The sequence below is a fragment of the Candoia aspera genome, chromosome 1 (assembly GCF_035149785.1).
Source record: "Candoia aspera isolate rCanAsp1 chromosome 1, rCanAsp1.hap2, whole genome shotgun sequence".
In the NCBI taxonomy this organism is placed as follows: Eukaryota; Metazoa; Chordata; class Lepidosauria; order Squamata; family Boidae; genus Candoia; species Candoia aspera.
Window position 1 is genome coordinate 8,111,540 of NC_086153.1, and position 1,153,433 is coordinate 9,264,972.

The window sequence follows — 1,153,433 nt, forward strand, 5'->3', positions numbered from 1 at the left end:
GATTAATGTATTCTTGCGTTGGGGGGTCAGCTAGGGAGATATGTAGATGCAGATGTACATATAGATGTAGATCTATATATTTGAATACCCTTATACTTTTTATTCTGTCTTTTTTTCTGGAAAGGGAACATAAGACATAAAAAAAAATCCACCATTCCCAATTTTGCCCAATCTCTGTGGTCAAAATAGGCTAGGTTACCACACTGCAGTTATCAGCATGCTGGCTGTGGATAATAGGAGTTGTGTTGCTGGATTAGGAAGGCCTATTTCAGACAATCCAATCCCATTCCTTACGTACAGGGGAAAAAGGATAAACCTCAGTTAATGAAAGCAACTTGTAGCAACAGAAAATAAGGGTAAAAGATGTTCGTCTGCTACCAGCTTAATTGGTTATCTGATTGATATACACAGCAGCTGCATTTATGCAACAACTAGGTCACATAAAGATGTAGGAGAGGCATTTGTGCACATGATGACCTTGGTTAGTTTTTATTTGGATTAAGAATGTGGTAGTGGTGGTGGGTCACTATGAGGCATGATGACAGCCCTCTGATTTAAGGTCCAGTGAATTGTGCAAGACCCTAGAATATTTTGCAGTAATAAAGGGTGTTGTACAAATGCAGTTATAATAGCTAGTATTCACTCCAAAGCTTACCTATTTGATAGCTCTTTTTTTGTCCTAATGTACCTCACAGGGTTGTTGTGAGGAAAACAAAAGAGGGGGACCTAAACAGCTATAAAAGCACAATTTTTTCCCCCAAGTTGTTGTAGTGGGAATCCGCGTTTATTCTCCTACATATTTTGGTTAGTTTGTTTGTTTCTCAAGGCTAACTCTGTACTACAAAGAACTGGCCCATACACTTATTTCTTGGACTGAAGCCATATTTTTTGCATTTTCTTCCTATTCTGAAGATGAATTGTTTCCCATTGCTGTGTTTTAAAGGAATTAATCTTAAACTGGGGCAGCAACATTGTCGTCCTCAGTTGTCCTCAGCCTTCGGTATCTGCCTTCAGCTCAGAAGGGACGTAGAGGCGCTTAAAAGAGAGGCCCTATCTCTTCTCCTTTTCTGTTCTGTCCTGCTGCAGTAAAGAAAGTAAAATTTTAAAAGGGACATGCATAAGAGAGTTCCATTTTGGTTTTTGCTTGTTTATTTTTTAAAGATTGCCTAACAGTGCTATTGGGTATCCCAAGGTTATAGCCAGGAACGTTGCAACCGAGAGAGCTGTCCTTGCTCTTGCTTTGGGGGAAGTAAAGTAAAAAGGTAAAGGTTCCCATTTAGTCGTGTCCAACACTAGGGGGCGGTGCTCATCTCCGTTTCGTGGCCGAAGAGCCAGCATTGTCCAAAAACACTTCCGTGGTCACGCAGCCAGCATGACAGTCACGGAACGCTGTTACCTTCTTGCCGAAGCGGTACCTATTTATCTACTCTCATTTGCATGCTTTCGAATTGCTAGGTTGGCAAGAGCTGGGGTGAGTGCGGGAGCTCACTCCGTCACGTGGTGCCAGGGCTGCAACTAGGGGGGGCAAGTGGGGCATGTGGGTGCGAAAATGAGTGCTGGGGGGGCACCAAAATGAGTGCGGAATCCATGTTTGCCCCGGGTGACACAGACCCTAGTTGCAGCCCTGCGCAGCACTCGGGTCTTGAACCACTGAACTTCCAATCTTCCGGTCAACAAGCCTGGGTAGGACGTGAACCAGCTCCAAAGTTCAGAAGACCTCTGGTGGGATTCTCTGAACCTGGGGGTCTTCAGTGGCATACAAGGGGCAGCAAGATGCCAAATCAGCACCCAGAAACCTTAGAACTGCCATTTTTGTAACATCCTATCTGAATTGTGGATACCCTCCCATATTTTGGGAGGCGCAGGTAGGTCGTGATTAGTGCAAGTTTGAATAGTGCGATATTCGATTTAATGCAATTTATAAATTGACACCCTGTTGCGTTTAATGTGAGCCAAAATTCAGTTAGTGCAAGGCAGCGTGCACGCAGTCGGGGCTAGTGAATGCGCAGTGGCGGCTGGGGTTTTAGACGCCAATTGTCGTGTGTGCAAAATGAGCAGAGGGATGGTTCCGTCTGAGGAAAGCTTAAAAAAGAAGGGCTTTTGAAAAACTACAACAGAATACAGGAGGTAGCAGGTATGCTTTGGTTACGGATTTATCTGTTACTGTTATACGGTATTTCATGAATAAACATATAAAAATGTACTGTAAGTTTAAAAATTTTTAATTGCCTATTTCCGTCAAGCTGGAGCCAATTCCCCTATTTTCCATAGAAATATCACCTCGAATAGTGCAAATTCAAATAATGCGACTGTTTCGTGGGATTCATTAACTGCACTAATCAAGACCCACCTGCAACTGTAAAGTAACTGTATATTTCAGTATCAGTCTATGGGTTCCAAGTGACAAGAAATTCCCTGCTGGCATGTTCTTGTTCTTGTTGTTCTTGTTGCAAGTACAATTCTTAGGTTGTAAAGAATAGTGCCTCCCTTCTATCTATCTATCTATTTATTTATTTATTTATTTACTGAATTTATATAGCTGCCCATCTCACAAACGAGCGACCCTGGGCGGTGTACAAAGAGTTAAAAACAATAACTACATTAAAAATATTAAAACCAACTAAAACAAAGAATAAAAGATAAAGGGATGATAAAAAATAAGGGAGCTGCCTCACTGGTTCACCTGTCCCCTGGGGTCCCCAGGCCTGCTGGCATAACCAAGTCTTGAGGGACCTCCGGAAGCTCAACAGTGATGAGGTCAACCTCACCTCAGAGGGGAGAAGGTTCCACAATGCAGGGGCCACAGCATCTCCATGCATTTGGGAGGCCACAGCAGAAAAGGCCCACCGCCTAGGGCCCACCAAATGTAGCTCCCTAGACAATAATAATAATAATAATAATAATAATAATAATATAGTAATTATTAAAAACATTAAAAAATATACAAGCAAAACTGAAACAGAAAAAGAAAAGAATAGGCAAAGGGATATTAATAATGGAGCCACCTCACTCATTCGCCCATCCCCTGGGGTCCCCAGGCCTGCTGACACAACCAAGTCTTAAGGGACCTTCAAAAGCTCAGGGGTGATAAGGCCAACCTCATGTCTGGGGGGAGAAGATTCCGCAATGTGGGTGTCACAGCAGAAAAGGCCCACCACCTGAGGCCCGCCAGATGTAGCTCCCTAGATGACGGAACCCACAACATGCCCCCCCCTGCTGGATCTAGTGGGATGGGCAGATGAAATTGGGGAGAGGCTGTCCCTCAAATAACCTGGCGTCATGCCATGGAGGGCTTTAAAGGTAAAAACCTTGAATTGGATCCAGAAACAGACTGGTAACCGATGCAGCTCAAGAAGCAGAGGTGTAACTTGTAGTCAATGAAAGCCCTTTCCAGATATTTATGAGCAGTTTGAGCATCAACATTGTCTAAAAAGCACTCTTGTTCAAAGCTTTGATATCATAAACTCCAGAAAGTTATTTGGTGGTGTCTCTTAACGCCTACAGCATGTGAGGTTTTTCTCTCCTGTGGTAAGGGAAGTTTTCAGAGAATCCCCTAAAATTAAAGACATGTGATCACAGCTTAAGCCAACTTGATACTAAATGCTTGGGACTCCCAGGTAGGATGATCAGCTGCCAAGAATGTATACATCTCAACTCAAGAGCATTGCCCAACTTTGCTGCACAAAGAGGGAGTTAAAGGTGTCCGGGAGCCAGTATAGGCTTGTTGAAGTGGGAGAGAAATCTCTTGCTGAAACATTAGAGAACTCTTTATCATGCATACTTGAAAGCTGATCTCCGCAGCTAAGTAGGGTTGGTGTGGTTAGTACTTGACTGCTAGGGATTTACAGAGCTGTTGACTAGTTTGGATAGTTAAAAAAAACAAATCCTGGAAGAACACAAGGACAGAGCATTTCCCTAATGCTGCCAAGACAGCTGTTGCTATGAGTCAAGCTCGACCTGAAGGGGTCTACTTTTTTAAAAAATCTGCCCTGCAAACATGACATTTATTTTTTCATTGGGTGTATAGCATTTTGCCAGAGGTCATCTGTAGCCACTTAAGCATAGAGATGAAATAAAAAAACCAAAACCACAATAGTACTTGGATAGCAAATCCTGGAGGGAATAGGCTAGGTGGGGAGTTCAAACATCTCTGAAGAAGCCAATGATAGATGGCTTTCGTATTGTTGCCAAGCTACGCAAACGTGCCTATGCAGACACCAGAGGATGCATGCAAGGAGCCTGTACTTTTACAGCTTGCTTGCTCAGCAGCTGCCTAGATTTGGTTCTTCCAGCTGGTTGATCCACCCAGCTTGAAAGCAAGTGGGTTTCCAGTTGTTGCCAGGCCTGTCATTAGACCAAGAATCTTAGCTTTCATTGGAACCATGAAACCAGTTTCTAGCTACTTGGCAGTGAAGAATCCAAACATGGGTTGTTGCATCTCAAAGGGAGGTCTGGTAGGGTTACCAGACATCCAGCAATAGGACAACATGTCCTCCTTTTGTCCTCATGCCCTCCATCCTGCAGGCATAGCCTTAAAATCACATATTGCCTGGATTTTTGAGAGCCTTGGGTTTTTGTTTTTTGTTTTTATTTTTGGACTGTGTTCCCAACAGCAGTCATTCAAACTTTATGAATTGTGACCTTGTAAATTGCCTGTTTCTTTCTTTCCCTCATCTGTTGACAGACTCGACAGCCTAGATTTACATTTTTAGAATTTATTTCCTGATTCCAGCCATTGGCTTCAATCCAGCCCCTTCAGATCTATTTCTATGGTGAAATTTGAACAGCGCATTGTTGTCAATTCTATATTATCACTAGCATAGGTTTTTGAAAATAAAGATTTGTTGGAAAAATACTGTGATTGAAAAACAGTCTTTCTCATGCTGGGAAAATTAATTATATAAGTATATATTTTTTGCAGTTCTTCGCTGTAATTTTTGTTGCGGATGCCAAGAGAGTTAACCAGTGTGGCCTCCTTTTCCCTCATTTGTCCTCCTTTCCAATTGTCTGTGTCCTCCCTTGCCTGTTCAGATATCTGGTAACCCTAAGCTTAGGTAGGAGTTTCCACTGGAGAGGAATGGAGCTTGCAGATTCGTTTATTTTCTTTCTGTCTCCTGATTTCTGTCCACAATCACCCCAAAGCAGCTAGTAATGGAAGCTTCCTTGCAATGCCAACATCTAGGACTTTGGATTTTGCTGCTGCCAGTGAGAAGACAAATAGGAAAGTAGAGGACTAGTTGGAAACATATCCTTAGCCAAGGTAATCTTCCATCAAATATTAGAAGCTAGGAAAAATAATCAGTCTTAAAAAATGTTAATACATTTATTTGTTTATGTTTTATCATTGGGGGTCACACAATAAGAAATATGTGGGGCCAAGGCGAAAAAATAGGCAGCGGCAAGGTAAAATTAAATCTGCTTTAATTTAATTGATGATTGATTGATTGATAAGCATATAACAGCATTTTCATTGTTATGTAAGTATGGTCGCCTCAAAGTATTTCATAACTTTTTCCTTCTGCTACATTAGAAGTTTCAAGTTTGGTTACCAACTGACAGTTTTGGAAGATATATAAAGGCCATAAGTAGAATGCTGGAGAGCTGCGTCTGCATTTTGCCATGGGATGGGTAGCCATTGGCCTGCAGATCACATGTGGTCCCCACCCTCCTTCTGCAGCCCCCCTTCATCCTGAGAACCAGCTGCTGAAATTTGATGGCCAAGTGGCCTTAATTTTTTTTCCAATAAAACTCTCCCAAAGCTGTATAAAAAAGTCCCCAAATTCATGATGTCAATGCATTTGGGAGTATGCTGGCTGGGGAATTCTGGGAATTGAAGTCCACACTTTTTAAAGTTGCCAAGGTAGAGAAACACTGCTCTGGAGTATAAGAGGGAAAACAGTGAAGCTTTCAAGATTGATGTCAGCCCTTCACGGTAGGCTAGGTCAGGAAACAGACTCCGTAGGAACAACTGCTACTCTACTTCCCTGAGATAAGCTATAATAACAGATTTTTGAAAGCCTACTTGTATTTTTCCTTCACTTCCTCTTTATGCCCAGGGAGTTAGTGGGTTTCTTTCTAATGTTTTCTTCATTTCCACAAAAACTGCCTAATACTAGACTGAAAAAGGTGATGTTCCCCTGGAGGTTGTGGAGGATCCCACCTTTAAAATCCCAAACAAATGGAAAAAATTCAACCCTTGCCTTCCTGGTGATGTCTCCATAACATCCGATGGCTTCCTAGGGTCCCTGGGGAAGCTGAGCACCTACTTTTCAAGTATTGTTTTACCCCAGTGGGATACCACCATTCTCCGTGCAATTTTCTGGTTTATCTTAACTTTCAATCCAAGAGTGTTTTCCTGCCACTTCAGTGTAATCCTGTAATGTTTAGATAGAACAGCCATAGAGCTAGGCAGTTTTTGGAGAGGAGGGGGCCAATAAGAGTTAGTTCCATTGGAATGGGCTCCCTGCTTTCTCATCTCTCCCTTATACACATCTGGGGAGATGGCCTCTGATGGCATTAGGATATAGACCTTCATAAAGTTTAAAATAACAACAACCAACAACAGCAGTTGGAATTCTGGGTGTTGTAGTTCCAGCACATTTGCAGAGGAGATTGAGATAGGCTGACATGGAGACTAATAATGGAAAGTTTACATTTTAGCTGGTCTTGATGGCCAGCTAGAATTTCTAGTTGCAGCCAGTCTGCACCTCTTGGGTCAGAAAAACAGGAGATTTTGGCAAGTTTAACTCCTTTCAGAATATGAAAAGAGACTTCCTTTGTCCCCCTCCGGCTGGTCTGTTCGGTTGTCCTGAGACAAGCACCCTGCCAGCTTCCAAGTTGGAATCATGAGTGCGTTTGTGGTCTCTTGCGGAAAATGATTGAGAATTTCCAACTGTGCAAGGCTCGAAGCAAATGAAAAAGCTTTGAATGAGCCATGCAGGAGCTTTTATGGGTAAAACTTGTCTGAGTGCCAAAAGCTGTGAATGAACAGTTTTCCATGACTGGGTGCGTAGGAGAAACATGTGTTTAAGAACTTGGAAAGAGGTGTTCATGGACAAATGCAGGGAGAGGACAATATGGCTTTGATTTGGGGTGTGTGCTGGCAACAGGCATGGCATATTGGGGGGGCATCTGTGTATCGATTAGGCAGGCGTTGTGCGAGTGGGGCAACAGGAGCTGAAATGAGTTAGAAGAAATCACTAATACCCAACAGTTTTCAACAGGACTTTGAAGTTTGGTTCATCATAAATAATGTTTAGCTCTCCCCCAGATTGTTATATTTTGGAGCAAGGAGGAGAATAATTACTTACCTTGCCGAGAGCTGCTGGCTGTGTTATGCGTGTTGCTGCTTTCTAACTGAGTTCCGTGTTTTGAGAATGCATCCATCTGAATTCCAGATGCTCAGCAAAGAGAAGCTGCCATCTTGTCTAGGTGCCACTGGTGAGCTTCCCAGAAGTATTGGGGGGCCGCATTCTTCCTCCAAACAGCACAGGGAATAAGAAGGGCGTGTCGTCTAAATTGCATGGGGCCTGGCCTTGCTGCTAAGGATGGCAACTTGGTGGCATGACATAGCTTCATTTCCTGGGGGGATTCCATGTAAAGAATCTTGCAGGGTAGAACTGAGGAAGAAATCTATGTCCAAAATAGTGATGGACAACTGTTGGGCCCCTTCATACATTTAGGTCATGACTGTTCTTCTTCTTCTTGAAGAATTTCTTAGGCTTGATTGATGGATTAAGTGTCATCAAGTTGGCATCAACTCTTAGTAGCCCCTTACAGTACATAGATTCTCTTCAGAATGATCTGCCTTCAACTTGCTCTTAGGTCTCTCATTGTCGTCAAATCTACCTTGCCACTGGCCATCCTCTTCCTCTTTCTCCTGCAACTTTTCCAAGCATTATGAACTTCTCAAAGGAGCTGAGTCTCTGCATGAGGTGTCCAAAATGTGATACTTGGAGACTGGTAATTAAATGCTTTGACTGAGGACTCTGGATGGATTGGCTCTATGACCCACTTGTTAGTTTTCTCAAGAAAAGAGAAGTTCAAATGTCTTGGTTTTTTTCTATTCAACTTCTTCAAGTCTGCTTTTTATGACTGGAGGGTGACCATCCCAGAGAAAACTATTCCTAATCTTAGTTGATACAGACACATCATAGCATTTGAATATTCTGTTCGGATTTAGTGTTTCTGTTATTCCAGGCTGATATTATGGTGTTCATGTGTTTCCAACGTCAAACTGTGCTGTGCAGTTGAAGGGGCAAAAGAGCCCATTTCTGGCCTAAAAACTGGTATAATTGCAGGAGACAATCCAAGGATCAGTGGACAAATAATCTGATTTTGTATCATACAGTCTATTAATAAAACAAGGAAAGTCCTGCTGATCAGGTTACAGGCCTGTTTATTCAAACTTTCTGTGTCACACAAGCAACCAGATACATCTTGGAAGTTCATCAACTGAACATCAGAATGCCAGCTCTTTTTCCTCTGTTGCTCCTCAGGAGTTGCTGTTAAGGATACGAGTCCTTTGATTTTGGAGATAGCATACAGCCATGCCAGCTAGCAACCACTGATCACTCACTCTTCTGTGTATTTGTCAAATCATTTAAACTGGTGGCCCTTAACCACTTTGGTGCATAGTTTATCTTTGGATTATGTAACGAAGTACTCCCTTTTATTGATCCTTAAGATCAAGTTGGATTTCTGTTTGCTGTGGCTTTTTTCCTCCTGGGCTAAATTGTAGAAGAGAGGCAAGGATGTGTTTAAGAAATAGATACTGACTTCCTATCCACAGAGGCATGCTAAACACTGTACACACTGAATGGTGAACAATAAAGCAAAAGCAAAGCTTTTGTGCAAATGAATACTCTGATGCAAAAAGGAGAATTGGTGAGTGTATAATAACCTGCTCTTCAGCACCTTGGAGATGTTCCCTTAATTGAATGCAATCTGCCATCAGATTAACGTCCCCTTGCTTCCCAGCTAATGAGGCTATTCTGAAACCTTCTTGGCACATTTCCCAGTTTGCAACAACAAAGCTCTGGAGATTTATGTGGAAACGTTCAATTTTCTTGGACTCTTCCCTAAAGTCAAATGCAAAGTGGAGAGTCATACGCCGAATAAACATTTGTTCCTTAGAGAAAGAATCATCCTAAAGTGAGCCAGATGTTTGTTTCAATTGCAAAGACTGGAATCTCCCACATGTCAAGCCAAAGTATGGCCTTGATTACACATCACAAGCCACAATGTGGTTTGTTTGCTTTTAGCATAATAGGTGAACCTGCCCATTACAGCATAGTGCTATGTGCAAATCAGCCCACAATGACATACTTTGTTCAAACCATGCTTAAAAATCTTAATTTACCAGGATCTGACTGTTCTAAGATATTCATTGGCTTAAGGTGTTAAAACTAGGATTGAGAAGATCCAGATTTAAGTCAGTCTTCAGACATGGTAGCTCACTGTGAGAGTTTGGGCTCTTAACTGTACTTTCCAGTCTACCTGAAAGAGATATCATGGACCTCTTGCATTGTTCCTGGCTATTTATTAGTAGAACCCATGCTGCCATCTTGCTTGGCTTCATGCTAAAGGCAGATTCTTATGCCATTCTAGACATAACTAGTTGTTCCATTTGGTTGCTCAATTGTCCCAGGCTAGAGGATGCAAAAAGTCAACCGCACTGAGTCAACGAATTTTGTTTTCATTGGTCGCATAACCTTGTTTGCACTTTCCATAGGCAGCATGTGAGTGAGGAAGGAAAGAATGGTGATTTGTGGTTAAGGCTTTCCAGCCAGCCCTTATGATGGGCTGAATTTCTGCAGAAGAAGACTCACTGTTCCTTTCATATGGCTGAATTCCCTTGCATTCCTCAGTTCTGGCAACATCTGAGTCATAATGCATAGTTCAAAGCTCTGTTTGACTCATATAATAGCCCAGGGGAATGGGTCATGTTCCCTTATTTATTAATGGAGAGTTGAAGTCTACAGCCACAGTCTTTGTTTAGGCATCCCTGCACAAGACAGGCGGCAACTGGGAAGAGGATTCTTCAGTAATGGCACCCCATTAAAGACCTTCTTCTAAAACGAGGCTTGCTGCTCATCTGCTTTGTCTTTTGGTTGCCAGGCAAAAACCTATGTTGATACTTCCAATTTTCAAAGGCCTTTGTTTTTAAATGCAACACATTGCATGCATCGTATTTAACCAGGGTCAATGATGGAGCTGATGTGCTATGTGAACGAGCAAATCTAGTCATTACTGGGGCAAGAGAGGGACAGTTTGAATCCAAAACTGTACTGGGGCAACTGCAAGACAAATTGACCCTTCCCTGATCAACCATGTTGTGTAAACCTCAAAACCCAGTCAACTGTGGGGTGGTGTCAAAGTCACATTCTCTCAGTCCTTCAAGAGAAAAGGATGACATTGTAGAACAGCTGAAAATGCAAGGTGTCAGCCTAGTGGGGTAAACCTCCCCTCTCTTTCTGTATGATTTGCAATGACACATGCATGCTTCAGAGAGGTAGAACTTGCAGAATTATATGAGGGATCACCTGTTCCTGGTTGTTTCTGGCCATCCAGTGAGATTGGCAAAGTGGGTGTGCTTCACGTCCCATTGATTAAGAAGTATCATCTAGCGGGACCCAGGAAGTGAACCTTTTCTGTCATGGCACCTGTCCTCTGGAATGAGGTTCCCCTTGAGATCCAGATGTCCCCCACCCTGATGATAGTCTGGAGGACATTAAAGACCTGACTATTCTACCAGGCCTTGGGGCAGGGTGATGGTTAAGCCCCTGTTGGATATTTTTATTTGTTTGCTTATCTTTCTTCTGACTACTCAAGAACTCTTTTGTGTGTGGGTGTTTTAACTGTAAGCCAAAGTCATTAAGAGTTGGATGGCCTCTAAATTGATTATAAAGAAACAAACAGTGAGGGTCTGCGGACATAGCCAACTCAATGATAAGTTTGATATAGCAGAGGTGGGAACTTTCAGATTCTCCAAATGTTAACTGCTGTTTCGCAATGCTTCATGTCATTTCATTGCCTGGGACTTTGTCATATGTCCAACACACACAAATTTAAAATAGCAACTGACCTGTGAATTTTTCCTGAAAATTTTGTTTTTTGACTTTGAATTTTGCCCAAATCCATAAATCACATTCAATAATATCTGAAATGACATAGCATTAAAACATGTGTTTTTCTGCAGGTTTCTATGCCTTTTTTCTCCATCCTTGTGGACATCCCTGTGGACAGACAATGAAAGAATCTCTCTCTCTCTGCCTTGACCAGAAGCAGTTTGTTCAGAATTATTAGAGAAATGAGATGGTGATGTGGCCCTGTGAATCTTTTCCATGTTCAAAATAGAACTTCTGAAGGTACGAATTTTCAAATCTCACTTCCTAAAATTCCAAGGTTTGTCTGTTAGACCAAGACAGGCAGTTGTCTGAAGGCAGCCTTTCTCAACCTTTTGACCCTGGAGGAACCCTTGAAGCATTTTTCAGGCCTCGGGGAACCCCTGCACATTCAGGCTCAAATATGGGCCGGAAGTTACAAAATTATTATATTCCTTTCATGTGTGGGCCTGTACAGATGCATTAACAGTGTTCTTAAACTAAAAATAAAGAATGAAACTTACCTTTTTAATGCGAAGTTGCCTGAACTTGAAATAATTTTTTAAATAAACCGTGATCTCCCAGGGAACCCCTAGGGACCTCTCACAGAACCTTGGTTGAGAAACCCTCTCTTAAGGAGTGGGTACGGGGGAGAGGTCTGTGGTCCCAGGAACTCTGCTTCCCCCCACCCCCAAATTGGTCCTCTTCAGTGCCTCCTACATGGAGAAGATTGCAAAATAGACTTAAAAAGAAAGGAAGAATGCGTAAGCCAATAAGTTAAAGTATAATACTGCACTTTATCAATTATTTTTAGGGATAGTTAGGCCTAATTAATCATTACTACTTTTAATTTTGAAGTTAGGTTTTTATCTTTTTCAACTAAATCGGTAAGGACCTTAGCAGTGGGCAGTATATCTAATGACCGTATCCTGGAGGTAGAAGGCTGTGAACAAACCAGGTACTGAAACAATCAAATATGCAAATCAGAACAGCAATATTCCTGAAGGGATGTTGCCATTCCATAAAATTCCAAGTAGTTGAGGGCTGCAGTTAGATTACAAACATGAATGGTTAGCACAAGAACAGAATTTTAGTGCACAAGACATTCATATGATAAGGGAATTGTTAATGCTGGGATACATTTCAATACTCACTGCTTTCCTAATGGTGTTAAACTTGCTTGCCTGTTATTTTACCTTCACGTTTTGTAAAATGTAAGTTCTGTTATCTCTTTTGAGTTTTGAAATGTCCCACCTGCCACTTGATGGAAATTGGATAATGAGACAGGCTCTGCGTTATGCTCAGCGTAATTTCATCCATCAGTAGATTCTAGATAAAAAATAAATTGTATTTCTTTTTCTTTTTTTTTGCTTTGTTTTGTTTTTATTTTCTAAGGAGTGCTAGCTGTTTTAAAAGACAACACTAATCTTATTGTTTGGGCTTATTTTTGTTTCCTCTTGTGGATTTGAGGTATTTAAAGAATTGTAAGCTGAAAGCATTTAACATGTCTGAAGTTTAAGAGGTTTTTTGATTGCAGACTATTAGGCTGTGTGTTTCATCTCTTGACAAATTGTTCAGGAGTGTTTGGGACATGACATAGAAACACAGCGAGACTGTCAATGAAATGGGGCTGTTAGTTCTGTACTGGAATGATGAAGTACAACTCTGTCTAGTGATGGGAACAATATACAGAAAATATTAACTAGTTAGGGTTATTGAAAAAAGTAATAATGGCAGACTGATTGAAGAAATCTTTTGCAATCAGTGATATTATCCCGTTTTTCTCCAGTGGCTTTTAACAAAATTATTATTTTTATATCGTATTTTGATAACTGTATTCAAATTCAGTTCTCACATAGTACAAAGCAATAATGCTGGTTTGTTGTGACTCTGAGCAGAGATTCCCTCTCTTTCGTCCTGTATGGAGCACCATCTAAGCCAGCCTTTCTCAACCTTTTGACCCTGGAGGGACCCTTGAAATATTTCTCAGGCCTTGGGGAACCTCTGCACATTCAGGCTCAAAGATAGGCTGGAAGTTACAAAATGATTATATTCGTTTCATGGGTTGGCCTGTATATATGCGCTAACAGTGTTCTTAAACTGAAAATAAAGAATTAAAATTACTTCTTTAATGTGAAGTTGCCTGAACTTGAAATAATTTTTAAAAATAAATCGTGATCTCCCAGGGAACCCCTAGTGACCTCTCATGGAGCCCTAGGGCTCCAAGGAACCCTGGTTGAGAAACCTTGATCTAAGCCAAGGGTTGGCTATGGAATGCCTATAAGTGCCATTAGTTCTAGAGGTCCCCAAAACCAACACACATACACAGAGACAAAAGCACAAATCTTTTCCTTGTATGATGGATGCTAGAAATAAACATAGTCTGAGTTCAGACATCCAAGATTCTTTTGTCCCCAAGGCTTGGAGTCCAGGGACTCACTATATTCAGTAAAACAATTGTCTGGATCCTCTCCAGATGTTTTGGTAAGTTCTTTGGGTGTGTTTTCTATTATGCCTGAGACAGCTGAAAGTTGTCTTTAGCTGTTCTAGGGTTAAAGCAGACTTTTTCCATTTAGGCAGGCAACCAGCTATGGTAGTTTTGCCGTGGGTACATCTAATGCACTTCACTGACCAGTGTCTTAGTCAAGTGATTAATAGGGAGTGAGGTCAATCCCACATCTCTTAGACTGGTGTGGGCATGACACATATCTTCCATTCCCTGGGCATTTCCTTCTGCCCTGGGCTGTAAGAGTACCTGGTTCTTTCAAAACAGACTTTTTCCAGACTGGCCTCTGAAACTTAAATCATCCTGAGCTGCAGCTGGCCAGTGGTGGCAATGGTTGTGTGTGCATGTTTCACAGTAGAGCAAGTTAGTTCTCTCACTACTGTTTCATGGTACAGATGTCCCTATGCTAGTTGGTTCATCGTTGGATCTTTCCAAACACCGGTTTACTGCTCTTCTGGAACAGTGCTAAACCATGACTAAAAGGAATCCAACAATTCTGCTTTGCTACAAGTGTTTTCCTCAGTGTGTGCTTTTGGATGTGGGCTTAGCATAATTCCAGAATAACATTGGACTAGCAGTATTTCAGAGTAGTGCTGAGCATGACTACCAGCTGATAAGCAGGCTGGCTTTAAATGCGCTGGAACAAAAAACTTGCATCAGCCCAAAGCAAGTTTTGGTAAGTGGCTAAACTTGCAAGTTTAGCCATCTGTCAAAATTCTCCCCCTCCTCTAAACACAGTCCCATCCTATACTAAGAAGAATAATTTCTGAGTGTTTTTCCTCCAGCTGATGGTGTGTGTTGAGTGGGAATCCACCAGCCCCTGCACACTGTAAGGACAACATTCTAAATGCTAACCAGGATTAAAATCTTCTTAAGCCATCTGTCTTTGGATAGAAGAAAGATTTCCCATCCCTGACAATTCCTACTTCTGAATAATGATGTTTGTATCCTTTATTTTCAAAAATCTACCTCATTGTATATTTTGAAATAGCAGAATTGAAAGAAATTTCAGGAATTTCCTCTGCAAACTCATCTCAAGTTCTGCAAAACTACACAAAGTCTTGTATAGGGGAGGGCAGGATTGCTATTAATATCAGCTTTTAATACCATAACATGGCTTACACCTTTTTTAAAACATTTGTTCATTTTCAGTAAAAAAAAAATGCATCTGGGGCTTTGGATGCTCTTGTATTTCTGAAGAGGTCTTTCCCCCAAAGTTGCCTCCTGTCACGGTTTGATCCAGGCTGAAATTCTTCACGCTCAACCACTCCATCTTGCTTCGCCATCTCCAATGTGCCGCCATTTTGTGGGGGATTATAGGCCAGTGGTGCTGGAAGACAGTTGCATAGCTTCTTCTTGACAACGAAACTGGAAGGCAGATTGTGCTTCACCCTTTCCTCTCCTGGGCCTGGGATTTATAAATTTCTTCTCTTGGTTCTTTCTTTTCCTACCTCAAAGGCTGATTTGAAAAAGTTCAAACATTTTCCAAAAACGGATATCAAAAATGACAAGTCTGTTCCGACGGAGCAGCAGCAATGGCGGCTCGAGGAACAGCTCTTCCGCTCAGGAACTTAACAATAGCCGCCCCACAAGGCAAGTAAGGAGGCTGGAGTTTAACCAGGCGATGGAGGATTTCAAGACCATGTTCCCCAACATGGATTATGACATCATTGAATGTGTGTTGAGGGCCAACAATGGCGCCGTAGATGCCACCATTGATCAACTGTTACAGATGAATTTGGACTGCAGTGAGTGTGATGAGAGTTCAGATTCGGACGACAGTATTCCCCCGGAGGTAAACTTTCCCATGTTTTGGGGTAGTTGCAAGTTTGGCTGCAAGTGTGAGGAAAGATTTTCAGCAATATTTTCTTTTATGCTAGTTGTATTTGCCCATTTGGTGGTGCTTCTCCAATCAGTCCCAAGCAGCTTCCGTTTTAACTGCCTGGGATGCCCAAGATTGACTGCTCCAAAGTGTTGTGGGAAATTAAAATGATGGTCAGGACAGTACCTACCTCTTTCCCCAAAACTATTTTACAAAAGGATGTCCCCCAATCTCCCTTTTATTGTGATGGATCCCACCTTTATTTATTTATTTTTATTCCGCCTTTATTATTTTTATAAATAACTCAAGGCGGCGAACATACCTAATACTCCTTCCTCTTCCTATTTTCCCCACAACCACCACCCTGTGAGGTGAGTTGGGCTGAGAGGGAGTGACTGGCCCAAGGTCACCCAGCCGGCTTTCATGCCTAAGGCGGGACTAGAACTCACAGTTTCCTGGTTTCTAGCCCAGCACCTCAACTATGTGTTAAGGTGAGGAAGTGATTAAATTGTGCTTGGGTGCCATTATGTTATTATTAGGTTATTACTGTCTATTATTATTACTTATAATTTTTGTTCTCTGTTGATTAAATTCTTATGTTCACCACCCAGAGTCACAATTGCAAGATGGATGGCTAAATAAATCAATACAGTCAATACAGTCAATCAATTTGACTTCCGGGTGAGGATCTATGGGGGCTTCTGGGTGAGGCTCTATAGCTGTAATGGTATGTGGGAATGACCTTTGGAGACTGGGGGAGGAGATGCTGCCTAGGGAACTGTCAGGTAAGAGAGGGCATAGCCCACAGCTGCATAATGGGTAAAGAGACTCAGAAGGGACCCTCTCTAACTTCTCAGACTGTAAAAATGACGGTGGGAGATTTGTAATTTCAGGCTTGCAAGATTCTGTTAATGTAGTCTTACAATAAAGTAGAATTAGCTTATTTGGTTGTGTTTCCTGGGAAGGCTGACATCGATCTTGTAAGTCTGAAAGTACAAATCTCCCACCGTCTCTTTTTACAGCCTGATAAGTTAGGGAGATTCCTTTCTGAGTTCCTTTCTCTGCCCATTATATAGCTGTGGGATCCCCTCTTCTTATCTGATTGTTCCTCAGGCAGCATCTCTTCCCCCATCTCCCAAGGTCATCCCCACAAACCATTACAATGGTGGACTAGATGTCCCTGAAGGAGTGGGGATGGCATTGCAGTGGAGATTGGCGGCCAGACAGCAAATTCTGGCCGGTGCTGTCTTTCTGGATAAACAGATTATGATTAGACTTATAACAATAAGGGAAGTTTCTGAAGCTATAAAAAAGCAGGAAAGGTGCCTGGACCAAATGGATTATCAGATTCTTATTATAAATATTTTGAGGATGAACTTTTACAACCTTTATAAAATACAATGAACTCTATCTTACAGGGAGGAAAGATGCCAGAGAGTTGGAAAGAGGCCAATATAGCACTGATACCTAAAGAGGGGCATGATTTGACTTTAACAAGAAACTATAGACCAGTATCATTATTGAATGATGACTACGTTTACAACGATTCTGCTTATTAGACTGAAAATAATTTTGCAAGAATTTGTTCATGAGGATCAATGTGGGTTTTTACGTAAAAGACAGTTAAAGGACAATCTTAGAAATGTGTTGGACATTTTGGAATATTTAGAGCAACATCATGAAAAACAAGCCACATTGATTTTCTTAGATGCAGAGAAGGCCTCTGACAATTTGAATTGGGCTTTTCTGTTCAAAGTTTTGGAAGAAATGAATTTTGGAGTGAACTTTATAAAATGGGTAAGATTGATTTATACTTCACAGAAAGCACAAATAATTGTTAATGGGGATTTAATAAAACCTTGTGAGATACAAAAAGGAACAAGACAGGGATGCCCACTATCTCCTCTCTTATTTATTTTGGTTCTTGACATACTGAATACAGATATAAGACAAGATGAGAGAGTTGTGGAAGTAAAGATTAAAAAAGCAACTTATAAGGGCTTTTACAGATGAGTTGGTGTTGGTTTTGGAAGATCCTTTAAAGGAAATTGAAACATTAATGGGAAAACTAAAATAATTTGCTGCATTAGCAGGTTTTAAGATCAACGAACAGAAGACGAAAATGTTAACAAAAAACATCAAAATACATTAAACAGAATTGATGAATAATACAGGTTTAAGATTGAGAATATGACAAATATGAATTACTGTATTTGTTATTTCAAAATAACTATGTTAAGACATGGAATGAAGTTGAAAAGGCTATGTTAAGATGGGAGAAACAGCAATTGTCATTGCTGGAGAGAATTTCTGTTATAAAAATGGATGTCCTGCCTAGAATAATGTTTTTGCTCCAGACAATACCTGTTTTGACAACTGATCCATCATTTAATCAGTGGCAAAACGTTATATCTAAATTTGTGTGGCAGGGGAAAAAAAACGCAAGTTAAATATATGATTTTACAGGATGAGAAGGAAAGAGGAGGATTGGGTTTACCTGATTTGAAATTGTATTTTGCAGCTTGCTATTTGGTTTGGATGAAAGAGTGGGTGCTGCTGAGAAATAGAAGGCTTTTGGAGTTAGAAGGACATGACCTGAGATTTGGGTGACATGGGTATTTGTGGTATGACAGAGTCAAGGTTAATATGGATTTTTAAAATCATCATGTTAGATATGCCATGTTGAGAATATGGAATAGATAAAAATCCAGGTTGTGCCTGAAAACACCTTTGCGGCTCTCAGCACAAGAAGCATTTTGTAGATGAGAAATAATAGGCAAATACAAATGGCTAACTTATCCTGAGATACTAGAATTTTGTCAAGGAGAATACAAAATAAAATCAAGAGAAGAACTGAGGGCAGAGGGACATAGTTGCCAGTGGTTTTCTTATTACAGTTGTTAGAAAGATTTAAAGCAAACAGTAGAGTTTATGGTTTTGAACATTGTAAGACTGAGTTTGAAATGGAATTATGTACAAATGATGAACATCTAATTGCTAAAATGTATAAACTTCTATTGAAATTTGAAACAGAAGAAGAACAAGAGAAAGAATGTATGATATAGTGGACTAAAAATTTTGCTTATAACATACAGATGGAACAGTGGGATAATATTTGGTTGAAAGGAAGGAAATTTATACTATGATATAATCTTAAACAGAATTTTTACAGAATTATGTACTGTTGGTATATGTCACCAGAGAAGTTGTCTAGAATGTATAAAGGCACTTTAAATACATGCTGGAAATGTGAACAACAAGGAAGGACATTTTACTATCATGCTTGGGTGATGTGTAAAAAAGCTAGAAAATTTTGGATTCAAATACATACACTGATACAGAGGATTTTAAAGATTAAATACAATTGGAACCAGAGGTCTTTCTTTTGGGACTGACAGACAAACAGTTGGAAAAAAATAATGGAAATTTGTTTTTGTATATGATGAGGGCAGTGTGATTATTGTATGCACAAAGATGAAAAGATTTGGCAATATCTACAATGGAGGAATGGTTGGTGGAGATGATAGAACTTGCTGAGATGGCTAAATTGACTTCTTTGATCAGAGAAAAGACAACATCTACGTTTATTACTAACTGGAAACTCCTTATAGACTTTTTGCATGAAACAGAAAAAAAAAAAAAAACTTATGATTTATGGTTTTAATGATTCAACAGGATAGATTATAGAAAAAAGAGATAACGTGTTGTAACTTTAGAGAAAGAGGTAAATTTATAATTGTACTTATAACTGTTGTAAAGAAGATCAGAAGCCACTTCTTTATATCTTTTTTCTTCTTTTCTAAATTTCTTCTACCATTTTTTCCTTTCTTTTTGCACTTTAGCTTTCTTTTTTATTTCTTCCTTTTTCTTTTTTCCTTCTTACTCTATTTTAGTTTGTATTAACTTTTACTCTTGTTTTAAAACTTTCAATGAAATTATATTATAAATCAATCAATCAATGATAAATAAATAAAGAGCTCTCTAGGCATTGACCCCCCATTCTGCTATTATTCATTAAACTGGGTCAGTGTTCATTAACATCTGTTGGCTCTGTACTGGTGTTAATGTCACCCAGTTGCTTGTCAAACTCCTGTATATCCTGTCCTTGGTTCTGATTCAGCATTATGGATTATTCTGAATTGGTTTTGTTAATTAAATTTCTGTCCTATTTAGTTTGCTATAGAATAAGTGTGCGGGACAGAGTAGAAATAAAGTCTATTTGGAATTTTTATTGCAGAACATGTGCCTTTCTCACTGAGCGGTTCCTTGCATAAATGCCTAGATTAGGCAGTTTAGTGTGGCTTGATCCTATTATAATAATATAAGTTAATATCAGATCTCTTATCTGTCTATAATATTATATAAAGATAACAGGGCAAGATCAAGGAATCATGAATCACCCAGAGTTCAGTCACTATTTTTAATAGTGGGGTAAATGCAGAATCTTGGAAACTGCAAGAGAAATTGTCCACCTGCCTCTTCATTAAGACAGGATGGTTTGAATGCTTTGAAATGCTTCTCAGCTTTCTACCTGGGCTGAGTTGCCATTTATGAGACCAGCTTCCACCAGACTTGCCTTCTGTCTTTTGACTGTTACATCTAATCTCTCTTTCCTTCCTATCCTAGCCTCTCCATAATCCCTCATACCCCTCTATAAGGGGGTATTAGTTTCCTACTTCAGCAAAGGATCGTTACCTTGTCGTGGTGCTGGAGCTTGAGCACCTCAATGATGCCATGAGCTAAACCGTGAAGGGCCACCCAAGACGGGAAGGTCATGACAGAGAGGTCAGACTAAATGCGATCCCTGGGGAAGGTAATGGCAACCCACCCCAGTATTCTTGCCGTGAAAACTAAATGGATCAGTACAACCAGAGATATGTCGGTATACCATCGGAAGATGAGACCCCCAGGTCGGAAGATGGTCAAAATGCTACTGGGGAGGAACAGAGGATGAGCTCAACTAGCCCCAGACGTGATGACGCAGCTAGCTCAAAGCCGAAAGGACGGCTAGCGGCCGACGGTGCTGGTGGTGAACGGCGAATCCGATGTTCTAAGGATCAACACACCATTGGAACCTGGAATGTAAGATCTATGAGCCAGGGCAAATTGGATGTGGTTATTGGTGAGATGTCAAGATTAAAGATAGACATTCTGGGCGTCAGTGAACTGAAATGGACTGGAATGGGCCACTTCACATCAAATGACCACCAGATCTACTACTGTGGACAAGAGGACCACAGAAGAAATGGAGTAGCCTTCATAATTAATAGTAAAGTGGCTAAAGCAGTGCTTGGATACAACCCAAAAAACGACAGAATGATCTCAATTCGAATTCAGGGCAAGCCATCTAACATCACAGTGATCCAAATATATGCCCCAACCACAAATGCTGAAGAAGCTGAAGTAGAGCAGTTCTATGAGGATCTGCAGCACCTACTGGACAACACGCCTAAAAGAGATGTTATTTTCATCACAGGAGACTGGAATGCTAAGGTGGGCAGTCAAATGACACCTCGAATTACAGGAAAGTATGGCCTGGGAGAACAAAATGAAGCAGGACATAGGCTGATAGAATTTTGCCAAGACAATTCGCTCTGCATAACAAACACTCTCTTCCAACAACCTAAGAGACGGCTTTATACATGGACTTCACCAGATGGACAACACCGAAATCAGATTGATTACATCCTTTGCAGCCAAAGGTGGCGGACATCTGTACAGTCGGTAAAAACAAGGCCTGGAGCTGACTGTAGTTCAGATCACGAACTTCTTCTTGCACAATTTAGGATCAGACTAAAGAGATTAGGGAAGACCCACAGATCAGCTAGATATGAGCTCACTAATATTCCTAAGGAATATGCAGTGGAGGTGAGGAATCGATTTAAGGGACTGGACTTAGTAGATAGGGTCCCGGAAGAATTATGGACAGAAGTTGGCAGCATTGTTCAGGAGGCGGCAACAAAATACATCCCAAAGAAAGAGAAAACCAAGAAGGCAAAATGGCTGTCTGCTGAGACACTAGAAGTAGCCCAAGAAAGAAGGAAAGCAAAAGGCAACAGTGATAGGGGGAGATATGCCCAATTAAATGCAAAATTCCAGAGGTTAGCCAGAAGAGATAAGGAATTATTTTTAAACAAGCAATGCGCGGAAGTGGAAGAAGACAATAGAATAGGAAGGACAAGAGACCTCTTCCAGAAAATTAGAAACATTGGAGGTAAATTCCAGGCCAAAATGGGTATGATCAAAAACAAAGATGGCAAGGACCTAACAGAAGCAGAAGAGATCAAGAAAAGGTGGCAAGAATATACAGAAGACCTGTATAGGAAGGATAACAATATCGGGGATAGCTTTGACGGTGTGGTCAGTGAGCTAGAGCCAGACATCCTGAAGAGTGAGGTTGAGTGGGCCTTAAGAAGCATTGCTAATAACAAGGCAGCAGGAGACGACGGCATCCCAGCTGAACTGTTCAAAATCTTGCAAGATGATGCTGTCAAGGTAATGCATGCTATATGCCAGCAAATTTGGAAAACACAAGAATGGCCATCAGATTGGAAAAAATCAACTTATATCCCCATACCAAAAAAGGGAAACACTAAAGAATGTTCAAACTATCGAACAGTGGCACTCATTTCACATGCCAGTAAGGTAATGCTCAAGATCCTGCAAGGTAGACTTCAGCAATTCATGGAGCAAGAATTGCCAGATGTACAAGCTGGGTTTAGAAAAGGCAGAGGAACTAGAGACCAAATTGCCAATATCCGCTGGATAATGGAAAAAGCCAGGGAGTTTCAGAAAAACATCTATTTCTGTTTTATTGACTATTCTAAAGCCTTTGACTGTGTGGACCATAACAAATTGTGGCAAGTTCTTAGCGGTATGGGGATACCAAGTCATCTTGTCTGCCTCCTGAAGAATCTGTATAACGACCAAGTAGCAACAGTAAGAACAGACCACGGAACAACGGACTGGTTTAAGATTGGGAAAGGAGTACGGCAGGGCTATATACTCTCACCCTACCTATTCAACTTGTATGCAGAACACATCATGCGACAAGCTGGGCTTGAGGAATCCAAGGCTGGAGTTAAAATCTCTGGAAGAAACATTAACAATCTCAGATATGCAGATGATACCACTTTGATGGCTGAAAGCGAAGAGGAACTGAGGAGCCTTATGATGAAGGTGAAAGAAGAAAGTGCAAAAGCTGGCTTGCAGCTAAACCTGAAAAAAACCAAGATTATGGCAACCAGCTTGATTGATAACTGGCAAATAGAGGGAGAAAATGTAGAAGCAGTGAAAGACTTTGTATTCCTAGGTGCAAAGATTACTGCAGATGCTGACTGCAGTCAGGAAATCAGAAGACGCTTAATCCTTGGGAGAAGAGCAATGACAAATCTCGATAAAATAGTTAAGAGCAGAGACATCACACTGACAACAAAGGCCCGCATAGTTAAAGCAATGGTGTTCCCTGTAGTAACATATGGCTGTGAGAGCTGGACCATAAGGAAGGCTGAGCGAAGGAAGATCGATGCTTTTGAACTGTGGTGTTGGAGGAAAATTCTGAGAGTGCCTTGGACTGCAAGAAGATCCAACCAGTCCATCCTCCAGGAAATAAAGCCAGACTGCTCACTTGAGGGAATGATATTAAAGGCAAAACTGAAATACTTTGGCCACATAATGAGAAGACAGGACACCCTGGAGAAGATGCTGATGCTAGGGAGAGTGGAAGGCAAAAGGAAGAGGGGCCGACCAAGGGCAAGATGGATGGATGATATTCTAGAGGTGACGGACTCGTCCCTGGGGGAGCTGGGGGTGTTGACGACCGACAGGAAGCTCTGGCGTGGGCTGGTCCATGAAGTCACGAAGAGTCGGAAGCGACTAAACGAATAAACAACAACAGTTTCCTACATTTTGTAGGTATTATGGATAATTTATCTGGGAATATTAGAATGCTGGTGTACTCTGCCTCCTATTCACCCATCTTACTCTCCCTGTTGGTTAGGCTGACCCTCATCATGGCCAAAACAATTAAGGGAAAGGCTATGACATAGGCTTGATTAGGATATCATGCAGTACAATTAATCTATGATCTGGTGTAAGATGGCAGGCTTTCTTGGATGGCAAATAAAACCAGAAAGAAGGAGAAGGCAAGAGGAAGCCTGTAGGGACAATGATCAGGAAGGATGGGATTTTTAACTCAACAATATCTGGAAGGATGGGATTTTTAATCCAACGTTGTCTAGACATTCCGTTGTTTCCCCAACCTTGGCCTAAGTGGTCAAAAACTAGATGTAGAATGTTCAGCTGATTTTGAAATTACCCTTGGTCATATATTGCTCTTCAGTGCTCAGTGGAAAGGATTAATGCAAGCAAGACTGTCCAAATTCTACATCTAGGTAGGGCTAATAACTGTTTCCCCTTTTTGAATGCAAGCATTTAATTTTAGGCACCAGACTTGCAAAACCTCTGTTACCCATATATACATATACATACCCTCTCTTTTGCAAAGTGTGTTTCTTGTTCCTCTCCCCAAAATTCCAGTGTTGATTGATCTTCATTCAAGCATTCAATGACTATTAAAATGGGTGTTCTTTTTGCTTATTCTGTAGTTTGGGTGTTGTTATTGATCTGAAGGAAGACTTATCCTTCTCCCCAAAAGTAACAGTTGATGGTATACCCTGACTCAACTTTCTCTCAACTTTCCCTATTTACAAGGTCTGATCTTTAGATGTTGTTTGTCATTGCTTCATAAGCTATTCCTACAATACCTGGTAGTTTGGATGGCTAGATGTCTACGGGGTTGAGATGGGAACTGGTGATTCCAAGGCCAGTTGTTAACTAAACATACAACAACAGCTTGGCTTCAGGGCTATCAGGCATTGTTCCAAGTATCTGTTATTTTAGAATGATGGGAAGAAGAAGCCACTGGTTTAAAGATCTGAGGTTATAAGAGGTGCTTATATCATCTCACCAGGAGTGGGCTTCATCCTTGTCTACATTAAAGATTCTAACCTAAGTGATGTCCATGAGGAACCAAGCTAAGCCCTGAAGGGTCAGTTGATCTGTGATCTAAAGCCCAGGCTTGGTTGGGAAGTCTGGCAAGATGGATGAATGTTGTACAGAGAGATGGTGGTGGTGGTGGTGGTGGTTGGAATTCAGGTTTTGTAATCTTGGCACACTTGGAAAGTACCTGATCAGGGGTAGCTGTATATTTGTACAGCATAGGGTTCCAGATGCAATTCTTGACATCTCCAGAGCAAAAAATCAGGATGTTTTCCTCAGACTTGGGAAATGGTTACAGTCAGAAAGGACACAACTAGTTGAGTTAGTTCTTGAGTTAGTTAACCCAGGGATTAAAATGAACTGCACATGAGGGGAGGGGAAAGGACTGAGGAAAAAAAAAAGAAAAAATGAGATCCATATGATATCAATATAGAATTAATTCAACCTTTAAACTTATTATTGAATCTAGACTACATGAAAAGGAAGAGGGGCCGACCAAGGGCAAGGTGGATAGATGATATTCTAGAGGTGATGGACTCGTCCCTGGGGGAGCTGGGGGTGTTGACAACCGACAGGAAGCTCTGGCGTGGGCTGGTCCATGAAGTCACGAAGAGTCGGAAGCGACTGAAGGAATAAACAACAACAACATGAATCATATCATTCCATGTTCTCATTTTTAGAATTTAAAACATAATTAGTCTTTAAATATGCACATTTCCAACTTTTTTATGGAACATCTGTAGTGAGTTTGAAAAATTGACTACCACTCCATTTCTTTGATGACCTAGTTAGAAAGCTCTCAATGCTGCCTGGCCAATAAGCTCTAGATGTCATGGACATCTAAGGTAGTAAAGTAGCATTCCTAAATGCACTTAAATAAGGACCTCTCCAAATAGACAATTTAGAATTATTTGCCTGTTGCCCACATGATTCCGTTTTTGCAAATATCATTTGGCTTGTATGACAAAAAAATCACCATTTTTAGATTTTGTTTGAACTTGCACCAGTCTTTTTGAAAAAGGAGATTGCTGGGTTTCTCTAATCTAGTGCTCATTAAATAGTTTAGTAGCTGCTTAAGCGCTTACCTGTTCTTGAGCTCTCAGGCACAGGATCAGGTCTGAAGAATTCATCACAAACCTGGTTTTCGTCTCCTATGCTACCCTACCTTGGTCGCTGGACACTGCCCTCCATGGCCATTTTCTTTTAGAAGTGGAACAGCTGGGCTTTAAAAAAAAATACTGATGGAACAATGAAATGGTAGATCTGTCTTTTTCTTTTTTATCAGCACATTGAAGGAAGAGGGGAAAATTAAAAGAATGGACCTGTCTTTCTTTTTAACCCAGTGAAATTGACAAAAGTTCTGCCACTCTCCTTCTAGTTCAAGAGACAGGAAAAATGGAAAAATCTTCCCTCCCTCCCTCCCTTCCTGTAAAGAAGGTGAATTCACCGATCAGGGCTGTGGTAAATGTGGTCTGGAGAGAATGTTAGGCCATCAACATGGCCAAAGTGGAGGAAGAGGTTGAAATCCAGAAACAAATTTCTTAAACCAGCTTAATTTCCAGACGGTTTATGCTCAGGAGTCCAGAAGCTTAAAGCTGCAGTGTGGAAAGGCCCTAAAACCATAGACATCTGGTTGAAACCACAATGACATCATCATATTGTCACTTTATCCCCTTGTTCCATTTGTGGACATCCTGTATGGTGTAGGTTTTTAAGATTGCTTGCTTATGGAACTTGGTTTTTAGGCATTCCTGGATAATGAACAAGGAGACATTAAGAAATCAGTGACACTGATTCCCCCCTTGCTCCCTGAGACGGTAAAGAGATGCCAGGAAAGAAAGAAAAGGCAGAGAAGGTCGGGGGCGGGGGGGACACACAGAAGCAACTGTGGCAAGATTCAGGGCACTTCCACATGCAGCTTGGCATCACTTCTGGATTGGCACTGCACCCATATTCTCACAGTACCATCTTCTTTGGACAGCTGAGCTGATTTACTTTTGGCTCAGCAATGGGTGCAAGAGGAATAAAAAATCCACTGTGCTTTTCCACTAGCAGGGATTCTTCTCTAATCCCACCACCTTGGCTGTTCTTTCTCACTGAGGCTAAGGCGGTCTGGGACCTCAAGAGTCCTCCCTGCTTAGGAGCAAAAGGATCCTTGGCAGCTGATTGTTTTAACTTGCCACAAAACCCTTGGAGCACCAGGTGGGAAAGACGACATGGGGCTTTCTGAAGACTGATTTTCACATTCCCCCGTTGGCTAGCTGAAGGGAATGCTGATGGGGGTGGGAAACTGGGAGAATAGCTATGGAGAGCTGTAATCAATTTGGGAAGGTTTATGAGATCGATTGGTGGTAATGCGGAAGGGCTGTAAGCAGTTGGCTTCCCCTAGTGCAGTGTTTCTCAACCTCAGCAACTTTAAGAGGAGTGGACTTCAATTCCCAGAATTCCCCAGCCAGCCATGAATTCTGGGAGTTGAAGTCCACACCTCTTAAAGTTGCTGAGGTTGAGAAACACTGTCCTAGTGGGAAAGCAGGTTGTGCTTGATGCTTAGGAACAGAGACAGCTGCAAGCAAGTTTAGGGTTGTGCAGCACACACTGTCAACTATTTACGGGTGTGAAAATCTCCCAGCAAGATGATAGCAGATGTCCTGCCTGCCAAAACACAGGCTGGATCTCAGCATTCCTTAGTATGGCTCCTGGGGGGGAGGGGCTTGTTGGGAGCTACCAGGGTAGCTTAAGGACAAAATGTTGGCCCTTTGCCTGAGCTGACAGTTCTTCCAGGCCTGTGTACTTTGTGACCCTCAAAGGTGAATATTGCTTCCCTTGTCAAGCCTAATGGGGCCCATTCGGGATTAGTAATGTTGGTATTCTTAGTGCTGTAAAAGCAGGTACAAGAAGGAAGTTTAAGTATCTGTCAAACCAGGATACAGACAGTCTTCAGTTCAGTGTTACTGTAAACTGTGTAGACTTTGTGTTGCATGAATCCAGTTCCTTTGCAGAAGTTCTTGGCAGGAAAAGTTAACAAACCGTTTTTTTTTAAATGGGACAGAATGTTTCATGTCTGACTGGAGAGTCCTCATATTAGCAATATCAGTGTGCATTGCATTTAAATGTCAATAAAATCATATCAAATTTAATGCCAGTTTGTTTTGGGACGTGGGCCCCAGCACATCTCATAAAAGTCAAGCGTGACCCACATCCTGGAAGAACTGCACATCCTTATTGCATAGGCTCACTAGCTTTCAAAGGAGGCCCAGCGCTCTCTCAGCCTTATGTTGTCCAGATGTATTGGGCCATAATTCCAGAGTTCATGTACCTACTTTCTGTTTTCCAAAATCCCACTCCCACTGGAACGTCTAATCCACCCTTCTCAACTTTTTGACCCTGGAGAAACCTTTGAAATATTTTTCAGGCCTCAGGGAACCTCTGAACATTCAGGCTCAAATAGAGGCCACAAGTTACAAAATGATTATATTTGTTTCATGGGTAGGCCTGTATATATGCATGAACCATCTTCTTAAACTAAAAATAATGAAAGTTACCTCTTTAATGTGAAGTTGCCCGAATTTGAAATAATTTTTAAATAAATGGTGATCTCCCAGGGAACCCCTTGTGATCTCTCGTGGAACCCGAGGGTGCCACGGAACCCTGGTTGAGAAACCCTGATCTAAATCTTTCTCAGAGCTGACAATTCCCTTTTCTGTCTTCCATCCTCCCAATTCTTTAACTCCATGTCTCCTTTATGCTTCTCCCTCTATACTAATTGACCATCCCCAGCGGACCTCCCAACCATTTGCAGATAATGATGTCACAGCATGTTTTGGAGAAGAAGGGATGGCGGCTGTACCCAGAAACTAGGCGCGAGAGGTGCTCTGATTTGGCAGGAAAAGGGTAGTGGGAATGTTTTGGAAAATACCTTTTCTACCCATTTGCCCTGATTCTCACTCGTGCAGGCACCCATGACCAGTGCAGCTACTTTAGCACTGGGTGCAATGAAATCACTTCCCCGTGTTTGAGGTGACAGGGAGTCATAGGACCATTTAACTGTGCTGTCTAGGTAGGCTCGTTCTGCTCTCCTGGTGCTGGCTGGATTGCTCACCTCCACCCTTCAGGTGCATTTGGATGGTGCTGGCAGTGAGTCCATTAGTAGTTAAGGGACTGAGTTCGTGTGTTCGTGTGTTTCCACCACATCACACAGCCTGAAATCTGCAAAATCTCTTTGGAGTAGCAGCTCAGCTCCTTGCAGGAATTGGAACATGATACATAACTGTTTCCTGTTTTTGGTCCATCGCTACTTTTCTCATTTCCCTCTTTAATCCCGTTTTTGATCTCCTGACCCTCTGAACTGAGGTTTCACTTCCTTAGGACCTCCATTTCACCTCTGTGTCTTTTCCCTTGACCCACTTCCCCTCTGCTGGGGTTTCCCCGAGTCCCTTTCCCCTTCCCACATAACTCAGCATCTAGAATCACAGGTTCCATTTCTTACTTCTAAGAGCCAGTTTGTTTAGTCAACGTGGGAAAGCTATCTTTATCCATAACGAGTGAAGGGACTGTAACGAATGCAAACCTTTTTCTCATTTGGTTTAGATTCTGGAACGGACATTGGAACCTGACAGTTCAGATGAGGAGCCCCCCCCAGTTTACTCTCCTCCTTCCTATGATATGCATGTGTATGGCCGAAAGTACTTGCAGACTCCTCCAGTACCACCACCCAGGTATGTAGACATTAAGGTCCAGAATCATAGAGCTGGAAATGTCCAGCTAGTCCAACCTCATCTCAAGATAAGAAATCCAGCAGATGTTTTCCCAGCCTCTGTTGATAGGACTCCAGTGAGGGAGAGAACACAACTGCCTGAATTAGGGGTGTGGTCATCTGTGGCTCTCCAGATGTCGATGAACAACAGTCTAGCCAGCATGGACAAAGCAGAGGAAAGCTGGGAGTTGTAGTTCAGTCCCATCTGGTAGACCAGAGGGTCCCTTGCTTGCTCTAGATCAGTGCTTCAAAACTTTGGCAGTTTGCAGATGTGTCTGGACTTCAAATCCCAGAATTCCACAGCCAACATGGCCATTGATGAGAATTTTGGGAGTTGAAGTCTACACAGTTGGAAGTTGCCAAGGTTGGGAAATATTGCCCTAGATAAATGATTCCATTATCAAACTGCAATTACTGTTAAGACGTTCCTCCTGATATTGACCCCATATCTGCCATCCCATAATTTGGTTTAAAGTAGCTTCCTGTGACCTTGGTTATTTTTTTAAACTATCCAATAGGAATGACACTTGGGCAGATCAGTTCCTCCCATTCACTCTGCTCCCAATCCCCTGCTTGTTCCCACTTCTTTTCCAAAGAGGAGAAAAATGTTATATAGGTAGTACTCATTTAGTGAATGCCTTGTTTAGCAACTGTTCACAGTTAGGATGGTGATGAAAAAATAACTTTATGACCAGTCCTCACATTTATGATCTTCGCAGGTCTGTAAAGCAAAGGAAACCTGAAGTAAGATCATAAGTGCTGTTGCGGTTTCACTTAGTGACCGCATGGCTTAATAATGAAGTTGCTGATCCCAATTGTGGTCACTAAATGAGGACTACCTGTATTGGGGCATTCATGACTGGGTGGGTGTCCACATCTGCAATATAGTGGGTGTGGCATCACCATCAAAGCCCCACCCCTTCATTGTGTATCTGTCATGCTTCCCTGCCTGCTATTTTGACTTCTTTGTGCAGCCCCACTTTGATTGGGATAATAAATAGTGGAAGGGGCAGATTGCAAAATAAAAAATAAACAAAACAGCAAGTGTGCCTCCCCATGAGGCCTTGCTGTGCAGTTGTCTTGTGTCTTTTGGCTGAAATGGACTGTCATTGATGATCCTCCCCATCACTGCCTCATTTTTTATATACAGGTAATCCTCACTTAGCGACCACAATTGGGACTGAAATTTTGGTTGCTAAGTGAAGCAGTCATTAAATGAATCACCTGATTTTATGACCTTTTTGTGGTGGTTGTTAAGCAAATCACTTTGGGCATTAAGCAAACCATGTGGTCATTAAGCAAATCACACTGTTCCCCACTGATTTTGCTTGTCAGAAGCCGGCTGGGAAGGTCGAAAATGGCAATCACATGACCATGGGATGCTGCAATGGTCATAAATGTGAATTGGTGGCCCAAATCGTGATCATGTGACTGTAAGGATGCTGTGACTGTCATAAGTGTGAGGACCGGTTGCAAGTTGTTTTTTTCAGCACTGTTGTAAGTCCAAGCCATCACTAAACAAATGGTCATTAAGTGAGGACTACCTGTACATACAAAAAGGGCAGGATTTGGATTGCAACTTTGTGCCTGCCATCTTGCAGATTTTGACACCCCCACCCCAGACAGGACTGTTCCTCATTCTCTTGTTCTAGACACAGCACAGAAATATAGTGAGAAGGAAGGTATGCAATAACACCTTTTCTAGATGAGCAAACAAGGACTTGACATTTTTATGTAGAACTCCAGGGACTTTTGTAAGCCCCCAACAGTTCCAATTGAGAACAAACTCCAAGGAAGCAAAGGGCCTTGGATCTCTGCAAATGGATGTGTTGAAAGGGCTGTCCTTTGTGGCTCCAGTCCTGGGTATTTAGAAGGCATGAGACTGGATTAACAGTGGCAGGTCCACATTTCCTTAAGATGGCATTAGATTTGTGCATCAATACTTCCAAGTGATGCACACAGACATGCACACACGCATACAGATTTTTGTGTGCTTTCCTTTCCTTTGTTATATCCTTTTTTCTCTTTCTTATCCATGATATAAAATATATAACTTCATGTTGTGCGTCAGCTACTCCCCTTCCTGGATCGGGAGGCCCTCCGGTCAGTCACTCATGCCCTAGTCATCTCCTGTATAGACTACTGTAATGCGCTCTACATGGGGCTACCCTTGAAGAGCATCCCGAAGCTGCATCTGGTTCTGAATTTGGCCGCACGAGCAGTTTTAGGAGCCCCAAGGATGGCGCATATAACACTTCTGCTGCGCGAGCTGCGCTGGGTGCCCATTTGCTTCCGGGTCCAATTCAAGGTGTTGGTTATCACCTTTAAAGCCCTACATGGCATGGGGCCAGGCTACCTGAGGGACCGTCTCACCCCCATTGCACCGACCCGTCCCACCTGGTCAGGCAGAGAGGGCATGTTACGGATCCTGTCCATGAGGGGTTGTCAATTAGCAGGGTCCAGGAGGAGGGCCTTCTCTGCCGTGGCCCCCTCCCTGTGGAACATGTTACTCCCCAGAGGTGAGGCAGGCCCCTACTCTAGCGGCCTTCCGAAAGGGAATGAAAACTTGGCTTTGCCGCCTCGCTTGGGGCAGGAGGGGGGATAGCCGGTCATGGGGGTGGTTGGCGCTGTGATGTGGCTCTGAGGAATGTATATTTTATATAAATGTTAAATATTTTTTCTATATTTTATATTTATATTTTGGTGATGGATTTGTTTTTATGTTTTCAATCGTTTGTCATTTTAACTAAATTGTAAACCGCCCAGAGTCGCTTGCGAGATGGGCGTTGCAGAAATATGAGAAACAAACAAACAAACAAACATAACATTTCATGAAAAATAACGAAAAAGGAAAGAAAGAGAAACTCTGCCATGCATGAGATTGAGCAGGATACTTGAATTTTAAGCACTTCCCTTTGAGGTGATTTAATGCAGGGTTCCTCAACCCTGGCTGGGGAATTCTGGGAGTTGAGGTCCACACAGCTTAGAGTTGCCAAGGTTGAGGAACCCTGATTTAATGTATCTGTTTGTTAAATTTATACTCACCTTTTCATTCAGGGGCTCAGGGTGCTATACATAGACCTCCCTTCATCTATTTTTACCCCCAGCAACAATCCTGTCAGGTAAGTCGGGCTGAGAGAGAGGAACTGACCAAAAGTTACCCATAACCTCTTGTGGCGGAGGGGAGTTACCATCCTCTTTTCTGCCTGTTCCTTGCTCAGGATCTTGGCCACTACACCACCCTGGCTCTCAGTTTATTCCACATCCACTTTTTTCCCCTACTTGTTTTCCTTCCTGGGTGGGCCAGCATCTTGCTCAGCATTTTACGCTCCAGTGAAGGCGCTAAGACGGCAAACTCCAGCTTTGAGGCACGGAGTGCATTTGCAGCATTTAGCTAAGATCTGGTGTACACTGTGGCTTGAAAAGCTGCTGCTTCCTCTACAGGTTGTCCTTGTTTAGCGACCATTCGCAGTTACGACGGTGATGAAAAAGTAACTTTGCACCCAGTCTGTGCATTGATGATCTTTGCAGGTCTGTAAAGTAAAGGAAAGCAGAAGTCAGATCATAAGCACATTAGCGACTGCCTTGCTTAATGACCAAGTTGGTCCCACTTGTGGTCACTAAATGAGGACTCCCCGTGTTCCTCTGCTCCTTTGGTCCTGTGTCTTCTTCCCCAAGAGGCCTCCTGTGTGCATGTCAGTTAAAGAATTCTGGGCAGTTTTTGCGCCATCTGCTGAAATCCTAGCAGAATGTCCGTTGGTGGATGTTCATAGCCTCCCCCTCTTCCCCTCCCTCCATGGCTTTTAGCAGTTCTTTTCTTGAATGCAGATTTCCTCTGAGGAACCAATGTGAGAGGAGCCATTCAACATGCTGCATCAGGGGACTCCCAATTTATATGCATCTCATAGACTGGGAGTTGCAGTTTGTTTGCAGATTTGTTCAGTTGCACATTTTTGCTTTTTTAGACAATTTTCTGCTCTTTATGGGAAGGGATGAATTGAGCAGTGAAAAAAAAAAGTCTCAGACCAATGAGACTTTTGTTTAACTCTACACCTCTACTCCCAGTCCAATGTTTCAATAACATCTATCAAGTTTATAATCCAGGCTTAAGGACTAGAAACTTTTTTTTAATGGAAAATACAATTATGATATTATTGCATTGTATTGTGAACACTGATGATTGTTCTTTAATGAACAGTGAAGTGAGTAATGAAATGAACAATATGAAATGAATAATGAAGTGTTTAGAGAAGACTCAATCTTTTAAGAGATGTGGAGTTGAAAATATTATTGAAATTTGCTTTTTTTCTGGACCGAGCAGGACTGATATCCAGAATTCCAGTGGTTCACAAGCACAAAGGCGATACAGGGACTGGAACCCACCATTATTAGGGAATCTTCCAGATGACTTCCTCCGCATCTTACCGCAGCAAATGGATACGGTACAGGTGGGAAATACAGAAGTTTTGTATTTAGGGTGGGTAACACGTTGCCCCAGGGGGCAGGCTGTAACATCCATTTGTGATCTGCTACATGTCCGCAGAGTGTGTGATCCCTGATGTTGTAGTGTCATGAGAGAACCTGATATTCTTATACTTTCTTCAGCACAGGTGCATTGGGCCTGGTTAGTACTTGTGATGGTATGTGGGAAAGACCTTGGGAGAAGGGGTGAAGAGGTGCTGCCTAGGGAGTGGTCAGATAAGAGAGGGCATAGCCCGCAGTTGGATAGTGGGGGTGGCAAGAGGCTCAGAAGGGACGCTTCCTAGTTTCAGACCGTAACTTGAAAGATTGATGTGAGCCTTACCAGGTAGACCAGATAGGAAACATGACTAGATAAGCTAATTCTACTTTGTTGTAAGGCTACATTAACAGAATCTTGCAAGTCTGAAAGGACGAATCTCCCACTGTCTCCTTTACAGCCCAAGAAACTAGGGAGGGTCCCTTCCGAGCCTCTTGCCTCACCCACTATCTAGCTGTGGGCTATTTGTTGTTGTTTATTCGTTTAGTCGCTTCCGACTCTTGGTGACTTCATGGACCAGCCCACGCCAGAGCTTCCTGTCAGTCGTCAACACCCCCAGCTCCCCCAGGGACGAGTCCGTCACCTCTAGAATATCACCCATCCATCTTGCCCTTGGTCGGCCCCTCTTCCTTTTGCCTTCCACTCTCCCTAGCATCAGCATCTTCTCCAAGGTGTCCTGTCTTCTCATTATGTGGCCAAAGTATTTCAGTTTTGCCTTTAATATCATTCCCTCAAGTGAGCAGTCTGGCTTGATTTCCTGGAGGATGGACTGGTTTGATCTTCTTGCAGTCCAAGGCACTCTCAGAATTTTCCTCCAACACCACAGTTCAAAAGCATCGATCTTCCTTCTCTCAGCCTTCCTTATGGTCCAGCTCTCGCAGCCATATGTTACTACAGGGAACACCATTGCTTTAACTATGCGGGCCTTTGTTGTCAGTGTGATGTCTCTGCTCTTAACTATTTTATTGAGATTTGTCATTGCTCTTCTCCCAAGGATTAAGCGTCTTCTGATTTCCTGACTGCAGTCAGCATCTGCAGTAATCTTTGCACCTAGGAATACAAAGTCTTTCACTGCTTCTACATTTTCTCCCTCTATTTGCCAGTTATCAATCAAGCTGGTTGCCATACTCTTGGTTTTTTTGAGGTTTAGCTGCAAACCAGCTTTTGCACTTTCTTCTTTCACCTTCATCATAAGGCTCCTCAGTTCCTCTTCACTTTCAGCCATCAAAGTGGTATCATCTGCATATCTGAGATTGTTAATGTTTCTTCCAGCGATTTTAACTCCAGCCTTGGATTCCTCAAGCCCAGCACGTCACATGATGTGTTCTGCGTACAAGTTGAATAGGTAGGGTGAGAGTATACAGCCCTGCTGTACTCCTTTCCCAATCTTAAACCAGTCCGTTTTTCCGTGGTCTGTTCTTACTGTTGCTACTTGGTCGTTATACAGATTCTTCAGGAGGCAGACAAGATGACTTGGTATCCCCATACTGCTAAGAACTTGCCATAATTTGTTATGGTCCACACAGTCAAAGGCTTTAGAATAGTCAATAAAACAGAAATAGATGTTTTTCTGAAACTCCCTGGCTTTTTCCATTATCCAGCAGATATTGGCAATTTGGTCCCTAGTTCCTCTGCCTTTTCTAAACCCAGCTTGTACATCTGGCAATTCTCGCTCCATGAACTGCTGAAGTCTACCTTGCAGGATCTTGAGCATTACCTTACTGGCATGTGAAATGAGTGCCACTGTTCGATAGTTTGAACATTCTTTAGTGTTTCCCTTTTTTGGTATGGGGATATAAGTTGATTTTTTCCAATCTGATGGCCATTCTTGTGTTTTCCAAATTTGCTGGCATATAGCATGTATTACCTTGACAGCATCATCTTGCAAGATTTTGAACAGTTCAGCTGGGATGCCGTCATCTCCTGCTGCCTTGTTATTAGCAATGCTTCTTAAGGCCCACTCAACCTCACTCTTCAGGATGTCTGGCTCTAGCCCACTGACCACACCGTCAAAGCTATCCCCGATATTGTTATCCTTCCTATACAGGTCTTCTGTATATTCTTGCCACCTTTTCTTGATCTCTTCTGCTTCTGTTAGGTCCTTGCCATCTTTGTTTTTGATCATACCCATTTTGGCCTGGAACTTACCTCCAATGTTTCTAATTTTCTGGAAGAGGTCTCTTGTCCTTCCTATTCTATTGTCTTCTTCCACTTCCGCGCATTGCTTGTTTAAAAATAATTCCTTATCTCTTCTGGCTAACCTCTGGAATTTTGCATTTAATTGGGCATATCTCCCCCTATCACTGTTGCCTTTTGCTTTCCTTCTTTCTTGGGCTACTTCTAGTGTCTCAGCAGACAGCCATTTTGCCTTCTTGGTTTTCTCTTTCTTTGGGATGTATTTTGTTGCCGCCTCCTGAACAATGCTGCCAACTTCTGTCCAGAGTTCTTCCGGGACCCTATCTACTAAGTCCAGTCCCTTAAATCTATTCTTCACCTCCACTGCATATTCCTTAGGAATATTAGTGAGCTCATATCTAGCTGATCTGTGGGTCTTCCCTAATCTCTTTAGTCTGATCCTAAATTGTGCAAGAAGAAGTTCGTGATCTGAACTACAGTCAGCTCCAGGTCTTGTTTTTACTGACTGTACAGATGTCCGCCACCTTTGGCTGCAAAGGATGTAATCAATCTGATTTCGGTGTTGTCCATTTGGTGAAGTCCATGTATAAAGCCATCTCTTAGGTTGTTGGAAGAGAGTGTTTGTGATGCAGAGTGAGTTGTCTTGGCAAAATTCTATCAGCCTATGTCCTGCTTCATTTTGTTCTCCCAGACCATACTTACCTGTAATTCGAGGTGTCATTTGACTGCCCGCCTTAGCATTCCAGTCTCCTGTGATGAAAATAACATCTCTTTTAGGCGTGTTGTCCAGTAGGTGCTGCAGATCCTCATAGAACTGCTCTACTTCAGCTTCTTCAGCATTTGTGGTTGGGGCATATATTTGGATCACTGTGATGTTAGATGGCTTGCCCTGAATTCGAACTGAGATCATTCTGTCGTTTTTTGGGTTGTATCCAAGCACTGCTTTAGCCACTTTACTATTAATTATGAAGGCTACTCCATTTCTTCTGTGGTCCTCTTGTCCACAGTAGTAGATCTGGTGGTAATTTGATGTGAAGTGGCCCATTCCAGTCCATTTCAGTTCACTGACACCCAGAATGTCTATCTTTAGTCTTGACATCTCACCAATAACCACCTCCAATTTGCCCTGGCTCATAGATCTTACATTCCAGGTTCCAATGGTGTGTTGATCCTTAGAACATCGGATTCGCCGTTCATCACCAGCACCGTCGGCTGCTAGCCGTCCTTTCGGCTTTGAGCTAGCTGCGTCATCACGTCTGGGGCTAGTTGAGCTCATCCTCTGTTCCTCCCCAGTAGCATTTTGACCATCTTCCGACCTGGGGGTCTCATCTTCCGATGGCATACCGACATATCTCTGGTTGTACTGATCCATTTAGTTTTCACAGCAAGAATACTGGGGTGGGTTGCCATTACCTTCCCCAGGGATCGTATTTAGTCTGACCTCTCTGTCATGACCTTCCCGTCTTGGGTGGCCCTTCACGGTTTAGCTCATGGCATCATTGAGGTGCTCAAGCTCCAGCACCACGACAAGGTAACGATCCTTTGCTGTGGGCTATACTCTCTCTTATCTGACAATTCTGTGGCAGCATCTCTTTGTCCCATCTCCCAAGGTCTTTCCCACATACACTACAGTACTTCAATGGAGGGCCATAAAGTAATCTCCAGAGCTGTAGGCCAGACTTGGGGGGAAAGCATCCTTAAAAAGACAATGGCAAACCACTTTGTATTGTTGTCAAGAAAACTGCATGGGTATAGTCATATTGTCAGCCCCACTAGCTAGACCAGACCATGAAATCAACTCCACAGGAGGGCTAAAACTACTTTTATTGAGATTGGCTATAGCAGCGTTTCTCAACCTCAGCAACTTTAAGATGTGTGGACTTCAACTCCCAGAATTCCCCAGCCAGCCATGAATTCTGGGAGTTGGAGTCCACACATCTTAAAGTTGCTGAGGTTGAGAAACACTGGGCTATAGTAACAGAAACTTGCAAATCTGGTTGTGCTGGACCTCTTCCTCCTCCTTACAGTTCAGTGAGTTAGAGAGGTGTCTGCCTGAGCCATTTCTGAATGTTATCTGGATGTTCTGGGCTTCAAAATGCCTTCACCCTTTTTACCTAGGCAACACCACCTGCATATCTCCATTAGCATCACCTTCCTTACTCTCTATGCTATGATCACCAGCAGCTCGATTCAAGGATCCCTTTACACGCTTTCTTCAGAACACTACTGTTCTAGTAGCCTTCTATTCGTTGCGGTGGTCATGTTGCTGTTGTTATTAGCCATTCAGGTGAGGGCCCTGGCTGTCACCTACCCACAAGTTTCTAAAGAAGAAAAACCGAACACATGATTTGGAAGAGGGAGGCAAAGTGGGGAGCTATTTTCTCTAAGTGCAAGAAGATTCCTCAGAAAGGAACATGTTGATGAGAAGTAATGGGAAGATTAAAGGTCCCCTGTTTGCCCACTGCTCTCCCTTTCCAAACTGCACCCTCTCCTTTTTTAAAAGATATTGATGGAGAACCAACCTTCCCTAGCTAAGTGTGCATCAGACATCTAGCTTGGTCCATACATGGACTGAAGCATCAAGTGCAGCCCTAAAGCCTGGGGTGGGGGAGGTTTCAGTCAGAAAGAAGCAGCTTTCTCCATTGTCTTTTTTCTTTATTTTAGGTATAATCGTTTTGAAAGTACACCTCTAAAACAATTGCCTTTGAATCTTAAGTTTTCAAAATCTGTGGCTGTATTGTTGCATTCACCAACATCTAGGGCTCTGCGTGGATCTGGCTTTGCTACGTTTAACATAGGAAGCGGCTTCTGTCATACCTAGAAATAAGATGTGTTTTTTTTTACACTCCAACCTCTTTCTAGAGTACCCAAAGCTGTCATCAGACCACCCAGAGCCCTGGAAGCCAGAGGGCCCAGGGGTCACTGGATCAGGAGAAGAAATGGAAGCAGTATTTGGAAGATGAAAGGATTGCCCTGTTCCTCCAGAATGAAGAGTTCATGAAGGAACTTCAGAGAAACCGAGATTTCCTCCTGGCTCTTGAAAGAGGTAATGGGCCATTCAAGAATCTTTGGTAGCTCTTTTCTGCTTGTTTGTGCTTTATAGAGAATATTCTTCTGCTTGGAAAGGTAATTTTCACAATGGCCAGGTTAGCCCAACACACTAGACCAGTGTTTCTCAACCTCGACAACTTTAAGATGTGTGTGGACTTCAACTCCCAGAATTCCCCAGCCAGCCTTGCTGGCTGGGGAATTCTGGGAATTGAAGTCCACACATCTTAAAGATGCTGAGGTTGAGAAACACTGCACTTGACTAATTAAAAATGGGTGGGACAGTTTGTTGAATACCTTACTAGTGTCTTAGCACAACATTTCTGAAGCGTGGCCTGATGCCCAGTACTTGTTCTTGTTGAGAGGGAAAAAAAGATTGATCCTTAAAAAATACACAAATAATCACCTTTTCCTCTCCAGCCAGAGTGTGACAGCCATGATTTGGCCAATGCTGTGGCTGGAGAGCTTTCCTCTGAAGCCTCTGACCAGAGCCCTGGCAATTGGACAATCTAACCCAGTGTTTCTCAACCTTGGCAACTTCAAGATGTGTGGACTTCAACTCCCCAAATTCCCCAGCCAGCAAGTTGCCAAGGTTGAGGAACACTGATGTAGTTCGTCAATTTCCTTTAAAACATTTGTTTTTCTGTGTGGTCATCTAGATCGATTGAAGTACGAATCAAAGAAATCCAGAATGAACAGCATTGCCCTCAGTTCAGATCCCACTTTGTCCTCAGTATTATCTGGTAAGTTGTTCGGTTGTATTTATCTCTGTTGCCAAGGCTACTATTAGTTCTGTGGCTAGAGATTGTACTAAATTGTTTTGTATATCAGGTTGCCACCTAAGACTTCAGCTCCCAGAATTCCTCACCCAGAATTCCCTAGCCACCCAGAATTCTGGGAATTAGTCCATCCATCTTAAAGTTGCCAAGTTTGAAAAACACTGTTCTAAACAGAACAACTCCAATTTGACCATATTGCACAAAAGTCTTCTTCCTTGCCTGAAACCAAAACCACAAGTATGCTTTTTGATCATTTTTATTGAACATTACAATAAATAAACAAACAAACAAACAAACAAAACAAAACATAGAAAGAAGACGAGGAGGAATAAAAAGTAAAAATCAATGAACGAACAAGGGATTCAGAAATGTCATGGAGGTTATAATTTTCCAGTATAATATAGCTAGTTGTAAATAAACAAGTTCAAATACTGACAAACATGCATTTCAATCATCCATTGCTATAAATCAGATATAGATTTCTCCTTCCTGTGTTGAGTCATAATGTTGAGTCAACTGCCAAGAAATTCTGTAAAACGAATTAAACTTGTTTTTTTTAAAGTCTGCTTTCTCAGAATTGATCCACAGTAATAATATTTTGAGAGGCCCAGTTTACTGAAAACCAGAGGTACCTGCTCTGTTTATACTGTGTTGTCCCACAATGTAAGCTTCTCATGAGTAAATGGTCAAAATTATATTTATAACCCAATGTTTTCCATATGTCTGTTGCAGTATTCAGCGCAGTTACTGAAATCCATCCCTGCAAAACTAAGATTGTAATAATTGCCAGAATTTCAGTGGGTCCAGTCATAACTTGAAAATTGTGGCCAAAGAAGACCTGAATTCTGAAGTTCCTTATTCCAGACAGTGACTGAAGCTAGAATAAATGTCAGCATAAGATCTTAAATTATTTTGGCCTGGTTAGTAGTTTATTCTTCTGATTAATATTCACCCAGGCTGGGTTTATACAGGGCCATGAATCAAGCTTTGATACCATGAAATTATTAGCTTTATATTATAAACTTAAGAGTTATTTATAAAAATAATAAAGGCGGGATAAAAACAAAACAAAACATAGTAAATAAATAAACTCAAAACAGATAACATCCAGCAGCTATAATTTATTTGGACAGTGAGAAAGCTTTTGATATGGTTTCTTGGAATTCATTGAGACAGATTTTGACCTGTGCAGGGTTTCCCTAAAGTTATTCGATTTGGATTGATCTGACTCTCTCAACCTCTCTCAATGAATGACTTGCATAATGGGATAATAATTCCTTACCATTTATCGCTAAACTGTTATCTATAGCCAGTTGTCACTTCATCTCTTAAGAAGTGTTTGTAGTAAGTCAAGCTCGAGATAAACACTTCAGTAGTTCTTTTAACAAGGCAGCGATTTAACAAGTCCCTGTTAATACAACAAAACCTCTGCCATTTCCGGTTCCATCTGCTTAATAAAATCTTTCTTTCAGCAAAGGTTTATTCAAGGAGCCCTTCAAAATGTATTTGACATTTTTTTTCAAACGGAACAGCATTTCATAGGACCATGATCTGAAACTGTAATATGTTCTACATCGTATTTGTTTTGACTTCAAATATCAGAATGAAATATCAGGAAATTACCTAACCAAAAGCAACTGCTCTGTACAGAAGAAGGGAAAATATAGTCATGTTGGAAGGGATTACTAAAATACCAAATAGCCACTAAATTAAAATTGTGTATGGAATCTTGCAAAGTATTACAAATCACCAGGCTTTTCTACATTAGGGGCTTAAGCTGCTCAACTCCAGTGCTTTAATCAGCTGGAAATGAAACCAGCTTAAGACATTCCTTTCTGGATTTCAGCCCCTTAGAATCATAGAATTATAGGGTTGGAAGGGACCTTGGAGGTTTTCAAGTCCAACCCCCCGCCCTCATACCATCTCGGACAAACAATTGTCCAATTTTTTCTTGAAAACCTCCAGCAATGGAGCAACCACAACTCCAAGAGAGAGATGGCCTGGTATTCCCTCTGGACTGCAAGAGATGGCCTGGTATTCCCTCTGGACTGCAAGAGATGGCCTGGTATTCCCTCTGGACTGCAAGAGATGGCCTGGTATTCCCTCTGGACTGCATTTACCATGGGTCTGATTGGTGGATTCCTTCTTTATTCCTCCCAGCTGATCTGGGAAAGTAAGCATCAGTTGCCTTCCCTTCTCTTTGAGGACATCTGGTTTCTATTGATAGACCTCCTGTTAGATTCCTTCTTGTACTTGACCACTTCCTACTTGGAGCATCCATTAGTGGACCAGTTAAAAAAATCTTCCTGCCATTTGGACTAGAAGAAGTAACTGGTAAAACTCTGGACAATTTTACCTGGTAGAAGAAAAACAGAAAGGTCCATCGTTTCACAGTTCCATCAATGAACTTGTAAAAAAAAAAGAAGGAAACCCAGTTTTTCATCATCGTGTTGGTGAACTTATTGAAAAAAAAAGCCAACTTCTTATTGGTCCTCTGTGAGATAGACAAACTGGACTGGTCAAGTCTATCCAGAAGGGGGCAGACAACCCAGCACCCCAGGACAAAAGGGCTCTGAAGGACACCAACGGTGACTGGAAGGGAGGGAGCATCCCAGCCACAGCATGGTAGCCAACTGCAGCATAGATGTTTGCTTGCTATGAAGTACGTCATTCAAACCAAGAATGACCTTGGAAGACAGGAGGAAGATATGCAGCTTAGACAATGGTCTGATAAATGAAATCTAAGTCTGAAGGAGGGTTGTTGGTGGAGAAAGCATCTCAGAAGGGAGGGGAGAGGTCCTTTGAGACTTGCAGGATTGATGCCAGCCCTTTGAGGTAGCCCAGACAAGAAGCACCAACCATGAGTACTAACACTACCTTTATTGTAAGGTCACAGTAGCAGAATCTACTATTACAAGTGGGAAAACACTACTTTTGATATGCAGTATGAAAAGATGGGTGGAATTAAAGAATGATATGTGTTCCTACCCTTGAAAAATCATCAATGGGCTGTGCTTGTGTTCAGGCAACCTGGATGTGAAGATCAGCCCCAGGTGGTGGAGTGTTCCAATCTAAAAAGTGATGCAGGGTTTGACTCAATCTACTTCAAAGGCAGTATACAAATACTGAAAATAATTATTAGTTGTTCTAGAGAATCTGAGATTGGACCTTGTTAGAAAGCAGTCTTCTTCCTCTGATACTTCTTCAACAATATCTTAGTAAATTTATAATTAAATCTCTTGCACAGCTACAGTTCCTACTTAGTTAAGCCTCCCCCCAAAAAACTTTCTGAAAGGTTCTTTGTAGGGAAAGAATGAGTCTCTGAAAGAAGGCAATTTTTAATTCCCATCTTTTTCAAATTAGCTAACATTTGTCCATGGTCAGCTGAAGATTTGAACCCTTTAACATTCAGTGTTACAAAGGAGACTTGCTGCTAGATATGATTAATATTAAAGAGGAAAAGGAAAGTATAAGTCATATCTAGGCCATATCACAAGACAATATTTTTAAAAAGGATTAAAAAAATATAGTGGTACTTGAAAAATAAAATCCAAAAATCCCAACCACATGTTAAAACTTATTGTTACTTTTCACATTAGAGGAGAAGGGAAATAAAAGGCAGTCCTGCTGATTGACCTATCAAAATGTATGATTTTTTAATAAAAGAAGATTGAGAGAGGGAGAAAAAAGAAAAAGCAAGGGAGGAAGAAGAAAGTGGGGGGGGGGGATGGGGGAGAGGCAGGGAGACCACTGGAGCTGCAAAAGAAAATGCAATTTGTAATCTCTCCCTATAGCCAAGGCCAAAGAGATATGACAAGAAAATGAGTAATTAAGAGTCAGAGATAAAGAAGTTTAACAGCCTGGATACAAGTAAGCATAATAGCAATATGTAAGGGGAAAAAAATTAATCCCCTTCCTTCAGCAACAGCTTAAAGAGGTAAGAGGTTTTAGTTTCCACGCGATTATGAAACCATTTTTGAGTGTCATGTAGATTTCAAATCATGATGAAATATTGAAAGTTCTTCTCTCAAGCAATATTTTTTACAGCATTGACTACCTTTCTAAGTTGCTGAACTACCTTAATGCCATCTGGGAAACGTATCAATATTTTTATTTCAAAATATTTTATTCAAGCAGATCAGGCCTTCTCGAAAATGTCATTCCCCATGGCACATTTTAAGGAAGTTCAAGTCTGAGCCGTGTCAGCTGCACAAAAAGCTGAAGCTGGAACATTTATTTAAAATACTTGCCTGCTGCTTCTCACTGAAAAAAACCCCAGCTGTAACTTATGGAAAAGATCTTTAATAAAAATATATACACACACAAAAAAGAAAAAAAAATCCCAACTGTAGATGAATCCAGTGGCTTCCCATGATCTTCCATCTGAGACATTATCTGCTCAGTCACATACAATCTGGTAGTAATAGTATGGGCCACTTCACATCAAATGACCACCAGATCTTCTACTGTGGACAAGAGGGCCACAGAAGAAATGGAGTAGCCTTCATAATTAATAGTAAAGTGGCTAAAGCAGTGCTTGGATACAACCCAAAAAACGATAGAATGATCTCAATGTTGGCAGAGTGCTAGAAAGCATTTGGCCCAGGAGAGATCAGAAAAGTCACACACCAGGCATTTCTATAAAAATAATTTTATTTACAGAAAGCAAACATATTTAAAGGCTGTTTGCTGAGAGGAGAGATTTCTCTCAGCTGCATATTCTCTGCAAGCCTACACAGAAGGGAAACTGAAACTAAAACAAGTTCAGGCAAGTTCCTCCCTTAGGGAATGCAACCATTAACACAATGATTAGTTACCATAGTAACCTTAATCTGTAGTAGAAAGCAATATATTAACACTCAATTCGAATTCAGGGCAAGCCATCTAACATCAAAGTGAGCCAAATATACGCCCCAACCACAGATGCTGAAGAAGCTGAAGTAGAGCAGTTCTATGAGGATCTGCAGCACCTACTGGACAACACGCCTAAAAGAGACGTTATTTTCATCACAGGAGACTGGAATGCTAAGGTGGGCAGTCAAATGACACCTGGAATTACAGGTAAGCATGGCCTGGGAGAACAAAACGAAGCAGGACATAGGCTGATAGAATTTTGCCAAGACAACTCACTCTGCATAACGAACACTCTCTTCCAACAACCTAAGAGACGGCTTTATACATGGACTTCACCAGATGGACAACACCGAAATCAGATTGACTACATCCTTTGCAGCCAAAGGTGGCAGACATCTATACAGTCGGTAAAAACAAGACCTGGAGCTGACTGTAGTTCAGGTCACGAACTTCTTCTTGCACAATGTAGGATCAGACTAAAGAGATTAGGGAAGACCCACAGATCAGCTAGATATGAGCTCACTAATATTCCTAAGGAATATGCAGTGGAGGTGAAGAATAGATTTAAGGGACTGGACTTAGTAGATAGGGTCCCAGAAGAACTCTGGACAGAAGTTTGCAACATTGTTCAGGAGGCGGCAACAAAATACATCCCAAAGAAAGAGAAAACCAAGAAGGCAAAATGGCTGTCTGCTGAGACACTAGAAGTAGCCCAAGAAAGAAGGAAAGCAAAAGGCAACAGTGATAGGGGCAGAACACATCATGCGACATGCTGGGCTTGAGGAATCCAAGGCTGGGGTTAAAATCGCTGGAAGAAACATTAACAATCTCAGATATGCAGATGATACCACTTTGATGGCTGAAAGCGAAGAGGAACTGAGGAGCCTTATGATGAAGGTGAAAGAAGGAAGTACAAAAGCTGGCTTGCAGCTAAACCTCAAAAAAACCAAGATTATGGCAACCAGCTTGATTGATAACTGGCAAATAGAGGGAGAAAACGTAGAAGCAGTGAAAGACTTTGTATTTCTAGGTGCGAAGATTACTGCAGATGCTGACTGCAGTCAGGAAATCAGAAGACGTTTAATCCTTGGGAGAAGAGCAATGACAAATCTCGATAAAATAGTTAGGAGCAGAGACATCACACTGACAACAAAGGCCCGCATAGTTAAAGCAATGGTGTTCCCTGTAGTAACATATGGCTGCGAGAGCTGGACCATAAGGAAGGCTGAGCGAAGGAAGATCGATGCTTTTGAACTGTGGTGTTGGAGGAAAATTCTGAGAGTGCCTTGGACTGCAAGAAGATCAAACCAGTCCATCCTCCAGGAAATAAAGCCAGACTGCTCACTTGAGGGAATGATATTAAAGGCAAAACTGAAATACTTTGGCCACATAATGAGAAGACAGGACAGCCTGGAGAAGGTGCTGATGCTAGGGAGAGTGGAAGGCAAAAGGAAGAGGGGCCAACCAAGGGCAAGATGGATGGATGATATTCTAGAGGTGACGGACTCGTCCCTGGGGGATCTGGGGGTGTTGACGACCGACAGGAAGCTCTGGTGTGGGCTGGTCCATGAAGTCACGAAGAGTCAGAAGCGACTGAACGAATAAACAACAAACTCATAGCATCGGTAATGGACCCATTTCCAGTTTCCAAGATTAATGTCAAGCTCCTTATAGAAACTCATGCTAAGGAAGTAGGATTCTTATGGATGCAAAGTAAGTAGGTTTATTGCAAGAATATAGGGCTTAAGTTGCAGAATCTTGGAAACTGGATATGTATTTATGTATACCTTGGCCCCTCATTTATTAGGGATTATGTTAGGGTAGAATCTCCCTTTGATCTTCTTTCTAACTGGGTTTTGGTTCAATGGGGAGGATGCTAGTAGCTTACTACTCAATACCACAAAAATGCCCATTTGTTTTTGTTCTGCAGTGTTCATATACAGTTTTGTTCCCAGACTAAGAGAATTCCATCACAGCCCATCTTCAGTAGCCTTGAAGTTACTTAAAATAAATTTGTTTCGGAAGCTTTGAGGGATTTCATTGAGATGTCACCAGCAGTTTTTGTAGTTGTGGTTGATTCTTTTATTTTTATTTTATATTTTCTACCCCGGATGTTATAATGGATGTTTTGCTGTACTCAAGCTGTTGTCAAAAGTGGTTAAGATCTGGCAGTATATACATCCAATAAAATACTGGAAAAAAACCAGATTGCTTGTCTGCAAGACACTCTGGTTTGTTTCTGGCTAATTTGACAAACTAATATTAGAAACTTAATCCTAGCATAATTTGTGAACATGGATGTTAGGTCTCAGCTAAGACTCTTCCTTGTCTTGGGGCCCTGCCAAGATAAATGGCTGTCAGGTCACACAACAGAAGCAGAGATTTGGGTTCAAGGGAAGAAAATTAGAATTATGTCAGGCAAACAGAACCAGGTTCTAGAGAGCAGAGGAAGGGTGGAGATTAAGTCAGGCAGGACTCAAGACCCAAAGCAACAATTTGGGGAAAGGGAACAGAAAATAGGCAGATACAGATAGACTTCTCAGTGGTAGAGAAGAAACTGCTTCTTGTTGGCTGGGTTTGCTAAAAAAGGCTATGTAGTTGGGCTTTCAGTGGTTGTGGGAACCTACTCGTTGCCTTCAAGCCGTGAGGCATGAACCAGGCCAATATATTTAGCTAGGAGGGGCAATGTTTTCATGCATCAGGTGCCAAACAGGTGATTTTGCATAATCAGGCACATAAACAAATAAATTGAATAAATATCATCTTTAAAAATGGCTTATATCTCACAAGACTGCCAGATTTCAGATGAGAACCTAGGAATATTCTGTGATTAGGGCCTTAAATACGGTCTAATAGCAAAAGCATGCTGAAAAGTATTCCAGGGCCCCAAACTGCTGAAAACAATCATCGTACTTTGGGGAAGCTCACGGGTTGTTCCATTTGCTGTTCCTTCCCCCTCCCACCCTGTGGACTCACATGATGCCTCTTTTATCAGGGAAGAATTTATTTTCCTCCTATTGCTGAAGGAACAATTCTTTTACACCCAGCTGAAGGCAAAGGTAACGAGATGAGGATACACACAATAAAGTCTGGGCCTTAATGGATTGCCCCCGTCTGCAGTTTAGGGCTGGATATTCCCTTCACGCTAGGACCTCAAGATGTAGTTTGCTTATAGTCTCCTCTTTGTTCTATGGCTGTCTGTTCTTGCTTTTCTATATATTTTATATTGTATGGTAGCTATATATGTTGAAACTGAATAATGTTCTTAATAAAAAATTAAAAAAAAGAAGTAGTTTGGTTAAGCAATGGCTGTGTGTTAAATAGAGAGATTGGTATCTTTGGTGAAGTCATAAAGCATAAAAGGTTATTTGGTTTATTAATCACATGCCAGTAAAAGGGAGAGATCAAAGGGAAAGTATGTCCTTTTTTTTCCGCAGCTGCTGCAAAATTCATTGAATTCAACACTGAATTTAGCTGGATGCTCTTCTAAACCACAAATATGCCAAAAGCCTGATTTCCTCCCACTATAGCAGTGTTTCTCAACTTCAGCAATTTTAAGACGTGGGGACTTCAACTCCCAGAATTCCCCAGCCAGCATAAAGACTGCTCAAAATCTTCTCAGCTTCTGCTGCTTCCTGTTGATCCTAAATGTGCTTTGCCTTGCAGATGAGGTCACTCGCTCCTTAACCGGTGTGCCCAGCGGGGCTATCTCCGAAGATGCCTTATTCAGGGACAAGTTAAAACACATGGGGAAATGTGAGTTATATTCTGGCACTTGCTGGGTTGAACCCAAGACTGTGATGCATATTTCCTGCCATTGTTTCTCTATAGCAGTGTTTCTCAACCTTAGCAACTTTAAGATGTGTGGACTCCAACTCCCAGAATTCATGGCTGGCTGGGGAATTCTGGGAGTTGAAGTCCACACATCTTACGATTGCCAAGGTTGAGAAACACTGCCATATAGGATTGGATACCAGCCTCCCTGCACCCCAACCTGGCATCAAGCCAGCTGGAATTTCAAAGAAATGAAGCCCCAACAGTGTGGGACAGCCAGGGTGGCACAGTGGTGAAGATGTTGGACTTGGAGCAAGGAAAACTTTAGTTTCTCCTCTGTTCCTCCCACAAGCCATGGAAACTCCTGGGGGGCTCGGGGCCAGCCGTTTCTCTCAGCCAAGATGGTGTGGTGGAAAAGGTGTTGGACCAGGAGTGGGAAGACCCAGGTTGTAGTCCTCCCTCAGCCATGGAAGATCCCTGGAAGACTTTAGGCCAGTCACTTTCTCTCACTGTACAAAACAATGCAGGTAGTCCTTGTTTAGTGACCACAATTGGACCGGCAACTCTGTGTTAAGCGAAACATCACATGTACATTTATTCCTAATTGCAGAAAAAATAGGGGAAAGTCTCTGAAAAAGGCAGAGATCACCCAACCCACAGGGCCAAGTATCTGCCTGACTTCAGTCTTTCCAAAGCATCCTTCTGCAGGGCTAAGATTAAATGACCAGATTGTGTCCTCTTTTCCAAAAGGAGAAGGGAATGGCAGTTATGGCGACTTACAATTTTATTTCCGCCTTTTGTATTAATTCTGCTAGTCACAAGCTAGTTGCGAAGCGTGTGAATGGCGATCACGTGACCATGGGGCGCTGTGATGGTCTTAAATGTGAGGTTTGGTTGCAACACTTTTTTTTTTACATCATAAATTTGAATGGTCGCTAAACGAGGCAGTCAGTAAGCGAGAACTACCTGTACACGATATCTGGAGTTCAGGAAGGCTGGAGTGCAGGTGCCATTATAGGTGTAGTATCTCACATCACTGCATGCCTTTAAGAATCCAGTGCAATGGATCCTTGCCGTTTAGATAGGCAGAGTGATGCAGCTTGTCTCAGGCATCAGATGCTCCAAAGCAGGGAGCAGCAATAAGATGTTAGAAGATAAAACAATCTTCCTTGCTTTTTCTCAGATAGTCTGTTATCATCAGTTCAGGGCAGCCATGAGTGTGTTTTTATACATGGATGTCAGAATTGGGAAGATGACGGATGGAACGTCACACACCCATTCAAAAGGGGCAGGGTTTACATTACATCTGCTGCCTTCCTGATTTTGACACAGGCACAGGGACTGCTGCATCAGTCTTACCCCAAGTAAGTTTTGGAGTAAGATTTAACTGCCATTCCCTTCTCCTTTTGGAAAACAGGACACAACCTGGTCATTTAATCTCAGCCCTGCAGAAGGATGCTTTGGAAAGACTGAAGTCAGGCAGATACTTGGCCCTGTGGGTTGGGTGATCTCTGCCTTTTTCAGAGACTTTCCCCTATTTCTTCTGCAGTTAGGAATAAATGTACTGCAGCTGCAAAATTCAGGATCTTGGAGGAGCTGTAACTTTTGTCATAATCAAGTTTCTAGTCCTTAATTTGTCTTAATCAAGTTTCTAGTCCTCAGTTCGGTAATGTGAAGGCCATACCTGAATATAAGACTGCTTGGAGATGCTGCTTTCTTTTTCCATAAAAGCGCCCCCATTTTTCTTTTTAGCTACACGCAAGAAGTTGTTTGAACTTGCCAGAGCTTTCTCAGAAAAGACCAAAATGAGGAAGTCAAAAAGAAAACCGCTTTTGAAGCATCAAGTGTATCCTTTCCTGGTTGTATGAAATGATCTTCTGTTGGTCTCCCGACCTGGTGATTTTGAGGGCCACCTTGCAGTTCTCTTTTCATGAATGAGAACATTGCTGCAGGCACTGCTGGTTCCCATAATCCAGGTGGAAGGAGAGGTCCATTCTAGTGTGGACTCGTCCAAGTATTCCCTTGTCGTCATGGGCATTGTTGAGAATTCTGGGAAGTGAAGTCCACAAATTATGGACAGGACTTTGAACTCAGGACTCCTTGCCTTTCTCAAGCCAGCTAGCTAACTACTGTGTTCTGGTGGCATTCAGCACTTTGGCTGATTTGCAAAGTTCCTTCTTGGCTCTCCTCCTGCTCTAAGTGAGACCAGTGACAAAAATAGGGCCTGACTTTCTTGCCCACCAATCCAATGCACCTTGACTGTGGACCTCCGAGAAGGGGTGTTGAGGCCGGTCTCAAACCCTGGACAGGTCCAGATGATCTTTTTCCAAACTAGGGACTGTTTCCAAGCAGCACTGCTTTCATTGTTTGGGAACGTTAGGATTGTCATCTAATTAAAGAACGTGGGAAACCAAATCAAGGGTCTTTTGAAGTCCTAAAGCACTTTGGATTGAGGAAAACTGCTGTAGGACTTCAGAAGAACCTTGATTTGGTTTCCCGTGTTCTGAGGCTTGGCAATGTCCACTGAAACCACTGAGGCAGGACCTGGTTTGGATTATGTTCTCGTTTTTTTTTCCCCTCCTTAACTCCACATCCAGGATGGGGACTGCAGCCTCAACAGCTAACCTTCTTGATGATGTTGAAGGACATTCATGTGGTAAGATCAGGGCCTCTTCCAAACATTGGCCTTCACCACCCAACGTGGCACCTCTGCCAACTCTCAAGATGGTCTCTTAGGCCACAGACTTGTGTCCACCGTGTAGTTAAATTCCTTGTCTTGGTCCACGTGTCTGTCTCACACATAACCTGCATCTGCGTAACCATCCTGTCATCTGTCTTCCCCTCCTTCCCTCTGCCTCACAAAAGCATCTGCCTTTCAATAAAATTTGTTAATTGGGCCAGAGCCATGAGACTAACACGGCTCTCCTCCTGCAATGTCACCTTGTAAATATACCCCTGGTTCTCATGCAGCATGTTTTAAAAAAACCATACAGAGACATTTCTTTTAATAATAGGAAAACTTACTTACAAAAATCATTGGTGGGTTTGTGCCGTCTTAGAATGGACCCTTCTGATTTGTGAGATAGGCTAAGTAACTTGACTGTGATCGGGAACTGTGCCATGTCTGACTGTGCCAGACATGGCACTCTGGAGCAGACCAGTTACAGGTAGTCCTCAACTTATGACCATTCATTTAACGACGGTCCAAAGTTACAGCGGCCTTGGAATGGGTGCTTTATGGCCTGTAAAGCTCTTCCAGGTGTTGCAAAAGTCTCACCACCACCTCCTCAGTCACATGATCGTTTTCCAGCAAAGAACGCCCATTGGGGAAGCTGGATTTGTTTAGCAACCCATGATTTGCTTCACAACCACCGTAAAAATGGTCATAAAATTGGGCCCAGTCACGTAGTGACTTGACTTATGACTGCAATGACTTATGATGGAAATTCCGGTTCCAATTGTGGTCCTAAGTTGAGACCTACCTGTACCTGGAAAATTCAGTAAAAGCAGAATCAAAGTCTTGAGGCCAGGTAGAGCCATGAGTAGAAAATAGACATTCCCTGCAGGGACTCCCCTCTTCTGAAAGAGCCTGGCCCCTGAGTCAAGGGCCATGCTTCCTCTCCTGGCCTTCTAGAAGCTCTCCAAAACATGGCTGTTCCAGAAACACTTCGGACCTGTCTGCCATAGAATTCCCAGTGTGCCAGGAATAATATATTATTTTTACTGGCCGTATAAATTGTAATTCTGTTATTGCATGTTACTTTTCTTATTGCATTGGCTGCGGCTGTTGCTTTTGTAGATGGCTAGAGGAGCCTTTGTTAAAGTGGTCTGTGAATTCATAAGTAAATAAAGTTCTTGACACTAAAATCTGCCCAGCAGTGGAATAGCCTGTCTATGGATGTTGTGGTTCTGGAAGTTTTTCGGAAGAGGCTGGAGAGCTACCTTTCATGGATGCTTTAATTGGTTTTCCTGCACATGGCAGAGGGTTGAGCTAGATCAATGTTTCTCAACCTTGAGGACTTTAAGATGGGTGGACTTCAACTCCCAGAATTCCCCAGCCAGCCACTGGCTGGGGAATTCTGGGAGTTGAAGTCCACCCATCTTAAAGTTCCCAAGGTTGAGAAACACTGCCTTAGAAGATAGGTGGTGGCAGCAGGGACTACTGTACCAAACTAGGAATAAGAGATAGGATGTACAGACCCAGAGGACTTCTGGGAGACTTGAGACTTGGAGACTTGAGACTTGGGACCTTTCACCCTACTAGCACAACCATGTTGCTACACAGTAGTCAACCACTATGGAACAGCACAGCGCTAACTAGACTGGAAAATGTTGGCGTACAAGCACCAGTTTAATGTAACGATGGAGGTCCTGGACTAGAAACCAAGAGGGTGTGTTCCATCCTCGCCTTAGGGACGAAAGCCAGCTGGGTGACTTTGGGCCAGTCCCTCTCCCTCAGCCCAAGAGCCAATCAGGCGTGGTATGAGAGTTCTAGTCCCGCCTTAGGCACGAAAGCTGGCTGGGTGACCTTGGGCCAGTCCCTTCTCTCAGCCCAAGAGCCAATCAGGCATGGTATGAGAGTTCTAGTCCCGCCTTAGGCACAGAAGCTGGCTGGGTGACCTTGGGCCAGTCCCTTCTCTCAGCCCAAGAGCCAATCAGGCGTGGTATGAGAGTTCTAGTCCCGCCTTAGGCACGAAAGCTGGCTGGGTGACGTTGGGCCAGTCCCTTCTCTCAGCCCAAGAGCCAATCAGGCATGGTATGAGAGTTCTAGTCCCGCCTTAGGGACGAAAGCTGGCTGGGTGACCTTGGGCCAGTCCCTTCTCAGCCCAAGAGCCAATCAGGCGTGGTATGAGAGTTCTAGTCCCGCCTTAGGCATGAAAGCTGGCTGGGTGACCTTGGGCCAGTCCCTTCTCTCAGCCCAAGAGCCAATCAGGCATGGTATGAGAGTTTTAGTCCCGCCTTAGGGACGAAAGCTGGCTGGGTGACCTTGGGCCAGTCCCTTCTTAGCCCAAGAGCCAATCAGGCGTGGTATGAGAGTTCTAGTCCCGCCTTAGGCACGAAAGCTGGCTGGGTGACCTTGGGCCAGTCCCTCACTCAGCCCCCTGCACCCCACCTCACACTCCTGCCTCTGAGTTGACATTAGCACAGTCGCAAAGCCGGGCCATGGCAGATATGCAGGCTTCAACCTTCTCCTGCCTCTGTGTTTCAGATGAGGACTGCCAGATAAGGAGGAAGTTACCAGAGGCAGAAGAATCATCGAAAGAAGTACAATAAGGTATGCTCATTTTTGTTTCGGCAATTATCGGTTCGTTTGCCAGGTACTCTGAACAGGAATATTCAAGGTTATTGCCATATAATAAAATTAAAATTAATAAAATGTCCCCATATAATAAAATTAAAACTAACGTACAGGTATAATAAATAGAAATAGGTGGGGCTCTCCCTTGAGCAGTGCTAGCTAGAGAAGGCCTTGGAAATGATGCTCTTGGGACTTCCGGTGGGGACATGGCTGACTGAACAGCTGTGCCTCCGGGCTCAGTGGGCAGAACTGACAACGCAGCAGTTTTTGGGGGCTCAGGCAGGTTTTTCCTGAAGCCCAGGAGTGTTTTTCTGGAAAAAGGAAAACACCTGGAATCACCCCATCTGTCCTCCAGACGGCTGCTTGCAGCCAGAAGATCGGAAACAGCATTCACGTTCAGCTGGCAAGAGCTAGCCGGGAGGCTGGGACATCACCATTTCCAAAATGCACTGTAGCCTTAAAGGGACACTAAGACCGGCCACCCCATTTCTAAATCACCCAATTTATATTTCTTTTTAAGTATGTGAACCTTAAGAGAGGCTTTCTACAGCAAGGAGAACTGGGTTCTCTTGGTGCTTATTGTTATTTTTGGGATCAATTTTTTTAAAAAAATTCTTTTTAAGTTTTGGACTTTGTTTTCCATCCAAATATTAAGGAGGATTGAGAGTAAATAATTGTCTCCCTGTTAGTCTTTTTGTACTAAATTTGAAGATATTAGCATTTTCGTACACATTGAATTGGCTGTTTTGAACTTTCAGTTTTCTGCTTTTACTTTCCCTGGGGAATTGTCTGCATATCTCACTTTCACTTGTGTAAACACATTTTGGAATTCTTTCATATCTTCGACTTTTGCTGGTTAAACTCCTAGGGGACACCATAATTTACTGGGTGAGACATGGAGGATTTTAAACAGACTTTCTCTGACTTCCACCAAGATTTTAAACAGATTCTTTCTGATTCCTACTAAGTTTTTATGCAAGGCATTCAGGACATTGTGAAAAATATGAGCTCTAAAATGTGTCATCTGGTTGGGGATGTCGTGGATGAAACTGAGGAATTTAACAGTGACAGAAATGTCTCTTCTAAGAGTGAGATTGGGACTTCTGTTGAAATGCTGCATGAAGATCGGATAGTCGAGTTGAAGAAATTTAAGGGAGAGAGTGAGTTGCAAGCCATAAGTGAAATTGATCTTCTGATGGAACGCAATGGAAAAGAAGGGGTTATTATGTATGGAAGGTCTCCTGAAGAGAAGTTGGAGTTTTTGAGGGGGCAGTTGGGCTGTTAGATTTTTTTAAAGAAAAAAGCTCTGTGCGCATTGTGGGGATATGGAAATGCTCTGGTTTATTTTGAAGTAGGATAAGGGTTTAAGAATATTTATTTGGATTGCTTTTAGGGTTTGGCTGATTTCATTTATCTTTAACGATTTGGATTCAGATTATTAAGGTATAATAAAAAATAATAGATGTCTGGTTTTGGGTTTAATATGACTAAGATTATTAAAATTGTTGTATTATCAAGTACAGAGGTAGACAATTTATATGTTTTTTAGTTTGATCTTTATTATAGTAGACAAGAATGTACAGAATAGTAGGAGGGAAATAATTAAATAAATGTTATCTTTGGGGGGGAGTTAATTAGGATTGTCTGTGTGTGTTTGTGTGTGTGTGTGTGTCTGTGTATATCTTTTAATATAATGGGAGGGAGCAACTGTATTTAGTGATTTTTATAATGTGCCAATGGAATGATTTGTAAAAATAATGTGATTTTGGTTTAATATAGAGTAAGGGATTGATTATGGAAAATCGTATATCCTTGCTGTTAAAAATCGGAAGTCACCTCTTTTTGTAATTTTGAAAAATTTTCTCTTGTGTTTCTACACTTTTTTAGTTTTTTTTCTTTGTAGTTTTTTTCTCTAGCTTTTATCTTTGCTTGAAACTTAATAAAATTCTTATTTAAAAAAAAGGAAATGATGCTCTTAAGCAACCTCTCTTCCTGAATTGGCCTGCTTTTTATTGATCTTACACTGGCTGTCTGGATCCAGTCCATGTTGCTGCCCATTGCGAAGATGCATGAAATTGTGCTGCTTTTTTGCTTTTTTTTCTGTTGCTATGCCCATGTTAGAAGAGGCAAGATCAAAAAGCAGTGATGATGACAACAAGGGAGACTAGAACTCTGAGCTCTGGCCCAAAGGGCTTTTCAAACATACCTTTGCTCAGTTCCCAACTAGGTGACAGCAACTACCTGATCTGCACTGATCTTCACAAGATAAGCACAGTTGGAGCTGGCTAATTCCTGGATGGGAGACCACAAGGAAATCCAAGAATGGAAGGGTTTTTTAAAAAAAAAAACACAGAAGAAATCAGTGTCAAACCATTCTGTACTGTTGCCAAGAAAACAGCTTGGAGGTGCTGAAAGAAGATTTTACCTTCCTTCAGTTCCTCTTTGCTCAGAGCTAAGAAGGAGAAGTTCTCTAAATTCCTGAACGTCCTATTACAAGCAGTCAAGCCCTGCTTTTGTTAGTATTCCCATATTTCTCTCTTCTTCCTTTCTAGATCCAGAATTGGCAGTTAGGGGGGAAAAAGCCAAATGAGATGAGAAACCGAGATGGTTAAAAAGGAAGATATTTTTTATGCTGGTGACTCTACCCTGGAATGGTCCGAGGCTTCCCCGAGTACAACTACAGAGGAACATGAAGGCACGTTTTGAGTTTTTACCTGGCGGCTTAGAATTTGGGTCTTTCTCACCCATCCTTTTTCCACTCAGAGGAATACAGGCTCCCCCATAAAAAGTGGGGGGAGAGAGAAAATTGACAACTGACCTAATCTTTTCTACACCAATCTTTGAAGCTGGACAATGACGATCTGTTATAAAATGTGGTTCAGATATATGAATGAAAAGCAACACTATTGTTCCAAAGTGGTTTCTGGGTGGTGTTTTTGAACCATGACTTTTGAATGAAGGGATACTTGTGTCTTTCATCCAGGTAGAGGACGGCCCTCAACATTTTGCTGTATTGTGGATGATGTTTTTTATTATGATTATATAATTATTGCTGCTAATAGAAAAGAAACCTGAATTATGCTATTTGGGTGTGATAGTCAGAATAATATAAATTTCTCCCCATGAAGAAATGTTCCTTCCGCAAACAGAAACAGTTCATGATGGATTTTCCCCTTATTCAGGGGTGTCTGTGGGAGAGGGGGTCAAAAAAGTCAAGATGGCATCCCCAAACATGAGATCAAAGCTCCAATTTTTTTACATGTAAAAAAAGTGGGGGTTTGATCTCATGGTTGGGGATGCCATCTTGACCCCCCTCTGAGGACATTCCTGCTCTCACGGATCCTGTTTTTAAGGTAGTTTTTAAATAACCCTCAGCCCAACTTGAATTCCCTCCCTCCCACCTTGCTTCTGTGTAACCCCTCTTCTAACTTTGTGTTCCTTGTATTGCTGGAAAACAAAACCAGACTGAAAAATAAGAATGGTGTGAAAGCTTGCATTCTATATATTGTCCTCTTTCCGTTTCTGTGAATTTGGTGTCTCCTATAGTTCTCAAGTCATATGCCCTTAGTCTTGTCCCACCCTTGATGAGATGTTTTGGAAATGTGGGGCAAAGCTTCATTGGAAAAGGAAGGACATACAGGTAGTCCTCGTTTAGCGACCACAATTTGGGCTGGCAACTCAGTCATTAAGTGAAGTGGTTGCTAAGCGAAACCACGACTGTGTTTATGATCTGACTTCCGCTTTCTTTTGCTTTGCAGACCTGCAAAGGTCGTAAATGTGAGGATAGGTTGCAAAGTTACTTTTTCATCACTGTTGTAACTACGAATGGTCGCTAAATGGGGGAGTTGCTAAACAAGGACTGCCTGTACTGTACACAGTTGAACCACCCATGTTGTGCTCAAGTTTCAAGCATAGCTCACAGGAGAGTCAAGAAGTCAAGATGGTGACTGAAGCCCAATCCTTTTTTTAATGTAAACTGGGCATGTAAACAAAGGGCAGGGCTTCTACTGGGTGGTTGTGGCTGCCATCTTGACTTTTTTGACCCCCTGGCTGCCCCAAATGCTTGTCTGGGTATAACAAAACCAAATGCAACAGGATCCTTTGCATGGGTCTCCTACAGGAGGAAAGGGTTGACCTGGTTGGGCATTGAACTGTGCTGTATCTTCAAGCAATCATCTTTTCAGCTGTGTGAACTTGCATAGCGTGGACAGCCTTTCCTGCACAGTCACACTGATGACCTGGCTTAAGAGATTCATAATGGAGTATTTCCCGGGGATCAGTTCTGTCCTTGCTATTTTACTGTTCCTTCTTTTTTCAGACAAACTAAGGGATGTGACTTGTTGCAGTGGCATCTGCCAGGGAGGGGAGGTCAAAAGGGGCAAGATGGTGGGCAGAGTTCTGCAATGCGAGCCCTGCCCCTTTGTACTGCATTGACATCACAGAGTCAAAAGAGGCGTAGCTTACATCAAGAGACTCTGTCAGCTTCCTTTTGACCTCCCACGTGCCAACCCTGCAGATGCTAGAGCTAAATGGGTTTAAATGGTACATTTCATCCCTTCTAAGGGGCTAGAAAATGGACAACTTTGGAAAAGCGCCAAGATAAGAGATAAGGGAATACTTCTTTCTAAGCAATAGCTCTCTAGACTTTTTATAGGTACATAGATATAAGCACATGGATGCACGTTGCCCAGTTAAATGTAAGCAGATTCTTAACAGATTGCAGGATGAAGGTTGGAGTTATGCTAATGGTAGGATCCCTATCTGAAGCCTTGACACCAGTCACCAATGACTGGGCTCATGCATTATGCTAAGTCAGTGTTTCTCAACCTCAGCAACATTAAGATGTGTGGAGTTCAACTCCCAGAATTCATGCTGGCTGAGGAATTCTGGGAATTGAAGTCCACACATCTTAACGTTGCTGAGGTTAAGAGACTCTGTGCTAAGCTATAGTTTGCCTAACCCTGCTGTATTGAATAAACTATAAACCGTGATGTATAAAAGAGATTGGTTGGGTTCATACAACCTGCTAAGCCAAAACTAGCCAAAGCACCTGATGGATTAATTATCCTTTTGGCATATTTTAAAAGAGAATTGGTAATACTTTTGGGGGATTCAAAGCTGCTTTGCTGTTTAGAGCCTCATTGATGACAAGTGATAGTAGCAAAGTTGTCTGTTTCCAGATGTGAGTCTGTTTTGATAGTGTCTAATGCAGAGGTTTGGTTATGAGCAAAAGCTATATATATATATTCAGTATTTTGGCATATCCATCTGCTCCTTAAGTAAAATCCAATAACAAGGGGAATCCTGCTGATATAAAAGGAAAGTCTGGGTGCAAATGCAGATAGATTTCAGGATTCCTCTGCCCAGGTTCCCTGGCATTTTAAATATACGGGTAAGTCACCTTCATGTAGATTTGGGGCCTCTGCTGTAGCTGGACCTGTAGCAAAGGGCTAAACCAGAATGCCCAACAACAGATGGGAGACGTTGTAAAATTCTACTCAAGCGTTTTGTGATTGCTTTTCACTGGGGGAGAATGTGATACAAGGAAATGAGCTGGCAAATTTCTTGGTCTGTTTGAATGGCTTTCTGTAAGCTTCACTGGAGTTTTATAGATGCAGCTTTAGCTTTGTTATCTGTACATGCTGAAGTTTAATTGGAAGCCAATCCTTGTCTCACATTTTGGGAGCGAATCAGACAATGCACTCGTAAGTCCTGTGATCGGAGTGTTTTTGTTTTTGTTTCGTTTTTCTATGAGGCTTATAAAAATCAGGCCAAGCCTATATATCCATGTTGCTCTAAAAGGCTTGGAAAGTTCTCTGAGGCTTAAGCCAGACTGGGGTTGGGAGATCCTGAATGAACCTTTTTATGCTTTCCAGGCCAGGAAATTTTTAAAAATTAAAAAAACGTCAGTGCGCTTTGGACAAAATGGGAGTCTTTCACTCTATGGTCCCATCCTAGTTTCCAGGCTGTTAGGAAGGTTGGAGAAAACAACATTGCTTGCAAAAAAAAAATCTGAATGGAAAGGCAGCTGAGCACAATACTTTCTCTGGGGCGGGTAGGGAGTTGATTATCAATAAAGGTGCCAAGCTGGGTTCTTAAAATAGGGCTCAGAAACCTGTTTTTGCCCTTGGAGCGGCATCTAGTAGTTGTAAGCCAGAGCTGTAAAGGAAAACAGCCCTAAAACTTGAAAGCTCTTGTGTTCACAGAACCTCCCTACAATTCCCTTCCATTGGTTCCTAACTGAAGAAACTGGCCAGTTTTCCACCTTTATTGTGACCCTGGCCCTTTTTCTGGATGCTTGGAAAGAACCAGTGGGTCAGAATTGGATTCTGTTGTGCAAGCATTTCACAGAGATTCTGCAACTGAAGCGAACTGGTGTTTCTCACTCCAGTTTCCCCAAAATTAACCCAAGTTTTTTGCCATGCCCGTCTTCCCCCCATTAGCAACGTGGGTGTTCTTGTAAGCCTCACCAAAGCTGCTTGCACTGCTGTCGTGCTACTTAAAAACAAACTCTTTGGACGCCTTTCGTAAAAAAGGATTGCGGTCTCCTTGTACAGGTTCTCTGTAAGTGTCAAGCCAGTTCTTGGTCAGTTTTGAAAGTAGTCTGGAAAAGAACAGATGGGCTCAGAGCCTTTGGAAATTACCGTTAATGATGTCCATGGAATAACTTTGTTAGGATGGTAAATGCCTCTTGCTCAATTTGTCACCTACCCCATTTTCCCCCGGACTGATGTAAATGTGTTTTCAGGGCTACAAGGATCAGCTCCAAAACGCTTAGATTTCCCCCCCCCCCTCTATCAAACAATGTACAATCCATGACAGTAATGTTTGTATTGCTTTCTCTTCAAAAATGGAGATGACCCAACAACAACAACAACAAAAACACAAGAGATGTTTGTGATGTTTGTGAATGTTGGTCTTTTAGAATTTATTTCCATACATAATTTTTCTTAAAAGATGTTTAATATTAATTCGTATAATAAACTCATGTTGTACTCTCTTAATCTTTCTACTTTGCGAGCCTCTGCTGTGGTTTGTTGGCAGCGAATTGAACGCCAGTAAAGCTTATTGGTCAAAGGTAGATTTACAAGAAAAAAGCTTACTGAGATTTGCTGAATTTAGGATAGTCAAACCTTATCAATTAAGCGCACGTTAAAAAAATATTCTCTATGTAGCCATTGAAATCCTGGTGCCTTAAAACTAACAGGCTGGCCCAGATAGAATTGACCACCTTTCCCAGTTGGGGTCCTTCACTTGTTCAGACACTACAATTCCCAACATTCCCAGCCAGTGGAGGTGCCTGAAGGGAATTATGAGGGTTATAGGCCCAGCATAGTTTGGAGCAGCCCCAATTTGGGGAAGGCTTCTCAAAGAGAATGGCAGATTTCATGAACTTCTGTGATCTATTTAATTTAATCTACTTTCTGTTAACTTATTGACCCTTCACAGAATGCCCTGATTCACACATCATGCAATACTATAGTTTGCTTAATTGTTATTTTCTTTTAATAAATCAGGTTTGGCTGGGTTTGCACAACATGTTACACCAAAATCAAATAAGATGCGTTATAGCTTAGGAATTAGCCATAGATTCCTTCCTAGCTCCATCTTAGCTGATGAAGGATTTTTGGAAACTCAAAAGCACACTATTAACCTAATAAAGATATTATTAGCTTGATAAATATACTGCTTTCCATCTCCCCCTCCCTCAGCTAATATGCTGCTTTTGGTGTTTATCCTAAGTGTAATTATCCTAAAGGAAGTTTCTTCATGTTTGATGGGGCCTTACACCTTTTGCTAAACCAGTTGGGTTCTGTTGGGTTGATGTTTACAGGTAATCCTTTGTTAACGATGGCAACTGGGACTGGAATTTCTGTCACTAAGTGACACGGTTGTAAAGCATGATGTCATGTGACTGTGCTGCTTAGCAATAGCACTTCTGGCACTTCCGGTTGCTGTTGTTAAGCGAATCCCATGCTGTTGTTAAACAAGGACATCACATGGTCATCATTTGTGACCTCCTGCCAGCTTATTGACTTTGCTTGTTGGAAGCCAGCAATGAAGGTTGCAAATGGTGACCATGGGACACTGTGACATCATAATGGTGACCCAGGCACCAAATGCCCAGATCATGATCACTTGACTGTGGGGATGCTGTGACGGCTGGAACATCACTGTGGCAACACACAACACCAATTCAAGCACTACAGCCATCAATTTAAAACAATAAAAAAACAAGCAACATGTCACAATAAAACCACTTACAACCTGATTGGAAGATAAGGTGTCCTTTAAGAATGGAAGGCTAATTAATTGAACAGGGGTTTAAAGTTTCTTCTGAAAGCAAAGAAGGTGAAGATTGTATTTTGGAGGGGAGGGAAGGGAAGGGAAGAGCACAGAATGGGTGTCTACCACCAAGAAGGTCCTCACTAGTTTTAATCTGGCCTCCTCTCTGGATGGAGAGGCAGTTTGGTGTAGTGGTCAAAGGCATCAGGCTAGAAACCGGGAGACTGAGTTCTTGTTCTGCCTTAGGCACGAAGCTAGCTGGGGGACTTTCAGCTGGTCCCTCTCTCTCTGCCCTGGGAAGAAGGCAAGGGCAAGCCACTTCTGAAAATCTTGCCAGGAAAACTACAAGGACCAGTTCAGGCAGTTGCCAGGAGTCAAGACTGTCCCAAAGTCACACGCACACTTCTGTTCTGCCTAAAATGGATCCTTCCTTTAGTCTGGCAGAGCCCAAACCATGCAAACTATTTCTGTATTAAAACAAGCATTTTGAATTTGACTCAGAAAGGAATGGGAAGCCAGCACAGAAGAGCCAGGTCTGGTGTCACACATTTGCCACGAGACACATCCAGTAAAAAGTGTGGCTGCTGGTTTCGGCTCCTGCTGCAGCTTTCACAAACCAGGGAGCAGATGTTTGAGGGACTGCAAGCTGGAAAACTAAACACTCAGGACCTGCTATTGTCCACCCCTGCTTCAGATTCAGAAGGACAGCTTTCATCTGACCCTCTTAATTCAAACCAGTGTTTCTCAACCCTGGCAACTTTAAGATGTGTGGACTTCAACTCCCAGAATTCATGCTGGTGGGGAATTCTGGGAGTTGAAGTCCACACATCTTAAAGTTGCCACAGTCGAGAAACACTGCTCTAAACCCAGGCCTTCTCAGGATGGCTCTTCTCAAAGTCCCCTCTGAAAGTTCCGCAAGTGTATTTGTTTTATGCAGTAACCTTGGTGCTGCACATTAATGGAGATGCTGACCTGGGCGGGGAAGAGACAAAGACTGTAGGAAGATGTGTTATGCCAGCTGCCATCTGGTGGCATATTTGGGAAGAACAAAAAACACGCCAACACTTCTATACGCACAGCTATAATCGACACACTCTGGATTATCCTGCTGGCACCATGTGCCCTCATCCTGTCCCAGGGTAGGGTGCCTGTGAGAGATTAGTGTAAAAGCTGGGGAAGGAATGGCAGGGAGATTAGACAGAAACAGTCCAGAGACAGAAGGCAAGTCTTGCTTGTTTCATAAATGGCAATTCAGCCCAGGTGGGGAGAAACCTGGGAAGAAGCATTTCAAAGCATCCATTATCTCATAGTCCCTGCACTCAGGAGTATGACTGAAAAGAGACAACACATGAGGAAAGGCAGGTGGAGGAGGAGGAGGAAAAAAGCATGGTTAGGCACTGTCTCTTAATGGTCTTCTTGCCAGGATCAATTGAGATAAAACCATCCAGGAAAGCTAATAAAATGGTTTATAGCCTGGGAGATGTGAAGTACCTGGTCTCTTACTTGAAGCAATTCAGTAATATTCAGTTGTATTTTTCCAATGGTTAAATGTCACTGAATGAACTGACAGGTAGTCCTCACTTAACCACAATTGAGACCAGAATTTCAGTTGCTAAGTGAAGTAGTCATTAAGTGAATCTGACCCGATTTTATGGCCTTTTTTGCAGTGGTCATTAAGTGAATCACTGCAATACTTAAGCAGACCACATGGTCATTAAGTGAATCGTGTGGTTCCCTATTGATTTTACTTGCTAGAAACTGGCCGGGAAGGTTGAAAATGGTGATCACATGACCATGGGATGCTGCAATGGTCATAAATGTGAACCAGTTGCCAAATGCCCAAATTGTGATCACGTGACTGCGGGGACGCTGCAATGGTCATAACTGTGAGTACCGGTTGTAAGTTGGTTTTTTCAGCGCCGTTGTCTGAACTGTCACTAAATGAATGGTCATTAAGTGAGGACTACCTCTAGTCAGTTGCAGTTTATTCAGTACCAGGGTTAAACAAACCATAGCTTCATATGATGGGTGAACCAGCTCCTCCTCCACCACTAGGCAACCTACTAGAATAGATCTGATAACCAGAAGGGAGATTTTTATTCTGATCTGCAGTGACAGGGGTTTATATCCAAACAAAGAGTCATGATGAATCAGAAAAAAAGACAATCTAATTCAGAATTCCGTTTCCAAACACGATGGTCAACTATCGTGTCTGGGAACTTCACAAAAATGTTCCCAGATGTTCCATGGCCCCTGGAATTACCAGCAGAGGTGGGTTGTGCCCAGAACATGCTTAACGCAGGTAGCCACTAATCCAGCCAGCTCTGGTAACATGCAATAGCACCGATCAACTGAAAATATGCCATGCTGAGAATACATTCTCTACCCAGCTTATTCAAGAAGCACCTGGGATCCCTCAAGCCTTTGTACTAGGTGAGCACTGATTCCATTACATCAGTGTTTCTCATCCATGGCAACTTTAAGATGTGTGGACTTCAACTCGCAGAATTCCCCAGCCAGCATACTGGCTGGGGAATTCTGCGAGTTGAAGTCCACACATCTTAAAAGTTGCCGCTGATGAGAAACACTGCCTTAGTGGGAAAGTGAGCCTAGGTTCCAGTCTTATCCAAAGAGTCTCTTACGATGTAATTTTGAAAATGCACACAGCACATTCACCTACAAACAAGCAAACGACATTTTGGCTTTGCAAATTGCATGAATCCAGTCCCTGGTGGTCTATTCCAAATAATAATTGATAGGAATGTGCATTGTTAGTACTATATTCCACAGGTCAGGCCTTGCATCGCAAATCAATTCCGGGCAGAGCTCACAAGAGAATCTAAATGATTTTTCATTTTTTTATTATTTCACCTCGTGCGGGAAGGCGACGCTACCCTTCCTCCAGCAGCGCTCCTTCATCGATTGCTTCTGCCTGTCCCATATTTCTCCCGCTTCAGCTTGCCATTATCACGCGGCTCCCGGCGTTTCGAGTCTCGCGAGATCTCATGGCTTCCGTTTCCGTTCCCCGAGGTTGCTAAGGGCCGCCTTGAGTTGCCAAGAGAGGCCTAGTTTAGGACGCAATGGCGGAGAGCAGGTTGGAGAAGCTGGGTTCAATCTTTACCCGGTGGGTCTTTGGATTTCCCCCTCCTGCATTTTGGGTCAAGGCTTATGAAGAGGGCAGTCATAAAGTTTATTCTGGGGAGCACGAAAGCGGGGAAATGAAAAAGTGGCTGCTTTGGGGCACTTGAAAAAAATCTGGAAAAATTGCGATAAATGGAGTCTCTGCAAAAATACGGTGTTTGGGCGGCAAAAGCCCCGGGGATCCCTAGAAGGTAGCAAAGAATTGTGCTTCTCTTGGCGGGTGGGGGGCGCGGATGTTTGCAACTCAGAGGTGGTGGAACCTCCATGTTCAGAGGCAGTCTACTTCACGGGGTTCTTTCCCGAAGGGAACTGCCAAGGGCTGGCCTAGGAAATACCTAAATATTGTGATCGGCCCCATTGGAGTTACCTTTAATGAAAAGGGATCCTCTTTTATTACGTTTATATTTTTTTCATTTATTGTATTCAATTTATTATGGCTGCCTAGTCTCTTCTGGAGTGGGTGGCCTTACAGAATTTAATCAAATAAACACATAAAATATTAATTTTGTTAATTTGATTAAGATTATATTAATATTGTTCCCCCCTTTATTTTATTTATTTGATTAAATTTATTAGGGCTGCCTAGTCTCTTCTGCAGTGGGGGGCCCTAATAAATTTAATAAAATAAACACATGAAATGATAATTTCGCTAATCTGACTAATCTGACAATAATATTATTATGACAGTAATATTTTTTTTTTTTCTTTTCCTCCCTGTGCATATTGGCTTCCCACTCATTCCTCACAGGGTACAGAACTTGCTGCGTTCCGGGGCGATGCGCAAAGCCCAGAAACCCATCTGGTACGATGTTTATGCGGCTTTCCCTCCCTTGCGGGAGCCCATTTATCGCAATCCTCGTCCGCTGCTGGGCAAGGTGACAGATACGGTGCCCCCCATACTGTACCCAGAGGATCAGATCAGAGCGTAAGAGTCTCTCCTTTCTTCTCCCTCTTTTTTTCCCCCTCTCCTCCCATTTATTTACAGATAGTCCTCACTTACTGACTGCTTGTTCAGCAACCGTTCAAAGTTATGAACAACGCTGAAAAAGGAGGTTTATGATCGGTCCTTGAAGTTGTGGCCATTGCAGCGTCCCTGCAGTCATGTGATTGCGATTCAGGCATTTGGCAACCGGCACACATTTACAATGGTTGCAGTGTCCCACAGTCATGTGATCACCATTTGTGACCTTCACAACCGGTTTCCGACAAGCCAAGTCAAAGGGGAAGCTGGCAGGAAGTTGCAAGTGGCGGTTCCTGGGTGATTTGCTAACATCTGTAGCCAGAACTGCTGTTGTAAGTCAGGCGCAGTCACTTGGTGTTTTACTTTATAACCGCATTGCTTAGCGATGGAATTGCCAGTCCCTATTGCAGTCAATAAGTAAGGACTACCTGTATTATTTATTCAATTTATATAGCTGCCCCTCTCACATATGTGATTCTAGGTAGCTTACACTAAAATAGATAAAATAGAGTATCTGTAGCTCAAGGTTGAACTGTGGAGTTCTTGGTGGCCTCTGAGCTTGATTGTTTGCTTGCAAATGTTTCGTTACCCAAGTTACTTACTTAGTTGGGTAACGAAATGTCTGCAAGCAAACAACCAAGCTCATAGACTACTAAGAACTCCCTAGATAAAATAGATAAAGTACATAACATAAAAATAAAATCACATAGTAGTTGAGCATCATATGACCATCAACAAAGCCAAGAGATGGGCTCTATTGCACACTCAGGGGTCCAGGCTTGGGCACAAAACCAAGTTTTCAGGACCTTGCAAAAGGCCAGCAGGGGCAGGGCTAAACTAATTTCAGAGGGAATTATGTTCCAAAGGGCGGCGCCACGGCAGAAAAAATACTTCTTCTGGGCCCCACCAGCCAACACCCTTTAGCCAATGGCACTCATGTCGCTGGAATGAAATGAAGGCTGGTTTCAATTCATGGAAGTCATGGGGACCAATGGCTCTTAGTCTTGATGGCCGTGGGACTGCTGCTGAAGGCTGTCTGCTGGGAGATTAGTGACTTCTTGGTGCAGTTGGTTGGCTGCTGTGAGAACAGACTGCTAGACGAGACAGACCAGCGATGTGATCCCTCAGGGCATGGCTTATGTTCAGCATGTCAGACATCTTAAACATGGGACCTTGCAGATATGAGGCCTAATTGAAAAAGCTCTGAAGCCCAAGAGACAATACCACCACCATCTATGTCTGTGGTTTACTTCTTTACACAACTTATAAAATCCTCTCTCACAAAATGTGATGTCTACAAGTTTCAGTGGCTTCTACTTAGTCAAAGAATCAGAGAAGCAGATTTTGGGCATGCATGCATGCATGCCTGCTTGTGCCAGAGGTCATATGTTGTTCCTATCTACTTGTGGGTTCCCACTGTGAGAACAGATTGCTGGCCTAGATGGGCCAGGGGTCCAATCCAGCAAGGCACTGCTTATGTTCTTATGTAAGGCATGGCAGAATCAGACTGCACAAAAGTGAAGTCCTTGTTTTATTGTGTATGTTTTAACTCAGATTTGTCTATATGTGTATATAAATATCTCCTTTTTGTGTATGTTTTATTGTAAACTGCTCGGAGAGCTTTAGCTATTGGGTGGTTTAAAAATTAAAATAAATAAGGGAAGTTGGCAATTGCAACCATGTGGTTGAAGAGGCAAGGCTACAGTTGTGGCTGCCATTTTGATTTTTTTGACACTTCACCCCCTGTGCATACACACCTAATCGCAGTATCAAAGAACATGGCTGTATTAAGCCATTAAAACATGCTGCAAGGAAGCTGGGCAGGCGGATAAAGTGTTTGCAAGCCAGCTGGGTGTCTTTGGACTAGTCCCTGTCAGCCCAACCCACCTCACAGGGTTATTGTTGAGGTGGGGAGAACCGTTATAAAATATAAAAGGATAGCTCATAACTCCAAGCTCTCCATACATGGTGATATAGCAGAATTAGGAATAAACAGATTGTGATCTAGGCATCCACCTATGGCTACTTCCACGGAATTGGCTATAAAAAATTTTCATCTCCTCGATTCCTGGAGGCAATCTTGGCAAAAAGCCTGCCCCCAGCATTGTCAAAGCCTACTCCTGCTTTTGATCAGCCACGCAGAATATGGTCACCTCTCAATAGAGTGCGCACTAATCATGGCAGGTGTGCAGATTCCCTACATAAATGGAGTAAGATACCATCTCCAAGGTGTGACTGCAGGGCTGACTGGCAAACTGTTAAACACATAATACAAGAATGTAACACTAGAGCCTGTGATGGGAACTTTGCTGATTTCCTGATGACAACTGATGCTGCAAAAGACTATATTTGCAATCTTCATGTTTGTTTTTAGTTGTAAATTTCTATATTACACCTTTTTATATTCCCATTTTTTAAATATATTTGTAATATGTATGAAGTGCTGTCATATGATAAAATAAAAATAAAAATAAATGTCGAGGTGGGAGCATTATGTACACCACCTGGAGCTGTACAGAAATTAAGGCAGGATGTAAACTAATAAACAACGCCATACTTAACTATGGTTAACTTAGCTATGTTTTATTCAGTTAAAACGTTTTTGGGTAGGGCTGTACGCAGACCATAAATTAACCAGATAAGCTGGGTTCTCATGACATACTAGGTTAATGCATGATTGGCTAATAGGTCAGTATATCGTGCGAGTGGCCTTAAGGGGAGATCCTGGGTAGTAGGAAACACAGGGTGGAAGGGACACTGTGGCTATTTTCTCCTGATACGGCAAGGTTGCCCTTCTGATTCTCAGCTCTCCCTCCCCAATATCTATATCCTTTTGTACCAAAATACAAAATGTGGGGGTTGTTTTAGTAGCCTGTTCAAATGGGCTTACCTTTTGGACGTTTATGTGCTGTGCATTAACGCTATGCATAAAGTAGCTCTTTCCAAACAGGAAGGGGTATATTTAAATGCATAGGAGGATACATAGCTTTAGTACAGAGCATTTGCTTTGGATCAGAGAAGTCAGGAAGTATTGGAGAAAGAACCCGTCCTCTGATGATGGTGACGTGCTGTGCTACTCGATGCAAATAATACTAATTTAGTTACAAAGTGGACTAGGCAGCTTCTTAAACGATGGTATGCCAAGGTACCGAAGGTGGCTTTCCTGATGCGTTTTTTCTTTTCATTTTGAGCAAACGATTCCTGTGCTGCCTAAATGTCCGAGGAAATTGCCACTGGAGCAGCTTTCTCTTTGGGCTCAAAATGTTTGCTACGCTCAGGTTCCTGTGGTGACACTGAGTTCCTGAGGGGTAGATGCCCAGCAGAAACAGATTCCCGAGAATCCTTTGGAATGGGAATACGCCATCCTGCTTCAGTGTCTACTAAACCATAATGTGAAGGGTGCTAGGGACGGAGCAGCAGGGAAGTCACGTATAAGGACTCACTTATCTCTGCCTCAGTCTGTGTTTCACTTATTTAACTTTAAAAATGGCTGTGATTTATGTGCTGCTCGATTCCAAAAGGATTCTGGTGGGTGTACCCTCTAGGATAATCCAATGATCTGTGCTACATCAGTGGAGCTGTGCTACAGTTGTAGAAACACAGTTGGTATTATCATAGGCAATTAGCTTCATGGAATATATGTATCCTTTTTCTCTGTTGTGGAGTAAAGTTTATCTTTTTATTTATCATTCAACCATATGTTCAAGGTACTGACTTAAACTAGGCCAACAATTTGATTTGGGGTCAGTATACTGTGTCTTGCAAACCATGGTCTCTTATTGATTCATCTGTTGGATTTATATTCCATCATTCCTCTAAGAGCTCAAGGTGCTGTACATTGTACTCCCATATTTCCCTACCACAAAAATCCTGAGTGTTGAAAATGACTGGCCTGAAGTCAACCTGTGAGCTTTCATGGCTGAGGTTGGCTTGCACCTGGGTCTCCCCAGTCCTGCTCCAGCGCTTGAACCACTATGCAACACTAGTTATCCTAGACCAGTGTTTCTCAACCTTGGCAAGTTTAAGCTGTGTGGATTTCAACTCCTAGAATTCCCCAGCCAGCCATGATGGCATCCGTGCCCCATCTCCTGCAGGAAAAATAATAGTTTCGCCAACCCTGATCTAGACTTCAAGTGAATAATACAGTCTGCAGGCTTGTTCATATTTTAAGGTGGGGGAGGAAATAAAAGACTGTTAGATCTAAGAAGTATGTATTAGTTACCCAGAGTCATGTATTTGAGATGGGCACCATGTAAATCTACTTACTAAATAAATAATAAATTAACAATGTTCTTTGTCTACATGGAGATAAGTCCTAAATTGAAACTTCTTATCTAATTCATTAGGAAATTTTATGACGTTTATGGAACTGGCTCGGGTATATTTGAACTAGCAAGATCGAATTATATATCTCCCTGCCAAAGGTAAGTGAATAAACTCTCCCCTAAGGACTTTTCTTCCACGTTCATGGACTGCAAATTATTATTTTCTCTCTTGAATTCCAGGTTTGTTGAGAAATACAATGAACTGAAGAAACAGGGAGAAATGGATGAAGACCTACTGTTTGCAGAAACAGGGAAAGCTCTTTTGGCAGAGGGCCTCATTTTATCAAGGAAGGGCAAAAAAGTAAGTATTATGAAGAAGCAAGTTCTATCTTTCAGTATCATATTGGGATGCACACTGTACAGCTCTCATAAATAAATGTGGTACAGTAATTAAACCACAGATGCGGTAAACAGGCAAGTAGAAATGTTTTAACTTCAAAATGGAAGTTTTCTGGAAGGAGTACAAAGAGTTAAATTTTGAGTCAGCAGAGAAGGCCTTGTGGCTGTCTAAATTGATCCATAACATAAGGTGGTATTTTCAGCTGAGCCTCATTAATTTGTATAAGGGTTAATACCAAAGTCGTCATTGGATAAGAGACAGGTCCAGATTAATTATCTTCCAGAATAAGTAAATCCTTTAATTAAAAAAAGGGGGGGGGAAATACTGCCATACTACAAAGCACTAGTCTTGAGCACTGCCTTCATTTCTGAGAATGCCCTGGACCCCATAACTAGGTATACTAGGGAACATTGGGTGAAGGATGAATAGGATGGCAGCACGTCAAGTTATTCAGCATATCATGTCCTCCATTAATAAGTACAGAATTGGTATACTTGTTACAGGAGCTATACGTCAAGTTGATTATTTTGAGGGCATAGTATGCAACTTTTATTATTGGTTAATTTCCTAGCCCACCTTTCCATAAAGGGGGCAGTTGGTGCCTTCTCTCTAATCTTTAATTGCTGGTACATCCTTTTTGCATGGCATTTGCCTCTCCCAATGGTTATCTTTCCATTCAAATCTAGAAGGTGTAGCACAGTATTCCTCATTCTTGGCAACTTTAAGATGTATAGACTTCAACTCCCAGAATTTCCCAGCCAGCATGTCCACACATCTTAAAGCTGCCAAGGTTGAGAAACACTATTAGACCAACAGCTGGCTATCTGCAGTTGTTTTTTTATGAAACAGAGATTCCTCCAGTGAATCCCTATATATGCGTGTACCGCAAGTAAGTCCAATTCCAGAGCATTGTAAGATTACAAGGTTGGTTTTCAGAAGGAGGAAGAACTGAGGCTTTAATGTTGATCCTTGCTGGTGTCCTAACAGTTAGAAATCACGCTGAGACGAGGAGTAGGTCTCTAGTGTTTATTACTGCTACATAAGACAGAAAATCCTAACAAACTGAAGAAGCGTGGGAAAAACTCAGACAGATAAACCCCAAAGTCAAGGCGGGTCTGTTCTGTGTCCCTTTGAATGGCTGCTTAACTCCTCAGTACTACGCATGCGTTTTCCCCCCTGGATAGGGGCCCCCTCCTGCTCACCATCAGTACTCATGACATCTGGCCTGCAGATGAAAAAGCCAGCCAGAGCAAGCTGACCTTGTGTGAACAGCTCTGCCCAACTCAGTAGTTCTTGGGAGCAATCTGGATCAGGAGTCCTGGTCTGAATTTGTTAAAACCATCTATCCTATCCTATACTGCTCTGCAAAGGCAGAGTTGTGCCTTTGCCTGCCAACTGAATTATGATCTGCAGCCCTGCTGTTTGCTCCAATAACACCAACTGTGCCATTGCTATCTTTGACACTGACATCTTATTCACTTTGCTTCTAAATTGAATTTCCCTGTGCAGTGTAGAGGATCGGATGACGGTTGGCGGCTTGACCCCCGGTGTTACAGCAACCCGATCAGGAACTAGAGCTGTGTTACTTTGGCCTGAAAGATTCAGTTTCTGGTTTAACTGTTGCCCACCGTGCTGTTCCTCTGCTTTTATCCAATAGGTAGCTCAGATGCCTCCTTCAGCCCTGCCTGTATTGGAGCTTCACCACATACTGCAGGAAGAAGAGGACTGCACAGAAGAACAGGAGCCAAAGACCGAGCCCAGCGAAAAGCCACAGGAAGGATCCTTCCCCTCCTAAAAACTGTGGGACTCTGTTTAAACCAGTTTTACTGACTGCTAATGTTTGGACCATGGCACCTGAACCCTTGACAGAAAGAGCCTTGTCAACAAAATAATCAACAGTGTTCTGATTCTCTCACTGTTAGGAATGCTGAATATACCGTAGAAAGATGACGAGAACTCTCTTCTCATGGCACGCTTTGGCTGTTGTGTGCCCTAAAATGTGCATTTCAACTGACAATGGATTTGATTATTAAAATCTTGCTCTGGAAACGTTATCCTGTGGTGGATGTTCTAGCTTTCAGTAAAAGTAGAGATGAGTTTCCTGTGAACTAGTCCAAATGCTGAGGGACCAGTCCCATTTATCCTTATCTGGGACTGACTTCTGAGGAGTTGTGGATAGGATTATGCAGTGGGTCTGCGGTAGGACATTCTAGCCAAAGGAATCAACATGAGGTTGGTTCACATGCATTTTTATTTTAATTCTTCATTGTAGAGCATTGGCATCTGGCATGAGCAGGGATGATGCTTCTGCAGGCAGAGTGATGCCAGATAGAGCCAGGGTGGTGTAGTGGTTAACGGGTTGAACTAGGAACAGGGAGACCCAGATGCTAGTCCACCCTTAGCCATGGAAGCTCGCTGTCCCAATATCTCTGCACTGGAACCAGTTGTGCTGGGTTTTTGGGTTACAAAGACTTACATGACATAAGACTGGCTTACGTCAGACACCACCTTGCCTAAATTGGATCTGCCTGACTGGTGAGAACATCTTATGAAGAGTTAAAAAGTCCTCACTCCACCTGAGGTTTTAGAGGGGCATAGACAACACAGGCCTTGGTGATGCCTCCAGAACCCTTTGCCCTCAGTGATTTGTCAAAATAGCTCCTTTGTGTTATTTAGAAGATAATTGAAGGACTTGGATTCCATCAAACCCTCAACCCTAACTGAATGTTACTGACATCCATCTTGGGGAGTGGTTGGGTTTTTTTTAAAATTGGGGATGGCTATAAAAATGGTGAAGTAAATAGATAAAAGGAGATCCCCATAAAGCCCTTGAGCTCTTGGAGGAAAGGAATGACCGCCACCAGCCTCTGTCAGTAGTTGGCTTGGAGTTGACTTGCAAGGAGGATGAAGCAGTACAGCATTTCCAGAATTTCCTTACCCAGTGCTAGTATATCAGCAGGTATAAAAGGCCTCCACAAATCCATGAGAAGGTTTCTTGAAGTACAGCACCTTCAAAGCTGGGTTGGGTAAACATAACTAACCTGCTTAGAAGCATACAAGTGTGGCAATGGGCACCCAAAAGATGAAAATGGAACCAAATATCTGCTATTATTTTACAAGAAAGCCAGGGGTTCTGGGTGTGGTGGCCCCAAAAGTCAAGAAGGTGGCCATGACCATGTGATTGAAGCCATATGTCTAAGAAAGGGGAAGGGTTTTGATCACCTAACTATGACTGCCGTCTTGACTTTTTTGATCCCCACGGACATCCCTGGAGAAAGCAGCTGGAGAATGTAAGAGGTGGAAGAATCCATTATTCCAGCAGCCCCAACTGATGATTGCCCACCCTCTTTTTAATCATCTCTGACAAAGGAGAGTCCACCAGTTCCTGGGCCTGTTCCGTTACTGAACAGCTCTCACCATTAGGCATTTTTTCCTGAAGACCAACTGAACTTGAACTTCCAAGACAACGTTCCTGCAAAAATTGAAGCAGTATACAAGAGTTGTGAATACAATAAATGAACCTTTTGGAAAATGAAACAGGTCATTGAGGAATTGGAGGGACATTGGTGTCTTGGCTGAATTATTTTATTAGAAGTCTGTCATTACTATTAAGTTTTTCTTCCCTCGATGTTCTGAAATCTGGCCCAGGAGAGCCTTATCCAAATCTGTTTATAGCACCTCTCTGCAATAATATCCTTGTTATTTCCCCTCCCTTGTATTCAAATGCTCTTGACTGGAACTCATGTTCTAATTCTTGCATCTCAATGTATGTCTTCACTTCCATCACATCTAATGCCATTGTTCTTCTTGGCCTATTCCTTTTGAATAAACTATTATAAATTATCTTCTGTTCTTGCCTTCCACTCGTGAGTTTCATTCTACCAGGTTTCAGAATTGCTTACTAAATCATGTTTACCTCCTTTCATCAAGACTTACATTTCTTCCTGTTCGTTCCCCATGCTTTGTGCATTTACACAGAGACCCTGGAATCCTATGGCCATTTAAGTTCCTCCATTTGCATATTCATTACTGGATTCTTCCACATGCTGCATCCTCTTCCCAATCCTCCTCTGAGTACTTTATGTTGTTCTATTTTCCAGACTCTTTCCTTCCTGCCCCACAGGGTTCTGGGTAACAACCAACCTGCTGAAGAGGACTATGAAACTCAGAAGCCCATTTGCTTTTTTGCCTATCGCTAAAGTATGCATTTGAAGTAGTGGGGGGTAGGGCATGTTATCTAATGAGCTAATATGATTTATGTTCCTTGCTCTCTTGAAGCCTGATCATCCTTGGAATTGCTCTGTCCTGCAAAAGATGATTTTAACAATTTTGTCACCTTTTCAGGCAGGGGACCCAGATGGTTGCACGAAATGGATGTTCCACCTCCTCATCTTTTTCTTTGGCCTTTGGACCACCAGGAATGCTGCTACTGATATGCTTTTTCTAAAAATAAATCTGACTTGGAGTCAAAATCCCAAGGAAGCCAACTGGTCCAAGATCAAAACCCTTAATCTTGGCTGCCCGTGTTCTGTTTCTGGTTTGGCTTGACAGGGTGCCATCTCTCATGAAGCTCCTGCCGCTGGACTTGCTGCCAGAGAGGAAAGAGGCCAAGGAGCTGGTAATGTCCAGTTAACAGGAATGATCTAAAATGCCTAAGTGAGCACCAAACTCAATGAGCTGGCAAGGTTTAGGCCTTCACGCTGATGGAGAAGATTGAAAGAAATGTGGTGATGGAGGAACGGAAGTCCCTCTTTTTATTTAAATTAAAAGCTTCCAGAGTTAGAAACAGCTTTGGGGTAATTGGTTTGTCGGCTAACCTCAATCCCCAAAGCGTTCTTGGAGCATAGTTGCTAGGTGAGCTTCATCTGTTTGTCCTCTAGCTGTCGGCTAAGGACTGCCAATGCGGTAGGTCACCTTTTAAAGATGCAGAGGCCTAGGGAAACACTCCTTTTGCCTGAAGAATTAAAGGGAGCCCGGAAGGAAACACCACGTGTTTAATTCATGCATGTCATTCATGTGACCTTCCAGGCTGAAGTATTTTAATTAAAAGGTTGTAAGCAAAACCACCCCAAGGCTGACCTATTTACTTATTTATCAAGCATTTACCTTCCAGCAGCTAGCAAAAGGTCACCCAGTTTCTGCCTGGTTTAAAGGTATGACTTGGTGTGGTTTTTAACACTCTTCCTTTTTAGATCCAATGAAAAAAGGCTCGATCCCTACCAATCAGGATGCTGACTTGTAGGACAAAGAGTCTGCCAAACACACTGGGGACAAAAAAAGTATTTCTTATAGAGATCTGCTTCCACAAAAGCCAAGCAACTGGCTAGTGATTATGGCCAATAATGAGATATTGATTGTTCTGCAAATGTCACTGCAGGAAGGGCAGAAATCCCAAGTATTGAGAGATGCTGGTTCTGTTTCTCTCCACTTGGTGGCACTGTAGGGTTTCCTATGATGGACAGTTCCCCATCTTTTTTTTTAGATTGCAAAATTCTCCAGAATTCCTGTATTAACAATTCTTTCAATTGTAGGGCCACCCACTTGAATGACTTTCAAAGAGAAATTTCTGAAGGGTAAATCTATCCATGACTTCTAGTCATAATGCTATGAATGGTTGAAGAGTGGAGAATGTATGCAGCTCAGGGTTGAATGCAGGGCTGCAACTAGGGTCTGTGTCACCAGGGCCAAACATGGATTCCGCACCCATTTTGGCACCCCCTGCAGTGTGGCGCCCGGGGCACATTCCCCGCTTGCCCCCCTTCCCCCCAGTTGCGGCCCTGGTTGAATGGCTGGGTTCTGGGGGACACCAAGAACCCAGCTGTGACTTGTTCTTGGAATGGGAAGCAGCATATGCCTCTTAATACCTGATGCTGGGGAAGAAATGGTAAAAACCATTGCCCTAGTGCAGCATTTCTCGACCTCAGCACCTTTAAGATGAGTGGACTTCAGCTCCCAGGATTCCCCAGCCAGCGTGGAGGCCAGACTCAGCTGTTGGCTTCTTTCCTTGTAGCCATGCACTCAACCACTTCTTACACCCAGCATGACACAGGTAAGCAATGAAGGGTGCTGCTGGCACCATGCCCTCCCAGACATCTCCCACAAGTTCCAACCAAGCTTCTGGATCCACTGGTTCCTTTGTCCCCCATGAAAATCTCTTGCATAGTAGAGAACTTCTTGGGGCTGGCTCACCTTCTGTTAAGTGAGTATTTTGTGACTGGTCATGCCCGTCATGTCAAACATTTTGTGATCATACCCACTACTCAAAAGAACATCTTGGAGGAAAGCATCAGCAAACCACTTCTGTCTCATAGCCAAGGAAAATCCATGAAGTCACCATGAGTTGAGTTTGACCCCAAAGAAAGATTCCTTTTACCACCACCCTATACAATTTAGCCATTTCTGGCTCATTTGCGGGGAGGGGGCAGCTAGGCCTGGAGAACAAGAATTGGGAGACATTTGCCCTGCTAGCTGAGCATTCTGGGAGATGTAGTCTCTTGCAGCTGGGGACCACCATGTGGGGATTCTTCTAGAGCAGTGTTTTTTAACCTTGGCAACTTTGAGATCTGTGGCCTTCAACTTCCAGAGTTCCCAGCCAGCATGGGAATTCTGGGAGTTGAAATCCACGCATCTTAAGGTTGCGAAGTTTGAAAAACTGTTCTAAAGACCCTTCAGTGCGTCACAGCTTGCCATTCTGCCTGGCCATGCACAGAATCTACATCTCTTCAAGGCACACGCTGTGAGTATATGCGCAGTCGAAACTCTGCATGGAGGTGCCTGCACTGCTCAGGAGTGGTGTGAGAATCCCTTTTCTCCCATCGCTCTCATTGCAATTCCAAGCTGCTGCTTAGTTGCATAATGAGATCCTTCATCGGAAAAACTAAGTAAAAACAACAGGCCCTCCCTTGGGACTTGTAATAGGAAGGAGAGCTAATATAGTACGTAATAAGAAGGACTATCTAATCTTGCAGCAAACAAGGAGCTGAAATATCCTTCTTCTGTTTGTGTGTTTGTGTGCGCGCACGTGCGTGCCTGTCTGGGTGTCTTAATTCACTTCAATTGTGTTCTCTAAATAATGCACATGTTTTGGATGCAAAGAAGATGTTGCTCTCATTTTGGGGCTCAAGGAGATTTTCTATTCAGGGTGCAAGACTTCCTAACGGTCAGGAACAAGGTTTCTCTGTGGTTGGAGCCATATGCCCCATTAACGGGTCAGCCAGCTGACCTCTGTGGCTAAAAGGGTTGGTCTCCATCTTGAAGGGCACCAAGTTGGAGAAGAGGAGGAGGCATGGCTTTCTCCCCTCTCTCCTTGGTCTTCTGGCAAAGTTTGTTTGGCCACATTATGAAACAACCCTGTTAGCAACCAGTGCCAAGACGTTATTCCCCGCCCCCATTCCTTCACAGGGAGCTTCAGAACAATATTTCAGCATTCAGATCAGAATGCTCAAATTATTTTCTCAACAGATGAGTGCTTGCTCCCCAAGCAAAATTTGCTTGGAGTCATGTTTCTCAGATATTTGTCAAACTTCTAAGAACTAAGGGTTTTGGGGGGCATGCTTCCCAAAGAAAAGAGTCAAGAGAAATACACAGGAGCACTCTTGCAATACGCCAGTTATTCTGTTGAGGGAGCATTGCAATTATTCAGCAACATAAACATATCTGGATGACCACCAGATGGCACCAAGGAGATATTCAGCATTTCTGTATTGCCACCTAGTGGTTGCTCAGATATGGCAGGCCTGAATAATGCCTTGTGAGAAGCTGCAGCAGAATTGTCCCTCAGCAGGCCAGAACAGTGACTCATACATAGTTGTGACAGGTAACACCTTGAGAATAAGAAACTCTGTTATATCTCTGTGGGGCTGATAGTAATGGGATTATTCCATTCTGAACATTCATGGTGCACCTATTAAGTTTGGATCCTCTATATAGCTGAAGCAGCACCATTCATGGATCAAAGCTATGTATTGGCAGATTTGGAAATGCACCATAATTTAGAAAACCAAAAAAGTATATTTTGAAGAAAGAAGGAAAACAACAACCTCTAATCAGTGGCGGGGAAGCAAAAAAGAAAGAAACCAGTGAAAATTGAGGACATGGAATCTTGACTGTCTATTGTGGTAAGATGGGGGGGAAAGACCTAGTATAAGAAGGCTGCTGAAAAACTGAAAAGCAGAGAAGATCGACAAAGATGGTGAGGGGCTTGGAGGCAAAAATTTCTGAATGGTAAAAAAAAAACAAAACTGGCTATGCTTAGCATAAAAATGAGAAGGCCAAGGGGAGACCTGATAGCAATCTTCCAATACTTGAAGGGCTGTGACAGGGAAGAGTGAACTTATTCTCCAAAGCTCGCAAGAGTAAGACAACAACCAATGGGTGGAAGCTTAACAGAGAAAGATCCAACTTGGAATAAGGAGGAATTTCCTGACCATGAGAACTATTAGGCCATGGAACGGCCTGTCGTCCAGGGCTGTGGGGGCTCCATCAGTGGTAGTTTTCAAGCAAAGTTGGATGGCCATTTGCCTAGGATGGTCTGATAATTTCTGGGCAGAGGATTGGACTAGAAGACCTCCAAGGCCCCTTCCAACTTTATGATGAGATGGAAAACCCTGGAGAAATGGAGTGTTTTGGAATGGATGGTCCTGGGTGAATCAAGTCAAGTGTCTTGGCTGATTGGCACCCTGAAAAAGGACTTCACTATATCATTTCCAATTCAGGATGTCCTGCCTTGCTCCCAGCAGAAATAGATCAAAAGCAGTAATGAATTATATGATGTGTGGAAAATCATGGTCTTAAACTGACATTGTAAAATAATTTAATTTGCTTTCTCACCATACATTCTTCTTTGTCCATATTACTGACAGAATCTTTACTCGTGTTCTGGGATTGGTTAATAAAAATAATAATAGAAAATCTTTGAGCACCAAGCCCTCTCAAGTCTTGGACTGCTATTCAAAACGTCCTGTGTGGAAAGAAATTTAAGCTACACAGATTCTAATTAAAGTAGAAATGGGCAAATCTGGGGTGACCAGGAAACATCCTTAAAGGAGTGTAATGAATTTATTCTCCTTCATTCTGGGGAGAATAGAAATACAGAGGCCCAAGGGGTGAACACAAAAAATGAAAACAAGATTACAAAATCTTTCCTAGCACTGTGTTTTAAAATGATACATGAAATAGTTGGGGGGGTGAAAAAAATGGATCTATATTTGGAAATACTCACACCTAGAAACAAACCTACAGGAGGGCAGAGAAACATATCTCAGCACTGGCAAAACTTCCATTTTCAAAAGCCCATGAAAATGCTTAATTTGTTAAAAACAAAGCATCAGAGAACGCTGTTGATAGTGCGAAATGTTCAGATTTACAAAAAAGGAGACCCAAAAGATGGTGTTTGAGAGGGCAAAATAGGTGTTCTCACCTTGCTAACCCTCTTCCTTTTCACAGTGGAAAATTAGCTTGCTACAGTAGAGAACTAAATCCAGGACACAAAACTTTTCTTGTTTTGCTGTAATGATAACAGTTTAATTTCAATGTTTTTGTGCCAGGGTTGTCTGCAGGATGTGTACAAGTACTCCTCGTTTAGTGACTGCCCCTTTGGCAACTGTTCTCAGTTATGACGGTGATGAAAAAGTAACTTCGCACCTAATCCTCGCATTTATGACCTTCACAGGTCTGTAAAGCCGAGGAAAGCTGAAGGAAGACTGTAAGCCTAGTCGTGGTTTCACTTAGTGACCGCTTTGCTTAATGACTGAGTTGCCTGGCCCAATTGTGTCAAAAAGTCCAGATAATGGCCTCAACTGGGTGATCAAAACTTTTTAAAAGCCCCTGCAACCCCCACCTTTTGGTGCCATCTGCCCCCCAAATTAAAAACAAATTAATAACCGTCAATAAATGTATACAGGTAGTCCTTGAGTTACAATGGCAGTTGGGACCAGGATTTGCCATCACTAAGCGATGCGGTTGTAAAGCGCGATGTCACATGACTGCATTGCTTAGTGATGGCAATCCAGGCAGTCCCGGTTGTCGTGGTAACCCGAGACATGCAGGTCTTTAAGCAGGAAGTGGCAGGAGTCCCAGGTAAAGAGCGTGGGGGTGCTTTGGGGGGGTGAGGGAGGCCCTGGGAGGCCACGCGTGAAGTGGGGGAGGGGTTGCTGTGGTGCGGCACAAGTGATGCGAGCAGTGCAAGTGCAGGGAGACCAGAGAAGGAGGGTGCTGGTGGGTGTGTGCATGTGTGCGTGTGTGCAGGGAGGCCCGGGAAGGAGGGCTCTGGTGGGTTTTGTGCATGCGTGCAAGCAAAGGGGGGAAGGAGGGTGTGGTGTGTGCAAGTGAAGAATGGCCAGGGGGTTGGGGGAGACCTACCCCAATGACATGCGCCCTTCCCTGCCAGCTTCCCCATTGACTGCTTGTGGGAAGTTGGCAGGGAAGGTCATAAACGGCCATCACATGACCGTGGATGCTGCAACTGGCCGTAAATGCAAGCTGGTTGCCAAGCGCCCGAATTTTGTTCACCAGACTGTGGAGGTGCTGCAACAGCCAGAACTTCAAGGACCGGTTGTAAGTCCCTTTGTTCAGTGTTGTCATAACTTTGTCGCTGAATGAGTGGTCGTAACTCGAGGACTATGTGTAATTATTATCAGAATAAACTCTTCTTTTTCTGCTGGAGAACAAGATGTGGGGGGGGGGGAACAAGATGGGGGAAGGAAAATCTCCTTTCCTTCAAGCTTTTCCAGAAATTTTATAGTTGTTAGGGGGAGGACAGATGCATGTTATTTTGCTTTGTCAAGTACAGTATGTCAAGCCTAATGAGGAGTTTGCTGTACAATTTTCCTAGGCAAATGTGCTGTTGAACCTGGAGAGAGTTTTGCAATTTTCACCTTGCGTCCTCCTCTGAATTAAAAAGGAGAATGTTTGCTAGCCTGGGTTATTCCAGAAAGATTTCCAGCTGTATTTTGTCAACAGCCTTTAAGTCCTGCCAGGATTGGGATGAAATATACAACAGAGAGACATTAATTGGAAAGATTTTCACTTTCCTCCACTGGCACATGTGTTTTTGGGCCAGTTAGCAGGTCCAATCTTATGTGTGCCTACTCAGAAGTAAGCCCTACTTAATTCCATGCATTTACTCATAGGAAAGCAGGGGTGTCCACGGAGGGTCAAAAATGTCAAGATGGCAGTCACAGCTATGCAATCAAAGCCCTGCCTAAAGAACCATCACAAAATCAAGCAGCAGATTTTACATCAGTTAATTATGTTAAATGCAAGTACTTACAATTGCAGGCAAATGCAGTATATCTAACTGGTTGACATCCTGGGAATTTATAGAACGTGCCACATATTTGTTAAAAATATTTATACTCTCCTTTCAAAATGTTTCCCAGAAGGCTTATGAAAAAGTATTTTAAAAGTAAAATAATATGATAAAGGATACTTAAAATATAAACCATGGTGATCAGATCAGCAGGAAATAAGCCATAAAAGTCGACACGGGAGATAAGAAACATGATTTAAAATTACTGACCGCAGAATGGCTTCAAAGCAGGCCCAGACGAGCCTCAAGAGCTAGAACAGAATTGGAATAAAACTCCCTTGAATAATTTTAAAAAATATTTAGAAATGTTAACATCTCCAGGGATGGGCCCCTGAACATTTATTTGTTTCAATCCCGGGTGTGTTGTAATTTTCTTTGATGGATCCTTTTACCTTACTCTAGGCTTCATGGTAAGTCACGAAAAGCAAGGCAGATAAAATGGGAGGCTGATGATTCACCCGCTGTGGTGGGTTATTGCATTTACCCATTTGTGCCATACGCTCACAGCCTCTTAAGCCACCTCCCAAACCCAGTCCCTAACCAAGGTTATTCGCATTGTACCAAATGCATTTGCTAGGACTTCAGCGGACCTGGCTTAAACCTGCATGAGCTCAGCCATAATGTGGTGGTTTCAGCACATTTGCTTGGTCAGGGGAATTTACACCCTGCCGCATTCTGAACATGCCGCTGTTTTAAAGTCTGGCTTAAATTCTTTCTTGCACAAACTGGACCTAAAACAGAAGGGTAGTTGCTTGAAAGCCTGGCAAGCTTTCCTCGTTGGGTGCTCCCCTCTGCTTTCTCCCTCTCTGGCTTGCATACTCTGTGCATTGCAACAAACCCCTGCAGGCAAGTGAGGGGGCAGTCCCTTGGCATGTCTGGACCTGCCTGTTTCCCACGGCTCCTCTCTCAATGAAGCACATTTTAAGCCAGTGTTTCTCAACCTTGGCAACTTTAAGCTGTGTGGACTTCATCTCCCAGAATTCCCCAGTCAGCATTGCTGGCTGGGGAATTCTGGGAGTCGAAGTCCACACAGCTTAAAGTTGCCAAGGTTGAGAAACACTGCCTAAGTTCATTCCACTGTGTGCTAATGCTATTATCCTCCTGAAATTAAATATCTAGCCCAAACCTATAATATTTCACAGGGTGGGAATTGGGGTTATATCTTCTTGGATAGAGCCACCTTCCAATTCAGTCATGGCATTTAATTATGATGGGTATGTTCGTGGCCACCAGAGCATAACAAATTGTCATTATGTTATTCTGCTGAGTCTAATTTAATTGGCAAGTTGTCACAAAAGCAATTATCCGTCATTTATGTTGTTGCCATAACCACATTTTGGAGAGCACCTGCGGCCTGGGATGGAAACAGGCTCTGCCAAGCCCGCCAACCTTGGATTTCTTCCATCTCCCCAAAATGGCAGACAAAGCGCTTGGCTGTGAGTTTCCCTTTTCTTTTTTGAAGATTGCTTCTCGCTTCCTTTATCAGCTTTCTCCTCTGGGAAAAGGGAGGACCTTTGGTGCCAGCAAATTGTATTGCGGGAACATAGGAAATTAGGAAAAAACACCTAGGCCTAGGAGGAGGGGGGAGGAGTCCAAATGTATTTTAGCATTGCTAAAACCTATGGCTGCAAATAAATCTGTAATAAATACAAGAAAATTGAAAGGCAGAACAAATGTTTTGCCCTGGCCCCATTTCCTGGATTCCTATTCCCTTCCAGTTTTAAAAAAAACAGACACTGGCTTTTTTATGCCCTACACAACTTTCAGAAATAAAGCATATCACACAATTTGAAATGCCTTTTTAAACAGTCATCCCAGGATTTTTAAAGATGTTCTTGTTGTTCTTATTAGTGTAGGCTAGGGATGATGTTATGGATGATGTTTGACGGGGGTGTTCCGCAGGGTATGGTCAAAAAAGTTGAGATGGTGGCTAAAATGGTGTGTTAGCTCTGCCCATTTTTAACAATATATCAAATTCAACATGTACGTAACTGGAGCAGAACCCTCCATTTTGTAGGTGTTAACTTGGCTTAGGACCTGGGTGTCTTCAGGACCACCTTTGCCCATTGTTTTCTGCCTGTTGGATTACAACTAAGACGGTCGTCTCTCTCCTCGTCCTTCCCTTAGGGTGGCTAGATACGTCATCCTCATCCACCGATCTGTTTCCTTCATGGAACAGGATAGAGAAGGGATCACCTGGTGTCCTACTTTCCATCTCTACTGTGCTGCCGTTACACAAGAAGGTAAAAATTGGAATAACCAAACCCCTTTTCCTTTGGGATTATCCCTGCTAATTACCCGCAAGATTGATTTCAGGGGCTCCAAGAAGTTCGGTCCCTTCTTTTGATAGCTATAGATAGCTATATAGATAATGTAAATTCTTCTCTGCTGTCCATGTCTTTCTCTCTCACTTCCTGCCTTTTATCCTGCTTTTCCAGTTGTTTTTTATATCTGCTGATTTTTAATAAACAAACAAACATCAAGCTACAGTATACTATTTTTGGCTAGCTGTATTGAGTGGCATAGGTGCTTGCTCTGATCTAGAAATAGGGATTGACACATGCTGGGGGTAAACAAACTTGGAAATTACCCCCCATAATTTCCCAACAGAATGGAACATCATCTACAGCAGTGTTTCTCAGCCTTGGCCACTTTAAGATGTGTGGACTTCAACTCCCAGAATTCCCCAGCCAGCATGCTAGCTGGGGAATTCTGGGAGTTGAAGTCCACACATCCTAAAGTGGCCAAGGTTGAGAAGCACTGCTATAGAGAATCAGGGAGATGACCTTGAGGGAAATAGGCAAGAACCACTAGTTGCCAAGGTTATAAAACACTGGTCTACAGTAACTTTGGGAGTGGGTCTTCTCCATCATGGCCTCCTTCTTTGGAATAGTTTCCCCTAGATCAGACTGTCCCTACACATTTGGCCTTCCATGAAGCCAAATAATAAACCTGAGTGTCTCAGCCAGCCTTTGAGGTCAGAAAGATGGGATGATTCTTCCCTTATAGTAATGTTCATTTGTCATGGGATTTTCTGGCACTGTTTTTTTTTTTTTTTCTTGGATTAATTATTCCTGTGGTTGTTATGGCTGTCATGATTTCGAATCTCTTAACCCAATTATTGAATGAAGTATTTGAGCTGCTCAGAGACACTGTTCACTGGAGTAACGTATCAGTCTAACAAACAAATAAACAAACAAATAAATACATTATGGCTCTAACAACATTTATTCCAGTTTGGGTGAGAAGAAAAAAATCCTGAATCCACAGGCTATAAGGAAAGGAAGGAAGGAAAGAAGGAAGGAGCTGAGAGAGAAAAAGGAAGGAAGGAAGGAGCTGAGAGAGAAAAAGGAAGGAAGGAAGGAGCTGAGAGAGAAAAAGGAAGGAAGGAAGGAAGGAAGGAAGGAAGGAAGGAAGGAAGGAAGGAAGGAAGGAAGGAAGGAGCTGAGAGAGAAAAAGGAAGGAAGGAAGGAGCTGAGAGAGAAAAAGGAAGGAAGGAAGGAAGGAAGGAAGGAAGGAAGGAAGGAAGGAAGGAAGGAAGGAAGGAAGGAAGGAGCTGAGAGAGAAAAAGGAAGGAAGGAAGGAAGGAAGGAAGGAAGGAAGGAAGGAAGGAGCTGAGAGAGAAAAAGGAAGGAAGGAAGGAGCTGAGAGAGAAAAAGGAAGGAAGGAAGGAGCTGAGAGAGAAAAAGGAAGGAAGGAAGGAGCTGAGAGAGAAAAAGGAAGGAAGGAAGGAAGGAAGGAAGGAAGGAAGGAAGGAAGGAAGGAAGGAAGGAAGGAAGGAGCTGAGAGAGAAAAAGGAAGGAAGGAAGGAGCTGAGAGAGAAAAAGGAAGGAAGGAAGGAAGGAAGGAAGGAAGGAAGGAAGGAAGGAAGGAGCTGAGAGAGAAAAAGGAAGGAAGGAAGGAAGGAAGGAAGGAAGGAAGGAAGGAAGGAGCTGAGAGAGAAAAAGGAAGGAAGGAGCTGAGAGAGAAAAAGGAAGGAAGGAAGGAGCTGAGAGAGAAAAAGGAAGGAAGGAAGACCTCCTTCACTCTCTTGCTCTATGTCTAATTACAAAAATGCAGACAAAGACAAGACTGATACCATCAAGTCAAACTTCTGTGAAAATATCAAAGGAAAACATAATGGCGTTAGGAAAATGCTTAAAATTGCCAAACTGAGAAGTGCTTTTATGTGAGTGTGTTAGAGAGGCAAGCCACTGTGTTGTGATAAGGGGAAAAATTCTGGCCTTTAGAAGTTTTAGGGGAACAAGCCTGTTGAAGATGATTGGAATAAGCTGACCAAATATTTCTCTGAGCTGCCTGAGAATGCAGGGGAAGATCACCCTTGATTGTAACGGCTTGGACTGAGATTAAAGCTAATCTTTCAGCCCTTCGGACGTTCCCTGCTTCTTGATTGCTGCTGATTCCTTATTGCTGAAAGGACTCAACTCTCGTTTGATGCAAATAAGTCCTTCCACCAAAGTTAGAATGGGTGGGGTAGATTTTGCTTTCAGCATAAATAAAAGTTTCCACAATTGATTAAAACGAGAAACTGTCCTCAAGTCAAGTCTGTCTTCCCGCGACTTCATGGACTCATCCATATACTTTTCTGAACAGCACTGAAATGATTGCCCGTTGCCACCTTCTGGACTGGTGTACGTCTTCCCAGTCTAGCCTGTGAGAGATGTAGTGGTTAAAGGCACCGAGCTAAAAAGAGGAGACCGTGAGTTCCAGTCCCACCTTAGCTGTGGAGCCAACTGGGTGACCTTGTGCCTGTCATTCTTTGTCAGCCCTACGAAGAAGACAAGGACAAATCACTTGTGAAAAATCTTGCCAAGAAAACTGCAGGGACTAGTCCAGGCAGTGGCCAGGAGTCAACCCTTACTCAAAGGGTCAAAAAAAAAAAAAAAAAAGCTGCAGAAGGGATGGGCAGCTTCACTCTAGCCAAGAACCCTGAAGTGAGGTGGTGGTTTGCTACTGAGACATCATCTAGCCTCATTCCACACGATATTCTAGCATTTTGGTAGAAAGATCTGACATTCTATACTAGTATTTCTCAACCTCAGGAACTTTAAGATGTGTGGACTTCAACTGCCAGAATTCCCCAGGCAGCTGGGTATTCTGGGAGTTGAAGTCCACACAGAGGTTGAGAAACACTGTTCTATACTATTGTTCTGAAAGCCAAAAAAGGCTAGTTGTCTTGACAGCTGACCCAGAGCTTGCCTCTTTGGCATATAATGGGGCTGATGCTAGAAGTGCAGTATGCAAAAATATGGCAGCAGTTCTGAGATTTTTAAAACCATCCTCCTTAAAAATATATAAGTTTCTCTTTTATGCTAAATGTAACACTGTTGAATTATTATTTTTCCCTTTTTTTCCCTTGTGTTATTTTGATTTTGATTTTAATCCTGTCGTTAGCCTTCCTGAATCCTTTCAGATTGGGGAGGATTATAAATACAGTGAACAAATGATTAAACAAATAAAAAAAGAGTTGGCATTGCTTGCTTTTCTGCTAAAATCACAAAAATGTTCCTCAAATGAGTGTTGGCCATTTTTTTCCAATTTCTGCAAAGGTTTGAGGTTTGGATTCTTATTTCTAGGCCTTTCCACCTCTCCCTTCCTCTTTATATTAGCTGCTAAATGTTGCTAATTTTAAACAGTGGGGGGAAAAGTTAAGAAAACCACCTTACTTTTTACATTGTTCACGCTCCCTTCTTTTAAGGACTTGTGCTTCTTATTTACTAATGATTGTGTAGTAAATAAGAGGGGTGGGGTGGGGGAACCCTTCCCCTTCCCCTTCCATCTTCTTTCCTCTCATTAATTCAAATGTGATTAGTTTTTAAACGGAGGAGATTGCCTAAGATGGCTGTTTATTTATCAGGCACGCTTTGGGGTGATGTGATTCTGAAATGCAGACAGCAGGCGAGAACACCAAATCAGGGAAATTCATTCCTCTTCCTCAGCTCCCAGCCCTCCTGCTGAAAGATCTGCACAGCGCTATCCCTGCAGAGAAGCTTAATTGTTTCACTACAGCAGGGGGTGGGGTGGTGGGCTTACTTTCCATCCTTTTTGTGTAGGGATGAACTTGTATTGTGGTTTAAAATGTTCGGATGTTGGCTAGTCTCAGTCGCTGATCCTCAGCCTCCAGACTAGACTGCTGTTGGATATGGTTCCAGTAAATATGTTGCTAAAGATCAAGTTTATCATGTCCTCTGCTTGGGGCTGCCTGTTCAAAAAGTTTAATTGATGGGAAGTACAGGTCTGGGGAAGTAAGAAGAGCTAGTCTGCTCCTACATCTCCAGCATCTCTCCCCCAAAGCATCTCTGATGAGCCTCTGCCATTTCTTGGGGGATTTCAGGGCCTCCATGCTCTGCATGGTCTGGTCTACCTAGAGGGGCTGACGGTGTCAGAGAGGTAGAGGAATAGTTTTTTCCCAGACATTTCAGTTCTTCCCATCCTCCTGTTGCTCACAGTTTCAAAATGACAGATAGTCTCATAAGTATTTGTAATTTTGGGTGGGGTGGGGTGAAAATTCAACTTGATCTTTAGCAACATATTTACTGGAACCATATCCAACTTTAATTTAGGAGTTCCAGAAGCCTATATAGCACTCTCCTTTTTTTGCCTTACAACAACAATCCAGTAAGGCAGGTTGGGCAGAGAAAGAATGACTGGCCAGAGTTCCCCAGGGAGCGTGAAGACTAGAACCTCAATTTCTTTGCTCCTAGTACATCTTAACCACTATAGCACATTGGCTCTTTCCAGTCCTAACTCACACAGCAGAAGCTCACCCATATTCACTGGTCTTGTCTGGGCTTTAAGATGCTCATAGTGGTACCTGTCCTTTAGACTGGCAGACTTGAAGATACCCATGCCTTAATGATCTTCCATTGTGGGGCTGGACCTCAGCTTTTGCTGGATCCTCACCTTGCCCCAGATTTCCAGCAGGGTGATTTTCTTGGTCCTTTTCCAACTGTTCATTTGCTTTCCTGGTGGGAGAAGACATGCTTACCTGTAGTATAGTTGAGAAGATGGAACAAGCACAGAAGTTGCTAGAGCGGTGTTTCTCAACCTTAGCAACTTTAAGATGTGTGGACTTCAACCCCCAGAATTCCTCAGCCAACTGTGCTAGGGAGAAACACTGTGCTAGGGAGATGTTTTGGAATCATGGAAGTAAGATTTGCCCACACATAATAGCAACAGTCATCAAAGCAACTAGGGCTGTCACAGCCAGAGCAGGAAAGTCCAGGAAGTGACCAAGGACTCCAGTTTTGGCCTCAGTGGCAACAGTACCTGGAAGTAGCTGGTGAATACAATTGTGATTAGTGGCCATCACCACAGCACCTAGTACCATCACAATTGGATTGGAGTATGCAAAATGGTGCTCTCCTCCCACAACAGATATGGAGAGCAATAATGCTCACAGGCAAGTATTTAGGAATAAGTGGCATAAATAACGACAAATTTGGTGAAAACCTGTAATTCCCCTAATGGTGATAATACCAGCTATACTCAGTTGGTAGAACCTGCCACTCTTTTCCAGCTTCAATCAACCTTCATTTTTTTATTCTTACCAACCCGATAGAATATTGGAAAGAAATAATGAAAAGGGGTTCTGGAGTCCATTCACCTGTCCATCAGTGTGATAAATCTCCCAAATCTGAACAGATTGATTGATTATGTGCCATTAAGTTGGCATTGACACTCAGCGATCACATAGGTAGACCTTCTCCAGGATGATCTGTTCCTAAACTGGCCCTTCAGATCTCCCGATGTCAGTTGCACCCATTGACATTGCATCTGGGTCCATCCACTTGCTGCCGGTTGTCTTTTTCTTCTCCTTCCTTCCATCTCATGTGGGACGCGGTGGCGCTGCGGGTTAAACCGCTGAGCTGTCGATCGGAAGGTCGGCGGTTCGAAACCGCGCGGCGGGGTGAGCTCCCGTTGCTCGTCCCAGCTTCTGCACACCAAGCAGTTCGAAAACATGCAAATGTGAGTAGATTAATTGGTACCGCTTCGGCGGGAAGGTAACGGCGTTCCGTGAGTCATGCTGGCCACATGACCCGGAAGTGTCCTATGGACAACGCCGGCTCCAAGGCTTTGAAACGGAGATGAGCACCGCCCCCTAGAGTCGGACACGACTGGACTTTACGTCAAGGGAAACCTTTACCTTTACCTTTACCTCCTTCCATCTCTTCCAGCAGTATGGATTTCTCAAGGGAGTTGGGTCTTCACATAATATGTCCAAAATATAATAATTTGAGCCAGCCATTTGTGCCTCAGCTGAGATTTGTTCTATGATTTATTTCTTTGTTTTCTTGGCTATCCATGGTATTCTCAGGAGTCCTCTCCAACATCAAAGTTCAAAAATATCAATACTCTTTGTATCCAGCTTCTTCAAAGTTCAGTTTTGGCTCCCTCTGTGGCAAACCATTGTCTGCATGATTCTGTTCTTTGTAAGTATTGACACATCACAGCATCTGAATATCGGTTCCAAGGCCTTCGTTGCTACCCAAGCCAGTGCTTGTCTGTGGCATATTTCTTGACTATTGATTCCTTTAAAGTTGATAGTGGATCCTAAAAGGCAGAATCTATCCACCATTTCAGAATCTTCATTGTCAGTTCTGAGGTGGGTTGCTGTGCTTGTTATCATTAGTTTGGACTTCTTTGTATTTAATCTTAGTCCCATTTTTTCACTGTGCTCCTTAACTTTCATTGCTAGAGCTTGCAGATCCTTTGCATTTTCAGCTATCAGAGTAGGGCCATCAGCACGGTGCAGATTATTGATGTTTCTTCCTCCAGTTTTAACAGTGAGCTCATCTTCTTCCAGTCCAGCCTCCTTCGATATATATTCGGCTTAGAGGTTGAACAAATAAGGGGAGAGCATACAGCCTTGTCATACTCCTTTGCCAACCTGGAGCCAGTCTGTTTCTCCAAGTTCTGCCCAGACAGTTATTTATTTATTTTTCACATTTCTATCACTGCCCATCTCCTCCACAACAGGGGAGTTTAGCTTCTTGTCCTGTGTATAGCTTTTGCATGAGGAGAATGTTTTGGGAATTCCATTTTCCTAAGGACAATCCACATATGACATGGCCAATACAATCAAAGCCATTTCTATAATCAATGAAGCACACACGCACTGACTTCTTTTGGGTGTTCTTTGGTTTTCTCAATTATCCAGCGTGCATCAGCAATAATGTTTCTTGCACCTTGGCCTTTTGTAAATGTGGCTTGGACATCTGGCATCTCCCTTCCCATGTAGGTCTCTCATCTGTCCCGGATGCATTATTTTGCTTGCATGCAAAATAGGATATTGTACAACAGTTTGCACATTCGGTTAAGTCTCCTTTCTCTAGTATTAATATGTAGTCTTACAATCTATTGGCCACTGTGCTGATCTCCAGATTGACTGGCAAAGTTTGGTTCTTCTTCTGTTGCTTGTCATACTTCTGTAGATATTCCATCAATTCTGACTTGGAAGGGATTCAAATGCTGGTCTAACTTCATCTTCCAGAGGTTCCTGCAAGTAGGAATTAGAACAGGACAAAATTTGGTGTGGGGGAAGAAGCCAGCAAAAGAAAGATCAACCCCAAACTGACCAGGAGTTGCAGAGAATCAAAATTCTATATGAAATCCTCCCAATGCATCGCTATGGGAGGTACAGTTGGGCAGTGGCTTTGGAAGTTGTCAGTTGCTCCATTCTAAGCACACTCTCTCTTCTCTCCTTGTCACATTACCCAGCACAGACAATATGCAGCCTACCCTGTGCTTCCTAGCCCACACATACACATAAATTACCCACAGATGCAGCACAAAGGGTATCGTGGCCCAGTAGGAAGGAGGGCAGAGCAGAGGTTCTGTTAGGCTGTTTGCCTAGCAACAGAGTAAACATTCCGATGGGTGGCAGTTGGCTGCAGCCTATATAGGAAGAGGCTGGGCTGCCTCTGTTCCCTTTGCTGGAAATGATGTCTAGCTCAGGCATGATCCCTGTGCAGGAGTTTCACTCTTGATCCTTAGACCCTTGGACTGGCTGCCAGCCGTGACCCGGCTCTTGAACCTTGGACCAACTTTAGATGACTCTTATGCACGCTCCTCTTTGGAAACACACTTCACAGGCAAGCCTTCGCTTTGTTTGACAATCCTGAGTTCATTGCTAACTCTTTTGCCTGAAAAGAAAACTGAAAATCTTCCAAGAAACCGTGTGGGTGAGCGAGGCTGAAACCTGAAGAAGGACAAAGGGAGAGTGAAAACACACAGACAGACAGATGTAATGCATTAAAGGTAGTTCTTACTGACTGACTATATTTGGGACCGGCAACTACATCGCTAAGTGACGCAGTCATAAAGTGAAAATCCACATGACTGTGCCCAACCTACAATGTCAGTTTGTCAGTTCCAGCTGCAGTCATTAACTGAATCACCGCATGTCATTAAGCATGACATCATGTGACTCATAAACTCATCAAAATCGTTTAGCAGGGGGCTCTGTTGTATAAGCAGAAGAATAGCCCATCCAGCTGCAGAACCCGACGGCAAACTCATTAAAACCCCCACCTTACGGCGCCCTGTCGGGAAGTCTTCAGGGTGGAGACTCATGAAAAGTTTGCACCGAGCAAAAAAGGCAGGAAACTGAGCTAGCGTCCCGTCGAATTTCTCCAGCGCCAGGACTGGGCATTTTCAGCATGGGGTGGCAGCTGCTGCAGCAGAGGACTGTGACGGCTGGAGCTGAGCCAACTGAGTGGCAAGGAGAGCGACCTGCTGTGAGACCTGTGCGTCCTCCACGAGAACCTGCTCCATTTTCTTTGAGCCGGCTGAGCAAACAACCGCCTCCTGTTTCCCGGTGAGGGAGGGGCGCGGTTGGAGACAACTGTCTGCTTGCCGGACTCCACGTGCCTTGACTCCCATTCGGAAACCTCGTGACCCGACTCCTGACCCTTGGACTCGCTTGACTAATCTGGTTTTGAACATGAAACTCCCTTAAGGCAAGCTCGGGGAAATTTTGGGGCCCATTTCTGTAGAGCGTGTGCATTTGCGCTCCCACTTCTCTGCCGTCCGTTCGTCACCTCACAAGTTTTACGACTGCCTCCCTGGCGTATTGCGTGTGATTGGGCTGGGACAGGACAGCTTCCCCATTGACTTTGCTTGTCGGAAGCCGGCTGTGAAGGTTGCAAATGGCGGTCACGTGACTGCGGGGACACTGCAGCGGCCACAACTTCGAGGATTGATTGCAAGTCTCCTTTTTCAGTGCTGTTGTAACTTCAAATGGTTGCTGAACAAGTGGTTGGTAAGTGAGGACTACCTGTACTTTAAAAAAAAATACAGACCCAAAAGAATTCCAGATGCCAGGCTCTGCATCCTTTCCCTTTCTCGTAGTCTAGGTCTCTTTCAAGGAAGTACTACACTTGGGTGTGAAAAACAGATGTAGCATTCTTCCTGAAACAATGTTAAACCCATGTGTACAAGGGTCCCTTGTAAGGCTGGACCAAGTCTTTTGGAGTGGGGAGGCTATAACGAAACTTACTACTACTACTACTACTACTACTACTACTAATAATAATAATAATTGGAAAGTGCTCATCAAGCATTATGGGAGCAGATGCCTCTGTGGCAGCTAGGAGTTCGGTCCCTCCTGTAGCCTGAGGCAAATGACCATGGAGGGCAGTGGCTGGTGACCAGAGGAGAAGGTCATTCCCACAGCAGCCTAAAATAGCCAGTAGGAGATGGCGGAGCCCATTCCTGATCATCAACCATATCATCATTGAAGCATGGTGGATTACATCCATGACAAAAAATGGTGTTAGGAGAAGAGGGAAAACACTACCTTAAAACTGGAAAGCAGGGTCATGACGGCATGTCAAAATAATAATAATAATAATAATAATAAAAAAACCCAAAACCGTTACTAGTGATGGGGCTGTGAGGATGAGCCCCAAGTAATGAATCACAGCCCCTTTCCCTGGACAAACACATTCCATTACTCCTCCATCTAATGGGCACTGATATGAAATGCATTCCTTGTTGATTATTTTGCACATTTTTCTTTTGCCCCCTCTTCACTCAGGAAGAAAAAAAAATGTTCTGCAATAAACAGCCATTGCAAATATGGGAGGATCTGTGTGTGTGTGTGTGTGTGTGTGTGTGCGTAGCTCTTGCATATGTTAAGGCAGGGGACAAGTTGAGGTGAGGCGGGGAGTTAGGAGTGGGGAGGGAGGGAGGGAGGGAGACAGATTGATTTTAGAAAAGGGCCTTTGCCAAATCGTGTAATCTGTTTTGACAGGTTAATTCTATTGTTGCTGAGTTAGAAAAAAGATGATTATGGGAGACACAGTTGCTGTTGATGCCAACATCACCCAAATCTATATTAGTTTCCCATATAATGTCATGATAAATAACAATAATTATAATTAATAAGAATATGCACAATACATCTTGACGCAGAATGAGAGCATGGTGGGTATTCTTTCCTGTGTAGGATAATTTTTTTCAATCAAGACTAAATATATTTATTTTCATATAAGATTTGTACATTGTTCACGGGGAGTTCCAGACTGCCAGCTCACAACACTGCCGAAGCATTGATCTTCCTCTTTAAGTTATATGTAACGTGCAAAAAGAGTCAAGTTACATTTTACCCCTTATGGCCTTCTAGTTCAAGAAGAATCAGCCCAATTTTCAAGGGGTTCCCCTTACCCCCTAAAATAGCTGGAATATTTGGCCTTGCTAATGTTGAGAATGCCCTTTGGGGTCATCTACAGCCTGTAAGACAAAAGTTAGCATCTAGCTATTGAACGGCGTTCCGTGCAGTCATGCTGGCCACATGACCCGGAAGTGTCTACGGACAACGCCGGCTCCAAGGCTTAGAAACAGAGATGAGCACCGCCCCCTAGAGTCGGACTCGACTGGACTTTACGTCAAGGGAAACCTTTACCTTTACCTTTAGCTATTGAAACAAGCAAAGCGATTTCTTCCAGCAGATAGTGGCTGGTGCAAAACATTTCTGTCTGTGATTTCCTTGAATAAAATTGGTGTCCTGGACTAAAATTTAGGGAGTAACAGTATGCAAAATCCCAAAATGTTTTGCTAAACAAGAGCACTCTCTGTTCCTTTCCTTATCTAGTGTTCCCCTGGTGACTTAAATCTTGAATTATCTAGGACTTTAGGGAACCTGGACATCTTAACCTCTTATACTTTTTGTGATGGGAAATGTCAGGATGGAAATAAATGAGATTGGAGGCTTTGGAGAGAGTCAGATTGGCACATATTGAAGAGAGAAAAAAATATTGGGTGGGCTCCTTTTGATATATAAAATGTAGATGAGAAGCAGCTTTGAAACTAAGCAATTATTTCTTTTTTAAAATTTTTGAACGCTTTTTAAATCTTACCATGAACTTCTGTGTCTTCATCCAGGCCTTTGTTTAATTTGCGGTGTTGTGTTTTCTGTTCTGCTATTGATGTTCTGCTTTTTATGCTTTTGGGGAGGAAGAGGGGTTAAGATGCAGGGATTTATTAGAGGGCTTAATTATAAAATGGGTTTGTTCGAAATTATTTGAATTTATCGTATCCCCACTAGTGCTTTCGGCTTGTTTTATCAATAACAGGTGAGTCACACAGATTATAAATATCCATAAAATAATAAAATCATTTTTGGTGGCTTTAGTCAGCTGTTCTTCTCAATCTCAGCCATCATTTGCAGATTAATGCAGTGTCTGTTTTCTGGCCCCAATCAAGACATCAACCATCCTCCTTGAAGCCCTAAATGGCTTGGGGGTGGGCCGGCCTGCAGTCCATGTTCTGAAATAAGGGGCTTTGGCTTCATTAAAATCTTTCTGATAATGCTCTTCTACATATCCTATAGATGACAGAGCTGCACTGATTTAGTGAAACAGGCTTTGGATGATATGTGCAAGTGGAAGAAGAGTCAGCTGTGCCCTTTCCTACTTGCTTTGAGACATTGCAGGCAAGAACATAAGGGTAGAGTTTACGTCATGATATCATAATGCCACAACAGATGGTTTGTCTCTTACCCCCCTTGTCCCATCTGTTGACATCTATGTTTATGGGTCAATATACTGTATAGTGTGCACCAGGAAAATAGGTGAATTAAAAACCAAGATCAAGCATGATTTGTAATGCTGCCAATGTAAATCATTAAGTCAGGTGGACCAAGAGCCTAACTTGAAGCTAAGGTAGCTTCTGTGGTTCTGACAAAACGGTCTACTTGAGTTTCATTTGCTCTTGTCTTCAGAGTTGTTCAGATTCAGCCAGCTGTCCTATGGTTACAATGACCATATGTCCTTTATTTTAAAGGACAGTCCTTTATTTCAACAGAAGAGAATAATAGTGGATAAGCAGGGATTAACACCAAACAATCAAGCAGAGAACAATACCCTAATCAAGGAACTACCAAGGAGAAAACCCACCCCCACCAACACTGGCAGGGCAAGCTACTGTGTATAAAAGGGAGCAAACCTACACTCACCAATACTGATGATGTTACCTAGTTGGGTCATGAAACATCTGCAAGCAAACAACCAAGCTTAGAGAGCAGCAAGGACTCCATAGTCCTCTATTTCAGAAAGCTGAGACAGCAGCCTCCTGATTCCAACAACCTGGTCACCCAGATCTCAAAGGAGTGAAATGGACGCCACCCGGTAATCAATGGTGAAGCACCCAGGATTGGGAAGATGGGACAGAGGGCGAAGTCACTCCAGCTGTCCATCAGTTAATGGATGTGTGACCAAAGGGAACAAGATTCCACCCTAAGGACCCTGGAACTGAACAAGGGGTTACCCCTGAGTGAATGCAATTCTTAGAAGCTTGGGTAGCTTCTATGGAGACAATCCTTCAAAACATCTCACTATGATTAGATCGGGTGTTAAACCAACCGGAGGTGGAATCCAGCATCTCATCCAAGAGATCAACTCCTGAGCCAATTCCAGGCTCAAGGTGCCCATCCCTGACATCAGAGAGCAGGAAAAGCAGCCAACCTTCAGTAACATGGGGTGAGTCGCTAACCAGACATGTAAGTCTCCCCCCGCAAAAGGAGGACCCCATGAGTTGCATGTGAAGTTTATTGGGAACCCCCAACAATTAGCTTTTTTCCTGACTAATGTGGGGGTCTCTTTGGAAGAATTTGGGGCTACCTTCCCCACCAAATATTCAAAGGTGAACTTAGTGGGGTCCAGGCTGAAGGGACCAGCAGCTGACTGGGTGGTGCAACTGCATGATGTGGCAGCTCCCAAACTTCACAACTTAGATTATTTCATGACGGCTCTAAGAGACCATTTTGAAAATCCGCTAGTGCAGCTTTGGGCCAAAACAGCTCTCCAACAACTTAGGTGAAGGTCCAAAACTGTATCAGAATACGCTATGGAATTCAAAGCTTTGGCTGGAAAGGTAACCGATTGGTCGGAGTCTACCAAAGTGGATTACTTCAAAGGCGGGCTGCAACCAGAACTGTTACATTGGTGATTAGGACGAGGGGACCCTAGCACCGTAACAGAATGGATCTGTCTAGCGGGGGAAGTAGAAAACACCCAGTTCCAAGTCAGGTGGCAAGTGCAAGCTTAAGCCACAGGGAAAAACACAGGAGCTCCAGCCAGTTCACAAGCATCGGTGAGAAATCAAAGTTGACCATGGGATGAGGAAAGAGAATGATGGGTCAAGAAAGGATTGTGTTTTAGATGCAGGAAAGACAGGCATTGAGCCTCAGATTGTCCCCGTTTGGGGACGGTCACAACCACAAAGGCTGGGAGCAAAGCAGTGAAATCTCCACCTGTCAAGTGCAGGGTGACTGTGGCTAGTGCAACCACCCGTAGAGAGGAGAATTTATTCTTTTTGGAGAATTCCGAAAAGGGCTCTGGAGATGAAACCCCCCAACCAGTGGGAAACTAATCATGCCTGCTCTGAATTGCACCGACAGGCAGGCAGGGGATGATGGGCGTGAAGATCCACTGGTAAGTGATGATTGCCCAACATTGCTGGTAGGGTTACAAATAAAAAATTTAAGAACTAACTGCAAGGCTAATTTAATAGCCATGCTGGACTCGGGGTGCACAAGGTGCTTAATTCATCATGTTATAGTAATGGGACTGGACTTAAAAGTGAGAAAGCTGAAGCAACCCATAGTCTTCACTCGATTGGATGGATCAGAAGCCCACGGGGGGGCCAGTGGAATATTATACAGAGACTGTAGTGATGCGGGTAGGCAGCCATACAGAGACTTTACAATTTATTGTGGCACCTATTGCAAACTATTCCATAATTCTGGGGTTGCCATGGTCACAGAGCCAAAAACCCCACATAAATTGGGAAGTTGGAAATTTGCAATTCCAGGATGGATTTTATCTGGGATTATCCAGAAAGACCCCATCCCCAAAAAGTGAATTTGCAGGTATAATGATCAAAGAAAGCCCCTCTCTTTCTAGTGAGCACAACCCATTAATCCCAAGCCAATATAAAGAGTTTGCAGATGTATTTGATGAGAAAGAGTCAGACCAATTACCCCCACATAGAAAAACAGACTGTGCGATTGAAATCAATCTGAATGCCAAACTCCCTAAGCCCAAAATATATGTGATGTCCCAAAAGGAGATGGGAGTACTTAGAGAATTTATTGACAAAAACGTAGCCTGCAGGTTCATTGAGCCGACCAATTCACCAATGGCCGCACCTGTATAATTTCGCGCCAAGAAAGACGGCTCATTAAGATTATGCACAGATTATAGAGGATTAAATGCTATTTCCACCACCAATCAATATCCTCTCCCATTGATGAAAGACATGCTTGCTCATTTATCCAAGGGAAAGATTTTTACTAAATTGGACTTAAGAGAAGCATATTTTCAAATTTGCATTTGGGAAGGGGATGAATGGAAGACTACTTTCAACTGCCCTTTGAGGTCCTTTCAGTATAAAGTTATGCTGTTTGGGTTGTCTGGGGGGCCTGGAGTGTTCATGCATTTTATAAATGAAATTCTACACGAATATTTATACAAAGGGGTCTTAGAATATTTGGATGATATCCTAATCTACTCAAAAAATGAACACAAGCATACTAATTTGGTCAAGAAAGTGTTAACCAAGCTTCGCGATGCTCAACTATATGCTAAATTGTCAAAATGTGAATTCCATAAAAAAGAGCTGGACTATTTGGGTTATAGAGTGTCCAGTAAGGGAATAGAGATGGATCCTGCAAAAATTCAGGACATTGTGGCACGGGAGCCCTCACGTACGAGCCGCCAGTTACAAAGTTTCCTTGGTTTGCTAATTTTTATCGCCAATTTATCCCCAAGTTTGCGCAAATAATGTTGCCTTTGACTGATTTATTAAAAACGAAAGGGAAAGGGGAAACGCATAAAGTCACAAGCCCTGGAGCATGGTTAAACTGGATTGCTGAATGTCAAAATGCCTTCAAACATCTGAAGGTACTCTTTACAGTCAAACCCATATTGAAGCATGTGGACCCTGAGCAACCATTCATAATCCAGGTAGATGCATCAGATATGGAGCTGGGGGAAGTGCTTCTATAAATAGATCCTCATGGCACCTAACATCCCTGTGCCTACTTGTCTTGTAAATTCACTGACACTGAGCGCAGATGGCATGTGGGAGAAAGAAGCTTTCACTGTAAAATGTACAGCGTAGCCTGGTGGCACCTTTTAGAAGGAGCTCAACACCCATTTGAAGTATGGACTGATCATAAAAACTTAGAGGTTTTATGCACACCTAGAAAGTTAAATGCCAAACAGCTCCAGTGGGTTCAATTTTTTCACTCTAACTTATTTTCCAGGCAAGAAAATTTTTTTAGTGGATGCCCTCTCTTGCCTTCCTCAGCACAATAGCCAACAAAGAGAGATTATTGATACTGTTTTCCACACAACTGGGGCTAGCCGCCATAACTCGCAGCCAAACTGCGGTGGAGAAAGTGAAAGTGCATAATGAGTTGCAACAAGAGTTGCAAGCGGCTCTTGGTTACAAAATAACAAATCCACCTTAAGTGAACAAAATGGCTTTTGGTACTTTGCTGAGAAATTATATATCCTCGAGCTGTTATGTGCCAAATTTTTACAACACTCCCATGATGATAAAATGGCTGGGCACTTTTGCTTTGTCAAAACCTTGCATTCAATATGTCGCCAATTCTGGTGGCCCACTTTACAAAAGGACGTCAAAGACTATGTTGCTAGCTGCCCTATTTGTGCTAGATCTAAGAAGAAAGGTGGAAAAGCATCTTGTTTGGACTATCTCTGGCACCCAAGGTCAAGCTGCTGAGCCATTGGAGACATCTGCATGGAGCTGAACTGACTGGCAGGAAGTGGGGGGCCGCATGCCTGAGAAACGGAGGGGTTTTGAACTCATTGGGTTGTTTAACTTGGGGAAAATGTGGAAACTTTCATTCACATCTTTTTCACTGTTCTGTATACTACTCTCCATTAAAGGGATTTCTACTATATTCACGTATGAATCGAATTTAATGGCAGGTTAAGTAATACAGTCATTATGTCATGAGTACTGATGGCGAGCAGGAGGGGGCCCCTATCCAGAGGGGAAAACGCATGCGTAGTACTGAGGAATTAAGCAGCCATTCAAAGAGACACAGATCAGACCTGCCTTAACTTTTGGGGTTTATCTGTCTGGGTTTTCCCACGCTTCTTCAGTTTGTTAGGATTTCTGTCTAATGTAGCAGTAATAAACACTAGAGACCTACTCCTCGTCTCAGCGTGATTTCTGACTGTTAGGACACATTACAGTCCTTTACATTTATTTATTCTTCAAAAACTCCCTTTTGTCCTTTAATCTGGTCATTTAACTTTTACCGTACAAATGGTACCATTTAACACACAGTCTTTCACATTCAGGTGAAAAGTACAGAAATTGAATTGTCTTTGTAAAATAAATTTACATATACTGTTTGATTTTAGATATTTTTATTAGTATATGCCTGTTTGTGAAGTTTTTCTTGGTTTTCCTCTTGAATTTTCCTTTGTAAAGCAAAGTTATAACCATAAACCATTAAAATGTATTATCCTTATTTGTCCTTTATTTTTTCCAAGAAGACATGGTCACTGTACCTATGCTCCATCTCTGGTTTTGGATTTCTGTGTCCACCATCCCTCACTGATCCAAATGGGTGTCCTACTACAACTAACGTTTGCAGAATCTCCATTCTTCTCTAGTGCCGGTGTCCATTGCTCCACACCACACTCCCAACTGATGCTACCAGCCTATATCAGCTCTGTGCCTATTATTTTAACTATTCAATGCCTTTGACCATATCTCAACCATCCTGCCAGCAGAGGGTACTCCATCCACACTTTTAGCAGGACAGAGTCTCTCCCGAGAAAAAGTAATACAGTTGGTGTTTGTGGAACGCCGGATAATATGAAAATGGAAATAACAAGACAACTTTATTCTGCCACAGCCTTTTTTTTTAAATATTATTGTTATTAATGTTTTCTTGCTCCCCAGCCAGCTGCTGTGGATCATGATGATATTAGGAATGACAGCTCAGATTTCTTTTCTACCGGCCTGACAAAGGCTTATTTCACATTTCTGTAATCCGATGACAGGGAAGGTGTCTTTGTATTCCTGACCTCTGCCTGAAAACTCAAGGAGAAAAACATAAGCAGATGCCAAATTTAGGGCAACTGAGTGTCACGGCAGGCTTTAGGAGGGACAATATCATGACTTGGGAGACCACAGGCCTTAAGAAACGGAGAAGGCCAGTGCAGCCCTCAGTGCCCTCGTGAGGCCTAGCCTAGGACAGCCCAACAGGGCCACATCTCTGGTAGTTGCTAAGTAACCCCCACAAGCATGTCTGCACAATCATGGACTTGTTCATCCTAATAAATATGGAAAGGAGAATCTCTAGTGTAGTTTTATTCACTTCTGGCCATTTTGCTGCTGCGGCTTCAGTATGTGATTAAAAAAAAATACATGGCAAAGAATTGCATGCATTTTTGTGTACGGTTCTCCAAATATATGTACGTTTTAGGCTCATTCTCTCCACAAATATGCATTTAAAGGTATGTTTCCTTATGTAAGGATTCCTTTCAAGGGATTTTCTTCAGTGCAATATGCATTTGAGCAAGTTTTTCCTATTTGTGCACGTGCAAGGCTTTGAATGGCCAAGTGTATTGCAAAGTCCAAAAGAGTGCAATATTCAGCATGGGAGTGTGTTCTGGTCCACACATTCATTCTAAACTGAGATTTGGCTCACAATGAAATGCAAAACAAATGAATTTCGAACCCGTTCCTTGCTCTTCCAGCTCCCATATTCAGAAAAGCCTTTGGATTTTAACCTTTCTAATGAAAGAGTGAGGCAGTCTTTCTCAACTTTTTTACCCTGGAGGAACCCTTGAAATAATTTTTAGGTCTCAGAGAACCTCTGCATAAAAATGGCAAAAAATAGGACAACTTCACAATGCAATTTCTTCAGCAAAGGATCGTTACCTTGTCGTGGTGCTGGAGCTTGAGCACCTCACTGATGCCATGAGCTAAACCGTGAAGGGCCACCCAAGACGGGAAGGTCATGACAGAGAGGTCAGACTAAATGTGATCCCTGGGGAAGGTAATGGCAACCCACCCCAGTATTCTTGCCGTGAAAACTAAATGGATCAGTACAACCAGAGATATGTCGGTATACCATCGGAAGATGAGACCCCCAGGTCGGAAGATGGTCAAAATGCTACTGGGGAGGAACAGAGGATGAGTTCAACTAGCCCCAGACGTGATGACGCAGCTAGCTCAAAGCCGAAAGGACGGCTAGCGGCCGATGGTGCTGGTGGTGAATGGCGAATCCGATGTTCTAAGGATCAACACACCATTGGAACCTGGAATGTAAGATCTATGAGCCAGGGCATATTGGATGTGATTATTGGTGAGATGTCAAGATTAAAGATAGACATTCTGGGCGTCAGTGAACTGAAATGGACTGGAATGGGCCACTTCACATCAAATGACCACCAGATCTACTACTGTGGACAAGAGGACCACAGAAGAAATGGAGTAGCCTTCATAATTAATAGTAAAGTGGCTAAAGCAGTGCTCGGATACAATCCAAAAAACGATAGAATGACCTCAATTCGAATTCAGGGCAAGCCATCTAACATCACAGTGATCCAAATATACGCCCCAACCACAGATGCTGAAGAAGCTGAAGTAGAGCAGTTCTATGAGGATCTGCAGCACCTACTGGACAACATGCCTAAAAGAGATGCTATTTTCATCACGGGAGACTGGAATGCTAAGGTGGGCAGTCAAATGACACCTGGAATTACAGATAACCATGGCCTGGGTGAACAAAACGAAGCAGGACATAGGCTGATAGAATTTTGCCAAGACAACTCACTCTGCATAACAAACACTCTCTTCCAACAACCTAAGAGACGGCTTTATACATGGACTTCCCCAGATGGACAACACCGAAACCAGATTGACTACAACCTTTGCAGCCAAAGGTGGCGGACATCTATACAGTCGGTAAAAACAAGACCTGGAGCTGACTGTAGTTCAAATCACAACTTCTTCTTGCACAATTTAGGATCAGACTAAAGAGATTAGGGAAGACCCACAGATCAGCTAGATATGAGCTCACTAATATTCCTAAGGAATATGCAGTGGAGGTGAAGAATAGATTTAAGGGACTGGACTTAGTAGATAGGGTCCCAGAAGAACTATGGACAGAAGTCCGCAACATTGTTCAAGAGGCGGCAACAAAATACATCCCAAAGAAAGAGAAAACCAAGAAGGCAAAATGACTGTCTGCTGAGACACTAGAGGTAGCCCAAGAAAGAAGGAAAGCAAAAGGCAACAGTGATAGGGGGAGATATGCCCAATTAAATGCAAAATTCCAGAGGTTAGCCAGAAGAGATAAGGAATTATTTTTAAACAAGCAATGCGGGGAAGTGGAAGAAGACAATAGAATAGGAAGGACAAGAGACCTCTTCCAGAAAATTAGAAACATCGGAGGTAAATTCCAGGCAAAAATGGGTATGATCAAAAACAAAGATGGCAAGGACCTAACAGAAGAAGAAGAGATCAAGAAAAGGTGGCACGAATATACAGAAGACCTGTATAGGAAGGATAACAATATCGGGGATAGCTTTGACAGTGTGGTCAGTGAGCTAGAGCCAGACATCCTGAAGAGTGAGGTTGAATGAGCCTTAAGAAGCATTGCTAATAACAAGGCAGTAGGAGACGACGGCATCCCAGCTGAACTGTTCAAAATCTTGCAAGATGATGCTGTCAAGGTAATGCATGCTATATGCCAGCAAATTTGGAAAACACAAGAATGGCCATCAGATTGGAAAAAATCAACTTATATCCCCATACCAAAAAAGGGAAACACTAAAGAATGTTCAAACTATCGAACAGTGGCACTCATTTCACATGCCAGTAAGGTAATGCTCAAGATCCTGCAAGGTAGACTTCAGCAATTCCTGGAGCGAGAATTGCCAGATGTACAAGCTGGGTTTAGAAAAGGCAGAGGAACTAGGGACCAAATTGCCAATATCCGCTGGATAATGGAAAAAGCCAGGGAGTTTCAGAAAAACATCTATTTCTGTTTTATCGACTATTCTAAAGCCTTTGACTGTGTGGACCATAACAAATTGTGGCAAGTTCTTAGCGGTATGGGAATACCAAGTCATCTTGTCTGCCTCCTGAAGAATCTGTATAACGACCAAGTAGCAACAGTAAGAACAGACCACGGAACAACGGACTGGTTTAAGATTGGGAAAGGAGTACGGCAGGGCTGTATACTCTCACCCTACCTATTCAACTTGTACGCAGAACACATCATGCAACATGCTGGGCTTGAGGAATCCAAGGCTGGAGTTAAAATCGCTGGAAGAAACATTAACGATCTCAGATATGCAGATGATACCACTTTGATGGCTGAAAGTGAAGAGGAACTGAGGAGCCTTATGATGAAGGTGAAAGAAGAAAGTGCAAAAGCTGGCTTGCAGCTAAACCTCAAAAAAACCAAGATTATAGCAACCAGCTTGATTGATAACTGGCAAATAGAGGGAGAAAATGTAGAAGCAGTGAAAGACTTTGTATTCCTAGGTGCAAAGATTACTGCAGATGCTGACTGCAGTCAGGAAATCAGAAGACGCTTAATCCTTGGGAGAAGAGCAATGACAAATCTCGATAAAATAGTTAAGAGCAGAGACATCACACTGACAACAAAGGTCCGCATAGTTAAAGCAATGGTGTTCCCCGTAGTAACATATGGCTGCGAGAGCTGGACCATAAGGAAGGCTGAGCGAAGGAAGATCGATGCTTTTGAACTGTGGTGTTGGAGGAAAATTCTGAGAGTGCCTTGGACTGCAAGAAGATCAAACCAGTCCATCCTCCAGGAAATAAAGCCAGACTGCTCACTTGAGAGAATGATATTAAAGGCAAAACTGAAGTACTTTGGCCACATAATGAGAAGACAGGACACCCTGGAGAAGGTGCTGATGCTAGGGAGGGTGGAGGGCAAAAGGAAGAGGGGCCGACCAAGGGCAAAGTGGATGGATGATATTCTAGAAGTGACGGACTCGTCCCTGGGGGAGCTGGGAGTGTTGACGACCGACAGGAAGCTCTGGCGTGGGCTGGTCCATGAAGTCACGAAGAGTCGGAAGCGACTAAACAAATAAACAACAACAACACACAATGCAATTTACTTCTTAACCACACAATCCACAATCCATTACAACAACAGCAAAGTTGCTGTTGATTGGCAGCTGAGTTGTAGCACATAAAAATTCCCACACTTGTGAGTGCTGGCAGTGCACAGCACATGAAATTCAAACAACTATGTTTATTTATTTATTTTTCCCAGTCACTATTCCTTGCGGAATCCCAGTTGATAAAGGCTGGTCTGAGGTTCATGGTCTGGGGCATAATGTTCTTCATCAGGTCTCTACCTGAGATAGCCTACATCTTCCTTTTACTTACTGTGCAACATTTGAGGTCATGAGACTAATCTTTCAGGGGCACCTGTCCCTGCAAAGTTCTGCGGTCAGATGATCCTTTTTGGAAAAGGAAAAATTGTTGAAGAACCCATGTGTTCTTGCTGTAGCCATCCTGAACCAGGCTTCTCTAAGAAACATCATTTATCCATCCAATGTTATGTACTCAAGTGATCCAGAAACATAGGACACACAACTGCAAAACTTTTCTTGGAGAAGAGACAAGCAGGGGATGGAAGCTGGTCCGTGCATCTTAAAATCTGAAAGAACAGGGTGGGGGTGGGGGATAGGGATTCATAAGGAGGAGGAAGAGTTACCCCTACTCAAGAATGCAACATGATGTCCAAGGACTTTCTAAAACCCTTAAGTTCTCATGGTCTTCAGTTGAGGGGAACCACGCAATTCAACCTCAGTTTGTGATAAATGTAAATATAATAGTTATGTGAATATTTCGTAGGGAACAATGGAATATGCTTAACAAAGAGGCATGCTTCTTTTGCGTCTGGTAAAAGCTATATGTGACTCCTTTTATCCATTTCTGTGACAAAGTTTAGATGCTGATTTGTTTATTGCCCTGTAATCATTCTTCCTCCCAGCCCCCCTGCCCTTTTCAAGCACCAAGTATACAGAGGGCAGAAAAGTTAGATATCTATATACTATTACTGTAAAAGTCTCCTGTTTGTCTGTGTGTAACCTTTAACTGGGCAAAATGGTGCATCGTAGGGCAACAATTTTTGAACCAAGGTATCTCAAACAGGCTAACTTACAGAATGCGTCCAAAATCCAGGACCCGTAACTCCCCTAGAATTGAAATTTGGCCAATTTTATAACACATTTTATGACATAAAAATGATAATAAAACATTTAATGGCATAATACAAAATGTCATAAAGCATTTCCTGTGGTCAGCTCCTGATGTGTGACTGGGCTATACAGTTCAGTATGAATAACATGGGCTATTTTCAAGGCAGATACATCTCTGAATATCTCCCTGAATTTTTAAGAACTTTTCCAGTGAAGGCAGTACGTTAGGAACTCTGCCACTGTTGAAGGCATCGAGGAATCTGGTAATCTCTGAAACAATGACCCAATGGGTCACAGGTAGTCTAATATAACCTATACAGAGGAATATACATTAAAAATATAATCCTATACTATACACAGAAATACATATGACATAATTGATCTGGAGGGCCATAGCTTATCTATGCGTGACATTCCTGAAACTATGTTCAAGGGCAAAGCCTGGATCTTCTGGAAGACATTGCATTAGTCATCTCTCAGTCATTTAATGCAAAATGAGAAATCATCTTTGGGGGTTACAGATGCTATCTTATCATTGCCAAAGAGGGAAAATTGTAGGGAGTCCAAATATCTGACTGCAAGCATACACAGACCAGCAGACACGCAAATGTAGCAAAGGAACCCATGGCCGGATTCTGTTGGGCAACGCAACCTTACATGCCCAGGGGAGGGTTAATTGTAACAGCTAGTATCTTTTAATATGTATAGGTTAGGTGGTCCCTTAGTGGTTGTGAAGTTCTGGAAGATTCTCTTAAGCTCACTTTTTTTCTTCCATCTTTTTTTACTGCTTCCTTGTGAACATCGGTATTGTCTGAACTGTTAAGTAATGTCCATGTTTGTTTATATGAAGATGGTGCAATTCTTTAAGGGTGCAATTGGCTCAAGAAGGGAGAGAGGAAAAAGAGGGGAGAAATGATGATGATGATGATGATGATGATGATGATGATCAAAAGCAGAGCTGAAACTCATTAAGAATAGGAATCACAAGATTGTCAAATATTTTCTATTCTTTATCACACCTTTTGCTGCATGGGATAACTCATACCATGCAACAGATTCTACTTCTGAATGCATCTTGGAGAAGCAGATGGTCAATCTTATCAGGTGGTGGCCAAGACATGCCAAGTTTGTGTAGGGATGGATTATTCTGAAGGAAGCTGAAATACATAGTGTTATGCAAGGGTGTTTCTCAAATGGCTTGTGCACACACACAAACACAAACACACAAATACAAACACACACACACACACACACACACACACACACACCAGCTCACTTTTGGAATGTTTTCCCTCCCTCTGCTATAGCCTTGATTTCTCTCCTAGCAAAACTTTTTACTTAAGCTCAGAAATGTTGTGTGTGTAAGCCATGCACAAATACACTCTCATGTTTGTAGCTTCAGGGCAGCCAGGAGCTGGATTTTTATTTATTATTTATCTATTTTAAACATTTCCAGGCTATTTTTAAGAGCACAACCCTCCTCACCACTACATAGTTAAAGATAAAACTATCTTCCATAGTACTAAAACCACTTAAAAATCCAGAACAGAATAATGAGTAGGGAGGAATGATAACCACTGCACGTCCCACACTAGGCAGTAAAGATGCTGGGGTTGGAACAGAGTTCCTGATGAAGACAGCTGCAAGTTTAGGTAAGTTCTTTTGAAAACAACCGGTTCCAATTTGTATCAGCCAGATATCATAGGTCCATCAAGGATGGTCTTCCCTCACTTGCTCCTAAGTATTGTACAAACATGTATTATTATTTTTATTATTAAATTTATAATAGCTGCCCAACTGCAGTGGATTCTGGGTAGAATACAGAACATGTCTTGGTGCCTCCTTATTTCCAGGTGTGCCTCCAGGACATTGCCTTCATCTTATCTCCAGCCCATGAATGAGACAACCTTAAGCCATCCTTAGCTATGTGTTAAAGTAGAGTTTCCCTCTTACTGTGACATCATCCAAGGATAGTCAGAAGGCATGTAAAGTCTGTGGGGCTTTGTTATCTATAGATCGGTGGGAAGGCAAAGGACTCACAGAGCAATAAAGGAGGAGAAGGAACAACTAAATTCATATAGGTTTTCTTTCCTGCTGGTTCAAGGATGGGTGGGGAATCCAAACACAACAGTGGGAAAGAGTTCTGGGTCTTATTAAGGGTTAAAAAAGGGCTGCCAATCTGAATTCAGCACCCCAAGCAGGGTGGAATGCAAAAGTATTCAAACTCAGTTTGGTGGGTCAGTTAAGTCTATTAGCTTTGCTTTTTCCCCTAATCATTTTTTTAAAAAACCTTACATTCTGCTGTGTGTGTGTGTGTGTGTGTGTGTGCGCGCGTGTTTATTTCTACTTCAGACAGAACAGTATTTTCACTCATCTGCAGACAAAAGTAAATGGGTGTTGTATCTCTGCAACAGCAATGTGCCCTGCAAAACATCTTCCCAGAGGCATCTGCAGGGAAGGTTGAAAAAGTAAAAATGGCAGCTGCAACTAAGCACATTTTAAAAAAAGGATGAAGCTTGAATGACACAGTTATAGGGGCTACTAGACAACCCTAACCCATTAGGTCGTCGTTTCAGAGATATTCCCTTACCAGATTCCTCAGCGCCTTCAACAATGGCAGGGTTTCTAATGTGCTGGAAAAGTTCTTAAAAATCCAGGGAGACCTTCAGAGATGTGCCTGCCTTGAAAGTAGCCCACGTTGAACTGTATAACCCAGTCAAACATCAGGAGTTGACCACAGGAAATGGTTTATGACATTTTGCATTGTGTCATAAAATGTTTTATGATAATTTTTATGTCATAAAATGTTTTATAAAATGTGCCAAATTTCTATTCCACGGGAGTCATGGGTCCCGGATTTTGGATGCATTCTGTAAGTCAGCCCATTTGGGTATCTTGGTTCAAAAAGTGTTGCCCTATGATATACTGTTTTGCCCAGTTAAAGATTACAAACACGAGGGTTTTAGTGGTATATAGATCTTGATCTAGTGGGTCCTCCTTGCAGGTACTGATGAGTAAAGTAACTAAATTTCCATGATCTGCAGGCAACCCCCCCCCCCCCATTAAACTAAGGATGGGAAGCTATTGGGAGAAAAAAAAATGCTCTGATTCCCAGTCTTCTTCCAAATCTTTAAAAAAAATGGTCCCAACTTTTGAGTTTGTCCTCCCCGCTGAAATCTGGGTAGCCAGAAGATCTCCTATGCTAGCTGATCAGGAGTGTGAGCTGTGACCAAGTCTCCAACTTGCCCATTTGGCTTGGAATGGAAGGGTCTCTCCATTAGTTGTGGTTGAAGAGCTGCTGCAGCAAAGAGTGTATCCTGGCTTGCTAAAGGCTCTACTCTTAGGAGTGAACATGGTCAAGGATGCTGCAGAATTCAATCACTGGTTCTGGTTTTCAGGTTTGGCAAGAGAGTAGCACAGTAGTTCAATCTAGCATTCCAGCTATGAGTATGGACAAATGAAGAACTGACCCTGTTTTCCAACACTGGTCTGTTCCTAAGTTCCTAAGGCTTTTATGCGGTAAAGATTTATCCACGCAAGCATTGCTGATGCTGTCAGTATAAATGAGGTCCCTGCAATAGTTAAGAGCAATCCCTAATCCCTGTTACTCCTGGATATGGTGTTTTTTTTTTTCCCTTTTTCCTTTTGATTCGTTATCTGGGCATGCCTAAACTTGTGAGGACTTGGCAGGTGTATCTGCTTACCTTGTTTGTAGTCTTGGAAACTGGTTCCTCTATCTAATAGGGTTCAGCAGGCATCTCCATCCTCCATGGGTACCAGGAAACTCTGAGATCTAATCTTTCAAGCTGGCACCCATTGGCATGGACCAACGTACCCAACTAGATAGGCCAGTGACCTAGCAAAGCCTTGTGTGTTCATCAGTAGATGGCAAAGCTGCTCTTCTTGAAGCAAGGAACAGCTGGGCATTAGGCAGTGCTGAGACCATGATAAGTCTTCTGCTTCAAAATTTTGCCTTCGCCTTGAATGTCATCCCTGTTATCTCAGGGATCTGTGCATTACCACCAGTTGCGTTTGTCAGTGGAAAGATAAGGTAGGTGTTTGGGTCATACAGGGGGAAGAAGAGATAAGAGCGGTGAGAAGAATGTGAGCAGGGCTTGATGGAGCGACTAAGATAAATGTAGTCTACTGCAGGAAATCCAAGTGAGAAATAAAGATCTCTCAGCAACTGAAATATGAAAAAGTTAGAGAGGTGGGGCATACTTGTGAATGGCTGCAAACTCAGATCTCCCCAACCAGCACATCCTATATCAATCTATCAACCAAACCAGGCAGAATATTGTAAGATAATAGATTGGATGAAAGACTGAAACAGAAGTAAGGGTGCCTAGGAAGGGGAAGATGGGAGCTTCTGAAATTTCCATTATATTTACGATTTTCATCTTTGCCTGCAATTGCTTCACATCTGCTGTGTTTCTGTCTCTGCTTATCTCTAAGTAATATGGATGATATTGAAGATATCCCTGGAGATACAGGCAGTTTATTTAGTAGTTACTCCCTCTGCATGGGATCTAAAAGACTACTTTGAGCAAGCCTTTAAGTTTGGGTGGTCCCAACCTTTTTAATTTTATTTCCCTCTTTCCCCTAAGAGCAGATGACAAGTTGAGTCATAAAAGTCTTCAAAAAGCACTTTGCCATGGAGTGTTGTTTGATTTAAAACCCACTTCGGGTCTCTCAGAATGAAATGCGGTTTTTGCATCTGACTTACTGAATGCTACACAACTTTCAAAAAAAGGGGGACAGGGGACAGGGTAAGGGAAGAATTTTTCTAAGGGAAAAGGCTGGACTTTTCAGGTCCTGCATTTTTGGAAGTATAGTGTCATGAGCACTGATGGTGATCAGGAGGGGGCCCCTATCCAGGGGGGAAATCGCGTGCGTAGTAGCGAGGATTTGAGCAGTCATTCAAAGAGACCCAGAACAGACCTGCCTTGACTTTTGGGGTTTATCTGTCTGGGCTTTCCCACGCTTCTTCAGTTTGGGAGGAATTTCTGTCTACTGTAGCAGTAATAAAACACTAGAGACCTATTCCTCGTCTCGGCGTGGTTCCTGCTAGTCAGGACACATAGTGCTGGCTGCTGTGGGAAACAAGATGCTTAATTAGATACTGTACTAGCTTAGAATGAACCTTCCATGTTCAGAGGCAGTGAACTTTCTACTATTGCTTAGGAAGCCCTCCACCTTACCCATGAGAAATTCCTACTGGGCTGACCCCAGTTGAAAGCAAAGCATGGTGTCTCGGTGGATCAGTATTCCCATCCAGCAAGAAACATCCATTGTTGAGCAAGAATGCAGATTAAGATAAATTGTGTCTTAAATTATGCAAAGATCTATGCAAATATGCAACTTTAAAATAGCAGGTTTATCTAGAGGGCCCTGGTATAAGTGAATGAAGGAGGAGAAGGTGATGTAAGTGTTGTAAGATTGAAACAGACCAGCCTTTCGCTTAAGAGAATCAAGACTCTGGTGTTGGTTTTAACTTTTACACTAATGGTAGTAACACTCCCCTAGAGAGTTAGCATCTACTGGGAATATCTAATGCTGTAGGACTGTGTGTGTGAGCAGCACGCCACGTTTGTATAAATTTCTTCAGTAAAGCATTAACAAGGTTGGACAAAAGAGGACATATTCCAGACAGCCATCTGCTGCTATGGAGATCAGCTGGAGTTTCACACTGTGCCAGTTGTGCACAAAGTTTGCAGACCTCCAACAGGACTTCCCCTTATTGTTGTCCTTAAAGCATACAGTTTTAACAGCTTGGTGTTTGGCGCCAAAAGTTTCAGGCAGTGGTCTATCCATTTTAAAAGTGGGACAGGAATAGGAAGGGTTGAGGGAAATTGATTCTGATGCATCTGGTCATGCTGCCTTCTGTCAGGTTCAGTTATTCATTCATTCACTCACTCACTCACTCACTCATTCATTCAATTTATATGGCCACCCATCTCAAACCAGTGACTCTGGACGGCTAACAGTCATAAAAGCAGTTAAAACAGTACAAAATACAAAAGAAGTTATATGTCGATTGTGATCTGCTGTGGCTTAGGTCATCTTTTCGGACCCACTGACCCATTTGGAAGTTTGCAAGCATGCCATGGGTTCTGTCACAAAATGGCGGCAGTGGTGGGTGTGGCCATTTCCAATGTATATTTACAAGGAGGCAAAGTAGCGAAGTCACTTCCCTTTCCCTTTGAAAGATGCTCCCTGCTATCCAGGCCCTGGACTTTAGTCACCCACCATTTTTGTTTTCAAAGAATGCCTTTGGGGACATTTTGGAAATAAAGATGATGCTGGAAACTATGACTAAAACTTGATAGCTTCCCATTCTTAAAAACTTTAAATATTTGTTTCTGTAAAAAAAAAAAAAGGTAGAACAAGGAGCCTGTAAGTAGTACATGCCTTGCTCAGTTCTATTCTGAACTAGCCCTGGTTTTCAGATTATGGAAGAGAAGGGTTTTTTCCCCCTTGATGCTACTTCCATCTAGCTCTCCCCTTATCTCCTTGGCTTCCTTTCCCCCATTCCTGAGCCATCATCTGTATTCCTGTCAGTCCTACAAGGTAGACCAGACTAAGAAACCAATGCCATATAGGTCAGGACTACGTTTATTTAAAAGCTATAGTAACAGAACCTTGCATGTCTGAATGTGCTTCCCCCTTCCTCCCTTTATCTTAATGTGAACTAGGGAGGGTCTTGTCTGAGATGTTTTCTCACGTTACTTTCTTGGCCCAGGCTCAAGCCCCAGTTATCTGACCATTGCCTTGGTAGCAGCTCTTCCTTCTGTCCTTCAAGGCCATTCCCTCTTTCCTCTACAGTTCCAACCCTTTATCTACTTCCGTGGGAGAATTCCTGATATCTCCACTTGAAAGGGTCAGAAAGCAGAAAATGGAAGAAATATCTTGTTGGGGAAATGAGAGAGCTGTTACCAGTCAGAGCAGACTAGATGGGCCAAGATTTATGGGATACGAGGACATATTAGGGTATCCAACAGTCCTGCTTTCATCCTTGGGGTCTCTATGTTTCAGGATTGGGACATCCTATTAGGAAATATTTCAGCCTGGAGTCACATTGTCTGCCTTGGTATAGGCTGTAGAGCAGTGTTTCTCAACCTTGGCAACTTTAAGACGTGTGGACTTCAACTTCCAGAATTCCCCAGCCAGCCATGGGTGCTGGCTGGGGAATTCTGGGAGTTGAAGTCCACACATCTTAAAGTTGCCAGGGTTGAGAAACACTGCTGTAGAAAATCAGGGAGTTGACCCTGAGAGGAAAAGGCAAGAACCATTAGATAAGCAAAGAGGGCTGAAACATTCCTTAAATCCAGGGAAACAAGATAGTATTCTGAAGACACCCAGGCAGGCTCCTCCCTGGTTCACTGAGATATACGAGGGCAGGAAGGTAAAGCACAAGCAGGCTTGTAAGAGTCTGTTAATACAGCCTATCTGAACTCAGCTTAGTTCTAGTTCTCCTGTGGATCTTTTTTCTGAACTGATCTGCCCCGAAGGGCTGATGCAGGTTAAAAGATAAGAATGCCCTTGAATCCAGTTGACTGATTTTCCTGGTGGTGTCTTGTCACAGACTTTTTCCAGAAGGATTTTTCCTTTTCTCAGTCTAGGCAAGAGCCCTGAAATTCCCAGGTCCGGGTATCCTGGCAAGAATGATCGCAAGGGAGCCCCAGCGTTTGCTGGCTTTTGCACAGTGTTCCTCTGCTTAAAAAGAAAAAGAAAACTTGTCTTCTAAGGAAGGATTGACAGCCGGTATGAAATACGCCAGTTCATTTCCTCCCTACAAGGAGCAGCTATACAGAAAATGATAGAGAGTCCTTTAGGGTCTGGGCAAGCAACTCTTTAAAAAAGTCTAGCTGGACGAAAGATGCAAATTACATAATTAGCACCATGACCTTTTAAACAGTTGTTAAAGAAGGGCGATTGAAACGAATACTGTCCCATGCATGTGAGCAGGAAAATATACAGAACTTCCTACCTGCCAGTTCAGTGACTGAGCACTAACAGCACTAACTGGAGCTCCAATGAGACTTTTGGGAAAACAGGAGACATTTTATAAAAAGGAAAAACGATGAATCTATTTTAACCCAAAGGGGATGGAACAAGCTCAGTGATTTTCATTTTTTCAAAAAAGCAGAGAGTAAAATGGCTATTCAGCCTTGGAAGCTGGGCGACTGTGTGCCAGTCCCATTCTCTCTCATTCTTTCTCTCTGCCCAGCCTACCTTGCAAGGTCCTTGTTCTGGGGGATAAAATGAAGGGCAGTCCCCAAGAAAGATGTCTTCAATTCCTGTAAACTCAAGACCTAACTCAACAACTCTAGTCAATTAACAGGGAAGGATTGCAGGTAATCTCCTGTTCTCTCCCCAACTCCTTATTTATTTATTTATTTATTTTAATTTAGACACCGCCCATCTCACTATAAAAGTACTGGGATATACTGTCTCTGTACATGGAGGTTCTATTTAGCAACCCATCTTTCTTATTCATTCTCTGGTGGCCGGCAGGCCAACTTCTGATATTAAATTCCACCAGTTGTTATGCATTTGCAGTATCTTCTCTGGCCCGTCCTGGATCCAGTTAATGTAATACAAATCAAGCCATCGTCGGTGCATCTGCTCCAGCGGTAAGAAACCCAAGAAATCCTTGCTTCCAGTGAGCTTAGAGCCTAAGTAAGTTATTAGAAATTGAATGCTATTAAGAGCTGCTTGTTTTTCTGCTTGCTTCCATCACATCGGAGGCAATCACAGCGTTACCCTGTTGGAAGATTGCCTTGTCCGTTCCAATGATCTTTAACTGCCCGTTTTCATGGAAAAGAAATCGCGGACGTTTTTCTCATTGTCCAATTGCATTGTGGGTCGCTTCCCTTTCCGTAGCTTTCCATTCCCAAGATTTTGGGGCAGTCACATCCCATCAGCACTTTTCTACATCTTGCTTCCCCCCACTGCCCCCCCCCAAAGCTATGCATGTTCGCGGTGCTTTCAACTTCCAGAAACTTTGCCATGATAATAAGCAGGCCTTATGGGAGAATTTGGGCACTGCGGCTCTTTAGAGTTGCCCCAAATAAAAATGGAGATTTCAGCTTGCTGAGGGTATATCAGCTGTCTAAGTCAAGCGGGCAATGATGGGACTTGGCTGGCGGGCACGTTTTGCTCCTTTGCCATCTCCTGCCTCTGTGGCTCACCTTTCTTCCCTCCCAGTTTCTGGCTGTACATCCCGTCTTGGCCCCAGGTACAATAATACACCTGGTTTTGTGGCAGGGGAGGCAGGCAGAGGGAGGAACTGGGAGCAGAGAGAACAGAAATAATTGCAGGTGCCAGGGAATGGATGCACGAAAATAGCCATTTTGAGGAACGCTACAGCAGGAGAAAGGGACTTTTGTAAGTAACATCTTATTTGCACCGTTAATCAGATGAGTGCCAAGAATGGCTAAAAGGGGGGCACTTCTATTTTATTCATGTGGCGCAGCGCGGAGGTATTTATTTATTTATTTTTGTTGTGTTGGATTGGTGAAGGCCACTCAACTGCACAAAGCCTCTGGGTGGCATACAGTAAGTCCAATATATATGTTAAAAACTCAGTTAAAAACCAATAATAGAAAAAAATGAGCTTTTCTTTTTTGAATCGTCGCATAAGAGATAATTTTATAATTGTGCTTGTGTTTGCCGCAAAGGAAATTGGAAGCTTCTACTTTCTATTTCTTTTCATTCTTTCTTTCCACACATTTCCTTCCTTCGTTTCTTTTTATATCTATAAAAACTCAACTAAAAACCACATGGTTCCTTGGACCAAAACAGCACTCAAGAAAAACTCAACAGGGGCTCCACAGACACCCCAACCCAGCCTTTCTTGACCTTTTGACTCTGGAGGGACCCTTGAAATATCTTTCAGGCTTCGGGGAACCCCTGCACATTCAGGCTCAAAAGTAGGCCAGAAGTTACAAAAGTATTATATTCGTTTCATGGGTAGGCCTGTATCTATGCATTAACAGCGTTCTTAAACTGAAAATAAAGAACGAAACTTACTCTTTCGTGTGAAGTTGCCTGAATTTGACCTCTTGCGGAACCCAAGGATGCCACGGAACCCTGGCTGAGAAACCCTGGGCTAGACCAAACTGGCTCTCATAATCTGAAATCAGGGAGGATGTCTGCTCCATTCTAGAGTCGTCTTCTCATATGACTCCATTTATCACTAGATGTTGAAATCTGTAAGATCTGTGAAGCTTCCATGGATTCAACCTTGTTCCATGATCTCTATCATCTTTGTTGTAAACCGCCCAGAGTCCCTCCAGTGGGAAGAGATGGGCGGTGACAAATTTGATAGATAGATAGATAGATAGATAGATAGATAGATAGATAGATCTGTCTCTATCCATCATCTATCTCTATATCTATCATCTATCTATCTATCTTATCCATCCATCCATCATCTATCCATCATCTGTCTGTCTGTCTATCTATCTATCTTATCCATCCATCATCTGTCTGTCTGTCTGTCTGTCTGTCTATCTATCTATCTGGTATTGCAGCCAATAGTGACAATTCACAACTACTGGAAGTCTATTATTCTACCCATATTTTAATAAACCATTTATAACAGTATGTTCTGTTATTATTTTATTCTTTTCTATTTGATTCCATCCATAATGATGTAAATAATCTTTGGAACTTGAATTTGCTTTCTTTTTCTCTCATAAAAACAAGTGGGCAATCGCTCGTCCTCAGTTCTTATAGGCTGTCATGTTCACTGATTCAATGTAGTTTATACATCGTAACATTTCACATGCCATGGCGCTGATGTGCGTTTCTGTTTGGGAGGGAGCTGCTGTGAGACCTTGTACCAAGCTCTGTATGTGAAATCAGTACAATGGAATTTGTTTGGGTTATGTTATCTGTTCAAGGACTTTTCCCGCAGACCATCAGAAACCGTTAGGAGCACCTGGGATTGTGAACTTGAGATGATTCTATGGGGGGGAGGGATCTCATTTGCACCGAGGGTTTTTAGTTTGATTTTGGCACGCTTTCATCATTCTCAGCTTTCTCTGTGATCCTGCATATTATTCTTTAATAAATCAGATATCTTTGAATTCACACCCATGAGTCTGATGGTGTTTTAGAATAGGCAGCCATTACATAGGCTTAAATTGAATTTTGTAATTAATTTTGGGAAATACATTGATTTTTAGCTGCGGCAATTGTCCCCATTCATGACAACTGCTACTTTTTCAATCTCTGAAGATCAATGCTGATATTTTTCCAGGTTTGGATATAATTATTTTTGAACAAAAAATTGCTATTTTTAGTTCAGTAAATCCCTTGATATTTAACAAAGTCGTCAAGGGGAGCAAATCCAGAAATTTCCTTTGTATTTTTTTGAACTTCTAAAGTCTTATTCCAAAGAAGTAAGTGTGTCTCCATTTTTACTGGAGGAGTTTATATCCATAAACACGACCGTATTGCTGAATTAAATTCAAGAAGGAAATCTATAAGTGGAGTAGTCAATCCATCTTTGTTCCACTCTATTTTTCTGCATGGAAACCCAGGCCAATAATTTTAGTAAGAACAATAATTTACTAATAAAGGCTGATTCACGTTTTTTTTAGATTTTTTTATCCTGCCTTTATTATTTTTATAAATAACTCAAGGCGACAGACATACCTAATACTCCTTCTTCCTCCTATTTTCCCCACAACAACTCTGTGAGGTGAGTTGGGCTGAGAGAGAGGGACTGGCCCAAGGTCACCTTTAATCTTTTTTTAAATTTAAATTTTAATCTTTTCTGTTTTATGAAGTGTGCAAGTACACAATAACCTCCCCGACAGCTAAATCACCAGGTTGCCACCATCCTTAAAACCATGAGGGTTTGAGAGCTGACAAAAATATAATATAGATCCAGCAGAATTGACGAAGACCCCTCCAGTTCTCAATTGTGGTTTCTTTTTCTTTTTTATAGGGTGGGCCTAATGCTTCCATTTCTTTGGTGGTGTAATTCACAAGACAGCTTTCTCAATGGGAAGCAGAAATAACGTGAGCCGGGGGCTGTCAGCTTCGGTTAAACATCAGAGAGGAATCCATTGCCCCTTCCTACGTGTCCAGCCAAACTCTTCATTTTCCAAGATCAACGTTTCATTTGGTGAGTTAAGAGGGCCGCCAGTTCCCACTGCAGGCTTCCAGTAGGTTTTATAGCATTCCCATTCCTCCCAAAGCAATCAATTTGGCCATTTTCTATTGCACCACAACCCATTCGGCACACATGGCAGCAAAACAAAAAAGCTTGTAATGGAGACAGTGGGATTGTCAGCTTTCATACAGTAGCCAGAGAATTAGGAAGCCGGCCTTGGGCAGCCTTGCCTGTCTTCCTGTAACTCAGCGAACCAGGGAGATCAAGGATATTCTGGTTAAGTGGTTGCAATGTAAGCCATCAGCAAAAGGAACACTTCCCCCCCCCTCGCTCAGTCAATATATGAATGTCTATTGGCTTGTAGGTGTGAAATTGCAGTGAGTTTTTCTCAGGGCAGCATCAGATGGGGTTTGCAAGCACGGGGGTCAAGTGAATGAAAGGGAAAGCAAGGGGCCTCTGGTCTTCCTCAAACCCATACTTCTGATTTACATGCCTTATGGTTGGTGGTCGGGAATTGATCTCCTCAAAATTGTGAACTTTACTGAAGGCACTTGGAGGTGGTTATGCCTTTTATTTGTGGATTTGTGGGGGAAAACAGGATGCAGGGGATCTCCAGACAGCTGTGCCATTAAATAAATTTACACAGGTCCTGTCTACGCATCAGTTCCACCTTTTTGGCAATGGCTTTCCTTCTAACACGTTAGGGCCCCTCCCTGCAACATTTCCCATTGCAACATGTCTGCAAAGTCAGTTGGTATGAGTAGTTAATCATTAATTAGTAAAGGAATGTAGGTAATGGTGTCTATAGAGTATGTTAAAAAAAAAGTCAAGAGTGGCCACAATGGTGCATCATGCCTAAAAACTGGGCAGAGATGTCTGCAGGATCCAGTGCTTTTATCGAAACGACAAAGGCAGGGGTTGCACCATTGCAATGCAAGGTTGTATGTGCATGTGGCAACACAACGGATGTACAAAGAGGGAGAGCTTGCATCCCATCCACGATGCTACTTTTGTTATTTCTCTCTCTTGACCCCCCATGCATAAGCTTCCATCCATCCATCCATCTGTCCATCCATCCCAATAATTCGTATGCTGACTACTTGTCATCCCTGTGAGTATGTTTCTTCTGAGATGCCCACCGCTCCCCTCCATAACTTGGGATAAGTAAACAATCAATTCATAGAAAAGGCAGCTGTGAATTGGGAACTGCCCCGTTCACAATCTGCACTGTGACAGTTTGTGGGCCCGTTTCTTCTCTGCTAAGGAAATTTAGCTCTGATTTTCTTTCCCCTAAAAGTTTAAACCCAGCCCAAACTCATGGATAATTTTGTGGCTTTTGTGCAAGTGGGTGAAACTCAGTGAGGTGATTTTCCCTTTGTGGTCATTGAGGGGGCAACAGAACAAAGAAAGAAACACTGATATTTTTCATCTCCTTAAGCCTCCCAACTACCCTTCTGACTCCTTGTCTTCACAAAGCCTTAGCTGTCTAAAGAATAATTGATGTAGGTTGTGAGGCCTATTTTCAAATCCCTTCTGAGCATCCATTAAAAAACAAACAAAACAAAACTGATTTTTATTATTATTTTTTAATAAAGACACTGAGACTTCCTTTTTCTCTTTCCAACAGATTCTCCACATGATTGTCTGGCTTGACAAATTGGATTCTGAGCTGATTCTTGAAAGAAGAGGCTGAGGGTTTGAAGAGACGAGAAGCAGCTCATCCTCTGCGGTGGGAGGATAAATAAAATTTTTAAAGAAAGGATGCAAGGACGAAAGAAAGAAATCCCATTCTTCCACTCCTGTGCTACTCAATGGTTGCCCCAGCTTGTTGCCGATAATCTTATCTCTTTAGCGATGGCAGCAGACTGGGACAATGGAGACCTTAAGGCAAGCTGTGGGTTTGATAGCCCCCATGATTAATCGAACTGTCCAATAAACACTTCAACATCTGGGAAGAATGATTAATGATGTTTTATGTGACCTCTGACCCCTCCCTCTTTCCAAGGAAACATTTGGAAGGCAATGGTAAATTCTCTCCATCTCACAACCGAGATTTGCGTCCGTCCCTCTCTTTGTGTGTTGGAAATGGCACTTCAGTGTGGATTGAAAGCATACTGTCCTGCTTCACAAAAAATCAATAGCTTCTTTACCAACCCCTTCATCAAGGCGTGGACTTTGTCAGGCCTAGTGCTCAGGTTCCAAAAAAAAAAAGCGCCTTTTTTTTTTCATTCTTTCTTTCATTAAGGAGCCGAATTTTTTCTTGATGCTGCTTGGGACTGAAGGCTCTCAAGTTCATATGGGAATGGCAGGGTACCCTAAGGATCAAGAATCTAAGTCAATAAGGCAGAAATAATGCGAAAAGCAGAGAAACTGGTTGGAAAGCAATTTTAGTGTATTTAGTCCAAACAATAATCTGCACTAGGCTGATGTTGACTCTATCCTGATAGCTGAAAATGCAAAGGATCTTACAAGCTCTAATAATAAAAGTCAAGGAATACAGGGACTAAAATGGGACTGAAATTAAAGATAAAAAAGCTCAAATTAATGACAACAGGTACAACAACCAGCCTTAGAAATGACAAAATATCAAAGTGGTGGAGAGCTTCTGCCTTTTAGGATCAAACTTTGACAGTAAAGGAACAAGCAGTCAAGAAATACGCTGCGGACAAATGTCCCTGTGTGCAATGCATGTAAAAATTGGTTGGGGATGGTGGATAGTCATGTCCACCATCTTGATTTTTTTTTTACCCCTCCATGGACATCCCTGAGTCCAAATCAGCAGGCAAGCTCTGAAAACAACAGTTCTATAGATTTGCTGTAGAAGCAAGTTGGACATAGCACTGAGTAGCTAGTGATTGGACTGTAACCCCAATTTTCCCCCCAAATTCCCATAACAATTGTGACCTCTTATTTGTTTCTTAATGTATTATTTATGCCTCATTTTTCTTGACCACAAACATCAGAAAGATGTAAATAACATTGGGCTAAAAAGGATCAGTATAGCATTTAAGGCTAAATATATATACAGTATATATATATATAAGAGCCCCATGTGGTGCAGAGCAGTAGGCAGCAGTATTGCAACCGAAATGCTCCCCACGACCTGAGTTCGATCCCAGCGGAAGCTGGATTCTCGGGTAGCCGGCTCAGGTCGACTCAGCCCTCCATCCTTCCGAGGTTGATAAAATGAGTACCCGGCTGGCTGGGGAAGGTGACGACTGGGGAAGGCAAAGGCAAACCACCCCACTCTATAGTCTGCCAAGAAAACGTTCACGAAAGTGGTGTCCCCCAAAGAGTCAGAAAATGACTCGGGGACCTTTCTTCTTTCATATATCTTCTTCCTAGCGTTATTCCCGTGTTATGGCAGGTCCGCTTGTCGGCATATCCGTCTCCATTTGACTCGATCCAAGGCGTCTTCAGGGTGACGTTCACACATTCCATGTCCTCCTTATTGTGGTCCATCCACTGTTTCTTGGGTCTACCACGGGGCTGCCATCCACCAGGGTCCAGGTGCATGGCTGTCCTCGCCACTGAGTCTTCTTTGCTGCGTACAACATGTCCATACCATCTAAGCCTTCCTTCCCGCAGTTTTGCCATGATTGGCGTGACTCCCCATCATTGTTGGATGTCGTCGTTCATGGCGTGGTCGAATTGTCTAAGTCCAAGGCACCATTGGAGCATTTGCATTTCCATCATGTGCAGGGCCTGCTTGTGCTTTGCTGTCACTGGCCAGCACTCCGATCCATAGAGGGTGACTGGGTGCACTACTGTTCTGTAGACCTTTGACTTGAGGCGTAGGGGTTCTTCTTTCATATATATAGTTATATATGTATGTATGTATGTATGTATATTTATTTTCATTCATTCATTCATTCTTTCACATTGCCATAATTTCAAAATTGAGTTAATGTATCAAGAAAACCACAACAGTAAAAATTTACAGCTGTGTTTAAGTGCAGAATGACAATTCCAAATAAGAGATCCCAAACTAACCTTTTTAGTGTGACAGTCTTATTAGGTTTCTATTGGAATTAATGAGATTTTGCTGCAATGGACTTCTCCCCCACATTTTAGTGGAATTTATTATTCTTGGCATAGATCCAGCCCAGTATAAAAAATGTGGAAAAAAAATAGGGAGAAATGCAACATTTCAAAGTGCAGTTCTGCTCAGGTGTCAATCAAAGGCTATTTGATAATCCCTTCCCTAATATCTCCAGATAGCACAGGGAAATTACTCAGTAGATACTGATCTAGCTGGAGCAACAGGTTAATTTGCTAGTACAAAGCCAGCTTCTCAGTTCCTGAAGACATCACCATGGATTGCTGAATTCAGAGATGTTGCATTTTCAGGGAATGTCTCACATGTTCCTATTTCACCATTATTGGATCCAAGTCAGCTATATAAAGACCACTTCTGAAACCAAGACTATTTTCTGCATTGCTAGCAAAACTGAAACCTTTGCAACAACAAAGGGGGAAAATCAGGTTTTTTAAAAAGCTTTTTTTTTTGTTTTTGCAATACCCTTCTCCTAAATTCTACAAAAGGCCAACCAGGAAATTGCTGACACAGGTTGCCTGCTGCAGAAGGAGGTGCTGAAGTTGCTCTAACTTTTCTCCCCCCCTTTTTTTTCTTTTTGCATTGCAAATAAGCCTCCCTTTTGGGAATGAGTCATCTGCTACCTTGTTAGGCAACGTGGAAGGCAAAGCAGAGAACTCCAGGCAAATTTACAGCACTTGCTGATCTCTGGGACTTTAGTTAGCTTTGCCTCTATCTTTCTGTGCATAATAAATCCTTCCTCCTCGCAGAACTGAAGCTGCTGGAGCGTCCTGTGCTTGCCGGGCTGATAAGTGGCTGGCATTCTTCTGTGGAGAAGCGGGTAGAGAGAGAGAGAGAGGAGGCAGATGCTCTTTGATCCCTAGCAGTGGCAGGGTCAGAAGGGACTCAAGAGGTCATTTAGTCTAACCCCTTGACTACTTGATATTTGGCCCTCCGAAGCTCTGCTTACCCAACACTCTAGGAGACTTTCACCATCTCCTTTTTTTCCTTTTTATAAGAACTTTATTCAGTTTTAAAATATCACCATCTTTTGAGTGTTGCCTGTTCAGTACCGACAGTTCTTTCTCTTCAATCAAAATTCCCTTTCTTGACATTAGCATGTGTCCTTATTAACTTTTTGGCTCCCCTTGTTTGTCCCTGGGATTAGAAATTCAACAACAGCCTGTGGAGGAATTGGAACCTCAATTTATGGCAGTTGAACGACAACCTCTTTATGGTGCCAGACCAGTCTTGAGGGTGCAATCCTTCCACAATTGTCTAGCTCAGAGGAGAGTCCTTTCCATAACCTTCAAAGGCGTTTGAGTGTTCAGAAAGGGCCTCAGGCTGAGAATCTGAAAAAAAAGGGAAAGAAAGCAAATCCATCCTGGAATAGCCAATTATATCTGTATTATTGCCAGGAAAACTACAGGGCTGTGTCTAGGGATATCTATGGTGGGGGGTCACAAAAGTCAAGATGGTGGCTGTAACTGTGTGATCAAAACCCTGCCTGCATGTAAAAGAAGGGTGGAGTTTCGATCGCACAATCATGGCTGCCATGTTTTCAGCCTCTCCAAGATGCCCCTGACTATGTCCATCAAGCTCAACTGACTAATATACAGTGCATTGATATATTTTTATAAACCAGGGTTTCTCAACTTCAGCAACTTTAAGATGCCTGGACTTCAACTCCCAAAATTCCCCAGCCAGCAGGCTTTAAGATGGGTGGACTTCAACTCCCATGCTGGCTGGGGAATTCTGGGAGTTGAAGTCCACCCATCTTAAAGTTGCTATGGTTGAGAAACATTGTTATAAACTATTATATAATAGTTTGTGCTGAAATCAGGGCTTTGTATATCAGCCCCTGAGAAACTGAGCAGAAAGTAAACCGGACAATTGGAGCTCTCTATGTTTCCAGCCTTTCCTTTCCCAGTTTTATTATTGTCCTTCTGGATTTATGTGGTATCATATGTTGCTTGCTGAGAATACAGCATCCTTTCACAGATTACGGCTGTCAGCAGATGAACATGGTCACTCAGAAAAATCTATTTATGGCCTTCTAATGCCCTCCCCTGATGCTGGTTGCAATCCTCAGTGCCCTGTCTATCTGTAGTATATTACAAAGCCGAACATGGCAATTTCTGGTGGGAAGATTTTGTTTCAAATCACTGAGCAAACTGTTCTTGTTCTGTTAATTGGAAAAGTTGAAAATGCATGGTTTTTTTTAAAATTAAAACCGTAGAGTGACCTAAGCCCATGCTTCCAATTTATTTAGTTTTTACTTAATACTATTTAAAGGCTGCCTGACTCCAAGCAACTCTGAGAAGCTTAAGCTTACAAAAACTGGGAACAGTAAAAGATAAATAAACAGATTATTTGTGTCCAGAAGGCCAACTCAGTATAACAAAGAAAAATTCCTAGAGGGGCCCCACAACTACCCTACAGCTAAGTTTTCGATGACTTTCTTAACATCACCAGCCGGACCAGATTAAGGCCAACTGATGCCCTAAGCATGGCCCAGCAATGGTGCCTTTCATGGAGCAAAACTCTCATCACAGGATGGAAACAACTGTAATGGTCTGTGGGAATCCCCCTGGGAGACAGGAGGAAGAGATTCAGCCTAGACAACTGTCATGCAAAAGATATCTCAGCCTACAGAAGGAAAGGGGATGTGGGAAGCATCTCACAAGGGGCCCTCCCTAGTTTTCTGGAAAGTGAAAGGAAAGAAGGAGAGAAATACTTTCAGACTTGCAAGATTTTTTTACTGTAACCTTACCATAAAGGTAGTGTTAGTCCTCATGGTTCGTACTTCTTGTCTGGACTACCTCGAATGGCTGGCAATATCTGACAACTTCAAACCGAAATTTAAAATTTTAGTCACTCACCATGCCAAAGCAAGCTTTTTTTTTTTTTTAATAATGCAGATTAAAGTTGACATGGCAGATAAGGACAGTTACAGAAAAATTCGACTAAACTTGAATGTGGCAGTCAAGGCGTTAAGGGCACGATAGCTAGGGGAAAAACTCTGTGGTGCTCCCCTTTTCTTGGTGCCCCAAACACAGGCTTATTTTGCTTAACAGTTAATCCAGGGCTGGGCATCAGAGTGGGAACTGTATGGCTGTCTTGGGGACGCTCTTCTAGAGGGTAGGCGCCACGATAGAGAAGGCACACTTCCTGAGTCCAGTTAAATGACGCTGTTTGATTGAAGGACCCCTTCCATTGTAGACCAGCTGTGCAGATATGACAGCTGGGCGAATGGGGTGTGTGTATGTTGTGTGGGCATCTAGTAATGCCACACACCTAATGACATCATCATCATCACCATCGTGCAAAGAACGTGAATTATATCCTCTGGGCAACAGTGTTGTGATGCACACGAGATCCTTGCAACTGGTCGCATCCCAGATGCCAATAAGTGCAAATGGAACAAACGGTAGCTTCAAGCTTGCAATCTTAGTTCAGACTCCCATAATTCTGGTCCTGGTGGCTTTACCAAGGAGAGAAGCATTCCCGCCACCCCCCATTCTGAAGGTCACTTGGCATCTCTGGACAGCTGTTCAACGACCTCTGGAATGTTCTGAAATCAGACATTTTGCTCCCAACCTGCACATAACTGGAGGCGTCGCTGACTTAGTGGCTAAATTAAATCTTTGCTGCGTGTGCTATGCACAATGGATGGATGTTACCTAGACCATATGGCTGGGGAATATTGGACGCCACAGTTATGATGTGGTGCTCATTAACTGGTAGCTTTGTCTGCCCGGCCTGCTCTATTTTTAAACATGAGAGGCCCTTAAAAAAAACAGCAACAACAACACTAAATACAAGAGTGAACCCAGTGACAGAATTTTGAAAAATAAAGCTTTTTTTTCCTTTTTGCTCTTTTCTCACTCATATGTAGAATGAGCCAGCTGGCTTTTAAAGTGAAGTCTATATACTACTAAAACTCTTGTGTCTGTTTGTAACCTTCAGTTGGGCGAAATGGTACATCGTAGGGCAACAGTTTTTGAACCAAGGTGCCTCAAATGGGCTAACTTACAGAATGCATCCAAAGTCCAGGACACACGACTCCTGTGGAATTTGGAAAATTTTATAAAACATTTTGTGACATAAAAATGATCATAAAACAGTTAATGGCATAATACAAAATGTCATAAAGCATTTCCTGTGGTCAGCTCTTGATGTGTGACTGGGCTATACAGTTCAGTATGAATGACATGGGCTATTTTCAAGGCAGATACATCTCTGAATATCTCCCTGAATTTTTAAGAACTTTTCTAGTGAAGGCAGTACGTTAGGAGCTCTGCCACTGTTGAAGGCATTGAGGAATCTGGTGGGGAAATATCTCTGAAACGATGACCCAACAGGTCGCAGGTTGTCTAGTGTGTGTGTGTGTGTGTGTGTTTGTGTGTATTTCACTGCTGAGAGGCTTTGGTTTCGTCCCCGTTCCCATGTCCGGGTTGTTCTCCTTGGGAAAGGTAATAAGGATGCTGGAAAATAAATGCAATGCAACGCCTTTGTCCTTTTTAAACCATTATTATGAGTTGAATACTTTTCATAAACATGTGATTACTATTAATGAATTGGTTAGGAACCGTTGTAGATCAATTCTGCTTTTCATGGAAAGACGTGATATTACCTACAATGGAAGAACGGATGGTAAAGTTGATGGAGTTGGCTGAGATGTTGAAATTGACAGCTTTGATTAGAGAAAACACGCTGACTAATTTTATGGCGAATTGGAAGCCCCTTTTGGACATTTTTGCGTGAAGCAGAAAAGAATGAAATTATGTTATATGGATTTGATGATTAATAATATTAATTGACAGTAGAAAAAATGGATGTTATGTTTAACCTTAGAGTGAGAGTTTAACATAAGTTTTACTTATGTCTGTTGTAAACGAAATCTGGAGTTATTCCTTTTTCTATTTCTGTTTTCTTCTTTTTTTCTGCACTTCTGTTCTCTTTCTCTTTCTTTATTAGTTTCTGTTAGATTTTATCTCTTTGTTTTAAACTTTAATAAAGTTATTATAAAAAAAATCTTTTCCGTGTAAACCCTTGCGAGGCCTTAGGAAGTACCAATAGAAGAGAATATCTGTAGCTCGGGGTTGAACTGTGGAGTCCTTGGTGCCCTTGCAGACATTTCATGACCCAACTGGGTAACTTCATCACTGCTGGTGAGTGTGGGGTTTGCTCCCTGTTGATATTCTGTGGGGGGGGGGTTTCTCCTTGGTGGCTCCTTGATTAGGGTATTGCTTTCTGCTTGATTGTTTGTCTGGTGTTAATCCCTGCTTATTTGGGTGTCAGCTGCTGGAAAGGACGTGTTCTGGTCTTTTTGTTTCCTTCTTAGCTTTTTCATTGTCTCTTTTGAATGGTGTGTCAATATCGTTTATCTCTATGTGTCTACTGATGGCTGATTTATCTGAATGCCAAACTTCCAGGAATTATCTAGTATTATCTGGCTTGGTCTAGGATGCTCACAGTTTCCCAGTTGAAACTGTGGTTGAGTCTGTCCATGTGTTGTGAGATTAAGGAGTTTTTGTCATGTCTTCTGACTGCCAGTTGGTGTTCGTGGATGTGCTCTGCTAGTCTTCTGCCTGTCTGTCCTATGTAGTGGCTGTTACTGTCCTTATACTGTATGTTGTAGTTTTTTCTTCTTGGGCTACTGGGTCTTTGGCTTGCTTAAGAAACCTTTGGAAGTATGGCAGCAGAAAAAGACTGCAAATAATTTTCTGCATCCCAGAGCCAAATTTCAACAGCCTGCTGCAAAGGATTCTTTCACATCTGGGATGAAAGCAACCTGTGGCTCCTTTTGAAATCCAGTTGATCTCTAATCCTAAGGAGCGTTTTCCTTTCCTTTCCTTTCTTGAATGCTAAATCTGGACCGCCGACAGCCGGTAGTTTTCTGACTAATTTTTCTCTCAGTGTCAACCCTTCAAAGTCATGAAATAAAAGCAACAGAGGTTTGGTCTTTATTACTGGCTGGGGTATTCTGGGAATTGAAGTCCACATGTCTTAAAGTTGCCAAGGTTGGGAAAGCCTGCTCTAGCCCATCTTATATCAAACTAAAGCAAGGTGGAGTTATTTTGAGTTTCTTATATTTTCTTGGGATTGAGCACCCCCCCTCCACCTTTTAATGGTTCCTTGTTCCCTTCCCTCTTCCCAAGGCTGGATTTGTTGGATGCATAATCTCTGTCCACCGAATTGTTTCTTCCTGGGGCAGAATAGAGGAGGGATCACCTGGTGTCCTCCTTTCCATCTCTATTCTGCTGCCATTATGTACATAAAAGGGTTAACGCTGGAATAACCACTCCCTTTGGGACGTCCAGGCTAATTGCCCAGGATGGCTCTGGAGTGTTTAGTGCCTTCTGATACAGAGAGATCGAGATAATATAAATTCTTGCCTGTTGCTCATGTCTTCCTCTCTCCCTGCCTGCCTTTTATCCTGTTTTTGCCAGTTAATTGTTTCTGGTGTTTGCCAATATTTAATTAATAAACCTCCAGCTCTATTTTTGCTAGCTGAACTGAATGGTGCAGGTGCTTGCTCTGATCTGATCTGAAAACAGGCAGTGCAAATTAACCTAGAAATTGTCCATAGTCATTTTCCAATAAGAGCTACATTTTTTCACAGCCATCTAGCTGCAATCTGGATTTTTGCAGCCCAGATGTGGTCTCCTTAAGGAAGGGGGGGTGATCAGAAAAGAAGAGAGGGAAAAGGAATCATAGGACTGATCCACACAACAAGCTTGCCCCAGCATGAGAACAGATGACTGATGTTTGCCTGAGGCCAGGAACGCGTGACATCGTCCTCTGCCTTCCAGAAAGCAACTTCTTTCACCTTTTCGTTGATTGATTGATTCAGTTTCGGTACCAACCAGCCTTTTTGGCCGACTTGCTGCTGAGTTTGCCTGCTGCACATCATTTCAATACGGGCAAAGCCGTCAACTCCAGCTGGCCCCTGTGAATGGTGGCAGGGAGGACCCAGAGACCCACTGCCCTCTACAATCATGTTGTCATTCTCAGCAACTTTAAGCTGTGTGGACTTCAACTCCCAGAATTCCCCAGCCAGCATGCTTGAATGTGTGTGGACTTCTTCTCCCAGAATTCCCCTGCCAGCAGGTTTTAAGATGTGGGGGCATCATCTCCCAGAATTCTCCAGCCAGCAGGCTTTCAGATGTGTGGACTTCAACTCCCAGAATTCCCCAGCCAGCATGCTTGAATGTGTGTGGACTTCTTCTCCCAGAATTCCCCTGCCAGCAGGTTTTAAGATGTGGGGGCATCATCTCCCAGAATTCTCCAGCCAGCAGGCTTTCAGATGTGTGGACTTCAACTCCCAGAATTTCCCAGCCAGCATGCTTGAATGTGTGTGGACTTCTTCTCCCAGAATTCTCCAGCCAGCAGGCTTTCAGATGTGTGGACTTCATCTCCCGGAATTCCCCAGCCAGCTGGGAATTCTGGAAGTTGAAGTCCACACAGCTTAAAAGTTGCTCAGGTTGAGAAACACTGCTCTACACCATTTTTTACAATAGGTTCGCCGCCTATAAAAGAAAAAGGTGGCATTAAAACAAACAAACTTGAAAGACCATATGTTACTCCTGACAAGCTGAGAAAAGGCCACTGGTTTCTTGTGAGTTGCAAGAGAGCTTCCTTTTATGACTTATGTTCCACGTGCTCTGGGCTAGAAAAGATGTAAAAAATGGTTCAGCAGCAGCTCTAATCTTCTCCTATCATATTGTTGGACACTTGGGTCTCCAGGGGTACAGGACCCAGAAGAGAGGACAGGGAATCAGAGTTTGGGTACCACCAACACAATCTCACTTTAAAAAAAGAGAAACATTCTGAGTCAAAAGATGCCCAGCTCAGTTCAGCGCTTGATGGTGCTGGATAGCATCCAGCATCCGGTTTATGAAGACTTCAAACCTTTTGGTCACAATCCCTTCTTTTTAGCCTGGGCTGTTTATGTGAAGACCCAGCTCTCTGGAGGAGGCTCTGATGCTGGGAAAGGTGGAAGGAAAGAGAAAAGAGGACGACCAGCAGCAAGGTGGGTAGACTCAGTTACAGTGGTGATGGGGGCCCATTGGGAGACCTGAAAGACCAGGTTAAGGAGAGATTGTCGAGAAGATCTATCTGTGTGGTTGCTAGGAGTCAAAAATGACTTCACAGTATATAATCAATCAATCAATCAATCAATCAATCAACTTGCCTTTCCCTCTTGTGTTGTACTAATCTCAGATTAGTCGAATTCTACTGAATCACATTTGATAAGTCGATGAAGATTCTCAGTCATCCAGGTGGAATTGTCTGTAGGTTGAGCCATGGCAACTGGATTTCTTTCTTTTTGGTTGAAATGTTTTGCTGCTTGTCCAAGCTGCTTCTTCAGTATGGGCCAGACTGAAGAAGCTGCTTAGACAAGCAGCAAAATGTTTCAACCAAAAAGAAAGAAATCCAGTTGCCATGATTCAACCTACAGACACATTTGATAAGCTGTTTCTTTCTCTATCTCTATCCCTATATCTATCATCTCTTTCTCTCTCTCATCTATCAAGTTTCCCCCAAATCAAGCTTGAGACCTGGTGAGTTCTTGGGCATGTCATCATGTAGATTTTTTGGGCAACACTCTAGAAATCATTCACATCTATAGGAATGTTTTTTCAATTTCCCAATTTAACCTACCACCAGTGGTCTGGCATCTGAGTAATTATTATTATTATTATTATTATTATTATTATTATTATTATTAAATTTATAGCCCAGCTTTATTTTATACAACTCAAGGCAGTGTGCAAAATGCCCCTGCCTTCTATTTTTCCCACCACAACAACCTGTGAGGTGGGTTGGGCTAAGAGGGAAGTGCTGGCCCAAAGTCAGCCTTCCTGCCTTAGGCAGGACTCACCTCTCTCGGTTTCTAGTCCAGCATCTTCACCCCAACACCAAACTGGTTCCCCTCCTTAGTTTTTCAAGATCAGCCAACTTTGGTTAGAGAGAACCACCTGAAACTCATGAATAAAAATCAGCAATAAAAATAAAAATCAGGTCTGTTTGTTGTAACTATTGTTATGATTTCTTTGTTCTTCCCCTTAAACTGCATTTCTTTGATGCCCTAATAAAATTAATTAAGACTTTTTTTAAAGAAGGGGAAGATCACCCATAAGTCCCAAAAGTGATTGAGGGCTGTCACAAGGATCTTCTTCCTTGTGTTAATTATTGCAGGGAGGGGCGGGCGGTACTTCTGGCTGATAGAGAGCATCATTTTATTTATTTACTTAAACAGATTTATAAGGCCGCCCAACTCACATATGGTGACTCCGGGCAGCTTACAGAATTCCTGTTATGATTTCTTTGTTCTTCCCCATAAACATGATTGAATACGAAAAAAATGTACAGATCTGGTGATCCTGTTGTCATTTCTTCCCCCGTATTCCAAGGTTGTTTTTTTTTTTTGTGATTAACATTGAAAAAATGGGCAAATGCAATGGGAGGAGGACATGGGGAGAAGTCTGCTGGGAAGAAGTGCCCCCGCATGCAGAAAATGGTAACGGTGTGGTGGCCGAATGTATGGAAGCAACGGGCTATTTGGAAATTCCAGCGGAATCTAGGCCACGAAGAAAAGGTTGGGGCTTGTTCTGAAAAGGATAAGACTGGTGGCTTTGATAGGGATACGTTCCCTCCGCCGCAGAGACACGGTGCAAGAGGAACTCTTTATCAATGTCAAATTATGACAAATGACATTGGGGAGAAAGTCAGAAGGGCTGCTGAACATTGTCGCTGCAGAAACACCTTTGAAATTGTGCAGGTATTTTTACTGCTCCTGCCTTGGGGGATTTTTTTTCCCCCTTTCCCCCCATTTCATCATGAATTAATCAGAAGAAATAAAGGACTGCGTTCTCCTCGACTCACATTTCTTCATTGCCTTTCAAGGATAACAAAATGGAGAGTGGGAAGGAAGAGGAATGCAAATAAATAAATAAACTGTTTGGAGACAGCAACATGCCACTTCTGGCTTTGTGCAGAGAGACATTCTTTGCCCCTTGGACAAGCTAAAATGCAGAATTTCTGACCTGCTGTTGCAACAGACTGGCAGGGTGGCTTCTTGGAAATGCAGAAATATAAAATAATCAGGAGTTTGGGGAAAACAGTAAAAGCCTGCAGATTTTTCCTTTTTTTAATGCATATTTTGGCAGCAGTTATGGACAGAAGTGTAGCATGAAGCAAACATACTGAACTGCAGCTGAAGATATGCCTGTTTTACAGGTAGTCCTTGCTTCACAACCATTCATTTAGTGACAGTTCAGACTTACAACGCTGCTAAAAGCCCAATTTATGACCAGTCCTCACACTTATGACTGTCACGGCATCCCAGTGGTCACGTGATCACAATTTGGGTGCTTGGCAACCAGTTCGCATTTACGACCATTGCAGCGTCTTGTGATCACATGATCGCCATTTTTGACCTTCCCAGCTAGCTTCTGGCAAGCAAAATCAATGACTCTTGGGACCCTCCCGTTTCCCCTACACACACACACACGCACACCCTGGTTATAGCTTGGTACTTGTCTGAGAATTATTGTGGAGTCCTTGGCGCTCTCTGAGCCTTGTCTTCTTGCAGACGTTTCATTGCCAGACTAGGCAACATCTTCAGTGCGAAGAGGGAGTGGGCCTTGCTCTCAGTTTATATACCGTGGCTTGCCCTGCTTGTGTTGGTAGGGGTGTTGTTCTCTCCTTGGGAGTTCTTTGATTGGGCTGTTGTTTGCTGAAAAGCATGGTTGTCGGTTTCAATAAAAGGATTCAAACAAATTAATTCAACCCTGCAAGTTGTTCTGAGCCACAGTTAAGGTTATAGGGGCTTGATGAGAGATGCTCAGCTGTTCCTTAGAACCCAACCTCATGGAAATAGTTCTCTCAAGGTGAAAAGTGTGAAAATCATCAGTCTGTGCTAAGAAAAAGGAAGGTTTCTTAATGTTTCTTTTCCAGTCTGTTTTTATGTTTTCTAACAGCTCCCTTGAAGCCTTGTCTATATAAATGTTGAATTATATGGTTCTTTGACTCTTTAGAAGCAATTGCTCTGTATTACCCTTTTTATGTAATCTGTTTCATTTCCCTCAATATCCTGCCAGATCTCACAGAGGAATATCTCTAACTGCTATGAAGCATGATTTTTCCATCAGCACACCGCTGCACCACTTGCAGCTAATGAAGCCAGCTTCTCTTCGGCTATGGGGCAGTTATCTGAAATAAAAACGTTACCCCAATGGGCTGGGATTGAAATCTTCCATGTGGTTTTTCTTCAATCTGGTGCTCACAGACTGAACGTGCTGGAGACAAGGAAGGAGGAAGCGCCTGAGGCCCTGGTTTCTTTCTTAATCAACCTTAGAGCCCAGATTTCCCTTCCTGACTCTCTTCCAGATGGAATTCCAGTTGGCTGGAGCTGTTGAAAAGACCTCCAGCTCAGTCCGGTGGTGGCTCTTTCCATCACATTGCACACTTCTGCACCGGTTCAATTTATTGGGAAGAAACAGCCCCTTTTCTGTCCTCGTAGACATCCTTTAGGAGCAGCAGCAACATTTTACAGTGGGGACGAGCAAAATGGGGGGGCTATAGGATGGAGGTCTGGGACCCTGCTCCCCAAAGGGGTCCCACCTCCAGCTGACTCTGTGTCTTGCCCCTGATGATGGGCCCTTTCCCTGGCCCATTCTCCTTGCCCCCCTCGGCTGCCCCGTCAGGCAACAGCCCACAGAGTAAGCATCGCCATTCCACCTTTTTTTGAAATCTTAGGGAAAAATTTGGATATACTTGAAAGAGAATCTGATTGTGCACTTGCTCAACTGGCTTTGCATGCTGATCCAAGTCCAATTCCTTCGTCGCTCCACTAGGCTGGCCCTGCCTTACTTGACCAAGTTCCCTTGCCATTCCCACTTTCGGAGTGCGACCCACCATGCACCATCCAAGACTGAATAAAATCCTCATGCTCCCCAAAGATAGATAAATACCACTGGTATTTTACCACTGGCTAAAGGATAAGCTTTGGTTGTGGTTTCTATTGCCTGGACCCTTATTCCTGTGATTCTTCCTTTAATGCCCGACCAGCCCCAGACCACCTCTTTTAATTATGACATTTAGATTCTTCCAACTTAAAGATAAACAAATGGAAAGCTAGCATGCTGCAGAACCAAGCACTGGCCTCTAAGACCCTTTTTCCCAGGACAGCTTTTGGGTCCTGCATAGAGGCAGAATTAGAAAATACAAAAGATAGGATGATGATTGTGCTTTGATTAGAAGTTGCCCACCTGCAGGCAGGCAGGCAGGAAGAAGGAAAGGAAGGGAAAGAGGGAGGAAGGGAAAAAGAGAGGGGAGGAGGGAGGGAGGGAGGGAGGGAGGGAGGGAGGGAAGGTTTGAGGTGGCCGAGATCATCCTGGGGGTCTAGAGAAGGTAATGGGGAACAACTTCACCTGCTTAATGCTTGGTAAAGGCCAGATATTTTGCATCTCCATAACTATCTAAACTCCAAACTGCCTACCAGCTCAGTGACCTTGGAATCCCTGTTCCTTGAGGAGAGGGAACTGGGAGTCTCCAGTGTTTCTGAATGCCAGATCCAGCCTTCCTCACCACTGCGGAATGACCATTTTGTGGCCAACCTTCAATAAGAGGTGGAAGTCCGCAGGACCCATGCTCCTAATCAAGAGACAACTAACAGTATGGATCAATTCAGATGTGAAGCATTGTGCTCTGGGGTCCAAAGCCTGAAGGCTGCGATGAAGCTGCCATGAATAGGATGAAGTACTTGGCTGTGCACAAAACTGGCTTCCCCTACCTGGTGCCCCGCAAATGGATCATCCATTATTCTATGCCCTAGGATCCTATGCCTTTACTTTTTTACTTTTGCCATAGAAGCAGAAGGAACTGAAATCAAAGCAATTAATGTGCCAAGAACATGTACGCAACTTCCTTCATCTACAAACATCAGAGATGGCCATTCTCACTAGGGGAGACCTTTAGCCAAAGTTGGCATAATGTTTGCGATTGTGCTTTAGTGTATTAACCAATCAGCCTGATGCATGTCGTGTGTATAATTCTGTGATTGGCTCCTCAAAGTTTGAGGTCATAATACTTTTATGGGTCAAATCCAGGTATCATCTACCATTGTCCTAGGACAATTTTAGGAGGAGTTGTGAGGACTGCAGCTTTGTTTTTCCTGCTCATGGACTGTTGATGGCCACCTGTACATCTTGGGATGAAAACCATAAAGAACTTCGTACATCAGAAGGAGGCAGAAGTGTGCTCTGGAGAAGGCCCAGTTTCTAGCGCTTTACAGCCTCTGCCAGGGGTCAAAAAATTAAGCAGCTCATGTGCTCAGACATATCAATCCTCTACGCTGATTTCGACAGGATGCAGCCCGAAGGCCATGGATTTGGGGAAGCTGCACCATGAAATGAAGATCATGGAGAAAGACATAAAGCTCTTCCAGCAGGAAATCATGGAAACGTTGAACAAGCTGGAAGGCACCCTCAGCTACTTGATAGATGTGATGGTCCGACTTGAAGACAAGAGCAGAAATGCAGAGCCAAAACTAAGAGGCAGAGCTTGCAAGGAGATTGCGCAAAACCAAGTCCTCACTCCCCACCTGCCCACAGAGAAGGAGCTACTCAAAAAACACTCCACACTGGAAAACATGTTTTTCCGAAAGAGCGCACAGCTGGAGTTAATAGTCCAAAAATGGGCTAAGGAATAGGGAAGCCCAGCCAGTGGTTGCAATTAAGAAGAGAGAATGAACATCCGAGGACTCCATCTTAAAAATGGGGCTTATGGGGGTAAGAAGAGAAGCAAGAGGATGATTAAAAATCATAATTAAACATAGCATTCCAAATCTAATTAATCTCTCTATTGTGGTACACTTGAGTCAATTGCCTGGAGGGTGGGTTTTTTTTTTTGGCTAATTAACCATTAGATCTTTGCTTCCATCTTTTTTTTTCAAAAATGCTTGAATACAGACATTCCTATTCGGCACAGGAAACATGTACCTGTATATGCATGTCATATACATAAGTGTGTGTGTGTGTGTGTATTTATATATATATATATATATATATATATATATATATACATACATACACACACACACACACACAGACATTTATACATAAGTGTGTGTATACACACACACACACACACACACAAATTATTTGAAGCTTTTATATATAACATGTTGTCCCAGCCGGCAGCAGCATTTAGTCAACCTTGGCTGATATTGAAAAAACTAAGCAGGTTCTACCTGGTTAGTACTTGGATGGGAGACCACTAGGAGATCTCGGAGCTGTAAGATAGACTGGATGATGGTGATGATGATGATGATGATGATGATAGAAAAATAGAGGCAGTGGCAAACCATTTCCATGCAGTATTGGTGCCAGGTAAATTACATGGACATGTCTATGGAGTCACCAGGAGTCAAACTTAATTTGAGGGAGATTTTACTTTTACTTACATCACATTTTAGGTCCTCCTTGTGCTTTACAAAACATTGTGGGTGGAATGGGGAGAGAATGATATGTAGCATAACAGTATGAAATTTCAGGAATCAAGCTGGAAGAGCTTGCCAAAGAATTTCTAAACTGCCCTTCTTTATAAAATTCCCACACCAGCATGTACTAAATAATAAAACAGCATGCAAGGAAGAAAAAAATTAAAGGTAGCATCACAGAAACTACAGCTGGAAAACTTATAACATTCTGCAGAGCTCTATACCATAAGAGGCTAAACAGTCCAAATAAATTCAAAGTATTTGCAGGTCAGGGTGGATAACAGCCTTCCCCCAACCTGGTGCCCATTCTGGCTGGGAATTCTGGCTTTTATAGTCAAACATGAAACTGGAGAAAGAAGATGGAAAAGGCTGAAGCCCCAAATTAAACTATTTCTTTTAACTCTTAAGAATTTCCCCCCTTTGTTTTTTTGCTCATTGTTCTTTTTTTATGGTGTATTTTTCCTCCCAAATATGTTTGCTTACCTTTTAAAAGACTTCGCCCTTTATTTCTCCCTTCTTTTTGCTTTCCTCTCTAATTGTTTAGAGATGAAAACATGCCTTGGGTCAGGTTTCTCAAGCTCAGCAATGGGAAGATGTGTGGACTTCAACTCCCAGCTCTTCAAGATGCCAAGGTTGAGATACACTGGGTCAGGCTGTCTGCAGAGTGTGGTCAAAAAAGTCAAAATGGCATCAACAATGGGACAATCAAAGCTCCGCCTGTTTTTTAGGTGCATCAAAAATAAAAAACAGGCAGAGTTCTGACGGCTTGGTTGAAAGAGAAAGGAGAAATGAGAGGATTGATTTACAGGAGAAATGGATTTACAGGAGAAATGAGAGGATTGATACTAATAACACAGTCACTGATGAGCACTGCGTAATAAAGATTGCTCACCTTTGCCTCCCGTTTTTCTTTCCTCATGAACTTTTCCTCCAGATTCCTTCTCTGGCCTATGCACGCCAGCGGAGATGCCATTGTTGAGTTTAGAGATTAATTTCATCTACAAAAGCTTGCCAGGGAAAAGGAGTTCACTGACCTTCAGGCTATGACTGTACAATGAGGCTTAAATTCAAGGATTTTGTTAAATTAAGCCCAAATATCCCCGTGTTCCTTCAGCAAAGGATTGTTACCTTGCCGTGGTGCTGGAGCTTGAGCACCTCTATGATGCCATGAGCTAAACCGTGAAGGGCCACCCAAGACGGGAAGGTCATGACAGAGAGGTCAGACTAAATGCGATCCCTGGGGAAGGTAATGGCAACCCACCTCAGTATTCTTGCCGTGAAAACTAAATGGATCAGTACAACCAGAGATATGTCGGTATACCATCGGAAGATGAGACCCCCAGGCCGGAAGATGGTCAAAATGCTACTGGGGAGGAACAGAGGATGAGTTCAACTAGCTCCAGACGCAGCTAGCTCAAAGCCGAAAGGACGGCTAGCGGCCGACGGTGCTGGTGGTGAACGGCGAATCCGATGTTCTAAGGATCAACACACCATTGGAACCTGGAATGTAAGATCTATGAGCCAGGGCATATTGGATGTGGTTATTGGTGAGATGTCAAGATTAAAGATAGACATTTTGGGCATCAGTGAACTGAAATGGACTGGAATGGGCCACTTCACATCAAATGACCACCAGATCTACTACTGTGGACAAGAGGACCACAGAAGAAATGGAGTAGCCTTCATAATTAATAGTAAAGTGGCTAAAGCAGTGCTCGGATACAATCCAAAAAATGATAGAATGATCTCAATTCGAATTCAGGGCAAGCCATCTAACATCACAGTGATCCAAATATACGCCCCAAACACAGATGCTGAAGAAGCTGAAGTAGAGCAGTTCTGTGAGGATCTGCAGCACCTACTGGACAACACGCCTAAAAGAGACGTTATTTTCATCACAGGAGACTGGAATGCTAAGGTGGGCAGTCAAGTGACACCTGGAATTACAGGTAAGTATGGCCTGGGAGAACAAAACGAAGCAGGACATAGGCTGATAGAATTTTGCCAAGACAACTCACTCTGCATCACAAACACTCTCTTCCAACAACCTAAGAGACGGCTTTATACATGGACTTCCCCAGATGGACAACACCGAAACCAGATTGACTACATCCTTTGCAGCCAAAGGTGGTGGACATGTATACAGTCGGTAAAAACAAGACCTGGAGCTGACTGTAGTTCAGGTCACATACTTCTTCTGGCACAATTTAGGATCAGACTAAAGAGATTAGGGAAGACCCACAGATCAGCTAGATATGAGCTCACTAATATTCCTAAGGAATATGCAGTGGAGGTGAAGAATCGATTTAAGGGAATGGACTTAGTAGATAGGGTCCCGGAAGAACTCTGGACAGAAGGTCGCAACATTGTTCAGGAGGCAGCAACAAAATACATCCCAAAGAAAGAGAAAACCAAGAAGGCAAAATGGCTGTCTGCTGAGACATTAGAAGTAGCCCAAGAAAGAAGGAAAGCAAAAGGCAACAGTGATAGGGGGAGATATGCCCAATTAAATGCAAAATTCCAGAGGTTAGCCAGAAGAGATAAGGAATTATTTTTAAACAAGCAATGCGCGGAAGTGGAAGAAGACAATAGAATAGGAAGGACAAGAGACCTCTTCTAGAAAATTAGAAACATCGGAGGTAAATTCCAGGCAAAAATGGGTATGATCAAAAACAAAGATGGCAAGGACCTAACAGAAGAAGAAGAGATCAAGAAAAGGTGGCAAGAATATACGGAAGACCTGTATAGGAAGGATAACAATATCGGGGATAGCTTTGACGGTGTGGTCAGTGAGCTAGAGCCAGACATCCTAAAGAGTGAGGTTGAGTGGGCCTTAAGAAGCATTGCTAATAACAAGGCAGCAGGAGACGACAGCATCCCAGCTGAACTGTTCAAAATCTTGCAAGATGATGCTGTCAAGGTAATGCATGCTATATGCCAGCAAATCTGGAAAGCACAAGAATGGCCATCAGATTGGAAAAAATCAGCTTATATCCCCATACCAAAAAAGGGAAACACTAAAGAATGTTCAAACTATTGAACAGTGGCACTCATTTCACATGCCATTAAGGTAATGCTCAAGATCCTGCAAGGTAGACTTCAACAATTCATGGAGCAAGAATTGCCAGATGTACAAGCTGGCTTTAGAAAAGGCAGAGGAACTAGAGACCAAATTGCCAATATCCGCTGGATAATGGAAAAAGCCAGGGAGTTTCAGAAAAACATCTATTTCTGTTTTATTGACTATTCTAAAGCCTTTGACTGTGTGGACCATAACAAATTGTGGCAAGTTCTTAGCGGTATGGGGATACCAAGTCCTCTTGTCCGCCTCCTGAAGGATCTGTATAACGACCAAGTAGCAACAGTAAGAACAGACCACGGAACAACGGACTGGTTTAAGATTGGGAAAGGAGTACGGCAGGGCTGTATACTCTCACCCTACCTATTCAATTTGTATGCAGAACACATCATGCAACAAGCTGGCCTTGAGGAATCCAAGGCTGGAGTTAAAATCTCTGGAAGAAACATTAACAATCTCAGATATGCAGATGATACCACTTTGATGGCTGAAAGTGAAGAGGAACTGAGGAGCCTTATGATGAAGGTGAAAGAAGAAAGTGCAAAAGCTGGCTTGCAGCTAAACCTCAAAAAAACCAAGATTATGGCAACCAGCTTGATTGAGAACTGGCAAATAGAGGGAGAAAATGTAGAAGCAGTGAAAGACTTTGTATTCCTAGGTGCAAAGATTACTGCAGATGCTGACTGCAGTCAGGAAATCAGAAGACGCTTAATCCTTGGGAGAAGAGCAATGACAAATCTCGATAAAATAGTTAAGAGCAGAGACATCACACTGACAACAAATGTCCGCATAGTTAAAGCAATGATGTTCCCCGTAGTAACTTATGGCTGCGAGAGCTGGACCATAAGGAAGGCTGAGAGAAGGAAGATCGATGCTTTTGAACTGTGGTGTTGGGGGAAAATTCTGAGAGTGCCTTGAACTGCCAGAAGATCCAACCAGTCCATCCTCCAGGAAATACAGCCAGACTGCTCACTTGAAGGAATGATATTAAAGGCAAAACTGAAATACTTTGGCCACATAATGAGAAGACAGGACACCCTGGAGAAGATGCTGATGCTAGGGAGAGTGGAGGGCAAAAGGAAGAGGGGCCGACCAAGGGCAAGATGGATGGATGATATTCTAGAGGTGACGGACTTGTCCCTGGGGGAGCTGGGGGTGTTGACGACCAACAGGAAGCTCTGGCGTGGGCTGGTCCATGAAGTCACAAAGAGTCGGAAGCGACTAAACGAATAAACAGCAACAACATCCCCGTGTTCACCATCCATCCTGATTTCTATTTATTTATTCTTGTTGATCTACCATTTTTTATTTATTTATTTATTTATTTATTTATTTATTTATGCGCGCGCGTTCTCTCTCTCTCTCTCTCGTTCATTCATATGTCTTAGAGAAAATATCTAATCCTTGTTTTAGACTAAAAAGTCATCCATCAAGCACTGAGGTTTTTCCAAAGGTGATGAAGCTTTATGCTTAAAAGACACAAATGGAAAATTCTAGTCTGAATGTCGATTTTGCTATGAACTCCTTGCTGTCTGCAGGCTATGCATTTCCAGAATTACTTTACAGGATTTTATCCTTTACACTTTACTAGATTACTTACTTACCATAATTCTAATCTATTCCAAATTCTAGGGATGAATTCCATAGTTATTGAAAATATTAAAATGTCAAAAGTTGTTTAAAAAACTACCAAAACAAGAGAGGAAACACTAAATAAAAGAAAACTACACAGCAAACCCTCAATTTAATGGACTAATGGGAGGAAGAGTTGTCTGTTAAAGCAGAACATCCGTTAAATCCAAATGGGCTTTATGCATGTAAAGTTTATATATTTTACCCTTGCACAAAATGGGAGCAGATTTTTATTCTTGTGCCTTTTGCGTAGTGTATGCATTTTTATACACGTATCAAATGGCAAACATTTACCATATATGGACAGACTTTGTCTATTGCACCCAAAGTCCATTAAACTGAGATTCATTGAGGACTTATTGTAAAATATCCAAACTGCACTAGTCGAATGCAAAATTAAAAGTCAGAGTGAATCTAAAACCATGGAAATGCCTTTTTCTGACCCTGAAAAAACAAATTTGTTAGCCCAGGATGGCTTCTCTGGTGACTTTGACAGCTGTTGCAGTCATCTGTGGGACTCCTTAAATCTCTCTGTCTCCGGTTGAACTGTCCATGGACAAGGTTATTCTCTCCTTCTCGGGCAAGGCCTGGTTTCTCTCTGCAGCTGCTGAGATCTTGGAAATTGCTGAGTTGCAACTTCCATGCCTATTGCTCCTAGAAGAAACCAAGTGGAACTAGAAAGTGATTGAGTGGTCCAATCCTCTGCCTGCTGGGTGATAATACCAAGAAAAGGCTGGGGGTGGTGGGGGGGGGGAACTCTCCCTGCAGGGATGGAATCAGCTCTTGGAATGAATAGCCACTTGTAATCTGCAGACTGTTGTAGCAGTCTGAGGATCTATTTAGGTCTAGTGCGTGGATGGGTTACCGAGGAAGGAAAATCTTCTGATGGCTGATACAGTTGTAGAGCCTGCAAAAAAAGATTTGCTAAGCCATTTCCCCATAACTCTATGGGAATTATTTGTGCGGAAACCTATTTGCCTGCAAAGTCCAGCACTGCTGTATTTAGAAAGGTCCCTGCTTTTGGTCACTTCAAAGCCATCTCAGCTCACCCCAGGCAAGCAGAGGCCCTGCCCATCTGGCGTGCCTTCCGACAGTGCCAGCTATGTGGCGGCTTTCTGAATAGGATGCATGGATGCTAAACACACTATATTAAGGCTCTTGTCAGGCTGATCAATATTTAATGTGAAATTTACAAAGATTGGCTCAGGGACGCATTTAAAATGGGAGTATTAGCTGCAGGTGGCAATTTCTAAGACACAGTCGAAGTGGTTTGTTTATTTAGCGAGCTGGCATTCTGTAAAATTTAAATAGTATGCCGGGCTGTGGGGCTTTCCGTAGCAGGGCCAGCGCTCTAAATGTGTTGACTTTTCCATTGTTGGGTTGTTTGTTTCTGGTATTAAACAGAGACAGATGATTAATTATTTATCTGCCACATACCATTAGTCTTTTAGATCTCTCGCAGCTTTTCCGCTTGCTCTTAAACGAAGCACTGTAGGGCAGTTGAGGCAAATCAAGAGTCGGGTGCATTTCAGCAGAAAGGGACTATTATTGTTGTTGATTTTATGCTTAATTTTAAGCATAGTAATAATAAGCTAAGCGTAGAACAGAAATAAAGGAATATCAAATTAGAATATGCAAAATACAAAGTAGACATATAAACTGAGCCAGCTGGACAGGAGAAGTGGAGTACTGGACAGGTAACCACGTTACAATAAAAAGTATAGATAAAGGAGACCAATGTCCCTTAAAGTGTGATCCGAGGACCCCTGGGGGTCCCCCAAGAGCCTCTTGGGGGTCCTTGAAATCAAAATTAGTTGCCAGCCTATGCTGAAAAATAATACAATTTAAAAATCCCATCAAACAATCCTGAGAACCGGTAGCAGCAGCAAATGCGTCTATTTTAATTTTTAATGGGGTAAATATTGATCAATGTAACCCATACAAAGAAAAGCTCTTTTGGGGTCCTCCATGATTTCAAAAGTGGTAAGGCATCCTGAGAGAAAGAAGTTTAGGAAACACTGAGCTAGGCCTTGTAAAATCTATTAATAAATAGAACAAATTAGATCAAGTAAAATTAAGAAATATATGACATAAAAACCAGAGAAACGGGTCACCAGGGTCAGTCTAGAAGTCACAAATGCTGGATCAGTGGGGCACCTCTCTTCCTCAGAATCAAGTAAAGAAGTTTTAAGTCCAGACTGAAAGACTAACAAGTCATTGACCATCCAAAAAGTAGTGTGTGTGCAGGGGCATTGTTGGAGTGGGGGGAGATAAAAAAAAGTCAAGTTAGTGGTTGACATCTGTGCACCTATGATGCAGGTAAAAAAGGGTGAGGCTTTGATTACGCAGTTCTGGCTGCCATCTTGACTTTTGGGGGGGTCCTTACATGGATTTCACGGTGTGGACATGGACACACAGACCCAAGAGACGCTAACAAGTAATGAAAAAAGTAAAGGAGGGGTAAAAAAATTCAAGATGGTGCCTCAACCATCTGATTGAAGCCTGCTCTTTTTTATGTGTGCCATTTAAAAAGGGCAAAGCTTTGCTCATGTGGTTATGGCTTCCATTTTGACTTTTTTGACCCCCCCAGACACCCCTCCCTAGGAGTTATTATAGAAGCCTATTTTTGTTGTTTATTCGTTTAGTCGCTTCCGACTCTTCGTGACTTCATGGACCAGCCCACGCCAGAGCTTCCTGTTGGTCGTCAACACCCCCAGCTCCCCCAGGGACGAGTCTGTCACCTCTAGAATATCATCCATCCACCTTGCCCTTGGTCGGCCCCTCTTCCTTTTGCCCTCCACTCTCCCTAGCATCAGTATCTTCTCCAGGGTGTCCTGTCTTCTCATTATGTGGCCAAAGTATTTCAGTTTTGCCTTTAATATCATTCCCGCAAGTGAGCAGTCTGGCTTTATTTCCTGGAGGATGGACTGGTTTGATCTTCTTGCAGTCCAAGGCACTCTCAGAATTTTCCTCCAACACCACAGTTCCAAAGCATCGATCTTCCTTCGCTCAGCCTTCCCTGTGTCACCTTAGACCAGGGTTTCTCAACCAGGGTTCCATGGCACCCTCAGGTTCCGTGAGAGGTCATTAGGGGTTCCTTGGGAGACCATGTTTTATTTAAAAAATTACTTCAAATTCAGGCAACTTCACATTAAGGAGATAAGTTTCATTCTTTATTTTTAGTTTAAGAATACTGTTAATGCATATATACAGGCCTACATGAGAAACAAATGTAATAATTTTGTAACTTCGGGCCCATATTTGAGCCTGAACGTGCAGGGGGTCCCCGAGGCCTGGAAAATATTTCAAGGGTTCCTCCAGGGTCAAAAGGTTGAGAAAGACTGCCTTAGACTAAGTAGCACATGTTTTGTTGCATCGGCTCTCTATAAGCAAGCATGCACTTCAGATGCATGAATTGTACAAATGTTGGTACAATTTGTGTCTCTTTGAATAAAATATTCATTTACAGAGCACCCTTAAAGTCTTCACTATGCTTTATGTATTGCATTTTAGGGATGTTTGGAAGAGTCCTGAAATTTAGACTAATAGTTTAACTTCCATGGGGTCTTCCCATGTGCAATGGCTGAATTTCAGTCTCTGGTCATCTAATGTCAGCAAAGAGGTTCCAATATACAGCCTTTCAACTTGCTGGGAATGCTCCCCGGGCCTTTGATAAGTACCAATCAAATTGTAACTTTTAATGTAATAGACAGGAAAAGAGAATGATATACATATATTTATTAGATACATCATGGGAGTGGCAGAAACTGATAAATCAGCCTCCTGCTTCATTTTCTTTTCCTAACCCATACAATCCAACTACATTTTCCTCTTTCATGTTTCCAACTTTGGCATTTCAGTCTCAATCGCAAGCAGCACATCTTGGTTGCGTGTTCTGTCGATTTCAAATTGAACTTGATCATAAAACTCATCAACCTCCTCTTCTTCTGCGTCAGTGGTTGGAGGATATCAAAGGGTTCTCCACGAAGTCTAATCAATATTATCCGGACATGGATTGCATTGTAGCCAAGCACTGTTCTTGCTATATCCTTCCTAACTATAAAAACCACACCATTTCTTCTTTCTTTTTCATGTCCCGAGTAATAAACCGTGTGTTCTTCTGACTGAAAGTGTCCAAACCCCGTCCATCTCAATTTGCTGATGCCTAAGATGTCAGCTTCTTTGGACACATGATGCAAAGGCCCAGCTCTCTGGAAAAGGCTCTCATGCTGGGAAAGGTGGAAGGAAGGTGAAGAAGAGGAGGACCAGCAGCAAAGTCACAGCAGTGATAGGTGGACTGTTAGGAGACCCAAAAGACCAGGTTAGGGACAGATCATCCTGGAGAAAAACTACCTATGTGGTTGCTAAGAGTCAAAAATGACTTGATGGCACATAATCAATCAATCAGTCAGTCAGTCAGTCAGTCAGTCAGTCAGTCAATCAATCAATCAGTCAATCAGACACATACTCCAGGGGCTCAACTGTGTGACACTTCCCTCCTTTGACACGGCAGGCTGGGCCGAGGGCAGGTGACAGGCCCAAAGTCATCCTAAGAGCATCCAAGAACTGGACCTTCCAGCTCCTGGTCCAGCCTTAACCATGACATCACCTTGGTCCTAATAGGATTCCAGCTAGTGTACGAACTCAGAAAGCGGACTACTGGTATCCAGGTTAAGCACATTTTATAGGCACCACCAATGAATGACAGCTTAAGGAGACGCGCTCAGGAGAAAGATGCAAATCTCTGTTTATTTGGGGTGAAGGGTGTGAGCGAGTTGCCGGGGAGGGAAGGAAGTAGCGGAATAAAAGTAAACTTGTTCTCCGAATCAGCGAGGTTAAATTTCTCCTGGGGCGTTTGTGCCATTACACTGCCAAGCATTCCACGGGACACTTGACAGGGAAACGTGAAAGTTCAGTCTCTTCTGCTGCTTGTTTGTAGTTACTCCTTCTTACTCTCACTTACGATGGTGAGAATTAGCTTCTGAAGCAACAAGGGTGCTCAAATTATCCCACTGCCGGGGAAAATCTTGTCGACGAAGCCCGGCTTGGAACATTAAGAACTGACAGGCCCTGAAGCCGCTGGAATCCAACACGTCTTAGTTTCTGAGGGATCTGAATGGACTTGACTTCATCCCTTTCTTCTCCCCAGGTGAGAACAGTTTTCGGAATAGATTTTGTTCATCTTACTGGCCCTTGTGTACGCAAATCTCTCTCTCTCTCTGTCCATCATCTATCTATTGATCTATCATTATCTATATCTATCTATATCTATCTATATCTATCTATCTATCTATCTATCTATCTATCTATCTATCTATCTATCTATCTATATCTCTATCTATCATTATCTGTATTTATCTAAGTCTATATCTATAATTATCTATATCTATCATCTATATCTATATATCTATAATCAATATCTATATCTATATCTATCTATCTATCTATCTATATCTATCTATCTATCTATATCTATATCTATATCTATCTATCTATATCTATAATCTATATCTATCTATCTATATCATATCAATCTATCTATTGATCTATCATTATCTATATCTATATCTATCTAAAGACAACTTGTCCTCTATCTCTTCACCGGTTGGTTGGGAGCAAACCTAGAAATGAACACAGGAAGAATGAAGTAAAGTTCAGGTAGCCCTCACTTAATGACCACAATTGGGATTGGAACTTCTGTTCCTAAGTGATGCTGTCATTAAGCGAATCACCATGGTTGTTAAGCAAATCATGTGGTCTTTAAGCAAATCTGGCTTCCCCCATTGATTTTGCTTGTTGGAAGCTGGCTGGGAAGGTTGCAAATGGCGATCACATGACCCCGGGATGAAGCAATTGTTGTAAGTGCAAGTCGGTTGTCAAGCTCCCAAATTTTGATCAAGTGACTGCGGGGATGCTGCAACCATTGTAAGTGCAAGGACCGGTTGTAAGTCACTTTTTTCAGCGCCATAACTTCGAATGGTCGTTAAACGAATGATCGTTAAACGAGGACTACCTTTACGCATTTAATAGCTTTGCAGAAGACCGTTTCTCTTTTTACTACTGCATTTTTAAGTACTTTCCTAGTAATGTCAAGTATTCAACTCAAAATAATGAAAAGTAGGAATGCTTCCTGCCCTGTAAGGCTTGGTGAGTTGTGATGGATTCATCTCAAAGCCCTATTTCTCAGCCTTGAGCTCCCCAACAGACTAATTTGGATAATTTTGATGATCAAAGTCCTTGGTACCTTCCTCTTGGGCTTCTGCCGCAGCAATGCACAATTGTCCTTGCAGTTAGCTTGAAATAGAAGTTGCAAGTGTGTTTTTTAAAAAGGCAAACTCATCCATTATCATCACTCTGTTGCTCTAAACAAACCTGGCCCAAATTTGCCGCCACTGCCGCATTTCTTACACATTGGGGAAATTATCTTATTTTCTTCCGTTTCAATAGAATTACCCCGCTGAACTCTACTTTCCTCTTTACAATAAATTATACAGATTAAAGGCTACTTATTTCTTGCATGGCGATGGAACACAACGTAGGGAAACCATGGAGCTTTTCATAAATTAGATGTATATTCTTTTTCAAAATATATTGAAAGCCAGCCTGAAACAAACAAACAAACAGCCTGTAATGGAGAACACCAATTTCTCCCCCAAAGAAACAAAGCAGAGACATCCCCAGGCAGGTGTAGTTTTGACAGAAACCTGCTTCATGAATATGGAACAGCAATTAGAGGCTTTATTTAAAACTTGGCTGTCCTTGGGGGAAATCCCTCCTCTGCATTTCATTTATTCCCCTACCTGGTTCAGCTTGAGAATATTTTGATTTTTTAAAAAACAACAACAGCAACACACCTTCCTTCAAAAAATAATGGAGCTTTAAAACAGGATAAGCGTCCCCAGAAAGACGTTATCCCTGGAAGGCTAATGCTCTCAATGCGCCACAGGCAGGGTTTATCCTGTGGAACAGACAGGTGAGCATCAGTTCGGTCCCACTGGGTTGCAGAGTGATGGAGTTTTTAAAGGTTAGTAAAAGAACTCCAAGCAGCAAACAGCAATCTTGCAGAGTAAAAGCGTGAACCAAGAAAAGGACCTTGCACAATAAGCTTCATTACGTTCAGAAATAAATTCAGTCTTCACACTGTAGTTAGATGAAGGAAAATAGAGATAGCGTACTTGTATTCAGTAGATCTGGATACAGTTCATAGTAGAAAGCACTTCATCATCACTGGTTCTTTGTAGACACTTTCTATGGAAATAGAAAGTCTGTGTGCAGGTGAGATGGTAGTGGGAGGAGCTGCACGCAGCACCTCCTGCTTGCAGGTCTGCCAGAAGGGTAATGGAGATTGGTAATCCCCAAGCCCAAGAAGAAGGAGGAAGTGGAAATCAGGTGACCCATGTGACATCCCATAAGCACAATAGAGATGTGTTTACTAGAGCAACCCCCTTATGCTTATGAAACAATGCTGAGTTCACCCCAGATAATTCCAACACAGAGAAGGTGCCATCAGCAGCAGGGCAGAGTCTCTGCGCCATCTTTCATTGCAGCTTCCTTGCTAAGATGTTTTACCTTTGGATGGGATAACTTTCAGAACTACTTCTGGGGAGAGGCTATGCATTTACATGGGCTGCTAAACTGCAATTTCCATACCCCACAACTTTGTTGAATGTTTATTGATTTGTTTGCTCCTTTTTTATCAAGTATATTTCTGTGCTGCTGCAATTAAAAACATATCTTGGGGGGGCTTACATAGAACAGGTACAGATGAAAATATTTGTGGTTAAATAAAACCACTCCAAAAAATGATTGATTGATTATGTGCCATCAAGTCATTTTCAACTCCTAATGATCACATAGATAGATTTTCTCCCTGACAATCTTTCTCCAACCTGGTCTTTCAAGTCTCCCAATGGTGCACCCATCACCACTGTAACTGAGTCCATCTACCTTGCTGCTGGTCATCCTCTCCTATTTCCTTCCACCCTTCCCAACATTATGGGCTTCCCAAGACAGCTGGGTCTTTGCATAATGTGTCTGAAGTAGGATAATTTTAGCCTGGTCACTTGTGCCTCAAGTGAGAACTCTGGATTGATTTGTCGATGATCCACTGGTTTGTTTTCTTGGCTGTCCACAGTATTCTCAGGAGTCTTCTCCAACACCAGCGTTCAAAAGTGTCAATACACTTCCTATCCTGCTTCTTCCAAGTCCAACTTTCCCTTCCATGGAGTGTCACAGGGAATACCATGGCTTGCATGATTCTGATCTTTGTCCAAAAAAACAATAGAAAAGTAAAAACTCTACAATATCAACAATAAAAAGGTGAATAAAAATAAAGATGGCAACATTCACATCAGTGGAAAGCTGTTCCAGCACTTCTGAAAGACCAAGATGGAAGGAACTAGCTTGATCATCACGGGGAGGCTGTCCCACAATATTGGTGTCGCCCAGAGAAGCAGGGCCACCTCACCAGGGCCACCTCACCTCAGCCTCCCAGCCTCCAGACTGTGGGAGAAATAACTGGTCTGGCCGATATTGACAGGAGAAGGCAGTCCTGGATAACCAAGCCTCAAGCAAACCAGTTTGCTCCAGATATTGCAAAGCCCACACCATCCTTTATATGTCAGTACAGGTAGTCCTTGTGTAGCGACCACAATTGGGACTGGCAACTCAGTTGTTGAATGAAGTGGTTGCTAAGTGAAACCATGACTGTGCTTATGATTTTACTATAGCTTTCCTTTGCTTTACAGATCTTTGACGGTCATACATGTGAGGATTGGTTGCTAAGTTACTTTTTCATCACTGTTGCGATGGCAAACGGTCGCTGCACGAGGCAATTACTAAATGAGGACTACCTATATAAGGCAGGGTGTGTACCGAGCCAAGCTGTAGGGTTAAGAGGGATAAGGTTTCACTGGTTTCCAGCTGGTTGGGATGTTAGATGACCCTGTAATTTACTGGTGTTTCAAATGACTTGGGCTGGGCTTGGTCACCAGGGAAGATTCAGAGTTATCTTTGACTTCCCAGACTTAGTGATAGATCCAAGAAAATCTATGGGTGAATGATGCATTCATATTGGCGGATGGTTTTGCAACTGCCTCTGTGATCTTAAGATTTTGTCCCTGATGGCCTACCTTCCATGTGTGTGTGTGTGTGTGTGTGTATGAGAGTTGGAATCTAGCATTAGCAAGGATGAGAGAAGTAATGTTATAACACCAGCAGAAAAGAGATTTTTGTAGAGAAATCCATGGTGGGGGTAGACAAAACCTTTTTTTTTTTAATCCGTTCAATCGTGTCCGATTCTCGGAGACTGCCTGGACAAGTCCTTGCAGTTTTCTTGGCAAGGTTTTTCAGAAATGGTTTGCCATTGCCTGCTTCCTAGGGCTGAGAGAAAGTGACTGGCCCAAGGTCACCCAGCTGGCTTTGTACCTAAGGTGGGACTCGAACTCATGGTCTCCTGGTTTCTAGTCTGATGCCTTCACCACTGCACCAGACTGGCTCTTAGACAACCTAGCACCTTGCTACTTATATCCTACCAGGAGAAGAATCAGAGATGAAGAGTTCCTTGCGTGTATACCTAGGAAGACCATGAGATCGGTGATCTCACAAGGCTCATCCACATCCACACATCTTCCTTGCCCCAGCTTGAAGGCATCTTGATTACTGAGAACTGAGAACCTGTCTTCACAATGAAGCCTCTATCTCATTGCCAGATTGCTTCTGAGATCGACTATGGTTGGTCCACGTGGTTTGGACAGAAGGTGGTGTTTCCCAGCTATCCTGGCAGGAGACAACCTATGCAGACATTCTAGGTCACACGGGGAGCCTTTGAAGGCTGACCACCTGCTGGGCTCCCGCTGGCCCTTTGCAAGACTGTGCCTCCCAGCCAGCAACTGGGCTCTGGGTCTGCAGGGCTGTCAGACAGATGGGACGCCTCTTTTGCACAGCTTTTCTTTTAGGGGTTTGGTCATCTTCCATGAGGTTGAAATTCCCATAAGCTCCTTGTTTATGTGATGCATCCATCCCTGGAGAAGCAACCATCGATCATACTTAGCAGGACAGCTTACAGCTATCTCTTTCCATCCCATGATTTTGAGATCTTGGTGGAGTAGAACAGCAGTGCAGTATTATGGGCAAATCTTATTTTGGAAGTATGTACCCATGCAAACTGTTGCATCCCTTTGGGCGGTGGGTCCTCACTTTCATCCAGTGGGAATGTTCCTAGTTGTCATCTATTCCACCCTCGGTGAAAAGCTCACGCATTGGAGTGCAGAAGTTAAAGACTGAAGCTAAAGAGTGTTTTTCCCCATTGGTGTTTGCTATTGGTGTTGATCCTGTTAATGTCTTTCTGATCCCAACACAACTCTTCTGTTCAACAAGGTAACTCAACTGCTTCCCACTATACTAATCTCAGCCCTCTGGGCTTTTCAGTCTGTCTTTCTCCTTCTCAGCTTGCCTACTTCCCTCTTCCCCAGGACTGCACACCTGGACCAAATTTGGATCCTTCCGACTCCTCCTTGCTACAGATTTCCCACTTACAGTGAATGCCCCTCCAGGCAGAGCTGAGACCCAGTGCAAAGAAAAGGGGGTGAGGGCTGTTGGGGAGTGGGAATGGAGGACCTGGGACAGTTAGCCAGGCATTTTTCCTCTTGTTGGGTTCTTGGTATTCTCTGAGCTTGGCTGTCTTCTAGCAGACGTCTCATTACCACACTAAGTAATATTATCAGTGTGAGGGAGAGTGGGGTTTGCTGGCTGTTTATATATAGTAGCTTGCTCTGCCAGTCTTGGCTGAGATGGGGTTTCTTCCGTGATAGTTCCTTCATTATGGTATTGTTTGTTTCCTGATTGTTTATCTGGTGCTGTTTCCTGCTTATCTCGGTGTTGGCTGCTAGGGACGATGTGCTCTGTGCTGTTTGTGTCCTTCTGTCATGAGTGCCGTTGAGCTGAAGTCATCAGCGCAATGGCACACATGACAATAGCAAGGAAACAGGAGAAGGGGCTCAAGATAAGTAGCCATCAACTCACAACGACTAACGGCCAACAGACAATAACTAAACGGATCACGGAGCACACCCAAGCCATCAGCGCCAATACAACGGAGATCGCCCAGCTGACAGCAATCACCAGAGGAATAGAAAACCCGATGATGGGCGATCCCGGAACGCCAGCGGGGCCTCACAACCCCTCACCCACCGGCAGGGCAACGTATTGGACAAAGGGGGGTGACGTGACCGCGAGTGAGGGGGCGCTGACCGGCGCGGGGTATTTAAACCCCGCACCGGCGCGCTCCTGTCACTCTCAGCTTTTTTCTTCCGACGCTGTAACTGCGCTGTGAATAAATCAGAGCCTGATCCATCGAACCAGTGTCTGAGCCTTATTCAGAGGCAGGCAGCGCATGACACCTTCTGTAGAAGGAAGAGGGAATGGCCTTGAAGGACAGGAGGAAGAACTGCTACCAAGTCATCAGAAAAAAGGGGCCTGAGCCCAGGCCAAGAAAGTAACTTGAGAAAACATCTCAGACAATCCCCTCCCCACATTCAGACTTGCAAGTTTCTGTTACAATAAAAGTAATACTGACATACATAGCATTGGTTTCTTAGTCTGGTCTACCTTGTAGGGCTGAGGGCTGCTTTCGTTAGAATGCCAAGCTTCCAGGAATTCTCTAGCATTTTTGGATTTTGCTTGGTTTACAATTCAGCTCCCCAGCTGAATCCCTGAAGTGATTGATCGATTGATTGATTGATTGATGGCACATAATCATTCAATTCCCAGCTGAAGCTGTGGTTAAATTTGTGAGGATAGATTAAGGAGCTCCCACCAGTTGATCTTCTTGGATATTTTCTGCCAGTGTTCTACCTGCCTCACAGTCTGAAGGGGCCTCTCAAAATTTCAGGTTTTCTCCATTTGTTACAGGTTTATTATAGTTTCATAGATGAAAACCTCCCTAAACAGGCTTGTATAAGAAGTCACCAAGAGTTGAACTTGACTTGAAGGTGTGGTGGGTCTTCAAGAAACATTCTCAGCAGGAGTGTTGAAGGTCACTAAAAGAAGTCTCAGGGGCCTCATACAACACTGGAGCCACAAATTGTCCACATGTAGCAGAGAGCCAGGTGTGAATCTGCTTTGTGTTGATGCCGTTGAATCAATTCACATATGTCTTCCTCAACTTTGTGAAAAAAAAGTTATAGGGGTAGATTCTCGTGCAATCTCCTATTAAACCTTTGATGGTGTTACTCTAAGAAAACTGGTTTCCATTTTAGAATAGTTACTGCTTAAATTTGGAATAAATGAACCCCATGCTCCATAGAGGATAACACTGATTTGTTTTGGCAAGTCTTTCTGCTTCTTTGTTAACCTGCCTATATGTATCTTCCAAGCTGACTTCTGGCTCGGTATGTCTGTCTTATGACCAATTTATCAAGTGATTCAGCCTTTCATGATCAACTCCCCCATCCTGAAGTCTAGGAAGCATTTGGTGGGGGCTACAGGAGACAGCCTTCAAGGAGAATGATTTATCGGCTGTCAAACACCCTTCTTTCCAATGGCTTGAGCGTGCAAATTTGGAAGCACACATACTGAGCCTTCCTTAGTGCCAGCAAAGGCAGAAACTGAGATACATCTGATGAATGGTGTCTCAGCCTAACAGAAGATGAAGGGTTGGGAGACAGGTAGCATCAAGAGGCATTAAATACCCCATGGTTTGCTTTCAAGCACATAGGAAGAATAACCTCTGCATTCTGGCATCTGTTTTTGGAATGATTTGGGGGACAGAAAAAACTACAAGAACCTATGTACAGTGAAAAATTCTTTTTCTTTTTCTTTTTTTTTTAAAGAAGGGCAATTAGGACCTTTCTCCTCTGCTAATAATTTCCTAGCAGGAAAAAAAAAGGTAAGGTGGATTGATAATAGTACACTGGGGTTTCTCAGTCTTGGCAACTTTAAGATGTGTGGATATCGACTCCCAGAATTCTGGCTGGGAGAATTCTGGAAGTTGAAGTCCACACATCTTAAAGTTGAGAAGTATCGTCCTACACATAATCCAAGGAGCTTTGCCAGAGAGTTCTGGCCTTCTATACACTTTCCAAGTAGAAAACTCTCCTGTCCCCCACTCCATCCCCACTTTTGGGTTGTCATTCTGTTGGATAAAAGGGAAATTACTTCTGAAATACCTTTCATGGGCACAAGGACATTTTTGTGGGTAGAGTGTGCTTATTTAGGGCATTTCAAGTTATGGGTTCAGATCTGCCTACAAAGTGAATTGAACACCTTGGTCATCTTTTTTCTGTAGTTTTCCTTGTACTTGATCCTGGCTTCTCCCTGTTGCAGTGGTGAAGTTTTGAGCCTATGGAAGTGCCTCTTATGAAAGGTAAATCACAACGTTGTCTTGCATGGGCTAGAATGAATGGCCACTGAACAGGACACCTAGCTCACCTCACCTTCCAGCTCCTGTTATCCCCCAATAGCAGGTTGTTGGCATGGCTGCATAAAGAGATCATCCTATTAAACAGATGTGTTGGGGATATGCCACTACAGGTAGTCCTCACTTAACGACCACAACTGGGACCAGAATTTTGGTTGCTAAGTGAAGTGGTCATTAAGTGAATCCAACCCAATTTTACAACTTTTTTTGTGGTTGCAAAAAAGTGAAATCACCATTGGTGTTAAGTGAAGTTAAGTGAATCACCATGGGTGTTAAGTGAACCAAGTGGTCATTAAGTGAATCACACGGTTCCCCATTGATTTCACTTGCCAGAAGCCAGCCAGCAAGGTTGAAAATGGCAAACACATGTCCACAGGATGCTGAGATGGTCATAAATGTGAACCAGTTGCCAAGTGCGCAAATCATGATCATGTGAGTCTGGGGAAGCTGCGACAGCCGTAAGTGTGAAGACCAGTCATAAGGTCAGTTTTTCCAGCACTGTTGTAAGTCCGAACCATCATTATATGAATGGTTGTTAAGCGAGGACTATCTGTATGGCAACAAAAGGTTGGCAGTTGACTTCCTTTTTCTTCTGGGAGGGAGGGAGTTAAGAGATGTGTGTTTTGGCTTGACACCGAAGAGCAGCATGAAGCACTCCTTACTGGCCAACAGTTTAGCGCCAATTGCCTGAGATATATTTGTGGCTCATCCTGGCCAGGAAAGGCAAATTATGACTGATGGTTGATTCTATGTGAGTGCTCAGAATTATAAGCAAGTAGAAATGCCAATTTCCACAGAGTTCTGGTATTCTAAAACTTCAGAACAGCCCGCTGAAACCCAGTTTCCTTTTCATGCTGAGATGAGACCATTCCTGCAACAAAAACAGGGGGTCTTCCCATGTTTTCAGCAAAAGACATCCTACAAGAACTCCTCCCATAGCATCCAGGAAAGCTTCAACTTTCAGGGTAAAAAGGTAACAAAAACAGAGGGTGGCAAAACAAACAAATAAATAATAGCTCTTTAATTATTGTATTTGTTGCTGGAAAAAACATTCCTTGATGAAAAAAAGCAGTCTGGTCTTGTCCAGTAATTGGCAACTGCTGGCAGAAAACAAGCCAGCTGGCTTGTTTTTTGCTGGCATGTGGGGAGCAAGATGTGCCCTTGTGGTGTCTGAGCATGAGCAGTGTCATAGAGCAGGCAGGTAAAGGAAGGAGCTGATGCAGTGACAGCATGGTGGGGTGGGGCTTGCCATACCTTGTCCTTTGCTATGGACACCTTTGGCCTTGTTACCTCCATCAGTAAAATACAGGTAATCCTCGCTTACTGACTGCAATGGAGACCAGCAACTTTGTTGCTAAGCAACATGGTTGTAAAGTGAAACGTTACATTGTTGTAAGTGCCCACTAGTTGCCAAGCACCCAAATCACAATCACGAGACTGCGGTGACCCTGTGATGGCCGTAATTTTGAGGACTGGTGGTGAGTCTCTTTTTTCAGCATCGTCATAACTTTGAATGGTTGCTGAAGGAGTGGTCGGTAAGCGAGAGCTACCTGTAAGCTTAAAAGCACTACCAAAGAGATTCAGGAGAAGTTCTCAAGCCACGTGGGAATAAGAGAGAGAAAAAAAGAAATTTTTTTCTCAGGAGGAATTGCACTATTGTACTGAGAAACTGCAGCACAGTTACTCTCAAGACTGGTATTTTAAAATCAATTCCATGGTCCATGTGACCAAATAGCCCTGATGTTCAATGAGTAGCTGACCCATTAAGCTGGCTCATTGTTTGCTTAACCACAGTTTAAAGAATAAACTAGAATTGGCTGCATCAACACGACATGCTAGATATCAGCCAGTATCTGCAAGCTGACCCTTCAGCACCCTTAACTAACTTCCCCCCAAAATAATGATGGCTTGGGGCAGTGTTTCTCAACATTAGTGACATTAAGATGTGTGGACTTCAATTCCCAGAATTCCCCAGCCAGCAAATTATAGAGATGAAATGCACCAGAAAGGTATTTGATTGGATATAAATATAGCACGTCTTTGATTGGCTACAACACAAGGTGAGCTTAGTGACTCAGGGTGTAACTATGAGGTAATGGTGAAGGACTACAAAAACAACGGGGCTTTGAAGAACAAATTCCACGAGCCTAGTTTCTTTCTAGGGAGCTAACTTTCTTTTGCTTGTCTTCCTGTTTCTTTTCCTAGTTTCTCAGCATTCCTTGGCCTTCTGTTTTATTAACATTAATAATTTTATTGAAATTAATTTAAAACATTAGTTTAAAAAATTAAAACATTTTATTTAAAATAGACAGTTTTAGTTTCCCTAGGGAAGAGTATTTTGGTTGGCTACCCAACCCCCAAACTCTCCTTCACTGGAATCTTTGGAGGCAGCATGTAAACCAGAGGTATGTAGGGAGAAGGTCAAAAAAGTCAAGATGGCATCCACAACCAAGTGATCAAAGCCCCACCCTCTTTTTACATGTACCATGGAGCATATAAAAAGGGGTGGGGCTTTGATTGCTTGGTTGTGGATGCCATCTTGACTTTTTGATCCCCTGTGGATGCCCCTGATGTAAATGTTTTCAGGAGGCCTAGGATTTCCATAGGGAGGGCAAGGATAACATCACAAAGCGGGCAGGCCCAAGTTTTTCTTCATCTTCCTAGTTTTTGGGTGGGGCTGCCTGGTGGGAAGTTTTCTTCATTTTTTAAACACCATTTTAAATCTATTTTCACCCAACGCTGCATGTTTCTAAGCTCCTAATTTTCAGCAATGGTCAGTGGGGGCCTCAGGTTGTCCCCTCCTGATTTATCGACACCCACCCCCTTTATACAGAACTGAGATTAAGTGTAGATTATGGTTGGACCCTGTTCTTCAACTGGCATGGTCCAGATGCGTGGGACTACATCCCCCATAATCCCCATAAAGCAGACTGGCCATGCTGTTCGGGATGGTCAAATTTGTTGGGCAAGGCTGCACTAGAGACTGGGACTGGCCACTGTGAATTTGGAAAGGGCCCAGCATTGCGAGAAGCAAACGTTGGTCCGCGTGCGTCCTTGATTCCGTTTGACCTCAAAGACACGCTGCCTTATGTATTCAAGCTGCACATAAGAGAGATTTGTTCTTGTTAAACATCCCCCGGGCTCCTGCGGGACACTTTTAGAAACAAGATACCGCAATCTCAGCGAGCTTATTTTCCAGCTCTTAAAACGTTAAGCAAAGAGAAATGTTCCATGCAATTTTCTATATAAAGAGAACCTGGATTAAGTTTTGATTTGCTCCCTGGTGCGATGAACCGCCTTCCCTATTTTTCTGTCTTTAAAATCGGATTTCCAACAGATCCCATAAGATCTCTTTATGAGATAGCAGGGAATCTAATGAAAAGAGCCAACGTGTGCGCTGAGGACACAACTGGGGGAATGTGAGCACCAGCACTGGACCCCCCATTTCTTTTTGACCTCAAAACCAGCTCTAAAACTTAGTGCTGCTCCAATGCCCCTCTCCATTTAGCCAACTTTAGAATACCTTCTTTATGACATTTGCTGCCGATTCCACATTTTTGATGCACAATTCCCATGCATGGTTTATTCCTGTCATATAAGATAATATATTTGCATGAATGAGTATGACTGCACACACCAATTACACCAATCTTGGGGTGGGGGTGGGGAAAGGGAAGGTAATTTTAATCTTGACGAAGAATAGTCTTCCATCCATCACAATGAGGGTTTCCTCCTGAATGGATCTTTGTTGATTTCAGGGTAAAAAGTGGAAGAGCAAGGAGAATCTCTGAGGACTAGAAACTTGACTTTGGGCCTTTTCTCACTCACATCTTCCTGCAGCACAAACATGTCCCAGCAACTTTTTTTCTGGGCTGTCTTCCTGACACAACCTTCTTCTGTAGTTCATTCCTGAGACAGCCTTAAGTTGTTCTTCGCTGTTCCAGTGTTAAGGCAGCATTGTAGCATTTTCCTTTTCAACTGCAACTTATTTGCTGGTGGGCATGCAACTGGGTATTTTCAGCGATCAGTGGCATGGTCAAGGGACCCCAAGGGGAGAGATTGGCTTTTCCTACTGACCACTTAGACCTCTGTCAGCATAGCTCCTCCCTTCTGGAACCTGGCCAATGACCACCATCTGGATGTCTTCCCCTGAACCAGCCTGGTCTCTGAGCCAGTTCTGGGTCTGGCGATGAATTAACAGATGATTCCTCCTGAACTCCAGGGCCTGCCTATTGTTAGTTGGCCTGCTTTAAACCCCAGTTTTAATGCTTCTTCAGAAGAGGGCTAACTTGTATTTAAAAATAACCTGATTCAACAGTGGACAAGCTCCCTTCCAGTGTTCCCTGCATCTCTCAGCTGTTAAAACCAGGCATTTGTAAATACAGGTTTAGCCCAAGTGACGGCAGGTAAGGATAGGTAAGGAAATAGGCGGGGGGGGGAGTGCTCCCACTACCCATGTACCCTGCTCCCATGCCTGTCAACTCACACCCACCTGTGCCACCTCTCCAAGACTGGGGATCAACTGTTGGAGCTGAGAAAGCTGGCAAGCGAATGGGGAAGTGGGCTTTCTTAAAGCCCCTAGGTCTCCAATCTTACAGAACAGCAGATCCATGGGATCAGAGATCTGGGGAGCAAACAGATTTTCTCCCTGTTTGCTCCCCAGCACCTCTTCCAGCCTTGGCAACTAATCCCCAGGCCGAAAGAGGTAGCAGGTGAAGGGTTGGAAGAAGTTTTGACTGATGGCTAAGCCCACGGGTCTAGCCGTTGGTCAAAAATCATCCCCAAGTCTGGTGGCCTTGAGAAGATGCAGAGAGAGCAGCCTTCTCTGTATGGAAAAGGAGGGTTACTGTCATGAGTGCCGTTGAGCTAAAGTCATCAGCGCAATGGCACACATGACAATGACAAGGAAATAGGTGAAGGGGTACAAGATAAGTAGCCATCAACCCACAACGACTAACGGCTAACAAACAATAGCTAAACGGATCACGGAGCCACCCAAGCCATCAGCGGCAATACAACGGGGATCGCCCAGCTGAAAGCAATCAGCAGAGGAATGGGAAACCTGATGATGGGCGATCCCGGAAACCCTCACCCACCGGCAGGGCAACGTATTGGACAAAGGGGGGTGACGTGACCGTGAGCGAGGGGGCGCTGACCGGCGCGGGGTATTTAAACCCCGCACCGGCGCGCTCCTGTCACTCTCAGCTTTTTTCTACCAACGCTGTACCTGCCCTGCAAATAAACCAGAGCCTGATCCGCGAACCAGTGTCTGAGTATTATTCAGAGGTAGGCAGCGCATGACATAAAGCTGAGAGTCATAAACTCAGCCTCGCCGAGCCCCACCGGACGACAACGAGCCGCGGGAGGAGTAGACGGCGAGAAGACCAGCAAGATGAGGCCGGAGCGGCGCGGGCAAGGAGGGCGAGCCGCGCGGCAAGAGACAGAGGAGGACCGACCAAGGCCAGAGGCACCGCGGACTCCCGGAGCCATGGACGCCCACCCCACCTGACCCGAGCCTCAGCTCCAACCCCAAGGGGAGATGGCGACGGAGGCAACCCGACCGCGGGAGGGAGCAGCACGACTTCCGAAACCAGCGGAGGACCCCGCGCCCCACATCGCACCCCAGCAACGGGCGTGGAGCGACAGCCCCACAGCGGTCAACACGGAGGAGGACGACGGAGACACCCAGCAGACGGCGGAGGAAGCGGACCCGCGGCAGAGGGACGATGAACCCCGCCGGCAACCCACCCCCGAGGACGCGCCAACGGAACCGGCCCCAGCGGCGGCGCGGGCTGTGGACGAGGAGGCACGAGCTGAACTCGCGGCCATGCGGGCTCAACTGACGGAACTCCGGACCATGCTCCAGGCGCTTATGCCCCCCGCGCCACCCAACGACGTCCCCGCACAAGCCCACACCCCGAGCGAAGCACCGAACCCACACGGGCCAGCGGAGGGTCAGCAGACGGCACAGGCGGCCGACACCACACCCCGGGAAGCGAGAGGCGGGGCCGCACAAAACGCCCGGGCCCCAAAGGACTTCCCCATCTTCTTCGATGGGACCCCCACAAAACTCTCGTTTTTCGTGACCAACGCTAGGGAGTTCATGGGGAGGCACGGACACTCCTATGACTCCGAGGCCGACAAGATCGCCGCCGTGGCGATCAAACTCCAAGACAGGGCGGCGGACTGGTACGTCCAACTGTACGAGTCCAGCTCCCCCGCCCTCGCCACCTTCCCTGCTTTCATCAATGAGATGAAAAACTACTTCGAAGACCCCCTAGCCAAAGTAAGGGCGAAAAGCGCACTCCAAAGACTTAAACAGGGCACACGGACGGTCCCTGACTACGCCCTGGAGTTCAAAGCCCTCGCGGGGAAGGTCAGCGACTGGTCCGAGACCACCCTGCTGGAAATGTTCAAAAGGGGGCTCAACCGCGACGTCCTCCAATGGGCCCTCTACCGCGACGACCCAGAAACGTTACACGGGTGGATCCACCTCGCGGGGAAAGCCGAACATGCGCACCGCACCTTCCTCATGACAACCACGGAAGACACAAACTATGCCGGGAAAAAGGTACCCGCACCACACGGGGGGATGGCCGGCCCCATATACCCAAAAAAGAAGTTCAACCGGGAGCCCTGCGGGAGGTGTGGCAAATTAGGGCACAAGACGGCGGATTGCTTCGCCAACCGACCGCCGACCAGCGCGCCCAAACCCACTCCGAAAATTAGCCCCAAACCACCCAACCCGGGGCCGCCCCCTCACCGCCGAATGACCGTGGCCACAGCGACACCAGAAGAGGGCTGGGACGCTTACTGGGGGGCAGAGGACAATACAGACCCCGACCAGCCGGCGGGAAATGCTCCCCGCTTGCCCTGAGACGCGTGGCGAGGCAGGCGGTGGGACAGCAACGCGGACCACCTCAACGAAACGACGAAAGCCCCGTAATATTGGCAGCAATTCAACTCTCTGCCGGCAACGGAGCCACCACGGCCGCGGCACTAGTGGACTCGGGGTGCTCAAAAAACCTCATCCACCCCGACCTAGTCGCCAAACTCGACCTCCGCTGCTTCCCCCTCCCCACGCCGCTGGCATTCCACCAGCTGGACGGCTCTACAGCGGGAGGGAAACCAGCCACGCTACAAACCGAGCCGGTCACCCTGCAAATGGGCACTCACACCGAGCGCACATCGTTCGTAGTCACGAACATCGGACGGCCCATTGCAGTCCTGGGGATGCCATGGCTCGCGACAAACAACCCGCGGATCAACTGGGAGACCCGCACCTTCACATTCGGCGACGGCGAGTATCGAGCACCAGTTCCAGCGGGCAGAAGCAACCCCACGGTAGGACGAGCGGAGGCGACCACACAAGACAACGCCGCTACCACAGCAGACCTACCAGAACAATACGCCGACTTCTCCGAGGTCTTCGGAGAGGCAGAAGCTGACCAACTACCCCCCCACCGCAAGACGGATTGCCGGATCGACCTACTGCCCGACGTCCCCTTACCTAGACCAAAGATCTATTCGATGACCCCGAAGGAGATGGCAACCCTCCGGGAGTTCATCGATAAAAACCTAGACAGGGGATTCATAGAGCCAGCATGCTCACCGGTCGGAGCCCCCGTCTTATTCCGGGAGAAGAAAGACGGGACCCTACGGCTCTGCACCGACTACCGGGGCCTAAACGCGGCTTCCCTGTCCAACAAATACCCCTTACCCCTGGTGAAGGACATGCTCGCCCACCTGTCCACGGGCAAAGTCTTTTCCAAATTGGACCTTCGCGAGGCGTACTATCGCATCCGAATCAGGGAGGGGGACGAATGGAAGACGGCGTTTAACTGCCCCCTAGGCGCTTTCCAGTACAAGTTACTGCCCTTCGGACTCGCGGGGGCCCCTGGGGTGTTCATGCAGCTCATCAATGAGGTACTGCATGAACATCTGTTCAAAGGGGTCCTGGTCTACATCGACGACGTCCTTATTTACACAAAAACGCACGAGGAACATGTAACCCTAGTCAGGCAAGTCCTCGACAAGCTCAGGAGGGCGCAGCTCTATGCAAAGCCTACAAAGTGCGAGTTTCACAAAGAGCGCCTAGACTATCTGGGGTACCGAATCTCCGGGGACGGCATCGAAATGGACCCCGCAAAAGTCGAAGCGGTGCTAAACTGGGAGCGGCCCCGCAACAGACGGCAACTACAGAGCTTCCTCGGATTCGCGAATTTCTACAGGTCATTCGCCCAGGGGTTCGCTGAGATAGCCCTCCCCTTAACGGACCTCCTCAAGACCAAAGGGGTGGGGGACACCCGACGCGCCAAGAACCCAGGCACAGTGCTGAATTGGACTCCCGCGTGCCAGACCGCATTCGACAAGCTGAAAGCGCTGTTCACTACGGAGCCAATCCTCGCGCACCCGGACCCAGAACGGCCGTTCGTGGTCCAAGCCGACGCCTCAGACTTCTCCCTGGGAGCCATCCTGCTACAGAAAGACCCCACGGGACTCCTGAAACCATGCGCCTACCTGTCAAGGAAGTTCTCCGAGACAGAGAGGCGATGGCACGTCTGGGAGAAAGAAGCCTTCGCGGTGAAATCGGCACTAGAGACATGGCGACACCTACTCGAGGGAACCACCCAACCATTCGAGGTCTGGACTGACCACCGGAACCTCGAGGCCCTACGAACGCCTAGACGCCTTAGCCCAAAACAGGTCCGATGGGCCCAATTCTTCAGCCGCTTTGATTTCCAGCTGAAGTTCATGCCGGGCAAGAAGAACTTCCTGGCCGACGCCCTCTCCCGACTGCCCCAAGACGAAGAGCCCGCCCCAGACACCATTGGGACGGTCCTATCCGCCTTGCAACTGGGGATGGCCGTGACCACCCGAAGCGGCGCACGGAGGCAGCTCGACTCTACGGCGCAGCCGACGGCGGGACAACCGGCGACGGAAAGAAGCCAACCGCAACTACCAGGGGGAATGCGCACGGACCTCACCGCCGCCCTCAAAACCGACCTCTGGTTCCTGGCAAACCCCGACAAGGTAACGATGGCACAAGACCTGGCATGGGGGGAAGGCAGAATCTACGTCCCGGACTCGCAACGCCAGGCGATCTTGCATAGGTCACACGACGCCAAGCAAGTGGGACACTTTGGGTTCCTCAAGACCCTACACCTAACACGGCGTCAATTCTGGTGGCCCGCGCTCAGGCGAGACGTAAAAACCTACGTGGCGTCCTGCCCAACGTGCGCTAGGGCCAAACGGGCACCAGGCAAACCCGCGGGGCTATTGCAACGGGTGGCAGAACCCTCCCGCCCATGGGAGGAAATCTCTATGGATTTTATAGTGGACCTCCCACCCAGCCAGAAGAAAACGGCCATTTGGGTGGTGAAGGACTACTTCTCAAAGCAGGCCCACTTCATCCCCTGCACGTCGGTCCCATCCTCACAACAGCTAGCCAAACTCTTCCTCATCCACGTGTACAGGCTACACGGATGTCCCGCACGTGTGGTGACCGACAGGGGCACACAGTTCACCTCCAAATTCTGGCGGGCCTTCCTGAAGCTGACGGGGACCCAACAGGCCCTATCTACGGCTTGGCACCCTCAGACGGACGGAGCCACTGAGGTTCTTAATGCCACCTTAGAGCAATTTATACGATCATATACTAACTACCACCAAGACGACTGGGCTGAACTGCTCCCGTTCGCCGAAGTCGCATACAACAACGCCGTCCACACGAGCACGGGGAAAACTCCGTTCGAAGTAGTCTCGGGGCGCGACTTCGTCCCCATACCGGAGCTACCTCAACCCTCGGAACCCCAGGTGGACGCTAGCGACTGGGGACGGAAGATCGCGGAAGCATGGCCAGTAATCACGGCGGCGCTGAAGGATGCACAGGCTGCCTACAAAGAGCAGGCCGACAAGCACCGGCGCCAACAACCGACGTTCCAGGCGGGGGATATGGCCTATCTATCCACCAAGTTCCTAAAGTCAACCCAACCCTCGAAAAAACTGGGGCCTAAGTACATCGGGCCGTTCCGAGTCACGCAAATAGTGAACCCGGTAGCAATACGCTTGGACCTGCCACACAACCTCCGGAGACTCCACCCGGTGTTCCACACCAGCCTCCTGAAACCGGCAACCACCTCCCGATGGCACCCAAGCACGCCACAGCCCGCACCGGTGATGATCGACGGGCAACACCACTTCGAGATAAGGGACATTCTCGACTCCCGCAAGCAACGAGGAACTCTACACTATCTGGTCAGGTGGAAACACTTCCCCCACCCGGAATGGGTGGCGGCGCACAACGTTAACGCGCCTGACCTGACCAGAGCATTTCACCGGGCATACCCCGACAAACCGCAACCAAGGTCAGCAAAACCAAACCCCCCCCCCGCAGGCCCCCCCCGCCTCCCGTGCCCCAAGGGAAAGGGCCCCCCCAAGCCCGCGACTTGGGTGGACCTTCCCCCCCCGGGACTCACTCCCCCCGCCCTGGGCCCACGGGGTGGTGACAAACGTTCGCCAGCACCCTCCCCCCGCCCCCCGGCCGCGGGGGAGTGGCAAGCAAGTCAACAGGGCAACCTGGGGGCAACGCCCAGGAGACACAACAAAGGCGACGCACTTTAAATAAGAAAAAGAAGGGCCCTACCTGGAGCTGAGAAGCACCCGACCAGCCACGCCTCTCTCCTCGCCGAACTGAGCCAAACAAACAGGGTGTGGCTGGAGCATGCGCACGCCAGGTCAGGACCCGAGCATGCGTACCATGGACACACCCTGGGAAGGCACGTGGTAGAGGGAGGAGCAAAGGGAGGGGCGACAACTACTCCGGCGGGAACTTTGAAAAAAAAAAAATGTGGCGTTTTGACAGCTCCACGGGGAAAACCCAGAAAACCGGGGGAGAACACTATTCGAAAAGGGGGCAGTATGTCATGAGTGCCGTTGAGCTAAAGTCATCAGCGCAATGGCACACATGACAATGACAAGGAAATAGGTGAAGGGGTACAAGATAAGTAGCCATCAACCCACAACGACTAACGGCTAACAAACAATAGCTAAACGGATCACGGAGCCACCCAAGCCATCAGCGGCAATACAACGGGGATCGCCCAGCTGAAAGCAATCAGCAGAGGAATGGGAAACCTGATGATGGGCGATCCCGGAAACCCTCACCCACCGGCAGGGCAACGTATTGGACAAAGGGGGGTGACGTGACCGTGAGCGAGGGGGCGCTGACCGGCGCGGGGTATTTAAACCCCGCACCGGCGCGCTCCTGTCACTCTCAGCTTTTTTCTACCAACGCTGTACCTGCCCTGCAAATAAACCAGAGCCTGATCCGCGAACCAGTGTCTGAGTATTATTCAGAGGTAGGCAGCGCATGACAGTTACAAACCAGAAGAGAGGCAACTGAGATAGGCAAAATCTGCTGGTGGGGTTTTTTGCTGGCTCACAGATGGGTGGTGAGTAGCAGAATTGAGCCATGGGAACAGCCCTGAAGCCAAGGAAGGATGTTGTCTAGATGGTTTGGCCTGGTTTGTGTGAACCAACTAACATTTTGAGTATTTTCTTCTGCTCTTCCTGACCTTCTTCATGTTGCAATCTGGTGCTCAGTCGGTATGCCCATCCCAGGCAGCCTGGGTGCGATGATCCTATCCTTCTTGCAACGGAAGGCCAATGTCTTGGGCAGCTTGGAGTAATCATGCTTTGCAAAAGATTTAAATTTACTTGGTGTGCAATGCCAAGTGTGATGCAGGGAAGGAATGAACACTGTAGCAAAGTGTTCCTCAACCTTGCCAGCTTGAAGACGTGTGGACTTCAACTCCCAGAATTCCCCAGCCAGCCATGTTGGCCTGGGAATTCTGGGAGTTGAAGTCCACACGTCTTCAAGTCGCCAAGGTTGAGAAACACTGCCATAGCTGATCTTCTGTGCTTGTAGTTGCCAGGAAAGACAGAGAACAGGAATGGATTGAGTTTCCTTAATGAAGCACATGTAAGTATGGACAAAGTGTTGTGGTTTCATTGCAAACAAAGGAAGAGAGGAGAAAAGACATTGGAACAGGATGTTGCCAAATTAGATAACCCCTTCCCAGTAGTATGAAAAGTGAGATTCCTCTCTGTCCCCAGGCTGATTTCCATATTTGCCTCCATACCTGAGACCTATCTCATTTTTATAGATTGGGGAAGGTATTCATTCATTCATTCATTCATTCATTCATTCATTCATTCCATCCATCCATCCATCCATCCATCCATCCATCCATCAATCAATCAATCAATCATTTTATACCCTGCCTTTTCTTCAGGAACTCAAGGCTGGGAACATAATACCTCTTCCTCCAATTTTTCCCACAACAGTAGATTAACCAGGTTATATCAATATAATTTATATATTAATCCATATTAAATCTAATTAAAGACAACAACAACAGTTGGCCCAAAGGACTCAGGAGTTTCCATGATTGTGAGTGGATTAAAACCTGGGTCTCTGTGGTTCCATTGGGAAGAAGGAATGACCATGAGGGACAGGAGGGACAGTCACTACCAAGACAATTGTCAGGTAAAAGAGACCTGAGTCTGGGCCAGATCTGTAACCCAAGTAAGGGTCTCAGACAAGACCCTCCCTAGTTTTCATGAAGATAAAAGGAGGGAAGGGGAAGCCCATTCAGACTTGCAAGGTTCTGTTTCAATAGCTCTATTGCAAAAATACTGTTAGCCTGTGTGACTTTGGTTTCCGAGTTTGGTCTACCTTGCAGGGCTGACAGTAGTCCAAACACTTCATTCACAACTCTGCAGTGGCCTCCTAAATACAGAAAGAGACTTGCTGAGATCTGAAAGCACCTGGTGCTAAACAGGGCTGGGGCAGATTGGTACTTGGATGGGGAATAACCAGGAGATCCCAGGGATTTAGACAAGACTCAAAACCCCCAGAAAGTGGCCCTGATGGACCACTTCTGTATTGTTGCCAAAGAAAATGACAAGGACCTGTGGAGTTTGACACAAAGGAAAAATTACCTTTAAGAGATCAGATTAAGATTTTTTACTGGTGGCACACCATGAATAAAGGAATAGGAAATAAAGCCAGACTGCTCACTTGAGGGAATGATATTAAAGGCAAAACTGAAATACTTTGGCCACATAATGAGAAGACAGGACACCCTGGAGAAGGTGCTGATGCTAGGGAGAGTGGAGGGCAAAAGGAAGAGGGGCCGACCAAGGGCAAGATGGATGGATGATATTCTAGAGGTGACGGACTCGTCCCTGGGGGAGCTGGGGGTGTTGACGACTGACAGGAAGCTCTGGCGTGGGCTGGTCCATGAAGTCACAAAGAGTCGGAAGCGACTGAACGAATAAACAACACACCATGAATGCATGAGTACATGCTTTACTTTGCTTTTATTCTGATTTTGTTTTGACTTGTCCAATTCTAGTATTGCTTTTTAATATGCATTGTTCTGTGTTTCCTCGTATATTTTAATGTATAAGCCTTATAGTGTGACACTAATAGAAACATGTGCTAAAACTAAATCATCATCATCATCTCTGAACACCTTTGGACTAGGGAGACTGATGTTCTGGCCTATCCTCAGCCATGGAAGATCACTTTTTAAGCCAGTCAGTAATTCTCTGCCAACCCTACCCTACAGGTTGTCCTCTTCTTCTCTTTCCTTCTGCCTTTCCCAGCATTAGAGTTTCTCCAGAGAGCTGGGTCTTCACATAATTGGTCTTAAGTAGGATACTTTAAGCCTGGTCATTTGTGTCTTGAGTGAGGACTCTCGGTTGATTTGCTCAATGATCCATCGGTTTGTTTTCTTGACTGTCCACGGTATTCCAAGCAGCAGGCCATCTGCTAAATCTCCTTGACCAACTAGATGACCTACTCATCAGGAGGATCTTACTTGTGAGAAGTCCTTTCTTCACAAGCAGGTTTATTTTAAAGTGGGACAATACTGGCTTTGCCCTGAGCCCAAGATCTAAAAGGGGACCCATCCAAGTGTGGTTCAGTATCAAAAAGGATCTGAATAAATAAATCTTCAAGGCACTAAACTTAATCAGTTAATCCAAATATTCTTTTCCCCCCAGGATTTTGGGTTTCCAAGACATTCCCTTTCTACTGAGCTATTGATTTCATGGACAATGAACTCCAGAGGAAAATAAAATGCACAGAGAGAAGATGCTTCTCAGCTTCTTGAAAGGTGTTGGTTCCACCTTTCACTTCTAAGGATGGCCTTTCTTTGCCTGGATGTTGACCAAATGCCTGTGACCCACAATCTTTAGCCGTGTGGCTCCACTTCAGTGAAGGAAGTCTCAATTTCTGAGTGAGTGAATCCAAGACTCTCTCCCCTCCATCCCACAAGAGTCAAGGAGCTCCTTGGCCAATCATGGAGCTTCCACAAGCAGAATGCTTCTCCTGGTCTTCTAGCCCAAAGTGCCAATTCTATTTCTGAAGAAGAGTCCCAGGGGTGAGACCATGATGGTCCCTTATGACCAGCTGTGCTAGTTGGCACTGATAGGAGTTGAAGTCCAAATCTCTGGGGGACCCCAAATTGCTGATGGTGGATCATCATGAATCTAATCATGGAGAGAGGCTAAGAGTTCCATTCTGGGAATCGTTATCTTCTCTAGCTCTGGAGTACGGTCAATTTTCAGCAGATGTCTTGCTTCTTCCAAGCCATGGAGAATTACAGGTGACTGTTTTAAAAGCCGAACTAAAATAAAGCACCCTCTCTTTTCCCTTTCCAAACTTGCCACCAGCACCGGAACCTTTTTGTAAAAGTCTGAGCACTCCATCGTTGAGTGGCTAATTTGGATAATACCCACCACTGGTGGAAATGCTTCGCTCCCCCGCCAGCACTGCGAGATGCATGACTTTCACTCAGACAAATGTACTTGCAGCTGTAAGTCATGGGGAGCGGCATTGATCCACTGTGGCCGACTCCTTTAATCCGAGGTACGTATTGCGTTCCCCCCATGCAGACTTCTCCCCAAGGCTGTCTCCATTACCTACTCCTGACAGCTGAATGTGACAGCTCGAATTACCTCGGCAACGCAATCGAAATGGCGACTCTCTTGCCTGGCGACCTGCCGCCATCCTACCCACACGCTCCCAAGTTGTCTCATTTCTAATTAAGCAGTAATGTCTTCTGTCTGGATTGCTAAATGTCCAGGACCAGAGACAGCCTGGAAGGAAATGTTATAAACAGAAACAAGCAGAGTGAGTTCTTTTTTCCCCCCTAACCTCTTTTCCCCCTCCTCCCAGCAACATTATTGATCCCCATGATACATTGGTCTATGAAAGAGTCAAACCTGCCCCCAAGCGCTATTTGCTTCTGTTGAAGAGAACAGAAGGAGGCCAATTCATAAAAAAGAGATGGCTATTTAGCCACACTGTCTATTGACCTTGCTACATTCAAAGACAGTAGCTAGCATTTTGACCTCACCTTGGCTATTAAGACAGTATGTTTTTCAGAGAGTTTGTGGTCCATTCACAAAAATAAAGGACTTTTTGCACACCTCGCTTTCTAACTATATTTTTTGGGAGATGCAGTACCTTGCATTAATGAAAGATAGCCTTTGTACTATGCAACTTGAGAGGGGGGTTAAATTATACAAATGTATGGCCAGGGAAGGAGAATTGTTAGAGAATTGTTGTTGATGATGATGATGTGGGGTATTACAGTCCAGTCAGTCAGTGCTGATACCTAAGAAGATTTTTAAGCAGCTCATAAAGTGATAGATTTGTAAGCACTTTGAAAGTACAGTAATGCAGCGATTATCAGAAGTCAGAATGGATCAAATTATATTAGATTAATCTTATCTTATTTTGAGACTAGGTAACTTCTTTAACTGATTGTGGGAATGCTGTGGACATAATATATCTTGACTTCAGCAAAGTTTTTGGCAAATTGTCCTATTACATTCTGATTAATAGGAATTAAATGTGGGCTCTATGGCCAATCTATTAGATGGATCCATGCTGACTTAAACAGTGCACTCAAAGTTCATCAATGGTTCCTCATCATGCTGGAGTAAGTTCTCAAGTGGGTGTTGGGTTTCAGTCCTGGGTGCAGTATCTTCAATATTTTCATTAATGACTTGGCTGATGAAATGGAGGGAATACTAATCAGATTTGCAAATGACCATCCCAGTGACCCAAAAGTTTCTGCAAGAGCAAACAAGGCCTCTTGTCTCCAAATATTTGCCTACTTTACTTTAAATTACTCCCAAGTAGGTCTCTACCTGGAATTTTCATGCTGCATTTAAGCTGCAATAGTTCAGTTGACTTGAATACAGGCAGAGCCCTCCTTCCACAAAGCTAGCTTTTAAATTCCCTTCCTCGGCCTAGACATGTTTATTTTTTTTTAATCTTAATTTTATTAAATTAAACACTGTGCAGGCAAACTCTGGACAGTTCTGACATAGATGCTCACAACCTGAAGTGATAAGACACAAATGACTACCTTGTCCCTGTTCTGGTGTGCACTTTCCTCCCATCGGCACGTCCTCGGCTGTCACACTTGTTCTAATGAATGTCATTTGCACACCTGCCAAATCTGAGGTGGCTGCTGGGTGTCATTTATAAGCTTCAGAAAGTGAGGGGAAAATCCGGGTGTTTCATGCTTTGCTCATTTCAGAATAAATCTTCCAAGTAGCGGTCACGGCCATTTTTTCCTCTTGCTTTTTTTCCTTCTTTAATTCCCTGGTTTCTTTTTTCCTTTCTGTGCAGCGAGCGTCTTGTTTGTCAAAATGCATTTTAATAGTTTGAAGGAAACGCAAGGGAGAGCCCGCTAACCAGAGGCCGTTAATGTTGAAGGGGAAATACAACTTTTAATCTCACATTGGTGCTTAACGTGGTAACGAGCTTGAAAAAGCAAGAGAATGTTGCACTGTGTATAATAATTCCATAGTTCCCATGCAAACAGCTTTGGGTACTGTTTATGAAGAGTGGCAAGTGTGTGTCTGTGTGTCTGTGTGAGAAAGGAGGAAAGCTTTCTTTTTAACGAAGGAAACGAAGCAGGTAGTTTGAAACTGTTTATCTTTCGGTTGGACAGTGCAGGCCAGCCAACAAATTATCTGCCCTAATTGTAGATACATTTGGGGCCTTGGTGGTTTCCTATGCCCTCCTTCCTTCCCCCCTGTTTTTCACTCTCTTTCTTGTGGTGATATTTTGAGCATCTTTGAAGTTGGAAGCCGAATGGGTCCATCAAAACCTTGCGGCAGAGGCAGCCTGCTTTCGTGGCTCTGGCTTTGAAAGTGGAGGGGGGGTGAGTGAGGGAGAAGATCCCAGGGTTATCTGGTCAGCCGCTGCCAGCAAAGCTAAAAAGTCAGCTGGAATACGCCACCTCTTGAGTTGCAGAGGATGTGGAAAGTTTTCCCTTTACTTTTTCCTATTTATCTGAAAGGCACTGTTGATTTCTTCTTCGGGTTCCACAGTAGTGGCACAGGCTAGAGTTTCTCAACCTTGGCAACTTTAAGACGTGCGGACTTCAACTCCCAGAATTCCCCAGCCAGTATGCTTTAAGACATGTGGACTTCAAGCATGCTGGCTGGGGAATTCTGGGAGTTGAAGTCCACACATCTTAAAGCATGCTGGCTGGGGAATTCTGGGATTTAAGTCCACACGTCTTAAAGGATGCTGGCTGGGGAATTCTGGGAGTTGAAGTCCACATGTCTTAAAGCATCCTGGCTGGGGAATTCTGGGATTTAAAGTCCACACATCTTAAAGGATGCTGGCTGAGGAATTCTGGGAGTTGAAGTCCACACATCTTAAAGCATGCTGGCTGGGGAATTCTGGGATTTAAGTCCACACGTCTTAAAGGATGCTGGCTGGGGAATTCTGGGAGTTGAAGTCCACATGTCTTAAAGCATCCTGGCTGGAGAATTCTGGGAGTTGAAGTCTGCACTTCAAACTCTAGTCCACTTCCTTTTGCATTTTTCTAACTGCTAATATAATACAGAAACTACTTCCTCTTGAAGCCTAATTGCTTGCCAAATATTTGCCACTACAGTTTAAAACTCTTACTATGCTCAGGGGCTACATGCTAAAACATTTATTAATTTCAATTTGCTTAAATTCTTCCACAATGGCAAAATTTGTTTTAGAGTGTGACTCCGAAAGTTGAGCAAGAAAACAAAATGCAAATTCTCATTGGGATTACAGAACGTTCATCCCCATGAATGGGAGAGGCACTTGTTATATACGTATAAAAGCACTGCAGAAAGAGATCATCCTGCTGAATGTTTTAAAAATTAAAATAAAGTTGAGTTTGTTAAAGCTAAAAATGGAAATACTATAAATATGATCATGCAAATTGCTAAACCAGGGTATTTTAACCATAGTTTGTTGACTAAGCTATGATGGTCCAGTTTGTACACAGCATTTAGCCATCCTCAGTTGGTCCATACATAATGCAGAAAAAAACCCAGGTCATATTATGGGTCAATGTCGCATGTGAATCCAGTTACTTTGGGAAAAGCTGTATCTGCAAGGCTGGGTGGTAAATATGAGTATGAATCAATCTTACCTTCCTACTGTGTTCATTTAAACGCTGTTATCCACCAACTTTTACACTTTTAGAAGCTCAGAAATATATACATTCCCATGTTTATTAATTTATAGTTTGAAAGCAAATGCATGCAGACATGTTTCTTGTGAATTGCATGAGGATTTTTTAAAAGACATCAGATTTACATGAAAAAAAGGAAGAATAGATGCAGAAAGTACATGGACTGATAACCAAGTGAACGATCCATCCATAATGCAAAATTATTCTGATTTATCAGAGATCCTTAGCTTGATAGTAGCAATTAGCCTATCTTGGCTGATTACCAAAAGCTAAATAAACCAGCCTTCTTGAATGGGAGACACCAGAAAACACCAGAAATATAGTCATCCCCGAAACTCCCAGAGCCAGTAGTAGTGTTGCCTGTAAACTCAGGCACCCCAAGTTTGGTGTGGAGCCGAAGACCTATTCCCTGAATTTGGGAGAGGAACAACTTAGCCTTTGCAAAGGTGGCTTTCTGCCTACCTGAAAACAGGAAGCACACAGCAATTCAGGCAAAAGCAAAAAGCGTTTATTAAGGGGAGTGAAGACCTTTTATAGGGTGCAGAAACAAATGATACACACATTAGTACATGTGATGCGTCATAAAGCAAGTAACCAAACAATGAAAGGCACTGATTACATGTGAGAATTGAACAATAGGAAACATGGATCCTAGATAACATTCCACAAGTGGCAAATTTATGAGTTACATCAGTCCCTTTCCCAGCGGGGTTTGTATCTTTTAAAACTTGCAAGTGTAGTCAAGGACTTCCAGGATACGCTCCCTATTGTAGTTGCTGAAAAGACAAGTTCTCACATACCAGAAGAAATGGCCTTGGCCCAGAAGAAAAATTGTTTTCCTAAAGTTAGAAAAGAGGCCTAGACTCCCATGTTAGAAATGCCAATATCACCTTTCCTTAAAAGATAATAAGGAAGCCTAACAATTCCAGGTAACAGCAGCACAAACCACTCCCATAGTGTTGTTAAGAAGATTATATGGCCACGTAGTCCCTAGAGCCATCTCTTGACCTGAGGGAATCTTTCCCTTTTAAACCAACATTAAATGGCCCCACCAGCCAATCGTAGCAGATCTTGAAAAAGCAACCAAGGTCAGACCTGATTAGTACTTCAAGGGGAGACTGAAAAACTTCCAAGAGGACGTCAATGGTTGCCAAAAAGCCCCCCCTGTGAATGTGCCCATGAAGTCATCAGGAGCTGAGTTCAACCATGAGGGAGAATTGGCTTGACATGACCTTTTTCAGGGATGGTCCAGGAAGGCCCTCTGCTCAATCTCCCACTCCCTCCTGAATATGGATTTTATAGACCAGAGCATCATGTGCTCCCCAGCCAGCCACATAGGCTTTGCTCTAACGGAGTCATTTTGACTTGGTTGTGTAGGTCAAAGGGACTCAACAGGAACTTTCCCCACGATCTCTGGTACCAAAATATATGATTTTCTATTCTTCTAAAGGACTTACTGTAGTTTTCTTTGGGTGAGAACCCTGGAGCTTTACAGTGTCTCTCATATTGTTTCAGTTAAAAATTTCAAGGAGAATATGTTGAGGGCAGATAAACACTCCTCTAGCAGGCAGCAAGTCAACTGATGCTGCAACAAATTGTTTTTCTATAATCCGGGAACAAATTTATACTAGCGTATCCCATGTCAAGCTGGAACGCAGTTTCAGCTAACGCTAGTGAGAAATTATCTGAGACAAGTCTGTGCTTCATTCAAATTACAGGTGGTTCTTAACTGCTCTTCTACAGTTGACACCACTTTCTCTAAATTTTGGTTGACGTCACATTTTAACATTTAGAACACGGACTTCAGGTATCAGGAATCTGTGTCCAATTTGCCTTCCTTATATGACACCTATCCAAGGACCTGCTTAGCGTTAGAGGATGGTCAAAAGTGATACTGAATGTATTCCTAGAGTAACTCTTGAAGAGGATTGATGATCCTTGAGTTCAGATGAGAATCACATTACGGTAGAAAGCCGAAGGGAGAGTTTATAATTCTGTGATACTTCCCTGTTATGGCCTACAATTCTTTAAGAATCCGGTTTAGTGGCTTAAAAGCATCAGCCCAAAGTAGTTCATAAGTTTAGGGTTTAGGATTTAGGCTTGCAAAGCTTTTCTTGTCTTAAAGCTACTACAGTTTGCTCCAACTCTGTTTGTTGAAGTATTGCCAGCATGATTGGCATATTCCCGCAATGCAAAGACATGTCCGTCATTTCATGGGTGTTTGTTTTGATAGCTAAGTTGAAACGGAGCGACATGGATGCGCTCATCTTAGGGCATCAGTGTTTCTCTTGGAGACGGCATAATGTAACAACTGAAGGGAATGGGGGGGGCATCATTTTGAGACCCTGGAACCCTCTTGAGGCATTCATCAAGACTGCATCCATACAACACCCTTAACTTGGTTACCATGTTAATGCATTTTCTTGACTCGCACAAGGTATTGAGCCATGGACTAACCAAACAGGCTGAGCTGGCAAAGACATTAAACCAAAGAAAAGGAAAAGGAGAAATAGAAGAGGATGTGAAGAAGGAAAAGGTGGAATTAAAAACAGCAGTAATTGTGGCAGACCATCCAAGGTTTAAACCGGTGTTTTTCAAACTTGGCAACTTTAAGATGTGTGAACTTCAACTCCCAGAATTCCCCATCCAGCATGGGAAGTTGAAGTCCACACATCTTAAAGTTGCCAAGTTTGAAAAACACCGGTTTAAATTAACTAAACTTCACATGTTGTACAAATACATCTAATTAGTCATTAACTGACTTGGTTAAAGACTCTGTGTGAATATAGCCAAGCCATGAGTATGTGCTGGAATGGGGATCCTTGCAGTGCTAACCACATTCAGCTTATTGTGGTCATTGCTCTGTGGACTTTCCCACCAACATGAATAGGCTGGAATCAAGCGCTGTAGGACAAGGCATATGTCTTCAACTTACCACCATCTTTGGAGTTTATGACTCTCTGTGACATCCTGCAAATTTGCAAATTAGTGTCCCCAATTAAATATCAATAATATTTATTTGGTCAATGACCAGCAAAATTTAAAAGGACAAAAGCAGAGTAAAACTGTTACAATTATATACTAAATAAGATAATAATAATAATAATAATAGTAAGATAATAATGAGATAATAAGATATAGTAATATACTTTTGTTGTTTATTCGTTTAGTCGCTTCCGACTCTTTGTGACTTCATGGACCAGCCCACACCAGAGCTTCCTGTTGGTCGTCAACACCCCCAGCTCCCCCAGGGACGAGTCCGTCACCTCTAGAATATCATCCATCCATCTTGCCCTTGGTCGGCCCCTCTTCCTTTTGCCCTCCACTCTCCCTAGCATCAGCATCTTCTCCAGGGTGTCCTGTCTTCTCATTATGTGGCCAGAGTATTTCAGTTTTGCGTTTAATATCATTCCCTCAAGTGAGCAGTCTGGCTTGATTTCCTGGAGGATGGACTGGTTTGATCTTCTTGCAGTCCAAGGCACTCTCAGAATTTTCCTCCAACACCACAGTTCAAAAGCATCGATCTTCCTTCTCTCAGCCTTCCTTATGGTCCAGCTCTCGCAGCCATATGTTACTACGGGGAACACCATTGCTTTAGCTATGCGGACCTTTGTTGTCACTGTGATGTCTCTGCTCTTAACTATTTTATCGAGATTTGTCATTGCTCTTCTCCCAAGGATTAAACGTCTTCTGATTTCCTGACTGCAGTCAGCTTCTGCAGTAATCTTCGCACCTAGAAATACAAAGTCTTTCACTGCTTCTACATTTTCTCCCTCTATTTGCCAGTTATCAATCAAGTTGGTTGCCATAATCTTGGTTTTTTTGAGGTTTAGCTGCAAGCCAGCTTTTGCACTTTCTTCTTTCACCTTCATCATAAGGCTCCTCAGTTCCTCTTCGCTTTCAGCCATCAAAGTGGTATCATCTGCATATCTGAGATCGTTAATGTTTCTTCCAGAGATTTTAACTCCAGCCTTGGATTCCTCAAGCCCAGCATGTTGCATGATGTTTTCTGGGTACAAGTTGAATAGGTAGGGTGAGAGTATACAGCCCTGCCGTACTCCTTTCCCAATCTTAAACCAGTCCGTTGTTCCGTGGTCTGTTCTTACTGTTGCTACTTGGTCATTATACAGATCCTTCAGGAGGCGGACAAGATGACTTGGTATCCCCATACCGCTAAGAACTTGCCACAATTTGTTATGGTCCACACAGTCAAAGGCTTTAGAATAGTCAATAAAACAGAAATAGATGTTTTTCTGAAACTCCCTGGCTTTTTCCATTATCCAGCGGATATTGGCAATTTGGTCTCTAGTTCATCTGCCTTTTCTAAACCCAACTTGTACATCTGGCAATTCTCGCTCCAGGAATTGCTGAAGTCTACCTTGCAGGATCTTGAGCATTACCTTACTGGCATGTGAAATGAGTGCCACTGTTCGATAGTTTGAACATTCTTTAGTGTTTCCCTTTTTTGGTTTGGGGATATAAGTTGATTTTTTCCAATCTGATGGCCATTCTTGTGTTTTCCAAATTTGCTGGCATATAGCATGCATTACCTTGACAGCATCATCTTGCAAGATTTTGAACAGTTCAGCTGGGATGCCGTCGTCTCCTGCTGCCTTGTTATTAGCAATGCTTCTTAAGGCCCACTCAACCTCACTCTTCAGGATGTCTGGCTCTAGCTCACTGACCACACCGTCAAAGCTATCCCCGATATTGTTATCCTTCCTATACAGGTCTTCTGTATATTCTTGCCACCTTTTCTTGATCTCTTCTTCTGTTAGGTCCTTGCCATCTTTGTTTTTGATCATACCCATTTTTGCCTGGAATTTACCTCCGATGTTTCTAATTTTCTGGAAGAGGTCTCCTGTCCTTCCTATTCTATTGTGTTCTTCCACTTCCCGCATTGCTTGTTTAAAAATAATTCCTTATCTCTTCTGGCTAACCTCTGGAATTGTGCACTAAATCAAATTGAGGTTTTGTTGGTTCAGCTAAACCAAGCTCAGGGTTTTGGTCTAGAACAGCCTTTTTCAACCTTTTGACCCCAGAGGAACCCTTGAAATATTTTCCAGGCCTCAGGGAACCCCTGCACATTCAGGCTCAATGATAGGCCAGAAGATACAAAATGATTATATTCATTTCACATGTAGGCCTGTATCTATGCATTCACAGTGTTCTTAAACTGAAAATAAAGAATGAAACTTACCTCTTCAATGTGAAGTTGCCCAAATCGGAAATAATTTTTTAAATAAATTGTGATCTCCCAGGGAACCCCTAGGGACCTCTCAGAACCCTAGGGCTCCATGGAACCCTGGTTGAGAAACCCTGGTCTAGAATGATGTACAAACCCTGTAATTATGGCTTGCAAGCCATGGTTTATGGCATAGTGTGTTTGACTAATGGTGATATAGGCAATAAAACATGGTTAAGAAAAGCTTGGCTTAGCACAATGTGTGAAATCAAGCATTTTTTTTTTCTCCAAAAGATTTGTGCTTGGGGTGGGGAACACCAGTCTCTGTTGCTGCAATAAACTCACATTTCTCTTTCCAGGTCCTCAGTCTGAATATTTTAAAGGGCCAAGCCCAAGAGTGGGAGCCAGAGATGAAAAACAAAAGCAAAAAACCACGAAACCAGTGGAGGGATAAATACAGCAAACAGCTGCAAAGAGGGGTGCCACTCCCTAGATATGATTCCCCTGTAGACTGCAGGGGTGTCTGCGACGAACCTACAAAATAGGTAGATCCCACTGTTGCAACTGCCATGTTGACTTTTTTTCACCATACGTACAGATCATCAAGGAGAAAACCTATCTACCAGGTCGCTAGGAGTCAGCAATGACTTTATGGCACATCATCAGCCTGTGTAAGTAAATAAGTTTATTGTTGTAACCATGGGTCTTAAGAATGTGGTGTAGCATAACATGCAACAAAACAAAGCAAAATAAAATTATAGACTAGACTAGACTAGACTAGACTAGAATGAGAAAATAAACCTAGCAAACAAAAAGGAGGTTGCACCCTTTTCCTCCCTATCTTTTATAGTTGAGCAGGGTCAAACCCCAGTTCATCTCTTTCCCTAAGCCTATCAGATCCAAATTGCCCCTACCCCTACCCCAGGCAGAGCCCCTGCAATCCCATCTAAACCAAAGAATAGAAGCCTCCTCACCAGCTCACAGTACAGCTCAAGGCCACCCTAATAAGGGAGTTGCAACATGGTACAGGTAGTCCTCATTTAACAATGGTAATTGGGACCAGAATTTCCATTGATAAGTGACGCAGTCATAAAACGCGAAGTCACAAGACCACGCCACTTAGCAACAGCAATTCCGGCACTTCAGGTTGCCGTCATTAAATGTATCCCACGACGTTGTTAAGCGCAACATCACGTGGTCGCCGTTTGCAACCTCCTGCCTGCTTCCCCATTGATTTTGCTTGTTGGAAGCTGGAAGTGAAGGTCACAGAAGACGATCCCGTGACTTCGTGCTTAATATTGGCAACTGGAAGTGCCAGAACTGCTGTTGCTAAGCAGCCCGGTCATGTGACTTTGCAGGATAGGATAGGATAGGATAGGATAGGATAGGATAGGGTAGGATAGGATAGGATAGGATAGGATAAAAAGAGTGCTAGTTATAAAGAAGTCAAAACAGTATAAGCCTAAAGCTGCAGTTAAGAATTTAAAAAATTATTCGAGTTTAAATGATGACAAAACGAAAGTAGCAACCCAGCTGCTAACAGCTGGAAATGCATCTGCAAGAAGATAATTCAACCCCTCAAAGTCCTTGAATTCACCAATATCCTGTGGGCAGCTTTGCACAAGGCACTTGGCTCTCCCGTGGACCCCTGTAGAGGAATGGTTCCTTTGAAATTTTGAAGAGTGAAAAGAAAAGGCATAAGATGGATTCTGCTTCAGTGGATCCTGTGGAAAAGCGCCGAATCTAGAAGCTGGTCTGGCAGTGACTAACTTGGCAGGGAAGGAATAAATAGGGTGTTCAGCATTCTTCTCCATGCTATCATTTCAATGTAGAATTGAAAGACTGTAAACTGGAGGGTTCATTTTCATCATCATGTGGAAGATCTGATAGAGTTTTTCAGTGGGTGCAATCCCTAAAGCAATTTTATTGAGGGGAATGGGTGTTCAGTTCATCAGACGTTGCATGGCAGAAAATCAGATTTTTTTCTGAAACTTTTTTTTAATTAAATGGATTATGAAATGTATTTTATTTTTAAATAATATATAAAGCAACTAATGGGCGAATAGATCAAGAAATAAACCGACAGAGAAGCAGGTCTCAAAAATGAATCCTTAGTTCCTAAAAGTTCATGAAAATGAAAACTGATAAAAGATCAGAAGAAGTTGACACAACTGAGAGTAATTCAGATTGAGATGATGAGGCTGGTTAGTCAACCGTTCATGTGCTGTATGTGTATTTTGGCTCTTGTTTTTATTTCTCCTTTTTCCTGAAAATCAGTGCTTTGACTCTCCAGACTATGTAACTTTCTTAGTTTAATGCTGATGGCTTGTTTTCAGTGTTAACTTTTGCCTGCCTGCTTCTGCTAAATTGGCAAAATAATGACACAATGCATTACTTTGACCTTCAGGATGCTCAGCCCTGTTTGTAGCCAAAAATATGGTGACAGAGCTGTTCAAAATAAAATAGAATGAATGAACATGCCAGAACATAGCAGAAGAATCCAGTTCGCCAAGGCAAATCCCTGGCTCGTTTCCATTTCTATGCATTAAAGCATCAACATGCTGTTGGACTTCAGCTGTGTTGGCTTAGAAAAACAGGATCAATACCCACATTCATTCTCTTTTGCCTTTTCGCCCTTCCCCACCTACTTTCTGAATGCAACTTCTCAGTATTCTGCTCAGAGGCCAAGTTTTATTGTCCACCTTACTGTAGTAAACATCTTTTTATGAATATATATGTTACATTTGGGGGAGGGCAAGGGCCAAGACAAAGACTGGATCTGATTGCATCTAATTGAATTACCCTCCATATATTTTCGATTTTTCCTCTTCTGCCACATTCAGCATTACAACTTGGCAAAAAATCTTGGAGAGCTGGTTCGTGCGGCATCCAAAGTTTCAGGAGAAGGCTCCCCATCAGCAGTTTTACGAGAACAATTTTAGTTTTCTTTGGGGAGTCTTTCCAACCTTTAGCTCCCAATTACTGGCTTTGGATTATGGGAGTTGAAGTCCAGCTCCTCTGCACGCTCTGAGGGCGAGCTGAGCAAGAGATTTCCTTTCTTTGCTCGTACGTGGCAGGCGAAAGAGAGATCTTTTTCTGACTTCTGAGAGACTTTAGGAAAACCTGCCTTCAGAGAGGCCCTTATCTGATTGCAGCGCCTGCTTTCCTGTGTCACAGAGCTGGGCTTTATAATTGGGGTTCACTTGTTAATCTTTCAATACCAGCATCTGCAAGGTGTTGCAACTAAGCACTATTTTGCTTTAATTGAAGGTCAAGGATCTCTGTGGAATCTGTGAGGGTTGCCGAGAGATCAGCCGTGGGCTCTTGAAACACTTAGATAATACCGAAGCATTTATAGTTCTCGCCTCTCTCCCCAAAACACACACAACGCTTTGGCATTTCTCTGCTGATTCATCGTCTGTGTTTTTACAGCTTAGAAATTTATTGGAACAAAAAACCACTAGTCTAAAATTTGTAGTGTCCTAATTGGGTTCCTATAATGGTTGACAGAGGGGCAAGCCCACTGGGGGAATTAGTACAATGAATCAGGTAGAATATGATTATTAATTAAATGCTAACAATAATAGGATCTTTTGAAGTGTCCCACAAAGTGGGATTTTTATGGGATGCTTTTTCTAAAAAGTCTGCAAAAAGCCTCTCCACTTTGGTGTTGATCTCCCTAAGCCCAGGGAACCCCAACTAAAAGTAAGAATGTTAAATAGAAACAGCAATTAACAAATTAACAATTAACAAAGAACTAACTCCGCAAAGCCAGCAATAAAATAATGCTAAGGGGGATGTACCAGGAGGCCTCATAGTACATAACTGAAAATCAACAATGCTGAACTGAAACAAAAGAAAATAAAGAAATGAGAAGAATTGCAAGAAAACCTGCCCTCTCAGTTTTGGAGGGGCTAAATAATAAATCTTAATGTTGCAGTGAGAGCCAGTCTGGTGTAGTGGTTAAGGTCCTGGGCTAGAAACCGGGAGGCTGTGAGTTCTAGTCCCGCCTTGGGCACACAGCCAGCTGGGTGACCTTGGGCCGGTCACACTCTCTCAGCTCTAGGAAGGAGGCAATGGCAAACCACTTCTGAAAAACCTTGCCACGAAAACTGCACGGACTAGTCCAGGCAGACACCAGGGATCAAAAACTTATTTGAAGGCACAATAAATAAATAAAATGTTGCAGTGGAAACCAACAAGGAATGGGTAGAGAGAAACCTGTAGATAGGAATATCCAGTTCTGGATGCACCACAATGCACCACGTTCAAAGAATTTGGAACTGACAAGGAGGCCTCTGTAGATTTAAGACGCAAATAATTTCTTATGGTGAAAGAAGCTTCTTGGGTACAAGTTACAACAACTGTACATTTCTATATGTATGTACAGTATCTATACACACACACTCACTCACACACACACACACATCCCTTTGTAATGCACCACATTAGTAGGAGCCCTAAATTTATGGAGAAGGTAGTTCAGTCCTTGCTAGACCCTGATTCCCCCCCCAGTTGCTCCTGAACCAAAAAAAGGTGTCGTGCTATTAATTCTGAATTGCGAAAACACCCTCGATTGTCGATTGTTGCAAAGCTGGGTCTCAGCGCGAAATGTTGTCAGGGTTATAAAGCACAATAGAACCCACTCAGAAGTGTGAAGGATTATTTGTGTGAAGTGGCCCTGCTGCTCTTTTTTTAATATATATATACTCCGCAAGATCACCAGTGGCCGTAAAATGATTATGGAGGAATATAATGTACCGAAAGAAAAGTGAAAGTGAAGTGGGGGGAGGGGGGAGATGATGGGGAGAGGATGCTACTTAAGCAACAAAGTGCTTTTGAGCCTGAACAATCGAAATGAAAAAATAATTGCATTCCCAGGTTTTTTTTTCTTTTTTTTTGTCCTCCGGCTTTCCTTATCAATGACTTTATCACCTTTTGGGTTTTATTTTACACGTTATTTAGGCTTCACTGTAATCCCTGCTATTCTACCATTGACACCTCCTTAATACCTTGTCTAACGCCTGTGACACTTCTGGTGCGCGCCTGCCAACCTCTTATAATAGAGAATGGCTCCGACAAGGGGTGGGGGTGGGGGGAGGAAACCGGATGGATGTGGGGATGGGGGCGGGAGAAGCATGGCACAATTAGTTGCTGCTCAGGCTGTGGGGACCACCAGGATCCAGGGGAAAGAGGGGCCCAGGGTGGGTTCTTCCCCAGCCAAGGTGAACTTTGCCCTCACCCAACACCTGCAGGTTGAAGGTTGAGAGAAATGGGTGGGGGATTTACCACACGTGCCCAGTTACTACAATTACACCTGCCCAGTAAGTGGAGTTTCAATTTAGTGAACGAATCTGGGTTCCTCCAATCTAGCTCCAACATTTGATACTTTAATAATAATTATGAATAATCCCTTGTACACCGCACAGTTGGAAATCCATAGTATTTTTTTTTAGTGGGAAAATTAGAAGCAGATACGCCACGGTTACACTCATCTGGTTTACAGGCCTAAACAAGGCTGCATGGGGTAACGTGGTTGTTTTCTACACTCATCCCTCAAAACCAACGTACATCCATCCGGGAATGCTTTCCAGTGAAATTGGGACTCCCTTTGCCCTCTGCATTTCATAGGAATATTGAGATACACATCTGGCAGATATATTCTGGAGGACAACGAGGGGCAGGTGTCTGGAGATCAGCATTTCACCTGGAAGCATTTCTAAGGGTGCTTTCCCAAATATTAAAACCACTGAAAGTCATAGGTAGGTAAATAAATGTGCATCTTGGGTTACTTACCCCACAAATAGGCTCTCTAAAGTGGGAACGATGGCAGCTGTATTGTAAGGATATTACATGCTAATTTGAGCAATAAATTTGCCCGAGCTGCAGAGCCGAAGCAATTAATAAACCTCAAAGATCACTTGGCTGCCCTGATGGGTTTCTTCACCATAGTGAAGTATATGCAAGAAAAGGGGGGGGGTGTTTTGCTCCTTTTTTTTTTTTTTTTTTAAAAAGGCTTTAATTATTAGTGACACTGTGCAAATAGCTTCATATGACTGGAATACCAACTGCTTAACTCTCTGACCTTATTATTCAAATAAACACTTCTTATTAAAGCAATGTGGTTCGTTCGTCAACACGTCAAATCAGCTGTCACAGCAGTGGATTTGAATATCCCCACTGTGTCAGCAGAGAGCAGGCAGACTTCATTAAGAATGGGATGACTACCCTGGAAGTACCCTTCCCCCCTCAAATTTTGACTTTAATCTCTAATCTAATCTCTAGCCTCTAATCCGGTGTTTCTCAATCTTGGCAAATTTAAGATGGGTGGATTCTGGGAGTTGGAGTCCCAAGAATTCTGGGAGTTGAAGTCTACCCATCTTAAACTCGCCAAGGTTGAGAAACACTGCTTTAATTTCTAGTCTTTAAGCTCTAGTCTGTGTATATTAAGGGGGCTCTACAGCTCTTAGGTTTTGACCTAGAAGGGCATGTTTGTAAAATAAGCTTTTGGAGGCCACTAAAATGTCCAAAAAGGAAGTGGCATGCAACTTCCCAGATTAATCCAACTTTCCCCAATGTGCTATTTGCATCTGTGTGTTGGGTCTGTAACTCCCCAATATCTCCAACAAGCATCTTTTCTAAAGTTTGTGTCATCAGCTATAAGGCTGTTCTGCTCTGGATCTTTGGTGAAGGAACAAAATATCCAAAGGTACCCGCTGTTGCTTCTGAATGGCAGTGAGGGCAGCAAAGAGATGTAGGAAGAGTAACTATGAGTACTACTGATGTGCTATGAGATGTTGGGCTGGGTCAGAGAAAGCCACGTGCGGCATGTCTAAGGTCACTGGCAGCCTGCACTGAAGGTTCTGCTCCATTGCTCCTTCGGGGAAAGATGCTCAGGGGTGTAAATAAGGCACTGTTACATTTTGCGTGTGTATATGTTTGTGGGCCTTCAAGTCAGTTTTGGACTCTTGGCGACTGCCTGGACTAGTCCCTGCAGTTTTCTCTTGGCAAGATTTTTGGAAGTGGTTTGCCATTGCCTGATTCCTAGGGATGAGAGGGAGTGACTGGACCAAAGTCACCCAGCTGGCTTTGTGCCTAAGATGGGACTAGAACACATGGTCTCCTGGTTTCTAGCCTGGTGCCTTCATGACCACAGCGATTTGCTTAACAACCACGGCAAAAAGCGTAAAATTGGGCATGACTCACTTAACAACTGCCTCGCTTAGCAACAGAAGTTCCAGTTCCAATTGCGGTCGTAAGTCGAGGGCTACCTGTATGCCAAACGGGTTACATTTTAAGCTGCAACCAAATGCTCTATTGCCAACTTGAGTGCCGCTCTTCAGATGACAGAGAATCCCCCTCCTCTGCCTTTGTAAAGTTCGTTCGGTTTGTAGGCCTTTTCATCTCAGCGTGCTCCATTCTCCTAAAGCTGCTTCGTTGGCTCCTCAACGCGTTTGGCCCTGTTGCTTCTTGGGAGTGAGAGGCTGTAGATAAGGACCATTAGTGGAGAATGGAGACCATATTCCATAGCTATGCTTGGCTCCAGCAACTGGAGATGTGTCCCTGTCCTTCCCAGGAGAGAGTTGAAAAGAATGGAAAAAAGAGATAATTTCTCGTTTCTGCTTCAAGAACAGTTTTTCCTCTTGGTCACATAGGGTCATCTCCGTCTTGCTTCGTGGGTGCGCTATTCAAGTGCGCATGACCACAGGACAAGAAAAGTCTATTTCTAGACCGTGTGAAGCAAAAGCCGTATTTCAAACAGCTTTTACCCCTTTTTAGGAACCAGTGTCTGCCTCCCGTTAAATCTCTCTTGGCTGACTGCTGCTTTTTCCTAAAGTGACAACCCGCAAGGAGAAAAGGGTCTCCAAAATGGAAACTGTGTACAAGCGTCTTCCTTTGAACAATGGCTTGCATTCCTTTGGGTTAGCATTGTAAGTAAGTAGACCCTTGATTTGGATTTTCAGTTGCTTACCTTTCTCTTCCTTTTAGCTTCCAGCGGATTTAGTGACATCTCAGACCGAAGAAAGTGCTGTAAGGCCACTTCCCAGCGGGCTGGGCTAGTTTTGTTAGAAAGTACTGTATCCCCAATTTCTCTAGGTCCTACTTCAGGTCTCTATCTTTTTTTTTTTTTTGGTTCTTCTTGTTTTGATTGTCATGGTCTTCATATTTTAAATCATTTGTAAACTGCCCAGAGTCCCTGGGAGTTGGGTGGCATATTTATTTATTTACTTATTTACTTATTAATCAAATTTATCACCGCCCATCTCCCGAAAGGGACTCTGGGTGGTTTACAATAAAACATAAATAAGAAAATATAAAACTGTAAAATACTGTAAAATATACATTTTAATAATAATATTATTATTAAGAGTCGCTCTTCGAGTGAGATGGGCGGGGACGAAATCCAAAATATATATATATATATAAATAAATAAATAAATAAATAAATAAATAAATAAATATTCATCATTGGGCATGTCTGGTGCCCCTAAACTCCCCTTTCCATTCCAGCAATTTTCAGGTTGAATCTCAGCCTTTTAAAATGGGCAACCTTGTTTAAGCCAGTACCTTAGAAGTGATCAGTTGCAAACTTGGTTCATATTGAGGAAGGTCTCTCTCATTCTCTCTCTCTTTTTTTTTTTTGCCTTATCCCTTCAGTCTGATCAAAGGGCCTTTCATTATCTTTCTGGTGTGGTACTTCTCAGTCTACTCCTTTACAAGAGAGCAAGCAACAAAGTGACATAAAATCCCTTATGGAGGAACATGCAAAAAAAAAAAAGGAAGAAGAAATAAAACAACAACCCAGCTTCTGCTGAAGCAGTGAATCAAATCAATTCTCCCTTTTCTTCTTTTTGATTCCTGAAGCTTTTACATTTTCCACCCTGTCACAGAAGAGCTGGGCTACAGAAGCAATCCCTCTCCTGTTCCTATTGAATCAATTATTTTGCCTCTTGATTTTCTATGAAACCGACCAGAATGGTAGCCTGATTGCTAATGGGCCCGTATTGTTAAAAGCAATGTGTTTTGAAAGTGGTAAAGTAGTGTATCTTTTGTCTTTTTTTTTTAAGAAAGGAAAGGGGGAAAAAAAAAAGGGAAGAATTTGACTTCATTGGATTTGTTGATTGATACAAACCGTAGCGGACAAGGAGGCTATGCAGGATGAGCTTTTAACCGTTGACAGCGAGAGAAATTGACGGGCTGCAGGGTAAGCAGGTTTTGCAGTGAAAGGTCATGCTTTGTTGTTCCGGTCGGTGTGTTACAACGCTGACCTTACTTTTTCTTTGACCCACTTGCACTAATGGACCCAGTCACGTGGCCCCCAAAGAGCCAATGGGATTAATGCCCTGCCGCTTGGATCGATAGGGAATTGGCATGGGGCATTCTGTCGATGTTGCATTTATATAGTGTCATTGACTAACAATATTGACAGCTGAATGGGTGTTTTCAGTGCTGCAGACGGGGCGTTTGTCACCGGATTATTAACTGAAGCAGCTGTTCCTTGAGGCAAGAAACTTGGCATTCACACCCATCAATTGTGATAATGTACGGCTATTGTCTTCACCTATTTTTAACGACTTTTCAGGATTTCTAAACCCTTCATTTTTTGTGTGTGTGCCTTCAGGTCAGTCCTGACTCCTGGCAGCTACCTGGACAAGTCGTTGCAGCTTTCCTGGCAATGTTTTCAGAAATGGTTTTCCCTTGCTGCCTTCTTCCTAGGGCTGAGGGAGAGGCACTGGCTCAGAGTCCTCAGCTTTTTTGTGTGGCTTAAGAGAGGACTAAAATTCACAGGGCCTCAATTTCTAGTTTAAGCTCTACAGCAAACTGGCTCTCAAGAACGGTTGGTCATTTTTGTGCCTTCAAGTCAGTTGTGACTCCTGCGGACTGCCCTGGACAAGTCCCTACAGTTTTTCTTGCAGTGTTTTCAGACCTGGTTTGGCCTTGCCTGCTTCCTAGGGCTCAGCAGGAGTGACTGGCCCAAAGTCCCCCAGCTGGTTTCATGCCTAAGGCAGGACTAGAACTCAGGTCTCAGATCAACAATGGTTGGCATATTTTTGCTTCCCCAGGAATAAAGATACTAAGAATAGAATGAATGATAGGACACCCAAAAGGAAAAAAGAAATGTATTGTTATTATAAGAAGTGGTTTTATGGATTTAATGAGAGCCATCAGATTTTGCAGGGAGGAAGGGCCAATTAAAATGGTTTGCTACATATGCCTGATGGGGACCTCTGCCCAGCTCCTAACCCTGTGCAGCTACAGGTAGTCCTCATTTAGCAACCGCAACTGGGACCGGCAACTCAGTCATTAAGTGAAGCAGTCATTAAGTGAAACATCATGATTTTACAATCTTACTTCAGCTTTCCTTTGCTTTACAGACCTGTGAAGGTGGTAAATGCGAGGACTGGTTGCGAAGTTACTTTTTCATCACCGTCATAACTGCAAACAGTCGCTAAATGAGGACTACCTGTACTTGGTTTTCCATGGAGCTCTGGGAAATGAAGTGGGTGCAGAGATACCTGGAGCAACACTTCATGAGAAGTGGGTGGGACCAAACGCAGGTATGCTAAAATTTGAGTGTACACTAGAGCGATAAGGATGGCAAGTGAAATCACATCTCTGCCCTTATTGCAGCTGTGGAATGTTGTCCAGTGGTGCTGTTTGGAACGTCCTGTAGTAGAGAATATCTGTAGCGCTTGGTTGAGCTGTTGGTTTCTTGGAGTTCTCTGAGCTTGGTTGTTTTTCTGCAGACGTTTCCTTACGAGGCTAGGTTACATCATCAGTGCATCAGTGGCTTAGCTGATCCAGAATGCAGTGGCCCATGCGCGAATCATGGTCTTACTAGGCCATATCGCAGCATCAGGAGCTACACTGTGTGTTTCCAAGGGCAATTCAAGGTGCTGGTTACTCCTTTCCTACATGGCGTGGGGCCTGGATGTCTACAGATAGCACCTACCAAGAATATCAGTGAGAAGGTGAGTATTCGGGGGGGGGGGCAGGCTCGCCTCCTATGAAAGATCTTCCCCCTAAGGCAAGAATGGGCCCCACCATCCTAGTCCAAACTTAGCTCTTCTAGAAGGTCACCAGGAGAGACTGTGGAATCATCAATGCCTATATTTGCTGTATTCATTTTAAGGATTTAATGTAATTGCATTTGTTAGGGTTAATGTATGTATTATTAATATCTGCAAACCATCTAGAGTCCATTAGGTTTGAGGCAGGAGATAAAGGGCACATATAAATAAGGATGAATAAGTAATACCATGACTTTGTGGTCTGGTTTGCACAAGATGCTAAGACAATGCTGGGAATCACAAGCCACACAAACCGCTTTTGGCATGTGATGCGAGTCTTCCCTAACCCTGTGTTTCAATAACTATGGCTTCCTTGCAAAAGTGACTCCATCAAGATTGACATTTCTTTCATAGGACACGTGTGCTAGATGGGGACCCAGTAGTGAAAGGCTGCTTAAGTGGGGCACAGCTCGCCTCCTCCCCAGAAATTCATGTTAACCACTCTGTCCTCTCTCTCCCCATAGCCCCTCCCCTCTTTTTTTCCTGTATTGACACTAAATTGTGGATTAAGTTTGAGAGGAGAAGATCCAGTGGCATCTGGGCTGGAATGTGATGGTGTACATTTATTACTTAAACAAGAATACTTTGATGCACCTTGGCAAATACAGTGTTTTTGCACACCGTAGCTTATTGTGACGGTATATTTTTCCGATTATTAATATACAGGACACAGAGGTAGGAGCTGTGCTACATCACTTAGCTTTGAACGAACACTCTATCTCCTACACTGACATTTTACTGGCCCTTCTTGTCAACATAAATCAGAGCTTTGTCGTTATTCTGATATCACCTTTTGATGATTACAGTCTCAACAGAAGGAGTGCGTAAATCTCCCCAGTCATGGCTGCAGTAGGTTATAAACCTCGGCAGTAATATATTTTCATGGATGTTCACATCTGGGCTTCTGGCTGTCCTGCACACCATTCGAGGCAAAGGACGTCGCTATTCAAAGAACTGGGAAGGCAGCGTGGCAGTAGCTACCGGCATAGATAGCTCGCGCATTGTTCATTTTGTTATAAATTGGATAATTAATTGAGGATGGGACTACCAGCTTCTCCTTAGCAATTAAAAGTAAATGGATCTCTGTTCAGAAGCAGCATACCACTTGTGAATGACACAGATGTTGATTTAATGTCCTGCTTGTAGCCTTCTTGGAAGTATCTGACTGCTGGCTGTAAACGAAAAGAAACTGGAAGAAAAAGAGCCACTGATCCAGTCTAGTCTTTCCCAATGTGGTATATTCCAGATCTTCTGGCACTATGGCTTCTAAAATCCCCAGCCCGTAAGGGCATGCGGGGTGAAATTTCTAGGAGTCGTAGTCCCAGTGCTTCTAAAGGGCACTTGGTTGGAGAAGGCTGATCCAGTCTATTTGATCCTTGCACTGGTTGCCTGCAAACCTGCCCTCCAGTTGCATAGAGGGATGTTTGGGATGAATGGGCTATGGGGAGATATCTGCCCCCACCTGGATGGAGGGAGTCCCCGCCTTCTGGTCCTCTTAGACTTCTCAGTGGCTTTTAAGCATTGTCCATGGTATTCTTCTGGATCACCGGTATGGGCTGGGTGTCAGGGTCACTAAGTTTCAGTGGTTTTCCTCCTACTTGAGTGGATAGTACCATCCAGTAGTGGTAGGGACAGAGTGGTCAGCCTGGTGGCCCCTCACTTGTTGGGTCCTGCAGGGTTTGATTCCCTGCCTCTGTTTGACCTCTATATGAGGCCACTGGGATAGGTCATCTATTGGTTCAGGGTAAGATGCCATTTATAAGGTGATCATTTTCAGCAGTACGTCTCCACCCTGAGGGGAGCTGAAGATCCCACATAAGTCTCGAATAATACAGAATGTCATAAAACATTTCCAGTGGTCAGCTCCTGACGTCTGACTGGGCTATATAGTTCAGTATGAATGACATGGACTTTTTTCAGGGCAGATGCATCTTTGAATATCTCCCTGAATTTTTAAGAACTTTTCCAGTGAAGGCAGTAGATTAGAAGCTCTGCTGTTGTTGAAGGCACTGAGGAATCTGGAGATATCTCTGGAACAATGACCCAGTGGGTAATGGATTGTCTAGTCTTGTCCCAAACTGTAATAAATGTTGATAGAACATCCACTTTTTTTTCTCTTATCTATAATCCTTAAGGCACCTAAATAATAGTATATTAAGAATCTATTATATAAATATCATTGTATTGAAACAATATATTGTATTAAAACTGAGAAGATGGAGCAATAGATAGTCTATATGGCTAGATTTAATAATACATTAAAGGATTGAGCTAGTTCTGTATTAACACTTTATGGATAGATCTTTAGTTTCTTCAAATGTCACTCATTTAATTACTATTCTGTATATTCTTTTCTGATTATATTAGCACTGTTATATTTTTGGTTCTACTGTATCATATCTTCTGGTTGTTATATTTGACCAATAAAATATTAAAAAAACAAAACAAATCTTGGCCACAGGTCTCTCTGGGAGGTATTTTGCCCTAGCCACCTTTATCCTGGAAACTCTCCTTAGAACATCTTCGAACATATGAGAATAAAAGATCCCTGTGGAGGATTCTGTAGGATGCTGTTCAGAGCCACTGGAGTTGTACATTATCCCTAGCATCAAAGACAAAGTGCCTCGATCTTTGAAAACAAAAGTCCTGCACATGGGAATGGGAATGGCTATTTTTCTTGATGAACTAATACTCAGAGCTGATTATTTTAAAAGGACCTGCCACCCATTCTCATCAATTTTCCTCCTATAGGTAGTCCTCACTTAACAACCATTCATTTAGTGATGGTTCAGACTTATGACGGTGCTGAAAAAAACTGATCTACAACCGGTTCTCACACTTACAACAGTTGCAGTTTCCCCGTGGTGATGTGATCACAATTTGGGCACTTGGCAACTGGTTCACATTTATGACCATCACTGCATCCCATGGTCATGTGATCGCCATTTTTGACCTTCCTGGCCAGCTTCTGGCAAGCAAAATCAATAGGGAACCATGTGATTTGCTTAACAACCACATGGTTCGCTTAATGCCTGCAGCGATTCACTTAACAACAACTGCAAAAAAGGTTGTAAAATCGGGTTCACTTAATGACTGCTTTGCTTAGCAACCAAAATTCTGGTCTCAATTGTGGTCGTTAAGCAAGTACTACCTGTATCTCTCTTTGAAAGGTAAAGCAACGAACACTGTTTTTTTCTCACTGAGGTCCCATCTACACGTGGCTCTTATTCCTCTGGTTTTCCTTCTGTTGCTCCAGCTTCTCATCTGCAGTCAGAAATGTATTCAGGGATATTTGTCCCCCCCAATAATGTCTTCTCATCTTGCAGTTTTTATATCTTTGCAAAGTCCTTGAAAAGGAAGGGCAAGAATCCCCCCCAAAAAAACTTTTTAAAAGAGACATTCCTGTGTAACATTTCCCCCCCAGGCTTGGGGCCTTCTTCCCCACCTCCATCTCTGAAAGAAAAAAATAATAATTAGAATTGTCTTTTTACCAGTTTATCAAAGCCCTTCAGGTGTGAGCCGCCCCTTACTCCTCTTTTATTCATCGAACACATCTTCTGCCTAAAAGCTGCTCCAGCTCAAATGGCAGGGCGGGGCAGGTCCCTCTCACTGCATCCTTGGCCGAACAGAGGAGGATTGTCCATGCGGTGTGATGGGTCCTCACTGGTGCATCGGAAACCTTGGTGCCACCAGGATGACAGCATGGCTGCCCAGCGTATCTGAGCGTCTGGGTTGCCAGTCTGGGGAGGGTTTCATCTCTTCCAAGCAGCGAGCAGAGGACTGCTGCCAAGGAGATGGGCTGAGTCGTCAGCCCCAGGGGTCATCCTTGATTGGATTCTAAGCCTAGTTAAGCACCTCCAAAGCTGCGTGAGCACTTAGCGCAGGCCAGCCTAGACGTCGTAATTAGCTTGGAGCTCAGAGCCAAATGGATGCTTGCAGTGAGTCAGTTTCTGTCCAAACCGACACCAACACATTAACTTGAGAGAGAGAGAGAGAGAGAGGCCTCATTTGATCCAGTTTGTGCAGCCTACATCCTTCCTTTCTTTTGCTGGCAGCTTCTGGTATAAAAGAGAGTTGTGTTTTTACACTGGAGGAGCTACCTGCGGTACGGAGTGTCCTTGTTTGGATGGTTAACAAATTGCTCTTAAAAAAAAAACAAGTATCAACCAGATTGTGTTTTCTCTCTCACTGTGGCAACCTTGAGTTAAGTATGAACCAGGGATTCTCTTCTGAAGAGCAAAATTGCTCTGGTTTTATCATTAAAGCAAGTCCCTATTCTCTTGGCTTCATTTACCTCAATATATCAGCCCCAGGCAGCCTGTTATGAGAGGGCCTGTAGTGGAAAAATACATCTCTTCTCTTTACCTCTTCTTCCAAGGGAATGTATGCAAGTTGAAGTAATAAGAACTCAATCAATCATGGGGACATGTTTTGCAGGTTGTTCTCCAGTAGAGATCGAGTAATTTCTCCTTTTTTTTCCTTATTAGCACCAGAATTATGTCTTGATTCTGCAAGTCAAACTTCTTGCTTTGAGCGGTGCAGAAATGCCAGGGTAGTCAGTCTTCCAGCCCACACAAGAAACCCTTTTTGCTCTTTATTTTGGTAATACTGTATAATACATTAAAATTCTGCTTGTCTGACGTTCCAATTTTACTTCATATGGGATGGGTGCATGTGTGGATACATAAATACGGCTAGCATGCTTTTACTTGTGGGAAGACAATTGGGGTCAGCTGTCATCCTGGCTAGGAAAATATCCAGCAACAAATCAATGTAAAAAAATGTCAGGGCTGAACTAGCGGGATGTCCTTGCCTTCGCCAACACAAGAATGTGATGGATTAGGGTCCCCAGCTCCTGCAGGAGGGATTCTACATCCTGCCCTGACAATTCTCCTATTGCACCCTTTCACACACAAGGGGAGCATCTATTTGGTGCATTGGTACTTAATTTCAGAGAAATTTGCACTGGTTTACTCATGAGGAGTAAAGTGACAAATTAGCAAAATGGGGAAGAAAAATGCCCTAAGGTCCACAGAACAAGCCAAAAGGAAATAGGAACCAGGAGAGCAATGTAAAGACAAATAAAGATACTGCAACTCAGATCATTTCCCATAAAATATAAATAAGACTCTAATCTGCATTTAGCAACTACTAGACTGATATATATTTCATAGACCTGGAAACTGTGGGGTTCCTAACAGGCTTTGCACCACAAGTTCTCCCATGGGAAAAAAAGCAGGGATTAAAGACAAAATGGAGCTGCTCTGCCCTTTTCCTAACGCCCACCTGAAAGGGGAATTTCCTTGCTCTCCTGATTGGTTTTTCAAAACTTGATTTTCCTGGGCTCTGATAATGATGCCCATGATCTCGATTAATGTGTTTTGGTTTGAGTGGCAGGTGAGATTTAAAGTTTATACAATTTCCTCCCATTCCCTACAGCACTTGACACCTAGCAGCATGGAAGCAATTGAGAGAGAGGAACCACCTGTGGCTTGGTTTGGCCTGGCCATACTGTAGTTTTTGAAGCAGCTGCATGAGCCTTTCAAAGGATGTGGCCGTTTTACACTTCAGTGATGTTGCAGAGTGCTGGAAAGCGTTTGGCCCAAGAGATCAGAAAAAAGACACCAGGCGTTTCTACAAAAATAATTGTATTTAAACAAAGCATAGAACATAAAACAGTTTTCTTTTCCAGAGCCCTGGATAGGCAAAGTCCTCAAATACAAAGAATCATTTTGAAAGCTCATACATGCACTGAGCAAAGGAGAGGGCTGCTGAGCTGGGCTAAATACAAACGGAAACCGCAACCTTCTGGTGGCAAGTCCCCCCAGGCAAGCAGCAGCTTTTTCTTATTTGGTCATCCTTTTCCACACCCCAACCTGAGGACAATGAAGTCTGACCTTCTCACCCTGCCAGTACTTAACTACCATGGATGCCTGGCTCCTCTATGACTTGCTCCTTGCATAACAACCTGAAATACCAACAAGTGAGAGGTGTTTGGGCCACAGTTAGCGTACTTTGCCATGTCCCCCTTTGCATAGACTTAGTAGAGAGCTTTCTGGCACCCCAGAGGGGAGGAGAAAGTGTTAGCCCTTTACAGAAACATCTTCATCACTTTGGCTTCCTATAAACCAGTGGTATTCAAACTTGGCAACTTTAAGATGCCATGTTTGAAAAACACTGCTATAAACAGATGACTGGTCACATTCCTCATGGCAACTGTTTTGTGAAGAGAGAAGCTCCCTGTCAGCCATTTTCTGACCAAGTTTGCGATAGGATCTTAAAATTCGTACTGGCCTGAAAAACTGAGGGACTACTTTAGGTAACACTAGACAACCTGTGACCTGCTGGGTCATCGTTTCAGAGATATTTCTTTACTAGATTCCTCAATGCTTTCAACAATGGCAGAGCTTCTAATGTATTGGAAAATGGTTAGTTGCCAAATATTCCTTCCTGCAAGCAGCATACCTGCCAACCACTTGAATGTGGCTTGTTTTGAGGCTGTCAGGCCAACTGAACATGTGCTATGACTTCTTCTGGCCAAAACAAACGAAAGACACCAAAAACAAACCAAAGAAGAATCAACGAAACTTAAAATAAACCCTAACCTCATGCCACGTGCAAATGACATACTGTAGCAACCTCAAAATAAACAGCGGATGAGGCATCTTGCTCCGAAAGGCTGAGCATTTGCTGCCAAACTGTACGCCAGGCTAGCAGGGACCCCCAAATGTGTCCATGTTTGATACAATCGTGCAGCTCTTTTATCTATGTTTGCAGGTGGTAACACAAGCCAGATTTTTAGGGATCTGCAATGACTCAACGGCAACTAACAACAGTAGAGAGTTAGGCATGAGAGGGAAGGGAGTTAGTGGGGCTGCAGTGTGAAGGTATTAAAGTTTTGGTATTTTTCTCTCCTTTTTTCACCCCACTCCCCTAATAACACATTGGGCAGGGAAATTGTAAAGGGGCAATGGTTTACATAATAAACAATGCTACCTGTGGAAAAAAGATAACAGGATTGCGTTTGCTAGATGCTCATCAAATGTTCTGAGTTCTTGCTCTGTTGTTTGTTAAGACGCTTCTAGCTGCTTTCTTTTGAAGAACAGCTATTAAAATGGAAGTGTATAATAAGCAACATGAATGCATTTGCAATCCCCATACGAAGCCTTTAAGCATTTAGTCCTTAAAATCCATTGCATTTTTTTTTGAAAGATTGAAAGCTTTGACAAGTCATCCCACAGTTTAAAAAAATCATTTCAATACTTTCTAATCCTTGTAGGCCTGAGGATATTTAAATCTGAAAAAAACGGTCTGGACTGGGGTGGAAAAAAACCACAATCTCCTGCCATTGTGTGCAGGCTCTGTGTCTTGTGAGCTGTACGAACACCGGTATTTAAACCTTTATGGTTTTCTTCCTGGACTGTGAGGGGAAGCAGCTTGCAAATGTGATAATCGGCAGTCCTGACACAAGACAAAAGAGGTTAAGAAAGGGAAGGAGAAACCAGTTTTCTTTTACGCTCTGAAAGAACCTGAACTTGGAGAAGGCACGGTCCTGAGATACACGCTAAATGGGAAAATGGCAATTTTTCGTCCATGGAAGGAAGAACGAAGAAGTGAAAGTTGATCACGATTCTTCTCCAAGTGCTCTTTCTGAGCCCACAGCTGAAAGGTCATATTCATGAAGCATAAGCGGAGTTCCAGCATGATTTTCTCCCCACAGGACAAGGGCCTCTGCCTTCCCACTACTAAGGGAGGCATATTTATCCAGGGTGTGTGTGTCGCAAAATGGAGTCCCTGCGATCAACCCGTGATTGAGAATGCTGTGAGGCGTGGATGTCATCAAGTTCGGGGCTGCACCGAAGCCGTACAACGGACACTGAATCTTGCCACCCCATTTCTAAAACACCAAGGGTGTTTTGTTGTTGTTGTTGTTTATTTGTTACCGAAGAGGGGCCTTTTGCAACTAAGAAATGCAAAGCTTGTGGTGATTTTCATTATTTTTGGAATTTATTGGGAAAGTTGGCCTTTTTAATATTTAAATTCTAATAATTGGGATTTAAAGATTTTTGCCGTTTTGTTGCCATTTTCTTAATGTTTTGAGGGTTATAAAAGATTTATCTACTTCGTTGAATCTGCAGAGTTGAATTTTGAGCTATCCGCCTCTGCTTTCCTGGGAGAACGGCTCTTGTTTGCATCTTTTTTCTCCTGATAACGCACTGTGGAGAGACATGGAAGAAATGAAGGCGATCTTGAAAGACCTCTGTCTTGACGTCACCCAAGCCCTGGATCGTCTCCTTAGAACCTGTGGAGTCTAAAGCCTACCAACAACTTGAAAAAGAAGACAAGAGTGAGAACTACTTTGAGAGTAGTGCTCCTTCTTTCAAGAAGAAAATGAGGATTAATGTTTCCAAGTCAAAAAGTGAAAGGAGAAAAATTGGACTGTGGAGAGTTAACTTTGATTCAGAAGAAAGAAGAGTTTCGGGTGCAAAGGGAGAGATGGAATTGGCCGAGTTCCTGGAAAATCGAGACCAAGAATCAAGGCTGGCTGCTGAATTGGAGACTTGTAAGGGGAAAGCTTTGGGTGTAATAGTGAGATATGTAAATGCCTTAGTCTATTTTGAAGTCAGATAATTGTTTAAATGTGTTTATCAGGATGGTCTCTTAAAGGTTTAGACTGAGGTTTTTGTTTTGGGGATAATGATTTTACCTTGGGTAAAAGGACACTAACCAAATGTAGATAATTTATCTTTTGTTATTTTAGTAAGCAGAGAGGAGTAAAATTTTAGTGAAGTAGGATTATATTTGGGTATTTGCTTATTGGGCGAATAATTATGTTAGAAAATATTTTTTTATTTTTTTAAGAGGGAGTTTGTTTTAGCGGAGAATGTCATATAGAGATGGAATTGCTCTATAGAAATAATGTTTATCTTAGTTTAAATTACAGTAAGAGATTGAGAATGAGTTATATATTTGTTGTAGAAAGTCGGAAGCCACCACGTAATAGTCTTTTCTGTATTTTCGCACTTTTTTAGTTTTCTTTTTTCTTGTAGTATTCTCTGTTTCATTCTTTTTAGTTTTTATGTATTTTATGTATTTGTTGAAAAAAATAATAAACCCGTATATAAAAAAAGGAACTTGGTTGTTTGGGATTTCTGGGGAAGAAATGGGGAACAGAAGACGGCTCCGCTAAAAGTGTAGCTGACAGCCGCAATGGAATGAAGATCCAGCGAATAGACCGGCTCTTTGCAGTTCCTCTCCGGACAAGGAGCGGAGATTGCCCACAATTGCTCCAGACAGCCGCTCCTTGCAAGGACACTGCAAGGCAGCAGTCTGTGGTGGGTTTAGAGCTCTGGAAGATGAGGGAAAGCCATCTTCAGTCAAACCACAGTTGGCACCTTTGGAATAGGCTGACCATACGTCCTGTTTTGAACAGGACAGTCCCGTTTCTTTAACATTTCCCGACCGTCCCGTCGTTTTAATATAAATGTCAATTTTGTCCCGTTTTTTAAAAACATTGGAGCCTATTGGGAAAAGGGGGAAAAAATTGAAATTGAAACGGAGGCTGACTTGGCAGTAGTTCTCAATGGGAACCGCAGGAACAGCTGATTGGCAGTGAGCAAGAGGAAGAGCCGCTGCCGCCAATCAGTGCAGTGGAGGACAGTCGGAAAAGCGTGCCCAGCAGAAAAGAAGCCGATTGGTTCTCAGGCCAAAATGGCAGGAAGAAAATAAAAGGGCATGCCAGAGAGAAACCGTTCACTAGACTCCTTTGTTCCTGTCCTCTCGTCCCAGCTCCCTGCTGCCCTCAGCCCTCCTGTACTTCTCCAGCCTCCTGCTGCCTCGTTCCTCTCCTCCGTCCCAGCCCACTGCCGCCCTCAGCCCTCCTGCAACCTCTCCGCCCAACGCCACCCCTGCAACAGCCTCTCCGGACCCAACCATTGCCCCACCTCCCCCTCCTGCACCTTCCCAGCTTACTGTCAATAACTTTTTTTATTGTCTTTTTCGTGAATACAGAATATTACATAAGTTTAACCCTGTCCTGTTTTGCCGTCCCAATGTCCCGTTTTTATTTCAAGGAAATATGGTCAGCCTACTTTGGAAGGATACTGGGTTCACATATTTCCTTTTCTAATCACTTTTGGAAATTGCTTGTTTACTGTTTTTTAGCTATTAGGAACTTTTGGATCGACAAGTCTGAAAATACTGGGTGAGTTTCCTTCAATCCTTCATGAAAGAAGTTTAAATACAAATTTAAGGACTTAAAAAAATACATTTTTTTGGAATAAACAGCAAAAGGGTGATTAGAACTTTGATTTTGGAAAGTTACAAATGGACTAAGGGTCCAGATTGATTTGAAATAAGATTTTGGAATTAATTATAAGAATCCTTCCCACAGGAAAATATTTTTGTTTTGAATTCTTTAAAAAAAACATGATAGGATGGTACTTTGAAGGTTGGACACTAGAGGGAACCAGAATGAACTAAAGATTACAATTAAAGGAGAAGAACACTCAAATTTGACTTACTAATACAGAATGGAGCAGTATATTTTAACATTGGACATATTAAAGGATATTTTTGAACAATGGACCCCTAAGTTAATTTTAAGAGTGTCTGCCTCTATAGACAGACTGTGTTTAAAAGATGTTATGGAAGAGGAACAAGTTTTACCAGAGAAGACTGAGACTGAACTGAAAGTGATTTAAAAATGACAGGCTATAAGAATGACATGAAAAAAGATGCTAGACTGGGCATACAAAAGAAACCAGCTGATGTCTTAATAATTAAAAGGGATATACAAATAACAAACCAAGAGAGTGACCTGGATAATTTTCCTATATTGGATTTACAAAAGAGGCTTGTTAAAGCTTTGAAGAATTTTGTGCGAAGGGACAAAGAAAAACGAAAAGAAATAAAATTCCAGGACATTATTTGAAGGGACTAAAGATCAAGATTGTTAAAAGTAAAAGGAAGGAATATAAAGTTGGTTTATTTGATCAAGGTTAAAATAGATATAACCCAGCCATGCACTTGCATGCCAGTCCCAAGCCTGGATAAATGGGGAGGGTTGAGGTAAGACCTGGTGACCAACCTTGTAAAAACCTTGCCAAGAAAATTTTATGGAAAGGGTCTCAAATGAATCCGATATGGTGCCCAATGGTAGGACCCAATGGTAGGCCAGAAGGTACCCAACAAGCTACTGGGGAAGATCAAGGACCTGCACTGAGTAGTCAAGGCATTAATGATGTGTTTGGGGCAAATCCAGAAGGAATCCCAGCCGCTGATGCAGCCACTGATGAAAGCAAGGATCTGTGCTGCATGAAGACACATCGGATAGCAATGTGGAATGTGTGAGGAACAAGTCAGCGTAAGTTGAATATTTTATTTATTTATTTATCAAATTTGCCACCACCCATCTCCTCCCACCAGAGGGATTCTGGGCAGTTTACAACAAAATAATCAATAAAACAATAGATATATAATAACAATATATAAAAATAGGCTATATAAAATATAATTACAAGTAACTAATAAATATAGATAAAAATGAAGCCCAGATGGCAATGATCTAACTCAGTCCTTGTATACAATGAGCGTTCTAGGGTACTAGCCATCCCCAAACGTGACAACTCCCATCCCCACCACAGGCCAGGTGGCAGAGCCAGGTCTTCAAATTCCTCCAGAAGGCCAGGAGCAATGGGGCCAACCTCACCTCCGGGGGCAAGATTTTCCAGAGGGTGGGAGCTACTGCCAAGAAGGCCCGCCTCCTGGACCCCGCCAGATGGAATTCTCTTACTGATGGGATCCACAACATGCCCCCTCTGCATGATCGGGTGGGACAGGTCGATGTAACGGGGAAGAGGCGGTCCCTCAGGTAGCCTGTCCCCATGCCATTTAGGCCTTTAAAGGTGATAACCAACACCTTGAATTGGACCCAGAAGCAAACTGATGAATATCATCAAATGGGAGATGGCCAGGTTGAAAATTGACCTCCTTGGTGTCAGTGAGCTACTTTGGACAGACAATGGCTATATCCAGTCTTAGGAATTCACTATCTATCACTTGGGACATGACACCAGGAAAACAAATGGAGTGGCATTTAGCACAAGCAAGAAACTTGCCCAAGCAGTGGAAAGCTTCTTGACCGTTAATGATCGCATTATGACCATCCAAATCTGTGCCAAGCCCCTCAACATCCCAGTTGTCCAAGTCTACGCCCCAACAACTGATGCAACAGAGCTTGAAATAGAGGGTTTTATGCCAGCCTTGAAAAAACGCTGAAGCAAGTGCCCAAAAAATACATTGTTTACATAGTGGGTGATTTCAATGCAAAAGTTGGCAGCCAAACAAAAACAGGCATCACTGGCAGGTTTGGACGTGGGGGGAGGAATGATGCAGGCAATTGTTTGGTTCAATTTTGCCATGAAAATTGTTTTCTAATCATGAATACCTGGTTCCAACAGCACAAGTGTCGCTTACACACTTGGACTTCACCAAATAAACTGCACCATAATCTAATCGACCATGCCCTGTACATCCATCGATGATCCAGTTCAGTCCTTGCTGTCAAGACATCTGGGTGCCAAGTGCGGTTCAGATCATGAATTTTTGGTGGCTAACATCAGAGTCAAGTTATGCAACATCAGAAAGACAGCACCACCAAAGAAGTTTGACATCACCAAAATCCCTTCCATGTATGTGATGGAGGTGAAGAATAGGTTTAAACTGCTGGACCCTGCTGAGAAGATGCCCATGGCTTTCAGATGAAATCATCAGAGTAGCCAAGTGAAGAAAAGTAGCCAAAGCAGCAAGCAAATGGGAGGAAACAAGGAGACTGAGTGTGGCTTTCCAAAGGGCATCAAGGAAAGACAATGAAGTTTACTGGGACCAGTGTTGCAGGCAACTAGAAGAGGACCGTGTGAAGGGCCACACCAGGAATGCATTTGCGCAAGTCAAAAGGACTTGAACACCATTTACTGCTCATAAAATCATCAAAAACAAGCAAGTAAAAGAATTGTCTGACCAAGAAGGTGTCAAGAACAGATGGCGAGAAGATACAGGCGAGCTGTATGCCAGCAACAAAGAGGCCCAGCCTTCTCAGAACAATGAGGAAAGAGTAGCAGAAATAGAACCAGCCATCCTTCAGGAAGAAGTCGTGTGGGCAATGAGCCCACTGCCAAAGAGCAAGACCCCAGGTGTTGATACCATCCCCACAGAATTGCTGAGGACTGTACCACCCACAACCTTCACAGCCTTGTGCCAGAAAATTTGGGAAACAAACACCTGGCCCCAGGATTGGAAACGATCAGTGTTCATTCCATTGCCCAAAAAAGGGTGATTCCAAGGATTGCTCCAATCACCACACAATTGCCCTCATCTCTCATGCTAGCAAGATTCTCCTTAAGATCATACAACAACGCCTGGCGCCGACGATCAAAAGAGAATTACCAGATGTTCAAGCTGGCTTCAGAAGGGGTTGTGGCACTCATGACCATATTGCAAATCTACGCTGGATCATGGGACAATCTCAAGAATATCAAAAGAACATCTACATCTGCTTTATTGACTACAAGAAAGCCTTCGGTTGTGTTGATCATGGTAAGCTGTGGAGAGCCCTAGAAGGTGTACGGGTGGTACAGTCACTGTACACAAATCAGGAAGCCACTGTGCGAACACCATGTGGAGACACTGATTGGTTCAAGACAGAGAAAGGAGAGTGGCAGGGTTGCATTCTTTCACCTTCTTATTCAACCTGTATGCTGAAGTGATCATGAGGAAGCTGGAACTTGAAGAATCAAAAATCAGAGTAAGGACTGGAGTTTCCTCCACAACTAGAGGAAGGAACATCAACTATCTTCGATATGCTGATGGCACAACTCTCCTCTCAGAAAACAAAGCCTGAAACATCTGATCAAAAGAAGTAAAGAAGAAAGCAAGGAATTTGGCCTCTTCCTGAACATCTAAAAGACCAAGCTCATGACCACTGTGAGGGATGGAAATATCAAAATAACAATTGATGATGAAGAGATTGAATCTGTGCGAGATTTTGCTTTCCTAAAATCATGGATTGATCAAAGCGGTGAATGCAGTCCAGAAATAAAGCGTTGAATCTCACTGAGTTGCACAGTAATTATGAGCATCTATCGAGTATGGAGAAGCAAGAACATCAGCCTGGCAACTAAATGCAGATTAGTCCGCACTGTTGTGTTTCCCATAGCTACCTATGGTTGAAAAAGCTAGACAAGAGGAAAATCGATTCATTCGGGCTATGGTGAATGAAGAAGAGAAGGCTCCTGCGCATTCCTTGCTCAGCAAAGATGACAAACGAGCAAATCCTGGGGCGTATAAAACCAGACATATCACTGGTGGGCAAAATCACAAAATTACGCCTTACTTATTTTGGCCATGTCATGCGATCAAACTCACTGGAAAAGGCAATTATGCTCGGAATGGTCAGCCAGGAAACGAGGCCACCAAAGAACATGGTGGCTGGACAGCATCAAAGCCGGCACCAGGCACAGCATAAAAAAACTAAAAGGAGCAGTACAAGATCAGCAAATGTAGAGAGAGCTGGTCCACAGAATTGCCAAGAATCGGTTACAATTGAATGGATAGCAGCAGCAGCAAAATAGATATGTTGTTATCTCTGGTAACCCTTAATGGAATTTTGCTTATCAAGACAGAAATGAGGTTTTAAGGATTTGTTTATAGATGAGAGATGAAATACAGCAAGGGAAGAAGAGATCATTTGTTGTATTTTAAGAGAAGGTGATTTACTAAAATTGTTTACACTTGTAATGAAGGGGCAAGTCATTTCTTTATATATTTCTTTTCTTTTTTCTTTAGTATATTTTAACTTTTTTATTTCTTTTCCATTTCCTTTCCATTTCCTTTTTCTTTTCTGCACCTTCTATTTTTTCTTTTTATTCTTTTCTTTTTTCTTAATTTGTATTAGTTTTTTATCTTTGTAACTGTAATTTTTAATAAAATTACTATTAAAAAAAACTTGGTTGTTTGTGTGCAGATGTTTCATTAATGCCACTGATGATATTACCTAGTTGGGGAATGAGATGTCTAAAAGCAAACAGCCAAGCTCAGAGAGCACCAAAGTCTCCACATTTCAACACTGAGCTACAGAGATTCCCTTCTATGGAAAATGGCTTCCCTCATGCTGGCTGGGGAATTCTGGGAGTTGAAGTCCACACATCTTAAAAGACCCCGAGGTTGAGAAACATTGTGCTAAAGAAATCTTCCCCAAACTGGTGTCCTCCTGAAATGTTTAGAGTACAAGTTGCAGGATTTCCAGACAATACTGGACATTATAATCCTAGCACATATGGAGAAGAGAGAGCGGACAATGCTCTGCTAAATGTTAACCATGCTGAATGGGAACTGTAGGGCTTGGAGTGCCAATGTATGTATCTGGAGCCTGTCAGGGATGTCCACTGGGGTGGTCAAATATCACACATAAAAAACAGGTGGGCCTTCAATTGCTCCATCGTGGCCACCATCTTGACTTTGGGGCCATGCCCTACGGACTTCCCTACGAACCACCCGTGCTCTGTGATGATCTTAACTGGTTTAATTGGGCAATGCCCCTGAGGTGCTGTGGGCTCCATGCAGGCCAAATGGAAGCAGATGGGCCTTTGTTCCAGCTGGTCTGGCTCAGCCACCCGCGTGTTTAGTTCATCTAAATTTGATAGCACAGGCTGCTGCAGCAGGACTCTTGCCTTTGACTGCCGCTGTGTTTGAAATTGGAGGAAGAGGAAAGAGTAGATGCTTGCTTGAAACGAAGGCACCAAGGTGCCCCAAAGCGACTGCTGAGATAACGACCTCAAATTAGCGAGATACTATACACACGAACATTAAAATCTCCTAAATTATGGGTGGTGGGGCTGGGAGCTTAGATGGAGAAAGCAGCTTATTATACCCTTAGTGCTAATGAACATTTCACTTTACAGCAAGCAACACCACTTTCCTGGTACAGCTCTGAAGTTATTAATTTTGCTACTAGTGTCATATTCCATTTAGGAAACAAGGAAGCCAAGGATTTAATTACGCAGGCTTAAAAACAGAAGACTGTGTGTTTTGCAAGTCTGAGGGTCCAAGACACCCATATAAACAAAGGCTTTTGCATAGGGAAGGAAGTGGGTCGGGCAGGAGCCAGGTGAGATGAACAGCACTTCTCATAAATCTTGGGGAAATTCAAACAGCTATTAATGTTTGTAGACATTTTAAGCGACGATTTCATAATCACACCAATCTATCTGCGGCTGTGCTATAGAGGAGGGTCATTTGGTTTAATGTATGTTTCGGTCTTCATTGCCTTTTAACTAGTTTTTAATCAGTAATTATTGCGGAGTTGGAATTGTGCGCATCGTCTTTCGTGCCTGCGCCCCGGAAGAGTGCCAGTCAATATGTCACGTCAATTAGCCTGCAGTGCGTGGGTTGGCAGGAAGCACCGGCTCTCTTGCTAGCAAAGGGCAGCGAGATAACCAGCCTGTCTGTCTGATCAATCTTTGGAGCAGGGGTGGGGAAATTTTCCCCTTTCCTCTCCTAATGTTTCTAGTTTTCCTCAGGCATTTCAGAGCAAAATAGGACTGGATAGCTAATTTGAAAAATTAGAGGAATGCTCTTCTGTCTTGGTTTTCTTGCATCCAAAAGCAAATTAGGAAGTAAAATCTAGACCAGTGTTTCTTGACCTTGGCAACTTTCAGATGTGTGGACTTCTGTGCCCAGAATTCCCCAGCCGGCATGGCTGACCTAGACAGACCTCACAGTTATAGGAATAATTTGGGCCATTGCCAGCATCACCTTCTGAAAGTCTCGGTGCAACACCAACACAATTGTAGGAGTAAATGTTTTTCTCTCCTTCCTATGTGGAAAGCTTCAAACATGGGCCTGGAATCTTACTATTCTCATCGTTAGTTTTCACAGTGACTGCTTTCCTGCTACCTCCTCTGTCTTAAAGGTTTTCCTTACGTGACAAAACGATAGACTAGACTGGTTTTGGCCTTGATCTCGCATGCATCTCTTATCTCTTTTGCTGTTGTGTTTGTTGGCAGAATGCTGGGAAAGCCTTTAGCCCAGGAGAGATCAGAAAAGTCACACACACCAGGCATATCTATAAAAATAATTTATTTACAGAAAGCAAAACAAAATTTAAAGGACTTAGCTCTCATGGCTTGCTACATGCCGGCAGAGAGAAAAAAGAGGAAGTAAGAAACCAGTTCGGGCAGGTTTCCTCCCCCCAGGCAATTTGCATGAAGCACGTGCGAGGAGACAATCAAATACAACCTCTTCACCCGGCCAAAATGATTAGGTACAATAGCAGTCTTAATCGTTAGTAGGAAAACCTCAACAGTGTTTTTTTAACTTATTTGTTTTCAGCAGATGCTACAGGTGGCTTTAAACTCATCAGCAATTTCCAAAGTGATCTGTTCCTTTGCATGCTGTTGGAATCGTTAACGATTTTTCCTTATTGAATCATTGCATTGACTAGCCTAGTGTTACAATTTTCAGGGTCCTGGGTATGTGACATCACTCCTTTCCCATATGAACCTTCCTGAATATTTGAATCATTCATGGAAAAGCACTACTAGTGTTTTCTCTCCAAGGTAGTAAAAGTATTAGGTGATGTTATTTTCGTGACGGAACCAAATTATGGAAGTTGTGTCCCTGTTAAGTTGCGGCTTATATTACTGATTTTGTAAGTCACTTATAGTCAGCTAGAGTGAAGTGGCGTAAGTATAATAATAAATGAAATAATTTCATCCTTAGAGGGCAGTATCGAGATTCTGGAGGATATTGAAAAGCTGGAACAATTAACAGAAACCAGGAAGATGACTTCCAACAGGAACAAAGTCCTACATTTGGGAAGGAACTATGAGATGCATAGGTTGGAGGGGAACCATACCGGGCAACAGTAGATGTGAAACCATCTTAGTAAATTAAATTAACAATGTGATGCACCTGAAAAGAAATGCAATCCTAGGCTGTATCAACAGAATATAGTGCTTTTTCATGGTGGACTGAAGTTAGTCTATCTTATTTGCAAACAACCAATATACTTCAGTTTTTATTCTTGCTGCCATTGTACAAAGCTGTTTTATATTAATGTATTAGAATACTTCCGGATAGAAAAAGTATTAACGCTTTTGAACTTTGATGTTGAAGAAGACTCCTGAGAGTATCATGGATAGCCAAGAAAACAAACAAATGGATCATAGAACAAATCAATCCAGAGTCCTTGCTCAAGTCACAAATGACCAGGCTCAAATTATCCTACTTTGGACACTTTATGCGAAGACCCAGCTCTCTGGAGAAGGCTCTGATGCTGGGAAAGGTGGAAGGAAAGAGAAGAAGAGGATGACCAGCAGCAAGATGGATGGATTCAGTTACAATGGCAATGGGTGCTCCATTGGAAGACCTGAAAGACCAGGTTGGGTAGAGAGCATCCTGGAGAAAATTATCTCTGTGGTCGCTAAGAGTCAGCAATGACTTGATGATCCATACTCAGTTACACTACCTATGCTTGCAACTAAATACCAAGTTTTCTTCCTATGGCTACATAGCTGAAAGGTATTAATGGGCATAATTGTTGAAGGATAAGAATGATAGCTCATTACTGAAAAGCAGATGTTGCATCAAAGTTGAGTTATGCATCACGACAGCCCAGAGTTGATGGGAGAAAGGGAACAATGTTTCTCCAGAGTACTGATTGTCTTCAAGCATAGTAATGATTTGTTATGCTGCTATTAGGATGGTCTCACGCAGCATGCCAGGCTATCCAGACAGCTAGGTAGTTTGTGGTTCAGTCTTTAATTGTGCAAATGGAGCTTGAAGATGCTTAATCTTGTGTCTGTCGATGAAGATTCTCAGTCATCCAGGTGGGATTCTCTGTAGGTTGAGTCATGGCAACTGGATTTCTTTCTTTTTGGTTGAAACGTTTCGCTGCTTGTCCAAGCTGCTTCTTCAGTCTTGTGTCATTTTATTTTTTGGCTTCCCCAGAGAACCATTGAGTTTGAGTATGTCCTTATGGTGTGATTGCACAATTAACTGGCAACAAAGTCTGTGAGATTCTGTTGGGAACAGCTTTGCTACATAAAAAGGGATCTGTTTACAGTGCTGTGTCTATCAACACAAGAGCAAGGTCTCCTTCTGCAGATGGCTTTCTTTTCAAATTTACACGATGCTGTGGGAAAACACCGCTTTAAAAAGTAAATGAACAGAAGTCTCTGTGATTCAAGTTGGCAAGCAGAGGGAGCTTTGTAGCAGGGAAGGCTACGAGATTTTCCGGATCAATGCCAGAGGACAGGGGTGTCTGCAGGGTATGGTCAAAAAAGTCAAGATGCACATAAAAACCAGGCAGAACTTCAATCACACCTTTGTGGGCTGTTGTCTTGACTTTACCAGCTACATCTTGTGGATACCTCTGCCAGAGGAAAAGAGATGGGGGCCAATGTTTGCTTTCTTTACAATATTTATATACCACTCGTCAACTATCATGGCTAGGTCTGTTTGCTTCTTTGTTTGCTTCATTGCAAAAGCCTATAACGTAATAAAATGAAACAAGCATTATAGTAGATGTCAAAAGGGCATTCATAGGCATAGAAGTGTTTCCCATCCTCTAAGATGTGTTGCTGTTCTTGACTTAACTTGGCTTTCTACCGTCCCAACTGCTAACAGGATGAGACACTTAATAGGTCCATGGGATGGAGCTACCAAATGTTTGGAGGTCGATCTGGAGGAGCAAGAACCCAACTGGCTTCAGTATTTGTGATCTGGAGCCAGAGGATTTTGATGGCTGGCAAGAATTTAGCTCTATGTGGGTATTTGTGTGTTAATGTTTCTCTTTTTATAACACCCTCTCACAAGACACAGAGTAGGGTGCAAACAAGATAATGATAAAAATCCATCAATCTCGACCCATAAAAACCAGAATAAATTCTATAAAACTCATAATTACTAGAAGTTGCCTAAAGTACATTGTGAAAGGTGAAAGGTCCCCTGTGCAAGCACCGAGTCACGTCTGACCCTTTGGGGAGATGCCACTTTCACGATGTTTTCTTGGCAGACTATAGTGGGGTGGTTTGCCGTTGCCTTCCCCACTCGTCACCTTCCCCAGCAAGCTGGGTGCTCATTTTACTGACCTTGGAAGGATGGAGGGCTGAGTCAACCTGAGCCGGCTACCCGAGAATCCGGCTTCCACTGGGATCGAACTCGGGTCGTGGGGAGAGTTTTGGTTGCAATACTGCCGCCTACCACTCTGCGCCACATGAGGCTTCCTAAAGTACATTACTAGGTATCAAATGCCCTTTTAAAAAGTCAGGTTTTCAATGTCTTACCGAATGCCTGAAGTCTAGGATCAGGCATATCTTTGGTGGCACCATGTCCCACCAAATGGGGGTGACATTAAAGAAGGCTGGTCTCCTCGTCCAGACCTCTTTCTTCCTAGGGTGTTGGATTCCTTGGCAGGCCCACTCTAAATGTCTGTCCAGAAGGTCGAGAATCTATGAAGCTTAAAAAATGGCAGGGAAAAGAAATATATCAGAAACACCAGTAGCTCTTGGGTTTTGTGAGCTAGTCTTCATTTTGTCTTAAAATTAGCCAAATGTTTGCTAAAGCAAATAATTAGAGTGATGGACTGTTGGCATTTGTGTGTCTATCCTGGTGGTTCTCAATCTCCATCTCCATCTTAAAATGTGTGGACTTCTACTCCCAAATTCTGAGAGTTGAAGTCCACACATCTTACACTGTAGTTGCTGAGATCGAGAACTATTGTGTTATCCAATGGAATTGTCATCTGGCCTGTTGGTGTGATCTCAATGTGGGATCAAGTGTGTCCTCTTGGGAAAATTAGAGGAAATCTTTGTAAATCATGGTAGGCAAAAGACTGAGCTGTACATTAGGAAATGCTGTTTTGAACTCAACAGGTGGCTTTAGCGAAACCATTGATTTGATTTCCTTCTTCTCCTCAAACAACAATAGAAGCATCTGAAGTTCTTTCAGCATTCCAGTGCTCCATAGAAATGAAGGTTGGGGAATCTGTTGTGTCTTAAAGGCAGGATTAATTTAAGAGAAGTGTGCTTGGGGGTCATGTGCATTGTCATTCACACACATACATACACTCACACACGCTCACACACACTCACACACTCAACCCTACTCTTCTCCCACATTTATATTATAAATACAAAATGGATGTTTCATTAGCTAACACAGTCAAATTATTAGTTAAGTAAGGAATCCCGGAGTACAGTCAAGAGGTTTTTCTATATAAAATGAGGAACAATGATGTGTCCCCTTTTTCAGTGACCCTCGGAGTATGCAAAAAGCTACAAGAAGTATCCATGAATTCCCAGGATGGATTTAAACATCTTTTTTTCCATTAGAGTCAGGTCAGCTGGTGATTCAGGGCTGCTCCAACCTTTATCTGCAGAAGTGTAATTGCACTTGTTAAAATCCCCCCTCCTGTGTGATACTTTTAAACTATAATTCAGATATAGAATTCATTGCTAAAACCATTCATCATCATCATCATCATCATCATCATCAGAAGGAAACATCTAGCTCTCTAGTCACTGTAGAAGTCCACAAAACAAATAACTGTAAGTGGATTCATGGCCTAATATCGAAGGAGGCCTGTGTGACCCAGCAGCTGTCACTAGAAAAAGAAAACAATGTCCTTTTGAAACAAGGGCTCCCCACTCCTTCAATACAATGTCTGTTTCACTGTTCTTCTTTCAAGGGTCTACCCCAGAAATTGCCTCTGAGGGTTCACATTTTTCCCACAGAGTAGAGAAGAGTTGATTTCTTTCAAAGCAATGGAATAAAATCAGAAAAAAGGTTCCAGGATCAGAATTTGTCCTCCAGGAGGCTCCTTTGTTTCAACCCCACTTTGCTGGCGGTAAACTGTAGAGACATATCTCTGATGCTCAGGTTTTTGTTTTTGTTTTTTAATGCAAGTGATTCTCCTCTAAATTTAATAAAGAGCTGGCTTTTTTCTCACCCCTTTTGTCACAAGTTGTACAAAACATTGGTTTAATGACACTAATGGAGGTTAAGTTGATTAGTGATTAAAAGAGGTGTGCAGTCTTTAGGGACCATTTCTTTTTATTTGGATATTATTATTATTATTATTATTATTATTATTATTATTATTATTATTATTATTTTCCTGAACTTTGAGTGGCATGCTAAAACTTATACTCTGGAAATATGACAACTGTTTGATTTAAATAGAAGATTACTCCTACTTATTTCCTTCCAGCTTGAATAACATTAGCATGCCCAAGTTAGCAATATCTTTTAGAGTATCTGAGAATGACTGAAGGTTGCATGACCATTGTTGAAAGCTAAGAGCCAAGAGGGCCACAGGTCGGGGTATGGTCTGCTTCTAAATCCCAACATCTCTGTTGAAGAGGACAGTTCTAAGGATTGGACCTCAAGCTTCAGGAGGTTTAAGTAAGTTAGTAGATGTGCCTTCCTAACAACTGGGAGCTGGAATCACCTTGCCTCACCGAACTTCAGAAAGCTTCTTAAAAGTCAGATTTATGTTCTACCCATCTTTCTGCTCTTTCTCATTACCCAGAGCAGGGTTTCTCAACCACGATCCCATAGCACTCTAGGGTTCTGTGAGAGGTCACTAGGGGTTCCCTGGGAGATCACGATTTATTTTTAAAATTATTTCAAATTCTGGCAAATTCACATTAAAGAGGTAAGTTTCATTCTTTATTTTTAGTTTAAGAACACTGTTAATACAAAGATACAGGCCTACACATGAAACAATCATTTTGTAACCTCTGGCCTATATTTGAGCCTGAATGTTCAGGGGTTCCCCGAGGCCTGAAAAATATTTCAAGGGTTCCTCCAGGGTCAAAAGGTTGAGATAGGCTGACCCAGAGAGTGGAATGGGATGTATAGACTGCTTTGGTCCTGTAGGTCTAATTATGAAGACATGAGCTAAAATCTATGAATTGGTATCATTTAGGTTGCTGTGGGTATGTATGAAAGTAGGAATCACTAGGTGTGTGACAGGAACATGTTACAGTGAGTGGTGATAATGGAAGAACCATCATAAGGAAGAAACTTCTTGACTGTAAGGTCTGTATAACAGTGGAAATGTTTACCAACGGAGACTGGATTTTCCATCTCCAGAGATTTTTAAGAAGAGGCTAGACACTACCTGTCACGAATGGTATAATTGGTTTCCCTGCACACTGCAGAAAGTTGGACTAGATGGTCCTTCTGGTTTCTTTCAACTTTACATCAGTCTATGAATCAGTTAGGAATTTGGGGAAGAATTGTACAACATTCTGTATGAATGAAATCCAATGAGGAAAAGTTATTCTGCTAGTTGACATGAATGGATGGGTGGGAATGAGTTAAAAATGCAGAAAAAGTGATAGGGCCATTTAAAAACACATGAATGAGTAAGAATTCATCCTCCTGTATGGTCAGTATCTGCTTAGGGTAAGGCCTATTTGTTATGAACATGTGATTTAAATATGTCATATATGCCCATAACAAAAAGAATGTATATAAATCTAACAGTGTGATTGATTTGATTGCTTATGACAGTGTTTCTCAATCTCAGCAACTTTAAGATGTGTGGACTTCAATTCCCAGAATTCCCCAGCCAGCCAGGCTGGCTGGGGAATTCTGGGTATTGAAGTTCACACAAAGTTGCTGAGGTTGAGAAACACTGGTTTATGAGAACAAACTGAGAAAATTAGTGAGGGAAATAAGGGTGATTATAGGATCTTAATGAGGGGCAGATCATTTTTGATGGAGTCAGGAATTGGTCTTGGGGAAAAATGGATATGGAAGAAAAGGAAAGAAGGGAAGAAAGCTAAAGTGAAAGTAGCAAGAAGAGAAAGTATGAGCCTTTTATGAAAAAGTATTAGAAGATCACCTAACAGAATGAATGGAAAATGGATGTAAGGAGAGCGGATGTAAAAACTGCTTGGAACATTGTGAAGAGACTACTATATATCACACAGTGCCACAGAAATGTGTGACATTATGCTAATGGAAGAATGAAAAAGAAGGCTTGGTGGAATGATGGAGTAAAAGAGGCTGTGGATGAGAAAAAATGCACACAGAACAATTGTTGCAAAAAATAAGATTGTGAGAAATATTGTGCATATAGTTCTTAGAAAAAAAGAGATAGTTTTAAAAATGTATTCAAAGGAAGAAACTGTTAAAATTTCAAAAGTCAGAGAAAATGCTGAGAAATTTGGATGGAAATTTAAAAAATGTTTGGGAAGTCGGTGAAGAGCTTCCAGAAGAATGAATGGAACTAAAAATAAAAATGATGAAATTATTTGGGATGAACCTAAGTGAGAGAATGCTGGAAGGAACATTTCAGAGATTTGTAGTAGAATTACAGTAATACATCAAGAGTGGAATTGAAATGAATGCTCTGAGTGTTCAAGTCCAAGAAAAAATGGATGAAAAGGGAATTATCAGTATTGTTACAATGTTGAAAAACAAAAAGGCTGCAGGTGTAGACTGTGTAACTGAAGAAATGTGGTGTGATTAGAAAAGGAAGTAGGGAGTCAAAAGACTGCTTCTCACCTTTTTCCTCTTTCAGTCGGTGCTCATGAGAGCCTTGAATATTTTGAAGATTTCACTGGTAAAAGTTTCTGAATCAACAGGTCCATTATTGGTGTCAGCTGATGACATACTCTTGTTACACACACAAGCTCCCAGGTTTGGCTTATGGTCAGTCACTCACAGACTCACAGCCTGTTGAGGCACGCGGATCTTGTCAGTCCCCCTTGCTTTCTATCTGGGTTTTCCAGATAGGTGAGGCTAGAGCAGACAAGACACACAGCCCTGGTCAACAGCCAGGAAGTAATTAGGGACACACACAAAGAACTTTCAACGGAGCACAACAGGTTCTTTGAAATACATGGGGACCCAGTGAATTTAAAGTAACAGCAAAACTTTACTGGTTGCAAGATACATTAGCTCTTTCTCACATGCACACACACACACATGCTCATCCACACTTACCTATGTCCAACTAAGCTGCCACGCACTAGCTAGAGGGATGGAAGCCGCCAAGTCTGGGTCCAAAGAAGACTCAAGGAGTGGGTGGGCTTCAGGACCCCTTTTATCCCCAAAAGTCCTTGCTTTGTTGGTTCACAAATTTGGTAGATGGGATTGGGGGGTGGGGTGGTTCTCCATGTGCTCAGGCCCAACTTTCTTTGGTTCAGGTGACATTTTTCCTTTGTCTCCTTAACGACTTGCTTCCTTCTTATCTACCTCCCTGAAGGGATCTTTTAGACAAGTTTCCTGGCTTTTGTCCTCTCTGCCTATGTGCCTGCTCCATCTTTACATAATGGCAGTTTCAGCCTAGTCTGACACTGTGACAATCTTGCTGCAATTTTTCAATTGCATCAAGATGCTTTTTGTGATACTTTCCCATTGTCCTGAAGTGCATGACAAAAAAACAACAACACCAACGTAGAATGTTGGTACTATAAGGATTGTTTTAAAAAAATACTCAGTGAAAGGTTTCAAAGCCAATGGCACATGCTCCAGGTGGAACATCAATTTAGAAGTTCCTTTAGTTTAAATCAAAATTAAGGAGGATAGGAAGTAGTTGAGAAAAAAACCCCCACAAGATTATAAAGGAATCTAATTGTGGAAGTCCAGTTATCCATTGTTTTTTGCTCGTTTGCTGCTTTGTTCAATGAAAATCGCTGCCAACTCCTCCAAGTGCTTCTACATGGGATCTAAAAAACTGAGAAGGATACAGAGTTTGAAATAAGAAATAAAAATGATATGAAAGCCTAGGCTAGGTTGTAGATGTTCACAAGCCCTGTGAAAGATGTATTGTGCTTGATTTGGTCACTGGGTGAAAGGGAGATTCATAATAGGTGATGTTGATGGTCCTGGGTGTTCTTCGAATGTGGAAGGCTCCAGGTACCATCCCTTGAATCTCCAGGTAAAAGCAAGGGGGAAAAGCCATGGGGATCCAGTAGCAGGAGTGAGGCCATGCAGGATCCAAGAGTCTGCACTGGTATAAAGAACTAGCTTCCTATATAATGTATGTATTATGGGGAAATGTTGGTGTTGGACCAGCGAGCTAAAATGTACAGTAATGTGAGATCAGTACAGAATCCTTGGCTGATCATAAAAGTCTGAACTCATTGGTCAGGTCATTTTGTGTGCTTGCACAAATCCATTATTGGTTCATTCCTTAGAGAAGACCCTTGTTTTGTTTAACTTCTTCCATGTCTCTTAGTATTTGAGGTATAATGAAAAATGTAGTTGAAGAGTATTTTTAAAAAAGAAAGTGGGAGGTCTTTATGGTAATGATCCCTCTGAATCATAGTTTGTACAACTAAATTTGCCATCCTGCACGGCATTGTGCATTTTTAAATCTGTTCATATGTTCTTCCTCCTGTAAATATGCTCCCAACAGCTGAGCTTTAATAAGCAAACTCTGTTTTTTTATTCTTATTAACGATAAGAAAGCCTGTGAAAATATCCATGCAAGTAGAGGTTCTAAGAGAACTTCTAAAACAATTATGTAAAGTCCATAATTAATAAATGCCGGTTTTGATTTCTGCCTCCAAACAACTACTTGTTGATAGGGGACCAATCTTCTCTCTAACAGCAGAGGGGGCATAAAGAGTGAAGGTGTGTGAGCTGCAGATTAGTAAGTGCAGTAAAAAAATATTCAATAAGCTTCACACAGTTGGAGATAATTTTCTTTGTTCTCCAGTTAGGAAACACAGGGCAAGATAATGAGTTAAATCTTAGGGAAATAAAATGCCACCTTACCTGGTTTAAAAATAAGACATTTTAAAATGTATATATAATTGCTTTTTGGTCTCCTACACTCAATCTGGGCACATAACGATATAGCACATAACAGATTAGACTTCCCATACCTGCCACCCCCATGTTTTAAACTAAAATTCCCATCACTCATTTTCATCCCATGACAACATTGTGTAGGGATGATGAGAGTTTACAGCCCCATGCATCTGGCTGGGGAAGGTCAAAACAGTTGGAAGTATTAACAATACGCAAGCCCAACAATTGTACAAGTCTAGTTTTTTAGAACACCTTGCCCGATTATTTCGGTCTTTGGAATGCTAGCTAGAATGAAGAGTCTTGCAGATGTTCTGGCAAACATTTTAAGCAGAAGGCAAATCTGAACTGGAGGCCAATGAATGGCATTCTTAACTCCAGTGCTTGTGAGCAAGAAAAGGAATGCACTGTTTTTTTTTAAACAACCATTATGATCACTATCTACTACTATCATGACTATAATCTTGGATCATATCCCCCAGAAATGTAGCTTGATAGCCATTTTTTCCCCCAAAGTAAAACTAGGGTGTTTTCAAAGTAACATTCCCAAAAGGTCTACCAACACTGCTCTGCTGTATTGATGTTAAAAATGTATACTCCCCCCCAAGCAAACAATGGGTAGACTTCAGACTTTCTGATGTGCTATTCTTCCTCTTATTACTATTGCCTACAGCCCCGAGATTCACCAATGAAGGTCGGATGGAAAAGACAGACACTTCCCAGTGGAGTGATTCTGAGCACCTTGTTCATCTGATCGTACTATTTTTGCTGCATCATGGCTAATCTTCTGGAAATCATTCCTCAATTATTCCCACTCTTCCACCATTTTTTTAATTGGATGAGCCTATTATTTTGTGAGAGGAGGAGGAAGGTTTCATTTTGAAATAAAATCTGAGTTTCCAAGCATGTCAAATTACTATCTGAAGATCTTTTTCCTTTCTTAAGAAAGACACGTTTCATAGGCTATTGAAAGCATATATATGCAGATAACGGCATGTGAATCCTATATGCAAAAGAACAAGCCAGATAGGATGAACATTACTGAACAAAAAGGAATAGGGAATAACTGGCAGAGCTACACAGAACTCTTCTTCAGAGAGAAACTGATATTTAATGGCCATATTTGCATTACAGGCTTAACAAGGCAGGTATAGACAGGCATTTGGTCAGCATCTAACTGTGGTTAATTTTAATCATGGGGGTGTCACTGATGGCTCATCTGAATTAGTTCCAGGTTCAGTGCATTGTGCAAAACCAGAAGATGGATTTGGTGATCAAGTTTTGTATTGTATGAATACAATGAGAGGTGCAGTCTGAATACTTGCTCTCTTGTCACAGTTGGCCCAATTAAACGCACCCTCTGAATAATTCTTTTTATTATTGTAACGAATTCCAGTTCACACCAATCAGCTAAAAATAGCTTTACTTTCCTCCCCCATCTCTTCAATAAATCTCTCTCTCCATTCTGCTGCACATTTCACATCCACATCTAGCCTAAAAGTACATGATTTCAGGAAAAGACACTAAGTGGTATGACCCACTTTCCTTAGACAGGGAAAAGCAATTCTGACTTTTTTTCTAGAACCCAGAAGCTAACAGGTTAGCTGGGACCTTGACTTGATCATTATGGAATTCCTTAAAGTCTGATTAAAAAAAAAAACTGTTGACACTGCAGGCTCATAAGCATATTTTTAGCAGAGATATAGGAGGCTATTGGGCATTTTGTAAATGTATAACCCCACATGCAACACACTCATAATTCACTAATGTTTGCTGAATGACAGGGTTAAGTGGCTGCTATTCCCACTCTCCCACTGCACTAATATATTCCAGATCTGCTCTCCTCCTCCTCCTGGATGAATGTCAAACTGTTGCTTGCTTGCCTGGATCTAGCTTTCCACCACAAAAAAGCCTGGCTTCTTAAAATGATCTTCATTTCTTTCTCTAATTTCTCCCTTGGCTCCTCGCTAATCATCAGTCCCATTAAGGCTTTGATGGGGTGACTGCTTCCCAGAGATGAGTGATCCCACATACAGCAGGGTGGTGACCTTCAACCACAGACGCTTGGAGTCCACCTCCTATTAAGCAGCCTGAGGGCTGCCTCCGCCTCCTCCTGTTCTTTTTAAGCCAAGGGGATGACTTTAGATGAAACAGTTTTACTGAGGTCTCTTCCAGACCACCGTTTTAACCAACAGTATTTATTCATTTGCATCTAGCTCCAAATGTGGGGAACTCGGGGCTCTAGAAACAAACGCTTGTGGAAATCATCATCCTTTGCCAATAGTTCAAGTTGCATAGCATTTCTATAACTTCAACCAGGCTCAGAAAATGAGCGGAAGGGTCTAGGTGTTGCTGTTGCTAATGATGATTGCGGCTGTGCCTGAGAAATGGCTGAACAGAGAGATGATCCTTTTGCCAGGATGTTACTTCACAATTATCAGCATTTCTCCAAACAGTCTCAACCTGTCTGGTGCCCTCTAGGTAGGTTTTAACTATAGTTTTTAGAATTCTCACTCGTTTATCTGATTAGAGAAAGCTAATAGCCCCACCTTACCCCCACAATCAGGGATTGTAATAGCACTTTTCAAGTACTGGAAATACATATGAGGACATGCCCTATTCTCTTTCATTCCCCAGTTCAGGACACAGAAGAATGGATTGAAGTTCCTGGAAGGCAGATTCCAGCAAATGATGGAAGTGGTGGCCTCCCCTTCCCAGGATATGTTCAAGCAGGAGTTTTTTGGCCACTCATTAGAGGTGCTTTAATATGGATTCCAGCAGTGAACAGGGAGCTAGACTTAATGGCTTAGATGGCTCCTTCCAAGTCCATGATTTTGAGTTCGGTGGGACTTCCCAGAAACTGGGTATAGATATGAAGTTTTAATGTGCTGGAAGCAGAAAAGGCTTTCTTTAACCCTCTGGTGTCACAAGCGTCTCCTATCAAAAAGTTAGCTCTGATGGTCTTTCTTTCACTTCTCCTTGGTTTTGAAACTGCAGCCAGTAATCTTGTACTTTAGGCAAACTAAATTCTCTATTTTACAAGGGGTCTGAAGTGCTTCATCTACCATAGATGGGCAATTCTCAGATTGTCAATCATCTTTAGTTAAAACCATAGTGACTAAATATGATTCCAGCCAGCAGAGATATCTCCGTTGATGATTAGTGAAAGATTCCCCAGTGGAAGATTCTCAAATATTCATTAAGTGAAGACAGCCTCCTCTCCCCACCCCCCCACCGATGAAAAAACACTCTACTGTTCTATGGAGCAATGTCATTCATATCGTTCGAGCTTTGGAAATCTTCCTCTTTTTTCAAGAATAAAATGCTTTATAAAATACCTTGTCTTCTGCAACAAGGTAATTAAGAAATGATTGACTAACTGAAAAATATGGGCAGTTTCTGAAATCAATGCAGGCAAAGGAAGCAGGGAAAGAAATAGTTAAGTGTCAAGTGATTGATGCAAATGATACAACACACCGCTGTTCAAAACAGGTTTTTTTATTATTTTTTCTGAGACAAACACATTGATTTTCTGGACCACAGTAGAGGATGGAAACCTTTCACAAACTTATTTATTTGAAAATACAAATATAAAATTATACTTTCCACATCTGTGATGTGAGAGACCCCCATCCATGTAGTATTTTTACAACAGGGCTTCAGAAAGCCATACACAGAGACCTGAAAGATGCTTGATATATATAGATACACGTGTGTATATATATATATATATATATATATATGTCTGTGTGTGTGTGTGGGTATATATATATATATATATATATATATTTATATATGTATATAAAAAATCACTACCAAAGTTCGCATCAGTTCATACTAAAATATAAAAGGAAGGGGCTAGGCCTGGCCACTGTGTCATTGCTGATTAAATACATTTAGAGGATCCTTCTCCAGCATGGCCTGTCCAAATGTGTTGGGACTGTAATGCTCGAAATGTTGGGCCTTTGAGAGCTGAGGCCCCAGCATAGTTGGAGGGCACCTGGTTGAGGAAGGCTGAAAATTTAGAATCATCTGAAAACGCTGAAACTTTACATTGGATTACTGATGGAATTCCAAGACATGTACAACATATATAATGAGATTATCTGCTATCACTAGAGTTCAAAATGATACATCCCACGTGTGGTGGCTTATATACAGAACACAGGTTATATAGCATGGGTGACTTCAGTTTGCTTTTTGTTTGAAACAAAATTCTGTAAAGACAATACATTCTGATTGTTTGGTTACTGGTGAACAAACAGCTTTGTTTCTGAACTTTTATTTTTTATTTTTTGGTAGAATTCTTATTACAGTATTAAAGTATTGCTTAGCTGGCAGAATCTCATGTAGTGCTTGCACACGGCGAGAAATGGACTGGAATTAGATTCTGCACCCTTTATGAAACTCTACAGTGTATTGATGCAGATTTTTTTGTTGAATCTGCCAGTGTGTCTAAGGCCCCCGTCACTCAAAATATAGTTAGACCAGCTTCAGTCTGCTTTTCCAACCATTTTACTTGGCAGAAAGAAAAAACCAAACCAAAAACAAGTAGGAAACCTTTCAAGCAAATACACTAAAGAGTAAAAAATAAGTAGTGTTTTTTGTAAACAATTTTATATGCAATATATATATTACATAACCATGGCTGACATTTGAGGAAAAAATGTAGTAAAACTATATTGCTTTAGTCTTTTTGTATCTTGCATTGAATTAGATGGAAAATGAAACATAATGTTTTTGGTGGCTGGACTCCCTAGCCCACATTCACACTCCAGACTGAAAGAGCTGTGGAGGGTTAATGGCCAGGGGGAGGAGAGAAGAAAATTAAAAGTCTGTACACCTTTCAGGTCATTATTATTTACCAACAATTGTCCAATGATTCAACTAGCCTAGCAGGATGTGTCACATTCATCAGCTTGTGAATATACTGCTGTACAAGAGAAAGAAAAATTACAGCAACAGAGCCATGCTACCTTAAAGTCCAAGCTACTAATTCAAATCAAAATCAACATTATGCAAATAGGAAAGAAAAAGGGACAGGTTGCTCTTTGTTTTAATCAAGTCAACATCAACTTAAAATTGGATGACAATTTGTTTTTTTCCCCTTTGGTGGGAAGAGAAACAAGATGAACTCCAATAGCCTATGGGTGAAATTCTGGCCCTTTGTTCAAGTAAGTAGCAAAAACCAAATCAAAACAAAATGTAATACTAAATTATTTCTAATCTTTTCGATCCTTCTGACACCTCTTACTGGGTTTCTGATATCCAGATTGCTTTATCAACGGATAACTTGTCCTGAGGCACAAAACAGCATTTTTCAATGCTCTCCATGGAAATGTGCAAAGTACCTACTGCTATATACTAACGGTGCATTTTGCACCATAGAACTACATTTTGATTTTTGCTAACTCCAAAACAGGAGCATTCACAAGATGGGGGATGAAGAAGTCAAGATGACATCCCCAGCCATGCGATCGAAGCCCGAACCATTGTGGTGTTTGTAAAAAAAGGACGGGGCTTCAATCGCATGGTTGTGGATGCCATTCTGACCTTTTGCCTCTTCCCTGCAGACCCCCCTTGCTCCAAGGCAATCTTTGCCAGGATTGGTTTGCAACAAAACAATACAATGCTGGGATGGCAATCTCTGCCTGTTCTCTTGACTAAAATAAAGTTGCAGCTGAACCTTCTGTGTTTAAAATTAATTTCCCAAAATGAAAGCAAATCCTCAAATATTTTAATATGGACTTCTAGATGAGTGAGGGAACAGAATGAACCTTACTCTAGGCAGCCACCTAAAAAACATACCAGGTTCCACACAAGTTGTGCTCTGGGCCACAGGGGCTTCCCAGAAGGTATAGAACTATCTAAAACATATTCACAGAGATTATCAACTTTTCTTCAGAGTATTCTTTCTTTTAAAAAAATACTTTTTTTCTCTTTGCAAAATCATTTCATTATACCATGCCTCCCTCTTTTTTATTTTAAAAAATAAACTAAAAAATTCCAGTTTTGCATATCTAGCATTAGCATTTAAGGTAGTATGGCACACCCTTTTTATAAAAAGTTGAAGGGTGGGGGAATCTGCAAAATGCTGCAGTAGTTTTGCCAGCATTTTCTCTTTCTTTTTCTTTCTTTCTTTCTTTCTTTCTTTCTTTCTTTCTTTCTTTCTTTCTTTCTTTCTTTCTTTCTTTTTCTTTCTTTCTACCTTGTGAAGCCTTTGGTTAATTTGAAACCACATGAGAACAGCAGAAAGAAAAAGAGCCAAAACAGAAATTAAATAAAACAAAAACCTGCCCCCAAATTATTAGCATCTCTTTTTGCCTTAAATAAGAGAAAGTTCTATCCTTACTGGTCCTAAATCTGAATAACTACATCTATGTATTTAACCTTACAATACAACTACGGTATGTACTAGAAGGGGAAGAGAAGAGAAAGGGTGTGTGTGGAGGGGTGTCACTACACTAGAATCAGGACAGCACTCTTACAAGATAGTCATTTTTATACATTATTAACATACAACAATGATCAACAAAGAATCTTCTATGAGGTGCCAGGGACCGAGGGAGGAGGAGGAAGAGGAGGAGGAGGAGGAACACATGATAGTCTACAGTACAGGCACACATTCCCAGAAACTCCACCAGGGAAGCTCTGTGAAAATCAAAGAGACCTCCATCGTTCAAAAGGAAATTCACCCCCAGGTACTCCTGACAGGCTGCACGTGGATGGCGTCTATCTTGATTAAAGTGTAATCATCATCATCATCATCATCATCATCATCATCCCTGACTTTTTTCTTTTTTTCTCGCTCTTTTTTTTGTAAAAACACACTCGAGTCTCAGGGAATTGGTTTGCGATTAATTCCTTCTATTTATTTGATTTCGTTTTTATTATTCTTAGTGTACTACTTGATCAAGTCTCAGCAACTTTAAAAAGCGTCCAGCATTCTGGCTTTTAAACCTGGTTGTTTCCAAGTAAGAAAATAAAAACTGAAAACAGACAACAGCCACCCCCCTCCAGCAAAACGTCTTATTTTTGCCGTCTGCTTTGAAAACGGGGGAATGGGGTTCTTCCCCTCCTCCTTACAGTTCGCATTATGGTGCCTCCATGAGGGATCGAAGATGCTTTGCTCTAACTTGCCTATTGAACATCTATGTTAGCCTACCGGTTAGTAAAATTTTACAAAAATAGGAGTGCAGCAGCTTTTTTTTTTCTCTTAACAAATGTCTCATTCAGTGTCTTATTCTGGCTGTACCTAGAGTACCAAATTTATAAACGTAACAATTTAAAAAAATATTAATAAAACTTGTCAATATTAATGCTTAAAAAAAGAATATATCCACACTATAGTTATGCTTGTAATATCACCTACTGTGTTGTACTTGGAGTTGCTGTTGCCAGCCTATTTGACCCATATTTAAAAAATTAAATTAAAAAATATCCTTCATAAGTCTCCTCCCCAGCAGAGGACCATATATATAACAGCCAAACATTAAACATGTGCAAATTGGAAATTGTCAGTTTTCCCCTACCAGTCACAGTGCAATGATGTTTTTATACATTTTTTTTCAAATCTGTTTTCATCTACAATAAATTAAGCTTCTCTTGCATCTAGGGTGACAAACTTGTAGCACTGAGGTATTCATAACGATTTGTTTAAAATAAACCTTTGCTTTTTCTAATTTGTGAATTAGAAAAGAATGGAAAAAGGATGGGTAAAAGGTGAGAAGATGCATGCTTTTTCTGCCCCTCCCCACAGCTGGGACCTTCCAAGACCTCAAGGCTGGCTTGGCGCGAGGGCTGCAGGCAACGGGGCTGGCGGAGATGGATGGACAGTCAGGTGATCTAAATGGTTAAAAAAAGTGTGCTTGAAACTTTAAATACCTTTTTAAATATTAAAAATGTAGCTTTTTCAATCTTGGGAAAAGCAGTTTTTTTTAACTTAAAAATGTAACTAGACTGTTACGTTAAAAGCTGTGCACAGAGGTCTAGTTAATATGCTGGTATGACGCTAGTACAGTTATAAGGTCTAACATCTACAGAGCAAGCTAAACAGTGTTGATCTAACTGCTACGGGCCAGCTCTGGCAGTCGATCTCACAAGTTTAAAAACATTGGGGCACGATCCAGCGGAAAGGTCCCCTGCATGCACTGGCGAGATAAATGGGAATTGAGTGAGGACCTCAATGCCCTCACACACTTTCCATTCATATAAAAGAACCTGCAGAAGAGAAGATTCTGTTGGGATGTGTGCCCCTAGTTTTAATCTTTTTCTTCCGTTCAGTACAGAAACTGCCTTAATCTGACTCCATCACAAAAATATTACAATTTCTCTTTTTTTAATAGTTTATATGCAAGTTAATGGAATTGTATTTACAGTATTACTATTTTTAGATTTCACAATTTCAAAAAACCTTATCGCCTCTTTTTTAACAACAAAAAATGCACTTATAGAAAAAGGACACAAAAAACTTTGTAGTCCTTACTTTATTGCCGAAAATAGATATAATTAGGCTAACTAATAAAAAGAACTGCTAGAGATCCTGCTACTGAGCCAGCCTCCTATTTCCCATCCAGCATAAAAGAGAGTATTTCCACTTACTTTTCTTGCTTGCTCTAATTCTAAATTCAGTGTGTGCTAAATTCCACCTGAAAAAGCCTTTTCAACTTCAAAATTGGTACCAATAAACTGAAAATCATGTTACCATTTCAGCAACAAAATTACATAAAAAGAAAGAAATAGGGAAAGGAATTAAAAAGCAAAGCAAAGAAACCTTTAAGATATAGAGTTAGAATATGGTTAGGGTTTTCCTAAATACACAAAGTAGCAGATCTACTTTGATTATAAGCCTATGTCAAAATACTACAAAAAAGTGATTAAAATAGATCTCAAAGGGGAAAAAAACATCAACAAAAATAACATGAACAAAAATGGATTATATATATACACATTTGTTTTAAAAAGCTGTTGTTCTATATAGTACAGCAGGTTCATGAGATGATACCGATTTTGGACAACCCAAATCCACTGAGTGCCACCTCCAGTTTGTGTGGGTTACTGATTATGGTGCAATGGTCAAAGTCTGAAGACGTGTCACCTAAATATGGAACCATTCAGAAACTTCGCCCTGTCTTGCCTGGACATCCAGATATACTCTACAGTGGATAAAGATAAAGAAAAAGAGAAATGTAATGGTTATGGTCCAACCTTTAGCAAAGTACAACTTCTTAGTCTTAGCAGGGGTGCACACAATATGCTCAACCTGATATCTGAATTAGCCCATTTTCTGGCTTCACACAAGTTCCACTCTATATTTCCTACATACGTTAGATTTATATTTAACAGATTCACACAATACATTGCACCATAAACTAATCCAATGGCCTAGGTCTGTAGCCTGTATTGATCGTACCTACTAGATCATAGAGGGAGAAACTCCTTGTGGTTCCCCACTTCCAGGAGGGAGGGAGGAGAGTCAAAGCTGGGAGGCACTGCTCCTCAGGGGCAGCCCCAGTGCTGTGGAACCACATCTCTGAGATCAGGCTGGCAACCTCCTGGCTGGCTTTCAAAGTTACTGAAAACTAAACTCTCCAGAGTGTCCAAGTGATGCTTACCTACTGTGCCGTCTTTTACTTTTCTACTTTCTATTTTTGTTGTTCTTGTTATGCTATATGCTGGTCATTAATGTTATGATTTAGTTTATTTTTGTTGCTTTAATTATACCCCATGGATATTCTAATTCTTGCATATCACGTAAACTGCTGAGAATCACAGGATTGAGGCAGGAGATAAATTCAATAAGCAAACATAAACTCAGCGAGGCGTTACGGAGGGCCAGCAGTGCCTTGTCAGCAGTGGGAGGAAGAAGTTGGCGGAGGTCAGCTGGGGAGCGGTGGGGGGTGGCAGGGGTAGGTGGTGGCCGCAGAGTACAGGGTGGCCAAAAAGGCAGGGGTGAGGAGGAGATAGGCAGGTGGGGGGAATATATGACATCCATAAATGCTGCATATGAATATACATACATAATATATAAATTTATATAATATATAAAATATAATTATATATATTAAGCCCTACATGGCATGGGTCCAGGTTACCTGAGGGACCGCCTCACCCCCATCACATCAACCTGTCCCACCCGGTCAGGCAGAGAGGGCATGTTGCGGACCCCGTCCATGACAGACTGTCGATTGGTGGGGTCCAGGAAGCAGGCCGTCTCTGCCGTGGCCCTCGCCCTGTGGAATACTTATCCCCCAGAGGTGAGGCAGGCCCCCTCTCTCCTGGCCTTCTGGAAAAAGCTGAGGCCTGGCTCTGCCATCTTGCTTGGGGTGGGAGAGGGGGCTAACCAACCCTGGTGGTGGTTAGTGCCCTAAAGAGGCCCCCGTGAATTCATGAATTTAAATTAAGAACTTTTAATATTGCCATCCTGGATTTTATATTTATATTAATATGTATATTTATATTGTTATCCAAGAAGTATTGTTTTTATTGTACTTTAATCTGTATTTAGTTTTAGTTTTATTGTAAACCTCCCAGAGTCCCTTGTTTGAGGAAGACGGGGGGTGACGAAATTTGAAAAATAAGTAAGTAAAGCTAGTCCTCACTTAACAACCATCCATTCAGCGACTGTCTGAAGTTATGACGACACTGAACAAATGGTAGATACGACTGGACCTTTGTCTGGCCATTGCAGCGCCCCCGCAGTCATGTGATCAAAATGCAGGTGCTTGGCGACTGGCACGCATTTACGACCGTCGCAGCATCCCATGGTCATGTTCTCCTGAGCTGTGTTAACTGCTGCCCCTGCTCCAACTTCCCCCAGCCTACCTCCCCCCACCTCTGCCCTTTCGGCTGTCCCCTGCCATCCCCGCCCCCAGATGACCCAGGCTGTCTCCTTCCTCCTGCTGCTGGGTCAAGGTCCAGGTGCTGAGGGAGGGCAGGGCCCCAGGATGGGCACAGCAAGGTGGCAGGGTGGCGGAGCCTCGTCTGCCAAAGGGAGATGGCCAGGTTCAGCTCAGGGGGAGGCCGGACGGAGCTGGCAGGGCAGGTGGAGGAGCCCCGTCTTCCACCACTGGAGTGAGGAGCGACAGCCCACAGACTATGGAGGGCACAGCGGGACGGTACGGCGAGGTGCGGCATGCTGCTGCTGGGCGAGGCAAGAGAGGCAGTAGCGGCTCCCCAGGCAAAGGTGGTGGCTGCGTGGGAGGCATGTTTGGGGTGGTCGTGGAATTGGAGGAAGTGGGGGACGAAGTCTTCTTGGAGGCGCAGCATGCGCTGTGCAACTCGTGTTGGAAGCCCTCCAGCAGAGCTGGCCACAGGTGGGCTCTGTCAGTGCTGGGCTGGCCTCCGCCTCTCGCTGACGCCTGCAGCCCTCTGCTCACTCAGCCCAGCCTTCCTCCCACAAGGCCTTGGGGAGAGCCAGCGGCTGCCTTGGCTGAGGGCGATTTCCTCCCGCAGGGGAGGCTCTGGGGCTGGGAGGGCCTCCCGCGGCCGGTTCTCCAGGATTGCTTCTGACATGAGCCGCACAGCGCACCCCGTGCTTCCAGGAAGGCCTCGTCCCTCTGCTTCCTCCAGTTCCTCCACCCCCGCAAACAACACCTCCCACACACAGGGCAGGAGAAGCGCGAGGTCCTCACCTAACTACTGTGCGGTCCTCGCCTAGCGACCACAACCGGGACTGCCATTGCTAACCAGTGTGGTCATGTGATGTTTTGCTTAACAAGTGCTTTGCTTAGCACGGAAATTCCAGTCCCGATTAGGGTTGTTAAACGAGGACTACCTGTAATTGGTTTATGCTATTCATTAAGAATGACAAGTTTCTCAGGGCACAGCAGCCCCTTTCTCTTCTGATCACTGCTAGGATCTTATTTGCCAGCTACCCCTCAAGCTTCCCATAATGTCACGAATATCAAATAATATTCTAGATTTTTTTTAAAAAAAGAAGAGAAACTGCAACGCTTAGGCAAACAGCTTCCCATGGCTAATTTTACAATTGCTGTCTTTTGCCACTCAGAATGTTCTGACCTGCTTAAAAGGAAGCCTTCTGTGTCCTGTGTGTCACCTTTCAAGACCCTGAATGCCAGAGCAACAAGGCTCCTCAAATAAACACTCTACCTGCTCTTTTTAGAGGTGGGAATGGGTAGACAATATGTGTTTTAAAATGAAACATGGAAAATAGTCCCCAGTCATGCCAAATTGGAGTGGGAGGTTTTAATTTATATTTGAAAACATGCATTTCGACGTTCCAGATTGTGCAGAAGAATACTGCAATCTTCCCCAATCTAGTGCCTTTAGTGGCATGAGTTGAAATTCAGTGTATCCGGAGGTGTACCAAGTTGGGGAAGGATGGTGTGTGTGATCTAAGCTAGGCATGGTGAATCAGTCCTGGGCATCAGTGCAGGTGGTGGGAGGGATGGCTAGTTTGAAGCTAGGATTTTCACAGGAAATTCTGGTTTTAAAAATGAAGATTGCTTTGTTGAAGCCATGTTGAAAGCACACAATGGCATACGGGTGGTTTGCTGAACCAGACTCACATAAAATAATTAAGAAATTATCTGCTTGGTAAGTCCGCCATTTCATTTTCCAGGCTTGTGCTATTGTGAGCCAAAACAAATGGAGCCATGTGAAATTAGAAGTGATGTGCAGCTAATCCATGATGGATTATACAGTTTATAAACTGCACCATGAAGAATCTTTTAAAAGGTATATATTTCACTGAATGATGACAACAACTTAGTTATAGAAGAACTGGTTCTTCTGTGAATGTCACAAGTACTTAGTTTCAATGGCTTGAACAGATACCTTCAATAATAATGCGAATAACTATGAAACCCAGTGTGTTCCCCAGAGAAGCTGTAGTCCTCCCAAGGTTTTTATTCATTCATTAATTCATTTCAAGTGAACCACAGCTAGCTGCAAGAAGCATTTTCCCCACCTCCAGACTTAAGCCTCCCATATCAAGAAGCCTCCTGGGAAACTTTTATAATGTAAAGTGATATAGAAGACCCTGGCAAAAGTAATTTGAGCTACAGTCACACCGAAACAGTGGAACAGAATTTCAAGCCACAGTAATTTTAACAGGTCTGGGCCGAAAAGTTGATTTTGAGTTAGGCTCTCTCTGGGAACCTTTGGTAGCCTTGTTTTTTAGCAAGGCTTCTAGGAGACCTCAAACATGATGGTGAATAATGCCAGGAGAGCATATCTGAGCTTCTAATCTCAACTTCTCTCCTGTACAATTTTCTTGGTTAATAGTGACAGATGTGAAATTCACATGCTGGGGAGATGAATTGTTCCAGTTAAAATATATTAGAAAAGGCCATCTTTGCCTTGTCTACCTTCTGCTCAACTTTTGGATATCTGTAGTGAGTCCTTTCCTGAGGCAACAAACATCCTCAACAAGGGTAATAGAGAAGGATGAACAGTCACTGAAGCTGCAGTATATCTTGTCCATGAACTTCTTGGCATAGCCAATTTAAATCCCAACCCCCAAGGATCCTTTTCCTTTGTGAAAGTAACATCAAGGGCATCCATGGCTTCCTGGCTTGCCATTCATCATTATAGCTATATGAGGTGAGTGCATACATTATGCTAATTTGTTTAACATTGTTCTTGCCTTGCTATGACTCTTTTTAACATTAATCTAACATCTGTATGTTAGAAACAAGAAATTATTGGGACTTGCTTTGAGGATCATTAACAGACATAATTTTGGGCAGAAATCAGAGACCAAATCTGTTTATATCAGGATTAATCAGGAATCACACTCTTGAACCATACATAAAGGGTGTGCATACGTGCATATGGATGGATAGACAGAAACCCTTTATACACTGAGGGAAGAATTTACTGTTTTCCTGCCTGCTTCCCTACATTTCAGTCCTGGAACTCATGCAGGGCACATGGGCTTCCAGGCAGATTCTCACCAAAGACATACTTAAGTGATTAAGCAAGTTTTGTACATTCAGCATTCATTATGGCGTATCAGCCATATGGTAGCACGTGAATCTTATTTGGTGAATGTCACATATACTTAGTTTCAATGGCTTGAAGAAGTACTATACCTTCCCTAATAATAAGCATAACTATGAAATCCCATGTGTTCCCCAAAGCTTCTAATAGTTGCTCAACAAGAGGCAACTACTGTTATTTTCAAAAGCATCATACCTTTTAGAAGCTTTTAAAAATCTCATTTGGTCATGACCAGCTCCTTCCACCCTTTCCCAAAATAAGTGAATTGGGTTTGTCTTCACACATGTAAAATGCATTTGTTTCAGCAATCATAATTTTAATTCCATGCTTTGATTTGGAAATTAGAATTCATGCACAGATCGGGTACATACATAATATTAGCAGCAATTTCTCACAATTACCTTATATTAACCTGGTTATGGGACTGTTTTAAACTAAATATTTATCATTGGAAGTATTAAAAAACTGTGGTAAAAAGCCATAGGTAAAAGAGGAGGAAACAGGTGGGGATCCAGAATATACATTACCGTAGTAAGTGAATTCTTTTAACCTATCGAGAATTTCTAATGTTCATGATTGTTCTTTAAGAACAAATCACATCTATTGTGCTTACAGTCTTTAGCATAAAAATGAATTAGCTTTTAATAAAGCATTGCAATTTTAAAAAGTGTTGCTCTCAAATTCACATGACTACACAGGTTTTCTCTCAAAAGTTTGAGTAACCCTCAATATTTAGAATTGGTTTAAATAATCATAGCGATTACATAAAAATGACAGAGCTGTAAGCACTTTTTTTTCCAGAATTGCTTCAGGATACCTTTCAAGTTTCCAGCCCAAAAGGTTGATTTGAAAATGTTTCAGAAAAAAATAAAGGAAGAGTAAAAGAGTAAGAATTTAACCCCCCAACAAGAGGGAAGGGATATAGTAGAAAATATAAATGCTATATATACTGATATACCTCCAAGTGAGATGGCAACCAACCCTGTGTAACGTTTCAGTGGTATCCATTTGTAAAAGCCGTTGCAATCAAAGGCCCCTAAAATTGTACAATTGCAATTGTTACTAATATGATACATGGGAATAGATGATTTTTATTTAATTTTTTTTTTTGCATGAATTATCAAAAGTCTCAAGTATTGGTGTTGCTAGCATGAATATTGTTGCCATCTGTTCCTGCTAACATTTTTGCAAGCTCAAATTTAGGGGTACTGAAAAGTAAATTTGGAATAATATTTTCAAGCTGCTATTAGTAAATGGATGGTGTGAATGTATTAAAAAGGCAGACGCTTTTTGAAATGTTATTGAACATGAAATTAAAGAGACAGCTCTGTTCCAGTATACACAAAATAATTTAAAAGACCACACTAGTGCAGACAAAACACAATGCTGACTGCTGTGTGATTCTTTAGAAAACAGACCACAGCAAAGGTCAGCAGCACACAAGTTTTTGAGAACAATCCAATCTTTTTCTTTAGGTGAAAAATGGAAATGAGGGGTGTTATAAGCGGTGATAGATGGCAGTTTAAATTGATGTAGGTCTTAACAGAATAATCTGTATTTCACCATTCAGTTGATCCAATGGGATTTACCAGTAACCCAGATGATATTGCAAGGGGAATGAAATGAAACCAGGATTCAGTATACCAGTGTTATTTTTTAGCAAGTAAAATAATTTGAGGAACTTGTCTGCATTTTTAAAAAATGAATTAAGCTTAACTTTAATCCATATATATATATATATATATATATATATATATATATATATATATATAATCTATCTTTCTATATATATACATACACACAGAGAGACAAAAAAATGACAACAACTAACTATGTCTGTTTGTGTGCATCTCTGAAAATTTTCAAAGTTGGCTTAAAATAATTTTATTAACTAGTTACTCAGATATGCAGGACATTCATGCTAACACACATAATTTGAAAACAGTAGAATTAGAGGAAATAAACATTGCATGCAAAATAGTTAAGCAAAATTTCCACTCCCAAATTAGTAATTTTTCTCCCAAATTAGTAATTGCACCATGTTAATGTTAAAGATTTCTGTTACTTATTTGAGAAAAGGTATGTTGCAAAACTTGCTAACGTTTCTGTAGGTTATTAGGCCCTTCAAGTTTAATTCACATACTATTTTCCCTACCTCCTATGCAATCCTTTTGCTTGGGATTATTAGGACCATTCTCTAGTGGAGAGATATCGTCTAAACTGGTCATGTGATTTACTGGCTATTAAAATGCAGGGCATGGCAACTTCCCATGCTAAACAGTACACCAATGCTTCACTTCTAGCCTGGCCAAGATTAAAGCGGGCATTCAGTTTACCCAATGCAATTATTGGCCATTCCTTCCTTCCCTGTGGAAGTCATAAGAGGGCTTCTGCAAATGACTCCTGTGTCTATGCATACGTCTGTTTCTGACAAGGCGTGGTGATACTAAGCTGTTCTTGGATCCTAAATGCACAAGAGCTATAGCCTTCCTAAGATACACTGTGATGTAGGTGTTGCCAACAAGAGACTTTGGGTGACTTAAATTAGCTCAATATAGGATCTCTATTCATAGTTTTAGTTCACTTCTGGAAAGCCCTCCTGTCTTTTCAGGATTCTGGCATAATTTTCAACTGCTTGTAAAGTAATTAAAATTAAGATGAATTACCTGGCCAAGTTTAATGTAGAGAATTTTTACAGATATTCTCAAAGAAAAGCACACATTTCATTGTAAAGGGAAAATTTAGTGCACTCTGCAGCTTGATGAATCTGTGCTTTTCTTCCACTGATATAAATGCAGTATAACTTCTGTTAAATGGGCATCTCTCAGTTGCTCTTTAACTGAAATAAGGGAATCCAATACACATTCTGTTCCTGGTAGAACATCTGAATGTGGGGTCTGGCTGAATGAGATTTTGTTGTGTTAGCAAGTCCAGGGAAACAGAATGCAGTCGCTATCAAAATGTGATCCCTCTGATATATGGAATCTATAGGGGAGATGGTGGGTGGGGGGAAGGGACCGAATAAACAGATTCAATTTAGTGTCCAATTCACATGACAGGGTAGGCCCCCAGATTGTGTGGCTTTGTAAGGCCTATTAGTCCATGGAATAGGTTCCACAGAAGAGCACTGCTGTGTCCAGTGTCCACAGACTTCATTCACTCTAGAGGGTCTGCAAGATAACGAACAGGAAGACAAAAAGAGCTACTTACAGCAATTCCATGCCCAAAGCCAGAGCCAGGCTGGGGGCTGGCAGCACTTATGTAGTTACCCACACCGGAGTCTTGACTGGCTGTACCGTAGAGGTCTGCAACTGGACCCGGGCTGTTTGCCCCTGGAAATCCTCCAGGTCGGGCTGGATTGGAGCCTGCCGGGGAAGCGGGTGCGCCAAAATTCGGTTGAGCACTGTAGCTATTCAAGACTGGTGTGCAGAGAATAAAGCTGGGTATGAGGCCGAAAGCTGAGCATGCACAGTTATCACAAAGCCAAACACTAATAAAAACAGCCTAGGTCCAACTTCTAACACTTAACCAAGGCCATGCGATAGGAGAGCAAGTACTCAATAAATGTCAGCCCATACTACTACGAAGCTTAGAGCTCCAAATATATAGAAATATGTATAGAAAGAGAAGAAAAAAAAAATCATTCAACACACTACTGCAACCAGAGACTGTAGGTGGTCAGTTTCACCAAATTATCACAAAAATATGTATTTTCTGACATCTGATTTGATGCTCATGCAGTAGTAAAATGGGTTTTCTAGATCTGGGCACGTTGAGACAGCATTCACATCCCATGCAAACTACAAAGGAACTAGTTTTAGACTACACATTGTGTTAATATTGATATTAAACGTTGACAGCAGAGAAAGCAAATCACAGTTAGGAAAACTTTTTTTGGGGGGGGAGCGGAATCCACTGAAAACTTTCAAGTAATACATCCTGCCCACCCACCCACCCACCCACCCACCTTTCTTAGTACTGAAGATACGTGAAGGTTTGGAGGTTTGAAATGTTTTTCTTTAAATAAAAACAAACAAACAAATGATAATGCAATGGAACATTTGGGAGTGTTTTGATATAAGAGGAGTAGTTTTGTTTCCCCTCCCCCTTCTAACGTGGAGAAATGCGTGCCTTCCTCCCTCTCCAAACAATTATTTGGGTAGAATACATGGAGGAATGAGTAGCTAGAAGCTGAACAATTCTGCATCGTGAAACTTAATTATTTCCAAAGAGAAAACATGTAAATTGTAATAAGGGAGACAGTCCCTGCAGCTGAAACATCTTAGGCAGCTCACTTTTATGACTATTTTTGTAAGAGAAATTAGATTAGCAAGTTCGGCAGGAAAAGCACTGAGCTGTTAGGTGCTTACTACACACACAGAGAGAGAGAGAGAGAGAGAGAGAGAGAGCGAATGAACAAACTGCTGGAGACCCAACCCTATTACCTCCATGTTAAGAAAAGCAGAGCTGTTTTCTTCAGCTAATTGTTCGTGACCTTTCAAAATCTATGGCTTAATAAATAAACCTTCCTTTTACTAGTCTATCTGTAATCCCTAGATAATTGATGACAGTACTTGAATATAGAAAGAACTAGGATACAAACCCTCTCTGGTAATGGCCCTGCCCCACAACACAACTGGGTTGATCGTCCTATGCAGAGGTTTCTGCAGGGTATGGTCAAAAAGGTCAAGATAGTGGCTGCAATGGAGTGATGGAAACTCTGTCTGGTTTTTATGGGCATTGCACTGCACATAAAAACAGGCGGAGCTTTGATTGCACAGTCACGCCACCATCTTGACTCTTTGACTACATTCTGTGGACACCTCTGGCACTGTATGTCGAGATAACCCAAAAGGGGTTAACTGACCCAGTAAATAAAGAGTTAACTTTATCGCAGTTGGACCCATCACACACAGGGTTTATCTAGCTCCACACCATCAGTCATGTTATGGGAATGTCTGGGCCCATTTAATTAAGCCATTTTGTTGAATTGATCCTTCAAAGGAAAGAACTAGAAGAGCAGCAGAAAAGGCAAGGCTCACCATTTCCAAACTCATTTCCAAAGCTGATCAGTGGAGAACACACCTCCTAAACCCTGGTTGGCCAGACAGGCAGCAGTAGGCATGACTTGGCCACCTCAGTTAGTGAGAAAGAGGACAGTGTGACTGGGTGTTCCCAGAACCACCAAGAAAGGATCTAACTGGGTTTGATGTGTTGCGATTAAGCACTTTTTGACATACATCTCTACGCAAACAAAATGGGACTACCTTTTCATTACTTTTATTTTCTTTCCATCCATGAAAGATGCAAGTTTCCCAACAAGTCAAAATGGCATGTAACTCTGCTTCTCCCCAAGCTGGCTGAGACAAGTTATTACCCCTGAGATATGTTCCTCTGGTATTTCACATTAATTTTCTGTCTATACTTTGCAAAATTCACAACTGTGTTCAGAGTCAAGGAGTTATTTGTTTACCTAGGGAGACTGTGTAAATATAGATATCTACTGGGAGGGTTTCCAATCTCCAACAGCTACCCCCATGATTAGAAAAAAATCACAGCTGGTTGGGGATAAACCAGCATCAAGTTTGGTTTAATAGCAATTTCTTGACCAATGTGTCATCTCTGGTTAAATAGCTAGTGTTAGCTTGGTAGAGGGCAAATGGGAAGGCTTGCCTGTTCCGGGGGTGGGGTGGGGGGGAGAAACGTAATTTACAGAAAGATGGGGCGGTCCATGTGGTGGCATTGCTTACAACTGGCAGAGGGAAAGGTGAATAGGATCAGACTGGGGATAAAAATATGGAAGAAAGTAACTCCATTGTGCTAGGCTGCATTGGAAAAACAAAGCAGTTTTAGAAGATATTAAAGACTAAATGTCAAGCGAACTTTTTTCGTTCTCATTCATGAAGAAAAACATCCAGCTGAGATATTCAAAGGCCTTTTATTAAGTTGCCGGAGCAGACTTTTGTTTTCCAGTTCAGTAAAGTGGATATCGGCCTTGCTGACAGCTCACCAGAATGCCTCCCTTTGCCAGGCGAATGAGCACATTGGCCTCAGAAAGCAGTGACATGCACAGAGACACATGGGCTCCACATGGAAACGGCTTTAAGTTGCACCACATGGAAGCTGTGCTTGGTGTGAACTGAGGAGGAAGCCCTAACAACACAAGGCAGTTTGGCTAAGATGGCACCTCAGCACATGGACAGCTTAAAACTGCCACTGCATAGAGGCCCTAGCTCTGCCAGTTGCCCGAAATGTTCAATGGGATAGAGAGGCAGGAAGTTTCGGACAGAATGGGTAAGCGGGCTGGGATGGGATTTTTTCAGTTGCTCAAAAAAACCTGTGGACTCATGGCTCCAGAGCCTTTCATGAGTTAAAGTACCTCCAAAAGAACACAAGGAAGATTTCAGTGACTGACATGCACTTTCGCCACCCCTCTTATTCCTGCCTTCAAGGAGACAATCAGTCCTTATTTGCACCTTTGCTCAAGCTTGCTGAGAGGCACAAATGTATTGTTTGGGGACCTGGAACTCTGGGTTGCAGTGATGTGTAAATGGAACCTTTTCTCTTAGTTTGAATGCCATACAAGTTCATGTGTTAGCCAAGGTGCAAATAAGGAATGATTGTCTCCTTGAAGGCAGGAATAAGAGGGATAGCCAGGACAGATTGGGGAGGACTGCACTGCTTTAGGTGGAGATGGAAGCTGATGCTTATTGGAACTTAGCAGGACTGTCTTCCCTTATTTTTAATGCCTTGGTTTTATGGAAGCTTAACACTTTAAAAATACTTTGACACTATGGCCAATCATCTGACCCTATTTTTTTAAATCAAATGTCCAATTTTAATATCTGATGGAAAGAGGTGTCAAGTGGTCAGGAATCTCCCACATTCTGGAATTAGACCTAGATGCAATTAATGTGCTCAGCCAAGAAGGTTTGCATGAAGGAAAATGCAGCCATGCTTCAATCAATTTCCTCTTCCAAATCACCTCTGGTATCTGTGTCCTCACAGCTAGGGCACCCATTTGTGGCGTTATGAAAATCTAAATAATCTCACTCACTTGAGTAAAGTTGCTCAGTAAGAAAGATGTCAGGAATAGCAAATTGCCGAGCTGACAATTTGAAGGAAATTAAGAGTGAACACCTAGGATTCTACAATTCTCAGTTATTTTTTTTTTTATATCTCAGAGTTCTGTTCCCCACCACCCCCATTTCCCATCCCTCAATTACCCCATCCCTAAATTATCATAATGCCCTTACAGAACAGCAATTCAGAGCTGGCTGACCATATTGGTTCCATGATCTGTTCTATTGCAATGTCAATAGTTAGTCATTTCTCTAAGTTGTTTTATGTCTCAAAGTAACAAAGTTTTCTTAAGCCAGGCTCAGAGCTGAATATTCACTCTAATAAGATGGAAAATTGATGGCTTGGAAAGAAAGTCTTTTCTCACAACCCTTGGAATGGAAAAAGCAACACTAAGGAGAGGCAAAAAGTAGTGGGGTGCCACTTTGCTTGGCTAACAAATGGTCTTTTCCAGGAATTTCTGCATGGCTACCAGTGGGTGAAAGGGAAGGGTGTTTGAAGGACAGGGAAGCTTGGGTGTCTCCGAACTAAACTGAGGAGAACGCTGAAGGACAGAACTATTTTTATTTATCGGAAAATGTTTTGCACAAGATTTTGAAAACAGGATCTGATACATTTAAAATAAGTAAGACAAACTAAAATAAAATAAGCCAACTAAGCTGTCCCATTTATAGGGTCCACATGAATCAGAGACATGCCCCAAAGGATTCCTGTATTCATTTAGCCTGCTCTCCCCTGAATGGAGTTTTTCAATTTACTTGTCTTGAAGTAAAAATGCATTTATGCAACTGCAGTCATCCGTTATGGATGCTCCAATATGTTTTGAAGCATTCTGATCAACTATGCATGTTTTCAGTGAGAGGGTGAAATAACATGGTGTACTTTGGCGCTATTTCATAAAATAGCAGGGTTTAACTTCTGCTGATAATATGTATGCTAGGCACCACAAGGGTCAGGAAACTATTTTCCAGATTACCACACAAAAATCATTGCTTAGGTATATTATCTTCATTGGTATGTTGATTGTTATCACAGTGCAAGGTGATTTGAAAGGGTCCAGAGATTTAGGGGGGGGGGAGTCCAAAGCAAGAGCAATGGAGGTCCTTTAAAATCGAGGTATTTAAAATCTCCTGGCTGGCATGGAGCAGGGCCACAGATATGGAAAAGCAGGACATGTTATGTCTTTGTTATTGAGTAAATGAAGTACTTACTACAGCTATTTCAAAGCAATGACAATGGTAACTGCAGCAATATCTATTATACTGATGATGACGATAAGTGGTAATTATCCTTTGGTAAGTCTCACTTAGCCTTCTCAGTGTGTTACTGTATACTTTAGGTGGACTCTTTCCTATAAACATTCTTAAAACACCCTTTGGAGAAATCATTAGAAGTTATTGAGAAGAATCTTCCACTGCTATTAAATATCACCATACACATATCACACACTGTACATTCAGGAACTGTAAAATCTAAACAAGGCTGTTTAGCATGTTAAGTCAAGAGTACTTTCCCACTGCCTGAGCATCATTTTGATAGTAGCCATGAATGCAGAATTGCACTCAAATGATAAAAGAAGGGTAAGATTTGGGGATGCTCCAGACATATCTTGATTTCTGCAAAGTATCTAACGAAGTGTCCCATGCCAAGGCACGGTTCCTCACCAAATGGGAGAGAAGTGGAATGTTATGTGGTTGGGTCCTGGGTCTTGCACTCTTCAATATTTTTATTAATGACATGGATGAAAAAGTGAAGGGAATAGTTATCATAAAATTGATAAATAGCCAATATCCTAGAAGATATAAATAAAATTAAAAACATTTGTGATGGGTTAAAGAAATGGGCGAAAAATAACAGAATGGAATTTAACGCAGTCCAATGGAAAATTCTTCAGTTAGAAAACATAAATTGAATGCACAGGGAATGCATGTCTTGAAAAGGGCATTTGAAAAAGATTTTGGAATAGAGTTGTTTACAAACAGAACATGATCCTGCACTGTGATGGGGCTACAGAAAAAGCATGTGAAATTTTAGGCTGCCTCAGCAGAAATATAGTTTCCAAATCATGGGATTTAATAGCTCTGTGTTGGCCAGCTCCACCCCAAATATTGTATCCAACACTGGCACCATATTCTAAGGATTCAGACATATTGATGCAAAGAAGAGCAACTAGGATGATCAGACAATTAGAAAAAAAACAGAGACAAAGGATCTGGGAATGTTTATTGTTGAGAAAAGATGACCGATGGAGAGTAGGACAATACTCTCCAAACATGTGAAAGGGTGCCATTGAAAAGGAGGTCAAGACCTGTTCTCTCATTTCAAAGTGCAGGACGTGGAATCATGTAAGACCAGGACCAGAGGTGCCCCAAAAGCCTTGACAGGACCCCCTTGTTTGAGCCAGCCTAGGTCACATCATTTGATCAGAAAAATGAGGGGGAGGATATTTGGGGGGGCACCTTCTAGACCCCCCAGCTATGGGCCTCTACAGGAAAACAGCTGTTGGCTGAATATTATAAAAAAAACTTCCAGGCAGTTGGAATCAATGACCACTATGGGCTCCTGGACAGTGAGCTCCTTCTCAACAGGGATGTTCTAACTGAGGCTGGACAGCCCTATCAGTGGGGAATGTTTTGAACTGGGTTCTCGCACTAGGCAAGGGGTTGGACTCAACGGTCTAAAGGCTATGATTCTGTAAGACACATCACCTCCTTCTTCCTACATGGCCCACAGGTCGTAAAATCTTGGGGGAAGAATTTGAGGAAACTGAAGCGCAGCTGGAATCTCACCATCCGAGCTCACCAGATGGTTTAGAAACCAACACCTTTGAGACGAGTGGATGCTGCTGACACACTTCCACAATACAACTACCCAGATCCCTCCAGGACCTCAAAAATAAGCAATGTGAAATAACTAGAAAAAAAGGGGAGAGTAGGAATCTGATTTGTACTGTAAAAACAACTCTCTTAAATAAGCCCCAAGAGGGAAGGTAAAAAGGAGAGAATTCACAGAACTTAAGGACTTAAAATCAGATTGAGGCACAAGAGAATGTAAATTGTACAGGGTAACACCCCACCCTTTTTTTGTTTATAAAGGACTTTTGGATTTAAAATACACCAAAAGCCATTGCTTGATTTTTCATCCTGAGGAAGACAGGAAAAGTGTTTCAATGGCTTTGCAACAAGGGATGAATTAACACATTTTATCCCAGGATGCACTTGAATCACATCATATAAGCTCCAGCTGGTGATATTTCAATACACCCTTCCCTCTATTTATTTCCATAGCAGTATTTTGGGAAGAATATTTTGGCCAAAATTTGCTCCAGACTTATACTATTTTTCTTCCTGGTAACAATTGTTCCTAGCACACATATTGGGTAGAGAGACAAAACACCTGTGACTGAGAAACAGCTTTCCTTTAAGTACTACAGAGGATGCCACTGAGGAGGGGCAAAAAACAAACAAACAAACAAACAAAGATACCCAGTGTGATCTGAGCCTGCAAATGATTAATTGCTTAGCTTTCCTGTGAAAAAAGAATGGTGAAAAGAAAAAAGCATTGCTTTTTAAAAGCATTGCAAATGTGGAAGAATGGAGATTCCAACATGCCTTAGCACACAATGTTTCCGTTCACATGACATTTTTAATTTATTCATGAGGGCGAGGCTACCACATCATGCAAATGGAAAACTAGGTCGATTGACCCAGCCAATTAACAAAAGTGAGTTATGTTTAGTATTAAATAGCCCCAAGTCTGCCTAGTGCTATACCTAACTCCCTTCAGTCAACTGTGTCTTCCAAACAGCTGACTAAGGGCACTTCCACATGGCGTCATTTCCCATTCCCAGTCCCTTTAAGCTGTTGTTAAGGTAGGTACACTATGAATGACCAAAAAGTGCTCATTTACTTATGGCTCCACTTCAGCTTGGAGGAAAGTAGAGTGGAACGCTACAAGGCTCTATCCTGGGCTGTGTGCTCTTCTACATTTTTATCCATCACTTGAGCGAGGGAGTTGTGGGGCCACGTATCAAGTTCGTAGCTGGGAGGGATAGCTAACTCTTTAAATGAGAAAGGTGCAAAAAGATACAGGGAGACTTAAGCAGTGGGGTGAAATGGATAGGATAGAATTGAACAGGAAGAAATGTAAACTATCCATAAAGTTCTGCATTTGGGCAAGAAGAAGATAGGGCACACGCATCGGACAGGAAGACCTGGCTTGGTAATAGTAAACATTAAAAGGATCTAAGTATCCTTTTTGAAAAATTACAAGTAAAACAGGAGGCAGCAGTGTGATGCAACCGCTAAAAAGCAAATGTCATGTTGACAAATATTAACTGGAGCACAGACTCCAGATCATGGGGAGTAGCTGTCTCTCTACTCCGCCTTGGTCAGCCCCACTTAGAATCCTGTGTCCAGTTGTGGGCACCATAGTTCCAAAAGGCCAGTGGCAAAATGAAGGGAACTTGGGGAAGGTAGTCTACCAAGATGGTGAAGGATCTGGAAACCAAGCCCCTAAGGAACAGTTGAAATATCTGAATATGACTAGCCTACAGAAGGGAGGTATGATAGCAGTGTTCAAATATCTGAAAGACTGTCACAGAAAAGAGGGGGTGGGCTTAATCTGTATTATCCCAATACAGGGGTGGGACTAGAACCAGTGGGTTAAAACTACAAAGAAGCACATTCACACTCCTAAGGAACTTCCGGATGGTACAAGCTGGAACAGACTACCACACAAATTAGTAAATTCTCCTATACTAGAACACTTGCAAACAGGGGCTAGATGATCATCTCTCAGAAATGCTCTGGCGGATTCTACACTGAGGTGGGGGTTAGACCAGCTGACCTCCATGGCCCTTACCAAATCTTTCATTCCTCTGTTGTCTTGCTATGAGGATGGGAGGGTCCATGCCTGCAACTTTGGAAGCAGGTGCTTCTCCTGGTGGCTGTAACCATGGCTGCAGTGGTTTCAGCGAAGGCGAAAGAGAGGTGTAGTCCAAAGAAGGCTATAGATTCAGTCATCCCACAAACAGGATCACTGAATGGAAGAGAGTAAGATTGGTTCTGGAAGAATAAAATCCTGCTACCATCTACCTCACCCAAAAAAGAAAACTGCAAGCCCCGACATATACATGAGGCAATCACTACAAAACAAAACCAGGCAGCTGGATGGCATTTTGCAGGTAGTTGGCACCTGCCAAAAAGGAGGGAAGTAGCATTCTCCTCAATTTCCCCTGTGCTGCTTTGGCCTGGGCAATGGTGCACCTGGGAAGAGCTGCACAGATCTGCAGAAGGTCGACACAGCCCAGAACATGGACACCTGCAGGAGCCTGTTGCTTTGGCCAAAATGACAAAAACAGGGTCACACTGCAAGTTCTGCCCCTTTCATACATGCAGACAACCTCATGGCGCACTTTTAAAAGGGGTGGGGTTTGTATCATGACGGCGCTGCTTCTGCCATTCTGTCCCCGCCCCCCCCGTCCTGTCCGCAGATGCTGCTGGCTCAGGTCGATCCTGGTTGCATTTTAAAAAGATGCACGTTTGTTTGGTTGGATCAAACAAACAAACAAAACATGGTTGAATGTTTGCTTTAAAGGGGGACCTGCAAGGCTGCCAAATCATTTTTCTCTTTTAAGCACTTGTGAGCAGAATGTCAAATTTAAGTGGCTCAGCTGCTGAACCTGGACATCAGGGTGGGAACAAACACTTACAAACTAATTCAGGAGTGGTGCGAAATACCCGAGGAGAAGTGTAAAAACAGGGCCCCTCTAAGCGTTTCATTTTTACCCCCTCCATCTGCATACAGGGAAGATAAAAAAGAGGCAGAAACAAGTTGAGGTCAGTAGCCCCTGACTTCCTTCACAGTGTTTTGATCCTGATTCTGCGACTGGATTTTTAAATGTGTTTTTTTGCCTTGGGGAACAAAGACCCTAAAAAATAAAAACAAATGAAATGGCTGGGGATTTGAAGCATTGGCTAAGGAGTTAGACTGTGTGCTGCTGACACATGGAGGCGAGTGAATCACTTACAGGAGGGAATCCCTGGGTCAGTCGAAGTTGTGCAAACATAGCCAGTGCTTCTTTACTTCATTGCTTTGGGTAATCATGGACAAATGCCCATTTTTAAAAAAGCAGCAATAGCATGGCAGCAGTAGGTCACCTAAACACACACGTTTTTGTAGCAGCTCCTTTTTCCCCCCAGTTTCAGTACTTCATTTTGGTCTCTGCACCATGCTCACAAATTAAAAACACAGAACGTCCTGCAATCTTGTCTTTGAAATTTGCCCACTGAGCAACACTGCATTTCAAGAAAGTGCCTGACCTCATAAACTAAATGGCTTCTAGATCCTGCCACAACAACAACAACAACAACAGAAGGTGACCATTTCTGTCTGATGGTTATCTAACATCTGAAAAGCAAAAGATATGCTCCAGTATCAGGAACCACTGGGTGCATCTCTGAAGCAATATGACCCAATACAGTCTCTTGCTTATTTGCCACCTACCTCTTATCAATATATTGCCACTTGAACAAGCCTTTCGTGTTGCCTTGAGACATTTGTTCTGGCTTTGGATGCCTTGTTCAGGAAAACTGCTACTTCAGTGGTACTTTTCATGAGGCACATTCTGTCATATGTCTGAAAGGATGCAGTCAATGCATATGTCCAAAATATCATTTTGTGGATTTCACACCTCCTCCTATTTCTCTTGATCTTTTAACAGATCAAGATCAAGAAAGAGCAAAATATGTATCCATTTTGAAAACGTTTGTTATTGGACTCAGGCAGACTTGCATAGGTTTTGATACAAACTGTTTCTATTTCACTTTTCTCCAAAAATGAACACTGAAAACAACCACAAAGGGCAGGGTGAATCTTTAGCATTCCAATGTTGTAGTCTGCAAGTCACATATGCCAAATATCAGTTTGCTCAGGAAATGGTGAGAGCTGATTTGGTGCAATAGTTAAAGGCACCAGGCTAGAAACCAGGAAATTTTGAGTTCTTTGGGCCAGTCCCTTTTTCTCAGCCCTAGGGCCAAAACACTTCTGAACAGGCACATCATCATCATCATCATCATCATCTTGAAAGGCATTGAGCTAGAAACTGAGAAGCTGTGAGTTTAAGTTCTCCGACATTCCCTCTCTCTCAGCCCTAGAAACAAGGCAAGGCCAAACTACTTCCAAAATGTTGCCATACTGACTTGAAAGCGTTTGTGCACACACACGCAAACTCCTATGCCTACACAGCAAAGGTTTTAATTCTCTTCCATTTTGCTTCTAATCTTGCAACACTGCTAAAGGAAGAAACATCAGCTGAAACCTAAAAACAGTTAAATTAAGTTGTATGCTCTTGCACTGGTCACATTTGCACAACCTCCTTAACTGGGTCATTTTTAAGTCCAGAAATTTTTTCTACCAGGCAGCCTTTGTGATCTTTTCTTCTAAGTAGCCTGCCATCCTGTGCAAACCGGCAGCTGTGTTGAATATCCTTGCCAATCAGCTGGAGATGAAAACATAATATCTACCACCAGAAAACCCTACAATAAGCCAATTCCATTTGGTCATCATGAAGTTTTATGAAGTATAGGGCAAAGCAATACTTTTGAAACAAGTAAAAATAGAAATTCACAAACAAAAATGATGGATTACTATTTTGGGCTCTTCATAAATTGGGGTCACTGAGGTTGATGATTGCAGAAGGAGGGGGAACAAAATGCTAAAAGCCACTATAATCTCCAGGTTTATTGGACAGTGGATCTAACCTTCCTGTCAAAGCCAACTTGCAGCTCCAAAATGAGTCTCTAGTGGGAATCTAATAAAGTATAAGCGTCTGTTTTCTATCTTCCCCTTTAGGAAACACAATAGGGCTACAGGCAGAATGAGCATGGTAGCTCCGATAAACCTTCGGGCTCATTAACCCAGATTAAACAAAGTGGTTTAACAGGTTCATATGCAATTAAGCAGCTATAACCATGTGAGTTTACCATGTTGTGGGAAAAATGCCTGCTTCAAATAAGGAACCAAAAGGCTTGGAGATAGATGCAAAAAAGTACCTTTTATTGGCATGTACTGCTACCGTGATGATTGGGCTCCCCATCAGAAGAATGCAAAAGAGTCCTGAACTAGGCAAGGTTATGGATAATAACCAGAAAGATTATGTAGGAATGATACAGAAAGCAAGGTAAATCAGGCTGTGACCTTTACAACAGGAATGTAACATCTAATAACACTATGGGATGACCTTACTATGGCTATCCCAGCACCTCTACATTCTTTTCTCCTAAAGGGACTCTATCCCACCCTGATGACAGATACTAACACGTTTTGTTTGTTTGTCTGTTTGTGAACAATGGCGTTTATTATGCCCACACACTGCCTCCCTTTACACCGAAGGAAAGACAATAATCTGATTTCTGTTTTCTGTCTCTTTTCTCTCCAGGGTCGTCAGGTGGCCCTGGCTTGTCTGCACCCTTGTACTTGCCTCATGGTTATGCCATGCATAGGCCATCATACATGATAACTCTCCACAAGTATCATCTCCTTCACATCACCTCAATTTCTCTGGCTGCTGAATACACAGGATACAATGAATATGAGTCAGGAGGAACACATTATTCAAAGGACAAACTAACTCCCTTTCTACTTCAAAGCACAAACCACTGGGGGACACACTGGTGGAAGCCATGCATCTCAGTTACAGAGAATCACAGCACAATGTTGGTTGGGTTTCCAGTGGTCCACATGGTTTTGTTGGCTTACTGCAATTTAAGGCAGAGGAGGATAAACAGGACTGGAAGGAGTGAAGTGCAACAACGTAAAGATATCATCCAAGAAACTGAAGGGAGAGATTTCCTACTGAATCCAAAGTCAAGAAGGTTTATGGAGGAACAACATACACATATTCAGGGTGACCTAAAGAGGAGCTGATTCCAGAATTTCCAGGATTATTCAGAGCTGTGCCACAAATCACAGTGGCAAATCTGGGTCCAAAACTGAACCAGCTGCCGAGTGCAGCCAACTGCTGCATCCTGACTCGTATACCTGTACAGTATGTGTTTGAAGTATATGCCTCAAACAGAAGCTGATTTAGCAAATAGCAACATGAGATTGAACTAGGATGTTGCCTTCCACAGCCAAGGGATGAGATCAACTACTGATTTAACACCTCTGAACAAAGGGGTGGCTGTTTACATCCTGTGGGTCCCAACACAGGGTTGACCTTCCAGATCAGTGGGTGGCATGGATGCCTGAGGAATAACGGAAGTTGAAGCCCACAAATCTTAAAGCTGTCAAGTTTGAGAAACATTGTTCTAGATGGGAAAAATATCTGAGGAGAGGTGGAGGAAGGTAGGCAATAGGCCCCCAGAAGCTGCTCTCATAGCCCCTCCCCTCCATCGCTTTCAGCCAGTCACTCTGTGGGACTGAGATCAGAACTTATTTTTAAATAAAATGTACTGCACTTTTATTTTCAGGATTTAAATAACTGTGTTAGCTGTCAGCTGTTACTGCACTACAACTCCCAGCATTCCTTGACACTAGGCAGGCTAGTTGGGGCTACTCAGAGATATGCTTCAGCAACATCTGAGATTCCTGCTCCACATCAATAGATGATCATGAGACAGCTAGCACATCAATGTCTTCTATATCCTGATTCACCTTTTCTACTGCATTTTTCCCCTATTTATCCCATGTTTTCTTCTAAGGAGCTGCAAGGGGTAGTGACGGTCCTTCTGTATTTAGCTAAGCAGGGACATGAAGCTGTATCTCTGGTCCTAGGGGGCTTCCCCACAGGCACAGACCTTGTCCTCTTCCTTTCTACAGAGCTGTATTTCTGCATGGGTATCCCCACTGCTGATGCCTTCTTCTCCAGTGTTGCTGGCCAGTAGGAGGATGCAAAGAAGTGACAGTCAGTTGCTGCCTTGTTTCTCATCACCCTGTTTTTTTTTACAATGAAGGAAGACAACATTTTAAAAAGCAGTTGGTTGCTCTACAGCAGCAGCAGCAGCAAAGCTGCCCTGGGTAAGGCTGGAGTTTCCTCGCACCTGCAGCTCCAAAACCACAGGACATTGGCCCACTCTGCAGCCCCACGCGGCGCTGGCTTTCTTTTTTGTTTTGTTTTTTTTAATAAGAGGGGAAATAATAATAGGATTCTATGAGGGGAAGACAAGTTATTCAAAAAGTCAGTAGAACTAAAAAAAAAAAAGAGTGGAAAAAGAGGTCCCCAAAACAGGGACTAAGAAAATTAAACTAGTATCCCATACTAAGCCATCTACCCATAGTCTGTGTTTGGCTGATGGGATTAAATCCACCTTCTCCAAAGTAATGCCGCCTCAGATGTGTTGGTCTGCCATTCCAACCACCATGGTGATCCACAAGCTGAGGGCACCAAATTGGAGGGGGCTATTTTCTTCAGAGGCTATTTTCTTTTGTCACCTGGCTAGAGAAAAATCATTATGGGAACCTTAAGGGCTCATGGAATTCAACCCCCCCCCCAAATATTTATGTGCTGCTTGAAATTAAGCATCTTTAATTCAGTATAAATCCCATATTTGACAAATGGGGCAGAGGACAAGTGATTGTACAAGCCTCTTGTTATGGAACATGACACCTAATTTAAATTCTCCCTGCTTTTTTCCCCCTGCTAGATCTGATATCCATCATTCTTTGTGTGACCTTCTGTAGTTTTGTGCAATACCATCAGTTGAGTACAATTTCCAAATCTCATTAGGAATATAATTATTTTCGTATACACTTTCCAAGTTCATACTTTCTCCATCCCAGACATTCTGATTATCTACCTAGAGCTTTTGAATATTATTTCTGACATTGCTAGAGTGAGTCTTGGTGATAAAAAAATGTAGGAGAGAGCTTTTTTCTCAAAATTCTGAAGATAAAATTGAACAGCAACATTTTTGCAACTACAGTACAAATACAGGCTTCATCGGGAATATCTGAAAATAGCATTGGAAAGTTATATTGTAAACTAGCTCCAAATAAGTTCTTTAGAACTTTTCAATTTGTTGCATATACCTCTTGAGATTCCCAGGGTTCTCTCAGGTTCAGACATGGTTTTCCACAGACTCTGGATGTATGGTGAAATCTGTTTGAGAATACTTTGGAGTAGGTGTTTCATGTGCATACATGTGGTTTCTTCAGGCAGAATTATAAGGGAAGGCACGCAGGAGGAACGCTATCCAACTATTTACTACAAAGTAATGCAATTAAAATAATCTTGAATCATATTAGGCTTTCTGTATTCTATCATGCCATGGACATGGCCATAGCCCTTTGAGCATCCCAAGGACCTGCTCCTGTTTTAATCCTGGTTCACTATGAGATAACTATCCCAAGAGTGGATTTTGCATTAAGAGCAATTGATTTACTGTAGAGGTACTGAGAAAATAAAGTTCCCCTTTTTCTTGGGACAAGAATATCTGCAGCGTTGGCTCTCTATTACCTAATGCATGTTTAGTAACCAAAGACAGAAAGCTCTCCAGAGATCTCATGGTGGGCTTCCATGGCTAGAGTCAAGTACACCTGAGGTTTTCAAACTTTTTCAGGCTATGGAACTTGCCCGTTAAAAGAAGATTCCTAGAACCCCAGTGATGTACCCGGGGTGCGGTGTGTGTGTGGCTTCTAAATGTCAGCTGACAAGCCCCATCCTTTCCACTATATCTTAGAAAAAGTGCCAGGGATGCCCCTGGGTGTCTTCCTCAGTCTTTCACAGAACCCCGCCAGAACACAGTTTGAACTACCCATTGGATCTGGCAGAGCTGACAGGGGAGAATTAACTCTGACTCATCAGGCAGTTTGTCCTATGAGCTTGCATGTTAACTGAAAGCCTACTTCCAAATAAATCCAGTGCTGGACCAGAAGGGTCACCATTGAAAGATAAATTCCTTTCAGCAGTCTAAGGAGGGATTTCCAGCTATGACCCATTAGGCCATCTGCCTCAGTACATGGATCATTACTCTGATGTGAATTCAGAAAGCAAGAGGGGAAAGGCTGGCTTCCAATTTCAAAGCAATCCCCCCTGCTCCCAAGAATTTTATATCCAACAATTGACTTGGTGTGTAAGTATAGACACCAACCAGCTTGGTAAGAATATTCATAGGATGTTAACAGAAGGGCATAAAAACAAAAAAACAAAAAAAGTTTTGCGCCCTTACGTTTGGTTTAGCATGTTGTGCAGAGTCAAAATGATCTAATCTAATATTCATTCTGAATGAATATTTTAAGCCTAGCAAGAGACAATTAGGGTCATGCAACGAAATGTGTATAACTGGAACTGGTGGAGTCGGCATCAAATACAAGAGTCCCTGCTCTCATTTGAGTCCTTTTCCAAGTGGAAAACCTACTTAGTTAGTGTTTGAATATGGAAAATTACAACTAATCGGCATGGAACTTGTGTACTTCTGTGTTTGATTTTACTTGTGAAGAAATCCCAGAGGGCAGTTTATCTCAAACTCCAGCCAGCTATATAACCACTGAATTCCTTTCGGGGGGTGATATAAGCTGATCTCTAGCATCGCAGTCCCCCAGTCAGCAAAGAATGTATATGGAAGGATCGCTGAATAATAGTTTTTCAGTCCAGCTTGCAGTATGGGAATAAAACCAGTTCTTGCAAGTTCCTCTCTCAGCTTCAGCCCAAGCTCTCAATTGCAGAAAGAGTTGAATAAGGCTGGATAGCACTACTCAGTATTCCAAAGGAACTAGATGGCAGGGCTGCTCTGAAGTGGAATTTCTTCAAGCAACAGTTAGCTCTAGTGTGCAATTTGTGGGTCAGGTATTGCTCTTATGCAAAGGACCGTCATGTTGAAGATGGGGCAAAATGATCTAATTTGTTCAGAATTGTTTCCAAAAGACAGGACAGGAAACTATGGATGTAAATGGCAAGGAAGTAGATTTCAGAAGAGATCACTCTTCATAAACAGAGCTGTTCAACAATGAAACAGACCGCTTGAGGGAGTGGTGGACTCTCTTTTGCCAGAGGGGTGTAAACAGAGGCTGGATGGCCATCTGTCAGGAATGCTGTAGTGAAGATTCCTGCACTGGGTAGGTCCTGGGCCAAATGATCTCTGAAGACCCTTCCAACTGTTACATTTTATTATAGAAACCTTAAGTATCTGCCCTGATTCTATGATCTTCCCTTCTTCTCTCCTCTTCTCACTCAAAGATGATGATGGCATTCATCCATTTCTCTTTTCAAGTAGCTATAGCTTATCATTTGTCCAAACATGGAACTGTGGTTAGTTTAAACTATGCTTATTTCAAAGAGACCTGAGTTTCAGATTTCCTTTTTCTTTTGGAAAAAGGAGCAAACTATGGTTAGTTGATGGAAACAGCTTATTTTGATGCCTTCTTTGCACTAAATAAAACAAGGAATGAGTAAAGGAAAAAGTCCCATAGACAAATAAGGGCCATAGAGGAGCCTTCTGGGCAAGGCTATTAAGGGTATAGTTTGTCACATTTCAAAACCAATTGTCTGAGGGGAAAGAAAGTCAAATATTCTCAGGACAAAATCTACTTAAACTTAAATAATCTTTTCCTCTTGTCTTTGACTTAATATCCAGCTGGTGGTAAGAGTTCTGGAGAACCTTCCTCATTATTTTCTCACTTGATCTCAATAAACACACACACACAAACAAAAGTCAACCTATATTATTTATATTCCCTATTTCTTTATAGGCAACCTGAAGGAAGCTAATAAATCCTTCCAAATGCAAATCTCTTAGATCAAATACATGTAGAATCAATGGAATACCTTTATGAAGTTTTAAAAAAAATTGCAGCAACCTCACTGAGATCAAAGACAGGTCTTGGAAAAAGTCAAGGCCTGCTGCATCTTCCATTTGACTCTCCCAAGACTACAGATCCAGTTCCATGGAAGAAGGCCACAACCTGTCTAAGGGGCATGACGATGGAACTCCTCTCCACATAAAATGCACTCATGCAATGGCCCTCCACATCTTGCCAGCCGTTTCTCTGTCAGGTGTTATGCCTCTACCCAGATGTTTACCACATTTGGATCAACTGCTGAAAAAAATGTCACAATTCAGAATTTAAGGAAAGTTAACCCAAATTCTGAAACTAACCAAAAGAAATAAGAATGAACTTTGGTAGCCATACACACTTCCTTCTATATGTCAATAAATATGTGATGCTGTTACCATAATTGTACTGTATTTTTTGCTTCCCCAAAGGAATGAAATTCCATACAAACCTGGGCTTTTAAACTGATCCGGGCTGGGAAGGTGGTGGAGGGGGGAGTTACTCGCTGAAGCAGGGTGCTCGCTACGAAGCATCTGAGCCACCCGAGGCCCCATGGAATCATAGTCCGCATACGATAATGGAGCCCGTTGGTCACCGGGCGGAGAATAGAAACCATAATCGGGGATCCCTGGAGATACAGTGACTCTATCATTGCAGATACTAGATTGGTGCTAATTTTCAATATTAAAAAATGTACTTTTTTTACAGTTACAATCATGGAAACACAAGGCAAATATTAAAAAGTAGTTTTGAGAAGAGAATGGATCATACATGCCCCCAATATCCTTGCTACTTTACTCATTTACTTGTTGGTAACCAACTTTATAAAGTAAAGTATACCAACTTTACTTGTTGGTATAAAAACAAGACTGGATATAAAATAAAGAAACTCACCACCTGGCTTACTAGAAGTGTTTCTCCAGAGCAGGAAAAATGATATATGAGCATGAAATATTGACCCTACTGATTAAAATAACAAGGAATACATTGCACATGGAGAACTGTAGAAAAAAGCTAATTAGAGCTAATTTTCAATGCTCATGAATTTCCTTATCCCTTTCCTATAGAAAAATCTCCAACTCCCATTTATCCAAATATATAGATTTGTATGAGTTATGCACATTTAGACAACTGTAATATCCATACAAAAACATGTGCTTAAGTCTATGTATGAGCACAAACCTTTCTCATCCCCAAATGGTAAATATGTCTTTCCCCTGTTTTATCTTACCTCAATTGTCCTGAAGTTCTGGATTCTCCAAAATACCCCCTTTTAATATTGTATCATTTAGGCACTGCAGTTGGTATACTATTTCATTATATCACAAGCCACAAGAAGTGAAGTTCACCTTCACAAGTCATACTTATATCAGTAATAACTATTGCTTTGATAAGACTTGTCAGTTTAAGGTGAGCCCCACATCCAACTGATTCGAGTCAGAGTAAAAAGAGAAAGATGAACTCTGTGAAACTGCATATAGCCTCAAGATTGAGAACTTCTGAGAAAATAAATATTACAAGAACCAGTATCAGAGATGAAGCTTAGCTCCTCCACATGTATCTTAGCAAAAGGGAGAAAACACAATCTGGCCCCAAATGATAAACACTACAATTCAATCAGGTTTGGGATATTTAGTTTAGCTTAAACATAAAATGGTGCATCTTAAGATGGGAGCATCTTACTTTCTGAAGAACAACAATTCTCAAATAGGCTTGTATAACATACATTTTAATGAAACAGGCTACCTGTTTATCCCTTCAGTTTAAGCAAATTTGAGAACAAGAATGGCAGATTATCTAGCACTTGGGTGGAAAAAGTTCACATTGCTGTTGATCTCGCAATCAGCAGAGGATTCCCCAGCAGCTCAGAACCCTCCTGTTTAATATCTACATGTAACCTCTGGGTGAGGTCATCTATTGGCTCAGGGTCCAGTATTGTCAATATTATTCAAGGAACTGGTCATCACCTATAACGTCCTTCATGACATAGGGCCAGGTTATCTGAAGGACTGCCTATCTCCCATGGTTTCTACCTGGAAGGTAAGAGCCAACACAGTGGGTACATTCTGGATCCCCTTGATCAAACAGTGTCATTTTTGGGACCCAGGAAATGCGCCTTCTCTGTTGCAGTGCCTGGTGTAGAGAGTAAGGAAGACAACCTTGATATGTAGCCTCTATTGCCTAGACAAAGAGGACTAATGCATTTTTTAAGTCCAGAAAATGTTAGGAAGCACCTTGGACAGATGTCTCCCTTGTTCACGGAACTATAAGATGGAGGAGATACAGCAGACCTGTAATATTTCTGTTATTATAGCTATTCTCAATAAAAGTTGCTTTAGTCTTCCTGTGGAATTGATTTCATAGTCTGGTCAGGGCTGACACCTGCCCTCTGGAATAAGCTCCCCCTGAGATCCCTATGGTTCCCACCCTGATGGCATTCTGGAAGGCCTTAAAGTCCTGGCCTTGGGGTACGGTGGATAGAACCCCTTGTTAGATATATGTTTGTCAAATGTCATTTTGTTCTGATGTAGTTGTCTGTATTTGCTGTTTTTTAATTTCCCTTACAGTATTTCTATTTATTTTCTTGTATTTGTGTTGTATTTATATAATTAGCTGCCCAGTCATGTAGTGCCAAAGTTGAAGTAGGTAAAGAAATAAAGAAATAAACAAATGATAATCCAGGAAAGATCTGAACAGGGAAAAATAAATAACAGGTTTTTTTTTTGATAGCTTGATATTCTTTAACCTTTGGAATAGTACTTCCTTTCTGCTCTCATGTAACTGTGCTACTGAAGTATTTCTATATTCTTCTCTTTTTCTGAATCCATATTGTACTGTATCAAAGGATGTGCTGGCTTTATAATTTGTAAAAAGTCTCATAAGTAATTATTTAGATCCCAAACACATGTACAGATATTTTGCCTCTTCTGAATGTTTTTCCACACATTCTGTATATTAAGAATATTCAATGAAAAAAGAAATATTCCCACCTCCCATTATATATTTCAGGCAGAATTAACTAGTCTAGAATTTATTTCCATGCCAGCTTTTATATCAAGTAATACCTTTTGGTGCTGCCTTATGTTCCTGAAAGAACCGACAAAGATTGTATCTCAACTATTTCTCTTTTCAATTACATTAGTTGTTGGGACCCCCAAATTGCCTGTAGGTAGCTTTTTCCAGGATCCTGCAGTCACATGGGATATGTCTGCCCAGATGGATGAAAATAATTGTCTCTACTGAGGAACTGTTTACGTCTATAGCCTACTTCTAGGGACCTCCAGGGGACACTTAAAAAGTGGGTATTCCAATCTTAGCCTGGACTGATCTCAGCACAAGAAAACCCTTTAAGATTAACAAACATTTTGCAGAGGTTACATAGACACAACCTGAAATTCTGCCCTGTGTCTGCCCAAAAAGTTAACTATTTTGTTAGTTGCCATCATCTATATGTAATTTTCACTGTCTGCATCCCAGTTTCCCCTGGTGTCTCCTTTTAGTAGTTTCCCTTTCCCTGCCAACTATGGAAACATACATATATATAATACGATTGCGCAAGCCATTTGCTCAAAAGAGGAATGTAGAGCCCATGGGCCACTGCTGGAGGACAAAGCAAGACTGAAGAAGACCCCATATTGCTGTAATGATTTTGGAAAGGAAGATCACACTGACAACAACCTGCTGACACAGCTCTCAGTCTGTCTCTGATTCTCTCCCCACATTTGCCATAAGCAACCACATGCAATTTGGCAGCCTTTGCACCATCAGTGTTTATGATAATAGCCATGTGTGCTTGAAAGCAGCAGGAAATTTTCAATATAACTATCATTAAGACAAAACGCTTTAAATCAAAGCCATTACTGCTACTGAGAGTTAAAGCTCACAAGATTAGGCTGCTTTTTATCTTTATGAAAAATTCATAGAACAAGCTGCCAAACAACATCTTCTTGCTCGAGAGAGTAAATGATATAATAATATTTAATGCTGCTGATACAGATGAAAGTGGAGACAGAAGTTGCATGCTGTAATGTGTACATCAGGGAGACTATGTTGAACAAGGAGCTCTGACACTCAGCACATGTAAGGCTGGGTAGACAAGCAAATGGAAAGCCTGCTGTTGCCTTCCCCAACTTTTAGACTTCAAAGACCAGTGGCTGCAGTTTGCTTTCCTTGCAATTTGGTTGCAAATGTACAGCTGCAGTGCAAAGGTGGAACTAAATTGTTCCGAGATTTATTCAAAGCAATAGAACTGGAAAAATCTAACACAAAGCAAATAGAATGTAGGAAACAGTGAAGCACTTGGGCAAAGACCCCCCAAAACTCTTGTGCCATTAGTGGTCAAGAAGAACTGGGCCATTTCAAGAGTCCGGTAGGCCAGGCATCCAAGTCCTTCAACTGTTTGGAGGAGAAAATAAAAATCAGTTTAAGCCATGCTACCAAAATACAGGTAGTCCTTGTTTAGTGTCTGCAATTGGTTCCAACAACTCAGTAGTTAAATGAAATGTTCACAAAGTGAACATGCGACTGACACAGAGAGAGAGAGACCCTGCGAAGATCACTGGTTGCTGCCGTCTCGTTCAGATAAAGTTCTCTCTACAGTGTCCTATGCCTGACGCATTCCCCCCCCTTTTCCCCCTTGCAGGGTGGAGAGATTGCTTAAACAAGCTCTCTCTTCCTGAGCTGCTTTTCTCCCCAGCACAGTGCTTCCCTAAAAAGTGCTAAGGGCAAGTTAACAAGCTCAGCTTTGTGATCTTAATTACCTGATTAGAACCCTCAGGGAGACTTGTAGTTGCTGCCTGAAACTGACCAGACTGTAATCAGTTTCACACTGAAGGCTTTTGTTGTTGTGCATTGTTTGGAAAATAAATTTTTATTATCTTTTATTACTGTAATATTTGCGAATGGCTGCTATTCAAGGCAGTTGCTAAACGAAACTACAAGTCAGTATTTTGCTGATCCTAGAAATCATGTAATGCCTTTTCCATTGACTGCCATTAAACTCTCATGTCTCTGGACTTCCTTAGTGGCACTTTGTTGCTGAAGAAGCTCTGACACTGTTTCTTTGAGGATATGATGGGTTGCTAACAGAGTTGGAGGGGGTGTATATCATCTATGATGTCTTAACTCAAAGAAAATGATGAAGTCAGGGAACTGAGCTACCTTACCCCTCAGGTTTTTGGCCTGCTTGTGAGCAACATAAGCTCCCTGTAGACAGGGCAGAAAAAAAATCTATTAATATGCATCATCATACATTATTCCGCATGTCAGCATTAAAATGTGTTAGAATAATTTAAAGCCCAGACTACTGTAAGTAGCATTCATTTACACCTGCAGAAATGTTCTTTCTGCATTTCACTCCTGAGGTGAAATTGAAGGAGATCCACAAGTGAAACAACTGGGGATGTTCAAAAGCATCTTAGTTTACTTTCAACTTTTCATCTTATGTTTCTGAACAGCTAAGCCCCTCAGAGTATTGTTCAAGTTCTGTTTTGGGGTTGATGACGTTGGAGGAACAGAGGAGCATTTACAGAGACTGAGTCCAAGATGATGGGAATCTGACAGAGAGCGTATTCTGGAGATATGACTGACTGAAGATCCAGGTCAGAACCGACTGTGTTTTGTTACAGATCTTTGCAAGACAAATGTGTGTTAAAAATATTTTGCACAAATTACAGGATGATGAATACAAATGGACGAAAAGAAGCTCATATTACAGGCTGTCAAGTACAATCTATAGGAGTCTACCACTGTTTGGCTCAGAGGACCCTAGAATGACAATCTGGTAGAGAAGAAAGGAGTTAATTACTAGACCACGATTTTTCCTTGTGTGGTTCTCTGATGCTGGATCAGCATTTAATATGGCGATAAATTATTCTTAGTTATTTTGGCATAAAATAAATAGCATCTGGCAATACTCCAAGACTCTACTAAGACGAAGCAATTTTGTTGCAGAGAGGGTGCAGAAGAAATGTTGATTTGTTAAGCCAGGTCACAAGAGTTCTTCTAAATTATTAAAGATGCAGTTATTGCTAATGCTAGCAATAACTGTCTCTTTAATAGCCGCTTTAGCAAAATTTAAATTTGAGCAACTGATCAAGGAGTGCTAACAAGTGATTGGGGACATATCCACAAAATACTTGATGTGCACAGATTTTTTTTAAAAAGCAACTAAAATCAATCAAAATAATTTTCTAGGGCTTACAATTGCTCATGATGGCAAATAAATATATCTCTCATCACAATGATGATGTTTTACACAAAAACAATATTTATGAAATTCTCCACATCAAAAATGTAGCACAATGACATTCTCACAGGAAGCCATCCCATCAACTGAAGGCTGGACCAAATTTTGCCAAGAGAAACAGCAATCAAGGAGCCAATTTTTCTTGCAGCTTTTGACAAAAGATTTTCCACTTGAGGGGTTCATCTTTAATCATTATAAAAGCACAGAAGTTTAATCCATTTTTGATGTAAGTGCTAATAGCTGTGTGTCCTTGAAGTTCAAAGTGGTCTTTGTGCATGGCGGTAATTAGCCAAGCAAGGTAGACTCTGCCCTCTCTGCTTCTAATGACATCCTTAACAACAAACAAATGTCAACCTTACAAAGGCTGTAATACATTTTTTGGCAAGTAGTTTTGGAAGATAGCAGATATCATCCCCAAACTCTGTGCTATCACTCTGAAATGATGGAGAACTATGTTTACGTTAAGACAAAAGAACAAAAGGAGCAGGACTGGGTTAAAAAGTGGGACCAAGAGGAAAAAGATGAGTGGTAGACATAGAGTAGGACTGTTTTTACTGAAGTTATATTCTTTAAAGAGAGCCAGTTTGGTGTAGTGGTTAAGGCATCAGGCTAGAAACCAGGAGACTGTGAGTTCTAGTTCTAGTTCTGCCTTAGGAGTGAAAGCAGGCTGGGTGACTCTGGGCCAGTCCCTCTCTCTCAGCCCAAAATAGGAGGAAGGAGTATTAGGTATGTTTCCCACCTTGAGTTATTTATAAAAATAATAAAGGCGGGATAAAAATAAATCTAAAAAAAAAAAAGACAGAGGCTAGATATTGCAAAACAGTACGGCAATAATGGTAGATAATTTTCCTGCGATTTGATAATCTCCAACATCCATAATAACCAATTAGCATAGAATTTATTGGGAATGAGCTGATGCCATGCAATGGGGATAAACACTGTGAAATGGACTTCCTGAGGAGAGATGCAAACTGTTTCTAAGAAAGTTCTTCCCAGATATTGGGTCGCTGTGCTATAAAATATTGCAGCTGATTCTTGCAAGGTTGTTTATCACTATCAAGGGTCCTCAAAGGAATTAGATGGTGGTTGTTATTGTGATAATCGTTTTCTAGAGCTCCCACCTGTTAACAAAAAAATCTCATCCCTGCAGCAGAAGGAAACAGGAGCCTGACACAAAAAGCATTCATTACTGGTCAGAGGGGGCCCCTGTATCCTTCCTGACCAGACTAAAACCATCTCTGACAATACTCTCTGTTTCTGTTATATGAGCAGAAGGTCACAACATTTCATTAACTGCCCTGGGAAGAATCATCTTTCAGAACCGTCAACACAGAGGATGTCCTTTATATTAATCTAGAAAGCCATAATCACATTGTAAAAAATGTAAAATAGATAGCAAAATAGATAGAATGGTAATGGGGATATAAATCGGTGTGTGTGGCGGGGAGGGGGAAGAGAAACCTCTAGTTCAATTTAAATGGGTTTTTTATTAACTACTTTGTTTTAAGATGTATATGCTCCCCACTTCCATTTTGTGACTCTGGGCAATTTGCAAACTTCCATGTGTGATAAATGCCAATCCATTAAAAGTAGCAACATAAAAATATCTGAAAACACTTGAGTAAAAAGAAATGCTTTATGCCCCCCCCCCCGCACTAAACTGTAACAAGGTCAGCCTCAACTCCAATGGCAAGCTGTTCTATAGCAGAGTTAGCTGCTGATGTTAAATGTATCTTGTGAATGGTGGCCTGCTCAAGGCTAAAGAGCACAATAACTAGGTGGTCCTGCAAGTAATCTAGGCTCAAGCTGTGTATGGATTTATACATAGTAATAACCACCTTATATTGTACCTGGAATGCAACTGGTAACCAGCACAGCCATTTCAACACAGAGATGAGGTGGCACTCCTGGACGCATCACTCACCAAATGTGCTCTTGCACTCTGGTCCAGTTGTAGTTTATGGATGATTTTCAGGAGATGCACCTCTTAACCTCTTTCAGGTTAGCACTGCGTGCATCACTGACACAAGATCTCACTCCTTCAAGAACAGGCACAACTGGTGCATCAGCTAAAGTTGGTAAAAGTCCCTCCTTGCCACTGATGTAATCTACTGTCCAGCAACACTGACTGATCCAGCAGAACCTCCAAACTGTGCACTTGACCCTTAAGGGAAAGCACAGTCCCATCCAGATGTGGCACAACTTCTGTAAACACTGTACTTTGTAACTGCTCCACCTTGTCCAACTTGTTATTTCATATTACACCTCATATCCAAGCACATACAGAGGCCTTTTGAATATTCTCAAGAAAATAATTGATGACAATTAGCTTCAAAGCTGCAGTAGATTTATATACACATTAAATAACGTGGGAGATATACTCGATTCCACAAGACAAATCCCAGTGCCACCTTCTCCTACAAAGAAAGGAGTGAAGCTATTGAAATGTGACACCACCAATCCTCAGCTTTCTCAAATCTCCCAAAATGATTTTATTTATTTATTTATTTATCTATCTATATATTTATTTATCAGATTTGTCACCACCCATCTCCTCCCACCAGAGGGACTCTGGATGACAGTAAGGTCAACAGTATCAAGTCACTGAGAGATCTAGGAGTATCAACAAAATCACAGTTCCCTTGTCTCTTTTCCAGTACAGAGCATCCCTCAGAGTGAACAAGATGGTCTCTGTGCAAGAGCCAAATGCAAACTGAGACTGGAAATGATCTAGACAATTCATGTTCTCTCAGAGTTCCTGGAACTGCAGGCCACTGTCCTCTCTGCCAGCTAGAAATGGGTTGGTGAGCATAAGTCAATGGTTGCCCAAGATGGTCTGCTCCAACAAGAGTTTCTTAAGTAAGAGCCTCACCACCATCTGCCAAAGAAAGCTACTGATGATCTCAGAAATCACTGGCCAAACAGAGTTCTTGAGGCCCTTATCTGCCAAGCCAGGGAGGGATCTACCAGGCAAGAAATGGGGCACACAGTTACAGGTACTTATCCACATCCTCAAGGGCAAACCATGAAATTGCCCCAAATAGCTCAAGCACAACATAAATTCCAATGCTTTTATCTAAGACGAATAGCGCAAACAATGAACAAATAGCAGAATGGGACTCATATCGTGCTGGTGCACTGCTCAGGGCCATGTTATCCAACCAACAACACACAATCAGAGAAAAACATATTATTTCTTCTGGTTTTTTAAAATTGCCATGGTATCTACATCACAACTGACCAGATTTAATCCTAAACTGTATTGTACTTGTTCAAACCACCTGCCATCTTAACTCTTAGGAATGACTGTATGAAGCACCTGGGAAATCAAATTCAAACAGCCTTGCATGTTTAACTCTCCTTTGTCCTCTTCCAAGTGAACTGGACAGGGTTTTTTCCAGCTAAGGATCACATCCCCCTTGGAATAATCTCTGTCACCATCTTCTGTCTCTCCCAAGAAGAAATCTGCAGGGAAGAGACCTCTTACCAGGAGGAATCTGAACCATTTTTATGCATGTGATGGAACTCTGAAATTGACTCAAAGGCCAGATATAAGTGCTCACCCCTGTTTTAGAGATTCAGCTGCAGCAACATCAGAAGCTGTGGCACTTCTGCCTAATAATGCAAAACCCCACAGGTCTCACAGGATCCTTTGCCCCAATTCCCCTTCCTTCTGGGCAATTACAATCCTTTTTAATACACACACACACCCCTTCAAGTCAGTGTTGAGTCCTGGCGGCTGCCTGGACTACTGTAGTCCCTGCTGTTTTCTTGGCAAGGTCTTTCAGAAGTGGTTTGCCCTTACCTCTTTCCTAGGGCTGAGAGTGAGTGACTGGCTCAAGGTCACCCAGCCAGCTTTCATGCCTAAGACGGAACTAGAACTCGTGGTCTCCCAGTTTCTAGCCTGATGCTTTAACCACTACACCAAACTGGCTCTCTTTAAAGAATATAACTTCAGTAAAAACAGTTCTACTTTATGTCTACCACTCATTCCCCTCCCCCCCCCCCCCCCCCCCGTCCCATTTTTAAACTCAGGACTGTTCCTTTTGTTTATTGTGGGTGACAGCACCAAAATAACTTCAGCTGATTTAAAAAATACTAAGGAGGTTGAGACCTGGTTAGCATTTGAATGGGAGACAATAAGGGAACCCCCGGGGCTGTTGGCTAAAGTGGGAACAGCTTGAAAAAGCTTCTGGAAGGTGGCAGGATTAAATGACTTATATATTGTTGCCTAGAAAACACATGGATGTGTCCATGTTGTCACCAGGAGTTGAGCTTGACTGAAGGGAACCTTTTTGGATATCTGTATTATTTCTTTCAACTGCCAGATCATATTACTATCTTTTCTATTGTTCCTTCTATTTCCACACTTGTTTCAAGAGAGCACTATTTCGATTTTATGAGCTGACAGTTTTCTTCAGAGCTGTCACTGATTAGTCCTGTTTCTTGGTGGTGTGGCCTTTTCTCTTACTTTGTCTTACTCTTCATCTGTACTGTATTTCCTCCACTTCCATTATGTAAAGAAGTATAGAAATGGCCTTGAAGAAAGTATGTGGCAACTGTTGGAAAAACATGAACTCAGCTTGGAAAAAACAGGGAAGTGTGAGAAACTCATGATTGCCACACCTTGACACTCTTTGGTATAAGAGGGAGGACAGGAGAAGAAATGCTGACAGGCTTTCAAGATTCTGTTATAATAATATCAATAAAGTGGAATTCCAGTAGTTCTTATGGTGTCTGTTTTTTTTTTAGATTTTTTATCCCACCTTTATTATTTTTATAAATAACTCAAGGCGGGAAACATACCTATACTCCTTCCTCCTCCTATTTTCCCCACAACAACAACCCTGGCCGTGACTGGCCCTACCCAGCCGGCTTTCATGCCTAAGGCGGGACTAGAACTCACAGCTTCCTGGTTTCTAGCCTGGTGCCTTAACCACTAGACCAAACTAGTTTTCTGACCTGGTCTACCTCCAAGTGCAGACAACGTGCATCTTTCCTCAAGCGCTCTATCTCTTAACTAAGGTTTTGAACTTAGCCAAACTGACAATACCTTCCCTAACAGAAGCCAAACAGCAAACATCTCTATTGCCCCAAGTGTATTCAACAGCAAGGAAGTCGTTTGTCGAGATGGGCCTTTAAGAAATGTGATAAACAAACAAATAGAAAATATCTCTTGCAGGAACATAAGCAGGTGAAGGAAGAGTTGTGCAAAAGAAACAGCACCAAACGTTCATTAGAGTGAAGAGGATCTCAGCTTCTGCTCAGACTACTTTTGTAAAAATCTCAGGCTGCCTAGATTCTTTCCCTTCTACTCCAGAATCAGTCCTCTTCCTTTCTATATATTTCTCACAAACATTTAGTGTTGATTCTTGCCTATTCCTATTTTGCAAGATCTCACGGGCTTTGCCTTGAATTCTAAACAAAAGCATGAAGTAACTCTCAGGTCAGGGTCTATCACATGCCTTCAACATCTAGCCTCTTTCTATTTTCAGCTACCTTTACTGTATATTAAAAGCAAAGTAATGATCCAGCACAGAATAAGTTCTGCTATTTATCACAAGCTACAAAATAAACCATTTTACTTTTTCACATTTTGCAAAAACATATCTATGGCTACCTTTTTACCACTGGTGACTAGATTTGCATTAATTGTTTACCACAGCCTGGACAGGTCTTTTATTAATATTAATGAGGGACTGGGAAGAAGGAGCCCCTTTATTTTTAGCCTACTCTAATTGTGTAGTAATTATTCATCTACAAAACAAATGAACCGAACTCCATTGCTATGGTAACTGAAATTCTGGCCTCCCACTGTAACACATTAACAGGCTATCATTCCTGTTATATTTTAAATGGAACCCTTTTGTGCAATAGCAGAAAAAGAGGCAACTTAAAATAAGGCCGAGACTGTTTTGTGTTAAGTTCCAATGGTTATTGTCAGGGGATGGCTTTCCATAGGACTGTGGCACATTGAATTTTCCGTGTGTGCATATATACAACCACACACACTCTCCTTTTCAATATACTGTAAATTTCCCCACGTGGTTTTCTCAGTCAAGGAGGATAATGATTTGGCGCATTTCGAAAGAAAAACAGATTGATTTGAAAGTTTCTGCTTCAGTTTTGCACCTCTCTGAAAGAAGCACTGGGACAAGCTGGCTTTCTGCGAGTGGGGGAGGGGAAATAAAAGTCTGTCTGATACAGGTGTTACAAAAGTGATTGTGATAAAAAGCAGAATGTGCAATGAAAGCATGAATACCTTATCTAATGGCAATCAATTATAGGAAAGGAAACTCCTCCTCTAATTTAAAAGGGCACAGAAAAGATCAGCTTGCCAGCTTCCCTAAACTCCCAAATGAAAATTCAAGGAACTAGTTATCCAGAGGATCAGGTGCTCAAGAACTAGTTTCATTCTCCAGGATTAGAGGATACGAGTCTCTGAATGAGAGGCAGTTTGGTGAACTGGTTAAGGCAATAGGCTAGAAACTGGGAGACTGTGAGTTCCAGTCTCACTCAGGCATGTAACCTGCTGGGTGATGTTGGGCCAGTCTCTCTCTCTCAGTCCTAGCAAGAAGGCAATGGCAAACCACTTCCAAATCTTGCCAAGAAAACTGCATGGACTTGTCCAGGCAGTCGATAAGGAGTCCATACCAATTTGAAAACCCCAAACAAACAAACAAACACTCCCCTCTGAATAAAAGGAGGTAAGAAGAAAGAAGAGGACACCACTCTCTCTGAGATTTGCTAGTGGGCTTTCAAAGAGGTATCTGGCCATCTACTCTAGGGAACAAAATGGACAGATGGGCTTTGACCATCAGAGTTTACCTTAGCTCTTAAGCTTCTTTTTTTGGGGGGGGGATACTAGAAGATGAGCATTTTCTCCCTCCTTCTAGCAGAAGTCATTACCAATCGACTAGTCTCCTACAACCCAGGATTTGGCCACAAACCCCATGGCTGTCCTGGCTGGAGGTGATAGGATTGGCAGTTGAATGATTAGAGACACAGCACTGAGTGGCCACTAGCTGGAGATCGGTGGTCTTCTAGACCACCAGCTGGAGATCGGGGCTATACTAGCTCTAGTTAAAGGAAAGGGGCTGACTGAAGCCTGCCATAATGTCTCTGAAATAATAGTAATAAAAAATCCCAGTAAAAATATTAACAAACAATTCATAGCCACAGTTCCACTATCTAGGAGCCTTTGCCTCATAGCCACAGAAATACAAGATCCAATTTCAAAGAGACTTGGGAGAATGTTCTTATAGGGTTGGTTTTTTCCTTTTTGGTCTGAAGCTTTATATACAAAAGATGTCCTGCTTGAGAATAGTGTTGGCCAAAACAGTCTCAAAAGCAATGATCAGAATGCTAGTAAGTGAGGGTGACTCTCCTGAATCATAAGGTGAAAGAAAATAATGAGTGGTGTAATAAAAGGTAGTGAATAATAATGGCTTCAATTAAAACTCAAAAATGGCTGTGCTAATGTGAAAAATGGGGAAAAAATAACCAGCAATCAATCATTTTTAGAAGTATTTTGGGCTGGACTTTTGGGTATATAGAGTATTTTCCAGTACAAAGAGCTACAACATCTTCTTTGTGTGGTCCCAGGAGCCTCCTCTGATAATGACTGTTGAAAATTGCACTGTGATTTCCAGCCCTTTATAGGAAGGATATGGATCAAAAATGTAACTCCTAAATTAGGTTTGATATAGCATTAAAAACATGCGAAGAACTCAAAACATCTTCCCCAAACTCCAGAAAAACAAAAACAACAATCTAAAACCACTTCATTTGTATCATCAGTCCTTCCAGTCTGGTCCTTAGGCTGTTCCTAAATGTTAAGTGCAGTTCACAGGAGCCTACCCTTGATGTACTTAATCTGTACAGTGATTTCTTGAGAGAAGCCTCCCATATGTTCACTCTAGCAAGACTGAAATGAAGAGCAGTAACTTTGACAAAGTGACTAGATTAGTGAACAAGGGAACACTGTGGATATAGTAGACTTAGACTTCAGTAAGACATTTCATAAAGTAGACATAGGCTCCCCCTTAAACTGGAATAATGTGGGATGAACAGTCCCATTACCAGATGGATGCACAGTGGGGTGAACAACTGTAGCCAACGCATGGCCCTTAATGGGTCTATGTCCATATGGAGGGAGGTATGCAGTGGGGTACCTCAGGGTTCTGTCCTGTGTCTAGTACTCTTCAACATCTTTATAAATGACTTATATGAGGGAATAGAAGGGATGTTCATAAATTCTGCAGGTGACACAAAGCTGGAGGGGGTGGGGTTGTCAGCATCCCAGAAGACAGGCTCAAGATCAAAAGAATCTTGATAGACTTGAGCACTGGGCCCTATCCAACAAAATGTTGTTCAGTGGAGAGAAATGTAAGGTACTGCACTTAGGCAGAAAAAACCAGATGCACAGCTATAAGGTGGGCAGTTCCTGGCTTAGCAGTATGGCTTAGCAGTAGTACTTGCAAGAAGGATCTGGGTGTCTTGGTAGACTACAGATTAAGCATGAGCCAGCAATGTTCCACAGCTGCCAAAATAGCCAATGTAGTTTGGGCTGTGTCAAGAGAGGTACAGGGTCAAGATCAAGGGAAGGGTTAGTACCACTTTATGTCGCACTGATCAGACTGCACCTGAAATACTGTCCAGTTCTTGTCACCACATAAAAATATACTGAAGAAGAGTACAGAGAAGACCAACAAAGATGGGAAAGGGCTTGGAGGCCAAACCTTACAAAGAGTGGTTGAGGGAATTGGGTATATTTAGCCTAAAGAAGAGAAGGTTAAGGGGACACATGATAGCAGTCTTCCAATATATGAAGGGATGTCATAGAGCAGAGAGTGTGGGTCTGTTCTCCAGAGTACCCAAGGGTAAGATGGATGCAAGAGAATCAATGGGTGGAAGCTTTACAGAGGAAGATCCAAACTCAAAAGGAGGAGGAACTACCTGACTGTGAGAGCTATTAAGCAATGGAACACCCTGCCTCCTGAAGTCATGGGTACTCTATTACTTGAGGTTTTCAAGAAATGATTGGACAGCAATTTCATTGGGATGATCCAAGGATTCCTGCCCTAAGCAGGGGATTGGACTAGAAGACATCCAAGGTCCATTCCAACCCTATGATTCTCCTGCATAATCTGATTTATCTATCTACAACTTTTCTTGCCTTGTAGTCTAAATGGCTTGAGGTAAGTTAGGTATGGTTCTGAGATGGAAGGCTACAGATATTGCCTGGGCTGGAAAGCACCAGTAGTCCAATAGCAGAAGTACTGGAAAACCATTTCTATCTATAAACTCCATCTAGCTTGGCCAGCAGCTACACCTGTTACTGTGATGAGAGTTAAACATTGTTGTAGGGGATCAGATTCAGGGAGGCTGATTTAAATTAGCAATTCTTGGGATGACTAAAGGGAAATAGCTACCTGTAGTAAGGGAAAGATACATGGCAGACTCTTCAGCACTGCTCCATCAAGGAAAAAAATGAGTTATGTAAACTGGCCTTTCCAGAGCTTACTAAGAGTAAAACTCATGTAGTGATTTTTGATCTTTTTAGTCATAGGGCTATTCAGAAACATGTGCAGTGTGTGAAATGAGGCACCCTGCAGGTCAGAGCAGATTGCATAGGAGGAGTGTTTGCTCACTGAGAATAATTCCACTGATTGAAATGGCTATTAAAAGTTAGTGACTATATCATTAAAGATTTACTTATATCATACTTAAGTCTGCACTCCAGGGCTGGCCACTAATTATGCTGGAAATGATTTGTCAAGTGCCCTGGCTTTTGAATTAAAAAAAAAAAAGCTGATGAGTTTTACCTACAACAGAATTCACTGAAACATCTGTAGCTGGGGTCAGAACTTGTCTGCCACTATGGTGGACAATTACAAATCATTGTGTAGGAGGGTCAGTGCTTTAAGGAAGAAGAAAATGCTTCATATGACTGAAAAAGACAAATGGAAGTTATATAGCTGCATATCCCACAAGGTACTCAGATATTTTAGTAATGGACTTTTCCAAATTACTATTGATCTATGTAAGGCTCTAGAAGAAATTGCTCTGGTTTTAAGTAAGTTAGTTTTCTCACAGACCTTCTTAAGGGAACCCAGAATCTAAAACCATCTAAAAAATATGGTATCAGGCTGGTTCTTCCCTGTTCTTTAAGAATCCTTACACAAATAATAACGTAAGAACATAAATAGTGCCCTGTGGATCGGATCTCATAGTGGCCAACTAATTGTACCAGGAAGCCCACTAATCTCCCAGCAGATGGCCTTCAGTGGCAATCCCACTGCCATCAAGGTTAATAGCCCTTGAACCCCTTGAATTGGTACAACCTTTTCTGAAGGCCAGCCAGGCTCGTAGCTAGCACCACAACTTGTGCTAACAAATTCCAAAATTTAAATAATGTCAGTGCTTAAAAGAAGTTGGCCACGAAGTCCTTGTATCTCTTTTCCAAGCCTACAGCATAAGGACAACAAAGGAATCTTACTTATATAGATAATTCACTGTACTGTATCTACAGTTTATGGATTTGGTGTAACCAAATACTTCTTGAGCAATCTATATACTGGCAAAGATCTCTAGCTTAAACCATCTTGGGTAAGATAGCTGGGCTGAGATGTGGAAGACCACTTACATGTATTAAATCTTTCATGTCTTACCCAATCTGAATCTTTCCGGATGTGCCACACTACGACTTTTATCTAGCAGGCTGGTAGACCCCAGGCTGGAAAAGGCTACTGTGCAATTCAGCTCCTGGGTAGTATCTTCCATCTATATATTTCAAGAATTGTTTGAAGCATTACAATTGCTGCGGCAAGATCCACCATTGGGTTGCAACTAGCCTAAGTCTTTATGAAAATCAGCAGTGCTACCACTCAACCAGACCATACAGAAAAAGGAAGAGGTCAGAGGTCTGAAAATGCATGCTTGGGCTGAAAGAGGGAGCCCACAGTTTATGATTAAAGTATGCAACTTAAGGATTAATATGAACAAAAGAATAAAGAGGAACCTCCTCAATTTTATGCAAGAATGTTTACGGCAGATGGAGACCTGGAATCCAGCCTGTATATTGTAGTATCAAGATTATGGTCACTGACCAGCTATTTATACACTTTTTGTAAAAAAGGTAACAAAGCTCAAATGTAGATACATAGATCGTTTCTAGATGATCAATATAAATACTGCAAGTAAAATGGTTCAAACTGTGAAACACTACAAATTCAAACAGTAAAATACTAACAGATCCAAATACTTGGAACTGAGTAATTATAAAACTACTTTGTGAATTGAGATAGATATAGATATACAACTTTATTGTGATCAGTGACCAGTGACGTGCAACAGAAAGACCAAAAAACATAAAACGGCATAGAAAGAAAGAAGAAAATAGTGTGTATTTATGACATCCTAAAATTAGGAGAGAGTTTTCCTACATAAATAAATTCTGCAACTCTCCTGGAAATGTTAGAGTTCTGGCCTGACGTTAAAAAGCAAACTGAATCATCTTAAAAACAGGCAGAGTCAAAATCTGATTAAATCAGTAAAGGTGACCTATAAGGAATGAGAGCACGTGTGCCTGTATTTCTCTGCTGGGAACTGTAAGAGACCCTGTGCATACGTTAGCCTCATGGAACAGAGAGGTCTGCTTCTCCGAATGGATGGACAAACATACCGTTCTGCCAGCTGGGCCAAAAGAAGTATTTACAGAGCCAGCCATACATTGTGTACGAGTTGGGTGGCAAAGACATTTGATAAATAAATAAATAAATATTTTCTTCTCACCCTAAGATAGGAGTCAAAATTAATACAGCATTATGATGTCTCATATTTTTTTCCTTCGGCAATTGCTGTAATTATTAGCATTTCCCAAAGAGCGATATGGTTGAAAAACAACTTTTTGTCAGATGGTACATTAGGTATGGCTTGGGTTAGGTGATATGCACTTTTCAGCTAGTCAAATACTAATGTTTCAAAAGCATTCTTCTACATAACTGCTCTGTATTGTACAACACCCCCCCCCAGCTATAAGTTATTTCAACAAGTCCCTGCAAAGGTGCCCATCAGCATTCTGTGGAACCCCCCAACTCTTCTGCCATTCTTTTAGGGGGAAAAAACCCTGCAGTTTGCCAACAACGTAAGTGTTTAATGACAAGATGAAATATTTTTATGTGCTGGAGTTAAGCATATAACAAGGATTATTCCCATCCTCTTTTCTTCTTTGCTAACATTGAGATACATTTCACATCTAATTTCCTTGCCTTGGACCGAGAACAGCAGGTCCTAGTTTAGATTGCGATTTAAGGGGCAAGTTAGATAATTGTGTCTCTGGTACATAAGATTTATAACTCTACCGTATTGATAAGTGAAGAGCAGATCTTCAATTAAGAGACAGAGTTTGTCATTTGGGGGCAAGAGTCATCTCTAACTGCACATGGAAACAATACTTAAGGTATGCTTCTTTCAGCTCAGCTTCTTTCAGCCTAGACTCCAGACTGCACATGGTCTGTGAAACAAACAGACTAAAAATCACCAGTGTACCTTCAGGGAAGATGCCGAACCAGATAGAAGGGGAACCATCACGTATGATGCCTCCTCTCAGTGGGATGGGCTGACAAAACAGCAGCTGCCACGAAGCAAATGTAATGTGGCATTCAGGACCTGAATTACCATCTGCCAACCTTGCCCACTCCTGCTCATTTGGAAAACAATTTTAGAAGCTGAGTACGGAAAACTGGATGCAGGGAAAAAGAGGAGGAGGAGGAGGAGGAGGAGGAGGAGAAAAGGAAAGAAAAAAAAGAAATGAACAAAAAGAAAAAGACGGTTTGCAGGCTCAGTGATGAAGATGGTGATACTTGTCTGGAAATTTACTAATACTGGCAGTTCATGAAATGTTCACCCATATAGTTAAGAGAGATTATTCTCCTAAAATTCATCCAAGTTGCGGAGTTGAGGGGTGGGGGAGTGAATATAAGTAGCGTCAAGTGCTGGGTTTGCAATATAGCCCAATTTGTATTTTGGATCTAAAACCAATTCCCTTGTGCCTCAGCATAGCCTGACAGACAGTCGTTGTACATACGCTTCATGACTTAGATCCCCAATGGGCAGCCTAGCTTAGGACCTGCAGAAAGGATTCGGAGCTCTAATCTAACATTAAAAAAGGTCACGTTCTGGTGGAAGCCATGCCTGTACAATGCTTATGGCAATGAAACTTGGCCTTGCACCCTAAGACACTTACCTGTAGGTAACTCCCACTGACCTAAGTGGGAGCTACACACAAGGAAGTGTACTTACCATTAAAATGTTGACTCTTTTTTTTTTTATAACCAAAAAATAACATTGTCTTTTACCATGGTCAATTAACTACTACCACCATCACAGCACTGATGATTCTCAGAATGATGTGCCATGTTAAATTTAGTAGGACCAAGTTTAGAAAATTAATGGACATTGTACTGTGGCTCCAGGAATTTAGCAGAGCTCTGTACAGATAGGCCTATCCTTCTCCTGGTCAAACCATGGCTACACTTGGACTGCCATGCTCTTTCAAGTTGACAATCACCTATAATATCAACTCAACAATGCATGTTCTACAACTACATCTACTGCTACCAGTTACAACTACTACAAGGGCATGCATTTAGTTCAGTCCCACAGATACATAACACTCTAAGAACAGGCAAGGGGAGATGTGAGATGTTTTACGAACGACAAGTGTTTCAGTTTTGTAAAGTAAGGAAAAGTAATAAAGAAAAACAAAAGAGAGAAAGTGTACTAAAGGAAAATAATAATAGAGAGACATTTTTCAAGAGTTGGATATGAGTCGTTCCTTGAATTGTTTTATCTCAACAAGCAAAGGAAACATGCAACCAGCTGCTACTAACAAGAAGCTGGACACAGAGAGAGGATTAATAGGTGTGGACAAACCTTCCTGCTGAGCGTGCTCAGAAGAGCGTTTGAGAGGAGCGCACGTCCCAATGTAAGAGAGGCCGGAAAGAGTGCCTCAGAGATTTGCCCTCTCTCACAGCAGCCCCAACCAAGCAAGAGAGAAAACAACAAGAACATAACTGCTCACACTCACCATCGAGGTCACGTCATGAGATCTGTTACAGCCAGCAAGTATAAAGGACAGTACGGAATGGTGGAACTTAGCACTGAAGAACCCTTGGGGGCTCTGGCCAAATGAAGGGAGAACCAAACTAGGGACTTAATAGTAACCTGCAGTTTAAGCAGCCTTCCCCAGCCGGCTGGCCTCCAGAATGACAGGGCTGATAAGCCAATGCATCTCGATGGGAGAAGACTGCTTAGGAGGGTTGCATACCAGAATAAATAGGATCAGATAGGTTAATTTGGGACCCCTCCAGAGCCAGGTAGCAGGATCTCTGGCCCATTCATTTTCCAACAAGGTGAGAGAGAGAGAAAGGAAAAGCTCACAATGTCATCAAGCCTTAAAACAGCTGCCCCAACCTGGGAATTCTGAGAGTTGAGGACCAACACATCTAGAGGGTACTAGGCTGGAGAAGGCCATGTTAGAAGTATCTGACAAAATATGCTTTTTTGCCAAACATTACCCTTTATAAGGCATTCCAAATGAAATCATATGATTTGACCTTCCCTTGAGGAACTGACACCTCCATGAAGGGGAATACAGGCCTGGTCCAAACCAGATAATATGGACATGCCCTTTCTGGAATGGAAGAATGTAGGCCATCTTTCCATCACACACCTTCCAATTAAAGTATGAAGTGGAAGTGTCACCTGGAGTCCTGTAGATTCAAAGGCCTAAATCAGCCCAATGTGGATACAAATCTCCATACAGGGCATTCATTCTACAGACTGCCTTCACTACATAGAGGAGAAGATAGTCACTTGCCCACTGCATGGACAATTGACAGTTAAGCATCTGAACTGGGCCATAGAGGGAAAAACGAAACAAATCACAGATGCTGAAAGTCTGCCAGAGGAAATAATCATCCTGATCCTACAGTATCTCGACAATCAACAGAGCTGAGATGCCTAGGCTGCCTCTCTATAGAAGTGATTTTAGAAGTACCCATGTAAGTGTCATCTCTCATCAAGCTGAATGGAGAAGCCACCTTTCATATAATCTGTATCTTTTCAATGTTGGAACAAAAATACTATACTGATAGTGAAATTGCTTCAGAGGACATTGTTCTAAAATGCAGGCTCATGCCAATGTGACTCAGAACCGGGTTCATTCTAACAACGTCAAGAATAATACAGTATTCATTTTTGAAGTGGAAACCCATGTCTGGGATATACAGAGAAGATATCATGTTTTGGGGTAGTGTGGACACATTTAATATTTTGAGAGCAGACTGGGGGCATTCAAAGAAAATGGCAGCCACAGAGAGTTTCCCTATTCACAAAATGGCTGGTGCAATGGGCATAACTGGTTGGTTGCAAAACATATTAATTTACTAGAAGGCAAACGTGTGAGGTCTTCTCTTGCCAGTTTTTCTCTTCCATCAGGATACTCCCAATTAACGGTGAACTTTCTACTTCTGGGCAAGCAGGCATATTTTACCAACAAAGCACAAGGTTGCGGCCACTTATTGTTTGTATTTCCTAAAAACACCTTTGACCAACGTGGAGTCACAGGGCATTCCTGGGCACAGATGACTCTGGAGCAAGTGCTTTGTTTTGTAGAATAGCAACTTCCTTTTAAATTTTGTTTAAAGTTAAAAAAAAATATTTTAAACATTAAAAATTAGAATGGGACAGGGGGCCTGGCAGAGTTGATATCCACAAGTACCACACTCTGGACAATTTTGGAACCCACTGGTCACATTTTGTTTAAAGGGTAGATTAAAATATTATAGTGCACTTACAGTAAGCTAGGACACCATTTCTACTTAGAATCAGGAAAACAGAGAAATTTTCTGTTCAGGCGCTGAAAATAAGATTTCGGTAGTAAAACTATCACAGAACATGCCGACTCTGCTTAGAGTGCTCAACCAGGCAGACCCTAGCCAAATTTTATCAGACATGAAGGCAACATGAAGAGTTAATTGTTTAGTTGTTGTGAGCTGCCCAGAGTTGTTGGGAATTGGGCAGCATACAAATTTTATAAGCAAGCAAGCAAGCAAACAAACCTTGGACTAGTCCCTCTCTCAGCTCTTTTAATCTAACCCATCTCCCAGGGCTGCTGGGAGAAATTATATCTCTATTTGATTTAGACCAGCCAGGGCTGTCCACTGGAAGGTGAGGGGGTTGTTTAAAACAAAAGTAAAGATGGTAGCTACAACTCCAACACTGAAGCTTTGCCCCCTTTTTATGTGCAATGCAAAAGGGAGTGGGGCTTTGACCATATGGTTGTGGCTGCCATCTTGACTCTTCTGAACATCTGAACATTCCCCTAGGGGAATCCCCAAGATTTAGATCCTACCTTTCTTCTCAAAGTGGCTAACAACTTTTACATATATGTAGTTGAAAACACCAAATCAATTCTAAAATGGATTAACAATTAAATGCCTTCTGAAAGACATCTGTCTTTACTGTTCTGTTCTAAATGCTATGAGAACTGAGGACAAACACAACTCCAAAATGAGTGAGTCCTTTCTTACATGCCAGATAAACCAGCCTTTGGTAGGTAGTATGGCATCTAAAGGGCCTCTTTTGCAGATTGCAAAAGCCAAGCCCAGGCAGGTACATAACAGCAGTGCTCCCTCAGGCAATCAGGGCATAAGCTGTTCAGGCTTTATGATCAGTACTTGACAAGCTACTGATAACCAGAGAAGAACTTTCAGTACAGGCATTGTATGATCACCTTAATCAAGGGGAAATCCCTAAGAGCTGGGCAAATTGAAGTGAAGGCTTACCATTTGGACATTAACTTTCATACACCTTATGATACAGATGGGGTTTAACTTCAGTAGTCTTAACACGCTCCAGCTGATGTCCCCTGTGTTATATTGCTGTAATCCTCAAAAGGATTGAGGCCAATTGCTTCCATTTTTCATTTCCTCTTCTCCTTTAATGAATCAGGTCTGAGCCCCAATATGAGACTGACTTTATTCCATTGTCCCTGAATACATTTCACTATCAATACTCCATCTATTGGATGATAATGGCCACAAATCTACCAGTAGCCCCTAGCCAAAGAGGTATCTTATACAGGGAACCCCTTCTGTATATGCAGGCATCTTTTCTCCCGCTGTGGCAGAGTATTGGAGCAGATTTGCACAGAAGCCTTCTGCAGGCACCATACTGATCTTTACACTTGCCATATAGATTGGTGTTAATTTGGTTTAGATTTAGTTTTGTATCACAAGTTAATTAAAAAAACCCCACCAAATTACAAAATATTGTTTTAAAAAATTTAAAAACCAAATTATTTCAAGCAGAGAAGCAGGTCAGTTACAATAATATTCCAATTAAAATTGGACATCGTTGATCACCTAAACCTTTCTAAGGGAAAATTCTTGATACCTTTGCAAAAGAAAACTGTAATTGTATTGGAATAAAGCACAGGAAAGGGGTATGAAAATTGTGGATCCTTCTTTGAATCATAAATGAAATCAGTTTAAAGGCAGAATACGGCAAATACCAAAGGAAAAATAATATTACCATAGGTATCTAGCAAATCAACCCTCCGCCCTCAAATTGGACAATCTCTCATTAAAACAACATTAAAATCGTATAGATTATCCTTTGTAGCCTTGAAAGCAGTGCCAGTTTGCATGGAACGGAGTTCTCTAGACATCTCACTTCGGACTCTAAAGAAATCAATCCTTCCCCCAAGCTCTCTTGGGGGTATTAAATGCTTGGCAGCCCTTTCCATTTTGAGGGGAGGGGTTGGAATTTGATCTGAGGAGGCCCAGCTAAATGGGTACAGAAGTTCCACACCAATGAACAAGGTTCATCACGAGAGGGCTGAATAAAACTATTGCCCCACCCCCAAATTCTTTGTTCCAGGTCTCAGTGCATACCATTTGGCTGGGGACTGGGGGCACAAGAATGTGGTCTCCAATTGCTTCCCGCTCCCTGACCCAACTACCCAGTTAAAGTTAGCAAGAACAAATGGCCGAAGACAGCAGGCATTCTACAGAGATTAGCAAGCAAGGCAGATAGGGGAGCAATTAGACTTAGTGAAAACAGCAAGCCCACCCCTTGTCCTTGCTCAGCCCTTAGGATTTGGAGGTGTGAACAAGCCAAAACAGGAATAGGAGAGGGCTTGGTAAGTCTTAACAGCCCTCTCATGATGGAATAAAATGCTTAGTTACAAGTCTCTAAATTGCCTGTTAAGGCAATGATTTAAATTCTCCCTTTAGTGGGAGAAATAGACAGCGGAGGGGTGGAAAAATGTGGAGCTTGTCATGAGTGGACACTACAGAAAAGCATTAACATTTCTCACAAAATTGACCCAGAGTTTGCAGAAGGTAACAAATGCTGAAAATTATATCCAAGTTAAAGGTGTGTCTGGAACAAATAAAGTTTTGGACAGAATTGTCATCACTTCTCCCTGGGGTAAATGGTCACTAATTTAGGTCCCAGGCTGCACTTCAAAATTGTTTTTTTTTCACACTATTGTATAGCCCATTTTAGGTATTACGCCATGCTGCGATTGACACTATTGATTAAGGTTAAGGTTTGGGTTAAGGATCCAATTGTGGCTTCAGCCTGCAAACATCCAAGCAGGCTACATTTTCCACAGCAGCTTTTCACTGTCTTTTTCCATTCTTGTAGCTTTCTTAAGTTCATCAGGCCAGTTCTGGAGTTTGAGTGATGCCCATGATTTGCCAATTCAAACTTCACAACAAATTGTGTTTGTACAAGCCACAGTTTGCAGACATACCACCGTGCATGGTTTTGTATCCTGGTGTGCTGACCAAATACACACAATGGTTCTGTCAGTTCAGATGTCATGCCCAACTGTGGTTTAGCACCCCTCATCATAATTTGGTATTATGACTGGTGAGAAGCAACTGGGAATTATTATTTCTCCAAGATCCTTGTATATATCATTGTCATAGCATTCACATTCAGTGGGAAGAAAGACAAAGGAGGACTATTGATCTTATCTGGTGCTGGATTCACCCATCATAACCAACTCTGGATTTTTACAATTATAGAAATATAGAATTTTTCCCCTCCTATTCCAGATTCATGAATGAGCCATGCAACTGCCAAGTAACTGAAAAAAAAACCCTGATTTTAGAGATATGACCAGACCACCTCTAAAGATCCAATGCTGTTACAGATTCTTATGCTCTGATCTTGAATTTGTCATCATTTAAGGGGTTTGTAGGATTCAAAATATCTGTTTTGGACTGGGATATCTCTGAGAATAATACTTCATTCATTACAAACCTAGTACTTGCAGATGGAGATCGCTGCCCTAGCAGTTGGGAAGCTAGCAGAAGAGGAAATATGACATTGTTAACCCAGTGCAAACAACTGAGAAATGTCTTTTTCTTTTAAACAAAATATCCACCCAAAAGCTCCTCAGGCTTAAAATCTTTCATAGCTTGGCAGCTTTGCTGCTGCTCCAAGAGTCCTGGCCTCTGCTTGTAGTCTGTGGTTTTGTTTGGTGGGCCCTTCCCAAAGGGGAGGCACATCAGGGTATGTGATGGAAAGCTGCAGCCACATAGAAGGGCTTTTCCCTGGTCCTGCCTCCTCCAGGGCCTCCCCTACCTGATCCTCTGGCTGCTGCCACCGCTGCTGCCGCTACTGGTCCGTAGGCCGCTGCTGGAAAACCTGGCCATGGGGAAAAATAAAGAGCGTAAGAGGAAAGAGGCAACAGAAAGCCAGTATAATAATGGCTGCAACATAAGAGGTGAGGGTGTGTAGTTTGGGAGGTGCCTGTTGATGCAATTGAGTGGGTACATTTGACTCATGTCTGAGTTTTAAGGGAGCAGTAATTTGGGACTTCTTAAGAGTCAAAGCATTTCAGAGAGGATATACATCTCTCCAAAGGAGGCCAATTGCTACCAAATCTACATCAGCCTACAAGAAAATCTTTCAGAATTTCAGTGTTTTGTTTCTTATTTCTTGTTATGGGCAAAAGCAATACAGGCCTGATCATCTTGGCTGCAGAGATGAGAGGCTGATGGAAATATTTTCTGACCTGAATCAAATTTTGCAAAAGGATGCTGGTGGCATTTGTGAAGTTCAAAAAGGCAGAGCTGGAAGAGACTCCCCAACTTCTCCTCCACATGGATCTGCCAGCCAACCTCCAACACATTTCCTTCTTCCCTTTCCTCAGGTTGGAAAAAACCTCCTTCCTTTTCACTCTGCTAATTTGGAAAGTCATCAAGAAGACTAGGAAAGAGGGAAGATGCGGAGAAGGCACCAGGAATGGTTTCTTGGGAAGGAGAAGGCTGGAGGAGACAGGTGGGCAATATTTTTTTCTGATTAGACTCTGAAAAAAAAACTTTTATTCTCCTAATTTCTTCTGAAATAATTCAGGTAACATAACCAGAGACAAGCTTCAAAGAGTTTAGTTATCTCAAATTTTGATTGCCAGTCTGGGGTGTGAAGACAAGAGAAAGGGGACACTTCATAGTCAGTGAATAAACTGTTACTTGTCATGTAAATAACTGCCTGGGGGCTACAGGTGAAAGAAAGAATGAAAGAGAAAATAGAAAAACAGAGAGCCAAAGAACTACAAGTGCTCTAATTCTAGATCTACCCCCATAGCTACATATATTGCTACCAGGAAAAGTTGCACAGAAATCAACAGGCTTTAAAGTATCTCTAAACTACTGAAAAAGATCAATTAAGAGAGACATACTTGCATTTAAATATGGTAATAGGGCTGTTGAGGGGGGAAAAAAATTCTATGTAAATAAGTACAGAACTACCTCTAGCTATTCTGGGATGTAATCAATGTACCACCCCATAGAGCATTGGCTTAAAGACAGCTAACCCCATCTTATGAAATACAGATGTTAAATGACATTTGTTTCAGTAGGAGCAACTGATTTCTGAGTTTGGAAGGCCTGGATGGGAAAAAGAAACTATATGCAGGATTGAGGTTCAAGATTAAGCATACCATATATGGGCTGCACAAATACCAATGGCCACAAATACCAGTGGCAGCACAAAGAGGAAACTTTTAATATTCTTTATGTTGCCATCTAGTGGCCATTTGGAATTCTGTACCCCAGCTGCTAAGATTGGTGGACACCCCAAGTATTTTCAGCATATCAACTCTGATATAAAATTCTGGGAATTGCAACTCCCACACATCTGAAGGGCACCATGTTGGAAAAGGATGTTTTATCCAATGCACCTACCCCAGTTCTTACTACATTTTCTTATGATATTATGCATTGCATCTGGACAAGATATCAGCAGTCATCACGAGCAACAGAAGAAATGGAGAAAAATGATAACAGGAGTAAAAAAGGGAAAGGTGCTCACAGGGATATGTATACTGAAAGGCAGAATTTTTATCTATTGCACAGATTGTTTTCTAAACTGATTGATGGCAAGCTTTTGGAAAGATTTTGCCAGGTTCCACTGGGGATCATTCCATCTGGTTCTAGAGAGAGTTTTCTGCATGCTCATACTTCTAACTTCATGCACTCTCCCGATGCTATCAGTAAATACTGTAACATAGAATATTTTAAATACATGTTTTATATGGCTTAGCATGCAGAATTTAGTAATGATAAATTCATTACTAATGATTCATTTCATAAACAAACATACTTGAATGGAATACCCAAAGAAATTAAAAAACATTGTAGTGTATATAAAACTTTATTTGCAATGACTAAAATCAGGAGTAGAATTATCAAAGAATCACATAATTAGAACAGAATATTATAATTGCAATATTATTTGGGATTAAACTGGAATGTAGGAATGTTGCAAGGTATGTTTTAGAGATTTGTATGGGAAAGATAGCAGTGCGTTGAAGAGTGGAATTGGAATGGATGCTGTCCAAGAATAAAAATATAAATTCATAAATGCTCTGTGAATGTTGAACCACAGTAAAGCTGCAGGTGTAGACAGAGTAACTGGAGAAATGTTAAAGCTATTTGATGTGGTTTGTTTATGGAGTGTCTGGGCAAATTGTTTAAAATATGTGTAAAGGCTGTATGTGTGTCTGATTATGATAAGATTAATGATATTGTTTCCTTACACATAGGGAAAGCTAGTAAGAGTGAATTAAAAAAAACTGGAGGGGATTACACTGTTTAGTGTGCCTGGGAAGATATTTAGCAGAATTCTGATTGCAAGGTAGGTGAGCTGACAATGGAAAGGCAGCTTTACGTCAAGCATGATGTATGCAAACCAGGTATTTGCTTTTCAGCAAGTGATTGAGAAATGTATGAATGTGAGAAATGTTGTTTACCATGCATTTATTGATATGCAGATAGTGTTTGATGAAGTGAATAGGCTTGAATGGTTTCACGCAAATTGGAGTTGAAGGTTGGCTGCTGAATGTGATAAGAGTTGTATATGATGGAAGTAAAGAATGCATGAGAATAAATTGAGTGCCTAGTGAATGGTTCAACGTTCAGCATGAAGTAAGAGAAGGACGTGTAATATCCCTTTGGCGGTTTACGGGTATCTAAAGGAGAATGGTTGAAGTATAACATAAATAATTATATTTAGTCCTGTCCCATCCATGTTTTGAAATGTGATCCCCAACATGACATTTAAAGATGAAAAAAAAGTTGCACATCCTTGCTTTAAACTTTTGATCTTCTGAAAGTCATCAGCGTGCCCTTCAGAAAACCGTGGTTCCCATCAAGATACCTCATTTACAAATTCTGCAAGAGAGCCCAGAAATGGTTATTTCTAAAGAAAGATAAAATCTTCTACAGCACAGGATCTTATTTTGAGAATAAAAGAATCTAACTGCAACTGTCAGAGATGCAGTTCAGGGATTATACTTTAAAGTTTGTGTTGCTGATCCATTCCAGCTGTTTGCCTTCCAAGAATGAGAAGAACACCTGCAGGCCATCTTCAGGACGACTTTGGAAGTTTCTTTTTATCACAACAGATTTTATGACCCTCACTGTTAGAAGACATGCTTCAAAGCATGCCTAGATCTGCTTGCCTACTGCTACTTCGATGGTTCAGGTGCTAGGCTTTATAGAAAGAATGTACTGAGTCTGATTCATGGCACATTCCCTAGTCCAACAGATCAAGGGATAAAACTACTGTCTTGCCTCCATAATTAACTATGATGTTCTTTCCCAAATCAATTTAAATTCAGCATTCAGGAGTTAGTTTCTATTCCACTAAATGTTGCAGAAAACAAATTCACCTGCAAACTCAAAACAGTGACATCAAGGTTATCAAAAACATCTCTGTCTTGTGCCAAGTTCTACCCAAGCCAAACTCTACTGAACCCAACCAACCCCACTCCAACCCCATCACTCATAAGACACAGCCTCTTACATGCAAGAAGTTCAGGGGCAGGAGGAGGTCAGCTGGCCACAGGACTGATAGTCTGATAGCACTGCTTAAACACCTGTAGCTGATAATGCATATACTTCATGCTGAGGAACCTTTCAATAACTAGGGTGCCACATTTTCTTATACTTAAAAATGTTGCATATTGCTTTTGGGAAAATGCACCTTGTGTCATGGAAAACTACGATTCTGAAAAAAGTAATCAGCTGGCAGACCAGAACACCTTCCACAGAAGAAACAGATAACATGTTTCAGCTTTTCACTTTTGAAAAAAGAGGTCACAAGGAGAGGTTATGTCAGATGTTTTTAAAAATATACTGTACATACTGGGGGAAAATAGATATTTTTCTGCCTCTCTCATAATCCTAAAACGTGGGATCACCAGGTGAAATTGATCATGCATGGACAAATATGATGAACACTCCTCAGCATCTGTTCCTGCTCCAGAAAAAGTCCCCTTTGTGGCAAGCTGTTGTGATTTTTCCCCCTTGATTTTACTGTGCATACAACTCAACTTTAAACATTTCAAGACCTAGCTGAACATCGAATAGGTGATCAAGGTCATTACGTTTTTTGTCCTAATCACCTAGAAAGAGGGAAGGGGCAATATCTGGCCAATTTTATTTGCAGCACCAAATGGTATTACCCTGATGAGTGCCCAAAGTTTCCCCTGGTTGGCTCCTCCTAGAATGTATCTTAGATGCTTTACTCAGCATGAATAATTCCCACTGTCAACATTTGGCTGGGAAGAGGTGGAACAGATTGCTAGGAGGTAGAACTCCACTCCCCTTTGGCATGCTCTTTTTGCTGCTAAGAAATGGACTCCTTGTTCTCTTCTATGTATTCTGACCATTTCCATGTTCACTTCTAGCCTAGCCTTTTGAAAGACGGGAGGCACAACCAAAGTATGCCACAGCTCAGATTGTTTGCTGTGGCGGTTGAAAATTTAAAGATGACACTAGGATACCAGCTGAACCATTGCATTACCCAATTGTTGAAACACTCCTGGCCCATCAAAGGCTCCCTCAAGCTCTTTCATGTGGCTCAGACTTCTAACTGTTTAGAGAAAAACAAGCCAGAAGCATTCAGAAGCCCTAAAGTGGATTCAGGCATTCCAATTAGTGGATATTTTACAATTAATGTTTTGAATGGGATCCAGTGCTGCCTGAGAAAGCCCACAGGATTTTGATCAATTTCATGCTGCCTTTATTTATCAGCAAGAGATAAAGCCCACACTGAGAGTTCAATTTTTCACAGATAATATTTTTTCTCCTGCTTCTTGCATCAATAGGCTTTCTAACTACTCAAGCTGCTACAATGAGAAGGCTACATCTAGTTTTGACAATAATGCCCTAAGGTCCCAATTTAGTGAGTATCTGTCTATGAGCCTGTGTTTTCCCCAACATACTAGCAAGAGTTTGAAAGGAGGAGCAAGAGAAAATGGAGAAGTGGGGTTATTTATTTAATGTTTGTTTAGACTAATTCAGTTCTATGACTTCACACTAAGATAGACAGATGTTGTCATATACCTTCTTTTGAACATAAACGGGTCTTTCAGCTCAGGTAGCCCAGTTCCATCCTCTAACCTGCCAATAGGCCTAGGACTATTTGATATTTTTAGTTACTGCTGGTGGAGACTGAATTTGAGACCTGCTACAGTGTGTACAAAACAGATGCTCTGCTCCAAGCTATGATCTTTAACTAGATGAAGTCTAGCCTGCTTTTCAGTCAAAATGTCAGTTTGAATGAGGGGTTCTTGTGAACAAACCCTATCTAGATGGGCCATTGCTCTGGATATCCCATTTTCTTTTGAATACTACCTTGAATGATCAGTCATTTGCTAATTAGTATCAACCCAATTGACTAGATTTCTAGTCTTAAGAATTCATTAGAATCATGACCTGGTTACAGCTACCCACTTTTCAATCCCACTGATTTTACTGCAAGGGAAGTTGGAACACATTGAATTATTTCACACAGCATAATTCATTTGTTTAAACTAGCAATGGTCAAGCTTCTTTTTGCTAAGGGTCATATTCCTTCAGAAGTACTGTCTTAGGTAAATGGCCATTCTGACTTTTTTCTGGCAAACTCTCTCTCCTTCTCTTCTTCCTGACCCATCAGACGGCCAGAGAGAAAAAAGGCCATTTTTGACGAAGTCCTAAACCTACTGCTTTCAAAGACCTCTGAAATTAGGCCGATGGCCATATGTGGCCTGATGGCAATAGGTTGCATATCCCACTTTAAACATGATGCTAGTATCAAGGGCACAAGCCAAAAGTTTTTTCTATGGGCCAAATGTGATTTTTTTAATGAGATGGGGTGGTAAATCAAACCAGGGAGTCAAGATGTTACACTTCATAGTTTGGTTTAAATTCAAATTAATTTTATTTATTGTTTTTTTAAAGCCACCACCTTTCAGCAATTTGCAAGGAAAAACATCCATAATACTAAGCTGAAAACATAATAAAAGCAACCATAATATATGTTAAAACCAAGCACATAAACCATTCAATGGCATTGTCTTAACTAATTAAAAAAGCCCTCCGGAAGAGCTCCATTTAACTTGCTTCTGAAGGTCTAACAAGATCAAAGCAAACCTAATCCCTGGTGGTAAATTATTCTACAATAACATAACAGAGAAGCAGTTCCTCCTAAACTCAGCCTTTCTAATGTCCTAATAGTAGGGGATTACCAACAGCACCAGTTTAAATTGCACCCATAAATCTATAAGCAGCCAATGAACAGCTTGCAGCAGAGATGTAGTATGTTAATGGTATCTAGTGCCAAGTAGTACACAAGATACTGCATTGTATGCCAACTGCAGTTTCTGAGTGGTCTTCTAAGGCATGTAGAATGCACTGTAGTAGTTCAGCCAGGTGGTGATGAGAGCATGAGTTACTATTGCTAGGTTCTCCAGTTCCAGGTAGGGCCACAACTGGTACACCAGCTGGAGCTAGACAAAGGCCCTCCTGGCCACAGCCTCAGTAGTAGTGCCTATTGAGCAGTAGTAGTGAATCCAGGAGGTCCTTCAAGTCACAGACCTGCCCTCTTAGTGTGCCACCCCTTTGAGAGATTGAGAGATTTATATCCTGCCTTCCTCCTCTGGTCCCTATTCAGACCACTAAAAGAAAGGAACTGACAGTACTGTATCATAATGCTTCTGTATACTTGTCTAATGTAATCACCACCTCAAAGATACTGTAGAGCTGGTAAAGATGCAGAAAAGGGAACCCAACTTGTTCAAGAGACTTGAGCAACTCTCCTGTAAGGGAAGATTACAATATTTGGGGCTTTTGAGCTTAGGAACAAATGATAGAATAATGTACAAAATAAATACCCAATACAAGGAAAATGGGGATGCTGATGTCCCTTCCCCATACTATTAGAATCCAGTGGAGCCATCCAGTGAAATGGACAGTAGGAGATTTGGGACTCATCAAAGAAAGGACACTTTAATACAGTACTGTATGCTGCTAGCTTGTGGAATTTGTTATCCTAAAATGCAGTGATGGTTCCCAACTGAAGAGTTTTAAAAGAGGCTTGCACAAATGTGGAGGAGGATGCTCTTGCAGGCAGGCAGGAAGGAGAAATAGAAAGAAAACGTCTGATAACACTTTTTCAAAAAATCCTACCAAGTGCCTCTGATGAGCCCTCCCCATTCCCCACTTCCCAGCAAACTTTAAGAGGCACCACAGAAAATAGAGCTGCTCTTTCCTTATTTCTGTCACCCAGTCAGCAAACACAGGAAATGTCTGTGGTGTTATATTATTATGAATCATTTACTTTAAAAAACTTGTGTATTGATTTACAATGCTTGGACAAACACAGAATACCTTTGCTGGCTTTTTTCCTCTCCCAAAACAGTAATTTGCACAGCTCCAAGGCAGTTATAATTTCCCCGGATGTTATATTAAAACTGCCAATTCAAGAGTTGAAATGAAGAGCCGTGTCAGGGCTTAGTGATATATATACTCCCAACAGAAGCGACCTATAGCCAGAGAGGTATTACATGGGCTGCGACTGTGGTTTTAATACACAGAGCCCAAGCCTCTTCCATCCCAGACATCACTTACTGAGACAGGTAGCTGTTCCCAGGTTCCAGAAAGAAAACCAAGGCAGACCAATTTGATCAATTGAAACTGGATTTTCCCTGTCCAAATTGCTGAAAGAGAATTTGCTATGGAGGAATATAAAAATGTACATGAACAAATAAACGAAGTGTTCCTTGTGGGACTCCACTGGCTCTAAAGAATTTTTGTACGGCCTTCATTTTGGCAGTCAGCTGTAGCTGTATAGCATCTCAATTTTCAAAGCTCATAGGTAGGTAAAGGAAATGTACTGCCTTCCTTACCTCACCACAAAGCTAGCAGAGCTTTATGTCCAGCTGTCTGTTTATCCTGTTCTGCACAGCAAATTTAACATTGCACCAGGCTTGTTTTGTGGAAACAGAAGCTGCCTTTTTAAGGGCCTTGACTTTAACCTTTGAAAGTCCAACCTGACTTGAAAAATCTTCAGTTAAAATAATCAATTGTTTACACAACACAACATATGAACAATAACAGGGAAAAATCAGAGAAGCACTTTCAGCAGGCTCCAAAGGATCTGTAGAAGAGTGTCACTTCAATCCATCATCTACAAAGCAGGAGCAAGAATACAGAATGGTGTCTTCTGGAAGTTTCACAACCTTGGTGTTACTGCCAGAATGGCCCTGTTCCTGGTCACAATCCTAGAGAAAATTAAGGACCTTGAGGAAAGGATCCTGACAACCTTGATTTTAATTGGTATACTAGTAGGAAGTCAGCCCTTAAGATAGCTGAGCCCAAACTATTATAGTCAAACCCAGCAATTTCCTATGAGTCAAGACGCCGTATGTTCTTCAGTAGTTATTATGATCATGATTTTTAATTTAATCATTCATCTGTTTATAAGTCAAACTGAAAATCAATTGTGTTAAGGGAGTGAAGAAGGGCATCCAAAATTGGTATGATGTATTTTCTAAACCATCTTGAGCAAAGCTCTGATAGCTGCATGCTGGACAGGTATGGTTCCTAAATATTTTTCAAAGCATGAATGTTTATGGTTCGAAGACAGTTTCCACTCCAGAAAAAAAGGGCAATTGCAATTTACTGAAATTTGCAAAAGGCACTCTTGGTTATTCTCTGGACCTGAGCACCCAACAGTAAGGTGGAATCCCAAAGCACCTAAGAGATAAACCTGAATCTTCAGAAGGGCAACCTGTCCAATTAAGGAAATATGGCACTAACAAGAATCATACTGTAATTTATAATTGGTGGGAAAAAAAGGTGAAAGGCCCCCTGTCCAAGCACCGAGTCATGTCTGACCCTTTGGGGGGACGCTGCTTTCGCGACGTTTTCTTGGCAGACTATAGTGGGGTGGTTTGCCATTGCCTTCCCCAGTCGTCACCTTCACCAGCAAGCCGGGTACTCATTTTACTGACCTCAGAAGGATGGAAGGCTGAATCGACCTGAGCCGGCCACCCGAGAATCCAGCTTCCGCTGGGATCAAACTTGGGTCGTGGGGAGAGTTTCGGTTGCAATACTGCCACCTACCACTCTGCGCCACACGAGCCTGTGTAATTTATAATTAATTGTATTTTATGATTAACCAGTTTCATACATTTCATCAATGATTTAAGGCAACTATTTAGAACCCCTCCTTCTTCTCTAAGACAAGTTGAAAAGAAAAGAAAAGAAAGAGCTTGGTATAACTAAAGCTGGCCTCCCTTAGATGTATTGGCTTACAGGCCTCCGGTCATGTTGGATAAAAATTCTGGAAATTGTAGCCCAACACATCTCAACAGCACTGGCTGGCAAAGGCTGCTTGATGCAAATGTTAACTACCATTAGAATCAAGGTGAAACTTCTAGTTGTGTTCTGTGTATTGCAGGAAAAAAAACCCCTCTTATTTAGGTTCCACTGTGGCCACAACAAAAAAGAAACAATATATTATAGGTAGTCCTCCAGTTACGACCTTTGTTCAGCAACCGTTCGAAGTTATAGCGGCATTGAACGAATGGTACTTATGCCTGGTCCCTGAAGTTACAGCCGTTGCAGCCTGCCGGCAGTTATGACCACAGGTGCCTGCTGTCTCTCCCCCCATCTCTGCCCTTTTGGCCACCTGCACAGTGGCACTCCTTGGCGGTGGCAGTGGCAGCTCTGGGGCTGAAGTCAAGGCCAGGGGCCTTCAGCAGTCTCAGCCGGCCACCACTGCCCATGGCCCCTACTTCAGCCTCAGCGCCACTGCCACCAAGAGCTGCCTCAAGCCCCACACCATGGCCAGCCACCCAGCACCACAATGCAAAGCCCCAGCTGCCCCTGCTGCTCTGCATTCTGCTCCCCTGCCACCCTGCTGGCCTTGCTGCCTTGTGCTCTGCTGGCTGGCCAGCCCTGCCACCCTGCGCTCACTTGCCCTTCCATGCTTGCCGCCCTGTGCTCACTGGCCCTCCTGCCCCCAGCTCACCTTCACCGTCTTCCTCCTGCTGTTGATGAGGCACACCCGGCCTGGCCTTGTAGGGCCAGGCTGGGCGTGCCTCATCAGCAGTGGAAGGAAGACAGTGAAGGTCAGCTGGAGGCAGCAGGGTCAGCAAGCACAGAGCAGTAGAGCCAGTGAGGACAAGGCGGCAGGCTGGCAGGGTGAGCAGAGCACAAACAGCAATGCCAGCAGAAGTGGCGAAGTGCAAGGAGGCCAAAAGGGCAGAGTTGGGGGGATAGGTGAGTGGGAGGAGTTCAAGAGGACGTAGTCCCTTACCTTACTGAGTTGGGGCTGGGAGGGACCAAGCCAGGAGTGGCTTGGATCAGGGTGGGTCCTCACCTAAGGACCAGTGGGATTGTGTTAATGACAGCAACGGGGAGTGCTGGGTTTGCCATCGTTAAGTGATGTGGTCATGTGACATCATACTTTATGACTGCATCGCTTAGCGATGGAAATTCTGGTCTGAATTACTGTCATAACTTGAGGACTACCTGTACATATTATTAGTACATACTTTTGTAGCACGTAGATTATGTACAGTATTTGCTCAGTACCCATTGAAACAAACATATACAAACATAGAGGGATATTCAGAATAGTCCTACACTAGTACCCTCCAGATGTGTTGGTGTCCAGTTGTGCTGATAAACAACTCTCCAAATTCCTGTAATCCTGAGAATTGTAACCCGACACATCTGGAAAGCAGGAAGTTGGGAAAGGTGTTCTACAGAAATTATTAAAAGTACTACAAGAGGTGTCCAGAGTTGCATCAAGAGAGACAAGAATTCTACTGAAAAAAAGGTGCAGTTTAAAAACTTAAGTGTAAGAAACTTGCCTGGGTAACTGGGTTTGATTGAAGATCCCACGGAAAGCACTAAAAATCCACAGAACCAGATACAGGCATTACTGGGCAGTATAAGAAGTTATAAACTGATATATGAAAAAAAAGCATGACTTCTGAGTTTCATCCATTTTCTCTTCCTTTCTGACTTTCCCTCAGAAAAACAGCTTTACCCTGCATGTAAAATGCTAAGTAAGTGTAGACAAATAAGGATGACCCTCCTGGGAAATGTCAAAAGAGTTCTGCTGCATGCACTTCCAATGGATTAATCCTATTAATTAAAAAAAAAAAAACCTTTGGCCAAGAGTGCTTTGACAGCAGCACGTGTTTCCTTTTGTCATTCAATTCTGCTTTAGTTTATTTATTAAATTATTAAAATGTATTTCACCTGCTTAGGAAATTAGCATGTTATGGGCTCAGCAGTGCAGGTAACATGAAGTCATTATTAAGAAAAACTATACTGTATTCCAACCACAGGTGCTGGTAGGCACTTAAGGCAAAGAAGAGGGATCAAAAAAGGCTCCCTGGGACCTGGTCTGCATCTGTGTAAATTTGGAGCCCTTCCCCATTATTATTTCACCATCTCCCTAGTAAACAAGCCCACCGGATCCCACTGGAGTCATCCTTCTCCACCTGGGGAGGTGGATGGAAATTCAGACAGTGCAGGATAATTATTCTGCAAGGAGGAAGCCTAAAAGAATGGAGAATCAGTACAGAAGAGGCAGCAATTATTTAATATTTAATTGCCCTCAGCGTTGGTTGCTTTTTCTTCCTGGTAAGCCACTGGGTGAAACAGCTGCCTGCATGCTTCCCTGGCACCCCACAAATCAGAGGCCTACTGATGCTTGGAATATCTCTGCCCTCCACCCACCCATGATTAATTATGTCTCAAGCCTAGTCACCAGGCAGTGGCTGTATCTTCTCTGAGAGGGTATGAGGTTGTGGGCCAGGCTGGAGGGTTGAAAGCTTTAGATCTTTTTTCTGTCCTTGAATTGCAGCACAGAATATGAGAGCCTTCCCCACCCTGGTGCTTTTCAGATGTGTTAAGACTACTGTTCCCAGGATTCCTTGCCACATACATACCAGCCTATACGGGACACTGATTACCTGTTGATTCTAATTCATTTTACTATAAGCCATTTGGGCTTTGCCATGCTGGCTGGGGAATTCTGGGAGCTGAAGTCCACACATCTTAAAGTTGCCAAGGTTGAGAAATACTGCTTTAATAACTCCCAAGTCAAGCTTGACTCCTGCGGAATATGACCACTTCCATGTATTGCAGTGGTAAACAAGTGACTTGCTACTGCTTAATGGTGGGATGTTTTTTTCAACTTTACAGTCTAGCTGTAAAGTGCTGGCTTTTCAGGGGATCTCCCATCCCAAAACTCAGCAGGTCCAATCCGGCTTGACTTTTCTCAAGATCAATCAAGTACAACTAAGTGCCACTACTTGCCATAGACGATTGTAGAAGTGCGGGTGTCACAACATACCCTTCCTGTGGTGATGGGGAAGTCTTTCCCTTTACTATCCTTTTGTCACCACCACTAAACCCCTTAGAGGGTTTATAAATTCTTTCAGTCTCTAAAGGTAACATAATGGGATGGAACATAGGGGAGATATAGGTTGAGACAGCAAGAAAGGAAGAAGTCTACTTATTTCTGCTAATTATCTACATCCTGTCAGCATTACATTATCCTGGCTCTAAAATTATTCTGAACTCTGTCTTCTTGACAGTGACAGGTATTCCCTGGCTTGGAATCCTCTAGACCTGTTCCTCTGAATGCACTTTCCAAATCTTTCTCTCGAGTTCCCTCTTCCTGGTAGAATCTCACCACCTTTGATGGGCAACACTACCATCCAATCATCACAAGCAGCAAAATAAAACTATTTTGAACTACCCTCATCAATGGAAACTTCTTACCATCTACTGTTAACCACATTTCAAAGGCTAACCAGTTTCTTCCTTGCAGCCATGCTAAAACATAGAAGGGGGAGCTGAACCTATTTTCTAAGTAATTGAAGTTTGAAGGAGATGAACATATAGACTAAAGAAAGGGCAGTTGGAGGCAGGGAGCAGATTGGAAAGGGTAATTTTAAATTCCTTGCTGGCTTTTTTAAAAATCCAAACGGAAGAACCGTCATGTTGTATAATATGTCTCATATTTGAGCCCACTGAGCCAATTCAGATGCATTACTCAGAAACCAAAATTTGGGGCCAATTCTAGCATTTTTTCCCTAACTTCAGCTGGTGTAGAGGCTGAAGGGAATGGCCTTGAAGGACAGGAGGAAGAGCTGCTACCAAGGCAATGGCCAGATAAGCAGTGCTTGAGTCCAGCCCAAGAAACTAATTCGAGAAAAAGTTTCAGACAAGCCCTTATCCAGCGCACATAAAGATAAAATTAGGGGGAAGCACACTCAGACTTGCAAGATTCTGTCACAAAAAAAGTAGTCCTGATCTGTATGGCATTGGTTTCTTAGTCTGGTTTACCTTGTAGGGCTGACATTGGGGATGACTAAAATATCTTTAGCAGTTTGCTGGTTGATGACCAAAATAAAGAGACTTGGCTTTCAACCTTATTAAGCATATTTTATGCTCAAAGTGCTAAAAATGGTTATTTCAAGCTTATATGGAGCTGTTTTGAGGTTGAAACTTCTGGAATGATCAAACCCACATTTTGCACACAATATCTAGTTCTGGACAGAAATAATTGAACAAAGTGATATAAAAACTATTATATTATATAAATATTATTATATTATGTTCTTCTTGTTGTATTAACAGACTATTAATACTTGGTGCTAACCAGGCAGAATTAGGACTAAGAATAAGTCACACAACCATTTGGTGGAGGGTAAAGAATAGCTACTATGTTGCTGCTTTTTATTTTGGGATAACCCTTTATAATATGAGCATTTAATGATGCCACATTTATAGCTGCAGGAAGTTTCCTATCAAGTTGTTTGGCAATTTTAAAGCGAAGCACAAAATCCTTGTAAAACCTTTATTACCACCAATGCCTGGCATTTAGGAGGAAAGCTAATGGCACATTTACACAAGAAAACCAGAGAAAACTAATCAGGGGCCAAAATAGGAGAGGGGTTTTCAGAATTGTTCAGTTTTCACCTGAAAGTTGCTCATGAGCTCTGACAACATTAGCTGTCTAATACTCTTAGATTCTTTCTCTAAAGTAAGTGGCTAGATGGAACACCCACTTGACAAAAGGTGTTGAATCCTGATCCTTTAGCATCTCTTGGGCTGTAGCCTCTTTCATTTGAATGCCTGAGAACTCCCAGCTTCAATTTTTGGCATCTCTTGGTAGGCTTGGGAAAGATCCCTGCCTGACAGTTTGGGGAGATGATTCCAGTCAACTTCTGGAAGTGTCGGACTCTGGGTCCCAGAATTCGTAGTCAGCTGCTACACAGTACAGTATGCATGATATACAGCACATTTTTCATATATCCCTGTCATAGAGAAACAATGATTTGGGCCCAAACTCCTCTAGGAAAACTAAGCTACTAGATGTCCATCACTGAATTTAATGAGATGAATGTGAATTTCATACAATGACACTTGACAAAAGTTACATCCTGTTCTTTTTCCCTTTGCTCTTAAATTCTATTATCATCTGAACATCCAATATGGTTGGACCCAAAAAGAGCACTTTAATTGATTAATGCATCCACATGAGTTTGTATGTGCAGGGCCCCCAGATTGTACCATTTCATTTCATGCTGATGGAGATTAAAATGCAAGGGTCTGATAAACTCACGGTGGCTGATTTAATGCATACTTTGGGGTGGGGTGGGAGGGAAGGATGCCATGAAGATGTCAGAACTTTGTAGGTAAAGAAAGGGGATGCAGAGCTACAAAGTCAGGCTTTGAACAGCCAACAATGAGCTGGAAGGGCAAGAATCAACTATAGTATTGCAGAGCCAAAGCAAACTTGAAGATATCCCAGAAGAAAGCTTTCCTAACTGTTATCAACCTAATGGTTTTCTGGAGTGACCATCATTCATTTTAGTGAAGATTGTGCAGAAGAACTTTGGGATAGGTAGGAGAGAGAGTATTGTGATACTCTCACAATAGTAGAGTCCATTGTGCAGAGTATCTAGACATCTTTTTCCAAATTTGGGCATTTGTTTGAAAATTATCAAAGCTCATAATTGGGTCCCTGAAAAAACGTGATTTTTCCTGCAACTGAGAGATTTAAAGAGCCTGTTGGGTCAGAACACAGCTCCACCAAGGCTAGATACTTCCAGGAAACAGTACCTGAAGGAATGTTCAAACCATGAGGTCATTTTTGAAGGTTTCCTCTGCTGGCCTTGCATCGTGATATATGGTAGACAGCCGTCCCCAATGAGACATACTAGGCACCTACTTCATTACTTTTCTCAGACCAGTCAAAAATATTTTTATTTTCCTCATTCATTCATTCATTCATTCATTCATTCAATATTACGTTAATAAATGTTATGTTGCAATGGAACTTTTTACCCAATTTAATTTCTGCTGTCTCTGCTTTGGTTGTTTATATGCTGTATATTTTCACCCATGATCTTCACTACACTGATAGAAAACTGTGCTGTTGTGCCACATAATCGCTAATGCTATTTATGCATTAAAGATTAAAAACCTATAAAGTTTTTGTTATCTCATTTCCCCAAAGTATAACAAGGCCGGGTCACTGAAACTTTGTATAAAAGTAAAAAAGAAAAAATAAGACTTCCCTTAAAAATTCCCTTCTCACCCCTATGGGTGGTATGTGTCTCCCTCAACCTCAGGTCCTCTACCTCTACCAGAGGTCTGGGAGTTTGAGGGTTCTGTGCAGGATCTTAGCTGTTCCTAGCACTGCACTCTTCTGGATAGAGAGATCTGATGTTGCTTCTGGGATCTGTTGGATGGTCACAAATGGGTTGCGGCTGTGTGTTTGCATCTGCACCCATGCAGGAAGATGGTCAGAATTCTTCTCCATGGCCACAGAAACTAAGACCAGATGTAACTGTAAGCTGGAACTGCCTACATTTTATTTAAATATAATGAAAAAGTTCCTGATGATAAGATCTGTACAACACTGGAGCAGGCTACTTATGGAGGTTGTGGGTCCTCCATCTCAGAGTTTTTAAGGAGATGATGGACAAGCACCTTTCAAGGATAGTTTAAATGGTTTTCCTGGATATTGCAGAAGGTTGGGCTACGTGATCCTTATGATCACTTCAGTGAATTGTTACACCAATAACATATTTAAGGTATTATTACTTAAATGTAAAGGCTAATTTCTGGAAAAAGGGTTCTTACTGTAGCTTACATTTCAAGCCATGAAACCATAAGAGAAAACAATCCATCACAAAGCATTAACAAAAACAGGCAAAACTTTCATAGGTCCTACCTGGGCAACCACAGGTGAGAAAATGTGTGTTGAGATGGGAACTCTGCTTCTTTTGTGCTTATGTCATAATGATACTTGCTAGCAGGTAAAGGACAGGGCTTCTGTGGTGACATTCTAATACTTGGTTCATCATTTTAGCATCACTGACTTTTATAGGCCCTAGCTACTTTTGCCTTTGTGGGCCACTCCCACCACAAAAATAATAGGATTAAAATATTTCATACGAGTTTCGATACTTTCTTTATACTTTTACAGAAAAACAGGGCATCGCAAATAATATATGTATTATTTTGTAATAATAATGTTGTTTCCAATGAATCACAATGTCTGTTACATAGCATCAAAGTTACTAAATTTTAGTATTTATGCTATGCCTACAGATTATAAATAAGACCCTTGGTTTGATGTTCAAATCTGATGCATACCTTGCCTGTTTTTTATTAAAAGGCAATGGAAATAAATATTTATCAAAAGGCATGAAGATAAAGAATTTATATTTCATTTTTATTCTTTCTGATTTAAAAAAAATCCATGGACCCTAAGCACTGTGCCTATTGGGCCTAATAGATAAGCCAGTCCTGGTGGCAGGGAGGGAGGACAGGAAAACTCATGGTATTGCTGCTGCTTTTTAGGTCCTGAACCCTAATCCAATGATGGAAGTACATATATCAGGGCCTTCTTGTCTGATACTGAGATGTGCAAAGGACTGGAGAACAGGTGAGAAACGATAAAGTTTCCCTTGAGTCAAGCTAAGTCCCTGCAACTACATGGATGTTTCTTCCTTAAATAGCACATATCATACAATATTGTAAAGATCAGGACCTTGTGCCTTACCTGTACAATTGTAATATAGTTCCATCACTCAGCCCTGTTCAGGAGGCTGAAATACTGGACTATTGGCCAAGCCACTTCATTAAAGTGAAGGAGAGTAGATAGGAAAAGTATAAACTTCCTTGTGCTGAAGTGTGACTACATGGACACAAAGGGAAGTGTTATACACTGTATGTATGTATTGTGTATGTGTATGTGTGTGTGTATGGCCTAGTATTTTTTGGTGGTCCTCCATCCAATATTAGCCTGGCCCACCCTAAGTGTTGCCTGAGATCAGCCCAAATTGAAAAAGTGCTCCAACCAGCTGTGAATAACAGCACATGGTCCTTGTTTTCTGCTTTGCTAACTCTACTCTCATCAGCTCTACAAGGTAGACCAAATCATGAAATGGACTCTACAGGATGACTAGAACTGTACTTTACTGAGATAGGTGATAGTAACAGAATCTTGCAAGTCTGTCCATCCTTCCCTCCCTCCCTCCTGTCACGGGGGAGCCAGTCGGAGTCTCTTTCTAATAACTTCCCACCCCCCTGGGTTCAAAGCATGCTTTTTCTGTGCTGTTGTCTTTAGGCCTTCTAGATGCCTTCTCTAAGATCATCACCATGGTTCCCTACAAATCTTCACAATGGCCAATAAAGGGTGCTACATGGGGAACACTGCCCTAAGTCACCAGGAAGGGAACCCTTTTCAGTTCTGTCCCCCCAGAAAAATCCAAGCTGACATCAATGACTGAGTTGTTGCTTGCAAAGAGTTCAGTAAATATGGCCTGGCAGGGGAAATCACAAAAGAAGCCCAAATGGCAGCAGCTTTTAAAACAAAACAAAAAACACCACCATCCCTACTTCCCAAATACTGAAAAGACACATAATGGAACAGCTGGATCGTGGTATTGTTTCACCTGAGAGAAGTAAATATCACATTTCCATACAGTGCCAACTGGCATTTTATTTGCTTACAAAGCAAATGAGCAAAAAGGGAATGTCCTCTATGGAACAAAAGGAGTTAGCCAAGCCTGCCTCTATTTAAATTTCAAAACAATAGCAAAAATGGACCTTTTACAAAGGGAATGAAATGGCAGAATATGTCACTATTTTAATATATGGGAGGTTATTATTTCCTTGGGGAAAGCTGGTCGAGCCATCCTATTTTAGCCCAGAACCATACTATATTTAGGTCCTGTAACACATCTGTACTATAATAGGAACTGACACAAGGCCTGTGCTATAATGAAGGCTTCTGACACGCAGTAATGAGGGTTAAGGAAAGCCACATCCTAATCAATTCCAAGCTTGGGTTTATAGATAGAAAGGTATAACCCAGCAATCATTCTTTCTGAGTAACCCCAATTTACTTCTCCGGGGCTGGGGTTGACCGAATCCAGGCTGGATTGGATTCAGACGGTTCTTGCAGTCACTCTCCTTTATCTTAACATTTGTTGACAGATGGGCCTGTGGCTATCAATTTGGAGCTGTTGGAAGGGACCCCACTGCAGCTGACCCATGACCAAGAAAAGTCCTTCTCCTTGGCTAGGAGGCTGAAGATATCTGGAAACCAGAAACGCCCCAGATATGCAGAGATCCACTTACAGACAGAGAGCAAAACAATGTGTGTTTTACTCCAGCTCTGCTCCTTCTCTGAGGATACGTGCCTGCCATCTGCTTCTTTAGTACAAGGCCAGTTCAGGAGGCACTCTAAGAGAGAACGAACCTCTGGCATCCTCCCCAACTCTGGGCTGGCTGTTCACTCCTCCTGGTCTGTTTCATACTAGAAACGAAGGAGGACATTTCCCATGGCATGTGGTTTTGTAAAACCTGCCAAGATGGCCTTCAGCAAGAGGGTGTAAAATTTGGGGGCTGGTGTAAGTATTTTTTTAAAAATATTTTGAAGTTTGGAAAAAAAAATCAAGATTATTGGACACTTAACACATCTATTTATTTATTGGTCAGATTTAGACCCTACCTTTTGTTCACAAGCTCATGGTGCTCCCTCTTGAGCTACGTTGGGCTGACCAGGAATCACTGGCCCAAAGTAATCTAGTGAGCTTTCATGACTAAGGGGGGTTATAGATCCTAGGCTTCCCTGGTCCTAGTCCAGCACTGTGGTGGTAAAAAGTACCCCCCCAATACACATGTGAGCTGCATTCACAATCAAACCTATGAGTTGCGCCCCACCCCAATACATGTGAACTGCTTAATATGCCCTTGTATGAAAATATTCACAGCAAGCTGAATTGACCCTGAGTGGTGAGAGGGAAGAATCAGTAAGGAACCAGTGGCCTAGTAAACTAAATTGTTTATATTCACCAAGTATATTTCAAAGATAGTATGGCTAGCATGCTGATCTAGTAGGAAGGGAGAAATAATAAAAAGATAACACAGATGGGTTTATTTAAAACAGTCTAACATCATGCTGTAACTTACACTGGGTCTGCCTTTTCCTTTGTCTTCTCTTTGTAATATAGTAGACCAAATTTATATAAGCTGTTGGTCTGCTTTTGCTCAGGGCTGCTCAATAAGCTGCCAATGCTTTGCTTGGAGTCTAGTGTACACTGCAGTTGTTTGCATACTTAATAAATTTATGTTGTATCTTCAAAATGATTTGGTTGCTTTAGGTGAATCAGGCTTTGGCCACAATAGTACCTTCACCATTATATTACACTGGTTTTTACTTTACTTTTTTACTTTACTTTACTTCTTCTTTACTACTTTGTGGCCCACAAATCACAGAAAATTGTATAATTGCTTTTTAGAAGTTTGCAGCCCCACACAACAGGTCAGGTCAGGAGCCCAAAGGTCAAAGCCCATAAAAATAGATAATGAGAGGCCTTTTTCAAAAGAGATCTGTGATAGTGAATGGTAGGTAAAACCTCTCTAGAATCAGCACCTCCTAAGGAAAGGGGTGGTGGTACAATCTCACTGTCTGCTGCTAAAACCTACCCTAGTTGTTGTTTTTTTACTTCTCAGAAACTTACCCTGTTATTTTGTTTGGCTAGATTCTTTTTTTGCTGCTTTATAGGAGCAAACGGCATGCATGAACCAAGCAAAGGATCAGCCACGTTAACTGACACAAAATACAGATCTCCAACTGTCCTTGATAGGCTTGTAGGCCAAGCTCCGTTCAGTAAGTGCTTCAATTTCACAGCCCATGCTCCACTGCAACCGATCTACCAGCTGAGACTTGCAAACACCACAACTACACAGTGGAAACCATACTGATTTTATTAGTGCATGCTCTGGGTTTCAATCTTGAAGATCAAAGAAGAGAACCTTAGTGATATTGTTTATGCATCTGCTAGTATAAGATATGCAAGTTTCAAGATACATCAAAATTTTGGCCAGAGAAAAAGTAGACAGCTCCAACAACACTGCTGCTTACTGATCTGAGTACATTTTGTCATCAAAAGGAACCAACAAAACTGTAATGTAATGCAACTGCATTGCATCTCTGTTTAGATGTACAAGGGTGATGTTGTTTATCTGACCAAAGTAGGCCGTATCTTGATAGCTAGCTAGATATGTAAAGTTGCCAGTGTGAGGCAGGGTAGATGGTTACCCATACTTGCATGCATGTAGCAGTGAAAGTTTGTTTTAAACAAGTACTCCTGATATACCTGAAGATAAATTATGGCTGGCCAGCACTGACATTCTCAAATCTATCCTGTGTCCTCAGATAATTAGAATGAGATGAAATTATGCTCACTTGACCGACTTGGAGAGGATTGAGGGAATGTAGCCATTCGACCCCTCCTCCCAATTTGCTAGGAAAATGTGAAAATCTTGATCTCAGTTTTGTCTTGGAATGTAGGTATGCTAGAGAACTATGTCTATGTCCAAGGCTCTTGTCCACTGTCTGATGTTTGTCCCGCAGCATGGTTCAAATGAGTGTTTATTCTCAGCAAAAGAAGTCTGGGATTCCATCTGAGATCAGGAGAGAAGTATCTGGGTGTTTGCAGCAAAAAAAAAAAAAAAGGATTAAATATCTTAACTTATTTTCTTCTAAAAACTGGACACTCTTTAGAAGCATCCAGGGTTGAATACATGTGTTACATATGTTTAGTTTGGTCCTAGTTAACAAGGTCTGCCCCTAATGCCCAGTTCAAACTTTGTCCAGGAAGGTTGGCAAAGCAGTTTCCAAGGCAAAACAAAATAGGTTGGTTTTTTCCAGTTGATTTGATCAGAACCTGCTCCCTGTCTTTATAGTCATCAGGGTGGAACTGTTTTATTGACTATATTCCACTCTTGAGTTCTGCAATCCAAGGTGAGCTAAAACATTTTAATAAACAAGTAAAATTCCAGTTAATGTACAGCTGTGATAGCCCTAACAACAATCCACAAAAAGGAGGGATATATAATTTCAGCTAGCACTGGGTAGCGAAAAGGTTGTGAAGGCATTTTCAACTTAACATTTCATGCATCAGATTTACATTCCTAATAATCTTTAAGCAAAAATGGGTCATGAGGAAGACCTCTGATTGCATACATCCCAGCAGTCCTATTATATTGTGGAGAAACCAGGAGGTTGGTCAGGAATAGGTATCATGACCTTCCTTTGAGGAAAGACCCAGACATGCTTTTTAAAAATGAGAGTTATCCAAATGCACTGAATCTCCAAAATGGTTAAGTGGAAGTCCAAATATATCTTGTTTCTTGTGCCCGTCTAGAAAGGTACATATATGAATGCTGACCTTCAGATGATGGTGCCCATTCGAAGCACTGATCACACTACAGAGAACATACTGCCCAAAGGAACAGCATCCTCTTCTCTTTTAAATCAAAGTAGGAGAGATAATTGAAAGAGGCACTAACTCAACATGGGACAGTGAAGAAAAGGCTGTAAGAATTATTAGCCCTTGTCCCTATATTAATGGTTGGTAAGAAAGGGCCAACCTAGGCAATCTCTCTGATCTTTCAATTTTCAGAACTAGCAACCCAGAAACCACAATGTTCAAAAGTGAGAGGGGACGAACGCATCCCTGTAAGGCCACGGTTTGTCTTGTTAGCAGAGAGGTCCCTAGTCACAGATTGCTGCCAGCTAGTTGGGCCCTCAGTGTTTAAGCAAGTAATGGAATGAAGGGGGTAGCAATACTTAAAACATTTGTCTGACAGTGCAAACATGAATGTGACCATTCTCTGTCAATTTGCTAACGCTCAAATACTCTTCAGAACCTGGCAAAAGCCTTCTCTAAAAGAATAAAATAGAAGTCTGTGAAACATTCTTCTCAATTTTGTAGAATTCAGGAAGAGTTCACCTGACAAACCCGGTATATTTGTTTCTCCATGTGTGGATTTGGGACCATGTATGTAAGGGTATGGATAATGTTAAGTCAATCTTCTCTAACCTAGTACCCTCCAAATATGTTGGAGCACAATTCCCATAATCTTTAATGGCTGGGGAAGGCTGATCTTGATATTTTTAAGAGAGCACTTCCTTGAATCCCAATATTTCTCCCTTAAGGGCCAATATTATTTTCTGTTCATCTTCCTCTCTCCCTCTCATTCCCAAACACATATGCTTCTAGGTGTTTCACAATTCAAACAGCATCATAAAATAACAGCATACAATAATTAAACTAAATAATTCAATTAATTAATATTAACTGCCTATCTAAATAAAATGCTTTGCAAAGACATTTAGAAAGACCGATTTTCAGAGACTGCCTAACTCAAACAGGGAAAGAAGTCCATATCCTCTGCCCTGCCACAAAGAACAGCTTACTGATTTTTCTTTAAAATGAAGACAGTTGAACAAAGATTTCTTAAATAACCTGAGCAAGGTGTTCCCCCACCATTTCTTTTGTTCATAACTAGAGTATGGAGGGCAAGATGGCTTAACCTCACACCGGTGATACTTATCAATAAATTTTAACACTCAGTGCCACATTTTCCTAGCTGTGGTTTGCAGACAGGCACTGGCTCCTAGTAAACAGCAACTCCACAAAACTGAAACTGGCACCATGGCCTTTCCAGAAATCTTGAGGTGGGGTGAAAACACACATGCATGTGCCACCCTCTGAACTCTTCTTGGCATCTCCCTTTTAAGCTTGAAGGGTTGCTGGCATAAAGAACCCTTTAGGGCATTTGGTTTCAGTGGTTGCCTGTTGATAATGGCAGAGCTGGAGCGGAAGAGGATGCTCATTATTGTCAGGAGGGGATGTTTAAAAGCCAGCTAGCCTAACATTTCAAAACCTCAGGAGTCCTCAAAGTGATGACTACCAGTAGTAAACTTGGAGGGAATGGAGAGACTAAATGCAGTAGATTTGACAGCTGTACAAAACAGACTCATAGGGAAGGAGAAATAAATAAGGGAAAAGTATCGTGTTGATGTCTGATCTCTTGCAAATGTGCTGCAGAGTTTGTTGCCTAATAGCACACATGGATTCAATGCAGGAAATATACCATGTTGACAGTGCCCATGCCTCCAGCACAGCAAGTTATCATTGTTGTTTTAAAGAATACTGTTTTCAAATAGCCAGTACCAATTAAGAAGCAAGATACATACATTTTCCTCCTCTATCCTCGATCCAAAATGATATTGGAAAGAAAACTTTTTGTACCTTACCTAAAAACGCATGGGACTTACCACACAAAAGGCCCTTTTTAATAAAACATGTTTTCTTACTCATCATAGATTTTATAGGAAAATCCTAAGTAGGGACTTCCCACCTACCCCTGCCCCAAAGTGCCACAGCATTCAAAAGTGCTTGTTCCCAAGGAAGAAGAGTTCAGAAAGGTCACCTCAACTTCCTTTTGTCATTATATGCCTTAAAGTTTCACATACCTGGAAACTGATAACTGTAACTGGGGGCAAATCCAGGATATCCTCGGCCATAGGTTGCGACAAAATTTGGGTAACCTTGAATAGACAAGTGTTTGAGAAAGAGGGAATTAATCAATTTATTTAAACCCAGATTCTTATTTCACATGCAAATAATTACACCAAAGATAGAGAAGAAATCTGATTTTTGCACAAAGCATTAGAAGACTTTATTCTTTCTGTGTGCATCACATCAATGCTGATTAAATGTTAGGTACAGTACAATGATCTTAAAAGAAGGTTTAAACAGAGGTATCTGATATAAACCACAGTGATGAATGTGACATCACTGGGGAACACCCATGGGTCCAAATCACATTGCAGGTGAAACAGAGGGTGCTAGCATGTTTAATGCAACTTGAATTTCATTTATCCCTGAGCACAGAAAAATAAAAACAGATCTGGAGATTAGTATCATTCCTTTCCCCTCCCTCTCCATGCCTGCTATTCATAATTAAAATGCACCCCAGTAACTCAAAGCCAAGGACTCTGCCTACTTTTCTCAGCTGGGAAGAGTAAATGCCAAGCACTAAAGGATAAGCACATAACACAGGTTTGCTTTGACATTTGGAGAGCTTACAACAAATGTACTTTGCTTCAGAACTATTGACAGTTGGAGATTAAGGTACTAGTGATGCTTCATCCTGAGAGTCTGAAGGACAACTGTTAACACATCCAAAAGTCAGAGGCAGCAAGATGAAGGAGCTGGGAGGACGAAGGGATTTTAATTTTACTTAGGATGCTAAGGTTCAGTAAAATGATTGCAAATAGTTTTCATGGAGCAGTCAAAAACATCAGCGGTTTCTCAACATTTTCTTTTAAAAGTGAAACCAAACATTTCAATAGAAGTCTTTGAATACCCAGCCATTCCTCTTAGTGCTAATACAGGGCCTGGAGGAATATTAATCAGGGTGCTGGAGAGAGGGAGATCTGGAAGTATTTGTCACTCTTCTTACTTTCAACTGATTTGGAAATCCTCAAGGGGGCACCAGCCTCCAAAGAGAATTGATGATGGACAGAGCAGATTGGTACAAAATGGACTAAGCAACTGGCTTACCTTCTACCAATTCTCTTTTGGAAAGATTGCTGCCTTGTGCTTCTTTTTCTCCCGGAAGATACATGTGTGGTGGGAGTGTGGCATTTGCTCAGACAATCTGAACTCCCAGTACTTTCGGCACTGATTAAGTGTGGACCAGCTCAGATGCTAATTGGGTTGAATGAGAGCTGTTAGTCAACCCATCTGACAGGTATTATGTTTGGGAAGCCAGGAACAAAGAGTTGAGGCCAGGCTCTATCTTGGTTTCCTCTGGCAGAGCTAGGGAAATCCCTTTCCTGAAACTGGGGATTTGGTGCCCATTAGCATCAACAAGGCCTGACTTGGTACAGCCAAGTTTCCTATGCTGCACATTAAGATTATCCTTGTGATTGGGGCTTTCTGAAACCATGACCCCATCCCTTTCTCTCTGTCCATCTAACAAGGATCCTTGCTGCTCTCCTTCTCTTTCCAATTATTCATTTTATGGGATCTCCAATACTAATCTACCTGCACAGGTTTGGTTCCACTACTGCTACTATTCATCTTGCTTTGGTTTTTTTCCTCCTATTGTCGTGGTTTGTTTGTTTTTTGAACCACCAATAACCAGACTGATCCAAACTCATTGGGTTTTTGTAGTTCCCTTCAGTGGCTGGGGGGAGATTCTATTTTACAAAAGGAAAGCTTACAATCAAAAAGGAAATAGTAAATTATAAATGCCTTCAACTAGTGCAGAAATAAATCTTAATAAAAAACTATTTTCTATTTTAATTATCTATTTTCTGTAAGCTCTTGACCTACACTACATTCTTTAAAGTCCAATTTCACTGTATTTTCATGTCTTTCTCTTTTGTATCTCCAATAGATTTGTTTACGGCTGACTTCTATATTTCTGTTGTCTTAATTCTCGTATATCTCTAGTGTCACTCTCTATAGAGAAGGAGCTATAGCTAGTCCTCGCTTAATGACTGCCCTGTTTAGTGACCATTCAAAGTTATGACAGTGCTGAAAAAGTAACTTTATGACCAGTCGTTGCACTTATGATCATTGCATGTCATGAGCACTGATGGTGAGCAGGAGGGGGCCCCTATTCAGGGGGGGAAATGCATGCGTAGTAGAGAGAATTTTAGCTGTCATTCAAAGAGACACAGAACAGACCCGCCTTGACTTTTGGGGTTTATCTGTCTGGGTTTTTCTGTATGGGCTTCTTCAGTTTGTTAGGATTTTCTGTCTACTGTAGCAGTAATAAAACACTAGAGACCTATTCCTCGTCTTGGCGTGGTTCCTTCTTGTCAGGACATTGCAGTGTCCCTGCAGTCACGTGAATGAAATTCAGGCGCTTTGCAACTGGCAAGTGTTTACAACCATCGCAGCATCCCATGGTCATGTGATCACCATTTGTGCACTTCACAGCCAGCTTCTGACAAGCAGAGTCAATGGAGAAGCTGGCAGTAAAATTGCAAGTTGTGGTCATGTGCCGGTGATTCGCTTAATCACAGTGGAAGTGAGGCCGTAAGCCCACGGTGGTCATGTGATGTCTTACTTAATGACTGCATTGCTTAGTGACAGAGTTGCTGGTCCCAACTGTAGTCGTTAAGCAAGGACTACCTGTACTCCTTTTTCTACAGACTTTGATCTGTCTGTTATCTTTTTTTAGTTTCTGTTTTCTATTTCTGCTCTGCCCAAGCCTTTAATTTTCCTTCGTCTTTTCTGCTTGTGTGTTCCTGGCTGGGCTTCTGGACTCTTCTCCCCTTCTGACTCTCGGCTCCATCTGAGGGAAATGGCAGGAGGAATTCTTCCCTCAAGCTGGTTCTGAGGGAAGGGAAAAAAACCTTCTCTCTCCCCAGTTTTCTCAGCTTCTGCCTCCTTTCCGGTTGCCTCTTTCTCAGCAGGGCTGCCTATCTTTCAGTTTGCCTCTTTATTTGACTTCTGGGTTGTGGCTTTGCTTATTCAGCCTCTTCCTCGCGAGGCCTGTGGCTGCAGAACTCCCAGGCAGCCATCTTGTTTCCCTCCTTCTTGCCTCCTGCCCAATGCTGCTCTTTGATTGGCCTCTGCTGTTTGATCGGCAGCTGGGCTGTCCTGGCGACAGGGGAGGGCCAAGAAGGGAGGGGGAGGAAGGAGCACAGGGGCTTACTATCTGCTCAGGCAGTCTGTCCTTCCACGCCTACATTTCTATTTTACGCATTCTTTTTTGTTCGTTCCTTTAAACCTTTTTTTTAAAGTGAGACATAACTGGATTCATCCTAGTTTCCTGCAACTACCAGCTTCCACCACTCCTTGCACAAAATGTGGCTTGAGCAAGTTTGCTTTGTCCCACCCTGGCCTATGGCTTTGGCAGGAAGTGAAGGTGCAGGCCTCAATTAACTTGGGGCTTATTTTAATTTAAAGTGAAGTTTAACCTACTTGGTTATGCATCTGGATCACTGCATCTGGCTATTGTTTCTGATGCCGTTTGTACCCGCTTGAATTCAGCAGCAGAGGCTGCCTGGAAGGGAAAAGGGCTCAATGGTGAGCCATGAATGGATGAAATGGGCAGTCTCCTTTGAGAGCTGGTAATTTTGATTAAGTTCTGCAAAGGAATGGTTATTCAGTTATCAGGTAATTCAATCTCACTCAATAGTGAAGTATTGATCCCCAGCAGAGGCTGAACGGGAGGATACGAGGCAGAGCAGTAAATCATGCAGAGACACAGTGGTAACCAACTCTAGGGTTCATTGCTTTGGCCAACTCAGGGGCATTATGTTTTTAAATTAATTAATTAAATTTATTAATTCCATCAGGCACCAACAAAAAGTGTGGGAACATCTAGCCCAGCATAATGCGTCTCTTTTAAGAGGAATACAGCAACCTCACTTCTATTAAGGAGCAAGTTTTCTGTGTTGAATTAAGATTCTAAACCCGATTCAGGGGAATTCTTTCTATTGATTTTAACCTAGATCGAGCTCTCAGCCCTCTGTTGCCTAACACACTATTTATTCTTTCTCTAAGGATTCATTCCTGCAATTGTGTTCATTTTTACAAAGCTGTTGCGCAGCCCGGCAACATGCTCAATTATTTTGCTGACATAACGTGTCCCTTCCATTTCAGATGAGATTTAGATGTCCATATTGTTTGCTATTAATCATCATTGAGAGATGGAACATTAAACGCTTGGATGAATTTTGATTACTAATTCAGAAGGGATGGATCTGGGCATGGAAAACAAAACACTGGTGGCCAAACATGGCTTTATAGCTGTAAATGCATGCAAACATTAAGTGGTCTCTTTAATATGCATTTTCTGCAACTAAACTTTCAGAATTTCATTGGATCATTCAGAAGTTAGTTTTGCTAACTGCTGCTCTTCAAAAAACAATACTAATGTGTTTCTGACTAAGGGAGCAGGGTACAACATAATTGACGATTTCACAATGAAATGTCATTCGGTTACATTTTGCTTTTAAATAAAGGCTCACTTCAGAATCAATGAGATGGGTTTCTCACATTGCCTTTGAGGGGTCTTTTTCCAACAATGAATAACTGGATCATATAAGAGAACAGTCATTCCAACAGTAAAGAGGTAAAGCATGGCCAACTCTGTTCGAAAAACAGTCAGTCTTCAAGGCCCTGAATTTCTCTGGATACGCCTTGTGGTTTCTTGTATGTTGCTTATGAAAAAAACACTGCCGCTTTGTTTGGGTTTTGGAAGAAAGCCAAGTTATTTTTGTCTGCGAGTTCCAGAAGGAAAAAAAAAGCCTTTGTTTCTTTCTTGAGTAGAAGGGTCAGCCCTCTGAGGTAGTCCCGACAAGAAGCACCAACCGGGAATACTAAAACTATTGTAAAGTTACACTAACAGCATCTTGCAAGTCTGAAAGTTTCTCTCTCCTCCCTTACTTTTACTCTCCTGAAAACTAGGCAGGGACCCTTCTGAGATGCTTTCTCCACTCCCACCCCTCCTTCGGACTCAGATTTTGCTTATCAGACTGTTGTCTAGGGTCTTCCTCCTGTCTCCCAAGGTCGTTCCCACATACCATTACAAGAAGGCCCACTGTATCTTGGCTGCAATCATCAATACAACTGCTCAATGGCAGCAAGAAGATACAAACAGTACTAGCTCCCTGCTTCCATCTAGCACTCATTTGGAGTTCTGCAGCCCAGGTGACAGCCCTATTAGTAGTGGGGGCTCTGACCTTGAAGAAGGAATCTCAGTGTCACAGCTCCTTCTGCTATTATGATGACTGCTACTAGTAAAAGCTGCCACTCCCCACCCCACCCCACCCGTTTTTTTTCTGAAAAGGAAAGAAAACTCCGTATTCTTTGAATGAGGGAAGGAACAAATAGGGGTTGGGTTGGGGAAAACAGTATAAGAAGGTTGAAGGAGGGTGGCCAGGAAGGGAGCTTGGGAGACGGGTGGAAAAGCAGGTGAGGGAATAAGATGAGCAGCTAAGTGCAGGTTCAGGGAAAGGTTGGGGATGTGGAGGTACAAGGGTGTGTGGTGGGTTGCAGTAGACACTATTGCTGATACCAGCACTTGCGGGGGAGGCATTTTGTGCACTTTTCCAGTTGCATTGAGCCATGACTGACTTTCAAGAAGAGTGTTGGAGACATACGTGTGAGGATCTCTCACAACTTCAACCAAGATGGTCCTTTCTACCCCAGAACTTCTCGCTTCTGGGGCAGCAACTGCAATGAGAGAAGTAGCGAATGGGGAGAGGTTACCCCATTTCCCTGCTTCTAATTATTGTTCCCCAGCCAGTTTTTCTCATCAACACATCTGCAACTTTGCAAAGAGAAAAGGCTGGGGGGGGGGGGAGAATCTGTAGTGGACTGGGACCCTAACCAGCCATCAAGAAGGGACTTTTTTCTGTTTAAAAGGGACATAAAGGGGACATAGCGTAATCACAGTTTGGGTTTCATACAAAACATTTTCTCCAGGGTGCAATACATGGGCCACTGCCTGCCCTTTGAGGTGGGCCAGGTCAAGAAACAGACACGGCAGGAATTCCAGGTCTATTACTTTATTGTAGCGCATACTACACTGACAAAATCTTGAAAGTTTGTCCAAGTTTCTCTATCTTTCAGACCGATGGGTTGCACTGAACAAAATCAGAGGGGGTTGACTTTCTTACTTACACTTCCTTTAATCTCAGGACTTTGTCATCTTTTCTCTAAGTCTTTCCTTAACGGCTCTCTCATACCTGCCCCAAACTCAGCTCTACAATCTTTTATGGCCACGTTTCATGTACAAAAGAGATGTATCCGCTGCCTTCCAAAAGGAGTGGAGCTGCACCTCCCCGAATTCCTCTGTCCAGGGCTACCACATCTGGGCTGCCAAAATGTGGATCACCACCAGGTGGCAGTTTTTGCTGACATTTAATGCCACCCAGTTTTGTAGCCAAATGACCAGGCTCAAATTAACCCACTTTGGACACCTTATGCAAAGATCTGGCTCTCTGGAGAAGGCTCTGATGCTGGGAAAGGTGGAAGGAAGAAGGAGGATGACCAGCAGCAAGGTGGGTGGACTCAGTTACAGAAGCAATGGGTGCGCCGTTGGAAGACCTGAAGGACCAGGTTGGGGACAGATCATCTTAGATCAGTGGCCCATCTACTGCACCCATGTGGTCACTCGGAGTCGAAAACAACTTGATGGCACATAATTAATAAATCAGTTTTGTAACCAGATCTGGTAGTCCCAAGTATGGCCAAAGGATGGGAATTCAAAGTTTTTGTTCTATCATATTTGGAAAACAACACCAGATTAGGAAAGACCTTCAGGACTTGATCCTGATGCCCTTCAGATGTTAAGCTATAATTTCCATGTCTCATCAGCGGGTAGCATCTGGCTCTCAGTGTTGATCTTGGAAGATTATCAGGGTTAGTCTTGGTTAGTAAGTAGATTTGAAACAACTTGGCAATTCTGGGGTTGTAGGCTACACTGAGAAGTCGAAGAAACATCCAGGAAGACAGCAAAAGCCATCCACTTCCATAATGGTGCCAAGAAACTGCCTAGATTTCATCACCATGAATGAAGCTTGGCTCAGTTTCTGTAATTCCCACCAGCATAGTCAAAGGTTAAGCACTGGTTTCCCTACCCAGATGCCCTCCAAATGGAGTGGCTGAGAATTCAGGGAGGTGCCGTCCCACAGCTTTGTATTAGGGTTTACACGGGTTGTATTTATTAATTGATAATTTTGATAATTTGATAATGATTGTAATGTGATATATTAAAGTTGGATGACTGATGTGGCATCAAAGCATCCATAATCAATCAATAAATGCCACCAGATTAGGAAGCTGCTTTAGCTAACTCAAATAAAGGCACACTTGGTTCCAGAATAAACCACAGAACTTCCTGCCCTTTAACATCACAAGGGAAACAGAAGCTTGAAACCAATCTACTGGGATCAGTGAACACAAATAAGGACACCTGTGTCCCCACCCCACCTCTGCTGCGGTCCTTCACTCCCCACCTCCAACAACAAAGACAAAATATACAGCTGACTGGATAGTAGTTCTCATCCATATATCCCATCACAGAACATTTCTCGAGGTCAGGCAGATGAAATCATAAATTTATAATACAACATTACTTCAATTTTCCTCTTCATTTGCCGCTGCAATGCCCAGCTCTGCTCTAACGAGTCAGAGCCTGATCTGCACGGGGGAAATTGGCTGGCTGAATATCAATAGCACATTAACATCGTGCTCATGTGGATGCTTCATCAAGCCAAATTATGGGCAGGCCGGCCCATCCGCCATTTCCCATTTAGCCCCCATTCTTGCCCGGCAATGGGCACTGAGCAATTTATTTGCTTCAGTACTTCTGGCGAATGATCAATCTTGCAGTAATTATCTCTTGTCACTAAACTGAGAAATCAAGGCTCTGCCTGGATTACCTCCCTTGAAGAGAGAACTTCGTATCCATGAAAGGACAGGCCTAAATCATCCAACAGACGTGCTTTTTGCAACGCAACTTCTTCACCAACCTTTCCCCAGGCTTATTAGTGACAGGGGTGCCAAGCTAAGTCTACTGTTCCAAGGCCCTCTGTTGCTGGTGGTTAGATTCAAATCTTTTCCTCTGTGGCTGGGAATTGTGGCCACTGTAATCCCAAATCCATCTGCAGGTTGCCTAATTTAGGTTGCACTAAATGGATTGGGAATGCCATCACATGTTACCAGGTTTAGATGGCCCTAAATCAGTGTTTTTCAAACTTGGCAACTTTAAGTCGTGTGGACTTCAACTCACAGAACCCCCCAGCCAGTATGCTGGCTGGGGAATTCTGGAAGTTGAAGTCCACACATCTTAAAGTTGCCAGGCTTGAAAAACACTGCCCTAAATTGTAGACAGTCCTAAAGGAAACCAGTGTTTCAGAGAGCACTGCTCAGCTGACCTTGGCTGATTAGCTATGCAGGATTGTTGGGCTGGTTAATATTTAGTTTGGGGATCATCTGGGAATAAATAAAATAAATAATTACATTTCAGGGTTGTTGACTAGACTGGAAAGTCAAAAAACATCCCTTAAGAAGGCCCTGGCAAACCACTTCTGTACTGTTGCCAAACAAATTAGATGGATGATGGATCAGCTGGAGTTAAGCTTGACTTAAAGAGATCTCTACCTATAAAGGGAGCCAGGCAGAAAGAAATCTCTTAAATTGCCTGCCAGAACAGAGCTTGAACGCTGTGGAAAATGAAAATGGAGGTTCCTATATCTTGTCTTGCCAGTGACTTTATCATAGACTGGGAAGGTTGCGAAAGGAATGGAAGAGAGAGCAGACACTGACAATCAAGAGACAGAAGGTAAGCCTATTGGTTGCTCATCCCATGGCAACCTTGCCCAGGTGACAAGAAAGCAGAGAAGCATTTCAAATCATTCAAAGAGGCTTTGCCTTGATTGACTCTATAAATGAAGATGGGAAACTCATCTTGCAGTTTTTAAGATCCTGTATGTGTACTTCTTGCTTCCTCGATCTTGCGTAGTGATACGGAGACTATGGTGTAGGATGGGGGGAGTCACTACAGAGCATCTTGTCAAGGGCAGCCTCAAACCTGGAGCCAGTCCAATGTCCATTAACACAACGTCTGTAGTTGCATAATACTTTTCATTAGGTCAATTAAAAACATAGTACACAACATGCAAGGCTTCATTAGTCTTAAACTTGGTCCTTTGTGGGATGGAGGTGGAGTGGTTGCTACTGTTATTGCTTAGCGTGTTATGCAAACCCAATCCATTTCATTACTTCATAGCTCAACGTGTTGTTTGAAACAAGAAAATGTGTTAATAAAAGAACAAGTTAAGTGTATTAATACTGAGGCAGAAGCCTAAGAATGGGCCTCCAGGGAAGAAATTCTGAGACCTGTGCTGAAGTCAGGGATTGCTTAGTGAGGAGGAGGAGGAGGAGACGGCAAGGGGAATTATGTTTTCAAAATTTTGGGACTTATCTTGGAATATTAAACATAAGCAGAAGTCTGTCTACTCCTTTACTCACCTAGACAGAAAGGGAAGCCATACAGGTAGTCCTCGACTTATAACCATTCGTTTAGTGACTGTTCAAAATTACGATGGTGCTGGAAAAAGTGACTTAAGGCCAGTCCTCACACTTACTATTATCACAGCATCCCTACAGTCACATGATCAAAATTCAGGTGCTTGGCAACCGGCATGTATTTATGATGGTTGCAGTGTCCTGGGGTCACATGATTGCCATTTGCGGCCTCCCCAGCTGGCTTCCGAGAAGCAAAGTCAATGGGGGAAGCTGGATCCGCTTAATGACCACGCAATTCACTTAACAACCTCAGTGATTTGCTTAACAACTGCAGCAAAAAAGGTTGTAAAATCAGGCATGACTCACTTAACCACCACCTTACTTAGCGATGGAAGTTCCAGTCCCAACTGCGGTTGTAAGTTGAGGACTACCTGTATAGCATAATGGTGAACCTTGCCCACTAAAATATAGCCTGAATGCATCATGCAAACTGATTCAGAAAATTATCCCAACTCTTTGCCTCTCTCATGTCCAGTTGGGACAAGGAGAGAACAAATATATCTACTGAGATTTTGGGAAGGCCACAAGACCACCCTTTCATCACCCTTTCGCATATTATGAATGGCTTTAGGCTGATTTCACAGTACTGTTTAAAGACCTAAATCTCATCCAAAGCATGGGAATTCTGATTAAAGAAGGAAGAAAGGGTTTTTTGCTTGGATTGGCCTCTTGCCCCCAGAAGATCAGAGGCAATTCCTCTCTGCTGTACCCTGGGTTTTGCTCAAACTATCCTTCTTCGTCATTACAAAAGTGGCAACTAGAAACAATATAAAGTTCATGCTTTGGGTTCCTGAGATGGTTTCTAATGGCTCTTTATGTTAATCGTGGTCTTAGGCTCACTTTTCCTTCACTTTCCTGGGTAAGGAGTGTCTCCTCTAGAAGAATGACTTTTCTTTGAAGGGCACAAATGTCTTTTATGCATGAATGCAGCCTCATCTAGGTGTGCACTAACGCACAGCTGGGGTCTGGCTCCCACAGTAATATTAAAAAGTCAGTCACAGATTTCCTGAAATGAGATGTTCACATCAGGTAGTATTTCAGTGGTCTGGAGATATAAATTTTACTAACAGAGGTTTTTGTAGCCTGGGAGGGAAGGGAGCTGGGGAGTTCAAAGCTTCAAATCTAGCATTTAAGAGCGTTGCCGTGAGGAGGGGAGGGGAGGGGAGGGGAGAAGATAGCACTACAGGGGAGGACATACAGACCAAAATATTAAGAGCCATCTTGAAAATGAAAAATGGACCCAATACTCAAATCATACCCTACATGTCTTCTTTGGGCACCCTCTTCTTGAGAGATTAAAAGAACTTGCCACTTTTTGCACGACAGGCCCTATACTGCTGGAGGATCTCTTTGAAAATTTTAGCAGAAATTTCAGTGATAGGATTTTCTCATAGCTCCTTCCAGAGTATAAGAGGGACTCAAAACATGGAAATTATTCTTTCCCTAGGGGGCTTGGGAACTTTAAGGGGCAAAGTAAGTATCTTAAACCTCACATTCCCTGAGACCCCCACTCCCCCAAGTTGGCCCTGGCCCTGTGCACTTTTTGAGTCCATGCTCAATATACACAGCAAAGCCTGAGGCGAGCAAAGCTGAAGGAAAGGCTATGCCTCTAATGTAGACAGAAAGTACTGCCCCAAAGGAGCAGGCCAATGTGTAGACTTAGTGTGAGCTCTCCAAAATTCAGCTGGGTTAAATGTTGGCTAACCAAATGCTCAGGCATTACTGCCTTGGTATCAGTATTTAAACTGTCGGCAGCCCACTGCTCATTCCTTTTGATACGAATCTCTCCATAGAGAACAGGCAATTTCTAACAAAATCTTTTTATCAATGGTCTGGCTTTTGCACTGATTGTCACCGAAAAAGATTTCCAATAGCATTCACTGAGAACAGGGTAGCAACATAATTTCCTGGGGAGGATCTTGGGAAGAGATTCTACTTTCCAGGTCAGTTAAGTTTCAGGAATCTTCTTTGACCAGCTGAAACTGGCAAGCCTTTCTTATTCCCCCTCCCCCCAGTATCTGGAGATGGTGATATCCAAGCCTGCACAAGCCTCTTTTGGTTTCCTAACTTCTCCTTCGTTCCATGCTCAACGTGCATGGAATGGAATCACATGACTAAAGGTCTTTAAGATCCTGGCTATCAAGCCATATCACGGCCTCCCTATGCTAATTTTGCCTGATGAGTTAATTACACCCTTCTTCCGTTCATGGGTGGAATTTCACTGCTGTGCAGTTGACGGGTTAGCAAAGGAAGATTTTGACTGCATGCTGAGAATCCACTGACAGCCATCGACCTTGAAGCTGACTTGGGAGAAGCAATGGGAACACTTGCAGATAAAGGACCAGGCACCCTCAGACTTTTTCTGCTGGCTGCAACTTGGCTGCTTCATAACGAAGCCACCACAATAATGCTAGGAGCTCAGAGAGGGGCCGAGCCGACGGGTCCAGGAAAGAGCTGGAGCAGATAATTAAGCATCTGGCCTTCATCATGAATCAATCACTCATTCAGAGCAAATCAGGATGATTTAAAATTAATAGGATCACATTAGAAGTCACCCTGCAAAAACCAGTGCAACAGAACCAATTTGGATCTCTTAATGAATCTGTGCACCCTACGTGCACTAACAGGCACCTGTGTGGTAGAAGGCGGCTTGCCAAAATCTACACTTCCATTCAACTGAAGGAGGTTTCAGTTTGCAGTTTCCATACTCAACACCATTTTAGCATCTCATATAATGCAAGAGTCAACCTAAGCACAAGTGACTCATAAACATATCTCAGGGTCAAACTTTTCTAATTAGAGGTGAGTCCTGGCTTTCAAAGCCCTTTTCAATTTTTCTGCCAATAATATGAATGGTAGAGAACCTCATCAGTAGAACAGAAATGTTTCCTGGTGGGTGAGTTCCTGCTCTGAATATAAGTATTGTCCATTGAGAAGGATGAGCAGAAGAATGGAGAAGCAGCAGATCCTAACTGCAAGCTTCTAGGGAAAGGAACTTAGGCTTCTTACTCAACTGCTGCCACATTAAAACAAAAACCCAACAACAAAAACAAAAGATATTCTGGGATCAAAGGTAATATTCCCCTAAATACCAGATGTCACAGAACTTGAGCAAGAAGGAGCTGTGTAGACAGAAAGGCAACACACAACAAAAAAATTGGCAATCAGCACTGCTGTTAATATTCATTAATACATGAAAGTTGTGTTTGTGGGTTCCAAGAGATGTCTGGTGGGGCACCCTGGAAAGAGTGCTGGAGTGGATTGGCCTTGTTATTATCTAGCCAGTTTTTTTGTATATTTTTGCACAGTTGAACTGGATAGGGAACAAGGGGACTTGGGCCTTTTTCACCCTGATGTGTAAGTGAGCTCCATGTGACTGGAAGCATTCATGATGAATGTAGAGCTGGAAGGTCATAACGCAGCCATCTGTCTTGACAGTGATCCTGTAATATCAAAGGGATTTACTAACCAGTTGGGTTCACTTGGCATGGTTAGCTCTAAAGATCAGAAACATAACTCAGCAAATGTTTGACGCCTTCCTAATGAGGAGAAGGCTTTGGGAAGAGTTCTCCCAGGTTCCAAAGGTGAGAGAAATGACCAAATAGGTGTATGATGAGTGAGGCCTAGACAGATCGCAAGGAGTTTACGCAATGCCATAAGCTGCCTCTATTAGAAGCCATTTTCCACAAAACATATTCCTTGCATGCAGATGATCCAAAGCTCAGCATCTCCCAACTGTAATGAAAAAGGGATGGGGTGCAATTTAAAGGTGATAACCAGCCCTGAATTGCACGGGGCCAGGTTATTGCGGGACCTCCTCTCCCTGAGGATATCTGCCAGGTCCGATAGGGTGGGCATGCTCCAGGTTCCTTCCCTGAAATGTGGCCATCCAGTGGGGCCTAGGCAACACTCCTTTTTAGTAGTGTCCCCTGCCCTTTGGAACATCCTTCTCCCTGAGGGCCAGCAGGAGCCTATTCCCCTAGCTTCTGAGAGGCCCTGAGGCCCTGGCTTTTCCCACAAGTATCGGGGTAGTATAAGGCTGGAGCCCAGAAAAGTTGGTTGTGGATGTGAGGAGTTTGTTGGTTTTGGGGTTGCTGGGAGTTTTTATGCTGGTTTTAATGTTTTCACTGTTTTCAATATTGTTTGTAAACTGCCCAGGGTTGTGCTACAGAAGATAAGTGGCAATATAAATCAAATAAATAAATATTTGCCAGGATTTTAGGGTGCCTCTGCTTGTCAGAGTACAGGTAGTCCTCACTTAACAACCATTTAGTGATGGTTCAGACTTACAACGGTGTTGAGGGGGAAAAAAACGACTTACGACCGGTTCTCACACTTATGACCGTCGCAGCATCCCAATGGTCATGTGATCATGATTTGGGCGCTTGGCAACCATTCGCATTTATGACGGTTGCAGTATCCCATGGTCATAGGACTGCCATTTTCAATCTTCGTGGCCAGCAAAATCAGTGGGGAACCGTGTGTTTCGCTTAACAACCATGTGGTTCGCTTAACGCCCGTGGAGATTCACTTAATGTCCACCACAAAAAAGGGTTGTAAAATCAGGTTGGATGCTTAATAACCGCTTCACTTAGCAACCAAAATTCTGGTCCCAATTGTGGTTGTTAAGTGAGGACTATCTGTAGGCAATGCTAAGTTATACAACTCAGTGGACTGATCCGTTTTAAGGCAGCTGCTGAGATTTCTCCCATAAAGTTGCAGCAATGATACTCATCTTCATTGCAAATCTTACTATCTTGGGCAAGTATGGAGGACTATAGCACGTACCCACTCTGTGCCCTTCGTACACATGACAAAGAATCTCACCAGGAGGAAAGACAAGTATACCTGGAGACAAATGGGCTGCTAAAAGAAAGAGAGAGACTTTTGGAGGGAAGGCCCAAGTATGACTCATTATGTCAGTTAAAACTCCTGCGTTAGGCGTAGATCAAACAACTAGCAGGACCAAAGCATTAACTTGCTAATACAAAGCAAAGAAGGGTTAGGTGGAAAAGTAAAAGTCCAATTCTGGGGAATGGGGAAAACGTTAACTGTGGATAAACCGCTTCTTGACATCCCCCTCCTCTGAGCCATCTGTCAGCCCAACTACCCAGGTACACCCACATAGGCACGTATGCAGAGATACTTGCTCTACCGACCCTAAGCAATTCTTCAGTAATATAGGGAAAACTAAGCATAATCAAATGAGAGCCAATTATGACTGAGAATGATCTATCACACAAAGAGAATCTCACTATTAAATACGATTTATCCTGTTTAATTAGTATTTTCTGGACACAATGGTCTGGACTCAAATACCACCTTCTCTCCTTGGAATGTCTAATTAGTGCCACAACCCATGCTATTAGGCTTCTCCCCAGGCTTCCTCCAGCTTTTGTGCCATTTAAAGCCACAAAAGTTTGTAATTGTCTCCACTAAACTGTCAAAGATACCTTGGAGAACCTGTGACTTAATTTCCCCACCACAAAAATGGAGAAAAAAGCATTTTTTAACCACAAATTTGTTTTTTATGAATGTGAGAACAGCTTACTGGAAATATCCATTTAAATGCAAATTTTGATATTCCAAAGAGGGCATGGGCCCAGCAAGCATAGATCCTCTCCTTGCTGGTGTGGCCTCCTGTACAAGTCAGGTAAATTCTGAACCTAGCAATTTGATACAGGTAGTCCTCAACTTACAACTGTTTGCTTAACGACGGTCCAAAGTTATGATGGCCTCGGAATGGGTGCTTTACGGCCTATAAAGCACTTCCGAGCATCACAAAACATTGCATCCCCCCCAAGGTCACGCAATCGCATTTCGGGCTCTGGCAACTCACATTTACGACTGGTTGCAGCATCCTGTGGTCATGTGATTGAAGTTTGCGACATTTTTTGCCATTTTCTGACAAAAAGCACCAATTGGGGAAGCTGGATTTGCTTAACGACCCCTGTAAAAATGGTCGTAAAATCAGGTCTGGTCACATGGTGACTCGACTTATGACTGCAATGACTTACGATGGAAATTCTGGTCCCAACTGTGGTTGTAAGTCAAGGACTACCTGTAATCCATTGAAAAAGCATCATATAGGTTCTTGCCAATTGCTCAGCTACTGTAAGCATTGCAGAGCATTGGAATCTGTACTGGCTACAGAGATAAATTATAGTCAATTATTCATTCTCTTGCATACTTACCCAACATTCCCATTCCAAGCATAAAAGCATCCATGGTATATGGTAATCCACGAGCTCTCCCTCTTGTCCCGGGTGGAAACATAACTTCTTTAGGTTGTGCTTTCTTACATTCCACCTATTAAGCAGAAATGCGTACAAATGAAATGCAAATGAATTCAGGCAAAATGTCAAATCCTGAACTGGTTACGATGTGCGGGTGAGATTTGGGTTATTTTTAGCACTCTTCTGTAAATGTAAATTTTAAAAAGGCCAGAGAGTGATTTCCAGAGAGTAAATAGGCACAATATCGCTTTGGAAAATGCCCACGCTTACTCAGCTAAGACAAAAAGGAAGAATATGTTGATAAATTGTACAGCTAATTTTTTAAAAATCCATTCAATCGTGTCCAATTCTCGGAGACTGCCTGGCAAGGCCCTGCAGTTTTCTTGGCAAGGTTTTTCAGGAGTGGTTTGCTATTGCCTCCTTCCTAGGGCTGAGAGAGAGGGACTGGCCCAAGGTCCCCAAGCTGGCTTTGTGCCTAAGGTGGGACTAGAACTCACAGTCTCCCGGTTTCTAACCTGGTACCCTAACCACTACACCAGACTGGCTCTCACGGCTAAAATGTGAAAAAGTGAAAGGTCCCCTGTGCAAGCACCGAGTCATGTCTGACCCTTTGGAGGGACGCTGCTTTTGTGACGTTTTCTTGGCAGACTATAGAGCGGGGTGGTTTGCCATTGCCTTCCCCAGTTGTCACCTTCCCCAGCCAGCTGGGTACTCATTTTACCGACCTCGGGATGGAAGGCTGAGTCGACCTGAGCCGGCTACCCGAGAATCCAGCTTCCTCTGGGATCGAACCCAGGTCGTGGGAGGAGTTTTGGCTGCAATACTGCTGCCTACCGCTCTCCGCCACACGAGGCTCTTAAATAGCTAAAATACAACCACCAAAATATACATTAAAATAAGATGCACAGAAGTTGAGGGCATCTCTATGCCATCTGTTCCTAATGAAATGATAGTGTGATTACTGCAGTTTGGGCTGTTCAAGAATAAGGGCATCGGGGTAGGGTGGGGAGAGTAAAACAAATCAAGATAGCAGCTGTGAAAAAAGGGAAAGGCATCGGTCTCAGGCTCATAGGCACCATCTTGAATTTTTTTGCATCCTCCCATGGATGCCCCTCTTCCAGATCAAGGCATTTGACCACAGAGCAGGACTCCTTTACTTTATGGAAGATACATGCAAAAATAGAACAGGAAGTGTTGGCAGAATGCTGGGAAAGCCTTTAGCCCAGGAGAGATCAGAAAAGTCACACACACCAGGCATATCTATAAAAATAATTTATTTACAGAAAGCAAAACAAAAGCAAAACATATTTAAAGGACTTAGCTCTCATTGAGAGCAAGCCTGGCTTGCTACATATCGGCAGAGAGAAAAAAAAGGAAGCAAGAAACAAGTCTGGGCAGGATCCTCCCCCCAGGCGATTTGCATGAAGCACGTGAAAGGAGACAATCAAATACAACCTCTTCACCCGGCCAAAATGATTAGGTACAATAGCAGTCTTAATCGTTAGTAGGAAAACCTCAACACTCCCCTTTTTATACTACAGATTAAGATGCAAACCAATCTTCTCTGACAACTTTGTGTGTCTTGGTACAGGAAGAGGTTTGGTTAAAATATCAGCAATCATGTCTTTTGATTCACAATATTTTAACATTATTTCTCCTTTGCTTATCATATCTTTGATATATTGATATCTAATATCAATATGTTTTGTTCTATTTCTGCAGGCTTCAGATTTTGCCATAGCAATGCAAGCTTGATTATCCTCATAAACAGTTATAGGCTGGTTAACTTCCATGCCTATGTCTTTTAACAAATGTTTAAACCATGTAACCTCATTACAGGTTTGTGTTAGAGAATAAAACTCTGCTTCTGCAGTGGAAAGAGCAACAAGTGTTTGTTTTCTAGAATGCCAGCCTAAGCTAGATCCAGCAAATTGAATTAAAATCCCAGAAGTGGATTTTCTGTCACTGACATCTGCTCCCCAGTCAGAATCGCAAAAGCCTGCGATTTCTCAGTTCCAGAGGCATTTAGCTTCAGGCAATAATTCTTTGTTCCTTGCAAATACCTCATTAACCTCTTCAATGCTGCTTTTCCAGTAGATGTAGGCTTCTCTACCTGTCTACTTAAAATGGCCACAGAATTTGAGATATCTGGGCGAGAATGATTTGCAATGTACAGTAAACTTCCAATTGCAGATCTATAGTTCTCTGCCTCAGTTAATTGAGTTTCTCCTATATCTTTCTGAAAATCTATTATCATCGGAGTAGAGACTGGTTTACAGTCTTGCATATTAAAATCCTCTAGGAGCTTTTGAATTTTACTACGTTGGTTTAACAGAAAGCTACCATCCTTGTCTCTGTGTACTTCCAAACCTAGGTAATTGGTCACAACTCCAAGGCTTTTTAATATGAAATGGCTTTTCATGCAGGCTTCAAAATCAAGCCTTTGTTTTTCTGTTGATGTGAACAGCAGCAAATCATCAACATAAATGCACAGATACATACAGCCTTGTTTGTCCTTCTTCATATATACACAGGGATCTGCTTTTCCTTTTTCAAAACCAAAATTCTGCAGTTTTTCATCTACTTTTTGATTCCAGGATCTAGCAGCTTGTTTTAACCCATAGATTGACTTCTGCAGTTCACAGACTAGATTCTCCCCTCTTGCATAGCCAGGGGGTTGCTGCATGTATAATTTGTGATCTAAATCTCCATAGAGAAATGCAGTTTGAATGTCATAGTGGTTAACTGGCATTCCTTTCAGTGCAGCAACTTTTAACAGTAATCTAATTGATTCACCTTTAGTAACTGGTGCAAAAGTCTTGTCAAAGTCTAAATCTTTCCTTTGAGTGAACCCTTTTGCAACCAACCTTGCTTTATATTTTTGGATTTTGCCATCAGCATCCCTTTTCAGTTTGAAAACCCACCTACAACCCAGACAGCGTTCATTGGGAGGTAGATTTACCAGTTTCCATGTTTTATTTTCTTTCAAGGATGCTAATTCCTGTTGCATGGCAGAATGCCAATTTTGTACAATCTCTGGTGGTAAAGCATTCACTTGTTCTAAAGACTCAGGTTCTGTGAATATGTGAAAAGCCTTTACTGTTTCAGCCTGAAAATGTGATGGAGGAACGCCTTTATTACTCCTCTGAGATCTGCGAGGTAATACAGGGCTTAAATTTTGACTCCTATCACTTTCCTGAGAAACATCTGTCTCATCAGACAGATCTTCAGTTTGCTTTTCTGGTTTAATGTCCTCATCAGGCAAAAGATCACCATCAGCAAGTCCTTGCTGTTCTCTTGTGGTGGTCAGATCAACTGGAGAGCTAGAATTTAATCTCCCCCAGTTTTGTTCAGCAAAAGAAGCGCTTTTGCTAATTATTAATTTCTCTCCCATTATGAACCTGTAGCTCCTTTGGCTTTGTTCATAGCCAACAAAGATGGCTTTCTTTGTTGTGGGGCCTCCTTTCCTTCTCTGCTGTTTTGGGATGTGAACCCATGCAGTGCTACCAAACACTCTAAGATGGTTTACCTTTGGTTTCACACCATAAAACAAATGGAATGGAGTGTCCTGAATCACAGAGTTATACAATCTGTTTTGTACATAAGTGGCAGTAGATATGGCCTCTCCCCAGTACTTAAGAGATAATTGTGAATCTTTAATCATACATTCCATCGCATTTTGCAAGGTTCTGCCCTTTCTTTCAGCAACACCATTTTGCTGAGGGGTGTAAGGGTTAGAAAGAATTTGTTCTATCCTTTTTTTCACTAGGAACCTTCTGAATTTGTGAGAAAGGTATTCTCCTCCTCTATCACATTGGAGTGCAGATACAGGCCTAGGGAATTTTCCATTTGCCCATGTCACAAAACTTTTAAATTTCTCAAATGCCTCATCTTTATGTTTTAAGATGTAGATAAATGTGTATCTTGAGAAATCATCAATGATGGTCATTGCATACCTTGCTTGTCCAAGACTTGGAGCAAAAGGACCAATAATGTCAGAGTGTACAATTTCCAAAGGTCTAGTTGTAACTCTGTCACTGTGCTTACTCACAGGAGCTTTTAGTGTTTTGCATTCTTTGCAAACTACACAGTCTAAGTATTTATCACAGGGTTTTATCTTTAGGTCAGCACACAGCTGTGGCATTTGTGCTATATACTTGAAATTAGCATGACCAAATCTCCTGTGCATCAGGTGTACACATTGGTCATGATATGGAGTGTTGCCAACTGCAGCCTTGCAGCTTGGCTTCCTTGCATTTTGCACAATGTACAAGGAGTCTTTTAACATACCAGTAGCACACAATTTCCCATTTTTTCGTATCTCACAACCATTTTTCTTAAATGTTATGATATACCCTGTTGCAGCCAATTGTGCCACAGATAAAAGGTTTGATTGTAGATTTGGCACATACAACACACCTTTTACAGTTTCTCCCAAGCAGGATAAATACAAGTCACCTTGTCCCATAATTTTGGTCACAGACCCATCAGCCAAAGATACACTTTGTCTTTCAGTTTTAGACAGTGACACAAAAGAGCTTTTACAATTACATAAATGACAATTGGCCCCAGAATCTAACACCCATACATCAGAATTACCCTTCTCAGCAACCTGTGCAATCTGGGTTGTCTGAAGAGCCTTCTTCTGTGTTGCCCTTGTGTTCTTCTTCTTTGTCTTTCTACTCTTGGGTCTCAAGGCACAGTCTCTTTGCAAATGTCCAGCTGAACCACAAGTGAAGCATTGCTGGCTGGCTAGTGCTGTGGCCTCAGGTTCCTTTTCCTTCTTTTCCCTCATTTTCTGGTATTGCAGCTTTCCAGAAGAGATGGGGGGGGGATCTTTCCTCTCTCTTCTCCCATTCAGCGAGTAAGCGCTGTGTAACATACGATGGGGTGAGGTCTGCTTCAGGCGTAGCCTCCAGGGTACAAATCAGTGTGTCCCATGTTGCATTTAGTGAGGACAGGAGGATATAGGATTTTGTGAGAGGTGTAAATTCCATTCCTCTCTCCTGCAACTCAACAAACAGCTGCTGAATATAATGCAGGTGCTCAGGAAGGCTATCTCCTTCTGCAAGGTAGGCTCTGTACAGCTTTTTCGTCAGAGTAACTTTACTCCCTGCTGTTGCCTTTACATATAAGTCTCTCAAAGCGTCCCAAAGTTGCTTTGCAGACTGCATGCCTTGCACGTGGACTAGCTGATTGTCCTCAACTCCCAAGATAATGGTGGCTCTAGCCCGCTCATCCTGTCTCAGCCATTCAGCACTGGGATTTGGGGGGGTTTGCTCACCAATTGGCAGCCAAAGATTCTCTCTGCGAAGATACATCTCCATCTTCAGGGCCCAATTCAAATAGTTGGTCTCTGATAGGCGCTCCAGAGGTATCGCTGAGGGCTGGGAGGTAGCCATGGCTTCTTCCTTCTTTTGCAAGTCACCTCAGCTGGCTTCTTTGTCCTGTAGACCAGCAGTTGCTGGAAAATCTCCAGGTGGCTCCAAAGAAAATCTTCACAGGTCTTTGCTACCTGCCTTTAAATTGTGCATGAGGTGTGGAGCTGATCTCTCTTTTCTCTCTGGGTTTTACTGGGCTGTTTACTGGGCCCATAACCTGTTGGCAGAATGCTGGGAAAGCCTTTAGCCCAGGAGAGATCAGAAAAGTCACACACACCAGGCATATCTATAAAAATAATTTATTTACAGAAAGCAAAACAAAAGCAAAACATATTTAAAGGACTTAGCTCTCATTGAGAGCAAGCCTGGCTTGCTACATATCGGCAGAGAGAGAGAAAAGTAAGAAACAAGTCTGGGCAGGATCCTCCCCCCAGGCGATTTGCATGAAGTACGTGAAAGGAGACAATCAAATACAACCTCTTCACCCGGCCAAAATGATTAGGTACAATAGCAGTCTTAATCGTTAGTAGGAAAACCTCAACAGGAAGTACCCTATGATAGTCCTTGTGACATCAAAAATCAGTTCTACAATTCCATTTCCTAAAATGATGCTGTGCACATGCACCAATTAGGTCAAAGTTGCTGGATTCTGTTAGTGGGCTGGTGGTTGAGACCCCAAGGCTACCAGTTTTGGGGGGCTTCAATTTACTGTCTGGGGATGTTGGTTGCTCAGGAGTTCATGGCCACCATGATCTGTCCCACCCATAGTGTGGGTCTCATATTGGACCTGGGTTTTATCTTAGGGTGGTTGAGATATGATCTGCTTCTGGAGAACATTGTTATTGGTCCGTTGTTGTGGTTAGGTCATTTTCTGGTTGCTTTTTTGTTCACAGGTGCCGGGAACAGGGCTTGTTAGATCAGCCTGTCTCACATCACTGATGGACCTGGATGGGTTCCAGAGGGAGCTAGGGGCAGTTTGGCTGAGGCCTTATTAGCAGTCAGGAATGGACAATGCATAGAGACCTTAGATCGGATTGCTTCTATGTGGCCTCTCCTCCTATGCTGATCCTGTGATGCAGGTTGGTTCTCTATGGAACTCCGGGAGATGAATCACCAGACGAGATGCCATTGGAGGAAGACAAAGAGCTTGAATAAGAACCCATATTAGGGATTACATCAAGGCAATAAGGGCAGTGAAACATTACTATTTCTCCACTCTTGCTGCATCTGCCAGTAGACACCTGGTGGCCCTGTTTAAGGCCACCTGGTCTCTGTTGGGGAGGGACAGGCCATGGGACCATCTGCAGGGCCTCTGTGAGGAATATTCTCACTATCTGGCAGATAAGGTCACTTGGATCTGCTCAGAGTTGGGTTCTGACCAGGCAGGTCCAGTTCAGGTTCCTGAGGCAAGTTCTGTGGGGTTAACTGGAGCAATATGTTTCTGTGACTCCTGAGGAAATGGACACCTGGACCTGTTTCAGTCAGGTTTCAGGCCAGAATTTAGTATAGAGTCTGCACTGGTTGCACTTATTGATGTTCTGTGGAAGAACCTGGATGGGGAAAGTGCATCCATCCTAATGCTCTTTGATCTCTCAGTGGCTTTCAATACCATCCAAGGGAAGGAACAGTCCCCATCCTGATAAGACCAAGTTTCTTATTTGGGCCTTCTGGTTCTGGGGATACTCCACTGTTAACTCTCGCTGGGTTGCACTTCCCCATTCGACTTGTGCACAATCTGGAAGTCCTCTTGGGCTCTCAGCTCCTGCTCAAGCAGCAGGTGGCAGCTGTGACCAAGAACGCCTTTGCACAGGTACATCTAGTGCACCAACTATACCCTTTCCTGGACTGGGGGGCCCTTCAGAGAGTGACTCATGCCCTTGTCACCTCACAATTGGATACTATAATGCATCCTATGTGGGGCTGTCCCTGAAGATCATCCAGAAACTACAGCTGGTTAAGAATTCAGCAGCACACGCAGTGATGGGGGGGCATAAGTTATGCTCACACAACCCCACTGGGTAGTTGGCTGGCTACCAACTGGCTTTTGGTGCAATTCAAGGTGTGGGTTATCATTCTGGCATAGACCTGGATATCTGAGGGACCCCTTATCTCCAGTTATTTCTGAGCATCTGATAAGGTCAAGCACTGGATTAAACCCATGGATCAAACTGTCATCATAGGGGACCCAGGAAGTGTACCTACTCTGTTGCAGCACCTGCCCTTGGGAATGAGATCTCCCTGAGATTCGTGTGGCTTCCACCCTTATGACATTTAGGAAATTACTTAAAACCTAGTTTTTCTCCCAGTAATTATTCTGCCTTAGGACAGAATTCGTGTGGATAACCCTTGAGTTGTATTTTGGTCTATGGTTGAAGTGTTTTGTCCTTCTGGTCAGCCATGATCTCTATTTAATGTATTGTTTTTCCTTTTTGATCTGAAAATCACCCAAAGTTGTTAAGGAGTTGGGTGGCCTCAAAATTGGATTAAATAAATAAAGGGTTCCTCTTGCTATCTTCTGGAATTTAATACCATTTACATCACACTAGTACTCTGGGGACAGCCCAAGAACAACTGCAGCTGTAGAAAGAGGGGCAGGTCACTAAGTTAAACTGAGAACTATTTCCTAATTGCATCGATCATGTTAGATGTTTGCTGGGGAGGTCATTAAGAGGAGAGACAATGCTTGGAGAGTAACAGCACAAGTTTGGCAGCATCTGTTGAACAGAGAGACTGTGAAAACGTTTGCCAGAATCTTTGTCCCCTTTTAAACACATTTTTCTCTTTATTGTTAAATTAGACAATTCGTGAAATGCCCAATTATTATTATTATTATTATTATTATTATTATTATTTAAATTAAAAGTTCAATGTGGGTAAGCAATCAAGACCAAGGCTGGAGCACAGGAGGCAAGAGAATGGTGCCTTCCCACTGCAGTATGATAGCAATGAAAATCATTCTCCATCTCTGTACGAAAAAATTGGGTCAACAGAGGGAATCAACAGTGCCTCCTCACTTCGGTTGAAAGTACTTGTCGATGAGGGTGGGGTGGATTTTCATTGGGATAAAAGGGAGGAAGATCTAGCATGCACAGAGCTATTCTACCCCATCCACCTCCTCCTAACATGAATGGATGGATGGATGCCATTTAGCCTGTATTTCACCTAGCCCAGGGTTTCTCAGCCAGGTTCCGTGGCACCCTCAGGTTCCACGAGAGGTCACTAGGGGTTCCCTGGGAGATCACAATTAAAAAAAAAATATTTCAAATATGGGCAACTTCACATTGAAGAGGTAAGTTTCATTCTTAATTTTCAGTTTAAGAACACTGTTAATGCATATATACAGGCCTACCCATGAAACAAATAGAATAATTTGGTAATTTCTGGCCTATCTTTGAGCCTGAATGTGCAGGGGGTCCCCAAGGCCTGAAAAATATTTCAAGGGTTCCTCCAGGATCAGAAGGTTGAGAAAGGCTGGCCTAGCCTGTTCCCAGAGGCAAGCAAACCACAGGTTTATTTCACCTTTGGATCTTAAAGGGTGAACCTCCAAGCAAATTTCTGTGCCTACCAGAGTTGCTTGGCTCGCTACTGGCTTTATGGAGGAAGGGGAGTTTCCTCTTCATCTTCTCCAGATCTTTTTCTATTTTTGTTAACTTTAGAGTTCTCTACACCTCCCGCTTACTTCTCAGCTTCATGACCCTCATCATTCGGTATCTGATTTTTATATATGAATCGACTAATGCTCTTATCCTACTTCCTTCCATTGTGCACAATCCACCATCCAAGATATCGAAGAGGAGATGTCTGTGTTTTCCCATCCCACGGTTTTGCTTTGAGGACTGTGCACATGACAAATCTGCCAGTGGAGCAAGAACGGAAAGGTGTGCAGAGGTGCAAAACAGATAATTACACGAGACGGGATGTTGTTAACTGACTCTATTTCTAATACTGCTATCAGTAGCAAAGAATCCATTGTCTTCTAGTAACCAACTGCCCGTTTCTAGGCAACCTGTCAGCGAAAATTTCAGGTTTGTGCAATTTTCATTTAGGTAACATAAAGGTTAACTGACTGTCAATGGGAGTATTTAAAACAAAACCACCCACACTCTTCCCCACCCATCTCCAGCTACGACGCTTCACAATGTATCTTATTTATTCAGCTTGCAATATTTCACCAAGCAATAGACATGAAGCATCTGTTCTGCCAACAAACTCGTCAACGCTCTAGCTTCTCCCAAATGGCTCCCAATCGGCCGGAACGCTTTGAGAATCAGCATGACATACCTCCAACTCCACTATGCCCATATTTTACTATGGAAACAAGCAGAGGGAGGATGTTCTTCCAGGTGGAAAGGGAAAAGAGGACTAGAAGAGCAGCTGCACTGTAATGTGGGCCATCAGCCCAACAGGTCTTCTGGCTTCACAAGATGGCCGCCAAAGCAAAGTTTCCAAGCAGAGTCTGAAAGCAAAAGCCACTCTTGTAATCCAGTGTTTCTCCACCAGGGTTCTGTTGCACCCTAGGGCTCCGCGAGAGGCCACCAGGGGTTTCCTGGGAGATCATGATTCATTTAAAAAATTATTTCAAATTTGGGCAACTTCACATTAAAGAGGTAAGTTTCATTCTTAATTTTCAGTTTAAGAACACTGTGAATGCATACATACAGGCCTACCCATGAAATGAATTTAATAATTTTGCAACTTCCGGCCTATATCTGAGCCTGAATGTGCAGGGGTTCCCCAAGGCCTGAAAAAAATTTCAAGGGTTCCTCCGGGGTCAAAAGGTTGAGAAAGGCTGGTGTAATCCCTGGTCTTGGTAGCATCAGAATACAGAAGTTGAATTTAGCTAACAAAGATTGTCGCCTCCTATGCAGACGAGGAGAACTCTAGTCTTTTTGTTTCCTTCTTAGCTTTTTTTTATTTTTATTGTCACTTTTGAATAGTGTGTAAATATGGTTTATCTCTACGTGTCTACTGATGGCTGATTTGTCTGAATTCCAAGCTTCCAGAAATTCCCTAGCTTTTTTGGATTTGGCTTAGTCTAGGATGCTCACAGTTTCCCAGCTGGAAGTATGGTTGAGTCTGTCCACGTGTTGTGAGATTAAGGAGTTTTCATTGCATCTTCTGACTGCTGGTTGATGTTCGTGGATGCGCTCTGCTAATCTTCTGACTGTCAGTGGCTGTTACAGTCCTTACACTGTATGTTTTAGACAACTCCTGTTTTTTCTTCTCGGGCTACTGGGTCTTTTGGTTTAAAAAAGCTAAGAAGGAAACAAAAAGACAAGAACACATGCTCTCCAGCAACCAAAACCCACATAGGCAGGGATTAACACCAGACAATTAAGCAGAAAACAATACCCTAATCATGGAACTACCAAGGAGAAAACCCACCTCCACGAACACTGGCAGGGCAAGCTACTGTGTATAAAAAGGGAGCAAACTCCACACTCACCAGCACTGATGATGTTACCCAGCTGGGTCATGAGATGTCTGCATCAAACAACCAAGCTCAGAGAGCACCAAGGACTCCACAGTTCAACCCTGAGCTACAGATATTCTCTTTTATTACAACTACCATGCCCAACCCATGCCAGATGTGGCATCTGGAGAGTACCAGGCAGTCTGGGCACATTTCTGCCAGGATGCCACAAGTACACCCAAAATCCAATTTTAGCCCAAGCAGGATTATGTCATTCTGTACAAGCTAGAATCTTACAGTCTACTTTCCAAGCCTATGTACAGTTACTTGCATCCCACTAGCTATGAAATATATGCAGTGCAATGACATACAGTCAAGATCCTGTTTCTTTAAAGCAAACTATGCCAGAGTGGCCAGAAAAAGCACACGCATCCCGCACTCCAATCTTTGCATGTCACGGAGTTATCGGTGACATCTTCCAGGCACTTCTGTTTCAATCACTCTGTCTAATATTAAAAACAAAATAGCCTGCCTAAATTGACAATTAAAGGGAAAATGAAGTTTGGATTAGTGCTGTTAAAAACAATAAACGGAACAATTAGCTTTCGAAGCCACAAAAATGAGCTACTGCCGGTATCTGACAGACAAGCTTAATTTATGATGTTCATCGCACAGGAGGATCATACAATGGGAATCCCGGTAAGCTAATAAGGAGCTTTAGTTTTTTTTTAAAGATTGAAATAACAACATGCTGGGGAAAGCCATCTCTCTGTGCTCCCAAGAAAAAGCTCTGAATGTCCTCATTTCCCAAAAAGGTTTGCAAAGAGGCCATCGGTAACCCATTCGCAAAGAGGGTGTGTGTGTCTGCCCCCCCCCCCACCCATTCAGGGGCTCTCTTAGCACTTGCCTTAGGCTGAGGACAAAACAAGGTGTCCTTTCAGCACCCTGCAAGGCTGAGCCTGGATGGATCACATTTCAGAACAGGACGTGATGGAATACCTTCCCCTCTGATTCCTCAGACACTGGTTTCCAAGAACTTTTAATAATTCATGGGTGCATGTCATTAGCAGCTCTCTTAATCTAATGGGAGATTGAGGCCCTGAGACATGAAGCAGCTTGCCCAAGTGGCAGGCTGAAAATCCAACTTCTACAACTCATTTGTTTCTTTCCGAGTGGCCCCCTTTGGCAGAGCTGATGAGCCCCTTCTCGCTCAGACATCTGGGGGAAGGGACGGCGCAGCAGCGTCTGCAGCAGCCAGATGAACGAAGCGACGCCTTTTCTCTCCTCTGCGCCTCTGCCCAAGGGAGAGTGAAGGGCATGGGATAGAAATTAAGGACCCAGGCTGGATCATGCAAAAGGGATCTATTCCCCAGCCCTCCGGTTTTCAGTGACAATGTCTTTTGGTCTCGCCAGGATGTGATCAGAAGATCTTCAAGCACAGACAGCCTGATCCCGATCGAATGGAGCTTGCGCTGTTACCCAATAGAACGTTTATCATTAAAGGGTTTCTGTAAAACTAACTCTCAAATGTAAATAGAAAACAGGCCAGTAAATTCTGTCCACAGCTCGATTCCTACCACTAATTCACTGGAAAGGGCAAAATTTACTTTGCACGGGGCCCAAATGCCAGACTTGCTAGCGACTGGCATTTCATTTCATTGGCACGTGGTTCTACCTTACACAGTCTGAAGTCCCCTTGGCATGCAGAACATTCATCTGCTTTAACATTTCCTTCGTTAGGCAGCCAAAATGGTAGCTAAAATGTTACACTTTTATTTAAATTGGGGAACAGAAAGTCAGGTCATTTTGGATTATCATATTGGAACTAGCAGCTAAATTTACAGTGAACTGAAAAAAGAGCTGGGGTGGGGGGGCTTTTGTGGCCAGAATTACAAAAAAATATATTTTTAGATTTATATCCCCCAAATCTTAGTGTGGCTTGACAATGACCTGTAAGGTCAGTTAATCATGGCTTTTTGTTAGAGCGGCTAAGATAACCTGGTACCCTCTAGATGCCTTGTGATTGCAACTGCCAGAATTCCCAATTTGCCCCAGTTAAGGGCTGCCTAATAGATTAGTGCCATACTGAAGAGACCAATAGTTCCAATTTTAGGATGGGAAATCTGTAGCCCCAGTTTAAGTACTTGTACTACACCAGTCAACATCAAAACACCCTCAAGCCACCACAATCAACTAGAACCTGTGGTACTGATAGGTGGATTTAGACTCTGAAGTTAATGGCTCTTTGGAGGCATCTTCAGGGTAGAAAGATGGGATTTACTTCTGGTCAATCAACCAACCCACCATTTTACTTCTCTTACTTCACAGCTTACATTGACTGTCAATGACATTATCAGACTTCTGAGTAAGACATGGACTTCTACCTTACTTTGCTGGGATAGCACTATTTTTTTAAAATATAATTTTATTGAAAGTTTTAAAAACTAGAGTAAAAATTAATACAAACTAAAATAGAGTAAGAGGGATAGCACTATTGAATAGAGTTGCCCAGAGTCACTGGGAGTATGTATTATGATGTATTATGATGTATATATGTTGGTCACACAGTCAGCCAGATGTTGAGACTGGATTTGGCATTTTTGTTCACCTACAGAGTCCTTCCCAAGGACCTGGGATAGGCAGATGTTGTTGTTTAATAATATTAAAGGTATCGTTGCAAGATGTAAGCTGTTCCAAGTAAAGCTGCCTTTTGCAATTGACTGACGGTGATTTTGTCAATGCCGATGATGTTCAAATGGTGCTCCAGATGTTTTGGAATTGCACCCAAGGCACCTATTACTATTGGTACTATCTTTGCTGCTGCTTATTATTATTATTATTATTACTATTACTATTCCAACTTAAACCACCTAAGACTTTATCTCTTCCCTCTGATTTGGTGTCATGTTCACTGATTTAATGTAGTTTATACATTGTAACGTTTCACATGCCATGGCGCTGACGTGCGTTTCTGTTTGGGAGGAAGCTGCTGTGAGACCTTGTACCAAGCTCTGTATGTGAAATCAGTACAATGGAATTTGTTTGGGTTATGTTATCTGTTCAAGGACTTTTCCCGCAGACCATCAGAAACCGTTAGGAGCACCTGGGATTGTGGACTTGAGAAGATTCTACAGGGGGAGGGATTTCATTTGCACCGAGGGTTTTTAGTTTGAATTTGGCGCGCTTTCATCATTCTCAGCCTTCTCTGTGATCCTGCATACTATTCTTTAATAAATCAGATATCTTTGAATTCACACTCATGAGTCTGATGGTGTTTTAGAATAGGCAACCATTACATTTGGCCTTGTAGTTAAGAGTCATTCTTCCATCAGTGTGTGGACTATGATAGGCCTCATCAAACTGGGAAGTAATAATAGCCAGCAGCCAATTTCATAATGGGGATGACTTTGCCCTGGACATTAGCCACATTTCAAAATAGGCATCCTTTGGAGAAGGCACAGAACACATCCTGTGACCTGGCTGAAGCTCATAAGTGTTTTTGAAACAGATTCTCTCTGAAAATACTAGGGCTACAGGATTTCAATTGACAGAAATAATGCCTTGAATAATAAAGCAATATACTTTTAGCTCTAGTATTTAATAGATGTATTACTAAAATGTATTAGCTAGCAGCCATAAACAGATTCAACAACAGTTACATGGGATAATGCTGTTACATGAAGACAGGCAGCATCTTCAACACCAGGATGAAGGGAGATCATAATCTGCAGAGATTGAAAAGGTAGGTGTCTCCCTGCTATGAGAAGTACAGAAGACACATATAAAGCAGGATCTTGTCAGTAGTGGCACCCGCATTGGGAACTCACAGCCTTAGGTAGTCCCACAAAAATTTCTTGTAGAGGATTCACAATAGCACGTACATTTATATAAACTACTTGTGGATCAGGCTTGTATCAAAACAGTGAGATAAAAAAAATACCTTAAAGCAGTGAAAGCAAAGAAGCATCAGGCCTCGGCTTTGGTTGTCTGATTTTATATTATATGCTTTTTGGGGGGGTGCCTTTAAATCCATCTCAACTCCTGGCAATTACACAGCGCAGTCCATGTAGCTTTCTTGGCAACATTTTAGAAGTGGTTGGCCCTTGCCTTCTTCCTGGGGCTGAGAGAAGTGACTGGCCCAAGGTCACCCAGTTGGCTTTCATGGTGTCACAGCTTCTAGTCCAGTGCTTTTAACCACTATACCAATTGGCTGTCTGCTAATTAGATAGAAGCAGAAATAATAACAACTCTTCCACTGGAAGTTCTGGGCAGTGTTCGTGTCCACACACTTTGCCCAATCAGCAGGCCCTTCTTCCGCCCACTTGGTGTGATTCTGGGTCAAGTTGGCTGTAATCTCCACTGTGGGACTATAAATAGCTGTCATAGAGACTGGTCCCTAACAGTATTCATCAGTGCAGTGGGATCCACTTAATGGGAATTAACTCAGTGATGGAGCACCTACATTGAATGCGCAAGTTCTGGTTTTATACCAGCTTGCAGAAAGACAGAGAGAGAGAGGAAGGGATGGGCAGGTACAAGGGGTTGCTTCTCTTCAGGGCTGGACTGCTCTCCCATCATCCTCAGCCAAAACGCAGATTTGGTTGTTGGCTGGAGGTGATGGGAGAATCATTAAAATGTATCATATAGGTCATTGGGGCGAGGATGTATTCTGGAGCACTACCTCACAACTGGGATCTTCTCTGCCACTGCTTCTGCCCTCTGAAACAGCATCCCCCCAGGAGATCCAGATGGGCCCTGACCTTGTTAGCCTTTTGTAAGGCATTGAAGGCCTGGTTGTTCCCCCCCACTTCTGGGCTGGAAGGTGAAGTGAGCCCTGTTGATTGATTGGTTTGGTTCTAGTCCTATGACTAGAACATTTTTAACCCTCGGACCCATGATTATTTTGTTGTTTCTGCTTTGCTTCACTGTCTGTTTAGGGTTTAATCCTTGCTGGCCTTTCTTGAGTCAATGGGAGTCTAGACACTAGAATCTCCAGAGTATGGGGAGATGAGTGCCTATATAAATGTACAGGTAAGCAAACAAACAAATAAATCTTTACTGATTTTCTTAAAAAAAGCATTACATTTTGAAGCATGCCTCAGCAAATGAATATGTGACCTTGGTGGAAGGAGTACAAAATGACAAGGGGTAGCCTGGGAATGAGCTAATCAGAAGGAAACACGTTAAGGATTTGCAGAGGTCCAATCTGCTGCTATGCTATTGTATGGAACGATTTCACAGAGGGGGTAAAAAAAAAAAACAGCCTTTCCCTTCACTACACACAACGTGTGTGGTTTCTATTTCTGAAACACCTCCCTGTCACAGGAAGGTTATTTTCGGGTGCCTGTTGTGCTTCCTTTTATGCCTGGTGGGAATCATTTTGCTCCTACACAAATAATGGGCTTCGCTGATTAAGTCCTTTGCTGGCATTTGCTTGCCACTTGTTTAATACGCCATTTGACATTCTTGGGTTATAAATGGCATCCAAAGCGGTGCAGAGCTGGTAAAATTAGCTCCCTGGCCAGCCTGATGCTAGAAATAGATTCACCCGCATGGTAGCCGAGTTTCCCCAGCTCCCTCGCACTTTAGGGAACAATAAATATCTGGGAAATGTGAGATTTCAGAATTATGAGCTTTTATTTGGAAGACCAACAAGGGAAGGGTTCATTGAAGGATGGAATTTAAGCAGCTCTAGTCACCTCCAGAGAAGGGGCTGTGTAGTGTCTCTAGCCAGCTGTTTCTCCCTTCCCACACACCAAGCTGAGACTTCCTTTATCAGACGGGTAATTAATCTGCAGGCACTTTCCAGTGATGGGGATGAATCATTCCCACCACCTGGATTATGGGCCCTGACCTCTCGCAGATAGATAATGGAGATGACTTTTCCACACTGAGGAGTCCAGAAAGATCTCCACCTACCCTTGCAGATTACAGCCGAATCTCAAATGTGAGAATTACGTACATGGAAGAATTGCCAGTTCATTCGAGAGTGAAAAATATGTATGTCAACCCCAAGAGAGAGAGAGTCATTTTCAAGCTAGGTTGTCCAAGGGTGGGTGCCCAGATCTCCCACCTTTTATATTAAGGCCACTTCCTTCAGAGTTAAAAGAGGGAAGGAGCAGCAGTGGGCAAAGATGGGACCATGCATGTGAGCCAAAAGGGCTCCTGAGCAATTCTTCCACATTTATCTTGCCTAGAAAAGCAGCAGGAATGTGATGATGGAGTCAAAAAGAAAGGCTAATTGTCCCAATGCGTCCACAATTCAGTTCTGCTTGTCGCTTATTTGGCTTTGGTAACATGGCAAGTGTGGCTGGTATCATTTCTGCTTGGCTGGCATTTTCTTATCCTAGCAGCTTGAAGCTACCACACTTGCCCAAAGGGAAAGTGGGCCAGAATTTAAAATGGTAAGACAAGTAGAACTCACCTGCCTCCATTATTCTATTGCCAGTGGATATAAAACAACCCTCCTATATTAATGGTACATAATCTGGGGCTGGGTGTGTGTGTGTGTAAAACGCTATCTTTCTTTGAGGTCATTACAGTTTGATTTCAAGATCGGTTATGCTTTTCTGCTGCACTGAGCAAAAACCCGCTGATGCAGGGAGAATGTTGAGTTGCTCAAGAGGACTGTTTTGCTTACAATTATTTCAGCTCCGTGGTGGGCTGGGCTCTGAAGGAGAGATCATTATGAATGCGTAAGAGTCTTGCAGCCTTCCCTGGATCAGGAGGAAACACTTGAATCCTTGTCACCTTGCAGTTGCACATCTGGAATCTTCATCTGGTGCAACTTGTACAGCCAGACTAATTATGGGTGTACCTAGATTTTCCCATGTGACATCACTATTATAGGAGCTGTGTTGGCTACTAGTCTATTTCTGGGTGTAATCCAAGATGCTGTTAGCACTTTTAAAGCCCAGCATGGTTCAGGTCCTGGATACTTTTCAACCCACCTGCTCTGCGTGGTGGTTGCCCATCCCATAGGAGCTTAGAAAGAAGGCTTGTTAAGGTGCCCTCAATGATGGAATGCTATCTGCAGGGACCTCACAGTTGGGTCTTCTCAGTGATGGCCCCCTCCTATGGAACAACTTGCCTTTTGTTATCTGGACCACCCCCTTCTTCTCAGGCTACTGAAGAGACTTTGAGACACAATTCTTCGGGAAAGCATTTGGGCACAATGAAGACTAACCAACTCCCATTGGTTGGTACCAATATTGTTTTCATCACAGTATTACGATTCTATTTTTGTTGTTGTTGTTTGATATAAGCCACTCAGAGCCATCTGGAACTGAGTGAGTAAGTAACCAACTAAGTAAATAAACAGCACTTTGTTTCCAGCCCCTTCTACATTTTGGTGGTCCTCCTTTGAACTCACTACAACTTGTCAATATCCTTTTTAGACAGAGGTACCCAGAAGTGGACCATGATGGGAGTTTATGCTGCAGTTAATACTTCCCAAAATGGCATTTGTTTCTTAGCAACTGTATCACACCACTGGCTCATGTTCTTGTGATCTACTGCAACACCCAGATCCTTTTCATATGTATTACTGCCAAGCCAGGTTGACCTATCCTGTATTATGTCTTTTATTTTTTTTCTCCCCAGATGCAGGACTTCACATTTCTCCTTATTAAAGGTCATCCTGTTCATTTTGGCCCACTGTTCCTATCTATCTGGATCTTTTTAAGTCTTCTCTTTCTCTCCTAAGCCTTAGACACTCCTCCTAGTTTTGCGATGCTGGAAAATTTGATAATCATCTCCTCAACCTCTTAATCCAGATGATTAATTCAGGTGATTACCACGGCAGGGCCCAAGTCAGAACCTTATGGCATTCCAGTCAATACCGCTCTCCAAGCTGATATGGAGCCATTTATGGGTGTGGTCATTCTACTTCTTCTGACTGATGGAAGTGGAAGTTGAGTTGAAAAGGGGAAAAAAAACCATTGCAGGGCCAAAAGAATGGTCAACTGCAGATGGCAGTCCTTTCCCCTGCTCTGAGGTGTCAACTGGGCCCATATCTGAAAGCATATTGGGGTAGGATGAGAAATATGAGCAACTACTGGAGTGTCTGAAATCAGCACAGGGCTCTGTGAAGGTGGTTCTGCATAAGATTTCCAAAATGCTAAAAGAAATGGATCTGTGTTTTGCAAAGATAAGGATGGCACAGTGTTGGCTGCAATACCACAGTGGCATTCCTCCTGAAGGAAAAGATAAATTCAAGTATTCTCCTGCAATAACTAGCTTTTCAGAGAAACAAATGCTGCTCCAAATATCATTTTCCATCTTCCTGCTACCCACACCCAGCACTTCAAACATCATTAACTAGCTCAAAGGTCTGGCTTCCATACCAATGGAATCCAGAAAATAATAATGATTCTTAAGAAGAACTGCCATCACCTTGACCCAACAAGACCCTTTAAGGACCATCCCTAGGGCCTGACTACTAAATTCAGCTAGAATACTGTGATGGGTTTTGTCCCGTTAGCCTTTCTGGGAATATGCTTAAAGGCCAGGAGGCCTTGAGGAGATGCAGTTTGACTGGAGATTCTCAGCAGAGGCTCAACTGAGCATTCTGAAATTAATCATAGAGCCCAAGAGGCTGAAGATAGCCAATGCTACCTAAGAGTCCTGATTGTGGGTTGAGAGGCTGGTCTTTCTTGACCACTGATGAATTTGCCTCTGCAGTACAAGTTGTTGGACCGGTTCTTTTCTCTGTTCCAATGTCAGAGCTACAACTGGGATGGAAAAAATGGTTCTGCAGCTTTGCCCAGGCTGCAAGCTGGCCTCACCAAGGCCTCTTTTCACGCATTTTCTAGCTTTGAAGAATTATTTTCCCTCTTCATTTGTTTTCATTTCACTGTGGGGTTGTTTGGCTGTTGTTGCCATTTTTATATCATCACATTGGAATATCTCACACGGAAGAAAAGACAATAATAAAAGCAGGATGTATATATTTTTCTAAATAAAATAAATGTTCAAAAAATGCACACATGTTTTGAGCTCAATCCCTCTCCCTTGTCATACAACTGTTGATGGTTTTGGAAAACACAAAAACCTGTTAAACCAGCTCACCAGATGGAAAAGTAGAATGAATGGACCCATTACAAATAGGGACACTTCTTCCAGATCACCTTCAACTCTCCAAAAATACTCACACGTGCACATACAGATACACCAGTTTTAGGCTGCAAGCCACGATCCATTTCTCAATAATAACTTGGAATTCAATCCAGGAAATTCTGATAATGACTCTTCTCAATAAGGATCTCACTGTAGCCAAGTACTGTAGAAATATCTATCCAAAAGACTGAGGAATCCATGAATTCAGCAGAGCCCAGGTTCTGCAAACAGGCAAGCAATCTTGGGGGTAGGACTCACAAGGAGGACTCTCTGCAAGCATCCCATGGAGAACTGCGCATGTCCAGCGATTGACTTTTTGGTGTTGGGATGAGGGCCCACCAAGGAGGAAGGGGACTTGAACATGAAAGAGGGCACTGTGCTGGCCAGCCAATTATAGACAGACAGTCTACGGGGGACATGACCCACTTATAAATTTCTCTGTTTGCACAATTTAGTCTGCCTAATAAATACGTCAAGTTAAGAATTTAGGTGTTCTTGAAGCAAGAACTGGGTTAAAAGGGAACTCATATGGTAAGAGAAGTAAATATGCTTTTAAAATAGCCTGTGTTTGTTTCAGTTAGTTAGCCTGGTTTGCAGCAGAAAAAGTGTTTAAATGTTTTTACTGTCTCTGGATTTTGTAAGCCACCAGAATCTCATAGGGTGTGGCTATAACAAACGTAATAAATTATTATGGTTGGTCGCACAGTCAGCCAGATATTTAGACTGGATTTGGCATTTTTGTCCACCTATCGAGCCTTCCCAAAGACCTGGGATAGGCAGATATTATTATTATTATTATTATTATTATTATTCCCCTTTGCCAGCCATCTAACTGTGTCAGTCCAACTATGCCCATCAAAGTGAATGGAACAGGTGCGCCTGGACTACTCCTGTTCCAACCATGCTTTTGAAGACCAGTCCTGACATCTCCACCTGGAGCATGAAACAGATCTGCTGTTTTCATTTCAGATGCATATTGTGCCAAAAGGAACAATACGAAGGATATTATTTCAGAGCCCTGTGAAAAATTAGCAAGTCTAATATTGAATCGGCTTACAGCATATGCTAAGGAGACTCTTTTGATCTTATCCAGCTTAAAAAAGTTCCATTATTAAATTTAAAGTTGGGAACAGGTAACAGACCAATATATAAGAGGCTGTCTGAAAACACATTTGGGAGAGCAGAAGGTATTTTGAACAAAAGGGAAGGGAAAGAATATTTAGCTGGAAACATTAAAGGTACTGTACCAGTTAAAACACAGGGTTGGGTTACCTAATATTCCTGATGCATTGTTGTATTGGGACAGCTCTGCATTTACTGAGAAGTGTCAAAGTCTGTTCTCTGGTCCAGACAAAAAGAAGAGGGTACATTATGAGATAATACAGTAGAAACTTGAGAAAAACTTTGGCTTCTTGAGGTTTATTGTACTTATCTGTATCCTGTCCCTTCTCCAGGGAGCTTACAGTTGCAAACAACAGTCTTGTGATGTAGATGAGGCTAAGAGATTGCATGCCAGGAACATGCAATAAACTTTATTTTAAGCAGAGATGCAAATCAAGGTCTAGCACCACCGGGTCTCTGCAGTTGTCTTCCAGATCAATTTAGCAGAAGATTTTCAGGATTTTCCATTTGTTCAACAAATGGATTGTCTTTCCACAGCACAACTAAAGTCTCCTTCTCATGTGCTTGCCCCTCAGCTAAAACAAAATACTCCAAACATACTTGCCCTAAAATATCAGTCTTCAGGCTAATTAAAATCCTTCTCTGTGTGATACTGGTCTCTGATTGAGGTTCATGAAGGGCCATTCCAAGATGTATTATAGAAATTACCTCTAAAATTGCAGCCTTGGAATTTATTTTTCCTTTGATGTTTGAAATCTTATTGACCAAATCAGATTTAATTACATCAGGGGAAATTTTTAAAATTGCCCTGATTCTAGAGGTTGCATCGAAAAGCCCATATTTATGGTGCAATCTTCTAATGTCTCCTCAGAAGTTGATACAATTCAAGAGTTGGAAGGCTAACTCACACGGTATAGACTTAGGGTTATTATTGTCACAGTTGGACCGGATGTCAGTAGGATTATTAAAATGAATACTGGCAGGATCAATTGCTAGGCGCTGAAGATTTGAATTTGGAATCTATCCAGACATCAAGCATTGTGGACCCATGGAAGTTGTTTCTATATATGTTAACAGCAGCAAGACTTTTATATGCACAATGGTGGAAAGATTTGACATTACCTACAATGGAAGAAGGGATAGTGAAGTTGATGGAGCTGGCCGAGATGGCAACACTGACAGCTTTGATTAGAGAGAAGGCATTGATTAATTTTAATGTTGACTGGAAGCCCCTTCTGGACTTCTTGAGTGAAACAGAAAAAAAAATGAAATCACGATATATGGATTTGGTGATTAGAAATAATAGTAGATAATTAAAAAAATGAAAGTTACATTGTAAACTTAGAGTAAGAATTTAATGTAAATTTACACCTTTATCTGTTGTAAAAGAAAGTCAGAAGTCATTCTTTTTTTAGTTTCTTTTTCCTTCTTTTCCTTTCTGCACTTTTGACTTTGTTTTCTTTTTTGTTCTTTACTTTTTTCTCTCCTCTATTCTCTATCTTAATTATTAGTTCCTGTTAGTTTTTATCGCTTTATTTAAAAAAAATCTATTAAAGGTATTTAAAAAAAAACAGTTGTAGACTTTGGGTCCATGAGGCTTAGATAAAAGTATTATTGTACAAAATTGAAAGGTGAAAACTATGCCCAATTGTTGATACAATATGTGTTGGATTGTTGACATGTATTGATTGTCAATATTTGAATTAGCGTTTTTTTAAACATGGCAAAGAAAAAAGCTTACGAGAAGTATGATCAAATTATTTGCAGCTGGTCTGCTTATAATATAATTTTGGGATCTGTCATTATTTTATGTTAGATTGTACTGCTAACACTGTTGCATGTATGTCTATTTTTTCCTTTTGTTAATTGGTTTGACATAATAAAATATGGTGAAAAAAACTGAGAAGTTACAGCTTGCTGAATTCAGAGGGGCACTGCACATCAGATTTTCACCACAGTAGGGACATATGCACATATAAATAAAAAGAAGTGAATGGTTTTGAAGAAATTAGATTTGAAGACAATGAGATAGCCTGATCGTACTTTCATCTCTTTAACTCTTTCAGACTTGAAAGATTGATGTTGGCCTCGCTGGGTAAACCAGACAGGAAACATGAGCAGATGAGCTAATTCTACTTTACTGTAAAGCTACACTGACCGAATCTTGCCAGTCTGAAAGTACAGTTCTCCCACCGTCTCCTTTACAGCCCAAGAAACTAGGGAGGGTCCCTTCCAAGCCTCTTGGCCACCCACTATCCAGTTGCAGGCTATGCTGTCTCTTATCTGACTGTTCCCTTGGTAGTGTCTCTTGGCTCAGTCTCCCAAGGTCTTTCCCACATACCATCACATTAGCAGACAACGTGAAGTATTCTAGGTCATTGGCCAACAGGCATTCTCAGGTTGAGTGTCTGTTGGTAGACCTATCTCACTTTGTGGCTTTGCCCCACCACTAGAATTCAGCACTGCTGTTTTCAACAGATCAAATCACAGCCACTTTGTCAGCCTCACAGGAGTTCCTCTGACATTGATGGAATTGTGCTCTACAGCCAAACCATTCAGCATCCTGCATTTCATAAATGAAATAGCAATATTCCTTGGTTGCTCATTCTCATACCCTGGATTACTGTCCAACAGTCCAGGCTTTCTACTGTTCCATGTTAGCTCTATTCCACTTGCCTGTACATTGTATTAGTAGGCTCTCTTGTACCAGGTTCAACTATGAGACCATCTAATCCAGTGGTCCCCAACTTTTTTGGCACCAGGGACCTGATTCATGGAAGACAATTTTTCTGTGGACTGGGGGTGAGGGGATGGTTTCGGGATGATTCAAGTGCATTACGTTTATTGTGCATTTTATTTCTATTATTGTAATATATAATGAAATAATTATACAACTCACCATAATGCAGAATCAGTGGGAACCCTGAGCTTGTTTTCCTGCAACTAGACGGTCCCATCTGTCAAGCTGGGCTCTGTTGCAACTTTTCTGCCGTTGCTGCAGAGCCCAGCACTTTTTCCGCTGTTGCTGCAAAACTCAGACTGCATTCTAACAGAGAATCTAATGCCGCCGCTGATCTGACAGGAGGCAGACCTCAGGCAGTAATGAGAGCGATGGGGAGCGGCTGTAAATACAGATGAAGCTTCGCTCACTCGCCCACCACTCACCTCCTGCTATGTGACCCGGTTCCTAACAGGCCATGGACCAGTACCAGTCCGTGGCCTGGTGGTTGGAGAAACCCTGTTCTAATCCAACACAGAAGCTTTCAAGGATTTCAGACCCCATCCCCCCCTTTTTTTCAAACTAGAGAGGCAAGAAAATAAACCTGAGCATGTCAGTCTGTCACATGTGGGCTCCATCGCTTGAGCTACACTCCTTCCCAAGAGAACATTCAACCTCTCTTGGACATGCTTCTGAAGCATGAGATGTCAGCATGCTGAGTCTTCAACCGTTTTTGTTTTAAATCTTAACCCACTTCAAATAAATGCCTAATCTTGTGCTATTTATAGCCATTTGTATTTTGTTAAAGAATAGCTGTCATTCAAAGCACATTCAGCAACAATTGTTATCTGCACAGGCAGTTGTGGAAGAACACAAGAGAACCTATCACACTGCGCATACGCTAGGAATGTCATTGAAAAGGCACTTCAGTACTTTGGCATTCCTCTAAAAGGTGGAATGGGGCATTGACTTATGAGGAACAGGTCCAAAAATACGAAAACTACTCGTTCTATGGGAAAGTGGATGCCTAAAACACAGCTCTGCAGACAAAGTGCAAGAGGGTGAAAGGAATCCTTGACAGGTTGGTCCACAACACAACCATCCTCTCAAGGGCAACTGGGAGAGATCTCACCGGCCAGGGAAGAAAAGGCCCAACTTCTACAAAAATGGGAACTGCTGCTGGGAAAACTTACCATTTTATTATTGATTTCATGAAAATGAATTTCGCAGACTTTTTCCACCACGTCTTCGTTCTCAAAAGTTACAAAGCCAAATCCTATTTAAAAGAGAGAGAGAGAGAAAGCATTTTTAAAAATTACGTTAAACAAGGTTAGACTTCTTTTTGGATTGCTTGAAAAATAAATTACTTTCAGGCATGTTGGTTATATCACCAGACAAACAGATATTGACAAAGCATTTTTTTTTAGCAGGTTTTTTTTGGGGGGTCATGTTTTTAGGAAAAAAAGGGAAAAAAAATTAAGATGAATATGGATTACATCAACAAGAGGCTGCTAGAGATGAAAATAAAGACCTACTTCTATATTTCCTACCTCCAACTCTATCTAATACCCTTCCTATGCATTTAAATAGTTACTTTAAATAGGATATATTAAACCTGAAATAAAACGGGCATAAAAGTCTGTTGCACCTGACAGATTCTGAGTAATAATCATACTCCTGCTTGTCCATAAAGTCCTACAGTCTTTCAGGACAGTTAAACCCAGTGGGAATTTCCCTGTTAGGGAGGTCTCATTAAGCAAACAGCAAGGGATGGGTTGGAAAGGGACAATAAAACAAAGAGATAATCATAAACAGTCTGGGACATGGATCTTCCAATCAACCGAAGTCTGGTTCCCAGCCTCACAGCACACAGGGCCTTTCCAAATGAGCATGTGCCAGCTTCGTACTTGTCTACTATCACAGCTCTGAAATTTCTCAGGGCTTCACTTCTGCCATCGTCTTTGGAACCATCCCCACAAGGTATACTTTCTTTACAGGTAGTCCTTGCTTAACAACCATTTGTTTAGTGACAGTTCAGATTTACGACGGTGCTGGAAAAAACTACTTGCGACTGGTCCCCACACTTACAACCGTTGCAGTGTCCCCACAGTCACGTGATCACGACTTGGGCACTTGGCAATTGGTTTACATTTATGACTGTGGCAGTGTCCTGTGGTCATGTGATCGCCATTTTCGACCTTCCTGGCTGGCTTCTGGCAAGCAAAATCAGTGGGGAACTGCATGATTCGCTTAACAACCACATGGTTCGCTTAACGCCTGCAGTGATTCACTTAACAATTGCCACAAAAAAGGTCATAAAATTGGGTCAGATTTGCTTAATGACCGCTTCACTTACCAACCAAAATTCTGGTCCCAATTGCGGTCATTAAGCAAGGACTACCTGTATTTCTCTCTACAGGGAATCCATCCTATCCCGAAGAAATTCCCTGGCAGAGAGCACCACTTCTGGCCATTTTTCGGATATTTCCTTCCAGGCTGCCCAATGCTGTGTCTTAATATGCACCATCCAACTCTGAGTTTTAAAAACTGTATTAACTTCTTTTCTTTTCAGTTTCATAAACCCACACGCACATGTTTATTTGTTTTCATCTGCACCTAATTAGTGGCCCGATGGCCATACTGAAGATTTGATTGACTAATCCGTTATTTGCAGATGCACTGGAGGGAGCTCTGAGCAAGCCCGTTATAAAAGAATGAAAGGAGCTTGGCGGTTGGTGAGAAGGGTTAAAAGAAAGCAGCCCCGCTCTCCCTGGAAAGCAGTCAGTATTATCAACGCTTTTTGGATCTCAAAGCGCTCTCACTGCTGCAGCGGCTCTGTGAGGTCAGCCAAGATCCAGAGGTGGTTATTTGTCTCTTTCTTCCTGAATTACTTCCTCTAATACCACATCAGGATATCCGGAGGCCTTCAAGGATGTAGGGAAGTTGCAGGCCTCTCATCTGCTCAGCACTGCAACTTCAAAGAGGCGTCTGATTTGGGCCACTTTAAGGCCATTTGATGCCTGCTGTCTGCCCCTCAGCTATATGGTTTGTTTACCTGTCTAGTTTTCACTGTTCTGGGCAAAACTGAACTGATTTATTATTATCATTTCTTTACAGCAAGCTCCATGTAGTTTAACCATGATCACACATCTCTCGTCACGTTTCTGGTACCTGCCCAGCGGATGAATAAATATAGAAACCCATTAGAATAAAGTGACGGCTCTCCAAGTAAACCTATTGAACAGAATCTGATTCCCAGAATAGACCACAGAGATCTGGCAGCTATTAACAGGAAAGGAATTCGGCACTCAGCAGATGCCAAAACCTTTGCTCCACACAGCGACTGCAGGCTCAGGAAATTAACGTTTAGTCAATGGTGATATGATCCACATAATTTGCACTTATGCACACCAACCATCTGCACTGAGCAGAGTAACGTCTCATAAACATCAAGCCAGTGGGCAAGATTACAAATGGAGAATGTCCACAGAGTAATGCAGATTTATACCTTTGAAATCCATAAACCATGACGTTCCTGTTCATATGAGAATTCTACAGGACCTAGTCAGTTTCAAAGAAGTTGACATATGTAGGGCCAATTCCTTTCAAAGACTGTAAACAGGGCTATTTGGTGCATGGAGACCTAGTTGGGAGACGTGGGCTGGATTACTCAGCACTGCCAGATGTCAGCCAGTCTAGCATGATCAACCAAGACATCTCTGTCATAGTGCCTGCCCTCTGGAATAGCATCCCTCTGGAGATCTGTACAGCTCCCAACCTGCAGCTGTTCCACAAGCCCCTGGAAACTGGCTCTGCTCCCAGGCTTGGGGTTAAGGTGGATGTTGAGCCTCTGTTAGTTTTCCTTTGATGTATTGGACTGTTTGTTCCAGATGTTCATTTTTTTTTTCCCTGGGAGCTGGCAGCCTCTAAGTCTACAAGCCAATTATGTTCCTTAACAACTGATTGTTCATCTTTCTCTAGGACTGCACGGCAGCTGCAGAGGGCAACTGCACAATCCTTGGAAAAGTTGAGGTTGCTTTAAGGAACTGAGTTGTGGACAGGTGCAACATTCAAGACCCCACATTCTCCAAAACTTCTTTTCTGCCTTTGAATCTAAAGCACTGCACAATCCTAGCAGATGTTGTAAGTAAATTTCAAGCAGCATCTGAAGCTTTGGCTTTCTAACAATGACTATTCTTTGATGATAGTCAATGAGTTCCATTCTCTTCATCTATGTACGTGGCTTATGCCAGTTGACTTGTCTGAGTTTTACTAAACTAAAAATGGATTTGCAGCAAGGTAGGATGCTGACCTCAGTAGCTCTCTTCTAAGTGCACCACCTTGCTTTTTCTCAACCTGCTGTCTTCCTTTACTCTCTCAGCCACACTGTTTAATTGCTCCTTAATTGTCCACTTGTTGTTTCCAGGTGGATGCCTACGATTCAGTTCACTAACTAAGACATGCTTGGAATTTAGGGACTGTGTTATTGGTATGATTAGAACTGCATACCACAGGGACCCAGATTTTTGCCCAAGTTTAGAAAGTCCACTTCTGCAAGTCATTAATTGCTTGATTGCCAGAAACATCTTCATCATTAGTAACTCATTAGCAAATAATGCAGCAGAGAATTTCAGTTTTGATTCCCCTTTCCTTCCTTCAGCTGCCAGTAAGGCAAAGCAAATGGGGATTTATCAGAAAACAGCAGTAACCTTGCCAACCAAGCCAGACATTTCATCACAACCATTCACGTTTTCCAAATTCTGTGGTGCTTCAGGCCTGCAAAATATACCTTCCTTAGGGAATCTAGCGCTTTGGTTCAAGAGAGAGATAAAAACCTTGCTCAAAGGTGATTTAACAAGAGGAGAAAAATGAACCTGATCTCATCAAAAGATACTTTATTTTTGAGTTTATTGAAGATTCACAAAATCAGAGAATCCACTAAACCATGGAGACAGATGGCCATTTAGCCTCTGAAACTATCCAGATAGAAGGATTCACCATTTTTCTGATCTACCTCTGACAATCGGCCTTATCCTCCTTTCTTTTATTTTCAACCCATTGGTCCTTGTCCTGCCCTTTGTTTTAACAGGGAACAAGTTCACCTCTTTTTGTACTTTGCAAGTTTTTAGGTATTTGGAGACTGCTATTACATCTCCCCTTCATCTTCTCTTTTGTAGACTAAAGAGTCAAGGCTTAAGACAAAAATATTCTGCTCCTCAACTGTGTGATGTTACTGCTGGACATGGGACTATGATCCATGGCTCAAGTTTTACCCAACCTGATACCCTCTAGAACAGCGTTTCTCAGCCTCAGCAACTTTAAGATGTGTGGACTTCAACTCCCATAATTCCCTAGAAGTACTGAACTCCTATTCCCCTCAGCCAGGATAGCCTATAGGCTGGAAAAGACTGGTTTATGTGGGAATCCTTGGGAATCCTCTATCTCCTCTTCCATGTTCTAGAAGGGGAAGTGGTAAATGTTCTCTTCAGAAGAAACCAGAATGCCTAGTTAGCTCCCAAAAGCAGGATTTAGAATTCCCCTTGGAACCTGTCAATCAACTTATAAATAAATTGGAATAAATAAATCCATGGACTTGTCTCAATCTTTCCAATTTTGAGTAAAACGGAAAGCAGGGATAGCCCCTGTTTTGGGCCTCTACACCTGGAAAATTCTGTCTTGATTTTGGCCTGTTCGGTTCCTTCCCCAAGGAAAGTTTATCACTGAGTAAAGAATGTTGGTGTGGCGCAGAGGGGTGGGCGGCAGTATTGCAACCGAAACTCTCCCCACGACCCGAGTTTGATCCCAGAGGAAGCCGGATTCTCGGGTAGCCGGCTCAGGTCGACTCAGCCTTCCATCCTTCCGAGGTCGGTAAAATGAGTACCCAGCTTGCTGGGGAAGGTGACGACTGGGGAAGGCAACGGCAAACCACCCCGCTATAGTCTGCCAAGAAGCATCATGAAAGCAGCATCCCCCAAAGGGTCAGACGTGACTTGGTGCTTGCACAGGGGACCTTTTCACCGTTCAAAGAATGTTTAGTTCTCAGCTTAGCACAAAAGAAGTGCTGATGACTGAAAGGTTACATGCAGTTACTTGGCAAGAAATCATGCTGTAGGAAAACATCCTGGTATCGCGAGCCACACTAGTAATTTAACCATCAGCATACAAAGGATAGTTCACTGGAAATGCAGATTTTTTAAAAAAAATGTGACCAGGATCAGCTAATTTAAAGTTTCTTACATCTCCTATATTTTAAAGATGATTATCTGCCAACAAAGCACTACTGTTCATTGGAAGATTTTTCTATATAGATCCTGGAACAGAAAAGGAAGCACCATCACCTGTAACAAGGTGAAATAAAAAAGGGGAGAGAAGATCTGTCTAATTCCTCACAAATACAAGCACACTAAAAGGAAGGAAAGAAGGAAAGAAGGAGGGAGGGAAGGAAAGGGGGAATATATCTTCTTCATACTCCATTAGTTAAGGTAATGAATATGCACCGTTTTAAATAACCTCAAGTCTTAAAGCCTTTTTGGATTAAGCAAACAATTATTTCTTATGAGTGGTACAAAGATTCAACAACAATTTAAAAAAAACAACACCCCATTCCTGAAAACATATAGGAAAGATTAACACAAAACAAAAGAGGCGGTTTAAAATGGTGTCATAAATGGGAATCCGGTTGTCAAGGAGTGTGCATTTTTTAAATGAAATTATACTGCGTCCTCTTGAATGAAGGTATTATGGGAAGCTAACAAGCTCTATTTAAGAGATAAGCGCTTTTAGCAGAGTCAAACAGGCTCTCTCCCACCCACCCACCCCCTTTATTCAGGTGAATAAAAATGGGATATATATTTGAATAATCTTTTTGGAGGAAAAAAGGAAAGGCAGTGAAATACAGGGAGGCACAATGAGAATGGAGAAATGCCCCTAAAATGTAATCATCTGAACCAAATGATTGGGGGGGGGGGGAGGTCCCCATTTTTTTTTAAAGGAAAAAAAGAAATGCAAGCAAAAATACTTTTGGAAATATAGTAGCTCAGATCTTTTAAGCGGCCTTATGAAGTTCAATATTTTCACACAAGAAGGATGAGAGAGATGTTAATACCCATCGCAACAGGCTGTACAAACAGGCATTGTTCCTGACCAGCCCTCTACACATGCAGGACTACAGCTCCCATCCTCCACTGCCAACACAGTGAAACCAACACCTCGGGTGAAAAAAGGTTGCCCTGCGAAGTCTGCTGCAGATCCAGGGAAGCCGGGAATGTTTCTTTCTTGGCGGGGCGCCCCGTATCACTTTTACTTTTAAACATAAAACCGACATAAAAATTTGCTCTCTGCACTGGAGAAAGTTTCCCACACGTGTAAGGCCATTTGTAACGGACACATTTGTATGCACAAACCTGTTTGTCGGCAGCCCCAACAGAGTAAGAATGATTGAAACTGTACATGATTAAAACAATACAAAAATTGGTAGAAGCCATAAATAAAATTAACAAGGCGTGACAGAAGTGCCAAGCCCCAATTGCTTGGAAAAATTATGCTTCTGCAGGCAGCATTTTGGTGGGCTTCCCCTACCCCCACCCCCAATTCCTCCTCCAAGCTATATTTCATGCTTGCATTTGCTGCTGAAGAGACCCTATGTTAGGTTAACTGAAATATGGATCTGATGACACCATGGTGTGGTGGTCTGAGATTTATGTGTGCACACACACCAGTGACTGAACCACATCTACAGGATTTTACTTCGCTCTGCAAACACAGGTAAACACACGTGGGAGATAATGGAGATCCATCAATCAGATCCCCCATTTTTTTTCATGTTTAAAATATCTAGAATTCAAAGAAGGAATTCAGTGTTTTTAAGGAGACACACTGCAATCCTGACAGTATCCCAATCTGGAGCCTTCCTGACGGATGTGATGGATTTGGGCTCCCCTGGCTTCTAGCCAGTGTGGCATCTGAACATCAGGTTGGTGCACTTAAGACCGATCCCTGGCAGGGGTTAAACGAAACAGGAAAAACAGACTTAGCTGAATCTGTTTCTCCCATGCTGTTTCCGTGCTTTGCTTTAAACTTCCCCCAAGCACCAAGTAATGCAAAAAGGAAGATGGCTTTTGAATTCTTGCCTACAGAATCCTGCTGGAAAGTCTGTTTTGGGTACTCTCAGTCTAGTGATGGGGAGTAATTTCACCCCACGGCTTCCAAGAATAAGACTGAATACACTTCCTGGCCAACGGTTCTGCATCGTAGCATGGGCTGCCCCAGGAAATCTTGGTGACACGTTAGTCTCTCAAGATATGACTGTTCCTACTTGGAGGGGACAGAAGGGAAAACTCAGTGGTACACGGAGATTTTTCACCTTGAGAAGCATCAGATCAACAGGGAAGGCAAATTTTTCCAAGCAAGGCCTTCTTACAATGCACAATCTAGATGGGCAACCGCTAAGAAAATAAAACACTTGCTGGCAGACGGAAAGAAAGAAGAATCGTGATGCAGCTCTGTGAACCCAGCAGAGATTTTCACGTATGGCTAAGCTCGCATAAATTTGGCAAGGCATATTAAATCAAAGCTTATTTTCTCACAAAATATCACGAGGTTTAGGTTCATCCCATGAAATGAAATACTCAGGAAACAATGTGGCTTTTAAAAAAAAATGGATTCTCATTGCAGTTGTAAATAAGATATAATACAATGCGCATACGGAAGTAAATCAGCTTTCCCTAATGTGCTGGATTTGAGATACGGCAGGCAGCTCTCGCAACTGTGGAGGATGTTTCTCGAGGACACTAGGTTGGGAAAAGCCGAAGTAGACCCTTACACAAATTAATAAAAGCAGATAAGTCTCCCATAAGTTTGTCTTTTTTCTTTTTTGATGTAATATGATAATTTGGCTACTAATGTAATATCCCACAATTTATCAACCCAGTCTCTTAATATCCTGTTGTTACCAAAAAGGATCCTCATCTGCAGCAACCACAGAGAATGGCAATTCCTTAGGTTCTTATTGATTTAAGTGATATGTATAATTCAAAAGAGGAAGCACTAATAGAATTTATGTACCGGGAGCTATAATTCTTGTATATTCCTAGTACTGGAAAATAACATGTCATTTTTTCTGTTTGTTTTGCTAATGGACCATCCACGATACATGACACAGTTCCTTTTTCTGCAAGATTAAGCAACTGTTTGCCAAGTACTGATTTGATTATATGCCATCAAGTTGGTGTTAACTATTAGCAGCCACATAAACAGATTTTAGCCAAGAGAATCTGTCCCTAAAGTGGTCCTTCAGTTCTTCCAGTGATGTATATTGCCACTCTAATTGAGTCCCTGCTGCTGGTCATCCTCTTTTTCTTTTTTCTGCTACTTTTCGCAGCCTTAGAGACTTTTCCAGAGAGCTGGATCTTCGTGTTATATGTCCAAAGTATGATAATTTAAGCCTGGTCATTTTTTCCTCAAGTGAGAACTCTGGGTTAATTCATTTGATGACCCACTGGTTTGTTTTCTTGGCTGTCCACGGTATTCTCAGGAGTCTTCTCCCACACCAACATTCAAAAGTGTCAATACAGGTAGTCTTTGAGTTACCACCGTTTGTTCAGCAACCGTTTGAAGTTACGGCAGCGCTGAACTGTGACTTACAGCCAGTCCCTGAAGTTACAGCCACTGCAGCGCCTCCGCGGTCACATGATCAAAATTCGGGTGCATGGCAGCTTGCCCACACTTACGACAGCAGGGGTGCTTCAACTCCCCCCACCTGCCTATCTCCCCCACATCTCTGCCCTTTTGGCCCCCTGCACTTCGAGGCACCTGCCGCCCCAGCTGACCTTCATCATCTTCTTGCTCCCGCTGCTGATCAAGCATGCCGGCCCTGGCCCTGTGAGAATCAAGCCTGCCTCTGACTCAGAAAATGAAACTCCTTCTGAGTCAGAGGAGGAAATAGAAACTTACCGGGCTGAAACCAGGAAAATGAAACCTGAGGATGAGTCAGCAGTGCGGGAAAAGTCCAAGGCACTGATTGGCCAAGATTCGGGGGAGGATTCGAATCCTCCAATCAGCACGCGCCAACAACAGACAGAAAAGTGTGCAAAAGAGAAGGCAGCTCGATTGGCTGCAGAAGGATCCAGGTGCGCGAAGGATGGGCATAAAAGGCAGATGCACGAAGAGCAAGCTGCCAGAGACAACCGATCCTACAAGCCTGCAGCTTCAGCAGAAGAGTCCCTACCAGCGTTGGAGACAGTGTCTGTTACCGAGGAGGAATCAGCGCCATTGCTCTCCACTGAAGAGGACTTGAATCCTGCTCTTGCTGCCATCGAGGATCCTCTTATCGCTGAGCATCCAGCCTTGGCTCTCCACAGTCTTCCTGTGCGCATTCCAGGCGCACTCCTCGTCCTGCTCCAAGATGCTCCTCGTCCTGCTCCAGCCGAGTCCAGCGACCTTAGTTTAGCCTTGCTGTGCCTCCGGTCTGCAGTTTCACCCCAAGCCTTTGGTGCAGCCTTGCAACGTTCCTAGATCACCGATTAGCTCCAGTTTTCCCAAGCAGCTTCAGTGCGCCCTCGATTCTCAGTCTTGCAGTGAATCATCGGTCCAGTCTAACCATGCTCTGAGTGCTCAACCTTGCTCAGGAGTTTCACACCTGTCTTGTCGTGAAGCCGTATCACAATCTAGTCCAGTGGTTCCAGCCAAGTCCAGCCTTGCTCCAAGTCTCCAGTCTCGCTCCGAGTTCCTAGTCCAGAGAATCCAGTCTAGTCCAGAGCTTCTAGCAGAGTTCCCAGTTTTGAATCTTGCTTCGAGTCTCCAGTTTCCGGATTCCAGTCCAGCGCGGGTTATCAAGTCCCGTCCATTTTGGTCCTTAGTCCTCAGAAGAGACCAGGGGGCTCTGGTCAGCCCCATCCAGTGTTCCAGTGCCAGCTTAATTCAAGTACTGTTCGAGACCTGTTGTCTGCAGCTCCAGCAGCACCTTGTGTTCCAGTCTCCTCCAGCCTTCCAGTTCCTGTTGGGAAGTCCTGTTCTGCTGCCTTGTCACCTGCTCCTCGTGTAATCTTGCTGGTTGCCTTGTCGTTGCCCAGTTGGGCTTGACTGAATCCAGTTCTCTCTTGTTTCAAGGACTTAATTATTGTAAATAGTTATTTAATAAATAATATTTTTGATATTAATCTGCCTGGCTGCCTCGTCTGAACAGGACAGGCCTTTCGTGAGGCAGATGATGGCTGCACAAGGCTTCCTTCCCAAGGTCATGCAAGGTGGTTTCCTCGTGAGACCTGGGGAAGATGGCCTCACGTGGCCAGCAGCTGCCTCGCAAGGGGACAGGGCGGGCATGCCTCGTAAGCAGCGGGAGTAAGGAGATGGCAAAGGTCAGCTGGGGTGGCAGAGGGCAGGATGGCAGAGGCCTCAGAGTGCAGGGTGGCCAGGGTCACTGTGGTTGGGGCTTCCAGGGGTGGCTGCAGCTTTGTGCTGCGCTGCAGCTCAGGGGCTTCTTGCAGCCCCAGAGCTGTGGCGTGCCAAGAAGCCACCGAGCTGCAGCAGGGCAAGCAGCCCCAGAGCAGCATGGTTCTGGGGCTGCTTGCCGCCCCACAAGGCAGGGTGCAGGGCGGCCAAAAGGGCAGGGATGGCGGGGAGATAGGCAAGTGGGGGGAGTTGAAGAGGAGCCAGTCCCTTACCTTACCGAGGCTTAGGGCTAGGAAGCACCGAACCCAGAATGGCTTGGATTGGGGTGGGTCCTTGGCTAACGAGCAGTGAGATTCAGTTAACAACGGCAATGGGGAGTGCTGGGATTGCCGTCACTAAGCAATGCAGTCATGTGACATCATGCTTTACGACTGCATCACTTAGCGATGGAAATACCAGTCTCAGTTACCGTCATAACTCAAGGACTCCCTGTACTCTTCCTATCTTGCTTCTTCGAAGTCCGACTTTCACTTCCATAGAGTGTCACAGGGAAAACCATTGACTGCACGATTCTGATCTTTGTAAGAACAGACACATCCCAGCAACAGAGTATCTTTTCCAAGGGCTTCATGGCTAATCTACCAAGTGCTAGTTTGTGGCATATTTCTTGACTGCTGGTCCCTTTACTTTTGATAGTTGATCTTAAAAGACAGAACCTATCCACCACTTCAAGATCTTCATTGTCAACTCTAAGGCTGTCTGCTGTGCCTGTTATCATTAGTTTTGTCTTCTTTATATTTAATCTTAGTCCCATTTTTTCACTGTGCTCTTTGACTGTCATTACTAGAGCTTGCGAATCATTTGCATGGTACTAAATCCCACTAAATTCAAGGAGGACAATCACGGTATGTGACTGACCAAGGAGTATCACCTTGTCAGGACCTTGGAACCATTTTAATTGCTGTATTTAGTAGAGAAAAAAAAAAAACAATTTACAACTCCTCACAGACCATACTTAAAGTGAGAATGACATTTAAGTCCTCTGTAGATCATAGAAGAAATCAATCCAGAATTCTCACTCAAAGCACAAATGACCAGGGTTAAATTATTATATTTTGGACTTCTCTCTGGAGAAGTCTATAATGCTGGGAATGGTGGAAGGAAAAAGAAGAGGAGGATGACCAACAGCAAGGTGGATGGACTCCATTATAGCTGCGATAGGTACACTGACTTGAAGGACTAGGTTGGGGACAAATCGTCCTGGAGAAAATCTATCTTTGTGGTTGACACTGGCTTGATGGGACATAATCAATCAATCAATCAATCAATCAATCAATCAAAAGATCTTCATAAAAAGAAAATTATAACTGCTGTGAGAATGCTGCAAAATAGCAAGGCTGCCAACATAGATGGTGTCACTGGAGAAACATTAAAATATGGATGTGGCATATTTGCGGAGTGTTATGCCTATGGAGGAAGGCTGCATCCATGCTGATTATGTTACTGTTTATACATAGGAAATGTTAGGAGGAGTGAATGCAAAAACTTAAGGTGGGGTTGATATATTAAGGGTGCATGGGAAAGCGGTTGGAAGAATTCTGATTGAAAAGGTACGAGAGGTGACATTGAGCATAATTTGTGTTGCAGCTTTATGCCAGACAGGGAGTACACAGATCAGAGTTTTGCTCTTTAACTGGTCATTGAGAAATACATGCGTGTGAGAAAGAAAAATTATTGCATGTTTGTTGATTTACAGAAAGCATATGATGAAATGGATAGGTTTGGATTATGAAACATTTTGTACACATTTGGAGTTGAATCTTAGTTGCTGAATATGGTAAGAGCAATATAGGATGGAAGTAAAACATGCTTGAGAAGAAAGGGAATGCTTAAGGAATGATTTGAGAGTGAGCAAGGAGAAAAGCTAGTATGCGTGGTGTCCCCTCAGTTGTTTACGTATTTATGAATAAATGTGTAAGGAATGCTTGAGAGCAGTTTTGGTTAGAGCAGTGTTTTTCAAACATGGCAACTTCAAGATGTGTGGACCTCAACTCCCAGAATTCCCCAGCCAGCATTAGGGTTTGGATATGAACGTGTCTGTATTTGGTATGTGGAAAATGCTGCATTCTTTGCTGCAGATGTTAGAGTGCATGATGTAATAAAGGAGCTATATACTACTAAAACTCTCGTGTCTGTTTGATACTTGTAATCTTTAACGGGGCAAAAACGGTGCGTCATAGTCCAACAATCTTTGAACCAAGGGACCTCAAATGGGCTGACTTACAGAATGCATCCAAAATCCGGGACCCACGACTCCTGTGGAATAGGAATTTGGCAAATTTCATAAAACATTTTATGACATAAAAATTATCACTAATTTTTTTTTATCACATAATGCAAAATGTCATAAACCATTTCCTGGGGTCAACTCCTGATGTTTGACTGGGCTACAGAGTTCAGCGTGGGCTACTTTCAAGGCAGACACATCTCTGAAGGTCTCCCCGGATTTTTAAGAACTTTTCCAGCACATTAGGAGCCCTGCCATTGTTGAAGGCGCTGAGGAATCTGGTAAGGGAATATCTCTGAAAAGATGACCCAGTGGGTCACGGGTTATATAGTATGGATCTAAAAATTAAATGTATCAAATATATAAAGGAAGAACAAATAAGCTGTAAAGAAAGAAGACTGAGAAACTCATGATTGGAAGGAACTGAAAAAATCCACAAAAAGGGAGAGGTGAGAAGTTTAAAAAAACCCTTAAATGACAGATATTCAGATTAGAGCGATAAACTCTTTTATTTTGTTTAGAGTGACATAATCTTTTATTCAGATTCAACATTACATTAGCATTTGATTCGAAATTGTTTATCGCTCAACTAACTGGTGATCCTAAGGAATGTAAAAGTTTATATTAATTCCGTTTGCATGTTATGTTTGATATTAGAAAGATCTGTTGCATTCATTTTGATTTGGAGCAGTATTCCTCCAAAACTTTCTATGCTTTCTCAGACAGGAAAGCTGAGAAATAGGCTCTCCTAATTAATTAACAATCCAAATAAGACATCTTCCTACATAACACAATTTCAAATTGAAAATGGACAAATTTCCTTCTTTTTTCCCCCATTCTACCAGGTTAATTCTAGGATTTTTACCATTCCAAATAATTCTTAACAAACACAAAGTTGTTAACGCAAACTTGTTGTGATCATTTCCACAAGATATCACAATGGGAAGAAACTGAAACTTTTTTCTTAATTTGTAGTAAATCTTAGATGTTTTTATTCCAAAAAGTTAATTGGTTTTGATTTCCAGGGGTAAAACAGAAGGGGTGGAAGGTAGGGGGAGATTGCCCTGGTGTTCAGGATTGCCCAGAATCTCTGGGAGTTGGATGGCATATACATTTAATAAAGAGAACAGCAACAAAGATGATAAGGGGTCTGGAGGCTAAATCCTAGGAAGAAGGGCTAAAGGGACTCGGTATGTTTAGCTTAAGGAAGAGAAGACTGAGGGGAGACATGATAGCCGGCTTCCCATACTTGAAGGGCTGCCACAGGGAAGAGGGCGTTGATTTATTCTCTGTAGCACCTGAGGGTAGGACAAGAAGCCATGGGTGGAAGCTCATCAGAGGGAGGTCCAACCTGGAAATAAGGAGGAATTTCCTGACAGTGAGAACTATTAAGCAGTGGGACAGCTTGCCTCCTGGAGCGGTAGGTGCCCCATTGCTGGAGGTTTTCAAGAAAAGATTGGACAACCATCGGTCCCAGGTGGTATGAGGACTCCTGCCTTGGGCAGGGGGTTGGACTAGAAGACCTCCAAGGTCCCTTCCAACCCTATGATTCTCTGGTTCTATGAAATAATAATAATCCCTTTTCAAAATAAATAGCTTTCCTGTCCCTACCAGTTATCTTGCTGTATAGCTACAGGAGGACACTGAACACACTCTTGGCACAAATAAATAACAGGCTAAAATTCCTCTTTTGTCAACAGATACCTATGCAAGCCTCAATGGTGTAGACAGGCTGCGCAAATAAGGATTCGGAGCAACCGAGAAAGAGCCACAACTCAACTTCCTAAGGCTGTTGACTGGACTTTCTCCTACAAACCACTGTTCGTTTTGCAACCTCCTTCCTGACATCACGGAATCATATTCTTTTGAGTTTCTAAGCATAGAGGTAACCTGAGCTTCTTATCTCTGCTCCGCAACATCCGCACAACATGTGGGACCTTGTCTGATTATTATTAGGCAGTTTTGACAGGCTCAGGTGCTAGATGGCTTACTAACTAACATTCCCCTCCTGATTATGGGGGAGTGTGAATAAAGCAGAGCCATATTGATTCACACCAATCTATGCATTGACTGTGTGAAAACCACTTGCAATTCCCAGCAGCCTTAGAAACAGGGAGGGATATGACCAGGCAAGTTGAGAAAATAAATTAAAAGAGTGTCAACTTTTCTTGCTGTTTTTCTTGTTATTAATGGATGGAATGGGGGCTCGTTTATCAAGGAGAGGAAAAAATTAATTGATGCCAGCTTTAATATTATTATGCCCAGCGTGTCTGGTCACATTTCTTCATTTTTAAAAAGTCGTTTTATTACAGTTTACAGCAGCCAGCTGCCAAAGCTAGTGGTGTAAACAAGAAAGCAGGTGCATGAATAATGGGGCAGCAGAAAGAGACGATTTCTTTGCAGCACAAGCTCAACTATCTTAAGTGAAAGTGGAGAAAGAAGCAGAGTAAATATAGACTTGGAAAAGATCACCTGGCAAAGAATCATATGGGGCAACAACAGAGGAGTAATATTTCTTCATTACACAGGCCAGAATTGCGGAGAGGAGTTAAGGGGGACGAGATAATATATCCTTCTGTCATACAGAGTGATCTGCATTTGCCAAAGGGCCAGGTGAGAAGTCGTTCTGCGGAAAGAGATCAATTTTGAGCTGAGCAAGAGCTTAATGACAGTGGGATCCACCCACTGATCAGCTGAAATATGGAAAACTATAAATAACACTGCTGGACCCGCATGCTGGCATCTTAGCACCTTGATGAGGCCTGCTGTGGAAGACTGACCTGCCCATCTGCTATTAATTGTTTTATTTATGGCATTCACCAACTTCAAACTGCAATGCTGGCTTCTTTGCCAGAGTCCTGGAAGCTGCATTGTTCCAGAGATCGCTCTATATGTAAACAGGTCCATGGAAGAGGATCATCCTAGCGGTGCTTCTGGGTTTTTTGCGGCAATGGCCGTGTTATTTTCCTCCACAAGCAGGGAAAGGCCAGATGCTGCCCAGCCGTCAGTCAATTCACTAAAGTTGGAAGGGACAAACTTAAAAATGTTTTTTCATTTTTGGATAAAAAGAATTCTTGTTGGGCATCAGCAGTGGCAGAGGGCAACTGGACAACATTATGCTGAGAGTATGCATCAGAATCAAATGAATAATAACAACAGCATGAACAACAACTCTGATACCAGCCCTTCCTGGCATACTGAGACTCAAAATCTGTAGATAGACACCTAAAAGGCAGACTCATGAATGTCTACAAGGGGGAAATTGCTATCCCCATGAGCCATAAACCCAGATTCCTGGCTTTAATTTAAAAAGAGGTGTATATGTTATGGAAGAAAAGCATCCACGACAATAAATGGAATGCTTCATGAATGGTTCAACATCGAGCAGGCAGTAAGACAAATACAAGTATATTGTCTGCTTGGTTCTCTTACTGTATATTGTCCTGTATAAAGAATACTTGTGGCGATGTGATGATGTTAAAGGTGTGTTGGATGAGGATGTGAACATGTGTGTACATTTGTATGCAGAGAATACTGAGTTAGCTGTGAACACAAATGATTTGCAGTGAATGTTGGACAGACCGTGTGATGCAACAAGGAATACAGCCCTGAAAAAGAAAATTGTACACCACTCCATTCCCAAGGGGCTGTTTACAAAGATTAAGTACCCAAAAATCAAAACCAAGAAAACTCGGAATATCAATACAGTAAAACAGGTGAAGTATTATGTTGCAATATTGTAGAGTAATCTGGAGCTTATTTTATTGATCTATCTATCTATTTAAAAAACTGGTATGGGTGCAACCTGATATACATAGATATAGTATTAAGACTGGTTGCAATTTTCTTGCCTTCTGGATGAGGCCTTTCTTTCTCTCCAAGAGTAGGCCTTGGTGGTGAGATAATTTGGCATGTGGCTGCTCAGAAATTAGTATCTTCTCATATATCATTAAATCACTTTATTGCGACAACACTGCATATCTAGAAAGAAGAATTTAGAAGTGGCTGCAAGCTAGATCAAGTGCCATTCCATACTTGAAGGAAGCCAGGGGAAGTATTTATTTATTAGATTTATGACTGGCCTTTCTATCCAAAAAGGGTCTCAAGGAACTTAGATGTTCTCAATCTGCCTTCTGGACGACCAGGAACACCTCTGCCTAATCTGAATTAAGCATTAATGTGTTTTGCATCATTAAATCAATTAATGATACAAAGGAGTTTTTAGGGATTCAGACAGGTTCCTTGAGGATTTTCACCACAGACTGTTATTTGCATTGTGGAGTCCAGGTTGATCTATTGGAAAAGAAAGGGTAGATCTAGGATCTAGTTCCTTACAGTCAGGTACCTGTATTTTAGCAGACCTGCTGCTCAGACTGCTAAGTCTTAGAACTACTAGAAATGTAGATAGGTTCTCTGACACTGCTGGATCCTTTTTTAATTAAAGGGCAAGCAGACACAAAATTCCCTGCTGATAAACTAACATACATTTCCAAGAGCATTAGTACAATATAAATTGCAAGGATGCAAAAACTCTGTTGCTGGATGAAAAAAGGTGACTGACCATCAAGAGAAGTAAAGTGAACTCCAAACTCTGGCTAAAGCTATCCATTCTCTTCATCCCCTTGCTACTGCAAAAATATATTCCCTCCAATTGCTATTATCACCAGGAGAGGCTGAAGCACCGGGATTTAGCCTCTGCTTTGCATGCAGAAAATACCACATTTAATTTCTGGTTTCCCCTGGTTGAACTGTGGAAAGCTCCAGCTGGAAACTCTGGAGAACTTCTAGCATTAGCATAGATATTGCTGAACTAGGTGGACCAGCTTCTATGGTTTTTCCTGACCAAAACACATGAAAATGTCCAATTTATGAAAAGTGGTGCCCGTTCCCTGCAAATCCAACCCACAAGAAAAATGTACGCCATTGTAGCAGCGTGCCCTCAATGAACTCCAGCCTTTCAGCTTTGCACCCGGCCCTTGGAAACATTCCTGCAGGTACCCATGGAGAGATCCCCTCTGAGAACAAAGTCTGTTGTCAGCTGAAAGGAGGGGTGGGGAGGGGAGGAAGGGAGGAAATGCACCTGAGGCCAAAGCTGGAAAATATCAACCTCATTTAATTCTGAAGCTCTCTAGCAGCGAGTCTGTGAATGACACTTGTCAAGGGAGAAGATTAGCTCACTGATGCTTTTTGGCGAATGCATAAAGCTGTCTGTTGTGCAGGGGAGGGGGGTAAGAATGAGGAAAAACACATCCAGCCTGCCTCTCTCAAAAGATGCAGGTAGGACGGCCCCTAAGATGCGCAAAGGCACCACGGAGACCCACAAGAGCAAGCCTCCGGCAGGCAAGGGCCTCTGAGCGAGGGTTTCACAAAAAGGTGCGAGCGCTTCAATACCAACAGAGCTGGAAGGAGGAGACGGGAGGCCCGCTGGGCAGCAGGAGAAGGGGGCGATGATGGGCCCTGGCTTCAGCTGTGACTTTTTCAGTTCCTTCCCCTCCCACGGATGGCATTTGCAAGGGAGCCCATTCAAAGGTGTGAGGGAGGACGGTGCTCTGGTGATTAGGGTGGTGCGGAGATGCATACAGAAGAGGGAAAGACACGCCAGGATGCGAAAAATAATCCTGTCTACTTTGAGCTCTGTTCTCAGTTTTTACCTATGGTAGGGAGACTTGGAGCCGGATTTAGGTTCCTGCTTCTTGTGGCTTTTAAAGAAGTTGTATTATTGATATGTTCACAGCAGTTAATACTAGGTTGCAACTGCTTCCACTGAGGATCCTCAACTGAAATTGAAGATGCAGCGACCGGTTTTTCTGAATTCTTTGCATTCCAATGTCCTACCGAATGATGCTTTGGAAGATAAGACTAACCATGTTGACCTTTAGGAAGCTCCTGTGTAAAAGGCATCACTCCCATGTTGCAGCTAGAAGCACAGTAGGATTAATGGAGCTAACCATGCCTCAGTTAACTATCAGTAACCATGACGTACGCACGCAGGCTATAAGCCCAAGTGCTGGATCGCTCTAAGCAGATGTGGCAGAGAACTTAAGATACACATTTTTCTGAAGGGGAAAAGCCGAGGTACCTTTTCCCTTGTTGGAATAAAGATTAAAGTTACTGGTGTCGATACATTTTATTACATGTCTATACACGTTCAACCATTCTCATGCTAAATGCAGCTAGACACAGAATTGCATATAGGCAGTCCTCGCTTAACAACGGTAATTGGGATTGGCAACTCCATCGCTAAGCGATGCGGTCATAAAGCATGACATTATGTGACCGCACCGACTTACAATGGCAGTTCCGACAGTTTCAGTTGCGGTTGTCAGGCGAATCCTGTGTGGTCGTTAGGTGTGATGTCATGTAATCGCTATTTGTGACCTCCTACTGGCTTCCCCATTGACTTTGCTTGTCAGAAGCTGGCAGCGAAGGTTCACAAATGGTGATCATGTGACTGTGGGACGCTGCCACCGTCATAATTGCGTGTCAGTTGCCAAGTGCCAGAATCACAATCAGATGACTGCGGGGACGCTGCACTGGCCACAACTACGAGGAACGGTTGTCAGTTCCCCCATTCAGCACTGTCATAACTCTGAACGGTCGCTGAACAAGTGGTTGCTGAATGAGGACTATCTGCAATGTATAGCATTTAGACAACCTCAGTGATAAACTGGAATTATTCTGCCTAGCCTGCTGCTCTCATCAAGCACAGAATTGCCACACTTGCATCAAGATCCATGTTGTGCTTCTTACTGAAATCACAGCATAGGTAAATTCAACTTCCTTAGGTTAATTCCTTACTAGAATGAGAGGTTTAGGGTTACATCAGGGACTTGGATCCAGTTTAACAATCCTTGTTGGTTTGGAGCTAGAGATTACAAGGAATTACAAGATAGAATGCCACCTTCTGCTTGAAGTCTAACTACAAAGCCTATCCAATCTGCTGCCCACTGCTGAAATGCAGATTTTGCAATGCATCCAAATGACTACCTGCCTTCTGGTTAAGTGGGATTTATCAGCCTTAGGATGAATTTTAGTTACACCGGTGCCTCAGAGGAATGCTAGGCCATGATTTGTTCAACATACTTTATTGAATAAACAATAATTGGTTGGTTTGCACAGCAGACTAAGCCATAAATTTATTTATTTATTTATTTATTTATTAATAAATAGAATAGAATAGAATAGAATAGAATAGAATAGAATAGAATAGAATAGAATGACCACCGGGTTATGCAGCCTCCCAGTAGCCCCTTTGCAGCCCCAAGCAAGAATAGGTAGGGATAAACTATTTTACTCTTTTTTTGTTTCCACATTTTCTCAAAAAATTAATTATAAAGGCCAAAATGAATGATGAAGGCCCTCATTTCACTTCTTAAAAGGCCTGCTGAAAATCAGACAAGTTTTCCCAATTGGTGCAATGTCACGACACACAACGGTTGCCTTAAGCCTTGCGGTCTGTTCACACTGATGATATCATGACCTCATCAGTCATGCTCCCTGAAGTCCTTGAGAAAACCCTCCCCCAACCATGTTATGTTAACAGTGCAGTCCTTGGCCACAAGGAAGCTCTCCACCTCTAACACAAACCATGGTTTGTAAACTGCAATGGCCTGGTTTACCCAACGTGCTAACCCCACAGCCAACAAATCACATTATGGCATAGGATGATGCCTAAACCCGGTCAACAAGTCAGGAGCTGATATATATGCATATATGCATATATATATATATATGACATTAGGAAATAAAACTGAGAAATCAACATGGTGTGTAGTGATTACCATATGATTAGCTTCCTTGGGATAACAGAATAGGAAGGAGAGAGCTTTGCAAGGGCTATGTACTGAAGTAGTCATGGAAGTCCACCTGGAGTAGTGTTCTCAATCTCAGCACCTTTAAGATTTGTGGACTTCAACTCCCAGAATTCCCCAGCCACCATGGCTGGCTAGTGGATTCTGGGAGTTGAAGTCCACACATCTTAAAGTTGCCATGGTTGAGAAACACTGACCTAGTGGGTGGCCCTGCTGATCACTGGGTGTGGGGCGGGGGGAGAGTGGAGGAGAGAGAAGGAAGCCATCCTCCATTGTGCTGCTCCCAGCCCTTCAGGCTTCAGGAGGAGTAGAGGATGGCCCTCATTCCTGAGGAGGTAACATAGATGACATTGGCCACTTCCTGGATGACCACTGAAGATGGCTTTGGCTACATGGGAGGGAGACTTGCCTAGTGTGGCTGTTGATGCTGAGCCATGAGAATGGAGCCCCAACCCCTAAAAACCTCTGATGCATCCAAAAAGAATGAGGGACTTCCTCAGACTTCAGGAAGATGGAAAGTTAAGGGGAAAAAAAGAGAACTGGAGGGGGAAACAAAGCTTAAGATAACGTTTTAGCTGTACTAGACTGAGCAGAACCAAAAACAGCTGACTGGAGGCTGTTCTTGAAGGTCACCTACAGGCACTGAAAGAAAATTATGCCATTCAGTCCTGTAGATGCTACCTAACAGCAACTGGGAAGTGTTCAGGCTGTCAAAGGAGGGATGGGCTAAAACCTGGTGAAAAAGCATGCAGACCTAAACCACAATCATTTGAAAAGACCAGAAGAACACTGGGCGAAAATTGCACATGAAGACATCTAGAAGAGTGCTTGAAAAACCTTTCTGGCAAGGAAAACAGGGCCCTTGTTGGTATCAAAAGAAAAAAAAAACAAGGACAAGGGAGGCTTGAAGGAACAGAGAGAATAGGTAGGATGTACAGTAGTAATCTTGGGTATGAAATTTATAGAAATGACAGGGAAGGATACACTGCCATTGGAGTTGTTATTTGGCAGGAGGATATAAAATCTGATGAACGCAACATGGAAAGTACCACCCACCCACCCATGTACTCACACCAGCTTAAGGCTCAGGATGTGCTCACTCCCTCCACCAAAATTCTCCTTGACAATAAAGAAAAGAAATCAGGGACGCAGCCAAAGAACAGCAGTGACTGCAATTATTTTCAAACTGGCCGGGTAGATGTTTACAAGCGGCAGCAGTGAAAATAGTGGGTTCGATGTCAAGGATTATTCGTACCCTCACCCCCATGCATGACGTGATTACATTTGAAGTCCTGTGCATAGCTCTGGTCAGCCCAGAGTTATTCCCCTATTGCGCAGCCGAAACGGAGGTATAAAAAGGCAGCTACGGTGATTTATGGATGGGAGTTATTGTTACAGGTCACTGGTGTTGATGCTTGAAAAGGGAATCAGACAATTTCACGGGGCAGACACTGTCCTATTTGTGGCTGTGACACGATGCTAATAGCTCCACATTCTGGGAAGCCTAGTTTTGTCAATATAAAGCAGGAAGAAGTGCCCTGCTTGTGCGCTTCCTAGGGGCACCTGATTAGCCCCAGGAGGATGCAATCTGCTGAGCAAAATCTGCCCTAGATCTGGTTTCTTCTTACGACTTCATGCTTCCTCCCCATCTCCTAAAATAATAATCATAATATTAATCCTAAGAAGTACAGTTCACAAGAGAGATTAATGATTTCAGCCCGAGAACACTCAAACACCGTAATTTTCAGGATTCTCTGGGAAAAGTCAAAGAATTAAACCTATAACATCTCCTTCCTGTCACTAAGATTAAGATTTCTGGGGAGCCGCACTTGCAAATGGTGTGCTACGTTTGGGCTTCTGATTAGACACCTCAGAGTAACTGTTTACCCATCACAATTTTATCATTTCTGTTCACTAAATGATTGCAATCAGAACTTGTAACCACAATTATTAATGTGCCATTACAAGCTAAGCACAGAGCACTAGGAAGACGTCGCACACAGCCTTCTCCAAAATTACTGATGAATACCTGCTCCTCTCGTTTAACATGCAAAGCACATTCTCATTTGAAGAAATCGTTACCAACGAAGGAGCTTTTTGTAATTGCTGAACATTTTCTGTCAGTTTTATCAAAAGGAACAGTTTCTACCACAATGGATTGCCAGCTCACCGTCTGGAAGGGGGGACCCAGCTTGATGTTGCAAGCTGTGTTAATTCAGACAGCACCTGGACTCTGCTTCAGGAATGTTCCTTGGCAACCAATCTTAGTTTTATTTTATTGGCATTCTGAACTCAAACAAAAGGCCTGAGTAAATAAGGATGCACGGAAAGTAGAAAGTGTTGCCTTCGCATACACTGATGGAATTCTTTGACGTATTCAGGGATTACAGGTAGTCCTTGACTTACAACCATTCGTTTAGCATTCAAAGTTACGAAGGCGCTGAAAAAAGTGACTTGCACTTACAACCGTCACAGCATCTCTGCAGTCACATGATCAAAATTCAGGCACTTGGCAACTGCCTCACATTCATGATGGTTGCAGCATTCCAGGGTCACGTGACCACCATTTGCAACCTTCTCAGCCAGCTTCTGACAAGCAAAATCAATGGGGGAAGCCAGATTCCTTCTAAGGAGAACCAATAGGTAAGCGGAGTCCCTCAGCTGGGCCTGAGAAGATGCTCAAACCAGTGACCTTGACGATGCACCACAGCTACAGAACTGCCTGGTTCCAGACAAGAAATACATTAGCTCTTTTTCTGCACATACTCTTGGTTCCGTCCCCATATTCTCCTGCAAATTTAATTTACACACCATTTTCTGCATCATTACCTCCTTCATATTATCAATTCATCTTAATCTATACTGGGGGTGAGCAACCACATGCCCTCTGAATGCTTTGGACTACGATTTGCACGATCCTTTGCCATTGACCACAGCAGCTGGGACAGACAGGAGTGGAAATCCGAAACATCTGATAGGCATTAGCTTATCTGCTCTTAACCTAAATGATCCTCTCCCTTGTCCATTTTCAAACTCAGCCTCTTTGCCTTTTTCACCCAGCCCGTTTTCAGATTTCGTACCATCGGAGAATTCCCCCATATTTGTATTGTGTGCCTACCTGAGGAATTGTTCCTCAGCTGCACAGTACAAAGGAAAAATGAGGAAAGTAAGCAAAGGGTTTTTCTTCTGGAGAAAAAATACTTCTCCTCCCCTCTATCACAGTAAAGACACTAAATGCCTTTTCTTCCTTGAGCAAGACTGCTTTATCCACTTGCAAATTTCTGCAAAGTGAAGCAAACAAAACTCAGATGGTATTGCAAATCCAGTGTGATTTCTTTGATAAAATGGCAGCCTTACTTTCAAGTAATCCCAGATTTCTGGGAACAGTGTAACAACTGCTTTGAAACAAAGTCCCATGGGCAAGGCTAGCGAGTCCTGTACAACCCTAGGAAGATAGCAGGAAAGTTACAGAACCTTTTATGCTGAAAGTACCCACGTCTGACCTGAAATTTATTATTATTTATTTGTTTATTTTCTATCCCGCCTTTATTATTTTTATAAATAACTCAAGGTGGCGAACATACCAAATACCCCTTCCTCCTCCTATTTTCCCCACAACAATCTTGTGAGGTGGGTCAGGCTGAGAGAATAGGACAGGCCCAAGGTCACCCAGCCGGCTTTCGTGCCTAAGGCGGGACTAGAACTCTCATACCACACCTGATTGGCTCTTGGGCTGAGCGCGCGCGACTGGCCCAAGGTCACCCAGCTGGCTTTTGTGCCTAAGGTGGGACTAGACTCTCAGTCTCCTGGTTTCTAGCCTGTTGCCCTAACCACTAGACCAAACTGGCTCACTAGACCAAATTTCACACCAGCCTAACAAGAAAAACTTGTAGGATGCTGGTAGTTTAAGCTGTAACAAGAAATTACAGGATATCTGTTGCTTGTTACCACTAAAATTTGCTAAAACTATTATGCTATACAGCAGTGTTTTTCAAACTTGGCAACTTTAAGATGTGTGGACTTCAACTCCCAGAATTCCTTAGCCAGCACGGCTGGTCGGGGAATTCTGGGAGTTGAAGTCCACACATCTTAAAGTTGCCAAGTTTGAAAAACACTGCTACAGAGGGATGGTAAAACTGCTGATTAATTCAGAAGGGCACTGAATTTGCAAGTTCTTATCAGGATTAATCAAGACTGTGGAGGAAGAGGCATTTCCATTTTTAAATTATAATTTAGAGATAACTTGGTCCAGGGGATGACTACCTTGATACGGTGGAAAGACTCAGTAGCTTCACCGATGTTGTGCTACCAAGGAGCTGCTGAACACAAGGGACAGGCAGTTCCCTCCTGCAAAAGGAGAAGGTAGTGAAGTACCAGATGTATTTTCATAAAAGTGGGCAGTTAGAAATGGAAGGCTACCAGACTGACCCGAGCAGTCACAGGGAAAGGGCCAATAAACTTTGAATTCAGTCTCTTGGATGGGGAGGAGAAAGGTAGAAATTTAATGGAAAGCCACACCAAATCCCCCCCAGAAGTCTTGCTGCCTTCCTGCCTATGTGCTTCTGCTGCCTGTTTAAACAAAGCCTTGGCCAAATCCAGCTGTGCCACGTGTCTCTCTTGGAGAAAATCTGAGGCCCAAGGAACTGTAGAAGCAGACGTTCTGGAGGACAAACAGCACAGGTCATAGCATGAACTGCCTGAAAGAGAGACATGTTGGCAAAGGAATGCAGAGAGCTGTTATATGCAAATTCTGCAAATGCCAATGTCAGGCCAATTGTCCTGTTGATAGGTTACATGGCAACATAAATATTGCTCTAGCCCAGTGTTGGTCTTCTTTATCTGTCCATTTGTCTCTGGATGACAAGATGATGACAGAGGATTATGAATGTCCAGAACCAGGATGTAAACTGAGAGCCATGATCCAAGATCCCATGATTGACTAAGCCCCTGTGCTAGAAGCACGGTCTAGAAACCGCTGTGCAATTTCCAGAGCAGACAATAGACCTTCATATGGAACAAAATGAGTCATCTTAGTAAACAGATCCACTCCCCCTAGAATGGTCATAAAACATTGTGTGTCACAGAGGTCAGCAATAAAGTCCAGGGAAACTGTGTCCCATGGTCTGGTGGTGGAGGAGAGGGGCTAGAGCAAACTGAGCAGCTTAGCAAGGCCAGCTTTGAGAGGTTTGCCATCAATCATCTCCACTGACGTAGATCTTTCCAGTGGCTCTGTGCGCAAGCCCAATTGCCACACAATAGCCTCTGTGAAACTGCCCATCACCTCAGGTTCCAAACTGGATGAGAGTTGGACTTCTGGGCCTGTAGACACGAAAAGACTAACAGGGGTTTAAAAATGCAATTGCCTGGTGCCATATATCAGAGCTCTCTTTAATTGTTTGAAGACCTTCCTGCCTAGTTCTTGGGGGGAGGGGGTGAATTTTCCTAAAACCAAGGTTTTGGAGCAACTCAGGCAATGATACCGGAGGAAAACCCATTACCATTGCCACATGGGTGAGCCCTAAGATAATAACAGTGATTTATGGGAAAATTTATCACTGACGTAGTATTACCAAGATTAACTATGGAAGAGATCTTATAAGAGGCAGTGAGGTTAAAAAAATGATGGAGCACTAATGCAGAAACTCTTTAAAAACAGGATTATGGAATGACAGAAATATTTGAGGACAAAATTCAGGAGCTGACCCTACTAGAAAGTGAAGTATGAGAGGCAATAAGTCCATTATCAGAAAAGCATCAGTCCGAGATGAAATTGAACTGATTAAAGCTGCAGGACAAGAGGCAGTTAAAGCGCTAACAGTTCTGTGTCGACAAATATGGGACAAGCTTGTGCGGTGCCAGAGCCTGAAAAAGATCATTGTATATACCTATACTAAAGGCAGATGCAAAGGAATATGCAAATTACTGAACCACTGCACTAATTCCTCACACACACAAAGAGTGTGCAAAAAAGGAGCAGAGCTATTCATGGAAAGAGAAATGCCAGATGAACAGGCGGGTTTCATGAAAGGTAGAGGGACAGGAGATCAGATAGCGAAGATAAGATGAATAATGGAGGAAGCAGGAGAATAAAGAGGAGATTTACTTTTGCTTTATTGACTAAGCAAAGTCTTTGATTGTGGAGATCATGCCAGCACTAGAATATATTAAGGCTAATGGGCGTGCCAGAACACCTGATTATTCTTCAGAGGAACCTTTGCAATGAACAAGAAGCTACTGTTAGAACCGAGTTTAGAGAGTCAGTGGTTCAGCATTATGAAGCAAGGGAGATTTGGACACATAACTGTTTAACTTGTGCAATGACTATATTATAAGATTGATTGACAGGATCAGAAGAGATGACAACTGGAATAAAAATTGGAGATTGAAATACTAACAACCTGAGATAAACAGATGAAACTTAGAAGAGTTCGTTATAAAAGCCCAAAGTGAATGTGAAAAAAATCAGAGTTAACATTAAATATTAAGAAGACAAAGGTAATGCCAACTAGTGTGAATTCACATCTGATGGAGAAACGCAGTAGTTACTGTATATTGATCTTCTTGGGATCAAGAACAGCTAAAAACGAACAGTGTACTAGAGAAGTAAACAAGAGATTGATCCAAGTGAATGCCTAATGAGGAAGGCAACAACAAATTCATGAAGGATAAAAATATTTCTTTGACAATAAAAATCACAACAGTTAAATCAACAGTTAAATCAACCATCAAGTGGTAATGTACAGCCGTGAAAACTGGACATTGAGAAATAGTGAGAAAGAGAAGAGAAATGCCTTCAAATTATGGATTTAGAGACGAATATCAAAAGCACAACAGACTGTAAGAAATGTGCACATTTTGGGTATAAAGTATGAGTAAATGATGGACTAAAAAACAACAATGTTGAGGGGGGAAAAGGAACAACAGGTAAGGTAGATAGACAAGTCCAAGATGATAACTGGAATGTTCTTGGAAGAGACCAGATTATCAAGAAGGTGAGCATTTGTCCTTACAATCATCTAAATAACTAATTTGGTCAACAGAGAATAGTTCATTTCTTGTTAAAAACCATGCTAATCAATCAAAAGTTTGCTAATTATTGTTCCAGTGGGTCACTGCTCCAATTACAGGAAAACAAAGAATACCAGATGCTCACATTTTAGCCACCATTCTTTAGAAGTTTATGGGAATGATACAACTTTGTTAAAACGTGATAGAACTACTGTGGACCTTATTAAAACTTCTGCTAACATCTTCCCCATCAGGCATTTTTCCTGTGCCCAGCTTGTGATCCATATGTGTAAATATTAATATGTCACTTGTCAAAGTTAACTCAGGTATCCCAAATGTACACAATACCTAATACAACAAACATCTGCCAAATATCTAAGAACTATCCCATCTGGAGGAAACAACTGATGAATTGATTAATCCTACATTAAGGAGTTGTGATTAAAACTGACTGAATGTCAACTCTAAAGTATTTCATATATTTTTATCCAGTAAAATGCCTTGTGTTGCTTTCAATCAATTCTGTATGTGAGCCCACTTTGCCAGAGAACTAACATATTCCCAATCCTACATTATGCACTATCTTGAGAAACCGCTACCATTTCTTCATCTCCAAGAATCACGGCTGTCAATTCCTGCACTGTTTATTACCAAATTTCTAAAATATTACATTTTTTTATTATAGCCAAATTCACTTCATTGCATCTGACAATTCAGATAATCACATACCATATGCTCCACTGTTTTGAACGCGATGTATGTTGACAGCAGTTTTTATTCATGAAGCATATTTCTATTCACAGCTATGCAAAGAAGCAATGAAGCACCCATGCTATGATTTTTTATTTTTATTTTTTGAGGCTTAATAACGGATTAACAATATTGCAACTAGATGACACTTCACTTTCAGTCTAAATGGGAAATGTGCCTCAGCTGACAAGAGGGGCTTATCAGAAAGATACTCACCAACACATTTCTAATGACTTTTGGCCATTGTAACCTCACTTCTGAAACCTAATATTGAAAACAAAGGGTACGACACTATCCAATCCATGTTTTAATCTCACTGGTGCGCAGGCTCGATAACCTCCTGGCCACCACACTAAGCTATTAAGATGTTCAAAATGGGCACATTAGAAGTAAAACAGAAATATATTGACTTCAGAGTAGGCTTAAGCCAGCAATTTTTAAAAAATGCAGCTGAGGCTACACATGTACACATCTTTTCTGAACCCTAATATCACCTTGATGCAAGAGAAGACGACAGCAGGGTCTTTCAGTTTCTGGACTAAACCATCACAAAAGAAAAGAGAATTGGGAAATTTTAATTTTATTTGTCTATACCCCGAGCACATAGGACAAAAATGAGTTTTGCCACAGTGAAGAATCTTGGGGAAATAGATTTCACCTTGCTGAATTGAAAGTGCTTTGTTATGCAACACAGACCATAACATACCAGGTCTATGCTGGAAATTATTGCTCTCAGTCCAAGGAAGTAAAATCTACTTACTTGGGATTTTACAAGTAACTTCCAATTCAAACAGATCAGAAGGAAAGGAAAGATGAAACACTGTGCACAAATGTATTCATGCATTAGATTTATATCCCAGGTTTTGTTGAGGAGTTCATACCAACATACATTGGGCTTCTTGTTGTCCCTGACAAGCACATCTCTGTGAGGTAGGTTGGCCTGAGGGAAAATTACCGGTGCCCATTTATCCAGATATTGTGACTCTTACTTCCACCTGTGCTAGCTCAGACACATTATGTGAAGACCTAGCTCTCTGGAGAAGGTTCTAATGCTGGGAAAGGTGGAAGGAAAGAGAAGAAGAGGATGACCAGCAGCAAAGTGGATGGACTCACTTATGGTGGCTATGGGTGCACTGTTGGACGACCTCAAGGAACAGGTTAGGGACAGATCGTAATGGAGAAAATCTATCTATGCAGTCGTCAAGAGTTGACAATGACTTGATAGCACGTAATCATCATCAGCAGAGTATCAGATTACTCACCTCTGGCCACAGCATCACAAGTTTCATCCAGTTCACTTCCACTTAGTACCTGTCTAACCTCAACGTGCCTAGTCTACTATGAACTGTTGCAAAGATGGCACTTCCATACCCTCAATAAAGGTTCAAGACCTTTGTTTATTGATACACTGCCTTACTGCCAAAGTGTTCAAGGCCCTTAATCGTCATGGCTTAGAATTAAATGGGGGAAAAGGAGAAAGCAGGGACAGAGGGAAATAATCCCGTATTTCATAGTGGAAGTGCAAGAGATAGTCCTGGGAAGGGATGAGCCAATGGTCCTTGGTCTTAACAAGTTGCCTGAACAAGCTTTGCTGTTTCACATTACAGTCAGAAGCAGCTAGGCAATATGGGCAATTAGAGATGACTTGCAAATAGAAAATAGTCCTAGCCAAGTGAGCATCAAAACAATGCTATGTTTTTTACGTTATAAACATGGGACATTTGTTCTGCATGGAGTATCTCATCTGGTAACAGCTTCATGCGAGACCAAAATGCAACAAGCAAATCAATTAATCTCTAAATTGCTGTGTTTCCATGCTGGGGGGAATCTCCACAACCCCATCAGAGGGTAAGGTGGGAAGCTGCCTTGGTCCATGGGACTCATTTTCTTAAATAAGAAAGAGGCCTAGGAGAAGCTTTTCGTTTCCGCAATGAGTCCCAGCCTATCCATCAATATATCCTGTTGGCATCTGAATGTTCCACGTGAAGTAAAAATTAAAAAAACCTGAAACACAATATTCCTTCAACAAGGGGAATAATGCAAGGGGAAACCTCAGGAAGCTGTTTTCTCCTCTGGGGATGACAAACAAACAAACAAATAAATAAATAACAGGACTGAGGGACGAATAATTTACCCTTTATCCTCAAGCTTTAAAGTGTCCCTCTTAGAACAATCAGGGCCATTTCATGCTTCTCTTAAGCCTTTTCATTTGCTACAGAGATTTGCTCAGAACAACTGTAAACCCATTAGATTATGTTACATTTGGAGGAGAGAGCGAGGCAGGGAAAGGAGGGGGGAAACCCCACTCCTCCATAAGGAATGCCTGTACTTGATCTGACATGCTTTTAATGCTCATGGCTCAGAGTAACTCAGATCCTTAGCCCAGAACATCTCTCAGATAACAGCAAAAAAATAGGTCACTTCCCCCCCCCCCAACCAGTAGGAAAAAAGGCAGTGCAGGGGACAGGGGGAGAGGGCTGATCAAAGAGGCATCAGTCGACAGAGAGGCAGTTTCGGCCTTTGGTTCCAGTGTAGCATGAAAGGCCTTTGACCTGTTTGGATGATGCAAACTGCATGGAATGACTGAAATGGCTTAAAGACTGTCTCCTTAGAAAGCTCGTGACTTCTGCCCTCCCATACCCCTTCTCCTCCAGCCCTGAAGAATTACAGCCTGGTGCTTGGTTTCCAGAACCTTTGTGTTTGCTGCCAACCTAGCAAGAAGGAAGGAAGCAGAAGAAGAGAGAAGGCTGGTACATTATTTTCTTTCTTCTGAGGTCTTCCAAAACCCAGGAGCCGCTGACAGCATTTACAACCCCCAGAGGAGAAAGGGCAGATGGAACAGGTGATAGCGTGGGATTAAAACACTCCAATAGAAGAGAATATCTGTAGTTCAGGGTTGAACTGTGGAGTCCTTGGTGCTCTCTGAGCTTGGTGGCTTGCTTGCAGACGTTTAATTACCCAGCTAGGTAACATCATCAGTGGCATCATCATTATCAGTAACATCACCATCACCATCCCCAAGAAATGTCTGCAAGCAAACAACCAAGCCCAGAGCGCACCAAGGACTCCAATTAGAACACTGCAAATAAATACAGTTTTAACAGTTGTCCCAATCCACACACTATATCTACTTTGAGATCTTTTCATCCCTACCCAGGCAAGGAGAGGGAGAAGGAAGCTGGGGGAAACTTCCTTGTTTAAATGTTTTTATTATTTGATATCCTGCCTTTACTTCAGCAGCAAAAGGCATCCTACACAGCACTCCCTCACTAGAACAATCCTGTGGAGTAGATTGGGAAGAGAGAGAGAGAGAGAGACCAACCCCTTCACCACTGCACCACACTGGATCTCTTCCCAACATCTGGCTGCTGGGGAAGTCAATTGAGGAGCTGGTTCAGCACTGGTTGAAAGGAAAACTTTTAAACCAAGATTTCCCTGTGAGAGAAAGGAGAGGAATATCTCTCTCAAAAAAAGGAGGCCCTGGTTAGGCAGTCATGTTCGATCACTCTTTTTAATTATGTGTGGCCTATCTTCGTATGCTACTCACTGAGGGCTAGATTTTTAAGCATCACATTCTCCACTAGGAATAACCCCCAGGTTTCTCCCCCCTGCCATGCCTTATTCTAAAATTAGAGAAGAACGATTTCTTGTCCCCACCAACCTGCCCCAGGAGAACAGATCCCATGACTAAAACCGGGAGCGGCAGCCCAGCCAAGAAGAGCAATCTGGCTGCCCCAGGAAGGGTCCTGTCCAGTGCTGGGAAAAGGCCAGCATTGACAGGCAGGCAAAAGGAGGATGGGGTGCCAGCTGGATTACATCTCAAGCTGTATTTAAATCTGAATTGGAGAAACCAGAAACCATCTTTTGTTTCTTCGCTTTTATAGTTTCTTCTTTGTTCTATAGATATATTTTCTTGCTCTCCTATATTTTTTACATTGTATTTTAACTATATACATTGAAATTGAATAAAGTTCTCATAAAAAAAAAGAAAGGAAGAAAGTAAAAGCTTTGCCACATGTGCCCCTGGAGCTCCTGGGCAGAAAGCAGATTTTTTTTTGTGTAAATAAGCAAATGAACCGCAACCTGGTCACTCTGCATTTCACCCTTATGGTGCATACGGCAGGCATTGTGTCTTGCTACCGGGGAGGGGTGATCTGGGAACAAGATAGCTTTGACAGAGACCGAGTTACAACCCACTGGTTGGTTCCCCAGCAATAGCTATCAGAAAAACTCCCTTTGCATGCCGCCCTCTTTTCTCCCATCCACTGTGATATTTTCCAGCTTCCATGTGGAAGACCATGCTCTGAAACATCTCACTCCTCTTGCTGACTCCATTGCCAATCTATGAGCTCCTAACCCAGGTTCTGATTCAGCCTCGCTCTCGCTGGGGTGGTGGTCCTGCATCTCAGATCAAATCTGTTTCCAGCTGCGGTTGAACACTCCGATGACTGCCTTTTATTTGATGTTGCACATATGTGGGATACGTTTCCCCTGAGGCAGCTTATGAAGAACCGGAGTGAAATACAAAATAGTGACCAAACTCCAAAGATCAAACCAGCAGATTAAAACACCAAGGGCACAGCATTAAGAGTATCAAAGGATATGGGGGGAAAATGGTATGGAGTGGACCTACGATGAATTCCAGGTGAATTCCACATCCTTGATGCCATGGAAGGAAAATTCCTTGTTCCAACAGCCAACCCCCTGAATTTAGAAATCCTCTTAAAGTAGTCTCAACCAACACAAAGAGTAATTTAGGAGTACTCAGCCCTTCAGGGACATAAGCCCCTGGACTGCGTTGGTGTTTAAATTGCTTTTAACTTGGAAATGAACTGAGATGCAAGGCCTATAAAACAATTCCTAGCATATCAAAGGAAAGGAAAAGGAAGTCTGCAGGAGTTAAAGAGAAGAAATATTCTGTTGTATGTAAATTGGCATAAAAATAGCCAAATTCTTCTGTCAGAAGAAAATCCAAAATCCATAACGAGGCAGTCTTTCAGTCTTCATTTTGAACAACTTTAATCTATTTTGAATTGTCATTAACTCAAAATCTTTCAATTATTGTAGAAACCTTTAGTTGGCCGAATAAATAAAAATCTCTGTATATGTTTTTTTTCCTTAGAGGGAATACAGAAGCCAATTTTTTTTTTTTTTGGCTAGAACCAGACCGTAAATGTAAGGGACAAACTAGATTCATTTACACTCAAAGTATCTCTCAATCACATTTTCCCCCCTTCAGGGTATTTAACTGAGAAAGCGATCACTATAATGGATTTCAGCATTTTACAGAGGGATGGCTTTTCACAAATATCCATGTTAAAGAGAAAGTGAAATGCTAAAGCCAAGGGCCTCAAGGCAAAAATCGGGCTTGCATTAAAGTCTCAGTTTATTTACTCAGAGAATGACTTTCATGGGATGATTTTTTTTCCTTGACATGAAGCAGGCTAAAACTGTGCCTCCCAAAACACCAGTTTTACGAGATGTGGTAACTATAAATAAATCACAAATACTACTAGCCACGTGCAAAGTTACCATAACAAAACACGCCGACTTGATTATTAGAACAGCAGCATCCTACCATCCTTATTTCAGAGGTTCTCTAAAAAACCCGTTTTGCTTTGCACATTTCCATTTGCATTCTATTAATTCCTGTTCAAATTAACACTGGTAACCTCCATTGGAAGGAGGATATGCATTTTATTTAATGGCTGAGGATTTTATCTATCATTAAGCTGCATTTTAAAATTGGGATGGCTTTCTGAGGCTTTTTGGCTGCTGCACATTTTAAGGGAGATGAGTGAACTCTTTTGGGGAGAAGAGAAGAAAGCTCTCCAAATACAGCCCTACCACCGAACATGCCTTAAGACACTTTCACACGTGTCATGCTAGCAAGGGTTTCTCTTATATACTGAGTCGCACCTCCGACTGAGCCTGTCCTGCCAATTCTGTAATCTGAAGAGCTTTCCTGTATAGCTGTCACGATGTCCAGTCTGTCATCCTTTCCTCTGCTAAATGTATCCACAAAATAAAAGTGTGTGCCAAAGAGAAACATTGATGTCACCCACCAAAAACCATTAAGGGTCTTCCTTGCACTTCCTTCTCCAACTGCCCTGCTTCCACCAAGCACCTTTTCACCTCAAATCAAGCACAGCCAATAAGCAGGGAAGAAAAACAGTGACCCTTCAGTCCATAGTCGCTGCAGGCTAATTCACTCTGAGATGACTATACGGTCATTTGTTGAAAATGCTTTACGTTTCTCAAACACTACCCATGGACCACAAAGCTTGCATCTTGAAAGTGGAGGCTCAACAGGATTCTGTGTTTCAACTGAAACTGCAACAGCCTCTTGCAAGGGTCTAATAAGCCAGTAATGGTCAATTAGAGAATTGGAATCAAGGGCACCCAAATTGTTAAAAGCTGTCAAACAAATCATACGTTCTAAAACCACTTTCTTTGCTTTTAACTGTGGCATTTCCACACTTTTGTTCTTAACATAATTGACTGCAATTTGAAAAAGTTTGGGGAAAACTGGCAACACCCCCACCCCCCACATTGCTTGAGCTATTTCATCATGAAGGTGATTCATGAGGTATCCCAGTTGGGGTACAGACCACTTGCAACCTCAACACATCATAATGCTTTAGATGGCAAACTTTTAAGAACAAATATCAATCAATAAGCATGAAACAATTAGCCATCCTGTAACATTTCCGAGGGGAAAAAATCCCCAGAGAAGGAGTACCTGAAGAAAACTTGCTTTGTCTCCTGCCAGAAAGAATATTTGTGTCACAGTGGAGCATCCAGGCACAATAGTTAATTGTATCTGGATGCAACACTCTGCCATGGGAATGAGTAGCTGGGAGTAGATACGTGTAGTTTAGGGTCTGTTACATAGTGGTACAGGGGGGTGTAGTGCCAGCATTCCAGCAGAGCCGTTAAGGATTGTTTAGGCGTAGTTTCACATCAAGGCCAGGCAGTTGGCATCATCTGGGAACTGCTGTAGACTTGTAGCAGAGAGAGTGGGGGTGTAGTAAAAAGGGAAAGTTACTGAGTAATTCGTTTTATTGAAAGGTGGGGCTGGCATGGAGGGGGAAATGGAATGCTTTAATTGAATGTTTGCGTGGGAATCTTCATTCAAGGCTTTAACCTGGTTCTAGCCACTTATCTTAATAAAGAACTTTTAATATCCTAAATGGCTTGTGGCAAGAGTTACTGAGTTTAAGATTAAAGGACTACGATCCTCACAGTTTGCTTGAGAGCGTTTCTCAACCTTGGCAACTTTAAGATGCCAGCTGGGCAATTCTGGGAGTTAAGTCCACACTTCTTAAAGTTGCCAGGGTTGAGAAACACTGAAGTAGAGATTTGAATGATAATGTGGAGATTCCTGCACCAGCATGCCTCTGTTCGAAATATTCTAGAGCTGAGCTGCATTTGGGTGGGCCCAGGCAGACGCCCTCCTCCAATGCATGTCCTGAGATGCTCCTATAATTGTACCTCAGTTCCTAGAAACTGACATCACGTACCCATGATGCAGTGACTTCTATATAGCCATAGACAGTAGGTTATGTAAATGCACAAATGATGGCTTGGAGGAGCACAGCTACAAGCAAGCAACTTGATCTTCTTCATGGTCGCAGATGAAGTGCCTAGAAAGCTGAACTCACAAATGGTGGGAAAGGCAGCTGATAATGAAGAAACACTCCTCCTCCGAATAACCTAGCTCTGATTATGAAAGCTATTCAAGTTGGATGTTGGGTCCAAATAGCTGTTTTGCAGATGCCTGGAAAAAAGAATCCTTCACAAAGCTGTAGAAACATTCCTTGCAGATTGGGCCTACAGAGGTTTTGGTGAAGGAAAATCAGTCATATGGTAAGATCCAAATAAATTCTCTGTGGCGATAGAACAGGAAGACCTTTTCTAGGTGAACTACATCAGACAAAAAGATACCAAAATTTATCAAATGTAAATCTGCTAGTTTATTAAAAACTAATTTGTGCTAGACATGAAGAGCCAGCAAAGCTGATTTCAAAAGTGAAGTTGAAAGTTAGGGAGGAGGGCAGCACAAAAACTAATATCCTGACCAAGATGAAAGCCAGATGTGACCTTGAGCAAAAATATTTAGTGTAACCTCATCATCTGTCTAGAAAATCTTTTAGTACCATAGTTAACTCTGAAGCATGAGAATAATAGCTAACAAAATACAAAAATTCATAGTTGACATCCGAAGAACCATAGAACCCATCACTCCAAAGGGTGCCTGGCTGAAGCAGAGAGGCTTTAAGACAGAGGAACGGTAGGACAAGGTGGAGAGAGGCTCGATAAACCTTTGAGGAATTGCTTAGTAAGAGGATAATAAAACACAGCATAATGTTCTACAGAAGCATGAAATGCTATCATGGCAGAAAGGCAAGCTCTGACAGTGTAAACTTCGGTCCCTGCAAATGAAAGATAATAAAAATCGAAAAATTATGTGCAATGAAACAATGACTCCCCAGAGTAAGTCCTTTGATCCATACAAATTTGGGGTAAATCTACCATTCAGAGTTTTAAACCTTCCAAGTGTTATGGGTGCTCTTATGACTCCATGAGATCATGCATGAGACAGACAAAGACTGAATTCTCCCGATCGTCAGATGCAGAGAGGGGAGGGCTTGGGGGCCTAATTTTCCTTGAACCATTTAGCAGATTAGAAGGGATTGAAAGATGATAGTAAATATTCTGAAACAGAGGAAGGCATGCTTGGCAAGGCCACTAAGGAGTTACTTGGAAGATGTGTTATTGATCCTGCTGTATTTTGATGATCACTCTGTTTAGCAATGGAAACAGGAAAAACATGTAACATTGGACTCAGCGACAGATACGGGAAGGCATCCCTTAAGGAGTTTCATCCTGCTCTAAAACATTAAAAAAAAACAAGGAGAAAATAGGAGCCCTGGAGAAGAGCTGGTAGCAAGTAACTAGGAGGATCAAAAAAAATCAAGAGACAGTCCCTGTCACTGGAGGGATACATGGCCTCCCTTGAAGGGTGACTCGCAGATTTCTGGAGAAAAGCTTTTGCCAGCATTCCAGGGACAGGACAGAGAGAAGCTGGGGCTTCCATGGAGGGGATGAATCCAACAGCTGTCTCTAGTGTAACCTGACCTGAAACCCTACTGAAATGGGTCCAGATAACCCATCTCCTCCAGGTTCCTCTGGAGCTGAAGCTCAACCAGCTTTCCTAAAAAGGAAACTCCCTAAAAAGGGCAAGTTAGAGATTGGACAGAAATTGTCCAGAATTCCTGGGTCCAGTGTTGGTGTCCTGAGGAGAGGGCTCACCATGACCTCCTTTTTCCTCCTTTAAAGGATCCCATCCTTCAGGTTCACCATCTTCTCATCAATTTTTGCGTATCAGTTGGAGAACTCTTTCTTTTCCCCTTGAAGATCAAGATGCTATTTCATACAATACATAGTTTTATTTCGGCTTCCTAAGATTAGAAAAAACTTGGAGATGGGGGGGGGGCAGCATCATTCTGATATGCTGTGGGAGAGAGAATAGTAAAGAAATGCAGAGTAAGATAGGGTAAAATAAGAAAAAAATCTGAATACTTTAGATTGACATTTTTGATTATGTGCCATCAAGTCATTGCCAACTCTTAGCAACCACGTAAATAGATTTTCTCCATGACAATCTATCCCTAACCTGGTCTTTCAGGTCTTCCAACAGTGCACCCATCACTGCCTTAATTGAGTCCCTCCACTTTGCTGGTGGTCATCCTCTTCTGCCCAGAGTAGGATAATTTGAGCCTGGTCATTTGTGCCTTGAGTAAAGCAACCTTGGAAATCAAATGGTTACTGAAGATCCTATGGCATAAAGACTTGATGGGTGGTTGCCCATCTAAACTGTATCCTCTTTATTATTTATTCAGCTTTTAAATAATCACCTAGTCTACCTAATTATTACTAGGTTTCAGATATGAAATCTTAGAACCTCAAAAGGGTTTTGTCATTTCTGTCATGAAACTATAACCTCTGTGGTGGAAGCTGGGCAATACAGTGATATAGCAGTGGAGGAAAAGATGGCCCTCTTGGGTTAGAGAATGATCTTTCCTGATTTGCCATTATATATGGTCCTCTAAAAAGCACTATGGGGTGCATGTTGGCTCCCAACAGTTTGATGGCTGGCAAAATGTAAACTGCTTTTTCTTTTCTTTGGTCCAGACTGGCTTGGCCCCTCAGCTGTGGTTTATGTTTTATATTATGTCATTGTATTAAAAAAAAAAGTTGTAAGCCACCCAGAGTCACTATTGCGAAATGGGGGACTATAAAAATTGAAGAAATGTAATTAATAAATAAATAAGACAGGGATCTAGAAAGATGGCATTATTTATAGTTGACACTGCTACGATTGGATCACCAATTGTAAATAACGAGGAACAGCAGAGGTGACAATTGCATCAGAATATTTCAGTATGAATTTTCTATGTTAAGGACCATACAACAAATATTATAATAAATATGTGTGCGCGTGTGTGCACACACATATATATTCCAACGTATCATACACATAAAGGAACATTAAAAATGGTGGTTCCCTTCTGCCTCTCCCAAAGCACAAACTATAGCTCAATCCAGTATAAAAATGAAAGAGGACCAATGTATGTACCTCTTTTTAACCCCTGCATTAATTAACATTTTAAATTAACTCACTCATGCATTTGAAATCAGTGCACTTAAAATAGAATACCTCATGCATTAAATCAGCATGCCAGTTCATACATAGATATGTATTGTAAACTGCCCAGAGTCGCTCTTTGAGTGAGATGGGCGGTGACTAAATTTGATAGAGGTTTTTCAACTCAATACATTTTTCTTTTCTTTTTCTTTTACTTTTTAAAATCTTATTATTTAAAATACAAATTACAAAACATACAACCAATAATAACAAAAAAAGTAAAATAATTCATAAATTATTATGAATTAAATAAAATACAGGAAAAGGTTTTTGCTGAGATTAATAAAATACTATCTATTAATTTGCAAATAAGTCCAAAAATTGCATTATTGTTAAATTTTGGAAATATGAAATTAGAGTGGGAAAGAAATAGTTGATAATAATTTTTGTTACTGCCTTAAGATTCATAATAGTTAAAAATGGAAAGTGGATTATGAGTATGAGCTTGAAGATTGGTTTGAAGAAGTATGGAATATTGCTATTAATGATAAATTGACATGTGAACTAAAATATAACAAGGATTTGGTGAAAAGGAACAATGTTGATGTTATATGGGGTGAATTTCTGGAATATGTTTTTGTTAAAGGGAAGGGAGTAAAATCAGATCAATACATATTATCTTTTTGGAGAAGAGGGCTTATTAAGAATTATTAATAATAAAAATCTGTGATAATAAAAAGTAAAGAGATAAGGAGGGTTATAGGTCCCACGGGTGATTTGAGAAGTTTGGGAATGGAATTCCAACCAGCTCTAGCTCCATCTGTAACTTGTAGATTTCTCTCTCATTCATTTCAGAAGTGCACTCCCAAATCTAGGGGGGATTCCCAATAATTTACAACCAAAGTAACAATTAAAACATCCCTGGTAAGAATCATAACAAAAATGCATGGTGTAACCCAGTGTTTCTCAACCTCGGCAACTTGAAGATGGGTGGACTTCAACTCCCAGAATTCCCCAGCCAGCACGGCTGGCTGGGAAATTCTGGGAGTTGAAGTCCACCCATCTTCAAGTTGCCGAGGTTGAGAAACACTGATGTAACCTAATTAAACCAATATAAACACATCATTAAAAAACCTGCATAATAATAGCAATAAAATCAAATGTTGATCAAACAAATCATAGACAAATCATAAATCAAAGATGACAACCTTATACTCACTACCAGTCCCTCTTCAAAAGAGTTCAGTCTTAAATAACTTCTGGAATGCTCTAAGAGATGGGCAAGGCTTAATTTAAATGGAGGACTATTCCTTAAAGCTGGGGCTGCAATAGAAAAGCAACATCTCTGTCCCCAGCTCCCCTTCCTTCATGAAAGCATAACTTCTCCTGGACAAATGGAGATCCAGTTTGGTCTAGTGGTTAAGGCGCTGGGCTAGAAACCAGGAGTCTGTGAGTTCTAGTCCCGCCTTAGGCATGAAAGCCAGCTGGGTGACCTTGGGCCAGTCCCTCCCTCTCAGCCCAAGAGCCAATCAGGCGTGGTAGGAGAGTTCTAGTCCCGCCTTAGGCATGAAAGCCAGCTGGGTGACCTTGGGCCAGTCCCTCTCTCTCAGCCCAAGAGCCAATCAGGCGTGGTAGGAGAGTTCTAGTCCCGCCTTAGGCATGAAAGCCGGCTGGGTGACCTTGGGCCAGTCCCTCCCTCTCAGCCCAAGAGCCAATCAGGCGTGGTAGGAGAGTTCTAGTCCCGCCTTAGGCATGAAAGCCGGCTGGGTGCCCTTGGGCCAGTCCCTCTCTCTCAGCCCAAGAGCCAATCAGGCGTGGTAGGAGAGTTCTAGTCCCGCCTTAGGCATGAAAGCCGGCTGGGTGACCTTGGGCCAGTCCCTCCCTCTCAGCCCAAGAGCCATCAGGCGTGGTAGGAGAGTTCTAGTCCCGCCTTAGGCATGAAAGCCGGCTGGGTGACCTTGGGCCAGTCATTCTTTCTATGCCCAACTCACCTCACAGGGTGGTTGTTGTCGGGAAAATAGGAGGAGGAAGGCATATTAGGTATGCTCGCTGCCTTGAGTTATTTATAGAAATAATAAAAGCGGGATAGAAAATAAATAAAATAAATATGCTGGCTTGGATTCTGGCCAGAGACAATGGTCCTGCAAGTTCCTAGATTTGGGTTCTGCTTGGAGACAGCTGTCCTGCAGATACCTAGCAAAATCTAATGGCAACTAATACAGAACCTGTAACACAGGTATAATATGCTTCTGGCAGGTATCATTTTCCTGTTGCAACAACTGCCCCATGGAACAGCATCCCCCCAGAGATCCATGTGGCCCCAACCCTTCTGGCCTTTTACAGAGCGTTGAAGATCTGGATGTTCTGTCCAGCATTGGGCCAGGAAGTTGAACCAGATGTGTGGGTGGATTAGCTTCTGGTCTATTATGGATTGAAAATGGAATGTTTTTAGACCTGGCTGTCCGTCTTGCGAGGTAGTTCGGAGAGGAAGCATGCCCAGATGAACTAATTCTACCTTATTGTAAGGTTACATTAAGAGAGTCTTGCAAGTCTGAAAATACATCTCTGTCCCATCACCTTTACTGCTCAAGAAACCAGGGAGGGTCCCTTCTGAGACATTTGCCACACCCCATTCCTTCTGTGGGCTCAACTGCCTCTTATCCAAATTTTCCCCCGGCTGCAGCTCTGCCCCTTGTCTCCCAAGGTCATTCCCACATACCACTGCATCAGTGTATATTTGTCATGAGTACTGCTGGTGAGCAGGAGTGGGGCCCTCTCCTGGGGGAGAAACACATGCGTAGTTTAGAAGCTTTGAATTTCCGTCAAAGAAACGCAGAGCAGACCCGCCTTAGATTTTTCTGTGAGGGTTTTCCTGCTGCCTGGCTAATCTTTCAATGTTAATGAAGCCTGAACATGCTGCTTGATTGAAATATGGGAAAACTCTATCATCTGTGGACTCTTCGTGCACAGATATAATGTATATTTTTTTATTCATTTACTGATTTGTTTCGTATGGCTAAGTGACACTAGGCAGCTCAAACAGTTACAAACAACAATCCAATAAAAAGCAAGTAAAAAAGTGGTATAGAAACATATAGTATAAAACCATCAATGACCACTTTCAAACAAAATATATGTATTTTTTAAAGAACAAAAATACGGTATAGATCATAAAATACACGATACACTATGTTCGTCAAGGGACTGCTACTCTTAGTGAATGTTGGCTAAGTTATTAAGCAGAGTTCATCTTCGCATTTCTCAGCACGGCTGGCTTTGTTAGGAAGCAAGCTATCTGTTTTCATCTGAGAAATGTCAAATGACGTATTAGCTCAACGCTAGAAACCCGTTGAGGAAACGCTCCATCACAATGAAAGAGCCACATGGAACCGAGCCCTGGGTTCTTGGCTAAGCGTCTGTACTTGACAGTAACCCGGCTTAGCCAATATCATGAATGGCACACGGAAGTCTGCCAAGCGTGGGAATTCACCACTGTCAAGGTATAACATGGCGATCTGCCAGGCCCAGAGTTTTCACATTTGCTATGCCAGAACATCTACACACAATTTAATTGCATTATAATTTCAAAAGTGCTTTTCAAACTGGAAAAAAGGCATTCCCTGATTAACCAGCGAAGAGCAAAATTGTTTATGAAATTGAATACAAAAAGCTACAGAAATGTAATTGGGTCGTTCTAGCACCTAATTTTCGAGCCATTTTCCCACTTACTTAATCACAAGACACAAAAGGAGTGAGTGAATTGACTTCATACTAATTAGATTACTCCCTGTGATATTGTGGCCCATATTCTAACTAGTTGATAGCCACATTTTAAAACGAAACAAAAAAAAGGGGTGGGGGGGTGGGGATGGAATGACAACAGCTTGTCTGTGGGATCCGCTTATTCCAAAATTGGCTCCTAGTCTATGGAAATGCCACGAACAAGCTGGTAAAGAACACCCTCGTTGACTGCAGTTTTTCACTCTAAAACCAGACCTCGCAATGGAGTGTGAGAGTCAAATGGCACCTTGGAGGACAATAATAGGGTCCTACAAGCCCAACTCATACAGAAATTAGAGTTAGAAATATTATGCGTAATAACAACGCCTAATGACTCTCTGCAGAGGCAAACTTTATCAGTATATGGCAGCCAATATTCACTGCCAGGCACACTAACTGGTTTGTGGAATTACTCCTAAGAGCACAATCTGCTGGGAAGTTCTCCCACACACACACAGAAAGCATTCAAAGATGGATCTCATTCACGCCCTTGAGTTATATGAATAGAAAGATTTTGTTGGTACAATTGCTGGGAATCCTAGAAGTCGAGGGCAGAATTTTCTGGAAGACCCCGTGTTAAGAAAGCTGCCCTGGAGACAAGCACAGGGTGCAACCAGACCATGACTAGGTCTACTTTCCACAAAAATAACTAACCAAAATCTTACCCCCAGTGTAACACAGAGAAAGCCTTGAGAATGAGAGCTTGCTTCTTGCCAGTGTCGCCATCTTCTGCTCTGAGAAATGACTATCTAATGGGACAGCCCAGAAGCAAGTCAGTGGTAACGTCCAGCATAAAGACAGCCCCACAATCTAAAACATCTCTATTGAAAATAGCCTGAAGGCTGAAAATGACCCTTCCTCCACAGAGCTGCACAACAGCTTTCAGGATGGAGGGACTGCAATGGCCTTCGCATCATTCTTTGCTCCTATAAACCTATACACCATTGCAATGTGCACATATGCAAACATCAGCAGGCATCAATCTTTGCAATTTCACCCCCCCCCCCAGTAGATCTTATTTATTCTATTTATTGAGCTGATATGATAGACCAATCGAAGTGAGTATTTGTAGCTCAGTGTTGAACTGTGGAGTCCTTGGTGCTCTCTGAGCCTTGTTGTTTTCTCGCAGACGTTTCATTGCCAGATTAGGCAACGTCTTCAGTGCAAAGAGGGAGTGGGCCTTGCTCTCAGTTAATATACTGTGGCTTGCCCTGCTTGTGTTGGTGGGGGTGTTGTTCTCTCCTTGGGAGTTCTTTGGTTGGGCTGTTGTTTGCTGCTGGGTTGATTGCCTGAGTTAATAGTTCCTTGATTAGGGTGTATTGTGCTGTTTGATGGTTCATCTGGTGTTAATCTTAGTGTTGATTTTTGCATATCTGGGTGTTGATTGCTGGCAAGGGAGTGTCCTGGTCTTTTGGCTTTTCTGTTGTCTCTTTTGAAGGGTATGTAAATGCTGTTTACCTCTATGTGTCTGTTGATGGCTGCTTTGTCTGAGTGCCAGGCTTCCAGGAATTCTCTGGCATTTTTGGATTTGGCTTGGTTTAGGATGCTCCCAGTTTCCCAGTTGAAAGTATGGTTGAGTCCGTCCATGTGTTGTGAGATTAAGGAGTTCTCATCGTGTCTTCTGACTGCCAGTTGGTGTTCATGGATGCGCTCTGCTAGTCTTCTGCCTGTCTGTCCTATGTAGTGGCTGTTACAGTCCTTGCACTGTATGTTGTAAATAACTCCTGTTTTTTCTTCTTGAGCTATTGGGTCTTTGGGGTTACTTAAGATGTTTTGAAGAGTTTTAGTTGGTTTATGTGCTACGGTGATGCTGTGTGGTTGTAACAGGCTACTGGTGGTTCCTGAGATGTTTCTGATGTATTCTATGATACGATAGAATATCATATAATATATAATATATATAATATATATAATATATATGATATATGATATATGATATATGATATATGATATATGATATATGATATATGATACGATACGATACGATACGATACGATACGATACGATACGATAGATAGCTGGATGACTCACTGTAGCACTTGAAAAATTAGGGCAATATTACGCTACTAATCATTTGAGGCCAAATCCAAGTAAGACCCAAGTGTGCGCTTTCCATCTTCGAAATCGAGACACTGGGGCTAAACTGAATGTTACATGGCAAGGGAATCGATTATAGAATTGTCCTGTATCTCAGTGTGACACCTGATCAAATGCTTTCCTTTGAACAGCACTGCCTGAATATTAAGACCAAGGTTAGTGCGAGGAGTAACATTATTAGGAAATTGACAAATTATACATGGGGAGCCCGGCCATCCAGGTTACGAACATCAGCTTTGGCCTTGAGTGTCGCTGCAGCAGAGTACGCCGCTCCAGTCTGGAGTGTGTCTACACATGTGAAACAAGTTGACGTCGCCGTAAATGAAGCAGCACAAATAGTGACAGGATGTCTTAAACCTACACCAACTGAGAAGATGTACCCCCTTGCTGGTATTGCACCTCCCGAGATCAGGAGAGAAGTAGCAGCAGATGTTGAGGGAGCAAAACAAGAGAAGGATGCCCGGCACCCTCTGGATGGGTACAAGCCTCAAACTTGTAGACTAAAACCTAGGAAGAGTTTCATGGCAAGAACACTCTTGAGGGCACGCAAGAGCAGAACCAAACTGGAAGATAGAGGAGAGAAATCACTGACCAAGGAACGGTCCCAGAGGAGAATATGGCTGAGGGATTTGACCTCCTTTATGTTACTTGGAGGACTGTATAGGTTGAGGGTTGGAGGGACTAATATGCCCAAATGGGGATTGCTGACGGATAATAACACGCTGTGTGAATGTGGAGAGACACAGAGTCCGGCCCACCTGCTGACCTGTCGAATATTACCAATAGCGTGCACTGAAAATGACTTGTTTTTGGCCAATGACAGAGCCAAGAAGGTGGCACCATATTGGCAGCTGAAGGTTTGATCTGGATACAAAAGAAGAAGCAGCTGATATGCTGCCCTACTCCCAGCAACTCATGCCTGGGTTTCAGTGCCATTTAGTGTCCCCTTTCCCAGAAGCGTCTCGCTTAGTGTACATTCCTGCTTGGATAGGGAAAATGCTGGACATTTCCGAAAGAATGCATGCCTGACCTTGCTTGGAATCCAGAAATACAACACAGTATTTTGCTCAGTACTTTCCCAATTTGCTAACCTCTGATTCCCAGCTGCCCAACATTTGGAGGGCACGGGATATTGATCGCTTTGGGCCATGTATTCTTTCAGACACAACAGAAAATAAACAATAAAGACAAGAATCTACCTACAACATGATCATTTGGTTATTCCTTTGGTTATTCCTTATTTGGTTATTCTCCCCCCCCCCCGTTTTTTTTTTTAAATTAAAAGATTGGAACTAAAGTTATTCTTGTTTGTTCTAATATAACTGTAAACTATATTGGAAAATTGGCACAGATTTGTTGCTTAATTGACATATGTAACACTCCCCCCCCTTTTCTTCCCATGTTTTTCTTTATCTTCTTTTATCTTGTTCCTTATCATCTTCTTTCGCTGATTGGAAACAGAAGGTTGTGCGTGGAACAATTCCTCAGAGGCCCAAGATGATAACTGTGGGAATATCATTTAATTATGAAACGCCTCTTCTCTAGTGGCAAGTTTCATACCAGCCAAAAAGGACAATAGATTGTTTTTCTCTTCCAAGCAGCTTGGACAAAAGACCACACAAAAAAAACAGTTCCAGACTTGCCCCTTAGCCATCATCGGGATTGGTTGGCAACAATTTCTGGAGGGCAGAAAGGGACGTCACCTCACAACGATCCTCCACTCGCTGTTTAAGCAGTCTCCATCCACGTTTCCCTGTTCCATTCAAAAGCACACTCTTTCCGCCTATGCTGGACCCAGTGCTCTTCTCCATTTGGGACACAGCAACAGTGCAACCTTAGCAGATCACTGACTACAGGTAGTTCTCGCTTAACAACCAATTGTTTAGTGATGGTTCGGACTTACAACGTTGCTGGAAGAACTGACTTATGACCAGAACTCACACTTACAACCGTTGCAGCCTCACCACGGTCATGTGATCACAATTTGGGTGCTTGGCAACCGGTTCACCTTTATGACCACTGCAGCATCCTGTGGTGATGTGATCGCCATTTTCAACCTTTCCGGTCAGCTTCTGGCAAGCAAAATCAATGGGGAACTGCATGATTTGCTTAATGCCTGTGGTGATTTGCTTAACAACCACTGCAAAAAAGGTGGTAAAATCGGGTCTAAGTCGCTTAATGACTTAGCAACCAAAATGCTGGTCATTAAGTGAGGACTATCTGTATTTTGCAGACCAAGGACCATCTCTTCAGCTGAACCAATGCTTAGCACTGGCTCTAGTACCAGTTACTAGTTGGCTGGGAAATTCTGGGAGTTGAAGTCCACCAATCTTAAAGTTGCCAAGGTTGAGAAACACTGTGTTAGAATAATCACTAGACCTGTTGCCTTGTAACTCAAATGTTGCTAGTTCAAAACCCAGCAGGATAACTTCTTTTTTCATTATTGTTTTTCTTTCCAAGCTTCCTCTTTTTCCACTGCTTTATTGTCTTTTTTATTAATAGTGCATTTCCAGAATTTCACCAATTTTCCAGTCTCCTAAGGTAGATGGCTTCTTTCTCAGCTTTCAAATAGCCCAAACAACCTGCTTGGGGGCTGGGGTGAAAGCTTTGATGCTTTATCCTTGTAAATATAAATTTAAAACTCACTCTGTCCCTCGGTCCCTCTGTCTGTCTATCTAGGATATTCAGGTAGATACACATGTAAAAGTATATCTGTCCAGAAAGACTCACCCACAGGAAGGAAAATTATTGGACATTATTCAATGGAAGGACATATAGCCTGCTGTCTAGACCGAACACCTTGCAATCTCTTGCCAAAATATCTCAATCCAGACAGGATTTTTTAAAAACCAGCTTAGAGTCAAGCCAGCAGGAGCAAAGGGCAGGAGCAGCTTAAATAGTTAAGTGCAAATATGTGCAAAGATATTTTGTTGCTTAAGGCAGAAAAGTTGCTTCCTTCCCAGATTAAACCCTTTATTTCATTGATCAAAGCTGATTAGATCAGCAGTAATATTGATGAAGGTTTATTATTCCCACCAGGCCAGAAAGTTACAGGTTGGCACAGCAGAAATATGGTAACCTCAATACTGTAAATCCTTCCATGCCATTCTGGAGCTGCCCCCTCTCTGGCTTCAAGTATTTAAGATGTTAACCACATCATGAGATGGTTGGCTTGGCAATGCATTTTTGTTCTATATTGAGACATTGCCATTCATCATGTTTTGTATTTTTCTTGTTAGGATTATTATAGGCAATTTCAAATCTTAATAAACAGACACCCGCCCCTGCCCCTGAATGCCAGGAACTGAAGTGTTGAGTTAATTATTTGTTTAAAGTATTTATATGGCCACCCAACACAATATGACTCTGGGTGGCCTACAGAAAGGGAGAAAGGAAGCAAAAGTCAAATCCAACAAATACAAAACGCATATCATTAAAACCAATTAGACGATGCACGGAGGTAAGTTTATTCTGATTCCTAAAACTGGGGACTCTACTTTTTCTGGCCCAAAGGCTCAAGGGAAGAACCAAGTCTTAACTGGTCCCATCAGATGACATTGTTTCAAGGAAGGGACCTGGCGTGTGTGGGAAGGGCAGATACCTTTGGGAGCAGGTGGTACTGCAAATAATCCAGTCCTATGCCATGTAGGGCTCTGTAGGCGACAATTGGCACCATTTAATTAAATTAATAATCCTACAGAAAATAGATAGTAAACACAACTAATTCTAGTTGAGCTGAGAAGTTTCACTGTGCCTCCTGAAGGATGAAAAGGGGAGGGCAGAAACACTCCTTCCTTCCTCCTAGCTGACATTTATTTATTTAATTAACTAATTTTATTTTTATCCCGCCTTTATTATTTTTATAAATAACTCAAGGCAGCGAGCATACCTAATTCTCCTTCCTCCTCTTATTTTCCCCACAACAACCACCCTGTGAGGTGAGTTGGGCTGAGAGAGAGGGACTGGCCCAAGGGCACCCAGCCGGCTTTCGTGCCTAAGGCGGGACTAGAACTCTCATACCACGCCTGATTGGCTCTTGGGCTGAGAGAGAGGGACTGGCCCAAGGTCATCCAGCCGGCTTTGTGCCTAAGGCGGGACTAGAACTCTCATACCACGCCTGATTGGCTCTTGGGCTGAGAGAAGTGACTGGCCCAAGGGCACCCAGCCGGCTTTCGTGCCTAAGGCGGGACTAGAACTCTCATACCACGCCTGATTGGCTCTTGGGCTGAGAGAGAGGGACTGGCCCAAGGTCATCCAGCCGGCTTTCGTGCCTAAGGCGGGACTAGAACTCTCATACCACGCCTGATTGGCTCTTGGGCTGAGAGAGAGGGACCGGCCCAAGGTCACCCAGCCGGCTTTCGTGCCTAAGGCGGGACTAGAACTCTCATACCACGCCTGATTGGCTCTTGGGCTGAGAGAGGGGGACTGGCCCAAGGTCACCCAGCCGGCTTTCGTGCCTAAGGCGGGACTAGAACTCACAGTCTCCTGGATTCTAGGCCAGCACCTTAACCACTAGACCAAACTGGCTCATTTACCCAAAAGGAGGCAAAGAAAGACCCCTATCGCTGTTCAAAAATGGGCCAAAATGGGTCTCAGGGTATCTACCAGACTTGATCTCCTCACAGCTTCTGTAACTCATTTGAAATGTTATTAGGAGCAGCATCACCGATTACATAATCAAACGGAGCTTGTGCATTATCAAGATAACATTCCCTTCATGGGGCATTTAATCACCCTGGATGGTATGGTGCTAAAATAATTAACCAGAAGAAACCTTTGCCTTTCCATTTTCTTTGCATTGCAAGGGAAGAACTTCCTCCGACAAAAATCTGTCAGCTACCCAAGGTTTTTAAGCTACTTAAGCCACTATAGTCTCAAAAAGACTGTGATGTCTTGAAATATCGAGTTGCAGATTAAAACTAAGGACGGACCAGCCTATTCACATGGGTGCATTCATAAATTTGTTTGTTTTCTGTGATGAAATTGCTTACGTACAAGTTTGCCTTTACATTTTCCCCCACTACACATGTTTAAATGTATTTTCCTAAAACTCACATTGCATGCATTGGGAGAACAGCACCAAGAAATCTGGAGAAGTGTGCAGTTTGAAGGATAACCGCCCGTAGTAGTTGGAAGATGCCAATTAGGCTCATTCACATAAAAATCAGATCAAATGGAATTCTCCAGCATCTCTAGTTACAAATTAAGCAGTATTGGGAGAAGTTGGTTTTTAACGCCACCTTGAGTATGCTTTGGTATAGGAAGGTGAGATACAAATATTGCAGTTTAAAAACGAAGTATAAATTTACATTTCAGGCTGTTTTCCCATAACTGAGTCACCAAAGCAGTTTACAACAATTTAAAACAGGAGAATAGGTTTCTTTTAAAAGGCCATCGAAACAGCCCTGTTGCTTGCAGAGGTGAAGGAATGCCTCCATGTGTGACAACATTTTTAGAATTAGTAGATGACATTTACGGGCATGTGGCTCACAGAAGGCACGGCTTTCTTGCGAATCAGTACAGAACCAGAACGACTTTGAGCTTTAAAGGTTTAAGAAATTAATCAAAGAGCCTTACTGAAATGAAGGAAAGATAGATTCATACAACGACTGAAAAATGGCATGTCCTTCTCAAGTTGTATGTATGCCACCTATTTATATATTGTAAAATGATGCTTGGGGAAACCAAATTCTGTGTTACGGAGAGATTAGTTCTCCAGTCTATATAATTGTAGAAGATAGGAGCAATGTGCATTATTTATAAACTGCCCAGAGTCGTTTGTCGAGGTGGGCAGTGAAGAAACATGATAGATAGATAGATAGATAGATAGATAGATAGATAGATAGATAGATAGATAGATAGATAGATAGATAAATAATTTCACCTCCTTTACATGTACTCTTCTCAGCTTTTACTCTTTTTGCCTACTTTTGTTAGAAGAAAGAATTATGTTCAGGCTTCAACCAGAGGCACTCTCTGTCTTTTGGGATGCTCTCACACTTCCAAGCACAGTTTTATAGTGCATAAAGATTAGGAACTTGAAAGAGATGCCACAAAAACCAAACCACAGTAATCTGGAAATACGTAGCCTCACTGCACCCATTTACTACCTGAAAATGAGAATGACCAAGCATTGCTATGCATCTAAGTTTAGCAACAACAGCAGGAAAACACAAATACTTCTGCACATCTACTGTGTGCACAGGCTCCAGTCTGCAACATTATTCCGGATATACCAGATCCTCTTGGAAAAAGGATGGGAAGGACATGACTCTGGCAGGCCGCTGTTAAGTTTCTATGGATTTCTTTGTGGATAAATGACCGCATTCCCTGGGATTAGATGCCAGGCAAAGATAGTGAGATGTTGTCAGTTGGGATTCTTCTGGGCTTGCAGAACCTGAGAAAGTGGGTAGAGTCCTCTGTAGCTGTGCCACCTGTGGGTTAGAACCATGCCTATCCATGCCTTCAGGTGTCTGGGGATGGTAGAACTGGTTGGAAAGTGAGCAATGCCTTTCTGAGGGAAAGTGAGATGCCACCAATCTTGAAGGAGGCAGTGATGTCCCCTCTTTTGAAGTGACCATGGCTTGAACCAGCAATATTGGGTTACTTCAGCCCAATCTCCAACCTTCCTGTATTAAGGAAGGTTTTGAGAGAGTGCTGCAGAGGCTCTTAGAAGAAATGGATTACCTGGATCACTTACAGGTGTGAGCACATGACAGATATGGCCTTGGTCATTCTGGCAGATGACCTCTGGATCTCCTACAAGGGTTGGGAGTTGGAGGCTCAGTTCAAAAGGCTGGTCATTAGCCATAAGGCCCTGAGATAAATGAGGAGGCCACCTTACTCAATGAATCTCCCCAGTCTGTTAGGTCACTGAGAGAGGCTTTGCTGCCCCTACATAAAGTGGGATGGGTTGGTGAGCTAGACAGCAGGCCTTTTCCATTATAGCAACCAACCCAATGTAGAACCTTTCTCTTCTAAGCTTCCAAAAACTTTCTGGGTGGGAAGGAGAAGACCATTTCCCCCCCTTATATTTTATATATGTATTTGTGCTTTTTGAGATTTCTTTGAATTGCCCAATCATGTTAATAAGTAAATAATGAATAACCTGCAGCTAGGTTTCACACTGGGTCATATGAATATTTGCTTCCATCTAGCTCTTTGGAAATCAGAGACACATATTGCTAGGGAATGAGGAAATAACTAATTCCATCGCTTGGTTTCCAAGAAAAGAGGGAAAAAGAATACTTTTCACACAGTGCTGTGTTGACTTTTCATCCAGATCAAGCTGATACGGAGCTCTACAATCATACCAAGTCTCTCGGCCCCTCTTTTGCCTCTGCAAATATTTAAATCTTATAGCCAGCCACCACTGAGGCGATCAAAACGATACTCTGCAAGAGCAATGGTGTGTCTGCAGCACTCCCTTTGCATGGGGAATTTTCTCAACAGCTGAGGCTCAGTGTTCAAGGTGACTCCTAAGCGATTGGTTACAGGAGGAGGAATCGGAGGGAAATCTGAACAGGGAATTCGTGTGTCTTTATAATCAGGGTGAGAGAAGAAAAAGCACAGCAGTGAACAGTAGTACCTGGCCATTTTGAGAAATAAGTAAGTACATGTGTAGAATCTACAAACATGTAGAGCTTCATTGCCGTCAGATACCTCATATCCCCAGGTAAGATCAAAACACAACCTCAACTTGGGAGCAAGGATCAGCCTGCCTTGGAGGCCAGTACAGTTTCGGGTGGGATTTTGAAGACTGAACTGGAAAATCGGACCCAGAAAACTTCCAGAAGGGTCCTGTACTGTATGTTGTGGGATTACATGATGGCTGGGATGTATCCAAAGGGCATTAGGTAGAGGTAGCCAAATATAGGTTTAGCGTCAAGAGTAATCTATCTATGATGTCATGAGTACTGATGGTGAGCAGGAGGGGGCCTCGATCCAGGGGGGAAAACGCATGCGTAGTACTGAGGAGTTAAGCAGCCATTCAAAGAGACACAGATCAGACCCGCCTTAACTTTTGGGGTTTATCTGTCTGGGTTTTTCCCACGCTTCTTCAGTTTGTTAGGATTTTCTGTCTAATGTAGCAGTAATAAAGTACTAGAGACCTATTCCTTGTCTCAGTGGGGTTCCTGGCTGTTAGGACATATATACTACCAAAACTCTCATGTCTGTTTGATAGTTTATAACCTTCAATTGGGCAAAACGCTGCATCGTAGGGTGACAATTTTTGAACTAAGGTACCTCAAATGGGCTAACTTACAGAATGCGTCCAAAATCCAGGACCCATGACTCCCATGGAATTTGACAAATTTTATAAAACATTTTATGACATAAAAAATATCATAAAAAATTTTTATGACATTACAAAACATTTCCTGTGATCAACTCCTGATGTTTGAACTGGGCTATTTTCAAGGCAGATATATCTCTGAATACCTCCCTGAATTTTTAAGAACTTTTCCAGCGAAGGCAGTACATTAGAAGTTCTAATATCTTATATATATATCTAATATCTAATATCTCTGAAACAATGACTCAGTGGGTCACAGGTTGTCTAGTTGGACTATTATAATTCCACATAGGCTGGAATAGCCCTCCCACTTTCAAACTTTTACCTCAGGCAGCCTTCTATAATCTGTTGGATAGACTGTAGCTGCCCAACACTTAAGATAAAATGGTATATAATATTATTGTAAGAAAAAGATAATGTCCACTGAATCAAAGGTTTTCTTAGTATAACGAAACTTGGGGAGATAAATGTCCATGTTTTGTGAAGTTCCAAGGAAGCTTTCCACAAGATAGAACCCTCCTAAGGTGACAGGACCAGCTCCTAGAGTTTCAAACTGTAAGGTGGGTTAGCTGAGACTTCTGAAGTAGGTTGGAAAAAGTACAGTACAGGAATGCTTGAATGTCTTCAGCTCTTTGTGACACTGAAGAAATACCTTCATACTCATTTTTCCATGTACACTGGGGTAGATTCCTTGCTATTCATTATTCTATCCTGGTTGGATCAACTTTGTCCAAATTAGTTTACTGCAAATCACAGTAAGTGTGATTCAAGGTAAACTATGAGCCAATTGGAGAAAAATTCTGGTTAGGAAAGCAATATATAAATCCTAACCGAAGTAAAATAAAGTATGGTGTGCTCAAGAGTGAGCAGCTGGTACAAAGCATTTGTAAATTCTCTTCTGTTTTTCCCAAGTTCAGAAAGATCCCCCACTTAAAAAGAAAACAGTGTCAGTATGGCTTGGAATAATAATAAAGTGTTTCTAGTGGTGCAATGCTATTGGTCATTCTCTATTCTCCGCCTGTGGGCCCTTCACGTCTACCTTTCCCAAGCTTGGAACATTCATACAACGGTAAGCTTATGTGCTTCTTGCATCAGCCACACAGGGTGTGGAAGAATACGCTGCAAGCAAGTCTCGCAACCTAGAGGGGGTTACATGGAGATGCCAGAGGTATGCACTGACAGTTCCACATACATGCACAAAGCCCAGTGGCTGCTGTGGTCCGATGTTCAGATGGCTGCAAGGCCTCTGCAACTCATAGCAACAGTCACCCTAATTTCCCTTTGCTCTCATCATCCAAAGAGTTGCTAGTTCATACAACTGGCACCTCCATCAAATCCCAGTTGGGGTAGAAGCAAACTGCCAGTTGCATGCAAGTCTGTGGGAAAAGACATGGAAAGCACATGAGTCAGAGCTGGCCTGCCATGTGGTTTTCATCTCAAACACACATCATATGGAACTGGGAAGGTTTTGCAAAAGGTTATGGAATACGTGTTCTGTCTGCTTCATTTACGGTTTGTCTGAATGATGCTGGCCTCCAACAGACAAGGAGAAGAAAGTCTTCACACATACAGAAACTCTGGACAGGGGCATGAAAACAATTGCATAGTCTTCTGTGAGGCCAGTACGAAGTGTAATCATGCTATAGACAGGACAGAGAATTTAATTCAGTTCACCTTTTGGTAAAATCATACCAAATGGACACTTTCCAGAGTAAAAGATAAACCAGAATGCAGTTTTTTAAATATATTTTCATTTCTCAGAATTTTGTGAGATAACTTTCTGGAAAACACACACACACACACACACACACACAAATGTACTAGTAGGGGAGGAAAGGAGCAAAAATAAATATATCTGTGAAAGAAGCCTATATAAAGCATTGTATAAGGAAATACTACTCACAAGAATTATTTATTTGGCAAAAAAAGTGCACAGAAGTGAGAAATTGAAACTAACGTTCTTCCATACCTATTGCTTACCTACTTACAACATGGTAAATTTTGTTTCCATGACATGGAAAAATGTGATTCCATGACATGTTTAGTCTTTCCTTCAGCAAAGACTAAAAGAAAGTAAAAGTCAAACTTTTACACATTTCTTTCTCTTGCACACACATAAGAAGTGAAGTATCTGCTTTAATGTCCAAGGCCAGAGGCGAAGAGAGAAGAAGAACGTTCAATCTGTAAATACATATCAAAGCAAACAGATTTGGGTTTGCTGCAAACACCAGCAACTGAAGAGTTATATTATGCTTTACATAAACCTTTAAGAAGTCAGATATGGAAAGAGGAAGAACAAGGGGTAGAAGAGAAGTCTTGATTACATTAATACCCAATCCATGTCAGATTGTCAAAAGAAAAAAAAATCTCCTGTGAACTTAATTGATAAAGAGAGGCCTCTCAGGCAAGCCCACTAGGTATGAAAAGAGAAGCAACTGGTTGAATACATAAATGAAAAATAAAAAAAGCAGCTTTCCTCACCAGCTGTCACACTGAGTTCAAGAAACCTACCTCTGCTCTAAGAAACAGAAAATGCAAGCATCTGTGTTGGGGTGACAATCTGTTGGGAACTGGAATGTGTGTAAATACAATCAAATCAGAGAAAATCCTGCCGTCTGTGGAGCAGGCAGAATCTATTTCCACAGCTTAAACTAACCACATTCATCTGCTTATTTCTCTAAGCGAAAGCAGATCCGGGATTGCCCGCCCCTGACAAGCTGTGTCTGTATCAAAAGCAGGCTGACCTAAAGACACACACACACACACACCGGCGATCACTTTCAAAGGGCCCTTTTGTCACAAAGAGTGAGAGCTGGCTTTCAAGGACAAACTTTTTTCCCTTTACAGTAGCCTTGCAGAAAGACAAAACCTTCCGATGAAGAACAAATCTCAGTCCTCAACTGCTGGAACATGCCACATCACCAGCCAGGTGCCCATTGCGTAGATACTTTGATCTCAGGAGAACAATTCACCCGGGGGAATAATAAAAGCAGCCAATGGATCTGTCTCATGCATTAATAGAACTACCTGCACTTGTCCCCAAAAGTGCTCCTTGTTGGCCTTGATTCCAACTCTCTCCTTGACCAAAAAACTGTCTCTGTCTGATCAGCCACCGTTGATATTAAAGTCATAATGAGCTTTATTCCCAGGGTGCTGGATTTTCTCCTCATGATCATACCACCATCCCTTTCTTCAACAGGAATGGCGAAATCTGCTCTGCTCGGCTACAGCAAAGACCAACCATATTACAGAAGGCAAGCGGGGGGTGGGGGGGAGAGCAGGAGTACAGAGGAACAGAAAAAAGGAACAGGCCAGGAAATTGACACAATACAAGTCTGAGCCCAAATAAACCAGGATGGAAACCGAACCACCATCTTGGATTTTTCTTTCTCCCTTCCCAGTTCCTTCCCCTTATGTTTCATGTCTTGTAGTTGGAAGACTACCACTTGTTGTGGTAAAACATTAAAAAAACGCTTTAAATAAATGAATATGTTTCAATACTAAAGTAATCAATACAAATTCTCTTTTTTTCGTGGTTTAGAAACAGCTAGTTGGACAAAATGTCAATGAGCTTCACCTTCTTCGGGGACATTTGCATAGCACCAAGTCAAGATATAGTTCTGACTTGCAAAGATGCTTTCCCAAAATGACTGCCTAAAAAAGCATGATGATAAAATCTAGTCAGATACGGTAAGCAAAGAAGACATTCTCTACTACTCCTTAAAAAAAATCCTCTTGGTTTGCACTTTAAACCTTGGTGGAATTTAACCTTCCCTTTTAAAATCATCACGGCTTGGTCTTTCTGCCTATGTTATAAAAATAGGTGTCAGAGCAATATTGGTGTGACACTAATCCAAGCAAAGGATCCACCCAAATGGCCCTTATACCCCTTGTATAATGCTGTTGTTTTGACCCAACTTGGGCCAGACTCCATTGTCTCTTCCTAACCTGAATTAGACTGCATGGCCCTGCTAGAGATGTCTTCTGATGCTCCAGCTGTCCATCTTCCATAAAGAGCAGACGTATGACAGGTTCATCCTGAAACCACTTCTCAGCTCCCTGGGATCTAACCGATTTGTTCATCCTTTCATCAGAGTCCACAGAGTATGGTCAAGATATACATTAAAAAAATACAAACAGGCAGAGCTTTGATTGCACTGTTGTGATCGCTATCTTGACTTTTTTGATCACGCTCTGCAGACAATTGCCCTGTTTCTCCACCGGCATGGCTTCAGTAAACTGAATGCATCTAAAATCAACCCTACAGATAAGGTCAGAGGGCGAGACAAATTATGCTTCCCATTGCTTAAATGTGGATAAACCAACCAAGAATTTTGGGCGTGCATGTTTGTGCCAGAAAATCCTGCACATCCCCTCTAGTTTCAGAACTGACACAGTTACAGCTTGCGAGTTCTCGCTATATTCTCTGATACTTGGGAGGAGAGAGAGGGAAGGAGTGTTAAAATTGAGTCTCCGTGCATCATGTTCTGCGGTAGAAGTAATGATGTGAGATGAGAAATTTCCCAGAATACAGACTTTATCAGAAAAACTTCCACTGCTGTTTTCCTACGAAAACTTTTTCAGTGTTAGAAATGCATTGCGACCTAAAATTAGCGGCGCAGCAAATTATTAAGATATATAAATTTGGTGCAACAAGAATGATGTATCTTATTGGAAGCATAGTTAGATGTGTGAATTCTGTTGCCACCTTCACCCTAGCACTTTGCTTTAGATTTTTTTATTGTTCTGCGCAGGCAACAGATTCTAGGCAGCTGGAACAAATACATACTTGAAATATTTAAAGTTCATCGCCTGTTTCCTCTATCCTAACTTGAATTACTTTCCTTTTCCACAAGTTTGCAAACAATTGAATCTCCCAGCAAACACAAATGCTTAATCGTTGTTGCAGTTAAGTACCCAAGAAATAATCTAAAGCTGGCACTAGCTTGAAAGGAGCCTCAAACACTCCATCTTTGCGCACAGTAGAAACCCATATATGCAGACTACTTGCTGTTTACCCAAGATTAAGACAGGTTTAACAGAGCTGAGGCTTAAGTAATATGACAAATCCTGAGAGGAAATCAGGGATGCTTGGCTTTGTGCAAAGGAACGTTCATAACTGTGAGCAAGGGATGCCAGAGGATAGAAGTCTCCTCAGATCTCTGTGGTAAACACTGAACTTGAGCATCATAGCACCAGGAAGCCAGAGAAAGAGAAACTGTTTACCACTTGGAGGTTGTTGCCAATCTCCACCAATCTCCTTCTAAAGTGTAAGACTTCAACATTAAACAGGTACATTTTTCATATCAATGTCTCTCATTCCCAGTTCCTTCTTCCTGTTGGAAGAATGATAGGTAGATGAAGGAGAAGGGCATTCCTATCATAAACGGGAGAAGATACAGAAGAGTTTTGAGACTGAGCAGCTCCACCAGGCTTTGTCCAACTTCCTTGCTCTTTGCTCCTAGGCTCTGCTTCAGAAGACCAGGTATCCTTCCCACCATCCCACCTCTTGCCAACACAAATCAGAATGGCCTATGCTCATGGCAGATTGTTATGGCTGCACCAGATTACAGGACTGCTGGGCATCACCCCATATCAACCATCCTGAAGCTGGTGCTGGGCTAAACTCTCATATCCCCCTGCAGGGAAGGGCTACCTTAAAAAAATGATCCACTCCTTTCTGGTTTTGAATGGAAGTTCTGAGCAGAGTAACAGTGGTGGCTGATGGGAAGACTCACATTGTTTAAAATCTGGATGTAATGGTATGTGGGAAAGACCTTGGGAGACGGGGCAAAGAGATGCTGCCTAGGGAACAGTCAGATAAGAGGCAGCATAGCCCGCAGCTGGATGGTGGGCAGGGCAAGAGGCTCAGAAGGGACCCTCCCTAGTTTCTCAGGCCGTAAAGGAGATAGTGGGAGAATTGTACTTTCAGACTTGCAAGATTCTGCCACTGTAGCCTTACCATAAATTAGAATCAGCTCATGTGGTCGTGCTTCCTGTCTGGTCTACCTGGGAAGGCTGACATTGGGGCTGCTGAGCTCTGGTTCCTCCAAGGCTTAGTTCAGAACCAGGGGCTCATTTTCCAGGGGCGCCCACAGGTGGGGGGTTGAAGCAGTCGTGACGGCAGCCACCCCTGTCCAATTGAAGCCCTGCCTCTGTTTACATGCACTGCACATGCAACACCCATGAAAAGGGGCATTGCTTTATCACATGGTTGCAGCTGTCATCTTGACCTTTTCGCTCACACACACGCATGGGCGCACACATACACCCCTTGTGAACACCTCTGTCACTTTCCCTTGTGGTCACGTACAGTGGCAGCCTTTCAGGAAGATCTTCTCAGCACAGAATTGGTCCTCAGATGGATCAGGGAGAGGCGATCTAGAACAGACGGCAACACAGGAAAGTCTACTGCATTTGGAGAGTGGACAGATAACACCATTCCACACACCCCTGCACACACACAATCACACACACCCATACACCATGCTCAGCACTGCTTCAGTTATCTCTGTCTCTGGGATGAGCTAAGAACCTCAAGTAGCCCAAGAGATTCTTCAGTCCTGAGGATGGGGAGGGGATGTTAGTAAATGATCATTCCCGCAGCTGCTGCAGTGAGAGCCAATGCTCCTGCCTTATTTCTAATGAAAAAAAATCTCTGTTTATTGTTTGCTCTTTTCTTTCACTACAAGCTGCCCTGGAGGGCTGCTGTTGAACAGAAAGCTGGGATGCAAATGCATCAAATCAATAATAACAAAATCATGACGTGGGAAGCATCCCACGCAAAGAATCAGCGTGTCAACCGATGCTCATTCTCAGATTTGGCAAAACAGCCATCCCCAAGCTGGTGCCCACCAGAACTAGAACTTCCAGTATGGCTAATGGTCAAAGCTACACCATATTTGAATGCTGTTATAAAGCAGCGCAACGCAGTGAGTCTACATTACATATTATAGTTTGTAGAAAACGAAATAGTGCAAGATTCTCTACCCAAAATATCGTTAGTATTAATTACTGTTTCTATGGTATTATCAATGGGCATCGCAAAAAAAAAATTCTGTGTCCAGTAATCTTGTTACACTATATCGGTGTTTCTCAAGCTTAGCAACTTTAAGATGTGTGGACTTCAGCTCCCGGAATTCCCCAGCCAGGGTGCTGGTTGAGAGGACAACTGGGGAAGGAGGGGAAGGCGGAGACTGTAAGCCATGGAGGTACCACACGTGCCATGATTGATCCCTACAAAATGACTGATCCCTACAAAAAGTCTATGGCCTTAGACTTGATAGCAACGGGAAATGAAACGTAACGGGTTAAGTCCCTTAAGCCTGTTCATTTAAGCTAGGCTTACTCTATTAGATGACCACTGGATGGGCTGAGCCTCAACTGCCATAATCCTCACTGGCAATGGAAGGCACCGTATTACGCAAAGCCAGCTAAAACCCAAAATCCCAACCCTCTGTATTATTCCATATGAACTCATGGCCAGTCAGATTTCGATAGCGTTTCCCCTGCATTCAGTAGCCAAGGCAACTGGCCTCACTGGGCACCGAATTCAGCACTGAGTCTCATGCCTCACACCGGCGTGCCACAATCATGCCCAGGAGACCCCTGGTTAACTGCATTACCAAGTTCAAAGCTATCCAGCGCTTGATCCTGTCAGACAATTGGTTTCATTTTAAACACTGCCACTCTCCTTGGCAGAACACGATGGACGGCTAATGAGGAGGGGGTGTCAATAGGCTGAGAGCACCACAGCCCAGATCTTCTCCCATAGAAGTGTATGTCTGGCCTTTCCCTAGGGCACCTATTTAAATACTGCTGTGTATCCTACAGCCTTGCATTCGAAGGGTACCGCATCTCATAAACCTACATAATGATGAATAATGCCTCGCTTTAACAAAATAAATTGCCAAGCGGCCTAGAAAATGAGGCTAATTCTGATGTACTTCACGAATTTTATTAAAATGCCAGGAGAAATGAGGCCGCCTCTTTCCCCTGCAACATTGACGAACTTTGCTCAACGTTTCTCATTTTAAGCTTTGAAAAGGAAGCAGAGACGCCGTGGGACAGAATACTGTGGGGAGAAACCAGTGGTTCAGCTGAAACCCAGAGCATGTTTAACTTAGGAAAAGTTCCGCTTTTTCTAACTGGCTGCCCCTTGGCTCTATCGAACCACACAACTGCCTGGCATTACAGACTCTGGCCATCAAATGGCTGTTCTTCCTTGGGGTAGGGTGGGAGAATCATCCCAAGCCCTGGAATGGGGAGTTTCTAGAAGTTCCTGTCTAGGATCAGGCTTCTATCAAGATGACATTCCTCATGAGTTGGATAGCAAGGCTGGTTGAAAGCTAACTTTTTATAAGCTGGGTGTGAGATGAATTGCGCTGCAAACATCGCCAGGCTATATTTCCTTGCTTTGCCATAAAGTTGAAGGTGGTCTAGGGAAACACATTTTAATTACTTTTAAATGCTTTGGAAACAGGGGGGAGGGAATCAGTAATTGCAAGTACTTATTGGGGTAAAGCGTTTGAAAGCCATCTCAAGGGCCTTAAGTATCTTAACTTGAATGTTAACCCTGTGAGCTGGATGAAGTCAGTGCAGTTGCCCCACCTTTTGTGAATCTCCAAGCACCAGCACATGCACACACATACTGTGTCTGCTCACATTGGCAACCATACTTCCTTCCCACCCTGAGTACACTAATTAGTTCCCAAACTTTATTTACATACGTAGGAACTGCTAAGCGTCCATAAATTTTTGTCCCAGACTCTGGAGAGATCATTTAGTTGTTAGGGAAGGCAATTATCCTATAAACTGACAGAGCTCACTACGCAAATGTGCGTGCGCACACCCTGCCACAGGGAGCCCCAGTGATCCCCCTCATCCTTCCCAAAGCTGAAAGTGAGTGATGCATATGCATTAGAAAGGTGGGAAAGAAATATAGAATATAGGTTACTGCGGCCATTGATCTTCTTGTGGAAACACTAGTCAAAAATTAAAACCAAAATGACCCATTTCCAAAAGTTTACTTACAATTGCTACGGAACGTTTTTATTGCTTCTCAGCCTTTTGGCTGAGATAAGTGTACTATGGTACATTTTAACAGCAGCACGCTGGGGTACACCATAAAATGCTGCGGTGCGTTGCTGCCCCCCATAAGAAGGATGTTTCCTCTGGCTAAACGCTCCAGCCAGGATGAGGAGGAAAGTAGTGTGCTCTCAAAGCTTGAACATTACATAGCTCTACAGGGGGCAGGAGGGAGGAGAACGCATTCTAGAGTGAAAAACGAAGAAAAGGAGCCTTTCTCCTTCCTTTCTTCTAAAAAGTCCTCATGAAGTTCAGGAAGGGAAGTAACTTTCTCTTGGCAATATCCCGCCCCCCCAATCCTGCTCTAAAATTGGAGTTCCCTGTCCTTTTTTTGTGCCAATGGGTGCTCTCACAAAAAGGCTGCAGTTCCAAAATACTTGTATCAAAAAGCAAACTATTTAAATCTCTTCCTGGCACTCCGCTCCAGCTCACGTCTGAGGGACTTTTTTTTCTGGGTAGGTGGGCATGGTTCCAACCAAAGTGGGGCAGCAGCCACCCCTTCTTTTCGTTTTCTAAAAACGCCTCTGGGATCGGTGCGGGACCCAAAAGAAGACTTTGAAACAAAAATGATGCTGAGACTGGCCTTTGGTTTTGCAGCAGGAGAGCTTCCCAGGCAATTTTGTTAAAAACACACATCTCAATCGTACACCGCCTGATGGGGCACGAAGCTTGTCAGGGAGAAAAAGCAATGTCATTCGGTACACTGGTGCCCCTGGCTGCCATGATGGAGATCCAGGCCCTAGGAGCTGCTCCAGGCTGATTCCTACCTCTCCCCTACCTCTCCCCTCTTTACAAGAGGCCTGTGTAATGCTTCAGATCTGGTTCCAAAAAGGGGCTTCACAGGGGACGCAGAAGCATGAATACAGACCTCCCAGACAAAGTAACAACATCTGTGTCCAGGGTTGTACAGTTCTTGTGTAGAGGCCTCCACTGCAGCCGAATCTGAAGCACCACACAGCCCAATTTGCAGCTCGATATGCCCACACCCGTCTGACTCTCACTACTGCATAGCTACACCCTGGAAAGCTGCTGATGTTTGCTGGTCTGTTTGGATGGATTTAAAAAACAATGGCAGTCATTTATGTTTCTCTAGACCAACGGAGTTTCCCGCATATAAAAAAGTCTTATTTTGGCATGGTCCTACCATTACACTTTGACAGTGCTGCACCTCAATTAGCAGCGCTAACTATTAGTGTGACTTGCACAGCTAGCCCCACTGGTTCATTGACACAAGAGCAACAAGCCGGTATACTCTGAAGATATAAACAGTCCATGGACTGAAAAAATATGTCACTTTTTAAAGAGCCACGGGATTCTTAGTTTTTGCAATCAGAGGGAAGGATGAAGGTACTCAGAACTTCCCTGTTGATTAATTTTGTGACATCAAGTTGGTGTCAACTCTTAGCAACCATACAGATAGATTTTCTCCATGTTGATCTGTCCCTAACCTGGTCTTTCAGGACTTCCAACAGTGCACCCATCGCCGCTGTGAATGAGTCCATCTACCTTGCTGCTGGTCATCCTCTTCTTCTCTTTCCTTCCACCTTTCCCAGCATTAGAACCTTTTCCAGGGAGCTGGGTCTTTGCATAATGTCTCCAAAGTAGGATAATTTGAGCCAGGTCACTTGTGCCTCAAATAAGAACTCTGGCTTGATTTGTTTGATGATCCATTGGTTTGTTTTCTTGGCTGTCCATAGTATTTTCAGGAGTCTTCTCCAACACCAAAGTTCAAAAGCATCAATACTCTTCCTGTCCTGCTTCTTCAAAGTCCAACTTTTGCTTCCATGGAATGTCACAGGGAACACTATGGCTTGCTTGATTCATGCCAAAAAAAAACAAAGCCAAGCGAATAATTCCAGAAAATAGGGAGAGCTGCTGTGTTTCAAAAAAGGCTGGGCCTAATCCTCATTTTCCCAAGGTTTCTCACCCCCATTTGGTATTGGTTAAGTCTACTTAAATACCCAAATAAATTGAGATGCTTCTCCCACAAGATAGCCAAGGTAGAAACTGTGGGGAGATAGAGATCTCTCTGCAAAGAAACTTTTTGAGGCATCAGTCAAGGCTGGCCTAAGGCAACGGCCTCACAGTCCTACTTTGACTGAACTGCTCTCCTGAGATAAACACAGGGACTTTTTACAATTATCTTTTGCCCGCAAGCAATACCAACGTGGGGGGAGGCGGGGAGGAAATCTTCCTACCAGTCAATAATGGAAACTTTCAATAGATCACAAAGAAAGATATTTTCAGCGTGTTTCAAATCAAGTTCAGAAAGACAGCTGGAGAAAAGGAAGGGGAGGGAAGTCACCTATCTGCAACTCTTTGCGTGCTTGGAAAAAAGGTGCTAATTTTCACAACTTAAAAAAGAAACATCTCTTGCGATTCAAAGGAAAAAAAACCCCCTTAAAACTCACCAATTTTCACCTTCCACAAAACAACTCTTCAATAGTATTTGTTTACAACTGAGATTGGCTCAAAGCCTCTTTCGTTATCTGAATCTGCATTTTTCTATAACAAGCATATTGTGGAGGGGAGGCAAAATAGTTTTGAAGATTTTTGTTAGCCTGTCATGACATCGACCTACGTTTGCGAACATGCGATTCACAGTCTTGAATCAGTGTGCAAAGATGCTTTCAAAGGGAGCATGAAAGTAACACTTTCCCCTTGCAGTCCCAAAACCAAGCTTACTTGCTGCACTGATGGTTGTTCCAGATCAGAATAACTCCTTGAGCAGGCACAAGGTTGAAATGTTTCGATGAATGACACAGAACAAACACCACAGCTTCCATCCAAGGTCATGTTGATGCCTGCGTAAGAACTGCAGATGAAAACACACAACTCTGCCTCACGTTGTCTCAGGACTGAACACTGCTCCACCTAAACAGGAAGCAGCTCTGCAGGGTCATGGGGAGAACAGGCTTGAGCTGTTCTGCAATGTGCTCTGCCACTGAGCTATAGGGGTTCCCATATAACACTAGAAATATACTAAAATCTCTTTGTAGGTCTGCCTATTCTGATAAGGAACAGTGATGGCACGGATGATGTCACCGAGTCGGGTCATGAAACGTCTGCAAGCCAACAACCAAGCTCAGAGAGCACCAAGGACTCCACGGTTCAACCCTGAGCTATACATATTCTTTTCTGTTGATAAGGAACAACTCCTCCCATGTTCTACAACAGATGTCCTATTCTCTAACTACGGATGCTGTGGATTAATCTTGGGGCCTTCTATATATAAAGCAAAACTCTACTACAGAGCTATGGTCTACCTCTTCTAATAGTTCGGCAAAGACTTGGGTAAAACTTTGAATCCAAGCTCAGAGATAGCGCAAGTTACTTTGCTGCCTGAACTGATGGGTGAGGTGGCACCTTCTTCCCCCTCCACATAAGTAAATCAACTAGAATAATAGTTGAATCTTACTTTGCCACCAGCGATGGGACAGCTATCGCCACTCTACACAAAGGCAACAGCCACACAGCATAGAGGGTGTAAAGAAAGCCATCTCTAGTATCCATAGCTTTGTCCTCCAACATCTGCTGGTGGGTAGTGTGTTTCCGGCATCTGCTACCTGAGGTAGCTGCTTCAGCTTGCCCAAGGGTAGGGTTGTCCTAGTCTCTGCCACTTGCCACTTCAACTGGAGATGCTGGAACCTTGTGTGTGCAAAGCCTAGAATTCTACCCTTCAGCTATCAACCAGCTTATTTAGTGTAGATTGAGTACTGGACATTAGGAAACAAATCCATAACAACTCAGGCTATTTGTCTATCTATATAGGGTTTAGTATTACTTTACCAAGAAACAGAAAAATAAGCTATGTGCATGTGTGGAAAGTACAATTCAAGCTAACTGGGAGTGATGGGGTAGAGATCAATGACAAAATGTACTCCCCTCCCAATATTTTAAAAAAATAAGTAGCAGTCATCTCTCCCATTTATAAAGTCCAAAGAAGAAGAAAACAGAATTACATTCACCCCTGGAAGTTTTGGTTATTTATTATATCTCCAGATCAAAAGATGAAAGGGTGCCACCTTCTTTCCCCTGACATCTGCACTTTGCAAGCCTTGGGCCCAGAACATCTCTTTTCAATCCAGATATTCAGTTCACCTGAAGATTCCAACTGAACAAGATGATTTTTTTTAAAGTCTCTAATGTACTGGAGGGAAGGCATGAAATGAGGTACGTGGAGCCCATGTTAAAAATGGGATCTCAGAAAAAAGCCTCGCCCTCCAGATTTCCTGTGAAAAACCCTGAGCCACCAAGGTTAGTATGAAAGTGGGATAATTTTGCCTTTCTTCTCTCCTGTCTTTCCCCTTCCCTGACAAACGAGCGAGGCCAATAATTGTACCTGGGCAAAGAGATGGATATGGGAGAGAGCGAGAGAGGGCTCTCCCTGCTGATGCACAATTAGAAAACCGAAAAGGCAAGTAATCAGCTCTTCCTGGGCAGAATTCTCCGGCATCTCAAAAGCAACGAGGGCAGGCGGGTATCTGCTAACCTCTCCTCTCCTCTCCTCTTTCCTTAACGTAAAGCAATGAAGCATCCTTCCAGCAAAATAGTCAGCTGGGATAGCCATTCTTATTAACCTCCACACCTGCGCTCAACAGCCGTGGACAGCCACAGAAGAGACAGCAGAACAAGGGCGCAGCAAAGGCAGGCCCTTTTAAGGGCAAAGAAAGGGAGGACCCAGTTTAACTTCCAGCAGCTTCCTATTTCCTAGCTGACCGTTGCCCATTCAAACTGGTTTTGTGGGGTGGGGGGCCCTGTTCCTTCCTCTCTCTGCACCCTTCCTTCTTTTCCTAAATGCTTCCCCGACTGCTCCGCACCAGGCATGCCTTAGCTAATTCGATGCTGAAAGCTGATTTAGCAGAGCCTGCTTCTCAGCTAATCAGTAAGCAATTAGGAGAATGCAAGATGGCACATGAGATGGAGAGTAAACTCACAGACAAATTATCATTTCACAGTGATAATACACTGTAGTGGCTTCTTCCTGCAGTGTCTCCTTTAAAAAAAAAATCTTCCAGGAACTAGCAACAACATCCAGAAAGCATCCGTAGAGGCATTTGCTAAACCCTACTACTTATTTTTCACTGAACTTAAAAAGCAAATGAAAGAAATGATTATTGTGAAACAGACACAATGCTTCCTCATTTGAAAAAGCCATCAAGGACATGGGAGGAAATGCTCATGTTCATTTCATCAGAATTTGTACATGTTCATTCCATTAGAATTCGCTTTAAATTGTTACCGGATATTGTGAAGTTTCAATTAGTTCTTACACTCATTCTACCCTGCAACGTTTCTTAAATACCTGATATGGGGCAGGGAAAAATACTGCAAAAGTCCTAATGTGTAAGTGTACGTTAATTAATGTTAACTTATTTTTACATGCACGCATACATACAAGGTGCAGTTCTGACTGAACACTGTGGGACTTATTCCTGCATATTTAGGATTACACTACTTGATATTTAGGATTACACTGCTTATTGCTGCATATTTAGGATTACACTACTCAAAATGTTAAGCAGTTTACAATATAAAATCTGTCTCTTCTCCTGAGTAAAATAAGTCAGACTTCCTATGCTCTGCAGGTATGCAGAGTACGTGAAACACAAGGTTTTGCTGCCGAAAGTACTGTACATGCACTTGGAAAATCTGTGTACAGAAAGTGTGCTATCACTTGCCAATGAAACCACAAAGCTATGCAACTTTTCACAAGGAATAGAGAGCGCACCAAGAAACTGCTTAAGAAAATGTCCATTTTTCCCTTAGAGCTCATGTAACTTTAAAAAGAAAGATAAACATATAGATACATATTAAAAAAACATTGTAATTACTTAAGCTCGCATCAAAAATATTAGGATCAGCACAATTAAAGATATGTTATTAGTGTGGTTCCTTTTTCCTTTACAACTCCTCCACTTTGAAAGATTTCCCCATGAATTCTGCAGATCTTACACACCCTTGATGTAATTTTCTATGTATCATCTGGCTGAGTAGACCAAGAGTTGTAGTCCAGCACATCTAGAAGACACCTGATTGAAGAAAGGTTCATCTCCCCCTTCACCATCCCACAGTGACGTAGGGTGATCTCTTGATTAGATAAATCTTCTTCAATTAATCCCATGAACTTTCTTGATGAATTAAGTAACTGTACGTCATAAACCAAACAAAGCATACTCTTACTTTTTAGAAGATAAGGTGTGTGGGTGGGTGTGTTGCTGCTCTTGGAAGAGACTCTCCCTCAAGTGTGAGAGTAGAAGGAATGTTCTTCAGTTTGCTTACTATATGCATTTTTTATATAATTACTTGCATTAAATGCCCAATGAACCCGGCTCATTTTACATCTATGAGTTTTTAATCCATTTGCCCTAGGTGGTATTAAAAGCCTTGGCCATGGGGTGGGGTGGAGAGGAGGTATGGTTTTCTAAAAATCGCCTTTCTAAAGTGCCTTCCTAATGTCAGATTAAGAGGTCTCTTCAAGACAAGTCTAGGGAGGCATCTGCAACATCCAAGAAGCTGATGCACTTGGACTAATCTAAAGCCAGGATCTGATCTGTATAAGTTTGAGTGCCATCTACTGGCATTTATAGTCCTTTCTCTAGTGATAAGAACTTCCAATCACATGCTACACTGACAAGAATATGAACTTCTTTTCATGTCAAATCTAAGTTTTCCTTCTGTTTCTTTGTTTTCTGAGCTGCATTAGGTAAGAAAGGGTTTACTTATTAAAGAGATCTATATGGCCACCCAACTCACTCACGGTGACTCCAGGCGGCTTACAAAACTACAACCCCAAATACAAAACCCACTATACCCGCACCCCACCCACTTTAATCAGGACATGACTTCATCGAGATTCAATGTTGCATTTCAGTGGCAAAGAGGATCGGTTTCTTTAAAACAGCATGCTATTATTTTAAACATTCTTGTTGATTTTTACGTTTTCCCTACATTTCTCCAACAAGCTCTGATCAACATACAGTTTCCCAGCTGTTTTGGTGAGATCACTATTTGTCTCAAGGTCACTTAGCAACCTTCAGGGTTGAGTGAAGATTAAATCTGGTTCTCCTTTGTCCTAGCCTGACATTCTACACCACACTAGTTAATGTTATCTACTTCTGTTGACAACAGAAGCATGGATTCTCTGAACTTCATTCTGTGGATTAGAACTCTCTCAATGAAGAAAGGTGGATGACTGCCACTAATATATTACAAATACTTATTTCTAAAGTTGGAATAAAGAAGCTAAAGTTGAAATCTACCTTAATGGCCTATCCTAGAAGAGAACAGCAGCAGAGGAATTGCTTTTTTCCCCTTCAAATTCTTCCAGGGAACAAGATGTCAAAGTGCCTTAACTTGTTATGTTATACCTACTGGATGTTAAGATTGTCATGTTATCCCTATTGGATGTTAATTGTTGGATTGCTCCACTGACTGTAAGTTGAACATCTTTTGCATAGTTTGGTTCACTTGCTTTCAGAGAGTTAATGGAACATTTCCAGTGATCCGAATCCCTCTTACCTCACTGCTAACTGGTCTAGGATATCTCTGCAGTTAATTTAGAAAGACATATCCCACTCTTCAAATTCATTGCTACTGGATCTCAGAAAACAGGGTGGGATTCAAGTGTCAGAAGATAATTGTAGGCATTCTTGAACTTTCTTCTCTTCATCTGGACAGCGAGGTGGGCCATCTGTGGTATTCCAGATGTTGTGGAACTACAACTCCCAGGCTTACTGCTGGCCATACCGTATTTCAAGGGCATCATTATAACTCTTTGGGCTCCAGAGCAAACTTTTCAGATGGGGGTCTGAGGGGTGAGAAAGTGCAGAAACACCAGCCCCAGCTGCAGCAATAGAGAATAGGTTGGAAAAAAGGAAAGGGAAGGGCACATGGCCACTTCTTTCCAACCACTATTCCAGTGGTGGCAGTGGGCCTGAGCATAGGTCTCCCCTCACTACAGTATGTCAGTCACTCCAAGTATCTCTTCCCCACTCCTATTTGTCTGTTAGACTCAGGGAGATCGTCTCTCCCTCTCCCATGCAGGGCACCCAGGGGCACCACACCTGGGTCGCAAAGTTCTGGACCACCATTTTGCTGCCATCTGGCGGCTGCCTGGATTTTTGCAGCACAGATGGGCTACGCTTCTTCTTTCCCCTGGTTCCTTCAGAAGCAGGAAGGAAGCAGAAGACAGAGAGAGGGGTCAGCAGTGAACAACCGAGAAGCTTCCAGGGCCATCAGGCTCCACTTCTAGAGTACACTGAAGGGTGAACTGACCCAGGAATCCCAGCAGAGTAGAAGGTGACAACAGCAGCAGCAGCTCTTTCTTCATGCAGTTCTCCCTTCCTAACCACTCTTCCACTAGAAGTTGCAGCCCTGGGCTTGGGCTATCATGTCTGGGTTGCAAAACTCAAGACCAGGCAGGGTGGGAACGAGATTCAAAAACTTCTAACTCTTCGCAGCCTCTAGTCATCATCCAAGCTCACTACAGTCTAGATAGGGCAGTCCTATCTTATAGGATGAGGCTGATTTGTATTGATTTATGAGATTTATCTGCCGCCTCAACTCAAGTGGACCTGTTGAAGGGATTGGCAACGAGAGAGCCCAGGAGAGTTGCTTCTGCCTTCCCTATGTTTATGCCACTGCACGCTTCCTAAGGATGCAAGGCGTTGCACTTTAGCAATATCTGGAATTCAACAGGGTAGCTATTCCTTATCCGGTTTTGTTCCTTTCACAATCATTCTGCAATTCCTCATCAGTGCAGTCTTCTGTGAGCTGCATTTTCAATGAATTGGGGTGACACTAGTTTGGAGGAAGCTGGGTTAGATAGACAGACAAAAGGGATGACCTTGCATGCATCTGCTTCCTTTATTTTAATGCACAGGCACACAGATATGCACCAAATTATCTGCACGGGCTATAGATTATTGGGCTGTAACATGTACATTGGCCCAAGAAATGTGACAGAGGCATTATTTTTTTAAAAAAAATTGGGGGAACACTGTCATGTTTATTTTGACCTAGGGTTAATTTTGACCTGTGTTAATAGAATCCTAAGACAGGGGTCAGTCAAATGCAACTCACAGGTAGCAGGGCAGCTGTGACACCTTTAGACAGCAATGGTGCACCTCCCGATACGATACAAAACATACGGTTATATACTTAAATATTGCAAATGTCCAAAATCTCATGATACTGCTAAAATCTTACACAATTTCAGCATTTTCATGAGATTTGAGGCTTTTTTTTAAAGTTTGCAGAGCTTTGTTCTAAGCATGTCTTCAATAACAAAGGTTCATTAATTTCTAACTGCCTGCTTCTTCCTTAGATTCTGGAAAAAACTGATGGACACAACTAAACCGTTAAGGGATCCTGGACCTTCACTCTGAGCTCATCAATTAGGAATCTGTGATTGATTTCCAGGCAAGAGGGGGGGGGGAAAGCACTGAGCTGCTGCTTGGTTTAGGCCTGGTGCTAAGTTGGCATGGCACGAGGTACTCTTCCTTCAGCAGTGAGAATTTTGGCCAGTAGGAAGTCATCTGTCCCAGGTCAAAAGTTAATGCTCGAACCTTTGAGCAAAGTTAGAATTTTGGGAGAAGATACCTACCAAAGCTTTAAGCTACCGTGTTTTCGTTCCTTAGGTATTCCTCACTCCTTATGTTGCACTATGCTGTTGCAGTGAAGCAACGAACAGCTTGAATTAAGCAGAAGGGAGCAGATAGCTCCAGGTTCCTAGACAACGTCTTCCCGAAAGCTGGTGGGCAGCCAGGCTGGGGAGGAAGCAAAGCTCCTCCTCAAGTTTCAGGCAAGATTTATTCAATGCCTCCCTGATATTCTTATGGAAATACAGGAGAGTTGCTGTTGCAAAGAAGGTATAATTTTCTGCTTCTAAGAGAATTAATGCTAATATCGATCAACACCCCCCCCCCCACCACCAACACACATACACAGAGATTTTGGGAAGAGCCCCGCCCCCCCGCCTGCATGCAATTGATAACACACTATACTGCAACTCTTCATTTCATTTCACCCCAGCGGACAAAGCTGTCCCCACCCACAGTTTCTCCTAGACAAGTTAATAAGATGGAAGGTTCCCTTGAGGCCCAGAGCTAGAGAACATTATCACTTGCAGGCAAGGCAGAAATACTGACAAGTCGGAAATGACTCCAAACCTATTAATTACCTTTTCTTCCCTGGCACATCTTTGAGAGAAAGCTTGACAAATTGAAAGGCGAGATAGACCAGTCTTTCCTTTCCCCTTCCAAGGCTAACGAAGGCAAGATCTCCCCTTCTCCTTCATAATTCATTACTCCACCCCAAATTATCTAAGCACAAAGCGCGCTCGCTCTCGCTCGCTCTCTTTAACCAAGGGGACACAGCTGGTCTCTGCCCCCACATTTTAATTTTTATGGATAACAAGCCTGTAGTTATTGACAAAGCAGTCTGCATTTATTCATACAGGCACGGAATTCTTTAAAAAAAAAAGAACAACACAGACACTTTGGAAATAAATCAAATCAATAAAAAAAATTAGTCTTGGCTTCTTTTCATCACAAGTGTAGACAGGCAAGTGTGCACACGTTTTCTATTAATTTTAAACAGAGGACTCTCGCTCCTCATTCCGTGTTCTTCCTAACTCAGACATTTGTATTTGCACTTATATACAAAGCTTCTTAGACAAGGACAGCCTGTGACTGTCCCTTCTGATGAGCCAACGTGTGACTTTGAGCTTTTCACTGAATGCAACCCTAGATTTTTTTATTCAGAGGATACAAGCATCCAGGGATAGTCTACTAATTGCTTTATGTATCAGTTTTATACGTGAAGGATAGACAATATATACTGTGTGTGTATGCGTGTACACAAGCTATGAGTGAAGAAAAACAATCACCTCATGCCTGGCACCATTTCTAGGGCCATAACAAAATTCATTGAGTATGGTGGCGAGGGCGATTTAGAATGTACTTGAAATCTCCACCTCTAAAACTCACCAAACCCATCACAGATCAAAGAGAGACATCTAGTACACAGGCATTCACTTCCACTTGCACAGAGTAAATTCACTCGAGTGGTCAGGCGACAGAGTTCCCAGGATTTCATCTTCTCACTAATTCCTTATTACAGCCTTTCTCAACTTGGCGCCCTCCGAGTAAGCAGGCTTCGATTCTTATCCTTCCAATACGCTGACAACCGTGGCATGCTTTTTGAGCTACGTCTGCATTTTTGAGGAAATAATTTACATCTGCCTGGAACTATTCTTGTGTTGTATTTCATCTAAGTCAGAACATGCACAACTACCACTAACTAACTGGTGATATAACCTTCTCGACAAGAGGATTGCTTTCAACTGTCAGAATAAAATACTGTGGTCCTGAGTCTTTTTTTTTTCCTCTGTTGAGGGTGTTGGCTTGTCTCCCTTTCCCCATATTCTGAAATGGAGGACACCTCGTCTTTTAATATTTTTCTTGTAACATCAAGGCAAGGGATACATTCCCCAAACTTCTGATAACCAAAATATTTTTCTGAGTCAGACAATTAAAACTAGTGGCATATTTAGAACCACAGAATGTATGTGTTGGAAGGAACCTTATATTATATAGTCCAACTCCCTGCTCAGTATGCATTAAACCATCCCTAACAGCTGGTCATCAGCCCCCAACTGAAAACCACCAACGCAGGAAAGCACCCCAATGTTTTGCTCTTCAACAGCTTTTGTGATCAGGAAATTCCTCCTAATATTCAACCCCAATCTCCTTTTCATAAAATTTCCATCTGTTGGTCTTAATTCTGCTCTTGGTTTTAAAACAGAAGAGATCCACTCCCTCTTGCATGTCACAGCTTACCTGCAGACTGCTATCATATCTCCCCTTACTGTAGTTTTCTTGTTTGTAAGCTCAACTTGCCCAGTTCCTTTAACAGGACTTCATTTTTCATCTCAAAAAGATTCAGTGTCATCTGTACACATAAGAACCAACAGGAGATCTGCTCCCTGCGGTTCTCTGAAAGATGCTGTTCCTCTCAACTGGACGTGAACAAGCCAGTCCCCACCAGCGATTTGCCCAACAAGACAAGATGCCTTGCAGCAACTAACCGTCATCTTTTACGATCATTAAAACTGTCCAGTCATAGAGATGGGGCAGAATTACCAACGCTGAGCAGAGATTGATTGGAGGCAATTAAAAGCAGAGGAGGAACTCATTCAGAGATGCAACCACTTTGGAAGTTGGTAATTTTGTTAAGAATCTGCTTGGGGAATAAGTGGGTTATTTGCACCTGTTCTAGAATTATATGAAGTCCTGACTGGAAGGAAGGAATGACAGGACAAAGAACCATACAAAGTTGGGGACGTCTCCTAGGATGGGCTCATCCAGTTGATGATAATATAATATAAAATAACCACATAATGCAATACAATAAAAGAGGAGGGCAGTATGTTTTTTGAGGAAGAAAACTTTACTTCATGTTCAAGTGGTGGAAGAGAAGTGCTGCATTTTTGCTTCTGATCTCAGGCATATTTTCCTCTAAAGCAACTTCTATTGATTTTTGGGGAATTTATTTATTTATTTGCCTGCCTGCCTGCTTGGGTTTATATGCTATTCCATTTCTGGAGACCGTAAGTGGCTGGCAACAGGCCTACACAAGTAAGATTAAAACTTAACAGAACAGAACCCATTACAGGACAACAGGCTGCAACCAACTCAACGCAATGCTCTCTTCCAAGAAATTAGGCCTAGTACAGAAACTGTATTTCCATTTCCAGTGTATGATTCCGCTATAATATGAACACAAAGAGTGCTTTTAAGGAAACACAGGAGTCTAGCAAATACAAGGGAGCCAGAGAAACTGCTCATATATTCCTCCTGGCGATGCATACGCACAGACAAAGTTTATAATTTTTTTCTCTCTTTCACCGCACAGGGTATGGAATTCCTGTTTCAGGATCACCAACAACCCAATAATAAGCAATACAAAAATACACTTTCCCCCCCAGTCCCTGTTCCCCATTGTACCCTACCGTGTAAAAAAATCTCATTGATATAATTGATCCTAATTACCCAAGCTAGATTTAAATACAGTCCTGCATGCCCAGCATCTTCTGCTCAAGGCTTTATGAAAAGGCCATTGTATAAATAAATGATTGGATTTCCTATTCAACTTCTCAGATCTGACAGCTTTAATTTTGATGCAAAGTAGGCCCTGCCATAGGACAGAAGATGTCACTACCACCCACGATGGCTTTATTTTAAAGGTGAATTTGATATTATCTGATGTTCGGTGGAGGTTCCCCCCCCCTTCTTCTTTTCTTTTTATGGCTTAAACAAAAATCAAAAACCCATTTATCCTGGTAGCCATCTTTAAGTTATTTGTTCTCTTTTTAATATTAGCATCCCTATAATTAAAGGCACACACACACACACACACACACACACACACGCCTTCAGCAGCACTTATCAAAACCTATTCCTGCAGCCTATCAATTAGGATTACAATAACCCCACTCCCTTGTTGCCTTTCCTATTAGCATTTTGATTGAATGTCTGTTGAAAAGTGACTAGAAACAGAGGATTGTGCTGGGAAAGTAATGTCGCTTCATTGGCTTTCACTGAACCTCATCTGGTCGTCTCCCGCCCGATTCAAAAGAGACAAGGCAGTTCCAAAAAGTATCGATTTAAAAAAAAATTGTTGGGGGATTATTTATTCACCCCCACCCCTACACACACACACACACACACCTCTCTTCTCAAAGCGGGTTGAGATTGGGGAACAATTTGCAAGAGTTTTCCCTGACCAAAAGAAATCATCAGCTGTCAGTGTAGACAGCAGAGAGCAACGAAATTCCGCTTTCCCCCGCCCCACCCTGTAAATGAGGCTCCCCAAAGAGGGTCACGGACAAGGGACCTTCCAAGACAATGAACTGCTAACTGTGTACTATGCATATGTTTCCAAAGGGCCACTTTCACTCAATGCCCTTAACCTCAAAACAAAACAAAACAAAACAAAACAGAAGCAGAGATCAGCTGGAGAATCCTCATTCAGCAAAATGGGAACCAAAGACAGTTCCCATTTTCTGGTCTCCATCTCTGAAAAAATCATTATTCCCCCCCCCAATTAATTGCTTTATTATAGAATACAAGTAACTCATTGTAGGATATAAATAAAAACTAAGTACAGTAGTGTCCATACAATAGGAACTGGGAAGCCATTAGTACTGTGACGATTAAAGTAAATTAAATCTTTCAAAACAGAAAATGTGTATCAATGTTAAATATGATTTCTAGCATATGTATGAACACAGGGTTGTTTATAGTGCACAACTGATGCTTGGTATGTCATTGAGAAGAAGTTGCAAAATGAATCATTCTGTAATGTGAAAAAAGTTTATATCTCATCATTTCATTATCGTTATCTTTCTTTTAACACTTCAGCGATGCCTGCCACGCTACAACTCAGCTACGACCATGAGGAATTCAAGGCTGCTCGTCTTCAGTACTGGCCTCCCTTTTTTAGGGTTCTTGAATGCAGTCCTTTGAGGCAAGTGGATAAATCCAGTCATTAGTTAACATATAAAGTACATGTGTTGAAACACTGTATATATTCCAGATGCTGATGACATTTATTTTGGTTGATGTACAGTGAAGACCATTATGTACTTTTTGTACCTGTATACCCCCAACATAAAGACCTCTCTTAGCTTTTAAAACAGTGCAGAGCAAACTCATTCCAGAAGAAATGATTATTATGACATCACAGAGAATCATCTTCTGTGGGAGAAACAGAATATCACAAGTTAGGGCTGTGCAGTACTTCAGATTCCATCCCAGCAATTGTGTGCAAGGGTGTGAAGGTGCCACCCATTTGCAAGTTGCAATTCTGGAGAAAAGGTGTAGCTGCCTTAAAGATTTGCAGACAGGTGCTTTGAGGCCCTGAAGGCCCTGAAGCATCTTCTTGGAAATCAATTTAATGTGATACACAGCCATATTACAAGCATGTCTGGGTGTTCATCAGTGAAGTATGTTAAGACTCACTTACACCATCCCGAGTACTCTTAACTGCAATAAGAAAGGCAGTAATCCTGGGGCACACGACCCTTTCTTCCTTCTCACGCACCTTCTAGGTTGGTTTATGTGATGCACTGTAAGGGTATGTGGGAATGACCCTGGGAGACAGGAGGAAGAGTCGCAGCCTAGTCAACAGTCTGATAAGAGAAATCTGAGTCCGAAGGAGGAGGGGTGGAGAAAGTGTCTCAGAAGGGATCCTCCCTAGTTTTCGGGAGAGTAAATGTAAGGGACAGGAGGGGTACTTTCAGACTTGCAAGAGTCTGTTACTTTAACCTTATCGTAAAGTAGGGTTAGTACTTGGTGTTTCTTGACTGGACTACCTCAAAGGGCTGACTAGCATGTAAAAAAAGGAGGTGCTATAATGGATGCCATTTGACTTTTTTGACTCCCCTGTGTATGCACCTAAGCATCCATGGGAGGAAAGGGGCAAATCATAACATGCATATGATGTCATAATCCTGCAAATGCCACAACTTGGGCACTTGTTTCAGACGTCCTGATGCAAGGACATAATCGCAGCATTTGCAAGATTACAGGCAGTCCTCGCTTAACAACCACATTTGGGACCAGAATTTTGGTTGCTAAGTGAAGGCCATAGAAATCAAATAAATAAATAAATAAATAAATAAATCCATAGCGACTGCTGCAAAAAAGGTCATTAAGGAAATTCAACCCTTAATGACCTTTTTTGCAGCAGTTGTTAAGCAAATCACTGTGGTCATTAAGCAACCACGTGATCGTTAAGCTAATCATGCAGTTCCACATTGATTTTGCTTGCCAGAAGCCGCCTGGGAAGGTCAAAAATGGAGATCATGTGACCGCATTATACTGCAATGGTCATAAATGCGAACCGGTTGCCAAGTGCCCAAATCATGATCATGTGACTGCAGAGACGCTGTGATGGTTGTAAGTGTGAGGACAGGTCATAAGCCAGTTTTTTCAACACCGTTGTAAGTCCGAACTGTCACTAAACAAATGGTTGTTAAGCGAGGACCACCTGTACTTCTCTGGGTGCATCTCGTAATGTCAGATGCTGTTGGAGGGCCCAGTCTGCGCCTCTGTTTTATATTCTTGCTTTTATTGTGCGCTGCACTCTATCTCTGGTGTTGTGTTTCTAGGAGGGTCTCATGGACATGACAATCCAAATTGCTCAGTGTTGCTAAGTCCACATCATTCTGTCCCCTTTCGGGAAACAGGGAAAATTCTTTAAGATGTTCTCCATCTCTTTATCCTCTTTGCTTCTGTTATTCTCTCCCCACCTACTAACTCCCAACACTGGCAGACTGCCAAGAGTTTATAATAGTATCAGGTAACACTTTCTTCTTTTATAATGCATTTATCAAAGATTTAAGGCGAACGATAAGAGCATACTAAATCAGCACAGGGGAAAAACACTGTATAACTGCATAGTATTTTACAAATCAAAACAGTTATCAAAAAATGAGACAGTAGGAATATAAAACAGAAATGAATCTGAAAAAGGAAAGTATGGTGGGGGTGGTAGGTCTGGATGCGGAAGAGGAACCACAGGGATCTTCTTCTCAAGAAGACTTTGAGCACAAGGATGATTTAACAACCAAAAATCAGAAAGGAAAAGTTGGTGTAGTGATAAAGCAAAAGGAACTGGGATTTTAACTGGTGCTTGTACCTTGGGGCACAACATGGTTTGGCTTGATTCCTCCAAGGACATTCTGACAGGCTGTTGTCAAGATTTGAACTCTGTTCCCTTCCTCAAGGGGGAAAGTTTTGCCCTGTGGCTTTTGTTTGTATTTTTAGCTTCAAACACACAAAAGGTATAACAAGAAGTCCAGCAATAAAATCACACACATAAGCACCCCACAGCCGGGCATGGAACTAGGATTGGAAAACCAACTGACTCCTTTCCCAGACTGCAAAAATAACTTGGTTTATCCTGAACTGCTCAACAATGTGCTTGTCCCAATGACTGCAAGGAGACTCAGTGGAGCTCATAAATAAGCTTACAAACACAAATAATGTCTTCTCCTGCATTTATACGTACCAGCCCTCTTCTCCAAGAGGTTCAGAGAATCCACAGAGATATTAGCCATTTCATCCTAACAATTGCAGTCAATGAGAGAGAGGTGACTAAGAGAAAGTATGGTTAGTCCAACATTACCCTGTCAGTTTGTCCCCAATCGAAATCAAAATACCAGTTTACTGGCATTTGCACAAGGGGCGCAAATGCCGAAATGTGTGTCACAGCATCACAACACCAACTCCATCCTTACCTATACTAGTGTGACATTGCAGTGCAAGTCTGAAAGGTTAGAACTTGTATCGTGACGCCCCAACATAATGTTTCATCGTTCTGCCATCACTGTGGTTAGGAACAGACTCCCATGCCAGAACACCCTTAATTGCACTTTCACTTATGTATCAGAGCAAGCCTCCTTCATTCATGATACCACAAACATCTGGCTAGTTTCAGTTTGGGGTTAATGGGCAATTGACAGCCCATTTTAAAGCTGGTTGCTTATATACACCAACTGAAAGATGGCAAAAGACTTGACATGCAGACCAAAACGGAAGGAGGTGGTTTCCACTGTAGGTGAGCTTATGGTAGCCAAAATCAGGAGGCATCCGGAAGCATCCGATCCACAAATGCTAATAACTTTGTGCTACCACACACCTCCTGATTTTTTGCTAGAAGTCTCCATGGCTGGTGCAAACCTCTTCCAAATTAATGCTGGATCAAGTCAGAAGCTTAGGTAGCCAGTGTCCTGTTTTCTACAGTGGCCCATGCGTGTCCACAGAAAGCTCGCAAGCCTGACGCACACTAGTGTTTTCTCGGCATTGTTTCTTGGGGACCGGTATTCAGACACCTGCTCCTTCTGATCCTGGAAACAATATATGGCCTTCATGACTGGTAGCCTTTGACAGTAGCATCCATCAATTTGTCAACTCCTCTTTTAAAGCAGTCCAAGTTAATCCTGCCTGTCCTGGAAGATTAACTGAAAAGGTTCTTCCTTTGGCCTGTCTTGGACCTCCAGTCATTAAGCTATGCTTAATTATTATGAGTGATGAAAAATGTCTCCTTTCTATGCATAGAATATAATTTTACAAAGCTCTGTCAAACCAGCTCTCACCTTATTAAAAACACATCAAAACACCAGAACTGATCATTTTGGTTGCCCTTTTGTTTTCTGCACCTATTCCAGCCCTATAGTCTTTATATTATATGTACTTTATTTTTTAAAGTTCAATAAAGAGTCCAGCCGCATAACTGACTAAGAGGGAAGGTTGTATAACCTCCTTTATTGCAATGGTAATGATAATTGAGAAGGTGGATCCTTAACAAATATAGTCATCAGGGCACAGCAGAAGGAGAAACATAAAATCCCTTGTTTCACCACCAGTATCCAAGAATCCATCAACCCACCATCAACCTACCCATACATTTACGTACTCAGTTTCTCTCAAGATGAAATACAAACATGGAACCTCTAACCTCTCCCTTCTCTCCCTTGGAGAAGCAACAGAGGTCCTACAAAAATCTCCCTGCAGCTATTCACTCCCATGGGTAAGCCTCAAGATGGCTGACAACCTTACTGAGGGTTTTCAAACAGAAGCTCGGCAGCCATTTATCTGGGATGATTCCTGCTCTGGGGAGGGAGGTTGGACCAGAACAGTGTTTCTCAACCTCAGCAACTTTAAGTTGGACTTCATGGCTGGCTGGGGAATTCTGGGAGTTGAAGTCCACACATCTTAAAGTTGCTGAGATTGAGAAACACTGGACTAGATGTCAGCCCTTTGAGGTAGTCCACACAAGAAGCACAAACCATGGGTACTAACACTACCTTTATTGTAAGGATACAGTAACAGAATCTTGCAAGTCTGAAAGTACATCTCTCCCCCCTCAACTTTATGGTCCAAGGAACTAGGGATGGTCACTTCTGAGACATTTGCCATGCTTGCATTACTTCTGTGGGCTCACCTGACGCTTATCAACCGTTGCCTAGTCTGGCTCCTCCTCCTCCTCCAGTCTGTCAAGGACATTCTCACAGACCATTACACTGGGAGACCTTCAAGATCTCTTCCAACTCTATGATTCTAGGATTCTACAAACCATCAGGAACAGGCAACCTGTCCCTTTCCTGATACTATTGAAATGCAGCTCCTTCATCTCTGTACACTGACCTCCCTGATGATAGCTGAGCCCGAGAGTACCCTTGTATATCCCCTCTAAAACAATGGTCCTGACACAGTTTCTGTTGCACTGGAAGCAAGGAGAGAGGATGGATTAATTAAAAAAAAATCTTCCCTGCCTTTCAAATTACTGTAAATGGAATCAATACTGCCAGCTCTCAAGTGTTTCCTTAGAACAAAATGTATCTCCTGTTGGGGGAAAAAAATTAAATAACTTACCAAGGCTATATGAGCACATTAGTTGAATTTTTTTATATAGCATTAATTCTATGATCTGGCAGAATATACACATAAACCAAAAATAACAGAGTACTAGAGAATGGTTTAAACAACTCATGAGTACCAGTACAATATTATGGACATTGTAGCAAGAACGTAATAACCTATTTTACATATACAATTTTCATTGCCCCTTATGATTAGAATCCATTCAGTTTTATACTGCTATAAAAGAGGATGAATTGTGAACATTACATATATATGAAGCTTGTATAAATCCATTCTTGCATATTAGTCGATACATAGGTTTTTCAAACAATTATCCATAAGCCCTGGGTACTTTCAGATTCATTTGACGGGGAAAACATGCCTTGCTCATATCACTATTTTATTATTTATCAAATCTGCTTCTTCATAGAAAGACTAATTTCAGAATCACAGCTGTTCTCTCATCACCTCAGTGCAGCTGTTACTTTCCCATTACAGCCAAACTGGTCTCACATTTGTCTGCCTTTTTTTTCCTGATCTCTGATTTTATTTTAATTCTTTAAAAAAGCAACAACCACTATTTTGAAAGGCCTGATCCCATTGTCCCAATGCTGCATACCAAACTGTAGAGAAGGAGAAGGAGAAGGAGAAGGAGAAGGAGAAGGAGAAGGAGAAGGAGAAGGAGAAGGAGAGAGAGAGAGAGAGAGAGAGAGAGAGAGAGAGAGAGAGAGAGAGAGAGAGAGAGAGAGAATCCATGTAACTTTCTTGGACACAGCACACTTCGCCATTGCCTTCCTTGGGATGTTTTTATGATTTTCCAACATAGCCTACAGTCCACAGATTTATGAATACTTATCTTGCAGAAAGTCCCAGCAAACAGGCATTACCATATATACTCAACAAGCCGAGAATTTCAGGTGCCAAAATACATCCCCAAAATTGGGCTTGGCTTATCCACGGATGGGCTTATTCATGAGTATATATGGTAATTTTTGTTTAAAGTACCCATATATCCTGTATATACTCGCAGATAAGCCCATCCGCAGATAAGCCAACCCTCAATTTTATTCTCTCTCTCTCTCTCTCACACACACAGATAGATAGATAGATAGATAGATAGATAGATATATATATATATATATATATATATATATATATATATATATATATAATTTTATTGGATTTTTTTTACAAAGTTAAAAGCTACAGAAAAATAAGGGGAATTGTGCATAATGAAAATGACTGCTTTTGCAAATTCTCTGATTCGTATCATGAAACATTCTGAACTGAGGGATGAAATGAAAAGGGAAACATCAGGATATGGCACAGGCACCTCACTGTACTGAAAACATTCAAAATAGGTACTTGATAACAATTTATTAGGTACTTGGCAATCATGAATACCAAGCCAGAAATGATACCAATTCCTGTTGGCGGTAGGAAACAGGATACAGTACTCTTCCAAGAGATTTGATTAATTATGTGCCATCAAGTTATTGTTGACTCTTAGCAACCACACAGATTTTCTCTGTGATGATCTATCCCTGACCTGTTCTTTCAGGTCTCCCAACAGTGCATTCATCACCACTGTAATGGAGTCCATTCACCTTGCAATTGAATGTCTTCTTCTCTTTCTCTTTCCTTCCACCTTTCCCAGCATTAGAGCCTTTTCCAGACAGCCTGGTCATTTGTGCCTCTGGTGAGAACTCTGGGTTGATTTGTTCAATGATTCATCGGTTTGTTTTCTTGACAGTCCACAGTATTTTCAGGCGTCTTCTCCAACACCAAAGTTCAAAGGCATCAATACTCTTCCTATCTTACCTCTTCAAAGTCCAACTTTTACTTCCACGATGAACCCAAAACATCTTTACTGTAATCCCAGTCTAAAACTGAAGCTTCTCCTTCTCGATCCATCCACTTCCCTATGCTATGCAACATCCATAGGACCTTCATTAGAGAGCATCTCTTGCCAAGAGCCAACAGTACCTTTTAGAGCAGTGTTTTTCAAATTTGGCAATGTGGACTTCAACTTCCAGAATTCCCCAGCCAGCATGCTGGCTGGGGAATTCTGGGAATTGATGTCCACACATCTTAAAGTTGCCAAGTTTGAAAAACACTGTTTTAGAGTCTACTAGACAACCCATGACCCACTGGGTCATCATGTCAGAGATATTTCCTTACCAGGTTCCTTAATGCCTTCAACAATGGCAGAGCTTCTAATGTGCTAGAAAAGTTCTTAAAAATCCAGGGAGACATTCAGAGATGTATCTGTTAGAGTGCTGGAAAGCGTTTGGCCCAAGAGATCAGAAAACACACACACCAGGCATTTCTATAAAAATAAATGTATTTACAGAAAGCATAAAAACATAAACAGTTTCATATCCAGATATCCTGGATAGGTACAAAAGCTTTATAAGCTCATACACGCACACGTACTCTGAGTAGGACTGAAAGGAGAGGCTATGTAAAAGGAAACTAAACAAGTCCAGGCAAGCTCCCCTCCAGGCAATTTCCTTATATGGTCATTCTTTTCACACCCAACCTGAGGATACTTAAGTTTGACCTGTTCACCCTGCCAGAGTGATTTGTTACCATAGTAATTTAGTGGCTTGGTCCTTGCAAAACAAGCAAATACCAACAGTATCTGCCTTGAAAGTAGCCAATGTTGAACTGTATAACCCAGTCAAACATCAGGAGTTGACCACAGGGAGTGTTTTATGCCATTTTGTATTATGTCATAAAATGTTTTATAAAATTTCCCAAATTTTAATTCCACAGGAGTCATGTGTCCCGGATTTTGGATACATTCTATAAGTTAGCCCATTTGAGGTACCTTGGTTCAAAAACTGTTGCCCTACAATGCACAGTTTTGCCCAGTTAAAGGTTACAGACACAAGAGTTTTAGTAACATATAGATGGAAGACAATGGCCAACTTGATAGTTATTACTGAGAAAGCACCAATATTTTCCAAAAGTTGCCACAAAATATAAAAAGGCAATCACTGCTCTCAGGCTATCCTCAGTAGTAGTAAACTGTAAGTATAAATTCTGCTGATGTTTTACACCAAGAGAAAAGCAGAGTATAAATTCAGGAACAAATTGCAGTAAATCAATAAATGCTGTATGTGAAACAAACTGGAAAAAAGAGGGGAGGTAAAGGAAAGCGAGGACATTCTTAAATAAACCCACAATCCAGTGGTATGACCTTGAGCAGAGTTGGGGCCAGCACGGGGGAACTGGACGTTGAAGGCGGGTACAGAGAGGAAGGGTCTCCCGGTCTCACTAGGTGCAATGGCTGTAAAAAGGCACATTTGTAATGGAAGTTCCAAGTAGTGAGTCTGGGATCATCTCCTGCCGCTGAGACTTCTGTCTTTTCACAAAGCGCATCCCAAGTGTAAAAGCAATACCCTTTGGAAAGCAAATGCAACAGCAGCCACAAAAGAGAGACTTATTGTATGTTTCTATAACTGCTCCATAACATTGGATGGATGGATATAAAACCTCCAGACTGGACTACTGCAATGTGCTTTATATGGGGCTGCCCTTGAAGGGTATTCAGAAGCTCCAACTGGCGCAGAATGCAGCGACATGGGTGGTTACTGGTGCCGGTTACTCGGTGCATGTGACACCACTGCTCCATGAGCTGCGTTGGTTTCCAGTATGCTTCCAGGTACAATTCAAGGTGGTGGTTGTCACTTTTAAAGCCCTTCATGGCTCAGGACCAGGTTATTCATCTCTTCCCAATTGTTTCTACCTGTCCTACCTGTCTGATTTGGCAGGAGGGCCATGCTCGGTGTAGAAGAAGCAGGAGCCTTTTCTGCCATGGCACCCAGCCTTTGGAACATCATCCCCCCCAAGATTAGATTGTCCCTGTCCCTGTTGGCCTTCCATAAGGCCTTGAAAACCTGCCTTTGTACCCGAATCTGGGGCTCTGGGCGTGGGATAGAGCCCATTTCCTGGCTGTGTGGACAAGTGGTTAGATTATGACTGGTTGCTGTGTGTTTTATTTTTATTTTCTATTTTTCTATTGTGTATTTTATCGATTTTACTGTAAGTCGCCTAGAGTCATGTAAAGGGGGGGCGCTATGTAAATCGAATAAATAAATAAAACTCAGAACGAATGCATTCAAAGTTAAAATATCATTAAAACATTTTAGGCTCAGTGGCCCCAGTGACAGGTTAAGTAAAAATATTTTTATTTGGGGTCATCAATGGCAAAGCAGGAATGCAAAAACAGCGTTGATGGGAAGGGCACAAGCTAACCCCACCTTTCCTTTCTTGACGCCCAGACTCTCCAAACATTTCAGCTCCCTTTGAGTATTTTTTTGGTGGGGGGTATCTTGGGACAAAATTGGCTACATGATTTGCTTGGATAGGCACATGCATGAAAGGGGGCTGCCAGGAAAACTGGTTTCAAGCCATTTAAAGAACTTTTGGTTCTTGAAAGCCTAAACATGGGAAAGGATTGAGCAACTCTCCCTGCTAATTTTTGATCAGATATTCTTATTTCCCTAATATCCTTTATTCCTAATCAGCTTGTTGATTCTAACTGGGAGCCCAGTGCCTTAAGCTAATGCACTAAGCATAACCCACATTAAATAGCCAGCGGGAGTGGTAGACAATGCATTTTAGACTCCATCTCCCATCTGTCCCATCCAGTCAGAATTTTTAAAAAGGGAGAGGGGGAGGAATACAAATGTTATTTTGCTTTCTTGTCACTTAATTTTTTTCTTCAATGCATTTATTTGGTTTCATATCAAATTTTTATGAAATTTTAACTCTGCATGATTTGCTGGCATCATAAATCCTATTATTATTATTATTATTATTATTATTATTATTATTATTATTATTATTATTATTTCTTGTTTATCTTGAAAGGATCAGGATTTAGCTGAACTGAATAGCAAAGCAATTATGGGCGGGGGGAACGGAAAGAGAAGACAGACAGAGACACACATCCTTTCTTTTGCAAACTTTGAACTATTCTGTATAAGGCTAATGCATGAACTCTTATAAAGAGTGTCACAGTTAGATACCCACACCTGAAATCTTCTAGAGAGACAACTAAGGTCATTTGCCTTTGCTTAAAGGAACAGCAGGTAACTGACGCAGTGATTGATTGATTGATATGATTGATATAGTCACCCATCTCACAGCAGGGACGATAGCACCCTTCCTTTGTTTGGGGTGTTGGTTCTTCATTTTCAAAACTTCAGTTTTTACGAGCTGCTCCAAGGGAAGAAAAATATTTTCAAATAAAAAGGCCAGATGTTCTCACTACCACAGGATCTAATTCCTCTCTCACGGTATACGCTGTTTCTCTCTTGTTCACACACCCACCCACACCGTTCTAGCGGAGCCTGCAATTCATATCACTACATATTAATCAACCCAATTAGAGGATGGAATTGTACTGGGGACTACACCATAACAATTATGATAAATACAAAATAACTGACATGAAGCTGATGGAGGAACAAATAACCTGCGCTTCAGATTTTAGATGGAGACGGGTTTCTTCCCAGACCATACCCCAAAGTGGAGGGACTGGCAATTCCCTATCCGTCCAGGGAAACCCATTTCTGTAGCTACACAGAAAACGGCCAAACTCCATTTCCAGGTATAGATATAGAGATATAGAGATATAGATAGAGATATATGAGCCTATATTAGAAGGAGCTGCACATTAAACTCATCATGCTATGGAAAATTATTAGGAAAAGTACAGACTAAAAATGAGTATATTCCGCTGCTGCAGGAAGACAAAGACCGAGTCCGACCGAACACAAGCGAGAGCCGCAATTAAGGCCTACCTTGTGGCGGTAAGAGTGGCGAAACATCAGTATTTCTCTGCTCTTATTGCATCTGCGGAATGCCGCCCAGCGGCCCTGTTTAGGATCACCCAATCCCTGCTGGGGAAAGGGGATTCAGAAATCCATCTACAGGGCCGTGCTGAGGAGTATTCTGAGCACCTGCAGGAAAATCACGCAGATTTGTTCCAAGTTGGACTCCATACATGTAGCAGGGTCTGTGGGGATGCCCAGGGGACATACTTACCCAGTTATCTGGGAACAATTTGATCCTGTGGGGCCCAAGGAAGTGGACAGGATCCTCTGGACTGTAAATGCAACCACTTGCCAATTAGATCCATGTCCCTCCTGGCTAGTGAAGGCAGCTTGGGAGGTGACACGTGGTTGGGTCCAGACGATGGTAAATACATCTTTGAGAGAGGGGGCATTCCCGGCAGCCTTTAGGGAGGTGCTGGTGCACCCCCACAAGAAACCATTGCTGGACCCTACTGTTCTCGACAATTTTCGTCCAATCTCCCACCTCCCCTTCTTGGGGAAGGTGGTTGAGATAGTGGTGGTGTTGCAGCTCCAGAGGGTTCTGGATGAAACGGATTATCTAGACCCCTTTCAGTCAGGTTTCAGGGCTGGATATAGGACAGAAACAGCATTGGTCATGCTTATGGATGATCTCTGGTGGAAGCGGGATGGTGGCAATGCATCCATCCTGGCTCTTCTTGACCTCTCAGCGGCTTTCGATACCATCAACCATGGTACCCTTTTGGGTTGGCTCAGGGAATTGGGGGTGGGCGGGGTGGTTCTGCGCTGGTCCGCCTCCTTCCTCCAGGGCTGGTCCCAGTCGGTGTTGATAGGGAGCGAGAGGTCCAGCCTACGGCCTCTACTCTGTGGGGTACTGCAGGGCTCAGTACTCTCTCCGCTCCTTTTTAACATCTACATGAAACCACTGGGCAAGATCATCTGTCACCATGGGATGAGATATCATCAGTATGCTGATGATACCCAGTTGCTTATCACCATCCTGGGTGAAGTAAGGCATGCCGTGACCACCCTCTCCAGGTGCCTGGGGGCTGTGGGGCCTGGATGGGGAACAACAGGCTTCAGCTGAACCCTGGTAAGACGGAGTGGCTGTGGATTAATGGCTCCTCAGCATCTGGGAAATTGGGACCTGGACAGGGTTGCACTGCCCCAGACAGACCCGGTGTGTAATTTGGGGGTCCTCCTGGATTCATGACTCCTGCTCGAAGAGCAGGTGGCAATCGTGGCCAGGAGGGCCTTTGCTCAACTTCGTTTTACATCAATTATGCTCTTTCCTGTACCAAGTGGCCCTTCGAACAGCCACTCATGCCCTGGTCATCTCCAATATAGACTACTGTAATGTGCTCTACATGGGGCTACCCTTGAAGAATATCCAGAAGCTTCAACTGGTTCAGAATGTAGCTGTGCGGGCAATTTTAGGTGCCCCAAGGGTGGCACATATAACACCTTTGCTATGTGAACTGCACTGGCTCCCAGTTTGCTTCCGGGTCCAATTCAAGATGTTGGTTATCACCTTTAAAGCCCTACATGGCATAGGGCCAGGTTACACATCAACCCGTCCCACCTGGTCATGCAGAGAGGGAATGTTATGGACCCCATCTGTAAAGGAATTTCATCTGACAGAGTCCAGGAAGCAGGCCTTCTCTGCAGTAGCTCCCGCCCTCTGGAACATTCTTCCCCCAGAGGTGAGACAAGCCCCCTTGCTCCTGAACTTCCGCAAAAAATTAAAAACCTGGATGTGTCAGCATGTCTGGAGCGGGAAGAGGAAACGACAATCATGGGGATGGCTAGCGCCTTAGACTGGCCCTTCGATTATACTGACTGAGGTATAATCTTAGCCATCTGGATTCTACCATATTTTATATTTTATATTTTTTATCTATTTATATTTATATTATTGTATTTATGGTGGTATTGTATTTTAAATTTTGTTTTTTGTAAACCACCCAGAGTCCCTCCTGGGGGAGGGGAGATGGGCAGTGATAAAATTTGATATATATATATATATATATATATATATATATATATATATATATATATATAAATATATAAATATATATATAAATATAAAATATTGGGGGAAATGGACTCAAAAATACTTACCTTTTCCCCTTGTGAATTCTGTCAGAACTTTTAAAAGAAATGTGCAAAACGTTGAATGAAACAAACTTAAAATGGGGGAGGCAGAGACACTGAAAGGAGCTTGGCTATCTGAGTCACTTCACCAACACCATCAACCCTCCATGGTGGGGGCAGTTTCAGGACCTGTCCAGAGCATCCCCAGGGAAGAATTCATGAGTGATACTCAGAAGCATTTTGCCTGCAACACAAGAAGTCTATAGGCAGATTTTTATTTGAGTTTTGTCTTATCTGACTCTGCTCTGATGCACATTCTAGACATGGGCATTTTCCCTCCCTACCCTTATTAGCATTTTGTCTTGACAGAGAGCAAGTCCTTGAATGAGCAATCCTTCAGGAGTTGGCATTTCCTGGTTGAATCTGTCTGGGTTTCAAGGACGGGTCTCCTTAGGACTTGGATGGGAGGCTACCAGGATTAAGGCTGTAAGGTTAGACTAGGAAACCGAAGAGAACATCCCAGAAAATGGTAGGGCTAACCCGCTTCCACGCTGCTGTCAAGTAACCTACATGGACATATCCATAAAATCCTCCATAGCAGAGCTTTGATTAAAAGAGACTTTATCTTTAGAGGAGACATGGAAGCATTTTGGCTGTCAGCGAATGCCGCTTTTGTGTGGGCCGGGTTGTTCCACTGAAGGTCCGATCACTGATGAGTCAACTTTTCACTGAACTTCTCTGCACTTAGCAAGAGACATTATAGCTGATCTGCAAAGAGATGTTCCCACCAGACATTTGTCACCCTAGATCATTCACATCCTAGCCCAAATCTTCTATGTTTGTCTAAACATGCCAGGTTTAATAGCTTTGTGCTTCTGACTACTTTTGCATACCTTTGCAGGGCAGATCCCAGAGAGTTTATATAGCAAATGAATATTCAAACTGCAAGGTTTGCGGTATACTGCCAATATACGGTCTTCTGCTGCTGCTGCTGCTGCTATTTTAATAATGGGTTTGATTTGGCGAGGGTTAGCCTGGGCTCCCCACCCCATGTAATTAAGGTTTTTTTCCCCCCAGAAAATTACTCCATTAGTATATTAGATCATGATATTGATATGGCTATTGCCATAAACTCATGAAATTAACAACATCAGAAAAGGAAGCCAGTCACTGCCCTTTATTTTGGAAAACCTCACTTTAGAAAGGGAGAGATTTTCTAGTTCTTCTAGAAAAGAACTGAAACTATGAACAGACTGTTTACAGATGACCCATATATTATGAAATCTCCGCGGTTCATTTGCTTAAATTTCGCAAAATCTTACGTGCTGATGTAATTTACTTAAAAGCAGTGTATGTTTTCCTAAGGCTGCTTTCATCTTTCTTCATAAAGGAGAAAATCCACCTTTGATGAGAAGGACAAGAATGCAGATTTGACAGTTGCTGATGCCCTTAGCATTATCTTCTGCCTTTTTAACAGGTTTGGCTTCACAGTGATCTACTGGGAAGATGAGACTTTTAAATTAGTATTAAATCATTTTCCAGCCATGGTTGTTTTTAAAAATATTCTAACAAGAAAATACCACTTGAGGAAAACAGGGTTCTGTTCCTATAATAAGTTATACCCATTTTTAATGGTGAAAAACTTTCCAGGCAGCTTATGATAGTGACTAGAAAGGTGTTTTTGGTAATGCTTAAAAAAATAGCATTGCGGCATGATATACTGCTATGTCCCTGTCGTCTTCTGGAAAACACATTATGGCATTTAATAGTATTGCACTATAGTCCAGTAGTGATACAAAAAATATATTATAGCATTATAATGGCTTAGCAATATATCCCTATAATACCATTATGCCATTAACTATGCTTATAAAAAACAGAAAACGTTGAGAGAGAGTGAAAGAGAAGACCTCATACCGATAACAAGCACTATGTTGCCATTATTTGAAGAAGTATTCTCAGAGAACCATTTCAAATTCCTCAAAAGATTGATTAAAAATAAATAAATGAGCAAGAAAGACAGCTCTTGCTGAAAATGGTTTGGTGACTGTGTGCTAGCTATGATTAGCACCTGCCCCAAAATTCACTAAAGCAACGTCTCCCAACTTTGGCCACTTTAAGATGTGTGGACCTCAACTCCCAGAATTCCCCCAGCCAGTGTCAGTCTCAAGCCGAGCTCCACTCCTGGTGATCAAATGGTCACTTCTGTGCAATTTTCTTGGCAACAATATGGAAGCGGTTTGTCACTGCCTTCTTATAGGATGTTTTTTGACTTCACAATCTAGCCGACAGCCCTAGTACTTCCAGTGATCCCCCACTGGGATAAATAAGGTTAAAGGCACTGGGGCATGGATGAAGTGCAGGGTGCACAGCGGAATGTACACACTGAAGAAGTACAGTGTGGAGACTCACTTGCAATTTCGTTTGAAGCTTAAAGTGAAGAGCAACATTCCATCAATGCTAGCTGTGTTCCCACTGGAAACACCCACAGCCAAAAGGTAGATTTCCTGGTTTAAATTCTTAGTCGACCAACCAAGGTCTCCCAGGGAGACCTTGAGGAACTTATCTCTTATCATCGGTTCCCATGAAGGACTGCTATAAACCCAGCAAGGTAAAGTCTGTAAAAGAGATTAAGGTGTGGGTTTCTGGTGCAAATTCCAGGCTGCTCTGCCCTGGAATGTGCTTAAAAATGGTATCTGGATTTTTAGCTTTCCCTCTCTTCAGGATGAAGATAGTAAACAAGAACAGTGCTGACCATAATAATGAGTTGGAATCTACTGTTAAGATGTTAGTTGGAAAAATGTGCCATTTTTACCTGGTTTTCATCACTTTTGTTGAAAACCTCTCTGCACTCCATCTTTCTCCTAATTACTGAAGATAGCAGTAAATGCTCACATCTCTGAAAACTGAAAAGAACAAGAGAGATTTCTTTGGCTTCAGACGCTTGCTGGAAGGCGTGGATTTAGGTGTGGCCATTTTACCGTAGGGTGAGTATTTAAGTGTAACTGTTTCACCAAATTATTTTCCTCAATTTATGCAGTTATGTAAGTAGCCCCTGCGTCTGTAAAAGAGTGAGAAGCGACCCAGTTATTGCTTGGGGAAAAACTAACTGATCCTTATTAACTATCCTGCAACTGTGCAGCTAACACTAACCCATTTTATCTTTCAAGTATGGCTTCTGGAGGGCACCTGACTGGGGACAGCCACCATGGTTAGCTGCAATTTGCAGCCATGTCGAACTGTAACCTTAAGGAGACATCTCCAGTGGCTTCAATGTGGTCCTTTTGGGGGGGGGGTGTCATGTATTAAGTGAGAACCAAACCTAAGATGTAAGGAACAGGGTTCCCTTGCCTTTTGTGGTCAGGTAAATCAAGCAAAGTCTTCCACGTTCCCTGAACGCTTCTGTAAAAAAAGAAGAAAGGTTCAAAACAACTCCACGCAGAACTGAAATGCTGGCTGGCGCTCTCTTCACCAAATCCATTAAAAACGACACTCAGAAATGACAATGTAGAACAAATTGTTCAGTGTGTTAAAGTATTTTATGAAACATTTTCCTCAATGCTGGAGGGGATCTGCCTGCTTTTCAAGGCTAGCTACTGATTTATTACACTTGGCATCTTTAATACCATTCATTGCATTAAATCTGACTATGTAAATGTGTTTAGTACATTCCCTCCGCGCACACTTGGATTTCTACCAATTGAGATTTTGAAATCATCCCCACATGACTTGGAAATACAGACTGATAAGATCGCTGCTTTTGTAGTTCTGAGACTGTACAAACAGCAATAATGTTCACTTAATTAATTCATAACAGAGAGGAAGAAGTGAGAAAAGTATCTGTTTAAATTCAAGCTGCATCACTTGGTGTACCTCAGTTCCCCAAGTATCACATATATACATCTTCTGGGTAACCCACTCTGAGTAAAGTAAATCTTCTAATTAATAGAACTGAAGCTCTATTGTGTTTTAAGCAAGAACCCTCATCCCATCCTTCACACTTGACAAGAAGTCTTGAAAGAGGTTACGGGAAGGCTATTTTATGGCATCACTTTTAAAAAATTAAATATAGCTAAAAAATGAGATGGTGAAGCTTCCAATATAGTTACAGACAGATTTACTCACATGAAGGGAGGGAGGGAGGAAGGAAGGAAATCTTCCTTTTTTTATTGCCTGCTATAGGATTCCAAGTGCTTGGCTCTTCCCTCCAATTTTCTGGAAGTTAATTCCCATTGCTGATATAAATTTAAGCAATGAAGTATGACAGGCAGCAAGATGAAAACAAGATGGACAATTATTCTGCACTCCAGGTGGAGATGCACGGAACAGGAGGGAGAAGTCAAGTAACTGGAACCATTAGCGGCACTCGCTAATTGTTCAGATTAGTCTCCGGTAAGTTCACACTATATGAATCTTCTTCAGGGACCAAGGAAATTGCAAGCAGTAAGCCAAATTCAGAAATTAAAATATCTTAATGGTAGAGGAATCACAAGGGACGTGGTGGTGCTGCGGGTTAAACCGCTGAGCTGCTGAGCCTGCCGATCGGAAGGTTGGCGGTTCGAATCCACGTGACGGAGTGAGCTCCCGTTGCTAGTCCCAGCTCCTGCCAACCTAGCAGTTCGAAAACATGCAAATGTGAGTAGATTAATAGGTACCATTTCGGCGGGCAGGTAACAGCGTTCCGTGTAGTCATGCCGGCCACATGACCACAGAAGTGTCTTCGAACAAACGCCGGCTCTTCAGCTTTGAAACGGAGATGAGCACCGCCCCCTAGAGTCGGACACGACTGGACTTAATGTCAAGGGAAACCTTTACCTTTACCTAGAGGAATCACAGGGGACATTCATGCAAACCCCAGTCCTTCCATTCAACCTCCTCACTAATAAGCAAATAGAGTTTGACAAGAAATTTCAACCCAGCTTCCCCCAGGTTGGTCATCTCCAGGTATGTTGGACTCCCATTCCAATCTGGAGGGTACTAGGCTGGAAAAGGTCAGTCTAAGATTATTTGGAAGAACACAAAGTTCTCCATGCAATCAGCAATTCTTTAGGAGGGGGCTGGATTATTTAATCTGTGAAACTCCTTTTCACTCTGATATGACTTGTGGTCTTTTTCCAGTTGAATGTAGTACAAATTTGTAACATTGTTGGAGAGAATGAAAAGTTCATTTTTCCTTCTCTCCTAATATTAGAGAAGCTCTCCCCAAGGTGGGATCTCCAATTCTGTTGGGACTGATGGACCCAGAATTCTTAAACAGCAGAGATGTGCATTCTGGAAGTAGGAGTAAAGGGCCAACTATGTATTACAACTTGGAGTCTTCCTGTGAAATGTTCTGGAATGTTCTTCGAAACAGATAAAATAATTTTAATTTATGGAACATGAAGTGACAAGATGAAATGATGGCCAGTAGCATATAAAAGTAAAAATGCTGTCAAGTTGAGCCTGACTCCTGGTGACTGCACCAATGCAGTTTTCGTGGCAGCATTATGCGGCTGCTGTTGTTGTGCTACTTCTTGGTCCAGCCAACAGCTCTGGAATTCCCAGATGGTCTCCCATCCAAGCAGTAATCAGAGTCTTAACTTCCAAGATCAGCCAGTATTGGCTAGGTGCTGCTTCCTGTGATGGCTATTAGTATATATGGCTTTAAAAGGGAATATACAGTGGGGAGGGAGATATAACTCTAGAGTAGAGTCCTTAATTGCATGCAGAAAGGCCATGAAACAATCCCTGGCTGGGCTGTGGAATCTCCTCCATGAAACCCTGGAAAACTACCACTGATCTGTGTCAACAGTATGGGTGCAAACTGACCAACAGTCTGATTAATTAGAAAGGAACTTCTGACAACGTCTATCTGTAAGTTCAGAGGGGAGATGTCTCCATGTACCAGGTACCAACTGCTGGGTTACGCCAGCCAAAGACAGCTTTAGAGCTTCTCAGGTGGATGGTCATTGTGGGAAACTGAATCCTGAACCACATGGGTGATGGGTCTCTTGTTTGCCATCTGCAGAGCATCCCCTGCCAGATACAATATGATAATCTGTCCTCTTGCATGGAAAAGAAGATGGAAAGATGACTATAGTATAAAACAGTTGTGTGTGTGCATGTGCGCGTGCAAGAGAGGAAGAAAGAGACTAAAGTCAAAGCAAAAAGTTTAATGACAGCCAGTAGTGATGGCGCTTCTAGGTGACCCCCCCCCCTCAAAAAATGAAATAAGTGAGAGGGCTTCAAGGTTTTAATGAATCCTTGCTTAATTTCCTCTCTTAATTTTCAATTAAATAACATTAATGAAAAGCACTGGGTTTCTCAACCTTGGTGGAAAATGAATTAAATGGTGAATTAGAAGGGGGGGTGCAAATTGTCCCCTTCTCCTGCAGCTCTTGCAACTGACAGTGCCCTTTGCAAGATAGAGGAGGAATTTTGTGCCACTTTGGGGAAACCGGGCTGCGCTCTGGTCACAGCCCACTGCTGCAACTCAGCTGGGGTATGCACAAGTGAAGGCATTTATTATTACAGTCATTAAGCACCATGTACAGTTTCTTGACGACTTCAGTCCTTCATAAATAATCTTTGCACAGTTCTTTGTGGTGCATTTAAAGAAGGCATGAGGGACAACCAGAAGCTAGCCAGTCTCACCCCAGGTAGGGTTTAGAGCAGGGTTTCTCAACCAGGGTTCCACGGCAACCTCAGGTTCCGCGAGAGGTGACTAGGGGTTCCCTGGGAGATCATGATTTATTTAAAAAATTATTTCAAATTCAGGCAACTTCACATTAAAGAGGTAAGTTTCATTCTTCATTTTCAGCTTAAGAACACTGTTCATGCACACATACAGGCCTAGACACTAAGCAAATATAATAATTTTGTAACTTCTGGACCATATTTGAGCCTGAATGGGCAGGGGTTCCCCGAGGCCTGAGAAATATTTTAAGGGTTCCTCCAGGGTCAAAAGGTTGAGAAAGGCTGGTTTAGATTATATCTCCTCTTCCAATATGAAGGGATCTTACTTGGCAACTGTACTGTTGCAGAAACAGTATCAACCCCATCCCCATTTTTACTTCAAATAGTCATTTTAAGATAAATGTGGGTAAAAGGGATGTATCCCAAGGATGTCTGTGTGGTGACGTTTCATGATACATGTTGCTACTAACAGCCACATCCTTTGATCTCCCATTTTCTTGTTTGGTAGGACAGCTGTCTGTGTCTGATTGCAACTCCCACCATCCTGAACTAGGGAATGATGCCAAACATAGTCCTGCACATCTGGAGAAATCATTTTGGTAAAGACTAGGCATGACCATTTTCATTCTGTTTTCTCCCATTATTGGACTTAGCAAAGAGTAAATCTAAAGAGCAGGAAATTACCAATCTGAGTCCCTACTGACTCCTAGTCCATGTTCAGAAACCACACTTTGGTCAAACTGCCCAACAGCTGATCCTCAATATTTTATAGACCAGTATTTCTCAACCTTGGCAACTTTAAGATGTGTGGACTTCAACTCCCATAATTCCCCAGCCAGCCATGCTGACTGGGGAATTCTGGGAGTTGAAGTCCACACATCTTAAAATTGCCAAAGTTGAGAAACACTGTTATAGATAATACTAAGTAAGTAAGGTACAAAGGAGGTCAAATGCTCAAATGCAGTTTCCTAGGCTGTCTTCTGCAAGTCATGGTCGCTTTTGGAAGATGGTTAAGCAGCAAGAGTCGTAAAATTTGTCCTATAGTGTGATTTGAAAAATAAAAAGAGCCAAGGTTTCTTTACAGAGATATTTAAAACTGGGGTTTTAGAAGCAGAACCTGGAAAGTGGGACCTCAGCCAAAAGGAAACAGAGCATATTGCCAAATTAGGTAATAGAACTGCCTCTTCTAAATCCAATTTTTGGTAAACATCCTTGAGTTTATTCTTTAAAAAAAAATAAAAACTAAACAAAAGCACGCATGACTTTGTTTTGCTTGAGCCAGACAGCAATAAACAAACAATGGCAACAATGCTTAATCATCTTTATATCGTGCAGATAAAAATGTCAATTAGAATTTCAGAGGTCAGCCACAGAAGCGAATTCCTGGCATCCATACAGAACAATGAAAGGCTATTTTTCTCCTTAGAAAAACATTATCCTGAGCCGGAGCTTAGACGATATCTCACCACCAACATCATTCCTGTCTCCTCCAATAAACAGAGTGATTACACCAATTGGTCATACCTAGACAATTACTTTTATTTATCAAGATTTGCTGGAAGTCAAATTCCTCGTCTTTCTTTAAAAACAGAATGCAAAGGAGGAAAGGGAGGGTGATGTACTGAGAAAAAAAGATTGCCCAGAGATTATGCTGTCGAAGCAAGTTCCAAATAATCCCCTTTTAAAGTCCTGGGGACATTTCTGATTCTCTCACAAAGACACACTTGGGCCCTCCAAGAGGGAAACAAGGGAAATGGTGTGCACATATGCTTCTCTAAATGTGGTTTTCTTTTTCTCCTCATTTCTCCTGGTTCCTTTCCTTTAGGAAAACCGATTCTGCTGCTTCTTCATTTGTATCCCAAATGGGGAGGAGGGCATCTCTCTTTCCTTGCTATGTGGGGGGAACTATGCCTCACCCTTGCTGCATTTCTACAGGCTTCTAGATCTTTGCCTTCCTGCCATTCCTGAGAAGTAAAAAAGCCCTTATGAGAAAAGGCTCATACTTGAACCCAGAACCCTTGGATCTCTGTGTGCCTTATAACTGAGCCAGCAACCTGTAGGATGGAGCATCTATTGGCACCGTGAAGAACCTTCAGGGGTAGGACTGATTTGAACCACTGAGGTTGGCTACTGGGTCTGTCTGGACAGGAAAAGCCATACAAGGGCTTTGGCTCCGAGGAACAAGTTCTGCCTAAGGTTTCATAACTTGGGTTGTCCTTCAGTCTGACTTCTGCCAGCCTCATCCTGGCTTCATCCCCAGGTTCTCGTTCTGACTCTTCCCTGTGGCCCATTACATATCCTTGGCCTTGAATCTTGCTAGCTAATTCTTACCATTAATTTTCTTAGACATGTTAATCATGACAAATACCTTGTTTGTTTGTTTGTTGGATTTGGAGGCTGCTGGACTCCCAGACAACTCTGGGTGGCTTACATCACAAGAGTGAGAAACAATTAAAAACAAAGAAAGAGAGAAAAGAAAAACACAGCACACCCAAAAAATGGACAAAAAGAATCTCCAGGGGCCTGGCAAGCACTTTAACTCCAGGCCTGGGAGTAAAGTCAGGTTTTCAAAGATTTCTGGAACATCTGAGGGGTGGCAGCCATTCTGATATTGGGGGTGGGGATGCTGTTTCAGAGGGCAGGTGTCACAACCTTGTGTGATGTACCATAACAAATATTAAGAATTACTACTTAAAAATAATATAGAACTAAAATAAGCAAAACTCACATTCTTTAATCATTAATGTGAGGCAGGTAAGCATCATCTCATTCAATTGGCCTCATAGGGGTTGATTTTGTGTGTGTGTGTGTGTGTGTGTGTGTATTGGAATTGTCCTTATCTAAAATCTAAAATGCTTGGATGTAAAGTGGGTTATCAAACTTAACTGTAAAAAGGCTTCTTCTTGCTTGAAGATACCAAGAAGTTCCATAGTCTTCACATTAAAAGGACCAACTCACCAAGACATGAAACGTTCCCGCTAAGGCTCATGAGAATGTCAGGGGCCCTCAGCGAAGCCAACCCAAGGCCTCCCATCCCAACCAGAAAGAAGCACTACTCATAATTATTTCAAAGTATCCTTAATCTTCTGAGATCCCTGACTCAAGACAGGGACAACTTCTGAAGCCATCCCTGCCCCAGTCACCTTTAGGCACATCCATCAAGGGCTGGTATGCCTTTTGGAGTTATTTTACCTAATGAAGCTAGAAGGACATCATCTTGAGAGATCCTTTCCAGCTTCCAAGATCAATAACAAGTGAATTTAAGATTTTATCTAGGAGGCTGCAAGGATAACAGAATAAACTTCTTCCCTCTTCCATTGACTTAATGCTTTCAAGGTTGATCCTGGTATTTTTTTTAAAGGCTGGATCAACTTTTTAGAGAAAGTTAAGTGAATTCTCTGAACAAAACAATTTAACTTCATCTCATCCTCTGATTTGTTGGGGGTGGGTGGTAAAACCAGTAGCAGTATCCATGGCTACTGCTAGTTTTGATGGCTGTATCTTACCTCCTGAATCAAGTCCACATACCGTAAACACTAGCTGCTGGGCAATAGAGAAGGGCCATCTGTCTGTTCGTGAGTTTCCTGGACGCATCTGGTTGGCCACTCTGGTTCTCCCTTCCAGTAATCCTGAGAGGTAGTTTTGCTGAGTCTAAGACTGGCATAAAGTCACCCAATAACTTCAGGGCTGAGGAGGAGATTGCTAGAAGCCTACCAAAATTGATGGGAAAAGGAAGAGAGACACCCATTTCTCCTGGTGGAGATGACAGAGGGCAACAAACCATCAGTCAAGGGCCCAACTGTTGACCACCCTGGATATACAGAAGCCTGGAAGACCTAAAAATTGCTACAGAACAAGCCTGTGCATGCTTACAAGGTAACCAATATAAAGTAGGATCTCCTGCATCTCACTAAACAAGGAACTGTTGATGTGCCAAGCCAATAAACTAATGTTTTCTTAATAGCAGAGAAGAGAAACAGGAATGGGGGGAATGGAAGGTATAGAAGCAGGAGACAGCAGAAACAAAGTCACTCAGCAGTGAACTAGCTCAACTGAGAACTGTAGAGCCCTGTTATGGAATAGAAACCACAGATCCCAAATTAGCACATGACTCCTCTCCGAGCCCTGGACAAAAGGACCTCCCACAGAGGCCTGTCCTTTTCATGTATTTTGACAGGGCCAGCATCACTGTGCTGAAGATCGGACACCATGGGATGGATCCAAATTGGTTCCCCAGGCAACTGTTCGATAATGAGGCCAGGTCTTCAGAAGTCTCTTATGAAAGGTAAGAAGAAAAGCACATTCCTCTTTTTCTCTGTGGGTACATCTAGTTTAAGCAGCGGGCCCTGTTGCCCAAACATGCCTTGTCCTGTTTCTGACAGAGAGAGAGAGAGATGGCTTTAGCCATGCTGAATCCTTAGCATCTTCTGAAGGACCGACTGTCCTTAATTCTTTGGAGCTTCCACATGCAGCAGATGCAAAAACACCAGAAACTTTTGAGAACCATTAAAAATGAGGCTGTAAAGGAAGCAAGAGACACAAACACTCCTCAAAAGTCCATCCCTGTCATGAGTAAGGATGGCGAGCAGGGGGCTCCCACCAAGACTGTCAAGCGCATGCGTAGCACTGAGGAACTGTTCAGCCATTCAAAGAGACACAGACCGGGACCGCCTTAACCTTTGGGGTTTATATGGCTGGGTTTTTCCCACGCTTCCTCAGTTTGTTAGGATTCTTGTTAAGTACTAGTAATAAATATTAGAGACCAAGTCATTGTCTCAGTGTGTTTCCTGGTAGTTAGGACAATCCCTGCCTTATTACTGGGGTGGGGTGGGGGGGAACCTAAGGGAGGGAAGTTGCTGGTTTGTTTCAGAGGACCCTGCTGAAGTCACATGTTCTCTCCACGTGGAATCCCAATCAGCAGTTGTTAACTCTATACCAGATAACAGGAAAGATATTTTGACAGAAGAATCTGTCCTCTGAATGTTTGGCACTCAGCTCTCCACCCGATAACACCAGGGGTCCAAGCCCCTTCTGTGGGAGCATGCATCAGCTTAAGCACAGAGCATACGTGTGTCCCCTCAATACATGATATTTTGAGATGGTACAACCCTGAAAGCATGGATACAGAAAAAGCATGTATTTAGTACTAAATACGAGAGTCAGTCTGGTGTAGTGGTTAAGGCACTGGGTTAGAAACCGGGAGACTGTGAGTTCTAGTCCCGCCTTAGGTACAAAACCAGCTGGGTGACCTTGGGCCAGTCACTCTCTCTCAGCCCTAGGAAGGAGGCAATGGCAAACCACTTCCAAAAAACCTTGCCAAGAAAACTGCAGGGACTTGACCAGGCACACTCCAAGAACTGGACACAATTGAACAGATTAAAAAAAAAAAGTACTAAATACTCTTGTTAAAGTGTAATTCTTAAAAACGGCAGCACCTTTCTTCAGATGTGCAGAAGCCTGAAAAAAGTCAGGCTGCTTTAACGAGAGGCAAAGGGGAAGCACTTCTTCCAAATGTCTGTCTGTCTGTGTCTGTTATCCATCTATCTATTCAATCTGTATAGCCGCCCATCTCAACAAGCGACCCTGTTGAGAGAATTCCAGTGTTTGCACTGTTCTCGTGCCTCGTTGGCCTTCAAATCCTAACTGAGTCAGCCCTAGAGATGGCAGAAAAGCAGGGTCCAACCAACTGACCACAAAAGTCAAAAAAGATGCTGGAAGTAGATGGGAGAGAGAGGAATTACCGTTTGGGCTATGGCTTTTACCCAAGTGAAGCTCTATGCATTTCGTGGTTCTAGAACATACTTTTTTTTAAGCCATTCAATCGTGTCCGATTCTCGGGGACTGCCTGGACCAGTCCCTGCAGTTTTCTTGGGAAGGTTTTCAGAAGTGGTTTGCCACTGCCTCCTTCCTAGGGCTGAGAGAGAGAGACTGGCCCAAGGTCCCCCAGCTGGCTTTGGGCCTAAGGTGGGACTAGAACTCACATCTCCTGGTTTCTAGCCCAGTGCCTTGACCACTGCATCAAACTGGCTCTCCTACAACATACTATCCCACATGTAAACATGGCTCTGAGAGAAAGCACTTGGGGGATATTAGGCTTTCTTTCTCATTTACTTCCACTGGTTAATGCTACTGTAATATATATTAACTGTCACTATTTTGATGCCTTTAACCTTTATTTCTGCTGCACCCTGCTCAGAGCTGTTTTGGAGTAGAATGACACAGAAATGTCATCAATCAATCAGTCTCTTTAAACCCAGCTTGGTACCTGGAACACAATGGCCTGTTGATTGGCAAAAGGAAAAAAAGCTAGACACAGGACAGTGGCAAACATGTTAGACCCATGCTGATGCCAAGGCCAGCCCCAGGTTAGGTAGAATGAAGGGGCTGCAGGTAGCGGGAGATAGGAAGAGGTGGAAAGGTAGTGGAGGGCAAGGCTGCATATGCCATGTTGATTGTCAAATACAGGGAGTCCTCATTTAGTGGCCACAGTTGCACAGTTGGGACCAGCAACTTGGTCATTAAATGAAGTGGTTGCTAAGTGAAAATGCAACTGTGCTTACAATCTTACTTCAGCTTTCCTTGGCTTTACAGACCTGCAAAGGTCAAAAATGCGAGGATTTTGCAGTTACGACAGTGATGAAAAAGTAACATTGCGACCAATGCCCACATTTATGACCTTCACAGGTCTGTAAAGCCAAGGAAAGCTGAAGTAAGATAATAAGTTGCAGTTTTACTTAGTGACCGCTTTGTTAATGACTGAGTTGCCAGTCCCTATTGTGGTCGCTAAACAAAATTGCCAGGTCTGTCATTTTTTCTTGGTACAAGGATGGTAGGGGAAGTGAGGACATGTCAGCCCTTCGAGGTAGACCAGGCTAGGACGCTTGACTTACAAATTCTAATGCTATTTTTATTATAAGGTTACAATAACAGAATCTCACAAGTCTGAATGCACCTCCCCCCTCCCTCCCTTTATCTTCGTGAGAACTAGGGTGGGTCATGTATGAGATGCTTTCTCAAATTACATTTCTGCCCTGGACTCAGATTTCTTTTCTCTGACCATTGCCCTGGTTGTGCTCTTCCTCCTGTTCCTCAAGGTCACTCCTGCTGCCCATTAGAGGTCAGCATATTCTCCTTTTCTCTTTGGCAGTAAAAAGAGCCCAAGTGCATTGCTACCTTGGGCCAGCTCTTTTTACTGCCAAAGCAAAGGAGCAGGGGCATTAAGAAATCAGCAGCAAAAACAAGAGAAGGGGGGTACTGATCACATCTCTTACCGAGTCTCCTCTGCTTTTGCAAAACAAATTACAATTTCTCCCAGTGAAGCTTAGCTGAGAAATAACTCCTCTGAGTGGCTGGGAATGGTACAGGGCTGGAGAGGAATGATTCCGTATTCTTCCTGCTTCTTAACATTTGACTTTAAAAGGGTGCCCACTTTTGCTTCCTAGTCAGCTGGCACAGACCATGTTATGATACCCTGGTCAACGTGCTGTGACATCTAGATTCAAGTTAAATAAATATAAGCTGATCCCAGGGCCTGGGTTTCTTTGACTCAGATTATAATCACCACTGACCTTAAGATCAAAATTGAAACAGAGGTGGCGGCAACTACAGGATGACAACACTTTATCATTTGTATCACATCTCATTTGCACTGTGCTCTAACAAACCTTATCTCTTTTTGTCCTTGCGGAATGCACACACTGGATTTTAAATCCTGGTCATTCCAGGGCCATGGAGAAGCAGTTGTCAATGATCTCGGACAGCTTCATGCAGATTGGCCTTCATTTCTCGCATTAACCCGAGAAAAATGCCACCAACCATCTTTTATAGTTCAAAATGTTGGGGTTGGAGGGCCTGGATTATACTTCTTAGACCTACAGTATCAACCTTTTCTACCAACAGCAAGTTAGTTCAGCATCCAGAGGATCCAGAGGATATATCCTTACATCCACTCTCTGAACACCATTCATGTGGTCAGTGTGATCACATCACATTTATTCTTCTGCAACACTGTTTTGGAATTCACCTCTAAGTGTCCTCTACATCAGAATTCTGGGAGTTGAAGTCCACCCATCTTAAAGTTGCCAAGGTTGAGAAACACTGCTCTAGACCAAATCTCTCTCTAAACATCCACATTTTCCTTTCTCCTCTTAATGCTTGGCCTTCTTACTAGTTCAGGAAGGTTCTGCTTCACTTCACCGACTAGGCTATTAGATCAGTTGCAAGCTAGAATAAAGACTCCTTTGTGTCCAGCTTGACCTTTGACAACACACCCATGTGGCTTTCATACGGATCTCGTTTTGCACTGCCTTCTTCCAAGGGGTTGGTTCAACTTCCCTGTTTCCACTCCTGGAATTTCCTGGTGGTCTCCCATCTATGTTTCGTGCCTACTTAGTTCAGCTGGGGTGCCGTCAACAGTTGGTTATTAATCTCATTTTATGGACAAAACCACAACTACTACAAGCTCCATCTGCGTGGCAGCATTTTAAAACAAAAGCCCTGGAGAGGGAATACTCAGCAGCTGCCCGTGATTCCGGTTTTCAGGTCCCAATTGCTTCCCTTCTTGAAATCCCACCCCAGAAGTGCAAGAATTCATTTGCAGAGGGTTAGAAGCACAAACCTCTCAATTCCTGTCACGGACAGGAATCAGGAAGCAAGAAGAGGCTCATTGGCCGCTGCCTTGCACTCTAGGAAATGGGTCTTGGCTGCTGTTCTCATATGAAATTTCTTGGGCTTGTTTGACACTTTGATTTTACTCTGAAGCTTTCAACTTTTCTTTGGCAAATTCCCTAAACAAATTCACTACGCTCATTACTCCAAGAAGCGGACACATTTGTGGCTTGCAAGACAATCCACGCAGCGGCTGGCAAGGTGCCCACCCCCTTTCCAGAGTGTAAAAAAACATGTGGGCTGAAGAGTTGCAAACCATGAGAGATAAATTATGCAACTCTCTGGAGCTCTGCTTTCAATTTGGGGCAGAAACCACAAACTGGGCCCATCCCTCCCATCTTCTGTTTAATATGTTTAGATTTAAAGGGATTGTGTGTGTGTTTGTGTGCGAGTGTGCCTGCTTACCTACTTAACTTATGCCTATGTTGTACTAAGAGAAAATAATGAAACAATGGATCTTTTCAGCTCAGTTGTAAGCCAAGGATACAATGACATCTGCATTATACTACTAGAGACCACATAATGAAATGTTCCTCCACGTTAACTGAACAAAAATCCTCGCACCCAGAAGTCTAGCCCATCAAGCTGGGCTGGCATGCTACATTTCTATAAGCAAGGCATGTGGATGCATATATGTATGTGCCTGAGAAAGCTAGCATTCCATTGTGTGAGCCATAACTGCAGCGCCAAGCAGGTTCAACCCCATCGCCCTGAGAAGCAGGCTGGGTCAGCAGGGACTACGAAGAACTGGGCACGTGCCACATCCTTAAGCCACATGTCTACCCAGGAATCTGGATCCAAAATAGGAAGTTCCCTTATTTCTCTCCCATGGTGTCACCGTAACAAGAATAAATACTTCTTCTTTGAGAAACAGAACAGGGGAAGTAAACAGATGCTCTCCTGCCTGCATAATTGACCGTCTTATGTTGTGTGTATACAAAACCAAACAACGGCAACGTTGCAACGTCCATGATGTACAGTGCTGGCCAGCCGAATACCATGTAATTCAATTATTTAAAACAGTGGGAATTATGTCTAAAACACTGGGTCCAACTTCCTGCTCAGTGCAGGAATCCAGATTCAAAATGTCCCAGTGAGATGGCTATCCAGCCTCTGCTTGGATGCATCCAGTGAACTGGACCACGCTGCCCCTATGAGTAATTGTTCTGGTGTTGAGCGGCTCTTCCAGTTAGGACTAGGAGTTGACATACAGCAGATCTTCTGTGGGACGCTCTGTCAGGTACGTGAAGACTCCTATCATGTTTCACAGGGCTTAAACATCTAGTCTCCTGATCATCCTTGTCGCCCCTCTAAGAATCTGCCCCGTTTTCCTTGAAACCTTCCCTAAAGTGCAGTCCCCTAAACTGGATACAACATCGTTGATGGGCATTGGCGAATGCAGAACAAGGTGGAACTACTACTTCTTCTTCCCATGATTTGGACATTATACTTAAGTTGGTGCAGCCTGGAACTGCATTCGCCTTCTCAGCAGCCACAGCATGCTTCTGGCTTATCCTCAGTGTGTCATCCATGTCCAAGACTCTTTACTCAAAGACCAGACATTCTATAAGTCCAAAGAACGGTCTCATTCCAAAGAAAGCTGAATCTTTATCCGTCGCAACTTGACCACCCAGGTGCATTTAGGAGTGGCTGAGCCCTAGAGCAGAACAACAGTGTCGGCACCATCTGGCAGGTCATCACCAACCATCAACCATGCCACAATGTGCAGCTGAACAAATGGGATCTATGCAAAAAAGCCAGCATGGAAGGTATCCCAGCAGTTGTTCCGGTTTTCCAAGTTATTTTGGCCCAGAATCGCCATGCCATGCAATCCAGGAAAATGTGTAATTAATTCTATTTGTAAAATGTGTATTGTTTAAAAACAACCAAAGGGAATCAAAACAAATTGAAATAACAGCAAAGTACAATAAACAATATGGTGCAGCTTAAAAAAAAAACTAAGGCAGAGAGAATATAGGTAAAAATAACTGCTCATAATTTCAAGATGTTTACACACACTTGACTTACTGGCAAGTTTTAATATATGCTGTCAGTGAATATTTTATTTTGTGAATTAGTAACTTTTGGCATGAATGAATGTGAAGCGTGCAAAAGCCCTTTGTTGCATTCAGTAATATAATCAGTAGATTAACTAAAAATAAATCAGAAATAAATCAGCTTATAGGCCAAACTCCAATTTTAATAAAAATGTCTGGGCCTGTCTTGGTGAAGAATTCCAGATCTTGGGCTTAATTGCTCAAGATAGGCTGTATCAACTCCTTGTAATGCACACTGGAGGAAAGGAAGTGTCAGAATTAAGCCCAGGGATATCAATATTGGAGAGAAGGAGAGATATAAGCATTCATTAGATTATTGCTGAACTATGTCTTAAGACTGGCAGGCTGCAAATATCTAAAATAGTCTGATTTCAAAATGGTTGTTTCAAGCTTGGAACAGGTTTTGCATTCAAAACACCTGCTTTGAGTGTAGAAAAGGTGTTTTGAACTTGAAACTGGCCCCTTGCAAGTTCACAACATTTCCAGAATGATTGGAATAGCTGTTACAAACTTCAGCAGCATGTTTTGAAACTCAAACAAACCATGTCAAACTTGAAATATTTCACCGGTTTTTCACACTGAAAAATCAATCAATTAGTCCTCGTACAAAATGTGCATGTAAAAAGCAACTAGGCTCTTATGCATTAATTATACCACCCTTCAGTAGTAACCCTGTTATTGTTACCTATTGTCATTAAACACTACAAACAGTATTTTAAACCATGTTAAGAGGGCAGCTTGGTTAATCTTCAAACGCTAAGCAGAGTCAGACCTGGGTAGTCCTTGGATGGGAGATCATCAGGAGAACCCAGGCTGCATGTTTGACTGAGAAGTTGAAAAAAACCTCCCAGGTTTTTTCAGGACAAATCACTTCTATACTGCTGCCCAAAACCCCTACATGGCCACTATGAAGAAATCAGAAGTCAAAGTAGACTCAAAAGAAATTTCATTGTTATTGGGCAAAGGAGCTCTTTAATCTTTGGTGTGTTTCCAACAACAGACTATTCAACCTTGCTAAGAAGTTTCCTGACCTGTCATCCCTTCATGTATCTGAAATGTTTTTTCTCAAGACCTCCCTAATTTCCAGGTCTTCGGTGCCTTCCTTTTCAAATGCTCTTGCAAACTCTGAGAACACTGCAGGGCTAAAGCAGAAAGCCCAGATCAGGTGTGGGTCCTGGCCACCATCTGGACTGCTGGTGGGAGAAGGGAACTTCTTGTTCTTCCACTTAGGGTTAAATAAGCCAACAATGAGCCTGCTGGTCTCAGCAGTCAGGTGATGTCAGCCTTCCCAGGACAGGAAACATGATGAGATGAGCTAATTCAACTTTATTGTAAGGCTACATTAACTGAATCTCACAAGTCTGAAAGTACAAATCTCCTGCCGTCTCTTTTATCGCCTGAGTAATTAGGGCAGGCCCTTCCTAAGTTTCTTTCTCTGCTCCTTACTCTGTTGCAGACCCCCTTCTCTTTTATCTGATCATTCCCTAGGCGGCATCTCTCCCCCCATCTTCCAAGGTCCATCACTTGTAGTGCAAGAGGATAAGATGCCATTCAGGGAGACAAATATTAAATGCCCCCAAACCAAACGCTGTTGATCCTTCCACTCTGCCTTGAGATCTGTGATTCCCGGTCTGTATTACTCCTAGTTTGCACCCTCCAGCCCGCCTACCTTTAAGGCACTTCCCCATTCTTGGGTTCAGTTTGATCTGTAGAACTATCATATTGGGGCTGCAAGAGCCACGTTAGACTATCTTCAACCTCTTGAGTGCTCCGACTGCAGTAGGAGTGGCCCCAGCAATTCTGGTTTGACCCAACACATGCATAGAAGCATGGAGATTATTTACCTCATGGGGGCTCTTGCACAGCATTTCCCATCTTGGTGACCTCTTGGACTACATTTCCATTACCCGAAAGCAGCACAAACCCTGTAGAGGGCAGAGGGAGTGGCCTTGAAAGACAGGAAGAAGAGATGCTCCAAGGCAACGGTCAGATAAGGGCCCTGAGCCCAGACCAAGAAAATGACATGAGAAAACATATCAGACACGCTCCTCCCTCATCCACACAAAGATAAAGTAAGGGAAGGAGGGAGGAAGCGCATTCAGACTTGTAAGATTCTGTTACAATAAAAGTAGTCTTAGCCTACTTGGCATTGGTTTCTTAGTCTGGTCTACCTTGTAGGGCTGACAAACCCTGAGAATGACAGGGGTTAGTGTGAAGCTCTTTGATCCGGGCTACACAGATCCAGAAAACCACGACATTCAAGGTTTCCAGTTTCATCTGGATCTTTGCAGCTGGGGCCTGGGCACAAGACATCCCCAAAAGACAGAAGAAAAATACTTTTGAGTGGGGTACAAGAAGCGATGCTGCCACACACTTCTACTGATGCCAGTCAAACTCCCCCCATTCTCACCCAGCTGAGGCAGATTCAAAGAGATGCTCACATGGGGCAAGCCTGCCTTTGCACTTCCCTTTAACAAGGGCCGGGATGCTCATCCACACAGCTGCCTGCTGGATCCGGCACTAAGCCGCAGACTTCTTCCATAGAGATCATCCTTTGGTACCTTCACCACAGGGCAAAACCTCAAGCTCCACTGTGAGTGGAGAGTGGGGGGGAGAGGGGGAGAGAAAAAAGGGGAGAGGTGAGAACTGGCTCTGCTCACACCTCAGCAACGCTACAGGTGAGAAAGAGTGCCAACAAGAAGTTACTGTAGTTTGTCTCAGGGGCATTAATTAAACCTTTTGGAGGGAAAAAAACAAAACAAAACAAAAAAACCCTATTCCCTTAACAAGAAAAATCAAGCCCTAGAATTTGACACCAAAGTGCCTCCGCTATTTCCATTCTAAAACTTGTCACCTTTGCACTGCCTGCAGGGAATGACACACAGAGACCACACAAGAGCTGTTCGAGGCTTCCCTGTTGAACGGCTCCTCGTTAGGTCTTTGCAAGCTGTCAGACTTCCAGCGTTAAACAAAAAGAAAAAGAAAAGAAGTGCCAGACCTGGAAACGTAAGAAATATTGCACACACATCGGGAGGTGGAAGCAGGAATCCCCAAAGCTCCCGCTGTTCAAAGCCGGTTGTGTACGGCCACAGCGCCGGACACCGTTTCGTCAGGGTCAACTAAACCCCCGAAGGAGTCCTCATATCCCCCTGGAAAGCACACGCTTCTTTCCAAGGCAGTTGATGGGCAAACAGAGCCAGCCGTGCCCACCGTCTCTCCAAAGGGCTTTCGTTCGGAAGAGAGAAAACAGAGGACGCAGATGAACAACAGGAGCGAACAGCTGGCAAAGGTTTTGAAAGGCAGTCATGTCGTGGCACACCTGAGACATTCTGGAATAAAAACATGGCGGCTTCCACTCTGGAACCACTACGCTTCACACTTTGTCAGCCTCCAAGTCCAGGTCCCATCCCCAGAAAGAAACACACACACACACACACACACACACAGTTTCCTAAGCTACCCTTTGAAAACCACAGCCTAACGACAACATGCTCCAGGATCGGACACTACCCCAGCTACTTGAAACGTCTTCCAATCTTCAATCTGGCCTTCTCCATCTCAGCCCCCACTGAATTATAGGCCTTCCTTAAAGCATTCTCAGCCCAATTATTTCCCATTATCTTTAGTAAACGAGGAAAGATTTATAGGTTCTGAAGAGAAACGAGAGCCTGAAGCCTGACTGGAAAAGGTCCAGATAATTTGCTTTCTCTAGGGTGCTCTCTAGCTGTACAGCAACGATTGTTTCAGTAATCACTCCCAGGAAGCAAAGGTTAAAAACAGGAAATAGTTGTCAAACACACTGCGCCCCCTATAAGGACTCAAGGACCCGCCTTTTAACTCCTTACCTGGTAAAACACCCAGGAAATTCTGATATTATTTATGTACAGTTGTTGTTATCAGATCAGTGTGATTCAGTCTCCCTGAAGGTAGCTAAATTTTGTTATATTGCCTGTAAAATTAGGCAGACTTTGATGATCCACTGACAAACCCACTGCCAATTGTAATATTTTATCCTGTTTTGTTACTTTATTTTTATTTTTAATGTGCTTTTCTTTGCAATTCTGGTCAGCGACTGTAATAAAAACAATATATTCATACATCCCCATTATCTCAGATCAACCACGGAGGCCAGAAATAACAGATTTGGCTACCCTGTCACAAGATTGTATCCCGCTGCCTGGGCCCAGATGCAGGGATTAAACCTATCAGGTATACAAGTAGTCCTCACTTAATGACCATTTGTTTAGTGATGGTTCAGACTTACAATGGTGCTTTAAAAAAACCCAACTTACGGCTGGTCCTCACACTTATGGCCATCGCAGCGTACCCGCGGTCACATGATCACAATTTGGGTGCTTGACAACCAGTTCACATTAATGACCACTTTGCTTAGTGACTGAAATTCCAGTCCCAATTGTGGTCATTAAGCAAAGACGACCTGTAGCAGAGGCACCACATAGAACAAAATGTGATGAAATTTCGGCTCATCACAAAGATATTGGATGGGGGAGAGTGGAAGTCACAAATGTCTGGGCCTCTCAAACATTTCCAAGACTAGGAGCAGTTCCTTTCATTAAAAATAAGTAAGTAAGTAAGTGCCACATTCTGGAAGATCCTTGAAGACAAAACATCCCAAGGGGATAGAAGGACAGGCAGCCCAAGAGGCTGAGGGTTGAGAAGAACGAGAAGAAGGAAGCATGGCTGTTTTGAAGCGAGATTAACGCAAACCCACACAGCTGCCGTTAATGAAAGATCTGTAAAGAAGGACCATCATTTTGTTGCAGAGCAGCCTTCCACAACTTGGTGCTCTTCAGGCCTGTTGGGACCTCGGCTCCTAGAATTCCCAGCTGGCATGCTGAGGGGTTTTCCTGAGAGGTGGAGTCGCAACACGTCGGAATGGAACTGGGCTGGGGACCGCTCCGAGAGCGTGCAGCAGAGTTTACGATAGCTACTCTAAGGAAAAGGGAGATATGAGCAGCAACCGTAAAGTTTACACCAGCATTCCTCCAACTCTAACACACACACCACCGACAGAATGGAAGAACAGTTTAGGCAGGATGCAGCAACGTGGCATAAACACTGCCCAGTAGTTCAGGGGACGTACTTTCAGCTATTCCAGCCTCATGTAATGGAACTTCCAGTTCTCTCCTGCACTTTCAGCAGCTCCACAAACGGCTTTGTAAGCAGCTGCAAAAAGCAAGGAAAGATGCCGCTGCCTGCCACCGCCTCTGTTTTTCCCCATTGCTTTCCTTGCTTCTCCACGCTTCTTGCAATGCAGGGAAAAGGGCCAAGCAGCAAACAAGAGAACATTGCATTGTCTTTAGTTCTCATACCTAAATCTTTTCTTAATGCCTCCAGCCACTGAACTCGTATGAGTTGTCCTCAACTTACGACCATTCGTTTAGCTACCATTTGAAGTTACAACAGCACTGAAAAAAGTGACTTACGACTGGGTCCCACGGCCATGTGATCAAAATTCAGACGCTTGGCAACCAGCGTGTGTTTACGACGGTTGCAGCATCCTGGGGTCACATGATTGCTATCTGCAACTTTCCCAGCCGGCTTCCAAGAAGCAAAGTCAACGGGGAACCGCATGATTCACTTCACAACCGTGGTGATTCGCTTAATGACCATGGCAAAGAAGGTTGTAAAAGCAGGCGTGATCAAGTGATGCCTCCCTTAATGATGAACTTTCCAGTCCCCGTTGTCATAATTCAAGGACTACCTGTACATCCTCTCAGTCTGTTACTACTGTATAAGCAAATGCTAGATATTTCTCCCACTGCTTTCCACATTCTCTCAAAGCAACAAGCCCTTTTATACTCAGCCAGCAATTTACCAGGCTCCCTTCTTTGCCTTGCTTTCAACTACTGATTTTTGCTTATGTTTTAAAGTCATAGCAATTACATTTATTCTAAACAATACAGCTGCATTTTAAAAATATCTTTGAAACATAGGCTCATTGAGCTGGAAAAGACGATTTAGGCAATCAAATCCAGGCCCTTGCTTTGTGTAGGATTCCAAAATTAAAGTATAACAACAGAATGTCTGCAAACATGGAAATGTCCTTCTCGCAAAGAGCGGGGAGATGGAGACCTAGTCATTCGCATCCCTGCCTCTGCCTTCCAAACGATCACGTATGTAAGATGCCGGGAAGAAATTTGACTTTAAGGATAAGTACAGCTGCAGATTTTCCCAGAGTGGGTCACTTTGCAGAAGACACCCATGAAACTCACGTTACGGGTCCTTTCCGGCGGCACAAATGCAAAAGCTCAAGACCTGAAATGGGAACGGAGCAGCGAAGGCTAAAAGGTATGATTGCAAAAGACTCACGGAGCGGTAGACACCAAATGGTATTGGCCAGGGCCAAAGAAACATTTGCAACTCACGAGGTACCACTAGGGAACATTTAACATTGCAGATAAAAGTGGCTGCTTCATCTTTTGACAGAAAAAAGCACACACTACACAGATTTTTTTCCTTCAATGAGCCAAAGAAAATCGGAAGGAAGGAAGGAAGGAAGGAAGGAAGGAAGGAAGGAAGGAAGGAAGGAAGGAAGGAAGGAAGGAAGGAAGGAAGGAAGGAAGGAAGGAAGGAAGATTCATATTCGACCTGGGGTTCATTCCCCTCCTTACCTCTGTGTCTGTTGGTGGTCTTGTCAAACATAAGCATGGCATCTTCTACCTGCAAGACACAAGGACAGACATGGTTTAGTGACTGTGAAATACAATCTTATGAACTATGAAGCGGTTGAGGGGCACCAGCATGAAGCCAGCAACGTGACCCAAGCCTCAAACCTCCCATCTCTGCATCGTTGGGCATCGTCAAAGGCTGGGTTCCAAAGACAAAACAATATTCACAGCGCACGGAGGTTGATGACCTCAGTAAGTGATTCACTGTTGTTATGAGAGTGTTGAAATTCTGGCTAGTTTATCTCCTTAATTAAAAGAGGCTCTGCCTGTTATGTCTCCCTATATTCACTGACCTTGGATACATGCTTTTGTATTCTCACCAACAATTATATGAATGTTACCTTCATTCTTTTACAATTTACTTTACATCTCAGCCACATGTAGAAATTGAGCCCAGTCTGGAAGGACTTCGAAATAGTATGTCCCTGAGAGTTCATACAGCCACGCTTCCCCCGCTCTACCTTTTGACACTCCTAATTTTTCCTAAGATTATACTCTCCCACCTTGTGAGTTTCATGGCTGAGTGGAAACAGAAGGTCGCATCTTCTGTTTACAGTTTTCTATTCCCTGTACGATAGTCCTAGTGCGTTTCATGGGGAAAGAAGTTCTATAATCATGTATTACCAACACTTGCATCCCACCAAAACATTTCTCTGAGACGATGCCACAAAAGCGATAAAACCACTTCACTTTGCCCAACGACTTAGCCTGTTCAATTTATGTCACATCTATGTAAAACCGTTAAAAAAAAGAATTTCTAAACCAACTACTCCATTTATGCAGCAGTCAAGTATCTACCTTTAAAGAAAAATTAAAAATATTGAGCCATCTGGATGCCCTTTGGCCATTCCACAGTTAAATCCTCTTTCTCACTTGCCTGTATTATTATTTTGGGGTGGGGCAGGACAACTCAAGAAATACAGATTCAAAGAGAATACTTGCAGAAATATTTTTGGTTCACGGTTCTCCTCGCCATTACAGCAGAGACACACTCACGCTCTTGTACATAACCAAGCAGGGAAAATGAAACATAAGACTTGTCCACAAACACACTACAGGTAGTCCTTGCTAACGACTACAATTGGGACTGGAATTTTGGTTGCTAAGCGAAGTGGTTGTTAAGCAAATCTGACCTGATTTTATGATTTTTTTGCAGCAGTCATTAAACAAATCACCACAGTCATTAAGCAAATCACATGGTTCCCCATTGATTTTGCTTGCCAGAAGCTGACTGGGAAGGTTGAAAATGGTGATCATGAGACTGTGGGATGCCGCAACGGTTGTAAATGCTAACCAGTTGCCAAGCACCCAAATCGTGATCGCATGACCACGGGGATGCTGCGACAGTCCTAAGTGCAAGGACTGGTTGCAAGTCAGTTTTTAGAACCGTCGTTAGTCTGAATCATCACTAAATTAATGGTTGTTAAGCGAGGACTGCCTGTAGACATGCCAGAGGGTCACACAAAGAATGGAAATCTGCAAGCAGCAGGAACATGATATGGTTTTCCAACAGGCAGGGCCAGGGTTAGCTAACAGGTTTCCCCACAGTAGATATAGAGCTAAAATATGTGCCACGTTTCCCCATATTAGATACGAAGCTAAAAGATGTGCCGCCTTTGTCCAAAGAGTACTTATTTCAGGAAGAAGATGCACAGTCCAAGTGCTCTCCAATGGGCTGACCTGATACCTACTAGGTATCAAAGGCATTCAATCCTCCCAGCAGGCATGTTCGTAGAGAGATGCAAGTAAAGCCCTACAGGCTTTGACGGCATGGTTGTGCCTGCCATCTTGACATTTTTTCTCCCCACTGTGGACCTGATGACTCCCAGGCAGATGCCAATTTGGGAGATACAAAGATCCCTTTTCCCCACTTCAGCTCAGCAAGAAGCAGATGTCGACCTTTCCTTGCCAAGGTCCAATAACAAAAAGGTGGCTGGAGAACCAGAATCAAGGCCTGCCAGTTGAGCAGAAGTTTGTCTCGATTGGAAGAGCAGTGATCCACCCACTTGTGGATCCACTTTGGGAGCAGGGCTACTGGACCTGAGCTGCAAAACTCCAGAAAAGCCACTAGAAGGTAGCAAAGAACTAGAAATGCTTGCACTTCTCTGATGCCATCTCATCCTCACCTAGGTTTCTGGAGCCCAGGTGTGGTCACCCTACTTGGAAGAACTGGTTCCGGGGGGGTGGGGGGGGACGGACAGTGTACACAGTATGTCTTAATCAAAAGCTCCTTTGTCCAAAATGCCTCTCCTGAAATTGAACTGTATCCTCCCCCACCCCGCTTCGGTCTCCTGGGGGAGGACAGGTGCTTCACCCCTAGACGTCCCAAGAGGATGCCAAGGCAAGAATCTGCTTAGTCTCAAAGGCATTCAAACGACCTTTCAGAAAGCCACAGGTGTTTCCAGGGAGGAGGAGGAGCGGGGGAGTTTACACTCAGTTGCAACATTCCAGACGCTCCATTTCAGAGAACAGAAGGATCCTGATGCACTGAAGTGTGACCAAAAGGAAAGGAAGGCTTTCAAGATCCTGTTATTTGCATGACTTGGTCCACCTGCGTTTAATCTGCAAGGCCACACCTCAGTGCTGCCCTTTAAGAGAACGGGAGCAGTGCACGGAATCTGCATGTCATTGCAGATGTTGCCAGACCAGATCCATAAGAAGTTGTTTTCAAATGGGGCAGGTCATTGTTGCTACATATATACGGGGTTGGTGATAAAGAGCCGATGTCATATACGGCTCAGAAGATTTGTAGGAACAATGCTTGAGCATCAAGAGTACTTCAAAGATTCAAAAACTGATGAATTATAGGCCCAAAAAACTTTTTATCCTCTGCACTTACGACATTTTGGGGGAAGGACTCTGTGATGGGAGGGAAAACGTGGTTCATTCCTTGTCCTTTGTCCCTTTAGAGAAAACAACTGGCGTTGGTAAAAGAATTAGAAATACAGCACTGTGGATGCCAACTAATTCTGCATAAATAATAGAACTTTATTACCACCCTCCCATTGAACCACATGGTCCCAATGCAATTCATGTGCAGAATAGGTCCTAATGATGTCTCCACACTTACTTTTAGCTTGCTTTGTTTGCTCCATCTCTCTTTATTTTAATTCTTTCACTAGCCATGGTATCAAAGAGACGAGAAAAAAATGTATGAAGTGGAAACCAAAAAGCGCCTATCTCTGTCACACACACACCCCGACCTATGCAGCAAAGCAAAGTGGCTGATTCTGAGATGGAGAAAGAAAATCCTTCAGCCTACATAAAGATGAGTACACTGGCAAATAAAACCAGCAAAACAAAACCCTTCGCACCTGAGAAATAAAGATGGTAAACCAAGCCAGTCATGTTGCAGAAACAGACTAAGTTTGAAATCTCTTGTTCTGGCGTGCTTTCTCATCCATGTGTCATGGTATTATTTACACAATCCAGACAGAGATTACAATAGCGGCGTGCTTCAGAGAGGTGCCACATTTTAACAGCTTCCCTTCCCCAAGAAGAGACAACTTCATGGGACCAGCAGCTCTGCTAACACTGACCAGCACACTTGAGCTGGAGGGATCTTGTCATGACAAATTTCAGTGAGCTCTGGACCTCTCCAAGGAGATCCACTCTGAACTTCCTTTGTTTGGTTTCTTTAAGATACTGTCAGCACTAAGGTAACAAATAGCAAGGAACTCAGCCTTTCCTTGCCTAAGGGGAAGACACCACATGCCATGACACAAAGCTTTCTCCATGTTAGCTGTAACCGAGGTGACAATGCTGAAATCTAGCTGGCATATGATCTCTCCCCATCCCTAAATTTCAAGCTTCCAAATCCTGATGAACAAGTTAATACATACATGATACATATATTTGCAAGAGCACAGTAAGCAGAAGTTGCTTAGTTCATTGCCCTAGTGGGTGATGTGCTCCTCATCTTGATGGATGGAATATGGACACAAAGTAGATCCTTGGAATAACCTATGGCAGATCTGAAAGGTTTGTTTCCTTTTTTTTTTTTAACTCCCCCTTAATTAAGGCTGGAAATAAAGCTTGCCCTCTACCCTCTAAATTAGCCATTTAAATTGGCTAAAAACATCTGGACCACCTTTTTGGACCTCCTTCAAGTGGTGAGCTTTGGGTTTCTGGTAAAAAATGGACTGGATTCCATAAGCCGGAAATCTATTTCTTAGATAATAGTTCAACAGTCTAAAAGGTGGTTCATGGCACTGCACAACTTCCGGTACAGAAGAACAGCACTTATCTAGTGCAACCCAATGTCACAAACATAAGATGTTATGGATCATGAGAAATGGAACTGGATCCCTCCTGCGAAACAAATCATTTAGGCAGTCTCTTTGGTAAACAGTTGTGCAAATCCACAGGATGCCTTACATCAGTGTACAACCTACCAACACACTACATGTACATGGAATGGGTATAAGTATATGGTTACACTGTCTAACCAGTATTTCAACTAAGTCACCAGGTCTGTCACGGCACTAGGATAGATAGAGAGGTGGTATCAAGCTATTCTTCATGATCCTGGCACTATTTAAAATAAGCACAAGCTATTTCTGGGATTAATCAACTGCAAGTGCATAATCCATTACAGGGGGCTGAGGTGGAAGGGTGTAAATGAGAACACATGTGTGATGAGATCATGCAAATGCCATTAACCTGTGTAATTCTATCAAAGATGGGTCAAAAACACATCACTAGTGGAATCTGTGAAATAGTATCTGTGTGTGTGTGTGTTGTCGTCATTTTGGCATCTTTGTATTTGCTGCAGATGGTGTTGACCTTAATAAATTGTTTTCTTGGTCCTTGCTCTAGCACAGTGGTTTGAATTTTGGTGTTTGAGAAGACTCATGAAAATACTGTGGACAGCCAAGGCATGGAAAATCAAGCCAACCAACCCAGAGTTCTCACTTGAAGCAAAAACAACCAGGCTCAAATTATCCTACTTAGGACACATTATGTGAAGACCAAGCTCAATGGAGAAGGCTCTAATGCTGGGAAGGGTGGAAGGAAAGAGAAGACGAGGAGGACCAGCAGCAAGGTGGGTGGACTTAGTTATGGTAGTGATGAGTGCACTGTTGGGGACAGGTCCTTCCAGAGAAAATCTATTTATGTGGTTGCTAAGAGTTGACAGTGACTTGATAGCACATAATCAATCAGCACAGTGGTATTTTGTTAACAACCACTCATGGATTATGACCCGTGGTCAGTTTTAAGGAAAAACAACGGTTGAGAAGTTTGGTTGTCAGGCATGGAATTGGACGAACTTTGGGTTCCTTCCTCTCATTGTTCTCCTTCTTTTGGAGTCCTATCGGATTTTTGGCCCACAGCGCAAAGATAAAATACCCAAGATGGGCAAACCTCAGGCTGACAAGATGGAAGTCCTAGCATTTACTTTGCAAGGGGCACCATTGGGACATTGTCCCAATGATGCAAAGCTTCTCCACCACCAATGCAGATGATGAGGAAGCTCTGTATTCATTCATGTGTTTTCCCCAAAATAATTGATTTTCAAAACAGGAGGGTAGTCTCAGATTTTCTAAGAATACAGCAAAGCAAGGTGTTGATTTTTTTTTCCCCCTGACTCATCTTTCTTTTCTGGTGGGGGTCATATTCTTTTCAAATAAATGCACCTCTGAATTTTGGTTCAGAGACAGCTAGTAAAAGAAAAGGCAGAGGAAGCAGACACAAATTCACACAGAGACTGGCAGACAAAGCTAAACTACTGTAAGACTGAAAAAGCTTGCATACCAGGGTTGTGAGAAAAGTGTACTGCTTTTTGTGTGGACACAGCAGGGAGTGGATATCCTTGGATGCTTTAAAGCTAGGATGCTCTTCCAGCCATACCAAATTGGTTCTCTCTCTTCCCCCCTCCCACAACTTTTGTTTGTTCCTTAAGGTCAGAACATTTTATCTTTGCCTTTTCAGTTTGCCCCACCCACACATTTTTGCAGGGCACCCATTGTCACAGAAAAACAACCTCTTTCTTCTGGCAGCAGAGGGACACAATGGCATCACTCAGTACTTCCTGAGCAGATAAAGGGCTGAACGGGGGAAAAAGAATGTCTAGCCCGGGCAAAATAAAACACATAAAATGACCAATAAAACACATAAAATGACCGGGAAGAATGGGGAAGGTGATTATGGTAGTAAAAAGCTGATATAAATACCATGAGTTCTCAGGAGGAGAAGGAAAAAAAACTTTACAAAACAATCTAATTGCAAGGGGAAGAATTGGGACCTGGGGTTGAAAAGGGCAGGTCATTCATTCAGCACGTTAATAGTGCTATAATCTAACAAGAGTGGTCTGGAATAAAACCCAGAACCATTTCAATATGCAAAGGTTAAATAGATGAGACTAAAAAATGCTCCATTCTCACGACTCTCTATTCCAGGGTTTCTCAACCTTGGCGACTTGAAGACGGGTGGACTTCAACTCCCAGAATTCCCCAGGCAGCTATGCTGCCTGGGGAATTCTGGGAGTTGAAGTCCACCCGTCTTCAAGTCGCCAAGGTTGAGAAACACTGCTCTGTTCTATCAAGACACAGGCAGCTTCTGCCTTTCCATCAGAAGGGGAAAAGTCAAGAGTATCTACATGTGAAAACTAGACGCTAAGTAAAACCAGTCTCTTCGCTTTCGCTCCCCAATCCACAGCCTCTGAGGCACTGATGAAATTCTAGTAAGATTTGGAGACCATTCCCAAACTACAGTCCCAGAGTTAATCCCATTTCCTTTAGTCAGATTGATCCTGAGAAATCTAACTGGAGGATGGAGGCAGGGAGGATGCTGTTAAAGACAAGCAGGAGGAAAGTGAAGAATCCTTAGTAAGTTTCTCATTCATGGATGCTCAGAACAATATTAAAAATATAAAAGGAAAGATACAGGAATGGCCCTTGCTGCACCAAACCTGAGGTCAGATTCACTCAAAACCTGCTTCATCTTTCTGCTGCCCAAAAGCCCTTAGGCCAGGACCTCCTCAAACTGGTATTCTAAGGACGTTTTCCCCTTGCACTTAACCATGGCATGTTGACATAAGTGCCCTGTTGACATCTTGGGGGGAGGGGGCGGATCTCATCTCCAGCCCATAATTGAGAATGCCCCAAGTAATCCTTAGCTGAACCAGGATTCAACTGTTTTTTTCTACAGTGTCCAAGGGAGCCTCAGTAAAGTCCGTTAGACTTTGCCAACTCATTGGAGAGAATTCCAACTTGAAACAAAACAGGAGAGGGCACTTCAGTCCAGCAATGGGGAAAGACCCTAAGATAGACTGCCTCTGAAGGGGGAGGAATAGCTATTCTTAAATGTCATGGTCAACCAGAGATGAGTTCTATCAGACCCATGGTCCAAGTAATACAATTCTACTGCCTCCAAAGTGGCTGAACAAATGTCTTCAGGAAGGACCCATAGGAGCAAGAGGGCAATAACCTTCTATTGGTGTTACAATATAGGTAGTCCTCGATTTATGACCATTCATTTAGTGACCATTCAAAGTTACAATGGCACTGAAAATAGTGGCTTACGGCCAGTCCTCACACATACAACCATCGCAGCATTCCTGCAGTCATGTGGTCAAAATTCAGGCACTTGGCAACCAGCTTGCATTTACAACAGTTGCAGCATTTCGGGGTCATGTGGTCACCATTTGCAACCTTCCCAGCCTGCTTCCAACAAGCAAAGTCAATGGGGGAAGCCAGATTCGCTTAATGACTGCAGTGATTTGCTTATCGACTGCAGTGATTCACTTAATGGCCATGGCAAAAAGGTTGTAAAATTGGGCATGACTCATTTAACTACCATCTTGCCTAGCAACAGAAGTGCCAGTCCCAGTTGTGGTCATAAGTCAAGGACTACCTGTAGTTACGCAGTGACTAATGGTATAGCATGATGGCATGCAGTATTTGGATCTCAAGTGGGAATCTGGTCTGGGCACCTTCTCCCTACCTGTTGGCCATTTCTCTAAGGAGTAAACCTTATTTTGTTTTTTTTAAGAGGTCAGAAAATTATCCTTACTGCCCCAAAACATTCCCCCCAGGCCATTCTAGCCCTACCCACATGCAAGGAAACCACATGGATGTATCCATGAAGCCACCAAGGTCAAGACTGACTTAAAGAAGTTACTGTGTTTTCAAACAGGGATTGGCCTTGGCTCTTTTTCTGCATGGCTTCTGGTGCACTTTTAGAGGACTGACAAAACTAATTAAGCCTCTGTCCCATCTCTTATACACCTATTTATGATTGTTAACAAGCTTCTCTCCCACTTTGTTTTTTGTTGATAAAATAATTCTGACCCATTTTTGGCCTTCCTCCTTTCCTTGTTTTTCAGTTGGTCATAAATAAAAGGATCCCTGTCTTCTATTCTGGGACTTTCTCCCCCGCCCCACCCCCGCCATGGACCAATATGGTTAGTTGCCATTTTGAGGTCACAAGGGGAAACAGCTGTATAGATCACAGATGTTCAACTGAGATGCCCCAGATGCTTTGTGGGAAGGTTGCTCCAAACAATCTCCCTTAAGAATTTACATGGAGGCTTTTATGCTGAACAAAATAAAAGCATTTAGTGATGCCAAGGGTTCTTAAGATCAAAAACGGCTCAAAAAAAAGGGGGGGTGGGGTTATTCCCCACATGATGAGATCTGGCAGCTCCCAGGAACTGATTAAATCAATGAGTATCATATCAGGGGGCATTACTGAATGCTGTCAAAGCCTCAGCTGTTTGAAATTCTGGGGTGATGGGGAAAAAAATGAACATTAATCACAACCTTAAAGTATTAATAGGCAGATGTCTTTTCCTATCTCTCCCTCTGATCATATAAATATTATATTTACATAATCATAGCTTTGGTTTATGTAATATTTATTCCTCAAGGCAGTTATGGAAAAGAAAGGCGGTGCCACAATATGCCGTTGATGAGAAGTGTAGGGCGAAGCCAGGATTTTGATACGTATCAGGAATTCAGTTCCTTAGGCTGACATTAGCTTCCCTCCAGCTAACTTTTTCCCTGGGAGTAGGAGGCAGAGCAATTAATTCACCCTTGGGGGGGAAAGGGGTGAGGGTGGCCTCCATCCCTAAATTCCCCAGATTGCTTTCAGCAAGAGTGACTTATGATGCAATTCTTTAAAAAAAAATCCCTTTCGTTACCCTGGTTTTCTGTTTGGAAGTTTATTTTCACTTTGGTGTTTCTTTAATCCAGTCAGTTGTACTATCGTTTTTGGGATTTTTGCATTATCTTGTTTTACTTTCAAGTGTATAAGGCTTCTCTTAAGTCTTATACACTTGAAAGTAAAACAAGATAATGCAAAAATCCCAAAACATGATAGTTTATTTATTTATTGCTCGGAATGGTAAGATCCTTGCACAAACGAATTCTCTGCTTTGTGCAAGGATCTTATCGTTCTGAGGAATAAACAAACCCATGAATAAGGGGCTGCCAGTCCTGAGTCTGAAAAGGCTGCGTTTGTGCTTCATTTGGTTTGCCCCTCACAACACCACATGCCAAAGTTAGCCCCTTCATGCAATTGAACAGAGCCCCCACTCCCCAGCACTGATAAACAATGGGGTTTGGGGGAGTCTCCTTGATGTGGTGTTTCCAGACACAAGGCAAAAGAGGTCTGACCACAACTAATGGAGAGAAGAGGGTAGCCAACTACATTGTCTTGTAACTCACAAGAGAAGGCACCCCCCAAGGATGGGACGCCTGAAAAAAAGCATCCATTATAATTCCAGAGATGGTTTAATATCCTGTCTAGCATTTCACAGAATATTGAATAATCATCTAATCTGTTTAATAACTGAAATTCTGTGGGCAGATTATATCATACCCATCAGGAATGAGCAATCCATGGTCTGCAAGATACATGCACCCCTCTCCCAGTCTGGCTGATGTTCACAGCTCCTGGACTTCCTTAGGAACGCACTGCCAAAACTTAGTAGCCAGGAATGTCCCCAGAGTGTGGTCAAAAAAGTCAACATGCACATAAAAAACAGGTGGAGCTTCAATCACACCGTTGTGGCTGCTATCTTGCATTTTTGACCATGCCTTGAAGATACCCGTCAGTAGCAAACTGTTTACTGTACAGGTAGTCCTTGACTTGCAACCACAGTCGGGACTGGGACTTTTGTTGCTAACGGAGAGGATCGTTAAGTGAGTCACCCATGATTATACGACCTTTTTTTGCTGCAATTGTTGAGTGAATCACCATGGCCGTTAAGTGAATTGCATGGTTGTTAAGTGAATCTGCCCCCCCATTGACTTTGCTTGTTGGAAGCCAGTTGGGAAGGTGATCACGTGACCCTGGGATACTGCAACCATCATAAATACATGCCAGTTGCCAAGTGTCTAAATTTTGATCATGTGACTGTGGGGATGCTGTGACGGTCATAGGTACAAAGGCTGGTCACAAGTCACTTTTCCCAGTGCCATCATAACTCTGAACGGTTGCTGAACAAATGGTCATAAGTTGAGGACTACCTGTAATATTCTACTTTTAAAAAGTAAACAAGGGGTTAAAGAAGTGCACTAAGCTTCCAAAAATATAAACAAGGCTCCATGAAGTTGCATGCACCTCTCTCGAACTGGCAATGGGAGGTAAACATGTCAACATCTCTGAACCTCCCATTAAACCCTACAATCACCCGCTATTAGACTCCACTCTTCAATAGGATGCACTTATGTGATCTCTGGAGGAACCAAAGACATGAATAGGAGTGCCTGAAGCAGTGTCGGCTGTGGCTAAGTACCTCGGCGGAATTGGAGCAACTAGGCATGACTGGGTCTTTAGGCCCATCTCCTGGCCCAGCAACGTGAGCAGATAGCAGGGCGGTGAAATTGTCACCGAGCTTGTTTGGCAGGAACAGTTACGGGGAAAGGTGGTGGTTTAGTTAATGGACAGAAAGAGCTCTGATGGGCAATTACTCGAGTAAAGAGACAAGTGCACCATCAACCACTTACTGAACAGGGGGAGGCTGGGGGGAAGACAGGGAGGCAACAGCTTCTTCTGACAGATGTCAAACAGAAGCAGCATTTGATGCTGGCAGGCTGCTCTCGTGCTTCTTGACTTGTGATGGCTGCTTTTTGACCCCCTATTACGATTTGCCATTCCTTGCCATCTCAACAGATGAGCAATTCAAAGATTGGGTGGGCTCCCTTGCTGTGCTCCAAGAAGAGAACAGATCAAACAACACGATGCCTAATGTGTTTTTTCCCCTCTCACACTCCCTCTCTTTCTGCAGGTTATCTATTGATAATTTGATGGACAGTTTTGGAGAAAATGTGTGGATAATTGCCCAAACTGGGGGAATACATAGAAGGGGGAATACATAGGTGAGAAGGAAACAATAAAAATATGACTCTACTGTTGGGTCCTTGGGGTTTTCTGATCTTGGTTGTTTCTGTGAAGGCATTTCATTGCCAGGCTAAATAACGTCATCAGGGGTGATCCGTCCATTGGTGATTTGCACCAAAGCTAGCCTGCTAATGAAACCTCTGCAAGAAAACAACCAAGTCAGAAAACACCAAGAACCCAACAGTTCAACCCTGAACAACACACATTGTCCACTGTTGGACATGACTATACATTTTATTAGTACTTATCAGTTATCTCATACTAACAGGTTTGTTTTCATTGGCCAAAGTACAGTACAGGAAAGTCAACTACTTAATAAGTAGGTTAGTCCATCTTGGGCAATTCTGAAAAACGAAGCAAAGTAATATCATGTTAGTGCTTGGATCAGGTGTATCAGAGCTATAGGATTGACCAGAATGTTTTTATAATTTCCCAAAAGACAATAACAAGCTACTCTCCATAGAGTGTTCCCAAGAATACTCCATTGATGTCTCAATGACATCATTATGAGTTCAACTCAAGGACTTTACTTTTCTCGACAGCATGATACCTGTACAGTTTCCATCTACTAACTTTGTTAAGAAGAACCAGCCTTACTTGTGGGTACTGTGCATATGTCTACAAGACAAACTTCGCTCCTTCATTGCTGCATTCTCACATAAAACTAAGCCAAGGTTTGGTTTTTACCATGGTTTGTGGGGGAAGAAAAATCAGTGTCGGTCTTGCAGACAGGCAAAATAACTGTGGCGCGTTCAACCTTTTCTTGATTTTTCTTCATTATTTCTGCTAGTACTCAGTTAGATGTTTCCAATGTCCTAGCAACAGCAGAGAAACGTCATGCTTACTTTGGGATAAAGGGAGGAAGTTTGCCTTCTGTAAAATATTTTTGTCAGAAGCTTTTGCATGGTGTTTTTGGTAAAAACCATGTGTGTGCCTATGTTTGGGGATATGTGTTTTGGGCTATGCAGTTGTAAGGGGCTTAGATGGAGAGAGAACACACCATGGCAAGGAAGAATAAAGGAAAAGGTGAAAAATGTATACAATCGGAAGAGAAACCAGAGCAGAGGAGAATAAGAGGAATACAGAAACTAGGAAAGGAAGCAGCAATCACTATCTTGCCCAATGTTTTTCAAACTTGGCCACTTGAAGATGTGTGGACTTCTACTCCCAGAATTCCCCAGCCAGCCATGCTGGCTAGGGAATTCTGGGAGTTGAAGTCCACACATCTTCAAGTGGCCAAGTTTGAAAAACACTGATTTAGCCTGAGGAGGAATTGTTTTTGCTTCACAACTCTTTGGATCAGTGAAAAGTTTGCACAAGGCACAGAAACCAACTGGAATAAAGCCAGATACCAGAATCTGATGTGAAGCACATTAATTCACAATTTCAAATGTGGGCATTTTGCCCACAAAATAAACCATGGCTTATTCCCCAATGGGGGTTCAGACATTCAAGCAAATCACAAGTGAATAATCCATTTTAGTGACGTGTGAACCACAGAGGAGTGGGTGGAAAGCCTGCTGAACTTCCAAACTTGAAGCAGCGTATCAGCAATAAGAAGGTGGCCAGCTTTTATAGTCTCTTCCTCAAGAAATGTTGTCCAGGGCAGTTTATAGTAAAATTATAATGCCATTTTTTAAATATAATTTCTAGTTTTTTTAAACAAACAGTACCCCAAAACTTCGCCCCAAAGTGTATGCGTAGCATCACCCCCACTGAACCCTCTTTCCTGGGTTTATGGATGAAGGTCTTGACAGTAACACTGGCTTTCTCAGTCTGCTGTAACACTTTGCTCCACAAGACCTATGCCCAGGGACCACTCACCATTTAGTGTCACGTTCTCCATTCACTTGAACCCCCAATTAATTAATGTTGACCAGGGTGATAATTGTGCAGCTCTGTCTTGGGCTCTGAGGAATCACAAGTTTATTAGTCCCAAATCGAGAAGCCTGTCAGTAGGCTAATCTTTTCGAGTACGTAGGGAACAGATACTGACAGCCGTGAAATAAGGCACTGGGAAGGGAGGGGGGAAACAAGAAGCAAAACCCTTGATGAAACCTCAGAGTGGGATTGTCAGGGCACCCGGCTCCCTTGCTCCTTGGGTGGGAATCGGCTGAACTGGTGGACCACTCTGGTTGATGATCTGCAAGGTGAAGTTTGACCAACTCTGAACAATGTGGCGGTGGTGGGGCGGTCTGGGATTAAAGACTTCTGGCTACTTAGCATAGCAAAAGTGAACCCAACTAATACAGATCCTGCATTGCTGGATTTGCAAAAACAGCAGCTTGTAACAAGGCTTTGTTCAAGAAAAGTAGGTCCTGGTGATTCTCTGAAACAATAATCTACTACTACTATTGCTTAGAAGTTGCTGAGTTATACTTTCCTGTTTAAAATCTAGACAACACCACTGGAGAGGTCATCTGCAGTTCGGAGTCTGCTACCTATTAATATGACTATGCTCAGCTGTACCCTGCCACCCCAAGTCTGACTGGAGATGCGGTCCATGTTCTGTCTTGGGGTCAGGATGGCATGAAACAGGATGACATTGAACACTAGTAGGACAGTCTTATTGTCAGTTCATCGTGCCTCTCTGCCAGTTCCAGTTTTGCCTCTTGAGAACACTTGAGAACGCAATGTCCTGAGGGAGGAAATCTGCACCTAGGGATCTTCCTGGACTCATGGCTATTGCTGGATGAGCAGGCAGAGCCCATAACTAGTAGGGCCTATACTTATGTCCAGGAGGTACACCAGTTGTGGCCTCTCCTGACATAGGAGGAACTGGTTACAGTGATTCATGCCCTTATCACGAGGTTAGACTTTTGCAATGTGCTCTACTTCGGGCTGCCTTTGAAGACCATTCAGAAACGATAGTTGGCCCAAAATGTAGAAGCCCATGTATTAACTGGCACTAGTCATTATAGTAGATATCCAGGGGGTCCCACATTGGTTATCAATAGGCTTCTGAGTGCAATTCAAAGTGCCGGTTTTGACTTTAAAAACTGTCTATGGCTTGGCAGTGAGGAACCCTCAGGATTACCTCCTCCAGCTAGAGTTGATCTGTCCAAGGAGCCTCTTCCAGGAGAAGCTGCTTGTAGTACCCCAATTCTATCAGGCGAGTGGCATGGGTTGAAGCTAGAAGGTGCTGTTTTTCAATCTTATCTTCTATGCTCCAAAATAGCCCCAAATAGCCCACCTTAGGAAGCTAGGCTGACCCCTTTGGTAATGGCCTTCAAGAAGATAGTATCCTTTTCTGGAGAGCTTTTAGGGAACTACTGGATGCCATCTGAAAGCAGACTGCATTGGTATTATATATTCCTCATGCTTTTGATTAATTAACGTGTATTTTACTTTCCTGTAGATGTTTTCATTATGTTTTCATATTGTTGCAAGCTGCCATGAGCCTTACAAATAATGGTGGCCTACTAATTGAGTAACACTGGAAGTGATACTGCTGACAATTGCTGTATCCTGAAAAGGAAGCAGCCCCATTCTTAGTTCCTCCTTGCCAGAGGTAGCTGTAGGAAGAATGGCCAACTTTATGGAGGGCAGTCTTAAATTTGAAGGCATTCTCTTTGAAGTGCTGTCCAGTTCAAGCCTGGTTAATAGATAAAGAACTTAGAAGAAGGAGGTTTGTAGTTGCCCACCCATAGTTAGGATATGCTAAATTGTATACATCTCCCCCTATCCCCCAAATCTAATTTTCTGGGTTCATCATTTCCTTTTTCCCCCTAGCAATAACCAACCCTAGCTCCAAAGAATGAAAAGGGCAGGTGGGGGGGGGGGGGAGAGAATAAGCAAGGACTAATACTACAGTAGACTAAGTAGCTCTTTCATCATGTTGGGGATAGCTACATTCAAGCCCACCCCCCCAAAATCTTTTCAGCCATGGGTACCTAAAATGGGATGGCTAGGTTAGTTTGATTACAATGCAGAAATGCCCCGAAAGCAAAGAATTGCCTAGGTTGTTTGATTTGAATTGACATTTTACCTGACCTTGCCTGGAGAAGAATGCCCAGATTATATCACAGCTACTCTGAACTCCCCCACCTCCCAACACACACATACAATTAATTCTATGCAAAGAACAAGACCACTTTTTTTAACCAATCCCAAATTACAGAGCATTCTGCAATCAAGCAACAAAACTGAGGGCATGATGGAAGCGAATCTTTGCATTTTTCAGCAGACCTAACCTCGAAAAGAGGACATGTATTACAAATTTAAAATATGCTAGATGTAAACAAGAAAAAATGAGGTTGCAGCAGGACAGGATGGAAGAAAGGACATATATTAGGAACAGCCGACTGGTCCAGGAAGCACGTTTAATTTCATCAATTCTAAGTTTGTTGTTTATTTGTTTAGTCACTTCCGACTCTTCGTGACTTCATGGACCAGCCCATGCCAGAGCTTCCTGTCAGTCGTCAACACCCCCAGCTCCCCCAGGGACGAGTCCATCACCTCTAGAATATCATCCATCCACCTTGCCCTTGGTCGGCCCCTCTTCCTTTTGCCTTCCACTCTCCCTAGCATCAGCATCTTCTCCAGGGTGTCCTGTCTTCTCATTATGTGGCCAAAGTACTTCAGTTTTGCCTTTAATATCATTCCCTCAAGTGAGCAGTCTGGCTTGATTTCCTGGAGGATGGACTGGTTTGATCTTCTTGCAGTCCAAGGCACTCTCAGAATTTTCCTCCAACACCACAGTTCAAAAGGATCTATCTTCCTTCTCTCAGCCTTCCTTATGGTCCAGCTCTCACAGCCATATGTTACTACGGGGAACACCATTGCTTTAACTATGCGGACCTTTGTTGTCACTGTGATGTCTCTGCTCTTAACTATTTGATCAAGATTTGTCATTGCTCTTCTCCCAAGGATTAAGCGTCTTCTGATTTCCTGACTGCAGTCAGCATCTGCAGTAATCTTCGCACCTAGAAATACAAAGTCTTTCACTGCTTCAACATTTTCTCCCTCTATTTGCCAGTTATCAATCAAGCTGGTTGCCATAATCTTGGTTTTTTTGAGGTTTAGCTGCAAGCCAGCATTTGCACTTTCTTCTTTCACCTTCATCATAAGGCTTCTCAGTTCCTCTTTGCTTTCAGCCATCAAAGTGGTATCATCTGCATATCTGAGATTGTTAATGTTTCTTCCAGAGATTTTAACTCCAGCCTTGGATTCCTCAAGCCCAGCACGTCGCATGATGTGTTCTGCGTACAAGTTGAATAGGTAGGGTGAGAGTATATAGCCCTGCCATACTCCTTTCCCAATCTTAAACCAGTCCGTTGTTCCGTGGTCTGTTCTTACTGTTGCTACTTGGTCGTTATACAGATTCTTCAGGAGGCAGACAAGATGACTTGGTATCCCCATACCACTAAGAACTTGCCACAATTTGTTATGGTCCACACAGTCAAAGGCTTTAGAATAGTCAATAAAACAGAAATAGATGTTTTTCTGAAACTCCCTGGCTTTTTCCATTATCCAGCGGATATTGGCAATTTGGTCTCTAGTTCCTCTGCCTTTTCTAAACCCAGCTTGTACATCTGGCAATTCTCGCTCCATGAATTGCTGAAGTCTACCTTGCAGGATCTTGAGCATTACCTTACTGGCATGTGAAATGAGTGCCACTGTTTGATAGTTTGAACATTCTTTAGTGTTTCCCTTTTTTGGTATGGGGATATGTTGATTTTTTTCCAGTCTGATGGCCATTCTTGTGTTTTCCAGATTTGCTGGCATATAGCATGCATTACCTTGACAGCATCATCTTGCAAGATTTTGAACAGTTCAGCTGGGATGCCGTCGTCTCCTGCTGCCTTGTTATTAGCAATGCTTCTTAAGGCCCATTCAACCTCACTCTTCAGGATGTCTGGCTCTAGCTCACTGACCACACCGTCAAAGCTATCCCCGATATTGTTATCCTTCCTATACAGGTCTTCCGTATATTCTTGCCACCTTTTCTTGATCTCTTCTTCTTCTGTTAGGTCCTTGCCATCTTTGTTTTTGATCATTCTGGCACCATTGTGGGGAACTGTTAAACATCACGTTTTGATCATTGCTAATCTGGTTTACTTCAAGCGGTGTGGCTGTGTGCTTATCTGTTACTCTAATAATCCTCCAGACTTCCCTATATATATATATATATACATACACACACACACACATATACACACACACATACATACAGAGAGAGAGAGCGCGCGTGTGGGCCAGTTTGGTGTAGTTGTTAAGGTATCAGGCTAGAAACTGGGAGACCTTAGGTACGAAGTCAGCAGGGTGACTTGGGCCAGTCACTCTCTCTCAGCCCCAGGAAGAAGGCAGTGGCAAACCACTTCTGAAAAATCTTGCCAAGAAAACTGCAGGGACTTGTCCAGGCAGTCCCTGAAAATCAGACATGATTGAATGGAATAAAAAGTTCCCTTCTCACCCATATGGGTGGTATGTGTCTTCTTCAACCTCAGGTCCTCTACCAGAGGCCTGGGAGTTTGAGGGTTCTGCACAGTACCTTAGCTGTTCCTAGCACTGCACTCTTCTGGACAGAGAGCTCCGATGTTGCTCCTGGGATCTGCTGGAGCCACTCTCCCAGCTTGGGAGTCACATCCACGAGTGCCCCTATCACCACTCGGACCACTTTGGCCTTCACTTCCCACATCCTCTCTAGTTCCTTCTTCAGGTCCTGGCACTTCTCCAGCTATTCATACACCTTCCTCTGGATGTTGCTACCAGAGGTACCACTACATCTATCACCACCGCTGTCTTCTGGTCCTTGTCTACTACCACAATGTCTGGTTGACTGGCCATACCTGCCTGTCCATCTGGATCTGGAAGTCCCACGGGATCTTATCCCTGTCATTCTCCATGACCTTCTGCGGAATCTCCCATCTGGACTTGGGAGGGTCTAGCCCATACTCTGTGCAGATGTTCCTGTAGGCAATGCCAGCTACTTGGTTGTGTCATTCAGTGTATGCTGTTCCTGCCTGCATCTTACACCCTGCCACTATGTGTTGGACTGTCTCTGAGGCCTCTCTGCACAGTCTGCATCTCACATGCATGCATACATGCATGCACACATACATATTTGTCTGAGTCTAAGGAGAAGGAAGTCTCCAAAATGCAACACAGAGGGGTGCCGCAGTTTAGAGCTACCCACCTTCCCTTGGAAATGTACAAACTCTTTCTGCTCCCTCACCCTGGAACCTTATAGGATACTGCTGGTTTAATTCTTCTGATTACTTATACACACTGCACAACTCATACAACGTTTTGCTTTCTGAAGCAGAAAAAAAAAATTCCCTTTTAGCTGCTCATACACTGTCAGGTGCTATTATTTTAAATACCCATGTGAACATCTAAGAGCCAGCAACTTGCTCCTGTAGATTTACTGCCTTCTCCTGTATAAATTAACAAAGACAAATGCATGCTGCAAAGCCAGGCTGGTTAGGGGAGGGGAGGGGGAAAGAGAAATAGCACTCTTTCTAAGAAGCCTTGCAGTTTGATTATGGTAGAATTGGACATAAACAAATAGTTTAACCTCAAAGCCACCTCTCTGAATGTCCACGATGACCCCTCTGGGCATCCTTTCCTTTCCTTTCTGGTAATGAAGATAAACCACGGACTATTCACTCAAAATTTTGCAGAGCTGTGCTTTTAGCGGCACAAGCCTTGTTTGCTGTGGCCTTTATAGGCAGCATTTTTCGAAAGGGTGTTTTATGCTACGCCAACCACTTTTTATGAATGTGGTTTGGGTCAGAAAAGACAAGAACAAGTTGCGGGCAAGTTGCTTGATATGGCAACTTGAACCCGGACCTGCACCTAGTCTAGAAGGCAACTGGCAAACCTTTGTAGTTGCTGAGTTTTTGCAACTGTTCAGTGGTTGACTTCAAGCCTGGCTCTTCTTTTGGGTCATCTAAATGAGTAAATTTTGAAGAGCTGGTGAAGTTCAAGAGTTCTCTAAACTGTGAATGGTCCGCATGGACATCTCTAGAGCAGAGCAGAACCAAGCAGAGCAGAAGTATCAGGCATCCTGTACACTTGATGGATCAGGTGACAGTCACATACCAGAAACTCAGTGCTACACATTGAGTAATTGACTCAAATGGCTTTGAAAGATTAAGCAAATTCTTGATGGAGGAGGAATTCTTCCAGGGGCTATAATCCATGATTATGGTATGGACTCTGTACGTCAAATGCCACTTGAATACCAACTGCTGGAGACTAATAAAAGGAGAGACCTTCTGTCTGTGATTTTCCAAAAACCATCTTAGTTGGCCATTATGGGAAGCAGGATTCTGCACCAGTCCAGTTCAATGTTTTTCAAACTTGGCAACATAAAATGCGGGGACTTCAACTCCCAGAATTCCCCAGCCACACATCTTAAAGTTGCCAAGTTTGAAGAACGCTAGTCTAGTTGATCTGATCCAGGAGGGCTTATGCTTTTATGTCACACAAGGTTTAAGGAGATGACTCTGGAATGATCTGACCAAAACTTGAACTTCCTCAGTATTTACTCATTTAAGGTAGGCAGAAGTCATAGATTCTGCTTTCCCAGAATACTATGAGTGATATTGATTTCCTTGATTAGGTACCATCAAGTTGATGTTGACTTTTAGCAATCACACAGAGTGATACACTGGAGGGCAGTTTCTTGCATCCACTGCTCCATAGCAGATCCATTTAAACATGCACATGTGTGCACACACACACACACACAATTTTTAACTCTTTGGCAGGATTTACTTCTGAGCAATTTTCCCAAGAGATTTAAGAGCTAGATTAAGAACATAAAGCAGGCCCTACTAGGTCAGATCAAAGGCATATCTAGTCTACCACTCCTCTGTGGCCCATAGAGGCCAAACAAATGTATTCAGGAGGCTCAAAAATATGGACCAGGAAGGAGCTGTTCCCCTCTACTGTTGCTTCCTAGTAACCCGTGTTTTAGGCATAACATCTGTTGCACATACCAGAAACCATGGCTTCCTTTCTCTTATATAAGTCTGAGAGACTGGCAAAGTGGCAGGGTTCAATGTATATCATGATCCTGCAAAATTCAGCAAGCCCCCCCACCATCACCACCTAGACAAAATGGTGCTTCACAGACAGATCCTGGGCTATAGTTTGTAAGAGATTTACACAGATGTGTAAGAGGACACACAAGTCCCACTAAAAGAAAGGAATGTCAGCCCGTTTTGATAAAGATCATGTTTCCTACTTTGAGGACGGAATGTATTATATAAACTTGCTACAGTCACCAACACATTCCTTAAAACAGGAAGACCGAGCTGCACTGGCAACACCATGGGGGGAAAAATGCATCTGTGGGACTGTGATAAAGAGAAAAGAACAGTGTCTCTCAGCCATATATTCAGAGTAAATGAGAAATGCCTATGGCTTGAGCTCAGCAGGAAGAAGTTCTTCAAACTACTCCCAGCAGAGCAGGCCACCTTGCGCTCTCTGCTGCTGCCTTTTCAAAGAAATGCTTTTCTTTGTGAGATATGCCTAGCTAGATCTATTCTTGCCTTTCAGTGAAGGGGTATCCTCTTCACTAAGGTTGGGCATTTAGCTGGAAGCTGAAGAGTTCCCCTTCTTTTCTTTCTTTGTTATCATTGTTTCAGCAGGTATCTGGCCAAGCCTTGTCTGGGCTCAGAAGCGAAGCAAGATCAGGTCTGGTTAGCTCTCAGAGGAGAGACCACCACAGAATTCCAGGGCTGTAGACTAAGAAGGCCAGAAGGCGGCAATGGCCAGCTGCAAAAAAGCCTGCAAGAACATGTCCATGTAGCCCACAAGAACCGAGCCTGACTTGAGGGTGTCTTGGTTTTTTATTTATAATTTTTAGATTCTTTTAAAAAGTTGAGGTCAGATGGGGCTGGGAGCATGTGGGTACCCAAAGAGGTGTCTATGGATAGAATTGTGAATGAAGTTTATCTCATCCAGCAGTCTGTTTTCCACAACCCTGATGCTTCCAGGCAACACACGTGTGTGACAGGAGGAAAACAGCTTCCTAGTGCTGCTGTCGTTTGCATCTGAGACTCAAGCAGTGCTCCCCCAGAGCCATGTGGCTTAACTGCCATGGAAAAGGCTATTGCACAAATTGGCTTTCCAGTCCTTCTAAGCCAGCGGCATCCACCCTTCAGAACTTGTAACAGTGAATGTTGTGTGTGAAGTAGACCTTCAGTGAAGGCGTCCATCTCTCCTCACAATCAGTTTCAACAAACAGTGAGCTTCAGTATTGCCAGAAAAACTGTCTTAACATTAGCTTGTCTCAAACAAATCTGTCCTCCATCCAGATTCTACCCAACCCCCACCTCACAGGGCAAAATACTTTTGAAATATAGAAAAAAGCCAAACCTGCAATGCAATATGACACTGGGGGGTAGGGAGGGATGGGATGGGATGGCTGGTTGTTGAAATAAGTAGAGGGAAAAAGTGCTAATACCATCCGGCATGTTGAAGCCTTTTCGACATGCCCATAGTTGTTCTGGAGGTCGCGGGCATCCTATTTTTGTATGTTTTTATGACTCAAAGTACATTTTATGGTTATGAGCTCCGAGCCACATTTGCAGGTTAGTAGTGGATAAAATGCAACAAACAACAATGTAGATCGCTATTGATTTTTATCAGTCAATTTTTATGCCCCTTCTCTCGGAAGAGCTAAGAATGAATTAGTCACACACACACACACAAAACTAAATCTCCCCTGTCCTCGTATCCTTTAGAAATATTGGATCTAGCCAGCTTTAAAGCATGTGATTAAAAATAGAAAAGAATGGATGGCCAGGATCTATTCTACACGGGCTCCTCTAGAGTAAATATATTCAGAGGACACGCACACAAGATCAATGCTCCCCTCTTCATCTAGTATTCGCTGGGATGGACCTTCTCGTTCCTTTATCTGAGCAACATTGAGCATGAAACTTTAACATGAAATTCATTCATTCATTCATCAAATTTCTTGTCTGCCTGACTCCAAAACGATTCAGGGGGCTTCACAATGAAAAGAAATAGAGACCATATCACATAAGTAAAGTACAGCAGGAGCCCAGAAGGAGCAAATAAATAAATAAATAACACTCATCCCCCATCCCCCAACTACACACCAACCTAAGGCCTGAGGGAACAGCTGGTTATTTAAAAGTGGGTAGGGAGGGGGCAGTACAAATCTCGGTGGGAGCTGTTCTAGATAAATAGGAAGATAACAGAGAAGGCCTGCTTCCTGGGTCCTGTTAGGTGACACCATTTAATTGAAGGGATGTGAAGCAAGCTGACTCTGCAATGGGAGAGGCAGACACTATGAGGCAAAGATGGTCCCTCAGATAACTACAGCTATAAGGGTGATAACCAGAACCTTGAACTGTGCCCTGAAGCTTACTGGTAACCAGTACAGCTCATGTAACAGGGGCGAGGCTTGCCTATAGTGAGGCTTTTCCATCACTGTGCATGCTGATACATTCTGGACCAGCTACAGCTTCCAAGTGGTCTTCAAGGCCAGCACCATGTAGAGCATATTATATAGTCCACCCACAAGGGGACCAAAGCATGAGCGGCTGTGAGGAGGGCCTCCTGGTCCCCAGCTGCCTCCTCCTCCCTCAACAGGGGCTACAAGTCCAGAAGGACCCCAAATAGCACAGAATCCAAATGGGACCGTGCAACCCCATTCAGGACCAGAGATGGAAAATCCCCAGAACCCAGAGCCACTCAAGTCTTGCTAGGGTTAAGCTTGAGCCAGTTCTTCCCCATCCAGATCTTCACAGCCTCTAAGCACTAGGGCATGATTCTGATAACATACTTGGCCAGTCAGGGGTTCAGAAGTGCAACTGAGAATTATCACCATATTGACCTTTCCCAACAATTTCATGTAGATATCAAATAAGAGGGGTGAAAGTGTTGAGCCCTGTGGCACCCCACAAATCAGGGGCTTCAGACTTGACCACTTGCCCCTCACCAATACCAAATACTCTACTCGCTGCAGAGAAAGGAGAACTCCCACAATGCCTTGCTCCCCATCCCCACTACTAACAGCCAGTCCAGAGGGCACCATGATCAATGGTATTGAAAGCTGCTGAGAGATCAAGGAAGGCCGAGACTGTGGTGCCATCCCCATCCCAGCTCCATCATAGTCATCAACAAGTGTGACTGATGCCATCTTCCTACTACATCCAGTCCAATAATGATGCACTGAAGTTGATTTAGTCAGACATAGAGAATAGAAGCCCATCTTCTGTTCTGCACTGTGTTAATTTTTTCAACCTGCTACAGCATGGATTCTGATCAATGGTGCTACATAAATATTTTTAAGTAAGTAAAATGGCTAATTGCTTTCCAGGCCAGCAAATTCTCCTATAAGTAATTGGATTTATTTAAAAAAATGGGAATGACAATTTTACTCCCTGAATTGTCTCATCACATAAAGGTAACTGGGTTGGCCTCTACATCCCTCTGCTGTCTCTGCTGCTGCTGTTGTCTCTCCAGATCATCCCTTCCATCTCACAGCAGGTCCCTGGTTTAAGAACGAGTTCCATTCCTAAGTCTGCCCTTAAGCTGAATTTGCATGTAAGTGGGAAAAGTTATTTAGCCTCAGTCAGTCAAATGTTTGTCTTAGTATATAGTACATATTTTACCTTTCTATGCATATAAATTCAAGCCTCGTGTGGCGCAGAGTGGTAGGCAGCAGTATTGCAACCAAAACTCTCCCTGTGACCCGAGTTCAATCCCAGCGGAAGCTGGATTCTCGGGTAGCCGGCTCAGGTCAACTCAGCCCTTCATCCTTCCGAGGTTGGTAGAATGAGGACCCAGCTGGCTGAGGAAGGTGAAGACTGGGAAAGGCAATGGCAAACCACCCCACTATAGTCTGCCAAGAAAACGTCACGAAAGCGGCATCCCTCCAAAGGGTCAGACATGACTCAGTGCTTGCACAGGGGACTTTTCACCTTCACATGCATATAAAACACTTAAGAAATACTTCCAAATACACTACAACATCTTAAACACAATATGACACAAAGCAGTACTGTGTATTTAACCCGAAACATTGTACTTAATTTGAATTTTTAATATAATAGTTTTTATGGCAGTCCATTCTTAACTAGGAGTCATCCGTAAACCGGGATGTTCTTAAACCGGGGACCTGCTGTACTTTTAATTGAAAATTGTTGAGACTGAAGCCAAGATGCTTTGTATACCAAGACTGGGCTCTACCCCAGAGTTACATCCTCCCTTACCCAAAATGGGGTTGCCACACACAGAAACACCCTCTCTTTCAGCTCTACCCCACCTCCTGCACAGCCTGGATTTCCCCCATGCCACCCCCAGTTCTATATTCCTCCTGGGCTGCCACTGCAGTGTGTTTCAGCTTCAGCATTCAGGACTATTGAAGCAACTGTCATGTACGCCATGTAGTGCTGTCAGATTAACAGTGATTAAGCAACTTCCTGTGTCCTGTTTCAAATTAACGGAATCGCAAATATATTTGCTTGAAAGCCATGTCCCTGTCCACCACAAGGAAAGGATTCTGAAGGAACCTGCCAATTTTTAAAGGGGCATTTATTACAACAGAAGTTAAATTTTCTCCCAGGCTTTTTGCAATGAAACTAAGTTCTTCCCCTCCCCTCCGGAAGCTACGATACTTCGCTTTCCGGGACTCCAGATCCCAGTATCCCAACGCAGGTGGATTTACACCAACGCCAAACACAGGCGCTCCAGAGGCGAAGGGCTCCAAGCCCACTTCCGACATGGCGCAGTCCCTCAGAAATAAACCCTAGATGTTTAACAGCTCTCTGAGTTGCATGGTTTCCTTCATAACGTAAAACCGACAGTATCACGGAACTTGCTACTTCCCTTTCATGCGGCTCAAAATGTGACAGTGTTATGTAAATAAAAGATTGCTGAATTCTTCTGTTAAAGAAGATGGGGTTAGGGAGGAATGAGAACAGGCTCAGCAGCTTCTCTTTTAAAAAAACAAAAAAAACAACCCTTATTTTAAATTCCTCGTTTAGCAGCTGTGGCTTGTCCTGCTTTTCCATGAGTAACGCGGACCCTAATTACTGTCAGCCTTCAAGTTTATTCTCCCCACATGCCAGCCAAAAAGCAGCAGTGGCATCCCGTCAGAGTTGCCAGCCAACTCAAGAAACTAAACTAAGCAAAAATAAAACAACAAAACTACTTAGTATCTTGATTAGTTGCAATATATATATATATATATATATATATCAATCAATCAATCAATCAATCAATCAATCAAATAACCCTATACAGAAGTCTTTAAGGCCAGAGAGCTGAGATTTTGTTTTTAAAAAACTTTTGGCCTGCTGTCACATTTACCACTGTACTGTAATCACGAGAATTAGAAATAAGGACGGGTGGGAGAAAGGGAAGGAGGGGAAAAAGGGGGAAAAAATGGAAAATGCTTATTTTTCCTCCTAATCCATATTCAGGATCATGGGACTTGTATTTCAATATATCTGGAAGTCATCAGGTTTAAAAGGGAATGTACGTATATTATTTGGGTTTAATTTTAAAATGTGTTGTGTTTCAGGGAGAAATTCTGTTGACTCCTCCTCAACAGAATAAGCATAAAGCTCCCCCCAATCTGGCCAGCAGTCCAAGCTTTCACCTCCAGCCCTGAGTGAAGGTCACAGCCCAAACTCCAGCCATTTTCCTCCTGCATTAAGTCTTTCTAGCTTCCTAAACCTTTTGGCTAAATATTTTGAAATTCTGTTGACTCCTCCTCAACAGAATAAGCATAAAGCTCCCCCCAATCTGGCCAGCAGTCCAAGCTTTCACCTCCAGCCCTGAGTGAAGGTCACAGCCCAAACTCCAGCCATTTTCCTCCTGCATTAAGTCTTTCTAGCTTCCTAAACCTTTTGGCTAAATATTTTGGATAGATACCTAATCTTACCCATCAGCCACACAATTCAGAAAGTGTCCTCATGATTTTTTTTTTTTAAACTAAACTGGCTCTTGAATGATTGAGTTTATCTATTGAAATGAATGTAGCAAAAAAAGTCAGCTGATGCTTTTATGCTTATTTTGAAAGCCTACTTCTTCAAGTGAAACCTAAGAAGTGTGTGGGGTTTTTTTTAATTAGCAGAGAAATCTCAGGATTCACAGCCATTACATACATTGACTAAAACCTAGATCTACAGTTAAAAGAAGAGGGGAATGCTCTGAACTATGTCATAGGATGCTCATGCAAATCAAGAAGGAATTGTTATACAGTCAAACCCACAAGACAAGTTAGCTGCTCTTAATTGGTTTCTGCAGATCCTTATAATTTGAACTCTCTGGTGGTCCTCTGAAAGCTTACCTTATAAAACACAGTGAAATTGTGTTTCTAATCCACCACCGATATTATCAAGCAGTATTACTGCCTATGTTCCACTGCTGGGAGAATTGTATCAGAAGGTTGTAGATCTAGAGTAGGGTTTCCCAACCCTGGCAACTTCCAGGTGTGTGGACTTCAATTCCCAGAATTCTCATCATTGGCTCTGCTGGCTGTGGAATTCTGGGAGTTGAAATCCACATACCTGGAAATTGTCAAGGCTGGGAAACACTGATCTAGAATGATCTGAAAGGTGAGACATACATTGATATCCTTTTCTGCACATGGGTGAATTTCAGATAGGGCTACTTTTCCAAACCTTTCAAGTACACTGGAAATGCATCTCCTGGAATTCCCAACCAGGATGGCCAAACAGAGGTGGAAAGGGTCAGAGGAAAGAGTGATCTTGTTCCTTTACCTGGACAGCTAAATAACACCCCCTTTCTTCCCAGAACATAAGACAGGAAGCATCACCCAGATCCCTACACAATGCAGGAACATTTATATCCAACAGAAGAGAATATCTGTAGCTCAGAGTGGAACTATAGAGTTCTTGGCGCTGTCTGAGCTTGGTGGTTGGCTTGCAGACATTTCATCACCCAACTAGGTAACATCGCTGGGTCATAAAACTTCTGCAAGCAAACTACCAAGTTCAGAGAGCACCAAGAACTCCACATTTATATCCTCCAGCATCTGAGCAGCTCGGAGAATAGCTTGGGGAGATAAGGAGAATTATACAAATGCAGAGGAAATGGAAACTCTCCCAAGGTGTTCCAAGAACCACTAGGAAGACATCAAGTCAGGTTGCTTCTACTGCACAAGCTTGCTGCCAACAGCCAAAGAAATAATGCAGTGTTTTCCAAACTCGGGAACTTTAAGGCGTGAGGACTTCAACTCCCAGAATTCCCCAGCCAGCACGGCTGAGTTCGGAAAACACTGAAACAATGTACAGCTTTGACACGTTTGTGCCTGTAAAATCACACTTGGATCAGCTCCAAACACTCAACCCTTAACAGGAGGAGGAAAGTGTGCAAGTTGTGTCTTCCCTTCGCAAGCCTTACACACGAGTTCTCAGACACAGGCGCACATCAAAACTCCTTTCGACTTTAGGAAACTCCACTGTAAGTAAGAGGTAGAGGTGGGCAGTGGGTGAAAGAAAAGTTATTCTTTGGTCTCAGAGTTTTGATGACACTATGACAGAGATGCTGGAGGGAACATTGCTCCTTCAGCACTTTAACAGACCAGGTGCAAAGCAGCTTGCGTTTTTATTTTCACGGAACATTAGCCATCGTCAGCAGGAATAATTCTTTTTCCCTTCATGGAGCTTCTGTGCAGATTAACAGCACAAGTTGCAACCTATTTTCTTTTCCAAACAATACTAAAAAATATGGATTAACCACATACACACAAACGCGCACACGTATACACACACACAAACTTGTGGTAGGCGGAAAAACCATTCCTTAAAATTAATGGTCCCTGGGAAAGGAAGGCGGGTTCACAACTAAGAGCTCTGTCTGTGCTTCTGCAAAAGGCCAGTCTCATTTACAGCTTTGTCTTTATCAAAATGCCCTGCCCTGAGATCAGGAGGTTATTTCCTGAGTCAGAAAGAAGGGCATCATGTTTGGCAGCACAAAAAAAAAAAAAAAAAAAAAGTTAACATTTAAATTTGCAAGAGAGAAGCAACATATAATGCGTTTATCCATATAGACACAACTGCAACAAACCTCACAAAGTTTAATTACACAAAAGTTATATTCACTCGTCTCTGCCTGTCAGCTAAATGTAAGAAACAGAAGAGGATAATATTAAGCCAGGCAGATGGTCAGAGGTCCTAAATCTTAATTTGGCTTTCAATTTCAAAAAGCACACATCTGTTCTTCCTCACTGAATCGCTAAGTGGATCGGTACGTACTCTGCGCCAGGACAAAATGGAAATCCACTTTCTATGTCAGAATAAACTTTGCAAGGGAAGGCAATTTGCAGTGTTAACTTCATGGAATTCTTTCCGTTCTTGTTTGGCAGGGGGAAGAGAGCTCATGAGAGGATGAAGTGATGGGGGGGTGAGGAACGGGAAACATGAGGCAGTATCCTGAAGTGGCACGTGGTTCAAAAGCCCTGCTCCCTGGCCAGTGTTTGTTCTCCCCACAAGTACCTGGTTCTCAATGGTGCCAAGAATTGCAGGTTCTAAAGGCTTATGAAAACAAAATTCCAGCATCCAGGATGATTCTCTCAGTGCATCAGATATACAAAGCCCTGGTTTATCTCAACCGCCTTTAAGAACAACCCTTTTAGAAAAGGGAGACAGGCTGGTGAAATGCTGGAGTGAGGAGAACTCAAAAATACACACATATCATTCGCCTGCCCACCATTCTGACATTCCTGGCAACTGCGATACCAACGACAATACATGGGAAAGTCCAACACAGGAACATTCAAAATCAATCAGGCATTTTTACCAGGTGAAGTCCAGCACGTTTTTCTCACAAATAAAGTTTTTTTTTTTGTTTTAAATTAAAATCTGTCTGCTTCCCTCACTCTGCGAGGCAAATAAAACATAAATATCAGCCAATGGAAAAAGAGAACCCTACCACTAAAGTGTTAATAACATCTTAAACAGTCTTGAATAGCTGGATCATATTCTCCTGCAATTGTGGACAAAACAGCAAATGTTAATGAATATCCAGTACTGTATAATCAGAGCCCGGAAGAGCAGCTTCCAGAAACCCCAAAGCTTGAAAGCAACCCATTGCTTATACTAATCCTGGATCTGGGAGTCACGGAAGAGTGCCACTGCAAAGCTCTCTTGCAAATAACAGAGCTCCCAGACCGGAAGCAGCGCCAGCTAGGAGGCAGCATCTGGATGACTTTGGCCAAGCACTATCAGACCTGGTTAGGGCTTCGACAGAGACCTCCAGGATACCCCAGATATAGCCTGGTCCAGGAAGTGGGAAAAACATCATGGCAGAAGGCAATGGCAAACCATTCCCATACTGCTACCAAGACGACTACATGGCCATGTGCAGCTTGACCCCATGGAGACTTTATATAAGGAGGAAAGGGAAGGAAGGAGCGGGAGAATGAACTAATGCTATTTTTTTGACAAATGCCAGATGGGTACCAAGTAAAAACCAGGCCAGTAAGTGCTTATACTTTATATTTCCCACAGAACACCAAACATAACTGCATGTTTGGTAGGGTAGATAATGTACATACCCAAGGGTTTACCACTTAGGAGAAGATCCCCTCCACTCTCAAAGTGAACATCACCTTGCATACAATCTGTACACAATCACTGATAAATCTAGCACTAGGAGAGCTCAGCTCCTATTTCAAAATAAGACTCCTGAAAAAAGCTCAGTTCATCCATCAGTAAAACCTTTTCTAAGTAACAGAAGAGCATCTTCACAAACTTATTGGGACTTTGGCATTAAGCTGCATAATCTGTCTTCAGTCACAGGCTGGAAAGACAAACATACTTTAATATTTAGGAATATCATCCGAGTTCCTGGAAATTCTAATTTTCAAATGCCTGGCCTCTTGTTTTGCTCCACACTGAGTACAGATTCAAGGAGAATTAATGCTACTAGAAGTTGTACCCTCTGACCTACATGCAGCTGATATGTCTGAAAAAGACAAAATAAACTACCACACAAAGCTCTAAATTCACTTGATGCAGGGCCAGAGGAACCTATCTACAGACCCTTCTGAGATGTAGACTTAGGGAAAGCAGATTCAACATTTGGGCAAACTCACACTTTGAGGAAGAGGACTCTGACTCCATGATCACTTCCAAACTATTTGTCAGGCCCAGCCCAAGAATGATGAAGACTCAATCCAGTTAAACTTCAGTTCTTTATTTGCTCATACCGTATAGACAGAATCTTGCCAGACTAAAACTGCTCTACCTAACCTAAGGGGGAATAACCTGGGAGAGCTCTAGGGTGGGGCTATTCTGAACCTCTTCGCTTTCCCACCATTGCCTCCCGGACTGTTTTTCCTCTTATCGTCCTCCTTGGAAAGTGCTCCCTCCTTCCTGAGAACCAGCAGCATTACTGAAACCCACCACACTCTTCCCCCTCCTTCAAGCAATGCCGAAGGATTTCTAACGCTCCCTCGAAAGTCTCCCTTCCGGCTTTTGATCCTGCTGGGGAGCAGAGAGCAGGATTTTGTGGAACTCCAGATCAACCACTGCCACCTCTAGAAAATGAGACATCAAGGCTGCTGCTGAGGCATGCTGGGTACTATCCTTCATCAGCATCTGGAGAGCTCCAAGTTTTTCACCCTTGAGGTAAGACTTGTCCCAGATCTCATTCAGGGTTACTGAATAAGTTGGATATGAACATGAAAAGAGGATTCAAAACATGTGGGTCACCCAGATAGTACCTACTGGCAATTTCTTAAAGTAGTTGCATTTATGGTTTAAGCGGGTGCCTACATATGTGCTCTGAAACATCATTTTCCCTTTGAATCCAAAGTACTGCACCGTTCTTCCTTCTGTTGGGCGTCTCCATCTCTCGGCCATACACCCCTTACCAAAAATCCCTGTGGACCTCTCAGCTCAGCTGGAGCAAGATAACAAGCATGCATCCAAGTGAGCAATTCATTGCTGCAACCCTGGAAAAACACTCATTATCTAGCATAGTGCTGGGAAGAGTTGCAACGTTCTCCTAGGAACAGTTTGTAAAACAAAATGAAAACTATCGGAGCAAACACCTCGGGCCTCTTTTGTGGAAGCCGCTGTAGATTCCTCGAGTGAAGGGTGCAAAGACAATGTGACCTTTAACAAAAGAAAGAAAGAAATGTTCCATTTCTCTACTGTGAACAAGATGCAAACAGCCCAAAATAAGCAAATTTGCCAGGGGAATGGATGTAATGATAAATGATCTTTTTTTGTTGTTGTTGCAGATAAAATACTTGATGCAACTAATGAGAATGGAGAGGGCGGCTTTTAAAAATAGAAAAAAAAAGATTTGAATGGACAGGGGAAGAAATGGGAGTGCTTTTTACTTCAGGAGACTGGAGCAGAAGCAGCAAATTGGAAAAATATGGTGATCAATAGGGTGGTGAATTCTTGCTGCTGGCTGCCTTCAAGCTACAGATACACAAGGATAACTTAAAATACACATGTAAACTAGGGCTTTCAGAGAAGAATTCTGGAAGGATTACACTGTCAAGTATTTGAACGGTGGGGCTATCATGGAAATCTCACTACAGTTTTCGTTCAGCCCTGCCATCTTCATCCTTTAGCTGGGTAAGCCAACTAAAGCCACTTGCGCATGGAACTGATGGACTGTTGCCCACAGCGTCATGAACCCACATCTGTTCCAATCATGTGCAATTTATTGAAACACACTGAAACTGCAACAGAGACTAGAGATAACAAAGATAACCAAAAGTGAAACTCATGTGATACCGGTATGAAGCAGAGAGAAAAAAATAAGAACTAGAGATGGACTGAACTTTTAGAGGTCAAGGGATAATTCACAATCTCGTCACCTGGAAGGAAAGAAATGAGTGGGAGAAGGTTGTGGGGTGTGTTTTTTTCCCCTTTCAAGTTTCACATTCTCAGTTAAAGCCATCCTTTGGAACCATCACCAATACTTGGTCTTTTGCCCTCTCCAATTCTTCCCCAGCCTGAAGATGCATCCAGAAGTTTCAAACTCTCATTGACCCTGACCATCAAACTGGCTGGGAAGGGTCTGTTTCACTCACCCACATAGCAAAAGGCAATTGAACTGTGCATTAGGGTTAGAAGATGGGCTCTCAGTATTTTGAGACCCTGCAGGCAAGAGGAGCAAAGGCTTACAGATGTTGAAAGGACATTCTTGGGGAACCTCCATTCCCAAGAGAATCCATCATAGAAAATGATCTGAACCTGCTGACCTGCTAATTTGAAGAGGGATGAGATCAACGTGACCATTTAGGTCATGCCGCCACCTGAACTGCTTCACGGGGGTTTTACAGGCTGCATTGCTAAGGATCCCTGCTCAAAAGGAAGGGATGAATGGGACTGAGCTGCTTTCATCCTCTTGGACCTTGCAAGCGTTACAAGAAGGATCACTTCCATAAGCCATTGTGCTGTCACAGCTTTTTCATTTGTAGCCCTAAAGATACAGAATAGCACAAAGTCAATAAGGTTGCCTAGAACAAGGAAATGTGCTGGCAAATGCTTCCTGATTTGGCCCTGAGGTAGGAGCAGGTAAGCATATCTGATCCGGACACATTCTGTGCAGAGTTAACAGGATCGAGCTGAAAGACTTTCCCACTGCCCTTTTGTAAATACCTGCTGAGTAAGTGTGAAGATAAGACAAGTGTTACATTACGATGGGTCCTGGTGCATGAAGGACTCTCTCTTTTTTTAATCTACAGAGTTCTGAAGGAAAAATAATATATATTAAAAAATGAACAATTGCCACTGCTGGCTTCACAGACAGGCTCAGGTGCAAAATGAGAGTGTCGTTTATTAGCTGAGAGAAATTTATCTAGGTTTCCCCCAGCTGGAAAGAAAAGGAGGTTAGCTGCACGTGTGGTTTGATTTTTCTTTTCTCATTCTCCCATGGGCCAACTTGCATAATAAAGTGGCTTCCCACTCGCCACCTGATGCAGTTGAGAAGCCAGGATGGGCTCAAGGGGTTATTGAAATAGGTTGGGGCATATCGCCAATGTTCAAATCATAAACGTCTTCTTTTAAAGGCAGCGCATTGATAGGGGATTATAGGGATCTAATGAAGGCAGCAATGTCCAGCGGCAAGCAATAGAGCTGAACAGCTTGCTGAAGCTAAAGAAAATTGAATACCGTCATTGTCTGAGTGGGAGACTGTCCCATGTATCCTGGCTTCAGTTCCACAAAGGAAAAAACCGAGGGAGGGCCATTTTAGAAAGGAAAAGAAAGAAAAAACACACTGGGAAAAATCGGAACTTTCTATGCAGGTCTCAAGAGTTCTGCTGCTCATGTGTTTACGGGGACTTTTAGAAAAGAACATCTGAAAATGAAACAAGAGGCTAAGCATTTATGCCACCACCAAGTGGAACAGAGGTTACAAACTCTGCAGATGTTTCCCCCCCCTGAAAACATTAGCATCTTAACAGGTATCATATGCATTCCTTTGAATTCCAGACCTGTGTGATATTAGACAAGGGACTGAAGCACCAAGTTTGCTTTGGAAGAAGGGTGAGATGGTGTTACACAGAAAAGCATGCCTTATATCACTGTTTCTCAACTTGGCAGCTTTAAGATGGGTGGACTTCAATTCCCAGAATCCCCCAGCCAGCATGCTGGCTGAGGAATTCTGGGAGTTGAAGTCCACCCATCTTAAAGTTGCCACAGTTGAGAAACACTGCTCCAAGGACTTCCAGCAGAGCTTGGAGAGTTGGATAGGTGTGATGTTAGTAAGACTCCAAAATAACTCATTAGACAGTTCCATGTCCTGCCACATTCAGTCATGCTATAACTGGGCAAGAGTTGAATACTCCTTGTTCAAGCTTTGCTTGCTTTTTGTGGGGGTGGGGGAGATTTATCATCTCTACTTATTGGTAGGCAAACAGATTTTTTTTTTACACATTAGCAAAATGGAGAGCTCATTTTGGTAGGTAATTATTTATCTGCTTTAAAAATGCAGGAAACAACATGTTTTGGCAAATTTTTAATTACTGTCCACTAACGCAGAAGTAAGTCGTGGTATTTAGATTCCCCCTGCCCCCCAACCAGCCCTGTTTAATGCAAGGACTGTAGCCAGAAGAAGTTATTTTTATTTGAAATTTGATGCCCTGAGTTTCCTACGTCAGTGATGACTTTTGAAAGTCAGGGTCAGCTATTGTTATTACTGCTGGCACATTTTCACTAAGAGGCATGAACTGCACGATACATTGTCAAGGAAAGCCTCCCGAATCGAGAGAACCTGTCAGAGCTTCAGAGAGGCTGAAGGGAAGCCATGATGTGGACACTCCTGCTTGCTTGCTTGCTTGCTTGCTTGCAGGACATGTGTGTCCAATGCTGCTGAATGTACTCAGACAGCAACCAACCCTACTGCACAGAAAAAGAACAGTGGTGACACAAAGATATTTAAGAAGCACAAAACCGAGATAAGGAGTAACAGGAGGCAGGGCCTAACTGACTGTTTTGGAAGTACGCTAGCGAAGTGGTTCTCTCAAAAGAGCAGTGCAACCAACGGGCAAGAAAGCAGGCCTGGGTTTCCTCTGCTTAACCTAGTGGGATGTGGCTCTGGTCAGTTTCAGGAGGGAAGAGGTCTAATGTGGCTGCGCTGCAAATGCAGCAGAAGCCAGCTGTGCACAGGACCTGTTGGCTTGTACCTACACCATCAGCAGCACAACCCTTTTTTCATAAGCATCTATTCCTAACCATAATGACCAAACATTGCCATGATGTCATAACCCAAGCTCTGCCCTCTTGTTTCTGCATCACGATGTCACTCGTCCCCCCTTGCCCCCGCACAAGGCTCCTATGAGCCCTTGGAATTCCTAGAGCAATGCTATGCCTTAAGACAGCATTTATGACCAAGGAAAGGAAGGTATAGAACAATTATTTAAACACAGGCCCAGGGCTCTAAGAAATAATCCAATGGTAGCAGTTATGTTATATTTGTCCTTTGCCCTAGGCTAGTCTACAAATCATCTGTTAATTCAATACGCCCAAAGTGGTCCCATTCAGCTCAGAATCAAGGCTTCTCAGATTTTAGCTTTCACATTTTGGCACAATGATGCACCACTTTACAAACTACAATCAGAGCAGCCCAGCTGTTTCCCAAACTGTATATCATTCATCTGCACAACAGGATGCTGGGAACATTCCTTTAACTGTACCCCAAGCAAAGGTCACAGATCAAGTTCTTTGAGCTTCATGGCTTGTCAAAGCAATTAAACCATTTAAGGAGGTTACACCTACAGGTGTGAACTGAAATCAGATGAGAATAAGACAAGACAAGCCAACACCTGTTGTGCTTATCCAGCTGCGGCATGCAAGAAACTAAAGGGTGCAGAAGGCAAAAGGAGACCAAGAAGCAGAGCAAAATAAATAAATAAATGGAATATGGATCAGCACTGGAACAAAGAAATGCAAGACCACTGTTGATCTGCCCCAGCTATTCAACATTATGCATTTGGAGGACAAGTTGCAACACACAACTGTAGTGGGAACTTAAAAGTTTTCCTACTGTTGTAAATTGGTCACAGCTTATTCTGACTTCAGGTTCTGGGCAAACTATGGCTCATCTTAGCAAGCTCTGAAAGAAGATAACTTTGAACCATGGCAAAGCCAGATTTTTACTACTGAATAAGCCACAGTGGTCTGGTTGCCCACAGATTGCTAAACTAAGTAAGGCAGCCCCTGAAAAACACAAATGCATAATGTAGAAACCAGTCTGTCTTTAGCAGCAGGCTTTCAAATAGCTAGTAGATGCTTGAGACACATTGCCCAGTTTTTCTCCTAGTGGATCCTTCTTTTTCATCATCAACACATGCAAAATGACATGCCAGAATCCCAAGGTGGCAGGAAGTCTCATTTCAGACTGGAACAGTAATTGAATGTACATGTTATTTCTGAATGTTTCTCCATGTAAAACCTTTCCTGCAATCAGAAAACTAGCATGCCATAGAGAAACATCCTAGCTCAGCTTAGTCACTGACATACCAGCAATTTTCTACTTGCAGGGAGCTTTTCCCATAGATATTCAATATTCATGATCCTGTCTGAAGGCATCAAGAGGTCAGTTCATACCTTACAATATTTCCCAATCTGGTTAACCTCCATAAGGGGTGGACTTCAATTCACAGAATCCTCCAGCCAGTATACTCACAGCTAAGAATTCTGGGAGTTGAAGACTACACTTAAGGAAGCTGTCCAAGGGGGATAACACCATGTTAATACCACTGCTACGTCATTTCCACCTCAACCTGCTGATGTAGGAGGCAGACTTGATATAATCTTGAAGGAATGTGGTCTACAGCTGGGAAAGTATCCTCTGGCAGATCTCCAATCAGAGTAGGCCCTTCTGGTTGCAGCACAATAAATAGAGAGGAGTGAGTGAGAGCTTTCATTTGGACTTATCAAAAGGTCCAGAACTTATCTCAAGAACAGGTATGAGCAGCTGTTTTCAGGCGGCGGGCCACACCAGTTCCTGAGTGAGATATCAAGGGCTATGCTACAAGGCAGCTGGGTCTACACCAAAAAGGTAAAAAAAAAAGTGAGGGCAGGACAATAATTAAACTTAATTAATTAGATCTTAATCTTATCATACAAGGATGGGAAGAGAAGATGGGCCTGCAGGAGGTGGGAGATGGTGCAGCAGTTCTTTGCAGGGAAGATTCAAGTTCTAAGAGGCAACATCAACAAGATGAGGCAGGACAACAGAAGGAGAATGGCAGGGTGGGGGGGTCGGAGTCCCCAACATTTGCAGACCCTGGGAGCTTGTCAGAGGCCATCTAGATCCTAGTAATGCCCTACAGCACTATGAAAATTTAAGGGTAAGTTGGCTGTTTTAAATTCTCACAGTACCCCAGAACATTGTTTCCCTGTTGGAGGCATTGTAATTTATATATATTAAAAAAAAAACTTGCAAAAGGTTCAGCTGCTTTTAAAATGGGGAGAGGGCAGACTCCAGAGAAGACCTGAAATTACATCAAAGTATCGCATAACTAACTGCCTACAGCGCTCACAGAATTTATACAATGCCCTTGGGATATAGACAGTTGCATTAGGTCCAAGGGGGCTTCGCGCATATTTCTCAGAAGTTCAGCCCCCGGGATGCACACATACCCAGCAATTTTAAAGTTTGAAGGGAAACACCTCAGTCTTTGGCAGGGGGTCCCCAGGCTGCGGTCAAAAAAGTCAATATGGCAGTTGAAATGGTGCGATCGAAGCCCCACCTGTTTTGGATGCATGTAAAAAAGAGGTATGGCTTTGATTGCAGCATTGCAGCCGCCATCGTGACTTTTTTGACCGCCTCCTGGGGACTCCCCTGGTGTTTGGGGAAATGGGTCTATTCAGAGCTTTGCTCTTCAGTTATAGACTAGCCGCCTGCTTGCCAAGAGGAGGGTGAATTGGAGAGAATGGTTCCCCTGAACTCACTTTATTATATTGAAGGAACGCAAGATACAATAATTAAGCCCTGATCTCAGTGGATTGTTCACAGTGATAATGCCACCTTTGTGATGCAAGCTTCAAATAAACCTCTTTTGTTCTGTCTTAGAACGCCAATTCTAGTATCATTCAAGTATATTAACTGGAGCCTATTACTGTCACACATGAAACGCTCCCTGAGCCATAGCAAAGTAGTCCCCAGACAAAACTTTATGTCATGTTAATGCAAGCTTTAATAACTAGGAAAATATATAACTGTATTTTAATTGTGCTTTGTGCTTCTGCATGCACGCCCCCGCTCCAAAGACGTATTTTTAAAAAAGTGACAGAGGCAGCAGTTTTCAAGCAAAACACGCCGAACTCCCCAACCCAGGTTTGCGGATCTTCATCCACGCTTTCTGCCAATACAGTTTGTTTGGAATAGACTTAATATTTCCAAAGGCGGTTGGCAGTTAATGCCAAATAAAAGCTCAGGTGGGCACTGGGGGGAGAAGGGGGGCGCAAACAGGAGGAGGCATTGCTATGGTTTTGGCAACAGATGTCAACTCAGAAGCACACGTTCCTAAGAGAGCACTTTAAATATAAATCTTTCAAATTCAATATTAGAACCTGGCTATTAATGTTACCGAAGAAAAAGGCTGAAACAAGTCTAAGCTGGAGGATAGGGATTGCAGGAGGATGAAAACAAATGGGTTTGAAGAATAAAAAGTAGGTGGTCACATGAACAACTCAAACCAACCAAAAAGTGTAGCAACCAGGTCTGTCTTGGGATCTTTCAACAGCTTAGCCCTAGCACCTGCTTTTGCTGGTGACCTCAGTCCAAAGGCTGGGGGCACAACCAGACTTCAGGGAGAGTGTCCCATAGTTCTTAGAACTTAGGCCTCAGTTCGGTACTCTCCACTGGACTACATTTTACAATCCCCTTAGATCCTAGATCATCTACCTGGATCGCTGGAGATTCTCTGCCAGTCCATGTTGACTAGGAGTTGGCTGAGAAGAACTACAAGGTCTCCTCCAACCTATAATTCCATGATGATATGACATCATCATCATCATCAGCTTGTATGCTGCCTGACTCCCAACGAGACTGGGCAGCTCACAACAAGCACAGAAATTACAATAAAACAAAAGATGGCAACAGACTGGATGGAATGAAATGAGAGGTGTCGCTCTCCCTCGCCAAAGGCCTGGGTGAAGAGCCAGGTTTTCATGGCTCTTCTAAACAACAGCAGAGTCGGGGGCATCTGGATCTCAGGGGAAACCTCATTCCTGAGGGCAGGTGCTGCTACAGAGAAGGCATGCTTCCAGGGTCCTGACAGATGGCATTGTTTAATCAAAGGAACCAGGAGCATGCCAACCCCGCAAGGTCGAATTGGCCAGGCAGATACTATAGGAGACAGGCAGTCCCTCGAGTAACTAGGCCCTATGCCTTGGAGGGCTTTATAGGTAATGACCAGCTCCTTGAATCGCACCCAGAAGCAACCTGGCAACCAAAGCAGCTTGTGAAGCAGAGCAGTTACATGAGCACACTGAGGTATGCCCATCACTGCCTGTGCCACTGCATTCTGGATCAGCTGAAACTTCCAGATAGTCTTCAAGGGCAGCTCCATGTAGAGCACATTGCAGTACTCAAGCCGTGAGGTGACTGGGGCATGAGAGACTGTCTGAAGGTCATAACTGGGCTAGACTGACTAATGGTTTGATTCAATGAAAGGAAGTTTAGCATGTTCCTAAAAGCCATTACTCTATGCAGTAGTTTAACATTCAACGGAAGCAACTAAAAATGGATTTGTCAACTCCCCATTATATTGGCTTAAAAATGAATCTACACCTAGCCCTGCAAAACCCTTTCACCAGGTTCTCCACTTAATTTTAAACTACTATACAGAGATAAGGAACTGGCCATGATTCACCACCCCAACTATCTGTTAGGAGCACCAAGGTCTTGCTCAGCATTTCTCAGCCTTGGCAACTTTAAGACGTGTGGACTTCAACTCCCAGAATTCCCCAGCCAGTGTTGGGGAGTCCACACGTCTTAAACTTGCTGAGTTGAGAAACACTGCAATAGACAATTACTATCTCAAGGCAGAAACTAAGTTTGACAACTTCTCTGACACCTTATTTTTTTATATGTAGGGTCTTTAAAAATAAGAAAAAATTCTATCATACAAGTTCCCATTTGCAGTCTACGGTGATACAGCATCAGACCCTGGTTTGTTGCATGTCAGTGAGAACTAATTGGGAGCCAAGACTGGGATCCTGTGGGATACAGTAAGTTCCCTATTAAGAGCAAGTTCAGGATAAGAACTGACTTTCCTGCTTAAAACCGGATTCTTTCAAATGAGTGGATTGCTTTCCCGCTATACTTTCTGACTGAGAAGTACCCGCACACAAACATGCGTTTTCTTTCTCTTTTTCATCCTGAAATGTGGGCACCATTCTCAATGGCGCAATTAAAGCCACTAAGCAAACAGCTCATGAAAATGAAGATTTTTACACTATTTACCCATTACTGTTTTATGTCCATTAATCACAATGAAGATTCTTTTTGAGATACCTTGTAAAACAGTCTCTGTGTTTTATCGAAAGGATACTGGTGATGCAAGCAATGTCCTCTGAATCCTTGGTACGGAGCACCTTGTTAAAGCAACCCAAATTACTATGAGCTAGGAAATACTTGTTTCTGCCTTCATGGGCTCAATACCATTTGAACCGAAGAAACCACTTCTTTTTTTTTAATGGTTATCAGATTGAGTCAGTCACACCAACAAATTGCCCCATAAACAGTTTTCATGAGAGATGGTTATGGACCACACATTATTTATGGATCTATCCCTGGGAGATGTTGTTTGCTCAAAAAAAAAAACCAAACAAAAAACCCAAACATGTTGTCATTAGAAGGGGTTGTGAAAAGCAGAGCTTGATCGTGAGCGTACTGTATTTTCTGCAGCATGGTGTCCATAACCCTACATTCCAGAGACCGAACTTTATGCTTTTTATTTCTGACCAGCTCACTTATACTCTAAAGCAACAGTTCTCAAACATTTTGGTCTCAGGGCCCCTTTTCATTCTTAAAAATGATTGAGGCCCCCAAGAGCTTTGGTTTATGTGGGTTATAACTATCAACATTTACTGTATTAGAAATTAAAACTGAGAAATTTTAAAATGTGTATTGATTTGCCTTCACTGAACACCCTGAAAGGATCTTTGGGGGCGGGGGGAGGCCAGGGGGCCCCAGACAATACTTTGAGAACCGCTGCTCTAAAGCACACACCAATCACTTTAGTCTAAAGCCGGGTTTCTCAACCAGGGTTCCATGGAAGTCTAGGGTTCAAAGAGAGGTCACTAGGGGTTCCCTGGGAGATCACGATTTATTTAAAAATTATTTCAAATTCGGGCAACTTCACATTAAAAGAAGTAAGTTTCATTCTTTATTTTCAGTTTAAGAACACTGTTAATGCATATACACAGGCCTTCACAGGAAACAAATACAATAATTTTGTAACTTCTGCCCTATGTTTGAGCCTGAATGTGCAGGGGTTCCCCAAGGCCTGAAAAATATTTCAAGGGTTCCTCCAGGGTCAAAAGGTTGAGAAAGGCTGGTCTAAAGGATTATAATTACTGAGGTTTTTGCAATTGAGATATGATACAAGAAGCCCATTTAACAACTATTCCTATCTATATTGTACCATCTTTCCACCAGATGCAACTCTGTGCAAGGCCTTTGGACTGTTGCTCCTTCCTGACAGCATTGTCTTCGTTCATTGGCCCTGCTGGCTATCTGTGATAAGTGGATTTTTCAGAAAGACTACAACTAAGAAAGAGGTCCCAGAAAGGTCTCTAGTAGAGTGACATTCCCCTCAAAGCTGATTGCAACCCACTTCTAGGGTAAGCTGGAAAATAAATAGCAATTAACCTAGGATAACAAAGCAAAGCAAAAAAGCATATCATTTAACGCTCTTGGATCTGCCAAAAGATGTATCCATCAAAACTCACACTGAGGAATTTAGCGACAGAGAAGCCCCATCCATTCCGGGGCTCCTTGTGTTTTATAGAAGATCTGCAGATGTTCTCAAACTACGTGATGAAAGATTCTAAAGGAAAGGCTGGGACCATAAAGATCAAAGAGATCTTTGCTTGGTCAGGAAATTTCGGAAAAGCTTCTTAAACTCCCCACATTCTAATAACAGAGAATTCTCCGAGTCCTTCCTGCAGAAAATCCAATCATCATAAAATACAAATACATCTTACAAGGAACAGGTTTTGTTTCTTGGCATGAACTAACCTTACATAATTTCAGCTTTCCCTGGATTTGTTTAGAGAAAAGGTTTTGAAAAGATTTAAACGCAATAAGCTGGGGAAGAGAAGGGTTTCCTGTACTGAATGCACCAGGAGCCACTTTCTATGAGAGCAATATCCATTTAAAAGAGGGAAACCACGTTCATACAACATGGTTATGCTGGTTATTAAATTAACCCATTTTCAGGGTTCACACGGTATACTGAATTATTAACTAAGTGGGCTCGCTTGCACAACAGTCTAAGTGGCAAGAAACAAACCAAACCAAGGTTAAAACAGACCATGCTTGACATGCCATGGAAACGCAGCTTCTAGGCTTTTGGTCAGCACTGTAGGCCAAAAGACAGAATTCTTATGGCTAAAAAAAAAAAAGATACAACTGAAGCAAGGATCCTAAAAAGCTATCTTGCAAGGATCCTAAAAAGCTATCTTGCATCCCCTTCCTAGTCCACTACCTTTTTACATTTCAAAAGCCATTTCAAAAGGGAACCGACAAGCTGCATCATCTCCCCCCGCCCAACAATCCTTCTGAGCCCATGTGGACCCCAGAAGCTTCCAGGTCAGTTTGTAACAGTGCCCAACTGCCCCCCCCACCACAAATGACAGTAATAACTAGCAGTGATAGGGAAAGGGGTGGGGGGGAGGCCAGCAAGCATTTGGATAAGTTGGTCTTTTAAATCTAGTTGTAACTGATGGCAACTGTTTATAAATGGGCAAAGTATTCAGAGTCAGCCCAAAATTCCAAACTCCTGATGCACTGAGGGGGCCCTGGCAAAAGGTCTTCTGGGAACCCCCCACCCCCTGCCATGGATACCCCATTTCCCTGCCCTCTCTCCCCACTGCTGAAACAGTCCCAACCCCACCCTGCCCTGCTGCACCACTCTCTTCAGTTCTATACCAGCACCTGCTCCCAGTTTCAGCCTCACGCTATGTGGCTCTGCTTACCAGAGACTGGAGCTTGGGAAGTTGTGGGAAGAGGGAAAAGGAAGCAACACCTTCACTTCTGAGCGACCTGGAAATAAAGTAGTGTGGTGCTTTGGGTAGCCAAGAACTCAGTCAAGGGACCACTGTGTCCATCCAAAGCTGTTTCCCAAAGTGACAGTAGCCGAGTGTCCCATCACTGAGCTCAACATGGATAACTGAGTGGCAGGGAAGGAAGCTGTGCCCCCATGTCCCTGAATTTGGTCTCTGACTGAGCTTACCACCCTTCTGATTCTGGGGGAAAAGTTTCAGGGGATGAGCCGCTAGTAATCTTCATCAACAGAGCAGCTACGGTGTGCTTATTTCTGCCTTGAGTAATTAAACGTTCACCACAGTTGGCTTGACATTCCTTCATTGTAGGCACCAACCCATCGGCTGATATAACTGTGACAGCAACTCAAACACACTGCAGAAGATACTGGGACTTAGCCTAGAAGGAACAAAGTCTCTAAGATTGTGATGTGGAACCTTCAAGGTTTCAGGGTCTCCAGAAGAATAAGGCATGTGAGCTTCCTTCACACAAGATCTGATTTTCATGGTCCTTTTTGACATTTTTACAACATTAATGGCAAATCTGAGCAACGCATGTTTTTGCTTCCTTGCGATGTTAGGAGGGAAGCCTCCGCGGCCTTAAGCCCACAAGCAAAAAAATAAAACGAACACCCCGCGACGTGTATGTAGGAAAAGTCACCTTCTGGAAAGCTGAGAACATCAAAAGCTAATAGGAATACCACTTCCAGCCAGCTGTACTGTTAACACTTTCAGAGTAAAGTTGCTGAGATGCATAAATATAAAATAACCTTTAAATTAAATATCACAAGCAAACAACAGATTTGGAACGGCTGAAGAACAGGCAAACACAAAAAGGCCAAACGTTTTCACAAAACTGAGCAATTCCCAGCTTTCAAGACAGGGATTGCTATTAATTAGTTTTCTACTCAGCCCTTCCTCCAAGGAACTCAGGCCGATCTATAGATCATTACACTGTGACGGACCAAGGCCAGCAAAGCAGAGGTTTGGACCTGGTCCTTTTGCTCCTGGTCAGACCCCCAAGTCCATCCACCACCTTTCAGGACCATCATACAAGCAGGGGCATTTTTCTCCATACAATATAAAACAGTAAAGATGATGATTACAGTCTTTGCCAGAACATCAGCATCACACAGAAACTTTCAAGAATTCTTATCATCTAGGGCCAATTTTGTCCAAGCTGATTTGAGGGTAGTTCACCCTAAACACGCACGTTTAAATACTGTTTGCATTTTAGATCTGCTTTTCGTGAACCCTGCCAGATGCAAGATTACAGTTAGCAGATGTTCTATAAACATATTTTTCCAGTGTCCTGAAATTGTTTTGAAACCCAATGTGAAAAATATGAATTGAATCATGGTGTTTTCATTCCACCACAAAGTACACTTATTCTAGAAATTCCATTAGAGCAAATTAAGCAGCAAGTCAAACCGGTTTCCACTGAGTACACACAGAGATATGTCGTTAAAAGGGGGGGGGTATGGGGTGGAACCTTTTCCACGAGAAATTTCCAACACTATTTTTCCATTAAAATGTTTCCATAACACATCACTGATTATGGAGACTTTCAAACAAATTTGCATTGGGGATTTGCATCAGATTTTTTTTTTTTCCTACGAAGCAATCTGAAAATCACCTTTGCAAAAAGCCCAACTTAAATTTTTTGCAAGCCCACATCACTGAAAAAGGTTCCATCAAGAAAATACTTGCTGATGATGAGTTACTTGATTCAAATACCTGAGGTTGTCAAACTAGGGCTTGCCTTCACACATATTAGAAAATTAAGCTAATGTCTGAATTCTCAGGATTCAAGAAGAGCCACACTATTCAAGGGGACACTGCTCTGCTGCTGGGGACATTTGCCAAACTTCTGTGCTACTTCAGGTGCCCTTCAACATTGCAACAAGAAATTTCCTATTTTCTTAAACACTCCCATCCACCAACCTCTCTGGCATATTTCTAGAGCTGTGAACAATTCACTTTACCTTAAAATACATTCTTATCGGAATGTAGGACACTCTTATCCATTAGGCACAATAGGCACTGTGTAGCGCCTATAAACTTCAGCAAAGGATTGTTACCTTGTCGTGGTGCTGGAGCTTGAGCACCTCAATGATGCCATGAGCTAAACCGTGAAGGGCCACCCAAGACGGGAAGGTCATGACAGAGAGGTCAGACTAAATGCGATCCCTGGGGAAGGTAATGGCAACCCACCCCAGTATTCTTGCCGTGAAAACTAAATGGATCAGTACAACCAGAGATATGTCGGTATGCCATCGGAAGATGAGACCCCCAGGTCGGAAGATGGTCAAAATGCTACTGGGGAGGAACAGAGGATGAGTTCAACTAGCCCCAGACGTGATGACGCAGCTAGCTCAAAGCCGAAAGGATGGCTAGCGGCCGACGGTGCTGGTGGTGAACGGCGAATCCGATGTTCTAAGGATCAACACACCATTGGAACCTGGAATGTAAGATCTATGAGCCAGGGCAAATTGGAGGTGGTTATTGGGGAGATGTCAAGATTAAAGATAGACATTCTGGGAGTCAGTGAACTGAAATGGACTGGAATGGGCCACTTCACATCAAATGACCACCAGATCTACTACTGTGGACAAGAGGACCACAGAAGAAATGGAGTAGCCTTCATAATTAATAGTAAAGTGGCTAAAGCAGTGCTTGGATAAAACCCAAAAAACGACAGAATGATCTCAATTCGAATTCAGGGCAAGCCATCTAACATCACAGTGATCCAAATATACGCCCCAACCACAAATGCTGAAGAAGCTGAAGTAGAGCAGTTCTATGAGGATCTGCAGCACCTACTGGACAACACGCCTAAAAGAGATGTTATTTTCATCACAGGAGACTGGAATGCTAAGGTGGGCAGTCAAATGACACCTCGAATTACAGGTAAGTATGGCCTGGGAGAACAAAATGAAGCAGGACATAGGCTGATAGAATTTTGCCAAGACAATTCACTCTGCATAACAAACACTCTCTTCCAACAACCTAAGAGATGGCTTTATACATGGACTTCCCCAGATGGACAACACCGAAATCAGATTGACTACATCCTTTGCAGCCAAAGGTGGCAGACATCTGTACAGTTGGTAAAAACAAGACCTGGAGCTGACTGTAGTTCTGATCACGAACTTCTTCTTGCACAATTTAGGATCAGACTAAAGAGGTTAGGGGAAGACCCACAGATCAGCTAGATATGAGCTCACTAATATTCCTAAGGAATATGCAGTGGAGGTGAAGAATAGATTTAAGGGACTGGACTTAGTAGATAGGGTCCCGGAAGAACTCTGGACAGAAGTTCGCAGCATTGTTCAGGAGGCGGCAACAAAATACATCCCAAAGAAAGAGAAAACCAAGAAGGCAAAATGGCTGTCTGCTGAGACACTAGAAGTAGCCCAAGAAAGAAGGAAAGCAAAAGGCAACAGTGATAGGGGGAGATATGCCCAATTAAATGCAAAATTCCAGAGGTTAGCCAGAAGAGATAAGGAATTATTTTTAAACAAGCAATGCGCGGAAGTAGAAAAAGACAATAGAATAGGAAGGACGAGAGACCTCTTCCAGAAAATTAGAAACATTGGAGGTAAATTCCAGGCAAAAATGGGTATGATCAAAAACAAAGATGGCAAGGACCTAACAGAAGAAGAAGAGATCAAGAAAAGGTGGCAAGAATATACAGAAAACCTGTATAGGAAGGATAACAATATCGGGGATAGCTTTGACGGTGTGGTCAGTGAGCTAGAGCCAGACATCCTGAAGAGTGAGGTTGAGTGGGCCTTAAGAAGCATTGCTAATAACAAGGCAGCAGGAGACGACGGCATCCCAGCTGAACTGGTCAAAATCTTGCTAGATGATGCTGTCAAGGTAATGCATGCTATATGCCAGCAAATTTGGAAAACACAAGAATGGCCATCAGATTGGAAAAAATCAACTTATATCCCCATACCAAAAAAGGGAAACACTAAAGAATGTTCAAACTATCGAACAGTGGCACTCATTTTGCATGCCAGTAAGGTAATGCTCAAGATCCTGCAAGGTAGACTTCAGCAGTTCATGGAGCGAGAATTGCCAGATGTACAAGCTGGGTTTAAAAAAGGCAGAGGAACTAGAGACCAAATTGCCAATATCCGCTGGATAATGGAAAAAGCCAGGGAGTTTCAGAAAAACATCTATTTCTGTTTTATTGACTATTCTAAAGCCTTTGACTGTGTGGACCATAACAAATTGTGGCAAGTTCTTAGCGGTATGGGGATACCAAGTCATCTTGTTTGCCTCCTGAACAATCTGTATAACGACCAAGTAGCAACAGTAAGAACAGACCACGGAACAACGGACTGGTTTAAGATTGGGAAAGGAGTACGGCAGGGCTGTATACTCTCACCCTACCTATTCAACTTGTACGCAGAACACATCATGCGACAAGCTGGGCTTGAGGAATCCAAGGCTGGGGTTAAAATCACTGGAAGAAACATTAACAATCTCAGATATGCAGATGATACCACTCTGATGGCTGAAAGTGAAGAGGAACTGAGGAGCCTTATGATGAAGGTGAAAGAAGAAAGTGCAAACGCTGGTTTGCAGCTAAACCTCAAAAAAACCAAGATTATGGCAACCAGCTTGATTGATAACTGGCAAATAGAGGGAGAAAATGTAGAAGCAGTGAAAGACTTTGTATTCCTAGGTGCAAAGATTACTGCAGATGCTGACTGCAGTCAGGAAATCAGAAGACGCTTAATCCTTGGGAGAAGAGCAATGACCAATCTCGATAAAAGAGTTAAGAGCAGAGACATCACACTGACAACAAAGGCCCGCATAGTTAAAGCAATGGTGTTCCCTGTAGTAACATATGGCTGCGAGAGCTGGACCATAAGGAAGGCTGAGAGAAGGAAGGTCGATGCTTTTGAACTGTGGTGTTGGAGGAAAATCCTGAGAGTGCCTTGGACTGCAAGAAGATCAAACCAGTCCATCCTCCAGGAAATCAAGCCAGACTGCTCACTTGAGGGAATGATATTAAAGGCAAAACTGAACTACTTTGGCCACACAATGAGAAGACAGGACACCCTGGAGAAGATGCTGATGCTAGGGAGAGTGGAGGGCAAAAGGAAGAGGGGCCGACCAAGGGCAAGATGGATGGATGATATTCTAGAGGTGATGGACTCGTCCCTGGGGGAGCTGGGGGTGTTGACGACCGACAGGAAGCTCTGGCGTGGGCTGGTCCATGAAGTCACGAAGAGTCGGAAGCGACTAAACGAATAAACAACAACAAGGGCCTATAAAAATGTTTCATTTTTTAAAATAAAAAAAGAACAAAACTGCCGTGCCTTTTAATAGTTATTCATTTTCATGCTTTTCTACAAAAAGCAGGCAAGAAACGCCCCAAACTGGAAAATCAACTCTATCTGTAACCTATAGGTGTACCATGAATACTAAAATGTAGTAACTTTGATGATATGTGATAGGCGACATAATTAATCAGGAACAACTGATGATTATCACAAAATACATATAATATAGAACAGTGTTTTTCAAACTTGGCCTGGCTAGGGAATTCTGGGAGTTGAAGTCCACAAATCTTAAAGTTGCCAAGGCTGAAAAACACTGCTACAGAATTTACTATTCCCTATGTCTCTGTAAAAATATTGACAATGTATGAAATATATATTTTAACACTATTATTTTTATGGAAGGAGGGGCCCACAAAAGCAAAAGTGCCTAGGGCCCACAAAAATCATAATATGACTTGCTCACACAACCACACACACACACACACACACAGATTACTTGGACTCTCACAGCCTTCCCCAACGGCCTTGCTGACTGGAGAGGAGAGGATTTGAAGTTCAACAATTTGGCCAAAGCTGCCTGTAAAATCCAGCTTGCAGTATTTCTTACTTTTGAAAACTTAAGGAACTAAAACAGCAGAAAGACTAGGCTATAATAAACCCAAACACAAAACAGTCCATAACATAGAATCCATAGGGAGGTACCTGGTCACATTATTAGCAGCATGGCACACCACTTAGAACATGTTTCTCGACCTTGGCAGCTTTAACATGTATGGACTACAACTCCCAGAATTCCCCAGCCAGCATGGATGGCTGGGAAATTCTGGGAGTTGGAAGTCCACACATCGTAAAGTTGCCAAGTTTGAAAAACACGGACTTAGAGCGTCAAATGAGAACAGAGGAGACGTGGTTATGAACTCTGAGTAGCTACTATTTCTTAATACAGTGGTTATGATGCTATAATTGGGTCTGGACAGAAGAAGCAGAAAAGAAAAATATGCACTATCCTATGTTCTGGAAAGAAGGATGGGACTAAAAAGATAAACTAACACATCTTATTTGTGGAAAGTTTCTTCAAACCTATCTATCAAGATTTTTGCTTATTCCAAATATTGTACAATCTGACCATTTATCAATCTTTATTTCTACCTTTTTTTTTAAATGTCCGCTTTTGGGTTAAAATTGTAGATGATCGTTCCTTAGTGTCACTTTGCTCATACTATTAACAGACCTATTTCTGAAATCCATGTACCTCACCCTGAATGCTTTTAATAGAACAGCAACTGATAAAACATTTTAAATAAATACAATCTAACATTTTTGCTTTCCTCAAAAATGAGCCCCAAGCCAAAAGGTGGGCTTGTAGAAAATAGGGGGTCTTTTTAACACACAGACACACACAGAGAATGTGTGTATACATGTGTGTGTGTGTGTGTGTGTGTGTGTGTAGAACACAAATAGTTAAGTTTTGAGATGGCTAATCCTCCACCGCGCTCTTTAAGCTTTCATGAAGAGATACCATTACGCAGGGCACACTGTTAAATACATTTCAAGTCCAAACTGTGTGATTTTTGGTCCACTTCCAAAAAAATGTTAGCTGGTGGTGTGAAACATCTCTTTCAATTCTCTACAGTGGATCTCCCTGGACAACACCAGATAAAGAAGGAATTTATCATTCAGCTGAAGGTTGTACGTAATATATTATCTGTCTTCCATGGGGAGAGGCACATTTTGTGCAACCCTGCTTCTGCAAACTGACCTATGGCCCTCCATTTTGAGATGCCATAGCAACACAAAATTAATACAAGAACTCTTCGGGGAATATATTTTATTAATTACAAAAATCTTGCAATTCATAATTCTTTTATTTATGATATCCTCTCTTAATTTCTTGGTATATTATGAAAAGGCAGCAATTGCAGACGTCCCTGGGGAAGGGGGTAGGAAATCTCCTGAACATTTTAAAAAAATTCTAATAAAATACAGGTTGACATGGTTGTGATAGCCACCAAGCATCATTTCTGCTGACAATTCCCTCGCCTGCATCCTAAAAAAATAAAATCAGATTGGTGGTATATTATGTTTGAAGGAATCACATTGTTTAAATGCTCTGCCAAAGCATCTTTCCCATAGTTTCAAAGCAAGTTAATAGAGAAAAGAAGCAGATGGCACAAACTGGGGAAAAGTTTAAGACACCATTGCTAGATCTGTCCATAGACATATTTTGCCACTAACTGGAATCTCTCCGGGGTTCTGAGCTAATCCAAAAGTTATCTGATTCTGTCTTGCTGTGATTCCCAATAATCTACTCCTGCACCTGTTCCTCAAACCTGCCAAAGCCATATGAGGTGGGAGGAAGGATAGCAGGCTAATTCAAGGGGAGTATGACCACACCAGGAGTCCTATGTCAAACACTTTACAAGGTTGATTGGGACATCCTACTAATTAATTTGATCTTTTAAAAAATATGTGTTGTACACTAGGAGGAGCGGTCTATTATCCCTTATGAGTAAAAAATTGCATTTGAAACTATCTCATATATAGTACAGGTAGTCCTCGTTTAGTGACTGACATACAGCAACTGTTCACAGTTACAACGGTAATGAAAAAGTAACTTTGCGACCAATCCTCACATTTATGACGTTTGCAGGTCTGTAAAGCCAAGGAAAGCTGCAGTAAAATCATAAGCACAGTCATGGTTTCACTTAGCGACTGCTTCACTTAACAACTGAGTTGCCAGTCCCAACTATGACCGCTAAACAAGGACTCTCTGTAGTTGGAACTATTTACTCCACCATCAAAAGAGAACTTTGTTCATCTTTTTCAAACAAATCAGCAAAACATACCATGGAAGAAATATCGCCAACTTTGATCTACCAACCATTAATTTTAAATCTTCAAAGAAATGTTGAAATGGGTGAATGAGAAAAACAGAGAGAGAGAGAAAGAAACCAAGCTATAGTATCATATACATCCAGCAATAACTGGGAGTATGAAATGCATTTCAACAGCTCCTCCGGTGCCATCACCTTGCACATCGTCATTCAGGCTCAATTTAAAGGATATTTATAAAGACAGACTTATTTATTTTGGTAGAATGGTTTAGATTACTTTTGTCATATGCTCTTCAGCCAAAAAACGGATATTCTCCATTCGATAGATATTGGAGGCTGCAGATTAGTTTCAGTAAAGCTGATGGGTTACAGTTGCTCAAGGGAGAAAAGTAATTGTCATTCAGTGCTTACCACCAATGCACTATAAATAATTTGTTTCAGAGTTCAAAAGAAACCGAAGCTGCTTTGCTGTCCTGGCTTCCGAATGCTACTTCCCTTCCTGTAACCTCACCCAACATTTGCAAGAAATGCTACCTTATCTGTGGAGTACACATACGGTACACTTTTTCAGAATCACATTGCATGTACTATACAGCTACTAATGAAATAATGGCTGCACTGGCATCAGACCACTGCTTTTGTGAATGGTAATGCAAATATCACTGTATCTTCTGTGTTTCCTTTCTTCTGACTTGGCTATTCATAATTCTATTCCTCCCCACTGCCACTGCTGACCCAGTAGGCAAATATGCACTGGCAACTCAGGGTCAGACTTTGTGGAGCTGGCAAAAAGCTTACGTTAAAATGTGTTTCTTTGAATTCCAGGTGCCACAGAACTCCTGTTATTTTACCACCACAAGTAAACAGTTGAGTCGAGCTCAGTGGTCAAACTCACACAATCTGCCAATTCTCCATTCCATTTCTTGAATCCTCATGCAGGTGTTAAGCAGGAACTCAACCAGGAAGCTTTTTTGAGCAGTCACAGTTCTTTACACAAACACACAAAGAAATCTGATTTGAAACCATCTTCAGAACAATGAGATGTCCATGTCCAACTGCATGGGCAGAGACGGCAGCCTGTTTGTTAGGAAGCTAACTCAAGACACCATCAACGTAATACCCCCTGTAATACCGATAGAATTAGGAAATCCCAGTCTCTATTGGAAGCCTTTCCCCCAGAAAAAAGACCAAAGGAACAGAAATACTAGAGAGGCTGGCTGAGAGATGCTTCTCTAAGGGATGGAGGCTCTTTTTAAAATGGTTACGTTCTCCAGATCTATGGGATTTTTATCCCCTTCCCTACACAGACCGGGCCATCTCTACTGTAAAAACCTCACTGGGTAAATCCAACCAGCTGCTTGTATCTCCACCAGTGCACTCTCCCAAACACCTACATGCACATTTGTGCATTCATAAACTCCCTGGATTGGCCAAAACAGGGCCCAAAACTAGTGTGGCCCATGGTGATAGATTGCATGGTGTTTGGGGGTTGTGAGATTTGTAGTTCACATCTGGAGGGCACCAGAAAACTGCATGGTATCAGTCTTCTTTCATGGATTACAAATAAGCTATAATCTTCACTTCTGGAGCCCATGATGGTTTTAAACAACAAGTTGAACTTCATTGTCAATAAACATGCCCAACTGGTTTGTTTTCCCACTCCTATCTTCATCTTGAAATCAGCTTCCTTTGGATCCTATTAAGCAGGGTCACTTAACAAGACCAGAAAGTGACCCTTGTCCTGTTAGGGGCCTCTGTTGTTACATTGCCTGTGGAGAACTGCATAGTCCCCACCCTACCCACCTTCAAAGAAGCCTTAAAAACCTGGCTGTTCCTTCAGGCCTTGGGGCAGTTTGTGTGGTCAGGACCTTCCAAGTCAAAGGACGGGGTAAAAGTTTGCATGGCTGGGGTGTGGTTGGGGGTAAGAATTGCTGTTCTTTTCTATATGACATTATTTTTGCTTTTTTTATTTTCATTTTGAAGCCACCCAGATTTGTTTTGGAGTTGGATGCCTAGAAATTTGATGAATGAATGAATGAATGAATGATCTCACGTGTTTATGAACAACAATCCACGATGAACACAGTTGTCAGATCTCACCAGCAACAATCAGAACTCGAAAGGAAAAGCTAAGGAAGGGTTCTCTCTGAACTTGGATTAAGAAGATTTATTAGGAAAAATGTTGAAGTGAAAATACAAGAATTCTGGTAAGTACATTTGCATTCAAGCATGGAACCTATATGTATAGACATTTTAAAGCCATTCAATTTTGGCTTTCTTCCTCCCAGGCTTTCATTGTAATGGGGAGAATGCCAGTCTCTTTTGAGAAGATAGGCCAGTCTGCACCTGAGCTTTGTTATTAACTACTAGCCACCTTATCACTGTGAGAATCCTCTTTTACACCAGCTACAAAATGCTTCCTCGGTGCCTTCTGGTTTATATGAAATTCCCTGTCAAGAAACTCTTTTCCTATCTCTTCACTTTCTTGGTGATCCATTCCAAATGGTAAGATGATGATAAGGCTCTAGAGAAATCTCATTTAGGAATCATCCCTCCTTACACAGCTTCCAACTGTGCTTAGAACTATAGAGCAGATAAAGACAACTTATTAAGACTCTAGTGTTCCGTTTTAAATAAAAAAGGTCTTCAGGAGAAAAAAAATACATTTTATAAAGGAGAATACAGGTAGTCCTAACTTAACCACAATTGGGATCGGAATTTTGGTTGCTAAGCGAAGCAGTCATTAAGCTAATCCGACCAATTTCATGACCTCTTTTGTGGCGGCCATTAAGCGAAACACCATGGGTGTTAAACAAACCGTGTGGCCATTTAGTGAATCACACAGTTCCCCAATAATTGTGCTTGCCAGAAGCAGGCCAGGAACGTTGAAAATGGCAATCACGTAACCACGGGACGCTGCGATGGTCATAAATGCGAACTGGTTGCCAAGTGCCCAAATCGTGATCATGTGGTCGTGGGGACGCTGCAACAGCCGTAAGTGTGAGGACCAGCCATAAGTCAGTTTTTTCAGCACCATCCGAACCTCACTAAATGAATGGTTGTTAAGCAAGGACTATCTGTAGTAAGATTGACCAAAAAGGCTCTCAGGGTTAACAAGTTATATGGGTATAGTCATTTATCGTAGTTGAGTTAGTTACTATGGTCCACTCTAAGATTCTTGAAACTGACCTGTGATTTTCTGCCCGGCAGGCAACAAACCGATGTTGAATTAACTGCCCTCCCCTCTTCTGGAGGACATCAATCATGTACATACCCCAACAGTTTTAATGCACATAGAGATGCAATCTTTTGCATGCCTACTTCCAGTGCAAAGATCTTTGGTTCTTATTACCTAAAAGATCTACTGGAATCCCATTTCCGCCTTAAACTCTTGCCAAGCTGCGGCTCCTGAACTGAACGTCTTCCTTTTCACTTCTTCAGATAATCACGACTTGCACTCAAGCCTTCAAGTGCATTTGAAAAGGTACTGTTATCACTGGAAAAGCAGGCTTTTCGGCACCGTTCCAGACAAGTGACGAAGGTGAAATACAGCTGGCAACTGACAATTGACAACTAGAGTTTTCTCCTCTTTTGTGCTCATTTTGTACCCAGCGAGATCCAATCTCTCTCGTCCCCCCTCCTGCAAACTCAAGTTTTCACTCTGATATAATACCGAGAATGCCAAGGTCACGTAGGAAACTGTATTTTGAAGCTTTCACAGTAAATTCACGGCAGTGCTCAGCAGTCATTTGTTTCGCGCTACCTCTCGGATTACAAACAACACCCCCACCCCCCGCACACCCAAAGAAGTTTCTAACTCCACCAGCTTCATTTCATCAAGTAGGAAAGTTTAAGAGACCAAGAACGGAGCTGAAAGAAGCCAACCACCGTTTTTGTTGTTGAAAAGCATTTCAGCAAATAAGGAAGCATCTGCAGAAATAGCTAACACATACTAACTCAGACATATGTTGTGAATAACAATAGTCATAATAATATCCCTAATACATTACCTGGAAGCCTGTTTAATTTAACAGCAATAGTGTATCTAAGAGATTAAGCAGAAGCCTCTTTCAATAGTTCTAACTGTAGCACTGACATGCCCTAGCAACATCTGTAACCCCCTGATGTTCCTTCAACTCACCCAGCCCAAGAATGAGCTAGCTCGTGTAAGACACCCTTAGTGCTCCAGTGTTTTTCCTTTTATTCTCACACCATCCATCCAAGGGCAGCATCAAGGTGTGTAAAATCTATTGGCTTTCTCAGCTTACTTTGGATCAAAGGAGTTCATTGCGGTGATTAGGAACAAGAGGTACCTGAGGCAAGATAGGGATCAACAGTGGAGACAGCAGGTTTCATACCCCTATAGTTTTCTGCTGACTCAAGGATGGGTGGAGAGCACTTTAACTCCCCAGCGAGAAAAAAGGTTTCTATTCATTCAGATATTTGCAAATAATTAAACTCTGTTTTCTAGACTGACCTCTAGATGTCCAGCAAGGAAGCTGATGGAATTAATGACCTCCTTGACGATAACAATGGGAGCCTTCAGTCTTTTCTAGCTGCATTTACTGAAGTAGAAAAACAAGGTGCAAAACTAGAGGAAAAGGTGGCCCCCATCCAGGGGCTATTTAAATAAAAGAAAGACATCCTCCCTAAAAAAGGAAGGGGAAGGGGAAGGGGAAGGGGAAGGGGAAGGGGAAGGGGAAGGGGAAGGGGAAGGGGAAGGGGAAGAGAAGGGTTGTCCTGGGTTTTAATCAAGGCCATTTTCAAATTCATTCCTGATCAGCCCTTGTCAAGCTCAAGAGCAGACTGTCTTGTCTGCAGTCAGTTTTTCTACCAGCCTGCCAGCCTTTGAATCTATTAAGCATCAGTTGTGTCTGGCGAAGACGCACATCAGTGGTAGAAGAGAGGGGAAAAAGAGAGAGAGAGAGAGATTACACGTTATCTCAGAGACTTAAATTCCATATTTATTTGTCAGGAATCAAAACAAACATTTGCTGATGTATCTCTTTTTGAGGGAGACGGAAGCTTGTGGAAATACTTCTGCAAATCAGTTATTTTTACGTCTTGCTCTTCTCCCACCTGCCTACCCCCACTGCAAAAAGGCTGTTCTGGTTTGCAACAGCCCTGCGAGGTAGGCCAGGCTGTGGGAGAGAAAGACAGAAAATGTTAGGTAGGCTCTTTTACAGCTAAGCTGGGTTCTAGATGATCCTCGGAGAAATTTTATCCAGGTTTCAGTGGACCTCCAAAATTTTTATTAATAAACATGTAGGATTTGTGGGGATGGGGAAGGGATGTTGGAAAGAAACCTAAGAACGTTTTTAGAAATGCTGTTTCTGGCTGTAACTCTATTGATGAAACAGGAGGACAGCCATGACATCACATTCCTCTTCTTTTCCTCCTCTTTATCAATATCCCCTTGCCACTGAGTATACTCCACCCTCAGTGGGATCTTTGGGGGCAGAAGACTCCTTTTTGTACATTTTGGCATGCCCCCAACTCTTGTGACGGGGCGGTACCCTTCCGGCTTTATAAATCTTAGCCCTTTTGACCAAACACTGGAAAAAAGAAAAAAAAATGATAGGGACATTAAAGCCAAGGAAGCCTTTGATTTGGTGCACACCCATTACACATTTATTTATTTTATTTTATTTTATTTTATTTGTGGCTAGAAGATTCACTTCTGTTTGGTTGTTGATGTTATTTTTTTAATTAAATGCTTGGTCTCTGAGCAATGAGAAAGCTGTCAGCCCTTCGAGGTAGGATAGATCAAGAAACAGACTCCAAAGTCTGGCTAGAGTTATACATTATTGATACAGGCTTGAAAATCTGACGGCGTTGTCCCCTCTCTCCCTCTCAGACTTGAGGGAATCAGGGAGGAGTCAATCTGAGCTTCTTTCTCACACTTTCGCGGTTTCCTGGGCTTAACGCCTGCTTTTCCAAATGTCATCTCTGCCTACTTTCTCCAAGGTCATCTTCTTGGCTCTCTACCAAAGCACAGCACTGATGCAATTCCCTCTTCAGAGATGAGGCCTACATTTGGGGGATCCCCATTATTTTTACTTTTAGAGACACTGAAGGGGGGCTCAGGTAAAATATATGCATATATGCATTTTGCTTCAGGAAGGGAGGGAGGGAGGGACAGGAAGGACGGACATGGAGGAAGGAAGGGGAGGGAGGGAGGGAGGGAGGAGCGCACTGCCCAAAATCAGCAGGGCAACTGGAGCCAAGATAAAATGCTGACCGCTACAAGAAAACCTCTGGTCCAATTTGCTCACTGTTTCTTTAATATCATGTACCCATGATATAATGCAAGCCTACAGTAAGCTAATGAGCTCCAGGAAATTTCTTCCCAGGTCAGTGGTCCTATGAATAAAACCCCAAATGCCTAAAACTACAGACTTTCTTACAAGGTGATACACAAGCTTTTGAATAAGTATTTTTAGGCTACTCTTATGTCAAAGACTTTAGTGATTTCATAAATAGATTCAAAATACTAATTATATGGATATTTTAGTCATACTGGGAATTATATACCCATATTCTCCAGTGGGGACCTATATATAAACCTTGACTCAGAGAAGTGACATTTCAAAGCTCATCTATTCCCTTTTTTCTGCCGTAAGTTGTTTAGGATAAAATTCACAGAGTATTTCATGGGCAAATAAAATTTTTAAGAGTATTCCTCATCTACCACTGCTTCCTGCTTTTACAGCCTGCCATAATCTGGTGCCTTCCAGAAGTTTTGGTGGTATTCCAGAATTCACCACAGGATGAGGTATCATCAGTATGCTGATGATATTCTCCATCTCCATCCCAGGTGAAGTAAGGGATGCCGTGACCACCCTCTCCAGGTGCCTGAGGGCTGTTGGGGCCTGGATGGGGAACAACAGGCTTCAGCTGAACCCTGGTAAGAGGGAGTGGCTGTGGATTAACGGCTCCTCAGTATCTGGGAAATTGTCATCTTTGGTTCTGGATGGGGTTGCATTGCCCCAGACAGACCCGGTGTGTAACACGACTCCTGCTCGATGAGCAGGTGGCAACTGTGGCCAGGAGGGCCTTTGCACAACTTGGTGTTGTGCGCCAGCTACGTCCTTTCCTGGATCAAGAGGCCCTTCGAACAGTCACTCACACCCTGGACATCTCCCATATAGACTACTGTAATGCGCTATACATGGAGCTACCCTTGAAGAATATCCAGAAGCTTCAACTGGTCCAGAACGCAGCCGCGCGGGCAATTTTAGGTGCCCCAAGATCAGCACATGTAACACCTTTGCTACGCAAGCTGCACTGGCTCCCAGTTTGCTTCCGGGTCCAATTCAAGGTGTTGGCTATGACCTTTAAAGCCCTACATGGCATGGGGCCAGGTTACCTGAAGGACCATCTTATCTCCATCACATCGACCTGTCCCACCTGGTCATGCAGAGAGGGCATGTTATGGACCCCATCTGTAAAAGAGCTCCATCTGGTGGGGTCCAGGAGGCAGGCCTTCTCTGCAGTAGCTCCCGCCCTCTGGAACATTCTTCCCCCGGAGGTGAGACAAGCCCCCTCTCTCCTGGACTTCCGCAAAAAACTAAAAACCTGGTTCTGTCACCATGCCTGGAACAGGAAGGAGAATAGTCATTCGTGGGGATTGCTAGCGCCCTAGAATGGCCCTTATACTCACGGACCGAGATACAATCTTTAGCCATCTGGATTTTATTACATTTTACATTTTATTGTCTATTTATATTTATTGTATTTATAACGATATTGAATTTTAAACTTAGTTTTTGTTGTAAACCGCACAGAGTCCCTCCTTTGGGGGGTGGGGAGATGGGCGGTGATAAAATTCGATAAATAGATAAATAAATAAATAAATAAATAAATTCCCACTACCCCGGATGACTATATATTGGGGGGATGTGACATCGGTCCCTTGTCACGGACAGATCACTCCCTCTTGGCCCTGGAGTTCTCTGTAGCTGCCGCGCCCTTCAGGGAGTGGGGCCTATTCAATGGGCCTGCCCCAGGTGACGGGTGGGCCCAATGTGGTTTCAGAGGGATCTTGGGGATTTTCCCAAAGCTCTGAGGCACAGTTCAGCAGAGGCCCTTGTTGCAGCGCATGGCAGGGGCTCTGGACAGGATGATGCCTATGTGGATTCCCTGTGGTCACAGATCTCTTAGAACCTTGTGGTTTAAGGGGCTCTGAGAGATGAAGCAGCACAAGAGACACCTAGAGCACTGTAACCAATTGAACACAGTTAAAAGCTTTTATTAGGACTTATCTTGCGGTGGTAAGGGCAGCAAAGCGGACCTATTTCTCCACTCCTACTGTGTCTGCAGATAGCTGGCTGGTGGCCCTGTTTTGGGTGACCAGATCCCTCCTGGAGGAGGAGGAGCTGGGGAGCCCTTGCAGGGCTACTATGAGGGATATTCTCAGCATGTCAGACAGTCACTTGACTTGCTCAGAATTGGACACTTTGGAAGTAACCAAGAATGTCTGAGTTCATTATTTGGGAGAGGTTTGAACCGGTTGATCCAGGAGGAGTGGACAGAGTCCTCACAGATGTGAGCTTGGCCATTTGTGTCCTGGACCCATGCCCCTCCTGGTTGGTCAAGGCCTCCTGGGAGGTGTCATATGGTTGGGTACAAGCAGTAGCTAGTGCCCCTTTTGGGAGGGAGTGGTTCCCCCCCACTTCTCAAGAGGCCATCCTTGGACCCAACCATGTTGGACAACTTTCATTCAGTCTCCAATCTTCCTTTTTTAGGGAAGGTAGTTGAGAGGGTGGTTGGGTCTTAGCTGTAATGGGCCCTGGATGAAGCAGACTATCTGAACCCTTTTCAGTCAGGGTTCAGATTGGGTTACAGAACAAAGAAGTATTGGATGCTTGTGAATGGCCTCCAAAGGACTCAGGATAGAGGCCGTGCAACCGTGGTGGGACCATCCTGGCTCTCCTGGATATCTCAGTGGCTTTCAGTACCATTGGCCATGGTATCCTTCTAGACTAGCTTTGGGGGTTGGGAGTAGGAGGTACTGTTTTGCAGTGGTTCTCCTCCTTCCTCTGTGGCCAGTTCCAGCCAGTATTGGGGTGGGTGGGAGGTGTAGCTCTAGACCCTTGCAATGTGGGGTGCCTCAGGCTCTGCTCTCTTCCCACTACTCTGTAACAACTACATGAAACCACTCGGTGAGTTTATTCAATGGCACAGGGTGCAGTACCATCACCATACTGATGATACCCAGTTATATACCTCCATCCCTGGCTGGGCAGGTGATCCTGTTTTGGTGCTGACCCAGTGCCTGAAGACTGTGAAGACAGAGAGGAACTGGCTCCAACTCAACAAAGGGGTTGGCCTTTCCCCCAGGCACTAGGATAGTGTGAGGTTGGACCCCAAGGATTATATTGTTTCTTGGACCAGAGATTGTGGATCAGACATCATGTTTTATTGTCTTTGTTTTATTATTGATGTGGTTTGTATTATTGTTTTGAGCCACCTAGAGTTGTTTTGCAAGATGGGTGGCTATGTAAGTTGAATGAATGAATGAATGACAGCTCCACCTTATTACTGGTTCTTTTTCAGATGCTTGTCTGATGTTATTTTCCATATGCAGAACACCCTAGGTTTCTGATGGGGAAGGGAGGGAATAGCATGTCCCCAGTACTAAATTAAATTACATTTCTGGTATAAATGCCCACAATAATTCTGCAGAAGAGCCTACTACATTTGTGATTCCTAGTTTTGAGGACTCTATGACCCCTTTGATGTTCCAGCACACCCTTCTCTCTCATATGTATAGAATTTATACCCCAAGACAGCTGGACCCAACGAATTATCTCCATTCAAACAGGTTTCTGTGATGCTTGCTGTATCTATGTTCCCCTCCAATATTAAGCATTCCAATTCTTCCACTTTAGCTTGGAGGTACCTGGAATTTGCATAAAAATACATATACGCGTATTCTCCCTTTGATCCCCACCCCCACCCCCCGCATTTTATCCGTGCAGTCTTGTAGCCTCCTCGATCAACTGTACATATTGCCTAGATCTATACCATTTCCCTCTGAATATTCAGAATAATTTCCACTCTTATCCTTTAGGGAAAATTCATCCCAAACTGGATGCTCCTCACATCTGTCAACCTGGAATCAATTTAAAATGTGTTCTTTTACGTTTTTTGACCCTATTTCCCAAGGTTTTTACTGTGCAATAAAATCAGATGAAGGAATGCTCCTGGAAAAAACAAGAACATGCAAACCTAGCAAACAAACTGAGATCGTAATGATAATCATGGACTTTCTATGATTTCATAGAAACCCTCAGTAGAAAACAAACTTTCTTAGGCCTCTGAATCAAATGCCCTTTTTATGCTGAAGTACTTTTTTTGCAACTTTGAGTCAAGCCACTGTGAATGTAATGCTGACATGGTATTATAAATGAATTGCGAATGTAATCCTGCTGTTTATTCCACCGAAATAAATGGTTAAGAATCACTCTATTAATTGATTATTCTATAAGGTTATTAGCTTGATTAATTTGTTGTTTCTGTAACAAACGTGATTGTTATGGAATGTTATTAGAGTTACACTATTTTTAGCACATTTATATTGAGAACCACTTGTAGGACAACAATTGCAGAAAAGAGACAAACAAATGCTTCTCCTACATCTTAAAAACTTTGTTTCCAGGGACACCCAGTTTTTGAGCTACAACACTCTCCCTCTGGAAGATGCACCTGGTTCTTTTGTTATTAATATACCAGGTAGAACATTTTTGCTTGCCTAAGGTTTTAATCTTTTTAAAATTCTATTTATTGTTCTGGCTGATGCTTTGTTGTCACTTTGTACTGACTTTATTTTATTATTCTTAAAGTAAAGAATAAGATGTCTTAAGATGTCTTTAAAAAAAGTTTAAAGGGGGTGGGAAAAACCAATATTACTATTATTATTTATTTTAATATTTATCCCTTTATTACTTTTATTATTTTTATAAAGAACCCAAGGCGGCGAACATACCTCATACTCCTTCCTCCTCCTATTTTCCCCGCAACAACAACCCTGTGAGGTGGGTTGGGCTGAGAGAAAGGGACTGGCCCAAGGTCACCCAGCCAGCTTTCATGCCTAAGGCGGAACTAGAACTCACAGTCTCCTGGTTTCTAGCCTATCGCCTTAACCACTAGACCAAACTGGCTCTAGTAACCATGCTTCCGGAAGGAAGACAACATGCAGAATCCTTTCCAAAGATTTTGGGTTGTTGATGTGTAGGTGTGTGGCACACATACACAAGCACAGGTATGACCTAGCAGCACACTCATTTGTTAAGGAACTGGACTTTAGATCAAGACAAAGTTCTCATGGGTATGTCTGTACCCTCAGCCCATTGAAAGTTGCTTCAAGCATAAAAGTAAAAATCATTGTCTACAGCTTCTGGTTTGCACCACGTAGCTGGAAGCATTATAGCAAAACCCTTGCATGTTTAAAAACTGACACCCCCAAGAATCCTTTTAAGGACAACAGAAATGGTTCTGCATCTGGATTCATTCCACGCAGGGTTTTCAGATATGACCAATATAAAGCGCTTCTGATGCCACTTTTGAGTGGCAACTCAAAGCAGTCTTCTGCTCATAATTTGTAGATACTGTTTCTCCTCTGCTTCTGTTCTTCTTAATAATTTCATTTGGTTCCAATGCTACATTCTGAAGGACTGCTAAAAGGAGTTGATCGTTATGAAGACCTGGACTTCCTTCAACAGAAAACGAGTAAAACTAGCAAATGTGGAAAACAGGAAAACAGCAACAACATCTAATAGGGGTTGTTGAAAAAGAGAACATCTTATGACTATTCTCTAGTATCTGCTACCTAAAACAGTTTAGAAAGAATAGCATCACATCACATCACATCACGTCGCATCCAGGATAGAACTGACCAGTTTGGGGAAAGTCTCAAAGAATCTTGTATTCACCTAAGATCCAAATCTCCTTTGAATTTCTGAACAATGATTCTGGTCTGATCCTGGTAATGAGCTCAAACGCATATATACGTGCAAAACCAAGTTAATCAAAATGAGGTTAGGCAGAGAGATAGGTCAGCAGGTCCATGTCAAGCTGGAAGGAAGCGTTGGGTGTACAGCTGTGCTGTATTCTTCTACAGCGTGGGCTGTTCAACATACTTATAAATGACTCCGATGACGGGCTATAAAATATGGTTATCAAATCTGTAGACAGCGCAACGGTGGGGAGATAGCAACAGGACAGTATCAGAAAACAGTATCAGGAGAATTTTGAAAAGCTGGAACAAAGGGCAAAACCCAGCAAGATGAATTTCAGCAGATACAAATGCAAAGCCCCATATCTGGATAGGAAAAAATCAAAGGCACGTGTCTAGGATGTGGGGAGCACACTAGGCAGCAGTACATGCAACAGGAGTCTGAGAGTCTGAGAGAACCAACAGTGTGATGGAGCTGCAGAAGAATAAAAACAAAAAGAGTGCTGGGCCACCTCAACAGAAGAACAGCGTCAAGATCCGAAGAAGTCATCATCCCTGTCTAATCTGTACTAGTAAAACCACATCTAAAATAGTGCACCACATTTTAGGAAGGACACTGACAAGCTGGAACACATCCAACAGAGAGTCACCGAGATGATAAAGGGCCTGGAAGGAAAAAACTTTATGAGAAACAGTTGGAGGCACCGAGTATGTTTATTCTGGAGGGGAGAAGACTACAGGAAGACATGACAGCTGTCTTCAAGTATCGGAAGGGTTGTCATGTAAAAGGCTTATTCAAGTTATTCCAGGAGACAGGACAATACAGTAGTGTGGAGTCCTTGGTGCTCTCTGAGCTTGGTTGTTGGCTTGCAGACGCTTCATTACCTGACTAGGTAACATCATGTTATCTAGTTGGGTAACGAAACACCTGCAAGCCAACCACCAAGCTCAGAGAGCACCAAGGACTCCACAGTTCAACCCTGAGCTACAGAGATTCGCTTCTGTTGGTACAAAATAGTAGATTTAAACTACAATAATGCAGATTTCAGCTGGACATCAGGAAGAATTTCCTCACAGTAAGAGCTGTTCAACAAACCACCTTGGGAGATGGTGGACTCCTTTGCTGAAGGAGTTTAAACAGACACTGGAAATCCGTCAGGGATGCTGTAGTAGTAGATTCCTGCACTGGCCAGGAGGCTGCCCTAGATGATCTCCAAGGTATCTTCCAACGCTTACGTTCTATAAATAATTACACACACAGTATATAACCCTTACATTCTGAGTCAAGGTTATGATGCCGTCAAAGAGCCTTTCCTATAATGGCCTTAGTATGTGCAACTTCCTGCCACAGGAGCTGAGATGAACTTCTTTGTTCAGGTCCTACCAGGGCCGCAACGGTGGGGGGGGGGGAGCAAGCGGGGCATGTGCCCTGGGCACCGTGCTGGGGGGGCACCCAAATGGGCATGGAATCCATGTTTGCCCTGGGTGACACAGACCCTAGTTGTGGGCCTGTGTCCTACCACTGTCACTGGAAAGGATGTTTCTGCAAGCTAGCATCACTGGCACTGGATCAGAAGAAGTATTCCCTCATGCATGGGCACGTGCTTGTAGGAAGCCCCAACCTCCAATACTACTCCAAAACTTTAGACACTGTTTTTAAAAATACGCTGCCTCACTAAGGTGAGTTAACATAACTTGACTGACTTAAAACCCAGCTGTAAAAAAAGGCCATCGTCTCTGGGGTTATCGTGACCTGGACCTTGTGACCTCAAGGAAAAGGGAAGTTCCAGAGTTGGCAGAAGCCAACGAGAGCATTCACTTGCCCACCTGCATGGCCACAGATGCTTTTCCAGATGCATGCATACTGTATGCGAGCTCTTCAGAGTCAAAGCTGACTCATTTTTTTACTTTATTTTTAAGTAGGAATGCACAAAAGTTATGAAGCTCATTTCCTGACCTTTGAATGACATAAGTGTAGAGAGAGACTTTTTTTATATAACCTTTCGGAAATAAATATATTTTATGTATGTGGATCTATATTAAGGAATTCCACTGTATCATCCAACAATTAAATTGTTTCAACATTTACACTGCCTTCGGCTGCCAAGTTTGAACTTGGAGTAATGCAATAGTTATTTAAAAGGATTTTTAAAAAGGAAAAAGAAACAAGGAGGAAAATAGCTCCCAATGGCCCTTGGGCAGAAGTGCCCGATGTCAGGAAACATTTGTTTTTATTTCCTTTGCCGCCAAATGAATTTTACTCATGGCAGTGGTTTTGAGCTGGACTGAATCCATACAGAAGCTAACCAGAAGCATTTTGTTTCTTAAATAAATGCCTCTGCTGGGAATACACTATATATAAAAAGGGAAAGTTCTTTTCTAATAGCCATACACTACGCAACCAGCATGTTCTCTATTGCTTTAAAAGTAGAAACTAGTCAGTCATCTTAGGTTCCATGAAAAAGCATTTTAAAAAAGCAGAAGTGGGCTTCTGCATAATAGTAGGTCAGAATGGAGATGGCCACAGCAGTAAGTAGAATAAAGTTTGGGGAAAAGATAAAAGTTTCATCTCTTTTGACTATGATGTGCTGGTTTGGGGTTTTCACTACGGTTTGGGGTTTCCCATCTCAAGGTGGCAGAAAACTGCTGCTCTTTATGAGGACCATAAACTTTATGAGGACCATAAAGTGCACATGGCTCTGAAGCCACAGGTTGCTGACCCCTTCTTTAAAATCAAAAGTGACTTTCATCAGGAGGTGTGGGAGGGAGCCCAAGAGGGAGGCAAAGTTGGAACAGTTTTAGGACAAAGGATTCCTACTTTTTCCAAATAAGCATTTAGTACCACCACCTCATTCCCCAACACCAGCCTTTCTCATCTTTTTGACCCTGGAGGAGCCCTTGAAATATTTTTCAGGCCTCGGGGAACCCCTGCACATTCAGGCTCAAATATAGGCCGGAATTTACAAAATTATTATATTTGTTTCATGTGTGGGCCTGTATATAGGCATTAATAGTGTTCTTAAACTGAAAATAATGAAACTTACCTCTTTAATGTCATTTTCTCAGATCTTGCCAAGGTACAGCCTCCATAGAAAGAACGACCACTGATGACAAACTGCAGTACAGTCTGTTGTTCTATAAATGTTGCAGGACATTTATATGTCACAGTGTGACTGGGTTCTTTTGGAACTGGAGGCGTATTTTGGTTTGCAAGGGTGGCAATTGACATAGAGAAACCAAGACAATGGAGACTTTTATACTTTACTATCTACAGAGAAACTATTTATTTTATTCAAAGAGACACAAATTGTACCAACATTTGTAGAATTAATGCATCTGAAATGCGTGCTTGCTTACAGAGAGCCGATGCAACAAAACTTGTGCTACTTAGTCTAAGGCAGTCTTTCTCAATCTTTTGACCCCGGAGGAACCCTTGAAATATTTTCCAGGCCTCGGGGAACCCCTGCACGTTCAGGCTCAAAGATAGGCCAGAAGTTACCAAATCATTATATTAGTTTCACGCGTAGGACTGCATCTATGCATTCACAGTGTTCTTAAACTGAAAATAAAGAATGAAACTTCCCTCTTTAATGTGAAGTTGCCTGAATTTGAAATATTTTTTAAAATAAATCGTAATCTCCCAGGAAACCCCTAGTGTCCTGATTACCAGGAAACACACTGAGGCGAGGACTTGGTCTCTAATATTTATTAGTAGTACTTAACAAGAATCCTAACAAACTGAGGAAGCGTGGGAAAACCCAGCCATATAAACCCCAAAGGTTAAGGCGGTCCCGATCTGTGTCTCTTTGAATGGCTGAACAGTTCCTCAGTGCTACGCATGCGCTTGACAGTCTGGGTGAGAGCCCCCTGCTCGCCATCCTTACTCATGACACCTAGTGACCTCTCGCAGAACCCGAGGGCACCACGGAACCCTGGCTGAGAAACCCTGCCCTACAAGGTTGCACCCAAACCTACCAAGTACAGAAGTCTCTTATTCTAACCTGAAATAGTACTGATAGGTCGCAATTAGTGTGAGTTGGAATAATGAGATATCCGATTTAGTACGAATTGTAAAGTGATACCAGGTCGCATTTAATGCAACCCAAAATTCAGTAAGTGCGAGGCTAACACAGGGGCAATTGCGACTGGGGTTTTAGATGCTGCTAACCTTTGTGTGTGCAGAGTGGAGAAAAGGAAGATTCTGTCTGAGAAAAACAGTATTGTGCAACAAAGGAGCTTACTCTCAAGGAATCTGAAGATCTCTTTTGAGCTATAGAAGTCTGAAACAAAAAATGATGGATGCGGACACTAACCTCGATCAAAGCATGCAAATCCGGCGAGTTGTGGATAAAGCACTCTATGTCTACCACCATATATATGAAGATTTAAAGAAAAATTGTTCAGTCTACGCTGCTAAAATACTTTGAGACACAATAAAGATGTTTTTGTGAGTGTAAGCTTACTCTTAGGAAAGATATTTAGAATTGTTTTGTTTTTATTTTGCTTTCTACAACTATTCTTTTATGTGACTATACTCACATAATATAATTACGGTGACTTTGTTAACCATAATTTTAAATTATAAGTATATTCTCTTTATCCTTTACTGTAATATTTGATTAATGTACATATACAAAATTACGTTTAAAAATTTTCATTGCCTATTTCCGTCAAGCTGCAACCAATCGCCATATTTTTCATAGAAATATCACTTCAAATAGTGCGGATTCAAATAGTGCGGCTATGTCATAGGATTCATTAACCACACTAATCGAGACCTCCTTGCATTCTTCCCAGAATTCCAAGTGGTTCCCACCCTGGTGATGTTCCAGAAGTCTTTAAAACTCCCAGGCCTTGTGGGTAGGGTAGTTGGAGAGCCCATGTCACTGTGTTTTTATAATATATGTAGTGTCTTTCCTGTTCTTCATCGTTTTTACTTTTTTAAAGTGTAAACTGCCCAGAATCACGTTAGAGTTGGGCAGATAAATCTGAACAAATAAATAAGCCTGCCTACCTTTCTCTTCTATTCCTGGGTTATGTGGTTCCTTTGTGAGTCTTGGGAACTATCCTCTCACATTTGTAATAACACATCACAATGATAAATAGCTATTGTTTTATTTAAAGCATGTTTACTCTGCTCTTTAGTTTTAAAAGGCCCCTCTAGCAACTTACATTTAGTAATAAGGCTCTCCCTGTGCTCAAATTTACAAGTTAAAATATTACCACACGCAAGGAACAAGGATGGAGAGGAAAGAGGGGAAAGGAAGCACCAGAGCTAATTTTTAAAGTTACAAGGCTTTTCACAATCAGCTCAGATGAAGCAGACAGCCTCTTTTGTTTCAGCAGTGGCTGATGACGAGGTCAGTCTCTTCCCAGAGCACATAGTGACTGTGCTGAAAAATGAGAGGTAGTGGGCATTGCTTGAAAGAGGATGCCAGGCTAACCAACATCTTGTGTCTGATCCAGTATGGCTTTTAAGGCAGCAGTGCAGGTAGCAATTCCCAGACCCCTTTTTACCACTTAGGCTAGAAGCGAAGGCCCCATATCTTGCCATTTGGAGGTGGACCAAAAGATGGAAACGTTAACCTGATCTCTAAAAAGAGGAATATTGCAGCTGAAAAAGAAAGAAAAATCCTCCAAAATCTCAGCCTTGCCTGTGGCAGTGTGACGTGGCCTCGCCCCCTTTGAAGCTTTCAGTCCAGACTGACATTGCTCCCTGATTTTAAGTCCACTAATATCTTCTGGAAGATACTTCACCATGTTAGAAAAACAACCAGAGGATAGGTCCAGGCAGTGCTTATAGTTTATGAACTGCAGGCTTCTCCGTTGAAATGTTTGGGTTACCTACATACCCAGCTCAAAGTCCAGCTGGCCAGGTTAGCTTTGAGTACCAAACCAAATATAAATATAAATATATCAAAGCAGAAAGCCTACTATGCTTTCTTTATGATGGCTGCAATGTACTTCCATTTCAATACAATTTTAGAATTCCTGATAAGGCTCAGAATTTTTCTCATGCTTCCTTGAGTGCCATCATCTTATCCATTGCTTGTTGAGTCTTCCTAGAGGTCTTCATTCCAGCATTTTTCCACATGATGCATTAGTTGAAATCTTCCAGAATGGACTTTTCTGCCCCAAGTAGGTCCCATGTATTTTTATCTTTCATGCATATCCATCCATACCTTTGCATAAAGACACAGCTCAAGGTACACCATAGATCCATATAGATAGATGATAACTTGTTCGCTAGATAGATGAATCCCTCCACACATCCTGTCCACATTCTCAAGTTCTATAAACTGAAGAGAATCCAAAGGAGCAGCCCAAACAGTTGCCAAAGTTGCTTCTCTGTGACTGCCCCTAATGTTGGAATCCAACTTGAGACAGATCCAAATGATACTGTCCATAAAGAATTATGCTAATTCTTACAGAGAGCTGACTACTCTTTCTCTCCAACATCTGTATGCTGCACCATACAGGAAAGTACCACTCTCTTTGCCTGATGAAGCGCTCAAATTCAAAAGCTTTCACATCTTTCTCTATGGTTTTGGTTAATCCAACTAAAATTATTACCCAACTACAATGATTAATTTAAAATACACACAAGGGAAGATGACTCAGTGGTAAGCAGCTAGTCCAAGAGGCAGATCTGTTGCACTATGAAGTGCATCTCAACCGTGGCAACTTCAAGATGTGTGGACCAATTCCCAGAATTCTACCCTCCTATTCAGAGGGTCACTGCCTCTGTCTACACCATTCTCAACCATGGCAGCTTGAAGATGCGTGGACTTCAATTCCCAGAATTGAACAGCCAGCAAGGCTGGCTGGGGAATTCTGGGATTTGAAGTCCATGCTTCTCAAAATTGCCAAGGTTGAGAAACACTGCACTAAGGTAAACAGTTCAGTAGAAGAATGAGATACCTTCTGGGAAAGATTCTCTATCCTAAGTGAGCTGCAAAAGATCCTACTGAGTTAAATTGCTGGTACAGCAGTACAAATGGAAGGTTTAACTTCAGATACCATGTCAATGGCTGACGTTAAATTAAGAGATTACTTATCTGGGAGTCAAAATCATCCTGACCCCAGTTACAGGCAGCCACCTTGGATCATTACAACAAAATGCAGCTGAGCATTCAAAGATGTTTAACCCTTTCTAACCATGATTATTATTATTTAGAAGAGCACAAACAAATGAAGCAGCATGACCCTGCTGTGCCGATTGCCTTACACCTTTTGTTAACTGCAGCTAAAGGTAATGGAAAATAATTGTCTGTTTGCTTGGTGCAATACGGCATGACTCTGTTTACACAGAAATAATAGCTGAACAGTGATGGATTCTAAATCTCCATTACAGCAAAAGATTTGAAAGAGTAAAGCAGTTAGGAAGTATAATTAGTTTTCTTGTATAGGTTTTTGAGGAGCATCTCCTATGTTGATGGAACAACACACTTCTCCCCAATATTCTTCCAAAAGAGAATCATTTCTCAATGTATAATCAAAGAAACCCCTAGCTCCTCCATAGAAAGTGAAGCACACCCATTTTTTGCAATTAACCATGAACCAGAAACTCTCCAGTGGTCAGAGATGTCTTGTCCAAATGCTGTTGGGCTACCTCATCAATTAAACAGCAAAAAATACTGAGATAAACCCCTGAGCTTATTAGAAACATATGATTTATGTCATTTTCTGCATTTATAGGTGAAAGCAGCCTGCTGAACAAGTTCACTGACTACTGCATTTATGTAGCCTAGCCTTCTCCAACCTGATGATCTCCAGTCATGGAAAAGGGTTGCTATTTAGGCAGATTAAACCCATAATAAATGGTCTATCATGTCCATCATGTTGGGATTTGTCATCCAATATAGCTGAGAGGAACTGGACTGAGGAAGGCTATTGTAAAATGTTGATGCTTGTACTGAATGCTCTTTTAGAGGGAGGGAAACAGTTTCACAAACCTCCTACCCTTCCTGCTTATCTTGCCTGTCTGCCATTGACAGCCTGTTGGCAGACACTTGAGTACATAGTACTTCTCTCTCATGCATGCGCGTGTGTGCGTGCGCACACACACACAGGCATTTCTATGAAGTCTCAGCCAATCAAGAATCACATAAACTGAGTGATGATATCGCTTTAGGTCACAGCCAACCACTTTGGATACCACATTATTGAAAGTGGTCAGTTGTTGCATCTGCTGCAAATTAGTTCTTCCAACCACTTTACTGGTATCACAAAAACAAACAAGAGGGAGGAGGATACTCTGTATATCCCCTTCAAACGGGAGAAATACGTTTGTCCTTATTTCTGCTCAAATCCAAGGAATGAGCCATGGTATATGCTTCTGTTCCCAAGCAGCGGTCAATGTCCTCTGTTCACAAATGAAGAGTTTTGATGTAGGCCCAAGCACCTCAAGGAAATAAGAGGACATGTCAATAGACAAACATACTGTCTACTTGTCATTGCCACACTTTTCTTTCATTCTCCACACTCTTTGATAGCCCACCTCCTACAGCTTATAGACCACTCAAGGTTGATGATAACCATCACAAAACGTTCTACGTATCTGGTAAAGAAATATAACAGTACCATTAATAGAGATACTTCACGCAGATAGCAAAGTTATAAAATAAGAACTCATTCATCTGATAATTTTCTGAACCAACCAAAAGTAAACAGAAAGAGTGGGGACCAACCAAGAGTCACAGCACAAAATCTTCTGTAATTCAGTTGCACCAATCAAGAATAGACTTATTCTTATCTCCTCACACTTACAGAAGGGCTTCCCCATCAGATCTGAGAGCGGTAGCAGGCTGGTACAGAAAGAAGTCACCTAAGATACCTGCATTTTATCTCCCTAAAGTAGTATGGAAGGTAATCGAAGCGAATATTTGTAGCTCAGGGTTGAACTGTGGAGTCCTTGGTGCTCTCTGAGCCTTGTTGTTTTCTTGCAGACATTTCGTTGCCTAGTCTGGTAATGAAACGTCTGCAAGAAAACAACAAGGATCAGAGAGCATGGAAGCATAACATCTATAATTAAGACTCAACCCTCATCAAGACTGAATCAAGGAGTGAAAGCAATAATCCTACTTTTATTTATTTCTCAAATTTTTACTACCGCCCATCTCCCCCCAAAGAGCAATAGTCAGAGTTGTCCTCCTTAACTTACAGGTAGTCCTCGCTTAACTACGGCAACTGGGACCGGCAACTCTGTCACTAAGCAAAGTGGTCGTAAAGCACGATGTCACACGACCGCTCCAACTTACAATGGCAGTTGCCATCATTCTGGTTGCCATCATTAGGTGAATCCTGTGTGGTTGTTAGGCTCGATGTCACGTGATCACCATTTGCAACTTCCTGCTGGCTTCCCCAATGACTTTATTTTATTTATTTATTTATTATTTAAATTTATATCACCGCCCATCTCCCCTGACAGGGGACTCTGGGCAGTTTACAATAAAAATTGTAAATTGACTTTGCTTGTCGGAAGCCAGCAGTGGTCACAAATGGTGATCATGTGACCAAGGGACGATACAACTGCCGTAACTGCGAGCTGGTTGCCAAGCACCCAAATTGCAATCACATGACTGTGCGGACATTGCGGTGGCCATGACTATGAGGACCAGTCATAAGTCTCCTCTTTCAGCACCATCGTAACTTTGAACAGTCGCTGAATGAGTGGTCGCTGAACAAGGACTACCTGTACAACCATGTGCTGAATCCTTCTAGGCAAAAGGGAAGTCTTGGAAAGGAAGGAAGGAAGGAAGGAAGGAAGGAAGGAAGGAAGGAAGGAAGGAAGGAAGGAAGGAAGGAAGGAAGGAAGGAAGGAAGGAAGGAGGCAAGGCAAGGCAAGGCAAGGCAAGGCAAGGCAAGGCAAGGCAAGGCAAGGCAAGGCAAGGGAAAGGAAAGGAAAGGAAAGGAAAGGAAAGGAAAGGAAAGGAAAGGAAAGGAAAGGAAAGGAAAGGAAAGGAGGGAGGGAAGGAGGCAGGCAGGCAGGCAAGGGAAGGAAGGAAGGAAGGAAGGAGGGAGGGAGGGAGGGAGGGAGGGAGGAAGATAACTTCTTGGCATCCCATCCTCAAAGCTATTCTCAAAGAACCCAGTCCCCTAAATCCTCCACCACCATCACACAAGCACAAATACACACAATCTGCTTTTGGAAACAAAACAGGAAAACATAACCTGATCAGTATTATCTGAGCTCTTGCAATTTGAGGCTTGTTTCATTACTGAGGAGGGACTGGAAACAAAGTCATCCAGTCACTGGAAAAATTCAGCAATAAAAGGAAGGAAAGAAGAAAGGAAGGGAAAAATAACCCCCACCTTCCCTATATGGGAAAATGCAGACTGTTATGAGTTCAGAACCCAGTGGGATGCTTGAAAATATTTTAAAAGGAAAAGGGGGGGTGGTTCGGGGGGGGGGAGAAGAACTGTGGGGGTGGTCAATGGGGGCTGCCAGGGGTGTTTTCAAAAGGCAAAAGAACACTTTCTTTGTCTAGCTGTCCCTCAAATCCCTTTGAGGCGACTTTTACATTATTTAGCAGTGAGCCTGATTATGTTTTTATGGTGGAGGAAGATGGCAGGATCCAGGGGGCTGGCAAGGGAAGAACCCTGCTGATGACATTTGCGCTATCTCTGCGGCGCACTCTGAAAGGCCCAAGTGCGCCTTTTTGAAATCGCACCGGCTGCTGCCACAATGGGCCACCAGCTCCCTGCACCGCTTTAGGTCATATTTACATACAAAAGCACAGCCACTGTGCAGCTATTGTGAGACAAAGTTTTCATTGGTGACCCGTGGTGGGCTTGGGAGAGGAGAGGTCACCAGCAAGTGTACAAAACTTACCGAGACCCCATTAATTTTTCAGGATTTCTCAGGCTCTGGCCTTTTCAAAACTTGGCAGGGGTGGAAAGGGGGGTGGGGGAGAATTCCAGTTATGAGTTTCTCTCTCACACTTTTCCCAGCAGTTCACTCCTCCTTTCAGGCTGTTTTTGTCACAACACAGAAATGAATAGAGCTGGCTTTGAACTTATCATGTTCCCTAATTAGAGGGAAAAATGCAATGCAGATTGAAACAAGCAGCACCTTTTTAAAGGGGGAAGCAACCAGTCTCTGGATGCACCATGTTGCTTTGCGTTGTTCCAATTTTGCAAATCTATCGTAACGCTCAAAAGCACCAAAAGCATTTTCTGCCTAATAGGATTTGAAAATCTTTGTCTGGAGGGCTGCTGAATGAATGTTTTCATCTTAGCTATTCTTCCACCTCTCTGACTGGACCTGAGGTCCAACCAAGGAGAACAGAATGAAGGAACCAAGCTGGTGCTGGAAGGTGAGGAACATCTGATGAAGTTAGTTAGAAAAGGTGCTACAAGACTTCTTCTGATGCTTGACCACCACAGACCAGCATGGCTCTCCTCCTACAGTATTCCCAAAGGACTAACCCTCCCTTCAAATTAAGGTGCTGCATTTTCTGCAAGAGCTCTCTTGTTAGACATAAGGCACTTCCTGTTACCAGAATTGCCCTGTGCCTCCTTCCAGTTGGGAACAGAGCTGCTGAGGAAACTATGCCTACTAGCAATCCTGACAGTGGACAGCGAGGGACAGATAACCCCTCCTTTGTCTTACGACATTTTATGAAGCATCTGGGAGATGCAGATTAAGGGAAGATGATTTTCTTTTATTGGGCCAACTCTAGCTGTTTAAAGATGTTCTGCAAGCATCTGAGTCACAGATGGCTCTTCATCCGGCTGAAGGGTTATGAGCCCGAGAACAATAAAATCAGAATTCATTTGTTATACACAGACTATAATTGAGAAGCAGCTAAAAGTTTTGAAAGCAATCAAAGGAGGTACCAATGAATTTCAACAGTGAGTGCAATTTTCTTCCAAAGCTTTGCCTAGAAAATATGTGTTGCAGAATGGGCTTAGAAAACTATAGTCATCCAACTGCTTAGTTCTCCCAGAATGTGGCAAGAGAAAAGGCTGGTTCTTTCCCTCCCACACTGCAAAATCCTTTGTGTACACCACATATTCAAAGTGTCTTCAGTCATTAGCACCAGGCATTAGTGCGCACTGAATTGTGGACACACATCGGAGTCCTTTTGAACCTACTGGAGATGATGGCTGAGAAGGTTATCTTTATTCAAGATTCAGAAAGTTAGCACAGCCCCACCACTCTTGGTGTTAAATGCAGAATAGGGCTAGAGCAAAGGTATTTATTTATTTTTATTTATTAGATTTATATTACCGCCCCTCTCCCCCACTGGTATGAACCCAGAACAGTAGCTTTTCTGCTAACAAAGCATTCTTAGATGAGGTTTCTCTCTCGTAGCACTCCTTCAACCACACCACGAGTTCATACTTCTCAGAATGTCCTGTCTTGTCACTATTAGAAAACAATATGGCCGTCTGCACCTTCTAGACCAGAGTTTCTCAGCCAGGGTTCCATGGAAGTCTAGGGTTCCATGAGAGGTCACTAGGGGTTCCCTGGGAGATCATGATTTATTTAAAAATTATTTCAAATTCGGGCAACTTCACCTTAAAGAGGTAAGTTTCATTTCTTTCTTTTTAGTTTAAGAACACTGTTAATGTTCACTAGTTTGAGATCCTTTTGGACCTAGCATTCCTCCCCAAAGTTCAGGTAATTGCTTTGATTTGGAGCAACTTTGCCCAGTAGCTAGTGCATCAATTGTACCTTTTCATGGAGAAGATGGACCTGGTTACAATGATCCATACCTCCAGCACCTCACAATTAGGTTATTGCAATGCACCCAGAGTGGAATTTTCCCCTGAAAATGTTCAGATGGTGTTCAGACCAGCCTTTCTCAGGCCTACACATGAAACCAATATAAGAATGTTGTAACTTCTGGCCTATATTTGAGCCTCAATGTGCAGGGGTTCCCCAAGGCCTGAAAAATATTTCAAGGGTTCCTCCGGGGTCAAAAGATTGAGAAAGGCTGGTCTCTACTATCTGAACATTTTCAGGGGAAAATTCCACCCTGGGTGCATTGCAATCATCTAAATGTGAGGTACTGGAGGTATGGATCGTTGTAACCAGGTCCATCTTCTCCATGAAGAGGTACAATTGATGCACTGGCTGCTGGGCAAAGTTGCTCCAACTCAAAGCAATTACCTGAACTTTGGGGAGGAATGCTAGGTCCAAAAGGATCTCAAACTAGTGAGCCTTGTCATTCAGAGGATCTGGGCTCACATAACAGTTATGTCCAAACGTTAGATTGTATCACAGCTTAACAAGATGACCTAGTTCAGAAAACACACTAAGACAGTGGCTGAGTTTCCTGAATTACAAACTACCGAACCCCATTTTAGCATAGCCTAGAGCAGTGTTTCTCAACTGTGGCAACTTTAAGATGTGTGGACTTCAACTCCCAGAATTCCCCAGTGAGTATGAATTCTGGAGTTGAACTCCACACATCTTAAAGTTGCTAAGGTTGAGAAACACTGGTCTAGCATGTTGGGGAAACACAGCCAGGAGTTTCTTACATTTTCACGTTCTTTACATAGCTTCATAGTAACTTGTATACAAAACTGCTGGTATGATAAATAAGAACATCACCAATGCTTTGAACTGGCAGAAATTTGGTTGAAGAGGTGAAAGGAAGGTCCTTTTTGGCTCTAATCATTGGCCACTGGGTGGAGATTGCTATCTCACGTCACCGGGAATATACCAAAAATGAAGACACTTTAAAACTAATATTTTTGTAAACTGGTCTAATTCTAAAAAAAATACATATCCTTTAAAATTTTGATTTTATTTCTATCCTGCTGTTTGATGGTCAGGGAGAAATTAGGGATTTCTCTGAAGTCCAGAACCTCGTTGACATGGAACCAGAGGAACTGGGGAATATAATCAAAGAGGTTGTTAGGGACGAATGTGAAGAGAGATCGTCAAAGACTGCCAAAGAAACAAAAGAAACCAAATTGGATGTTAGGACAAACAGTGGAAATTGCTATGAAGAGAAGCCAAAACCAAGAAAGACAAAGGTCTCAGGAAGAAAAATAACAAGGAATTTCAGAGAGACAACAATCAGTATTACAATGACATCTGTAAAGACGCTGAAGATGGAAACAGACACGGAAAAATAAACTCTTCCAAAAGATTTCCAAACTCATAAGCTGGTTCCATCCTCAAATTGGTATGCTAAAGGATGCCAATGGACAGACAGTAACTGCTTCAAAGAAGACCAAGCAAAGATGGAAAGAGTATACTGGAATTCTTTACAGTACAGGTGTCAACATCCAAGATAGCTTAGAAGATATTCCCTATTACAAGTATTAGAATATGAAATCAGATCAGCATTCCGGTCATTACCAAGTCGGAAGGCTACAGGAATTTATGCCAGATGTGTAAGCTGGTTTTAGAAGCCTGAGGAACAACAGACATTATTGCTGATGCATGCCAGACAATTGAAAAAGCCAAGTAATATAAAAAGAAGTCAATATGTGGTTCATTGATTACAGAAACACTTTTAATCTAACATTTCAAGTGGTGGAATGTCTTAGGAAAATGGGAATCTCAGAACATCTCACTGTCCTCATGAGAAACCTATATGCAAGACAAGCAGCCACAGTATGACAAGTCTCAAATTATCATACTTTGTGCTTTCATAATGCCAAAACCCAGTTCCCTTGAGAAGTCTATAATGCTGGGAAAGGTAGAAGGAAAAAGAGGACAACCAGCAGCAAGATGGGTAGACTTGATTATAGAGATGATGGGTGCAGCACTGGAAGACATGAAGAGCCCGGTTGGGGACAGGTAATCCTGGAGAATATCTTTGTGGTCACTAAGAGTCAGCATGACTTGATGACATTTAATCAATCAAAAAACTCTTTCATGGACAGAAAACAAGTGCAGTCCCAATGGTTGGATCAGGTCCGTATTTCTTCAGCTTGCCAGTGCTAAAGCACCAAAGATTCAGTTCCATAATAACCTCCTGTCTCCTGATGGCTAATCAAAGCAACACTTTTCAAGTATTTAGCAACTTCTGTAAGCTGACACTTCAAAGGAATTTCATTTCTCCCAGACTGCATCCCTATGGGTTAGGACATTTACACCTTGCAGAATGCTGTATTTCAAAATGAAATAGGTTGCAACCTGTTCGTTCCTATAGTACAATCTTGCATATTTTTCGCATATTACCTCTAACTGGTGCTTATAGATTGGTTTATAGTTAACCTGAGCTAAAGGCAACTATTTCCTTTTGATACCTCAGGGTACAAATTAATACAAGAATGACCCCAGATTTCTGTGTGTCCTTCAGCAAGCCACTATGTTCCATTCTGCTCCACCAAAATTCACAGGGTAGTGAGAATGAAGTAAATGCTGCCAGGAAGGTGCTCAGATGTTGTGGAAATGGGGTCCAGATGAGAGGCGAAAAGGAGAGAGGTAACAAAATCTTTTCTCTACTACTCACACCTTTTTCTGGCCTCTTGCTTCAAAATTGCACCTCCTGGCAATGCCGCATGTGTATGAGAGAACAATTTGGGCTTCTTTTGTCAAGTTAAGCCACTGTGTTTTTTATCAGAGGAACCGAAAGAATACACAGAAGTTCTTACATCTGCTCTTGTGCAAATGAAAAAAGATGAATGCTTTTTTGTCAGGAAGGGCTCCAAGGAGAAGGACTGAAAAAAAATAGTAAGCCAAGTTTCATAATTGAGGGCAAGAGCCACATGATGGCAGAACAAAAAGAACTATTTGGGCTTCTCTTAACGTGAACAGATTTACAATATGTTTTAACACAACATTTCTCTTATTCCAAAATCTACAATAACCGCTCGGTTTATCTCATCCTCCATTTCCACCAAGTGCTTAATAGACATTACCAAGCTTGCAAGCGAAGGAACGATTACAAAGAGAGCACAGGTCATGTCCTTCTTGCCAAAGAAAGTGCAGTCTCTATTAATAAACTGGAATCTGATGCTGCCATATAAACAAACACTTGAAAGTGGTATGAACCCACAATGATTACAGTTGTCTTCAGGACTTTTCTCCAGCAGTGGAGTTGCAGGGATGGTTCTTGGGGCTTCTCAAAGCCCCCAAAATACCAAAAATCTCTTGAGCGGGAGTAGTATTTCATCAGCCAGTATTTTGCTGCATCTTCACGTATTTATTAAAATTTTAAGACACTGAGCTAGTGACCCCTGTAATTTTTCAGTTGTTGAAGCTGCGAAGACTGGCTTGGCTAATTACAATTGAGCAGCTGCTGGAAATGACCTTGTGAACAGGCAAGAAAAACACTGATGAAACTGCTTATCTCCCAAGATCAGGAGGGATTATTCCACCCACCCCCTTCTTTAAAGTAAGTTCAGAAGTTAATTACACAGAACCGCTCAGATGGCTATATATGAACAAACCATCTTGAGAACCAACTGAGGGACAGGCCAAGCATCACCTACAGAGAACCCTGGCCATGATCACATTTGATACAGCTGCTCCTTTTGTGGCTGTCTCAACTTGGACTGACTTTTTTTTTCCCCCTAGAAGTCTGTAAAGAAGAAATGAAACATAGCAGTTGGAGAGAGGGAATATAAAACCATGTACACAAGACTCAAAAGGTAACCCCACCAGGGAGCAGCTCACACCCCTGAAATTCCATTTCACACTGGAATTTTGGAAATGATGCAAACGAAAACAGGTTTTGGAAATGACCAAGCAGAACCAAAACATATCTAAGCTTACCAGTTCAGTTGCACTCGCCTTCTTTGCCTTAAGTTCATTTTGTTCTGCTGAGTAGCCCTTAATAATTTGGGTTTTAGCAATCTATGGAAATCCATGAGCACTTTAGGTACACTTTTCCCTTAATGCATGTGCCCATTCATCCAGATGGAACACAAAACCTGGGAAAACGCACATGCGCATTCTAGTGTACAAACATGTTCGTGTTTATTCAACATGATTATTATTAACGTATAATATTATGAAAATTGGAATCAAACAAATGTCATTGTTGCTCCAGATCTCAAGATGTGAACAGCTTTTAAGAAGTTTTAAGACACCAAGACTGGAAGATGAAGCACACTGAAAACCCAGTGTGCATGGGGGTAGATGGGAAGGATGAATGTTGTTCTGTATTATATTACTATTGGGCATATACTGACTTCTATATCCCTAATCAAGTTTTTAAAAAACCTCTGTAGGCACATGAGGAACTCTTATTCTGCTGATAAAACTTTGATTCCTTAGTAATCATAGGCTAATTTGGGTATTAATACTTTTAGACCAACTAATTACTGTTCATTTTTATTATCATTATTATTATTTGAGTTGTTACAAGAAGAATTTTCATTGCCTAAAATTGTGGAATGGTATTATATCCTATTAATGAAGCAGCATCTGAAACTACTGGTTCGTTATCAGGATTGAAATATGTGCAGGATTATTCTAAACCCACATTTTTTACACAGAACTAGAGAGTATTTTTAAGGTGAATATTAGTTATTTCCAAAAACTCTGGAGCAACAAATTGGAATATCCCACCCAATGGTTAGATTTCTTAAAGAACATTATATTTTTATGATCTTCAGAGAAGCTGCATTCAAGATTTTTTTTTTTCCCCTGGTTCTTGGACACCACAGAGAATGATAAAAAGGAAAGTTAGCTTTGTTACGTGGGAAGTATAAAATGATGGAAGGGACACTTACAAATATGATATAGGCTTCCCTTACTACTATTCCATTTTAATATGCATTGTTAATATGCTTTGAACATGTGAATGTGATCCTGAACCATACACTGAAAATCTGGAATGTATTAATATAGGAGAATTATAATTTATCAAGCATGGGTTATAGTGAAAAAGGACAAGTCAATGTCACTTCAGATTTACAGACTTGGACTGAAGAGATATGTTTTCTCTCTGCTTATTAGTAAAGGTAAAGGTTTCCCTTGACATTAAGTCCAGTCGTGTCCGACTCTAGGGGGCGGTGCTCATCTCTGTTTCAAAGCCGAAGAGCCAGCATTTGTCCGTAGACACTTCCATAGTCATGTGGCCAGCATGACTACATGGAACGCCGTTACCTGCCCGCCAAAGCGGTACCAATTAATCTACTCGCATTTGCATGTTTTCAAACTGCTAGGTTGGCAGGAGCTGGGACTAGCAACGGGAGCTCACCCCGTCATGAGGATTCGAACCGCCGACCTTCCGATCGGCAAGCTCAGCAGCTCAGCGGTTTAACCTGCTTATTAACCAGCTCTATATTGACCTAAAGGAAACATTGACCAGAATTATTTTGTATGGTCAAGGGTTAGTCAGTGTTTAAAAACTGAGCCAGTATTTCTTATAAGCATTATAAGAAGTTATGTTTGCATTTTGGAATATGGGTGTATTATTTTTCTTTTATATATTCCTTTTTTCTTTTTCCTGCATAGTAAAACAATCACTAAAAAAAGAAAAACCTACCATAATTTACCCAGAAGGAAGATATATCTGAATTTAGATGACTGCTTAATCTCCTTCCACCCAAGAAAAAAAAGCAAAAATCCTGTGCAATACCCATCTTCCACACTATATGGACTCAGCTGAAATTAATCCTGGAGATATTTTCCTCCACCAAATATATCCATGTGATATACCTGCATGTGAGTGTGCATATACATATATGTGCATATACACAGTAGCCAGAAGCTACACTCCTCCCAAAACAGAGGCAGGACAAAAATTAACTAATATTAATTTAATTAATAAAATGTATTTAAAAACTAATTAACTGTCAAGACACAATATATCCCCATCTGCTTTGGCATACACAAACCATTTCCTTTCTCTCACACACTAGCATATAAGAACATAATCCATCCTTCCAACGGACAGAGCAAAACAGAAGGAAAAAAATAGGATACAGGTAGTCCTTGACTTACAATCACAATTGGGACAAGAATTTCCATCACAAAGCAATGCAGTTGTAAAGCGTGACATCATCATGTGACGGCATTGCTTAGTGATGGCAATTCCGGGCAGCCCCATCTGCCACCAGTAACCTGAAGACGTGCGGGTTGTTAAGTGGGAGTCCCAGGTAGGGAGAACGGGGGTGCTGCAGGGAGGCAGGGGAGGCCTGGGATGGCTGGTGCAGGCTGCGCACTAGTTGTGGTGCAGCGCAAGCTCAGGAGGGCTGGGGAAAGAGCATGTGGTGTGCGTGCAAGCACAGAGAGGCTGGGGAAAGAGCATGTGGGGTGCGTGCAAGCACAGAGAGGCTGGGGAAAGAGCAGGTGGTGTGCGTGCAAGCACAGAGAGGCTGGGGAAAGAGCAGGTGGTGTGCGTGCACGTGTGCGAGCTCAGAGAGGCCGAGAAAAGAGGGCAAGGGGTGCGTGCATGCATGTGAGCACAGAGAGGCCAGGGAAAAAGGGTGCAGGTGTGTGCAAGTACACAGAGGCAGACGAAAGAGGGCACGGGGTGCATGTGAGCGAAGGGGGGAAGGACAGCACGGTGTGTGCAAGCAAAGAAAGGCCGGGGGGTGGCGGAGAGATACCCTAGTGACTTGTGACCTTCCCTGCCAGCTTCTCTATTGACTTTGCTTGTGGGAAGCCAGCAGGGAAAGTCGCAAATGGCAATCATGTGACTGCAGGACGCTGCAAGCGGTCGTAAGTGTGGTTGCCAAGCACTCGAATTTTGTTCATGTGACCACAGGGGCACTGCAACAGCCAGAACTTCGAGGACCAGTTGTAAGTCCCTGCGTTCAGTGCTGTTGTACTGAAACTTCAAACAGTCGCTGAATGAATAGTCATAACTCGAGGACTAACTGTATGTGGTTGCTAGGAGTCAAAAGTGACTTGATGGCACATACTGTAATCAATCCATCACTCTTAGTAAGATAAAAGCAGCTTCTCCTTTCAACAGAGTCTACCCCTTTTAAAGAGGAACAGCTTCTTTTGGATAGTTTGCCTCTATGCTGTGACTCTAAACCCATGTGCAAGACATATTCTTACCAGAATATAAGAAACAAGGTATTATCTAACGGTCTTTTCTCAGGAGGAAGAAAATGTTTCAAGAAAGGAAGATTGATTAGTGCAAATCACAATGTGACCTCTGCATCCTTTGCTAAATACCATGATTTTTTTTAGTTGTTTCTAAGACAAATAATTGAAGTGGGAGGATTAAACTCCCACTGGAACATAGAAAGAAGTCAGTGTAGATACCTGAAACCCAAACAATTATAAGCTGCTCCCAGGGAAACTCGGCATCAACAACAATGGCTCTCTGCGGCATACAATTATCCCCATGGCAAAATTATTTTGCCTAACTGGAATGGATGGTTCACTCTTTCCAGGCAAACAGCTTGCTAGATAATTTATTGGAGCTTTTTCTGGCCACATCTTGGGCTAAATGTCATCTCTTTCTAATGACATTTGGGTTAAGAGAATCCATATGGTTTCTTAACTATGCAAACAACAGCGAGGAGTAAAAACTGCTTCCCATTGCCAAATGAGCAACAATAACATTATATATACTATAATCATGGAATAATATATTTCATATTTTAGGGGTTTTTTTAATTATTTATTTTGGGCCAGGTTAGCTGATCACCATTTTTAAGCAACAGGGACCTATTTTGAAGGGGTAGTTTTTTTGCCAGCATGGCAGCTATGTTTATAAGGAAAAACACTAGGAAGTGGGTAGATCCGCTTGTTTAGAATATGAGAAAGCAATTCACGTTTGCTCTGGAGCTCTTGCTTCAGGGAACTTAAATGCCAGCAGTGAGTATGCTAAGATTCATGTATTAAATTAAATTTCATCTTCCTCCCACCATGAAAATCAAGGCAGGATGCACCAGATTTGCAGACAGTCTGAAATCACAGGATCATAAAGTTGGAAGGGAGGTCTTCTAGTTCAACCCCCAGCCCAGGGCTGGAATCTTCAGACCATCCCAGACCAATGCTGTCCAACCTTTGCTTGAAAACCTCCAGTGATGGAGCCCTGACAACTTCAGGACGCATGGCTCAATAGCTCTCACAGTAAGGAAATTCCTCTTTATTTCAAGTTTGGACCTCCCTCTGTACAGCTTTCACCCACTGATTCTTGCGCTACCCTCATGAACAATGGAGAATAAGTCTATACCCTCTTCCCTGTGGCAGCCCTTCAAGTATGGGAAGACTGCTATCTTGTCTCCCATTGGCCTTCTCTTCTTTAAGCTAAACATACCAAGTTCCTTTAGTTGCTCTTCGTAGGATTTGGCCTCCAAGCTGCTCATCCAACCACCTATAGACTAGTTCCACACTTGCCCAGCTTCAGTAACAATACTGCATCTTATTCCATATAGGAAGTAAACAAATCTGGTGCTATCCAGAGGTTTGTGATTATTATCTCCAGAACCTCTAACTATAAGCTTGCTGACAGTGTTCTGGGTACTATAGTCCTCAACATCTGGACAGCACAAGACTGCCTAAACCTGCTACAGTCATGTCCTGGAATCAATATATAGGCACTGATTTTGGAATCTGCCTCAGATTGACCTGTGCTCTGGTCCTCTAATCTTGAAGAGATCCAGAAATCAGCAGACTTTCAATATGCCTTCTCCAACCTGGAAAGCCACAGACTTCTTCTCAAAAGTGGGAAGTGTAACAAATTCAATATTATAAACTTCTCCTGAAGAACTTTATACAAGTCTGCTTGCCATGCCTGAAAAAGAGCATTGTGGAATTCGAAAAGGTACAAAAATAGGACATCCAAAATGATTAAGGGTCCAGAGTGGCTCCCTCAGGAAGAGAGACAGCGTCTGGGACTCTTCAGCTTGCAGGAAAACCAGGTAGTAGAAATACAAGAAAGGTATATTAAATCATGTGTGGCATGAAAAATGTTGAGCAAAATATTTCTCCTTCCCTCTCGATGTTCGAAATTGGGTCATCCATTAAAACTAAAACAGGGCGGAAGTTCAGGAGCAATTAAAGGAAACGCTTCTTTACAGAATCATAGTAAAACTGTGGGATTTGTTGCAATTCAATGTTTTTACTTGGTGGGATGGTTTTAAAGAGGCCTGAGCCAATTCACAAAACTGGCCTATCAGGGGCTACTAGTTTTGATGGCTGCAAAATTACAGACAGCATCACTTGCTAGGGAGTAATTGTGGAAGAATATATTCCTCTCCTGTCCATCCTCTGTAATTTGTAAATTCTGTAATTTGAAAGAGGCTGTTTTGGACGTTGCTTCAGACTAGTACTAGTCCCTGCTGGAGAGGGGAGACAGTAGCATAATTCACAATGATAACGTACCTCTAACTTTCTTGAAAACTCCCAAATGACCTGCAATTCTCCCAGAACTGGCAAACCCATTGCCCCATAAGAAGGTAATGAGATTATCCTCATGGCATAGGTACCATGGCAGCTGTGCCAACCTCAGTCTTTTGAGCCCTACATTATTAGGTGCCATCAAGTCAGTGTTGATTCTTAGCAACCACACAGATAGCAGGGTGTCTCAGCCAGGGTTCCGCGGCGCCCTAGGGTTCCATGAGAGGTCACTAGGGGCTCCCTGGGAGATCACAATTTATTTTAAAAATTATTTCAAGTTCGGGCAACTTCACATTAAAGAGGTAAGTTTAACTCTTTATTTTTAGTTTAGGAACACTGTGAATGCATATATATATAGGTCTACCCATGAAACCAATATAATAATTTTGTAACCTCTGGCCTATATTGGAGCCTGAATGTGCAGGAGTTCCCCGAGGCCTGAAAAGTATTTCAAGGGCTCCTCCAGGGTCAAAAAGTTGAGAAAGGCTGACATAGATTTTCTCCATGAAGATCTATCCTTAACCTGTTCTTTCAAGTCTCCCAACAGTACACTCATTCCCACTGAAACTGAGTCCATCCACCTTGCTGCTGGTCGTCCTCTTTTTCTCTTTCCTTCCACCTTTCCCAGCATGAGAACTTTTCCAGAGAGCTAAGTCTCTGCATAATGTGCTCGAAGTAGGATAATTTGAGCCTAGTCATTTGTGCCTTGAGTGAGAACTCTGGGTTGATCTGTTTGATGATCCATTGGTTTGTTTTCTTGGCTGTCCATAGTATTCTCAGGAGTCTTCTCCAACAAAGTTCAAAAGTGTCAATACCCTTCCTTTCCTGCTTCTCCGAAGTGCAACTTTCGCTTCCATTAAGTGTCACAGGGAATACTTTTTGTTTAATTTAGGGTTGAATAATAAGCCATAGCATGTAATAATGACAGGACTGAAATGAAAATCATTTTAATAGCGCATAGTAAAGATGCATTTAATTTATCATAAGCATGTCAGTAGATCACCAATTAACAGAAGGGAAGCAGGTGGAAGGAAACATAGCTGCCCAGTGCTAATTTCTAAGGTCTAGAATTCAGAATCTGGGTGGAAAAAAACGCATTTTGGCATGAGTGGCCATTAAGCCAGACAGCTGCACAGGCACGTGGAGACTGAAAGGGCTCACCACACTAAGGCATCAGCACAGCACAACCTTAATCTATCATTTCTGTAGCTCTTTGAGGCACCAGAGACTAATGGGATGATCTACTGAACACAGAAGTGCTATCAAAGGTGTCAGTAAAAGAAGTGCCCAGAAGATGCAGATCCATTTGCTGGCATTTTGGGTTGAAATACGAGTCATTAGCTGGGAAAGAACCCAGCAGAAAGAGATGCACACAACTCACTGGAGGAAGAGCCAATGCTATACTATCAGCACCGATGTTTATGTGCACAACCCTTTTGACATGTTCCAGAGCCCATGGCTACCTGAAGTACTTTCTTTTTAGGATCTTCTAATGATTAAAAAAGCAATTAAAAGAGAAAATGGTAAGGTGCAAGGCTTAGTCCCATCTTTCAATATCACATTTATTTCCAAAAATGTTGTGAGATGTGGTTGCAACTCAAGACTTTCTTTGGAAAGGTGTCCACCTGCTCAAGAACAACCAAGGCAAATGTTGAGGTGACCAAAAGAGACAGAGGTGAACCTTCACTACTTCTGATTAGGGTTCAGGTTACGGGGTTTTGTGTGTGTGTAATCAAGTTGTTAAAGAGGTTCAAACATTTAAAATGAGAGGAAAAAAGCCCTATTAATGTCTTCCAATGCAATTCTTTCCCCTCTTTGCTATCTCCCATGCCTCTACCTTGCTTCAGTTGCGCTGTTTCTGGCTTCTGGCAAGCACTTACAGTATAGCCAATTACAACTCTGCTTCCTATTCAGAATGTCACTTGCCTCCACCTACACCAGTGTTTCTCAACCATGGCAGCTTGAACATCTATGGACTTCAATTCCCAGAATTCCCCAGCCAGCATGACTGGGAGTTGAAGTCCACACATTTTCAAGTTGCCAAGGTTGAGACATACTGGTCTACACTATCACAGTTCTGCAAATAGAACCAAAAAGATTGTCTGGGCTGATAGGATGGCAGTTGCTTTCAGGTGTATGTATGTGCACATTTTTTTTTAATCATATGGCATAGCAGTTTGGTGTTCATGCTGCTTTTTTTTTTCTTGCTGGGAAATCTTTGTGTAGACTATTTAGCCAGATGTGTAGACTATTTAGCTGTGACAAGTCATGTTGCCCGGGGTGCACCATGAGGAAGCTAGTCTACATTGCACCGAGTTGGGCTGAGAGAGAGGGACTGGCCCAAGGAGACCCAGCTGGCTTTCGTGCCTAAGGCGGGACTAGAACTCACAGACACCTGGTTTCTAGCCCAGAACCTTAACCACTAGACCAAACTGGTTCTCTGTGCACATTAGTGGAGAGCTTCTGAAAGCATGACTCATCATATACAACCTGCTACAATACAGAATGGGCCAGACGTTATGTTATCCACAAAACCACTTTTCCTGTTCTAAAAGGAAGAAGGAAGACCAAACCAGAACTTGATTGGGGACAGTCACTCTTATCTATCTATCTATCTATCTATCTATCTATCTATCTATCTATCTATCTATCTATCTATCTATCTATCTATCTTGCTGGGATAGATGTTGAAGGACAGAAAGGAAGGGAAGTGCAAGCAATGAACTCCCCCCCCCCTTTATTATATTGTTATAAATCTTAATACATTCATTGTATTGTTTCAATACAGTGGTGTTCTCATGATGTGGTTAAAGATTATTGACACTCCTTTATTTAATAGGTTAAAGTATTGAAAATAAAGGAAAAAAAATCTATCAATATTAATAAAACAGAGTCATTTGCATGAGATGGACAGTGAAGAAATATGATAAATAAATAAATTTCAGTTTAAGTTGTCAATATTACAAGCATAAAATTATTTGGCTTTTTCATCCAAAGTTAAATATAACATTGAAGAAAGAAGTGCTGAAACTCACATCAAAGTATTAGTTATATGATAATAATTTTGATCTTAATTACTTAATATTATAATCTCCATTGTATTGATACTTGGTGTGTATCTTAGTGTGTATGTATGGAATGATATAATAAAGGGGAAAAAAGATAGACAATGCAAATTTAACAAGGTTAAAATATCAAAAAAGTAGAAAAAACATTCAGGTCCCCTTCAAAACCAGACTCCAAGTGATTATATTTACCATGCTTTGTGATGTGTTGTATGTATGGGAATTATTCTTGTTTAAACTTCTATTATTGTGTAAATATACTCTTAGTTTTGCCATTGCTGTGTATTCCCCAAGTTTAAGTTCCCAATCAGATATCGGTGGGATTGTGTCTTTCTTCCAGTGTTGAGCAAAACCTATGCTCACTGCTGTAAGCATATATCTCATTAAGTTATTGTATTTGTTGATTTTTTTTTCTGAGATTATCCCTAGTTGGAAAAGTTGTGGTTTCATCTCAAATTTAAAGTCCAAGATTTTCTGCACTGTACTATGTACGTCTTTCCAATACTTTTGAGTTCTTTTATATGTCCACCACATGCGGTAAAACGTTCCTTCTGTTTCATGGCATTTCCAATACTTATTACTGTATGATTTGTCTACCTTAGATATTATTGATGGAGTTGTATACCATCTATAGAACATTTTGTACCAATTTTCCTTTAATTTATAACTTGGTGTAAATTTTATAGATTCAACCCACAATTCTTCCCACTGTTGTACTGTGACTGTTTCTTTAAAATTTTGCATCCATTTTGTCATACTTTTTTTACTTGCTCTGTCTCTGTGTCATATCTAAGAAAGAAGATGTAATGAACCAATGTTTAAGGAGATAATTATTAAAATGTTTGAACAAAGCAAACTCAAAACATACAACCAAAACATCCAAAGCTGCATTCAATTTGAATTTGGCCTTGGCTGATTTCAGAAAGCTAAACAGAGTCAGACGTCATTGGACACCACCAGAAAATCCCAAGAGTGAGAAGTAAAAAAAACAAAAACAAAAAGGAAGTCCAAGAAAAGGGGAACAGCACACCATTTTCATATTGTTGCCAAGAAAATTATATGGACATGCCCAAAAAGTCACCAGGAGTCAAGCTTTTCACAAAGACTCATTGAAGAACAAAATGGAGATTGCACTTCTATGGTCCTGGGAATGCATGTTTTATTTACATTCGTACATGCCCAGGCTTTAATTTGCTCTGTCCCAACAGACATGCCTGTAGACTTCCACTCCTGTTCCCAGCTCTGCTCACTCTATTAAAAGATTCTCTACACACCAGTTCAGCTCTTAAAAATGCACTTTAAACATGAGATCTTCACCTTAAACAGACTTGTTGGTCTGAGATTAAATTAATTTCTTAGAAGCTCCTTTTCTAAGCCGTTCTTTGCTATCCAAAGGGGAGACCCAGATGACAGCGTACCCATTTCTTCATGCTTTCCATAGCAGAAGCAGCCGCCATGCAAAGTTTCAACTGACTGACACCCGGACCACAATGGGAAGTTTCAGGTGCCACCCTTGAAGAGTTGATTAAAATACAGGCATGTCTTTTTTTGCCTGCAAAGCCTTCCTGTGTCTCTGAAGGCAAATGGCAACCTATGCAATAATAAAAGGCACATCAGAAACCTATTACAAGCTTATTGCTGTACCTAAATTGCCTATTTTCAACTTGTGTACAATATGCATAGAGAGAACTTGTGGGGCAGGGGGGAGAGCAGGCCTGGCCAATCTCATCCTGATATTTGAGAGCAAATGGGGGAGGAAGAGGAACTTGATTGATTGATTGATTGATTGACAACATACTTCTAGGCCACCGCAATCAAAAAAGACTCTTGGTGGCTTACATAACACAGATGTGGATTAAAACATTCAAGGGAAAAACACCCGCACACAAAACTACTCAAAACAACAGAAAAATAAAAGCCATACAATATGCACTACAAAAAAGATAAATAAAAATACAGCATGCTTATTTATTTTAGAATTCACCTAGGAAAAAAACTGAAGCATCATACCAGAGCGAGGCGTGTTATGCATGGGGTTGAAATACAGTATTGGGCAGATGTATGGTCTGTGTTTGCTTGTTCGTTTGCTTTTAATAAAGAAACAGAATGAGTATTGTTCTTTTAACCTCCCAACAGGCATTACATCCCACACGGGTCTGAGAGCATTTCACATCGGTGAAAATTGATTGCTGGCTAGTGCTTAGGTGTGATGTCTAGCTAGCAAGAGTTGAACAGCTCGCACCTGAGCAGAGAGGTAAATTGGAAGGTAAAGACCTCAGTTTGTATCATGGCTGAGCCCTAGAAGGTTTTTGATTATCAGAGCACCGCTATGGAAGATGCACTAAGAAGGAACAGGTCAAACATCTGCCAAGCAAACACAAATGGAATTTTTCTCATTGCAGAGAGAAAAATTGCATGGTTAGGTAATGGGGTGCTAACCTCAACTTGAAGCCCACTTGTCACTCCCTAGAAAGGAACCCAGGCAAGTTGTGCCCGGATTTCACTGGCAGTGTGCAAAACCAGTCCTCTGATTCCAATCAGGTTCCTGTGAAAATGACACTTTTAGGGCCCAAGTCCTAAAAGTAATTTAGAGACTTTGGAATCCCAATCCCATTCAGAATTAATCAGACATATACTCAAGATCATTTAATGTGGGTGAGTTATCCCCTTAACACCTTTTAATGATGAAGTATTATCCACAGAGTGATTAGCCAGTGTGTTTTTTCCTACCGTCACCCTTTTAATACAGGGACAAAACGGCAATTCTAATTCCTTTCAAAATTACGCACATGGAACCAAGTTTCTCCACATTAATTAACAGAGCCTAGGAGGACGTGATCTCACATGCAGAGGAGGCATTTAATAAATAGGATTCGGAATTCTAAACCGCTTTTTAAACTTTCCATTCTCTTTTGGATCTGCAGGCTTTGACATCTGTTTAGCAGACCACCAAACCTAACTTTCTTATCCAGCTTTAACAAGACCTGTGTGTTTTCTTTCCTCTCATGCTGCTAAAGTCCCTTATAGAAGATCAATCAGCTACATCTGACCAAGAAAGGTGGGGGGAGAGAGAGAGAGACATGGAGAGATGGTGGGGGAGGCTAAGACACGCTCTTCATTTTACAAACAATGAAAAAGGCAAGCTTTTGTCCCTAGGAAGTTCACACAAAGTCATACATCACACATTTGACATGTTTACTCCTGAAGCCTCTAAGGTCTCAAAGGGTTTCAGAAACTAGGAGCCAACAAGGAATTTTTCATTAACAACTCAGAGCAGAAATCAATGTTCCCCCAGTGTCATGTTATTTCAAGGAAGGGGGGTGGGGTGGGACTCAGAGAAGTTGAAAAATGCCCAATGCAAAAAGCATCTGGCCCCTGCCAAGAGATCCCCCACACGGGCAGCAGCTTTTCTTCTCGTATCAAGAATGACTTTTTCCCCTCAAAGCTTTTAATTGCCATAAATAAGTGACCTACAGGTGCAGAGACAGCAAAAACTGACACACACAGACAAAATATTCTATTGTATACCTTCTTAGTGCTACACAGCAATTGTTACCCAGAGATAAGCCACCACCTGACCTGAAAGAAATAACCAGAGGAGCCAAAATGAAGACAATTTGCAGATAACCACCCTTCAAACCCTGATCCATTTATCCGTATTTGTTATATTAATCCTTTCTCCTGCAGAGAACAAATCACAGCACCTTAGGTCTACGCTACACTGCAGCTTTCCCAAACTTCAAAGTGTACTGGACTTCAAAACCTCCAGATATATATTAGACCAACCAAGGTAGAAGATGATCCATTTCATTCCAGCTGTTGGAATGATGACCCACAATGTTCTCAGAATTTGAGTCTTTATATACAGGCTCAGAAAAGAAAAAATCTGTGTGGTCACTAGGAGTCAAAAACAACTTGATGGCACATAATCAATCAATCAGTCAATCAAAAGAGAGAACTCAGCAAATTCAACACAACTCCAGAGTCTGCAGCAAAAAACAATCTTTAGAAATATGGGTGGGGATACCACAAAAAATAATGGGACACGGTGGCGCTGCGGGTTAAACCGCTGAGCTGCCGATCAGAAGGTCGGCGGTTCGAAACCGTGCGGCGGGGTGAGCTCCCGTTGTTAATCCCAGCTCCTGCTCACCTAGCAGTTCGAAAACATGCAAATGTGAGTAGATCAATAGGTACCGCTTCGGCGGGAAGGTAACGGCGTTCCGAGTCGTCATGCTGGCCACATGACCCGGAAGTGTCTATGACAACGCCGGCTCCAAGGCTTAGAAACGGAGATGAGCACCGCCCCCTAGAGTCGGACACGACTGGACTTTACGTCGAGGGAAACCTTTACCTTTACCTTACCACAAAAAATAGTGAACACTGCGCATGCTCAATGGGCATGCAATGCTAGCAGGAAAAAGGCATGGCTGAGTCCAATATTCTGCTGCAGACACCACATAGTTCTATATAACTTCTCCAGACTAAGGGGAAAAAACTAGTAATATCACCGGACATTCCCCTTCATTCACTGCTTTAAGGAAAAAAGACTCTCCAGTATTGTGATCTCTTAGGACATTTCTGAAACAGCTACTGGAGATGTGTGCTCTGGCTGCTGAAGCTCTCCAGGTTCGTGAAGAAGGATTCTGTTTTGTTCCAAAAATAAAAGCAGTGGGACATTGGTTATTGAACTATCAGAAAACAATCCAACTGTCAGAGCTGGGGAAGTGAAAATACATCTGCATTCTATAAATTAGAGGGAAAAAAATGATGGTAAACCTATACATGAATGAACTTTTCAAGCAGAGAAGAAGAGGGAGAAAAATCTTTGCTCCATGCAGCCTACTAGTTCTTTCGGTAAAGCCCGATGGCCAACTGCAGCATCTTCACTGCATATTTAAGTATAGCTAAAGCCCAACATCAAAGCAACAAAGGATAAGAAGGAAACTGGAGTGAACATAGTCAATCCTACACTTGAATAACACGACACTTGTTGCATGTTAATGTATGCAGCTTCCACTCTCTACACTGCTTATGAAGACTATAATTTTCTCCACTAAAAACACTGTCTAATGGCACCACCCCCATTCTAATTACAGGCGGCTCTCTTATGCATTATAATCTTTACACAATTAAGCTCACTTAAAAGAGTAACTGATTGAATGCCCCTCCAAAAATTAAAGTGTTCAGAGAGCATGAAGGTGGTGATGCAAAATGACAAAGGACTCAGAAAACTGAAAATTAGGGCACTTCACCCCATACATTTATATATCAACGGGTTGGAAAAGCAGTCTCAGCTCCCAACTCAAGCAACCAACAATTCACCCACCCGTTATTGTTTCTGTAATGTAAAATTACATCTCTTCTGTGTAGGAAGGCGATCGGTCCCCCTGCATGTGCTATACATTATGTGAAATAAAGCTGTCTGGTTTCATGTCAGTCGCAAAACTTCTCCACGGAGTGCTCTTTGTAGTTTAATTAAGTTGAGTCCTTTCAATTAAACACAATGCTGGCAGGCATGTTGTCCAGAAACAAATGTTTGCCAGGAAGAGTAGCAACCGATCAACTATTATAAACATTTTCACTCTTGAATTAATACAAAAATTAAAATATCTGGAGGGGCCCTTACAATATCTTGTCTCCCTAAAGTCTCTGTGAGCAAGGAATGCAGCTTTTGAAAAATTCTGAATCCTCAAATTACTTTTGCTGAACCTTCTAATAGCAATGTTTTTGCGCAAGAGAAAAGTCAAGCATCAGTTGCCTCCCCTTGTAGTTTGACAGCATGGATCAAATGATATCCCTCATGTAACATTCCTCCTGTAAAGCAAGCGGGGAAAATTATGTCTTTCACTCATGTCATAATCTTATTGGCACGGCTGTTCTAAGAAGAACAAACATGCAAAATTAAGATAAAAGACAGCTGTAATCCCATCAGAAACCTCCACTATTTATCATATCCCTCTACCATGATGCTCCAGCATGGCCTACAGGGGCAGACAGAAAATAAACTTCATTTGTACCTTCCAACTATGCCAAAAATATATATATATATTTGCATAAACAGTTCCATAGTGGCAGTACCTAGCTAAATTGGTCTGATCTCAAAAAATAAGCAAGATTGAACTTGTTTAGCAAATGGAAACCAGAACTGGAACTGTTTCCATGATCTGGTTCTGGGAAACTTTTCTATCATCCCGTTGTCTTTCTTATGACAACTGGCCTGAAAAGCTGCTGCCAACCTCTGCAAGGAGGAGTGATCTATTAAGATGACACACTCCATGTCTGATGGATCCAGCAGGCTTCCTACTGTAAGGTGCCCTCCTTTTTGTGGCCAAGAAAACTACATGAGCTTATTTTTAGTTATAGATGTATACCTTGCAATTGTTTGCTCCATTTTGCCTGCTAAATGCAACTACCTTGGTCTTTGATTCTTTAATTTTCACATCCATATGCTTTGTTTCATCATACAGCCTATTGAACATTCAGTGCAGATCCCTTGCATTCTCACCCAACAACACAGCATCCTCTGCTCACAAAAGTAAATGTATATTTTGGTTTCCAGTCAAAATACCTCTGATGTACCACAAGCCATCCATAAATTCCATTCAGCAACCAAGGGGGCATCACATAACCTTGCCTCCCACTCTGCTCATTGTTGAACCACTTGCTACACATTCCATGTATTCCTTGTGCAACCTATACAAGGAATAAATGACCAGGATGGCCTTCAGACAGTCACTCACATCCCTTGGTCACCTCACAAATCGATTACTGTAATGTGCTGTACATGGGCCTGCTCTTGAAGACCATCTGGAAGCTACAATTGGTCCAGGATGTGGTGGCACAGGCAGTGTTGGGAGCATCATGTTTTGCTAATGTGATCCCACCGCTCTGTGAGCTGCACTGGTTACCAGTCAGCTGCCAGGTGCAATTCAAGGTTATCACCTTTAAAGCCCTTCATGGCATAGGGTTTGGGAATCTGAGGGACTGCCTCTCTCCAATTCTTTCTGTCCCCCCAATACAATCAGGCAGCGTGGGTGTGCTTTGGGTCCCGTCAATTAAACAGTGCCATCTTGTGGGACCCAGGAAGCACGCCTTCTCTGTTACAGGCCTACTCTGTAGAACAGTGTTTCTCAACCTCAGCAGCTTTAAGATGTGTGGACTCCATGCTGGCTGGGGAATTCTGGGAGTTGAAGTCCACACATCTTAAAGTTGTCAAGGTTGAGAAACACTGCTCTAGAAAAGTCCTCCTATTGCTATGCATAGCTCCCACACTTGTGATGTTCAGGAAACTGCTAAAAACCTGGCTGTTCTCCCAGCAGGCCTTTGGATAAGGTGATGGGGGGGGGGGAGAGCTTTAGTCACGTTTGTTACCTCTGACAAATGCCTTACAATATTGTTTCTCTCGCTGGCCAGCATTTTTTTTTTAAATCTTAAAGCGTCCAGAGTTGTTAGAAAGTCAGGCAGCCTCTAAATTTGTATAAATAAATAGACAAATGTGCATGGGGACATCTGTGCCTGACAACTGGAAGGATACCATTATTTTTTCTATATACATGTAAAAAGATAGCAAGAATCAATGTAAAAACTACAGGGAGATTAGTTTGTTAAGTGCGGCTAGGATGAAATCATGACATGTCTGTTCTGAGGTAAATACCAGATCTAGCATGCGGCCAACCACATGCATTGGCCACTGATGACCTGGGACAACCCAATGGTTGTTACGATGGCCGTGAATTCCTGAGCCACCTCTGAACTCAAAGAGGGGAGGCTGAAATCACCCAGAACTAACACTCTGGGTGAATCCACAACCAGGAAGCCTTTTTGTTCTATTATCCAACAGGTCATTCATTGTAAGAACTTCGTTACAATCATCTAGTGATTTTCTTCTTTCACCCTTCCAGTCCCCTTTCATTTTGTGCCATGTCATTAAGACTATAAACCAATGGGCAAAGACTATTTCGTCACTAATCTGTGTAACTTGCTCCAAGTCCTGGACAGAAGATCCAGATAAAAAATGCTAGAGAACGAGTAAGAGAGCTGGGCTTTGTAAATCTTCATCTGATCCAACTGATCACATTGTACGTTCTTAAGTGAGAGTTCAGGGGCCAGTTGACTTCACCCATAACTCTTCAAAAGATTCTTGACCAAGTATTTCTGGCTTGGAAAATTTAAATACACGTCCATGGGCTATTGCATTCTGGGCCGCACAAGATGGAAGACAATCCACCAATGACTTACTGCGCCTTCACAGTATGACCCAGCCATCACTGAAATGATATAAGGGCTGTTCTAATTACTGTTACTGTCATACAATGACGGCTGGGTGACTCCATAAGTTGCTAGTGGGGAAATGACTTTAATTTGGATGTCCTCTAGAACTGTTAATACTTTAACTCCTATAACGCTGGGTCCATTTCCTATGGCTGCTTATTTTCATAACAACACCATAAATAAACCACACAAAAAAAAAGAATAACTACCATAGTCCATACCCTGATTATGGGCTTCGTACATTGTGGTCAGAGAGATAGGCCAGAATCATGAGAGTTAGTTCTCACCTGGTCAGAGGAAAACAAATTGATTATCAGATCTAATCATGATCAAAACAAGAGACAGACAGAAATCAGACCTCCTGCTTTAAAAGGAGGACTATCCATCCTGTTGTTCCCTTGTCTTGTGGGGAAGAGATTAAAAAAATTTTGAACTTTGATCTCATAATATACAGGACTCGCATTTGATAGCCAACAGTTGCTGGAATTCTTTCATTATGACTTCTTAGGTTTTTTACACTAAAATTATTTACCAGAAGCTCCTGGATCCTTGGTGCATGTTTAATTGGTTCCAGCCTACCCTTGCAGGAAGAAGGCTAACAAGAACCCCCTTTGACTTGATCAAGAAATGCAATGGTTTGGTTCTTAAAACAAGCACAGGAAACTTGAGAGTGCCACAGGAAAAAAAATTCAAAATGACAAAGCTACTCATTAAAAAACAAACTTTTTCATACATTAATTTGCTTGTGCGCCTGCTTTGCATAAGATTGGCTTTTCCTTGCCTTTTCACCTCCTTTTTTGCTGTTGTTTAATTGCAAGCAAAACAACCAGGTCTCTGATGTTACCTTCTGTCTTTAAATTGGAAGACTCATGTGGCAATTAGAGAAGTGTTTATATTACACCTTTTTCTGGCTGACAGCAACAGAGCTAGAAGGCCACCCACGCACTTGCTGGGCACTTCAGCATCACATGCAACAAGATGACAGGATGGGATGATGGAGAGATGAAAGGAAATCTGGGCACAATGCTGGAAGAGGACAAGAACTGGGGCATTTCTTCTACGCTGGTTTAAGGCAAGTCCAGGTTGGACAGAATACTCTTGACTCAGAGACAAATGTGATGTCTTCCTCCAAAATGAAGCCATATTACAAAACAACACGGTGCATATTTTCCAAAAGCCTTGTCACGTTCTATGTAGCACCTTTGGGTAGGCAGCAGAGAGTATACAATGCGAATGTCTACAGGGCAGGCCATTCATTAAATAGAAAGCTGTGGCACCCAGCCAATGTTATAAATAGCTGGGTTTGTTCTGAAATTGACCTGCATCAAAAGCAGCCACTTCAACCTTCCGTCCTACAGTGCCAACTCATACTGGTGAGGGGGAAAGAAATCTCTCAAGGCTTGTTAGAGAAAAACAGGGAAGGAGTAACTGTTGCGCTAAGTACTATAAAAGAGCAGAGGCCCTGTCAGATTTAGGTCTCTGTAGGGCCATTATCTAAGCAAATTATCTCCAAAATGAACACTGTCCATTCATGTTTAGAGGTGCTTTCCTTTTTTCTTTCCTTTTTCTTTTTTCTTTGTGTCTTGGAGTTAGTCTTGACTCCTGGCGACTGCCTAGACAAGTCCATACAGTTTTCTTGGCAACATTTTGTGGAAGTTGTTTGCCACTGCCTTCTTCCAAGGGCTGACAGAGAGGGACTGGCCCAAAGCCATCCAGCTGGCTTCCATAATAAGGCAGGAGTAGAACTTACTGTCTCTTGCTTCCAGCCCACTGCCTTTGACCACGACACTAAGCTGTCTCTCTTAGAGGTTTTACCCTTCTCTAATGTATCTATGGATAGACTGATGATGTGCTATCAAGTTGGGGTCAGCTCTTAGCAACCACACAGATTTTCTCCATGATGATCTGTCCTTAACCTAGCCCTTCATATCTTCCAATGGTGCACCCATCACAGCTGTAACTGAGTCCATTCACCTTGATGCTGGTTGTCCTCTTCTTTCTGCCATCTTTCCCAGCATTATGGACCTCTCAGGGGAGCTGGGTCTTCACATAATGTGTCTGAAGTAGGATAATTTGAGCCTGGTCATTTGGGCCTTGAGTGAGAACTCTGGGTTAGTTTTATTTTAAAACAAATACACATGTAATTCTCACAAATGGGGGGGGGGGCTTCTGCAGATATTAGAGAAAGAGATATCACAAAACATTCTTCTCCTTGAGGCAAAGCAACACATGTCAACCAAGTCAAGAGATATGAGCCTCAAGACAGACTTGGGGCCCAATATAAAGGGAGTTTGACCTTCTTAATCAGGGCATTTTGTTCTTCCAAAGAGTTTAGACCAGGCAAAGTAGGGATTCCTCTTCTCTAATGGATTTCTTCCATAGATACTTGATTACTAGATCCTAATGGGCATATACTTGGTGGGGTACCAATGAAGGCCTTGCAAAAGATATTTGGATGCCATGATGTGTCTATTCCTACAAAATTTAGAATCTTGCAGACAGTGGTATTCCCTCTGGAACTTACGGAAGCAAAAGTTGGACTTTGGAGAAGCAGGATAGGAAAAATATTAACCCTTTTCAACTTTGGTTTTAGAGAAGACTCCTGAGAATACCATGGACACCCAAGAAAACAAACAAAAAAGTGGATCATCGAATACAGCCCAGAGTTCTCACTTGAGGCACAAATGACCAGGCTCAAATTATTCTACTTCAGATACATTATGCGAAGATCCAGTTCTCTGGAGAAGACTCTGATGCTGGGAAAGGTGGAAGTAAAGAAAAGCACAGACGACCTGTCAGGAAGACCTGAAAGACCAGGTTGGGGACAGATCCTCCTGGAGGAAATCTATCCATATGGTCGCTAAGAATCAATACCAACTGAATGACACATAATCAGTCAAAATGGGCATATAGTCTTTTTCTGTTTGCAATGGAATTAAAGAGAGCTAAGAGTAGAAAACCCTGATTCTTTTCCTACCTTCATCTTTGAATTGACTAATATGGATATGCTGGTTTTTTGTTTCTTTGATTTAGTGAGCAGGACTCTATTACTTCTAATCATTTCAAAATTACGTACATGCCTCTTGGGGCTGCCCAAACTTTTTTTCTTTTTGTAGCCACATCACACTGCTGACTCATACAGAGTTTGCGATATATTCCAAGTACTATTACCAAGACAGTTATCCATGTGTTTGATCCATTTCCATTTCAATTTCTCTGCACCTCTCCCTTACAATTTCACTCTTAGTTTCAGCATGTTTCTTTAATCCATCAAGATTGTTTAGAATTTTATTTCTGTCTTCTAGGGTCAGTTTTGTGCCCCCTGAACACTTAATAAACATGCCTCCCATCTCTTTATCCAAGTCATTTAACACAGAAAGTTATGTAGAACTTTGTGAAATGTTTTGCTGAAATCAAGATATATTATGCCTACAGATTCCCATGATCTATTAAAGAAGTTTTCTGATAAAAATGAGGTTAACTTGATAATAGTTGTTCTTAATAAACCTTTCCTGATCTCCAATAATTACTGCATTATTTTTAGGGTGCTTACAATTTATTACTTGCTTTAGAACCCTCCAGGGTCTCAGTGTCCAAAAGGGTAATCTATTGTAATGGTATGTGGGAATGACCTTGGGAGACTGGGCCCAGAGACACTGCCTAGAGAATGGTCAGAAAAGAGACAGCATAGCCCTAAGCAGGAATATGGGCAGGGCAAGAGGCTCAGAAGAGACCCTCCCTAGTTTCTTGGACTGAAAAGGAGAGGAGGGGGAGAAATATACTTTCCAACTTGCAAGATTCTGTTAATGTAATCTTACAATAAAGTAGAATTAGCTCATCTGGTTTTGTTTCCTGTCTGGTCTACCTGGGAAGGCTGACATCAATAGTTCTCAGAACCTACTACTTCCCCTTTCCTAAGATAGGAACATTTGCCTTCCTCTAATCATCTGGCATTTCTCCAGTATTTCTCAAAAATAATACATATGGCTTCAGCCAGACCATGAGGAATTTCTTTCAGCATCCTTGTGTGCAATTCATCTGGCCTTGAATAGTTAAGCATTTTAAAAGTAATAGCCATATCTTGACCATATTTCTACCAGTCTCAATCCTGCCCCTTCAGTGTACACCTCATAATTTCCTGGTAGAACACATACCCTTTCAGTCCTAGAATAAATGGATGGGAACATCATCTCAACCCTTGGGTTACTGACCCCCTTCCTAGTTCCTCAGAGTCTGTGGTGATATAATTTTAGCTATCCTTTGCATTACCATTTGTTTCATGGATTAGAGGAAGGAATAACTGTCAGTGGATTTGATAAATCTTCAGAGTTGCTTTGTCACATTCCTGATCTTTGCTTCTAGAAGATAGCACAGGTTTCCCCACCCTCCAGGTCCTTGTAGTACTGGTGGGACGTGGTGGCACTGCGGGTTAAACTGCTGAGCTGCTGAGCTTGCTGATTGGAAGGTCGGCGGTTCAAATCCGCGTGACGGGGTGAGCTCCCGTTGCTAGTCCCAGCTCCTGCCAACCTAGCAGTTCGAAAACATGCAAATGTGAGTAGATTAATAGGTACCGCTTCGGCGGGCAGGTAACGGCATTCTGTTTAGTCATGCCAGCCACATGACCACGGAACAGTCTACGGACAAACGCCGGCTCTTCGGCTTGAAACGGAGATGAGCACCGCCCCCTAGAGTCGGACACGACTGGACTTAATGTCAAGGGAAACCTTTACGTTTACCCGTAGTACTGAGTTATCAATTACCGCAACTTCTCTGTCTTCTTGCAAAAAGCATGTGCATTCTCCCTCTGCCCCTCAAGGATGAACCATCCTGTCTCCTGTCCTATAATATTTCCTTTTTCTTCCCCTGAAAGCTCAGAACTTGTTTTTTCTGTGAAGACCTGAAATCTATTTCTGAGTTTCTTCAGTACAGAGTATCACTTACCTCTCTTGCTACTTATTACTCTTGTCCACTGGGCTCTTTTGTTTGATTATATTCCTTATAGAATATAATCAAACAAATACCTTATGCCTCTGTCAGCTCTTGTTGTAGCACCTTTTTTTGATCTGATAAATCTTCATCTTCTGTCATGAGCTGAAGGACGGCCAACTGCAACTCCAATACTTCACTTGTTTCTTCAAGCACTGCTACAAGCTTGCACTTCTTACAAACACGTGACAGCTTGTTTTCAGACAAAAATACAAACTTGCCACAAACAGTGCAGGTCACAGAGTTACCTATTCATCTTCAATTTCTTTTTCCTTTCTCAGGTTACCTAAGTAAACACTGTTAATTTAGAGGAACTTTTTGTTAAGGTTTCTCCTTTTAGTTCCTTGCAAGCGCTTGTTTACTTTCTCTGTACACTTGCTCAGTAAATTCAATCCCTGGAACATGGCTGGCTTATATTTCTTCCACAGTCTCTGCTTACTCAGCAGAAAGCAGTTACTTACAATATGCAGACTACCCATAATGAGCAGACAGCAGGTTTCCGGACAAAGCCCTTACAATCAGCAGCTATTCAGCACATGGCCTTTCACTCCCACAGCTGTGCAAATAATCCTTTTGCCCATACCGCCTCTCTGGTCACTTTCCTGCCCTCCTCCTTTTGAACTCCACAGGCAAACTCTGTCTGCTCTCCCTTTTCACTCACTCACTATTTCTTACTGGGACAGTGGAGAATTCTGGAATAGGCTCAGGCAACTTCATGACTGAGGCCTTTTCCGTGAGAAAAGGGAAGAAAAGGCCTCCTTCTATGTGCAGGATACAGAATTACAGAAGTGATTCCCAAATAACTACAAGGACCCAGTGATCTTTTAACTTTGCAGTGTAGATATATCAAAGATCAGCAAGAATCAATAACAATGACACTTCAGGTTCAAATGAAGATTAAATCCATATCAGTCTACTGTTCCACTAATACAAAATATTTTAGTCTCTATACTGCCCAGCATCGCCAGAAATAATAGCAATGATAGAAAGTGTACTTTAGTAAGGATGAAATCTCAAGTACAATTCTGTGCTCCCTCTTAAAACAGTGCTGCACCACCACTTCAACATGCACAAAGATCCATATTTCCCATATTTCTTTCCAGCTACACTAACATGGAAGGCTAATATTCCTTTCATTAATCGTAATTATCATCATTATGGGCAACTTGAAAGAAATTCAGCCATGGTAGTTACTTACAACTGCACATATGGGGTTGATGGTTATGGCAAGCTACCAAATTCACCGTAAAGCTAGCCAAGTTTGTGTTATTAATTCACACTGCTCTTCTATTATACATGCCTTTCAGAATTAGGCAGGCTTCAAAAAGCTCATTAGATCAGGGTGATTATGGCATCTGGAAGCTGAAACGTTGCACAAGCTTGCTTGGCCTTGCCAGATGCCAGGGAAGGTGGGGGACAGAAGGGAAAGGAGGTTATATACCACAGGAAAGGGACTGCAGAGGAAGGATCCAGAGGGGAATAGGTTCAAGTTAGTCATCCATATGATGCCTCCAACAAGGCTAAGCTACAGTGTTTGCCATATACAAAAGCTAGGTGGTAAAGATTTTCAACAATGGGGATGCAAAACCTACAAGACTTCTGTTTCCCCCTCCCAGCACAGAAACCTGCTTATGAGATATGGCTGGCACAAAGAACTCATCCATCCCGGTGATGGCTATACTATGCATTTGTAGCGTGAACTTTGAATAAAAGCAGCAATATATTTGAGGGACCGCCTCTCCCCAGTCACATCTACCCATCCCATCAGGAATGTCAGAAAGGGCATGTTGCAGGCCCCATCCACTAAGGAATGTCATCTGACAGGACCCAGGAAGAGAGACTTTTCTGCTGTGGCACCCACCCTTTGGAATATCATTCCTCTCCCCCCGCCCCCTGCCAAGGTCAGACTGGCCCTGACCTTGCTGGCCTTCCAGAAAGGCCTGAAGACCTGGCTTTGCCATCTGGCCTGGGGAACCGGGAACAGGGGAACTTAGCCTGCAAAGTAGCTATATTGCTAGAGATATTGTGTGCACTCTTCCACATATTGTGCTTTTTAATTATTTTAATAGTGTTTATTTTTTTTTTAATTTTAATGGTCTTTTATTGTTGTGATTTTGGTGATTTTTGTATAGCTTTTTGTGTTCTTTAACTCAGTAAGCTGCCCAGAGTCACGGAGGTGAGATGGGCGGCTATGTAAATCGAACAAATAAATCAATAAATAAAAGCCAACCAGAATAAACTGTGAGTGTGAAAAAAGACAAGTTTAAAAAGAAAAGGGAAACCATGCAAAAACTGTCCTGCTCATCTAAATTTTACCAGCTCCTAAGAAATTGTGCAGCTTGGTAAGATAGGTATGAAAGGTGGATTCCAGGACCACATCTCAGGTAACTTTTGACAACATTCTGGGACAGATTTTGTCAAGTCTCTTCACTCAGGTATTTAACTGTGCAGCCAAGGACTTTTTTGCGGGGGGGATGTTAAGAGTCAGTCATTTTATGTTCTCAGTGCAGTTCCTTTGGCTGAGCACGGCTCAGCTTCTTAGTCAGAAGTCTTGAATCCAGCATCTTGACCTCGACAACCTTCAAAAGTAGACTTGATTCACAAAAGTACTTTCTCAGAAAATGAGTGCGTCTGTGCATACATGTGTGGGTAGAGGGTACATTAAAAATGCAACATGCATGCTTGAACCGAGGAGACATTACCAGCCTAACAATTAGGTAACAGGAATTTGGGACAGTCCAAACATTTTCCCAGGCACCTGAATGGATACTTTTCAAGCAATATTTATAAAGCGGGGGGGGGGGGGGCATCTATCTTCTTAGGAACAAATCAGAGGACTCAACATATCCCAGTAGGAGAGAAATCTTTGTGTCAAAAGGCATTTGGGAAATGGTGCTTTGCTTAATAAACTTTCCCCTCCAGCGAAGAACAATGTTGCCTTGATCAGCATTCCTTGGTATAGTGTCAGGTTTGTTTTGCCTGCACAAGACTTTTCAAAAAAAGAATCTGAACCAAAGGAAGAAGTGGAAAGAGGAAAGATTGCGGGTGGGAGTGGGAAGAATAGGGCAAGATTTCTACAACATATTTATAAACCCAACAATTTATTTAGTAAGTTGCCTCGACCTTCCCCTTTGCCCCTCTTCCTCTCCTCTCCAACCTTAGCAACAGAAATTAAATTGATTCCGTCTATCAAAACTCTGCATCTAAGTGATTAAAATTCAGCAACTAGGATAGGGGTGGAGGGAGGCTTGATTTGTGCTGCATTTGAGAAGTACAAGTCCTTGTCACTGGATGTGATCCTATCAGGGACAAAAACACACTTCACCACTGGGATTTTTATCACAGGCATCAGCTTTTCACCAAATGGGAGTGTGGGGAGAGTTGTTTGCTCATAAAGAATTAACATTTAGCACACTGATCTCTAATTTAGAGCTCTCCAAGATTCACTGGCCACATTGGCTAGGGAATTACAGCAATAGGAGTCCAATCTAGAACAGTGTTTCTCAACCTCAGCAACTTTAAGCTGCGTGGACTGCAACTCCCAAAATTCCCCAGCCAATATGGTGGCTGAGGGAATTCTGGGAGTTGAAGTCCACGTAGCTTAAAGTTGCTGAGGTTGAGAAACACTGATCTGGAAGACACCTGGTGGGAAAGGTGATTTTTCATCTTGTAAGTGAAAGAAAAAGGCTTTGGCCACAGAACTGGTGCAATCTTTAATGCATTCATTGGGAGCGTCAATTAATAACACTTGGGCTATTCTTTCCACTTTTCATATCTTACATCTTGACAACAGTGGCAGACTTCACATTCTTGCAATCTACCTAGAGATTTACACTCCAGCTTTTGAATAGCTTACATTTGGTTTTACATAGTGCTTTTAGATGTCGTTTTGGTTTATTATGAATCTTTAATGTTCTGGTAGTTAATTTATTTTTTGACATGCTGTAAGCCTCTCTGGGAAACCCTTTTGTCAAGAAGAGGATATGTTATGCTAAATAAACGTACCCATGCCCAACCCACCCTTAACAGGGCTCCTAAAAGTATACACACACTTATGCATACACTCACACACTACTAAAGTACACATAGACACACAAACCTGCACATAAAAACACAAAATAGTTCTAATTCTTCAGAAGGCCTTTCCTACGTATCCACCACAGCAAGTGTTTGACCTAACCTGACTCCACCCGGCTACTTCAAAAGAAGCTCAGCTAAAGAGGCCATTATTTGAAGAAGGGGGTAACACTGGGCGAAGTAGACAGAATGAAGAGCTGCCTTCTTTCATCAAGTAAACTGCTCTCAGGTACAGTAAATATAAAGTATGTCTATGTTCCATAATAAGTCCCATTTCTACCTATCAACCAAATACATCAGGAAAGTACCAATTTTTTTACTTTATTTGTTCTAATAAAAAGAGATCAACCCACTGGGTAAGTGCTTGAAAGGCGAAAGGTCCCCGGTGCAAGCACCAAGTCATGTCTGACCCTTTGGGGGGGACGCCGCTTTTGCGACGTTTTCTTGGCAGACTATAGAGTGGAGTGGTTTGCCATTGCCTTCCCCAGTCGTCACCTTCCCCAGCCAGCTGGGCACTCATTTTGCTGACCTCGGAAGGATGGAGGGTTGAGTCGACCTGAGCCGGCTACCCGAGAATCCAGCTTCCTCTGGGATCGAACTCAGATCGTGGGGAGAGTTTCAGTTGCAATACTGCCGCCTACCACTCTGTGCCACATGAGGCTGGGTAAGTGCTTATTGCCATAAATCTACTTTCCTTCCTGATACTTCTATACTTATACTTGAAGGACATGATTCACAGCTTTACTGAAAATGAGCAGAGCTGAGTCTCGGCATGCCAGGATGGGAGGCCCCATGTGAAGCCCAACTTGACTTCGCTTGACCTTTTAAAAAAAAAAATCTAGTGGACCATTTAAACCTATATCCAGTTTTGTTAATATGAAGGCTGTTTATTTCCTTTCTACATCTTTATACCCACATGCTTCCCCCAAGGATGGGGGGAGGCCTAAGCAGCAATCGCATTTTTTATTTTAAAAAAATGAGCCCCAACCCACGTTCATTGGTTTTTCATCTCAGTTACCATCCCAGCATATGTCAGAGCCTGTTTAAAAGTCTGCCACCTGCTCCCACAATTGTATTTGCACATAATGCTTAGCCATCCTGTGATTTAGGGGGTTTTGTTTCATTTTTGTTTAGTGTCATGTTTCATCCAAAGAGAAATCAAGGTTTAGAAAGCCCGCTGGACAACTGCATTTCCAAATCAAGCTGAGCCAGAAATGAGCTATCCATATTACAGGACTACAACTCCAGCCGATCTGGAGAACTTCAAGATGGGGGAAGTAGGTTTGGAAGATGTACCAAGGTGTCTGACGTTAAACAGCACCAGCACCATTGGGGGAGATGGGTGGTAATATAAATTTAACTAATAAAATAAATAAATAAAATCTCCCAGGCTTATGGCCCTGGGAGACTTCAACTTCCCTTCCTGGCAAATTAAAGAATTCTCTCAGAAGCAGCTGGCTTGAGAATTCTTGGCTACCATAAATGCCCAATTTACGTGGGAAGTCATACATTTCACCCGGTTTCTGTCTTGGAGCAGATCTGCCATTATCTTTGTCCTGATCAGATTATTCCATGGAATGCCACCAGCTTCCAATTCAGTTGGTCCACCAGAGGCAACTAATGGGTCTGTGGGGTTTGGGAATTCCCCCAGGCCCTAGTAGGCAGTTCTGTTGAAACCTTGATCAACCTCTGGAACACAGAAGCAGCTAGGGTTCTTGATGGGGTTGTGCCTAAGCATCCTTTCCCTGTCCATTAATCCAGGGGAACTCCTTCATTTACGAGGAGCTCTGGAAGAAGAGGTGCCACAGAGGAGACACTTCGAGCAATGCTGGTGAAAGGCAAGAAGTGAATACAATTGAACACAAGTAAAAGTTCAGGTGTGAGCTTATACCATGGTGGGAAAAGCAGTTAAGCTTCTGTATTTCTCCACTCTTATCAAATCTGTGCGCTGATGTCCAATGACCCTTTTTAGGGTGGCTTGGACCATTTTAGGAGAGGAGGGTCAGAAAAGGATTTAATGGGCTGCTGTGATTAATTTATTAGGCACCTAGAGGATAAAATCATTCTTATTCATTTATATTTGGATACCAAGTGGACAAGTCCTATAGAGGTGATACAGGCTGCATCTTATGACATTACTTGAAAGAAGTTTGAGTCTGTTCACCAAGAAGAAGTAGACCAGGTTCTCCTCAACATCAGCTGTGGTTTGGACTCCTGTTCTTTCTAGCCAATGAGAGCCTCTAGTGACACAGCAGGAGACTAAGTCAAGGCAGCAGTTAAATGCATTATTGGGAGATGGAGTGGTGCCACCTGACCTGAAGGAGGTAGTTGGGCACCCAGCTTCAAGACCCCATCACTCAGCTGTTTTAAATAACTATTGACCAGTCTCCAACCTCTCCCTAGCTAAGACTGTTAAGAAGGTGGTAGGGCCTGTCGCTGCAGAAAGCCCTGGATGAAGATGATTTTCAAGGGCCCTTTTCAGGGGGGTCCAGAGCTGGTTACAGAACCAAGACCACATCAATTGTCCTTGTGCATGACATGGCAGGATTGAAGAAAGGGAACTGTAACTGTCTTGGTCCTGCTAGATCTCTCAGCTGCCTCTGATAATGTGATAGGCTGTAGAAATAACCTTGAGGAGCAGGAGGAAGAGCCTCAACCAAGATAAAAGAAATCTGAGTCCAGGGCAGAAATGTGATTTGAGAAAATGTCTCAGACTTGACCCTCCCTAGTTCTCTTGAAGACAAAGGGAGGGAGGGGGTGCCGCATTCACACTTGTGAGATTCTGTTATTGTAACCTCATAATAAAAGGAGTATTAGCATTCATAACTTTGGTTTCCTAATCTGGTCTACCTTGAAGGGCTGACGTCAGTCTTGCAGGTCTCCTCTTCTCTTTCTACCGAGGCAGAAGATCCCGCTTTGCCTTCTACAGATGGCCTCTGACCCCCAGGGTACACCACTATCTGCCGAACACCTCGCTGCAGCGTTACTTAACACCAGCAACCAGGTGGACATTCAAATACCAATTTACAAAATGCTGTGATGCCAGTCCTTCTCTGGAACAGTGTTTGTCAACCTTGGCGACATTAAGATGTGTGGACTTCAACTCCATGCTGGCTGGGGAATTCTGGGAGTTGAAGTCCACATGTCTTAAAGTCACCAAGGTTGAGAAACACTGCTCTGGATATTAGAATCGCCCTGACTCTGTTAGGATTCCAGAAGACTATTAAAACCTTTTCAGCGGGCTTCTGGGGGATGACTCCTGCCTGGAGAAGGAATATTTCTCACTGATTATTTGAGAATGTTCCTTGCTGCTATATTATGTGTTATATTATTTTGTGATGTTATATTCAGTATATTATTTGATTTTATAAACCTTGTTACTATATATTGCTTGCAACTGGAGCAGTGTATGTCTCAGTAAATAAGTAAATAAAATAACTAAATGCAAGCTTCTTTCTTAAAACTTAGTGTCTCTGTTTTTGCCTTCCACAAAGCCTTTTATTTTGTTTGTCACCTTGCATGATGAAGAATTTTAGTGAATGCAAAATGTTAGGCACTGGGTTGTCCTACTAAAGGTATATTTCTTACTACGGATTTTGACTTTTTTTTTTTTTCCTTTTCCCAAATGTAAAAATTATAAATGAGAAAATGAAGAAAAGGCCATAAATAAATTAGTTGAGCACATATATAAAGTTTTCCTCTGATTCAGTTATTTAAATGGGGTGGGGAATATGCCTTTGTTTCCCACTGTTTCTCTGTTATATGAACTGTTATATAGACTTTTTAGCAAAGGGTCCAAGGCCATAATTTAGGAGCCCCCTGGGATTTTTTTTTTTTTTATGGTGTGGCAAAAATACAATGGTGAAGTTTAGCATTGCTCTGATCTGTCCATTTCCATTCAGCTCTCTTCGCACAATAATGTTTATTATTGATACATTGACATAACCTTATTATTTGTTACAAGGCAAGGTAGGAGAGGCAAAAAGAAAAAAAAAAGCCCATCCTGCTGTGCAAAGTTCATAGCAAGTAACAGTAAATTACACAAAAATTCTTTTCCTAGGGGAACAAGAGTATTCTGTCATTTCACCAAAAGGCATTAGGGGAAAAAAAACACCCTCTTTAATCTGCTGGTACAAATTCATTTAAGTCAATAGCTCTGAAGTTTAAGTCACTCAACAACTCAAATTAATATCAGCTAGATTAGCCCGTGTTTGGACAGCACAGTGAAGCTGGAAAGTGCTATATAAGTAGTGCGGTTATTCCCAGCAGCATGCCAAGGCAGCCTTCGTGGGAAATATATTTAAACGGCCTGCTCAGAGGTCCAAGTGCCCTTTAATGGCTTCCAAATTAGCCACAGATGGTGCGGGAACTGCCTGCCCAGAGGAAAATATAAAAGGGCAAAGCAAGGGAGCAGGAAGAACAGACAGACAGATTCTGTAGACAGACTGTAGAGAGACAGAGAGATACTGTAGATAGATAGATAGATAGATAGATTGATTCTGTAGATAGACAGATAGATAGATAGATAGATAGATAGATAGATAGATAGATAGATAGATAGATAGATAGATAGATAGATAGATTCTGTAGATAGACAGATAGACAGACAGACATTGTAGATAGATAGATACTGTAGATAGATAGATAGACAGACAGACAGACAGACAGACATTGTAGACAGATAGATACTGTAGATATATAGATAGATACGGTAGATAGATACGGTAGATAGATAATCAATGGATACAAACAGGGAGAAACCAATATAAAGGCAACTTTCTCTCAAGAGACTGAAATAGTAGTTTTACACTTTTTTAAGTGGTTGAGGCGGGCAACAGGAGGAGAAAACAGCTATAGACGTAAAACCAGAATAACAGATAATAACCCAGCTTATTTAGTCAATTGTAATCGGGGCTTCAGGCAGTGCTGTACCACAAGTCCCATTCCCCCCAGCCACCACAGCCCAGAGATTCTTCGCTTGGGCTCCTCTGAACGTTAGAATAAGAAATGAAATGATAAATTTAGGGTGTATCCAAGAAAAATAACCTTCATGGGCCTTGGTGGCTGGGGTTGATGGGGCTTGTGGTCCACCCTGCTTGCTGTTGGCCCAACCGTTAATTTTATCATAAATGAGTTCCCCCCTTTCTTCAAAGAAGCTTGAGGCAGGCATGTACTGTCCTCCCTTGCCTCAACTTTCACAGCAGCCCTGTGAGGTAGGAAAACCGAGAGATGATCACTCACTGAGCTTCACGGCTAAGGAGCCACCTATACCTTAACCAATGAAGCCCCACTTCAGCTACAAGAGCCCGCACTGGTTTACTCATTTGGTAGACACTTTTCCTTACGCAACACTGGTGCTTCAGAACTGACTATGCAGAAAGCATCACTCTGAACGGAGCCAGAAGCTGTCTCTAGGAAGTGATCGGTTGCGCACCTGCCCGACAGCAGCTAATCTAGAGAAGCCCATGTGCAAAACATCTGCACGCCTACATGAGGGTGAGTTTACCGTTTCCCCCTCCAGCAGCAGCCTCTACGCTCTGTGGCGGCTGTCACCGGAAGACCTTCAAACTATGAACGCCGAGGAAAGGCAGAGCAAGGACCTTACTCTGGCCTCCAGCCGATAAATTCTGTGCCATGCACAGAGGTCACTGAAAACATTCTCTAGGCCAGCGTTTCTCAACCTTGGCCACTGGAAGATGCGTGGACTTCAAGTGGCCGAGGTCGAGAAACACTACTCTAGGCATTCCGAAACTTCCCACTGCAACAGTTAATGCAAGATTCTGATCCACCAGAAAATTTTCCTGTGGAAGCCCTGCAAGAGTCCCGTGGCGTCTCTCGTGTGTTCCGATAGAAGAGTAGCTCAAATCTGTTTTTCTCCCATTTGCTGCCCTTCAAACTCATTGCCACACTTTTTTTCTCATTATTAGGGCTGTTCAGCACTTCAGATTCAGTCTCCAAGAAGTGATTTGGGAGGCGTGGGAGCAGGAAGGGAGCCTCCGACTGCAAGAGTTCACTGGAGTTGGGTGGCCAATAAATTTAAATAAAGAAGGAGGGAGGGAGGAAGGAAGGAAGGAAGGAAGAAAAGCCCTTCCAGTAAGTGTACCTTTTCCCCCAAACTGACATGGCTGCTTTAAGAGGTAGCAAACGGAGGCTACGCTTGGGCTCCTAGACCTTCCAAAGCCCTTTGTGGGGGACTGAATCTGGAGAGTGCTACTGACTAGGGTGGCTGCTGATTTTCATTGAAAGCTTGAAAAGTTGGAAGAAGACAAGACTATTTTATTTGCTGAAGGCCTCTGTCACTCACAGTCCTATCCCAAAGTCTTCACAGGTGTGTGTGTGTGTGTGTGTGTGTGTGTGTGAACATGGCCTGTCCTTAAAACTTTTTCTAAGCCACCAGAAGACAGATTTCAGCCAAAGTATTCCGGGCAAAAGAGACTATTACTTCAACTGCACGTTTGTCAGATTTCAGGGAAAAATTGAAAGATTAACTTTACCCCTTAGTAAATTACAAGGGTAGAGGGACCGGAGCGCAAGAGAAAATTTAGGACCTTAAGAGAATGAAAGGAATGATGTCGCCCCTCCCTGCGGCTGATGAATTCAAGATTAAGCCAGACAGCCAAGTTTCATTGTACTGAACGGATGGAAGCAAAAACGCAGCCGCCACCAAGTAATCGTGGAGCGGCAGGAGGAGGAGAAAGAGACGAATGAAAAGTGCACTTAAAAGGATCGATGTGGGCCTCACACCTCTCTGGAAAGACCACCGGCCCCCTGGGGAATGCACAACCTTCAGCACAAATGTCACAAGGTCAGAGCTGCAGTGGGAACGCGCTTCCTCGGAAGAGAGGGACTCGGCCTGACGACATCTCGGGCGTGACCGATAAACAGGAACTGGGTGCATCAAAAGGCAAGGGCACATTCCTCGGGGTCAAAACCAAATCCCCTCCCAGCCCAGAAACCCCAGCGGAAAACAGGACTGCCCGGTTGCTTCCGTTCACTTTGCAGCCACAATCAGGGAGCGTCAATCCCTCGCTGGGTCCCCCCCCCCCACTTCGACACAAAACTCCTTGGAAGCTGGGGAGGCAGCAGGGCCTGGGAGACCCACCGGAATAAAAAGAAGAGAAATTTTATGAGCTGCTGGCAGACAAATGTGCCCACAGCGTGGCCCGATCATTAGCTCACTACCATTATCTGGAAGGAGGTTCTTAAAACACCCGGATAAATGAACAGGCAAGTCTACTGCCAAGGGCACCCGGTAGTAATCCGTGATAAGAGGAGGTAAAAGAAGGATATTATTGTAAACCGCCCAGAGTCCCTCCTCAGGGGGAGAGGGGCGGTGATAAATCTGATTAATAAATAAATAAATAAATAAATAAAATTAGTGCAAAAGATTTCCTAAGATTTAACCACCTTCCCTCCTCTGATTAAAACCTGGAAATTTCAAGTCACTGTGTGCAATTTCCTTTGTGGGGGGGGGGGGGGAGTATTTGGATCTGAAAGCCAAAGCCATTTTTTTAAAAAAAATCTACCCTTATTGCATAATTGAGCAGAAATTCACTGGCCCATCCAGATAGATCATCATCCCATTCAAACTAATACTTGGTACAAATAAAAATCAGTCACCGTGTACCCTATGTACTAACACACAAGACACCACAATCTTTCTTTTACTTGCAGAATGGATGCACAAACCAGAATGAATTTATATGCCAGAATTTGCACTTTTCCATCTTTGCAATGCCACGCACAATTTAAAAAAAAAAAGTGTATAAAACTTTTCATACAAAGACCTGTACATACATTACAGAGTAAGGGAAAGCACAAACAAAATTATACTGTATTAGGTAAAAGCTTCTAAAAAGGTGTTTATTAGGAACCTAATCTGTATTTATTGGAAGCCGTGTAATAATAATTTATTAAATTTATATGCCACCGACTCCCAGTGACTCTAGGCAGCTGTACAAACACATCCATAATTTTCCTTTTAAAAGAAAAACGATGAATTCAGAAAATAGAACTTAATATTGAAAAGCAAAACCAAAACTTGACACATTCACCCTCAGAAGATAGGTTTAAATAAAGGGCTTTTGTAGTGAATTAATTATGTGTGTGATAAGGGACAGAGTGATCCACTTGAATCTTCTTAACACACCAGAATCAATCTGTGTCAGGTGATTATAGTTTTATGCTGCCTGTTCAACTCCTCACCAATTCTGCAGCAGGCTCAGAAGAGAGTCAGGACAGGTCCTTGGTCTATCGCATTACCTAAATTAAAGATGAGAATGCCAAGGGAATTTGCCTATTATCTTCTTTGCTAGCTTTCAAGTGCGTTTGCAAGACGGTTTAGCAGACTTCCCGGTATGGCTATGAATTCAAGAAGCTGCTAATCCCAGCACCTCTGGAAGGCATCAGATTGGGGATCACTGCTTCTAGTTTTCAGAACATCCTTTGAATTAGAGATGGAGAAGAGGATCTAGTCTGGGTTTGAACACCAGAGGCAAGTCCTAGGAAGTCTTACCTCTGAGGTCACTAGTCTCACCTTGCCAGAGGCAGCGTAGGGAGTTCAGCTAGAGCACTTTTTCACAGTCAAAGTATGAGATGGAATGACCCCTAATTCATCTTAGATCAAGCCAGGAAAAAAAATCAGATGCAAATAGGAACCTTATGAGACAAGGAGAAGAATTCATTTAGGAAAGGGAGGAGCAGGAAGCGTCCAAGGATTATTATCCTATTATCCTATGACTCACCACTTTAATGCACAAAAGGAGCTCTGAATGTCTCATTAAAAAAAAACACCATTGGAAGGAATTTCCTACACAAAACTCTTGGGCAAAGTCAAAATGCAAATGACTCCCCAGATCTTCACATCCAGGAGACAATCTCTATTTCTCACACAAGCTCAGGGTGGTACCTGGAGTTCAACATCCCATAGTTTTAATGGGGAAACACAAAAGAAGTTGGTCACTTTTCAAAGGCCTCTGTGTAGAGCAGCCCAGCATTCCTCCCTAGTAAACTCCACCTGGTAAACAAGGCATCTATAAATATACCCGCAAATCCATCGGTACTTCTGCTAGTTCAAGTCTGCATTATCGTCAACCATCTCCTGGGAGCATCAGGCCACAGAAACAACCAGCTGGTGCACTGTAGTGATTGCCCCTTCAGGAGAAGGAGATAATAAAACCTGAAAGCTGCAATATGAACTTCACATATACTTGTCTTTTTGGTTTATTCATTAGAAATAATTACTGGCAACAGTTTTTCAGCACAGCACCCACCACAGACTAGTTTCAAAAATGGTACCACTGTGTGGATTCCGAGCTAAGACAATGACACATAGAAAAGGAAAGCTGTATCTGCCTTCTTCATTAGAAAGCTCCTATTAATGTACCATGGGAAGGAAGCCTTCCGCCGGTATAGTGACGATCCAGAAGTGTCCGGATCAAATTTCATCCAAAATAAGACAGGCTAGATAGCATCACTTACTTTCTTATGTTCCTGACATAATAGCTGCATTTGCACCACACGAAAAATCCCTTAACTGTGACTTATTAAGTAATATAGAAACAATCCATAGTCCATCTTGCAGATCAGTGAGTAATCTTAGCTTACTGGGCCAATTCTCCCCCACTCCACCACTGTTTTAGGTCCTCTGCCTACATTATTTAGATATTGAACTAGGACAGAAAAATTAATCCCAAACACATTTTATGTAACTATAATTCATTTAAATTTTAGATAGTATCACTTCTTTGTAATTTTAGATGTTATTATACTTATATCATTTTAGTGCCTATTTTATAATTTAAATATAGATTGCACCCTTGGACCTCACTCATAGATGTTAGTTAGGTTGTTTTATAAATGTATTTTAACTTTGTCTTAAATCTTATTTCATTTATTATCTATTAAGATAGATTTATACATATTCACTAAGCACTCTGCTTGTACTTTATTACTTTATTACTTCTACTGTAATAAATTGATTGATTGATTCAAAAATGTATCAGGAATAACCCAGGCAATCACAGATAAAGCATGCCTCTCTCTAATTATGTACCATGCTAAGCCATAAGCTGCAAAAAGTAAGACTGGAACAAACTATGATTTCAAAGTGGTTGACTACCCTCCAACAAGCCATCATTAACAGATCTTGTTTGTACTTCACTCTAATTTTTTTTAAAAAATAAACTTTTCAGGCTGTACAGAGAGGCCAGGAAGAATGGTTCTCACTCTGACATGGCAGATCGGAGACGGGAAGATTAAAAATAGCATGCTGTTGCTGGGAGCATAGAATGGGTGGCAGCAGTTTTTTTAAAAAAAGGCTTACAAGTAAATTTTGCTTTGTCTCATGCCTCCTAATTTTCAGCTGAAAAAACTTCTAAAAATAACTTTCCACTCAGCCCTAATATAAATGCTAAGTATTACAGGAAAACTCTTATACAAATATACAGGGAGGTACAATAGGCATACACATGTATGTATGTATGTACTCTGTTTTGCTCACTTCTTTAAAATCATCCCCCAAAGCTTTTCTCCATCTGCACCCCTCGCGATCATGGAGAAAATATTTTTAGCTCGCCATCTGACTTATAGTCTAAATTTGCTGACCAGACTTAGCATTTCTATTAATTAAGTGGTTAATTTCTGATTGATTATGTGCCATCAAGTTGTTTTTGACTCTCAGTGACCACATAGATTTTCTCCACGACGATCTATCCCTAACCTGGACTTTCAGATCTTCCAGCAGTGCTCCCATCACCACTGTAACTGAGTACATCCAATCTTGCTGCTGATCCTCCTCTTCTTCTCTTTCTTTCTACCTTTCCCAGCGTTAAAGCCTTCTCCAGAGAGCTTGGTCTTCGCATAATGTGTCTGAAGTAGGATAATTTAAGCCTGGTCATTTGTACCTTGAGTGACAACTCTGGGTTGATTAGTTTTAGATTAAGTTTATTATGTGAACCCAAAAAAGTAATTAATCCAGTAACCAAGTTAAGGATGTTATGTAAACCCAGCCATGGAGTTGGCTGTCTAAGCCTACATGCCTAGATTAATCCTAAACAGTTTTAATTCATTCATTTAATTTTGCATTTTGTAGGATTGCTTCGATATACTACCAGCTGCCATAATGTTTTAATGCTTTCAGGCTGTCATAAACTGCCTTGAAATCCAGTGGGATGACTTTCAGCAGATAAATGTTTTAAATAAATACAGCTTCTGATTGCTTAGGAGGACTGAAGCTTGACCAAACGGATGGAGGCTCTGGGGAATTTGTCAAGGGCCAGACATAAAATGTGAAGGGCAACAGGGCCGGCTGAGGGCTGGCACATCTCTTTCTCTGATGTATTACAATGCAAAAATAGTGTCACCAGCTCTTTGGATCAATATCTATTTGTGGACCAAGAAATTACATGTATGGTGACCTCGCCATCAATGACACATTCTCCAGCCGCATCTGAGTCACCTAAGGCCTATAAACAACTTTCCAAAAATAGCCTTTGTTTACTAGAGTCAAAATCAAGGCATTTGAATAAAAAGCCTGCATTTAAATTTTTAAAAAAGTTAAAAAGCACCAAATACCGAGAGAGAAGCACTGCTGAATTACTAAGAAAGCCTATTAAACGACATCAAATTCCTACCACACAGTTCATACAATATAAATCTAATGAAAACACTTGTCCTTTAGTTGTTGAGCGATGTGTTCTTTATCACCATTACTAATATCACCAAGAGGCCTCTTGTCCAAAGGATGTTTCCCAGAGTGTCCTTTGTGATTTACAGATATCAAAAATACTCACACATCTAACCGTGGGTCACACGGGTCATTCGCAGTAGGAGCTGGAAGTAATTGCTTAGAAAGTGGTGTTAAACCAAGAGTTAAAACCACATAATTTCTGAAAAGGGAACATTAAAAATGTCAGCATGGATGAAAGACATTCACCAGTATTTACTGTCAAGAAACAAGCTACTGGTCTACAGATGTCTTAAAGGATACTACTTGGCTAATAGGAATACTATCACTGTTTTTTATATAAATTAGACTTGGGAAGCCAACACAACACACCAAAGAACACATGTAAGTGGAACAAGTTCAAACTATTCATTCCTAGTAATAGTCTCCGGTTGAGTGTAGTCACCCAAGCTACAAGTGATAAAATTGCCAAAACTAAGCAAACATCTGTGAGATGAATTCATCTCTGAGGGGAAGCCAACAGCTTGTTCACATTAAGAAGGCATTACTTTCTTTGCATCTGAACTACAGGCCCCCTTGTTACAGCTTTTGGAAAAGCAATTGCACCAGATGTTGGCAGCTATCTTCAGATGGACCACAGGCACCTTCTGGGGAGGGTGGGGAATGTAAGTGTTCATTCCCTTGGTTGGAGGCCCATCTGGGAAAACATGGCCACAGCAAAAGCAAACATGCTGAAAACATGCTAAGTATCTTCCACTGCTCAAAGGAAAGTAAACCATTCTCCTCCTAGGTAGGCAGGTAGGTATTTATTTATTTAGGAAGAAGACACACCCTCCCTGCCGTTCTGGTCTAAACTCCAATGGCCAAAAAAAGTCTTACCAACTTAAAACTTTACAGAGGTGGAACCTCCAAATGGATTCAATTACACTTTAAGCTGAATCTGTAGTAACTTAGATGGTTAAACCTATCTGTCGGGCTTCTTTGATTCTGAAAGCAAAGTAGCACTTAACCTTGATGGTAAACTACCACCACCTTTCCAGGATATGCAGAAACGCCTCTCTGTATCTCACCCTGATAACTTCATCAACATCACTCAAAATGCCTTGGGCTGCCCAGGAATTCTTTGAATGTGCCACCTGGGTAGAAAAACTCATAATTTGCTCCACCACCACCATTTTTCCCCCCTCCAATGCCCTCCCTGGTTTAAAGCACCAGGAAAGCACTTGCCCACCCAAATTATTTCAACAGAGGCTTCTGCAGGTGGATCTGATGGATTGTGTCAGCAGTTAGACCTAAAGGATCAAGAGCAAATGACATGCTTTCAAAGCAGGTTAACACAAATAAAAGGATGCGCGCGCACTTGATTATTGATTATGTGCCATCAAGTCATTTTCGACTCCTGGCGACTAGATAGATTTTCTCCATGACAATCTATCCCTAGCCTGGTCTTTCAGGCCTTCCAGCGGTGGACTGATACAACTTACATCCCACAGATTCTGCTGTATGTGAGAAATTTAACCATTAACCATTACTTGGGCAAGAGATACGGTCCCATTAGCTCCAGTTCATTCAAAGAACAAGAGATTTGACAGAAAAATCACAATCTTCACAGTGCAAGCACAGCTTTGAAACCAGAGCTCTGGTAGCAGGAATGGGATTGGACTGTTTGTTTTGGCGCATTAGTATTCCTGTTTCACAGGTGGGACTCTCTTTCAAAGCCTCCAGGACTGCAAAGTAAAAACCGGCAATACACTATCCAAGCAGGAGACTTTCAGGCTAAGCCGACAGGACACCCAGGCCAGTAATTTGAAGAAACTTAAACCACCCCTGTTGTTTATTTAGCACCTGTATGCATTAAAGTATTCTATTTTCACAGCGTGGTTGTCCCAGTAGAATACAATAAATGCTTGTGTTTTCATACTGTCCCAGTACTGATGTTTTTTGCATCAGTTTTTGTTTTTACTGCAAAGAATATGGTGCAGGACAAGGCCAAGACAGGACAAAATTTCTAGAAGCACCAAATCACATCAGGAGCAATAGCTCCCTTTGAGCTCCTTGATCCAGGGAAACTGGAAGGATGCTAGACTAAGCAAACCACTTTGCCTGATCCAAGGACCCAGCAATCCAGATTCTTAGAGAAGTTCAGCTCAGCTCATGATATACATGCCTACCAGTAGTTGTCCCCCATCAAAGCGGAAAGTGAAACATTGGCACCCAGGGGTAGCGCAGCTCTGAATGGCAGCTGTGGAAGGGAGAGAGGTTTGTGGGCTTCATGTCCTGCTTATTTGGTCATTGGAAGCATTTAGGGAAAATGTTTGTTTGTTTGTTAAACAAATTTATGTGGCTACCCAACTCACACACAGTGACTCTGGGCTGCTTACACAATTGAAAACCAATAAAACAAGAAAAAAACCAATAAAATCTCCCCACCCACCCTGGCAGCAATACACACACTCTAAATCAACCAAATAATCGGCTCCATATCGGCCTGGGGTCTCCAGGCCCCCTGATGTGCTCAGGGACCTTCAGAAAATTATCACAGTGGGGGCCAATCTTATCTCCACGGGAATAATATTGCACAGGGAGAAGCTACCACGGAGAAGGCCCTTTTTCTTGGTCCCACCAGGTGTAGCTCCCTCATTGATGGGACCCGCAACACACCCTGCCTCCCTGCTCTGGTGGGCCGGGTAGATGGAACTGGGGTGAGGTGGTCCTTCAAATAGCCTGGCCCCCAGCCATGTAGGGCTTTAAAGGTGATAACCAGCACCTTGAATCAGACCCGGAAGCAAATTGGCAGCCAATGCAGCTCCCACAAAAGAGGTGTCACCTGCCCAGATTTAGACTTGCACAAAATTGTGTGGGCTGCCGCATTTTGAACCAACTGAAGCTTTCAGATACTCCTCAAGGGCAGCCCCGTGCAGACCGTGTTACAGTAGTCCATACTATAAACAGCTAGCTACAAACGACATTCAGGAGAAGGAGATTCATATGGTGTTAATATGAATTCATATGGTGTTAAAGTATATGCAACTAAAGCTTACAATTTAACCTCACTTTCTGCTCTCGGAAGTACTTTTCATGTGAATTTGACTGCTGAACTAGATCCCTAACCACCGAAAGAGGCCTTTTTCAATCTAGCTCCATTATTAACTGCTATTTAGCTGAAATACAACTTCAAAAAAGGTCACATTCCAGGGAGGCCACGTGCATTCTGGATTTACTGCAGATTAACAGCTAGTTAATCCACCTTCTGTTTAGATTACCTAAATTGGTTTTCTACATCAGCTACTTTGCCCTGGTCCCCATTTTCACAGATTGGTTGCTACTGCAACAGGGAGGGAGGGAGGGAGGGAGGGAGGGAGTTTGTTCATTAGTTCAGCAGTAGCCCAGGGGAAGAGCAATTGCTGGCTGCTTCAGAGATCAACAGGAGCATCTCAGCTTGTGGGCCCTTACAAGTACCTTATGATGCAAATGTCAGAAACAGCCCTGACAGGTCCACATTAATCTTGTCAAAGTCAAGACATCTGAATCTTGCATTACAAAAGATACTCTTCACGAAACTGCTTAGATTGGCAGGCAAAAAACCCATAACTGAGAAAACTATATTAATAAAGGTCAAGCTATTGTTAATAAATGCACAGAAGGAGTGAGTCATGTGACCTCGCACACAGGCCTGCAATACCTTCTCAGCTGATGTCCCACTTTGCTCTCACATTTCCTCTCCCACACGTGCCTTTGTGCTAAATTGGATGCCATACAAGGATGAATGTGCACACGTTCAGTCTAATTACCTGGTGCTGTCACAGACCCTCCACCTTCCTCTGATTCATCCTTTTCCCCAAGAAGATGGTAATGCAAATCTTGTTCTTAGGCCTATGTATTGCCAGTTTTGTTTTCGTTTTTAAAAATTTCTAAGGAATGACTACACACATTTTTTTTTTCCAGTTGTCTGAAGCTACTGTAGGGCTATAGCATGGAAGATTCCAAATTTCAGGGGTGCCTGCAGGGGGTGTCAAAAAAGTCCAGTTTGAAACCCCACCCTTTTTTATATGTGTGGCGTGTTCCAAGGAGAAAGGCTTCAGCCACATGATCACAGCCACCTCCTTGACCTTTCTGACCTCCCATGCAGACATCCCTGCAAACACTGCAGCCATTTAATATTTATTTTTATTGTTTGCTTATTAATTATCCCGCCTTTATTATTTTTTATACATAACTCAGTATCTCCTTCACCCCTATAAATTGACCTAAAATTTACATTAATTTTGGCATTTGTTTATTTGCTTATTTCTCTGCTATTTAGCTACTGCCTCTATCCCCATGGATTCTAGATCAGTGTTTCTCAACCTTGGCACCCTCAAGGTGTGCAGACTTCAATTCCTAGAATTCCACACATCTTAAAGTTGCCAAGGTTGAGAAACACTGCTCTGGATGGTTTACAGATACTAAAATAGAGCCAGTTTGGTCTAGTGGTTAACGCACCAGGCTAGAAACCAGGAGATTTTGAGTTCCAGACCTGCCTTAGGCACAAAGCCAGCTGGGTGACCTTGGGCCAGTCACTCTCTCTCAGCCCTAGGAAGGAGGCAATGGCAAACCACTTCCAAAAAACCATGCCAAGAAAACTGCACGGACTTGTCCAGGCAGTCGCCAAAACTGGTCAGTCAGAACTGACTTATATCAAGTAATGAGACAAAAGCTACACATAGATACCGAGATCTTTCTCTCCAAAAAGACCTGTCAAATATCTAGACTTTGATACAGATGCAGGCTGCCTTGTTTGCCTCTCAACCACTACAGCTGTGCCTATTTGGTGGCAAAGGAAAATAAAAGGTAGTCGTCTGAACTGTAGGGCAAATGCTGGTCTTCTCAACTGCTGGGGCATTGTTTGCTTGGTGGATTGTAGTTATCAGGGCAGGAAGATTCAAGTCACCGAAATAATTCCAGGAAGCTTTTGTTCTTGACGGTCCTCAGGTTTAGTCCATGTCACTGTGATATGCTGTATGAATAAATCCGTGAGGGAAGGAATAGATAGGGAGATGCAATGATAAAACAAATTTTCAGTTGAGGAATGAAATTTCTGAAAGTCTCCCTGGTGCCCCAAATGGAGCAACATTCAACATCCTAAAGGCACTGAGGGAAGATGAAGTTTGCAGTGCCTCAAAGCCTTCTAGCTTCAGACAGTAGTTCTGCTGGTAGAATGTCTCTCTCTGTCTCTCTCTTTCTCGGTGCGTAAAACACGTGAACAGTCCCTGAAATGATTGATTTGCAGCATGTAGGAAAAAAGGGCCATTATATCTATTTTCCGTAATACCACATTTTTCTCCACATGCTCTTCTTACAGACAAAGAACATTCATCCCTAACAGGTGTTTGAATCGCTTCCTTGCTCTTTGGAGGACCCAGACCCCAAATGGCCTCCTTTAAAAAAAAAACCCTAGTAAGAAACACTTTATTTGGGACACTGACTTTTTTTCATCTTAGTTTTTATAAGCACAATCCCCTGAAATACATTATCGGACAACAGGCTGCCTTCCATCTATTCTTGGGGAAAATAAAATAAAGGCCAATCTATACATCTGCCAAGATGCTCAAAGCAGGGTGTTTCAAATTATTATCATTTTTTCTTTTTTAATTCCTGTGCAGAGCCAAGGATCTTGGTTCTGTAATTTTGCTGAACTTCAATGCCTGTTATTCTCAGTGTGGTCAACAGTCCTGTTCTAGTGATTTGCAAAACAGGAAAACCCGGGGAGGGGGGAGAAAAACCAAACTTCTGACTTTGGTGAAAATACGCAAATCCGACATATGTCCTCCTGAAATTATGGGAAAGCTGCAGGCATCCCAGCAGATCAAGAAGGTGGTTAGATTTCCTAGGACAAGGATCAAGGTGCAGCTGAGGTTCCTTAGATTTTGACTGGGTCTCCTACCAGTTATAAAGCAGCTGATCAGATCACCAAGAACAGACTCACCCATTTGTTCAGTCCAATTAAGGTTTCATGGTGGTGGAAACTATCATCTGACCTACCTTAGCTGGTTGCCCTGCAGAGTCTCTTTCTGTACCAAGTGGGGACACAGAGACTGTTTTAATTCACTGATTCAAGACCTATTGCAATGTCTTCATATGTCCCGCAGGATTCTCTGTATTATTTCAGTCTGGTCTTCTTAACAAACTAAGGGTGCACTGGTAGAGTAGGTGCTTCTCAGTGAGGAAAAGAAGGAGAAAAAAACCTTCAGTGATAGTGGCAGGGTGGCCTTGAAACCATCCTTCAGGAATTTATTTATTTATTCATTCATTCATACCATTTGCGTACTGCCAGATCTGTCAAGGACTCCTAGTGGCTTACAATTATAAATCAACAATTAAAACATCTACAGTAAGTAATAAACAACAATAAACCAATTAAAACACCCATGCCCAAATTAATATAATAAATATTATGTATAAAAAATAACCTGATCATAAGAATAACGTTGCTGGAGCCATCATTAATCACAATAATAAATAAACTATGGCAACAGCAGGCTAACTGCCAAATACTACCTAAAAGAGCTCTGTCTTAACAAACTTCTGGAATATTGTAACACAAAAGAGGCAAGACTCACCAATGGGGAAACTACAGGTAGTCCTCACTTAACGGCCACAGAGGAGACCAGAATTTCAGTTGCTAAGCAAAGCAGTCATTAAGTGAATCTGGCCTGATTTTACAACTTGTTTTGTAGCAATTGTTAAGCAAACCACCACAGCATCAAGCAAACCATGTGGTCATTAAGTGAACCACACAGTTCCCCATTGATTTTGCGTGCCAGAAGCCAGCCAGGAAGGTTGAAAATGGAGATCACGTGACCACAGAATGTTGCAATGGTCACAAATGCGAACTGGTTGCCAAGTGCCCAATCATGATCACGTGACCGTGGAGACACTGCAATGGTTGTAAGTGTGAGAAACAGTTGTAAGTTAGGTTTTTCAGCACCATTGTAAGTCTAAACCATCACTAAATGAATGGTTGTTAAGTGAGGACTATCTGTATTCCAAACAGTGGGCTACAACAATAAATCAGTATCTCCTGTCCTAGCTTTCCTTATTTCATGAAAGAGGGACACAGCAGAGCTTCTCTTTTAAATGATGCAAGCTTCATTTTGCTTCCAAATATCGAATTCTTCAAAGGCAACTGGACAATTTACATTCCCATCCTCAAAAAGGAGGATATTCAAATGCAATGTGTGAGAATGGTTCTCCCAGGCCGGGGGAGATTGCCAGCAGCCAGGCATTAAAAAAAAAACACCTATCAGTATAATTTCTTTGTTTTGTGTTAATTTGGGGGTTAAGGCACCAGGCTAGAGACTGGGAGTTCTAGTCCTGCCTTGGGCATGAAGCCAGCTGGGGGACCTTGGCCCAGTTCCTCCCTCTCAGCCCTAGGAAGGAGGCAATGGCAAACCACTTCCCAAAAGCCTTGCCAAGAAAACAGCAGGGACTTGTCCAGGCAGTCTCGAAGAATCGGACATGATTGAACAGATTTTTTTTAAAAAACTACTACTCAGATTTAACACATTTAAACTCTAAAATTCAGCCCTGACCCACCCTTATGCTAAAGCGCAGCAAAGAAAATGGTAAAGGGTTAATAAACAATCCAAATTTGGGGGAAAAATCATTTCTGTGTAGAGCATTATTATATGAAAAGAAGAGGCTTTGGGGTATGCTAAGGACCAAATACCGAAATAGGGGGCAGAGGAGATGCACCAAGCTGGACAAAAATGCCCATTTCCTGCCAGAAGCCTCAGTTCTAACAGACTGGAATCGGTCTACAGCCAGTATTTGGAGATCAGTCCTCCATGTTCCTCTGAAATGAACTAGTGAAGAGAATCCCTTTATTTCTCATGGTAATAATCCTATTATAATGACATCTTCAAAGGCCTCAGGGAAAAATAAATCATTGCACTGTTTAATATTCCAACGGATCATTAACTGTTCACACCCAGATATCCAGACCAAATCAGGCACAGACCTCCTGATGGGACAGGAGGCTCTTTCCAGGAAAGGCCTGGAGAAAGCAACGTACAGGGTGATTTTTCTGAGAGACCCCACAACACTCAGGACTTTCTAAATGCATGTTGGTTGGTTGAGTCACATTTCTCAGATAGAAGATGTATTCAAAATATAAACAAAAGCTTAATATAGGAGGCTTATTCTGTGGGGGTTATCTTTTTTTAAAATCTTTTGTTATGTGATTTATGTGCCATCAAGTTGTTTTTGACTCTTAGTGACTATGTAGATAGATCTCCATGATGATCTGTCCCCAACCTGGTCTTTCAAGTTTTCCACTCATTCTCTTTTATTTTGGGAGCTAGGTTTCTTTTTAGTTTTTGTTTTTCCTCCTCCTCCCCCCCACCTCATCTTTTCTGTGTTTAACTTTTTACACTTTCATATTTATGCATATGCATGCATATGCGGTGAGGGAGATTATTATCTTCATTCATCCTTTGTATTTTTTGTGTGTATGTGTGTGGAGAGTGTTAAATACCAATGCTATTACCTTCAATTATCTATCTTGCACAGAAACAGACCAGCCAGGAATGTTATCAAAATACTGTGCAAGTCCTTTTCACATCCAAGGCCAAGTAACAAACAGCAAGAAGCTTGTTCCATTTGCTAGCGTTATTACAAATGGAATTATCTCTCCATCTATCAAGATGTCTTGTGGAACTCATAAAGGATGCCCTTGATCTCCTCTTGTTGAATTTGATATTGAAAACACTGCTTTCCTTTACCAGACAAATGGAGGACTTTTCAGGTATGGCTGGAACTGGACATAAACTCCCTGGGTCAGGCAGCTCTGCTTCACTGTCACTCATGCCTTAGTCACCTCCAGATTGTAATGTGCTCTACATGGGGCTGCCCTTGAAGAGTATCTGGAAGCTTCAGCTGGTGCAGAATGCAGCGGTGTGGGCAATTATGTGCGCTCCTAGAAGACCACATATTACATCACTGCTCCACAAGCTGCACTGGCTGCCAGTGTGCTTCCGGGTCCAATTCAAGGTGCTGTTTTTGACCTTTAAAGCCCTCCATGGCATGGGGCTGGGTTATCTGAGGGCTGCCTGTCCCATTGATCAAGCAGGGAAGGCATATTAGGGGTTCCATCGGCCAGGGACTCTCATTTGGTGGGTCCCAGAAGGCAGCCTTCTCTGCTGTGGCTCCCCCACTGTGGAACATTCTCCCCCTTGAAATTAGGCTCGCTCCTTCCCTGCTATCGTTTAGGAAGTCCCTCAAGACCTGGTGATGTTGTCAGGCCTGGGGGTCTTTGGGAACGGGGGACATTCTTAGATGGCTCCACTATGGCGGACATTCTTGCTCTCTCCATGGAGTTGGTATATTTTAACATTTTTTTGATAATATTCTTTTTTAATAATTACTTTTATCATTTTATAATGATTTTTTAAATTTATTCGCTGTTTTTATTTAATCGTTGTATGCCCCTCAGAGTCACCTTGTGTAAGATGGGTGGTCATATAAATGTTAGCAATCAATCAATCAATCAATCAATCAATCAATCAATCAATTTATGCCAATGATCAATAAATATGTATTTTCAACCCCAAAACTGATTGAGGTTGTGCCATGGTTTTGTGACTTATCAGTGCAGAGGGAGGGCTGAAAGACTGGTGGTCTCAAGTCCTGTCACACAGAAGCCCTCTACATCAACACACCCTAGCTCCACCTCCTGCCTTGGTGTGTGGCTTGCTCATTCAAGCCATATGTCAAATCACAGAGTATATCAATCTCAGATCAATCTCACAGGGTATAAAAAGGGTCAAACTTTTTTTTAAACAAAGAGTAAACATTGCTTTCTAATTTTAAGCGAGATCGTTCAAAACATTCAGTGGTGGGGAAATAAAAATGTAGAGCTGCTAAAACCATAACATTTAAAAACTTCCAACAGAAAAAATATATACAGGAAAACATAAAGTTCTAACAGGGTGGTGTTGGTCTGTTCCTAGTTTGGAGGCACCTCTGATACAAAAAGGTTCCAAATTGCACAAAAATGTAAAATGTACTAATTTTCAGAGAACCTACATGCAGAGACAATAAACCGCTGACTAGGAGGCACAGAAACTAAACTTAGCAAAGTCTTAGCAAACATTTCCTATTCTTCTGCAGAAGACCACCCTTGGAACAGATCCTATTAGTATGCTGGTTTGTTATTTGGAAAATCCTTCCTCCTGCAAACGCCAGCTTAAATCTGAGTTATAGGAAAGATGATAAATTCCACTGGTTTCGAGCCTCTCATCTAACAACTTCCACTCAGTTTTAAAAAGAGAGGCTTTTCTAACCAGTAAAAAGGTAATGGTTTTGGGTGATCTGCTTCTTGTGTTATGTGCCAAAGTCCATGTGCTTGGGACAGAGAATATGTTGATTCAAATTCCTGTTCTAAAATTCTTATGTGAACTTATAATAATTGAAATTGTTATTTGAGTTTTTAAAAATATTTGGGAATAGTTATTACAGTGTTTTCTTCATTTTATTTCAGATATAAATAGATGGCTAAAAAGCCCATTCAGTTTATGAGGAAAGGTAAATGTAAAATGAGTATTACTCCAAGACTGATACGTCTATTTAGAGGTATTCCTATGCTAATAACTTTGTTTAAAGCAGACTGATATTTTTTATGGAAAGACAAATCCCTAGATTTTCTTTAGCTAAATTAGGGCTATAATACAAAGATGGGGATTTAAACTGCCTAACTTTCAGCTTTACTATTGGACATATATTGTGACTTCAGTTCCTCCAGGGAATACAAATAATCAAATAATTTAAAAAAAAACACTATGGGCACAGTCAGAAAGTTATTATATGGCCCCTCTGACATCATGGCAGGGTCTGGCTCCATTTCTAATCATAGTTCTATTTTACTTCCTGCATTAAAAGCTGCAAGAAGCATTTGGAAGATGTTGGAAAAGAAGCATAATGTTGACCTTTCTTCACATGATAAAAATTACAGATCACTGATTAATTGAATTGCAATTCATGGGCAAGTACAGGCATTAATACTTTAGATCAACTTATTTCAATCAAGTTTTTCAACCATTTTTGTTACAGTAGGAAGAATCTGAATTGCCTAAAATTGCAAAATGTCAATACAGTGTCATTCAGTGAAAACCTCTCTTGGTTTCACAACTTGGTCCAGATGCATTATTAGCAGCACCTGAAACTAGAGAAGTATTACCAAATAATGTAAAATATATTTCAATTCTAACATTACAGTATAGAGTATCACTAAAGTGATAATACTTTTCTGCGAGAACTCTGGAATAAAGGCTTGGAATGCTCCATACTAACAAATCAATGACTACAAATCTTAAAGAATATCGGGTATTTCTTGTTGACTAAATATTCTTTTTCACTTTTACTGGACATCCCAGGGAATGTTTTAAAAGGGTTGGAGACAGAGAAAGAGAAAGAGAAAGAGAGAGAGAGAGAGAGAGAGAGAGAGAGAGAGAGAGAGAGAGAAAGAGAAAGAGAGAGACAGAAAGAGAGAGACAGAGAGGTAGATAGATAAGAGGTCCCTTATAGAGCTATATTGACAAGAAACTGCAACACTAGATACTGAAAAGTCACTTACACGCTTCTATGGATTTTAAAACAATTTCTACCATATTTTGGGGAGCTGCTGTTTTAGATAAAGAGTTCCCTCCTCTGGAATGCCCTCCCACCAGATACAAGAACCACACTCTCATGTTTAATATTCAAGAAGTTTTTAAAAACTTGCCTTCTTCAATATTCAGTATGGAATGAAACTTTGTTTTTTAATGATAAATGATGCCCTGGTTTTATGATTATATTACAATTGCTAGCTACGTTTATTGATAGCTTTGATTTCTATATTGCTATATATTTATGTGCTGTTGCTTATAAGCTGCATAGAGTCAGATGAATGAAGAAGCATGAAAAGTCTTTGTAATAACTGAATAAGTCCCATTATCTTACAACGGTAAAATGGGCAAAGGAGCACTTGTTCATAAGATAATCAGTTTTCCCATGATTGCCCCATTTTGGTTAATATCTGTAAGTCTGTTAGTGTGATGTTGCAAAGATCAGTATGGTTTAAAGATGTGCATGTACTTTTGAATTATATACCTGAAATTTATCACTACATGGAGAATTATGGGTTTATCAAGCATGGGGGCAGCAAAAAGATTACTTTTCAATATTTACAGTATTGGATCAACTTATTTGTGTTTGCTTTCTCTTTTATGAATTGGTTTTCTATCAATGCATTAAAAGACTGATCAATATTATTTCATGTGATCAAGGCTTAGGGGTGTGCTTAAAAATTAAGTGGAATTATTTCCTAAATGTAATGTATATTTTTGTGATTTCCTCTTTTTGGAGGGGGGGGGTCTTTATTCCTTTCTTTCTTGTTTTCTCCAACTCTCTTTTTGTTATATTAAAGCAATTAAAAAATAGAGTACATGTTTATTTTCTTTGATACCTACAGCATGCTCAGCCTTCACTCTACGATGCTTGTAACATAAATCCCAGGCAATGTTCACTCATCCTAACACCACACAAACATTTCATCTGGGCTCTGCCCTTAACTATTTTGGTCCTAGAGATGATTTACCAGTCTTCAAAAAATGATGCCCTCCGTTTATTTACAAGTCCCATTATTCCATCAGCATGGCTACTAAAGGATGGTTCCATACACTGGAGAACAGCAGGTTGGTAGGAAAGACAGATCTGAGAGAAAAGTAATTCTTTACTTCCCTAAGGATGTGCTCTAGACTTTTTCTCCAAACAAAAATGTTTATATGCTACTGATATGCAAAACCTCTCCAGATGTTGTGCAGGATTAAAATGGACCCACTGCAATATAAAACGTAACAACCTACCAAATAATAAAAGATTAAAACACATACAGTTATGAGTAGTGGAGCAGTACCGTAATGTGATGTGAAATGCCAAGTCGATGTGTGCAAATTAAAATAAGAGTGCCACAATGGTGTCAGGGGGTGGAGGTCAAAGAAGGCATTATGGCAATTGCAATGGATGATCAAGGCCCCATTGCTTTGTACATGCCCATTCAAAGGGGTGGGGCTGCACCACACAGTTGCAACCATTATCTTGCCTTTTCTGACTGTTCCCCTTACAGATGCTGCTGGATTGGCACTTGATTTAATTCTAGGGCAGTGTTTCTCAACCTTGGCAGCCTTAAGATGCTTGGACTTCAACTTCCAGAAGTCCCCAGCCAGCATGGGGAAGATTGGTAAAGCTGCCACAGTTGAGAAACACTGCTCTAAAGGGAAATATTCTGGAGAGAGGCCCACCACAGAAAAGGCCCTCTTCTTGATCAAGGTCAAATGAACATCCATAGAACCTGACACCATCAGGAGGCATCTGCTGTTATTTGCAGTAGCTGAGCAGATCTCCATGGGAAAAGGCAAGCCATCTGTCTCCTTTGCTTAGAGCCTTCCAGGTTAATATTAAAACCCTAAATCCTACCCAGTAACAAAACAGCAGCCATTGCCGAATTCTGCAGTGATGTTGTATACATGCACAGCCCCCATAAATACATCACCTTTGGGTTGTAGGCAGAGAGACACAAATCACTGTTACGTTTTTCTACTACCAAGAAGCAAAGCAACTACCCCACTCTCTTTCACATTTGTCAAGAGGCATCTCCCTTGAAAAAACAGTATACCCAACTTTAAACCCAACCACAGTGAACACGGTATGAAGCCTTTTCCAGTATTATTCAGCTTATCCACAATGTGTCACCAAAGGCAGATGAAAGAAATCTGAGATACCGATACAGAAGTAAGGATATATTGAGCCACTGTTGGTTAAGTTGAAAGAGCAGGCACCACTCAACGTTGTCATTCATTTAATTGTACACCAAATTACATCTAGAAGTTGAGAATCTAATATACTCTAAATCTCTCACTTAAGGTCGGACAGACCTTTTAATCTTTCCACTAAAATACAAAAAATGACAGACATTTGCAGGTGTTTGGTTGTTTTTAATCAAAGCAGACATATATCCAGCTCAACATTACCTTGTCTGGCTTCTTACCATGAGAATATTGGAAGTCTTTGAGACACAAATGCTTAGGGTCTTTCACGTGCTCTAGCCATCGTATTCCTGATATCCACTATAGTGGATGATACCCCCATTTCCATTGCCTAAAAAATCTCCAAGATCCAGAAAATCCAGACACACGTGGTATAACTTCCTATATTTCCATATAGTGAAAATATGGTAAGCCTTGTAATCCAGAAGTCTACTGCTGCGAAAGCCAACAATATCTTCATCTCAGAAAATTCTGCGTGACTGGAATAAAATAAATTAACAGCAATAGCAAAATAGACCTGGAACCCAGCTAATTTAACAATATACAAGGGCTTAACCCCTCTATGTCCTAAATGTCATTTCTAAATATTCCTTGCTGTTCAAAATCAGCCAACCAACGAAATTTTAATATGAAAAGTAAAAGCAAGTACTTCAGTTAACATTCTTATCTTAACACAAATGCAGAAAGACATGGGAAACAAGGCAGCCCGAGGTATATAAAGGCCCCATTGTAGCAACCCACTGAATTGGAAATGACTCATAAGCCTAATGAAACAAAACTTTTGGCAGGAAAACAGAATGAAAGGAATGAGACAATAAAAAGGCAGGAACAAAGGGAGCAGAGTTGTTTCAGCTTAACAAAATAAGCTCACTTTGTTGTTGGGAAAAGCCAAAGCCGGATTAGGATAAACCAGTGACTAAGCAGAAGTCTTCTCGTCTAATTACACCACTCGTCATCATATAAAATATAAATTGCAAGTCTCCAGAAACTCAGTTCTGAGTTACTTTCACTAGAGTTTTGGAAAAGTAAGCAGTGCCTATAAAAAAGTTGGGGATACAGCAATCCATTGTATTAGAAAGAGATCCATACTTCACCCACATGCACACGGTCATATTCCATAAGGGGAAATTTGTAAAAGTCTACGTACCCTTGGGGATTCCCAAATTCTCTGCAAAAGGACCTCTACACACACAAATACACACTATAGAAGTGAAAACTCATGCCCCCTGTTTGTGAAGGGAGAATTGCTTAAGAGCCCTGAACCCAGATGCTATAATCCAGCAAAACTGGAGTTTCTTGTGCTTAACTGAGCTATGGACTGAATCCCTAAGAAAACTCCAGACAGCCAGCAGGTGCATCTTTTTTTAGATTCACATCCAGCAATGAGTGTGCCCATGCACGTGTATTTCAATGGCCCTCCTTTTAATAGGATGCAATTGATGTTATATTAAATACATTTCTCTACGATCGTGTGAAAAAAAAATAGCCAGTCAATGAGGGGAGACATTTCTGTCAGGCTGTATAATGTTTAACTACTCTGCCTATAAAAACTGCAGGTGGCAAAAATCATCTTAGAATTTCTCTTTCGCAGGGGAGGGAAAGTCTCTTCTCGAGTCAGGTTACTACAACACAACGCGTGCATCATCTGAAGACTAAATTTCCCTGGGATTAATATTTTTATTCATATGCACATCTAAAATCAATCATATACATGTCTACACAGAAGAAAGCCACATTAATATCAGTGGGATTTACTCCCAAGCGTGTGCATAGTACTGCAGGCTAAATCCTCTGAAAATCAGGAATTTATAGACTAAGATTGCAGCACCTGGATAGCAGCCACCATTTATATTAGAGAGCTGCATGGAAATTGGAGATGAAAAAGAACCTATTAGCTTGGGGTGTACTTGGTTTTAGGGTATCAATAAAAAAAAAGATACGATTTTCAAGAAAAGGGGCCTTTGAAGATTGAAGAAGAAAGAGAAAAATCAAAGCGGCACCAAACCATCTTTATTGCCTGGATGATCTCAGCCTGGTTGACTGTTTTTCAGACTCAGCACGAAACCACCAGATGGCAAAACAAAACTGATTCCTCAAGGGTGCATGTGAGAAACACAGAAACATGCATGCAGCAAAACTGTTATTAACTTCAAAACTAGATGGAGGAGTTTGGCAGATTTGACAATAACTAAGGAAGAAACATTCAAACCCTGACACAATCCTTTAATAAAGGGCTCAGCAGGCTGTAAACATCACCCTGTCGGAATCGGAGATTATCACTGAAAAAAAAAATAAAATGAATGGTTCGAAAAACAACTATCAATCCGACACAATAACTTATTAAGAAGTTCCCTCACCACAAAAGGGAAGGTGGATTCAAAATAAGGCTTTCAGAGACTATGTCAAAACATGGGAGCTTCTTCCACAAAATCCCACAGAGCAAAATCCCACAGAGATGGATGACTGATGCACAAGTGCCGACTGGAACATCTCCGGCAGGACTGATGTCAGGTCTGTGGAACAGGTACAATGCCTACCTGACGAAACTCAGTTAGTCAATATTCCTAGAATGATGTGGAATGACGATCTTCCCTTCCTTTTATGCAGGCCCACTGAAATCAAAGATGGACCAACACAATCCATCTAAAATGATACCACCTTACCATTCCAATAACATGGAGCAAAATATTTCAGCAATCTCTCACACAGGCCCCAGTGCACTTAGTGTGAGCCATGCCAAGGCCATGTTGGAACGTAAAATAAAATTTCTCTTCAGAAGTCTATTGTGCTGGCAAAGTTAGAAAGAGGAGTAGAACCAGCAGCCAGGTGGATGGACTCAGTTACAGGAACGATGGGTGCATTGTCGGAAGACCTGAAGGGCCAGGTCGGAAACAGATCATGTAGAGCAGTGTTTTTCAACCTCGGCAACTTTAAGATGTGTGGACTTCAACTCCCAGAATTCCTCCTACCCATGGCTGGCTGGGGAATTCTGGGAGTTGACGTCTACACATCTTAAAGTTACCAAGTTTGAAAAACATTGATCTAGATAAAAGCTATCTATGTGGTCACCAATTTGATGGCACATAGTCACAATCAAAATAGGATTGTTCTTCTGTCAGATTGGCACAGAGGATCTTTGGCAGAGCAGGCCTGAAATCCGTCACCTTGGACACACATGGTGGAGCCACTCCAACCCAAATGGACAAAAGCTGGAGCTACGCCCAAGGATTGGCCTCTTATTTGTTAGAACGGTTCAAAGGGGACATGGCGTCAAGAGACCGTTATATTGTTTTATCAGCAGCTACTGCAAGACTAAAAATAAAGGGGGAAAAAGGTCGCAGCACAACCTATGCAGCCTTATCAGCTGAGCCTGAGGTTTGTTAGATAACATTGCCAGAAAAGAAGAAATACTAGATTTCTCTGAGGAACAGCTTCTCCAATGGAGCTAGTGAAACAATAGGACACTAGGAGATACGTATGCATGCCTGTCTGTCCGACATATGGTATAATACGTCTTCACTTGAAAGAAACACTCCAAAAAGGAAATTCAATTCTAAGTATATGATACAAAAACCAAGCATACCACAAGAGTAATTTGCAGCCACAAGCCTTGCAAGTGATAGATCTGGCCACCACCTTCACACTGATAAAAGCCAGGAAGTTCAACATGTGGAGACCTCTGGTATTTGCAGAGGACCACATGGTACCCAGAGTTGTGTGCAAGGTAGTAGGTGAGGGTGAGACTGAGGGATAGGCAAGCAAAGCACTAGGCTCATGCAGGGTGTACACATATACATACACATATGCGTATGCACAAACACATACCCACCTTACCCCTAAGAACACTGCCATAAGAATCTTGAATTAGTGGAAATGATCACATTGGTATGCTTACTGTGGACGCATTGTAAGGCTTAACTGGATACAAATGTGACACAAAGATACACACAGAGAGATACACAAATGTAATTCTGGGAGACAGCAAGCTGAAGGGGGGTCCACCAGATTCCAAAAAGTCATGGCAAAAAAGGGGACCCCGTCAGACCTTACCTTGCCAAACTGCTCAAAGTACTGCTTTACGTCTTCCACTACTGTATTAGCTGATAATCCACCTACGAATATTTTCTTTGTTCTTGTGACCATCTGTAAAAAGTTAGAAAAGAGGGGAAAAGAGCATTACTCCAGATTATTCAAAAACAAGGTCTGCCACAGATATATTTTTCCAATGCTATGCTTAATCCCGTTAACAACAATCTCTCCCTCTGCGGAAAAGGAACATACAGGACATTCAATTCAACTCATCTCAAAGATATGCTGCTATTTGGTTAACAGTCTTTGATGGTAACATTTAGGCATTGGTGCCTGCTGGCTATTTTCTTTTAATACATGTTTTCATTCTGAAGCAGCTTCCTTACATGCCTCCCACCTCCACCCACCTCACACAAAACCAAAAATCAGCTACAGTTAAACATTGTCTTGCAGCTTGACCACCACAACTTCAAACTAAGTCTCCCACGCTGGCTTCCTTCAGGAACTTCCTTCCTTCCTTGTTGTCCCAGCCCTCCACCTACATGCTCAGGATGGTACATGTAAAGTAGTATTTCAAGACTTTGGATACCTTGAGCTGAGTTAAATAAAATGCATTTTAATGCACTTAGATCCTCTTAGATCCAATCCTGTGGCTTAAGAAGCCCATTTTAAGGAGAACTGGGTTATAAATTCATCAGCTCCCAGCCAAACTAGTTGGATAAGGTCAGGTTGGAAAGACCCCATGCATGCATATCCAATCATCTCCTTAACTCGAAGGTGGAGGAAGAGCTTCAGAAATTGTCCCATTCATACCAGATATGCAACTCTAAACGCAGGAAACATATGGGAATGTACCACTTGTATCTCCACAGATGGATTGAGACAATTCTTTGTTACACTTTCTGTCTCCAACAGAAGCTCATGACTTAATTAAACCACACACTTCAGGCAATCTTATGCCATGTGGGTACCCCCTCATCATCTTATGCTAATGAAGTGCATTTGAATCTGGCTTGCAAGTTTCTTGGTTAAGCAAGGATCTGTACCCCAGTCAATACCAGCTATTCCACCTTTGGCAAAGGCCTGGTCAACACCACACAGAATGGGGAGAAAACGTTGCTCTAGAAATGCATACCACCAATCTCCCATAACTTTTGCTCTCCAGATGAATTCCACCACAACTTCAGATAGCCTCGAGGCCTACGGGAGTTGTAGTTGAATGCAACTAGTTTATGTGCCAGATTGGGCCTAAGTTATAGTATGAGCTTTCAGACTGCAAAGAGAAGAATCAAATGTTCTTCCAGGAAGGTCAAAGTGGGAAGAAAGCTACCACAACAAGGAAAAGGCTGCCAACCCTTCCCCTGCTAGTTTTCTGCTCAGAGGATTGTTTTCGTTGTTGCAGTTGTTAACCTGAGGGACCGATTAAAATGATACTTCCACCAGCACTGCCACCAATTGTCCTGCACATTTTGACTAGGCCCAAAAGGAAAAGGATAAGGAAGTAAGGGTCACATCCTCATTCTCATTTCATGTTCTCATGATCGTCTAATGTGCTCAGAATACGGAAAGTATTGGGTAAATTTGAGCCAGCAGAATAGCCCTGGGGTACAGCCTCCAAGTGAGAGGCAGATACATATTTTTTGCAGGTCTCAGAAGCCTAGAAAGAATATAAAGAAGACAGTTTCATATTGTGAAAGGGTTTGCAAGTGACTAATAATATTTATAAAATGGAGATGGTGCATTAACCTGAGGCAAAAAAAAAACTTTGTGGAGCTCTTTCAGTGAAAACCCAGCCAATGGCTCTTGGTCTTTTTGGATGATGAAGTTCATGACACCACAGGCAATAAAAACAGATGAAAAATGGAGGTTAAAAAAAAGATTCTGAAGAATGGTTAAAAGGGGGGGGCGGTACTTTAAGAAGCAGTTGAGAGGGACCTACGGGGAACACCCTGCCCTCAAGGACTAATCCTGAGATTAGGATGGCCCTGACCTTGCTGGCCTTTCCAAAGGCCTTGAAGACCAGGTTATATGCCCAGGCCTGGGGCCCCAAGTGTGTGAAGGGCCCCATTTCCTGGCTCTATTGACACCAATGTATTATAATATCTCTTGGCTGGTATTTGTATTTAATTTCTTTTCTGTATTGTGTTTTACCTGTTTTAATTGTTTTTAAGGATTGTTTGTCACCCAGAGTCACTGGTTTGAGATGGGCGGCTGTGCAAATTGAATGAATGAATAAATAAATATAAATAAATAAATAAATAAAGCAGCAGTTGTAGGGGATTTCCCTGTTTCAGGGCAGGGGTTGTGCTGCTCTCCCAGGCTCTGGAACTCCATTTCTGTCAGCCTTGCAAGGTAGTCCAGACACCAATCATGAGTACTAACACCACCTTTATTGTAAGGCTGCATGAACAGAATCTTGCAAGTCCGAAAGAACCTCTCTTCCCCCCTCGCTTTTACAGGCCAAGAAACCAGGGAGGGTCCCTTCTGAGATGTTTCCTACGCCCCCATTCCTTCTCTGGGCTCAGCTGCCTCTTATCTGAACGTTGTCTAGCCTGCGGCTCTTCCTCCTGTCTCCCAAGGTCATTCCCACACACCACCACATCTCCCCAGCCTGAGGAAGTCCACGTGTGCTCTACCACAGCTTCCACCACCCTGGCCATAGTGTCCAGGGCTATGGATGGTGTAGTCTGACAGGTGTGGAAGGATCTGAGGGATACTACTTTAGACATTTTTGAAAATATTGCTCTGCGCAGAGGCAGACGTAAAACCTATTACAGCATGGAGATCTCTCTCTCTCACACACACACACACACACACCCTTTTGGTTTTCAAAAGGTTTCTGAGAGGAGGGAAGGGCAGAACACTAGGGCTGAGGAGAAAGAACAATGGCCCAAATCACTCAAGGTTTGTAGTAAAACCTTAAAAGGTGTTGAAAGCAACCTAGAGTGCCTTTTGGTCACAGCGGCAAATGTGTTGTGACTTGCGCTGCATGAAGGAGTGCTCCTTTACTCTCTGAGGATCAATTAAAAAGTAATTTTAGTGAGAGTGTCTCATGTGTGGCTTAGGCAGTTCAGAGTGGGAGGTATGAGGTGTGCAGGATGAGAAGCTGACAAAGAGAACATTATTTTTTGACTGGAAACAGCATCGCTAGAAGGTTTTAGCTTGAACTCACACTACCCAGCCAAAGAACTTTCAGTCTTTAACTTGTGTAGGGCCACCAAATGCAGTACAGGATAGGAAGTGCCCTTCATGCCCTTGGAAACCTCGGATGGTACGCTACAACTCGAAGAATCATAGAATCATAGGATTGGACCTTGGGGGTCTTCTAGTCCAACCCCCTGTGCAAGGCAGGAATCCTCACACCGTCTTACACCAATGGTTGTCCAATCTTTTCTTGAAAACCTCCAGCGATGGAGCATCCACAACTCCGGGAGGCAAGCTGTCCCACTGCTTAATAGTTCTCACAACTATTCTCAGTTCTCTATTCTTAACAGTTCGCACAATAGTTCTCACAACTGATTTTGGCCAAGCCTTGGGAGTCTTTCCCACCCTTTGGTTAGTGTACGCAAGGCACGCTAGTACTTTATTCGCTTATGAATGCAGGTAGCATTTTAGAGACACCGCAGCTCAACATGTTTAATCTGCAAAAAGTCTTCACTCATACTAAGTCTTCAGTTTCTGAATGCTTCAGCTGCAGGTAAGTGAAAGCTGAAAGTGATGTGCAAGAAGAAGGGCCGAGCAACTGAACAAGTAGAGTCAGTTCAACGAATAAGAGAACTTGGCAAACTCTGATTTCAGAGGTAAAATCGGATAACTAGTTTAAACCGAGTCCCCCTGGAAATTCAACAGATCAAAATTCATACAGAGTTGAAAATAACAAAAGAACACACTCCTAGAAGAACCCCAGGCCAAAATGAACTCCTTGGCTCCACCCGGTTGCTAAAATTAGTTCTGCATAGTAGATAACCTCTATTATTATACAGTTTTAAGCCTTCAAGAAAAAAATTAATTCTTAATGCAATCCGCTCCATCCTGGTCTCCTGCAAAATACTGGACTTTAATCCCATGATCCCCAACCAGCATAACTGAAAAAGATCTGAATTAAGCCATGTCTTTGACTCACAAGCATGTAGAGGTTTGCACAGAAGCTAAGCAGTTGTTAATTCTTATTTATTTATTTTTAAGAAGTCCCTGCAGTTGCACACTCTCAGTGTAACTATGAGGTGAGATGAATTTTATTTAATTTTTAGTTGGGGAGATGAGGTGTTAGACAGCTGGGGAAGGACAACTTATGTGTGTTGTGGTAGGTGTATGGGTTGGAAGGTTAGGAGACATGAGGGAAGAAGAGTGGGATGTGAACCAGGATGAATGAGCCAGCTGGAAGAACAAGCTGAAAGATCTGGAGAAGAAGAACCTAGTGGACAAGCCAATCTAATGACAAAGAATGGTAGCCAGTGAATGTCAAGCAGCAGAGGCAGCAGACGAGAAGCAGTGGGGGAGAAGGAGAATTCCAGCATCACCCTGGCTGCAATTAGCACCCAAGGTGTGGTGGCTGCTGTTGGAGAGCTTCTCAGGAAATGGTGGTGGTTGAGAGGGCAGCCTCAGTAGTTGTGTGGGCCATCATGTGAATCTGACCCAGAGAATGAAACAACTAATCTGACGACTGCCATTAACTCTCAGTAGGGTTAGTGATGAGTACTAACATTTCTGGTTTTTTTAATAGTAACCTGCATTTCTTTTGAATGTACATATTGTCTCTACTGTCAACCGCCCTAAGTCCAAGGAAGTGAGTATCTTCTAAAATGTTGGAGAAATGAATCAATCCTAGGATTTCATTCTGTTCTTCTTGAAACTACTGTCATATTCAGCACCCATGTGTTTGACTTTTACCATAATATTAGGAATGTAACCTGACTAAGATTGCAACATCACTCCCTTGATCAGTTCTCTGGCAGACATGTCTCTTGAGACTTTTTGGAATACATGCACCCATACCAGCACTTTGAAGCACTCTATGGTTGGTACACTCTGGAATTCAATGCCAAATTCCAGAAGATGCTGAGAAAGCAACCAGAAATGCCTTTGGGTAGCTACAGAATTGTCCCCTCCCACATAAATGGCTAGTGGCTCACTTCAATTGGAAAATCTATAAAGGATTCCTATATAGACAGGGAGTTGCCTGAACAATAATCTTTCCTGGATTAGCCTTCCAGATCTAAACATTGCCTCCTGACACCATTTCAGCCATGGCTCAGGTCTGGTATCAAAGTTCAAAACGTATCTTTCCCCTATCAAATGTGGAGTGTGTACACAGGCAATTTTTCAACACAATCAGTTTTAATCAACGGTGCATTAAGACTCCAGAAATTTACAATTCCCCCAAAATAGACATATGCTAACCCACCTGCTTCATTTGCACTGGACTCAGGGAGAGGCAGAAAAGGAGGAATTATGACTTTTTACATCTTGTAGGATTTATTTCCTCCCCCTTAAGAGGCAAAGTGCAATTGGGCACCACGTATGTACATTTGAAAGAGGAAAGTATCTCATAATTAATTGACAAACAAATTGTGAATTGTTCATGTGAGACTATTCCCAAAAAGGTAACATAAGAAATTTTAAGGCAGCCAAGATTCCAAACTACAGTAGTTCTGAACTGGAACAGGCTAGATCTGCAACCCATCAATTAAAAATTCTTTCAGTAAACTAAAATACAAACAAACAAAATCCATGCTTGATTAAACCAGGCAATGATTTAGAAATATATTAATGTTTAATACAAGTATCCATTAAGGACTGCAGATAACAGTACCATCTCAGCAGAGGCCTTCTGCCTTCACACTCATACAAGAGTGATTGTCTTTTCCAAAATGGTCAGAATTATGCCATAAAAATGGATATGCATCACATGAAAAAGGTGTGTCGTCCTCCAGGCAGGTATTCCAATGCAAAGTTTTATAGATTTCGCACAGTAAAAACAAGATGATTAAACTAATAAAGGTGCAATCCTATTTCCAGTTGAAGGGTGGATCAAAAGATGAAGAACACACAAGCTGTTCTAACTGCAGAAAATAAGACCCATCACACACCATTGGAAACAAATTCTCATTATCTATGCATAAGACTCTGCTACTATAAAGGTTTTGCCTATGAGGTTCCCCTATAACGGAAACTTGTCAGAACTGATTTGGATCTACCAGCTCCAAAACCCTTGTTCTTTGCCCCCCAGGTACAAGGAATGAAGGTAGAAACCAACAGTTCCCAGACCAGATGGCACTGGTCAACACTGAGAAGACGCTCCCAATCTCAGGGTTGTGAAGAATACTGTACACCAAGTTTCCATTGATTAAAAAAGTTGAATGAAAAGGCCCAGAATTTGAACCCTGCAAAGCAGACATATATATACAGGCCTTGAATTCCCTCTCTCTATGGCTTCATTCTTGTGAGTTGCATACATATGAGGTTTCTGAATGTAGGGTTATAAGTACCTACAGATTCTAGGTTTAGTGTCTGGCATGAAGCTTGACACTAGAGCTCGTGCACAGCCATAAATAAACAACACATACACACACACACATACACTCCTCTACATATGGAGACCTATGTTCATATCCACAAGGGTCCCATTTCTATGTCAGCATTGTCAACCCTTTTCCACTGCAATCCAAGCTGCTTTCACCTCAACCACCTTCCGAAATTGCATGATTCACAATGTATTAGTTTTTCCACGATACAATGACTGCGCTCTCATGACATGCTAACCTTTAACTGAACCATGGTTTATTCAGCCAACCCAATTGCTTAGATTCACAAAACACAAAACTTAATCAAACTGAACATTCACACATCACATGGAATCACAAACTAGCCAAGCAACGTTGTGTGAACCCAGAAACATAAAAACGCCATATATTTTTCAACAGCAGGTATGGTAAAGAGCTAGTTATTAAAGAAGCTGAACTCCATATTCTTTCTCGACACATACTCAGATCCCTTTATCTATATTCTACTGTAGAGCAGAGGGGAAGGAATCCAAAACAACACTAAGGAAAACTGAAATGTATTTATCAGAAAGCTGCTGACATAACCAAGATGACACAGAAGAAAATGGTTTATTAGAAGGAAGTTGTAAGTTCCTGGCAGATACAGGGGAAACCCAGACACTAAACAATGTTTGAAAGGAGAGGAAATTGCAACACTGCCCCCAACCTGGATGAGGGTGCTGCTGTAGCCAACATCTGACTTTGGTCCTCTGAATCAAAATGCATCTGCCTTTCCTGTTGAAGATTATCTATCCAGAGGACTCCTGCCTAACCCACATTGGTAGGCAGGAAGAAAAGCAACACAGAAAACCACATATGGCTAAAACTGGTCAATGCCTGTCCTACACATTGGGTACAAGCCAAGATAAATCCAAACCTTTTTGTGGTTGCATGGGTGATTTGAAAGTATGTATATATGTATATACAGGTAGTCCTCATTTGGCGACAACTGGAACTGGCACTTGGTCATTAAGTGAAGCAGTCGCTAAGTGAAACATCACAATTTTATGACTTCAGCTTTCCTTTGCTTTATAGACCTGCGAAGGTCGTAAATGTGAGGACTGGTTGCAAAGTTACTTCTTCATCACTGTTGTGACTGCAAATCATTGCTAAACGGGTCAGTCACTAAACGAGGACTTCCTGTATTCATTCATTCAGTTCCCACTGCAGATCAACAGGACTCTTGGTGATCATACATCTTCAGTTCTGGGGCCTTGACATGCATGAAGACTTGGGTCAATTTCCCGTAGAAAGTTGCTCAGAGCTAGTGGTCACAGAGCATGTACAAAAAGAAGGATCAGAGTCAGCCTTTACCCTGTTGAGAAAAGCTCCTGGACAGCTGAAACCCCACAGCCCTGAAAGCCTCATGCCCCCGAATCTTCTTTCTCTCAAACACCACTACTTTTCTTCTTATTCTAGGAAGAAATAACTGATTTAGGGAATGCTGGCAGGTACCTCTTTGCAGCCAGAGAAGTATCGTATGCCTAGATGCAGGCACATTAAAAGCAAAAAGAAAAAAAAGAAGAAGGAAAAAACCCAACTTTTAAGATCTGCACTGCACTTGGACTACAATCAGTAGCCTTACCCACAAAGAACCCCAGACTGAGTATGGAACAAATTAAACACCATCCAATTTCAAATGCTATTAAAAGTTGGCTGCGATGCTGACTCCCTCCCCTGCCCCACCAAACTCCCTTCCTAACCATCTTTCAGTGACTTAATTCGCTCCTTTTTAAATAAAATCACCTTAAAACCGAGCAGCATTAAAATTCAATTATTCCTCTCCTGGCTGCAATCCATGGCTCTACAACTGAAGTCTAAGCATATATTTTGCTGTAGAAAATTGTCATTTACAAATAAGAGCTGGCTGAAGCAGGCTCGTAACTAAACCATTTGCAGACCAGTCAGGGACCTTTTCCATACCAAGCTTTGATATAATACGGGGCCAAACATCTGATGTTCTACCAAAGTGTGGGTGCGCGTGCGCGCACACACACACACACACACACACTACATACCCAGGCACACACGGCAATCAAGGGGAAATGGAGGAGGCAATTAATTCTAAAAAGACCCCCTTTTTTAATGATCAATTTGATATGCAGCATCTCAAGGGGAAAAAAATAGTGGTGGGGAAGAAGAGCCATTCTTTTATGAAGGAAGGTAAAAGAGTAAAAAAGGGGGGGGAAAGATCCCTTTGCTTCAGTAGCTTTGGTCAAAGAAGTATTGGTAATGACAACGAAATGCACAGCAACAGCCTATTAATGTTTGGACAGGCATTCAAAGGCAGGAAATTGTTTTGAAAGCAGCTCTTTGATTCAAAATAAGGCACAGAATTAAGTCCCGCCATGGCATTCCATGCTTTCTTGAAAAGACAGCTGAATTGTGTTGCTATACCTGTTCCCTTCCATGAAAGAATACAAATTATTTGTTGCCTCAGCTGTCCTTTCCATCATGACAAGCTGACGCAGATGTCACTGCCTTCCTTCAGCCTCCAATACTCATCTGTGACCTTACTTCCAAGCAAGGCGACAAGTTGCAACCATCCGCACATCACTCCTTTGGATTTTAGAAGAGATGAAAACAGTGAGGGAGTCCAACTTAGGGCAGGGGGAAGGAAGAGATAGTAATGGGGATAGCAATTATTTTAATTTTATAAACAAGGCAATGAGTGCAACTTTGATTTCAGCCTTTCAACAGAGTGGTCAACCTGAGGCCCCAAAGGTGGCCCTCAACCTAATTTCCTATGAGTTTTGGCAAGCAGATGCAGACCTCTGGTAAGAGATACATGGCCTTCCCTTCAACCAGAGAGAGGCTGAAAGAACAATTAACTGGGTCAAAGAAGATTAAAGTATTATACAAGAGTTAACCAACCCAAAAATCAACTCAAAGGGGGACCATTTGGTTGTGAAACAAAACACTTGGTCAATTACGCCAACAGGGTTGAGAAGGTTAATAGAGCTTCTGAAACAGGAATGTACTAGGAAGACTGTGCAAACTAGGCGTTCTCCAGGTCTTGTTTTCTCTTTACTCACCACAGCTATCAGGAGGGTAGAAAAGACAGAAGAAGAGGTGGGGATAAGCTGCTGTAGGCACCATCCATGAATTCCCCACATTTTATTCATTCACCAAAAGGGGGGAAAAAAGGACACTAAGCTTTATTAGCTTCCTCCTTCTGTTGCCACTACATGACTGTCCAGGTCATCTGGGATTGTTTGCCTCTGGAGCAGTGCCTCGTCCATTCTGTTGTCTAGAGTCAACACAAAGCATTTGAAAACACTGGGTGCGGGAAAGTCTTTCAGAAAATACTGAGAATTGATGAACCTGGGATCTCCCTTATGCCAAACAGCAGTTCTATCCCTAGGCTGCCACCCCATCCACTTTTTCTCATTCACCTGCCAGCTTCTAGTGTGTAATCTGGACCCTATTAACTGGCAGTTGGATCTGGTTAACAGACAGTATTCCAAATTCCAGCTTGCCCCTAGCAACACAGTCTGTGCAGCACAACAGAATCAATTGCTTGGGAGTTCAACTAAAGACAGAATCCTGCCCATGTTACATGCACAAAGCATAAATCAAACGGGGTAGATTACAATCCACCTGCCCCACAGCAGAAATCTTATTAAGAAAGACAATGAAAACTCATTAAGATTTATTTAGATACTTATCTCACTACTTAGCCTGAGCCAGACTACACCACTTCAAATTGAACTTCCACACTACTGAATGTCTGTCTCTCTGTGCCAAGCATTATATACAGAGGAAAGTAGAATGTCAAGGGAAAATCCTTTTTCCTGAAATGCTAGTTTTTGTTATACAGAGTACCTGTCAATAATTGCCAATATAGACATTGTAAGGCGCCAGACAGTACATCTCCCCCAACAGTCAGTTCCTAAACTGACCTAGCCAAACAAAAATAATACAAGCGTCTAGAGCAGGGTTTCTCAGCCAGGGTTCCGTGGCACCCTCGGGTTTTGCAAGAGGTCACTAGGGGTTCCCTGAGAGATCATGATTTATTTAAAAAATTATTTCAAATTAGGGCACCTTCACATTAAAGAGGTATGTTTCATTCTTTATTTTTAGTTTAAGAACACTGTTAGCGCATATATACAGGCCTACCCATGAAACGAATGTGATAATCTTGTAACTTCTGGCCTATCTTTGAGCCTGAATGTGCAGGGGTTCCCCGAGGCCTGAAAAATATTTCAGGGGTTCCTCCAGAGTGAAAAGGTTGAGAAAGGCTGATCTAGAGATCAGTGTTTGCTGGAAGGGAGGGTTCTGAATATTAGAACAACAGAGACGTCCTCTCATCTTCTTCAGTTCACGGGGTTGAGGCAGTTACAATTACTCCAAGCTTTGCTTGGATCCAACTTCAGGCAGAATTTGACAAAACAGGAATCTCACAGACGTTCTGAGCTTGAAGATTAAAAACCAGAAAAAAACTTGCTGGGTGTTATCTCCATTAACTGTGACTTTCACTTGGTCTTCTCTAGCCTAGAACTTCACCGTGTCTGGAGGACTAAAACGGTATAAAGAGCTTTTAATCTACATCACACATGGCCAAAATTAATTTCAACTTCAGAGGAAACTAATTAGACCTAAAGATGAAAATGTACATCATACTTCTCTTCACGCAAATCAAAATTACATGAAGAAAGAGAAGGGCACAGATGAGTGGGAAGTATCCTGTCTATCTAATCTCCAGGGTCATCATTCTCTGGCGCTTGCGTCTTCTAAAATTTATAAACGATGGGTGGGAGAGAAATGGTTTTGGAGCAAGACAGCAGAAATCACTATATATTCAGCGAGTTACATTTCCTACTCCACTGTGTTCTGCGTTGAGAATACGTTGCATCTGATTAAAATGTAACTTGCCTAATGGGAAAAGTGAACTTGTAACTGAATTACGCTTGTTCTCAAGCAGAATGCAAAAGACAAGTAGCCGGAGAGTTAGCACGCCTAGAATGCTTCCACATTGGTGGCAAGTCTCAAAAGGCTATTTACTTATTTATTTTATTAGATTTATCCCCACCCATCTCCTCCCATCGGGGAATTCTGGGCGGTTAACGACAAAATCATCAATTAAAACAACGAACATACAATATAAATACAATATATAAATCTATAATTACCCTTTAAGTAAGTATAAAAATAAGAATAAAAATAAAAATAATATCCAAATGGCAGAAGGGCCTAATACAGTCTATACATGGGAGGAGCGGTATACAGTACCAGCTATCCCCACGTGGAGCTACTATTTAGCAGTGTAATAGTCTCTGTTTTAAGAAAACCCACTCACAGCAAGGCCATTGTTAGTAAGGGTAGACAAAATCCTTTTATTTCACTGACTGATGGATTGGATTGAACCGATATATATAGCCGCCCATCTCATAGATAAGACTCTAGGTAAAGGTAAAGGTTTCCCTTGACGTAAAGTCCAGTCGAGTCCGACTCTAGGGGGCGGTGCTCATCTCCGTTTCTAAGCCTTGGAGCCGGCGTTGTCATAGACACTTCCGGGTCATGTGGCCAGCATGACTCACGGAACGCCGTTACCTTCCCGCTGAAGCGGTACCAATTAATCTACTCACATTTGCATGTTTTCGAACTGCTTGGTGTGCAGGAGCTGGGACGAGCAACGGGAGCTCACCCCGCCGCGCGGTTTCGAACCGCCAACCTTCCGATCAACAGCTCAGCGGTTTAACCCGCAGCGCCACCGCGTCCCTGTTAGATAAGACTCTAACAACACATAAAAAACAATACAAAATTGAATTCTGTTCAATTTTCAAATTAAGGCAGGGTTTCTCAACCAGAGTTCCGGGAAAACCCAGGGTTCCGCGAGAGGTCCCTAGGGGTTCCCTGGGAGATCACAGTTTATTTTAAAAAATTATTTCTAATTCGGGCAACTTCACATTAAAGAGGTAATTTTCATTCTTTATTTTCAGTTTAAGAACACCGTTAACGCATCTATACAGGCCTACCCATGAAACAAATATAATAATTTTGTAACTTCCGGCCTATACTTGAGCCTGAATGGGCAGGGGTTCCCCGAGGCCTGAAAAATACTTCAAGGGTTCCTCCAGGGTCAAAAGGATGAGAAAGGCTGTAGTAAGGAGCGTTACCGTACTGAATGCACCCTGACCGAGCTGAAGATGACAGGGGCTGCTATCTTTAAAGTGGGGCATCAGGGTGCCAAAAACATGATGGGACATGGAATCAAGAACAAGAACAACCTAGCAAAATTCCCAGACTTTGACGTAAATCTTTTTCTTCAGTATGAAAGTGCAGCTTTCAGCTTGTGCAAACCTACTGATACTTGCTTTATTAATATGCATCTATAGCTGTCTCACAAGGATGTTCATAATATTTCTAGCCTCTGCTGGTATTATGTATTTCTAGCTGATTACTATAGCTACCTTGCTCTCCATTCCAATTTCAAGTATCTAGTCCAGTGTCTCTCAACCTTGGCCACTTGAAGATGTGTGGACTTCAACTCCCAGAATTCCCCCGCCAACCTTGAAGAAGTCCACATTTCATCAAGTGGCCAAGGCTGAGAAACACTGATCTAGTCCACATTAAAAGCTCTCCAGACTAAGCCTCCTTCTGGTCGAGCTCACTTTCAGATGACTATGAAAATGCCCATGAAGTTTTCCTGCAGAAATATAGAAAAGGTTGGCCACTGCTCTCTTCTAGCATGTTTTTCAACTTCCCCGCAGCGCTGGGATTCCCTGGTAGTCTCCCCAGCTCCTTGTGTATTCCCCTCCCTAGTAACATGTGAGGAAGAAGAAAGAAGTAACAAAAACAGAATGAAATTAAACAACAGGCTAAGATACAGAGTATCGAAAGAACAAAAAACTATAAATTATATAAGAACACAAAGAATCATGAAATACGTTCTATAAGGTAAAAAAGCTAAAGAAACCCAAATATCTATGGCAAATGAATAGTAATCACTTCTTACGTAATAATACAGGTAGTCCTCACTTAATGACCACAATTGAGACTTGGAATTTCGGTTGCTAAGCAAAGTGGTCATTAAGCAAATCTGACCTGATTTTACAACCTTTTTGCGGCAGTTGTTAAGTGAATCACTGCAGGCATTAAGCAAACCATGTGGTTGTTAAGCAAATCAAGTGGTTCCCCATTGATTTTGCTTGCCAGAAGCCAGCCAGGAAGGTCAAAAATGGCGATCACATGACCACAGGACACTGCGACGGTCAAAAATGCGAACGAGTTGCCAAGTGCCCAAATCATGATCACATGACTGTGGGGACACTGCAATGGTTGTAAGTGTGAGAACTGGCTGTTTGTCAGTTTTTTTAATACCATCGTAAGTCTGAAACGGATCATTGTTAAGTGAGGACTACCTGTAAGAACTCTGGGTAGTCAATGTTATAACTGCATTCAACCTTTCTTAGGTTGGAATGAAATCCCAATTGATCCGACGAGACTCAGTTCTGAGTAGTTACATCTAGGATTATACCACAAGATGCCAAATAAAAGGAAGTTCAACTACTATATCCCAGCTTTACTCACAAAGTTAAAAGGAGTTGATAAAACAGATGAAAAACTATAATCGCATACCAACTTGGTTATTAGTTAGAAAGATTACAGGATGGCAGACAACATGACCTAAAGGCTAGATTTATACACATTTTCCCCACCCTGCCATCCTGAAAGCTGTGAACCACAGCTCCTGGAATTAGCCACCTGCATATCCAGAAGCTGACTGGGGATCTTCTGAGCTGCAGCCTAAATGTATCCGTTGGGTGCTAGGTTTGGTAAGACTGGGTCACTCTGTTTTTACTTCTGCCATAAAATGTGTGCCATTGGATTTCTGCGCTGAGTAATAATTGCATTTTAGATGCCTGAAACTGGGAGATCAACCGTTGTTCCTTCATCCCCACAGCTCTTGAGAGTGTCCTTGGTGGAACGTGTGAATATGTCAGCATTCATATAGTTTACACTGAATGTCCCCAGCCACTTCCGATATTCCATCTTGACCGCATAACTTTGTTGGCCTTTTTTTTTGGCCTTTCCACAATCTCCATTTTCTGTTGGCGTTGTTTGTTTTTGCTTGTCTACCATCTTACTTGATCAATAATTCTGGACAACTCAAGGGAACATAGTACTTTGTGGCTTTGAATTGAATGTTAATTAGAAGTCATGCCTTCATTGGTTTGTTTGTTCGTTTGTTTGTTTTGGAAAAAGGTTTTATGTTCTTGTGCAGTGTGTAGCCTTGTTTTCTTATTATATCCAAATTGAATAGTTGTATTTTATTGTTGTATATCAGTACCAACTGATAACCCAGTTTCTAGTTTCTGAAACTTATGGATTCTCTACTGGTGTCCTACGAGGTCACCTTTCCTCCCATCTTCTTCTCTATTCTTTCAGCCACGATGTTCTTTTTGCCCGAAACAGCTCCTGCTTCTCTCAGCAAGCAACTTCTTCTAAACTGCTTCTGGTTCTCCCAGTAATTTGGTCTCCCCTCATTCAGCTTGGATCTTCATTGCTACCTAGTCACCACCACTGCTCCTTCAGAGGGCTTTCTGTTTATCTGTTGTGAACTCTGAGGAATCTTGATGTCCAAGAAACCCTTCCAACTAAAGTATCCTGGGCAACTTTAAGAAGTGTGGACTACAAACTACCAGAATTCCCCAGGCAGCATGTCCATCACTAAGAAACCCTGAGCTAGCGGAAGGGACATCAACATGACCTTCACAAGATCCAGAAAGGCCACCACCAGGAGCACCATGAATACGGCATAAAGTTTTTGCAGCACCATGAAGCACCACTGAGCACCATGAAGCACCATTGAGCACCATGAAGCACCATTGAGCACCACTGAGCACCATGAACCCAGGTCCTTTGTCCAGATCAAGAGAATGGTCATATATAGAGGTGTTCAGTTACAAGTGATCTCCTAAAGAGCAAAAACTCTACTTCTGAGGAGGATCAAGTGGCTCTTCTGGCTGGTTAACTACTAAAGGAGAATAATTGTATCAGGAGACAGCTCTACCGACCTGAGAGTGAAAAAAGTGTGCCTTGTAGCAGACTAGTGCTGTGGACCATTTGTGATTCGACCCTTGTATACGCCTGGATCTTTAATTAATCTAGCTCTAATGCTTAGACCTCTAGTACTTGAGCCCTGGGCTGCTGTCAAATTGTGCCTCAGATTTCACCTCAATTTGTTTAACTTGCCTATTATTTGGATTACTTGGATTATTTGGATTGTGCTTGACATTTGGGTTGTCTTCTGATCACACTATTTCAGAAAATTCAGTCTCTGCAGATTTCTTAACTAGGATACTAGGTGCCCTCTATCTATATTATGTATAAAAGATAATATGAACAATAAAAATAAAATGTATCTATAAAGAAGTATGTAGAAACATATCTAGCATAATGTGGGCATTTAAAAATCCAAAGTTAAAATGGGAAACACTTTATTTTGGCAGCACAGGTAGTCCTCATTTAGCAACCACAATTAGAACCAGCAACAGTGGTTTAGTGAAGCAGTTGCTAAGTGAAATGGCAACTGTGCTTACGATCTTACTTCAGCTTTCCTTGGCTTTACAGACCTATGAAGGTCGTAAATGCGACGATTGGTCACAAAGTTACTTTTTCATCACCACAATTGCAAACGGTCACTAAATAAGGACTACCTGTAACACTTCAAAGAGGGTCTCTGAAGATAACTGAAGTATCCAGGTCATTGCATATGTGTCATGAAAAGTTCCAGCTTTGGTCCAGTTAAAAGCTAAATGGAAATACACTTTTCAGCCGTGGGACCTGGAGGGACTTCATCAGGCAACATACTACTTGGTCAGAGGGCCAAATCGTAGGGCTGAGCAGCACTTGGATTCAACCTTTTTTTAAAAAAAATGAGTTTTAGACCAGTATTTCTCCATCTTGGCAATTTTAAGACACATGGACTTCAACTCCCAGAATTCCTCAGCCAGCACTGGCTGGGGAGTTCTGGGAGTTGAAGTCCACGTGTCTTAAAGTTGCTAAGTTTAAGAAACCTTGCTTTGGCGCATGTGTGGGTGCACACGCAGCCCTTGTCTACAACTTCTTCAACCAAATCCAGCTTTTCCTAGGATCCCACTACAGCTATCAAGGATGGTTGCACAACTCCAGGAAAAAGACAGCTGCTTTTCTCTGAGGAGGTGCAGACAGGTGCTACGTGAGTGACCCTCCCCACTACTCTGGAGCATTGCACAGTCCTAATAGCTTGACCTGGTTTACGGCAACTTCTTTTGTCTCATACGTTAATCCAATCTGTTTTCTTCTTCGAAACCATCCCCTCTCTCCTCTGACGAAGGCGTAGCAACTGAATGCATTAAAGGCCTGTCTCCTTCTAATCATTAAAATGACTCGGACCTACCAGGGTTTCATAATGGCCTTGTCCAATCAATGGTTCTGCCACAAAGGCTCGAGATCCTGTTTTGCCAAGCTTGGAAAACTTCATAAGGAAGGCAAGGTTGGGGTGGCGGGGAGAAATAACGTCGAAAGCAATTTTCCTCCCTGCCAAACTACTCCAACTGATTTCACAAGGGAAAAAAAATACTCCAGCCCTGAACAAATGGAAAAAGTTTAACCCTTAGCCTTGATTAATTTCATCTACATAATACAGATGCCGGCAGCAATCAGCCACTGATGAGCAAGTCTTCTCTTAATCGCCTGAGAGAAGCTGATGTCTGTACAACACTCCAATTGGTTTTTTCCACAAAAGAGGAGCTTTTCATCTAAAGAGACCCAGACACGCGTTTTTTAAAAAGGTCCCAAGTTCGTTCGTTCGTTCATTCATTCTTTTTTTCTTTCTTTCAATCTCTCATAAACAGACTGGCAGAATATGTCTCTCTACCGCTTCCATGTTAAAATGGTGAAGGCAAGGTAAGGGTCACCTTGAAGGAAGAGGAGGAGGAAACTGCACCACTGGGCACCAATCTTGCAGAGTTTTGATCCCCAATCTCATGGTACAGCACTAGAAACTCCATGCTGGATTCCTGGACTCCTGACCAGAGTGGAGAGAAAGCATGGGCCATCTAGGGATCTTAGAGCCACTTGCTAAGTACCCAACTACCTACATGAGGCTAGCCCCTTATGAGACTCTGCAAGAGAGGATGGAAGACATTCCTGGGCCAGGGTCCAACCGAAAGCAAGATTGGAGAGTCCACCTTTCTAGGTGAGTTCTGTAGTACAGGTGACATGATGTTTCCTTGGGCTCGCTAGTAAATTCTTGCTGAGACTCAGATTGACCCATTCCCAGATCTTAACATGGAAGATATAGCAGAAACTACTCAAGGAAAATAACAGCAGACCAGACCACGATAGGGTGGTTCAGAAACAACCAATAAATTGTGGTTGTGTTAACACTAAAGATGGCAAAGCAAAGGATGGCATTCAAATGACTCAACCAACATAATCATGGTTTATTGACAAGCACTGTGGAGTCCTTGGTGCTCTCTGAGCTTGGTTGCTTGGTTGCTTGCTTGCAGACGTTTCACTACCCAGCTAGGTAACTTCATCAGTGACAAGCATTCCATCATACCTGTTGGTTCCTTCCCCAAACAACACAAGGAAACTACTGTAAAGCCCGTCATATTGTTGTTTGCACTGTTTGTTGCTCTAGTTGTTTTAGTCCAGGCTGCCTGTTTTTGTGGGGTTTGTTTTTTATTCTTTCTATGGATTTTGTAAGCCACCCAGAGTCTTCCAAGGTAGGCAGCCATATTAAATTGAATACATTAAATTATTCATAGTTTGTTTTAAGCTTATCAATCGAAGCAATAAGCAATAAGCTTATCAAGTCACCTGCAGGATATTTCCAGATAAAACTAACTGGAACATATTCTCATGAACAAGCACAAAGCAAATCATGGGGACACTCTCTAAATAGTTAGTACTGATGTCTGCTCTTGTCCCTCCATTTTTATATATATATATATATATATATATATTCGTCCACACTCTGATTACTAGCTAGGAACTTGATGTTTCATGCACATCCCAATACAGGTAGTCCTTGACTGACAAACACAATTGGGAATGGAATTTCCATCGTAAGGTGTTGTGGTTGTAAGTCGAGTCACATGACTGGACCTGATTTTACAACCATTTTTATGGTGGTCATTAAGTGAATCATGGGCCATTAAGCAATTCCAGCTTCTCCAATGAGCATTTTTGCCAGAAAATGGCAAATAAGTTGCAAAACACAATCACGTGATCACAGGATGCTGCAACCGGTCATAAGTACGAGCCGGTTGTCAAGCACCCAAAATGTGATCATGTGACTGTGGGGGGATGCCACGTTTTGTGACGCTCGGAAGTGGTTTACAGGCCATAAAGCACCCATTCCGAGGCTGTCGTAACTTCAGACCGTCGTTAAACGAACGACTGTAAGTCAAGGACTACCTGTATGCCCAAGATACAGCATCCAAAGAGCAGGAATGAATTGCAGACTTGGACTCAGGTGGGCCAAAGAGAAAGAAACCAAAGTTCACTAGACCCAATCTTCAAAGAAAAAAGAAAGCGTGAAATCTGCTAGCTACTATGGCTGCTGAATCCTGTAACAGGCAGCAGTGTGTATAATGGGTTTAAAAATGGACTATCAGGATTCGGGCTTAAAAACGTGGGGGACGCAAGAAAATGAACATTATTTTACTACTTGGCCTGGATTTTATTCCATGTGACCCTTGAGAGGGTAAATTCTCATGAAGAGAGATGGATCTCCTGCACACAGAGAAGGCAAGGCTCTGCTAAATGAAAAGCTAGAATCACAGGCCCAGGGGAGAAATCACCCCAGAGAAATGGCTGTCTGACCTTTCTTTGAAAACCTCCAGCGTTGGAGCACCCATGACCCCAGGCTGCTCCACTCAATAGCTGACCTGGTCAGGAAATTCCACCTTATTTCAAGTTTGCATCTCTTCCTGTAAAGCTTCCATCCATTGGTTCTTGTCCTACCCTCAGGTGCTATGGAGAATAAATCCACACCATCTTGTCTGTGATGACCCTTCAAGTATTAGAAGGCTGCTATCATGTCTCCCCTTAACCTTCTCTTATTTTGGCTAACCATACCCCGTCCTTTCAACCATTCTTCAACAGATTTAGTCTCCAAGCCCCTCACCATCTTTGTTATTCTTCTTTGCATTCCTTCCAATTCCTCAGCATCCTTCTTGTATTGTGGCAACCAGAACTGGACATAATAGGCTAGGTGCTTCGGACCAGCACAGCACAGAACTATCATCTCCCATGATCTCAACATTATACCTTTGTTGATGCAGCCCAAGATTGTAGCCCTGGTTCTTTTGGCAGCTGTAGTACACTGTTGGCTTTTGATTAATCTGTTTTCTAGCAGGACCCCCAGATCCTCCTCACTAACACTACTGCTGGATTCTGCAGAAAGGCAAATGGAGAAATGGTATGTCTTACAAAGAAGGGAAAGAATGAATCTAAACTGTTTCATGACATCTCAGTACTAGATATTCTGGAATATTATCACAACTGCTAAAGGAGGTTTAAACAACATTGCTTTTTGGAAAAGGTTGTAGCTAGCCACATATTCAGTCAGGAAACGATTTCACTCCTTTTTGTCCCACTTGCTGAGAGTAGAAGAAACAACAATCTCATCTCATACCTATTTTTTAATACATTGAACACTGAGAAGAAATCCACACAATCTAACAGGTCTTCACTAATGGGCATGAATCATAGCCCAACAAGAACCTGTACCCATCAGGAACATCTTGTATGGGATCTTTGGTAAAGTTAATCCCTCTCAGCAAACAATCTATCTGCTGATTCATGGAATCATTAAAAACCCCTTGGAGATCATTTAATCTGACCCTCAGTTCAATGCAGGGATTTGCCATGCAGAACACAATTACATTGTCTTTGTCAAATGGTCTTTTAGCCTTCATTTAACTACTCCAGAGAAGGAGGTCTTTCCGTTGTCAATATTTTGCACTGCTAGATTTTTCCTCCCTGATATTTAGCTGAAATCACCTATTCTGCAATTTCCACTGATTGATTTTCATCCAATCTTCTTGTTTCTACTGGAATGACAGAGAAGTAACTGTGGAATTTGAAGTATGCTTTTATTCCCCCCAATCATCTATTCTCTAAACTAAAAACATCCAATTTTCAAACATTCTTCACATAGCTTTATTTCCAGCTCTCACAACATCCTAGGTCAGTGTTTCTCAACCCTGGCAACATGTAGATGTGTGGACTTCAACTCCCAGAATTGAAGTCCACACAACTACAGGTCCATGTTGGCTGGGGAATTCTAGGAGCTGAAGTCCACAACAAGTTGCCAAGGTTGAGAAAGAGCACTGTCCTAAGTGGTCTGAAACCCATTCCAGCTGGCCCATGTTTTCTTAAAATGGGCTCAGAATTAGACACTCCAGGTGTATTCCAAGTGTAACCTAACCAATGAGAAACATTCTTTAAATGCTCAGGTAAAGAAAAAAGGCACCATTTTAGAACTTGTTGAAGGAGAAGATTACTGCATATTTGTATCCTGTGGGAAACTAAAATATAACCGGGAACATATTTAAACATGCACTTCCCACTTACATCATGATACATCACAGTTCCCCAAAGACCATGTGTTTTCCCTATTCATAAGAAATAAAATTGATTGTGTATACTGCTGTTTTCTTTCTGCATGTTTAGATATATTGCCCCATAAATCCAATCAACAAATTCAGCTTCTGGACAAAATGAGGGATGATGGAGCTAGATGCCACAAAAGCAGAACAACAGTCCAGCAGTAACATTATTGAACATATCATGGTATAGTGTTATAAAACTGTCAATGCTGGTTGCATTTAGAACGGTGTTTACAAACCAGCAATAAATGGCACCATGGAAATTACACTAATTGGTTCTTTGGACTAGCTGAACCTTGGCCACTGGAAACAGAAAGCAAATAAATTTAAGCAAAATAAACTCAAGGGCTTAATGTTCCATTTATGCCACTGAGTTTCAAAGGAAACCACACTACAAACCATTTTTTATTCTGAAATGGCCAATTAGAGCAATTGAAACTAGCACCACCCTACCTCTACCCACTTCAAAGGTTGGGTTCACACACCATGCTAAGCTACGATGAAGCTAATTTTGGCTTAATACTTTGTATAAGGCAGGCTGTTATGACTTGTCAAACAAACCATGATTTTAAACAATCGTTGCTTAGCATTTCATAGGAATACAGCTTGAAGCAGCTGACCTGCATCAAGAATAAACCAAAAGCTATCCAGGGAGGGAAATACCATGTTATGCTACATAGCCCAAGAAGTACCACAAAGTTGGTATCCGTGTAGGTTATTTTTCTAAGTGACCTCTAACCCTTTGATCCGAAGTATCTGAAAGAATGTATTAATAATTTAAACAAGCCACAGTTCCTCACATTAGGATCTCACAGATATTTCCAGCCTGTTGACAAGAGGGAAAGGAAAGGTGTATAAGAAGCCAAGGTTGTTGCAGTTCATTCACTTAATAACAAGCCAGGGCTTCCTGTGACGTCTGAACAGGTCTCAGAAGGCAGGCTCCAGCTTGTACACTCAGCTTTCCCTTCAAAGCCCATTAAGAGAGCTTCCTAATCCTAGAAGATTTATTGCTCCGTGTTGTAACTGCTGCACACTGCTTTGTTTGTTAATTGTGATTAGCTTTGCCTGCAGAAGAGTGGGTGTCTAATAAATCAGTAATCTCGAGGAAGAATTGATTTAAAAAGTTGTTAGCATGGACAATGAAGTACTTGGCAACTGTTTTTTTTAAATGTCCATGGTCTTCTGTTAATACACTTGCATTAGGGGGAAAAAATCCCCTTTGGGTTTTATGGGGCTGTGGCTAACAAAGGCATCATATGGAGATAAGCCATTTTAAAATATGGAAATTTTAAAAAGCACTTTCTTCATTTAGTTTTTCTCTGCCTGACTGGTAGAACTCAGTTTTACTATCATCTGTTTTTTTTTTAAAGGCAACTTGGAAGCTGGTGCTTGTTTGGGATCAGTTTTCCTTGACTTTCTGATAGGTCTGGTGCCAGCATAGAGCAAACACAGGCAGCCTTATTTCCGCACCTCTGGCTTCCTTGAGGGATGGGGTGCTTTTGTCTGCTTGACTGTGCAACCCTATCAGCAAAGCCAAATGCAGGAGATTCATCAGAGGAGAGCGCTGACAGTCCCTTCCACATGATAACTGGTCTGGCCATCAGATTCTTAAATTAAGAACAATTCAGACTAGCAGCACCCCTGTCCATTGCGAAAGGCTTGTGATGCCCTCTTGTATCCTGCAGCTACAGTGGGAACTGGCCTCCAGGCTGCTGTTCTCCTGGTTTACTCTCTCTACAGTCTCATAATTCACCTACCAATGGCCTCATGCATTCTTAAAGTCTTCTAAACAGCAAGCACTCAACTCCTTTGGCAAATAGTGATTAACAGTCTACACCAGTGTTTCTCAGCCTTGGCCACTTGAAGATGTGTGGACAGCATGGCTGGCTGGGGAACTCTGGGAGTTGAAGTCCACCCATCTTCAAGTGGCCAAGGTTGAGAAACACTGGTCTACACTTTGCTCCAGCTGCATCTCCCTGCCACCCCCCGTGCCTGGGGGTGCTCTAAGATCACCCACATACTCTCTGACACCTGGACTTTTGCACTAAGTCAAAACTTCAGTTATAAAATCCAGGGGATAAAGATGAACAATAATTGAGTCACTGTAGCAATTATGAGTCAAGGAGGAGGGCAGCTGAACCTAGTAAGTCCAGGTGTTTATGGAGAAGAGTTGAGGGAAATTAGAACAAAAATAGTTCAAATAGGATCCAGAATGTATAGATAACCCACTGAATGATATGCAGTGATCATTTGAGCATTTGCAGAAAGGGGAGGCTCTACTTGTAAATCTGGGGATGCTGTAGGTCACTAATGCTACATTTTTAGCTACCTGTTCCATATTGAGCAGGGAGTGAGTCAAGGGTGGGTATGGTTTCCTTGATTATTTTTTAAATGTTTTTATGAATAAATACTTAAGGAATGTTTGCTGTGACCTTGGAAGTATGTTAGTTGGGAATGAGGAAGTCTATGAACTCTCGTTTTCAGATGATGCCATGTCATTGCCTGAGAAGCCACACGATCTGCAACAAAGGCTACAAGGAGTGTAGATGACAATTAACTTATCCAAGACCAAAGCAGTTGTGTTTGTCAGAGAAAACAGAGTGAAGATGGCAAGTTATACACTGCAACCATTCAAGCAGGAGGCATAAAAATAGCTGCAATAAATAAATAATAAAGAACAAAGAACTAGAGCAAGCAGGTGAAATTGTCCACCTTGGTAGAATATTACTGAACACAGGAAAATGGATGATGAAGAAGTTAAGACATGCAAGTGCTGATAGAAAGAAAATGGTTAATATGTGATCTGTTATTAAAAAATAATGTTTGTTAAGCTGTGTGCAACAGCGAGGTTCTGCTTAATGTGTTATACAGAAGTAGAAGTCAGTTACACCAGGAGGAGCATAAAAAATACGTTTAGTGCAATACGGATGGGGTTTGTAAGAAGTGTGTGCAGTAAACGGACAGAGAGGATCAAGAATGAAATGCTACTGCATTAATGTGAATGAATTCAAGTCTCTGGGATTGGATGATAACCAGAGATTCATGGATGCTTCATCCCTGAAGGTTCTCAAGAAAAGGTTGGATAACCATTTGCCTGCAGTGGTCTGAGGATTCCTGCTGTGAGCAAGGGGTTTGACTAGAAGATCCAAGGCCCTATGATTCTATGAATATTTATTTGTTAAGTTTATATGCCACTCTAACTAATAGTGATTCTGAACAGGTCACATACTTCAGTAATCAGGATAAAAACATACAAAATCAGAATAATAACCACAGTAATAATTAACCCTTGAAAAAGATAAAAAGGTGCTGGAAAATCACACAACGAACAAACTTGGCCATAATGGAGGAATCACCTCCTCTTTGTGACCTTAAAGGTTGGCTGAAACAATCAGGTCTTAATGGCTTAATAGAACACAAAAGTGTCGGGGACAATCTGATCTCTGTGGGGCTATTACTCCAGAGAAGGGAGGCAGCGATGGAGAAGGCCCACCCCCAAGGTCACTGTAGATGACATTTCCTAAGAGGCGAGATGCAGAAGGAGCCCACCCTCCCAGATCTTATCAGTTGGGGCCATTGGGAGAAGGCAGTCCTGAAGGTATGAAAGAAATATGCTGAGACAGCATGGACATAGAGAATGAATGGGGTTCAGACCACAAAGCTAAACTATGAATGAAAAGTGAATGGCTCAAGAGGAAGGGGAAGGCTGAGAAAGTTGTGGCTGTATGGAATTGATGAGAATCTGAAAAACAGAGTTACAAGAAATTTAAAGAAGAAAAAGCAGTACAGGAAGTGATGTATGTACACAGTGGAAACCAAGATGGCTTGCAAGGATAGAAAAGTATCATTGGATATAATGAATTATGTTGGTGTGAGCTAGATTTAGAGAGCTAGTTTGGTGTAGTGGCTAAGGCACCGGGCTAGAAACCAGGAGACCGTGAATTCTAGTCCTGCCTTAGGCATGAAGCCAACTGGGTGACCTTGGGCCAGTCACTCTCTCTCAACCCTAGGAAGCAGGCAATAACCACTTCCGAATCTTGCCAAGAAAACTGCACGGACTTGTCCAGGCAGTTGCCAGGAGTCAACACTGACTCAAAGGCACGAAAAAAAAAAAGAGGTATATTTAGTTATATTTCCCTTTCTTTTTCCCCCTCATCCCTTATTTTCTTTGGCTTACTACTTCTTACTCCTTTCCTACACTGCACACCGCTGCTTATCCTGAAAAGAAATTCTGTAACGGGTCTGTGTGTGTGTGTGTCTGTTTATCTATCTATCTATCTATCTATCTATCTATCTATCTATCTATCTATCTATCTATCTTAATATAATGGACATATTAACTAGCAGGGGAGATTTTGGACAGACCAAATGTAACTCAGCCCAACGCCATAGGATATAACTGGTAGAAACAACTTCGTGCCTTCTTGATGTGTGGTCCATTTCTCACCACTCATCAATGTAGCCACAATCAAGTTAAATACCCATATTGGAGAGGGATTATTTTAATCGGGGGATTTGACAAATTTATGTATCATGGCAATGAATGAGTTGCTCCAGTAAAACAGCTCCAGCTACATGCCTCCCAGCATGCTGTCTCAACTAAATATTCTCAATTTTTCTTATCAGAGTTTGTAGCCTCTGCTCCAAACTTTCCACCTCTTCCCAGGCAAAGGATCTGTTGTTTATGAGACCTTACCAAGCCAGCTTCTGCCTCCAAACACTTTCTCCTGAACCCTGTCCCCAAACCAGCCTCAGACACCCTTTGCCTGCTTCCCCACGGTCTCAAGCAGACATACAGATGCTGCAAAGTCACAGGACAGCGGTGTTAAGGTTGGGATGCTGCCTTCTGCACCCTGTCTGTCTAATCTAACTCAGGCTGGCATTCTTGTGCACCCAGGAGGAATCAGGAAGGAAAGTTGGCAGGAAGGAGTGGATTAAAAGTCAATTGCTGTCGCACTGCCAGGTCTCGGCGCTGCTCTACCATCCCCAGAGCTATTAAACCTGCAGCGCTCCAGGAACCACTATGTGGTGTCAGCTGAGTCTTTCACTTGAAATCACACCATACTTTAAAGGATGGCAGTTGCATAGTCAATATGACTCTGTTCGCCCAGCTTCCCAAAGCCACACAGCTCCAAGGGATGGAAGCGTCCCGCTGTTTCCCCAGCACTGCCTGCCTCAGCCTACTTGTAATTCCTCGGCATCCCCAGTCATCACAGTACTGTGGCTGTATTGACAGAAGTGGAAATTCTAACACTCTTCTGAATGCACCACACTTTAAGAAGATTTCAGACAAACTACAACAGGTTCAGAAAGGCAACAAGGATGATCAGGGGACCAGGAGCAAAATCCTGGAATGAGAACTGAACGGGTATACAGCTAGTCCTCGCTTACCAACTGCCTTGTTTAGCGACCGTTCAAAGTCACAACAGTGTAAAAACGTAGCTTTGTGACCAGTCCTTGCATTTACGGCCACTGCAGCACAATCACGAGATCACCATTTGTGCGCTTCACGGCTGGCTTGCGACCAGCAGAGTTAACAGAGAAGGCAGAAGTAAAAGTGTAAGTTGCTATCACGTGGTGTTTCACTTAACGACTGCAGTACTCAATTAACAACTGAAAGGGAAGTGAGGTCGTAAGCCTATCACGGTCATGAGATTTTCCACTTAGTGACCATGGCACTTAGCAATGGAGTTGCCGGTCCCAATTGTGGTCACTAAGCGAGGACTACCTGTATGTTTAGCTTATGAAAGAGAAGGCTAAGGCAGGATGGGATAGCAACCTTCAAGTTCCTGAAGAGTTCTCCCACAGAAGAAGGCCATGGCCAGTTCTCTATCACCCCAGATTAGAAAATATGGAGTAAAGGTCTTCAATTACAAGGTGGCAGATTCAGCTTATTGACTTGCTCCTGCTATTAGGAAGTCTCTTTCTAACATACAGTCAGCACCTGCCTTCTTTTAACTTAAACCATTATTCAGTGTCCTGCACTCTAGGATGATGGAGAACCCCTTCAGGACTTGAAGAGCGCCACTGTATCTCCTCTCAGTCTTCTCAAGGATAAGCATTCCGTTCATTCAATTTTTCTTCATTGGATTTGAATAAAAGTCCCCATTATCCTCTCCATGGCCTTTCTCTGCATCTGTTCCAGTTTGTTTAAATCCTTCCTAAAAAAAATCTGATGCCCGGGGTACTCTGGGTGGGTCTGTCCAATGCAGAAAGAGACCCTTTATACAAATCTACAAGGCAGTATAACCACAGAGAAACCAAGCGTCTTCGGCTTTTCTCCCGTGATTGAAGCTCTGCTTTTAAATGAAAACAGAAGCAGCTCATTTCTCTGTGACTATCACCGGATGGGTTATACAAGAATGGGACACATATAGAGCTGTTTTTAAATGGTCAGTGGACTTACCCTGTAATGGCTCAGGGACTAAGCTGTCATTCATTCACCCACCCATTCAAATCTCACTTTGACAAGCTTCACCTGGTTCCACACATTTATTTATTTAGCGTATTTTTAAGGCCACCTGACTCTATGACTCTGGGCGGCATACAACATTAAGAGCTGAAAAAACTATAACCTGCAGAAAAGAACGATAAAATTGCAAGGTTTGCTTAAATTAGACAAGGTAGGGGCCATTCAAATCTCGGGGGGGGGGGGTGCTGTTCCAGAGGGCAGGCCCAGCCACAGGAGGCCCACTTCCTGGTTCCCATCAGGTGATACTGTTTAATCAACGGGACCCTAAGCATGCCAACCCCATCCAATTGTACAGCACAGGCAGAGACCTCAGGAGACAGATGGTCCCCCAAATAACCAGGCCCTATGCCACCAAGGGCCATCTTCTCAAGAACCTCCCCTAAAAAGGGAAGGTTGGAGCCTGGACAAAAATTATCCAGGACTGTTGGGCCCAACAATGCCCTGTTGAGGAGGGATGTACCATCAAGGCAGGGGGGCACAGCACATGCCACCTTCCAGATGGCCTTCACGTGGTCACATGGCTCATCCCTCCCCAGAAACAAACAGGTCATCTTAAAATGAGCTGCTGTATGGCTGTCTGCAAATGTAATAAAAGCAAAAAATATTGCATGTCTTCCCATTCTTAGTGCCACACCATGTAATTCCTAATATGGACTCTTATTGCCCACATGGGACACAATAACACTTTGCAAGGATTTCTGCTCTTGTTATTTGTCTTGATATAAATGCTAGATGAACATGAGTAATTTAAATATTTTAAATATTTATAGGCTAATTTGCCAGGAGCAGTTAACAAGAAGTCAAAAATATGAATTTAAACATGCACACAAGCACTCACTGACACTACAAAACAAGCAAGACTTTAAAAAAAAACAAAAGTGAGAAACAGCCATCAAATACAGACACTAGACTTATAATTGATTTCTTTAACCATATTTATTTTATCTATCTATCTATCTATCTATCTATCTATCTATCTATCTATCTATCTATCTATCTATCTAATTTATCCCTGCCCATCTCCTCCCGTTGGGGGACTCTGGGCAGTTTACAACAATCAATTAGTTGAATAATCCAGACTTGGGTGGGTTCATACACTGCACCCAAAACATAAACCATGATTGCAAGGCACAAAGACTAGGTACATTCACAATATACAATTTTCTCCAATAGATGTTACCTGTTGCATTTCCAGTTGGAGATTACAGGAGTTCAGTAATATGGAGAATACCAACTCAGAAAAATCCAGTTTTTAGTATGGCATGCAACCAAGAGAAATCCAATTGTAGAAAGTTTTTTTTTTTTTTTAAAAAGCTCAACATTATTATGTTCACCTGCAATGAGTTAGAAAAACCATACACTGGTAGTCCTTGCTTACTGACTGCTCATTCATCAACTGTTCAAATTTACTGAAGTAGCAGCACTGAAGAAGTAGCTTTATGACCAGTCCTCAAAGTTGTGGCCATAGCAGCATCCCTACAGTTACATGATTGCCATTCAGGCACTTAGCAACCAGTGAGCATTTACAGCGGTTACAGCATCCTGTGGTCACGTGATCACCATTTGTGCACTTCACAGTCAGCTCCTGACAAACAAAGTCTATAGGGTAACCAGCAGAGGTCACAAGTCGTGGTCACATGATGTCTCACTTAACGACCTCCAATGGCTTGCTTAATAACTGCAGCTGGAACTGCTGTCACAAGTCATGCGTGGTTACATGAAGTTTTACTTTACGACTGTGTCGCTTAGTGACAGAGTTGCCAGTACCAATTGCAGTTGGTAAATGAGGACTCCCTGTATTTCCCAGAAGAGTAATGGAGAGATATAACTTCTCCATCTATTAGAATACAACTCATGTGACAAGTCCACTCTGTATCCAAATGAGTTTTTGATACACAATGTATAGCGGATAAGGCTGGAGAGAAGGAAGAAACAGAGCCTCCCAACCTTTAGCATAAATCTTTTCTCCCGCCAATATTCGTAACTGCTTAATGATCTGCACTCAATTGGGCCTATTTTGTTGTTTTGACAGAGAGAGAGAATGAGAGAGAAACCTCTCAAACTTCCAAGGAAAAAACATTTTTTTAAAAAACCTCCTGGGCACACACACCACAAACGGGTGTTTGGTAGCAGAAGTGGGGCCAACCCACCAAGGTAGGCCAGGTCAAGAAAGCTGCTCCCTGATGTGGAAAGGATACGAAAGCAAGAAAGAACCTTGCAAATCCAACATGCTATATTTGCATGCTGTACTGCATACTTCACAACAAGCAAAGGTTTCATTATGGTTTACTGAACAAGCCACCAGTAGCTGGATTCATACAACATTAGGCATGAAAGCCAGCTAGATTACTTTGAACCAGCTCACTCTCTCTCAGCCCAATCCAACTCACAGTGCTGTTATAGTATGGAAAATAGGAGGCAGGAATATTAGGCATATTTGCCACCTTGAGTTGACCAAACATGTATGTTTTAAAAGTCCAGATAAAATAATGAAGATAATAATAATAATAATAAAAACAAACAAACCAGGTTCTACAAATCACAATAGCAAGGGTCATGGAAGATGCAAAGCCAAAAACAGCCAATAATATCATGGCTTAGAATTAAGTGACAAGCTTAATTAAGATTGGGCAGCTGGAGAAGTTGAATTTATGTAAACAGATATATAAATAAAACCATCTGAACCTGTTTCTAGAATTAGAGCATGGTGGGGCCTCCCCATAACTTCTCGGGGGAGAGTGTTCCATAATGTGGCGGCAATTACGGTTTCTCCCACAACCCAGGAAACTCACGAGGGATTTTTCAGCAGCCTCTCTGGTTGACCAGACCAACTACACCTAATGTATCCCAGCTCTGCATTAGTGTATTGTGTGAAACAGGAGTGTGTGTGTATTACTCCTATATCTATAAAATGACAGGCATTTTAGAAAAGGCTCAGATAAGGGATGACATGTAAACCCAGCAGTGAAACAAAACAGCAACTCTGTGAGGATTTGAACTCAGGACCAATCAGCATAACAACTCCATTTTGCCCAAGCCACTGGTCTCAGATGTGGTTATATCACTCCCACCATCCCTAACCAGAATGAGACTTACATGCTAAAGATCGATGGAACAGGTAGTCCTTGACTTACGACTGTTTGTTTAACAGCAGTTCAAATTTATGACAGCCTCGGAAAAATTGCTTTACAACCTGTACTCACACTTACAACCATCATACCACCTCTGCTGTCATGTGATTGACATTCGGCACTTGGCAACCAGCTCGCATTTACAGCCGATTGCAGCCTCCTGTGGTCACATGATCATGATTTGCGACCTTTTTTGCTGGTTTCCAGCAAAAAACGCCAATTAGGAAAGCTGGATTAGCTTAATGGTCTCCGTAAAAACGGCCATAAAATCGGGTCCAGTCACATGGTGAGTCAACTTACGACCGCAACGACTTACAATGGAAACTCCAGTCCCAATTGTGGTCGTAAGTGGAGGACTACCTGTATTCCCACACATCTGGAATCCAAAACCTGTGGCAAGCTGCTAGAAATCATTCGCCCAACTGCCATGAACCTTTTCCCAATCTGCCCTCTTGCGTGAACAAGGCCTCCATTCTATCTAAGCGCAGTACTTTTAGACACATCCAAAGGGCAAAGGGGTTAAACTTTTGAAGTACATCGTCCAGGGGAGTTTCCTGCAAGTTGCCCTTATTCCCCCCAGGCTCACAGTAAGCATTCCTTATCAAGGAGCCACAGTAAAGAGGCAGGATACTGCCTTATTAATAGGGGGGGGGGGACCCACAGAAATAACTTTTCCTGACAGCGTGACAGCTGACATTCTAAGCTGAAAAAGCTATTTGCCAAGCATTATCAAACCGAGCTTCTCTCTCTGATAAATGACAGAAGAAAGTACAACAAAGGCCACATACATATCATAAATCACAAGTTTTATTGAATGCCTGGGCACATAATAGCACAGTCAAACGGAATAAAGACGCTTTTCAGAGCTCATCTGTATGGGGAATGGAGGTGAGAAAGGAAAAAAAGGTAAAACTAAAATATTGGAAGGTTTTCCATCCCTTTTTTTTCCCCCCTTCAACAATTCGAGAGAGAGAGGGAAAAAAAAATACTTCTGGAGAGGAAATTGCTTCAAGAACCTGGAAGAACAGGCAGTTAATAATGTGCCTGATTATTTATTTACTTAGAAGGGTAAAATGCTTAAGGCTGTAAACAAATAGAGCATATTTTGGTTTTGGTTTTTTTTAATCCAATATTGTTGGTACAATTTGAAGCTTTTTAGCTCAAAAACACCTCTCAGGCTGCCGAAGTGTATTAAGTAATCCAGCCTGTGTTCTGCATATTTGCCAAGCATCAACGAACTGTAACATCTCAGTTTTGAAAAAAGTCATGTTTTAAACCCTCTTGGTTCTAGAGTTAATACGACGCGGCTCAATATGCAATTGTGCAGATGAAGAAAATAGGAGTGAGAACACACAAAAGGTAAGAAATAAAAGTAATGTTGACCATAAAAGAAGAGGGGGAAAAGACATGTGGGGAGAGAAAATCCCATAGGCTTAAGTGAAAAAGTAAAATGGAGACTATGAGAGGTGTAAGGTGAAGTGGGGTGGGGAAGGTGCTGGATTAGAAATGGGGAGGCCCAGGTTCTAGGTCTCTCTTATGTGTAGAAGCCAGCTGGTGATTTGGGGTCAATTCCTCTTGCTCAGCCCATAAGCCAACTGATGAAGGTGCCGGACTAGGAGTAGAGAGACCCCATCAACCAGTGAAGTTATCTGGAGGACTCTGGGCCAATCCTTCTCCTTCAGCCTAAGAGCCAATGTGGTATAATGGTGAAAGGACAGGGAGAGGAATAGGAAGACCCAAGGTGAAGTCCATTCCAATAGAAGAGAATCTCTGTAGCTCAGGGTTAATCTGTGGAGTCCTTGGTGCTCTCTGAGCTTGGCTGTTTGCTTGCAGACGTTTCTTTACCCGACTAGCATGGGTAAAATGATTGTCTGGTGTTAATCCCTGCTGATCTGGATGTAGGCTGCTGGAGAGGATGTGTTCTGGTCTTTTTGTTCCCTGCTTAGCTTTCAACACCAGACAAACAATCAAGCAGAAAACAATGCCCCGACCAAGGGACTGCCAAGGAGACAAGCAATCAAGCAGGCAGACAATCAAGCAGAAAACAATACCCCAATCAAGGGACTACCAAGGAGACAAGCAATCAAGCAGACAAACAAACAAGCGGGGAACTATGCCCTAGTCAAGGAACTACCAAGGAGAAAACCACACCCCTGGCAAGCTACTGTATAGAAACAGGGAGCAAACCCCACACTCACCAGCACTGATGAAGTTACCTAAGGTAAAGGTAAAGGTTTCCCTTGACGTAAAGTCCAGTCGTGTCCGACTCTAGGGGGCGGTGCTCATCTCCATTTCTAAGCCTTGGAGCCGGCGTTGTCATAGACACTTCTGGGTCATGTGGCCAGCATGACTCACGGAACGCCGTTACCTTCCCGCCGAAGCGGTACCTATTGATCTACTCACATTTGCATGTTTTCGAACTGCTAGGTGAGCAGGAGCTGGGACGAGCAACGGGAGCTCACCCCGCCACGCGGTTTCGAACCGCCAACCTTCCGATCGGCAGCTCAGCGGTTTAACTCGGGTAATAAAATGTCTACAAGCAAACAACCCAGCTTGAAGTCCATTTTTGGGTACAGAAGAACAAATTATGTATCTGTAACTGCAGTGTTTTGGTCATCTGTAAATTCCCACACATAGATTATGTGCCTGCCCAGGGCCTTTGGAACCTTCTCAAGCTTGCAGGTATGTTTGGAAGGAGCTCCATACTACTCATATTACATGGTTTCTATTGGGCACAAAGGAAGGAAGAGGTTACCTGAAACCTAATGGAATATAGGTTGCGAGTATTCACACATGACAAATTGGGGAACTGTAGTTATAGGTAAGCAACCAGTTCTTCACTGCGATCTCTTTGATTCATACACTCTGGTAACTAGTAAGGTTCTTACTTGGGTGGCAGGCTTAGTCACCATAAGATAACTAAAGATAGAAGAGCCCTGCATTGCTTCTGATAGCTAGGATCTGGTCTAGTTATGCTCAATGAAAGGAAGATGAAAAGCTGAACTCACATAGCTACCTGGCACAGTTCTGGAAGGTCAGGAATTAGCTTTGGTTCCAGTGGAATGAAGCTGTCTGGTCAGGTAAGACATCTAATGACATCATGGACGTCTAATAAACCGTTTCTCAATGCAGTTGAAGAGTTGGGGAAAAAAGGGTAGGCAATGTTATATATGGAATCAACTGTAAAGCAGCAGAAGCTGCCTTAGGAAGGAAAGAAATATCTGGATTGACTACTTGTCCCTATGAAAAACGAAGCAGGCATGCAATTCCTAGCTTGACAAGCGAAGTCATGGCTACCAAGCTACTCCAAATGAAAAAAAGTGACTTGGGGAGGAATCTATGGGATCAAAAGGGTTTTGATATTAACAGAGAGAGAACGAGGGAGAGACTCCATGCTGAGAAGCTGGAGAACAAAGATTTGCTAGGCCTTCCATAATATGGTTCATCAGGTCAGAGAAAACAGATGCTGGGGAAAAAGAAGGAGATGGCAGTAATGTATACTTTTAGTGAGGAAAGAGCCAAGCCCTGCTGTTTTAAAGAGAGGAAAATGCTTAATCTGTTGCCTGTGAACAACCAGAAAAAGCTTTTCATTTGGTTGCATAAGAAGCTCTACTGGATGGGTTCCATGAAGACAATATAGCTCATTTTATTTCTCAGGGGGATTGCAGAACTGAATCCTCCAAGCTGGAATGAGAGGAAAATTAAAGTCCAGGTAGAAGAATTGTCCCTGATAGGTGGAGAATAAACTGGGGTAGTTTGGAGGTGAAGACAATCTCAGTGGATGAAACAGAATGACACAGTTGACAAGGCCGCCAAGTTGTAGCTAGGATGCGGTTTGTTGAATCCCTGTTGATTTTCACCAGACTTCTGGATACATGGGAATGAGGGGAAAGCATGTAAAATATAGATCCATTCCAAGAAAAAAGGGAAGTGTCTCCAAGGGATTGGGGGCTATTCCGCTTCTGCTACAAAAGATTAGCCATTGCCTGTTGTGCAATGTCACAAACAGGTTGACTTTGGGTTTGCCCCAGTGGGATATGATAAGGGCTGTCCCTGATGGATGTACAGGTAGTCCTCAACTTGACGACAGCAACTGGGATTGGAATTTCTGTCGCTAAGCAATGCAGTCATGACCCTAACCACATCACTTAGAGACGGCAGTCCCTGCAGTCCCAGTTGCTGTCGTTAATCCAATCCCACGGTTGTTAGGCGAGGCAACTTCCTGCAGCTTCCCACAACCAAGTCAGTGGGGAAGCCGGCAGGAAGTTGCAAGTCCCAGGTGGCTCACAAGCTGGCCAGAGGGTTCCAAGTATATGGATCACTAAAATGAAGCTGGAATGCTGGATACACCACTGTTGAAGAGAAGCACATTTTATGCTCCTTGACCGTTTAGGTACCATTAAGGAAGAGGACTTTGACAAGCTCTGCTGCCAAAGCAACAAGAGGTAAAACGTTTTGTAAGTCCAGAACATCCAGATAACATTTGGAATCAGCTCAGACAGCCACCTCCCTAATTCACTAAACTATAAGGAGGAGGAGATGGTCCAGCACAATCAGACTTCCAAGATTCTGTTCTTATAGCCCATCTCAATAAAAGTAGTTTTACCCATCCTATGGAGTTGAATTCTTGTTCTGGTCTTCCTGAAAGATACAACCTGAAATATCTGGCTGTTGAGACAGTCCAAGAAGGCTCAAAGTGCCTTTTCAACTCTGAGAAACCTGAGCTTGTTGGTGTCATGTAATGCCTTATATGTATGCCTCCAGTGCAGAGGGCTTGAAGGTGAGCTCTCCATGCAAACCTGGATATATCAGGAGGCATGCACTGAGGAAGGAAGTGCAAAGGTAATGCTCTCAATGAAATTGTCTGCATTTAGCTACCGGTACAGAAATTATTTGATGCAGGGAGGGACGGGGAGAAGAGATGTCCTGTGTCTGTCTACAAAGAAACTGAACAGATATACTATGCCTGCAGGGAGCTGATACAGAGAGTAGCAACCATTGAAGTTGCAGTTGCCATGTGGCCCAAGAGTTGGAGAATGATATAGGCTCTGACTTTTGCAAGAGGAAGGAACTTGTGTTGAGTGATTAAAGTATTCAGAATTACAGGAATGGTACAATGGCAGCTCCTCTGAGGGTATCTTTATTTGCCCATGAACTGGATAACCTGCAAGGAAAGAAAGACTTCTCATGAATGACCCAAAGGCTGAGGCAGCGTAATAAGAAAAGACAATAGAGCTCTAAATGGTAGTATGTGGCAAGAAGCCAGCCAGTTATAGAACAGAATTATGGCTTAGAGGCAGAAGAAAAGGACAACAGGCACCATAACTTAGAAAATGCTTCCAGGGCTGTGGAAGGGCTAAATGGTAAAATGTGAAATTGGTTGATGGATCCATTTGATATAAAAAGTAAGGAAGGAATAATGGTAGGGTTCTATGGAAACTTGAAAATAAACTAGAAATCTTGCTCAAGGCACAAATGACCAGGCTCAAATTGTCCTACTTCAGACACATTATGCAAAGACCCAGCTCTCTGGAAAAGGCTCTAATGCTGGGAAAGGTGGAAGGAAAGAGAAGAGGAGGATGACCAGCAACAAGGTGAATAGACTCAATTATAATAGCAATGAAGGCACCTTTGGAAGACTTGAAGGACCAGGTTAGGGAGAGATCTTCACGGAGAAAAGCTATCTATGTGGCCGCTAGGAGTCAACAATGACTTGATGGCACATAATCATCATAATAATCGCAAATGTATAGATACATGCCAACTGTTCTGTAGGAGAGGAAAGATGGAAGCAATTAATATCATCCTGAAGCAGGAGCACCTCAAAAAGTAGTTGAGGAAGCAAAAGTCCAATATTGGGTCTAAGTCTCCATTCTTCTTTGGGACCATAAAATAACTAGAAAAGAAGGCAAGTGTGTTATCTTAAGGGAAGGATGGCACAGAACCAACAGAAATTGGAGAGAGATATCCTTCTAGAGCAGAATTGGAATCAGGCAACTGACCAGAGTTTCTGAAGTCTCAAGAGAAATAAATTATTCAATTCCAATCATCCTCATGAAAAAAAGGGTGGTCAGGAAACAGATCTCAAGGGGGTTCTCCCAACTCTCCTTCCAAGAATGGCTCCAGAGTCTGAAGAGAAGTTGGTTATGACTAGATAATAAGAACTGGAAGTCCACTGTGATGAAACCAGCAGAAGTGAATATGGAGAATTCCATTGTGCAGAAGAACACAATTGGAAGAAAGCTGTGTTTTTCAAACTTGGCAGCTGGAAGACGTGTGGACTACTTAAAGCTGGCTGGAGAATTCTGAGACTCGAAGTTCACACATCTTCCAGTTGCCAAGTTTGAAAAACTCTGGAATAAAGGATGCACTGGGAAGCCTTTATCCCATGACGGCTTAGTGACATTTGGGGAGCCAGCTATCTGTTATAATAATGACCTACTTTACAGGATGGCTTCGTGGACTGTAAGGACCCAGATCACGGGAGATATCATGATAAGCCACATTGTCTAATGCTACCTATTATTTTGAATGCAACTCAGTTCTCAGCTGCCTGAAAGCTTCATCCTCCATTCCTCCAGCTCTCAGAACCATAAGCTCATTCCTGCAGCAGCCACTCTACACTTTCCAAATACACATCGATGTCTGTAGATCAGGCATCTACAACGGACTCTTCTGAGCCCTCTGAATCACAGACTGAGAAGCTTGGCCCAGCAAGTTGCCAGCCTCAGGAACCAGCAGTCAATCAACCGCTTGAGGCTGACTCAGCAGACAATGAGCAGGAGGAGTCTGCTGACGAGGGACCAGTTTTAGAGAGCTGAGCAAAGATGATCTGCTCAGCTCCTTGAGAAGTAAAAGATTCCAAAGCCCATAACAGACCCACACCTGCTTCTGGACTATTTAAGAACCACCAGCTGTGATGGCCCCTACTGGAAACAACTCACCAACTTGGGTTCCTCTGTCTTTACTTTCTGCTCTGCTCCAGCTGACTAACCTCTCTCTGGCCTCCTGGACTGTTGTGGACCTCATGTGGCTCTTTGCCACTGATGTACCCCATTTCCCTGAACTTGTCATCCATTTGTCTCCTACAGCATGACTCTTGACTTCAAACCACCCAGGCTGTGCCTGGATATTAGGCAAGACCTTGCCCCCCTGCCTTTTCCAGAGCATGCATGCACACCTGCTGATCAGTAAACCACGTGGAAATCAAGCCAGTGTGTGTTTGCTTAGCCTGGAACAGGACAACATCAGGCTGTGTTTTGGATTCAGTGCCTGGATGGAGAAAATATAGCAATTACAAAGGCAACATTTGTGTAGGCTATCATTAGTAGAAAGCAAGAGCTTGAATTCTAAGATAGCTTTAATCCATGGAAGAAACATTTCCTGGACACCCCCAGCAGTTCTTTGTGCCACATCACATAATGTTCAAAAGGTGTCATCAGTGCTCTGGGATGTATTTTAAATGGGCATAGGAAGTTGTAAGGGAAAAGAAACTAATTCTGTGGACCCTTAAAAAAACTTTGCATCTAACCCACTCATTTGCAAATACACTTGAAATTAATAAATTATATTTTCAGTTTTGATTTGCTGATGAATATATGAGGTCTCCATCCAGACATAATGTGGAGCCACAGTAAAAAAAATTCTTCATTGTAGGCTAGTGTACTGCCTACAGACAAATGCCATCCTATGCATGATCTTTCTCAGAATGATCACAGAATTAAATGGGGTTTTGTTGGCTTATTTATTTAAAACTGTATTTTCCCAATTAGCCCATTCTGAATTAAGTATTGCTGATTTATTAATATATGTATATGAAAGTAATTTTGAACTTAAATTATTTGGTCATATGCTTTATTGTTTTAATCTTTAGACAAATCCAGAATTAAATCTTAGGTCCTTGTATTTCAGAAATGTGACTTCTTTTCACTCCCTCTCAGCCCAACTCACCTCACAGGGTTGTTGTTGTGGGGAAAATAGGAGGAGGAAGGAGTATCAGGTATGTTCACCACCTTGAGTTATTTATAAAAATAAATATAAAGGCAGGATAGAAAATAAAATAAATAAATGTAATTTTTTTTTAAAAATATGACTTCTTTTAAATGACTAAAATTATTTTTGATTGGCAAAGAAAACGGGTATCTTAAAACTCTGCCTAAGCTTGTTTGCCTTCTTCATCAAAATCAAATCAAATATTTAAGAATGTTATCTCTATAGGTATGAATCCTGTTACAGCACTCAGTTTTAAAAGATCTACCTAATGGACCAGTTTAAGCTATCAGAGCTCCAGAGTTCACTCTGTTCATAGAACTGCCACCTGGTATATCTAAAGCTGCAATCCACTGTGATAGTTAAGTCCCACCTAATTCAATTAATTCTTACTTTGGAGTAGACATGCACAGTCTTGGGCTGTAAAGACAGGAAATACATAGGTTAGGCCCCTTGCAATTATATCTTTGCTGCTATAGTATCCTAGTTGTTATTCCTCCTCCTCCTCCTCCTCATTGTAAAAGTACTAACAGCCATTGGGAGGAAAGAGAGATCCTAGCAGAGAATCCTATTGTCCTAGGCAAAAAATACTGCTTTTTGACTGCCGGGAAAGTGTGCCAGCTTCTACAACTGAAGTGATACTCCTAGAAAAACATATCTGAATTCAGAAGAAGAAAATCACAACTTTATCGCTCAAAAGGCCTTTCACCTATGCAGTGTAGGAAAATGCATCCTTGTTCCTTCTATTTCCCATGTTTTGGCTGGGAGTGCCAATCCTTAAATAGCCAAAGCAGCCTCAAAACAGAAGGAACAGCAGGCTTGAGGGCATGCAGCGTTTTGGAGCAATGCTTTAAAAATTACTTTAAAAACTCCTGGAAGAAACTCACCCCCGCCACCCCCACCACCAAGCCTCAGTTGCCCAACAAGTCTAAGATGCCGAAAATTAGAGTAAAAAGGGAAAGAAAGAAGGAAAAGAAAGGGGAAGAAAGACTGGAGCGGGATGGCTAGAATCCTGAAAGCAATAACACCACTGATGCAACTATTTCATCATTCTCTCTAATTGATAATGTTGTGAGTCCCACTGCTAATATAGCTCAGACAATATCACATACATATAACTCAAGGTCTGCCAAATGCCCACCCCCCCATCAAATCCTTTTGGGATAGGAACCTATAGTGCCGACTGACATCCAGTACAGAATGACCTCAGAAACCTAATGGTTGCAAATGGGAATGAGAATGGTGAAGGCCAGGGAGCCCATGACCCACAATTTAGCTGCAGGATTCCCTTTTTATAACTATCAATAAATAGCTCAAGCCACCAACCTCTGGATAGCAGGTTCTTACGGGAGCTTAAGCCCAGCCTTTAGTGAACAGCTGCAAAAGGCTGCAGATAAACAGAGCTAAGTGGTATTCTGCATTTCCAGAGTGCCTTTCATCTAAGCAGTTCAAAAGAATCTTGGTACTTTGATTTTCAGAGAATAAAGAACCAAAATGCATTTGTTTTTCCTCCTCCACCCCCCACCCCACCCCCCAGTAGTGGAAAGTTTCTAATAAGAACTCTCCCAGAAAATAAATATCCAGGGACTCTTCCAAAACTCTGTGATATGCATGCATATGTGAGTGCATGAAAGAGAGAAAACTCGCTGAATTTCAAGATTTCCTGAATCTAAGATCTGCTATAGTCACTCTCATGCCAATTGGCTCTATTAAGCCCTTACAGCTTACAATCCTTCACAAGTATCTCCCTTCTCCTTTGTATAAACCTTTTAAGGCTCCCTACTTTGGGGGGAAATGGGGGGCAACCTCAGGCGCCAACAAAACTCAGCCATGCAATTGCTGAAAACATCAGCTATGTGTTTTCTTCCCATTCTAAGTCAGAAAATGTATTTAAATAATCCTGTATTCTCCCAAATAAGCTGAACCAAGATTAAAAACTAAAGAAAAACCCTATCCCCCACATAATAATTTTAAAACATTTCAACCCTATCTATGTTCATGATGCAGCCCCACCCCTCCCACCCCACAAACATTAAGTGGGGGGTGGGTCTTTAAAGATGGCTTGCCCTCACTCTAGCCCTCACCACACTTCATGGCAACACATTCATAAATATTATGGGCTGTGCAAAGAAGCTTCTTTTTCTGTGTTCTGAATCCCTTCCCAGGCTGTGACAACCACACTGCATGACTGAACTCTGGTATTAGTAAAAGAAAGGAAGGACTATCCATCCCATGCATCATTTAATTAAAAAATGCCCCTGTCGTGTCTTCGTTCCTAATCTAAAGAAGGCCCCAGCACTGCAGCCCTTCTACCTGGAGAAATGTCCTTTTTCCAAGCATCTTCTAGCTTTACAAGGTCCTTTCTCAAATGGGGTCATCATAAAAAGTGTACAAGAATGCAAGCGCAGCTGACCCATAGCTCTCTCTAAGAACATTCCTGGCTGCATCAGAAGAACTGCCTCTTCTGGATTCTCATAAAGGGACTTCCTCAACATGGGGTGGGCTTGAAAAATTTTTTTCCAAACTTCAGAAACTAAATTTTATACTCCCTGAGCAATTTATGCATAACTGATCTTCCCCTTTTTCAACACACCATGAATTCTTGAGCGTTGCCTTGTTGGTGCTCTTTGGAAGAAAACAGACACCAGGGTTATGCGCAGACTTTTTAATGGTGTTGTTGTTCTGTTACAGTGAGTGCCCCACACTTGATGAATGCCGACATTCCCATTCGAATGCTGACAACCCCAGATGGATCCTGAAATTAGATATATCTATTTCCTCCCTTTACAGACATACACCAATGACTGTCAGTGACATTTAGTTGACAACATCCAAGACATTTTCAGCAGAATGTTGCATGTCATCAGATCTTGGACATTTAATGCCGTGTGTGTGTGTGTTTCTGTGTATATATTTATGTTGTTGTATCATCATCATAACCACCATCATCATCTTTAATCAATACACTGCAGGACCTTCTTCACTGAATGTCATGGACTATAATTTACCAGCCTGGTGCACTGCAGGTTGGTAAACAGATATTTTGACTTCCCAGGGCTGAGGAGAGGGCCTGGCCCAAAGACTCCCCAAGCAGCTTCTCTGCCTAAGGGAGGATTAGGCCAACTGGAGCTTGCCATAAACAGGAAGACTTGGGGCTAGACACAGCTTGGTTGCTCTGGAGGCTGTTCCTGACACCAGCTGCAGTTGAGAGGGACATCTTATGGGACCCAGGAAGCTCGCCTTCTCTGTTGCAACAACTGCCCTCTAGAACATCCCCCCAGAGATTTACACAGCTCCCACCTTAATGGGAGCTGTGTAAATCACCTAATGATTCAGAAGATCATTACAATCTTGGTTGTTCTCCCAGACGTTGGGGCAGGGTGGTTGCTGAGTCCCCATTAGTTGTTTTTTTACAGCTGGTGTATTGCTCTTCTGGTTGGCTGTGACCTTTTTATATGCACTGTTCTCCCTTTTTTTACTTGTAAGCTGCCAGAGTCGTTAAGGGGTTGGGCAGCCTCAAAACTGGATAAACAAATAAAGTAAAATTACAGCCTGGGTCTCCCGCTCTTACTCCAGCACCTCAGAGGTGACTTCGCCATTACAGGATTTCTCCTCAAGGAACATCAAGAACCCCCTCCTTTTCTACTTTAATGAATTCTGACTGTGTTTTTATTTCACAGAGAGTTTGAAAGCAACTTAATGATGGCTCTTATATAGAGTGGTTACAATACTTCATGTTTAATACTGCTCAATTTTAAATTTTATTCGTTTTTTAAAATTGTAACTACTTAAATTACTTTAAGTTAGATAAATTTTAAGATATATGCATAAGCTGTCCTGAGGGGCAACAGCAGGAGCCTGGGCATTCAACAATAACTGGCCATAAGGTTTGAAGACCTAGCTCGCTTAAGAAGTTTATAATGCTGGAAAGGTAAAAGGAAAGAGGAAAAGAGGACAACCAGCAGCAAGGTGGATGGATTCAATTACAGCACAGGTAGTCCTCGACTTACAACCATTCATTTAACAATGGTCCAAAGTTACGGCAGCCTCAGAATGGGTGCTTTAAGGTCCGTAAAGCACTTCCGAGTGTTGCAAAATATCACACACACCCCACAGTCACATAATTGCATTTTGGGTGCTTGGTAACCAGCTCCCATTTATGACCAGTTGCAGCATCGCGCGGTCACGTGATTGCGTTTCGCAACTTTTTTTGCCATTTTCCAGCAAAAAATGCCTATTGGGGAAGCTGAATTCACTTAATGACTGTGGTGACTTGCTTAACAACCGCTGTAAAAATGGTCGTGAAATCGACTTATGACCGCAACAACTTATACTGGAAATTCCAGTCCCAATTGTGGTCATAAATAGAGGACTACCTGTAGTGATGATGCACCATTGGAAGACCTGAAAACCAGGTTAGGGACAGATCATGCTGGAAAAGATCTATCTACACAGTTGCTAAAAGTCAACGCCGATTTGATGGCACATAATCAATCCTTTGAAGATTTGTGTTTTAAATGCAGCCACAGCTGCCATCAGTGTCCCATCTCATATCTCAAGCCTATGATGATATGAGCAGATGTTCAGTATCCCAAGCACATGGGAGCACCAAGATGCATCTATAAAAAGCAGTATGAGTGCAGGATTACGGAAAACAGTTTTGTTTATATTGGTATGTACTCCTGCCCAGAAAGACTTGCTCACTGCATTTGCACATCTTAATTAGGTCAGTTACAACCATGGTGGTTGCATCTGTACAACAGGCAAAGCCTGATTACAGACAAACAAAAACAAAAAATTTATATATATAAGATATAGCTTTATACTGGATTAGTTTTTTTGTGGCTAAAGAGGCTGTGCAAACCCAGTGTTTTCTGTTGTTTATGGTCGAAGCCCTGAAAATGGGTTAATTTAGTAACCAGGTAAATTGTGTGGTGTGAATGCAGCCAATGTGGGAAACAAGCCTACACCCTCTTCCTAGTTACAAAAGGCCTGACAAGTGAATCCTGGAGCTCCCTCCATCTATTATTTAGAAGGCGGCTGGGGAGTAGCACAAGGTTTATTATTTATGTCACTTCATTCTCACAACCACCTTGTGAAGTAAACTGGGTAACATCAGCTGTAATGAATCCAAGGCTACCCAGATGTCAATGAAGGATCTGAAGCCAACTTTCCTCAGATTCAATTCCAATGACTAACAATGTCATACCAGCAAGGTGTATAGCCTAGGACCTCCTTAGTTTTGTATCCTGAGCCACATAATACCAGAAATCAGCTTCCTCAACCTCTTGAGAAATACATTAGCAAAGACAGCTTCCTCCCTATAACACACCCACTGCCAAAACTCCAAGGCAGCATTTGTTTCCATCACATGACCAGGTCTTTCTTCCTACTCATGGTTTTTCTCCTTTCACACTAGAACTGGCACACAATCAAGTCAAAGGCTCCCAACTGTGGCAGTCCCCCATCTTAAGTGCCTTATTGGACATCTGCAAACAAGGTACCCATCCCAGGTGAAGCTTATGCTGAGTAGGCCCTACAGTGTTATCTGCCACCAGTTTCTGTGTTAAATTAAAAATGGGGATATTCCCCTTTTACTGCTCCAGTTCATTACTGGGAACTGGGGTGAAATCAGGCCTCCCCACTAAAAAGTTTCTGCTATTACATGCTAGAGTTCAGATTGGCTCTTCCAACCTTCACAAGAAAAGAAACAAACACATCCCCCACTAAGGAAGCCTTGGAACCTCACATTTATTTATTTATTTTATTTTATTTTTATCCTGCCTTTATTATTTTTATAAATAACTCAAGGCGACGAACATACCTCATACTCCTTCCTCCTCCTATTTTCCCCATAACAACAACCCTGTGAGGTGAGTTGGGCTGAGAGAGAATGACTGGGCCAAGGTCACCCAGCCAGCTTTCGTGCCTAAAGCGGGACTAGAACTCACCTTCTCCTGGTTTCTAGCCCAGCACCTTAACCACTAGACCAAACTGGCTCTCACATACCACAACTGGAGTCTTATCAGCAAGCCACATCTGTTCCCCGTTACTGTAGCCAAAAACAGAAAATAGGCTTGCTTTACCTTTGAGATTCTCTGCCTGTTTTGCTCTAGAAATAGCAATGTCATCACACAGCCACTGCCTGCAGTCCCCTCCACGTTTACACAGCATGGGAATAAGCAGGCAGTAACAACAACAACAACAACAACAACAAAACAACAACAGATGTGTTCCTTTAAGTGTTCCCTCTTTCTCTCTCTCTCTCTCTCTCTCTCACACACACACACACACACACACACAACACAAAAGAAAGCAAGACCTACAATCACTTTTCTACTCCCAGCCCCCATTTGCAAAGACCTACAGAAGCTTTTACTCCTCTGTTGCTTTTATTGCTTGGAGGAGTAGGGAGGTGGGATGGAAAGAGTGATGGGCAACCCACATTCCTGAAAATGCACACGGCTATTCATTACTGTTGCCATCACAAGCAGCGGGCATTTTCTTCTTTTGCTCAAAAAACGCCAGGAACAAAAGGGAAGAGATGCCCAGCTTTGAAAACGAAGTGCTGCATCATTCTTTCTGTGCAGGCTCACACGCACACCAGGGCCCATCATTATGACACTTTATTTGCAAGTCCCATTTCTGTGTCACTGTTCGAATACATTTGCAGGCCTGGAGAACAAGGCAAGGGTTTAGCTCAGCCGGAGCTAACTGAATCTGACAGCTATGGCAGTGACGCCTGCCAATCTTGATTGACTGGTTGGGTATATTTAGCCCAGAGGGAAGGAAGAAAAAGTGGAAGAGGGAGGGAGGGAGGGAGGGAGGGAGAAAAATGAGGAGGATATTCTGTTGTGCTTTCACTCAGTCTTCATGGATTGGGGCAGTTTCATGTTGTTTTATATGTGTGTAAATATTCTGTCAACATACATATTTGATTTGCAAATTATCAATAAGAAAGAAAAGTATTCAGATTCCTCTGTATTTACACTCAAAACCAATCCATTGGAGTTGGGTAGCTAATAAATTCAAGTAAACAAAACAATCAAATGTTTGTTTTTGTAACTTTTATTAAAGGTTTTAAAAAAGAAGATAAAAACTAATACAAACTAATATGAAGTAAGAAAAGGCAAGAAATCAAAGACAAAGCTAGAAGTGCAAGAAAGGGAAAAAAGTAAAAGAAAAATAGAAAAGAAAAAAGATACAAAGAAGTAGCTTCCAATCTTCTTTAAAGCAGTTATCAGTACAATTATAAATTTACCTCTTATTCTGTGGTTACAACATAGCTCTCTTCTTTCTATAATCTATCCTATCTAATCATCCAAACCATAAATTATAAATTCATTTTTTTTCTGTTTCATGCAAAAAGTCCATAAGGGGTTTCCAGTCGGAAATAAAAAAAAACATGTCTTTTCTCTGATCAAAGAAGTTAATTTAGACAAACAAAAAAGTGTCTGGAGGGTTCAGCTGTCTGGGAGAGACATGAAAAGGTCCCTGATTCAATACACAATGACCTCAAGTTGGGTCTTCCCTAAGACTCCTCTGCTCACACAGGCAATCCTGGATCAGATGGTCCAAGGTCATAATTTGGTGCATGGTTACTGTCCTATCTTCCCAAATTTTGTTCCCACAAGGGCTAACCAATCTCTTCCAAGAAGCCTGTGTGACATGAAAGAAACATCCCTTTTCTTGATTTTTTTTCCAAGCAAGTTTCATTCAATGACAAGTTCTCTCCAAGCCTTCCTGAATCTCTGAAGCCCTTTGGAATTTTGGGAAGATATCTGGGCAGTCTCACAAAATTGTAGCCACAATGGTGGAAATTGGTGGGGAAAGGAGACCTGCAGTGATGCTCCCAATATCTAGAAGGTGCCAGACTGGAGAAGACTGGGGCAGCCACTCAAAAACAGATGTTAATCAGACGATAAAGTAATAAGATCATTGCCTGCCACCTCCCCATACCCTTTGGATGTTCCTATCTTTCCAGTTTGCCTTTTCTTTTCCTGAGTAAATGGGTATACAGGTAGTCCTTGATTTACAACTGTTTAATGATGGTCCAAAGTTACAATGGCCGCAGAATGGGAGCTTGGTCACATGGTGACTCAACCTACAACCCCGACGACTTACAATGGAAATTCCGGTCCCAAGCATGCTTGTAAGTCTAGAGCCACCTGTATTCCTAAACAAAAATATGTTGCAACTACCCATGTTTGATTATCTAAATACATTTATGGAGTCCTTGTAAAGACCAGAGGCATTACTGAAAATAAGAATGATGCTATAACCTGGAACTTTGCTTTGCACCATGGCCACCTTCCCATTTAATGAAAAGAATCGTGTTTTTTTAAAAAACCAGGTGAGCAGGGATCTTAATAGATACCAAGAAAGATGTCCAAGCACCCCCATGAGCACAATGTCACAGTGTCTGCCACACTCAGGAGCAGCGGTCTGACCGAATGCAGAACCTCTTCCTAGCTCCAGAAATGTCTGAAACTCTTCAAAACCACTGACTCACAGGCAGACCAGAGCCATCCCATCCCACTGATACGTAGAAAGCCAACTTTCCACTTTGATAATCTAAAGGCATAGATTGGATTTTTTTAAATGAGAACTATTAACATAAGTGTCATTCACAAAATTCACCACATATCATGGTGGAAGAAGAGGGAGGCAATGTTGTGACAATTGAAGACAAATGGGGAGGAGGGAACAGATGAATGAATTGTAAAAAAAAAAATCCTTCACTAGCACAATCATTTAGTACATCATTAACTCTCCGACAGCAGGTAAATTCTTTGCTCTCCCACTTCTTTTATTCCACCTCCAGCTTGGCTTAATCTTTGTTCCTTCTGCTCTGAACAATTGTACCGAAATTGAAGTTTCTCTTTTTTTTCGCTACCATTTCTTCCCATTGCTAGGGCCCTTCCTTTCTCCCACTTATGGAATCTTTTCGCTTCCTGAATAATGTCAGACTACACAGATGCGCAATGTACACATATTTCTTTCTTCCTTTGGCCACTGTAGAGAGTAAGGAAGAAGACCTTGATGGAAATACGCAAGAACCATTAACTAGGCAAAAGGGGCTAACCCCACATTCACTCGCACTGATGATGTTACGTGGTCCAATAATGAAATGTCTGCAAGCCAACAACCAAGCTCAGAGAGCACCAAGGACTCCACAGTTCAACCCTGAGCTACAGAGATTCTCTTCTACTGAAAAGGGGCTAAAACAACTTTTTAAGACCAGAGCAAGGCAATAGCATTTGGAAGCGGATCGGGCAGGCCTCCCTGATCCACTAGAGCCATGGTTCTCAACCTTGGCAACTTGAAGATGTGTGGACTTCAACTTCCAGAAGTCCCCAGCCTGCCATGCTGAAGTCCACACATCTTCAAGCTACCAAGGTTGAGAACCATGGCTCTAGAGTATAAGGAGAAGGAGGTTTAGCACAACCAGCCTTCCTGTGGAGTTGATCTCCTGATCTGGTCTACTTGCGGGGCTGACAGCCACGCAGAGACTTGAAAAATATAAATATATGCTTCATTCGTTTTTACTGAACCTACTTTGGTCAATAAAGAGGCATTCTTCAGCTACTGTAAATATCATTACCATCAATTTGGTGATGATATATACATTCTAAGCCGCTAAGAGTCACTATGATTATGGTGTGCTGAATAAATACATAGATAAATGATGCCAGTGTATTGATGGTCATGCTGGAGATGCCTGGTGAAGCCAGTCAAGTCTTATTCTTGTGACTGGAGCCTGTTGGGCTCCATATGAGCTGAAGTTGAACCCCAACAAGTATTGTTGTACTCTTTGTTCACTGCAATTCTCTATCTGCTGCTCTTGGGGTGAAACTCTCCTGACAGAGCAGGTCCATCACTCAGAGATCCTGGTTTCACAGTGGTAGATGACACAGCCAGGATGCCCTTCGCTCAGCTTCAGCTAATGTGCCACTTGCAGCCCTTCCTGGAACTACAGTAACTGATGCCTTTATCATCACACAGTTAAGAATTCTGCAATGCACTCTACACAGAGCATATATGTTTCACACTAGTGGTTAAGGTGCTGGGCTTGAAACCGGGAGTCTGTGAGTTCTAGTCCCGCCTTAGGCATGAAAGCCAGCTGGGTGATCTTGGGCCAGCCACTCTCTCACAGCCCAACCCACCTCACAGGGTTGTTGTTGTGGGGAAAATAGGAGGAGGAAGGAGTACTAGGTATGTTCCCCGCCTTGAGTTACCTATAAAACAGATTCACTGTTTTATTTCTACTGTATTATTGTTTTTACTGCTCAACACCCAGAACTGTTGGGAGGGGGCAACGGCCTAGAAATTCTATTAAAAACAATTTAATAGATTTTAGGTCTTTCCATATTCAGAAAAAGGACTCAGGGAGGCATGCTGAGGATTTTGCCCAGCTCATAACGCCACAATATTAAGAAAACTCTACTCTGTACATCCACCCATTGACAGAGAGTAGCAGGAAACAGAATGTCCAGTTCTGGTGTTAAAGAGACAGGAAGATACATTCAGGAGATGGTGAGAGGCTTCCTATTCAAGATAATAGGCAGATTCCTCTCAACTATACATTTAAATTAGACTCATGGTTGAACCAATATTGCAAACGTTTTTCCAAAATTGATACCAGGATAAAATGAAAAGATGTATTAAAAAAAAAAGAAGACAACAAAGTCTTAAAACATGCACACACACACAAACACACACAGGCAGATTAGACCTCAAGACCCTTAATTTATCAATTATACACCATCTGCAGATTGTGCTCCTTGAAATAATTGTCAAATCTGACAATGCACTGCTGCTTTCAGAAAGTTTCAGCCAGCTTTGCTTCCATTTAATTAAATTTCTGCACTTAACTTTGATTGCACTCAAAGCGCCGCTGCTTTGCCCAGATTGGGTTTCTTCACCACCTGCTGTGTTCCATCTAGCCATGATTCCATAGATATGGCAAAAATTATGTTTAATTTTTTTTCCCTCCCCAAGCAAACTAGTATAATTCCCAATATCCCTCACCACTAGCTATTGTGAATAAAAGTGGAAGCTCAAGTTCAACATCTGGAAGGCTACAGATTCCCCAACCCAGGAGATTACATGGCTCCAATCCAAGGGAGACGAATTTGATGACTTAATGTGGAATTTATGGGTGCCTATCTGTAATTCAATTTGCAAAGCGGGTTTATGCTGACAGTTAAAAAAAATGCAGTGAGTAATTTCTGAATTCTCTATCATCACCACTCACAGGATAACAATTCTTCTAGGACGCACCAGGTAATGGAAGTACTTGGGCCGGTAAACCAGGCTGGATCAGTCTGCGAGATTCACTAAAATGAAACAAGGCTTGCCCTGAAGCAAATATACTGTTGCAGTTTTACACTGCTGTACCAATTTTTAAAAAAAATAAAAACCATACATTTTTGCCACAGAAAAGAGTGACTAATATTTAAGGAGTTTTACCATGACAATCTATCATGACATGAAAAGTGACCCAACAGTGCTTATTTTTTCCTCCAAGTTACATAGGTTTGCTGTTGATGCAAGTATTTCTCATAAGTCAGTGTCAGTTTTAGCACATTTCTTAAAATAAATGCATACAGGATGGCTTCTGGTCATAGTATTCTGCACAAGATGAATATACAGTGAGCTTTTATGTTGAGCATAGAACAACAAGCAACAACAACAAACATACTCTGCAATTCTCTCCATAAAAGCAATATTGGTCTAACATTGCAGGGATAGGAGGGGGCGTGGATCATGACACTAAGAGAGGCTTTTTCCAACTGTAATTCCCACAAACAAGCCATTACAGGTAGTCCTTGACTTACAACCACAATTGGGACTGGAACTTCTATTGCTAAGTGAGGCGGTTGTTCAGTGAGTCATGCCCAATTTTATGACCTTTTTGCCATGGTCGTTAAGCAAATCACTGTGGTCATTAAGTGAATCATGTGGTCGTTAAGCAAATCCGGCTTCCTCCATTGACTTTGCTTGTTGGAAGCTGGCTGGGAAGGTCGCAAATGGTGATCACGTCACCCCAGGACTCTGCAACTGTCGTAAATACATACCAGTTGCCAAGCAACTGAATTTTGATCACATGACTGCAGGAATGCTACAATGGCCGTAAGTGTGAGGACTGGTTGTAAGTCAGTTTTTTCAGCGCCATCGTAACTTTGAACAGTCGCTAAACAAATGGTTGTAAGTCAAGGACTACCTTTATTAATTATGGAGAAAAAAAATACGAATATGGAAGGAAAGCCCCATAGCAGTTAGTACAGGTTCTCCCTTCCCTATTGCTTTCCCCCGACTCCTCTAGGCCACTACCTAGCAGAAAGGAAGGGAAGATTAACATTTACATGGGAGCACCCTTAGAAAATGACATGGTAGTGGAACCCAAGGCAGTGTTAGTGGTACAAAATCAAGAGGAAGAAGTGTTAGAAGGAAAGATACCAGAAAGAGTGAAGATTAACTTTGAATTGTACAAGTCCCAGAAAGAGGATTTGGTGTTTCCCAATATTGTTAGTACCAAAACTGAGTAGGAAATTAGATTTTGGGCTGATATGCAGCAAGTTTGTAAGGTGGCTAAATTCAGTAGTTAGCCAGGGCCACAGGTAGACAATAGATCAAATATGTGGTACCAAATATTTATCAACACTTCGTCTTTACTAAAGTCTATTGACAAACTCCACTGGAGATGGAATTTAAAGAGAAAATTGCATTTGCTGCTCCACAAGGGGCTATACCAGTTCACCAAAATGCCCTTTGGATTATAGAGAGCACCTGCAGTTTTCCAAAAGGTAGTACACTGGATCCTCTCAAACCATCTGTTTACTGTTTTACTTAGATGGTTATTTCTATATTCTCTTGTTCTGTGAGCCACCCAGAGTCAGGCTGGAGTTGCACACCACCTAAATTGGAGGGAGGGAGGGAGGGAGGGAGAGAGAAGGAACAATGGTGTGAGACCTATCTGGATGATATAGGGATGTACAGTCAGCAATGGAAAGATAATTTAAAACACCTAGAAAAAGTTGTAACAAGCCTGAAAGAAGCAGGCCTGATATGTCCAAAAAAGAGTGAAAATATCAAGAAATCACATATCTAATATATGTAGTTGGTTAATAAAAAATAAAGTATGATTGAAAAAGAAAATATGCCCTTAAAATCTATCCATGTGGGCCAGGAATTCAAAGTGATTATTGACCATCATCCACTTATAGGGATTCAAAACATGAAGGACAGTAATCCTAGGATTGTTTGTTTATTCGTTTAGTCGCTTCCGACTCTTCGTGACTTCATGGACCAGCCCACGCCAGAGCTTCCTCTCGGTCGTCAACACCCCCAGCTCCCCCAGGGACGAGTCCGTCACCTCTAGAATATCATCCATCCATCTTGCCCTTGGTCCACCCCTCTTCCTTTTGCCCTCCACTATCCCTAGCATCAGCACCTTCTCCAGGCTGTCCTGTCTTCTCATTATGTGGCCAAAGTATGTCAGTTCTGCCTTGAATATCATTCCCTCAAGTGAGCAGTCTGGCTTGATTTCCTGGAGGATGGACTGGTTTGATCTTCTGGCAGTCCAAGGCACTCTCAGAATTTTCCTCCAACACCACAGTTCAAAAGCATCGACCTTCCTTCTCTCAGCCTTCCTTATGGTCCAGCTCTCGCAGCCATATGTTACTACGGGGAACACCATTGCTTTAACTATGCGGTCCTTTGTTGTCACTGTGACGTCTCTGCTCTTGACTATTTTATCAAGATTTGTCATTGCTCTTCTCCCAAGGATTAAGCGTCTTCTGATTTCCTGACTGCAGTCAGCATCTGCAGTAATCTTCGCACCTAGAAATACAAAGTCTTTCACTGCTTCTACATTTTCTCCCTCTATTTGCCAGTTATCAATCAAGCTGGTTGCCATAATCTTGGTTTTTTTGAGGTTTAGCTGCAAGCCAGCTTTTGCACTTTCTTCTTTCACCTTCATCATAAGGCTCCTCAGTTCCTCTTCGCTTTCAGCCATCAAAGTGGTATCATCTGCATATCTGAGATTGTTAATGTTTCTTCCAGCGATTTTAACTCCAGCCTTGGATTCCTCAAGCCCAACACAGGATTACCCAGTGTTATTTAGCCCTACAATTCTACAAGTTTTCTATCCATCACAGAGCTGGAGAACAAAATCTACTTGCAGATTTCCTAATTTGTGATAGATAAGACTCAGACACTGGGAATTAGGTCACAACCAAAAATGAAGATGAGGCCAAGACAAGAGATCTAACAATTACTATGGTCTTCAAAAAAAGGGGGAAGAAATGTGGAAGGAGAGCCTCACATCAGTCATCACAAGCCCTGCCCTCTCTTTGTAAGTCACTGTTTCAGCCCTTCTCAACCTGGTGCTCTCCAGACGTGATTCTGTACAATTTCCATCCAGCCAAGATAATCACTGCTATTGATTATGGCCTAAACCATCCATAATCCAATATGGCATCTCCCAGAAGTGCTAGACTACAACTGACTACTTCTGTCAATTAGAACCTGGTTAGGCAAAAATGGGATTTGGACCCAGGAGGCCACCTGGTTGGGAAACACTTACATGCCATAATATTGTGGTTGGTAGCAAATAGACACGGGGCTATCTATGATCCAGAAGGACTCTTCTATGAATACAACAGGAGACCGTGGTAAGTGTACCACACCACAAGACACAGCATCATCCAATAAAATGAAGATGAGATCCAAATAAGTACCAGATTTCCAGCTTTTGGGACTCCTTAGCTTAGGTCAATGATGAAAAGCACACAACCTCTTAATGCCACAGAGGCTTCAGCATCATACTTGGCCCACCATGATGGCCCTGCTACCAAGATCAGAGAAGAGTAATTTTCTTACAAGAGAAGCAACAAAAACAAGTACTTGCCTTAGCTTTCAATCCTATCATAGGTTAACTTTTAGTATAGAACAGAATGTCAAATCCACTTATCTCCCTAATCTAAACATTTTCTCCTTTATGTCGTGAGAATTAAAATTAATCAGACCTCAAGAAGGGAGAGAAGAGGTGTGGATGATGCATGCAACAATATGTTTCTTATCCATATGACTCAACATTTTAAATGCTTTTTAAAAATAAAAATTATCCAAGAAGCAGGTGGAAAGATTATATAGGGTAGGATCTTTATCCTACAACTCCTATCTTTCCATTCAATAACTTCAAATTCTCAATCTCCAGGAAAGTTCAAAATTCCTCACAAGTTGCCATAAACCATCTTGCCCCTCCGTGCGCCCCCCCCACCCCCGTGCCTCCACTCTTGAATTGTAGTGCTAGGAATGACCTGTTAGTCACCAGCTCTAACCTAAGTGCAGGGATTTATCCATTAACTGAACACATCCAATGGAGGGGAGTCCAGCAAATGGGGTGGGGAATGTGTGACCTCCAGCTGTTGCTGAAATACAATCATCAGGCATATTTTTTAGTTTTACTGGCAGTTATAGATCATCATTATTTGAAGACCACAGGTTTCTCCTTTGCTTGTCTTTCTGAAGAACCTCTCCTTAAAATTGGTAGCTATTTTGCCACCAGAATATCAGTTCTAGCAAGCAGATATTCTCTGTCATAAGACAGTAAGCTACAGTGAAAGACTGAGTAGCACTTGTCTTTAAGTGTGAATGAAAATAAATTGCATGCACAGCCCATCTCCCCACCTCCCCACAGAACCTATTTAATCTCTCCACCTGCCCTGAAAACTGCATCTCAATCCCATATTTTTCAGCCCCATGCTTAAAAAACTCACAACATAAATGTGAATTACGCATTTTCTGGATGGGGCGTCCTCAGATGCAGCTTTGAGGAAGGTGGCACTGGTAATAATGACCCTTTTGTACTAGTCCACGCAGCTGCTGCCATCTGCAGCCATCACCACAAAGTCCAAATTTAATCTGACAAGCTCTTATGCCTTGTCTTCCACAGCAATCTGCTTTTATTGTTATACCAGGAAGAATTTTATAGGAAGGGACATTCATTTAGCAAAGCTAAAAGATGATGATCAGGAAATCAGGACAAACTAGGACTTCTTCATTTATTTACATCTATGAATAAACTCTTGCTCACTGGTAGAACACCTCGTTGCATGACAAAAGTCCCAGATTAAACCCTTGGCATCTCTAGGGGAGAAAGGATCTCCATTCAAAACTCTGGAGCGACATTGTTAGGGCAGCACAAATCAACCAATATAAATATTCAACATAAAAAGACTGTCACGGTACCCTAGGATGTAAAATTTCGGGATTCCTGAATTTAGAAATTACCCAGCTAAGTAGCAGCTCCTGACCAACTGTGGCTGATTTTGAAAAGCTAAACCAGGTCAAACTTGGCTAGTACCTGAATGAGAGACCACTAGGAGATTGAGGGCTACTGGTTAGGCTGGGAAGATGAAAATACTTGCCAGAAAAAAATGGCAAATATTTCTCTATTGTTTCTTGGAAAGTTACACGAATATCTCCATGAAGACATCAGGAGTCAAGCTTCATCAAAAGGAGACTTGGCCTTTAACCATGAGTTCAAAAAATGTGAATTAAGGAAAAGGCGAGGTGGATAACAGTTGATAGAATTACACATGATTTGAAGAAATTGGATATATAACAAAGTGATATATTCTATGAACTAGAGAAATGGAGTCCCTCTTTTGGGGGAGATGGGCAGTGGCTAAATTTGAAAGAAAGAAAGAAAGGAAGGAAGGAAGGAAGGAAGGAAGGAAGGAAGGAAGGAAGGAAGGAAGGAAGGAAGGAAGGAAGGAAGGAAGGAAGGAAGGAAGGAAGGAAATAAAGCCGTCAATAGCTAATATTCAAAATCAGTACTATACCAAAAAATTACAAGTTGCTGACAAGTTTTGATGTGGCATAATGCAAAATTATTAAGTATATGATTAATATGATTATTAAGTAAATGATTAAGTATATCATTTACTTAAGTAAACTCGGGTACTGTCCTAACAACCAGGAAACACACTGAGACAAGGAACTGGTCTCTAATATTTATTGCTAGTACTTAACAGGAATCCTAAGCGTGGGGAAAACCCAGACATATAACCCCCAAGGGTTAAGGCGGTCCCGATCTGTGTCTCTTTGAATGGCTGAACAATTCATCAGTGCTACGCATGCGCTTGACAGTCTGGATGGGAGCCCCCTGTTCGCCATCCTTACTCATGACAGGTACAGTATTATTAATTTAAATACAAATGTAAATTAAATAAAATTAACTTGGTTTTATACTAGGTGTATGGCCTTTGTGGATCATTTAAAGGTCAAGTGCAGCTGCAAGGTTGGAAGATGTTATGCATCTTCATATTCAATCATATTTTATGGAATAAATCACCACCAGCTGGGTTCACACAATCCACAAAGCCAAAACAACCAACCACATTATAACTTAGTGCAGTGTGTGAACTCCATTCTTGTGGTTTTACATTTTCATAATCATAACAATAAAAAACTGCTGGTTTGGTTGCTTTCAGAAAAGCACCCTCAACCTCCTTTTTTATAGCCTATATAAGACAGACCTGTGCTACTTAGTCTTTGGAAATAAATTTAGCTAAAAAAAAAATTCAGTCCTTGTCTACAGTGCTTTATCTGGGACACAGAAGAGGCTTTAGTAAAAATGACTCAGCCTCTTCATGTTTACTCTAATATATTATGTTGGGGTGGGGGTGGCTATCTCAGGAAAGACCTCATACCCAGATTAGCCATTTTTTAAAGAAAAAAACTGCATATTAAAGTTTGCCCATGCACAGCCAAACTTTCTTCCTACAAATGTCGGAAGAAGGATACCCAACTCCTGGACCCCCACATACCCTTTGTAGACACTACCGTTGTCCACAGACACCTCATTTGGCATCTGCAAGATCCTACCTGTTTTGGGTTTTTTTTAATTCTTTTGATTCAAAAAAAGAAGACAGTACAAAGGGAAACTAGCAAATGCAAGAAAGCTACGTACCAGTGTCAAGAACTACTTGTTCTTTCCGTTAATGCCTTTTTCGGCTACAAACTTATTTTATTTAGTTATTTATTTATGGAATAAATGATGTCGTCGTTGAATATCAAAAACGGCAGCTACGCTGGACAGGACATGTCGCACACATGTCGGATGACCGTTGGACAACAGCAGTTGCTGAATGGTATCCAAGAGAAGTAAACAGACCTATCGGCCAACCTCCAAAAAAGATGGGAAGATCCAATAGTCAAGCACTTTGTCAGAACATGGAAAAGAAAAGCCAGGATTCGAGACGAATGGAAAGCGACTAGCAGGACTCTGTCTGGTGACAGTCTGGTCAATCAAGGTAGCCAAGGTGATTTATTAAAGAGATTTATATGGCTGCCTAACTCACTCATGGTGACTCTGGGCAGCTTACAAAAATAAAACCCCCAATACAAAACCCACTACCCCCCACCGCCCAGGCAGCAACAATACAATTCAAACAAACCACTTGATGGGCTCCGCATCAACCTGGGATTGCCAGGCCTGCTGGCAAAACCATGTCTTCAGGGCTTTTTGGTAGAGTATTAAGGTGAGGGCCAATCTTATCGCGGCAGGGATGATGGTCCACAGGAAGGGAACCACCACAGAGAAGGCCCTTCTTCTCGGTCCCACTAGATGGGCCTCCTTAATGGGGGGGACCCATAACATACTGCACCTCCCCGATCTGGTGGGTCAGGTAGATGTAACTGGGAAAAGGCAGTCCTTCAAATAACCGGGCCCCAATCCACGTAGGGCTTTAAAGGTGATAACCAGCACCTTGAATTGGACCCGGAAGCAAATCAGTAGCCAATGCAGCTCCTGCAGGAGAGATGACACATGTGCAAATCTGGACTTGCACAAAACCATGAGGGCCGCCACACTGCAAACCAACTGAAACTTCTAGATGCTTTTCAAGGGCAGCCCCATGTAGGAATGCCTCCAAACTCATTTTGGAGGCATTCTTAAAATATAAAAATGGTGGGTGGCTCAGCTAGTGCTTTCTTTCAACATATACCCTCTGACCCAGAGAGGAACAAAACAAAACAAGCTGGGGTAACAGGGACCACTCTAGGGGATAATGGGGAACTACCTCGCTGCCATCTTTTTGGGTAAATGGATCATCCACCATAGCAGCCATTTTGTGAAAGTGTTCAAACATCCATAGCTGGTAAGGAATAGAGTGCGCAATATTATTTTAACCTGAATGACCTCAGTATCAAGGATCTCAAGAACATCTTTCCTCAGCTGTCCCCAACCTGGACATCCCCGGTGGGATCAGGGCAGCAGGGGCCCCTACATTAAAGGCAGGAAAAAGGCAGTTATGCATTTATGCCTTATTTATGTATTTATTATATTGTAATTTATATTTTTATGGTTTTAATTCCTGATTCTATTGTAAACCACCCAGAGTCCCCCTTTTTTGAGGGAGATGGGCGGTAACAGAAATTTGAAAAATACATACGTACATACATACGTACATACATTTGTATGCCAACAACTCTGGGTGGCATACAAATTTGATTAATAACGGTTGATGCAATGACAGTGAAGTCTAAAAGAAGCTGATCCAGATCTCCTTTAGAGAAAAGCATGAAAAAACTTCAAATGAATTAGTATTTACTGCAGCTTTTCCCACTTATTACATCAATATTTTTTCATATTTGATATTTAGCTGTGATATCTTGTCTTTCATAGAATCAAGTGGGGGGAAAACATTCTGGGGTCAAATAACTGAACAATAAGAAGGCTAAGTATTGGCTTAAACTGCTTTTTTTTTACCTTTTTTACTTCCCATGGTGTGCCCCGTCTATGCCTACAAACCATTGCCAACTGAAAATAATACTTTTATGTATCCAATGTGTGAGCTCCAATCCACGAGAGCTTACACCATAATTAGTCTGTCAGTCTTTAAGAAGCCATAAGGTTCTTTTTTTGTAAATGGCTGTACTATCTTTTCATTTTTATTTCCTGAATAATCACGGTGCTTTAATTAAATTATCACACACTGCTCCTTTTAAAAAGCCAGGTCTCCAACCATCAGAAACTTCCTAGACTAACCACCAGCTTGAGCGTCTTTTATGGCTGGGACAGGCAACCTGGTGCCCTTTAGAATCCTTGGATGAAGAGGAATGATGCAACCCATAAACCACAACATCTGGGAGGCAACATATTTAGGGCAAATAAAGGTTTAAAAAACACACTTCTATGCCAATTCTGAGTTAACGTACGTTCCTTTTAAAACAAAATGAAAAAAAAAAGTTGCCTGTTTGAGGTGGCCTATGAATGGATAGGGAGAGTATAAATGTAAACAAACACATAAAGCATTATCAGTGATGGCTAAAGTAGACTCACTGTTAAAAGGACAAATTAAATGAAGTCCCAGAATGAAACCCATTAATTGTGAGAACACCTCTTCCCTTGAGGTGATCTAGCACAGCAAGTTACATTTAATGTAAATTTGAGATTATTGAAGTTGAATGGCTAATTCTGATTTGAGGAGGAGGAGGAGGAATATTATCATCCTCATTTTTAACCCACAGCTCTGTGTGTAAAATTGGAGAATCCCACATAGTTTCCATGTACACTGTGGCCAAATCTGTTTTCTTTCAGCAAGGTAACTATTTCAAGCATGATTGGGGTAGAGGGTACATCATACTGACGTGTCTGGCAAGAGGTGAACCATATTATCTCATCGCTATGAGAGCCAGTTTGGTGCAGTGGTTAAGGGATCAGGCTAGAAACTGGAAGACTGTGAGTTCTAGTCACGCCTTAGGCCCAAACCCAGCTGGGTGACCTTGGGCCAGTCCCTCTCTCAGCCTTAGGAAGGAGGCAATGGCAAACCACTTCTGAATCTTGCCAAGGAAACTGCAGAGACTCATCCAGGCAGTTGCCAGGAGTCGACACTGACTTGAAAGCACACACACCAAAAATACATAATACAATCTATATTTCCAAATATTAGGGGACAGGAGCACAACATCTGATAAAACATCCTTTTTTAAGGGCTGTCGGGGAAGGAAGAAGGGCTAGTTGTATTGAGAAGGAAATTGGCAAGGAAGGGACACAGCTGAGAAGGAACCAGGACCTCTCAAGCTTTCCCAGGGGTGGAAGCTGCATGGAGACAAAATGGCTTCCCACTGCTGTTTCAACCACCAGCGATGGCTTCCCTTCATCCTCAAAAAGGAAGGTGTTGCTCTTCAACAGATACCCTCCCTTTACAGTTCTTCTCTGAGGAATAAATCTGCCCACTCGCTGTGTCAACCAATTAGTTTAGAGATGTAGGGAATAAATATTTAAGAGGACCCCTTTCTTCTAAAACCACAGGCCACCTGAATCTACTTTTCTCTCCTCCTGCTTTCCTGATGGAAACTCCTACTGGCTGCAGGCAAGGCTTAAACAGTTGTGCAAGATCAATGGGATCCGAAGCCCAACTAAGTAAAAATCCTACCTCGCCCTGCTGTTTCTTATAAACTAGAACAGCAAGATACAGAAGAAGAGGAAGGAGGAGAAGAAAGAAACCTTTTCACTGCTTCGGCTAAGCACTGAAAAAACAATGCAGTCCTACATTATTTTTCTCTTGTCCACTTTCTCCTGAGCCTCAGTTTAGCACAAAGCCCCCAATAATAATTGCTAAGGTGACGGCTAGCTTCAGCCCAGTGTTGCATATTCCGATCCTCACATACCTTCCAGCCACATCCTAATCTTACCCACAGTTATTGCTCTCCATGGTATTTAACATAATAGCGTTGACCACGATGAGCTTATTGGAAATTAACGTGAAGATAGCTGGTACTTCAGTAAGATCTCTGCAGCAATTCGCCATTAATTACTGCACTGTTATTTTTAAGTGTTAGCCATAAACCAGACTGCTGCTACATTTGCATTCATAAGGCAGGAGGAAAAAAGACGTAGGGAGGTAAATGAGAAATAAATTAGAACAGAAGCTAAGTGCCGCTTCCAACTTTAATATTCCCCAATTAGTTTATGATCTAAAGGTAAAATGTTTAACCTCGGGTCACGATCTTCCTCCGATCCCAGTCCTTGCAAGGGAATATATTTCCTCTAATTTCTTGACATTTTCATTTAAAAGGAAAAACAGCGAGATGGATAAAAATATGACCTCAGAGACGGGCAAGGCTGATCCTACCTTTCTGCAATCTAGGCAGAGCTTCAATGTTCTTCTCCCCAGCATCCTCCCACCGTTCGTCAGGAATTGCCACGGACAGTCGCAACTAGCAATTATTCATGTAAGGCTTAATGTGTTAACAGATCTGAATGGGCCTCTGCCTTGCATACTCCCTCTCCCAAGATAAAGGAAGATTTATTACTTATTTTTTAAATTGGAGAGAGCAAGCGTGGCATAGAGGTGGAAGTGCTGGACAAGGAATGGGGAGACCCAGGTTCTAGTCCATCTTCAGCCAACTTTGCCAGTCCCTCTCCCTCAGTTCAAGAGCCAATGTGATGTAATGCTGAAGATCTGGATTCTAATCCTCCCTCAGGCACAGAAGCCAGCTGGGTGATTTTTTGGACTGGTCATTCTCTCTCTCTCTCATGTCTAGGCTGGGGAGTCAAAAAAAATCTATCTGCACCACCCCACACTGAATCAGTGTCCGTAAATATCAGTGAAGGTGACTTCAACTTGCATCAGTCCTTCAAGGTAGACCAGATTAGGAAACCAGAGTTATGAATGCTATTACTACTTTTGTTATAAGGTTATAGTAACAGAATCTTGCAAGTCTGAATGCACTCCCCCCTCCCTCCCTTTATCTTCATGAGAACTAGGGTAGGTCATGTCTGAGATGCTTTCTAAAATTAAGTATCTGCCCTGGAATCAGATTTCATTTATCTGACCAATGCCTTGGTTACGTCTCTTCCTCCTGTTCCTCAAGATTCTTCCTACTGCCCATTGCATTCTGCAGTGGAATGATTCCAGCTGATTATCATTATCATTATTATTACCACTATCATTATCATCATCATTATTGGTACTCCAATTTATCACACCAGGGTACTCAAACCAGCTTCCAGACATAATTGTTTAAAAACATAGTCATACAGCTGCTAACTAACACTACTAAAACAACACACAAGGTCTGAGAAGGAAGATCTTGAATCTTGCCTAAGGAGAAAGAAATGACTAGACTAGACTAGACTTGACTCGACTAGACTAGACTAAAGAGCCAGTTTGATCTAGTGGTTAATGTCCTGGGCTAGAAACCGGGAGACTGAGAGTTCTAGTCCCGCCTTAGGCATGAAAGTCGGCTGAGTGAACTTGGGCCAGTCCCTCTCTCTCAGCCCAACTCACCTCACAGGGTTGTTGTTGCGGGGAAAATAGGAGGAGGAAGGAGTAATAGGTATGTTCCCCAGCTTGAGTTATTTATAAAAAAAATCATAAAGGTGGGATAAAAATTAAAAGAAATAAAAAATAAAATAAACATCTTCTATGTTTGTTGTTCTTAGCATTCGTCCCACATAGTGGCAGAGTCTGCTTGTTTTTGGACTGTGTTCACCTAATTCTTCCAGCGAAGTGATCAGCACATGATGCTGATTTGGGCTGAGAGCAAATTACTGGCCCAAGGTCACCCAGCTGGCTTCTGTGCCTAAGGAGGTCTAGAACCTGGGTCTCCCCTGGTCTAGCATCTGAACCACTACACCACATTGGCTCTCTGGACACTTTCTATTAACCACCCAATAAACAGACTTTTGCAAATGAAGGCATCTTTCAAGAGCCTATTCTATGGAACACAGCTCAATACAGGTTCACAGACAACTAAAGGAGTCCAGGGCCTTCAGCTCACCAGAATGCAGTGGGATTCCCATACTGGTTACCATTTACATTTTGAATCCAACTCAAAGAGCTCATTTTGGAATATCAAAGCCTTACATTGTTTGGGGCCAGAATACTTGCACCAGTACTTCAATACAGCTTGTCCCACACACTTCAGGTCCTACCCTGGATACATTTAACAGGTAATTCAGCTTTTTCTGTGGCAGTGTTTCTCAACCTCAGCAACTTTAAGATGTGTGGACTTCAACCCCCAGAATTCCCCAGCCAGTGTGTAGGGAATTTTGGAGTTGAAGTCCACATGTCTTAAAGTTGCCGAGGTTGAGAAACACTGGCCTAGATTATGGAACAACCTGAAGTTGGAGCTGTGCCTCATTTCCTCCTCATTAGAGTTCAGGAAAGGGCTTAATACATTTCTATTTTTCCCAAGTTGTTTAAAATTATTATGAAGATAACCCTGTGGTTTTCATTTTTGTAATCTGTTCAGAATCATCTTGGAGTGATAGAAAACATCTCCCTCGACTTGAATTTGATTCCTGAAGACTATACAGAGAGGTCCATGCTGTTTTCTTGACAATGATATGGAAGTGGTTTGCCCCTGCAGCTTTTGGCAATGTTTTTTCAGCTTCCCAGTCCTCTCTAAATGGTCTCCCAACCAAGCACTAACCAAATTGGACCTTACTTAGCTTTTTCTGAGATCCCCCAAGGTTGATAGATGCTGCCATCTGCTGTGATGCTGCTGGGAATGGGTAGCATGTAACTTCATCCAATAAAAAGATAAACAGTGATCCTTCAGACCAAGACAAGACACATGCAACTCACCAGCACCCCCAAATCACACCCTCAAAATTTGGTAGCAAAATGGCAGAATTTCAGAAGTGCGATTTTCAGCACAGGGAAAGAAACAGTTTGGCTCCTGGGCATCTACTGCACCTATTCCCATTACTTTTCAAAACTTTCCAGTGATATCTTAACATTTCCAGACAGCCTCCTGCAGCCCAACCCCTAACTCTACTTCAAACGCCCACTCCTTGGGCCTGAACTGTTTATAGCTGGAATTTTTTTTAAAAAGAAGGAACTTGAATTGGGTCCTGAAAGTTAGAAACAGTGCATGTTTTCAAGTTGGGCATAATGTGATTCTTGGATTACACACCAGAGGACAGCCTAGCTGCCACATTCTCACCAGTAAAAGTTTCTGGGCACTCTTCAAGGGCAGCCCCATGACGAACAGGCTGCATGAGATTCTGCAGTCAAGTAAGAAAGAGTTCCACAGTTTCAGATTCCTCATACACTGAAGAGCAAGGAAAAGGACAGCAGTGCAGGAAGCCAAGTTTTAAAAGTAATCGACACAACAAATGAAAGATGGCTGGTCTATCAAAAACTATCATGGCAGCCAACTCCAACCTGGCATCTTCCAAAGATGCTGGTTTTCAATATGCAGAATTCCTTAACCAACATGGGTAATGGAAAATATGCAAGCTGATAACTGCCTCTTGAAAGCCCTAGGTTATGGGAAGGTTGTTGTTGTTTATTCGTTCAGTCGCTTCCGACTCTTCGTGACTTCATGGACCAGCCCACGCCAGAGCTTCCTGTCGGTCGTCAACACCCCCAGCTCCCCCAGGGATGAGTCCGTCACCTCTAGAATATCATCCATCCATCTTGCCCTTGGTCGGCCCCTCTTCCTTTTGCCCTCCACTCTCCCTAGCATCAGCATCTTCTCCAGGGTGTCCTGTCTTCTCATTATGTGGCCAGAGTATTTCAGTTTTGCCTTTAATATCATTCCCTCAAGTGAGCAGTCTGGCTTGATTTCCTGGAGGATGGACTGGTTTGATCTTCTGGCAGTCCAAGGCACTCTCAGAATTTTCCTCCAACACCACAGTTCCAAAGCATCTATCTTTCTTCTCTCAGCCTTCCTTATGGTCCAGCTCTCGCAGCCATATGTTACTACGGGGAACACCATTGCTTTAACTATGCGGGCCTTTGTTGTCAGTGTGATGTCTCTGCTCTTAATTATTTGATCGAGATTTGTCATTGCTCTTCTCCCAAGGATTAAACGTCTTCTGATTTCCTGACTGCAGTCAGCATCCGCAGTAATCTTCGCACCTAGAAATACGAAGTCTTTCACTGATTCTACGTTTTCTCCCTCTATTTGCCAGTTATCAATCAAGCTGGTTGCCATAATCTTGGTTTTTTTGAGGTTTAGCTGCAAGCCAGCGTTTGCACTTTCTTCTTTCACCTTCATCATAAGGCTCCTCAGTTCCTCTTCGCTTTCAGCCATCAAAGTGGTATCATCTGCATATCTGAGATTGTTAATGTTTCTTCCAGCGATTTTAACTCCAGCCTTGGATTCCTCAAGCCCAGCATGTCGTATGATGTGTTCTGCGTAAAAGTTGAATAGGTAGGGTGAGAGGATACAGCCCTGCCGTACTCCTTTCCCAATCTTAAACCAGTCTGTTGTTCCGTGGTCTGTTCTTACTGTTGCTACTTGGTCATTATACAGATTGTTCAGGAGGCAAACAAGATGACCTGGTATCCCCATACTGCTAAGAACTTGCCATAATTTGTTATGGTCCACACAGTCAAAGGCTTTAGAATAGTCAATAAAACAGAAATAGATGTTTTTCTGAAACTCCCTGGCTTTTTCCATTATCCAGCAGATATTGGCAATTTGGTTCCTAATTCCTCTGCCTTTTCTAAACCCAGCTTGTACATCTGGCAATTCTCGCTCCATGAATTGCTGATGTCTACCTTGCAGGATCTTGAGCATTACCTTACTGGCATGTGAAATGAGTGCCACTGTTCGATAGTTTGAACATTCTTTAGTGTTTCCCTTTTTTTGGTATGGGGATATAAGTTGATTTTTTCCAATCTGATGGCCATTCTTGTGTTTTCCAAATTTGCTGGCATATGGCATGCATTACCTTGACAGCATCATCTTGCAAGATTTTGAACAGTTCAGCTGGGATGCCGTCGTCTCCTGCTGCCTTGTTATTAGCAATGCTTCCTAAGGCCCATTCAACCTCACTCTTCAGGATGTCTGGCTCTAGCTCACTGACCACACCATCAAAGCTATCCCCGATACTGTTATCCTTCCTATACAGGTCTTCTGTATATTCTTGCCACCTTTTCTTGATCTCGTCTTCTTCTGTTAGGATCTTGCCATCTTTGTTTTTGATCATACCCATTTTGGCCTGGAATTTACCTCTTATGTTTCTAATTTTCTGGAAGAGGTCTCTTGTCCTTCCTATTCTATTGTCTTCTTCCACTTCCGCGCATTGCTTGTTTAAAAATTATTCCTTATCTCTTCTGGCTAACCTCTGGAATTTTGCATTTAATTGGCCATATCTCCCCCTATCACTGTTGCCTTTTGCTTTCCTTCTTTCTTGGGCTACTTCTAGTGTCTCAGCAGACAGCCATTTTGCCTTCTTGGTTTTCTCTTTCTTTGGGATGTATTTTGTTGCCGCCTCCTGAACAATGTTGCGGACTTCTGTCCAGAGTTCTTCCGGGACCCTATCTACTAAGTCCAGTCCCTTAAATCGATTCTTCACCTCCACTGAATATTCCTTAGGAATATTAGTGAACTCATATCTAGCTGATCTGTGGGTCTTCCCTAATCTCTTTAGTCTGATCCTAAATTGTGCAAGAAGAAGTACATGATCGGAACTACAGTCAGCTCCAGGTCTTGTTTTTACCGACTGTATAGATGTCCGCCACCTTTGGCTGCAAAGGATGTAGTCAATCTGATTTCGGTGTAGTCCATCTGGTGAAGTCCATGTATAAAGCCGTCTCTTAGGTTGTTGGAAGAGAGTGTTTGTTATGCAGAGTGAGTTGTCTTGGCAAAATTCTATCAGCCTATGTCCTGCTTCGTTTTGTTCTCCCAGGCCATGCTTACCTGTAATTCCAGGTGTCATTTGACTGCCCACCTTAGCATTCCAGTCTCCCGTGATAAAAATAACGTCTCTTTTAGGCGTGTTGTCCAGTAGGTGCTGCAGATCCTCATAGAACTGCTCTACTTCAGCTTCTTCAGCATCTGTGGTTGGGGCGTATATTTGGATCACTGTGATGTTAGATGGCTTGCCCTGAATTAGAATTGAGATCATTCTATCATTTTTTGGATTGTATCCAAGCACTGTTTTAGCCACTTTACTATTAATTATGAAGGCTACTCCATTTCTTCTGTGGTCCTCTTGTTCACAGTAGTAGATCTGGTGGTCATTTGATGTGAAGTGGCCCATTCCAGTCCATTTCAGTTCACTGATGCCCAGAATGTCTATCTTTATTCTTGACATCTCACCAATAACCACATCCAATATGCCCTGGCTCATAGATCTTACATTCCAGGTTCCAATGGTGTGTTGATCCTTAGAACATCGGATTCGCCGTTCACCACCAGCACCGTTGGCCGCTAGCCGTCCTTTCGGCTTTGAGCTAGCTGCGTCATCACGTCTGGGGCTAGTTGAGCTCATCCTCTGTTCCTCCCCAGTAGCATTTTGACTGTCTTCCGACCTGGGGGTCTCATCTTCCGATGGTATACCGACATATCTCTGGTTGTACTGATCCACTGAGTTTTCACGGCAAGAATACTGGGGTGGGTTGCCATTACCTTCCCCAGGGATTGCATTTAGTCTGACCTCTCTGTCGTGACCTTCCCGTCTTGGGTGGCCCTTCACGGTTTAGCTCATGGCATCACTGAGGTGCTGAAGCTCCAGCACCATGGCAAGGTAACGATCCTTTGCTGAAGATGGGAAGGTTACCTATCCATAAATAAACAGCCTCCTTGATCTTCCTGGCCAGTGATTGTAATAACATTTTCATTTGATGTGATTTGAGCTTCCTTGATCCAAGGCAGTATGCTGTTAAAATCCAATTAAATGAATGGTTGTTGAATAAGCAGGTGGGCCTTCATGCTCTGCTTTCCAAAGGCAACTCATTGTCCATGCTAGAAAGTACAGGACTATTCTAGGGAGGTACTCATCCGAAGACATGACCCTGCTCTCATTCAGAGTGGGAAGAAGGGGATGGTCACCCACTGAAAGGCTTGCCAAACAAGTAAATATGCTACCAACACCCTAGGCGTGTGATACTCTACGTGGCATGTTCCTCACTTTGGACAGGTGAGGAAGTGCCATGGGGGAAAAGTGACATGGGTTTGCATTTGCAGTATGGAGGCAGAAAAAATAAATATGTCTAGGACAAAGGCAGTCACCAGCAGTCCCAGGGCTACGTGCAGTCCTAAGTCCCCTTTAGCAGGTCCCAATGCCTTCTGTGGCCATCAATGCCTAAAACCGGAGGGAGACTTGTCACTTTTTGGTGGGGAAACAAATGAACGTAGCAATAGAAGGTCCAGAGTAGGCTTACTCTAGTTAAAAATGCAAAGAACTCATCAAGGTTCTAACCCAGTGTTTCTCAACCTCAGCCACTTGAAGAGGTGTGGCTGGCTGGGGAATTCTGGGAGTTGAAGTCCACACCTCTTCAAGTGGCTGAGGTTGAGAAACACTATTCTAACCCAGTAAAAACCCACCATATCCCTCAACCCCATCCACTGTGTGGACCTCAGCCTCCCCCCATATTAAATCTTCCCCTTCCCTGCGAAAAGGTTGCCCCTCCTGTTGTAGTAGCATAAAGAGGACAGTTAAAAAACAATTAAAAACATAAGAAAGCAGCAATATTTTTGCATGCAAGAGAGCGAGCCAAGTATCTCTGAAGCAACTAACAGCAGGCTTTAGAGTTATAGCAGGCTCCTGGTGAACAACCATCCGGTCATTAACAACAGGTCTGGAGGAGGATTACAGTCTTAAGAACTATCATCAGAATAGACCGGCTGTTTACGGGCTAAGCAGTTCCATATGCTTAGTTTACAATTTCAGGGGCAGACCTGAACAGCTTCTAAGCAGGCTCTCAGCCAATCTTCCCCATCCTGATGTCCTCCAGATGTGTTCAACTTCAATTCCTGTGATGGCTGGGAATTCTGGGAGTTGAAGTCCATCACATCTGGAAGTCATTGGGCTAGATAAGGCTACTGTAAAAGAAGAGGGAGTATCTGGAGCAGGAATGGGGAGAGGGTGTCCGTTATTCCTTTTTCCAAAGGATGTTAATCAAAGGATGTTTCCAAATCCAATCCTGCTCAACGTGCCCTACCAGATGATCAGGAGTGTGGACCAGATATGCCACCACGTAGTTTTCATCGTTGTGGAAATGCGACTGTTTTCTGCTCTATCCTCAAAGGCATCCATTCCTAGCCACCCTAATGCCAAAATGATGAAAGATACGTGATGTCGCAACACAAACTACTTCCTTTCATACGTGCATCACAGCATTGCATGCAAGTGCAGAAGGGGGAGAAAGTTGTGCCCATGCCGTTATTTGCCTCCTGCTCCCCGAGTGTTTTAAGTGTACCCCTCAATATATTCTGAGATCCCTGATATAGGGCAGGAAGGGGGACCCTAACCAGAATCCTTAGCTGCACATAAAGAAAGTCCCCCATGTTAGATCAAGAGGAGGGATCACCCTCTATTCCTTGTGCTCTGGCTCATGATTTGACAATCCTACTCATTGTTGCTGTGCTGCCCACACTGGCCAAGCAGACCCACAGTGGTGGGGCATTTAGAACCCTTCAGGATACAGCAAGTGTCACACAGCTGGGAAATGTACAGGAGAGGCATCACCCTGATCATCCAAGATCTGCATGAGAGACTTCAACCCATCCCCTAGTTCCCAAGGTGAACCAGATTTCACATACAGTGGTGGGCCTCCTTGTCCTCTACAGCAGTCCTACAAGTTGTGGGGACAGACCTGCTTTTTTGGCTTGGGAAAGGGGGTACAGCACATGGGCGCAGTCGGCCACAGTAGGGGATCAGCAGAGCTGCTGGTGGGATAAAGCTTCCCACTGGCTGTGCTGCTGCACCAAATTTGACCGGCCTTTAGCTAGTTCTTAATTAGAAACAAAATCTTGGGAGGAAAGAGGGGAAGCGAAGGGAAATCTTCAGAAATAATTGGATCACACAGCAACACTTTATTAAGTTCTTAGCTTAATCCTGTAAATTTAATGATCAACGTTCAAGTTGAAATAATTCATCTGTTTTCTGAGCAGACACACACATTCACACTCATAATTGTGCGGTTACAGGTTCTGACGAGCGAAACTGCACTTGAAAAAAAACTTTGCAAGCGCACTGGCATCACCAAGCCAATTCACAAAGGGAGATTAAGTTTTGTTTGTTCATCCAAGCTTCCGATAGCAGTGGCACGCTTACTCCGTCACGAATTAAAATATAGGTTTAGTACCCTCTCTCATCCACTGTAATCCCTGGGCAGGCTGGTTGGAAATATCTGTATGCTGACGTCTCGGTGCTTAAGGTTGTGTCTTGCGTCAGAGGAGTCTCCCACTTGTATCTCTGCTTGAGTCATCGTTCTGAGCCTTTCTTCTACAGCAGACTGGCAATTATGCAGAGCCATAACAGCAAATGAATGAGCTGGTTCAACCTCACGATCCAATTCAGTAGTGCAGAATTATTCACTACATGGCAGCAGGGTGATAGAAGCTTATCATGCAGGGCTGGCATGAAGGTGGGGCTGCGTTCTCAGGTGTCTTTAGATGCTGTACCCATTTTGAAATAGTTAGTCATGATAAACCTTCTTCCAAGGTACAGGTAGTCCTTGCCTTACAACCACAATTGGGACCAGAATTTCAGTTGCTAAGCAATGCGGTCATTAAGCAAATCCGACCCGATTTTATGACCTTTTTGCGGTGGTGGTTAAGCAAATCACTGTAGTCATTAAGTGAAACATGCGGTTGTTAAGTGAATCACGTGGTTTCCCCACTGATTTTGCTTGCTGTATGCTGGCTGGGAAGGTCAAAAATGGCAATCATGTGACCATGGGACGCTGCGATGGTCATAAATGCAAATTGGTTGAGAAGCATCCGAATTGTGATCATGTGACCGCAGGGACACTATGATGGCCGTAAGTGCAAAGACCGGTCACAAGTCGGTTTCCTTCCAGCACCGTCGTTAAGTCTGAACTGTCACTAAATGAATGGTTGTTAAGCGAGGACTATCCGTAGTGTTTAAGGTAAAGGATCTCTCAAGTTAAGTTCAGCTCCTGATATTTCATGGACACATCTATGCAATTTTACTGGCAACAGTGAAGAAATTGTTTCACACTGCCTTCTTCTGGAATGTTTGTTTTTAATTTCCCAATCTAGCCTACAGCTCTGGCATTTCCTGTTGCCCTCCAATCCCAATATTAACCAGGTCCAACCCTGCTTAGCAAAGATCAGTTATCCCCATAGTAAGTTCCACCCTCTACCATGAATAAACCAGACACCTATAAGCAGGCTATTTCCGCTCTCCATCTCTACCTTTCCATCTACAGTCAAGAATACAATAACAACACTATAAATCCTGTGTATAATAATAATACAGCTTTATTTATTTAGGTAAAGGTAAAGGTTTCCTTTGACGTAAAGTCCAGTCGTGTCCGACTCTAGGGGGCGGTGCTCATCTCCGTTTCTAAGCCTTGGAGCCGGCGTTGTCCGTAAGGACCCGTCCGTGGTCATGTGGCCAGCATGACTCACGGAACGCCGTTACCTTCCCGCCGAAGCGGTACCTATTGATCTACTCACATTTGCATGTTTTCGAACTGCTAGGTGAGCAGGAGCTGGGACTAGCAACGGGAGCTCACCCCGCCGCGCGGTTTCGAACCGCCGACCTTCCGATCGGCAGCTCAGCGGTTTAACCCGCAGCGCCACCGCGTCCCTTACTTTTATTTATTTAGTTAGTTAGTTAGTTAGTTAATTAATTAATCAAATTTATCACTGCCCATCTCCCAAAAGGGACTCTGGGCAGTTTACAATAAAACATAAATAAGAGAAATATAAAACCATAAAATGCTATAATATATAATAAAATAAATATGATAAAAACCCCGATGGCTGGAAGTTCTCTGTGATTTGCAAGGAGAGCAGGGTCCTTCTAAGAGACTAGCCATCCCCAGGAATGACTACTTTCCCTCCTGCCCCAGGCATGATGACAGAACCAGGTCTTTCGTTGTTTCTTAAAGTCCAGGAGGGAGTATTAAAATAATCCATAACGGTATTGTTTTAAGAAGCTACACGAAGTGCTCGGCATATGGCCTATGGGTCACAAGCCATTTGAGGCTGGCTCCCTCCTTGTCTCGGTGAATTCTGCCACGATGTTGGAGTGGGGGGAAATTCCAAATACATCTGTGGGAACATCTGAAATCTAGCAAGCCCATCAAAAGAGTGGAGAGTGAATGCACAAAACATGAAGTTGGTTGCCAAATGCAGCTACAAGAAGTGCATTCTGTTCAGAAGAAGGTCCTCTTCCGTGTGTCAGAAAGATGAGCCTCTGACAAGGTAGTCCTTCTGACAGTCAGGCACTACATATTTAGGACTTTAATGGTCAGTACAAATAAGTTAAAGTGTACCCAGTAAGCAATCAGCAGATGTTCCAGTACAGCCATCATTATTCCCTGGACTTCACTCAGGGAACGTTAGCAGCCTAGATGCTGTATCTGGCACCAGCTGCAACTTCTAGATACTTCCCATGAGTGGCCCCAGACAGACCAAACTGCAGTAGTTAAGACAGGATATAATCAAAGTGTGGATAACTGTCACCAAATCCAGCTGCTCAGGAGGGGACACAGCTGGTGCACCAGATGTAATTGTGGAAAGGTGTTCCATGCCACAGCCTGCAAAACGAGGGACAGCTGAGGACGATTCCCAGGTTCCAAACCTGCTCTTTCAGGAGGGGTGCAATCCCATCTCAAACAGGCTAATCCTCCATCCTGATTCTAGCTTTTATTATAGCAGCATCAACATCTTGTCTACATTTGATTCCAGCTTGTTCTCTCTCACCCAGCTCATTCCTGAATTTGGGCAACATTTAAAGTACCAATTGCCTCTTTGAAACTGAATGGCACAATGGAGCAGAGTACCATCAGCACACATCCCTCCAAAGCCCATAAGTTCATGTAGGTGTTGAACAGCATTGCATGGGGAGCAAGATGGAACTCTGTAGGAGACCACAAGTCACACAGGAAGGACCAAACCATGGTAAAACAGGACCTCCTAAGCCCAATCCAGGAAGATGCAATGGTATCAGAAGATGCCAAGAGGTCCAGGAAAACTAACAGGGCCATACCCTTCCAACCAGTCAATGGCACAGATTGTCCACCAATATAACCAAAGTTTCAGTACCAAATCTTGGCCAAGAGCCCAACTGAACCTAGCTGGTTGGGGGAGCTAGTTTAAACCAAGCTAAAACAAACCCTCTTTGGTTAGGGTGTTCCCATGACATCCTTGGAACTGTTTCCCCACTGAGCATGATGTGCCAGCAAGGCTGGTGTGTGAAATGCTTGGAGACTAAAAACTGGGCACATGATGGCAAAATACACTGAGGTGGTCAAGGAGGAGGACAGGAAGCCAAGCAGCTCTCTTTCAACTGACCAGATCGCTTGTCTGTTCAGCCCACAGTGGTCTACTGACTGGATCTCTTCAGGGTCTCAGAATATAAAAGCCTTCCCCTTGACCTGCTACTTGATCCTTTAACAGGATAACCAGCCATGGAACTTGAGACGTCAAGGAAAGCAGGTGCGGTGGTCTTTCTCCAACTGCAGAGCAGGTGCTGTGGGGTGCCAAGAGAAGGAGGGAGGATTAAGGGAGAGCTTCAGAGAGAGGCCCTGTGGGGCTGCAGGGAGCGAAGGGGCACACCATACAGCAGCTTCCCCTCCAGGCAGACTACAGTTCTCACTGTGCTTGGCCAGCATGGGTAGTGGCCTGCAGCACGCGAGACCACAAAACCTCGACAAAGAACGGGTTTGTACAAAGTTGTGGAGTTCAACTTATACTAAAAGCGCTCTTCTGCTGCTAACGTAGCAATGCAACAGTCTAGGACAAAACTTTTTTTTTTTTTTAAAGGTGGCCCTTGGAGCATTCTGCATTTATATTATATGTTCATCAGGCAATTCACAATGGGCTTTTACAATATTGCTCACAAAACGGTCTAGTGTGACAGTTCTGACCCTAACAATAAAACACACTAAAAGTGCAGCGTTTTGAAAGGCTTCAAACTGGAGAACTATACAGCTACGGTTCACTTTTCCCCCCCTTTTTTTCTTTTAAAGCACCTTTCAAAGCAACAAGAGAAGTGGTAACACTTTCAAGGACTGACAGTAGCTATGTGCATTCAGGGGAAAAGATAAACATAGTTTTTTTTTTTAAAGGAAGGAGGAAGGAAAGAAGGAAGGGGGGGGATTGTCTTCAACTGCCCATTTTTCTTGGTTACACAGGGAGGCACAGGATGTCCCTGTCTGATGAGGTGTTTTGCCAATATCCCTCAGAGAACAGCATCAAATATAATTTTCAAACCAATTAGCTCAGAAAAAGCATCTAAACCAAAGCCCTGCCTTCTTCATTCTAATTACGGGGGCATCCTATTCAATTCTAATGAGAGAAGAAACAAAGACTGTGTATGCATTAGGGTCTACGTCAAGAAATCTTTTTCTTTTTAAGCAAACAGATCCTCTTTTGTTCTGGTTAAACACCAATTACGCCTTTCCCTCTAACATGCAAATCAACTGAAAAATAGGGTAGGATGCTATCCATCCTGAGCCACAACAAGTTTTTGAATGATTGGGGTGGGGGGGGAGAGATGTGGGAGAAATGAGAAACAAAAGCCACCCTCTAGGGTTTTTCAATTCCAAGTACTTTGTACTCTGATAAAGCGCTTTTCAAAGAGCTTTGTGTATTATCTACAGCAGTTCCCATAAGGAGAGATTTTTGCCATTATCCAAAAGACAGAGGGAGAAAGAGAAAGAGACAGAGAAAAAGGGGGAATCGCACACTCTAAAAAGGTGTACGCTGTAAGCACAGGATTCTGAAATAGCCAACAAAGCTGTTTACATGTAGCTCCTAGTTGTGGTGTTCACAGTGGGGACATAACAACTCTGAACATTATGAAAACTATTGTACCCAGCAAAATTGCGCGAGCAGAGAAGGGGGGGGCAAGAGAGAGCAGGGGGGGAAACGGGGGGGGGGGAAATGGAACTGGAGCCCAGATTTACAATATGTTCTTTTGTTCAGATTGGAGAGCATTCATTAGAGATGCCAGATTGACAGCCCTGGGAAGTACAGTACTCCAGCTTTTTCAAGTAGTACACAACCTGAGTTAACAACTCCTCAACTCCCTTCCCGTACCACTGAACTCGTACCAGGCCTGGCCGTGATCCTTGGTATACTAGGAAGGCCCATAGGAAGCTTTCGTGCTGGTAGTCCAGCCTCTGCATTCAAATAGGCCACATACCTGCCATCCCATCTCTGAAGAGGGACATTTCTCTAAGACCCATCCAAACTTCCTTCCACTGAGACCCACTCAAGCTTTGAAAGACCTGGTAGTCCACTCTCTCCTCAGGAGGTCATTGCTGGACCCAACAGAACTGGACGGTTTTTGTCCAGTTTCCAACCTTCCCTCTTTAGATGGTCAGCTTGCAGCTCCAGAGGAACCTGGAAGAAGTGGATTATCTGGACCCTTTTCAGACCTGGCTGTAGCACCGAGAAAGCATTGGGGTTGCTTGTTGATTGTCTTAGCAGGATTACTTTTGGTGGGCTTGGGATGGGAATACTGTTTCCATCCTCACCCTCCTTGATCTTTTGATCATGATATTCTTCTGGACCAGCTGAGGGGTTTGGGAGCGGGAAGCACAATGTTGTGGTGGTTCTCCTCCCTTCTCTGGGGCCTATTCCAGTCAGTGTTGGTAGGGTGGGAGAAACTGAACCCGAGGCCCCTACTCTGTGGGATTTCTTTCTCTCCCACTCCTATTTAACATCTCCATGAAGTCAGTGGTGGTCATCAGTCATCATGTGACAACATATTAATTATCAGTATACCAATGACTTCTAATTATACATCCCTGCTCCAGACAACCAAGTGATGCCGTCACGGTTCTTTCCCAGGGTCTGGAGATTGTGGGGGCCTGGATGGGGAAGAACAAGCTTCAGTTCAACCCTGACAAGATCAAGTGGATTTGGAGACTTTCCATTGTTAACTCTGAATGGGACTGCACTCCCCACAGAGAGAGCTGGTGTGCAATTGGGAGGTCCTTGTGAACTCACAGCTCCTGCTCTTCTCACAGGAGCCAGACAAGGGAAGGCAGTCCTTTGCATAGATTCATCTTGTGTGCAAATAGTACCTGTTTCTGGACTGGGAGGCTTTACTCAGAATAACTCATACCTTAATCACCTTCTGGATGAACTACTGTAAGATGCTCTACATGGGGCTTCCCTTGAAGAGCACTTGGAAGCTGCAACTATCCAAATGCAGCATCATGGCCAGTCTCTGGCTTTGCATGAAACACATAAAAACTCTGTGAGCTGCGCTGGCTTCCAGTGGGCTCCTGGGTGCAATTCAAAGTGCTAGATATCACCTATGAAGGGCCAGGTTATTTGCAGGATCCCCCATCTCTGACTGTTTCTGCTCACCCCACCAGAACTGGAAGGCTCACCATGCTCCAGGTCCTTTCTATTGGGCAACACAACCTTGTAGGAACTAGGAGTCATGGCCCTCTATCACGGCACCTGCCCTACGGAACAGCATCTCTTGGAAATCTGAATGGCCCCAACCCCTTTGGCCTTCCATAAGGCATTAAAGATCTAATTGTTCCTTCAGGCATCTGGGCCAAGAAATTAGGGGAGCCCCGTGGGAAAGTTTGTCTGATTCTTGCCTTTATTGACTGGAAGTGGAATGCTTGTAGACCTTGGGCATTTGTCATTATTGTTTGGGGGTGTTTATTTTCATAAAGGGTGTTGTTGCTTTTGGCTTTAACCCGCTTTTCGCCAAGAGTCACTGCTGTAAAAATGGGTAGCTACATAAATTCCAGTGATTTTTCCGCTGAGTTTTATTTACGTAAATAAATAGCCTAGTAAACAGAAGTGCAGAAGAAACCCAAAGTGTTGAAAGCTCTTGGCGCTATATTGAATAGATTAGTTTTACTGCCTTGAATTTAAAAAAAAAAGAACACTTTTTTTAAATAACTAAGCCATCCCTTTGACTACAGCCCCCTTCATGTGCGAGGCTCAGGACGATTGTCCCCTCTCCAAATGCCTTGACCTTGACAATAGCAAATGTTAAGGCAGCTTCAACTAGGGCAGATGCCTAGGAGGAGCTCCATATCAGTACTGAAAGCTATTTCTGACCAGGGTGTAGTCAAAAAGCCACCAAATTCCTCAATTCTACATCTGCTTTCCCAAGCCAAATCTTTGAATTTGGGCCTGGTCCAGCCGACAGAATCATAGAACTGTAGAGTTGGAAGGGACCACAAGCATCATCTAGGCCAGTGTTTCTCAACCTGGGCAACTTTAAGATATGTGGACTTCAGCTCCCAGAATGGTGGCTGGGGAATTCTGGGAGTTGAAGTCCACACATCTTAAAGTTGCCCAGGCTGAGAAACACTGATCTAGTCCAACCCTCTGCATCATGTACCAAAACCATTTAAAACATCCGTGAGAGATAACTGTCCAGCCTCTTCTGGCAAAAAACTCCAGAGATGGAGAACCTACAACCTCCAGAGATAGACTGTTCTACTGTTGTTCAGACCTTACAATCAGGAATTTTTTCTTTATGTTTAAGGGAACCCTAGGTAATGTCAACTTATACCTGTTATTTCTGGTCCTAGTTTCTGTAACCATGGAAAATAGTTTATGACCTGTAGCTACTCTTTATGTACCTCAACATGGCTATCATATCTCCTCTAATTCTGTTCTTCAGACTGAACATTCCTAGTGCTTCGACTTGTCCTCATAGAGCATGTCATCAAGTCTATCAAGATTCTGTTAATGAAGCCTTACAATAAAATAGAATTAGCTCACCTCATTGCATTTCCTGTCTGGTTTACCTGGGACAGCTGACATCAGTCTTGCAAGTCTGAAGTACAACTCTCTTGCCCTTTCTATTTACTGCCAGAATAATTAGGGCGGGCCCTTTCTAAGTTTCCTTCTTTGGCCATTACTCTGTTGAGGACTTATTTCTCTTTTATCTGATCGTTCCCTAGGCAGCATCTCTTCCCTCATCTTCCAAGGCCACCCTCACATTCCATCACATCAAGCTATCCCTATCTAAGTTGGGTCCCACCAACTTATCCCACTTCATGATGAAAAGCATCTCATGCCAGAGCATATGCTTCTGCCTCTAATTACAAAGACAGATCTAGAAGTACCCCTCAGTGATGCATTTGTTCCATTAGAGGAGTGCAGCATCTTCCAGAACAGGTTGAACCCCTCACACCACCACTCTCCAGCAAAAACAGCACCTAAGGTCTCCAAAAGGGACTCCTTGCAAGCATCTCTAGTCCTCAAGACTTATGGACAGGGATGCAACCTGTGGAGTTCTTGGTCCTCTATGAGCTTGGTGGTTTGCCTGCAGACGTTTCATGACCCAACTAGGTGACATCATCAGTGCGAGTGAGTGTGACATCATCACTAGGTGACATCATCAGTGCAAGTGAGTGTGGGGCTTGCTCCCTGTTTATCTACAGTAGCTTGCCCTGCCAGTTTTGGTGGGGATATGGTTTCCTCCTTGGTGGTTCCTTGATTAGGAACTTGATTGTTCTCTGTAGCACATAATCGATTAGGGTATTGTTTTCTGTAGCACATAAACCCACTAAAACCCTCCAAAACACTTTTACGTAAACCAAGAGCATTGTTTTCTGTGGAGGTCTTGGTGCTCTTGCACCAAGCAACATGCAGGCCCCCAAATTATTTTTTTGTGAACTTCTCTCAACCACAACTGCCAAAGTTTGATGTACAATGACCTGCCAATTTGAGGTGGTAAATCCACATGTACAAATCATTTATAAAAGGTTTATAACAACAGGGACATCATGCTAGAGGGCAGTAGGCCAGGTATGTAACTTAGAAAATGGTACCTGAATTCACTCTTTCCCCCCCCCCTTTTATGCCATGTCTTCTAAATGATAACTGTGGGCAGGAATGCCTTTCTTGTTATTGATCTCACTTAAGCTGCTTCTGTCGAAATGCCTCAGATAAACAATGCTTATGTGAATGAGCTTGTCAGCTTTTGGGTTGATTCTGACTGAGGTCAATAGATTAAACTATCGCTTTCAATTTTGATGAAGTCCCCCTTAACAGACATAAGCATCCATTTCCACAACTGACTCTCCAAAAAACATTTTTTTTAATTTGGAGGTGTATGGTGTGTGTGTGTGGGGGGGGGGGAGATTTGCCCCATTGCATTCCATTTATTTGGACCCCACCTATCCATCTGGAAGTGAGTGAGCGGGTTATTCAATTTGGAAAGTGGTGCCCAAATTCCTATTGATCGGTCTTTGGCACAGATCAGTTAAATTAAAATTAATTAGGCAATAAGTGTGAACAACATGCTTTAACTCTGGAAAGAAATCAGAAAAGAGAAAAGGCTCTCCCACAATTGCTATTAGCACACTATTCCCCTCTCAATCCTTGATTACGAACCTACAGCTTATATCTAAAATGCAAGTTCCATTTCACAGCCAGCCTCACACCCGTTTTCTTGAAATATAAACTCATCTCCCCAAAAGAGGTGCAAGCAGGAGAAAAAGTAAATATAGCCAATTCATCTTTGCTGCCAAGCATTAAATTATAGCCGATGATCCTTTCAAAAGTTCCTTATTCTGTTTTGTTGGCTCTCTTAATATATTTTGATTTATGCCAGCTTGAAGAGGCTTCAAATGCAGCTAAGGAGAAGAAAGCGTTCTTTTAATTCCAGATTCTGGCTGGCTTTAAAGAGACACCCAAAAAGAGCGTGGTAATAAATCTAAAATGTCATGCTACTACTGTATCGAGTATTAACAAAGAGGGTTATGGACTTACTTGCAAGGGAAAACCTTATCATAATATATCATCTTCCTATCACATGCATGCCCAGAAAGAACGTTTAAAAGCTGCATGCAACAAGGTTTTGGCATGTTCCCTTTCAATTCGGCAAAAGCAATGTAAAAATTACTGCTCGTGTAAAATCCCCTTTACCTAAATAAGTCCCCAACATGTTGTCCTTCCCCAAACCCCAAGCACACACATGGAGCCAGGAGAAAAACCAAAACAAGCTTCCCAGTATTCAGTAAAAGAAAAAAACACAATCTGCAAAGCAGTTAACACAAAGTAACAGGGCTTGGGATGATGTGATTGTGGTCATGCTAGCAATGGCTGGAACATACAGTTAGCAGTCTAAAGCCTCTTCAGTCTAAAGATTCTGCAATCTTGAAACATCAGTGAAGACTTCATTGGAGACTTTAGCTAAGAAGCAAATCTGAAATAGAGTCCCAAGATGTCTTGCTTTTTGAATCCTCTATCCATTCACATTCAAAAAGTGACATTCTGGTTGTGAAGGAGATGGCCTTCCTCTACAAACATCCAAGGCTCTATTCCAGAGGGGTAAATTCAGGCCACTTGGCTTACGCTGTTCTATCTTCCAACAGAAAATAAATCTTGAGGAACTTGGGAAAAGCATACGAGGTAGATGCCACCATTATTCCCACCTGCCATCTGAGGCTATAGTCTCACCCTGCTAAACAGATGGGCCGGCTAATCCAACTCCTGCTGCACCAATGGCTCTCCAGAATAAAATCTCAGTGTTTGGTCACCCTTGCCAACTGAGTTAAGCCTTAGAAATGCACCCAAATGTTTCACTGTTCCACAAAGCTTCCTGCAACCTCATCATCTGAGGAGCAGTAAATGGATGTGCAGGACTGGGACTTCTCAAACCCTGAGCCAAGATCAAGAGGGCCATTTCATATAGCTCTGGGCGGATTTTCATAATTGGCAATGGGAGTCCTTTTATGCTTCGGATGACAGCTAGTGAGTCCTGGGCAGCAAACCTAATGGGCAGAGATTATAGCAGTTCCACTGAAAAACATCTGGAGATAACCTTCTTCCAAGATAAACAGCCATTTAAGACCATCTAACAGCCGGGCTGTTCCTCTGCTCTTCTATTCTTCCAGGCCCTGCTAACTCCAGCGGCTGCTGGCTGCCAACTACCTCTCCCATCGTCCAAATGCTTTGGCTCCTTAAATGTGGTGAAAACGTGACTTTGCAATGGCTCTCTTGCAAGACGGGAACAACTAAGAAGTACTTGTGCCTGACCATTCTAATAATATACCACATTTGGGTCACAAAATGGTTGAGGATTAAAAGGAGTCTCAGTCTCCGAGAAGGCTGGAAATTGAAGAGCAAATGAGAAATAAAACTGGGAGGGGAAAGAGAGGAAGAGGTGAGGGAAACAGCAGTTAAGCCCAGAACATGCATTAATACACCACACAGATTAGTTAACTGATGGCAACCAGACATGGCATCTCCATTCTCCTCAGGGCCTCCCACACAGTTTAACTGTCCCATCTTTCAACCTAAAAAGCAGCAATTTATTAATAATATTTATATTATTATTATTATTACTACACACAATTCAAAATAACAATAACAATAATAATAATGTGACAAAAACAGCTTTGTACATCATTCTGAGAATGCTTTTCAAGATGAAAAGCAACAAATTAATTCATAAAAGAAATGAGGAGGAGCCACGAAGCGATAATCTCTTTGAAATCATGGATACTTTGACCACATAGCCCTTTCAGCATAGTTTGCGGTCTTGTCTGGGGATTTCTCCTTTTCCCATCTTTACACCACCACCCTGTTTATCTCATGGTTTCAGCCAGGTATCTTCAAAAGAAATACAACTTCTACCACTAGGTACCGGTATCCTCCCTCTACACTTCCACTGGTCCCCTCCTAAGAGTAAGATTCTCATAATCCAAGCCAGCAAATTTGGGTGCTAGATTTATTAGACAGTCACTTTGGTAGGAATTTGCCTATGTTATTCCTCATATGTCATTTAGGAGAATGCCAAGCACTTGAATAATTTCAAAAAATATATATTAAATCAGGTCTTCTTGGCTACACAGCTCCACCCAACAATTCCAAAAGAATCTTTCCCCAATGCTTAGGAGGAAAAACAAAACTTGCTGTAATACAGTAGGGGCTTACTAAAAATTACTCTGTGGATAATGCTCAGCCTAGCTTGCAAAGAGGAAAAGAATAATGTCCTAGAGCAGTGTTTCTTAACCTTGACAACTTTAAGATATATGGACTTCAACTCCCAGAATTCCCCAGCCAGCATGCTGTGTACACGTAGTCCTCACTTAACAACCACTCATTTATAGTTTGGACTTACGACGGTGCTGAAAAACCAACTTGCAACCAATCCTCACACTTATGGCCATTGCAGCATCCCCGTGGTCACATGATCACAATTTGGGTGCTTGGCAACTGGTTCGCATTTATGACGTGGTCACGTGATCACCATTTTCGACCTTCCCAACCGGCTTCTGGCAAGCAAAATCAAGAGGAACCAAGTGATTCACTTAACTATCACATGGTTCACTTAACAACTGTGGTGATTCGCTTAATGACCCCCACAAAAAAGGTCATAAAATTGGGTTGGATTCACTTAGCAACCAAAATTCCGTCCCAATTGTGGTCATTAAGCAAGGACTCAATATTAAAAGGAAACACTGATTTTATTTTAAAGGAAGATTTCCCTATACATTCACTAAAAATATCCCTTTACTTTTGCAAATGCTTCTTAGTACAAACGCCAAGAAAAGCACTGTATATGGAAGCCTGAAGGAGTGTCACTATTAATCTGTCTGCACAAAGGCACCTTGATTTCAGGCTCCTTATGCCATCTGATATGAGGCACGGAGAAGAAGGCCCTCTAAGGACTAGCAGCCAGGTTATGGAATGCCTTAACACAGAGATCTGTTTAACCCACCTCCATGTATGCCTTTAGACACATCATGCTTCCATATACAAATGCCCTTTTGGAACATGTATTTTTAACTCAGTAAGATGGTTGAGCCCCCCTTTTTATTACTTGCACATTGGGGTTGGTTTTATAAGCAGTGACCACTTCATTTGATTTGTGAAGCACTCTGGGCACGCCATTATAAAGTTATTAGACTGGCCCTAAACCACCCAAGGGTTGTCCATATTTGGGGGTGGGCTTAAACTTGGATTTCCCTAGTCCTAGACTACACTGTCTCACCTGTGTTGTGGCACACTGCAAGACCACACAAACTGAATAATGGGGGAACATACTGAAGTATGTCTGGGTAGAACAGAAGGACAACCAGAGAAACCAATGGCTTCTACAACAATTGCTGTGTCTTTAAAAGTTAGAGCACGCCCTGTTTAGGTGGGCTCCCACACTGTGTAGATTTTCAAAGTTGCCCAAGGATTCAGAAAATGAAGTAAGCATTGTGATTTAATGTGCTGTTTTTAAGTGTATGTAATTTAACTACATGGTGTAGACAAATGCAGAGGGAAGCAGGAACAACTTTGATATGAATTGCACAACTTAAAATATCTGCCCTTAAGGGGAGAGAAAGACAGACAGCAATGCAGATACCCAAAGATATAAACATGCAAAACGTTACAATTAAGTTGAGGGAGCATGGAATATTTGAAGAGTATTTCTTGTGGTTACACACTGGGTAACCAAACCAAAAGCACAGGTGAATCCTGAAAGAAAAAAATCCTTCTCTGGCTCTAAGTATAGAATGCAGAAATAAATACATTTATTTACTAAAATATCTGTATCCCACTTTTCTAATTAAAAAGCACTTAGAGGAATTAGCCCTCAATGCAAAATTTATTTATTTATCAATCAAACTTGTATGCTGCCTGACTCCCAACATCTCTGGGCGATTCACAACAATCAAAACAAGGAAATTACAATAAAGCCAATTAAAAGGAAGATAAAAGATGGCATGAACGACAGTCTGGATGGAAACGAAGGAAAGGCTCTCACTCTCCCTCACTAAAGGCCTCTGTCACATACACACACACAAAACACACACCACCTTTACTAATAGACCCCTGGCTTAATACCAGTTCAGATGGTAGGTTCATACGATACAATGAAACAGGGCCTAATTTAGACAAGGTAACTTGGAAAGATGCTGTTCTACCATTACAAAATTCAAGTCCTCCCCTTCCAGCCTCAATACTTAGAAAATAGAGGTGGTCTGTATGTCTGTTCTAGGTTTGCTTTGTGATGTACTCTTCTGTCTACATACAAAAGGAAAAAAAAGGCTAAGAGCTAAAAACTAACAAGACAGGGAGAATGTGGGGCTATAAAACACAGACATGTGTCCAAGCACAGGGATTTTGACTGATCACAGTGAAACCCTTATTTTACAGTGTGGTATAAATATGTACCGTCTCGTCTTCTGTTTACAACCAGCCAATTTGTATCCTCAACAGGGCAACTATTTCAGCACTACAAGACACACAACTGGACACAAGTTTCCCCAATCAATCCCCTGCACGAATCATTCTACCAAAATGATGAAAAGCTACATAGGAATAGCCAACGAGAAGCATTTTATTTACAGTACACTCCTCCTGCAGAGTTACTGCCTACAAGGAACTGGAAACTCTTCGTATCCAGCCCCCTGAAGCTATTATTCAACAACAAATAAGCCCTATATTTAGAACAGTTTCCATCCAAGAACCATTGAACTAGGAAGCCTGCAAAGGTTAAATGAGTCTATCGGACACAGGCATACTCAGACAACTTTTCCAAAATGCAAGCTATGGTTCAGTGCGGTTATACTCTGTACATGAAATGCTTTTATTAGGACAAAACACGTGCCTTAAAGCTGCTGATATAAATTTCACAGTATCATATTTTTTATCAGATGGAGGGGCAGGTGAGGATCTCCCTGCAGGGTTCCCTCCTCCTGGCCATAAATCTTGCATGGGTCACATCCACAGGTGGCACCTGTGAAGAGTGAGAACGCTGAACATCTTCTTCCCACTGTCACCACATCGGTAGACCTCTGTGGTTGCCTTAAGGAAAGGCACTTTTCACAAATTCACTGTAACTTAATCGCCAGCTGAAAATGCACATAGATTTGCAATTCTACACACAGTTAACTCTATCGCAATCCATAGGGCTTACTCTGAAGGAAGTATATTATAACTGGAACTTAGGGAATATGTGCCAAGTTCTGCTATATTCTAATATTTAATAGAGGAAATGTGGCATGAACGAATAACGTCCCAGGTTTCAGAATGCAAGTTAATCCTGCCATTATTTTTGCACCACTACCCCAATACACCCAGACTATTCATTTTCCTGGTCCTGTCCATGATTCTTCTCTGTTCCATACTTTAAAAAATCAGAGAGAGAGAGAAAGAGGGATTGACTATTAGTATATCATCTATAGAGCAAGAGACCAAGGTTATGACTATAAATCTCATTCTGCCAATGTTCTCCACCAGCATAAAGCCCAGCATAAAGTGGAAACCCCCCTTCACCCAACGTTCTCTACACATCACTAAGAATTCAATATGCATGGCACATTATAGAGTAGAAATGGACAAGGGTTTGTCACAAAGAACTTGCAATCTAGAATGGTAAGAAAGCTTCTATTCTCGCCCCCAGTCCCACTTGACTCTGAGTTCTTGAATCCAGGAAACTTGGTGAAGTTTTTTGAGTCAAAAGCTGAGAGAAAATTCAATTAAAGGGAAATAGACACACACAGATGTATGCGCGCGCACACACACACACACTCCGAAAAGCATCTGACTGGCTCACAAAGTTAAGTTGTGTTTCTCTGGAAAAGAATAAATGTCTTAAGTCAGAGTTCTAACACTGCCCTATTGCGACTCCCTGGACCAGGGTTTCTCAGCCAGGCATCCTCGGGTTCCATGAGAGGTCACTAGGGGTTCCCTGGGAGATCACGATTTATTTAGAAACTTATTTCAAATTTGGGCAACTTCACATTGAAGAGGTAAGTTTCATTCTTTATTTTCAGTTTAAGAACACTGTGAATGCATAGATACAGGCCTACCCATGAAATTACTGTAATAATTTTGCAACTTCTGGCCTATCTTTGAGCCTGAATGGGCAGGGGTTCCCCGAGGCCTGAAAAACATTTCAAGGGTTCCTCCAGGGTCAAAAGGTTGAGAAAGGCTGCCCTAAGGTGATACATTAATTCATACCAAACCCTTTCCCCATGAATAATATTAATGATTTGATTTTTGGTTAAGGTTGGTCAAGAAAAAATATACCCCTTACTTTGTACAATTAAACTCTATATATCACAAGGTTTCTCAAACTTTACAGGGTTACACAGGCAAACTGGGAAGTGCAACTCAAAGCTTATTTTTCACAATATTCAAGCTTTGTTAATGCAAGACTAATCAGGTTTTGTTTTTTGTTTTTTTTGAAAAACATGCCACCCTCCCTACCTTGCTCACAAACTCCTGGGAGGTTAGGATGCACAATCTTAGAACCATGGCTTAACCATTCTGCGCTTTTCAACTCCTAACTGATCCTAAATGTTATGAAAATCTGGGTGTCCTTTCTCCTGTTCCAATTCATGATCTGAGCACCCCTAAGGAGATCAAGGAGGCCACTGTCACTCAGCAACTCATCTGAATGTTGGAATACTGTCAAAAGAGCAGCAGTGCAAAATTGACACCAATCCACAAATACAGGGGAAATGACACCACTCATACCCAAGGCGTTGAATATTCCAATACACTGCGATTTATTGACTGATTACGTGACATCAAGTCGTTTTCGACTGCTAGCAACCACGTAGAGTTTCTTGCTAACTCCCGTTTAATTCTCTGAAACTTAGTGAAAGATGCTGCAGCATTTAAAACAAAAAGCTCTGAATAATTTTTGATTATTATTTTCTCAGCATTCATACCTGGGGGAATTTTTTAAAGGAAATGCATTAGCAAAATGACTATGAAGATACCTACGACTTAGCCCTGGGTGAAACTGCAAACACAACAGCTTTTTTATTTAGCTGAACCTTTAAAATATTGGCAATAATTCTCAATGCAATTTCAAGATTTATTTTAGATTAATTTCTCCAACATAACATGTGCGTCGGTGTGCGCACGTGCACTGCAAACTGCAACTTAATTGGCATTTAGCTGACCTCAATACCAGATTAATAAAGTGCTTTTGCCAAGAGCAAGGGGGTTAATAACAAACGGAAAAAAAAATCTGGAAGCGTTATCTTTCCTAATGTTACACACAAGAGTTAGAAACGATTTTCAGCCTTGGGAAAATACTGTTTTGATAAAGCAGTCATACCATCCAGCAATGGCAGCCATAACCCCATCTTGGTCATCTTTAACCCTCCAGACTATCCTTTAGGACTTTGCATCACGACAGGGCAGGTTCAAATATTTCAGTACACACGGACGAAAAAGCATCACAAGGCTTTATCCACTGCCTGTCACTTTTTTTAGCCACCACAGAATTCATTCTTTTCTGCGGGAAAAAGATGGGGCATTTATTCTTGCACACAGCAAGCTAGTCAAGCTGTGGAAAATGCCTCTCTTGCCTAATTAAGCTACATTTCAACTGGCTGAACTCCTTCAAATGACCTCTTTGGACTTGTTAGGAACAGAAGTGGGGGGGGGGAAGTAACTGGCTGGGACGCCATTCATGGTGCTTCATCCGGGTTGAAAAACAATATAAAAACTCTAGCATTGTTTTCTGCAACGGGTTCGTGGACGTTACTGCAGTCTTTCCATCATTTCAGTTGCAAGCTGCAAGGGAAAAGGCAGAACACCCATAAATTAAATGCTCTGTTATTTCTGCCCAGGATTCCAAGTACAGAGAGCTTAAGGTTTTCCTTGAAATCTCTCCACTCTCCTCTCTACTAAGATGGGGTGAAACTAGTGAACTAGTAATTTTCCTTGTTACAGAAAAAGATGCAAACTATTTGGACTGCACCACTGTACTTCCATTTTGAGCACCCTCAATCACGCTGCTTTTTAAATTGGTTTACTTAATTTTATTGGGAATATTTGTATCCTGGTTTCGGACCTGTCCAAGCTGGGAAAATGGTTAACACCCAGCATCATAATCAACAAGTAACTAAGGGACAGGGAGGAAAGGGGCCAGTCTGGTCTAGTGGTTAAGGTATCAGGCTAGAAACTGGGAGATGGTGAGTTCTAATCCCGCCCTAGGCATGAAAGCCGGCTGGGTGACCTTGGGCCAGTCGCTCTCTCTCAGCCCAAGAGCCAATCAGGCGTGGTAGGAGAGTTCTAGTCCCGCCTTAGGCATGAAAGCCGGCTGGGTGACCTTGGGCCAGTCACTCTCTCTCAGCCCAAGAGCCAATCAGGCGTGGTAGGAGAGTTCTAGTCCCGCCTTAGGCATGAAAGCCGGCTGGGTGACCTTGGGCCGGTCCCTCTCTCTCAGCCCAAGAGCCAATCAGGCATGGTATGAGAGTTCTAGTCCCGCCTTAGGCATGAAAGCCGGCTGGGTGACCTTGGGCCGGTCCCTCTCTCTCAGCCCAAGAGCCAATCAGGCGTGGTATGAGAGTTCTAGTCCCGCCTTAGGCACGAAAGCCGGCTGGGTGACCTTGGGCCAGTCGCTCTCTCTCAGCCCAAGAGCCAATCAGGCGTGGTAGGAGAGTTCTAGTCCAGCCTTAGGCCTGAAAGCCAGCTGGATGACCCTGGGCCAGTCCCTCTCTCTCAGCCCAAGAGCCAATCAGGCATAGTAGGAGAGTTCTAGTCCCACCTTAGGCACGAAAGCCGGCTGGGTGACCTTGGGCCAGTCCTTCTCTCTCAGCCCAACTCACCTCACAGGGTTGTTGTTGTGGGGAAAAGAGGAGGAGGAAGGAGTAGTTGGTATGTTCGCCACCTTATTTATAAAAATAATAAAGGTGGGATAAAAGAAATCTAAAAATCTAATCTAAAGGGGCATCTTAAGAAGGGAGGGAGGGAGGGAGGGAGGGAGAAAACACATTTTTTTAAAAGGAATGAAATGTCACAAGATGGCCAAATCTCAGGAAGTTTCAACATTCTCACATGTTGGCGCTCTTGCAACATTCAGGAGTGAGACTATCAATGTGAGACTCGGAGATCTTACAAGATTTGGACCATTTTTATTTGGGGATGAGGCTGTGCTATGCAAGCCCACTCATGATAAGGCCACCTAGCTTAGTTTAATGTGTAGGAGCCCAACCTTTGCCTCTTCTTTTTAATTGCGTCCTTCCAATGTTTCAAGTCATCATCTTAAAATGTTATTAAACTTGAATTTCAACAGAATAGTGCCAAAGAGTTGAGGAAGGGGGAAAAAAATGGGGGGAAAAAAGCAGCTCACCATCCCTGTCAGAGCACACGCACACATACACACGAATGAATGACTAATATTGGATGGGGCGTTAGTTATAGTTAAGTCTTTTACTGACATACTTGACAGTTCTTCAACATACTAAGCTCCAGAGGCCGCTAGCCAACAAGATGAGAAATCTGGATTTAAAGTTAATAAATCCCAGTTGGCACCCTGGTTTTTTTAAAAAGGAGAGAGAAGGGTAGGAAAGGGAACGGTTTTCTGACATTGTAGGTTTCCTTTAATCAAGGGACCATTTAAAAGCGTTCTGCTTCACCCTTTTCTGAAAAATGAGCAGGGTGTGTGGAAGATAGCTTGCTATGCAACATCCACTGATGAGGAAGGCATCTTTCTGCTGTCAAAGCCTGATGGCCTGGAAAACTAGAAGGCCATGTCATGGCTAGATAACAACTGGCAGCAAGGGGAAAAACCAATTCCAGACACAGACATCTCTAGCTTGGAGAGGCTGTTGCGTGCAAAATCCCTGCTTCCAGTCTTGCAAACTCAAGCGTTAGCCTTCCCAGAGAGCGACAGGGCTCTATATTCCTAGACACGGGAAGAGAAAGCGGGAAGAGGAGGAAATGCGCCGAATGTATCTATCTAACAAACTCCCTGCTCCCCATCCTACAAAATTTAAAAAAAAAAACCTGCAGTTTTGGAAACTAGCCACTTAAAATCTTTTCCTTGAATCTTTTTTTTTAAAGGGGAATTTTTTTAAAGAGTCCCTTTTGGGAGATGGGCGGTGATAAATTTGATTAATAAATAAACAATAAACAATAAATCGGAGAAACACATTGGTTAACTACTAGGTCAAGCTCCAATCTAATCCATTCCCCCAGACACAAAAACACACACACACACTGCTCTGCACCACTAAACACCAGTTCCTACCAACAGCCAACATCTGAACTGCTGTCACAGTTCATTAGCGTTAGCTCAGAGAAGATGGGCAGGATCACCCTAATGACGACAGCCTGGTCAAGGAGACCACGTATTGTCTTCTCGTGGGAAGGAAAGAGCGCTTGGATCAGAGATGGGGGGGAGGGAGGGAGAGGGAGGAGGATCCAATTCAGCAGGATGATGTACTTTGAGGCTCATTAACCTGGGATGAAGTGAAGCAACGAAGCACAGACAGGATTATCCCTCCAATTTCTGAAGGAGTGTTACAGTAGCTCTCACCTGGAACACTCCACTCCCCCCGCCCAAAATCCAGCCACCCATGCATGCAGCCTGCTGATGGCTTGCAATCGAGTAAAGTAGCAAAAGGAAGAAGAAATCAAAAGTGACCTTCACTGCAGAAACACATTGTACAGGAGCAGTGGACAAAAGATGGGTCCGGCAGATCTGCGTTGTTCTGGTCTGATCAGCCAGACCTTCCAGGTTCCCATCGTTTAATAAGAATTTAACCACTAGTAGTAATTAATTGTTTAATTTAACTGCAATTAAATTAGGGCTCCTAGATTAGGAAAATTTAGGGCAGCCCTCCCCAAATTTGCCACAGACTAGCACTTGGTGAAGGCCTTGGAAAAGATATGCAGATGCCGTGATGCGTCTGTATCTACAAAGATCAGAATCGTGCAAGCCATGGTATTCCCTGTGACGCTCTATGGAAGCAAAAGCTGGACTTTGAAGGAGCAGGATGGGAAAAGTATTGACACTTTTGAACGTTGGTGTTGGAGAAGACTCCTGAGAATACTGTGGACAGCCAAGAAAACAAACTGATGGATCATTGAACAAATCAACCCAGAGTTCTCACTTGAGGCACAAATGACCAGGCTCAAAGTATCCTACGTTGGACATATTATGTGAAGACCCAGCTCTCTGGAGAAGGCTCTGATGCTGGGGAAGGTAGAAGGAAAGAGAAGAAGAGGACAACCAGCAGCAGGTGGATGGACTCAGTTACAGTGGCGATGGGGGCACCTTTGGAAGAGCTGAAGGGCCAGGTTAGAGACAGATCATCATGGAGAAAATCTTATCTATGTGGTCATATGAGTCAACAACTTGATGGCACATAATCAAACAATGTATCAATCATTTCTCAAATTGGGACCCTTCCTGATGTGTTGAGACAACAGCGCATGCTGGCTAAAATTCTGGGAATCTTAACCCCAACGCATTTGGAGGGCACTAGACTGAGATTGGCTTTGAGTAACCAGAAACTTTTGCACGAAAAGACTGTCATTACTTGAGTTGTGATACTGAAAACAAATTTGCACGCCCAGAATGCACTCAGAAGGACCTCTTATTTCATTTTAAGTACATCTCTTTTGCAACTGGCTCTGGTAAGTGGCTCTTGAGGTTCTAGTAAAAAAACAAACTCATACAAGCCTTAAGTGCACACATCACCTGCCTAACAACTAAAGTAGAATAGCAGAGAAGAAACAAACAAGCTGAGATTCTCATAAATGATACAGTATATGGGTTCCCATTTCACTAAAACATGATGTTTGCTAGGCTTTGGCTTAATAGGAGGTGAGAATCCAGCTGTTTTTGGCCTATAAAACCAATTTGTGATTTAGCACCAGGTCACCCTGGACTGTTGTTCATACCATGGTTAAAACAAACTACAGCTTACCAGGAAGTGTGGCCCTAGCCTGACTGGTCATATCAGTCAGGCTTAACATGTGTAAATGAAACATAGCATGTGTTATATCAATATCCTTCCACTAATGGACTAGGCACCGTGGTTAACTGAATTTTAACTTTTCCCATATACCCTCAAATCTTCTTCAGAAAATTAAACAGCTCCCTACGGCAGATGAGAGTGTTATGTGAGTTGTTAGAGTCCCCCACTGGGGGAGATGGGCGGTGATATAAATTTAATAAATAATAATAATAAAATAATACAGGGAAAGGTGAGGATGAAAGCTCCATCTTCTTATGAAATGTTGAAGTTAGCACTATTATCTGTATACTATCCTGAATATTATAAAGATATCAAAGTGGTGGAGAGCTTCTGCCTTTCAGGATCAACCACCAACAGGAAAGGAACAAGCAGTCACGAAATACTCTGCAGACTAGCACTTGGTAGACCTTGGAAAAGATATTCAAATACTGTGATGTGTCTACGCCTATAAAGATCAGAATCGTGCAAGCCATGGTATTCCCTGTGATACTCTATGGAAGTGAAAGTTGGACTTTGAAGAAGCAGGATAGGAAGAGTATTGATGCTTTTGAACTTTGGTGTTGGAGAAGACTCCTGAGTATAGAGCCAAGAAAAAAAAACCAATGAATCACTGAACAACTCAACCCAAAGTTCTCACCTGAGGCACAAATCACCAGGCTCTAATTATCCTACTTTGGACACATTATGCAAAGACCCAGCTCTCTGGAAAAGCTTCTAATGCTGGGAAAGGTGGAAGGAAAGAGAAGAAGAGGACAACCAGCAGCAAGGTAGATGGACTCATTCACAGCAGCGATGGGTGCACTGTTGGAAGTCCTGAAAGACCAGGTTAGGGACAGATCAACATGGAGAAAATCTATCTGTATGGTCACTAGGAGTTGGCACTGACTTGATGGCACAAAATCAATCAAAAATACTGAATATTGCTATCAAACTACTCTGTCGCTCCTGAATAATTGGACTTCAACTTCCATAATCCCCAACAGGAGATTAATTCCAACATATCATGAAATGGTGCATGTCTGAAAACCAATAATGGAAGTCTGCTGATTTGCAAGGAATGTTGGCATGTTGGAAAGATAAAAATGGAGGCAAGCATATTTCCTTCTAGATCTCAACATCTAGACAGCAAAAATCTTTGTGGTTTGGTCCTTTGCTACAGACTCATCCTACTTCTACCTTAATCCCTTCCATCTGTAATTTCCATCAGCTTCAGTTGTTGGAAAGGTGTGACTGGAGACAGGTGAATGATAAAAGCTAACATCTAAGAAGGAAAAACAAAACCTCCTTTCTTTTGTCCAGTTTAGGATCAAAGATCAGACACATGTCTCCTGTGAGATTATTTATTCTCTTGAGTAATGAAAGGATATTTCCATAATTAATATCTTGGAAGAGGCACTTCAGCATCAGGGGATTACAAGAGCCGAGAGTTGCTTTTGATCTTCCATTTTAGCCTCATCCCTAACACCTCCAAATAGAAAATTGGCAAAAATCACTTTTGTTGGTGGATTTAAAGCTGTAACAACTGTGAGAGCTGCAATCTGGGAACAAGTTACACTGTGTGTATCCAACATTAGAGAATGAATGGACTCTTCAGTGTCAGCTGAAATCGTAGATTGGAATCTGATAGAAGTCACATTTTGCCTAATACAATGGAGGCCTTAATAGATTTCTCACAGACATAATGCTTAGGTACAGACAGGCAATCTGATCTGATAGTGACTTATATATATGATCCACCCACATGCATGGGATCAGATTCAGCTTGTGGAATTGATGCAACCTCTATATACTTTTATTCAGAGCGAGCAAAATTCAGGATGCATTTTGGTGCCATTATTCTTGCAACAGTGAGATCTATCAACTAGAACCTGTTTGTATGACACACTTACCCATGGTTAACTGAACTACAGTTTGGTCAATTAACCCAATTTTCAGGGTTCTTATAACACATTGAACCATAAACTAACTAACTATACAGCTGGCTTCACACAACAGACTAGGCTCAAATGTGATTGACTAGTTTGTGACTCAGTGTGTTATCGCAACATAACCACATGGAATTAAACAATTCTGAACCCCAGATCTTCTGCTGAGTGCAAGACAACAAGAGAGTTATAGCCTTCCTACATACACAGAGAGACAGAGACACAAAAAATTCCTGATTATCCCCAAATGTTGAACATTTCAGAAGCATATAATGAGGGACTACTCTTACAGCAGTCAGCAGCATTTACTGGTCTACTGCAAATCATTCAGAAATTTATCAGAGAACCTATTACGACTTTTTCCCCATGCCTGCTTTAATTAGGGTTGGAAACTTACATCAACAAATCCCAGAGTTTCCAGCCAGCATTAGAATTCTCTTTTAATCATAAAACATCCAGAGAATACCAGGTTGGGGAATATCCCAGAAATCTTTATGAATGCAACCCTGAGTCATTAGCATTCATCATAATATACTTTAATTTCATTGGCAAGTGTTAATAAATACATGATAATTTACCCTAATCTGATCTCCATCCCCAACCATCCTCCTCAGTCTCCTCATCTCTACAGTATTCCCATGGGCGCCGAACTCCATGCCTTTAGCAGACCACCCCTGAAAGAATCTTCATTTGAAATTTACCTCCCATTTCCACAAATCCCACAAAACTGATCTCTCAACGTGGAAGCTCATATTCTCAACAGTCCAAGGGGGAGGAGGAGACTGCTCAAGTTTGCACTTGGGTTACCATGGCAGGAGCCAATTTCCATGATTGGTAGCGTGATTGCAACGCTGTGATAAATTAGTATCTCCATTTATGGACATTTTCATATCCATATGAGCTAAGACAGGAAGCTTGTCTACAACAACGAAAACAACAACACTGCAGCTTCTAAGGACTACCGGATTGGGAGGTGGGGGGAGGTAGAAGAGGGAGGAGAGTTTTAAAATAAATAAATAAAGGTGCCAAGACATATCATCAGGGAACTCCAGATGTTGCTTGAATGTATTACAGGAGCACAGATCGCTGACACAGGTACGCTGAGTGCCTGACATGCCAGCAAATGGAGTGTGAGAGACAAATCGATCCAGATTCCTTGTTTTCCTGTGACAATTCAGTAAATATCAGGAAAATTTACATCTCACAAATGTTTTTGCCTTCTGAATTTTAAGTAGAACAGGTATTCCAGAAGGTAAAAATGGCCTCTTTAGAGATCCAAGAGTATCACCCGTGGAAAGGGTCTTCCAAATGAAGACTGGTATGAAGATTGGTGGTTAAGAGGTGAACCTATTACTATAAAGGCCTTGGAACAGAGAATTTCCCTATACCTTTCTCAGCCTAGACAAAATGTTAGCTCATCAAAAATACTGAATTCTTCTTCGGTTGCTACCAGGGGATAGACTCGGTCTGTGTTCCTTAAATTTTTTTCTCTCAGGGACCCTTCCCACTTTTAAAAATTATGGAGGACACAGAAGAGCTTTTGTTTGCATGGGTTATATTTATCAATATGTACTGTATTAAAAAATAAAATTGATCCATCATTTGCTGCCACTACTGCTTCTCACAATTGTTTGATAAGATTTTAATATTGTACTATTTTGTAATAAAGGCTGGCAAATAATTTTGATTTTGCAGACCCCTGAGAGGGTCTTGGGGGACCCCCAGGGGTCTTCAGACCACACTTTAAGAAACAATGGGTAATCTTTGTTCTTGCTCACACCAAAAACATACTTGGGTGAAGGAACTACAACTGTCATCAGGGTCACAGGGCAACAGTTTTAGGACTGAACAAAACAATATCTCTAATAAGTGCAAAATTCCAGAGGTTAGCCAGAAGAGATAAGGAATTATTTTTAAACAAGCAATGCGCGGAAGTGGAAGAAGACAATAGAATAGGAAGGACAAGAGACCTCTTCCAGAAAATTAGAAACATTGGAGGCAAATTCCAGGCCAAAATGGGTATGATCAAAAACAAAGATGGCAAGGACCTAACAGAAGAAGAAGAGATCAAGAAAAGGTGGCAAGAATATACAGAAGACCTGTATAGGAAGGATAACAATATCGAGGATAGCTTTGACAGTGTGGTCGGTGAGCTAGAGCCAGACATCCTGAAGAGTGAGGTTGAGTGGGCCTTAAGAAGCATTGCTAATAACAAGGCAACAGGAGACGACGGCATCCCAGCTGAACTGTTCAAAATCTTGCAAGATGATGCTGTCAAGGTAATGCATGCTATATGCCAGCAAATTTGGAAAACACAAGAATGGCCATCAGACTGGAAAAAATCAACTTATATCCCCATACCAAAAAAGGGAAACACTAAAGAATGTTCAAACTATCGAACAGTGGCACTCATTTCACATGCCAGTAAGGTAATGCTCAAGATCCTGCAAGGTAGACTTCAGCAGTTCATGGAGCGAGAATTGCCAGATGTACAAGCTGGGTTTAGAAAAGGCAGAGGAACTAGAGACCAAATTGCCAATATCCGCTGGATAATGGAAAAAGCCAGGGAGTTTCAGAAAAACATCTATTTCTGTTTTATTGACTATTCTAAAGCCTTTGACTGTGTGGACCATAACAAATTGTGGCAAGTTCTTAGCGGTATGGGGATACCAAGTCATCTTGTATGCCTCCTGAAGAATCTGTATAACGACCAAGTAGCAACAGTAAGAACAGACCACGGAACAACAGACTGGTTTAAGATTGGGAAAGGAGTACGGCAGGGCTGTATACTCTCACCCTACCTATTCAACTTGTATGCAGAACACATCATGCGACAAGCTGGCCTTGAGGAATCCAAGGCTGGAGTTAAAATCTCTGGAAGAAACATTAACAATCTCAGATATGCAGATGATACCACTTTGATGGCTGAAAGCGAAGATGAACTGAGGAGCCTTATGATGAAGGTGAAAGAAGAAAGTGCAAAAGCTGGTTTGCAGCTAAACCTCAAAAAAACCAAGATTATGGCAACCAGCTTGATTGATAACTGGCAAATAGAGGGAGAAAATGTAGAAGCAGTGAAAGACTTTGTATTCCTAGGTGCAAAGATTACTGCAGATGCTGACTGCAGTCAGGAAATCAGAAGACGCTTAATCCTTGGGAGAAGAGCAATGACAAATCTCGATAAAATAGTTAAGAGCAGAGACATCACACTGACAACAAAGGCCCGCATAGTTAAAGCAATGGTGTTCCCTGTAGTAACATATGGCTGCGAGAGCTGGACCATAAGGAAGGCTGAGCGAAGGAAGATCGATGCTTTTGAACTGTGGTGTTGGAGGAAAATTCTGAGAGTGCCTTGGACTGCAAGAAGATCCAACCAGTCCATCCTCCAGGAAATAAAGCCAGACTGCTCACTTGAGGGAATGATATTAAAGGCAAAACTGAAATACTTTGGCCACATAATGAGAAGACAGGACACCCTGGAGAAGATGCTGATGCTAGGGAGAGTGGAAGGCAAAAGGAAGAGGGGCCGACCAAGGGCAAGATGGATGGATGATATTCTAGAGGTGACGGACTCGTCCCTGGGGGAGCTGGGGGTGTTGACGACCGACAGGAAGCTCTGGCGTGGGCTGGTCCATGAAGTCACGAAGAGTCGGAAGCGACTAAACGAATAAACAACAAAAAATAAGTGCAAATGTCCAAAGGGAATTGATATATATGATACGTAGAACCAAGAAGTGGATGCTAGGCCTCCTGGTTGAAGTCTGCCAGCTCTACTATAAACATTTGATTTATATACACCCTCCTATTACTACAAATCAGGCCAACTCAAGATATGAGGATCCCTTGAGGAAATAACCTCTGGTATATTTGTATGGGAATCATGGCAGCAACTGCAGCCAGTTCTCTTAACCAAGCCAGCTAACAGGAAATGCCATGGCAAGCATAACCGGAAATCAAATAGCAGTGGGAGCCATCACTGTAAAAAGGGAAATATAGACATTAGACGTGCTGCGGTGCTACCATACAGGTGTCAGTTCTACTCTAGATTAATGGCCCTGCTGGTCCTAATGATTACTGTAATTTTCCCTAGCTAGATGCCATCCCAAGGCATTGGAATGGCCACTCCCAGAATTCCAGCCACTCTTTTGGTTGGGAGTTCTGGGGATTACATTCCCAAACACCTGGAAGGTAGCTAGTTAGAAAGGATGCATTATCACTTCTCGCCTACTGCAAAGATCCAGCTCTCTGGAGAAGGCTCTGATGCTGGGAAAGGTAGAAGGAAAGAGAAGAGGAGGACAACCAGCAGCAAGGTGAATAGACTCAGTTACAGTGGCTATGAGTACACTGTTAGAAGACCAGAAAGACCAGGTGAGGGACAGATTGTCATCTGTCTATATACGTGGTCACTAAGAATCGACAACGACTTGATGGCACATAATCAATCTCACAGCATACAACTTTTATGGAACCTGCTGCTATAAAACAAGTGGATGACTACCAGTTTAGACAATTTCAAAAGACAATTAGGCAAATTAATGGAGGATAAATATACCAATGGCTACACATCATGAAAGCAATGAGCCATCTCCAGTATCAGAGACAGTAAGCGTTCTCACTGCCAACTCTTGGTAGCTAGACCCTCATATTCTGCTTGCAGTGTTCCCAAATGTTTCTGGCTAAACACTATGAAAATAGGATAATCTTTTAGTCTGATTAAACACCCAAGTTATTCTCACATTCCTACATCCTCAACCTACTTTAATTTAATTTGGACTAGGGCCTCTTCGTCCATGTAAATCCAGACTGTCTTGCCTGCATTTATTATGGACCCAGGGCCAGGTTAAAGTTCACTCATCCCTTTGCTGACCTGCAGAATCAACACTGAAAACATCTGGAAATGTGTAGGTACTGGCAGAAAACCACCTCTGTATTGTTCGCACTGCAACTCTTTGAAGTGTGACAGTGTTTAATTTCTAAAGTAAGAAACCCTGAGGCTCCTCTCTGCCATCAAAGTTAACCCTAATCCCAGATGGATGGAGCCTGGTTGCAATTAGCAGATGCGAAAGGCATTTGGCAAGTCCTCTCCAAATCCAGGGAGTGCACTTACAATTCCCTAATAATATTGCTATTTCTTGTTTTCCATAACTGAACCTGGTACTGAAATTAGATTTTGAGCAATCAAGGGTAGGGAAAGGGAGTGCCTGTTGAAATTTAAAGCACAGAAATATACATTATGGAAGTAATGTAAACCCCAAATAAACAAACACACCACGGCATGGGATGACAATTGTCACAATTGCTCCACCTCTTCCCTATATTTCTTTCCTTTGTCTAGTGTTGTCTGACAAGTTTGAAGTTTCTACAAAGAGTCAAATCTTGGAAGGCCATCTTAAGCACATGTCTAAGCATGTGCACTGATCAGAAAGATGTCTATCGTGCTTTACAATTTTGGAAGAAATGTTCAAGGCAATAATTTAATAAAAGCTGAAAACAACCAACCTATAAAAGTAAAATTTAACAACAGTTTCATGCACATACACATGCACAAGCATGCAAACATGCAGAAGGAAGGATGGAACCAAAATACTATGGCACAGAAAAAGAAATATTCTGCTTCTCAGCCAACCATATCCCAGATGACAAGATAAAGACCAGAGTCTTTCTACCAGATCGCAGTCCTGAGATACGTCAATTTGGGAGACTGACATCTTGACGTAGGGCTTTGTCCAAATATGGAAGTAAAACTTGCTGAATTTGATGGGAGCTGTTTTGAAGTACAAGTAGTCCTCAAGTTACAACAGCAATCGAAACCAGAATTTCCATCGCTAAACAATGTGGTTGTAAAGTGTTAGGGCCTGTGACCACATCACTCAGTGCCAGCTATCCCTCCAGTTCCCACTGCCATCATTAAATGAGGATTGTGGGTCGTCAAGGTAGCACCTCCTCGCAACTTTCTGCCAGCTTCCAACAACCAAAGTCAGAGAGGAAGCCGGCAGGAAGTTGCAAGTCCTAGACAGCTCGCAAGCAGGCAGGCGGGCAGGTAAGTGGCTGCCGCAGGGTGGGAGAGGGAGCGAGGGGGTGAACAGGGGGCAGGGGAGATGCGGCGCAAGCACAGAGTCTTGGGGTGGCTGCTGCCAGGTGGGACAGGGTGCACAAGGGTGCGCAAGTGGCCAGGGAGGGTAAGTGGCTGAGGAGGTCTGGCACAAGTGCAACGAGGCTCAGAGAGGGTGTGCGGGCAGGGGAGACATTGCTTGTGGGAAGCCAGCAAGGAGGGTTGCAAATTGCGATCACATGACTGCGGGATGCTGCAACCGTCATAAGTGCAAAACAGTTGCCAAGAGCCCAGATCATGATCAGGAGACTGCAGGGGTGCTGGGACATCTGGGACTTCAAGGACCAGTCATAACCACCATTCGTTCAGCACCGTAACTTCAAACGGTCGCTGAACGAGTGGTCATTAACCAAGGACTACTTGTATAATCAGAGTAGAAATAAAGGGAGAACAAAAAAGAGAAATGGACAATACAAACTATCTACAGGTGGTCCTTGACTTACGATCAGTCATTTAACAACCATTCAAAATTACGACAGCGCTGGAAAAAGTGACTTATGACCAGTCCTCACACTTACGACCATCACAGCATCCCCATGGTCACATAATCAAAATTCAGGCACTTGGCAACCAGCATGTATTTATGACAGCTGCAGCATAACAGGGTCACATGATCACCATTTTCAACTTTCCCTGCTGCTTCCGATAAGCAAAATCAATGGGGAGCCATGTGATTTACTTAATGACCGCATGAGTCGCTTAACGAACATGTGATTCACTTAACGGCCGCCACAAAAAATGTGAAATCAGATGCGGTCATGTGATGTCTTGCTTAACAACTGCACTGCTTAACGATGAATTTTCCAGTCCCTACTGTGGTTGTAAATTGAGGACTAACTGTAATCTCAGATTCAACAGAAATTAAGTGGAAGGTCCCTAACCAGTATAAAATACCAGCTTTGCAGCCTTGAAGGCCTCAGGTTTAATGTCCATCATACCTAGCAGACCTTGGAATATTCATTTGTTGATACCCTTGAGAGCAGCAATCAACAGACAACACCACATACACCTGGGGAACACCACACCCTTTGCCTCTTTCCAAATTTACCTTTGTTTTCATTCCACATTGATTTCTTGGGGAAATTAAGATGGAACAAATGGAATCCATATCATAACTGTGTTTTACAGTTGATTCAGCCACTCTGGATGAAAGCCATACTTTACTTTCCTGCTGATATCTAGCAAACTAGAGAGTCATAGAGGCCACAGGAGGTTTATGGAGGTCCTTAAAAGCATGGGAAGGGCGAAAGGAGAAATCCATACATATGAGAGTGAACAATTAAATATATACCTGTATGGGAATTAACAAGATAATGTACACACACCGAAGCAAGAAAAAATGCATACATAAGTGAATGAGCAAACATCCAAAGCAGCGTTTCTCCACCAGGGTTCCAGAGGAAGTCACTAGGGGTTCCCTGGGAGATCACAATTTATTCAAAAAATTATTTCAAAGTTGGGCAACCTCACATTAAAGAAGTAAGTTTCATTCTTTATTTTTAGTTTAAGAACACTGTTAATGCCTATATACAGGCCTACCCATGAAACAAATAGAATAATTTGGTAACTTCCGGCCTATCTTTGAGCCTGAATGGGCAGGGGTTCCCCAAGGCCTGAAAAATATTTCAAGGGTTCCTCCGGAGTGAAAAGGTTGAGAAAGGCTGATCCAGAGTTTAAAAAAAAATGTCTATGCCTGCATGGGTGGCTAATAATCAGAGGACAAGGAAGGGTATGGCAATAGGTGAATGCATGGCTGATGTTCCTATGGAAGTAGAGAGAAAACAATTTGTTAGGTAAATCAGTTGGCAAAAATGGACTGTGGGTTAAACAGGAATGGATTTGGCTAATGAATCTGCGGAAACTGCTTTATCAACAACCTTCCTATTCATTGGAGGGGCGAATTTAATTTAGAAGAACTTATTTTTAAGAGATTGGGGAGTTTCATGTGGCATATGGTTTCCAATACATTCTATCTGGAGCTGTAACCCAGTGTTTCTTAAACATTTTGCTCTCAGGGCCCCTTCCCACTTTTAAAAATTATGGCAGACCCCCAAAGACCTTTTCTTTGTCTGGGTTACATTTATTAGTATTTACCATACTAAAAATTAAAACTGATGTATTCATAGAGTATTTATTTATTAAATCATGTACAAATTACAATATTAAACCCATTAGAGATAAATATCAATAAAATATTTTTCATGGAAAAACTATTTTTTTTAACAAATAAAAAATAATAATGAGAAGAGTGACATTGTTCTGAATTTTTGCAAATATCTTCAATAGCTGGCAAATAACGTTGATTTTACGGATCTCTGAGAGTGTCTGGGGGACCCACAGGTGTCCTCGGACCACACTTTAAGAACTCTGCTCTAAGCTAACCTCTGCGTTGCCTTCTCTTTCTGAGACAGGGAACCCGGTCCTTTGCAAATAGTATTTTGTGACTAGCATGTCCTGAGTGGTACTTATTATCTTCAATGACCTCATGGTCTGCTGATATAAATAAGATGAATCTAGGATCAATGGCATGGTTTAGCACAAGGCAGCCACCTACATAAATTAACGGCTTCAAAAAATACTTCACAGCAACCATGTATCAACTTGTCTGACCTTAATCTGTTCCAACAGAAGAGAATCTCTGTGGCTCAACTGTGGGTTCAACTGTGGAGTCCTTGGTGCTCTCCGAGCTCAGTTGTTTGCTTGCAGACGTTCCATGACCCAACTAGGTAACATCATCAGTGTGAGTGAGTGTGGGGTTTGCTCCCTGTTTATCTACAGTAACTTGCCCTGCTAGTATTGGTGGGGATGGGGGTTTCTCCTTTGTAGTTCCTTGATTGTGAGTGAAAGGTGAAAGGTCCCCTGTGCAAGCACCAAGTCATGCCTGATCGTTTGGGGGGATGCCGCTTTCACAATGTTTTCTTGGTAGACTATAGAGTGGAGTGGTTTGCCTTTGCCTTCCCCAGTCATCACCTTCCCCGGCAAGCCGGGTACTCATTTTACCGACCTCAGAAGGATGGAAGGCTGAGTCGACCTGAGCCTGCTACCTGAGAATCCAGCTTCCGCTGGGATCGAACTCGGATTGTGGGGAGAGTTCCAGCTGCAATACTGCCGCCTACCACTCTGCGCCACACGAGGCATACAGTTCCTTGATTAGGCTATTGTTTTCTGCTTGATTGTTTGTCTGGCATTAATCCCTGCTTATCTGGTGTTGGGTACTAGAAATGATGTCTTCTGGTCTTTTTGTTTCCTTCTCAGCTTTCAACACCAAACAATCAAATGAACAGAGAACCTAATCAAGGAACTACCAAGGAGAAAACCACACCCCCGCCAACACTGGCAGAGCAAGCTACTGTATACAAACAAGGAACAAACCCCACACTCACCAGCACTGACGATCTTACCTAGTCGGGTCACGAAACGTCTGCAAGCAAACAACCAAGCTCAGAGAGCACCAAGGACTTCACACTTAATCTGTTCTCCTGGTGCATTTCAAAGGGTCCCAGACAATGATGGAAGGCCTTCTGGAAGGTACTTATGGGAGCAACAGTCAGAAACCCTTATGGGTTTCTCTGTGGCCCCAATAAAATTGAAAGTGCAACATACAACACACCAAATGGATTTCCATAGCTACCCTTTCAAGCGGAATATGGACAAGGACAGTGGAATACAAGTTTCCAATCATGAAAAATCAACTTTCAATTAGCACATATGAAAGCACAAGCTAAATTGCTTAGCATAACATAAAACCCCAGTCTGACACATGGCACTGAAACATCGGGCCTAAGTCATACATGACATGGACTTGCTGGAAGTGAGTGGTCACACTTAACACACTGTTACCGCATGCTGACCTTTGGTACTCCCAGTTACTGACTTCTACTGCACACTGCTGCTACGTCAATATTACTTGCAGTGAAGCCAGACTTAAGTGCATTTACATCTGAATGAATAAAGCTGCCATCCTGAAGATCCGTGATGTTGGTTTGCACATTACTAACTACATACCAGACAGGAATGGCTTTTCAACTTCTTGGGCAGAGGCATTTCCAAATCTTATCCTGTAAAACCTTCTGTGGAATATCCACTTCTGAGTAGCCAGTCACCACAGCTGCAGTTCCGTACCAAATAATCCCCACTGGGTGTCCTCAGTGAAATAAATAAATAAATAAAATGGCACCTCTCGCCCAGTCATAGATTGTGGAATTGCCACTCCCTGCTAATTGCTGCCTTAAGTCATGGACAGCCATCTGGCGCTCTGCGTCAGATCTCTGGAGAAATGTAATCGGACTCTTAGCAGCCTCACCAAATTTCATACCAAGTCACAGTAAAAAGCACCAAGACCCTACCAGGGCGGGGGGGGGGGGATGAAAATCTTTTCAGGTCATAAAGAAAAGAACATTCCATCCTTTCATGCTGCATTTCTCTTTTAAATTTCGCATGCAATATCAATACGGTCTATAATTACACGCATGCCTGCATAGACTGAGCACACATACTCCGTAAGTAGGCAATCTACTTTATTGTACAGAGTCAGTCCAGACATACGTTGCATCCAGAATGTGACTAGCAATCGTTTTCTGGCTAGATTCACACTAAATTATAATTTGGTTTTGGCTAAGAACCCAGATTGTATTTATTCAATAAATCATACTTAAACAGGGCTTAGCATAATGTATGAACCTAGCCACTAAGTCTCCAATGTAGGTTAAAAGCCCTCCAGGACACATATCAAAACATGAACCTGGGAATTCATCTATGCAAACTACAAATGTGATTTATAAGCCAGCCGGTGTTAGATTATCTTCTCTGATTAAAGGAGGTTCTCCAGCAGACAAAAAACTCTTTCCCATAACTTGTTACCTAACTGCCATTTAACAGAAGATATTGGAGATTATATTGGGGATCTTCCTGACCTACAACCTTTGCTAGGTGGATGAGCCACATATGAGGAGTTGGTTTGTGGCTTGTACCAGTAAAAGACACTTCCAATCCAGAAGAAACAGAAACCAGATGGCCAAGGAAACAACAAGAACTGCCCACTAACAAATTCATGAATTAAGCTCAGTGGAGTGGGAAAAGGCTGTCTTCAGGCCTGTATAAATATGGATGATCACAAGATGATAAATAATTGGCGTGTCCCATATTTCTTTGCTGTCATCTTGTGGTTGTCCAGATTTTTGCAACCTAGGTATTAACTAATTGGCTGGTTGATTGGTTGATTATGCATCACCAAGTTGTTGTTGACTCTTAGCAAACACACAGATGGATTCTCTCCATGAGCCCATAGTTCTATAGTCTTACTTTGATCTTGGTAGCTTTCACTTCACCATATATTCATGCAAAGATGCTCCTCTGGAAGTTAAATAAAATCCAGGCAGAAGTCAAATTGTTTACAATCACTTCAGAACCTTATCAGAAACCAGGGGGGAATTTTAGCAATCAAGTGGAAATAGAAATTCAAATATAGAAACAGAAGTTCAAATATATGCTACAATAATGGAGGATAAAGAGGAAGGAAACAAGGACAGTTTTATTTTTTACCACCTAGGATGGATAGAGAACGTCTGGGTTCTCATAACTTACTAAATCATGGTTCACTCTAAACATGGTTTGTTATACAAGCCACATCATAGGATTATGATCATCATACTAAGCTATCGTGCCCCATCATACTAAGTTATGGCTCGTTTAACCACAGACTGTTCTCAAAACACACAATGACAAAGCATGTTAAGAGGTTTATTATCCCTGCTCTGCCTTGGGAAGCTTTTGCTAAGTAGGCAACACGCATATTTGCAGCCGTAGGTTAAGCTCTTTTCTTAGTTCCCTTGTGAAGAATCCACTTCTTGCTTCTCATCACAGTACAGGGAGATGTCTGGTTGCAGAGCCTAGTGCTAGTTAGAAAGGTGGAAACAAGAAACAGGCCAACAATAACCGCTGCAGCAAATCAGAGGATCCACATGGGCACCACAAGGCCGTAGCAATAAAGAAGAACAACAACCCCTCAAACCTTGAAGGTCAAAGCTTACTGGGACATGCAAAGCCACATCTGCCAGTTCTGAGGAGTTCAAGGAAGTCTTGCCATGCTACGTTTGTGAGATGTCCACCAACCACCCTGAAGAAAAGCTGCCTTGCTCTTTACCACTCAGTTCACTAACTTTCAGCAAAATGACATGGGAAAGAATCATTGATACCAATCGAAGCAAGTATTTGTAGCTCAGGGTTGAACTGTGGAGTCCTTGGTGCTCTCTGAGCCTTGTTGTTTTCTTGCAGACGTTTCATTGCCAGACTAGGCAACATCTTCAGTGCAAAGAGGGAGTGGGCCTTGCTCTCAGTTAATATACTGTGGCTTGCCTTGCTTGTGTTGGTGGGGGTGATGTTCTCTCCTTGGGAGTTCCTTGATTGGGCTGTTGTTTGCTGCTTGGTTGATTGACTGAGTTGATGTGTTGGTTAACCATCAAACAGCACAATACACCCTAATCAAGGAACTACTAACTCAGGCAATCAACCAAGCAGCAAACAACAGCCCAATCAAGGAACTCCCAAGGAGAGAACAACACCCCTACCAACACAAGCAGGGCGAGCCACAGTATATTAACTGAGAGCAAGGCCCACTCCCTCTTCGCACTGAAGATGTTGCCTAGTCTGGCAATGAAACGTCTGCGAGAAAACAACAAGGCTCAGAGAGCACCAAGGACTGCACAGAATCATTGATGTCTCAGCTGCATGCAGAACTTAAGAGAATTCAGTCAGACGAAGGTCAATTAAGTTCAAAAGCCAAAAATCTCAATGGAAAGATTTGGAGATTCTGGTGCTGCTCAATAAAAAAAACATTGGCTGGAATTTAGGAGTTCTTCATTGACTTAGACAAAGCAGGAGGGTGGGGTACTGGCTGGGGTTGGGGCTGTCATTTTGGGTACTTACGCAGCTTCATTGTCCTAGAGAGCAGTGATATCACTAAACTTATTCATAATCTGGGTCCTAAAAATAGTTTCTTCCACATTCTGGGAGGTTCTGCCCCAACTTCATCAGATTCTGTTCTTCAAGATGTAATTTATTTGACCGTCGGAAACTGTTCTAGGTTGCCACAGGCATTCTTCAGAACTGAGGGTGAAACACTAAAATGTGTCAAAGACCTGACAAATTCTGTCCCGGCCACGTAAAATAGATGTCAACATCTGTAAGATGAATTATGGCGACAGTGGAAATATGCGTTCATCTATTCCCAAGTACCCTCCGTTTTTCTTTTAAGAAATGGTGCCATTTCTCACCACGTTCCCTCCTTGAGACATATGTAGTTAAGGTCAGGTAATATAGCCCTTTACTGCCCATTTAGCTGCCCAGCAATATTTTTTATAACTCCTTAATATGGTTGGGGGAGGGAGATACATTATATTTGTCAGTGTCAAAAACACAGCGCTTAATTATTTCCCCATGGCCAACACAACTTCAATTAGATTGCAGCTAGTGCCTTGAGGAAGCCGGAGTCTTTGCCAAGCCCTCTGGTGGGACCCCAAGAGACCTTGCCCTTCTACCAAACAGGATTGCTCCCCAAAGGTTACATTATTCACTCTGCTGGTTCAACTGTTTGTTTGGAGGAGGCTTAACATGCTTCCAGGTGAGGAAAAGGATAAAAGAACTAAGTAGGCATCAGAAAAATTAGGGTTTAAGAACATAAGCACGATAACCCATGAAATAAAACAGAAAATCGGGCAACTTAGTCTACACTCCAACTCCAAAGCCGTTTCAAGTGGCATCTGCATTTCTGCAGAGTTCAGGTCAACCTGGGGGGAATGCTTAACAGTGTGTGCACACACAGCATGCCTTTCAAGGTAGTGTTCATTCACTATTCTGGAACCTTATTTACATGATCCTTCTGCAAAGAAAGGCTCTCCTGTGCTTGAACTATGCAGCAAGCACTTCTGCGAAAAGATCTCAACATTCCTTTTTATGCTTTTTCCCCCCATTTTGTACCCCTCTTGCCTCATCAGGAGCATGACATCTAGACGGCTTATTCTTAGCCCTGCTAACAAACATTCCCAGTGATTAAATAGGAATTCCCTGTCCTATTTTCTCCTAGAGAGATGCACCAATTCTGCAGATGCACAGAAGAGATATGAGGTGTGATAAAAGAAGAACAGGTAAGAAAGCTACTTATTCTCATTTCAAAAGAAATGCCTCAATAATACCAAAGCTCTCACATTTCAGCACAATGATGCATATCCAACCTAGAATGATCTAGGAATTCAGAAGGGCTTTTCCCCTCTTCTTCTGAATCTCAGTTCCCATTGTTTTTTAACATTTCTGTTACTTAGCAGCATACAGGTAGCCCTCACTTAACAACCAAAACTGAGACCGGAATTTTGGTTGCTAAGCAAAGTGATCATTAAGTGAATCTGATCAGATTTTATGACCTTTCTGCAGCAGTCGTTAAGTGAATCACCATGGGCATTAAGCGAACCACGTGGTCGTTAAGCAAATCACAGGGTTCCCCATTGATTTTGCTTGCCAGAAGGCGGCCAGGAGGGTAGAAAATGGCAATCACATGACCACGGGATGCTGCAGCAGTCATAAATGTGAGTCAGTTACCAAGCGCCCAAATTGTGATCATGTGATTGCAGGGACAGTGCAATGGTCATAAGTTTGAGAGCCGGCCGTAAGTTGTTTTTCAACACTGTTGTAAGTCCGAACCATCACTAAAAGAATGGTTGTTAAGTGAGGACTACCTGTAGTGTCAAAAACTGTGCATAACATGTTAGCACAGGAGATGCTAATCTGGAGACATGCTGATCTGGAGAATGAGCTCCTGACCACCACCACCACTGCCACAACCACCCCTTGTGGAGGCAGAATCCACAGATCATGGAGACAGAATACTGAGCATTAGATTTCATGTTGCCCTCTCTCCAAAATGAATTTGGGAGAAATTCTAGTCCACATCAGAATCTAGAACAATCTGCAGTGGATCAACTTCATTCACAAGGATTCTTCTACAGCTACCCAAGCCCATGTCACTTGAAATTTAACTGAGATTGTAACTGGCAAGGCCCTAGGACCTGTGTACTGCAGTGGTATTAAACTCCTGGATGTGGCCAAGAACAGGGGTTTCGAACTGTCGCACACAGAACCCAGGATTCTGTGCAAACTTGATAGGGTTCCATGAGAGATTAATGGTTTAAAAAATCACTCAAACACACCCAATTATTTACTATTAAAGCACTGCCTTTTGATCAGGAGTTCCATTTTTTTTTTAAACTAACAGGCTCCATGGCCTAAAAAGGTTGGAAAACCCCTGGATGAGAACATATCAGCAGCCCCAGCTACCAAGATCCATACACTTGGGACACGTCACATCTATTCATGGCAAAGTGATGTGACTGGGACAAATTACAGTACTACATAATAACCAAGCTACTAAGTTCAGGAAACAAAATATAAGACTGTCTTCCAAAATTGACATCAATTCCTCTGAGTGGAATATTGGAGAAGATTCAGCTTAACTATTAACAGGAAAGAAGGGGGAACATCTACCTAATTATGGAAGAAATACACATACAGTACACACACATACATCTTTTTAGCAAGGCATATCTAATTCTTTCCTCACCTTAGTTTTAAATGTAAATTCTTCTCAGCCATGCACTATTAACTTCTTCAATTTATTACTAGACCAAAGGAAACAAATTAACTTGGATGAAAAAGCAATAGGAAAAAAAGAGAAAAGAAACAGAAGCATTCAACAAGGAGATACAATTTGGATGAGTAGTAGGATAGAGAAAGGAGAGGTGGGGAAAACCCAACCCAAATGGGAAGATTAGAAAGTATTAAAATTATTCCATATTTCTTAAGAAAAAAACAATCCTTCAACATTCAGTGGACCTGCATTCTTACAGGTTCAACTGTGACAGCAAAATGAGCCATCTTCCTATTTGAAGCGAGAGCCATAAGGATGTAATGTCAAGAGCAGCCATTAGCTGCTGCAGCCCTTCAGATATAAGGGGAGCTATAATTCGAAATTTGTGAGAAATTCCCTCACTGGAATTGGAACAGGGAATCCTGAGTTCAAATCCCAGGCCAGTCACGGTAAGAACTTGGACAAATCACAGCTGCATTCACACACTATGATTATCCAAGATTTGACATTAAACACACAAGTTTCTTCCACGTTTCCTCTGATAGACAGAACTAATAAATTCTGAAGCGGAAACCAGAACCTGAGATACATTCCCATGTTCAAGAAGTGTATCAAGACAAGGACTGAAGAGGAAATGGGATCCTAAACCCTAAATAAATAAAGTGAAAAATGCCACTCTTGGAGATCACACATAAGTTAATCGTGACATCTTTCACTAAACGCTTGGGGCTTTCTTCCAGCTCAGTTAATTGGAATTAGCAATTAACACCTTCAGTGCTGTTCAACTTCCACCTTTCAGTAGGTTTCCAACTTCACACCAGTGTCTCAGATGCCTTGTTGCCATCAGTTACTGGGCTGATAGGAATTCCTGAAGACTGAAAGAACTGGATACTTTTCAACTATCAAATGTCACTCTACTGGCTTGTATTCCAGTGGATACAATCACACAATATCATCTTCTTCCCCAACTGTCTTTTGAGAGAGTTTGACACGAGGGCAGCTTGGTCACATCAATTGTTTTCACCCGATGCTGGACAGAGATGACCCCAACACACCCTTTGGGTTTGAAGTGTTTCTCTGATGCCACCCTGGTCCCTCCCTTCCAAACACTGACTCAAGTCAAACTACCATACGCAGTAGACCTCTCAACTCGTTGGTTTTCAAATGGTTTTTCCCAAACTAACCTTGCAACTGGAAGGTTGGGGTGTCTCATCATTCAAAAGAGCAAGAAAACACAGCTAAGACATGGAAGTTACTCTTTTAAGTCCTGGATGATTCATTGCGAGCCACCTATTATACAGGTGAGTAACTTGTAACCTCTAAACTAAGGCCTCCTCTGTAAGATTTACTGGATTTGTAGGCTGCTAAGAATAAAAACCAGAATCACACAAGGGCTACAGCTGTCAACACCTGTATTATTCATCCACAGCCAAATTAGCCTTTTGACGTGGGAAAAGAGGAAGAAAATTCAGAACATGGAAAAGATTTCAAAGGCTGGTGTTCTAACAATTCCATAAATGCGTGGACTAAAGTTTGCCAGAGAATTCTAACACAGAGATTTACACCTCATCACAGAGCCATTACAGTAACACAAAGCAATCTTAAACTTTAATATTCTAGCTTGGAGTAACAGTTGGTAACAGGCTGGTGTGGAAAACATGGGTGGAACAAAGCAGTTCTCCCTTCCTCACAAAGTTTTAACTAAAGGACACGTAGCAAAACTGATAAAAGGAAGCACTTCTTTCATAACACATAATTAAACTGTGGAGCAGGGGTCTTGATCTTTTTATGCCACAGACCCTCTGAGACTCTGATGAAACCAACGGACAGCTTCTCAGAAAAAAAAAATGTATTTAAATACATAAAACAAAAGACATAGATTGCATTAGAAAGGAAATGAGTTATGCTCAAGTACAGTTAACAATGCATTAAAAAATAGCTAACTTACACCATGGTAGTATTGGTGCTCCCTCGTTCATCTACTGACAAGCTAAATTTCTGCTAGAGGTCAGTGAAAACAAGCTTGTATTTTTTCTTTCCCATCCAGATCACAGACTCCCGGGAATCTACCCTAGGCTAAGAGCCCTTGCTGTAGAGTATGTTGCCATCAAATGAAGAGATGGCTGTGAACTAAAATGGTTTTAAGAAGAGTCTTGAAGGATGGGCTATGAATGGCTACTGTTTTTGATACCTGTTTAACACCTCTGGAATCACAGGCAGTGAGTTCTGTCCACATTTGCAAGCTTCCCGAAAGAACTTTGTTGGCCACTGGATGACAGAGAACACTGGGCTAGAGGTACCTTTGAGCTAATCTTACCTTTACATAACAAGAAATCCCACACTATGCTCTGTCAACATGGTAAAGTAAAAGTAAAGGTTCCCGTTTAGTCGTGTCCAACACTAGGGGGCGGTGCTCATCTCTGTTTCATGGCCAAAGAGCCAGAGTTGTCCGAAGACACTTCCGCGGTCACGTGGCCAGCACGACAGTCACAGAATGCTGTTACCTTCCCGCTGAAGCAGTACCTATTTATCTACTTGCATTTGCATGCTTTCAAATTGCTAGGTTGGCAAGAGCTGGGGCAAGTGCGGGAGCTCACCCCGTTGCACGGCGCTCGGGTCTCGAACCGCCGAACTTGCAAACTTCCGGTCGACAAGCCTGGTGTCTTAGCCACTGAGCCACCACGCCCCTAACATGGTACAGACATCATAATATCCTGTATATACTTGGGAATGTTTTCCACAGAGCTCAAGCTGCCATTCAGGCAGGAACCAAATTTTCAGCCCACACCAGTTTTCATGCCATAAGCCATTCACAATGCAAGGGGTGATCAAACAAATACAGACAGAGCATGCAAACAACGAGCCCATCCAATTCTCCCAACACATAGACTAAAGCCAAAAAAACAGAAGTCCTAACTGTAAAGCTGTACCAAAGCAAACACAGTTAAGATTTATGATAAAGTCAGCTGCTGGAATCCAGCCCAGCGTTAGGAATTAAAAAAAGGTCAAACAGTTATTTGATTTGTGTCAGTAATGCCCAGACTCTAAAGCAGGCTATGCTCTGATGTAATTCACAGCAAACTAGGTTTTTGCTTTAATTAACGCAAAGTGTACACGCTTTCTTTACACACCTATATGTATACATGTGAGTGTGCGTCAGTTTCATACTCAGATTTTTGAAGGCAGTTGGGTTGTAACAGTAAATCTGTATCACCGTTAACACACAATACTAGAGTGATTGAACAGTGATTCCAACAGTAGTTATATGCCTAAGAGAATAGAGGAACTGGATACCACAATGCTATCAAAAGAGAAACACAACTAGCAAGCACAGGTATCCTCTGTGCTACCTTGCGGCAGCTCTTCAGCACCGACTGTCTTAGCCACATCGAGAGATGATGAAGGAAGCCCTTTTGCACATAATGCTTTATCACAAAACTTCTGCCTGAGATGGGTTTGTGGGCACAGGATGGGCACTGCACCAAGAGAAGGGTCCCCAGGGTGTAAGTTAGGTAAGGAAACATTTAAAAACTGGGGTGTGGGAAAGTTCGCATGCGCCTACACAACTCCCTGAAGGAGAAAGTATTCACAAGCAAAAGCCAGCCACTCCATTATTGGAGAAATATTAACAGAGGTATCTTTATTCATCCCAAGAAGGTGTTCACTGTGCATCTTCATTAACTGGAAAGGAAAACCCTGCATCTCTAGTCCTCTCGGCAATGTCTTTTCTAGAAAATGGTACTTTGATGCAATCCATTATTCTCCCTACAAAAGTTTCAACTAGAACTATTTGAAACATTATTTTAAATTATTCCAAACAACTACTGTATGTCCAGATTGGTAGGATTTTCACAGATTTTGGACCCTATCTCTATTGTTTGAAGAATTAGTTAGTCCAATAAATAAGTTTATCAACATAACAACTCTGCAAAATCCCATACAGTTGTTCCTGTTCATGCCTTACCTGTCCAGTTACCTTCTTAAATCTGAGTTCGATGCATCAGATTATCTTATGCAAATTTAAATTTTGTCTTTACATTCCTCTGCTTTTCGTTATCAAACTTCTATTCTGCTACTCATGGAACTCATACTGACATTTTACTTCCTACACCCAAAATTGACACCTAGATAGTAGAACCTCCCCTTCCTTGTATCATGCTCAATCTTGTTTTTAATATACCTAAAAATCTCTCTTAAAAATTTCTTTACCAAGACAAGGTTTTCAACTGACAGTTTGTCCTTTCCTTACAGTTTTATTTTCCATCATTCCTTACAGCCTATCCAAAACACGCTCATAGCTGCAAGCCGACTTCCTTTTCACTTTTGTATTGTGATTATCAATTGAGCATTACCGGGGGAGGGGGGCACTTTATCAACCAGGAGCTAGAGTTAGTGGCTAAAATAAGAGTTCACATATTGGCTTCAACATTTAAAACTGATTGATTAGACTCTTTTTTTAAAAAAAAATTAGACAAAATAAATATATTAAGCATATTTTCTTTTAACAATTAAAACGTGTGTGTGTGCTTTAGTTTGTACAAACAATTTAAGAGGGAGTTTTCCTCCTGCTTAAGCAGAAACCTAAATGCATCGTCTACTCTAAAGCATATGAATAGTTTTAAAAAGTATACCCCATGCTTCAAATTATTGTTGCTACAGTATTTATATGTATTTTAGTTCATTGACTAAATCGCTCATCATTAATCGTTGAAGATTAATATGTAGATTGTAGTTAATTCATTGACTACACTTCTCACCAGGATACACCCAATTTAAGACTCTTGAGTTGAAGACCTTTCTTCCTTGGTCTGATTCAACCAAAGATCTGCAACGTCTGAATCTTCTGCTTCAGAGAAAGACAGACTTTCTCACTTATTACAGGAATTGTTCCTATTGAGGACTCCTTCTGACCTATGGTTAGAAATTCTTCCATTTCAGATTTCACTACCCCTCTGCATTTAAAAGTTTTCACCCACACAGTTGGAACAGCTACAAAACACAAGGAGAAAAGCAAGCTGGTTTATTGAAGATTACACGCTGCTCCAGAGAGAGCATATCTAGCAGTGAGATATTAAATCGGACTTTGTTACAGCGTGTATCAACTCGGAGTGGCATTGTGTTTACAGGGAAGTCGTACATCTTCCTCCCCCTTCCTGAATATGCTAAAGGCTGTGTATTGGGCTTATTTCATTAAAATCCTATTATGGAATTAAAAGCTGTTGTGCTGTCACAAGGAGTGTATCTCTGCTAGTTTAAAGGCCCTGTGTTTTAATTGAATTATGGACACCTGCATGTATATATAATGTGCAATAAATCAAATATAATTTGCTACAGGAGGTGGCTATTAATCTCCTCTAGATTATTTATTACCTGGGCTTCATTAGTACTAGAAGACCTTCCACATGAGGGCAAAGCCATATGAACCAACTTGGGCAACTGCTTGAAACTGTGTATCACTGCAAAAGTATACCACTTAAAGGAGTACAAATAAGGGGAAAGAGTTGAGGGTCTTCTAGAGCTTACACAGACAGTGGTCTCCAAAGATCTCTGGGCAGTACATCTGAATACCATAACCAGTTAAATACACAGGCAGGCAAGCTAAAACATCTATCCAAGGGTGGTTCTCCCCAATTATTACTACCACCAAAAATCAATACTCCATCTTTAGCAGGAGAGATCCTGTGAAGCTCTAAGATGATTCTCATATTAAACAAGCCATAGGCAAAGTCTGTTGGCTTTTTGCTTAGTGTGTTGTGTGAATCCGCCCCTGTGACTTATAAATCTCTATGAATGTGTTATATGACCCCGAACCAACTGTGATTTATTCAATAAATGAGAGCTAAGCAAACTACGGCTTAGAACAGTGTGTGAACCCAGATACTGTCTTCCACATCAGGCTTCAATGATTTGCTAAACTGTGCAGTCTCCGTTCCATTCCTGATCCCCTGGAAGCTTTCTCCGTTTAAAAGCTATCTTTTTAGAAAAGATGAAAAACCAATCACCAATCTACTGCCAAACAGAAAGTTCCACTTGCAGTTTCTTTCCATCATGTCAACCAACAACCACCAGATAATACAAAGGTCTTCAGACTGAAAACAATCTTCATTTCCAAAATCTTGGTGGGAGAGGTAGTAAGGAAAGATCAGGGAAGCTTCTTTTGATCTCATTCAAACTCAAGCTTTCAAAGGAATAATGGTTCTTCAGTACATCATTAATAAAATACTACAAATCGGTCAAGGTAGAAAACAAATATCTTATCTACTTTTTCAAGCAGCTTTTCCTTCTTTCACTCTTTTTTCACCCTTTTTTCCTACTTTTTTCTTTTCTAATATTTATAAACAACAAATAACAATACAGTGAAGGCCTTAGTATTAAATATTAAGCTTAAGATAGAAACATTTATCATATTAAACAATAATGCATTTTGCAATTGTCCATCAATGCTACACTCAGGTCTAAATGTACAATTTAACCAACCTTATGTTCATGAACATTTCAGAAACTATAGTTAATATTGATACAGACTTTTTCCTTATTTTTAAAGGTTTAAGTTATCTAAATCATCATTGTGTTAACAATCTCTAGTTAATTTTGTATAAATACGGCTATGCCCAGATAATATAGCATATTATTTGCATTTTATAATACAATAAAACAATATAAAAAATAAAGGGCATTAAAATATTTAATATAAAACTTTAAAAAAAAAGGTTTGCCTGATATAACAGATTCATTTACACTGAAATGACACCTTTCTGCCCAAGATAGTATGGAAAAATCAATCACAACATTTAGCATCTAATATGACCTTTGGTTGGTCCTGAGCTTCTCAAACCTATGTTGTCCCAGACCCATCACATACATACATACATACATACAATTTAGGTATAAATCAGAATTCTTCAACTTCTTTCAGGCCACCAAAGCTCTTTGTTAAAATAAATAAATACAAATATATATCGTGGAAGCCTTGATCAAGAAGCAAAGCTCCAGGGACAGAAAGATGGATACATTCAACTAAATTGTTCTGCCCTTTGTTGTTCACAGAGTCCTATTAAATTCTGGTGGAGCCCTTAGGTTCTGTGGAACACAGTATAAATAACAAAAAGTATTTGTCTAATAAAAAAGATACTTGATTAATAATACTTGTTCTGATTCAATTTTAAATATGTAAGTTGTGCTGTAGGACAAAAGGTCCATCTAGTAAAGTGTCTTCACACTTTGGTACAACCCACAAATAACAGCATGAATAGATGCTGTACTAAAAAATGATATTCAATGGCCTAAATGTTTTGTTTCTGAGTACCAAAGAGCCATTGAGTCCAGATAGACTGAACAAGTTCATGAAGGAGGTATCAATCATCATGTATAAAGACCAATGTTAGCAGACTAGCACAGCACCTGCTTGAGAGTTACTCAAACTCTCTAGTGTGCTGAACGTGCACAGCTAAGGCAATACAAGTCTTTGTCCAAACAAGATACTCAGTCTCAGAAATGGCATAGAGGCAAGCCTATTTTTTCTTGTAAGTCCATCAATGGATTCATAATAGGTCCTCATCTCCATGTGCTTCATGAAAGGAAAGCAGAAGGACAAGTCAGTTCAGGAAGGTAGCAGTTTCAAAGAGATACAAGCCTCATAGAAGCACACTCTCACTGAGGGAAAGTGAGCTGTTATACAAGCTTGTGTGTGTGCCAGCACTGTGTTTTTGTTCCCCTCCACGTGGACCAAGCTGCCTGTAAATAATGCCCTGCACCTGGACAAACAGGAGGGTCAACACAGGAAGTGTACCAGGTGCAGTGCTGCTTTGAAGGATCAGGTGTGCAAAATAAGCACAGAGTATCAATAGCACGACAATCCCCAGTGTTTCCAGATCACTCCTCAGCTCTGCGTTACACCAAGTCATAAACCTTTAAGGGCAAAGGTATCAAGCCCTACCTTAAACCACAGACATCATCATCACGGTACATTTGGTACATTTGACAGCCTGTTTATTTTTTTTACAAGTTAATGTAAAGCATGTCATGCCTCTGGTCCAGTTGCAGCTTCTTAATTTTTCATTAATTTTTAGTGAGCTCAAGAGTTAAAAATATATGAAAGCAAAGCCCAGAGGAACAGGTTAAACTGGGTGCAAACGGAGGGGAGAGGCATGGGTGAATTTGGGCTAGGACTTCTTTTGATAATACTGTGAACTGTGCACAGACCTTACATGTATTTAATTTATACAGGCTCATATCAACACTTATACTAAAGGGGACCCCCAGGCCTCTATTTTCCTTCCTTTTTTCAATCAACCCCAAGTTATTGTTTTTAGACAGCGTTAGGGGGCCAGAGTGTCTCTGTGAATTTCAATAAGCCACCCTTCCCAAATTTCCCTCCTAATTCAAGCACTGCAGTTTTTTTTAAAAAACATTCAAATAACATCCATTTCCTCCCCTATTTGAGTCTGTAAACCTCAATTTCTGACTAGCAGCATTATGGTATCTTGCTGATGAACTGCATATGCAAATCATGTTTGCTGCATTATGCAACTAAAAATGCAAAGCAAGTCATGTGCCTTCCAAACAGAAAAACAAAAACAAAACAAAAGAAGATTTTCCACCAGTGGCAAATAAAATTGTCACTTTATCCCTGGCTTCATACGCCTTGCAAATTGTCAACACCTTTGCTTCATCTGTGGCTTCTATTTGCAAATAACCTGGATTGTCAAGAAGCTCAAGGAAGATCCTTCATTTCCAGAGACTGCAAGCCTTATCAAACAGGTCTTTTCCACCTTGAACTTCCCAAATTTTGCAGGACTCAAAAGCTGGCTGCCAACTGTCTGGCCCGCAAGTTGGAGGAGGGGAAAAAATTACAACAGGGTTTTCGTTTTTCTGCAAGCAACAGGAAGTTCACAAGGACACCTCTCTGCCTCCAATCTTCTTCAACTGGCACCACAACAGCAGTTTCAAAAACAGGGCTTGAAATCCAGAGGATGCTTTCAACAACAGTTCTCCCCTTTCGCTTCCAACACAGCCGTGCGCTGGAGAGGCATAACAGGTAGCATTTGAAAATGGGGGGGGGGGAGCCACTAATAACAGAAGACACACTTCTCTAGGTGAGGACCTTCCTTCCCTACCTACAAAACTAACAGACAGCAGTCCAGCAAAGGAGGCCAATAAATTTACCCATGTCCACATGTGCCAAATGCAGTTTTTCAGATGGAGCCTTCGCAGGTCTGTATGCCTAAATGCACACAAACAAGCAAGGGATTCTGTGCATCGCCGAAACAGCTTCGCAAGTAAAACTAAGCAAATAAATCTAATCAGCAAGGTCAGGGGTGTTATGGGCCTGATCAGAAAATGCTGGCTGGAGATCAGATAATTATGTCTATGCCCCCATTAGTTCACAGAGCTTCAGTGCTAAATCTGAAAGTGATTATGTAACCTAAGCTGTCCCACAATCATCCTTCCTCCTCCTTGCTTCTCCTGTTCCCCTTCATTTAAAGCGGCAGCGTGTCTAACAACCCATTTCAAGACCGCTGCAGACTCCGTATGGAAAGTAGTTTCTCTCCAAACAATTCAATAGCTATGTAAAGTTTTGTGCAAACAGCCTAGACCAGGGTTCCTTGGAGCCCTAGGGTTCTGTGAGAGGTCCCTAGGGGTTCCCTGGGAGATCATGGTTTATTTTAAAAATTATTTCAAATTCAGGCAACTTCACATCAAAGAGGTACATTCTTTATTTTCAGTTTAAGAACACTGTGAATGCATCTATACAGGGCTACATGTGAAACAAATACAATCATTTTGTAACATCTGACCTATATTTGAGCCTGAATGTGCAGGAGTTTCCCGAGGCCTGGAAAATATTTCAAGGGTTCCTCCAGCATCAAAATGTTGAGAAAGGCTGGCCTAGCCTAACCTAGTTCCCTCTGCTCCAAAATCATTCATCAAACAGCCACTTGCATTACTTCAGTGGTCCTCCTCCAGAGTAAAAACACTCTCTTCCCCATCTATCTTCCTTTCCCAGAACAATTCTCTAACCAAGTGCCCAGAAAAATTTGGCATTCAAGAATTTGCCAAGCTTCCCTTATGGCTCGATATCCTAGAAGAGAGCCAATAGAGATGCAGAAATAAAATAAACACACCAGGTTATATTGTAGACCAATGTTTTTCAAACTTGGTAACTTTAAGATGTGTGAACTTCAACTCCCAGAATTCCCCAGCCAGCATGCACTTGTGCACATTTTTAACTCAGAGCAAACATTTATCATTATATGACATAGTTGAGGCCCAAATGATATTGGACAGCATATCTCAACCTTGGCAGCTTTAAAATGTGTGGACTTCAACTCCCAGAGTTCCCTAGCTAGCATGCTGGGGAACTCTGGGAGTTGAAGCCCAAATGTTTGCTCTGGCTGGGGAATTCTAGGAATTGAAGTCCACACATCTTAAAGCTGCCAAGATTGAGAAACAGTGATATGGGACCTTAGCTATGCCTTCAAACAATGTCTCTGTAACCCAAAGATGCTTTGCCTACATGGAGATGTACACAGATGCCCATTCAGCAAGATGGCCGGTGCAGGAAAATTGTCCACAACTTCCTGATGCCTGAGACAAAAACTCAAACAAAGGAACAGAGGCTCTTTCAGATCCAGCAATACCAAGATGTTAATAGCCCCATTCTCCTAAATATGGCAATTCCAAGGATTTCAGGAATCTGGTAGCACCTTTTCCCACTAACAAATTTTACATAGGCGTAAGCTTTTGTGAGCTGTACCTTGATGCATAGAGTGGCTAGCCCAGTGTTTCTCAACCTTGGCAGCTTGAAGACGTGTGGACTTCAACTCCCAGAATTCCCCAGCCAGCCTTGCTGGCTGGGGAATTCTGGAAGTTGAAGTCCACACGTCTTCAAGCTGCCAAGGTTGAGAAACACCGTGTGGACTTCAACTCCCAGAATTCCCCAGCCAGCCTTGCTGGCTGGGGAATTCTGGAAGTTGAAGTCCACACGTCTTCAAGCTGCCAAGGTTGAGAAACACTGGGCTAAACTGATATAGGATTTAAATTGGGGTGAGATGGGGGAAAGGATGGGGGAAGGAGGGTTTCAGGTTGGTTCCACAGATGTAACCTGCATGTGGGACAGACTGCAAGCACCATATCAGTGAATGCATCCGAAGACAGTTGCTGCAGCTCACAAAAGTATATGCCTTTTCATAAAATCTGTTAGTCAGAAAACGTGCTACCAGTTCCCTGATCTCTTGCGACCAGCAGCAGCTTCTCCTCCTGCAATGTCAGCAAGATCTTGGAGTGCAACTTTTGCTGCACTGAAAGCCCTCTACAAATGCAGAACATTATTAGCAAGCCCCAATAAGGAACAAGAAGGGAGATCTTTCCAGACTAAAAAGTCTTGCCTGCCTAAACTAAAACTGGTAAAAACCGGAGAGGGCCCGTATGGAATTTAAGGTCACCTCCCTCTTCCCACCCAGCCATCTTAACTTTCCTTTTGGTGGGAAAGCCAAGCTGTATAATAGCTCCTTGTTGACAGAGGCCAAAAAATCCCTGGTTGCTTACCTCAAAGAAAGGAGAGCTTTAAAAAGGAGAGAATATCCCCTCACTCTCACATAAATATTTCAGAGACCAACCTTTTGCAAATTCGCTCCTAATTCTTAGCCAAACCATGGAAAACAAGCACCTTTTTTCTCGGTATGAGGTGGACAGCAAAGACTTGATGATTGGCAATTAGCCAATCCATGGTTTCCGGAGCGATGCTGATTTAGGCTGGTCAGCCTCACGCTCACGGAAAAGAGCAATGCTAAAGGACACCTAATGCAATCCAGGAGAGGGAAGACGTGACCAAATAATGCCACATGGCCAAACCAGTGCTCAAGAATGTCTCCCACACACTGACACAAGATTCAGTGGAGTTTCTACCTCACCATTGTGGAGGCCAGCCTCAGAAGGCCTGGCCGTCAAAGGAGCAGCATCCCCAGGTTTCTCCATGAAAGGATATGCTTACTGCAAAAAGAAAACACCACTATATTCTTAATTCTGGCCACAAGGGTCCTTGCGTGTTGTTCAACAAGTCTCAGTAAACTCAGGAGTGAAAAAGAGAAATCTCGGAATAAGAGATTATTCTGGGAAGGAGAACCCAGAGGTATTCTGTGTAAGCAAGAAAGTTAACCAATTCACACACACACACACACACCCTGTAACACTGACAAAGCCTATTGCAAAGCCACAATGACATCATGACATGTATGATGTCACTCTCCCCACCACCACCACAACGGAGGCCCCTGCCAGTAGATGTAAGGTTCTGGCTTAGTAGATTACCTGAAAGTTTCCACTGCGACTTACAAGCCATGGCTTATTCCCTAAAGTGCTTGGCAATCCCAACTCATTGTAGTTGGTTCATTAACTACAATCAGTCAGACAAGCCATGACTTCAACTTTGGATGCCAGCTTCTTCTGAGCTGTCATTTTGCCCCATTCCTGTATTTCATAATTAACCCTTCCTGCCACCCCAGAAATTGCAACGAAGTAACGGCTTCTGGTGCCACAAGGCATTGGGGTCTGCAGGGGGACCAGCCAGGTGGATGGCCAACTTTAGTCCCATAGTAAGATTGGAAAGGGAAAGCTGAGGAAAACCCTTTGGCCAGGAACTTCCAACTGATGGCTAACACTGGAAAATTAAATATTTCCCAACTTTTAGCCTCTATTCTAGGCCACTTTGGGGATACAACACAAACGGAGCTTTTAAACCTTTTTAAAAAATCACACAAAGCTGGAAACAGCTGCACATCAGGGCTATTTGTGGCCTATGATCAGCATTTGGTGCCCTTCAATAAATCAAGAGGACTCAAAACCTCCATCAAAACTGCAGTTGGCACTGGTCGCCCTTTCATTTACAAAGAATAACCCAGATCCCAGCACAGAGAGAGATGCCAGGTGAAGCATGCACAGCAGCCTCTAATTCAACTCATCCACAATGTCTGGCATGCAGTATCTAAAGCAGAGTGTGTCTGTGACACAGAGAGAACCATGGGGTGGGCTGAAACTCCTGAGCATGCGGCATGCAGCCCCTTCATTAGCCTCTGCTGCCCATGGTTCAGCTTACCAAGGAGATGCAGTCAGGACCTGCAGTGGGCATCCTGTCCAGAACCCCATTACACTCAGCACCATAGTAAAGAATGCCCTAAGTTGATCATAACTGACTGTGGTATGCGTTCAATATATCCAACTGCAAGCTTGCCACATTCTTCTTGCAAGGTAAATAGGTCCCCAACCTAATCACACTTAATGAAATGGGACAAAACCATATACAAGGAGACCTTGTTTAGCGACCACAATTGGGACCAGCAACTCAGTCGTTAAGTGAAGCGGTCACAAAGTGAAACCATGACTGTGCTTACATTCTTACTTCAGTTTTTCTTGGCTTTACAGACCTGCAAAGGCTGTAAATGTGAGGATTGTTCATAAAGTTACTTCTTCATCACTGTCGTAACTGCGAAAGGTCACTGTACAAGGCAGTCGCTAAACAAGGACTGCCTGTAAAGATCATCCTGTAATGGATAGAGGAAGGAAAGGAAGAACAGTTCTACACCAACAAAAGTGCAATAGACTGGCAGAAACACAAGACTCTTTTTCCTTGTTCAGTGGGGGGGAAAAAATCATTCCTGTTCTGTGTAGCTGCCTTTTTGGAACTTATCACAGGAATTTTAACACACACTTTATATTTATAGTTTGCTAATCCCGTCACTTCCAGCAGGGATACTGCACAAAGGAAGTATAACCCACTTATTTTAAAAACCAATTAGGCACATTTCTCTTTCAATGCACCAGGAAGTCAGAGAAGGCTTATGTGTATCTACATTTTCTTGCAAAGCCTTTACAGGCACAGTTAATGGCGCCTTCAGACATTATGTTCAAACCAACCACCGTTTGGAAGAGACGTGGAGAAGCTGCATCCTAATTGAATATGGGCCTCACCATTATGTGTCTCCTTAAAAGCTGCTGGAGTAGTCTTACTATCCAGACCCCTTTCCTTATGCCCTTTCTACCAAATGTACAGGAAGAGAAAACATAGGAATGGAAGAGCGCAGGGAAAACTCTCAGTTTCTGAAGACTTGGGGTTCCTTTTGACTCTGCTCCACTCTCAACATCACCATTGCCTCACTCCAGACAGACTTCCCTGTGGATCTTAAGGTTTCACAACCCTGGCTTAAAACATAAATCACACCCTGGGTTTCCAAACGCTTTTAAAGAGTAGCTTGCAACAACTTTGCGGCTTCCTGCTCTGACAACGCTACACTACTGGTGGAACGTGGCAATTCAAACACTACGCCCCCATTTTTTAAAACATACTTTGAAAGCTGATCTTGAACCATGCTTTCCATTCCTTGTTCGCCAGCCAATTGGTTAAGAATTAACTTCCATCATATTAATGAATGAAAAGTTAAGTCAGTATTTTTGCCACAATGCCTAAAGCAAACCAGGCAAAATGAGGGACTGAAACAGCCTAACCTGATAACCACTAAAAAATTCAAAGACACTGTCAGGATGATGGGAGCTGTAATCCATATCTGGAGAGCCACTCGGTGTTCCAGCATAGAGAAAGTGAGGTTACAGTAATACTCTGCTAGTTATTATCTGACAACCTGCCCTTCTCTTGCCCTCAAAGCCAAAACTCTTTCGCATCATGAAAATAACAACAGCATGTATTTTTAGTATCTCTCAGGTCCCCCAGACCACTCCTCTTTAACAACGTCTTAATTTATTTTACTGTAATGTCGTGACAGCTTTTTTATTTGCTGGAGACCCAAATGCACAGAGGTTTAAGCAACTATATATTAAGACAGTGAGATGGATACAATAAAAGATCTTTTCACTACATTGTTGATGTCTAGGACAAGAACAAAAGAATACACTGGCTAGTTCTGGCAGTAAATTTTCACCACCTATAAAAAATAATTGGTTGAATCCAATAAAGAGTCTTGTGGCACCTAAAAAAATATATGGAGTAAAATAGGTTATCCTGTCTAAAGGTATTTCCCAAGGATGAACAGCTTGACATGTTGGCAGGATTCAGGAATTTCAGTGTTCCTGAGAGCTGAGCAAGATAATCCTTGCTAGTAAGACAAAAAGGGAATGATCCCCAAGGTGGGTAAGAGCTGGTAAGCCTGTACAGGCTTCACTGAAGCCAATCAACTTAGGGGAAGGAACTCTGAAATCAAATCCGGAAAAGTCAAAGGCAAGACACACCTGGATTGCCAGGAAAGTTGATGGATGTGGTTGAAACATTTAGACAAGAATTGTCATGAGTACGGATGGTGAGCAGGAGGAGGCCCCTATCCAGGAAGGAAAACGCATGCGTAGTTTAGAGGCTTTGAACTGTCCTTCAAAGAAACTCAGAGCAGACCCACCTTGAGTTTTGGGGTTTATCTGTCTGGGTTTCCCACGCTCCTTCAGTTTGGTAAGATTTTGTCTACTAGAGCAGTCAACAAACACTAGAGACTATTTCCTTGTCTCAGCGTGGTTTTTTGCTTCAGTTAGGACAAGAATGATTGCCAGATGATGGTCTCTCTCTCTCAGACACACCCACCCACACAGGAAAGTATTCCTCTAGTTACTGGGGAAGAACATCAAACTTTCAGAATTAGACCTAGAGATGGTTGCATGGCTTGTCCAGAGCCACAAAGAGACTTCACTGATGGTGCCAGTATCAGAAGAGGACTTCCTTGTTTTACAAAGACTCATACAATTAGAACATGGAATGTGCAAATCATGAAACAAAGAAAACATGAATTTGTCAAAGTGGAAAAACGTACTAAAGTAGATTTTTAGGAATAAGTGAACTCAGGTGGACCAGGATGGGCCACTTAAAATCATATGATTACATGATTCAGGGCAAGAATAGTATAAATTGATATCATACAAAGAAATGGAGTGGCACTGATACTCTAAAAAGGACATTGTTAAATGTGTAGTCAGCTATATCCCAACATATCTATTAGAATTAGTAGCTGATAATGATGTTGGTAGATTTTCCACCAGCATTAAACCTTAATCTATGCCCTACCACAGATGAAATTGTAGTAGAAGATATTGAGGAATTCTATAGCAAGTTGCAAAAAGTATTGCATGCAGCATCTAGAAAGCACAGAGAACTACTAGCGAAAAGTGGGATGCCAACGTTGGAGAAACAGGAACCTGGAATTAGGTGAAGATTTTGCAATAATGCAGAAGATAGAGATTAACAGATTCTTAAAAGCATAAATCTTTGTTAATTGGCAACAACTGCTTTATGCAACATAAATGAGACTGTATAACTGGATGTATATCAGAATCAAATCAAACTCATAATAGTATTCTAGTCAGGCAGGATACTTCTAGATGCAGATTGTGAAATATATAGGTTAAACTCCAAAAGTTAAGGAGAAGAGGTGGGCCAGCAAGATCTGACCAGAGAGCCAGAATATATAGGGTCGCCATGAGTCATAAACGACTCAATGGCAACTAACAACAACAACATATAGAGCATATTCAATAGATTAAATGTTCAATATGTATTCAAAACATTTAACCTACACAAAAGAGAACCTGAAAAGAGAAGACAAAAACTCAAGTGGAAAAATAGTCGCAAAATGTTACGAGGAAAAGATTCGAAATGGCTTTCAAAACAAGCCAGCATCATATCCAAAGACAGACACAGAAGGGAAAAGCAACAAAAATGATTTTTAACAACTTAATGCAGACTTCCAACATCAAGCAAGAAAAGGTAAGGAATGCTATCTCAATTAAGAATGATAATGAGGAAAACAGGAGATCTTTTTAAGGTGGTTACCAAAATCTCAGGAAAACATACAACTAAGGTAGGATTCTTAAGAGTAATCATAGAAGCAATCTAATAGAGGAAAATGAAGTTAAAAGAAGATGGAAATCTTTTACAAATAGAAGTACAGAAGGGCAAGCTTTAACAGAGAAAGAGTACATTCAAGAACTGACTCCGATAGGCAGTAGGCCCAAGAGGCAATAGACCAGCGGTTAAAAAGGAAAGTATCATGCACAGACGAAACACCCACTGTTTGAACTGTTCAAAGGCACTGAAGATGAAGCAGGATACCTCTGCTGAAGAAGATAAACAAATGTGCAAATTACTGAAGAGCTGCTTTAATTCCTAGTGCAAAGTGGGATATAAATCTGACAAATAAATTAATAAAATAACTCATCAGTCTTGCTTAAGATCTTACAAAAAAGCAATCCAAAACAAAACCCAAAGCCATACATGGAGAGAGATGGAAAGGATTCTGCGATCGTCATCAACAGTCAAGCCTGATTCATGGCTCTTAGCTAACCTTCGAACCCTATGATTCTATGATTCTAAGTAGTTTTTATAAAATGCTGCTATGTTCTTTTTAGTATTTTCTGCAAAAGATTAACATGGACGGCTGCTTTGAAAACTGGCTGGATCTAATTACAGCTTCCCCCTCCTCCTCCATCCCCTACTGAAGGGCTCCATCAATTTCAGTATTGGTGCTACCTGTAATAGGAGAGACAGAATACAAGGGAGAGATTCTTCTCATCTCTACAGTGACAAAAAGCCCAGTGAAGAGAAATACTTCCACTCCAAAGTTCCCTTTTTCCCCTTTTACGATATATTTTTAATTAAGCCAGGAAGATTGAGTTGATTTGGGAAGGAAAGCCATGCTATCAAAGGCCACAGGAAATGTTTATTGTAGCTGATAACTTTCCTTATTTCAGTCTTTTTTTTTTTAAGGGAAAAAAAGGGAAGAAGGAGGAGTGGAAAGACTAAACATGGAGCTGGGGTAGGAAGAACATTTAGGACTGAAATCTTTTCTTTTTCTAACTGTGGGCCAAAAAGGTGCCAAAGAACGAAAACGACTGTTTTTCACAGAAACACCAGGGCAATAAAAAGGGGTGATTGCTTGAATTCACTTGATTTGCTTTTGAATATTCCTTTCTTAAGGAATTGCAGAAGGAGAGAACTCTAGAGTTGAGTAGCTTATTAATCTTCAAGGAATGCACATTCTTTGGTGGCTCTTTATTGCCACAAGGGCCATGGCTTAGTGCTACTCAACAAGGGGCAGGGTGGGTATTACAAGCAGCACATCTGTAAGATGATGGACCGAGGACAGTTGCAACATCCAAGTCAAGGGTGGGGAGACCTGCTGCTGAACACTAGAAAAAAAAACAAAGAGAGCAGATTTGCATGATTACAAAGGTTCTTTCTCTGTAACACCACATCCCTTGTCACTCTCTTGGTCACACACAAAGGGGAAGATGAAAGGATTCCCTAGCGAACTATCCAAATTGATGAACAGGCCGGGAGCACCCAGAGAACTGAAAGATGAAATTGGGTACAAGATTTTCATTGTTACATCACTTCTATGATAGAGGCGGCATGCAAGTCAATTATTAAATAGATGTATAAATAAATCCTGACATAATGGCCTGGGGAGTGGGCTTTTTCTGGAGATTTCCATTCCCCCCATGACTGAAAACAGCCAGGAACTGCAGGTGACCCAGCTGCTTGGGTGAGAAGATACTCTATCACCCAGGGACCAAAACATCTGATGATACCTGTTGCTAGGTTGCATGCATCAGAGCAGTGAAGATTTTCCCACAGGGTCACCTTGAAGCATTTGAACAGCAGTATCACCCCTACCAGCAGCAACATCTAAGACCAAGCAACAACATTTTCCATTGCTGCCTCCCCAGAGCCTTAAGAAGTCGCTGCTGCCTTTTAAATTCAGAGTTCCTGGCGTACATTTTGTCTGCCTAGGAATCTGAGCCTTAAGATGGTATATGCAGTCACCAGGAGATCCAGCAGCAGTTATGGTATTGGAACAGGGCCAGGGAGATCCACGTTCAAATGCCCTCTAAATGTTGCTAGATGACATCCAAGCACTGTCTCTCAACCTGATCATAGGTTTAATTTTACAGGGGAAGGAGTACTATGTGAACTTTCTGGCAGAAAATCAGGATATAAATCTGATGAACCATAAAATAATGTTGATGGCCAGGTAGGGACTGGAGAAAACCAGGTTCGTGTCTCTGTACTGCAATGGGCCATCACTTCCCCTCTCTTATCGTAAACCATCCTTGTGAAGATAAAATGGGAACAGGGGAAGAATAACGTAAACTGTCTTGAGCTTCTTGAAGAAAAGGAAGGAAATATCTGTATTATAAATGTATTACCAAGGGTTCTAGGAACACCAAGACCTAGCCTACGTCTAGCCTTGTTGACGCACTTTGGGATCAATAAAGATGGCCTTGAAAAAACGCTTACTCTTCTCCCTGAAAAATGGCTAACAAGCTATGAAATAGTGCATGATATAGTGTTCCCTACAGTTCTAATCCAAATATTAAGTTGTCTATTTTCCTTAAATTTTGCAACCCCCCTTGCACTGTCCCTAATTTTTCAGGGGAGGTGACATTGCAGGTACCCTTACTGATTACTGAATCAGACCAAACAATAAACATCAGAATAATTGCATTGGTATCCTACTATGAGCTACAAGTCTCTTTTGTTTACAGTAATTCCTGTCTTGCGCTATTAAATGCAAAGTTATTTATTTTCATTTTATACCCACTACGTTCCTTGCTTTTATTTGTTTCCTGTAGACCAAGTGGGGAATACATGCTTTCTTTTTGTGGTGTCCTCAAAAATAAAAAGAAACCAACCTTTTCTTTATGCTCAGAATTGTAAAATGCATCTACACTTGTTTGCATCCACTTGTATAATTCATTTTGCTTTCAAGGTTCCGATATTCATGCTGGTTGGGGATCCAGTAAAAGCAATAAAGAGCATGATGAATGGATTTACGTGGGAGCAATGAACAGAAGGGAGCAACGAACAGAAAAACCTGAACTTGGCTCAAGCTACAATCCTATAAACCTGTACCAAAATAAGTCCAATCAAATGTGTAGGATTGGACTGTACATATTCTGGAATCTCTCAAGCTTTACACTATAGACATGCTCCATTAACTTCTAAAAAGCCATGACAACAAGTAACTTCCTTTAAAAAAAATGTTTGTTACATTACTGGAGAAATGACTGCCAGAATGGAAAACTCTAGTGCCCAAAGATCAACTCTATGGAATTGATTTATTTCCTAGATTTCCACCCCACTTTTATTTTGTATAATTCCAAAATGTGTATCAAATATTCAAAAAGCTAGCTGAGAGATTGGGTTAGGATATAAAACACAGTGGAATTAATCAGCAATGGAGAGAAATAAAAAAAAATCTAAGAGTTTGGCCAGCCATCATTTTTTTTTTCATTTCAGACTGCACCTAATGCATCAAACAAGTACTTTAGAGTCTGTAAGTAACATTACAACACCAGCCGCTCTAAAATGTTTAGATGCATGTAGACACTCTTATTTATGAAGGTAAAGCCAAGTACAGTAATATTTCAAAGAGCAGCAGCCTGCCTTTCTTCATCAAGGAACTGCCTGCTAAAATCAGAATAAAATCTGTCTAAATGTGAGTTTTTTGATAGAAGCAGGAATCCTGTCCATTTCTTTTTGCCAAAGTTATTTGAAACTTTCAGTGCTCAGTTATCTGAAGCAGTGGAGAAAGCATCTAGAACAGTAAGTGGCAGCAAGGAAAACACTGGAGGGGGAAGGAAAGGGCAAGAGACAGCTTGTACTGTTTCCCACCATCTCAAGCGACATCATTTCTTTCAAGGGAAATAACATCTACTGGACATAATGATTTTATAAGGGGAGCCCATTTGGATAGCCATGTGTCACTGCAATGATATCCATCTTGATCCCCATGCTCCTTCCTTGCGAAACAATACCATTTAATTGCAGAAAAGCATGATACATCTTTGAAAGGAGAAAACATCAAAGGAACATCCCTTAGCTATAGGCTGGCTTTTGCTCCTCGGCATGTCTAAAGCAAAATTCCATCAGCCCAAGGATCAGTTCTATGGTTATTCTCTGTGGTTCTTACCATCTGCTGCTTTCTGAGTTGTTACTGGGAATCCACCTTGATTGCGGAAGACTAGACAAGCTATCACTCTGCATGTACCTGCAGCAGAGATGCCTACAGCAGCTTTCCCTAACCCATTACACTTCAGATGTGTTGGATTTCAGCTCCCATTCAAAGGGAACAGAGTGTCCCATCCTGGAAAATAGCCTACAGCACGAAAAAGGGTAGGAATCCCTGCCTGTTATCTTCACAAGATCAAGAAGCAGAAAGTTCACACTGATGAGGATGCAGAATCCTCCTTGCCCCATTTTTACCCACCCCACTACATGTACCACTATGAAATTTCATTCATGGTCACTGCTGGAGCCCTTTGAAGTTCTTCCTCTCTCAGAAATCCTCCACTCAGAATTTCCTTTTGGATTTCTGCAAAAGGGGGAATCAAGACACTCAGGATCTCCAACCCAGAGGCCACCCAGCCAATCCAAACTAAGCTGGGATTTGAACTTAGGCCTGCCTTGTCTCTCTCAATTCTATCCACGGGACCACACTGGGGCTTCCTTCTCTTCCCCACCCCACTCCCCAAGGTAGTTTTAAAAGCAATTCTGGAGATGAAAACAAGATGGGGTATTGCTTAAAGTAGCAGGGGATATTAAAACTTCAAATGAAATGTGACCCTTTTATGAGCATCTTACAGTCAGAAGGGACTGTTTTTTCTACTTCCTCCCTGAAGCCTACACTCTCTGAAAATATTTTTAAAGGCACTAAGGAGAGTTTGTTTTTTAAACAGACAAGCAATACTATTTTCCCCCCTCTGTGTAAATTTGAAAATGAACTTAGAAAGCTAATGCTGCAGGTCTAGTCATTCCCCTCCACAAAACCTTTTTCCTCGTACATAATTTTCTTGGGAGAAAAAAAGGCAGAAGTGAGTGAGCATCTTTGGGGGGGAAGCTTGCTCCCACAAAGGAGTATGAAATAAATTGGTTTAGCGAAGGTTAATAATATCCTGTCACTGTGGTAAAAGACTCAATTACAAAACCTTCAGAAGTAGTCCCAAGGAAGTCATCTGCCTGCAGTGACAGAGGCTTAAATAGGCAACAATACAGAAGATGGCTAAAGAGTTTCCTTCAAACAGAAGATATTTTTGGGGGTGGGGGGAATGGTTGGAGAGCAAAAGCTAAAATCCCAGGATTGTGAAAAGCAGAAGGGGGGAAACAGGAAGGAGAGAAGGAAGGGGGAAGGTTAAGGACTGAAACCTGGATATTCAAGGTTATAAAAAGGAGGGGTATCCAGACACAGAAAAACCTATAAATCATTAGGACACACAGTTCTTCATAATCTCGGCAAAGAATTATGGCCTTCTCCCTGGGAGATTGGGACTAATTTTAGTATCAGATTTATTATACAGGAGGGAACAGGAATTAGCAAAAACCATCTCATGCTCCTAATGGGCAGATTTAGATCACACACTGAACAAGAATAATGAAAGGGATTTTTTTAAAACAACAACAACAACAAAGCATTTAAGCAGAACAAAACAAAGACTGTATGTCGCTCTGTGCCCAGTAATCAGAGCCTGGATAATGTGCGTAGCTCCACCCAGGTTTCAAAAGCTCCCTGCCAGTTATAAATTCAATTCTCTCCCCAAAGCAATTAGACTGAGTCTATCCCTAATGCAGACCATAACTGCAAAACTATCTAGACAACTTGGGCAGGTAAATATGTTACTCAAGAGGCTTGATCAGCAGTTCCTGCTGTGCCAGTATAGTACTAGAAGCTATACCTAGTAAGAATAATATTCTGCAGCATCTAGTCACTGATGGCCATTCCTCAGGTCTTCAGCTGGTAGGTTGCAAGCTCCCAAAGATGGATCACAGCATTAGATGAACGCAAGGGAAAGATGATAATGTGTCCTGGCCTTAAGGGGTGAAAGTTAACCTCTCCTTTTCAGAGAGATGGGCGGCAATAGGAATTCGAAAAATAAATAAATAAATAAATTAGCCTAGTCCAGTGTTTCTCAACCACGGTCCCATGGCACCCTAGGGTTCCACAAGAGGTCACTAGGGGTTCCCTGGCAGATCACGGTTTATTTAAAAAATTATTTCAAATTCAGGCAACTTCACATTAAAGAGGTAAGTTTCATTCTTTATTTTCAGTTTAAGAACATTGTTAATGCATAGATACAGTTCTACACGTGAAACAAATATAATAATTTTGTAACTTCTGGCCTACCTTTGAGCCTGAATGTGCAGGGGTTCCCTGAGGCCTGAAAAATATGTCAAGGGTTCCTCCAGGGTCAAAAGGTTGAGAAAGGCTGGCCTAGTCTAACCAGCAGCCATTCTCCAGGTCCTACAAAAGCCACCCAGTTCTGCTCTATATTGCTGGAAAAATTCAAGTGATTCATAACAGGTAACAGTGCTCCTCAATTCAGAAGTGGGGGATAGAAAAGAGAGGTTATCTAGCATGTATAAAGCAGCCAGAACTGATAGCTTTCTTCACATAAACAGGTATGGATAACTTTTAAATAAATCAGGAAGCCTTCAATCCAGCTATCTCATTACCATTTTCAATAATGCGTCTACATGGGGCTACCCTTGAAAAATATCCGGAAGCTTCAACTGGTCCAGAATGCAGCCGCATGGACAATCTTGGGTGCTCCAAGGTTTGCACATGTAACACCTTTGCTGAGTGAGCTGCACTGGGTTCCAGTCTGCTTCCGGGTCCAATTCAAGGTGTTGGTTATTACCTTTAAAGCCCTACATGGCATGGGGCCAGGCTACCTGAGGGACCATCTCATCCCCATTACATCTACCCGTCCCACCCGGTCATGCAGAGAGGGCATGTTACGGACCCCATCTGTAAAAGAATGCCATCTGGTGGGGTCCAAGAAGTGGGCCTTCTCTGCAGTAGCTCCCGCCCTCTGGAACATTCTTCCCCCAGAGGTAGGGCAAGCCCCCTCTCTCCTGGACTTCGTCAAAAAGCTAAAAACCTGGTTTTGCCAGCAGGCTTGGAATGGGAAGGGGATAGCCACTCCTGGGGATGGCTAGCACCATAGAATGATTTTAAAAGGGCCCGTTATACTCACGGACTGACAGAGAACTCTCAGCCATCTAGGTTCTATCTCATTTTTACTCTTATTGTATTTATTGTATTTATAATTGTTTGAATTTTAACTCTGTTTTTATTGTAAACCGAGGTTCAGTTTCCTCTGAGGGGGAGATTGGCGGTGATAAAATTCGAAAAATAAAATAATAAAAATAAATAACCTGAAGAAGTTCAATACTAGAGTAAAAAACCAACTTTTTTCAAACTTGTATCACTGGTTCATGTCACCAAGGTGCTGACTATTCTAAATGGCTGCAGGTTGCAGGCACAGCCCTTCATTGGATTTTTACCCAATGAGGTTGAACTCTTACTAGAGAGGTTTAACAATCCCCATCATGACAAAATGCAACAGCCTTGGGTGCCTAAATATGGGAGATGAAGAAAAGGGGTGAGATGGACTTGCCTCATTTGAGATCCTATCATAAAATAAGGATGTACCCAACATCTCTACCTCCTTGTGGAACAACCCAAGAGCCCATACCAGCTTCTCTGACTTCCCAACGACATGTAACAGCCTCTGTTTCCAAAGTTTCCCGCTCAGACAGAGCCAAAGATGATTAAAAGAAAACAAGCAGGTGTTAAGCTGCCATGGGTTTCAATTTTTTTTTTAAAAAGAGGTCCTATAAAAGAAAAAACAGTCGCCCACAAGAAGGAGGAGAAATAGAGCTGCATCTGCCAAATAATTTTTAAGAACATTATGAAAGGACAAAACTTCCTTTGATCTTTCCTGTGTAAAAGGAGCTTGCTTTGGCAAGTTCCTGGGAGGGGGAGGAGAGGAATGGCCCAGTTTTTTTTAAAAAAATGAATGAGCAGGAAACATCTTTCCAAGACATGCATTAGTGCAAAATTTGGCATATTAAGAACAAAAGAAGACAAACTGCCCAATTAGATTTTTAAAAAATCATCCAACCATAGTAACTCCAGGCATCGCCTGGCAAAGGTTGCTGTCCTGACAAAGGGAAGAATGTTGCTAGTGGTTGAGTTTCACACATTCAGAAAGTGCAAACCAGACTGGTCACCCTTCCAAATGTCTCCTATAAAACGTAGCTGCCAGCAGGAACTCAAAACAGCAATTATATAAAAGAAAGATGCAACTTCAAAGTGCTCTGACTACTTTCATTAAAAAAAGGTGTGTGTAATATGCAGTTTGCCTCCAGAACTCTAACTTCTCATGCCCCACTCTGAAAGAACCAACCTTTCCATGCTGTGATTTCTCCGGAAAGCTGCCACGGTTCTCCTCCCTAATATCCATCGTTGAACACAACTAAATATGGCTTGATCAACTTTAGCACTTTTATGCTTCTGTTCTTCATTTTAGATGTACTGTAGTTAATAAAACATACATGTCTTTCCATCCTTGATTCTAACTGAAGGGTAAAAATGCTGGATTCAATAAAAACAGGTTATTAAAAGCAAAAATCTAATAAGAGTTTTTTAAAAAATTAGTAGTAGTAGTAGTAGTAGTAGTAGTAACAGAAGCTACCAGCAACTGAACCAGTTGGGGTTGTCTTTTGAAAAAAAGGGAAAAGGGAATTCACAGGAGCTATAAGCGTGTGTGTTGCACAGCGGAACGAAGGGCATCTGTTCTTAGCAACAGGAACATTTTCAAAGTTACCATTCCTGGCACTTGTTCACTCTCATGAAATAATAAGGCCAGCCTCAAGTGACAGAAGTTTTGCACGCTTTCACTCAGCAAGACATCATAACCATTCCTACTGGTAACCAGATAAGAACCACAGAGTGACACTTCAAGGACACTTCAAAGAGTCTAGTTCAAGGTTGCCCTAATGAAGGTTAGAAAGACAGAAAAGCTGAGCCACAGTGAGTGGGCAGACTAACACTCGAAATGCTGCAGCTTGTTTACAACCAGGATCTGAATCTTGCTAGCTGAAAAACTGGTTCCTGCTCATTTTCAGGCACAATTCTAATTTAAAGAAAATCAATGAAACAAGGGTTAATATTTAATCAGTTTTTTCAGTTCTGTCACACTAATAGGTACATTCAGTAGAAGCTTTTTGGAAAAGTTTTGGGGACCACGCTCAGTGCAGGCAATCCAGGATCTCAGGTTTTGTTTCTCTGCTCCACAGTCTATACAGCTTGCCACTAGGCATTCTCAAATAACCACTTGGTCCCAACTCTTGTCCATCAGGATCACCGATGGTCCTTCTCTAGCTCTGTGATGATTGGGGTGGTGGTGGGGTAACTGACATCAAAAGACAGCAACATTGCACAGCCCTACAAGGCTGGTACGCAACCAGCTCTGTCTTCTTGTTTCAGGGTCAGGCTAGGCAATGGGCTAGAAACCAGGAGACTGAGAGTTCTAGTCCTGCCTAAGGCATGAAAGCCGGCTGGGTGACCCTGGGCCAGTCCCCCTCTCTCAGCCCAAGAGCCAATCAGGCGTGGTAGGAGAGTTCTAGTCCCACCTTAGGCACAAAAGCCGGCTGGGTGACCTTGGGCCGGTCCCTCTCTCTCAGCCCAAGAGCCAATCAGGCATGGTATGAGAGTTCTAGTCCCACCTTAGGCACGAAAGCCGGCTGGGTGACCTTGGGCCGGTCCCTCTCCCTCAGCCCAAGAGCCAATCAGGCGTGGTATGAGAGTTCTAGTCCCGCCTTAGGCACGAAAGCCGGCTGGGTGACCTTGGGCCGGTCCCTCTCCCTCAGCCCAAGAGCCAATCAGGCGTGGTATGAGAGTTCTAGTCCCGCCTTGGGCATGCAAGCCGGCTGGGTGACCTTGGGCCAGTCCCTCTCTCTCAGACCAACCCACCTCACAGGGTTGCTGTTGTGGGGAAAATAGGAGGAGGAAGGAGTATTAGGTATGTTTGCTGCCTTGAGTTATTTATAAATATAATAAAGGCGGGATAGAAAATAAATTAAATAAATAAATAAATTACACCTTTTGTACTTATCCAAGCCCTGGAAACTTAAATTTCACATGGTTGTCTCCAGGTTTCTAAGATCAAACCATTATACAACTGTCTTAGGCACTGCATTCCAGGGATAACTTTTTAAATCCTGTTTTATTTTTGTTTTAAACTGGATGAATTTAAGTTCATTTATTACAAAGATGCACTTTTTAAAAATTAAGGGCATATAAATTAATGCACACAGAGATCAAGGCAATTGGGGGGTTATATTAGCATTACAACATGCCAACTGAAATGCCAGGTAGGATCTATAGGAGTGGACTGGGTTGACACAACACAGTAACTAATAAACAGTGATTTACAAGCTAGAATGGCTAGCTTTAAATAATGGTTAGGTACCATTGAGATGAATTCAGCTCCTGGTGACTGCATAGATAAATTCTCAGCATTTTGAACAATGTCTTATAGTCCAGCAAACAAACAATCTGGCCAAGCATGATCACTTTTCCTAGCCCATCATCCATTCTTATCATACACCCAAATTATGTGAGTTTCTGCTTGCTGATCATCACCTCAACAGAGCAGTCAGCCTTTATTTGGTCCAGAAGTGACCAACTGGCCAAGATAGTCACCATCTCCAAATCCATAACTGAAGCCCTCTTCTTTTAGTTTTGCTCTTCCTCAGCCATATATTGTCATCAGAAAGGCCACTGTTCTAACATTCTGATTTTTAAAAAGATGCTTAAGTCAAAACTAATCAAACTACATTATGACTCATTGGCATATTATGTGAACAAAATCTTGTTCTCACAGGAGACTCTTACACTCCTAGTTTAGTTCACTACAGAGACAGGTTTTAAATTATGCTCTGTAAAATCCAAAGATTCTTAAAAGCTTCTCAGAAATGTCTTGAAGGGGGACAAAATCATAGATATTGGAAAGGATTTGGAGAATCATCAAGTTTAGACTCCCCATTCTATAAATCTTTATAAATGGCCATTCTGTCTCTATTTAAATCTACCCCACCACCTCTTCCGACAGGATTTTTCCACTGCCAAACATCTCTTACCTTTAAGCAATATCTTAGCAAACTCTCTGAGCCCCAAGCACCACCATGTAGAGTGTCATAAAATGGCCTTGATGCAAATCAATCAATCATAGGATGGGAAAGCATCTCAGAAGGGGCCCTGATGCCCAAGAATACCACACTACCAAACACTTTTTTATATTCAGCAAGGAAAAAAAAAACCACTAGCAATTTCCATACATACTGGATCTACTGAGATCTACCTGCTCCATCTTCAGGGTGACAGCTTTTTAGATATTTAAAGACAGCTGTAAAAAATCATAGGAACTATCTGAAATGGCAGGCCAGCTTTTCTGAATGACAGCTTGCCCTCCACTACTGATTTCCTCTGAAGCTATTTCACCAGACCATTGAGTGTGCTCCTCTGCAAAACGCAAGATGGTTTGGATAGAAAAACTGGCAAAAGAAAAAGAAGATTCCCTGGATGTCAAAAATATTGCCTTTAAAGAAAACTGATGCATGCAACTTTGCCATTTAATAATCACATGCATCATCAGGCTTTGTGTATGGTGTCTTCTGTTATTATCAACAAAAATATGTTTTTACTCCATCAAAAGATGCTTCTTACCTACAGTCAAGTGTCATCCAGTGATTTCAAGAACACTACTGAGAAAGTAAATCAAAGGACAAATCAAAAGCCATTTTAATTCTCGAGCTCGGTGGATGGTCAGGAACATGGTGGACCATGCCCTGCTGAGCTTTCACGAAGTAAACATTTGCAAGATCAGGATGACCCCACTACCATCACCCCAAAACGGGGAGGCCACAAAGAACCAACTCAACAAGCACGTCAACGTAAGAGCAACACTAAAAAGTGAAAGAGGAGTTTGCACTGGAATATTTCAAAACATAAAATTTAAGGAGAATGATAGCAGCCTATGCAACGGTAGCCCCCACTCCCAGGGTATATATTTTATGGCTTATTGTTTGTCAGATCATATTAGCTGAGGAAAACTAGAAATGTGTAACTCTGATTTGAAAGCTACAGAAGCATCAGAAATTATGCTTCCTAGTCAATAAACAAGCTGTATCCCATCCAAGTATGGTCCCCAAGCATTGGTCATTCCATGTTCCTTGTCAGGTCCTACTAAGACAGGCATGAACTTGGCTGAAACTTACCAGAGATGCAACATAGCACAGTTCAGACTAAATACTGTTAATTCAAGAAGAACAGCCATGCCAAGCAGTGGATAGCCACTGAGCCTGAGGTTCAAATTTATATCTTCCTTCTGTTCAAACCCAGCACCCTCTTTTCCTGCATTTTCCTGTTACACAATGTACTTGTGTCATGTTCACCGTTTCAATGTGCATTGTACATCGTAACATTTCGCATATCAAGATAAGTTGCTTATGCGTGTTCTGTGTAAGAGGCGGGTGCACTCCTTCTGCTGGGGTTGTTATCTGTGTTCAGGGGAATGGAATGTGTTTGGGTTATCCAGTGTGTTCAAGGTTTTCTTCCCAGGACATCAGCAGAACTCGTTACCAGCACCTGGGCTTGGGGAATTTGAAACGGTTGGGCGAGGGGAGGGATTACGTTTGCACCGAGGGTTTTTAGTTTGTATTTGGCGCGCTTTTGCTCATTCTCAGCTTTCTCTGTATTTGCATACTATTCTTTAATAAACCAGATATTCTTAAGCTCCTGCTTCTGAGTCTGTTAGGATAGGCAATCATTACATAAAGCTGAGAATCCCAAAATTTTACCGTTAGCCTCTTTCCAGATTTGATCTGTGAGGTAGTAGAGCTAGCGATGACAGAACCTAAATCCAAGACCGGTGGTAGTGGCGAAACGAGTGAGGGGGTGCCGGATTCCACGGTTAAAAGAACCAAGAGGAACTCTACCCCAGAACTATGTGGGGACCAGTGACCCATTTCACAGGCACGGTGGCGTTGCAAATAGGTAGCCATCGTGAGGGAATGCAGTTTGTAGTGGCCCCTGTAGGTCATCCCTTAGTCATCCTAGGGATTCCATGGTTGATCCAATCTGCCCCCTCCTTTCCCGTACTCACAGTAAATGGTGGTTGCCTGTTATACAATGCATAATTCAACTTTGAATTCTAGCTACCATGAGATGCGGTGCTGGCTATCAGATTGGCTGGCTTAAAGAGGGTTGGACTGATTCGTGGAAGTCATGGGAATCAATGGCTATTAGTCCTGAGGGCAGTGAGACTGCCTCTGAAGGTCAGTTCCTGGAAGACTAGTAGGCTTCCTTATGCAGTTGGTTGGCTACTGTAAGAACAGACTGCTGGACTAGATGGGCCAGGGGTCCAATCCAGCAGGGCAATGGTTATGTTCTTATGTACTGTTACATTCCTGCTCTGGGAATCTTCAGCTGTTAATGAAACAATGACATGTCATATGGCCTTTGGTCACCAAAATCTTGGGGAGGAGGGGTGCTACTTACTATCACCAAAAACTATAATACAGGCTTCTTGTATATTCCTTTCTAAGATGATTTATGCAGCACTGTTTGATTAATCCAAACAATTCTCCAACAAAGAAAGCAGAGTATAGACCTAAGGGAATCCATGATGGTATGCCATGGCATCACACTCACGATGATCAAACCAAAGCAACTGAGTACATCTGGAAAAAAATATGGGGAAAAATGCAAAGCTTACATTGAAAAGACCTTGCTGTATTGTAGGATTATGGCCAAGGAAGTGGTTTTACTAGAAATTAAGGATGAATTAAACTGGCAGCACAGGTCTGAAGATTCATTTTATTATGACCTCCCTAATTCAAGAAAAATCACATTATTTAGGTATCATAAAGACAACTCTTTGGCAGCATTAATTTATATTAACATGTATTTATATAATTTATATTAAACTACACTGGCTTCGTGCCTAAGGCAGGACTAGAACTCATCGTCTCCTGGTTTCTAGCCTGGTGCCTTAACCATTACACCAAACTGGCTCTCAAATAACCATTTACATAATCATTATATTAAAGGCTTTCTTAGCTTTTGCCAGGTCCTGCATACTCTCTGAAGTGTTGTTCCTAGTGTATTACACCGAGTACAAAGAAGATAATGGATCTGCTTACAAACCACATTTATTTATTGATGCATGCATGCAATTTATCTACTACTTCAATCCTCACAAACATTAGGCAGTTTACAAAACTTGAGAGCAGTAAGAATGAAAATATACTGTAAGACATCAGTAACAAAAACATAACAAGCAATATCAAATAATAAGTACAATATACATTACGGTTGAGCAGAACTCTACTGTGGCCTGCAAAAGTAAAAAGTTGTTTCCCCAGCTTTACAGTTTTAAAAGTGCCAAAGCTCACAACCCTTCAGGTTCTCTAATTTTAAAAAGTTGTCAACTGGTCTGTCGGGGGACAATTTCCCAAACCAGACCAACAAGTGGAGGATACGTGCAGGGTAGATTCAGCGATCAGAAAAAGGAAGGCCATTGCCCAATATGGAGGTTCATTTGAACATGGACTGCACCTTCCTAGAACTCAGCGTTAACCTCTAGACCAAGCCTAGCTTTCAGTCCTCAAGTTAAAAAGGGGGCCATCTCTTTAGTTTGTTTTGGGAAGCCTGGGGGAACATGATTTGGGGTCAGGAGCTGAAGACTGTGCATTTCACTAACGCTTCACACCTATTGCTTCTGATGTTCCTCATAGCCAGCTAGTGGCAACTCGGGTTACCACATACAAGATTCAGCACATGGCACACCATTACAACAGCCACTTTGGGCCCCTGCTGAAAGGCTGCTGAATCCTGCACATATTAGGAATCTCCACACAGAAACATTTTGGAGATTTTTTTTCTCCCTCCTACACAGCTACTTAAAAGTATTGGCCTAAAGCCATTATTTGCGAAAGCACCTAGATTTAAAAAAAATAAAAAGAAACGATGCTTAATTCCCTTTCCCTTCTCCAAAGCAATACTGAAGACACATGCTGTGTTACACTATTTCCAGCTTCTCTGCTAAAAATAAGACTCGTGTTTTCTGAGTAATGCTGATTTCTCAGCAATGGGGGGGGTGAAGGGGAGGCAGGGGGAGGGAGAAAAACAGGGAAGACAAGGCAACAGGCCAAAAAAGAAATTAAAAAAAGAATCTATTATCATTAACTGCGCTGTCACTAGGAGTGAAAACTAAATGAATTTGATGCTTTTAGATCAGTCATTAGCCAGACCCACCCTGAGGGTGAACATGGCTGATTGTTCAACCGATTTGACATTGGGAAGTGTAGAGCAGTAGAGGACCTTATCCACAGTCCTTCCCCTTCACTCTTGTTCCCAGTAACAACATTGTTTGTATGTGTCTTTTCTCCAACCATCTTGACCCCTACGAATGTCCCTCTCATCTTTCTAGCGCAGTGTTTCTCAACCTCAGCCACTTTAAGATGTGTGGACTTCAACTCCCAGAATTCTCCAGCCAGCATCTTAAAGTGACTGAGGTTGAGAAACACTGTCCTAGCAGGAGAGAAATATAATCCCAGGGGCATCTCTGACCATCAGTTCCCCATCCCAGCATTATATGTACACAATGGACTTAGTCTTCTTCACTGTTCATCTCATACTCACCCAATCACATTCCTCTAGTTTTTTTGACACTCCCCTTTGAACTTTTCCCAAAATTAGCATTTTGTATTTCAGGCCTAGGCTAGTATATTTGGGAGTGAGGGAGGTATTATTGCTCTCTTAAGATTTTCTCCCCCTCCCACTTAGATTTCTTGTACTTTTGCACACCATAGGATCTTACTGAATTTGCAGATAGCCTCCTCCTGTGAGGGAGGATGACCTTCAAATCTTAGCATAAGAAATAGAAGGCAAGATACATTATTTTTCAGAGTCAGTGTTACCCCCTTAACAAAGGGAAATATTGCTATCTTACTCAAGTCTAGCAGTTTGTGTGTCTTTTCTCTGGCTTACTCTGTTGCACAAGAAAAAACAAGTGATTAAAAGTAATGCGGTAGTGAATTATTCCAAGACCAGTCATCTGAACAGAAAAATTGCAGGAACTGTAGACAGCCATTTCCTTGAATCATTCTTTAAGATGTTCTTGAACTTCAAACCTAGTTGGAGTGGCCACAAGCAAGGGAAGAGAATTGTAGTCCGACAACATCTTCAAGGACAAGAAGTAAAAAAATTAACTCATACAACAGGGAAAATCCATTCAGAGATGCATTTTTCCTATCGGTTCAGAAACCAAAATTCTGTTCAAATGGAAAAAAACAAATGTAGCTCCTCTAATCTACATACCTATCATCACTGGAAGGAGTAAGATTATTTTAAATAAAACAATTCACCAGAGCAACCATTTTCCGAAACATTACAACTGTGTAATTTCCCACTCCTAATCCCATTTCAATTTAACAGAAGCACTTAAAAGTGATGGCTAAGAATGGACAGGTGCAGCTCTGTAGTCAATGATCGTTTAACCAACCACCTGTTAAATTTTAGCCTCTCATTAGCCTGTAACTAATGTATTTGTACATCTAGTGAAAAAGAACCTTCAAAGGTGCATGAACCTTTGGTGCAGTTTCACAGCTCTGAGGCAAAGCTCCTGCTTTGCATGGAGAAGATCCTAATTTTAATTCCAAACACTTTTCTGAGAGCCTAGAAAACCACAGACAGCCAGAACAGATCTGCCTTCACCACCTTGATAGAGAGACCACTCTATGGTTGGTGTACAGAAGTTGTTCCCCCTACTGTTTTGACTTTTATTTGACCAGAGACATTTTAATTATTATTGCATTGTACAGTTTTTATTCTGTTGTTAATTGCTGGGAGTCCTTGGAGACTGTGGAGGTATACACATTTAATAAATAAATAAACACCCTATAATTGGGCTGGGATTACAGTTCCCAGATGTCTCATATCTGGAGGGCGTAAGGTTGGAAAAAGGGGACCATTTTATTTCAATTGGAGAGACAGAACTTCACACTCATCAGGCCTTACACCTTCTCAAAGCTATGCCCTGGATCCCCTGTCAGCATTTTTGTCAGGCCCATTTTCTGGCACCCTTGCTAAAGCATCTGCAAGCTCAGCTCAACCACAACCAACTTATGATTTTGACAAAGAGATCCACAGCACCACCCCTGTTGTACCATTGGAGTGGATGTGAGATTCATGTACTACTGTTACATAATGTTATCTCCAGGAGGTGTGTAAAATCCTAAATATGAGATAGATAGTGTTGGAATTGCCACAGATCAACTCAGCATTGTTTCATAAGCATAAGGGGGTCACCCTAAAAAATCGCATCTCTATTGTGCTTGTGGGATGTCACATGGGTCACCTGATTTCCTCTCCCTCCTTCTTCTTGGGCTTGGGGATTAACAGTCTCCATTACCTCGTGGGCAGACATGCAAGCAGGAGGGCTGCAGAATGCAGCTCCTCACCCTTTCTATTCCACATAGAAAGTATCTACAAAGAACCAGTGATGATTAAGTGCTTTCTACTATGAACCTACCTGTATCCAGATCTACTGAATACAAGTAAGCTATCTCTATTTTTTTCTTCATCTAACTACAGTGTGAAGACTGAACTTATTTCTGAACGTAATTAAGCTTAATGTGCAAGTTCTCTTTTGGTTCATGCTTCTACTCTGCAAAATTGCTGTTAGCTGCTTGCAGTTTTTTTATTAACCTTTAAAAACTCCATCAGAGAGATAGACAGACAGACAGACAAATGATCCACATGAAAACCCAGCCATGATATTCTATTCCCAAATTGTACTAAGCTATTGTTTTGTTAAGCATACTGATCAATTTGATTCACACTGAACTAATTCATAAACATTGATTCACAAACCAAAATGACTGGGTTCACAATCTGTGAATCCTACCACAGAAAAACAGCAATGCAATGAGCTCTCAAACACTGAAGACAAGGCATTTCTAGCTTTAGTCTAGATGGTACCCAAATCTGGATGCAACAACAGAAAAAGTTATCTTCCTAGTTAATGCCAAATTAACAATAACAAACCAGGGACTGCTATGGTTAGGCAACTGTTTCTTCAGACAACTTAGTCCTAGCTTGCTTAAGTGCTTTCTATGTTAATACTCAACATTTAACCAGGCCCAGTAGCAAGTCATCAGCCAATGGAATGACCTTGCCACTACATTTTAAACTAGTGATATCTTTCTAAGCACATAAAAAAGCAGAACCAGAAGATGTGAAATTATCACAGCATATGTCCAAGTAGCTAAGAACAAGTGTTGCTACAGAATGCAACAAAAAAGTGAAGTTAAGAAAACATATACCTGGTCACTGCAACCACTTGGACCCCTATCAACAGGAATGGTTCTATAATCATCCCCAAGGTACATACCGGCTCCTTCAGAGGAACCATGACTCATCCAGGATAGGCAAACTATCCACAGGACCTCAGCTATGTCTTTTAAATCTGTAGTACATAAAAGGGTTCTCTCCATGAAGTCAGGTCTCATATTATCTGACTTGTTTCACTGACTGCAATTCCCATGTATCAGAGTGCTACAAATAAAATCAACACATTGAGTAACATCAGGGCTCTGTGAAGCCCTACCTACTTCACAGAGTTGTTAAGTCAAGTCCCTCAATTCTGCCACCTTGAGCTCCAAGAGAAATGGTAGATTTTTAAATACAACAAACGAATACTGATTGCCAGTCTCACCTTGCCAGTGTGCAACAAGTTTCTCAATAGGATAACCAGCTCATTAAATCCCACAGAGCATTCAGGAATCTACTGGATTCCATAAATTTTCACGGATAAATCAACCCCAACCCAGAGGGATGGGGGAATGTTTAATTCTGAACTGATTAATCCTTGACCATGACAAAGGGATTAACAGAGCTCTTCCTATCTTCAGATCATTGTTCTCAAACCCAGAAGGAAAGATGTTTGTATGGCCTGATAAACTAGAACATTCTTATGGTTATTGTGGAGACTGTGAAATCCCAAGCCATGGTGGAGGCAACTGAAGTCCCCATGGTTCATGGGTCCTGCAGCATTGCTGCTCCCCAAGGCCAACTCGGCAAACCTGGTCAGCAGTACATCAAGGTGGCGACACACCTGTAATACACTCACTCTATCCTTATCACCTAACACAAGATGTAGGCCCTCAAATCTGGCTGCAGGTCGTGGAATTCCTTGGCAATTGATAGGTTCCCCACCACAAACAGGCACGGTTGGATGAGATCAACCCCTCCCGGTCACAAACTCAGGTCTCAGTAATGCAAACCAGATCACCATCCTCAGCCACAACTTAATCAGAGCTTATTTTGAACTGACTTTGCACTAAATTACACCACTAGGCTTGAGGTCACCATGGTTGAATTAGCTAAGTCCTGTTAGAGAAGGACCTTGTAGCTTTGTCTCCTCCAAATCCAAATCGTCACATGTACCTACCAACATGTTCAGGTCATTAAAATCACACTACAAAGGCAGACAAGAAACTTGAAGCTCGAACAAATCCATATAGAAGAAGGCAATTCGTAAATATCCTGGTGTTGGTTCTTAAAACGCTTTAAAGATTAAATACTTGCCCAGATAAACAACAAAGACAGTCCAAAATGCATGTTATGGGATCAGATCTGAGCCCCAGTTAAAACCCTTGAATTGTGTATCTGGGCAAGCAAATTATTTTTATGGAATAATTTGCAAGGCTGCACTGAGCCCTGAACTGCTCACCACTTCTCCGTAAGTTATATCCGTACCATCTAAGGAAAGCTGTTTTACATGGCGTTGCAAGAAAATTCCTGCCAATAAGTCATAAACTGCAGAGAAAATTTAACACACAGTTCTTTGGTCATTTAAAAATGCCTAGGCAAAAACAGGGAGGTAATAAAGAGCCATCAAACCACTAAGTATCTCCACTGCTCATTTTGTATCACCAACAGTTATACTGCAAATATGCACAACCCTGTGTTAAAGATCACTATCATCCCCAAAGAGGGAAGCTAAGGCTGCAAATCTTTTGGGGTCAAGGCCCAGAGAGTTTGCTCACACCTGAAGCGCTATTTCATGAACGATAACATTTCCGTAAATCCAACCATCAACTGATTCAGTTGAACTTTTGTGTTCTAAAAGCAAACACTGACTATTTAAACTAGGCCAAATTAACTTTTCAGAGCCAAAGCTTTATTTAGGCAACTGATCTTAAACAAAAGCCTGTGCATATATTCATAGTTAGGAAAATCCATGGCAATACAAGTCCATTCTGCCCTTGGCTATTCGTTTGCCTTCAGTGTTTTTTTTACATATCATTTTCATAACAAGCTCTTATTAAAACATTATTTGCCAAATAAGAACAGATAGAGAGAGAGAAACTTTCAAAAAACAGGTGCAAGATAAAAGTAGGGGTTGTCCATCCAGGGAAACCAAGGATGAATATGGAACCTGATGAACATTTTAATATTTTTACTGCAGCGCTGAGATATTAAAGCAGTTGGAAGGTAGGGCCAAAAGGGGGGGAAATTATGCAAGGAGGATTTAGATCACTCATGTTACCAAAACTCCAGACCTTGGGATCAAAACCTAAAATGAAAGTTTGTACTGAGCACAGAGAAAGCATCGCACGCAAAAATGAAGTCGTTACATTATGAACACTGCAAGTGCCTTTCCAAATGAGATTAACACTGACATTTTTCAAACAAAGGCAAAGAAGGGATAAGATCACAAAAGTGAGATACTTTCATAAAAGATGTATTTTACAGTGCCCAGTTTTATATTTAAATCAAAGTTTGTGTCAAAATTTTCACACTGCCCCAAAGCTAAGCGCTTTTCTTTCCTATTATGTTCAACGCGGAAGCAACATACATACTTCATCACTGGAGATGGGGGAAAAGATCAGCAAATCACATTTTTATTGAAAGGGTCTCCTAAATTTGCAGGCTTGGATTAGATATGACTGCTCTGATAAGCCCAAAAGATAGTCTGGAAAAAAAACAACTATTCAGCCACCAAGCATTTTGTATTCTCCTGAACTTCCATTTAGGAACAAAAAGTTTCAATCGAGTTGACCACATAATCAATGGGCATAATGCAGAAATGCCTAATCTGTTCTATGCTTGCAGCTTTCGAACACCTTTTCCTAACCAATCAGGAGCGTTCTTACAACTTTTTGCCATTTTCACCTCTCGTCTAACTGCACCAAAACTTGTGAAAACCAGTGTCACCTGGAATGAATAAACAGCACAAGAACACTGAAGCATTTATGTACCTTAAAGCTTGTCAAACTCATTAACTCAATTCATGCCAAACCACAGTTATGGATACTTAATAGTATGGTATAATCCCTTCTCCCAGAAACAGAAAAGGAGGCATTGTGTAAGACTTGCATCAACTCTGGATTGACACCTTTTCAAAATTAACAAACCACACTCATTGCTTTACTCTAAAGCAGTGTTTTTCAAACTTGGCAACTTTAAGATGTGTGAACTTCAACTCCCAGAATTCCCCTAGCCAGCATACTGGCTGGGGAACTCTGGTTAGTTGAAGTCCACACATCTTAAAGTTGCCAAGTTTGAAAAACACTGCTGTAAAGATTAATTACACCATAGAAAGAAGACCAACAAATGAACTTACTAACTAAATTATTGTGAGAATTGAATACCAAAGCAGATCTTGAGAAATGGGGTCCATTATGCTGGATGTTTCTAGCAGAGATCAGAGCATCATTTACCTGGGATGGGTTACTTTAATTCTGATACCTACAACCCCTCAGGGGGGTGAACTTCATGGTGCACATGGACCCTCCATACTTCAACCCTTTGGAAGCATTAATCAAAGTTTGGGATCTAAATGTTGGCTAGCCGACACCAAGCTGGGTTCCTGCAACACACTAAGCCAAAATCTAACAAACCACATAATGATTTCGTGTGATGCCTTCACTCTTTATTGTCACTTTCCAGTACACATTTTTAAAAATGGTTTGGTTTGATGGATTAACCACGCCACTAAATTTTCCCTACGAAAGGCAGGTGACATACTGAATTATTTTGTTTCGGCTGGAATACATTTCATTCTGTTTTATCAGCCTATGTCTATACTTCCCCCCATGCAGTTTATTTTGCAGGATGGCTGAGAGAGAAGACCTTTTAGCTAAAGCACTGCTATTGCAGTCCTCATGCCCAAGCAGCTTCATCATTATTAGTTCCAAGGAAAGTGGAACTTGTCTATCCCACTTCTGTGGGTGACGCTGCTATGGTTTAGGATTTACGTTTGCCAAATTAACAGATTTTTTACCCATTTTAGTGACAGTCACAGCATTTACAGCAAAGGATGTACTTGAAAAAACCCCCAAAAAAATTTTAATTCAAAAAGTACACTGATGACATGAATACAATAACCAATCTTAGTCACTATTTTCTCTAGTAGCTGCATATTTTGAAATGTCTGCATGTAGCTATAATCCTTTACAGGAAGATACACAGGGCAAGGAACTGGATTTCAATATTTGGAATTCTCTGCAGTCTTATTCCTAATGTTTTCTCTGCTGAAAACCAGCTGGATCCATTGCTGTTATCTACGTGGCACCACCTTAAGATGTCATTCTCTGCCCTGGCATTTCAGAATATTGTGTAGCGTGTTTGTATACTCTGCTGTCTTTAATGCCTACATTGTTTTAAACCTTTGGGTTTATTGCATATCTGCCTAAGATGATGGGCAGATTTTCTTAGAAAACTTTGAATACATAAATAATACCAGCTCCCCACACCCTCAGAAAAAGTGGAAGAAATGGCAATAACTTTCTTTTAAAACCCCACATCTGGAGGTGGGTGTGAAGCAGCCACATTACGAGTTCAAAAACCTCTACTTTGTTCCTTTCTGGGTCAACCTTTTACAGTGGTTGGTGTTGCAGTACCACAAGGTTCCAACTTTTGAGAAACATTCTGCTGGAGCGGTCTTTTTCTATCCCATTTTGACACTTTGCTAACCTGTGCCTGTAGTATTACGCTCCTTCCTCTTAGCCGACAGGCAGAATGCAACCATAAATAACTCCATGGAAAAAAGTCAGTATAAATTAGCATGGGAACCCTGCAGATTCAAAAGGTCAGCAACTTTCGTGTTCGGAAGGAGAGCTGGGGGAGAGGAGGAAAACAGTGTCAAAGAGAACTCTGGAGAAATATGCGGCCAGCAGTCCAGCAAACGCTCCAAATTCATTCATGGTTGTAGACCGAACTTCTAAGAAAGGAACATTAGGTGCTCACCGATAGCCTTGAATAGGGGCAGCACAAAAATCGGCTAGTTACATTCTGTCCCTCCCTCCGTGTTTCATTATTCCCACGTTTCTTCTGCTCTTCTCCCTAATCCAATGGGACATCGAAAAACTATCCCATGCCCACGTCTACAGATCAAATTGGTCTAATGCCTTCCTCCCCCAGGAAAACAGATGGAGACTGAAAACTCTGAGAGGAGTTTTGGCCCAAGTGGACAGAGCTAATTAGTCCCAACTGCAAGAAGATGCAGGGGGTGGGGGAGATGTGTGGTTCCAGCACCCACGGAGAAGAACAATGCCAGTTTGTATTTCAAAAAGAAAGCCATCCCACAGACCAAAAACAGTTGCTCCGTGTTAAAACAACATTTAAAAAAACAACAACTAGCAACTACCTAAGCAACATTTTAAAAAAAAACAACTAGCAACTACCTAACTCAGAGAGATAGCCAACTCTAAAAGTTGGCTTCGCAGCAATCTCCCCGCTAAGAGGTAGCCACTGGACAAAAGCTGTTTTGAATATGACCGAGATGTCCTTGCAAGCAACTCAAAGCATAATACAAGGCAGCTCTAAAGGGGGGGGGGGAGAAAATAGGTCACTCATCCAATCAAACTTAAGACCTTTTGTTTCAAAGCCTCTTTCTTCCCCATCTTTTTTTTCCAGGAGCTTTAGACCCTCCTCGACCAACGAAAAAGCTTGTGAATTAATGAACTAGCACTATTCACAAGTTCTGCACAAGAAAAACCAGGGAAGGGAAGGGCAAAAATTTCTCCTTTGCACAAGAAAAACAAACAGGGGAGAACAGTTTTACATTCATCCCTCCCAAAAAAGAAAGAAAAGCGGCACACTCAACTTCAACCCCTTATAGCTTTGTCAATATATTGCAGCTGCTCAACGTTCTGTTACTATGTTCAGTGGAGGAAACCCCCCCCAACTCCAAAAGGTTTTTTTTAACCAGCCGATGCCAAACAACACAGGACCCACAAGGAGTTGATTACTCTGGAGTAATACTTTGTTCACTTGCATTTCTCACCACTCTTAAGATACACAAGGCATGTCATGTCAACCTTTAAGAAAAGAATCTCTTTCATCCCAGCCCGCCCTGCACTTCAACCTTCCCTCTTCTCCTTCCCCCACAATCTGGTCTAACCAGCAACTAATGCAACTCTCAGCGTGCCTTAAAATTCATTATTGATTATTCTTTCTTACCTTAGGCTGAGCTCGTCGGGGAAATGCAACTTTGGGGTCAATCTGTGGGATGGGGGGTGGGGGGGGAGAAATGGAAAGCAACGTAATTTGCATATTTTCTTCAGAGAGGCCGAAACACAAAAAGATTACACCGAATCATTAATCCTTCATTTCTCAGGTACAAGATTCTTTTAGGGTAACTGGCGGGTGGACAGGCCGTATGAAAAGTCGTACCACGCGAAGCAGAAAGGAAATCAGTGTGTTCAGAGACTTAACTGTTGGGAACTAAAAAGTCTATTTTCTCTTCCCTTCTTCAAACTAGTGCTAACAAGATCGTCAAATCCTGGATGTCAGAAACAATCTTCATTATTACATATATTTAAAAATATGAACACTTTGGAAAGAGCAACTGCTGCCTAAAAATCCTTCTGATTTTTTTTTTAACACCCGCATTATTCAGTCCATTTGCGTTTATTTTCTTATGTGCTGTTAATGCCTCCACAGTTTAAGAGGCATATTTAAACAGCAACTGCCACTTTGAAAGCAGTTTTACAGCTGCAAAAAAAAAAAGAATGAGGCTGAATGATTGGATCTGATTTTGTATTTAATAGCCACCTAGGATATAATGGATAGATAAGATATGATCTCGAAAACCCAATACAAGGTTTCAGTGTTTAGATTTTTCCTATGCAAATGGATTTGACTATTTCCTTTCTTTAAAAAAAATTCATCTCAAGGCATATTCATTTTTTTTGCTAAGTTCCTTCAGTCTATTATTTTTTTAAAAAATTAACAAGAAAGTTTTCCTATCCTAACTAAAGTCCAATCCAAAGTACAAAAAGCTAGCTAACAATAGAGTCCTATCTTCCATCGTTCTAAAGCCACAGTTTTATAGCTGCCACTTTACTAAAAAAAATGACTTGCCAACAGTAAGTTGAAAAAAGTTAATAAAATTCCAAAGCTACAATCAAAAACCCACTTAGCAAATAGTAAGCTGTACAGTGAATTATAAATTTGTTTCCACATCAAGTTCTTAGTCTTAATTCTATCTGGTTCCAAAGGCTGGGCAAAATATTTTGAAATAAAAAATTCAAATAATTTTGTAAGGATCTTTTGAGTGACAAATTTGGAGAAAGGAGGTGAAAATAGGTTGAGCAGAGATAGAAATTCTCTCTGCCCCTTGTAAATTCTTAGAATTAAACTTACAGCCCATAAGCATGTAATATTATAGGTCTGAAATTTGTTTTTAATGGTTTCAGCATCTCCATCAATGAAAAAGGTAATGCTGTTCTAACTGAAATAAAGGGAAATGTTAAAAGTCCTTTCCAAGCACAGTGCTATATATATCTATTAATTGAGCAAATCCATAATAAACTTGCAGTTTAAAAAAAATAAGCTTAACAGCTCTTCTGCCAATGGTTAACTGCCAACTTCTAAACTTTTGTTTTCATCTGGAACTGAGTTTTGCTATCAATTTAAAAACTTTTGCTATAAAGAATACTTTTTTTTAAAAATGCCTTTGGCAAGTAAAGGAAAACCTTTGCTACTTGCATACAAGATGATCTTTTCAAAGAGCCAACAAATCTTTGCTTGCACATGTCATTCTACTTATAATAAAAAGTTTTTAAAAAGAAAAACTACGTACCTGAGAAGTGATTGATTATATGCCACTGTAACCACTCATAAAGCATACAGAGAAAACTCATAAAACTTTCCTCTAGAAAGCTACCCTTTTCCTAGAGGTTAACACTGATCTACATATATATTCACTACCAGCTAGATATTTGGCTACGAGAGAAATACAACAGGTGTAGATTTCCCGCTGTCCAAAACATTAGAAATGGGACTGAGGGGTAGGAAATAAACATCATCCAGCTGTCATATTAACTCCCCTTAAAAGTTTTAGCTGTTACTTTAAAAAGAAAAGAAGCACAAGATAAACTCATTATGCAGCAATTTTCCAGAAATTTACACAAGAAAGAGCAGGTATTATCTGAGAGGTGGGCACCTTCAGGCTGGTGTGACCCATTCGGCAGATCCACACCTGTTGTGTATCCCTGTAAACTATTTAAAGAACAGCCACAGAAAAAAAGAGGCTACTAAAAAATAAAATTAGTTAGTTAGATACAATGCTACTTACTGTATCTACCAGTCCTCTAGGAAATAACTAATAATAATGCTATTTCTGATATCAATGGCCATTACCTAAACCAACGTAACCGTAAACAAAAGCAGGCAACTTCCATGTCAATAGCAAACGGAGCTATTTCCTGTGCTCAGCGTTGAAACAGGGTCAAACGCTAGCAGTACTAAAGGACAAGCGACTATCAGAGGTCTAACAAGGCAAGAACTTATCTTCATGTTTTGGCTGTTGCTTTTTTTTAAACAATGGAGACCGATTCCAGGACAAACCGCTCAGAGGACTTTGCTCCCACATCCTAAATCTTGTTGGCATCACAGAATGATGGGAAGTTACCTATACGTGTTTTCAAGCCCATAGCATCCCCCCTTCCTTCACCTCCCAAAAGTTCAGATTCACAAAACAGGGCTTGCTCACATACCATAGCTTGCTAGCCTCATCAATTCTCCCAGGCCCCCTTCTTCTCTGTGGTCCATTTTATACTACAGTATAAAACACTCTGGGAACAAGTTCCAGCCTTTTTTTTGGTCTCTTTCTCAAGTGCCCCCCCCCACCTTCGTACATGGCAGTGCACAAAAACGAAGCTCCATAAATATCTTCCAGTTAAGTATATCATCTTGGAGCAGTACTTTTAAAGAATTACCTGCCTGAATTTTTACCAAAACTATTTTAAGGCTTATTTCTCAGGACGGCTCCTGGATTATATGGAGGCTCCCTCCCCCCCGCAGTGAAATAATTGGGGAATGTTTAAACATGAGTCACATGCTCAGACAAGCCCAACAGGACACTTACCCAAAGTTATTAGAATTTGGGGGGGGGGGAGAATAAAGCTAAGTTTCACGTAAGGGCACTTACAGAAATGATAATCTCGCTTATTTTGAAACACATGCATATAAAGCAAGGCTTAAGTAACCTTAAAATCATAATTTCTCCATAATTTCTTGGTTTAATGGGTAAACTTCACATACTTTCTGAATCAGAGCATTTTAATAATGAAACAATAGCCACACTGCAACTATATGAAAACTAGCTTCTGTTCACTGTCTAAGAGAAAGATCCATTTTTATCATGTCTCTTTAAGCTATGGAACAAAAGTTGCAACTAATTAGACTAGCCAAATACAAACTTCTCTTCTGATGCTACAGAAGAGTTAGGATACCATGCAGAAATGGAAATTTAGTGGTGGGGAGATGGGGGCATCTTAAACCAAAATAGTGTTTCTGCAATGGAAAAGCTTGGGATTCGATCCGAAGGGAAAGGAAATATCAATCCTGTGACAGTGTTGCAATTTTCCTTTGAAAGGCAGCCTTTTCACATACTTGTTGCAAAGTCCCAAAATGCCCTTTTCTATTATGTTAGGAAAAAAATAATAACTTCTTTCGTATTCTAGAAAGGGAAGGCTAAAGAAAACAATAAAGGGATACTGAAAGTTTCAGCAATCTAAAATTGCCATTAAATCCTCCTGCTTCAAAAACAAAGCAGCACCTTTCTAATCTATAACGAAACTTCTCTAATTATTCCCTTCTACTCACGCAACTGGCATGGAGTGTATATTTTTGCAAACTACATAGCTTAAACATCAGTTGGCAGAAGGAAAAAAATAAGTACAATAGAACTAAACTGTCCGGCAAACTAGCTAATATTTGAGCAAGGATGATTTGTTTTCTTTACATTATATAATGGAAAAACGAGCCTCTGGGTCCAGCAACATAGCCTGGCATTTCTTTGAACAATTAATACAGCATTAATAACTCACCACAATATCCCTTCGAACAGACCCAACCAAAAGGACACTGTCTCTTTAAATGAGCCTGTCACAGTCATAATATTGCAGGAAATAATGGAGACATTAAACACACACACACACACACACACACACACACCAATACCATATTGTATAACATACCGTCTTGGAATCTAATTCATGATGAGGTTGAGCTAATACTTTATCAACACTTGCCGGATCAGCAAATGTAACGAAGCCAAACCCCCTGAAATAAGACAAAGAAAAGCTGATGGGGGAAAGGCACAGAAAATACCAAGAGACAGTAAATATTAAGTCACACAATGAGACACATCCTAGATTCTCGTACTGGTCTGAGTCAAACAACCAGCCCTTCTCAGAAAATATATTAGGGTTAAGGTGGATAAAAAACTTATGCATGCTTCAAAATTAAACTCCTTTTCCACCTCTCCCCCCACAATGCAAGGATGCAAAATCTTTCCATCTTCAGTTCATGCTTTGTTTAACCCAAAAGTAGAGGGCTGTGGGATTGGCTCTCCTTTTTTTTTTTTAAACTACTTTGGTTAGCCCAACAACAGTTAGAAGCAAGTTTCTGAAAATGAGACTCCGTAAGACTATTTGATTTAACAGGTTTCCACCAGCAGAAAACATAAATGCCTCCTAATTTCAACATCTGTATTTAAGACTTAAGAGTTTCCAACACAGAAGTAGCAATGGTTTAGAAGTTTTTACAAAGAGAAAAAAAAAGGTTTTCCACTCCATAATATGCATTAAAGAATTGCTGACACTTGTTCTAGCACCCAGACCATGCAGATCTCCATAAAAACACAGGACAGAAAGAAAACTTTGATTTAAAAGAGGACAAACTGTTTACCTGGAGCGTTTCGTAGTTGGGTCCCGCATGACCATACATTCCCTAATGTCTCCAAATTTGCTAAAATAATCTCTAAGATTATCTGTGGAGCAGAAAGAGAGAGCGCACCCATGAAGGCAAAGATGGGGATGGGGAGGCAGGGAAGAAAACAGAAGCAAGTGTTTAAAACATATCTGCATTGAAAATTAGCCACCCAGAAAGGGAGCGACATTTGATTTTCTCAGTGGGGGGGACAGATTGATGACCTGAATTTTAAAAAAAACCCTCTTTGCCTTTTTTTCCTCCCCCCTCCCTCCAGCCTACCACCCCTCAAAAGTGCGCACACACAAATGTAAGGTCGAATAGAGGACTTGGGAAGAGGAGTGTTATTTGGAGCACATAAAAGATCTGGACACCTTACTCTTGTGCAGGGTGCAACGTGTGTTTCTTTACTTGTGGGAAAAGGGGGGGGTGGCGATGGGGAGGAAGGAACCCCATGGCACTGACCTGGGATAACAACAAAGACTTTATCAAAGGAGGCTGGGCTAGGCGGGATCAAGAGGGAGTGGGAGATGGGGCTGCCCCCCATCCAGCACACACCCACCCCCTTGCCCCCACTTACCTGGCGAGGTCTGCCAACTCAGGCCGCCAATAAACATTTTACTGGAAGAAGAAAACATAACAGAGTTAAGCAGAGATGTCAGATCGGCCATTTTGACGTGTAACTTACAAAAGCTAAAAGGAAGGGAGAGGTGGAAGGGGGGGGCGGCTGGGGGGGGCGAGGGAAGCTAAGCCTTGTTTGGGAAGGGGGGGAGGAAGAGGGGAAGGGGGGGAGAAGCCGAGATGGAGCCGGTCGGGGGGGGGCGGCAGACCCAGGCAAACGCACCCAAGGTGAGTAACTCCGAAAGAGCGAGCGGCGGAGAGAGGAGAAGAGCCGGCAAAAAAAAAAAAGAGAGAGAGAGAGAAAGAGAGCGAGAGCCGCTTCTCGGTTCTGTCTTCCCGGGCGCCGCGCCGCCCCCTCCTCTCCCCTCCGCGCTTCTCCCACCAGTTTTGCCCCAGGAAGGAGGGTCCCCCGCGCGCCCGACAAAGTGGAAAGGCCGGAGGAGCCAACTTACCCGGGGTCGTGCTGCGAGTCGCTGGGGCTCCCCGAGATCGCTTGACTCCCATCCGCCTCCATGACTGCGGCCAAGAAGGACGACTCAAGCCCGCGGAGGGGGGGGAGAGAGAGAGAGAGGGAGAAAGAGAGAGAAACAAGAGCCCCCCCCTTGGTAGGACCCCCCCACCCTCCCCCCGGGTTCGTTCTCCCCTTCTTTTGCCCCCCTTCCTCCGATCACTTCGCTTTCTTCTCTTTCCTTCTTTCTTTCTTTCTCTCTCTCTCTCCCTCTCTCTCTCTTTTTTTTTTGTCTGCTACCGGTGAATATTACTGGTTGGACGGGGGGAGAGAGAGGGAGAGAGAGAGAAGCCGGCGAACCAGCCAGATCCTTTCACACGTGGGATCAGCTTAGCTCAGCTCAGCTCAAGCGCCTTCCTTCTCTCCCTCCCCCCTCGCTCCCTTTCGCTCCCAGCCATCGTCGCTCCGCGCAGCCAGCCCCGCTCCCTCCCTTCTTCCTCCTCCTCTTCCTCCCCCCCCGCCGCCAGAACGCACGTGGGGCGGAGTTCTAGAACGTAGAGTAACCCATTCGGGGGACGTCACAATCCGCCGAGGCTCCGCCCCTTCTGCTTCTTTACTCCCGATTGCCTCTGCCCCCACGGGGCGGGGGGGAGAGAGCGAGCGCGAGGAAGAGAGAGAGAGAGAGATAAAAAAACACGTTCTCCTCCTCCCCGCCTTCCTTGCGCGCACAAGACCCGCGCGCGCGCCCTCGCACACGCGCGCACACACACACGAACGGTCACATTCTCTCCCCCCCCCCCGCTTAATCGTGACCTGGATGCTTCGGCTGATCTCTAGCCATGCGCTGCCTGGCTGGCAAGCAGGGTTCTGCGCAGAAAGGAAGAGCGAAGGGTTGGGCAGTGCCAGTCCGTCCTCCCCCCCCCCATTCCTCCATGGAAACAGGTTGGCAAGACTTAATTTCTAAAATCCTTATTAAAGCTGGCAATGCCTTGATGAGGCCAGCGGAAAGCTGATAAGACGGCGGTTCGAGCTTCCGAGTTTCCCAAACCGCGTCTATCAGCCGAGGGGATTTTCTGCCTTCTTGCTTGATGGAGAGTTCTTGAAAACTCAAACGCGTGCATGCTTTTTTGCAGAAACCTCCTTTTGGTCTACTAAAACGGTTAAAAAAATCCAAGCAAGCTAGGGAACAAAAAGACACAGATACCGAGACTAAAAAGTGCTCCTTCGTACAGCCCAACTATCAGGGACCATACTTGGAAAATAATAATAACAACAACAACAACAACACACAATTATCCCTGCCACTAATGTGATCCTTTTTCTTTTTTAAATGAAACTTCCCGGGAGGTTGTGCAAGCAAAGGAGTCCAGAGAGATCTACCATTCATCTTCTGAAATTCACGGGTCTCCTCTTGAGTTAGGTTGAGCCGGTCTTTCACCCGAGGTATTCCGTGGTAGACTGCCTCTGAGCGAGGAAGTTTAGATTCCAAGGGAAGGGATTTGCCAAAGAGGGGGATAGATGGAGAAAGTTTTCCTTCACTTTTGTTCCTTCCAGCAGCTACCCCAAGAGTAACCAGCAGCCATCAAGACTCATGTTTTATTTGATGATCAACTGTATACCCCTTTTAGGTAAAGGTAAAGGTTTCCCTTGACGTAAAGTCCAGTCGTGTCCGACTCTAGGGGGCGGTGCTCATCTCCGTTTCAAAGCCTTGGAGCCGGCGTTGTCCATAGGACACTTCCGGGTCATGTGGCCAGCATGACTCACGGAACGCCGTTACCTTCCCGCCGAAGCGGTACCAATTAATCTACTCACATTTGCATGTTTTCGAACTGCTTGGTGTGCAGAAGCTGGGACGAGCAACGGGAGCTCACCCCGCCGCGCGGTTTCGAACCGCCGACCTTCCGATCGACAGCTCAGCGGTTTAACCCGCAGCGTCACCGCGTCCCTTATAGGCTTAGATATTTAAAATCCTTGAAACAGCCCACTGGGACCTGGAACACTGGTTGTCCTATTTCCTCCTGGGCTATAAGTATACAGGGAGGCCTCATTTAGTGACTACAATTGGGACCAGCAACTTGGTTGTTAAGTGAAGTGGTCGCTAAGTGAAACCCAACTGCCCTTACAATCTTACTTCAGTGTTCGTTGGCTTTTCAGACCTGCAAAGGTTGTCAGTGCGAGAATTGGTCACAGAGTTACTTTTTCATCATTGTCATCACTGCGAATGGTCGCTAAACAAGGCAGTTGCTAAACAAGGACCACCTGTATAGTGTTATTGCTAAATGAGGACTACTTGTACAATGTTAGGAGAACTACTTAGTTTATAGACAAGGTAGTTCAGCTAAGAATCCATTACAGGCAGTCCTTGGTTAATGACCACAATTGGGACCAGGATTTTGGTTGCTTGGTGAACTCATCATTAAGTGAGTCCAACCTGATTTTACAACCTTTTTTGCAGCGGTCATTCAGCAAATCACCATGGGTGTTAAGCAAACCACATGGTCATTAAATGAATCACAATGTTCCCCATTGATTTTGCTTGCCAGAAACTGGCCAGGAAGATAGAAAATGGCAATCTCGTGATGACAGGACACTGCAACAGTCATAAATGCAAACCGGTTGCCAAGCGCCCAAATCGTGATCATGTGATCGTGGGGACGCTGTGACGGTCGTAAGTGTGAGGACTGATCATAAGTCATTTTTTTCAGCACTGTCATAAGTCCAAACCATCAATGGTTGTTAAGCAAGGAGTACCTGTATATTGAACAGATCGGGGTATTATGGAAAGGTGATGTATTTATCTGAACAGTGATACTTTATATTTAGCACATACGTTTTTTATTATTGTTATTTCCTTTTACCTGTTTCATCCTGGAAATAGACCTTGTATTTCACCTTTATTTTTTTGATGTGGTTGTAAAACTAATGTCAATAAACTACCTACCTACCTATCAAGACTCATAGCTCCATCTCTCCAAAAGCCATCTAAATCGATGGCCACAATCCCATCCAAAGGCAACACGTTCTACCCTTTAACTCTGCCTTATGCAAATGAGTCCTTCCTTTCTTCATCATTTAGGTCCAAAGAATGATCAAGAATTCTAACAGTTTGAGAGAGAGAGAGAGAGGCTTTTTCTGAGCATTTTCTGAACAAAGCATGATTTTGTATACATTTGTCATCTGAAAAACCTCAAAGCACTATATTCCTTCTCACTGATGTGCTGTAGACCTCAAACATTTTCACCTTAGCCAGAATGTATTTTCTGAGAATTTCTCTCCTCTTCTTTCAATCCCATCTAAGCAAGAAACAGACATGAGAAGCTGAGTTTGACTTGAAGAAGACTTGACTTTAAGCAAGACATCTTTGGGAGTTATCTAATAACCCCACGTTGCATGACTGTACTTGTCCTTGACTGAGCTTGAAAAAGCCGCTTAGTACTTGATTACTGTAGTAATAATCTGGTTAGTACTTGGATAGGACACCACCAGGAAACCCAAAGGCTATAGACTAAGACTGGAAGGTTGAAAAAAACATCTCAAAGGGGAATGGTAAAATACTTCAGTATTGCTGCAAGAAAATGTCCATGTACTATCTCAGCTTGTCTAATAACCTATAATGGAGAATTGTCACTCTTTAGAGATTAGCGACCTATTGCAATGGTCTGTGGGAATGACCTTGGGAGACAGGAGGAAGAGCCTCAGCCTAGACAATGCAAAAGGTATCCCAGCCCACAGAAGGAAAAGGGGCATGGGAAGCGTCTCACAAGGGGCCCTCCCTAGTTTTCTGGAAGGTAAAAGTAAAGGAGGGGGAGAAATACTTTCAGACTTGCAAGATTTTTTTACTGTAACCTGACCATAAAGGTAGTGTTAGTCCCCATGGTTTGTGCTTGTCTCTACTGCCTCAAAGGGCTGACACCTATAACCTCAGGGGAGGCTACAAAAAAGGAGCTGATGAGGGAGGATCCATGGGCTGTGGCTTCCAATCCCTGCATGGCCCTAGAAATTGTGTTGAACTACAACTCCCAGTAGTCCCATCTATGATGCGTACTAACAAGGAGCACTGGGAATAGCAGTTCACTAATATTGAAAAGCCATTGCTTCCCCATCCCTGATTGAGCCCAACTATTGGGCTTTTGTGCATATGGCATTCCTACTTCAGTTGGGCACTCGCCAGAGGCAAGTGATCTAGCAGCAGAGAGCTGGAGAAACAAAGGGTGCTGGATATATTTTGGTCTGATACCCCAGCCACCTTTGTGGCTGTCACTTCTCTGGTTTTCAAAGTGCTTTTTATGCTGTACATTAGGAGTATCTGTAGCAATGCAGGACAAGGTATGGCAAGCCACACCTCACGGTGACATCACTGTACAAGCCCCTCCTTTATCTGCCTGGGCCCCAATGCCACTGCAGGGCAGGCGTTGCCTAGTAATGTCACTGTATGTCCTCAGACCCTGTAAAAGCACATCTTGTTCCTTGCTTACCAGCAAAAAACAGGCCAGTCTGCCCAGTCGACTTGTTTTTTGCCTGTAATTGCCAATAACTGGTGGAGAACAAACCAGGTGCAGCCTTCTACTGGCCTATTTGTTTGTGAGCAAGGAATAAATCAAATTATTCCCACCATCACCACCCCAGCATTTTTAAAAAATTATTTTCTGGGAATCAAATTATGTCAATTGACTGGCTGTGGCTGTCATGGAGATACCCCTGTGTGTTTGTGTGTGCATATACATATATAATCCATAGATTAAGTTTCACCACAGATGTAAACCTTAGCTTTTCTCCATTAACTTCCCACTCATATGTCCCATATGTCACAATGCACATTTAAGAAAAGATGGGGCTTCCATTGCCTGCTTGCAGCTGGCATCTTGGCTTTTTTAAAAAAACCCTCTCCCATATTTACCCCAAAAAGAAGATGCTGTGAATTCTTCCCCCCTCCCCCGAAAAGGAAGATTCGACAAGGAAAAAAAATACATGCCTCTATTCTCAACAAACCCAAGATTCTCCCATTTAAAAGTCAAAATATTTGGAGGAAAAACTAGTTTTCATGTTAAATACTGTAAATCTACTACAAGGACTAAGTATAAATTTCAATTTAAGAAACTCTCTTAGCCATGATTCATCCCATGGTCTAAGTTCAACTGTCACAATGCTTGTACAAATCAGATCATTTTTATGATGTACAATTTTCACTGTTTTCTGCAGTCAGTAAGACACCAGGTGTATAATGTTGGAAGGACAGGATCAACAGATTTAAATCATTTTGCTGGTCATCTCATAAGTATTGTTGAAGCTAAGTATTTTATTTTTCCATTGGTAGAAAAACTACCTCATCGTATTTGGCAGGTAGCTATCTAGCCCCCGAATGAAACCCGCCAGCATGGGGACGTCCATTCCTGCTTTGGACAGACTGTCCTACTGCTTAACAGCTTTTATTTATGTATTATTCAAATTTTGTTACCCCCCATCTCCCCCAAAAGAGGGACTCTGGGCAGTTTTATGTCAGGAAACCCCTCCTAAGAGTCATCCTGAAGCCCCACGGCCACACAGTGCTCTCCAAAAAGGGGTTTTTAAATGCTTCCCCCCCACAAAGGATATCATGGCCTCACTCCTTATTCTGCAGTCCCCAAATTTGCAACCGAGTCTTGCTGTGGGTTTAATTTTAGGTGCCTGGAAACTTAAGGTAGTAACTACTCCAAGGTCAGATAATTCAGCCACATACAAGTAGTCCTTGCTTAACGACCAGAATCAGGACCAGAATTTTGGTTGCTAAGTGAAGCGGTCATTAAGCAAACCTGACCTGATTTTATGACCTTTTTTGCAGCAGTTGTTAAGTGAATCAGTGTGGGGTTAAACAAACCATGTGGTCATTAAGTGAATCATGGAGTTCCCCACTGATTTTGTTTGTTAGAAGCTGGTCTGGAAGGCTGAAAATGGCGATAACATGACCACAAGGACACTGCGATGCTCATAAATGCGAACTGGTTGCCAAGCACCTAAATCATGATCACATGACAGCGGGGATGCTACAACGGTTGTAAGTGTGGGGACTGGTTGTAAGTTGTTTTTTTCAGCACCGTCGTAAGTCTGAACCATCTCTAAATGAATGGTTGTTAAATGAGGACTACCTGTACTACAGGCATGGGTTTGCTGGGTAAACGGCCTGGAGAGAGGCAGATAATGGAAGACATTGGAGTGGGCAGAGGAGCAGGAGGTGGGAAGGCATCCTTCCCTTCCATCTCACCACTGGGCATGTTGGCTGGACCTGAAAGCCACAGGTTGCCCTTCCCAAGAGGCAAGTGCAGTGGAACATGCAAGTTGTCTTCTCACAACAGGTTTACCCTGGTTCATTCTATCCAATTTTTTGAATTTGTATGGCACCCTGGATCATGAGCCAACAGATTCACTTAACACACAAAGCTAAAAGGTGGCTAGTTAATTTGGTGTGCAAACACAGCTGTCGTTTGCTCCTGAACACACACACACACACCATGGGAGAAGCAAAACATCAGAAAGAGCCTGGAGCCACTTTTTCCAACTCACAAATTTTATTAAAAGGCAGAAGCCGCTAGCTGGGTTAGTCTATGGTTCCAAAAAATCAGAAAGCATCTGAAAGCACTTTTTTTTTTTTTTTGACTAAAGTGCCTTTTAAGAAAAGTTGTGAGTGGGCAAAGGTGCTACCAGACTCCTGATCTGTTGCAACCAGATGAACCCAGATCTCCTCCTACAGCAAAATAGGAGTGGGTAAATGTCGGAGAGACGTGGGTAGCAGAATGAAGGTTAAGCCCATATTAGGATCTGGAAGCTCATAGTTCAGTTCACATCCCTAATGGAGGTTCTCTGGTGAAAGGACCGTTTGAAGACACCCCTTCAGCATTTATCTCACATCTCCCCATACACCCATAGGAAACACACAACAAGAAATCCCTCAAATTGCATTGTATCAATCGACTTCTCTTGGCTTCCCACTTTCAAGATCAGCGAATTGGCCAAAGCGGTGGAGGGCTATTGTCGCAAAGCAGGGGGAAAAGGAAAAGGAAAGGGAAATCTTCGAAATGGCTCGCTCCCATCTGCCACACCGCGGGATTCACACTTTATTCTCCACAAGGGCAATTACGCTCACAGGTGATTCTGCCGATGATGGAAACTTGAAAGGAGCTCTCTTGCTTTAATCAAAACCCTCCTTTTTGTTTTCCCTTAAAATCTAATTGTGTTTATCACCTTTCTCCTGCACCGCCCCCCCAATAAAATAATAATAAAACTTGCTGGGAGGGAGTCAGTTCTCTAGAAATGAGCAATGGGGGAGACAGAGAGAGACAGAGAAAGGAAGGAGTGAATTTTTGCTGTATCTCCAACATAATGCCATTTCAAGGTCAAGGTAGGACATTCCAGAGCAACCTGCAAATTCCCTTTTTCTCCTGTTGAAATGATACCTGTTTGTTCAAGGCTCCTGTGCAAATATTTTACACAATTCCACACCTTATGAATTTTGGGCGGGGGGGATGTATCTTGCAAGGCTATATTGATCATTCATTAATGGAATTAACACAATAAACAATTTGGGGATGGAAGCTAACCTACATTTAATGAGGAAGTGAACTTCACTGAATATAACAGGATTTACTTTTGTGTAAATATTACAGGATTCTTTTGAAAATATACAGTGCACAGAAAACACCAACAGACACCCGACACATAAAATGACAGGTTTGCATATTCTGCCATATAAAATTTGTCCTCTATTCACTTGCAGTTGATTTAGGACTGGTTTTACAGGTTTTACTAATTGAATAAACTATAATTGGCTGGGTTTACAACACACACTAAACCAATAAACAATGAATTGCACACCACAAAGGATGATTTCACACAATATTGTAATTTGCTGACCCCAAACTTCGGGGACCATTGATGATCTGTGAGGATAATGCCGGTACAATTAATTTTTAACATAAATAATTGGACAGTCATGTACACCATATCGCTGAACCCAGGTTTATGTAGTCGTTCACAGTAACTCTGTCTGGTGGCACTTCCCATTTACAGTATTTTATGCTAATGACTTTGGGGGGGTGCCTTTTAGTCATTTTTTGACTCAGGCAACTGCCTGGACAAGTCCCTGCAGTTTTCTTGGGAAAGTTTTCAGAAGTGGTTTGCCGTTGTCTCCTTCCTAGGGCTGAGGAAGAGTGACTGGCCCAAGGTCACCCAGCTGGCTTCATGCCTAAGATGGGACTAGAACTCAGGGTCTCCCGGTTGCTAGCCTGATGCCTTAACCACTGCACCAAACTGGCTCTCTTAAAATATTTTTTTATTTTTATTTTATTTTTTATCCCACCTTTATTATTGTTAGAAATAACTCAAGGCAAGGAACATACCTAATACTCCTTCCTCCTCCTCTTTTCCCCACAACAACCCTGTGAGGTGAGTTGGGCTGAGAGAGAGGGAGAGGGACTGGCCCAAGGTCACCCAGCTGGCTTTCATGCCTAAGGTGGGACTAGAACTCTCATACCACACCTGATTGGCTCTTGGGCTGAGAGAGAGGGACTGGCCCAAGGTCACCCAGCCGGCTTTCGTGCCTAAGGTGGGACTAGAACTCTCATACCACACCTGATTGGCTCTTGGGCTGAGAGAGAGGGACTGGCCCAAGGTCACCCAGCCGGCTTTCGTGCCTAAGGTGGGACTAGAACTCTCATACCACACCTGATTGGCTCTTGGGCTGAGAGAGAGGGACTGGCCCAAGGTCACCCAGCCGGCTTTCGTGCCTAAGGTGGGACTAGAACTCTCATACCACACCTGATTGGCTCTTGGGCTGAGAGAGAGGGACTGGCCCAAGGTCACCCAGCCGGCTTTCGTGCCTAAGGTGGGACTAGAACTCTCATACCACACCTGATTGGCTCTTGGGCTGAGAGAGAGGGACTGGCCCAAGGTCACCCAGCTGGCTTTCATGCCTAAGGCGGGACTAGAACTCTCATACCACGCCTGATTGGCTCTTGGGCTGAGAGAGAGGGACTGGCCCAAGGTCACCCAGCAATTGTGATATGTGTGAATTCAGACAATTGAGATGCATATAGGTGATACCATATTTGTCATAACAAACTACGACAGCAAACTGGTGAGGCCAAGTAGTTACGGGTTATTCATAGCTTTGCATGGTCACAATGCAAAGTGTGAATCGAATCATCATCTTGGTAGTCCACTTGAAGCCCACTTGAAGGGCCAATCCAGACAAGACTTCTAGAGATTGTTGGGATGCATTATGTTTGTCTGCTACCTATCCTAAGTTTGCCCATGCTTTTTAGAGACTAAGTCCTGCTGAAAAGGAATCCAATTCAGAACTTAATTAGGACTGGGCTCCAATATGAAAACTTGTTCTGGTATCTAAGGAACAGGACGGAAAATCAGGAAAAACTTCAAGGGTTTTCATTCTACAGTTTCTAAAACTATTTTAATGGATACCCTGCTTTTATTTAGGAAAAAAAGTGGCAAAACAACTAGTAATAAAAAGTATAATGAAAGCATTACAAATAAAACAAATTACAGAAACAACTACATTGTTTCTGCAACCAGAAAACCTGCCAAAATACACAGGAAAAGGCTGTCAGCCATCGCTAAAAAGCTAAGTGTTATTTTGCAGTGAAAAGTTAGGCTGCCGCATTTAATCGAATAATTGGTTAATCTTTTTAAAGATCTCTTAATTGACTCTAAAGGTACTGCAGTTAATTGGGCAACAGATTTCCTGTAAAGACATTATTATTTAATACAAGTGCTTTTAAAAACTGCAGATGGTGAGCATTTTAAAAGGTCTTTTCTCTCTTTTGTACAAGGGAATGCCCTTTCCAAGGTGATGTCTGACTTGACAACTGTGCATCTTTCAAGCACCAATAATTACACTGCTTGATTCAGAAATAATATTTTTACCCAAATGCAAATTTAATGGCTAGACTAGTGGTGCAGAATTCATTGGTTGCAATTTTCAGAACTAAGTATGACCCTAGGAAGAAGCAAATGGGTAAAACTTTTGGGTAAGACCATTGTGCACGATAACGGCAACAGGACTGAAGAGACCTTGTTTCTCAAACCCACTGAGCCAACTTTAGATTAGAAGAAAATTGGTTTTAACCTAAATCTGGGATGGCATTGTGTTACCCAGAGCCAATTTTGCCTTAGAGTAAGATCAGCAATTCTCTGCTGTGGTCATCTACAAGTCAAGATTTTTCAAGCATGATGTCTAGAACAAGCCACAGTGGGTTGGTTCACACATCACATTAAGACCAACCTGTCCTGATTACTAGGAAACACACTGAGGCGAGGACTTGGTCTCTAATATTTATTAGCAGTACTTAACAAGAATCCTAACAAACTGAGAAAGCGTGGGAAAACCCAGCCATATAAACCCCAAAGGTTAAGGCGGTCCCGATCTGTGTCTCTTTGAATGGCTGAACAGTTCCTCAGTGCTACGCATGCGCTTGACAGTCTGGGTGAGAGCCCCCTGCTCGCCATCCTTACTCATGACACAACCCACATGCCTTGACTGGGCTAGCCAACCACATCTTAGCCTCAGCACTTTGTGCAAATCCAGTTTAAGGGGGTAGTTTATGGTTCAGTGTATGTTATGCAGTTGGGTTGAACTAACCATGGCTAGGATATTTATGGGTAAGCATAACATGCCAATACAGCCATTATGGTATAATGTTAGGTGTGAACCAGGTTGTGGTGGTGGTGGTGGTGATCTGCCTTCCCTCCTTTGGAGTCATTAGGTAAACTGATAGAGAAAGGAAAAAACTTGGTGGCTCAGAAGCGGTACATTGCGAGGCAGAGAATGCTGCAGAGAGGGAAGGGAGCAACTGTCCCCACCTCATTGGTTAAGCCCATCATTGGTTCTTAACTTCATCCAGTAAGAGAGTCTGGCAAATATATCTAAATGATCTAGTGCATGATGGAGGAACCTGTTGCTTTCCAGATGCTGTAGGATTCCAGCTGCCATCAGTTCAGCAAGGCCAATGATTAGGACACAGAGAGTGGTAGCCCACCATCTGGAAGTTAAAGATTACCACCAATTAAGTAAATAAAGATGTCAACTTGGCATGCCAAGGACTGGTGTCATTTTGATTCAGGATATAGAAACCAGACTTAGAAAAAGTAGAATCAAGGTCAAGGTCAGTTCCTGGAGACTAATATGTCCATATCCATGTAACTATTCTTGGCATGATATAGAAGTGGTTTTTCACTACCACCTTTCACAATGTTCTTTTGAATTACTAGTATAGCCTACAACCCTGGGATTCTAAAGTGGTCAATCATCCAGGTACTAAGCAAAACCAACCTGTCTAACTTTACATTCCCCATTATCAGTCAGATGCTGTGAATCTGCTGAGGCCATGCTACTACCATCTAGTCTCAAACTCTCTACTATACTACAGTTGCTTGCCCAAGTTTTCATACAAGGCTTTGTCTGAGTTGGCAATCTACGATCCCTTTAGCCTGAGATGTTAAAAGACTGAAGCTTGAGACTTCTGTCTGCAAATCAAATAGTCTACCATCAAGCTACGGACCCTCTCCTATGGTGTATGTGTTAGCATGGCTGATGCCCTCTGCAATGCTGGTTTATTAAATAAACCATGGCGAGGGAAAGAAGAGCTGAGCACCTGTGTGAACCTAGCCCAGTGTTTCTCAACCTTGGTGACTTTAAAATGTCTGGACTTCAACTCCCAGAATCCCCCAGCCAGCACTGGCTGGGGGATTCTGGGAGTTGAAGTCCAGACTTCTTATAGTCACCAAGGTTGAGAAACGCTGGGCTAGCCTTAAGGGAGAAGGTTGAGAAACTGGCTACGTTGAGAAACCTAGCCTAAGGCCCAAGGTTGAGAAACACTGACCTAGCCTAAGGGAGAAACACTCTGGCTGAAATCAGAACAATGGATAGCTCCAAGGGAACCCTCCTAAAGGAAGCTCTTGGAATGTAAAACAAAGGAAGACCGTTGATGCTGTTCACACATTGCACCAAGCCACAGGCCTGAGTCTGATGCCATTCACAGAGAAGCCACTTTACACAGAGAAGTGATCTATGTCAGGTGATTAAAGAAACCAAGGGCTGTTTGGATTATACAAAAAACAGCCATCATAGCAGGCATCCAAGCCATGTTCCTCACTCACTTTCCAAATGTTCCTGTTGATTTGTTTTTAATGTAAATGGCTTGAAGGGTAGCCTATATGAACAGCCAAACCTAGCAGTGGCTTAGAGGGGTGAGTTTAGCTTCAAAGAGAGCTGAGGCTAAACTAAGTCTCCTCCAATTAGGTGCTTTATCCAAACTACAGCCACCACAGTATCCTAGAAGCCAACACCTAATTTAATGGGGCACTCCATTTCTCTCTCCATTGTATTCCCTTGTACCAGTATGTGTGTGTGTGTGTGTGTGTGTGTAAATAGAAGGATGGACAAGAGACAGGAAAGGATGGATTGGCTAAGCCCCTGTAACTACACACTGGCACCAATCACAACCTGGTCACTGGTTTTTTTATACCTTGTTTTCCTTCTGTTTTGTGCAAAATCAACCAGTGTGTCTTCAGCATGTGGTGGAACCTGAGGCAGCGTTGCACAAACACAGCCAGTGGTTCATATAACATTGATTCAATCACCAGGGACAACGTGGTTGTCTGCACAGCAGACGAAGGGGCCAAGTAATGTCCCATGGGTCATGACATCATCACCCACATGATGCAAGTTATGTAATTGGTGCCATTCATAACAATGCATGGGATGTCATTGTGGCTTTTTACCAGATGTCTGTGAGTGCTGAGTTTGTGGCACACAAATATACCTGCATAAACTGAGATAATTTCCCATGCGATCTCTTGATTTTCCAACTGGTCTCCACTAAGTTTGGTTGTCTCCGATGGAAGACCTTAATGGGAGTTATGCATATTTATCATATTAAATGATGACGTAAGGAAGTAAAGAACAACTGACTAAAAAGAAGCACCACTGAAGAGGCATACTATCCCTTGGCGCTGGTGGTCACCACAGGCTGTGTGCTATACATGCCAAAGAAATATTTTTTGCATCCTGGAACAACTGTTCTGCAAGAGGACGCTCCTTGATGAAAGCCAATAAGGAGGATTCTTGTTTCCCCACACTTCCGTCCTTTTTGGCTGTTTGATCTTAATTATTCAAGGCATTCTCTGCACGATACGTGTACTGGAATTTCACTGTTCAGATTCTCTAAGGCTGCGTTTCTCAACCTCGGCAACTTTAAGAAGGGTGGACTTCAACTCCCAGAATTCCCAGCCGTGTGATGAAAGTTTTATAAGTGAAAAAAGGACAGGGCTTCAAACACATGGTTTGACTCCTCTTGCCTTTTTTGACCCCCTCCATGTGGACACCCCTGTATTCTTGCCTGCTCTTTGCCTGCAGTCACACAACGTGTTTAACCTTACAGCATTTATCCCTTACATTTGGTGTTTACACAAGATGTCTACCCGTGAACTGATCAAATAGGTTAGCCTGGCAGTGATCCCGTGCCACCAAAACCAACCAACCAAATCCTAATTGAGGTTACTGGGTTGTGCAAAGCAGCTACTAGATCTTTACTTGATCTAGTTAAGCAAATTGCACAAACACAGCCTTTCAGTTTCCCCGAGAGAGTATATAACAGGATTTCTCAAGTGATTCTACATTTCATGGGTACTCATTTCAGAAGGCCTAGTGTCTACATTCATTAAAATCAGCCGGTACATCTTTTCCTAGACCGTGCCTAGGGAGGAACAAAATTAACTTATTTTACATAGAAAAATAGGACATCAGCCAAGACTGAAATGTTTTCTCAGCACGGTCCTCTTCCTTCCTTAAACAGAGCTGTTTCTTTACCTTTCCTTCATACAGCAGATTCACCAGGGTGGCTACCTGAATGTTCCTCACCCCCCTCCCCACCAAACGGCGGCCACAGATGACCCACTGGCACCGATCTACACAAAATTGGTATACACTGACTTATTAATTATTCATTAAACAAATGTAGATGGCTGCCCATCTACCAAAAGGAACTCTGGGCAGTGAACAAGAATAAAAACACAATACAAACATATTTGTTAAAAAATAAAGCAAAAAATACAATGTTGAGGGTCCCCCCCCAAAAAACTTTCACATCCACAGATCAACCATACCTTGCCAGCTCCATCAACATCCCAGCCCCATTTCCTGAGGGAAGAACCAGGTCTTCACGGCCTTCTAGAAGGCCAACAGGATTGGGGCCATCCATATCTTTGGGACAGGCCATTCCATAAGGCAAGGACTGTGGCAGAGAAGGCACACCTCCAAGGCTCTGCTAGTTGACCCTGTTTCACCAAGGAGGCCTGGATTATACCCACCCTGCCAGATCTGGTGAGACAGACAGAAATCATTAACTGGAAATTTGGCCCCGTGCCATGTAGGGCTTTATAGGTGTCAAGTGGCATCTCAAAGCCTACTGGGAGCCAGCACACCTCATTCAGCAGTGATGTTAAGTAGATGTACTGTGATGGACCCACTACTGCTAATGCTGCTGTGTTCTGGATCTGCTGAAGCTTCCAAATGCTTTTCAAATGCAGCCCCATGTACAGCACATTGCAATAGTCCAATCAGGAGGTGACTAAGGCATGAGTGACCATGAGCAGTGCCTCCCAATATAGGAAAGGGTATATCTGATGCACAAGATGTATTTGTGCAAAAGCTCTCCTGGCCCTGGCTGTCATCTCAGGAGCTATGAGTGCAGGAGGACCCCCAGACTGAGCACCAACTCTGACTGGGGAATGTAACTGCAGCCAGATTTAAATATGGCAAATCACTAGATGGGGGGGGGGTCCTAAAATTCACATTCAGTCTTGTCAGGGTTGAGCCAAAACTGGTTCTTCCCCATCCAGACCTGTACAGCTTCCAGGGAGTGGAAGGCACCTCTACATCAACCCAAGGACATCCCAGGGCAGAGATGTATCACTGGGTATTATCAGCATACTGATGACACTTGACCCCATGTTGGCCTCACCCAGTAGTTTCATGTAGAAGTTAAATAGAAGCAGAGATGGTTCACCCCGTGGCACCTCATTAGGTAGAGGCCTAGGGCTAGACCTCTATCCCACTACCAACTATGGTGAAGGGAGGAGAACCACTGAAGAACTGTGCTTCCCACTCCCAACCCCCTCAGCCAGCCGAGAAAGATGCCACAATTGATGGTATTGATAGCTGCTGAGAGATCAAGGAGGATCAGGATGGATATGCCACCCTGACTCCAAGCTTGTCAGAGGACGTCTACAAGCACAATCAGTGCCATCTTGATGCTATATCCCAGCCTGAAACCCAACTGTAATGAGTCCAGATAATCTGCTTCCTCCAGGCCCCTTTGAAGCCGTAGGCCTACCATCTTCTCAACAAATTGTCCAGTTCTGCCAGGTCCAGTGATTACTTCTTGAGGAAGGGGCAGACCACCATCTACTTCAAGGCATGTGGAACTGTCCCCTCCCACAAAGGAGCATCTACCACCGCTTGGGCCCAGGTACATGTCACCTCTAGGAGACTTTGACCAACCAGGAAGGATATGGATCTAACCCACAGGTGGTAGAACTCAGCAGCCCAAGGGCCCTGTCCACTTCCTCAGAGCAACCAGATCAAACTCAGCCCAGATGACTGGACAAGACCAAGCCACAGCCATCTCTTCAGGACTGGAACAGCCAGAATCTAATTCTGAGTGGATCAAAGCAACAGTATCCAACAGATGCTTCACATAATCCTCAGTCACCCTGATAAGGTTCCCATCACACTTCCTTACCCAAGAGGGAAAGAGTCATTCAAAACAGGGTCCTTGAGAGGCTATCCATGGACACAATAAGGGTGGAGAAATAAGTATGTTTTGCCACTGTTATCACCATAATGTGGTATTTAGTGGAGTTTCTCACCTGTAGCTGGTCAGACACTGTCTTCCTCCAGCAAAGTTCTAGATGTAGAAAGTAAGGAAGATGACCTTGATGGAGATATGCAGGAACCATTACCTAGGCAAAAGGGGCTGAAGCATTTTTTAAGTCCAGAACAATGAGATAACATTCAGAAATGGCCCAGGCAGACACCTCCCTAATTCACTGAACTATAAAAAGGAGGAGGAGGAGGCGGTCCAGCACAATCAGACTTGCAAGATTCTGTTCTTAGAGCCAATCTCAACAAAAGTCATTTTAGCCTTTCTGTGGTGTTCATTTCCTGGTCTGGTCTACCTAGTGGGGCTGACGCTAGGTGTCTTTTATGCCACTTTATCTCCTGTAGTCCTTCCGAAAACCAGTAGGCCACTGGGATGCATCCCCATAGAATGTCCACATAGGCGCAATCTGATCTAAGGCCACCACCGCTTGCTCATTCCAAGCAACAACTACAGCCAGACAAGATGCACATTTAGAAATAATTAATTTAAATATTGAACAATAAAACATTTTATAAAAACTGGGGAATGATTTGTGATCATAAAGGGTTGAAGATGACAAAGCCCTTTGGTCTCCCTTCTTAATGTTCCTAATCTTCAACAAAATACCAGATTAAAAAGAAAAAGAAAACACTTGAGTTAAGCTGATCTAATGGAGACTACATGAACAAGCTTGCATAGTTTTCTTGGCAACAGCGCAGAAGAGATTTGCAGCTGCCACGTTTTAGTTTATTACTGTCCAATTGTATTATCCTAGGATCTCCTCATGGTCTCCCAACCAAGTACTAACGACATCCAATCCTATTTAGTTTTCTGAGGTCAACTGGATGCTGCCACCTAAGCTGGACATCAACTAAAGGAATCCTTTGAGAAAAGGGTTGTCCTCTATAAAGGAGAACACATGTCCACACTAGCATTGGCCATGCTAGCAGCTTGCAACCCACCAGGGGTGTCTGCAAGGCAAGATCAAAAAAGTTAAGATGGAGGCTGTTGAAGCCCCACCCCTTTTTTACGTGCATGGTAAAAGGGCAGGGCTTTGACCCTATGGTTGTGGCTGCCATCTTGACTTTTTTGACCCACACACAGTCTTGATGCCAATGATTCCAGAGAAGAGAGAGAACATCCACAGGGGAGGTTGCATATAATGGAGTATCATCGTAAAGAATGTTTCTGAAATTTATTTATTTATCTATCATATTTCTCCACCACCCATCTCATATTGTGACAACTCTGGGCAGTTTACAAATGGATAAAAGAATAAAAGGTTGATTATACAATATAAAAATACATAAATATAATAATATGAAGTATAAATATAAAATATAAAATCCAAGATGAAATAACGGATCTCGATCCTGCTGGATCTTCTTAGTGCTGGTTTCTTAAATTGCTGTTTTGTTTTGCTTTTCAAATAGCAAAGCGGCACTTTTAATGATTTTGATTTTACTGAGAAGCCACCTCAGAGTCTTTCTATAAAAAGCGAGGGTGCGCTTTTCTTCTGATACTACTTAAGTGCACTCCATTTAGTTCTAAAATTCAACCTCTTTTTTAAAAGAAGCCACAAGAGTGAAAAAGGATAACTGGACTAGGTTCGTTGATCATGCTGCGCAGAATGATCCTATACTCTTGCCCTGAATGGTCATAAAGCAAACACTTACTTTGATTTTAGTCAACCTGCTGTTAGAAACCAGGGTGGAATAACCTCCTGATGCTTAAACAAACCAGCTTGTGCTGATGGGGAGGCCTGCCCCCTGTTGATCTAATTCTGAAATAACTCTTTGGCCTCCTCTGTTCTGGAGTCAGGCAGGCAGCTTTGCATTTCCTGGGCTATGGAGAACTTCCTCTATGGATACACAGAGTGAGACAACCAACCCACGCTCTCAAAAACGTTTCTTCTAGGGCAGATGCCAGAGATTCAGAGCTACATGGCAGCTAATGGTGGCCAAGCCAGATGCAAGGCAAACCTATCCAGGATTTGCAATACTGTCTTATGGAAAAGGCCCTCTGCCACAAGAAACTCTGCCTCATCCCTACAGCAGTGTTTCTCAACCTTGGCATCTTTCGGTTGGGTGGACTTCAACTCCCAGAATTCCCCAGCCAGCCATTCTGGGAGTTGAAGTCCACCCATCTGAAGGTTGCCAAGGCTGAGAAACACTGCTCCAGAGAGAAAGGGGTAGCGTACAGTAGCTCTTTCCATGTACGTCCCAAACAATACTGGGGTGGAAGCATTGGACATTAATCTTTGCAGAGGAAGGAGAGATGCATAATTTCAGAGCCTAAAACTTCTACTGCCAATTCTTCATAGTTGATTTGCCGCATCGGATTAGAGCAGAGAGGGCCATGGAAGAAGAATGGATGTTCTGGTGCTATTGGAAGAGGGAGATAGCCAAAAGAACCACGCAGATCAGCTAAAATGTGATCAGAAACCTTCTAATGCTGTTAAAGTTATTTAACAGTTTTTTCTCTTAGGAAACAATTGAGTATTCTCCCCAGTGGCCAGACTTCTGAGATCTATTTTGTTTGTAAAGCTGAAAGATCCGTCCTCTAGGGCAGTGTTTCTCAACCTTGACAACCTTAAGAAGTGTGGACTTCAACTCCCAGAATTCCCCAGCCAGCATTTCTCAAGGTTGAGAAACACTGCTCTAAAGCTACAAGCTTTAGTGGCAGTTCTCACTTTTCCCTCTGATTGCACCTCAACAGCTTATCTTGAATTACTTTCCACACAACCCTGGGATAAAAGTCTGCCTGCATTTCTACACACACACCCTTACCCCTTGTAAGCAAATAGCTACAACCGTATTTTTAAAAAGGATAAATTACAGAAATCGATTTGCAATATACACCACAGAATCATTGCATAACATACTGGATTCTTTCTTTCTTTCTTTCTTCCTTTCTTTCTTTCTTTCTAAAATTTATATGGCTGCCCTTCTCAAACAAAGTGACTCTTGTGGGTTCCCAGCCACAAAACGTGGTTTATGAGTCGTAATGGGTGGGATCACATACTAACCAAGATCACACAAGCCACGTGGTACTTTAGCACAAAATTTGAACTCTGCCACAGAACCTAGAATACAGAGTTCATGCCAGGAGCATCTGGGGTGGTGGTGGTTATGGCTGCTATCTTGACATTTTGTTCCCACTGCAGACCCCCCTGGTTCATGCACAGCCAGAGACTGGAATGTTGCTCTTACTTGAAAAGTATCACCATATCAAGCATGTTAAGAAATAAAAAGTTTTCAAAAGTCAAGAGGAAAAGGGGTTGCATGGACGTAGAAAACAAGTAATAATTTAAAACGTACAGCCTGTCCTCAATATGTTCTTGTTGGCTGAGGCTACTATGGGGAGAAACTGACATTTTGTGAGAAAGAGTGATGTATTATCAGGATAGCATTATCTCGAGAAAGTATGGCACTAATACATCAACAGAGCAACAGAGCTTTAATGATATATACAGCTAAAATGGCCCTGGCCAGTGAGAATGGATCTGGGAGACTCTGAACATGTTGATTTATAATAATTTTTTAAGCCCCTTTCAACACTGGATGTCTGTTTTCTTTGTGAAAGTTTCATTGATGAAGAAGTTCAGGGATAATCATTGGTGGGCACAGAAGTTTCAAGACACACTGAAGAGTTTATCTCCTTCTCCCTACTGTAAGATGACTTAATGCATCCATTCCAGGTTGAATTTCCTGATGCACCATGATCTTGTGGAAAGATGGGCTATGTTTGATGTATGTTTAGCAAACCTGAGTGTTGAGAGATTTTTCTTGAGATATGAATTGCTGATGACACTACACTGATAGCTGAAAATGCAAAGGATCTGCAAGCTCTACTAATAAAAGTTAAGGAGCAAAGTGGAAAAATGGGACTATAATTAAATATAAGGAAGACCAAAGTAATGACAACAGGTAGAACAACCAGCCTTGGAATTGATAATGAAGATATTGAAGTGGTGGTTAGCTTCTGCCTTTTAGGATTAACCATCAACAGTAAAGGAACAAGCAGTCAAGAACACCACAGAATAGCACTTGGTAGAGCAGCCATTCTTCAGCAAAGGATCGTTACCTTGTCGTGGTGCTGGAGCTTGAGCACCTCAATGATGCCATGAGCTAAACCATGAAGGGCCACCCAAGTCGGGAAGGTCATGACAGAGAGGTCAGACTAAATGCGATCCCTGGGGAAGGTAATGGCAACCCACCCCAGTATTCTTGCCGTGAAAACTAAATGGATCGGTACAACCAGAGATATGTCGGTATACCATCGGAAGATGAGACCCCCAGGTCGGAAGATGGTCAAAATGCTACTGGGGAGGAACAGAGGATGAGCTCAACTAGCCCCAGACGCGATGACGCAGCTAGCTCAAAGCCGAAAGGACGGCTAGCGGCCGACGGTGCTGGTGGTGAACGGCGAATCTGATGTTCTAAGGATCAACACACCATTGGAACCTGGAACGTAAGATCTATGAGCCAGGGCAAATTGGGTGTGGTTATTGGTGAGCTGTCAAGATTAAAGATAGACATTTTGGGTGTCAGTGAACTGAAATGGACTGGAATGGGCCACTTCACAACAAATGACCACCAGATCTTCTACTGTGGACAATAGGACCACAGAAGAAACGGAGTAGCCTTCATAATTAATAGCAAAATGGCTACAGCAGTGCTTGGATACAATCCAAAGAATGATAGAATGATCTCACTTCGAATTCAGGGCAAGCCATCTAACATCACCGTGATCCAAATATATGCCCCAACCACAGATGCTGAAGAAGCTGAAGTAGAGCAGTTCTATGAGGATCTGCAGCACCTACTGGACAACACGCCTAAAAGAGATGTTATTTTCATCACGGGAGACTGGAATGCTAAGGTGGGCAGTCAAATGACACCTGGAATTACAGGTAAGCATGGCCTGGGAGAACAAAATGAAGCAGGACATAGGCTGATAGAATTTTGCCAAGACAACTCACTCTGCATAACAAACACTCTCTTCCAACAACCTAAGAGACGGCTTTATACATGGACTTCACCAGATGGACTACACCGAAATCAGATTGACTACATCCTTTGCAGCCAAAGGTGGCAGACATCTATACAGTTGGTAAAAACAAGACCTGGAGCTGATTGTAGTTCAGATCACGAACTTCTTATTGCACAATTTAGGATCAGACTAAAGAGATTAGGGAAGACCCACAGATCAGCTAGATATGAGCTCACTAATATTCCTAAGGAATATGCAGTGGAGGTGAAGAATAGATTTAAGGGACTGGACTTAGTAGATAGGGTCCCGGAAGAACTCTGGACAGAAGTTCGCAACAGTGTTCAGGAGGCGGCAACAAAATACATCCCAAAGAAAGAGAAAACCAAGAAGGCAAAATGGCTGTCTGCTGAGACACTAGAAGTAGCCCAAGAAAGAAGGAAAGCAAAAGGCAACAGTGATAGGGGGAGATATGCCCAATTAAATGCAAAATTCCAGAGGTTAGCCAGAAGAGATAAGGAATTATTTTTAAACAAGCAATGCGCGGAAGTGGAAGAAGACAATAGAATAGGAAGGACAAGAGACCTCTTCCAGAAGATTAGAAACATTGGAGGTAAATTCCAGGCCAAAATGGGTATGATCAAAAACAAAGATGGCAAGGACCTAACAGAAGAAGACGAGATCAAGAAAAGGTGGCAAGAATATACGGAAGACCTGTATAGGAAGGATAACAATATCGGGGATAGCTTTGACGGTGTGGTCAGTGAGCTAGAGCCAGACATCCTGAAGAGTGAGGTTGAGTGGGCCTTAAGAAGCATTGCTAATAACAAGGCAGCAGGAGACGGCATCCCAGCTGAACTGTTCAAAATCCTGCAAGATGATGCTGTCAAGGTAATGCATGCCATATGCCAGCAAATTTGGAAAACACAAGAATGGCCACCAGATTGGAAAAAATCAACTTATATCTCCATACCAAAAAAGGGAAACACTAAAGAATGTTCAAACTATCGAACAGTGGCACTCATTTCACATGCCAATAAGGTAATGCTCAAGATCCTGCAAGGGAGACTTCAGCAATTCATGGAGCGAGAATTGCCAGATGTACAAGCTGGGTTTAGAAAAGGCAGAGGAACTAGGGACCAAATTGCCAATATCTGCTGGATAATGGAAAAAGCCAGGGAGTTTCAGAAAAACATCTATTTCTGTTTGATTGACTATTCTAAAGCCTTTGACTGTGTGGACCATAACAAATTATGGCAAGTTCTTAGCAGTATGGGGATACCAAGTCATCTTGTCTGCCTCCTGAAGAATCTGTATAACGACCAAGTAGCAACAGTAAGAACAGACCACGGAAAAACGGACTGGTTTAAGATTGGGAAAGGAGTACAGCAGGGCTGTATACTCTCACCCTACCTATTCAACTTGTACGCAGAACACATCATGCGACGTGCTGGGCTTGAGGAATCCAAGGCTGGAGTTAAAATCTCTGGAAGAAACATTAACAATCTCAGATATGCAGATGATACCACTTTGATGGCTGAAAGCGGAGAGGAAATGAGGAGCCTTATGATGAAGGTGAAAGAAGAAAGTGCAAAAGCTGGTTTGCAGCTAAACCTAAAAAAAAACCAAGATTATGGCAACCAGCTTGATTGATAACTGGCAAATAGAGGGAGAAAATGTAGAAGCAGTGAAAGACTTCGTGTTTCTAGGTGCGAAGATTACTGCGGATGCTGACTGCAGTCAGGAAATCAGAAGACGTTTAATCCTTGGGAGAAGAGCAATGACAAATCTCGATCAAATAATTAAGAGCAGAGACATCACACTGACAACAAAGGCCCGCATAGTTAAAGCAATGGTGTTCCCCGTAGTAACATATGGCTGCGAGAGCTGGACCATAAGGAAGGCTGAGAGAAGGAAGATCGATGCTTTGGAACTGTGGTGTTGGAGGAAAAAGCTGAGAGTGCCTTGTACTGCAAGAAGATCAAACCAGTCCATCCTCCAGGAAATCAAGCCAGACTGCTCACTTGAGGGAATGATATTAAAGGCAAAACTGAAATACTTTGGCCACATAATGAGAAGACAGGACACCCTGGAGAAGGTGCTGATGCTAGGGAGAGTGGAGGGCAAAAGGAAGAGGGGTGGACCAAGGGCAAGGTGGATGGATGATATTCTAGAGGTGACGGACTCGTTCCTGGGGGAGCTGGGGGTGTTGACGACCAACAGGAAGCTCTGGCGTGGGCTGGTCCATGAAGTCACGAAGAGTCGGAAGCGACTGAACGAATAAACAACAACAGAGCAGCCATTAAGGCCTTGGAAAAGATATTCAAACGCTGGGATGTGTCTATATCTAGAAAGATCAGAATCATGCAAGCCATGATATTCTCTATGACACTCTGTGGAAGTGAAAGTTGGACTTTGAGGAAGCAGGATAGGAAGCATATTGACGCTTTTGAACATTGGTGTTGGAAAATACTTGTAATGATTGCCTACCCTAACAAAACCAGACTCACAAGTAGAGGCTTAATGATATCTGATTTATTAAAGAATAGTATGCAAATACAGAGAAAGCTGAGAATGAGCAAAAGCATGCCAAATACAAACTAAAAACCCTCGGTGCGAACGTAATCCCTCCCCTCGCCCAAACTGTTTCAAATTCCCCACCGCAGGTGCTGGTGACAATTTCTGCTGATGTCCTGGGAAGAAAACCTTGAACACACGAAATAACCCAGACACATTCCAATCCAGCTGAATACAGATAACATCCCAGGAGACAGAACCCTCCTCCCCTCCCAACCTAAACACGCATCAGCAAAATGACATGCGAAACGTTACGATGTATGTTTAACATTGAAACGATGAACATGACATACCGCCCCCCCAAAAATAAGTAAACCATCAGGGAGCAGGTTTCAGAGGATAAGCAACATGAAAGCGTCTAACTAAAACAGGAGAATTAACATCACGGGCAGACACCCACTCAGGGTGGGGGAAGTGCTTCCACCGAATCAGGTATTGTAGGGTGCCACGAATCCTGCATGAATCAAGGACCTCCTTCACCTCAAAATGTTGCTGCCCGTCAATCATGATCGGAGCAGGAGGCAGAGGCTGTGGATGCCAATGGGACGAGTGGCTGACAGGCTTGAGCAAGCTGCAATGAAAAACAGGATGCAAACGTTTCAGATTGTGAGGCAAATCCAATTTAAATGTGACAGGGTTCACAACTCCCACAATGGGAAAAGGACCCACAAACTCGGGAGCCAATTTTCAGGAAGGCTGTGGGGACTTTATGAACTTGGTGGAAAGGTAGACCTGATCACCAATCTTAAAATCAGGTTGAACGGCTCTCCGTTTATCTGCGTGTAGTTTATAAGCAGACTGGGCATCAGCCAATGCCTGCTGAATCACCAGCCATGAGTCAGCCAGCTGAGCAGCCCAATCAGAAGCAGAACAGGGCTTCGTAGAAGGTTGTGGCAACTCAGGAATGGGTACAAAATCTCACCCAGAAACCACCCAAAAAGGGGTGTGCCCCGTGCTCTGATGGACAGCATTGTTGTAAGCCACCTCAGCAAAAGGCAGCAGATCAACCCAATTATCTTGCTGATAGTTGACAAATGACCTTAAAAATTGTTCAAGGGTAGAATTTAAAACCTCTGTAGATCCGTCAGTCTCCGGATGCGAAGCAGTGGACAATGCCTGTTTGGTGCCAACCAGTTTCAAAAATGATTTCCAAAAGTGGGAAGTGAACTGTGTCCCGTGGTCCGTGACCAAGCGGGAGGGGCTACTGTGAATCTGGTAGATGTGTATTAGGAAAAGGCGTGCCAATTGTGGGGTGGAAGGAATAGAAGCACATGGAATGAAATGGGCTTGTTTGGAAAAATAATCCTTGACAACCCAAATCACAGTCTTTTTCTGACTAGGAGGTAGGTCCACAATAAAATCCATAGAAACCTCCTCCCATGGACGAGATGGGCTTGCAACTGGCTATAAAAGCCCCTGCGGCTTACCCCCCTTCCGTTTTGACATGGCACAGACAGGGCAAGAAGCAACATAATTTTTTACATCACGTCTCAGGGTAGGCCACCAAAACTGGTGCCGTACCAGGTGCAATGTTTTTACAAACCCAAAATGACCAGCTACTTTATCATCATGAGACCTGGTTAAAATTTCCCTTCGCAAGTTGTCAGGCACATAGAGGCGGTTTTGCTTCCAAGCTAACCCATTGTCAAAAGTAACATTGTCTCTATTTTCCTGCAACCAAGTATCGAATTTCAGTTCCTGGAGAAACTGTTGTTGCAATTGAGAGGGAACTGGCGTCCTCCTCGCAGCCGGTGAAACCGAAGCTGGAGGCAGTTGCGCACGGGTTTGGCTGCGTGTGACAGCCTGCAACCCAGCTGGGGCTCCATCCACACTGCCCACGATTTCAGGGGCTTGGACCGAATCCTGGGGCAGGCGGGAAAGCACATCAGCTAGGAAGTTCTTCTTTCCCGGGACAAACTTCAATTGAAAATCAAAGCGACTAAAAAACTGAGCCCAGCGAATCTGCTTAGGACTGAGCTTGCGGGGTGTTCGGAGCGCTTCTAAATTCTTATGGTCAGTCCAAACTTCAAAAGGGCATTTAGCCCCTTCTAGGAGGTGCCGCCACGCTTCCAAAGCAGCCTTGACTGCAAAAGCCTCTTTTTCCCAGACATGCCACCTCCGCTCAGTTTCAGAAAACTTCCGAGACAAATAAGCACAAGGCTTCAAGTGACTGTCAGCACCTGCTTGCAATAAAAGCACTCCAATTGAAAAATCAGAAGCGTCTACCTGAACTACAAACGGTCTAGTGGGATCAGGGTGCTGCAAAATTGGTTCAGCAGTGAACAGGCTTTTGAGTTTGTCTAAAGCCACCAGGCAGTCAGTTGTCCAATTCAGCAGTGCCCCCGGGTTCTTTACTTTGCACGTGTCCCCCAACCCCTTGGTACGTAACAAGTCAGTTAAGGGCAATGCAATTTCAGCAAACCCCTGGATGAACGGGCGATAATAATTGCTAAATCTAAGGAAACTTTGAAGTTGTCTCCGGGTGCGTGGGCGCTCCCACCCCAAAATAGCCTGAATTTTCCCAGGGTCCATTTCAATGCCCCTGTCAGAGATCCTATAACCCAGGTAGTCAAGTTGAGTCTTATGGAACTCACACTTGGAAAGTTTGGCAAACAGTTCAGTGTTTCTCAGTTTGCTAAGCACCTGTCTCACCAGGCGTTCGTGCTCCTCTTCAGTTTCAGCATAAATCAACACATCATCCAAATACACTAGTACACCTTTAAACAAATGTTCATGTAACACTTCATTGATTAATTGCATAAACACCCCTGGTGCCCCCGCCAATCCAAAAGGTAAGACTTTATATTGGAAAGAACCCAGTGGACAATTGAAAGCAGTTTTCCATTCATCCCCCTCCCGTATGCGGATGCAGAAATAGGCTTCCTGCAAATCTAGCTTAGAGATGATCTTCCTCTTTGCCAGATGTGCCAACATGTCTTTTATTAATGGCAGAGGATACTTGTTTGATATTGAGACTGCATTTAATCCGCGGTAATCTGTACAGAGTCTCAGTGTCCCATCCTTCTTACCCCGGAACAGCATGGGGGTGCCAACTGGCGAATTTGCTGGTTCGATAAACCCCCTGGCCAAGTTTTTATCCACAAACTCCCTCAATGCCGCAAGCTCCTTCTGAGTCATGGCATAAATCTTCGGCTTGGGCAGTTGAGCGTTGGGGACCAACTCTATCACACAGTCAGTTTTTCGATGGGGCGGGAGTTGGTCCACTTCCATCTCACAAAACACATCCGCAAAGTCCTGGTATTTCTCCAGCAAGCCCTCCAGTGGTGTCACATTGAAATGCGGGGTTGCTGCCGCAGCCCTCCCCACCACAGCAGACGGAACTTGTTCCGCTGCCGGAGCTTGGTAAAAGCCATCGGAAAAAGTCAAAGTCCTGTGTTCCCAATTTATGTAGGGGTTTTGCTGGACTAGCCAGGGAATCCCCAAGATGACGAGGGGATGACCCACAGGTGCTACCACAAATTGTAACCCCTCACGGTGGCTGCCCAATTGCAACGCCACCGTTCCCGTGAAATGAGTCACCAGTTTCCCTCCCACCATTGAACCATCCAGCTGGGTGAAAATCATGGGCCGCTGCAATGGGAAGTTGGGTAAGTCCAAAGCAGCCACCTCGTCGGGGTGCATTAAACATCCCGAACAGGTCGATTAACGCCCAAACCTCAACGGTCTTAGTGCGGGAGCCTAACTTCACTTTCACATTCAGCGTGGGACAATTTGCACTCACCAAAACATCTTCACGCCCGTCATCCACCACCTGCCCACAGGTGCTTTTCAGAGCAGGTGGCTGGTGTTTCCCGCTGGCTCTTTTAGATCGTTTTCCTCCTCTCCCCCAAAGTAAGGAACCTCCTCCACTTCAGTTTCCACCTTGGCTGCCTTCATTTTCCTGGGCAGTGAGGGCGATTTGCCTGCCGCTTTTCCGGACCGATCGTCTGGCCTGGGTTTTGGGCAAGCAGCCGCCCTGTGGCCCTCCTTCCCACACCGAAGGCACTGCCCTTTGGCATAACGGCACTCCCTCTCCTCCTCCCAGGCACATTGCCCGGGTTTCCCAGTCGTGGCAGTGGGTTGGGATCCCTTGCTGAGCACCGCGTGTCTCAATGCCTTCCTACTGTGTGCGAAAGTCTCGTGGGCATGTTCAGCCTTCCCTGCCAACTGTATCCATTCATACAAAGTATCTGGGTCATCTCTGCCCAACGACCACCGCAGGACCTCCATGTTCAACCCATCCTTAAACAGCTCTATTAAGGTGGCCTGGGACCAGTCCTCAACCTTCCCAGCCAAAGCCTTAAATTCCAAAGCGTAGTCGGCTATGGATCTTTGTCCCTGGCTGAGTTCTTTTAGAGCCCTCTTCGCCCTTTCTTTGGCTAATGGGTCTACAAAGTGCAGCTTTAATGCCCACAGGAATTCTACAAAATCCTCCAGCTCAGGAGCGTCCGCCTCATTTAACTGGACAAACCAGTCAGCAGCCCGCCCCTTTAGCTTGGTGGCAATGGCATTTATCTTGGTTCTTTCGGAATGGAAATATGGTCCGAATTCATCCATATAACTACTTGCATTGGTAAGAAAGAATGACAGCTTAGTTGGATCCCCGTCAAATTTGACTGTAAAGTCTTTAACCCCCGCTCCAGGCGGGCCCCTCGCCACATCTGGGCGGTCGGACTTTCTTTTGGATACTGGAGATCTCCGCTCTCAAAGAGGGGACCTCGAAATTCTCACTCTGTGAGATTTTGGCTCAGCCCTGTGCCGTCTCCTTCCTCTTTCCACCAATCGAGGAGGAGGAGAAGGGGACGAATACCTGGTGCTGTGAGGTTGTGGCTCAGCCCTGTGCCTTCTCCTGCGTCTTTCCACCAAGCGAGGAGGAGGAGAAGGGGACGAATACCTGGTGCTGTGAGGTTGTGGCTCAGCCCTGTGCCTTCTCCTGCCTCTTTCCACCGAGCGAGGAGGAGGAGAAGGGGACGAATACCTGGTGCTTGATTCTCCTCTCCCCCTCTCCCGGGGCCCCCAGTCCATTGACAGTTTCTTTAACATAAATTCAATCGACTCAAATTTGGCCTCCAATAGTCTTATCCTTTCAGGGGTTTGAGAATCCTCTTTCCCTCCCCCGTCCTGCCTCACAACGATTGGGGACATCGGGTACCGCTGCTTCCAAGATGTCTTGGACATCCCTGGTAGGGGTCCCCGTGCTTCATCCCAAGTGATCAGCTCGCCTGGCGACTCTTCGGTAGGCTCAGGGGCTCCTTTTCCTCCAACCTCCTCTTCCTCCGGACTGGAACATGAAATCTCCTGTACCTCAGATAGTTCCCGAGTAGGGACCCTCTCCGTTCTCCTCACTGTGGAGTCGGGTTCCCCATCACTCATGTCCTCGCTTTTCCTGGTTTGGGGTTTTGGTTCAGTCATCGCCAGCGCTACTCCCTCACAAGATAAATCCGGAAAGGGGCTAACGGTAGATTTTTAAGATTCTCAGCTTTATGTAATGATTGCCTACCCTAACAAAACCAGACTCACAAGTAGAGGCTTAATGATATCTGATTTATTAAAGAATAGTATGCAAATACAGAGAAAGCTGAGAATGAGCAAAAGCGCGCCAAATACAAACTAAAAACCCTTGGTGCGAATGTAATCCCTCCCCTCACCCAAACCATTTCAAATTCCCCACCACAGGTGCTGGTGACAATTTCTGCTGATGTCCTGGGAAGGAAACCTTGAACACACAAAATAACCCAGACACATTCCAATCCAGCTGAATACAGATAACATCCCAGGAGACAGAACCCTCCTCCCCTCCCAACCTAAACACGCATCAGCAAAATGACATGCGAAACGTTACGATGTACATTTAACATTGAAACAATGAACATGACAATACTCCTGAGAATACCATGGACAACCAAGAAAACAAACTAATGGATCATCAAATAAATCAACCCAGAGTTTTCACTCAAGACACACATGATTAGACTCAAATTATCCTACTTCAGACACATTATGGAAAGACCCAGCTCTCTGGACATGTCTATAATGCTGGGAAAGCAGAAGGAAAGAGAAGAAGAGGACAATCAGTAGCAAGGTGGATGGACTCAGTTACAGTGGTGATGATTGGAAAACCTGAAAGAACAGGTTAGGGACAGATCTTCATGGAGAAAATCTATCTATGTGGTCTCTAGGAATCAAAAACAACTTGATGGCACAGAATGAACGAATGGCAGCCCCTAGGTTTACAACAGCACCTCCAGGCAGAATCTTCCTGGCCTGTGTATGCTGTTCAGGAAGAAAAGTTGGTGATTCCCTCTCCCCAGATGTTTTAGGAAGCCATGGGGCCTCTGTGGCTGCTCCAGCCTTTTGGAATTCTGTTCCCCCAACATTCAGATGGCTTCCTCTTCACCTCCATTCCAAGGACAAACAAAAGAGTATGGTGAAGACCATCCTGTTTTGTTGATATTTTGAAAGGTAGGTAAAGACTGGTATCCTGTCCTTAGAGTTGGTAGATATGTCTGCTTTCAGACCATCTTCACTGTATACCTTGAAGGGAGATTTTATAAACATCCAGCAGAAGAGCACCTCTGCCCTTATGGTATTGGCCAAGTGGGGAATATTATCCGTTACAGCTTCTACTGTCCTATCTACAATGAAATCAGGGAGGAAATATTGATGGTAAACAAACTGAAGGCATCAGATATTGAATGACTGAACTACTTTCTTGCAGATGTGATTCCAACTGTTATCAGTCAGTTATCATGCTTTATTTTAAACTTAGAGATTTTTTTGTAAGCGCTGAGTTGTAGTACTGGTTCCATCATAACTTAATTTCCTTGCATGCTTTTTCTTTATTGTTCTTACTGTTTTTCCTTTCTCTTTTTCTCATTATTACTAATTTCATTCTTTCTTTTATCCTACGTAATGTGGTTATAACCTATGGTCCCAACAATAAACTTATTGATAGTGCTTGTGGTTTTAATGTTTAGAGGTCATTGTTCTGTTTGTATTATGTCAATGCTGATCATATTTTCAGGATCTTACACTTGTGAAGTTTTGTTTTCATTGTTGGGAGCCACAGAGAATCTTGCATACAAATAATGTAAATAAAATTATATAAAAACAAAATAAAATCTGAGGGGGCCAGGATTCCACATCTTACAAAATGATTAGGGTGTTGTCTGAAGGTGATGATCCACAGAAGACTTGTTGTATGCTTTCATATTAGGCCAGGGTTTCTCAACCAGGGTTCCGTGGTGCCCTCGGGTTCCACAACAGGTCCCCAGGGGTTCCCTGGGAGATCAACAATTTATTTAAAAATTATTTCAAATTCGGACAACTTCACATTAAAGAGGTAATTTTCATTCTTTATTTTCAGTTTAAGAACACTGTTCATGCATCTATACTGGCCTACACATGAAATAAATATAATAATTGGTAACTTCCGGCCTATACTTGAGCCTGCATGTGCAGGGGTTCCCTGAGGCCTGAAGAATATTTCAAAGGTTCCTTCAGGGTCAAAAGGTTGAGAAAGGCTGGATTAGAGAAATGGATCTCGACAGGGCCTATTCAGAAGAAACATTATCATTGTAGGCGCTCACAATTTCAGGAAGTTCCAACTAACCTCATCTTTATTACGCTTAAGATTTTGTGAGAGGGGATGATGGGCATTCTAGCTTTTAATTAATGTTATATTTGCTTTATTCTCTTTCATTGTTCCTTTAATCTGAGCTTTCTATATTACTTTGAACGCTCCGAGGATGGAGGGATTAAATAGTTAATTTAAAAAAAAAGGCCTTTCTAATAGTAGCCTGAGGTAGCCAAGTGCCTTCAAAATGAAGGGGAGAGAAGCTTTTGCAAAAACAACATTTAGAGGAAATATTGAAACACACAGGAGTACATCGGTCTGTGATTTACACCAATAGTTCATGAGGATGGAGGCAATAGATAAATTGCATAACTAAATAAATAAAATAAACCCTGCGACACAGCCCTGTAGCCTGCAGCATCTTCAGCATACCGGATTATCAGTGGAGAGAAAAGGTTTAAAAGACAAGAAAATGAAGAAATGCAAAGTGGAGGGAAGTTTGAGTTAGCCTAGCTTATACATCTTAACATGCTACCTAATTCATTATGGGTAGTTCTTAGTGAACAGATTTAAACATTGGAGAATATGTGGAACAGAGGTTTGAAATTTATGTTGAATTACAATTGGAAAGAGAATTTCTATAAGATGATGCACTGTTGGTATTTAAGACCTGAGAGGCTGTCGAAGATGTATAAAAGAGTATTAAATGTATGTTGGAAATGTTCCCAAAGTGAAGGCACTTTTACCATCTTTAGTGGACTTGTAAGAAAGCCAAGAAATATTGGGAACAGATATGTACTATAATTAGGCTGACCATATTTCCTTGAGACAAAAATGGGACATTGGGATGGCAAAACGGGGCAGGGCTGGGCGACGGGCTGGATTGGCAGGCAGGAACTTCTCTGGTTTTCTCAGGCTGGGAATCTTCAGATTCCTTCTTTTGCAAGAGGCAAGGCTGGGCTGGAGAGTCTAGTGACAAGCCGTTCCTCCTCTGGCTGTGCTTTTACGTTCTTTTCTTCCCGCCATTTCAAGGCAGAAGCCAATTGGCTCGCCCTTTGATCACCGCCTATCAGCTGATCCTGTTTTTTTCTTTTTAGGTTTCCCTCTGGGTTGAGCTCTGCGCCTTTTTCCCCACCGTTTCTGCTGAGCTCCCCCTCCTTCCACTCAAAGTCAGACTGCATTCTGACCGGTTCGTGGGAACTTTCAAATTTTTAAGTAAGGTTTTTAAGAAAACAGGACAAAATGGACATGTATATTAGAACGGCGGGACAGTCTGGAAATGTTAAAAAAACGGGACTGTCCCATTCAAAACGGAACGTATGGTCAGCCTAACTATAATCCAAAAGATTCTTAAGACGAATGTACAGTTGAAACTGGAAGCTTTTCTTAATTTTTGTATATAACAAAAGACGTTTGTATGCGCGAAGGTGGAAGGACTCACAAATTCCCACAGTGAAAGAATGGATGGTGAAATTAATGGAGCTGGCAGAGATGGCAAAACTGACAGCATTGATTAAAGGAAATAACTTGTCTGGATTTGTTTCTACGTGGCTTTTGAATTTTTTGCTGTATCTGAAAAGAATGAAGTTTTGGCAGTGGGTTTTGATGATTAGGTTGTTATAGTTGATAGAAATAATGTTTATTATTTATGTTTATTATGGTTAGAGTTAGAGTTAGAGGTTAACATTAGAGGTATTTGTATTTGCTGGAGAAGGTCAGAAGTCATTCTTTCTATATTTCTTCCTAATTATTTCTGCACTTTGTTTTCTTTCAGTCTCTCTTCAATCTTTTCTATATTTTGTATTTTATCTATACTTTGAAATTTTAATAAAGTCTTTTTTAAAAAAGAAGGTTTAAACATACTTTAATAAATTATTGATAGATTTTTTTTTAGGCTCAATTTTGATAATGACGTCTTTACGGCCCTCGATGATTTCATATTCATGTAATTTTTTTCATCCCAAGAAAGCAGCACCCTAGCATCTTGATGTAGCTTTGCCCTTTTCAAATTGCAGGGACTGCCATCTCAGCTCGCCCAGCAAAGGAAAAATAGGCTGCACTCAGTAGTTTAATTGTGTTTACATCTAAATTACAGCTACATATCTCTATATGGAGAATGTTTTTTTTCTCTCCTTAACTTCATATCACAATATGAAAGAAATGCATCTTCACAAATGTGTGTGTTTTTTTTTCTCCTTTGTCACAACTACCACACTGGCCCTGAAGGCCGTCTCCACCCCAATAAAATTCAGAGGAAATGTCTTCTCAATTGTGGGATTCACTACACAATGTGACTGTTCTCATATAATGATGGTCAGAAACTTGATTGCTCCATGCCAGTGTTCCTCAACCTTGGCAACTTTAAGACGTGTGGACTTCAACTCCCAGAATTCCCCAGCCAGCTTAGCAAACCATCTCAATGCTTCTAAATTCTGGGAAGAAGTACTGGCTAGATTTTCCCACGCCAGTGTGAGAGCTGTTCTGAAGGAACATACAGCCCTGGATTAACCATTAAGCAAATTCAGCACATGCTTAGGGCACCAAAGGAAGGGAGGGGCACCACAAAGTTTCCCCCTCTGCCGATCATGCCCTTAACTCTTTTTCTGCCACACTCAACTTCAGTTTTGCATAAATGTTTGCATTTGCGTTTTTCCCTTGTAACAATTTAATTTAAAAATGTATTAAAAGTGTTGGAATTTTGCATTTGTTTCTCTTGCCCTAGTTACAAGTAAATAAAATGCCTATATTGCTTACTGCTATTTAGTGTTAAGCAAATACATATTTTTCCAAAAAAAAGTTCATACTTAATACAGTTGCGGAGTCTGGCCTGGGGGATTGCCTGGAAGATAACTGAATTTTTCATCTCTTCTTTCACCTTTGGCACTGATTGAATCTGAATGTCATGTCAGTTGAGCAACGGAAGGGCCAAAGGGCACCACTGCTGGGCTGTGCTTCTGGCATCAGTTGGGTTTAATCCAGCCCTGGGAACGTAATATTGTCCTGTTCCTCTGTGTCTAAAAGTACCACCTTGTTCCATCTCTGTCTTGTTGGAAGTCCTGGCAAATCCAGCATGCCTCATTAGCATGTGCATTAGCATGTAAATTGAGTTTGTCCCATGATGCTATTGAGGAAGCTGTTTGTTGCCACTCCCACTTCCTCTCTCTCTCTCTCTTCCTCCTTCTTCCCCCAGGAGCAAGCACAGGGCTATGTGCTGCTCGCCTCCATTTCTGGACACCATGTGGTGGGCATGGAATTCCCCTTTCTTCCACACAGCCCTTGGCAGCAAATAGGGCTGAGGGTTTAGGGCAAACTAAGTATTTAGAAAGAAAAGAAGAACAAAGGAACTTCATCTTTTCCACCAAGATGGATGTAACAGAAGCAACAATAAAGTCAGTAAGATATTCTTTTACTTATCTTAACCTAATCTGTCTAAGCGTGTGATTCTTTATGCTTGGGAGGGCTGAGTGTGTAAGAACAATAACTTGTGTTTCTCTGACATGCTTATTAAAGCTATTTTAAGATAATATTCTTTTTCTGTGCCAGCTTCTCAGCTGTATTATAAGCTCTGCTCCATTTCAGTGGTTCTAGCAGGTCACTAAATGGCTTCATGTCTCAGGTAGGGAAATGGCAGGACCACCCCTAGTGCCCACCTCTAGCTAACGACTCTTACGGCCAGTTTCAAAGGTCTGAGTCTCCCAAGGTTATTGGGACCTCCAAGACCTGTCTTTAAGCAGTCTGGTTCCACTTCTTCTGGTCCTTTCCTAGTTCAGTCCCCACAAGGCTAGCTGTCAACTGTCCACAAGTATGCCTGGAATAACAAAAGGCCCTATTTGGTTTGAGCTAGAAATATTAAGAAGCAGTTTCAGGTCCTGCACAGAAATCAAGCCTTAGGAGCTTAATCTGAGTTGCTTCCTCTGTTGCTCCTGATATACGCAAGCAAACTTGGTCCTATTTCCACATCATTTTCCCCGTTTGCCAGCTTGAGAACAGCAGTTCAGATCATGGTAGAAAAGGTGATGGTTGAAAATCTTCAGGGTTCAGGGGACATGACGCAAGATTATGTACTTTGGGTTGCTACCTGTGTTCATATCATAGGACCTATGAGGTCCAAAGGATCTCACTGAGCATACTGAGACTCTACAGTAAAACCCCAGTAGCGATGGCCTAGAGTTTTGTCCCAACAGTATCCTTGTTTATCGAATCTCTGTTTTTAATCATCTGGTCTGTATGAAGTTATTACAGTATATTTTTCATCCAGTTATAATGGTCACATTTCCTCCAGATGCACTGAGATTTTAGTTGATTGCCTCATATCTAGGATCCTTCATATTCTTTCCATTCATCTGTAGTTAAAGGGGATTTGGGACTGTGCAGCATAGATTACACAATATACATCAAAAATTATTGCTCCGGTGTTTTTATTGCATTCTGTGGCTCAAATATAAACAATTATTTTGCTCACCTCTCTGCTGTGCCCCATTGGGGTCATTCTGTCTATCTGTTAACCCAGCTATTGCAGTTTGTAAGCCATCGTTCATGGGCTAGATAACTGAGTTCAGCCAGTGGCTGCGTTTCCTTTTTAAATACTTTCTGGGATTCCAAAATTTACATACATCTGGGTGATACGGAGATATCACTAAGCGGTGGAGCTGAAAAATTTCAACTTCTTGGGAGGGAAGGGACTGGAGAGTGGATAAAAAGTGCAAAAGTAACTTTTAGCCCCCTCTTTTTAAAAACAGAATTTGTTTTAGTTTGTAAAAAGACAAAAAAAGCCCCCCCACCACCACCAATCAGCAGCTTTATACCAAATTCTGGTGAGATGATCTGGCAGGCTTTGTAAGATGCAAACTAGGACCTGTGAATTGCCCAGCCCAGCTTAGTGTATTTTACAAATTCTGGCAAATGTTGCTTATTCAGTAAAACATCGTTAAGCAAACCAAGCCTTAGCACTCTTAAGTGCTAAATCTAATGGATATGATGCAAGCTGAAAAGAAAATGCTTCCAATATTTTATTATTAGCCAAGTTGGTGAGAAGGGAGAAAAACATACTCAGAGAGACAGATTGCATACATTTTCAGTCCTAGTGGCGGCAGCTTCTGATAACAATCTGATTTGTCTATGGTGCAGGCATTATACTCCTGCGTAGGGGAATTTCCAGGTACGGCATTCTTCCGCCATTCCCCATTGCATGACAGCAGGTCTTTCTGATTATACTGCTGGGTGTTGTCACATCCCAGCCACCAGCTAACCCCTCCCTCCCCTGCGCATTTTTTCTAAATGGGAACTCAACCATCCTCAAGCCTAAAGGATGGGGGATCTACAGACAACATAAAATCCGCATGGAAGCTTTTAATTAGCAAAAGGGAAAGTAAACAAACCAATCAAGTATCCAAGGTCAGTCAATAAACACCAGCAGTTATGAGTTGTCATTTGCATAGCATCACCAGGAAGAGCCATCCATTGCGTGCAGAACACAACCGGCGCAGTGGCCTGCCCTGAGGATCTTACAGTGCAAGGCAGAGCAGCCAGGGACAGCCTGAAACTTGGGGGAAGAATGAGAAGCAAGCAAATTCCTCCATTATGCCTCAGGCTCATAAATTAAAATTCTAGAATAGTGCTTAGTCACTGGGTTTCGCCCTGAACACTCAGTGATTTGTACAGAGAGAAGCTTATTAATGGGGGCAATTTAAACTGATTAGACAGCTCTTTTACCACAGCAGAAAGCTCTTGTAGCCTATACCCTTGGCCAAGTCATATGGGTATAATCTTTTCCTTGCTCGCCACTCGTAGTGACCTTGAGACCAATGAGTTGGAATCCTAGAGCTTCCCTTTCATGAGACTTCCCTCATCCATGGAATCCCCCACTAGCTTCCTGCACAAAGTTACCTAGACTGTCCACCCCCATGCTAAGCCAAAATGCCTGCCAGAAACCAGAATTTTGTCCTTGGATAATCAGTACCAGGTATGACTTAGCACTGAAACAAATGGGAAGTTTACAGTTAAGGAGCCATTACAGGTTGTTGTTGTTGTTGTTGTTGTTGTTCAGTCGTTAAGTCGTGTCCGACCCTTTGTGACCCCATGGACCACAGCATGCCAGGCCTTCCTGTCCTCCGCTCCCTCCCGGAGTCTACTCAGATTCATGTTCACTGCATCGGTGATGCTATCTAACCATCTCATCCTCTGCCGTCCCCTTCTCCTTTTGCCTCCAGTCTTTCCCAGCATCAGGGTCTTTTCCAGTGAGTCCTCTCTTCGCATTAGGTGGCCAAAATATTTGAGCTTCAGCTTCAGTATCTGTCCTTCCAATGAACAGTCAGGGTTGATTTCCTGTGGGATTGACTGATTTGACCTCCTTGCAGTCCAAGGGATTCTCAAGAGTCTTCTCCAGCACCACAGTTCGAAAGCATAAATTCTTCAGCGCTCAGCCCTCTTTATGGTCCAACTCTCACAGCCATACATCAGCACTGGGAAAGCCATAGCTCTGATTATACGGACCTTTGTTGGCAAGGTGATGTCTCTGCTTTTTAATATGCTGTCTAGATTTGCCAGAGCCTTCCTCCCAAGGAGCAAGCATCTTTTAATTTCATGGCTGCAGTCACCATCTGCAGTGATCTTGGAGGCCAAGAAAATAAAATCTGTCACTGCTTCCATTTCTTCCCCTTCTATTTACCAGGAAGTGATGGGACCAGATGCCATGATCTTAGTTTTTTTAATGTTGAGTTTTGCACTCTCCTCTTTCACCCTCATCAAGAGACTCTTTAGTTCCTCTTCACTTTCTGCCATTAGGGTGGTATCGTCTGCATATCTGCATATCATTACAGGTAGTCCTCATTTAGTGACCACAATCAGGATGGGAATTTCAGTTGCTAAGTGAAGCGGTCATTAAGCGAATCAACCCAATTTTACAATCTTTTTGCGGTGGGCATTAAGTGAATCACCACATGGTTGTTAAGTGAATCACATGGTTCCCCACTGATTTTGCTTGCCAGAAGCTGGCTGGGAAGGTCGAAAATGGTGATCATGTGACCACAGAATGCTGTGATGGTCATAAATGCAAACCAGTTGCCAAGTGCCCAACTTGTGAACAGGTGACCACAGGGACTCTGTGACAGTTGTGTGAGGACCGGTTGCAAATCAGTTTTTTCAGCACCGTCGTAAGTGCCATCACTAAATGAATAGTTGTTAAGTGAGGACTACCTGTAATCCTACAGGAAATTGAAGTGAAGTGCAGGAACAGCTGTGAAGTAGTATACTTAGCACCACTATCGTTACTGCTCTACTTTTTTTTTGTACTCTCCCTGCATCTGCCTAAGAAATGTGGGATTGGGGAAAGGGTAGCATTTCCGTATCCCACCATGTAGTGGTTTTGACACCAGTCAGGCCATTTCAACCTTTTTATTTATTTTTATTCAATTTGTATAGCCACCCATTTCACACCAGTGACTCTGGGCAACAAACAATCATAAAAACAATTAAAACAATAAATACAATACAAAAAGAAATTAAATATAAATAGCAGCCAAGAGATATTATAATCCGTCAGTGTCAGCACAACCAGGAAATGGGGCCCTTCACACACTTGGGACCCCAGGCCCAGACACTGTTTACTGTTGCTTCCAAAAGCAAAACAAATTATCATCAGCATCTAAGGAAATGCTGGCTGGCCAGCTACTCTAAAGCTTTGTATGATACAGAGGAGGACAGCAGAGCAATTCCAAACTTGGTTTGTCACTTTTGGGGCACATTTCTGGGATAAGCAAATATGGGTATGTTGTTGCTACCATGGTAGGTAATTGGGTCTCATCCAGAAGTCCTCTTTTTATGTTCTTGGGATTTAATCGATATTTGGCTTGCCTAGGTTTAATGCTTTTTAATTGTGTTTTATTGTCATTGTTTGTCAGCTACTTTGATCACCACTTGGTGGGAAGACAGAATAGAGATATAAATCAAAAAAGCAAATGCATAAGATTTAAACTCCTTCGGGCCCTGTTCTGATGCTGCAGGTTGAGAAGGAACGTGAGTCTTGCCATCTGGTTTAAATTCCATCACAAAAGGGATAATCGAGATAGACTTTTATCAAGGAATTCAAGCAGGTTAGATCCACACCGTTCATTTCTCCAGGCCCCCCAAAAAAGCTGTCCATGGAGGGAAAATTAATGTATCATGGAAGAAGCTGTACATTCTCAATGCCACGCACATGCCCAGCCTCAGAGAACAAACACCATCAGTCTTTATTCTGGGGCTATTCCAGCTTAGTTTTATCATCATAATGGATTGGAAGCATCAAAGTCAGCAGTATTAATACAGAAAAAGGATTGGAAAGAAAAGTCTTTTCTTGGGCCTATATACAGCTGTTCTGGTTAAAACTAGACTGAACACTTCTTGTTTGTCAAAAGCTAGTGTGTCAAGGATGGTCTAGCAAGCTATCTGCAGGGATGTATTTATTTATTTGTTTGATTGATTGATTGATTTACCCACTTAGGGAATATTTAGCCGCAGTGGCTCCTCAAAATGTGGTTTGGATCTAGGATGGTAGAACCAAAAAAAATGAAGAGAAGGGAGAAGTATCTTTCTGAAACAGATTTAAAAAGAATTCCAGTGAGATTCGGCATCCTGAAATCTTAAATCTGAAGCCATTAGTGGACAGCTAGGACCACTGAATGGAGCAGAGCTTAACACAGCAAAAGATATGCATAGAAAAAGAATATTATCTTAAATAGCATTAATGAGCATGTTAGAGAAATATAGGTTATTGATCTTACACACTTAGCCCACCCAAGCATAAAGAATTACACACTTAGACAAAGTAGGTTCAAAGGAAGTAAAAAGAAGTCTTACTCATTTTATTTGGTCCAGTTACATCATTCAAGAAAAGATGATTCTTGTTCTTCTTCTGTCCCTAAACTTAATTGACCCTCAGCCCTCATTGCTGCTGAAGGCTGCGTGGAGAAAGGGGAAAGCCTCCTGAATCCAGGGCCAGGCATGGCCCAAGATGGAAAGAGCTGCAGCCGCATGCTCCCTTCCCAGATGGTGAAGAAGGAGGAAGTGAGGAATGCAGGAGGGGCAACAAACAGCTTCTTCCAGAAGCACATAGAGAATTTGCATCCTAGAGCAAACTCATCCACATGCTAATGAGGCATGCTGATTTGCTGGGACCTCCAACAAAATCCAATCTCTTAGAGCTTTCTAACCTTTTCATGAGAAACTGCCATGTTAAATATAATAAAGGCACAGGTTAAGGGACCTTGGTTGGATGGACTTCAGATACAACAGACTTTTTTTTTCCGGCTTCACCCTTACTACAGACTAATGTCCATTACATTACATTGTCCGTTAAATTTAAGGCCTCCCATGAGAAGACAGGAGGTTGGGTTTGGGCAGTAATCAATACTTCGTTGAGTGAGGAGATCCTCTCACTACTCAAGAAACCCTTGCTTGATCAGACTGTTCTAAATCATACAGACCTGTCTCCAACCTTCTCTTTCTAGGGAAAGTTGTAGGGAAAATGGGTGGTGCTGGATTTCCAGAGAGATCTAGAAGAAGCAAATTAGATAGATCCCTAATAGTCAGGTCAGAGGCCAGGGTACGTGGTTGCACTTGTGGATGATCCATGGAGAGACTGGGATCAGGGGAGTGCAACACTCCTGGTTCTCCTTGATCTTTCAGTGGTTTTTAGTGCCATCAACAGTGGTATTCTTCTGGACTGTCTCTGAGGGATTTGAGGGGGGAGGCATTATTTTGCAGTGTTCTCCTCCTTCTTGATGGGGTAGTTTCACTTATGGGGAAAGGAGTTCTGCCCAGAGACATCTGATTTGTGATGTGCCTCAGGGCTCTCCCTCTACCCATTTCTTTTTTAACATCCACATGACAGGTCATATGAGAGGTCATTCACCAGCATAGTTATAGATCTCAGCATTGGGCCAAATACACAATGCAACCAAAGATCTGATCCAGTTCCTGAAGGCTGTCAGGGTCTGGATGAGGAGGAACACACTCAGACTGAACCCCTCCAAGATGGAGTGGCATTGGTCAAATAATTGCAGGGAAATACCATCTTTGACTCTGTATGTACTTCCCTGTTCTGAGGTGGTTTGCAATTTGAGATCCTTCTAGACTCACAGTTCTGCAACAGGAGCAGGTGTGGCTAGAAGAGCTTTGCACTGTGACATTTTGTGGACCAATTGTGGCCATTCCTGGATTCCAAGGGACTTCTTACAGTCACTCACTCCCTAGTCACCTCCTGCTTGGATTATGGTAATGCACTCTATATGGACCTGCCTTTGAAGAGCATCCAGAAGCTACAGCTGGTAGAGAACACAGCTTCCCAGGCAGTAATGGGCATATCCTGGTAAACCGTGATGACCTCACTGCTTAAGGAGATGCACTGACTGCTGGCCAGTTTCTGGGTGTGATTCAAGGTACTGATTTTCACATTTAAAGTCCTGCATGGCTCCAGACCTGGTCATCTGAGAAACCACTGTCTCCCGTATTCATCTGTCCATCTGACCAGATCGAAGAGGATCAGTTCCCTCCAGGTCTCATCCCTACATGATTGCCATCTGGTGGGGCCTAATTTGTACCATCTAGCATAGGAGGAAGGGATGGTTTGACTGGCGGTAGAGTTGCAAGCAATGATGGCTGTATTTTACTGCTTTTATTTTTTAATTTTGATTAGTCCTTTTATGAATGTTTGTGTTTTTTTCTTCTTTTTATTGCTGGTCTTAATTTTACAATGAGATTGTTAGCCACTTAGACCCTTCCAAGATTGGACAGCATAATAAATACACAAATAAATAGAAAAAAATCCAGGTTTTACCCCAAATGATGCCATTTATGTCTAAGCAGTGATTTAAAAAAAAATAAATTTAAAACCATCCCTTTGTTCAATCTCAAGCTGATTTCAAGTGGTCAAAATGAAACCAACTGCTCACCTAAAGGTAGGAATTAAAATGTAATTTGGTAGAAAAGAGGAAATACAACACAACCATTCCAAATATTAAAAACTACAGCCGTCCCTATTAAATAGGTTCTTTCTATATTAAAGGTACATTTAATAGGTTCCTTTTATGAAAGCAGAAACCCAATCATTTTTTTCTTAAATAAGGTCAAGCTATAATATACCCACTGAGCTAGTTCTGAGGCCTGCCAGAAACTCAGGCCTTTTCCAAAGACGATAAAAGCTGGGCTTTATAGGGTTGATTCACATTATATTGTAAGTATGGAAAAGAAAGAAAAGTTTAGTTTAAAAGACATAAACAGACAAAATACAGAGTCCAAAATAAAAGAACTGCACTGTTCCACTCTGTGCAGGAAATGGTGGACCTTCTTAAATAGCATCCCAAGCTGGATAGAAAATAGCTTTTGAAATGAAAAGGAAATTAAAAAGCTATTTGCGATAGGTGAGACACTTTTGCTATAGAAAGACAGAGAGAGGGCATTGCTTAAGTCATGTCTTAGTTCCATAGACATATGTAGGAAGTGTAAGAAGAGTCCTACGGAATCACAGCACATGTTAGGGTGTCTAGTAACCCCTCACCAGCTATGGGAAGACATCACCAAAAATAAAAAGGGGAAACCTTACTGTATAACCAGGATGTTAACCTAAATTCATACTTGCAAATTTAGAAGCAGTTACTGTACTTTAAATATAAGCATCTCACTTTGGAAGATTGGGATCAGAGGACCTATATTCCACTTTGTGGACCAATGTGGCCCTCCTAGGTTCCCAAGGGCCTTCTCACAGTCATTCACTTCCTAGTCACAGTCAGCCTTGCGAGGTAGTCCAGACAAGAAGTACACCCAGAAGAACTAGCTCTAACTTTATTGTAAGGTTGCATTAACAGAATCCTGCAAGTCTGTAAGTAGATCTCTCCCCACCTTGCCTTTACAGTCCAAGAAACTAGGGAGGGTCCTGTCATGGCCCAGTAGAAAGGAGGGCAGAGCAGAGGTTCTGTTAGGCTGTTTGCCTAGCAACAGAGTAAACATTCCGATGGGTGGCAGTTGGCTGCAGCCTATATAGGAAGAGGCTGGGCTGCCTCTGTTCCCTTTGCTTGAAATGATGTCTAGTTAGGGGTGATCTCTCTGTAGGAGTTCCACTCTTGATCCTTAGACCCTTGGACCGGCTGCCAACCTTGACCTGGCTCTTGAACCTTGGACCAACTTTAGATGACTCTTATGCACGCTCCTCTTTGGAAACACACTTCACAGGCAAGCCTTCGTTTTGTTTGACAATCCTGAGTTCATTGCTAACTCTTTTGCCTGAAAAGAAAACTGAAAATCTTCCAAGAAACCGTGTGGGTGAGTGAGGCTGAAACCTGAAGTAGGACACATAATTATAAAGGATAAGTAAATAGATTTGAGACCAATTTGGTGTAGTTGTTAAAGGCACCAGCCTAGAAACTGGGAGACCGTGAGTTCTAGTCCCGCTTTTCACACAAAGCCAGCTGGGTGACCTTGGGCCAGTCACTATCTCTCAACCCTTGGGAGCAGGCAATAGTAAACCACTTCCAAAATCTGGCCAGGAGTTGCAGAGAATCAAAATTCTATATGAAATCCTCCCAATGCATCGCTATGGGAGGTACAGTTGGGCAGTGGCTTTGGAAGTTGTCGGTTGCTCCATTCTAAGCACACTCTCTCTTCTCTCCTGGTCACGTTACCCAGCGCAGACAATATGCAGCCTACCCTGTGCTTCCTAGCCCACACATACACATAAATTACCCACAGATGCAGCACAAAGGGTATCGTGGCCCAGTAGGAAGGAGGGCGGAGCAGAGGTTCTGTTGGGCTGTTTGCCTAGCAACAGAGTAAACATTCCGATGGGTGGCAGTTGGCTGCAGCCTATATAGGAAGAGGCTGGGCTGCCCCTGTTCCCTTTGCTGGAAACAGCATCTAGCTCAGGTGTGATCCCTCTGTAGGAGTTCCACTCTTGATCCTTAGACCCTTCGACTGGCTGCCAGCCGTGACCCGGCTCTTGAACCTTGGACCAACTTTAGACTTTGCAGGCAAGCCTTTGCTTTGTTTGACATTCCTGAGTACATTGCTAACACTGTTACCTGAAAATAAAACTGATAATCTTCCAAGAAACCGTGTGGGTGAGTGAAGCTGAAACCTGAAGTAGGACAGGTCCCTTCTGAGACCTTTGCCATGGCCCCATTCCTTCTGCGGGCCCAGCTGTCTCTTATCCGAATATTGTCTAGTCTGCAGCTCTTCCTCCTGTCTCCCCAGGTCATTCCCACACACCTTTACAGTCACCTCTAGCTTAGATTATTCTAATGGGCTCTACATGGGGCTGCCCTTGAAGAGCATTCAGAAATGGTCACAAGGATCATTTAGTCCAACCTTCCGCAATATCCATGGATGGTGCCTTTTTATTAGAACTACCATACCTGGGCTGGAAAAAATAGATAAATACTAGCTCAACAATTCCTTTGTGTGTGGGGGTGTTTCTGTGTGTGTAGATGTTTATTTGATAAATATTTTTTCTGCCACTGGTTTATCTAATCCTCTTTTGAAAGTATCTAAATTAGCGACCAGACATTTCTCCACTCCTACACATCTTCCTAATAAATTGTTTTCATGAACTCCTTAGCTTTTTTTCAGTTTTAGATATAATTTAGCTGTGCTTGCATGATATAGGTAAAGGTAAAGGTTTCCCTTGACGTAAAGTCCAGTCGAGTCCAACTCTAGGGGGCGGTGCTCATCTCCGTTTCTAAGCCTTGGAGCTGGCGTTGTCCCTAGGGACACTTCCGGGTCATGTGGCCAGCATGACGACTCGGAACGCCGTTACCTTCCCGCCGAAGCGGTACCAATTCATCTACTCACATTTGCATGTTTTCGAACTGCTTGGTGAGCAGGAGCTGGGACGAGCAACGGGAGCTCACCCCGCCGCGCGGTTTCGAACCGCCGACCTTCCGATCGGCAGCTCAGCGGTTTAACCCGCAGCGCCACCGCGTCCCTGGCATGATATACTCACTTAGAATTAGCTTTGCCGTGGATTATTCAATTGTCTGCCTTCACATAACCATCTGAATCAGTATTTCTCAGTCTCAGCAACCTTAAGATGCGTGGACTTCAACTCCCAGAATTCTTGCTGCCTGGGAATTCTGGGAATCAAAGCCCACAATTTTAAAGTTGCTGAGATTGAGAAATACAGGTAGTCCTCACTTAATGACCATCCATTTAGTGATGGTTCAGACTTATGACAGTGCTGAAAAAAAGACTTACAACCAGTGCTCACACTTACAACCATCGCAACATCTCTACAGTCACATGATCATGATTTGGGCGCTTGGCAACCAGTTGGCATTTTTGACTGTTGCAGCATCCCATGGTCATGTGGTTGCCATTTTTTACCTTCCCGGATGGCTTCTGGCAAGCAAAATCAATGGGGAACTGTGTGATTTGCTTAATGACCATGTGGTTTGCTTAATGACTGCAGCTAAAAAGGTAAAATCGGGTCAGATTCGCTTAATGACTTCTTCGCTTTGCAACCGAAATTCCTGTCTCAGTTGTGGTTGTCAAGCGAGAACTACCTGTACTGCTCTGGACTGTAAGTTCACTGCACAGGCTCATTTCACACAACCCATCAAGGCTAAAATGTCATTGGCTATTTTCTGATTCAATGTACGTGAGAAGACAATATTGTGGGTTTTGTTCTCCTTTTTTCCTAAATGCCCAGGAGAGTCTTAACTCAGCAGGACGTTTGAAATGTTCCATCCTTTCGTATCAGGCAGGTTGGCGCACTGGCATATCCCTTCCCAGATGGGCTTTGGGAAAAAGGCAACCTACTGCTGACACCATATCATGGGTGAGATTCATACAGGGATGAGCTCTGCAGGAGCTGTCCACCTCCAGGACATACTTTAACCCAGGGTTTCTCAACCTCAGCAACTTGAAGATGTGTGGACTTCAACTCCCAGAATTCCCCAGCCAGTGGCTGGCTGGGGAATTCTGGGAATTGAAGTCCACAAGTTCTCAAGGTTGAGAAAATGCTGCTTTAGCCCAAGGACACTTTCATCATAGATTTCTTAACTAAAATGATGCATCTGCATCTTTAAAGTCTCAACTATTCCACTACAACTTTGTTTTCCTTAAGCTTACGGAACTTACATTCATCATACTCTGGGCTCTTCTAATCTGAGCACAGGTGTTTGATTGACCCTGTGCTGTCAAGTTGTTTTTGACTCCTAGAGACCACACAGATAATCCCCATGAAGATCTGTCCCTAACCTGGTCTTTTGGGTCTTCCAATGGTGCACCCATCGCCACTGTAACTGAGTCCATCCCCCTTGCTGCTGGGTGTCCTTCTTCTCTTTTCTTCCACCTTTCCCAGCATCAGAGCCTTCTCAGAAGAGCTGGGTCTTCGCATAAAGTGTCTGAAGTACGATAATTTGAGCCTGGTCATTTGTGCTTCGAGTGAGAACTCTGGGTTGATTTGTCCAATGAGCCATTGGTTTGTTTTCTTGGCTCCCTACGGTGTTCTCAGGAGGCTTCACCACCACCGCTAAGCACAGGGTCAAAGTCCAAATGCAATACCAGGTCTGGAACCCTCCACCACCACCACCACCACAACCACCCAGCCCTAGATTAACACTGATGATGGACTGCTACAGCATGGGATGGAGAAGAAGGAAGAGCCAGCATGGGCCTTTTGCCCTGACAAACTGATCTCGGAACAGAACAGTCCCATCCACAGGTAATAAAATCCCACTTAAGTGAACAAGCCACAGCAATAGAGGCAGGTAACAGTCTCTTTGCTTCCCCACCTTCCAATCATTCACCCATAGTTCAGTTCTCTCTGTGGCTCCTGCTTCAGGCTTCCCCAATGCACTGAGTCCCAACGCAGCCGTGTACACTGCACCTCTCCTCTTAAACCTGCCCGTCTAGGTCACCCCACATCTGGTTTTGTGAAAAAGAGGACACAGATTTGCTAGAAAGTGAGTTGATTGAGGGGCCAAATGCCTACAATTGGCTGGGGAGACGTGCAGCTCCTCCTCCTCCTCCATCATCATCATCATCATCATCATCATCTTGCAAACATTGCTAGCTTTGCTAATGGGAAGGACGCAACAATTGACCAGAATCGTAAATGTGAGCATATTGACCCACGCATCCTCCTTGCATACATGTTTTTAAAAAGTGTGTATGTGTTTCCTGCAACGCACAAACCAATTCTGAAAGAAATCCTCCAAATATCATCAGAAGGCCAACCTTGGCTGGCACTGCTGAAGCTGAGAATCACAGATGGACCAGTCATTTTGGGGAAGAAAGTCCTGCAAGAAAAGATCCGGATAGGTCAAATGTACAGTACTTTGAGGCCCTTCCGTTGTTTCACAGCCCCCTCTGTTCATGGGCATTTTTCCCACACATAGAGTCGTGTGGCATCCAACTTCGCCCTCTCCATTATCTACATCAGCATGACCAATTGCTCAGAAAAATAATCATGGCATTTAATAAAATAAAAATACCCCCTTCCATTTTCCCTGCAGCTCCTGGCTGCACTCCTCCTTAATAACAGCACTCACCGAACGTTTGTCAGGTGCAAACCGGGGCTGAGTACGAGAGCAAGCAGGGAACAAGACTCTGCAGACCGACCAGCCAATCAATCTTAAGAAGTTGCTAAGTGAGAGATGGGATATAATGTAAGCCATTATTTCTTCCTTATGCATGAAAATGAATTATTCAGTAAAGATTTAGACTCCTTTTTATTACCATGTTGAATTTATGCTGCATACAAACCATAAAGGCAGATTGGAAATTGCTTCCGTGCCTCCTCCCCCCCTGCTTCTGAGCTTGGCCAATGCTTACTCTTCCTTTTCACCTGGCTGAGACCCTTACCAGGATCAGGGGGGGTCTGCAGGGGGGTCAAAAAAGTCAAGATGGTGGCCACCATGCAATCTAAGAGCCACCCTCTTTTACATGAGTTTGAGCACTTCCCTGCAGACACACCTGCAGAACTGTGTGCCACTCCCTTACCACACCCAGAACTAGCCTAACCCCCATCCAGTCTGGGATGGGTAGTCCTCGACTTACAATCACAACTGGGACTGGAACTTCCATTGCTAAGCGAGGCAGTTGTTAAGTGAGTCACACCTGATGTTACTACATTTTTTGCTACAGTCATTAAGTGAATCACTGCGGTCGATAAGCTAATCACTGTGGTCATTAAGTGAGCCTGGCTTCCCCCATTGACTTTGCTTGTTGGAAGCCAGCTGGGAAGGTTGCAAATGGCAGTCATGTGACCCCAGAATGCTGCAACCATCATAAATGCGAGCCAATTGCCAAGTGCCTGAATTTTGATCATGTGACCACAGGGATGCTGCGATGGTCGTAAGTGCGAGGACCAGTCATAAGTCATTTTTTTCAGTGCCGTCATAACTTCAAACTGTCGCTAAACGAATGGTCATAACTTGAGGACTACCTGTACCTGCTCACTCCTCTCTGGGGATGGACACCTGAAACAATGCCTGCTTTTTAACACCTCTGTTTTCTTTCCATTTTGCAGATGGATCACTGAGTCTGCAACAGGCCATTCTCCTTAGCCAGTGGAATTTCAAGAAGATAACATTTATATTTATTTATTCATTCATTCATTCATTCAATTTGTATAACCGCCCATCTCAGCAAGTGACTCTGGGCAGCTTACAACGATAAAAATCATAAAACGATAAAACAATTACAATTAAAACAGTTACAACACAAAATAAATATACATGGCTGCCAAGTAAACAATGTAAGATATTAATACAACCAAGAAACGGGACTGTTACCACACTGGGGCCCCAGGCCAGGGCACATAACCAGGTCTTCACGGCCTTATGGAAGGCCAACAGGGTTGGGGACATCCTGATCTCTGAGGAGAGAATATTCCAGAGCGCAGGCGCTATGGCTGAAAAGGCACGCCTTCTAGTCCCCGCCAACCGACAGTCTTTGGCCGACGGGATCCGTAGCATGCCCAATCTACCAGATCGAATTGGACGGGTAGAAACCACTGGGAGAAGGCGGTCCCTTCAGTAACCGGGTCCCAAGCCATGAAGGGCTTTAAAGGTGACCACCAGCTCCTTGAATTGCACCCAGAAGCACACCAGCAACCAATGCAGCTCTGTAGCAGCGGTGTTGTGTGTGTCGAATATCCGACTCCACTTACTACCCGTGCAGCTGCATTCTGCACCAGTTCAAGCTTCCGAATGCTCTTCAAAGGCAGCCCCATGTAGAGTGCATTGCAGTAATCCAGCGGGGAGGTCACGAGGGCATGAGTGACAGTGAGTAGAGCCTCCCGGTCCAGGAATGGGCGTAACTGGCGCACAACCCGAAGGTGTGCAAAGGCCCTCCTAGCCACGGCTGCCACCTGCTCTTCGAGCAGGAGCCGTGAGTCTACGAAGGAACATGAGCTCAAAGGAACAAATATTTTCCAGGCTGACCTAGCTTCCTGACCCCATGCTTGGGTGAAAATCCTTCTCTCGGGATAGTATAAGCATTGTGTGTGGGGGCAGGCACTAATTTACAGTGTAAATGAACAGCTATATATCTATATATTCTACATATTCTGGCAAGCAACAAAATGTGGAGTGTAATCTTACAGGTTGCCCTCAAACCCCAGGCTGCAGGTTTTGATTTTCCAGACCTCCGTTCTGTGGATTTCGGATTCAACAGACATAATTTTAGGTTGGATTTTACTCCCCCCACAAGACAAAGTCTGTGGTTCCTAAAGCGGTCCAGTCAATTGATGTAATTCATATAATTTGCGTAATGATGTAACTGACATTTTTATATGATTTGCATCAGATCGATTGATGCAAACAATGCAGCCACATCAAGGTAAATTTGGATTTAACAGATATGAGGCTTTAATGCGCCTTCCCCCCAGGGCCGCAACTGGGGGGGGGCAACTGGGGCATGCGCCACGCTGGTGGGGCGCCAAAATAAGCGCCGGGGGGCACCAAAATGAGTGCTGGGGGAGCACCAAAATGGGCGCGGAATCCATGTTTGCCCCGGGTGACACAGACCCTAGTTGCGGCCCTGCTTCCCCCCCAATAATTTGTTAAATTGAGATTTCACTGTATATGTTATAAAAGTGTGTCAAGTTATTACAGGGCACACAGATTAAACAGCTTGAACATCACCTAGCATTTCTAGTGTGTTTCATGTTCCTGCCTTTATTCTGACAAGTTTAGAGTCTCAAAATTCGAAGTGGACTGAAAAAGTCCGCCCCTATAATGTTAAAAAAGCATTGCTGGAACACACAGACCACAACTCCTGCTCCATCCCGTGTGTCCCCTAGAAATCCTTCTGTTGCTTGACAGAGCCCGAAATAGTTGCTGAAGACAAAGTCTAGCAGAAAGAAAAGAATCTTATCAGACACAGACATCGATCTAAATTTATTTGTGTGTTGCTTCTCGGCACAATAATGGCAGTTTGCAGGAGATTTTCTTTTTCTGGGTAAACAAACAAGCCAAAAAAAAAAGTTGCTTAATACCCAAAGAGATGAAATGTGCAAGACTGGGGAAGATTTAGCTGAACCGAGGAGCAGAGGAGCACTTCACAACAATTAATTACTTCTTTACAGCAGGAAGGAAAATGTCCATCAGGAGTGGCAATAAGGTGTTTTTTTTTCCAGCCCTGAAATCTGCAAGTCAAAGGTGAGCAAATAGCTCACACTGCAGAGCGATAAAGTGTCTGTGAGTGGGTCTATGGATGTAACATTATAGTATAACAGGAAGCTCCGGCATCAGATATGTTGGAAGCCAGAACTGCTAGTAATTTCTGCATTTCTGTGCTTTAAATGGGAAGAATATGCTGAAATGCAAAAACTGGCTGAGCTGATGTGATTTTTGCATCCTGCTATGAAAATGTAAGTGTCAGAGAATGAACAGTCCCAATATGTTTCGTAAGCAGCCCTCGGTGATGGGAAAGTAATTAGAATGGAAAAGAGCAGCCAGAGCTGAATAGGAGTTGATGCAGCAGCTTGTAGGGACATGAAATTTGAGGGCACCCTTATAATCTGGGTATGGAGGCCATGGATTACACCCAGCCACTGTACCCACTTGCATAACACAGGTGATTCACGCGTATTGTGCAAACCCAGGTCCTATATTCTCTTCATAATCCAGTATCACGTGTCATCTTCCCCAAATTGATTAATTGTGATTCTATAAATTATGGGTAATGTTATTCAACTATAGTTAATAAGCCAGGCTTAGTGTTTACCTAACCCAAATTATTTACTGCTCACCTTAAGTGACAGATCACACACAATCATGTCCAGCTATGATTTACTGACCTTCATCAGCCAGTACACTGGCTATCTTTTTTGGTGGCTAACTGGCCAACATTTCCTGGTTTCCTACTTTTTAGTAAAATGAAAAGAAAAAAACCAGGCACACCGAGATCTCATCCAGTTCAGAGGTATAAGGTGGTGAAATCTAACCTTTTCTTTAATTTCCTGCTTATAAAAAAGAATCTGCAGTACTCAGTTTTGCTGAGCTACAAAAATCTAATGACCACTAGATGGCAATGGGGAGACTGGGTTGCCTGTATTTCTTTGCTGCTGCCATCCGGTGGTAATCTACATTTTTTACAAGTCAGATACAGAACCAATTTTATTTCCCCCTTCATTGTCCTTAGGGGCTAATGCCTGGTTAAACATAAAGAAACCATAAGTTTAGATTTGGAGGACACATAGAACCATAGTCTGTTTCAGAATGTGGTTCTGGCTTTCTTTGTGGTTTTATTTTTTCACTATAGACTCCCTTTTTTTAAAAAATTGTTTTGTAGCCTTTTGGCTTGCAAATTTGAAGGGTAGGACTATCTCATTTTACTGACCTTCCTCAGGACATTTTCCAGTTAAAGGACAAGGTATAAATCAAAGAAACACAATATATTTTGTTTCAAGGGCCATATTTGGGCTTGGTCATGCTGAGGGCTGTACTCCATAAAAGAGGAGGAGGAAGAGGAGGAGAGTTAAGAAGAAGGAAGAAGGAAGAAGAAAGAAGAAGGGGAGGGGAGGGGGAGGAAGAGCAAGATGGTGAACTCAGAAAACCCCAAAACATCCAACCAATTAATGACATCCAGTGAGGGGGGCACCCAACTACCCTAGTCCAGGGCCTGGGAGAACAGCCAGGTTTTTCTGCCCCTTTAGAAGGCCAACAGGGTGGGAGCCATGCAAATCTCAAGGGGAACCTCATTCCAGAGGACCAAGACATCTTTTGGAGACCTTCCATGCTCTACCAGCAAACAAATCATGGCAATAGATGGCAAATGCCTTGAGCTTCTGGGAAGAAGGTAGGATATAAGTTTAAGAGGTCAATAAATCTATGCATCAATAAAAAAACTGTTTTAGTCTTGGGATGGATTCACATGCACCTGGAGGCTGTATTTTACAGTATTTACTGGCTGGATTCCCATTTCATGTTCAATCATAATATGGTTTTGACTCTGGGTGTTGTGCTAACCCAGCTATAATAGCTTCTTAAACATGGTTTATGATCTGTATAGTACGTGAACAGAATCAACTGTGGTTTATTCAGTATATCAGGGATAGGTATCGCCTAACAGGGCAGGAACTCTAAACCAGTTTTCTGGCCTGCTGGCTATCCAGTGTTACAGTAATGGTAGTGGAAGGGGCATCAGCTTTGGGGCAAGTATAATAGTGGTGATGGGAATTGTTTGGCTCTCAGGGGTCTTCTGCTCCCATTTCCACCCTAATTTTGGCCAGCGGGGCTGGGGGAGAAGACAAAAAAAAAAATCCTGCTGCTGCAATTCAACTGTTTTGCCATCCAACTTCTACCATTTGCCAATCACTTTATCCTAACCGGGTGCCCTCTGGTTGGATTCACTGACAAGCCCTATCATTCCCATCCAGCACAGAAATAATAGGAGTCCCTGTCCAAGGCATCTGGAGGGCACCAGGCTCAAGAAGACTTTAAATCTCACTGGGATAAATTAGAAATGTATGCCCCTTTCAGATATTCCGTCTACATTACAACATTCTGAAGATCTGTTTGGCTGAATTCTACACACCTAGGTTCTGTGTTCAGAGACAGGGAACTGAGGATTGTAAAAACAAATTAAGGTTTATCCAGAATGTCATTCTCAGTTCAGGCTTTAATTTGAAATAAGGTCTGAATATTTCGCAGGATCTAGGCCTGCATCAGAAACATGGATGAGAACATCCAGCAGATCTCTGCAAAGACCTAATTTTACTTTCCTGCGATGGAAGTTTCAGTTGTATTTGTTGAAAAATAGTTCTTGAGAGTGCCTAGGTAGAGCAGATCAAAGTCCTGTTTAATCCACTCTCTTCCCAAAGTAGATGTTTCTGGGAAGCTTGGGATCAAGATTGGAGGGTGAAAGTATTCTTCTATTCAACTCCATTAACAATATTGCCTTGATGCTAAAGGTATCATGATGTAATTTTATCTTCTTCCACCATCAAGTTGCTTCATCTCCTTTTTAAAGCCCGTGAGCCTATCATGACATCTTAGGGACATGAATTTTCTAGCCTACGTTTTGCGCTGTGAAACCACCTAATCTGCAGCAGGCAGTGGGATTCGTCTGCTTGCTGATTTATCTGCTTGCTGCGTGCTTCTCACTGCAAGTCTTCCATATCCTAATACGACAGAGAAATGCAGATTTAGGTCTCTGCTCCACCCTGGAATTTCTTGTGTGAGTTTGGACACTTTCTCTCAGCCAAACCTTCCTTGTGGGACTGCTGCTGTAAGGATAAAATAAAGGGAGGTTCTCATTTTGCCTCTTAGGGCATCTTAGAGCGGAGGGGATATGAAAAAAAGAAAACAATAAATAAATATGCTCTTTTAATCCAAAAAATGCACATTCCACTTCAGCAGACACCATTTCCTTTGACAGGGACGTCCACTTGTATGAAAAGGTTAAAATCTGATACATTCTCCTGCAGAGTTATAATACAAAGTGTATCTTTGCAGATGTCCTATAGACTGCAATGGAGCTTACTCGTAGCTAAGTCGATGTAGAATTGCAGCTGAACATTTTTCTGTCTAGCCAAAAGTTCTCTTGCCTGTTGGCCTCTCTTGATAGGCCTGTTCTTGGAATGACTTTGTAGGAGTTTTGACACCTGGAGTAGATGATAGCAGAATTATTATTTATATGTTGCTGTACGGGGTGGACGGAGAAGGGGAATGCGCGGGGTGAGAACGGAGGAAGAATTAATGAATCATGCAATAATTTTTTCAGATGAAGGGGGGGAGAAAGAACCCTACCCCCCAATATATCATGTTTTAAGCTACTTTTTAGAGCAGAGTATCACATTTATGAAGAAATAGCTTTGGCAATTTGTGTGTGTGTGTGTGTGTGTGTGTGTGTACACACACTTCCTCTTTTTTTCACAACGGGAGCATATTTATATATAAATAGGCCTGTAAGAATCGTAGATTAAGGAATCTATTCATCCAAAAAAGAGTTATGTTCCTGTCATCTTGCATAATGGCTGCCTGGTTCAGGGAGAAAAATGCCTTTTATGAAGATGTGCCAAGTGCCACATGACTAAGGGATTAGCCAAGGTTTCTATCCAAAGTTTAGGAGCTGTTTCTTAGTCTGTCCTGTAGAATTGAGTAAAGGGAGATCTACTTCTCCATTGAGAAAAGCTACAGCAACATAATAAAGACCACTTGAAGGCTAACACTTTGTAGCCCAGTATATATAAAAAGATACCAATTTCTGTAAATCTTCATGCAGCATCCAACTACCTCTGTTGCAGACAGCATGTGCCTGTTGAAGCCAATTTAGTGGCCTGCTAGAACCACTAGAGCAGAGCTTATAACACAGCTGAGAAGCTGGCACAGAAAAAAGAATATTATCTTAAAATAGCTTAAATGAGCATGTCAGAGAAACACAGGTTATTAATCTTACACACTCAGCCCTCCCAAGCATAAAGAATCACACGCTTAGACAGATTAGGTTAAGATAAGTAAAAGAATTCTTACTGACTTTATTGTTGGTTCTGTTACATCCATCTTGGTGGAAAAGATGAAGTTCCTTTGTTCTTCATTTCTTTCTAAATACTTAGTTTGCCCTAAACCCTCAGCCCTACTTTTGCTGTCAAGGGCTGTGTGGAAGAAAGGGGCAGAATCCTTCATCAAGGCCCAAGCACATGGCCCTGATGAATGGAGAGCAGAGAAGCATGCTTGCTTCTCCCTGGGTGGAAGAAGAAGGAAGAGAGAGACAGGCAGTGGGAGTGGCAACAAACAGCTTCCTCAGAGTTGCATTGTGGGACAACTCAATTCACATGCTAATTCACACGCTAATGAGGCATGCTGGATTTGCCAAGACTTCCAACACTTGTTTCTCAGGAATATCATATAATTATCCCTGATTATTACACAGCATAAAAGTATTCCCAATGAATGCTCTTTAATTAACCCCCCCTTAAATCTCTAGTATGGGGACAGCCAACCTGTTTTGGCCCACAAGCACATCTGGAATCTGAGAATGTGTTATGATGGAGATGGTCACAAATGGCTGTTGGGGGAGAGGACTTGTGAGGTGCTTTGCAACAATATATCTTTAAAAATTAAAATAATCTAAAAATAGTAATAAAGTTTGGGTGGGGCACTTGGGGAAGGAATTGCAAGCAGAATTGTGCTCACAGGCAAGAAGTAGGTTTTTTTTTTAATCCATTCAATCGTGTCTGATTCCTGGAGACTGCCTGGACAAGTCAGTTTTCTTGGCAAGGTTTTTTGGAAGTGGTTTGCCATTGCCTCCTTCCTAGGGCTGAGAGAGAGTGACTGGCCCAAGGTGCCCTAGCTGGCTTTGTGCCTAAGGCGGGACTAGAATTCACATCTCCTGGTTCCTAGTCTGATGCCTTAACCACTACACCATTCCTTCTCCTCCTCCTCCTCCTCCTCCTCCGGTTTTGCGGTCTGTTGCTTCTATTACGTAGTTTTGATATTGTTTGATCCACTGTGAGCCACCCCGAGTCATTTGGAGTCAGGCAGCAACCAGTCGAATAAATAGTTAAAAAAATAAAAGCCCCCTCTCTGGCCCTTTTTGGAATGCTAATATTTCCTTATCAATCAGATTTAATTAATTAACTCAGCCCACTGCAGATGACCAAAAACTGAGCAGCTTACAGCCGCTGTCTTTGGGCTGTCTTTCAATATGAAGTTCCTGTCTGCTATTTCCGTGTTACACCCTGAGTTTAGAAAAGACTTAAAGGGCAGCGAGCAATGCTCTGAATTGCAGCCCCTTCTTTTCTTGTGATGCATATCTGGTTTTAAGGTTGCATCTTGTTTGATAGTGGGACTAAGCCCATGGAAAACGAATTGCCTACTGAAGCTGAAAGAGCATTGACTCATACAGCCTAATCAGGATTCCCCCCATCCCACCACAAGCCCTGAAAATTATTTCTTTCCATGTTCATTCAGAGAGTTCAGAAATACTTATTTGAGAAAGCAGAGCCCGGATATTTGTAGGGGGAGCAGAAGAAACAGAACCTTCACTGGAAGATCCAAACACCGGTCTCATCCAGCTTGCGTTAGCCAACGATGCGGAGCAAGAGACTTAATTTGATAAACAAATGCATATAAAATTTGGAAGGCAAGGGCGATGCTGATGGAGGAACTGGTGAAGGCATGGCACAAGATGGGAATATGGAGGAAACAGCTGTGCTCGAGGAGAGACATATGAGGTGTTAGGGGAAAAACAGAAGGTCATCATGATCCATGAAAGTCTCAAAGAAATAATGACTGTAAGAGAAAAGGGGAGAATTGCTGAGGAGACCAGATGTTTCTAAACCAAGACAATGATGGAACAGTAATTACCGAAAGACAGAGCATCCTTCACATTCACAGGACGGAGGAGGGGGGTGGAGAGGGAAAGCGATGCATGGCAGGAAGCTGAGGCCAGAGATCCCATAATAAGCACATATCCTGGCTATTTATTACGCAGGCAACAGGCCACCAAGGGAAAACAAACCATTTTTTACATAAATGGCAATGTTGCTACGCTAGTATTGTTACTGCAATGAGCAGAAGTCCCGTGAAACTCGATCAGGGGATGGCTACATGGCATCATCATCCTGGATCTGGTGGGGTTTTTCAACAAGTCAGACCATGGTTGAATTCACTCAAACCATGGTTGAATTCATTCAGTGTCCTCAGCTGTCGAAAGGTTTGCTTAGCTTTGACTTGCTGTGTTGAATAAACCAGCCATTCTGGCTTACAGACATGGTTTATGGTATAGCGCCATTTATTTACTTAGAACTGAGCTGAATGTACACCTTGTCTTCCTATTTCTTCCAATGCTCAAGGCAGCTTGCCACAATTAAAAAAAAAGTACAGAGTATCAAAGAGAACAAAATTAACAGGATTTAAAACAAAACAAAATTAAAACTAGTCATTACCACAATTTGCAATTAAGAGCTTGGCTTTTAAGGTGCTTTTACCATCTTCCTAAATGACTGACCCTGACAATGGTGGCCCACACAACAAACCATGGTTAAGTGAACTGTGGCTTAACACAATGGAACTGAATTCATCAGGACAGATTTCCAGACTAGGTTATTTCCTACATTCTTCTGTTACGCAGAAAAAACACCAACTCTGGATCCTGAAGAAAGATCAGGAATGACTTCTACCGTGTAAGATGCTTTCAGTGGAGGAGATATCAAATGGATACAGCAGAAAACCTGAGATTAGGTTTGCTCTCTGTTTTGAAAGTCAGTACAGAATCTTGGGTTAATCTTTCTATTATGATTATTTGGATTATTTGGATTATGATTATTATATTTTTATCCTGCCTTTTATATATACAGGTAGTCCTCACTTAACAACCTTTCATCTAGTGATGGTGTGGACTTACAACAGTGCTGAAAAAACTGACTTACAACCGGTCCTCACACCTATGACCTTCACAGCATTCCCCCCATTCTGATCATGATTTCGGTGCTTGGCAACCATTTCATGTTTACAGCCATCACAGCATCCTGTGGTCATGTGATCGCCATTTTTGACCTTCCTGACCAGCTTCTGGCAACCAAAATCAATGGGGAAACCATGTGATTTGCTTAATGATCACATGGTTCGTTTAACACCCATTGTAATTCGCTTAACAACCGCTGCAAAGAAGGTCTTAAAATTGGGTCAGATTCACTTAATGACTGTTTCACTTAGCAATGGAAATTCTGGTCCCAATTATGGTCATTAAGCAAGAACTACCTGTATATCTCAAGGCAGCAAATGTGCCTAATCCTCCTGCCTCCTATTTTCCCACAACAACAACCACCTTGTGAGGCAGGTTGGGCTGAGAGAGAGTGATTGGCCCAAAGTCACCCAGCCGGCTTTCATGCCTAAGGGAGGCCTAGCACTCACAGGATCCTGGTTCTAGGCCAGCACCTTCACCACTAATTATGCCAGATAAATCATTCCCATCCACTAAATTGTTTCCTTCATGGTGCAGGATAGGGAATCACCTGGTATCCTACTTTCCATCTCTAACCTGCTACTGTTATGTACATAAGGCTGAATAACTAAAAGGCCCTCCCTTTGAGACTGTCCGTGCTATTACCCACAGGCATGATTTCAGTGGCTCTGGAAATTTCCACATCCTTTTGATATAGATATTTAAAGAATGTAAAAGATTGCCTGTTGTTCATGTCTTACTATCCCTGTTTTTTCCTGCCTTTTATCCTATTTTTGCCAGTTAAGTGTTTTGGATGTTTCCTGATGTTTAATAAATAAGCATCCAGCTCTATTTTTGCTAGTTGCATGGAGGGGCCTCTGGGCTTGCTCTAATCTGGATATAGGGATTGACCCGGAGTGTGCTGCTATAGACTAAAATTATCCACCATATTTTCTCCAACTTCACATTGTACTTTTCATACTCAGATTCTCAAGCTGGCTGGTGGAAAAGGAGAAATTAAACCCAACTGTTTCTTGAAGTCCACTTGCCTTGAAAGAGATTGGTCTCATGGCTTCATAGAGAAATGATTTGCGACCCACAAATCTGCTAAAGGAAACAGAGGCTAATGTGGTTCTCGGATGAAAACACTGCATTAAGAAGCTAATGACCATTTCCCCAATGTATTAATCCTGGCTTAGTTAGGCCGAATGTTATAGATAAGCCCAGATTCATGATCATGTGCCATCAAGCCATCATCAACAACAGCAACCACACAGTTGGATTTTCTCCAGGGTGATCTGGAGGACTTGGTCTTTCAGGTCTTCCAATGGTGCACCCATCGCTGCAGTAATCTAATCCATTCCTCCTCCTGCTGGTCATCCTCTTCTTCTCTTTGTCTGGAGATGGGTAAAAATGTGGATAAAGTGATGTCTCTTCTATTTACCTTAGCTCCACCTGGCATTTGTCCCTTTCTTGATCAAGTTATGTTATGTGAAACACAAAAAACAAGTAAAAGGTAGTGAGCCAAAGATGTCGAAGGCGTGAGATCAGAAAAGGAAATACAGATAAATCTAAATGGCACCAACACCATTCACTGTTCACCTAACTCAGTGTTGTTGATGAAGATTCTCAGTCATCCAGGTGGAATTGTCTATAGGTTGAGTCATGGCAACAGGATTTCTTTCTTTTTGGTAGAAACGTTTCGCTGCTTGTCCAAGCCGCTCCTTCAGTCTGGGCAAAGGTTGGTGAGGGGACCCCATATATGTCTTCCAGGGTGGCTGCATGGTCCCTACACCTGAATGGCTTGTTAATTGTGCCATGGAGGTGTGGATTGTCCTTGGGATGTCTTACCCCTAAATCCCTCGCTCAGCCCCAAGTGGATAGTTACGTGTGGCCTTCCTGGTGAACTTGTGAAGTGGCCTTAATCTTCCTGGGGACTGGTGAAAGAGCAGCATGAAAAATGGGGGACAAGTTGTGTCTGAGGCCTCCACCTCTATTGAGGGAAGGATTTTCCACTTTGGCATGAGTGGAATTCTGGGAGTTGAAGTCCACACATCTTAAAGTTGCCGAGGTTGAGTGTCAAGTTTGTCAATGGACTGGGGAAAGAAAGCAGCAGACAATTTACAAGGTCACAATACACGAAAGTTTGAATGACTTCGGTTGTGAAAATAGTCCCCCAAAAAATCCCCAAGACACTAAAAAATCTGGACAATATTTGATTTTAAAGCTATGCCTGCCAGACAGAGGACATGAAGCAGAAAGGAGGACAGGTCCTCCTTTTGCAAGATGTTGGGTAACCCTAACCAAGGGATTTTTCAGTTGAAAAATGTTGCATAGCTTCATTTGTTCCAAAGTTAGTCAAGTACAAGGTCTCCATATTTCCAGTTTGAAGGAGAGGGACGAAGTGAATCGTTTTGCCTGCATAAGGGGAAAACAATACTGGCTGGGGGAGAGAAGGGACAATGCTTTTGTAAGCAACAACCAGTATTTGTTTGTGCTGCTTAATCAAAGGAAACTGGTACATTGATTTAAGGCCTTTAAAATATCATGTCTATCGAGCGACTGCAATATTTGCTTTATCTTGATTAATTCATCAATTAAAAGCAGGGCACAATAGCTTCAGGGGACAAAAAAATTGGTCGAGAGACAGAAACAAAGCTGAGGGAAGGGCTTATTTTATTCTCAGCCAAGAACTTAGAGTAATGCCAGGTTAACCAAACAACAGCTCACTCTTGATGTTCTCAAAATATGTGGGGCAAGTTATGTGCTCGGCTTAAAATATGTTGGTTGAATTCTTCCTGTAATTAAAAGTGCAAGGGGCATTTGGGAGAAGCATCGTAACATTCAGTGAAAGAAACAGTTGGCATTTTCCTTCCTAATTGGACCCAAATTGCCGACCTGGGCACTAGGAACTGGTGCCAGGGAGCCTTTTTTAAATATATAGGTATATAGATATAGTTATATGTCAGTATCTGTATGACAGAGAAATGGGGAGAAGCTGAAGAGAGAAGGCTCAATTTTCCCTTCCCACTGTCTTCAACCTTTTGCAATCATGCCTCATTGGTGATTTATCGATATTGGAACATGAATTTGCATATCATGTAAGTGTACATTAGCAGAATTTGCTGACTTTGGCTGATCTCAAAAACCGAAGCTGAGTCAGACCTGGTTAATGCTTGGAGTGGAGACCACTAGGAGATCCTAAACTGGAGTTTTGAAAAAAGAAAAGAAATTGCAGAAGACAGTCAAGACAAAGCACTTCCACATTATTGTCAATAAAATGACCGTGGATGTGTCTGTGAAATCACCAAGAATCAAGCTCGACTCAAAGGTGATTTCACTTCGCACACATGTATTTATTTAGTTCTTTCTATGTTCTTTCTATGCAGCTCGACTGCAAAACAGCTCCGAGCATCTTGACTGTTTGTTCTGTCTTGAACAAGCCTAGCTGGAAGGGATGCTCCCTTGTACCTTTCTTCTGTAGCTGGCACATATAAATCAAGCTAACCTATACATGTCACAGAGAAAAATTTTGGTGATGCATTATGCCTCCACAGCACCAATAGCTTCCCAGCAAGTGGGGTTTCTGTCAGTGTCAAAACAGGGATGCAAAAACTCCTAGACTCTGGCCTATGTCTGAGATATAAATAGGCCAGAGACGGAAAAGAAAAAGGGACTTTTAATTTATCATTACTGTTATTTTATGACATTTTGAAAGCATCGGAATGCAAGATCTTTTTGAGTTTTTGGTGTGGGCTTGGATTTTTTTTTTTTTTTTGAAAAGCACAAATGCAACCAGTTAGCCTTCCCCAGCAGAGGGAAAGTATAGGGTTTTTTCCACATTCTTATTTAATATGGGGCAAATCTCTCTTTCCTGGCATCTTACAGAAATGGGCCAAATCCAGCCTATGCAAGCAAGATGTCTGTTCAGATGCTCTTATTTTGTCAATGAATCCCCTAGGCAGTTTACTCTTCTCCCCACAAGCACTTTCTCCTTAATGTGGAGGCAAGAGCTGCCTTGATTTTTTCTGTAATATTTTTCCAAACATTTGAAAATAGCTACCCTGCCTTCCAGAGCGATCTGCAAGAGGGGTGGGAAAAAATCAAGATGGCAGCAGTATCCGCATAATTGAAGCCCCGCCCCCTTTTAACATCCATTTACACATGTAAAAGGGGTGAGGCTTTGATCATGGGTCACACCCACCATCTTTACTTTCTCTGAACCCCCCTCCCCCATTGATGCCCTCTCAATTTCGTCTCTCAATTTCCCCTTTTCCTAACTGGGCAGACCAAGATTTTTCAACATTTCCAATTCCCCACCTTGTTACTGGGCCAGGCTAAAACCAGTTGAAGCAAATGGGAGTCAAGATCCTATTCTTCTCAAGCAGTCTGCCATGATGAATTTCTTGAGGGACTCTGACCATATACGTCCACAAAATAAGAAAGGAAAGTTGCCCTCCTGCATACCCTAATAAAAATGAGCTGTACATACATATGTATTCCAATCATGCTGTGTAACACATTTATTAACCTTTCAACCAGCTACTCAACTGAAAAAAGGGGGAATTTCAATATGTAACTGGAATATGCTGACCCAATTTCTGGATAGCCTCCAATTTTGACTCCTGCCAACTAAATGCTTGTTCAAATATAGACAGACAGCAAAGTTCTTCAAAGCGTTATGTATTCATTGGGAAACGGGTAACCCAGCCTTGTAATAATTCTTTTTCCTATCATAAAAACATGCAATATCCATTTCCCTCCCCCTCCCATTAATTTCCAAGCTATTTGTATTATTGTCACACTTACAGAAAAAGGTATCCCTCCCCAAATAAGAGGGGACGCCTTTGCATAAACCCATGTTGTACTTGGAGCTCTGAGGCCTGGGCTTCACCCTCACCTCTCTCTAGCTCTCTGGGGTGCCCCCTAAACCAAGTGCAGCTTCAAATGCACCTTCATGGCTGCCATTTTTATTTTTTGGACCCTACAGACCCCCTTGCAATCAAAGCATAGAATTGAATCCATCCAGGCAGGATGGGTCCATTAAGAGATTAGTGTACAGGTAGTCCTTGACTTACAACCATTCGTTTAGCGACCATTCGAAGTTACAACAGCACTGAAAAAAGTGACTTACAGCCAATCCTCGCACTTGCGACCATCACAGTATCCCAGCGGTTACGTGATCAAAATTCAAGCTTTTAGCAACTGGCATGTATTTATGACGGTTGCAGCATCCCAGGGTCATGTGATTGCAATTTGCAACCTTCCCAGCCAGCTTCCAACAAAGAAAGTCAATGGGGGAAGCCAGATTCTCTTAACGACTGTGGCAAAAAAGATTGTAAAATCAAGTGTGACTCACTTAATGACTGCTTCACTTAGCAACGGAAGTTCTGGTCCCAATTTTGGTCATAAGTCAAGGACTACCTGTAATCGCTGGTCAATATTGCCAATAGGTTTTGCAAGGAGTTGTCATTTGCTTGTTGTGAAATACTATGTTTTATTACATCTTTATGCCTTGGCTACAGTAACCATATGTCCTTTATTATGAAGGACAATCCTTTATTTCAGAAAGCTGTCCTTTAGATTTATTTTTCAAATCTCACTTTTGTCCTTTATTTTTGGTAATTTAACTTTTACCGTACAAAGGGTACTACTTAATGCACAGTCTTTCACATTCATGTGAAAAATAATGGAAACTGAACTGTCTTTTTAAAATAAATTTACATATACTGTTTGAATTTAGATATTTTTATTAGAATTTGCGTTTTTGTAAAGCTTTTCTTGGTTTTGCTCTTGAATTTTCCTTTGTAAAGCAAAGTTATAAATGTAAACAATTTAAGTTTTTTTATCCGTATGAACCTCTTTCAAATTTGCCCCTTTCTCAGGTTTGCACTCTTGACTTTTTTGACCACCCCGTGTGGACACACCTCCCTGAGTGCAAGATGCCCTCCCCTTTGACGTGTTGGTGGGCCCTTTGGTGGATCTCGGATGTTAGTTTTCAAGATTTAAAGAGTTCCACTTTTTTGCATAATGTATTTAAAAAGCTTAAATATTAAACGTGTCCTAACAGCCAGGAACTATGCTGAGACAAGGAATAGGTCTCTAGTGTTTATTACTGCTACATTAGACAGAAAATCCTAACAAACTGAAGAAGCGTGGGAAAAACCCAGACAGATAAACCCCAAAGTCAAGGCGGGTCTGATCTGTGTCTCTTTGAATGGCTGCTTAACTCCTCAGTACTATGGATGCGTTTTCCCCCCTGGATAGGGGCCCCCTCCTGCTCACCATCAGTACTCATGACAAAACGTATCTTTAAAAATGTTTTGGTACAACCTGTGAAGGCTACTAAAATAATTAATATAATCTTCCTTTGGTGGAAGTCAAACCGTGGTACGTTGAGGATCACAGAGTTCTTCAGCAACCACAGAGCCGTGGTCTGCGTGGCCTTCTGGAATGATTTCACCCCTTTCTAGGGTAGCCTATTGCAGTGATATTTCTAGTAGTTTCCCATTCGAGTAGAACCAGGCCTGATCCTGCTTAACTCTTTTCGAGGTCAGCCAAGGTCAGCCCAGAAAAGTCTTGGAAAATTAAAATTAAATTAGTGTGAAATAGACAGCTACCACAGAGCAATTTTGCAATGACAAGAACCTCGTTTGCTCATCCATCTCTGTCTGTTTCATAATCGCACTCAAGGACAGTAGAACAAGATGAAACTGTGCTGCTAAAACCATTGATTTTGGGGAAACCACTTCTATTTTGAAAAAAGCCAGATTTTCAGCTTTTCGGATTTGCCGATGGGTACCTATACCTTAGGCATGCCAATCTATTGTTAACGGAATCATGGTTTATTGAATGAACCCGATTCCATCTGGACACAGAAAACACTGAACCCCCACCTAACACTTCTGCAAATTAGATTGACCCTCAAACTATCCAGCCTCATTTTAGCTGTAACATGCTATGTGAGCTGGACAGCATCCACACAATGCCAGCATCAAGTGGTCCTCACATGCATGCATTTTCCTGTAACATCTTTAATCGTTTCTTATTCTACTCCGCAACCTTAGGGGGTCAGCAAAGGCCTGGAAGCAGGTCTTCTCTAATGCAGCCTCCTTGCTCCTAATCCCCATGACCAGAAGGTTGGGCAAAGACATTGCAAATCAAATATTTCGTGGCTCAGCTTTGGAAGACCTCTAGGACCATCTGCTCCAAGTAGAATCTGCCCAGCCTATACAGTATATGTTGGTGGAGAGATCATGCTGCACCCCAAGATGTCACTTTGAAATAGCTGGTCCCCAGATGACAGAACAGCCCCTCCCCGTGAACCTTCAGGAAGCTTGAAAAGCAGGCCTTCTCCTTGTCCACTTTGGAGTGCAACATAAACCCCACACTCCCTCACCCTGATGGTGTTACCTAGCTGAGTCATGAAACGTCTGCAAGCAAACAGCCAAGCTCAGAGAGCACCATGGACTCCACAGCTCAGCCCTGAGCTACAGATAGCTCCTTCTATTGGAATGTCTAACAATGAAAAGCACAGGGTTTAGGGTGGCAACAGCTTAGAATCTGGATGATTACACAGGACTGCCCGCAGCATGTGGTCAAAAAAGTCAGGATGGCAAACACGAGAGTGTGATTGAAGCTTTGCCTTTTTTTTAATTGCACAAAAACCAGGCAGAGCTTCAATCACACCGTGGTGGCTGCCATTTTGACTTTTTTGACTATACCTTGTAGACACCCCCTGGGCTGATATAACATAATATAATATAATGCGCAGATAGAGCTTTGCTTTTTCTATGACCTGCAAGCCACCAAGAATCATTGGACAAGATGCTCTACAAACATCTGTAAAAATGCATAAATAAATGAATATTGATCACTGGATGGTCAAGACAAAATAGCTATCCAAAAGAGCACAGAGTCCAGAGGGGGCACTTAAAAGTTTATTATTTGTGTCATTAGACATTAAAACACCCTCAACCCAGTTTATCCAAGAACATTTTTTTTGAATAATAAACTTTAAAATTGTGAATCATTCTGCATGCTAGCTTAAAAATAGACCAATTCCTTTAAAATTTCAAGTTGAAAATTAGATAAAAGAAATAGCAAGGCAACTGATGCCAACCAGCCGCGGTCCAAACAATTCTCACAGATAGAAAGCCCATAGTGAAGTGAGAAGGAATCCATAGGTATGGAAGTATGGTACTAGATGTACGGAAAAGATCTCTATTGCAAGCTGGAAACCAATGTGGAGGAGGAGGAGGAGGAGGAGGAGGAGGAGAATCTTCCCTTTGACAGATCAAGGCACCAGTGTTGGGGTGGGAGGTGTCACTCTTCATTTTATCCCAACAACAACCCTGTGAGGTAAGCTGAACTGGGAGATGGCAACTGGCCAACGTTACCCTTTGTTGTTATCCAGACAACATGCTTAACCCAGTTATTAAACTGACCCATTGTTTTGACTTTGCAGAACAAATTGAATCACAGGATAAACAACAGCCTGGGTTTGCACCACAGGCTATGCCACAAAGCAACCAAAATGAAGATATGATTAATAAAGAGTATCAGCAGTTGTTGAAACACAGTTGCTGGGTTTCATTCGCACCGGCTGAAGGGTGCCGTGTGAACCCAATTTTTGAGTTCTGGTCTAACATATTTTCAGGTTAGGGAACCTTTTCAGGCATCAAGCCCCGCTGTGCAATCTCATATCCAGTCATGGGTGCAAAATCTAAATTAAAAGGGCTGAAACTTCACAGGATTTCAGTGGTCACCTTCTGAAATGTGCCTGAAACATCATGAGATTTCAGTTCACGGCATCTCAGGCAAGAAGAAAAAACTTGCAAGTGTAAGACAATTCTTGATTTTCAAAATATCCTAGGGCACTGTGGACACCACCTACGAAAGTGGGGCACCTGGGAATGTATGGGTAACTTGTTACTCATGGCTGCATTAACTGTGACCTCTCATGCAGGAGAGATGTTCACCTGCTCCTAACTCCCTTCCAAACCATCTTTAAAGGAACTCTACAGCACATTCAAGCTGTCTAGTTGATCAGCTTCCCCCAAAATGTGAATCCAGAGCTCATTTTTTGCAGCTTCTCATGATTCAGTGTAGAGCAGGTTAGATATTGCATGCAACTTTGGCAAGACCAGATTTCTCCAAATGCAGTTGAAGGTGGTGAACCAGGGTATGTTAATTAAAAGTATTTAAACAAGTTTATTCAGAGCCCAAGTGTATTCCCAAACTGCATTGAGAATGAAAATATATGTAAGGCCGGTGTTAAACGCATCTGCTATAAGTGCTCCCTCGGTCACTGCACCCCCATTTTATAGATTGTTTCCTCTTCTTTCGCCAACAGGCACAGAAGCAGTTTCCCTATGACAGCCTTTCTCAACTTTTTGACCCTGGAGGAGCCCTTGAAATATTTTTCAGGCCTCGGGGAACCCCTGCACATTCAGGCTCAAAGATAGGCCAGAAATTGCAAAATTATTATATTTCTTTCATGTGTAGGCCTGTATATATGCATTAACAGTGCTTTTAAACTGAAAATAAAGAATGAAATTTACCTCTTTAATGTGAAGTTGCCCGAATTTGAAATAATTTTTTAAACAATTCCCCAGGGAACCCCTAGTGACCTCTTGCAGAACCCGAGGGTGCCACTGAATCCTGGTTGAGAAACCCTGCCCTATGACATTTTTGGTAGACGTAAAGCTGAGGCAATAAAATTACCTTTGAATTAGCGCTCACGTGCTTTTCAAGTCATATTTTTTTTAACACCAAAAACCCTCAACAAACAGTATTGACATTAAAGGGTGATATGGCTGTGTAAGTCTATCCTTTAAACTATAAAACAAGACAGATTTCCTAAGCAACCGTAGTGCTGTTTCCAATCCTTTACCAATGTTTCCATGTTATTGTCAGTGTTATAAAACATACAATCAAAAACCCCATTTTGTTTCAGAGCAGATGGAGAGCTTCAGGACGCTCTGTTTACTTTTGTGAGATTTGGAAAACTCAGCAGAAGCAATGTGGTTTGATAGCTTAGGCTGTATTGCCATCTACTGACTGGTTCCTTTTAATGCTTCAAATTCTTTGAATTCTTGAACTGGAAAGTACGGAAAGTATGGTTTAGGCCAGGGTTTTTGCTACTATTTTTCACGGGACCCTAAAGTTCTGTGAGAACTTGATGGGGTTCCCTGAAAGACCAAAGGCCAAAACATGAAGTTCACTCCAACCTAGCCAATTTTCTATCATTAGAGCTTTGAAAATCCTTGGTGTAGGACAAAGTTTCTCAACCTTGGCAACTTTCAGATGTGTGGACTTCAACTCCCAGAATTCCCCAGCCAGCACGGGGAATGGGGAATGTCTGGCTAGGGAATTCTGGGAGTTGAAGTCCACACATCTGAAAGTTGCCAAGGTTGAGAAACACTGGTATAGGCTACTGAGTCTGACCTCCTGCTCAATGCAGATCCAAATCTGAGTATCCCTTGTAGATAGCTGTCCAGCCTCTACTTGTACCTACAGGTAACTGGTTCTTTTGCCAACCTGTTCTTACTATTAGGAGTAACATTTGACACCCCTAACATTTCAGTGACATCAGGCTTGCTTTGACTGCAGACCACTCTTTGCTGTCTTTCGTGAGCCTCCTCACACTTTCACCCCTTAAGACTTCATGTGCACAGTACCTCTTCATGGTTACTGAATTAATCCATCCTCTGCACTGAACAAAACTCCAATTAAGTTACAGGGAAGAATGTTTCTGATCATCCTGGCTTAACCATAGCATTAAGTTTGCATAAACTTTGAGCCAAATCAAGATAGCAGGGGAGAAAATCATGCAACAGTTCCCCCACCACCACCCCACACACTGAGCCAGAAGTAATCTGATTATTTCCTGGTTCACAGTATCAAATCACAGACAGGCCTTTGTAGCATGCTCTGATTTTTAAATTGTCCTGCGGATCCAGGACAATTCACAGCACAGGTAGGTCTCAATTAGTGCAGTTAACGAACCCCACAAAATGGTCACATTATTTGAATTCACACTATTTGAAGTGATATTTCTATGGAAAATATGGTAATTGGTTCCAGCTCAATGGAAATAGGCAATGAAAATGTCTAAACATAAATTTTTATAGGTATGTTAATGAACTGTTACAGTAAAGGATAAAAAGAATATACTTATAGTTTAAATTTATGGTTAACAAAGTCACAGAATAGTTATAGAAAGCAAAACAAACACGACAAAATTCTACCGTAGATTCAGGCATTCCAATGTCTTGTCCTATTTTAGCATTACTATGACCACATTCATGTCATTCAATTTCATCAGATTTTTGCTCTAATGTAATAATGAGCCTCTTCTTTTTAACACTTGCACTGTTTTCCTCTGACATAATCTTCCTTTTCTTCATTTTGCACACACAAAGATTAGCAGTGTCTAAAACCCAAACTGCAACTGTGCACACGCAAGCCTCACATTCACTGAATTTTGGGTAGCATTAAATGCAACCTGGTATCAATTTACAGTTCACACTAAATCAAATATCACATTATTCGAACTCATACTAATCGCGACCTATCTGCAAAATGTCACACTCAATATACTAAATCATCAAGATAAAGGTAAAAACTAATCAAGCTTTAGAAGTGTGCAAATGCAACTCCTAAGATCTTTACTTGCTTTGGTTAAGCATGCTGCGTGAACTCAGCCACGCCCGATCGTTTCCCTCCATCTTTGCTCACACAACTTGGCTTCCGCACCTCCGATTACCCCCATCGCTCTTTTCCACATCACATTTGTCTGAATCCTTCTGAAACGGTGGCACCTTTTTAAAGCTGAAAAACATGCACACCAGCTCAGAAAAATCCCTGTTTTCTCAATGTTTTTATTTTCTGACCAGCAGGCATTTTACTCCCTGCGCCAACCAAAATGCCCAACTGGTCCCGACAACAAAGAAAAATGTGACCTGTTTCATTATCCATTTAGAATTGCTCAGAAAGCACTTGTTCTCCATTAAAAAGAAATGTCTTGCATCTGGAAAGAACAGAGAACCGTGGAATGAAAAAAGGGACATGTAAGTTAGCACTGAACTTTGGGAAATGCTGCCTGTGAGATTATCAGACTCCACATTTTCAGAAATCAGTGTGATAAAGTCATGATTTAAAAAGCCTATCGATTTTAACAGAAACCAAAAGAACAGCCATTCTTTCTGGATCCAACCCTGTTGTTTTATTAGATTGATTTTAAACGTTTCTAATTGCCTTTCTGTTCCAGGAGATACTTCCAAGCTGTTGACAGTTAATAACAGTAAACAGTTAATGTAAACCAAAAGAATAAAAAAGCAATGGGTTTAAAGTGGCAGAGAATTTCTCCCCCCTCCCCCATTTTTCTTTTTAAAAGGGGGAATGGGAGGGATCCAATTTGCCTTGGACCCTCCCCACCAATCTCTGGGGCCTTCTTTTTTTTTTACACCCCGCTCAAGGCGGGGAAATAAAAACAGATGTGGTAGACCTACTGCAGTGCACAGCCTCAATTTTTGCTGCTCCACAAACCTGTTTGTAATGGGAAGTTAGCTATAGATTGCACCCCCATCTCCAGAACAGGCCCAACTATGGCTTGGATGAGTAAACCGATAAACCAGTATAAATTGTGGGCGAAGAACTCCTCCTTAGCATCACTAACCACATTATGCTTAAGGCCCACGTTAGCCTCTTAAACTCTGTAATTGCCCTTTTCAGCCTTGCTCACTCTGGCAGCACTGAAATGATGCTCCCTTTACCCTAATCCAGTGTTTCTCAGCCTCGGCAACTTTAAGATGAGAGGACTCCGACTCCCAGAATTCCCCAGCCAGCTGGCTGGGGAATTCTGGGAGTCGGAGTCCACTCATCTTAAAGTTGCCGAGGCTGAGAAACACTGCCCCAATCCATTCACCATAACTTATAAATCACACTTGCTGGGTTCAAACAATCCACTGAAACCAAACCAACAGACCACGTGTTGGTTTAGAGGGTTGTGTGAACCAGGTCTGCAAAAGCTAGAAGGGAGGCAGCAAGAAACCGTTTCTGGGGATTCAAAACTTGAAACACAGTGGGCACTGACAAAGCCATAGCTCTCTAGAGATCCTAAAGAGAAGAAATGACAAGTTCCCTGTGGAACCTTTAAAAAAATGAACCTATGTTGTCAGAAAGTCCTTTGTTAGATATTAATCTTGTGTGCAAAAATACATTTCGGGGAGAGGGTTCTGCCATCCCCACCCCTCAGGAATATTCAGATAATTAAGCACCAAATTTATGGTGTTTCTTTTGCCTTTGGGGGTCTTTTGGCTAGAGAGAGAGGAAAAAAACACGACACTTGTCCTTTCTTTAGAGACAATCAGGGGTCTTCTCCAGATGAAAGGCTTATCTCAAGATTTCTCACCGGTTTGACCAAAGCCTGCTATAAATTACTTTCTTTTAAAAAGCAAGTATGGAGTTAACTGTTAAGTCTTGGAACAGTAATACTGTATTCACATCTGTTTGATTGATTACATGCCATCCAGTCATTGTCAACTCTTAGCAACCACATAGATTTTCTCCATGATGATCTATCCCTAACCTGTTCTTTCAGGTCTCCCAATGGCGCCCCCTCACCATTGTAAATGAGTCCATCTATCTTGCTGCTGGTCGTCCTTCTCTTTCCTTCCATCTTTCCCAGCATTAGAGCCTTCTCCAGAGAGCTAGGTTTTCACAGAATGTGTGCAAAGTAGGATAATTTGAGACTGGTCATTTGGGCCACAAATGAGAACTCTGGGTTGATTTCACCATCTGTAGGGATGCCCCAAATCCCCAGCATCCTTCCAAGCACCAAATGCCTTGTCTTGTGCGCAAAACTGATCCTGGAGTGCGAAACAGGTTGTTTCAGTAATTCTTGGAAGTTGTCCAAACTTGACATCAGCCTTTTTCTGAAATCAGCTCACACTCCATACAGGTCCAAACTGATTGATGTCAGCCTGTAATGGTATGTGGGAATGACCTTGGGAGACTGGGCCCAGAGATGCTGCCTAGGGAACCGTCAGATAAGAGACAGCTGAGTCTGCAACTGGATAGTGGGTGGGACAAGAAGATCAGAAGGGACCCTCCCTAGTTTCTTGGGCTGTAAAGGAGATTGGAAGGTGGGGGGAAGAGATGTAGTTTCAGACTTGCAAGATTCTGTTAGTTTAGCCTTACAATAAAGTAGAATTAGCTCATCTGGTCAAGTTTCCTGTAAGGCTGACACAGCCCCATTTTGTATTTGAAACAGATGTTGAGTGCAGTTGTAAGGGCCATAGGGTTAAACGGAATTCCCCTCCCCATGTAGGACTTTTAGCCTAGTAATGTTTGCTTGCTAGCATTTCCTCTTATGTGCAAAAGCACACAGTCCAGAGAACTGAGGTCCTTAAAAGCATACACTACCACCATTATGGTTGTGTTCTTTCTGGTTCTTCTCAACGTTTCCTGATTAAACAACAGTCGGGGGGTGGGCACCACAAGTCAGGAGGCTCTGTACAATCTTACCCCTTTGCTTTCTGGCTCTTGGGTGTCTGTAACTCGCCCATGGCAGCGCACTCACTGCTTTAAGTTACTGGTTTACATGTTCGTAATGGTTGCATTATACTGTGGATGTTTCATGTTGACTGATTTTGTGATTCCCTATGTTCACCCCTGAGACTGGACTGATTGTTGCAATTAAAAATTCAAAATAAACACTCTCAAAATTCTGTTTGTGCCCAATGGCCAAACAAAGTCACTTCTCCTAGGCCTGGGCACGCACAAACTCATCCTAAAAGAGGAATACAAATTTTGAGCCTACGTGGGGCTGGTCCTGGCAACAGCCAACTGGATCTTGAAGACGACCAAAACCTATGGTTAGGCCAGTGTTTCTCAACCTCAGCACCTTTAAGATGTGTTTCTAGGAATTCTGGGAGTTGAAGTCCACACATCTTTCTCCTCAACACCTTTAAGATGTGTGGACTTCAGCTCCCAGAATTTCCCAGCCAGCATGCTGGCTGGGGAATTCTGGGAGTTGAAGTCCACACATTTTAAAGGTGCTGAAGTTGAGAAACACTGGCTTAGGTGATCCTTTAACTTAGGTGATCCTTTAACTTAGGTAATCCTTAAGTTAATCATTTAATTTGCCTCAAAGTAGATTCTGAGAGGATCATTTAAGAAACCCAAATTTGCTAAGCCCAACATAGTTGGAGGGACCCATAGCAGGTGGAAGCACCAAGCTGAAGATCTGGTTAGGGCTTGGATACGAGGCCACTAGAAAAACCCAGGACTGTAGGAAATCCCCCCCAAACTTTGAAGAAAGTCAGCAGGATGGCTTTGTGCAGGAAAGAGACAAGCCAAACCTCCACTAAACCTCCCCAACAGCAAAATGAAAAAAATAAGCAGAAAAATCGAGGTAGGAAGGAGGGAGGGACTTGGTGATGGAGTAGCCCCCACTCGTGTCTTCTGAAGGCTGCAGAGGCAGCGTTGGGTAATGTACTGGACTAGGAGCAGGAGACCCCAGCTCAAGCTGAACCTTGGGCCTGGAAAAACATTGGGTGACACTGGATTAATTGCCCTCTCTCAGCCCAACTGATCTCACAGGATTGTTGTAGCAGAAATAGAAGGGAAATCTCTAGATTCCCATGGAAGCTGCCTTGAGTGCCAGTAGGAAAAGCTAGATATTTATTTTTATTTATTTAAAGACTTGTATGGCTGCCCATCTCTGGGTGGCCCAGAAAGGTGACTCTGGATAGGAATCATCATCATCATGGATCTAAAAAGGTTTATCAACTCTTGTGTAAATCATGTTCTGAACACAATTACATGCTGAGATCAATTCAAGGAGATTCCTCAAATAGAGGAGCCAAAAAAGATTTTGAAAGTATAGTGCAGACGGCAAGTTAGAGGAAGTAGCCGAACTCTGCAAATGTCAGGTTGGATTCTACCCCGCCTACTTTTCAATTTCTATCATGTTTAATTATTTAGAATTTTATTTACAAAACAGTGAAAAATTAATTCCCTGAAAAAGCAAGCACATCTCTGAAATGCACTGGGCACACCCTGGTTAAAAGCTGGCCAAGTCTTCTAACCAAGCACCTTAATAATACAAAAGAAATCCATGACACTAGTCCCTCACATTTAGAGGCATTTAATTGCTGAAAATCTTAAAGGTTGACTGGTTCACACAATACTTTTTTTTTTCTACAGCTTTTGAGGAAGATTTTGCCATACACTCCATGTTTTGTATAAGACCAGAACTTTGAAAAATCTGTAATAAGAGTTGACATACATACAACACAATTTTACGTTCTCTCCCTTCGGTAATAACTCCCAACTCGACAACCATGTTTTAAATTCCTTTATATTTTAATAGTATTAAATTAGCTTAAATTACTTGATTTTTTTTAATTCCACATTTGAAACCAATCTAAAAAGGAGCAAAAAAAAAAAAAAGACGCCACTGCAATATTAATTCCAAATGTTACTTGTTCTTCCCCTTTCCGTCAGATCTGTACAGCAAAAAAGCAACAAGAATTTGCTAATTACTCTTCCTACCATACAGCAAGCAGGGGGAAAGAACCATGCTATACAAAGGTCAGAAAAACTTTCACACTTTCTAGTGTTTAGCTGTGTAATGACACACCCCAAACTATTTCTCCCTACAGAGGACATTTTGGTATGGGAAAAAAAAAATTTTTTTTTTTGTTTGAAGTTCCCTTTTTAATCTCCAGTATTTTTTTTCTCTTGTACAAAATATTACAATGATTTTTATATATATTTACATAGGTTTTTCAAACAGCTAGAAAACAGTTATGTCTCACAATCAGGCTTGACAATCAATTTTTCTTTTCTCTGTGTGTTCAACATGACTGGGAATTAAAAAACGCAGCAGCTATAGCGGTTGAAGATAAGCTTGCTGTTTAAGGTGGTCTGCAAAACGGGTGTTTCCTTGTTTTGCGCACAAACCAAGCCTTAATTAAAAATGAAGTCACAATCTCACAAGGAGCCTGTGGCCTTACCTAGAACCAAAGGGAAGGCAGCTTAGCCTTTGCTGTTAGAAACATGGAAATGCCAACATCTCAGATGTGCTCCCAAGCTTCAAATATTTTATCAATGGGGAGGGGGAGGTTTCTGGTGGCCTGAATCAATTTTATCTCTTAAACTTCAAGTCAGTTTAATGTCTAGGCAGCAGTCACTTTAGGAAATTGAGATACATTCAACACACACTTTAAAGCAGTGTTTCTCAACCTTGGCAACTTTAAGATGTCTGGACTTCAATTCCCAGAATTCCCCAGCCAGCCATGCTGGCTGGGGATTCTGGGAGTTGAAGACCAGACATCTTAAAGTTGCCAAGGTTGAGAAACAATTATTTAAACCACACACAGCCAAATGGGTGCAACCCTCTTTTTTTTTTAATAACTTGACATTTGACCAAAGGGGAAGAGCCAAGTTTTAAAGCTGCAGTTTGTTTTTGTTTAATGGCTTATGGTACAACTCCCTGCCTTTCAACAAAATGAGGTATGCAATACTAACTGTGGTCTGTCAGATGAATTCCTCACAAATCACTGTTGGAAATAATGGCTGATTTGTGCATGGGGGGAAGGGGTGGGAGGAAGGACTGCACAATCCTAATTTTGAAACAGTGCCAAAAACAGGAAAGAAAGTCAGGGGGACAGGGGAAACAGAGGAAAGAGCAGTCCAGAAGATGGGTTAAGGGCTTTGCTAGTAGTTATCGACCCACTGCGCAAACCCTCTTTCCACCAACGTTCGGTTTATAGACACCAACTGGAAGAGAAGACAAACAGAAACATGATGAGTGATCCCAGCAACAGCAGAGCAAATGAAGTAGTCTTGCACACTCAGACCCATCCTGACTACATCTCCTATCATTCCCTGCCACAGAGCTGGGGATGATGGTGGCAGTGAGCCACCGTCCTCCCATCTCCTATGGAAGGGTGGTCCTTCGGAAAGGTCTTTTTAGATTCCCAAAAGACAGAATAATGGTACATAAAGGCATTTCAAACAGATGGATACATTATTAAGACTGTTTTTATGGGCAGAACAAACTCCTAAAGTTTGTTTTATCTAAATTACAGCCATCGTGTGATGATGGGCATTTTAACTTACCTGACTTTCAGCTTTCTCATTCTTAGGCCTACATTTTTTTTCCTTAATGGAACTCAAGTGATTAAGCCCCCAAATCATACTAGAGCCTTTAATTTCCAGCATTAAACTTGGAAGATGTTGGGACTCAAGAAAAATTTTGATCTTTATTCATTTTGGGATAATCCTAGTTTGAAAACAGCAGATATATTTATCCATCCATCCATCCATCCACCCACCTGCTTAGAGGGATATTAATACTTTGGATCATCTTATTGCTTATGAAGTGTTTAAAACATTTGAGGTCTTTGGATTATTTAAAACAGTAGAAGGGTAATATATCCAATTGAAAGATCTTTTAATTTCAGATTTTGGTCATTATCCATCGAAAATTCCTAAATTACTACCAAAATGACAGTTGGTTTGGTTTATTCTAACTCTACAGTGTGTTTTTATATAATTAAGGAATATTTTTCAGGTGCATATCCGAGAATTGTGGAAAAAAGGGCTGGAATATCCTGTATTAGCAAATCAACAGCTAAGGGTCTTGTTTTTGGGAAGCGGGCTGTGTTTGAAGATGCAAATCTGATTTCAAATCAAAAATTGAGACTTTAACAATAAAGAACTACAGTTCTATCAAGCATGGGGAACAGCACAAAAAAACAACACTTTACAACATTAAAACAATATCACTCTGAACATCTTGAACTGATTATGTGTGTTTGCTTTATGCTTATGAATTTGTTCTTTATCAGCAGAATGAAAAAAACTGATCAATATTATTGCCTGTGCTCAAGGTTAAAGGCTTGGTTTAAAAAGTGAGATATTTGTTTATTTACTTATTTATTTATATAGTCCTTTTCTTCTTCTCCTTTGCATCTTTTTTTCCTCTCTATATTAGCATTAAGGGAAAAAAAAACAGGTATGTATTTGCAAGGTTACTAGAAGTCACAGGTTACATTAAGATTGCGACCCTTAATTAAAGCATTTAAAAAACCTTCCAGCCAGCTTAAAAGTGGCCAGTAATTGGAATCCAAATCCGCAGATCACAATCACTGCATGATTCTACTTTTCAGTAAAATTTGTTAGCTGGAAAATATTCTGATTTTTTGCTGCCGTAGACTAGCACAGCTCTCCTCCTCTAATGCCATGTTCTGAAGCTCTCTGCCAGTTTCCATTCTGACTGCCCTTCTGGCGGTAGGCAACATTTTAAAAAAATTCTGGCTGGCTTTCTGCATTTAAGCTGAGCTGCTGCAGAATTCACTCTGAAGCTAGTAGGGGGCTGGTTTTAATTATGTACAATTTCCTCTTCCAGTGGGTTCAGCTATTCAGTTTGATCTTTTTTGTTATAATTGAATAATTGTTTCAATCACCTTGTCAAAAGTGATTCTGCCCATCTGGTCCCAACATCCAGGGAAGGCACGCTGAAGGTGCCACCCCCACGTGAATCAGTGGACCATGGCCATGTCAGCTGTAGCCCTCACACTATGGAACACACTGCCCAGTGATATGACTGGCATCTTCATGCCTCTCATTCAGGAAAACCCTTAAAACCATCTTATTTTTAATAGATCTTTGGATCCCAGGGTGATTTCTGATTATAATTATAGAAGATGTTTTCAAACTGTTTTTGAGATATTCTATTTTGTTTGTACTGCCTAATTGGGCTAGGATTTCAATTGTGTGTGTGTGTGTGTTTGGGTCTGTGTATTAGCTGTCTTAAGTGCAGGTAGTCCTCACTTACTGACCACTCATTCAGTGACCGTTCGAAGTTACGACGGCACTGAAAAAGTAGGTTTATGACCAATCTCAAACTTGTGGCTGTTGCAGCGCCCCTTATTTGAGCACTTTGCAACTAGCACGCTTTTACGAGTGACAGCATCCCACGATCACATGATTGCCATTTATGTGCTTCACAGATGGCTTCTTACAAGCAAAGTCAATGTGGAAGCCAGCAGCAGGTAGCAAGTTGCAGCCATGGGATGACTCACTTAACAACCACAGTGATTCATTTAACAACTGCAGGGAAAAGTGATGTAAGTCCAGTGTAGACATGTGAAGTCTTGTTTAACGACCACATCGTTTAGCGATGGAGTTTCCTGTCCCAATTGTGGATGTTAAGTGACGATCACCGGTATATAAACTCAGTGCATAAAATGTGAAGTTTGTATTTTAAATAAAGCATTTTTAATTCAAATAAAAATTTTACCTTCCTTTTTCCAACGCTTAATTGACAAGTTCTTCCACTAAGGAATATTGGTCATTTTAAAAATATATTACTACATTTATCTGTTGGAATAAAAAATTCCCAAGGCATGCAACATTAACATGCTACCAAACCGTCCAAAAATCCAGTTGGCACATGTAGCAGCTGGATTCACTCAAGAATAAGCATCAGCTCAATAAATAATCTCAGTGTAAATAAAGATTTTGCCTCTTGATGAAAGCCCATCAAGTTAGGCCTAGACAAAACCTCACTTGGGAAGCTAATCTCCTTCGTGAGAGATTTAAAATCTGGATATTGCCCCTCAATTCCTGCCAAACATGCTCCATTTGGAGGAAGAACAGAAAGGCTTATCTTTGTACATCCTGATGAAGAATTAATTTATGGTTTTTCTCTTTTTAAGCTTTTGGACAGAGAGGAATTTGAAGAAACCCAAAATGTGTTGTTCTAGCTGCCGAGTTTCTACCGTTCCTGGTGCACAGAGCAGGTGGGTATTTGTATGGGTGTGCACGAACTGGGGACACAAACAAGTTTTTCTTCCAGTTGGGCTGCCCCAGTTGTTTTCTTTAATGTTTTTCAGAAATCTAATTGGAAAGAAATCCAAGGAAGTATCAGCAAAGCTCAACCAAAGCAGCTGGGCCCCTGAAGAGTGAACAACGCTGGCCTGGTTTTCCCATATTGCTTGGTGCCGTTTGCATGGATAAGAACCTTGCCCAGGTAAGAACCAGGCATGGCTTGGCATGTCCTGTGAACGGGCTTACAGACTCTGTGGCTGTACAGCAGAGTTTCTCAACCTTGGTAACTTTAAAGATGAGTGGACTTCAACTCCCAGAATTCCCCAGCCAGCTGGACTGGTTGGGGAATTCTGGGAGTTGGAGTCCACCCATCTTAAAGTTGCCAAGGTTGAGAAACTCTGCTGTACACCAAAAGAGATGCAACTGAAAATGAGCCCATCTGTCCTCCAGACAAGCTGGATTACAGATTGCAGAGGCAGGCTGGTGCTGTCCACCTGCATCACGGATGTTTGGAAGAAGGCTAACTAAGAGCAGTCAGGACATTCAACCAAGATCCAACATCTCTCTGAAGTGCAAAGTCTAGCTGTTGCTCTTTCTATATTACACAAAACCCCCAAAGAACAGCAGCCTACTAAGAAATTTACTAATAGATGTATTTTATGAAGCGTCTGTCCTGCTTTCTGTTCCAATCACCCAAGTTATCGTGATGCACTGATGATTCAATTCTGGGATCACTGTGACACATTAAGGACCCGTTCTCTGAAAATCGATCTGATAGTCCACATACCTCATCTCCTATCATGCTCCACAGCTGTATTAGTGGCAATCCTGTTGCACTGTCATAACTTGTAACCTGCAAATTGAGAAGTCTATTAATACCTACCAACAAGGAAGGCATGGTTGTCCCCTTGAGCCACGTTAGATAGCTTGCAATGGATCTAAAATCTTGCTAGACTGTCACTAATGAGGTCACTAAAATTTCTTTTCACCGAGCTCTGGACAGGAATTTGCCTAGCTCATAATATCCAGAAGTATTAGGAGTTCAGTGTTGCCCTGAAAAGTTTAAAATTAAACGTGATATTCTGAGCATATACTCCAGCATCCAGCAAAAGAGGTAATCACCACCAGCTACATTTTAGGAGTGCATATAAGTTATGTTATTTCATGTTAACTCCTGACTAGCAGTGCTGAAAATGCCCTAAATTAGGAATGGTCTGTTTTGAACCTGAAATACTCAGTTTTGAATCTGAAGTGTTCCAATAATATCCTGTTCATCCCAGAAGTGTTTCCAGGTTGAAACGCTCCTCCTGTCTTGTGACAAATTCAATATAGGGCCATTTCAGGTCAGAACACTTGAGATGGCTGAAGCAGTGCTGGAAGATTTCTGGAGCAGCTGGAACAATCTGTTTTGAATCTGAAATCCTCTTTCGTAGTCAAAACTTTCTGAATCTGAAGTGTTTTGGATACCTCTATTCCTTATTCTCACAGATGGCCTGGCCTGACTTGTTTCCACCCCACAAACTAAGAAATGCAATTCTTGTCTGACAGCCATATGTACCATCTTATCCAGAACCCTGGATATGCTTATAGATAGGCAGGAGAATGGCTGATTTTCCACACAATTTTTTACCATGATAATGCAATTGCGAAAAAGGCCAAACCCCATTTTCTTGCCCAGGGGCCATTTCCAGTAGCCAAAGCAAGGTGAGACTGGTGGTTCCCCCCCATAAACACATGTCCTAGTTTGTGAAGGACAGCTTATAAACCGAGTTTGAACACGCCAAGGGCAGGCTTGATGGTGAATTTGTGACCTGCTAAATGTTGCTGAACATCAGCCCTGATCATTGAGAAATCAGGAAATTTGGAGTCTACAGAATTATCATTTCCAACCTCTTTGACACTCAATAGCCCGCTCTTTAATGGGAGGAAACAGAATTTCTGACTACAAATGCCAGCTTTTTCCCAGGTTTAATCAAAACAAAGCAGCTCTAAGCAACCCATCTGCAGCTGTTACACATACCTGTGCAAGTAAGGGTGTGCCCCTGGTCATTTCACTAACAGCCGTGTCGGCTTCAGATGAAAAGTGATCATCATCTTTAATAGAAATGAGGGGAGAGAAAGAATAATTATTCAAAGTGGTCCCTGAATCCAGAACAAAATTAAGCACCACAGAAGCTTTCCTGAATCTTTCCACTGGGTTATTCCTGCCTTTTCCTGAATGGCAGGAAAAAGAATCGGCTTTTAAAAATTGCCCAAATTATAACTGAGTGTGAAAATCTCCAAAGAAAGCAGCAAGGGTGCATTTTCTCTGCAGAAAAGGTGTTGCACTGAGAACACAGCACTATAAACATACTCATGTGTAAGCCCACCTGTGAATAAGCCAACCCTCAATATTTTCACACAGTATGATTTAATTTTCACAATTGGCTTATCGGCGGGTAATCTGATTTTCATGGTATTTTGGTTAAAAATTTGAGGGTTGACTTATATATGGATGGGCTTATCCACATGTATATGCGGGTACTTTAAAAAAGTATTACAGGTAGTCCTCGCTTGACAACCACAATTGGGACTGGAATTTCGGTTGCTAAGCAAATCTGACCCAATTTTATGACCAAGAGAACCGTTTCCCATTAATTTTGCTTGCTAGAAGCCAGCTGGGATGGTCGAAAATGGTAATCATGTGACCACGTGATGCTGCAACGGTCATAAACGTGAACCAGATGCTAAGTGCCCAAATCATGATCACGTGACTGTGGGGATGCAGCGACAGTCGTAAGCATGAGGACCAGTTGCAAGTCATTTTTTCAACACCATTGTAAGTCTGAACCATCAAACGGATGGTAATTAAGCGAGGACTACCTGTACCCATCAGATAAGCCAAACCCAATCTGGCTTTACCTTATCCACGGATAAGCCAAACCCAATTTGGGGGATGTATTTTAGCACCTAAAATTCTCAGCTTATTCGCAAGTATATATGGTAAGTTCGTTCCTGAGTTAGAGGTTAATCCTGAGCAGAATCTGAACTCAACCCCTTCCCATCATTTTCCTCCAATGCCATTTATTGATTGGCTACATGAGTAGAGCTGCCTTTCAGCTGCTGGGTTATGGCGCTTGGTCACCATTTTAAATTTTGTATCCTGTATTTATATATTATATGTGTTTTAATGTTATGTGGGTTTTGAGGCCTATTGTTTGCTTTTTATTGTTGTACGCTGCCCAGAGTCACATTGTTTGAGTTGGGCAGCCTTATAAAACTAGTTAATAAATAAACAAATGGGGAGCAGATGGACAGCCACCTCTTCCCCTGTGACTTCCTCTTCTACCTGCCTGTCTGAATGCTGTTCTGCCCAACACCCAAGTTCACCTTGCATGCAGAAAGAAGTAGAGATGCTTTGGAAAACCCTCTTTCACACGGGGGAAACAAATCCGGTGTGACGGCGTTATATAGATATACCACCCCAGCAACGTTCTTCTGTTCAGAGATCTTACTGAAAGATGGTCAGTCTGAAAGCCTCTGCCACACTTCCACGTTCATCTTGCTTCTCTCAACAAGGGAACACATCACAATAATAAAATCCAAAACCACAACGATATACACATCTCTGATAAGTTTCCATTTACCCGGAAGCGGCACCACGTTGTCCAAAAGGACCTCGGCTCCTTGGAACGGCAGTGTTACGAAGTCAGATCTTTAAAAACAGAAAAATCAGGAGACTGATTAGAAGAACAGACAGACAGCTTAGAAATTTGCAGGTTTACAATCAGAGACCTGAACCTTCCTTCTCTCTGGCTCCCTTGGACAGAAAATGAGAAAATCTGTGGCAGCAACTCAGCAGGCTCAGACCAGGATTCCCCAAAGTGGATGTCATGAGTACTGATGGTGAGCAGGAGGGGGCCTCTATCCAGGGGGGAAAACACATGCGTAGTACTGAGGATTTGAGCAGCCATTCAAAGACACACAGATCAGACTCGCCTTAACCTTTGGGGTTTATCTGTCTGGGTTTTTCCCACACTTCCTCAGTTTGTTAGGATTTCTGTCTAATGTAGCAGTAATAAACACTAGAGACCTATTCCTCGTCTCAGCGTGGTTCCTGGCTGTTAGGACAGTGTCAATATTGAGGGGTCAATGTTGTTGTTGCTATTTTTCATAGTACTATTAGTTAAGTAATATTTATTAAATAATTTTCATATAATAAATGTTTAGGGGTCAATGAACAATCTGAAACTTCACAAAGGGGTCAATGAGCTGAAGAATTTGGGGACCCCTGGCTTAGACGGGGGAGGGAGACAGGATCCCCCCAAGGGCCACCTGGCTGTCCAGACTCCTGACAAGGTATACCTGTGTCCTCACTTAACAACCACAATTTGGACCGGAAACTCCGCTGCTACCGATGTGGTTGTTAAGTGAGACATCACGTGAATGCCACGGGCTTACAACCTCACTTCCGCTGCAGTAATTAAGCAAGACATCACACAATCGCGATTTGCGATTTTACTGCCGGCTTCTCCATTCGCTCTGCTTGTCGGGAGCCAGCTGTGAAGCGCAAATGGCGATCACGTGACCGCAGGGCGCTGTGACAGTCGTAAACACCTGCCGGTTGTGAAGCACCCAAGTCTCAATCGCGTAACTATCCACCCAACCAAGCAAAGCCAGCACTTTAACTGCTTCACTGTGTTGGAATCCCCTTTTCCAGCCGCTTCTTCCAGACTACTGGGGTTCATCTGCAGGAAGCCCCAGAGGATCTGGAAGGGGTTGACCAACCGAGTCCATCTGACTCCCAATGATCCTGCTCAAACCTGGTGGCTGAGAGGGAGGCAAAAACAAGATCGTTGGGATCTCCTAAAGCAGGGTTCCTCAACCTTAGCAACTCCAAGCTGTGCGGACTTCAACCCCAAGAATTCTGGGAGTTGAAGTCCGCACAGCTTAGAGGTGCCAAGGTTGAGGAACCCTGTCCTAGAGGACGGAGGCTTTGCTGTTGCTAAGATAGCTAGCAATTTTGCCTGTCCCAGCCAACAAGATGATTGATCTGACAAGGCCCAGGCAGTTGTTCTGTTACTGACCAGCTGGAAAAGCTGGAAGGGCTCTCCCTGTGGCTCTGGCTGCCCACCCCGACCCTACACATTCACGCCAACATTTCAACATTGATGCTGTGGACGTCTTCTCCTGGTGCCTGGAGGTTGTGAGCGTCTGGAGGGGGAACAACAGGCTTCAGCTGAACCCTGGCAAGACCAAGCGCTGTGGGTTTTGGGGCCCGCTGGTTCTAGGACTATGCCATCTTTGGTGCTGGATGGGGTGGCACTGCCCAGATAGATCCGGCGCACAATCTGGGGATCCTCCTGGATTCATGACTCCTGCTCGAAGAGCAGGTGACAGTTGTGGCTAGGAGGGCCTCCGCCCGGCTTCATGTTGTGCACCAGTTGCGCCTGTTCCTGGATCAGGGGGCTCTGCTCACGGTCACTCACACCCCAGTCACCTCTCGGTTGGATTACTGTAACATACTCTTGAAGAGTATCCGGAAGCTTCAGCCGGTGCAAAGTGAAGCAGCTTGGGCAGTTATGTTCTAGAACAGCTCAGGTTATACCTCGGCTCCGTGAGCTGCACTGGTTGCCAGTCTGCTTCCAGGTACAATTCAAAGTGCTGGTTTTGACCTTTAAAGCCCTCCATGGCATGGGGCTGGGTTATTTGAGTGACCGCCTCTCCCTGATTACATCTGTAATCTGCGGGTCCCGTCTCTCAGGGAACTACACTTGGCGGGCCCGAGGAGGCGGGCCTTCTCTGCTGTGGCGCCCGCATTATGGAACTTTCTCCCCCATGAAGGGAGATCATCTCCATCCCTCCTTATTTTCCAGAAGTCCCTCAAGACCTGGCCTATGTCATCAGGCCTGGGAGTCTCAGGGGACCTGTGAGATCTTGAGGTGGCTCCCTTGCTGATCTAATCTCTTGTGTGTTTTATGCTTTTTCAACTTTCTAATATGACTGTTTTTGACGTGTTTATTGTTTTATATTTTTTTACTGTACACTGCGCAGAGTCACTTCTGTGAGATGGGCGGCCATATAAATTTGACTGATAGATAGAAAGACAGACATAGAATTCAGGATTCCACCCTCTCGGGGAGGAATTCTGGGCCACCTCACCTGATCTGTCTAAGTGTATCAATCTTGACTCGTTCATATCCACCATAGTCCACGTATCTGATTTCCACTTCACTGGTATCTTTGAAGTAGCCGACTACTTGTGCCCGCCACCACGCACCTTCCACACCTGGTGCGGCACAGACAACACCTACTGTGGAGCAGAAAAATTGGGAATGATTCAACATGCAATGCCACAGCTTTTTGGCAAATGAAAACAATAATGGGGTTTCCCTGTAGAACAATGGGACCCGCCGTAAGCCCTTTCTTTACTGACAGTCTTTCAAGGTAACCACCCCATGAGAGCATTCCTTCTGTTTCAGAAATAATCCACCCTAAAAGACTGACTTGCAGGTGGCAAGACAGTCTCTGCCCAAAACAGAACCAGAATTCAAGGATGAAAAGATGCGGTCATCATTTGATTTAACGGACCTCAATGCAATGGACGCCATGCCAATTAACATCATTTGTGCAATGATGTCATTATGCAAGTAGCTGATATCGTTACCCCAATCATAAGTATCCTGAAGGTCACCAAGAAAGGCCATTCAAACCTGCTTTTGCAACAGGCCTTGCAGGTGGGAAAGTTGTAGCTGCTCCCTCAGTAATCGGGAGATAAAACAATGTGCTCCATATGATACTGTTACTGATGTTCTTGGCTCTGAACTTTACAACCTTATTTACATAAATAGGGTAGGTAAGCCTCTTATGGAGAGCCAGTTGGGTGTAGTGGTTAAGGCACCAGACAAGAAACTGGGAAACCGGGAGTTCTAGTCCCACCTTAGGCACAAACCCAGCTGGGAGACCTTGGGCCAGTCCCTTTCTCTCAGCCCTAGGAAGGGAGCAATGGCAAAGCACTTCTGAAAAACCTTGCCAAGAAAACTGCAGGGACTTGTCCAGGCAGTCTCTGAGAATCAGACACAACTGAACAGATTAAAAAAAAAAAGCCTCTTAAGTTGATTGGGACTCAAGTGGCATATAAACCCTATCAAGAAATGAATAAAAAACATTATTTATGTCATTTGTATAATGATGCCATTACTCCAAGGACGTGTTTCTTATGGTTTGATAGTTTTATTGTTTCTAATGATTTTTAATGATTTTTCTCTTTTTTTTTTTTTTTGTGATTGCCTCTGCATTACTTGTTTTGGTTTTTGACTCTGTAAGCAGCCCAGAGTCGCAGCAGTGAAGTGGGGGGCTGTATAAATTTAATAAATAAATAAATGTTTTAAAAAATAAAAACCACCACAGGTGAGTACAGTACTCTCCAATTTAGCAGACATTCATTAATAACGAACACCTCCCTGTTAGTCCATTTCACAAGATTTCACTGTGGTTCTAAAATTGCTTAACTGCAGAAACAGTGAATATCTTTTTCAACAGTGTTCACACCACTGTATAGCTTCTCACATTTTCTTCCCTCACCAACACTGGAAGAAAGCTGCTCAGTTTCGGGTGGCCAATGACTGCATTGCAAAGACTCACCTTGACTGATTTATTAAAACAAATCAGGGGGGGTTGGCTAGTGACTTGAAGTGCTCCTCCGACTCAAGGATTGAATGAGACCGTAGCCATGGGGATTTTATTATATTTGGTAGTTTTTAAAATTGTTTTAGTCTATATTTTATATTGGAATTTTATTGTATAGTTATTGCTTTATGCTGTAAACCGCCCAGAGTCCCTCCATTCAGAGGAGATGGGCGGTGACAGATTTGATAAATAAATAAATAAATAAAATAAAATACTCCATTAAGGGATCATGCTGGGGGCATAGCTGAGTTCAAATGCCAATATCCTGAAAGTCCAATCCCTAACACAGTGTTTCTCAACCTTGGCAACTTGAAGATGTGTGGACGTCAACTCCCAGAATTCCCCAGCCAGCAAGGCTGGCTGGGGAATTCTGGGAGTTGACGTCCACACATCTTCAAGCTGCCAAGGTTGAGAAACACTGTCCTAACATCTTAACTTACACCCAGTCAGTACAGAAAAAATAAATAAATAAATGAGCTAAGTCAGCTAACGTGACTTGGTATAAAGAACGCTTCATTTTATTTCTACACAAAAGGTTCTACTCACTTCCACTCACCTCCACTGCACCCTAAACCTGGTTCTAGATTGCTCTGCCTCTCTGACATCAGACCAGCTCAGCCAATGGCACCGAGGTCAGACAGGGAATAGCAAGATTTGACACGCTGAAGAGTAAGCAGCCACGTTCTGCATATTTCTCAGAACAAAAACTGAGAAGGGATTGATGGCTTTATGTGATTTTCCCTAAAACCGTAAAAAAGGCACCGTGCTGGGGCTGATCTTGCTCGCCCATGAAAATCCAGATATTAAGGCTGGATTCCTATCCCAACCTAAGCAAGAAGGTGCTTTATTTGGACTTGGGTTATATGTGAATCCACACATTGTGATCTGTAAGCCAGGATGCATAGTTTACCCAAGCCTTGTCCAATCTAGGTATTGGTCAGGTGTCTGGACTTCATTTCTTGGGATTTACTAAACAGGATGTCTGTTGTTGAAAACTGTGGATGCTGACATCCAGGGGATAACATGTAGGGAAGGCTGACTTAGCCTGCTGTGAACAAGCTTCTATTGCTTGTTGAACTAACCATGATACAGCAGCCACTGGCTACCTTTACATGAACATAAACATCACACATCCAAAAATAAATCAATCATCTGTATGAACCCTGCTATCCAGGTCAACGTCTCCCAGTTTCCTATAGTTCTGTCTGCAAAATGCTAGGAGAAGGCTAAAGAACGATTCCATCCTGGTGATAAAACCAACAAAGGTGCAAAGGTGCATGGAAACCAAATCAGAGAAGACTTACCCTCTACTGGGGTTGGCATCGTAGGAATCCCGGGTTGGGAATAGCAGAGATACATCTGCTGATCTAGGCTACGCAGGACGTGGAACGTGGGATGCGTGTGCTGTTGTACGAATAGGTGCCCAGCATTGACTTGATTAACCACGATCACTTCTACCGTAACTCCATCTGGAAGCATGAGCTGCCACAGAAGGATGAATGGAGATGTATTTCCATGCACAAGTAATGGACATTTCCAAGCTACAGATTGTAACCCCATATAGAAATGTGAGCAGAGTTAAGCAACTTGGTACCCTCCGTGCTGCATAGACTACAACATCCAAAAGCCCCAGCCAACATGGCTCAAGGCAACAGATACTGAACATGGTCCAAGTCACTTGGAGGAGACAAAGTTGCTTACCCCCACATCAATTCATTGATGTAGTGCAGTGGACTTCAATGCCCACAATTCCCCTGCCAACATGGCATTGCTAAGAATTCTGGGAGTTGAAGTCCACACATTTCAAAGTTGCCCAGGTTGGGAAACATTGATTTAGAAGACCATGGGGCAATAATAGACTATTTCCCAGGGCTGTTATGAAGGTAAGCAGACCCCTTTGGAAAACTCAAGATTTCTCTTTATGTTGGCCTACCTATGTTGACCACTTTGATAAGCCTCAGTTAGAAAGATCCTAGTGGGAATACTTTGCTCTCCCTTTTTTAATCTTTGCATCAGTTTAAAGTCTCTTCTAAGGAAACCCTAAAGATATGCTTGTTATTCCAGCCCTGGAAGGAAGCTGAAGGCTGTTACAAGAAAGATCCTTTATGCCATCCAACAGTCTGATCTTTCATTTTCTGCCTCTGTATTTTTCAGTCCCAGCTCTCAGGACATCAAACCACAAATATCAGACCTGAAAACAAGATAATTTCACAACTGTGCAAATTACAATAGTTGATCGAGGTGAGAAGCCTTTGTTTATCCAAGAAACACCTTTCAAGAAACACCCTGGTGGATGGGACTGGGGTGGGTAGACCCAAGCAAGCTACCAGGGACAGAGCCAAAAGTTGGGGGGGGGGGCTTTTTCTCTCTTCTTGACAGCCCTCTTGTTTTCTTGATGATACTTTTTTTTCTCTCTTCTTTTCCACTTCAACAGAGCATGCTGCTGGTCTAAACCCTGGCAGTGTTTTCAAAAATAGACCAAGGGCTGTGGGTGGCCCTAGAACTACGAATTCCCAACCTCTGCTCTGCACATACAACTTCCCAAATCTGCACAAATGCATTAGAATCTTAAGACCAGAGACATTCAGGGACACCTAAAACTCCTTTAGTATATGCGTCCTAACATTACATGCATGTACAAACAGGGTAGTGTTTGCTGTCATGGAGCTTTCAACATTTTGACAAAAGCCCCGGATTCTGCAGATGCTTCTACCTCTGGGAAAAAAGTACCATCAAGAAGACATCAGGTACAGGTAGTCCTTGACTTACGACGATGCTCCAAAGTTACGACAGCTTCAGAATGGGTGCTTTACGGCCGATAAAGCACTTTTGAGCATTGCAAAACGTTGCAACCCCATGGTCACATGATCGCATTTCAGGTGCTTGGCAACCGGCTCGCATTTACAACCAGTTGCAGCGTCCTGCAGTCACATGACCATGTTTTGTGACATTTTTTGTTTTCCTGCAAAAAACACCCATTGGGGAAGCTGAATTCACTTAACAATTACAGTGATTTGCTCAACAATCACCATAAAAATGGTCATAAAATCAGGTCTGGTCACGTGGTGACTCGACTTATGACCGCAATGACTTACGATGGAAATTCTGGTCCCAATAGTGGTCATAAGTCGAGGACAACCTGTATATGCTCAAGAGAATCTCAGATGCTTTGTGGCAAGAAAAAAGAGACCATATCCTAGTGCAGCCCAACAATCGATCAAAAAAAGTCCTTCTAAAGCCAGCATCTTCTCCAGCTTTACTAAGATGGGTCACTGATTCCTGAGTTAGTGCTTACCCAGGAGGTCATGGGGAGGGAATGCAATGGCAGTGGTGGTGGTGGTGGGGCATAGATGTTGGTGAGGCTCAGATCCTTGAACTTCTTTCCAATCAGGGATAGTGCTTTGTCAACATTTTGCTGAGAGCCTGGAGGGAAGAGAAGGGGGGAAGAAAATGCAGATGATTAGAAAATGTTTAGGCACAAAGGAAGAATCAAGATAGCCTATCTCACAAAGATAGGTGAGATCTGCTCATTCAAGCAAGAGAGGAATGTTCTTGCTTCACATCCTGCATCCCAGACCAGCCAAGCCATCATCAATAAATCAAATGTGAAAGGAAGAATTCAATCCATTGTTGTCACCAAGTCAATCGCACCAAACCCAATGGTTTCCCATCTAGACCACTGTTTCTCAACCTCAGCAACTTTAAGATGTGCGGACTTCAACTCCCAGAACTCTCCAGCCAGCATGCTAGCTGGGGAATTCTGGGAGTTGAAGTCCACACATCTTAAGGTTGCTGAGGTTGAGAAACAATGATCTGGACCAGTCTTCCATGAAGTCTTAATGGTGAGTGCCACTCCTTATCCAGTCAAGGCAAAAGAAGGAAGGCATAGAGGAGTCCCAGCTGATTGTGGTCTGTAAAGCATCGTTTCTGTCACAAGTCACAGAGTGACATGTGATTCAGTCAGTAAATCAAAGTCAAATGACCCAAGTTTAAAGCTTTTTGATGGAATATTCATTTAAAGAAGTCTTCCAACAGGTTCCACTCACCTTCTATATGGCAGATCTGGAAGTCCTGGGTGTAAGGTAGCGTGGAAATGTAGATTTTGGCACCAGAGACTTGCTTCAGGAAGCTCACGTATCTCCCTTGCTTGCCTATCAGCCGCCCTACTAAATGCTATAGGGAAAGAAAAAAGGGAAAAATAATATTAAATAAAGGAACACATTTGCGGGGGAGTCAAGCTGTCTCATCTGCAGATCGAAATGGAACTACATAAAGCTCTTATTTATTTTTCAAATTAAAGCCCACACACCCCCAACAAAGCTTTCTTGGCTGCATTGACAGTGAATGTTTCTTATGTATTGCTGCTCGGCTATTTTATGTTATTTATGTTTTGTTGTTGTTTATTCGTTCAGCCGCTTCCGACTCTTCGTGACTTCATGGACCAGCCCACGCCAGAGCTTCCTGTCGGTCAACACCCCCAGCTCCCCCAGGGACGAGTCCGTCACCTCTAGAATATCATCCATCCACCTTGCCCTTGGTCGGCCCCTCTTCCTTTTGCCCTCCACTCTCCCTAGCATCAGCATCTTCTCCAGGGTGTCCTGTCTTCTCATTATGTGGCCAAAGTACTTCAGTTTTGCCTTTAATATCATTCCCTCAAGTGAGCAGTCTGGCTTTATTTCCTGGAGGATGGACTGGTTTGATCTTCTTGCAGTCCAAGGCACTCTCAGAATTTTCCTCCAACACCAATGTTATTTATAGTTTTGGCTTATTTTGTTTTTAATTGTTAGCTGCCCAGAGTCATGCATCTGAGATGGGCAGCCACACAAATTTAATAAATACATAAAGCTGGCCTGCAGCTGTTTACAGTGCTAAATAACAGTAAAACCTTTAGTTAAAACAAATACACCTGGCAATAAATAACAAGAAAACCTATGAAAACCTGGGGGGAAAAAAACCTTCAGGAAGGAAATGGCAAGTTACAAAAACAGGTTTTCAGATTACATTAAAAAAAGAGGGTAAAGACCGTACATCAATGGGTAGGGAATTTGCTGCCACCATGGAGAAGGCCCCGACTCCCACTAATTCCAGTTGGTGATACCCTCCAATGACTCTTGATTGATGAGTGGAGCTCTTGGTTAGTAATACAATAGGGAACTCCAGGTAGTCCTCGCTTAACAACCACAACTGGGACCAGAACTTCAGCGAATCTGACACGATTTTATGAACTTTTTTGCAGCTGTTGTTAAGTGAATCACCATGGGCATTAAGTGAACCACATGGTTGTTAAGTGAATCAAGCAGTTCCCCATTGATTTTGCTTGCCAGAAAGGTTGAAAATGGCGATCACGTGATCATAGGACGCTGCAACTGTCATAAACGCAAACCGGTTGCCAAGTGCCAAATCGTGATCCTGTGACTGCGGGGACACTGTGATAGTTGTAAGTGTGAGGACCGGTCGTCAGTTTTTCCAGCACCATCATAAGTCCGAACCATCACTAAACGTATGGTTGTTAAGCAAGGACTACCTGTATTCCTTTAGGCAGGCTGGCTCTGCGATGTAAACCGATTTATATATTAAAACAAGCAGCTTGAATTTGGCTCAGAAAGCAACAGAGAGCCAGTGCAGTTAAGCCACAACTGGTGCCACAGGTTCCCAGTGAGGGATCCCCAAGAGAAGCCTTAGCTAAGCCACTGTCACTCCTTTGGACAACTTCCATCTAAGGCCAGCTCTTCCACCAGCGTGATGCCTTCCCAGAAATACTTTATGTGGGTATGGGTCCTCTTGCCATAATTCAGGGACAAGGAATACGATGCAAGCGGCTACATTAGCCATGTTCCTTGGTTCTTTTATTAAAAGAAATAAATCAAGTAAATGCACTCAAGTTAAGCTCCACTCCTACATGGACACACCCTTGCAGTTTGCTTGGCAACCTGAGAAAAGTGGTTTGCCTCTGTCTCCTTCTCCGATTGGCTGATTCCAAACCTGGTTAGGATTGCCTAGTCACCTCCTCTCTAACCACTAACCAGCTCTGGCCCTGTTTAACCCTTTTTTTGAGGGGGGTCATCCCAGGTCAGCAAGGTGTTGCTAAAGACAGGTTACATTACGTAGAGCAACAATAACTCGAAACATCATCTTTATATCCCAAAATGTCTCTGGGCCCCACTTGGGCACCAAACCATAAAAAAGTACAAGAGGTGGGCGCTTGTAGCCCAGTGTTGGTCTGAAAATGTCATTGCAAAGAGAAAAGGAAGCTAAGGAAGAGCATTAAGGCCTGCCTCTGCCAACTAACATTGGGATCCAATAGCGGTACACAGCCCTGAGGTGGTCGGTGGCTTGAGGATGCTCTCTCCATATTTTTGGCTTTGTGTATTTTTTGTATGGATTTTGCTGGTCTTCTTGTTTACTTGTAAGCCCTCAGAGTCAGTTAGTAAGATGGGCGGTGTATAAATCTGATCAATCAATCAATCAATCAATCAGTCAAAGTATGTTGGGATGGGAGAACTCACCCTGAGCTGCTAAAGAGGACTGTGGGGTAGAATGGCATCTCTCTGCTTTTTGGTAGATCTGAGTCTGAGTGATTGGACACACCCACCAGGCACCTGTGCTCTCAAAAACGCCAGGTGCAAGACTTCTGTGGAATTGGTATCTCAAAGGATCAGTCAATGTTACAGCTTGATGTATTAATTTCTAATGTTCTTCTAGCTGGGTGCTTCACGCATGTATTTCTTATGTTAATGAAATGGTTCCTCAACCCAAAAGTTATGACACTTGCCTTCCAAATTAATTCAAAGAGTTTGGATGTTTCTTAAAGAATCAATATCATTCTTTAAGATAAAATGAAGATAATGTTTGCCAAAAGCCCTCAAGCCCTGTTGTGCTGCCTCATTGTGGTGGGGGGCATTCCTGGGAGGGATTGTCATGACCTCGTTGCAAGGCACAAAGAGCCTCACAACGTGGATCATGATCATTAAGGAAAAGGGGGAAGAAGATAATCCAATCAGGGATTAAAACAAGCACCCAAAGACACCCACACCCATGATCCCATCAACAACTGAAAAGAGAGACGTCAGAGGAGTGAAGATAAGGAGCACATGGTGCCCCGGAGAACTCAACCGTTGCAGGAAGACAAAGAGGACACCGGGGAAAACGCCCACGCAGCCATCAAGGATCCCATCAAGAGGGATCGGGGCATTGAGGGGTGGGGAAGCCCGGGGCAATACAGGAGGGTATAAAAGGGGCACCCCCACACTACCTACCCCGTTCCCGTTTTTCGATCTGTCAGCTATCATTCCAATAAACCAGAAATCCTTAATACCCATTAAGTGAGTCTGTGTCTTATTGCGAAGAGAGGCTGGCCCTGACAGGGATGAATGAAGGATGCCAGGAGTGTATGCTAAGAGTATATAATCCCAGCAGGGTCACCCAAGGTGTGAAGGCCATCCCAGCTGCCCAGCAAAAGCAAGCAGGCACCTTTCTTTCTTTCTTTCTTTCTTTCTTTCTTTTCTTTTTATTCGATTTCTATAGCTGCCCAACTCAACAAGTGACCCTATCCAGCAGGGTGATACAGGAAGATGCTGGAGGTGGATGATTGCTTTTACAACAATGACAAAGGCATCATGTCATACTGCATGGGAGAAGACAACGGAAAACCACTTCTGTATTTCACTACGAAAACCACATGGGAAGACAAGATAAAGTGATTGATAATGTGCCAGATAACGGTCCCTTCAGGTCAGATGGCACTCAACATGCCACTGAGGAAGAGCTGAGGATCTTTCAGAGTAGTAATGGTGTTTATGAGATGGCTCAATAAAAGCTTTTGGAACACCTAGTTGCCGATGCTCCATGCAGGAAAAGAAAATCAGAAGTTCCAAAAACTGAGTAACGGTGGGAACATGGAACATAAGAAGCATGAACACGGGAAAATTCAATACAGAATGAATCAACTGCAAATTGAATCATCAGCAAATTGAAATTCTAGCAATCTAGAACTGTTTGCTACTCAAAACACAAAAAACAAAAATGGAATGGGGTTGCTTTCCTAGTCAGGAAGGATACAGTAAGAACAGTACTTGGATACAAAATGGGACTAAGATTATAAGTATGGAAGGCCAAACTAATGGCATCAGGCACAGCAACCAGCCTTAGAATTGACAATGAAGATATCGAAGTGATAGACAGCTTCTGCCTTTTAGGATCCACCATCAACAGTAATGGAACCGGCAGTCAAGAAACACACCACAAACTAGCACTTGGTAGAGCAGCTGTGAAGGCCTTGGAAAAGATCTTCAGGTGCCATGCTATGATGTGTCTACACCTACAAAAATTATGCAGGCATCATAGTCTTCCCTGTGACACTCTATGGAAATGAAAGTTGACTCTGAAGAAGCAGGATAGGAACAGCATTGGTGCTTTTGGTGTTGGGGAAGATAAAATACAGTGGACAGCCAACAAAACAAATAAATTATAACGGGCTGTGAGAATGACCTTGGGAGACAGGAGAAGGAACCATAGCCTAGACAATGGTCCGATGAGGGAAATCTGAGTCCAAAGCAAGAATGGGGGTGCAGAAAGCATCTCAGAAGGGACCCTTCCTAGTTTCTGGAAAGTGAAGGCAGGCAAGGGGGAAGTGCTTTCTAAAGGTAGTATTAGTACTGTAGTATTAGTACTCATGGTTTTAGTTTCTTGCCTGGACTACCTCGAAAGGGTGGCACAGATGGATCACAGAACAAATCTACCCTGAGTTCTCACTTGTGGCACAAATGACCAGGTTCAAATGGTCATATTGTGCAAAACCCCAGATCCTTTGAGAAGTCCATAATGCTGGGAAAGGCGGAGGGAAAGAGAAGACGACGACAGCCAGCAGCAAGATGGATAGATTTATGTACGGCAGCAAAGGGTGCACTGCTGGAAGACCTGACGGGCCAGGTTGGAGACAGATCATCCAGGAGAAGCTCCATCTACATGGTTACTAAGAATCAAAACACGTTTGGCTACAACCGAAAACTTATCTCTATCATTTATATTGCCATTACCTATACTTTTACAATTTTTCCATACTATATCATATACGTTTTAATTTATTACTAGTATTATACTGGCAAAACGTTTTGCAGTAGCAAAATGTTTTATTGTTATCTTAATGTGCAAGAAGCCCTCAACTTTATTGCATAGAATCACAGAAGTGTAAGGCTGGAAATGACCACAAAGATCATCTAGTCCAACCCTCTGCAGTGTGCAGGAAAACCAGTTAAACCATCCTCACGCAGGGACTGTCCAGCCTTTTCATAAAAACCTCCAAAGTTGAAGAACCCACAACTTCTATAAGTAGACTTTTCCACTCTTATTTGGCTCTTGCCATCAGGAAGTCTTTCCTTATATTTATTTTATTTACAGGTAGGCCTTGCTTAACAACTGCCCTATTTAGCAACTGTTCAAAGTTATGACAGCACTGAAAAAGTAACTTTAATGAGATGGGCAGCTATATAAATATATTTAATAAACTTTATGACTGGTCTTCACACTTACGACCATCACAGTATCCTGCGGTCACACGACTGACATTCAGGCACTTCACAACCAGCTTCCGACAAGCAGAGTCAACGGAGAAGCTGGCAGCGAAATTGCAAGTCGTGGTCACATGATGTCTCACTTAATGCCCAACGGGAAGTGAGGTTATAAGCCCGTCATGGTCATGTGATGTTTCTCTTAGCGACCACATTGCTTAGCGATAGAGTTTCTGGTCCCAATTGTGGTTGCTAAGTGAGGACTGCCTGTATTTAGATGTCACATTTATAGACCCAACTCAGAATGACTCTGGGTAGTGTACAATTAAAAACAAATCCAATACAACGAGAAGGCATCCATAATGGGCTTAACACAATCAGCATCTTAATAAAATTCCCATAAAGGTACATGCCCAAACTCATCACCCCAGGAAAAGAACCGGGTTTCCAAGGCCTGTATGAAGAACCTGCAGATCAGGAGAACTCGGGACACTGGGAGATATTATCAAAGGACAGGCATTGTGGCAGAGAAGGTGCCTATCTGAAAAAGTTGGGAGTCCCCATTTAAGCAACATCAAGACTCCCTAAATGCAGACAACCTTTTGGACATTACCTTTGGTATTTCTACTTCCCAGATAACAAGCTCTGCTTTACTGGAGTCTGTTCCCATCTTAGCACTCGGGCAGCTGTCATTCTTGCGGAGAGCACATCCGCTGTCCACCGAGTCCATGCTGTTTACGTCAGAGCCTAAAAAAGAAAGTGAGGCACGTTCCTTTACTTACAGGGTGATGAAATACTGGGCAACTGTGGTGCGGCAAACTCGGGATCTGATCCTCTCATCCCACTTTCTCCTTGTAAAGAAGGAGCCATCAGAGGTGGGGAGATCTTGTCCGGCCAGGTGATGCCCCTCTCTTCCCAGCCATGATCCACACTGAGAGGGGGGACGCACCGGAAGCACCCCTGCTGCTGAAGAGGAGTGAAGGTCAGGACCAGCCTTCTCCAACCAGGAACCTCCAGATGGGTTCACCCAGCGCCTGGTGCAAAACGCTGCTATCCTAAGAAGTCGGGAAGGTACCAGGTTGAGAAAGGAGAGGAGAGAGGCTCAGGGCAGAAAGAGCTTGGATGAGAATAGTAATCCTTCCACATCCTACACCGAGATCCAAATTCTCCCCCAGCCAGGCAATCTCTCTCAGCCCTACCTACCTCACAGGGTTGTTGCTGGGGGGAAAAGTGAGAGGAAGTGCTATGTACTCTGCCCTGGCCTCCTGCCTGAAAGATGGAATATAAACCTAATAAACAAATGCATAGACATGACCAGTTTGTCCATCCTCCAAGAAAGGAACATTCATGGGCCCACAAGACCCATTCAAGGTAGCTTGAGATTAGCGAAGATTAACACTCCGCTGGTTATCATGAGGTGGTAAAAGCTCTAGGGTGTATCTAGCTACTGTCTCTATCAAGATACCCAGTGGAAGCATTCAAGAACAGCAAACTATAACATATTTAGAATCTTAGGGGAAAGCTGGAAGAAACCTTCCCTTTTCCAATCAAAACTCCTGAATCCAAGCATCTAGTTCTCATTGAGGCAGCAGCAGCAGCAATTAGAAAAACTGATATGCTCCCTTCCTCAGGAGGCAGAGTAGAACGTGCAGAAAAGAGCACAAGCTTTACATAAAGTCCGCCGTGATTCACTTTAGATGCTAGGCCTGGGTTCACATTTATTTATTGTTTTATTCAGTTTGTACACCCAATGGCTTTGTGTGGTTTTTAGTATATATCTGATATATTTATTTACATTTATTTATTTATATAATATTTATATAAAATATTTATATATTTATATTTTGTACATATTAGGTTTTTAGTAAATATTCTACTAAACTGTGGTTTACTGAACAAACCACAGTGACTCAGCTCATGCCTCACTCAAGCCTGAGCCATAAACTCTAGCTTCCAAGCCAGAAGGGCTCAGTTCCTAAGTATATCAAGTCAAAATTAAAGAAATTTAATTATGGCTTTACAAAAACTAGCCTATATATGAATTCTCAACTTTCCCTGTGAGGTTTCTCCTCACAGGGAAAGTATGCAGGACTACAATTCCCATCTTTCCACAGCCACTCTGGGCAAATATGTGTGTGGCTATAGCCTCACCCCCAGTCATCAAGGTAGCATCTCTTAGAATATGCTCCACCACACTCTGTGTGTATAAATTACAGGTAGTCCTCACTTAATGACCATTCATTCAGTGACAGTTCAGACCTACGACAGTGCTGAAAAAACTGAGTTACAACCAGTGCTCACTTATGACCATTGCAGCATCCCCGCATTCACATGATTGCCATTTTTGACCTTCCCAGCCAGCTTCTGGCAAGCAAAATCAATGGGGAACCACTTGAGTCACTTAACAACCACACAGTTCACTTAATGCCTGTGGTGATTTGCTTAATGACTGCTGCAAAAAAGGTCATAAAATCCGATTGGATTCGTTTAGCAACCGAAATTTTGGTCCCAACTGTGGTTGTTAAGCAAGGATTACCTGTAGAGCATCACAAGGAATGCCTAAAATTGTGCACCAAATATGCTCCTTTCAAACTGTTGTCGTGAAATGGAGGACATTGAAACTTTGGACCCAGGAAAAGGATTGCCTTCAGGTCTAATGAAAAAGCGCTTCGACCTCTTGGTGTATGAGATTAGCTGTAACAGCCTAGCCAGAAAGATAATGAGGAGGGAGATACCAGCTGCAGCTTTTTAAACAGATCCTGGCTGATGTTAAAAAAAGCTATGCAGGATTAGATCGATCAGAACTCGGATGGGAGACTACGAGGATATTCCAGGGCTGCAAAAAGACACCAGCAAATTACTTCCACGCCGATGCCACGAATGGATGTGCCCAGTTCGTGGAGAAGTTGAGCACAACTATATAGCAGCGTTTCTCAACCTCGGCCACTTTAAGATGGGTGGACTCCAACTCCCAGAATTCCCCAGCCAGCATGCTCACGTATCTTAAAGTTGCCAAGCTGGCTGGGGAATTCTGGGAGTTGAAGTCCACCCATCTTAAAGTGGCCGAGGTTGAGAAACGCTGCTAAAATACAGCACAGTACAGCTGTGCATATGCTGGTGGCAGCAAACTGGTTTTGTATCGATCAGTGGTTGTAATTCCAACCTCCTCATTCCTCACGCTCTGCGAACACCATCTGATGTTTGCTCAAAAGATCAAATCTAAAACCAGGGCTCTTTCGCACTGGCTCAGAATAGGTTCGCCTGGATTTTTAATCTTCTGGCTTGTAAGCATTAATCAGTCTTAATGGTATCTATTTGAGTCTCTTGTTGAGATGGGAGGCTATAGAAATCAATCAAATAAATAAATTTTCTATGAAAAGTCCCCGAAGTCAAAGGAAAAAAAAGTCAACATGTTTAGTTCTACACAAAGAAATAAAGCCAAAAGAAAACATAAAAGGGCCACTCAGGGGTATCCACAGTGGTGTCATAAAAGTTAAGACAGCTTGTGACTGAAGCCACTCCCTTTTTCTGTGTGTCAGAAAAAGTCAAGATGGTGGCTGGAACCATCAGATTGAAGCTCCTTTTCAACATGCATTGCGCATTCAACTGGGTGGCTGAAAACATCTTGACATTTTTGACACCCCCCCACCCCAAACTTCTATTCTCCTGAATCTAACCACAGGTAGGCCTCAACTTACGACCATTCATTTAGCGGCCGTTTGAAGTTACAATGGCGCTGGAAAAAGTGGCTTACAATGTCCTCACACTTATGATCGTCACAGCGTCCCTGCAGTCACATGATCAAAATTCAGGCGCTTGGCAACTGGCTCGCACTTACAACGGCTGCAGTGTTCCGCGGTCACGTGATTGCCATTTGCAACCTTCCCAGCTGGCTTCTAACAAGCAAAGTCAATGGGGGAAGCCGGATTCACTTAATGATCTCAGTGATTTGCTTAATGACCACAGCGATTCGCTTAATGACCACAACAAAAAAGGTTGTGAAATCAGATGAGATTCACTTAACTGCCTCGCTTAGCAACAGAAGTCCCAATTGAGGTCATAAGTTGAGGACTACCTGTTACAGATTTATTGGTGCTCAGATCCTAGTATTTCAAGAAGTAAAAAAGAAATCTCTGTTAAGTAGCTTTCTGGAGGTGCTCTGAGTAAGCTACCCCACCCTTTCCAAAAATAAAATAGAGCAGGACCTACTTAGTTCAGATGAAAGAGAATTCTCACCTCCTGAGTGGTCAGTATCTGCCTCCGTTGGCCATGGCTGTTCGTGGCTCAGAGGTGGAAAGTCCTCCTTCAGCATGCCATTGCTGTACGGCACCCTGGCTTCCATCGGCATGGGGGTAGGCGGTTTCTGGCTTGATGCGGATTTGTTCTCTGAGTCTTTGATGGTGGGCATGTTCAATAGATCCAGGTGTTGTCCCAAAGGTGGAGACGAAGCGCTTTTCAGGAGATCCTCAGCACTAGCCCCATCTTCTGAGGTGCAGGCACTGCACCCAGAATCTTCCATCACCATGTGACCATCATCAAACTCCTCCTCGTGGTTAGAAGCCGCTGCCAGATTGCCAGCAGACTGCCCTGTGGGACAACTGGAGTCTCTGAGCCGGCTGTGACTTAGGTTGACCAGTCGGCCATGCATCAAATGACTTGAATACGTGGCATGACGATTGACGTTCTCCTCCAGCAGAGGAGACAGTTCTACGGTTGCAACCTTCTCGCTCACGCATTCACCTCCCTGGCTGGATTCTGCCTGGCCAACAGCTCCAGTGGACACCTTCTCCCGAGGACTATCCACCAGGCTGGCTATTTGGCATATCCTCTCTGACACATCACTGACCGACCCAGACAATACTTCCTCAGTGGCTGCCCGGATAACATTGGAAATTATGTGTATGGCCACCTGCTCAATCTTCTCTACTTCTTGTTTGTCCAAGCTAATGGCTCCTATCCTCTCTTCTTCCAGACCACCCTTATACCCAACTTCTCTGAATCCATGGTGCTTCAACATACTACCAGCCTTTGAACTGGACGTCATTCCTTCCTCAACTGCCTCTAATCTAGCAGGTTCAACATACGTGGTCAGGGTTCCAACCGCAGTCTCTGCTTCACCACCATTACCATCACTCCCTCCTTCCACTTCAGCAGTATCCATAGGGATCTCATCTGGAACTTCTTCATTCATCTTTTTGGAGCAAGTGATGGGCAAAGAATCCACAGAGGTGGGTGCAGGGCACTGGTCTTCCTTCAAAGTCTTCTCCGATGAACTGATCTGGACCGCCACCTCTTTGCTACTGTCTCCCAATTTTTCAGAGCTAAGAACTGCCAATGGCACTTGGTTTGCCACCTGAATGGATGCCAGCTTCCCCTCACTGGCAGCCTCACCAGTTTGGAAGTCATCAACTCCTTGTGCATCCAGAAGAGAAGTCTTGGGCGAAGGGGATCCAAGCACACCTCGGGGCCCCGTCACTTCCAGTTCTCCACTGTCGTCCTGCAGTGGGTCTAGTCTGAAGGTTGGTTTTGCCCCAACGGGCGGGTCTTCTCTGGACATTTCAAAGCTTTGTGCTCTGTCTTCTGTCAGAGGTATCTGCAGTTCTTGAAAGGGCAAATCACTACACTGCCTGGCCTGCAGAGGTGGAGAAAATTCACTGTTCAACTGTCCAGCTTTCCAAGAGCTTGGCTCCCTCTGGAGAGAACATTTCTGGTGCTCTTCCAAGCTGGGAAGGTCTTGCCTGTCATGATTACTGATGCGTTCCTTTTTACGCGAAGAAAACCACCACCAGCCAATGAGTGCCAGCACTCCGGGGATGGCGAACGGCAGCAAGTTGCGGAAGCGCAGCGCCATTTCATGCACCCTTAGAAATTAAACCTGAAAAAGAAGAGAAAAAAAGGGTTCAGTTGTCTGACAATGTTTAGGAAAGGTAGCTTTCCACATCCTATTCAAGATACACTTAAAAAAAATTAACATGCAGCACCATTCCCATCAAGAAGTTCATCTTTAAATTATGTCTCGATTCCTATAAATTCTGTAACCATAATAAAATCCATAGCCATCTGAAGGACTACTAAATTATATCCTGCTCTTCCTTCTAAAAAAACCCTCTAGCCATGTCTTCAACTAATCATGGTTAAAACAAGCCACAGCTTAGCACAAGGTGGTAACCCAACTGACATTGCAGATGATACAGAATGGGGGGGAGGGAAAGAGACAGCTAATACAGGTAGTCCTCATTTAGTGACAATGGGACCTACAACTTGGTCATTAAGCAAAGCAGTCGCTAAGTGAAACTGCAACTATGCTTATGATCTCGCTTCAGCTTTCCAGACCTGTGAAGGTCATAAATGCAAGGGATCTGGTTGCAAGGTTATTTTTTCATCATTGTCGTAACTGTGAACAGTCGCTAAACGAGGACTACCTATAACCTAGAAGTCAAATTCAAAACAATCTTGGTAAGTTAGAGAAATTGTCTGAAAGTAACAAAATGAAACATAAAGACAAATGTAAATTGTGTTAGGAAACAGAAATCAAAGGCACGGGGTTGTTGAGCTTGGTATTAATACCTAGGGAAGAATAATCAATTGCAAACCAAATATAGGCCAAGCATCTGATGTGGCTGCAGTTAGAAGCAGCATCAAGAGAACTATCATTTCCAAATGACAGGAAATAATCATTTGACTTTGTTTTGCTTCCCACGTTTAGTCCTATGCCCACTCCTGGGCTCCCCACTTAAAGGATTTAGAGAAACTGGAACGGGTTCAGAGAAAGGAAATCAGGATGATCAGAGGATTATAAACTAAGTCATACGAGGAGAGACAGATAGAAGTGGGCTGTATTTAACCTTGAGGAAAGACTGAAGGAGAATACAAGAACTCTCTTCAAATCCATGAAAGGGTTTCCCACCGGAGGTCCAGACCTTTATTCTTATTCCAGAATGTGGGACCCATAGGATAACAGATTTAAATTACAGGAAGGCAGATCCCGAGTGAATGTCAAAAAAATCTGAGCAGTGAAAAGGACCCTGACAGATGAAAGGCTTCCTTATCATAATATATTAGGACAGTAGTTCATCTACATGATGAGAGCCAGTTTGGTGTAGTGGTTGAAATAAAAATTGGGAGATTGTGAGTTCTAGTCCTGTCTTGGGCACAAAGCCAGCCGGGTGACCTTGGGCCAGTCCCCCTCTCTCAGCCCCAGGAAGCAGGCAATGGCAAACCACTTCTGAAAAACCTTGCCAAGAAAACTGCAGGGACTTGTCCAGGCAGTTGCCGAAGTCAAGAATAACTCAAAGGGAATGAGAGAGTTGGTGTAGCGGTTAAAGTAAAAACTGGGAGGTTGTGAGTTCTAGTCCTGCCTTAGGCACAAAGCCAGCTGGGTGACCTTGGGCCAGTCCTTCTCTCTCAGCTCTAGGAAGGAGGAGACAAGGGCAAACTGCTTCTGAAAATCTTACTAAGAAAACTCCAGGAACTAGTCCAGGCAGTGGCCAGGAGTCAACACAGACTCAAAGGCACATAAGTGTGGAGTCCCTGGTGCTCTCTGAGCCTTGTTGCTTTCTTGCAGACGTTTCATTGCCAGACTAATGCGTTCAGACAGAGGCCGAACAGACACCTGTTGAGAATGCTTTCATTTGGACTGCTGCACTGAACAGGGGGCTAAACTGGATGACCTCCATGACCCCTGCCAAAAACCTACAATCCTCCTATATGTAACAATCCCTCCCCCACTTGGGACATTAAAAATTACAGTTGGACAATAAATTTGAAGCAGCTCTGGGGGATACACACATGGCTTTCAAACAGCACCCATTTCATACCACCACATTCTCCTGCAGTTGTCACTTGATCAAGCACACGTACGAACTGGTCACACACGCAGACTTCCACTCGTGGGGACACATCCACAACTTTGCCATCATGTGAGTGGCAAGCTAGATATGTGCTAACATATTTTCAGAGGCTGCTGACCAGGATCACACCACCGTTACAGTACTAGAAATTCCCCAGAAGCCAGATGGTTTCCAGTCAGGGAGCTGAGCTGCAGATTTTTTTTCAATGCACAGAAAATGAACAAAAGCAGATTTTTTAAAAAAAGCTAATGCACAGGCAACAGATAATAAAATTAACAGAGAACAGACCAAAAGTAAACGCAACCCCCATTAACATGTTAAATTGATATAAATCACCCAAATATATCACATAACAATACATCAAATTATGCATAAAGATTCTTGTCAAACATGGGGAAATTTAAACCAAAGGGAAGCATGTCATTTTTTTTTTTTTGATCAGCAGGAAAATGGGATTTTTTTCCTAGCTGAGCTGCAGAGAGTAAAAACCTGGTTCTTGCATCCTGAGACTCTCCAACTGGGGGTGGGGGACTGGGGGGAGTTCCTAGCCCATAAGGCTAAGAGAATCAACCACGCAGAGTGCCCACGTTGGCACCTCCTGGAATCACACACATCTTTTCCTAGAATTGTGCAGCAGCTGTACAAGCTTGGGAAAAGATGCGGCTTCTCTGGGGAACACTGTCAGCCTCTCAGGGCAGACCAGACTAATTAAACCAAAGTCATGCTAATACTCTTTATTGTAAGGTTATAGTAACAGACCCTTGCAAGTCTGAATGCGCTTCCCTCCCCCTCTTTATCTTCGTGAGAATTAGGGAGGGTCATGCCTGAGACACTTTCGCAGATTACATTTCTGCCCTGGACTCAGATTGCTTTTATCTAACCACTGTCTTGGTTGCAGCAATTCCCTCAAGGCCGTTCCCTCTGCTCCTTACAAGCCTGCTCCAAATCCCCTTTTTCCTTCAAGTGCAGATCTTGGCAGATCCCTTGGCCTGGCAACGATACGGCTTCATCATTCAAGCAGGATTTCCTGCAATGAACATATCAGGACGTCTTTTAAGGTATCTCAGAGTCTGAACAGGAGGATATTCTAAGCATTTATAACCCCCTTCTTACCCCCCTCCCGAATAAAATCTGAAGCAGCTCAATGCAACCGTAATCAGCTGTAAGACCCCTTAAGAAAGAGAATCAGCTACATCACAAAATAGCAAGAAATGGTGGCTCAGGTTGACTGCCTTGAAAACATCTTGATTCTTTTTTTGTTTGAAGGAGAGGGGAGAAATAAATGGATTCCTTAAGCTTGCAAAAACTGAAAAAGGCTGAAGTTACCCGCTTCATGGACCCCTAGGGTTCCACCAGAACTTGATGGGGTTGCATGTAGCTATTTTTCTAAGGTACAGTTGAAAAGGTGAGTGTGAGCCATGAAAGTAAGCAACTTCAGGAGCTCCCCTCCAAAAAAATATTTGCATTTAATCCCTCGCTGTTGTTTGCAGTCTTTAAGATCCGCTGACCTCCGCTCCAAATTTTATTCATGGCCTTATTTTTTTTTCACACTGCACTCTATAGAGGGTCTTAGTTCCACGTGTAAACCAGGATCTTCATGACTTAGCATTATGTGTAAACCAAACGAATACAGTCTGACAAATCAGGACTCAGCATAATGTGCAGAGCCAGCCAACATTCTCCCAAGTTCAAGAATACCGTCCAATTTTTAGATTCCAAAGAATTAAGATATTATAACTTGCACATGTATTCAGAATAGAGCAACCTACTTCCAAATAGTTATATTTGTCTAAAAATTAAGAGAGCTATATACAGCTAGTCCTCTTTTAATGACCACCACTGGGACCAGCAACTCAGTCGTTAAGCAAAGCAGTCGTTAAGTGGGAAATCACATGACCGCAACTGTGCTTACAATTTTATTTCAACTTTCCTTTGCTTTACAGCATCAGAAGGATACAATCCCAATCAGTGGGGAAGGTTTCTGGAACTTGACTCACAAGGAAGCTGGGTAAAGGGGCAAATCTTATAGCCCTTTCCCCCACTCCCCGCCCTTTGGAACACTCACCCCAGCACTGGGATAACTAGCAAGAACGTAATTGATGTTTGTGTTTACATTCATTGGAGAGGAAGGGATTACCAGAGAGTAAGCAGGCACACAATGAGGAACACACATTGAAAGGAATGCTCCGGTGCCCTCTTTGCCTAGGAGTCAAACTAAAGCCTTTAGTGTGAAACTGATTAGGATCTTGTCAGTTTCAGGCAGCAACTGCCAGCCCCTTCTTATCAACTAATTAAGATCACAGAACTGAGCTTGCTAACTTGCCCTTAGGGATGCTCTGCACCTCAGGAAGAGAGAGCTTGTTTAGGCGATCTCTAATCTTGTTTAGTGGAGGAAAAAAAACAGGCCAGGCAGAGGACAAAGCATATTAACTGACTGTAATGGTGAACACATGACTGAGATAGAGATGCTGAAAAGGTCAAAAATATGATTGGTCGCAGAGTTATTTTTTCATCACCATCGTAACTACGAACGGTCACTGTCTGAGACAGTAGTTAAACAAGGACTTCCTGTACTAATATTTAAAATCTCAGTTACAGCGGCAACAGGTTCACTGTTGGAAGACCTGAAAGACCAGGTTAGCGACAGATCCATTATGGAGAAAATCTACGTGGTTGCTAAGAGTCGACACCAACTCGTTGACGTATAGTAATAAAAAGAAATACAGAGTGACCCTGGAAACTTTATTTTTTTTTTAGTGAGTGCAAAAAAATTGTACCATAACATTACTTTTAAAATATTGCTTATTTCACCTTTATCTCAGCCTTTTTTAATTTCCATTTTTGGAGATACGTGTCATAGAGTACATAATATATTAGGACAGTAGTACATCTACATGATGACAGCCAGTTTGGTGTAGTGGTTAAAGGAAACACTGGGAGATTGTGATTTCTAACCCTGCCTTAGGCACAAAGCCAGCTGGGTGATCTTGGGCCAGTCCCTCTCTCTCAGCCCAAGAGCCAATCAGGCGTGGTAGGAGAGTTCTAGTCCCGCCTTAGGCACGAAAGCCAGCTGGGTGATCTTGGGCCAGTCCCTCTCAGCCCAAGAGCCAATCAGGCGTGGTAGGAGAGTTCTAGTCCCGCCTTAGGCACGAAAGCCAGCTGGGTGATCTTGGGCCAGTCCCTCTCAGCCCAAGAGCCAATCAGGCGTGGTAGGAGAGTTCTAGTCCCGCCTTAGGCACGAAAGCCAGCTGGGTGATCTTGGGCCAGTCCCTCTCTCTCAGCCCAAGAGCCAATCAGGCGTGGTAGGAGAGTTCTAGTCCCGCCTTAGGCACGAAAGCCAGCTGGGTGATCTTGGGCCAGTCCCTCTCAGCCCAAGAGCCAATCAGGCGTGGTAGGAGAGTTCTAGTCCCGCCTTAGGCACGAAAGCCAGCTGGGTGATCTTGGGCCAGTCCCTCTCTCTCAGCCCAAGAGCCAATCAGGCGTGGTAGGAGAGTTCTAGTCCCGCCTTAGGCACAAAAGCCAGCTGGGTGATCTTGGGCCAGTCCCTCTCTCTCAGCCCAAGAGCCAATCAGGCGTGGTAGGAGAGTTCTAGTCCCGCCTTAGGCACGAAAGCCAGCTGGGTGATCTTGGGCCAGTCCCTCTCAGCCCAAGAGCCAATCAGGCGTGGTAGGAGAGTTCTAGTCCCGCCTTAGGCACAAAAGCCAGCTGGGTGATCTTGGGCCAGTCCCTCTCAGCCCAAGAGCCAATCAGGCGTGGTAGGAGAGTTCTAGTCCCGCCTTAGGCACGAAAGCCAGCTGGGTGACCTTGGGCCAGTCTCTCTCTCTCAGCCCCAGGAAGGAGGAGGCAAGGGCAAACTGCTTCTGAAAATCTTACTAAGAAAACTCCAGGAACTAGTCCAGGCAGCAGCCAGGAGTCAACCCTGATTCACAGGCACATAAATGTACATAATGTATAAATAAATATACATATAATAGGGAGTACACGCTAAACAATTTTGCACTGATAAGGGTTGACAATCAAAACAGTTTGGAGACCACTGATTTAAGACACAAAGAAAAACATGCTTTTGTGACACAAGATTTGTCTAACAGCTGCAAGGAAAGAGGAAGGACGCACAATCAAGTCATTTGCCTATTTCACATTTTTTTTATCCGTTCAATCGTGTCCGATTCTTCAAGGCTGCCTGGACAAGTCCCTGCAGTTTTCTTGGCAAGATTTCAGAAGTGGTTTGCCATTGCCTCCTTCCGAGGGCTGGGAGGGAGGGACTGGGCCAAGGTCACCTAGCTGGCTTTGCGCCCAAGGGGGGACTAGAACTCACCATCTCCCAGTTTCTAGCCTGGTGCCTTAACCACGACACCAAGCTGGCTCTCATTTCAGATTTGCCAGAAGCCAAATCAAAATTGGGAAAATCCTGCTTTGGGGAGAATCAGGTGTGTTTTTATCCACCCTGGACCAAACATGCCTCTTCAGTTCCGGACAAGCTAAGGCCCATTTCCCCAGGTCTACAGTCAAGTTCAAGACCAATTTAAGGAGGTCTGTACAACCCTTTGCCCAACACACTACTTGTGCAACCGCTCCCGTTGAGTTATAAAAAGACAAGGCAGGCATTCCTTTCCTTAACAGTGGAGGAGAATCGATGGGGCCCTGTCTGGAATGTTGGAGTAAACAGCTGTCCATTCAGAGAGCAGCAGAATACGCTCAGAGTTTGCACTGGCAGCGGACAGCATTTGAACAGGTCCAAGGCCATTAAGCTGAATTCCCAAGGTTGGAGAGACTGTCTAGAAACTCTTCACAATCTAGATCTCTCTGACTCGCAGGAGGAGGATGCTCACAACAATATGTTCAGAACAAAAAACTTCCCTGCATGTAGAAAAATAGTAATTCAGGTGGAAGATATAAACCAGTGTTCCTCAACCTCAGCAACTTTAAGATGTGTGGCTGGCTGGGGAATTCTGGGAGTTGAAGGCCACACATCTTAAAGTTGCTGAGATTGAGGAACACTGGTATAAACCTTTCTTCCTCATATACTAGTTGTCCAACATTCAGGGAACAGTGATACCCTCAGTCCTGGAATAATTTGAGTGGGACAGCTTAAATACCCTTTGCCCCATGTTAATGAGAGCGAGCAGATGAACAAATGCTTGTGAAGAGAAACACAGAGATGTATTATGCAATGTTGGAAAACCAGTATTTGAATTTGCAAGAAATGGCTGCATATCTAGTAGGGTTGTGTACATTTCAAAAGTGATCAGGAAAAAGGGGTCTGGACCTCATGTAAGCATGAAAGTGTGAACAAAGTTGGGCTGCACTAATGAAGAGCAGGAAAGCAGTGCACTCACACTAGATCCAAACCCCTTCTTCCTGATTGTTTTCAAAGCACGCACAGCCCTAATATTAATGATTTCTTAAAGGGAGCCCAGGATGCTGACAGCTTGGAATTAAAGGTAAATTAAAAAAAAAAAAGACTTCACAAGCTGAAATAGGTCTAAAGCTAGGAACTTAGCTGCCGGGCTTACCTATTTGAAGCTTTCAACAAGCAGCATCTACCTGTGCCTTTCAAGTTTTTCTGTGAAACATGAAGACACAGAAATTGTAAGGCTGAGGAGCTTCCAAACCAGTGATCTTCTATTGTAACTTGGGGAAAAAGTTCCTCCTGTGATTAATTTAATGCATGTTCTGAGATCAAACGAATCCAGGAAATGAAATTGCTCTCGTGTGTGCTGCAAAGCCACAATTAGCTGGATTGCTAGATCACCTTAAGGCAGTGTTTCGCAACCGTGGCAACTTTAAAATGTCTGGACTTCAACTCCCAGGATTCCCCAGCCAGCATAGCTGGCTGGGGAATTCTGGGAGTTGAAGTCCAGACATTTTAAAGTTGCCAAGGTTGCGAAACACTGCCTTAAGCCATTAATCCTGCTTTACATATCAGAATGGCTGGGTTTCAGTGAGTTACCATGCCAAACCCCAACCACATTCTGACTTAGCATGATGAACTCATGAAGTGTGAAGAGGTTCAGTCATGTCTAATTCTACACCAATTATTCATTTAATTAAAAACCTAAATATATGCTAGGGCAGGGTATTTTTTAAAAAAAATTGGCATCTGAAACTCCAATCTGCCAATAATAGAAAAGTTACCCAGCAATGAATGCCACGTTTGCCTTACTTAACACAGAGCACCAGTAGGTGGCAGCACCTAGCCATTCTCAGCTAATCTCAAAAGCTGGCTAGCCTGTGGATGGGAGACCACCAGATAAATCACAGGAGAGTAGGTAGAATAAAACCATCCATGAAGAGGGCAATAGCAAACCACATCCATCCTGTTTCCAAGAAAACCATACGGACGTGTCCTTGAAGTCATCAGGAGCTGAACTTGAGTTGAAGGAGTAGGCTTAACTTACTATAAACAGAACTCCTGGCTGCTAATAAATTGGGACTGGTGAGCGTGCCAGGACAAGCTTTCTTTCAAAGTTGGAGCTTTCCATCCCCATCTGAAATTCCTAAGGACAGCTTCACCAAGCAGAATAAAGAAGCCCTCCATCCTTATAAGGTGAGAAATCTTAAACGGTGCACGTTCTGCTAAGGAGAAGCCAGGAGGCCGATCTGCCTTAAGTCTGAGCAAAAAGCAGGATCTTGTTTGCAGTAACTAGCTTACACACACACACACATATATATTCCCAAGCAAGTCATCGCTGTGCACGTTGGCAGCAATTCTTGGAATCCTGATGCGATTTCAGGTAATCAAGCAATCACATGATTCTCCGCTTGGCAATCTCAGCCATGTGAAGCAACAGGCATTTGCTGGCTGCCCTTCTCTTCTGGGGGAAAGCAACCTCCTAATTCATTTATCTCTTAATTCATTTAACTCTTCCTTGAAAGCTCTCAGCAGCTAAACCATACCCAGAAGCTTGGGAGATTCCCTTAAGAACCACCTTTGCTAGTTGTCTCTTATTTCAGAAGGACTCTGAATGAGATTTAGAATCCACCCTGCTCCCAGTTTTAACACCCCCTTTTTTCCCTGCGGTGGCGCTGCGGGTTAAACCGCTGAGCTGTCGATCGGAAGGTCGGCGGTTCGAAACCGCGCGGCGGGTGAGCTCCCGTTGCTAGTCCCAGCTCCTGCTCACCTAGCAGTTCGAAAACACGCAAATGTGAGAAGATCAATAGGTACCGCTTCGGCGGGAAGGTAACGGCGTTCCGTGTCGTCATGCTGGCCACATGACCCGGAAGTGTCCTATGGACAACGCCGGCTCCAAGGCTTAGAAACGGAGATGAGCACCGCCCCCTAGAGTCGGACTCGACTGGACTTTACGTCAAAGGAAACCTTTACCTTTTTACCTTTTTCCCTGCAGGAATTAGAAAAATAGGTAATTGCATGTCACTAGGAAAAAGAAAAACTCTCTAGGAACTTAATCCATGATTTAATCCATGCTGAATCTTGCCAAAATATGGATGTGGAGTGGGAAGTGAAGTTACATTTGTACTCTATCAAATGCCAAGCATGGTGCAGTATAAACAAACCAATTTATTTTCTCCCTTGAGTAAGGCTTAGTTGCTGGGCTGTTGTTTTCCTTGCATCCTTCATTTTCATGACATCAAACTCCCCAAATTCCTAGCCAACCCCAAGCTCAGCACACTCACTCCAGGCACTGAAAGCTGGGCCACCAAGTTTGCAAGGCACCAAGAAATAGCTAAATGGGATGTCCCAGTACAAATGCATGGCCTCTCTCCCCAACATAGCAATATAACTGCACAATACAGCAGAATTAGAAAGATGGAATTAGGCTATGCGGCCCCCCAGCGAGGAAGCGCGCTGGGCAGGACCTGGCCGCTTTAAAACCTAAGTCACAGGGGCCAAGGAATCTTTTTCCAGGCTAAAAATAGATAAAAGGCACAGGAGCTGCCTTATAAGCCCACACAGAAGGCCGGTGATTTTGGAAGAGAGAAGCCAACTTGATAGCCTAGACAGAATAAAGAAACTGGGTATTTTTATTTCACAGTCTAGAAAGAAATCCAGCTGTAATTAAAGTTCAGCTCAAGATGTGGAGTTACAGACTCCCACCTTCCTATAACGCAGCTCAATTTGTAATTTGGGATTAAACTGCCCATCCTTGATCCTGTAGGAAAGATTAGTGAATTTAACTGGCCAGAAACAGCATTTCCTAATCTGCCCCACCCCCGAACATGTTAAGACTTCAACTCCCAGAAGTCCATAGTAGAGTTGGCTAAGGATTCTGGGAGTTGAAGTTTAATGCAGCTAAGGGACCCAAGTAGGTTGAGTTCAATAAGCTGGCTGAACGGGAGGGGAAAAACCAAACAGTTTCCACAAAGTAAAATTCTGTACAGTCCCTCCCTTAACTAAGTTTATACAGCCTTGTAAAAATCATGTAGATAACCTGGAAGTGGATACAGTCCAATCTCAAAACAAGGCTGTTTCCAGACTCCACAAAGCTCGGCACATGAAAGAGCTCGCAGGCAACACCAAACAAAGGCTTGAGTTTTGTAGAAAGAGAAAGGAAATCCGGACTCATTTGCTGCGTTCTCTCTCTCTACACCTTTCAGTGAAGTTGTTGTGTGAATAAAAGATGATTTAGTTTCACAAACCCAGCCAAATGGAGCTTGCTCCATAAATGATGGCTTAGAGCAGGGTTTCTCAACCTTAGCAACATTAAGAAATGTCGACTTCAACTCCCAGAATTCCCCAGCCAGCCATGCTGGCTAGGGAATTCTGGGAGTTGAAGTCCACACGTCTTAAAGTGGCCAAGGTTGAGAAACGCTGGCTTAGAGCAATCTGTGAAGTCCTAAAAAGCTTCCACAAAATCAGGCTATTCATCCATTGCGCTGAATATTTTCTACTGAAATGCTCTCTAACATAGTTCCCTTCAGACACGTTAGAGTTACAAATCCCAGAATCCCCAGCTGTTGCCCACAATGTCTCAGAATTCTAAAAATTGTGCAGGGAACACACTGGAAGGGCACCAGGTTGAGGAAAGATTGCTTAGCACTCACTCAATTCAGCTATAGCTTGATTTCTTTAACCAGTAAAGGCAGGGATTGAAGTTGCAACCTTCTGTATGTAGAACAGGTGTTCTACCTCTCAGCTATGCTTCCAAGGGTCCAACCCAGACTTTTTATCTCACTTTAAGGAGGCAATGTGCCCAGCCTTATAAGCAAGAGACAGAAATGAGATGCCAATGAAATTTTGAATGCAGTGTGTAAACCAGAAATGACGACAAATATCTGGTCTTGAAGACACAGGAGAACTGGATCCAGCAGGGAGTCATGGTTTTAAGGTCCTGGACCATCCCTGGAGAAGCCCAGGTCCAACTCTACCCTCAAGCATGGAAACTCACTGGATAGCCAACTTAACAGGGAAGTTGTAGGGAAAAATAGAAAGCAATAACGCTGTGCACGCTGCCTTCAGTTTCTGGAGGAAAGGCAAGATATCAACCTTAATAAACATACACTGCATGCACAATTATTAGGCAAGTTGTATTTTGAGGATGGATTTCATTATTGAACAACTACAGTGCTCTCGGTCAATCCAAAATGTTAATAAACCTCAAACCTGAATAATTAAGAAAGTAAAAGTGAGGTTTTGGCTTTCTTAGGAGCATATCTGTGTGTGCACAATTATTGGGCAACTATTAGTGTGCCGAATTATTATGCAACTAAATGGAAAACGAAAATTCCCCCATCTCACTCGTTTATTTTCATCTGTTAAAGTGAGAATAATAAACGAACAACTCAAAATGTACAAATAAACATTTCTGACATTTCAAACAAAAAATCAGTGACCAATATAGCCACCCTTCTTTGCAATAACAGTCATAAGCCTTCCATTCACGGAGTCTGTCAGTTTCTTGGTCAACTTTTTGTGCAGCAGCAGCCGCAGCCTCCCAGACATTGTTCAGAGAGGTGTACTGTTTTCCTTCACCATAAATCTCCCGTTTGAGAAGGGCCCACAAGTTCTCAATAGGTTTCGGTCAGGTGAGGAAGGAGGCCATGTCATTATTCTTTCATCTTTGAGGCCTTTACTGGCTAGCCACGCAGTGGAGTACTTCGATGGATGCGATGGAGCATTGTCCTGCAGAAACATCATGGTCTTCTTGAGAGATGCAGACTTTTTCCTGTACCACTGCCTGAAGAAAGTGTCTTCTAAAAACTGGCAGTAGGTTTGGGGGTTGATTTTGAGTCCATCTTCAACCTGAAAAGGTCCAACTAGCTCATCTTTAATAATACCAGCCCATACCAGTACCCCACCTCCACCTTGCTGGCGTCTGAGTCGAAGTGGAGCTCTGTGCCCGTTACTGATCCAGCCACAGGCCGATCCATCTGGTCTGTCAAGAGTCATTCTCATCTCATCAGTCCATAAAACCTTTGAAAAAATCTGTCTTCAGGTATTTCTTGGCCCAGTCTTGCCGTTTCAACTTATTTGTCTTGTTCAGTGGTGATCGAATTTCAGCCTTCCTTACCTTGGCCATGTCTCTGAGCACTGAACACCTTGTACTTCTGGGCACTCCAAGTAGGTTGCAGTTCTGAAATATGACAGCACTGGAGGATAATGGGTTCCTGGTAGCTTCACGTTTGAGTCTTCTCAAATCTTTGGCAGTTAATTTGCGTCTTTTTTTCTCAACACGTTTCTTGCAACCCTGTTGACTATTTGCAACAGAACGTTTGATGGTTCTGTGGTCACGCCCCAATATCTTAGCAATTTCAAGAGTGCTGCATCCCTCTGACTTTTTACAATTTTTGACTTTTCAGTGTCAGTTAAATCTCTTTTTTGGCCCATTTTGCCTGAGGAAAAGAAGCTAATAATTATGCACACCTTGATATAGGGTGTTGATCTCCTTAGGCCACACCCTCCCTCATTACACAAATACACATCACCTGATATGCTTATATCCAATAAGCATTCAGGTTTATACAGCTTGGAGGTGGAAAATATGCATAAAAATGTTGATATGGTCAAAATACTCACTTGCCTAATAATTGTGCACACAGTGTACTAGGGATATACAAAATTTGTTGATCTGGGAACAAACTATTCTGGAAACTCTAGAACTTGGTTTTGTTCTAAGCCATGCTGGACCTCCTATGACATTCTAGGGGTAGGTGCTGATTTCAAGAAATAAGTCCACCAAACCAGAAATGGCTCAAAATGCTTTGAACACAACATTCCAGAATAATCAGGTATGCTTCATAGGTGACCCATCCCAAGACGACCTCAAACCACTCCTGGTTCAGGGGAGATACTTTCAGAAGCCACCAAGCCAAAACACTGGAAGGTTTGGGACAGTCCAGAAAAAATGGAACATCCTGGAGTTCTCCAAAACTGTGGTTCCCAAATTGCCATATTTTGCCCCTCCCCCCAAAGGACAATATAGGATAATGATGCAGCTCTTTTCCCTCCCTCCAGCCATCTTCAACTTCAGCATTTACACAATGAGCAAAAGTGAGATTCCTTCAACCATGGCTAGGGTTTTTTTGGCACCCAGCCCCATAGTTCATTAATAGAAATAGTACTCTACAAATCCCCAAATAGATTTATTCAGGCTCTAAGCCAAGCAAGTTTTATAAATGCAACCTTTGGGTATTGTCTGGAATAAAGAACCCACATCTGACAACCAGCTAGGTGAATCTCAGGCTGTGGTTAAATTAAAAAAAAAAAAGCTTACCCAAGGACTCAATTGTGCCTCAAATGCACTTTGCCCTGAATTATATAAATAAAACCCCAGGCTATGAACAAACATGGCAGAGGAGAGGAGGCAGCCAGTATGAAAGCAGATGCTTTAATAAATCAGCATGCCTTTTGGATACCACCAAGTTGTGCTTCAGATATGCAGCGGCACAGAGAGGGAAATGCAAAAAAAAAATAAAGCAAGTTCATTTAAACACAGAGCCAGTTGGGTGTAGTGGTTAAGGCACCAGGCTAGAAACAGGGAGACCGTGAGTTCTAGTTCCACCTTAGGCAGGAAGCCAGCTGGATGACCTTGGGCCAATCACTCTCTCTCAGCCCCAGGAAGGGGGCAATGGCAAACCACTTCTGAAAAACCTTGCCAAGAAAACTGCAGGGACTTGTCCTGGTAGTCTCTGAGAACCAGAAACAAGTGAATGGATTAAAAAAAATTTAAACACAAAGGAAAACATTTCCACTCCCATCCCCTTCCCACAAGACGTTTGCATGTGCTGAGCTGCCACACCCCTAATCCTCAGCAAGGACAGCCCATCACCACAAAGCAGCAGAATGAAAGTCCCATGTGGGAGCCTTCCCCATATGGCAGTTTCCCAGCCTTGACAATTTTAAGGTGGGTGGACTTCAACTCCCACAATTCCCCAGCTAGCTAGGGAATTCTGGGGGTTGAAGTCCATACCCCTAGCTGGGCAACTCTGGGAGTTGAAGTCCACCCACCTTAAAGATGCCAAGGTTGGGAAACACTGGACTATGGGAAATACAAGCTAGGTTCGGACAACAGGCTAAGCCAGACATTCACTGTTGTCTGAACCCAACTACAGGTACTGCTGTTAATAATCTATGGATTCTGGCTTGGCAAGTGACGCAAACAGAGTTGTTCTCTCTGCCAAGTGCCTCTTTGGGAGAGATATATTACTCATCCAGGGAGAAACCAATCTATTAAATGCATAAACACGTAATTGAGTTACTACAATGCACCCTTTTAAGTGAACAACATCAGCTCCACCTGTCTGTTCAAACTGAGTCGGAGGAACCCTTGAAATATTCCTCAGGCCTCAGAGAACCCCTCCCCATTCAGGCCGGAAGTCACAAAATTATTATATTTGTTTCATGCATAGGCCTGTATATATACATTAACAGTGTTCTTAAACTAAAAATAATGAAAGTTACCTCTTTAATGTGAATTGGCCTGAATTTGAAATGATTTTTAAAATAAATCGTGATCTCCCAGGGAACCCCTAGGGACCTCTCGCAGAACCCGAGGGTGCCACGGGACCCTGGTTGAGCAACCCAGGTATAGAGGAATTGCACTTTGCATTGATGGACTGAATACAATTTCATGTGGTCTGAGCTTCATCCCTAGTTTAAAAACTGAACTGTAACACTTCATATAAATGCAATTTAATATTGCTACTCTGAAAGCACAAAATAGTGGTGGAATTTTTTCACCTTTTGGGGGGTGTCCCTTTGTTTCCTTTTTTCCCTTCTTTTTTAGTGTGCATTGCTCAGTTTAATTTTTGTTACATACCTATTTAATAATGTTTTAGGTGCAATGAAATGTATTGGGCTTGTCCTTAATTTTTCTTGTTTGCATCACAAATTGTATCAGTTCAAAAGCTCAATAAAATTAATACAATTTTTCTGTATCTCATCTGAAAACAGAAAGGGCAGGAAGGAAGCAATCTTTCTGTATTTGGTGTTCAGAGATAGGCTGCATCTAAACATGGAAGCTCCGCTGAGTTGACGTGGCTAATTGAAGCTTGCCTCCAGGAAGATGTTCCATCTCCTTTTAAATCTATCTAAATTTCAGCCTCTTCCTCTGAAAGGGCACATGACATATTACAGAGAATTCTGCCTTTATTCCCTTCCTCTGTAGAATAAAACCATTCCATGTGCAAATACAAGAGGTGAGGAAGATCATAATGCCCCAAATGCTCATACGCCTAAACAGTGAATTCTCCTCCAGGTAGAAAACTCAACTTCTGGTCATTTGGGCTGTCAGCCCCAACTAAATCTGGAGATTTTTTCCTCCAGTTTTTCACTCTAGTCTAGACCTAGGATTTCATAGTGGTCTCCTGTCCAAGTACGAATGAGCCCCAACTTGCTTAACTGCTGCTACCTCTGCATGAGGCCGGGTTATCTAAGGAACCTCATTGCCCCGATTATGTCTACTCATCCCATCAAATCCAGCAAGACAGGCATGCTTTGGGTCCTGTCAACAGACTGTCCTTGTTTAAAGCCTGCCTCGCACAGCGACCGTTCACAGTTATTACGGTGATGAAAAAGTAACTATGCAACCAATCCTTGCATTTATGACCTCTGCGGGTCCATAAAGCAAAGGAAAGCTGAAGTAAGATCGTATGGACAGTCGCAGTTTCATTTATCAACCACTTTGCTTAATGACCAAATAGCTGGTCCCAGTTGTGGTTGCTAAATGAGGATTACCTGTTTTAGGGGGGGACCCAGGAAAAGAGCCATTCCTCTGTGGCACCACCTTTTGGAACATCATCCCCCCCGAGGTTACATTGGCCCCAGCCCTGTTGGCCTTTTTTAAGGCCTTAAAGACCTGGTTGTGCCACTGGGCATGGGGGTCAGCATATGTGACAGAGCCCATGGGATGGTTGCATTGAGGGCTCAGACTTTTTTTTTTTTTTTTAACTTTGCTGCTATTTACATATATGTTGAGGTGTTGTTATTTTTTTTAACTGTTATTCGCTGCCCAGAGTCATAATGTTGAGACAGGACGCCATACAAATTGAAATAAATAGGGCCACGGCTACAGCTGTCTATTAACTTCTGGCCGCCCTCCAAAATCTTACCCCAATGATGCCCCGTCTGGGCCCCCCCGAAAGCAAAGATTCAGCTAAGAAACTTACGGGGGGCTTGTAAAGAATGACCACCCACCGCTGCCCACAGCAAACAAGAACTCCAACAGGTAACTAAGCAATGGCTAACAACTTAATAAAATCTCAGTGTGGCTTTTCCGTAAACTGTGCTCACAGTAACCGCAAATCAAAAGAAAGTAAATAGGGAATTCCAAATGGAATTCTGACCAGAAGTAAAAATGCCACTCAGAGATTCCTTTCTGAATAGCCAGGCAACCAGAAGAGTAGCGTTTACACTCAGCGAATGAAAGAGCCCGTCCTTCGGAGGCAGAAGATCAGGAGGATAACTTGGATCTTCCAACAGGACTTGGAAAAAAACTCACTCGAATCCTGGGAAAGCTGTGCCAGGTGTGGAGGAGGTTTTCATAGTATTTTATAGCACTTTGGACTGCCCTCTGCCATTGCCATGTATCATCCTAGGAAGAGATACAGCCGCGTTAAAGAGTTGCAGGGCGCAGCTTCATTCACACACCCCTGCGCAACAAATCACTGGTTTGGAATCTAATCCTAGCATTGCACAGCCCTATACTTTGGCCAACCATGGCTTAATACGCCCCTATAGTCGCACAACACCCTGAGCCACGAAGTAACCAACCATACCGTAGCTCAGCGTACTATGCAAACCCAGTGAGCTGGTTACTTTGTGAGTCGACGTATTGCAAGAACGTAGGCAACTGGATTGACTCAGTAAACCATAGTTTATTTAAAGCATGGCAGATTTGTTGGACGAACATGGGCTGCAATAATATTGGTTAGACAGCCCAACAGGCTGGCCTGGGAAAACCCCTTTTGAGGTGCAACACTGCTTCCTAGGAATATTTCTAATCAGAGGTACTCTGCCTGCCAGCACCACCCTTTTGCTCTCTCTAGGAAGTGCTAATGCAACACAATTCCTGCAGCAAAATGCATTTCTGCCTCCTGGACGTGAGAACTTCGGGAAGGTGCTTTTCCACACCACAGAACATGCTGCTGCTGGAAAATATCCATAAGCCACCTCCATGTGAACCTTTTCATCAATCAGTTTTACTCCTGCTGATTTGACTTTTTGTTGCTTAGGAATTCTGATTGTTTGCATGCTTGACTTTCTATCTAGTGTTTTGAATTTGATGTCTGAATGATTTTAAACTCTCCAAAGAAAAAAAAATGTCCAAATAGAAGTTAAGAAAAATTGTTCATATTCTTGCATGCATAGTGGAAGCTTTTATAGCTTTCGTGTATTCCCAAGACTTCAAGTTTGTTTTTGTTTTTTGCTGTTCAATTGTGTCTGATCCTCAGCGGCTGCCTGGACTAGTCCCCAAAGTTTTCTTGGCAAGATTTCAGAATTGGTTTGCCATTGCCTCCTTCCGAGGGCTGAGTGTGTGACTGGCCCAAGGTCACCCAGCTGGCTTTGTGCCTAAGGCGAGACTAGAACTCACGTTTCTAGCCCATTGCCTTAACCACTAGACCAAACTGACTCTCAAGACATCAAGTGGGAGCTTGCAAAGTTGGGAGCATTTCTAAATTCAGATGAAGAAACGCACCCTCCTCAAATGTTAGTCGTGTTGGGATAGAGAAAAGAAACTCCATCCTTGTAGTAGCCTGAAACTGTCTCTGAATTGAACAGGTTGGTTAAAGATGAGAAGGACATCTGGATGAGCTACTTTTAAAGTTGGTTTTTTTCCAATATTTGATTCCCAGGGCACATAATTATTTATACTATGTGTTTTGCATGTTGATTAGTTTATGTCATGTATTTGTTTTAACGCAAATGATAGATGTAGGGAGTTGTGCACCACTCAAAGTTGGTTGACAGGAGCAGCCTCTAAGCCCTGTAAAGAATTAAGTAAGACAAGTTTGCTCAGTGCCACAAACAGCTGAGCCTTTGAACACCTAAAAACACCATCAACTTTTGTGAACAACAGTGATTTGCTGACATCATTCCTCCTCGCTATAACCCAACCCCTTACATCATAATAAAGACACGCAACTTTACCAGGCTGGAAATCATAAACCTCTGCCATGTTTTGTCACATATATACCTAACATTAACTCAGCTAGCTGGGGATAATGGGAACTGTAGTTGAACCCCCTCCCTCCTGGAAGGCACTGGGGGAAAAGATCAATATCTACTAAGCTTCTACCAAGCCAAGCATAGGAAAACGTTAACCTCAGCAGTTTATACATATAATTGTCCATATACTGTCCAGTTTCAAAATTCAAGGCCATTTACGATGAACATTTTATATATAACTAACTTGATAAACCAAATCAAATAAAAGCAGCAGCCCAGTACCACCCATTAATGGCCAAATGTTTGCTGGAAGAGGATTCTCTTCAAAACTTTGGAGAGTTTTCTGCTGTTCTAAAAATCAACCAAGATCCAAGCTGCCTGAGCTACTTTGCAAATTAAAACCAAACAAAACCAAACAAGATAAACACATCATAAGTGTTATCAGTACTCAAGAATAGCTGAATTGAAATTTCTGATCAGAAAAAAAAACTTCATATAAATAATATTGCAACCCAGTACACGAGGGCATATCAGATTTAAAGAGTTGTGCCCCATACTAGGATTAAACATATATGGAATTGCACTGACGAGGTTTGCTTACTATTATACTAAAACAATTCAAAGCTTGGAAACTATTTCTGGAATAGCTGTAAGTATTTTAGGACATGTCAACTAGATTTTTTTTTCTTAAATTCAAATGTAAACCTAGAGGTACTGTTTGCATATTAAGCATGCCCAAAAATCTGTGGACTTTTCCTGTGTCATTCCTAGAAAGACTTGCTTGAAAAAAGTTTGTATCATCACATTTCTGGTTTTGAGCAGTTCTACTTACCTATTTTGCTTAGCACTACACACGTCCTATTAAATGACATCTTGCAAAGTTGTGTATTTCTAAAAATGAGAGCATCCAGTGGAAAAAATGTAGTGGAAAATATTCTGGAACAGAGTTTGCTTTAGGAAAAAAACACATCTCCCCTCTTTCTTCACTAACTTGCCGGAAAACTGGCATTCAGCTTTAAGACCCCAAAGAAATACGATTTTGATCCACATCATTCAGATTTTATTTCTCTTTCCCTTCCAGGGCAAGCAACAAGGCAGTTATATTGCCAAAAAATCATGGGTAGTAAATAACAGATAAACTGATTAAAGCATCTGGAACATCTAATGCAAGAAAGCATATAAGGCAGGAAGGGGCTTAACTCTATCTGTTGGGATCATAATAGATTAAAAACTAATGCCAACCAAATTTGTATTTTCATACCACACCATGGCATGATTTGCTTAACTACAGTTTACTGTATAAATTAGACCTGGCCAAGTTCACACAATATACCAATCCCAAATGGAACAATCAATATTATGGTTTAACCATAAAATGCCCGTGCTGTGCAAACCCAGTCTATGTGGCTACTTTATGATTCTACATGTGGTGGGAACCCAAAAAATCTGGTTGTGTAAACCACAGTATTGTTAACAGTGGGTAAGCATATTCTGCAAACCGCAGTCTAGTATACTGGGGGAAGCATGTTGTATAAATCTAGCTTCCATACAATAGTTCAGCTGGGGAAGCATTAATCAGACAAGCAAGCAATGTAATCACCCATCTGGGATTTTGCAGGGAAGGACAATGTGCATAGAACAGACCTTTGATTCCTGCCCTAATCTCAACCCCAATCCCAGCCTTCCCCAGCCTTTCCCTAGCAAAAACCAAGTAAATCACATCATGGCTTCCTGTAATGTCTCAACCCTGTCCTCTGATTATGAGTGGGATCCAGATCTGAATAAAGAAAGGAACTTGCCTACCCAGAAGATCAAGAGAGAGGGACATCTGAACATCTTGTCCCCAGCGGAGCTCCATTTGCAATGATGGATGTACTCAGGCCTTCTCAACAGTGGCCTTACTCCTTCAGGACCACCTGCCCCTGTACCAACAGACCACCATTTTCCTAGTGAGTCCCCACAGGGATGCCAAACCCTCTATCGGGGATAGAGCATCTGGGGGATGCCAAGTATGGGCCTGCTCCAGTGGATGCTGCTATCATTGCAATGTTGTTGCTTGGTATTTAATTCCATTTACATCAAACACCACTCAGAACCGGCTGGAATGCAGCCGCGTGGATATGTTAGTAACAACTAACCCTTGGCAGAAAATTAGGAGTCCAGGAAATTTACCTCCTTTCTACAAGCCACAGAATCCAGCTGGTCAGCAGAGTAGGATATAACTTGATCAGGTCTCAAGACAAATGACAGCAAGTGTCAGCCAAGAACCCAGCTCCAACACGTGCCAAATCATATTTTGCAAACTTTCCACCCATCTTAGCTGCAGGGAGGAGAGAACAGCCCGCAAGTCCTGCTCCTTCTCCTTCAAAGCACTCCAGTAATTTTTATTTGCTGATAGCCTCTGCTCCTGAGGAGGAAGAACAGCCTTGGGGAGCAGATGGTTATCTCGGCTTCTGGTAGCCCATTTTGCAGACGGGAGCCAAAGTGGCACAGTCTAGACCAGTGTTTCTCAACCTTGGCAAGTTAAGATGTGTGGACTTCAATTGTGGCGATGGAATTCTGTGAGTTGAAGTCCATGCATCTTAAAGTTGCCAAGGCTGAGAAACACCGGTCTAGACCAAGGAGAAAGTCACATGGTTCATTGGCCACAACCACCTACACGCCTTTACATTCAACAGAATTCACCCACTCCTCCAAGGTGAATCAAAGTCACCTTCTCCCCATTTCAGAGGGATAAATTGCAAATTAACCAAGTGGACAAGCCACTGAGTATGCTAGAGAGGTCCATATTTGGATTTCTCTGCCAGCTTCCTGACCCCACTGATTGACCTATTACAAAATCATATGAGGCTTGTGGTTCCCCCCCTCGCTAGCTGCCTGGCCCTATCTTAGGACCAACCACACCACAGAAAAAGGCCCCAGCACTACAGTGTCTCCAGCTCTGATTGGTCAGCTGCTCTGACATCACAGAGCTGAGCAATCCTTGCACCGGAGTGAAGATGAAGGTTAAAGCCCATGAACGTGTTGCGGCTCCAGCTGGGGAAATGGTTTTGCTGCCTTCTGCTCCAAAACAAAAGGCAAGATATAAATGTAACAAACAACAACACCCACAATGTGTGACACAAAGCTTGCAACCACTTCTAACCAAAATTACTTCCAAAGATATTTATTCATTTAATCATCTAATACACCTGCCTATCTCATTGAACTGACCCTAGGCCATGCATTAAGGTTAAAGCCAAAAAACCATAACATTAATCATAAAATCAATATTCAAAAAACCCAAACTTGTTTGCTAGAGAATGGACATTTATGTGATATAGTGGATTAATGAATATCTCAGATTGGAGACCCAGGTTCAAATCCCTACTTGGCAAAATAAGTCACCTTGGGTGATAGCTAATCCAATAGCTAAAGCAGATGATGCATTTGAGAAACAAGTATCCAAATCCTGAAGCACCTGTGCACTTCCTGGTTACAGGTCTTAAATACATCCATTTTTTTGTCCTTAGTCTGTAAAACGGAGTAATTCACAAAAGTAAAAAAAAAACTCTGCTTGTAACAATCAAAGTTTGCCTATTAACTTGACATGTTCTGACCTCAATTCTTCTCCCACAATCTGTAAAATGGGAATAGCAGTCACCTACATTAAAAGTGCAGCAGGGGGAGGGGGAACCACAGAGCAGGAAAGCTTTGAATATTCACTGTGTAAGAGCAATCTGTCCTTCGGAGGTCCTGTCTCTCAGCTGTTTGGAATAGTGGTTAGAGAGTGGATTTGACCCTGACCAACTCAATTCTGAAATGCAGCTGATTCCCTTGGGCCAGTAACTATCTCTCATCCAAGCCTACTCAGCAGGGTTGATGTAAAGGGTGTACCACGGACATCATAATAAAGAGCTGATGAGAAGGAATAAGCATGTCGCACTCTTGTGCATGATAATGTTAGCACAGAAGCTCGGTTCACGCATGACACTAAACCACAATGGGGTTTACTTATTTTGGTTTAATATCTTACGTGAACCTAGGCACTGTGGTTTGCAGCTTAACATGATGCATCAACCAGGCCAGATGCCTCAACAAATCATGGCTTAGCAGAATATGCAAACTCAGTAAGAGAATCAACACCAAGAATTTCCTTCCTCATAGAGCCTGGGGAACAAAGCATTCCCCATCTAGATGAGCCTGCCAGGAGATTAAAGTGTGCGCATTGAACACACCTGGAGGTTGGGGGAGGCATTCTGAAACAGTTAGCTAGCACAGTCCTTCAAACACAGCCAGAAGTGTCTTAAAGGAACCTCGCTCTCTGCACACGCTGGCACATGGTTAAGACTCAGCTTAATCAAAGCCACCTAATGCAACTGCTCTTTGCTAAAGAGTTCATTTATAGCAGGGGCAGGCAGAGAGGGAGGTTACCAAAACAGCATAAGTGGCTCGGACAAACAGAGGCTTCCCTTCCCCACCTCCGAAACGCCTTCATGTCACGGTGCCCTTGCAAGATGAACCAGACACATGGCAAAACCAAAGGGAAGTCCCACTTTCCAGCAAAGCAGGAGGAAACAGCCTTTCTTGAGAAAAAGAAAGGGAGCACCCTGCGGGTGTGGGGGGGTGACCTCTACCCACCACGGAGTCCTACTAGCACAATCCTTTGGGGACCAAGAGTGAAGTAGGCCTCACCAGAGGACCAAGGACCCGCCTCTTCTAGCCAAGGCCAGGCACCAGATCTTTCTGAAAGAGAAACCAGACAAGGTGGTGTTTGACCTTGCTCCAAGGAACTTTTACCTTTTTCACTGCAGATGGTGCCTGTGACTTTAAGATAGGGCAAAAGGCATTTTTAATTGCACGTGTCCACCACCATTTGCCAAAAAAGGACCTCAACTGGGGATTGCAGGGTCATCAATCAAAGCCCACACTCTCCAAAGCCACGCATTTCAGACACAAACAGCAGCTTCCAAGCATCTTGGTACCTTTCAAGTGCGATTCTGACCCACACGTGATAAGTGACAGAGCAAACAAGGGTGTGGCCTTTACTCTGGAGAAATCCGCACATGCCTTGTGCCCCAGCACAACACCAGCTTCACAACAGAGCCATGCCACTTTGTTTGGGGGGGCTCCCAAGTCAAGATACTTTACATCCAGAAAGTTTTCAAAGTATTATTTCATTCCTCAGTCCTACTATCCATCTCACATCAGGCTGAGTCCCCCAATGCAAAAGGTGTCTGCACCATTCGCCCAGGTTCTGTGCACCCCTTGACAGCTCTCTGCAATTCTGCATTACATGGCCCTTCTCTTCCACATGCTGAGTAACACAACAACCCTGCAGGATAAGCCAACATTAAGTTTATACCCTACATGGAAGGAGCAAGGAAGAGAAAAAGCCATCCCAACACAGGCTAAACAGCAAATTACACTCTTTCCTTGATTTGTAACACGTGTTCTTAAGCCTCCCTAATATGCCACAGCCTCCCCACACCAGGTTTCTTACAACTCTCAGAATTTGCAACCAGGTCCTTGTAGCTGTAACTGACCTGGTGGGAAAGACGACAGAACAAAATCTGAATTCTAAGCCAGGAAATATTGGGTCACTGTGTTAAGGTGAAGGTATTTTTCAAATGTCCCAGAAAGCAGGAAATTTCAAACACAACCTCAACCCCAGTTCACAAACCACAACTTCTTTACAGCCTGACAGATTCAGATTTTGGTTTGTGTTTCCCAGAGTTACAGGTAGGCCTTAACAGCCTCCAACTCTCTACTGGCCAGGAGGTAGAAAGGGCACCTGCCCAGGGAGAAATTTGTACAGCACCCGGCACCCCACCTGGGTGCAACTGCAGAGGGCAGCTATTAGCGCCGGAGAAAGTGGCAGGAAGAGACACGTTCGTAGGGAGAGGCGCCGAAAACGCCATAAAAGTGCAACAAGGCACGTGGAAAGCAGAGGAATGAAGGACGCGTAAATGACAGAGTTGCGGGGGGGGGCAGGAGGGAAGGACGGCACCGCTGCCACCCCGAGCCCTCGAGGCGCCCGAGAACCCCCGAAGTCTTACGCCGGGAAGGGTCAAGCAACCCCGCCGCCGCCGGGGAGAAGGGAGCCCGTCGGAGAAGCGACCCTCCGTTAGGAAGGGCCGGGCTCGTGGTCCCGGGAAGAGCCCGGGAAAAGTCGAGCAGCAGCAAGGGGGGTCAGAGGCAAGCCGGGGAGGGGGCGGTCATCGGGCACGGGGCGCGGCGTTCTTACCTGCCAATTACCGCAGAGCACTCATCGGAACGCGTAAAGAGAAAGTACAGCCTCGGGAGGTGGGCTAGCGGAGAAGTTAGCAACCATATGCGCGGGAGGGAAGAAGGGTTCCCCCTTTGAGAACAACAGACGGTGGTTTATTTGATCCGCCGGAAGCGCCAACAACCATAGTCACCCTCACAACCGCTGCCCACGCCGGTTTACTCTCCGGAAAGCCCCTCCCTCGAAGACCCGGCGCATGAGGACTGGCACCTTAAGCCTCCAGTGAAATCCGCTACTCACGGTGCGTCCGGTGGAGCCGGCTCCCCAGCTGGTGCTAGTGCTGCTGCTGCTGCTTCTCCTCGCCGTCCCACCCCCGGTGCCGGCGCCCAGCCCCGTGCGCTACCTCCCCGCCCAGCCCCTCCACCCGCCGCGGGCTGCTCAATTGTCCCCCCACGTGCTGCCGGACCGGGCCTCTCGGAACGCACAGACATTCGACCGATATACACAACGCTCCACTCGCCCCGCCCACCGCTCGCCGAGCGTTTCCCCTGGCCCCGCCCCTCCTACCCCTTTCTCGGCCGCAGCTCGCGCGAGGCTACGGAGGCCGCGCCCCCTTTCCCCAGCCGGCGGGGCGGAGCGAGGCCGAAGGAGGGAGACGGCGGAGGAGAACGGCTCAGCCGGCGCATGCGCAGTCGGAGAAAGCGGTTTTCCTTGTTTGCAACGTACTGTAACGAGGGGTGGGCTCGCGAACCGGAGTCCTGTTTATGAACAGTCCATGCGGAGCGACTTTCTGCAAAATCAACTTGTAAATAAATACGGAGAGGAGAAGGCCATTACGTCGGTGGATCGTATGCATTTTAATGCGCTGATTTTTTTCCCCCTTAAGCGTGCACGTGCAAGCGTGCAAGAGATTCGAAGAACAATTGAGCTTCTTGGATCTTAAAGGATGCATTCACGTGTGCGCACGTGTGGGAGGTCGCTGCTTCCTAGAAAATACTTCCTTCGATTTATACGGTAAAAAAAAACCTAAAAATTTATATTTAACTTCAGGACTTGAAGGCTGAAGCACCGAGAACGGGAGCAATTCTGGCAAACTTCGGAATGATCCGTCGCATCTTATTTTGCGATGATTATCTGCATTTAGTATTCATTGTAGGGTTCTCTTAAAATGAATGGGCGAAGCGTTTGCTTTTGGGGGGGTCCCCGGAGCATCTTCCTGCACCGTTGAGGTTTAGTTTCCTAACATTTGGAAGCTGGAAACTTCCACTAAACTAAGAGAGGAAAAAAAACTTGTACAAGTCTAGAACAGGCTGCAGGCAGTTTGAAAAAAAAACACCCAGAAGGTCCCTTATGAAAGCTAGAGAGAGATAAATTTGATAAATAAAATAAATGAATAAAACAATACAGGGAAAGAAAACCCGGTTCTGCTCATTTTATGATACACCTCCCCTACTCTGCATTATTGCCCTTTCTGAGCATTAAGGAGGGCTCAGCCTTGTCTTAAAAGCCCTGCCTTTTAAGATGAGGGAACTGTATCTTTTAATGGGGATCTTGAAAAACCTTGGAACAGGGTGCTCTCTCTCTCAGCCTGGCCTACCTTACAGGGTCCTTGTGTGGTGGTGCAGTAACTCTCAGCCACTAGCTGTCTAGGTGGGATGCAGGGTAAGCCCCTGAATTTTAATCAAGCCTCATCCCAGTGACAAATATATAAATAAACGGCCTTCTTGGAAAAAGAGACCCTTTTATGCTTCCATCTGGAGAGGACCTAGGTTCTTTGACAGAGTAATTGGTATCTCCTGAAATGAAAGACTGAAAAACAGATTGTCACCGAAGACTGGAATTCTGTCTGTATTTATCTAGGAATCTCATTTACAGTAACTCAAAATCAAACATTCAATGGGACTGGCTGCTTTTAAGTCTGATTTAAACATGCCCTGATTATCAAAGCACAGAAACTGAAAACAGAAACTTGAGAATAAAAATAGGCTATTTTAAAACCCCCACACAAGCAAAACCACAATCTATAGTTTGGGAGTGTATAGAGTAAATACAGGTAATTCTCGAGTTATGACCGTTCAAAGTTACGGCAGCACTGAACAAATAGTATTTATGCCCAGCCCCCAAAGTTACGGCCATTGCAGCACCCCTGAGGTCAAGTGATCACAATTCGGGCACTGGGCAGCCCGCCTGCATTTATGACCATGGGGGGGCTTCAACACCCCCCACCTGCCCATCTCCCCCCATCTCTGCCCTATTGGCCACCCTGCACAGCGGCACTCCAGCAGCAGTGGGGCTGAAGTAGAGGCCAGGGATCCTCAGCCGTCTCAGCCAGCCACTGTCATGTTTCCCATTTCAATGTTCTGTTAACATTGTAACGTTTCACATGTCAAGTTCTTTCCCGTGTTCATTCGCCCCTTCAGGCTTTTTCCATTCCTCCGCCCTCCGTTGTTTTGGAGCCTTGGAATGTGTGTTTGGGTTTGCGCTCCTGTTCAAGGTTACTTTCCCAGGCGCGTGTAACGGTTCCTAGCACCTGGGAGGGGGTGCGCACTGACGGGTGATTGGGGCGGGACTAGCTCACAGGCAAAGCTTTTAAGTTTGTATTTGGCGCGCTTTTGCTCATTCTCAGCTTTCTCTGTATTTGCATACTATTCCTTTAATAAATCAGTTATCTTTAAGCCCGAGCTTGTGAGACTGAGTATTTGGGATTAGGCAACCATTACAGCCACTGCCTGTCCCTGGGCAGTGTTGTTGTTTTTTTTTTTTGTTTTTTTTTTATTTATCTATCTATCTATCTATCAATCAATCAATCATATTTCTATCACTGCCCATCTCCCCCACGTGGGGGACCCTGGGCAGTTCACAGTAAAAACAATTTAAAATTCAATGAAATCATAAATAATACCAATATTTCAATAAATATAAAATACAATAAAATCCAAATAAGGGTGGATCAAATTCAGCCCATAAAGGGATAAGGCTGGTCCCTGCAGGGCTAGGGAACTAACCAGCCCCAAGAATGGCTCCTCCTCTCCCCACTCCAAGCATGGTGACAAAACCAGGTTTTCGGCTGTTTTCTGAAGTCCAGGAGGGAGGGGTCCAGCCTCACTTCCGGGGAAAGGATGTTCCACAGGGCGGGGGCTGCTGCAGAGAAGGCCCGCCTCCTGGACCCCGCCAGATGGAATTCTCTTGCAGACAGGGTCCACAACATGCCGTCTCTGCATGACTGGGTGGGATGGGTTGATGTAGTGGGGGTGAGACGGTCCCATAGGTAACCTGGACCCATGCCATGTAGGGCTTTAAAGGTGATAACCAACACCTTGAATTGGACGCGGAAGCAAACTGGCACCCAATGCAGCTTGCGGAGCAGCAGAGTTATATGTGCTGATCTTGAACCACCTAAAATCATCCACGCAGCCTCATTTTGGACCAGCTGTAGCTTCCAGATGCTCTTCAAGGGTAGCCCCATGTAGAGCGCATTACAGTAGTCTATATGGGAGATGACCAGGGCACGAGTGACCAGGCAGTGTTGTTCCTTTTCATCTTTAGGGACTTCAGCTTGTCTCTCTTGAATCTTCACCTCTGTTGCCTTCCTATGTTGCTCCTCTTCTCTTCTTCTCCCACAATGTCACTCTTTCAAGTGCAGCCAAGCCCCTTTTTAAAGAGCAGGACTCTTGAGCAGGAAATGAGGATAGAGGGGCCTGGGTGTTTTTGCCGTTGCGCATTGTTTCCTCCACATACACCATTCTTTAGATGCCATTAATGTTCTTGATTGGTAAGATTTCATAAGGAAGAAATTTCTGCACTTCTCTTCCCTGAAACCAGTTGCAACTTGCAACCCATTCTTCTGCAGATCATAGTCATCCTTTTAGTAAGGACACTTATGCAGGATGTTGTCTTGGAGGCACGAATAGGGCACCCACTCAGTGACCTCCATACTGTTTGCCCATTATGGTTTACTCCATCCAATTTCCAGAATTCACACAATAAGTGTATGCCAAACACATCTTAGTCCATTATGGTGTGCGACCACCGTCAGTGTGTTTCTGTGTTTCACACTTGCAAGCATTTCTTCAATAAAGCCAAACTTGGTTTGGCTCTGGGGTGGTTGAAGGCAGGGACATCTGAATGGGGATCGAAAAAGTCAAGGTGGGGGTTGTGATTGCATGCATCACATATGAAGAAGGGGCAGGCCTTTAAATGTTTGGTCTCTTGATGCCCTTGTAGATGTTCCAGTTGAAGGACAGTGTAAAACCAATTCCCAGTTCATAAAAAAAAATAATGGTGAATTCCATCTGCAAGAATGCTTTAAATGCCAAGCTGATGCTAAATCAAGTCCCGTGGGATTGGCTCAAACGTCCTCCAAGGATGCTTCCCACCATTTGGAGCAGGCAACCCACTGTCACACAGCCCCAGGCAGAGAACCTAGCTGAGCCTTCCCCAATCTGGTGCCCTTCTTCTGATTGGTTGTCTCAGATTTCCCAGGATTCACAGAAAAAAGGGTGAGGTTTCAACTGCACAATCCAGGCTGCCATCTTGATCTTTTTGCCCCCCTCTGTGGATGCCCTTGCACCACTAGCTTGGTTAAAAAAGGGCAGGGTTTTGATCATGCAGTCATGGCAACTGTCTACATGATTCCCACCCCACTTTGAGGATGCCCCTGCAGTGGTGGAAGGGGCCGAGGTGGGGCAACCCGCTGGAATCTCATTGAGTAAAATTACACACGTGACGTGTCTTTGAATTCTGCACCTCTAAATGGGAAACTGTACTATGCAAGCCATCGCAACATGCTGGCACGGTATATCATTTTTTATTTACAAATGTCCAAGGACCGCTTAATTCAAAAGCCACAGATTAGAATTGGCTCCCTCTCCAACTGGCATCGTATTTAGAGGAAGAAACAGTGAGAACAGAAGCAGGTCAGGAGGATTTTCTAAAATCCAGCTGTTGCCACAGGTGCCAAAGAAAGATGGGCATGGCTTGGTTTCCTTTGCTTGTGAAACGCCACCTTCCAGCAGTTGACTCTCCCAGTGAGATGATGCTCCCTTCTCCATTGAGCAGCGGCCCCAGCCAGCATAGCCAATAGTGGAAGATGCTGAGAGTTGTAGTTCAACATCTCTGGGGGGAGATATGGATTCCCAACCCTTGCTATGGGGGAAAATGGGGACCCTCTCTTCCCCATCCTTAGAGGAGACAACGGCAGGATCTGAGGTGTTCTGGAACACCAGGCTTGAGCCGGCCAGCCACCAGTCTAATCCATACATTGGGAGCTCTCGTTCTATACAATCCTATCTACTAGGTCAAAAATTACTCCTTAGGGAAGAGAGTCCTTGCCGTTTTCTCTGGGAGGGGGCCTGGTATCCCATGAGCCTTATGCAAAGAGAGTACTGGTAGCCCCTTCCCCATTTGTTAGCCAGGCTGCAGTAGACCAGGCTTGGGTGCTGCAGCCAAGAGCATTTGGGGAGTGGGGTGTCCTGTAATGGGAGTGTTGCCTTTTTTTCAGCCACTCTAGCACTCTGGCTCTTTTTCTTGGAGGACTAAGTATGCAAAATGAGCCACTTCACTGAGTGTATCTGTTCCTACATGAAAGCTGACTTTGTGGAGGTAGCTTAACTCTGTGCATGAATGCATCTATTTAGGGCTAAATTAACCCTGTGAGGTTGAGGTCAATTGACCTCTACTGGGTGTTCCCACAAACAGTCCCACCTCCATGACCCAGTTTGTTTGTTTGTTTATTTGTTTATTTAAACCGATTTATATAGCTGCCCATCTCACAAACAAGTGACTCTGGGCAACGTACCTCAAAGCTAAAACCAGTCAATAAATACATTAAAAGGTATAAAAATCTGTTGTGGGCACAAGGCCACACTGTGTTGTTGTGGTGTTCAGCTGGGTTTACAGCACGTTACTTCACAGCTTACTGAATAAATCCCAGTTAGGTGGAGTCATACAACGTACAATATTTTATAAACCATGTTTTGCAAACCATAATGACTGGTTCACCCAACACAGTTTAAAGTAGAAATAAGCAGATCCCATTTTGGTTTAACACTGTAAACACAGCCATTGACTCTTCACATTGGATGAGCTAAGTCAGGATTTTTAACCATGGTTTGATGTCTAGACTTCATTGGCTTAGCCTGCTATATGAACCATACCACCCATTTCTGGTATTCAGCAAACCATAGTTAATCCAACAATAGTCCAGTGCAAAGTATAATCCCAGCCAGTGTGCATCTGAAAGGAAAAATGGAGTATGTTCATCCAACACGCTAACCTGGTTGTTAAATCAGACCATTTTCTGAATCCAAAACTAACCCAACACCTTAGTTCACTCTACCATGTTAAGCCAGAAAAAGAAATCAAGTTTAATACAAACTAAGATTAATACACAGTCTAACACGTTTAAGTGTATTGTTTGAACACAGCTAAGTTTCCTAAATCAGGGTTTCTCCATTGTGGGCCCCACCCCAGAAGCTCAGTTGGGACTTCTCTTGCATCTTTTTGGAAAGTGGTTCAAGATGAGCTGTTCTGAAGAGCCTTCAAGATCTAATTTGCTGCCAAGTAGACGAAGGTTGGTGTCTGGGGTATCTTTATTATTACTTTATTACCCTATTAACATTACTGCTTGCTGGTTTATTGATTTTATGTTGGATTTAGATTTTATTGGATGCTGGGGGGGTTGTTTTTTGTTTTGCACTGTATGCCGTTGTGAATCAGTTTGGTTTGGCAGAATATAAATATATTTCCCAGACAAGCAAATAAATAAAAACCAAGGCAGCACTTCAAAGATTTCAGGGATGGATCTCTCCGTTACTTGTAAACAAATGGAAATGCCAGATATTGAATTGGGACCCTATTCAGGTAAAGCGGGAATGTAACCCCTGGATGAATGAGAGCCAGTTTGGTGTACTGTGGTGGTTAAGGAGCTGGCCTAGAAACTGGGAGACTGTGAGTTGTAGTCCCACTTTAGGCATGCAAGCCGGCTGGGTGACTTTGGGCCAGTCCCCCTCTCTCAGCCCAAGAGCCAATCAGGTGTGGTATGAGAGTTCTAGTCCCGCCTTAGGCATGCAAGCCGGCTGGGTGACCTTGGGCCAGTCCCTCTCTCTCAGCCCAGCCAAATCCAAAAACACCAGGGAATTCCTGGAAGCCTGGCACTCAGACAAAGCAGCCATCAACAGACACATAGAGGTAAACAACATTTACATACCATTCAAAAGAGACAATAGAAAAGCCAAAAGACCAGGACACTCCCTTGCCAGCAATCAACACCCAGATATGCAAAGATCAACACTAGGATTAACACCAGATGAACCATCAAATGGTGGTTCATCCATCACAATACACCCTAATCAAGGAACTATCAACTCAGGCAATCAACCAAGCAGCAAACAACAGCCCAATCAAGGAACTCCCAGGGAAAAAACAACACCCCCACCAACACAAGCAGGGCGAGCCACAGTATATAAACTGAGAGCAAGGCCCACTCCCTCTTCGCACTGAAGACGTTGCCTAGTCTGGCAATGAAACGTCTGCAAGAAAACAACAAGGCTCAGAAGGCACCAAGGACTCCACAGTTCAACCCTGAGCTACAAATATTCACTGTGACTGATGTGGCAATACCAGGGGATCATAGAACAGAAGACGAAGAATTGGAGAAGATCACAAAAGATCATGATCTGAAAATCGAAGTTGAAAGATTATGGCATAAACCGGCTGTGGTGGTCCCAGTGGTTATCAGCACACTGTGTGCCATACCAAAAAGCCTTGGACAGCCCTTAGAAAATCTGCGCATTGACAAAATTTCCATTTGTCCATTACAAAAGGCCACACTGCTTGGATCTGCACATATACTAAGCCAATACATTATGACATCCTTGGTTCTTGGGAAGAACTCGATGCAAATGAAGGCCAGCACCAGCCAAAGAACTGGCAGCTGTGATTTCATGTTGTTGTGTGTATAATAACAATAATGTTTGTTCCATAGCTATCTGGCTGTTCCCAGCAACCTCCACAGAGGGTCTGGAACACAGAACCAAGAGGGGCAAGAGAGTGCATGTGTCAAAGGGTGCAAATTAAGACTTTGGCACTCCATAGCTAATCTGTTCATGCACACATACAAGTAGCAAGGGTATAGTTTAAACCAGTGTTTCTCAACCCTGGCAACTTTAAGGGTGTGTGGACTTCTACTCCCAGAATTCCCCAGCCAGCATGAGAGTTGAAGTCCACACATCTCAAAAGTTGTCAAGGTTGAGAAACACTGGTTTGAACAGTTGGTAAGATTTGGTAAAGCAATTTTGTTCCTTTATTTCCCTGCTTCCTTTTCAAATGCTTTCTTTTCATGTGCATTAGCAGAAGACTTATGACCACAGTGTAGGTGGATGAGCCAAGAGGCAGCACAGAATTGGGACCAATGGTGGCTGAATTCATACAATGCATCAAGCCACCATATGTTTCCTGGATTTCAGCTTAGAATGTTATGCAAATCCAGCCAATGGGAGTTTATTTAAAATGCCACAGTTTTTAGAAAAATGGCTGGAACACAATTTGGGTTCACACATTTGAAACAATGGTGTTTTGTTGGTTTCGGCGTAATATCTGAATTCAGGCCAATATGGTTTATTTCAGCAGTTCTCAAACATTTTTGGTCTCAGGATCTTTACATTCTTAAAAATGATTGAGGACCCCAAAGAGCTTTGGATTATGTGGATTGTATCTGTTGATATTGACTGTGTTTGATTAGAAATTAAAACTGAGAATTTTTAAAATATTTATTTATTTATTCATTCATTCATTCATTCTTCAAATTTTGCCACCGCCCATCTGCTCCAAGAAGAGGAACTCTGGGCAGTATTTGACTTTGCAGACCCCCTGAAAGGTTCTCGGGGACCCCCAGCGATTCACAGACCAAACTTTGAGAACTGCTGGTTTATTTCAACCATGATTAAAGAAATCTGCAGGCAAAGAAATAGATTTGACCGCAAAGAAAACCCCAACTGATTTGCAAATGGTCTTAAAAAATACATGCATAAAAATATCAATTCAGTCTGTTTTTCATCACTAAAAGGTACCTTTCACTTTATTTGGATTGGAGAACCTCGGTCTCTTTTTCAAGTCTCCTCTTGACCATGGAGCTGCTGAAAAACTTTGGGCCCATTATCTTCTCTCTGCCCAACCTACCTTGCAGAGATGTCATTGCTGGGATACAATGAAGGAAGACAGAAATTGTGGAAGCTCAGTGCAACGACTAAATAAAATAATACTGTTCTTCTGTCCATTAATAAACGACAGGAAGAGCAAAGCTTTGTATTTCATTCAGTCTTTCCAAAGGAGGTGTGGTGTGGTAAGGCTTTCATTTGGCTTCCTTCCACCCCAGCTTACTGGCACATCCTTGAGATTTTTTTTTTAAAGTGAGCAACATTAGATCGCAACTGCTGGCTGGAAAAAAAAGAATTAAGGGAACACACCTGTTCCAACAGGTCATAGATGAACAGGAAGAAGCACAGCCAAGTAAGTTCTTCCCCAGAGCAAGCCAGGAAAATGTGTGCCAGCAACCCTGTTTTGAATGAGAATGGTTCCTTTAGTTCCAAATTGTGTCTGCCAAGAAAGCAACATGGATGTGTCTGTAGAGCAGTGCTTCTCAACTTCAGCCACTTTAAGATGTGTGGATTTCAACTCCCAGAATTCCCCAGCCAGCCATGCTGGCTGGGGAATTCTGGGAGCTGAAGTCCACGCATCTTAAAGTGGCTGAGGTTGAGAAGCTCTGCTGTAGAGACGCCAGGAGTGGATGAAGATTTTACAAGAGACGCTCCTGAACAGGGTGTAGCTGGTGAAAGAGCCCATGTTTTTAGTTTTTTTAGTAGTATATTTTATTTTGCTGCAAGAACAAAGTTATTTATATTGTTACTTGAGACATTGTGTTGTTCAGAAAATATAGAATGGTAATAGCTTTGTTTATTCGTTTAGTCGTTTCCGACTCTTTGTGACTTCATGGACCAGCCCACGCCAGAGCTTCCTGTCGGTCGTCAACACCCCCAGCTCCCCCAGGGACGAGTCTGTCAACTCTAGAATATCATCCATCCACCTTGCCCTTGGTCAGCCCCTCTTCCTTTTGCCCTCCACTCTCCCTAGCATCAGCACCTTCTCCAGGGTGTCCTGTCTTCTCATTATGTGGCCAAAGTATTTCAGTTTTGCCTTTAATATCATTCCCTGAAGTGAGCAGTCTGGCTTTATTTCCTGGAGGATGGACTGGTTTGATCTTCTGGCAGTCCAAGGCACTCTCAGAATTTTCCTCCAACACCACAGTTCAAAAGCATCGATCTTCCTTCTCTCAGCCTTCCTTATGGTCCAGCTCTCGCAGCCATATGTTACTACAGGGAACACCATTGCTTTAACTATGCGGACCTTTGTTGTCAGTGTGATGTCTCTGCTCTTAACTATTTGATCGAGATTTGTCATTGCTCTTCTCCCAAGGATTAAGCGTCTTCTGATTTCCTGACTGCAGTCAGCATCCGCAGTAATCTTCGCACCTAGAAATACAAAGTCTTTCACTGCTTCTACATTTTCTCCCTCTATTTGCCAGTTATCAATCAAGCTGGTTGCCATAATCTTGGTTTCTTTGAGGTTTAGCTGCAAGCCAGCTTTTGCACTTTCTTCTTTCACCTTCATCATAAGGCTCCTCAGTTCCTCTTCGCTTTCAGCCATCAAAGTGGTGTCATCTGCATATCTGAGCTTGTTAATGTTTCTTCCAGCGATTTTAACTCCAGCCTTGGATTCCTCAAGCCCAGCATGTCGCATGATGTGTTCTGCGTACAAGTTGAATAGGTAGGGTGAGAGTATACAGCCCTGCCGTACTCCTTTCCCAATCTTAAACCAGTCCGTTGTTCCGTGGTCTGTTCTTACAGTTGCTACTTGGTCGTTATACAGATTCTTCAGGAGGCAGACAAGATGACTTGGTATCCCCATACCGCTAAGAACTTGCCACAATTTGTTATGGTCCACACAGTCAAAGGCTTTAGAATAGTCAATCAAACAGAAATAGATGTTTTTCTGAAACTCCCTGGCTTTTTCCATTATCCAGCAGATATTGGCAATTTGGTCCCTAGTTCCTCTGCCTTTTCTAAACCCAGCTTGTACATCTGGCAATTCTCGCTCCATGAATTGCTGAAGTCTACCTTGCAGGGTCTTGAGCATTACCTTACTGGCAGGTGAAATGAGTGCCACTGTTCGATAGTTTGAACATTCTTTAGTGTTCCCCTTTTTTGGTATGGGGATATAAGTTGATTTTTTCCAGTCTGATGGCCATTCTTGTGTTTTCCAAATTTGCTGGCATATAGCATGCATTACCTTGACAGCATCATCTCGCAAGATTTTGAACAGTTCAGCCGTCGTCTCCTGCTGCCTTGTTATTAGCAATGCTTCTTAAGGCCCATTCAACCTCACTCTTCAGGATGTCTGGCTCTAGCTCACTGACCACACCGTCAAAGCTATCCCCGATATTGTTATCCTTCCTATACAGGTCTTCCGTATATTCTTGCCACCTTTTCTTGATCTCTTCTTCTTCTGTTAGGTCCTTGCCATCTTTGTTTTTGATCATACCCATTTTGGCCTGGAATTTACCTCCAATGTTTCTAATTTTCTGGAAGAGGTCTCTTGTCCTTCCTATTCTATTGTCTTCTTCCACTTCCACGCATTGCTTGTTTAAAAATAATTCCTTATCTCTTCTGGCTAACCTCTGGAATTTTGCATTTAATTGGGCATATCTCCCCCTATCACTGTTGCCTTTTGCTTTCCTTCTTTCTTGGGCTACTTCTAGTGTCTCAGCAGACAGCCATTTTGCCTTCTTGGTTTTCTCTTTCTTTGGGATGTATTTTGTTGCCGCCTCCTGAACAATGTTGCGAACTTCTGTCCAGAGTTCTTCCGGGACCTTATCTACTAAATCTAGTCCTTTAAATCTATTCTTCACCTCCACTGCATTTTCCTTAGGAATATTAGTGAGCTCATATCTAGCTGATCTGTGGGTCTTCCCTAATCTCTTTAGTCTGATCCTAAATTGTGCAAGAAGAAGTTTGTGATCTGAACTACAGTCAGCTCCAGGTCTTGTTTTTACTGACTGTATAGATGTTCGCCACCTTTGGCTGCAAAGGATGTAGTCAATCCGATTTCTGTGTTGTCCATCTGGTGAAGTCCATGTGTAAAGCCATCTCTTAGGTTGTTGGAGAAAGAGCCCATGCTGCGGGAAATTGCAGGGATCCATCGGCAGCCCTAATGAGCAATGCTCAGCTAAAAGACAGGAAGATCCAATTTGGAAAAACAGTTTCTATGGTATTGGTTATGCACTTAAAAATTTCATATTGCATACTTCAGCGGAAAAGGCTTAAGTGGCTTAAATGCAATTGGGGAAAAATAAAAGATCCTGCCCACAGGCTTACAATCTGAAAGGCACGATGCAGAATAACAACTCATGAATCACAATGGTTGGAATAATATATTATATTATATATAATATAATGTGCTCTATGTGGGTCTGTCCTTGAAGACCAACAGAAGTTGCAGTTAGTCCAGAATGGAGCAGCCCAGTTCTTGGCAGGTTGTGGCCAACCCATGTTCCAGGCCCTGTATGGGCTTCCTATTAACCTCCGTGTGCAATCCAAAGTTTTGACTGATTGCTTAAAAGTTTCTGAACTTTAAGAGCCTACAAGGCACTGTGGGATTCCCAGGACCAGCTCCTCAACTAAGTTTTGAGCAGCCTGATGTAGAGTTTCTGGGAGAACCTTTCAGTAGTCTTCCGTATCCATGAGATGAACAGGATGAAGACTGTAACCGTCGTTGACACTTACATTATTGGAATTCCCTGCCCCCTGAAATCCAATCAGCTTCTACCTCATGCAGCCTCAGGCAACAGTTAATGACGCAATTGTTTCAGAGGGCCCTTGTTGTATGGATATTGCCATCTATTTTAGTGTTTGGGGGTCAGTTTCATGATTTTATCTGTGGCTTAATTTGGGCAGATGGCTATTTATATAAATGTAAGTGTACCATGGAAGTTTTATTGTTCTGATTGTATCCCACCCAGAGTTTCGTGATTGTGGTTTGCAAAAATGAACAAACATCCCAGGATTGGCTTTATACACAATCCTTAATCCTTTTAATCCTCAAACATTAAAAGAGAAAACTTACCCGTGTGGGGCTATATGACACAATGGGGCTCCCTAACTGGAGTTTATGCATCCATGTGTAGGAGCCCTCCAAGATCACAGATTTCATGCCTAATTCTTCATGCTTAGGGCCACTGATTTTCTTCAGAAGGTCGCCTGCAGTGCAAATCCTATCTAGTTAGTGGTGCTTCCCCCACTCCAATATAACAAGAGTGCATGTTTCAGAAGTTAAGCTTTTTTAAAAATGCTGATTTACTGCCCAATTTTGACTGTCCTATTACTTCCGGGACACTCTGTGTCTATATGACAATGATTGAAAGCCAGTGGTTTGGCTGTTTATCCAGTAATCCTGGATGCCAGGGTTCCCTTTGCACCCATTAGCCTTCTTTTCCAATCTTAGTTTATAATATTTACATTTCTTTAATAATAACTATAAAACAAATTGGCTGGTACATGCAAAGGGCCCCAGTATCACCTTTCTTTACAGGAGCTTGGGCCTGCCATAGGCACCCTGTTGGTTGCAGACCCATGTTTTGGCTGGTAAACAGCCCACTTATTCAGGAGGGCAACAAAGGTAAATGGTGTGTGTGTGTGTGTGACAGAACGTGTTAACTCTAGAAGAGGGTGGCTCCCATGGCAGCATTTTTGTGAGAGCACCCACAACAAGCTCTCACTTTTCAAAATGTGCCCACCACACTGGCTTACCAAGGATCAAGTCCCAATTCCATTCAGTTCAGTGAGAATTTGACTTCTGAGTAGATGTCTTTGGCACTATGCTTTTAAATCTTTCTACTCTTTCAACTGAGTGCCGCAAAAATGAAGAATGGAAAGAAATGGGGATCTTCTCTGCTGACTCTCTCTCTCTCTTCCAGGACCGGTGGGCATATTCTCAGACAAGATGCTGGGCTGCAGCTCCTGCTGTGTGTAATTGCCTAAAAATGCCCCTGGGGTTTGTGTGTGGACCAGAAGCTCTGTGAGGCAGGTTGGGCTCGAGGCTGGCACTTGCTTGGCAGATATGCTCCTTATAATTAATTGATGAATATCAAGTTGGGCAAGGACTCTGGTTGGCAGGCAGGCCTGGGGGGGAATGCTAGCACTTTGTTGGAGACTGACAGCATTAGCCTTCCTGTTTTTCTTTTTTGCTTTTCTTTTATTAAACTTCATTATCTTACAATTAATATTTATTTTAAAAAACACAGTAGTTTGTGGTATTACGTATAAAGTAAATAGTACTATAGCTACAGTGACCATACATCCTTTATTATAAAGGCCAGCCCTTTAATTTAAATTTATTTTCTTTCTTTTGCTCTTGAATTTTCCTTTGTAAAGCAAAGTCATAAAAAATAAGCCATTTTTTTAATCCTTATGAACTTCTTTCAGATTTGCCCCTTTTCCAGGTTTGTCCTTTATTTTTTCAGCTAACTACATAATAATGATTTTAAAAACTGTATAGTATATGTAAAAAACAAACCAAAAACCCTAATATATCTTTTAAAAAGTACCAGGGTGAAGAACCAAAGGGGACATAGACCTTTGGCAACCAGCAGAGGGCAGTGCAGGCCTGCAGTTTGTGCTATTAAGTGCTTTGCTAAATCCCCACTTCTACCCATCTTGCTCAGAAGGAATCACAAACCTCCGCTTCAGAGATGCTCAAGCAGACTTGAGAGACTGCAGATCCACTGCTGGTCACGACAGCTCCCCTTAGCCACATGCTAGGTTTCCAGAAAGCTGGGTCTATCCTATCGAGGTCTGCCTTTAAGCATGTTATGTAGACCTCTCTGCCATAGACATAAGCTTGAGGCCACCTAGAAGTCTCTTGGAAGCTTTCTTCTCCAAAGCTTACCCAGTTCAAGAGTTTCAAAGGGAAATGGGCCTGAACTTCAGACCCAAAATTCAGTCCCTTGACTCTGAAGCTTGCACTGCCTGGGATAACTTGGTCAGATTTGCTAGCTGCAGCTGGTTGGGACAACAGATGGATGAGAACCTTGTCCCCAACCTGAAAGCAGGGAATGAAAGCTAAGTTCAACCCAACCTCTTCCCCGGTGTTTCTCAACCTTGGCCCCTTGAAGATGTGTGGCCTTCAACTCCCAGAATCTCCTAGCCAGTATTGCTGGCTGGGGAATTCTGGGAGTTGAAGTCCACACATCTTCAAGGGGTCAAGGTTGAGAAACGCTGCTCTACCTACTATCCCCTGCAGCTGCCCTATTAGTAAGTGGTCCAGAGAGACAAATTTCTCTCATGCTTTGCATATGGAGAGCGTTCCATGATCTCTCTGACAACTGGTGTGTTTGCTGATCCCGTATGCTAGGAACCTTTATAACAAAGAGCAGGCTGAACATTTAACCCCATTAAAAAAATAGTACCATTAAAAAATTGTAGTGTCAATCACAGGCTGCAAGTTTGTAAGCTTCAGCTTTTCCTATTTCTTTCTAAGCCAGACGGTTAGTCCTGAATTTATTTCATGATTGAACATATAGCCCATCTCTTTACTGAACTTCATGGAGTTCAAAGAGCTGAACAATCAAAACAAAAGCGATTTAATTAAAAACAAAAATAAATGATTCTTAAAAGAAAGGTGGAATCAATTCATAAAATTCATAAAGAGGAGGAGCCCAATGTCGACAAATCTTGTAGTGCAGGTGGCCCTAATTCAGCGTGCCGCAACCTGGTGCCCTCCAGATGTGTTAGGGATTATAACACACTACTGAAGGCTATTTATCTTCAGGAATTCTACACTCCCCATCATATCTGGAGGGTGCTAGATAAGAAAAGTCTGTCTTGGTTCCTCGTCTGAAGTGAAAAATAGGCAGTTGTCCAGTTGTAATAATAATTACTATTAATTAGTAGTAGGAACTATTACTATTACTATTATCAAAGTTTTTAATCCCTCCCATTTCAGAACTAAACCTCGGTCCTAAGTGCTGAAAACAGAATTAGAATAAAGATAAATAATGGAGCAGTCCCCAGTTCAAAAGTGGATTGAATTTACATCTTTGAAGTAAGCATGAAGTACATACGTGAAGTATGCGTATGTACTCTGTGCGTGTGAAGGGAAGAATACTTATTTGAGAACATAATCTCTACATGGCCTGCGTCTAACACAAATGTATGCACAGGCACCCATTCTTTCAGTCGCCCAACCATTAATCTGCAAGTCTGCAGAGCTCACACACGCATTGCCTTGCACAAGTACAGGATTGTAGACACAGGGAGAAAAAATCCAGTCTTCCAAAGAGAGTCTCTGAATGGGAAATGGTAAGGATTTATAATACATGGTGTTAAGTTATAGTACACAGCATTGCTTCCTTTAAATGACAGAACGCAACAGCAGGGAAGAAGTAGGTTGTACATTAACCGTTACTAAACACTAAAGATAATCAAATCTTGTTATGTTATACATGTACAGCAACTAACTGCTTTACAAAAAAGCAAAATAATACAATATATTGTCACATGTATTTACAGTATAGTAAATATACTTTTTTCTGTCAAATTTTACACAAAACTATTTACAGGGTGAATATACGGCATTAAAAAAAAGGATGTGGCAATGCAAAAAGTGAGTTCTGTTAAAGTCTGTTGCATAACATTAAGACGTGCTTCATCGGGGTGGGGGGCGCAAAATTAAAGCAGAAACAATGTTGGGGTGGGCTGGGGAGAAAGCATCTCTAAACCCCGCAAACAGATTAGGAAAAGACCACCAGCCATATTCTCAAATATTCAGTCCTGTAGCACATGGATTTCCAAATGTTTCCTGGTTATGGAAAAATAAAAGGACGCACATCCAAGCAGAAACCACAGATGGTTTTAGAGGAATTTTTATGCGCGCGCGCGCGCACACACAGCATTGTGTTTTAAATTCAAAATCAAGGAAGGATGGCAGAAAAACATCAGGAAAAGAAACCACAATGTGCTAAATATTTACAGTACTTCAACAGCACACTCAGAGACTATGCTGGAACGAGGAGTGTCAAATTTATTTATTTTTTTCTTAAAAGTTCTGACAATTCTACACTGCAGGACAAAACGTCTGGGTTCTCGTCGTACTGAAATCCCACTGGGATTTGTCAGTTGGAATACAGTCAAGTTTCTAGCCCTCCACCAACGCCTGCTGGTAACCAGGACCTGAGGAGTGCTGGTTGAGAAGTGCATATTCACATTATGTTTGCACAGACAGCAGTCATTCTACACTCCAGCACAGGGTTTCTCAACCTCGGCGACATGAAGATGTGTGGACTTCAACTCCCAGAATTCCCCAGGCAGCGTGTTGAAGTCCACACGTCTTGAAGTTGCCGAGGTTGAGAAACCCTGCTCTAGCTCATTATGCAGGGACATTTTGTTTCATGGATCTATCCTTTAAAAAGAGAAGGCACATGGATACTCACAAATCGACTACCCGCTCGGCAAAAGACACACACTCCTTCCTCGTCCTGCGCTTGTTATTGTACTTTTGGAGGCAACCTTGACTTGCTGGAGTATCTCACCCCACCCCCCATGCCCCCTCCAACTTAAAAAAGGAAAAACAATCTTTTAAAGCAAGGGGGCATTTTGAGGGTCCACCACCTGGTGTAGCTGATACAAAGAGGGAGGAAAGGGCCTCAGCTGGGGGGCAGAGAGGATGCTTCCCCCCAACCCAAAGTGGAAGGAAGCAAGAGTTAAGGCACTGAGCAACTTAGCCAGGAAGGGGTTGCTTTAATAGGAGGGGGTGCTACCCCTGCCCTCTTCAGCAGGGGAGAAGCATTTCCAGGGCGGCTGAAAGGGCACCGCAGGGACATCCTTCACTGACTGATTTAGACTGGCATCCCGTTAAACTGCCAGTTGTGATCCCCGGGGCCCTCAAGCGGCTAAGTTTTTGAGGTTGTCAAAGTTGTCCCAAGCATGATTTTCCTATCAGACTATTTCAAATGCGCATCATTTTAGAGGACTGAAAAACTAATTTTGACCCAGCCCGGGTTTACTCGGCCACACACAAAAGTCTCGTAGCATTTTAGAAAGGAAGAGATGGATTGTGACCAAAAGTTCTCTGGGCTGGGCTGGGCTCGGAGAAATGGGTCAAGCTTAAACCAGTCACACTTTTGGCTGGGTTCATGCCACCCGTTCAATCCTAAACCCAGATTAAGGAAACAGTGTGGCTGTGTTCCCATAACAGACTCAAACAAACAGTTCAAAGCAGTGTTTCTCACCCTTGGCAACTTCAAGCTGTGTGGACTTCAACTCCCAGAACTCCCCAGCCAGCCATGCTGGCTGGGGAATTCTGGGAGTTGAAGTCCACACAGCTTGAAGTTGCCAAGGGTGAGAAGCACTGCTTTAAAGTGTTGGCTGAGCTCACCCAACATGCTAACATACTGGCTGGGTTCCTGAACCACAAACTGACCAGCCTCACTTCAGCTCAGACTTTGTGTTGTGTGAACCCATCCTGTTTGTTTCTAATAAGGGGAGACTTAGCTATATGCCAGGGGGAGCACGTCTGGGTGCATTCATCCTGCTATTCCTCTGTGATACGTGTCGCTCCCCGCAAAACCCCTCTTCCTCCCACCCCTTTTCTTGGTAAAGCTGAGCCCACCAAGGACTTCAGAAGGTCCCCTAACACTTGGGAAAGTCTCTTCTTCCTGCCACAGATGAAAAGCCTCCCAGCTGCGGTGCTGCACAGGGACTGCAAAGATGCTGCGATAAAACTGATTCTAAGAACAAACTTAAAACATTCCTTCAACTAGCCTGAATCTACACCTCCATGTTCCCTGCGTGTAGAAGTTCTAAAACCGGTTTCAGCAACTAAAAAAACTAAATTGGCTGGAGATTCTTATTTTTGAGTTGGCAGAGAGGAGGAGGAGGAGGGGCTTTTCCCCAAAACCTTCTGGAGTAGGACTTTTCCTAATCCCAGGAACTGGTAACCTAGAGGCTGTATTAGCTTCCCCAACCCTGGTGCCCTCTAGATGTACTGGACTACAACTCTCAAAATCACTAACCAACGTTGCCAGGGTGTCTTGTTCTAAAGGTGGAACAGTCTGGCTTCCTGTACTGATGTAAACATAATCTGGGTTCACGGTTTCCGGACAAGGCCAAAAATCCTATTGGCTGGAAATTCTAGGAGCTGCAGCCCTCATACATCTGGAAAAGCCCAGACTAGGATAAGCAGGCCCTTTTGGAATACGATGGTTGGCTCTTAGATGGAGGAACCTCTCTGGTGTGGTTCAGGCTACACTACGGAGGCAGGTAACCAGGCAGAGGCCAAAAGGATTCTGGGGGCTTTTTGAAGAGCTTTCCTTGACTGCCAGGGAAATTCCCCTACTCACCCACGTTGGTTGGCACTCAGTGATAATCCACTTGGCTTCCACCCTTCCACACAACTGACTTGGCATGCGGTTGTGACATCTGTGTGGCACACGGAGAGATTTTGGCAGACTAGGTGTAACTTCTCCCAAATGTCTGATTTGGCACTACAACACACATCACAAAGAGAACAGGCAAGAACCCAAGTGCGAATCTGTCTTGGGACAGCGTAGGGCCTTCCCTGGATGCAGAAATCTTCACTTAAAACTTGAAGGGACTTCCTCTTTAATCTTTTTCACTCATGCTTCAATTAAATTCATTTCCACTACAATTCCAGTGGACCAAGAGAATCCTCTCTTTCCCCATCAACTTCTTTGTAACTTTTCTTCTTGGCTGGGCAGACAGTTGGCATCTGACACTGTATTCACTCCCCTCCCCCACTGTAACAAGATTAAATAGTTCTTCTCTGTACGGATACAATAAAAGCAATATTTTTATATACATAAAAACACACTACATTTTGAATGAATTGCTAATAACATGCTACTTAACAATAATAAATCTAGACCTTCATTGTACCATCTCTGAAAGGTTTAGCTGTGGAATTTCACTTACTGAAAGCCTTATGGGTGGTTTGTTATCTGTATATGTGTAGGAGTATGACTTTAATACATTTCAATTTTTTTCTCTTTAAAATCAAGAGCTGATGCTTTCCAAATCCAGACAAATGGAGCCCTTTTGGAACAAGGCAGCATGGTAAGGCTACGGTTTGTCAGCAGGAGCTTCTCAAATCTGGGTGGAAAGCAAGTGTCAAAATGTCAGAGAAAACAGCAAATTCCACCTCCTTTCTGCCATAAAATTCAGGGGATGGTCATGGCCCAGTGATTTTCTGTTTATTACTACTACTTTAGTGTGAAGTATATGTAGCACAGCAAGGGAGGCATCAAGAAATGTTCTATAAAAGCACTTACCATAATCTAGGTCAGCCAGAGGTGTGCGTGGGTGTACATGCGTGCAAGCATCTATGCTCAATTTACTTAGGGAATCTAAAAAACAAAGTGGTGAAAAGTTTAACAAAACTTAAAGAGTTTGTCCAAATTCACACAAGGCGCTATTTTTTGGAAGCATCAAGGGATGCACCATCTCCTGGGATCTCTAGAGCAGTGTTTCTCAACCTCGGCGTCTTTAAGATGTGTGGACTTCAACTCCCAGAATTCCCCAGCCAGCCATGGGGAATTCATGCTGGCTGGGGAATTCTGGGAGTTGAAGTCCACACATCTTAAAGTCGCCAAGGTTGAGAAACACTGCTCTAGACGATTAAATAAAAGGGTATCTTGACACCATAAAGTGTGTTCCCCTCTGGGTAAGCTTACAGCATCAGAGTTAGGCTCAGAAGACCAGTAAAAGGAAGTCCACAGCTAAAGAGGAAGCTAAGCTAAGCAAGTTTATTGGCCCAAAAAAAATCTCACTAATGTGCAAACAAGATTGAATATTAACACTTAAAAAAAAGTAGACACAAAACAAGCCGTAAAAAACAAACAAACCCCCCATCAAAATAAGCCCTCAAATTACAAAAAAAAAAAATATGAAGCTATCCAAAGTGAGATGCCCATGATTTCTGTCTTCGGATACAATGACCACCATTTCTGTCCACAGTTCACCTTCTCCGCATTCCTCACGTTGTTTCACTCATCAGCTCTGAAATTGCTGGTTTGAAAATGATCAGAGGAGGAGCAAGTTAAAAAAAAAGGCAGCTGTATGAAATCGAAGTGAAAATCCAAAATAAATTTACAAGAAAGAGTTTCAAAAGTTAATTGCCTGGCACCATGTCTGAGAGGGGCGAGGAGGTGGAAGGATCAAATTTAAGTGCGGCATGATGGAGGGCATAGGTCAGGTCTTTTTTAAAAACAGAAAACAAAAAGGAGGAAGCTTCACACCATCTTCTTAATGCTGTGGCGCTTAAAGCTGCCGGTGCTACGTTGCTTCTGCACTTGGCTAGCTGAGCCGTGGCGAGTCCTTCCGCTGTTGGAGTGTGCTGTAGTCGGAGAAAGTTCCACGTTCTCCTTGTCGATTCCTTGAAAAAAAAAGCACCAAGAAGGAAAGAGCCACCAGTGGGCAAATCAATGTTCAAACTTTGGCTGTCACAGTATTACATGAACGTTGAAATAACGTATCTGGCTGCATCAAGATCACCAGGATGTTTCAAAAGGGGGTGAGGGGAAGGAAGGAGGCATGCTCTTTTGGAAGGGAGGGAGGGAACGAAGGAAGGAGAAGCTAGAAGTGCAGATGGAGCTGAACCGAATCGGAAGGCAGCAGGGATTTAAGCACTCCCCACATTCTTGGGGTCCAATGTCAGCATCCTGCTGGCTTACCAGTAATGAGTACATCAGGCTCCTGATATCTCCGAGTTCCAGGAAGATGGATTGTATAACCTTTAAATTTAGATATATATGGAAGAATAACCCTCGTGACTTGCAAGATCAGGCTCTGGGAGAGGAGCAGTAAAGAGGCAATATGGGTGCTGAACATCTCGAGCTTAAAGGCCTCCATGTCCCCCTTAAGATGGGGAGAAGCAGCACTACTTTTCAGCAAGTTAAAGGCCATGAGGTTTGGACATGTTTGCACCTATTTCCCTCCTTAAACCCTTTCCAAAGCACTTCTCCCTTAAAGAAGGGGAAAATCAACCCAGTTTAGGGGGGATTTAAAGGGTGAAATGGGTGCTTTGCAAAAACTTCCCAAACCTTTGTCCTTAAACCCATCTCCCAGAAAATAAAAATTCTGGGCTGTGTTCTTGGTTTGCATAGTGGGTTGAACACACCCACTTTGCTCGTAATAACTTTTCCATTTCACACACCTCACAAGCACAAAAAAGGATGGACATTTTGTTCCCACAGGGATGCTATAGGCACTCTGGGAATGCTCTGGGGAATGCAAATGGTGCGCTGGGGGTCACCTGCTGCTCCTGGTCGTCTCTCCCAATCATGGAAAGCCTTTGGCAATTCAGTCAAAAGCCAAAAAAGGGAAGTGGACAAAGTAGAAATGTGAAGGCCAAGAGCCCACAAAAACAGAAGCTGACCAAGGATAAGGCTCCCTTAAATATCTAGACACAATATGGCTAAGTTCATTCAGTTTACTGTGTAGCACTAACACAGTCAACTAAACCTAGCATTTTCCCCCAAAAAAACAATTGTTTACAAACATTTAAGGTGTAAGGAGCCTTTAACCTCATGCTACCTGGGACATCAATTCCATCTCACAGTGTCCATTCCAGAGGACATGGGACTGGAGAAGACTGCTTGAAATGCTCTCCTACTCTATAAATCTGTCTCAGCTCCTAAATAGGATGGGGAAAACTAACTAACAACACGAACAGGCCACAAGTATAACTCTTATTCCATGGATTTACTCTTTGTAAATTCTGAATGAGCTTCAGAGGCTACCCTACTTATAGACGTCTAACTCAAATGACCAGAAAATGTTTTCAATGGAAGCTGAGGGAACTCAAGCATTAAAGCTCTGTAGAGCTCCTGGGTGGAACCTTTCTTCTCAACATTTCCACCACTCAGGAGACTGAGAGCATCTCTGTTGTGGCCTCACTGATGATGAGGGAAGCTGCAGAATACAAAATGCAGGCCTGCAGGTTTTGCGGGTGAGGGCTAAGGGTTGAAATGGTGATCAAGCCCTTCCCACCAAAAAGTATTTCAAATGTAAAAAAAGAGTGACAATCTAGCCCCCCCGCCCCCATTCTGAGATTCACAAAGACGCGAAACCACCACCACCACCCCACTTCTGGACTGCACTTGGCCTGTGCTGCTGCAAACCCCACGTTCTCCAGCATAAATTAAGGGTGTGAACTGATTTTGCCAAAAGGATATTTAACTTGCATCTCTTTCTGAAAAGAGTATTTCTGAGATTCTAAATCAAATTAATGGGAGGGGATGAGAAAGTGTTTGGAGGGGAAGAGAGAAATGGGCCAGAAAATGAGAAAAAGGAGGAAGATGGAAACAGCAGTACAAATACTTCTGTGAGACTATGTAGGACAACATTCATGGGGGAGAAAATGAAAGAACAGAAAGCGTTCAAAGGACCTCCTGTACGTATTCTCTGAAGAAGGAAGAAGGAAGTACTGACAGCTTTTGAGAACAGAATTTTTTAAAAAGTCAACTAAGGGGTTAAGACAAAACATGTACACAGATATGGGAAAAAACAGAATTATTTTCTTCTTTCTCATATCATTTTAAAACTGGGGACCATCCAAATACAATCTGTTTAAGAAGATTTGGAGCAGACAAGAGAATGTTCCAAGTACAATTCAGCATCTCCTGGGGTAGAGCCATTTAGTACCTATCTGTAGCCCAAATTTCACAGCCAGCTGGAACCATCTCCAATCCCCAGTGCTGATACGTTGTCTTGGGAGCCTTGTGGAACAAGGATGGGTGGTCTAGCAGGGAGGGAGAATGAGGTATGGCAATACTCAGGAAGGAAGTCATCATTCAGTCCCATCCTAGTTAAAATCACCTGCTACAATCATTTTCAAATTTGGGAACTGACCTATCAGTTTGGAAAGCCAGTTCTTGAAAGGTGTACAGCTGCTCTGAGAAATGTCGGGGGGAGATGTACATTGATTACAAGTGAGACTTAGAGGCTCAATTTTTAAATCAATGGCTAATGGTAAAGGATCACAGATCAGCTATGGCAAGACCAATATACTGAAACGTCCAAGATGCTCATGAAACATTTAGCTGTAGCAAAGGGCATCAGGAGCTGGGGAGGTTGCTTTATAATTAGCTTAAGTCTGGGACATAGTTTTTCTATTTACTATCCTATTCCTTCATCTCTATATAGGAAATTATGCCTGGGGGCTGCTTCATTCCAGGAGGTCACGGAATGGGGAGAGCCAACCTTCTCTCAATTTGCCTACCCCCTGCTCCAGAGCCAATGTGATCCCCTCTCAAATTCTAATATGGAAAGAGGAAGCCTATCAAGACAGGGGTCCACAACTGGAGGTGCAGTGGCCTTTCACCAGCATGGCAAATAATACTGAGCCTTATCCCTGAGGGAGAAACAGGTTCCAACAGAAAATACATGTAGCTCAGGGCTGAACTGTTGCGTTCTTGGTGCTCTCCAAGCTTGGCTCTTTGCTTGCAGACATTTCTTTCCCCAACTAGTGAACTGCGGATGTTACCTAGTTGGGTAATGGAATGTCTGAAGGCAAACAACCAAGCTCAGGAAGCACCAAGAACTCCACCAAAGAGACAGGTTCCAGACTGATTCAAGCAGCAACCGAGGCTCTAAAGCTTCTGAGATGGACTTCAACCACTGCTGAAGCGAAGTGGTTCATGCTGTGCTCAGGGCTGACAAAGTTCTCCTATTAGCCCAAGCTTCTTAGAAAGGCAAGGATTGGAGTTGGAATTGTGGCTGCACGCTGGCAGAGCTCCAGGATTCACCATACTTCCACCTTGCTTCACTCCAGGCCCCAAAGTAGAGAGATTAGCATGCTTAATATGCATGAAGGCCTCTAAATAGAATTAGCAAAGCGGTATGCGTCTTTCCTAGAGACGAAAGTGTGACTGACTGGTAGTCTGTAATATCAGGGCCAAACTAATGTCCTGCCCCAGATACGGAGAAATGGGGGAATAAAGGGGAGACTGAGTTGTCAAGATGTAGCATGGAGTCCTTGCAGAATGTGCAAGAACGAGCAGCTCTTACAACACCGTGGCCAGCTTCAGTATGATTAGTATGCCCTGCAGCAGGAAAAGAGATATGTATGCACTACATCCTGGGAAGATTTTTTGGCAGCAATTGTTTGTCACTCTTCTGCACATAAATGAAACCTGCCCAGAGGCAAAGCCTCTATTGATGATGGTCTAAAATTCTCAGAGAAATGGAGGGCAAATACTGGAGTTAAGAAACAAAGCTATGCTTATTAAACCGAGGCTCTATGAACAACTCCCAGCACAGATGTGTCCTGGAGTGAACTGAGCTTCCTCTCCAGCATTGTTCTCCTAACAGATTTCAATGATTTGAGCGGCTACAAGTAGGCAAGGCGTATTTGTGGGATGGGGAGGTGATCTGGTGGCTAATTTTTCCCCACTAGATGTGCTGAACTACACCTGTCATAATCCCCAGGGTCATGCTGGCTCAGCTATGGAAGTTGCACTCCAACATCCCTGGAATGTCCCAGATCCAATAATGGCTTGGATCTGGGCTGCTGGTATGAAAGAGATCCAACCAACTTCATTCTCTTAAACAACAAGCTTTTGAGAGCAAGACCCCAGAATAGGGTAACCGATGCTAGCAGAGAGGCAAGAAAACAGTGAAGAAGGCATCTATTAATAGTGGCAATCTACAGCAGCCAAAGGGAAGTTCTCTTTGTCTGCCTCCAAATACCACTTCCTGCAGAGCAACAGCAAGAAACAGCTTCCTTGGATTGGGCCCTTCTGGGAAGCTGTCTGCAGGACTCAGCAGGGTTCCTTGTCTCTTCAGACCTCATCCCAAGATGTCAGTAGGACCAGATTTCATTTGTTTATAAGACTATTCTCTTCCGGTATCAATGACACCATTTGCTGGACGAGAAACCAGCCCAGAGTCACCTCTGAATCTATAGCTCAGAGGGACAGCAACATTTTTGGGGCAAAGGCTGCACGTGGCACTCCAGGGAGACACCCCAAAAATGGACAGGCCAAAAACCAAATTTTATCTAAACTTAAGTAACGTTAAAAATCACTTAAATACTAAATATGTGTTCTCTCCCTGTGCATTTAATAATTACATGGTTCTATCACATCTGAATTTGCATTTTATTGGCAACTTTTGAAGAGATTACGGGAAATGCCCCTAAGGCCTTGGAAGGGAAAGGAACTAGAGGTTAAATGACCCCTTGCTGGAGCTAAAGCAGGATGTCCACTCAAGCCCCAAGTCATCCTTCTGCTCCTGAACATGTGCTGCCTCCCCAACATGGGAGCAGAAGCACTGTGCTCATGCCAAAGGAGGGCTGACATTTTTTGACCGGCAGTGTTACCCACAAAAAATTTCCTCTGTTTTCCAAAAGCAATAGCTCGTGCAAGTAGAATGGAAAAGATGGAGGGGGGAGGGGGGAGAGAGAGAGAAAGAGAAAGAGAAAGAGAGAGAGAACGTGTACCTGGGCGAGGAAGGTTGGATGAAAACGGCTGATTTAGAGCAAGGCAGAGATGCTTCACAGACACAGGATGAAAGAGAAAAGATGAGCGATCAACCGTCGTGATTGGGGGAAAGACACAAAACATTTACTGGACAGGGATAATGTGTACAACTCTCTACCCCTCCCAGTATCCTTCCCCTGCCCAACTCAAGCAACCTTCCTTACTTCTACACAAATCAGATATACAGAAAGCCCCAAACAAGTTTTTGTTTGATGGTGCACTTTTCAAGACAAGATCATTAGAGACGGCACAACCTCTGGTCCCAGTGCCTGTTTCAATACAGAAGGAAGAACCGAGCAAAACCACTTGGTGGGACCCTGCTGATCTCCTGGGTCCCCCTGGTTTATTTTTAGCCAAGATTTCATCATTCTGGAACTATTCTACCTTGTGTTGAGGTTCCTGCCAGAAGAAGCCCCAACTGCATTCAGGACCTTCTCTGTGGTGGCACCCAAATTATGCAATAACCTCCTCCAAGTTGCTATCAAAAAGACAGCAGAAACGTCTTGCTTTTTTGTTGCCTGCCATTAATGCTGCTAATGACTGTTTTTGTGGGCATTTGTGGGTGTTTTAATGTATCTGATCTATGCTCTGTTAAAAATAAAAGAGAGCTCCCTCAATGTGGGGTGATTAAACCTTGCTGTGATTATCCTGCAGAGTAAAAGGGGTGGTGGTGTATGTGGTTTTAGATAAATAACATCTGTATGGAAGACACCACAAAACAGAATGCTTTTCTGAGTGGGGAGGAGGATGGGAGAAATATACAGGGTGCTCCTAAAGTCAGGCCCCATAAACAATGATATACATTATATTAAATGTTTGGATTGCTTGCCATTTTCTTTCAAACACTTCCTTATTCATTTGAAGAATGACCTTTGAACATTCCTAAGCACAATAACGTTCTCTCTGGAAAAATAAAATAAAATTAATAAAACATATTGGGATTGACCTATGGAACCTGACTTTTGGTACACCTGGTATAAAGTCCTCCCATTAGGCTGGATCGTAGGCAGCAGAGCCCTCTTAAAGGCACTTCCAGAATAATGAGAATTGAAAAGTGTGTGTCTGTCCAGGTGGTCATAAGGAGAGTTAAATCTCCAAAGAATTTTGAAGAGCTATGCCTCAAACTGACAAATGATTGCTTTTTTCTTTGATAACCCTTCACATTGCCAAATTCAGCTATCCTTGACAAACTGCAGAATGCTTCTCTTCAGGAATGGCTTTTCTCTAGATATAAAAGCTTTTTTTTAAAAAAGCTTTTCTTGCTCACTTCCATGCAAAAGATGAATTTCCTACCCGGAGATACCCCGTGAGGTTAGATTGTGATCAAAGGCAGGATCATCTTTTTGGAGTTCAAGCCTATTTATGCTAGAGCCAAGACCCCTATGAATTTAAAAACACTGGATTTCTGATGTGATCAAATACCCCATACAAGAACAGTTGGAAACATTGAAAAAAAATAATATTAAAGAAATCCATCTCTTGTCTTGCCAGAACTCTCAAGAATCGGTCAACATTAATATGAATTAAAAACAAAAATATGGTTATTTGCTACTATTTAAGCTACAGCAAGAGCACAGAAAGGAAAGGATGGGTGGAACTTCACATTCTCGGGGAAAATGTGATCGTTGTGCCACAGCATGCAGGCGGCTAGCCGGTGGCAGAACTGAATGACGGCCAATGCCATTAATGGGGCAGCGACTGGCCTGTTCAAGGGTAACTGTGGGCCAGTCACTCTGAGTCAGACCAATTTGCCTCACAGGGTTATTATGGGGAAAAAAAACTCAGAGAAGTGCTATAGATATGGCCATAAATTCCTGCAGGAAAAGGGAGATGAAAAAACTAAAATGAATTATTTAATGGGGCAAACACACACACACACACACTAATGTCTATGTAATGTAAGGTCCATGTCTTTTTAGCATTATTTTGCTCCTGACTATCCCCAACTCTCCAAACACACACAATTCTAAGCCCTTTCCATGCTGATATTACTACATCCTCCCTGTATCCCCTGCAGTCCTCAGAAACAGCAAAAAAGCAGACGTTGCCCACCGTCCTTAGAGCTGAAGAACGATGAAGACCTACCCTCTTCCTTTGTGAGTGCAACACTGCACAATCAGGGAAGATAAACATGGTGCGTTTTATGCGACTTATCCACATTAATAATTTTTCCTCTGAGGAATACAGGTAGTCCTTGCTTAACAACCATTCATTTGGTGACAGTTCAGACTTATGACGGTGCTGGAAAAAACCGTACTTATGACCGTTCCTCACACTTACAACTGTTGCAGCCTCCTGTGGTCACGTGATCGCTATTTTTGACCTTCCTGGCCAGCTTCTGGCAAGCAAAATCAATGGGGAAACGGTCCCAATTGTGGCCGTTAAGCAAGGACTACCTGTATTTAAGGATGAGCAGTCTGTAAAAAGCTTGCCGCTGGAGATCCATGGATGAAGCCTTGGTCTTCCCACTCCTAAATAAGATTGAATCGCACGCCTGCAGCATCAGTAGCTGCCCTCTTAACTGAAATGCTGCTTCCTGCTTCTCTTAAGGGGACCTGGAACTTCCAGTCTCCAACTGGGGTACCGAGCATGGAATAGTCGAAAGAGACCTCAGAGGTCACCTAGTCCAACTCCCTGCTCAGTGCAGGTTCCACTACAGCAGTGTTCCTCAACCTTGGCAACCCTAAGCTGTGCGACTTCAATTCCCAGAATTTCCCAGCCAGCTTTGCTGGCTGGGGAATTCTGGGAGTTGAAGGCCACACAGCTTAGGGTTGCCAAGGTTGAGGAACACTGCACTAGAGCATCTCTTACTGATAATCACCCAACCTCTGTTTGAAGCCCTCCAGTGCAAGAGAGCCCAGCACTTCATCAGATAGCCTATTCCACTGGATAATAGCCCATGTAGTTAGGATGTTCCTCCTGCGTCGAAGCCTGAACTGCCTTCCTCGCAGTTCTGACTGACTGGTTCAAGTCCTGCCCACTTGGGGTGATACAGAATAAATGCACTCCCTCTTCCATTGACAGCCCTTCAGGTATCTGAAGCCTGCTATCGTATCTCCCCTCAATCATTTCTTCTGCTGGCTAAACATACCCAGTTCTTTTCATTGTTCCTTGTAGGGCTTGTAGATCATGAAAGAGAAATGCAGAAGATGCTGCAGTTGCCGCAGATCAGACACACGTCTGAATGGCTCTTGTTGCTGGGAGCCTCTGATTAGCTCAGAGCCACTGGAGCAACACGCAGGATGCTCACCACCAGCCTATTTTATAACATTTCCTGGTGCCAAGAGATGGCATTCAAAGATGCCACAATTTGCGATCCACAGAATGGCCCAGGAAATTACTTCTTTTGTGCAAAAAAAAAAAAAAAGGATTTCTCCCTTAAACTGATGAGGAAATGATGACCAACATAAAGATAACTGGCATATTTTCCAAAATAACTGATCCTTAGCAAACTGAGGCACTGTGAATGACAGGTATGGACTTACCTGAGCATAGCAGCAGAACCCGTTAAACAGGTTGTGTGAAAATGGTCGGCGGGGCAAACCGAGATTTGCCTCTGCCTATTGTGTGAACCCAAGTTTGCTCTTTAAAAAGAAAACACGAAACAAAACATGCAAAAGTTGCATCCGCCCGCAATCCTGGTAATTATTCACAAATCAGAGCCAAATCGTGCATTTGTACAGCACTACTCACAAGGTCTTGATTGCTATTTTATGTATGGGGGGAAACAAGATTTCCTCTGTGCTTTACCCAAAGGAAGTCAGAGCTAAGGTCTGAAGTCAAGCCCAGATCCACTACAGCCCAATTTGCCCCACTTCACTGGATACATTTGCACTGCAAGGGCTTGTTTTGGATGGTCGTGGACATAAATTAGGAGAAAGCCCCAATTTGTTTTAGGCAAGACTATTATATTTTGAAAGTAAAAATAATCTGTGACTTTGTACGTGTGCAACTAGCTGATCCCTCCCCCAACTGCAACAACAGCCTTTAAAAATACTAGAAAGGGGAAAGAAGAATACTGTGGGGAATACCATCAGCTCTGATGTTCTGGCTATGCTTGTATTCTCCTGGAAATGAATGTTGAGGCTAAGCACCTTCTGTTCTCTGGATGGGGATTTGAGGGGACCCAAGGAATCAGTGGAGTCTGCAAAGACCCAAGATTGGATCTTGGCTGTACCACTGACTAAATATATTAGTTGATCCCTCGATCTGAGCTGATAGGTCTCCTTAAACACGTGGGAGTGTCAAACCTATTGAAGATGAGAACTTCTGGTGCAATGGGGGAGAAAAAGAGTCCAACACCCACATAAGGAAGATGGCACAAAGCAGAATTGGAATGGGATGACCTCAGATTTAGAAATGGATGGCAAACTGACCTGGGGAATGCTGGGAAGTTGCAAGTGAGGTCATGGAATTAGAGAGGTTCAGGTTTGCAGTAATGCTGAGCTGACTCTGCACTGCAGGAGGGTAAGGAGATGTTGGGGTTAGAAGGGACTCTTCACTGATCTCCTCATCCATTCCAGGCAAGTAGGTGTCGATCAAGGCATCAAGGAACTTCACAATCAGCTCAGCATAGTCGGGTATTTGACTTTGCTAGAAAGAATTGAAAAAAGATTAGTTCCCTATTTCTAACCAATTGTTTTTTCCCCTGATCTTAATCAACAGACTGCACACTCCCCCAAAGGTCTTCTCCAACTGGGACAACTCCCTTCACCCCTCGCCAATCTCAAAGGCCTTCAGATACAAGGCCAAATCTCCTCCATCTAAAGGAGTACATGGTCAACCAGGAACTGCATGCTCTGAATCAAGCTCTCTGGAAAAAGTCAACTGGATTATATATGCTTTATGTACATAATTATTTGACTTTTTCATGTAAGAGAAAAGAAGCAACATTCAGCTACTTTTTATAAATTTCTGATGGTACTTAAGACTGCCTATGTCATTTTTTTAAGCCACCAAGGCTTCATAAATCATAAAATATATAACTGGACTTCAGGTCCATAGGTCATAATGGACAGAACACCTCAGTTACATAGAAGAATTTTTTTTAATAGGGATGTGGTTACCTAACACCACCCATTTCTGAAATTAGGCTTCTAGGTTTCTACCAACTCAAAGTCAATTTGAGGTATGTCCAACTAATGACACCTTGGCAGCAAAACAATTTCTAATGAAGCACAATAAGCTAATGCAAAATTGCTCAGTTGGTGGTTCACAACTCAGATTTGCTTCACTACTCAATAATTCTAGATGGCTGCTAAGGACAGCCCTCCGGAGAACGTGGTGTTTGTGCTTCAGCTGAGGCTAGATATATGTCATCCGGCATGACATGGGGCCAAGAATAGGAAAGAAAAGAGGGGCCTGGCATTATGGATGGAGAATGAGAAGCAGCGACAAGGCAAAGCAGTGGCACAAAGGACTGGACAGAGATACAGAATAGACTGGCTAGTGGTCCTTCTAGCATCAATCTTGGCTTGGTTTCTTGACCCATTTGGAGCCTCTTGGCCCACAAGCACTTATTACACTGAACTATTCAGGGAGGAATGGCGCAGCTGTTCTTACCCAGCATAGTTCTGGGATTGACTTTAGAAAAGAGAGTTGAAATAGAGGGCTTCCAGTAAAGAAACTTCAGTAAAATTCTATCAGAATTCTGTAACATGTAGCTCCATAATATCCTAGAATTGTGAAGCTGGAAGGGACCACAAGGATCATCTAGTCCAACCCTCTGCACTATGTAGGAAAACCAATTAAACTATCCTTGACCGCTGGCTGTCCAGTCTTCACCCAGAGATAGAGAATGCACCACCTTCTTAGGTAGACCATTCCAATGTTGTACAAAAAATGTACATCAGGAAATGTTTCCTTCTATTTAAATGAACTCTATGTAGCCCCAACATATACCCATGATTTCCACAGCTAGAATAAAAGTTTTCCTCCTGCACCTCCCACCTTGAATCTGATTCTTCTACAAATTCCAAGAAATATGGTACTCCAGAGAATGAGGGGGGTAACAGACCATGACACATTTATTCCTCCCTCATAGCACTGTGAGAATAAAGCTGCAGCACAAAGCCAAGGGAAAATAGAGTTATCTGTGCTGGCAAAGTCCTCCTGTAGTGATGTCCTGAAAACAGCTGAGACTAAGAGACTTCCTACAAGGATAACATAAGTGCTCAGAAATTCACCAAAGTGAATTGCTGTAGTTTACAGCCTGGCACTCGCCATAATGGTCAATAAGAACATGCTTCATAGAAGTGGCCTCTACTTTTGAAATAATGGATGTCAAATGTGCAACGTACTATAGGATTTACATGCTGGCTGCGCATGAATAATATATATATATATATTTGCCATTCAATCATGTCCGATCCTTGGCACCTGCCTGGACTAGTCCCTGCAGTTTTCTTGGCAAGATTTCAGAAGTGGTTTGCCATTGCTTCCTTCCTGGGGCTGAGAGAGAGTGACTGGCCCAAGGCCACCCAGCTGGCTTCATGCCTCAGGTGGGACTAGAACTCTCCTACCACGCCTGATTGGCTCTTGGGCTGAGGGAGAACGACTGGCCCAAGGTCACCCAGCTGGCTTTCGTGCCTAAGGCAGGACTAGAACTCACAGTCCTCTGGTTTCTAGCTTGTTGCCCTAACCACTAGACCAAACGGGCTCTCATTAATGAATCTTACGAGACTGGAAAAAAAGTGGGGTTCCCACAAGTGTCAGATCTACTACTTCCTGCTTTCCCAAGCAGAGTGAATTATTTCTTTTACATCTGCTTCTTTGTGTCCAAGCACCTTTTCAATAAAGGATTTTGAATAAGAAAGGAGAATCTTGAGGGAAAGGAAACATCTGAACCAGGGCTGTTACACACAGACACCTTAATAAGTTGCTTCTGAGTTTTCATCAATTAATCAGTAAATGTGAAATATTTCGAGACTGAAAACATGTGAAATATTTCGAGACTGAAAACATCCACATCAGAAACATCCATTCCAAGATCAAAAGAGGTTATTTGGCCCCCACTGGAAGTGCTCTGAGGTCAGACTGTTTCTAGTGAAGTTGACACGGCTCTTCTGAGATCAGATGGGAGATCAGGGAATTTTGTTTGGTATTATCATCATCTTCATCATCTTTGTTTCAATTTGTATGGCTGCCCATCCCATCTAAGAGACTCTGGGCGGCTCAAAGCGGGTAAAAATGTCATGCTAACATTTAATCTCTCCTTTTTCAGTAATCGTGGCAAGGGGTCAGTGATTAGCATGCAGCAATGTCACCAAGCTTCAAGAATGTGGCAGACGATGCTTCCTGAAGACTCCTATGACTTGTCTGTCTTTTTTGTATTTCTCTGTTTGCATGTTTTGCTGACCTCTGAAGTTTTTGATTTGATGTGATCCATGCAAATGGGATGAGAGTGTGGCCGGATGTCCCCACTGCGTGAGAGCCTCTCTCTCCCATAAACTGCTTCGCTGCACGTGGCAATGCTAATGCCTGGACATCTGGTGGTTGGGCTGGGAACTAAACCTTATACCTAAACCTCCCAGAAGGAACTTCCTCCCTAGCAATGCAACGTTCCTCAACCTGACGCTTGACGTTCTGGGAGCTGCAAATCCAGAACATCTGGAAAGTGTCACACACGAACGGGGGCTTAGGAAACGCTCAAGAAGAGAGGTAATTATTCAAAGTTCACTGGAGCAACATTCATGATGAATAAAGCTAAACAATGCACGTTGCTTGTTTTAATAATGCACAAACTCTTGGACAGCTAAGATCTCTTCTCCTTTTGGGGAAGTTAGAGCAAATTTCAATTCAAATCTTTAACCCTTCAGTGCTGGAGCATAGCACAATCTTTACGTATCACCTTAGAGGCAATGTTCCTCCTTTGGACTATCACATGCTGTTGGGAAATGTCTGAACGTGTCACCATCCTCAATTGTTACAAGGACTTGGATTAAAAATACTGCTCTGGAAATGCGACTGAATAAAGAACAGGAGGAATTTTTTAAATTCTTTATTTTTAAAAAATGAGTAAGTCAGTTTTTCAAGCTTACTGAAAATTTTCTTATTAACCCTCCGGGGGATCTGCACTGTCACGCCCACTCCAACCTTACCAAGACCACCGTACGGTATGTGATCTGAGAGAAGCCCAAATCCCTCACCTTAGAAAATGGTCCTGCAAACCTCCACAAGCCGTTAAATCCAAAACCTGCAAATCAACAGCAGCAGCAACAAAGAAAGAATGAGCAGTCTTGTTAGGAAAACAATGGTAGAAGGCAAACTGCCATATAATCTGCAATCATTCCTTATTCTTTGGTTGAAACCCATTTTACATCTCCACATTAATCACTCTGATGCCTGCACCATCCCATGAACCCATCAAGGGACTCACCCTTAGGGCCATCAGTACAACTTGCCTGTCACCTCAAGTTCCAATACTCCATTCTACGTCTGGCTGTTAGTCACCAGGCACAAATAATTCAGTGCATAGCAGTCAAGGGAGGTGCAACTCACATATCCAAAGCAGCTCGAATGAGCAAAATGCAATGTGTTTTGCAACCACTGAAATCTTACGATTGTTTAACGTTATTTAATTGTTCAACTCTCTATCCATTTATCATCAAAATCATAACCATTACTCTAACACTCTCTTAACACTCATACATTTCCAATATAATATGCAATAAAACACAATACAATACAGTAGCCCGATGCCTGAGGCAGGTTCCACAAAAACAGCCAAATTCAGCTGTATGGCCCAAACGCTGTTTTAAATGAGTCCCGTGTTTGCTTTCTTGCAGTTCACCCATTCATTAAAATGGGAGGGAAGGGACACATTAAAAGAAAGTGAAGTAAACTGAGGCGGAGTGAAAAGTTCTTCTGAAATTCCCATTAGAGGAAGGGAGATCGTTTTATTTCATAGCTGACTGGCAGATGTATGTTGCTTTAAACCCCCCTTTTTACAGTTTCTCCCAACATTTCTTAGAAGAAATCTGCATGAAGGACAATCACTAAAAGGGTTCGAGTACACAAAGGGCTTTATTTTTAATTATAAAATGGGGGCCAAGGAAAAGGGCCTTCTCTGTAGTGGCTCCCTCCTTTTGGAACATCATTCCCTCAGATATAAGATTGGCCCCCTCCGTGCTCCTTTTCCAGAAGGCCCTGATGACGTGGTTCTGTCAATGGACCTGGGGACCCCAGGCTGCTTCGGAGCCAATGAAGTGGCTGATGTGAATGTGTTCGCTGCTGCTGGGGGTGGTGGTGGTGGTGGTGTCTATTATGTTTCTATGGTTTTTAATTCTGTAAGCCGCCCGGAGTCACCATGTGTGAGTTGGGTGGCCTTATAAATCTGTTTAGTCAATAATAAAGAATAAAGAATGGAACTGGTAGTCCTTGGCCCCTACTTACAAGGTAAGGCAAGCTCTCCCATGCATCCCCTTGCAAACCTTTAAAGTAAAATTATTTTACTTTCCTGCAAAAGAAGTCAGGAAAGGTTTGGCCCAGTATTAATTTAAGCAAAGGCTCACAGAATGAGAATGGGCCATACAGACCATGGATTCTGATTCTCAGCACAGGGATCCGAAGGCTTTCCCAGAGGTGACTGTCTGGCCTTTAGTGAAAGGGAGCCCACAAGCTCCCAGGATCACTGGTTCCACTCTCAAACATCCTTCCTTTGTTCAAAAGGCAGTAGGGAGAAAAAGCATTAAAAAGTATTGTTGGTCCAATCTGAGAATGAAGAACAAAGGGCTGAGTATCCAAAGTTCTCCCTCCACGCTATAAACCCCATTTGCTCTTCCTGGAATTGACCTATTTGTGCCCTTCAGTGAGGTACACCCATCACCCCTGCCTGGCTTGGCTGGGGCTGATAGGAGTTGGAATCCAAGGACTTCTGAAAATCAGCAGGACCCTTACCTCTCTTCTGGAAAAATCAAGTAGCATCACAAGGAATCTCTCACAGTAAGGGCAAATGGTCCCCCACAGCGTAATGGGGAAGGGGGTGAGGTTTAAGCATTCAGGTAGCATTTTCTCTTGGATGAACCCTCCCTGCAACACCCCCATGAAAGCCTGTTTTCTAGGTCTTAGAGAGTGCCAAAAACGATCTTACATTATCTGAGGTGGTCCTAGCACTGCAGAATATAGAACCTAGCAAAGATGGTGATTGTGTACATCTTCAGCCCAAATCCCACTTTCTCCCCACAAGAAAGAGAACTCAACCAGTACTGCAAATATGCTTAGGGAGCAGGAGCTGGTTGATGGCAAAAAATCCATCCCTCAAACAGCTTTTCGATGTTTTATATTACAAGTCACTTTACTGTACAGTTTTACAGTTTCCTTTTGAAAGGTAGCCTAATATATCTATTGAAGAAGCAAGGTCTACATGTTATAAAGAATGAATATTGTGGGGGATACCTAAAATAGTTTGATATAGACTACATCTGAGCAGACCTTTTTTCCCCCTAGTTTTTGAAGGAGCTGTAAGATACATACTCTGCAGATAAGATGTCTGATACTGTGGTGGAGATTCTTCATGGTAAACTACGCTCTGAACAATCCCGTGGATGGGATTCAATAAATTTGGATCCTGACATTGCGATAAGAGAGTATTTATCTTGAAGTCCAGTAAATTGTGCCTAGGCAACAAAACACAAATAAAGGTGATCAGGTCATCACTTTCAGGTTCCTCCTGTAGCAAATAATTGGATTTTAAAGTGTGTTTATCCATCAAGTTTTTTATAACAATACCTTAGGGTATTAACACAGAAATGGCTGTTGGAAGTCAATTATTCTTGCCAGGGAATTTCATTTCTTATGCTGGTTAGACAACTCCATTTTTAAGCACCATACCAAAGTATAATCACCAGAATTCTGGGGTACAGGTGTAGGGAGATAAACCCACAATAATCATGTTCATCAGGAAAACCAACTCTACTGTATCTATAACCCCAACAGCTATAGTATACTGTTCTTGGAAACTGCCTGACAAATGTGGGAGGGCTTTTGGAGGATCCCAGAGATGTGACGCAAGTGGAACCTAAAGCATAGCTCAGTCAGCTGAACTATACAACTGAAATTCCTAAAGAGGTTTTCTAACATTTCCTCCTCATGGACTCTATTCTTTTCTCCCATTTTGCTAGGCTCAGATAAAGAATGAATAGTTGAATTTCCCGAACATGAATGCAACAGGCAATACTGAAGATTAACCTACACTTTATATTGGGAGGAGTGTAGCCCACATACCACATTTATGGGTGTATTTATGAAGCCTTATTCATTTCAGTTTAGTTACCTGCTCTGGCACAATTTACTTCCACTGTGCTGCATGATTGTATCCACAGATATTTTAAAGAAGCCACATTATTAGAAGATATTGTGACCAAGCACTCTTTTCAGTCTTAAGACCTTCCTTCCTATGGGATGAGGCTTTTCAGTCACTTTTTTTTTAAGGTTGTTCTTACCATTGCACATTCTCCTCCAGAGAATGCTGAGAATTGTAATTCATCTGTTGGGATGGGTCTCTTGATAGGGAATCTTTCTCACCAAAACCAAAGTATGATTTGCATAATATTCAAGGAAGCCAAGTCTCTGGTAGAAAAGGATTCCTTTTCAGAAGATATTATTGCTGATGACCAAAGCTAATGGGAAAAACCCTGCTATGACCTATGTCATGCCAGCATGCTGGCCTTTTAAGCCAGACAACTTTCCAACTAAAGTTGTTTACAGTTCCTTGGCTGGTTATGATAGGATGCCTTGAGTTAATGTGGTTAACCCATCACTCTCAAGCATCTAAAGGCTGCTTCAGACACCATGCAATGTAAAACTTGAGCAAGATTCCAGCTTCTGTAATATTCATGTTCCACCAAATATATGCACTATACATTCTTTCTTTCTGCCTGCATGATTTCAAGTGAACTCCTCAAGAGCCAGAGGGCACGTGGAGATGTTAAAAAACAACAACACCTTGCAGATTACCATTTGGCAGGAAATCACTTCCTGCCAAAAACTCAACACTTACACAACAGGAAAGACCTTTGGGAAAACAACACTGGCTTCTGCTAAATACTCATACAGGATCCGCTGGTCAAACTCATCTGCAGTGTACTTTACCAACGTTGCCTATCCAAAAACAAAAGTGGGAGAGGGAAGAGGGGGAAAGAGAAACATCAGCTTGCAACTTCTAATGAGCTACTGAGTTATATCAACTCTAGATGAAAAATAACACCATCCTAGAGAGAAGATCCAGCTGTTAAATCAATCAATTAGAGAAAGGGGTGGGGGGCATTTTATTACTGCAGCAAACACAGCAAGTTGTCTTCTCCAATCTGCTGCTCTTAAGAGAGTTTGGCTCTCAGCTCCATAATTTCTTGGCCAGGAGGCAGGAGCTGATGACAAGAGTTTTATCCCTGGCACTGAATGTTGGAATTCACCTTCTGGTTGTTAAGATGCTACAGAAGAGAATTCAGACCCTTTCCATGTTGTTCTAGGATAGCTCTGCAACAGATCTGTTTAAGTTCACACAGAAGCTCCCACTTTGAGGAGGAGGGTCTCCATTACTGTAGTTCTTCTTTCATGCATCTAAGTATATGAACCAAATCTCAGCAGAGGAACTGAGCTTCAGGATGCTATTACTGCGAAGCTATAGTTTAGCCAGTCTGAATATGTGCAGATCGTTATTTATACAACTGGAATGGAAAGAAATCTTTTGGGGTGAGAAGATATTTCATCATAAAACAGCTAAATATCATTCCTGAGATGCACATCTGCCCATGCATGTATTACAATTATGTGAAACAATTATACCACCTGCCAGATAGTTACTGAGCCTGGATCCAGATATTACTTCGGGTGCAGAAAGGGACAAGCGACCAGAGACAAGGATATATGGCTAACTGCTTCCCCAATTACTGACCTGGTTAATCACTAAGATCATCACAGGGGGCCCTGCTCTATGTGCTGAGACTGACAGAGAATCAATCTGCTGTTACTACAGTGGTGATGGTGCCCCCTGTCCAAGATATGGGACTATCATGTCACCTCTTGAAGACTCATCTCTTCCTCCAGGCATTCCTATGTGAACATCAGAATCCCTCCCACCTTTTAATGTGCACTTATATAGCATCTATTTTTAATTAGCTATAATGTTAAGACGATGTTTTAATTTTTTTAATTATTTGTACTCCCTTTGCAACAACAAAAGGAATAGTATATAAGTAGCAAATAAATACACACGATTCTGTTGGAAAAGCTCTACTCCACCCATACAGACATTATTGACAGCAACGGGGCATCATCGGGTTGAGTATCTGACAGTGGCATCATCATTGGGGGGGTCAATAAAGTCAAGGTGGAACTTCAACTGTGCCACTGAAACCCCACACGTTTTTGCATGTGTTGCAGACAGTGCATATTAAAAAGGGGCAGGGCACTGGTCATACCACATGGATGTCATCTTGACATTTTTTGACCCCATCCTACCCTGGGCAGAAGTGTCCCTGGGGACACTTCTGCCTGGAGCCATTTTGTTTTGTACAGAAATGCTTGATCGGAACTCGTATTCCCTCCTTTCCACAGTCACCCAAGGGAATGATTTTCTGGAACAGGTCCCCTTAGGAAAGGGACCCGTTATTGTTACAGTTGTTACTCTTCACACAATAGTGCCAGAAGGGATCTTCATGAGACATTGATCATATACTTACCAGGACAGTCAGCAGCAGAGCTTGGATTTTGGGATCAGTGAGGACTTCCTCATCTAGGAGGACATTAGATTCAGACACAGATACTTTACGGAGATGGGGGTGCTGTTGGGGCGATATCCTTTGGGTTTCTGCAGGAAGGAACCCACATATTTTAACAAGGGACAGCAAGAATGAACAACAGCTCTATGTACAAGGTAAACCTCCTTCAATAACCATGAGACACAGTGAAGTTTCCAGTGAAAGAGCTGGAAACTTTGAGGTTGATGTTTTCCCCACGTAGATTCAGTTCAAATCTTGACTCAAGCATGGAACAGCTCTGTGGCTCAGACCAACAGTCAGCCATAACTAGACTGGCAAAGGCAGTTTGTCTGTGAGTGCTCTTCATACAGTTTTATAATTTGCAAAATCACTGAGATCAATTTTATACTTCTGTAAGATCTCTGACTTTAGGCAGAAACCAATGAACAACTTCTATTCCATAGTTCAGTGTACCCATAAAATCTTCTCAGAGGGTCCACCTAGGGCAGATTTTGGGTGCGAGGTCCATTGCACAAATTAATTTCCACCCTGGCAATACCAGATTTCCTCCTTAGCCTTAAACTTTTAGTTTGCAATTATTGCACTTTTTTATATTGTGAATTTGTTTGTACTGGCCGATTTTATTGCATTCTAGCACACCAACTGAGCCACGGCGAAATAAATAATTGTACAAGGCATTTAATTAAACATACAAAGCAATTAGCCGTTAGACCATTCTGCTCGAAGTCTTACCCATTTCATAATCATTTTCTGCTACTCTCCTCATTTTTGGAGGTGTGGTGATCCCCGATTCCATTTCTTGTCTTTTAGGGGCTTTTGTGTCCGATACTAAGTGGTCAAAACTCTTTCGTGTACCTATGAAAATGAAACCAGTTAAACCTGTATACTCTTGTAATCCATTCTGTGGAGTCCTTGGTGCTCTCTGAGCTCGGCTGTTTGCTTGCAGTCATTTCATTACCCAACTAGGTAACATCATCAGTGCAAGTGAGGGTGGGGTTTGCTCCCTCTCAGTAGCTTGCCCTGCCATTGCTGGGGGTGGATGTGGTTTACACCAGACAAACAGTCAAACAGAAAACAATATCCCAATCAAGGAACCACCAAGGAGACAAACAATCAAGCAGATAATCAAGCAGAAAACAATACCCTAATCAAGGAACTACCAAGGAGAAAACCACACCCCCACCAACACTGGCAGGGCAAGCTACTGTATAGAAACGGAGTTACTAGCACACTCACCAGCACTGATGATGTGACCTAGTCGGGTCATGAAATGTCTGCAAGCAGACAAACAGGCTCAGAGAGCACCAAGGACTCCACAGTTCAACCCTGAGCTACAGATATTCTCTTCTATTGGAATCAACTCTGTATCCTGGATAAAGAGAGACTGGAAATAGTGGTTTGTGGTTCAAAGCATACTGGCAAGAAATGAAGCAGGGTTTCCTTTTTCAGCAGCAGCAGCAGCAGCTGCAGCAGCACCCCCCATGGGCTTTGAAGTGGCACTCTGCTGGAACTGAAGGCTTGATGCAAGTAGTATGGGATAACTGTAGCTTCCCTAACTATTCCACCCCTCTATTTAGTACAGCAAACAAAAGGTATATTTGATTAGAACGTCTAAGGCGAGTTTGCACATAGGCCTTTCTCTCTGCGGTCATGCTAATCCCTGGCCCAAATCTTTGTGGCTCAAAGAAGACTGACACTCCCAACCAACCTAGCAGCTTTTTAGTGTTGGCTTGAGAAGGCTGTCCCATGTCCAGGCTCATGGACTTCCTGGTGCGTGGACTGATCTGCCCAACAGTCGGGTAACTAGCAGCGAGATGTCTGTCAGAGCTCTTGGGAGAAGACCATGGCTGGTTTTCTCTTAGTGTCCTAAAAAGAAAGGAAGGAGAGACCAGCCATTTCAAAAACAAGCCACCACCACACAGCCAGAAATGAGCCTTACTTAACAAGCGAGCTTCCTTCTCCTGAGTCAAGATGGCACCCATGCCTTACCTTATGTCTAGTGCTTGGCTCTCTCTTGTTTTGGCCCAAAGCTGGGAGGAGAGCTGATTCAGGACCACGATGGGACTGAGCATTTCCCAGGATGTGACTGGTACGAATGTGATGATGCCATGGACTTAATGATGCCATCACACAGATGATGCAAATTATGTGATTTCATCATTTGCTTGATGGTATCATGACACATGTAGCATTGTTTACTCCCTTGAACTTCAGAAGATGCCCAGGTCCTAGTTCTGCTTTTTAGTGGCTATTCCACTTGGCTCCCCCAGAGGGAGACATGAGACAGGTAATAATGCGGTTTGTCTGTCTGGGGCTTAGCACAATGAATTTATGTCAGTGAATGAACCTTGACTTGTTTTAGGGCAACCTGAAAGCAGCTTCTTGAAAACTTACTGAGTGAAACTATAGGTTAATGTGATGTGGAATGTGATGAACGGTTGGTTCAGCCCAAGCCTCTCACCTTTGAGGAGAAGGAATTCAGAAGTATGCAAGGCAAGAGAAACTATAAAGAAGGGGAAAGAAATGAAGACTTGGCTAACAAGCTAGATTTGTTTCCAAGTCTGGTTCTGGCTTGTTAAACAAACAACAACCCAACACAATTCACATGAATTGCTAAACAACAAACCAGTCAACCACATTTTAGCAGTATATGGGTACCCAGGCCTTCTGATTCTGTGGCTGGGATTATACAACATGTAGATTGCAGAGTTCTTGGTGTTTGCTTGCAAATGTTTTATTACCCAACTAAGTAACATCATCAGTTACTTAGTCAGGTCATGAAATGTCTGCAAGCCAACAACCAAGCTCAGAGAACACCAAGAACTCCACAGTTCAACCCTGAGCTACAGATATTCTCTTCTATTGGAGCATGTAGACTAAACTTGAATGAGGTTGAGTAATTTGTGGTTTGGCGTGTTATGGGAACCAACCATTGTCTTAGCATATTGTGTAAACCAGGCCCTCGTGTTAAGCCATAATATAAATTTATTTGAACATAGCATGTCATGTGAATACAGCCATTAGCTTATGTTAAGAATACTCTGTAAACTCAGCCCAGGAAACTATATTCAGTTAACCCTGGTTAAGCTAACTATGGGTTAACTTATTGTGTGAACACAGGCAGCATATGAATCCAGCTAGTGAAACACTATCCTTGGGCTTGCCAGGGTCAATTCCTTTATGGTTCTTTCTTTCCCAGAATGATTTTAGTTGCACAATAATTTTGTATTTTGCTTCCCACCCTTTCTCCATTTTTCTCTGTCGTAAATCATTTAGCCATAAATTATAAGCTCTCTTCAGTAATTTGCAAAAACAAACAAATTGTAGGTGCAGCTCCTGGCTGGAAAGTAACATGTCGGTTGGCATGTCTGTCTTGGTCCCTTCTTAAATGTAATTTTGTCTCACAGAACAGCAACAAGAGATAGGCTTCTGAGTTCAACGCACAATTCTATCAGAAGGAACACCATGGACCCACCCAGATTGTCTAACAGTTTTCAAAAGGCCCACTGACCTACAACTGGCTTCACTGTGGTGTATGGGGTATGTCTCCATCGGAACGTTTTCCATTGAAATATCCGTCAGCAGGAGTGATTTCCTATGCTTTAAGCTGCACCGGCTCCTAACTTCCTCGGACATAGTCAGCAGAGCTGAACAGACAAAAGGAAGTACAGGAATGTTCAAAGGATATTTCGCATCAGATTCTTCTTCCAAACAGCAGAGTCTGCATTATTCTTCAAGTATTTCATGAAAGCTCACTATCAGCTATTACATCAAGAACTCAGAATGCTGAGAAACTCAGTTCAATTCATTTTAATTTTAAAGAAATAAAAAGTAAAATTCTAGGGAGCCATTGCACTTCAAATTCTCCACTATGACGAAATCCTAGTCCCTAAGATCCTAAAGCCTGATGTGGCTCATGTTAAGTCCCCAACAATAGATACCTGCCCCCAACATTTTTATAAATGCCTTACATCTTGGCAAATTCTCCAAATGATTTTGGCAATCTGACTCTGGGTTCTGACGTGATTTCAACGTCCACATGTGGAACCTCAAAGGAGCACTGAAATCTCACGAGATTTGGATATTTCATAATATTTCAGTCTGCATCTCATTTTTACTTAAGGGGGGAGTGCAAGTACCATTTTAGGGTCACTGGATGCTGTGATGATGACCCACATCTTAAAGAGAGGGTTCGTACACCTAAATGGGCACTCAATAAATTGGGATGGGAGTTGAACAGGCTTACCCATCATGTGAAAATTTGACTTCAGTAGCCCACATGGCACTTGGCTCCTTCTCTAACCGACAGAAATAAAAATTGATTGTGCAAAGTTAGCAATGCCTCTTGTAATTTTTAGTGGTTGCCAAAGTCAGTGCAAGTCTCAGGAAAGCCAGCAAGCCCTGCACTGCAAGGAAGCAGGCCAGGAATCTAGGTTTCTGGAGGGAAAACTCACTGGGAATTCCACAGAGGCTGCCTTGAGCTCCATGGAATACAGGCAGGATATAAATTTTAGTAACACACCCAAGATAAAAAGAGGGCAGAGCCTCATTACAGATCCACTAAAAACAAAGCCTCAACAGACTGGCTTAGGAATCGTCTTAAGTTTTTGAATGCTAGGTTTCCACAACCACGTATCAATACAGTCAAAGTATTCAAAGAGGGTCTTTGAATTTTATAGCTGGGAGGGGAGAGGCATGGATTGAGATCCAGCCTTTCCATAAGAGGACAGTGTTACTACTATTATGACTAGACTGGCTCTCTCCTTTTGGCGGCTCACTCTTTGTTATGAACAGAGAGGAACATATTCACGCTGTAGATTACCCAGTTTGGATTGGATTGGACACAAACCTAATAGATTTGGTGTTTTTACCTGCAAGATAAGCCACACTCTGGGTATTCACCTCAAACTTATCACAGTTCCTATGTTTGTTAACCAGAGCAAGGAGTGTGTGCAGAATCCTTACTGTTCTTGCTACTATGGTCGTAGATGGGTGCCGGTAACCTAATGAAATAAACATTGTGTTAAACAGTCAGGTGTCTGCAAAGACAGAAAAATGTCAGTAGAAAAGTGGGAAAATGCAACATATTTTAGAGGCCTTTGCCAAAAAAAGGAAGAAGCGCTGTTAACAGGATTTCAAAGTCCAAAGATGGAATGAAGGGGAGTCGAATGGAATTAATTCCATTGTCGTTTGTCTGGGGCTATGTCACATCAAACCCAAGAGAATGCTAGGCTTGGTTTACACAGGAAGATGATGATAGGACAGATTAGTAAACTCACACTACAAGATGGGATAAACCCATGTTGAATGATTTCCAGGCAGAAATGCTCCTTGAAAGTCGACAACTAGCAGCTCGGGGGAAAAAATGCCACTCTGGCCTGCATCTGGCGATGCTATTTTACTTACACCAGAGATTTTTCCATTAACTTGTTTTGCTATATGTAATCTGAAAAGAGGACAAACTATTCCACCATCTTGAATTCTAAAGCGAGGCACGCAGGGAAAAGAAGAGTAGAGCGTATGGGCAACCACTTTGGCCTCTAATGCATAGCAACAATATTCCTCTGTAATCCAAAACCAACTCTTGAACAACAAACAGATCTCCCCATTGCACAAATGACCCAGGTCTCAAACCAGGGCTTCGTTTTGTGAAAAACACGTCAGCTGCTGAAGTGTATCTTTATTTTATTCATTTATTTATTATTCACATTTCTATTACCGCCCATCTCCCCCCAAAAGGGGGACTCTGGGCGGTTATCTCAGCTTCTATCACAAAAATTCCTTTCAGCCTATTAATTCTAGGTATTCTTTCCTCTTTTCCTCTCTAGCCTCTCTCTCCAGTATATTCTGTCCTCCTTCAAAGGAGCTCTAAAGTGCTCTAGGATACTCTTCTGGCGCAATTCATAAGGAAGCAGGCTTTTTTTTTCCTACCACAAACAATACTGTTGTGTACAGCTGACCGAGCCTGAAAGCGAGGAATTGAAGCCAGCCAATTGCCTCCCTACCTTTCAGCAGATGTCCCACAAGTGCAAAGTTGAAGTTGGAGTTGAAATTGAGTCCCACAAAGTGGTCCATCTGCTTACAGTGCCACTCCAGGGGCCTCCTGATCTCCATGAAGACTTCCTCAGGGCTCTGCCAGGGAAGAAGCCAAAGGGCAGGCATCAAACTCATGGTCACAAAAGGAGGTATAATTGCTCTCGTTGCATTCCAGGCACACAAACACACACACACCCTCAATTAACTCATTACAATACTGTCATGGTGAATAAAAAAAGTGCTGCCATTTGACTGGGCAGCTCACCTTGATATTTAAAGAATACTTTTAATACAAGCCCTTCTAAGAAGTGCAGAATGCCAGCGGTCATCCTAAAAAAGGCACATATATGTGTATTAATAACAGCTCTTGTACGTGAAAAACCCACCGCTAAGGGTCCCAAATAATTATTTTTCTTGAAAGCACATTTGTTAACCAGCTATCTTTTTCTTTCAGTTTGGTACCAAGCTCTATGGTTTGCTGGGAGAAAGATTAGAATTACGGAAGTAAAAATATATTTTAGAAAAAAGAAGTACCTGTAGTAACAAACAAAGCTGCCTGGGCAATAGCAGACATAATTGCTAGCTACAGGAGGAAATATTTCACACACACCCATACGTTTTCCATCCTTTTCACTCTCTCATACATTCACACGTACGCTAACACATATATGTGGTACGTGTATGAGAAGCAAAACAACAGGCAACTGATACTCAACGCTGTCTAATGACGTTCATTACGAACTTTTCCCAAATGTTCTGGGCCTGTGAATATAATCTGAATGCATCTCTGAATTTACTAGACTCATCATGAGAAATCAGAATGCACATTCCGAGAGCAATCGGAAACCAATGTTATTCCAGGGAAGAAGAGAAAAAGAACATGTTTTTAAAAAAAAAACGGAAAAAAGGCAACAAATTTAAAAGACAAAGTCAGAATGAAAAATGGAATGGATATGGCCAATGACTTTGGAAGGACTACAGAACAGGCCTCAATACAGGATAAACATCAGATATTAAAATTAGACTTCCCTCAGTAAATTGAACCGATTTTAGACATTATTTATACCTTTGTTACTACCCTTGAGATAAGTAACTTACCTGAAATAAAAAAAAGGTCCGTAACAAACACAGCAACAGGATATTGACAGTAATAACCTTGTTATTATTGCTCTCTGCTTGCTTTTAGAGTTCTCAGTATGAGAATTGGGGGGGGGAATGGAGGGGGAATGACACTAGTTTTAGATTCCACTTGGCTGTAATTGTGGGAGAGGTGATGGGATGAAACTATGAAAGTAAGACTACTGTACTGGTGTAGGTGATGAACGAGGTGAATGAGGTGATGAACGAGAAGCGGGGGAAGTAGAGGGAGTGATAGAGAAGTATATTTGCTTGTTTGTTTGTTTACTAGCCCGCCTTTATTATTTTTATAAATAACTCAAGGCGGCGAACATGCCAAATACTCCTTCCTCCTCCTATTTTCCCCACAACAACAACCCTGTGAGGTGGGTTGGGCTGAGAGAGAGGGACTGGCCCAAGGTCACCCAGCCAGCTTGCATGACCAAGGCGGGACTAGAACTCTCAGTCTCCTGGCTTCTAGTATACAGAAGATGGTGGACAAATGGGCCTGAGTTGGTGCTGACCCCTTTGGATTTGATTTGGACTAATCTGCCAGGATCAATGGATTTGATCTGGGTTATGAAGCCAACTTATTTGATTTGGTGTATTGAAGACATCAGTTGCTCCTGCCGGGTTGGAATAATGATGGGGTTGCAGCTGGACTGTTCCATGAAAGTAGAAACCAACAGTGGGAGTTCAATCCATGGCTGCTATAATTCTGGAGAACTGTTTTCTGCCTTTGCTGGAAAACTCACCCAACCTGGGTGTTCATACAGCAAGGTCTCCCATTTGGCACCTTCCAAACGTATAGGGATTATTTATTTCATTTTATTCACTTGACTCCAGACTGTGTCTGGCTGGCTACTACTCCAAGAATGTTCAGCCAGCCTGGCCATCTGCATTCCCAGCACAGGTGGAAGACACCATCTGGGGACGTGTCCAAATAATTCCTGAGATAATCTGGCTGGGATTGGCAAGATTAAAAAAAAAATTTTTTTTGGCTATTGCATCCTGGAATACCCTTCTGAGAAAGTCCTATTTCATTTCTTCACTAACAGTCCTTCAGAAATTGAAGACTTTTCTTGCTGAGGAAGGCTTGCTTGCTTGCTTGCTTGCTTGACTGATTGATTGACAGACAAACAGAGATGCCATTGCTGTAGTATTTCTCTGAATGCACATCCATCCATGTTTTTGTTGATATTGTGATCCAGCAAGGCTACTATGGAAAATAGTTGTGATATAAATGGTCTAAATAAGTAAATAAGGCTGCCATACACTCTCAGCTATAAGGGTGTGTCTGCACATTGCACTAATTTCTAACAGTTTTGTTTGGCTGGAAGAAGTTGTGTGAACTCATACATTAAGTTTTATTTTAAAAACCAGGGTGTTTATATGTTTAAATCAGGTCTTTGGCTTTATTCACAGTTAATGCCAAAAGATTTTTAAACCATGGCTTGTTGAACAAGACACATTAGCCTAGTTTGTGCATAAAAAGTGAACTAAAATGACTGGATTTACATCTCACAAGAAATCAAAAGCAAACCAAGTGTATAAGTTCTGATTTGAGGCCTTGCAGTCTAAAAATATCTCTGGGAAAAGAGCATAAGGTGGGTGTGTCCAAGATCTGTTTGTCTTTGTCTTCCATGTTTTATTTTAGTCTTCAGCCCTACTGGACAATTTTAATATACATCACCTAATCTTGTGACAGTACTTGCAACACTGCTGGGACATTAAAAACAATCCTGGGTGCTCTTGTTTATTCGTTTAGTTGCTTCCGACTCTTCGTGACTTCATGGACCAGCCCACGCCAGAGCTTCCTGTCGGTCGTCAACACCCCCAGGGACAAGTCCGTCACCTCTAGAATATCATCCATCCACCTTGCCCTTGGTCGGCCCCTCTTCCTTTTGCCCTCCACTCTCCCTAGCATCAGCATCTTCTCCAGGGTGTCTTGTCTTCTCATTATGTGGCCAAAGTACTTCAGTTTTGCCTTTAATTTCATTCCCTCAAGTGAGCAGTCTGGCTTGATTTCCTGGAGGATGGACTGGTTGGATCTTCTTGCAGTCCAAGGCACTCTCAGAATTTTCCTCCAACACCACAGTTCCAAAGCATCGATCTTCCTTCTCTCAGCCTTCCTTATGGTCCAGCTCTCGCAGCCATATGTTACTACGGGGAACACCGTTGCTTTAACTATGCGGACCTTTGTTGTCAGTGTGATGTCTCTGCTCTTAACTATTTGATCGAGATTTGTCATTGCTCTTCTCCCAAGGATTAAGCGTCTTCTGATTTCCGGACTGCAGTCAGCATCTGCAGTAATCTTTGCACCTAGAAATACAAGGTCTTTCACTGCTTCTACATTTTCTCCCTCTGTTTGCAAGTTATCAATCAAGCTGGTTGCCATAATCTTGGTTTCTTTGAGGTTTAGCTGCAAGCCAGCTTTTGCACTTTCTTCTTTCACCTTCAGCATAAGGCTCCTCATTTCCTCTTCGCTTTCAGCCATCAAAGTGGTATCATCTGCATATCTGAGATTGTTAATGTTTCTTCCAGTGATTTTAACTCCAGCCTTGGATTCCTCAAGCCCAGCTTGTCGCATGATGTGTTCTGCGTACAAGTTGAATAGGGAGGGTGAGAGTATACAGCCCTGCCATACTCCTTTCCCAATCTTAAACCAGTCCGTTGTTCCGTGGTCTGTTCTTACTGTTACTACTTGGTCGTTATACAGATTCTTCAGGAGGCAGACAAGATGACTTGGTATCCCCATACCGCTAAGAACTTGCCACAATTTGTTATGGTCCACACAGTCAAAGGCTTTAGAATAGTCAATAAAACAGAAATAGATGTTTTTCTGAAACTCCCTGGCTTTTTCCATTATCCAGCGGATATTGGCAATTTGGTCCCTAGTTCCTCTGCCTTTTCTAAACCCAGCTTGTACATCTGGCAATTCTCGCTCCATGAACTGCTGAAGTCTACCTTGCAGGATCTTGAGCATTACCTTACTGGCATGTGAAATGAGTGCCACTGTTCGATAGTTTGAACATTCTTTAGTGTTTCCCTTCTTTGGTATGGGGATATAAGTTGATTTTTTCCAGTCTGATGGCCATTCTTGTGTTTTCCAAATTTGCTGGCATATAGCATGCATTACCTTGACAGCATCATCTTGCAAGATTTTGAACAGTTCAGCTGGGATGCCGTCGTCTCCTGCTGCCTTGTTATTAGCAATGCTTCTTAAGGCCCATTCAACCTCACTCTTCAGGATGTCTGGCTCTAGCTCACTGACCACACCGTCAAAGCTATCCCCGATATTGTTATCCTTCCTATACAGGTCTTCCGTATATTCTTGCCACCTTTTCTCGATCTCTTCTTCTTCTGTTAGGTCCTTGCCATCTTTGGTTTTGATCATACCCATTTTGGCCTGGAATTTACCTCCAATGTTTCTAATTTTCTGGAAGAGGTCTCTTGTCCTTCCTATTCTATTGTCTTCTTCCACTTCCACGCATTGCTTGTTTAAAAATAATTCCTTCTCTCTTCTGGCTAACCTCTGGAATTTTGCATTTAATTTTGCATTTAATCTCCCCCTATCGCTGTTGCCATTTGCTTTCCTTCTTTCTTGGGCTACTTCTAATGTCTCAGCAGACAGCCATTTTGCCTTCTTGGTTTTCTCTTTCTTTGGGATGTATTTTGTTGCCGCCTCCTGAACAATGTTGCGAACTTCTGTCCAGAGTTCTTCCGGGACCCTATCTACTAAGTCCAGTCCCTTAAATTGATTCTTCACCTCCTCTGCATATTCCTTAGGAATATTAGTGAGCTCATATCTAGCTGATCTGTGGGTCTTCCCTAATCTCTTTAGTCTGATCCTAAATTGTGCAAGAAGAAGTTGTGATTTGAACTACAGTCAGCTCCAGGTCTTGTTTTTACCGACTGTATAGATGTTCGCCACCTTTGGCTGCAAAGGATGTAGTCAATCTGATTTCGGTGTTGTCCATCTGCTGAAGTCCATGTATAAAGCCGTCTCTTAGGTTGTTGGAAGAGAGTGTTTGTTATGCAGAGTGAGTTGTCTTGGCAAAATTCTATCAGCCTATGTCCTGCTTCATTTTGTTCTCCCAGGCCATGCTTACCTGTAATTCCAGGTGTCATTTGACTGCCCACCTTAGCGTTCCAGTCTCCCGTGATGAAAATAACATCTCTTTTAGGCGTGTTGTCCAGTTAGTGCTGCAGATCCTCATAGAACTGCTCTACTTCAGCTTCTTCAGCATCTGTGGTTGGGGCGTATATTTGGATCACTGTGATGTTAGATGGCTTGCCCTGAATTCGAATTGAGATCGTTCTATCGTTTTTTGGATTGTATCCGAGCACTGCTGTAGCCACTTTACTATTAATTATGAAGGCTACTCCGTTTCTTCTGTGGTCCTCTTGTCTACAGTAGTAGATCTGGTGGTCATTTGATGTGAAGTGGCCCACTCCAGTCCATTTCAGTTCACTGACTCCCAGAATGTCTATCTTTATTCTTGACATCTCACCAATAACCACATCCAATATGCCCTGGCTCATAGATCTTACATTCCAGGTTCCAATGGTGTGTTGATCCTTAGAACATCGGATTCGCCGTTCACCACCAGCACCGTCGGCCGCTAGCCGTCCTTTCGGCTTTGAGCTAGCTGCGTCATCACGTCTGGGGCTAGCTGAACTCATCCTCCTGGGTGCAGTAAGATAAAAATCCCATTTCCTGAAACTCAAGGAATGTCAAACAATGTTAAGTTCTTAAAACTCAAGCTACTTTTCAACAAGGAAGCTGTTCTCTTTTTTTCAAAACTGATTCACCAGTGGGGAAAATATAACCTATGTTACAGCAGTGCTAAGAAAACATTTGTTATTTGTTTTGTTCTTAGGTGTTCTGGGAAATGGCTTGCTTACTTTGTCATTAAATACCCTAAGGTTGTCCAGAGTGTGAAGGTTTTGCTCCAGCAGAGCTGTGCCCGCAGAATATAGGTTGACCTCGTCCAGCTGCAGGACTGCCATGGCCACCCAGAAGAGTACCTTGTGCATAGGTGAGTCCTAAACGGAAATGGGGAAAAAACACAACCAACTGAAGCACAGCATTTCTTCTGCTGTGAACAATACAGAACAGAAAGTCACATCTTCCTTGTGTCAGTAAAAGTGGATGCATCTGGCACCCACACAATCTCCAGACAGCAGGGAACGTATAACTAATGGGTGCAAATCTAAGTAGAGCTTACATCCATGTACACGTTGACCCAGTCTGGATGTTCACAACTTGCCTTAACAGTTTTATTCTGCAGGGATTTCAACTGATGACTAGTGGCTGCTGCGATCATTGGCTCATTCTCTGAGCTGGTAGAGAATTTTTTTCAGAATTTCTACCCACAGCCATAGTCAACTGCTGAGATTTAGGAAAGAAATTAGGATGAGGAAACATAGGTTTCAGGAAGAGAACGACATTAAAGGATAAAAAGTTAGTTTGTTGGAGGAGAGAGCGGTAAACATCACATACTCTGGTAGAGTAGAGATCGTGGCAGCTATTTTTTTTCCCTTCTAGTGCTGCCCCCTCATTTTGCCCATTGCAGCTGTGCCAAGCATATGCAAGCTCCCTTCTTCTCCTTCCACCCTCTCTGATTATGGCCAAATCAATCACATGTCAGTGAAGGCAAAGCTCTCTTGACTCTAAAACAGAACTGGAAACCATGGTTTGGACTGAACTGCTGAGAACTAGGAAGTGATTAGTGGACTGAAGGGAGGGAAGCAGGAAGAGGCACACCAAAGCAATTCCTCAAGTCCTTCGGCATATCTATTAATCTAATGAGTCATCGGCAGGATTTTCAAGATTTGCCTCAGACAAATAAGGAGCAGGCAAAAAATGCAAGCTTTGGCTTCCAATTCTCCTCACACTTGGGTCATTCAGACTAACATTTTTCCTGCACAATGGGGCCACCCTCTCTTCCTGCCCACGGGGCCACGTAGAACGAGCTGCTGGGGGCCCCAGCAGTTTACCTTGTTGACGAGTGGCTGGAGCTTGGTCAGCGCTATGACGGTAGCCTCTATCAGCACTTGGCTGTTGTAGCTGTCCGGCCCTTTCAAGCAGCTCTCCAGACCCTGTTATTGGTAAAGGGAGGATGTAGCATCAGCTTGTTGACATGGATTTTTAATCCCTGCTGATGTGGGCTTCTCTTTTCACATTTTGGCCTTGTTTCCTCCTGCCTCGGTCAACCCAGGATGCCTCTGATGAAACACGTCCTCTTGTTCTGCCTCACTTTCCCTGGAACTGCGAGTCATTAAGACCAGACGTTTCACGCCACCTTCTGCGTTCTCTATTCCCCACTTTATCTCCTTCTGGGCTGACTGAAAAATCTACCTACTCTTCACTTCTGCCTTGATTCTTCTCCGTGACACATTTCTCCCCAGTTAACCAAAAGCTCCAATCCCATGATGATAAATCCTCATCCTCTTTTTAGTTTATCTGTTCCATCAGTGCATTGCAAACTAGCACATTCTCACTTGCATACAGCTCTAGCATTAGCTCAGGGAACAAAAAAGCATTAGGAGTGAGTCCAAATAAAACACAATTAGAAAAACAATGATCTCCATCGTGTCTGTGAGTGTGTGCGTGTGTATCTGCATCTGCATCTATCTCCATCCTATGCTGGTCATCTTTAACACTGCATGCTGTTAACCTACTTGATCTCATGAGAGAGAGAGAGAGAGATCTAGTATGTTAGTATCTAGTGTGTGGTGTGTACGCGTGTGTGTATGCATCTGTATCTGTATCTATCTATGTAGGAACTGACACTTTGGATCCCAGTAATGACCTGACTCATGCACAATTGAAATATGCAGAATTCAGATTTACTGAGAATGTGTACAGATCAAGAGAAAAGTTGCGATTGAAGATTCCCGCCTAAACTACCTAATTAAAAGTTCCAGACACCTTGCACCCCCCCTTACATCTCTTCCCACCTAATTCCAACAGTCAGCCATACCAAGCACAGATGTCTCTGGCAGTAGGACCTTGACTCCCCGCCTTAACCCAAACAGAACAGTTTCACACTCCTTGGTGTTCCCCCTTCCATCCGGTTCTTGACAAGCATTGACTCATCATGGCAGACGAACACGATCAGACGATTCATCAATCATTTGATTGTGGAGTCTGACATATCTATGTATCTCTATCTTTACACATATCTATCTCCATCCTGTGATGGTCATCTTTAATACTGCATACTGTTTACATTCTTTATTAATTATATGTAAGGAGTTCTGGGAGACCTTTCGATTGGAGTAAAACGTCTTTCAATAAACACCCAACTATCGTGTGCCAAAGCCCTCAGACTGCAAGGCCCCTGTGCTCGCCACATCTCATGCAGTCCAGGAGATTGACACCACATCTCACAGAAGTTGTCCAAAAAGTGCTAAACAGACTATGTTCCGGTCGGTGCAAAATTCCATATGCAAATGCTCCTTAGCCTGCAGGAGGAAGAAGTGAAAATGAAAGTTCCAGAAAAACAAAATCCAATATACACCTTGCTCAGGATCCGGATGATTTGCTTTATCTGTCCATGTGACACACGTTTGCTGATGCAGCCAAAGACCACAAGGGCTCTTGGCTGGAGGGATGGATTATACTGGAATGCAAACCTGTCGAGGAAGAAAGCGGAGGATTAATGAGGATCCTGCTGGAGTAAGGCCACCAATGAAATTGGTTTGGATGGAATCAGGAAGTAACAAATGTGACCTGGGCAGAGCTTGTGGTTTAGGGCAACATGACCTACTTCTGAGCTAGTTCCGTCCACTGGTCAAGCCACTTGCAGGTTGGAATATCCCTCATGCATGCCTACGGGAAAATTGAAAAGCAACACGGTCTGACTATGTAATATTAAAGCATTTACTCAACTGAAAGTGGGCACTTCTTAAATAAACACAATTGTGGTTTGTATTTATATACTCTAGGAACTGAAAAATGCACCCATCTTCTTTTCTTTCTGCTGGCAGCCTTAAACAGTACATAACCACCAAGTGTGGCTGTGGTTCATACTCAAGTGAAGTGGCTATTCTCAGACCCTGAGTTAGAAAATAATCTGCAGTTTTTCTAGCACAGTTTTTCTCACACACACAAACACACACTTGTACTTATTCATGCGTTCATGCAGGACCAATCTACTCAAGCAGGAAAACGATCGTTGAATTTGGAGATAGGAAAATAGAATGCACTGCATCAATGTGGGAGAGGCTCGTTTTTGAACGCTCTACCACATCAAAACAACACCATAATCCAGGTTGTATAGAATCCGCATAGCAGGAAACAGTCTGGACTAGATCTTTCTTTAATATATGTTTGTTTTACTTGCAAGGCACTTGTTTAAAGCCTTAAAAATATTATCCCTTTCTTGGGTTGTAAAACCCATTCCACCACTTTACTCTGCTGTATATGTAGGCTGTCAACAGCCAGCATGAAATCTCAGTCAGGTTAATTTAATACTTTCTTATTTATTTCTTATCATAGAAATATTGTTGTTGTTGTTTATTCATTTAGTCGCTTCCGACTCTTTGTGACTTCATGGACCAGCCCACGCCAGAGCTTCCTGTCGGTCGTCAACACCCCCAGCTCCCCCAGGGACGAGTCCGTCACCTCTAGAATATCATCCATCCATCTTGCCCTTGGTCGGCCCCTCTTCCTTTTGCCTTCCACTCTCCCTAGCATCAGCATCTTCTCCAGGGTGTCCTGTCTTCTCATTATGTGGCCAAAGTATTTCAGTTTTGCCTTTAATATCATTCCCTCAAGTGAGCAGTCTGGCTTTATTTCCTGGAGGATGGACTGGTTGGATCTTCTTGCAGTCCAAGGCACTCTCAGAATTTTCCTCCAACACCACAGTTCAAAAGCATCGATCTTCCTTCTCTCAGTCTTCCTTATGGTCCAGCTCTCGCAGCCATATGTTACTACAGGGAACACCATTGCTTTAACTATGCGGGCCTTTGTTGTCAGTGTGATGTCTCTGCTCTTAACTATTTTATCAAGATTTGTCATTGCTCTTCTCCCAAGGATTAAGCGTCTTCTGATTTCCTGACTGCAGTCAGCATCTGCAGTAATCTTTGCACCTAGGAATACAAAGTCTTTCACTGCTTCTACATTTTCTCCCTCTGTTTGCCACTTATCAATCAAGCTGGTTGCCATAATCTTGGTTTTTCTGAGGTTTAGCTGCAAACCAGCTTTTGCACTTTCTTCTTTCACCTTCATCATAAGGCTCCTCAGTTCCTCTTCGCCTTCAGCAAAGGATCGTTACCTTGTCGTGGTGCTGGAGCTTGAGCACCTCAATGATGCCATGAGCTAAACCGTGAATGGCCACCCAAGACGGGAAGGTCATGACAGAGAGGTCAGACTAAATGCGATCCCTGGGGAAGGTAAAGGCAACCCACCGCAGTATTCTTGCCGTGAAAACTAAATGGATCATGGAAATATACATCAGAACAAAACCCACCTCAAAACACAAGTCAATCTCAACTCTGATTACACTGATTACTCTGATGCCCTTCCCAGAATCAATGCACTAAAGCCCTACTTGACTTATCTGCAAGTTGTATTTTACAACCCTAACATCAAACTCACGCTTACACATGCATACCTCGACCTCCTTGCCATACCTCCATAATTTCCAGCAATGCTTCTGTGACTGTTTCCAGGGATGTCAGTGCAAATGTCTCCCTCTCATAGGAACCAGGAGAGAATGACCGGTCCCGATAGCTGGAGCGGAATGCAATGACTGCCGCCGATTTCACTTTGCTAATTCCAAACAGCAAGTAGAATTTGGGTAGCGAGAACTCGGTTAAACTCAGTCTCAAAACCTGCTTGGTTTCCTCTGTTGAAAAAGGAACAGAGACTTGGATTTCAGTTCCATCTTTTAAAACTGAAATGCAAACACATTTTGGGACACAACCTTGTGGGGTCTGGCCTATATTAATGCCTATTCATGAAAGCCAAGCCGATGACTTTAGACTCCGTATACAGAGATTTTTCTGCTGGCCTTGGGTGTCACCAACCAGCCACTCAGTCATTCAGATGTGCAAGCCCACAATGCACAAACAAGTTGCACGTTTTGCATTATCATATCAGGCACCATCAGTGGAGGAGCTGTGGGGAAGCAAGGTTCCTTGGTTGTCAAGGGATGTCCTCTATGTTTCTTTTTATTATGTCAGTTATTTACCTGCTTGGGTGAACGGGGATACTCTATACAATTGGGTATCATCAACCGCCTAGAGTCCCTCTGTCAGGCTCTGCCTGCGATCCAGTAAAGTCACAGACACTAGCGTAGGCTTAGGTTCTGGCTTTATTGAGAAACAGAGTGCATGACTTTAAAAAGCTGAGAGTGAGGGGAGCGCGCCGGAACGGGATTTAAATAGCCCGCGCCGGTCAGCACTCCACCCCACCTTATTCCAGGTGTGTCCCACCGGTTTCGTCCCTGTCAGGTGAGAGGTCGTTAAGCCCCCCTGTGCCCCTGGCGTCGCCTCGATCGCCCTCCTGAACGGTAACGATTCATTGCCGGGCGATCAGGCTCTTAATCCTTTGACAGCTCGGGCGCGCCTCTCTTGTTGTTTAATCAATTGCTCGTTGGCAACTTTGTATCGCTGTCTTCCGCGCCGCCGGTCTCGGTTGTTACTTAGTTTCCAGCACCTGTTGCTTTCTTTTGTGTTTCATGGTTGCCTTTGCCTTAATCCGCCAGGGACCCATTTCCCTGTATTGTCATGCGAGCCATTGCGATGTCACAAGCATCCCAGTGGTGATCGTGACACCCTCTCAGTGGGAGATGGGCGGTGATAAAAATTTGATAAATAAAATAATAAAAATAAACAATTTTTTATCAAATAAAAATTTGATAAACAAACTTAAGATACCTCACCCCCAACCTCTGGATGAACTCTCCTAAGTAGTGGGGAGAGGATAACCTCTATGGGCCTTCACATGAGAGCCATCACTGGCTTGACCTGCTCCCTCCCCACCCAAACTGTAGTCATCCACTGAGGAAGGAGCAGAACCACTGTAAGAACCTCTGCCCCCAAACCTTTGCAGATGGTCAACAGTCCTGAAGGCAATGAGAGGTCCCAAAGGACCAAGAGGTGCGTTCTACCCCCTTCTAGGTCCTAACAAAGGTTCTCGCCTAGAGCAACCAATGCTGTCTTGGTTCCATGCCTAGGCTGAAAACCAGATAGAAAGGGGTCCAGATAAACCAATTCCTTTACGCTCCTTTGCAGATGAATCCCACCTTTGATGATCTTCCCTATTTTGTTGTTGTTGAGGTTCCTGCCTCAAAGCGACGGGAAATCAATTGTGGTTTGTGGGTGAGGCTCTAGAGCCAAAACAGAATAATAGGGACTGGGGGCGCATTTGGCCATAAGGCCTGAGATTGTGCTCCCTGCCGCCTTTGACAAATAGGCAGCTAGGGATTCCTGCCTTTGATGGTCTGCCTTTTTACTCGTCAGCCTTGAATCGCTCTCTTAACCTAACTGCCTCAGAGGCTGCGTGCTGCCTCACAGATGTTGAATAAACTATGAAACCCAGTGCAACTAGTCAAAACGTAACTGTAACAAGCAGCCTACACTTCTATGAATCCATACCCAGTGTCAGTTCATTTGCAAATGCATTTTGTTTCAGGAACTTCTATTTTAAAGCCAGGGTCACTTCCTCATTTCTGCAGGGGGAATTTTGACATATTGGATGACCTAATGAGACAAAAGTCTCTTGACGTGAACAATTTGCTAATCAGAGTCACAAGATCATGGCATGTTATATTTTCTGGGCGTTCTAAAATGAGTATGTGTACTTCTCAGAAATCCAATCCAATCAGCTGATCATTGCCCTGCATCATTTGATGCGTGGACTTGGGAAATCTGGAGCTTTCATTTTTTGTTTTTCAACAGTACTTTTAATAAGACTCCTGCAAGTGCAATTATAGGAAAGTTAATGTTCCTATAACTAACATGTGAAATTAAATATGATATCCAGCACAGCCATGTCAGAGGAAGCTACGCTGGAGTTAAAAAATGTAACATTTACCCCTTGAATCACACACAGAGGACATTCAAGGCATTGTCTTGATCACACTTATTTTCCAAGTCATCTTTCCCAGCTATTCTACACTGACTTAAAAGAACTGGGGTAGGGGTACAGGTGTTTAACCTATAGTACAGAATTCTAAAGCGATAAAAGCACTCAGCTATTCCAACTCTGACGAGAACTACACCTTTACACAATTATTTACACTGCTCTTTCATAATCATGATACTTTGTTCTGATTATAATTCCACACCCTGCTGTTTGGAAATGTTAGAACTTCTCAAAATACCATTTTCTGGCTCTTTGAGAGACTTAACTTCTAAAGGAGACAGGACAACCTTTTGGGAACTACAGAGGCTGCACTTGATATAAATCACTAGAAATTGTACCATTATTAGGCAATTAATTAAGCATCAAATTTCAGCAGTAAAAGGTCCCACAGGTTAGGAAAAAAAACACTCCAGGTATGCTGGCTGCCCATGAAACATATAAAACTTTCTGGGAGATCGGGGGCAGTTATTATTTTAAGTCATTCTTCAAAATTAAATTCCCTTCCACCGAGATAAAATGGTTGGACGAAGAGACAAGGGAACCTAAGCAACCTTGTCATAACTTGCTCTTCACAAAGAGGCTTGTCACAGATCCTGTTAGACAGGGTTCTCAACCTTGGCCACTTTAAGATGTGTGGACTTCAACTTCCAGAATTCCCCAGCCAGCCATGCTTCTGGGGAATTCTGGGAGTTCAAGTCCACACATCTTAAAGTGGCCAAGGTTGAGAAACACTGTGTAGACTGATGATTGATTACACCTGCCTGCACCCTATTTCTGCCTCCTCTTTTACATTCAATAGCTGTGATCACATGACATGTTAATGGTTAATTATAATTTATTAAGCTAATCCAATGTTCTGTGTTTGCCCGGTTCACCGAATATGCTGTCTAAAATGTGGTTGGCTGATCTTTGGTTTGGTGTGTGGTTCGGTTCGGTTCACAGTGGGTTCTGGATGACTGCATCCCATTCGTCTGTGTGGAAATGTTCCTATCTCGCCAGAAAAATACAATTCAAAGGAAAGTGGGATGATAAAAGGAGCGCATCAGGATGCCAGAGGAAATGAGAATAAAGAACTACCGGCTCCCCTTTTGATATATAGGTGCTTTATAACTGCCCATGCTCCACTGTGTCTGCAGGAAAGCTCCCACCGCAGTCATTTTGGGAGTGTGCCCAAAACTTACTCTTATAACTCCAGATGTTATCACTGGCCCTCAAAGATTGCCTGCACTTTGATTTAAACAGGGTAGCTTGATGGGCATACACCACAGCCCAGTTTAACAAACTTCCTTTTGATCAGCTTGTAAAAGATGCTGGGAAGGGGCTGGGGAATGAGAAGTTGGAACATAACGAAGACATTTCAAACAGAGCTAGTGTCTCATAAGTAAAGGTAAAGGTTTCCCTTGACATTAAGTCCAGTCGTGTCCGACTCTAGGGGGCGGTGCTCATCTCCGTTTCAAAGCCGAAGAGCCGGCGTTTGTCCGTAGACACTTCCTCAGTGGTCATGTGGCCGGCATGACTAAACAGAACGCTGTTACCTGCCCGCCGAAGCGGTACCTATTAATCTACTCACATTTGCATGTTTTCGAACTGCTAGGTTGGCAGGAGCTGGGACTAGCAACAGGAGCTCACCCCGTCACACGGATTTGAACCGCCGACCTTCCGATCAGAGGCTTATTTGCAGAGAAGATATTTGATCAAGGCTGGCATGGCAGGTCTATATAGTTATTGTTATTCAGTGCAAACATGAAGACAGAGGAAGAAGAGGAGAAGGAGAAGCTACCAGCAAACTCATACATTTATGTGTCAGTGGCCATCTGTAAGTACGTAATGGAAAGAGTCTGGCTAAAAAATTTTGGCCTTTTTGGGGGGGGCGAGGCAAACGGTAGGAAAGGAAACTGGAGGCTTCTAGGGGGCAAATCACAACTACTCCCACCTTTAAACACACCTCAAAAACACCTCTTGATCTGGTTTGAAGTCATGTTACCAGAAAATGTTAATTTCATCACCAAATTTCAGCAGCATAACGTCAGGTTAATGAAAGGCTACGTAAGGGACATGTGCTGCCCTTATGTACCACAACGTGGAAGTAACATTTTCCCTATGCTAAATAATGTTGTAATAATACAAGACGGGCAGTAGAGAAATATGACAAATAAATAGATTGATAGATAGATAGATAGATAGATAGATAGATAGATAGATAGATAGATAGATAGATAGATAGATAGATAAATGCATGCTTACATGGCCCTTCCACAAAATGAGATTAAAAATTGATTAACTGCTTCACATTTTCTCCGCTACTGATCTCTGCAGCACTGTATTGTCACTTAACCACAGGCACAAGACCTTGTCAACAATTCTACTTTTAAATGTGGCGGAACATTGCATGCGTTCCTAACTTACAGCCATGGCAGGCTCTAAATTGTATTCTACAGTGCTAATTTGTACAGTTGAAGATGGGCCTGGATTGATCCCACACTCTTTAGAGCTTGTTCAGGGACTTCAAAGACACCATTAAAATGTCACTTTATGAAAAGCACAAAATATATATCACCTGCATCTAAACGTGAGACTTGAATATTTAAACATGAGAAGGTTAGAAAAATGGGGGTCAGCTATCAGGGAGGCTTGAAGGACCAGCAAATATGGAGCAAAGGATTCCATAGCTCTCTTCATATACTGAAATGACAAAGGCTTGGGTAAAAATCAAAACCGCTAGTGGCACTGGATCTTAAATCATGAATGATGAATTTAAAAAGACATCTGTGATATTTAATGCCCTCCTCTCACAATTATAAGGTACATGTAAGAAGTTGGACCTCGTGGCTGAGTGGCTAATAAGGAATCCCAATTTAATTCATGACTCTTGATGTCTTCATGTTATTTTAAGCAGGGCTAAAGTGAGGACAGTACTAACTCTGCCGTTTTGTCTAGGACTCAGCTTCAGTAGCATTATGTCCCTAGTGCTATTTTTCACTGTTAATTCTGCTAGGATTGTTATCTGAGTTTTTTAAAGACTGGTTTACCTTTTTTTATTTTATTATATTGTCAACTCCTTGAAATTTCTTGGCACAGAATAGCAGAAATTAATATTTTCCCACTGAAAAGCTATCATCCCACAATCCACCACTAGGGGATGGTAGTTTAGTATGGATTCAGAACTGATGTATTTATGGTCCCTGAGCACTGGAGGGTCTGTATGAGTACATCCTATCTAACAAAAGCATGCGTGCATCCCAGCAGCTTGTGACACCACAAAAATTATCCTAGCCTTTCTCATGATATTAGCACCATCCCCATTTTAAAGAAAATAAACACAAGGACACCACTTTAGTTCTTGTTTACTTGTATTTGCCTACACATGCAGGCAAACTCATGCACATCAGAAGGAAAGGTAGGGTTAGGTTTACGACTGGATACAGACTAAGTCAGCTGACCTTAGCTTCCACCTAAAGCAGTGGGACAATTTAAACTATGCTTTAACTCTACTTGATTTGATCTGGAACTAAATGTAATTAATTTTATCTGGATTCAACTTGTATGCTACATTCCTACATTATGATAAACTAGGATGGAATCATGATTTCTTGAACAAGCCACCATGGCCTGATTTGCACATCATACACAAGTATGGCAGGTGGATGAGGGTCAGCCTTCCCAGGTAACCAGACAGGAAACATGATCAGATGAGTCTACTTTACTGTAAGGCTACATTAACAGAATCTTGCAAGTCTGAAAGTACAAATCTTTTGCTGTACACCGTCTTCTTTACAGCCCAAGAAACTAGGGAGGGTCCCTTCTGAGCCTCTCTTTCCTCCCATCATGCAGCTGTGGGCTATGCCCTCTTTTATCTGAACATTCCCTAGGCAGCATCTCTTCGCCCCATCTCTCAAGGTCTTTCTCACATACCACTACAGTGCGTTATGTGCAAACCAGTTCAATGGCTGGGGCACTGGCAGTTACCGTGAGCAGCAAAGAGAAATGAAATATGGGAGGCAAAGAGGCAATGAACTGACAGGGGCAACGGACCAACAGAGTTTTATAATCTGGCACTGCTAATCCAGATTAGCCTTCTGCAAACTGATGTCCTCAGAGGTATTAGGACTTCAACTTCCAGACCTCCTAATACATGCAGAGGACATCAAACTGAGGAAAGCTGAGCTACCTGTTCAAAGCAAGCTCTCCTTTTGCTACTTAAGTGGGTAATTTAAAAGGTCCAGACTTGGACAGTGGAGATTATGGGGAAGTGTGCTAACTGTTTCAATCTGTCCTGAGTCAGCTGCTTGGAAAAGAGATATTAAGCAAAACGAGCTGTAACTTAGTTTTAAAATAAATCTAGTTAAAGACTTACCACTAAAGTGAAGTTGTGAACAAGTGCACAGAGAATGAATGATGTTGATGACCAGGCCATGGGTGGAAGCTCTGAGAGAAAGAGGACCAGTGGCCACTAACAGAGTAACAACATGGAAGAGGTAAGGGAGATGTGCGGCCACATCGAGGGAATTGTTAAAAGACAGCATCAACATGTAACGGGCTAGAATGGCAATATCGTCCCACATGAGGTGCTGCTCCAATGTAGCAGTTGGAGAGAGACAAGTCTTGTCGATTATTTTGCACATCCGTCCAATTACCTGAGAGGAAGCAACCAGTCATTTTTAGTTAAAAGGCACTTTAGAAACAAGAACAAAAAGTTGACTTTAGGAACAAGAGAATCCTAAGTGGAACTGGAGTGATTATCTCTAAATCAAGGAAGGCATGAGGTGGAAAAGTCAGTCTAAGCCTCCCCAGGGGAAGGGGCATCACAGAAATCTTGGTGTATTTTGATGCAGATTCTCAAATTATCTTGAGGGCTGGCTTCTCATTATTCATATGGACATAATAAAGTCCTGAGATACCCATTAAGTACCACTTCTCACTCCTCTGAACCTTTGAACTCTCAACACCTGCTTCTTCCAGAAAGCCTTTGGGCTTCAATTGTAGGCTATATAAAGAATACATCTGTAAAGAGGAACAGATGAAGATTTTCCCTTCTGAGAACGAACTCTTTCCCCCATACATTAAATCCTACACTTATGAGTACAATGATCAAATGAAGAGTTCAGAACTTCAGGAAGATCACTGGCTTCGTTTTGGGCTTCTTCTATAACGATCCTGTCACTTGTTCTATTTCTTTGGTTTTAAATTTATGTGCCACCCGGAGTTGTCAAGAAGTTGTGTGGCTCTAGAAATGTGAAATACAAATGAACTATAAAAAATAAGTTTTTAAAAAAGGGTTCCAATGGGTTTAGATGTTACTGGATTGTGACTGGCAGAAGGGCCAACCGAGCAATGTTTCAAGAGCTACCCCATCAACAGTATGGAAATCCAGCTTCAGCTTAAAGAGAACAATAGTTTTCTTTGAGCCTGTTCTTGAGGAGAAGGAGGTAACAAGTTCAGTGAATGTGATCTACACCATTGAAATTGAATACTTTTATATGCGCTCTTGACGTCAGCTCACAAGGGAGTCAGCTAACGCCTTAAAGTTGTGCTTCTGAGCTTCCCAGAATCATATAGCTGCCCGGCTACAGCATATTGCACTGACTCAGCAGGCTCACTTCAGTTTTACTGCATTTAATATAGTATTTTTCAATATGAACATTGTTTTGTACCAATCAGTTAGCACTTTCCATGCTATCCAACAAAAGGAGGACAGAGAACAAGTGAAAGGGGGAAAAGAAATGCTACTCACTGATTTCCATCCACACCTGAAGAGAAGGTGTTAACTAGTTAAATTCAAGGAGAATGCTTACTTTACTGGAAACCAGCTTCACGTTTCCAGAAGCCAGAGCAACAGCTGTATCTGCCATGACCTCTGCTTTGATGGACCCCAATCCTCCTGTGGCACTGGTTTTGATAAAACTGTCCAACACCACATCAAGCAGATCAGTTATCTGTTGAAAAGGCAAGACACCACCTGTGTTCAGTAACTTAAGAACTTCAACTGGATCTTTTACACTGAAAGGTGGCCTAATAATTCTCTAATGAAGAATGAAATCAGTACATGTCACAGGAGGCTCTGCACAAAATATCAGAACTTTTGCTTTCCTAAAATAGATGTTGTAAATATTACGTTGGTCACATTATGATAAACACATTGGATTTTCGGGACATGTCACATTTCTCTATTTAGGCCCACATTAAAGAAGTCAAGACTCTCCTGAGTCACGCTCAACTCTTAGTGACTTCTTAGCAATGTTATGGAAGTGATTTGCTATCAATTTTTCCAGGATATATATATTTTTTTTGACATCTCACTCTAGTTTACCAACTTGGGATTTCTTAGTGGTCTCCACCCAAGCATTAACCCTGCTTAATTTTTTTGAGATCAGCCAAGGGCAGTTAGCTGCCTCCTGCTGTGAAAAACATGTAAATTGAATGGTATCATCTAACATCAGCTAAGTAAAGGAGACATCGATCTTCCCTGACCATTAAAGGATTGGCTTGCTTACTGTTCATAGAAATGGACTGTGAATTCAGAAATCTAATACAAAACATTATGTTAAATAAAGTAACTTCTTGCTAGCATCATTCAGTATTAAGTGCCTGTCAAAAAGTTGAGTCACATATACAACTAAACTAGTGTTCTGGAAGTTTAAAGATGGGTATATATAAACATTACTTGGATTAAAATATAGTATGAATACAGACTCAATTTTACTTTTCCAAATGTTTTTATTATTTTTATCATAAGAAGATGGTTAAGTGCTGAGAGCCCCCTAAAATAAAGAGATAAGAAGGGTCCATTCTTTAACTAGATAATCTAAACTAGGCCTCCATGAATTTCACCCCTGGAAATAACAAATATTTCCACAACTGTATCAAGCTGGAAGGTTGATTTTGACAAAAACGCCAGATCTTTCTGGATGTGAAAGTTGATTCGCTTACCAGCCTGTTATCAACAATATCACAACTGGCGATTCCTGAAAGTCAAACTCAAATAAATGCCATAGAAATGTTTAATGTTTAAAAGGTATTTGATCATTTACTCTGAACAGGAAAAAAGTGGGGTAACGATCCCCAAGTTTTAGCCCTCCCTCAGGCATGGAAGCCTGGGCTACTTCCTCTCCCTCAGTTCAAGAAGCAGTGTGGTGCAGTGGTTAAGGTGCTGGATTAGGAGCTAGGATTAGGAGGCCCAGGTTCCAGTCCTCCCTTAGGCACAGAAGCTGGCTGGGTGACCTTGGGCCAGTCCCTTCCACTCAGCCCAAATCAGTGTCAGGCTCCGCAACCAGTCGGCTGATAAATAAGAGCCCTTGTCTTATCTTGTAATGATAGCTTTGTTGTATGAACAAGGTGAGCAGGTTGCAGAAACAAGCAGACCCAGCAACCATGTGGGAGGAATGCTAAGGAAAATGACGACTCTGGAACAGGGAACTATCCAACAAAAGGACGGAGAACAAATGAAAGGTCGGGGGGAGAAATACTACTCACTGATTTCCATTTTCAGCCTGACACTGATTTGGGCTGAGTGGAAGGGACTGATATTAGCATACGTCCTTTCCATAACTTCACCAGGACATGGCAGAAATGGCTTTTTCGGAGGATACTTAAGTCACAGCAAGGAACATATATTGTCCATTCCTCCATCAAAAACCAAGAGGGGGAATCAGTCCAAAGCAGTACCTGTCCCAAACTACCCCATATCTTGGCTTGAATGGAAGGATACATCTGTTTCTCATTTATTGTCATTGTGATAAGCTTATCAAGAATCGCTGTGACTCGCTGGCGTCGGGCATCGTCATTATGTTTGCAGAAGCGGACCAGGTTCAATAACCAGGGGGTCATATATTCCAGGCAGAGGTGTTTTAGTTCAATACCTGAAATTCAAATAAACAAACAGAGGCATGTGAGAAAGGATAGGAGTCTGTGCAATTAACTTCTGGAACAAAGCTTGGTAGATATAAAAAAGCAAAATTGACTGGAAAGACAGCAAATAAATATTTCTCTCTGCCAAGAGGTTCTGTATGGGTGATGTTACTGTCTGAGCTCTCCATTCTTGAAAGGCCAGTTGCCTTTGAGTGAGAAAGTGTCTCCAAATGTAGTATGAGATTCATGGCTGAACGATGAGAGAAGCTAACAACGTCCCCAGGCCTTCTACAACGAAACTGAGTGGCCCTTTGGCTGCAGATCAAAGGAAGGATACCTTCAAAGGCAACAACACATAGACCAGGCGTTACGGATAAGGCTGTCCAAATATTAGCATGGCTGACAACACAGTCCTGACTTTGTCATCTGGGTTGAATTCCTTCAGCAAGATCAGAAAGGGAGACATTTTCAGGGTGGTTTCCCAACGGAGAGTTGTTTTGGGTGGGGAGTTACACTGATGGCAAAGGACTCTTGGTTCTTTCCCTTACCTTGGACCATACAGAATTATTTTCCCAACAACGCCAGGGAACAGGCCAGACAAGTCTTAAAAACTTCGCACACCCACTCCATCTATACACTACTAAAACTCTCACTGTATTTATATGTTTGTCTGTTTGTACCCTCAAGTTAACCCAAACAGTGCATCATACCATAACCCTTTTTGAATCAAAGTACCTAGAATCCGATAACTTAAAGAATGCGTAAAAAATCCGGGACCCATTACTCCTGTGGAATTGAAATTTCCATGATGTTCAGACCAATTTTGTTTGCAAGGTTGTGGCCGTTGCAGTGTTCCCGCGGTCACGTGATCCTCATTTCCGATGCTCCCTGCCAGCTTCCCACAAGCAAAGTCAATGGGCAGGAAGTCGGAAGTCGCTCCCGCTCCCACTGTTTTTTTGCCCACCTCTGGTCATTCTGTTTGTCTGGTTAGGTAAGTGAATATTGACTTATTATTGAAGTTCGTTTGCCACTACAATAATTTTTCTATTTATGATATATAGATGATCACGGGACCATCCAGCATTGCGGTAAAAAAAATATGGTCAGCCTAAAATTTAATGTTCATTCTGGTCACATCAGACTGCACTACCTTCCTCTGAAAGAGTGACTCAACAGGTCACAGGGTTGTCCGGTGAGCCTCTAAAGCCCACTCTTCTTGGTGCCTCTGAATTCTAAACACTGGGGCAACAGAGTTCCATTTCTCTTCCACCCACACTCCCCACTGGAAGAGCAGGAATAGCTGTGAGGTGGAAATTTATTTTGAGCTTCCAGAGCTATGCTTGCTGGGGTAGGCGGGGGGAGGGAACAGGCTTCTACTACAACTTGGGCCAGAAGAAAATGAGCAGGTGATTAAGTTGTATCTTCTCAATGAAAGCAGCATGCATCATGACTTCCCAAATTTCATATTCTGGGTTGAGGGATGCAAATTTCAGCAGTGTGTCCCCTCGGCATTGGCCCAAGCCTGTGTACTTTTCGGAGAAATAAAAGAGGGAATGGGAGGGCATTCAACTGTACCACAAGTTGAAGTTCAGCCCCCACCAAGGTGGCATATCTGAATGCCCTCCTTTCCCCTCTTTTATTTCTTTGATCTTAACCCTAAAAGAGCAGAGCAGGTAAGAATTTTAGCTGGGGAGCATTTGATAGAGAAAAAGCAGGTGTTTGGTGGGGCTCATCAAGGTTCCTCAAGTTACATTGAGATGACAAGGTTCTATCTTATTAAAGGAGAGACAGAGCCTAACCACATTTGTTTGTCTAAAAGAAATGAAGGAAAACATTGTTTGATTTGATCTAAATTAGTCTTCATCCAGATATCTTTACTAGCTATGGGTCACTGACCGAAATGGTTTATGGGCTCGATTTCTTTTATCCTTGTCACCCAAAGACTTGGAGCATTGTGCAAGGGTACGTTTTGGTCCCTGCTTAAGGAGTTCTGCTAGCAAATGTTTCAAAATAATCTGTAATATTATCACACTGAAAGTGGATCTTAATTATTCTTGTATGGGAATATCTTATTGGCTATCAAAGCTGGCTTCTTTCTTGCTAATTAAAGTAACTCTGAAATTAACATTTGGTGCAGAAAGCATAATTCTAGCAGCATCTACTTAATATTGTCTTCAGGGAAGAAATCCACTGAACAATGTGCTGCTCTAAAGCAGGAAGACAACTGAAACTTATTTTATTCATTATTTATTCATTAAACAAATTTATATAGCTGCCCATCTCACCAAAATGCCACTCTGGGTGGTGTACAACAATCAGACAACATGACAGATATAAAAACAACAGATAAAAATATGAAAACCACATTAATAAATACCATAAAAACCAGGGATACAAACCATAGGTGGAGGGAGGATAAAAATGGCCCCCTCAACAATGGAGCCATCTAAGCAAGTCTCTGGTTCCCTGGGAGCCCCACGCCTGATCACACAAGCAGGTCTTGAGGGCCTTTTGAACTATCAGAAGGGATAGAGCTGAGCTGATCTTGGGGAGAAGGATATTCCATAAGGTGGGTGCCACAGCAGAGAAGGCACATCTCCTGGGACCCACCAAATGCAGGTCCCTAGCCAATGGTACCCACCTCGTGCCTTCTCTGTGAGATCTGATGGGGTGGACTGATGTAACTGGGGAGAGTAGTCCCTCAGAAAGCCTGGTCCGATGCCATGAAAGGCTTTAAAGGTTAAAACCAGCGCCTGGGGCTTGCAACTTCCTGCTGGCTCCACTGACTTTGCTTGCTGCAAACTGGCAGGAAGTTGCAAGGAGGTCCTGACTAAACTATGACAATGGGGATTGCTGTTGCTAAGTGATGCAATGATATGATGTCACACTTTACAATCTCATTGCTTAGCGATGGAAATTCTGTTCCCAACTATGGCCATTAAGCAAGGATTCCCTGTATTATTATTATTATTTTTATTATTATTTAATATAGCCACCCACTCCATTTATCCCCAATACCTACACTGCTGACTTTCTCAATGGAGCTGTCAAGCCATGGTTATTACCTTGTAAAAACAGGAGAAGTAAAGTAATATCACTTACTAGACTTGCTAAATCCAGAAATGCATTCTTCCAAAAACTCTAAAGTAAGGTGGGGCTCATTAGCTGCCAGAGTCTTACTAATGGAGACAATGAACAGGGTGTTGTTTGCAGGGATACAGAGACCTGAAGTTTCCAGTAATTGGCCTTCAATCTTTAAATTAAAAGTACAGGTTAAGGCACAGAGAAGATTATAGGCCGCAGACCTGCAACAAAAAATAAGGAATGCATTAAAAAAGTTTCCTCAGTGAGATCTAAAAAGTTTATGAGCAGAACATTTCTTAACATTGATATCAGGATCTTTGGCTTCTGACCCCCAAATCAACTCAGAGATCTTATTTGGTCAGCCATTGGAGGGTCTCTCCATTAGGCTATTGATTAAATCCACATAGGAATAACAGATGAGAGAATAGTATCATTCTAAGGAAAACTGTATATTTTATTTTTAGATGACATATGCAAGTGCTATCTGTGGCATTACCTTAAAAGAGGGATTCCCTCCTGCGAGAGATGAAAGACACAGGGGGAGATGGAGGGCGAATGAGAAATGTCTCTTCTGAAAGAGTGCCAGCAAACCACCAGCTTTTTTTTTAATGTTTGTATTTCAAATAATTAAGGCTTTTTAAAACATACCAATCAATTAATCAGAACCACCTTGTCTGCCTCCTGAAGACTCTGTATAACGACCCAGTAGCAACAGTAAGAACAGACCACGGAACAACGGACTGGTTTAAGATTGGGAAAGGAGTATGGCAGGGCTGTATCCTCTCACCCTACCTATTCAACTTGTATGCAGAACACATCATGCGACAAGCTGGGCTTGAGGAATCCAAGGCTGGAGTTAAAATCTCTGGAAGAAACATTAACAATCTCAGATATGCAGATGATACCACTTTGATGGCTGAAAGTGAAGAGGAACTGAGGAGCCTTATGATGAAGGTGAAAGAAGAAAGTGCAAAAGCTGGTTTGCAGCTAAACCTCAAAAAAACCAAGATTATGGCAACCAGCTTGATTGATAACTGGCAAATAGAGGGAGAAAATGTAGAAGCAGTGAAAGACTTTGTATTCCTAGGTGCAAAGATTACTGCAGATGCTGACTGCAGTCAGGAAATCAGAAGACATTTAATCCTTGGGAGAAGAGCAATGACCAATCTCGATAAAGTAGTTAAGAGCAGAGACATCACACTGACAACAAAGGTCCGCATAGTTAAAGCAATGGTGTTCCCCGTAGTAACATATGGCTGTGAGAGCTGGACCATAAGGAAGGCTAAGAGAAGGAAGATAGATGCTTTTGAACTGTGGTGTTGGGAGGAAAATTCTGAGAGTGCCTTGGACTGCAAGAAGATCCAACCAGTCCATCCTCCAGGAAATAAAGCCAGACTGCTCACTTGAGGGAACGATATTAAAGGCAAAACTGAAATACTTTGGCCACATAATGAGAAGACAGGACACCCTGGAGAAGGTGCTAATGCTAGGGAGAGTGGAGGGCAAAAGGAAGAGGGGCCGACCAAGGGCAAGGTGGATGGATGATATTCTAGAGGTGACGGACTCGTCCCTGTGGGTTTTGACGACCGACAGGAAGCTCTGGCGTGGGCTGGTCCATGAAGTCACGAAGAGTCGGAAGCGACTAAATGAATAAACAACAACAACCTTTTCAGTTAATCAAAATGCTTCCAAGTTGGTTAATCAGACTGAGGCATAAAAATCAGTGTAGGCATGAATTGGAGGTATGCCCCTCCAAAAAATACACTTTACAGAAACAGCTTTCAGTGAACTGAAAACAACTGCATAATAGGAAGAAAAAGGAGGGGAAGGGAAAAAATCAGTTTGAGTTTTTAGTTTGAGTTAAGGACAAAAAGTCTGGAAGAGGAAGAAGTTCTGGCTGTGTACAGTAACACACTCCTAGTTTGTATAGCTCAGTGTTTCTCAACCTTGGTGGCTTTAAGATGTATGGACTTCAACTCCCAGAATTCCCCAGCCAATATTGCCAGCCAGCAGAAACACTGGTATAGCTGGACTCCAAAAAGAGGCCGCTAAAATCCCTCCAGGAAGGACAGCGATACGTACCGTAGACTTGGGTCTGAGCTCCCTAGATTAAGCAGCGCAATGTTCAGCAGGGTTCCCGGCACATCCTTGGGACGGATTTTCGTATGCTGCGGTATAGAGTCAGGCTGGGACAATTCCCATCGTGTCCGTATGTGAATGATAGACTGTACAATAGCTTCACACTCTTGGTGCATGAAAGTAAGAGGTGTGCCTTGATTGGCAATGGTTAAGGTGAACTGGTTTTCATCCACAAGGCAGATTTCTTCTATTTCAGAAGCGTAGTAAATATCATTCAGGAACACTGTTTGTCCCAGGACTCTTGTGCGCTCAGCCGAAGTTACTTGAACAGCTGTGGAACCAACCTGTGGGGAGGCATTGAGTATGCGTGGGAGAAAAGAAAATCAAGGCACCCCAAATGGCATCAGTTACGGCATGCCCTTGCAGAGATAAAAGGACATCTTCCCCCAGCAATAGGCCTTAATATTCTTTATACAGTAAATGTTTTTAAAAAGTGCAGGACGACAACCATTAGAATAGGGATGGACATATTTTATCATTACAAGATTCATAATCAGCTGGAATCCAGATCAGTTCTTCTTAAAGGGTCAACTTTTTTAGAGCAGAAAATACACTGCTCTTGAACTATTGAACTATTGCACTGAAGACGTTGCCTAGTCTGGCAATGAAGCGTCTGCAAGAAAACAACAAGGCTCAGAGAACACCAAGGACTTCACAGTTCAACCCTGAGCTACAAATATTTGCTTCGAATGGTACGCTACTCTTTCATCTGTACTACTACAGCTAACCAGAAAGTTAAAGCTGCAGGCGCTGAACGATTATGCCAAACTTTATGACAATGAATAGCCACCCACCTAAGACGTATCAATACACAAACTCCTGAACTCTGTGAATGGAAAAGCGATGAAATGGAGCAGCTATCCTTCTATTTTTATCCTTATTTGCCTAAAAACCATGACCGAAGATAACCAGTTTGTTACAATTCAGGATCAGAACTTTTTCATCTCAGCGTGTGGGCTTAATGCTTTCTCCCTGCTCGTTCTCATAACATCTTTACTAATTTTGCCACGTGTCAAGCATAGTTTACCTGCATTATAACATGAACCTGTTAAAAGTGCTATTTGTTTATCATATGAGCCCTTTAGAATTGAAATACCCAGTTAAAATTCTTATTTTAATCTATTACAAGTAAGTTCAAAAAATAACATCATGCCATCCCCAAACTGCTCTATGAAAAACATATTGGGTAGATGTTTATAACGCATTAACATCTGTAGCCATGCGCATTTTGGTTTTATAGATACATGTGTTATATTTCAAACAGTAAAAAAGGGATGTGAATTGTGCGCTCAGCTCCAAATTCTGATTTCTGTAAATGCAGAACTTGTATGACTCTAGCCTCCTTTAATCTTCCAAACTTTGGCTAGACTACAATTCCAGTAATCCCCAGACATTCTGGTTCTTGATCTGTTGAATGAGAATTAGGAGGATGATACTCCAACACCTACTACAAGATTCCAGGTTGGAGAAAAGCTGCTGTAAATGCCAAAGGTACAGTAACTGGGGGTCCAGACCAGAGTACAAGTAGTCCTCGAATAACAACCACAATAGGGACCAGAATGTCAGTCGCTAAACAGTGTGGTTGTTAAGTGAGGCACCACGTGACCAGACTTGATTTTATGACCATTTTTATGGCAGCTGTAAAGTGAGTTGTTTCCAATTGGTTTTTCAGATTGAAAGCCAGCTGAGAAGGCTGCAAATCGCAAACACGTGACCGCAGGACACTGCAAACGATTGTAAACGAGAGCCAGTTGCCAAGCTCCCAAATCGCGATCATGTGACCATAGGGGTGGTATGACCATTGTAACTTTGAGGACAGGTTGTAAGTAACTTTTTTTTAGCCCTGTCGTATCTCTGAACTGTTGTTCAACTAACGGTCATTAAGCGAGGGCTACCTGTACGAGACTTACTTTAATAGAGACTTTGGTGTCTTTGTGGGCCAATTTGAGGGCATTGTGGAAAACCTTCAGGTCTTCTTCCAAGGCCAAGGTAGCAGCTGGAAGTTTCTGCTGGTCGTGGTCTATGTGCTCGGCCAATTTCCCAGGAGAGTCAATGAAGACGAGCCTCTTGCTGCCTTTCAGGCCCGTCAGGAGCCGTTCGTGGTACTTGGTGTACTCCCTCACCCACGAGTTGCAGTTGTAGATGAACACGGCAGAGACGTTTTCGTAAGCGAACCCTGGGAAAACTACAAACCATTTGGACAAGAAGTCCGTTTTGAAACGGTTACTGGGGCCAGCGTGAGTGAGGTCCACTACAATTTCATACGGCTTGGCATAGTAAGGCTTCAGCGTCAACAAAACATGATATATCAGCAGGTCACCGTTGATCTGGCCGGTCTTAAACCTAGAAGGGGGAAAAGAAATAACAAGGGAAATAAAACGTCTGATTTATCTATCTGTGAACTTATAGACTAATTTAGTCAACTGCTTCTAAGAGGTATATAGGCTAGAACCAATGGAACAATAAAATAATACAATCACATACAATAAAATCTAAAACAACATATACATATGGTACAATTAATCCCAGTAGTAGTAATTCCATTCCTGGTGCTGGGAATTACACAATATTCAAGTTCCAAGGCCTTCTGGAAAAGCTAAATTCTCTGGAAAGGTATAAGAGGGGGGGCTACCTTCCTACGACTGTTGGTCAACATTATAGTTACAACTACTTTATCAAATAAAGCCAACTAACAGTAAGAGGTTACCTCTTCCAGAAGCAGCCTTCCCCAACCTGGTGCCCTCTAGACTTGTTTAAATATAATTCCCAACATCCCCAGCCATATGGCCACAGAAAGAGAGGCACAGCCGTATGTTAAACATCAAGTTAAGAATATGCAGGAATAAAATTGATAGCAAAGTTTTCATCCCCCCTCGAGAAAGAAGTCCAAGAAATGCAATCTGCTGTAGACAGTGCTATGAGGTATTAACATTACTGAGAATGTTCTATTTTCAAACTTGAAAAGCAGTCTCTTCAGCCTGAGTCAGCTGACTTCTGCAATCCAGGAACAAGGCCCAACTTAGACTGCATCTGTTAGGGAAAAGGCGTTATCAGTGCAGGGAACTGGCAGCAGATACATGGAGCTGAGCTACAAATCAGGGAGCTCTGGGTCTGAGGGTCCCCTGTGCCATGAACTACTCCTTAGTATTTAGGAAATCTAATGTCAGACTCAGGCCACCACTGGCCTACTTTACAGTCGCTCTCAGCCCAAAAGCCAATCAGGCATGGCATGAGAGTATTTGGTATGTCCCACGCAGCGTCCCTCCTTAGGGGGGAGATGGGGGGTGATAAAAATCGGATAAACAAACAAACAAACAAACAAACGTTCGCTGCCTTGAGGTATTTATACGAATAATAAAGCCGGGATAGAAAACAAATAAAACAAACAAACAAACAAACAAACAAACATTGCATCAGTGCTCCTGTGAAAATCTTTATGATGGCAAGAATAGTTTCAAAAGCGGCAAGCACGCGCACTTTCCCCAAAAAGTTCAGTGATGAATGCAGAACTTCAAACACCACAACAAAAGAAATAACAAAACAAAGCAAGAATTATTCCATCAATGATTTAAAAATCGGGCCCACTGGACATTAACAAACAAACCAACAAACCAGAAACTAGCTCTCAGCAAGAATTCCTCATGAAATCCCTATTGAATTGTGTAGTCTGCAAATTTTCACATTACGCCCGTGCTTAAACATGAAAATGAGGTCATTTATAAGTGCAGAACTGCTGTAATTAAGTAACTACTGGCATTTCCGTTACCAGCCTGGCTATTTAATGAGATTATAATTCAGACACTTAATTTGCTGGGACCTGAAATGTGGCATCTTGCTACTTAATTGGATGTGTCCAAGAGAATCCAAATGAATAGAAGATGAGCAGAAATATTTAGATACTTTCAGGATATCAAACAAGTTCATTTAATGTAGTTCTTTGCTTAATTAAAAACTTCACAGTTGTTTCAGGAGGAAAAACTAAGGAGGTCTTAAAGATACTTAGGGCAATAGACATATACCTGCAGATATTAACCAAATCTGGATTCCTTAGGGAAATAGTAAAAAGGTAAAGGTTTCCCTCGACGTAAAGTCCAGTCAAGTCCGACTCCAGGGGGCGGTGCTCATCTCCGTTTCTAAGCCTTGGAGCCGGCGTTGTCCGTAGACACTTCCGGGTCATGTGGCCAGCATGACGACACGGAACGCCGTTACCTTCCCGCCGAAGCGGTACCTATTGATCTACTCACATTTGCGTGTTTTCGAACTGCTAGGTGAGCAGGAGCTGGGACTAGCAACGGGAGCTCACCCCGCCGCGCGGTTTCGAACCACCGACCTTCCGATCGGCAACTCAGCGGTTTAACCCGCAGCGCCAACGCATCCAGGGAAATAGTAGTAGTACATTAACACTGGAGTAGTTGAGGATCTCCTGAATCTTTTTGTAACATTTTAAATAATACGGCCAGATCTGAAATTTTTCTAGGATTAGAAAAATATTATTTTCTGGCTAATTACAACTGGGGTGTAATGCTTTTAAATGCACTTTTGATGCCACAGCTGCATATCATCAGAAATTTATTTGGAAAGATTATCATTAAGATTCAGAGAGCTCATCTGATAAAAATGTACTCTCATCTTTCCCTGATTTTAAAGAAGTATTTATTCAACTGATTTAGCATTTTTTGGTGTGTACATGTTTGTCTGTGTGTATATGGTGTGTGTGTGTATCTACATGGCAAAGGTAGGCAATGTGGTTTTTTTATATCAATCACCATTAGACCTGCCCAACTAGCTGGTAGCACCTCGCAGACCTTGGCTGATTTCAAAAAAGCTAAGCAGGGTCAGTCCTGGTTAATAGTTGGATGGGAAACCACTGGAAATACTGGTGCTGTACGCTAGACTGGGAAGTAAAAAAAAAAAATTCCAGAAGGCAGCAGTGGCAAACCATTTCCATACTGTTGCCAAGAAAACCACACAGACATGTTCATGAAATCACCAGGAGCCAAGCTGACTCAAATGAGACTTTCCTTTTGACCAGCTACGTAACCGATGTCAGAAACGAAATAAGGTAATAGACCAATAGACCGTGGTTAGGAAACCACCAGGAAACCCCAGGACTGCTAGACTGGAAATTGAAAAGACATTTTGGAAGAGGGCAATGGCAAACCACTTCTGCATTTTTGCCAAGAAAATTACATGAAGATGTTCATGAAGTCAGGACTGAACATGACTCACAGGGGACTTTATTGTACCATCAGTTAGGGTTAGGGTTATGGAGTATAAGAGAAGGTGATTTCTAACTGTACTTGCCCTTTTTTCCTGGAGCAAAGTATCCACTAATGGTCACTATTGATGACATTCAGTTCTACTCAGTGTAGATACAAACTTGTGGCTTAAAACAAACAAACAATATTCTGAGCCAATAGCCTGTATTCCGCCTGTCTCTTCTTTGGGATGCTACTTCTAACAGCTACCCCATAGGTCCTACATTTCCTTTTCTCCTTCCATGTAACAGCTGGACCAGCTGTAGGCCTAAATAGTTTACCTGTTCACCCTTGCACTAGATGCCATATATTTGATGCCCCCATTTATCCGGGTCAGCTGTCAGGCCCAGCCCAAGAACAACAAAGAATCAGTCGATTCAAACTTCAGTTCTTTATTTGCGCACACCATACAGACAGAATCCTGCCAGACTAAAGCTACTCTACCTAACCTAAGGGGAAATAACCTGGGAGAGCTCTAGGGCAGGGCTATCCTGAACCTCTTCGTTTTCCTACCATTGCCTCCTGGATTGTGCCTCTTCTTATCTTCTTCTCTTCCTTGGAATGTGCTCCCTCCTTCCTGAGAACCAGCAGCACTGCCAAAATCCAGCACATCAACTCTACTTTGGGGGAATCAGTAAACAAACTAACATACATGTGGAGGACAGAGTGACATGCAGAATTCTGCAAGCCTGACATTTCTCAGCCTCAATTTTTTTTTTAAAATCCGTTCCATTGTGTCCACTTCTTGGACACTCCCTGGACAAGTCCCTGCTGTTTTCTTGGCAAGGTTTTCCGGAAGTGGTTTGCCATTGCCTCCTTCCTAGGGCTGAGAGAAAGTGACTGGCACAAGGTCACCCAGCTGGCTTTGTGCCTAAGGCGGGACTAGAACTCAGGATCTCCCTGTTTCTAGACTGATGCCTTAACCACTACACCAGACTGTAGTCTCAAATTACTAGAAGGTATATAAACTAAGGCACACGACAAGGATAGCCGTATTAGTCTATTCAGCTGCTTGGAATCTGAAGAGCAAACGAGAGACCTGGTGTCAAGCAAGCACAACTAAAACTGAGCAAAATAAAGAGCTCTGTCCCAAACCCAGAGATGTTTTTGTGCTTTATTCTGCAATCTTGACAGCTAATTTGGGCAAAATGCTGATGGTTCCTCCTTCCCCCCTTCCCCTTTTCCTCTAACACATCACAATATGCTTACAGCAGAAAGGAAGTGTGTCATCTTTGTGGTTTAGTTTTCTAAATGGAGAACTAAACACCATGTTTCACAGGCACGTTCACTTTTAATATATAAAAACATTCCCAGCTTCCAGGCGTTGCCACGGTAGACAGAGAAAAATACCTCTTGGCTAGGTTATCACAGATTTGCACAACTACACTTTCTGTTGATGTCTCCTTCAGGTAAGTCTATATTACCTTTTACTCAATTTTATTTTTCTACTTTTCCTTTTAACCTGCCCCATGCTACAGCTTACAGTGCAAAAGAAACAAAAGTCTCTTACTGAGATTGGCTTAGACTTAATGCAGGAAGCCTGGGGAAAAAAGAAAGCAGGGCCTGCTGCTAATTGTATCTTAAAGGTTATTTACACAGGAAAAGAGAAAGAGAGAGAAAAGCTTGGAAATTGGAAAGGTATCAGGAACCTGTCAAAGTAACTAGGGCAAACCCAGCAAAACATTTTCCCAACAAAACAGACATGCAGTCAGAGTGAGCTATAGTGGATAAGGAGTTATTTTTCTTTCTTTTTTTTTGGTCTGCTTAGGGTGAAATTCTGAACTCTGCTATCCAGCACAATAATTAACAGTGGGAGCTTTGTGCTGGCAGAGGCAGTACACAGACAGCTCTGTAATAATCAAGCATGGTAAGGTTAGACATCTGCAGATGCTCTCAGTACAATGTTAGCCACCCAACCTCTTTGCATCTTAGTGATGGGGGAAAAAATTGTGATCCAAAATTGGAGAAACTCAGTGGCAAATGTGTACCCATTTACTACGTAGTGTTATCCTGGTCCTCCTTGTGATGTGCAAATGGGGTGGGGTGGGGAGTTAAAATAGCAAGGCTTCTCAGGTTAATGGCAGAGCCCATGCTTTGCCTGTATAAAAGCTCACATTTAATCCACAGTCCCTTGTGCTGAAGAATAGCAAGGATGAGAAAAGCCTTCGGAGAGCTAATACTGTTTGTGAAACACAGCATACAGTAGCTACCCTATCCAATGTGTTGAGACTACGATGCCCAGAATTTCAATCAGCGGAAGTAGGGGTGGCAAGAGAGGTATCAAACAGCCAGGACATTTCTTCCAATTTCATCAAATCCTAAGACACTACAATTAACCTCCACCCCTTTTTTCCAAATATCTACTGTGACTGAAAGCTAGAACTTGACTTATGTGTGATCAGCCTTACGTCTTGTGCTGTTTGCATATGTCTTCCTCAGCCCATTTCTCTCTTAAAACATATGGAAACATTAATTCCCACAATTCTGAGTCACCATAGTCAAGAAGACTGGTGGGGCATCCAGAGGATAACAGCTTGGGGAAGTCTGGTTTATAGGTGAAACCCATTATCTCTCAGCCTGCAATCAGGATGAACATCAGTCCATTCTAGTCAGCAATATTGTGCCTTTCAGTTTTCCCTATAAACAAGTAAATTAGCATGCCACATGCTACTATGTAATTTAAACATGCTTATGGTGAAAGGTTATCTTCAGAAAATTGCTCTAAGAACTAAAGCCAAAATTCCTATAAATCAAAACCCAATTCAACCATATTGCCTTGCCATTTTTTTCAGGTCACGGGCATCTCCTAAACATGAGACTGTATGATCACATGTGCTTAGGATTCCTTCTGGGGTTCGTCCTTCCGTTCTGCTCACAAGTAAGAGTGACTGCTTATTTGACCACAACTGGACATCTTTCTGTTCCTACTTCTCAAAACCCAACAAATCCAACATCAAGTGCTATTCTTACAACATTGGTTTCACAGGAGACAACCACTTACACAACACAGATTGCCACTTTTGAATCTACTGCCACCGATAAATCCAAACAGCTAACGGAGACACCCACCTCTCCATCTCTATCATTATCTCCAACACTTCCAACAGAGGGGCTGTCCTCTTCCTCTGCTCTCGCTAATGCAGATCCTGAACTCTCAACTCTCGGTGAGGATCCAACTAAAACCAAACTCTGTGAAGAAAACTACAAACAACAAATCCTGATTTGCCTCATCATAATTGGGGTGCTTGCATTCATTTGTGTGGGCCTGCTCTTGGTCATCGTTGTTATGGCAAGCAAACTTTCCTATGACAAGAGAAGACAGCCTACTAGGCGTCTCCCCAGGAGTAATGGTGACTTTCTGAGCACCAGCAGCTTGTGGCCAATTGGATTAGAGACGCTACAGAGGTTATCGACTGAGAACCCAAAGCCCCAAAGCCTAGGCCTGGAAAGACCAAAAGAAGGGCAAAGGAAAAGTGGGGATGAAGTTAACAAGAAACTGGTTAGTGAAATAGCAGATCGACAGAAGCAGAAGGAGATATCAGCAAACACATATGAAACAATCATAACCAGTGTTGAAATTTAACCATCACTCAGACTCCTGAGTTGGGAGAGAAGAAGAGGAATGTAAAATCTGTGGGCAGATATACTGGTTCCTGGGCGCTTGTAATTTTTCAGGTACTATACTTAATAAGGTAGCATTATCTCTGACCATGTGAGGGTCAATGTTAACTTCAGAAGTCAAATAATCTTCGGAACTACAGAAGGATGAGGATGGTTTCATTTCAACCAAAGTCTGACCTGCACAAAGAAAGCAAAGACGGCTATAGCTAGGAAAAAGAGAGCAAATGTTTCCCACCCCTATTTACACGTAATCGGAAGTACGGATGAAAGTGTGATGGACAGGCCTTACAAATACAGTCTTAACCCATCTGCACGTCCTCAGATGGGTGCTCATTCTTCCTCCATCACAGTGTGAAAGCTGGACCTAAGAGAAGCTGCGAGTTCTTCTCTATCTGTCACTGTTCTCCTTGCCTCGTTAGCACGGACACCAATTGGACTAACAGACCAAATGCCTCCCTCACCTGTCCTTGCATAGAATTCTAGGAGGCAGAACAAGCCATGCCACTCTGTTGCTTACGAAAGCACTGTAGGGTCACTGGGTCCTTTTCTGGCCAGCTTCTCCAAGGATGCCTCCTTTGTGGGAGTACGTGGTTTCAACTCCTTACTGTTTCTGCCTGTTGAACTGAATGCTTATGTTCCAACAAGGAAGCAAGAATTTCCAAATTAATCTCTCCTTCTCTTTTGTCCTGTCTGTTACTTAGGGAGAAACTTGAGCAGGACAAGTGAAACACACAATGGTTGTGTTGATACAATACACTTTACAGGCCAATTAAAGATTTACGGATTGCATCAACATAATAAACTAAACTGGGACAGTTTTAATCCTAGATTATTTTTATGGCTTAGAGTTTTGTGCCATCCTAGCCATTTGGGGTTAGTTTATGATTTTGTGTATTTTGTGAATCCGAAAGCTAATCATATCTGTAACCAGGTTAAGTGTACTGTTAAACACAGCTATTTTCTGCCTAAAGTGAGAAAACCACACATCTCTCTCTCCTATCACGCCCATCATTACAGACTTGTTACAGCAAAATGTGTGTTCAGCTTCTGTAACATGCTTCTTCATGAATAATTTAAAACTAGGAAACTCTGTTGAGATTCACATTTACAAAGGAAGGACAAAATACATCCTTCCACACAAGGTTACATTAATGCTTCCAGCAATAACTATTTTAGGAGACACTCTGGAAAATTCAACATACTAAAACTACTGATTGCAAGTATCTAATGGAATCCTTGATTTCTTCCACACAGAAACTCTTGTGTTTAAACAGGCATCCTCCTTTTTTGAATGTCTTCGTTTATAAGCCTAGGGATAAACTTTTCCTCTAGGATAGGAGCTAAGCACAAATCTAAGCAGTACAGTAGGCTCACTGCAGATAATTTCAAAGGGACCTAAAATAATTATTAGTGATGGAAATGAATCTGGAATAGGGAGGGTTGGAAAATATAAACTCCTCCGCAAATTCTCATTCCCCATAGAAACCAAGAATAAACCCTTCCAAATTTGGGCAATGCAGAACATCAAGCATCTGTCCGGAATACTTTAGTTTAAGTTGAATTGAATTTGAGAAGGGGGGGTGTCACAGGCATCCCAGAACGTGCCTTTCTTTCTGCCAAGGTTCAGGCAGCAAAGGAGATCCACCCTATTGCCTCACTCCCATCTGCTTTTGCATCTTCCATGCTGAAGTTTTTATTCTGAAGATATTACCCTGCAGCACACAAAGGATCCTGCAGTGCCTCTTGCCTTCTCAGTTCTTGGCTTTGAAGATTCCTCCCTTAGTATGGTTACTTCCTCCTTTTAATGTGGATTGAAAATCTGGTTTTCTCTAGCAGAATCTTTGCTGGGAGTGAACAACCACCGGTTCTGCTTGATGACTTGCTTCCACCCAAGCAGAAATTTGCAGGCTGGGGAAGAGGGAATAAGGCCCTCCCCTTCATAAGCACTGCAGCAGTTCTGTGCTTGAGGCAAGAGCATATCTATGAATGGAGGCTAAACTGGGGCTGGATGGAGTCAAGGGTAAAACTCTGAGGTCAGGCTAAAGTCCTTGTGTTAAACCTTGCTGTACTGAGTTTGTTTGCACCTTTTGATGGCCATCTTTCAAATATTTAGGAAGAGATAAGGGCGAGACAAGGATGCAAAGTGGGTGGGACCATCTCCCATAATGAGTGGGATCAGGAGTTTCAATTTTATACTTCAGGTTTTCTGAAATATAAACCTGAAACTGCCTAATGTTTGAGTTAGTCCTCTGCCTAACTCAAACATTACACAGATGGCTTTTTATCCTGGAAAACATAGCTAACATTACCTTGGTACGATTTCCAAATCTAACTGGGATTTCATTCTGTTACTTCCTTCACCTAATGAATAATCAGTCCCCCTAATGTACTTGGCACAGCAAAGCACCAGGCTAGAGAATTTCAACATGCTGTGCAACTGGGTGACGCCAGTTCTGGCCAATGTTTAAGAAAGCAGTTCTGTGATAGGTGTTTCTCCTCTTTCCTTACAGATTACTCTTATCATAATTTTAAAATGTACAAAATGTTTTGAAGGTCAGGGCTACCAGATCTGGGCTGCAAAAATCTGGACAACCATAAGGCGGCACCAAAGAGGCACAGAAAATTCCAACTCTCTTGTCATCTAGTGGTCTTACTGGTTTCTGCAGCCCCAATCTGGTAATCTTGGAAGGTCAGCCCATAAAAACAGATTTAATTGTCTCCATCTCATAAGTGAAAGACACAGGAGGTGTGGGGGGTGAAATGTTTGCTAATGGAAATATTTTTAAAGCATTAAGCAAAAATCACCTAGAAAAAGTACAGAGTTTAGTAAAGCAGATAACAGCAAAACTGCAGAAAAGAAAAGGCTTTCAACACAACTCGCCTTCTTAGTTTCAGAGAATCCAAAAATTCTCCCCAAAGGATGGATTAACTAATGCAGCTGCCTCAGCCCAGTTTTCCTGAGACACACATGCAAGACTTCCAAGTGTGGATTCCAAGATGAGGAGAGAACACACTTTTCAGCTGCCTTGCAAAGATTCCCAGCAATCTCATGTGTAGCTGGCGGAGAACCATGTTTAAAGTCCTGGAAAATCACTGCTAGACAAGATGAATGCAGCCTGTAATCCTCCTGATGTGATGGACTACAACTTCCATCATTCCTAGCCAGCACATTATTTCTGGAAAGACTGAAAACTGAGTTAAGTGGGCCAGTGAGCCTGGCTTAGTAGAAGATAGCTTTGTGTGTCCTTCTGGTGGGACTGAAAGTGGGAAGAAATTTTAGCAGTTCATCTCAGACAGCCAGGATCTACTAATTAAAAAAAATCCAAAGGCAGCTGGGATCAGAAGTAGGATGTAATCCCTTAAAACAATTGTTGTGAAAAGGGAGCACCCAACAGAGGACATCACAGCTCAGGTGATATGAAAGGAAGTGGAGATGTAGATAGGACTCCCACATGAAGCTAAAAAGCACACAGTACCTTCTTCAATATACATCTGTCAACCTGGAGATACAGAAAATTGTCTTGGCTTTAAGGAGAGAGTTCACTGGCCCATCAGTTGACCACTGGGATATTCCCAGTTTTATATTACCCAAAGCCTGCCCTGGTCCACTTAGGGATAATCCATATTTTTCAAGCAGGAACTATTTGGGGAATATAACTGCTGTGTAAGAATAACAGCCTTTCAAAGAGCACTCACTGTTCCTAACAGATGTTCTTGCTGTTTTAGTAACCCTCGCCCCCCAAAAATGTATTTCAAGAAGCAATGCCATGTCAAGAATGTAAGTGGAAGAGATGAGGTAAGGTGATGAGCTTCCATTTCATTTTATTCCAACCAGATACATGAAATTCCGACCTATCCTCCAGGAAGAACTCTTCTTCCTCATTTCTTACTTTCCTCCAACTCCCACAGCTATCTACCTCTCCAAATGTGGGAGCTAGTTTTCACATGGTTAGAAGCAAACAGCCTGATCCCACATCTGGCCCTGACCAAAACAAGGCACAGATGGAGGCTATTCCTCCTCCAGAAAGAAGTGGTTCTAGACTTTAACATAAGAGCAGGTGGGAGAACTGCAAGAATCTCAACTGATCTCGGTATAAACAGAACTTATATTTGATACGCAGCCATCATTGGAGTTCTTTCCTAACGATTTCTTTGCTTTTCTACAATAAATGAGAAGTTCGTGGTATCCTTGTATGCCCATTTACTGGTTCTGGTTTAGCTGCTAGCAGAAGCCTAACACCAAAATTCATTGTAAACCGCCCAGAGTCCCTTTTGGGAGATGGGCAGTGATAAATTTGATTAATAAATAGATAAATAAATAAAATAAAATCCAATCACTTACCTCTCTATTACTTTATCTAGAGATTACAACTTCTCTCCCCCAGCTTAAGAGGAGCTACCTAGTCACTGGGTAGGGTCAAGCCACCCCCTGCCACTAACACAACAACACTGCCCAGTTTGTTGTCTCCTCAACTCTCTTGGGTGTAACAAAGTCGCCACTAACAAGCTAATGGCAGACCGGTCTGACCGAATGGGTGCAACCCTTCCATAGGAGCGTAGTTAGGCAACAGCATATATCGTCCAACAGCCACCGCTAGTATACACTCAAACATGGAGGGAGAGATGGCAGAGAAAAGTAAGGGGGAGCTAATATTATGAACCTGCACTTAGGTGGTATGACAGCCACCACGGTCTTTGGACAGGCTTCGCAGTGAAGGATGAAAACTTAAGAGAACTTTGAACAAGTAACCTTTAGGATAGGCAGCGTTGGGTAGCCTTCTTCACCAGGTATCTTCCAAATGTGTTGGATTACTAGCATGGGGTGACTGGAGGTAGAACTCAGTGCATCTTGGAAGCATGTTGAAAAGGCTTTCCTCTCCCCTCCACAAAAAAAGAAGCATCTGTTGCAAAGGGCCCCAAAGGGCTACTGTGGCTTGCCAAGCGGAAGTTGTCCTCTTCCTATTTGGCATGAGCGTCCAAGAGGTCAAAGCGCTGAAGAACGAATAGCTCAATTTATCTCCAGAGAGAAATATAAGAGGCCATACTGACAAGCAGGATGAGCCGGCCCAGCGCATGCCACATCTGTACCGTAATGCTGAACCCTCGCAACTTCCCTACTTAGCTGAGAGGTTTGGAAAAGAGGGCAAAGAGTTCTCCAGAGCTCAGCATCACCTTTTACACTAAGTTGCCTGAGAATCTGCACTCTTTATCACAACAAAGCCTCTCGTCGTTTTGAGCACACCCGGCAGTCTGGCAGCTAATTCTCCAGTAAGGAACAAAACAACAAGCAGCTGAGCAAACTCTCCTTGGAAACAAAACATCAGCTTAGTTCACTGAGGAGGAAGATGTCTGGGCTGCGCAGCACCCCCGTGCAACCACAAAGGAACACAGCGCTTCCTGCACACAGTTCCCTCCGCAGCTAACAGCCCTACAAGAATTGCTCATCAGGAAATGCATCCAGGCAAGGGCTTCACGAGGAGCCCTATCAGACTCTCTCTTAGCTAAGCGCAATTAACTCCTGACTAGCCCCTGGCTCCCAAGTCTCTGAGGTGGATCCTGGATCCCCTTTTGGCAACACTCGGAGACCCTTCTGACCACAAGTGCTTAAACAAAACGAAAGCAGAGCTTCCAACAGACAAGCATATACCATTATCCGTACGCATACAAACCCTGATCATCCAACACCTCTTTTGCTTCCCGTTAAAGCTTCCAATGTCCACCTCCAGCATCTTACAGGGGAGCCAAATCAATCACATCTTCCATTTGTAGCCCTCTTTTTTTTTCCTTCAACCTTCTGCTTACCAAAGAAAGCCCATTATGGCTGAAAGATACGATAGCCTTTTGAGCAGGAATGCTCATCTGGAAGTGCCCAGAGGGAGAAAGCTTCCAGGCCAGGAGCACATTTGGAATTTTGAGAGCACAAAATGGTTGACCTGCTGAATCACAAGAAGGTTGCCAGGGGAGGCATGGCCAATAACACAATGACCAGAAGCCAAAGTAGCCCCTTAGATGTTTTCACCATTTCAGTGGGACCTTTATGGGTCCTAAAGATACTCCTGCACAGAAATACAAGGCCAGTGGCTGGTACTTTGCTTTCAAATATGCTTTATTAAAAACCAAAGGGAGTGTCTGAGCACCCAGATTCTGGTGGGTGCCACCTTACCTACCCCTGCTTTAAGGAAGCTTTCAGTGTTCTAGCACAGCCATCTCACTAGCTAAATGATATGAGAAACAGTGCTTTTAACTATAGCTCAGCAAACGTGTGGATTGCATACAGGTAGTCCTCGCTTAACAACCATTCATTCAGTGATGGTTCAGACTTACAACGGTGCTGGAAAACCCAACTTGCAACTGGTCCTCACACTTATGACTGTTGTCATGTCCCCGCGGTCACATGATCACGATTTGGGTGCTTGGCAACTGGTTCACATTTATGACCACTGCTGCATCCCATGGTCACATGATCGCCTTTTTCGACCTTCCCGGACAGCTTCTGACAAGCAAAATCAATGGGGAACTGTGTGATTCGCTTAACGACTGCAATGATTCCCTTAACTACTGCCGCACAAAAGGTCGTAAAATCGGGTCAGATTGCTTAATGACCACTTCGCTTAGCAACCGAAATTCTGGTCCCAATTGTGGTTGTTAAGCGAGGATTACCTTTATTCCCTCCCTTTTCTTTCCAGTGTAAATTCCTTCAGTCTTTTCTTGACAGTTTTTATTATTTTCAGCGCTAATCAACTCTGGCTTGCTTTGTTAGCTTTGTATTGTATATTTTCTCCAAGGAACTTGAGGTATATGTGGCTTGCTTCAGCCCACCCATTCATGTTACTAACCAAAACTAATCATCAGACAACATCAAGGTCACAAGCTAAAGATTGTCAAGATTGAGTTGATATTTGAACTGGGGCTGCCCTCACCTGAACAGCTCCCTGCTATACCACACTGGGTTCTGCGCATGACCAAGTTTGGTTGCCATGACCCTAAGCCAACAAGTGGTTGATTTCATCTTTTGGTTTGGTGTGATAATCTACCCATTATGGCTTTGCATTATCTACAGTCAGACCGCTATGGCCTCTTTAGCAAATCATGGAAAAAAATAGTAACAATAACGATTTAGCTTCATCGTTATTTATAATTAGGAAAACGTAAAGCCTGGTTGAAGCTATTAGTCATAACTGATTAAATCCTGACTTAATAAGCAAAGATGTGTGTGAGCATTTTCAAACACTAACACACAGCCTCTACACTTCACTGTTCTCACAAGAAAGCAACAAATCCAGAAGGATGCATTAATATCCACAGCTATAATGTTCAAAGCTATGATGAATGGCTTCCAAACAAGCTAAGTTACTCTTTTCCAGGAACCATTAACCAAGGTTCCTTGTTCTCATGTGGTCAGAATCTATATTTAACTGCAATTTCCTGGCTCCCCCAACCTGCAACTTACATGAAAGGAGAAGCAACAGGGCTGCAGGCTGATACAAAAAGTTCACACATATTTGACCATACAAACTAAGACTGGGATTGTCAAAACCACATCAATACAGATATACACCCCCCACAACCATTATTATGACTCCTGAGAGAAAGGCTGTGAAGTGGAAGGTGGTGCAAGGAAATGGTGCACGCAAGCAAGCAAAAAATCCCCCACCTTCTAAGAGAGTGGAAACACATACTGTATAGTTATGCTAACATTTTTCACCCAACCTCGTAACAGCCTCTTAATTCCTCCTGCTGCTCTTAACTTTTTGGCAGGAGTTTTGGTCTTTTCTTCTTCATCTGTGGAAACAGCAATACTGACATGTTTAAATGTTTCTTAACTTGCGGGGCTTCCGGCATTATGCACTGATAAACTTCCTCTTTATGTCAGAGTAAGATCCTTTTGCAATATGCGAACCACCATACCATTTAAAGTGTTTGCTGTGTTCTCACTTCCCTGATCTTGTAACACTAAAAGGTAATGCTATAAACAAGAAGTTTGAATAGTGCAGGAGAAATCAAAAAGGTAAGGCAGACTTAATTATACTTCTTTTGCTTAAAAAAACCTCACAACAAACAAGAAATGACTAAAACCTAATATGGAAAAAATAGGAATATGTTAGATCCCAAAAAGGGTCCACTCTTTACTCCTCTGAGTAGCAATTTAGTAAAGTGGCATGTGCTTCCTGCCACATGTAAATGATACTAAAATGAGTTACTTTCTCAAAACTTCACACTGAAGTCTGTTTTATTATTGTGACCAGGACTTTCATCTGGTTAAATTCTAGTAGTAGGATCCAAATTAGAGAATTAGGTATGTGAATAGATTGGTTTGTAAGTAATGCTCAGTGCAAACAGGAGCACAAAAGCGGATGGATAGAAGCCCAGTAATTTCTGAAGTCAGCCAGCTCCCTTCAGATTTCACCCTGTTATCAGGATCAGATTACAAATACAGTTTTAATTCTTTAATGGAACTAGCACAAATTCAATCGTTTCTATATGCAGCGTTCCTTCAACTGTAAGCCACACCATTTATCTTATGCACGTTTATTCAAAGAGCCTCACTGAGTTCATTTTTGGAAATGCTAGTATTAGGTTTTTTGAAAGACAGATAGTTTGAACTGCGGTAAGAGTCAGGCTTCTTCATATGTGATGGCCCACTAATATAACCTTAAAAATAGCTGGACCCTGTTTAGGGAACAAGGGCAACATTATATTGGAAGCTTCCTGATTCCATACCCTCGGATCCTGAAATGGATGGATAGGATTTCTACATATTTATATATAGGGTTTTTAAAAAATCTATTAAAAGCATTTTATTAAGGACAGATATTATCCTGGGGTCATTCCCCATTCTTCTAAAGTCAGAGCAGTAACTGGCCAACTTCAAGCAGCTGGAAGGGCTAAATATCTGCTGATATCTGTCATGTTCTCCTTGTTTTCTTAACAAATCCAGTTTAAGCATTCAGGGCCTTTTTAGCACAGCACCAGTTTCTAGAATTCCCCTCTCAGCAGGTCTCTCTTGTTCTATTCTTGCTAAAGTTCTTTTTTAAATTTTCCTGAGCCTTTTAAGACATTTTATTTTTAAAATGTTCGTTCTGGAAATCACTGCAGCAACTTATTATTATTTGATGGTGCTTTAATGCATTTATTGTCATTGTGATTTAGGCTGCAGACCAAGGCTGACAGCAGTTAATATATTTCATAGATAACAAAAATAATACCTCACTGCACTGTACTATGACTGAGAATTTATTTATTAACAGCAACAAAAATCTTCCATGTTGTTTGCTCTATGACTTTCTCCCTATTATTCTAACCTAGATCCCAAAACTATGTGACAAAGTTGTAAGGCCCACATCCAAATAACCCCCACATTGAATATGTCAATTTTCCATCTCATTCCTGAAAGAATCCAAGCATTGGAGCCATCTCTTTTTAATCAAAGTCTGATATGAGGCATTAATTGTTCCACAATTTTGCACTTGTTTGTTGTAAATGGCAAATTATCCCCAATGCAAGGCAAATCTCCTTTTTGGGGAGATGGGTGGTGATAGAATTAGACAGACAGACAGACAGACAGACAGATAGATGTGGCTGTCAATGGGGGGAAAAAGAAACTATACAAAGAACTGATTTTGGAACCTGGTATTAAAAGGCCACTTCCATCTGCATGAATATGCCTGAAAAATTAAGACCAATGTCATTTTGTTCTTTTACTGAGCAGGTACGAGATGCGGCCTACGTCTGTCTGTTTTTAATGCGGTCCCAGATTTGTAGAATCCATTCAGGATTCTTAAAATGTATATATAATTCTACCTCTTCAGGGGTTTTTTTAAAGAACAATTTTCATATTTCAAGATAAATCGGCTTTTTACTAACTGCTGTGCTTTTGGATTCATTAAAACTGTTAACTGTATGGAGCATGTGTTGGGGTGTGTTGCCTGCGCACACACTTTTCACCCCACAACTGTACATTTTTTCGGTAATGCCTCCATTTTTATTGCATTATATACATATAGCAACATGGCCTCATTAATTTATATTGTACACTTCGTTTATTCTTTTGGTCCCTAGGATGAAGGGTGGCTAAATATTGTACACTGAAAGATGGTTTTTAAAAAGATGGTTTTAAAAGTAACAAATAAGTTGAAGCTAAAATTTGTTTCCTCAGAAATTGGTAAAACTCTGGCTATTCTCTCAAGTGTCTTCCAGTACACTGGTTGCTTTAGAAATGTTTGTTGTTGCTATGCTTTCAGAAGGCAAAATCTGGTGCTCATATTACTCTACCTTTTATCTTCTTGATCTACAAAAGAGATCCCCAGAATTTCGACAATGGCTATCAAGCCCATCATTCTAATTTTCATCTATGGACAACTGTGGTGGAACCACACCTCTGGAAAGACAAAGGGACCTGCAAGTGTGTTGCCCTCAACTGCGCTTGTCTTAGTGGGTCTCGATTCTGAACCCCACAGCTCTTCATATCAAGCAAGTAAATCAAAAGACCCTACCAAAAATGAACAGCAAATTTCCTCCCACAAGCCCCAGCTTCCTATCACAACAGAAGAACCTAAAGGAGCTGAAGTTGCAGATGAACATTTAATAGTTGCTGTGGTCATTGGGGTCATCTTGCTGCTCATGATTCTCATTATTATTGCCATCTTCCTTTGGAGGAAACGGAAAAGGGCAAATTCACCTCTTCCCCACTGGGCAGGCCGCTCCCCATTTGCAGATGGAGACATGCCCGACCATACTGTAGATAAAGAACCTGTGCAAGGCATAAAACGGATGTCCGTTCTCTCTCTTTTGCCATGGAAATTTAACAAGGATGCACAACTGCTGGAAAATACAGAAGGACAGCTTTCTGAATCTAGGCAGAATGTGAATGCTCCACAGGGATGTAGTGCTGCAGGAACAGAGAGTGAGTCAAGCTACACTGCAACAGCAATCTTGGATTCTTCAACAAGCACCCAAACCCAACTTTCTGAGGAACCGAACAACTTAACTGACATTTCACTCCAGCCTGAGAGTCCAAGGCTACTAGATCCTCCTTCATCCAGCTGGCCCCATGGAGTCAATGTGGATATTTGTACCCATGAACCCTGTCCCTTGGAACAAAATGTAGAGATCCAGTGCTCTATACCGCCAGATCTGTCCCAACAAAATGTTGGTGAAGCAGGGCTGCTTCCTCCACCGCCAGAAGACTTTTTGTGTAACTGATTTTTATAGATTTCGGAAGAAATACGGCTTCCTTATGATTTTTTAAAAAAAATCATATACTGAAACAAAATGGAGAAGATCCATTTTGTTTCATCATCTCCCACTTCAAAAGATGCTTTCAGGAAGACCCCCCAGCCAAACATTCTCCCCTTGCTGCTTCTCCCCAGTCTCTAATATTCCAAGGTGGGCTGCATCTGCACAGAGAGACTTCAGGAACATCTCCCCCATGGATTTATGCTCCTTAATTCTTTTCTTTATTTGGATAAGACTCATTCTTTACAGGGAGTCTTTTTGCCTTTATCACCCTAGAATCCTTCTATTTTTGTGTGAACTTTTTCTAATCAAAAAAACTATGACTCTCTATTTAGTGCTTTTAAATGGTCACCCAGCAACGTAGAGGTTTGACCATCCAGTTGGTCCCTGCAGTTTGAAGTCTACCCCTTTCGAGAAATTTCCTCTTTTGAAACTACGGCACAACAATACTGAACCTTCTGACTTAACAGGCATTTTGAATTTCACAATTCTTTTCCCTTCCCCTAATTATAACCGTTAGATCTTCTGCTGAGTCCTGTGTACCCACATCGTTGTCAAGAATTCATTCTCTCCTAGTTTGCATTTTGCTTGAAGGCCTATCTATATATCCTATCTAAAAAGCTGTTCCTTTTTCTTGATCAAAAACCACCTGACCACAAATAGCACTATGGGCAGTTTCCAAATTCCTACACATTTGCCTATTGTGGTACATTAACCGTGTTCTATGCACATTAGCTGGGAATGATAAGAATACTTATTAGCTTCACCCTTCGCATGGGATGGGCTTGCAGGTTGCAGAAAACTATGTATTTGTGCATTTGCATTTCTACTCATACTTAGAGAAGTGTGACAATCGTTTTTAGTTTTAATCATAGAGGTCAGGGGCAGCGTTTCCTTCACTACCAAAATAGCCACTGCTTTATTCCCTCACAAGGAGAATCATTCCTAGATGCACTTCAAGGCAGATTTTAGTGCAGTTCTCACAAAGCACTAGAAACTTTAAGCCAGCTTTCCTCAGGTTGGCTTGAGAACTCTAGGGGTTGTCATCCCAAAATATTTGAAGGATGTCAAATTGGGGAAGACTGGATGCTATGAACTAAGAACCATACAGAGATTTTCCCTCAACGTTGTTAAATTTCAACACAAGGTTTGCAATTTCTTTTGTTAAGCTAGCCTGGGAAAAAATTGGTTTGGGAGAATTCCAACTGAAGGAATACTAGAGGTGATCATAAGCAAAATTTGGGAAGTGTGGCCTTAAGCCAGGCAGGGGATACACAGGCCAGATGTTTGTCCTCAGCAGATCACTGAAAAATGTGTGAATGAGACAGGAAAGAAAAAAGTATGTTTGTTGATACAGACAAAGCATACAGTAAAATGAAGAAGCTTGAATGATGGAATGTTTTGTGGAAACACAGAGTTGAAAGTTGGTTGCTGAATGAGGTAAGAATGGAATATGATGGAAGGAAACCCAGTCTGAGAATAAATAGCATGTTTGGTAAATGGTTCAACATTAAGTAGCAGGTAAGACAAAATGTTCCCTTGGCTGTTTGATGTATTTATCAAGAATGCTTGTGGTGACATTAAAAATATGTTGGGCAAGGACGTGAATATAGAGCACAGATGAGCCTGTGCTCTTGGAGGGAACAATGGCAAGTGACACTTAAACAGCAAAAAACTAGCATGAGTAGATGAATCTATTTACTTAAAACAGGAAAATGGATGGAGAAATATTAAGACATGCAAATACTGGTAGAAAGATAGCGGGTATTATGTGGTCAGTTGCAAGCAATGAATGACAAGAAGTGAACATGGCTTGTAAAAGAGCATGCTTTTGCCCACTTTGCTATATGGGAGTAAAAGTTGGTTATCTCAAGAAAAACGTAAAAGTTGAATGCAGTGGGAAGGGGGCTCTTAAGTGCGTGCATTTAACAAGAGGAGTGTCTAGAATGAATGTGGACTCAACGTAGCAGTGAGTAACTAATATGAACTAACACACTGAGGCAGTTTGGTTATAGAAAAGAATAAATGAGGATTCAGTTGCAAAATAAATGTATGAAGGAAGAGTGAATAAGTTGAAAGGACAAAATGAGAAAGCAGTTGGATGGTATTGAGAAAATCCTCATTTTTTTCCTCTCACCCCTTCACTTTATTTGACATGATTTCTTACTCTTTTTCTGTGCTCTGTATAACACTACTTATTTTGAAAAGGAACAGCATGATGGGTATGCATATATGCAAAAAAAAAAAAAAAGGTTTAAACAGGATGAAGTAGTGTCATGACCTGGAGGATTTGCTATCATTGAAAGAAGCATAAATTATGCTTCATATCACAGAATTCTACAGCAGAATATCAGGCCATCTGTTGGTCAGCTGAAGTGAATTGCAAGTGGGACATACATCAAGACAATGTTTCTCAACCTTGGCAGTGCTGGCTGGGGAATTCTGGGAGTTGAAGTCCACACATCTTAAAAGTTGCCAAGGTTGAGAAACACTGCATCAAGACAATGATCCCAAACATGCAAAGGAATGAAGAACAACAAATGCAATGGTTTGGTTCAGACCTAAACTGGCCAAAATTTGTGGCAGGATCTGAAAAAAAACAGTTCATGCTAGAAAATTGTCAAATGTACTACTGTAAGTTGAAACAACTTGCCATGGAGGAATGGGTCAATATCCCTACACTAGGATGTGGAAGAGTGAAAATAAATTAGAAGAAGCATTTGGTTGCAGTTATTGCAACTACCAGTATAGATAGTACAACCAGTTACTGTATCTAAGGAGGCAATTACCGTTTCACGGTGGTAGGTCCCCGGCTGGATAATTTTGTTACGAAGTATATGAAATAAATGAAATACCATGCTGATGGTACATATTTACTCAGACTCCCTTTATATATCAGCAGGACCCATAGAAAGCTCTGATAACATTTGGTGATAAAGATAGGAAAAAATGAGAGAAAATGGAAAGGGGGCAAATACTTTTTCATGAAACTGTACATTAGCAGCAGAGTACCGATTGCTACAGGTGAACAGGCTCAACCCCTCATGTTTCTTAACTCAGTTGAGTTTTCCAGGGAGCCTTGAGTAGCTGTGTACACACCGTGTACACATTGTTTAGATCCAATGTGTGCTCACCCCTACATTGAAACTCTGTAGGAGTTTTAGAAAAGTAAGCCCTCTTTCTTTTTTAAAAGTGTTTTCCTGCTTCAGATGATTCATCTCATAAAAAATGATCTGGAAAAGGTTTGTATAAATTTCTTGTTTTTACTTACTAAGATTTTCCCCAGAATTTGTAAATACCTTTATCATGAGGCTTCACTTCCCCAAAATAATTTATGGTGTCTTGAGACTTCTAGAAGATGTAACAGATAGACGTACTACTAATAAACTTCATCTGTATCATTTCTGCTGTTAATCTGCACATTTCCAATTGTTATATAATGGAAATACTCAGGCTGAAACAGACAGGAAAGCTATTTCCTGATATAAAATTTTCTGATTTACCCCATCCCCCAGAGAATTCATGTGTGTGAGTGAATGTATGAATCCAGACACATTCTCATAAAATATTCCACACTTATTTCAAATGCACTGGGTTGATACTGAACATAATTCCTGAGTTAACACATTACACTAAATAATTATTTAATTGTTTATTGAATAAACTGCAATTGGCCGGGTTCACACAACATGCAAAGCTAAAATTGATCAGAATATATTACAGGGTACTATGATATATGAATAAAAAAAGAGTAAACAACATACATGGTTCATGTGTTCACATAACATATGAAAAACGTAACATGTGATTACACATGGTTTGCTTAACTATTATTTCAATTAACTAAAATAAACCCCAGTTTACGAATCACACTTCCAGAAATCATACAATATGCTAATCCTAAACAAGCAAGCTACGTTATGGCTTTATATGTTGTGTGAACCCAGCCCAGGGCTCCATAATTTCACCCATAAGATGGGGTCACAGCAGACAGATACTTAATTACTTTGGGCTAACTGGTGAGTTCATGAGGAATCAAATTTAATTAAAAGTTCAATTAATTAAAATTGGAGGCTGAAATACTAACGAAAGAGAGGGCAGAACTGGGTTTACATGTGAGCCAAACCACCACCACTACCACCACCTGCAAGTTTACATGATCATGTTTTGGTACAGATACACCTCTTAGGTACACAGAAACTGCTGTTAGCAGTTATTCTTCCTTAAAGGGCCTGCAAAACCAGAACTTGGCATTTCAGCTACGGCCAATTTCTTGTCAAACAATGCGCTACTTCCTTTTCTTCCACCCAACTGTCAAGTCTGGAGATGCAAGCTTTTTTGAGGGGTAAGGTCAGAGTTGGGATGGATACATGGAGAAAAATCCCTTGGTTTGGCCCTGAAGTCTCAACACTAAAAGTGGAGTTTCTTCATTTAATATAGTCACTGACCACTGTAATCGAATCTACACCTGGCAGTTCATAATCCAATAAAAAGCAGATATACCACGAAACAGCAATGAAAACCTTCATCAATCAGAACAACCAACAAAAACACCTCAGAGCGCTGTCTTCATCGGCTTATGGGGGTCACCGCATCAGAATCAGTGCTGGATGATACAACAAAGGGGCACCTCCATCTTGTACCAATGTGCTGCAGTACCAAATGGTCCTGTTCTGGATAACCCTCAAATATTCAATTCCATTCTTGTTCCTAACTGCTCTCTCTGATTCCATCACGTTTGCCAACATTCTTTGTCATGCTCAGTTCTCATAGGGGTGGGGTGGGGTTTTTTGGACCTGTGTGACTTTTAAAAATACTTTTTGCATACCTGTAAACCTTGGGTTTTTCCAAGACTGCTGCTCTCTCTCTCCCCACCCCACCCAGGGCATACCTAATGTTTTTTTTGTTTGTGCAGCCAAATTAAGGCTCTCGTAGTTTGAGTATCAAAAACAGAAGGCGTTATACTCTGCTGGCTCTTCAGTTACTCTCAAGGAAATTATTTTTCAACCAGAAGCCACATCATTTCTGCTATCTGGGTGCAACTAAAAGCGTAATGGAGGATTGCAATTCAAGCTGGTAATTACTGAGACAGTTTCTGCCAGAAGATTGCTCAGCAATGCAGAATCAGTAGCAGCCAAAAAGTGTAAAATAAGTAAAATAACCTTCAATGCTGCAAAGTAAAAGACCATATACTGAAATAAATAAAACCAAACATGTTCTTGGACAAAGAAGGATCTTTCCAGTTTAATCAAACAGGCAACTGACTGAATACACACTGTGCCCTACCCCCAATAAGCAAGTTACAAGCACACTATTAAAAGTGGGATTGCAATCATCTGTAGATGAGCAAAGATGAAGGAATTAGCATTAGTATAAAAATGGTTATTTCTAAACATGACCAAGTGGGTCTTAACACTCTCATATAAAAGAAGGTACCCATTTTCAGGGCCCTAGATGAGATGATCTATTCCTTTCTGCAGTGGTTCAGGAGGAACACATGTCCTTAGCAAGATGCTTAGTACCAGTTCAGATTTTCATTGTACTGACAACTTACGAAGGATGATGCAATAGCGAGGAGGAGGAGGAGGAGGAGGAGGGGGAGGAGGAGGAAAGGCTGTAATCTATGGGAAGTTTGCCATGGATTTCGAATGGGAGGTGGACTGCAGTGAATCCAAGCTGATCTCATCCACAATACAGGCCTTGATCAGTATGGGGACATGCACCTCCCATTTAGCTTCAGATTGTTGAGTCCTACTCCAAAAAAACCTCAGAGAATTGCCTGTAAGGATGAAACCACAGCACTGGAAGTGATTGCTCCAATTATATTACTCAGTCCAGTGTGTCTGTCATCTATACCTACATCAATAGTTTTCTACTTTTTAGTTCTAGGACCTTTCACCTTGGCTCGCAATACAGGAATCAGCTTGATTCACACGGTCATCTGTAGCCAGAACCTTACACTGACACATGCCTGGAACAGTCTCAGGTTATTATTAATGAAACACAAAGCACAAGCTGTAGAAGCAATACCCCAGTAAATACCAATGACTCAACTCCTAATAAAAATGATTAAGATAAAATCCACTGCAGGGATCACCAACTTTTTCAGGCCACAAATAAACACATTTGAAGAAAAAGAGAGAATGCAAGATTTCAGCTGCTTGTAAAAGTAGCATAGAATCATAAGGTTGGAAGGGATCTTAGAGATCATCTAGCCCAACCCCCTGCCCAGGGCAGGAATCCTCAGACCATACCAGAGAAATGGCTGTCTGACTTTTGCTTGAAAACCTCCAGTGATGGAGCATCCATGACTTCAGGCTGCTCCACAGCTTAACGGCTCTCACAATCAGGAAATTCCTCCTTATTCTGAGTTTGGATCCCTCTCTGTAAAGCTTCCATGCATTAGTTCTTGTCTTACCTTCAGGCACTACAGAGAATAAATCATTTCCTCTTCCCTGGGACAGCCCTGCAAGTATTGGAAGACTGCTGCCATGTCTCCCCTTGGCCTTCTCTACTTTAGGCTAAACCAGTGCTTCCCAATTTTTTCCCCTTCATTACCCAAAACTGCTTATCAAAGAGTCCTTTTTACCCAATGTAGGTTAAAGTCTTTAAGTCAATTTATTGGGTTTGTGTGTCGTTATTCAAAGAAAAACCACTTTTACCCAATTTTGGGTAATTTAGCCAGGTTTGGGAAGCACTGGGCTAAACATTCCCAGTCCCTTTAACCATTCTTCATCGCATTTAGCTTCCAAGTCCCTCCCTCACTATTTTCATTATTCTTCTCTGCAGTTTTTCCAGTTCCCCTGTGTCCTTCTGGTATTGTGATGGCCAGAACAGGTTGTATTTTGAAAAACCGATCCATATTCACTTTTTTAAGAAGTATTTTTATTTAATGTTGGGGCGATGAAGACATTAGCACCATTTTAAGGAGCAACAGGCAGCCCCGTGCCCAGGGACATTATGGTATTTTGGTAATTTATTAAAAAGCTCTGATCTAGAATCAGCTGAAATGAATAGGCGCTATCCAAGAACACGGAGAACTGTTGTGGTAAGAAGCACAAACAAGGCCTGCAAAGGAGGTAACGAAAACCTGCAAGCTAACTTGAGGACTAGCTGTGTGGGAGGTGGCAGGAGTGCGTGGGTGAACAAGAAGTGGCACACAATTATTTTGTGCATCAGGAACCATTTGCTGGCAAAAGTTGGCCCTCGCTGGTCTGAAATCTGGAAAGCAACACTGAAGAACTTAAATCTAAACCACCCACCAACTGAAGCACACTTTGGATTGCACCTTACACAGTCTGATGCTCACATCTTTTGCTTGTGCAAGGGGCAGCAGGCAAAAGGAGTTCTTCATCCAACTGGTCAGAAATGAAGGCCCATTAATCATCTCCACCCACACTCCCCCACCACACCAATTCTTGCTGTAAAATGGCAATTCCAAATTGCTTATAAGGGACAACTTTCAAAAATCACAAGAACCATTAACCACGCTAGAAAAAGCTCAATTTACAACTGACAATGGCAATTTACAGAAAGTTCACTGGAGCTCTAAACCAAATCTGCCTAAAGAAAAATATAGTGGCCTATATTTTAACAGAAAAGTTGAGCTTTTGCAGCAATCCACAGTTCAGGGGCTGCTTCCAAGAAACTCCTGTCCTAGTCCAGAGGATTTAATTTGTCATGTAGTGCATGCTGAATTTACCAAAGTCCCTGCCACAAGATGCAATGATGGATAATAGACTAAATGACTTCCTGATAATTTTATGAAGGAGAATATCAACAGCTGCCATCACAGGGGCCTTATGAAACTCATATATTCAGAAATAATCTCTCTCTGAATGACAGATGCTCTGGAACAACAAGAGAGGGTTATTCATTTCCTATGGGCTTCCCAGAAGTAGAATTCTGAATTAGATGGACCCCTTCAATCCAATCGTGACTGTATAATCCTATCCTTATGAGAGTGTCAGTGTAGCTGAGTCGGTTAAATAAACATTAATGCTCATTTCCTCTCTTCTTTGTCCCTTCCTAACTTACCCATGGTGTGGTTTTTCTTAAAGGGCCTATTTTTATAAGGTGTAGAATTCTGCCAGTCATGCTGTGCCTTGTGCCCTCAAGAGTATCTGTGGGCACGGCCCCTGCAAGAAGAGACTGGTTTTCTACAGAGTCCGGTAACCATAGAGCCCTCTCACATTTTTCTGCACATTCCATGGCCGCTGGGCCTTCCTAAAAAGGAGGCTTCAAGGAAATCAGCAGTGGGTGCAAGTACATTGGTAGGATAAACTGGGAGTGGACACTGAGGTTTAACTTTACAGCCTTAGCCTTAATTTTGCAGCCTTTGCCACATACAGGCAAAGTCTTTGTCTAAAGGAGCACATCCTTTTCGGACCATGGAGGAGGACATTAATAAAGGAAAAGGTTTTGTCTAGAAAGAATCACGATACTAGGAAAGAGCTATGTAGCAGCTGAACCCTACAGTAAGCCATATTTAAGCCTCTTCACAGAAAGGAAAACAAAACGGCTGTTGGCTATAATAGTAAAATTTAGCCACATTTTTAATCTAGATTAAAGGTTTGGTTACCCGCTCTGAGTGGCACAGTTTTGTCAAAATAAGCCAAAAATACAAAGCACACTAAAAATATGGGTAAGCACATATCATTATGGCAGTGTATTTTTAAAATAGTTACTGAAATAGGTTGAAGTAAGAAAATATAGCTGAAAAAAATGAAAAGTTTTACTGATTCTCTTTATGTACACATGGGTTTTCTTAAAGTCCTGTGCATCAATCCCTAATTCTCAGTTTGGCTAAATGTTATCTCAATGGGTATGCCATTAAAACCTCCTGCTGCACTCAGGACAGTAAGCTTGAATAAACTGTTCCTTAAATCATGCTAGGAATTCTCTCTCCTGATTTTTCAGTGAACCAGAGAACAGAAGGGATAATGGGAGTTGAAAGGAGCTAAGGCTGAGTGGAGATTCGCACAAGACTCTGAAACAGAAGCTGGACTAAGTGATTGGGTCCCACTACAGCCTTGTGAAATAAATTTGATTTAATATTGCCAGAGTATTTTTAGAGCTTCAGTTTAGAAACATAGGATGATTACAGAAAGATAAAATGCTTAAACATGAACATAGAAGAGGCAAAGACTGAAGAAGCAAGCCTAATAAAAAATATCACACACACAGACACACACGCACACATACGCACACACACAAAGGTGGAACTGGATGCTATTTGCACAAAGTATGCATGCTGCATCTTAATGCACCAAGAGACAACCCAGAAGAAGGGCCAGAAGGGAACATAAATGTAAGAAGTTTGGAAACTTGGCTTCCCAAAAAAAGGGACTGCCCATTTTTGTTGAGCATGCACCCCTTGCGATAAATTTGAGTCAGCACCAAAACAACAGCTCTGCAGTCTTCCGATGGAAAGCTGATCAGGTGGTTGCAGAGCCCCTGGAAACGGCAGTACGATGCAGCTGAAGAGGCAAAGCACAACCCACAGACAAACTGTGGCTCGCCTCGAGAACAAACCGACCTTTGCATCTGAATCTTTCAGGAAAATGATGCACTAAGGCTACAGCGGAGAGAGCTGGGTAAGTTGCTTTGACCGTTCTCTCTCCTCCTTTTAAGATCCAATCCACTTGCCACAGAACGAGGTGTGTGTGTGTGTGTGTGTGTGCCAGTGTGTATGTGCCTAAAGTAAGAAATCGAGAGACACAGGGAGACTGAGAAAGATGCCGGGAGAAGAAAACTCTAGTCCAACTTGGCAGTTCCCTGCACCAGCAGTCTGCTGCAGTGACAGCTACAAAATCTCCTCTTAACATTTAATTTGGTTCTTGGATACCAAACCTTGAAAAAAGGGGAGTAAGGCTAGGCTAGGAATGGAGAAAAAACACCCGTAGTGGAACACAGGCAGGGAAGCATGCCTGAAATCGTCCTGAATGCATTTTGGAAGGATGGATGCAGTTTGCTCTTGCGTGCCTTATTTACAGCATGGATGAGAGAGTTGCTATATGACTGCTGGAATTTTAAGACCTATGCTACCTCCAGCTTAGTCTGCCACCTTCACACAGAGCATCGTTTTATAACAGAAAGAATCTCCAATAGATAAACTGGAGATTCAAACTGCTCTCAACAGAAAGCAGACATTGTACAACATTTGGAAGAGCCTAGCAGTTTAGGAAGAATGCTACCATGAGGAGCTGGAGGCGGATGGAAGAGGGGAAGATGAGATGGAAATAGATTAGGTTCTTTTGCCAGACAGCAAGACAGGAGGAGGAAAAGCATCTTTGTAAATAAGCATGGTTTTCTCCACCATTCAGGATTATGCCACAGGGATGTAGGTATGTGTGGCTTTATTAAAGTGCAACTCCATTGGCAAGGGATAAGTGCTTTTTAAAAAAAGAAGGAACAGCCAGCTTTCTAAAATGTGTAATAAACTGGGCATGTGTGATATGTTTGCTTCTAGGCAACAATGGAGAACCGGGTCTTGAAGGCATCACTTGGTGTCCTGGCTCTTCTCTTCTTCATACCAGCCATTCAGGGTCTTTGTCCTTCTTTGTGTTCATGCTCAGGAAATGATAGAAACGTGGACTGTTCTGGCAGAAACCTGACCACACTGCCACATGGACTTCAGGACAACATTACCTATTTAAATCTATCATATAACCACTTTGTTGACCTCAACCACCAGCTGACTCAGTTTGCCAATCTGAGAACCCTGGATGTTTCTAACAACAGGCTTCAGAACCTCCCAGCTCAGCTGCCCAGGTCTCTGTGGGAAATATATGCCACGCACAACAATATCAAGGTTCTCCAAAAGCTTGACACGGCTTACCAGTGGAATCTTAAAATCCTTGATGTATCAAGGAACATGGTGGAAAGGGCTGTACTTATTAACAATACAATGAGCAGCCTCAGATTCCTCAACCTCAGTAGCAACAAGCTTTGGACCGTCCCAACCAACATTCCTTTCAACATAGAAATAGTGGATCTATCCAACAACTTCTTGTCACAAATCCTTCCTGGCACACTGATGAGACTTATACATCTTTCCAAACTTTATCTGCACAATAATAAGTTCACCTATATCCCTGACAAAGCATTTGACCAGCTGGTTCAACTACAACTAATCACACTTTACAACAACCCTTGGGCATGTGTGGATAAGCAGCTAGCTCTCTCCTATTTGCAGGAATGGATAGGAAAAACTGGAGCCGCGGTCCTCGGAATGCCCTGCTCGGAGGTCACCGAACCATGGGAAGGCTCCATGCCATTCTCAGCTGCTCCAACGGTGGCACAGGACCACCTCCTCGTCAAAGCCATAAAGGCAGTGGATACAACTGACTCTCCAGAAGCAACTGAACGCAATGAAATAGTGCATGAACAAAAACCGTCCAGAATGATGGACATCAGTGTAAACACCACCGCTGACCAAACAATAGCATTCACAAGCACCGATAGGCCACTGGTCCTCTATCCAGAAAATCTCAGCACAGAGCAGCTTAATTCTTTTGAAGCGGCTGCAGCCACACACACCGTCTATATTCAAGATACCACCTCTGTGAAATCCAGCGCAAAAGGTTTGGTGGAACTCCCCACAATTCCTATGACCTTGAGTATCACCAGCGGGGTGCCTACAAACTATCCAAAGAAACAACAAAGCACAACAATAAAGAGAGAAGAACACCCCACAAAAATTAGCCCTCGCGCACCCTCGAGAGCAAATGTGCCCAGGGGGCATTTGTTCTCCACTGTAATGCTTGCTGTGGTGGCCCTGGCAACTGGCAGTGGATATGTGTTTAAATGAATGAATTGTTTCATTATTCCATATTAATAAGGTGGGGGGGGGGAAGAGAAAAATGCTCCTGTTCCACAATGATTGAGATGCAAGAAGAAATGCCTGTTTAAGATTCTGAAATATGACTGAAGAATATAACTCCTCTTGAATGACAAGACTGCAGAAAGACCATGTCTTGATAACCAAGCTGCTACTTACTTAAATTATGTCTTACTGAATTAGGGAAATAAAAAGGAAGAAAATTCTATCAAATAATATGATTGTTTTTATGAAATGTGTTTATTTTGTATTTACATTTTTAATTTTCTTCACAAAAATATTAAAAATGTCAGTATTTTCTGTATTGATTATGAACAGTTTTGTCATTAAACATCTCGAAACAAAACCATGAAAGGCCTGTGTTATACATGTACTGTCAGATTTTCCGGACAGAGAACCTTGTAATATAAAAAGGCTAATCCTTTATAAAAGATGACTTGCATAAAGGGAAAAAAGGAAGCGGGGGGATAACGATATCTAAAACATAACTACTTCTAACCATGGTTTGTTGCCGTAGCCCTTGTTGAGATCCTAAGAGAACAGTAAAACCATGGATTTAGATTGCTAAACTAACTGATGCAAACAGAGATGGGAAACGAGGTTCTTTGCCAGCTCCCTTCAAGCTTTCATTTAGTATTAATATCTAACCATAGTTTAAATAGGACTGGGAACCTGTAGTCCTTAAGATGTTGCTGAAATACTTTATCATTAGATTTATATCGCCCTTTCATTCAGAGCTGGTGCACACAGTGCTCCCTCCTCCCATTTCCCCTCCACAAGAACCTTATGGGGTAGACTGGCCTGAGAATGAATGATTGGCTCAAAATCACGCCCCCCCCCAGTTTCCATGGCTGAAGGTGGACTTCAACCTGGGTCTCTCCCATGCCAGTCCAATACCTTAACCGCTACTCACAGTAAACAAGCAATGGCTTAAGTATTTAATACCTAGCTCAACAACAACAATCTGCTCTAACTTCAGAACCCTCCACCTAGGTTGAAATTCAATGTCTCCCCATGCCCACTTGGAATCCATTGGAGAGAGCTGATCTATTTTATTTGTTTCATCAAATTTCTATCCAACTGTCAGCACTTTGAGGCAGGCAAGGTCGAAAACAGTAAAGCAAGTAAAGAAAACAGTCAAGTAATGCTCTTTATTGCTGTAGGGTAGAATAACAGAACCTTGCAAGCCTGCCCGAGTTTCTCTCTGCCCCATCTGATACTAAACAAAATCCAGATGGGGTTATTTTGACTTTCTTCACCTGCTTTCCTCTTTGTCAAGCTAATATTTTCTGAAAGTCCCCCCTTAACAGTTCGCTCATTCCCTCCTCATTCCTAAGGCCAGGTCTCCATTCTTTCACAGTACAGTAACCCACTTTTCATTGATGAATGAACACAAGGACCTAGTGCTTTGGAAACTAGCAGGCACGTTCAAGGTGAGCCAGTGTTACATTTTTGAGGGCTTAGAATTACAAAGCAGGCTAAATAAATACGTTTGCATCATTTAATCAGATGAACATATCGTATAATTAAAGTGTCCCGACATGCCATGCCACCACCTTTGAAAAGGGGCATGGAGCCCGATTCCTGCAGGTCTGTATTACTTAATGGAAGCCTTCAGAATGTACAGCCTTGAATGACCCCCCCCCCCAGTTTAAGCTTCACGTAATTTCTATTCAAAAAGGAGCGAGCGGGATTTCATCAAGAGAGTCTACCCAAAAGGGATCAGGGAGAGGCGGAATTGCCAGGAAGCTTCATGGATGAGAACCTGGTTGGGTTGAAGGAGTCCAAGCTTTAGCCTCTCCAGTTTGAAAAGGAGCGGGGGAGCAAAGGATGGGAAATACCATTCTCTGCAAAACCATCCTGCTGAGGCTCTTCAGACTACTGGGGCTTCAGCTCCCAAACTTCCTGGCCAGCAGAGGCCACGGCCACACCAGCTGGGAATTGGAGGGATGGCAGTCTCAATGTTTGGGAAAGGTTGACATAAACAATACTGAACAGTGCAATAAACATTATCCTTGTTCTGCTGAATTGTTGCTGAGCTAGCAGGGGATGATGAATGCTGATGGGCAACACATCGAGATGCTGTAGCATCAGGCCAGAGAAGCCTGGGTTAGTCAGAGATGTCACCTGCAAGAACGATGGTCAAAAAAATAATGGATATGTGGGTAGGAAGGTCAGAAGATGCACCAGGTACCTCCCCATTCCTAAGGCCAGGTCTCCATTCTTTCACAGTACAGTAACCCATTTTTCATTGATAAACTAACGCAAGGACCTAGTTATCTGTAAACTAGCAGGCAAGCTGAAGGTGAGCCAGTGTTGCATTTTTGAGGGCTTAGAATTACAAACTGAGCCAAATAAATACGTTTGCATCATTTAATCAGGTGAGCATGTTGTATAATTAAAGTGTCCCGACATGCCATGCAGTGTGCAGCTGCTGAATAACAGAGAAGCTACTGGAAGTTCCTGCTTGGTTCATATAGTGAGGATACTGTTCCACAGAGCTATTAGTATGGTTCTGCTCTCTTTTTATCACTAGTTTGCAAAGATGGAAGCTACCGAGCAACAAACGCTGCAAAGAAATCCAAGCCCGCTTCCCTTTTGAGAGGCTGTGGGCAGCAGAGCCCTGACCGGAATGTAAATATTCTGAGCTGGATGCGAAAGGTAGAGGGGCAGGACTGGCACAAAAGCCTGACACGCGCCCGATTCCTCCTCTGCAGCTTCCCCAACAGGTTACATACTGCAGCAGCTATTTCCATGGTTACCAGAAGCAGAGGATTCGAAAAAGGAGGGCTGTTCTACGTGTGAAAATCATGTTGTTTTCCCCACTGTGGATCAAGGGGGGCAGAACGGCAAAACAAGGAGGGCGCAAGAATTAACCAGCTCATTTCATTATTAGAGAAATGCAACGTGGCAATTTCATTAGACTGGTGGCAATGGGGTCACTCGGGGAAAGGAACAGCCAAGATGTCCAGGGTTGCTCATCCGTGCCAAGGCCAGAAAGAGAAAGGAAAAATAAGATGCAAGCCACCCCCCACTCCCCCAAGTCCTATTAGCAACCTCTTCTGACTCAGAACGAGGCAGGGACCTAAAGGGAATAAGCAGATAACATTATCTTCTCCTTCAGAGGGCAGACTGGGGATTAGGGCTGGCACAGTTGCCATAATTTTAAACGACCCGGCTTCCATCTGAAGGTTAAGTGCCCGGGTGCTGGATTGTGGGTTTCCCTCTTGGAGCTGAGGATTGCCTCCTTCCACTGGGTGAGAGCCAGAGGAGGAATTGGAGGGCTTGGAGAACCTCTTGCAGGGGCACGCAGAGGAATTTGTTCAGCAACTGTGGGACAAAGTCGCTCAGATTCACTCAGAGTTGGACGCCGGCCTTGTTGCAGGTCTGGGGGAGATGCTGGGGAGGAGCCTTGCCCAGTTATCTGGGAATGGTTTGAGCCTCTTGGGCCTGAGGACGTGGACAGGGTCCTTAGTACTGTGAATTCAGCCACCTGCTCTTTAGATCCATGCCCCTTCTGGCTTGTTAAAGCAGCCCGGGGGATGTTGTGTGAGTGGGTTCTGGCAGTGGTAAATTCTTCTTTGAGTGAGGGATTTTTTCCTTTATCTCTTAAGGAGGGCTTGGTTTGGCCCCTCCTCAAGAAGCCATCGCTGGATCCCACCATCCTGAACAATTCTCGTCCAGTATCTAACCTCCCCTTTTTGGGGAAGGTGGCTGCACAGCAGCTTCAGTGGACCTTGGAAGAAATGGATTATCTGGATCCCTTTCAGTTGGGATTCAGACCCCGGTATGGGACGGAAACAGCATTGGTCATGCTTTTGGATGACCTCTGGTGAGGATGGGATGGGGGTTCTGCATCCATCCTTGCCCTACTTGACCTCTCCGTGGCTTTTGAAACCATCGACCACGGTATCCTTCTGGATCAGCTCAGAGGATTGGGAGTGGGTGGCATGGTGTTGTGTTGGTTCTCCTCCTTTCTCCAGGGTTGATTCCAGTCAATGGTGATGGGGAGGAGAGATCCTGCCCCTGGCCCCTACTATGTGAGGTGCCGCAGGGTTCGGTGCTCTCTCTTCTTCTATTCAACATCTACATGAGGCTGCTGGGTGAGCTCATCTGTCACCATGGGGTGAGGTATCATCAGTACCCAATTATATATACCTGCCCCTGGCAAATGAAGCAATGCCATGAATGTCTTACTCCGGTGTCTGGAGGCTGTGAGGCTCTGGTTGGGGAACAACAGTCTTTAGCTGAACCCTGGCAAGACTGAGTAGCTTTAGGTTTTGGGGCCTGCTGGTTCTAGGACTATCCATCTTTGGTGCTGGATGGGATGGCATTGCCCCAGATAGACCCAGTGTGCAATCTGGGGGGTCCTCCTGAACTCATGACTCCTGCTTGAAGAACAGGTGGCAGTTGTGGCTAGGAGGGCCTTTGCACAGCTTCGTGTTATGCACCAGTTGTACCCATTCCTGGATCAGGGGGCTCTGCTCACAGTCACTCACACCCCAGTCACCTCCCGTTTGGATTACTGTAATGTGTTCTACATGGGGCTGCCCTTGAAGAGTATCCTGAAGCTTCAGCTGGTGCATGATACAGCAGTGCGGGCAGTTATGCGTGCTTCTAGAACAGCTCATGTTATACCTCTGCTCCACAAGCTGCATTGGTTGCCAGTCTGCTTCTGGGTCCAATTCAAGGTTTTGACCTTCAAAGCCATTCATGGAATGAGACCGAGTTAGCTGAGGGACCACCTCTCCCCGATCACATCTGCCCATCCCATCAGATCTGGTAGAGAAGGCATGCTGTGGGTCCCGTCTGCTAGGGAACTACACTTGGGGGGCCCTGGGTGGCAGGCCTTCTCTGCCGTGGCCCCTGCCTTATGGAACATTCTCCCCCCTGAAGACAGGTTAGCTCCATCCCTGTTATTGTTCTGGAGGTCCCTCAAGAACTGGCCTGTATCATCAGGCCTGGGGGTCTCGGGGGACCGGTGAAACCCTGAGATGGCACCATGGTTAACATTCACTCTCTCTTGTGCCTTGTGGTTTTTTACATTTTAATAACGATGGTTTTTATAAGCTTATTGTTTTAGTTAACTGTTGTCTGCTGTCCAGAGTCACTTTTCGGGAGATGGGCAGCTCTATAAATTGGATGGATAAATAAATAAATAATTTCAGTTTAACTCTCCGCACTTCTAAATAAAAGCAAGAGCTTTTTGCTGCAGATGAACCCCAATCTGTCCCACAGAAGCCCTTCACGTTGTGAGAAGAGAGTTGGGATAGTAGGAACACAAAACCTACAACAGTAGTACTCAACTCCTGGAAGCCCAGGGACCAGCTGCTTCCCTGCCCAGTGTTGAGAGACACATACTTTGGTTCAAGACCCCGCTGCGAGACTCCCGGATATAGGCAAGACACACCGTGCAAAATACCCCTCATCAGGGAGGGGCCTCTTGCCATCTTAGCCAAGGATTTCTGGTGCTTTTAATTATTTCTTACATTTCTGCTCATATTCTCATAGGATTCCCAAAGAAAGGAGGAGGATGTTAGCAGCCACCAAGAAAGGCAGAGGGAAGAAAATCTAGCTTTCAGGATCCCATTGAGTAGTAAGTCAACGTCATACATTGATAACTATAGTGGTTTACAGGTGCTGCACTGGTAACCATTAAGTTTTTGGGTGTAATTCAAAGTGCTGGTTCTGACTTAAAAAGCCCTATAACGCTTAGCACTTACAGAACTGCCTTCTCTGCCCAGAAGCAGCCACTTAACTCATCCAGTGGGGACTTGCTGCCAACATCTTTTAATAGTCCCCCGGACAGACGAGGCGAAGGGGCAGTGTGGTTTGGTTGCAGCCTCCGTATTATGAAGCAGCCTCTGGAGATCAGGTTGGCACTTTCACTGTTGGCTTTCTAGAAATTATTAAGACAGAACTTTCAAGAGGGCCTTTGGGTATAAATGATCCACTGCATCTAGTGACTTATTTTTGTTGGTTTTTATGTGTTCACACCCAAGAGATTATTTTCAAAAGCAGCCCTTTTGTTTACTAACTTCCGGTTTCTTGCTAATCTTTCTTCATGACAGCAGTATCTTGGGGGGAAGCGGGTGTTGTTGTTGCCTTTATTAAACTGAGAGTCAGAAACTTTTACGAATCTATTGCAAATCTTCCAGAGATGTATTAGTAGATGGCAGTTTACTTTCTGGGATTGGAGCACGCTTGTCCCGTCGCATAGAAATGCAGGAAACAGTCTATAGTGGCTAAGGTGCCTCTCAAGGAAGTTTGTCCTCCCACAGATGATCCTTTTAGGACTTTGGAAGCTTTTTAGGAGCTACAGTTACCTGAGAGCAAGCCACTAGCTCATACCACTGGTTTCAAGCTTCAAACCTTCTGACCGAGGGAGTACAGCCTGTGCCACAATCTCTTCTCTCACATCATATATGAACTGATGGATGCTCTAGTTCAATATTCTACATATCTGGCAACTAGAGGGCCCAAAATTTCCATTCAGGCTAGGGCCATCAGTTTAGGGAAGGCTCAGCTAGCTTGAGGCTTCCAGAACCAAATAATCCCCAAGTATTGTGGACAGGAATGAGTGGTCGATCTCCTGCTGTGCTGTAAAGCAAGTAAGTTCAGCATACCAGAGGTCACCACATTCAGGTTCAGAACCTGATACACACAGAATAGGTAAAAATAGCTGTAAGCAATAGCCAACTTCCTCCAACAGAATCTGTTGTATATCTTGATTATGTCCAGCTTATTTGCTGCAACAGTGGCCAGTGGTTCATTTTCAGTTTTGCTCGCTGAGGTTCCAAAAGAAGATTGCAGAGTCAGGAAATGCTGGTCTCACCATATCATTACAAACTTAGGGATAAACAGCCAAGGCTGTTCTCCTAGGATCTGAATTACTGCAAAACACATGTGGGCTGTCCTGCAAAGGTCAAAATCCTTCACCCAAAAGAAAAAGTAGCACATGCTAATCTTTCTAAATAGGGAGGGGCATCCAAATTTGCAACCACCCACTCCTCTCCTAAAATGGAGTAGCTGTCAAAGAGAGAGAAGAAGTGCATGCTCATCTAAAACTCTTGCATTTTTGAAACTGGCTTAGAATATAATGCTGGGGAGGCATCCTTTTGGTGGTCAGGACCCACAATGAACTTTTTTTTTGCAAGACTAAGGATTGAAGTACACAGGAAGATAGTGAAAGCCACCAGGACTGGATTTTCCCCCTCCTTAAAAAAATAAAAATAAAAAAAGAGGGGAGGCTCTCTTTAAAAAAAAATGTGTTACCATACCTATTTTGAGATTGGTATTACTGTTTTTATATATTTCTTCCATCAAAATTCTGGGATGGCCCTAGTGTTAGAAGCTGTCTCCCCTACCATAATGAATCATCTAGGATTTCGTTAATCAGGCTGCAAGCATTAAGGAAGTGCAACATTTGACTATCAACAATAAAACAGTTATGCTCCTAAGCCATCTGTGGCTTTAATGAATGCTTATAATCAAAACTTTGTTGCCTATTTAACTTGGGACATTTTTATCTTATTAAATGGTACTCAATACTAATCGATAAATTATTCAAACAAAACAGCTCTGGATTACAAAACATACTGCTACCAGCAGTAGAGGCTGGAAATGCTTTGAACATTTTAAAAATACTTCCTGAACCATATAGGTAGTCTTTCTATTTAAAACAATATTGACTTTGGATTATGGTCTGCCAACAAGGAAGTGAGCCCTTTGTTAGATGTGTGATTACATCACTCTTGACATAAATTGCCATCCCTGATATTCTGGGCCAGCTATTTCGAAGGCTGGACAGTAGTTAAGCTAAGGAGCAGCTTCAATTTCCCAGGACAACACTCAGAAGGAAAAGAGAAGGCAGAGAGAGGTATGGAATTTGATATGGTCATACAATTGCCTCATTCTGTAAATGATGGTAACTGATCCTTTGATTTTTGTCTGCTCTCCAACTTCATCCCATGGGCGCAGGAATCACAAGTCTGGTGTTGGTGGATTAGATCATTTTTTAGGCTATCAGATGCAGGACATGTACAGGTTTTCCTTGCCTGGGTGTCTGGCTTTGGAGTCAGCCATCCCAATTTTATATTTGTGGGAGAAAGAGTCACCCGGGTTTTAGAGAGCAGACTGTGTAACTTTTCCCCATTCCTGTGTGCCTATCTCTGCTCAATGAGCAAAGTCAGAGGCAGAGGAATAGGAGAAGATGCTGGACTGTTAAGAAGAATGCCAGGCCAGCAACCTTATTTTAAATACCGAGACAATGTTTATGCTTAATTCCCATTTGACAAGAAACAGATGGGGCAAGGTGGCAAACTTGAAGACCTGCAGAATCATGTTTTTAGAATGAATTAATGGAGGCCTTTGCTGCTTTTGTTTAATTCGGATTGAGAACTGGCAAACTAATGCAAATTATTCAATTTTGGATCTGTACTTCCATCTAATGCTAAAAAGCAACAGTATGGAGAACTAGACGGATGAATTTTTGATAGCACAGAAAGTAGCTTCCCATGCTTAAGAACTGACAGGTAAGGTTTAGTTCTCCAGAATGTATCTAACAAGCCTGATTTCATCACTAGGAACCAAAATTGAGCTTACTATTGTCTTTAAAATACTGGCACCCTTCTTCTGGTTTCAAGAAACTCTCAAAGCAGCTAATGAAGGTCACTACCCAACATTAAAAAAAATCATACAAATCTTAGAATGAGCACAGAGGAAAACACATTTCAGTATAACAATCTCTGTGAAAAATAATTGAAACTGTTAAAACATCTATACTTGCCAACAAAGAAGCATATATGGGGCGGGTATTTCATACATGGTCCTGTCTGCTCCACTTTTGTCTTACTACAGACAGGGACACCTGAGAGAATGACACAGATTTCTATAGGACGTTTCAGTAAATGTCTGAGGACCTTTCTTAGTAGACTTCAGCCTAACACACAACAAACCACAATCATCTCACCAGATGTGCTCTGTAAGAGCTCTTTCCCTCACAAGTCATCCCAAGATGAACAAACACTCACAAACCAAATACAAGAAACTCAAGTTTTTTTACTTACATTCTCTCCATACAATTCTCAAGCATTTGTAATGGATCAATCTAACTACTTTAAGAGGGAAAGCTTTCCCTTGTACCAGTACAGTAGACCAGTTTCCATCTGACACTCTCAAAATGTATCACTGGGAATTATGGGAATTGCAATCCCAATAGGACTGGAGGATACCAGGGAGAAGAAAGATTTTTTCTAGATCAAGGACAACATACTGTAACCATCAGAGACAGCTTATCATCTGTCAAGTTAGCAAACGAACGAACAAAAATCCATTTATATTTCAAATACTTAATATAGAAACAGTATTGCTGCCCAAGTGCTTCAAGGGCCATGTTCAATAAGGAGTCAGTCCAGTTCTTGCTGGAGAAGGGAGCAGGCAACTTCACTGCAATGCAGATTTTCCTTTACCAGCTGAACCCTACCCAGGGTCAAATGGAGATGGATATGCCGACAAGCAGACCCTGCCATAGCACGGGAATAACGCTAAGAAGAAGAAGAAGCTGAACCTTACCCAGCATCAGAAGCAGCAGGTGTTAATCCCTTTAGACCAGTGTTTCTCAACCTTGGCAGCTTGAAGATGTGTGGACTTCAGCTCCCAGAATTCCCCAGCCAGCCTCCACACATCTTCAAGTTGCCAAGGCTGAGAAATACTGCTTTAGACTATATTTTTTTATTAAGAGCACAAAACAGACATGTACAACAATTAAGCTCTGGTTGGTGTTAGGAGAACAATCCAAGGATAAGTTCCATTTTTAATCTATAAAATGCCCTTTAGGCTACACGCCACATTGAAAGAAATCTTGTATTAAGAAATTAAGAAAATGTGCAGCATGCACTAGGCAATATCAAGCTTGGGCAAAATCCCATGAACTTGACTTTGGAAAGGAAACACAATTGGTTAGGCGGGTCATCAGCACAGAGCAATCCTACAAACTCCCACTGTGTCTTATCTGAATGTTCTTTCTCTTTTATTTCTACCACAGAGGTGCATAATGAAGCCTCAACTGTACTCCATCCTTGTTCTACTGCTTAGTAGGATTAACTATGTGCAAAACTCAGCAGAGCTCAATACTACCCAAGATGCTGCAGCTTCTGGGACAACACTGCCTCTGTTTACTCCTGATAACAACACCACCTCTGTTGCTGAAACCCCTGATGACAATGTCACTTCTGTTACTGAAGCCCCCGATGGCAACACTACCTCTGTTACCAAAACCTCTGAAGAAGCCCCTATTGTTTCTGGAGTCCCTGATGACGACGTCACTTTTGTTTCTGAAGCCCCCAATGGCAATGCCACATCTGCCCCCACTATGGCTACCAGCACGTCACCAGCTAGCCACACCACAAGATCTACAACGAGGATAACCGACGGTGCCAACATACTGACAGCAAACCGGACATCTAATCCTGACACGGCTAGAAGTACAACCACCCAACGGACTAGTGAAGTCAATATCTCTCATGCAGCCAGCAGCACTACCTATAGCCTTCCCCGTTCAATCAAACCAACTGTAATTAGTATGTCTCCTGATAAAACCACCAGGAATAGAACAAGCACATTCCCAGTGCCTTCATTATTTGCAATCATGTTGCTTGTCGTTTCTGTACTCTGTTTTTAAGAAATCATTGGTATGCTGTACACTGCCATTCTGGGTGAAAAGGGAGGGGTTTTTAATTTTTGCTGTTAATAAATGTGCCACAGTTTGATCTTCCATAAGTTCTCCAATGCATTTGCCACAATCTTCTATCTTGCCAGCCTTCAATGGAAAAACTGCCCAAATGCCAATTTTCTAACCAAAGGAGTGATGCCATTTTGCTTCCGTTGGGTCAGATTGAGTCTGGCAATGACTAATCAAAATCACAGCTCAATATTATAAACAAGGCAAGCACTAACAGCTTATGTATATTGTTGGGTATGTGAATGGCTAACTTGTAGCTATAGTTTTTGGTGCACCCATTAGTCTTCTTCCACAAGATATATGCAAATGATCTGTTTCTAAAGGCAAGAGCCGAAGTTTTTCTACCATTCCCTCCAGTTTGCTTTATTTATATTTTCACTGCAGCAACTGGAGGAAATGTCTGAACTAGGATGTCTTCCTTCTGTCTCTTAAATCCATGACTTCCTCCATTACTTGAGGGCCAGCAGAAAAACTCATGAAATCTCTTGGGAACATCTCCCTTAATACCCTTAAAATTACTACAGTATCATTCAACTACACAATTTTTATTTATCAGGTCTACAAGGGCTACTAGCCATGGTACTTTAGGTCTACCACAGCTCATGCCCATCCAAAAATTTGTTCCCATTAAGGGTTGCAGCATGTGACCAAGAAGCATTCTCGGAAAAATGCAGGTACTTACACTCTCAAGATTCAAAAGGGTTTAGCGACCAAAGCACGGCATGAAGAATGCTGCACATGCAACCCTTTCTCATTTGAGAACCCTGAAAGTACCAGCAAGAATGGATAGTTGAACAGAACGCAACTGAAAGACGTTTCATGGGTCAGGACGAATTGTGTGGACATCCCACCAGAGACTCAAGTTTTATTCTGTTTTGGCAAACCACAAAATTTTCTTCTGACCAAGACTTCAGGCTACAAATGTAATGTGCACATATATGTATGTATGTGAGGGTATAATATGTTCTCTACCATTGTGTTTATTAAAAGCAAACTGAATTAAGGTATCAATAATGCAAATTAAAATGGCTACATAAAACTCCTTTCACGCATCATCACAGTAGCAACCCAACAGCCTTTCCCAAACCTTTACCTTCCACAGGCTCTCAACATTCCTAAAGTGCCGCCCACCCATGAATTATGGATCAACACCGCCTTTTTATCAGCCAAGAGCATTTTTTAACTTCCATATGCAGAGGATATTTAAGCTGTGGCCACTCAGAAGCCACTGTGGAATGGAGGTTGCATTGTGCCATTCCTTTCCCCAAGGATCCATAAAATTGCTCCAGGAAGCTAGCTCTACTGATTGCAATGACTTCTGGACATAAATTGGTAAGATTCTGTGTAAGGTACAACCTGGTCTATATATTTGCATAGCTAACAGAAAGAATACCCTGCCATTCAGGGGAAACTAATGTGTTGTTTATTCGTTTAGTCGCTTCCGACTCTTCGTGACTTCATGGACCAGCCCATGCCAGAGCTTTCTGTCGGTCGTCAACACCCCCAGCTCCCCCAGGGACAAGTCCGTCACCTCTAGAATATCATCCATCCACCTTGCCCTTGGTCGGCCCCTCTTCCTTTTGCCTTCCACTCTCCATTGAGTTTTCACGGCAAGAATACTGGGGTGGGTTGCCATTACCTTCCCCAGGGATCGCATTTAGTCTGACCTCTCTGTCGTGACCTTCCTGCCTTGGGTGGCCCTTCATGGTTTAGCTCATGGCATCAGTGAGGTGCTCAAGCTCCAGCACCACGACAAGGTAACGATCCTTTGCTGAAGGTGCAGCCAGTCCTTTATTTGCTCATACCTGATTTGGGCAACGTTTAAAATAATATTTTTTCTATGCTTATGTACATATAAATAGACAATGCCTATTTATATGTACTCCCAGGCTTTTTTGTTTTGTGGGTACTGACACATTGTTTTTTCCTCCTTTCACAAGAGTTCTCTGTAGGAAAACCTATGATATCCAAGGTGGCATTAACCATGATGAAGTCACAGCTCAAAATAAGAGATAAAGATCTCCCCTCCCTCTCCTCTCATTTTCTGCTAAACGGAGCAACTTGCTTGCATGGTTTGGAACATGATTGAAGCAGGGTGGAGGAAACATGTAAAACTGCACCTCCCTTCAGCTTCTCCCTAAAGAGAAGCAAGCCTCAGTTTTTACATCCAGTACAAGTTTACTAAGTGGGCAGCCATTGCTTGTGGTTCACACAAAGTAGAAAACAAACTGTTCTTCACTAATACAGAATATTCCCTGTATTTAGTGAGCTCATCCCCTTTGTAATCACTCAACCGCCATGGCCTTTAAGGGGTGGCTCACATGTTTCCCACCAGAAAAAAAGCCACATATGAGGGCAATATGAGCTGAAAACCAAACAGAGGATAAGAAACATAACCAAACAAAATCAAAACCTATTTTATCTTCCTTAGGAACCAGTTGACAAGAACTCAGTGTCTTTTCCTGCACAGATCAATGTGAAGGACAGCAAAGATGCAATGGGGCACATCTTCAGCCTAGAAATGGCAAGAGAAACAGAATCTTAACACCAGAGGAATGTGATGGTATCTCCCATCAGTTGTTTCCTCTGGCATCGTTTGAAATCTGAGTGAAAGCCTGGTTCAACTATTAATCAGGAAATGGCTCTTTGTTAAGTCTATTTTCTGACAACCATGCCATGAGGGACTTCAAAAATGTGATGGCTTGCCTGCCAGTTCTAAAACATGCCAAAAACAAAACTCTTACAATCTTTTAGCTTCCTTGGTGATTCAATACAAATGTATCCTTGGATAAATATGCTTTACAACCTTTTCCTGCTCAGAGGGTGAATGGAACATGCCCCTTTAACAGTCTTCAAGATAATCCAAGCTAATTGTTTCTGTTAAAGCAAAAAAAAAAAAAAGAAAAAAAAATGTGTTTTCCCTTGCTACCCTGGGGAACCAAAACATCTGAGATACGGACTTCAAACAGAAAGTTGTGGTTAATGGATTGTCCTGGAAAGCATCCACCAGGCTCAATTTTATCAGAACTCAGTCCAACTCAGGAGACCAAAGCACGATAACATTTAGGTGACCTGTAGAGGGGAGGACACATGACCAGTGAGCAGGGAAACCAAGTGCCAGCATCTCAACAATGGCAGGAAACCTTCAAGAGTCAGGGACTGTAGCCCTGATAAAATTAAACTAAACAATGCTTCCACCTACGCCGTAAGAGAAAGTGGCACGTAGGCCTTAAGGTGGCAAGTGACCCTCCTGGCTGCTGGAATCGTGCTCCCAAAAGGAGCACCACACAACAGAAATAGAACTTAATTGCTACATGCAAGTCACTACAGTACAGTAGTTTTACCAACTTCATCAAACCTCAGAGACACCCTTTGGGAGGCCCACCACAACTATGGCCGAGCCAACCTCCCCCCAAAACCCAGCTGTAACCTTGAAAAGTACATCCCGTGTGGCCCAGGCAACCAAGGTCCAATTCCCATGTTACTTTTCACTTTTAGGTTCACGGTGTATCCTTGAAAGATTGGGAAATACATGTTGTTTGTCAGTAAGGGCAGTTGCTGTGAAAGAAAGAGAGGGCATGCATTTTTGCAAAACCGCAGGTCTTGATTACTGAGCAATTACCAAAAGGCAGAGGCCAGCTTTTTGTTTGTGCCAAGATTACAACTCTTGGATTTCCAGGTCAGCACCACCAATGTGCCTGGAATTCACTGGCTGGGGAAGAATGACTGACTGACTGACTGATTTAAATTTACTGGCTGCCCAACTCCAGGGTAGGGGTCAAATATAAGCCCAAAAGATGGATCTGAGTAACGCTGCTCATTTATACATCCTAAAAAACAGAGGCCACCTTTCTAACCAAGCCCAATCCAATAAAGGTGTAGCTACAAAAAGAAGGAGAGGTGCTACAGGGCATAGAAAAAGCAATTATTTAAAGGAAGTGTTGGAGGAAGACGCTTTAAGTGCTGTATCACGATTTATCTGTCGTCCTAAATGGAGCAAGCATGAGGGAAGGAGAGTAAGGTCATGATGCTCCCTCTTGTGGCCATATTGGGAAAGCATCTGTGGTACTTTGTCGAAACGGGTTACAGGTATTCCTCGCTTAACAACCATTCATTTAGTGACAGTTCAGCATTATAATGGTGCTGGAAAAAACTGACTTGCAACTGGTCCTCATAGCATCCCCACGGTCATGTGATCACAATTTGGGCACTTGGCAACCAGTTTGCATTTATGACCGTAGCAGTATCCTGTGGTCACGTGACTGCCATTTTCAAGCTTCCTGGCTGGCTTCTGGCAAGTAAAATCAATGGGGAACTGCATGATGTGGTTTGCTTAATGCCCGTAGTGATTTGCTTAACAGATGCTGCAAAAAAGGTCATAAAATTGAGTCGGATTCGCTTAATGACTGCTTCGCTTAGCAACCAAAATGACAGTCCCAATTGTGGTCGTTAAGCAAGGACTACCTGTAACCATGATTATGCATGGCATAGTTGTAGGCACTGTAGAAGTAACTTCATTTTCAGCAATGGTGAAAACTGACTTTGGCAAAGGCTGGATTCAGATACATTGGTCTAGGCCATGACTTGTTTTATTCATGATTTACTGAATAAGCTATAAACCATAATTTGTTATCTACAATGGCTTATAAGAGCTTATATTATACAGTACTGCAATCAAAATCAAGCAAACTATCAAATGTCTTAGCAGGTAAATTCAATGATTTTCTATTTTTTTTCCACCTCTGAAGTAGATACAGAAGGCTATTTAAACAATAGCTATTTGATGTGCATGCTTTGAACACCAAAGGAAAAGAGACTGTTTTGGGGGGGGGGGCTTATGACACCTTCACAGCATTCCCTATTTTTCCACTTTCAAAGGCAGTGCAAACCTCTGCTGTATACATTAAGTGTTCCATATGGGGTGTCTGAAGCATACTGCTTACTTACCAGCCACCCCATGAGTACAGGAGCAATGTAAACTCGATGTATTATACAACCACCACCACCCAAATTCTTGTATAGAAGATGCTTTAAGAAGCGACATCAGAACTTGCTAAAGCCTGACAAAATTATTACAGGAGCACAGTTCACCAATCTAGTGCCCCATCACCCCAAGCCAGCACGGCCAGAGGTTGCAGTCCGAGACATGTGAAAGTACCAGGCTGGGGAAGATTTACCAAGGGGTTCCAACCAGCCCAGGTAAACTATGCTTCCAACTGCAGGGAAGAGCCGCTGTATCCAACGATGCCATGCTTAACTAAAGATGTGAAGCTGTCGTATCAACCTCTTCAAAACTCAGCTTTTTGTGATTCGAAGGCACTTAGTTCTGTGGGGAGTCATTTTCATAAGGCCAATGAAACTAAGCAGGGGATCACAAACTCTTACCTTCTACTTCTATAAGATGAATTGTATCTATCGTTTAACATTCAGCATGTCTCATGTTTCCTTCTTCCTCCACCTGATTAAATTTTCTATTACAGCATTTCAGGAAATGTTCTTTCCAAGGCTGTTTTGATCAACATTGGCTGGGTTCGCACAACATACTAAACCATTTGCTGTATTTATGCAACAAGCTGTTACCGAAACAAGTAAACCGCATTGTGTCTTAATGTGACGGCTCGGTTCACACAACATGCTACAGCAATGGCTGCGTTTCTACAACATACTGAATACAAATGACCAAACCGCATTTTGGCCTGGCCTACGGTCATGGGTAAACCCGGCCACTGAGCATTACCCTAAAAGATAATTTGCATTCTGGCTGCCTCAGAAGAAAGTGAAACTAAAGAAACTGCAAGAAATGAAAATTAAGGAAGACAGTCTAATCTTTCGGATAGATTTCACCAGCAGCATTGCACCGCTTTGGAGACAAAGGATGCCATAGCTACCAATACTTCTGAAAAATAATCACTGCTTCTTTTCTCTTCATGGTGAAAACACAACACGCAAAAAGCACCTCGGTTTCCAATTCCTCATTCAACTTTTGCTGGGGTAGGATTACCATGCTATTGTAATATTTTATAGAGCCAGTCATTGAAGGAAATGTCATTCTCAGCAGCACACAAACCACAACTCCTAAGATACAAAGAAGTACACAACATTGTTACTACTGGCACTATTAATGGATTATCTGGACCCCTTTCAGTCAGGTTTCAGGCTTGGGTTTGGGAGTGAAACAGCACTGGTTGTGCTTTTAGATGACCTCTCATGGGAGAGGGATGGGGGCAGCCATCCATCCCTGCTCTACGTGACCTCACGGTGGCCTTTGATACCATCAACCATGGTATCCTGCTGGACTGGCTGCTAGAGTTGGGGCAAAGGTGGCACTGTATTGTGCTGGTTCTCTTCCTTCCTTTGCAACCAGTTACAGGGGGTGCTGATTGGGAGCAAGAGATCCTGCCCTCAACCCCTACATTGTGAGGTGCCACAGGGTTTGGTACTTTCCCCAGTCGTTTAACATCTACATGAAACCACTGGGGGAGGTCATTGGTAGCCATGGGGTGAGGTATCATCAGTATGCTGATGATACCCAGCTGTATATCTCCACCCCTGGTGAACTAAGAGATGCCGTGACATCCTGTCTCAGTGCCTGAAGGATGTGGGGGCTTGGAGGGGAACACAAGTTTCAGCTCAACCTTGGCAAGACTGAATGGCTTAGGGTTTGGGGGCCACTTGGATCTGGGAATTTACTATCTTTAGTTCTGGATGGGATGGCACTGCTCTGAGACAGACACGGTGCACAATCTGGGAGTCCTACCACGTTGCTGTCCACGAAGGGATGTCATCTGACAGGACCCAGGAGGAGAGCCTTTTCTGCCACGGCATCCACCCTTTGAAACATCATCCCCCAAGGTCAGATTGGCCCCAAACTTGCTGGCCTTCTGGAAAGGGCCTGAAAACATGGCTTTGCCATCTGGCCTGGGGATCCAGTAATATGGGCATGGAGGCTGCAAAGTGGTTGTATTGATAGGGAAATCAAGTGCCCTCTCCTGCAAATTATGGTTTAAATTTTTTTAACAGTTTTAATAGTTTGTTTAATGATTTTTGTTGGGGGGGAGTTCTGTTGTTTTGTTGTACTGTTTGGTGTTTTTTAACTTTGTAAGCCACTCAGAGTCACGTATGTGAGATGGGCAGCTATATGAATTTACCGAATAAATAAACAGGCAAATTAATTACACTGCTTGGTAATGGCCACTGTTAGAACGTAAGAAGAAACTGTTGGATCGGCCTGAGAATCCATTTGGTTCAACATCCTGTTTCCGAAGAGATGCAAAGAGAAACAGAAATAATAAGACAATAGTATTCTCTCAGATACAGCAACTAGAGTCCTACACTGAAAATGAAGGTTTCATTTAGCCTTCGTGACTAACCAAAAATGGATTTCAGAACTTCTTTCTTGATGTCCCAAATCTCCTGACCATTTCATTGGAAAGCCCTGAGTTTTCTAGCACTGTGAGGAGGAAAATCTGTTGCTTCCCCTGAAAACAGTATTCTTCAACTTGCACCTCCCAGATTTATTGAATTTCGACCTCCATAATACCGAACCAGCCAGGTCAAAGACCATGCTGATTGGGGAAGTATGGGATTTTAGTCCAACAAATCTAGAGGGCATCTCACTGAAGAAGCCTGCCATACTCTATACTGCTGTTTGATCTTCCATGGTCTAGGCTTCCAAATTTTGACTGGGATTCCACACTGGCTTGGAATGGTGGGGGAGACAGATGAATGCTAGAGGAATGAATGATTCAGGTCCAGATGTGTGGGTCAGCAACTAGAGCAACCAGACAGGCCCTGTTCTTAGACAAACAAGTGCACGAAGTGGATGGAAACATATATAATTTATTTATGTATTCATTTGTTATGCTTATGATTCAACAAATGAATTTCTCTGGGCAGATTACTAAAATTCCAAAATTACTAAAGGCTTTAATCCCCACTAATATCCACTAATGCTTCCAGATGCAGGCTACTTTATTTGAGAATCTTCATACACTGATAATTTGGGAAAATATATATATTTTTTACTGTTAAATTCTTGGGGTGAGGGGGTTCTAGAAAATGCAAAGGTCTGTGTGTACAAGGGTTGGTAATGATGGAAAAAATTACATTTGGGTGTGTTCCTCTAAAAAAGGAGACAAATCAGCCAACTCCATTCGATCCCTTTCCAAAAAGTAGAACAGGATTTTCATGGTGCCATGAAATTCTGTCCCTTTCCAAAAAGTCACCATGAAAATCCTGTTCCACTCAAATCAGCTGAAAAAGATTGATGCTCCGCTAAGACTGGGTTCACATATCATGCTAAACTGTAGTTTGTTTAACTATTGCTTACTGAGTTAAACACAGAAATTCCATTCATGCAAGATGCTAAGCCACAAACAAGCTAACCATATTTCATTTAGTTAGTTAACTAGACTTTATATGCCACTCCAATCATGTCTGAGAGGCTTACAGCCCTCCAGATGATCATGAGAGTAGGAATTAAATACACAACAATATAAATTATCAAAACAGAGGAACCACCATAATACACATACAAAATTCACCCTCCAGGATGGATATAAACAATTCCAGAGACCATATAACAATTAGGTTGTTGTTCTGTTGAGTCAGAATTCCCCTGACAGATTACGTTCCAAAAGATCAGGATCCAGAAGAGCCAGAACTCAAAGGAAGAGCAGATACCACTGAGAGAAGGCAGTCCCATGGATGTCAAAGTTCTGATCCACTTTAGAGAAGATAATCAGCACCTTGAATTGCACCCAGAAACAAACTGGTAACCAGTACAGTTCTCAAAGGAGGAGTGTTACATGGGCCAACCAGCTGGTGCCCATAACTGCTCAAGCCACCATGTTCTGGACTGAAGTTTCCGGAGGATCTTCAAAGGTAGTCCCATGTAGAACACATTGCAATAATCAACTGGGCAGTGGCCAAGGCATTAGTGACAATGAGCAGGTTGGGCTTGGTAGGAGATGTGAACCTAGCAAAGAGTTTCAGTTGCCCATGAAGCAGAGAAGGTATGAATCAAAAAGATACCTCCCTTTTCCCCAGCATTTTGCAATTCGGAAATCTAAAATCAGGGATACGTCAACCTGGCAGCCTTCATGTTTCAGACTACAACTCTCATCAGTCCCAGCCTGCATGGCCAGGGGCAAGGGGCTCGAGGCACACATCTGAATTGGGTTGTGTCATCTAACTAAGCTAAAGTGATCCTTGCTGAGTCCTTCTCTTTCTCTAAAGCTTATTCCCCTCTGAGTTGGCAGAATGTAAAAAGTTACTTAAGCAGCTTCCCTTTAGATTTTATGTTATGAACTATTCCCTTGCAGGGAGGTCAAGACCCAAATGCTACCTGGCTTTCAGAGGAGGCCACTGCATCATTTCAGGGCTGAAGGTCTCTCTATTATTGAATTCCCAACAGATCAAAAAACAGCAGAGCAGAAAACAGATGAACTGGAAATCTCTCCCTCCAGGACATGACTTCCCTACTGGCACACTCTTTTTAGGTGGGAAAACAGGCAGCCTCCATCTTGCAGTTTACAGTGATGTAGCCATACTATCAGCTCCTTCTACTGCTGATGATTGGGAAAAGCATGTTGTGAGCAATCTCATGAAATGGCTGCCATAGTGGATAAGGCCAGCGACTAAACATCCATTTGCCATAAGTTCGAAGTCGTGCTGCTTTGTCTACCACACAAATTCACCCAATTTAGTTTTGTCTTTTTCCCAGATGTAACACAGCAGCCACCCATTATTTTTCACTTCTAAGAACGTTTATGGAGTATACGTAGGAACTAAGAATATTTTGGGGGAAAAAGAGATGGTGACAGAGGCCAATGCTTTGTAACATGCCAACATTCATTTTCTTTCATGAAAGGAATGTAAAGGAAAGAGGTTGGTGGGCCCCAATGAGAATTCTACAAGCCTACTCCTTATTGTACCATATCACATGTTCCTTGCTTTAAACCTTACAATACAAAATCCTCAAGTCAAGTTAAATATTTTTAGAGAGATTTGGAAATAGTTTGCAAAGAGCAAATTGGGGATATCTTTGAAAATTGCTTGCACTGAATGCTGTTAATATTTTCAGCATGATCATGCAATAATGAAAATTATCTATTTTATTTAAAGAGTATTTCCCAAGCCAGGCAACTTCCAGATATGTGGACTTCCAACTACTGGAATTCCCAGGCCAACATGGCCATTGGAAGTTTTCACATTTATTTTATTTTCTTTGAAAAGTCCCATCCTTTAAGACTATTCTAACTCTGTCCCCCAACATGGCATTGCCCTTTCATTTTTTTGCTTTTTTATCCAGACCCCATGTCCCACTTGGCTTCTTTGTGTTGTGACTTGTCAGGCCACCATGGCAGCCTTTTTGTGAAGAGAGAAGTCCCATGCTATGATGCTTGTCACACTTACGACATACTCTCAGAATTTCAAATGTGCCCAAATGACCAAAAAGACTGAGAATCATTGGCTTTAAATATTAAGATTTTAAAAAGTCTCCTCTGAGGCAAACTTAACACTTGATGACTTCATGGATGCATCCATGTTGTTTTCTTGGAAATACTATTAAAGAAGTTTGTCACTGAGGCTTCACAATGGCAGAAAACTTCTGATTTGTAGTGGGTTGCCACAGAATGGTGGTGGAGTAATCAAGGGAGACTGCAGAGGCTATCAAAAACCAGAGTTTAGGAACAATACATTTGTTCGTATATATTTTCCTAAACTTATTTCTAAGATGTTGCTCTGAAATTCTGCATTAAAGTAATTATAAGCATGTTCAAGCAGGTACCGAAGAATCACCTGTCTTGCCCTCCCCTTTTCAAGCAACAGACTTTTAAAAAAACTTTCTAAAGCAGAGAACATTACTTCCTTCATTGAAACTTGTTGTATGTTTGTTACCCTGGAAAAATGCTCACAAACATATTTGCAAACTGCAGCAGCCAATCACTGGGGGGGATTTATGATTACTTCACCAATCTGAAACTTTATTTAAGGGGTAAAAATTAGTGAACAACTACCAGATGCAGGCAACTTCTCAAAGGCTTCTCTGGATTTTACTCTTATCCTGAGCACCTGAAACTGAGAACAGGTATGGAATAAGGAACTGAAAAATTAATTGATTAAATAAATAGGTAATAACTAAGAACACCATAAAAATACGACCTTGAAAAATATGTCCTTGTGGTGGTGGAATTTTATGTGTAAATTATATTCCTTGGAAAAATTCTTATTGCAGTTTTGAAATAGTGGCATTCAGATGGAAATATATGAATCGGCTCAACTAATGAACTAGAACTGCAGAGGCAAATGCAAAATATAAATCCTCAAAGAAGAGTACTCCTGGTAGTTCTCCAATGACTCAATTTATTTATTAATTACCCTACATATCCTGGCATAAATGTAAATTCTCCCAAGGTATATAATCCTCCTTCCCCTCAAAATCCAACCCCCCCCCAAAAAAAAATACAATTTCCATTTAAAATAGAAAAAAAAAAATAAGTGCAAGGCTAAAAACAATTAAACTTGAATATTCTCACCCTGTTCCTAAGACTCGGTGGAGGAAAAGGTATATGCAATTATGAATTTCAAAAAGCAGTTCAGAATCCTACTACAAGAATCATTTTATTTGTTTGTTTGTTTATTTTTCAAATTTAATTACCGCCCATCTCCCCCAGAAGGAAGGCAGACATCCTTCGTCCTGTGTACAGCCCTTAAATTCAGGGGATGACTTCAAGGTTTTTAGTTTTATGTATGTACAATCAGCCTTAAATCCTCACACTGGATTTAAATAATCCTAGACATAGTACTTCAATCTACAGAGCTTCTGGATCCTCCCCATAGACTCAGTGGCCCTTTCCCCATAAATTACTACTATGTTGTCCCATAGTAGTGAAAATATCACTCTTTAAAATCAGTTTACCACTGGAATTAATAAGAGTAGCAGTATAAAATCTGGTTTTTCATGTAGAGCTTAGGCTCTGAGGAAGCAATGATGCCTTCCTGATGTTTTAGGCTACAATCCGTCCAATACAGGTAATGCAGTCGATGGTCAGGGCTATGGGGATTATAAACCAAAACGTCTCAACAGCATCAAGTTGCCTACATCCAGCATAGAGCTAAGGACCAAGGTGCAAATTAGGAAGATGCAGGCTCGAATCCTGCCAATAGGGAAACCAGTCTCTCAGAATTGGTCCTTCACCTATAATATAGAGGAAAGGATACTGACCCACACAAGTGGTGCCAGGTTAGAATTAAGGCAAACGGGAGACCTACCAAACCTGCAGATCTACTGGGACTACAGTATTACTCCCAGTATTTCCAGACTGTGGGTCATGCTGGCAGATCTTGGAATTGCAATTCCAACACAACCAGAGGGTGACTTTCCTCCAGGAGGCTGGATTAAAGCAAGATAATTTATATGACACGTGTTGTAAATTCTGCAGCTTGATTTTAACATCCTGACATAAAGTCTCTTCCAAGAGAGGCCCAACTGCCTCCCTCACTAATTATTTGAACATTAGGCTAAACACCTCTTAAGATTTTTGCCTGTTAATTGGATATGTCTGCACGGCTTCAATTATTTTTTTTTTAGCTTTCCTTTGGTATATTTATCTTGAAATTTGCTTCAGGACCTGTCATGAGTAAGGATGGCGAGCAGGGGGCTCCTTTCCAGACTGTTAAGCGCATGCGTAGCACTGAGGAATTGGTGAGCCATTCCAAGAGGCACAGATTGGGACCGCCTTAACCTGTGGGGTTTATATGGCTGGGTTTTTCCCACGCTTGTTCAGTTTGTTAGGCTTACTGTTATGTATTAGCAATAAAACATTAGAGAACAGTTCCCTGTCTCAGAGTGTTTCCTGGGAGTCAGGACAGGACCCCTAATCAAGAGCAAAAATCAAGATACAAATAACACTATAAACGTGAAAAACTTTGCTGAGTCAATTTGTGATGCATCGATGGAGTATTTTTGGCAGTGTTATGGGAGTGGTTAGCCAGGGCCTTCCCATGCTCAAGCATTAAATTGGTATTGCTCCAACCAATTGGATACTTATCTGAAAAGCAGGATCAAAATCTTTTAATAAAACAACAACTGCCCCAATTGTACAGTTTTCTATGTTCTATTCTAGTGTTTCTGTAAAATTTTCTCATTTAAAAATGCTCAGTAAGATAAAGAAAACTGCTGGGGAATTGGGGGGGGGGGATTGGGGAACCAGATGGGACAGGACAAGTGAGAAGCCATTTGTGTGTGGGGGAAACGTCATTAACCAGAATACTAGCAATGAAATCATTGTCTCATTTTGTGGACCTTTATGTAGCCGAAGTGTCTTCACCTAGGCACAAAAGGGAGATATCAATAGGCTTAGGGAAACTTTAACACACACACACACACACGAAAAACATTCCAAATGCCTCAAGTGAAGTCTGAGAATGCTCAATGGTCATGAAATATCAACTGGGAAGAAACAAAAACATTAGTAGATTGGCAGCTTGATCAGCAGTCCATCTACAATGTTTTGTGGAAGTCCTAATTTATTGCATGCATGTATAGACAAGGGTGATCTGGAAAACATTTAAACGTTAGATTTCACTGGTACATTCTAATTACAGATTCTAGAAACATGAATGAGCTTAAATTCCAGACCAGTGTTTCTCAAAGTTGGCAACTTTAAGATGTGTGGGCTGGGGAATTTGGGAACTGAAGTCCACACATCTTAAAGTTGCCACGGTTGAGAAACACTGATCTAGACATACTTCCAAGGGGATCTCCCACTGCATTCAGTCACAGCTCTGGCGTGTTCTGGATGTATGAGATTAATCTATTGCCTGATGAAAGCCAATTCTTGAAGAAGCTTGAGTGAATCAACTAATGCTCACTGTCACAAATGCAGGATGAAGAGGCAGCTGAAATGGCTTTGGCCTGTGGTGGTGCTTGCAATCCTGAGCGAACTTCTCTGGGCTGCCCCTGCAGTAGAAACCACCACTGCAAGCCCTACAACCAACAGTACTCACGGAGGGGTCTCTACCTCAAAGGAAAAGGCTACCAGCAAAAAATCCCACAACCAAATCACAAAGAAACGTGTAACTCCAAACAAGTCGCAGGGCAGTGTTCCTATGCCTGTCACCCCTCTCTTTTTGACTATTTCGTCTTTGGGTATTTTCTTTGTTTCTCAACATAAACTTTGAAAAAAGCCTATTTGTTAGTGCAATTGTAAGTCAAATTGAGGAAAAATTAATCTGTCTCAATCTGACAAACCATCATCACTGCTGTCTCTCTAACGCATGTGTGGTTTTGTTAGCAAATCCACAGCAATGTGTGATTTTTAAATTCAGTTTAGCTTTCCCCGTGTGATGGTCAACGCATTAAGAGAGTAGGCAAAATTCTTGTTATTGTTATGACTGTCAGAGTGAATGGAATATTCTTAAATATAATTAATGAAATTGCTGTATTAAATAGGCTTTATCTAGAGGAAAGCTGATTGACCAAAATGTGGAGTACAGAGTCAAAGGCGGCATTGACAAAATTGAAGGATTCTGTGTCAAGTATAGACTATTCTGAAAAACAATAGAAAGGCTGAATCGAGACATCATGTAATATGCCTTACATTAAATGAAATCTGATCACAAATGCTAGCAATTATGGCACATGCCTCTTTCTCATGAATTATTTTTTTTGGGGAAATAAACCTCCAGCAGTTCCGAGCTCTGTGAACACCGTTTCAAGGAAATCCAACAGTATAATAATTCCAGGAAAAATACGTTCAATTTCTGCAAGGCAGCATGGAACCCGTCAACCCCAATCCATCTAGTCACGGCACAAGTGTGATATTTTGCCTGCAGCTAGCTGTTTGACAAAGACATGCCTTGCTGCACGAACCTGACTTAGCTAAAGAACGAATATTTGTATTAAACACTTAAGACAATTAAAGAACAACAACAATCTCCCCATATATATGCATTCACAGTACATACAGATCATCTTTGCCACGTACAACTATAGCAGCATGTTAGTTGGTTGACATCTATAGGACAGGACAGTAATGAAATTTGGTTCTGACACTGACGACAGAGATTATTTTAAATAATATCACTGCAAAAGCAGTTAGGTTTTGCTCTTGCACTAGGTAATATATCTAAGTTTCATCATAAGAAGTACAAGCTAATGTACACATGTTGTTTTGAAAGAAATAGGCTGCCCCACCACATACCCATAGAGAGTCCCTGAAGCAGAACATGTGCCCAGGCCAAAAAGCCACCAGATGACCGCAAACGAGATCCTTGTTCCTCAGAGCTGGTCTTACAAACACCTGACAGCACACTTTTGTGCGCAAACATGAACACACCTCATCTTGCCAACATTTTCAGAGCACAGAGAAAACACCACAAAATGACAAAACCATTGTACTGTTCACAAAGAAGCAAATGTTGGGCTTACAGCTTTCACAATTCTCAATCATCTGGTTTAAGGAGGAACAGGAAGTTGTCTTACCGACGAGCAATGTAGTAGAAGACAGGATTGCCAGCTTTTGTTGTCCCGGCTTGGTAGAAAATGTTGAGTGTTTTTAGGGCTTTGAATTCTTCTTTTTCATGTACCTGGTGCCTAAGGACACAAACACAGACAGAAAAACAGCAACTCACCCTTGTGTGAATGTTTCAGAGATCCCTAAACTTTGGGGCCTAGTGGACATATTTGGAATTACAAGTAGTTGAAGCTCTTACAAAATGGTGGCCTGGGCAAGCACAGTCAGTCTCAATTGCCCATTTATCAGAAGGCTACTGGTGAGGCTGCTCCATGCTACCCTCTTTGGTTTTCCATGAGGCATCCTTCCACCCTACTTATCATGGTCTGTTTTTCTGGTCAAGTGAGCCAGTTTCCAAAGATAGTATTCTGTTGCAGCCACCTACCATTTTTACTTCCTAAGAATGCTGCTGGGGCCTGATCTCCAAAGGCTTTTTGGAATTAAAGATGCTTGTTTGCTTTGCAGCACACTAGCTTCCCATTTAATGGTTAAGAATCTCAATAAAATAACACATTTTCAGTTAAAAGACCATCCTAAGAGAGGAGGGTACATTAATCTCAAATATCAGTTGAATCTATAAATGACGTTATTTGCATCCATTTATATCATTTGCATTATGGGGGCCATGGCTGCTGAGAGTTGGAATTTAACATCTGAGAGGGAATCCTTTGCCCATCCCTGCAGACAGCATTAAATCACAACAGGCCAGCAAGCGTTTGGATCCATCTACCTTGTCATAAATTCTTCAAACTTGGAACTGGTGAGATTTATACTGGACCACTGCGTGTCTGCCACTGGCTTGTGCTCAGGAGGACCCAGGTATGCAAGCAAAGTTGCCATCTTGTCAAATGGTCGCCTTCCAACTGCCTTGTGGTCCCTAGAGGATGATCATATTTCAGGGATATAAGAAGCATGAGGGGATAAAGCATTTATCAACCTGCAAGTTGTTATAGACAATCACAGGTTATAGGTAATAGTGTGTGCAAAATACTATTTACATAGTGATAAAGAAAAAAGAAACCTACTTGCTCACTACAGCTAAAGGCCACATTTCTGGCATTAAATGGCCACTCTTCCTCCTCCTCCATTCCAAGGTTTATTGATGTGTGTGAACAACGAAGTCCTATTCCTTGTTACATTTTTGTTCAAAAAGCAAATTTTGTCCCACTCAGTTTAAGGTTGTTTAAACTTCCTGTGAGAGCCAGTTTGGTGTAGTGGTTAAAGCACCAGGCTAGAAACCAGGAGACCATGTGTTCTAGTGCCACCTTAGGCACAAAGCCAGCTGGGTGACCTTGGGCCAGTCCCTCTCTCTCAGCTGTAGGAAGCAGGCAATGGCAAACCACTTCTGAAAAACCTTGCCAACTGCAGGGACTTGTTCAGGTAGTCTCACAATCGGACATGATTGAATGGAATAAAAATAAAAATAAAAAAATTCCCTTCTCACCCATATGGGTGGTATGTGTCTTCTTCAACCTCAGGTCCTCTATCAGAGGCCTGAGAGTTTGAGGGTTCGGCGCAGGATCTTAGCTGTTCCTAGCACTGCACTCTTCTGGACAGAGAGCTCTGACGTTGTTCCTGGGATCTCTTGGAGCCACTCTCCCAGCCTGGGAGTCACAGCCCCAAGTGCTCCTGCCACCAGCGGGATCACTTGGGCCTTCACTTCCCACATCCTCTCTAGTGCCTCCTTCAGACCCTGGTAATTCTCCAGCTGCTCATACTCCTTCTTCCTGATGTTGCTGTCACTTGGCACCACTACATCTATCACCACTGCTGTCTTCTGGTCCTTGTCTACCACCATGATGTCCGGATGATTGGCCAGTACCTGCCTGTCCATCTGGATCTGGAAGTCCCACAGGATCTTAGTCCTGTCGTTCTCCACAACCTTCTGTGGAATCCCCCATCTGGACTTGGGAGGGTCTAGCCCATACACTGTGCAGATGTTCCTGTACACAATGCCAGCTACTTGGTTGTGCTGTTCAGTGTATGGTGTTCCTGCCTGCATCCTACACCCTGCTACTATGTCTTGGACTGTCTTTGAGGCCTCTCTGCACAGTCTGCACCTCGGGTCCTGTCTAGTGTGGTAGACCCCTGCTTCTATGGATCTGGGGCTTAGTGCCTGTTCTTGTGCTGCCTCAGTGCTGTCTTTTAGTCCAGCCCTTTCCAGCCACTGGTAGGATTTCCCAAGGTCAGCCACCTCAGCTATCTGTTGATGGTACATCCCATGCAGGGTCTTGTCTTGCCATGGCACTTCCTCTGCTTGATCCTCCTTCCATGTCAGCTGCTGCCTCAGGCATTCTCTCAACAGCTCATCTTTAGGTGCCATCTTACTGATGTACTCCCAGATGCTCTGGGTCTCATCCAGGACAGTGGCTTGGACACTCACAAAACCCCGCCCTCCCTCTTTCCGTCTGGTATACAGTCTCTGGGTGTTGGACTTGGGAATATACTTTATATCTATATATCTATATCTATTATCTGTATGTGTGTGTGTGCATGTGTATGTACACACACACACGCACACACACACTTCCTGCAGTGCACAATCTATTCCATCTTATCTGTGCTTTGAGTCTGCTCTATGTTCAACTACCATTGGCTACTATTAGCAGGCAGACTGACAGCCCAATTTTCTAGGGTAGGAAGATAGCAAACTCACCCTGGAATGGAGGTACATCTAGTAAACTCCTGAAAGGCAGAAACTGAAGTGCTATTGCTAATGGAATATTGAAAAGATTCTCATTTTGCAGATTAGGCATCTGACCCAAGAATAGCATGTGTATCACAACCCCATTCCTGGCCCAACAAGACTTTTGCAAGTCAGCTTTTGCCTTTATAAGTCATCTTATAGGCAAAACAGTGGCACTATGCCAGCTAAATTTCTTTTATATAATTTAACAGGACAACAAGTGGAACAAGGGTATGAATTCAGATGCATAAAGCACAGCTAGTGCAAAATTAATAAAACAGTAGTGAAGTAAAAATAAAACAATAGCCACAAGTCTCAGAGCAAGGATGAGATCTCCTACAGATGCTTCTTGACATCAGCTTCAGCCAGCATTGCTGTAGCAGCTGTAGTCCAAATGAATCCAGAGAACATGGGGCTCCCCACACTAGTGTGTGTACCCTACTATCACCAGGAGCTTTGGCCAAAGTAACTTTTCTTTTTTCTTTTCATAAGATCATGTTTATTTATTTTAGTAAAGGTTTCCCTTGACATTAAGTCCAGTTGTGTCCGACTCTAGGGGGCGGTGCTCATCTCCGTTTCAAAGCCGAAGGGCCGGCGTTTGTCCGTAGACACTTCCTCCGTGGTCATGTGGCCGGCATGACTGAACGGAACGCCGTTACCTGCCCACCGAAGCGGTACCTATTAATCTACTCACATTTACATGTTTTCGAACTGCTAAGTTGGCAGGAGCTGGGACTAGCAACAGGAGCTCCCCCCATCACGTGGATTCAAACCCGTCACACAGATTCATTTATTTTAGACAATGATAAATAGTGGTGACATCAATATAAATATTAATGTTTAGAGCTTTATAGTGATTTATAATTATTTATCAAGATGACATAATGGGTTTTAGTTTTATATATTCAATGAATTAATCAATGAAATAATGAATTTCAAATTTAACAACAATTGTAAATTCTCTGTTGATTAACTGATGTTTTATTTTTACAGGCACTATGTCCTTCCTCAAAGTAGCAACCTTCCATCCCTAGTCAGTTACTTTTACCTGTTGCTGGAAAGGTACTGGCCAATTTTCTCTTGATTGTTCCACAGCAAACGATGTAGTGCAAGCACATTGCCATCACTGATGAAAGAGAGGCTGTGATTGACTGTATCACTAGTTGGACAATCTGATGCAATGTCAAGAAAAAACCTACAGGGAAAGAAAGACATTGTGTGCTTTCTTATCAAAGCATCTACTAGGACCGGAGTTGGCTTCAGCATCAAGAACTCTCCAATAGAAGTAAGAAGTCAGTAATGTGAACTAACCAACCCAACTTCTCTCTGAAGCATGTAAAGACAACCAGCTGGGTTAGACCAAAATATTCATCTACTAATCATCATCCTGCTTCCTAAAAAAGCCAGACAGATGCCTCCAGGAAGCCCTTAAGTAAGCTCTGAAGGTGACAGCTCTCCCACCCAAAAGTTCTTTCCATGCATCTGGCTTTTAGTGGTACCTGGATATTTCACTGAGACAGTGTGGCCAAATAGCACTGACAAGAACTCTCCCTCTTCATCAATGTTTGTAATCTTCCTTTAAAACCATCTCAGCTAAAGAATTCTGTAGGCTAGATCATCTACAAATGTTCTGGGTCTTCTTCTTCTTCTTCTTCTTCTTCTTCTTCTTCTTCTTCTTCTTCTTCTTCTTATTATTATTATTATTATTATTATTATGTGCTGGGACTCATTATTTGTCTCTGGCCTCTCCAATTAATAGCTTGTATTCTAACTCTGGCTTGGAAAAGTGTAAAGGCAAAACTTGCTTTAAAAAGCCAATACTTTTACTGGCTTACCTTCGGGCAGCATCAAAGTTGCTTTTCACAAAGTCGTTAAAAGGCCGCATGTGTTCCTCCTTTGTAAACAAGACATGGTTAGCAATGCTCTGAAGTACCTGAACAAAAGAAACCAATGGAGCGAGTGAGCAATGTCAACTGCAGTTGCAGAAGTTTCCTTTCTAGCATTATGTGAAAAGGTTTGCAGAGGATTTGTTTTAATCTAAGACATTTGCTAGTATGAATGTAACATGCTGGGTCAATATGCAGAGAAATTCCATTAGATGCCTATTTCTCCTGAAACACCTCCAGGTTAGCACAGCTTCACTAGTTAAAAGCAGCCTTCCCCAATCTGATGCTCATCACATGTACTGGACTCCCAACATCACCGGCCAGCAGGGAAAATAGCCATATTGCTTGAGGGTCTGTGAAAGTCCAACACAACTGAGTTTATACAGATTGGCGAAAGCTTGATTATGCCACCATGCCTTAACATTGGAGTGTGCCATTATACTTGGGCAAAGAAGCATACTCCAGTGCACGCCAGGGCTGTATAGTAGCCCAGACCTCAAGCTTGAGGCAAACCAAATTTGAATTTAATTTTTTAATTACATATTTTAATATCACATTATATAATATAATTATTCCTCCTGTGTTTAATAATTCTTCACTTCGGCCACCTCAAAAATTATAATCTGGTGGAGACTTCTGGAGGGGCTTCAAGAATCAAGCCCAAATCCTTGGAGCTGCACACCGGTTGCCAGCTCTAACCTGAGCTCATTTATTTCAAATGTTCCATAAAAACAAGATGCCCAATTTCACCATCATCATACCCTTGCTATTCCCTGCCACGCAGCCTAAGAGAAACACAGTTTTTTACCTTCGACATCAACTTCAGGCCCCTTTCGATCCTCGGCGGAGGCTTCTTATCCAGGATGCCAGCCTCGTATGGGGACACAATAGCTGGATTAATGAATCTCAAGAACATGGCGCTCCCAACTGCTCCAATGCTATTCTGAGGGAACCGCTGGCTGACCACCTAAATAGCACAGGGTAGAATTCAAGAAAGCCATCTTTTAAATGGGTAAAAAGCCAGAGTAATAGAGGCGAATACTTCAGCCAATTCTCCCATACGTGCCATTGTTTCAGAATGATACAAGACAAGTACCCAAGCGGTCTCTATATTAAACAGGTTCCAGAGGCAAGTGCCAAATGGTTATAAGGAGGAAAGGAGGAAAGTGTTATTGATAATAGTAGAGACAAGGCATGATTTAACACCATTCTTTCTTCCTCTTCCATACAGACATTCACAAACATCTTATGGGGAAGCCTGTGTGTGAGTAATTCATAGCTCCTAAAATAAAACTAAGATGCTATTTCAAAATACACTAATTAGAAAAAAAGAGCTGCTCTATATTTAACCTGACGTTTTAAAATTCTGAACTGATGTAAAACCTTTACTAATGCAGCCAATTGACTCACTGACCCAGTTTAGAACAATTGAAGTGCCAGAGAGGGACAACTGTATTGTGAATCTCATAGCAACAACTTTCAACAAAATATGAATGGAAATCGCCCATTCATAAAAACCACACATATCCTCTGTGAAAAAAATAGCCATGCAAAAAAGTACTCCCAAGTTTTCATGTTGGAGAATAACTGCGCATTTATTATATGGACAAGAAAATCTACCTACTTTACAGAAGGAAGAGGAGGAAGGGGGAAAGGATCAGAACAAATACATTCAAACAATTTTCTTCCACCCTGAATCCTTTTGGGACACATTCGGTATCAGAAGAGCCATTCCAATTAAAGGCAGTTTGGTAAGGTATAAATGACCTTCAAGCTTGCTCCTCTCCTAGGACTGGATTCTGCTTTCTGATCTCAGCTTCTGTGAGTTCCTATAGGTAAGTAATCAAGATCAAATGGCTAAGCCCACCACCCCCATTCCCACTGTATGTCTTTGGGTCTGCTACACATCCTAACAAGAACCACTATGAAGAACTCTTATGCAAAAGCAGATGTTACGCAAAGAATGGACAGTCCATGTTGGTTGCAATTTCAGTTCTGGGGTATACAAGGAAGTACCTGTAGAAACTGCCTTTGTCTCCATGCCCAAACTCAAGGTTGCATGCTTTGCATTTCTGGGTAATCTCCTATCCAAACACCAGCCAGACCAAGAATCCTTCAAATCTAATAAAGGTGTGGCACTGCTATGCAGATTCAGAGAATAAACGAACCCTATATGAACTGGCTACAGAATTCAAGTCACTACTGTGAAAAGGCTTGGACATTGCAAAAGACGGATTTAATGCTAGGGAACACTGCTTTGTTTTGACAAAAGAAGGGTGGGGCCTAAAAGGGAATACAGGCTCCTAAGAATTTTGCATTTTTAAGCACGTAGGTAACTCCAGGCCACATCCTGACAATCCATAAATGGCTAGAGAAGATGGTCCATGCCATAAAAATTGACCTAGAAGTCAAAGGACAAGTGGTGAGCCTGCTGCACCAAGAGAACTTTTGGCAAGCAAGCAGGCTGAGATAAATAGGCCACACCTTTTTCCCACCTTGACTGATTGAACTGGGGACACAGGAAGAAGCACAGGGAGAAAATAAACCAACAAACCCAGAATCCGAGGATGTCTTTTGCTAATGAGGACCCACCAGAACTGCCACTGAGGGCCCTCCTCCATACAAAGAAACCAGATGGCAACGTGGCTGCCCCCCACTCCCCTGAAAGCCACAATCATGTTGGATCTCCCATGTCATCACTTAAATCTCATCAGATATCAGACATCTTAAGAGAGAGAGAAAGAAAATGGAGGAAGCTGGGAATACGTCTGTGGATGGTCTGGTCTACTCAATGGGCATGGATCTACCCTCAGAGGAGAGGAGAGGAGAGGAGAAGAGAGGAGAGGCCCTTTCACTCTCCAAAAGGATCAATAAATCTCCCTACGTCAAAAATGCACAAACAAGGCACTCTAAACCAGTGTTTCTCAACCTTGGCAACTTGCTGGCTGGGGAATTCTGGGAGTTGAAGTCCACACCTCTTCAAGTTGCCAAGGTTGAGAAACACAGCATTAAACAAGCAGAGGATCATCTGAATGTATTCAGTGCACATGTAGCCAAATGTTTAATCTTATTAAGCAGTAGAAAGTCTTAACAGTGGGGTTTTTTTTAAAGGAAAATACATTTTTAAAATGGAGAACAACGATTTCAGAATTTGCATTTTGCTTTGCAACCTCTCGAAAAATCCCGGCCAAGCAAAAGCAGCCTTTTTGCAAGGACCTCAGCCTCTCTTCTCTTTGCTCGACTGAGGAGGGAAAGTTAGAAAGTAGTTCAACCCATCTACATCCATATTCACCTCCAAACCGACACAGAAAGATGAGTAACTGAAGTAGTCATGCTTTATTCCTGCAGTGTCCTCCCCCACGCCTTCCTGGCTTTGAACGTTGGTTCTTTAGAAAAGACCCTCTTTGAAGCATGCAACTAACTGCGTGCACCCACACAGCTTTCAGAACAAGAACAACAACAAGTTCCTCTGCATCTGACACACACTTCAAAATCAACATCCCCCTCCCCACTTGCTGCTGCTCACTTTTCAATAAGCTCTATGAAATCCCTGACGTTTTCCTGGGTGGCCTCCTCAATGCCATCAAGGGAAAATAAAAGGATACCAAGATCTCTTTAAGTTAGAGGGTTTTTTTTCCTCTTTTTTTCCTAGAGAGTCCAACTAATATGAAGGCAAGCATATTCCTTGTCCTTAATTTCTGTGTTTCCCCTTGTTTCTTAGCACTGCAATTGCGGCAAAGAGGCTTATCAGGAAGCTGTTGTGGAGCTGCAGAAAGTTCCTTCCAAAGGAAAGAAGAAAGAGGCACATTCAGATTTTTTTGTTTTTAGACAGGCGTCACTTAGTCCAGCGTTAATTCAGCTTAAAGCGTCTCTGGTGCCAGAATTAGTAGAATGATTTGACAATGAGAGTCAAGAAGGTTGGAAGGGACGAGTTTTTGGGAACAAAGAGCAAAAACAGAAACTGGGGAAGGGGGTGTTTGTGTGCTTTGAAAGAAATGGCTAATAAAACTTCTCCAAAACTTACTGATTTTTTGTTTTCCTTTTTTTCTTTTACGGTAGCTTTATTCAGGAGAGAGTGGCAAGTTGCCTACAGAACAGAGATGAGCACAAACAAGTCACAGCACCAACTACATACAGCAAAAAAAAAAAAAAAGTCGTTCTGTACATGAAATCACACAATCAAATGTAACAGAATGAAACAAAAAAAATGAAGTGCGCACACTAAAGCTTGATGGAATTTCTATTTCATGTCGGTGACCATCATCTGTTCACAAATAGTAAGCAAGCAAATGTTCCAATCATTTCTACTATTTCTGGCTAGGTTAAGTATTTTAAAGAGTATTTGCTAATGATGCACTTAATGTTCTGTATTGTTCTGAACAGGTTCCAGCAAGAATTAAATATATTCTTCCCAAAAGCATTCCCAGCCCAACAGTGACTGGTGACAACATTTTATCATGTCTCTTGTGGGTGTATGTATTTTTTTCCAAACAGCAGTACCAAACAAATTTATAGATTTCTGTTTTTCATTATACAAACTCATGCTGAAGTGGTTACCACAGACAGACAAATAAAGACTAAGGTCCCCAATTTGCAAAGGACTGTGAAGGTGCAACTTTTCTTCTCCCATCCACCTACAAAAAAACCTTGCACATGATACTTGGACAAGCTATCTCAAATGGCCTGACGCCCAAGGGTTGTGGTTCTGCAATGTCTTTTGCTAAAACATGCACTGAGATAGTAAGAGACACTTGGCCGAGTAATAAACAACAGAAAAATTATTATTATCCATTCATTCTCCAGCCAATCGCAAAACTGGCTATAAGTCTAAAGTATTTTCCAAACCTTGAGCAAAGTTATTTTAACCATGATAAAATAAGACTACTTCAGTGTATTTTTCATCCTTTTTCTAAACTTTTATACTGTTCGATACGAAGTCATAAAAAATGAATGTGAATCCTGTTATATCTTCAGATATTATAATCTTTATCACAACATTCATACAAGAGTTGGGAGCTAGACTCATTACAAAAAAAAAAAAATCCCTGATTTGTGTATGGGTTCCATTTTAATGATTTGTACCCTGACCCCAATACATGTGCACTCAGGTCCCACTGAGTCTTGTGGACACTGAAATAGGGACTTTTATGGAAATACCTTTGAAAACAGACTGGAAGTTGCAGTGAGTGCAAAATAACAAAAAATGTAACGCTGCACTGCTTGTTGGTTGCTTATGAAGCCCAATTTAAGACATCAGTACTGACCTTCAAAGCCCTCAGTTGGCTTTGCGCCTGAGCATCTGAGGAACTCTCTCTCTTTGTAGGAGTGAGTCTGGTTATTAAGATCTGCAGAATATGTCCTTTGAAGAGGTCTCCACTATCAGAGGTCTGCCAAGAGGACCTGCTCCTGTGTTTTCACTGCCTATAGAATGCTGTCCCCCAGGAGCTGAATTTGGCCACCGCTCTTTCAGCATTTAGAAAATCAGTACAGAGCCATCTCTTTTGCAAGGCTCATGGTTGTCTGAAGACTTTAGAATTTATATTATTAATTTTAATATGAATTTTTAAAATTTAATATTCTGCTTTTGTTTTTAAATGTTGTTAATTGCTTTGAAGGCTTGCTAGAGCAAAAAGGCACTGATGACTAAATTAAATGAGGAAAAATGTCAGCTTCAAAACTCTAGTCTTGAGAAATACTTATTCCTTTCATCACACCTGTGTGTTCTACACAACTATCGAGGTAAAGGGCCAGTTGTTTATCAATCCATCATCCACCTTGGAACTCAGGGCTATCTCAAGAGGCTCTTAAGCACTAAGAGACAAGTAACAAGTCAACACCGTACAACATGCCGGATCATTGCCAGCATCCATCAACTGTACCATGTGATCAAAAGCTCTACAACAGGAACTGGCTATAAAAGGAAGTGCTGTTAGAGTTATTACAAAAATCTTAGCACTCCTAAAGATGCTGATGAACATTATTCTTATGGACTTCTTGAGCTGCTCAAGAGCATGGGAGAAATACTGTTATATTCCTCTGATTCAATTAACTGGATTGGGAGGCATGTTCAGCTTATGTTCAGAAATGGACAAGTCTCAATCACAATGCTTACAAAGCTCCTTCTTGTCTCTTTTATCAGTAGCCCCACCACCACCCCTTCCCTGGCTTGTGGGATGGGAGAAAATTGGTAGGGAGGTCTGACTGACATTAGATTTAATACCCACTGGCCACCAAATTCATGCCAGACATTGATCGCGGAACATTTCAAAACCCTCAGAACCATCCTTGAGGCAATCCAGCTTTATATTTTCCCTGTCCCTACCATCTACTTACATAATCACACAGATTATGCAGCATTCCACATCCTGCCCTCAATGTGAAGATGTTTGCTTTTAATAAACAGGTGCTTTGAGGCTGAAACCATAATCCCAAAAAGGCCTAGTTATGAAACTACTGAATCCAGTTTCAGATGAGTTATTCTGTTATATCCCATTCTATACAAATGGCTGCCAATTTCATTTAATGTTTCCATGTATTACTTTCTGTGACACTTTAAACAAAATTGGTTCACCATAAATTCCATTACTAAAATGTATCCATGCTGTTAGATTTGGATTATGGCCAGCCTCTAAAATGCAAACTGAAGACTCAGCTACCTTCCCACATATTGGAAATACTGTAGCTTGGGAGGTCATGGCCAGCATGGATCTAACCTAGATCATCAAGGACCCAATTCACATTATGGGTCACGTGTTTTGTCTTGGAGCAGATGCCACATGAGCTGGTTTTGGGGGATACAAATATCTGTTCCTTATCGTAGCCAGATCACTCTGTGATTGCTATGGAATTCTCTATCGCAAGAGGGCTGGACTTATCCATTTGGTCCATCCCAGCTGCTTGATGATTTTCAGAGGGAGGTTGGGGTAATCCCTGAGGAACCAGTGCATAGTTCATCTGGGGGCTTAGTTGCCTTTGGGAATGAGTGTGTGGCATCAGCCTTTGATTGGATTGCACCTATGTGGCCTCTCCCTGTTCATGAGTCCCACAGACCCCCAGGAGCAGCACTGGAAGAAGACTAAGAGCAAGTCTGACTGGTCACAGGTAAAAGCCTGCATTATGGACTACCCTGTAATGATAAGAGTAGGCAAACATAATTTTTTCCTGCTCTTATTGCATCTGCAGATTGCTGCATGATGAGCCTCTTTAGGTGACCTGAGCCTGCTTAATGAGGGAGGAAGCAGATTATCTGGACCCCTTCCAATCAGGTTTCAGGGTTGAGTACAGTACTGAGACTGCATTGATTGCACTTGTTGATGACCTATGGCAGAAGCAGGATTGGGTGGTGAAACTTCTTGACCTATCAGCCTTCTATTACTATTAATCATGGTATCAATCATGGTATCCCTCTGGACTGGCTCAGGGAGGTGGGAGTGGGAGGCATAGCATTGTGGTGGTTCTCATCATTCCTTCAGGGCAGTTCAAATCAGCACTGGCGTTGCGGTGGGGAGAGAGGTTTAGCTCAAGGCCCCTACTTTCTGGGATACCACAAAGTTCAATGCTCTTCCTTCCCCTATTTAACATCTATATGAAGGTGCTACAGGAGGTCATCCAGCATCATGGGGCTGGGTATCTAGCTATGTATCTCAGTCCCTTGTCATCCAAATGATACTGTCAATGTTCTGTTTCAGTATCTGGAGGCCGTGGTAGTCTGGATTGGGCAGAGGTGGGGGGAATGGGGGGAACAGACTCAGACTGAACCCTAACAAGATGGAGTGGTTATGCATTCTGGGGCTACTACATACTGGAGATTTTCCAACTTTTCCAGCTTGAAGCCAGTAGATCCTGGACTTGTGACTTTTGCTCAAGATGCAGGTGGCAGCATGACCAGGAAGGCATTTGCACAAATTCATCTTGTGTATCAGTTGTGCCAATTCTTGGATCACTCATGGCTTGGTGACATCTTGTTTGGATTCCTACAATGCATTCTACATGTGTAATGGTATATGGGAATGACCTTGGGAGATAGGGGGAAGAGCCACAGCTAGGGGAACAATGAGATAAGGGGCAGCTGAGCCCACAAAAGGATTGTGAACATGGCAAACATCTCAAAAAGGGACCCTCCTTGGTTTCTTGGGCTATAAAGGCAACAGGAGAAAATTGTACTTTCAGACTTCCAAGATTCTATTAATGTAACTTTCTAATAAAGTAGAATTAGAGCATCTGGGTGTGCTTCCTGTTTGGACTATCTCACAAGGCTGACAACACGGCACTGCCTTAAAAAAACCACTCAGAAGCTACAACTGGTTCAGAATACAATGGCACTTGTAGTTATGGGCAGACCATAGTATGCCAATGTAACAACGATACATTGTGAGCTGCTCTGGTTACCGGTGGCCTTTGGGGGCATTTCAGAGTGCTATCACCTGCAAAGTTCTTTATGGCATAGGGGCAGGATATTTGAGAGATTGTCCAATTGTCTCTGCCTACTCAAAACAATGAGACAGGGCTGGCATTCCCTTCTATGAAATAGTGCCATATAGGAGGACCCAGGAAGTATGTTTTCTCTTACTGGGCTGCCCTGTCGATGGCTCCGACCCTGCCAGCCTTTAGAAAGTTCCTGAAGACTTGGCTCTCGCCTTGGGCATTGAGCCAGGATGTAGCATGAGTTACCAGTAGGTGTTAATATCTGTCAGACCTTCAAGGTCGGCAAGGACAGGAAACAGGAGTTGCTGCGAGTTTTGGAATGTACTTCAATGCGGTTAGGGTATGGTAACAGAATCTTGAAAGTTGTCAAAACCCCTCTTCATCTTATACCTAATACAATCAAGGCAGAGTTGTTTTGAACTTCTTCCTCACACTTTCTACTTTCCAAGGACCAAGCTGTCTTTTTCGTTCAGTATTTCCCTCCCCCTTTTCTGAGTCAAACCTGTATCTCATTATGGGTATGAGGTGAATTTTTACCCTGCTGCTAAAGGTATTTATATGTGATTTTCTTGTATTATTCTCTTTTTGTATATATTTATTATTTCTACTTTTTTGTTTTTTCAATGCCAGCTGTCACTTGGCGAGTGGATGGCCATATAAACTGAATCCGTCAATAAATAAAACCGTACAAAGCGCAGCTGAAACGTTCGTCTCCAGTAAATGAGAAGTCTGGTTACAATGAAAAACTGTCTCCTTGTTACCATCCCCATCACTATTGTTATGCTGAGGAAGAGCAGAAACAAATTCCCTTTTCTCACTCAATTATTTGCCATTTGGGGGCAAAAACTTGTAACGTAAGAATTTCATCAAGATTCTTCATGAAACAAGTTATTGCTGCTTCAAAGAAAAAGGGCCAGCGGTGGGGGAAAATCCTATTTCATTCTCAATTGTCGTAGAATGGTTTCTCAAGTGACAAGAGAGAACCATGTTAACTAATGTTGCTGATATTTCAACTGTCTGAGAGCAGAGCCAGATGTTGGAAAGAAAAGCTGTTTGTGCTCAATAAATGGAAGGTACTCCCTGGATTTAAAAGCCTTCAACTATAGATAATATACATTTTTCTATTAGTGCATTTTCTGTGTCTCCTGTTTACAAAATCTTCCAGTTTACGAAGGATAGCATCCCACATTTCTCAACATTTTTGCAGGCCCGGCAACTCCCAGGATTGCAGCGCTAAAATTTGCACCTTTTTGACTAAAGAAGTTCCCAAAGAGGCTTAATTCAGCAACTTTATGTAACCTCCATCCAAAACAAAGGACCCATTTACACCAGTGTCCTTCAGTGATGTCACTACACAGGTGCCACGCCCCCTGCAGCTGCAGATTTTTTAAAAATCTCCTAGCTTCCACCTACAAAAGATCACCCAAGCCCTGAGCTACAACTACTTTCATATACTGTACTCATCCCACTTCCACTTCCACGCTCATGTCTTCGTGTCCCCTACATCTAGAACACTTCATGATAGACCTCATTGTCTCTGGAATAATAGAAACTACATCCAGAGTAGGTGGGGTAGAGACAGGGAAAAAGTGAAAAAGAGAGGGGACTATATTTAATACCCAGGTTTATCATGCCTTATTCTCTTCCTTTCAGTCCTGGATCACTGTGTTCAGAAAAATCGTGCAATACCATCAAGTGCCATGCTCCCTCTGAGTGAGAGGCAGGGCCCACCTGTTTCAGTCTCTGCGTTTGAATCAAAAACATCACCCCCAGCTACACAGAAAAGCTGTAGTCGAGCCTATTCTTTGACCTCCCATGTTTCTCAGAAGGAAGCTTTTATGAAGAGGAGTGTTCAGTTATGCCACCTCCTACTTGGATGGCATAATCCCATTATCCTGTGCTTCAGACATCTAACACCTTTGAGGACCGAAAGCACAGAAGCTCCCACACCCAGTACGGGAGGGGAAGCGCGCAAGACTGCACAAAGGAGAGAGCCGCCTTGTTCCAAGCTCAAAATGGTCAGAACAAATGGAACAAAATGGACCATTTCCTCCCAAGCATGAGGCAAAACGATAAAAGGAAGAATATTTCTTCCAAATCCTGAACATTGGGAACTGCTCTTCTGCACTTTGAACATTTCACACTCCCCTGCTCTACAGTCCACCTCAGCACAGAGGCGATGCTTGGCCCATCCTGAGTAAAACCTACCATCCATCCCATTTTGGTGACACTAATAAAGTGACTAGTTGACAACCCACAGGGAATTCTCTTGCCGAAAAACCAAAACCAAACCCAAACCCCAACCACACAGGACAAAAACTATAGAAAAAATGACTAATGCTATTACAAGGAACGCTGACATTTTGAAATGCCCAAAAAAGTTCTAGGACAAAACCATCATTGCCTTTTAAATTGGGTCTTTCTTCGCAAAATTTAGGCCCAGGTAGGCAACCTGTGACCCAAAGGCCACATGTGGCCCTCCAGCCCCATTCTTGGGACTCTAGAAGCCTGCCAAGACTACACTGCCAAGCTTGACACTGATTTGCCATTTTTCATGTTTTTTTTTTAAAAGGGCAGTTATAAGGGCACCCCACCTCCAGTTGCCTTAACGTAACAGTTTTGCCTTAAAGCACACAAACAAAAAAGGAACCAAATAGGTTGACCTCGGTCCTGTGGGGAAACGACCACTGCATCTCTCATCCCAATCACCAAAACAGCCTCCAGGCACATAAATGTCACTGGCCCCCAGTCTAGGAGTTTACACCCCGCTAAGTATGTGCCAGCCATGCCCCCCTCAATGTAAATGGCCGGGTTCCAAGTGGTTCCTCCTAGGGCCAGGGCTGCAAGGAACGAGCATCTTCCCCGCAGTTCCGGACCTCAGAGATGTTCAGAAAAGCAGTGAGAGTGATTTCTTTCCTGAGTATATTGGAGGTTTGTGCAATGCCAGGAAGAGACACCAGACTGGAGAAAGGAAACTGCACTGCTGATATATGGCATGCTCCAAATCTACACGAGTTCCTGTTGCTTTCTAAGCATCTTGGAAGATCAGCATGGCCTTGGGAGAAGTCTCACCCTTTTGCTTCCAAGGGTGAGAGCGGGAAGGCTTTGCCCGTATTTCGGAAGCATTTAGGAAGCGGGAAAAGGTCCTGCTATTTTCTGAACACATCTGGAATCAAAGCAGCATGAAGGGGAATCCCTGCTTCTCGAGGTTTGAGAAAAGTGAGAACTACGGGGAAGACAAAACGTGCTCTGTCATCGAATTGGGCTCCAGCGTCTCTCCCGGGAAAGCCAGAAATTTGACTCATTAGTGCTCAGACACATCAGTCGGTGTGTTACAGGACGGAACTCAATCACCAAAGTATAGTGTAGATCAAACGAGGAGCAGGTAACCTGTGGCATTCCAGGTAGTGCTCAACTACAATTCCCACTAATGCCATGGACAATGCCAAGGGAGTTGTTATTTACTGATATCTGCAGATATTCGGGAATATCTGGAGAGCCATAGGTCACTTACATCTGGATTTAAACAAAAGAACGAAGAGCAATGAATAAACGTTTCCCTGAGCCAGTTGCTCATTCTCCAGGGAGTCCTGGATAAGCTTCCCAAATTTCACCGTCTATTCTAGAAGTAACAGCAGAACGCATTAGTCTTTTCACACTTTCCAGTGCAACAACACCGGCAGGCTGTTTCATACCTGATAGAGACAGTGACAAACACTCCGAAGCTGGGGTGGGAACTCAGTGGAAGAGTTGATGATGGCATGGAAGAACTTCTCGGTCATCTGAAGAAGGCTTCGCTGGTTACTATCAAGGCTTTCAGTGGATTCCAACCTGTAAGACAGGCCTGTGAAAGCTTTCCCAAACCCCCTAGCTTCAGTTAAAAAAAGGGCTCAGGTGGCTTCCGCATGTTCCAAACTGTAGCTATGATTCTCTCCTGCTTGGCGTTACCAACAAAGAACGGACGCAGCCTTCCCCAGCTTGGAACTTGCAAGTGAATTAGGGTAGAAAATCACAGAATTGCCAGGCTGCTGAGATGTCTAGCAGTTGCAGTTCCAACACACTGGACATCAACATTGTACATTCAAGACTTCAACTGTATCATCAATTGTCAGAGAAATTGAGTCTTCACCATTCACAACCACCCATGGCTATCAGTAACTATTTTGCCCAGTGAACGGAAAAGGTTGGCTTTTAAACATTATTACCAACTGCCTATGGCCAGGAAAAAATACTGTATTTGCAAATATAAAAATATACCCCTCAGTACATTGTACATATGCAATTATATGCCTGCATTTTTATGAGAATCAATCTGGGATGAAAAGCAGAACATGCATCTGATAAAATAAACGAATCCTTACTAAGAGTATTTTCATTTCAGTGTCTCACAGCCTGCAATACTCCAAAATGAACGTATCTAAAACAGGTCACAAAAATTCAACGATGACAGTGAATGCATGAGTGCATTCACCCTTGCTCCAAGAAAGGGGATGTCTTTCTCCAGTTGTTTCTACCCATCCCAGAAGGGACATGCTCCCAGTGCTGTTGATTACAGAATGTCGTCTAGATCAGCATTTCTGAACCTTGGCGCCTTTAAGACGGGTGGACTTCAACTCCCAGAATTCTGGGAGTTGAAGTCCACCCGTCTTAAAGGCGCCAAGTTTGAAAAACAGGGATCTACACAGATTCAGGAAATGTGCCTTTTCTGTCACAGTGCTTGCCCTGTGGAACACCACAGCCATGACCCTGCTGGCCTTTCAGAAAGTCCTTAAGACCTGGTTGTTTTCCTGGGCATGGGGGAGAAAACTGTCAAAAAAAGTGGTCTTGCAAGGAAGCTCACATCTTGCCTCTTTCTGGTAAGTCAAAAGACGCCGGAGACAAAGCCCTTACGCAAACTTCAAAGCAAGGGACGGTAAGAACAGAAAAACAAGAGGAGGAGGAAAAATAAAAAAAGAGTGGGGAACTTCACCTTCCTTCTCCCCTTGCATGCCCTCCCCATCACCATTCCAAAATCAAACCTTGTAGGGTCCACTTCGAAGCTAACAGGCTGCCATTCTGGAGACGTAATTACAGTTCTTAATAAAGGCTCCAAAAGCTTCTGGAGATATGTTGCACCATACACCTGCATGAGAGAGTTTACCCTCGTTCAAGCTGGTTTCATCCAAGAAAAACAAATGCACCCTACAACAAGCTGTCCTCCTAAAATGGATTAGACCAAAAAAAAAAAAAAATCTACCTGCATCCTTAATAACTACCGGGCTGGGAATTCAGTGTATTAGTACAAAATCAGCGTATAGAATCATTTTGCTGTGATTTTAATCAGACAAGAGTTACAACTTCAAGCCCACACCTTAACAGGGAACGCCAAATCTTTCAAGCCCTGGTGTGTGTCTTGAGTTAACACTCTACCCCCAAATCTCTCTGCACTTCAAACATATTTGAAGATCAAACGTACCTTAAAGCAGAAAGTCATTATTTTACTAGCCAAGCTATTTCCCCTGAAAAGCGTCTGCATGGAGTCAGCCAGCTCAACTTCTTTAGAAAACATGTTCCAAAGCAGCTGGTAAAGCAAGTGCCTGGAGTCAAAAAGGGTGACAAGGACACGAGCCAGTTCATCCTTTGAAAAAGGAAAGAAGAAAAACAAGGGCAGGTGTTAAATTATGTTTTGATTTTGATTTGCTGAATAAGCCACAGTCAGCTGGGTTCATGCAGCATCCAAAACTATGAGCCAATGCAGTTAACAAGGTTGGACTTACAATTACAATAATGAAAACAGGCACATCTGATCATGTGTTCATTTCAGAATGAGCTCAAGCATATACATTCAGGTCAAGGGTTGTTTTTCCCCCCCCCCCATCTGCCTCTTAAAGCAAGACCTTGCAGATATTCCTTGTATTAACTTACTAAGAAATAAAAACGCTCTGTCACTGGAGTGCAGGCCTCCTAAAGGAATCCAGTAGATCTACCTTGTGATCTACCTTGTGTCTGTCCCCATTGTATACGACCCAATTGTAACTTGCATTCAGCATTCACCAATTCGAAGTCATGCAGGAGCAACCAGCAGTGCGATTCGTCTTACCCACTGGGAACAAGGCACCACGTTCGCCAAAGCCATAGCAATGGGCAGTTCTCCCTGGTCACCCATCATGGTGACCAACTCCACCAATCTCTCAAACCGATCTGCCAGCACAGTTTCTGCCAGGGTGTCAAACTCAGTGCCCTGTTGCAGAATTTTGGTGAGGACCTCCATGAATGTAGCTCTTGTCTGGAGATCTTTGTGATATCCTAACCCTACCAATGACAAAAGATTGAGTTAAACCGTTTGGGTATAACTTTGCATTTCCAAACTCCACAAAGTGAAGGAGAAGCTCGTCCATTTTACCTATAGAATGCATAAGGCCACTATCCACATTTGCATTGAGCAAGTTTGACATAGCCAGAACAGTGCAGTGCCGCAAGGAAGCCAGCCTTCGAGACATCCCACGTTTCCGGCCACCTGTTTGCGCACTTTCATCTTCAACTTCACTGCAGTCATTGAGGAGATTCATAAACAGGGTGAAGTACCTAAACGTATAAAAAAATGGTCTGCATCTCTCCAGGAAGATCTTTTTATAATCAAGAAAGCGGGCTCAAACATTTTATCCTGCAAAATAGATGCTTTTATGCATGACATACTCAGCGTTCAGACATACCTCTCCAAGTTCATTTGCATGACACCTGCTCTTATATGTTTCTGACATTAAAAGAAGACATTTTACTTTACTTTCCCAATCTGCCTTAAATATTCTTTAAATAAACCTACTGATTTTTCTCCTGGGTTTTCAATTTTCTTCTTGTTGCCTTACTACATGTTTCACATATACATGGCTTATGAGAAGAATTAACAGCACTTAAGATTAAAGCATCTTGACAGGTATCAAAGCTGGGATGGGGTAGGAATCAAATTAAAATATTCCTTACAGTCTGCTTCCCAGCCACTGCTTGAATACATTCGTTTGTTTCACTGTGAAGCTAATCTTGCTGTTAGAAAGGCTTATGCAAGACTGAGTTGCCTTCACCCATTAGCTAGCCATTGATTCTCTTCAACAATCCTATATTCTACTCAGGCTGGGACAGCAGAGATTCCTGGTTCAAATTTGCATTCAATAAATTAAACTTATGTGTGTACTTATGTCAATTCAATCATGCATCAAGTAAAAAAAAAACATATGTGTGTGATTTAAGGAACAAGAAATAGGGCCTGATTTAGACACTTCTTCTTTCTGTCCCCTTCACTGACAGAAGAATGAACAATGGAATTATTTAGCTGCAATGTTTCCTGAGACAGATCAAACTTTGTAGAACGATACGCTCAGGAAAAGCTTACAGGTAGTCTTCAACTGACGGCCACAGTTGGGACTGGAACTTTGGTTGCAAAGTGATGTGGTCGTTAAGTGAGGCATCACGTGACAGCATCTGGTTTTATTACCATTTTTGCCATGGTCATTAAGCAAATCCAACTTCCCCCATTGATTTAGCTTGTTGGAAGCCAGCTGAAAAGGTCCCAATGGTGAGCATGTAACCCCAGGACACTGCAACTGTGGTAAATACATGCCGGTTGCCAAGCATCTGAATTTTGATCACGTGACCGTGGGGACACTGTGATGGTTGTAACTGCGAGGGGACACTGTGATGGTTGTAACTGCGAGGACCAGTCATAAGTCACTTTTTTCAGCACCATCATAATGTCGAATGGTCACTAAACAAATGGGTATAAATCAAGGACTACCTGTATTACCCAAGTAGAATAGAAGTCTAGCTATTTCAGTCTAGTAATTGCTAAAAATATAAAGACTTTTACTTTAGGAACAGCTGGGATTTAGCTTCCATCAATTCAACTCCATCTCCTTCTTCCGGTTGAAGTGGAAGTCCCGCCAGAAGAGAGACAACAGCTTCCATGCTTGCCTGGTCCAAGTCTCTGAAGAGTGAAACAATGAATGAAATGAATAAATGAAAAACACATTTTTCACACAATCCTCACATGGGCAGCATGAGGTCCAAAGCAGCCAGGAATCTTAAGACTGCTCTTTCTGTGAACAGGAAATAAAAGGTTTGCTTTCTTCATCCCTTCTGTCCAACATGTGCTTCTTAGGTGTGTATGACCTTCTCCATGCACTGCTGTCTTATGTGCCACCTTTGATAACATCTCCCTCATGTTTCTCTCTAACTCCTTCCTGCATGTTGCCTCCACCTGTGCAGCCCTGTGGATTTCTTATAGGTAGCCCTTCCACCTGCTTCTTACTTTCTCTGCCACTGGAGAGGAGGCCACTGAAAATGGAGCACCCCAGGCCTTTTACCTACACCAGTGGTCAAGCACAACTAAACATGCATAGTCATTTCCCTCTTCTGTTATGACTCAGTAGCCACTTTGTGTGGACACAGTCTGGGCTGTTCTGGGATCCTCAGTGTTTAGTGTAGTTTTGAATTTAATAGTGTAGTATTTTAAACACAAGGCCTATTTTTTTCCCTCAACCCTGTGAGCTAGCTTGGGCTGAGAAAATGTCAACCAATGAGCTTCCATGGATGAGGGGAGACTACAACTTGGGCCTCCTGGCTCCTAGTCCAACACCTTCATCTCTACACCAGGACTGGGTCTTGAGCTGAGAGGGAGGGACTGGTCAAAGTCACCTGTAAACCTTCCATAGCTGAGGGTGGACTTGAACTTGGGTCTCCCCTTTTCTAAATCAACACCTTCACCACTACCCCCCACCAACATTTGGACTGAGAGGAAATGTGTCCCAAAGTCACACATTTGGATTCCATGCCTAAGAGAGGACTAGAGCCTGGGTCTCCCCAGGTCCAACACCCGAACCCCTATATCACACTAGTTCTTGCGCTGAGAGAGAGGGACTGGCCTGAAGTCCCCCAGGGAGTTCTTGTAGATGAGGGGGACTAGAACCAGGATCTCCCCACTCCTACTCCAACACATTTAGATTATACCAGACTGTCTCTTGGGCTGAGAATGACTGGCCCAAAATCACCCATGGAGCTTCTGTGGCTGAGGGTGGACTAGAACCAGGGTCTTCCCTTCCTAATCCAACTACACCAGACTGGCTCCCATAAACATAAACAATGAACTCAGTGTGCTTTCTTTTCCGTCCCATCCCACCAAGCATTCATTCATTTACTTGGAGCATGGAGGTTGCAGATTCTCCCTGAAGCCACTGATTTCCATCTGTTATTAATCAACCCCCCAAAAAATTATTTTTAACAATCTGCTCCATAGTTAGTGCCATGGAGACATGGCTAATTGAGTACTCTTTTTACCTTGTCAGACATTTCACATCCTCATCTGTAGCCTGGTTGGACGTTCCCATAACCCAGTCAGTTAAATATTCCACCATCTTGTTCCTAGAGTCCAGAATTACGGAACAGAAAGCACGGAAAACAACATTTGACAAAAGCCAAATTAAAGAGGCCACGTGGGACATTTTGGAAATGCTAGATAAAATGTTACCTTGGAAATGTTACATCCCTCCCTCCCTCCCCACACAGTCAATCCAAGTATACTATTTTCTCTTATAGCAACCATGCCTATTTTCTGCCATTAGCTAAATAAGGTATTGGTACCCATCATGTCATAAAACAGCCAGGTGGCACTGCCTGACCAATTTTGGCCAATACGAAAAAGCTGAGGAGGATTGCAACTGGTTAGTACATAGATGTGAAGCCACTAGAAAATCCTGTGGCTGTAGGCTAGTCTGGGAAGCCGAAAAAACATCCCTCAAAAAGACAGTGACAAATCACTTTGGTGGCTGAATAAAATGTCTATGAAGTTACTAGGCATTGAGTTTAACTTGAAGGGAACTTTACTTTTATTTATTAAAGAAAAGCCTTTTAAGCATGTTACTTCTGGGACTTAGGATTCTCTTTCTCTTAAATTCCAAGAAAGCTATTATTTTCACTTTATCCTTTCTCCTGAGGAGAAAGGAGAGTTTCTTTAATATGTTTAATATCTTTCCACTAAATCTGCTTGTCCCTTCAACTGTCCCTAGCCAACTTTTCACTTCCCCTGCCCAGCAGCAGAAGTACCTCTCACTGAAAAAGTCTTACATCTGGGTTTATTTGTTTTGAAGGATTACGTGAATGTAAAAATGGATAGAAATCGGAATGGCTGCAGACAAAAAAGGTAAAATTAATTTTATATACTACCGGCTATAAAAGCCAACAAAAATTCACTTGTAAGAATCACATTCAAGTTAGGGTTGAAGGTGATGTGATAAACATTCTGGTCCAATCCACTGTATGATAAAGAATGTATGATAAAGAATGTTCCCAGTTCAAGTACCTTCAAAATATTTATTATAAGGCAGGGAATGGACCTTTTTTAAAACTTTTTTTATCCCGCCCTTATTATTTTCACAAATAAAATACCTAACACCTAAATAACATCCCGCCCTTATTATTTTTACAAATAACATACCTAATACTCCTTCCTCCTCCTATTTTCCCCACAACAACAACCCTGTGAGGTGAGTTGGGCTGAGAGAGAGGGACTGGCCCAAGGTCACCCAGCCGGCTTGCATGCCCAAGGCAGGACTAGAACTCTCATACCACGCCTGATTGGCTCTTGGGCTGAGAGAGAGGGACCGGCCCAAGGTCACCCAGCCGGCTTCCGTGCCTAAGGCGGGACCTTCATACCATTTCATGCTGCTTTAACTAACTTAATGGGTAACTGCTTCTTTATGCTGCTTTATTGTTTCTGTCCAATTGATTAAAGAAAATTATTTTATTACAAACTATATACAGTATTATGCTGCTTTTCTCAGAGATAAGCTACCTAGAGTGCAAGAGTTTGAGGAAGGGGAGATCACAGATGGCATAAAAGCACAGCGTGGGAAAAAAGCTAAGAAGAAGAAGATAAAAGCAGCTAGGCTTGAGTATGAAGCCCAGTTAGCAAGGAAGCTCACTGGATAACCTCCTTCCTATCAGTTTACCCTAATTCAAAAACCTAAATAAAATGGGAAACTAACCTCGAGTCCTTATGAGAACAGTACAATAAATAAGGACCCATCCCCAATTAACTAAATCCAGAATGTTTTCTTTAACAATTAAACACTGACTTAGCTGCCTTATTATGCAAACATCAAAGCAAGGGACAGTAAGAACAGAAAAACAAAAAGAGGAGGAAAAATAAAAAAGAGTGGGAAACTTCACCTTCCTTCTCCCCTTGCATGCCCTCCCCATCACCATTCCAAAATCAAACCTTGCAGGGTCCACCTTGAAGCTAACAGGCTGACATTCTGGAGATGCAATTCTTAATAAAGGCTCCAAAGGCATGAATCAAATCTCACCTGAATTTCATTTCTTGGCAGAAGGACAGATCATCTCGCCTCTCCATCATTACCTTCACGAGCTGACAGAGTTTGGTTTTGATCTGAATTGCATGCACCGGATTCCCGAGGACACGCACATATCTGCAAGGTGATATGAGATACAGGCCACTCAATTAATGGAGCTTCCAAAAGCTGCCAACATCCCTTGAGCACCTTCTCCAAAGCCATCATAGGCCAAGAATGAGATGACTGGATCTTTCCTGAAAAATCAGCATTCCTGTGCTGGTTCCTGTGTTGGACTATGCTAACTGGCGATTATGGAGGTTGAAGTTCAACCTCTCTGCAAGGCATCAAGCTTCAATGCATGGATTGATTTTATCTGTTGTACTAAGCCACCATAACCATGGCTAAAAATACATGAATGGTACAACACAAGAAGAAAACAACCAAACAAAAAGCTCTTGGACTTCCAACTGCTCCTCTTACCCAGGAAGTAACAGTGGTACGTGGAGATGTGGCTCTGCTAGAGAGACTGACAGCCTGTGCATAGACAAGATTCAACTTTTTAAAAAAGCAATGATGGTGACATCACTGGAAAGGGGTGCAGCCAAAATTTCCAGGTGTTTTTAGGATTTTAATTTTTAGGATTTTCCTTTCCCACCTCATTTTTTTTTATTGCCCAACCTTTGAGAGATTATACAAACAGAAATCACACAAGAATAAAGATACAAAAAGCAAAGTAGAAGATATAGTAGTATTAATAAAACGTTAAGTATGAAAAAATATTTTTAAACAAGGGTGTTTTTTCTGTAATGTTTAGGATTTTTCAAACAAGTAAATTAAGCTTAGAGAAGGGACTTTTTTTTGTTTCTCAGTCTTGGTGGGCTCCACAAAAGAGACTGAGGGAACCATATGTAGTCTATTGGTTATAGGTTGCCAATCCTTCCTCTATGGTCTCCTGAATCTGAATCAGAGGCTGAAGGGCATGATCCAACCAGCTGTCAATCGTAGGAGCTGGTAGGAGAACAACTCCCTGAAGCAGATCATGGAGATAATGGCCAGGAGCACAGGAGGTCAGGTTCTGGCAGGGGTGCTAGTCCCAGGTCACAGTGGCAACTTCAGAGCAAAGGATCATTTACTTGGAAAGCAATGAGAGCGCCCCTTACTGAGTCATGCCCACAGCTGGGCCTTCTTAGGAATAGCCTCCAGGACACTAATCTCTGTTGGACCTGTGTTCTAGGCTTTACAACTTGGGAACAGCTTGTGGCATCCTCTGGTGTCTGAATCCTACACTGACAGACCACTCTTGTTTCTCTGCTGTTGCCTCATCCCCCTTCCCAGACCCATGTGCTATTAGCCGCCCACCTTCTGGCTCTGCCACTTGTCTCTTGTGGCTATGATTCTGGATGGACTCTGTAGACCTCTGGCTCTGAATCCCTGAACTCTCAGCTTTAACCCGTACTGGCACCACCGGCACTGCGCCCTGGCTACCAGGCAAGATCTTGCCTTCCCTGTATTTCTCCTGGAGCTTGTGTACAACTGCTCAGCCAAGCACTCTACTTGCCTTCTTAGTTGTCTGAATTACAATCCCATCATCAAACCAAGTTCAGCCTACTACTGTGTGATGGTTGGTTCTACAACAGGACACCCTTGCTCTGCTACAAACACCCAGGCCACGTGGAGTAATAGAGGAATGAACTGACTTGCCTAACTAGATTCAGCATCATGGTCTCAATCCTGGCTTGCCCTAGGTGTTCCGAGCTGCCTTCAGTGTGGTTATCCAGCAGGTTCTTCATGATCGCAATGGTCTGCTCCACAAACTGGGTGTTGGTATCATTTAACAAGACCTGCACAGGGGCAAAATGTGCTGTTTGTTAAGTTTGCTAGATGATACAAAAATGAAACACAAAACCCTGTGCCATAAAAAACCTAGATTTAAATCTCAATATCAAACATCCAAATTCAAAAGCTCGCTTTTCATCCTTTATTATTATAAGCACTCAATCATAGCTGCTAGTTACGGAAGCTAATCTGACTGTGAGTCCTGGCTTAAATTGCCTTTGTAAGAGGAGAAACAAACTGTGAGAAAAAGAATATTGTTGAGTACATGTTGCTTTTGCACATCCTGGCCCAGGATTTCTGACTTCATGTTATGTATGAACATGACCAGGGACATTTAAAGAAAATCACAATCAGGCTAGGAGGTGTATTTATCCCAGTGTGATGCAATGTGAGTTTGATTCAGAGAAGGGGGAGAGGAATGATGAACCTTTATAGAAAAGATAAATCTGAGTCCTGGGAAAGCAGAAAGCATAAGAAAGAAACTCAAAATATCTCTGCCTTAATAGTGTTCGGTATAAATTGAAGAAGTGAGAGACACTGACAGGCGTTCAAGATTTTGTTACAATGCCTTATCTGCATTAAAGTACATTCCAAGACTCCTAATGGCTCCTATTTTGCTGACCTTGCCTCCCTCAGGCGGCCAATATCACAGCCTTCCCTGTACCCTTATTGAAGGATTTCCACAATTTCTTTCTTTCTTTCTTAAACAGATTTATAAGGCCGCCCAACTCACACATGGTGACTCCAGGAGGCTTACAGAATTAAAAACTATAGAAACACAATAGACACTCCCCAGCAGCAGCAAACACATTCACATCAGCCACTTGATTGGCTCCGAAGCAGCCTGGGGTCCCCAGGTCCATTGACAGAACCATGTCATCAGGGCCCTCCAGAAAAGGAGCAAGGAGGGGGCCAATCTTATATCTGGGGGAATTATACTCCAAAGGCAGGGAGCCACTACGGAGAAGGCCCTTCTCCTCGGCCCCACTAGATGTACCTCCCTAACTGAAGGGACCTGCAACATACCCTGCCTCCCCTCTGGGAGGAATTTCCTTTGGAATTCTCCTAATTTTCTGCCATGGGGGTCAGCAATTTTTTCAGACAGCAGCACCATTGAGAAATTTCTGGTAATGTTCACATGTACCAAGTTCCATTTGAGAACACAGACATTTGGCAAGATTTGGGCATCCCATGAAACTTCAACTACAGGTAGTCCTCGTTTAATGACCCCAATTGGAACTGGAATTTCCGTTACCAAGCAGAGCAGTAATTAAGTGAATCTGACTCGATTTTACAGCCTTTTTTGCAGTGTTCATTAAGCAAATCACGTGGTTCCCCATTGATTTTGCTTGCCAGAAGCTGGACGGGAAGGTCAAAAATGGCAATCATGTGGCCATGGGATACTGCAACGGTCATAAATGCAAACCAGTTGCCAAGTGCCCAAATCTGATCACGTGACTGCAGAGATGTGATGAGTCATAAGTGTGAGGACCAGTCGCAAGTCGGTTTTTCAGCACCATCGTGAGTCCGATGGTTGTTAAGTGAGGACTACCTGTGTTACTAACTATAACATATACTATCAGAATATATACTATAATGTCAGCTATAACTATTTTTTAAAAAAATGTATTATTTCAAGGAACAATAACATCATCTAACAGTGATAAAGGCATCATGTTGCACCTCTTTGGGTAGAAGAAGACAAAATGATTGACAGCATCTTAATGAAGAAAGGCAAGAGAAAAATAACTTCATCTAGATGTTGAGAACGGAAGACGTGACGGTGCTTCTAGAGAAGTTCTGCTCCCTAAAATGAATTTCCTACACAGGGCTCTTCAGAATCAACCAACCAACCAACCAGTCAGACAGTATGTCAGTTTATTTAACTCTCTGAGAGCTCAAGATGGCTTATATGGACACCCAGACAACTGCCATGGCTCAGGGTAGATTTGAACCTGAGTTCTTTTGTTTCTGCATACCACCTTTACTGTCCTAACAGCCAGGAACCACGCTGAGACGAGGAATAGGTCTCTAGTGTTTATTGCTGCTACATTAGACAGAAAATCCTAACAAACTGAAGAAGCGTGGGAAAAACCCAGACAGATAAACCCCAAAGTTAAGGCGGGTTTGATCTGTGTCTCTTTGAATGGCTGCTTAACTCCTCAGTACTACGCATGCGTTTTCCCCCCTGGATAGAGGCCCCCTCCTGCTCACCATCAGTACTCATGACATCTACCCGATAATAATAAATCTGATCTATTTTCAGCTTCTAAATACAGAAGTGTGGTGGGAAGAAGGAATCCTGCACATGGTAGCTGCTTTGCAAGACACTTCAATTGAAACTGAACTTTTACCTGCCCTTGTGAGTCGAAGAACTTGCTGATGATGTTCTTTAATTTGTTGAAAAGCATTGGATAAAGGGCAGGGCTCAGCTCCAGGCCCATGAGGTCCTTAACGTTAGTCCGTATCTGCAGACCCACTTTCTCATGGGTACAGACCATCAGGGACAACAAGCGGTCCATGAACTTGCTCACAGGAGTCTCCGTGTTGCCTTCGGTCGACAGCATGGAGATCATGGAGCCTTTCCGCTCACTCACAGGGCCCATGGGGGGACTGTAGGATGGGAAGGGCGTGCTGCCGCGGTGCTGCAAGCACACCCCACCAAGGGCGCACAGAAAGCCGGTCATGTTGATCCACTCTTGCAAAGAGTCTGTGTCTGACAGATCAATGGAACCTCCACCACTGACATGGGACATCCGCCTCTTGACTATTGTCTTGTGAAGACTTTCGGCAACCTGCAGAGAGTTACAGACAGGAAGGTGGGATGAGAATGGTCACACTGCTGAATTTGCACGCATGGGGGTTATTGATTTGTACGGATAGGGTTTATTCATTCCAGAAAGCAAAGCAGCCTCTAGCAAGGACATCATTCACTTTCCAGACAACCTTAATCCCTCAGGAATTTGGCTTTTCAGAAAAGAACTGAGGCTCAAACAAACCTGTCCAAGGTTTTCCAGAGCATTAACTCCACAAGTAGCACTTAAATCTGGTCCCATATCCAACCCACAGTGACTCCTTGCAGTGCTTTGCTATGACTTTCCTAAGGCAGGATTCATAAGATCCCCTTTTAGAAGACGTTCTATTTTCATTCATATTGTTTTAGGTGCTTGTTTATATTATTCATTTTGCTGGATTGATATTCTGTGATGTTTTTTAAACAACTGTAAGATCCTTTGGGAAGCCTGCTGAAAAGCAGAATTGAAAATTTAAAAAGAAAACCAAGTTGATACAGGTAGTCCTCGCTTAATGACCACAATTGGGACTGGAATTTCTAGAACCAATTTTACGACCTTTTTGGCAGCGGTCACTAAGCAAATCACATGGTTGTTAAGCGAACCACATGGCTGCTAAGCGAATCTCATGGTTCCCCATTGATTTTGCTTGCCAGAAACCAGTAGGGAAGATTGAAAATGACAATCACGTGACTGTGGGGACACTGCGACAGTTGTAAATGTGAACTGGTTGCCAAGTGCCTGAATCGTGATCACATGACCACGGGGGATGCTGTGACAGCCGTAAGTGTGAGGACCGGTCACAAGTCAGTTTTTTCAGCACCTTCATAAGTCCAAACCATTACTAAACAAATGGTCATTAAGCGAGGATTACCTGTATTAGATAAGTTCACACTTGGCATGACATCAAAGTATGTTTTGTGTTTTGGCTTCCAGTGGGGAATAGCGGACTGAACGGCTGTGCCCGCGAGCTCAGCAGACGGAGCTGACAATGCGGCAATTTTTTTCGGGCTCAGGCAGGTTCTCCTGAAGCCCAAAACTGTTCTCCAGATAAAGGAGAACACCTGGAATCATCCCATCTGTTCTCCAGATGGCTGTTTGCAGCCAGAAGATCGCAAACAGCATTCGCGTTTGATTGGTAAGAGCTAGCTGGGAGGCAGGGACGACATCACTTTCCAAGCCGTGCTGCAGCCTTAAAGGGACACTAAGACTGGCCACCCCGTTTCTAAATCAGTAATTTGTATATATATTTTTTAAGTATATGTACCCCAAGAGAGGCTTTCTACAGTGAGGAGAAGCTGGCTCTCTTGGTTGTTATCGTTATTTTTGGGATTACTTTTTAATTTTTTTTTTTAAGTTTTGGATTCCGTTTTCCTTCCAAATATAAAGGAGGATTGAGAGTAAACAATTGTCATCCTGTTATTTTTTTTTTTGTATTAAATTTGAAGATATTAGCATTTTCCTACATGTTGAATCAGCTGATTTGAACCTTCAGCTTTCTGTCTTCATTTTCTCTTGGGAACTGTCTGCCTATCTCACTTTCACTTTGTGTAAACACACTCTGGAACTTTTCCACAGCTTCGACTTTCGCTGGTTAAGCTCCTAGGGGGCGCCATAATTTACTGTGTGAGACATGGAGGATTTCAAACAGATTCTTTCTATCAAGCTTTTAAGCAAGATATTCAGGACATTGTGGAAAATATGAGATCTAAAATGAGCCATTAGGTTGGGGATGTGGTGGATGAAATTGAGGAATTTAACAGTGATAGAAATGTTTCTTTTAAGAGCTACATTGGGATTTTTACTGAGATGCTGAATGAAGATTGGGCAGTGGAGTTGAAGAAATTTAAGGGAGAGATCGACCTGCAAGCCACAAGTGAAATTGATTTTCTGGTGGAATACCATGAAAAGAACCTGAAATCTTTGAGGGGGGCTGTTGGGCTGTTCGATTCTTTCGAGAGGAAAGTTCTGTGCACATTGTGGGGATATGTAACTGCTTTGGTTTATTTTGAAGTGAGATAAGGGTTAAATAATGCTTATCTGGTTTGCTTTAAGGATTTGATTGAAGTTACTTGCTTTTAGAGATTTGGATTTATTGCTTCAAACTGTCTTTATTTTGGGGGGTTTATTAAGATTAAGATTATTAAAACTGTTGTATTAGGGTTATAGAATGTTTATCTGGTTTGTTTTAAGGATTTGATTGATGTTATTTGCTTTTAAAGATTTGGATTTACTGTTTTGAATTGTTTTTGTTTTTTGGGGTTTATTAAGATTAGGATTACTAAAACTGTTGTATTATCAGGTATAATAGCAGACAACCTATGTGCTTTTTAATTTGACTCCTATTATAGTAGACAGAAATGTAAAGAATAGGGGTAGGAAGGGAATAATTAAATAGGTGTTATCTTTTGGAGGGGAGAAAGATGTTTAGGAGGTTTATATGAATTTTTTTTCTTTATTTTAATATAAAAGGGAGGAGTAACTGTATTGAGTGACTTTTATTATGTGCTAAAGTGAAATGATTTATAGAAATAATTTAGTGTTTTGGTTTAATATAGAGTAAGAGATTGATTATGGAAATTTTTGCATATCCTTGCTGTTAAAAGTTGGAAGCCACATCTTTTTGTAAATCTGAAAAAAAATTATCTTGTGTTTTTGCGCTTCTTTAGTTTTTTTCTTTCTTTGTAGTTTTTTGGGTTTTTTTGTAGTTTTTATTCTTCTCTTGAAGCTTAATCAAATTTATTAACAAAGTATGTTTTGTGTTTTGTTCTACTCTCGGTTGGCGTGCCCTGTGAACCAATCACAGTGGATTAAATTCTATACCCAATGACTCGGTGTGTGTACAACCATCCAATAAACCATGATTAAACAAATGATGAGCCAATACAACTTTGATTTATTCAATCAGCCATAACTAAACACATCACAGCTTCATCTGTATCTAATACAGGGTCCAGAGACAGCCAGTCTGGTGTAGTGATCTGAGGTACTGGACTAGAGAGAGAGAGAGCCAGGCTCTAGTTCCAGCTTAGGCATGGAAGTCAGTTGGGTGACCTTGGACCAACTGTTCTCTCTCAGCCCTAGGAAGAAGGCAAGGACAAACCATTTCTGAAAATGCTGCCAAGAAAACTGCATAGACCTGCCTGTGTAGTCAACCAGGGGTCAAGATTGACTCAAAGGACCATAACAACTCCACCCCTAAGCAGCCAGTCACAGTATTTTACCAAAGGCCAAACAAATGACACAGGCTGAGTCTTACGGTTGAATGAGGGGTACCAAAATTATCTGAAGAAAAAGCAGAGTGACTTCTGATCATAAATACATAATAATGCATAAACGCATAAATGTAACTGACCACACAAGCGGTTAGATTAGAAGATAAATTTAAGAAAGCAAAAGGAAAAAAACAGATTCCCCATACAACGAATATGAGAAGCTTTTTTCAAACAAAATGAAACGGAACTTGCTGGAGTAGCAACAGAATAATGCAATATTCAGTGTGGAATCATGGGAGCTGGATAGTGTGTCACTTTCTTGTAAACAAACAAATAAGTAAATATGCACACAACTCAAATGCAGAGCAAGCCACACATCCCTAATGGCAGGCCTTGTGCTAGGCTGGCTAAGGATGATGGGAGCTGTAGCCCAACATTTCTAGGGGAATGTTCCGGGAGATACCTCTAAGTGGCCTTGTCCTTACCTGGCCATCCTCCATTTTAGTCTTTGGATAGTTGAGGATCAATTTTGTAGCCGTCTCCCATTTAAAATGTGTATCTTCCCAAGCCTAAAACAAACCAGAAAAGAGACTGTTTTATCACACAGCATAAACAAGCCTAAGGCAACAACCGCTGACTGCTGAAAAGAATTTTTTCTTCTGAAAAAAGGAAAAAGCCTACCTCAGTGTTACCCGCTGTTGGATGTTCAATGCGCCTGAGCAGTGCCATCACTCTTTTCTGAAGAGCTGTTCTTCCTAGGAAAAGACACAGTCAGAAGCTCAGAACGTTTCCCGAGAACATTTTCTCAAGATCATTTTATTGCCAGCACAAATGGCTTCTATAAATGAAGGTCCTTCGCTTTTTTAAAAAGTGGCAAGATGTATCTGCATTGATGCATTCTCTGCTGAACATCCCTAATGCCCAGATGTCTATTACAGTTACATTTTGGTTTCCAACTTGCTCTGTTTTGTCAGTTTCCAAGTCCCAATGCAGGGGTGAGCAGCCCATGGCCCATAGGCATTCCCAGCCCCAGGTCTCTAGTCTCCACAGCCAGTCAGTTTTGTACCACCAGAAAAATCATAGACTTCCAGTAGCAGAATGTTTTACCATCAAGAACTAAGGCAGGCTTGTTAAGCCTGTGCTGGAGTTAACACTCCAGTTATGCCTCTACAGGGAGCCCTCACTTAATGACAATTGAGACCAGAATTTCAGTTGCTAAGCAAAGCGGTCATTAAACAAATCTGACCCAATTTTATGACCTTTTTGCGGTGGTCATTAAGCTAATCACCATGGGCATTAAGCAAACCATGTGGTCATTAAGTGAATCATGTGGTTCCCCACTGATTTTGCTTGCCAGAAGCAGGTCGGGAAGGTTGAAAATGGCAATCACATGACCACGGGACACTGCGATGGTCATAAATGCAAACCAGTTGCCAAGCACCCAAATCATGATCATGTGACTGCAGGGACACTGTGTAATGGTTGCCTGTTCTAAAACACCATCAGACTCATGAGTGTGAATTCAAAGATATCTGATTTATTAAAGAATAGTATGCAGGATCACAGAGAAAGCTGAGAATGATGAAAGTGCGCCAAATTCAAACTAAAAACCCTTGGTGCAAATGAAATCCCTCCCCCCGTAGAATCTTCTCAAGTCCACAATCCCAGGTGCTCCTAACAGTTTCTGATGGTCTGCGGGAAAAGTCCTTGAACAGATAACATAACCCAAACACATTCCATTGTACTGATTTCACATACAGAGCTTGGCACAAGGTCTCACAGCAGCTCCCTCCCAAACAGAAACGCGCGTCAGCGCCATGGCATGTGAAACATTACGACGTATAAACTACACTGAATCAGTGAACATGACACACTGCGATGATCGTAAGTGTGAGAACCGGACTTAAGTTGCTTATTTCAACACCGTTGTAATTCCGAACCATCACTAAATGAATGGTTGTTAAGCGAGGACTACCTGTACAAAATGCCCCGGGTTTGGGGGTGGGGGACATGAAAATGGGAGAGCTACCTGATCCCTCTACATGGGGCATCACTGAATTACTAACGCGGTTCTTGGGGGACACAAAATACTAATGAATTGTCAGTACACAGAAGAGTTGAAAACTCCTGCTCTCCTTGTCATAGCCAGAGAAGGTGTTTGTGAAGGAAGGAGACCCCCCGATTGTTACTCTTTAGGCAAACTGAGGCAATCCAGTTATGAAGTCTTACGGAGGAAAAGAGGGACTCTAGTTCCAAAGTTACTTTATTTGACTGGTTTCAAATTTTATCTCTGCTTCATCCTACTGCACCGTATTTCAGGGCCTATCATACTTTTGGCAGTCAACTTACGTCTGTGGAACTTCCCACAAGCATAAATGAACGCCCTTGAAATGGGTGGAAAAACATGACAGCCTTATCCTCAACACTTGTATGGAGCCAAAGTGGTTAAAAATGTGCTCCTTATCCTTTTAACAAAATTGCTTCAACAAGCTAGATCTTGCAGGGCTGACGGCCATCTTTAGAAATCGTAATGAAAGTATAATATATACAATCTACTGAACATCTACTGGATTGGATGAGGAAAAAAAGGGCCAAATCAAATCTTAAATGGGCTTAAATTTTAATTTCCCTCCACTTGTAACACACAAGCCCTTTACTGGCTTAATCTTTGGGACCAACCAAATGAGTGAAGTAGCCAACTTGACAGAAACCAACAAAATAGCAACAATTCCAATTTAAGGTTAAAAAAAAAAGAAACAAATTGTAAAGCGCTGCAGTTTACAGGGTATAATTCAGATTTTTAATTCTAGATTTGTAACCATCTCAGTCTCAAGTTCTGTTGGATTTCTCAGAAACCTCACTTATGAACGCTTCACTCAACTACTTAACTCTTTAGCAATATGAAATAAGCTTTTGCATTATCATCACTGCGGACACTTAGTCCAAATCAACACCCTGAAAGCGTGTTTTTGAGGGTGTCGGTCACCAACTTTGCCTGGAAACTGAAGCAACAGGCATCAAGAGACATGAACCTGTACTCTTTTGAAGTCAACTGTGACTCCAGTTGCAAAGCAGGATTAAGAATGTAAAGCAGCACCTTATGTTTATTGACTGGAAAGGAATACTGTGAATATACTGAGAAGAGACCTCTTTCTCATTTTTAATATTTTAGGTTTATGGCATATAACAATAAGACCTCCTCTTACCTGTTGACATCATATTGCTCACAGATGCAAACTCCATAAAGGTATTATAGTTGGGCAAGAAGTTGTGAACTGACACCTCATCTACTCCACACCTGATATCGGCTTCCTCACAGAGATGTCGGAAACAGGACATTGCCACAAGCACCGCCTCGGTGTCGGGGCTCCAGAGAGACATGTACAGGGCAACCTCCAACTTGGTCTGGGCTTGGCGGCATATTGGCGTCCCACTGCAACCCGCAGTGCTTTCCTTTGGAAACAAAACATTGGTAAAGTTAGTCACTAGTCATCACTTTAGCAGCTGTTTTTCATGTATTCCAAAACCAAATACAGGCAGTCCGCATTTAACAACCATTCATTTAGTGATTATTCGTTTGGACTTAGGATGGTGCTGGGAAAACTGACTAGCAACTGGTCCTCACACTTATGGCTGTTGCAGCATCTCTGCAGTCACGTGATCACAATTTGGGCGCTTGGCAACCGGTTTGCATTTATGACCATCGCGGTGTCCCATGGTCACGTAATCGCCATTTTCAACCTTCCTGGCTGGCTTCTGGTAAGCAAAATCAAAAGGGAACTGCGTGATTTGCTTAACGACCATGTGGCTTGCTTAACGACCATGTGGCTTGCTTAACAATCACTGCAAACGAGGTCATAAAATCAGGTCGGATTCACTTAATGACCTCTTCACTTAGCAACTGAAATTCCGGTCCCAATTGTGGTCACTAAGCGAGGACTACCTGTATAGTCTATGGGGTCATTACAAATCAGGGCCACTTTATAGCACATTAGATATTGAGTAGTCATGGAGTTCCTTCCAAAATAGGCTTTTAACCACAAATGGAGAAACCAGTAGTCCAGAAGAAGGTCAATGGAAGCTTCTATGCCACCAAGAAGCAAACTGGTTTCTTCTTGGCATAATTCAGCATTCACTTACCTGTGTCCTTGCAAATGTTGGGACTGCACATTTGGCTGGGAATTGATCTCAGAAGCTAAGCAGGGTTAGTTAAGGGTTAGTGCTTGGAGGGGGCCACTGCTTGGGAATTTTAAAGTTGTTGTCTATATTGAGAAATGGAAACAGCATCCTGGAAAAAGGCAGTGCAAGCCACTTCCATAAAGACACCAAGACAATTACACAGGTACAGAAGCCAGGGAGTTGAACATGACTGGAGGGTATCTTCACTTTTACTTTGGTTCCAACACACCTAGAGGATGCCAAATCGAGGAAAGCTGCCATAATTCATGGCTGCTTCCCACTAAGGACAACATGGAAAATTAATGAAGCTACCTAATGCCAATTGTAGGAGGCTGGAACCAATTCATTCTTTTGGAATTTGAACATATCCTGTACGTTATTGTAAGACACTAATTATATAGAAATCCTTCCAGGATGGGACATCTACAATACTGTGGGAAACAAATACAGGTAGTCCTCGTGTAACGACTACAATTGGGACCGGAATTTTGGTTGCTAAGTGAAGTAGTCATTAAGCGAATCCGACCTGATTTTACGACCTTCTTGTGGCGGTTGTTAAGTGAATCACTGTGGGCATTAAGCAAACTACGTGGGCGTTACGTGAATCACGCAATTCCCCACTGATTTTGCTTGCCAGAAGCTGGCCAGGAAGGTCAAAAATGGCAATCATGTGACCATGGGATGCTGCAACGGTCATAAATGCAAACCCATTGCCAAGTGCCCAAACTGTGATCACGAGACCGTGGGGACACTGCGACAGTCGTAAGTGTGAGGATCAGTCGCAAGTCAGTTTTTCAGCACTGTCGTAAATCCAAGCCATCACTAAACAAATGGTCATTAAGCAAGGACTACCTGTGTAAGAAAACCCAGGTCAGTGTCAAGAGTTTAGCCAGAGAGCTGGAACCCACAAATACAGATAGTACCATTGTTTAACTATAATTTATTGAACAAGCTACCAAGACTGGGTTCACTCAAAAAAGCTACACACAAACAAAATCCCAGACCAAACAGGAAGACTTTTATCCTCTAACATAACCTTAAAAAACACAGGGTAGGTGGGATAAATCCAAAGGCATATGTTTCAAGGTGACATCTTTCATAACACACCATATAGCCAGTTACTCATGGAACTAAAGACTCCCACTTGCAAACCCAGCAGCTTCTGAAAGTCAGGTAGACCATCTGCAGCAAAGCCCAAAGATCAGAGATGGAATTAGGGCATGGAGTAACAACACTGCCCTTATGGACACCAGGCCATTCCTTGTAACTCTGAAAGTCACCCATGACCCTTTAGAAATTAAACTAAAAACAGCAATAAAATTAAATTGGCCAACGTTTCAGAAGACGTGTGTTTTCACACAAGATTTCAAGAGGCTGCTGAGAGGCTGCAAGATTTTGAGCAATCTTTTCGGGGGAGGAAGAGTATCGGGTCAAGAAAAGACTGCCAGTCCCGGAATCAGTGTAACCGGAGCACATTCACATGCAGGCTGAAAGAGAAAGCTCAGGCACAAGGGTGGAGCTCAGTGAGGATCAGGCTTGTAACACCACATAGCCCCCCGCAGAAAGCTCAGGGCCAAATAGCATTCCATTCCACGGGGCCAGCTCTCACTTTACTCACCATGCAGACACTTCCCTTGCCCTTCCGGAGCGGAGCTCCTGGGATACAGCGCATCACCTCTTCGTGGTCAAGAGAAATTTGATTAGCTCCACCCCCAGAGACATCACATCCTACCCCATAAAGGAAGAGAAAGGGGCAGGAACTTCTATCTGATTGCTACAGAGAGAGGGAAGAAGAAAAGTCATCCAACTTTGGAAAGGGAATGAAAAATGTCAAAGAAAAATGGGAGGGAAAGAAAGGTGGTCGGCAGTCCTGCGTTTACGAAAGGAGAAAATACTTGTAATAGGAGTAAAAGCAACGTGGACGACACTTGGCAAATTGATTTTCTCACAAAGGAGGAGTCCTCAAATGAGAGGACTGGCAATTAACACCCACCCGAGGGAGCCTTTTCATGGAATTGGTTCGTGCACCTCTGACAAAAGCTCCCATTTGCTGTACTGCTGTGGTGGTCCCTGTAGTATTTTTACTTGGGCGCTACATATCATTTGAAACATGCTTGCTGCCAATCCTATGTACTTGCATGCCATACGCATTTTCTTCTTCCCTACATTACTAGCTGACTGACTACTAAATCAGAGAAAACTCAGTGTGATTTTTGACTGATGCTCATAGGTTCTATGCAAAAATGTGAAGATCTGGCAAGACCCAGATGTGATACTGAGTCCTTTAGTTCCCACTGTGTGCAAAATCCTCTCTCAAGCTGTTCTTTTTTTATTCCATCCTCCAAGAAAAAGTCAGGTTGTTATATATTAGAGATATGAAAACTCATAGTTCTGGGGAACGCCAGAACATTCTGATTTCCTTCCAGAACACACTGATCTGATCAATTTGGGTTGTTCTGGTAGTTTCCCAAAAATATATCTTCCAGAACTGGAGTGGTTCATGTTGTTCCAAACACTGTACACTGAATCATAGAGTCGGAAGAGGCTTTTTAGACTATCAGGTCCAACTAAAGCATCCCAGACGGATTAGTTTCCATCTTAGTTTCCTTTGATGCCATTTTTTGAATCTGTTCCAATTTCTCTGACTCCTTCTTAGAGCAAGTGCCTAGAACTGGGTCTAGTGCTCAAGGAGGAGTCGGACCAAAGCAGAATAGAGTGGAACAATTGGAACTATGCTTCTGTTGATAAAACTACATTTGCCTTCCTTGCAACCACATCACACTTCTGACTCATAAGCAGTTCGCAATCCGTTCCAAGATCTTTTGCACAAGTATGTTTGTCAAGCCAGTGGTCCCGTCCTGTAACTATAAATCGTATTTTAAACTGCACCTGACTCTCCCAAATTTAATTCTGTCATTTGCAACCCATTTCTCCAACCTATCAAGATGGCTTTGACATTTTTTTCAAGTCTTCCAGAGACCTCACCCAATTTTGTACAATCTGCAGTTATGATAAACATTTCATTTCTTCATCCAAATCACTAATGAAAGTATTGAAGAATAAAGGATCCTCTCCCTCGCCAACTGGATGAAGAACCGTTGATCTCTCTTTATGATTTTTGAAACAACTATGTACCAATACACGCTTAAATAGCTTGCTAATCAGCATGTCTTAAGATACTTTATCAAATGGTAAAATCAAGGCATGTTATGAATTCAGCATTTCATAGTCTATTAAAGGAAGTCTTCTGATCAAAATAAAAGATTAGTTTGGCAAGATTTCTTCTTGACAAATCCACAATGAGTTATGGTAATTACATTGTTTTCAAGGTGCTCACAATCAATTGCTTTATGATATTCTACAACATCATCCCAGGTATTGATGTCAGACTGAATGGTCTATAGTTTGCTGCATCTTCCTTTCCCTCGTGTAGAGAAGGACCACACTTGGCCTTTCGCAGACCTTTGACACTTTACCAGTTCTCCAAGATTTTCCAGAGAAGGCAAAAGGATTCAGCCAGACTGCCAACTGGCTCCTAGGGCACAATTCATCCAATCCTGGATGTTTAAACACTAGAGCATATTCCATGTTTCTATCCTTCTCAAGCTTCAGTCTTGCCCTTTCATCTTGTCCTTCACAATTTCTGGTAGAACACACTTTTTTTTTTTGGGAGGAACTGCCAAAACCCTGCAAACCACTCTTTGATTTGGAAGATTTACTTGCAGAAACCAACCAGATCAAACCCAGAATGGCTGGATTAGCATATTCCAGAATAAAAAAATAAACATTCCAATGTCCCCCACAGTGCCTTCTCTCTGGAACAGTGAGTTCTGCACAGAACTATTATACACAGCATGTCTGTCCCACTTCTCACTTTTTACCTACACAGGTGAGGCTAAGAAGTGGTAACCGGTCCAGGTTCTCCTAGTGAACTTTACCCCCCTAGTAGGGATCTGAACTGTTCAAACCTGAAATTCCTCCCCACTGTATCAAATTGGTCCTTGATACAATCAGCAAAATGCTTTCTCCTTAGGTGACTGCCAATTCCTAACCCAAGAGCTAAGCACCTGAAGAATTACGTAAGAAAGCCTTATCGAAGTGCTGAATTCAATGGGCAGATGTCCAACAGGATCATGCACTAATAGACAACGATTGCTTTGGTACATGGAGTTACTCACAGTTCAAACTCCCCAAACAGGTGTAGAAAAGATAAAGGGTACACCTTATTCCTTTTGTTGCTCAATACCTTGAGCAACAAAATAAAGATTTTAGGAGAGGTTTACGTCTCCCCAGCAGGAGACAGAATCTAGTTCACAATGTTAAGAAAACTGTTATGGCACATTTTCACTTCCTTTACTGAGCAAGAATGTTAAAAATAGCTGGAGCTAGTCAAATTTTCTTTCCATCCATGAGCTTCTACCCTTCCAATAAGTGGAGCACGCCAGAAACAACAAGCCCTAACTGAAAAGCTTCTCTGAGGTTCAGGCTTCCACTTACTTTGTTTTTCAGAAGAAATTTGTTCCTGCAGATCAAAATCTCTCGCAGCCATTTGAGGATTTCCGTGCTGCTGAGAATCTGATTGCTCGTTAGTCTCTTGCATATACAAAACAGCATTTGTGAACTTCAGGAACATGGAAATAGGAAAATAGCCACAATCAGTTAGTTATCAATCAGTGCCTTCAGTACCATCCACAGCAACATTTTAAGTAAGCTGCTCACTGAAATAATTTTGCACAGATCTCTTGGAGCACAGTAAGTGTTTTCCTAGGGTAACAGGTAGTGTGGAGTCCTTGGTGCTCTCTGAGCCTTGTTGTTTTCTTGCAGACGTTTCATTGCCGGACTAGGCAACACCTTCAGTGCGAAGAGGGAGTGGGCCTTGCTCTCAGTTTATATACTGTATAAACCACGGTATACCCCTCTTCACACTGAAGATGTTGCCTAGTCTGGCAATGAAACGTCTGCAAGAAAACAACAAGGCTCAGAGAGCACCAAGGACTCCACAGTTCAACTCTGAGCTACAAATACTCTCTTTGACTGGTAAGAGGTAGTGTTGGAGTCTTGCCTGCCTCTCCTCCATACCCCGCAAACCCCAACACTACCTCTTACCTTAGGAAGACACTTACTGTGCTCTACCCTGTTCTGCAGACCCAAAGTCGGGCTCAAAGTCCTGAGCACGAAGTAGTAATGTGTTCACAAACACATAAATGTTCATACGAAACACCAGAAGGAAGCAGTTTCACCCAAAATTCACACCACTATGTCAACAGCTGAGAATTGTTTCTGATAGGTTTAAGGGCTGAAAGCACCCCACAGATCCCCTACAAACTTTGGGTATTTGAAGGACATCCTACATCCTCTGTTGTTAAGAAAAATTGTCAGGAGTAGCCATAAGATAAATATTGGGAGCTCCTAATTCTGCAGATTTTTAATCTCGAAAACATCCTTGTCAGCACCTACCTAAAGCTGTAGCATAAGAATGTAAGAGGAGGAGGAGAAGAAAGAGGAAAAAAAATGGGTAGCAGACATACTCCCTATCTTGCTTCTACAAGTTTGGACTTCTCACGGATCCACATTTGTAACCATTTTTAAAAAACAATTTTACTTGTTAAAATAGTGAAATATAAAAGAAACGAGTTAAAAGAACATAAACATAACCCCACCCCAATTAAAACAATTCCATATAATAAGTATAACTACCTACAGGGAATTAGTTCAGTTGCTAGGCTTGTCATTAAATCTATAGCAACATACTCTGTCATCTTCTCATTTTTAGAACCCAAAGACTTTTCAAAAATAGGCAAGTCTCCAATGCTTATAACCTGCAAAGCAATACATAGCTGTCCTCATAATACAGCTGTGCAGTATTGCAACCCACATCCCCCAGATCTAAGAGGGGAACTCCATGTGAAGAAAAGGACAATGAACTGCAACTGGTACGTAAGCTTGATGGTTTTAGACTGGGAAAAACGTATTATACTTGTTCTAAAACCCTGCATTGGTTAGCAAGCAGAATTTTGCTTTTGCCATGAAAGGTAAGTTTGGCCTAGATCTCAAATATTCTGGTGGGTGTCTTGTCTCATGCAGGATTCCAGGATCCTAGGCCCTGTTTTTGGTCTTTAGGGAGATGGGACAGATATCCACCAGGGTCTTTGGGGCATTGCTCAAAAAACAGCCACATTTCACAAATTATCTAATTCAGTTTTGTTTTGGAGACAGATTGTGTAACAGGAATGTGTTTATCCTGAATGAGACTCTCCCCAGAAGCAATCAGGTTCATGATCTGAAAGTGTCCTAGACTCAGCCCAATGGTAGATGCTCAGGCAAAAGCATGACTATGCCTCTCTAACCAAGGCAGCTTATCAACTGAATCTCTCTCCAACAAGATCACCCTTGTCCAACGTTGCAGATATATGCCTTATAGATTACAATTGTTGTTATGCACCCTACTTAGTGCTCCCTTTGAGGAATTCTCAGAAACGCTGATTTGTCCAAAGAATAGCAGCAAGGATGTTAATAAACACAGACCTGCCTTGTAACACTGTCCTAATCCCCAATCTATTTGAAAGCACAATTTAAACTCTAGGTGGCAACTTTCAAAAGCCCCAGTTTGGGTGTAGGATGCTTTAGGGATCTATCTGACAGGACCCCAGGATCTGGTGGAGAGGCCTTGGAAATGAAGTTGCTGAGAAGAAACAAAATTCCCTTCTCCATAGCTGTCTCCAAATTGTGGGATGTGTTGCTTCACAAAGCTAAAGTGACACCCGTTTGTTGCTTGTGTTGCAACAAAAAGATTTTCAATGGGTTGGTTATTTTGCAACAATTGTTAACAACTTTCTAAATTGGGCAGTCCTTTGTTTCACTGGGAAACAATCTTTTATCTGCCATATTGCTTCGTCTGCTGATTCCATACTGCAGGGTTCCTCAACCTTGGCACCTCTAAGCTGTGCGGACTTCAACTCCCAGAATTCTGGGAGTTGAAGTCCGCACAGCTTAGAGTTGCCAAGGTTGAGGAACCCTGCCATACTGGTTTACTGACCTGGTATTCTATGGAAACACCATTTAGTTGCTTTTCATCAATATAAGTCATTTGTATGGGGTGCAGCGACTGTAATTGCTGTTTTTCTGTACTTATCATTTCTAGCTGTGACACAAAGCTCAGGAAAAGGAGTCAGTGGCAAGTCTGTACTGACCTGATTTCCCAGAATGTTTCAATGGGTGCATCAGGATTCCACAAGTCAATGCTGTCCAACTGATGAAGCACAAGCAAGGCCTGGCAGCATAAACATACAAAAAGGCACTGAATGAACATAACCCTGAACAAAAGATTTCTGCATCATGGGAATAAAAATATTAGACCAGGGCAAAGCCAGCTGGGGTTCTTATTTGGTATTTAATGAATGGGTTGCTGGCGGATAACCTACAGCTGTTTCTTTGGACTGAGCCTCCAAGGGGAATCAAACTGGGTATGTCATCCTTCTGAGAGGATCAGATGAACTTCTTCTCCCCTTCATGGACCAAGGAGGGGGCTTACTGCCACATGACCTGCAGAAGCAGTGCCACCTTCTTCCAATCAGCCTGGGCAAAAATTGAAGGGGAAAGGCTGGCAGCAAATAAAAAGCAGATATTTAGCATCAGCTCATGCTGACAGCAGCAGCAGGGATTGGAAGAAGAGAAGCCCATTGCAGCAATGGTGGCCCAAGAGGCAAAGGAGGCAGCTAGTAAACTTGCCTTCCATCACTACAGTTCAAAGTCCTTGGAAACTGTGTGCCTATCCCTTGGCTGGGCCACATTACATCTACCCAACTCCATGGACTCCTTCAGCAATTGGATAAACAGGTAAGTTCCATTTCACCTTTGCCAGCTTGCCAAGTTAACAAAGGATCCTCCTTCTTCAGGGGAAGAAGAAACACCATTCCACAAGACAACCTCTCCCAAGTGTTTGCTTTCCAAAGTCTGTATTCCCATGTCTCTGTTTTGAAGGCTCAGAGGTCCTAAATTTCTTGGCTGTAGATCACCCACCCCCAGTCTGGTGGCCTTTAGATGTAACAGAGCACAACTCTCATAATCCACCTGGAAATTAGAGTGGGGACTTTACTGGTCTTGGATATATGTATTTATGCTACATTTACAGTGAACACAGTACTCCCTCTTCAGATTTTTTTCCAATAACAATTTGGTGGGATGCATTGGGCTGAGAGGGTTATGACTGGCCCAAAGACACCCAGGGAACTTCCACTGGCCGAGGACAGACCTGAACCCAGCTCTCCTCAGTCTTAGTCTAACCTCTTAATCACTACACCAAATTATAAAGCACATAAACAGGGGAATTGATCATGCTGGCTAAATTTCATGAACTTAATTTAAATTTATTTAAAATGTTAAACCCAACTGAGCTTTTGTCTGGCTCCCACCCACTTTCTGGAGCAGTGTTTCTCAACCTTGGCAACTTTAAGATGTATGGACTTCAACTCCCAGAATTCCACAGCCAGCATGCCAAGGTTGCCAAGGTTGCCAAACAGTTCTGGAGTGTGATCCCTGGGACACCACTCTAAGGATGCACATATCCTGGAAAAGTTGTGCACTTCTAGAGAATCACCATGCAGAAATGGGCACAAATTCAGGTGGGGGGAGGAGGAGATGGGGAAACTGTTTCTTAGAATCAAGACAGCTAAGTATGCACCACATCCAGAAGTTTCTAATATCAGATCAGAGCTCTTATTCCTAACAAAATTCTTTCTCCATGTAATGTAAAAATCGGGTGGGGTGGGGAGTGTTAGTGTTGCTACTATTAAGAAATTGTAATTAAAAATCCCCCCGAGATCTATTATAGATAATAATGTATCATCAACATACATTATCTATCTATAATAGATCTCTGGGGGATTTTTAATTCCAATTTCTTATGTTGAATGATATTGGTTGTTATGTTGAATGATATTGGTATCTGGTATTAATGCCAGATGAAGGTGTTTTTATTCAGATCAAGCAATTTATTTACTGAATACTGTCCCTGTGTGATTTTAAGCCGCTGTGTTCACAGTTGCTGTTCTTGTAGATGTGTTTATTTTATATTGTATTTTTAACAGATGTGGTACACCACCTGGGGAACCAAACTTGCTGACGTTCTAGAAATGTATTTACTGAATAAGTAGGTCCCAACCTACTTCTGCGCTAAGCAGTAGCTTGGATGTAAACTCCAGTTCAGTTTTCCTTACCTCCATGGCCTCTTGTGCTATTTCTGGCATACTGGCCTGTGGGACAAGCTGGACGAGGCCTGTTATGAGTTCAGCCGTGCTGCCTTGTGTCTCAGGCCCCTGTTTCTTTGGATTCTGCATGAAAAGATAGAGACATTGAAGCATCAAGGCGAATTTCCCCCTGAATTCTACACAAAATACAGCAAAAGGGGTTCAACCGATTTCATTTGGGATTTGTAATTAGTAAGAATCTCTTTGCATACTCTGACCTAAAGTTTAATTCAATATAGCCTACTGCTGAAACTTTGCCACTAGAAATTGAATTACATGTAGCCCTTGTTTAATTGGGACTGGAATTTAGGTCGCTAAGCGACGCAGTCGTTAAGCAAACCCAGACCCGATTTTATGACCATTTTTGCGGCAGCTGTTAAGTGAACCATGTGGTCATTAAGCGAACCATGCGATCGTTAAGTGAATCGCGTGGTTCCCTATTGATTTTGCTTATTGGAAGCTGGCTAGGATGGGATGCTGCAACCATTGTAAATTCATGACAGTTGCCAAGAGCCCAAATTGTGATCACATGACTGCTGTGATGGTTGTAAGTTGGTTTTTCCAACACCATCGTAACTCTGGATGGTCAATAAACGAATGGTTGCTAAAGCAAGGACTACTTGTAGATGGCTTGAATTTAAAGATTAGATGCTAGTCTCTGAATCTGCATGAGTTGCTGCAATTTGCCTTCAGACGGGGTTCTGCACCAGCGTGTACCACAAATCAGAAGAAAGGTGTTACACATTTTGTGACCTCCGCTTCTGTGAAAAAGTATTTGCTCCTTTTAGATGGTTTGAATCTTTAGATTTCTTCGAGTCTTTGAATCTTGTCTTTGCCACTGACTATTTTAAGAGCTTCGTGTGGATCCTACTGATATATAAAGGGAGCTGGAATAAGAAGTGCTGAGTACTACCGTTATTGTAAGGTTACAGTAACAGAAACTTGCGAGCCTGAAAGCGCTTCCCCACTCCCCTGCCGGAGAACAGGGTGGGTCTCTTCCGAGATGCTTTCTCCGCCCCCGTTCCTCCTTTGGACTCAGACTTCCCTTATCAGACTGCTCATCTAGGCTGCGGCTCTCCCTCCTATCTCCCCAGGTCATTCTCACAGCCATTATAATCTTCACTGGCAAACACACACAACCCCTCTAGGCAGATCTCAAAGAACGTTAAGCTTTTTTACTATTCTGTATAAAATTGCTCAACTGATGCTGTTTTTCTAATCGTTCTAAGGGTCAAGACTATTTTTATTCAGCACTTCCTGGATCTAGTGTGCTTTCCAGAGCACGTAGCAGCAAATATCATTCTGAAACAGCCATCAAGTTTTAAAAGTCCTCCAACTGCTGTTACTTCTACATGTTATATTATCTTTACAGAAATGTGTGTTTTCGGCAGAAGGGGTGTAAAAAAAAAAGAATTCACCATCTACTTTTGCTTTTCAAATAATTTTCACTTACACAGAGTAGGAGTTTCGGGTCAGCATGGATCAGTTTTACAATAGATAACAACAAAACTTTGTAACTTCTCGTTTCGACGTCTGTAGGTTTTTCTTTAAACTTGAGGCTTGTCATTTTCTCTTTAAATGTAAGACTCTAAGAAAAAGAAATCCATTAACAAAGCAGTAAATATTCCCAATATGGAATTCGTTTCAGAAAGTAGTATACCAGTTATTAGTTCTAACACATCTGAGTCTATTACTGAAATATGAGTTGAACAGCTGATTTTATTTTATCAGCCTCTTTTTCATTAGTCTTGAATTGGAATTTCCATGGAGTCTTCCATTATGATGCAATGTCTCCTCCACAAGCTATTCATCCCTTTCATTACTCAAGAGAAGGATTCTGAGGTCACCTGAACAGGCAGCTGACTGAAAACATCAAATCAGTCTGCAGGTTTAGTAACAAAGACAAACAGTGTGAAGAATTATTAGAAACAAGATGGAAACTAGCACAGAATCACAAATGGAAAAGGCCACCAAGACCATCAAGTCCAACCTGCTCAGTGAGGAAATTAAAATATTTCCAACAGAGAAGGAAGACCCACCAGTGTCTAGAAATTGGGTTCCGCTGCTATATTGCTCTTACTGCTAAGACCTTTTTTCTAAGATTAAATCAGATCTGCCTTCCTTAATTGAACATGTTTTTTCATCCATGCCACACTGGAACAACAGAGAACACACCTTGACCTCCTTCTTGTGACACCTTTTCAGGCATATGAAGCATCTTAGCCTATTCCTATCCCTTGCCTCATTTCCCAGAATTAAACATCCCTAGGATCTTCAATTTCCAAAGAATTTAGGTTTTAGTTCCCTAATCGTCCTCACTGCCCTTCTTGAAATTTGTTCCAATTACTCTGAATGCATCTTAAGGGGTGGCACCAGAACTGGATATAGGACTTGAAGTGACTAGGGGTGTTCAAAACTTTATTTCAAGCCATTTCAGATCTGAATCTTTGTGAATTGCCCATTTCGAGGTATGAGTCTGCTGCTTTGAGTGCAAAACGTATTACCCCAAGCCTAAAACAGTGTCATTCTGCTTCAAGTGCAAAGCATTTCTGAAAATCCTTGAGAGGTCAATTTCATGAAGTTTTGCTCACAAAATAGTTTGAAACAAAATGTTCTGCACCCCGCTGTGTCCAACTAAAGCAGCATACAGTGTAATAGCTGCTTTCAATGATTTGGAAACCATGTTTTTGTGGAAGTAAGTTAAGATTGCACCTGCCTTTTTTGCAACCACATCACATAGCTTACTCAAGTTCAGTTTGCAAACCAGTACCATTTCCAGATCATTTTGCAAGTACCAAGCCAGATAGCACCTCTTTGCGCATTTGAAAACTGTGCACTGTCTCTGTTCAACTTCAGAAGTTCTTTGTTTCTTTAACCTATTAAAATGGACTTGAATTCTGAATATTAGCTACCCTACATAATTTTGGGTCACCTGCTAATTTGATAAATATTCCCTCTGCCTTCTCATTCAAGTAATGAATAAAAAATGTACATGTGTACAATATATTTATCTTTAAATTTATCACAATAATAGTTTTGGGAGTTAATCATGAATTCATTCTCTACCAACACCACCACATGAACATTAAAACTCAAGGCCAGGCAGCTGTGCATGTTTTTAACTCAAAAGGAATGTTTACTAACCCTAGGCTGACAGGTAGTAGTACGATTGGTTGGAAGCCAGTACTCCTGAGGTCATTTACTTTCTGACATGGAGACTGGTGGTGGTGTTTTTTTGGTGCCTTCAAGTCAGTTTTTGACTCCTGGCGACTACTTGGACTAGTCCCTGCAGTTTTCTTGGCAAGGTTTTTCAGAAGTGGTTTGCCATTGCTTACTTCCCAGGGCTGAGAGAGAGGGACTGGCCCAAGGAAACCCAGCTGGCCTTGTGCCTAAGGATGGACTAGAACTCTCATACCACGCCTGATTGGCTCTTGGGCTGAGAGAGAGGGACTGGCCCAAGGAAACCCAGCTGGCCTTGTGCCTAAGGATGGACTAGAACTCTCCTACCACGCCTGATTGGCTCTTGGGCTGAGAGAGAGAGGGACTGGCCCAAGGAAACCCAGCTGGCCTTGTGCCTAAGGATGGACTAGAACTCTCCTACCACGCCTGATTGGCTCTTGGGCTGAGAGAGAGGGACTGGCCCAAGGAAACCCAGCCGGCTTTCATGCCTAAGGATGGACTAGAACTCACTGCCTCCTGGTCTCTAGCCTGGTGCCTTAACCACTACACCAAACTGGTTCTCAGTAGGCTGTTTGTCCAGGGCAAAATCCCCTGTCATCTGGCAGAGCCTAGCAATGCAGTCTGTGAGGTGACTCTTATATTATGGGCATCTACATTTTAGAAAATGCCCCAAACTTAACTGAAAGTGCAAATCAAGTTATCTTAGGTATTCTCAGTCAGAAGACAAAGCAAAACAGGAGAAGAAACAGGGACACCACGTTGGAAGGAGCAGCATCCCTTACAGACTGATCCTTCATAGGTTACCAAACTGCCGTGGGGTCCAGCCACCAGCAATATTCATGTCTGTCTGGTAGCCACAAGATATGGGCTTCCCTTGGGTTGTCTTGCCTATGATCGGAGAAACCTGCCCCCCCCCACGCTAAGCTCTTTCCCCTTGGGCTTTAAACTGGAAAGGTCACTGGAAAGAAAAAGGGGAAAGTTTTTTTTTAATGGCCACAAAACTGGTACCGCTGGATGCAACTCTGGAACATCAAAAAAGGAACAAGCGTATTTCCTCAAGATGCTGTATCAACGGAACAACAAAAAGCAAAGCCTCACCGGGGTCATACGAATTGGGGTATGCACACCAGAGCCCTGTAAAGCTTTATGGAGAGTTTCACTGAACATGCTGCGGAGTTCCACGGAGTGACAGTACACAGCATCGATCTTGGGCCACCAATCTAATGCGGACTAAGATGAGGAAGAGGAGAAAATATCAGCAGAGACTGGACAAGAGGAGCATTCCGCAGAACACACAGTCAAGAATCTAATCGAATGGGTCACATAATTAAAGCATCCTTTAGACAGATCACGCTAAATATCCCTGTTCAGAAGTCTCCTGGAAGCCTCAAAGAGCGCAGATTCTATTTTCTCTTTTTGAGATGCTGAACAGCCACCAGCGCCATGGAACTCTGAATTCTATTTCCCCACTTCTTAAACAGGCAACTTGAATCTATCCCTATAGGATAAATACAGTTCAGAACCCAAGTTTAAAAAAAAGGATCATGGACATGACTGGCTATTTATTTATGTGGATTATTATTTCCCTTTTGACCCCATCAGTCTCAACTCCGAGAGGCTTACACCGCTATTTTTGTAAATACAATTAAAAATGTACGCAATCTATAATAAGTATTAAAAAACATAATCCGACACAGTTTAGCACCAGAGATAAACAACACAAAATAATCAATTCACCCCTGGCCCATTACAAGAGCTTCAGAAATAAGGGTTAGCCATAGACACCTGCTCCCAGTCGGAAGGAAGCCCTAATCTGAAAGAAATGCAAGATATAGTGATTTGTTTTATTTTTAGGGAATAGCAAAGAGAAATCACCCACTAAGGGTGGTGAATCACTCCTGCTGCTCAATGAAGCTTCCTTCCAGGTGAGGCCATGCGCAGCTTCTAAAAAGATCGCCCAGCTATTTTCCCTGCTGTTAACGGCCTGGCAAGAGCCAGGGCAGAGAAACGTGTCCAGCCTTGAGGACTAGGAGAAGGCACTAGCATTAAACATAACCTCTGCAGAGTCCATTTTTGCATGTTGAGTCTCTTTAACTCGTTGCTTGTCATTATGTCTGTATGGTTAAAGCAAAACAGGAAGCATTCTACAAGGTAGGACCTCATTTTAAATCTAGTTTCAGATTTTAAGTTAGGTCTCCTCCATGATTTGACCACAGTATTCTTCTAACTGAGTACTAAAAACCCTGGTTCAGAATGAGAAAAGGAATCTGCCTGTCAGGAGGAAGAAAGGGTGGTTTCAGAGCACAACCTCAAACCTTCAACCATGCTTCTTAGGAACCCTCTAATATAATATTTATCCTTGAATTAAATCCCATTAAAATCTGACATCTATTAATGTTGATCATGAATTCACAATCAAGTGGCCCATGGATGATTCTACCACTGCTCCCAGCAGTTTTCCTGAAGCAGGTCACAATGGTGGCAGTGGTGACATCACCCTCCATCACAAACATCATAGGTGATATGCTGTCTGATTCTTTCTCCATCCTATCATGCAGCTCCTCACCTGTCCTCCAACACCCTCCTCCTCTAACAGACAGGATGCAGCTGACAGGAGCAAATTTAAAAAGAGAGGTATGGATGGATAAATTACTCTATTTGTGGCATAGTAAGGCCTTCAAAGATCAACATACTGCCCCAGGTAAAGTTTATGAGCAGCTTCCATCTTCCTCATTCCCATCCTCCTTTCTTTCTAGTTAGATTGCCACTAATTCGGGAAATTATCCAGACTTCAGAATGTCTTAAAAACTTACATTTGTAATTATACGGTGGAGTGAATTTACCAGCACATAATGAAACGTGGATGGGGAATTCTGTGCCAGGCAAGTCTAGAAAAGACAGGGGGGGGGAAAGTTTAGGCTTTCTTTAGAAACAAACTTGGAAATCAAAAGTACAAACACACTTGCAACTTCTCCAGAGCAAGCAAATGAGCAAGACTGGACAAGGGACACCACTGTGAGAGCAAAGTGATCACAGACCCACCCACAAGGCAGTGATTTCAAGCACAGACCTCTAGACAATTCTCAGAACAACAAATGCTGGGAAACAGAGTTCTCGATTTTTCATGAATCCTGACCAGTTGACTCATCTGTCCAATCCCATGCTCAGGACTAGGTTTAGACTAGGGACCAGGGACCTGAGGAGCCACCACCTCACCTTGAAGTGCTGGTTATTGTGTGGGTTGATGCGGAAGCAGGACACTAAGCAGTCGATCATGAGGTCTATGTCTGCATTCTGGTTGCCTCTTGAGAAAGGCTTGCTAGGGTTGAAGAGCAGGTTCTTTAAGACAACAAACACGTGTCATGGTTATTACAGTCACCCCTGGGCAATGTTGAAAGAGATTGGTAACCAACAAAAGGTAGTTGAGCAAGGATTAGGATAATTCCCTTGTAGGGAAAGGTGGGAAAAATAATACAGGTTGCTGTACTGGTTTAAGTCAGGTATCAGTCTATCTCATGGACAGTCACAAGCCCAGCACCTCATCCCAAGTGCAAAGCTAGGCAAGCACAGGACAATCCATGCAACATGGTTCTAAAACTCTGAGATTTACTCCCCCATACTTTTTCTTGGACTAGCTGGTTACGGGGGAGGCAGTTTCTCAAAGGGGGGTTAACACATCACAGCAAATCACAGTTTGTTATAAACATGGCTTGAAGAACATGCTACAATGGCCAGCTTCATGCATTTTATTAGCCATCGGTCATGGTTTATATACTCCAGTGGCTAGGTTCACATTGTATGCAAAGTCAAAACCAAACACATCACATTGCAAATTAGCACAATGGGTGGTAACCCCTGCTTTTACTTAGAGGGCAACCCATTTTTAAAAAAGACCTACTGAAAATAGGCTTACTGGACCAATACATAATAATTGTTCAGTATCTAGATTACTTGGAACGTGGCACTGTTCTTCACCAATCCAAAGATGCACACAGCAGTATTACGAAGGAAATGTGTTATAAAAATGTGCCTGTTACTTAAAACAGTATGCAAAATGCATGATGTTATTTAAAAGACTGTTTGCAGAATAAATAGAACTGCATACCAAATGTATATTTGGAAAAACAAGCTTTAACTTAAAAAGCTGCAATTAGATACAGAGACAAAACTTAAAATCAGAAAAAAATTCCCAAGCTTACCCATTTCTAGTTTTTGCTGAAAACAATTTATACTCTTATCCACGGTTTGAGTCTCCAACTGTCTAACTGTATGTTAGAACTTGAAGCAAATTCTTAACTTGCTTTTCCTGCCAGTAACTATAAGCTCATTCCCAGTTCCAAGGTCAGGAATGAGCTTATGAAGTGAAGCAATGGCTGTTAGCTACCATTGATCAACTTAGATACAAGATCAAGCCAGGATCTGGAGGGTTGCCCACAAAGAATCATTAAAGGTTCATGGCTCAAAATCTCACACATACAAAGCAGTGCATAATTCTTGAGTTCCTTTTTTTTTACCTTGAGATCTACTACCATGGACTGCACTAGAAGAAAAATGACTGAATTGTCTTCCCAGCTGATGTAAGTTGACGCTTTGCACAATTTTACACAAGCAATGGCTGCACTTTCGGTTAGCTGCCTACTTCCGCTGTGGCCCGCCAGTGCCTTCCTGAGGTTCTCCAAGAATTGTTTCTGTAGGGTCCAGAACATAGGAACCAGAATATAAATTAAAACTCCCATCAGATTTCATAAGAGACACTGTTCTGCCTGGAGAAGATCACCATTTACTGATGCAAAGGATGTTTTTGTTAAGGTTAGGATTCTAACAGACTCCCCCTCCAAACCACCTTTGCGCTGTTGTACCCCAGTAACAAAAGCAAAATTTGGGGGTGGAGGGTTAAATGAGTAATAATATCTAATATCTAACTGTATCACTTAGATTTGTGAAAAAAGGGGGGCTGGAAGTCCCTTAATACAAAATAATCCTGCACATAAGAAAAAAACCTAGCACATTAAAGAGAAGGACTGCTCTCCTTCCACCAACATACTGACTTTTCTATGAACAAGAATATTTATTTCCCACAGGAGGGCACTGGCATTCCAGTATGCATGCCATGAATGGCATGTTCTAAGTAAGAATCAGGCATCTCTGGTTGTTGTTGTTGTTTTTAATGTCACTCAGGTTTATGTTTTCTTCAACCACTATTTAGGAGGAAACCTCTTAAAGGTGTGAGATAAATTTAGTGATCCCCAAAATTATGTTTGCTGGGGGATAAACAGGGAAAAAAAGAGGGATGGGATGGGAAACAGAATATACTGAGTGGAAAGCTGACGAGTGAAGAAAATATACACATTTGAACCTGCTCCTTGTAAAGACATAAAGCTCACAAAAGCAGGATTCACAGGAAAAACTCTGACAAGTCTTTAGAAAATGTGGGCATTCAGAGTGATTAACCACAAAAGGAACAGTGTAAAAAGGTGGAAATGTTGGGAGGATCCTTCCATTTCAGCAGATCAGATTGGGCCCAACCCTGCTGGCCTATCGCAAGGACCAAAACATGGTTTTGCCAATGGGGATGGGAAACCAGGAATGATGCTGTCAAGGTGATGCATGTCATATGCCACTAAATTTGGGAAACACAAGAATGGCCATCAGATTGGAAAAAATCAACTTATATCCCCATACCAAAAAAGGGAAACACTAAAGAATGTTCAAACTATTGAACAGTGGCACTCATTTCACATGCCAGTAAGGTAATGCTCAAGATCCTTCAAGGTAGACTTCAGCAATTCATGGAGCGAGAATTGCCAGATGTACAAGCTGGGTTTAGAAAAGGCAGAGGAACTAGGGACCAAATTGCCAATATCCGCTGGATAATGGAAAAAGCCAGGGAGTTTCAGAAAAACATCTATTTCTGTTTTATTGACTGTTCTAAAGCCTTTGACTGTGTGGACCATAACAAATTGTGGCAAGTTCTTAGTGGTATGGGGATACCAAGTCATCTTGTATGCCTCCTGAAGAATCTGTATAACGACCAAGTAGCAACAGTAAGAACAGGCCACAGAACAATGGACTGGTTTCAGATTGGGAAAGGAGTACGGCAGGGCTGTATCCTCTCACCCTACCTATTCAACTTGTACACAGAACACATCATGCGACGTGCTGGGCTTGAGGAATCCAAGGCTGGGGTTAAAATCGCTGGAAGAAACATTAACAAGCTCAGATATGCAGATGACACCACGTTGATGGCTGAAAGCGAGGAGGAACTGAGGAGCCTCATGACAAAGGTGAAAGAAGAAAGTGCAAAAGCTGGGTTGCAGTTAAACCTCAAAAAAATCAAGATTATGGCAACCAGCTTGATTGATAACTGGCAAATAGAGGGAGAAAACGTAGAGGCAGTGACAGACTTCGTATTTCTAGGCGCAAAGTTTACTGCAGACGCTGACTGCAGCCAGGAAATCAGAAGACATTTAATTCTTGGGAGGAGAGCAATGACAAATCTCAGTAAAATAGTTAAGAGCAGAGACATCACACTGACAACAAAGGTCCGCATAATTAAAGCAATGGTGTTCCCCATAGTAACATACGGCTGCAAGAGCTGGACCATAAGGAAGGCTGAGAGAAGGAAGATAGATGCTTTTGAACTGTGGTGCTGGAGGAAAATTCTGAGAGTGCCTTGGACTGCAAGAAGATCAAACCAGTCCATCTTCCAGGAAATAAAGCCAGATTGCTCACTTGAGGGAATGATATTAAAGGCCAAACTGAAGTACTTTGGCCACATAATGAGAAGACAGGACACCCTGGAGAACATGCTGATGCTAGGGAGAGCGGAAGGCAAAAGGAAGAGGGGCCGACCAAGGGCAAGGTGGATGGATGATATTCTAGAGGTGACGGACTCATCCTTGGGGGAGCTGGGGGTGTTGACGACCGACAGGAAGCTCTGGCGTGGGCTGGTCCATGAACTCATGAAGAGTCAGAAGCAACTAAACAACAAAACAGAACTTCAGAGGGCAAGCAGAGCATTCAAATGCTTCCCAATGTACAGTATAGGTTTTTATTTAAAAAAAAAAGGTGAAGGAGCAGTGAGACTATTATATGCTCAAAAGTGGGAAGGTTTGACATTACCCACAATGGAGGAATGGCTGGTGAAGATGATGGAACCTGAAGAGAAGGCTAAATTAACTTCTTTGATTAGAGAAAAAACAATAACCATATTAATGGCTGACTTGAAACCCCTTATAGACTTTTTGCACGAAATGGAAAAAAATGCACTTATGATTTTGGGTTTTGATGATTAGAAGAAAAAAACTGAATAGAAAAAAAGGGAAGTTCTTTATTTTTTGTAACCAAAGAATAAGAGTTAATTTTGTAATTGTATTGATATTTCTTTGCTCCTTTTACTCTTTCTTAGTTGGTGTTGGTTTTATGTACTTTGCAAAACTTTTTAAAAAACTTATTTAAGAAACAGTGAAGGAGGAGAATCACCTCTGAGATAAAGAGATGAAGAGAGAAGTTCTAACCCAGCCTTCCCCCCAACATGTTATCAAGGGCTACCAGTCCTGAGGGCTATTTACCACCCCGCAGGCAGCATCCTTTACATACCACCTGCTGGAGAACAACAGTGGAAGGAGGAGATAGCCCTCTTCATTATATGTGGGAGCTTCCCAAAGGCACCTCTTGGCACGGAGCAACATAGAAAGTTGCAGTGGCTTGCTCCAACAGGCTGTACTTATATTTCTTGCACTTGTGCTTGTCTGTTTTAAAATAAATCAACTGTCTCCATATAAAGGCACCTGGCTAGGAAAATACGTCCAGCTTTCTTTACCTTGTTCATTTTGTTTTCCTCCACTACATTCTTTGTAATGTCTTGGATGATTTCTGGACAGAGGACGAGGAGTATAATCTGCAAGGGCCAAACGGCTGCCTTGCGTTTCGTGCTTTCAGCGAATCCATCTACCAAATCAAACAGCTTCTCTGCACAATCTGAACCGAAGAAATGAGACAACACAAAACACGCTGAGTTCCAGCTAGAGCAGCAGGGTAAAAGTTGAAATCCCTCTCATGTTTAGCACAGAATCAATAATCATTAGTAGTGCAACAACACGACTCCTAGGGAGGGAGGAGGGAGGGAGGGAGGGAAGGCCGACCTTAAGTAATTACAACCTTCAAGAAGAAAATACAGCACAGCCTAAATGTTGAACCTGGGTTTGTTTTTTTTCAAATACAGACTGAAGATCCTGAGAAATACAAACACTTTCTCTAAAAAAACATTCACTGGGAAAGATGACTGGTTTGAGATCAGATGTAACACAGAAGACCATTTCTGCCTTAGTGACAATAGTTAAAATGTCAATTTTTTCATAGAAAGAGACTGGGTAATAGTGATCTGTTAAACCAAAACGGCATGACTACTAACCATTCTGGCCGGGACTGATAGGAATTGGAGTCCCAGCTACAGAGCCACAAACTCACCAAGCTCAAAACAATGAGATTTGGGCGAGGGGTGAATCTTCAGAGCTCCATACTGTGGAACTCACATCCAGAAACTATGTTCAAAGCAGGATACTCTAGAAATGATTAACATGGTTTGGTTTGCCATTATATGAGCTTGGCCATGCAGGGAGACTCTCTTGGATGCAACAAGCAAACTGACTTAAAGGAAACTTACCTGGCAAGGGCTCATTCTGGTTGGATAAACCCTTACCTGACAGATCAGTCTGTGGTGTCTGGTACAGCTTCGTAAATTCATCCGGATAGTTTTCCACCCAGTTCCAAAATGCCTAGACAATATGTGTCATAAGGCACAATTAATACAAGGAATGCATTTTGTACAGGAGCTACATTTCTATTCCACTAGAAGATCAATAAAATTCACAAGGGAAGAAGAAAACAACAACACGCTACCCTGCTTGGACATCCTCATCAGTAGAGGAAATGATGGCAAGTTAGAAACACAAGTCTGCAGGAAAGCCACCCATACTAACCAAGTGCTCCATTACCTAAGCAACAACCCAACCTCACACAAGAGGAGCTGTGTAAGAACATTATTCAGACGAGCACTTACACACTACAGCAACCCTGAACACCAGAAAAAGGAAACAGATCATCTATACAGCATCTTCCAACAAAATGGATACCCCCTCAACTTTATCAAAAAGTGCCTCACCACCCAACACACTACAACCCAACCAATGGAAACTATGAAAAGGATAACACTGCCATAAATCAGAAACATCTCAGAAACTACCAACAGACTGTTACAACCACACGGCATCACCGTAGCACATAAACCAACTAAAACTCTTCAAAACATCTTAAGCAGTCCAAAAGACCCAGTAGCCCAAGAAGAAAAAACAGGAGTTATCTACAACATACAGTGTAAAGACTGTAACAGCTACTACGTAGGACAGACAGGCAGAAGATTAGCAGAGCGCATCCATTAACACCAACTGGCAGTCAGAAGACACGATGAAAACTCCTTAATCTCACAACACATGGACGGACTCAACCATACTTTCAATTGGGAAACTGGGAGCATCCTAAACCAAGCCAAATCCAAAAACGCCAGAGAATTCTGGAAGCCTGGGACTCAGACAAAGCAGCCATCAACAGACACACAGAGATAAACAACATAAACAACATTTACATACCATTCAAAAGAGACAATAGAAAAGCCAAAAGACCAGAACACCTCCTTGCCAGAAAGCAAGACCCGGATATGCAAAGATTAACACTAGGATTAACACCAGATGAACCATCAAACAGCACAATATACCCTAATCAAGGAACTATTAACTCAGGCAATCAACCCAGCAGCAAACAACAGCCCAACCAAAGAACTCCCAAGGAGAGAACAACACCCCCACCAACACAAGCAGGGCAAGCCACAGTATATTAACTGAGAGCAAGGCCCACTCCCTCTTCACACTGAAGACGTTGCCTAGTCTGGCAATAGTCTGGCAATGAAACGTCTGCAAGAAAACAACAAGGCTCAGAGAGCACCAAGGACTCCACTGACTGTGCCTTAGGCACAGAGGGGCTTGGTCCAGTCACTTTCTCTCAGCCCCAGGAAGCAGGCAATGGCAAACCACTTCTGAAAATATTGCCAAGAAAACTGCAGAGACTTGTCCAGGCAGTCGCCGAGAGTCAAATCTGACTTGAAATCTGACACACAAAAGGGGGGGCAACCTTTATGTGGCCAAGGACTGCATCTAATACAGCTAAGGACTATAAAGTAGATGGCATCAGGTCATACCCAGGTTGGAGCAGTGTAGGTTTTCTTTGTTTTTTTCAATGACATCTATTTATTTAGGGTTAACGCAAAGACTGTGTCTGTTTTCTTCCACAAAGGTGCACATAATTGCTGTTGGTTTTCTGCAACCATGGTCAGAAGGTTGAGAACTGCAAAAAGGGGCTACTGACAAACAAAACAAGATACCAAATCTAATCCTAACAACAGTACTACTACTACTACTACTATTATTATTATTATTATTATTATTATTATTATTATTCTGCCCATTCCTCATCAGGCAGCTAGCAAAGACATGCATTGCCTGAAGAAAACTGGCATGAGGAACCCTGGTAGACTTCTTTTCAGTTGACTTCTTCAGGACTTTATCCATTCAGAATCTGCAGGGGGGGGGGAACAGTTCTCCAATTTGGCCTGAATGCGCCAACATCCTGACCATACTTTGTGGGAATTCTTTCTTGAATTTCCTTTAATTACTTCTTCAGGTTCCCCATCACCACAACTTCAAAAATAGTTTGCTATATGGTAAGGACGAATCACGCTTTGAGAAACAGAAATCCAAGAGAAAATAACTGGGCAGTTCTTGGGTACAGAGACACTGTCCTGTTCATAATCAGATCTCGGACAAACATAAAAGAACTAAGGGGGCATCTTACGACCTTTTTTGCCACCGCTGCAAAAAAAGGTCATAAAAGTGGATCGGATTCGCTTAATGACCACTTCACTTAGCTGATACCTAGACCTCCAAGAAACAGACCTTTCTATCAGCCAGAACTTTCTTCCCTATCTACCCCACCAAAAACCCTGCCAACTGATTGCAGGAACAAGGGGAAGCACACACTACACTTGTGTAACCACTCCAATGAATAAATGCTGATGAATCAGTCTCGGGAGGTCTACCAAAGTCAGACTACGCACAGATGAAGACCAGCCTGGATATCAATATTCTGCTATAGTCCAACTGAACTCTTACTTCTGCTCTTCCTCCCTTATATAAAATTTGTGCCTCCCTTCTAGCCACAGGTTCAGAATTGGCACAATCTGGGGGCCCCTTCCACACCCAGCAAGACTACAGTGGTAGATTCCATTTCAGTTCAGTGGCACTTCTGGAAAGTAAAGCCAGGGACAAAAGGCTACAAGGTAGGGATTGTCTGCTTCGGGGGGGGGGGGGTGACAACCACATGCATCAAACATGTTTTGGAGAAAATGGTCAGGGTTATTCTTCTGGCCAGTTCAGTTCTTCCTCAATAATTTATTTACTTATTCAATTTGTACAGCTGCCCATCTTGCCAAGGTGACAACAGGCAGTGAAGATACCTTTAAAAACACCACCACCAAGAATGATTAAAGCATAATTTTAAAAAAGGCAGCTGAGGATAATTCCTCAACAACCATTAACAAAACCTCACGAGGCCCACTAATATAGTCCACGATATACTAAAACTGCCTTTGTTAGAGGCAAACTAATGAAGGATCAAAGATGGATTCAGGACAGACAAAATAAAGGACTTCTTAAGTTGGTGCTCTAAAGGTATGTTCAGTTTCAACTCTCCAAATCCCAGGCAAGCCCATCCAGTGCTGACAGATCTGAAGGACATAAAATTGGCAGAGGCTGGCAGAGTTCAATATTGGAATATGCTCTCAGAAGTGAGAATGGCCACCAGCTTGGATGAAATTTGGACTAGTTTATTGCAGAGCAGGCAATCCACAGCAACTAGTCAAGAGAGCTATACATTACTATAATGAAAGCGGTTTATCACATAATACCAACTGGTCAGGCAGAAGGATGCTGTTATTTTTCCATCCTTCTTTAGTTTCTCAGAAGCATCTAGCTGGCCACTGCAGGAACAGAATACTGGACTGCAGAGGGTCCTTTGATCCAGCATATCTAAGCCCCTGAGATATCTTTGCTTATATTCACTCAATTTGGCCTTCCATTTCTGGGAGAAAAGGCATCGAGCATGCACACGAAGATGACAGAAATGTGTAAGCATATCCGTAGGCTCTTCTAACTCCTGTGCTGGGAAACTATTTCTCTGCTCAAGTTTCGGCAAAGACAACCTGAAAAAATTACAAGCAAGGGAAGTAACATACCTTTTCAAGACTATTGATAACTGCCAGTTGTGCTGCTTTTTTGAGAGCTTTGAACTTAAAGACCATCTCTGTAAAAGCGAAAAAATAAAATGGAATTCATAGGGTGAATTGGATGACAAATGCAACAAAATTAACTCGCTGATCTGCAAACTTTTGTTCCTAATTACCTCACCACATAAGTAGTCATTCCCATATCATTACCTTTATTTTATATATTGTGCCTTCACTTACTAGAGGAATTTGCAGTACAGGTAGTCCTCACTTAACAACCCTAACTGGGACCTTAAGTTCCACCGCTAAGCGAAGCAGTCATTAGGCAAAACATCACAGGACCACACCGCTTAGCAATGGAAGTTCCAGTAGCCCCAGTTGTTATTGTTAGGCCAGGACCTCACACTTCTCCTGCCCTGCCACACTCACCTCCACTTCACCCTCCCCCACCCTCCTGTCTCCCCCCCATCTCTGCCCTTTTGGCCGCCCTGCATTCCGCTGTCGCTGACACCTGCAAAGGGCCAGCAGCTGCTTGTCAGCAGCGGGAGGAAGACAGCAAAGGTCAACTGGGGGCAGCGGGGTGGGGTGCAGGGCGGCCAAAAGGGCAGAGATGGGGGGAGATAGGTGGGTGGGGGAGTTGAAGTGCACACTGTGGTCGTAAATGCAGACAGGCTGCCAAGCGCCTGAATTTTGATCACATGACCGTGGGGACGCTGTAACAGCTGTAACTTCGAGGACCGATCATAACTACCATTTGTTCAGCGCCACTGTAACTTTGAATGGTCGCTGACCAAATGGTCATGAAGCGAGGACCACCTGTATCTTACTACTTTGATAGAGAACAGCAGGGCTAAATGGAAAGCACATGTTTATTAAGATTCAGACAGATTCTCCTTCATATCCCACCAACCTCTGAATGGCACCCAGCAGCTATTTAAAAAAGCCCAACTTAAAATACCCCGCCTTTTCCTGTTCACTATTTATAATAGCGAATCCATTAAAACCAGCACCTCAATTGTTGACATCAGTGGAGATGTCCTGACTGAATATAGGACACCCTGTGGTCGCCGGTCATTTTTTTAAATACAAGTTTTGTATCTCCCACATGGCTTTTACTAATATACATGAAACACTGGGTAATTGGGAAAATTTGCTTAAGAAAAGATGTATGTAAATACAGATGCAAACTTTATGAGATCATTCCTTTGCACAGATCACATTTAAATTAGCCGTAAGTATGGAAACAGAATTCTACAATCTGAGACACTCGTAATGTTTTGATGGTTCAACTCCCATAATTTCCAGCTAACACAGGCAGAAACATAAGGCTGTTCTGGTTGGGAAATCATGGGAACTGAATTCTAATACATCAGAATGTACTGGAGGACACCAAAAAAGATGACTTTTTTAGAGGACCCAAATCACATTTGTACACAGATTTTTTTTTTTTGGTTGAGCTAAATCAGCCTTTACTTATCTGGTATCCTTAAATATGTTGGACTATAGTTCCCATCATCTGCAGGTAGTAATGTCAGGTTTCCTGGGGATGAAATAATTTATAGCCTAGCATATATGAAGAGCGTCAACTTGGGGAAGCTTGGACTAGATCTTGATAAGCAAAAAAATAGCCATTTGCTTTTACACAACTTCTTCCAATTTCAACAGTGTCCTTTCAAAAAATATAATCAGAATCACAGCTTTCAACAAGAACTGTCAAGAGTTTCACTGCATACCTTGTAGTATCCGCTTTAATTTAGCACAGTCCACACTGATGTACTGTAACAGCTCAATATCATGAACATCAGCATTGTCTTCAGAGCAGACTGTCAATTCCTGCAATCTGTAAAAATAAATATCCTTCTTAAAATAGAGAACAAAGCTTGGATGGTGGAGTGGGGAGGAATATATAAAGTGGTTTCATATCCATGAATATAAGGGAATTAAGGACAACTCGTCAACTTCTGGAATTATAATGTATTGAAAGCGCACAGACAATGCAACAGGGTTAAGGACTTCAGATTTGTTAACTTTGAAATGATTCAATATTCGCTAATTTGCAAAGCTGCAGATCACATTCCCCCACTTGAATGCAACTGCCTGAGCTACTGAGTTGACAGTACCTCTAAGTCATCCTACCATAAAACCATTTCTTGATTAAAAACTGGTAACATTTCCACAAGGTTATTTTAGCCCCACCTGTTTTAAAGTGCAGTGAGAAATTTTACTGTACCCATTATTCCTGTGTTGAGGAAGTGTATTTATGCTATGCTCTTCCCCTGCACAGATTATGTGCTGTATAAGAAATTCTATATCAACTACTTCTACCCTTTGACATACAAAAATAATGACAATTAGACCAACACTTCTGCACGTGGCATAAACTTACTACTCCACTGTGCAACGAAGCGCCTGAATCAAAGCTTTGTTTTATGAATATGAAGAGGAAGTTTTGTTGTTGTTGTTTATTCGTTCAGTCGCTTCCGACTCTTCGTGACTTCGTGGACCAGCCCACGCCAGAGCTTCCTGTCGGTCGTCAACACCCCCAGCTCCCCCAGGGATGAGTCCGTCACCTCTAGAATATCATCCATCCACCTTGCCCTTGGTTGGCCCCTCTTCCTTTTGCCCTCCACTCTTCCTAGCATCAGCACCTTCTCCAGGGTGTCCTGTCTTCTCATTATGTGGCCAAAGTATTTCAGTTTTGCCTTTAACATCATTCCCTCAAGTGAGAGGAAGAGTATACTCAATTAACAGCAATACTATGTTAGGTATGTGCTATTAATTTACATGCAATATACCCCAAGTCACTACTGCAATTTCCATGAGTATGGACCCATGACGATCATTCACAGCTCCATAATCAAGTCTGCCAAAAACAAAAATCCCAACCGTTCATGTCTTGACCCCAATAAATTCAATTAGCTGTATAATTAAATTTACATCTGTCTTCTCTCACTTGCCTCAATTTCTAAATGACCCATGTCCTGGTCAAGGAGGTACAAATAACTAAATCAGCCATTCTGTGCAAGCTGAAAAAAACCCTTGCCTAAATCTCAAATCTACAGAGGCATATCTGAAAACACAGGCAAACACTAAGGGAGTTGTTCATTTCATCTATGCACAAAAATATTTAATTCCTCCAGCCTGATATGGGAATATGATAGAAATCCCTCTGCAGATCTTAAAAGCAGAAACATGGTTCTCCAGAGAAGCAAAAGCAAGGTTGGTAAATTACATTCAACCACTGGAGATGGGAGCCAAATGGCTACCTCTTTAATGTCTACGCAATTGAGATCACAAATTGAAAGCAGTTTAAATCACCCTCCTACCCATCTTCCCAACCTATACAGCCAAGATGAGGAAAGAGAATGCCTAACGACATGATTCAAGAAGCATATTTATTTCTCTCTGCTTCCCTCCTATGAATACAGTGTCATCTATCGTAGACACAAGCTGTTGCCATTAAGACATTTAGCACAAAAAAAAAATGCCACTTCCTTCAAAGCCAGATACTTAAAAAACTTTTTGGAACAGAAGTTATCTAAAGGTCTTTGAAGTTTAGCTGACATACCCTTTAATTGCAGATCTACTGCTGTGATAACTAGGGACTGAAGCTGTTCCTGCCCAGGACATACTTCAACAGAAAAACTTTGTCTAATCTCATGCCCTTTGGGTGCACTGGGAACTTCCTTTCCGGAGACTTCTCAGTCAATGTGGCCAATTGGGTACAACAAAATGTGGAAGGAGCTTGCCCCACAAGTGGCATCAGTTTTGGATGTGTCCAATCATCAAGGCTTATATTTTAGACAAAAAACTAATGAGATTGCTTCCCACCATCATATCTAGAATTAGGATGCCCAGTTAACTTTTGCTTTGCTTTTCCTAGGCAGATGGGCATACTCTCAAACAAAGGATTGGCTTGCGGTCACTTCATATATAATAATAGTTTAAATGAAACCCTAGAGTGGATATTCAATCTTATTAACAATCTCCAACTTAACACCATTGCTAGAAGAAAAAGATACAAAGAAAGCAGCCTTCCCCAGGTCAGGAGACTGGTTTGACTTGCCTAATACAGGATCTTCTAACTAAGGTGCTCAAATACAAGCCTCGTGTACAGGTAGTCCTCAACTTACAACCATTCATTTAGCAACTGTTCAAAGTTACAACCGTGCTGGGAAAAGCGACTTGCAACCAGTCCTCGCGCTTATGGCCGTTGCAGCTTCCCTGCAGTCACGTGATCAAAATTCGGGTGCTTGGCAACCAGCATGTATTTATGGTGTTTGCAGCATCCCAGGGTCATGTGATAGCCATTCGCAACCTTCCCAGCTGGCTTCCGACAAGCGAAATCAATGGGGAACCGTGATTCACTTAACAACTGCATGATTCACTTAACAACTGCTGCAAAAAGTCATAAAATTGGGGGTGATCGCATGATGCCTTGCTTAACGATGAATTTTCCGATCCCTATTGTGGTCACCAGTCGAGGACTACCTGTATAGAGACTGTTCAATCACCTGCTACCTCTCTGAGGGACTGCCTCTCCCCAGTTACATCAGCCAGCCCCATTAGAGCTGGCAGAGAAGGCAAGCTGTGGGTACCATCTGTGAGGGATGTATATTTGGTGGGTCCCAGGGGATGGACCTTCTCTGCTGCGGTGCCCTCCTTATGGAACATTTCCCCCCCTCCCCAAAATCAGGTTAGCTCCATCCCTCTTGACGTTCCAGAAATCCCTCGAGACCTGGTTATGCCACCAGGCCTGAGGCTCCTAGGGAACCAGAGACATGTTCAGATGGCTCCACAATTAAGGTGGATGTGCTCACTCTCTCTCTGCCTGGGGTTTGTATATTTGTTTTTAATAATGTTTAACACTGATTTTGATATTTCTATAATGTTTTATACGCACGTTTTTATTTGATTGTTGCATGCCGCCCAGAGTCCCCTTTCATGAGATGGGCAGCAATATACATTTGATTAATAAATAAATACCTGATGGCTTGAAGTTAGTCGTGAGCAAATTCCTGAGGGCCAGGAACTATTAACTCAGTCCCCTAACCAGCTGGAAAGCTGGAGGTGGCATCAGTGGAAAGTTAATGTCACAGGAAGGGATGGGGGCTACGGTTTCATTCCACTTTTTTTGATAGGAAGGGGAGCAGAGTCTTCAGGAGAAGAACCGATCCTACTTTCACCTCACTCACCTTCCCCTCCACCCCATAAGGCCCCAAATTCAGCAAATCAGCAGCTGGAGTTTGAGCCATTTCGGGGGTTTTGAAGGTTTAAGTATAGAGCAGTTTGTCTCCCAGAAGCCTCGTACTGGCATTTCCGCTTTTATTTTGGAGAGAGAGAAAAAAAATCACACAAAAATTTGGCTATTTACCATCAAATCTCAATGGTGCAATCTTGGAATGGCCCATACAAAGGCCAAAGGCTGTCGCTCTTTTTAAAGAAGAGATAGTATGGAGTGGACCTGGGACCGAAGTGTTTATGGCCTCTCTGCTAGAAATCAACCGTTTTAGTGAGATCTGTTGTTTCCATTTCTGCACTCTCAATTATTTCCACCCATCTTCGGGTACACCCTTTCAAATGAACAAAATTAATGGAAACCTACACTGATAACTGAAGTCACATTGAACAGCATACTATAAATAGATCACGAGGTCAGAGGAGACAGGCTATCTGGGGCACCAATATTTTGGCTCATTCCAGAATCTCTTGATCTTGCTTGACTAAAGTCAGGGGATGCCAGCACAACTTCCAATGACCTTTTTAAAAGGCAATATCTCCTCAAGCACTCACCTGGTAGAGATACGGCTGAACACCGCGTTAAAATTGTTGCAGCTCAGAGAAAAGAGAACCCCAGATGCAGAATTGCGAAGCTCTGTAGCATGTTGATTCCCTTCACGGTAGGTATGGATGAAATGGCAGATCTCTGGCAGCAGTTGCTTGACCAGCATTGTCTCATCAAGCCGCATGGTGTCTTTGGGTTGCTAGAAGGATAAAAGTCAGAGGGAATGGCCTTGAAGCATTTCCACAGCTCTGATACTCCAGAGACCAAGGAAATGTCCTTCACTCACTAGGTATCCAAGTTTTTTTCTGTAAGAAAACTGTAGGAGCGTTCGAAAGCACAGCTGATTAAAAGCTCCACTCTTCCAGTTATTTACCTCAACTGTGTGTGCTGCTAGGACACAGTTGGGAATGTCTCAGTTAACCATGTGGTAGCCATGTTAATGGCCTTTCCAAACACCACAAAGAGGCTGGAAAATCAATACTTGCCATGGAGGAGGCAGGTAGGTGAAAACTGAAGTTGCTACAGAGACAGCTCCTAGAGAGGACTCCCTCAAATGCAGAAGAAAAAGGGTCAGTTAAATCCCCAAGCAGTTCTTTTGTTGACATGGCTGATTTATGTACTTATTAGGGCTGATATGCTGTTCCAATCCAGCTGGATTGACTGGGGGAAATAGTTTAATCGCAGATGGATCTGGAGCTGTCTGGAGCTAAATCTAAATTAGGATTAGTTGACTGGATCAACTAACCTTGCTTCCTCGTTCACACAACATGCTAGCCCCATCCATCATGCGCTAGTTAAGCATGATATGTGAACAAGACCACTGTATGTCTGAAATATTGGGAAATACCTAAGCTTACTGTGGAAAAATATAGTACATCAGTCACCCTCACAGTCATGCTAATTTGCTCAGGAATTTATGCTGTCTCTTCAGAATCTTTTAACATGGCTGAGGAAAGCACAAGATGCTTTTATCCTTTTAACACAGCATCCCACTATAGACACAACTGTTCATTTCTTCCTTTATCCACATAAGGACTGGTTTCCTACAACAAGTCAGACTGAGCTAAAATGGAGTTGGCTAGCTTGTAATTCAATGTATTAGGAGAAATTCACTCACTGCCTTGGCATGCTGTGTGAACCAGACCACTGTGCTAAGCCAAGACATAGTTGATCTAAGGGGCATAGCATCTTATGTGAAAGCAACAGTGGCTTTTGTTAATGCATATTTACGATGAATGGTGTTGTGTGAGCCTAGCAATGAATACCTTTCTAAAGGCTTGTGTGGAACCTCAAGACTATGATCCAAAAGTAGACTTTGGCTCAATTCCCTCCAGACCCTGGTGGTAACCCCAAATTATGCTCCTTCTCTCTAGCTATCCAGGTAAATAAAACATTTACATTCTGCCTTTCCCTCAATCAGCATGACTGTCTCTTTGAGAGAGAAAAGACTGACCAAAAAGGAGGATTACAGCAAAATGAAGCATAGTACTTAGAGCATCTATCTGCCTGGAAGCATTTCTGCCTCTCTGGGGCGGCAGAGGGGAACAAGACTGATAGAGACACTGAAGAGGAAGAGGACAGTCAGCTCAGCACCTATGCAACCATACAGCTCCAGTCAGCCTTATCTTTATTTTATTCACCTTATGTTTGTAGAGTAAAACAGACTTTTGAATATATGGGTGGATATATTAGAGAGAGAGAGACAGGCAGACAGACAGACAGACCCAGGCCTCCCAGGAGTCAGGAGTGCAGGTATAAATTCATGGCTCATTTGTATGGATATATGACTTTATTGTCCATTCTGGTTCCAACCTCAGTCACTACAGTGCTGTATTGATAGATGGATTCCAACAGGCTCAAACTGAGAAAACATGGAACTCAGAATGAAAACAGTTCCCTGTTTCACTGTCACATATATGTCAGAAGGCTCCTTGGGGTGCTACCCCTACATGGTCAGAGATTGGGTAAATGGTAACTAAAGCAAACAAAAGCCTTTTCAGTGGCAACCCCTTTCCAGCAGAACACCATTCCCAGAGACACTCAGCTAATGCCAAGTCTGGGCAGAAGGCTAAGATTCTGCGTGCCCAGATTTTCAAAGTGCTTCCTTTTTATGGAAATTTAATGCTTCACATCAATTCTACTTGCACTTGGTTCTTTTACTGTGGTTTTATTTTTTTTTCCCCTTTGGAAATTCTGGTGTAAATAATTAATTCAAGCCCTTTCCTTGCAGCAAGTTGGGTGGAGCCAGGCTGAAGCACGGTGGGAAAGAATCATGCTAGATTAGGACTAGAAACGGCATGCTAGATTGCTCTGTTCTTCAGAGAAAGGTACAATTTAGTTTCACAATACTATTTAGGATTACAGGTAACATCCTTTCTGTCCTAGCCTCCTCCCCACCCCCTCCAGTTAGAGAGCAAGCAAGTCAACAGAATCATCAGCGAGAGTAAAACCCACCTGAAAAAAAACATGTCTTATTCCAGTCCAAGCTGGAATGAGACAAAGTTGTCGGCAAGACAGTTAGCATCATCAGTTTGAGACCAAGGGTTGAGGTTTCTGAAAAGATTTGCATGGCTTGAAACACAAAACAAAGCATACAAAGTTGGGCTTTTGCAGCATCACGCTATATCTGGGTGAATCAGGAAAGAGTGTGGAAGGAAAGGCCTGGCAGTGGCCAGCATGAACTCTTCCTTCCCTTTGTTTTCTCCCCTGGGACTTTATGGAAGCCTGAAGAGCACTGGACCACACCTGGTTTCCAATTATAAAAGGAAAATTGTGTGTGTGTGTGTGACAAACAGATAGACAGAAGAGAGAAAGAATCTACAGCCCTCAGTGCAGCTCAGTAGGTGACTGATGAAGAGCAGATGTGGACTTTGGCAAACCAACAGCAGAAGAGCTGAAAAGGGAAGCAGAGCCCAGCAACCTCAGCACTCCAGCAGAGATGCTGACAGCTACACCCAGGTGCTGGTGAACACCTTCCCTTCCACCACCCCCAGAAAAACACAGACTGAGGGACAATGCTTCAGCAGCAGGTCAGAATGGCAGCTGACAGCAACAGAAGCCAACTAACTTGAAGGTGGCTAAAGACTTGGTTATAAGCTCAGGCAACAAAGGAGAACAGAATTGTTCATAGGATTTTTAGGAATCAGATACACACATGCGTGTAAGTATAGACATTAATGTAAGTATAGCATAGATATAGTGATATGTGTTAATTTAGATAAGTTTGTTAAGCTTTTCATATAATAAAAGCCTCCAGGGTTTTATTACAGTTTCTCAGTTGGTGGTCTCTCACACCTGGTGTCATTTCCCAAGACTGAATTATTCTAACACAATTTTATCAATATTTCCTCCTCATGCATTTGATTTTTAACCACTTACTTCCTAAATCCTCTAACTTTGTCCATAACGCTCTCACTCCTTCCCGTGGGTCTTAGAGATATTATCTAAATCTTTGTTGGTAGGTGTAGTTTGTTACCTCATACCTATACAATACAGCCTCTTTAACTCAATTATAGTCAGAGGCTTCTTGTGCAGGGCCACCTGTAAATACTGTTAAAGCTTTTCCTGTTAAGCACAGAACCAGTCAAACGACCCACTCTTCCGTAGGCCATTTGCAAGCACCTGCAACATGTTCGAACGTTACAAAAAGGATTATGGACAGTTGTTCTTGATTTTGTATGATCAGCACTGCTTTGGGTTCTGTTTTTCCAATGCAGTGTTTCTCAGTCTTGGAAACTTTAAGATGTGTGAACTTCAACTCCCAGAATTCTCCAGCCAGCATCCTTTGCTACTCCTGGCCAATAAAATCCATCTAGGAGCTGATATTGAGTTCTCCCTCTACCTACCCAGCTAATGAGCTTTTATGAGCTAGTTACAGGATATACATCTATGGGGAGCAATAGGAAGGAAATGGGTCCCTATAAGAAGATCAAAAGGAAGCCTTGGAACTTTTCCCACTAGAAAATTCCCAGTAGTCCTTTCTACTACTTGTTTCCCATTTACTTTTGCAGACACTGTCTTCTCTTGTCCTACAGGATCTTTAAGAGATGCCTTTTTGAAGTTTATTGCAACAATCCTTGACTAAATGCTTTGGTTTGCCACAGGTGTAACATTTATCTTATTGCTTCCTAATCAGGGAAGATTTCCTGTCCCTTCTGTTTTCTTAGGTCCCTCTTTCCTATCACCTATTAATGTTGACTTTGCCAATCTAGGTTTCTTTTTCCAATTTCTAACCCCTTTTTAACCTTTTCAGCCTTTTGTGTAACTGAGTAATCCTCTGCAACAGCTTTTAGCCCTGTTTCTGTGGACCAGAATTTAACAGAAGATGGCAGGACTTGGAGAAATTATTCAAACACAATTTCAACCAATATTTCCTCCTTACCATATATTTCTGGTTTTGGTGCTAGCACTACAGGGGAATGCTGCTCACTAAATGATGGTTCTATCCTAACTCTAACATTTTCTCTCTTTCTGAAGAACTGTTCTGAACCTCTCTAGGATTCTATATGGCCTTTACCTAATTTTTCGCTGACTCCTGTATCAATCCTATGCCCAGTTAAATGCATTATTTCTGGTATGTCTGGAGACTCCAAAACTTAAAAAAACAAAAATTGAGATTGTCTTTCTGGGATTCAGATAGCTCAAGGTTAATCTGAACTCAGTCTGGTTTCTTTTCTTCCTACACTATTATTTCTTGATTTTACACAGAGTTTAGTCTACCCTTGCCCCAAATCTATTTCATAACCTACTGGTCCTACCTGTCTGATTATACGATAAGGACTTTGCCCTTTTGCCTGGAGTTTGCACTCTGAACTGTGCAATAAAAAAAGGACTTGATCTTCTGTCTAAACCTTCCTTTTTTGCTTTTTTATCATACAATGTCTTTTGGGCGGGTCATAAATTCTCCTCAGACCACTGGATAAATTTTTTTAACTTCACCCTTTACTCTAGAATGTCTTCAACTCTATGACTCTACCTCTATTTTAAGATTTCCAAGATATTTTGTGGTCTTCTACCATATAATAACTCAGAAGGATTACTGTACAGGTAGTCCTCGCTGACTGCCTCATTTACTGACCATTCAAAGTTATAACAGTTGAGAGAAAAAAAGCTTTGCAACCAATCCTCGCATTTACAGCCATCACAGCGTCCTGCAGTCACGTGATCGCCATTTGCATGCTTCATAACTAGCTTCCAACAAGCAGAATTAATGGAGAACACGGAAGTGAAATTGTAAGTTGCAGTCACGTGATGTCTCACTTAACACAGCGGTGGTTCACTTAATGATAGAAACAGAAGTGAGGTAAGTCCATCATGGTCATGTAATTTTCCACTTAGCAACCATAGGACTTAGCAACAATTGTGGTCAGTAAGTGAGGACTACCTATAAAGCCTATTGAGGAATGGGGAACTTCACAATAGGCAAACAGTAAGTATAGCAACCATGTATCCCAGTGCTTTGGGTCTTGGCTGGAAATGTTAGAAGAGCCTCAAACCAAAAAGAAAAGTAAAATAATTCTTAGCTTCAATAGGGTATTATAGCAGATTTATTCCCCATTTTGTCACTGAACACAGATTTAACCTGAATAAAGGAACCAACCCAAGTTAACTGGACTCCTATTTGCCAACAAACTTGATGACTTGAAAAAGGCATTATACACTGAACCAGTTCTATGAGGACTGGACTATAGTCATCCTTTCACTTTAAATATTGGTGCATCAGCAGTTTTGGTTACTTTTTTCCTTTTCTTGATTTTGTGCGATTAACAATGCTTTGAGTTTTGTTCTTCTAACTAGTTGGCATTCAGGACAAGTCCAGCAATACTGGCCGGTCTCCTTTGTTATTCCTGGCCAATAAATCTACCTAGTGTTCAATACAGAGTTCTGTCCCTACCTAAATGTCCAGCTAATGGGCTTTCATAAGCCAATTGCAGGATTTGTTCTCTATATCTGTGGGAAATAATGAATTGTTCCAGGCTCTCCTTAGTGTCAAAGTAGTTGGCCTCACAGGCACTGGGAGCAGTCATCAGGATAAAGTGCAGCTTAGCAGTCACCTGAGCAGGTGTAGACTTTACAAAGGAAAAAAGAAAAACAGAACCTGCACCCAAGAAAAGGGAGTCTGGACCATCAGAACAGAGCTGATACTGGTCACCCCTGATTCCTACAGCCAGTTTACTCAATGTCCAAGTATTCTCAACTAGACCAACCTACTTCAAATGCTTTCCCATGCCACCATGCCCTCCTCCATATCCTTCCCTTCTGGTTCTTTACACAAAGATGGTGGAGTTCCCTTAAGGTGGGTAGATGGGGCTTGGGTTCAGATTCTGGATCTTTGGGAACAGAGCAATAAGGGCCACTGGTGCTAGGCCCAGCCTCTCTGCATCTGTTCTCTTCAGTGCCTCATCTTATTTTTCCTCCTCACTGGAACATTCACAGGCCACTGGCAAGACATTTTCCCAAACATGAATGCTCCAGATGTGTTGGGCTAGAACTCACTTCACAAGGGAATGATGGGAAACTGTGTCCAACATATACAATGAGATCAGAAAAGGGTAATATAGAATGTTGTTTATATAAGCGTCAAATAACCAAAAACTATTTTGTCTGCCATGGTTTAGAAATCAATCTTTCAAAACCAGTTGTAGAGAATCACAAGCAGCTTATGGAAGAGCTGATTACATTAAGCTTGGAACTGTGTTGAAGAAACCCTCAGGAATAAACAATTTCACAAAGCCCACGTTTAGCTTTACAGTTTTGCTTCATACAAGGCACTAACCCATCAGTGACATTCCCAAAGTAACAAGGATAGGGGGAGAGTGGGGAGAGAGCTAAGTGAAAATTGGAATTTTTTTTTCTAGAAAGTACAAGATGACATTCCCTCTGGAAGTTTAACAAACCAAACAAATATAAACTAGGAAGCACCTGCAAAAGTCATCTTTAGCAACAGGGGGATGCTTCACAACTATTATGCAGAACTGAATCAACCCAAAATAAAACCAGAAAGTCAAAGGAGAACACTGAAGTTCTTTTGTGATCCCTAAACTGGGGTGCTCTTGATATGTTGCTATTCAACACCTATCACACTCTGCATGTAGCATAGACAACTACAATCCAAATAAATGTTGATAGCACTAGCTGGGAGAAGGCTAGTTTAAAAGTTATCTGTCAGTTCAAAGTTTCTCTTATGCTAGTCAAATGTAACTTTGTTGTACTCGTTTGGGGCATTATCAGTTGCTTGAACTGTCAATTCTCAATTTACCAAAAAAAAATGAACAACCTATCACCTGAAAGCTATTCCTCTGTAACCAAATCAAGGCCATAAGAAAACCCATTAAGAGCACAGCTATATAGACACTGGAAATAATGCACAAAGCTTTACAATTAACCTGAGGTATAGCAGATCTTTAAAATTTATTTAACAGATTTTTGTTCCACATTTTAAAGTGCTCACTCTTTACCAGAAACTTTCAAGTTCAGGAAAGCAACAACACTACAAGATTGCAAGCTATTAAAAGTAACCCCCAGATTTGTCCAGCTACAATTTTCAGAATTCAATTACTATTCTCAGCATTCACAGAATGCACTTTAGAAGTCACATTCAAACATACCTGGAGGGCATCTAGTTGGCCAATGTGTACTAAAACAATAAAAAGCATTATTTGCACAAGCTAACTGGTGTCTATTCCAAAATTTTGTTAAGAAAATTGCTTATTAAACAAGCTACTCACCCCAGCAAGACACTTTTCCAGTGTATCCAAAATAATCAACTGAGAAAGGTATAAGTTCTTTTCTGCAGCTTCACTAAATATCCTCTGTAAGAAAAAAAAATCAAAAGACCAATTTAGTTTTCAGTAAGAAAGCTGACTTACTGCCTGTCACCAAACAGATCAACATGGCAGTTCCAAAAGAAAATAACTTCCCTGGTACCCTCTGTAGCTTTTGAATGAATAACTTTATTACAGTTCAGTTCCCCCAAACATATCAAAATAAAAACGGTAAGATAAAATAGAGCAAAATAAAATAAGAACAATCTATCCTCTACACAATATAATCAGTAATCAATCCCAAAGTACAATTTCTGCAGGCTGCAAAGGTAAATTTAATGACAGCTTGTATTGTTTTAGGATCTTTGTCTGCCAGAGTTTTACATAAAATTCATCTGGTCATCCGGGGAATTACCTAATGAGGGGTGTCAGAAGCTCATTATGAGATACAAGATTACAGAAGTTACCATGTACGTGGGCCTGTAACCTTTAAATGTTAGTTCCTTTCAAGAGCATATCATGGCTTTTCTTCTGTCCCATCCCATTCTAGTTCTCTGACAAACTGATTCTAACACACACAAAAACCTTATATAACCTTTAAAACAGGGAGCTATTATTCCCCTAACACTGCACTTTAAATGCCAAAACAGTCTAGAGAGACCTACTCTGTTCCCAGCAAGAAGTCCCTAGTTACAATTAAAATCAAGTACTTTTTCCTCAGAAATGGACAGAGACTGGAGGACAGAATAAGACATAGGACAACACATAAGCACTTGCTCCTTCCCCAATATTTAACATTTTCCATTTTAGTCACAAACTACAGGCATCTTATTCTGTCACATCCACCTCAGTTCTCCAAAATTTTATGTAACATTACACTTTACAGGGGGGTGGGGGGTGTTACTTTATGTAGAGTTCCACTACATAGACAGGACAACCTTATTTATCCTGGTTACATGGAGGATAGGGTTGATCTGATTTGAACTTGTCTTGATGGGTGGGGGTGATCTTTTACACATAACTTTACAGATAGGAAATGAGTGTATTGTGTTTTCTCAGAGCTCAGAATTATAATAGGCATCCAATTCTCACTGAAGATAGAACAACCCAATCGATGCTTATCTACATAGACTTAAAAACTTTCTCTTGCTCCACAACAAAAGAAGGCTAAGACAGTGAGAAGATATAACTTACCATGTTGTTAACATTTTTTAAGATATTTGTGAGGCCACTAATAACCAGAGAGAACTTATACTTGGAAATGTTGATGAGACATTCCTTGTTATGTTCTGTGCTGACTTTGGTGTGGGTATTCTGCTGGCTGGCTTTGATTGGAAGCTGCAGTAAAAGGAAGTTTGGAAAGCTGTCATGCAGAAGGAAATTTACAGTACTACAGTTTATTGTGCAAGGATTAGCATAATAGGTCAACAATCAACATAACATGACCATCATTTTCATTTTCTTAAGTCAAAGCATCCCAGAAGAAGGCAACAGCAAACCACTTCCAGACCACTGCCAAGTATGAAAACAGACATGCCCACATAGTACCAAAAATCAAGCTGAACTCCAAGAGCACTTTACTTTTTAAATTAACATGGTTTAAGCTTTATTTAGAGTTAAATTATCACAGCTGTAAGTAAATTCCAAGTCACTTCCATCTCTGGAGTGACACAAAGGTCTGTTCTACCAATTCCTCTAAGGGTAAAGGCAAGTCTAATAGAAGTTTGACCATTCTGCCACAGCCAGACACAGCCAAATTAGCTAACATAGGGGCAGAGGCATGGTCATTCCAAGTTTTACTTTAGAAACCAATGTCTGTTTTAAAAAATTGTAGAACCTTGATTTCAATATACCAAATCTTTAATTCCCACCCCAAAATTGGACCTATTGACTCAATGGGACTTCTGAATAAATATTTACTGTAGAAGTGGACAACCAACAAGCTCCATGTACCTTCTCAGTTTCTTTTTTTCTGATTCCCAAAATATGCTAAGATTGCATTGCTGAAATGTATGGCCAATTGCCAGATTATGATGCTGTGACTCTTCTCTAATGCAAGGTGCTCTGAGAGTCCCACAGGCAGAAAATGGAATACCATCAAATAATTCCTTTGAAAAACCCATATTTCTTCCCACCTCCCAGTCTACTTGCTGGGTGTGCATGAACAATAGGGAAATAGACTTTTGAAGAAAAAAGAAAATGGTGCTGTGTTTAACACACTTTTGAGTAGGATGAAACTTATTACTTTAGGGATGCAATGGGAAGGGGGGACTGGAGGAGGCGTATAACATTTTTCAGAGGAGCAAGGTGACAAATGAGGACCTATCTTCAGGCATCATACCAAAAAGCTCAGGTGGGGGTTCATGCAAGCTGTTGACTGCTCTTTATATCATAAACTTGAATGAGACCACCACACTACTCATCATATGCATACAACAGATCCAGAAAAATCTATCTCAAGTACAGAATTCCAACCAGAAAAGTAGTATCTTCTGATTTAAAAAAGGAGAGAGAAAATATGCTTACAATATGCGCTGATGCTACATAAATCAGAAAAAGTATTGTTCTTCACTTGACAGGTATTATTTGAAATTATGGGACTGAAAATATATTGGACTAGTCATAATAAAGACAATAGAAAAACAGCATGCTCTCTGTAGAACAAACTGTGCAACCATAGCAGGGTAAGATATGGAAATGGAATTAATAAAATACAGCACAATTCAGCACAGTTCCTGAGTACTAGTTGTTAAAAATAAGGCTGAACTTCTATAAGATCAAGTTGTTGATCCTATGTTAGATCAAGTTTTAAAGTCCTGCTGCAGTCAGGTTTCAGGGCACGATGCACGATATATTATTGAGATGGCACTGATCGCACACTTGTGGCAGCATAGGATGGGAGTGGCGTATCCATCCAGCCCTCCTTGATCACTTAGTGGCTTTCAATACCATCAATCATAGTATCCTTCTGGATTGGCTGAGGAGGTTGGCAGCGGGAGGGGGGCATGGTTCTTTGGTGATTCTCCTTCCTCCGAGGCTGGTTCCACTCAGAGTTGGGAGTGGGGTAAAATTCTAGCCCAAGACCCCTGCTTTGCAGGGTGCCACAGGGCTCTACTCTCTGCCCACTCCTATTTAACATCTACATGAAATTATTGGGTGAGATAACCCATCAACGTAGGGTTAAGTATCATCAGCATCTCTGTCCCAGGCCACCAAGTGATCCCATCAAAGTACTTTCCCAGTGCCTGGACGTTCGGGATCTGGATGGGGAAAAATTGGCTTTAGTTCAGATTTAACAAGACTAAGTAGCTGTGGGATTTAGGGCTCCACATATCTAGTATTTTTCCATCACTGACTCTGGATTGGGTAATACTCCCTCAGACAGAATTGGTATGCAATCCAGGGTCTGCCAGGAATCACAGTGGTGGTTACTGCCCATCCCACCAGATTGGGCAGAATGGGCATGCTCTGGATCCCATCAGTGAAGCATGTCATTTGGTGGGTTCCAGGAAGCATGCCTTCTCTGTCATGGCACCTGTCTTGTTAAACAGCCTCCCCTCTGATATGGACAGCCCCATATGTTGGCCTTCCAGAAGGCTGTGAAGTCCTAGCTATTCCCAGGGTAGGGCCAGAGCGTTAATGGAGTTCTGATGTGGGTGCAGCTGTCCTTGATATGTTGTTAATGTGATTTTTTTAATGGGTCTCAATCTCATTAAATGGGTTGTGAAATTGGTTTTGTTTTAATCTTGTTCACTGCCCTGACTCCACTGAATTACAGATGACCTACAAGCCCTTTAAACAATTTTGTGGCCCAATTCAGTTTAAGAAATGAGCTCAGTAGAACTTTAAGCTTACATGGAAGTGCTCCTATCTTGCCCACCATCATAATCATAAAGAGGCTTTGGAAGATTTTACTTCAGTTTTTGCTTAACTTAGGTAAGCAAATTTCAAATTATAGTTTCTTTGCTATAAACCTCCTTTCAAACCATAGTTCAAAAATTTAATGGAGACTTAAATCAAAACTGTAATTTAGTGCGAGGGAGCAAAAAATGTGACCTTGATGAACAAGCAGCCCATATGCAACACCTTTGGGACTTCTAGAGCCAAAGAGTAGACACAGCCAAATTTCAATTTCAGGTCGTCTTTCACATTTTGACCATGGTTTACCACAAAGGGATTGCTCGTTTTTTTCTTTTCTCTTGGGGAAGAGATGGGCTCCAGAGGCCACATAGGCAGTACCAAACCTGCAACCTTTTTTAAAATTAGTTTTTGGAAGTTGGGAGAGAATTCACTCAAAATAACTGCATTTAACTTGCCAGAGACCTAGGACATCAATTTGGAGTATAGCTTCAGCTAAATAACAGCAAAACTGTTGCAAAAATCAGCAATCTGCCACCAAATTTCAGCAGCACAATTTTGGGAGGCTCTGGGGAGTGCAAAAATGGGACTGTGCATAGGTTACTCAGGCCTACTTTACTGAATCAACTACATTTGGTTGGGTTGCACAACACATGCTACTAAAAGAAAACAAACTGCATTATGGATTAGCATAAAATCAGGCTACTACACTCTGTAACATCTAAGCAAGGAGGCCACCATTGTCAGAGTATTTCAAACTGAAATTATATCTGAAGTTTATACCTCAGGCTATATTCATCATCTAACTTTCATACAAACCATTGTAAAACTGTTCAGTTTTAAACATTCCAATACTGTGATTCACAAAAGAATTCTCTATGAACCATGTATGTCGAAATTCAAATTTTTGTGCACTCAGTAGTAGCACAGATAAGATGTGAAATGATTCCACAAACCCAAGACACTAATCCTCTTCATGAACACTAGACACTTTGTTTCAAGCTGCATCCACACATTCTTAAAAAGGTCACAGACCAATCATTTCCCTCATGCGTCATTTACCAGTCAGTTAGTTGCAAGCAACATTCAATTCTGGAATGAAATTCTTTTGAAAAATCTACTTTGAGGAAGTTGGATTTTGGATCAAAGTCAACAGCTTTGGATCAGAGCAATGTATGACACATGCAGCTGCACTTAACACAAAAATAACTATTTGACAGGAAATATGGATGCTTTTTAGTGGCCAAAACCTCATGCCATTACTTTCCTCTCACTCCTCATTAAAAATTCTGAATACTGGAGTCTACACACAAGAATGCTATGCCATTGTAGAAAGCAATTATGTCCCATTATTAAGTCTCAGAAGATTATTGTGGAATAATTTTAGTCAGACAATCAATGGTCATCTCTACTATCACTAAAGTTTCACAGATATACATATTTGGATGGGCCAGGAGAAATTATGTTTTACTCCACCACCTGTCAATTCTGCTAGAAAGTCCCAGTTTTTCTCCAGTTCACCCACACATTATTTTATTAATCCACACCATGCCAATCCAACAACCAAATTGCCAGGGTTTTATAAACTTGCTAGCTGAAGTTGGAGTCCCTAAAACCTTCTGATTAACTTCTGAAACTACTTCCTACAATTAGAGCAGGGTTCCTCAACCATGGCAACTCTAAGCTGTACAGACTTCAACTCCCAGCAAAGCTGGCTGGGGAATTCTGGGAGTTGAAGTCCGCACAGCTTAGAGCTGCCAAGGTTAAGGAACCCTGAATTAGAGTATTTGTCCATCTTAACCAGAACTGTCTAGTATTGATAGCAGGAGCTTTCCAAAATCTTTTCCAGCAAGCTTGATGTGAATCTGTGGCTCTTTCCATGCAAAGCATATGTTCTCTCTGAAAGGCTGCCTTATACCAAGGCACGCTGTTGGTCCATCTGACCCAGAATGACCTGCTCTAACCTGTCCTCAAAGAGTTCTGACAAATGCCTTTCTTCTTAATCATGCCTTTTAAAAAAAATGGAAATGCCAGAGATTAAACCTGGGGCTTGTTTGCCTGCAAACTATAAGCATCATTGTGCCTCCACAGGTGTATATGACAAATAGGACAGATGAGGCATGCTAGTTGCATTCACCAAAAAAAAAAAAAAAGCCAGAATTTCAGAGAACCCTGCTTAATTACTTAAGCAGTGCTGCTCAGTACTCCCGCCTGCCTCCTCCTCTCCATTTTTTCCTTCACTAGGAGGTATCAAACAAGAATTCTTGACCATCTTCTTAACATGCATGCCTGTGTGTACATTACATTACATTACATTACAATACATTTTTGGTTAAAACAAGATGCTCAGGCTCATTCACTCAACATGCTAGGATACTGAACATCAGGACTTCAAACATGTAAAGTCACCAATTACACATGTTTCTACAAAACTTGAACACTGAACATCTGGATAAGTCTCACCCAAAATTCAGTACCAGAAAAGGGGCTCTGAGTGATGAAGTTACTTCTCGACCAAGCATGTAGAAATATTTTCTGACTCAAGTCAACAAGTAGTGGATCAGCCAGCAGGTACCACATTTCAAAAGCAGAAGTGGGGCCGGGACAAAGGATATGTTTGGTTTCATTTGCTTTTTAACTGAACTACAATTAAATATAGTCAACATGATTATATTCTAGCAACATATTTAACAATGTTCACTTTCTATCGTATCAAAAATTTTAATTTGGCAAAAACTTTGGAGATCACAGACAGCTTCATCTAAGGTTTTCAAGGGCTAAATGTAGCTCTGGATGCTCAGAATGTGCATTTCTCTTCAAGACAAACAAGAAATATGAAACCTGGAATATACATATATGCCAAGAAATGCTGACCTGTTTATTTTTAAACTCCAAAGGAAAGACTTTTTTTATAAATTCTTCCTAGAAATGAGGTAAAAATCTCCTTCTAAACTGCTATCCCATATGCATAGTCTATGAAACTCTGCTTGCTAAAATTAGGCTCAGAGGGGTACTTTTTATGTCACTTAGAAATGAGGAAATGGAGAAACATACCCCAAAATGGTTGAACTTCAGGTAAGCCAGAAAATTGGAAACTGGCAAACACACAACCCCAATTATGTTGATCATTAGACAAGTTAAAAATTCTGATATTCTGCAACCAAACTTGGAGCATAAACTTCACCTCTCAGAAGGACCAGCCTTCAGGTTCTTCCAGGGAACTTCAGAAGAAGGAAATGGGATAAAACAAAGCCATTCCCTCTGCTCATCTGAAACTCCTGTTCCATCAGACTCTTCCTCTCCCTGAACATTTTCTAGCTGCACAGTATAAAGTTTATTTAACTTGAAAAGTTTCTGCCTGTAACTGGTTTTTTTTCCATCTTCCCATCTTTTTTTTTCTTTTGTGTCCTATCTTTTTGATAGTAAACCCGTGGATAGGGAATGTCTTGTTCTCATTGACTGTACTTTTACAATGAAGTGTGGCATAAAAATGCATTGAGCAAATAAGAGTGGCCTTTAAATATTCCCACTGCTACTATAAAACATAACCAAACCAGATTTTTAATTTGGGGAAGGCAAAAAGGAGGTACTTCCAAAGACAGTCTCAATAGCTGTAATCTACACAATGTAAATTTCTTCATTGGAACATTTAGGGCAAAGTGCTACTTTTTAAAATATGTCAATTTAAGCCTATTTTCCAAATGAGCAACCACTAAACCAGTCTATTATAAACAAAGGCAGTACAAAAGTTTTGCTCCCTTATCATTCTCCAGGGTCTGTAATTAAATAATTAAATCTACATCAGCACTCAGAGAAGCTGTATCATTTATTCTTTCATATTCACAGCAATAATGACTCCCATTTTTAACAAGAATTAAGAATTACGGTTGAAAAAAAACATTGGATTGCTTGGTCACTCAGAGAATGGATTCACGCACCACAATATCATAATGTGCTTTGTGTCATATGATATGGGAAATCAACTACTGTGCTTTGTAAGCCATGTATTAGGGCTTGTTATCTGTGAATCGAGTAACTGCGAGATATTAAACCATTACTTAGACTAAAAGCATTAAATTACATTTACAAAGTGTACCTATCTTTTCCACAGCATCATTAAGTCTAATTTCAACTGCTGCAAAATAAATAAACCATGTCCTATTAAAGCTCTATCTTGGCTGAATAATTTAAGTGCATCTAAGTTTCTCTGAATCCTGCCATGGTGTCTGTCATTGTCCTTCCCACCCAACATAAATATGCATTTAAGAGGATTTTTTTTTTTTTACATTAACAAGAAAAATATGTGATCCTAGAGACACAGAAAAGACATTTCAATTCAGGTGAACAATTATAAACCTATACATGCCACATGGTACTCAGCATCCTCCTTATTTAGGATATGGCGTGCCCCCATTTTTAGAAAAGTCTGTACACTATTATTTAGGATAAATAAAATGTGCTCTCCAACTAAATATAAATATATACACACACACACACACACACTTTCTTTAGCTTCTAAATTTGCTTGAGCATATGGCAGCAGCCTAATCTGTTTCTGTGCCTAAGCCCTATAAATCTACCCATTACAGCAAAATGAAATGAGAACGTATCATGTTTCTCCTTAGCCATCAAAAAACACGGGATAAACTGAGGATGCCCATGGGATGGGAAAGTGGAGGAATCCAAGCACCTATCTTCCTTCCCAGGTAGTCTTTAGCTTTCTGCAGAGACCCAGAGATATTTCCTGTGTCAGTCCCAACAATGACCCCGCACTTTCAATAGATTCCTTAAAAAAATGAAATACAAGGTAAATTAACAGTACACTGAAAAAAAATAGCTCCCCAATTCTCTTAGGCTAACAGTGTCACTCCTGTGGTTTTCTAAATCTTTAAAAATCACTAAAAAAAACCTCTCTTGGTGACAGGCGAGGTACAATTCCTCAGTCTCCCCACCAGTCAAAGGACCCCTACTATGGTTAGCAAGAGACCTGTTGCTTCCAATCCCACTTTAGGCAGTTAATATGTTATTCTTCTTCATACAAGGGAACCCCATTGACATGCTACAAGAACGGAGTCCTATTATATTATATATATATATAATTTATATATATATATATATATGTGTGTGTGTGTGTGTGTGTGTGTGTATATATATATATATATATATTTAATATTCACAATTATAACTTCCTTCCACAGAGAATAGTAACAGCAAGGCCTTTCCTCATGTTATCTCTAGACCAGTATTTCTCAACCTCGGCAGCGTAAGATGTGTGGACTTCAACTTCCAGAGATGGCTAGCTGGGGAATTCTGGGAGTTGAAGTCCGCAGATTTTCAAGCTGCCAAGGTTGAGAAATACTGCTCTAGATGCTCCAGATTTGACAAACAGCAGGATTATATGTTCTAAACCCACAAAATTTAAGACTCAAGATTCTGCTTACCTTCTTTACACATTCCCTATAGTGGGAGCTCAGAAAGATCTTCCTTAACTCTTTCCATTAATAGATTATCCCAGTGCCATACCCAAAGGATGAATACTTTGGTTCATACTTCTCTCATTCTACAGGAAGGATGATGATGATGAAGATGATGATTAATAATTAGATTAGGATGAATTGTATTGCATCCAGGTGCTTTCCCATCCCATTGAAAGAAATATTGCATCCAATATTTCTTTGGATTTCTCACACACAGGCTCGTGTTGAGAAACCCCTTTTTGTGGAATTCAGCAACCACCCATCCCAGGCCATTTCAAAAGAAAATAGTTCCTCAAGTGGCATCAGGAGACTTAGAGTAACCAACGTGCTTAAGATTTTCAGTTGTAACAAAGCCTTCCTCTCTAAAGTCTTTCTCATTGAGAGGAGCTGCAAAACATCATTCAGCTACACACAGCCCATCTCAAGACTTCATGGAGTGAAAACTACCAGATCACTTGCTTTCTCCTATGTTATCTTCGGGCATCCTTCAAGCAGAGAATGACTATTAACAAAAAAGAGAAGAGTGGGCTCATCACTTTAAAAATTAAGATGTCCTTCGGTCTATTTCCTCTGTTCCCTACCTTCTAATAGCCTATACTCATGAAAGAACGGCATATATATCTAAATAACCCAAACAGAGTCACGTACAGTATATCACATATTTCTCCCCACAGAAGAGCAAGAAACCATCACATACATAAAGCCACTGGTTGGCTCATTTCATCCTAATCAGAAAAGAACCAGAAGACATCCTCCAGCCATTTTCCCCTCTAGTCAAAACTTAATCAAACTATTTTGTCCTTATGGGGTGAACTCCCAGTCCAGCCATGCCATTATATATTAGTGAGCCACAGCTGCTTTGTCTCAAAAGAGAGAAAACGAAATATGCCAAGCAGCCTTCCTCAAACTTGATGCAGCCATTCCTGTGCAATCTGGGTGCAGGGTAGGTAGAGCCTTCCTGCAACCTGGTGCCTCTGATCAACTGAACTTCAGGCCCGCATTGGATGGGGACAAGAGTTGTTATCCTCCAACAAATCTGCAGAGCTCCAGCTTGGGAAATTCTGCTCCAGTCCGTGCATCCTGCTTACCCCCATCAAACCTGAACCACAGGGCACTCTCTATTTTACATCCCCCTACCAGGCGTGAGACTCTCCGGAGCAACGGCCCCACTTTCTTCCCATAGAAGCCGATAAGAGGTGGAACACACCCACGCGGAGGCCTCCCTCCCCACCCCCCCATTTCCTCCTACCTTCCCAAGCCAAGAAGCCTCGTTGGGCTCGCCCTCAACAGAGCTGGCCTGCAGCTATCCATCCTGCCGCTGCTTTCCATCCTCGGGAGCGCGGAGCAGCGCTCCGGCTGGGAAAAGGAGGAACGAGGCGAGCCCCCTTCACAGGCACCTTCTTGTCATAAATCCCCCCAAGCTCCTTTCCTTCCCCCCCAGAGAAGCCCATTCCCACTCCGGCCCCACTTGGGGGTCTCCCCAGAGCACAGGCCAGTTTACCTGCTCATCGAAGCGGTTCACCACGGCCTGCACCCATTCCACCGGCTTGTGGGCCGCCATCTCCCGCCGCCCGCCAGGCCGAGGGGGGAGAAGAAGGGTCCGGACGCCCCCTTCCCTCTTCCCCTCGGCTCAGTGCAGCCGCCGAGCTCTCAGCTCCCCTCCTCCTCCGCCTTCTCAGCCATCAAAGCCCACCGGCCACCATGACACCACACCGGAAGCGGGAACGCGAGTCCGCCCCCAACACCAGCCCGGGCCGCCAGGGGAGAGACAAGTGGGAAAGGGGGGAGACGAAAGAGGAAATGCGCATGCGCGACGAGCTCGGCAAGGGGAGGGACAGACGCGAGGCCAAGGCGCACGCGCGCCGGAGCACGGAGGCCAGGGAACCCTCGGACAGCAACGCGCATGAGGAAAAGGAGGGGAGGAGTGGCGCATGCGCAACGAGCTAGGAGAAAGGCGGGGCGTTGTGTGAGCCATGCCCGCGGGAGCAGGGAGAGTACTGCATCAGCTCGCGGAAGAGCGAGGATCACGCATGCGCAACGAGGTAGCCGAAACCCGGAAGTGAAGGAAATAGGGAGAAAAGCCGATGAGCAGCGCGCGTCGAAGCTGATAGTAGGTACTGCGCAGGTGTTGACTCGCTCGTACGCTGTACGGTGTAGAGGCACTGCGCACGCGCAAAAGCAAAGGGGCGTCTTCCAGTTGCTTTTAATCCCTGGAGTCATTTCATTCCCTAAATAAGTTAACTCATATTGCAGCACAAAAGAATTAACATTGGAGGAAATTACTTAAGCTGCTCTGCGGGGCATAGGATAAATAAAAGATATAGCTTATATCAATATTTTAAAATGCCTATCGTGGATATAACTTAATTAGAACAGCCGGGGGACAGAAAACAATGTGAAAGCTTCTAATTTTTTTTTCAAATAAGACGGATTTGAAGTCGTGGATTTTGCACTTTATTAGAGCCTTAAAGAATAGTTTCCAAGATCTTGTTAATAGCAAAAAAAAAAAGACATTTCACATGCTGCTTATTTTATTTAGGCTGCTTTATCAAAACTATGGGCAGCATTCCAATCAGTTGATGAAGAGATGGCCATGACCCTTGGACATTTATATAATAATAAACCTGGTCATTGACCTTTTGACGTCATAAGATGCTTTGTGATTTTTTAAAAAAGGGAGTAAGAGGTAGCCGATACTCCAATTAAACTTCGCTGGGTACTGAAATGGCTCTGCGCTGCATGCAAGTCTCCATTGTTTCATCATCAGATATCTTCCTCCTTCCCGACTTTCTGATTTGTTTTCCATTTTGCCCGCCTGAGTTCCCAAAAACTCAGAAGGCTACATAATATAAAGATGCTCTTGAACTGAGCGGGTGATACATGGGCTACATGGAGTGGGCTGCAAGTCACGAGAGCTTATGCCTGTGGATAAAATGCTTTGGTCAGATAAGAAGCTACAAGGCTCCTGATGTTTGGCTTCCATAGACTAACACGGGTCTCCTCCTACAGCAAATATGTCTGTGTAATTTTATGGACAGCAACTCTGAAGAGTTTTGTGACTGCCATATATATACATACACACACACACACACACACACACCCCTAATCTAGCCTACAACCCTGAAATTTCCTAGTGGTCTTTCATCCAAATGCTAACTAGGCACAACCCTGATTAGATTTTTTGCTCAGAAGCATCTCCCTGATCTCTGCCTCAGACGGAAGAAAATCCTAACAACCACAACCATTATATCCTACTTATTTTGGGCAGGAGATGTAGACTGTTCCCATTCACAGTCACTGAAACAGAACTTTAAACTGAAACTGAACTTTTCTTTTAAAGTTCTTCAAAATGCCTAGCTTTTGAATCGGCAGTCATTCCAATTACAAATCTAGCAGCCTTAAATCTTGAAGTTTCTTCTACTTAGCAGCAAGTTTCTGTAATCAGTTTGTCCACTAGAGGTCACTCGTTGATACTAAAACCGTTTTTTCACCCTGGAAGAAGAATGGAGAAAATCTGTGTTTTATCTGTTAAAAATAATGCTGCATTTTTAGTTTCCTCCGTGTGGTTGATCCTTCTGCTCAGAGGCAACATTGTTGCTTAAGGTAAATGTGTATCCCGCCTTTCTAAGCCACTAACTGGAACTGGGTTGTATTGTGGAAGTTGCCATTAAAAAAGAAATGTATTCTATAAAGCTGAGAACCAGACTGAAAGGAGAAATTTTCTTCATGATAATTTGCTTCCTTTCTGCTTATGGATTCATATGCAGGGATAGATAATAATTAAGGAATAAGAAAGGAATAAGAAAAATAAGAGACAGGATCAACTTCTGCATTGTATGAAACATTGGGGGGGAACTAGGTAACAAGCATATGCAATACCATTTTTAATCCTTGTTTTTTTTTTTATTTATTTATTTATTTATTATTCAACTTTAATTACCGCCCATCTCCCCCAAAAGAGGGACTCTGGGCAGTGCACTTGTTTTACCCAATGTTTTGGCATACTCTGTCATTTGAACTCAAAATGGCTGCCATCTTGGATCTCTTTTGATTTAACCAATAAGAAACCTAAACATAAGTCTCAAACCTTCTCCAACTGGCTGCTGGAGAAGAATCTGGAGCAGTGTTTCTCAACCTTGGCAGCTGGAAGATGTATGGACTTTAACTATGCTCTGTTGGCTGGGGAATTCTGGGAGTTGAAGTCCACACATCCTCCAGCTGCCACGGTTGAGGAACACTGGTCTAGGAGTTTTCAAACTGTGTTCTGTGGAACCCTGGGAGTTCACAAAAAACTGGATGGGGTTCTGTATTGAGTAAGGACAAAAAAAGTTCATACGAATGCAGTTAATTTTCTATTCTTTATTTATTTATTTATTTATTTATTTATTTTATTATTTAGTGATTCAATTTGTATGGCTGGCCATCTCACCAAGTGACTTTGGGTGGCGAGCAAAATTAAAATAGGTTTACAATAACACAAAACTTAAGGTAAATAGTAGCCGAGAATAAATTATTATTCTTATTACTATAGCTTTGCCTCTTGCTTCAGGAATCTTATTATTTAAATAACAGGTTCCACCGCCTGAAAAATTCTGAAAGCCTTGGAGTAGTCTACTCTGCATGATAAGCATGTTGGGATCTAATTTCCTCTTTAGGATAGCCTTCTACTGTTGGCCCAGCCCAACGCCAGGTTCATTCACTTAGTGCGATGAGCCAATGAACCACGCAGAGTGGAGGAAAGTGGAATTCAAACACTTTAGTTCGGCTGAGAAGCAAAGAGGTACACTTGGGATCCAAGTCCAAATTAAGCACGCCTGCTGAAATCCAGCACGCTCTTTCATACCATAAAACTACAAATACATGTCATAATTTCCTGATTTTACATCCCTGATTCATTGAAGACATGTGCAGTTTAGGCTAGTATCCCATAATAAGCATGGGGGTGCACTTAATTTGCTAAGCTCTCCGCCTCTGGGTTTGTTTCCTAACTTGCTAATGGTAAACTTGCTCTTACCTCCGGACCTTTGCCCAGACAGTCTTGACCACAGCTAAGCTAAATGTCTTGTTGCTTTTCAGCAATGGGTGCACCTGCAGAGTTTCTAGCAAGGTCTATGGAACGTCTAACCACATCCCTTCAGCTGAGATAGCCCACAGAAGGTCTGCAGTTAACACTGTTAGTGTCACTTGATGGGTGCAAGTTGTGGTCCCTAACAAGCCCAGGCAATAAGCAAAGATGGAGTAATTCCAGCTGAAGCGATTTCATGGCTTGCTTGCAAAAGTCCCTAATAGCTTGCTAATATTAATAATTCAACAGGCTAGGCTCTCAGTACCATCCCGCTGAAAATCTGCTGGGGTATAGCAACTTGCCCGGCTTTTTTTCATCCTTCCCAAACCAACCGATTCTCAGTATATTGTTTAATAAACAGCTCTGGATAACTCAAAACAGTCCAAATCATGGTATTATCTATTCTGTATTTCAGCGCTGATGTTACAATTCATGTTCTTCTAAAACCGTGTAAATGCACAGCCATTCCTGTTCTTATCATTACTTCTGCTTTTAATCAAGTATAATGTAATGTAAAATAATGTCATATAATCTAGAGAGCCACCCGGTGTAGTGGGTTGAGGCACCAGCCTAGAAATGAGGAGACTGCGAGTTCTAGTCCTGCCTTAGGCATGAAAGCTGGCTGGGTGACTTTGGGCCGGTCACTCTCTCTTAGGCCTTCAGAAAAAGGGAAGGGCAAACCACTTCTGAAATTTTACCAACAAAACTGCAGGGCTCCACGTAGTCATCAGGCATTAAGGCTGACTAAAAGCCCCTCACCTTCAAACGTATAATATAAGAGTATAGGGCAGCCTTTCTCAACCTTTTGTCCCTGGAGGAACCCTTGAAATATTTTTCAGGCCTTGGGGAACCCTGCACATTCAGGCTTAAATATAGGCCAGAAGTTAAAAAATTATTATATTTGTTTCATGTGTAGGCCTGTGTAGATGCATTAACAGAAACTAAAAATAAAAACTTACCTCTCTAATGTGAAGTTGCCTGAACTGGAAATAATTTTTTAAATAAATTGGGATCTCGCAGGGAACCCCTGGTGACCTCCCTTGGAACCCTAGGGTTCCACGGAACCAAGGTGGAGAAACCCTGGTCTAGGGATTGTTAGGATTAAAGTAGTTAGGAAAGCATGTGTATATGTGTCAATATGGATTCTCTACATTGGTTATGGTGCGAAATACAGGTACTGGCCAAGGGCAATTAGGCTAAGGAAGGAAAGAATGACACGCCACCACCCATTTCATTTGGAAACCAGACAGGCTGTGTGATTAAAAACCTTGGGACTTAGACATTCCATCATGATGAAGTTGATTCATTGTGTAATGTAATGGCATTAGGATAATAACACTCTGATCCTGCTGCATGTGGAGATGCTGCGTAGATAACAAAGAGATACCCATTGCATTCTGAATACTGGTAGGTGGGGAACATAAGGAACTTGCTTGTGAGCTTCCTGGTAGCATCTGCCTGGGCCAATGTAGGAACAGAATTTCTTTTCCTATGTGATTTTACTGAATATTAAATACATTGCAATTAACATTATTTAAAAGGCATTACATATAATTAGGTAATATGATCTTAAATAGTATGACTATATTGCTATTATGTAAAATACTATATACTTTAAAAGGAAAAAAAGCTTAGCTTGTTATATAATAACCTATTTAGCATCTGTAGGAAACCACAAAGAGATTTGCTGGTTCAGGATGAGGTATCCTCAGTAGACAGATGTCACGCTCCACCATGAACTGAATAGAGCAGGGATTCTCAACCTGGGCCCCTTTAAGCATGGCTGGCTGGGGAATCCTGGGAGTGGAAGTCCACACATATTAAAGTGGCCCAGGTTGAGAAACTCTGGAATAAAGGATGCAATGGAAGCCCTTACCCCATGTTTGGAGGCACTCAGGATCTGCTGGGGAGGAACAGGCTCGGATTCATGAATATGATTGAGCTGCTGTTTATTCATGAACCCACTGATTCTGGAATTATACTATCCTTGACTCTTGGTGGGGAGGTCCACCATGGAGAACAGGACTGGAATCCAGATGTGCCCCTGGACTTATAGCTTCTGTGGGAACAGCGGGTGAAGACCATAGCCAGGAGGACCTCATCCACTAGGTCTGGTATGCCCATTGCAGTCTTACTGAGAACAGGGGGTAGTAAAGATTCACAGAACTTGTCAACTCCCATATGGATTACTATAATTCACTTTATATGGGCTTCTCTTGAAGAGCGCTTGGCGAAGTGTGACAGCCTGTACATTTACAAGAAAAATATGGGAACAGAATGCTCGACTAGCTAAGCCTTGGATCTGGTCCAGCAAACTTCTTGTGTTCTTAACAGGATGGAAGTGGTACTGAAGAATGATGCTGTGTCAACAGCAGGGCCAAAAGTCTTGATCCGAATCTGAGTCAAACTCAGCACAACTGGCATAGCTTTCAGGATGGCTGCTGGCCAGCCAATCCAATTATCTATGATTGTGACATTCTTCCACTCTCTTTGAATTGCTGCACCTGCACACAGTTTGGGCACAGGGCCATTACAGGTTAGTCACTGAAGTCCTACTGATTTTTACCAGGAGAATGAAACTCATACTTAAAGTAATCTTCACTTAAATCAGGAGAATATTTCTTTTGTGTGTACATTTAAAATATTTACAAAGCACCTGCCTTGGCTCTCCATGTGCATGGAACCTTAAAACATCATCTAAAATTTAAAATGTAATAAAGCGTATTAGCTGTAAGAAGATTAAAGATATTGTGATATATAAAGTGATAATTGTGTAGGAAGCCAATGTGGTATACAGGTAGTCCTCACTTAACAACTGGGACCAGAATTTTGGTTGCTAAGCAAAGGGGTCATTAAGCGAATCCAACCCAATTTTATGACTTTTTTGCTGCAGGCGTTAAGCGAATCACTGCAGGCGTTAAGCAAACCACATGGTCATTAAGCGAATCACACAGTTCCCCATTGATTTTGTTTGCCAGAAGCCAGACTGAAAGGTTGGAAATGGCAATCACATGACCACAGGATACTGTGATGGTCATAAATGTGAACTGATTGCCAAGTGCCCAATGCATGATCAGGTGACCGTGGGGACACTGCAATGGTTGTAAGTGTGAGGACTGGCCATAAGTCATTTTTTCCCAGCACCATCGTAAGTCCAAACTGTCACTAAACAAATGGTCATTACGTGAGGACTACCTGTAGTAATTAAGAGATTGGACTAGGAGCTGGGAGACATAAGGAGGCTAGTCAGGGAAGCCAGCTGGGTGATCTTGGGATAGTCAATCCCTCTCAGCCCAAATTAGTTTCAGACTCTGCAACAAACTGGCCAATAAAAAAAAAATCCCTCTTCACATCATGCATCATTGATTCTTTGCTGTAAGAACTAGATGAGTGCAAGACAATATAAGGAGATCTGACAACTAAGTGGGATAGATGCCAAGATAAAGAACAACAGTAAAGCGATAGTCATGAAAAGTGAAACAATATCATCCAATTTCATAGGAAACAGAATGCTTTTAGCATGCCACTAGATAATATTCACGGGGATGAGCACCGCCCCCTAGAGTCGGACACGACTGGACTTAATGTCAAGGGAAACCTTTACCTAAATAATATTGCCATATTCTGTACTTATTTATAGAACTTACAATTTATAGAACTTATTTATAGAACACACAAAGGCATAAACCATGATTTGTAAACAAAGCTGACTCTGGTAACCTTACTAGCAATTCATGTTTTGGCTTTAGCACATTGTCTGAACTGAGTTTGCATAATACACTGAACCATAAACTCAGTTCGCGTGTCATTATTTTATGGATCAGTATGTTGTTCAAACCCAGAAAATTCACTTAATAGACTACACTAGGGTTCGGTTAACTAGCCATAAATGTGTAATATGAGTACAGCCTCTCTTCCCAGACAAAACATTACCAGGAATGACATACCACTCTCAACACCGATTTGAATCTCTCATTTGCAGAGACTTTTTGACATTAGGCTCCCCCTTCCACGGTGGTAAACCGCTAGTTCTGTCTAGTGGTTAAAGCGTTGGACAGGGAGTGAGGAAACCTGAGTTCTTGTCCTGCCTTTGGCACAAAGCCAGCTGGGTGGCTTTGGGCCAGTCTCTCTCTCAACCCTAGGAAGAAGGCAAACCACTTCTGAAAAGCATTGCCATGAAAACTGCATGGATTTGTCCATGTAATCGCCAGGAGTCAAGACTAACTTGAAGACACACACACACACACACACACACACACACTTCTATCATTGCCGCAATCCTATGAAACAGACTGAAAAAACTTGAGAAAGGTTCCCCTGCAAAGGTTCCTCTTCGTGGTTGAATTAGCTTCCCTATAACACCCATGCTTTCATTTTCGGGGCATACAAAGAACATGTATGAACTTTGAGGAGGAATTTTCATTCAGTACCACAGTATGTGTTTTGCCTATCCAAGGTCCAGATTCAGTCCTTGCTGTCTCCAGGCATGGCTGAGAAAGACTCCTATAGGATGTGCCCAGAAGGCTTCTACATGTCAAAGAAGACATATATGGGCTTTAAGGACCAATGGTTGGGCTCAGCATCCCAATGTATATTTGCTTTGGGTGTGTAGAAAGTATCAGCTTCAGTTTAGAGGATTCAACAGCAGGTAACAAAACCTGGTTGCTCTACACCTCAAACGCTGGTGAGATGTGGTCCATTCTGTGCTGGGTGGACAATGGGGTTTCCTGCATACCTAATGACTGCCCAATGGGAGCTACTTTGGCTCTAATCCTCACTCTCATAATTTGAATCCTGGATGACTCATTAGCTGACCTTGCATGATGTGCTTCGGTTGGGTACTGAATTTACTCCTTTTCTGTATTTCTACTAGACAACACACCATAAACTAAAGGCTGGATTTGCACGAGAAGGCAAGCAGCCACCATCGCCGCCACCACAACAAAAAAATAACCAGAGTTAATGACCAACCAACCAACCAACCACGCACCCATTACAGTTTTCATGGATCTGATGAAAGGTTTGTGAATACAGCTGGTGAATTGCAGGTGGGTCCATGTTCACAGAAGCCTCCCTCCTCCTGTTTCTCACCAAACCTGTCTTTGACATTTGTATCTACTTCCAGGCTAGATCCCAAATTGCATTCCATACATTCTGCTGGAGGGTATAGCTGACTCTCTGCCAAGCAGGTTGCTAAGTCCAGACAGGTCTGACTGTTTACCCTGAAAAGCAAAACAAGAAATAACCATCACGGGATTCAAGATTTCCTAAGCTGGGGGAGTGACCAAAATACAGGGCTTGTTTCTCCAGAGATTCTTGAATCTGTTACCTTATCATACTGGAAAGGGTGTACAAAGTTTAATTTTTAGCATCACCTGTTTTAGCTGCCGCAGATCTCATACTGGTGAGAGTTGTCATTCATCAGGGACTCTAGCAGGGTGGAATGGGAGGCAGCTGCCAGCCTCTTACATGCCTACATTTAAATGCTTATTATGAACAGAAAGGTTCCTATTGTTACAGCACAGACTGAGGTTTGCTTTGAAGTCTTTATAAGATTTTGCAAGACAATATGAAATATCTTGCATATTTTTCCACTGTGCATGCATGTACACATAAGGGTGTGTGTGTTTATGTCAATATATATGTTTATATGTCTACATGCATCTATAATCTCTCTATGATAGAGAGATTATAGAATCTGTGGCCTCCCAAATGTTGTTCAGTAGAAATCCTGTTGGCTCAGAGAGACCAGCCAATGGTCAGAGATGGTGGCAGCTATAGTCCAACGAAGTCTGGAGGGACACAGAGTCTCCATCTCTGGCCACAGCATGCAGAAGATAGAGTCAACCTTTTATAATACAGGTAGTTTTTGACTTACGACAATTTGTTTAGTGACTGGTTGAAGTTACAACAGTGTTAAAGAAAATGACTTACAGCCGGTCCTCACACTTACAACCGTCACAGTGTCCCTGCAGTCTTGTGATCAACATACGAGCTCTTGGCAACTAGCATGTATTTACAACAGTTGCAGTGTCCTGAGATTACAGGATCACCATTTGCAACCTTCCCAGCTGGCTTCCGACAGGCAAAGTCAATGGGGAAACACACAATTCATTTAATGACCATAGTGATTCACTTAACGACCACTGCAAAAAATGTCATGAAATCAAGTGTGGTCACATGATGCCTCGCTTAATGACTGTACCACTTTTCCCATCCCTATTGTGGTCATAAATCGAGGACTACCTATATAACTCTAATACCTTCTATTTCTAAATGTTGACGCCTTCATGTTATTTACATGGGAGAATCAAGATGAGTAGAAAGAGTTGGATTGCAGTAAGAAATGAGTGCATTATCATGCCTGCAACACAGTATCCCATAAGGGGGCTGTGGGCTCATAGAGTGCTCTGCCTAGCCTGGAGACCCCTGAGAAGTCTTCAAGAGGAGGGTGGGGCAGTGGCCAGAACATAAAAGAAGCTGATTGGCCAGGAAGCCATCAATGGCAGAGGAGGGGGAGGGGCATGAACAAAGAAGCATATTTGAAGCCTCTCTATTTAAATCATTTTTTTAATTTTAGATCATTAATGAAAAAAGGCACCTAGTTAAATAAAAATATTATTTGTTTAAAATGCATTCAACAGCCTTCTTGTGCAGAGCAGTATGTTTCTTCCAAAACCTCTTTAAATGAAATGCCAAGGTACTTAACCTCCCTGTTTTGTATTATTTTCAATCCGTTCTCGTCTCTTTAATCCAGTATTCCACGTCCTACCTTTAGGATGGGAGATCAGGGCTATTCCTGTTTCCTTCTATCCTTTCTTGGAGCAGATAAGCACAACAAAGTGCTGGATTGCACCTGACGGTCAATTTAATGTTTTTTAAGCAAGTATTGGAGCCATTCAGATCTCAGAGGCATTCTTGGAAAGGATGATGATGATGCAGGTTGGAGCTTTGCTTTGCAACGTGTCAAGATGAGAGACAGCGTAAACCTGACATCAAGGGAGGGCCCAAGGCATATTTGTACTTCTGGGTGCCACCATGAGAAGTCCAGGCCTGTGAATTCTGTTTGCAAGACAGGCTAAGAGTGTAATGGTATGTGGGAAAGAATTTGGGAGACGGGCGAGAGACACGACCTAGGGAACCGTCAGACAAGAGGGAGCATAGCCCACAGCTTCATGGTGGGTAAGGCAAAAGGCTCAGAAGGGACCCTCCCTAGTTTCTTGGGCTGTAAAAGAGACAGGGGGAGAATTATATTTTCAGACTTGCAAGATTCTGTTAATGTAACTTCACAATAAAGTTGAATTATCTTCTCCAGTCGTGTTTCCCATCTGGTCTGTCAGGCTGACAAAGAGAAAGTGATGGGATTACTTACTCAGGCATCTGTCAGGATCCTGATCCATTCGATGGGGGAAAAAATGGTCATGTAGGAAACTATCTAAACCAGGGGTCCCCAACTCCTGGGCCGCGGACCGATACCAGTCCATGGCCTGTTGGGAACCAGGCCGCACAGCAGGAGGTGAGTGAGCGAATTTACAGCCCGAGTGTTTACAGCCACTCCTCATCGCTCGCATTACCACCTGAGCTCTGCCTCCTGTCAGAGAAAGCAAGCCCATTGGCTGCTATCTCCAAATGGTGCGAAGAAAAAAGAATAAAAGGTCGGGGAAAAGAGGAAGCACTTGAATCATCCCAAAACCATCCTCCCTCCCACCCCCTGGTCTGTGGAAAAATTGTCTTCCACAAAACTGGTCCGTGGTACCAAAAAGGTTGGGAACTGCTGATCTAAACCATGGGGTTTTCAAACTTTTTCAGGCCATGGAACATGCTATTTAAAACAACAACAACAACCTGGAACCCTTCATTAAGAGGCAAAGCTCTAGTGATAAAAACAATTGGCTATGGTCAAGTCCTCCCCCTCCCCTCCCCCTTCTTCTTCTTCTTCTTCTTCTTCTTCTTCTTCTTCTTCTTCTCCTCCTCCTCCTTCTCCTCCTCCTCCTCCTTCTTCTTCTCCTTCTCCTTCTCCTTCTCCTTCTCCTTCTCCTTCTCCTTCTCCTTCTCCTTCTCCTTCTCCTTCTCCTTCTCCTTCACAAGCCCTTGCAGGACCCTAGGGTTTCAGGGAACACCATCTGAAAAACCCTAACCCAAACTAGAGATGGAGTCATGGACAAACAATGATGGAAAATGTACTTAGCTCTTCAGAACAGTTGCAGTAACAGCAGTCCAAGTGGCGTCACAACATTAACCAGACTCCCCATTGCAAAGAACAGAGAAGGAACCAGAAAAGAAAAGCTTCTCTGAATCCCTGGAATGGCTTGCGTGGGGCAGGTTTCAATTAGCAACTTATCTAACTTACATGGATTCAACTGACACACTGCACAGAACTCACCCTAAAGGACCTCGACTTCTGCAACATCTTTTGCTAAACTTATTTTTGTTCAAGGTGAAGGTCCGGCACCATTGCAGTAATTTACAAAGACATCAAGACAACAGCCAATCTAACTCTGTCTAGATCTCTGTGTTTTCATAGTGAATAATTGCTGTTTTTTCTTAGTCTAGTCTGCCAGAGCAACAATAAAAAGAAAAAAGCCATTTTGTATTTTACATAATTGATGGAACTGGTAAGAAGATAGAAGTCCCCCTTCAGTTGGGCAGGACACACTGTATTCATTCTTCTGTATTTGAGGCCACCAAGACATAGTCTTGGACCCATTACAGTATATCAAACCATTCTTGGCATAACTTCAAACTCGACACAGTTCTCCTGCTTGTATTATGCAACATTGCACAAGTATGTTGTCTGATACATTCTTCTTTGGACTCCCTGATTGTCTGAAATAAGATTGGTGGTGATAAACAAGCTAAGGAGCCTTTTCTCTTAGGTTTTTCTTGTGTGTGTATGTGTCAGAAGCACCTACCAAGGCACTTCTGTGTTGAAAGGATTTGCTGGTGATGTCACCGTTGCCCAGGGGACGCCTGAGGGGGCTCCTTTCATGTCCTTGTTATTTTCCCACTGAAGTGGTACCTATTCATCTACTTGCATTTGCATGCTTTCAAACTGCTAGGTTAGCAGGAGCTGGGACAAGTTGACGGGAACTAATCCGAAATAAGAAATCAAAAGTGTCTACTAGAATGGGTGGCTATAACATATTTAATAATAATATAATAATAAGCAGTACCTGGAGACAATATAATATAAGAGAAAGAACTGGAGAAAATCACAAAATATAAAGACCTGCAAATAGAAGTAGGATGACTGTAGCAAAAGAAATAAATATAGTACCAATAGTAATAGGCGCCTTGGGTGCAATCCTAAAACACCTGGAGCACCATTTGCACATCATCAGCATTGACAAAATCACCATCAGTCAATTGCAAAAGGCAGTTTTACTTGGAACAGCTTACATCCTGTGACAATACCTAAATCAACACCTTACCTTCTGCACCTCTTATGTGACATCTTCTCAAGTACTTGAAGGCTATCATCACACCACCTGTTTGGCCAGATCATTTACATCTAGTATCTGCATTCACAACACTTGGTTATTTTTAACATTGGTTAGGTTTTACTGAATTCAGACCATTTGGTTCATTAGTGAACCAAGAAAACGGATTCATTCAGTAACTAGATCAAGAGCACCATGTGAACAGAAATTAAAAATGCTGCTTCACACTGCCTCAATCTTCTGGTCACAAGGCTAAATATACTCAATTCCTTAGTGTCTCTTCAGAGGACTTCTTGTTCATGGATCCCACTGCACTTTCAAACTGTTCCTGCATAATACCTTTTTACATAAAAGATGTCGTAGATTAATCAGCCAAAGGTCATTGCAGGTAAATTTGTAGTCCATGCATTTGGGAGATAGACATAGTCATTAATTCTCTGCTAAAGCAGCATGTGAAATACAAACAAAACATAAAAAATGCCTTTCTTTTTAACCAGCTGGTTATTACAGTTGCATAGCATTTCATGCTTCTTTGCAGAGCTGCTTATAAAAAGGCTTTGGAACATGCATATTTATGTAATCTTGAGTAAAAAGGGAATTAAAACGAAATGTTCACTCTGAAAATATCTGTTGAAAGCCCTTTGAACATGGTTGCTAAATTCTGGCTGAAACTGCAAAAGGCAGCTGATCGGTTTGCTTATAACTGTGTCGTGTGGTTTTATCAGTGATCACAAAACAAATGGAGAAGAAGGAAACACAGAACTGAAGAGTCTTTTGTCTTTCCAATTAGAGCAAATTGCCTAGCAGTATTTTTCAGATTTTAGGCACTGCATTTTCTTCCCAGGGGGTGTGACTCCTCTTTGCCCATTGATGTCAGATGGAAAAACAGAACTCTCAAAGTTCACTGGAAGCCACAAACCCAGGAAAAAAAGAGAAAAGATCATTGTACAATCTCCCATCAGTCCTGCTGTTAATAAATTACTAGCTACAGTTCTAGATCCAGGGCAAAGATCTCGCGAAGTGGGGGTTGAGGGTGGACAGAAAAGCTAGTTGGGAACAAATCCAGTGATTTTCCATTCTGCCCATAACATTTGGAAAGAGGAGAATGGATACTTTAGTTGAGGGAGGATCAGCATTTGGTCTCAGCAGCTGTCTGTTCAAAACCAAGCAGGCATTTCCATTTTAACACAATCACAAAAGTGTTGGTGCTTTGTAGACATAAACAGTTTGTAATTGATATATTGACCAACCGATAAATGTCTCCTGAATAGTTTGCAAACATAAGCGAGGATAATGTTTCTAGCATCAGAACCATTGTTAATAGGATTTTCTTTTCTTTCCATTTTAAAATTTTTAATTTCAGTCTTCCTGTCTAAACCACTCTTTTTTAAATGATGGGGGTGGGGTTGTCTGGCCTTTATATGATAGCATGCTGAGCATACCATTTTTCCCCAAAGAAACAACTGATCTTGGGTTGCATCAGCTGTTGAAAGATTTTCCTAAAAAAGTTGGTTTCTGTTAAAGGAGTCCTTCTGCATCCTGTCGGTCCCCTACAGATGACGTTAGATAAATGGGAAGATCCTGCATTGCTATCCTATTTAGCTTGACTTTTGTGACAATGGAATCTGTTCTAGTACCCCTGGATGCTATTGGCTGTGGATATCTGACCTGATTAGAGCCTAAAAATACCAAATATTGGGGGGGGGGGGTGGCAAGGCTTGTTGGTGCCTTAGTCTACAAGTCTCAACATCCTCAGCCAGCTTGTCTTTGATCACAGGAAGAATTATGAGACCAGTTGTGGAGCACATCTGCAATAATGGGAGTCGGGTTCTTGAAAAGGCAGCAAAGCAAGCAGGGTAGATTGAATGATAGGAAAGGGTTGGAAAAGAAGGATAAAAAGGAACAGTGCCAGAAGGAGGAGCATTCCGGGAACTGGTATAGATAATATAGGAAAGCCATTCCTGAACTGCAAAAATACAAATAACCATTAGATGGTAGCAAAGAGACACAGAAAGCCTCAGCCCTTTGCTGCTCTCTTGCAGTCACTCAGAGTTTTGCAGCACAGAATCAGTAGCCCAAGATCATGGGCAAAGGAGAGAAACAGATCAGGCAAGGAGGAGCCATGGAATGAGAAGACTCTAATGTTGCTTGTGGATTTCAACCTGGCTGCAGATCTCCACTTATTTATCAAATTCCAGACCAGGCAGTATTGTGATTGTTCCATGCCAATCATGGGGCTGATCCTTGGCTCAAACATCACCCTCTAAGATGCCCCATTTTTCCCACGTGGTGAGCTTCTGCTTCTGTGAGTCCTCCAGCAAATGTTCTCAGCCCCCATCAAAACAAACAGAAACTCATTAACCATTAACAGCTTTAGTCTGTGGATCCAAAATACTGTGGAAGGAAGGAAGGAAGGAAGGAAGGAAGGAAGGAAGGAAGGAAGGAAGGAAGGAAGGAAGGAAGGAAGGAAGGAAGGAAGGAAGGAAAGAAAAGAAAAGAAAAAGAGGAAGGAAGGAAGGAAGGAAGGAAGGAGGAAAAGAAAGAAAGGAAGGAAGGAAAGAAGGAAGGAAGGAGAAAAAGAAAAAAAAGGAAGGAAGGAAGGAAGGAGGAAAAGAAAAAGAAAGAAAAAAATATATATCTGCTATTAACTTATGGCTTATGCTGACATAACCCTTGCTCCCCATTTCTTTAATTCTCTCTCCTTTATCACAGTTCTGCTTATCCTCAGACTGTAAGCTCCCAGTTTGGTTTCATATGTTTATATATCTCAGTCAGCAAAGCAAAGGAATGGTTATTCCTAGAGCTGGACTTGTTGAGGAGTTGAAGTAGACTATGCCCAGAGACTTACTTGGAGTCTCTACTTGGAGGACAGATAGCTTAATACTTTTTCCAAGTAAATGAAGTAGCTACATACACCTTCCCTTTCTCTGGCTTGGGCAGGAAAATGCTCAGATGGACATGTGTGAATGTGGCTAGCTTCAGCGTTGTGCTGAACCAGGGTTTAATAAATTGTAATTTGCTAGATAGTTAGGGCCCTTTAAGCAACCCAACATGGATAAATCAGGCTTTGGGGGAAGATGGAGGGGCTGCTGTAGTGGTTAAAGGCTGGTCCAAGTTATGTAGACTTCAACTCATCATCTTTAGTTTGAGAAAATAAAGCAGGAGGACCTGATCTTGCTTTGGAGACATAAGACAGTTTATTGCCAAAGCTGAGCCCAGAGCCTCTTGTGCCCCAAACTGCGGTTTACCTGACGGGACTGCAAATAATATTGTGGTGGTTAAGATTTTGAGCAGACAGGCAGGGCTTGGTCAGAAACAGGTCAGTTTTCCAATAGTTTCATTCTCTTCCTAATGCTCAAGGTTAAGCCCGCTTAGATTCTGTTTCAAGTTAATTTCTGCTTACTGCTCAACTTTTCCAGATTCCGCTTCTCCAGTTCCCCTTCCAAGAACTTTGAAAGAAAGATACTTAGCATATATAAGGAAGTTTTGTAACCACTTGTTTTTTAACCATGTGGTTATTATGGGACATAATGACTATGTTCTCACAACATTAACGCATTCTTTTTTGATTTGAGCTTGATTCCTAATGACAACATGGACAGGCCCATATAGTTTTCTTGGCAATAATACAAAATGCTGTTCCCTTTTTCTGCGATGGTAGTCTCCCATCCAATTGTTTAGCTTTGGGGGGATGAGCCAGAATCAGCTAGATACTTCTACCTTCTTTCTCACAAGTTTAGATTAGGCTAAAATGGGTTTGTATAGTTTATGATTCAGCATGTCATGAGAACCAGGTATTGTCTTCATAAGTTGTATGAACAAGGCCACCACATTAAATCATAATATTCTTTGTTTATTTTGGGTATAGTAGTGTTTCTCAACCTTGGGAACTTTAGGATATGTGGACTTGAACACTCAGAATTCTCCAGTCAGCCAACTCCAATTCTGGGAGTTGAAGTCCACACATCTTAAAGTTCCCAAGGTTGAGAAACACTGGGGTATAGCATGTTATATGACACCCTCAACTATGTTTTCTGAACCTGGGTTTAGAATGTTGTATGAACTCAGCCTATATGCAATATAGACAGGAAATAGCAGCCAACAGAAAACTTAATGGAGGCCTGGGAGATTAAAATATATATTTTGTTCTAAAATAACAAACAGTACACATTGTCTACAATCCCTGTTACAAAAGAGGCATTTGGATTTCAAAGGAATTATGAAAGATTACTCCGAACCCACCTTCTGATGATCTAGTTTTGGCCTTTGCCTCCAGAATAAGTGATTTACTTGCTAATGACAGATCATGGTAACTGATACTTTTATTTCATTTTTTGGCCTAATGTGCTTGGACAATGTGATACTGGCTCTTATTTTTTTTACGGCCAAACAATTCTAGGCATGAGCTGGCCAATCCATACTTGAAAGGAAAACAATGTTACCGTATGTCAACAACAACATCCTGAAAGAAAAACTCTGAATCATTTTTCATGGTCATTAAAACTCAACCAATGTGTAAGTTTTACTTATCTGTTCCTAAAACTCAGTGTGGACTCTTCTCCTCTGCAATGATACAGATGACCTACTTTTAAAGAAAAGGGCAGAGAGGGAGGTAATAAAACAGTTGAGAGGAAGCAGTGTGCTCCAGCTCTCTAGTACAGCTGGCTGGGGAATTCTGGGAGTTGGTCCACACATCATAAAGTTGCCAAGGTTGAGAAACACTGCTCTGGTAGCACAACTCCAGTGAGACTGAAGCCAAAATGTAAGGAGGAAGAAAAATAAATTGTGGTCCGCTAAGGACCGAACATACTCAATGGCTGGAAACTGAAAGGTGGAGGACACCTTGACATGGGATCTGCACCAGTTCAGAACCAGCTCTGGACCTGTCCTATCTCATGATATCAGCTGTGTTCAGGAGCCAAATCAATGTATTCCTGTCTCAGGAATAATAGTATACCCTGTAGTATACAGGAAAGCACAACAAATAGTAGCATTGTAGTATACAGGAAAGCACAACAAATAGTAGCATTGTAGTACGCAGGAAAGCACAACAAAGCTGATGTTTCTGTCTGGTGGACATTGTTAAGGGATGAAGCTGGTGAGGCAGGAATCAGCAGTTCCCAAATCACTATTGGTTTTATTCTCATCTGGGATGGATGGATGGATGGATGGATGGATGGATGGATGGATGGATGGATGGATGGATAGATAGATAGATAGATAGATAGATAGATAGATAGATAGATAGATGCAAATCTAGCCATGCCATGTCCATGAGTCTTCTACCTGGTCAAGTAAAAAATTGAGCAAAGGGTGAAATGTCTGAGATTGGTAATTTACTGCCAATTCAAGTATTAGGACTAACAGAATTCTTGTTTCCTGGATCCTAGGCCCATAGCAGACATTATCCTTTCTCTTTGCCCAACTGAGATTCAGCAGCCACATCAGCAGTGTCTACAGGGTGTGGTGAAAAAGTCGTGATGGCAGCCAGGACAGTGCGATTGAAGCTCTGTCTATGTGCAGTGCACATCATGTTGCAGTTATTGCATAGACCTTTAAATGCAATAGAAGAATGGTGGCCTGGTTTCTTAGGAGCTCCTCCTCATGATGATTGAGGATTTATTTATTTGTTTATGCATACAACCAGACAAATGCATCTAACACGAATAAAATCATGTGGGCAGGGAAGGAGACTGTTACTCCAGGACTGGCAGTAGTTCAGAGCAGAACACTGATTGAATATGGTTTTTTGCACTCTGCTCTTGGTCAGCAAAAAAGAGCACTGATTAGGTCATGGTGTTCTCTGCATCTCAAGGTTTACTGAAATGAAGACAATTGCTGGTCGGGCTCCAAACTGCTTTGTGAAGATTAAGGTACGGAAATGGCTAGTTTAAACTCCAAGTTGTTCAGCAGCTCATCATTTGTAATGGTGTGTGGGAATGACCAAGGGAGAGAGGGGAAAGAGCTGCAGCCAGGAGAATGGTTGGATAAAAGGCAGCTTAGCTGCAGAAGGAATGGAGGTTTGCAAATGTCTCAGAAGGGACCATCTCTAGTTTCTTGGGCTGTAAAGGTGACAGGGGAGAAATGTACTTTGATATTTGCAAGATTGGTGTCAGCCTTGCAAGGTAGTCCAGACAGGAAGCACACCCAGATGAACTAGTTCTACTTTATTGTAAGATTACATTAACTGAATCTTGCAAGTCTGAAAGTACATTGACAGAGTTATCCACAAACATTGTTGAAATGCATCACCAGATATAAAATGGCAGCATGTTACTGTTTTATATCTGGTGATGCATTGTTGAAATGCATCACCAGATATAAAATGGCAGCATGTTACTGTAACTATTAATTAAGCATTTTGCTTTAGTCATATGTGGTGCAAATACAGACATCATGTTAAGCTGTAATGGCTTTAGCCATATTCTCATTTAGACTGTTTGCTTCCTCTTAACATGTTGTGTGAACCCAGACACTGTATTTTATTCAATAAACCAGGGTTAAACCAAGACTTCAGAAGGTGTTTGAATCCAGACTCTGCTTCTCTCTGGACCCAAAGCTCGTTAGCTCTTTTGGAGTCAAATATTTTTTAGGAATCCACAGAATTTGAACCTCTTCAAAAAATAAATTCTACTCGGCTCTTATATACTACAAAGACAGCACTATCTCAAAATAAGGATGCATGGCTGACTTATTTCTGGTTCTGATGTTAGTTTAAAAGCCTTCCCCAGTGAACCAAAATGGTCATTATTTAAGAGTCTTGAGTTATGATTCATCTCAGCCACTCAACAGTCATTCTCAGAAAGAGTCATGTGGAAGATGATGCCATCCAGAGCAGAATGACTTGATGCACGTTCTCACAAATGTTTCAGGCACAGCAGAAAAAATATGCCTTTGCAGTGCATAACCTCTTGACATGCCCCAAACAAACAAACAAAACAAAAAACAGGCTGTAATTCAGTGGATTTCTTTTGTTTTTGCATACAAAAAGTAACATTTCAATCTTTGGTATTTTGGTTGGTTTGATTTAGAAAAAATCTTGGTTAGCAAGGAATAGGAATGACCTGTAACGAACAGAAACATCCAAACTTTCAATCCTATCACCTTCTAACATGTTCAGAGGAGTTGTAGTTCAAAAATGCTTTTCACTGCACAAATGGGGCTGAACCTATTTGTGCTCTTGATTCTTCACTGGGAATCTCATGCCTTATTTTTAGAAATGAGGAATAAAGCGTGAAAAATCCATGGTTGTCACATGAAACTACACACCGCATCATTTTCAGTCAGTGTGAGAATAAATTGCCACAGCGTTGGAAGGTGAGGTTCAGTGCAGCACACTTAAAGAACAGACAGCACACTGATCACGCCATTGGGGCCACAAACCTGACTTTTCTGACCTGTGCACACGCCACGTACAGAAAAACATTTTGGAATCCCTACAGGCTGGAATAGAGCTATAATAGTTCCCCTATATAAGAAGGAAGAAATGGAAGACCCTGTCAATTTTAGGCCAATTAGTTTGTTATCAGTCCTGGGAAAACTTTATACTAGACATTTCAATGAAAAATCAACCTCTTACCTTGAGGAACACTTTGTTTTAACAAATGCTCAGGCTGCTTTTGGAAAAGGCAGATGAACAATTGATCAGAGTTTTGTATTAGCTTACCTGGCAGGAAAATATTCTATTTTTCTGAAAGGCAAATTATTGCTGCTTCTGTTAATAGAACCAAACTCTGGGCTAAATTAGAGAATTTGGTCCCTGACAGGCATCTCACATGTTTGATACAGGCACTATATCAAGGTATCATTTTGGAATCTGGGTTTGATGGTTTTGGGGGAGGGTAAAAGACTCTTTAAATGGGAGCATGCATTATTCATTTTACTTCTAAATACAGTGACCAGCCCTGCTGGACTGAGGACTCCTCATACCCATTCTGCAGAACCAGCCTGGGGGTTGGACGTCAAAGTCCGATCCTGTGATGGCATCATGTGCAGTTTCCACATAAATCTTGGCTGCCTTAACTTTTGAAAACAATGCTGCTTGTTTCTGGGATAGCTAGTGCCCCGTCTTCATTTCATAAGCATTTTAAACTCAGGAGGCCTTCAAATGGACATTAGTGTCAGCAAATAAGCTTCACCGCTGTTGTAACCAACTATTTCATTTCAGAATTTTCAACACAATAGGAGCCTGGGGCTGTAATTCAGTGCACTGCTTTGCCTTGTGAAACCAAGAATGACCTAAGTCATTTTTTAAAATGTAGCTCTTTTGCAAGAATGACCTGCCTGCTTCGTTTTCTTCATCTGGCAGTGAAAGCCAAATCTGCTTGCTGCAACTTCCTCTATGGATGGGAGAGCATATTTGGAGCACTTTTGACAGCTATAAATCTTAAGAGAACGGAGACATACTGAAAGAGTTTCCAGGTCTCATTGGTTTCGTGTTTAGCAAATGCCAAGATAAGGGTGTGGTTAAACTCCATTTTGGCATAATGGCGAAGTTATTTCTGGACATTGAGGCATATTGAGACCCTCTGCTGTTAGGATCAAAACATTAAAACATTAAAAGCAAAACATTAAAAATGTGGGAGGAAAGAAAGAGATCCTTCTGTGCTGGTCAGAATCAAAGCCTAATCTCAGAACAGCGTTAGCATGGACTGAAACATTTGGTCACAACTGGCAGATCAGAATTAGAAATATTCCCAGTGCAAATTCACTGAGTGACTTTGGGCCAGTCCCTCCCTCTCTCAGCTCAACCAACCTCACAGGGTTGTTGTTGTGGGGATAAAATGAAGGGAAAGAAGGTATGCAGTATGTGGATCCAAAGCACCTTTTACTCTTTGGATATGAAAACTATGCATCTCTATGAAATCCCATGGAAGTCACCTTGAATTCTTGGATACAAATAAATTGGTAGTTAATTTCTTTATTCATTAGATTTATATCCACCTTTCATAGTGGACCTCAAGGTAGCATACATAGTATTCTCTCTATTTTTTCCCTACAACAACCAGCTTAGCTACTTGACCACTCCAGGTTTTAATTTAGCAAGTTATATCCCAATAGCAGCCTAGCAGTCTGGTCTGAAATCAATTGCCTGGCAGAGAACTTTCCTCTAACATATGCTAATTTTTCTATTTTCAGGTAACTTTGTTACATGAGACAGTATTCCCAAGCAATCTTCCCTACCATGTAACCCACAGTTCACACATTACTAGGTATCTGTTGTCAATATCTGCTGTGTTAATCTGGGAAAGCAAAAAATAAGGAGTCTGATGGGACTTTTTCTGACTAGCAATTTTTATTCAAAGGCATCCATTTGTTGTTGTGTGAATGCCTTTGCTGTGTCTGCACAGACCTATTATGGACATTCAATCATGCTGTATCTCTGTACCATCCCTCTTATGAGATACTTCTTTGGCCATTGTAGGATTCAGCCCTAGGCTGGCTCCAGGTATGGTTTAATCCAGCTTGGCTCTTCATTTTCCAGTGGCCAAGTTCACCCAACAGTCTTAATCTGATTTCTAAGTGAACCCATTTGCTAAGTTTGCACAATACATTAAACACTAAACTAAGTAAATCCAACAAGCCATAAACCAGCCTATCCAAGATTGAAACTGATCACTCTTAGAATGTAGCCAACACATCTTTCACAGGTTGTGCAAACACATCCATGATGTGCCACCAACACTGGCCATTTATTTAAGAATTTGAGGAGAAATTAAGTCCACTATTATTAAACTGAGAGCCAGTTTGGTGCAGTAGTTAAAGTTCCAGGCTCAGAACCAAGAGACCATGAGTTCTCGTCCTGCGTTGGCCACAAAGCCAGCTGGGCGACGTTGGGCCAGTCACTCTCTCTCTGCCCTAGGAAGAAGGCAACAGCAAATCACTTCCAAAAATGCCACAAGATGCCTACAGTATTAAACCATAAGTTCCTAGAGTGAATATAGCCTATATACCACCCTTGACCAACCAAGTGCCCATCCAACTCTGCATGACTGCAGATCTCAAGCTTAAGAGGCCTTATTGTCTGGAGATAACGTGTCAGAATTCAACCCAAATGGGGAAAAAAAAGGTTGTGAGAAAGGCTCCTGTAACTCTTTCCGTCGCCCAAGTGATAGTCTCTATTCCTCCCCTACTTCACACAATGGACTCTTCCAAAGGAGCACCTTCCCTGGTGGGCCTGTCCTATTGCAGCTAAAGGAAGGGGGAGCTGAAAGAAACAAGAGCTTTAACCCCGTCAAGGGGCTACGAAGAAGCCCAAACGAGCGTCTTCCCCCTTCCCTCCTCCACGCCCTTCACGCAGAGGCGTGGGTTTGCGGACCCCGCCAGGCCACGCCCCCTTTTAATAAGCCTCCCCGCGGCGGCCATTTTGTCTGTCTTTCTTTGGCTGGGAGTGGGAGAGGCTGACGGAAGTGTCATTTCCCCCCCTCCGTTTTATTTTTAAAAACTCCTTGTTCAGAGCCGGAGTGAAGGGCCGCTCCGTAGATGGCCAGCTTTCCTCCGAGTGTTAACGAGAAGCTCATTGGTAAGAAGAGCCACTTCACGTTTTTTAAAAGAATATATTATTTCGTTGTCAGGGGTATGGTTAATAAACGGCGGGACGGTTGAGGGAAGTACGTTGGATAGCAGAAGGTCGACCTGTGGTGTGGGGAAAAAAAGTAGCTTCTTGATGTGAGTGTTCGATTTAAAAATCTCATTAATTTCATCGGGACGGCCTTACTTCCAGGTGAGTATTAAACCCGACTTCCTCCGTCTGGTTTTTTCCAGATTACTTGATTCGCAACTGAATTCGTCTCAGCCACTGTTTTTCGCTGGGGAGCCAAATATGTCTGGCGGGTGCCAGGTTGGGGAAGGGCAGTCTATCTAGGCTGGCCCTTAGGCCACTAAAGAAGCATAATTTTAAATGCGGGTGGACTTGCTGTCCGGATATTTTGCTTTATGAACAAGAGCTTCGCCTTCCTAAAAAGAAAGAAGAAGGATGCACATTAGTAGGGGCTACCCTATTGTGGCATGTGTGAATTTGTATAATACAAATGCATATGTCAGCGCCGATGTATGTCTCTATGTGTTAAAAGGAATCATCATCATCATGCAGTGGGGGAGAAAGAGGAAAGTGAACCAGTTTGCCAGCAAAGAAGAGGAACTTGATGGGCATGTGGGGGGTCAGGCTGCTTCAGCATTAATAGGAACGATCTAATCCATTTCGGAGGGATTGCATCTGGGTGGATGTTTGGAGCAGTGCTTAAATTGTAGGGAGAAGGTTAAGGTGACCCTAACAGCCCCACCCTAAGAGAGAGGCCATTGCTTTGCCAGTAGCAGCCCTGCCATTCTAAAAATAATGGCTAAGGAGACGCCTCTTGACCCCTCAGTTATTTGAAGGATGTGGGTCGGTGTGATGATTCAAGGGGAGGTGGGGCAGGTTGACAGTAGAGACTTTGTGGCAGGAGTCAAGGACTTGTGTTCTCCACAGCTACTAGGAAGGTAGATCTCACCATCCCCCCCCCCCCGACACACCAGAAAAGGAGATGACGTGGACTGTAGTCCAGCATGTCTGGAGAAGGCACGGCTATGCTGGGTGTTGAGCAAATGTCACTGTTGAATGGAGTTCTTCAGCTGGCAGGAGGCATCTGGTGGCCCTATCATCTGGTTGGGAAGTGGGATTTGTGTTTTAGGGCATCTGGAGAAACCAAGGCTGAGGAAAACGAAATTAGGTGTGGTTTATGCTTGGGTTCCAAAATGAAATGGAGAAGGGGTGGGTTGTGTGGAGGTAGGGCCCAAGAATAAGACGAGGAACATGGGAGTGGAGATAGTGGTGAATAAGAGGAAGAGGCTGACATAAGGTTATGGTCTTTTGCCATTGGCCGTGCTTGCATCTATAGATAATGGGCAAGGCATAAAATGCTCCCTTCAGCCTGCAGAAGAGCCAATAATACTTTGTGTACTTTATATCATGGATGTTCCTTTTACATTATGACAAAACATTGGGCATAGGTGTAATAGAATTCCATGTGTGATTTCAGGTTTCCTTCTGCATCAACTTACATGTTCTCCATAATATGCTGTTGGCGCTTCTCAGGAAATTAGTTATTTATTTATTTCTCAGATTTTGCTACCGCCCATCTCCCTCCCAAGAGGGACTCCTAAGGGCACACATAATAACAGGCAGTGTAGTTTGCAGTAACAGACTCAGATATGAGAATTCAGCCAAAGTGCAAATTGTGACACATTAAAGGCTAATAAATTAATTTTACCTTAGCTTTTTGTTAATCTTTAAGGTACCCTGAGAGACTTTATTTTTGCTGGACTAATCATAACTTCGGGAAGTATGGATGAATTCTCTTGACACAGAAACAGTTACTAAAACTTCACATCCAATTCCACAAGTCCCACATGGAAAGAACAAGACTGTCTGCTTGAAAACCCCATGCAGATACTGTATATGCAAATTAGTACAAATTTGCTGTTGTAAAATGATCTGCAAAGTAATATGACTTTTCATTAATGCTAACATTATTTAAATAACTATTTAAATAAATAATAATACCATAAAGTATTTCCCAGTTGCTACATCTAGTTTGGTCTAAGGTTAAGGTGCTAGTCTAGGAGCAGGGAAGCCTGAGTTCTAGTCCTGCCTTAGGCACAAATCCAGCTGGCTAGGTGACTGGGCCAATCTCTCTCTGCGCCCTTGGAAGAAGGCAAGGGAAAACCACTTCTGAAAATGCTGCCTAAAACCTGCATGTATTTGTCTATGTAGTCACCAGAAGTCTCATCTAACTCAAAGCAAAAGAAAAAAAGGGGGGCACATGGTTTATGATCCTCAAGTGTAGTATCTAACTTGTGCTGCATGTGGTGGTGGGAAGAATTGCAACTTTTTGTCCCTTGTCTTTTTAGAAATAACAAGCCTGGTTTTTACTGACCAGTGCCAAGCTACTTCCTCTCAAGGCCTAGTGTTTGTAGGAGTTTTAAACCAACACATCTGAAAGGTGCCCATTTGCAGAAAGCTGGATTAGCAGCTGCTGTTATACATACTTAGTTTCCCTTGTACAATCCCTCTCCTCCTCCTGGCTTTTACACATGAATGTAAAGTGCAGCAAATCCCAACCCAGCTATTCTGAGTGTAATAAAAGTAGGACAGCTGGGCAATCATCAGAATTTATTTAGTCAGTTGTAAGCAGCCTCTATTGGCATGCCAACTGTAGATTACGTAAATACAATTTAAAACAACAACAAAGATTAACAAAAGAATTAAGAATCCACATTAGGGAAACAACATAATTGTACAGCTGCCCTAGACACATCAATCGATCGCAAGTCACGTCAGTCAGTCCAGGGCTTGATTTTGACAAGTCAATATCCAAAGCATTCATGTTCTGTTATGTATTAAGCAGAACATGAATGCTTTGGATAATGACTTTTTATAGAGAAAGCAGGCTTCTGGAAAGAACGTGTAGAATACAGTACTGTTTATTTTGCAGTTAAAACTTTGGGTTGAAAGAGCATCAGTCTGATATTCGCAGTTCTAGACTTGGCATAATAAGATGTGGAGTCCTTGGTGTGTTTAAGCTTGGTTGCTTGCAGACTTTTCATTACCCAACTGGGTAACATCATCAGTGCCTAATAATGTAAGAAATATTGTGTCCCCTCCTAATAGTGGGATGCATTGGGGTGCTGCTGCTGCTGCTGCTGCTGGGTAACCTTCCCAAACTTGGCCTCATCTAGAGGACTGCAGATTCCAGAAGCCTTTCCCAAGGCATCTGATGACTGCTAGGTAGGGTGGTCTAAGATAGGGCCGTCTTGTTTCTTTCTCCACTGCCCTTGTAGAACTTACTTTCTGTGATCCAGCATCTAGTCCCTTCTGTGCTGGCATTTCTGTTAAGTTGGCTGCAAATTCTGCAAGTTCCAATCCCATTACATCAGATGGCAACAGATTGGGTAGACCAAACATTTTAAACATTCTGCTTATCATCTACAGGCATTTCAAAGCATTGGTATTTTTGAAAGCATGACAAAGTAGAAATACAAGCAAGAACTCTGCTGTTTAAACCAGTGTTTTTTAAAACGTGGGTTTCTTTGCAAAACAAGAAGGCTTTCTTTTAATTTCCAAGAGATTTTTTGTTTTTTGTTCCTTTCACCACACCAGTAACACTCTATATGTGGAAGAGGAGGCCTTAGAGTTTATATAATCCAACCACCTGATCATTTCAGGATCCACTAGAACAGTGTTTCTCAACCTTGGCCACTTTCAGATGGGTGGACTTCTACTCCCAGAATTCCCCAGCCAGCATGCTCACATATCTTAAAGTTTGTTTGTTTGTTTGTTTGTTTTATAAATTTATTCACCGCCCATCTCTCCCCTACCAGGGGGCTCTAGACGGCTTACAATAAAACAAGATTAAAATATAAAACCATTACGATTACAAAATACAATAAAAATATAAATATAATAAAATCTACATGGCGAAGAGATCTTAATCAGTCCTTCAGTGTGGTAGGTTGCCAAGCTTGCTGGGGAATTCTGGGAGTTGAAGTCCACCCATCTCAAAGTGGCCAAGGTTGAGAAACGCTGCTCTAGAGCATTTCTGACGGACAACCATACAACTTCCATTTGAGGACCTTCAGTACTGTAGAGGGAGCTCATTGCTTTATGTGACAGCTTGTTGACATAAACTGGCTGGCAGCATATATAGCCAGGAAGTTCTTCCTGACTTCTAGCCTGAACTTACTTACTTGTAGTTTTAGCCCATTAGTTTTAGTCTTGCCCTCTGTGGCAATAAAAGGTAAGTCCACTCTCTCTTTTGTGGGACAGCCATTTAGATAATACAGGTATCACCACTATTGTAAGACAAACCTTTTAAGAGATCACTTTTCATTTTCTTTATGATATACTTAGATTCTATTCAGATTTATGTTGTTTATTGTGTCTCTGACTTTAAAAATAAAACATAAATACATAATTTCATATTCTGTTGCTAGGGGGAAAAGAGCTCTGAAAGAGGAATCAGGTTACACATGCACACTTGTCCAAACATTTAATCTCTGGAATGTAGTTATGTACATTGAATATCTTACAAATGATGTACCCTCTTTTTAGGAAGGTCACGGACAGCGGGAGAACTCTTAGCTCCGGCTTCTCCTTTTGATAAGAAGTGTGGACGTGAAAACTGGACAGTTGCTTTTGCTCCAGATGGCTCCTACTTCGCTTGGTCCCAAGGCCATCGCATAGTAAAGCTTGTCCCCTGGTCTCAGTGCCTTAAGAACTTGTGAGTATAGATGGCTTAGAAAATTCTGCTTGTTTATTTGTCTGCTCTTTTTACAGAGACCTTCCTACAGTATTCCTATTATGGAAATTGGTTTTAATTTACCAGGGAAATTTAATACAGTACCAGGGAAAGATAGCAGATTGAACCCAGACAGTTACATTTTGACTGAATACATACATTCTGCTAGATCATGGTTTGCTTAAGCATAGCACATGATTTGTCACAACAGGTTAAGCATAGTTTACAAGCCACATTATCTAAGTCTGCATAACACACTACTTACCAGGCAGCCACATTATGTCTTACCACAGTGTTGTACAGTAGTAAAAACCAATGTGGTTTAAGTTTGTCATCATCCCATTGGCTTCACTGGGATTATCCATTCTAGCCTTCTCCACCTTTTTCTCTTCCAAATATATTGGATAAATTCCCCAAATCCCCGGCTACCACGGTCACTGGCACCATGTTAGGAAAGGCTGCTCTGTTCTAAACAGAAGAGAGTATGTATCCACCCAATAAGGCTTAGAGTGTGATTCCTCAAAGGACTGTGGAAACTAAAGAAAAGAAGGAGGTTTTCCAGATATTTGAGTGTATGCAAATGCTTCAGTTTAATCATGCTTCCTCGTTATGAAGCAAGCTAGTGTAGCTCAGTGGGTTGACATTTGGATTTGCATCTAGGAGACATGGGTTAATCCTACCTTGGCCTTGGTATGCCCTCTGTTTTGCTTCTGTCCAAAACAGTGATCTCTTTCTTAGAGACAGGATTCATCATCTTTCTCCATGTATTAAATACTGGATTGCAAGTATTTTTCATTATAGAGTGATAGATGTTAGTGTTGTCTGCTGACTACCACCACTGAGAAATGTTTTCATATGAGTTAACTAGAAAGCCACAGTCCCTTGACAGTGGCAATCCTTGCCAATGTTGATGGGAGTTGAAGTCCAAAGGGCTGGGATGTTATAATGCTTTATAACAGGACATTTAAATTGTTTTCTAAAAACTGACTTGCTTTTAGGACCTTGCTCTTCCAAGACATTTACACTTAATTTTCTCGCCCACAGTTCATTGCATGGTGTAAAAAATTTTGCCAACTTAAGTCATTCCAAGCTTTCAAGGCAGAACAGTGATGGTGACCAGAAAAACAAGCCCTCTGAGCAAGTCATAGATTGTGGTGACATAGTCTGGAGTCTTGCTTTCGGATCATCAGTACCTGAGAAACGGAGTCGTTGTGTGAATATAGAATGGCACCGCTTCAAATTTGGCCAAGACCAGCTTCTGCTAGCTACAGGCTTAGCCAATGGACGTATCAAAATATGGGATGCCTATACAGGTAAGGAAGGAAATTTTGACAGCTTCATGTGTCTTGCTTTCCATCTAAAATAACAGTGGGCTTGGCCCCCTTCAGATGTTGTCATAGTGGAGCTTCCATCATTCTTCACCTTGTCATGTTGGTTGGAATTGAGAGAAGGCTAAGGACACCTGGAGGATCATTCCTGTTTTTATTGAGGAGCAAGAATGGCATACCGACACATGAAAGGACTTGTTATTTGTAAGCGTCTTCTCTGGTGACCATGATAGAAATGGAATTTACAAGATTAGAGGCATTATACTTCTAAAAGGAATCGCTAGGGAACAAACAGGAGGACTGCTAATTACTACAGTCCCCCTGGTGGGAGGAGATGGGCGGTGACAATACATACTACATTTTTGGCCGTTAGGACTGGATGCTGAACTAACTGACCTTGTCTGATAAGACAGGAATTTTACTTTGTAATTAATAATTTATTCTCCATTGTAGCAACATAGAATTTGCCGATGTCTTTTGTGGACCAGCGTCTGCTATTGTCCTTTTATGAAACTCATTGGGTTCACTTTTCCTACTAAGCCACATTTTAAAGCCTCACCTCAAAGTTTTAAGCCATGATTTAGGCTTATCATAGTTTACAAACCAAGCCACTGTTTTATATACTCCTTTAGTATAAATTATTTTACTCCCTGAGGAGTGTTTCTGCTACCGTAATTTTCATCCAGTTTAACTTTTATGTAGCCTGGATGCAAATTGATTCCCAGTTCTTCAGAACTGAAATAAAAACAGCATTCTGCAACATAATCCTTAAATTTTCAGCAAGTTGCTTTTGTGTCAAAATAAATCTCGGTATTGCTTAGGAGATAAGCTGTCCTGGCACCTTTTTATAAAGCTTATCCAGTAGATAACTCAAGTATATTGACTTAAAGGAAGTCTATTTGGGATCAGAGGTTTTTTTTTAAAAAAAATAAACATAGGTTTATGTAATACTTCATTAATTAAATATAGGACTTAGTGATCAAGAGGAAGATTGAAAGACTGGATTCGTTTAGCATCAGAAAAAGACAATCCAAGGATGATGCAATAACTGCCTTCAAATATTTGAAGGACTGTCGTGAAGGTCAGGGTGAGGCAACACAGAAAGCGTGCAAAATAATTCGTGCAAAAACTGTTTCGTACAGGCACAGCTGGTTTTGGGTGGGTTCTTGTAAAAACTGCAATATGCATATTTGGTCTGGATAAGAGAAGAAGGGATTTTTTTTTGGTTCCAGATACAGAGTGAACCAGAATTGTTCCAGGTAGGAATATTTGGAGGGGGAGGGTGGAGAGCAAGGAAACATCCTGGAGGTTGGAGGCTGTGAGGTGGTGGAGGGAAGAGATTATGTTAGGGAGATTGGAGAAGTGGGTAAACGAATGAGACATGTGGGGTGAGGTGCACCAGCCTTGTCCTGCTTTGTAAAACCATTCTGGGATTTCTGTGTTTTTTTCCAGCCCAAACCTGGAACAACAAATATTTGTTTATGCTGAACTGTAGCCAACCCTGAATGGTTCAACAGAACTTCCTAAAGTGATTTGTTTCATTTTGTGCACATCCCTGGATCACAGTGCCCAGGGATACCAAATTCTCTGATATTTGCCTTTCTGCCTACCAAACCTTCTGCTCCTCCTGATTTTTTGAAATAGGAAATTGTTTCTAACATCCTATTTATTGGAGGGAGGTGTTGGACCCACAAAGTTCCCATTAGGATGGCATAAAATATACTGATGCTCTAGTTCACCCTCTGATAAATGGCTATTTTGTAATTGGCTATGGCTGCCATATCAGCCATTTTCTGAATAAGCAGCTTTCCTCTGGCAGCCATTTTGTGAAAATGCCCACCACATGCTATCAGAACTCCAAATGTGCATGTAGTCCAGAATGGCTGGAGCAAACTTGTTTTCAGTGGCACCATGGATGGGCAGCCTTCGTATTTTAATTTTAAAATTTTTGGAATTCTCCAAAGGTTACAGACCTGTTTTAGGGAGTGAGAATTCTGGAGGCTGATGGTAAAATAGATACACTTTGTTTCTGAAAGGCTCAATGCAATAATTTTATTCCTTATTTTGGCTAAAGAATGTGGAAACTTGTACCACCCAAAATCTTTCTTTTTTTTAATTTCTCTGTTTTTTTGCCACAGAGACTTTACAGATGGTTTGAGCTATTCTACAGTCGTGGATAGTGTTGCATGTGCATTTCATTTTATTTAAAACTTCCTATATTAATATTATAAAACATAAAATACCACTCAATTGTTTGCAAGCAGAGACAATGATATAAAAGTTAGGGCCTCATGACATTGGATACAACAATTATTTTTCAAGGTTTATAAATGTATATGAGTTAAATGTTAAATGTATATGAGTTAAAAAGAGTTAAAAAGAAGGGAAAACTATTAAAGCTTCTCAGTTGAGAACTGTCTCAAGAGCTGCAATAATTTCATAGGGTGATTTTTGTTCCTCTGCTTCAACTGTGGAATATCAAGCCCATGGATGTAGGTGCAGTTTGAAGACTATTAAAATGCATTCTTCCAACAGGGAAGCTCCTTCTTAACTTAATGGACCATATTGAAGTTGTCAGACACTTGACTTTTGCCCCTGATGGCAGCCTGATACTAGTATCGGCCTCAAGAGACAAAACATTACGAGTGTGGGACCTAAAAGATGATGGTATGTTTTCGGGAACGTGACAGCCGGGATATAGAGTTTACAATCACCAAAGTCTTGGATGTTCTAATTCTCCTAGAAGTTGCCACCATTGTAATGTGACAGATGCACCATAGATAATCGTACTATGTTAAATTAAAATTAAGGCATATTTTAGTTTTGTCCTGACCTAGCCCTTTTTGGTTTGCACCTTGTAGCACACTTCCCAAAGACCATATGTGGTTCTTGGCAGGAAAAATAGTGTGCATCCTTTTGCTACAAGGAATGATGAAAGACCGGGAAGCCGTTTACTCAGTAACAGCAGCATCTTCCAAGGAAACATAATGGAGTTTTGAAATGGTGTTCTGTATCTGCGAAATCCGCCCTGGGTCAACCTCAAATACAGTATATTGGAATTTGATTCCATACTTGTAAGAAGTTGTTAGAATTGACTTTTAAAAGCAGCTTCTTATTAAATGGCTTCACTTTGTTAGTGAGGTGAGGATGGAAAGTTGATTTTTTTTTCTAGTCACTTTAAAGAAGGACCAGTGTCTTGCTATTCTTGGGAGCATGATAAGAACTGGGCTAGTATATTCATCCATAATATAACTGTTTGGCCTTTGGATTTTTCATCACTTTTACTTGGTTGTGGTGTTAAAATCTCCCTGTTAAGTTGGCAACTAGTTTAAGCTCAGGCAGGCAAAAAATATTGCAAATTATGTAGACAGAGCCCCAAGCCACTATAATCTGATGGATGCCAATTTATTTTTTTCTCCAATTTTCCAGGAAATATGATGAAAGTATTAAGAGGACACCCAAACTGGGTGTATAGCTGTGCTTTTTCTCCTGATTCTTCTATCCTCTGCTCCGTGGGGGCCAATAAAACAGTAGGTATCAAAGTTTCATGATCTTCAGCTTGTATTTCAATTGTGAGCAAAGAATAATTTGGAATCTTAAAATAAAAACTGTTTGTGCTTGGTGTCATGCTGTTTTGATGATGATGTGAGGATTTGCATGACCAAAATATTTACAGTAATTAGCATAAGGCTTGCTCAGTTATTTGTTACTGAGTTGACACTGCATTGCTTTTAGATTCAAAGAAAATGAATCTTTTTTGCACATCTCCATCTGTTCCATAATTCTTTACAAATAAAGTACAAATTTCAGTTTAAGAAGAAATTGTTTAATATTAGTAGAAATACATTTTTTGTTCTTGCTGTCTATTATATTTTCCTCCCAAAGTCTGGGCTGCTCTCCTATTTAAAAATATAATAGCATTCTTGGTTGGTATTTAACTACAAGCAACCCTTGAGTCTTGGTGCCTTGTAAACAGCCACTGCGTTATGTTAGTTTTAAATAGAATTGTAATGCCCTGCTACAAAATTCAGATGCAGTGCATTTGAAGAATTAAGTTAATTTTCACTCATGAAGAGCCTTCCCCAACCTGGTTCCCTCCAGATGTTCTTTAATGTCTGTTAGTCCAGCCAAGATGGCAAGTGGTCAGTGATGATATTGGGGAAACATCTGGAGACACTCAGGTTGTGGAGGCTGGAAGTGTAGAACTAGCTTGGGAGGGGAAGCAGTTAGCTTTAATCAGTGGGGCTAACTTTTGAGTAAGCATATCTAAGACTGAGTTTCTTATCTTATATATACCATAATCAATTCCAGATTGAACCCGTATAAGGGTGGGCAACTTGTGTCTCCTGAGGCTTATCTATATGGAATCAAGAGTTTTGTTAGGGCCTGGAATTCTACATTTCCTGCAAAACTTCTAGAATATGTGGTTGGCTGTAAGCCTGGAAATATAATGAGTGAAATCCAAGGTTTGCAATTTGCTGGGCAGAGTGGGAGGATGGCTCAGATTTACGGTCATAAAGCTTTTGGGTTAAGCATTTCTTTTAAAAACGGATCCTGTTTAAAACAAAAATAGAAGTTGGGGTGCGTTTTTGTATCACATTTGAGAGCCACAGCTGCAGAATTGATTTTATGGGATAAATTGCACAGCTCTTAATTGTAGTCTTACCCCAGCCAAATTCTTGCAAAAAGACTTTTGGCTTTTGATGCTTGGGGCTGGTGGGTGCTGTGGCTGCTAGTCGATTTTCAAATTCTTCTGCAGTGGCCTTCAGTGTTGACCAAGTTGTCCATCCTCTGGACTAGTAAGAGTCCTGGCTTCAGCTTAGCCACTTAGCCAAGTTAGTGTGGTGGGGATTGGGGCAGAGCGTAGTTTAACATTATGAAGCAGCAGCACAGGGAAGGCAGAACAGTCAGTGAAGTCTTAAAATAGAATAGATGTGGATATATGCCTTGATCTTTTAGGCTGTGTGTTTTCCATAAGCTTCTTGCTTTCCCTGTCACAGGTGGTGGCAGCAATATTGGTGTGATTGAGGGTAAGCTGGCACCACTCAGACAAGCGCACAATGGTGTTAGCTGGGCAGAAAGATTGGCACCTCCGGCTACCAGGCTGGAGGCGAACTTTACCATAGGACGAAGTAACGTTGCATTCGGCTCAGGGTGTACTGTACGTACGCAGGTGCTGGTTGATGTCCACTTTCTGCTTTTTTTTCCCTTTCTTTTCTTTTTTATTTTCTCATTGGTGAGAGCCATTGACTCCTTTTTAAAGAAAAAACCATCAACTTTAATGTTTTAGTTTTCCATTCCTATGGAATGTTGGAGTCTTACAACTCTGAGACAATTGTTGTCAGACTTTACTGTAGCTGATTTAACAAAGTTTTGTTACAGTAACATAACAGACTTAACTCACTTTCTCTATGTTATGCACAAATTCATGTTGTGCAATTGTATATTTAAAAGCTCTGCCCATTCTTAAGGCTCAGAGTGACTTACAGTATATATATATATATATATATATAAGTAAATAAATAAAAACAAACAAACAAACCTGTGTTATGTTATTAAAATAACTACCATGACCCATCTTCTGTGCAGATTTGTTTCCATTGCTAGACTGTTGATAATACACAAAAATGTGTAGTTTAAATTTGATAGTTAGATTCTCCCGGGCATGCTTAAAATTGACCGCAATGTGACAAAACATTTAGATGCACGTGAACTATATTTAAGCCATGCCTGCCAGTGAAATGCTTATTAATTGAAACCTTTTATTAAAAAAAGCCTGGCAATAATGTTTGATTTTTATGTTTAAAATTAAGCTTAAAATGTGCATACTTTTAGTAACTTGGATTAATTTCTGTTTTTGCCAAGTCATGTCATTTGGCTGTGACAATACCTGTTTTTGCTTCCAGTATCTGTTTCTCTTCCTAGGCTGACGTTGGTGATCCAAGCCTATTGTAAACAAGTGGTCTTAAACTCACAGGGGATTCCACGGGAGTAACAATATGTTAACCTTCCTTTTTTTTTTTTCTGTCTATATATTTCTTAAATTTGGGGTAGATAATTGAACAGGATGGGGATGTTAGTATTTTAACCCTATTACTGTATTTTAAAAAAATAAACTAGATAACTATTACATGACTTTCAGTTAAGAATCCTTACACAGTTAAATGTCCACTTGACATTTATCTTTATGTATTTTGGCTTACATTACAAATAGTACTTAACATGTTAGCATTGCATGTATACTTTAATTTCTGTAATTCTGAGTACGAGACCGAGCGTATTCTTTAATTGTAGTAATTCATCATGCTTGGCCTTTAATTTTAATTTCAAGTTAAACTAGTGCAAAGATTGGGGCTGGGGGAGGGACGAGTTGTGTGAGAATGCTACCTTTGGGACTGAGCAGAACTATAACATGGCCCTGTTTTGATTACAGGTATTGCTTTGGGATATGGATAAATACACCCTCATCCGAAAGCTGGAGGGGCACCACAACGATGTTGTAGCCTGTGAGTTTTCCCCTGATGGAGCCTTGCTGGCTACTGCATCTCACGACACCCGCGTATATGTCTGGGACCCCCATATCGGAGCAATATTAATGGAGTTTGGGTAAGCCAGTGGATTGGTGTAGGCCACTGTTTCTTAACCTTGGCAGCTTTAAGATGTGTGAACTTCAACTCCCAGAATTCCCTAGCCAGCCTGCGTAGGTGCAAAGAAATGGCAGCAGGGGAGCAATAGGTTATCTTCAGTTTCATGCAGAATGGATTTTTCCCCTTCTCCTTCCCTCCTGAGGTTCTCTTTACCCCAGAGCCCCAGAAAATACCCCTCCCCGCCCTGGCAATTTGTAAAAACCTACAAACTCTGTTGGCTACTTCCTACAGGGCTCCAGTGGGAGGCATTCTTGAGGTCAGAAGACTATAGGAATGCTCTGGCCCATCTCTAGAGACCCAGGACCCTGTTGACCGCTAAAGCAAGTGATGATTTCTTGCCTTCTGCACGTAAATATGTTGTTCAGTGCATTGCTTTAAAGTAGTCACCTTGTAGATTGTTAAGTAGCCCTAAGTTGCTTTTGACAAAATCTCTGGTAGTGTGACTTTAAAAGTAAACACAAAGAATGCTAACTTAAATGTTGGCTTCTGTCCAAGCAAATGGAAGGGAGAGAGTTTCGTATAGGTCTTTTGTGACTGAAGCTGGGGGAGACTGGGAGAGCTGTGTAGGTCTTCCTTCATTCTCAGGCACTTGGTCTCAGAGCATGGAGACCTCTGTTGTAGATCTTAATTTAATGATTAAATGAAATGCAAATGCTTCCATAGCTTTGATGCAAAGTTTCGTTTTTGTCCACAGGCATCTGTTTCCCGCTCCAACTCCAATATTTGCTGGAGGAGCAAATGACCGCTGGGTCAGATCTGTATCTTTCAGTCATGATGGACTGCATATTGCAACCCTTGCTGATGATAAGTATGTATGACAAAGCCTGCTGGATTTTGCTAGTTCTTGCTGGTTGGGAAAATAATCTTGTTTGTTTAAAAAAAAATCCTGGCACTGGTTCATTTAAGTGGATGAGCAAAATATGGCCCTTCCTGGCCCTAACTTTAACTGCCATTAAAGGTTAAATAATTCATCCATTTATTTACAATTTCAATTTCTGCAGTTGCCACTTGAGCAGTAACTGAGCCAGAGGCAAGATAATGTTAAGCATAATCAGCAAGAGAGGCAAATATCTCAAAAGATTGGGGGGGAAAAAAAACCAAAGTCAGTTTTTAAAAATGCTTTGAAAGCTCTCCTAAAAGTCAGGAGAGGGTGTCAGCAGGACAGGATGTACAAAACCTTGCTGTCACAGAAAGGATTAGCCTTGTATCCTAATCGGTCACGTCTGTCAAGGTTGCGGGATAATCTTGGGGCACCTCCGATTTGAGTGCCATTAGCTGGATTAAAGGGGGGGCTTGAATTGTTCCCTCATTTTTAAAAAGGGGGAAATGTTTGTAGGAAACTGCTTGCACAAGTTGTTTTCCCAAGAGCAAGGTTTTGGCAAAGGCTTAGTCAGCGCATCCAAGCCAGTTCTCCAGTAGCACACCTCCTGTTGCATGTGAGAGTCTTGCACTTACCTCTCAGAAGGACATTGTGTTGAGAAGCTGCTGCATAATTTTAGTTGGGTGCCTTCTCATCGCCTTGGCTGTTTTCTTGGAACAGAGCTGCCAAGGCCCCTTGCTACCAAAGTGTCACCTTCCCAGTTCATTTCATTTTCCTTTTATTATTAAGGTTGCAAAACTTGAACTATTGAAAGCATACTCCTTCAGGAAATAAATAAAATAGAACTGTGATGACCCAGTGACTGTGTTCAGCCCTAAACAATCCTTAACCGTGGAAGGGTAAATGGAGCATAGCGCAGAACGCAGCAACTTTGTATGTGTGTCGGACACTTCTGTCTGCTAACGGGCTCGAAAGTAGCCAGGGCCCTCTGGAGTCCAGCGAGTAAGGAATCAGTAAAATGACTGGCCATTGTAATGAGGGCAGATTAGAAAGATGTGCCTAAAAGTGCTGGTTGATCAGATCAGCTGCAAGGACAGCTGCAGTCTTACATTGGGATTTGCTGTAGTTGGCAACAGATCAAAGCCTGCCAGTGAGAGTGCTCTTAATTTCACGGACTCCAGGGAATAAAGATACACCAGAGCCCCTTGTTGTTCTGTAAGGCATTCCAGAGATAGAGCTGAGCAGAAGATGCATAAATTGGATAAACCAAGAATTGGAATGTTTGTGCACATGTGAGGTTTACCAAAGACAGGGACTCCATTCTTAAATAAGATGATTGTTCGCGTTTAATTTGGTAGTGGCCAATTGTGGTTCCATATTTCAAGAACAGAGGCCCACAAATTTACCCTTAAATTGCTTTGCGGTACAAGGGGACAATTGCTTGCCCACCTCTAAAGCTGGGTGGAAGCTTGAGACTTAAAAGCACAGAGACAAGATGAGCCTCAATCGTGTGTTCCAGCAAGGAAGATAAAGAGTTTTCCCTTCGCTCCTCTAAAAGTTTGCAGTACTTTGGATTGCTGCTGGGTTATGATGGTTGCATTTACATCTTATGCAAACCCAATGTGTGGTTTGTTTGGCTTTGGATGAGTATGTTGCATGAACCAGTTATTGTGGTTTGTAAATCATGGTTTATTGTTTAGCATATGTCAGCCCTCCAAGGTAGGCCAGACTAGGAAAACAAAGTCATGGAAGCTAATTATACTTTTATTTTGAGGTTATAGATAACAGAATCTTGCAAGTCTGAATGTGCTTCCTCCTTTTATCTTCCTGAGAACTAAGGAGGGTCTTGTCTGAAATGCTTTCTCAGGTTACAGTTCTGGGCTGGACTCAAATTTATTTTATCTGTCCTTTGTCTTGGTTGTGGCTTTTCCTTCTCCTCCTCCTCAAGGTTACAACATGGTAGAGGTGAATCCAATTAGTTGTACTTAATTCTGAAAATTGTAGTTAAACGAACCATAGCTTGTTACTACATGAAATCGAAATTAGTAGAAAAACTGACTCACCTAAAACCATGCCCTGAAATCATGCTTGAATTGAGGCACAACTTGGGAGATCTGGCTGGAACTCTTTTATTTCTATAGTTTATGTCAGTCACAGGACACCACCCTTTTAACTGTAGTGGCAGGTATATGGCAGGAGCGGACAACCCACAGGCCAGATCTACTTACTTGCACCAGCACCCCAAAATCACACTGCTATTAATTCCTTAGGAGTAAACACCTATATTCTATTTTCTGCACTGCCGGGCTAATAATAGCTTGAAAGAAGAGGGCGGGGATTAGGTCTGGAGAGAAGTCATAGAGAAAGAGAAATGAAACATTTTTCATCCCAGTACCTTACTAAAATTAGAAGTATCTTCTATTCCTCCCCCATCAGTTATTTTTAGGTGGAGCGGGGAGTCGGAAATTCAGGAGGTTCAAATGGCTGGGTTGTTGTCTTAACCGCTGGGCAGCACTTCTTCTGGCATTGCCCTTGCAAGATAGTCCTTGCAGGGTTTCAGTTTGGCATCCAATTGGCTGATCCAAAGCCATGTCTGAACTGTGGATTTGGGGCTGCCTCGTGTTCTTTCACGGATCATAAGTTCCTTGGGGAATCCTCTGGAGGCCATCCCACACATGGGATAAGCAAAACCAGTGTTTCTCAACCTTGGCTACTTTCAGATGTGTGGACTTCATCATTGCTGGCTGGGGAATTCTGGGAGTTTGTTTATTTATTTATCTAATTTATCCCCGCCCATCTCCTCCCATTGGAGGACTCTGGGCGGTTTACAGCAATTGAAGTCCACACATCTGAAAGTGGCCAGGGTTGAGAAATACTGAGCAAAATGCTTTGCAAACAAGATTTCAACCAGGCATTTAATGTGTCTGCTTCTGCTCTTCCAGGCTGGTTCGATTCTGGAGAATTGATGAGGATTATCCTGTGCAAGTTGCACCTTTAAAGAATGGACTTTGCTGTGCCTTTTCTACTGATGGCAGTGTTTTAGCTGCTGGGTAAGGAGACTTTGCAAAAGAAAAGAATATACACCCATGTTCATTTCACTCAGAATGCAGCTTTTATTCTCTTCTATGTTCCTTCCCAGTAGCCTCCCCTTTCTGTAGCGACGTGGCTCTGCCCCTCACCTGCCAAGCTGTTTGTATGTTGCGATCAAAGCTGGAGCAGGGCAGCTCAGTGCCTAAAATTTGAACTGTCAGAAGAACAGCTACCATTTATTATTTATTTGTTAGATTTCAATCCCACCTTTATATCCTTCAGGAGCCCAATGCAGAATACAAATGCCTTCCTCTCATCCCTCCCTGCCGACAACAGCCTTGTGAGGTAGGCTGGGGTGAGAGTGAGTGGCTAACCCAAAGTCACCTGAGCTTCTGGGGTTAAGGATGGACTTGAACCTGGGTCTCCCCAGTCTTATTCTGATACCGTAACCCAGTGTTTCTCCACCTTGGCAACTTTAAGCTATGTGGACTTCAACTCCCAGAATTCTGGGAATTGAAGTCCACACAGCTTAAAGTTGCCAAGCTTGAGAAACGCTGCCATAACCTTTGCATCAAAGAGGCTCTGTTTTGCCCTTTGCAGGGTTGAAGGGCATCCTGCAGTTAGCCAAGATTTGGCAATCTCCCGCGATCGATCTATCGACCTACCTACTTTATATTGCCACCCATCTCACAAAGCAAGTGACTCTGGGTGGCGGACCACAGAGCTAAAACAATTAACAAATATCTAAAACCATTCTTCTTCTTCCTAGCATTTTCCCACATTCGTGGGGTCTGCTTTTCAGATCCTGAAATGCCACTTTGCCCTAAAACCTAAATACCTTTAAATTTGAATTTATTTATTAATTTATTTACATTTATTTATTAATAAATTTTTATTTAAATTTAAATACCTAAAACCATTATTGTTATTAATTATTAAAAACATTAAAAACTATAAAAACAGAACTAAAACAAAAACAACAGACGAAGGGATGTTAATAATAAGGGAACCACCTCACTAGTTCACCCATCCTCTGGGGTCCCCAGGCCTGCTGGCCTAACCAGGTCTTGAGGGACCTTAGGAAGCTCAGAAGTGATGAGACCGACCTCACTTCTGTGGGTGGAGAAGGCTCCACAACGCAGGCGCAACAGCAGAAAAGGCCCATTGCTTAGGGCCTGCCTGACGTAGCCCCCTAGACAACGGAACCCATAACATGCCCTCTCTGCTGGATCTGGTGGGGTGGGCAGATGAAATCGGGGAGAGGCAGTCTAGATTTGGCTATTTTAAAAAATTACTTTATGTCACAGGAATTAGGTAATCATTAGGTGGGGGTATTAATAACTGGTAGCAGATGAGTTGGATGGGTATTTTCGGATCCAACCCGTTGTCCTCTTGCAAGAATAAGAAATCCTCTATAGCAGCGTTTCTCAACCTCAGCAACTTAGAGATGTGTGGACTTCAACTCCCAGAATTCCCCAGCTGGCATGGGAAAAAGAGAAACACTGCTCTATAGATACAGGATTCCGTCTGCTCCAGCTGAGGGTGAGAGTGGCAGTCTGTACCACAGCTAGCATTCCTTAGAGAAAAAGCAGCTACATGGTACTTGCTTGCTTACTTCTGTATGGTTCTTTTCCCCCACAGAACACAGGATGGAAGTGTGTATTTCTGGTCCTCTCCCAAACACATTCCCAGCCTCCAGCATTTGTGTCGCATGGCAATCAGACGGGTCATGCCTACAAGGAAAGTGGAGAACTTGCCTGTGCCCTTGGCCGTCATCTCTTTCCTTTCCTACCGGAGTTAGAAAAACAATCAGAAATGAATGAAAAGCGTCATGCTTCTTAAAGCCTTTGCCCTTCAGTGGCCCACAGGTTTTGACATGGCTTTGATTTATTTCCTGAAAAAAAAAAAAGATAATCAAGATCCCAAATACTGACCGTGTTGAATTTCTAAAGGTATTATTTATAGAAAAACAACAGAGTAGGTGTGTTTTCCAAAATTGTGAGACAGCTTTTTCAAAAGGAAAAAAAGCTCTAACTGTGAAACCTTGTACATAATTGGATGTAAGCTGCTATGTGCTCTTCATGTATATCTTTTGTGATTGCTTTTTTTTTAACTGTAGTATGTAGCGTGCATGCACAGACAGGAGTCCATGTGTATATAAGTGTGTGCGTGTGGGTAGATTCACAGTATAAAAACCTCTTGAGATTCACCAGTGTTTGCCTCTTTTCCCCAGGTGTCACAACCATTATGTCAACTTGCACACTATATCAAATACATAAATTAATGTGTCTGTTGTCTACGGAGCCACCAGCAAATCGGTGCTGTGTAAAATAGGACAGTAATTCTCGCATTTGGAACACTGAGCTAGAAAAGTGCTGGCCGAATCTTGAGAGGCTTTTGTCCTGAGCATTTGGTAGGCTATACAAAGCTGCCTACCCAATGCCTTATAAGATAAGGTAGAAGCAGGGAATTTTCTCAATGCCCCCAACACACAAAGAGTAGGCAGTGGGGCACGGGTTGGACAGTTCATTCAGCAGGGATATCTCCTCCTCCAAGGAGGCCTTAATTTTGCAGCAAAAGTTTGTTTGGGTTACGTGTGGGGTCCTTAAACTTTTGAATTCCTGCCTGACGACTTCCAATACATGAGCTGTCCACAGGCTCGGGTTTTTTCCCACTATCCTGTAAGGCTTTGTCATATCAGGGCGTAATACTGGGTGAACAACCAAAGACAAACAACTTAGTTTTTCTTTGCTTTTGCCTTCAGTTTATCTGGACATGCAGATAGAAAGAATGTATGCATTGCTTAAAATGCCTGACTCTATTTTGTTTGAATTTTTTATATATACATTAAATAATTGTACAAAAAAAACGAATCCAAAGGCTGGTTATTTGCACGTTTGAGAGAACAGGGAATAATTTAAAGGATATACATGTAATCTGAGTTACAGCCTAAGATAGTTATTCTGAAGGTGCCAACCACCTTAAGGTCAACTGCTATTTTAGATTGGATCAACACAAATATAACTTCCAAATCCAAGGGAATGATTCTTCCACTTCTTTAAGTGTTGGTCATATCCCTTTTCAAAGAGGGTATCCAGTTCTGGGCATCACTCAGAAAGATTTGGAGAGAGCAGTGAGGTTGATGAGAGGATTAGTTCTTAAGCCCTGTGAAAAGAGAATGGAGGAGCTGGGTATATTTAGCCAAGAGAGGACAAGACTCGGGGGGGGCAGTTGGGTAGCAGTGGTCAAGTACTAGTTATTGTCACATCTCACATGCTCTTTCAAGTTGGGCATGCTCCAGGCATTTTTTCTATGCCAATGTCCTCTAGCAGGATCTAGGAAACATGCTTTCTCTGTGGCAGCACCCACTTTCTGGAACAATTCTTCCTAAGATTCAGTTGGACCCAACCCTGCTATTTTTTCATAAGGTATTTAAAAAAAAATAGTTTCCCCCCCAGTCGGCTATTAGATGTTGCTAACTTTGGAAATGGTATGGTGTGGGTTGATAGCTGGATTGTGTGTGTGTGTGTATAAAAATTGTTCCATGTAATAAAACAAGAACAAAGATGGAAAATAAGAAATAGAGAAGAAGATAATAGAAAAGAAAAAGAACAATTGTGCCTTCTGCCCTTCTTTCTATTGAGTAGTTGTCATCTTAAACTTTTCCCCAACCTCTTTGTCTCATTTTTAATCCTCAGATCCTGAAATCATCAGTTCATTTTTTTCTTCTTTCAGCAAAAAGTCCATCCAGTTGTTTATTATTATTTTGTTGACTGTTTTTAATTACTTGTTAGCCACCCAGAGTCTCTGATGAGCAGGCATCCATATAAATTCATTCCTCATTCATAAATGATTCATATAAATTAATTAAATCAATAAAATATCCCCAAAAAGGTGGCATACAAAAGCAATCAAAGTCTTGTTGGATTAAGTGATATTGCATGATTCTGGTCATTAAGTGAAAATACCATAGATAGCCAAGACAACAAACTGATCATTGAACAAATCAACCTAGAGTTCTCACTCAAGGTACAAATAACCAGCTCAGATTATCCTGCTTTGGACACATTATGCAAAGACTGAGTCTATAATGCTGGGAAGGGTGGAAGGAAAGAGAAGAGGAGAACCAGCAGCAAGGTGGATGGATTTAGTTATAATGACAATGGTGCACCATTGGAAGACCTGAAGGACCAGGTTGGGGACAGATCCTGCTGGAGAAAATGTATCAATGTGGTTGCTAGGAGCTGAATTGATGGCACATAATAAATTCAAATACTAATATAATGACACATGTAAAAAAAGGGTAGAACTTCAATCATGGCATTGTCTGCCTTCCTGACTTTTTGGATCCTGCAGAAGACCCTGCAACAAAGAATACTGAACTGAAAACTAAGGCATTAAAAACCAAGGACGTGTTTTATAAGAAAAATGGGATTAATGACTGCACAGTATGGTCCATTCCATTCCATTCGCAATTTATCACCACCTCAATCCAGGCACTTTACAGATACTAAGCAAATGGATGAATTTACAGTACATCTGCCAGCAGAATGCTTACTGAAGACAGGAAAACGAATGGAGATACCTTAAAACGTGAAAGTGCTAGTAATATGTGAAAAATGAATGGGGCTCTCTACAAGAATATGCTTCTCATGACTTTGTCATATGGAAGTGAGAGTTGGGTGGGTCAGGTGAAGCATAAATGTAAGTTGAATGCAGTAGGAAGGTGTTTCTTAAGTGTGTGTAGTTAAGGCAAGACTTGATTTAAAATATTGGGCTGAATGAAGGTGGACAACTGAGTGATGATGAACTACCACAGAGAATGAATGAGGATCAAATTGCACAACAATTTGCAAAATTGCGAATGGAATGGAATGGAATTCACCATAGCCACGCAGAGTCCCCTTTTCTGGAGAGATGGGCGGTGATAGAAATTTGAAATATAAATAAATAAATCAAGTACATGAAGGAGAAGTAAATGAGAAGACAGAGAAAGGGGTGGGTGGAGTTTGACAGAAAGAGGTAAGGAGTCTAAAGAACAAAAGGCAGCGTGGGACGTAGTGTAGGCATGTGGAAGAAAGATGGTCTGCCAAGGACAGAAAGGTACAGAGGGGTGGAGAGAATGGTGTTGAAATGTTCCAAATTTAAGCTGTTTCCTTTTCCTTAGTTTATGCCTTTAATCTATTTACTGTTTCTTAACCCTTTGCCCTTTGCCCTTCTTTCCATAAATTTGCTTACCTCAATAGGGAATAGTGTAATGGATAGGAATGAAGACCTAATGGATCTGGACTGTGAATATCTGACTGCTTGATGGACTTTTTTCCACCTGATGGTTCTGGTAGCCCTATGCTGAGTTTCTGCCTTACAGTACTTTTCTGTTGTTCAGTCGTTAAGTCATGTCTGACTCTGTGACCCCATGGACCACAGCACAACAGGCCTTCCTGTCCTCCACTCCCGGAGTTTACTCAGATCCATGTTCACTGCATTGGTGATGCTATCTAGCCATCTCATCCTCTGCCGTCCCTTCTCCTTTTGCCTTCAGTCTTTCCCAGCATCAGGGTCTTACAGTCCTGCCTAGTGATTAACAACATGGATATTTCCCAACACCTTTGAATATTGGAGAAGTGGTGCCCTGTTAATCTGGAAGGAAGAGGAAGGGAAGGGAAGGGAAGGGGGAAAAAAGAAAACCCTTCACACTTGGTTTTCACACTTTGTGGTATGCCGTGTTTGTTTAACCAGACATGACATGAGTGACTTAAATAAACAGCTGGGTTTGCAAAAGTTTCTTTTTTTATGTTTTTCCCCTTTTTTATTAATTAGTAATTGTTCAAGATATAATTAAGACACACAATGTAGAATATAAGACCAACAGAATACAAGTCTAAAAAAGAAACCAGAAAAGCTAAAGGAATTAAATCAATTTATGTGCCTCAAAAAGTGTGTATTATTGTAAATGACTTAACCGAGCCCTGCCACATACAGAAAGGAACAAGGCAAGGATGTCCCTTGTCACCTTTACTCTTTATCCTAGTTTTGGAAGTCCTGAACAGAGACATTAGACAAGATGATCAGATAAAGGGTTTGAAGATAAAGAAGGAGGTCTTCAAACTGAGGGCAATTGCTGATGGTTTGCAAAAATTTCTAAACAGGCAAACGAGTAAGGGCAACTTTAGGCTATCAGCCCAAAGCAAATTACCTAAGATCTTCTGCAGTGCATGCTCTTGGCCAACCACTGATACGGAGTGCATGAATGGGCCTGGTATTTGCTAAAGGTCAACGTTAGCGAGCTTGTTGTCCTCTTAACAAGTCAGTGATTTCCTTAACAAGCTTAACTGGGCCAATGGAAAACGGTAGCTTAATGTGTTGTGAGAATACTAAAAAGGGATTTGTTGACCCAGGCAGTTAACCTCCAAGGTCCTGCACAGGATGAATGATGTTGGAAACCAACCTGTTCCGCTGACCTAGTCCTCCAAGAGAAAGAGCTGGAGATGTAGAGCAGCTGGAAAAGGAAGCTTCTTCCTTACAGAACTTACCAACAAGTCCTGGCAGGACAGAACATCCCTCCAAAGCATTGATTAGCTGCAATAGCTGAGACTTGCTTGGTGCTGACTGCCTGGCTAATGCTGGAGGAGCTAGTGAAGTGATGGAACCTTGCCACTTCTGTCCTTGCACAGAGGCTTATGGGATACTTAGTCCTTCTCTAAGAAAGTACAGATAGTCCTCGCTTAACAACCTAATTGGAACCAGAAGCAAAGCAGTCATTAAGCGAATCCAACCTGATTTTATGACCTTTTTTGCCGTGGTTCTTAAGCGAATCACCATGGGCATTAAGCAAACCATGTAGTCATTAAGTGAATCATGCAGTTCACCATTGATTTTGCTTGCCAGAAGCTGGCCGGGAAGGTCAGAAATGCTGATCACGTGTCCATGTGATGTTACAACAGTCATAAATGCAAAGCAGTTGCCAAGTGCCCAAATTGTGACCACATGACGGGGACACTGTGATGGTTGTGTGAGGACTGGTCATAAGTTGGTTTTTCAGCACCATCGTAAGTCTAAACTGTCACTAAGCAAATGGTTGTTAAGTGAGGAATACCTGTAGATTGCATTTTTTTCCAAAATTGTTTTAACCCAGTTAATGCCACTGCATGCTGCAGTACCACCACTGAGATCATCTGCCTGGGTTGGTGGCTTCTGTTGGCTTCCCATACTTAATGTTTGGTTGCCTCGCCATGAAGTAGCAACTGATTTGCCTAATTAAATTGAATATTGGCAGGCCCTGAGCTCCAATATGTTCAATGCTCATGTTGCCAATTAGATTACAGGTTTCTGAGTTAATGGATTATGTTGATTACTTGTTCTTTTACAGTTTTGAGCAATTAACGGCTGAAAAGTGAATGGCTGGGGCCTTTGCTGGCAGGAATACAAAAGGATTTTACATGGGCTTCACTAATGAAGGATTGTTTTCATCTTGGCATTCCTTCATTGACGTGGGCATTGTAAGCTGATCTAGATCTCTAGAATGATTGATAGCCTTCCCTTGTAATTTTCCTCCAGCAGTGAGGAATAGTTTGAAACTGCTACACTGCTTCTTTAAGGCCCCCACTATCCACCCACTTTCAAAGCGGGTCACACTGGGATGCTAAAAGCAGTGACAACTTGAAGACATTGCGTCTGTTCACTCACAAAATATATTTTTTTTACATGACATGTAATTTAACTTCGGAATTTGCTACCACAAGATGTGCTGGCTACCAGCTTGACTGGCTTCAAGAAAGGGTTGGACCAATTCATGGAAGTCCTGGGAATCAACGGCTTTTAGCCTTGATGGCAGGGGGAGTGGGCTCTGAAGGCCATCTTCTGGGAGACTAGAGAGCTTCCTAGTGCAGTAGGTTGGCCACCGTGAGAAGAGACCGCTGGATTAGATCAGAGGTCTGATCCAGCAGGTGACGACGTCTATTCTTAAGGCCAACAATCTAGTGGCTACATTTTCATAATCTGCTAAGTTTGATTAGTTTTAACTTTCAAGATAGCTAGGATATTGGAAGGGCTAGCTTGGCATATTGTGGGAACCCAAACTTTTGATTAGTTTCTGGTACAATACAATGTGCAAACGAAGAAAGTGGTTTCACACAATAACCAGGTTACTCATTTTGTATGGGTTCTTCTAGATCCTGCCCCTGGAAAACTAGTCCTTAGATCCCTCTGCCACCAATTGGGAATACAGCATGTCCCCAGTTTAAGAATGTCCCGGTTTACAGATGACTCCTAGTTAAGAACTGACTGCCATAAAAACTATTACATTAAAAATTCGAGTTAAGTACAATGTTTTGGGTTAACTACACAATACTACTCTGTGTATTATTATGTTTAAGATGTTTTAGTATATTTGGAAGTGTTTCTTAAGTGTTTTATATGCATCGAAAGGTAAAATATATACTATATACTAAGACAAACATTTGACTAACTGATGCTAAACAACTGTTCCGACTTACATACAGATGCAGCTTAAGGACAGACGTAGGAACAGAACTCATTCTTAAACCGGGGACCTGCTGTACTTCAGTGTGACTCCTGCTTCATAACGATTCTATAAAATTCAGCTTGTTCTCCGGGGTCAGCAGTTTGTGGTCCGTTCACCCCTATTTTCAAGTGAGTTCTGCAACCCATTGATTCAAATTTCTGGCGAGAACCATCAGCCCTTCCCCTAACAGAAAGTTGAGGTTTGGCAGAAAAACCTTTGCTCCAGGCATTAACAACATCAGCCACTGACAGCCTGGATTCTGCCAAAGCAGCTGCAGCACAGGAAACAGCTAAAAAGACCTTTCCCTTCTGTGATATGGATTTCACTTCACACGTACAGCCATGCAAATAAACATGTAAGGATGCTAAACGCATTTTGCATCCTTAATTGATGGTTGAGTGATTACCTGTCTTTAACAAAACTAGCAGCGGAAGGGCCCATTTCAAAGTAAAACAGAAGTCCCTCCCCGGGGTGAGAGGGGCGGTAGTACAAATTTGAGACATACATACATACAGAAATAAAACAGAAATAAAAACTGCAGGTCTGATTACAACAGACGGGCCTTGTCAAACGAGGCTCAGTTTATGAAAATCTGTGATTGATACATATTCCTAGTTTTTCTTGTGTAATTGACTTTATCCCACCGTTGCAGCCAGAGGGCCCGAGAACATGCTATGCGCACACACACACACACAAACACACACACTTGCCAAGGCTCACTCAAATGTCTTCCCAGGAGGCCCCAAACAGCCTCTTCTGCTTTCCCTATCAAGCCTTGTTTAATTAAGATTATAAATTGCAGAAACTTGCTTTTAATTTGTATAGCCCTTTATTATCCACAAAGCCTTTTGCAAGTTACAAGACAGCTTCTTCGTAAAAAGGATTCCATCAACAGTAGTACCCTCAGATTATGTTTTCTTGTTCCTTGCAGTAGCAAAGGAATAAGCTAATGAGTTTCCTGTGCAGTATTTTAATTTGGTTCGAATTCTGACAGTAAGGTAATTGAAGATGTTCAGTCATATTCTGTTCAGTACATAAGCAATAACAGTATTTTATGGGTCTGGGACTGTAAATAAATTTAATAAGAACAACATATTGGGAAACATACAGTTCTCTCTCAGCGCAGTTAGAAAGCCATCCCTTTATATAATCTACCAGCCAGCAGTGATGAATATTTCTGTATAAATACACAGAGGGATGAGTGAGAAAGGAACCTTTAAACTCTCATCCTCTTTTTGTGCCTCGTTCACAAAACCCCTTTACTGGGAAAAAAAAAAGTTGAACTTTGCCCAGTAAAGAAAGCTGACACAAAGTGAGCTTATTTTTTTATCTAGCCTTGCAGGAATGACAGCCATTCTGCTTTATTAAGTTAAGACTCAAAATGATCAATTTCTTTGCCCCCGTAAGTTTTCATTACTCCATTTCACATCAAACAAAACCACCACACTACTTCTCAAGCTCCAGCATTTATCAAGCTGGCAGCCTGAAGTTATTGATCAGAAGTACCCAGATTTATAAAAGTACTTGCTGAGTTAGCCATAGACAATAGGCCTACAGCTCTGCTGAAAATACGTAGTCCGACATCAACCATAGCTTTCCACTCTAAAGGAAGAGCGAAGCCCCTTTGTAACACCAAACCAACATGAAAACTAGAGAATACTTCATGCACTGGAGATACCTGAGCGCCACAGGACATCTTGCTATTTTCCAAGTAACTAACACTTTGCAAATGTCCCTTTCCTTCCTTTTTAATCACAGAGGAAAACAGTTCACCCCACTGTAGTGCTGGATCTCAGTAGAGGATTCTATTGCATTACTCTAGAGCAGTGTGTCTGAACCTCAGCAACTTTTAAGACGTGTGGACTTCAGCTTCCAGATTTCCCCAGCTAGCATGCTGGCTAGGGAATTCTGGGAGCTGAAGTCCACACGTCTTATAGTTGCTGAGGTTCAGAAACACCGCCCTAGATGAGAGGGAAGGATGTGTGCAAAAACACATTTCTTCTGTTTCTCTGGCAGTGGAAAATTGTTCATGGCCACCTTCCCTATGGCACCCTTATATACCTGAATGCTGACATCAAGGCATGACATCATTTCTCCCCACTGCCTTCTTTTCTGCAGCTGAAACCAAAGGAGGAAGCCTAGATTAAAGTATGGCAGGGGTGGGATTATACAGCTTCATGAAGTGACAAAGTTTAAAGCAATCCTCACGTTAGGATATAGAGCTAATCAAGCATGATTATGTTCTAAAGTTTTCTACTTTGGATATAACAATGTCTGAGTGTCTTCCCCCCACCTCCTGTTGAATAGCAATATTTTTTTCCTTTTTCCTTTTTCATATATTCTTCTTTCCCATTCTCCCCCACCCCCAGATAAAAATAAAAAGTTCGTATCAAGGCAATGTACCCTGATTATGTCAAATAAAACGTTTACAAAGAACTACACAGCATCAAACTTCAAAATCTCTCTGTTGGACAAGTGTGCATCTTATTACCAGCGTGGCACGACCAGAGATCTCCTCCCTCCCAAACCCATTTTTTGACATCTTCCATCATTAAGAGTTTTTGAAAAGGCTGACCTTAACTTACAAACTCATCAGTTGGCCTAATACAGTAAAGGAATTGCTTTGTTATCAATTGAAGGCTTCTATGATGCTGGATTATCATTTTAGTCAACAGTGCCCTCTGGTGGTTATTCATTGATATCAAGAGTAAGTTATAACAATCAAGAAGTGCCCAAAATGATTTAATTACGTAGAAAGCTAGGTAAAGCCTTCCTTGAGTCAAACTGAGCTGTTGTTGAATAAATGGACCTGTTCATCTAGTTTTCTTTGTAATGATACTGATGTCAGGCCATTTGACAGTGTCCAAAAACCGAATCTTTTCCAAGGACAATTCTCATAGAGTTCTCTTTGTTGTTTATTCGTTTAGTCGCTTCCGACTCTTCGTGACTTCATGGACCAGCCCACGCCAGAGCTTCCTGTCGGTCGTCAACACCCCCAGCTCCCCCAGGGACGAGTCCGTCACCTCTAGAATATCATCCATCCATCTTGCCCTTGGTCGGCCCCTCTTCCTTTTGCCCTCCACTCTCCCTAGCATCAGCATCTTCTCCAGGCTGTCTTGTCTTCTCATTATGTGGCCAAAGTATTTCAGTTTTGCCTTTAATATCATTCCCTCAAGTGAGCAGTCTGGCTTTATTTCCTGGAGGATGGACTGGTTGGATCTTCTTGCAGTCCAAGGCACTCTCAGAATTTTCCTCCAACACCACAGTTCAAAAGCATCGATCTTCCTTCGCTCAGCCTTCCTTATGGTCCAGCTCTCGCAGCCGTATGTTACTACAGGGAACACCATTGTTTTAACTATGCGGGCCTTTGTTGTCAGTGTGATGTCTCTGCTCTTAACTATTTTATCGAGATTTGTCATTGCTCTTCTCCCAAGGATTAAGCGTCTTCTGATTTCCTGACTGCAGTCAGCATCTGCAGTAATCTTTGCACCTAGGAATACAAAGTCTTTCACTGCTTCTACATTTTCTCCCTCTATTTGCCAGTTATCAATCAAGCTGGTTGCCATAATCTTGGTTTTTTTGAGGTTTAGCTGCAAACCAGCTTTTGCACTTTCTTCTTTCACCTTCATCATAAGGCTCCTCAGTTCCTCTTCACTTTCAGCCATCAAAGTGGTATCATCTGCATATCTGAGATTGTTAATGTTTCTTCCAGAGATTTTAACTCCAGCCTTGGATTCCTCAAGCCCAGCTTGTCGCATGATGTGTTCTGCATACAAGTTGAATAGGTAGGGTGAGAGTATACAGCCCTGCCGTACTCCTTTCCCAATCTTAAACCAGTCCGTTGTTCCGTGGTCTGTTCTTACTGTTGCTACTTGGTCGTTATACAGATTCTTCAGGAGGCAGACAAGATGACTTGGTATCCCCATACCACTAAGAACTTGCCACAATTTGTTATGGTCCACACAGTCAAAGGCTTTAGAATAGTCAATAAAACAGAAATAGATGTTTTTCTGAAACTCCCTGGCTTTTTCCATTATCCAGCGGATATTGGCAATTTGGTCTCTAGTTCCTCTGCCTTTTCTAAACCCAGCTTGTACATCTGGCAATTCTCGCTCCATGAACTGCTGAAGTCTACCTTGCAGGATCTTGAGCATTACCTTACTGGCATGTGAAATGAGTGCCACTGTTCGATAGTTTGAACATTCTTTAGTGTTTCCCTTTTTTGGTATGGGGATATAAGTTGATTTTTTCCAATCTGATGGCCATTCTTGTGTTTTCCAAATTTGCTGGCATATAGCATGCATTACCTTGACAGCATCATCTTGCAAGATTTTGAACAGTTCAGCTGGGATGCCGTCATCTCCTGCTGCCTTGTTATTAGCAATGCTTCTTAAGGCCCACTCAACCTCACTCTTCAGGATGTCTGGCTCTAGCTCACCGACCACACCGTCAAAGCTATCCCCGATATTGTTATCCTTCCTATACAGGTCTTCTGTATATTCTTGCCACCTTTTCTTGATCTCTTCTGCTTCTGTTAGGTCCTTGCCATCTTTGTTTTTCATCATACCCATTTTGGCCTGGAATTTACCTCCAATGTTTCTAATTTTCTGGAAGAGGTCTCTTGTCCTTCCTATTCTATTGTCTTCTTCCACTTCCGTGCATTGCTTGTTTAAAAATAATTCCTTGTCTCTTCTGGCTAACCTCTGGAATTTTGCATTTAATTGGGCATATCTCCCCCTGTCACTGTTGCCTTTTGCTTGCCTTCTTTCTTGGGCTACTTCTAGTGTCTCAGCAGACAGCCATTTTGCCTTCTTGGTTTTCTCTTTCTTTGGGATGTATTTTGTTGCCGCCTCCTGAACAATGCTGCCAACTTCTGTCCAGAGTTCTTCCGGGACCCTATCTACTAAGTCCAGTCCCTTAAATCTATTCTTCACCTCCACTGCATATTCCTTAGGAATATTAGTGAGCTCATATCTAGCTGATCTGTGGGTCTTCCCTAATCTCTTTAGTCTGATCCTAAATTGTGCAAGAAGAAGTTCGTGATCTGAACTACAGTCAGCTCCAGGCCTTGTTTTTACCGACTGTACAGATGTCCGCCACCTTTGGCTGCAAAGGATGTAATCAATCTGATTTCGGTGTTGTCCATCTGGTGAAGTCCATGTATAAAGCCGTCTCTTAGGTTGTTGGAAGAGAGTGTTTGTTATGCAGAGTGAGTTGTCTTGGCAAAATTCTATCAGCCTATGTCCTGCTTCATTTTGTTCTCCCAGGCCATACTTACCTGTAATTCGAGGTGTCATTTGACTGCCCACCTTAGCATTCCAGTCTCCTGTGATGAAAATAACATCTCTTTTAGGCGTGTTGTCCAGTAGGTGCTGCAGATCCTCATAGAACTGCTCTACTTCAGCTTCTTCAGCATTTGTGGTTGGGGCGTATATTTGGATCACTGTGATGTTAGATGGCTTGCCCTGAATTCGAATTGAGATCATTCTGTCGTTTTTTGGGTTGTATCCAAGCACTGCTTTAGCCACTTTACTATTAATTATGAAGGCTACTCCATTTCTTCTGTGGTCCTCTTGTCCACAGTAGTAGATCTGGTGGTCATTTGATGTGAAGTGGCCCATTCCAGTCCATTTCAGTTCACTGACACCCAAAATGTCTATCTTTAATCTTGACATCTCACCAATAACCACATCCAATTTGCCCTGGCTCATAGATCTTACATTCCAGGTTCCAATGGTGTGTTGATCCTTAGAACATCGGATTCGCCGTTCACCACCAGCACCGTCGGCCGCTAGCCGTCCTTTCGGCTTTGAGCTAGCTGCGTCATCGCGTCTGGGGCTAGTTGAGCTCATCCTCTGTTCCTCCCCAGTAGCATTTTGACCATCTTCTGACCTGGGGGTCTCATCTTCCGATGGTATACCGACATATCTCTGGTTGTACTGATCCATTTAGTTTTCACGGCAAGAATACTGGGGTGGGTTGCCATTACCTTCCCCAGGGATCGCATTTAGTCTGACCTCTCTGTCATGACCTTCCCGTCTTGGGTGGCCCTTCACGGTTTAGCTCATGGCATCATTGAGGTGCTCAAGCTCCAGCACCACGACAAGGTAACAATCCTTTGCTGAAGAGAGTTCTCTTTAGCAAGATTTATTAAGATGAAAGGTTAGGGTTATAAACCTTCCAGCTGCTGAACTATTTTCAGTTAAGAACAAATAAATCAGAACTACTTTTACTTTCAAACTACTTTTCCAAAGTTTCACCCAATGCTGCTGTAACCGAGCCTATCCACCTTGCTGCTGGTTGTCCCATTAGTCTGTGGGTCATATTGGCCTTGGAAGTTGGTGACACTAAAGAGCCTTTTTATATTTTATTTTATTTTTTATTTTATTTCTAGGTTGACCAACAACAAGCTTTCTCAGAATGGATTGTATCAGGGAAAGGCAACTTTGGAACATCAATGGGCACAGCTGAAATTTTAAAAACATGACATGGAACACACTCACAAAATTGAGAGCCAGTTTGGTCTAGTGGTTAAGGCACCAGGCTAGAAACCAGGAGGCTGTGAGTTCTAGTCCCACCTTAGGCACGAAAGCTGGCTGGGTGACCTTGGGCCAGTCGCTCTCTCTCAGCCCAACTCACCTCCCAGGGTTGTTATTGTGGGGAAAATAGGAGGAAGGAGTATGAGGTATGTTCTGTGCCTTGAGTTATTTATAAAAATAATAAAGGCAGGATAAAAAAAATATTTAAAAATGGCTGCCATAGGACACTTGCCTATTCATGAAATGTACAAAACAGAAAACATCCGTTTAGCAGAAGACAAACTGTTGAGGCTGTGTCAGCCTTCCCAGGTAGACCAGACAGGAAACATGACCAGATGAGCTAATTCTACTTTACTTTAAGGCTACATTAACAGAATCTTGCAAGCCTGATAGTATAAATCTCCCACCGTCTCTTTCATTGCCTGATGAGTTAGAGAGGGTCCTTTCTGGTTTTCTTCCTCTTTCCGTTATACAGCTACGGGCTACAGCCCCTCTTATCTGATTTTTCCCTAGGCAGCATCTCTTTCCCCCATCTCCCAAGGTCATTCTCACATTCCATTACCGGCTTCTACCCTTCTAGGATGCTGTCAGCCTAACAAGGTAGACTAGGCCAAGAAACCAATGCCATATAGGTCTAAAACTACTTTTATTGGAGTCACAGAGTTTTGAAAGTCTGAATGCGCTTCCCCTTCCCTCACTTCATCTTTGTGTGAACTATTGAGGGGCTTCTCTGAGACGTTTTCTCAAATTAGTATCAAGCCCCTCTTATCTGGCCATTGCTTTGGTAGCGGCTCTTCCTCCTGTCCTTCGAGGCCGTTCCCTCTGCCCTCTACAGATGACCTTTCTCGCCACAGCTCACAGGTAGGCACAGGTTCCGACACCGAATATAAAGTAGCAGTGCTCTTTCCTGTCTGCAGGGTATGGTCAAAAAAGTCAAGGTGGCATTCCAAGCTCCACCCATTTTTATGTGCATCCCATGTGCACATAAACCACACATAAAAACAAGCCAAGGTCTCGGCTTTTATGACCATACTCTGCAGACATCCCTGGGCATAGCTGGGTAACTTTATTTTGCCCCTAAACACTGGAAAACTGTTCTTGGATAGGTACAACAGCTTGTCAGACACAAGGGAAAACTATTTCCAGGCCAAAAGTGGGGAAAGAAATCCCAACCCCACATAACCTTTCCCACTAGCATCTCATTAAGGTCCGTGCCCCATCTCCATAAACACTGTCTATTCTTGCCTATTAATCTGGTTATGGACTGCAAAATTCTGTATGGAAGAGTATTCCTAGAGACATTGCTTTTTCCTTTGTTAAAAGCTTTCCTTGGAAGATCAGTTAAAGTATGGTAATTGTCCATTTAAATGATGATAATGAAAAAGGAAGCCAATTTCCTGCACTCACGCCCCCATTCCACCCCACTACTAGTTAGGAAGAATTCATATCTTTCTTGGGTTATTTATTTCTATTCTTATTCTGCAGGATATCCTATTTATTGTCCTGGGACTCTGATAAATTATCTATGTTCTAGAACAGTGTTTCTCAACCTTGGCAGCTGGAAGATGTGTGGACTTCAACTCCCAGAATTCCCCAGCCTGGCTGGGGAATTCTGGGAGTTGAAGTCCACACATCTTCCAGCTGCCAAGGTTGAGAAACACTGTTCTAGAAGGTGCACGTGGCCTCCTGCAGCTTCCAATCTTGCTGCATTCATGTTCTGCTGATTTCCTTACATTCCTTTTCCCATTTCTCTTTGCATGGGAATTGCTTTGGCTCCCTTGCTGGTGGAGAAGGGAGGCATTTCATTCTCAATCTGTTCTTGCTATTCTTCTGCTGCAGAGATTAAAAGGCAAAGGAGAGCTCTCAGAAAAGAAGTGGGCTTCATGTGCAAAAATGTTGCACAATAAATTACTCTTTAGTAGAGGAAAGGGGGGGATCAAAACCAAATTCTTCAAATATATATATTAAAAAAAATCCAACTGAGTGATGTTGGGAAGTGGGCTCTGTCTTTCGTATTGTCCTTTGCATCCTGAACACACACCCTTTAATCCTGAGAAGGTTTATGACTAGAACTACAAATACCAGGAGATATCAAGGGCAGTGTTTCAAAAATGCAAGGAATTGCCCATACGCATTCGCCATGCAAGATTGCATTCTTCTCTCCCTTCCCAGCCATTTCCGGCCATTGTTTCTGATTCCTGTTTCACTGTTCAACACAATAGCCATTCCCCCTCCTCGCCTAGCTGGTGACTCACTTCCTGCCCTAGCCGTGGCCTCTAGCCCAGACTCTTGGAAGGACTAGCTTTCAAGAGAAAAAAAAAATTCTGCTCTTCTTAACATTCCCCTTGATCTTCTCCTCAAAGCTGTTGGCTGTAGATGGCACCAGAAGATCAGGAGAGAAATGTTGATAGGACATCACAGCACCAACATCTCCCTTCTTTGAATTTTCTCTAGCTTCAAATGCTTCTCAGATCTCAAAAGCACACATTACTCCCTTTATGGCTCTGTTCACAAAATATGTTTACCCAGGGTTTGTTTCATCGAGGTTTACTGACTAAGGCGGATGCCAACCATGCATCAGCACAAGCCACAACAGCTAAGTTCATACCATGCATTATGGAGTAAACAAACACATTGCAGGATGGTGTTGCGTGAGTGATTTTTCTCCCTTCTGCCTATGAAAACTTCTGGCTGGTGGTTTTTTTCACAGAAAACTCCCCCTTGTATGGCCTTGACGACTGTTTACTGCCTTCTGAATTACAGGGGACATGAATTTCAACACCTGGAGGAAAGCAATGGGCAGAATGTATTTTCTGGTCCTCCATGTTGGCTTCACAGATGTCACCAGGCCAATCCTGTGTAAGGGGGCTGCTCTGCTACAGATCTTGCCTGGCTGGTGACAGACTTGAAGGAAAGTCGCTTCAGGCACTCAGACTTGGCAAACAGCAGAGGCTGGCTGAGGCTGTTGGTTTGGTGCCAAGAAATGACATCAGGAAGGCAACCCTAAGCTGGAGTTCAGGCTCTCTGGTCTGGAGAAAGGAAAAATAAAATGCACTTTTTCAACTTTCCCCAAAGTAGCTATTATGTTGGAACACAATGGCTTAATGTCTGCCTTCTCAGCGGCTGAAAGAGACAGTTTGGGTGGGAGCAGAAGCAGGCTGTATCAAGCGGGCTCTTGTTGGTTTTAATCTTGCCCTGGCTTAAAGGTTTCATCCTACTTTCAATTTTCCCATGGGAAAAAATGGCCAGCAGGTCATGAAATCTAGAAACTTCTCCTTTCTCACTCTCTGCACCGCCTGTCCCCGCCCCTCAAGTAAGTAATCCCTGAAAAAAATAAGGAGGGCTGAACTAAAGGGAGAAATCAAGTAGGGCTACGAAATGTGGCTGCAAAGTCCCGAGGATTTGACCTAGGGGGCAGCAGAGAGACACCAAAACCAATAATTTGGCTGCCTTTAGTGGTCATCTGGAGTTTCAGATCTGGTAGCCCTAGTGTTTCTGAACCTCAGCAACTTTAAGATTTAAACTTTAAGATTTAAATTTAAATTTAAAATTTAGGATTTAGGATTTAAGATTTAAGGTTTAGAATTTAAGATTTAAGAAACTTTAAGAAGGCTGGCTGGGAATTCTGGGAGTTGAAGTCCACCCATCTCAAAGCCACTGAGGTTGAGAAACACTAGTCTTAACTGAGAGTTTGCAGCAACAACACCCCTTGCCTCTCTATCCCTCCAGCTCTTTTTTCTTGGAAGACTGACAGGTGAGACTTAGACTCTGTCCCACTGAGGAATTGTGGGAGTTGAAGTCCACACATCTTAAAGTTGCTGAGGTTGAGAAACACTGCCCTAAAATAAAAAATCCACATCTGATTAACAGGGAAGTATCAACTTGACTTTCTCAGAAGGAAAATTTACAGCCAAGCTTGGAAACATCTGTGAATGGGTAAATTTATTTCTCTTTTAACCTCACCTGTGCTTTCTGTGAAATGGATTTCAGACAGAATAGAAAAGCATTCAGTTGAAGGGAGTAGCTTTATGGTCGGAGGCTCAGAGAATTACTGTATCTCTGCTGTAAAGTCAAGTTCCTGGGCAAATTATTTCTCTTGATTAGATGGGCATTAGGCATATGGAATTGTAGTCAATGGCTTCCATCTTTATTTGCTTGTGTTGCAAACAGTTAATATCTGTCCATGGCATACCAAGTTAATATCGGTTAATATCTGTCCTTTGGCATAACAAGACAAGGTTGAAACCTCCTTCTGAGTTCGGAGATCTTTTGGAAGGCTTTCCTTGTTTTTCTTTGGGTTTCTATCTTCACTGTCTTTACAGATGTGGTTGTAATACTGCTCCTTGTCTCTTCTAATGGCAACTTCCTGAGAGATTTTTGGCTGCCGGTTCTTTTCTCTTCTTGCACCTTTCTACTTTTCATTCTGACACTCAGTTTCCATTCTTCTCTTTCTTGGTCTTCGGCAGCCACTTTTCACATTCACCCTTGACAACTTCTTTGATTTCATTCCATATATATAAAACAATAACTTTAATCTTCTTATAGTTGATATGTTGTATTGTATGTCATTTTTAAGGTTCCATGCTATGTGAAGAGGTCAAACAGGAGGTAGGTAAGTATTTTAAATATGTAGAAGAAAGAAACATACTTGTGATTTCAATCTTTAGGTTCTGATCATCAGAAAGAGTCTGGTAGCACATTTTCAGGCTAACGCATTTTATTAAAAAGCGAAAACTTCTAAGTCTGATAAAGTGCTAACAGACTCCTGATTTTTGGATACCATAGACCAGTGTTTCTTAAAATGTGGACCTAGGGCTCCTAGGAGTCCCCCAAGACCCTCTCAGGGGTCCTCAAAATCAAAATTATTTGCCAGCCTATGCTGAAAAACAATACAATATTAGAATCCCATCAATCAATCATGAGAAGCAGTAGTGGCAGCAAATGCATCAATTTTATTTTTTAACACAGTACATTTAGATAAATATCATCCATACAAACAAAAGCTCTTTTGGGGTTTTAAAAGTGGGGAAGGGGTCCTGAGAGAAAAAAGTTTAAGGAACACTGCCATAGACTCACATAGTTCTCCTCCTACAAATTCTGCTGAAAAAAACACTCAGACTTCAGTGACTAACCTGCAGCAGCATTGTGCCCCAGGTGTGTTCATATGGGGCAATTCAAAGAGAGCGAAAGAATAGCACAATCCTAGGTAATATGACAAAAGCTGTACCTTTGTCACTCATTAGCTTGGAGGAAAATCAAGGAACTGACAGTGACTGGGAACGGAGGTGTTAGAGTAGTTTCTCAAGCTTGGCAACTTTAAGACGTGTGGACTTCCACTCCCAGAATTCCCTAGGGGGAATTGACACGTCCCTAGGGGAATTCTGGGAGTGGAAGTTGACACGTCTTAAAGTTGCCAAGCTTGAGAAACACTGCATTAGAGGCAGAGAGTGATCGGCAAGAGGATGGCAAATTCCATGCCAATATAGTTTTCTGCCAGCTCAAGGATGGGTGAAAAGCAGCATAATTCAACAGCAGGGAAAGGCCCAAACCCAACGTATTTGGAGGGCACCATGTTACAAAAGGCTGGCCTGGGTTTTTCTTAGCTCATGGATGACTTGAGCAGCACACAATGACTTGCAACACGTTTTACCCCTAAAATCCAGGAAAAGCCATTTGTGCAAATAAGCACCAGACCAGACAAGAGCAATCTGCTGTGGTGAGAAATCTTCAGGCAGCGCAGACACACACACAGCTCGTAAACCCAGACAGCACCCACTGTTCTCAAAGAGGGCTGGACATTTCCTTATCACTGTGCCTGAAGAGAGCCAGAACTTTGTGAAATTGCCCCAGAGATCTTGTTTCCTCTAGTTTAGCAGGGACTCTGATAATGTGGAAGGCTTAGAAAGATTCTTTGTGCGCTGTCCTCTCCCCCCCGCCCCCCCCACCCCCCCACCCCCCCCATTGTTTAAAACCTGAAACTCCGAGGAAGCAGTCCAGGAGAACAACAGTATTTGAATGTTGGTGTTGCCTAGTAAAGGTATTACTGAAAGATGAGGCTTTTTTTTTTCATGGACTAACACACCCATCTCTGTTGTTTTCAGATATGCAAGGCTGACTGGTATGTCTAAGAAACTGGATGTGTTTTCCTGGGTCGCACAGCCCGAAGGAGTATGTGGGCGCATGGATGCAACACCCATCAGTGACACTTTTGGGCAGGGCCCTCTTTTTCTGAGATTCTCCACCCTTCACAGCCTCTGTTGGAAGTTTAAAATGAAGCACTGCAAATCATCAAACAGCCAATTGTGTTTTGGTCGACAAGCTACGATTAAGCAAAAAATGGTTTATCACTGCATCATGGTTTTATTCACCAGGGTGCACTGAACAAGCTGCCACTGGCCAGATTCACGGCTCACCAAGTGCAGGAAAAGACCTGAGATGCATTAGTACAACATGCTAAGCTTGGTTGGGGCTAACAGCAGGTGATCAAAGCCCCACCCACAAAAAATGGTCGGAGCTTCAATTGCATTGTTGCGACCACCAGCTTGACTATTTTGACCATACTCTGTGGACATGTCTGCAATCCACCCCTGCTTTTGTCCCTCCGGTTTTGGGGTGTTGTCGAGGTAGCTGGGGAATTCTGGGAGTTGTCCACACATCTTAAAGTAGCCAAATTTGAAAAACACTGATTTATACAATCCAATGCTACACTTAAAAATAAGGAGCTGATTATATTCTTGCACAGTTATCCCAATATTGTTGGGAATTGCTTGAAATTTTTGATAGCTGATCTGTGGATATATAAAGCTTTTTCAATCACTTTATTAGAAAAAAAATACTGCTGTCATTTAGGCTGATTTTTGCAGCCTAAATGTGATAGGCCTAAATTTGAAATTCGCATCCAGCATCCAGACAGAGAAGATACAGAGATAGGAGGCTACAATGGCTTGATAAATTGAGTTGACCTGCCATACAGGTAGTCCTCGCTTAACAACCACAATTGGAACTGGAATTTTGGTTGCTAAGTGAAGTGGTCATTAAGCAAATCCAACCTGATTTTATGGCCTTTTTGCAGTGGTAGTTAAGCGAATCACTATGGGCATTAAGTGAACCATGTGGTCATTAAGTGAATCATGCAGTTCCCCATTGACTTTGCTTGCCAGAAGCTGGCTGAGAAGGTCAAAAATGGTGATCATGTAGCCACGGGATGCTGTGATGGTCATAAGTGTGAGGACTGGCTGTAAGTCGGTTTTTCCAGCACCGTCATAAGTCCAAGCCATCACTAAACAAATGGTTGTTAAGTGAGGACTACCTGTATTGTCTTTGTAGGTTTTTTTCCCTCTTTTCATCCCTCTGTGTGTGCAAGTCTCAGATCTTGGAGGTGGGCCAGGTTGGAAAACAGACCCTACAAGAAATCTTAGAACCATCCTGACTGCATTTCTCCTTCCTTCCATCTTATACTAATGAGAATCAAGGCAGGGCAGTCTTGAGTTTCTTTCTCCCTCCATCCTCCCTTCCAGGGCTAAGCTCAGGTTTTACAAATGGTTGCCACATGTTTTCTTCAAGGCCGTCTCTGTACCCCTCTGCAGCATGAGAGTAAAATGAAAGCAAGTACAGAATGCGAGGTTCTGACCTCAGTTCCTTTAA

At 42.5% G+C, this 1,153,433-nt stretch overlaps 9 protein-coding genes and 1 long non-coding RNA gene across 23 annotated transcripts; 7 read left to right on the top strand and 3 right to left on the bottom strand.

Moving 5' to 3' along the window:
• The first annotated feature begins 14,770 nt into the window (after positions 1–14,770).
• Positions 14,771–56,270, top strand: CUEDC1 (CUE domain containing 1). Of its 2 annotated transcripts, XM_063296884.1 has the most exons (10): positions 14,771–15,406; positions 29,021–29,148; positions 33,508–33,634; positions 38,704–38,887; positions 39,549–39,632; positions 48,189–48,278; positions 50,049–50,142; positions 50,894–50,952; positions 53,506–53,571; positions 56,148–56,270. In XM_063296884.1, exons 1-9 carry the CDS (start codon positions 15,116–15,118, stop codon positions 53,568–53,570), a joined length of 1,122 nt encoding a protein of 373 aa, XP_063152954.1. In that variant the 5' UTR covers positions 14,771–15,115; the 3' UTR covers position 53,571; positions 56,148–56,270. The 2 variants fall into 2 exon arrangements, with proteins under 2 accessions (XP_063152954.1, XP_063152945.1); XM_063296875.1 differs by lacking the exons at positions 53,506–53,571; positions 56,148–56,270 and having other exon boundaries at positions 50,894–51,119.
• An 8,605-nt stretch (positions 56,271–64,875) lies between these two features.
• MRPS23 (mitochondrial ribosomal protein S23) lies at positions 64,876–72,702 on the top strand. The gene is made up of 5 exons (XM_063292214.1): positions 64,876–65,005; positions 65,771–65,947; positions 70,330–70,407; positions 70,489–70,609; positions 72,306–72,702. The coding sequence occupies exons 1-5, from the start codon at positions 64,962–64,964 to the stop codon at positions 72,441–72,443; spliced, it is 558 nt and encodes a 185-aa protein (XP_063148284.1). The 5' UTR covers positions 64,876–64,961; the 3' UTR covers positions 72,444–72,702.
• Positions 72,703–220,633: 147,931 nt separating this feature from the next.
• On the bottom strand, positions 220,634–748,188 carry MSI2 (musashi RNA binding protein 2). 10 transcript variants are annotated; one of them, XM_063296917.1, is made up of 16 exons: positions 747,714–748,188; positions 747,221–747,261; positions 746,620–746,701; positions 745,908–745,992; positions 741,883–741,924; positions 591,490–591,582; positions 456,081–456,129; positions 342,730–342,812; positions 317,743–317,857; positions 301,957–302,031; positions 288,956–288,994; positions 277,885–277,947; positions 252,421–252,597; positions 234,327–234,535; positions 232,075–232,152; positions 220,634–226,306 (listed from the first exon to the last, which is right to left on the bottom strand). In XM_063296917.1, exons 1-15 carry the CDS (start codon positions 747,773–747,775, stop codon positions 232,111–232,113), a joined length of 1,257 nt encoding a protein of 418 aa, XP_063152987.1. In that variant the 5' UTR covers positions 747,776–748,188; the 3' UTR covers positions 220,634–226,306; positions 232,075–232,110. The 10 variants fall into 10 exon arrangements, with proteins under 10 accessions (XP_063152987.1, XP_063153004.1, XP_063153030.1 ...); XM_063296934.1 differs by lacking the exon at positions 288,956–288,994; XM_063296960.1 differs by lacking the exon at positions 252,421–252,597 and having other exon boundaries at positions 234,327–234,481.
• Positions 748,189–821,767: 73,579 nt separating this feature from the next.
• On the bottom strand, positions 821,768–874,791 carry AKAP1 (A-kinase anchoring protein 1). Of its 3 annotated transcripts, none has more exons than XM_063297063.1 (11): positions 874,577–874,791; positions 847,888–849,526; positions 844,265–844,398; positions 838,192–838,318; positions 837,441–837,568; positions 835,450–835,627; positions 832,619–832,766; positions 830,104–830,171; positions 828,498–828,571; positions 827,265–827,330; positions 821,768–823,420 (listed from the first exon to the last, which is right to left on the bottom strand). In XM_063297063.1, exons 2-11 carry the CDS (start codon positions 849,500–849,502, stop codon positions 823,358–823,360), a joined length of 2,601 nt encoding a protein of 866 aa, XP_063153133.1. In that variant the 5' UTR covers positions 849,503–849,526; positions 874,577–874,791; the 3' UTR covers positions 821,768–823,357. The 3 variants fall into 3 exon arrangements, with proteins under 3 accessions (XP_063153133.1, XP_063153115.1, XP_063153125.1); XM_063297045.1 differs by having other exon boundaries at positions 832,619–832,769; XM_063297055.1 differs by lacking the exon at positions 874,577–874,791 and adding an exon at positions 874,295–874,549 and having other exon boundaries at positions 832,619–832,769.
• Positions 874,792–889,546: 14,755 nt separating this feature from the next.
• Positions 889,547–970,437, top strand: LOC134493060 (uncharacterized). The gene is made up of 2 exons (XR_010067541.1): positions 889,547–889,591; positions 969,517–970,437. It is a non-coding gene; the product is annotated as an uncharacterized LOC134493060 (long non-coding RNA).
• On the bottom strand, positions 891,393–1,090,924 carry NF1 (neurofibromin 1). Of its 2 annotated transcripts, XM_063297277.1 has the most exons (58): positions 1,090,623–1,090,924; positions 1,080,981–1,081,124; positions 1,079,751–1,079,834; positions 1,072,032–1,072,222; positions 1,067,972–1,068,078; positions 1,066,248–1,066,315; positions 1,062,606–1,062,681; positions 1,061,727–1,061,884; positions 1,058,419–1,058,592; positions 1,057,121–1,057,243; positions 1,056,718–1,056,792; positions 1,055,003–1,055,134; positions 1,052,178–1,052,312; positions 1,050,695–1,050,808; positions 1,048,670–1,048,749; positions 1,045,977–1,046,100; positions 1,043,098–1,043,253; positions 1,040,507–1,040,753; positions 1,037,982–1,038,055; positions 1,037,786–1,037,869; positions 1,033,648–1,034,088; positions 1,031,159–1,031,298; positions 1,029,470–1,029,592; positions 1,027,443–1,027,526; positions 1,025,977–1,026,093; positions 1,024,519–1,024,700; positions 1,024,216–1,024,427; positions 1,023,592–1,023,753; positions 1,023,155–1,023,258; positions 1,021,832–1,021,967; positions 1,013,737–1,013,799; positions 1,010,521–1,010,679; positions 1,009,662–1,009,759; positions 1,008,875–1,009,021; positions 1,005,871–1,006,017; positions 1,005,110–1,005,220; positions 948,833–949,265; positions 946,866–947,206; positions 944,802–945,004; positions 941,517–941,710; positions 939,647–939,787; positions 938,209–938,488; positions 931,397–931,611; positions 929,530–929,591; positions 929,281–929,395; positions 927,755–927,856; positions 926,660–926,800; positions 920,605–920,731; positions 919,471–919,602; positions 918,111–918,246; positions 916,308–916,465; positions 915,332–915,454; positions 914,561–914,688; positions 912,880–912,980; positions 911,355–911,497; positions 909,029–909,075; positions 905,258–905,474; positions 891,393–895,774 (listed from the first exon to the last, which is right to left on the bottom strand). In XM_063297277.1, the coding sequence occupies exons 1-58, from the start codon at positions 1,090,680–1,090,682 to the stop codon at positions 895,632–895,634; spliced, it is 8,514 nt and encodes a 2,837-aa protein (XP_063153347.1). In that variant the 5' UTR covers positions 1,090,683–1,090,924; the 3' UTR covers positions 891,393–895,631. The 2 variants fall into 2 exon arrangements, with proteins under 2 accessions (XP_063153347.1, XP_063153356.1); XM_063297286.1 differs by lacking the exon at positions 1,013,737–1,013,799.
• Positions 953,476–956,070, top strand: EVI2A (ecotropic viral integration site 2A). Its single transcript, XM_063297074.1, has 2 exons — positions 953,476–953,589; positions 954,973–956,070. The coding sequence occupies exons 1-2, from the start codon at positions 953,577–953,579 to the stop codon at positions 955,761–955,763; spliced, it is 804 nt and encodes a 267-aa protein (XP_063153144.1). The 5' UTR covers positions 953,476–953,576; the 3' UTR covers positions 955,764–956,070.
• EVI2B (ecotropic viral integration site 2B) lies at positions 963,715–967,895 on the top strand. The gene is made up of 2 exons (XM_063297229.1): positions 963,715–963,809; positions 966,099–967,895. Exon 2 carries the CDS (start codon positions 966,119–966,121, stop codon positions 967,001–967,003), a length of 885 nt encoding a protein of 294 aa, XP_063153299.1. The 5' UTR covers positions 963,715–963,809; positions 966,099–966,118; the 3' UTR covers positions 967,004–967,895.
• OMG (oligodendrocyte myelin glycoprotein) lies at positions 976,326–979,224 on the top strand. The gene is made up of 2 exons (XM_063297087.1): positions 976,326–976,632; positions 977,508–979,224. The coding sequence occupies exon 2, from the start codon at positions 977,514–977,516 to the stop codon at positions 978,846–978,848; it is 1,335 nt and encodes a 444-aa protein (XP_063153157.1). The 5' UTR covers positions 976,326–976,632; positions 977,508–977,513; the 3' UTR covers positions 978,849–979,224.
• A 23,086-nt stretch (positions 1,090,925–1,114,010) lies between the features above and the next one.
• On the top strand, positions 1,114,011–1,132,935 carry WSB1 (WD repeat and SOCS box containing 1). The gene is made up of 9 exons (XM_063297185.1): positions 1,114,011–1,114,148; positions 1,118,715–1,118,883; positions 1,119,946–1,120,214; positions 1,122,765–1,122,896; positions 1,123,659–1,123,759; positions 1,126,663–1,126,835; positions 1,127,571–1,127,684; positions 1,130,639–1,130,746; positions 1,132,368–1,132,935. The coding sequence occupies exons 1-9, from the start codon at positions 1,114,109–1,114,111 to the stop codon at positions 1,132,525–1,132,527; spliced, it is 1,266 nt and encodes a 421-aa protein (XP_063153255.1). The 5' UTR covers positions 1,114,011–1,114,108; the 3' UTR covers positions 1,132,528–1,132,935.
• The last annotated feature ends 20,498 nt before the right edge of the window (positions 1,132,936–1,153,433 follow it).

What these genes read in the sequence shown, in the direction of transcription:
- NF1 (XM_063297277.1), bottom strand. Translation starts at nt 1,090,682, where the DNA reads ATGGCGGCCCACAAGCCGGTGGAATGGGTGCAGGCCGTGGTGAACCGC. An exon ending in GAAACATTCTGGGAAATCAG is followed by an intron (nt 1,046,101 to 1,048,669) that starts GTCAGTACAGAC and finishes ATGTTCCTGAAG; the next exon opens with TTCACAAATGCTGTTTTGTA. An exon ending in GAGCAATATGATGTCAACAG is followed by an intron (nt 1,038,056 to 1,040,506) that starts GTAAGAGGAGGT and finishes GTCTTTTCCTAG; the next exon opens with GAAGAACAGCTCTTCAGAAA.
- CUEDC1 (XM_063296875.1), top strand. Translation starts at nt 15,116, where the DNA reads ATGACAAGTCTGTTCCGACGGAGCAGCAGCAATGGCGGCTCGAGGAAC. An exon ending in CCTCCAGTACCACCACCCAG is followed by an intron (nt 29,149 to 33,507) that starts GTATGTAGACAT and finishes TGGACCGAGCAG; the next exon opens with GACTGATATCCAGAATTCCA. An exon ending in TTTGTCCTCAGTATTATCTG is followed by an intron (nt 39,633 to 48,188) that starts GTAAGTTGTTCG and finishes TTTGCCTTGCAG; the next exon opens with ATGAGGTCACTCGCTCCTTA.
- MSI2 (XM_063296926.1), bottom strand. Translation starts at nt 747,775, where the DNA reads ATGGAGGCGGATGGGAGTCAAGCGATCTCGGGGAGCCCCAGCGACTCG. An exon ending in ATGAAATCAATAATAAAATG is followed by an intron (nt 317,858 to 342,729) that starts GTAAGTTTTCCC and finishes TCTGCTTAATAG; the next exon opens with GTGGAATGTAAGAAAGCACA. An exon ending in AATCAAACCCAGTTACCCAG is followed by an intron (nt 277,948 to 288,955) that starts GCAAGTTTCTTA and finishes CCCCATGGCCAG; the next exon opens with GTTTTCCAGCAGCGGCCTAC.
- AKAP1 (XM_063297045.1), bottom strand. Translation starts at nt 849,502, where the DNA reads ATGGCGCTGCGCTTCCGCAACTTGCTGCCGTTCGCCATCCCCGGAGTG. An exon ending in AGATACTGACCACTCAGGAG is followed by an intron (nt 844,399 to 847,887) that starts GTGAGAATTCTC and finishes TTTCTTTTTTAG; the next exon opens with GCTCTGACGTAAACAGCATG. An exon ending in CAACGTGGTGCCGCTTCCGG is followed by an intron (nt 828,572 to 830,103) that starts GTAAATGGAAAC and finishes TTTCTATTAAAG; the next exon opens with ATGATGATCACTTTTCATCT.
- OMG (XM_063297087.1), top strand. Translation starts at nt 977,514, where the DNA reads ATGGAGAACCGGGTCTTGAAGGCATCACTTGGTGTCCTGGCTCTTCTC.
- WSB1 (XM_063297185.1), top strand. Translation starts at nt 1,114,109, where the DNA reads ATGGCCAGCTTTCCTCCGAGTGTTAACGAGAAGCTCATTG. An exon ending in AATATGGGATGCCTATACAG is followed by an intron (nt 1,120,215 to 1,122,764) that starts GTAAGGAAGGAA and finishes TTCTTCCAACAG; the next exon opens with GGAAGCTCCTTCTTAACTTA. An exon ending in GTGGGACCTAAAAGATGATG is followed by an intron (nt 1,122,897 to 1,123,658) that starts GTATGTTTTCGG and finishes CCAATTTTCCAG; the next exon opens with GAAATATGATGAAAGTATTA.
- MRPS23 (XM_063292214.1), top strand. Translation starts at nt 64,962, where the DNA reads ATGGCGGAGAGCAGGTTGGAGAAGCTGGGTTCAATCTTTACCCG. An exon ending in CCAGAGGATCAGATCAGAGC is followed by an intron (nt 65,948 to 70,329) that starts GTAAGAGTCTCT and finishes CTAATTCATTAG; the next exon opens with GAAATTTTATGACGTTTATG. An exon ending in TATCAAGGAAGGGCAAAAAA is followed by an intron (nt 70,610 to 72,305) that starts GTAAGTATTATG and finishes TTTATCCAATAG; the next exon opens with GTAGCTCAGATGCCTCCTTC.
- EVI2B (XM_063297229.1), top strand. Translation starts at nt 966,119, where the DNA reads ATGGCTATCAAGCCCATCATTCTAATTTTCATCTATGGACAACTGTGG.